The sequence below is a fragment of the Ctenopharyngodon idella genome, chromosome 5, assembly GCF_019924925.1.
Source record: "Ctenopharyngodon idella isolate HZGC_01 chromosome 5, HZGC01, whole genome shotgun sequence".
In the NCBI taxonomy this organism is placed as follows: Eukaryota; Metazoa; Chordata; class Actinopteri; order Cypriniformes; family Xenocyprididae; genus Ctenopharyngodon; species Ctenopharyngodon idella.
Window position 1 is genome coordinate 42,436,442 of NC_067224.1, and position 1,153,433 is coordinate 43,589,874.

The following is a 1,153,433-nucleotide window of genomic DNA, read 5'->3' on the forward strand; positions in this document are numbered from 1 at the left end:
GGACTGGGATGGTCATGGCAGAAGCTTCATTTTGTGCTCAGTAACACATTTTTGTGTTGTTTTGATGTTTGTTTTGGATCATTGTCCTGATGGAAGATCCAATCACGGCCCATTATTGGATTTCTAGCAGAAGCGGTCAGGTTTTGATTTTTATCTTAGTATTTGATAGAATCCATGATGCCATGTATCTGAACAAGATGTCCAGGACCTCCAGCAGAAAAATAGGCCCACAACATTAAAGATCCAGCAGTATATTTAACCGTGGACATGGGGTACTTTTTATCCATGCGTGCACCAAACCCATCTGGTGGGTTTGCTGCCAAAAAGCTCTTTTTTAGTTTCATCTGACCATAGAAGCCGGACCCGTTTGAAGTTCCAGTCGTGTCTGACAACTGAATATGCTGGAGATTGTTTCTGGATGAGAGCAGAGGATTTTTCTTGAAACCCTCCAGAACAACTTGTCTCAAGACTCAACTAATCTCTGCAGTTCTCCAGCTTTCCTCCTCACCGCGCATTAGGGCGATTTAGACACACGTCCTCTTCCAGGCAGATTTGTAACATCTTTAGATTGTTGATTGGAACTTCTTAATTATTGCTCTGATGGTGGAAATGGGGATTTTCAATGCTTCAGCTATTTTCTTACAGCCACTTTCTATTTTGTGAAGCTCAACAATCTTTTGCTGCACATCAGAACTATATTCTTTGGTTTTACTCATTGTGATGAATGATTAAGGGAATTTGGTCTTTGTGTTTCCTCATGTTTATATTCCTGTTGAACAGGAAGTCATGGCTGGACAATTTCATGCTCCTAGTCACCCTGGTGTGCTAAAAAATGTAAATATGAATGGGAATATCAGAGATATTTTACTCATAAGAATTTCTAGGGGTGCCAATAATTGTGTCCAACATGTTTTGGAGAAAAGCATTTATTTCATAATGAGCTTTTTCCCCCATTTTCAATTGTTTTACTTCAATGAAAGGTTTGAATTTTGTGAATTTTTTGAATGAAAGATCAAAAGGATAAACAATGCAGATTTATTTTCACAGCCGCCTTTGCTTATATTTACTAAGGGTGCCAATATTAGTGGAGGGCACTGGATATATATGTATTAGATGAAAAACTATATTGTCTTGGCAACTAACTGAAATTTAAGCTAAAGCACTAGTGTTAACTGAAAATAAAAACTAAAACTCAGATCAAATAAATTAAACCTAAATAGTAATATTTAAAAAGAACAAAAAACATTAAAAATGAGAAAAGCACATTAAAACATTACTAAAAAATTAAAATGAAAACTGAAAATATAACAACAATTTTAATAATATCTAATAAAAAGTTGATGAAAAGCTAAATGAGATGAGGTCGTGTTGCTGAAATGTGACCCACGTTTCCTTTCCAGATCCATCAACTTCCTCAGCTGTTCTTCTGTTTCCTCGGCTAATGCAAAAAATGTTCTTGTTTGGACGGATCGCTGATGTTTTTGTTCTGATCTTTGGTCAGGAATGTTTTAAGAGGGTCTCCTGCTTTTTAAAAGCTTCCTATTATTGTCTTTGGCTTTCGGTGCCTCTTCTGTCTCGCTCAGACCTTCAGGCCTCTTGACTGTTTTGCGCCTTTATTCTCTGTCGCCTGTCAGAAAAGGGTTGCGCAAATGACCAAATATTGACACATGATCAGAAATGATTTCTCTGAATGGAATCAAACCACTGAAGTCATGCTGGAACCGCATGTGGGGTCAAAGGGCATACAATAGCACACTGGATACATGACAGAACCAACATTATGAAAGAGAATTGAATGATATGCAATCTTTGTATGATTTAGAGAAATATTAGATTTATTTAAAAAAGCTTTAAAAACAGCTTGGATATCACAGGGTCTGTGAGGTCACATGTACAAATACATTTGCATATGCCTTAACAGCTTTAAAAAACTGTTTTTGTGCAACAAACTTTATTAACATCATAATTGAACCTCAATTAACATATTAAAATAATAATAAAAAAAATTGGCATGACCCCTTTAATAAAATAATTTAAAAAAAAACTTCCATTTTAATCACTTTTTTTTTTTTTTAAAGTTTTGGAGTGGTAATATAATATCTATTATGTTTTATAACATGTACACAAATTAAAACGAATATGCAGTTGTAGATATGGCATGTTCGCCTAAACCAGTGTGCAGCTGCTGAAGCATGGAGCGTGTGTTTGTGCGCGCGCCCCAGTGCGAGTGCGTGCGTGCGTGTTCATGATGGCGGCGGAGGTGAGCGGCAGCAGCGGCAGCAGCGACTCGTCCAGCACCGCGGAGGAGGAGCGCGTGCGGCGGCTCTTCCAGACGTGTGACGGGGATGGAGACGGGTACATTAACCGGTCAGAAACCACACTAAACTTTACTCTGAGGAGTTTCCGTGCAGAGTAACTCTAATAAAGATTCGTGAGGCTGAGCAGCGGGACGGGCGCGGTGACGTCACGAGCGTTTTAGTATGTATGAATGATATTGTACGATTTAATTCGTGACAAGAAGGCAAAACAGACACATAAACGTGTGTAAAGTTTGTTTGGACGGACCTAAAGTTGTGAGAAGCGCGTTCGCTGTATCGTCGGAAGTGACAGGAAATGTTTCATCCTCATCCGCTAAAGTTTGGGGTTTGTTTATGTTTCTGAAGTTGTAACTTTGTTGGATTTTCTGGTATACATTCCTGTCGTTTGATGAATTAAAGCTAGTCTGAAGCCGTTATATTACGTTCAGCTTTTTATTCTGTTCTAAAATCGCAATAGCATGCTTCAGTGTGATTTAAAATAGATTGATATTATTGAATGTCATACAGTATTTGTACAGTTATTGACTCACTCGATCTTAAAAATGTCATTGCGTTAAAATATTAAAGCAAGTGTCATTTGTTGTTAAGAAAGATGCACAAACACACCCAGAAAGAAGTTTGATAAAACATAAAATAGTGTTGAAAATAAGTGCTGTGACATTTCATTGTGAAACATCAGCAAAAAATGATCATAGTTAAAGTTTGTGTCATTTATTGTAGACACACAAACATACTTTACGAGCTAAACATTTGACGAAAAGTAGTTTGTTAATTTTCAAATGATAAAGAATAGATCTAGTTGACTACAACATATCATGCGTTCAAGTCATAAAAATAACACAGAATCATTTTTATTTCACTTGAAACACTTCTTTATGCGTGCTTCTTTAAGCAAACTTACATTTATTGTCTGTAAGCTCTTTAAAGGGAACCTATAATAACAAGATGTAATATCAGTCTCTGGTCTCTCCAGAATGTGTCTGTGAAGTTTCAGCTCAAAATACCCCACAGATCATTTATTATAGCTTGTCAAATTTGCCTCTATTTGGGTGTGAGCAAAAACACGCCGTTTTTGTGTGTGTCCCTTTAAATGCAAATGAGCTGCTGCTCCCCGCCCCCTTTCCAGAAGAGGGTGGAGCTTTAACAGCTCACGCTTCGGTCGCTCAACAACAACAAAGCTGGAGAATCTCACGCAGCCAAAATGTGGATTGTCAGTAACGGTGTTCCACTTGAAGGCCGCTTTGTGTTTGGGAAATATAGTTAGTAATAATTCACCCTTCGCTGGGAGTTTGATTGACAGACAATCTGACCAGTCATAACACAGAATCGACCATTTTGTCCAACAAACCAGACAAGAGACTTAGATTAACGTTGGTGGACTTGAACTTGAAAATGGTGTGTATTGACGTCTTTCCGTGGTTGAAATGACACTCCTTCTGATGTTCATTCATGTTTATTTGGTGCTGTAATTAGTAGTAAAGAGGTAGAAAGATGTCTAAATACAATTTGGGGTGATTATAAATGTAAAAACTGGTATAAAATAAGCTGATCTTGAAACTCAAGCGTCTCTTTCTCTCGGTCAGGAATGATTTGTTGATGGTCTGCCGGCAGCTGAACATGGAGGACTCGGTCGCAGAGATCATGGGTCAGCTCGGCGCCGACGAGCGAGGAAAGATTTCCTTCGAAGACTTCACACGCTGCCGCATGCAGCTGGTCGGTGAGATCCGGAAGGAGGAAGGACAGCTGTCGCTCCTCTCCAGCGACTCGGAGAAGAGGAAACTCCGGGAACGTGTCGCCTCCTGGCCGACCAGCAGTGAGAATAGTTTAGGTATGAGTTTTTCCTGTCCAGATCTCGAAATTAAAGGGACAGTTCACCCAAAAATGAAAATCCTGTCATCAATTACTCACCCTCAAGTTGTTCTGTCGTTCCCGCAGGTGCTCGTGAGAGTTGGGAGTTTGATTCTGGAGCTCGAGATTTACAGAGTCCAGATCTGCAGTCCCCGACACAAGCACATCCTCCGCAGCAGAACTCTCCGTTACTCCAGAAGCTTCTGGAACAGCCTTCAGCGGGGATACACAAGCTCCTGTCCCAGCCTCCCTCCAGCTGCAGCGGCGCTTTGGGCGGAAGTTACCTGGAACTGGCCAATACCGTGAGTCTGACCACTGTTTAACAGCTGACATTGATTGATTGGTTGGAATTGGCAAGTGCTATTTTATTTCATATGAAGTGCTTTATGGGAACGCCCAACAAAGCTTTCCTCCATTACCAGGTTTGTGTAGTAAAACAGTAGCTATGTTTCCATTCATCTATTTTAATGCTCATTTTGGGATCTCCGCTGGATGGAAATGGCAAGATGCGCATAAATTCTAAAAATGTGCATCAATTGAGGTGGATAATATTTTATCAAATAAGAAGACGTGCACATAAAACACATTTACTGAATAAATCCCTCGATGTGCAACCAATCCCTCGTCACAGGCTGTGATTGGATAACTTGACTAACCAGCGGACCAATCGCATCGCAGCATCTCAGATCAGTCAAAGTCTGTCATCAGAATGATTTGGTTTAATTCCAAATCACGCCGTTTTTGTGTGTGTCCCTTTAAATGCAAATGAGCTGCTGCTCCTCGCCCCCTTTCCAGAAGAGGGCGGAGCTTTAACAGCTCATGCTTCGGTCGCTCAACAACAACAAAGCTGGAGAATCTCACGCAGCCAAAATGAGGATTGTCAGTAACGGTGTTCCACTTGAAGGCCGACAGTCTTACATTTATTGTCTGTAAATCATCGAATGATTTGGTTTAATTCCCTCCAGAAGCGTCTCATATGATTGTGTTCCCAAACACCAGCATCCGAACGCAAGATCACATGACAACGTTTATTGTGTTTCGTCTGACGCTCATATGATGTCAAACTCATTTATGATGGAGGAGAAAAGAGCCTGATTGAAGAAACTTACATTTTTATTACTGATATTTTTGCACCAGTTTCCCAGGAAGTGGTGATTTTGTTCTCTCGAACATGTGATGGAATCGCTGCTTTATTCTCAAATGTTTTATGCGATATTCCAATTTTGCACACAAGTTAAATTCACAACTTTGAATGGAAACATAGCTAGTGATATTAAAGGATTAGTTCAGTTCAGAATAAAAATTTCCTGATAATTTACTCTCCTCCATGTCATCCAAGATGTTCATGTCTTTCTTTCTTCAGAGGAAAAGAAATGAAGGTTTTTGAGGAAAACATTCCAGGATTTTTCTCCATATAGTGGACTTCACTGGGGTTCAACGGATTACGCATTACGTAATCACGTTGGAAAGGTCACGCGTGACGTAGGCGGAAGTGTGTACAAAGTGAACGTCAAAGACTAAGTTAAACGGCCTTTACAAAAACAGGTAAAACAACGATTTCGTATGATTTTGAAGTTGGAGGAGAAAATGAGATGGAGTTTTTCGCCCTACCGCGGTACTTCCTCCTACGTCACGCGTGACCTTTCCAACATGATTACGTAATGCGTGGAGCATCACAGAGCAGTGCAAGACGAGCATTTGTGGTTAAAAAGTATATAAATGTTTATTTTTTTTAGAAAATGTCCGATGGTTTCTCTAGATAAGACTCTTATTCCTCGTCTGGGATCATGTAGAGCTCTTTGAAGCTGCACTGAAACTGACATTTGGACCTTCAACCCGTTGAACCCCAGTGAAGTCCACTATATGGAGAAAAATCCTGGAATGTTTTCCTCAAAAACCTTCATTTCTTTTCCTCTGAAGAAAGAAAGACATAAACATCTTGGATGACATGGGGGTGAGTAAATTATCAGGACATTTTAATTCTGAACTGAACTAATCCTTTAAAAGACCAAATTCAGTATACTCAGATATACAGGTGAACCCAGAATATAAATGCAACACACATTTTCTTGTTAAGCGTTTATCCACAGACAACCATTTCATCCTCAAATACTTATTACCACAATACAAAAAAAACAATTATCTGAATGCATTTTAGTGGTCATTAAAACCGACTAATTTATTTCACAGTTTCGTTTGATTGATTTTTGGGGTGAAATGTGACCTGGACATGTGTTTTGTGAGATTTGCTCATCAAGAGCGAATGAAAGCTTGACCTGTGAATCATTGAGCCTTTATAATGCAGTGTGTTTGTCAGTCTGTAGATGGCGCTATTACTGTTATTACTGTGATAAATGTGAGTGTATCTTATCTAGGTGGTTTTGCTCCTTTGTCACACATCTTTTTCCATGAATTCAGTTTAATTTCCTGATGTGATAACTTCTGGTTTTAAGGCTTTGGGACGATGAAAGCAGTCTTTCCTGTCACGACATGTTATCAGTTTGCTCATAAAGATTAGTGAGATGTATCATGTTGTTTTGGGTAAGAGTCCTTTCTCGTGAATGAAGATGAATGAATGATATCAGCAGGCGTTTGTAGTGCCATCTGCTCATCAGTCGCCTCTTGTTCAGCGTCTGGTTTGAGTGAAAGTGAACGAATCGACTGCGGTTTGTGTGTGTGAATATGATGTCTGCGCTCTCCATCAAGATCAACCTTCTTTTCTTCGACCCAAATGCAAAAGCATGACATTATATTCTGCTTAAAGAAAAAAAGCCTGTTTGTAGGACCGTTATGATTATTTGCATGACATTTAACCCCTGTATCCTTGTTACTGTACACACGTTTTTCTTCTGAGATTGTACGTATTTCTCGCTCTCAGTGATGGTTTTCAGGAGATTTTTATTACATCAACATATATAATTTATATTATACAATATATTTTTTGAGATTTTTATGAATAACTTTTATTATGATAATAATAATATTATGAATAACAAAAAAATATATATAAATATAATTTACTTTTTGTTATTATTTTATATATAAATAATTGTCAGGAAAAAACAATAAATTAAAAAAACTAAAATTATATATATATATATATATAATATTATTTTTCTAATTAAATTAATATTTTATTGTTTTTTTTATATATATATATATATATATATATATATATATATATATATATATATATATATATATATATATAATTTTTCTAATTACATTTTAATATTTTATTTTATTGTTGCATTTATTATATAATAATAAAATATAATATTATTTTTGTAATATTAAATTTTAATATTTATTGTTGTTTTATATATATATGTATTGCTATATTATTTAATATATAATTATATTATTTTATTAAATTAAATTTTAATATTGTTTTATGTTTATATATATATATATATATATATATATTATATATATTTATATAATTTTATATAATATAATATTTTTCTAATTAAATTAATATTTTATTGTGTTTTTTATATATATATATATATATATATATATATATATATATAATATATGCTATATGCATGTAACTATATACTTGTCATTATATGGTAAAATATGAGGACATGTAAGATTCACCCCTTTATCTGTAATGCACCAATGTTCATTATAATGATTACACAAGATGCAATTTGCTGCCATGGATTCTCTGGAGGTTTGTGTGTGTGTGTGTGTGTGTGTGTGTGTGTGTGTGTGTGTGTGTGTGTGTGTTCGGGGTGGTTTGTTCAGTGATTGTTGTATTATCAGCATCTCTGTTCTGCTCTACACTGACATATGGCATCTATTAGTGTAAGTGACGTCAGAGAGCGCGTGTGAGCGTTTATAGTGATGGAGGAATGTGCTCGTGTCATGTGATGTTTTAACAGCTCCGCTCCGCTGATGTATGGCCGTTATACAGCGGATCAGGTTACCGCAGTAAAGCTGTACGGAATCATTAGAGAGGACATTACGAGCGCGAGTTGGACCTCTGTTTGTCTTTTTATGTGCTTCTGCAGGTTTATTCTGCTTTAGGAGGAACATTTTAGGCTGTTTTTATATGCGGATGTTGTATTTCAGAGGCGGTGCTTTGATTTCGTGCTGCTCAGAGTTGGTTTTATTTTTGTATTGTCAAGCTGAACACTTGCATTAACTCTCTGTTAAAGCACAGTTATAATGTGTGTTGTGAGTTTTGTGATGTTTTGTTGAGGTTGCGTTCAGCTGTTTCTGCTGTAGTTTACAGTTTTCTTCATTAGGCTGCATCTGTAGGTTTTATTGAGCTGTTAAAGACGCTTTGCGGGAATGTGTGTGTGTGTGTGTGTGTTTTATGTCCATCTGCTTTTCAGTCTAATTAATCTCTTTAGGAACCAAGTGCAAGATTGATTGATATTTTTTTATTTTTTTTATTTTTTTAATTATTTCTTTTTTTTATTATTTTATTTATTTGTTTTTTAAATGCTTTACAATAAGGTTCCATTAGTTAGTTCACATGAACTATAATTGAACAATACTTCTAGCATTTATTAATCTCAGTTAATGTTAATTCCAACATTTACTAATACATTATTAAAATCAAATGTTGTATATGTTAATATTGTTCAATAGACCTGAGCTGACATGAACAATGAACAATGAACAGCTGTATTTTTATTAAATAAGATTAAAAAAGTTTAATAAATACTGTAACAGCTGAATTGCTCATTATTAGTTAATTTTAGTTCATGCATTGTAATTGATAAAGTATGTTTCTATATGGATTATTTGAAAACGATTATATCAAGTATATATTTGCTGGAAATAAGGTTTCTATAACATCTAAATTTTAGACTAAATTCTTCATACCACAGCAAAATTTTAGGCTAACTAATGCAAGTAAAAAAGTATAAAAAATTATTGAAAATAAGTAAACAGTAATACAATAAAAGCAAATTGCAAACAATAGGACAAATAAAATAGAAAATACAGCTGCGAGCAGCAATTATTGGGGTTCAAGCGCTTTAAGGTCTTTAAGCACATGCATAAAAAGTTATTATGTTTTAATTAGCAAACCTGTAACCATCTCAATCATAGATGTAAAAGACCATTTACAGCCAATACAGGCAATTTACCATAGTAAATTTATAGTTTTTAAAGCTTTTTAACAGTTATTAAGGTTGAGCCAAAACCTAGGACTAGTTCGCCAAAGTTGTTTTTTGAAATAATCTCCAATATTTAACGAATGATTCGATGGACAGCGGCGGTCCTAGAGCGAAAGTTGCTCAGAATGAGGAGTTCTACCATGTGGTACGAATGTCGTGGGTGTGCGTGAAAAATCACGACCCTTTACACGTAAAAAACGCGAAGACGGATTTCTTTCTTTCGAATTATCACAGATCTCTAGGGCCGTGAGTCAAACCGGCCCAGCGAGTTTCATTCCGACCGGCCTCCGTTAACCTTGTCTGATAGCAAATTTCATTGGCCGATGGCGGACATGTTTTTTGAGATACGTCAGTGTCCTCATAGACCGTCATGGCACCTTGGACAAAGACACTGCATGCCAATTTTCAAGTCGATCGGACTAACGGTGAAGTAGTTATAGCTATTTTCATGTTTTTTTTTTCCTGTTGTAGCGCCACCAATTGGCTAGTCACCGCATCCTTTGACCACAGAATGAGCTCTTACATAGGTGCTGTAAATTTTTGTAAATTTTGTAAATTTTTTTGGTTTGGTTCCGATCGGGTCAAAAACCCAGGACTAGTTTGCAAAAATAGGTTTTTCAAAAAATCCAAAATACCTGAAAATTTCGTGAATCCGAAGCATATTGTCTTGAGTTAAGGATTCCGACGATATAAGACACTGGAGTCCACGCCTAACGGTTCAGGAGTTATGAACCATTTCATACTTTTGACCACTGTAGCGTCCCCGTCAGGCCGATCGGGGCGAGCCTTGGTGACTTTGTAGACAGTGTGTTTAAAATAGTAATTTTATCTCTATTATCATATTTTCATAATCGTTGGAAGCCGAAATGAAAACTCATTCGATTAATCACACAGCCCTAGTAAGACGCTATAAAACTTTTCTTGCTTGCTTTCCTCTTTCTGAGAAACTCTAACTCTGTTACGAAAGATTTCAGCACCTGCCCTATATTGGATCAGTATTGAAAGGTCTGCTGGTATTTAAACCTGTCTCTGTCTCTTTGGTTTTCTCTGTCACTTCATCCTCCACTTAGAGCCCAAATTTCATTATGAGCATTATCTGCTGTGCGCTGCATTCTGCTAATGTCCCCATCTCACTAATGCATGTAGGCGATCTGTCAAAGTCACGTTTAGTGGAGCGCACTGCAAATCATCTTCAGGTTTTGTCAATTCACGTCGCTCTGGTTTCCAGTACATTGTGTTGAGTGTTTCTGTCTTTGTGTTGTATGCCATTGTTTCCAACTAGAACATCTTCTAGGTTTAAAAAGAGTTTCTGTGGTGAAAAGTTTTTAATGTTGTTTATATGTCTATGTGGTGTCGACACCATTGCTGAGTATTTTCTCCTTAAAACTACAGTGAACCTTAGAAAAAATAGATTGAGTTCAAATTTAAATTTTTTTCAAACAAGAAAATTTTTCATTTTATTAGTGTCCGCAAAAATTCTGTCAACTATGGTACTAACCAAACACCCCTGAAAACTAAACAATGGTTCATCCCAAAACCATGTGAACAGCATCATGTGAAGTAATTTTCTTCTGCGACGGATATTTTGAACACATTGTGGTAAATATCCTCTTATTTTTTTCTATATTTTATCTCCAATTACCTATTGTTATTAATTGCCAGTCAACTATGTTGGGTACATTGTTATAATTAGAAATATTTTATGATTTTATTTCAAATAATGATTAAAATGTGAGGTTAATCTGATCAAGAATATAACATTTGGTTGGCCAGACAAGGCCTGTCATTGAAATTGAGGCAAAATTGACTATCAACTATGTTACTTATCATCTATGTTACCGTCATAGTCAAGTATGTTACTGGCATCAACTATGTTACTATCAGAGTCAACTATGTTACTGTCATAATCAGCTATGTTACTTGTCAGCTATTTTACCATCATAGTCAGCTGTGTGACAGTCATAGTCAAGTATGTTACTGTCATAATCAGCTATGTTACCATCATAGTCAAGTATGTTACTGTCATAGTCAAGTATGTTACTGGCATCAACTATGTTACTATCATAGTCAAGTATGTTACTGTCATAATCAGCTATGTTACTTGTCAGCTATTTTACCGTCATAGTCAGCTGTGTGACAGTCATAGTCAAGTATGTTACTGTCATAATCAGCTATGTTACCATCATAGTCAAGTATGTTACCATCATAGTCAAGTATGTTACTGTCATAGTCAAGTAGGTTACTGTCATAATCAACTGTTACTTGTCAGCTATGTTACCATCATAGTCAAGTATGTTACTGTCATAGTCAAGTAGGTTACTGTCATAATCAACTGTTACTTGTCAGCTATGTTACCATCATAGTCAAGTATGTTACTGTCAGAGTCAGCTGTTACTTGTCAGCTATGTTACTGTCATAGTCAAGTATGTTACCATCATAGTCAAGTAGGTTACTGTCATAGTCAAGTAGGTTACTGTCATAATCAGCTATGTTACTTGTCAGCTATGTTACTGTCATAGTCAAGTATTTTACTGTCATAGACAAGTATGTTACCATCATAGTCAAGTAGGTTACTGTCATAGTCAAGTAGGTTACTGTCATAATCAGCTATGTTACTTGTCAGCTATGTTACTGTCATAGTCAAGTATTTTACTGTCATAGACAAGTATGTTACCATCATAGTCAAGTAGGTTACCATCATAGTCAAGTAGGTTACCATCATAGTCAAGTATGTTACTGTCATAATCAACTGTTACTTGTCAGCTATGTTACTGTCATAGTCAAGTATGTTACTGTCAGAGTCAGCTGTTACTTGTCAGCTATGTTACTGTCATAGTCAAGTAGGTTACTGTCATAATCAACTGTTACTTGTCAGCTATGTTACTGTCATAGTCAAGTATGTTACTGTCAGAGTCAGCTGTTACTTGTCAGCTATGTTACTGTCATAGTCAAGTAGGTTACTGTCATAATCAACTGTTACTTGTCAGCTATGTTACCATCATAGTCAAGTATGTTACTGTCAGAGTCAGCTGTTACTTGTCAGCTATGTTACCGTCATAGTCAAGTAGGTTACCATCATAGTCAAGTAGGTTACTGTCATAGTCAAGTAGGTTACTGTCATAATCAGCTATGTTACTTGTCAGCTATGTTACTGTCATAGTCAAGTATTTTACTGTCATAGACAAGTATGTTACTGTCATAATCAGCTTTGTTACTTGTCAGCTATGTTACCATCATAGTCAAGTATGTTACTGTCATAGTCAGCTGTTACTTGTCAGCTATGTTATCATCATAGTCAACTGTGTGACAGTCATAGTCAAGTATGTTACTGTCATAGTCAAGTATGTTACCGGCGTCAAGTATGTTACCGGCGTCAACTATGTTACCATCATTGTCAACTCTGTTACTGTCTATTGTCATCGTTATTATCATTTGACTGATTATTTGCAAATTTAAATATACAGACTGCTGCTTTTATTATTATTTCAGGGTATAGTTTGTCCACATGGACTGGAGTTTTGCATGACATTCTTAAAACCATTAAAATGATCTTTAAAGTAGATTTATGATGATAATTTTCTTGTCCTTGTCCTTAGTAACATAATTGAAAAACTCACCAGGGAAAATGTTTTAGTGATGTATTTAATGATTAAGCTTTGCTTAACTAGTTACACTGACAAAATATATAAACTGAAATTATTAGTTGATTTATTGAGAAAGCATGTAGTTTTTGCTCTTTTTTGCTGATGTGAAATGTACCCTAAACAATAGAATGACTCACCTAGCTAATGTTAACACCTTATTGAAAAGTCTTACCATTCTTCTGTTACATAACAATAATGTTTCATATATTAACATTAACTACATTAGTTAACATGAACAATACTTCTGCAGCCTTTATTAATCTTAGATAATATTATTATAGTAAATTACTTGTGTTATTACAGTTGTATCTGTTATGATGCTCATTTTTTGCTAATGCATTAATTAATATTATCAAACGGGACTATTGTAAAGTGTTTTTCTTACATTTTCAAGCATAATTTCCTGAATAAAGTAACTGTGTTGTAAAATGATTTAACGAGATTTGACCAATGATTTGATATTCCTAATGATTTCAACATGACATTTATAATGTTATCTGCAGTAATGTTCATCATAACTCAAAGTTTGTCCGTCTAGTTATAGTTATTCAGCCAAACCTGGGAATGCTGACAGATCCGGCATGTTGTAAGACCTTCCCAATGTGCTTAGCACAACAAGATCCAGCAATCCCATCAGCGCCGCCTCATCTGTCACCACTGATTCACGACTGATACACACCATTTAGCTTCATCTCATTATTGGCTTCGTTAAGAGCTCAGAGCATATGCACGTATATCTCAGCTGATGAGAATCTCAATCAGTGCTCCGAATGCAATGAGGCAACAAGTGATAAGTTATCTAAAAGTTATGCGTGCAGAAGTTTTGGTTGGAGCGGCAGATTTTTCGCTCAATTGGTTTCTTTTTCCGCCAAGTTGCATTGGGTAACATCTCACAAATAAAACAACTGACTTCAAGCACAACTATGCAATATGCTTACAAAATCTTGAACAAATTTTTAATGTTTTTAAGGGTGAAGATATCAGTTTTCCTTGTCCGGACATCACTTTTGGCCACTGCTGAATATACACTACAATTCAAAGTCTGGAAATACTAATAATTTTTGTGTTTTTGAAAGAAATTGTCATGTTTATTCACCTCAGATGCATTAAATAGATCAAAAAGAAAAGTATTATTTCTATTTCAAATAAATGTATATTATTCAAATTCTCTGTCCATCTCATTGACATCTTTGGTATTCTAGCAGTCAGTATATATTATTGCTATTATTTTAGTTTTTTTGTTTGTTTCTGAAATGACACGTTTTTGCTTTGCTTTAGGCGAGGTCAAAAACAAACAAACAATCAGAACGATCACTCTATTTGTGTAGGACTGCTCACTTTGAGTTGTTAATTTGTCTCTTTTCGTTCTGTAACCTCATTATACCGAGGACCTGTTTGCCGAGGGTTCACGGTCTCGCTCAGCGTCGCTCTCGTGTCCTTCAGCCGCAGTTGTGCTGTATCGAGCAGTTTTTGTGTTTTGCTGCTCGTTTAAAAGGCCAGACGTGTGTTTTATCCTTTAGAGGACAGATGAAAAGACGTATGCTCACCATGGGAATGGTTTGAAATGATAAATGTGTGTACAGTTTCCTCTCCTGCCCACACACACACACACGCACACACGCACACACACACACACACACACACACACACACAGACACACACACACACACACACACTTACTGTGTTTAATTATCTTTCCAGAATGGCACAATAACAGCTCCTTCACTGCAAAAATTACTTAAAGAGGTCATGACATGGATTTTTATTTTAATTATTTTAATTTTCATTGAGGTTCACTTAGGTTTTTTGCACGTTAAGCGATTGAATGCCTGTGGGCGGGGCCTATGGTACCAGTGGGCGGGGCCTATGGAGCGCTGATGTAAAATCTCGTTGATGTTTTGCTCTGGAGGCGGTCATATGCAAATTTATTTTCCAGAATGCACACTTCAGAAGTAGTGTGTCATCCAGGTACTTTTTGCCCACTCTTTTATGAGCACTGTGAATTCTTCTCACATACTGTTTTTCACCTACTATATAGTAGGGTAGCATGTGATTTCGGCTGCAGCCTGTGTGTGTTGTCACTGTTGAATTCTGGGTAAAGACCCTGGAGTGAGTTCCAGGCCACTGAAGAGGGTGTGAAGCCATATTGTGAGAGTAATTGTGCACAGCAGTGATATTCCCCGAGTGTGTCTTGATGAGATCAGCAGTACGGAGGGGTTTGTGGGAGGTTTAAAGGCTGAGAGGTTTTTATGGCGGTGTGTCGGTGACCTCGAGAACTGAAAAAGAGGAAATGTTCAGGTCGGCGGTCACTCGTTTGAGGTGGAGGGAGATGACTGCACTGCTGTTATAAAGTGACTTTCCTGCTGCTCTTTTAAACAGTGACCTGCTTCTGTGGCGTCCATCTTTAATGACCTAATGTCATGTGTTCATTCCAGTCCACTTATATCAGAGACATTAATTAGATGGGAATCTAAAGCGCTTTTCCACCATCGGGCCAAACCGTTCTCGTTGCTTAACCAACCGTACTGAGAAATTTGGGCTGAGAACGGTTTGTAATCTAATCAAACTCAGGTGGAAATATAACTTGTTTCTTAACATTCTCAGATCCGTTCAGCTCGACGGTGGAAAAGCGGCTTTAGATTCCCATCTAATGAATGTTTTCGATATAATTGGACTGGAATGGGCACATGATATTTGGTCATTAAAGATGAACGTCACAGAAGCCGAAACATTAATTAAAATGTTTTGTTTATTATATATATTTTTAATATATAAAATGTGTATAATGTATATTTTTATGTATATGTATTAAATAATTAAATATTCAAAATGTTTGTATGTCTTGCCGTAAAAAACTTGCCCATAGGGATAAAATAAATTTCAAGTTAATTACTAAAACTATTACAAAAATCTTTTATAAAAATCTATTTTTGAATATTTTAAATAATATTTTTAGGGACAAAATAAAGTTTGTTACTTTAAAATTATTTTTAAATTATTAAAAAACATCTATTATTTATTTATTTTATATACTCATTTTTTGATACTAATTATTATTAATTTATTAAATTATTTATTTATTATTTAATTTAAAAAAAAAATGTAAATAATTTTTGTTATTTTTTTTTATTGTCTGTAAATTATTTTGTTTGTATATGTTGCTGTAAAAGCCATTTGCCCCATAGGAACAAAATAAAGTTTGTTACTTTAAAATTATTTTTATATAATTCAAAAATTATCTATTGTTAATAATAATTAATTTATTGTATCAATTGTGTAAATAATTTATTGTATGGAGCAGGATTCTTAAGAAAATAGCAAGCTTACACGAACAAACCATTAATAAAATAGTGCAGACAGAATATGAGAATGTCTAAAATGAACAGTGCAGAATAAATGATTTCTGAATAAATTAAGGCAGTCTCTAAACAAACAAGTAATTAAGAAGATGGAGACTGAATGCGTCAGTAATAGTGCTTTTTAATGCTTATATGAGATGAGACGAATCTAAATTGTCCCTCCGATTGTGTCGGTCTGTGGATGGTGTCTCGCTGACAGGGTTCAGAGGATTCTTGAATTATTCATCCGAGTATTTTGGTATTTGGAGGTTCAGAGTGTATGAATATTTCTAGTCTGTTTCTCTCTCACAGCAGCACATTTCTGATCGCTTCAACTCTTGGAGAAATATCGTCCAGAAACCAAAAATATCAAACCTTGAGTGCGTTTGTGTCTGAATGTGAATGTCGTCATAATGAAACCTCAGTGTATTTTGGGCAAATGATGACTGAACTTTGTTTTTGGGTGAAATGATCCTCCTGACAGCTTCACTAGAGGGAGCTGTTGAACTCATTATGTAACTCATCACTATTCGCCTCTTTTTAAGCATATAAACTCAAGCCCATAAACTCAAGCCCATCTCTGTCTTTACATGTAAACATACGAGGAGACCTCCGGTTCAGACTCTGGATGTGTAATCGGCTCTAATCGTGCCGTGAGAGTGATGCAGTGTGTTTTTCATTGGTTCTGACAGAGTGTTTGATGAAGACTCGTCTAACACAATGACACACACCTATAATTAAGTATGTTACACAGAGTCTGTGCCAAGAGAGCGATATAATCTACTTAAGAGCCTCAGCCAGAGAAACAGCAGGGAAAGTTCTGGATCACGGCCAGCGTGTGTCTCAGAGACGAGAGCAAACACAAATGAAACATCAGATGCTGGGTGTTAAAGAGACAGTGCTCCTAAAAAACAAACAGGTTTTTCAGACAGATGTGTATAGTCCCGCTGTAAACTCACAGCATTAAGGGCAGTGATGGGAATAATGGCGTTATAAATAAACGCCGTTACTTTTTTCAGTAACGAGTAATCAAACGAATTACTTTTTCCCCGTTACAACGCTGTTACCGTTACTGACAAAAAAATGCTGCGTTACTATAATTGAGCTGAGTACCAGAATACCCTTTGTGACATGCTGGATCAAAAATATGTGAAAGTTTTTCTAGCCGACTAGTAGTTATTCATTTACGCTATTAGTTGACTTTTCAAGCTTTCTATAGATATATTTCTCATGTCTGTGAGGCAAGCAGCCGCTGAGTTCTGGTTCATTTAGACGCACTCCAGTTCACGTGCAAATGATCGCGCCGGCGCCTCCATGTCATGATTATGTTGTCTGTTATATTTGCTTCTTATTTATTAAATCCAGGCAATTGGTTGATGAAACATTGATTAAAATTAAGATACAATTTTTACAAAACGAAATTCACTTTAAAGAAAGGCTTTCTACAAAACAAAACTTAATGAAGTGGTCAAAATCATGTCTGACCCACTCCATGTCTCCCGATACATTGCGCATCTTATGATGTATTTATGATCAAGCATAATTTATTTTTAGACTTATATTTAATATTGGGGGCATCCAAGTTATTTGACATATTATTTTTTTTTAAAAAGTAACACAATAGTTACTTTCCCTGGTAATTAGTTACTTTTATAATGATGTAACTCAGTTACTATTTGTGAGAAGTAACTAGTAACTATAACTAATTACTTTTTTAAAGTAACGTGCCCAACACTGATTAAAGGTGCAGTATGCGATTTCTCAAAATCGTTGTTGAACACGGTTGATATTTGAAATCAACCCAAACAAACACATCCCTCCCTTCATTTCTCTGCCTCCAAAAGGCACGAACACGCAATGCAAGAGTGTCTCTTTTATCACAGCAGAAGCAAAGCTAAATAATGCTTTGCGAAGATGATGAGCAAATTACTTTTTTTTTTTATGTCTCTCGGCCATCTCTCTTTCTACAGTCTTCCTTCAGATCTCCCTCTTGCTCACTCTCTCCTCCCTTATCATGAGTGGACATGCCCCCTACCGCTGATTGGCTCACACTCTTTCCTCCCTTAACATGAGTGGACACACCCCCTACTGCTGATTTGCTCACTCTCTCTCCTCCCCTATCATGAGGACACACCCCCTACTGCTGATTGTCTCTCCTCCCCTATAACGAGTGGACACGCTCCCTACTGCTGATTGGCTCACTCTCTCCGCCCCCATCATGAGTGGACACGCCCCCTACTGCTGATTGGCTCACTTTCCTCCCCCATCACGAGGACACACCCCCTACTGCTGATTGGCTCTCACTCTCCTCCCCCTTCATGAGGACACACCCCCTACTGCTGATTGGCTCACTCTCCCCTATCATGTGTGGACACGCCCCCTACTGCTGATTAGCTACAAGTATGTTGTGCTGTTCGGTCTGATCCACTTTCAACAGCGTTTTTAAAAAATCACTTACTGCACCTTTAATTTGGTCAGTTGACCAGTCAGGATTAGAAAAACGACATGAAATACATCTTAAAATAGAAATCATTTTATATAGTATATATAAATATATATATAATATACCTTTTTTTTAGCATTTTGTCCAATGTAAATCTTATGCCATCAAAATTAAAAACTATATGAAATACACTTTGAAATAGAAATTATTTTATCAGCCATATATGTCTCTCATTCCTTTTTTAGCATCTTGTTTGATGAGCGCCACATTTTAAGAATGAGAAGTTAAATATAATGTGTATGTATAATTAATATTATAACTTTATTTATTTAGTGTTCCATGTTTTTTATACACATTTTTATTATTTAAATTTTTTTCTAGTTACACTCAGTTCTAGTCTTTTCTACGAAGTTTGATTCCTCCACAGAATAAAAACTAAAAAAGCTAATTGAGACTTTTTTTTATCTCAATTCTGACTTTTTTTCCCCTCAGAATTGAGAATTTTTTAATAAATAAAGTCCAAATTGAGGAATATAAACTCACAGTTCAGAGATTGTGAGAGAAAAAGTTGCAGTTGTCTTTTTGTTATGTGGAGAATCATGCTTACATGCTTGTGTGAGTATAACTGTTAAAATGATTTTTGTTATTTAGAAAATCCTTTGGCTGTTATCCCAAACAACTGGAAAAATAATAGAAATGAGTTGGTCAGAAAGCTTCTGAGAGCAGAGCTGCATTAGAGTGAGGGAGTGAAGCGGAGTGACTGATCATATTCCAGCCGAGGGGAATCTGACGGGCTGAAACGGCCCTGAAGGAGTCACACACACACACACACACATGTGTGTAAAACACTCCTCCTGCGGCCCCATGCAGCTGTGAGGCCCTGAGGAGGTCTCTCTCTCTCTCTCTCTCTCTCTCTCTCTCTCTCCCGCCCTCCCTCGCTCTCTGTGTGTGTGAATCAGAGCGGTGCAGAGCTGCTGCCGGGAGTCTCCGGCTGGCTGGCGGAATGTGCGGAGTGGCGCACCGGTGCTCTGTGTGGATTTAACCGTCTCACGTTTGGATTACCATTGGGATTGCTTTGGGAATATTGCCGGATCGTGCTTGTGAAATCGAGGATGAGCTGTCAGCAGCGCGTGTGGATTACAGAAGCAGGAGGAACCTGAGAGGGGACGCGTTTCTCGTCGACCTCGGGCGTCTGCCGACCGTCTCCAGCTCACGCTGGAATACCGTGATTAGCTCCAGGAGTTTAGGGACCATGAACTCCGGAGTGGCTGTGAACGCTGGCAGGGAACCGGTGGCCGAGGGAAGTGAGGTAAGACGCTGGTCTGACTGCGGCGCATGGCTCTAAAACGATGTGTGTGTCGTCTGACCGACACACACACACACACTCCGCTCACACTGGGAAAGACTTTTGACGTTGTTAAACTTGTTTGAGATCTTCAGAGGAGCGTTGCAGTGTTTCATCTTCGTGCACCAGATCTTCTCACATGTTAACTTCAGGGTCCGATCGTATTGGAACGCCCTCCTACACCAGATATATGACTGCTGAAATCATGTCACACGCGCTTGTTTCAAACTTTCCTATTCACAGAATCTAGTGTGCAGAGATGCAATTAAATCTGCATTGAAATAATTAGGAAATGTTGTCAAGAAAATGAAAATAAAGTGAAAAGTGCAAAATATATTAATACACATTTAAATTTTTCTAAGGTCTTTTCTGAGTGAAATTACAATGTCAATTATAAATTACTTTTTTATTTTGAAAATAGTTATGCCATCAAAATGAAAAACTACATGAAAAACACCTTGAAATAGAAATGATTTTGTCAGCTATATATGCCTCTCGCTGTTTTTTCAGCATCTTACGCCATGAGCACCACATTTTTATTTTATTTATTGGGCTCCATGTTTTTTAATACACATTTTTATATTCAGTCTATTTTACTAGAACGCTCAGTTCTAAAGTCTTTCATTGGATGGACTCCTTATAAATCATTATAAATTACTATTATTGAACCAAATCATTCTGATGACAGACTTTGACGTTTCAGAACCACCAAACCAACATTTGAGATGCTGCGATGTGATTGGTCCGCTGGTTTGTCCAGTTATGCACATCTCGGCATTTCCATCCATCATTTTTTTTATGCAATATCCCAAAATGTGCATAAAGATAGGTGGATGGAAACATAGCTACTGACATCTTGAGTGGACGCAAAAGAAAAATACATTTTCCATCTTGTCGTGTGTGTTATGAGCTGCTGTTGTTGCCGTCGTTTGAGTTTCAGGGATGTAAGTGAGTCCTGTTTTCCTCGTGCCACATGTCGCCAGAGCGCTTGATCCAACACCAAACGACACTTATTAGGGAACACCTTTGATTTGGACCTGCTAGCGTAACATTTTAATTGTCCAAACACGTGTTTTTCTGAAATGTGCTGCTCCGAACAGCTGCTGCTTGTCAAGGAACGCTGTTTTATGGCCGAGGGAATAAAGGCTTACATTTAAGGATGTTTACAGATGTTTCCGCTCACATTGATCAGGGATTGTTCTTGAAGTGAGGAGTCTTAGAGCACTTCAGCAGCGTCTCTGGGGGTTTTACCTGCTAAATGATGGCTTACTGCATGTGCGTTGTTGACTGGGACAGAAATAATTGTGAACTGTCCATCAGTTTGTACAAAATTAAATGGAAGTCTCAAGGTCAAATCCTGGAGAATCATACTGTTTGTATATTCTTAAGAGACCGAGTGAAATGGCAGATGTCATTGAATTTATTTTAGCCAATTGAATCATTTTATTTATTTATTTTTAAAAATGAGTTTGATTTATTTTTCATTATTTTTTTTCATTTTTATTATTTAGTTATATTTTTTTAATAAATTTTTTTTTTTTAGTTTCCCGTCAAACTCCCCAGACTAAGCAAGTAATTTAACCATTCATTTACTAATTTAGTCATTATTTATTTTTTAAAAATAGTTTTATTTATTTTTCATTAATTTATTCCATTTCTACTATTTAGTTACATTTAATTTTATTATTTATTTAATTTTATTCTTTTATTTTTAGTTTCCCGTGAAACTCCCCAGCCTAAGCAAGTAATTTAACCATTCATTTACCAATTTATTTATTTATTTATTTATTTATTTATAAATTAGTTTTATTTATTTTTTTATTAATTTATTCTGTTTTTATTATTTGGTTATATTTAATTTTTTTTACTTTTTTAGTTTTACTCCCCAGACTAAGCAAGTAATTAAACCATTCATTTACTAATTTAGTCATTTATTTATTTTTAAAAATTAGTTTTATTTATTTTTCATTAATTTATCCCATTTTTATTATTTAGTTATATTTAATTTTATTATTTATTTAATTTTATTCTTTTATTTTTAGTTTCCTGTGAAACTCCCCAGACTAAGCAGGTAGTTTAACCATTCATTTACCATTTTAGTAATTTTAGTTGGCCAAACGCTGTGATAGTTGCATGTTTTGCAGTTTATTGCTGTAGCGAAGTATTTCTCATTTTTATTTCATGTAGTTGACTAATGTTAATAATTGGAACTTTATAGTAAAGTGTCCTTAAGATTAAAGTGAGTGTTGTGCTTGGCAGGTTTTAGGATGACAGGAATCTCTCTGTTCTCACGCTGGACGGCCGGAGACGTGAGACAGACTGTCTTTATATCTGTCCTCCCTGCAGGCAGACGGCCAGAGTAAGAGCGTTGTTTGATAAGCACAGGGCCGCTGTCTATTTTTATCTCTGCTGTGCCTCTTCACTCTGATTTAGTGCCGTGTTCAGGTCTGGAGCTGTAGTGTACGTCGCTAAAAAGGCACTTTAGATGAGAGGATATCTGAACACTCGTCGTGCGGCTGTAGGGTCAGCAGTGAGACAGACGGAGGACTGACTCCAGAGGCCCGTAACAGAACCCGCAGAAGTGCTGACTGACCCTGACTGACCCTGACTGACCCTTCATCTCTACTATCTCAACTCGTACTGAGATGAAACACCTTGACTTACAGAAACAGACACTGGAGCACATGGTGAACGAGACTTTTTGATGCATATGTCAAAATATTTTTGCAATTATTAATGCATTAATAATGTATTATTATTATTATTTTAAATGCTATATTATTATTATTATTATTGCAAAATTCTTATTATTTTTGTTATTGTTATTAATAAAATATAATTCTAAAAAGCTATAATCATTATTATTATACATTTTTTTTTAAATAATTTTTTTATTATTAATATTGAAAATTACAAAATGTTACAATAAATTCCTATGATAATGATATTGTTTTTATTATTAGTAGTATTAGTATTATTGTACATATTGTTTTAAGTAAAAGCTGATTTATTATTATTTTTATTATTATTATTATTATTATTATAAATGTCATATTATGCTTATATTATTATTAAAACATAATTACAAAAAGCTGTAATAATTTATTAATATTATAAATATTATTTTAAATAAATGCATTATTATTATTATTATTATTATTATTATTAAAAATAGCAAAATAAAGCTATAATAATTTGTTATTATTAATAATATTATTGTACATATTGTTTTAAGTAAATACTGTATTATTATTATTATTATTAATAATAATAATAAAATATAATTACAAACGCTTTATTTTTATTAAATTGCTTTAAAGAAATGCATTATTATTAAAATTACAAAATAAAGCTATAATAATAATTTATTTTGTTATTAGTAGTAGTATTAAACATTAAGTAAATGCTGTATATTATTATTATTATTATTATTATTATTATCATGATTAAAACTGCTATATTATTAATGCTTTATTATTTTAAGAATCACATTAAAAGAATTACAAAAAGCTGTAATAATTTATTGTTGTAAATATTGTTTTAAAGAAATGCTTTATTATTGTTAGTAGAATTATTGTACAAATTGTTTTAAGTAAATTATGTAATATTATTATTATCAGCTTTAATATCTGTTATATCTGTTGTCATTATTATTTTTAAATATAATTACAAAAACTATAATAATAGTAAAACATTATTTTTTATTATTATTAAAAAATAATTATAAAAAGATAGTTATTATTATTTTAAATGCTTTTTTAAATAAATATTAAATTAAATAAAATTATATATATAAATTATATATATATATATATATATAATTTTTTTTTTAATTATTTTAAATGATATTTTTAAAATAATAATAATATTATTATTATTATTATTAGTATTAGTATTATTACTGTTATGAATAGTTTTAAATAAATGCTGTATTTTTATTATTAATGTGTTATTAAAGGTAATAAGAGAGATTAGCTTGGACTGACGTGTAAAAGCTCATTGTTTCTGTCCGTCTCTCGGGATCTGAGAGTCTGTCAGAAGCGGATCTTTCCTCCATCCACATGCCGTGTCACTCCGTCTCTTTCTCAGCACAGCATCTCTGAGCTGTAGTTCAGGCTCCTAATGTCCCCAGATTTACCGGCGCCTCCTCAGCCTGACGGACGGCGGGGGGTAAAGCTCGCGCTCCATCACGGCTGATGCGGTCGTTCAGTAGAGACGCGGCTCGTAAAGCCCTCGGCGCTCTGATCGATGTGATGGGAGATTGTGAAAGCAGAAGGAGAGAGCTTGTGTTGTGACGGCCGCTGTGATTTATGACACCTCTGTAGGGAAGACAAACTCACTCGAGAGGAAAACGCCGTCCCCGCCGCGATTTACAGGCCCTCCGCTCAAGAAGCCTTGAACAATGAGCCAGTGTAGATATGACACCGGCTTTTATTTTATACAAATTTACAGCATGCTTTATTAAACCCGCGGGGATGGTAAATCCACAGTGTTTTATTGGGTTTGTTTGTCTGGAGAAGGAAGGCGCACAGCAGCTCATTAGTTAATAACATTAATGAATTGATGACGTTTACCTGTGTGGAATTTATGCTTTTGATCCTCGGCTGTTTAGATAGCATAGTCAAAGTCTGGTGTCACTTTTCCACGCTTTTGTCTTTTTGATATATATATATGAAGATTATATTGACTAATTGATGTCAGTTAGACATTTTCGTGTCATTTATACATGAAGTTTGGTTCATAATGCTCAGATCATGCTGGTGTAACACAGCAGCCGAAGAGCTTCGCAAAGAAATCCTGCTGGAAATTCATTTAAATATTGATCAGATGTCAGATGGGTTCAGGAGTCAGCTGAGAGACGATTCTGAAGATGTTTGACGCGTGAGTGTGCTGATGTTTAAATGATGAACTCGTGGTAGTAATATTGATGTATGATTTCACATGCTGCTGTTTCCGTCAGGATGGACGTGAAGCTCTAGCGGGTGACGACAAGAGCTTTTTTCATGCATTGTTCATGTTGTGAAGGCATGACTGTGCAGTTGCTAAGAAGTTCTGGGTGGTTGCTAGGTGGTTTGCTTTCTGGCACACAGCTGGACTAGTTTACAATAGATTTTATGGAAGTTTTGACATTTTTATCAGAGGTTAGACACATATGGGCCATTCTACACGTCTTGAAACAATTATTTTTCCACAAATTTTGTATGTATGAAAATTGTATAATATCCAAGGTATACATTAGTTAATTCTCATATTGTATTTTCAGAAAATTTTGGAATATTTTTCCTCTCCCCAAATTTGTCACTACCGAAACACAATAATAAATAATTTAATAAGAAGGGTCACATTGACCTATTAAGATTTTCTACCTTTTAAATATATTTTTTGCTATTTTTTTAAAAAAAGTTTTCACAGGTAAATCAATAACAATTACAATTTAAACAATATTTCAAGTGTAATTTATGAGATTTGTTGTATTTTGAATCCAATCTTTCTTTGTAAAATTCATAAAGTTTATCAAACTGATTTCAAAGTGAAGAATTCATTAGTTTGAATAAACATTGAACCAAACACTATAATAACATCTTCGTTGATCATTCAATATACTTTATTTTTGACAAAACATCCCATGTTTCGGTCGTGACTGCACAGTTTCGGTAGTGACAGTAATGTGTCGGTAGTGACCACATCACATGACAGGATTTTAACTCTCATATTAAAAAATATTAAAATACTAATGATTTGCATAACTGTACTAAAATTGTGTTTATATCCCCCAAATAAATGTGTTCCTTTGGTCACTACCAAAACAATGATGACATGTTTCAGTCGTGACTGTTTCGGTAGCGACAATTTTAGATAGTTTTGAGCCGTTTAAAGATGTTAATCAGCACATGGTTAGCTAGCACAGTTCTGAACAGTTAAACACACATATAAACTACATTTTATGGAATAACACCCAAAAAAGTTTGCTTAATTGCAGAAAAAGGGTGTTCGGTAGTGACGTTCCTTAAAGTTACACACAGATTTTCAGACTTTTGAACACATTTAACTCAAATGTCTCTATCTACTCTGATGATACTTAGGTTTTCCCCAGAAGACAAAATAAGTGCAATTTACCCTGATCTTCAAATTCAAAAAGTTTTCATCTTAATACATGGTATGTCCTTCTGGAGCATCAGTGAATGTTTTCACCTACTTTGTTGAATGTAGTTTTATCACCATCTAAGAGTCCAATAAACCAGATCTGGCAGAACCATTTTTGAGTCTGTTCAGTTTGCTTATGGTTGCGTTTCATTTTGTAATGTGTTGGAATAATTGGTGCTGTTGTGGATTTTAAGAGTCGTAATTGATTTCAGAGAAACGGTCTGCTTCTAGTCAGCACTGATCTGTTTGTCCTGATTGTGTATTAGTTTTGTTTAAAAACAGCATTTCCTTTTCATCTGGATGCTCTTTCCTGACTCTTTCTTTGTCTGTTTCTCTCTCTCTCAACCTCAAACCTCTTCTATTTATAACATTAAAGTCTGATGGTCTAAAAGCCCTGACGTGTGTGTGTGTGTGTGTGTGTGTGTGTGTGTGTGTGTGTGTGTGTGTGTGTGTGTGTGTGTGTGTGTGCGTGACTCTGAGGCCTCTGAGCGAGTGTGTACAGAGATAATTCACCTTTCACAGACCATTAAGCTGGAAAACGAACGTGTGAGCACCTCAAGTACCCTTCACCCCCTTCAGTCAAAATAAACAGAGTATTTACACTGCAGCCTCAGCTCATAAAAGCACCTCTGAAGACAAAACGCCCTTTATTTCTGTTCTGATGTCGTGTTTTCAGATGGACGTTTGTGTCTCGGGTTTCATAGGGGAATATTTTTTGGGTTTTTTTAACCTACTTGGAGAAAGAGGTCTAAAAAAAATCTCTATTTTCTGTCAATAATCATAATTAGATGATATTTTGCTTGCTACGTTGATATTTCTAACCAAAGATGTGATACTTTAAATACGAAACTAAAACCACCAGTAGGTGGCAGCTTAATGAGTGAGTCATTCATTCAACCGATTCATTTAAACAGCTCATTCATTCTGAAGCAAGTGACTCCAATTCGCATACGATCCGTCCTAAATAGTATTTGAAATTAGAATTAGTGTGTCCCAAATCATAGTATGTTGAAATGAGTATTCCGAAGGTACCCGGATGGTCTACTGTTCCTGGTTAGAATTCGAAGTGCAGATCTGTTCACGCTCTAATAAAACAGCTAATGTTGCCTACAACCCATTGTGAGTTACAACTACAAACGCGAATAAAAAGTGTTAAAAACAACAAACATGGCGGATGTGTGTGACCGACGGTTAAGTACACTAAAAAATGCTGGGTTAAAACAACCCAAGTTGGGTTGAAAATGGACAAACCCAGCGATTGGGTTGTTTTAACCCTGCAACTACCCAGCATGTTGGGCAAACATTTAACCCAATCGCTGGATTAAAACAACCCATTCGCTGGGTTTGTCCATTTTCAACCCAACAATTACTGAATTAATTAATCTTTTGAAGGAATCGGGTAAGTGATTGATTCAGTGACTCATTTACAAAGAATGAATCAGTATCGGCTCACTCATTAAGCTGCCATCTACTGGCAGTTTTAGTTTCATATTTAAAGTATTTCTTTGTTTATTTAAGCAATAGGGTAAGTGTACCCATTAAGCCCATGTACCCTTTAAGCCCACTTTCAACTCTGAAATCAAATTAAAAAAAGTGAAAATTATATTTTATGCTGGCCATTATTTTAACAAATCCAGTGATTTGTTACTTAACTGACATTTTTTTTTGCATACTAATCACAATGTTGTCAATGTCAGTGTTGAGTTAGCCCCACTCATGGGCATGCTGTCTAAGGGTACCCCGTACAAAGACACCCAAAAACTTTGGTCTTTCGGTACCCTTCAGAAATCAACACATTTCTGCACTTTTCAGCCATTTCTTTGGAGAGTACACTGATATTACGTCAAATAAGAGATAAATGTATTGTTTTTCGTCTATGAATAAATAGTATTTTATCATTTTATATCGTTTTTCTTTAAATGGAAAGATGAGTTTTATTAGCTTGCGCACAAAGCTAATCTCAAGGTCAAACCATTAGCCTTACTGAAAGATGGACTGCCAAAGAATTAAGCATGTGAACTACAAACAATGAATGATTTGTCATTCATTTTACACTAATTTACAAATAAATACATCTTAAATTGTTTTGTAGAACAGATTATTTTCATGAATTAACTTTTTTTTTCTTTCTTTTTTTTTTCTTTAAATGGTACAGCGCCACAAAATGCATGCAAACTGTAGCCAACACAAGCTAAACTTAAATGAATAAATCTTAACATTTCTCAATGTGGGCACAATAAAAATTACTATGATGCTTAGTCCACATTATATTTGAGCTCCATGCATGTCTTTGTAAACATATCTTACATTTTTAAAGGAAAACAATGTATTTTTTCACCATTACTCACTGTGGAACCATTTAAGCCCACCTTATGTGTTTCAATGAGAAATCCCTCTAATTACAAACTTTGATCAATTTTCTGAGTGAAAATGTTTAATGATAACATTTCTTTGTGTACTTTTACCTACCTTAACTTACTTACAACTTTAATTTACAACTATATTTATATAGGCCTACAAATTACACACATTAATTCAATTGAGATGGAGCCAAGTTCTAGAAAATCGCAACTTTTCATTTTCCGTCGGTCTTAGTACACGATGTAACTACAGAAGAGTCAAGTTTTAAATAGGAAAAATATCAACTCTTTGGTCATTTTTGAGCGAGATGCTAACGGTCTAATCAGATTCAATGAACTATGCTAAGCTATGCTAAAAGTGGTACCGCCAGACCCGGAGATCGGCTGAATGGATTCGAAAATGGTAAAACTCAACTGTTTAACTCTAGGGGAGCTGGAAAATGAGCCTATTTTCAAAAAAAGTGGAGTGTTCCTTTAAGGCTCCAGACCACCAGCTTGAACCCCCAGCCAGTAACACCTACCCATCCCACCCAGGGCTCTAATCAAACATTAGTAAAAGGATTTTTTTGAATACTTCCATCTCACTGAATAAACTTATTGAAGTTTTACTTTTTTAAAATCAATACATTTTTATACTTTGTGAATCAATCATGACATGCAGGCTTAAATGGTGCCAAAGTACCAATTAAGCCCATGTCAGACTTCTAACATTATTCATAAAATATCTTAAATTTATATTCTAAAATGTACATCAACTAATTAATACATTTTCAAATGAGAGATAAATCTTGCGTTTTAACAAATTATTTTTCTTATAAACCATGTCAATATCCATAAAAAACACCTACATTTAGATTTTGGTGGGCTTAATGGGTACACTTCCCCTATCACACGAGCAACCTTTCTGCTTTTCCCAAATATCAGCATGACTGCAAACGTGATATTGATTTTATAAGAAGCTGATATTGTGAGTTACATTTTTGACACAATATTGTCTGTTTTTGCTCTGTTTCACCAATGAAATTAATTCCAAATAGCCACATCAGAACTATTGGTGTTTTGTTACTGAATTAATCAACGTTTTGCAGGAATCAGGTGAGTAATTGATTCAGCGACTTGTTTACAAAGAATGAATCTGCTGTTTGAACGAATCGGTGTAGACTCACTCTTTAAGCTACCACCTACTGGCGGTTTTAGTTTCATATAAAGTATAATTTCTTTGTTTAGTTAAGCAATATCACATGAGCATGATTGCAAATATGATAATGATTTTATAAGAAGTTGAGAAGTTAATATTGTGAGTTACATTTTTGACACAATATTGTCTGTTTTTGATCTATTTCGTCAATGAAAATAGTTCCAAAAAAGCCACATCAACACAGCAAAATCCCCAGAGTTAAATCAACTCTGCTCAGAGTACATATGGTCCCTCTCTATATAGTGTTAAAGTAACACTGAAGCAGAGTTAAAGTTAATGAGATAATTAAGTGATGATTGAGCATTAGTGATGAACACCTGCTGTTAACAAGCAGAATCACTGAAGAGAAACACAAGAACTACAACTGACTTCCAGCCACAGCCTAAAATGAACTCAACTGAAGACAAAAGACATTAAATCTCTCAAGATCTGATTAAACAACTCCACAAACAGCATGTTATCTCATTAACTTTAACTCTGCTTCAGTGTTATTTTAACTCTGTGTAGAGAGGGACCGTATGTTCTCTGAGCAGAGTTGATTTAACTCTGGGGATTTTGCTGTGCAGAACCATTGGTGTTTTGTTACTGAATTAATCAATGTTTTGAAGGAATTGGGTTAGTGATTGATTCAGTGACTCATTTATAAAGAATGAATCCACTGTTTGAATGAATCAGTATAGACTCACTCATTAAGCTGCCACCTACTGATGGTTTTAGTTTCATATTTAAAGTATCATTTCTTTGTTTTGAAACATCAAAGTATCCCAGAAAATATCAAGATATTATTTGTTTTCAATCTCATACACCCCTATTATAAAATTATTTTTATTATATGTCCGTTGTGCACACTTCGATGTAAATTGTAATTGTGTACATCATGTTTACTGTGTATTTTCTGTATGAAACTGCACTGTTTTAACTATCTTCAGTTCGCCTCTGTCAAAGTAATTTGGTTTGACCAGTTTTTAGGAAGGGACAGTGTATCCTGTGATCACTGACGGTATCTTTGGTGTTATTTCAGTGTGAAGTTAGTAGTCAGGCATGTGTAAGATCATTGCTCAGTCATGTGATTTTCCAGCACCTGATTTTTATGTAACTCTTATATCTGGCAGTATGTGGATATTATGGAGCAGTTTGTGCCTCATAATGTTTTGAGAGTAATGCTGTTATACAGTGTGTTACTTTAGTTTTATGTGCGTTTGATGTGTTGAGTGTCCAGCTGTTAATGAGGTTTGAGCTGCTTCGCCATGTTTATTTATGAACACCGACTTTGTGTTTCTCATTAATGGGAAAAGCTTTGCCATTCCTGTCTGATTAAAAACATGCTTTAGAAGCAAATCAGAGGTAGATCTACTTAACAGGCCTTTGTAGTTACTGATAAATTTGGGTTGAAATGACTCAGAGCTTTGCTCTCGCTCTCGTATTATTTATACAAAGCAAGGCTAATTGGATTCAGAGCTGGCGGTGGTTTGATTTGAATTGGAGATGCAGATGTACTCGCCTAATGAACAGAGAAGACTGGGTTAGAACTGGTTTTGAATGTGTTGTTATTGTTGTCTCTGAGGCGTTTTCCTCGTCGGTGTTTGACCTTGAGCTGATCTGTTCTCCAGTCGGGTGGAGATCCTCTTCCTGATGGGAATCTTCAGAGAGTTTACGTCCTGAAGACATTCCACCAGTGGGAAATGCATGAACGCTCATTCGGCATGATAAGATTTGCTCGAGTCATTCCTATTGCGACGCTGATGATAAAATGTGCGACTCATTTGAACTCTATTGAGAATTTACCACTTTAAAACACTATGGAGAAAATCAAGCATGATCTAAAACAGCCACATGATGAAAAGAGGAGAAAAACGTCATCTTGCACCAACATAAATGAGTTCCAGTTCAAAATGTAGAGGATTTTTCCGTATTATATTTTCCAAACACTATGCAAATTTCATACATATTTATAGTGCATCTATAAATATATTTCTGCATCTAGGCCTATAGTTTTAAAAATATAAAATATGCCCCCAACTTTCCACCAACTTTGCATGCGTATATGATACCACAAAATAGCATTTTACAAAAACATCTCATGAAGGAGCATGCACTTTTGCACCAAGATTGTTTTCTTTCAAAAAAACGTTGTCTCTGATGTCCAGCGTGTTGACCTCGGGTCACGGCTTTTGACCTCTGCCTCAGCATGAGTATTTGAGATCTGAGAGATGTTAGTAGCTGCAGGAACACCAGCCTGGAAACTTCACCCTGCGATACATCAATGTTAACAACACACAGGCCAATAAAGTGAATTACCTGCAATTTTGTCTCTAAACAATTCACATTTTTGCAATGCCTTGCCGGGTAAGATTGCGTGTCTGAACGAAAGTGAATCACATGCTTTATAACCCATCTCTGTCATGATGCTGTTGAGGTCTGTTTCTACTGAAGAAACAATGATTTATCGCAGGGTGAAAATCCATGTGTTCTTTCAATTTCAGTTTGTCAGGAAAAATTGCCTTGGAAATGCTTTCTGAGTGTTATGGTCCTGTGTTATTACCCAGATCCCAGGTCAGACGGAACAACCCAGTGTTTGGGTAGTTTTTGTGTTACCCAGATCCCAGGTCAGACGTAACAACCCAGTGTTTGGGTAGTTTTTGCGTTACTCAGATCCTGAGTCAGACGTAACAACCCAGTGTTTGGGTAGTTTTTGTGTTACCCAGATCCTGGGTCAGACGTAACAACCCAGTGTTTGGGTAGTTTTTGTGTTACCCAGATCCCAGGTCAGACGTAACAACCCAGTGTTTGGGTAGTTTTTGCGTTACTCAGATCCTGAGTCAGACGTAACAACCCAGTGTTTGGGTAGTTTTTGTGTTACCCAGATCCTGGGTCAGACGTAACAACCCAGTGTTTGGGTAGTTTTTGTGTTACCCAGATCCTGGGTCAGACGTAACAACCCAGTGTTTGGGTAGTTTTTGTGTTACCCAGATCCCAGGTCAGACGTAACAACCCAGTGTTTGGGTAGTTTTTGCGTTACTCAGATCCTGAGTCAGACGTAACAACCCAGTGTTTGGGTAGTTTTTGTGTTACCCAGATCCTGGGTCAGACGTAACAACCCAGTGTTTGGGTAGTTTTTGTGTTACCCAGATCCTGGGTCAGACGTAACAACCCAGTGTTTGGGTAGTTTTTGCGTTACCCAGATCCCAGGTCAGACGTAACAACCCAGTGTTTGGGTAGTTTTTGCGTTACCCAGATCCTGGGTCAGACATAACAACCCAGTGTTTGGGTAGGTTTTGTGTTACTCAGATCCTGGGTCAGACGTAACAACCCAGTGTTTGGGTAGTTTTTGTGTTACTCAGATCCTGAGTCAGACGTAACAACCCAGTGTTTGGGTAGTTTTTGCGTTACCCAGATCCTGGGTCAGACATAACAACCCAGTGTTTGGGTAGGTTTTGTGTTACTCAGATCCTGAGTCAGACGTAACAACCCAGTGTTTGGGTAGTTTTTGTGTTACCCAGATCCTGGGTCAGACGTAACAACCCAGTGTTTGGGTAGTTTTTGCGTTACCTAGATCCCAGGTCAGACGTAACAACCCAGTGTTTGGGTAGTTTTTGCGTTACCTAGATCCCAGGTCAGACGTAACAACCCAGTGTTTGGGTAGTTTTTGTGTTACTCAGATCCTGAGTCAGACGTAACAACCCAGTGTTTGGGTAGTTTTTGCGTTACCTAGATCCCAGGTCAGACGTAACAACCCAGTGTTTGGGTAGTTTTTGTGTTACTCAGATCCTGAGTCAGACGTAACAACCCAGTGTTTGGGTAGTTTTTGCGTTACCTAGATCCCAGGTCAGACGTAACAACCCAGTGTTTGGGTAGTTTTTGTGTTACTCAGATCCTGAGTCAGACGTAACAACCCAGTGTTTGGGTAGTTTTTGCATTACCCAGAAAAGGAAAAGGGGAAAATCTACCACAATAATAAATGTCTTTACTGTCACTCTTGATCAGTTTAATGCGTCCTTGATAATTTTTCACCCCAAACTGTTACAATTTAAGCATTGTCCATTAAATAAACCCATATCAGTCGACCACTAGTACACACATTTAAAAGACAGCAGTAAATAACAAAGGTCTCACACAAACACACACTCACGCAGAGACGATCCCTCCCTATCCTGACAGGAAGGAAAGGCCAGCGTAAACAGCTAAAGGAAGCGTCTGTAGTCCACTATAAAAAACTCACAGGACTACGAACAGGCACTTTATATCTGCCGTTAACATTCATATATGAGCGAACCAAGACTCACAGCAGATGGTGATCGGACCTCACGAGAGAGACGTCATATCAGAGTCACAATCAAAGCGGAGCGGTTCAGGAAAGGTATGCAGTGTGTGTGTGTGGGTGTGTGTGGGTGTGTGTGTGTGTGTGTGTGTGTGTGTGTGTGTGTGTGTGGGTGGGTGGCAGAAATGATTCCCAGCATTCCTGTCGGAAGGCACAGGCATCTCTGACATGTTGTCAGGCAGCAGGGTAAATTAGCTGTGTGTGTATTCCTGATAAAACACACCGGCTCCTTCTCGTCATGATCCGCAGCAGCTGCAGAGCTCCACTGTACTGACAGACATTTCAAAGTGCCTGTTTTTATTATATAACTGCTTGTTAGTCATTCCCAAATTTAATGTCTTATGTAATATCTCATATTGGCAGGTTGAGACTCATATACAGGGGGGTGTGTGTGTGTGTGTGTTTATTGGCATTTAAATCAGTCGTCACTATTTGGGGTTCTTGGGCACTTTTCGACACTTGACAAATACAATTACAAGAATACAAGAAGCCACTGTATATGTAAATTAAATATATATATTAGCGGACATAAGAAATAGGAGATGTTTTGAGCATTGGTTGTTCAGGTTCTGTGTGGGTCTGATCTTAACTCCTATGTGAAGTGTGTCTCACGTGGTTTAATGGTTATTAGTGTTTGTAAAGAGCTGAGTGAGATATTGAGCTTCAGACCTGCCTTCACAGGCATTAATGATCCGCTTCAGACTTAATGAAATGAAACGGAACTTAATGAATTAGAAACTGGAAAACCAGAGTCAGCACTGAGCATTGGTGTTCCTATAGCAGTGGTTGTGGTTCTAGACTGGTTTTTACTTTGCAATATACAGTACAGTACATACCAATAACTCATATTTAGTCTGACGTGTTTTCTTTGACGTTTTGTGCACTCTAAAAGATAATTCAGTGGCTGCTGCTGCTTCAACAGCTTGTGCTTCGGTCTCTCAACAACAACAAAGCTGGAGAATCTCACGCAGCCAAAATGAGGATTGTCAGTAACGGTGTTCAGCCTTATGGGGCGTTCACACCGGACGCGACTTGCGCGAATAAATCGCGCTATTCACGCGTAGTTGGACGCTTGAACATTTTACTCGCTTCATTCGCACGTTAAATTCACTTAACAACAGACGCGAATTCGCGTCATGAGATGGGCTTCTGCCAGGCGGCTCGTCTCGTTTCTGCACACTTCCTCTGAATAAACACATCAACTCGTCAGCGAGAAAGTAGTTGTAAAATACGGCGAATAAGCTCAATTTGCTGGCTTTAGCTAGCTTGTAGTCTCAATATGTGTGTATATATATAGCTCGAATTGAGTAAAGAGCGTTTTTTACAACTTACCAGATTGTCCGACCTCCTGACTCACTTTCTTCCAAACAAGATCCTTTTTATTCCTGTTTCTATAAAAGTATGAAGATGTATCGTACAGCGTCGATGATTGTCCTCCATTGTTGTTTCGGATTTCTGCCTCCTCTCGCTATGTCGTAATCATGTCACTACTAGAGCAAGCTCCTGATTGGTTAACGCAGCGCAAATTTTCACCAAAGTTCAGATTTTTCAACTCGCACGATTCACGCAAATCATGCGTTATGAGCGCCAAACGCCCGAAACGCTCTATTCGGACCGCGTCATTCGCGCTGCCTCATTCGTGCTAATCGCGCCGCAGGATGTCTATTCGTGTCTTTGCATTGACTTAACATGTAAATCACTCGCGCTTAATGCTTAATTCGTGTCCTGTGTGAACGCACCATTGCACTGTTCAAACCGGAGTCGACACTGATGGAGAGACTCAGGAAGAAGTTACCACTTTTAGAATGAAACTGGACGTTTCTGAATGGTTAGTGGATAAATTTATGTAGTTGCTGTGGAGTTGATTCAACTCATCCACTAGCATGTGCCGTCATGTTAATCTTTTGTGTTGAATTGACCCTCGTTTGTGAAGCAGTCCGGTGTAAAATGACGGCATGTCAACAACACTCTACTACAACAACTCTTCCTCTTCTCTAAAGCAGCCCAACATGGCCCCGCCCCCTTTGTTGTGTGTTCATGGGGGCGGGGTTTATGTAAATTTTAGGGTTAGTGATGTCACCAACCTGGGAAGAAGCTTGTTGTATTTTAGTACTTCAACATAAACTTGATGAAAATGAGAAATAAAATAAGTTCGTTTTTACAACAATTTTTTTTTATTCAGTTATCGTTTAATAACGGATTTTTTTTTTTATGTTTTTAGTTTTAGTTAACAATAACAACCCTGAAATTCAATTAATTTACTAACAGCTCTTTTAAGCATAATAATAAGTGTAAAACTGTGTTGTTTTGATACGGTGGGTGATGTGGTGCAGTGGTTAAAGCCTAGCAGAATGTGGCAGGTTCGATCCTCTGAGGGTTCAGTAATAAAGATACTGTTGTGCTCGATTGTGTGTGTCACGTGACTCCAGTGATATCCATCTCAGTCCATTAAAGACGTGGAGATCAGGCATCACATTGAAGAGGAGCGGCTGTGCACTCAATGCTTTTAACCTAATTGTGACCCCTATAGAAACGACACTGACGTACGGTCAGAATTGACCGTGAGGGGCTCACTCGTGTACCGCACCAGCGTTTCGTCATTAGTAGATTACAAACGCCGCGCTGAGTGAATATTTAAATGACAGATGTTATAAAACTGAGGAAGAACAGCGGGGGTTTTATAACACGCACATGTTTGTTCTGGCCATTTATGAATTGCAAAATTCAATCAAGGTGCATATGCTGTTTGATTTTCTATTTAAAAAATATTGCCGTCTCCAGCGTCTCTTAAAAAGAGCTCATGGGTGTTTGGACATGCTGGAGAAGTTGAAGGAAAGTTCTGTGAAGTTTCTTGGGAAACGCGTCAGCTTCAGAACACATGTGGCCCGTGATGTATTCAATTAGCCGCTATTGAATGGCCCCCTTGTGATGCGTTTGCTCTCTGGCAGACCGCCGGCCGTAACACGATTAGATAAATGAAGCGTGATTTCCTATCTGGAGCACCGGACCGGTTCTGTGGATTGAGAGGTGAGAAAAATGATTGACCTGAGAGGACAATCACAGAAGATTCATTTTAGTCTTTTTTTTCCCGAGGCCTTTGACTCTTTGATATGATGAACCTCCTCAGACTTCAATGGAAACGTTTGTTGGATGGCCTGGAGCTGATGTTGGTTTTCCTGACAGCATTAATAGGGTTTCTGAAGATTACCTGCTTTATGTGAAACACATTTCATGTGTCAGTTTGAATTTTTTCTTTATATGAATCATTTTTTGCAATATTCTATTATTCTACTTGTAAATGCAGCTGTATTGAATTAGATTTAAAATTATTTAAGTTCATTTATTTTCATAAATGTAGTATTTGACTAGTATTTGAAAATGTAATAATATTCTAATTGTATATGCAGCTGTATTGAATTAGAATATATATGCATGTATGTGTATATACACGTTTTTTCCATTAAAACGTGACAGAATTCTGTTTCTACAGAGAGTCCAGTGAGTCCATGAATGTTTTATAAGGTCAGTCTATCTGTTGTTCTTGAACACGCTGCATGTGAGTTTCCTTTTATTAGACAAACCTGTTTTTATATCAGCCCACTAAAGCTCCAGCTGTGTTTAATTTGGTTTCACAGTTTTCCTACAGCGTCACGGTCCGCACAGAAGGAATTTTCCAGGTGTTTCTTTAATCACGATTGGACAGTGATTCAGGATTAAAGACGGAGGAACTAGGAAACACTTACATGAACCAGATCCTCATAGAGCAGCAGTGACAGTGAAGACGTTTATAATGTTACAAGAGATTCTGTTTCAGATAAATGCTGTTCTTTTGAACTTTCTATACATCAAACAATCCTGAAAAATAAAATGTATCACAGTTGATTATGTACTTATCCATTTGGTTGCAAGTGCAGTGCGCTTGTAGAGAGACTCCGCCCACACGCTCTTCTGATTGGGTTGATTTGGTTGCGAGTGCAGTGCGCTTGTAGAGAGACTCCGCCCACACGCTCTTCTGATTGGATTGATTTGGTTGCGAGTGCAGTGCGCTTGTAGAGAGACTCCGCCCACACGCTCTTCTGATTGGGTTGATTTGGTTGCGAGTGCAGCGCGCTTGTAGAGAGACTCTGCCCACACGCTCTTCTGATTGGATTGATTTGATTTGGTTGCGAGTGCAGCGCGCTTGTAGAGAGACTCCGCCCACACGCTCTTCTGATTGGATCGATTTGGTTGCGAGTGCAGTGCGCTTTCAGAGAGACTCCGCCCACACGCTCTTCTGATTGGATTGATTTGGTTGCGAGTGCAGCGCGCTTGTAGAGAGACTCCGCCCACACGCTCTTCTGATTGGATTGATTTGGTTGCGAGTGCAGCGCGCTTGTAGAGAGACTCTGCCCACACGCTCTTCTGATTGGATTGATTTGATTTGGTTGCGAGTGCAGTGCGCTTGTAGAGAGACTCCGCCCACACGCTCTTCTGATTGGATTGATTTGGTTGCGAGTGCAGCGCGCTTGTAGAGAGACTCCGCCCACACGCTCTTCTGATTGGGTTGATTTGGTTGCGAGTGCAGCGCGCTTGTAGAGAGACTCTGCCCACACGCTCTTCTGATTGGATCGATTTGGTTGCGAGTGCAGTGCGCTTGTAAAGAGACTCCGCCCACATGCTCTTCTGATTGGATTGATTTGGTTGCAAGTGCAGCGCGCTTGCAGAGAGACTCCGCCCACACGCTCTTCTGATTGGGTTGATTTGGTTGCGAGTGCAGCGCGCTTGTAGAGAGACTCCGCCCACACGCTCTTCTGATTGGGTTGATTTGGTTGCGAGTGCAGCGCGCTTGTAGAGAGACTCCGCCCACACGCTCTTCTGATTGGATCGATTTGGTTGCGAGTGCAGTGCGCTTGTAAAGAGACTCCGCCCACATGCTCTTCTGATTGGATTGATTTGGTTGCAAGTGCAGCGCGCTTGCAGAGAGACTCCGCCCACACGCTCTTCTGATTGGGTTGATTTGGTTGCGAGTGCAGCGCGTTTGTAGAGAGACTCCGCCCACACGCTCTTCTGATTGGATCGATTTGGTTGCGAGTGCAGTGCGCTTGTAAAGAGACTCCGCCCACACGCTCTTCTGATTGGATTGATTTGATTTGGTTGCGAGTGCAGTGCGCTTGTAGAGAGACTCCGCCCACACGCTCTTCTGATTGGATTGATTTGGTTGCGAGTGCAGTGCGCTTGTAAAGAGACTCCGCCCACATGCTCTTCTGATTGGATTGATTTGGTTGCAAGTGCAGCGCGCTTGCAGAGAGACTCCGCCCACACGCTCTTCTGATTGGGTTGATTTGGTTGCGAGTGCAGCGCGCTTGTAGAGAGACTCCGCCCACACGCTCTTCTGATTGGATCGATTTGGTTGCGAGTGCAGTGCGCTTGTAAAGAGACTCCGCCCACACGCTCTTCTGATTGGATTGATTTGATTTGGTTGCGAGTGCAGTGCGCTTGTAGAGAGACTCCGCCCACACGCTCTTCTGATTGGATTGATTTGGTTGCGAGTGCAGCGCGCTTGTAGAGAGACTCCGCCCACACGCTCTTCTGATTGGGTTGATTTGGTTGCGAGTGCAGCGCGCTTGTAGAGAGACTCCGCCCACACGCTCTTCTGATTGGATCGATTTGGTTGCGAGTGCAGTGCGCTTGTAAAGAGACTCCGCCCACACGCTCTTCTGATTGGATTGATTTGATTTGGTTGCGAGTGCAGCGCGCTTGTAGAGAGACTCCGCCCACACGCTCTTCTGATTGGATCGATTTGGTTGCGAGTGCAGCGCGCTTGTAGAGAGACTCCGCCCACACGCTCTTCTGATTGAATCGATTTGATTGCGAGTGCAGTGCGCTTGTAAAGAGACTCCGCCCACATGCTCTTCTGATTGGATTGATTTGGTTGCAAGTGCAGCGCGCTTGCAGAGAGACTCCGCCCACACGCTCTTCTGATTGGGTTGATTTGGTTGCGAGTGCAGTGCGCTTGTAAAGAGACTCCGCCCACACGCTCTTCTGATTGGATTGATTTGGTTGCAAGTGCAGCGCGCTTGCAGAGAGACTCCGCCCACACGCTCTTCTGATTGGATCGATTTGGTTGCGAGTGCAGTGCGCTTGTAAAGAGACTCCGCCCACACGCTCTTCTGATTGGGTTGATTTGGTTGCGAGTGCAGCGCGCTTGCAGAGAGACTCCGCCCACATGCTCTTCTGATTGGATTGATTTGGTTGCGAGTGCAGCGCGCTTGTAGAGAGACTCCGCCCACACGCTCTTCTGATTGGATCGATTTGGTTGCGAGTGCAGTGCGCTTGTAAAGAGACTCCGCCCACACGCTCTTCTGATTGGGTTGATTTGGTTGCGAGTGCAGCGCGCTTGCAGAGAGACTCCGCCCACACGCTCTTCTGATTGGGTTGATTTGGTTGCGAGTGCAGTGCGCTTTCAGAGAGACTCCGCCCACACGCTCTTCTGATTGGGTTGATTTGGTTGCGAGTGCAGTGTGCTTTCAGAGAGACTCCGCCCACAAGCTATTCTGATTGGTTGTGATTTTCATCATCAGTTTCTTTCTGATGATTTTTTGCTGTAAAAGCAACATTAGAAAACACATTTAATACTCATATATGAAATTAATAATTAGCATACTAGTTGAACAGTCTTGCTAAGTTATTTTTGGCAGTGAGTTTGTTGTTATTAGGATGATCATAATTTTATAATATGTTGGAAAATATATAGTCCTAAATAAACAGTTTTACCCTGAACTGAACACTTTCACTATGTAACACACACACACACACACACACTGAATGCAGTGTTCTCATGCCAGACGCCGATGGTGTGTGAAAGTGTGTTTTGTGTGTGTGTGTGTGTGTGTGTGTGTGTGTGTGTGTGTGTTTGGCAGGTTCTCATGAACTCTCAGGATCTGCTCTTGCTTCTTTCCGAGCTTCACTTTTGTTCAGCTGAAGGAAAGAAAGAACCGTGTGATTTTTGTTTCTTTCTCTCCTCTGAGATGTGAAACAGATTTGAGTAGACATCACAGATCCACTGCTGAATTCAAATGGAGCTTGATTTCATGATGTTTAGTTTTCCACTGCAAAAACCTCTTACACATAAAGAAATGAATGATACTTTTGTCTCAGTTCTGTTTAAATAATGATGATGACAAGTCATATCAGCATTTCATTCTACATTCACTATTGTTTAAAAGTTTGGAGTTAGTAAGATTTTTTGTTTTTGAAAGAAATTAATGTTTTTATTCAGCAAAGATGCATTAAGTTAATCAGAAGTGACAGTAAAGAAATGTTACAAAGGATTTCTATTTAAATAAATGCTGTTCTTTTGTTCCACAACACTAATAAGGGTCATCCACAGTCCAGGTTAAAGCAGAGAAACAAACTAAACGTGAGCTTTAACTCCACCTGTGGTGTGATTCTGCGTGAATGTCATGTGTTTTGTAATGTTTGTGTGTGTGCAGCTTCATCTGGCTGCGCTGGCGTCTCTGAAGGGTGACGTGGTGGAGCTGAACCAGCGGCTGCTGCAGACTGAGAGAGAGAGAGAAGCGCTGGAAAAGAGACTGGCCAAAGCACAGGTCAGTACACATACTCACTCACACACACCATTTCTGTATTGCATCCACTGTCCACTCCACGCATCCTTCTCAATGAATACGAATAACCATCCATAAAACACAACTGACCCAACTTACTTTCCTAATGCTGTTCCTGCTGAACCTGCGTAGGTTTGTAACTAATTTGCATAATGCCAGCCCATTGGCTGCCGGTGAACAGCGTCTCTTTGCCCCGCCCTCAATCACTGTAGTTGTATCTGAGACTGGAAGAGTTTGGTTCGTGTTGTTCATGTCGAGAAGACGCTGTTTTCTGCAAATCCACTTTGATGAGATTGATACGGTAAAACCGACGCCATCGTTACTGTTCGTATCACTGTGAATCAAGAGCTGAGATTCAGATATGATAATGAGCGTTTGGTTTCTGACCAATCAGAGCAGAGCAGCTCTCAAAAAATGGCGGGGTTTAGAGAATCTTTGATCGAAGTGTTTCAGACACTGAGAAAAGAGCTGATGCTGCAGTGGATATTATAAGAAAATTAGTGTTTTTTGACATTTGATGCGTGGAAAACTATTGTAGGAGACTCTAAAACAACATTGGCAACCTTTAAAATATCATAATAGGGCACTTTAATGAAAATCAAATTACTTGCTCTAAAATGACTCTTTTGGGTTTTTTTTTTTTGGTTTTTTTGGTGACATCATTTTAGCCACAAACTGGGGTTTGTGAGTTCATGAAAAACTAACAATTAATACAATCATAAAAATAAACTTTGTCATTTAAATAGCTAGTCATTATTAAACACTTGCTAAAAATCTGAAGTATTTTATCAAGTGACCATTAATCGACAAAATGTGAATGTGTTGTGAAATTTTTTTCAATGTTAACTTAAAATCCAGGGCATATATAAATAATATTTTAGGTCAAAGGCTTTGGGCTGACAAAAACGTTTGGGAATCATTGATTTAAGCCATGTCGATTATTGGATAATGTTAATTAATAAACCAAATTACTGGTTAGACTTTTTTTTTTAGTGAATATTTTGTTCAGTGTAATTTTCGTATCATTGAGTATTTTAGTATTTATTAATAGTTTAAATTAGTTTTTATTTTTATATTTTCTCATTTTTAATTTTTATAATAATTTATTGTTGTCTCATTTTTATTCGTTTTTTCAAATGTCTATAGTTTTAATTATTTCTTTTTTTTTAGTTTTAGGTTTTTTTTGTACATAAAGTTAAACTAAATGAAAATGAGAAATGTTTCTTTGACAACTATCTGAAATAATGTTTTTTAAAATATTTTCAATCTGTTAACCTTATTTTATTTATTTATGGTTTTAGTTAACTATATTATCCCTGATTCTGCCATGTAATATCCTTTTTTCACCATGAAATCAGTTCCTAAACGTCTTGCACTTCATTTTTTTCTTTTGTTATCTAAAGTTGGCATGAGATGAAAGTTGCGACTGACTCTAATATTGTAACATATATTTAAAAAAAATACAGTATGCTTGAATGAATCAAGCATACTTTGACTTATATTTTGTATTGAAAGAATACTTGAACTAGATTCCTGTCATCCGTGTGGTCGCTGTGATCACGGTCAGAGCGTGTAAATGTCATCTGTTTACATCACATCAGCGTCTCACAGTTTCCCTTCGTTACTGTCACGTCTGTGTGGTTTTGTTTACTAATTAATCACTCGTCTCTGGTTAGCGCCCTAGTGTTGAGACCCCAATTAACACTTTTCCAACAGCTGATATTAATCATTAATTGTGTCTAGCAGCTCTTTATCTGCAGTGATGTATTTTTACTTGAAGGCACGTCTAATGAAAACACAGATCTGATACATTAGAAATGAAGTTTAATTTTTAAATGTCTTATAGTGTGTTTGAATACTGTGAAGAAGCACTGTGTTATAAAGAACTCAGTTGTGCATGAGGCTACACTTTTGTATGTAATTTATGCAAGCCAAATATTAAAACGCTGTCTGCGTCGAAGACTTCAAGCACACATTGATTAATTGTCCTGCTTTATTGCACTCTATACAAATGTCTTTCTAATTTTATGATGACCCCAGTTTAATCAGTCCCCCCACAGTTTTATAACAATCCTAAAAGATCACTAACATTGTATTTTGCGTCATTGCTTTGGCGAAGCATTCTGTCAATCGAAAAGAAAACAATATAGCTTGTTGATACTAACTTGTAGTACTTTTTCAGAAAGGGAGGCTTGACTGTTTCTTAACTACTTTAACTTATGAGTTGTTTGTAGCTTGTCAAACTGCAGTTTCAGAGTAGATTACCCGTTTTATTATATTGATGCATCGTTCAATTTTTATGTTTTACAAGACCCTCAATTCCACCACATTACACTTAGATATCAACAGCTTGACTAGTACATATTCAATAATACATCTGTTATGTTTCTAATTGGTTGAACAGGCGTTTATTGTGACACATAGATGTAATTTGCAATCTTGACAGCTAATTTGTCTGGTGTACATGCATGTAAAGCACATCTGGACACTTGTGATGCGGCTCTTTCAGCTGATCTCCTCTCATGCCCGGCAGTGAGACAGCCTCCATCTGTCGCGGTTCATGTTGCCGTGAGCGTCGTCACATGAATGTTGAAGCAGACACATTTCATCAGACCTGCTCGAGTGGCGATAATGAAAAGAGTCCGTGTTAAAGATGATATAAGCATGAAATGTCACTGCTGTCTGACAGATATCAGTGAAATAGGAAATTACAGCCATCTCTGTGGCAGCCTGAGGCTTAGAAAAGAAAAAAATTGGCAGGAAAGCAGCCCACACTTTTTGTGCCAATCAGAAATGGTCTCTGCCTGTCAATCATCTTGTGAGGGCGGGGTTTTGGAAAGAGGGCGTGTAGAGTTCATAAAGGATCGTGAGAGGTTAAAAGATTGTGACTGCGCTCCACTTTCTTCTGTTTGAGAGGAACGACCCTGAAAGATGCCATGAAGGGGCGAGACGGCCTCAGGCACATGCCTCAGTCTTGACCTTTGACCTCGACCCTGAGAGCATGAAGGTGTCCTGCCCTTTGACCTGCAGCCTGTTTCAGTGAGTGCTGTTAAGAGGGTCCATTCTCTTTGTGTTCAATGCGCTCTTGTGTGTGTTTTTCCCATAAAGCAACACTTTTCATCAAGTAGTTCCGAATCCTCTCTTGAAACAAAGCTTTTATTGTTGCCAGCGAGAATTACTGTTGAAACGCAGCCATAAACGTCAGCCAACGTCCAAAAATCAGAGCAGCGAATCAACGGTGTGCCGATTATTCATGACACATCCGCTTCATGAAAAAACCAAACCGAAAAGTGAAAACACATGCAGTCGAGCTGATAGTCACATTGTGATCTTCAGTTACGTTTGGCGTCTCGGTTCTCGGCCTTTTGTCTAGTTCTGTTCCAAAAACTAGTGACTGTCTGCATAGGAATATGTATATATACACAAAAGTTTGGGGTCGGTAAGATTTTTAATGTGTCTCTTCTGCTCATCATATTTGATCAAAAATACAGTAAAAATTGTGAAGTATTATTACAGTGTAAATCAGCTGTTTTCTATGTGAATATATAGTAAAGTGTAATTTATTCCTCTGAATTTTCAGCATCATTACTCCAGTCTTCAGTGTCACAACTAATAAATATAAAAATACATTTATTAATTTATTTATTTATATGTATGTAATGTGTGAGTGGTGTGTGTGTGTGTGTGTGTTCCTGTTGCGTCTGTGGTTCATGAATAGACTCATTGTGTGGTAATTGTTGCTGTGGTTAGAGGTGGAGTGTGTGTTTAACGGGTTATTGTCTGTCCTCGTTTGGACTGAGTGATTGACCTTGTTTTGTTTTCACACACAGTCTTTAACTCCAGCCAGGAAAACATGCCATTCCTCTAAGATCATTCCAGGAAGGGCGCGTAACACTCGCTCGGCAAGAAGATGGGATCTGATTCCCCCGACGTTAAATCCAAGTGTTTGTACTTTCGGCTTTGGATCCTCAAACAACCGGTTAAACTCAGATTCATTTATTCTGGATCAATCCGTTTGATGGACTCACTTTAAACATGTTTAGTCTCGACGAGACGTTTACTTCCATGTCAGTTCAATAGTATTGAGTTGAGCGCTGCTTTTACTGATGGTTTCTCAGACAAACGACAGACCGGAAGTCATTCATTTCCAATGGATTTGCTGGAATTGTCGGATACGATTTGAGCTTCGGATGCATTGAAATATTTGAACTTTTGTGGCCAGACTGGATGTGATGTATTTCATTCAAAACTATGAGATTAGTGAAGAACAACATGAGAATTACCAATATCTTTCTACTAATATTTTATTCTTGAAACACTATTTCTGTAAAATGGGCATTATGAATGATTACCATATTTTTTGGAAAATAAGTAATGTAAAATACCAGTAAATAAAATGTAACATTTACAATAATTTTAAACACAATTTATTTATGTTTATTTATGTTCACTTGTTTTAAGCTGTATTAAGTAGGGATGAACCAATATGAACATTTTGGCCAATACCAATAACTGATAATTCTTTATATTTGAAAGTCGATATATTGGCTGATAAATCTGAATGCAAATTTTTATATGAAGTGTTTCAGCTGAAGGATATAATCCATTATTTATCAGCTTTAATATATCGGCCAAATTTTCTTATCAGCCCGATAACAATGACATTAAAAATGAACATATATCGGTCGATATCGATATGGTGGCCCATATATAATGCATCTCTAATATTAAGATTTATTTTTTTTACAATATTATTCTGGATTACTGTAATTATGAGTCTGAAACTAGTAAAAACAATCTTTCCCCATCTCATATTACAAGTTTCTTGTAGATTTATAGATTGATTTTGACATTGTTTAGTCTGTAATTGGTGGATCGTGGGAATGTTCTCTGTTTTTCCCCATGCTGCAGGTCCATGAGTGTGTGTGTGTGTGTGTAGAGGTTTGTTTATGCTCATGTGGGTCAAATATCCTTAATAATGTATTGAAATATCATGACAAGTGACTCGTGAGGACGTTTGATGTCTTATCGCTATTTAAAAAGGCTTATAAATGGTCCAGATGATGTTTGACTGTGTGCACTGGGTTGGTTTGGGATAGAAAATATCATTAACCTGATAGAAAAACAATGGAAGTCTATGAGATGAGCTCACTAAAATAATGTAATGTCTGTGTGTGTGTATTTCCGCAGGTGTTCTGCATGTCTCATAGAGAGTTGAATCTCTCACTGTGTGTGTGCGTGTATGTTTATCTGTGTGTGTGTGTGTGTGTGTGCACAGCATGCGTCGTGTTTGTTTGTCACACCTTGCAGTTTTCCTCAGAGTAACTTTGTGTTATTAATCTCTGTCACGCTGTGTGTGTGTGTGTGTGTGTGTGTGTGTGTGTGTGTGTGTGTGTAGTGTGAGCAGTCTCATCTGCTGCGGGAACATGAGGAGGTTCAGGAGAGAACGACGCTGCGCTACGAGGAGCGAATCACAGAGCTGCACAGCATCATCGCTGAACTCAACAAGAAGATAGACCTGCTGCAGGGCTCCACCATCAGGTCTCAATCACACACACATTACAGCAGGATGTGTTCACTTCAGAACAGCTGCCTGTGTAAACTAGTTAGAGGTGGACGCTATGAGCAAAATCTATGATTTTCAAACAAACAAATGCTCAGGCATGTGTCCTTTTTCAGAATTTCAGAGCAAAACTCGTAATAGAACAAAACCGACCAACATTTAATCTCGCAATTGAACAAAACCGACCAACATTTGAACAAAACCGACCAACATTTAATCTTGTAATTGAACAAAACCGACCGACATTTGAACAAAACCAACCAACGTTTAATCTCGTAATAGAACAAAACCGACCGACATTTGAACAAAACCGACCAACATTTAATCTCATAATAGAACAAAACCGACCGACATTTAAATCTCGTAATAGAACAAAACCGACCGACATTTAATCTCGTAATTGAACAAAACCGACCGACATTTAATCTCGTAATAGAACAAAACCGACCGACATTTAAATCTCGTAATAGAACAAAACCGACCAACATTTAATCTCGTAATTGAACAAAACCGACCGACATTTGAACAAAACCGACCAACGTTTAATCTCGTAATAGAACAAAACCGACCAACATTTAATCTCGCAATTGAACAAAACCGACCAACATTTAATCTCGTAATAGAACAAAACCGACCGACATTTAAATCTCGTAATAGAACAAAACCGACCAACATTAAATTCCGTAATTGAACAAAACCGACCAACATTTAATCTCATAATTGAACAAAACCGACCGACATTTGAACAAAACCGACCAACATTTAATCTCGTAATTGAACAAAACCGACCAACATTTAATCTCGTAATAGAACAAAACCGACCGACATTTAATCTCGTAATTGAACAAAACCAACTGACATTTGAACAAAACCGACCAACATTTAATCTCGTAATTGAACAAAACCGACCGATATTTGAACAAAACCGACCAACGTTTAATCTCGTAATAGAACAAAACCGACCGACATTTAATCTCGTAATTGAACAAAACCGACCAACATTTAATCTCGTAATTGAACAAAACCGACCAACATTTAATCTCGTAATTGAACAAAACCGACCGACATTTAATCTCGTAATTGAACAAAACCGACCAACATTTAATCTCGTAATTGAACAAAACCGACCAACATTTAATCTCGTAATTGAACAAAACCGACCGATATTTGAACAAAACCGACCAACGTTTAATCTCGTAATAGAACAAAACCGACCGACATTTAATCTCGTAATTGAACAAAACCGACCAACATTTAATCTCGTAATTGAACAAAACCGACCAACATTTAATCTCGTAATAGAACAAAACCAACTGACATTTGAACAAAACCGACCAACATTTAATCTCGCAATTGAACAAAACCGACCGACATTTAAATCTCGTAATTGAACAAAACTGACTAATATTTCAGTCTCTTAATTGTCTTGATCGCTCAGTCGTGTTCGAGTCACTGCAGCACTGATATATATGCTAGACAACACAATAAATACCATATATCTAGATGTAAATTTGTATCATCATTATATATCATAATATCACCCAGTCCTAAAACTTGTTCTGTAGTAAACCTTCGAAGCATTATAGACACAAACAGTATGGTTTTCTGTAACTTTGTGTATTGTGAAAATCGCTAAACAGCTGAATTCGACTTGAGCAGAGTTTCTGATTGTAATAAATACTGATTATTAAAACAGAGCATATTCAGTTCTGCTTGTGGAAACTTGATCAACACACACACGTTCATAAAAATACACCGTGCATTGCACAGAAACGCTCAGAACAGTTGTATTTGGACCACACATTCACATTTACACATTTAGCAGATGCTTTAATCCAAAGAGATTCAGAGTAGACGAACATGAGCGTGCACGCATACAGTGTGTGTGTGTGTGTGTGCAGCTGTCTGAGGTCAGTCTGGGGCGCAGCGCCTGCGGTGGTCCTGTCTGCTGAAGACCCCTGGGAGAGTTTTACCCTTCAGATCCGCAGCGCTGCAGCACCTGACCGGGCCGCACTTCATCTGCATCTCTCTGCCTCACTGTCTGCGCAGGAACCTCCACATTTTCAATTCAAGTCAAATTTAGCACTTTTCACAATGCACAGCTTTACAGAAACTCATAATGTTAATGTTTATAATTAGTTCTATTACAGTAATGTAAAATAATAAATATAAAATAATGTCATAATAATGTCATAAAATAGTCATAATAATTCAAATGTAAGATAAAACATGTAAATGTAAAATAATAATATAATAAAAATAATACAATGCAAAGGTAAAGTAATAAATGTAAAATAATAATGTCATAATAATAAATGTAAATGTAAAACAGTGATGTCATAAAATAGTGTCATAATTCAATGTAAGATAAAACATGTAAATGTAAAATAATAATGTAATTACAGTCATAATAGTGTAAATGTAAAATAAATATAAATATAAAATAATAATAAATGTAAAACAATGATGTCATAAGTCATAATTCAAATGTAAGAAAATACATGTAAATGTAAAATAATAATGTAATAAAAATAATATAATGCAATTGTAAAATAATGTAAATGTAAAATTAGTGTTATGAAAATGTCATCATAATGCAAATGTAAAATACTAAATGTAATATGATATGATGTAATTAGTGTCATAAAGCAAATCTAAAATAATGTCATGGAAATGGGAGGAAAAGGTAGTTGTTAAATTTTCTTTATGCAAAATATTATTAATTTTGGCCTGTAATATGGCCTGGACGTGATGGCTGAACGTGCTGTCTATGTAGGCAGCTCACTGCGGTTTGGGACGGAGCTTCTGTCCATGTCTCTTCACTGAACACGGGGAACTCTCCGTTTAAAGCCCTCTTACTGTGATTTATAGGTGGTTTTTTCTACTCGACGACAGATATGAGCGGTTTCAATGGTCCTTTAAATCTGAATCCTCCGTCTAGATAAATGTTGCTCAAGTGCGTCTCGTCATTTGGCTTTGAAACCCAACAGGAGATAAGTGTCTCAATGATCACTTATTCTCGTTCTTGATTCTTCAAACAGCTCATTAATATTGAGTTCTGATCAGAGATGTGCTGAAGCGGTGACCGTGTGTCCTGTTTGCGTTCAGCTGCATGTAAATGAGATCAACTCTAGTGTTTAATTAGAGACGCCTCATATGTATGCAGCAAGTGAGGACGTTTGCATCCTCGTTAGGGAAATTAGAATATGCTGAATGACTCCAGGCCTCTGTTGACTTTCATATTCATCCCTGAATCATAACTCAGTAATTTGATGCACTTAAGCTTGAGTTGTTTGCAATATTGAAGGGGAAATTAGTGATTTTGTACCTTTTTATTATCTCAATAACAATATCAACAGAACATCTGCACCGATTCTTCATAACATCTCTGTGTCTCTCAGGGAGGAGGATGAGTTTTCCGAGCTTCGCTCCGATCTCAGTCACAGCCAGCAGGAAGTCAACGACGACGACCGGAGCGTCGATCAGGACCCCGACCAGGCGTCCATCTCACTGCCTGAAAACCAGTCCACACTGGTCACTGCGGACATGGGTGAGGAACGAAACTGTGAAACAATCCCCAAAAATCTGATGGATTGTTACATTTCCAAATCCAATCTCAGATTGGAAGAAAACCTTCCTGAAATCTTTAACATGATTTATGAGGAGCCTGTCAAGAACATGTCTATATTACATCCCAACATCAAACAAATTAACATTTATTTTAACAGAAAAGTAAAGTGCGTCGGGACAAACTTTTATGTTGGCTTGACAAAGCCTTGTCTGAAAGTTTTGAAAGCTTCCTAGCATGTTTTATCACGTTGTTACATGTCTTAACATGTGTCTGTCATTAATTAGCTTTTTGTTAGCATGTTTTAGTACATTGCTAACATGAATTAGCATGTTACAAGCATATTTAGCATTTTACTAGAATGTCTTGCCAAATTGCTAATATGTTGCTAGCATGTTTTAACACATTGTTAGTATGTTTTAACATTCTGCTAGTATGTTTAACACACTGATAGCATGATTTAACATGTTACTAATATGTTTCAACATAGCTAGTATCACTTAGCATGTTGCTGACATATTTTAGCACTTTGATAACGTTTAACACATTGCTAGTATGTTTTAACATTTTGCTAGCATATCTTAGTACATTTTAACATGTTTTAGCACTTTGCTACTGTTTTAACATGTTGCTAGTATGTTTTAACATGTTGGTAGCATATCTGTACATTGCTAACATGTTTTAGCACTTTGCTACTATTTTAACATGTTGCTAGCATGTTTTAGCACATTGCTAGTATGTTTTAGCATTCTGCTAGTATGGTTAACACACTGATAGTATGATTTAACATGTTACTAATATGTTTAACAGCTAGTATCATTTAGCATGTTACTGACATATTTTAGCACTTTGATAACGTTTAACACATTGCTAATATGTTTTAACATATTGGTAGCATATCTTAGTACATTGCTAACATGTTTTAGCACTTTACTACTGTTTTAACATGTTGCTAGCATGTTTTAGCACATTGCTAGTATGTTTTAGCATTCTGCTAGTATGGTTTAACATGCTGCTAACATGTTAGTAGCCTATGACTTAGCATGTTGTTGACATGTTTTAGCACTTTGATAGCATGTTTTAACACATTGTTAGTATGTTTTAACATGTTGGTAGCATATCTTAGTACATTGCTAACATGTTTTAACACTTCTACTGTTTTAACATGTTGCTAATATGTTTTAACATGTTGGTAGCATATCTTAGTACATTGCTAACATGTTTTAGCACTTTGATAACATGTTTTAACACATTGCTACTATGTTTTAACATGTTGTTAGCATGTTTTAACATATTGCTAGTATGTTTTAGCATTCTGCTAGTATGTTTAACACAATAGTTGCATCCCAAATTCACTTATACACTTTTAGCACACTGCTAACATGACTTAGCATGTTGCTAGTATGATTTAACACATATCTAGTATGACTTGACATATAACATGTTTTAGCACTTTGATAACATGTTTTATCCCATTGGTACCTTAAATTAGCATGTTGTTAGCAAATTTTAGCACGTTGCTAGCATGAATTAGAACATTGCTAACATCTTTAAAACATTGTTAACATGAATTAACATGCTGCAAGCATTTTTAACATGTTGTTAGCATGAATTACCTAACTGTTAACATGTTGCTACCATGTTTTAACATGTTGCTAATATGTTTTAACATGTTGAAAGCATGATTTGGCATGTTCTTAGCATGTCTTAACACATTGCCTGCATTTGAACATGTTGTTAGCATGTCTAACTCACGTTTTAACACATGATTTAGCATTATTTTTCAAGCCAACATAATTATTGAGAATTAAGCCTTTTTTTTCTTCTTTTTTTTAAATATTGGCCTATTCATGACAAATTGGTGTTAAAACAGGCTTTATTGTCGTTGTGCAATTTATAATTTTTAATAATTTGACTTTAAATTGAGGTGAAATGTTGTTTGATTCACCCTAATGACACTTGTATCTTCACACATTGCCTTTGAAAGATTTGCCATTGGTTCTGGAGGTCACGTCTCTGTGTTTATCACTGCGGACTCATGGGAAATATTGGCCTAGTTCAGCAGTTCTGTGTTTCCACATGCAGTAGACATGAATGAGATCTCAACTGTTTCTCCTAGACAGCAGTGGAACTCAATAGAGAGCAAACAAAGGTTTTTGCTGAAAGAGAAAAGACCGTGTCTCACATTAACCTGTACGTCTTCACATTGATTTGTTTTCCCATAGTGCTTCAGTCTCGGTTTATAACGGGAGTGATGGCGTTCGCCGCAGCTGAAAGACAGACGGACGTGATTGTCGTCTTCAGTCTGGTTTCTTTTGTTTTTCCACTTGATCAAGCCGATACGCTCGACACAAAAGCTTTTAGAGCCCTCAGCAGTCAGGATGCTGTCATTGTCCCTTCAGCGTCTCTGAATCACGCCGTCTAATGGCGTTTTCATTACCAGTGTATTGTCAGAACATTCCCAGCATGCATCACTCCCGACTGTGAAAGTAAATGACAACAGATTCAAATTCTGGCTTTATTGGCATGATTAAAGAGCTTTACACTACTAGAGTATTAGTAATCGCTGTGGACAGATATATTGGAACACCTGCTTTCTAAATACATAGACATTAATATGGAGTTGGTCCCACTTTTATGAGTTTTATTTTAACTAAGCAGTTCTCATGAGTTCAGACTGTGTGTTATTTACTTCACTCAAAGCTAAACTTCAGAATTATGCCATTAAAGTGATGAATGTCTTGGCTCGATGTGAGCGGTTCTGTGTTCATCCAGTGTTTTTCCCACGAGCGCTTCTGTGTTTCATTGCTGATGTATGACGGCACATTCCCTGCCATGCAGTCGGGAATATTAATACAGCTCTGGATCAATGATCTGCTCATGTCAGCGGTCGTATTGATTCATATGAGTCTTGATTTACTCCGGTTTTTCCATTTCATTTGCTTGTTGTTGTTGTTGTTGGATGAGCAGGTTTGGAAAATGTTGTTGCTGGTTGTAGTCTGACTTCATGGAGTTCTCAGGTATGGTTCATTTAATTTAAAATGAGTCAGTAGTTGTCCAGTAAGTGTATATAAAGCTATACAATAAAAATGTGGATCAGCTCAGATACTTTGAGGAGAAATGTTTGAGTTCACATTAAGACTTTTATTTACGGACGTTGTTGAGATCTCTCTGAAACTCTAGAAGAGACACATGAGATTACTGGGCTCTTTTTCTCAGGACAAACACACGAGAATCAGCAAAAGTCTCAATTTGTTTTCCATTTCGTCTCATTGCTATCAAGTGAAAAAGTTGAGACATTGTAGTGATTGTGTGTGTGATTTAAAGGGGTGGTTCACTGGTTTTTCTCTAGGCTTGATTGTGTTTATGGGGCGCAGTTTAACATGTCTTAATGCTTAATAAAGCCATATTTTTCATATATTTACCTTTATTCTACACTACTGTTTCCCTTTTCCTAAAAACGCTCTGTTGAGTTACTGGTTCTATGAAGCCCCTCCCTCAGAAATACGCAATGGACTGAGATTGGTTAGCTGGCCCTGTGTATTGTGATTTGCTGTCCGGAATACGTTGTCACAATTCACGTTGTCCGGAAACGCCACGCCCCTTACCATTACGTCGCATGTACTTCGATTAAAGTCTTTGCTTCGGTGGATAATGGCGTCAATATTGCCGTATTAATTTGAGCCCAAATCAGACCCAGATAGTAGTAATGATGAAGAGGGTCAAGCAGAACCTCTGCAAGCACGGCTTTTAATGGACATTTATGAATGTTAAGTATTTTTGATTAAAGCTTTACTGTAGCTGAATACATGACTGAGTAGTAGCATTTTTGTAAAGGTATTGTTTAATTTATAACATGAAGGAGCATGTGGGTAAACACAACATAAAAGCCGTAATGAAACAGTGCTGTACACTGATAACAGAAACACCAACAGAAGTTCGCTGGTGTGATTACATAGAAGTTTGTTGGTGTTTGTAGGCGTTTGTTGGAGAAATATGAAATAGAATTTAGCTAACTGGCTAGCGAAGCCAAACCGCATTGGTCTTTGTTTACGTCTATAACTTTATAAAAAATAAAACATACTTACAGGGCCCATAAACAGCAGCTTCAGCTTTTAAAGTGGGAACTGCTTCATCTTTCAGTAACAGCCTTTGTGCAAATCCAGCTCTGAACTCGTGTAGATTCTGGAAGCTGTCTTCTGTAAAATGTGCAGCAAAGACAGCTAAATTAGCATTATAATTGTCAGGAACAGAATTAAACATAAATTTTAAACATTGTTCCCGAAGTCCAGCATCCCTAGGAAGAAGACTTGTATGCACGCGACAGTCTCTAACTCAATCCCTGTAGCGCCACCAACTGTCCAAACTTGCACTTATATATATGTTAATAACTTTTGAACCGTAAGGGCTAGAAACAAAAATTCATTTTCCGTCATGAAAATTTGCCCGCCATTTTGAATTTTCCAAAAAAAACTACTTTTTCGAACTCCTCATAGGCCGTTGCTCTCATTTTCACATAAATTGAACCAGATCATCTTCAGATCATGCTGACAAAAAGTTGTGGATTCAAGTTGATTTGTCAAATCATTTTTTGAAAAACGTGCGAACGAATTTTACGTAGCGCTTGCGAAAATAGATGTAAGGCTCTATCTCCTTAACGCTTTATCGTATTCAGTCCAAACTTGGTACATGTCATCACTAGCATGACCTGAGGTTATATACTGCGTTTCGGCGCAGCGCCACTTACTGGTCCGGAGATACAAAAATTGCTATTTTTGCTTAAAACTTATGAACAGTTTGTCCAAAAATCATAAAAGTGGTCGTTAGATTCGGGGCATCATGCTGAGTCGAATCATATCCAATTTTTCCATATCAGCCATTTTGGGGCGTCGGCCATTTTGAATTTTGTATTAAAATGCTGTATTTTATGAACGCATTAACGTATAATTACGGAACTCTGTAAGGGTCATCGGCACAATGGCCTGAAGGAGTCTGAGAAGTTTCGAACCAAATGATTTACATGATTTGCTTACAACTTTGGATGTGGTTGACTTATTTTCACAGGATTCCTGAATCCTTGCTGAGTCCGACGATACCAAACATGCTAGGTTTCGCCTTATGGGTTGTGCAACATTGTGATTTAGCATTTAAACAACATTCGCAAATATCTTCGAAACCGTTAGTCCGATCGAGATGAAACCACCGTAGAAAAATAGGTCGTTGATTATAAGCTATCGGCCAAATGTCAAAATTTTGATATTAAGTGGCAAAAAATGCAATCAAAGTCAGTTGTTTATGTGTTCATACATATAAATGTCTATAATAAGATTAATAAATGCTTTAGAAGTATTTTTTTTATTGTTAGCTCATGTTAACTAATGTAGTTAACTGACTAATGGAAACTTACTGTAAAGTGTTATATTAAATGCTTTCGTATAGTAGTGTTTAATTTTGCTTTACATTACGTGTACATTTACGTGTATTTTGCAGATGCGTTTATCCAAAGTGACTTACATTGCATTCAAGGTTTACATTTCATCAGCTCTTGCTTTCCCTGGGAATCGAACCCATGACCTTGCCGTTGCAAGCACCATGATCTACTGTTTGATCTACAGGAAGGCTTTATTCACATCCCTGTTATTGTTCAGCATTTGTTGTGCTTTATAAATAAATGACTCAACTGAACTAGGATGCGAGTGCAGTCTCATGTGTTGGATTTGTTATAAAAGCAGAGAAAGGCCCAATAATGGTCTCCGAGGACACTAAATGTACGGCGTCTGTTTCCACAGATAACTGCAGTGACCTGAACTCGGAGCTGCAGCGGGTTTTGACGGGACTGGAGAGCGTCCTGTGCGGCCGTAAGAAGAGCACCTGCAGCCTGTCTGTGGCGGAGGTGGACAGACACATCGAGCAGCTGACCACCGCCAGTGAACACTGTGATCTGGCCATTAAGGTAAGACACGTTTTAGAAAAACCAAGTGTGCCACACATGTCCTGAAAAGTGATCGTGATCGCCCCCTGGTGGTCATAAACCCCGCCCTCTCCATGTAATTGAATGGGACGCGAGCCAAACTAAAAATCCAGAAATGGTTTCTGTCATTTTAGTAGTTCAAAAAGAGTTCAAGAGTTTGTTTTTCCAATACTTGCTTTACAATATTTGATGTTGATAGTCAAAAGTCTGAGACTGTGGAGCTGAATGACTCTCAATGCTCGTATGATCAATAATTAAACACAGGGTGTAGAGTGTGAGTCATGTCAGTAAAGTCTCGTTCTCTGATGTTTTGCTGCTGACTCAGTGTTAGAAGAGCATTCTGGGCTGTTTTACCTCCAAAGTGGTCGTCTCAGGCCTCCAGCGCTCCTGATGCCACATTACTGTGACACGCTTCATCTGAGGCGCTTCATTTCATGGCACTGCTGCGTAATCCTGTTTACTGGAGCGCTCAGAATACGGTCTCCCGCTGACTGTACGAGCACACTGTGCAGCGCTGCGTTTTCTCTCAGGAGAAACATGAGACTTTTCAGGAGAAGTTTCAATTTGCTTTGCATTTTGATCTCAATGCTGTCTGAGAGAGATGTGTTATAATGATCTTATAAGTTTTCTGTATTTATTGATACACGTCTTCTTTCAGAGACCTAGAGGAAAGAAAACATTCAAAACCATATTTAATTTCACTTCATCTATTTGCATCTGTAGATTTCAATCTCAATCCACATCTGTAAAGTCTGAAATCTCCACAGTTTTACACACACCAAACTTTACAGTTTTATTCATATCTATATTCTGAAGACTTTTAATGAACATTTTATTCCTGGTGAAAATGTTTTTTTGCCATAATACTCGATGACTGTCATGTTTGCAGACGGTGGAGGAGATCGAGGGAGCTCTGGGCCGCGATTTCTACCCCAGTCTGTGTGAGGAGCGTGTGCGCTGGGAGAAGGAGCTGGCCGGCCTGCGGGAGGAGAACGAGAGCCTGACGGCGATGCTGTGCAGTAAAGAGGAAGATCTCAACCGCACCAAAGCCACCATGAACGCCATCCGAGAGGAGCGGGACCGTCTGCGCAGACGCGTGAGTGACACACCAGCTCAAAAGTAAAACATCTGGACACATACAGTACTGAGAATTTAGGGGTATATATATAAATATATATATATATATATATATTAGTGGAAGTATCTTGTATGTTCAGTGTTGCAGGTCTTTCTCATCCCAGAAAGTCGGACGGTCTAATTCCGTCTCTTCCTGCGAGAGGAGAAACTCATTTCAGTCTTGTGGGAGACGCTGCTGGTCTTCCTGGGCCGCAGATGCTCCTGTTTTTGTTCTGGACGGATGTTAATGACACTCAGGTGTTCACTTTCACACACCGGCTGATGGAAATGTGCTCAAAATTATATGTTTATTTATTATTTATTTATTTGTAGAATGATCCATTGGGAAACTCTGGATTTGATTTAATCCCAGACATTCCCGGTCAGTTTCCCAGTTAAAGATTCATGGTTGAAATTAATTTTTTGAATGTTTATTGTACAGATTTTTACTCGTTTCGCAGTTGATGAAGAACATTTTTGCCCCCAGAATCTCATTACTGTAAAATATGTGTATGTTGTGATAGTGTTTTGCTGTTCTTTTTATGCTAATTTAAAAAAAAAAAAAAAAAAAAATATATATATATATATATATATATATATATATATATATATATATAATTTACTGTAGTTTACTATAAATTATAATATAATTTACTATAATTACTTTTTATATTGATTGTTTTTTTCTTTTCATGCACATTTTTAAATCTTTTTTTACCATCATTTACTGTAAATTATAATATAATTTATTATAAATTACTGCACATGTTAGTATTTTGTAATTTTTAATGCACATTTTGAAATAAATTTTACCATAATTCGCTATAAATTATGTTATAATTTACTATAAAGTACTGCATATTGTGTTAGTATTTTGCTCTATTTTAGGCAATTTTTTTAAAATTTTATTTTACCATAATTTACTATATATATTTTATTATAATTTACTATAAATTAATATACATTAATAATTTTTGCTATAAATTATACTTTAATTTACTTTAAATTACTGTACATTGTGTTAGCATTTTTTAACATTTTATGCCAATTTTTAAAAAAAATAATTTTTACTATAAATTATATTATAATTTATTTTAACTTACTGTACATTGTGTTAATATTTTGTTCTTTTTCTGCACATTTTAAAAATATTTTTTACCATCATTTGCTATAGATAATATCATTTACTATTAATTACTGCACATTGTTAGAATTTTTTATGCACATTTTTAGAATGTCTTTTACCATAATTTGCTATAAATTATAATATAATTTACTATACAGTAAATCACTGTACACTGCTAGTATTTTGTTCTTTTTATGCACATTTTAAACAAATATTTTTTACTATAAATTAAACTTTAATTTAGTTTAAATTACTGTACATTGTGTTAGTATATTGATGTTTTTATGCTAATTAAAAATAATTTTTACTATAAATTATAATATAATTTATTATATCCCACTGTACATTGTGTTAGTATTTTTTCTTTCAATACACATTTTTTACCATGATTTACTATAAATTATAATATAAATTACTGTATATTATGTTATTTTTTGTCTTTATGCTAATTTTAAAATATTTTTTACTATAAATTACTGTATTACAGTAATGAGAATCTAATCATAGTCATCATTGAGAATGAGATTTACTGAACGCATACAGTAATGCTGAATGTATGAATTAATTTGTAGTGTTGATGAAGAAAACGCTGCTCGTTTCGTGTTGTTGGATCCGTTCAGTTCACAGTAACTCTATTACAGTTCAGTGTTTGATTTTAAGGACATCTTGGTAACGATTCTTGTACTCTGTTGGGTTTTCATGAAGCTAAACCAGCTGAGAAGCGCAGAAGTGGTTGAACTAAAAACATCCTCTCGTGCCGCGAGCCCATCAGCTCTTAACAAAGAGAGAAAATATCAATATTTAACTCAGCGGGTCAATGCTGTCAGTCCTCGCGGTCTGTAATGGACAGCAGTGAGTGTGTAACGCGTTCGTCTCTGACTTAGATGGATGACGGCAGCATTAAAGCAGCACACAATTCTGCTGGCTTTCGACACACACACATTCAAACACACACACACACAGCGGCTGTAATCAAACAAACCAGCACCACAAACCCAGACCAGTAATTACGGTCTCGTCGGCATGTCTTGACTCAAACGGCTGTGGCGTGTTCGTTTAAATATAGCTGTGCTTCAGGTCTGGATCGTGATGAATCTATCTGAGCTTAAATAAGAATCCGGCCTTTCGGATCGCTCTCGGAAAAAGCACACAGCAAAAATCTGTTTGGATCGATTAGTCTGCTGCTTTTAGACGCAGTCCGTAATCGAATCTGCCAGTCTGAAGCCGGTTAGCACACTAACATGATTAGCCCCGAGATGCACAGAGTGAAAAAGGCCAAAGGCTTTTATAGAAACAGCCGGGTCACATTCAGACGGCACACGGCCTTCGGTTACCCTTAATGAAATCTGTCCCGTGCTCGTGTGATTGGTCCGATGCATCGCTCGCTGTTTCTGATGCGATCGGGTTTATTGCAGAGATGCTGAGACCGTCGAGACTCTTCAGTGTGTTACTGCATCTGTTATTTAGAGAGAGGGTGTTTCTGAACATGGTGAAATAAGTCTGCACGCATTTTCCATGAGGTCTGATTCAGTTAAACGTGTGTTTATGTAATGATAATAAGAGCTCCAGAGCCGTTCACAGTGATGAAGCTCAGACGCAGAGTGTTGTTTTGGTGTGTTAGTTTGAGATTCAGTCCTTTATTTGTCCTTTGGCAGCCTTTATACTGCAGGAGGAGCTTTATTTGCCTTGAAAATTCACAATCACTGCCAACATTAAACTCTCTCACACACACACACACACACTCACTCACACGCACTGATGCCTGCTCTGGTACTGGTGTCCTGAAGGCTGCCCGCAGTCATTTACACTGTTTTCTAGAAACAGAAATGTCCTTGAAAATCAACTCCAGGTCACAGATATTTCCCTGTAATTCAGAAGAGGATCATTCCTGATCCAGACTCACTCTCTATGCACTCGTTGACCCAGCGCAGCAGTGTGTGTGTGTGTCTGTGGTGTTTCTTCATGTACTGGATGAGAGATCTGTGATCATCGTGGCTTCTGCTGCCTCTAATATAGATTGGAATGAAGCCGCATGAATACAGACGCTGAACAAACCTCAACGTCTAGATTTAGCTCAAGAGCTGCTCTCTGAACACAGATTGAAGATCTTAAGGAGGAAACAGAGTTCGACATGTTTAACGTCTCCTTCCGTCCCTGTAGGTCCGAGAGCTGCAGACGCGTCTCCAGAGCATTCAGCCCGGCGGTCCGTCCAGCCCCGGGCGTCTGACCCCAGCTGGACGTCCCATCAACCCCAGCACAGGAGAACTCAGCACCAGCAGCAGCAGCAATGACATCCCTGTGGCCAAAGTAATGTATACGTTTTTGTTACATTTTACTTTATTTTATTTTTGTTTGTTCTTTAGTTTTGGTGTCTTGATTAAGATTAAATTTTATGATGCTTTGAGTGAGGAACAGACCCATATTTAAGTCATTTAATTTTGAAGTTTAATAGCTTCAGTCCTTCATTTTCATTATTTGAAGTAAAAGTCAGAATATTCTTTAAAAAAATCTCCTTTTGTGTTTTACAAAAGAAAAAATCATACAGGTTTAGAATGACAGGTAAATGATGGCAGAATGTTCATTTTCATGACTTCAGTATGTTTGAATGTGTTTGTTTGTTGCAGGTGGCGGAGCGAGTGAAGCTTTCTAAGACACGATCAGAATCACTACCAGCAGAGAGATCCATCCTGGGCTCTGAGATCAGCAGCATCGGGGTGAGAGACAGACAGACACAAAGACAGATAGACAGACGGACGGACAGACAGACAGACGACAGACATAGAGATTCAGACAGACAGACAGACAGACGAACATACAGACAGACGAACATACAGACAGACGAACATACAGACAGACAGACAGACGACAGACATACGGAGATTCAGACAGACAGACAGATGAACATACAGACAGACAGACGACAGACGAACATACAGACAGACAGACAACAGACATACAGAGATTCAAACAGACAGACGACAAACAAACGACAGACAGACAGACAGATAGACAGACAGACGACAGACAGACGAACATACAGACAGATAGACAGACAAACGACAGACAGACAGGTGACAGATAGACAGACAGACAAACGACAGACATACATACATACATAAATTCAGACAGACGAACAACCAGACAGACAGACAGACAGACAGACGAACAGACAGACAGACAGACGAACAGACAGACAGACAGACGAACAGACAGACAGACGACAGACAGGCAGACGACAGACAGACGAACAGACAGACGAACAGACGGACAGACAGACGGACAGACGGACAGACAGACAGACAGACAGACAGACGGACAGACGACAGACAGGCAGACGACAGACAGACGAACAGACAGACGAACAGACAGACAGACAGACAGACGGACAGACGAACATTCAGACAGACGACAGACAGATGGACAGACAGACAGACGAACAACCAGACAGACGACAGACAGACGGACAGACAGACAGACAGACGACAGACAGACGAACGAACAGACAGACAGACAGACAGACAGACAGACGAACATTCAGACAGACGACAGACAGATGGACAGACAGACAGACGAACAACCAGACAGACAAACAACCAGACAGACAGACGAACATACAGACAGACAGACAGACAGACAGACGAACATACAGACATACAGACAGATGACAGACAGACGACAGACAGGCAGATGACAGACAGACTCATGCTGATGAGGTCACAGCTGACATCTTTATAATGTGCAACTTCAATATTTGTCTATTTTAATTATAAGTTATATCATAATAGCAACACAGTTCAATTCAAATTTAATGATTTCAGTCAATTAACCTATAGGTTTTAATAAATAGTGAAGATGTCTGAAATATGTCATATTCATGCAATTATTGAATAATAACCCCATGAGTTACAATAAATATAAAAAAAAAAAAAAATTATTGAATTTAGAAATTGAGGCGTTTAATGTTCTTTTTCCTTAAAAACAGTATTTTTACTCCACAAATCTAAAAACATTAATGTGTCCACAAATTCCTCGTTAACAGAAGCCTTTGATATTCAACATAATACAAAGTTCGGAGACACAAAAATTAGATCATTTAATCTCAAAACTGTTTAGACTGACTAAATCTCACAGTTGGCCCTTTGCCCGGGAGTTTGATTGACAGGCGATCTAACCAATCATAACACCGAATCTGCCATTTTGTCCGACAAAGCAGTCAGAGGAGTTAGTAGATTAACGCTGGTGGACTTGTACTTGAAAAATGATATGTACTGACGTCTTTCTGTGGTTCATTCATGTTTATTTGATGATATAAATTAACTAGTAATAAGAAGAGATGATCGTTCATGAGCCACTTGATCTGAGGCGCTACAGCGATCTGTCACGACACATTAAAGAGCCACAAAACTGTATTCTTTAAAAATGACAAAATTTGAGACTTTGTTTCATATCAAACGTAACCTGCTCTGTGTCCTCTTTGCTCCGCGATGTATTTTTCACTGCGTGAGAACGGCATGGCTTGTCGGACATAGCAACAGTAACTATAGGAGGCGGGTCTTTGCGAGCGGCCAATTGTTGATATTCAGATGAAAATTAGGAAGTGTGTCACATCAAATGTGTTGAGATGAGATTTTGTGCCATGTATGATCAAGAGAAAAAATGAAGGTAAATCATCCCTCTAATAGTATGTGAAGTGTGCTGTTGAAGCAGTCAGATCGAGCTCTCTCCGCTGTCTGTCTGCTCACGTGGTTTCAGTGTCACAGTCTGACTCATGGGAGAGACAGACGGGTCACCTTCTCCTCTGTCTCTCTCTCTGGCTCTAGAGTTAATAATCAGAGCCAAAGCGTTTAATATTCCATTATTCAGTTCTTGCACACGTGCCAGAAGCAGCTCGATCATCCAACAGCCGAACACTTCAGACTTTATTCATCTGTTGTGATGATGATGATGATGTTAGATGTTATGATATCACTGTGATGCTGCATCAGAAAAACATAATGCCACACCATCTTCAGTGCAAACGCAGCAATTGATGGTCAAGAAAGAAAAGGCCAATCGCAATTCAGCATGCAAATGAGGCAGGAAAGAAGAGCAGTCGCTGTTATTCCGTATGCAAATGTCGTGATGATGTCATTACATTGGTTACATTTTGAATGTTACAGTGTACGTCAGTGGGAGATTTTCAAACTTTATGTAGTGAAAGGAGTTTCAGCACCGTGCTGGAGAGTTTAATGGGCCGTAACACCAGTGTTGATCTGTGATGTTGGGTGTTATTTCTCCGTCTCTCTGCAGGTCTCCAGTAATGTGGCAGAACATTTGGCTCATTCCCTTCAGGATTGCTCCAACATCCAGGAGATCTTCCAGACGCTCTACTCGCACGGATCCGCCATCTCCGAGAGCAAGATCCGAGAGTTTGAAGTGGAGACGGAGAGACTCAACAGGTACTTAGAGAAACACAAACCACCTGTAAAAGCTCAGAGAAGAGCTGCTGTTAGATGAGATCTGCTGCTGCACGTGTACTATTGAATCAATCAATGCGTGTCAGTCACTGGAAGTGAAGTCCATCTTAAGTGTGATTCCACGTCCTGAGTGTGCACTGCAGTGTCATCATAGGGAACAAGTGCACAGGGAAATTTACCCATCAGTCACTGCAAGCCACCTTAGTGTTGCATTAAAGTTTAGCTAATTTAATAATTTATCATTTAAAATAATATATTGTGTTTTTATTGTGTGTGTGTGTGTGTGTGTGTGTGTGTATATATATAAAACATTGTTGTATGTCATACTAGTGTTGTTATTAGTAACCAAAACTATTAAAAAATAATTTTTGTTCATTGTAGATGACGTAACTTTATTTAATTTTACTTAATTTTTGTTTTTGTCTAAAATTACTAAAACTTATACTGAAATAAAATAAATAAGCTAAATAGAAATATTAAAAATAAAAAAGTACATATAATTACTGAAATTTAAATGTAAAAAACCTAAATTGAATAAAGTAAGTTGAAGTTGAAGTACTAAAATTACTAAAACTCAAACTGAAAAATAAATAAGCTAAATAGAAATATTAAAAAACTAATAAAATATAAAGAGTACATAACAAAATTACTAAAACTTACACATGAAAAACCTAAACTTATTTAAGTTGAAGTACTAAAATGACTAAAACACCAACTGAAATAAAAATAAGTTAGATATTAATATAAAAATAAAACAAAAAAATTATAAAAATGACAAAGCCATATAGCAAAATACTAAAACTTAAACATAAATTGAAGTAAATATAAACCACCTTAGTATTACATGAAAGTTTAGCTATTTTAATAATTTATCATTTAAAATAAAATACATTCTGTTTAAATATTTTTTTTATTATATATATAGTATTTAATTTTGTTTTTTGTCTAAATTTACTAAAACAAAAAAAGAGAAATAGAAATATTAAAAAATAAAAACTGATATAAATAACAAAAGTATATAACAAAATTACTAAAATTTAAATGTAAAAAAAAACTAAATTAAATAAGTTGAAGTACTAAAATTGCTAAAACTCAAACTTAAAAATAAATAAGCTAAATAGACAAAAACTAATGAAATTTAAAAAGTGCAAAACAAAATTACTAAAACTTACACATAAAAAACATTTTTCATTTAAGGTGAAGTATATATATAAGCTAAATATAAAAATAAAACATAAAAATGACAAAAGCACATAGCAAAATTACTAAAAATTAAATAGAAATTAAAAAATATATATATTCAAAATATTAATAGATACTATAGTAGTATGTAGATAACACTAAAATAATCCCAAATCTGTGCAGCTTGAGTGTTGTCTGTGTTTGCTGAGGTTGAATGAGTTTTGTCAGCTGAAGTGAACATCTTCAGATTGTGTAGGGAGCAGGGAGCACTGCCTGTGAATCGGAGCGCAGCTGCATTTATCTGAATGTGTTTCTCGTTGTTTGTGTCTCAGTCGCATCGAGCACCTGAAGTCTCAGAATGATTTGTTGACCATCACACTGGAGGAGTGTAAGAGTAACGCGGAGCGGATGAGTATGCTGGTGGGCAAATATGAGTCCAACGCCACCGCGCTCAGACTGGCCCTGCAGTACAGGTACACACACACACACACACACACACACACACACACACACACGCAGGGCTCATTTGTATTCATGCTGAAGCGATTCAATCCCTAAAATGATGTTAAAGGAAGAGATGCAGATTATTCTGCTTTATTTTTCCCACTTTTCACCATCCACTCAATTCCTGATGAATTAGACTTAAATATTAGATATCTTGAGCAGCAAATCATCATATCAGAATGATTTCTGAAGGATCATGTGACACTGAAGACTGGAGTAATGATGCTGAAAATTCACAGGAATAAATTACACTTTACTATATATTCACATAGAAAACAGCTGATTTACATTGTAATAATATTTCACTGTTTTTACTGTATTTTTGCTAAAAAAAAACAATGATACCAAATTTTTATTTTATACTGTGAATATTGTCTGTAAACATTATTGTGTTCGCAGCGGTGGTTAATCCAGAAGCTCTTGTATTGGGTGTGTTGATCACATGGTTTTGCAGCAGGAGGTCGAGGGTTTGATTGAATTTCGTCCCCTGTGACGGTGATGTCATCTGAGCGCTGAGATTGACTGTCATTACACGAGGAGGACGAGGCCAGTCAAACCCTCATAAAGACGGAGACGGCGCCGAGAGCATAAAACACCACGATTAATCACACTGACGGCTTTCAGAACACACACACACACACACTTGAGCAGATCAACACCATAAACACGATTATGTGATGCATGTCACTGCTTCTCTTACGACAGTATTTACAAAAGAAGACAAATAACTGCAGGGAAAGTCAACATGAAACAACTCAACAACTAGAAAATAAAGTTATTTTCATTTAAATCTCAGGAACGTCATACAGTCAAACTCACATGACCTCTGTAGGTTAGTTCTTGTTTATTTGTACCTGTGGTTGGTTTAGAATCTGAGGCCGATGAAACAAACGCATTCCAGCGGTCGCTTCACGTCTGGGCCTGTTTGTTGCTTTTGTCTCCTGTTAAATATTTTCCACAGCGTTTCAGGACCTGATGAAGGATCCGCGCTGGCCTCCACATTCCTCCGGATGTGTGTTTTCATGACAGTGTGTGTGTGTGTGTGTGTGTTACAGTGAGCAGTGTATCGAGGCGTATGAGCTGCTGCTGGCGCTGGCCGAGAGTGAACAGGGTCTGGTCTTGGGTCAGTTCAGAGCGGCTGGAGTCAGTGCTGTGGGTAAGAGATCACACACACACCGGCGGATTTTTGTAACCGGTTTCACATTTTTTTGCAATAATTAGTTTATCCACAAGGTGGCAACCGTGCCCTGTGTACGCGTACAAGTCAAATGAAGTATACTTTCCAAGGCTGTGCGTTCAACTGTGCGCGTAAAAAAACGAAGTTTACCTTCAGCTTCAACCTACCCTTAACCTAATTATAACCTGATAACTAAAACCCTCAAACAGGCCTTCAGAATTCTTCAAACTCTACAAATTCTACAGACACATTTGAATTCTACAAACAATGCTGTATTTTAAAGAAACATGGAGAAAAAATGGTTAGAGATTATGAGGAAACTTAGGTTTTATGAGCTCAACAGCTCTGGCCGAACTGTGATCTAGGCGAAGCGCTATTGGCTATTTTGAAAAAAGAGGAGGAGCTTCTAGATATATCCTGCCCTGTTTTCCTGTTTTATTCGAAATTACGTCAACACAGTGAATAAAGCTGCGCGTTCCAAGGCACTTCAGTGGGCCTTTAAAAATTATTTAATTAACTGAATTTATAAGACCTATGAAATGTTTTTTGTTTGTTTTTTCAGAAATTCTTTTTTATTTTTTACCCAAATATTTTTACCCAAATATACAGGTGCTGGTCATATAATTAGAATATCATCAAAAAGTTGATTTATTTCACTAATTCCATTCAAAAAGTGAAACTTGTATATTATATTCATTCATTAAACACAGACTGATATATTTCAAATGTTTATTTCTTTTAATTTTGATGATTATAACTGACAACTAAGGAAAATCCCAAATTCAGTATCTCAGAAAATTAGAATATTGTGAAAAGGTTCAATATTGAAGACACCTGGTGCCACACTCTAATCAGCTAATTAACTCAAAACACCTGCAAAGGCCTTTAAATGGTCTCTCAGTCTAGTTCTGTAGGCTACACAATCATGGGGAAGACTGCTGACTTGACAGTTGTCCAAAAGACGACCATTGACACCTTGCACAAGGAGGGCAAGACACAAAAGGTCACTGCAAAAGAGGCTGGCTGTTCAAGCTGTCCAAGCACATTAATAGAGAGGCGAAGGGAAGGAAAAGATGTGGTAGAAAAAAGTGTATAAGCAATAGGGATAACCGCACTCTGGAGAGGATTGTGAAACAAAACCCATTCAAAAATGTGGGGGAGATTCACAAAGAGCGGACTGCAGCTGGAGTCAGTGCTTCAAGAACCACTACGCACAGACGTATGCAAGACATGGGTTTCAGCTGTCGCATTCCTTGTGTCAAGCCACTCTTGAACAACAGACAGCGTCAGAAGCGTCTCGCCTTGGCTAAAGACAAAAAGGACTGGACTGCTGCTGAGTGGTCCAAAGTTATGTTCTCTGATGAAAGTAAATTTTGCAAATCAGGGTCCCAGAGTCTGGAGGAAGAGAGGAGAGGCACACAATCCACGTTGCTTGAGGTCCAGTGTAAAGTTTCCACAGTCAGTGATGGTTTGGGGTGCCATGTCATCTGCTGGTGTTGGTCCACTGTGTTTTCTAAGGTCCAAGGTCAACGCAGCCGTATACCAGGAAGTTTTAGAGCACTTTATGCTTCCTGCTGCTGACCAACTTTATGGAGATGCAGATTTCATTTTCCAACAGGACTTGGCACCTGCACACAGTGCCAAAGCTACCAGTACCTGGTTTAAGGACCATGGTATCCCTGTTCTTAATTGGCCAGCAAACTCGCCTGACCTTAACCCCATAGAAAATCTATGGGGTATTGTGAAGAGGAAGATGCGATATGCCAGACTCAACAATGCAGAAGAGCTGAAGGCCACTATCAGAGCAACCTGGGCTCTTATAACACCTGAGCAGTGCCACAGACTGATCGACTTCATGCCACGCCGCATTGCTGCAGTACTTCAGGCAAAAGGAGCCCCAACTAAGTATTGAGTGCTGTACATGCTCATACTTTTCATGTTCATACTTTTCAGTTGGCCAAGATTTCTAAAAATCCTTTCTTTGTATTGGTCTTAAGTAATATTCTAATTTTCTGAGATACTGAATTTGGGATTTTCCTTAGTTGTCAGTTATAATCATCAAAATTAAAAGAAAGAAACATTTGAAATATATCAGTCTGTGTGTAATGAATGAATATAATATACAAGTTTCACTTTTTGAATGGAATTAGTGAAATAAATCAACTTTTTGATGATATTCTAATTATATGACCAGCACCTGTATATATATTTTTTCTCTGGATTCTGTTTTAATGTTTTAACTACATTTTAATAATCAAAAAGTATGTCTAATCAGTTGAATTCATAAGACTTTAACAACTTAATGATGTGTTAACATTTTTAAATTAATACGGCCATGCTTTATTTTTCCAGAAATTCTCTGTTGTCTGTTTTAAAGGTGCAATATGTAAGATTTTTGCAGTAAAATATCCAAAAACCACTAGGCCAGTGTTTTATATTTTGTTCACTTGAGTACTTACAATATCCCAAATGTTTGCAACTATTTGTAAATCGTGAGAAAATTGCAATTTTAACCAAGGCTCCGGGACGTGTGAGGAGTCGCCTGTCAATTGCGTCATACTCGCGTTACCCTCAGTTTCCGGTTTTATTTTGTAGAAACCATGGAAACACCAAAGATGCTTTAATATTTACACGTTTTAATAGACAAGGCAACAACTGTTTTGATATATTTATAGACAGAAAACTAATTATTGTTATATAGCTCAACACATTTAGTCTTACTGTTTAAATGTAATTTTCTTGATTTTTGCGAGTACCATGCTTTACCATGCCTCAGAGAAAAACACTATTTTGTCAAGTAGCTAACATAGCATAATCAGATGCAGCTTTATTTTTAGTAACAGTAATACAGCATTTTCTCCATCATACAATACGTTTTAAAATTAATCGCATGTCATTTATCAACACAAGCCATCCAGCATTTAATATGATATTGTAAAATCGATCTATCTTACTGCAGTGTGTAACAGTGTCTCACAGCAGCCGCCGAGCGAACGCACAGAGTAACGTTATAACATCATTTTCAACACACTCAAATGTATCTAACATGATAAACAGAGCTGTGTTACCTCATACTCATGACCGGAAAAGCGGAAGCGGCGCCGGCGACTGTGGCATAATAAAAGTCCCGCTGCTCGTGAGGCGTGTGTTGCGCAATCGCTCCAGCTCCTCGTTCAGCTCCCACAACACTCGGTCCTGCTCTGCTTCAGACTACAGTAACGTTAATAATCGCATCCATGAACATGATTTCTGCCCGAGTCCTATCCCGATTCTTTTGCACCGTCCGTTGAGGTGAAGACCACATGTCCCAAGATTCCGCGCTCAAACCTGGCGTCATCAAGCTACGCCTTTGTTTTGAATAGGCCTCTAGCGGCCTCTAGCGGACAGAAATCCTACATACTGCACCTTTAATTTTTCTAGGTTTATGATTTAAAACAAATTTATTATCACAAACGGTGGTAATCAAAAACATACAAAATTTAATTGGATTTATTAAAGATTAATCAAATGAAAATGTAACAATTCCTTATATTTTTTAGCAAATAACATTTTAATTATAATATTATATTATATTATATTATATTATATTATATTATATTATATAAATTGCAACAGCCAACAATACATTGTATGGGTCAAAATGATCGATTTTTCTTTTATGCCCAAAATCATTAGGTTATTAAGTAAAGATCATGTTTCATGAAGATATTTTGTAAATTTCCTGCCGTAAATATATTAAAAATGTATTTTTGTGAGTGGATATGCATTGCTAAGGACTTCATTTGGACAACTTTAAAGGCGATTTTCTCAATATTTTGATTTTTTTTGCACCCTCAGATTCCAGATTTTCAAATAGTTGTATCTCGGACAAATATTGTCCAATCCTAACAAACCATACATCAATGGAAAGATTATTTATTCAGCTTTCAGATGATGTATAAATCTCAATTTTAAAAAAATGACCCTTATGACTGGTTTTGTGGTGCAGGGTCACATATTATATATTATTATATTAATATTATCATTATTTTTACTTCGAGAGGTACATTCTACTGTACATTAGTAATATATTTCTGTCACAGAGACACGCAGAACATGCAGACTTCATATTTAAATAGTCTTTTTGCAGTTTAATACTCAGACACTAATCCATGTGGCTACCTTTGATTTATTCATCCACAATTCCTTGACATTCCATGTTATACTGTAAATTCCCATTATGACTGCATCCCATGATTCACTCTTCATTTTCCACATTGCTGAAATCATCGGGCACTATATAACCAAACACAGAAACCTTTCTAAACTAGAATTCAAAAACTTTATTCGTCCTGCTTCATATCTGATGAATTTGCTACTCTAGCGCTCTTAATTTCCTGTTTATTTCTGCGGTGCTGCTTTGAATCAATCTGCATTGAATAAAACACTATAGAATTAAATCTGACTCGACTTCATCCTCATGAGGTTTGAGCGTCATTTAAAACGCTCGTTCTCCACTGCTTCATTAACTGATTGTGAGTTATTAGTGTAATTAGTTTCTCTCCGCACACTGAACATCTGAACACATCCACACCGCCGCTGATGATGATGATGGAGAAATTAAAAATAAATTATTCACTTATACAATGTGAATTTAGCATAATCTGTTCCTGCAGGTTCATCTCAGTATTTAATTTATAAATATTATCTTTGTCTGTTTGATTATTTTTCCTTTTGTTTTCAGCTCTGATTAACATATTTTACCATATTTACATCCACTCTGTAGAATTGCACAGAATTTCCTACTCCGTTTGTGTGTGGATCTGATTATGCGCTCCAGTAGTGCTAACGCCGCCATGGTTTTACTGTAGAATAGTGATTTATTTATAGTGAAATCATCAATATGCTGATCATTCTGTCCAGTGTTTTCACGATGATGTGTGTGTCTGACGGCAGGAGAGCAGGCGGGAGAAGAGAGCATCACTCAGATCCTGAAGAAAGCTCACGACAGCAGGAAGACGGCGGAGAACGCGGCCAAAGACCTCCTGACCCGGCTGGACGGCAGCTGCGGCGCTGCGTTCGCGGTGACCGGCTGCAGCGTCCAACCCTGGGAGAGTCTGTCGTCCAACAGCCACACCAGGTGAGAGCGGCTTCACCTCCAAAGATAGAGACGTGCGTTAAAATGCTTTTGATTGGAAGCTGAAAGACCTGAAGGAAAACCGTCATGGACTGAAGGGGCTGTGAGTGTGTAATTCTGCAGGTTAGTTTTCATCTCTCTGACGGTCTGTACGTGGTTCTGGTCCAGTGGTTGCCCATGACAACACACTCTCATCTGAGCTTGTGTGTGTGTGTGCGCGTGTGTGTGTGTGTGTGTGTGTGTGTGCAGTTTCCCATGAGCCCTAATTTAGATTCACTGCGTCAGAGGAGGATTTCAGCCATAAAGTGAGATGCAGATCACGGTTTCTTACAGGGATAGATTAATTACTATTATTGTTATAAAATAGTTATAAAAATGTATTGTAAAAATGAATATTGTAAATATTATTTAAATGATTTAAACTATTTATTAAAAAAATTAATAATCATAATTACTCTTATTAAAACCAATTGTATAAATGTACTAAAACAATCATTATTAATAATTTCTCTTATTGTTAAAATAATTTTAAACATTTTTGGTAACATTAATTAAGTTTCTCTTATTGTTATTAATGTAATTATTTAACATTTATAATAATAATAATAATAATAATAACATCATTAACAACCATCATTAGCATTTATAATAATAATAATTACTATTATTAAAATAATTTTAAACATTTATTATAAAAATTAACAATCTTAATTCCTCTTATTGTTAATAAAATAATTTTAAACATTGTAACTAAGTAGTAATTACTTGTATTATTAAAATAATTATATTTATTATAAAAATAATTAATGATAATACATACTCTTATTAAAATAATCATTAAAATGTACTATACTATAATGTACTATAAAAATAGTTTTAAAAATAATAGATTTTTACTTATAAAATTAAAATAGTTTATGACTGACTTTTTCATTCTGTGAAAGATGAAGTTAAATATAAAAAAAATGCCAATTTTTCAGTATTTTTTATTTTTTGTTATTAATATACATTAGTGGTGTGTTGGTCATTGTGAAAGTGCAGTTGAATTGATTTAATGCAGAAGAAGCTGTTAAAGTCAAGTCACCTTTATTTATATAGCGCTTTTTACAATGCAGATTGTGTCAAAGCAGCTTTACATTGATAACTGGTATATAATTTTGGCTGCACAGCAGCTCTAGAAGAAAATGCTGTCAATGTATGCAGATGCAAAGCACTGTTATATATAATGTCAAATGTAAAGCTGACGATCTGATATCCTCTGGATTAATAAAGGACGTGTTGATGTTGAGATGACGATTCTGACATGATCAGTGTGTGTGTGTGTGTGTGTGTGTGTGTGTGTGTGTGTGTGTGTGTGTGTGTGTGATGATCAGCCAACAATCTGTATCGGCCAATAAAGGCTATTATCACTATCAGCCATCGGCCGATTGTTTAAAAACTGCTGATGGTCAGGGCCGATTATATCCTGTCAATCAAAAGGGTGTGGAAAAACGTGTCAGACTGCAACTCATACTGTGTGTGAAGAAAATCACTCTTGTGTTGAATTTTAACGCATTAACAGTTTAAAAATAGTGACATTAAAGCAGGCTCTTTTTGACCCTATGAATCACCCGTAGTTCAAGCCAGGTCTGCGTTTTTATTTTTATTTTTTGCTACATCAAATATTATTTGTAGCGCCTCCCATCCAATAATCGCAAAAAGATTTGTGCTTTATTACTTCTGATAATAACAAAAGTTTCAGTTTTCAAATTCTGTCCATTTCATCATGAAATTCAAACAATAAATGGTGTTTTGACGCTCTTAAACGTGACGTGTCAGATCGCTGTAACGCCTCAGCTCAGGCGGCAGCTCGGAGCGCGAGTCTTTTCTTCCTCTTCAACACAAGTTATCTCTCGAAAAACATGCATGAACATCAAAGGTATGTTGAAAGATATAGTACAACTTACCAGAATGTATCACGTCTCATGAAATCACTTTATTTGTGCTTCAACCGCGGAAAGACGTCAATAAAACAGCTTGTGAGCAATATGTCACATCATTTACCTCAAGAATGTTTTCCAATGTTCACAGTTCCTTAGCTATCGACATATAAAAACACTAGAGAGGAGCTCATGAAGACAACAAATGCTTATGAAAACTACCTTATGTGATACTTTTATACAAACATTTCAGTTTTTATTTGAGTGTAATTATTATATGTGAAAATAAACAGCAGCTGAATACAATACCTCTGCTGTTGTAACCTCTAATATTGTAGTGTACCAAATGAGAGGTTCCCTGTATAGTTTGCAACATTATTTGGGAGAGATTTTGGTTTTTTTCCTTAAGAAAAACCAAACTATCGGCATCAGCCGATATCATTCTGAATAATCGGCTATCTGTATCGGCAGAGAAATTTAATATCGGTGCATCTCTAGTTTTATTGCATTTATGTAATAGTAAAGCTTTTATTTATTTTTTTTCTCTTAAGTTTTAAATTGGATTTTTAGGTGCATTTTAGATTTTTTTTAGATATATATATACACAGTCAAACCAAAATGTATTCAGACACCTTGAACATTTCATTCATTAATACAGTTTATTCACTATAGTTTAAAAAATGGTAATAAAATATGACAAGATCTCAGAGTTAAACTGTGTCAGAAAATATTAATCTTAATTATGTCAGATAACACTTAAGCAAAACATGGTCAGGTCAAAGTGTCAAATAATTTTTGGTTCCAAATTTTTATTAATTTTACTGTATGAAGAGTTGAATTATTTCAGTTTACTTCATTTTGCTATCCTCACTTACATAAATGAACTATAGTGTCCTGAACCCACTAGTACAAATATATCAAAAATGTCTGAATAATTTATGGTTTGACTGTGTATATATATGTGTGTGTGTATATATATATATATATATATATATATATATATATATATATATATATATATATATATATAAAGTAAAAAATAAATAATAAAAATTACATGTAAAATATTTATTTATTTGAGCTAATAATAAAGCTCTTATACATCAGTCGATCCTCATGTCAGCAGTATCAGTGAATCTGAACTGTTCTGATCCGTTTGTTTTTCCGGAACATTGAGGCTTCATCTGTTGTCCTGCAGGGAACGGATGGGATTTCAGACTCACTGCAGCTTCTCCAATATCCAGACATTGATTTTTCCCCTCAATCCTCCATTCAGAGTTCTTCATCCAGAGCTCTGAGCTGCTGACAGATGAAGAGAAATGGACTGATCTTCTGTGTTTCTCCTGAAAACAGTCCTGCTAAACCAGCTGGAGTTGCTTTATGATAACACTGTTCTTCTCTTATTCAGGTGTTCAGCGTCCGGCTTTCATTGTTTTATTGCAGTAATCTTGTCTTGTTCACTGAAGTGTTTAAATGATTATGAATATCTGATGTGTTCTGGCTGAGATCCACGAGGAGCAAACGAGACGTGCAGATCAGGGTTTATAATGACTGACAGAGCTGAGTGTGTGTGTGTGTGTCAGGAGTGTTTCCATGCAGATGGAGGTAATTGGGATTGTCATTGTAATTAGGGACCTCACTAATTGAGGGTCGGAGAATTGGGAGAATCATTTGGAGCCGTTTTCACGCTTCATTGTGACCGTGTGAAGACTGGCTGGAGGCTGGAGGATCATTATAAAACATAAAAAATAATTAAAAATATTAATCCATATTATTGTTATTAAAATGATGATAGATATTTATTATAATAATTAATAATTATTTTTCTCATTAAAAATGAGAGTGTGTGTGTGTTTGCAGCACCACCAGCTCGACGGCCAGCAGCTGTGACACTGATTTCTCCAAAGACGACGAGCAGCGGTTGAAGGACTACGTCCAGCAGCTGAAGAACGACCGGGCGGCCGTCAAACTGACCATGCTGGAGCTGGAGAGCGTCCACATCGACCCGCTCAGCTACGACGTCAAACCTCGCGGCGACTCGCAGAGACTCGACCTGGAGAACGCTGTGCTCATGCAGGAGCTCATGGCCATGAAGGTAAACACACCACCGCACTATAACTGATGTTTACAGGTGAATCCCATGAGTCTTTACGGAAGCTACAGCAGATCAAGCAGTTTCACCATGTTTGACTCTCAGTTTCCTGGTTTGTTCTGCTGTTGTTCTCCATCAGAACACTGTTTCTTCTGGTTTTATCTGTCAGTGACCTTCAGCTTTGGCAGCAGCGTGCGTCTGAAATGAGAGTCGTGAGATCAGTTCAGACATGATGAGAGATGATGTCGATATGAACGGCTCTGTCAGCTGACATTTCTACAGGCAGACACACACACACCAGATCAGTGTGAAATACTGAATGAATAAATGAGCTCCAGAGGTTCACTGTTTGATACAAATATAGTAGCAACTTTGACTTCTAAAATTCAAATACTTTTGCAGTGTCTCTGTCTGGGATTCCCAAACTTTTCAGCTGAATTTTAATAAATTATCATCAACACATTCCCATGTTCACTGTTCTGTCATGTCAGTTAATGGTCACATGACATGCATGTAAACAAATAAAATATTTCATTTTTTAAATTATTTACTTTCACGTTTAATTTATTTATATTTTATAATTAGTAAGCATTTTATTTTTTTATATTGACTGATTTTAATGTTATTAAAAATATTCATATTTTTAATGTTTTCATGATGTTTCATATATTTCAGTGTTTTATGTTTAAATTAGTTTTGTTTTAATTTATTTCAAATAAAATATTTCATCCTTTTTCAATATCATTGATATTTTGATCATATTTCTTATTTTTGTAAATGTTTTATTTTGAAACTTTTTAAAATGTTTTTTATCATTTAAAATAATTTACTTTTGTTGTAAAAAATAAATAATAATGTTCATATTTTTACTGTTTTATTTTTATTTGTTTTTATTTATTTATTAATTAAAATTATTTTCTTTTTAATTGAATTATATTTCATTTTTAGGAAGCATTTCATTTTTTTATTTTTATGTTATTAAAAGTATTCATTTTTCATAAGTGTTTTATTTTTAAATTCTTTTATTTTTATTTCAAATAAAATGCCATATTTTAGTGTTTTAGTTGTATTATTTTAAAATAATTTTTAAATTTTATTTAAAAAATATTATTTGTATTTTTCATATTTGTATAATTCATATTTTAGTAAATGTTAAAATTATTTATTTTACTTTTGTTAAAAATATAATTATATTTTTTCATATTCATGCTTTTATTAAGTGTTTTATTTGGATTATTTTAAAATGATTTTGCTTTTGTTTAAAAATAATATTCATATTTTTCATGTTTTTATAATATTTCATATTTGTTACTATTTTTTAATTATTTAGTTTTCCATTTTTATTAAATAATTATTAGTGTTTCATCAACTCACAAAGCCCCGTTTGGAATCGCTGCTGTAGAGTTTTTCTCATGTTAATATAGATAATCATGTGAACTTCTCCGGCATCAGACACGGTCCGACAGCTTCAGTGTTGATGAGTGTGTGTTTGTGAGCCGTGTCGGAGTGGTGAGATGTTTTCTGCTGTGATTTGACGTGTCAGGATGGGTTCTGCATATGAAGGTCTGTGAGATGATGAGATGATTACTTTCAGAAGCTCTGAACGCAGATTTTCTCTCCGTATGTTCAGGAGGAGATGGCGGAGCTGAAGGCTCAGCTGTACCTGCTGGAGAAGGAGAAGAAAGCGCTGGAGCTGAAGCTGAGCACGCGTGAGGCTCAGGAACAGGCGTACCTGGTGCACATCGAGCACCTGAAGTCTGAGGTGGAGGAGCATCAGGAACAGAGACGCCGCTCGCTCAACTCCACCGGCAGCAGCGCTGGAGGAAAAGACAAGAGCGGGAAGGTAAACGACAGTAAATGACGCACAGCACAACATACGGTCAGATTTGGAATTAAACCCAATCATTCTGATGACAGACTTTGGTTCAGGTGTTTAAGAACCACCAAACCAACATTTGATATGCTGTGATGCGATTGGTCAGCTGGTTAGTCCAGTTATCCAATCACAGCCTCTGCCGAGGTAAAATCTTTTGTTGCACATCAAGAGATTTCCATTGCCTCAATTGAGCGCATAAACACTTATGCAGATTTTTTATAATTTATGCACATCTTGCCATTCCCATCCAGCATCCCAAAATGTGCATAAAAATAGATGGAAGGAAACATAGCTACTGACACACCTGTATTAGTTCTACTAATTGTTAAATATACAAATAACATGATTTGCATAAAATGTCATTACTATGAAATATATATTGAAGGAAACAAAGATTTTGTGATGTTTGGCTGCAGGTTTGAGGTCACAGAGTCACAGTATAACACTGCTTACATTTAGTTGCTCTAAATTGATTGATTGATTGATTGATTGATTGAGTCTGTGTGGTTTTATAATCCATGCATGCTTCGTCGTTGATGGCATTAATCAGCAGTGAGACAGTCTGTCCTCCAAACACACTGTACCTGTCTGTATGTCTGTGTGTGTGTGTGTGTGTGTGTGTGTCTGTATGTTTGTCTGTATGTCTGTGTGTGTGTGTGTGTGTCTGTATGTTTGTCTGTCTATGTATGTCTGTCTGTCTGTATGTTTGTCTGTGTGTTTGTCTGTCTCTGTCTCTCTCTCTCTGTGTATGTATGTCTGTATGTCTGTCTGTCTGTGTGTTTGTCTGTGTCTGTCTGTCTGTCTCTCTCTGTGTCTGTCTGTATGTTTGTCTGTCTGTCTGTATGTTTGTCTGTCTATCTCTCTCTGTGTCTGTCTGTCTGTCTGTATGTTTGTTTGTCTCTGTGTGTGTCTGTCTGTCTGTCTCTCTCTGTATGTTTGTCTGTCTGTCTCTCTGTCTATCTCTCTCTGTATGTTTGTCTATGTCTGTCTGTCTGTCTGTATGTCTCTCTCTCTGTGTCTGTATGTTTGTATGTTTGTCTGTTTGTCTGCATGTTCGTCTGTCTCTCTGTGTCTGTCTGTCTGTCTGTTTGTCTGTATGTTTGTCTGTCTCTCTGTCTGTCTGTTTGTCTCTCTCTCTGTGTCTGTATGTCTGTCTGTTTGTTTGTTTGTCTCTGTGTGTGTGTCTGTCTGTATGTTTGTCTGTATGTTTGTCTGTCTGTCTATCTCTCTCTGTATGTTTGTCTATGTCTGTGTCTGTCTGTCTGTCTGTCTGTCTGTCTGTATGTCTCTCTCTCTCTCTGTGTCTGTATGTTTGTCTGTATGTTTGTCTGTCTGTCTGTCTCTCTCTCTGTGTGTCTGTATGTTTGTCTGTCTCTGTCTGTCTGTCTGTGTCTGTCTGTATGTTTGTCTATGTTTGTCTGTCTGTCTCTCTGTGTCTGTCTGTTTGTCTGTCTGTATGTTTGTCTGTATGTTTGTCTGTCTCTCTGTCTGTTTGTCTGTCTGTCTGTCTGTATGTTTGCCTGTATGTTTGTCTGTCTCTGTCTGTCTGTCTGTCTGTCTGTATGTTTGTCTGTCTGTCTGTATGTTTGTCTGTCTGTCTCTCTGTGTCTGTCTGTCTGTCTGTGTTCCTCTCCAGCAGCAGCTGGTGTGAATTTTTAACTAGTATCTTTGCTCTCCTTCACCTCCGCCTCTCTTCCGATCGATTCCTCTGCTCTTTTCTTCTCTCGCTCCGTCTGTGGGTGTGCGAGCGGGTTCAGCTGCTGTGTCTCACACGCGATGTTCACTTACAGTCGCTGCAGATCCCAGAATGCCTCATCAAACCCGTGACCTTGGTTTTGCTTGCGCAGTGCTCTCCTGTATACTCTTTTATTCATAGGCACCAGATATGATTCAGTTGTTGTTTTTTGGTAATTATTGTGATAGTTGCATTTACATTTATGCATTATAATTGTTAAATGTAAATGTAAACCTTGAATGCAGTGTATAACGCAACTTTCAAAAGAGCAACATAAGCAGTTTTGTCAGTTCACTAACTGTTAAATACGCAAATAACATGTTTTGCATAAAACTTGATTGCCATGAAACTGTCCATCATAAATATTTGGCTGAACAGTGAATTGTGATTGGCTGTCTCATGGTTGTGATGTCATCAACATGCTGAGTTCTGATTGAACTGTTTTTGATGTTTAGTTTAAATAATTAATCTCTTTGGATGTGGAGAGGAAGTTTTAAGCCCTGAAAGAAACATCAGAGTCTCTGATTTCAAACGTGCATTTTGGGGAAATGAGAAAAACAGACATGTGAACCTGTAATATGTGATTGACTGTGTGTGTGTGTGTGTGTGTGTGTGTGTGTGTGTGTGTGTGTCTGCAGGACTCTGGAGATTCTCCAGCAATCAGTCTGTCTGATCTGAGGAGTCTGAGCGACAGCGACCTCGCGGCGGAGCTCACCGGCGCCCTCAGGAGGTCATAATTACATTTACTCATTTAACCCTGTACAGCCTGACATGAGTATCATATTTGATGCATCAGTCTTTTATGGCTCATATAGTCTGATATAGTGAGAATATGAAGGGAGAAAACAGCTCTGTTTTATTCAGAGGAACAAACTAAACAAAAATATCAGCATTATTTAATAGTTTTAATAGTAACTTTAATAGTTAACAAGAACAGCACTGGCGCTCACAAGTGATGGTGACGAAATTAAGAACTGCAGCTCTGCATGTTCACCTCACTTTGTTTTGTGAACTAGACACATGAAATGTGTGTTTAAGTCATCATGTGACGTGTGTGTGTGTGTGTGTGTGTGTGTGTGTGTGTGTGTGTGTGTGTGTGTTACAGAGAGAAGAAGCTGAAGGGTCGTGTTCAGGAGTTGGTCGCTGCGTTAGAAAGACTCACGAAGAGCAGTGAAGTCCGTCATCAGCAGTCTGCGGAGTTCGTTAACGACCTAAAACGAGCCAACAGGTATAACACACACACACACACACACACACACACACACACACACACACACACACACACACACAAGCTCAAAGCAGCTCAAATGTTTGACTTGATTTGAAGAAATATCATTAGTTATTATGACATAATTCAGTGGATTGGCTCCAGAAGCTGTAGATGTTCTCTCATCATATCCTCCATGTTCTGCCGAGCGACGCCCCCTGCTGGTCACTGCAGCGTGTGTGTTTGAATACAGGCCAATGACAGTCAGCAGACTCTAATGTCAGTCTCTTCATGCTGAATAGATCTGTGTGTGTTTACCAGAGCTCTTTTAGTCTGGTTTTTATACTATTATAGTATGTATTCATATTTTGAATTAGCTTTGATTTTTATGTTTTCAGTTTAATTTTAGTTTGTTTAAGCAATTTTGTTATGTGCGTTTGTCATTTTTATTCATTCATTCATTCATTTATATTTACTATTTATTTTTATTTTAGTTTGTCATTTTAGTACTTTCTCATTTTTTAAGTTTTTGTCTAATATTTATATTTTATTCTATATGCTTTTGTCATTTTTATTCATTTTTATAGTTCTATTTAGCTTTAATTTTTTGTAATTTAAGTTTTAGTTTCGGTGATTTTAGTATTTCAAATTAATTTCTGAGTTTCATGTAATTTTCATGTAGTTTTTTAAGTTTTAGATTGTCTAATATTTGTTTTTTTGTTATGTGCTTTTGTCATTTTTATTAGTTTCTAATTTTTATTAGTCATTTTAGTTAGTTGACAAAGCAATGTTTGGACTTTTGTCATTTTTTTTAAGTTCTAATTAGCTTTTATGTGTTATATAAGTGTTTTAGTTATAGTAATTTTATTTATATTTTAATAATTATAATTTTAGTACTTCAGCTTATTTCAGTTTGTTGCCAATTTCTCATTTTCGTTTACATTTTTTTTTTTCATTTAATTTTTTTTTTTTTGTTCTTTTTGTCATTTTCATTAATTTTATTTATATTTTTAACTTTTTTTTTCATTTTTTGTAATTTTAATACATCAACTTATTTCAGTTAGTTGCCAAAGCAGTTTCTCATTTTCATTTTTTTTTTTTTTTGTTTGTTTTTCATCTACTAAAAACGTAAAAATATAAAATTTATATTTTATTTTATTTCAGCTTTATTTCAATAAACTGAAAACAATGTATAATAGTTTTAATTCTTCAGTGTCAGTGTTTCTGAAACGCCTCCATCTTGAGTTTTCTTCACAATATTCCTCATTTAAATAATTAATACGCAGAATAAAGGGGCGGGGCCTGGTTGAGTTAGTCAGTAGTGTTGAAAATGGCAGTTATGGTAAGGGGCGGGACATTTCCCAAACACCAATCACAACACACTGCTCCAGTCGACCAATCAGAGCACATGGTGCTTTTCAGAAGGCGGGGCTTCATAGGGACAGGAACTAAATCTCTTAATAAACAGTCCCTGCAGATAAACAAACACTATCAGTGCAGTTTCAGTCGTAGTTTCTCAGCTCAAGCAGGATATTAATGATGCCGTGTGTTTGTCTCGTGCAGTAATCTGGTGGCGGCGTATGAGAAAGCCAAGAAGAAACACCAGAACAAACTGAAGAAGCTGGAGTCTCAGATGATGGCGATGGTGGAGCGACACGAGACGCAGGTGCGGATGCTGAAACAGCGCATCGCTCTTCTGGAGGAGGAGACGTCTCGACCGCACACCAACGAGACCTCGCTCTGATACACACACACACACACACACACATGCGCGCTTCTGGACATTACGGAGCGTGTTTTGAGGACGTTTGTTACTATATTACAGTATTTCACTGCAGATTCTTCCATGAAAACTTCTGGACGTCACTGATGGAGCAAAACACAAGCAGCAACACAACAGGAACACAGAGAAGACGTTTAACAGGATGTTCACGCTGCTCTTTTACATGCAAAAAAAAAACAGACTGTCAGGATACAAAAAGTTATTAAATGTTCCGTCAGTCGTATGACACACAAAAGTCTCCGCATGAAACGACGGATCTGGTTTTGTCAAGTGGGAATAGTTGTCATGTTTTATACTATTCCGTTTTTCCAGTTTGTAATTATGAGGTGGACAGAGACTAGTTTTTATGCTTTTGTTAGTGATTATGAACACAGCAGAAATCCTCTATCCATAAGACACAGACAGCCGCAGCACAGACTCAACAATACTAACAATATAAAATCTCTGGAGAGACATGAGTGAACGCAGAGAAATTATTATTTTGAGCAATACGTTTCCTTTATCTGCTCTTCATGTTACTGTCCTCAGTTGAACCAGGACGAATTCAGCCACAGATGAGAAAACTCATCATTTACACAAAGTATAAATGTCTAAATTCAGGCTACAGATTCACAAACTTCAGATTTATCGAATGTATAAACCTCTGAAATATAAACTTCATTTATTAAAACTGCTTAGACAACATCGATTCTTCAACGTATCATCACTCAGTTTAGGATCTGTATATTATTTTATCAGTAACTCTTAAAAAGGTCTCATTTAGTTAATGCATTAATTAACATGAACAAAAAAATACTGTATTTATTAATCTTAGTTAATGTTAATTTTTTTTTCATGTTCACACTGCATTAACAGATCCAGCAGATTTTATCCCTCTGGTGCTCTTCAGTCATTTTTGACAGAAAAATTTTACGTTTTGGTTTTTTAGATTTTTTTTTTTTATCTTCATCTGAATTTTTACGAAACTTCGTAAATATTTTGGCACTTGTGAACACACAAAAATCATGGACATGATTCGAAAAGGTTAAATGGTCCTGAGAAGAACAGTCACACGTCATGTTTGCAGTCAAAAATGGAAATGAATGTGATGCGAATTTCATCTAGTGGAAGTGTTCAGTACTGCGCCCAAACCAAATATTACTAAAAGCTCATTTTTTGAGATATCAAGCTCAAATTTGGAACACAACTTGTTTAGATTTATGGCTTTGATTTTCTCACAGTTGTAGAGTAAAACATGCTTAGGAATAGATATATTTCATATAAAAATAGTATCTTTGTGCATTTTTCTTAACAATAAACTTGAACTACTAACTTTAATTTCACTTTTTTCTCAGCAATAATCTGCCGTGTGTTCTTCAAAAAGAGACCAAACTTTCACTGGAAATGTATTATCAGGTCTATGCTCAAAAACTGAATAAATGGATGCATAAATATAATTTAGTACCATAAAATCCCAAAATACAAAACATTATAAAACTAAAATATAGAACATTCGTTTAATTGAAATAAAGTCATCCATGTGAGCAGCACCAGAGGGTTCAAATCTGTTAGAGGTATTGTTCAGTGTTAGTTCATGTTTACTAATGTAGTTAACTAATGCAACCGTAATGTAAAGTTTTATCATAATATAGTTTATTTTTGTAAAATTTCAGCATCACGTTTGTTTTTGCTGATCCCGAGCAGCTCTTTTTTGATTTTCTATATTTAGGATCTGTTTTGCGTTGATCATTCCTGTTGTTCCAAACCAGTTTAGTGAAAAATACTGTGAAAAAATATTTCATTTGTTCACATGAAATTTGATCCCCCCTTTTCATTTTCCTGATCAGCCAGATGAATGAAAATCCTAAGATTTTTTTGTTTTTGGATAAATTCATAAAGTGCATAAGAATTGTTTACCAAGTGCAATGCTTAAAAAATGTAATTATGAACACTTTTATTTTGATTATTTTTCAGGCTGGAAATATGACGACAATCTTCATTTTTGTGTGAAATGTTCCTTCTGATGTAGTTTTCCAGAGGAGCGTAACATCACAATATCACATTTCAGTTTATGCAAAAAAAAAAACAGGCTGTTTAGTCTCAGCGGTTTGATTTTCATCAACACTACAGAAGCACTTTTCCACAGTCTGGTGGAGCGGATCACCACATTGCCTTCTGACTGACTTTTTTCCCACTGATATTTATTTTTCCCTCTCCTGCTAAATATCAACAAGACCTCAAACTCCACGGTTTTACATGATACTGCAACTGTTTACACGCTTGTGCTCCAGAGGTGTTCGTCCCAAACGTCACAGGCTCGGTGAAGAACCTCCTTCCTTCGATGTTATTATGCATAAACAGTTTTCATTCATATTGATCACATTTGGTGAAATATTCAATGCAATAGAAATGTATTCTCTCGTTAGGGCCGTTTGAGTGCCGATCGGCCCACAGAAAGATGTGAACAAGCATTTAATAAAATAATTCATATTCATGCTGGACGATCAAATGTAAAGATTTACATTTTCATGGTTTTTCAGATTTACTTTGCGCATCAGTAAATAAAGGAATAAATAGATGGATGTAGTTTCTTTCCTCAGAAAACCTGGAATGATTATAAGAGATGATGTAAAGACGTCAAGACTGTCCTTCCTTTTATGAAAAGTATATACATATCCATTTGAACCGATGGGCTGGAGAAACTATAAAGGGTTTGTGAATTGTACTTTATTTGCACAGATCTGTTTATGAATCAAATCTTTGCAATCATTTTGTTTTATTTTAATACAGAATGTATTTGTTTATATAATAAAGAAATAATGCAACACTTCATGTTAATGGTCCCTTCATTCCCTGCATTTGTTTAATTTGGATTTAAACTTTTTTATAATTTTTAAGCACTATTATTCCAGCTGTATTTCTGCTGTTAAACATTTAATTATGAAAAATGAATGTTGTAGGCTGAAGTTCATTGATTAGATGCTGAAAAACAGGAAGTTTTCATGAAACATTCAAAGTATCAACTTTTTTCCTTAGAAAAACACACTGATAAATCATACATCAAGAAAAAGTTACATTCTTATGCGTGCATAATGGTCCAAATTTAAAAAAAAAAAATATATATATATATATAATATGACAGGTTTTGATGTCTGTTTACTGTCCTACTCCCGAGGCTGACTTAAATAATAAAGCAATAATATAATTCAAAACTTTATAGTACTAAATCTTAATGATATATTTGTCTATTTGCACTTTAAGTATCAAGCGCCTCACGTTCAGATTTTAAATGTTAACGAATATCTGTCAAATTTACTTTCAGCAGTAATATGCATTACATGTAGTTCATGTTCTGTTCTCATGATTAATGAAACAACCATTAAATTCGTTAAACATCTTACCTTTGCGAATTTAATAAATTCATCTGGCCTTAATTTTGTACAGCATTTATTAACCCTCGGGCACTGTTCAGTTTCTGGTTACAGCCCATACAGTCTAACCAGATTCAATACAGTTCAACAAAAATCACACTATCATGTACAAATAATTAACTTTTAATATCAATACTTTTCACACATTACAAAGAATAAATATCTGAATTTATGATTTATAAAAATGTTTAACTATTTTTAAGATTGCCCCTCCCCCCTCCCATATGACATTTACCATTATAACATTTATAACATTAATAACTTAGTCTAAACCTAAAGTAATCTTGACAAAATATATCATTTGAAAGCTTTCAGACTCTAGTTTTCATATTTGGTGACTGATTCTCAAAAGAAATGACAGATTCTTCATTTGTGATGTGGTGCCTAACTATAACACACAGGCCGATTCTTTCCGTATGTTTTTATATAATGATTTTAAGTCAAATATTACTGCACAAACTTCATATATATTTTGAAAAGTATGGAAAAATATGGTTCAGATCACTCAAAACATGGAAATCAAAGAGTCACCGGTGGACTCTGAACGTCATCTAGTGGAAATGTTTGGTACTGCGCACAAAAAAATCTTACTGAAAGTTGTTTTTTTGAGATATCAACCTAAAATGTGTCACAGAACTTGTTCAGATACTTTGATTTTCTTGAAGTTTTAGAGCTGAACATGTTTTGTAAAATATATACTTTATATAAAATATAAAAAATATTTTATATATTTTAAATTCATAAACTTCTATAACTTTTTTTTTTTTTTAAACTTTACTTTTACAACTTCTACAATAATCTCTGAAGTGTTCCCTTCAAAAAGATACCAAACTTAAAAATCTTGAATACTTCAGAGCACAGACTTAACAATTTAAGTTGGAAAAGTCATTTAAGTCTATGCTCCAAAAGTGGGACAGACTTTGAAAATACAATAAAAAGTTGTTAACTCTAGTCCTGCCGGTGTCTTCCTGAGTTTGAGGAGATCTGACATACAACACAGAAGTGTTTTTAGGTCTGTACAGCTGCTTTTGTACAGCTGCCTATATGGGTCAAACTGACGAACAGTACGAATGTATAAATTTCTGTATGCACATTTCACAACACATCAGTGTGTTGAAACTTCGCATGCATGTTCATGACCCTAAATGAGAAAAAGTCACAAAATTTCAAGAAAAACAATGTAGGTTAACTGATGTTTCCGACAACTCAAAATATCAAAACGGGTCAAACTGACCTGCAGCAGTACATGAGGGTTAATCTTAGCTAATTTCTACATTTACTAATACATTATTCAAATGAAAAGTTGTATTGATAACATTAATGCACTGTGAACGAAGATTAATATATTTCTACAGCATGAAGTGTTATTGCAATCTTTAAAGGTACATTATGTAACTTTCTTTTCTTCAAAATTAAAATCAATCCTTTTTCCAAAGAGTGTTTTTGTTTTACTCTGATTCACTATGACTAACAGGTGAGTGATTCACTAAAAGCAATTTAATATTTTACACAATAATAGCAATGTGGTATAGTATACAATAATGCTATAATGAATTTAATTGATTGCCATGCCAAGTACACACAAACATCATTCATTTGAAAAATAATAATTGGGAACTATGTTGCTGTGGAGTTGATTCAGCTCATCCACTAGCATGTGCCGTCATGTTAATCTTTTGTGTTGAATTGACCCTCGTTTGTGAAGCAGTCCGGCGTAAAATGACGGCATGGCAACAACACTCTACTACAACAACTCTTCCTCTTCTCTAAAGCAGCCCAACATGGCCCCGCCCCCTTTGTTGTGTGTTCTCGGGGGCGGGGTTTATGTAAATTTTAGGGTTAGTGATGTCACCAACCTGGGAAGAAGCTCGTTGTAGTCCCTACCAGCCGTTTAAAAAGTGATTTCTGTAAAAGTAAATATCTCCTTTGCATTGAACTTTGAGTGTTGTAACTTTGCAGATGTTGTTTATGATCAAACAGCAACATTACACACTAACTAAAGTTAAAAAAGTGTAATCATAATCATAATTTGTGTTTTATAGATCCAGGAACATTGATTAAAATAAACACAGAAGACAAACAGTGCAATGGTGTTTCCTTCTCCCTTCAATTTATTATTTCGCAAGTATAACAATTATTTATCGTGTGGAAAACTGAATTATTGCCAAGACTGAACAAAACATTTCCTGTATATTTACAGTGAGCTTGGGTTAAATCGAGAGTTGGTATGAAATACTGTAGAAATTTGCAAGAAAAAAAAAAAAGGTTTTTCCTGACATGATTTACCTGATGAGGAGCTACATTATTCTGAAGACATGCTGAAGGTGGCATGCCCTGAGAGAGCGCCGAGGCCTCGTGTCCGTTCCTCTAACTCTAGATGCATGCAACAGAGGAGTCCGTCTGAGAGATCAACAAATCAACATGCCCATAATGTGACGTCACATCAATCCGTTCGCATGAGACGTTATGGAATATAAGAAAACAAGGCATCGTGTCAAAAGGAACGAGCACTAAACATTTTGCTCCAAACTGAAATCATGTGCTCTTTTTTTAAATCATGAGAATATAAAATGTCAAAATCATAAAACATTTAAAAATTGGACTGAATGTCAAACCTCATGGCACATTCACAAGACAAAATTACAAAATGCAGAGAAGCTTTAGGTGCATAAAAACAGCGATGTGAGTGAAAACATCTCATTTGTTCACAGTGGTTTGAACGAGCAATCGGGGAGCACGAATCATCTCAAACCTCGTGGAGTGTCGATTTACAATCCCAGACGTCCAGTTCCTCCCTGCATTTATACACGAGTGGGCGGAGCTTGTGTGAAACTGAGATACATCACCCTGAAGTGGGGATAAAAAGCCATGTTTGTCTCCAAGAACAAACACTCAAATCAAATAAAAACGCTGCCCTCTGATATCAGAGAGGCCGCTGGGGACGGTAGAGGAGAAAAATACAAGAAAGAATAAAACTAAAGACGCAGTGGACGGTTCGGTGAGCGCAGCACTCCTGATCCGTGACACATGAAGACTGAATGACACGAGTCCAGACGGGTCACACGGACCCTCATTTCTTGGCCTGTTTGGTGACCATGTTCCTGGGTGGAGTCACAGGACGGCTGGAGTTTGGCTTCTTCTTCTCTGCTGGCTTCAAAATCTGCAGGACAATAAATGAACATCAGATTAGAGTGAGAAAAACAAAAGTGAATCTAAATCCTGTAACCGCTCAGCATTTCTTTTATGTTTATCTGCATTTTTAATAATCAGTAGTTTATTGTTAACACTTTACAATAAGGTCTCATTTGTTATCGTTAAGTAAAACAAAAAACAAAAACACAATTCCGATATATTACACGCCGAAGTTTGTACGAAAGAATGAGCATGTGAGATGTAATAGTGTGCTTTGCTTCACAAGCACCACTAATAAAAAAAAGCAAAGTGCTGTTCATTTGTTTAAAAATAGTTTGTGATGTCTTAAATTAACTTTTAAAACCAGTTGATTTATTACACATTTATAAAATATGATGCAAATGTGGCAGATTTAATGCCCGTTCACACCAAGAACATTTTCACAAAATTTTTTACTTAGATACAAAATAATACACATTTTATACACTACCAGTCAAAAGTTTGGAAACATTACTATTTTTAATGTTTTTGAACGAAGTCTCTTATGCTCATTAAGGCTGCATTTATTTCATAATACAGAAAAAAAACAATAATATTGTGAAATATTATTACAATTTAAAATGATGGTTTTCTATTTTAACATACTTTAAAATATAATTTATTTCTGTGATCAAAGCTGAATTATCAGCATCATTACTCCAGTCTTCAGTGTCACATGATCCTTCAGAAATCATTCTAATATGATGATTTATTATCAATGTTGGAAACAGTTGTGCTTCTTAATATTATTTTATAACCTGTGATACTTTTTCAGGATTCTTTGATGAATAAAAGTTCAAAAATATCAGCATTTATTTAAAATAGAAATCTTTTGTAACAATATACACTACCGTTCAAAAGTTTGGGGTCAGTAATTTTTTTTCTTTCTTTTTTTGAAAGAAATTAATACTTTTATTCAGCACAGATGTGTTAAATTGATAAAAAGTGATAGTAAAGATTTATATAGTTAGAAAAGATTTATATTTTGACTAAATGCTGCTCTTTTTAACCTTTTATTCATCAATGAATCCTGAAAAAAGTATCACAGGTTCCAAAAAATATTAAGCAGCACAACTGTTTCCAACATTGATAATAACTGAGTATCAAATCATCATATCAGAATGATTTCTGAAGGATCATGTGACACTGAAGACTGGAGTAATGATGCTGAAAATTCAGCTTTGATCACAGAAATAAATTATATTTTAAAGTATATTAAAATAGAAAACCATCATTTTAAATTGTAATAATATTTCACAATATTATTGTTTTTTCTGTATTTATTATGAAATAAATGCAGCCTTAATGAGCATAAGAGACTTCGTTCAAAAACATTAAAAATAGTAATGTTTCCAAACTTTTGACTGGTAGTGTATACAACAAAATATTCCATGTAGTTTCACAAATATTATGATTTCATAAAAACTGAATGCATAATGTTATTAACAAAAAAGTACACAAGTACTCTGGATGGAGTATAATGTGGCTAAAAAAAAAATCAAAAGATGCTTTAAATGAGTAGAAACACGATAAAACCGTGACTGAAGGTGCGTCACACGTACCTGGAACGAACACATGAGCGTCTCGTCTACACTCATCATGGCTCCGGCGTTGTCAAACTCTCCGCAGTAGTTTGGTGCAGAGAACAGAGTGACCAGCTGCCGCTTGGCGAAGAACTCATAACCGTCCTCCACCACCTACAAGACAAGAGACAAGGAGAGGACGTTCAAGTTCATGCTCTTTATAGGGCCTTTCGCACCAGAGGAACGCTTTCAGAGTTAATAGAACTGTTAGCGAAAGTACCTGCTTTTTGTCTTTTTAATAAATAAATTGTAATGCTGGTCAAAATGGTGAAACTACTGAAACTACTGACTGACCCAGACCAGCAGAAAGAAAATCCAACTGTTATGTTCACAAGAAGGCAATGCAATGGAAAACACTGGGGAAAAAATAATTACTAATATATAATATATTTATATTTATATATATATATATATAGATATAGATATATAGATAGTACAACAGTTGTGGTAAATGAACACGGCAGCACGTATATTTATTTAATTAAAATGCAGTCATCAAGGTTTGACCATCGCATTAAAACTGCAATATTGATTTTATTTCAATATATCACGCAGCCCAGGAGAAGCGTTTAGTCCGTGGAGACAGCGGAGACGATGTAATGGAAGAAACTGGAAAAAAAAGCTGCGTCACTACTTAAATTGTTCGGCCCAATTTGGCCCATCACAGATACAACAATCAAACATCATCATTTCTACTGATGAGACAAACACGCCATCTAGTGGACGAACCTGTAACTGAATCTTAACGTGTTTCAGCATGATGAAGCGAAATAATCTGTCAGATGTCGTCATGAGCATGTCTTATCATGAAGACACTTTCAAAACCATGAAAACAGATGCATCAGGTACAAAGTCTGAGATGAAGACGTCACTGAAACTGGGCTTCTCAGTAAAGAGAAAGTAAATCTGATCCTTTGATTTGAGTCCAAGTTTCAAATAATGAATGAGATTAAGTACTCGATTCACTGAATTATATAAATACAGTCATGACCACATGATTATTTACAATGAAATGCATTTTTTTTTTTTGCCTAATTTTGAGCAAATAACTACTTTATGATATTAAATTACTAAAACAACTCAACTCTGAAAAACATTCAATTGCAGTCAATTTACGCACATGATTACAGCTTCTCTAAATGCTTATTTCAGATGCGCTGGAAGCCTGTGTGTGCTGCTGAACGCTGGTGAGTCACCAGATTACAGGATGAGTGGATATAGATTAGTGTTTAGGGAACACACACATCTGAAAATACAGACCAATGTCAAAGGTTTCAGCTCATATCTGCAGACTCATCTGCTCCAGGTTCAGTATGTACCGCTATGACTCATCCCGCTCATTTAACCAGGAACAGTTTCACATTTCCAATAACTTGACGTTCATGTAATGTGAAACTGAGCGACTCGCCCAGCGGAACCAGATGATCTGCATTACGCCTGATCCACGTTACAGCAAGAGACCGGCTGACATGTCCAGAGACTAGGAATGATATACTAATTTACTAGTAGTTCAACAACCAGATAGCCAATTATTGTTTATCAGGGGATAAACTCAAGACACTTCTCTACGGGGTTTTAGAGTGCTGACGCTTCAGCTGGTAAACCGCTCTGGAAGCTCTAAAGCACCGCTGCTACTGACATCAGCTTTAGAAACAAATCCAACACCTGCAACAATAAATCATATAATTCCTCGAGACCAACTACTCAGATGTCTGAAGACTAGGGCCGCACGACATTGACAGATTTAGAAAAATTAATAATTCTAGGATGACTGGGGTAATTTTGATGGGGATTACATTTGAATAGAAAATTAAAATTAATTTAAAAAAAAAAAAATGTTTTGATTGTAAACAATCCTTGTAGGGGCTGAACGATTTTGGAAATTTTTTTTTAGATTTATTTAGAATTTTTATTTAAAACTTTTGAATTTAGATGTTCACACTTGAGAACTCTATAAAACAAAACTAACTCAAACCTATTTAGTAATCAAAGTGAACAGAGTTCACAGAACAGAGTAACCCTTTAACTAATGTTAAAGTGTTAGTTCACCCAAAAATAAATTCTCACCCTCATGTCGTTCCACACCCGTAAGACCTTCGTTCATCTTCAGAACACAAATTAAGATATTTGATGAAATCCGAGAGGTATATGACTCGTCCATAGACAGCAATATAATCAACACTTTCAAGGTCCAGAAAGGTACTAAACACATTGTTAAAACAGTCATGTGACTGCAGTGGTTCAACCTTAATGTTATGAAGAGACGAGAATACTTTTTGTGCGCAAAAACAAAACAAAAATAACCACTTTATTCAACAATCTCTTCTCTTCTGTGTCATTCTCATACGTTGTTTATGTCCAGCGCTTCCTGGTTCTACGTCAGAACGACGACTCATTATTGGCCGGCTCCTGCGTCAGCATCACACGCATGCGTCGTGCTGATCGTGTGATCAGCTTTGGCCAATACTGAGCCGGCATTTGGACGTAAACACGGAAGAATTCACTGTGTTACTGCGTCACCTGCGTAAGGATAATGACAGGGAAGAGAAGAGATTGTTGAATAAAGTTGTTATTTTTGTTTTGTTTTTGCGCACAAAAAGTATTCTCGTCTCTTCATAACATTAAGGTTGAACCACTGCAGTCACATGACTGTTTTAACGATGTCTTTAGTACCTTTCTGGACCTTGAAAGTGTTGATTATATTGCTGTCTATGGACGAGTCATAAACCTCTTGGATTTCATCAAAAATATTTTAATTTGTGTTCTGAAGATGAACGAAGGTCTTATGGGTGTGGAACGACGCGAGTAATTAATGACAAATTTCATTTTTGGGTGAACTAACCCTTTAACTAATAAAACTTTTGGTAGAAGTATTGTTCATTGTTAGTTCATGTTAACTAATGCTGTTACTTAATATTAACAAATGAAACCTTATTGTGTTACCAGAATTTTTTTTTCCAGTTGGTTCACATTCCCACTTTTCTTTTGACTAATTTAATACGACTATAAAATGTTTTAATTGTAATTATTATTAAATAAAAATAAAATAATAAATGTATTGCAATATTGTACTGTAAAATATATATATATTTTTTAATATTTTATGTATTTTAACCCTCTGGGGTCTGAGGATTTTTGGAGCCGTAGAGAAGCTGACATGCCCTGACATTTGTGCTTTTTTCAGTTGTTCATAAACATATTAATGACAAAAGTGTCATTACACTGTATTCAGCACAAACTAGGCTACCATAATATGTAAGGAACATGTATGTACATGTTTGTATTTTTGAAGGAATAAAGTTTATGTGTGGTTATTGAAAAAACAAAAACTTAAGTCACTGAAATAAGGCCACAAAATAAATACAAAATGTGTGTTCATGAGACTTCTGGGTATTGGAGGTTTTTGCTTCAAAATGATTTTTCAAAATTCAAAATTATCCTGCCAACTCGTTCATATAAAACAATATATTGATTTAAATTTTGTAAGACACTTTTTGTCAAGAAACAGTATGCGTGGAGGCGTGAATCTTCATGAATAATGCTGTGATTCACACCTGAGAAGACAAAGACCCGCATAATGACCTGCATAATGAGCCCTTTCAGTCAGGTAGGCTATGTGAAAAAACCCTCTGTGATCATGCTGATAACAGGATCATATCAGCTATTGTATTAACGTTAATATAATGTCCACTCTTGACCAAAAAAAACCCCATGATTTTTGTGATCTCATGCATGCACATATTATTGCACATCATGTGAAGAAAATTTTGTATAGGCCTATTATAGTTTAAATTACAGCACCAGTCAAAAGATTGGACGCATTACTATTATAATGTTTTTAAAAGAAGTCTCATGCTCATTATGCTGTATATCAAACATACAGAAAAAAAACAGCAATACTGAGAAATATTACAATTTAAAATAATGGTTTTCTATTTTAATATACTTTAAAATATAATGCATTTCTGTGATGCAAAGCGTCTGAACATTCATGTTACCTTTATGGCATTTCATATAGGCTATTATATTTGTTATATTATATGGCCTAGGGGTTAACAGTCGCGGGTAAATGAACAGTGCTGTGCTTCACTCTGAAAGCGGCAGCGCGTATATTTATTTAATTAAAATGCAGCCGTCAAGGTTTGACTATCGCATTAAAACTGCAATATTGATTTAATTTCAATATATCATGCAGCACAGGAGAAGCGATTCTCGTTTTCGCTTAATAGTGTTTGCTTAATGCCCTGTGTGTTTCAGTTGTTTAGATTAATATTTGCTGCTAGGGAGAATTAATTAACTTACTGTTTTTAAGTATTTCCTATTTTTATTCTAATTTGTATTTTGATTGCATTTATTTGTAATTAGAGTAACAGCTGTTGGCAAGAAGCAGCTAGTTGTTATTCATATTGCTCGTTACATCTATTGTGTTTAAAGGGTTTCTGCTTCAAGCATATATGGCTGAATTAAACCAATTTTTACACTTTCCACTGTGTAGCATTTACTACAGTAAAGGGAGTGGATCAGGTAATCCGAGCTGGAGTGAGTGGAGGCGGAGACTAATTTGCATATTCATGTATCCACGTATACTAAATAAAGCAAGGGTGTCGAGTTACATTCAAGCTATTTCAAGGCTTGAAGAAATTATTTTCACAGGAAAAAATACACCATTTTGATTACCAAATATGAGTTAAGGGATAAAATTATTGACTGCAGGAGGAAAAATCTCCTATGCTTTCACTATTCCTTCATCTATGCGCTCACTAGTTCTTAAACCCTCTCGCACTATTCTGAACGATGTCTGAAACTTTGTACTACTAGCACTTCTCGTGCTTACTGCCTCTTTAAGATGAATCTCTTGTTGTTTTCCTTATTTGTAAGGATCAAAGTGTCTGCTAAATGAATAACCCCTACTGAAGTCTCACCTGGTGGGCCCTGCAGATCAGATCCAGGTCATGTTTGTGCAGGAACTTGGCCACCACTTCAGCTCCAAAGGTGAAGGACACCCCTCGGTCATTCTCGCCCCATCCCAGCACGTCCTTGTCCGGGTCGGACCACAGCAGGTCGCACAAGAGGCCCTGATCCGGAACATCTGTGGGTCTCATGATCCTTCTGATCTGCTCCATGGACTGCAGGTCTGGAGACAAACCTGAGGAACAGCAGAAACATTAGTAGCTTGAGGTTTCATGTTAACTTTGCATCCTAGAAAGACTTAAGAGAACCACGGCTTTGTAATGCTGCATCTGTTCAGGCATTACATGCAATACGCCTGGGATTCACACTGACTCAGCAGTCAGAAATGTGGGAGATGATGTCTGCACAAGTCATGAACTGATGATGTAAGATGATTTACACACCCTAAACATTTAGTTTCAGTAAACAGAAAAGCAGATGTTCAGGCTTCTCATTTTACAAACATCATGTATTCCTGCGGTTTTGTCACACGGAGAAAGATCATCAGTGTTGAGGAATAACTAAAAGTAAAGAGGCAACTTATCTTGTCTTAGTGAAAAATGCCTAACAAGGATGTCCTTGTAAAATGCGTGAACTTTAACGGGCACCATAAAAACTCATTCACGTCATTCCACATTGCAGAAGAGCCAGCGCTTGTTGTTTAGCAGGTGAAAGTCTCTCTGGGATATCTAGAGGTTTATCTACAGACCACACCCACCTCCGTGACAACAGAAGATCTTCTCGTCGACAATGGCGGCAATGGGCAGACAGTTGAAACAGTCCGTGAACGTTTTCCAGAGCTTGATGTTGTAGCGTCTCCTGCCTAAACACACAACCGCAAACATAAGCTTAATATGACCTTTAGGGTTTATTTAAAAATGAATGGTACTGTGTTGAGCGGTTAAAATGTAAATGAATCAAAAGAGCTCTACAGGGACCGAGTCTGCTAAAAATACACAGCGGTTCCCTTCAGACACACACAGTACTGCAACAGCACTCAATAATTAATTCTGTACCGCATAAGAGTCGTTTAAAGTGCACATTTTGCTCTTATTGCAGTTGAAAACATTACTAAACACAGTCAAATCAGGTTATGCATTTGCGTCTGTTCATGTGGCGAATTATGTTAACGTGAACATCCATGATGCCTTAGTGTTTGAGCAGGATTAGTGATTACAACATACAGCCAAACAATCTGGACACTTTAAATCAGGAACGCAATTGTAATTCCTTAACCAGGTTCTGCTAAAGCAAAAAACAATTATATTATTTAAATTTTGTGTGTGTGTGTGTGTGTTTATACAACATAAAGGGCCCTGTAGAATCCCAAATTCCATTGTCGGTTTTTTTTCCCAAATTACGCTTTTATTTTATTTTTCATTTTAATTTTCTAGAATAAATTTTAGTAATTTAAAAGCATATCTAATTAATTGAAATTGTGAAGCTTAATTTAACAACAATTTATTAAAAGTTAAATTACATTTAAGGCCCTATAAAATCCTTTTTATTTTTTTCCCAAATTTCATTTTATTTTCTCCAAATTCCATATTTTCAGTCTTAATTTTCCTTTATTCCATTTTAATGGTTCAATTAAAAATATTAATAATCAAAAAGCATGTCTAATTAATTATAAATTATGAATTATGAAACTTTTAATAAACTTAATAAACTGTTGTTGAATTAAGTTTCATAAGTTTTTTTTTTTTTGGATTAAAAAAAATTGAATTAAACCATTAAAAATGGAATCCAGAAAAATTAAGACTTGAAAACATGGAATTTGGGAAAAATAAAATGAAATTTGGGGGAAAATAAAAATTATTTTATAGAGCCTTAAAATTTAATTTTTGTTAACCCCCAAATTTCATTTTATTTTTCCCAAATTCCATGTTTTCAGTTTTAATTTTTCAGGATTCCATTTTAATGGTTTAATTCAATTTTAATAAATCAAAAAGCATATTTAATCAATTTTAAACTCCTGCACACTCACACTCGTCGTAGAAGCCATAGATGCGGTTGATGGAGGCACACTCGTGGTTTCCCCTCAACAGGAAGAAGTTCTCAGGGTATTTGATCTTGTAGGCCAGCAGGAGGCAGATGGTCTCCAGAGACTGCTTCCCTCGGTCCACGTAGTCCCCCAGGAACAGGTAGTTGCTCTCAGGTGGGTATCCTCCATACTCGAAGAGCCTGAGCAGGTCGTAGTACTGCCCGTGGATATCACCTGTGGAGAGGAGAGCGTCTCATTTACTGCAATGACATGATGTAACTGCATTCAAAGTGAGCACATGACTGCTCAACTACATGAAAGGTTTATGTTACTCACCGCAGATCTTCAGCGGCGCTTCCAACTCCAGGAGGATGGGCTGGCTGAGGAAGATCTCACGGGATTTCAGACACAATCCACGGATCTCGTTCTCCTGCAGCTGAACGTTTTTGCCAGGCTTTGACCCTCTCACTGCAAACGCACAAACAAACGCAATTAACTACAGTAATAAGTCGGTTCTTCGGACCTCTCGACGGGGAAATGCGTAAAGAGAAAACAATAAACGATCACACATGACAGTTATGCAAGTGTGATTATGTTTATTACACCTAGTGATGAAAACAGTTTCCTGAGTACATGTTAGTATTATTTTAGTGTCATTTATATACTATTATAGTTTTTATTTTTATATTTTCTGTTTTAATTGGAGTTAAAGTTGTCATTTTGTTGTGTTTTTGTGACTTCTATCAGTTGTTTTGTGTTTTTTATGGGTTTAGGTAACAGTAACCGTGGTACACGGTTCGGACTACAGCTGTAAGATAAAACAAAGATGTGAACAATTCCTCAATGCGTGTTTAATAAACAGCCCACACTTAATCAGCAGGCGTCATCATTTATGTAATTGCCTGGTTAGTTGAGCAATGTTTCCTGCAAGTGTCCGTCCAGTGTTGCAAATCCAAACCCTGCAGTAATTTCCGACAAACACTACTTGAGCTTGCAGGGAAAACTGTGGCGTTATGCAGATAAACGTGGGGCTCCCGAATGGCCTTTCTGTGATTCACTGCATCCCATCAGCCGAGGGAAAGGAAGTAGGTTAGGTTAGCGTCACTGAAGTCTTCCTGTCTGCAGACGTGCCCTACTTGCAGAAGATCAAAGTGACCTACAGGATTCATCCCTAATGTGTAAAGCAGCCTTTACTGAAAGCAAACGGATCATCCCGCAATACCATTCAACGCCTTCCTGCTCACAGATTTCACATCGATCGCATTTTTATTGCGCTGGAACTCCAGGGAATAGTCAAAGCCTGGCCTGTGCTCCACGATGGCCTGTTACTGCCCAGCGGTTCTATTTTTACCCCGTGTTTTGAGCAACTGGCACACAGTTCTGCAGCTCTGGACTGAAGCTTGTTTTGCTGGTTACTGAAAGTTAGGGCCGGCTGGGAGGACGGAACGTACCGTGCGGACTGGGCAAAAATCTCTGGACTGTCCATTTATAGACATATGAAATGGTTATTTAATATATAAATAATTTTTCCATTGAATTACCAGCAAAAATAGCATAAATATGTTGATAAATGGAGTTTGTGAATTTTAAAAATTACATAATTACCAGGATGTAAGAATTGTGGTGACTTACATTTACATACAGTAGGGCTAAAAGTTAAAATAAATAACCTTAAAAAAAAAAAAAAAAAAAAAAGATTAAATGAACTAGTGTATAATATATATATATATATATATATATATATATATATATATATATATATATAATTACATTAAAATATTATTATATAATACATTATAAAATATAATAAATTAAAAAACTTCAAGATAAAATGAACATATATATATATATATATTTTTAATTATATTAAAATATTATATAATATTTTACTATATTTTGTAATGTATCAAAATATTAATAAAAAAATATTACTAATAAAAAAAACAAAAAACATCAAAATAGGATTTTGTGTGTATATATAAATAATTATGTTAAAATATTACTATATAATACATTATAACTCAAATATAAAATGTTAAAATAATATAATTAAATTTAAAAATAACTTAAATTAACTATATACATTAATAATTATATTTTAATATTATTATATGATACATTATAAAATATAAAATATCTTAAAGATTAAAATATAAAAAATATATTTAAATATTATATAATAATTATAAAAAATAAAATATAAATATAATATAAAGTAAATATTAATCAAAAAACAAAATAAGTTTTTGTATCTCTATCTATCTATATCTCTATATATCTATATCTATATCTCTATCTCTATCAATATAAATTATATATCTCTATAAATATATAAATTATATATCTCTATCAATATAAATTATATATATATATATATATATATATATATATATATATTTTTTTTTTTTTTTTTTTTTTTTTTAGTGTTTCTTGTGTTTTTGGATTCAATATTTAAATATATTATTTTAATACATATAAATACACATACACACACACTTACACACACATACATACATACATACACACACACACAGGTATAAAAGTGGAATAAATGAGTCATTACACCATACGAGTTTCCACTGGCTGTCTGCATAATCTCATTACATGAGAACGAACCCTAACAGAGTGAAGCGAGAGAGGAAGGACTGCCTGACACACTCCACACAACAGAGCTGTAAGACTTATAACAGCAGCCACAACAATGAGCAATGGGCTCTTTTAACGAGTGCTGAGAGACGCTATTCAACGAGATGATGTCAAGTCGCTTCATCACCATTAGCTGAACCTTCCTTAAAGGAATCATTCACCAATAATGAAAACGCCACGCAAAAGTTGCACAGCCACTGACGTCACACGCGACTGGTTCTTTTGCGTCTTATAAGCAAGAAGTCATGATGTCAAAATCTGCACCATAAGCGGCATATTCGTTTATATTAACCTTTTAATTCTACAAAAATTCTCTACAGCATACAGGTTTGGATTGAGTTATGAGTGAACTGTCCCTTTAAACACTGATTGACGTCACTATGTTTGGGATTCAGTTATCTAAAATAAAATGGCGGGGGTTTTTTTAGTATTGTCGTCAGTGTTTTGTTTTCAAGCATAATGCTGTTACCTTAATTGAGATCCTGCTCGTTTTTGTGACAAACACTGCTCTGAATTGTTAAATTATATAATCTGCTAGTTATGCAATAAAAAAACAAATTGCCCCCTTAAAAAGCTTCAAAGCAGCTCCCCTAACACTGCCGCACAGATCCAGCACATCACGAGGTTTAAGGCTGTGACTGTGCTAGTATGCATACTGTGAGTCACTGTTCCAACAAGGCTTGACTTTCCTCCCGCACAGCCAACTGTTTCTCACAGCAGTTCTCCACTACAAAGAAAACACAACTCCACACGGCGGGAGATCCGCCTGCTTGATCTGAAAAACACTTCAGAAAGATTAAAACACACTAAACGTGGAGCAAAGCCATCGAGTTTTGAGTTGAGCATTACAACGAATGAAGCCCGAATATGACGCAAGCAAAAGTAAAATGATTTCGACACACATGGCAGCATATTTCATGAACGTGTCTGGGCTGTGCGGCTGCCATGTCACTCCCTGGAATGAGACACACATTCCAAACTACACCTTCCCAAAGCGTGCACGTGCGTGAACTCACATGTGAACACAAACACAGAGTTAAACAACATCTGAGGGTGGCTTTTCTGAAATACTGAGGAAAAGCATCTTTATGGTAGGGCTGTGCTATTATTTGATTTCGGCTTCCAACAATCATAAAAAGATAATCGAGGTAAAATGATTATTGTGCCGCTGACGCATTCCATCCAGCGCACCTTCCATCCCTTCACGGCGCTTTCATCCCTCCCTTAAAGTCCAAACTTGACAGCCAAATCAGCCAAGTAAGTGAGTGTTGTAAAAAGCAGTCTACTGTCGCTAAACTGCAGGACGTGTTTGATATTAAACTGTGTTATTAAAAGCGCATTAAGCCGCAAAAGAGACACTGTTCCCCAGGTGGCTTTCTGTGCGCACTCCCAGTCGGAGCCAAACATGGATAAACAAATGGGATTTGGATACCCACCTAAACGCATACACAAATGTCAAAATGTCTTTTTGGAGAGTATTCAGGTAAACAGTGGGTTGTGTCTTAAGTAAACGCAGTTGAGAAAGAAAACGGGTGTGTATCAGTGTATTGGATCCATGCATTAGCTCTAGACTAATAAACCTGCTGCCGTCTGTCATTAATGATAATCAAACAACAAAAAACAAATGAAAATCACTCACTGATTTTGACTGAATAGCTTAAGCTCTCACATTTTTTGCTGAAGTATCAATAATTGTGTAATTTCACTGATATTTAAAAAAAGACTTTGATCGTATTGCCCACCAATAATCGTGATTTCAATACTGACCAAAAATAATCATGATTTTGATTTTTGCCATAAATCGAGCATCCCTACTTTATGGTTCCTTTTGTTATTGATACAGAGATTTTCTGTTTTACTCAATATACAGAACTACACCTGTTTTACTCATGGAGTTTTACTTCTACTTCTAACCTAAGTCGTTAGCAAATTATTACAGTTTGGTAATAATGCGTATGAATGCATTTGGTTTATCTATCATTACAATAATGTGCCTGTGATCAATTTTTTAATTAGTAAAAGCCAATAAACACTCCATATCTACTAGTGACTGATCATCTCAAAAGTTAAAGAGACTCATTACAAAATAGCGTTTAGGATATACAGAAGAAGAGAGACAGATAATTGTGTTTTCTGTTCTTCCTGAATCTCTTGAATATCTAATAATATTCATCCCTTCGCTTTAAGGCCAATTCACACCGCACCGACAGACGGAAACAGACACTTTGTCGGATCAGTGTTACTCCTGTCGGAGTCTGTTGGCGTCTGTCGGAGCTTGTTTTCACAGATTGAACATGCTGAATTGGCGTTAGAAGTGACGTGCTGTAATCTGGAGACTGCTGGCATTGGTCTGCGTCTGTCGGTGCAGCGTGAATTGGTTTTTAAAGAATATTTCGAATCCCCAGTTTTCTGACTTTGTGTATTCTAAACACTTCAATTCACGAATTTGAGAAGGACTCGGGCTCCAGGACTGGTATTCCCCACCCATGAACCACGAGGCCAGTCCTGGCACACATCGGGCGGTTATGTAACGGGAGATACTGCCAAGGGAACAGCCGTATTAAGAGTAAGCGAGCAGATATAGGTGCAGTCCTCACACCCCGCCAGGTTTCTAGGCTGTATAGCAATAAACATGCAGGCGGTGTGTTTGGCTCCGTATAAACTCTGACGAGGTGGAAAAACAGGGAGAGGTTTCTAAGGAACACTGTCAGCTTTATAGAGTATCATGAGAGCAGCTCACATGAAAAAAATATGTGCTCGAAGACCTTGCACCAGCTGGACGTAGCGCACGTCTGAGACTAAATCTTACAGTGTAAAGTGAAAAAAATCAGGCCTTGTTCAAAAAAGTTTGATTTCATGTCTGCGAGTTACACTGCAGACGTGAACTTAGGGCCCTATGATTTCTGCAATGCGGAAAACACGGATGGAATCGCGGAATCCAGTCATAAAAAATGTCAGGGAATTTATAAAATTTTGGTTTAATAAATCAAAAGTAGGTCAGTACACTTAATCACGATATTCACTAGAGTCTGTGAATATTAAACTATCGGCATATCATAAACACGCAAACTCAAAAGGTCTTCATGACAACCTTTCAAAATAAAAGTCTGGTTTACCTTGAAGATAATAATAATAATAATAATAATAATAATAATATGATAATAATTAATAATAATAATAATAATAATAATACTACAATTATTATTAAAAATATTTTAAGGAATAATCACACATTTTTTCTTCCATGTTTTAATTTTAAAACCTCTGTTGTGCAGTTGCGCCAAAAAAAAAGGGTTTGTTTAACTTTCATTTGAGAAAAACGTGAAAAATTGAGATAAATTAGTTTTATGCCTTTTATTACCATAACAATTAAAAAACACAATACAGAATATCTGAAAAAACTAAATAAATAAATAAATAAATAGGGCCTATTATTGTAAAAAATAGTTGTTTTTATGAATTAATTTAATTAGACAAACAAAAAATGGAATTTAAATATTTCATTTGTTAAATTTTTAATACATTGTTGTTAAATTTCGTGATTTCAATTAATTAGACATGATTTTTGACTACTAAAATTTAATTTAACCATTAAAATGGAGTCCAGAAATATTAAAACAGGAAGAAAAAAAAAAGAAAAAAAAAGAAGAAAAAAAAAGAAAAAAGAAAAAAAAGAATCCAGAAAAATATGGAAAAAACGGAATTTGGGGGGGGGTGGAAAAACAGATTTCATAGGGTCCCATAAACTAACATTTATGGTTAATTCGCACAAGATAAGCAATATAATATAACATTAATATGGGTGTGTTACTGCTCACTGTCGGCACAGGTAACTGACCCAATTACACACAGAAATTGTGTCGGAAATATTAAATATGAACATATATCTGGGATTATTATCAGAAATCGTATACCATGCATCATCTTGCTCAGTATGTTTTGAAGGGACAGTGTGTTTATGTCCATTCACAGCAAGCAATATTTAGCCAGCGAGTCATTTAAATTAAGTTACTGTACTAAATAAAAACAATATTATCTAACACATAACCAAGGTGAATAACTGTACACTGCAAGATGAATTAAGTTGTATGCGCACTTTGATTGACATCTGTCTTATATGTAGCTCGCTCACACTTTTAATAAGCAGGGATGTTTCTCAAATTATAAATAACCTTTTACATGCTCAGGACGTTTGCGTTTGTAAGAATGTACAGGGAGACTTCGGATAAACGCTGACTCGTTAGGTAACGTTTACTCGCTGAAATCAGATGGCGCATTAGTTATGATGTCATGAGCAAATTCAGTTCTTCATTATTAGCAGATTTAAGTTTGTAACTGTGGTGAATGGCATCCCAACTATCACTGCGGTAGAATGAGTCAGCGTGGACACGCATTGTCTATGTTGGGCGTAGTTGCGTCTGGTCATAGTAGTTCAGTCCGATCAGCTGTTCTTATCGAACGGATTAGAAAAGGTTTAAACCACCCCTTGAAATTCATTCTGACTGACTTTTTATTCCGATTACAACAGGATTTTCTGAATCCACTGCAACTTCTGCACTATCCTGACAGAAACTATCCTAAGAAACGTAATACAATCCTTTTTAGTTATCAAACCATACATTATAATGCCTTTATCGATATGAATGATCCAAGGTGTGCATGTTCTATTCTTTAATGCAGGTGAATTATGAAAGTCACAATACAAAACCTTTCACACACCCATTTCATATGAAAACAATCCTGAGAGGATTGATGGACTCCAAAGCAAAAGCACATGTATGTGAATACAGTCACGTTGAATAACTGCTGAAAAAAAAAAATAAATAAAAAAAACCCACAAAACACACCTTGAAAAACTCACTAAACTCATCTGTACAAGTCTTGCACATATAAATACTGCACAGAAAGGAAAGCAGCAGTTAGTAGTGTTATGTAAATACATCTTTTCAGTAGTCAAGAATTGTACTGTATACAATAAAACAATAAAACTATTGTATAATCACAAGGTGTACTCACTGCTTCATTGTATTTACTGCTTTATTATAATGCAGTGCACACAATAAAGCAGTAACATTATGAAACATACAGCTGTATAATAAAATTAGACTTACAAAACACAACAGAACTGAATGAGAGTTTATCGTGTCATGTTTTGGAATGAGAGGTTGTTTTCTCACCAAATTTATGATCCAGATGTTTGTGATTAATGCATAAAGATGTTTTAAAATCAGCTTAAAGAGATTACACTATCAAAGAACAAAAACAGCGGAGCTAAACTAGAAAAAAATATATGAACTTAGGCCTGGAAATCATAGTTTCCAGATTTTAATGACTGATAAACATGGTCAAATCTGTTTAATCAGTATTATATCGCATATTTTTGTATTTAACGATGCCTTAAGCACAGCACGTACAGTTCGGCTGTGTCTCAAAGCACAGTGACTCCCTATGTAGACTTCATTTTGAGGCATAATTCTGAAAATGCCGAATCTAAACGCGCCACAATATCTAACCCGCTATATGAGCCGTTCATGTCAGTGAGGCGCTAACGCTAACCCTGTTAGCTCAGCTCGACAGCTCTAAATACGAGCCAGATAGCTGATAAATCACACACATACATATTCATATACTACGATAATAACGATTATGTAATTATTTATCTTATCGTGACAATATTTTAGCCGTTGCTTGACGTGAAACTTACCCTCGAGCAGGCGCTGAATGATGCTGTCTATGTTGAGTTTGTCGATGTCAGCCATGACTAGCCGAATAAAATCACAAACACCGCCACTCAAAACACACCAGAAACGTCAAATAAAAGTATTCCGATTACAAATAAACAGACTTATTAAACAAAAGGTTAAAAAAATTGCGGCTGTGAGCGGGCCGTCAGACGCGCGTGCTGCGGCGATGGCACACCGGCTCTGCGGAAGGACATATTACACCCGTTCAGCAACAGCGCAGCTGCTAAAGCCCGGCGCGCGGATGAATACAACACAGCTGCACGAATGAGGAAAAATAGTGCGGAGGAAATGGGATGGAGCACAGCCGACTTTCACAATAATGTGTGACGTCGAATTTAATTGGTATGAAATACTTTTTAGCTGTATAATATTGATATAAATAATACGTTTTAACATTATTTTCATGACAACTAACCGCATTCTCCTCGTCAATGCAAAAAAGAGTGAGGCTTTATTATGTCATTTGTAAAGTATGGCTGAGGGAACATGTTGATAGATGCTCAGCATCATATTTCATCATCTCTTCTTTTAGGAAATGGCGTTTCACCAGCATCCTGGTCTCGTTGGATTGCATAAAGAGCACTGACACAGCGACAGTGTTTTATTTTATCTCCATAGCAGCAAAACAACATTGTGTCTAAGAGGTAGATAACATGATTTTCCCTCTACACTTTTTTATTAGAAGTTCTTTTATTATAATTCTCTGAACAAATAGAAAGAGATTCAAATATATGTTACAAATTATAAAAGTGAGTTTCAGATTGTAAGTGTTTCTCCTCTGATGAAAGGATGTTTGTCACATATTCAGACCTGTGCTGTCCTCTAGTGTTTGTCGCCTGTCATGGGCAGTGAGTTTCCTTTCAGTTCAACTTCTTTTATTCATGACTGTGAATTTGAATTACAGAAAGAATTCACTGAGTTGCAATTCAAAGAAATTCAACACAGTCACACAACAAAACACACAATACCAGTCAAAAGTTTGGAAACATTACTATTTTTAATGTTTTTGAACGAAGTCTCTTATGCTCATTAAGGCTGCATTTATTTCATAATAAATACAGAAAAAACAATAATATTGTGAAATATTATTACAATTTAAAATTATGGTTTTCTATTTTAATATAATTTATTCCTGTGATCAAAGCTGAATTTTCAGCATCATTACTCCAGTCTTCAGTGTCACATGATCCTTCAGAAATCATTCTAATATGATGATTTATTATCAATGTTGGAAACAGTTGTGCTGATTAATATTGTTTTCAGGATTCATTGATGAATAAAATGTTAAAAAGAACAGCATTTATTCAAAATATAAATCTTTTCTAACAATATAAATCTTTACTATCACTTTTTATCAATTTAACACATCCGTGCTGAATAAAAGTGTTAATTTCTTTAAAAAAAAAAAAGAAAGAAAAAAAATTACTGACCCCAAACTTTTGAACGGTGGTGTATATTGTTACAAAAGATTTCTATTTTAAATAAATGCTGATTTTTTAAACTTTTTATTCATCAATGAATCCTGAAAAAGTATCACAGGTTATAAAATAATATTAAGCAGCACAACTGTTTCCAACATTGATAATAAATCATCATATCAGAATGATTTCTGAAGGATCATGTGACACTGAAGACTGGAGTAATGATGCTGAAAATTCAGCTTTGATCACAGAAATAAATTATATTAAAATAGAAAACCACAATTTTAAATTGTAATAATATTTCACAATATTATTGTTTTTTCTGTATTTATTATGAAATAAATGCAGCCTTAATGAGCATAAGAGACTTCGTTCAAAAACATTAAAAACAGTAATGTTTCCAAACTTTTGACTGTAGCAAAAAAGAACCATGACAAAATAACACCCTGATATGTAGAATATATTATATATACGGCACCATGAAAGTTTTGTTTTCAGAACATTATATAAATAAACTGAGTGGGAACAAATACATATTGTTATCATAATATAGTGAGTAAATTTGAGCATTCTGGGTAATGAAGTACTCTTCTATCATGGTTAATTTTTAGTGCAATATATCAATCAGATGCACATTTCTACATGTGTCATTTCAAACATGACTTAATAATAATATAAGATGTTTCTGTATAACCCACATGTTGTGTGGATGAGAACATGATTATGGGTAATTCACATTGAAAATAAAAAGTATTATTTAAAACTAAACAGCAGTTATAAGGATTTATTTAATCCTTACAGCAAATATAAATGTAATTTGCTAAGTATAAAAACAGTCAATGATAGAAAAGCTTATGACACCAATATGATGGATGGGATGGAGGATGATTTCTTAAAAATACTGTCAATTTCAAGGTACACTATGTAACTTTTGGCCCTCTGGTGGTTAAAAAAACTGCATGCATTTTGTGGAAGAACATTGTTTTGGTTGTGCTTCAGCTCTGTGTGACTGTGTGGATGAATATGAGCTTCACAACAGATCATGCTGTATAGTGAACTCTGTTAGAGAGCTACATATGACATTTTATCTGTTCAATAAAAACACCATCATCAAATCAAATCATTCAAATCCCTCAGTTCTTCTCGCCATCTCTAAAGAGCTGAGCTAATGTTGATTCTTGTTTTATTACAAGCTGTCACGTTCTCTTTTCGCCAGCAGACTCTCCTCTGTTTGGCGTTTGTTTCAAGGGTTAGTTCACACAAAAATTAAATTTCTGTCATTAAGTACTCACCCTCATGAGTACTACACCCATGCTTTCCAGAAGAGGGCGGAGCTTTAACAGCTCACGCTTCGGTCGCTCAACAACAACAAAGCTGGAGAATCTCACGCAGCCAAAATGAGGATTGTCAGTAATGGTGTTCAGCCTTACATTGTTCAAACCGGAGTCGACACTGATGGAGAGACTCAGGAAGAAGTTACAACTTTTAGACGTTTCTGAACAGTTAGTGGATAAATTTATGTAGTTGCTGTGGAGTTGATTCAACTCATCCACTAGCATGTGCCGTCATGTTAATCTTTTGTGTTGAATTGACCCTCGTTTGTGAAGCAGTCCGGTGTAAAATGACGGCATGTCAACAACACTCTACTACAACAACTCTTCCTCTTCTCTAAAGCAGCCCAACATGGCCCCGCCCCCTTTGTTATGTGTTCTCGGGGGCGGGGTTTATGTAAATTTTAGGGTTAGTGATGTCACCAACCCAAGAAGCTCGTTGTAGCCGTTTGTTGTAGTCGAATTCTTTAAAAGAAAATATCTCTCTTTGCATTGAACTTTGAGTGTCGTAACTTTGCAGATGTTGTTTATGATCAAACAGCAACATTACACACTAACTAAAGTTAAAAAAGTCAAATCATAATCAACCACCCCTTTAAAACAGCTAATTCCCTGGAGGTTGGAGATCTAGCGGCTCCATGTCGACCTTTCTCGCTCGTTGTGACGACTGACCTCTGCCACTCCCACAACAGACGCTTGTCAAAGCAGCCGGAGCAACTTTTCTCTTTTCAATTTTCCATGAAAACCATCCCGTCAGGTCTTAAATATAAACACTTATAACAGGCTTTCCATAGTGAATCAGGGTAAGACATAAACACGTTTTGGAAGAAGGATTGCTGATGAATTGACTCGTTTAAATTTAAATTTTCAACAAAATGGCAGTAAAAAGGTTTTATATATGTATATTTCATAATGTTTCAGGGGTAAAACTACAATAATGTCACAAACTGCAATTTCAACTTCAGCTCCTCCTCTTTCATACAGATGTTCTGGAGCAGAAGGATTGTGACTCTTTAAAATAGACTGAGGAACAGGAGCTCCTGACCCATAATCCTCTGCTCTTCGGCTCCGGTCTGTTTCCAACAATACCAACCCATCCAGCCCCTGGATTAACACCGACACACTGTGTGAGATACTATGACTCTACTAGAGAGAAGAAGGAGAACACTTGACACATGAACTCAGGAATCATTCATGTGCTGCAGTCTCTGTTTAATACAACAGCAAACATCACTAATACAACATTGTGATCTTATATCACATAATGCACTGCTTCTCTGCTTCTGGTTCCATTAAGAACCCTTAACATCCATGGAATCTTTCCATTCCACTTAAGGTTCTTTAAAGTGGAAAAATGTTGAGAAAGAACATCTTTTTTTTTTTTTTTTGCATAGAGTTAATCAAGGTCCTGTGGGACATCCGACACCCGAGTGTCTGTCCTGGAAGGGACGTCCCGAGCCGTCAGTGCTGTTAATGACAGCGGGATCAGACAGAGCTGCTCATTGTCTCGGCCGCCGCATTAAGACTGTATTAGATTACAGGCCGCACACAGAAATAACACTGCAGGCTTTGACTTTATCCCAGCAGAAGAAAAAAGTACTGCCACCTGTTCTGAGAGTCACTCAGTGAGGGGCAGAAATCACCCGCATGATGATCAGTGTCTCTACCTGATCCATGGATGATATTCTCTGATGTCACATCCTGTTCTGAAGAAAACTCTGTTACTTTCAAACATGAATCTGCTCTACAACACGCCCCCTCCTGCTAATTGGCTCACTCTCCTCCCCCATCATGAGTGGACACGCCCCCTGCTGATTGGCTACAAGTGTCCAATCCACTTTCAACAGCGTTTCTCAGAAATTGCTTACTGCACCTTTAAATCTTTTATTCAATATATTATGCCTTATGGAGGAAACATGAACATGTACTGACACACACATTATATATATATATATATATATATATATATATATAGTAGGTATATATTTGATTACTCATATACTTCTGCTTGCTGTGCTAGTTTCGTGTCTCTTGTATCACAACACTCTTTCTTTTCACACAATAAAATTATTTACACTCAAATCAATATTTCATGTCAATTTATTTATTTACCCATACCAATATTTTTGTAGGTAAATGCTGACAGGTAACATGCCAAAGGTGCAAACAGAATATTATACATTAAAAGAAATATGTAACTTTCAGTAACTTTGAGCTCAGTCTCAAGCCTGTCAATTATAAACCAGTGGGCGGGTACGAGCACACAGGGAACGCCGGGATTGGCTGAGGACTGAATGAACTATTCCTGGTCCTTCTCCTCTCCGTGAGTGATGATATGGACCAGATTCCGGTAGTCCAGGTTTCCCGCAGCATCTGGAGGGAATGCGGTGAACATCTGCTCCATCTGAAAATGACACGACAGTCAGCGGTGCTGTCACCGTATCCATGGCAACTGTCAATCATCAGACATCAAACGCCTCACCTCCTCTGCAGAGAATCTGTCCGCCTGTGTGGTCAACATCTCAGTGACACTGAAGAGAAACGGTTCAATGAAATCAATCGTATTTCAGGTCAAAATAAACTCAAAATTGGCTGTTTATTGTCTTAATAAATATGCATTTAATGCACAGATAAATAGGATAAAAAAAACAACTTACTATTCCTTCTTCAGGATTCCCTTCCCTTCAGGATCAAACACTTTGAAGGCATTGAGGATGGTTTCCTCTGGATCGGCACCTGTAATGAAACAAATCCCCATCAAACTCTCTGATTGACAGATTACGAGTTAACTTTTCAACATGTCACATGTTCACGGCCATGCTGGAGAAACCTGCCTTTGAGTTTCTCTCCAAACATAGTGAGGAACACGGTGAAGTTGATCGGCCCCGACGCCTCCTTCAGCATCTCGTCAATCTCTTCCTGTTTCACATTAAGCCGTCCTGTCAAAATACAGAAGAGGAGCATGATGGGAAATGGGATTTAACACATCTGTTAATGCATTAACTGCTTAAAAAATTATATATAATTTTGTATTTTCAAAAATGTAAAAAAATAAAATAAATTATATATATTTTATTAAAATTATATATATATATATATAACTTGTAACGTATATACATTATTAAATTATTATATTTTAAATTATTTTTATATATGTATATATAATTTAAAATATAATAATTAGATAATATACATAATATATATAATTATATATATATATAATTCTGTATTTTTAAAGGTTTTTAAATCAAATGTAAATAATAATATATATACCTAGAGCTGCAAAAGTGTCTCTCAGGTCATTCTTGTCAATGAATCCGTCTCTGTTCTGGTCCATGATGGTAAATGCCTGAAAAAAGAGAGAAGAACAACAAATTAATCCCAGAGGAAAAGGTTATTATCATTAACTAAAACTAAAACCATGAAAAGTATTTTCATTACTTGAAATAAAACAAACATACGGAGCCTAGCACATGACATGCACATGAAATATATATATTGTGGCCACGATTTGAGAATCCTTTCCCTTGTTTTAGGAAATCGTGGCCACGTTGAACTAATTCATTCCCTCAAAGTTACTAAACCTTTAACTAAAATTACAATGAAAATAAAATAAAAATAAAATTTAATTTGAAAACTATAATAGTATATCAGTGATACTAAAATGACACCGTTTCAAACTTTTCTGTATGTTTAACTGTAGGATCAGCTTCATCTGAGATGTAACTACAGTTGAATGTGGAAAGCAGCTCAGATCATTTGGTCTTGTGTGAATCTGATGAGAATTTGAGACTATCTGAGACATTGTCGAGCTCCTGTCACACAATGCCACACATGAGCCAGTTATCCTAACAGAATTCAGTGAATCTGGTATGTTAAGGAGTGTCACTATAAATACATATTTCAGCCCTCAATAGGGATCAGACAGGAATATCAGATTCCACAGGGAGCTTTACAGAAAGACACACTCCCGACGCACACCACAGCAGCTGCGCTCTTTAAAGGAGCGGTTCATCCCATAATGAAAATATCCTCCGGTGCTCCTCGGGAAATACTGAAATGAAATGATTGTTCTATATTTTACTGCGATAATGTTTTGTATGTAATATTTTGTATTTTTAGGGGATTCTATGGTACTAAATAATATTTATGCAGTAGTTATAATCCATTTATTCACTTTTTGAGCAAAGACCTGAAAATGAAATTTCCAACTTAAACTCTCAAAAATCTTGAATTATTTGGACCACAGACTGAAGTTTGGTCTCTTTTTAAAGAACACACTTGGCAGATTATTGCGGAAGTGAAAAAAGAAAAAAATGATATAAAAAAATGATATTAAGTTATAGAGGTTTAAGTTTATTGTTATGAAAAATGCACAAAAACACCATTTTTTTTAAAATATATATTTTTCAAAGCATGTTTTACTCTACAACTGCTAGAAAATCAAAGCCATAAATCTAAACAAGCTGTGTTCAAATTTAAGGTTGATATCTCAAAAAATGAGCTTTCAGTAAGATTTAGTTTGGGCGCAGTACCGAACACTTCCACTAGATGAAATTCGTCTCCCATTCATTTCCAATGCGCACATTTTTGACAGCGAGGAGCATTTAACCTTTTCGAATCATGTCCATGATTTTTTTGTGCGTTCACATAGCAAGTGCCAAAACATTTACCAAGTTTCTTACCTTTCAGATGAAGCAAAAAATATCTAATGTAAATGTAAATGTAAAATGACCAAAGAGCACCAGATTGTTATTTAAATTGATTCAAAACCAAATAAACTTAGCTAACTAAACTGAAACTGCAAAAACTGAAGCTTGGCATCACTGATCAAACCTGCTGAATATGCATGAATGATATTTGAGAGCTGCACTGGACAGGAAGTGAAAAACAACTTAAATTTGGGGCTGATTCTCACACAGAGCATCACATGACTCCAAAAGACCTCCAAAAAAAAGGCAAGTTTTGTGTTTTTTGGAGTCTGAAAGTCATACAGGTTTGGAAAAACATGGGGGTGAGTAAATGATGACAAAATATTAATTTTAGATGAGCTACACTCTTAAAAATAAAGTTCTTTATTGACATTGATGGTTCCATGAAGAAACTTTAACATCCATGGAACCACTAAAGCTTCTTTATAGCAGAAAAAGGGTCTTTTTTGGTTCTTTTTGTTCACTGAAGGTTCTAACCAATGATTATTCTGTGGCATCGCTGAGAAAATGAAGCTTTATTTTGTAAGAGTGTATTTCTTTAAAGAATGACAGAGATGTTAAGCTGATATAGAGACAGACGTAAAGGAAAGCGATCAGACCTCTTTGAACTCCTGGATCTGAGCCTGTTCAAACATGGAGAAGACGTTGGAGTTCGCTCCTTCTGCCGACCTCTTCTTTGCTTTCTTGGGTGCCTGCAGAAATCAAACATTCAGAACAATTTTCCCAAAGAACTCAATTTTAAAAAGTTCGATTCATTTCCATTAATCAGTTCAAACCGTCAATGAATCAATTACAAACTCAGATTCAATGATTCAATTTTCAAGCATCGCTCAAAAGTGGGGCATTTGTCAACAAGGGAAAAAAAGGAGTACGTTAATATGAAGGAATTTTATTTATTTATTGATTTTATTGATTTTTCACAGGTGTTTTATAACTGTATTTTGAATTACGTTTTAAGTAAATGTCCTTAAACTGAACTGATAATTTTGTTTTGTTCTTCATACAGCGCATTTTCATATATTAAAATGTATATTTGTTATTATGTATTGTTATATTGGAGCATGATTAATTATGATTCTTCCTTGTGATAATTTAAGAGAAAACGGTTGGAAAACCTGGATTATTTTAACCATATTTTGACTGTTTCGGTTCTTACATCATTTTTTCACAACAAACACAACATAAGCGCAGCAAATAAGATGCTAAAAATGACATGAACACTAATTTGACACTAGAACAGAAAATGTACATTATTCATTGATTCATTGCTGGTAACTTTTGTTTATCATCTGAAAATCATCAAATATCAGCCTATTAATCACTCTGACCGATATATTGGTCTATCTCTAATTAAAATCCAGCAGAATCCCAATGTCCATCCAGCCCCAGTGATTCCCAAAGCATCTCTAAATCCCCAGTAAATCTGGTTACTCACCATGACCGCTGCGGGACGGACGGACGGAGGCGCACAGAACAATGAGGGGATCCCGAATGCAGCTGGACAATGGGGCGCGGATGGATGGCCTTTTGTAGATTAGCCGTGCTGATGTCTACTGGCCGATATAAATAACACATGCCCTGTTTAGGAAGTGACAGGTAGATGATGATCCGTCATACACATACACACACAAGCCTGATGTAGGAACAACAGTGGTTTAGAATGACAGGACCTCGTTCTCTGGAGGACAGATGGAAGAAGCATTCAGCTGTTTGGTGGTGATGCCTGTCCAGATCTCTCCTCACCTCTCTTCCTGTGGAGTTTATTTCAGGGATTTGGTTTGAGAGCCCAGTAAAGTTGAATGGACTTTCAGAGAGTCGCACCTGATAATGTTTTTACAGCGCATCGGGGTTGAGCATCATTCAGAACTGAGCTGAAGATGAAATCAAAACTGACAGTTGCAGTGTTTATCATAAATGATTTATTTTAAATTCATGTTCCTGGTAATCTTGAATCAGAATCTCTTCTCTTCTGTGATGACGAGGGCGGGGCAACCTGTCACTCACATGAGATCCACCAATAGCAAACCACAACCATCCAATCAATTCCCCACAGACAAAATCAAGCCCCGCCCTACATTTGTTCTTGTTTGAGAAGCGTTTCACTCGGATATATGTCACAATAGAGAAGAAAAGATCGCAACTTCTGTTTTATTCTGACTTAAAACTCCAATTAATTTCATTAATTTGCACTGAACTCCAATTGAGGGGGCAAAATACAGGACGCAGAAATTTACTCCAAATTTCAATCAAGGAAGTAGAACTGTGTTTTAATAACACATTTAATTTTTCAGTATGAATTAGGGCTGTCACGATTCCTCAATTAAATTTGAGTACTTGATTTTAAAAAATCCTCAATTGCAATTTGCCGTGTCAAGTAACCAGCAAAATACCGGAAGTAGCGCATTCGTCATGCTGTTTATGCAGTTTTTCTTCGACTACCTTGTGAATCGATGCCCCCAGAGCATGACTGCCACCTTGTGGATAAACTAATTACTGCAACAACAAAAAAAATGTACTCTTCCGATGACGCAATTCGCGTCACACGAACTGTACGCTGACCCTCGTAGTGAAGTATACTTTGGGCTTAAATGTCCCACTTCAGACCTCAGTGAGGTCCAGTCATCACACGTCACGTTCACATGTTTACCACATGATTTAGCCATGACACAATGAAAGAATATCATGTTTTTGTGTCAATTATGGCAAAAACATCATAAAATCGCTTTGAAAACAGCTGACGACAAGCAAAAACGAAGGTATCATTACATAAACTTTATGTCTAATGTTAAAGTTAGTTTTTACATTTGTGATTCTGGACCACAAAACCAGTCATAAGTCACACGGGTATATTTGCAATAGCCAACAATACATTGTATGGGTCAAAATGATCGATTTTTCTTTTATGCTATTAAGTAAAGATCATGTTCCATGAAGATATTTTGTAAATTTCCTGCCGTAAATATATCAAAAATGTATTTTTGTGAGTGGATATGCATTGCAAAGGACTTCATTTGGACAACTTTAAAGGTGATTTTCTCAATATTTTGATTTTTTTGCACCCTCAGATTCCAGATTTTCAAATAGTTGTATCTCGGACAAATATTGTCCTATCCTAACAAACAAAACATCAATGGAAATATTATTTATTCAGCTTTCAGATGATGTATAAATCTCAATTTCATGACAGGTTTTGTGGTCCAGGGTCACATTTATGCTCATTGGAAGTGGACTTGCTGACATCTTGGAAGTTACATCAAATGATGCGTTGATAGATGTACCCCTAGTTCACACACCAAACGTCCGACTTTGAGTGGCGTTCCAGATGTTATTTTTTAAAAGGAGGTGGGAAAAATCCAAATTCCGATCTGTCTGGACCTAGTTCACCCAAAAAAATAAATTTCTGTAATTAATTACTCACCCTCATGTCGTTCCACACCCATAAGACCTTCATTCATCTTCTGACCACAAATTAAGATATTTTGATGAATATCCTACATAGAAAGCAACATAATCAACACTTTCAAGGTCCAAAAAAGTAGTAAAGTCATGGTTAAAACAGTCATGTGACTGCAGTGGTTCAACCTTAATTTTATGAAGCGACAAGAATACTTTTTGTGCGCAAAAACAAAATAAAAATAACGACTTTATTCAACAATTTTTCCTCTTCCCTGTCAGTCTGTTATACAGTTTATGTTGAAGAGCTTCTACATCCGAACGCCGACTCATTATTGGCCGGCTCCTGCGTCACCATCACACGCATGCGTCGTGCTGATCACGTGATCAGCTTTGGTCAATACTGAGCCGGCATTCGGACGTAAACACGGAAGCTTTCACTGTGCATCACCTGTGTAAGGATAATGACAGGGAAGAGAAGATATTGTTGAATAAAGTCATTATTTTTATTTTGTTTTTGCGCACAAAAAGTATTCTCGTCTCTTCATAACATTAAGGTTGAACCACTGCAGTCACATGACTGCATTGACCTTGAAAGTGTTGATTATATTGCTGTCAATGGACGAGTCATATACCTCTCGGATTTCATCAAAAATATCTTAATTTGTGTTCTGAAGATGAGCGAAGGTCTTACAGGGTGTGGAACGACATGAGGGAGAGCAATTAATGACAGAAATTTCATTTTTAGGAGAACTAACTCTTTAAGGTAAGGCGATCGTTATGCCACAATATTTACTTATTTAATAAATTAACTTTTGTGGACCATGGAGATTCAAATTCACACTCATGAATTGAAAGATGTTTCTTAAATTGTGAATTTCAGCTGATCCTCTGTGTTATTATGAGACCCACATTATCCCATCACTTCTGCTGTACACAAAAGGAACAGAAGTAAATCATGTCAGGGTGAAAGTCAGTGTCCCAGACAGATTCCCGTCTACATACCACATATATTGACCTGTCTGTAGCACAATGCACGGCTGGGACAGTCACGCATGACATGCATGTTCACATGCCAAACTCATTACCAATGGGATGAAGGATTCCAGCAGCGACGATGACCTGTCTGCAGTCACAGAGCGCGTATATTCATCTGAGGCATCTGGAGACAACAAATGTGTGACGTCAAGTCACCTTTATTTATATAGCGCTTTTTACAATGCAGATCGTGTCAAAGCAGCTTTACAGTGATAGTGTCATTGTCCAGCTTAAGTAAGTATTGATTCATTCATTCCGTTGTAAAAATCATTAGTTATTAATTTACTTCATTTATCTATACAGCAGCTCTGGAGAAAACAGTGATGTCATCGTCCAGCTCTTCTTATCTCTTATACAGCAGATGAAATCAAGGTTATATATAACAAATCAGAGCGTTTCTTCTGTTAAACAGCCTCAGGACTAGCAGAAGTGTCTCAAAATCTAATTCTAGTCAATTTAATTATATTTCATGTAAATTTAATTTTATGCTCTTGTGGTTTAGTTTGTGATATGTGCAATATAAAGCCACAGAACAAATGATAAAATGTAATCGATACACATAGGCCGGTTTCTAGGTCTTTATTTATATTCCTCCGGCTGTGCTGTGGAAAATCAATATTGTGTTCTGTGAGCTTCAAATCAAATCAACACGATCAATAAAACCAATAGCGACAATCAATATGTCATCTGTGACTCTCAAGTATAATCCTCATTAAAATAGCCTGCAAAAGTGGGGGATTTTAGCAGTTCAGGTTTCCTAGTCGTTTGAATTTTGCTCGGGATCATAAAAATGATGACGACATACACTTGAGAAGTGAATTCGGCTCTTGAAATAGGAATTATGACAATGATATGAAAGGGTTAGTTCACCAAAAAGTGGAAATTCTGTCATCAGTTACTCACCCTCATGTCGTCCCAAACCCGCAAGACTTTTGTTCATCTTCGGAACACGAATGAAAATCTTTTTAATGAAATCTGAGAGCTTTCTGTCCCACAACTACCACTCTGATGCTTCAAAAAGCTCATAAAGAGATCGTAAAACGAATCCATATGAATTGAGCGTTTAATCAAAATTTCCTGAGGAGACAAGATAGCTTTCATCAACGCGCACATCAGATATTATGGTAAACAGAAACTCAAGCAAGTTTGTTTGACATGCGAAAACCAATGTTACGCAGCACGTTTGAGCTTCCGCAAGAACTAATGAGGTTTGTTAGAAGTTCTCGCGCGTCAACCACCAACGGTTGATCTTCTATGTTCACTGATCAATGTTTATATGTAAATAAATGCCTACATTCAATCAGTTTATCATATAAAACGATCATGCCTCGTTAGAATATTTGGACTAAACCACTCGATTCATATGGATTAGTTTTACCAAAGTCTCCTCACTCGGCGGCCATCTTGGAAACGCCTCTCGGTCCTGCAAGAGCAGCTTCGGGGAAACATCAAATTCTCCAAAACTGTTTGCGAAGCTTTCGATTAAATTTCATATTTGAAATCACAAATGAAATCTGACAACAACTGTCTCATAAATTTTGTTTCTAAATGCTCGAATCCCGACAAAAAAACGGCATTTTTCAGACTGGATCAAGCTAACGCGTACACGTCTGACAGGAACCGGAGCTTCTAACGGCCGCCGCAGTGACGCGTGACTTCACCAATCAGCGATTGGCTCTTTTTATTTGGAAGGCGGGACTTTTTCCGCCATTTTGCGCGTTGCACTTTCTCCCATTTATAAAAATACGAGTCCGTCTTTCTATAAATAAAATGTTTGTTTTTACCACGATCTCTTTATGAATATTTTGAAGCGTCAAAGTGGTAGTTGTGTGGACTGTCTCGAATGAATCTTACGGGTTTGTAACGACATGAGGGTGAGTAATTAATTACTTAATTTTCATTTTTGTGTGAGCTAACGTTAACCATGGAAGATTATGTTTTGGAATGGAATACTGCACACTTTGCAATAATAATAATAATAATAATAAATTAATGAAACATGCTGTAGAAATATGCTAGAAGGCTGCTATATAATGATTTTAACAAAATCCTCACACATTGAAAGTCATTTAAGTGTCTTTATATGGCAGAAATAGCAAGAGAAGTATGCTAGCATGTTGTTATGAATTCAGAGTGAATCAAACTAATAAAATCATGTGTCACTATTTGAAACAACATTTTGCTAATATTTGTTGACATATAATACATTTACATGAAATTCTATGTTTAAGTTAATGGAAAACCTACATGGAATATTTGTATTTTTATACATGCATTTATCACACTGAGAAAAATGAAACTAGGTGATCAGAAACATCATCTAGAATATACACATTTGCTGATGCATGAAGCTAAGTGCATCTCTGCTCCAGATTGATTGATAGATTGATTGATTGATCCGGTCTCCACCCCCGCCAGCTGCTGCCTATAGATCTATTGATGAATTGATTGAGTTCTTTGTTTGCAGGTATTGATTGGTTGGATGGATGTGGCCATTGGTCATTGGTGTTGGCTGTATTTGTCCCTCCCCCCGTCTCCTCTCTGATCTGAGGTTAGTTTGGTGAAGCAGCGTCTCTGTTCACAGACATCATGGAAATACATTAAGATCAAGATATGGTATGAGCTGTTTCAGTTTTTATTCAGGTTAAATGTTTGTGTCTGTCACAATACAGTATTTGTATATGTTAGAGGCTGTAAATGGTCACAGTTTTCCAGCTTTTTACCCTGTATTTTAACCAGCTTTTGTGCAGTTTCTGTGACATTGTTTAAAGTACAAATATTTATATGCAAGTCAAAGGTCAGTTCAATGGAGTCATAATCTTTTTCTTTGTATATATATTTGCAATATCCATGACTATACATATATTTGACTGAAACAACAAACAAGTATTTTAGTTTCTGTTTCTCAACAGCCTCAAGTAATGTCTTACTAAAGCTGTGCGATGTGAATCAGGTGCTTTTGTGGCTTTTGTTTAGTGTCTCATGAGTTTTGAGCTCCTCCATCCATCTGCTGTCTTTATTTACAGGACTTCTGTGTGTTTACTGCAGCATCACCACGGTAAGACTTTGATCATTGTTATATCAGAGGCGTATTTACATATTTTAAAGACTAAATACAAATGTAAATATACACAATATTACTAAATGTAAATGTAAATATACTAAATGTATTACTAAATATAAATGTAAATATACACAATATTACTAAATATAAATGTAAATAAATATACTAAATATATTACTAAATATAAATGCAAATATACTAAATATTACTAAATATAAATGTAAATATACACAATATGACTAAATATATTACTACATATAAATCAAATATACCAAATATATTACTAAATAAAAATGTAAATAAATCTACTAAATAAATATAAATGTAAATATACTAAATATAAATCAAATATACCAAATATATTACTAAATATAAGTGTAAGTAAATACTAAATAAATATAAATGTAAATATACTAAATATAAATTAAATATACCAACTATATTACTAAATATAAATGTAAAATATATCAAATATATTACTTAATATAAATGTAAATATCCTAAATATATTACTAAATATAATTATACTAAATATAAATTAAATATACCAAATATATTACTAAATAAAAATGTAAATAAATCTACTAAATAAATATAAATGTAAATATACTAAATATAAATTAAATATACCAACTATATTACTAAATATAAATGTAAAATATATCAAATATATTACTAAATATAAATGTAAATATACACAATATGACTAAATATATTACTACATATAAATCAAATATACCAAATATATTACTAAATAAAAATGTAAATAAATCTACTAAATAAATATAAATGTAAATATACTAAATATAAATCAAATATACCAAATATATTACTAAATACAAGTGTAAGTAAATACTAAATAAATATAAATGTAAATATACTAAATATAAATTAAATATACCAACTATATTACTAAATATAAATGTAAAATATATCAAATATATTACTTAATATAAATGTAAATATCCTAAATATATTACTAAATATAATTATACTAAATATAAATTAAATATACCAAATATATTACTAAATATAAGTGTAAGTAAATACTAAATAAATATAAATGTAAATATACTAAATATAAATTAAATATACCAACTATATTACTAAATATAAATGTAAAATATATCAAATATATTACTTAATATAAATGTAAATATCCTAAATATATTACTAAATATAATTATACTAAATATAAATTAAATATACCAAATATATTACTAAATATAAGTGTAAGTAAATACTAAATAAATGTAAATGTAAATATACTAAATATAAATTAAATATACCAACTATATTACTAAATATAAATGTAAAATATCAAATATATTACTTAATATAAATGTAAATATCCTAAATATATTACTAAATATAATTATACTAAATATAAATTAAATATACCAAATATATTACTAAATATAAATGTAGATATACATTATATATACATTAAATATAAATATACTTTATACAAGTGTATATATAGTAATATACAAGTATATTACTAAACAAATTAAAAGTATCAAATATATTATTAAATATAAATATATTAAATATATATTAGTAACTGACTGAAGCTGATAGCGAGACGTCATTTTCAGCTCTGACGGGCAGGAGATGATGATGTTCGCCAGCAGAGATCGTGACATTCAGCGTCTGGAAGAGGAAGTGCGAAGACTTCAGCGGCTGCTGCAGGAAGTGCAGGAGAGAACGGCCAATCACATCGCACTGCTGCAGCAGCAGCTAGCCAATAAATCACAGGACATAGAGGTAGAAACATTTCTTTATGGTGAGTGATTTATTGAAGGAACAGTTCACTCATGTACTGCTGTTGTTTATGCACACGTCTGCATGCTAGAGACTCCAGGCCAAGTTACAATCACAGCAGGACTATGAGAAGATCAAAACAGAGCTCAGGTACTACACAAATATATTCATCAATATATAATCATCAATAATATGGTATTAAAAGTGTCTTTATTGTCATTTTCAGGACTCTACGAGCGCTGACACAGACGGCAGATGATCCTCATGTTGTGTCGGTAAGAGAAACACGTTTTCACTTACGTTTTAGCTTATGTGTGGCAAATGGCATAGATATAAAATGTGTCAGGTTACATGCTGCTTTATCATTTATCAAAGCGTTCATATAATGTATCAATGAATTTGATCATGAGGAATTCAAAACAGCCTAAGTTTAGAATCACATACTACTGTTTTTGTCATATACTGTATTTATATGTCAGAAATAGTAAGTATGTGATTCTGAACGTGAGCCGTCTGGGGCAGCGCCATCTACTGGTAAAAAAAAAAAGGTCATAAAATCACATTAGTTATTTAAATGATGTATTTCTGTTCTCTTTTAGGTGTCCTCCCCTCCATCAGATGTCAGTAGCGTCTCTGTTGATAATGGTGACTGTTTCATCCTCTTTTATTACATTCTGTAATATTAATATTTCAAAAAAAAAAAGTTAATATTTCAATTAAACAAAACATTCACATTTTCATGGTTCTCTGATGTCGATTAATGGTCACATGACATGCAGGGCAACAAATAAAAAAAAATAATAAAAAGTCTAATTTTAATTTATTTAAAAATATTTAATCTTTTTAGTGTTTTATTTTGATTTATTTTATTTCGAATTAAATATTTCAGGTTTTTGTACGTTTTATTTTGATTATTGTTTTTTAAATATTTATTAATATATTTATTATTTATAAATATTTTATATTTTTCTAATTTTAATTTATTTCAAATAAAATAATTTCAGCCTTTTTGTAAGTATTGTATTTTAATTGTTTTTTAAATAATTTTTCTAATTGTAATTTATTTCAAATGAAATATTTCAGCTTTTTAGTATTTTATTTGATTGTTTTTATTTTTTAATTTATTTTAATTTATTGCAAATTAAACATTTCAGTTTTTTTGTAAGTTTTATTTTGATTTGTTTTTATTTTTAATGTTTGTTTTCTAATTTTAATTTATTTAAAATATAGTATTTCAGCTTTTTAATGTTTTATTTTGATTTTATTTTTTAATTTATTTCAAATTAAATATTTCAGCTTTTTTGTAAGTTATGTTGATTATTATTTAATGAAATTTTTTTCTAATTTTAATTTATTTAAAATAAAATATTTCAGCTTTTTAGTAAGTGTTTTATTTTGATTTGTTTTTATTTTAAAATATTTGCTTATTTAAATTAATTATATAATATAATATATATATATATATATATATATATATATATATAATATAAATAAATAATTACTAGCTTTTCATCAACTCGCAAACCCCTGTTTGGGAAACTGGTGTAATGTGGCCTATTTAAGAAACCAATGTACTACATAGTAAAATCTAATTCTCATAGAAAGAGAAAACAGAATAAAGTAAAACTTCATTTGCTTTACAAAAATGCAGTAAAGGTGTTTAGCAAAGCTGTGACAGTATATTCTGTTATGTCTGATCTGTTAATACCTTGTGAATCTTTGCTTATTGTCAGATCATGTGATCCAGAGGGAGCTTCATTACTTCCTTGGAAAAGAGGAGCCGTTGAGTGAATCCTGCCCTGATATCTCTGGACTTCCTGTGGAAAACAGGAGATCACCATCATCATCATCATCATCATCATCATCAGTAAGCCTCCATATGTTTATTAAAGAAGAGAATGACTCTGACGGGGATATCAACTGTGCCGTGGAGTCGGACGGGTTCATGGACGAGGATGAACGTGAGTTTGACACGGCTAGAATAGCTCAGCAGGTCAAAGAGGCGCTTCAGCAGCAGAACATCGGTCAGCGTGTGTTCGGTCACTATGTGCTGGGACTTTCTCAAGGAACCGTGAGTGACATACTGGCCCGACCCAAACCCTGGAGTAAACTGACCAGCAGAGGACGAGAACCCTTCCTGAGGATGAAGCACTTCCTGTCCGACGAGCACAGCATCCACACACTCCGCATCATCCAGGAGAGACTGAGAGGTGAGATGACTGACAGATGGATGGAGGAGTTCTCTGTTATAATTCTGTTTGTGAAGCTGTTTCATATCTAAACATGACAACGGCTCTCTCTGGATCAGAGCACAGATCTGAATGATCGGACTTGTGAAAGGGTTAATAGAGCCGAATCGCTGTAATTTAGGAAGATCACACAGGTGTTTGAATCAAGATTGCGATCTTTTAACGATTAGTCATGCAGCTCTTGTATCATTTATAAAGTGTTTTCAGCAGTGTGCATCATGAACTCCGTGCTGAAGCTTCACTACATGAGGCTGATCTCTGTGTCTCTGTCTCGTTACTGAAGGCATCGTCCCGTGGGTTCGTCCTCCAGAGATGAGCTCAGATGAGGTGATCAGGAACATTCTGGATCAGAGCCGACTGGAGCGTGAGTTCAGACTCCGCTATATGATACTTTAAAACTATTATTATTCTTTGTATTAATTTATATGGCTTATCGTACATCAACTTAAATATTGTATTTATATATATTTTTATATTTAAATAATATATTTAAAGATGTTTAATGGATTTATGGTTTATTTTTGTTGAAATAAAAAAGTTTTTTAATATTTTATTTTGAGTTTTTTTTTTAGTTAACTATAATAACCCTGATTTACAAATGTTACCTGGGCAAGTATGAAATAAATAACTTTAAGTTTAAGTATAAAAATGGAAATAAAAATGAATTGAAGCTATGTAAAAATATTTTTAAAAATGTGAAAAATAAAATATTTTATTTCAGCTAGCTGCCAAGGCAACACTTCCGATTTTCGTCTAGTTTAACGTTAAGTACTAAAATAACTAAAAATTAATAAACTGTCTTTTTTTATTATTTAAAGTTTAGTTACCTAAATGTAAAAATAATAAAATTAATACAAATTAAAAGTAAAATTAAATAAAAATTAAAAAATAATACCTAAATTGGAAATGTTGCCTTGGCTACTAACTAAAATAAATAGCCTATGTTTAAGTTGAAGTACTAAAATTACTTAAAGCTAAAATGGAAATAAAAACAAATAAAACTGTAGAAATATAACAAAATCAGTGAATTCTAAATTTGAGGTTTTGTTAATGCCAACAAAATCGTAAGATTAGCTGAGATTCATTATGTTCAGATATTCATACAACAAAATATTCTGTGGGCCATGAAAATTTTGTGAGAATCATTAAAAAAAAAAAAAAAAACGCTGGCAGGGAAAGAGTTAAAGTGTAACTTCACAGATTTTCAACCCACTTTGTGTTGTTGTACTTCCACTAAACTCACTCCCGATAAATGTTTACTCTTTAAATTCTTGCATCCAGGAACAATACAAGTCAACACCATTATGACTAAAAGTTTGCTAAGAAGTATTTCCTACTAAAGCAAGGCGGTATTTGACTGTTTAAGTGTATCCATAGCAGACTGGTGGGAGTGGCCTTGGACGGCAACATGCCCAGTGCATTATGGGTGTTGTTTAGTTTTCCTACCTATTTGGCAAAAGGGAAGACGACAGCCTTTTTCTGTTTTCTCTAGTCAGGTAGCACCGATTTCATTTTTAACCCTTTCTGAATCTTTATGGTGTTTCAGTGATGGATGTGGACAGCAGGTCTCTGCGCGGAGGAGACGTATCAGAGGACATTATCAGAAACATCCTGCATCAGGCCGAACATGAGATGCAGCTCCAGTCGCATGTGACGAACGAGACAGCGCGCAACACTGTGAAGCCGGAAGAGGTGGATTATGGGACACTTAATCCCAGTGTTCAGTCGCCATCTGATTTTGTCCAAAGCATCATCCGAAAGGTCAAATGTGAAATGGATGTAGACACTCACCCCTCAGCTTCTCCAGCTTCTCTGTCCTCCATCAACCGCTCGTTCCGGACGCTTCCTGTGGATTCGGGACCGAGGACGCAGGCGGATTTCCAGCTGGTGTGTGTTGAAAGCTGTGAGGGTGAGGGTCTGACCGGCCTGGATCTTCAGTCACTGGAGCTGGACACCAGCAGCATCACACAGAGAGTGAAAGAAGCTCTCGCACTCAACAACATCGGTGAGACGGAGGGTTTGTGTGCTCCACATATAAAGCAGATGATAGAGAGATATGTTTTGATAACGTTCTCATTAGGTTGTGAAAACGTTATTTCTAAACATTCTCTGAAAATGTCCAGTTTTTAAAAACGTTTCTGGGTTGTGTGAACGTTAAGGTAACATTCCATTTTTCAAACATTATGGAATTGTTACTTTTGAATGTTCTCTGAACGTTCTGAAACATTTAAACAATGTTGATCAATGTCCAACTAAAACGTTTCATGAAATTTTTATAAATTTTTCATAAATTTTTCTTGGTTATACAAACATTCCATTTGATCATTCTTCAAGCATTATGGGAACATTACTTTCTCTGAATATTCTGAAACAAGTAGCAACATTTAAAAAAAACAATGTTTTCTGTATGCTGGGAAACCTGATCATACCTACAGACCAGAAGCAGTGATGTTATTGTTTACTAAAACTATATTTAAAATCATGTTCGGTAATTGAAATAAAGCTCATATAAAATAAATTATTTACTATTTCGTTCCTTTGATTCACTATTTTGTTCCTCAATTTGCTAAATCATGCACACTATTTATTATTTTCTCTTGATTTGCTAAATCGTGCACACTATTTACTATTTTGTTCCTCAATTTGCTAAATCGTGCACACTATTTACTATTTCGTTCTCTTGATTTACTAAATCGTGCGCACTTTACTATTTCGTTCTCTTGATTTGCTAAATCGTGCGCACTATTTACTATTTTGTTCCCTCGATTTGCTAAATCGTACGCACTAAATATTTGTGTAAGTTTATAATATGCTTTCCCTTAATAGATAAAATTATATTTCTGAAGAAAATTTATTAGAAAAAATCATCATAAATGGACATAAAATGTAGCAAAAATTCTACATTTACAACTGATTTATTTACCTATATTTTCTAGTGCCTCACCTGATGATGATGTTGTTGGTTTGGCAGGTCAGCGTGTGTTTGGCGAAGAGGTTCTGGGTTTAACTCAAAGCTCGGTGTCTGAACTGCTGTCTCACCCCAAACCCTGGACTAAACTCAGTCTGAAAGGAAAGGAGAACTTCATTCGGATGCATCGGTGGCTCCAAGACCCTCACAATGTCCAGAGACTGACCAAGATTGACCAGAGAGGTAAATAAATGTTTGGTGGAAGGAATATTATTCAATGTGTGCATGTGAACGTTCTTTATCTGAATGGATCTCATTCATTAGTGTTCAATGTCTGCAGCTCGCCTCAAGCGTGATTCACAGAGGACGTTAGATGGACACGGGTTTTGTCTTGGCGATCATACAGGAGCGTTCGAGGCGGTCAAGAGGCCGCGTGTGGTGCTCAGCGTTCAGGAGAAGGACGCGCTGCGAGCGGCGTATCAGCTGGAACCGTACCCGTCTCAGTACACCATAGAGAGACTGGCGTCACAGCTAGGTCTTCAAAGTAGTACCGTCAGTAACTGGTTCTACAACTACAGGTTGGTAACAGCTTGATCTCTGGAAAAAAAACAGTTCAGTCTTGATCAGAGGTACCCAAATCAAGGATCAAGGAAAAAATATACATGACACAAGGGGCTATATGTAGATTTCAGAAAGCCTTGTTATTAGCGACACCGGTGGCCGGTAAGTGAACTGCAGCCAGAAATTTATTGCGACTCCTTCACATAAAAATCAGTAGACAAGCTTTCATAAACAACCTAGGAAGTCGGGGAAGGTCTTGTTTTTTAAGTTTCATTACAATCTGTTCACACATTGGCAATAAAAAGCGATTAATACATGAGAATTCTTACATATAGCCCTTTTAAACCTGCATAAGAACTAAATGTAATGCTTCTTCTCTGTTAACAGGTCCAGAATCAGACGAGATGGTTTAACTGAACCAGTTCAAACCAGAACAGTTCAAAGTCCAGCCAGAACAAGTCCGGTTTCAAGCAGTTTAGTCCCGATCAAACAGGAACCCAGTGATCCTGAGATGGAGGACGACACACAACGACACACTCGTGTTTCTGTCGCCGTACAGGCCGTCACGAGCGTCAAGACAGAGAAAGTTGAAGATCCGGCGTCTTTCTGAGCTGTGAGAAGAACGAGGTCATATGATGAAGAAAAATCTCAGGAACAAAACTAGATCTTCACCAACTTACATTGTCCTTTGATTTCTAAATATGACTCATCAATTTCAGTATATTTATCTTTATTTCATTCATAAATTTAATTAGGAGAAAAAGTGAACCCTGATTGGCCAAATGTCTATAATTTTTTTTTTTTTTTTTAGTATGGCTGAATAATAATTGTTTGTTTGATAACTACTCATGTCAGTTCACTTATATTCAGTTTGGAGACTAAATGGTAAAGGATGGAATGTTAAAGTTTGCTAATAAATAAGTCACTTTTGGTGACTGATAAAGTTGAAGTCTAAATCTTATTTTTTACTTTTTGTTTTGTTCCAATTGTGATGTTGATAAAAGCCCTTTTAAATATGTAAATACAAATGTTTTAAATAATAAACAATGTATTTTTATTAAAAGAATCTCCAATAATGATTGCACTCAAGACCATAAATGGTGGGTTTTACAAATACATTTACACTTACATGAAAATAGCATAATTATAATATTATATATTATTGTATTATACTTATTCATATATACATATAGTTAATAAATAATAGTATTTTTAATAACTGCAGTTAATATGAATAAATATTAATAATTATTTATATAAATCTACATTTATTTTAATTTAAACGCATCCTAACTCTGCTAACAGAACAATCATTAAAATACTATTTGTATATTTAAATGTACTTAAATTATTGAAATAAATTTAATAAATTAATACATATGTATTATTTATTAGTAGTTGCTATTAATATTAACCATTCTTTATTAATAAATACTTATAATTTACATGTAGTTTATTTATTTAAATGTCTCCCTAGTTTTTTTTATTTAATATTATTAACTGGAAAAAGTGTCAAAATACAATATATAACAATATGTACACTAGAGCGGGCTTAATATAAATCTACATAAAAAATATTGTTTTATTAAAGTTTAAACTGCTTTTTGCTTCACAGAACATCGTATAGAGTCCATATAATGTTCAGTTTCTTTCTTGTAAGAAAACTTACATCTGTGAATGTGGAATTTTGCCATTAAAAGTATAATTTTTTTTATATAATCCTGGCTGCGCTTATCCCAAAACAAACGTTCATCACATGACGCGCTCAAACGTGATTGCGTCACGACGTCGTGGCGTCACATGACCGTGGCAGCGCAGCTGAGAGGGGACCGTCATGGCGGTGTAGAGCGGATTACACTCAATGTTTACATTCTGTTTACCGTCTCTTTTGTGGGTTTACTCCGGTTTTACCGCAACAACGCGCATCTTCTGCGACTAACTGGAAAAGCAGGTGAGTGTGCGGCGAATGAAGCGGCTTTATTGGCGGGTTTCGGTGCCGGGGTGACGGTTCCGCCCTCCACAAGAACAACAACAAACATAAACGATAACAACACACACTCTCTCATCAAGATCTAACGACAGACATTCATATTTAACGCTGAATAACATGCACACAGGAGCTGTTTCAGTCAATGCACTGATGTCATGTTCTTGCAGCAGGTCGAGCTGTCAGTTTAGGCCAGTTTAATGATTGTCAGCCCTATCTAGTGCACCTACCTAGACAGTATACTTGGTAAACTGCATTTCTGGGCATCGTCGACACATTCAGAGTCTTAGTTGACAGTTCACTGCATGCACAAAACTGCTGTCTAGGTAGGGTTTGATCTGTTCTACAATCAACAGCTGCCATGATTCTTCACATGCAGACAATACAGATAATAAATAAGTCTGTTTTTATCTGACCTAGCTTTGCAAATTGATTATTTGATTTGTCATGTGAGATTAGATCCTCTTGCAATAGTGTCAGTCTCACTGAAGCACAATAACATATCTGTCATTATACATGGATTGTTAAAAACAAACAGATATTCTCAGTTAATCTGCATAACAAGCCTTTTTGTTTGCATAACCTTTCTTTGATTAGTTTACTCTCCCATCAAATATCGGTGTGTGTTTAACCGTAACTCTGGTCAGGTTTGACCTGCCCTTTAAAAGCTCGTGATGCAAAACCTGTTTCATTTTTAATCCACCCTCCTGTTTTTTACTGGTTGACTATGAATTCTGATCAGGTTATATAAGGTCACACATGGCCTACTTTACTCCTGTAAGTCTGACACTCATTAATAAACCGTTATATTTATTGCTTTATTACATTTGAGAATAATGAATGTTGTTTTGAAGCTTCTCTGTTACTTGACTCTGTGGCTGCGTTCAGATTGGTAACTATTCTGCTTCCTTTCCCTTTGTTTTTTCATAAATAGTATGCAATGCCATGATAAATGAAACTGAAGTATGCTACATTGTCACGATCCAAATATGTTGCACCACATATGATCGTGCAAATAAATAGTTCATTTGCATTTTCCAAATTTGTGTAAATGCATGTTATGATCTCTTGCAGACTGTCTTTCTTTCGTTGAGCGTCTGCTCCACACGCAGAGACCGATCCAGAACCAGAACCAGAACCAGGTCTGTAGACCGTCACTGTAACGTCACGTGTCAAAAATGCAGTGCATGGAATGTGTGCGTGTTAGTGCATGTGTGGTATAGATGAACCATGGGTTGAGTTTACTTGCTTTTTCTAATTCAAATGTCAATCTTGTGCTGACATTGATGATACATATGATCAGATTTTCTGGTTGTTTGGAATGGAAAACTTTTGTGCATTATTATTTCAGATAGATTGTATTAATGAAAATCCTTTTCTGAAGATAAGATAAGACATATATTGCAGTTATTAAAGCCTCCTCAGGTGTCGTGAAGTCTCGGTGAGAGCTTACATGACTCTATTCATGACCTGAGGCCAGTTAAATCATTCATAAATCCAAGAGCTGCACGATTCTGGAGAAATTTAGAATCCTGATTTTTTTGTTTGTTTTGTTTAAAATAGAGATCACGATTCTCTTATGATTCTAAACAAAATAACGTAATTTACTAGAGGTTCAGACAAAATGTTAATTGCTGCAGTCTTATTTAAAAAAAAAATGTTCAATAGATTTTAATTTATATATTTTTTGTAATAGACGGGTTTAGTGAATAATTCAATGACTCACTCATAAAGACTTCGGTCACTTGAAGGGTTAGTTCGCCCAAAAATGAAATTTCTGTCATTAATTCCTCACCCTCATGTCGTTCCACACCCATAAGACCTTCGTTCATCTTCAGAACACAAATTAAGATATTTTTGATGAAATCCGAGAGGTAAATGACTCGTTTATAGACGGCAATATAATCAACACTTTCAAGGTCCAGAAAGGTACTAAAGACATCGTTAAAACAGTCATGTGACTGCAGTGGTTCAACCTTAATGTTATGAAGAGACGAAAATACTTTTTGTGCGCAAAAACAAAACAAAAATAACCACTTTATTCAACAATATTTGTTGATTTAAATAAAACTGTATACAGTACAATTACACTGTTTTACAGTAATGAGAATTTGATTCATTGTCATATTGTCGTCTTATTGTTTGTCTCTTGGTTTTGGGCTGAGATTTACCCAAGTGTGTGTATAGGGTAAATCCATACGATCTATAGGTTCAGTCTCATCTAATGCCATCACTGTATTGATCTGCTTTAAAAACGATCAGCATGATTCAGCAACAGCCGAACGGCTCATCGATTATGAAATGTTTTATTGATTATGTCATTGTTTGTGAAGTGCAGTGAGGGATATCATCGCCAGTTCAGTTCGAGTTAGTGGTCCTTTTATAATTGCCTGCACCAAATTATAGTACTGAAATCATAAATTCATAAGTGCCGGTGTAAATGTTCCTCATCCGTCTCTCAGGTCGGTCAGTGTGTTTGCCGTCTGTGGTCTGCTGATCCTCTCTGCCCAGCCGTCCTGGGGCCATGGTGAGACATTTACATGACATTACACTGCTCTCAGATCTGCTGATGACTCTGTTCAAATATGATATGATGTGTTGTGAAGGTTGAAGAGGGGCAGCAGAGTTTGGAGGCCCATGGGAGCCCCGTACCGGAGGACGAACAGGTATCTGTCCTACTTCTCTTGTTGATGTTGCTTTTACTTCTGAGAGTCACATAATGTTTTTATTGTTCATTTGAGCTCTTTGAGAAGTTCCTATGTAGTGTAGAGCTCTATAATTTCAGTGATGCAGAAAACAAGGATAAAATTGGAATTTAGTGTGTAACATGGAATTTGGCAAATTTTGGATGAATTAATCAAAAGCAGGGCATTACAATTAATCATATGAACTCTGTGAATATTAACGTGCTGCTATTGAAATATGTCAAATTAATCAATTTGACAGCACTTATATATATTACATAGGGCCTTAGTAATGGTATATGTAATGGCAGGTCGTGTTCCCGCTGCTGCACGGCGAGTGTGTGGAACATGTCGGGAGGGCAGAGGAGTCTGTCATTGCCTTAACCAGCTACCGCCTTCACATCAAACTCCAAGAGAACGCCGTCAATGTAAGTGTTTCTCTCAAACACAATATCGGAATCAGAACGGTATTACACCCGTGTCCTAATCAGAAGATTGCAGAAACAAGCAGTGTGTCTCTCCACAGCAGATGCGGCAATATCAATCACAGATCACAGCCAATCAGAAGAGTGTGTGGGCGGAGTCTATCTCTGCACTGATTTTATTTAATCAAATTCAAGGTGCAGTAAGCGATTTCTGAGAAAGACTGTTGATATTTGAAATCAACCCAAACAGACACGCCCCTCCCTTCATTGCTCCGCCCCCAAATGCACAAACATGCAATGCAAGAGTGGATGTCCATAAGTTGACACGCCCCCTACTGCTGATTGATTCACTCTCTCTCCTCCCCATCATGAGTGGTCATGCCCCTACTGCTGATTGGCTCACCCACTCTCCTCCCAATAATAAGTGGACACACCCCCTACTGCTGATTGATTCACTCTCTCTCCTCCCCATCATGAGTGGTCATGCCCCCTTTTGCTGAATGGCTCTCTCTCCTCCCCTATCATGAGTGGACACGTCCCCTACTACTGATTGGCTCACTCTCTCCTCCCCATCATGAGTGGACACACCCCTTTTTGCTGAATGGCTCAGACACTCTCCTCCCAATAATAAGTGGACACACCCCCTACTGCTGATTGGATCACTCTCTCCTCCCTCATCATGAGTGGACACACCCCCTACTACTGATTGGCTCACTCTCTCCTCCCCCATCATGAGTGGACACACCCCTACTGCTGATTGGCTCAGACACTCTCCTCCCAATAATAAGTGGACACACCCCCTACTGCTGATTGGATCACTCTCTCCTCCCCCATCATGAGTGGACACACCCCCTACTGCTGATTGGCTACAAGTGTGTTGTGCTGCTCTGTCCGATCCAATTTCAGCAGCGTTTCTCAGAAATCACCTACTGCACCTTTATTCAATACACACACTCCGTGACCGATACAGTCTTTGTCATGAAGTACACTTGTTTGTTCACAGTTTTGTTTGTTGGCATTTGGATCCTACTCCCCGTCTTCTCTGAAACATCACGCGTTACACTAAAGACACAACTGTGATGTTTTTATTGTGTTTCTGTAAACGCATCAGGTCCCCCTGCAGCTGATTGAAAGCGTGGAGTGTCGGGATCTGACACAACTGCACCTCACCTGCAAAGACTGCAAGGTCATCAGGTACGTCTGTATAACAGCGCCGCTTTGACTAACAAATATGTCCTCACTGTGTCTCATCACATGTGCACAACATCCTCAGTGCTCGCATTGTGAGGTAGAGAGTAACTTCGTTTTCTTTGGAATAATGTGCACTGATGAATCAACAGCAGCAGAGGGGGAGGGGCTTCAGACTTTGATGATGAATGACAAATTAACCTTACAGAGTTCGTACACTACACAGTTGAGTGCATAAGTGCGTTATTTGGGACACAACTTAACTGTAACCTGCAGGGTTTGTCTGATCTGTTGTGTTCAGGTGTAACTTCCTGTCGTCGGAGCGGTGTCAGGATTGGCTGAGGAGGATAAGCGCAGTGGTGCGGCCGCCGGCCCGGCTGGAGGAGCTCTTCGCCTTCGCGTTCCTCTCGTGTAGCACGAGTGTGTCCGCTGAGGACAGAGAGCTGCATGATGGGATCTGCCGCGCAGGTACACACATTTCAGGGCAGAAAATGAACATTTTGTCGTCGTTTACTCACCCTCATGTCGTTCCAAACCCTCATGACTTCAGGAGTCACACAGCAGGAGATGTTTCGGAAAATGTTCATGCTGCTGTTTCTCCTGCAGTGAATGAGGACGGATGCTGTTGAGCTCTAATAATGACAAAACACACCATAGAACTTTAGTGACAATAATAATGAAGCTTTTTGTGTAAAATGTATTAATTTTTGTTTAAATTGATTTATTAATCATGTATTTAAAATGGTTCCCCTCTGCTGCAGCTCTTAAATCTCATTTGCACTTTTGCGCATTTAAACTTGTCATGCTGGGCAGGGTTATTGTAGTCAGTGAAAACTATTTTGATAATTTAAATAAAGCTGAAATAAAATATTGTAAAATATAATTAGTACTAGTGTATATACTAGTTTAAAGTATTTATACTATATAATTAGTATATAAATAATACTAAAATAACTATTTTGTTCATTTAAATAAATCTAAAAAATTAAAAATTAAATATTAGAATTCTCTAGCGAAAAGTAGAAATGTTGTTTTGGCGACTAATTAAAATAAGTTTAAGCTAAAGCACTAAAATTATGAACTGGAAATAAATAAACTCAAACCGAAAATGGAAAAAAAAAACCTAAATAGACATAAAAAAGCAAAACCTAATAACAATGAAAAAAAGCACAATATATATATAAATTAATTACTAAAATGTTAACTAAAATTCAAATAAAAAATGAAATATAAAAACAAAAGCTCATTCAAAATATGAATAAACTATAATTAGTGCTAGTGTATATACTAGTTTAAAGTATTTATACTATATAATTAGTATATAAATAATACTAAAATAACTATTTTGTTCATTTAAATGAATCTAAAAAATAAATTAAATATTAGAATTCTCTAGCGAAAAGTAGAAATGTTGTCTTGGTGACTAATTTAAATAAGTTTGAGCTAAAGCACTAAAATTACGAACTGGAAATAATTAAACTAAAACTAAAACTGAATGTGAAATAAAAAAATAAAAAAAAAATGTAAAAAAATAAAAACGAATAAAAATGACAAAAGCAAAATATATAAATTAATTACAAAAAATCTAAAATAAAAACAAAAATAAAAGCGCTAATTCAAAATATTAATAAACTATAATTAGCACTAATATATATTAGTATAAAGTATTTATACTATATAACTAGTATATTAACAATACTAAAATAACACTGGTGCCAAGTTTAATGTGTTTTAACATTAAAATTAGTGTAATCCGTATTATCAGATAAATCCTGTCATGCATTGAAACTAAGGATGAAATGCACTGTAATTCCGTTTAACAACACAATCTTTTGCGATATAAATGTTTATGAAGCAACTTATAATAACGGTGCAAAAAAGACATCTGTCTGGCTTCCAAAACGCTTCCTATTTCTGTAAATCATGAAATATTTGATGTTTTTATCTGAGAAGCAGCAGCACAGACACACCTGATGTTGTTGTGTTTGCAGGAGGACATCAGTGGAGGTTCAAGCGAGAGCTGGAGAGGATGGGCTTCGACACCCACAGTGCCTGGAGAATCTCCAACATCAACAGCAACTACAGGTGACGCACCTGAAACACACCAGCCGCTCGCACAAGCAGCCACAGGCGCTTCATCATCACCAGACGTGTGTGTGTGTGTGTGTGTTTCTGATCTCTCAGGGTGTGTACCAGTTACCCAGAGCAGATCATCGTGCCTGCTGTGGTCACGGACCAGGAGCTGGAGAACGTGGCCGCGTTTAGATCCTGGAAGAGGATCCCGGCTGTCGTTTACAGGTGAGCTTACTTTTAGTTAAAGGACTGTTTTGTTGATTAGACGTGTGTCACTCACCTTTATCTTAACCGTTGACCCAGACACCAGAGTTCGGGCGCTGTGATTGGTCGATGCGGGCAGCCAGAGGTCAGCTGGTGGGGTTGGCGAAATGCTGACGACGAGCATTTGGTGCAAGCCATCGCTAAAGCCTGCGTCACGGATCCGGCCTCGAACGCAGCGCAGGCGAATGGCTCACACGTTCATCGTCACGCCAAAGCTGACTCCGGTAAGACTCCGGTTGGATTGTTTTTCCTTCTCCATCACCACTGCTGCTCATTCCCTTCTTTTTTTCACATCAGATCCTCACATGGCCAATGGGAACGTAGAGGTGGAGCCGAGTGCCACGCCCCCTCAGAAGCTGTTAATAATGGACGCCCGGTCGTACGCGGCTGCAGTAGCCAATCGGGCGAAAGGAGGCGGCTGCGAGTGTCCAGGTAATGCAGAGCAGATGCTAGCTGCAGAAAACATGTTATCGCTGATCTCTCTCTCAAACACCCTCTGTGTTTCCTGTAGAGTATTATCCCAACTGTGAGGTGATGTTCATGGGCATGGCCAACATCCACTCCATCCGGAAGAGCTTCCAGTGTTTGCGGACTCTCTGCGCTCAAATCCCTGATCCGGTCAAGTGAGTGTTCGTGAAGAGTGGACCTGCAAACCACAGCAGCACTCTGGAGAAACTGACTGAACACAGTTCTGATCACAGACACAGTTTAGCTTTTATTTAGTAACGCAAAATCTGGTCAAACTAGAAAACAATATATATTATGCTATATATAGTGTAGCTTCATAACGTCAGATAAATGTTGTGTGTGTATATATAACATTTATCTGACATTATGAAGCTATACTTATTTATGAAATTATATATGTACAGTATATATATTATTTCTATAACAAATTATACTTTCATATAAATATAAAAACTACATTTTATATATGTATAAATATTAAATTCTTATTATTTATGAAATGATATATTTATTAGTGTGTGTGTACATATATATATATATATATATATGTACACACACACTAATAAATATACTAATAAATAATAATACTAATAGTATATTACAAGTATTATTATATATTTTTTCATATATACCGTATATATATATATATATATATATATATATTTCTATAACAAATTATACTGTTTAATATAAATATATAAACTGTATATATTTTATATATGTATAAATATATATTGTTTATTATTATTATATTAAATTCTTATTTATGAAATTATATATTTATTAGTGTATGTATACACTAATAAATATACTAATAATACTAATAGTACATATATTATATATATTATTAGTATGTATTTTTTTCATACACGCATGCAATATATATATTATTTCTATAACGAATTATACTGTTTCATATAAATATATAAACTATGTATTTTATATATGTTTAAACATTGTTTATTATATTAAATTCTTATGAAATCAAATATTTTAGACTAATAAATATACTAATAAATAATAATATTAATAGTAAATATAAATGATTAGTACTATGTTATTAATGCATATAAATATATACATTAATAATATATAATAATTTAAATATATAAATAAATAGAATAAATCTATATTATTAGTACTATTATATATTAATGTGTGTGTAAAATTATATATATATATATATATATAAATAATGTTAAGAAATTATTAGTAAAGGTTGCATAACATTTTTCAGTAATGAAAAACTCATTTTTACACATGAATGCACATACATCTTATCTTTTCATGAACATGCAAAAGACAACTGTTAAAGAAAGCATAATCTATTTCTATGAATTGTGCTCTTAAAGAGTTTGATCTTCACTTTAACCCCTTTACGTTAGTGGTGGGGTACGACACAGCAAAAAGGAGCATCATTCAATATCACCAGTGCTAAAAACAACACTAATATCGGCTCATAACCAATATGATATCCATATCATGCATCTCTCTCCTAATGTTTTCTCTGGTTAGTTGGCTGTCAGCGCTGGAGGGCACTAAATGGCTGCAGCATCTGTCTCTGCTGCTGAAAGCGTCTCTTCTGGTGGTGAACGCAGTGGATCGGGACCGCAGGCCTGTGCTGGTGCACTGCTCCGACGGCTGGGACCGGACACCTCAGATAGTGGCGCTGTCCAAACTGCTGCTGGACCCCTTCTACAGGACCATCCAGGTCTTTCTGCACTTTTTTAGAAGAATAACATGCATCGTTTACAACATGGCACAATTTTAATGCACATTCAGACATAACCTGACCGCAAACCGCCGTTTAATATGTCCTCTCTCTGCTTTTATGGACACATCTTTAGGATCTAAATATAAAGGTGTAGCCTAGTAGATTCAAAATGTTTAGTGCACTAAGATGTATTTAATCATTCACTTTATGCACCAATATAACAATACATAGTAATAAAGGCAATATTTATGTACAGTGTTGGGACTTTTTTGATGTTCACATAAAAGAATCACTGAGTTTTGAATTGATTGCTATTAACTGCATTGCTATTCTGAAAGTTAACTAAGAATAAGAGTTTTTGTTTGGTCTCCGCAGGGTTTTCAGGTGCTGGTCGAGACCGAGTGGTTGGATTACGGTCATAAGTTCGCCGACCGCTGCGGCCACGGCGAGAACGCGGACGATCTGAACGAGCGCTGTCCGGTGTTCCTGCAGTGGCTGGACTGCGTTCATCAGCTCCAGAGACAGTTCCCATGCTCCTTTGAGTTCAGCGAGGCCTTTCTGGTACTCATTGTCATTGCTTTGATCAATGCTTGTTCCAGGGTTTCTGCAGGTTTTATGAAGGTAAATTTAAGACTTCTTTAAGAGCTTTTTAAGACCAAGTAACGGAAAATCTAAGGAATAAATCGAAGGAAAAACAATATGTCAGTATGTTCTCTAAATGTGAATGTCTAGGGAGAAACACACTGAGTTGTATCAGAGTTTGGAAAATACAACTTCCAATAGATCTTTATTACATTTTAATTCAATCACACTGCAGAAAAGCGATGTTCTTCCTCAGTATTTTTGTTTTGTTTTCCAGTGAAATTGTCTAAAGAGTCTTAAATCAAGATGGAAATACAAAATGACACAAAATCTTGTTTTCTGTGAAAATGATCAAAATGAAGTGAGTTTATGATCAAAACAATAACAAATATCTGCCAATGGGCTCAGAAAAATCAACTTAATTCAAAGGAAAGTTTTCAGAACTCGTTGACAGATATTTGTTCTTGATTTAAGCATAAACTAACTTCATTTTGTTCAAATTTTCAAGAATTCTTTTTAATTTTGCATCTCCAGAAAATGAATCTTGATTTAAAGATGTTTAGATATTTGTATTGGGAAAACAGGACAAAAATACTGAGGAAGAACATCATTTTTTGCAATGCATGTAACATGTAATACCATGACTTTATGAATTTAAGACTTTCTGCTCTGAATTAAGATCTTTTTAAGACCTGCAGAAACCCTGTTGTTCAGATTAGTTCTCAGGCCCGGTGGAAATAAACATGCATGCTTTCATATATCACGACAGCGGCTGTCTTTGTTCCTTTAGGTGAAGTTAGCGCAGCACACGTACTCGTGTCTGTTCGGGACGTTCCTGTGCAACAGCGTGAAGGAGCGAGAGGAGCAGCGCGTTCAGGAGAAGACGTGCTCCGTTTGGTCTCTGCTGCGCCCGACGAACACGTCCTTCCACAACATCCTCTACTCGCCGCGCTCAGAGACTGTACGCTTGCTCTGGAATCATGTCTGCTGTCCTGTGTTACATTTAAAGTAGTATGCGCACATCTAAACATCACTTAAGCAGGAGGAAAGCAAAGGAACCGACACACTGCTATTTCTGCTCCCAAAGAAGTTTAATAATCGACCACAGATGAAGACCGCTTGTGATCAAAACATTGCAATTTATTAAACTTCTTTGCTGTCCTGTGCTCTCACATATTGCAGCCAGGGTTATTATAGTTAACTACAAACTTTAGCTACTTGAAATAAAATAAACTTTAACTGAAGTATAATAAAATATAAGGGTCTGCAGGGTTTTTAAAATGATATTTAAGGCTTTTTAAGTACGGAGCCCTGCACATGACATGCAGACAAATAATATACATCGTGGTCACAAATTAAGAATTCATTCCTGGTATTGATTTAACTACAACAAGGAAACAAATTATTGCAACGTGTCTGTGATTTAGTAAAACATGGGAACAAATTTAAGCCCTTTTTTAAGATTTGGACTTTTATGGTAACAACGATGATTTAAACAAGTTTACAGTTCAAATAATACAGATTTTGACAAAAACAAGAAGTTTTATAAAATGATAAACCTCAAATTTCAGGCTTTTAACCATTTTTTAATAAAAGGGATGGTCTTAAATTTAATACAACTGAATTTAAGACATTTTTAAGACGTTTAATGATCCACAGGTACCCTGAATTTATTTATTTTTTTTAAAAAAACAACCTTATTTTATTTCAGCTTTCAACATTTCTCATTTTCATTTGGTTTAAATTGATGTACTAAGATGACTAAAAGTGAAATAAAAACTAATAAATGTTATATAGGCATAAAAAAAGCTAATAACAAAAACATTAAAATTACTAACACTTTAAAATAAAACAAAATTCAAAAATATTAATAAAAACTAATATAGCAGTGATACTAAAATAACTATTTTCAGCATTGATAATAATCATAAATGTTTCTTGATCATCAAATCATCATATCAGAATGATTTCTGAAGGATCATGTGACACTGAAGACTGGAGTAATGATGCTGAAAATTCAGCTTTGATCACAGGAGTAAATGACAGTTTCACATAGAAAACAGTTATTTTAAATTGTAAAAATATTCCAAATTTTTTCTGTATTTTTGATCAAATAAATCAGGTTTTGCACCCAGTGTGTCATGTGAGGAATCTGATGCTATGGAGTGCCGTCTACCTGCCTAATTCCGCCCCCTCCACGCCTTCTGATGAGTCATGTGTGCCACACTCCGCCCCCTCAGCCTCACCCGAGGACACACCTGTGAGCAGGTAAATGACACGTGACGTATGCGTTCTTTTCACCACTTAAATGTTCCTGTAGCTCAAACAGCAGAGCGTAAAACTGTGTTTTCTTTGCTGGCGATTTTGCAGGTTACCAAAGACTCGGTCATATGACGACCTGCCCTCATCGTGTGAGGGTTTAACCCCAAACCGCCGCAGCAGCGACCCCAACAGGAAGGAGAAGTGGCAGGACCACCTGCTCGGCCTGGAGATGAGCGTGACGGCAGAGCCGGACAGAAACCACACGCAGACGTCCGAACGCAGCGCTCTCGGCTTCAACACGAACGATTCTGAAGCATTAAACGGGACGGAGCTTTCAGTGACTGACAGCCAAACGGAACACATCTCACAGGAAGTGAGAGAAGAGGATAACAGGAAGCTGGAAGTTCTAAAAAACACGCCTGCCTTCGATGTTCCAGATGACTTTGACAGTGAGGACCAAACGTCTGGATCGCCTGAAGATCACGCTGAAAAACACCCACATAATGAAAACACTGAGTTACCATCAGACGGATTACATCTAAATAATCACGCCCCCTTTACTATTACCCACGATCCTTCAGAATCTAGCAGCCAGTCTTCCACGGAGAGTTCTTCCAGTCCAAACCACACTCTTAACGGCGTCTGCTCACCTTCCCAGCATCCCGTTCATCCTCTTTCTCTGCCTTCGGCCAATCAGGACAGCCAACAGACGTCTCCAACGTCGCCCCACAAGCCTGTCGGGCGAGGGTCCGCAGCGGCGTTAGGGCACCTGGATACGGACGGGTTGAGTCTGCACAGCGACGCCGTACAGGTGCGTCTGCGGCAGATGGAGGCGGGGCATCAGCTGCAGGTGGAGACGCTGAAGAAACAGGTGCAGGAGCTCTGGAGCCGTCTGCACATCAACGGGAAGCTGGTGAGGAGAACGCACACGTTACGCAATTCCTGTTCAATATCGAAACACTTTAGTGCTAGTAAATCACATGAGTGGACTGGAATTAACTGCTATACAAATCAAATAATTTAATTAAGTTCTGTTTACACCAAGGATGATAACTATAGCTTTAGCGCCACCAACTGTCCAAAGTTGCACTCACATTATGTTAATAACTTTGGCTAGAAACAAAATTTTGATTCCTTGGCTCAAGACGATTCGACTGCACCCTTTGTCATCATTTTCCATCATGAAAATGTTTCCGCTATTTTTAATTTTCCGAAAAACATACTTTTTTGAACTCCTCCTTGGCCGTTGCTCTGATTTTCACGAAAATTGAACCAGATCATCATTAGACCAAGCTGACAAAAATTTATAGAATTCAAGTCGATTCATCTGTTTTTGAATAACGCACAAACGAATTTACGTAGCGCTCGCAAAAATAGACATAAGGCTGTATCTCTCTTATCGTATTCAGACTAAACTTGGTCCATGTCATCACAAGCATGACCTGAGACTACAAGCTGCATTTCGGCACAGCGCCACCTACTGGTCCGGAGATCCGAAAAATAGGTATTTTTGCTTATAACTTCTGAACGGTTTGCACAAAAGTCGATTTTATGAACATATTAGCGTATTGTTACGAAACTTGGTATGGGTCATCGGCATGATGCCCTGAAGGAGCCTAAGAAGTTTTGAGCCAGCGCCACCTAGTGGTAAAATAAAATATTCACATGCTTACATCTTTGGATTTGGTTGATTTTCACGGGAGTCATCTCCTTAGACTCCTGAATCCTTGCCGAGTCCAACGATACCAAACATGCTAGGTTTCGCCTTATGGTTTGTGCAACGTTGTGATTTAGCGTTAAAACAACTTTTGCGAATACCTTCAAAACTGTTAGTCCGATCGAGACGAAATTGGAAACATAGGTTGTTGGTTAAACACTAATGGCCAAATGTCAAAAAAAAAAAGTTATTAAAATCAGGTGTGGGTCATTTTTTAACCCCTAAATAAAATGAGATATTTACAACAAATTTGACACGCTTATGTATGCGGGCACACAAAAAAGCAGTGGGACTGCACCACTTGGTGGCGCTATAATTAAACAAAACATGAAATCGGCTCTAACTACAGTAGTGTTTGTCTGATTGACTTCAAAATTAACATGCATGTCTTTGTCTCAGTCGCTATCATAGTCCATTATGACGTTGGTGTAACATGAAAAACATGGCTGTCATTTTAATTACAAAAAATGGTTTTGCATATTGCTATATTTTACGAACGCACTGGCATATCGTTACGAAACTCAGTATTTGTCATCGCACTATGCCCTGAAGGTACTCAACAAGTTTCATATTTTATAGTTATATATTATAGTTATTGTAGTTTTGTTAGTGTCCTTGGTGTAAACAGCCTTTAATCTCATTAATGCTGTTCACTGTGGCAGCTCTAACACTTCCTCTTTCTCTGGGCCGCAGACGTCTCTGCCGGACGGGGAGAACAACCTCGAGTCTGGCTGTTTGCAGCGCTGCGGTGCCACTGAACTCCTGTCCGAATCCAGCTGGGAACAGATCGAGCAACAGGAAGCAGAGGTGAGCGGATCAGGAAGAGAGGACGTGACGGGAATTCACAAGTTACCTCTGTGTGGTTTTTCCAGCAACGTTTCCCATTATTAACAGCCAGTTCACTTCAGTTCTGCTCACATTACACTGATTGAGTGCAGTGTGAATGTGACCTCAAGGCCCTCGTACACTTCAAACTAAATCGAAAAACGAACTGGTGTGACGTCATTTTGAACAAAATCAGACCAAAACAAACTTCGTGTGAAGTTCGGAAAAGTTCGCTCCGTTGCCTTCGAACTCCCATTGGTCTGTGGTGATGGGACCACAGCACATATTTACATATTCATCTGATCGTAGTAGTGTTGACTTGTTCCGTTTGTGTCCAGGTGACACAGTGGTACTCGGATCACCCGGCGTCCCGTTGCTATGGATGCGAGAGGACGTTCTGGCTGGCGACAAGGAAGCATCACTGCAGGTGAGTCGGTGATACACTCAGAAATTAAAGGAATATTCCATGTTTATTAATGTGCAGCATTAAAATACTCACTAGTACAGCCACAAGACAAACTGTGTGTGTGTGTGTTAACATGATTCTAGTGTGAAAATCACTTATCAACCTTTCCTGTTTAAAGGGGTCATGAACTGTAATCCTGTGTTTGTGTCGATCTCACATTTACTGCAGCAATGACATGTGAATCAGTGGGCGCTCTAAAACTCTACAACTGATGAACTAATCTTCACATTTCTGCTTTTAAATCCTTCCTGCCTCATTCTCTGCTTCACTGTAACCTCCATTTTTGTTTTGTGTTTGTTGTTGTTTTTTTTAAAGAAACCAAGGGATGAGTTAAAATATTTTTTGTGGTAATCAACATTATGCCATGAATGTTATGGACTGAGCTTAACCTGCACTGAAGTGTTTCACACCACACTTAACCCTGGTTAACGTCTTTTTAATCACGGGTTAAGCAACATTTCACACTTAAAAGAGGGCTAACATCACTTACAGCGTCTCATTGTTCGTGTGAATTGAGGGCCTTAGCAAACTTTAAAGAGTTTAATTTATAATTGAACTGAATTTAAATTTAATATACTATTTATTAAAAAGTTTAAGAAAAAGAAAACAACGTAACCTATTTTTTCCCCCAGTTCTTGAACTTCTGTAATCACAAAATTAATTGTGGTTGATTCATTTAATATATATAAATTAATTTTAATATATTTAATATGAGGTTCTGTTATGTTCCATATGTAGCGCAGCTCACTGAATCAGAGGGTACGTTCACACGACAATGATGTAGTAAAAACGGAAACGTTTTTCCTTTGTGTTTTTACTGTACAGACAACACTGTCAAAATGATCCCCGTTCACACGGATCCGCAAAAACGACTAAAAACGCTGTATTCTGCTGCTAGGCCAGTAGATGGCGACGTCACTTTATAAAGTGAACATGAAATACCTATGATGTCACAAATTTGCATTTTTGTAGAGACGATATTGATTTCAAAAACTTGCACTTTGAAATCCATTTTCAAAAGTTTTATTTCCATTGTCGAACGCATAAAAAGTTTGTCTGTTTTTAAACGGGCCTGAGTGTGACTGTCGTCTGACCCTCTCTCTCTCTCTCTCTCGTTCTGCTGCAGCGGCAGAGAGCCGGTTGATGAGGCCTGGTGAGACTCTCCTGCTCTTCCTCCTTCACTTCCTCTGTCTGTCCATCCTTCTTTCCCCTCTCACCTAAACCAGTGTCACACTGCGTATCATTTCACATTGACATCATCCTCCACTGTAACCACCTGTAGCAGCGAATGCTTGTTCTCACACTAGAGCTTTTGCTGCAAATCCAGTTCAGTTTGTTCAGCTGTGCTTCAGATTTTCACACCAGTGAACCAAACTCAAGTCCATTTCGTGTGAATTATGTCAAACTAAAGTACATTAGAAGCTTGAATTCCTCACTCTCTCACCCCTGCAGGAACTGTGGGAACGTGTTCTGCGCCAGCTGCTGCGACCAGAAGGTGGCGGTACCGAGTCAACAGCTCCGTGAGCCAAACCACGTGTGCCAGGTGTGTTACGGGCACCTCCGGCCCTCAGCCGTTCCCCCGGCGCTCCCTCCTGCTGACCTCGAGCTGGAGAAGCCCATCACTGCCAGCTCCAACTGAGAGCGACGCAGAGCCCAAATAAACTGACCTGAGAAGAGCCCAGAACCGGCTCAACGTCAGCGTTAAAGGGATGTAGATCGCCTGAAATGATCGTTCGGTCATCATTTACTCACCCTCATGTCGTTCTGTCATTTCACTCGGCGGCCATCGTAGAAACACCTCTTTTTTTATTTAGAAGGCGGGACTTATTCTGCCATATTGCGAGTTGCACTTTTTCCCCATTCATATTAATGTGAGTCCACCGTCTTTGTGAATCTCAAGTATATATGACTTTCTTCTATGGATCACAAAAGGAAATGTTTAACATCCGGGGCTGGATTCACGAAAATATTCCTAAGAAATTTCTCTAAGAAGTTTGTGCAATTCCTGAAAAGTTCTTATGAAATTCTCAGATATTTTCTTAAGAACATCTTAATTTTTTTTTCTCAAGAAGAAAATGACAGACTTTTTATCTGATGTGTTTATCGGATAGCACGGCGGTTCTTGCCGAAGACTCGACGATAAACACCTCAAAGGTCGTATTTTTTATAATAAGCAAGCACACTATTTTTGTCTCGGCTGGTTTGATGAGAGTTCAGGGACTGGATTCATGAAAATCTTCTTAACTCTTTCCTCACCATTGACAATTTTCCAGCTTTCCATGTTTTCACTGTTATATGGTAGGGGGCGCTATTGCACCTTCTGAAAGAGTACAGATCAAAAGCAACACTTTGAACCAAATCTGAGCATTTTTTTCCCCAAAGACTACAACATGTGCGTCAGCAATGCTTCTATCGCTTGTTTCTGCTTCTGTGTTTTGATCCAGAGATTCTGGACTCTTTCAGAAGATGTGTAATAGTGCCCCCTACTGTATAACAGTGAAAACATGGATCGCCAGAAAATTCCATCAATGGCGGGGAAAGAGTTAAGAAGTTAAGACATTTCTTAAGACACATTGAGATGCTGTGATGTGATTGGTCCGCTGGTTAGTCCAGTTATCCAATCACAGCCTCGCCTGAATTTATTGTTGGGCATCGAGGGATTTATTCAGTAAACGTTTTTCATTGATCGCTCTCAGCAGCAGGACGGCGTCGGGATGTTCTTTAACAGTATATCGCTGCAAAGCAATTTCCAACTTTTTATTTCTAAACGAAGAACGAAAAAGACCTTCGCAGTGAGTATATCGGGTCATTGAAACGTACGGGACGTGTGCACGAGTAATACGTTTCTGGCTGCAGTTCACTTAACGGCCACCGGTGTCGCTAATAACAACGTTTAATCAAAATAAAACTGAAATCACGATACAGCTTAGTGCGATTTAAATATTACTAAATTTAAAATTTATTCAAAGTCACGTCACACATAATCAATCTTCAGAAAATTCATGCACATCTCTCTCTCTCTCTCTCTCTCTATATATATATATATATATATAATTAATAGTAATTTGCATCATATGTAGCAAGTGTTATATGGTAATACTTGATATTACAAGACAAATTGGAGGTTATGCTAACTTTAAGAAGTTATGCATGATGATTTTTAAGAACATTATTTTCAGAAAATCACAAATTTTGACCTTAGAACATTCTTAAATGTTTTTTGGGAATACAAAATATTCTTAGCTTTACTCTTAATGTTTCGTGAATCCACTCCCCGATTATGTTTTGATTATTTTTTTGGTCATGCTTAAAAAGAAATCATATACATAGTTCATACATATAGTGCACTATTGAACGTATGCAAATGAGATTTGAGATCTGAAAGTTGAATCTGGCTCATCTCAGGCAGAAGTTCTTCAGACATGTTGCGCTGAAGAAAGAAACGAACAGGTTTGAGGGTGAGAAAATGATGACAGAACTTTAATTTCTGTGAACTATTCCTGTAGTACTTTAATCATCTTCTCTGGACCCCGGATTGATTCGGTCTGACTTTGCAGATCAGAAACGAGGAGCGCCGGAGGAGTTTTGCACACTTGAATCTGTGTACATGAGATTTGTATGTATATTATGTCACGTGTACAGCCAATGCAATGAACGCTTGACGGACTAAATGAAGCTTGATGAACTTGAGCAATACGCACAGGATCTTAATCGGAGAAGATCCGTGTGACGACATCTCAAACGTGTCTGCTGTCGCTTTGCTGTCTGGTCGAGGGGCGGGTTGTATTTGCCCTGATGAAATCTCCCACAATGCAATGCTGCTGTCTTTCCTCTCTGTGTTGGACAGAGTTTGTACGAGCTGCTGCTGCTAACGCTGTCGCTTATGGAGCCTGCGGCATCTGTGTGAATGAATTAAAGCACAACACACTGCCAACCTGAGCCGCGTCTGACTGTGTTTCATTGATGCTCGCGATGAAAAAACAGGATTGTTCCTGTGCTCATATTGTTAAATGTGAACTTGTTGATTTAGGGTCATTTTTAATTGTTAATAAACCTCTAGTTGTGGTTTAAAATGTCCAGCTTACTTGAATTATATAGAGAATTTACTACTTTAACCCTAAAGCCTGACATATGAAATAAAAACTTCTCATTTTTTTTTAAATGTAAGTTTATTGAACATTTAGACAAAAGCCTGATGATCATATTTGATACGATATAAGTTGTGGGGATGAAATGAGTAATTCAAGCCCTTCAGCATTGTAGCATATTTAAAAGCCATTATTTTTTAACATTTAATAGGCTTAAAAATAGTATAACAACTTTTAATTTAAGTGTTTTTCCCCCACTGTTTATTTTGGCCATTAATTTTCACAGCAAGTAAGAAAAAGATAAAACATTTGGTATCAATATTTTATTGGTTACGATCCTCTCGTAACATTATTAATGTAACTGACGTTTCAATTATTGTATGAAAGTATAACTATGAGTTTAAAAAGACAATTTTTACTGTCTAGAAAACTGCTGACATGATTTGATCTGCTAAATTTTGGTTGAAGTTATGAAATTAAAGTTAAAATGTTACTTTAGAAATGATAGTTTAACCCTCCTACTGCATTCTGGGCTGGAATGACTCGAAGAAGTACATAAACATTTTTTTAAAAAGCCATAGTTTTTAGTTCGAAAGTGTGTTAACCCTTGTGTGACATCTTTGTCTTTTGTTTGTTTTGATCATTTTGCCAACTGCATAAAATTTGGCACAAGTGTGTATTTTTATTGGAATTGTACTATTTCACCCTCATTTCCTTTAATAAATCTATTTTACACTAGTAACACAAAATAGATCCTCTCAGGATCTTAAGGACTAAAATGTCCCCATTGAAACCCATTAAAACTGCCATTTTTAATCCCAGGGCCATTCAACTATAAAATGATGCAATCTTTGTTAATAGGCTTTCATTCTGTTGGCAAGGCTACAAAATTAAAAGTTTTACTATTTTTTATCAGATGGTGTCATTTTCTCAGGTTTGGCCTATAAAGAAAATTCTCGCTTTATTCCTGTTTTCTGCTTCTGAATATTATAGAGTCAGTTGGATAAATTATGCAGCTATAATTGTGTTGGTGTGGATGTCAGAGTGTGGTTTATATGTGTGTATAAAAAAATGTGTGTGTGTGATATTTGAGAGAGAAGCTCTACTGTACTGTAAATCACAAATTGAACAAGTGTGTGTACAGGCAGAGCTTTGCTGGCACCTAATGGAGAAAATGTGGCACTGCGTCCAAACAAACTCTTACTGAAAGCTCATTTTTTGAGATATCAACCTCAAATTTGGAACACAACTTATTTAGATTTATGGCTTTGATTTTCTAGCAGTTTTAAAGTTCAACATGTTTCATAAAATCTACATTTTATATAAAATATTGTTCATCAATTATTTTCATAAACAAACTTATTTCACTTTTTAAACTTTTACTTCAACAATAATCTTCCAAACTTAAGTCTGTGCTCCCAAGATTCAAATGTTTATGACAGTTTTTTGACATATTTGTGTCCTCTTTGGACCCATGTGTAACTTTTTTTAATTGACGCACAAGGATTAAGACTGTCAAAATACACTTTATTTATTTATTTTTAACGTAAGAGATATAATCATTTAAACTACAGTAAATTGTTACACCCTTTGCATTCAAGTCCATTTTGACCTGAAAGTGAATTGTGGCTTTACACATGAAATTATGCTGTTTTTTTGTTTTGTTTTTTACATGTATTAGTCAGATTTGTCTCAAATGACTTCTGTAAAATACATTTAGCCTCTTTCCTACACACACACACACACACACACACACACACACACACACACACACACACTTTTACCTTCCCACTTGTTTATAAACAAGCTCACACATGAACACAGTAAGTCTGAAATTGAAATAAAATGACAAATGTCTTAATGTGTTTGTAGAGCAAAAGTTCACAGACCAAATAGTCTAAACTAAAAAGGAGAGGGTTTGGAAAATAAAAAGTCGAAATTTCACTCTGCTGCCAAAAACTGATGAACAAAAAGTTGATTCAAGCTGTTTATCATCATTTTTTCATATGAAAGTAAAAGCTTATATATATATTTTGTTTGAAAACATTTCAGAGTAATACTGATGTTTTGTCACAAAAAGTAAATGTAGATTTCATAAATTTAGACAGTTTTGAGCAGTCATGAGTTTAAATCCATTGAAGTCAACTGGTAATTCTCATATTATATGTTCATATAAATTTCATCTGATGATATATTCAAATAAAATCTCTCATAAATATTGATAAAAATATATCTTTTCTTGCATCACAGTTTTTTTTGCTGTAGATCTTAAAAAAAAATCTGAAATTTCAAAGAATTTCTCAATTTTTCTAAATAATAAAAAGGGTAATAGCATGGTAAAAACATGGTAACATTCAAAACTTTAGTGCATTTACTCGATGAGAAGTTACTGATTAGATACAATATGGTTTTAGTTGAGAAATATTAAGTTATGACTGTTTTATGATCTCATGTATAGTTTTTAATGCATTCGGAGGGTTATTCAGTCAACACGACTCTTTACTTTCTTAAATGTTCCTGGTCGGATTCAATCCATTTCAAAGTTCATCTTCTTTCATCAAAGTTCCTCAGGAACGTCTCTTATTTTTCACTCACCTGTCAGACCGAGACTCTTTTCACCATCCAGTTAATTCCTGAAGGTGAAAATCGAGTCCCATCCTACATTTAGTCTCACCGAAAATCCAGTTTCACCTGAAAATATGATTATGAAAGTCAAATGAGTAAAAGCAGACTGAAGAACGACGCAGAGGCTCGGATAAAGATAGAACTTTTGTTTATTAGTGGCTATAGATAATGCTATTGGACCATAATCATAAAAAAAAAAAAAAAAAAAGAAAAAAAAAGATAAAACAAGAAAGGCTACATCTCTGGTCAGCAGTGGGTTAACATCAGCATCGATTAGCGCAGAATGAAGTGCATCAAGTTATACAGGGAACAGAAATGAGAAGCGGGAACAGAACAAACCCGTCACAACGTCTCCATGCGACAGAACGAGACGTCACCGCACGAATGGAGTTGAACGCGCTCAATACATCATCACGGCTGCGCGGAAATAGCGTCGATCGCTGCTTTACAGGGCACTTCGTCTGTGGAAAGATACGAGAGCGATTCCTTTAGGATTCATACATTCTGATCCTGAGTTCATCATGGCATTCTCGGTCTGTGCTATTGAGAAAAGCAGACGATATACTACGACAAGAGTTCTGGGTAAAGCTCCCAACACGACACCGAACACCGGAGCTGGAGAAGCCGGTACGTGACACGACGAAAACACGCCAGCTTGATTCAAGCAAAATGTTCAGATTGAGACATCCAGTCGGGCGCGTTACAAACCAGTTCCTCGCGCTTCGTTTTTAACAAAAATAGACCCGCCTCGCGATTCGCTTTGATATCGTCTTATAAAAAACATCCTGTGGGCGTATTTACAAGGGTCACATGTGACATTCTGAAGGTTTACAAAGATTCCCTTCCGTCGAGACGGACGCTACGCTGTCGCCGGGGATTGTGGGAAGTGTGGGAAGAGAGAGGGAGAGAGTCAAGGAAAGGAAGAGGAAACGATGGAAACTTATTTCTGCCACGGAATAAAAAAATAAAACTTTTTTCCTCACAATTGCGAGTTTATTTCTTGCAAGTTTCTATAAATTCTAAAATCTCGCAATTCTGTTTTTTTCTTTTCACCATGGAATGAAAAAAATAAAGGTAATTGCAAATTTTTCCTGCAATTCAGAATTGTGAAATATAAACTCAAAATTCTGAGAACAGTTTTACATTTAAAACATTTTGTTTCAAAATTCTGTGAAAAAAGCCAGACTTGTGAAATGTAAACTTTTTGAAAATATAGATTGTTTTTCCTCGCAATTCAGCGCGATATAACCTCTGAACTGTGAGTTAAAAATTTAAAAATACCTTTTTAATTTCCTTTTTCCATGTCGGAAGCAAAAGAAATCTGAATTGTGAAATGTAAACTCAGAATTCAGAGATGTAAACTCACAATAATGAGTTTATAACTTCAAATAGAAGGTAAATGTTATTTTAATTTCACAATTCAGACTATTTCCTCACAATTGCAAGTTTATATCTTTTCTCTGAGTTCTAAGATCTCGCAATTCTGTTTTTTTTCTTTTAACTATGGAATAAAAAAATAAAAAAGGTAATTGCGGCTTTATCTCACACTCATTTTTTCCCGAAATTCAGAATTGTGAGATATAAACTCGTAATTCTGAGGACAGTCTGAATTTTAAAAATAACATTTTTTAAAATTCTGTGAAAAAAGAAGAAGCCAGAATTGCAAGATGTTTTATCTGACAATTTTGAATTTATTTTTTCCTTGCAATTGTGAGAAAAAAAGTCAGAATTGTGAAAAAAAATGCCTATTTAATTCTCTTTTTCCATGTTGGAAGAAAAAGAAGTATAAATTGTGAAGTGTAAACTCAGAATTACGAGATGTAAACTCAAACAATAACGAGTTTATAACTTGCAAATGAAAGATATAAACTTGCAATTGTGAGAAAAGGTCAGAATTGTAAGATTAAAAAGTCTTATTTTTGTATTCTGTGGCAGAAACAAGCTTCCATCAGAAACAGAAGGAAGTAAAAAGAGAAAGGACAGGAAAATCAAGACAAACAACAGGCAAAACTCCCGTCCTCCCGTCTGTGTGTTAGTGTTGTTTAGAAATGTTAGCACTAGTAAACGCTGGCCAGATCTGTGTGGTCATGTGGTGCGGGACGTTGTGCTGTGAATTTCCCACATCCATACGGGATCTGATGACACGTGCTTCCTGTGTGTGGTTCTTCTGAAGACGTCACTTACACCGACGACTGATCCCACACCTGCTGGACACACAAACACAGATTTGAACAGACTTTTTTTAGCAAGAAAGTCTTTTTTTGTAAAAACGTCCACCTTCAGCTCTGTGTGAAGATCGCGAACCCTCGCGCATCACGCGGTGTGAAATACTCACTGAGCGAACGCCTCTGTATGGCCACATGATACGCAAACTACATTTCTCGGCTGGATAAAGCAAACCAGCGTCTCGCTAGTAAAGTTGTGTGTGTGTTCAGTAGAGGTGAAACGGTTCTCGGTAAAAAAAACAAACCATACCTTTCTGCACACTCGGTTCGGCACGCACTTGCACCGCAGTTCATCTCATATCTGACGACTATCTATAATATGGTTTGTAGAAAATAAATAAAACAGACAGACAGAGTTAGGCTAATGTATGTTTCTGTCGATGGATACGCATTCTGGCTTCCCCTAAACTTTGTTCAGTGCGAGTGCCGTATGCTCTATATGAGCAGTCATTTACGCCGTCATCACCCGGGTGTTGATAGCGCGCGAGCGCAGGTGAGACCTGAACAGCACATGTTGCTATCTGTATTTAAACTAAACTCATTTAAGCCTTGCCAATTTAAACATTCGAGTGCAAGTCGCGAAAGAGAACTTGCGCGCGCGCTGTGAGAAGATTTATCCGACGCGCGAAAGCGTGTGTACAGCACGCAAATATTGAGGTCTTTTTCAAGTCGTGTGCTTGAACGGACAAATTCACACAAAATTATATCAACATGCCCGTCTTGGTGAGTATCCTAGCAAGCATAGTAGGTTATGTCTTAAGTGAACTTATACACTCGAGAAAGAACGCATGTGTTCAGTATCAGTGTATTGTGTCTTAAAGAGACAGCAGCTCTTGCATTCCTGCTGTCTGAATGTGTTTTTAGTGTTAATCAAACAACAAAAGACAAGGAAATCACTCATTGCTCATGACGGAATAGTAACTTAATAATTAATAATGATTGATCTTTATTTAATTTATACAGTGAAGATTACATGCAATGTTGTTTTACATTTTATCAGCTACTTTATTCAATTTCTGCACCTGAAAACTGGATGAAAAACCTGAAAAGCTTTATTTGTATTTTTGCTTTACTGTATTTATTTGTGCTGTTTGATTATTTGTTCTTATTTTCATTTGACAGTAGTATTTTTCACCTGAACATAGCACATACCGAACCGTACTGAAACCGTGAGCCTAAAACCGTGATACAAACCGAACCGTGAGTAATCTGAACCGTTGCACCCCTAGTGTTCAGTCGTCCTGACCTTGTTAACAGTGTTGATGGGCGTTCGTGCCGATCCCGTGTGCAGTCTCTGACGGGGCTCCTCAAACGCCCGGCCGGGCGACCTCTCCCTGCGCAGGTCCATGACGCGGCCCGGCGAACGGTCCAGCCGAGGGTCCATCATCCTCCCGGGCGACCTCTCCAGCCGGCCCGGCGACTTCTCTCTGTCGAGGGGGCGCGCGGGCGACTTGTCCCGCCGGAACTCTGTGCGAGCCTCGCGGTAGCGGTGGGGCGTCCCGGGCTGGTGGAGTCCCTCCTGTACGGCGGGCATGGCGGCCAGACGCTTGGAGATGTGCTCGTTGTAGGACGGAGGACCGCGCTTGTTTGGGCTGCGGGGAGAGAAACAGTCCAAGTCAGTCCTTCACAGAACTCTACTACGATAACCATATAACTTAATATATCACGGCTATAGAAACAGTACCTGGAGGAAACTATACATGGATACATTGATAAACGGTTTAAAAACACAGAAAACAGTTTACAGTCACCTGACAGACATTCACCAGTGAGAAGAGTTATTAATGTGACACATCCAGAGCTGATAATGAAGCACCCAGTGAACACCATTCATCACGTGCGCTACTAAACCGGTTCACATCACAGGACTACTTACCAAGAAACACGTCTCCTCATCCGCCATATCCATAATATTTCAACATATTTTAAATAACATGATAAATCATGAAGAAGAGCTTCTCAAAACACCTGATATCATGATATAATCAGAGCTGAGGAAGAAAACGTGCCGCATTCATCACAATAAATCTATGAAAAACAATCATATTTAAACATTATGTTTCAGAAAACTTGTAATACACAACCACTGTCTTAATGTACTGTGATCAATCAACTGGGGAAAGTATGGTGATATTTTTATCCTATGCCTTAAAATGATATTACAGTGTTCAGAGCGTCACATTAAAACTAGTCACATGCTCAGTGGTTCAGAATATTCTCTTTAAAAACACTTTATTCATCACTCAGTTCACAGGTAAAAACGTTCATGCTCAGTCACTCCTTTGCACATATAAAGAAAGCGCTTTTCTTCCTGTAAAGAAAAGAGAAACAGTCAGAACCTCTGAACCAATTACAGCCAGACTTCAGGTCACATGGTGTCGTTCACACAGAAGGCGTGTCAGTCAGATGAAGCCGACACATTTAAATCATTATTCACTGATCAGATGTCAAACTGTTTCTCGTGTCTTGTTACTGATCATAAGAGCTGCAGGATTAATGAAAATGAGACCAAAATTTATCAATTTAATTAAATGAAACGATGAACTGCGTGTCTCATTTACACACGTGCAGCTCAGTGTCTCAGAGCGACTCCATCTCTGCATCTGCTAAATTTGAGTTGATTTAACACGCATTTGAAAGCCCAAACAACTTCCAGATTTGTAAAGATAATCATATGTAAATCTGCTGTCAACAAAAGAGAAGCTTTAAGATCTCCCTGCAGTTTCCCGCCAAAATAAAAGCTCTATGGTTTAACATTTGAAAGAATAAATTAAGAAATAAATTAGTATTGTAATTTTACGGTTGTTATTTTCATTTTATTAAATATTTAAGTTTTATTTACAGTACAATGCATTATTACAATATAATATATTTCTTATTTTAATATCATAATTAAAATAATAATAATAATAATAAAGTCATATTTAGTCAAGTTACAATAAGGTCTCATTTGTTAACATTTGCATTAGCTAATATAAACAAACAATGAGCAATATATTTTTTACAGTATTTATTAATCTCATGTGAACTAATGTTAACAAATAAAACCTTACTGTAAATAAAGCACTGCTGGGCAGGAACCTCATCTCTCCATATTTAGTCTTTTTTCCCCCATAAATCATTAATATTGGTCACTCTTCATGTCCGACTGTGAGTTTTGCAAGTATTTAACTAATGAAAGGTATTAAAAGAGCTTGTGACTAAACCTTGTAACTCCATTGGCTTCTCAAACTGTCAGTCAAACCTCTTAACTCCACCCCTCTATTGTGAATGAAGTGCTGCACACAGTTTGGAGCGTCTCTGCTTGTTTGCAATGCAATGGTAAATAAAGAACTGTTTGTTTGAATAATATATATAAATATAAATATATATATATATATATATATATATATATATATATATATATATATATATAAATATATATATATAAATAAATATATATATATATATATATATATATATATATATAAATAAAGGCTAATGACTTATGTATTTTAGGAGTGTCCTAGTCTAGCATTTGGCATCGAGTCATAGCCAATACTGTCTTAAATAGCCTGTGTGAAGCACTTCATCTTTTATAACAAACATTGTAACCCTATTTGAGCTTGATTTTTGTAAAATGTTAACAATATAATGAAACATGCAAGTGTCTGACCATATATGAGGTCGATAGCGGGCAGTAATACTGTATATATACACACATATACACACAAAATATTTATCAGAAATTCATCCAGTGAAATCACATGACAGGAAGCGCCACATGTACTCAAAGCACTGACCTGCGGGTGGAGCCGTTTCTCTGTGGTTCTGCGCTCGATCCCTCTTGGCTCAGATTGCCTTTGCAGCAAATGACACGCAGCTTGTTCTGGTAGGACGAGGCCAGATACACGGCGCCGGACGAGATGGCGGGACCCAGGTAACGTGGGTTGGGAATGTCCAGGTGTGCGTAAGCATGTGGCCTGAACACACACAGCACTCGATTCAGTGTCTCCAACAAACATCAAGAACAAAACCAAAAAATATACTGGGCGGCAGTTTTACCCGAGCGCAGAGTGACTCTGAACCTCGATGACGTCCAGAGAGTTGAAGTACGTGACAAACAGGTACGGCTCTCTGTACGCTGTGGAGAAACACACAGGATATGGTTTCATCCATCAGGAGCTGATGTGATAAAGTGTTTGATATCTCAATAGAGTCGGAGCTCAATGTGAGACTGCTAAAACGGATATTTAACAGAAGTGGAGCATTATTAGAACATTTTTATTCCTTCAGAAATAAAAGAGCACCAATGAATCATTCGCAATAAGACCAGAAACATGAATTAAGACAGTAAATAGAATTAATTTAATTTCATATGAGTGAAAATCTCAGCATCGAACAAGATTGAGAAACAGCACAACTGATGCTGAAAATTCAGCTTTGATCGCAGGAATAAATTACACTTTACAATATATTCACATAGACAACAGCTGTTTGAAATTGTAACAATATTTCACATTTTTAGTGTATTTTTGATTAAATAAATGCAGTCTTGGTGAGCAGAAAAGACTTTTTTTCAAAAAAAAACAAAAAAAAAAAAACGTACCGACTCCAAACTTTTGAATGGTAGTGTATATTATATATACACACACATGTAAATATATTACATGTAAATTACATAAATGGACTCATCCCATTATATAAGTATTATAATATATATTATACATAACTTATATATTATGAATATATTTAAATACAGGATTTAATCAATATAATCAAATATTTTAATATATAAAACATTTATATTAATTCAAATAAATTACATATTATATAAATACATTATGTTAAAAATAATATTATATATATATATGTATGAAGAGTTTGGTTCCAAAACGCTATAACTCCATTTTGATTAATTTGAGTAAAAATGTGTTTTCTTTACCAAGAAAGCAGCAAGATGAAAACCACTATTTTCTGTTTCAAACTTTCACATAGTATCTTTTGGTTATGAAAACATTAAAAATTCAAATCTACATTTTGATTTTAAAAGGTTTATTATAAAAATGAATTATTTTTCCCCCAAAATGCAATTAATCCATCAATATAAAAGTTATTTTTCATATTGAAAATGCACAACAAAGTAAGTTGATTCACATGACAGCCTCTGAACTTTGTCAATACTAATCTTATATACAGGCATTTGACAAAAAATTCAATCAGTCGTCGCTCCCAAAACGAATTCAACGAGTCATCTTGTTAATGTAAATTATGTTTCTGTTTGTCATTACCGATTAAAGAGTATCTGGCGCCACTGCACGGTTAAAATAAACACATTTACAGAGTACACTGGTATTAAAAACGGCTTTTAAAAACTGTTCATGATTCAGTTTTGGGGACCGTGACAGAAGTTTGATGCTGTCGTGGAACAAGCAACAGCCGGCATTTTTCCTCCTCCCGACTCGAGTGCCTCATCTTCTCAATCTCCTCACGTAAATGATTACATTTCGATGACTTGCGTTTCTTCCCCGCCGCAGAAACCACCACAGGTTCATCAATGCCGTCAAAATTATTCATTTTTCTGCTTTTGTTGATCACAAAGTACAAAGCAGGAAAGGAAAACTAGGATGCCGGGTGTATTCAGAGCGCCTCCATTACTGTTTACAGTGTGTGGAATGGTGCGCTGTGATTGGTTGAGCGGATATATCGCGTTCTGCAGAGAAGGGAGACTGGTGTTTGTCGTGTTTTGGAAAGAAAGGGAGAAAACATGACAGAATAACACGGCGGATATCGCATTTTGAGTAAAATTAAAAATTGACTTTTTAATACTGACCAGATACAATACTGATTTTGGCGGAAACTCAATTTTTTTTAAAATGGCTTTTATCGCATTTGGAACCAAACTCTTCATATACATACATATATATATATATATTCATTTCTTTCAGTTGAATTATAGTGTGACTTGTTTGTTGGTGCAAACAGTTTCCCTGTGATTTTTTCTGCTTTTCTGTGTCGCTCTTGGTGTGAACTGGTCTAAACTAAACTACTGACTAATAACTGCTGAATAAAACTGATTCATTTTGATAAAGTTTTACCGAAGGACAGAGGCAGGCGGCTCCATTTGATGTCATCGCTGCGACTCCTGCGGCCGTAGGCGTCCACAAACACTCCAAACTCTACAAGCAACGACACACACTGGTCAAACACAGATTCACAAACACGTCCACCATCTCACACAGTGATCACGTTCACACACGCACCGTGGAAGCAGAGCAGATACTCGACTTTCTGCGGCGCGCTGGACACCTGGATGATGGAGATGGGGAAACTGTGGGAGGAGGCGGCGAACACAGCCGAGGCCAACGTCACGTCGTTCTTATCCAGAAACTCTGAACAAACACACACATCGGGTCAGTTCAACAGCAGCACTGGCGCAGTGGAGTGAAACAGACAGTTGTGTGTCCATCATCTCACCTTCCAGAACGTACTGCTTCATCTCAATCTCATAGAACTTATTGGTGCCGATGATGATGCTGTAACCTGTGAAGTGAATGCAGCTGCAGGGTTCGGACGTCTCGATCTCCTGCGGAGAAGAGCAGCAGATACACACATCAATGGAGGAAGCTAAAGTGCACTTTTATTGCTATTTTAAAGGCTCCTAATGTTGTTTTGGAGTCTCCTAAAACAGGTTTACAAGCATCAAAGGTCAAAAAAACACTTTAATTTTCTCATAATATCCGCTGCAGCATCAGCTCTTTTCTCACAGTGTCTGAAACGCTTCGATCAAGAATTTGGTCTCTCTAAACCCCGCCTTTCTGAGAGCCTGCTCTGCTGTGATTGGTCAGAAAACAAACACTCATTATCATATCTGAATCTCAGCTCTTGATTCACAGTGATACGAACAGTAACGATGGCGTCGGTTTTACCGTATCAATCTCATCAAAGTGGATTTGCTTTGGTCTTCTCCACATAAACAACAAGAACCAAACTCTTTCAGTCTCAGATACAACTACAGTGTTCACCGGCAGCCAATGGGATGGCATTATGCAAATTAGTTACAAACCTACACAGGTTCAAAAGGACGTCAGACTGAATTACTGATGACTCGTTTCAGTTCAGAATCAATTCTTTCTTTCTAAACTCCATTTATCTGATCTGTGAAACTTTGCAGAGCTTTTACATTCACAAACAGCATCATTACACACTACATGAAAGGTCATAACTGGGGCACTTGAAACATGCGTGTCTGTCCTTCATGAAGAGGTTCTTTATACGTCACCTTTCTGATGCAGAACTTGTTGAGCGCGTCGTTGAAGCGCAGGATGGTGATTTTATTGGGCATCGCGGCACAGATACACATGCCAGAGTCAATCTGAAACACACACGCTTCATTCTTCAGTATACTGATAAACCAACAGATGTACACATGTGTACTCATTATCATTAACTAAAACCATTTAAAACATTTCTGTAAATTGAAATAAATCTGAAATAAAATAAAATATTAGATTAAAAACATAAACTAAAATTAGAAATGTTGCCTTGGCAATAAACTGAAATAAGTTTATAATAAATTAAACTAAAATTAATAAATATATAGTAATAAATATAAATATATTTAATAAATATTAAATATTACTATATAACAACTTATAAAAAAATAACAAAAGCACATAAAATGACTAAAAATTAAACTAAACTAAAATTTAAAGTATAAAAAGTAATAAATACATAATAAATATAAAGTAATTCAAAACATAATAGTACATAAATAATACTAAAATAACACTAAACAATCAATTTCACAGGCGTGTTTTAATTAGCTGAAATAAAATAAAATATAAATATTAGATGAAAAACGTAAAACAATATGAAACTTAGAAATATTGCCTTGGCAATAAACTGATATAAGTTTAAGCTGAACTAAATTAAAACAAATAAAACAAATTAAAACTAAATATCATTATTAATTTAATAATGACAGATTAAACTAAAATTGAAAATATAAAAACAAAAGCTAATTCAAAACAAAAAACAATTGTATATAAATAATACTAAAATAACATAATTTTGGTCACAGGTGTTTTTGTTCATTGAAAAAAAGCTGAAATAAAATATAAATATTAAATGAAAAACGTACAAAATTAGAAATGTTTTGCCAACTAATAGAAGATGAAATTAAAGTACTAAAATTGCTAATGAAATAAAATTGTAACTTAGATTAAAGCGTAAAAGTGAAATCTCATTGATCCTACTGTATCTAGATGAAGGATCTGTGGATGTAGGAAATAATCTTCCAGGTTCAATACAACTTAAAGTCAATGTGAAACTGTTCACAACCCATTTTACTTCAAAAATGAGAGTAACTTAAAATATTCAAAACATTTACATTCATACATATGGAAGATTCTTTTAACAGGACAGTGTAACAGCATTATAGACAACTACAACTAAATATAACTGGGGCATCAAACACATGACATGCTGTGGGCAGTCGATGGGTCACAGGGGTCGTGTGAATGCTTCACCTTTCCAGAAGCAAAGAGATGGCAGCCCTTCACCGCCTCAAAGATGTAGGGACTGAGATCAGGCTGCGCCGGCAGATGAGACTGAGCCAGAGACTGTTTCACCCGCTTAATGTCCACCAGACACAGAGCGCGCTCCTCACCTGCACACACACACTTCATGTTCAGGAATATGACCCATCATATTGGATGAGAACAAACCTTGAAATGAACTGGGCAGAATAACAACACTATTGTCTTCTGTAGAGCTGCTTACAGCTGAAGTGAGTTTGCTTCATAACTAATGAACTTTGCAACAATAATTATTTTCTTGTTCATTACAGTCAAGCTGCTTTGAAACAGTGTGTGTGCTGAAATTATCATTGGACAGAATAAAAATGGCTCTTTGTTATTATTTTTTTTTACCATTGAAGGGTTAGTTCACCCAAAAATTCTGTCATTAATTACTCACCCTCATATTGTTTCACACCCGTAAGACCTTCGTTCATCTTCAGAACACAAATTAAGATATTTTTGATGAAATCTGAGAGGTTTATGACTCGTCCATAGACAGCAATATAATCAACACTTTCAAGGTCCAGAAAGGTACTAAAGACATCGTTAAAACAGTCATGTGACTGCAGTGGTTCAACCTTAATGTTATGAAGAGATGAGAATACTTTTTGTGCTCAAAAAAACAAAATATCGACTTTATTCAGCAATATCTAGTGATGGGCGATTTCAAAACACTGCTTCATGAAGCTTTACGAATCTTGTTTCGAATCAGTGGTTCAGAGCGTGTATCAAACTGCCAAAGTCACGCCCCCCCCCCAGTGGTGAACCATTGAAATTTCGAAACACTTATGACGTAATGAAGCCTCGTTTACTGAAATCACATGACTTTGGCAGTTTGATACGCGTTCTGAACCACTGATTCGAAACAAAAGATTTGTAAAGCTTCATGAAGCAGTGTTTTGAAATCACCCATCACTAGATATTTTTGAATAAAGTCGTTATTTTGTTTTTTTGGCGCACAAAAAGTATTCTCGTCGCTTCATAACATTAAGGTTGAACCACTGCAGTCACATGACTGTTTTAAATATGTCTTTAGTAGCTTTCTGGGCATTTGAAAGTGTTAATTATCTTGCTGTCAATGGAGACCTTAGGATTTCATCAAAAATATCCTAATTTGTGTTCTGAAGATGAACGAAGGTCTTACGGGTGTGGAACGACATGAGGGTGAGTAATTAATGACAGAATTTAAATTTTTGGGTGAACTAACCCTTTAACCTGTAATAATTCAGCCATTACAGCACATAAATGTGAATGAGCACTGACCGGTGATCATGAGCAGTTTGTCGAGCTCTTTCAGTATCTGTATCTGGAACACCGAGTCGAGTCCCGGGATGTGTGTGAGCGAGTTCTTGATGACGTTCAGGGCATACAGACCCTCCTCTGAGCCCACCAGCACGATCTGAAACACACACACACACGGTCACAGATCAGATCCGTCAGGACGCATGAGCTCGTTGTTCTGCTGGCACCGTTTTTCTCACAGCTTTTACATGAGTACTGCAGTTCAAAACACAAATATCACTGCCACACCTCCTGACCAATGAATTTCTCTGTCATTGATTTCATCAACCACATACACATTATTCAACATTGTTAAAATGTGCTACAACATTAATTAATCAACATGTATAGGTGGTGGGTTTTTTTTTCTTATGCATTTACTTTTTATTTTTATTATTTTATTTAAAAATATTGATTAATGTATAGGTAGTGGGTTTATTAACAATTATTCAACATTGCTATATATATTTATACACACATATATACATTCACACACAGTGCTGAGTAGACTACTTACAAATTGTAGTCCATTACTGCATGCAAATTACATGATGAAAATTGCAGTTAGTAACGTAATTATTACATTACAGATTATAGGTAACGTAATCTGAGCACTTTTAGATCTAACGTGTTTACCACAATCATTTGAATAGGATAATCTTGTACCATATTAAGGTAAAAATTATGTATGTAACAACATGAAGTATATTAAACATTACGTCAGGTTTTGAAAAGGTAATAAGTAAAATAGTAGTAATAATAATAAATGAAAGTAATAATTAGTTAAAAAATTAAAATAAATACTTTTGTATTTATTTATTTATTTATGAAAATAAATCATTTTGTTTCATTTTTTGTAAATAAAACAAAAAATGTAATATTTGTTTATGCTGTGTGACCTCTCGATTTTCTGAGTAAATATATCGCATTATAAAATTATATACATACATAAATATATATATGAATAAGGAAGTATCAGTGAATTATGAATAATTTACTGCCATTTTGCCTCTATATATATATATATTCTCCGTTTAATTTTTTTTTTTTTTTTTTATTCACAATGTTGAATTATGTGTAGGTGGTGGGTTTATTTAAATTATTGATTATTTTTTCTTTTATACATTTTTTTTAGGCTTGGGCATCACAATGCTATGATGACACGGGTATACTGTACAACTCTAGAATCTCTTAATAACATGATCATTATTAGTCAAACGCTCCGTCGAATGTCTAGTGCTGCTGTACCTGGTCCGTCAGGGGTAAAGTACAGTTTATATCCAGCCGATCGTCTCCCTCCAGCTTCAGCAGAGAGTTTCCCAGCAGCTTCTGTACAGAGAAAGAAAGAGAGACAGAGATGGAAGATGAAAACACCACAGTCACACTGTTCACTGAGTAAAGGAATGCTGGAGCCAAGCGCACGTGTTCGAGACAGACTGAGAGCGTTCAGGATCAGCCAGTGTTTCCTACTGAAGTGTGTTTCAGACGTGAACAAAAGTAAATACTGTGAATTTATTTCATAAATATTGATGTATATCATCTCAAATGATGCGTCACGTCTCACTGCTTCTACAGTGCTGCACTTTAAAACATAAATGTCATTCCCACACGTCCTGACCAATGATTTCCCTGTTATCTTTTATAGAAATATCATTCTTTACTTCACACACCATCAACACATTATTCAACATGGTTTAAAATTTATTACAACAACATTAAATATTCAACATGTAGAGGTGCTGAATTTATTTTTATTACTTTTTTTAATGTTGAATTATGTATAGGTGGTGGGTTTATTATTATTATTTATTTATTTATTTTTTACAATTATTCAACATTGCTAAAATAAACAATCTACCTATACATCACTCAACATCATTCAAAATATAGTAATAAATATAAAAATAAACAAAATAATAATAATTTAAATAGTTTTTTTTCTTCATGTTACCATCTCTATAGAATAAATCCTGGATACAGATGTGAACAAAAGTACATAAATTCCTAATTTATTTCATAAATATTAATACATCATGTCTCAAATGTCGTGCACTGAATGAATGAGCACTTCAACTTGCAGTGTGAATGAATCCATTAAGAGATTCATTTAAAATGAACTGACTCATAAGAATCATTTGTTAGTGAATCAGACTGCACCGCTCGTGCTGCATGTGTGTTGATGTGAGAACGTCACAATGTCAAGACTGTTGTTGTTTCTCAAGAGCACCGTCTGCAAGCTCACAACTGCAGGAAACACTGGAGTCTGCGGATGATGTACAGCGACATTCATTCAGTTTCCTGAAGCGCAGAGATGAGAACGTGACCTGACGGTCTGATGATGCAAGCAACACGGCCACCAGACAGAGGGGCATGCTGGGAAACACACACGTGTGTGTGTGTGTGAGCTTCCCTCAAACATGTGATTACCTGAACCAGCGGCGAGAGAGTCTTCTGACGTTTAACACCGGCCTACAGCGTTCAGAACACAATCACACTCACAGCGTTAGACAATAGAAATAAATAAATAAAAATTAATGTCTGTCAATGTTAGATTTGATCGATCTTTTCTTGGTTTTCAGTTCATGTGTTTTTGTATTCACTGTCATTATTCTGCTCATAAATATTGCGGATGAGCAAAAAACTGACAGAACGTGACTGAAACAGATGAATATGATAGTGAACGCTGACAAAATAATCCTTAAGACAGACTTGTGACAGTATCCAGTGTTGTTCCTGTTGACTAAAATGATTAAAAATCATTTTTTGTTAATTGAAATATAGCTTAAAAATAAAAAGCCATGAGAAACTAAAGTCTACAGGGTTTAAAGAAGGCAGAGCCCTTCGATGTCTCTGAAAACTGTGTCTGTCAAACAATTTCATGAGGTCAGACTGAAGCGAATACAGGAGTAATCATCATTCTGAAGGAAATATCCACTCACCGCGTCCGCTTCGGTTTTCTCCCGGGATCCTCTGCTGCCGGCGACCACTGACTCCAGAACAGCCACCCAGCGCTGCTTATCTGGGAAACTGGGAGCCATGAAGTACAGAGACTGGCCCGGCCAACACGTGGTGTGAGGATGAGACTCCAGCTTCAGCACGTACGGGATATCTGACACACACACTCACTAGTCAGATAATATTTGAGGACATTTGGCCCTCACAAGTAGAAAACTTTTACTTAAAATCTTTAAAAAGAATTAAAAATGTTGCCTTGGTTTAAGTTGGCCACTAAATGAAATAAATGTAAAACGTTTGCAGGGCTCGGCAATAAGGACTGCCTGATGGCCCGGGGCCAGTGTGAACGACGCTCGGGACAGTAGACGGAACGGTCACTTGCCCGATCGGTGCCAGTGCTGTAGGGCGTGCGTTATATATCGTCTATGATATCGTAATTGTTGATTTAACGATCTGACATTATAGAGTATGTCCCTCGCCTTACAAAAACCAAACAAAAACATTGAGTGCACGCATGCACTACGTGACGTAGTCTAGTAGATTAGACTAGTGCGCATGCATATTTAGAGTGCATGATTTCACTGCGTGATTTAGTCTATTAAAATTTATTTAGAATGCCCCCAGAATTCAAAATAAGGGGCAAAAATGCCCCTGTATGTCTTTTATATTTATATAATTTAATATAGTTAACCAATATTACATGAAGAGTGCCATTTTATCCAAATATAAGCATGATCACAAAAGCGATAATGATTTTATACAGCGTACAGTTTAATAAACAAGCAGTTTACATTAAGTGACTTACATTTTAGACACCAAATTGCTTGTTTCGCTCTATTTCACCGATGAAAATAGTTCCAAACAAAGTCCACTTTTGCATCTCTGAGCAACACTTCTTGAATGAATCAGCCATTTGAATGAATCGGTTGAATCTCAATGACTCGCTGCCACCTACTGGCGGGTTTAATTTCACATTTAAAGTATCTTTTCATTTTATAAATAATTTCAAATAACAGTATTTAACGTTTTATATTTCCAACAATTCAAAACATTATTTATGCATCTGTAACTGCTCTTGACTGACTAATTTTAATAAAGTTTAATCTATAGTTATACATTAGATTACAATTTCTGTACCTGAAACAGGTTTATGCCTACAAAAAACATGAAAAGCACTGTTTATTTCATTTATGTTTATTCTGTTGTGTTTATTTGTGCTATTACTTGCAATTTTTTTATTTGTTCCTATTTTATTACTTACTCTTTACTTTGAGTTAAACTAGTAGCTTTTGGTGTCACCTTATAAAAAACAACGAAAACAATAACTTGGCTTATTTTATAGGCCTATTTTCTTTTCTTTTCTTTATTATTTTTTTTTATTGTGGGGCCAGCAGAAAAAATCCTTAGCGTTAAGCCCTGGTTTGTCAAATATGTCAGTATAAAGTCTGAGATCTCAGTGGTTTAGGGAGACAAATAAGTGGCAAAAAAAAAATATTATTATTAAGAAAAGATAAAATACAATTATTATATGAAATATTATATAGAAAAACTTTGCCTTGACAAATAATTGAAATAAGTAAAATAAATAATATATATAATTTAAAAAAAAAAAAATTACATAAAATTACAACAGAAACTCATTTCAAAATGAAAAATAAAAAGCTAATCTAAAATTAATTCTAAATTAAAATTAAATAAAAAAATACTATAATTGTATATAAATAACACTAAAAAAACCCATTAACAACATAATTTTGTTTCTTTTTCGTAAACTGAAAAAAAAAAAGAAAAGAAAAAAAAAAGCTAATATATATATATAAACTTTATAACCTAAACTTATTTTATTTCAGCTGGTTGACAAGAAGTAATAAAGTAAAACTAAAACTAAAACTGAAATAAAAAAATAAAAACTATATAGACATATTCAAAAAAATGACAATAACACACATCAAAGTCTAACGCTCAGGATGTTTCTAACCACATGCATGTGTAGTTATTTTCTCAGAGAGGCTCTGACCTGATTTAGCCGTGTTAATGAGTTCAGAGGCTCCGACGGCTCCATGTACCGTCACCTCACCGTCCGGCAAACACAACTCAAACTCCTCCTGCGGCTTCACTGAGTCTGAAACACACACACACACACGTGTTCAGAACACACACCTAACCAGCCCGGGCCAGTGATCTGACGGAGAGAGCGTCTACCTTCTGATGGCTCGGACTCGTAGATCGATACTTTAGTCCCGTCGAGAACCACATACTTCCTCTCCCAGCCCTGCTGCCCCCTCTTACCATTCCTACAAAAACACACACAGACACTCAATGACTCTTCACACCATCTGCTGGATGTAATACACGCATTAGAAAAAGCTGGGCATTTTATCGTGCGACCATAAGAGTATTTAATGTAATCCACCAAAAACACAAAACAAAAACAGGAAAAGCACTTTCTGAACCGCAGACGCACGGTGCTCGCAATGCCATGATCCTGGGTTCGATTCCCAGCGAGATTAAGTTTTAGTTATTTTAGTACTTCAACTTAAACTAAATAAAAATGAGAAAAGTTTTTTAATATTTTATTTTATTTCAGTTAATGTTATAATGTTTTCTATGGTTTTAGTTTTAGTTAACATCATAACTGAACATAACAGAAATTTTGAAGCTGTTATGTTTATTTTTGAAAATGTTTCTAATAAGTATCTAGTTAAGACAGTTTGGGGTGTGAGTGTGTGCAGTTCACGTTATAGAACAAAACATCAAAGTATCATCAAGTTATGTTTTCCATAGACCTTATTTTACTCATAAACTGAAAACACCCATTATAAAACCCCATAGGAAAATCTCAAGGGAATTAGTCTTCCAGGTTCCAATGAGTCAAATTGACCCGTAACATGATACAAACACACACGATCATCAGGTCCATCATCATAACCCCACCTGGGCTGCTTCATCCAGCCCTCCAGACGCACGTGACCCGACGCCTCTTTGACCTGCAGGGCGGGTGAGCTGGCTTTATCTCGACACAGAGCCTCTGTGAAGTGTGAGGCGAACTCCGCAGGAAGACCGCAGGTCGCGGGCAGACACGGAGAACACTTGGGGTGGCAGAGAGTACGACACTCTGACGGAGAGACGAGATCAGAAGGTAAACAGAGAGATGAGTGATGGGAGCAGATGAGAAAGACAAATATACAAACTGACTCCTACTACTTAAAATCCAAGAATCATTAAAGGTACAAACACGTTCTAAGGGCCGTTCACTCTGAACACGATTTCAAATATTAACGCAAGGAAGTGGAATGAAAAAATACCAAGTCATCAGACATCTTTAACATGAGCACATTTTTAGGTGTTTTAGGTCAGCAACGTTCTGTGTGTGCGAGTGTGTTTGTTTTCTGTAAGTGTGTTTTCTCTCTGTGTTTTTTCTATGAGTGTGCAAGTGTGTGTGTTTGTGTCTGTTTTCTGAGAGTGTGTTTTCTGTGTGTGCATGTGTGTGTTTTCTGTGTGCGAGTGTGTTTTTTCTGTGTGCAGATGTGTGTGTTTTCTGTGAGTGTGTTTTTTCTTTGTGCAGGAGTGGTGTGCGTTTTCTGTGTGTGCAGGTGTGTGTTTTATGTGTTTTCTGTGTGTGCAAGTGTGTTTTCTGTGTAGGTCTGTGTGTTATCTGTGTGTGCAGGTGTGTGTGCTTTCTGTGTGCAGGTGTGTGTGTGTTTTCTGTGAGTGTGTTATTTCTGTGAATGTGTTTTTTCTGTGTGTGCAAGTGTGTTTTCTGTGTGTGCAGGTGTGTGTGTTTTCTGTGTGCAAGTGTGTTTTTTCTGTGTGTGCAAGTGTTTTTTTCTGTGTGTGCAGGTGTGTGTTTTCTGTGTGTGCAAGTGTTTTTCTGTGTGTGCAGGTGTGGTTTTCTGTGTAGGTCTGTGTGTGCAGGTGTGTGTGCTTTCTGTGTGCAGGTGTGTGTGTGTGTTTTCTGTAAGTGTGTTTTCTGTGTGTGCAAGTGTTGTTCTGTGTGTGCAGGTGTGTGTTTTCTGTGTGTGCAAGTGTGTGTTTTCTGTGTGTGCAAGTGTGTTTTCTGTGTGTGCAGGTGTGTGTGTTTTCTGTGTGCAAGTGTTTTTTTCTGTGTGCAGGTGTGTGTGTTTTCTGTGAGTGTGTTTTTTCTGTGTGCGAGTGTGTTTTCTATGTGTGCAAGTGTGTTTTTCTGTGCAGGTGTGTGTGTTATCTGTGTGTGCAGGTGTGTGTGTTTTCTGTGAGTGTGTATTTTCTGTGTGCGAGTGTGTTTTTCTGTGTATGTGTGTCTGTTTTCTGTGTGTGCAGGTGTGTTTTTTCTGTGTGTGTGTTTGTGTCTGTCTTTTGTGTGTGTGTGTGTGTTTGTGTCTGTCTTCTGCTTGTGTGTGTGTGTCTGTCTTCTACTTGTGTGTGTGTGTCTGTCTTCTGCTTGTGTGTGTGTGTGTGTGTGTGTGTCTGTCTTCTGCTTGTGTGTGTGTGTCTGTCTTCTGCTTGTGTGTGTGTGTGTGTGTCTGTCTTCTGCTTGTGTGTGTGTGTGTGTGTGTGTGTGTGTCTGTCTTCTGCTTGTGTGTGTGTGTGTGTGTCTGTCTTCTGCTTGTGTGTGTGTGTGTTCATACCCAGGCACGTTGCAGCTTGTCGGCCGAAGTGAACAGTATCCAGACAGACAGCACATTTTGCCGCCCTCATGTTCAGCCCCACTGTGAAGCGATGAGGGATGTTGTGGTGCATTCGTTCCTTCACACGCCGGCCGTACTCTATACACACACACACACACACACACACACACACACACACACACACACACACACACAGAGAGTGAGACAGTTAGTATGTGTTAGTAATGTCCTCTTGAGTGTGAATGATGTCAGAAATCAACAGCAACGGCCTCATCGACCAGAACAAAACCATATGCAAGACCGTCTTTATCTGAGCAAAACAAGCCAAGAGAGACATCATCGAGAGTGAAGACGGTCACATGCAGGTCCGTGCGCTTCAGCCTCAAGAATAAAAGAAAGATGGAAAAGCAGAAATCTTGAGAGCAAAAAATACTGAGAGATTAAGTGTGTGTGAACTGCACAAATCAAACATGAGAAAGTGTTTGAAAATAAAACTCACACAACTAATGACTAATTTAAAAAAAAATACATATGTAGTTCAAACAGCAATTAAAACTATTTTAACATCTGCCTGTGCAAAACTCATGATGCTACAGTGCCAAGGTGTTGCTATGCAGTTGCTAGGGTGTTGCTATGCAGTTGCTAGGCTGTTCTGCGTTTTTTCATCATCAGATCTGACTCCCATCAACCCTAAACTACATGCATCCGAGCCGATCTCAGAGCGACAGCAAATGATGATGAGTGACAGAAACGGAGATGAAGACAGAAAGACACTTACTTTCGAACGTCACCCTCCTCTTCTCTGAAAGAGCAGAAGAGAAACAGCTCTCAGATTCGACGGAGCAGGACGCAGAAAGAAAGCAAGAGTGCAGGACAGAACAGAAACATGAAGAGAGACAGAACCAGCGAGAGAGAGAACTCGAAATAAAAACTACTGAAATATTCCTCATCTAGAGACGACTGTGATCCTGCGCTCACATACATACACACTTTAGTTGGGACCTGTTGAAACAGGAGTGATGAAGCTGTTTTTTTAAATGATTTGCACTGATGAATCATTCACGTTAAGACCAGACCGACAGAGAATACAATATCTGCAGCTGAAGACTTTATTCTACCAGTATTTTCAGAAACGACCAATCACATAACTGTATTTGGACTTATTTCAGGGTCACGTGACTGTACTGACCCTCCGGCGTGGAGCTCTCTTTGCGACGGGCCGAGGTGGACGGGTTCAGGAGGCTGCTGGGATTGGGCTGCCGCTCCGGAGACTTCACGATGGCTGACATGAGGATCTGCTGACGGGCCGACGCCGGCGTGGACGGAGCCACGTGCTCCTGCGCTTTAAAATGAGCCGCTGAGAGACACAGAGAGAAGATCGTCAGCAACATCAAACTACATGAACAACATCTGAAGGAAACAGCAGGAAATATGTAAGACAGATACTACACAGTGTGATAGCCAACATGAATCTCCACTATATTGTTTGTGATTGCGGCTGCTGGATAAACGCACACAACCTCTGTGTCGCAGTACAAATTCATTTGTGTTGCTGTTTAACAGAAAAACATTGTTGGAGTGAAAGAAAAGACATACTGAATGTCTCACCCTCTTCCCGTAAGGAGCGCAGCTCGATCCTCATCTTCTGCAGCGCCTCCTCCAGCTCCGAGCAGCGCGATCTCTCTTTCTCCAGCGCCGACTTCATGTCGCTGTACTGGAGAGGCATGGCGGGCTGAGACGACACGGCGGTGGCACCGTTAGCAGTGACGCCCACCTCCTCACGACGACGACCGAATATACCCTAAAACACACAGAGCACATGACACGCAACAGCTGACAATCATGTTCACATTATAACCGATAACCAGTATTATTAATCTTTATACAAGGGGGCTGCTGAATGCTTGATTCTGATTGGCTGACCAATGTTCTAAGATATGCAATTGTTTTGCAGTAAATGAACAGCTAAAGTAGGTTTTGACCGCATTACAGTTCCATATCACTTCGCCAAATGATTTCAATTATTTCAAAGGTCCATACAGCCTACAAAGAACACATGATTTCTGAAGGATCATGTGACACTGAAGACTGGAGTAATGATGCTGAAAATTCAGCTTCGATCACAAAAATAAATTACACTTTACTATATATTCACATAGAAAACAGCTGATTTAAATTGGAATAATATTTCAAATTATTTCTGTTTTTACTGAATTTTTGATCAAATAAATGCAGCCTTGGTGAGCAGAAGAGACTTTCAAAAACATTATTTTTTTTTTAAAAATAAATAAAAATTAATTATTCCGTAAAACAGAGAAATGGTTCATTCCAGACTAAATCAAACAAAGATTCACACACACACAGAGAGTCTTAAACACACATCAGACTGTAATGAGATTTTATGAATGAGATGAACTCTGAGACACCCTGAGGAGACGCGCCGCTGTCATGAGCTCATTAACATCCTCCTCTCGTCGCTCACACTTCCTGTCTCTGTCTTTCTCATTTTCAAACTCCTTCTGTCTCTCATACCTTCTTCTTCTTGCTTGGTTGGTCCATCTTGGCCTGCAGGAAGTCGATGAGTTTGGTCTGCTGTGAGATGGTTCCCTCCATTTTCACTTTCTCGTGAGAGTAGACGGCCTGAGGAGAGATGAAGAACATGAAGACAAAGACCAGTTCTTATGTGACATTAATTAACCCTAATGACTGGACAGTGTCACAAAATAAAGATGTACATTATTTTCCCATCAGGATTGCTGGAAAAGGATTAATTTATAGAGAATATGTGCAGAAAGAGAAATTATTAGTAAGTGAGACATTTTAGAGCTCAGAATATACACAGAAATTTCTGTGACTTTACTTGGATTACTTTCTATTGACAAACTGTAAATTTCAACTAAATTCCTTGATATTTTTAGGTTTTCCGTGACTGACTGTGAGTCCACTGATAATATTACAGCTCATCCTTCATGATCGAATCAAATATAATTATAATAATATAATTATGTCAATCTGTTCCACATTATTCATGCCACATATTCAGTTTCACGCAGAAATATGTCACATTGTTAAAGTTGAAGTGCAAACATACTAAACAGTGTTTTTTTTTTTTTTTTTTTTTATAAAAAAAAATGCAGAATGTTTCCTGTGATGGGTAGGGTTAGTGTTAGGGTTAGTGTAGGGGGAGAGAGTGTACAGTTTGTACAGTATAAAAACCATTACATCTATGGAGAGTCCCCGTAAACCACATATACAAGTGTGTGTGTGTGTGTGTGTTGACACCTGGATGTTCTCTAGCTGGTACTCGAGGTCGGTTCTTTCCGTCTTGAGCAGGTCGGTCTGGTCCAGCGCATCCTGCAGCCCCTGCGTCAGTCTGAAGATATGAGTCTTCTGCAGGTCCATCTGCTGCTGCAGTTTCCCTTGCTGACACACACAAACATACAAACACACACATCCATCAGTCCAGAAAAGACCTGGTAGTAATGTGTGATTTAATGACTACATGAATCACTCACAACTTAATAGCGATGTCTTGTGCTAATATGTGTTTGATTTCAGCCATTTTCTCAGTTTTTGAGATGTATTTTACAGACATTGTGATCAAGGGTGTTTTTTTGCAGTGATTTAGATCAGCAGATGGTCCTTCACTGTGGTCTGGAACACAGAGTTTATACTGCAAATCTCAAATATCTGTCTGTTCACCTGATACAGATGTTAACAGCAAGTGTAAACTGAGACATAACAGACTTAAAGTATAACCAGGTGTAAAATGCAATAATAATTAAGTAAACAAATATTTTTTAAAATTATTTTGCATATATACTGCACATAAAATATAAATAAATTATATGTTTTTTCTTGCTTTATCTTAATTGTTTTATTATATTATAATATACAATATATTATATTATAGTGTCTGTAATTATAATTTGAAAACATATAGATTATTTTTTGCATATATACTGCATATATTTTAATATATTTTTAATATAATTTTTAATGATTTTACTTAATTTTGCATATATATTATATTATATTATAGGGTCTGTAAAATAATTTGAGAACATAAGTATTATTTTTGCATATATACTGCATATATTATATGTTTTCAATATTAATATATAACTTTAAAATATTTTTGTATATTATTATTAAATATATACTATATATATATATATATATCTCTATATACACACACACACACACACACACTGAATATACTAAATAAATGTGTGTTTGAAATATATTATATATAATATACAATAATATTATATTATAGTGTATGCAATTATAAATTGAGGATTATTGAGGATTAAATTACTGCATATTTATTGCATATATATTATATGTTTTTAATATGATTTTTAATTTTTAATGATTATATTGATTATATATATATTATAATACAATATTTTATATTATATTATAGGGTCTGTACAATTATAATTTGAGAACATGTATTATTTTTGCATATATTTTAAAAACATATATGCATGTAATATAACTTAATTATTTTGCATATATTTATCATATTATGAAATACAATATTTTATATTGTAAATAAACATTTTTGTATATTATTTTGCATATGCTGCATATATACGTATGTGTGTGTGTGTGTGTGTGTGTGTTTGAAATATTATATATAATGTACAATATTATATAATAGTGTCTGTAATTATAAATTGAGGACACGTATATTATTTCTTGCATATATACTACACATATATATGTTTTAAATCTTATTTTATTTTATTATATTATAATATACAATATATTATATTGTTATAATTTGAGAACAATTCAAGTCTACGGCCGGTCTCCATATACAGCAGATACACAAGTGTGTGTTGTTCACCTCTTCCATGAGTCTTTGTTTGAGTTCTCTCTCCGTCTCAAGTTTCTGCTGGAGGCTCCTTGCATTCATCTCTAACATGGCATGTTTCTTCTCCAGGTCATTGAGCTGAAAACAACACCACAACACAATAAACAACTCATAACAACAGCACAACCTATCAACGCGTCAAACAGAAGTGCTGATCTGAGGGAACAGAAGGGTTTTGTTATTCACTGTGTTCAGCTAATGCGCAGTGACGTGTTCATGTGCACCTCAGTGTTTAATTAATCTCCATCAGCTGTGGCGGCTAATCGTGGCTTGTTAAACTCCATATTGGCATGAATATTAATAATCGCAGACGGAGGGCCGGAGCAAACCGTGATAAAACATTGTGGGTGTGTTTGTGTAACTCACAGTATCAGACAGACTTTCTGCTTTCAGTCTCTGCTCTTTCAGGGCCTGCTGCAAAGCCACGATCTCGGCCTTGTGTTCCCGTACGGCCAGTTCAACCGCCTGCCGAGACTCTGTACTGCGCTGGTCCGCTCGCAACCTGGAGGAACACAGACACGTCAAACCACGCTGCCTACTGAGAAAACTTTAGTCTGTGTCGAGTTTAAGCCTGTCTACAGCATGATGACACTTCAAGGGGGTTTGTGATAAGGGATCGGTAAGGGTCCTCCCGGTAAAAATCACGTTCCATGGGGTAAAATCTGCATTTTTTTGGCAGGGTGCCCCTGGTAAAATTAGCATTCCAGGGGTTAAATATCACGTTACTGGGGTCGCTTCAACCCGCGGACATGAAAAGCAACCCACAGCAACACTGTTGAAGTAGCCCAATTCGGTGGGAAAACCGCGGACTTGGCAACACTGTTTGTGATACAAGTTGTATTGAAAATATCCTGTACGTGTGTAACCATGTGCTTGCGTCACCTGTTCTGCTTCTCGTTGTCCAGCAGTCTCTGCATGTCTCGGGTCCTGCGCTCCGCCTGGTTCTTCTCGTCCTCCAGGGTGGATCTCCAGTTTTCCCACTGTCTTTCCTTCTCCAGGAGCTCATCGTTCAGACTCTCCAGCTCCACAACCTGCTCCTCCAGCATGCTGCACGTGGTCTTCAGGGTCTCGATGTTCTGCAAAAACACACACACACTGCGTCCTATAATACAGCTCATTCTGTAGATGGAGGAGCTTCAGGGGTTTTACAATCTTTACAAATTGTACAAACATGTCTAAATATATACATCCAAATGCAATACCAACTAAAAGTAATAATACCTGAAAAAAAGAGTTCTCAGCAAACAGTGTTTTCAGCAACAAGTTTTCTCAATCCCGTTTAAAAAAAAAAAAAAAAAAAGGGCCTATGCTGCCATCTAGTGGTTATACCATGTATGACATTTGATTTTTTTATTCAACCAGATATTTTAAAAGAAAATAACTTTGAAATCAATTACTTGATTATCCAGACATCATTTTTTAGAAAAATCATGAGTATCAAATATGATCATCAGTCTTTGAGGAAGGTTTATTTGTTCATCTCTCAATCATCATTGTATTGCATTATATGTTTTAAAACTAAAGAGCTTTATTTTCCTTATTTTATGCAACATAATTTTTTTACTTTTAGATTTTAGATACACAAGAGTACAAGTGTGTGCGATGGAAACGGAGATGAACTAAAACGGACCACAAAGAGGTGTGACTCCACTTTCATGGAATCGTGAATGCAAAGATAACCAGATTCACTTCACTTTTTGCTCCACATATCGAGGATTGAGTGTGCAGATGATGCACCTGTTTCTGGTTGTTGAGGTGCATCTCTCTGTCGGCCACCTCTCTGCGCAGACGGTCCACGTCCTGACTGAGCTGCTGTTGTTCCTCGTTCTCCACCGTCAGCTCGTCCAGCTGTTTGGACAGGTAGAAGTTCTGCCGGTTCAGCTCTGCGTTCTCCTGGGTCAGCTGGGTCAACTGCTCCTCCAGGTCTGTGATCACCTGCGACAGAGAGACTCATTCACATCATCATCCTCACTGACAACCTAATCAATATGTATGATTATGCTGGTTATCCATCACACACATAATTCCATTCATTAGAGTCAATCTACCATAATCACTCTCTATTCGGACACTGCTGGAATATTATATATACATTTTTGGGTATATATAATATTTTGGCCAAGAGAAGAAGATACCGACTGTTTCGATCTCTTCTTTCTTCGGCTGTTTTAATCAATAATTTCTCTCTACCCAATCCCTGAGGATCCTCAAGCCAAACGGAGAGCTTGAAATCACGCAAGCGAGCACAACGTGCCTCTGCTGCACTTCTTTCCATCTCAACTACAACCGCAGAGAACCATAGCCCACAGAGCACAGGGGATTGTGGGAAATCTTAGCACAGAAAACACACACTTACCGAACAGCTGTCCCTCAGCGCGTCAAACTTGCGTTGAATCTCATCTCTGTGGGCCTGAAGGAGAAGGACACACACATGATCAGTGAGAGCACTGTGGTGTACGTCTGTGTGTGTGTCGTACAGAGACGCAGTATTCTCATATTCTACATGTTTAACACTGAAGTCACATTAATAAATCACAGTCCAGGTTTCCAAAAAAAATCCTTTCATGACCATTTTACACCCTTTTTGACCTTTAAAATGTAACAGTTTTTGGTTCTTCATTGCTATGAGCCAGTGAAATATATCTATTGTAGTATAAATATAAATGTATAGTTATTTTAAAAATATTTATTTTCATTTTGAAGGTGCTTTATTTTTTACAGAAATATATATTAAAAAAAAAAAAGTATATGTATTATACAGTATATGTTTTATTTTAAAAATATTTTTTATTTTAAAGGTGCTGGAAAGTGCTTTTAAATAAAATATATATATATATATATATATATATATATATATATAAATTAGTTTTTATTTTTATATTTTCTGTTTTCATTTTAGCTAATTGTGTTTTAGTAAATTTTAGTTTAATTAATTCTGTTGTTAAGAACAGTTTTTATCAATTAAGGACTATTTCCAAACTTAAATCGTTTTAGTCATTCCAAGACTTGGAGAAGGTTATTCATGCTTTTATTACTTCACGCTTAGATTACTGTAACTCATTGTATCTGGGTCTTCCTCAGTCATCGCTTGCACGCCTCCAGATGGATGTTGACTGGGACAAAGAAATATGATCATGTCACCCCAATTTTAGCTTCGCTTCATTGGCTTCCGATCCATTTTAGAATCCAGTTTAAAATTCTGTTGTTTGTTTTTAAAGCTATTAATGATCAAGCCCCATTTTATCTTAAAGATCTTCTTACACCTCTGTCATCCTCCAGACTTTTAAGATCTTCAGTCAGGGCTCTATTATATATTCCACGCTCCCGTCTAAAAACTAAGGGAGATAGAGCTTTTTCTGTTGCCGCCCCCCGTCTATGGAATCAATTGCCTTTGGACATCCGCCTTGCACCTTCGATTACCATTTTTAAATCAAAATTGAAAACATATCTCTACTCCCTGGCTTTTTAATATTTACTTATTACTATTCTTCTGTTTATTGACTGTTTTGTTTGGTTTTACTCTGTTTTATTTTATTTTATGTTTCCTTACTCTGTTCAGCACTTTGGATAGCTCTGCTATGTTTAAATGTGCTTTATAAATAAAATTTACTTACTTACTTTATATAAACCTTAATATTATTTTCTTTGTGTTTAAAAATTCTTATGCTTGATCATTGTGCCCCAAATAAACTTTAAAGATTATCTTTCACTGTATTATGTTTGATTGTATACTGTGTTTGCATACCATTTGCCAATTCGCCAGAAAAAAACCCGCGCTTACCATCTCAGAAGCACTAGCTATGGCCGTATCAATTTCAAGTCTTATGTTTGTCATGATGACATCTAAAGTCCCCGCCAAAGGAAGTAGTCCCTTTTAGCAACTTGTTAAAAAACCGCCGTTTTTAAGACACAATAAAGGTTTAAAAGTGGGTTATAACTGGTGTGTTTTATGTCATAGATCAAAACGTGAAAATTTGTAGAGGCTTTGTTAACCACAGACCTTATTTCAGGCGATTTAGCAAAAACCCATTCAAAAAACCCATTGACTTCAGGGCGATGGAACTGGAAGTCCTAAAATGCTCGCTTCCGGGTTTTGCATACAAAAACACGTCATCCCTGAGGTACTCTATTGTCATGCAGAGTTTAGATCCAACCCTAATTAAACACACCTGAAGCTAATCAAGGTCTTCAGGATTACTAAAGTTACAGGCAGGTGAGTGTTTTTTTCAGGGTTGGAGATAAACCCTCCAGGATCAACGTTCCCCACCCCTGCTTTAAACTCTCAGGGGTACTTCAATTAAATATTTAAGCGTCAGTGAATCCCTGTGATCTGCACGTGTCTCACTCTCAGTGCAGTGATCTCCTCCTCGGCCTCGGCCGTCGTCTCCTCCAGTTCAGTCTTGGCCTGCTGTAACTGGCTCTCCAGCGCGTGTCGCGCGGCCTGCAGGCTGCTGATCTGAGATTCTCTCTCCTGTAGTGACAGCGTAAGCTCCGTCACCTGACGCTTGATCTCCAGCTTCTGCTCCTCATGCTCTAGACCCATCTGAAACACACACACCATGCGGTCAAAACATAACCGTCAGTTTCAACACACTACTAACTCAACCAGGCCCCGCCCCTTTATTCTGCGTATGAATTATTTAAATGAGGAATACTGTGAAGAAAACTCAAGACTACAATGGAGGCGTTTCAGGGAGTTCAGAAACACTGACACTGATATAGAGAAGAACTTTTTCATGCTCTAAACAGCAACATTACACGCTAAAGAAAGATGAGCATGTAATAAAGCATTATGGGCCCTCTTTAAGTGTCTTTTAAACTATCCTCACTTTTCTGGTATAAATTTTGGTCAGTGATATCCTCTCACCTCTCTCAGTCTGGTCTCCAGCTCCAAAATGCGGCTCTTCCTGCTCTGTTCCTGTTGGCTCATCTTCTCCAGATGTTCCTCTAGTTTGGCGTTCTGAGCTTCTAGTTTTCCCGCCTGAGACTCCAGGTAAAACTTCTGCTGCCGCAGCTCTGAGATCATCTCCTCCTGAGCTTTCCTGAGGAAAACACCAGCACACACTGTGACTTACAGACAGATCTCTGCACACAGACATGATGTTTGAGTGTTTGATGTGTTGATTTCCAGTAAAAGGGGGGGAAATAGATTTCTCCTTCAATAAACTCATTTCAGAAACATCCTGAGAATCATTGCTGCTTCTCCTGGGTGGCGTTTCTCAAAACTACTCAATTGTTTTTGTTTGGCTAAATTGCAAAACCTCAAATATTGCTATTCCTTCGTCACCCATTAAATCTAAAGCACTTGATTTAAGCCATGTTCAGACTTCTACAACTGGTTTAACCAGAGACTTCTAGAAAAAGTAGACACAAGTGTTGTTCACTCTGCTGCGCATAATAGCAACAATTTAATGAAAAAAAGAGACAATATATTGACTAGCGTTCTGTTTTCTATCATGCGCCGTGCACGTTTGTGATGATGTAAGATGAACGCAAATACCAGGGTTTGATAGAATTAAGTAAGTCGCACTCGGACCACAGCAAACGTGCACAGTGTGAAAGTTTTAGTTAATGATAATAACCCTGCACAGCACACAGCAGTCTGGAAACCCAAGCTGGTCTGAACTGGGCCAGTTTCATCATGTTTGGGGCTCTTACATGTTTTTCTGTGTGTAAATGCTGCTGTTGGCCGCCAGTTTATTGGCCTCGGAGAGCTCAGCGATCCGCTGCTCCAGACTCTTCATCTTATTGTCCATGGCGTTGATGGTCTGTAGAGAGAAACGCACAAAATCCAGCATCAGGACACATATGTTAGTTGAAGCGACAGCAGGAGAGTTTGAGAAACCAGTTTAGAAACATCATTTGTTGCCGCTAGTGTTGTAAATCACACACTTGACTTAATAACAGGACATCAAAGCCCATAAAATGAGTTAATTAAAACTCAGAAATTAAATTTGTAAAAAAAAAAAAATTTGGCTGCCAGTGATAAACTCTTAATAAAGCAGACTTTTATTTGTTAGATAGTGTTACTGAAGTATGTAAATGTTGAAAATGCATCACAACCCTGTGGTTTCACACAGTGAGCATGTGACTCTGAGATCAGCTGTAAGACACACGACGGTAATCTAGTTAGTTAACTGGATCAAGGGCTAAAAGGCTTGAAAATGAAGAGAATCTCACCCCAAAATCAAATGATAAAAATTATAAATTATATTTTTTACTATCATAAATGAGGCTCTTATATAATATAATTTTTATATATATATATATATATATATATGTGTGTGTGTGTGTGTGTGTGTGTAATTTACAATTTATTATATAATATATAATTTTTAATGTTTGCAATCAACATGCAAACTCATTAGTGAACACATCCATTTATTACCCATAAAGCTTTTTAGGCCTGTCATGATCGTTGATTAATCGTCTGGTCGTGGTTCTAATCGCAATTATTTGAGATAACTGCAAAAATTGTTCACTTTAAATTCAAATCAAATTTTCCATCCAAATAAGAGAAATTTAAGCGCTTGGAATGCCATCTAATGCATTTATTATAATTTTTATTATTATTTTTTATATGATTTCAATTAAAAATAAATCATGTGTCATCTTACACTGTAAGTAACATGAACAAAACAGAATTAAATTGTTAATCCCAATTATTCATATGACAACTAATCGTCAGCACACATTTCATGATCGTGATAGGCTTCAGTCTTAAACTGGACTCTAGTAGCTCAAAATCCTTAAAGTCAGATGATCAGATTCTGCCGGATGAACTAGTCGGTGTGTCTCTACAGCAAACACAACTAAACTCTGAGAAACACGAGCTTCAGATGAACGTGAGATGAAGACGAGACACTCACTGCTTTCTGCTCACTGATGAGTTTGCATTTCTCACGCGCCTCTTCCTCGTGTTGAGCTCGTTTCTGCTCCAGACTCTCTTTATCAGCCAGATCCGCCTTCATCTGAGCCTCCAGAACCTGCACAGATTTCAGGAAACACTTGAGGATCAACAGATCAGCATGTACATTCAGATATGAATATGATTTGGAGTTCTGATAGTGTGTGTGTGTGAAGGTTATGCATTAGATTGTTTTTGGAATGATAAAAAGAGAAGAAATGGATTTGAAACTGATTTGGCAATGACATCTATTGTGAAAATCTTTACTGAATGATGTTTCTGATGTTCAAACTCTGGTACAGATCAGTCTCATTCACTCATGAACATCAAACAGACATTTTATACTTGGAAAAACTCATCTGTCCTCTAAATTTGTGATGGTAATGACAGCTGTAATGGACACAGTGATTCTTTGTTATAAATTATGACACATTGTACACAAACACGATTTGACAAAAAGTGGACATCACTTTGATTTAAAGACTATTTAACAGAATAAAGTTAAACTCTTAAAAAAGGAAAAGGTCATTAAAGAACAAACATTTTGATTAAAGATATTATAATCTATAAACTACCTTTTAAAAGTTTGATAAAAACACAATGTTAGCTGCAACACCGGTTAAGTCATTTTTATGTTGTTTTGATTTTTTATAGTAATAAAAATCTTGTAGTTCAGTTAGAAAACAGACATTACAAATAAAAAATGCATCTAATCAATGCAGCGTGAGCCGAATGAGATAAACAGCAAGAGTCAGATTTCATTTATCACGAGAGTGAGGAGCTGACTGACAAGACGATGGCAGAAGATTTGGTTTCAAAGCAAAATGTAAAAGCGCCTACCCACCATTCAAGCATTTGCCACCCCGAATTGGCGCTAATTTGAAAGCATGGCCATTCATAATGGTGCGTGTCTATTGGCAAGGAGCGTTTTCAGTTCATTTAAATTAATTGAAAATGCTCGCTCTTCTCCACACCGTTATGAATGCCTGTGCAGCTGTGCGCATTTGACTTTCACTTTTGAATTAGAGATTTAAAATTACCGGTGTTGTCACACATCGATTGACCGGTGGGAAAACTTCCTCACCGTCACAACCCTAGTTTGGTAAGATTATTTAATGTTTTTGAAAGAAGTGTAATTTATTCCTGTGGTCAAAACTGAATTTTCAGCATCTTCAGTGTCACATGATCCTTCAGAAATCATTCTAATATACTGATTTGCTGCTCAAGAAACATTTATGATTATTATCAATGTTGAAAACTTCATATTTTTGTGGAAGTTGTCGTACATTTTATTTTTCAGGATTCTTTGATGAATAGAAAGTTAAAAAGAACCGCATTTATTTGAAACAGAATCTTTTGTAACATTAGAAATGTCACTTTTTGGGTAATTTAATGCATCCTTGCTGAATATAAGTATTATTTTCTTTTTTGTTTTTAATCTTTAAACAGTAATGTATTTGAAAAGCTCCCTTAAACAAAATAATCCCTCAAAAATTTCTGTTAAGCATGAAAGTGTGTAATAATGTTTAACTTTAAAAATTAGCTACTTAAGTTTACTATAAATAATCTTTAAAAAAAATATCTTATTCACCCAAAAAAGTCACAATCGATAGTCACTGACAGCAAAAAAAAAAAAAAAAGAGAAATGTAGTCGTGTTCCTCTTTCATTACAGACTGACACTCGCATTATTCTGAATGTCAGAATCATCTCCAGTCATCAGCTTTATTTCTATAGCGCTTCATACAATACAGACCGTTTCAAAGCAGCTTCACGGTAATAAACAGGAAAATAACAGAATCAAACTTCATCACATATGAGACCAATTCAAATTCTGCTGTAAAGCAGCTCTATAGAAGACAATAGACTTATTATTCAGATCAATTCAGTTCAGTAACTGTGTAAAGTTCATGAAATAAGAAATGAGTCATAAGCAGCTCTACAGAAGATAATCGTGTCGTTATTCAGCTCAGTTTGATGTGCTTCAGTGTGCTCAACTCTACCTTGATTTTGTCCTCGTAAAGCCGCTCTTTCTGCACCAGGTGTGCTTCCATCCTCTGCGCCGTCGCCTGCGTCTCCCGCAAGTTCTCCTCCAGCTCCTAAACACACATTCACACACACAGTCCACCGTCAGGTGACAAACACAGTCAACGATTTCCCAGCAGTAAAATCCCATCAGCAGGTGAAGTGAAGAAGTGAACTTGCTTTGAGAAGCCCTGAGCTGGTGGACGGGACGGCCTGAAGGTGTGTGTGTTCCTCATTGAGAGGTGAAGAGGTGTGTGTGTGTGGCAGCAGATGGGACATCCTGTGAGTGTGAGTGTGTGTTCTGTTGTCAGTTGCTAATCTGGTGAAAACAAGAATGACGGTGCAAAGACAAACGTGAAGAGAGACCTGTGTGTGTGTGTGTGTGTGAGGTCAGCTGGTTAAGGAGGCGTGTTAGTGGTTTAATCTTTGCTAGTCTGATCCGTCTCTCTCACCAGTATCTTCTCAGCCATCTGTTGGATCTGTTGGGATTTAGTCTGGATGTCGTCCTTCAGTTTATTCTCTCGACGCTCCACCATCTCCAGACGCTTCACTTGGTTTTCCAAAGTCTTTCTGCCCTCCTGACAGTAAGAAAGTAAAGATTTAACACTTATTATAGGTTCAGGAATCAAGCCTGTCAAGTTCTTATTACACACCAAAAACAAAAGAATGAATTCATATTTTTCATAAAGAAACTTAAACCTGTTTTTGGCACCATTAAGATTTTTTGCATTGAATTTTCATGACAATTGAGCACATTTAACCCACAAAATATCATAACTGTGAAATACATCATGATCGTATTTTCTGCAGTATATACACTACTGCTCAAAAGTATTTTTTATTTTAAGAAATTAATATTTTTATTCAAGAAGGATGCATTAAATTGATCAAAAGTGACAGTAAAGATATTTATAATGTAAAAAAAAATACGTTGTTTCAGATAAATGCTTTTTTAAAACTTTCTATTCATCAAATAATTTTGAAAAAAAAAAAAAAAAAAGTTTCTTGAGTATCAAATCAGCATATCAGAATGATTTCTGAAGGATCATGTGACACTAAAGACTGGAGTAATGATGCTGAAAATTCAGCTTTGATCACAGGAATAAATTACACTTTACTATATATTCACATAGAAAACAGCTGATTTACATTGTAATAATATTTCACTGTTTTACTGTATTTTTGATCAAATAAACGCAGCTTTGGTGAGCAGAAGAGCTATAATGTCTTATTTCAAAAACATTAAAAGTCTCACAGACTTAAACTTTTGAATTGTAGCACATGCTTATTTAAATAAAAAGTGTACAGTATTTTATAATATAATTCAATAAAATACTAAATGAAAGTAATAATTAATAATTCTAATAATTATCATTGCTGAGAATATAACAATTATTTAAAAAACGGAAAAGAAAAAATAGAAAAAAATGAAAAATGTGGCAAATTGTCATGCAAGTCAATATAAAAATCTTGGTAACAGTTTACAATAATCACAATGCACAAACAAAACAAAAATATAAATACATAAATATGTAATAAATAAATAAAATGAAATGACATGGACTGACACCTGTCGAGGCTTTCCCTGTATATGGCCCAAGATGGAAAATAAAATAAAAAATTAAATTAAACAAGAATAAAATAAAATAAAATAATAAAACATGAAATTAAAAAATAAAAATAAAATTAAATAAAATAAAAATTAAATATAATAAATAAAATTAAACAAGAAATAAAATAAATATAAAAATCTTAGTAACACTTTACAATAAGGTCCCATTAGTTAACGTTGGTTAATGCATTAACTAATAATGAGCAATACATTTGTTATAGTATTTATTAATCTATGTTAACGTTAGTAAAAACAGTTTATTGTCAGTTCATGTAAGCTCAGGTCCATTAAATAAAATTAATAGTATTAGTAATGTATTAGGAAGTGTTGAAATTAACATTAACTAAGATTAATAAATGCTTTAGAAGTATTGTTTATTGTTAATATAATTAAAATTCATGTTAATGTATGTAGTTATATGTAGTAATAACTTCTTTTGTCCTTTTTAATAATGGTGTGAACACTGATCCATTCCACTCCTTCACTAGTGATAAACTAATAAATCAATTAATTATCTAACATTTGTCCATTTTGAGATACAGTATCAGCTGATAACTGTGTTAATCCTTTCAAAGAAGCTTTAACTCTCTCTTGTATCAGTCCCACAATCCACCAGCAGCTTTGTCAAGGCATAATATTAATTTTCTGTTTATATAGTATGTCTGAGTAAACATCAGCCATTATAAACTCGAGCGTGACCCGTCTCACCTCGGTCTCTCGCAGGCGTCTGCGCAGTGTGTCACTGGGGTCAGATTTACAGCGCAGACGCTCCAGTTCTCGCTCCAGACGCTCTTTGGCCTGACGGATGTTCTGCAGCAGCTCCGTGGCTTCAGTGCTCGCCTTCACCGCCTGCGGGGTCAAAGGTCAAACTCATTAAAGGTGCAAAATATGAATTGCATTATACATATAACACATCGTTTTGGGCCAAGAGGTCAAACTGTGAACTTCACATCCTCTAAAGGTCAGATGTCTATTCAAACATACATGGCAAAAGAACACATTTCAATGCCGATGCTTGTGTTTTTGCCCGTGTTTGTGTGCAAAAAGATTAGCAAGGTGTTGTTGGTCTTTGTAAAATCACTGTATCATACAGGCTATTAATTACTATTAATATACAGTATAATGAAACAGACAGGCATTCATATTACACATCAAAAATAAAGAAAGAAATACCAACCTTTGAGAGTTTATCCTGCAGCTCCTGGATCTTCAGCTGCTGTTCGCCGTTCGTCTGAAACACAGAAGCTTCATGAAGTCACTCTTATTTCACACACTGTGACGATCAGAGCAGAGGAGGGTGTAATCAGAGGAAATTAAACGTCAGCGCAGGTGAAGTCAATGACAGAGACATACGACTGATTCAAAGAGACGTTTAGCACCAGGACACACTGACGTTTAGAACATGATCACACTGTCGTCTAAATCTACTGATGTGTGAATTATCGCTGACTCTATCATGTACTGACCAACAGTTCATTGTTTATTCATTATTGGCATCAGGCAGATATTGAATACAAGTAATATTAGTGCTTATGTGTTCCAGTGCAAACAGGAAAACTCTTTTCATTGGACAGGAACAAAACAGTACAAAACAGTGGCCCAAGACAGAAAGTAAAATAAAAAAAAACATTAAATTAAACAAGAAATAAATTAAAATAAAATAAAATGGACTGAACACCTGTCAAAGCTTTCCCTGTATGACCTGAGATGGAAAATAATAATAATAATAATTAAATTAAACAAGAAATTGTTTTTTTTTTTTTTTTTTTATGTAATAAATAAATAAAAATAAAATAAAATGCACTGAACACCTGATGTGACCCGAGATGGAAAATAACATAAATTGTAAAAAATAAAATACATAATATATATATATATAAATATTATATATATATAAATAATTAAACAAGAAATAAAAATTAAAAAAGAAAATGTAAAAAAATAAATAAAATAAAATGGACTGAACACCTGTCAAGGCTTTCCCTGCATATGACCTGAGATGGAAAATAAAATAAAATGTAAATAAATAAATAAAACAAGAAATACATATACATATATATATATATACACATACATACACACACACACACACACACACACACATATATATATATATATATATATATATATATATATATATATATTTGTTTTTTTTTTAATGTAATAAATGTAATAAATAAATAAAAATAAAATAAAAGGGACTGAACACCTGTTGAGGCTTTCTCGGTATATGACCCGATGAAATGAAATGAAATAATAAAATAAAATTAGTAAAAATTAGTAAAAAGTAAAAATTAAATAAAAAATAAAATACAATGAGATGGACTGAACACCTGTCAAGGCTTTCCCTGTATATGGCATGAGAAATAAAATACAAAAATATAATAAATAAAACAAACAACAAAACAAAAAACATTAAATTAAACAAGAAATATAAAATTAAATGAGATTTCCCAGTATATGGCCAAAGATGGAAAATAAAATACAACGAAATAAGATATAAAATTAAGTAAGAAAATAAAACGTGAAATAAAATTAAATAAAATAAAGATAACAAACCCTAAAACAAACAAAGTTATTTGGACAAGTGCCATGTTATTTGTAAACTACCCTGCATCTATATACAGCTCTGGTGATAAATATCTATCTATATGCCAAGTATCAGTAAAACACAGTGCTTGAGTGTCTGGTTTTAACAGATGAGCTTATCATCACATTTTATAAAAATTCATGAAGAAGAGTGTCCTCTCAAAATGAAACTACTTGACCGGAGACAGATTTCACAGTATGAAGAGCGAAGTGAGCATCATTGAGGATGATTGACACCCACATCAACACACAAACACTCTCTCTCACTCTCTGTTTTTCTGACGTGACTGAGCAGCTAAAACAGAATTCAATCTCACTACAGACATTTCCATGACTTTAAGATTTGATTGTTTTCTGTGGTTTTGCAGGCCTAGAAATCACAAATTTAAACTTCCCTGATATTTCCAGGATTTGCATCACCCTGGGAAATGTGCTGGTTTATTAATAATAATAATTTAGCACCAGTATGATCGCACTGTGACGGCTCCGTCGACTGGTATCATGTGATCAGTTTGAACACTCAGTCAAAGCTAAAAGAGCCCACAGGGACGTCCTGTCCATCCCAGAGAAGAGGACGCTTAGTGTCGTTTGAGTCAAATCTGATGATGATCTGATGACGGATGAATTATTGAGACTGTGCTCTCCACCGGCCTGCTCAATTATTCATTCAGAGGGACACAAACAGATTTCAAATGAATTTCAGTCATCATGTGTTTGACTGAGTGAAGATGGTGATTTGTACCTTCTCGAGTTTAGAGAGCAGCTCCTCCACCTCCGCTTTCCCCTGCTCCTTCGCCTGAACAAGAGACAAACACTCAAAATCACATGACAAGATCATAAAAAAATCATTTATGTAAATATTTAAATGTTCAGAATTGTGAAAAAACCTTCTGTACTTTTTGTATCCTCCTTATAAAGTCTCTTTATATCCCCTTATTAAGCTAAAACACATTTGAAAAATTTGCATTACGGCCCTAAAGTTTTTAATCGCGCTCCTAAATTTTTCAACTTACGAGCACGTCTCAAATATAAGAGAGTTTTCATTCGCGTCACATGTTTTGAGCACATCATTCCCAGATTTACATTAGTGTTATTTCAGGCCATATTACTGCACTACTATTCTGACATGAGAACAACAGTCCGAATAAACAACGAGTGGATGTTACTAAAGTACTTGGTCACACACACACACACACCTTCTGGATCCTCTGCTGGTATTCGGCCGCTTTCCTCTTCAGCTCTTCGCTGGTCTGTCGTGACTCTCGCAGCTCGGTCTCGTACAGGTCGCTGCGGCGGCGGGCGGCAGACAGATCCTCCTCCAGCTGTCTGATGGTCACCTGCATCTCCTCCAGCTGAGCGTGATACTCCTGAACACAGCCAGAGAAACATCAGGTCAAATATGAAGTCATATTCATAAAATGCATGTTCACAGTAACTCAGAGGACATGCACTTCTATGGAAATTTAATTCGAGTGACACAAAACATTCAAAATTACTATTAGGATCAACACTAGACGTCCACGTGTGTTTCTGCTCCTCTAGCGCTCTGAGAAAAGCTCATGTGTTCCTGTGAAACGACCTGCTGACAGCAGCCGGACGGGTTAATGAGGGTTTGAACGAGTAAGATGCATTAAGGAATCAAACGGGCGGCTTCAGAGAGTGACTGAAATATAATGTGAATGATTACTGGCTGAGATTCTCTCTGAAGACGGCAGGTCTTACGAGGTTAATTGTGCTGCGTTTAGAGGTCCGAGAGAAAAATCGCACATAAAATCAGACTGAACGCAGTCATGCTCTTCACGTCATTTCAGTCTGAACAAAGAGTTTCTTAGTTTCTCTCACTCTTAAAAGAGACATTTAAGAGACAAAATGACGATTTAGTTGCCAAATTACAGGATTTCATGATCTAGGTGTTTGTTCAGAGGGACTGTGACTGAAGGTCTGTCATTTAAAACTGCCGTAAGTGATTCTTAAATGGGAAATATGACTATTAATTGAGAGACGTCAGTGAATTATGTGTCCTGAAATATCACACTGTTACAGCACTAGACTGAGTAACGCATTGAACACTGATTTAAGATTTATGCATATAAAATTTCCATCCATTTGTTTTTTCAACAAAAACAAACTAATAAAATAAATGTGATGCATATTTGTCAGTCATGCATAAATAAAAGTTCATTTTGTGAGTGTGTGTAAGTGTGTGAGATCACAATTCTCCCACGATTGTGAATAGACCACTAAACAAAACAGTATATTTAAAAAAAAATTTTTAATTAATTAGAATTATTTAAAAACAATCAGGTTGAGTGAATGATTCAGTGACTCACTCAAAGACTTCACTGGATGAATCAGTGTTTTTGAACGAATCTTTTGAATGAATAATTCAATGACAAACACACTTTTTTTAACAGTCACTTGTCTCCACCTACTGGTTTAACTTTGTAATTGATCCAATCTTAATTTGAAGCATCAATTTACTTTCAAAAGGTGATTTACTCTATTTTGATCTCTACTGTAGACATTAGTGTTTATATCTGAACTATAAACATTTATTCCAGTACTTTTGTGATAATTTGAATGATCTGTAAGACCGAAATAATGATTCTGTGAAGCTGTTTCATACGTGACAGCTGCTCTCTCTGGCTCAGAACGCAGATTCGTCCTTATCGAAGGTTTAATAGACTGAGCCGAATCACTGTCATTTAGAAATAAGATTCTGTGGGTGTTTGAATTGAGATTGTGATCATTTAATGATTAATCATGCAGCTCTAGTGTGTGTGTGTGTGTGAGAGTGAGTGTCAGAGATCAGTGTGAAGGACTGATTGTTAGAGGAAGATCTGGAGACTGAATCAGACTGATATTGATCGGAGGAGACTGACAGTCTGAAGTGATCTGGATGAGATCTGCTGAGATGTCCAGCAGTACGACACCTAATTACTTCATCGTAACGAGAACAGTGTCTAGCATGCTAATAAACACTAACAGAAGCTTTTTAGTAATCTGCAGTAATTATCAAGTAAGCACTATTGACATATTCTTCTACAGGTATCTTCAAAAACAACATATTTTGTTTGCTGCTATAATTCAGACACATGTTATATGTTATATAATAAATTATGCTGGACACAGTATACACCGTGGACAGACAGATAGATAGATAGAAACAGGCTGGAGAATTTCCAGACAAAAAGAAATGAAACTCCTGCCAGTTTGTGACAAAGCCTTTTTCAGATCCCAGCACACTCAGGGTTTAAAAACCAGCTCAAGACATGTTTTCCAGCACAGGATTATCCACTAATTCTTGTTTCTAGTTCAGTGAGTGAAATATTATTCCCCATAATGCCTTGAGCTCATGTTCATGCACACACACACAGAACCACCAAAACTCAGGCAGCATGTTTGCATTACTGAGCTGTTTTCCCATCAGAAAATAAACAGACTAATAAGAAAACCCAATTTGACGTAATAATATACTTCAAATATAGGATAAACATAACATCACTAGTCTATGATCAGATAAAAAGTGGTTGTGACTGTACCAATAAGATCACTGTCACGTGTGTGTTCAAAGGACATTATACTGAACAAACGACTATGTTTGCAGAGGAAAAAACACCAATAAACCAGGAAACCAAGGAGGAAACACTGAGGGAAAAAAGCAACACGGAAGAACTTAATGATGTGTGATGATTAGCGATTAGCTGGCGTTTAGACCAGTCTCCTCAGCGTGTCCTCAATTACAGGATGCTGTTCTGCAAATTAATGGCTAATAAAGTCGAGCTAATGGAGATACTGCAGGATACAGTCAGACAAACGACTGATACAAAGTTCATATCATATGCTGATTTGGTGCTCAAAACATTTCTGATTATTATCAATGTTGAAAACACTTGTGCTGCTTCATGTGTGGAAACCGTCATACACTACCATTCAAAAGCTTAGGACATGTAAGATGAAAAAAAATAATACTTTTCTTCAACAAGGATGCTTTAAAATGATCAAAAGTGACAGTAAAGACATAATTTTTCAAAAGATTCTATTTCAAATAAATGTTGTTCTTTTGAACTTTCTATTTTCTCATGGTTTGCACAAAAATATGAACTGTTTTCAACATTGATAATAATTATAAATGTTTCTTGAGCAGCAAATCATCATCTTAGAATGATTTCTGAAGGATCATTTGACACTGAAGACTGGAGTAATGATGCTGAAAATTCAGCTTTGATCACAGGACATTTTATTATATATTCACATAGAAAACAGCTATTTTACATTGGAATGATATTTTCAGATTTTTACTGTATTTTTGATCAAATAAATGCAGCCTATATATATATATATATATATATATATACACACAGTATTTGTGGTGAAGTGAGTTTGTTCACCTGCTCCTTGATCTCCTGGAGTTTGTTGCTCTGCTCTCTGATGTCATGGAGGAGCTGGAGAGCTTTATCATCTTCCTGTGACACTTCAACACGAGCCTGTTCCAGACTGCGCTTCAGACTCTACACACACACACACACACACACGTCTGTTATGTTGAGATGCAGCAGTTGTGGGAACACAAGGTCAGAACGAAAAGAGAACAGCGTGCCAAGAGTGGTTTTATCAGCAAGAGTATTTGCATTACAGACGGAACATCAAGAGCGCAGATATGAAATCAAGTCAGTTTTGCTGTTCTAGATATAAAACAATAGATACGTCCATCAGAGAGTATGTACTGATAAAGTCCTGCTCTGTCTGCCTGGTCCAAACACTATGTTAAGGCTGTCTTAGGACTTTTCTGAACAACTAACAGATGATCAGTCTTACTTTTTGTTCTCAAATTAGACCAATTAGACCAAAGTTGTGAATAAAACTTGAGCAAAAAATGTACATATCGCATGAAACATTTGCAAATAAAGCACCGTTTCCATCCTGTGTGTTCAAGAAAACAAAATTGTCACTTCCTGGGAAACGGGCACAAAGCATGTGACTATTTTAAATCATAATAACTATGATAAATATAATATAATAACTATAATATAATAAATTAAAATGCTGCACTGTTATCTTGCATTCAGATGCCTGCTTGAAAAACTCTCTATAAGTGAAGTTTATTATGATTATTTAATTATTATTCCTCACGCTGCATTCGGTGATGTAGGTGGCGAGGTCCTGCTCCAGGATGCTCCTCTGGGTCTCGGAGGCTTTGAGCTCCACATCCTTCTGCTGGAGGACTGACTCCAGGTCAGTCATCTTACGCTGAAACCGCGAGATCTCCTGCTCCATCTGAGCGGCCACAAACACAAGCACCAGGTCTAAATGCATTTTACAGCAGCGCTCGGACAACGCCAACACAACCATGACCTCACACTCCTGTGCATGATACACACTTAAACTCTACGAGTAACATCTTCTTGTGGCGATACTTTGAAACTGTATTTCCTTCTCCGTTGAATGTGTATGACTGTACACATGATTTGTGTTTGTTTGCACGGTTTTCTGCGGTGCTGTTGGAGTTTAGCTTGTATTTAGCTGGAAATATTCCAGTTTATCAGCTTAATGTTCATTCAGACTAGGGGTGTGTGATACTGACAAATCTCAATACTTTTTGGTATTTTGTCGATAAAGATAATTAGACAATATTTTACTGAGGGTGTTTTTGTACCTTGGCTAGTTTAGGCCAGTCGTGGACAGCTGACTCCATATTCTTAAACTAATAATGACTTTATGAGCTTTAAATTGAACTTTATTTAACTTTAAGGACTGATATTTGCCACCCTAAATTGATTTCCAAGGGCCTTTTTACCTTTCTAACCTTTATTTTATACATGCATCATTTAAAATTCTTAAGTTTAATCAATAAATTCAACTGTAATAAGACACTATAGTTACAAATCAAATGAAATCAATATCAACAAGTATATTTTTGCACTGCAGAAGTGGCATAAAAGCTGCATCTAATGCAGAATTTAGATGCATTTACGCTGCAAAATAAATAATGTTATGAGATTAATCTTTTAAAAATATTATTTTGAATATCAAAATATTTGAAATATGTTTATAAAAAGGAAAAGATACATTAAATATGAAACTAAAACCAAGTTTTAGCTAGTCGCTCACTCTCTCTTGATGAGCGAGTCATTGAATCAATCACTCAACCGATTCGTTCAAACGGCTGATTCATTCAGTAATGAAACACCACTGTGTGTCGCTCAAAGACACGATGAATCTGTTGCAGATATATGAAACTATTTTAATTGGCGAAATAAAGCAAAAACAGACAATATTAATCTCTGGTTTATTAAACAGATATAAAAATCACATTTGCAATCGTGTTGATATTCTGGAAAAACAGTGCACTTGCTTGTGTGACATTGTTTAAAGATATCATATACAAATAGTCAACTTTTTTGCCCCATATATTGAATTTCAGGGTCATTCTAACTGAATTCAACTAATCTACATCAAGCAGTGAAACATGCACTATCAACACATGCTTTCATTTTGTGCTTTGAAAAGTGAGGGACATATTTGATAATTTCAGCTTCCACATAATTACAGCAACAATTACAATATCATCTTAGACGATACATATTGCACACCCCTAAAGATGTCTTTACCCAGGTGTCTCTGTGCTCTTACCTTGTGACATTTGTCTTGAGTGTCTTGCAGTTCTTTGCTTTTGAGGTGAAGTTTTTTTTCCATGGAGTTGGTCTTGGCAGGAGAGTTGAGCCCGGCGCCAACCGATCTGATGACACAACGAACCCTTATGAGAACCACAGCAGAACATTTACACTCATCCAGTTCTAAAATGTTTCTAAAATGAGCCCATAAAATAACTTGAGAGAGCGTTTTTGTTTTTCCTGGGAATGTAGGGAATATCACACACACGTGATGTAAAGCGTCTGCCCGGCCTTTCACATTCATTACACACTCCATTAGTTTCATGTGAATGTGAATTCATTATTCATTCACAACCAAAGAACATAATCTTTATGTGCTGTTCATTAATTAAAACGACATGAATTAGACGTCAGGGAAAATCATCTCAGTATCAGGTTCTATTCACTAACATGAACCAGAAGTGTCTCAAAACCACAAACATCTCTAAACAGCTTCACAGGATCCATCAGAAAATAAAAACAGTTATATTTGTCATAGATTAGACTGACTGGGATTTGTATGGAAGCTTGTTTCCACCACGGAATATAAAATAAAAAGGTAACTGCGACTTTTTACCTCACACTTCCGAGTTTATAACTCTCAAAATTTAGTTTTTTCTTGCAATTCCAAGCTTATATCTCACAATTCTGACTTTTTTTCCTCAGAAATGTGAGATATAAACTCACAATTGCAAGTTATAAAGTCCAAATTACAAGATAAAAAGTAGCAATAACATTTTCTATTTTTTATTCCATTACAGAAACCAGCTTCCATAGTTGTTGATGAGCTAGTGGATGAGTTCAATCAACTCCACAGCAACTACATAAACTTAAAGTTGTAACTTCTTCCTGAGTCTCTCCATCAGTGTCGACTCCGGTTTGAACAATGTAAGGCTGAACACCGTTACTGACAATCCTCATTTTGACTGCGTGAGATTCTCCAGCTTTGTTGTCGTTGAGCGACCAAAGCGCGAGCTGTTAAAGCTCCGCCCTCTTCTGGAAAGAGGGCTGAGAGCAGCAGCTCATTTGCATTTAAAGGGACACACACAAAAACGGTGTGTTTTTGCTCACACCCAAATAGGGGCAAATTTGACAAGCTATATTAAATGATCTGTGGGGTATTTTGAGCTGAAACTTCACAGACACATTCTGGGGACACCAGAGACTTATATTACATCTTGTGAAAGGGGCATTAAAGGTCCCCTTTAAAGTTTTATAAGTTATTGTTCAAAATGAATGGAGTTTTTACTTCCGGAACCGGACTTTTGCACTCTATTGGAATTGTTTCACTGCAGCTTCACATTAATAAACAGGAAGACAACAGAATTATGATGCAAACTTTTTCAAAAATTTACATTCTCTCATTTCATAACATAAGGCTTCTGCCTTGCTCAGATATCTTAACTCAGATCTCAGTCTCTGCCATTAGACATCGGCTCATTACAGCTGAAAGTGCTGAGGAGGGAAAGAGCCACAGAGAGAGAGAGAGAGAGAGAGAGAGAGAGAGAGAGAGAGAGAGAGAGAGAGAGAGAGAGAGAGAGAGAGAGAGAGAGAGAGAGAGAGAGAGAGAGAGAGAGAGAGAGAGAGAGAGAGACACACACACACACACAGCTAAAGTGCTGATTATACTAAAACTCCAAACCAGGCCGGAGGGTAATAAAAACACAACAACTGCCCTTCATTTACATGTACGTGTGTGTTTGTTTACACATTATGAAATCAAATTACTGCAGTTTTCAAACTATGACACAGCCATAATTACTCATTTTAACGTTAAAGTATTTTAAAAGTCCTTATATAGAACAAAAAATACAGTCTCACACAGAAGTGAGTACACCCCTCACATTTTTGTAAATATTTTATTATGTCTTTTCATGTGACAACACTGAAGAAATTAAACTTTGCTACAATGTAAAGTAGTGAGTGTACAGCTTGTATAACAGTGTAAATTTGCTGTCACCTCAAAATAACTCAACACACAGCCATTAATGTCTAAACCGCTGGCCACAAAAGTGAGTACACCCCTAAGTGAAAATGTCCAAATTGGGCCCAATTAGCCATTTTCTCTCCCCGGTGTCATGTGACTCGTTAGTGTTACAAGGTCTCAGGTGTGAATGGGGAGCAGATGTGTTAAATTTGGTGTTATCGCTCTCACTCTCTCATATTGGTCACTGGAAGTTCAACATGGCACCTCATGGCAAAGAACTCTCTGAGGATCTGAAAAAAAGAATTGTTGCTCTACATTAAGATGGCGTAGGCTATAAGAAGACTGCCAAGACCCTGAAACTGAGCTGCAGCACGGTGGCCAAGACCATACAGCGGTTTAACAGGACAGGTTCCACTCAGAACAGGCCTCGCCATGGTCAACCAAAGAAGTTGAGTGCACGTGCTCAGCATCATATCCAGAGGTTGTGTTTGGGAAATAGACGTATTTGCTGCCAGTGCTGCCAGCATTGCTGCAGAGGTTGAAGGGGTGGAGGGTCAGCCTGTCAGTGATCAGACCATACGCCAAACACTGCATCAAATTGGTCTGCATGGCTGTCGTCCCAGAAGGAAGCCTCTTCTAAAGATGATGCAGAAGAAAGCCCGCAAACAGTTTGCTGAAGACAAGCAGACTAAGGACATGGATTACTGGACCCATGTCCTGTGGTCTGATGAGACCAAGATAAACTTATTTGGTTCAGATGGTGTCAAGCGTGTGTGGCGGCAACCAGGTGAGGAGTACAAAGACAAGTGTGTCTTGCCTACAGTCAAGCATGGTGGTGGGAGTGTCATGGTCTGGGGCTGCATGAGTGCTGCCGGCACTGGGGAGCTACAGTTCATTGAGGGAACCATGAATGCCAACATGTATTGTGACATACTGAAGCAGAGCATGATCCCCTCCCTTCAGAGACTGGGCCGTAGGGCAGTATTCCAACATGATAATGACCCCAAACACACCTCCAGAATGACCAATGCCTTGCTAAAGAATGTCTCCAGACCTAAACCCCATTGAGCGTCTGTGGGGCATCCTCAAACGGAAGGTGGAGGAGCGCAAGGTCTCTAACATCCACCAGCTCCGTGATGTTGTCATGGAGGAGTGGAAGAGGACTCCATGACCAAGACGGTTAAGCAGTGCTGGAAAATAATGGTGGCCACACAAAATATTGACACTTTGGGCCCAATTTGGACATTTTCACTTAGGGGTGTACTCACTTTTGTGGCCAGCGGTTTAGACATTAATGGCTGTGTGTGGAGTTATTTTGAGGTGACAGCAAATTTACACTGTTATACAAGCTGTACTCTCACTACTTTACATTGTAGCAAAGTGTAATTTCTTCAGTGTTGTCACATGAAAAGATAAAATATTTACAAAAATGTGAGGGGTGTACTCACTTCTGTGAGATACTGTACATGCAAACCTTAAGACTGAAATTAAGATTGTGAACAAAAAAAAAATACTTCATCAGTGCTGCACCGCAAACTATATTGACTATTTCCACACAGGTTTGCCAAACACTCCTCCCACCTCTTTGACTTCGTGTCCCTCTGCCATTGGTCCATCAAACAGATAGACTCCTCCCACACTCACTTCACTGCTCGAGTCAGAAGCTGATGCTAACAGAGCAATATTTGGAAAGCATCACAGACACTCTTCAGGAAGCCAAAGTTCTGATGGATTTTGGTTGAAAACTTCTCACAGAGGATATGAAAACAGAAAGAAACACCTAAATATAGAGAACCGAACGCCTACGACAGTATAAAAAGACATGTGAACCTCAATTCAAACCAAAGACAGGAAACAACTTGAGTTCCCACATGCATCTTATGTCAGTGATTCAGAACTGACTAAATGGAGTCTGACGGATAAATGTGTTCCAAAAATAAAGAGTGAAATCACAGCAGCCACACAATCACAACAGACATCACTAATGGAGGCAGAGAAAGAATAAAACTGACAAAAATACTGCAGCGGAGGGAAAGAACGAACCAATCACAGCGGCTCATGAACATCAGCTTTGACTGGAGGGCTGACAGCTCGCCCACCGAGGGCAGAACTTACGGGCACAGAAGGCAACACAACAATCACCACCTAAAAGTCAACAAGCTTAAACACTGACAAAGTCTGTCTGGTGCTTCCTACTGAAGGAGAAGCAGAGGAGAAGATCATTAAGCCATGCTTTTCTAACTCTATTGAGGGCTAATATGGTGAGTCCCTCACAATGCTTCAATCTCCATTTCATGAGCTTCTTCTGGATAAGTTTCAATCGAAGAACTTCGGCTGTTACTGCATCTGTCACTACCAGAAAATAAAGAAAGATTGGCATTTACAGATGCTGTCAGCTCCATCTACCTCTGATGAACACATAAACCACAGAAGAGTATTGAACAGTACAGTACAGATTAGCCCATCATAGTATAGTATAGTATAGCACAGCATAGTTATAACGGTTCGTTCTGATTCTCGAAACTGATTGGCTGAAAGGTCTTTCCAGCCATGCGATATTCTACCAGTATCGACACGGGAACCGTTTCACCATTTAAATCACTCCGCTTTCAACATTCTCACAGCAAGTGTCTTGGCGGACGAGCAAACCCACCATATGTTTTTTAGGCGAGAAGGTAGTTGTTTAGACCTCAGATATGCGATTTATATGTAAACATACAGCGCCTATTTGAAAATTTGTTTAGACATTTTTTTTTAGAGATGTGAGCTTCAGGCCGTCAGTGACAGTTCAGCGCTCATGTACCTGCAGAGAACAGCTTAAACTCAGCCATTGCTTACGAGACGCAACTGCAAATGCATTGACTAGCGCTGTCATGGGAAATCCTCTTAAATGTTAAAAGACAAAGATATCGCTTTCCTCAGCAGACACTCATTTTGTGATTCTGAATATAAAATTGACCTGAAGAACATCATCTAGATGCAGGTAATACACTCGCTCAGGCGATCTCGCTCTCATAATACTCTACATATTACAATGAGTTTCAATGAAGCGACTCAACGTTCCTTCGTTACTATTTCTAAAGTGACATTTTAGAATTAGTAACGGAGGCTTGGGCTCAACTGTTAAACTGTCAACTTGAGATTTGAATCCATGGCGGAAGGAAGTAGTTCCTCACAAATAAGGGTTTTTAAAGATGATACGTTGTTGTTCTTATTTATTTACACACTCGTGCCGTCGAACTGTTGTATAAGCGCAATATCACACTCGTAGCCATGCGATATGGCTCTATATCAGCACGGCTGTGATTACTACTCGTGTGATATTGCTTATATAGTAATCTACCCGGCGGGACACAAGTTGGCATACACTTGATGCATGGCTCATTAAACGTTCAAAAATGAATTCAGCCCGGTTTTCGCACACAGAAAATCGCCTCTCAGACGTCAGCGCACGAGTTCTGAATTAAGCTCTCTTTACGCACTTGAACAGACAAATACACACAAAATTATGGTGAGTATTCACATAAACACAGTCAGTTACAGTTAGGAAAATATCGGATTGGATGTTTATCCGTGCATTGGGCCTTAAAGTGCTGCTGTCCATTATTAATGTTAAACAAACTACAAAAGAAAAAGAGAAAATCACTCAATGTTCTTCAAGTCAAGTCAAGTTGAGCTTTATTGTCATTCTGCTACATGTGGTGACATACAGTGGAAGGAAATGTTCTTCAGCTTCTTGACTGAATAATCTTAATAGCTTTAATAAGGATTAATCTATATTTAACTTATACAAAAGAAATACGTCTGCTTGAAAGTTGTTATAAAGAATGCATTTATCATTAATTAAAAAGATGTTCTTGTTTCTTTATGAGAAGTGGCTTTATTTGAATTTAAGATAAATAAGTTTTACAACAAAATTTGTTCAATCAGGATCCAAGAATTTCAGTTATAATCACAACTTCTATTTCAACTATAAAGCAGCTCTACAGAAGACAATATAATAAAAAAGTAATTGAATTGAATACACTAAACAACCCATAATACTAAAGAGAGATCCAATAAACAAAGTCATTTGTTACCATGGAAACAGAAAGGCTGATATAATCGAATCAGTCTGCCTACACCCACAAAAGACTTATCTGAAAGGATTTCAACTTTATACTGTTGTTTTTCATATGTAGTCAATATTTTTTAATTGTACACTTCTGATTTGACTCCATCATTACTGCTGGGATGAGTAGTTAATTCACTCATAAAACACGTTAAGCACGCAGTCTTTATTTCCGAATGTTCAAAAATTGTTACCATCAAAAGGTCAATGTTGTGATTCACCTCAGAGACGACTGGGTCGATTCAAGACTCTTTATTGAAGAAGAAATGAATGGGGAAAATACTTCAGGAACAAGACTGCTGGAAAAAAATGATTAGTTTGGAGTAACAAATACTTTTTTTTTTTTTTTTTTTAAGCAATGCAAAAAATTCTCTCCCAAATTCGGTTTTATTTTTTTCCAAAAATTTTGTTTTCTGTTTTATTTTTCCTGAATTCTATTTTAATGGCTTAATGAAATTTTAATAATCAAAAACAATGTCTAATAAATTGAATTCATAAAAAAAAGTAATAATTTATGGACATTTTATCAATAACAGAAGATGAAATTTATTTTTTTTTCAGTAATTCTGTTTTATGATTTAATACAAATGAATTAAAAATAATTAAAGTTTGCATAAAAGTTTAACAATTTAACTGATCTTTTAAAATGTAATCAACTGAAATGTAAACATTTAGTTTTTTGACAAAAAGTGCAGTTATTTTTTTAATAAACTGTATTATTAATATTACTTTGAAAAGTATACTCCGTATGTAGACTTCATATTCAAACAGCAGTCTTTTTGTGTTTTAATATTCACAGACACTAGTCTATATTGCGATTTGATTAACTGTGCATTTATTGATTTATTGATCCAAATGTCGGCAAATTCCATGACATTCCGCATTATGCTGTAAATTCCATTTTTATGACTGGATTCTGCGATTCCGTCCACATTTTCTGCATCATAGGGCCCCAATTACGATGCGTCTCTGGTCCTCCATGGACATGAAGGCGTATGTCCTCCTATCAAAACACAACTGAACGCTTCAGAGGAGCTGTGAAATGGAAAAGCCTGATGCTTCGAGACCCCCTCGAGAGCGTCTAAATGCACACACTAAATACACCGTCCATGGCATCACACCAGCGAGGCCTAACGAGATTAGAGGTTCTGCCTGTTTGCTGTAAAGCAGTCCATTACCCAGCGCTTACAGACTTCCCTTTGGAGAAACCCGACGCATCCCAGGGGTCTGATCAGAACGGCCCACAACCGACTTGATTATTGGGCGGGCGTGTGTGTGTTTGGGCTCAAAGTGTAATTATAGGCTATGCATTTCAAATAGTGCCCTTTGAGATTGAGGCATTCTGGGAGGAAAAAAATCCTGTGCTGTTGACCTTTGAGAATTACATTTCACATAAGCTGGCGTCAATAAATGTTTCAGGTATAATTCAGTTATTACAGCATTAACATCGAACTACTGATAATTTAAGCCCGTCATCAGCATCCAAACACGTCAGACTGTCTTGCTCTTTTAGCCTGAAGTGGGCGGCAGTCGCATTGACATCTGCGACGGATATAAACACACTTATGCATTCTGTGAATACAGTAGCTATTGATCTGCTGGAACGCTGATGCATTCCAACATTGCCTATTCTTAGCGCGGCTGACGGACAAAGACGAGGCTGACTCACATCTTGTGTTCGGTAAATGTTCTCCCAGCGTTCCTGCGGCGACTGTGTCAACCTGCGGTGCTCACACATGCTGCGCGCTATCGATCGGCCCTCGAGAAAGGTCAAGCAAATGAGTGTGGCAGGGTCCTCTACCGTAGCATCTAAGTGGCCGTCTGCAGGATGAAACAATCCCTGAGTCCACGATTACGGTTCTTATAGTTTTCTTGAAGAACAAGGACTTTGCTTTGATATAGACAGAATTAACTCCAAATGGAGGCTGATCCTCAGACAAACTCTGAAAACTATAGCAAGAGAAATGGATGAAGACAGGTTTACATTTATAATCATAGCAGACACTTTCCTTCCAAAGTGACTTTGGATTTCTCAATATCGTTTGGTCCTTTCACAATATTTGATGTGCATGTTGATATTTCTGCATTTGCTTTGAAAAATAAGTGTTTTTCAGTTTAAAAAAAAAAAAAAAAAAAAAAATGTAATCATCATTTACATGCACTAAATGTATAAAAAAAAAAAAAAAAAAAAAGACAAAACCGACAATTTGAACTGAGTCACATAAATGAATCAAACATACAACTCTACAAATAACTGTAACGATAACTATATTAGCGTCCACACCAGCAGATATCATTCTGTTTATTCTAAGTATGGTTGCACAGTTTGGAGAAAAAAAATCTAAATACCAGGTTTGTTTTGCTTGTTTGTAAGGCTGCAGCACTAATCCTAAAGCTCAAGCTCTTTAAAGCAGGATGGATTCTGATTAGATGGTTTTATCGTTCATCAGCAGGAAAAAAAAAATCATTCTGAATAGTAATTCCAACAATATAGTTTCTCTGTGCCATTATCGTTATCATTCTTGGTGTGAACATGCCTTAAAGGGGACCTATAATGCCCCTTTTACAAGTCTCTGGTGTCTCCAGAATGTGTGTGTGAAGTTTCAGCTCAAAATACCCCACAGATCATTTATTATAGCTTGTCAAATTTGCCCCTATTTGGGTGTGAGCCAAAACACGCCTTTTTTTGTGTGTGTCCCTTTAAATGCAAATGAGCTGCTGCTCCCGGCCCCCTTTCCAGAAGAGGGCGGAGCTTTAACAGCTCACGCTTCGGTTGCGCAACAACAACAAAGCTGGAGAATCTCACGCAGCCAAAATGAGGATTGTCAGTAACGGTGTTCAGCCTTACATTGTTCAAACCGGAGTCGACACTGATGGAGAGACTCAGGAAGAAGTTACAACTTTTAGGACGTTTCTGAATGGTTAGTGGATAAATTTATGTAGTTGCTGTGGAGTTGATTCAACTCATCCACTAGCATGTGTCGTCATGTTAATCTTTTGTGCAAATCCAGTGTTGAACTGACCCTCATTTGTGAATGTTAGAACTGGTACACCGTTGTCGTTTGCAAAAAACAAAATGGCGGCACTGTGGGTGGAAACGTGCAGATTAAGGGATGGTAATATTATAATAACATCCCCTTCCTAGGTCACAAGGGGAGCAAAATCTGAGCGGCTCGTTTTTTCACATGTTTGCAGAGAAAGGTTTATCAAAACAAAGTTACTGGGTTGTCCTTTTTCACGTTTTTTTTGGGTTGGTAGATTATATCACTTAAACATGGAAAAAGTCAGATTTTCATATGTCACCTTTAAATGCTCGAGCTCTTTAAAGCAGGATGGATTCTGATTAGATGGTTTTATTGTTCATCAGCTGGAAAAAAAATCGTTCTTAAAGTGATTCCAACAATATTGTTTCTCTGTGCTGTTATCGTTATAGTTATCATCCTTGGTGTGAACGGGCCTTAACTCTGTTTTTGCTGCTTATGTTTAAATGAGAGACTAATATTAAATAGAGCTGTCAAGTGATTAGGTTGCTAACACTAGTTTGCTTTTAAATCAGCATGCAAAAAACAGCTATTCAAAGTGATTAGGGCAGCCGGAGTCCAGTAATGTAAAATAATGCGATCAAACATCTTACATGTCAGCAGCCATCCACATATTAACAGTAGAAAACCATCCTTTTACCAGATCAGATACGGTCAGAATCATAAACCACTATTTTAAAATACTTCTCAGATAATCAGAGGGTTTGTTGAGGTGAAGCTACGATAACTCCAACTGGAAACAAAACACAATACTGTCACTCACGGTGTGAAATCTCAGCTATGAAATCCTGATGACAGATAAGTGCTCTAATGCGTCACCCATTGAAGAAGCAGATTGGCCAAAAATTAAAATTCTGTCATCATTAACTCACCATAACAGTGTTTTTGGAGCCTGACAGTCCCTGGTCACTGTATGGAACACAGAAATAAAGTCACACGGTTCGAGGGCGAGAGAATGACGTCAAATTCTCATTATTGCACAAACTATTCACTGACAAACCAGTTTTCCTTTGAATTATCTAACCAGGCGATGCACCTCTACAGTCCGTTACCCAGACTAACCATGAGTCACAGAGAGAAGAGGAAGCCACCTACTCTCCGCCGGTCATTACAGTGTGAACCTACAGGAAACACTCCAATTAGAGCACTGACTCAACTGAAAACAAACGTCTCTCCAGAGATGCTTCAGCAGGACATATCATATCATTAATGCGCTTTTACAACACAATGGGGTAAATGTTAAATGCCACTAAAGAGTGTGCAGCGATTGCCTCTGTCTAAATCATTACGATAACAGCAGAGTGTGTTACTTTGTTTTGGCAGTCAATTAGTTCTCACAAAGACAAATGTTGGCTGATTTACTGTCAAGTAGGGATGTCCCTCAAGGATCGGTATTGGGGCCGATTAAGCTTCTTTTTTTAACTGAGCTGTATCGGCTAAGCCAGATCCTTTAGCTGTTAAGCAGGTGTCGTGCAGTAGGTGGCAGTATGCACTTTCAAGTGGGTTTGCCGACCACTACTAAAAGGAAAAGAAGCTCAAATGAGTGCGTTGCACGAGAACCAATGTGGTCTGTTCTAGCGTGTCACATGCACGTTTGAGCTTCCGTGTTTAACGCACACTTTTAATGCACATTTATTTACTGTTTATTTTTCTCTGCCGTCAGACTGTCTGAGACGTCGTTGCCATAATGAGTTGCTATGGGTTGTGTCTTGCTTCAGACTTGACTGACAGACTGCCACCAAGCACTAGGAAAACACAAATATCGGATCAGGACCCGATATCTACAGATACTCAATATTCAGCGACTCGAATCAGGCGCACAAAAAACTTGATCGAGACATTGCTACTGTCAATGTTGACATTCATAAAGATATAGAGTCTGCAGGGTAAAGATTACATTTGTATTTCAGTTACGAATCACTGGAATTAATATATTTAGATTACATTAAAGGGGACCTATTACTCCCCTTTTACAAGATGTAATAAGTAGGGATGCACCGATACCATTTTTTAAGGACCGAGTACGAGTATGAGTACCGATACTTTTTTTTCTAGTACTCGCCGATACCGATGCCTGTCCATTTATTAATTTCTCTCTCTCTCTCTCTTTTTTTTTTTGGTGATGTGGCAGTTTTCCAAGCACAACACAGTGAGACTAATGAATGTAGGACAGCTTCTTTATTATTACTCTAAAAAAAAGTAATAATTTTTATGTGCTTGTCACAAACTTAAAGAACAAAAATTTCAGTGTCCAATAACCTTCAAAGGGCATAATTACCAATATATATATAATTGTTGTTATATAAAAAGAAATTTACAAACAATACAACAAATACTATAAAGATACAAATTAAATAAACGTGTTTTTCAGATACAGTAGCTTTATTTACCATGTATACATTTATTTAACATATTTTGTTGTTTTATTAACATTAATGACAAATATAGGCTACGGTCCCTTTAAGACCGAATCCATGGATACTGACACAACATCCTGTTTTCACCCAAATGTTTACGTCCACTTAAGCCATAACCGACTGTATTTCCGTGAGATACTCCACACGATGGACATTTTGACAACTATGTGTGCATTTGACCATTCATTTTTGTGTGTGCCCCTTTAAATGCAAATGAGCTGCTGCTCCCGCCCCCTTTCCAGAAGAGGGCGGAGCTTTAACAGCTCACGCTTCGATCGCTCAACAACAACAAAGCTGGAGAATCTCACGCAGCCAAAATGAGGATTGTCAGTAACGGTGTTCAGCCTTACATTGTTCAAACCGGAGTCGACACTGATGGAGAGACTCAGGAAGAAGTTACAACTTTTAGAATGAAACTGGACGTTTCTGAACGGAAAACGTTAGTGGATAAATTTATGTAGTTGCTGTGGAGTTGATTCAGCTCATCCACTAGCATGTGTCGTCATGTTAATCTTTTGTTCAAATCCAGCATTGAATTGACCCTCGTTTGTGAAGCAGTCCGGCGTAAAATGACGGCATGTCAACAACACTCTACTACAACAACTCTTCCTCTTCTCTAAAGCAGCCCAACATGGCCCCGCCCCCTTTGTTGTGCATTCTCTGGGGCGGGGTTTATGTACATTTTAGGGTTTGTGATGTCACTAACCGGGAAGAAGCTTGTTGTAGTCCCTACCAGCCGCTTGTTGTAGTCCTTAAAAAGCGATTTCTGTAAAAGAAAATATCTCCCTTTGCATTGAACTTTGAGCGTTGTAACTTTGCAGATGTTGTTTATGATCAAACAGCAACATTACACACTAACTAAAGTTAAAAAAGTCAAATCATAATCAAGGACCACTTTAACTGGTTTGATTCTGTTTATTTATTTATTTTTCCTTGTCTTCAAATCTTTTGTTTCTTCTTGCTGTGTTTTGCCTTTGTTCTAAAGCACTTTGAGAAATCAGCTTTTAAAATAAAGCTATTATTATTATTGTTATTTATGCACTTGGTAGACATTTATCCAAACCACTTGCATTGCATTCAAGCTACACATTTTATCAGTTCCCTGGGAATTGAAACCCTGTCATTGTCAGCGCCCTGACCACTATGTTCAATATTTGAACTACGCTACTTACTAGTGTGTAAAAGTCTCCAATAAACATCCTGAGAGATTTGAAGCTTTACTCGACACAAACACACACAAAGATCAATATCTAGCTGCTAAAATTTAAAAAATGATATTCACTACAGAAAACAAAAGGAATTCAACCAATGGCCTGAGTTTGCTTACCAATGGAAAACATGGGGAGAATTCAGGAAACCTGTTTGAACACAGTCATTATTTGTGCAAAACTGTTAGGTGACACAGAAATGACACACTTAACCTTTAAAATACCCTGATATTTCCAGATTTCCCATGACACCTCCAGTGCACATTTCACCTGACATTTTTACCCAATTACTGTGACAGATCTTGTCCTACTGAATCTGTTAATAAGGAAAGGGAATCACGGACCTGTAGTGAGCAAACACACAAAGGCAGCATGTGAAGGGGACTCCACATCATGTCACGACAGCGCTGAGATCTAAAGCGCCACTGCAACCCGATCAGACACGACTGGACTGTAAATGTAGATCCTGAGATAGCCGAGATACGCTGCCTGTACGGGTGTCCACATGCACTGCCTGAAGAATGCATACTTTTCTATTGCTCTGTCTGATAAACGCACTTGTGAAAAGAATGCATGTCTATGTCTGTGTGTTTGTAATACAGATGTGTGTTGCACACAAACAACACACCTTCTGCGGCCACAATGCATGCGTTTCTGAAGCGTGCATCAGTGCAGCGCAGTGAGGGCGGTTTACAGTCCTCACTGGATGATCAGTATCACTCATTACAGATGTTTTGTGTGCCTCAAGACGGATCCAGCGCTCTCATATCACAGCACATCTCCGGTGCGCCAATCAGCAGCTGCGCTTCTGCATTAACATTCCCACGCTCCTCTACTGAGGCTGTTTGTGGTGCGTTCGGTGGATTTCATGCTGCTGGAAAGCGCTATATGAAGACGGCAGCAACATGACATACGGCTGGACAAATACGCATTTCAGGATTAGACAGAGAATAAGCGTATGAATGGATGGAGAGAGATGGGGAGGGGGCGTGGGAAGGAACTCACCCTGGTTACCATAGAAATGCATTCTGGGTTCATTCTCTCTCTGACTAACGTTATAAAGCTTCACCTCACTCTTTTTCCCTGAGCTTTCCCTTCAGCTTCTGAGGAAAAAAACACGTTATTTACGGCTCATCTGGGACCAGATTCCCGACCAAGACCTTCACCTGATCCACATCATGATCTTACAGTGGCGCATAACAATAAACTCACGCCTGAATGCATTCATATATGCAGGGAATCACTGGGCAGGACGTCACACACTCACACACACACACACACACACACACACACACACACACACACACACACACACACACACACACTCATTACTGCAATGCATCCAGATGCTCTCTTGAGTATTTCTAATTACTGCAATACAGTTATTTTGTATTGCATGTATTATTAAAACCAGCCAATTAAAAACAACAACCTCTAGCAATAATGTTTAAATACTTTACAATTTTTTTCCACATTACAGTAATGAGATTTTTTTTTTTTGGCATTATGGTAATGATATGGGAAATAGGAAAATTAAATTTAAAATTAAATTAAATTTAAAAAAAAAAAAAAAAACAATAATGAGAATTGGGGAAATTAAATAAAAAATATTACAGTAATGAGATGTTTTTGCATTATGGTAATGAAATGGGAAAATTAAACAATTAAAATGAAATAAATTAAATGAAAAAAAAAACATTACAATAATGAGAACTGGGGGGGAATTAAATAAAAAAATGAAATAAAAAATATTACAGTAATGAGAATTTTTTGCATTATGGTATTGAAATGGGAAAATTACATTTTAAATTAAAGTGAAATAAATTAAATGAAACATTACAATAATGGGAATTGGGGGAAATTAAATTTAAAAAAAAAAGAAAAGAAAAATATTACAGTAATGAGATTTTTTTTATTTTTGCATTATGGTAATGAAATGAGAACATTTTAAATTAAAATGAAATTAAATAAAAAAAACATTATTGGAAAAATGAAATAAAATTGGAAAAATGAAATAAAAAATATTACAGTAATGAGATGTTTTTGCATTATGGTAATGAAATGGGAAAATTACATTAAAATGAAATAAATTAAATGAAAAAAAAAACCCATTTCAATAATGAGAATTGGAGGGAAAATGAAATAAAAAATTAAATAAAACAAATATTACAGTAATAAGATTTTTTGCATTATGGTAATGACAATTTGGGGGAAATGAAATTTAAAAAAAGAAAATCAAATTTAACAAAAAAATTACAGTAATGAGATTTTTTTTCCATTATGGTCATGAGAATTTGAGGAAAATAATAGTAATAATAAAAGAAGAAACAGTCCTCATGCTTTTCGTCTGATTCATAGATGAAACAACCCGATCAATAAACACCAACCAGAAGATAAGATGCAGACGCAGACCAAAACAACAGACTGAAGGTTTGACCACATCGCAGCAAACACAGATCCGAACACGTTACACAGTGTTTACATGCTGAAGGGGATTTCACGATCATATCACACACGCCGGACGAGGGTTTCCCGATCCCCTGCATGCACATGGCAACACATCCGTGAGATATTCTGTGATCCGTTATAAAAACATCTGTGCGCACGCACACACACGCGGCTCCCTCTCATTCATCTTAAAGGCACATGAAGTGAGCGCGCACAAGAGAACCGCAGCTTTTATGAGCAATACCTCGCATTCAGCCACAATGTTGCCTGGTGACAGTCGCCGTGGTGATGTGGCCGTCTCCGCACCAATGGACCACCTGTGACTAGACTAGTAAAATCAGCGTGTGTGTGTGTGTGTGTGTGTGTGTGTGTGTACTCACTCAGACTTGGCCAGTGCGGTCAGAGCCCGACTGAAGCACCACCCTACAAAGGGCAGGTCTCGTCCGTGGAAGCCTGAGCGAGGATGATCCCGCTGGGCAGCGGTGGAGGGGCGCAGGGGCCTCTCGGGCTCCTCGAAATTGGAGGTGTCATCCTCGGAACGCAGAGACGGAACAAACGGAGGGAGCGCTGGAGGAGACGAGAGGAGAAAACGTGTGAGAGGGTCGGTGAGAAAAACAGACTGGAGGAAAGAGAGAGAGAGAGGGTCTCAGTGATGAGACTGTAGCGCAATAACTCGCTCGCCCGCTCTCTCTCTCTCTCTCTCTCTCTCTCTCTCACTGCAGCAGTCTCGGCTAATCAGTGTGAGTCACAGCCAAAACCCGATGCGAGATCCGCGCACACACACACAAACACACACACACGCATGCAGCGCTGCATCTACACAAACAGCTGTATTGACACACACACGCTGTATCTGCCGCTGGGGGGTTTTGTTTATACATTTACACAATTGATTTATTCATTTAAAAACAAGAACAACATCAAGAATCTAACAAAAACATTACACAATGCCACGAGCACCAACAATTCATCAGCTCATCTGAATATGTTAATCATCTCAATAATCTCAATAGAGTTTATTCACCTCAGAAAATTGACATTATGATCAGAATAAAAAGCTTTCAGCTGCAGGTCAATTCAACATCCAGTCCAATCGATCACGATCACATCAGACATATGAAATAACGATTGTCTTTATTAGTAATGTTTTCTAGGGTGAAGCAGCCACACAATATGAATTTTATCCATGATCAATAAGAATATCTAGTAGGGGTGGGAAAAAATTCGATTCTTAGATGCTTCTGATTCGATTCTGAATCGATTCACAAGTCAAAAATCGATTTTCTAATGTTGACGGAAGGTAAAAGGCGATACTCTGAAGCGTGAAAGTGCAGCGCCCGGTCAGTCTGTGGTGTGCACATAACTGTGTGTGTTCACTGGCGCGGAGCGAGTGGAACAGAGCGAGCGTTTTCAGATCATTCCTATGGAAGTTGAGCTTCATGCTTGTGAGTGAGTGCGAAGCTCAACTTCCATAAGAATGAACTAAAAACGTTCGCTCTGCGCCGGTGGATACGCACCATAAGAGACCCATGATGGCTGAGTGAGAAATCCGACCGGCACTGTCTGCATTAAAAGCTAGCGTATGGACGCACGTTGGCTTCTGTGAAGTTGAAGGGAAAAAGCACCTGGGCTGCGTTTCATCGTAAGCCTGATCGTAAAGACCATTGTTCTACGATCAACTTAGGCTTGCGATGCTTTTTGGAAAAGCTACCCTGGACGAGCCACTATATGCAAGTTCTGTTATTGCTATATTATTGTTATATTGCTTATTGCACATAACAGGAGGATTTTGTTAGAAGTCTATTACTTTATAGTGATTCTGAATATGCTGAAGTCTGTACTTATGCAAATAACATTACTGTAAGTATGCTGTTACAGGCACACATTTCTTTTCATGTTGGTTCTTTGCTGGGACATATGCTGGCAAATGTAACCGTCCAGTTGAGTTGCCAAATCACTTCCATTTGTTTTATTAATAAAAGACATTGCAAGTAATTCATTATGGATAAGCAAATACTTTGCTTTAAAAGTACCAAGTAGTTGCACAGTGGCAAAAAACAATCTGTACAGAAAAAAAAGTTGCATCGATAATGGTTTTATAATCGCACCGCAGCCCTCTGAAGCGTAATCGAGTCGAATCGTGAGGTGCCCAGAGATTCCCACGCCTAATATCTACAGCAGAACAACTGATGTGATCGCAATGTATGGGCAGTTCATAATGGCTATTGTTTTGTTGTCAAAATCAAAATCAAATATTTACATTTATTTAAGGTAAAGTATGTTTTAGATGCTGTAACTTAGTTTTTTTTTTTTTTTTTTACCATATATATATATATATATATATATATATACAAAAAAAATGTATAAGATAAATTATGTCTTCGATGATTTAACTTGCGTTTTTTTTTTTTTTACCATTTTTAATAATTTTGTATCAGGGAAATATGTTTTAGATGCTGTAACTTACGTTTTTTGTTATTTGTAATAATTTTTGTATAAGATAAAGTACGTTTTAGATGCTGTAACTTACATTTTTTTTCCATTTTTAATAATTTTGTGACGTAAAATATGTTTTAGATGCTGTAACTTATGTTTTTTACATTTTTAATCATTTCTATACAAGATAAACTGTTTTAGATGCTGTAACTTACTTTTTTTTTTTTTTTACCATTTTTAATCTTTTTGTATAAGGTAAAATATGTTTTAGATGCTGTAACTTATGTTTCTAACATTTTTATACAAAAACTATTTTAGATGCTGTAACTTACGTTTTTTTATTATTTGTAATAATTTTTGTATAAGATAAAGTACGTTTTAGATGCTGTAACTTACATCTTTTACCATTTTAAATAATTTTGTATCAGGGAAATATTTTTTTTATTATTTCTAATAATTTTTGTATAAGAAAGTATGTTTAGATGCTGTAACTTACATTTTTTTTTCCATTTTTAATAATTTTGTGACGTAAAATATGTTTTAGATGCTGTAACTTATGTTTTTAACATTTTTAATCATTTCTATACAAGATAAACTGTTTTAGATGCTGTAACTTACTTTTTTTTTTTACCATTTTTAATAATTTTTGTATAAGATAATGCAGTAAGATAAGATGCTATAACTTACTTTTTTTTAACCATTTTTAATCTTTTTGTATAAGGTAAAATATGTTTTAGATGCTGTAACTTATGTTTTTAACATTTTTAATCATTTTTATACAAGATAAACTATTTTAGATGCTGTAACTTACGTTTGTTTTATTATTTGTAATAATTTTTGTATAAGTTAAGTACGTTTTAGATGCTGTAACTTACATCTTTTACCATTTTAAATAATTTTGTATCAGGGAAATATATTTTTTATTATTTCTAATCATTTTTGTATAAGAAAGTAAGTTTAGATGCTGTAACTTACATTTTTTTTTCCATTTTTAATAATTTTGTGATGTAAAATATGTTTTAGATGCTGTAACTTATGTTTTTAACATTTTTATACAAGATAAACTGTTTTAGATGCTGTAACTTACTTTTTTTTTTACCATTTTTAATCTTTTTGTATAAGGTAAAATATGTTTTAGATGCTGTAACTTACATCATTTTTGTGTAAAAAAAAACTGTTTTAGATGCTGTAACATTTATTAAAACTATTTTACCGTTTGTTAAAAGTTTCGCTTATCAAGACAGCAAGCCAATTTTTCACTCCTCTTTTTCATCTCACGACTATGACAGCTGATAGGTGGATCAGTTTCTGGATTGACAAGCATATTTAGAAGCGGGATTGAATCCGAAAATGCGATGATGGGCAGTGATAACCATGGCAACAGACAGGACAAAAAAATCTGATACTGCACATCAGAACAGATCTGTGCAATAAGTCTAAATACAAACTAACAGACGAGCCACTTGTTCTGTGTAATGCGTTTCTTTGTTCTTCAAACAACTTGCTTTGTGGTGTGAGTTTGTTCTTTATTAAAATCAACACATTAATGATTTCTCTCTCACCCAACCCTGACCCACCCACAATTATTTGTAACGTTATTTTTTTATTACTTGGCCCGCCCGATCTGCCGATTATCTGCAGTGTCCGCGGATTATCACTACTGTCTGTGTTATTTTTTTAACTAGTGCTGATTTTGCAGTAAACAATCAAATCATGTATTTAAAAAAAAAAAAAATATATATATATATATATATATATATATATTCAAAATTTGTAAAAAAATACTGGGATATAATTTTTTAGCTATATCATCATCCTTCTCTAGTGGGAAAGAGCCTTGAATCCTCATTACACAAGCCCTTTACATCAAACTGATTTCTGTCAAGTTGTTCATACGACAAGAGTTCAAGGGTTGAATCCTGCAGGAACAAAATCCTGTAGGAAACTCAGCAGGATGAGCAAGAAATTGGTGCGTTTCTTTGTGTGTGTGTGAGGTGTTATCTCATTACGGTTTGGCCGTGTGACTGATCTGAGAGCTTCTCTCTGTGAGAACACCTGCACACTCTATAATCTGACTAATTCCACAGAAAACCACCCGCTGCCCAAGAGTGAGTGAGTGAGTGAGTGAGTGAGTGAGTGAGTGAGTGAGTGTGTGTGTGTGTGTGTGTGTGTGTGTGTGTGTGTGTGTGTGTGTAAGGAAGTTAATGCAGTATTAAATATACAGTTGATTTTCCCATAAACATGGTTTGTCAGAGTGTATGGCAGTGAATGCTATCATATGAACAACTGATATTCCAGTGCTATATACACCACCAGTCAAAAGTTTGGAATAATTACATTTTTTTAATGTTTTTAAAAGTCTCTTCTGCTCACCAAAGCTGCATTTATTTGATCAAAAATACAGTTAAAATGTGAAATATTATTACAATTTAAAATAATAATTTTCTATGTGAATTTATTGTAAAATATAATTTATTCCTGTGATCAAAGCTGAATTTTCAGCATCATTAGTGTCACATGATCCTTCAGAAATCATTCTAATATGATGATTTGCTGCTCAGGAAACATTTATGACGATTATCAATGTTGAAAACAGTTCAAATTTTTGTGGAAACTGTGATACACCATCATTACAAAGTTTGGAAAAAGATAGATTTAAAAAAAAAAAAAAATAATACTTTTATTCAGCAAGGACACATTAAATTGATCAAGTGACAGTAAAGGCATTTCTAATGTTACAAAAGATTCTATTTCAAATAAATGCTGTTCTGTTTAACTTTCTATTCATCAAAGAATCCTGAAAAATAAAATGCACCACAGTTTCCACACAAATTTGAAGCTGTTTTCAACACTGATAAGAAATGTATATGCAAAAATATTCAATACTGCAATATGTTTACAGTGATATAAGAGTACTAATACTGTGATTTAAGATAATGCGTGTGCTGCACACCCGGAGCTAACAGTCCTAAAGCCTTAAAGCAGATTCAGAAGAAACTCTGAGCTTTACGCCACAGGATTAATGAATTAATTCAGATGTTTCACTTAAACCTGCAGAGCAATCTGTGCACCGAGACGCTATAACAAATCCAGCAATTACACAAGAGAAGTAATCACTTTAAAGCCTACAGAAATAGCAGCAAGTCAGTCTAATGATTAATAACCCGTAATTAACAGGCACATGGAAAAATTACATTGCAGGCACAGTGACGAGACCTCTGACAGCACTGTGCTTCAGAACGGAAGAACGCTTTACTCACCGTGTCTCAGGTTAGTCCAGTCAATGGAGGAAAAGAACGGATGCGACCGCAGGCCTTCGTATCCCAGACGCTCCCGTGATCCACATAACAAACTCTGGAGCAGGTCGACAAACTGAGCACTGGCTTTAGGTTCCTCTGGGAACTTCAGAAAACGCTGTGAGCAAAGCACACAAAAGAAAACATCACATTTTTATATGCTTTAAAAGACAATTAACATTCAGTAACATTATCTTGGGAGTTGCTAGAGATAAATAAAATTCACCTGAAAGTTCATGATGTTGTTGATGGTTTTTGTGGACGTGCCGTCAGCGAAGGGCGATTTCATGTAGATCATTTCATAAGCGATGACGCCCAGGGACCACCAGTCGCTCTCGGGGCCGTAGCTGCAAGTCGTCCCTCCGTTGAGTGCGGACAGGATCTCAGGGGCCAGGAAGTCTCCCACCGGGAGTTTGGAGCACGTCACCTGCTCAAATAACGACACACCGTTCAATTAATCTCTGACAACATATTTAAACCTGTTTATTCAGTATCAACTGTAGTGTGCACATGAAAGGGATTGTCTCTGAATAACGTGACATCAGAGTGACGTCTTCACACTCGTTACCGTTCTGTTAGCCGTCAGTCTGGCTGCCGATCCGAAGTCGGCCAGTTTAATGTGACCCGTGCGGTCGATCAGAACATTCTCTGGTTTAATATCTCTGACAAAAGAAAGAGAGAACGAGAATAAATGAATGAGGAAAAATTATTATGATTATTTATTATTATTGTTAAATAGAGCTTTTAATATATATAAATATAATATAATAATATATGTGTGTATAAATAAGATGAACAAATTAATAAACTAGCATAAATATGTATGTGTATATGGATATAAACAAATTAATAAATAAATTATATATAAACTTATTATGATTTATTATTATTTCTTCTTTTTGTTTAATACTACTATTTTTATATAGAGCCTTTAAAAATATATGTCAGTTAGACGACATTTTTTTTAAAGAATTATATATAAATTATTTATTAACCAGCATAAATATGTACAATGTGTGTATGTATATAAATAAATAACATATAAATGTGTGTATAAATAAGAGACAAAATTATGCATATATTATTTGTAAACTAGCATAAATATGCACAATGTGTATATTGATATAAACAAATCAATAAATAAATTATATATAAATAAAAACTTTATGATTTATTATCTCTTCCTTGTTTAGTACTATTACTATTTTTAAATACAGCTTTAAAATCATTCACTTTTTAAATATGATTATTACTACTATTATTATAAAGAGCTTTTAAAAAAAATATAGAATATAGTATATAAATAAGATTTTGTATAATTAAAGATTAACAAATTATTAATAAACTAGCTTAAATATGTACAATGAGTATATGTATATAAATAAATGAATAAATATATATATTTAAAAATAATACATAAATTATGAATAATCTAGCATAAATATATACAATGTGTAGGCTTATAAACAAACAAATAATATATAAATATATGTGTAAAATAAATAAATATTATATAAAATTATACATAAACTAGCATAAATATGTATAAATATTTTTTTTCCACAATGATACATAAATGATATAGAGATTTCAGTCTTTCTTTTCCAAAATAAACAAATAAATACATAAAAATTATACATAAATTATATTCAGATATACACATTTATATTTTGGTCTTTTCCAGGAAAAGGAAAGCTAAAAAACACAAAATGGTGACATCATCTTTAACTGTCCAATCAAACGCTCTCTAGAATGAGAATGTCCCTCCCCCTCATACCACCTGTCAGTGAGTGTTCATGTCTGTGACGTGAACTAAAGTCTACTGGCTCTTTAACAAAAGCCATGTCTGTGTGTTTGTACCTGTGAACGTATCCCATCTGATGGACCGTGTGAATGGCCTGAACGAGCTCCGCCAGGTAAAACTGAGCCATCGACTCGTCTAACTGATCTTCATATCTGTTCATCAAAGCCATGAGGTCACCGCCGGGCAGATACTCCATCACCTGGTCAAAACACACAAATACTGATGAAGACGCATTCGATGCATCGGATTAATTTTGAGTCGCAAGAGTAAAAACAGAAAACTTACAGTTTCATCTGTTTATTTCATTTAAAGCAGCTCGCAAAAGGCCTTAAAGGCATGAAAAATGTGTGAATATCATTGCATTAGATAACAAAATATCAAACAAGGGCTGCATGATTATCTAAATAAAACCGAAATCGCGATAAGTGTCATTATCAAATCACAAACGCTGCGATTTAATTATGTAAATATATAAAGCATGGCACTGTCCTTAATTCAGTGTTTTCAAAACCCTTATTATGATTTATTATGATTTTTTAAAGAACTTTTAAAAAAAATACATTTTAAATATTACTATTATTATTTTTCATTATGATTAAGATATTTAAAATATTCACATTTTAAATATTACTACTATTATATTGAGTTTTTTTAATAAAAAAAAAAAATCACATTTTAAATATTATTACTACTATTATTATTAATTACATAGTTTTAAAAAATGCATTTTAAATATGACTATTATTATTATTTAGATATTTAAAATTCACTTTTTAAATATTACTATTATTACTATTATTATACTGACTTTTTAAAAAAAAAAATTTAAACATTATTATTATTATATATCATAATAATAAGTCAAATTCAAAAAATTCAAAAAGTCGTAATTTTAAATATTATTATTAATAATATTACTACTATTATACTGTTTTTTTAATCACATTTTAAATATTATTAAGTATATAGAGCTTTAAAAAAAAAAGTTGTCCTTTTAAACATTATTATTATTAAAATTATTATTATATAGAGCTTTAAAATATCATTAGTTATTACTACTACTAATTATTATAATTATTTTATAGTTTTAAAAAAAATGTAAATTGGATTTTTTCCCCCAAATTTGTGCAGCCCTAAAACAAATGCCACAGGATCTTTTCTCCATCATTTTTGCTCAATTACATTTAATCAACTAGGGTTTTGGAACTGTACAATCTTTAGTCAAATGTTTTGTTTGTGAAGTGTATAATCTTTCTTTATAAATCACACTTCTTTTGACATTTTATCTTATGCAACAGCAATCAAAGTATCAGAAGTGAAGAAATCTCTATATTTTCATATGACTACATAACTCATCTAAAATAAGTACGAAACTCTGCGCATCAGCTGTACGACAGATCTCACAACGTGATATTACATAATAATCACCTGTAAGTGAATCTATTATTGCACATCAACCAAAAACAAACCATCTCTGTCCGGTCGACACAGACGGTTGATCGAATCACATGGGTTTAATTAGCAGCCACTCGTCTCAATCACACATTCATGTTCTAAATAAAAGCTTGTGATTACACCATTATCACTCTAATTAGACAATTAGCTAGTTAGCCTAAACTGCATCTTGAGAGAGCGGTGTACGCGTAAACTCAAGAAAAACCAAAAAATAGCTGAGAAAAACAGATCTGCCTGAACAGAAAGAGACGTGTGAATGGCAGTCGCTGCTGCAGGTAATGAATGGCTGCATGGCTATTTATAGACGCAGTCGCTGCGATGATCATCAGCCTGAAACCACACCACAGGCAGAAATTAATTACTCTATAAAGAACCTAAACATCCACATACCAAACCAGCATTTAAACAGAGAGAAGTTACATCACAGATTCCAGCACAAGAACGAATATATGCAAATGTAAACGGTTAATAATTTATTGAAATTATTTAGTGATTTACAGCAGCGCTGCGTCTCTAATTGAGCATCGGCGAGAGTTTCGTTTGACTAATACATCAAAAACTCACTTTTATAAGAGAATGCAAAATAGCCGGAGTGATTTTACTGGAATAGAAGATGAAAGTGATCATAATCATTAAAATTATATCCCAAAAGTTCAGAGAGATTATACAAGACTCAGCCACGTGAAGCATGTGAGAGGTGTTTACATGTGTCACAGAGCAATTCTGTCAATTTTAACATTTATTACATAAATTCCACCACATCTCAAATTATGTTTGATAACGTTCTCTGGTGGAAAAGACATTCGAAGAATCTTTGTAATAAAATGGCTGATTCCTTTGTCTCGCTAAGACTAATTACACATCTAGAATTTATGCATCCAATACACACACCTGATAATTATATAAACATACAGTGTAATTTGGCAAAATTACAGCTTGATTGGAAGTGATGCATAATGATAATTGTCTCGTGTTTCATCTCAAGCTCTTCACCGACACTCCTGGGTAAACAAGTACATGAACTCTGAATAAAACTTTATTAGGGGCAAAACTGTTGGTAATAATGGAAAAGACACATATGACAGAGACAGATAGACGGATGGACGGACAGAGAATATCTTTACACAAACGGACTGAAAGACAGATAGATATCACCCTTTCTCTGACACGTATAACAATCTAACATACCGCTGATCAGGGATATTAAAGGGATATTACGTCATGTGACACGCATAGATAACGACGACACGTTTCGCCCTTTGTTGGAGCAAAAGTGGGTAACTTCTGTCCACCTCGTCAATAAGCAAGGACTAAAATAATGCAATTTAATTTGAATTAATATCGATTCTGGAATATTTGGGGGGGGGTTTTTAATTGATTTTAAAATCGTAAAAAAAAAAAAAAAAAAAAAAAAAAAAAATTTGCGATAGTTAGATGAACCGATTTTTTTCTCCCAGCCCTAATTTTTTTTAATATTTCATATTTCATTTCTGTCTGTCAGACAGACAGAACAACAGAGATGGACAGACAGAACGACACACAAATAGATGGAACAACAGAGACAGATATAATAAAAAAGATAAATAGATGGAACGAAAAACACAGACAGAACAACAGACAAATAGATGGAACGACAGGCAGAGATAGATAGATAGATAGATAGATAGATAGATAGATAGATAGATAGATAGATAGATAGATAGATAGATAGATAGATAGATAGATAGATAGATAGATAGATAGATAGATAGATAGATAGATAGATAGATAGATAGATAGATAGATAGATAGATAGATAGATAGATAGATAGATAGATAGATAGATAGATAGATAGATAGATAGATAGATAGATAGAAATCATAATTGTCAATTATTCCCTTGAAATTGTAATTGCGATTATTAATTACGATTATCACAATTTACATTGATGTATTGAATAGCTTTATACCATTGTTTAAAGCAACTGCATGCCACATTTTTGTAAAAAAATAAAAAAACAATCTAAATACACAATTTTTTTTTTTATTGTTTTAATAAACCTCATAAACCTAGACCCTATCTATCGGTCTCTGTCATTCCATCTAATTGTGTGTTGTTCTGTCTGTTGGTCTCTCTGTCCATCTGTTTGTCGTTCCATCTATTTGTCTGTTATATCTGTCTGTCTGTTGGTCTCTCTGTCTGTCTGTTTGTCGTTCCATCTATTTGTCTTTTGTTATATCTATCTATCTGCCTGTCATTCCATCCTTTGTCTGTTATATCTGTCTGTCTGTCCGTATCTATCTATCTATCTAATTTGCCTGCCGTTCCATCCTTTGTCTGTTGTTGTCTGTCTGTTTGCCGTTCCATCTATTTGTCTGTTATATCTGTCTGACAGATAGATAGGGTCTAGGTTTATTTATATATATATATATATATAAAAAATAAATAAATAAATAAATAAAAAAAAAGTGTTTTTAGATTGTTTTTTTTATTTTTATACAAAAATATGGCATGCAGTTGCTTTAAACAATGGTATAAAGCTATTCAATACATCAATGTAAATTGTGATAATCGTAATTAATAATCGCAATTACAATTTCAAGGGAATAATCGACAATTATGATTTGTCATAATCATGCAGCCCTAATATAAATGTACATAAATTATATTTGTAATTGCACTACACACTTTAAACAGTTTTTTATATATACACTTTTAATCTATATTGACATTTTTATATTCATTGTTTTTTGTCTATAATTTGTTGCCTTTTTTTTATGTTATTGTTTTACGTATATGTTTGAGAACGTGGGATACCAACAAATTTTGTTGTTTTGCACAGCAGTACAATGATAGACAGACAGATGGACAGAAAGAACAACAGACAAATAGATGGAAAGACAGACAGATATCACCCTTTCTTTAACATGTATAGCATAGTCTAACATACTGCTGATCACACTGAATTCATATCAAATGGCTTGTTCAACACAAGCTCTCTTTCATCAAACCTCACTGCAAACACACACTCATCATCATAAGTCCCTCGATTACATTCTTCATCAGACAGAAACTAGAAACTACCCTCCAGACCGTTACTGAAGCCCAAACGGGCTCCTCACGCCTCTGTCCGAGTGAGGCGCTCTGGGGCAAACACACACCACATATAAACACACACGTGCGCATACACACGCCCACACAAACACACACAAGAGAGCATGAATGGAAAGCAAAGCCGGCGGGACACGAGCGGCAAGCGCGGAATTCTAGCCCACGTATCCTAGCAACAAGCTAGCGAGGGTCTTTTCAGCACATCGCTCGGGTAAAGACAGATTACTCGTTTTTTTCCCCCCTCTTCTGCCGGAGGCGTTTGGAACGAAGGAGGTGGCAGAAATAGAAAATCGTCTCTTTAGTCACTTTGTGCTTTCTACATTTGCCCTCATGAGAAGCTGGAAAACCTCCAGCAATCCCCAAAGATACTGCGTGGGGCGGCAACTAATCACTTTCTGTGCACCAATGCAATATTGTATACTACACAAACACAAAAACACACATTTATAACACACCCTTCCTGTAACACTGATGCCAAACAGGCAATGTTGGAATAAGCGTGATTGTTAGGGATTCCCTGACCATAAGGCCCTGGAATTTGGTGCAGATGCTGATATTAAAACAAAAAGTTAGATGAAATTCTGATGCTTGTAATGTAAATAATTGAGATCTTTATAGCAGTATAACAGACTACTTACATAAAATGCATATATATAAAAAAATATATATAAAAAAAAAAAAAAATCAATACCTGCCAATAATATGTCTTAAGTTGATATTAAATGCTTAGTTTTATGATCAAAGCTTTGTAGTATGGAAGCTTGTTTCCGCCATGAAATAAAAAAGGTAACTGACTTTTTATTTCAAAATTCTTACTTTTCTCTCAGAATTGCGAGATATAGTCCGAATTGCGAGTTATAAAGTCCGAATTGCGAGTTATAAAGTCAGAATTGCGAGTTATAAAGTCAGAATTGCGAGTTATAAAGTCAGAATTGCTTGTTATAAAGTCAGAATTGCGAGTTATAAAGTCAGAATTGCGAGTTATAAAGTCCGAATTGCTTGTTATAAAGTCCGAATTGCGAGATATAAAGTCAGAATTGCGAGTTATAAAGTCAGAATTGCTTGTTATAAAGTCAGAATTGCGAGTTATAAAGTCAGAATTGCGAGTTATAAAGTCAGAATTGCTTGTTATAAAGTCAGAATTGCGAGTTATAAAGTCAGAATTGCGAGTTATAAAGTCCGAATTGCTTGTTATAAAGTCCGAATTGCGAGATATAAAGTCAGAATTGCGAGTTATAAAGTCAGAATTGCTTGTTATAAAGTCAGAATTGCGAGTTATAAAGTCAGAATTGCGAGTTATAAAGTCAGAAATGCGAGTTATAAAGTCAGAATTGCGAGATATAAAGTCAGAATTGTTTGTTATAAAGTCAGAATTGTGATTTATAAAGTCAGAAATGCGAGTTATAAAGTCAGAATCGCGAGTTATAAAGTCAGAATTGCGAGATATAAAGTCAAGTCACCTGATGATGACAGGATGATTATTTTTTGGAAAACTTTCCCTCAAAGTTAAGTAAACTCTTATTATGCAATGTGTAATATCACTAAGAGTTTCATTTATAATATGATTCGCAGACTACTCTAATGTTTTTGTCAGGTGTTTATTAATCTTAACCAACACATTGAGATGTTTGATAACTGAAGGACGAAAACAAGAATATTTTCTCTAAACAACAAAAGCTGGATTCTTACACTCCTGAAGGGTCACCAAGAAAATGCTGATCTCCTCTTCATTATGGATATATTTTGGTCAGATAAGCACAGTTTGTCACATCAAAGGCTCTTTGGCTAATTGTGAATGCAAGTGTCTTTACGCAGTAAAGGATTGTGGGATTGGATGCTGAGGGTTCTGCTGGTCTTATGCAGAATCACAAGACATGTAAATGAATGGTCCATCTGAAAAGAGTAATGATTCACTGAGATGAGAACACAATGTTCTCTTCAGAGGAGATGTGAGTCCGTCTTTCCACACAAGAGATTTAAATTAATGATTTTGAGAGCATTAGTGTCTTTACATCTTTCATGTCTTTCTCTATCAATGTCTAAATGACCGTTCACACCGATAGCATTTTGCAGACTGATTTTCAAAGAGTTGGTGATTTGGCAATGTTGAGCAACAACCAAAGGATGCAACGCAATATAGCGCTAAAAGCTCTCTGTGTAAATCTGTGGCCTGTTTTAAGTTGCAGTCATGAGGAACATGTATTTATTTCAGCACCCAGTCTTCTACTGTATTTTCTGCTGTAAACCATAAATGCAAATGCACTGTAATTTGACCTGGTAGAGATGCACAAAAATTTTGCCATTTGAAAATATTCAGCCAAAAAAGAAAAGGTCTTAGCTAAAGCAGTTTTGGAGGGAAATCTTTGACCGAAAGAGTGACTTTAAATCAGCTCTTCTCGTGTCACTGGATGAGCTACAACAGGTAAACATGTCAGCTGTGTGGACGCACTTCACAGCGGCCAAAAATGATGCTACAATAGTAATATGTCAAATTTGTTCGACTGAAATATCAAGCCGAATATGCCCCTCCTTTCCGAGAGCCAGCTCTGCTCTGATTGGTCAGATGGCCCAGTCTGTTGTGATTACAGCACTGTCGGAAACCAAACAGCAATTACCATATATGGATTTCAGCTGCTTCAGCTTCCTGAAGCACTTGATACACACAGTGATATTAATATCAAGTTGAAATTTTAAAGGGGACATATCATGAAAATCTGACTTTTTCAGTGTTTAAGTGCTATAATCGGGTCCCCAGTGCATTTACCAACCCAGAAAACATGAAAAAGGACAACCCAGTAACTTTGTTTTGGTAAGTCTTTCTCTGCAAACATGTGAAATATTGTAATATTATATAATATTACCACCCCTTAATCAGCACGTTTCCACCCACGCCGCCGCCATTTTGTTTTCAGTTCTAACGCCATGGCAAAACACACACCAAAGGGGGTGTGGCCATGTTGGCTGCTTTAAAGAAGAGGAAGAGTTGTTGTAGTAGAGTGTTGCCGTCATTTTACGCCAGACTGCTTCACAAACGAGGGTCAATTCAACGCTGGATTTGCACAAAAGATTAACATGACGACACATGCTAGTGGATGAGCTGAATCAACTCCACAGCAACTACATAAATTTATCCACTAACCATTCAGAAACGTCTAAAAGTTGTAACTTCTTCCTGAGTCTCTCCATCAGTGTCGACTCCAGTTTGAACAATGTAAGGCTGAACACCGTTACTGACAATCCTCATTTTGGCTGCGTGAGATTCTCCAGCTTTGTTGTTGTTGAGCGACCGAAGCGCGAGCTGTTAAAGCTCCGCCCTCTTCTGGAAAGGGGGCCGGGAGCAGCGGCTCATTTGCATTTAAAGGGACACACACAAAAACGGCGTGTTTTTGCTCACACCCAAATAGGGGCAAATTTGACAAGCTATAATAAATGATCTGTGGGGTATTTTGAGCTGAAACTTCACAGACACATTCTGGGGACACCAGAGACTCATATTACATCTTGTGAAAGGGGCGTTACAGGTCCCCTTTAAACATTCTACTCTTATTAAATCTACCATTGTCTATAGTGTCATACTGAACTGACCGACACTTTCAATGATTATAAAAGGAGTGCTCTTTATTTTCTATGTAATTCAGTCGCAATTTGAAGAAAAGGGGCAATGCGGTGGTGGCACCAGTGTGACCTCTAACAGAATTTAGTTGCACTGGCAGGAAAATATGACGCACGTCTCTCTCTACAGAAAAAATTCTCTATAACTCTGAATCTAAACTGTAAAGTAAACATCATGTCCTCATCTTCAGGTCAATCTGAAGCTTCTACAGATGAAAAACACAGACACGGTTTATACAGGACGGGAACACTGAACACTCACTGTATCATCACCTGCTATGATCACAAACATCCATTAGAAAGACAGACAAAGTGCGTATTCATGCCCCACCGCTGATGAAAAGGAGTTTTAGTGAAATAATGGAGCCACATCATGCTTTTCTATCCTCTTAAAGGTGAAGCATGTCATTTTTGAATGTTAAAACACTTATTTCATCCTAGGTTGATGTGCAGAGCCTACCACATGACCAGTTAAGAGTTTAGACATATCTATTCGTTTACAATTACGATGAGACATGGGCCATTCAAACTTTCTGTTTCAAAAAAAACATTCATCAACACAAGAAAGAAAACTGCACATGTTAAACAGTATTTAAACAGCCTGACATGTTAACTTCTCACACTGCCTTTTAAAGGACAAACATACACTATTAAGGGTGGTTCACATAAAGCGCGATAACTGTAATGATAACTATAACCATAAAGTTTTAATAATCAAACTCAAATAATCAAAGTCCACACCACAAAGACACAGAAACGATATTGTTGGAATCACTTTCAGAGTGATTTTTTTCCCAGGTGATGATGATAAAAACTCCTTCTGAAAAGCACAACGTGCTCTGATTGGTCAGCTGGACCAGTGTGTTGTGATTGGTCAAGCACTTTGAGCGTGTTTGGGAAATGCCACGCCCCTTACCATAAACACATTGTGCTTATAGTAAACAGAACAGTATTGTGTGTTGGTGTGGAGTGGACGCTCAAATAGTTATTTTCATAGTTATCATTCTTGGTGTGAATGGGCCTTTAGTTGAGTCAGATCACATGACACCAGACTGACATGTGAAATCATTACTCCAGCAGCCTAAAGTGACTCCAGGTTAAAGTGAACACTCACCAGATAGACGTGGTCCTGGTCCTGGAAAGCGTGTTGAAGCTGAGGGATCCAGGGACTGGAGTTCAAGGCCAGGATGGTTCTCTCCTCCTCAAAGAACGCCACCTTCACAAGACAGAAGAATTTAGTTTCATGAGATCCTGAGATACATGCAACAGATACTAGTTAACTCAGTGTGTCATTTAGTTGATGCTTTTATGCATGTATTACGGTGCCAACCAACGCAGTCCATTCACCGAATCTTGTTTCACACAAACACAAGCACTAAAAGAAAAGTGAAACTTTCTTGCGGAAATCTTTCGCCCTGATGCGAAATTCCCAATTGCATGGATTCCTATTGAAATGACCGGATTTTGCTGGTGAAAATTTGCAGAACAACAGTAAATGTGACCTTACATTAATTCCTGATCAGGGTGAACCGATCAGTCGTCCACAAACCAAAGTTGTGTTTCAGTTCTGATATCCAGTTCTGTTTAAGATACTGTTTGTGTAAGAAAAAGTTTTTGTTTAGTGCTTAGAAGCAAGAAAACTAGATCCCAACTTTACTTGTCCTAAACAGGTGAAATGTGACGAGTTTCCAAAAAGGTGAATTTTAATTTCATGCCGACTTGAATGTTTAATACGGAGCTGTGATGAGCAGGATTTTGCACCAATGATATTTCACTATTGGTTATCCAGAATAACACCACTAGGGCCCTATGAAATCCATTTTTTTTTCCCCGTTTTAATTTTTTTGGACTCCATTTTAATGGTTAAATAAAATGTTAGTAATCAAAAAGCATATCTAATTAATTGAAATCATGAAACTTATACAATTTAACATCAATTTATTAAAAGTTCAACAAAAATTACATTTTTTTTTTTTGACCAAATTCTGTTTTCTCTGTGCTAAGTTGTCTAGATTCCATTTTAATTGTTTAATTAAATTTTAATAATCAAGAAACATGTCTAATTAACTGAATTCATAAAAACAACAAAAACATTTTTTTTAATCAATTTTTTTTCAGAACTTTTGTGTTGTGTATTTTAATTTTTCTGGCAATCAAATGAAGGCATAAAACATTAATTTAATTTATCTTTTAATCATATGAAATTAAACCTTTTTTTTTTTTTCCAAAGTGCTGCACAACAGAGCTTTACTGTTAAAAAAACATGGAAGAAAAATTGATTATTCCTTAAAAAAAAAAAAAAAAAAGCTTTAATTTAATTTGTTATTGTTATTATTATTAGTGTGAGTATTATTATTCCATTGTGACACAGCTAAATTCTACTGTACAACAGTAATATATTTTTCTGTCAATTTCTTTAAGTTAAACAGAACTTTTATTTTGACGGGTTGTCGTGAGGACCTTTGAGTTTCTGTGTGTTTGATATGATGGCGATAGTTTTTCTCAAATGAAACGGTAAAATGCTCATGAAGCGACTCTGGAGATGAAGTTCACTGGTTTATGTCCTCATATAGTAAGACGGCAGAGGCTGAAAAACGTGTGCTTCAGTGTGTGTGTGGGAAATGAAACCATTCATTCACACAGAGACAGGCAGAACATGCAGGATTCATATTTCAGGGTTTCTGCAGGTTTCATCAAATCTAATTTAATGCTTTTTAATGCCTTTTTAATGCCAATTTTTACATTTTTAATGCTATATATATATATATATATATATATATATATATATATATATATATATATATATACATACACACACACATATATATACATATATATATATATTCGTTAAAAGTCGATAGATAATGTCATATGGCAATTAGAATATTCATCATGTCATTAAGTCGCATTTGCATTCTGCCAATTGTCAGCCCTTTAGATCTGTTTGCTTCTCTGCTGCTACTCTTTGTGCTCACATAATGTATTTTAATGCAGCCAAAATCCCAATAATACTATTTCATCTATATTTCATCTATTTCTTTTTCTTTTTGTTGTCAGACAATATGAAATAGTGACTGAAATGCGGCCCATTAAAGGGTTAGTTCACCCAAAAATGAAAATAATGACATTTATTACTCACCCTCATGTCGTTCCACACCCGTAAGACCTTCGTTCATCTTCGGAACACAAATTAAGATATTTTTGATGAAATCCGATGGCTCAGTGAGGCCTGCATAGCCAGCAATGACATTTCCTCTCTCAAGATCCATTAATGTACTAAAAACATATTTAAATCAGTTCATGTGAGTACAGTGGTTCAATATTAATATTATAAAGCCACGAGAATATTTTTGGTGCGCCAAAAAAAACAAAATAACGACTTTTTAACAATATCTAATGATGGCCCATTTCAAAACACTGCTTCAGGAAGCTTCGGAGCGTTATGAATCAGCGTGTCGAATCATGATTCGGCTCGTGTGTCAAACTGTCAAACTGCTGAAATCACGTGACTTTGGTACTCTGAACCGCTGATTCAACACACTGATTTTTTTTTTTTTTTTTTTGGCGCACCAAAAATATTCCTGTCGCTTTATAATACTAATATTGAACCACTGTACTCACATGAACTGATTTAAATATGTTTTTAGTACCTTTATGGATCTTGAGAGAGGAAATGTCATTGCTGGCTATGCAGGCCTCACTGAGCCATCGGATTTCATCAAAAATATCTTAATTTGTGCTCTGAAGATTAACAAAGGTCTTACGGGTATGGAACGGCATGAGGGAGAGTAATTAATGACATTATTTTCATTTTTGGGTGAACTAACCCTTTAAGACTACATGCAGGGATCGACATTAAGCCTTGTCATGTGCTTGTCCTATGAAGAAGTAAATCGGTCATTCACTTGTCCAAGTAAAAAAGTTGCTTTTCCGGAAAAAAATAGGATTTTTGTGTGGTGTAAATATAAATTTATTCTGAAGCAATATTCTTTCATTCAGAATATTCTTTATTCTGAATATTCTTTCAGAATATTGCAGCTTTGACATATTTAAATCTTCATATGTGATATTTACCCCAATTTTTTTTTTTTTTTTTTTACCTTTATAAGGGAAGTTAAATGAAGGATTCATCTTTCATTTTAAATTCTTAAATTTGATAAATAAATTTAATTAGAATAATAACACACTATAGGGCTGTTACCAACCAAATTGAATCATTTACAACAATAAAAAAAAGTTACAACTGCATCAAATAATATTATGAGATTGTTTTAAATATTTTTTTAAAAATACAAATAAGAAATGTTGGGGTGAAAATGATAGTAAACCGCCAGTAGGTGGCGGCAAGTGACCGTCTTAATAATAAGTGAGTCACTCATTCAAATGATTCATTCAAACGGCTGATTCATTCAAGAATGGCCCTGTCCCAAATGGCATGCTAAACCCTCACGCTCTTCCTCTGAGTCCGCACTTTCACGACGTAATGCCGCTTTGACTGCCGGGTAAAATCCTCTGCGTAGCTCACAGTCTTGCGTGCTCAGCAGAAGTGCGCATCGAGGGCGCATAGCAGCCGCGAAGGGAGCGCTCATGAGCACCCTTCTTTAAGCTTAAATGACAAATGGGACACCCTACGGTCTTGTGGACTTAACGGACACGCGCACGCAGCGGCCATTGTAAGTCCACAAGACCGAAAGTGCACATGAAGTGTGCCATTTGGGACAGGGCCAATGAGGCAGCTGTTTATGAATGGGTCACTGAATCATTGACTCAACCGATTCGTTCAAAACGCTGAATCACTCAAAAACACGGTAAAGAAAACACGGTTGAGTGTTGCTGTGAGATGCTGTGATGTTTATTTGGAACTATTTTCGCTGCTGAAACAGAACAAAAACAGTCACTATTACTTCTAATGGTATTCAGGAAGACAGCACTCTTGGTCATGTGATGTTGCTTAACTGTATTATGTGTTATAAATATAAAAACTCCACATTTTAAATTTTTAGATAGAGGTGTGCCTGTGGCAGGAAAGCAAGATCTCGCGCTTATGCAGCAATACTGGAGAGTCTACTTGGGCCGCTGTCCAAAACAGCGTTACGGCAATTTTGCACCGGCCGGAGGCAATTACCAAACTGGCTCCGTGTGTGTATCACACCAATGTTCATATTTTGCGACAGCAAATCAAAGTTATTAATTATGAAGGCTATATTCAATATATTGCTTCACGTGACTCACCTGGTCCTGAGAACGCAGGCTGGTTTTCTCCATGATCTTCATGGCGTACATATCTCCCGTCGCTCTCTCCTTCACGACCTGCACCTCAGAGAAGTGTCCCCTTCCCACGATCCCCCTCACTTCAAAATCCCTCTTACCAGGGAGCAGTTCCTGAACTTCAGCCACCACTTCAGAATCTGAGACACACAAACCACCACCATCACAACACCACCAAAACAAGAACTAAATGACTATTTGACTGATTTAATATTGACAACACGACAGGCACTTGCATTTATTGACAAAGTTGGCCACATGTTTGATCTTCATGAGCTCCGGGGTGGCGCACTCTTGATAGAGCAGCAGCAAGGCATCAATCAGTCCTTCTCTGGTCACTCCGTTCACTCCTGCAGAGCCCGACACACTGCACTTCCCCTGAAAACACACAAACATCCAGAAGGTTTGAACACTAAGGTTTTTTTTAATGTTGTATAAGGCTGAAAAGCCAGTAAACTGGAGAGGAAAGCGCTCACCTGCAGCAGCTGATTGAGTCGAGCGCAGCGGCTTGTGATGGAGTCGCCTGCCGCCAGATCTTTAACACTGCTGTGACCTCCATACTTAAACTTCAACATCACTGCAGGACAAACATGATCAAGACATTCAGTACAACCTGGGTGACGGACAGCTGACGGTGTCTGATGTCACACACAATGGCTCTGTTCCAATCCTAGTGAGCTGCCTACCTAGACAGCAGTTATGATGCCCGGAAATGCTGTCCAAGTAGGGAGTTCACTAGGATTTGAGACACATACAAACTATATTAGTGCAGCAGTGATAACAACACCTCTGTGCTGCATCTGAAACACTTAAAAGTTTAATTATGAGTGTAAAAAAACAGGCTTCAATGAAACTAAAAGCTTAATTATAAGCATATCAACACATATCTGTGTGACATCAAACATTTTAAACGACACTTCAAGTCTTGTATACATGAAGTTTTATGTACTTTTATTAACTAAGACGCAAAATGTAATATTTGTATTTTTAAGAATTAATGTCACACGACAGGAATATTTATACTGAATATTAATCAGATAACCTACACTATTAATTGCAAACTATGAATCCATTTGTGACCGTGTTTATCAACAACTTAATATCTAATCATTTTCAGGAAAATAAACATAACTAGATGAAACAGACTGTAAAAACACTGCAAACTACTCGTCATTATACACATTTTTAATATTTTACGAAAGTAAAATGACATCGCTTCTGAAATCATTCATAATGAGATTAATTGATATGACTCGACATATTTCAGTTTGACATTTCATGTTACCGTCGAGTTCATAACGTTCGTGTTTAACACACACATTGAGAACCAGTTTGAAAGAAATCTAGAAATATGCTCACCAAATGTTCATGTGAGAATATTTGAAGTAATAAAAGAAATAAATCTCGTTTAGATGAACATCGCTCACTGACTGACTGATTCACTGACTGACTGAAAACCGAAACCGTTTCCTGATAAATTTCAAATTTTGCGCGTTCAGCGCGACAGCTCATTGGTCGACGCACCCGAAATGCGTCACGGCGTTCGCATAAGCTCCGCCCACAATCATCATTCTCTGCGACAAATCGTTTTGTTGTTGTTTTTGGGTAATATAATCTAAAAAATACATACATTATGAAGTACATACAAAATAAACGTGAATTATAATATAATTGTAAACATGTAAAGCTTCAAAATCTCACTGTTCAACTGGGAATAGATCATTTACTAAATAAAAATAATAAAAAGTGCATTGATGATTAATATAAACCTGCTTATCGTGTATTTAAAACACATTCAGTTTATTAGTTTCCTACTCATTTAATTTATGTATGACTGACATATATGCAGCACATTTTAAAACTAATCCAATTTGAGTATCTTGAGATTTTCACAATAGTAGTTAAAAACGTTTTGTATAAAATTTTTAAAAATTGAATTTGCATTTTTGTGTAAAAAAAAAAAACTATAATTAGTCTATATACTCTATAAATAACTATATTCCACTTTTTCATTCTCATAAATGAAAGGTCAAGTCAAGCACATTGCATTATGGGATGCATTTAGGACTTTAATGCATAAAAAGACTGATTCAGCATTCCTCCGGAGAAAAATCTCAGTACGAGAAGCAGAACTCATGAAGTTTTCATGTTCACACCGGCAGGTTACATTACAACTCGCTGACCTTTGACACAGAACATCTGACAAGCTGCAGAGAACAACAACATTTCTCTTATTGAGCCTCATTGGCTTGTGAAGATCTGGTTTCCCTGGCGATGCCTGTGAGCACCATGGCAACAGCCTCCCCGAGCTGTGATGGAGAGAGACATGGGAAATTATAGAGACATAAGAGAGAAAATAGAAACGATTCGAGACGAGACAATATCACCAGCACTCACGGGTCAATATAACAATCACGACACAACGGACGCGAGGATCGAGAAACCCTCAAATCATCTTGCCTGAACTGACATAAATACACTCATTAATCTCATTATCAGCATTGTGGAGATCAAATATGATCATTTAAATCACAATTCTTTCCTTATTTGCTCATTCAGATCCTGCATGCTGTTATTTTGGAGCACAAAGAGAGAAAACAAGTGACCACAAAAACACTAAAATAGTTTCACACGACTATTGCATATAAAACTCACATGCTTTTGGATCACACACACTTTTAATGAACTAATAAACTCACTTTTCAGTCATGCATGTATTTAAATAATCAGATTTATTCAAATTGCTTAGAAATCAGCATAAATCTGTTTAAAAAAAGTATGATCAGTTATAATACGGCTATATCTGTGGAACAAGCAATATTTAATTAATTAAAATGTATGAGATTGAAATGAAATGTATTAATATATAAATCTGGTTAAAACAGGTTCAGTTTATTAGTGCTGTTATAGAAATATGACCTGTTTTATGTATGTATGACTGACAAATATGCATCACATGACGTTTATTAGTTTATGTTAAAACTGTGATCCAAATGGATGGAAATTTTATATGCAATTCACATACACTACCGGTCAAAAGTTTGGAAACATTACTATTTTTAATGTTTTTGAACGAAGTCTCTTATGCTCATTAAGGCTGCATTTATTTCATAATAAATACAGAAAAAACAATAATATTATTACAATGTAAAATTATGGTTTTCTATTCTAATATACTTTAAATTATAATTTATTCCTGTGATCAAAGCTGAATTTTCAGCATCATTACTCCAGTCTTCAGTGTCACATGATCCTTCAGAAATCATTCTAATATGATGATTTATTATCAATGTTGGAAACAGTTGTGCTGCTTAATATTATTTTATAACCTGTGATACTTTTTCAGGATTCTTTGATGAATAAAAAGTTAAAAAATATCAGCATTTATTTAAAATAGAAATCTTTTGTAACAATATACACTACCGTTCAAAAGTTTGGGGTCAGTCATTTTTTTTCTTTCTTTTTTTTTTGAAAGAAATTAATACTTTTATTCAGCACAGATGTGTTAAACTGATAAAAAGTGATAGTAAAGATTTATATTGTTAGAAAAGATTTATATTTTAAATAAATGCTGTTCTTTTTAACCTTTTATTCATCAATGAATCCTGAAAAAAGTATCACAGGTTATACAATATTAAGCAGCACAACTGTTTCCAACATTGATAATAAATCATCATATTAGAATGATTTCTGAAGGATCATGTGACACTGAAGACTGGAGTAATGATGCTGAAAATTCAGCTTTGATCACAGGAATAAATTATATTTTAAAGTATATTAAAATAGAAAACCATAATTTTAAATATTTTACAATATTATTGTTTTTTCTGTATTTATTATGAAATAAATGCAGCCTTAATGAGCATAAGAGACTTCGTTCAAAAACATTAAAAATAGTAATGTTTCCAAACTTTTGACTGGTAGTGTACATGAATCTTAAATTTAGGCCTATATATTTTTTAAGCGCTCCAGAAGCTTTGAAATCTCATATTTGATCATGTGTGTCATGTTTGGTTATGAAACACAAGATCTACTGATGCTGTAATGACTAATTATTCATAAACCAAAAATGATTGGTCATCACATCAGAAGATCTTGTGTTTTTCATAACCAAACATGACACACATTCAAATATTCAGAATGAGATGTGAGTTTGGCAGTATATAGGGAGGTTTTCCAGTGAATAACGACTTAAATTTAAGTCTGTCCTTTTTATAAAGCATCATATGAATTTTAATATAAAGCATGAGTCACTGTTATGATGCTGCAGAAAGAAAACGGCAGGAAAACATCCTCATCATACCGCAGTCTAATGCACCATACGACGACACAATACTCACCACACACACTGTATATCTTATACTGAAGCAGGTATTTTTCAGTTTTACCTCTTAAGCTCGTGAAAGGTCAGACTCCTGCAGGAGCAGATGGAGACACGACCTCACGGGTCACGGCACCAGCAGGAACACAAATCAGGACATCTGGAGCTGAAACTACAACACATGCTCAGTGAGATACACAGATCGGATCTTTTGACCATACCTGATTTTTTTGCCCCGCCTGTTCACATTCACTTTCCCTGATATCTGTGTTTACATCAATCCCGCTCAAAATTACTCTGTAGTAATTGCTTTACTATGCAATATGGTTGACCCTTGGGTTTGAATGGCCGTGGTATTAAAGGGTTAGTTCATCCAAAAAATGAAAATAATGTCATTTATTACTCACCCTCATGTTGTTCCACACCCATAAGACCTTCGTTCTTCTTCAGAACACAAATGAAGATATTTTTGATGAAATCCGATGGCTCCATGAGGCTTGCATAGCCAGCAATGACATTTCCTCTCTCAAGATCCATTAATGTACTAAAAACATATTTAAATCAGTTCATGTGAGTACAGTGGTTCAATATTAATATTATAAAGCCACGAGAATATTTTTGGTGCGCCAAAAAAACAAAATAACGACTTATATAGTGATGGCCGATATCAAAACACTGCTTCATGAAGCTTCGGAGCGTTATGAATCAGCGTGTCGAATCAGCAGTTCGGAGCGCCAAAGTCACGTGATTTCAGCAGTTTGGCGGTTTGACACGTGATCCGAATCATGATTCGACACGCTGATTCATAACGCTCCGAAGCTTCATGAAGCAGTGTTTTGAAATCGGCCATCACTATATAAGTCGTTATTTTGTTTTTTTTGGCGCACCAAAAATATTCTCGTGGCTTTATAATATTAATATTGAACCACTGTACTCACATGAACTGATTTAAATATGTTTTTAGTACATTAATGGATTAGCGAAGATGAACGAAGGTCTTATGGGTGTGGAACGGCATGAGGGTGAGTAATTTTTGGGTGAACTAACCCTTTAAAATTATTTATATAACTCACATCAGGTGGTACCATGATTACTTCTCAGCAAAACTGGCACGACTGATGCAGCGCAAAACTTGACTGAGCAAATACATGCCAGAAAAATAACAGTATTTTCTTTTGCTATTTTATCTAGAGTTCGTTTAGATCTAGAATTTTGTAGTGAAATAAAGTAGTGCTGTAAGATGAATGAATTCAGATGAATTAATGAGAGAGTGAGTGTGAATTACCTGTATGTTGTCATGATGCCGGTGTATTCTGGGTGTCACTTGTAGAAATTTCTATTTGGCCTTTACAGACAGCGGTCCTAAAAACATTTGTTCACTTAAGTGACTGAATAATGTCTAGATGTCACTGCATTAGATAACATGAGCAAGAGTCGATAAAGAAAAACACTTATATCACATACTGTACATACTGTATATGGTCTAAAAGTTTAGTCTTGGTGAGCAGAAGTTTCTCTTCTGCTCACCAAGACTGCATTTATTTAATCAAAAATACAGTAAAAATCTGAAAATATTATTCCAATGTAAATCAGCTGTTTTCTATGTGAATATATAGTAAAGTGTAATTTATTCCTCTGAATTTTCAGCATCATTACTCCAGTCTTCAGTGTCACATGATCCTTCAGAAATCATTCTAATATGATGATTTGATGCTCAAGAAACTTTATGATTATTATCAATGTTGAAAACAGTTCAGATTTTTGTAGAAACCATCATACGCTAAAGTTTAGACTAAGTAAGATTCAAATAAATTCATCAAGGACGCATTAAATCGATCAAAAGTGACAGTAAAGACATTTATAATGTTACAAAAGATCAAATAAACTGCTGTATTCATCAAAGAATTCTAAAAAATAAAACGTATCAGTTTCCTGTTTTCAACATTGATAATAATCATAAATGTTTCTTGAGCAGCAAATCATCATATCAGAATGATTTCTGAAGGATCATGTGACACTGAAGACTGGAGTAATGATGCTGAAAATTCAGAGGAATAAATTACACTTTACTATATATTCACATAGAAACATTAGTTATGTATATGACAGACACAAATGCCAAACATCTGGTAAAATGAAGCACCTGTAACACATTGTTCAGATTCTAGCCTGACTGATGTGTCGGTGATTATATCAATGCCAAAACAAAATGTAGATCTGAATAAAACAAAAGCACCAAACTGCAGGAGTTTGTCACAGGGGTCCAAATAATGCAGTATTAGAGCGACACCTTGTGGTGAAACTACTGCAGAAACACTTCAGTAAAGACAAGCATTTTGTTCTTTTAAAATGTTTATTATCGTTAGGCTCGTGTCGGGACAATGGATATGAGTGATATTTAATCTTTTCCAGTGTACACCAGATCATTACACATACAAACAGAAGCACACAGACGCACGTGTCAGTGTCCACATGCAGACATGCGTGTTCTCTCACGTGTAGGTGCATCATATAGAGCAGACTTTCAATGATATTATAAACATAAATTAGCACAACGGTGGTTTTGTAAGGGTTTGTCGCAGATTCCCTGTGAACATCACAAAGCAAGAACCATTCGCTCCCACAATCTGTGCAAAACAGAACGGCTGTCACTGTAATTATGCGTTAAAGTGTCACCTCAAACACACCGTTTCGGTCCTCAGGTTGTGGTATTTTCAGTCACAAGTGCCGCTGGTGTCTTCATCTTCCTGCTGAAATGTAATCCGAGGAGTCAAATACAGTCACATGATCACTTTTCTTTTCATCTCTCAACCTGGAGAACAAGCTCTAACCAGCTCTGGAAAGCATGAATTCAACCAAGTTTGATTTAATCACCCTCATATCGCTCCAAACCCTTTTCTTCTGTGAAACACAAAAGGAGACGTTCAGCAGAATGTTCATGCAGCTCTTCTCCGTTGAGCGAAAGCATCATAAAAGTCCACAGAAGGAAGTAAATGGTTTGCAACGACGTGCAGGTGAGTAAATAAACTATGGAAGCTTGTTTCTGCCATGAAATAAAAAAATTAAAGGCTTTTTATCTCACAATTCTGCCTTTTTTTTCTTTAGAATTGTGATATAAAGTCAGAATTACGAGTTTAAAAAATCAGAATTGCGAGATATAAACTTGCAATTATGAGTTATAAAGTCAGAATTACATAATATAATGTCAGAATTGCAAGAAAAATGTCAATTCTGATGTTTTTTTCCCTCGCAATTCTGACTTTTTTTCTCAGAACTGAGATATAAACTCGCAACTGCATGTTATAGTCAGAATTGCAAGTTATAAAGTCAGGATTGTGTGATAAAAACGGAGAAAAAAAGTCAGAATTGCGAGGAAAAAAAGGTCAGAATTTTGACGTTTTCTCAGTTTATGTCACACAATCCTGATTTTATAACTATAAATATAATATATAAAATATAATATAAATGTGTGTTATAAAGTTAGAATTGCGCAATTCTGACTTTATATCATGCAGTTCTGACTTTATAACTCATAACTGTGAGTTTAAATCTCGCAATTTTGAGAAAAAAGTCAGAATTGTGAGAAAGTCGCAATTACCTTTTTTTTTATTTTTAAAAAAATATATAATTATTTATTTTTTATTTAGTGGCGGAAACGAGGCTCTATAGAAAACAACATGCATTTCTGAGAGAATTATTCCTATAACTCAGCACTTTCATTTGTGTCGTTGCACATGAGATTCAGCATTTCCTCCCAGCTGTAAATATAATAACGTTCAGTCAATGGCACCAGATTCTGTGGAAGCTTGTTTCCGCCACAAGATTAAAAAAAAAAAAAAAAAAAAAACGGTATGAGGGAATTTTTCATCTCACAATTCTGACTTTTTTCTTGCAACCGTAATTCTGACTTTTTATAGATAATTCTGATATAAACTTGCAATTCTGACTTTTTTTCTCAGAATTGTGAGATATAAACTGGCAATACCAAGGTTATAAAGTCAGAATTTTGGGATTTAAACTCGCAATTCTGAGGGGGGAAAAAAGGCAGAATTGTGAGAAAGTCGCAATTACTTTCATTTATTTTTTTATTCTGTGGTGGAAACAAGCTTACATGAGACTCACTAAATGCTACCGTGTGTTTGATTGTATAATTTGTTAGTAAAAAAATACAATTTTACAAAAATGAAAGACAAAAGAGAAAGCAAAAGGCAAAACGAGTGTCTCTTGATAGTTGGCAGATCAGCACATGTTTGGTCCACCGTTGGTCTGTGACAACCGTCAATAACAAGAGCATGAAAACACGGGATGCAGTCCATGATGTTCTCCGACTTCTGCGTGTACGCTGTCCTGATTGGCCACATTAACACTCAAGTTTGGCCTTATTGGTTTGATTCCACAGATGTGCGAAACGTGGACGATGACAAAGATGCATGAAGAACAGAAAGCATTTCATTCTCCATTTTAAAATTCTTGTGGCAAATCTGCTGGGGGGGGGGGAGGGGGACAAAAACGAGTGCGATGCCACTTGAATCCAATCCTGCTAAAACATCCAAGTTCGTATGCCAAAGTCCTCCCGAAGTTCAAACGGGCTCATCATTAGTAAACCTCTAGATATATCTCTCATTGCTAGTCTCTGACGGGTTGTATGTTAAGTTGGCTCTTGTCAGTTCAGTGGCGTTTTGTCGATTGGCTCTCTAAGAGTGTGTGAGTGTGTGTGTTTGTGTGTGTGTGTGTGTGCGCATGAGTCCGGTCCATTAGCAGCATTTCTTCTTGCGTTTGCTGCTCTTACTCAGTTTGATGACTTCGCTCTGCTGCTGCTGCTGTTGTTTGGCCACCGACTCTTTCCGGGCCTTCAGGACGAGCTCTGTGATGCAGTTGAACATCTGACATGAAGACAGACAGAACAACACATCAGTGAGACAGACACAAAACACAATGCATTTCTCAACATTAGATGTTTTCTAAAAATTATATGATCACATTAAAGGTTTTGTTTATTTGTTTCTGTAACTTGACAATATTCACATGGATGTAGATATATTTAATATAATTCTATTTGAAAACTTACATCCTCCACGCTGATGTTCTCCTTGGCGCTGGTCTCAAACAGTCGGATGCCCATCTGCTCAGCAAACTTCTGCGCGTCATTGGTCTCCACCACTTTAGAGGCGGGGTCGTCATTCTTATTACCCACTGATTTCAGACCAGATGGAAATGATGACCGTTAAAATCAAATATAACAAATATAACAACAGTTCCATCTTAAAGGTGCAGTAAACGATTTCTGAGAAACGCTGCTGAAGGTGGATCTGACCGAGCAGCACAACACACTTGGGGGGGGGCATTAGTGGGCATGATGGGGGAGGAGAGTGAGCCAATCAGCAGTAGGGGGCGTGTCCATTCGTGATGGCGGAGGAGAGAGTGTGAGCCAATCAGCAGTAGGGGCGTGTCCACTTGTGATGGGGGAGGAGAGAGTGAGTTAATCAGCAGTAGGGGGCGTGTCCACTCATGATGGGGGAGGAGTGTGAGCCAATCAGCAGTAGGGAACGTGTCCACTCGTGATGGGGGGGGGGGCGTGTCCACTTGTGATGGGGGAGGAGAGAGTGAGCTAATCAGCAGTAGGGGTGTGTCCACTCATGATGGTGGAGGAGAGTGAACCAATCAGCAGTAGGGATGTATCCACTCATGACGGGGGAGGAGAGAGTGAGCTAATCAGCAGCAGGGGGTGTGTCCACTCATGATGGGGGAGGAGAGTGAGACAGTCAGCAGTAGGGGGTGTGTCCATTCGTGACGGGGGAGGAGAGTGAGCCAATCAGCAGTAGGGGGCGTGTCCATTCGTGATCGGGGAGGAGAGTGAGCAAGAGGGAGATTTGAAGAAAGACTGTAGAAAGAGAGATGGCTGAGAGACATTACAAAAAAGAAAAGCTCAGAGGACTATCAGAAGGATTATGATCAGGCAAGAGCTTTAGGACCCGCGTTAATATTAGAAAAGCTTTCCAGTGCCGGAGACACTGAAGCAGGAAGGCCTGAAAACAGATGCTGAGGTTGCATTTGTTTGTATATACTCTTGTGTACTGTATGTTAATTTTTTTGTTCTTCCTTGTTGCTCGTTTGTCATTTTCTTCATGAAGCATTATTTCACTTCAACTATGATAAAGAGACATCCACTCTTGCGTTGTTTGTGCATTTTGGGGCGGAGCAATGAAGGGAGGGGCGTGTCTGTCTGGCTTTATTTCAAATATCAACAGTGTTTCTCATAAATCTCTTACTGCACCTTTAATTAAGAGCAAAGTAACTACACATTGATCATCAAGAGTTCATAACATGTTAAAAGGCTGAATCTGATCAAATACCATCAAGAAATGTCAAATTCTTATTTCATCTCCAAATATGAAAAAATAAAGAAAGAGATTAAAGATAAAGAAAATTATGTCTTTTTTTTTTTTAGGACCATTATTTTTAATACAAGATTTTTTTGTATTGAATATTTAAGTCAATTAAACACATTTTCTCCTAAAAATCTCATTACTGTTATGATGGGAAAAAATAACTATAAATATATAAGAAATAATAAAAAAAAAACAGCAGCATTACAGTAATGAGAATTTGGAGGGAAAATACCATCATTTTCTTCATAGGCAGTTGAAATTAATTTTACCGTTTGTGAATACATAAAACTATTCCACATCATCAACTATACAAAACATGAACAACAAACAGAAATAACTTATCAAATTAATAGCATTATAATTACATATGCATAACTTTAAAACATTTTCGAGCACATATTAATCAAGAAATACATGGAACATTAATACTCTTATAAATGAATAAACATCTTCTTAAACATCTAAAATACTTCATCTTATAAATCTTAAAGGTGAAAAGTATTTCTATCCATTTATCAACTATTAAAAACTCTTTTGCACATAACAGGACCAGGAAATTTCTGTGAATTTCATCCAAAAAAGCAACAATCTATTTACCTAATATCCGACAAACGTCGTCACAGTTTTGATTGATTTCATGAAGCCAACGCTTGACGTTTACAAACGACTCTGCGCTGGTGACGTCATAAACCACTATAACGCCGTGTGTGCCTCTGTAGTACCTGAAAGAGATCACATGACACAAACAAACACAGTATGAAGTCTCGCTGATAAAAACACAAAATCTACATTTATAAGTGTAAGTTTAAAGTCACCATGAAATCAAAATGGACACTTCTAATTTTTTATGCAATATTGCAGTGTTTATTATAAATGATTTAATCAGTACACATCATTGTTTTAAATTCATGTTCCTCATAATCTTGAATCAGAATATCTTCTCCTCCCTCTTGCAAAATCTCTTCTCTGATGACAAAGGCAGGGCAACCTGTCACTCACATGAGATCCACCAATAGCAAACCACAACCATCCAATCAATTCTCCACATACAAAATCAAGCCCCGCCCTACATTTGTTCTTGTTTGAGAAGCGTTTTACTTGCATATACGTCACAATAGGGAAGAAAAGACTAGCTCAACTTCTGTTTCATGTGACTTTAAAACAAGGATAAGAAAACATGCATTATTCAACACACCCACCGTCCCTTTACAGCTTTCCCAAACTGGGGTTCCTAATATCTTATTTGTTTACCTGCCTGTCACGTGACCATTAACTGACATCAGAGAACTGCAAACATGCAAATTTGTTGTTAAATTATTAACAACTTCGGATCTCAGTGGGAGCAAGTCAAGAAAATATTTCGACTGACAAAAAAGTTTTTGAATGCCTGCTTTAACAGATTAAACAACCAGATTCACACAGCAGAAGCAGGCCTGGAACGCACAGCATTCACAAACTCTACATATTCAGTGTTGATTAAGTTTCAGATAATCTGATCATGCTCTCAGCTACCAGTAAGTCTAGTGCACAGTTGGCCATGTTTAAATCCTAAAAACAGCACTGAAAATGTGAACCGTCTGCCTGTTTGGAACGAGAGACAAGGAATCGATTTTGAATGATTCCTAATGACTCTTTCACTTCCTGTGGCTGACATCACTGACAGGAAGTGGTATCTTCTCACGAGACACACATCATCACTTCCCATGTCAAAACATTTATTTCATGATTTGACACTCACAGAACAGACAGAGAGAGATAGAATCGTACATGTTCTGCGTCATGTTTCGACGGTGTCAGCTGTGTGAGCTCTTTCCCATAAGCCCTAACAGAGGCGTCCACAGTTGTTTCTGAGCTGAAATTCACTTATTCTAATAGGAGACCGTATCACTGCGCTCTACACACCAGCCAACACCATCAACGGCGGTCTTTGTGAAGCTCAGAACACACGGGACAATATAGAAAATACACATAACTGGTCAGAGAGCAGTGAACAACACAGCAAAGAAATGAAAACACAGCTTGTGTTAGGACTGGGCGATAAAAGATATCATATCGACATTGTGATAAAATTTACGTTGATAACGATGATAAGTTCTGGACATTTTGGATTAATCTAACAGCAGAAATAAACGTGCTAATAAGTGATTTCTGTGTGTCTCTATGTGAATGAACGGCGCGGTTTCATCTGACACACAAACTCACACACATCATGTGACGCTCAAGGTGTTTTCAGCATGTGCTGTCTCAATATATGAGGACATGAACACATGAACTTCATCTCCAGAGTCTCTTCACAAGCTTTTCACCTTTTCATCTGAGAAAAAAATACCCCTTTAAATCCACACTTAAACTGAAAGATCTTCACAACAAAATAAGTTTGGTTTAACTTTAAGAAATTATGACAGAAACATATCACTACTGTATACTAAAATGTACTTCTCAGAGTAATAATAATAATAATAATAATAATAATAATATTTCTAAGGAATATCATACTCATCCATGTTTTAAATTTATACCGTTTTGTTGTGCAGCATCTGATTTGACAAAAAACTAAAATGCAATGTTTTGTTGTAAGTTAATTGTTATATTTTCATTATTACATTTTAAACTCTTAATTAAATTGTTAAAGTTTATATAAATTTGTATGAAATCATACAATCATACAACACAGAATCCCCAAAAAATTAATTGGAAAACAGAATTTAGGGGAAAATAAAATGGATTTCATGGGGCCCGAAATGAACAAACAAGTTCACATGTTTACATTCATTCTCAAGGTCTAACAAATATGTGGAAAGCATTTCCTTCCCCATTACTGGTAAATGAATATCTTGATATAGATATCGTATGATAAGGACAAAAATATCATGATAATATTTGTGGCCATATCGCCCAGTCCTAGTTTGTGTAGACTAGGCATGTGACGGTATCAAATTTTCATGTTGCGATTAATTGCTGAAGCTTTTATCACGGTATACAGTATTATCACGATATTGGAATAAGTTGCAAAAAAAGTGTTGTCATAGTATAACAGGTTTAAGAAGTCTTTTTGTAATAACAAAAAGAGCTCTGAATGTTTAAATACAATAATACAATACACAAAAAATATATAAAGTAAAATTTTCAAACAGATTAAAGTGCAAAAGAATTAGGCTATAAAGAACAGGTAACACTTTACAATAAGCTCTCATTATTTAATGCATTAACTAAGATTGAGCAATAGCTACATTTGTTACAGAAAGTATTATTTTTTTTGTCAGTGTTAGTTAAGAAATACAACTGATCATTGTTAATTTTATCTCAGGTCCATTAAATAAGTTCTTTTGATTTTAGTAATGTTATTAAACATTAACTAAGAAATTAACATTAACTAAGAATAATAAATGCTTTATAAGTATTTTTCATTGTCAGTTTGGTAATAATGAATTAACATGTTAACTAATGAAACCGTATGTCTCAAAGTTTTACTGAACAATAACAAATAATCAGAACATTTCTAACCATTAGGGCATGTTGTAGTCCAGATTAAAATATAAAAATGTTTAAGTTATAGCCTATTAAGTCTTTAAGTATTAAGTATTTGGTGCTGTGATGAACAACATTGAGATTACAAAAAAAAAGGCTGTTTGAAGCATTTTAAAAAAAACTTCACTAGCGCAGTTGCTTTGTTTACAGGGTTTCCGGGGTAACTGCTGCATTTCTGCTGTTCCATCAGCGCCCTCTGCTGTCAGAGAGTGAACGTGCACTTTCATTCAGCGCGTCTCCTTCACTCGTTCCGCCATGTGCTTCTCATGCATGTTGGGCTTTTTTTTACATCTGAGCGCGTGTCCCTTTGACGGCGGTGTTGTGCATTTTATACGGTTGATAGGGAAAGTATTCTTAATGCATTATAAAAATGTTAATAATTGGTAATAAATTATTATTTACGGTATTTTGATGTGCCCACGATAACAATATCGTGCATATTTATTATCATGATATATCGCATTACCGAATATCAGCACACGTCTAGTGTAGACTATCTAGGGTAGGGTATTGATACGGATTTCACGATTCAATTTGATTATGATTCACAAGCTCATTTGTTTCGATTTATCTTGATTCATTTGGAAATATTTCAGGTCGGTTTTTACTTAAAGGAAAAAAATCTCAACTAATGCTGTAAAGTATACAATAAACCTGTCACTTGGTACATCATTATAATATTAAAGGTTTAAATTAACAGCGCACAAAACTATTAAACTGAATTGCTATTTGTTATCAGATATGATAATACTCAATTTACTGTGACAAAACTGACATATTTTGAAAGCTAAGACTCTTTTTTTAAAATAAAAAAATCTAGTAATTGGATAGTAGGTGCGCTACAAATATTCTTTAGTGACATTTTATTCACACATCAACTGAAAAAAAGCATAGACTAAAAGATTTGGTGACTTATCAATCAACATTGAGATTGTACAAATCGATATTTTTACATCTCCTTTTGTCTTCCTCAAAAGAAATGGTGTGAAACAACATGAGGGTTTTAATTTATAAGCTAATCCTTAAACTGTGGCACTTCTAAGAGCGAGAAGATATAATGCTACCGTTTACTTCATTTTCTAATTCAGTTTGTTTCTCTAAATAGATGAACATGTCTTTGAAAGCATGAAGTCTGTCATACTCCATATTGAAACTGAATGTATTAAGTATCAAAAGGAAGGCTGCGGTTTCCACTGACTGAAAGAGGAAACAAGACATTTTAAAACCTGCTGCGTCTCCATGCTGCGTCGCTCATCGCATTTCAATGAACATTCAGATTTTACTCTAAAAATATTACTTTTAGCACTGCAACACAGCTCATTTTAAGACTTATTTCCTCGATGGTATTCTAAGAACCAGTTAGTACAACAGTGCAGCTAAAATACCAGGAAACAAACAGCTGGATCTCTATTCATCAGAACAACCAGTTCAAAACTGCCACGAAACAAACGACAAAATGCGGGCCGAACAACGAGCCGGCCTGGAGCATCTGTATACGAGTAAACAAAGACACAAACTGAACTGAGGGTTGATGATGACCGACCAGAGTAGAAAAGTCAAACAGGTTGAGGTAGTGATGAACACGCTGCTTTTTCCTGATAAAAATTGTGATTGCGATTTAAAACGCAATAAAAACATGATTCCAGGTTTGCTGTGCTTGTTTATAGGGGCCATTTTTTTGTGATTATATATCAATATGGCCATAAAATAATAAAAATAAAATTATAATAAAATAATATAAAAATTACTAGTAATTCTTAGAGATGCACCTATACTACATTTTTCCACCGATAGCCGATTATTCAGAGTGATATCTGCTGATACCGATAGTTTGGGGGTTCTGCCTTTTATACTTTCTTTTAAATTAATGATGATTTCATTATAAGTAATCTTTATATTTTTAATTATTATATATACGCAAACTTTATTCTTTCCATTTCATCAAGTAACTGGTATCAGTTATAAACAAACACATTACTCAAATAATATTAACACACATTAAATTCTGGAGTAAATTAATATTTCTTAACTTTCTGAATGTTATTAATTAATATAATTACTATTAATATTGAACATCAAACTGATTTCTTAGCATTTTCTTTACACAAAGCTCTAATTCAGTGCATTTTCCTGCCCTCTTTTGATTGACAGGATACATCGGCCCTGACTATCGGCTGTTTTTAAACTATCGACGATAGCCGATAGTGTGACATTTTGCTTTTATCTGCCGATACCGATTATTGGCCGATATATCGGTGCATCTCTAATTGCTATTGTAATATTTCAGTGTAAAATAATAATATTCCACTTAAAAATAATACTAATATTATTTTCTTTTCTTCATTTTCAAACGTTAAAGCATTGATCAGAGCTTTTCATTATGAGTTTGTTGCATGTTTTGCTCTCAAACGCATGTTAAAGTGACTCAAACTCAGTTCAGATGCAGATGAAGTTCATGTGGAGTAAAATGTACTGTGAATTGAGACACTGAAAACACCGGCGGACCGTGAGACAATCACGTGTAAATGAACACAGTGCTGCGCTTCACTCTCAAACACATGTTTATTTAATTCATTTGATAATCGCACTAAACCATATTTATTTGCTGCTTACATTGTTTTAAGGAGCACCCAAACCGAACTGGAACAACATAAGTGTATGATTTAGAACGATCTACACGTCTTGCTCAATATGCAATGCTCAGGAGACACTCGACTGATGTTGTGGACATTTCATCAAGACACATGTGATGCTGTTCTCAAAACCGTCAGAAAGAAAGCATCTCAGAAGGCAACAAATGCGGCACTCACGTGGAGGTGATGGTCCGAAATCTCTCCTGTCCTGCTGTATCCCAAATCTGCAACTTGACTTTTTCCCCGTTTATTTCCACCGTGCGAATCTTGAAGTCCACACCGATCGTGGTGATGTAGCTACCTGCAATAACACATATAATCAGCATAAAAATCACAAAATGCTCCCGGAAAACTGCAATGCTGCTGATATTATTATCATAAATAATAAACGTAACCCTCCAGAGGATCTGCATGCATCTCAATGAGGCTCTCTTTTCAAATTTGTAACCTTTAATACTCACTGTAACCTTTATTACAGTAACCAGCAATCAATTATGGTGCAACTACTGGCAAGATTGTAGACGGCAGTATCCCAAAACAACACATACATATGTCTATGTGAGCGTGTTTGTAATCAGTTTTAGTGATAGTACAGTGTCTTCTATATCTATAAGCCCTTTATACTTCGTTCTTTCACAGTTAATGTTTATTAAAAGCACATGTGACGTGTTGATCCTACCCGAAAATGTGTTATCAGCAAATCTCAGCAGTAAACTGCTTTTGCCAACACCTGTGGAAAGACAGAAAAACCATTACAATAATGCTTTTATAAAGTCATTATCCATATATGTATGTACAGACAGACAGAAAATGTCAGTACATGCCCACATCTCAACATTAATATTTCTCCTCATTAATTAAATGCTTAATATTTAATCCAACATTTGATATATTTAGTCTTTTTATACACCCATTCTATCACAGACAGTTCAAGTAATATGGCATTCAGTGTAACATATTCATATTTCACTTTATTAGATAATAAAAATTAATTTCAGAACACACCCAGACTGAATGACTCTAAACTCTATTAACAGGCCTATTATATCACTTAAAGCAGGAACTACATCACTATCAACCGCGTCTAATGTCATTTACAAGCTGTCAAACTACTCAACTCATGCATTACGTTCAAAAATCCCAGCTTAAGTCGTTCTAGTACATGTAAATGTCGTTGTAAGAGACCCGAGGCCTGTTTCCCGTCCCTCATCCTCGGTGTTTCCTTACCGCTGTCACCGATGATGAGCAGCTTGAAGAGGTAATCATAGTCCCGCGCCATGGTCCCCGCTCCGCTCGATTCCCCCGCACACAGAGGCTGTCCAGGAACCAGAACCCTCCTGCTCCTCCTCTCCCGGCGGAGAGGCAGCCGTATATGAGCTTTAACGTCTCCCCGGGTTTATTTTGAGCGGTTTGTGCGGCACCGGAGACTCACACACACCCATCGACACTCACAGCGGATCTGATGCCGCTCAAACAAACCCCGCCCACCAGAGCTCACGATGGCGCAGGCGCACAAAACACAGCGGTAGTGCAGGGATCCTCCAGCAGGGGGAGTTAAAGAGGCGTCCTAATAAAAATTACATTTATTTATTTACTGGGATAATATTGAGGTAATATTTATTATGAAATGCAGATTGTGTTTATGGACAATTGTTAATAAAATAATTCCTTCACTATTCACCATTAAAGATGGTTGATGAGCTGATATGTGTTGCACAACAGATACTGACACACAACCGCAAAGATTTGCATCATGTACCCGAGAAGGTGGACAATATTCAAATGCACATAGGTTTGAAAGAACAAAACAACCACAGTATATAATGCTATTATATAAACTCTCAGATGTGGAATAATCTCCATATTCACAGACTCAGAATTATGCAAGTATGTGTGCAAATGCTGATCATACTGGGCATAGAAAAATGTAGACATTTCCATGACTTTTCCAGGCGTTTTGGTATTTCCTGGAAAGCTCCATGCTTTAGTTGATAGTTTTGCCTAAACCTACAGATAGTGAGACTCGATCTTAACTTAACGATGGCCTGATGGGTCACAGACATAATTGTTACAGAAGTCATTTTGTGTCCACCCAGATTGATCTGATTATCACCAGAGAAACTGGGTATTTTCATGCATTTACCCATGAGAGAAAAACACTGAGTCTATCATGTCCTTCATCTTCTGTAGCTCATCCTGTGAAGTATGATGCTGGATCTTTAACGCTGAGCGGCTCATTTTATTCAAACACGACGCCACAGACCCCCAAATATGATCATACTGCTGCTATATAATGAATAAAGACCTGATTAATACTGTGAAAATTTAATATTATAAATATGCAAAATATTTAGTTATTATATTAAAATCATTGCACTTTTTCTACTCACTGTAGTACTGTATTTTATTCATTTATTTATTTTAATCATGTGTATTCATTTATTATTTATTTATTTTAATATGTTTTTAAATACATTTATTTATTTACTTAGTTTAATCTTATTTTTATTTTTCAGATTTTTACACTGCTTTTCTATTTATTTTAAATCAAATTTTATTTATTTAGTTTCATTTAAATAAATAAATTTGATAAAACAAATGTTATTTATTTATTTTTATTAAATGTTTTTATTTATGTGGCTGTTTAATTTTATTTGAATCAAATATTATTTATTTAAATTATTTATTTCAAATCAAATGTATTAATTTATTATTTATTTTTATTTAAATCAATTTTAGTTTAATGTATTAATTTATTCTTAATTTAAATTTTATTTATTTTATATTTTATTTATTTTTTCACTGCATTTCTATTTATTTAAATAATATTGTATTTTATCAAATGTACTTATTTATTTCAATAAAATTTTATTTTAATCTTTTTTTATTTAAATCAAATTTTATTTATTTAGTTTTTATGAAATGTATTTATTTAAATTAAATTTTATTTATTTAAATTATTTATTTATTTAAATTAAATGTTTTTTTAATGTTTTTGTATTAATTTATTCCTAATGTAAATACAATTTAATTTTTTAAATATTTTTTTATTTTTACACAGTATTTCTATTTATTTAAATCAAATTGTATTTATTTAGTTTTATCAAATGTATTTATTTCTTTTTTTTTTAAATATTTTAATCTTTTTTATTTCTTTAGTTTAACTGTTTATATTTCTCTATTTACTTATTTTTATTTAAATTAAATTTTATTTATTTTAATAAATGTATTTTAGTCTAATGTATTAATTTATTCTTAATTTAAATACAATTTTATTTATTTTATATTTTATTTATTTTTCACTGAATTTCTATTTATTTAAATAATATTGTATTTTATCAAATGTACTTATTTCATTTATTTCAATAAAATTTTATTTTAATCTTTTTTATTTCAATCAAATTTTATTTATTTAGTTTTTATCAAATGTATTTATTTAAATCAAATTTTATTTATTTTAATAATTTATTTATTTTAATTAAATGTTTTTTATGTTTTTGTATTAATTTATTCCTAATTTAAATACAATTTTAATTATTTTAATATTTTTTTATTTTTACACTGCATTTCTATTTATTTAAATCAAATTGTATTTATTTAGTTTTATCAAATGTATTTATTTCATTTAAAAAAAAGTTTTAATTTTTTTTATTTATTTAGTTTAAATATTTATATTTCTCTATTTACTTATTTTTATTTATTTAAATATATTTAAATTTTATTTATTTTAATTTTCTATATATTTATTTAAATAAAATGTTTTTTATATTTACGTGGTTATTTTTTATTTAAATCATATTTTATTTATTTATTTATTTTAATCAAATGTATCAAATTTTATTTATGTATTTTAATCAATTTATTTTAGTCTATGGTATTAATTCATTATTTATTTATTTAAATACAATTTTTTTTTTTTTTTTTTTTTTGCTTTAATCAAATGTAGTTATTCAGTTAGTTTAATCTTATTTTTATTTATTTATTTTTACATTTTTACAGGTTTTCTCTAGATCCCGTCACTCCCCAGACCCCAGTGTTCAGATACACAGTCTCATAAACTCCATCAAGTAGCAGCTGACTGACCCTGTCAGGAAGCTCATGGGCTGAGGCTGGATCTTCCAGCATGACACTGATCTGAAGCACATCTCAAATAAACAACAGAAGAGCACAGAATGAGAGTTCAGTCCTGGACACAGCAGTCCTCGACCCAAAGCCCAAAGAAACTTGTGAGATGACCTGAAGAAGAGAGTCCTTTGAATCTGAAGGATCTGGAGAGATTCTGAATGGTCTCAGATGTTCATAAACATTACAGGAGAAGATCCGGAGCTGTTATCATGGAAAAGGGACGTTACACAAAGTATTAAATGAACGGGTTCCAATAACTGTGGAACACACAGCCTATATTTCAGAAAAGAAAATTGTTATATGATTGTTTTCTTTCAACTATTTGACTTTAATTAGAAGTTAGATTTCATCTAAAGACACCTTTAATTGTTTCATCATGTGCAAAGTAAACAATATGAAACATCTTTGTATATTCAAACAAAATATGCATTTATTTCCTTTTCAATCATATACTAAAAAACAGTTTTTTCATTGATCAGACAAATCAATAATTAACACACTTAATTAACAAAACTTAAACAACAGAATCTCTTTAATTCTTTTGGAATAACTAAATGATTAATTCTGATACATTAATAAGATAAATCCATTCATACAATGGTTCCGTTTCATATTCAGTCGTAATATAAAATACAAAAGAAATATATGAAATTTAAGGCATCAATATTCTTACAATATTTCTCATGATGTTTCACTTCTATGGTTGTGTAATATAAAATACCAGCACTGATCTGCCTCCTCCCTCCTGCAAACAAAAAGACAAATAAATGTGAGAAATGAATCAATATACTTAGTATTTAATCAATCCTGAAACAAGTTTGGGTGAGTAAATAAAGACAAAACTTTCATGTTTATGTGAACGACTCTTACTTTTTTCTAATTTGCAGTTTGGCAACTAAATCCACTAAAAGATAGACATGTTGCAACACATCTCATGCAAAACTAAGTTTAGCATCAAGCCACAGACGGCGAAGAAAGCCACACTCATGCTGGTCAAGAGCAGAAGCGCCACAGACTGTTTCCTCAATCTTCATTTTGGCCGACTGTCATGATGACTAATATCAAGTTATATTTTCCTTCAGCCACATTTGAGCCACAATAAACCATGTACATTATATAAGAACACAATGCATATTACATAACGGACGATAGAAAATGCATAAAGTGTAATGCACAAGTCCACTATCTCAGGACTTCCTCTACACTCCTCTAAACCCAACTTCCTGTTGATGTAAAAGTAGGCTTCCCAAAGCAGACTTCCCAAACAGTACGCCGGATGCAGGCCCAGCGCTTCGGGCTAAAAATAATATCCCACACAGCTGCGTATGACTCTTACTAAACAGTAAGAGAAGCTGCATTTCTTTTTATGTCATAATAATCTGTTTTTAATCCACACGAAATAACCTGTTTAACACTTGATGGGTGTTCTGGTAAGTCTTTGTTGTCAGTTAGGAACCTGGGTGTGCTCTTTGATACCAATCTCTCATTTGAAAGTCACATTTCTTGCAACTGTAAAACCGCATTCTTCCATCTTAAAAATCTAAACTATGACATATGCTTTCAATGACAAATGTGGAACAGTTAGTTCATGCATTCATGACCTCAAGGTTAGATTACTGGGTGGTTGCCCTACATGCCTAATAAACAAACTCCAGCTGGTCCCAGTTCTGTCAACACTGCATTAAGCTATTAAACATCGTATAGATTTTAAAATCTTGCTAATTACTTACAAAGCACTAAATGGTTTAGCTCCCCAGTACCTGAGCGAGCTCTTAAAGCATCATAGTCCTTCACGTCGATTGCGATCTCAGAATTCAGGCCAGCTGATAATACCTAGAATATCAAAATCAACTGCAGGTGGTAGATCCTTCTCCTTTTTAGCAACTAAACTCTGGAACAATCTTCCTAGCATTGTTCGGGAAGCAGACACACTCTGTCAGTTTAAATCTAGACTAAAAACACAACTCTTTAACCTGGCATACACATTACACATGATCAATTTATGTTTTCAAATCCGTTAAAGGGTTGTTAGGCTGCATAAATTAGGTCAGCCGGAACTGGGAACACTTCCCACATTACTCTTTACATCAGAAGAAGAATGGCGTCTACGCTAATATTAGTCTCTCTGTTTATCCTGAGGTTACCGTAGTCATGATCGCGATGATTCTGATCTTCAACCAGATGGAACTGGATTAAATATTTTGTAAAATGTGCTAGGCCTATATAAATAAAGGTGACGACTTCATTTGATAAAAAAAAAAAAATTATGACATAAAAAGTCATAATTATGATCAAGTCGAAATTATGAGGTAAAAAAAGTCGCAATTATGATAAAGTCGAAATTATGACATAAAACCACGTTATTATGATAAAGTCGAAATTATGAAATAAAAAGTCGTAATTATGACAAAGTCGAAATTATGACAAAAATTTGTAATTATGATAAAGTCGAAATTATGAGATATAGTCGTAATTCGGATAAAGTTGAAATTATGACAAAAAGTCGTAATTATTACATAAAAAGTTGTAATTATGATAAAGTTAAAATTATGAGATAAAAAGTCATAATTATAACAGAAAGTTGTAATTATGATAAAGTCGAAATTATGGCATAAAAAGTCGAAATTATGACATACTAAGTCAATGACATAAGTCATAATGAGATAAAAATTGAAATTATGAAAGTCATAATTATGAGATTAAAAAGTCGAAATTTAGATAAAAGTTGAAATTGACAAACTAAGTCAATGATATGTCATAATAGTGAGACAAAAAGACATAATTATGACATAGTAATAATTATGAGATAAATCTTTAGCTACATTATGAAAGTGAATAGCAGGCACAGCAATGCCGATATAATAATAGACATCCACAGTATGGGTACAATATGCGTCACATGACTACATGTGTCATCGTTTGTGAATATCTCTGTTTTCAGGCTTCACACTACAACATGAAAGTGACTTCTTTTTTAAATGTATCTACTTTGGAGAGCGTCTTCAAAAGCATGTATTCAGATGACTTCACTCCCAGAAGAAGAGGTTCTATATGGAAGCTCGACGGTTCTTTCAGGTGCTTCATATAGAACCTTTTCGGGGTTCCATCACTTTATGGATTTAGTTTTAATTCATTTTTAACTTTAATTGCATTTACTGAATTAAACAGCTCGTAAACAGTTTACCAGTAGAAAATATTTAAATACCCGTTAAACAATAAAGTATTACGTTTAAGACATTTCTCTTTATACACAACCTTTTTGGCAAAAAAGGCCTTTAAGACTGAGTCAAGAACCCTAGAGTTCTTTACAGAACCAACTGAACCTGAAAAGAGTGTTCTGGCTTCTTTAATTATTGCTCATCTTGTCTCTCTCTGTTGGATCTGTCAGATGTAAAGCTGCGAGGTGTTTGTCGTTACCTTCAGTCTACAGCAGTGTGCATGAGCGCGGCTCTCTGAACGGGTTACTGCCTGCCGGTACTCCGACCAGGAGCGCATCTTTACTGGCGTTCTGGAGGCAGTACTGCTGAAGATCCGCCGCCGCCTGAGAAACCTGCGTTACAAACAGACTGTTTACGTTTGAAATCAGGTGACATCCCAACTCATAACTCATGTCATGCAGTCTCCACTGTGACTTTCTATGATGTTCAAAGCGTTTGTAAGGATGCTGATTTTTAGAAGGCATCTGTCTGACTCTGAGATGGTGAACGGGAACATGGTTTGTGCAACATTAGCAACACATTATTAGCTGTTTGATAACACAGTCAAGCAAAACACCAATCATATTAATTACAGTTATGTGTCAGATGCTGTAGAGAGCGATACATAAAACGCATGGACTTGTAGACGAGCCTGTAAAGTAAAGCTGAGCGAGTGGATCAGGTAATCCGAGCTGGAGTGAGCGAGTGGGGGCGGAGACTAATTTGCATACTTATGGATCTGCATGTACTAAATAAAGCAAGGGTGTCGAGTTACAGTCAAGCTATTATAAGGCATGAAGAAATTATTTTCACTGGAAAAATGTTTTAAATATGTAATTTTGATTATCAAAGATAAGTTTTAAGGGATAAAATTATTGACTGCAGGGGGACTTTATGACAAAGTGATAATTATGACTTTTTATGTCAATGATATGATAAAAAGTCGAAGTTATAACATAGTAAGTCATAATGACAGTTATAGTTATGAGATAAAAAGTCAAAATTATGACACTAATTCATAATTATGACATACTAAGTCATGATGACATAATAAATTATATTTAATGACAAGTTGATTATGAGATAAAAAGTCGAAATTGAGATAAAAAGTCACAATTGACATAGTAATTCATAATTATGACATACTAAGTCATAATTTTGACTTTTTATCTCATTATTATATCAAAAAGTCGAAATGATGACATACTAATTCATAATTACACAAGGTATAGAATTATTGAAATTGAGATAAAAAGTCAAAGTTATAACAAAGTAAGTCATGACAGTTATAATTATGAGATAAAAACTCAAAATTGACATTGACATTTGACAATTTTGACTTTTTATCTCATAATTATGACAAAAAGCAGAAATTATGACGTAAGTCATAATGACATAAGGCATAATTACGAGATAAAAATTTGAAATTGAGTTATAACATAGTAAGTCATAATGACATATTATAATTATGAGATAAAAAGTAAAAATTATGACACTAATTCATAATGATATACTAAGTCATAATGACGAGATATAAGTATGAGATAAAAAGTCGAAATTATGACAGTCATAATTATGAGATTAAAAAGTTGAAACTGAGATAAAAAAGTCAAAATTATGACATACTAATTCATAATTATGATATACTAAATCATAATGACATAAGTCATAATTATGTTGTAGTCAAAATTATGATATTAAAAAGTCGATATTGAGATAACAATCATAATTATGACATACTAAATCATAATTATGACATACTAAATCACAATTTTGACTTTTTTATTTCATAATAATGACAAATTCGAAATTATGACATACTAATTCGAAGTTATAACATAGTAAGTCATAATGACAGTTATAATAATGAGATAAAAAGTCAAAATTATGGCACTAATTCATAATTATGACATACTAAGTCATAATGACATGAGTTATTATTATGAGATAAAAAGTCGAAATTATGACAGTCATAATTATGAGATTAAAAAGTCGCAAAATTGGGATAAAAAGTTTAAATTATGACTGAATGTCATAATTACGACTTTTTATGTCATAATTATGACTTTTTAGTATGTCATAATTACGATTTACCAAAGGACAACCTGTCCATGTCGGCATCAGTGACTCGATTCTTCCACATGACAGATGAATTTGAGTTTGTTTGGACACAGCCTTTGACATCAACAACTAAAGAGATAGGAAAATGTTTTCTCCTCCCTTTAAAGCTTGTCAAGCATATTTATTTCATCATCCTAAATCTGCAGATTGTGGTTAGTTGTGTTTTATTATGTAGCCTACATTTGACCATATTATTTGCTATTTGTGCCTGTGATTCATCAGAACAGACTCGTTTATTAAGGATGATAAACCTGTCAAAACAACTGCTGAAAAACACTGTCGACATCTCATGTTTGAGACTCAATAAAGTCATTCTACAGATTTCTGCTCGTGTCGTCATATTAAAAATTTCCTCTATTGCAGAAAATGTGTTTTTACTTCTGTAATTCAGTCATCATGACCACTATATATAACTGTTCTATTTTAACAGTGTTGGAAAATTCAATTATTATATTAGTTTATGTTTTGTTTTTTACAGTTGTTGTTATTTTGAGGGATACAAAAATAAACTGGTGACCATATTAGTATCTGCCAGAGTTATCATATCTGCACAATTCTGCCTGTTTTGAATGTTTAGGACAAACTTTCTAACAAGAATCCACTAATACTAGACAAACAAACAGCGTTAAGAGCAGCAGTGCAATAATGTGATTATTCATTTATAAACTAACACACATACTGGATACAACATGTGAATTTTTGTGAGTGAAACTTCAGAGGTGTTCAGCTAGACTTACTTTGATCCTCTCCACGCTGGCTTCGAGTTTGAGCTGCTCAACAGTCCGCTTCATGTTCGAGAGGTTTGAGTTTGAAGTCATGATTATGATTCCTGTCAGGACAGATGAAGGGAAGTGTGTCCGATGAGCGTGAGATGGCTCATGTGTGAAGGACTGTTGATCTCCAGAGAGGGTCGCGTGGGCGTGGCGGTGGGCGTGGCTACGGGCGTGCCTGAGGGCGGGGCCTTGAGCGTGGCGTTTGTGCTGTTATCTTGGGCTGGATGTGCCTCTTGTGTCCCAAAATAATAACTTTAGTTAATTTTAGAAAATGTACTGGCCATATATATTTCTTATCAGCCCTACCATGTATTTTGTATGCCAAAAAAAAAAATCATGCTTTGCCAAAGACCATTTTAAATCATAATTAGGACATAATAAGTCATTAAAAGTCATAATAATGACATAGGAAATTATGACTTTATTTTATATAATATTATTTTATTTAATATATAATACTATACTTTAATATACTTTAATATATAGTTTTTTCAGGATGAAGACCTTTATTATGAAATTATTTCCGGTTCGGTTGTCATCACAGTAGCGGTGTTCACACTTCATGCTCTCTCGCGCTCCCTCTTCCTTATTCTGCCCACCAATGTCGCGATCGTGTCCATCATCACTCATAACATTTATTGATAAAGGTAAACCGTTTGCTATCGTTGTGGTTTCGCGCAATATATGCGGCGTGACGTCATAACGCTCACGCGCAGTGTGGTTTTACGTCGCGCTTTGACGTAACGAGATGGCAACGGCGCTAGCGTCCATGGAAACAGGCTTCGTGAAACTGGTTCTGATTCAGTTTAAATGTGAATTGAATGTTCTTTTAGGTTGTGGTGTGATTCATACATGATTTTCATCCACACAGAGTGATGGAGCTGCTTCCTATTCTGGATCCAGAGGAGAAGGCTCGGGACAGACAGTGGTATCAGCTGTTGTTTCTCCGTGTTTCTGTTCGTCTCTCGGTGTTCAGTGGTGTTTAACAGCTGTCTGTCTGTCTGTTGTGCACAGGTATGTTGTTGTGGCCACAGGTGCTGCTCCTGGTGTCTCTGTGGGTCACACCTGCACATTTCTGCCCTCCTCTGATGGAGGAAAGGGAAGGATTGTGGTCGTCGGTGGAGCCAATCCTAACGGGAGCTTCTCTGACTCCTACATGATAAATCTGGGTAATAATGGAGTCACAATCACCATGAATCGAGTTCAAACCGAGTCAATAAAGGCTTCTTTACAGAGAATCTGAGAGATGTTGTATAAACCAAGGAAGTGATGTCAGTGGAAAATAAAAACATAAAATAAATGTATAAATAAATGAAAAATGTAGATTAAATTACTTTAAATAAATAAATAAATTAAATTGAAGTAAAGAACTAAATACACATAAATAAGTAGGATAAAATAAATAGCATAAATTAGATTAAATGTAGATTAAATTATTTATAATAGTATAAATTATAATTAAAATAAAGAAATAAAAATGCAGATTAAAATAAATATATAAAACAATTAGACTAAATAATAACAAAATAAATTAAAATAAATAAATACAAAAATATTAAAATAAATACATTTTATTAATAGATTAAAATAAAGGACTAAATACATAAATTAATTAATAAAATAAATAGAAGGATAGAATAAATTAGATTAAAAATGTAAATTAAATTAGATATAAATAAATAAGTATATATTGATTAAAATAAATAAAAATTAGATTAGAATAAATAAGAAAATAAATTGGATTTAAGTAAATAAATAAATAAAAAGTAGGATAAAATAAACAGTATAAATTAGATGTAAAATAAAAATGCAGATTAAATTAGATTAAAATAAATATATAAAACAATTAGATAAAATAAATAAAATAAATTAAACAAATAAAAATATAGATTAAATTATTTTAATATAAATACAAAAATATTAAAATAAATGTTATTTTAATATTTTTGAAAAAATAATAGATTAAAATAAAGAATTAAATAAATAAAAAGTAGGATAAAATAAATAGTATAAATTAGATTAAAATAAAGAAATACAAATGCAGATTAAAATAAATAGATAAAACAATCAGATAAAATAAATAAATAAATAAATTAAATAAATAAATAAAAACGTAGATTAAAATTATTTTAAAATAAATAAATACAAAACTATGAAAATAAATTTTATTTTCATATTTTTGAAAAAAAAGAGATTAAAATAAATTTTAAAAAAAGGATAAAATAAATAGAATAAATTAGATTAAATTAGATATAAATAAGTATATATATATTAAGATGTAACATAATAGAAACAAAATATTTTCCAAATAATATTTTAGACACATTTATAATATAAATTTTTCAGATAAACTATATAAATGGCTTTTAAACTTTAGGATGGTGGTCCATCACATGAGGATGTCTGTGGCATCTGAAAGATTTGTAAATTAAAATTAACCAAGACTAACAAATGCAGAAAAAAAAAAATTTCATTGTTAGTTCACAAAACATTAATTGCATACAGAACCTAATTGTAAAGTACTGCCACATTTCAAAATTTTTGGTTACATTTATAAAGTGTATATTAGTACTGGTCAGAATGTCATAAAATCTGCAATCATTAAACATATTCCCTGTATTTTATTTTGCAGATTCTCATAAATGGGAGATTCCAGAATGGGCCGGTCTGCAGGCGCGCTATGAACACTGCAGCTTTGTTCCCGAGAGCGACCCGCAAAGTCTGTGGGTGTTTGCTGGAGCCGAGAAGAGCGGAAACCGCAACTGTGTTCAAGTGTTGCGCATGTCAGGTTCATAAATGACAAATATTAACCTGCATGCTTGTACATTCATACAGCACCAGTCTCCAAGTCACCAAGGCTGCAAAATACAGTAAAAACCTTAAATATTATTACAATTTCAAACAGCTGTTTTCAACACTGATATTAATCATAAGTGTTTCTTGAGCAGCAAATCATCATATTAGAATGATTTCTGAAGGATCATGTGACACTGAAGACTGGAGTAATGATGCTGAAAATTCAGAGGAATAAATTACACTTCACTATATATTCACACAGAAAACATTGTAATAATATTTCACTATTTTTACTGTATTTTTGACACAATAAATGCAGCTTTGGTGAGCAGAAGAGACTCTTTCAAAAGCATTAAATAATCATAATTATTCCAAACGTTTGACCGCCAGTGTAAATGCCGTTCATTATGCTGTGCAGATGGTTTGTGGAAGACAGTGCAGGTGAAAGGAAGTCCTCCTACAGTCAGGACGTACCACACAAACTCCGCCTGTGTTGGAAACAGACTCTACGTGTTTTCGGGAGGCGACGCCGGAGCAGCTCCTGTCACTGATCCACAAGTCCACGTCTTTGATTCAGGTCTGACAAATACTTATATTTGGAAACAAATACAAGCATTAATTAAGGGGCAGAGCACAGAGAGCAATGAGCAATTAAAGACAAATTAAGATGATTTTAAGGCAAAATGGCTGAAAAATCATGAATACAATTACTAGTAATATGATTTAATGGTTTATCATTTTCCACCAATAGGTGGCGCTGTGACCAAATTGATGTGGTGTGGTCAGAGTGAGGTGACAATGACACATGCAAAGTTTGGTGTCAGTATGCCAAAGCATTGCAGAGATACAGCCTCAGAGTTGTTTTGACATCATGCCATTAATTTGTTGATGCAAATTTGTTGTATGAAAACGGTTCATCTATCGACACAAAAGCCATAACTTTTTGCCGGCATGGTCTAAAGATGATCTGACTCGAATTTGGTGAAAATCAGACAAACGGTCGAGGAGGAGTTAGAAAAAGTAGATTTTAAAGAAAAATTGGTATCTATGTTTTCGGCATGACCAGTGTCAACTACATATATCAATAAATCAAAAGCTGTTAGCATTTTTGGAAATTTCATCAGAATTTTTGACCACATGGTGCTGAAGATATATATAGAATTTTATGACAAAATTCAAAATGGATAATACCCAAAATGGCCAATGGGAGAATTCGGTATTGTTCAATTTGGCATGCTGCACCGAATCTAAAGAGACCAGTTTTGTGATTTTTGGCCAAACTGTTCAGAATTTATAAGCAAAAATGTAAATTTTTCATATCTCCTGACCACTAGGTGGCAGTGTGCCGAAACTGTGCAGGTACAGTTCAACCTGAATTCCGTAACTTTTTATCGGCATGGTCTGAAGATCATCTGGTACAATTTTCAGGAAAATTGGAGCAACGACCTAGGAGGAGTTTGAAAAAGTAGGTTTTCCGTAAAATTCAAAATGGCCGATATGAGAGAATTGGGTATCGTTGGACTCGACAAGCTACACGGAATCTAAAGAGACCAGTTTTTGGACAAACTGTTCAGAAGCTATAAGCAAAAATGTCAATTTTTCACATCTCCTGACCACTAGGTGGCAGTGTGCCTCAGGTCATGGTTGTCATAACCCACACCAAGTTTGGTCAGAATACGCTAAAGCGTTGCGGAGATATAGCCTCGCATCCATTTTGGCAGGAACTTCATCAAATTCGTTTGCGTGTTATTCGATAACATTTTGACAAATCAGCTTGAAATTTTTTGGCATGGTCTGAAGATCATCTGGTTCAATTTTCAGGAAAAATGGACCAACTGCCTAGGAGGAGTTCGAAAAAGTATTTTTTTTTTTCCAGAAAATTTAAAATGGCAGAAAAATAGGGTGCGATCGAATCGAATCAGTTGGTGGCGCTAGAGCGATTGAGTTAGAGACTCCAAAATTGCTGTGGTTAATGTTCGGACTGTCCTCTATCCATGTGCCAAATTTCAGAACTTTCCCAGAAGCGGTTCTGTGGGCTGCCATAGACTCACGAGCTGAAGAACAATAAACGTACATGAAAACGTCCTTGATTGAAGTGTGATCACTACACCCGCCTGCCTTTATTTACAGTCACTGCGACCTGGACACAGCCGGAGAGCACAGGGAAACCTCCTGCGCCGCGGCACGGACACGTGATCGCAGCCGTCGGAACGGACATCTACATACACGGAGGAATGTCAGGAGAGACGTTTCACAATGACATGTTCTTACTGAACACGGGTGGGTCAGGAGAGACTAACACAAACCAACATAATCATCCATCAAATAAACTGCTGATGCTTACTGAACCATGATCCTGCTGCTGTTTTCCCACCAAACTGATGTCACTTCCTGGAGGATGTTGTTTCCTTAAAAGGACAGGAGAACATATAAAACGATCCAATTGAAAATCAAGTCACATTTATTTGATAAGTTGTATGAAAGAACAGAGTATATTTTCTTCATATTTTCTCCTCGTACATATTGTTGTATTTTATTATTTTTTCTCTCATGGTTATTCAGAAACTATGAAATGGGAGAAAGTGAAAGCGAAAGGCGAAATCCCACCAGGAGTAGCAGCGCATTCATCCGTGAGCTTTGGGAAAAACATCTTCATCTTTGGAGGAATGACGTCAGAAGGAGCCTCAAATTCCATGTACAAGTTTCAGTGCGGTACGAACTTATGATAATAACGCAAATATTTATCAGCCTTTTGAATATTCAGTACAGGTCTTGATTTATGCTGTCATTGCAATTAAATTGAATCAATTTTAATCATATATACAATTTTAATCATATATATATATATATATATATATATATATATATATATATAGTGGCAAATATAATATTTTAGTGGCAACTGGCCGAAATAAAATAATATATATATATATATATATATATATATATAAACTTATTTAACTATAATAACCCTGTTGCAAAGTGAATAATTGTGGCTAAAATATCAAATAAAAATAATAATAATTATATTTTTATTTACTTCAGTTTACATTTTTTTTTATTTCGAATGTAGCTAAAAATAAGTTTAATTTCAGTGTAATGATTTTTTTGTTTTAGATTTAGTTAATGATAATAACCCTGTTGAAAAAATGAATAATTTCTTGTGCTCTCACAGAGAAACAGCGCTGGACGCGGCTGAAGTTTGAAGGAGATCTTCCTCCGGGCCGACTGGATCACTCCATGTGTTTAGTGCCGTGGCGCGTGAAGACGGCGGGCCGAGAAACATGTGACGCAGATGTGCAGCATCTGTGCTTCATCTTCGGAGGAATGGACACTCAGGGCGTCATATTCAACGACTGCCTCGTTACGCTGCTCACATGACCGCTAGCTTTAATATTCAATAAACGTGTTCAATCTCAAAACAGTTAAATTGATTTCCTCAAGTTCCTTTGAACCTAAAGAGATCTGTTTGTTTCGACAAGATTAAAAACTATAAAACTAGACTTCATGTGTTTGGGAAACAGGTCAATGAAAGGGAATTACTTTTGATTTTAATCTGGTTCGATTGCGAATTATATAAACATAACCTTTGCATTCATGTAGACTTAATACATATTTGAAAAACTACTACAATTAATTGAATTGCATTTTTTAAGTACTTTTGAACAACTTAATACAGAGTTTCCCAAACTGTTGTTTGAGAGTTGATGAAAAGCTAATTAAATCGTAGGTGTAAAACTCTCAAGGTAAGCGACCAGCATTAACTTCTGGAGCAATCTGAGCTACAGTAGCTCGTCTGTAGGATCGGACCACACGGGCCAGCCTTCGCTGAGTCTTGGCCGCCCATGACCCTGTCGCCGGTTCACCACTGTTCCTTCCTTGGACCACTTTTGATAGATACTGACCACTGCAGACCGGGAACACCCCACAAGAGCTGCAGTTTTGGAGATGCTCTGACCCAGTCGTCTAGCCATCACAATTTGGCCCTCGTCAAATCCTTACGCTTGCCCATTTTTCCTGCTTCTAACACATCAACTTTGAGGACAAAATGTTCACTTGCTGCCTAATATATCCACCCACTAACAGGTGCTGTGATGAAGAGATGATCAGTGTTATTCACGTCACCTGTCAGTGCTCATAATGTTATGCCTGATCGGTGTAGATACACACATACATGTTAGATGTAATCAGTCAATTTGACAGTACTAAAATACTAAAAATTAAAATATTGTATTCCTTTACCTGTATGTCATGCAACCATTAACAAACATCAGAGAACCATGAATGTGAAAATATGTTAAATGAAAAGAACACACACTACATTTCAGAGGAACAATTTTTTTTTGCTCAGTTCAGTTTAGACGTGACATTTAAATTCAAGAGACACACAGATGTTTTTTTTGTATCAAACATTTATTGTTTAATTGTGGTAGAAATGTCTTCTACAGTTGCCAGATTTTAATAAATAACTTTTTGCATGTCACATGGAATTTACCCAGACCCCCTGAACTCCCTCCCTCCCAGAACTGCCTGAGAATAGCAGCATCGAGCCTCAAACCAGGCTGACTAAATCTCCACCGGAGTGAAGAGAAAATAAGAAAACAAATGCAACCATCTAATGCACCCCACAAGTCTGTCCCGAAGAGATTCGTGGCTTTACGGTCGACCGGTTCATACAAAAATGTTCAATATGTACACCAGTGCCACTTCTAGAGAGGCGAGGGCATCGACGCAACTGAACAGAGTCACTGGACGATCTACAACTCGTCCTTTTCGCCCTGCTCATCGCCCTCTTCTGGTGGTGGGCCGCCCGCACTGCCGTACAGCTTGCTCACGATGGGCTGCACGACCTCCTCCAGCTCCTTCTTCTTGGCCTGGAAGTCTTCGAGTTCTGCTTCCTGATGAGACTCCAACCACTCGATCTTCTCCTCGACCGCTTTCTCGATGGCCTCTTTATCTTCGGATGACAGCTTGCCGCCGAGCTTCTCCTTGTCGCCGATCTGGTTCTTCAGAGAGTAGGCGTAGCTCTCCAGCTCATTGCGGGCGTCGATACGCTCCTTCAGCTTCTTGTCCTCGTCGGCGAAGCGCTCAGCTTCGTTCACCATGCGCTCGATGTCTTCAGGTGTCAGGCGGTTCTGGTCGTTGGTGATGGTGATCTTGTTCTTGTTTCCCGTGCCTTTGTCCTCGGCCGTGACGCGGAGGATGCCGTTCACGTCGATCTCAAAGGTGACCTCGATCTGAGGGACGCCACGGGGTGCGGGAGGGATGCCGGTCAGGTCAAAGGTTCCCAGAAGGTGGTTATCCTTGGTCAGGGGACGCTCACCTGGAAACAGGCAGAGAGAGAGAGAGAGAGAGTGAGTGAGAACTAGTGCTTGACATCAATAATAAAAAAAACAAGGGAATCACCAAAACGCAAGAATAAGTCTCATTTTATTACATTTAGTGTAAGTGCTGATCGATAGCGGATAATGTATAATGTTCTGATGGTAACAAGGTGGCGCTGTTGAGGCTCACGCACACAAACAAACTCAGTTAACATAGTGCGGTAAAATGAAGTTTATATTTATAATATTTGATACAGTTAAGCAACATCATACAAGTCATGACCAATGATTCAGCATTTTGAACAATCAGTTGAGTCAATGATTCAATGACTCATTCATAAACAAATGCCTCATTCTTTAATGAATCAGCCGTTTGAATGAATGACTCACTCATTAAGACAGTCACTTGCTGCCACCTACTGGCAGTTTAGTTTCATGTTTAAAAGTATGATTCTTTCCAACATTTCTTATATATATATATATATATAAGAATCTCTTAACATTTTTTATTAGAGTTGTAATTTTTCAGTGTAAATGACTTAATTTGATTGGTAACAGCCCTGTAGTGTCTTATTCTAATTAAACTGATCAAATTTAAGAATTTAAAATGAAAGATGAAGCATATAAATCCTATTTTTTCCAGACAAGCAACTTTTTTTTTACTCTGTCAAATGAATGATCCGAAGGGCAAGCACATGACGAGGCTTAATGTCGAGCCCTGGATTCTATTCTGAAGATTAAAGACGGCTTATGAAACGGCCTAAAACGTAGCAAAATATTACATGTAATGTGTATGCATGTTTGTAATTTACCACAATGCCAGTTACCATGGCTATTTTCAAGTGTAACTGTCATGTTGACGCTGAAATTGTTGGCTTACCTTCATAAACTTTGATGGTCACGGTCGGCTGGTTGTCAGAAGCGGTGGAGAAGATCTGGGATTTCTTGGTGGGCACGACGGTGTTCCTGGGAATAAGCTTGGTCATCACTCCTCCAACGGTCTCAATGCCCAGGGTCAAAGGGCACACATCCAGAAGCACCAGGTCACCTGATCAATAGGATTCAGTAATTAATCATCTCACAAAAAAAGGCAAAATCATAATCAAGATTATTTTGGTCAATACTGAGATCATGATTATTTAACACAATTAATCATTAACTTTAGAAACATCATGAATTTACTGAACTTTATAAAAAAAAAAAAAAAAAAATTACAAAACCTGTCTTTTGAACAGCGATTTCCTTTTCCTCCAAACTTAAAAAAAAAAAAAAAGGTTTCAAAGTGCAAGTTTTACTCACCGGTGTTATCTTCTCCGGACAGAACTCCGGCTTGAACGGCGGCTCCGTACGCCACGGCCTCGTCAGGGTTGATTCCTCTGGAAGGCTCTTTGCCGTTGAAGAACTCTTTCACCAGCTGCTGGATCTTGGGGATTCGAGTGGAGCCGCCGACCAAGACGATCTCATCGATGTCAGACTTCTTCAGGTCAGAATCTTCCAGAACCTTCTGCACTGGTTTCATGGTGGAGCGGAACAAATCCTGTGAGGGGAAACGCAAAAAAAAAAAAAAAAAATACAGGTTATTTTAATTCATGTATTTATTAATATTTGGAATTAGTTTTGATATTTTCAGGTTTCATTTTAGTTAAAGTTTTAGTTAAAGTTCTGTAAGTTGTCATTTTTATTATATTCTCTCACCATGTTGAGCTCCTCAAACTTGGCGCGGGTCAGAGTTTCAGAGAAGTCTTCACCCTCGAAGAAGGACTCGATCTCGATGCGGGCCTGGTGCTGGGCGGACAGAGCTCTCTTGGCCTTCTCCACCTCACGGCGCAGCTTCTGCACGGCACGGTTATCCTTGCGCACGTCCTTCCCGGTTTTCTTCTTGTACAGCTTGATGAAGTGCTCCATGACGCGCTGGTCGAAATCTTCCCCACCAAGGTGAGTGTCTCCATTGGTGGCCACCACCTCGAACACGCCGTTGTCAATGGTCAGCAGGGACACGTCGAAGGTGCCGCCGCCCAGATCGAATACCAGGATGTTCTTCTCACCATCCTTCTTGTCCAGACCGTAAGCAATGGCAGCGGCAGTTCTGTGAAGAGCAACGAGACGTCCATCAGGGTTACAATCATTAATGAGAACTTAAAAAAAAAAAAAAACTATTACTTTGTTGTTTTAAAACTATAATAGCATATCAACGATACTAACACTGATGTCGATTTAAACGTGATGCACTAAAGAAAACTAGATGTTTTACAACAAAGCAAGCGTAACAAGGTTCTTACGGCTCATTGATGATCCTCATGACGTTCAGACCAGCGATGGTTCCAGCGTCTTTGGTGGCCTGGCGCTGGGCGTCATTGAAATAAGCGGGAACAGTGACCACAGCATGTGTGACCTTTAAAAAGAGCAGAACTGAATTAGATGGAGTTTCACTGCAACGCAACTGACATCAGCTGTTGGCCTCAATGTTTTCTGTGTGCTGAAACCAAAACTGTACCTTCTGTCCCAGGTAAGCCTCTGCAGTTTCCTTCATCTTAGTCAGAACCATGGCGGAGATTTCCTCAGGGGCAAAAGTCTTCATTTGGCCTGATCCAATATCCAGCTGGATGTGAGGCTTGTTCTTCTTCTCAATAACCTGGAAGAGACAAAGCAAGGCTTAGCATTCCCCATTGAAGACAAACGGGTGCAGAGCACTGGCACAATACAGGTTCACAGACGGTCGTACCTTAAAGGGAAAGTATTTAATGTCCTGCTGCACGGTGGAGTCGCCCCACGTGCGACCGATCAACCGCTTGGCATCAAAGACGGTGTTCTCAGGGTTGGAGGTCAGCTGGTTCTTCGCAGCGTCTCCAATGAGACGCTCTCCTTCAGTGGTGAAGGCCACATATGATGGAGTGATGCGGTTTCCCTGGTCATTGGCGATGATCTCAACACGGCCGTTCTTGAACACTCCAACACTGATGAAAAATAGAAAACAGTATAAGTACACAGTAATAATTTATATTTATATATAATAAAAACTTGTATATATTTTTTATTAAATATATCATTTATTAATTATATATTTTGTTCTAGTTAAATAAAAATACATATATAAAATAAATGTATAATGAAAAAAAAAATTATATATATATATATATCCCTGCATATGAACTCAAACTCATTCTCACCAGGAGTAGGTCGTCCCAAGGTCTATTCCAACCACTGTCCCAACACTTTCCTTCTTCTCGTCGTCTTCGGCAAACACGCTGCCGGCCACCAGCAAAAATAGGCAAAGGAAACGCATTTTGGCGTAGATCTTGTCAAATCTTCACTGATTTCTGTAAAATTTAATGTCAAAGGTCAGGGCAGGTACATAATACAGTAATCGTCACTCACTGGTTGGAAAGTTTACTATAATCAAGCAAAACACCTTCATGCAAAAATTCAAGACTGAAGAAACACTAATTATCCTCTAGATAGTTTAACCAAAAACAGCATGAATTGTGTTACTGAATTCAGCTGCAAATGGACATTATGTTCTTCAAATAGAAATAATGTGAGAACAAACAATGGACACTATTTTCCAATAAATAAATCTGAAGCGGATATGATGGTCAGCCACTAAATCATATTCTTGTTCTAGTTTGAGTAACTGGTCTCCAGTTCAACCTCGTGGTGCTAAATCACTGATCATCAAATCCTCATTTTTACAATTTACTCAAAATATGAATATCATTGTAATATACATTTTAAAACACGTTCACTTTTAATCGAAACCTATTTAAGATAAAAGACATTTAGTTCCTCTTATTTTACCGGTTACCATCTAATGAATGAACATTATAAGCAGCAAGCTACAGCAGCAAGGCTCACCCAAAAATGAAAACTGTCATCATTTTATGTCGATAACCAAAATATTTTGGGACACCATTGATTTCCATAGTATTTTTTTTCTCTCTCGTACGTTAGCCTACTATAGACGTTAACGGAGCCCCGTAAGTGTTCAGACACCCATGTTTTTCAAAATATCTTCTTTTGTGTTCAGCAGAAGAAAGAAATTCTCACAGGTTTGGAACGACACGAGGTTGAGTAAAAGATGACAGAATTTTAATTTTTGGGTGAACTTTCCCTTTAAACCGCCATTTCTCAAGACGATCCAGTCAAAATGGGTTAGTTATCTGTAAAGCGGTTTTGTCGGATAAAACAAACAATTAGACATAAATTCTTACCTGATAACGCAGAATTAAGCACCAATCTCAAGGGCGTGGGCTGAACGCAGTGAATGTGCTGTCTGTCTCTCTCGTGTCTTTCTCTCTTCTGTGTTTCTCGTGTTTTCTTTCTGTCTCAACTGTAACTCATGGCGCTGCGCTCGCCTGTATATAAGCCGTCACCGCTTCCCCGTCGTGGAGCCTCGCCATTGGTCAGAGAGCAGCTCGTTGGAAGGCGCTCATTGGCTGAGCGTTGCACGCTGGCTGATGCTGATTTGCAGACGTACTGCTGACGGAAACGTCATCAGACAAGGCGAACTGTAACGATTTCATTGGCTTGCGTGAGTGTCATTTTGTGAAGATTCTGGATGAGGAATCTGCTGCATTTGAAACAGGCCAAGAAATAAAAATATTTTGAGAGGCCTTAAATAAAAACTCACGACAAAACACTCGGGTTTACATATTTTACGTGCATATGCACATCTGCTGTTCTCAAAATAAGCATTTGGGCTTGAATATATGAAGGTCTCATCAATGAATTGAGGAAAACTGTGTATAAAAGCAACTGTCTGTACATTATCTTGCTTACTGCATTTCTGCTTAATGAATAAATAAATAAATATATGGACAATGAATTTTGATTGTTGTGAGAACAGAGTGTCGTAATAAGAGAAACTCCCACAATGATCAATTATACAGTTTTGCCTCATACAAAAATGTTTGAGCATTTATCAATCACTATAATATTCAGCTTATTTAACTTATTAAGTGCGAATAAACTATTGAGGAGAATCTGATGGGTGCATGTGTGAAACTATGGCATTCACAATTATATTTTTGTGGTTTGGTGACTCATTACAACAAGCATACAAACAACAGATGATTTTCTGTCATGTAATGATGCAATGATAAGGAACAACCTGGCAATGTTTTCAGTATGTTTCAATTCTTAGTCAAAATTACACTAGTATTAACGCATTAATACTTTTTTGACTAGTTAACTTATTGATCAATATACATTTCTGAATTGATTTAGAATTTCCGGTGTTGTATTTGTATCTACATTTCATATACCAACAATGAAAATGAATTACAGGTGAAGTAATCATACTGTCATCACATCATTGGATAGTACTGTGTGGAAATAATTCTGATTTTCAACCAATGGTGTCTGGTAAAATATTATTTTAATCTGGATTTTTTTTACAATAAAATATTTTTGTGGAAAGTCCCAGCCATAGAAACGTGGGGAAAAGTGTCTCGTTCAAGCTCACAATAATGATGTGGTCTTAGTAACAACATTTCTTAAAGTGCCACAATTACCTTTCATGTAGTGTGTAACTTGTCTTTAAGTGAATGAAAACATCCTGCAAAGTTTTAAATCAGAAAATGCACGATATACAGGTGCTGGTCATATAATTAGAATATCATCAAAAAGTTTATTTATTTTACTAATTTTATTCAAAAAGTGAAACTTGTATATTATATTCATTCATTACACACAGACTGATATATTTCAAATGTTTATTTCTTTTAATTTTGATGATTATAACTGACAACTAAGGGAAAATCCCAAATTCAGTATCTCAGAAAATTAGAATATTGTGAAAAGGTTCAATATTGAAGACACCTGGTGCCACACTCTAATCAGCTAATTAACTCAAAACACCCGCAAAGGCCTTTAAATGGTCTCTCAGTCTAGTTCTGTAGGCTACACAATCATGGGGAAGACTGCTGACTTGACAGTTGTCCAAAAGACGACCATTGACACCTTGCACAAGGAGGGCAAGACACAAAAGGTCACTGCAAAAGAGGCTGGCTGTTCACAGAGCTCTGTGTCCAAGCACATTAATAGAGAGGCGAAGGGAAGGAAAAGATGTGGTAGAAAAAAGTGTACAAGCAATAGGGATAACCGCACCCTGGAGAGGATTGTGAAACAAAACCCATTCAAAAATGTGGGGGAGATTCACAAAGAGTGGACTGCAGCTGGAGTCAGCGCTTCAAGAACCACTACGCACAGACGTATGCAAAACATAGGTTTCAGCTGTCGCATTCCTTGTGTCAAGCCACTCTTGAACAACAGACAGCGTCAGAAGCGTCTCGCCTGGGCTAAAGACAAAAAGGACTGGACTGCTGCTGAGTGGTCCAAAGTTATGTTCTCTGATGAAAGTAAATTTTGCATTTCCTTTGGAAATCAGGGTCCCAGAGTCTGGAGGAAGAGAGGAGAGGCACACAATCCACGTTGCTTGAGGTCCAGTGTAAAGTTTCCACAGTCAGTGATGGTTTGGGGTGCCATGTCATCTGCTGGTGTTGGTCCACTGTGTTTTCTGAGGTCCAAGGTCAACGCAGCCGTATACCAGGAAGTTTTAGAGCACTTCATGCTTCCTGCTGCTGACCAACTTTATGGAGATGCAGATTTCATTTTCCAACAGGACTTGGCACCTGCACACAGTGCCAAAGCTACCAGTACCTGGTTTAAGGACCATGGTATCCCTGTTCTTAATTGGCCAGCAAACTCGCCTGACCTTAACCCCATAGAAAACCTATGGGGTATTGTGAAGAGGAAGATGCGATATGCCAGACCCAACAATGCAGAAGAGCTGAAGGCCACTATCAGAGCAACCTGGGCTCTTATAACACCTGAGCAGTGCCACAGACTGATCGACTCCATGCCACGCCGCATTGCTGCAGTAATTCAGGCAAAAGGAGCCCCAACTAAGTATTGAGTGCTGTACATGCTCATACTTTTCATGTTCATACTTTTCAGTTGGCCAAGATTTCTAAAAATCCTTTCTTTGTATTGGTCTTAAGTAATATTCTAATTTTCTGAGATACTGAATTTGGGATTTTCGTTAGTTGTCAGTTATAATCATCAAAATTAAAAGAAATAAACATTTGAAATATATCAGTCTGTGTGTAATGAATGAATATAATATACAAGTTTCACTTTTTGAATGGAATTAGTGAAATAAATAAACTTTTTGATGATATTCTAATTATATGACCAGCACCTGTATATAGTTATTGTCTCTCAAAAGTAAGAGTTGACTCTGAGTCAATTAAACGAGTCGTTTGTAAAACGAATCCCAAGCCGTTTCGTTGTGACGTCACAACGAAACATTAACATATTGCCCACTTATCGCGCGCGCAGACGCCAGGGAAAATGCGTTTTTTCAACAATACCACAGCAGTACAATCTTTTGTTGTGTTCCCGTCATTTTACTGACGACTGCTTCTCAAACCTCAGGGAGTTTAACGCAGGATTCACAAAACGCTTGGTCTTAAAATATGCATCAATGACCAGTTTATTTGGACCAGCTTGCTCCTCTGAATCTCAACCTGTAAGTATGATTAATAATAATAATGTTTATATTTTCTAGCGATTGTTCAAAATTCGTAGTTTTGTATGTTATGTTGTGTAACGTACAGGGTGTCTAGTCTGTCTCCTGCTAACCGGCTAACTCACGTTTCTGTAGTTCTGATATATCAGATGTGGGTTCAATATTGTCTAAAAATGTGTCGATTAAAGCAGCTTGTCTGTCTTATTACTTGGAGTAATGATCAAGGATGGAGCACGACTTTCGTTTACAAAGTGTAATGCATTATCAGCTATTCACATTTGTGGCTAATGTGGGAGTTTACAACATAGCTGTGGGCTCAGGTCGCTTACATAACTGTAAAATAAACTTTTTTTCCTCTGCGTTTTAATTATTACAGTAGAGTGGAGCTCTATCTGCATTGTAATGTCAAACAATGATATAGCCATTTTGTACTTTAATAGTTATGACGAAAAAGTCTGTACACATCTGGCCTAAATGTTTATCTTATGTTAGAGGTTTTCAGCTTCGCTTGGCATTCTGATACAGTTCCCACTGGTGCACCTACATAAAGTATAACAGTGACGCTGCTATCACGTCTTATAAATAACACAAACTAAGATGACACTTACCATAGACAAATGTCGTACTCCAGTCAGGATTGCGGATCAGTTTCTGGTTGATTGGCTACTTCATCGTCAGGCTCGAATTGATACGGTAAAAATTGATGCTATCTTTTCTGTCCATACATTGTATACAATGAGAAAATGAAAGTGTTTTTTGACCTTGCATGCATGTAAAGCTGTTGTAGGAGACTCCCAAAACAATATTAGGAACCTTTAAAAAGGCATTATAGGGGCACTTTAAGACTTTCATTACAAATTAAAGTTAGGGTGCTTAATCTGGCTTAGATCTTAAGAGTCTTTAGCTTGAACATAAACAGGGTTCAGTCAATTAATTTTCAGTTGAGTCTGAATTGTGTCATTAAATCTAACCAATGATAAAAAAAGCAGAACAAAGCAATCATATACAAAGCAGAACTAGATAAAGCAGAGCACAGCTTGTCATTTATTGACTTGCAGATGCCCAACAATACAGTAATTTACAAAATCAATTAATCAGAACACCACAAAAAACACTTCGGTGCTGTGGTTTAGTATGAAGCAGAAACGTCAGGCATAGGTGGAGTAAGACCTGGTTGTTACATGCAGAGAATTCAATCAGTCTGTTTTTTTGGAGTCCATACAGCTGAATATCTTGCAGTGCAGATAGGCGAGTTTCTCGGCATGGGAGCGTCGCAGCAAGGGAAACCATTCCCAGTGCGGCAACTTTAAGACTCTGTATCCGGCCAGAGCGAGTTGCCTCCGGAGTTGCTGGCTTTTGGACGAACCTGTTGGACGTTGGAATCTTCTGGGATTTAGTTAGTTCAGCTATTAGGTCATCAGTTATGGATACTCCAGAGAGTGTTTGTTCCAAGTTCTGAGAGGCGAGATTTTGGCGACATGATCCGGAGGACACAGGAACAGGTTGGTCGTTTTGGTCTAAATGCATTTCTAGGTCAATAGAGTGCAAATGCGGAAGTATCATGTGTTTACATACAAACATCTTTCCACCTAGAAGTTTCCACAACACATCTTCAGCCTCAATCACCACAGCCTTCTGACAGATATCCGATTGAGCAAAATTCCAGAGTTGTTTGGTCACTTCTTCCCTTATTGCCGTCGACTCAGGCAACTCCAGGCCAACAGTTCCATCTAAGGTGAACAACTCTTTCTTTATCTTGAGCTCCTGGCAATTACAAGCCCCTCTGATGAAGTCTGCGCTTAAAGCCAGACTGAGCAAGTCTTGGGGGAATAGACCAGCAAAAGCAAGACCGAGCAGACCTGTCAGCAGATGTTCAGGGAATCGCTGAAACTCATATTGAAGTTCTCGTAAGATCGCAGTGAGACAGGGATAAAGTTTGGGACACTGGTTGGGAAGAACACATAACATTCCAAAGACCCAAAGCATCTTTGCAGCATCTTTACTCCTGCACCGACTGACCACATTGGGTAGTTGTTCGGCCATGATGATGTGCATAAGGCCTTGAACCTCCATCCTGGGGGCTCATCGAGGCACCTCCAATCCCATGGCCTCCAAACACGGAAGATGGTCTAGATAGCTAAGCTGCATATACTTCATCACATTGGCGATCCCGAAATCACTCATATCCTTGACTACAGTAAGCATCTTGTCCACAAGCAGGCATGTCGCTCTATCGGACAGGGCGATTCTCAATTTGAAGAAGCCTAAGCAAACGGCGCCCAGTTCTTCAGGCTTCAACTAGTTCAAATGACGCACGAGTAACGACTCAACGGGTTGAATGAGGGTATCTGGATATCTCCTTCTATCTCCATTTCACTTGCTCTACGGCAGAGCTTCATTTTGTACAATCTAAGTGTGCTATGGGATTGAGGCAAGCCCAAGTTCACAAAGGACCTCAGCGCATCTAATAACTGCGCCGGCGTGACCGGTAGAGGAACGTGCCGTTGGTGTCTGGTAGTAGGCCGAGGGCTTGTACACCACTGTGCTTTCAGTTTCTTCTACTTTCGCACACCAATTTTTCAAGTTTGATGACAAATGTTGGGCTCTAAAGATGGATGGCATAAAGATGGCATAAAGATGACGCTTTGTCACATGATGTGACAGCACCGTTGCAGATATCAACAGCAGACACTGGAAAAGATCATAAAAGACATTTCTGTTTTCAACCTGTCACTCACATGAGATCCACCAAGAGCTAACCACAACCATCCAATCAATTGTTTTATTTGTGATAATAACACAATGAAACATGCCAAATTGAGTGGACATAATTTTTGTCCAGACTGTCATACAAAGCAATTATGAACATATGCAAAAACAAGAAAGAACCAATGAAATATTAGTAACGTTTAAGGTTACTCATGCAACCCTGGTTTCGAGATAACGGGAACGAGCATATGGGCAAAACTCCTGTTTTCTCTGAATCCTGACGCCTGATTGGTTTACGTCTGTGCAAGTGCACAGACAAATGGCATTTTAGCATGCCAACATGGGCGGGGTTGGCTGCCTATAAAGTCCAGTAGCATGGCAGGCAACGCAATGCTCGTTCCCGTTATCTCAGGGAACCAGGGTTATGTGAGTAACCGTAAACATTCCCTTTCAATACTGTGCTTGGAGAACAGGGATGTCCAGATTATAAAATCTGTTGAAGGTGGACGGCGAGTACCAGCCGGCCGCCACAGAGATGTCCGCAATAGAGACTCTGCTGGACCATGCCCAAGAGGATGCCATACCTCTGGTAGAGTGGGCCCGCATTCCTAAGGGGCACAACAAGTCCACAGACTTGTAAGCCAGTGCTATCACATCCACAATCCATCTGGAAAGTCTCTGCTTCGAAACTGGAAGCCATTTAGTGCGGCCTCTAAAGCAGACAAACAGCTGCTCTAATTGCCGATATTGACCAGAGAGCTCAATATACACTCTAAGGACCTTGACGGGACAGAGTGGGTGAGGTACCTGCTCGTTCTCTGTGAGCGGAAGAGCTGGCAGCGCTATCACCTGCGTTCTAAACGGGGTGGAAAGCACTTTTGGAACAAAGCCTTTCCTTGGACTAAGGACCACTTTACTCTCATAAGGACTGAACTCAATGCAGGAAGGATCCAGAGCCTGCAAATCTCCAACTTGTTTGACTGACTCTAAAGTCAGCAAGAGGGCAGTCTTAAGCAAAAGGGACCAGAGGTCAGTTGACTCGATTGGCTTAAAGGGAGGGCCCGGAAGTGCCCTAAGGACTGTGGAAAGTTCCCAATCCAGGACCGAGCATGGGTGTAGAGGATTCAGCCTCCTAGCCCCCCCGAGGAACTTAACGACTAAGTCGTGCTTCCCGATCGATTGATTTGACGCAATGGCTGCCACATAAGTGTGGAGGGGGCATGCCCGCTGTCCAGCATCTCCTGCAGGAACGTCAGAACTATCGCATTCAGTGGGGTCTATTTTCCGAGCTAGGCACCAGCTTGAGAAATGGATCATTTCTGGGAGTAAAGGCACCTTGTGGAAGGGGCCCTTGCCTCTGAGATTCTCATGACATCACAGGAAAAGGCCTGACTGCTCCCGTAGAGGGGCCAAACATGCAGGTCCCACAACTCTAGTTGGGGGTGCCAGATTGTCCCTCCTGCTTGGGAGAGGAGGTCTCTCCTCAGCGGTATGGGCCATGGAGCTGCTGACAGTAGCTGGACTAATTTTGGGAACCATAGCTGGTACTGCCAGTGTGGTGCCACCAGAAGACTTGTAGTACAGTGTCAACATGTCTGCTCCCTCATTCAAGGAGCCCTCACTGAGTGGAGGCTCGTCTGTGTTCATAGGAGAAGACGGCTCGCCAATCTGTTTAGAGGGCAAGACCTGAGACCTCCTTGGTGGTTTATAAAGGCAACCACCGTCCTAAGAGAGCCAAGCAGTTGCCGAGTTGCCAGCGCTGCACTCGTTCTCGCAGTGTGAGCGTCTGGTCTCAGTGAGTGCACTCGCTGGTAAGTGGAGGGGTGCCCTGCATGAGCCACATTAGTGGCGTGACATTTGCAACAACGTCGCAGGAAATTTGGATGCTCATAAATTTGGTCTTTTAGTATTCTCTGGATGGTCGCAGGGGAAAACGCTGGATCAGGTTGCTTGCTGAAGCGTCTTCGTTCCGATGTGAGGGCCTGTTCATAAAAGTTTTTCTGTACAGTGGAGCTGCAGAGGTCAGTTTTGGCAGGTAAACATTAATACTGCCCCACTGGAAACCTCTTGCCTTTGTGTCTAAAATAGGTCTTCTCAGCAAACACTCTTCGAGGGGTAATTGGCAGCAGAAATGAGAATAATTTATGTACAGAAATAAGCAGTAAATAAGAATTGAACAGTTTTTGAAAATTGTTTAGGAACAATTTTTCATATAAACATGTATGTTATAAAACATGTTGAACTCAAAAACTGTTAAAAAAAATCAAAGCCATAAATCTAAAACCAAGCATTAGTGTCAGCTCTGGCAGGTCACGTCAGTCAAGCTCGCATCAGCTGACTCCCAGGTGACTCACGTCTACTTATAGGAATACAACGCCTATCACAGCATCCATATATAAGCTCCTCAGTATTATCAGCAGCTATCGCATTTCTCAGGAGCTAATTACCCTCCTCCATCCCCAGCTCCTCCTCTCGTCAGTCAGGATTCTTGAAATATGTGTACATGTTAAATTATTGACATTAATGATATCTGCATATGTTGGTTCTGTTCTGTTTACCCTAAAGGGGGGTTATCGCTGCTCACCCTGCTCTTATCCATGCTAGGCTGCATGGATGCGCAGGGAGTTCTTGCCCAGAACAGAACCATACCGCCAATACAAACTTCATGCTATTATCAATCATATCAACGATAGTGGTCCTGACAGAACAAATCGTGTTCTAAATTTAAGATTGATATATCAAAAAAAAATAAAAAAGCTTAAGTAAGATTTCATTTGGGCGCAGTACATGAGATGACAGCAAAGCTCCACTGGTAAACGGCGGTGGGATTAGTTATTTGCAGTACAGTATAATTTATTTCTCTCAAATATTACATGCACATACGCACACAATTTTTATTACAATTATTTTAATTAGTTCTATGATTCAACAGAAGCAGAAAACAGGAAAAAGCTATTATTTGCTTTATATGCCAAACCTGAGAAAATGATGCAATCTGGTAAAGAATAGTAAAACAGTCTTTGTTAAGCTCCTCCTTGACAACAGAATGAAATTAACAAACACTGCATCATGCTATAGTTAAATGACCCTTGATTAAAAAAAAAAATTGTAGTTTTATAAGTTTCATTGAGGACAATTTTGTCCTTAAGGCCCTAAATGTAACTTTTTTGTGTAACTAGTGTCATACAGATTTAGAAAACTAGGAAATGAGGTTGAAATTTTAAAATTCCAATAAAAATACACACTACACACAAGGGTTAACTCACACATTCCCTTACATTTTCAGATTTGTCTGCATCTCATGTAACTTTGTTGATAAACTCAAACGTTTTTAAACATATTTTACAAAATATAGGCTATATGAAAAAATGCAAATTAGATGCATACCTAGTATGAACTGCAATGCTAAACATACCGAGAGTCACAATTTCTTAATGCTTTCTTGAACATTTGATGTTGTTGTGGTGTAACAGATTTGGTTTCAAAAAGCTTTGAAGAGTAAACAGTGCAGTATATTTATTTATTTATTTATTTATTTTATTCGTCATTTTTTAAAATTTAATTTCAAAAATACAAAACAATTCAGTATGTTCTCGGGACATTTAACAAACAATGTTTATCCACATAAGGATGCAAGAACTACATAAAATAAATAAAATGAAATGAAAATGAAAGGGCAACACAAACATCTTCTCCCGGTGATTAAATTACGTGTTGCTTTGAATGAGATAGAGGAGAGAGGAATAATCCGCAAATCGGTCAGTGAATTTGCGTCACCTTTGGTTCTGTGCTGGAAAAAAGATGGCAATCTTCGCACGGATTTCCGCTGGTTTAATGCACGGACAGTGAAGGATGCGCACCCCCTGCCCCATCAGAAGACTGTCTAGCGGCCCTAGGTGGCAATTCGTTCTTTAGCACCAGGGATTTGGCCTCAGGATTTTATAATATCCCATCACATGAGGACGACAGAAAGTATACAGCGTTCACAACACCAGTGGGGTTGCACGAATACAATAGGCTTCCACATGGCCTCTATAACTCACCCGCGAGCTTCATGCGGATGACGACTATCTTTGGTGAACAGAATTTTTTGTCACTGTTGTGCTACTTGGATGATTTAATGGTCTTCGCACCTAACGAAGTTGCATTGCAGAGGCTAGAAATGGTTTTCGGTATGTTGAAAAAGCACAATTTGAAATTATCACAGAAGAAATGCCACTTCTTAAGACGCTCTGCGAAATTCCTCGGTCACTTAATTACAGAGGGAGGTGTGTCTACGGACCCCGGAAAAGTTGAAGCAATTACTAAAATTACTTCTGCGGATCTGATGTGCCCAGATGGTGTCACCCCATCGGTTAAGAAAATCCAGTCTTTTCTTGGCCTCGTTATGTGGTACCAACGCTTCATTGAGAATTGTTCGTCCCTCGCACGACCGCTTTTTGCTCTGACTAGCGGAGTTAGGAAAGCTAGAGGTGTTGGGCGCAAAGGGGTTCCTGCGTCCAGAAAACTCACTCCTGTAGACTGTGTTAAGAAGTCACAAACGACACCATATCATCCTATGGGCAATGGAATTACAGAAAGATTTAATCGAACATTGGGAAACATGATCAGAGCCCTTGAACCACGACCAAAGCAAGATTGGCCTCGGATGCTCCCTTCTATCTAATGTTCGGTCGCACCCCGAGACTGCCAATTGATGTTGTTTTCAAAAGCGCACTGTGGAATGATTTGACCGACTGTCTTCCCCAGTATGTAGAGTCCCTAAGTAAGGATTTGAGGGTTGCGGAGTCTAACACTTCAAAAGAACAGCCTCATCAAGCCCACATGTACAATCGCAAAATATAGGTGTGAAAATTGAAGTGGGCAACAGGGTCCTATTAGCCAATAAAAGTGAACGTGGCAAGCACAAACTTTCAGACAAGTGGGAAAATGTGGTATATACTGTGGTTGATTGTGATCCTAAAACCCACATTTACAAGGTTAAACACCCTGTATCTGGTCAGTTAAAGGTGGTACACAGAAACCTTATTTTGTGTGTAAATTTTCTCCCTTTGACTGACTGTGGGAAAAAAATGATGACGAGAGTGTATTTTCTGTAAATGATGATGTTTCTGATAACTGTTCTGTATCTTGTAACACTGGTTTATCTACAGGCGAGCGCAGCACCATGAGTTACAGTAGAGACAAAAAGTAAACACAAGAAACACAGAAGAGAGAAAGACACGCAAGAGAGATAGACAGCACATTCACTGCGTTCAGCCCACGCCCTTGAGAACAGTGTTTAATACTGTGTTATCAGGTAAGAGTTATGTTTGTATTATCCTATAAAATTGCTTTAAAGATAACATTAACCCATTTTGACTGGATAGTCTTGAGAAATGGCAGCTTTGCTGCTTATAATGTTCATTCATTAAACAGTAACCATAAACAAGAGGAATTAACCCTCTGGGGCCTGAGGTGTTTTCTGGGCCCTGGAGGTGTTTTGACATTTCCTGACATTTGTGCTTATTTCTGTTACTTATAACATTTTCATGGCTAAAGTCTGATTACACTGTATTCAGCACAAACTCTGCTACAATAATATATGAGCAGCATGTATGTAAAAGTTTGTATTTTTGAGAAAATGACATTTATGTGTGGTTTGGGGGGAAAAAAAAAATAAGTCACTGAAATAAGGCCCATTAAACCCTATACTGAATATTTGTTCACAAGACTTTTGAAAAATGTATGTTGTAGCCTAGAATTTTTGCCATGCCTAGTTTTGGGTTTTGTGTGTGTTCATGCTCACTGTCATGGTTTCTGTTGTCATGTAATTCCGTTACTCCTCATGTGATCTTGCCATGTGCTCCCCTTGTGAATGTGTCATGTTGTCATTGGTTTTTGTGATCGGGTCATTGTCTTGATTGTTCACAGGTGTTCCTTGTTTTGTCATTAGTCTCTCTATATAAATAGCCCTCATGTTTCATTGTTCTCTTGTCTAGTTTTGATCATTGTACTGCTGTTGGTGAGTCTTATGTTCAAGTTAATGTTTACATTTATTTCCAAGCCATGCCATGCCATGTTCAAGTTTAGATCTTTAAGTTTATGTGTAGTTTATGTTCTGTTCACGTCAATAAAAATGCATTTGGGTTCAAATCAACTTGCCTCCAGTGGATATGTTACAAAGACATGGTTTATGTCAGAAGGTTGTATTCGAGGAGGGCATGAATGATCATGACAGAGACCCTCCCCTAATGGCCCTATCAGGTGGGACCAGTGGTGTGCACGGAGGGACCCTTTGATCGTGAAAGTGAAAGTGCCCTTTGCGGTCGCATCGCGGTGCCATTTCTCCCCCCGGGAACGCGATTTCTACCGCGGGAGAACAATTCCCAATTGGGAACTCATCCACAAGTCCCGCGCAGAAAAATTCAGAGGTGAACGCCTATCTCACTCGAGAAGAGAACAACAAAGTGATGGCCCACGACTGGCTCGCAGGTCACGCTGGTATAAATAAAACGTATGACAGAATTCTCCGTTACTTCTACTAGCCTCGCATTAAGAAGGATGTTGCCAGTTTTATTAAAACCTGCCATACATGCCAGCTCACCGGCAAACCAAACCAATCGTTAAAACCAGCCCCTGTGCGTCCTATTCCAGCAGTATGCCAACCATTCGAGCATCTCATAATTGACTGCGTTGGCCCGCTTCCTCGCTCGAGAGCTAAAAAGTGGGTATTTACTGACCAGGTCACTCGCTATCCGGCTGCTTACCTATTGCGCTCCATTAACACGAAATCTGTCATGAAAGCCCTCACTCAGTTTGTTTCTATTTTTGGGTTACCTAAAATCATCCAATCCAACCAAGGAAGTAACTTTACTTCGAACATATTTGCCGAAGTTCTTCGTCAGCTGGGAATTAAACACAATCTGGTAACCGCGTATCACGCGCAGAGCCAAGGGGCTCTTGAGTGTTTTCATTCTACACTAAAATCTTTACTCAGGGCCTACTGCGTCGAATTGGAACGAGACTGGAAAGAGGGTCCTGCCGTGGCTGATGTTGGCAGCCAGGGAGGTCACTCAACAGAGTACTGGTTACAGCCCGAACGAACTTGTTTTTGCGCGCAAAGTTTGAGGGTTACTGGCAGTTTTACACGATCAATGGATGGATTCAGATCCGCCCGAGAAATTGTCAGATTATGTACCGTGTTTCTGGCCATCGGCTTTCATTGGCCTGGAATTTAGCTAAAAAGCGACTGGGGAAAACTCAGGAGAAAATGAAGAGGTTGTTTGACCGTTACACTGAACATCGAAAGTTTAGTGTGGGTGATCAAGTCGTTGCACTTCATGTAAATCTCCTTAAGCCCTACTACCGCTGAAACAGACAGGTCTCAGTGCCAGTTACCCCTGTGGTGCTCCCCTCAGTCCTGTGCTACGCAGCTCGTAACGGTCAGGTCTGCGGATGAATTAAAGTCGCCTGACGATTGCGTGTTACAGGGACGACTAAAAAAATCAGAAACATTAGAAAAATTGCCATCTGATCTTAAACATTTGGACACAGCTCGACGGCAAGAGCTAATCAGTTTGCTATCCGAGTTTCCAGAACTGTTCTCCGATGTGCCGACCCAAACAAAGGCGTTGGAGCATGACATAGATGTGGGCAACGGCGCGCCTATCCGCCAACGCTTTGTTCCGCTGAATAAACGTGAGTTTTTAGAAAAAGAGGTCCAGTATCTGCTGGATAATAAATAGGCCGAACCCTCCTCTTCTAGCTGATCCTCCCCGTGTCTGCTGGTCAAGAAATCTGATGGTACTTTCCATTTTTGCACAGACTATAGAAAACTAAATTCGGTCACAAAACCCGACTCCTTTCCTCTACCAAGAATGGAGGATTGTGCTGACCAGGTTGGTGCCGTGAAGTTCGTAACTAAACTGGATTTATTAAAGGGCTACAGGCAGATTCCGTTGACCGAGCGCGCGCGAGGTGTCACCAGATGGGTTATTCTCTTACCGGGTTATGAGCTTCGGCCTTCGAAACGCGCCTGCGAAAATCAGCTGGATTGGGTACACCGGTGCACAGGTGGACCCTGTCTAGAAAAACATCCTGGCATACTTTCATGGTGTCGCTTTCTCCTTGTGCTGATCCCTGGGCAGGACCGAGGCGTAAACTGGCGCTGCCGCATGCTTTGAGAGGCTTCGTGGCCGAACTTTTTGTGGCTGAAAAACTATAATAAATTTGTTTGTGAAAACGCCTTTATCTTAAAAAGATTTCGATAAAAGTAAGTTTTAAATTGTTAAGGGCTTTTGAATGTATATTACAATAGTATTAATATTTTGAGTAAATTGTAAAAATTAGGATTTGATGATCAGTGAATCGACACCACAAGGTTGAAATGGAGACTAACTCTGACTAGAACAAGAATATGATTTAGTGACTGACCATCATATCTGCTTCAGATGTTTTTTGTTTGTTTTTTTTAATTCAATGCATCAATTCATGCCATTTTTGGTTAAACTATAATCTATAGTTTTCTAGATTAACTATAATCTAGAAGATGTCTTGAGTTTTTGCATTGTATTGCTTGATTATAGTAAACTTTCCTACCAGTGTGTGATGTTTACTGCATTATGTACCTGCCCTAACCTTTGACATTTATTTTTAATGTATTCTTTACAGAAATCTGTGAAGGTCTACACCAAAATGCAATTCCTTTGCCTGTTTTGGCTTGTGGCCGTCAGCGTGATGGTGTGCTTCTTCTTTGTTATAATATCATTTACTAGGTAAGGAATATTTAGTAGTGAGGAAATTTCACAAATGGACTTATTGCACAGGTGGCAACCTATCACGGTACCATGCTTGAATTCACTGAGCTTCTGCGACTCACTCTTTCACAAATGTTTGTAGAAGCAGTCTGCATGGCTAGGTGCTTGATTTTATACACCTGTGGCCATGGAACTGATTGGATCACAATGATTTGGAGGGGTGTCCCAATACTTTTGGCAATATAGTGTATATACCTACATGCATACATGCTCAGCTTTAGGTCATTTCTCTCTTATAATTTATAATAAACATTATTACTGTGTACTTGTATTGTTTTTCTTTTTTCATCAGTGTTAAAGAGTTCAAGAGCGAGTTTGCTGAAGAGGATGAGAAGGAGGAAAGGAAGGAAAGTGTTGGGACAGTGGTTGGAATAGACCTCGGGACGACGTACGCCTGGTGAGAATGAGTTAGATTTCATAAGCAGGGTCATTAAAATTGATAATTCATTATATATATTTTTAACTAGAACAAAATATATAATTATGAAATAATATATTTAATAAATATATATACAAAATTGTATACATATATTTTTTTATTATATATATATATATAATATTTTTATTTATTTATTTTTTATATATATTTTTAATTTAAAAACCAACAAAATGTATGTGCATATGTATATATATGTATATATATATATATATATTATATACACACACACACTACCAGTCAAAAGTTTGGAAAATTACTATTTTTAATGTTTTTGAACGAAGTCTCTTATGCTCATTAAGGCTGCATTTATTTCATAATAAATACAGAAAAAACAATAATATTGTGAAATATTATTACAATTTAAAATTATGGGTTTCTATTTTAATATACTTTAAAATATAATTTATTCCTGTGATCAAAGCTGAATTTTCAGCATCATTACTCCAGTCTTCAGTGTCACATGATCCTTCAGAAATCATTCTAATATGATGATTTATTTGATCACAGGAATAAATTATATTTTAAAGCATATTAAAATAGAAAACCATAATTTTAAATTGTAATAATATTTCACAATATTATTGTTTTTTCTGTATTTATTATGAAATAAATGCAGCCTTAATGAGCATAAGAGACTTCGTTCAAAAACATTAAAAATAGTAAAAAAAATTGACCAGGGAAATGACCAGGGAAACCGCATCACTCCATCATATGTGGCCTTCACCACTGAAGGAGAGCGTCTCATTGGAGACGCTGCGAAGAACCAGCTGACCTCCAACCCTGAGAACACCGTCTTTGATGCCAAGCGGTTGATTGGCCGCACGTGGGGCGACTCCACCGTGCAGCAGGACATTAAATACTTTCCCTTTAAGGTACGCCCGTCTGTGAACCTGTATTGTGCCAGTGCTCTGCACCCGTTTGTCTTCAATGGGGAATGCTAAGCCTTGCTTTGTCTCTTCCAGGTTATTGAGAAGAAGAACAAGCCTCACATCCAGCTGGATATTGGATCAGGCCAAATGAAGACTTTTGCCCCTGAGGAAATCTCCGCCATGGTTCTGACTAAGATGAAGGAAACTGCAGAGGCTTACCTGGGAGAGAAGGTAAAGTCTTGATTTCAGCACACAGAAAACATTGAGGCCAACAGCTGATGTCAGTTGCGTTGCAGTGAAACTCCATCTAATTCAGTTCTGCTCTTTTTAAAGGTCACACATGCTGTGGTCACTGTTCCCGCTTATTTCAATGACGCCCAGCGCCAGGCCACCAAAGACGCTGGAACCATCGCTGGTCTGAACGTCATGAGGATCATCAATGAGCCGTAAGAACCTCGTTACGCTTGCTTTGTTGTAAAACATCTCGTTTTCTTTAGTGCAGAAATTTTGCATTGACAGCTAGCTGAAATAAAATGAATTTTTTAAAAATATATTTGAATTTTATTGTAAGTTTAGTCATTTTTGTTTTGTCACTTTTTTATTTTATTTTTAAAAATATGTATGTAATTTTTAATTAATTTTTAGTTTTAGTTACCTAGCGAAATAAAATATGTTTAAGGTTTTTTAATGTATATTTTAATTGGTTAAAGGTTTAATAATTTGGTTAATATGTATTTAGTTATTATTTATTAGTTTGAGTTATTTTAGTACTTCAAGTTAAACTAATATTAAATATTAAAATACAAATATAGTTAAAATTTATTCAATTTCAAGTAACAAATGTTTTTTTTTAGTTCTCATTAGTGATTGTAACCCTGATGGACGTCTCGTTGCTCTTCACAGAACTGCCGCTGCCATTGCTTACGGTCTGGACAAGAAGGATGGTGAGAAGAACATCCTGGTGCTCGATCTGGGCGGCGGCACCTTCGACGTGTCCCTGCTGAACATCGACAATGGCGTGCTTGAGGTGTTTGCCACCAATGGAGACACTCACCTTGGTGGGGAAGATTTCGACCAGCGCGTCATGGAGCACTTCATCAAGCTGTACCAGAAGAAAACCGGGAAGGACGTGCGCAAGGACAACCGTGCCGTGCAGAAGCTGCGCCGTGAGGTGGAGAAGGCCAAGAGAGCTCTGTCCGCCCAGCACCAGGCCCGCATCGAGATCGAGTCCTTCTTCGAGGGCGAAGACTTCTCTGAAACTCTGACCCGCGCCAAGTTTGAGGAGCTCAACATGGTGAGAACAGACACATCTGTAGCATTAATAGAAACTGTAAAAAAAATAAATAAATACATATTCATTAATAGAAATAAAACTGAAATAAGTCTAATCTTTCTCATTTAATATTATTTATTTTCTTTCAGTTTTATTGTTAATTTCCTTTTAGTTTTTTAATATTTCCATTTAGTTTTATTCATTTTTATTTAGGTACTAAATTACTGTTACGGAGGGACTGAGACGAGGCATGCGGATCCATCTGCAAAGTCTTTTATTTATAAACAAATTCACAAGTATGATATGGGCAAGACAAAGAGCATTCCAGGGACAGGAAAAGGTCAACAAATGGAGAACGTAATCCAATGGGCAAGGCTAGAGGGTAATCCAGATATCCAGGCTAGAATCCAGGCATGGGGCAATCAGTATCCAAACAGGGCGAGACGAGAGGGATAATCCAAGGCAAGCAAGAGTTCAGAGCAGGCAGAGAACAGATCTCACAGAAATCAGTGAGCTTGTAAGTCAGTGTTTTATAGTGCTTGTGATTGACTACAGGTGTGGAAGTGATTAGAGCAATGAAACATGGGAAATGTAGTCTGGAGTAACATGTAACTGTATGTGCCATGAAAAAGTCTTTATGGTGAACGGGTGACCTCTGGTGGTGAGTGGACAGAAACAGCAGGCGCAGGATACATGACAATTACTAAAATTAAAATAAAATGAATTAAAAAGTAAATACAAATATCAGAACTAAAAGAAATTAAAAATAAAATTGAAATATAAAGACTACTAAAAATATAAAGATTACTAAAAACTAACATAAAAATGAATAAAAATAGAAAATAAAAATATTAAAAAACTAAAAGGAAAAAAAAAAAAATAAATATATATATATATATATATACAGTGGGTACGGAAAGTATTCAGACCCCCTTAAATTTTTCACTCTTTGTTATATTGCAGCTATTTGCTAAAATCATTTAAGTTCATTTTTTTTCCTCATTAATGTACACACAGCACCCCATATTGACAGAAACACACAGAATTGTTGACATTTTTGCAGATTTATTAAAAAAGAAAAACTGAAATATCACATGGTCCTAAGTATTCAGACCCTTTGCTGTGACACTCATATATTTAACTCAGGTGCTGTCCATTTCTTCTGATCATCCTTGAGATGGTTCTACACCTTCATTTGAGTCCAGCTGTGTTTGATTATACTGATTGGACTTGATTAGGAAAGCCACACACCTGTCTATATAAGACCTTACAGCTCACAGTGCATGTCAGAGCAAATGAGAATCATGAGGTCAAAGGAACTGCCTGAAGAGCTCAGAGACAGAATTGTGGCAAGGCACAGATCTGGCCAAGGTTACAAAAAAATTTCTGCTGCACTTAATGTTCCTAAGAGCACAGTGGCCTCCATAATCCTTAAATGGAAGACGTTTGGGATGACCAGAACCCTTCCTAAAGCTGGCCGTCCGGCCAAACTGAGCTATCGGGGGAGAAGAGCCTTGGTGAGAGAGGTAAAGAAGAACCCAAAGATCACTGTGGCTGAGCTCCAGAGATGCAGTCGGGAGATGGGAGAAAGTTGTAGAAAGTCAACCATCACTGCAGTCCTCCACCAGTCGGGGCTTTATGGCAGAGTGGCCCGACGGAAGCCTCTCCTCAGTGCAAGACACATGAAAGCCCGCATGGAGTTTGCTAAGATGGTGAGAAATAAGATTCTCTGGTCTGATGAGACCAAGATAGAACTTTTTGGCCTTAATTCTAAGCGGTATGTGTGGAGAAAACCAGGCACTGCTCATCACCTGTCCAATACAGTCCCAACAGTGAAGCATGGTGGTGGCAGCATCATGCTGTCGGGGTGTTTTTCAGCTGCAGGGACAGGACGACTGGTTGCAATCGAGGGAAAGATGAATGCGGCCAAGTACAGGGATATCCTGGACGAAAACCTTCTCCAGAGTGCTCAGGACCTCAGACTGGGCCGAAGGTTTACCTTCCAACAAGACAATGACCCTAAGCACACAGCTAAAATAACAAAGGAGTGGCTTCACAACAACTCCGTGACTGTTCTTGAATGGCCCAGCCAGAGCCCTGACTTAAACCCAATTGAGCATCTCTGGAGAGACCTAAAAATGGCTGTCCACCAACGTTTACCATCCAGCCTGACAGAACTGGAGAGGATCTGCAAGGAGGAATGGCAGAGGATCCCCAAATCCAGGTGTGAAAAACTTGTTGCATCTTTCCCAAAAAGACTCATGGCTGTATTAGATCAAAAGGGTGCTTCTACTAAATACTGAGCAAAGGGTCTGAATACTTAGGACCATGTGATATTTCAGTTTTTCTTTTTTAATAAATCTGCAAAAATGTCAACAGTTCTGTGTTTTTCTGTCTATATGGGGTGCTGTGTGTACATTAATGAGGAAAAAAAATGAACTTAAATGATTTTAGCAAATAGCTGCAATATAACAAAGAGTGAAAAATTTAAGGGGGTCTGAATACTTTCCGTACCCACTGTATATATATATATATATATATATATATATATATATATATATATATATATATATATATATATATATACACACACACACAGGTGCTGGTCATATAATTAGAATATCATCAAAAAGTTGATTTCAAATGTTTATTTCTTTTAATTTTGATGATTATAACTGACAACTAAGGAAAATCCCAAATTCAGTATCTCAGAAAATTAGAATATTACTTAAGACCAATACAAAGAAAGGATTTTTAGAAATCTTGGCCAACTGAAAAGTATGAACATGAAAAGTATGAGCATGTACAGCACTCAATACTTAGTTGGGGCTCCTTTTGCCTGAATTACTGCAGCAATGCGGCGTGGCATGGAGTCGATCAGTCTGTGGCACTGCTCAGGTGTTATAAGAGCCCAGGTTGCTCTGATAGTGGCCTTCAGCTCTTCTGCATTGTTGGGTCTGGCATATCGCATCTTCCTCTTCACAATACCCCATAGATTTTCTATGGGGTTAAGGTCAGGCGAGTTTGCTGGCCAATTAAGAACAGGGATACCATGGTCCTTAAACCAGGTACTGGTAGCTTTGGCACTGTGTGCAGGTGCCAAGTCCTGTTGGAAAATGAAATCTGCATCTCCATAAAGTTGGTCAGCTGCAGGAAGCATGAAGTGCTCTAAAACTTCCTGGTATACGGCTGCGTTGACCTTGGACCTCAGAAAACACAGTGGACCAACACCAGCAGATGACATGGCACCCCAAACCATCACTGACTGTGGAAACTTTACACTGGACCTCAAGCAACGTGGATTGTGTGCCTCTCCTCTCTTCCTCCAGACTCTGGGACCCTGATTTCCAAAGGAAATGCAAAATTTAGAGAACATAACTTTGGACCACTCAGCAGCAGTCCAGTCCTTTTTGTCTTTAGCCCAGGCGAGACGCTTCTGACGCTGTCTGTTGTTCAAGAGTGGCTTGACACAAGGAATGCGACAGCTGAAACCCATGTCTTGCATACGTCTGTGCGTAGTGGTTCTTGAAGCACTGACTCCAGCTGCAGTCCACTCTTTGTGAATCTCCCCCACATTTTTGAATGGGTTTTGTTTCACAATCCTCTCCAGGGTGCGGTTATCACTATTGCTTGTACACTTTTTTCTACCACATCTTTTCCTTCCCTTCGCCTCTCTAATAATGTGCTTGGACACAGAGCTCTGTGAACAGCCAGCCTCTTTTGCAATGACCTTTTGTGTCTTGCCCTCCTTGTGCAAGGTGTCAATGGTCGTCTTTTGGACAACTGTCAAGTCAGCAGTCTTCCCCATGATTGTGTAGCCTACAGAACTAGACTGAGAGACCATTTAAAGGCCTTTGCAGGTGTTTTGAGTTAATTAGCTGATTAGAGTGTGGCACCAGGTGTCTTCAATATTGAACCTTTTCACAATATTCTAATTTTCTGAGATACTGAATTTGGGATTTTCCTTAGTTGTCAGTTATAATCATCAAAATTAAAAGAAATAAACATTTGAAATATATCAGTCTGTGCGTAATGAATGAATATAATATACAAGTTTCACTTTTTGAATGGAATTAGTGAAATAAATCAACTTTTTGATGATATTCTAATTATATGACCAGCACCTGTGTATATATATATATATATATATATATATATATATATATATATATATATATATAAAAATGCTATTTCATGCATTCTGACTTATTTACACTATTAAAGAATTGCATTCTCATGCTAAACATGGCCAAAGTTTCAAATCACGAGGGCTGCGTTCCAGTTCGTTTTTTTATGACCTTCCCTTGCTAACTTCCCTCAGTCTCGTTGACTCGGATGTACATTATTGCTTACGTTGCATGAGTGCCCACTACTGGCGGAACCCTTGCAATGGGCTGAACTGGAACGTTCTAATCCCTTGATCACTTGGAATCTGCTATGGAGTTGATTTAATAATTATTTACATTTGGAACATATGGAACTGCCTGAAGTGTACATATGAAGTAGGGATCGAGGGAGAGAGGGTCTGTCCATATAAACTTAAACTTCCCTCGTCCACTTGACGAAGTGGAACGCACTTCAAAATGGCAGCAGGGATTCCCCCGAGGGGAAGTGCTTAGGGAAGTTCGCAAGTGCATGTTTAAAACTGGAGTGGAACGCAGCCGAGTTGGACATATGACGGAGTATTTCTGTGCCTGTATGACATCAAAAGAGAGCGGAATTCCTTTAGGCACTTCTCCCTGATAAGCGTGCACACACACATCACCCAGAGCAAGAGCAAGAGCACGCTCACCAATGCGCTTCGTTCGGGATACTGAAGCCGAGAGATTTTTCAACAATGGCTGTGTCCCAATTCAGGGGCTGCACCCTTTGAAGGCTGCATACATCATCGAGGCAAAACTTGGCACTCGGTTGCTAGGGTTTCTAGGCAGGTGTTAGGTTATTCTGAGTGGTTGCTAGGGAGTTGCTATGGTGTTCTGGATGGTTGCTAGGGCGCTGCTAGTTGGTTGCTAGGGTGTTCTGGGTGGTTGCTAAGACATTGCTAGGCTGTTTTTGAGGTATACTGGGTGGTTGCTAGGGCATTACTAGGCAGTTGCTAAGGTGTTCTGGGTGGTTGCTATGGGGTTGCTAGGCAGGGTTAGTTTTATAAGATTTTATAAGTTCTTATAGGAGTTTTTAAATAGTGTTTTTAGACTGAATTAGCACTTAGCTAATGACTTTTAACATGTAGCTATTCACTGCTAGCATGTGTAGAATGTTGGTTTGCTAGCATGAGTCAAAAGAGCCAAACCCTATGTCTCTACGATGTTCTGATGCAGAGATATAGATCTTGTTAAACGGTTGCTAGGGTACTCTGTTTGGTCGCTAGGGAGTGGTTTGACTGCTGTCAACAATGATACTCCAAAGGCTGCTTGCCAGTATGAACGATATAAACCAAACCCCATGTCTCTATGACATTCAGATGTGAAGATATCTTCTTTGGGTTTTGGTTGCTAAGGTACTCAACATTGGTTGCTAGGGCATGGCTCGATAGCTTCGCAATGATCCTGAGAGACTGATTAGTTGCCTGAGTAAAATGAGCCCGCCCACATGTCTCTATGACACTGTGCTGCAAAGATATCCTTCTGGGTCTTTTATAATGGCAGTCAATGGGATCAGTTGCTAGGGTGCTCTAAATGGTTCCTAGGGCGTGGCTAGACAGTTTCCATGGTGATGTGTAAAGATTACTTGCCAGTCTGAGTTAAAAGAGGTCACCCACTTGTCTCTACAATATTCTCATTCACAGATATGCATCTCACCTTTATCAATGGAAGTCAATGGGGTGGTTGCTAGGGTGCTGTGACTGGTTACTAGGGTGCGGCTATGAAGTTGAAATGTCATCATTTATTGGCTGCTCACTAAGCTGAGTGAAATGAGACCACCCGCAAGTCTCTACAACATTCTGATTCTATGGGATTTTTTTTCTCACTTTTTCGCCCAGCAGGCGAACATCGTACACCCGATCGCTTATAAAAGTCACAGCACCTCTCCTCAATGAGCCGCATGATTGGACACCTCATTCATGGGTCTATGACAAACGCTGCAGGAGGAGTAGCACGCCGAAATTTTGCGTGGAATAATAATAAGTATGCAAGAGAACAATAGTGATGCTTTGCCTTTGGCAGTCACCACTAATAATAAGTTTAAATTGTAGAACAAAATATTGGCTTTCTCAAGCCAGTTTTCATCGTCTAACTGTATGAACTGAACCGTGATGTCCGCACAGTACGGTTCGGGATGAATACATGTACCGTTACACCCCTAATAAATACAATATTTTATTAACATAACATAATAACATAACTCGTGTTTTTTTGTGTTTCCCCTCGCAGGATTTGTTCCACTCCACCATGAAACTAGTGCAGAAGGTTCTGGAAGATGCTGACCTGAAGAAGTCTGACATCGATGAGATCGTCTTGGTCGGCGGCTCCACTCGAATCCCCAAGATCCAGCAGCTGGTGAAAGAGTTCTTCAACGGCAAAGAGCTTTCAGGAGGAATCAACCCCATAGAGGCCGTGGCGTATGGAGCCGCCATTCAGGCCGGAGTTCTGTCCGGAGAAGAGGACACCGGTGAGTTTGTCTCCACTTCCAGAAGCTCTGAATGAAGGACAATTAATCAATTACCACTTAAGCTTCCAACGATTATGACAACAAAATATTTGAGTTAAAATGATTAATGTGCTGTATTCCATTTCACAATGATGCTCTTGTTTTAGTTTTTGTGTTATAAATCCATCGCACCACTTCTTACTATACAGCAGTGACTTTCATCCTCCCGTAGGGTGTAGAGAAGTGCACTACAACATTAGTGCAACATACGTTGATCTCAATTATTTTGATTTAGGTACGTTTACATGACAACGATGTACTAAAAACAGAAAACTCTGTGTTTTCTGCATACAGACAACATTGTCAAAACAATCCCTGTTCACACGGATCTGTGTAAACGACTAAAAACGCTTTATTCTGCTGCCTGGCCAGTAGATGGCGATGTCACTTTGTAAAGAAACACTACGCACCTATATAGACTGAACACGCAACACGCATGTGCATGACATCACCATTTTCACAAATTTGCATTTTTGTAGTTTACACAGAGATGATAATGGTATTGTTTTCAAAAACTTGCACTTTGAATCCCGTTTTCAAATGTTTGCGTTTTCAAGCCCCCAAAACGCTGTTGTGGTGTAAATGAACGGCCAAAACGCATAAAAAGATTTACTTTTTTTTAAACTGAAAACGGTGTCGCGTAAATGCCCCCTTATTTTATTTTTGCTTATTTTTACATTATTTACTTTAAATAATGAAAGGGGTCCTTGATTATGATTTGACTTTTTTAACTTTAGTTAGAGTGTAATGTTGCTGTTTGATCATCTGCAACTTTGCAAACAACATCTGCAAAGTTACGACACTCAAAGTTCAAAGCAAAGGGAGATATTTTCTTTTAAACAATTCTCTGTTTAAGGACTACAACGAGCTTCTTCCCGGGTTAGTGACATCACTAACCCTAAAATTTACATAAACCCCGCCCCCGAGAACACGCAACAAACAGTACATAACACAAATGCAATAGCATGTCATAAAAACAAGATGACAACATAAGTTATAACCGCAATTAAACTAAACTACACCTATTCTATCTTCATGCAGCATATATTCTCTGACTCTGTAGGATCTTACAACAGTTCCCACACAAGATAATCATGACAGAATATGCTAATCAATGACTTTAAGATATCCCACATCAGCTACATAAATTCATCAACTAACCATTCAGGAACATCCTGTTGCATTCTACATGTTGTCACTTCTTCTTAAGTCTCTCCATCATTGTCCGACTCCAGTTTGAACATAAAAGGCTGAACAGTTACTGACATTTTCGGTGAGTCTGTGTGAGGTAATCGGCGCTGCTAAGTCTATGTGCTAAGGTGCTAACACGAGCTCTTGAAACTTGGCCCTCTTCTTGGGAGCAGTAGCTCATTTGCATTTAAAGGGACACACACAAAAACTGAGTGTTTTTGCTCACCCTTAAAATAGCGATCGAAACTGCTCTTCATTAGCCCGAAAAAAATTTATTAATTAATTAAATCATTGTTACTTACCAGTCAGCGGACAAGCGTACAGGACAAGGTCAAGATTCCAAAAAGAAATTAACAGGTGTCCATGGCCACCTTGTTATTGTTCTCTTCAGGTCAATTAAGATCACCACAAACCTCATTGTTAATTTTCCCTCATTGAGCTGAAGGGATGGAGATGGTTGCCTTCCCACTGCTTTGTAGCGCTTCAGAATACGTCTTCAGTGACAACGAAGTGACAAAATCCTCTGCTTTTTGAGGAGAGTCGAACATCATCTGCTCACCTTTGTGCCATAGTTTAATTGCCGCTGATTAGATGAGGAAGGGCTGGAGACTGAGTGCTGTCATCTTCTTCAAGACTGGATTAAGGCTCTTTCTCTTGGTAGTAGTGGCTGGACTAAAGTCGGGAAAAAATAGTAGCGTGACATTGTCCTGCGTGTATTTCACCGGATACGCCTGCCGAGCACCCTTCAGGATCGCTGACCTGTCATGCCATCTTTGTACACGGAAGATGAGAGTACGAGGCCGATCAGAGTTTTTCCTTCGATGGGCCCGGTATATCTTGATATTACGACCTTTTAGTGAAGGGATCCACTTGGAAAGATTAGCTCTGAGGAAGCCAGCTGCATCAGAGCCTTCCGCCCCCTCCAGCAAACCACCCAGTCGTACGTTATTTCTCCTGCTCCTGTCTTCAATGTTCGCCATTTTTTCGGTGAGTTCTTCCAGCTGATTTCTTAAGTTTGTGACTGTCCTCCTATCCTCACGTGCAGCAGCCTGAACGGAATCGACCCGGTCACGTGTCTGTTTTGATCTGTGGGGTAAAAAAATCATGATGTTTCCAAAGTTAACGATTAATTGTGTTAAATAATCATGATCTCAATATTGACCAAAATAATCTTGACCATGATTTTGCTTTAGTCAACCCCTTTTTTTGTGAGATGATTAATCACTGATTAATGACCTGTTGATCAGGTGACCTGGTGCTTCTGGACGTGTGCCCTTTGACCCTGGGCATTGAGACCGTTGGAGGAGTGATGACCAAGCTTATTCCCAGGAACACCGTCGTGCCCACCAAGAAATCCCAGATCTTCTCCACCGCTTCTGACAACCAGCCGACCGTGACCATCAAAGTTTATGAAGGTAAGCCAATGATTTCAGCGTCAAAACCGACTGTATCTTATTGAATTACACTTGAAAATAGCAGTGGTAGCTGACATTGTGGAAAATCACGAACATATATACGTTTTGCTAAACTTTAGGCCGTTTCGTAAGCCGTCTTTAATCTTCAATAGAATTAAGTCTGGTTTTCACTCTCTTTCTGCCCGTTTTCAGGTGAGCGTCCCCTGACCAAGAATAACCTCCTTCTGGGAACCTTTGACCTGACTGGCATCCCTCTTGCACCCAGCGGCGTCCCTCGGATCGAGGTCACTTTTCAGATCGACGAGAACAGCATCCTCCGAGTCACAGCTGAGGACAAAGGCACGGGAAACAAGAACAAGATCATCATCACCAACGACCAGAACCGCCTGACACCCCAAGATATCAAGCGCATGGTGAACGACGCAGAAAAGTCGAAATCTGACAAGAATCTGAAGGAGTGCATCGACGCCCACAATGAGCTGGAGAACTACGCCTACTCTCTGAAGAACCAGATCGGCGACAAGGAGAAGCTCGGCGGCAAGCTGTCGTCTGAAGATAAAGAGGCCATCGAGAAGGCAGTCGAGGAGAAGATTGAGTGGTTGGAGTCTCATCAGGAAGCAGAACTCGAAGACTTCCAGGCCAAGAAGAAGGAGCTGGAGGAGGTCGCGCAGCCCATCGTGAGCAAGCTGTACGGCAGTGCGGGCGGCCCACCACCAGAAGAGGGCGACGAGCAGGGCGAAAAGGACGAGTTGTAGATCGCCCAGTTACTCTGTTCAGTTGCGTCGATGCCCTCGCCTCTCTAGAAGTGGCACTGGTGTACATATTGAACATTTTTGTATGAACTGGGTGACCGTGAAGCCACGAATCTCTTCGGGAAAAACTTGTGAGGTGCTTTAAAGAGTTGCATTTGTTTTCTTATTTTCTCTTCTGGAGATTTAGTCAGCCTGGTTTGAGGCTTGATGCTGCTATTCTCAGGCAGTTCTGGGAGGGAGGGAGTTCAGGGGTTCTGAGTAAATTTTTATTTGACATCCAAAAAGTAATTTATTAAATTAAACAATTAAACAAACATTTGATACAAAATTACCATGTGAGTACGTGTGTGAGTCAAGTTTACAGTGCAGATTGTTTCAAAGTAGCTTTACAGTGATAACAGGAACATCATTTTGGATGTACAGCAGCACTAGATGAAAATAGTGTCATTGTCCAGCTTAAGTAAGTTCAGTATTTATTCATATTAATTTAGTTAATTTATCTATACAGCAGTGCTGGAGAAAACAGTGACGTCATCATCCAGCTCAATTCAGTTACACACATACAATGGTGTCAATGCAGGCAGATCAGTAATAATGTTTAATATTAAGTGTCCCCGACTAAGCAAGACAGGGGCGACAGTGGCAAGGAACCCAAACTCAATCAGGTGACAGAATGGAGAAAAAACCCTGTGGGGGGCCAGTTCAGTGAAGATTGGATTTATCACGATCATGACTACGGTAACCTCGGGATAAACAGTGAGAGTAATATTAGTGTAGATGCCATTCTTCTTATGATGTAACGAGTACATCGGGTGTTATAGGAAGTGTTCTCGGTTCCGACTGACCTAATTTATGCAGCCTAACAATCATTTAACTGATTTGAAAATAAAAAATGTGTGATGTGTATGCCAGGTTAAAGAGATGTGTTTTTACTCTAGATTTAAACTGACAGAGTGTGTCTGCTTCCCGAACAATGCTAGGAAAACTGTTCCAAAGTGTAGGTGCTAAATAGGAAAAGGATCTACCGCCTGTGGTTGATTTTGATATTCTAGGTAGGTTTTATCAAGTGGCCAGAATTCTGCGATCGCAATAGACATGAAGGACTATAATGCATTAAAGGGTTAGTTTACCCAAAAATGAAGTGCTCTTGCTCTCTCGCTCTGGTTGACGTGTGCGCGCGCTCTTCTGGGAGAAGTGCCCGTACAAGGAATTCTGACCTTTCTGATGTCACACAGGCACATACTCGAAAAAAAAGATCCTGAAATTTAAGAGGATTTGGAGTGTTTTGAAACCATGTTTAGCATGAGAATCCAACTCTTTAACAGTGTAAATAAGTCAGAATGCATGAAATAGCATTATACCCCCCCTTTAAGATATTTGATGAAATCCAAGGGTTTCTGAAACACACATAGACCACAACATCATTGCACTTTTTGAGGTCCAGAAAAGTATTAAAGACATTGTTAAAATCGTCCATGTGACAACCTTAATGCTATGACGTATAGAGTGGAAATCCTACTAAGAGAAACAATGTGAAGTTGACCATTTAGTCAATGGTTTGATTTACTGACAATAAACGAATTTGAGACTAAAATATCTGACTGTTGGCCTACATGAATCATTACATATCAGAAATCACTGGTCACTGGTGATTGTGGTTAGACATGTACACATAATCCGTACATATCAAATGATCTGTAACAAAGCAATAGTGACACAGTAAAAACTTTTTTACTCACAAAAGTGTGGTGCGTTGTTCCTGTTGGATCCAATATACAGTAGTCAACATTTGAAGTGGATCAAAAAAAGTTCATCAAAGTTGTCCTAACAACTACATTGTCCTAACAAGAAGGTTTTAGGACAACTTTGAAAGGTTTTGATCCACTTCAAATGTTGACTACTATAGAAGGCACAGCATCGTTTTTTTTTTTATTTCAGGCTCTCTGCAAATCCAATGCAGCTACTGTTTTTTTTCCACAACCTGGCAACATTTTGAACTCTTCAAAAGCATATCGTTTACTTCCTTGATCCAGCGTTAGCGTCACGTCTGTTATTTACCTACTACTTGTCACGCTCGAATCAGTGGGCGGGGCTACTGAACTTTAGGGTTCATGATGTCTACCAGCCACCCTACCAGCCGTTTTTTGTAGTCCTTTAAAAGCGATTTCTGTAAAAGAAAATCTCTCTCTTCTCTCTGGTAGTGCAGAGCGGAGCAAGCCAAGATGACGTGCATAGGCCTTGAACCTCTATCAGTTATAAATTCCTTTTTAAAAGTGTTTAACTCAGGCCCTGTGCTCTAGCACCCTGAAGACAGATTCCACTAGATTTCAGCAAACACTGGGAAAAAAAATTGTGTCTCTGTCATGTTGTATGCAAGAGTTATTCAAATGCACCTGAAGGGAAGAATATTTCATTTTTTATGTAATTTCCACCTACCCAAATCTAAAGTCTCCCCATACCCATATACAGTGGTATAAATGCACAATCCCGGTGTCATTTTGAAGAAAACCGTTTGAAATGACAAAAAACACAGCTGAAAGTGATAAATATTATAGTATATGTTGTCTGTGCTATAATAGAAAACAGAAACAAAAAAGAGTTGCTTTTTTATTTTGATCAGTTTTATTCTTTCAGGAGACACAAGACTCTATAAATTATAATATATGTGGTCTATTACAATCTAGAACAGGATCTACATCCTCCAGATTTATATGATTCCTTATATGTGCATCGTTTTTGTCACCTGTGTTGAGCATCACCTCAGCATCACCGGCTGCCTCCTGGAGATGTGATGCCAGCTGTGCCAGCTCCTGCTGCTGCTCACTAAACTTCAACAGCAACTGAAACAAAGAAATCACTGTTTATACACACAGTTTTTGAACTGTAATAATATCCATTTCACAATATCAAAATGTAGATTTACAGGAATAACAATTTAATTCAAGCCTGCATACTTGCAGACTGCTGTGCAAGCAGCCTTGCCATATCCTATGGTTGTTTGAAAACAATTCAGTATGTTCTCGGGACATTTAACAAACAATGTTTATCCACCTAAGGATGCAAGAACTAGCCTACATAAAAGAAACAAAATGAAATGAAAATGAAAGGGCAACACAAACATCTCCTTGTGATACCGGTATTACCGGTGTTGTCACACGTCAATTAACTGGTTGGAATTTCCTCACCGTCACAACCCTAATAAGGATACACTCACTTGTGAAAATGAAACTTCTTTAAACTGTTGGATTGATGTTATGACATTCTGGCATCTTGTTTCTGGCATTTTTTTTAATCACTCTTAAGATTTGCATGGCAAATAAACAAACAAAGAACTAATACCAAACTTTTAAACAGTAGTCTATATATTATTATATTGAATCAAGCACAAGCACACTTATCAAAACATTTAAAATTTTTATTATTTTGTCAGTATGCATATTTGTAAATAAAATGATGTAAACATCAAACTGGTTGCTTATTCTATTCTGTAAAAATATGTTAAGTATTTTTCTCATTTACAGTAGCTATACCAAATGTAATTTTTCACTTTTGTCCATACAGTTTTGATTAATCCAATTTTTACTTGTTACGTATTATAGCAACACATTCACACTTGGGTGTGGTCGCGGGTTATTTGGCTTATATTTACAAAGTGAACAAGAATTTTAGAACAATCACACTAGGATAGATTAAAAAACTTGTTAGCCCACAGATACATCACACAGGTTTATTTCAGCTACTGCAACAAATGATAACAATTAATAAAAGATAGTTTCAAAGCATTGCAAGGTACAAAGGAAACCAAAAGTGATGTAACACCGGTTTATGTACAGGCGAGCTCAGCGCCATGAGTTATAGTTGCAACAGAAAGTTCTCTCACACCCTTGAGATTAGTGCTTAATTCTGTGTTATCAGGTAAGAATTATGTCTATTTGTATTATCTTACAAAACCGCTTCAAAGATTACAATAACCCAATTTGACTGGATAGTCTTGAGAAATGGTTACTTTGCTGCTTATAATGTTCATTCATTAGATTAGACAGTAAACCGGTAAAACAAGAGGAATTAACCCTCTGGGGCCTCTGGTGTTTTCTGGGCCCTGGAGGTGTTTTGACATTCTCTGACATTTGCGCTTATTTCTGTAACATTTTATAACATATCATTGCTAAAGTGTGATTACACTGTATTCAGCACAAACTCTGCTACAATAATATATGAGTAACATGCATGTAAAATTTTGTAGTTTTGAGAAAATTACATTTATGTGTGGTTTGTGAAAAAAAAATAAGTCACTGAAATAAGGCCATAAAACCTATACTGAATATTTGTTCACAAGACTTTTAAAAAATGTATATTGTAGACAAGAATGTTTGCTTCAAAACAATGTGAAAATCATCCTATCCACTCATTCACATTAAACAATATATTGATTTTAAATTTGTAGTAGGTAGTGTTTATTGTCTCCCTTAGGAGAAATTTGTTTTGGATAAGAGAACTGCTGCAAACATCAACAAACAAAACATATAACATACAACATTAACAACCAACCTACTCCTATAATCCTGCATCATAAAAACAATACCATTAAATTTTTTAAAAGTAGTAGCTTTCTAAAGACATATCTCTCATGTCTGTGTTGCAAGTATTTGCTGAGTTTCAGTTCATTTTTGAAACACATTTCAGAAAAACGTTGACAGACACTAAGACACTGTTTTTATTTTTTTATTTTACAAAAGCACAAAGTTTTGTCGTTATTGTGAGTGTATACAAATAAAGGTAGACACTTAATAGTTTCGAATGATGTATGTGTAGCCCTCTTTCTTATATGTATGACCAAAATTGACAGTATTTTGAGTCTCTTTCGGACTGATAAGAAAAAAAGTGAGGTGCTATCGCTGGTGCGACCGCCGAACCCAGGGAGTTAAATGTCTTTATCTTAAAAAAGATTTCGATAAAAGTACATGTTTAAAATGTTAAGGGGTTATGAATGTATATTACAATAGTGTTAATATTTGGAGTAAATTGTAAAAATTAGGATTTGATGATCAGTGCATCGGCACCACAAGGTTGAAATGGAGACTAATTACTTTGACTAGAACAAGAATATGATTTAGTGACTGACCATCATATCTGCTTCAGATGTTTTTTTTTTTTTTTTTTTAATTCAATGCATCGATTCATGCAATTTTTGGTTAAACTATCCAGAAGATGTCTTGAGTTTTTGCATTGTATTGCTTGATTATAGTAAACTTTCCTACCAGTGTGTGATGTTTACTGCATTATGTACCTGCCCTAACCTTTGACATTTATTTTTAATGTATTCTTTACAGAAATCTGTGAAGGTCTACGCCAAAATGAAATTCCTTTGCCTGTTTTGGCTTGTGGCCGTCAGCGTGATGGCGTGCTTCTTTGTTATAATATCATTTACTAGGTAAGGAATATTTAGTAGTGAGGAAATTTCACAAATGGACTTATTGCACAGGTGGCAACCTATCACGGTACCACGCTTGAATTCACTGAGCTTCTGCGACTCACTCTTTCACAAATGTTTGTAGAAGCAGTCTGCATGGCTAGGTGCTTGATTTTAATACACCTGTGGCCATGGAACTGATTGGAACATCTAAATCTAAATTCAGTGATTTGTAGGGGTGTCCCAATACTTTTGGCAATAGTGTATACACCTACATGCATACATGCTCAGCTTTAAGTCATTTCCCTCTTATACTTTAAAATAAACATTATTACTGTGTACTTGTACCGTTTTCTTTTTTTCATCAGTGTTAAAGAGTTCAAGAGCGAGTTTGCTGAAGAGGATGAGAAGGAGGAAAGGAAGGAAAGTGCTGGGACAGTGGTTGGAATAGACCTCGGGACGACGTACGCCTGGTGAGAATGAGTTAGATTTCATAATAAAATAATAGATTTGATTAAAAAAAAAAAGTATTTATATATATATATTATTGACAAGCACATACAATTTTCATTTACATTTTTTTTGTTAATTCATATATATTTTTTTTATTTAACAACAACAAAATAGAAATACACATTTTATAAATAATATTTTATATATTTGTTTTTTTATATATAAAATTATTACGTTTATTTTTTTATATTTAAAAAATCTATATAATGTTCACAATAAAAATGTTGAATTTATATATATATATATATATATATATACACACACATACATACATACTGTATATACTTACGTGCATACATGCTCAGCTTTAGATCATTTCTCTCATATACTTTATAATAAACATTATTACTGTGTACTTGTACTGTTTTATTTATTTTTTTTCCAGTGTTGGAGTGTTCAAGAACGGCCGTGTTGAGATCATCGCCAATGACCAGGGAAACCGCATCACTCCATCATATGTGGCCTTCACCACTGAAGGAGAGCGTCTCATTGGAGATGCTGCGAAAAACCAGCTGACCTCTAACCCTGAGAACACCGTCTTTAATACCAAGCGGTTGATCGGCCGCATGTGGGGCGACTCCACCGTGCAGCAGGACATTAAATACTTTCCTTTTAAGGTACGCCCATCTGAGAACATGTATTGTGCCAGTGCTCTGCACCCGTTTGTCTTCAATTGGGAATGTTAAACACATGCTTTGTCCATTCCAGGTTACTGAGAAGAAGAACAAGCCTCACATCCAGCTGGATATTGGATCAGGCCAAATTAAGACTTTTGCCCCTGAGGAAATCTCCGCCATGGTTCTGACTAAGATGAAGGAAACTGCAGAGGCTTACCTGGGACAGAAGGTAAAGTCTTGATTTCAGCACACAGGAAACATTGAGGCCAACAGCTGATGTCAGTTGCGTTGCAGTGAAACTCCATCTAATTCAGTTCTGCTCTTTTTAAAGGTCACACATGCTGTGGTCACTGTGCCCGCTTATTTCAATGACGCCCAGCGCCAGGCCACCAAAGACGCTGGAACCATCGCTGGTCTGAACGTCATGAGGATCATAAATGAGCCGTAAGAACCTCGTTACGCTTGCTTTGTTGTAAAACATCTCGTTTTCTTTAGTGCATCACGTTTAAATCAACACCAGTGTTATTTTAGTATCATTGATATACAAATCCGATTCCAAAAAGTTGGGACACTGTACAAATTGTGAATAAAAAAGGAATGCGATGATGTGGAAGTTTCAAATTTCAATATTTTATTCAGAATACAACATAGATGACATATCAAATGTTTAAACTGAGAAAATGTATCATTTTAAGGGAAAAATAAGTTGATTTTAAATTTCATGGCATCAACACATCTCAAAAAAGTTGGGACAAGGCCATGTTTACCACTGTGTGGCATCCCCTCTTCTTTTTATAACAGTCTGCAAACGTCTGGGGACTGAGGAGACAAGTTGCTCAAGTTTAGGAATAGGAATGTTGTCCCATTCTTGTCTAATACAGGCTTCTAGTTGCTCAACTGTTTTCTATGGGTGAAAGATCTGGACTGCAGGCTAGCCATTTCAGTACCCGGATCCTTCTTCTACGCAGCCATGATGTTGTAATTGATGCAGTATGTGGACTGGCATTGTCATGTTGGAAAATGCAAGGTCTTCCCTGAAAGAGACGACGTCTGGATGGGAGCATATGTTGTTCTAGAACTTGGATATACCTTTCAGCATTGATGGTGCCTTTCCAGATGTGTAAGCTGCCCATGCCACACGCACTCATGCAACCCCATACCATCAGAGATGCAGGCTTCTGAACTGAGCGCTGATAACAACTTGGGTTGTCTTTGTCCTCTTTAGTCCGGATGACATGGCATCCCAGTTTTCCAAAAAGAACTTCAAATTTTGATTCGTCTGACCACAGAACAGTTTTCCACTTTGCCACAGTCCATTTTAAATGAGCCTTGGCCCAGAGAAAATGCCTGCGCTTCTGGATCATGTTTAGATATGGCTTCTTTTTTGACCTATAGAGTTTTAGCCGGCAACGGCAAATGGCACGGTGGATTGTGTTCACCGACAATGTTTTCTGGAAGTATTCCTGAGCCCATGTTGTGATTTCCATTACAGTAGCATTCCTGTATGTGATGCAGTGCCGTCTAAGGGCCCGAAGATCACGGGCATCCAGTATGGTTTTCCGGCCTTGACCCTTACGCACAGAGATTGTTCCAGATTCTCTGAATCTTTGGATGATATTATGCACTGTAGATGATGATAACTTCAAACTCTTTGCAATTTTGCTCTGAGAAACTCCTTTCTGATATTGCTCCACTATTTTTCACCGCAGCACTGGGGGAATTGGTGATCCTCTGCCCATCTTGACTTCTGAGAGACACTGCCACTCTGAGAGGCTCTTTTTATACCCAATCATGTTGCCAATTGACCTAATAAGTTGAAAATTGATCCTTCAGCTGTTCCTTATATGTACATTTAACTTTTCCGGCCTCTTATTGCTACCTGTCCCAACTTTTTTGGAATGTGTAGCACTCATGAAATCCAAAATGAGCCAATATTTGGCATGACATTTCAAAATGTCTCACTTTCAACATTTGATATGTTATCTATATTCTATTGTGAATAAAAAAATAAGTTTTTTGAGATTTGTAAATTATTGCATTCCTTTTTTATTCACAATTTGTACAGTGTCCCAACTTTTTTGGAATCGGGTTTGTATGACTATTATAGTTTTTTTTTAAATTAAATTGATTTAGGTGTTATTTTTATGTTTTCCATTTAATTTTAGTTAATGTTTTAGTTTTTCTTTTTTTTTTTTCTTCTTTTTTGGTCTATAGTTTTAATTACGTTTTTTATTTGAGTTATTTTAGTACCTCGGGTTAAAAAATAAAAATAGAAAAACTAGCTGAAATAAAAGAAACAAATTTAAATGTATTTTAACTTGAGTTAAAAGTTCAGTCATTTTTGTTTGACCACCTTCCTAATATTGTGTTGGGCCCTATTTTGCTGCCAAAACAGCCCTGACCCATCGAGGCATGGGCTCCACTAGACCCCTGAAGGTGTGCTGTGGTATCTGGACCAAGATGTTAGCAGCAGATCCTTTAAGTCCTGTAAGATGCGAGGTGGAGCCTCCATGGATCCGACTTGTTTGTTCAGCACATTCCACAGATGCTCGATTGGATTGATATCTGGGGAATTTGAAGACCAAGTCAACACCTCAAACTCGTTGTTGTGCTCCTCAAAACATTCCTGAACCATTTTTGCTTTGTGGCAGGGCGCATTATCCTGCTGAAAGAGGCCACAGCCACCAGGGAATACTGTTTCCATTAAAGGGTGTACATGGTCTGCAACAATACTTAGGTAGGTGGTACGTGTCAAAGTAACATCCACATGGATGGCAGGATCCAAAGTTTCCCAGCAGAACATTGCCCAAAGCATCACACTGCCTCCACCGGCTTGCCTTCTTCCCATAGTGCATCCTGGTGCCATGTGTTCCCCAGGTAAGTGACACACACGCACCCGGCCATCCACATGATGTGATACATCAGACCAGGCCACCTTCTTCCATTGCTCCGTGGTCCATTTTAATCCTCACGTTCCCACTGTTGGCGCTTTTGGTCTTGGACAGGGGTCAGCATGGGCACCCTGACTGGTCTGTGTCTATGCAGCTCCATACACAACAAACTGTGATGCACTGTGTATTCTGACACCTTTCTATAAGAACCAGCATTAACTTCTTGAGCAATTTGAGCTACAGTAGCTTGTCTGTTGGATTGGACCACATGGGCCAGCCTTCGCTCCCCACGTGCATCAATGAGTCTTGGCCGCCCATGACCCTGTCACCGGTTCACCACTGTTCCTTCCTTGGACCACTTTTGATAGATACTGACCACTGCAGCCCGGGAACACCCCACAAGAGCTGCAGTTTTGGAGATGCTCTGACCCAGTCGTCTAGCCATCACAATTTGGCCCTTGTCAAACTCGCTCAAATCCTTACGCTTGCCCATTTTTCCTGCTTCTAACACATCAACTTTGAGGACAAAATGTTCACTTGCTGCCTAATATATCCACCCACTAACAGGTGCCGTGATGAGGAGATAATCAGTGTTATTCACTTCACCTGTCAGTGCTCATAAATGTTATGCCTGATTGGTATATACACTATATTGGGACACCCCCCCAAATCATTGAATTCAGGTGTTCCAATCACTTCCATGGTCACAGGTGTATAAAATCAAGCACCTAGGCATGCAGACTGCTTCTACAAACATTTGTGAAAGAACGGGTCACTCTCAGGAGCTCAGTAAATTGACCCTTCGCCATAAGTTTGATTGACAGGCGATCTAACCAATCATAATGCCGAATCCGCCATTTTGTCTGAAAAAGCAGTCAGGGGAGTTAGCAGATTAATGTAGGTGGACTTGAACTTGAAAAATGGTATGTACTGACATCTTTCCGTGATTAAAAATTAAAAGATTTGAAATTTGAGACTTTGTTTCATATCAAAAGTAACCTGCTCTGTCTTGTCTGTCGACGCATTGTCAGTGTCCTTTTTGCTCCACAATGTATTTTTCACTGCGTGAGAACAAGATGTGTGGTGGGAGATCGCCATGGCATGTCGGACATAGCAACAGTAACTAAAGGGGGCGAGTCTTTGTGAACAGTCAATTCAAGCATGGTACTGTGATAGGTTGCCACTGTTACATGTCTGATCTGTGTTTCCCTCCTTCATTGTGTTTTTGGTTCAGTCCTGTGACCTAGTTTTCTCCAGTATGTCTAATTAGTTATCCCATTCACCTGTGCCATTGAAATTATTTCATTATCTCCTTGTTAAGTTCCCTTTGTTTGCCATGTATATATACCCTGTGTTCTCCATTAGTATTTGTCCGTCTTCGTCTATGTATAACGTGTGTGAAATATGTATTCTGGTATTCTCTCCTGAGTTTTATTACTAAAATCCTGTTTCCTGCTCTATCTCTTCATTGTGCTTTTGGATACACACAGTTCCGAGACAGAAAGACGGACCCTCATAACGAGTAACTACGGACTTACTGGTTGTCCAGCTTCTCTGTTTGGAACAGGAGAAGCTTTCTCTCGAGGCCCACACCTGTGTATTCATTGGCCTGGTGTGCCGTACCACCTTCCCGGACTGTTCGCTGTGCACTTTCTACTTCGCCAGCTTGAACATGGAAACCAAAGGCACACCTGCCCGGTGTGGGACCTCTGGGAAATTTCATCGAGTATGTGGAGTGGGTGCTGGTGCACGATTCACCGTTTACCATTGGCCCCACGGAGCCCCACTTCAACACCGCCAGAGACCAGCCATCCACCACCTACGAACGAACCGACGGAGATGTTGCCTGTGCCCACTGCAGACCGTGGAGACCGGCCTGCCGCGATTGACGAGCCTGAACCGAGGAAGAGACTGAAGGAAGTCTTCGCCCTGTAGACCGTACCACAGCAAATGTCTGACCAGGTGCGCAACCCGGCAACACCATGGATCGCCAAGGGAGTGTTAGTGGAGATTGATGTCTTGAAGGATAGCCCCGAATACACTCCCACTGGTGTGAGTGAGTTAAGCCTGGCCTCTGGAGGATATATGGAGGAACTTAGAGACCTTTTTGAGGAGGATTTGATAGACTGGTTTGGATTGGTGATTTCCTATGCCCCTGAAGCTCCTGTATTCCCTGTATCTTCAGTGTTTCCTGAGTCTCCAGTGCCCCCTGAAGCTCCTGTGATCCCTGTATCTCCAGCGCTCCCTGTGTCTACTGAATTCCCACCCAACCTCCCTCTACCACCTCCTCATTCAACCAGTTCCTCAGCCGACCTCCGCTGCTGTCCTTCAGCCCTCTACATCTTCAACGTACTGTAAGAATCTGCAAAGTGTCTTCAGGCCATCAGCTCCTCCTAGCCCAGAGGATCCCCTGTCTCTGCCTCCAGCCTCTGGGCCCATCGCTCCACCTCGGCAGGTTGACACTTCGGCTCCACTTTGGCTCCTTCCTCCCTCGGCTCCACCGGAAACCATCGGCCATACGACTTCTCCGGGCTCCCTTGTCCCTCCGGCTTCGCCTTGGTCTGACATCGTCCTGCCAGAACCTTTGGCTCCGTCTGGCTCCACCCTCCCTATGTCCTCTGGTTCTCCGGCTCCACCTCGGACGCTCGTCGCCACGGCTCCACCTCGCTCATAGGTCTGTCAGCTCCAACAGGATCTCCATCTTCGGTGGCTGCATCATCGTCGGTCATCCCCAGGGTGGCTTATACCATCAAGTCATTGTCACCATGGCTCCTCCCGCCTTCAACGCCGCTCTGGGGCCTCGTCCTGGCTGGTCTCTGGACCACTACCTGGCATCTCCTGTTCCTGGCTCCTCAATAGTTTCTTCCACCATCTATCCACCCCATGGACTGTATTTTCTTTTTCCCTGGACCCTTTTGGATTTTCTTTTGTTCCATGCCCTTCTCGAGAACCCCTGCCCTCCCTCCCCAGTTGGTCTTGGTCTTACGGCCCGAGGACGTTTTTTAAATCCTGTTTCCTGCTTTATCTCTTCGTCGTGCTTTTGGATACATACCGTTCCATGACAGTCATCTGTGCAAAAAGTCCATTCGTGAAATTCTCACTACTATATATTCCACGGTCAACTATTTGTGGTATTATAACAAAGTGGAAGCAATTGGGAACAACAGCAACTCAAGTAAGGATAAAAGTGGTAGGCCACGAAAAAATTTACAGAGCTGGGTCAGTGCATGCTGAGGCGCACAGTGCGCAGAAGTCTCCAACTTTCTGCAGAGTCAATAGCTACAGACCTCCAAACTTCATGTGGTCTTCAGATTAGCTCAAGAACAGTGTGTAGAGAGCTTCATGGAATGTGTTTCCATGGCCGAGCAGCTGCATCCAAGCCTTACATCACAAGTGCAATGCAAAGCGTCGGATGCAGTGGTGTAAAGCACGCTGCCCCTGGATTCTAGAGCAGTGGAGACGTGTTCTCTGGAGTGACGAATCACACTTCTCTGTCTGGCAATCCGATGGATGGGTCTGGGTTTGGCGGTTGCCAGGAGAACGTTACTTGCCTGACTGCATTGTGCCAAGTATAAAGTTTTGTGGAAGGGAGATTATGGTGTGGGGTTGTTTTTCAGGGGTTGGGTTTGGCCCCTTAGTTCCAGTGAAAGGAACTCTTAATGCTTCAGCATACCAAGAAATTTAGGACAATTTCCTGCTCCCAACTTTGTGGGAACAGTTTGGGGATGGCCCCTTCCTGTTCCAACATGACTGCGCACCAGTGCACAGAGCAAGGTCCATAAAGACATGGATGAGCGAGTTTGGTGTGGAGGAACTTGACTGGCCTGCACCTCAACCTGATAGAACACCTTTGGGATGAATTAGAGCGGAGACTGCGAGCCAGGCCTTCTCGTCCAACATCACTGCCTGACCTCACAAATGCGCTTCTAGAAGAATGGTCAAAATTCCCAGAAAAACACTCCTAAACCTTGTGGAAACCCTTTCCAGAAGAGTTAAAGCTCTTATAGCTGCAAAGGGTGGAACAACTCCATATTAAACCTTACGGTTCAAGAATGGGATGTCATTAAAGTTAATGTGAAGGGCAGACGTCCCAAATATAATTTTTTTCAAGTTAGCTAAACAAATTTGAAATGTTGTGTTGTCTTTTTTTAAATATTAAAATATAAATATAGATAAAATTTATTCAATTTTAAGTAACCAATGGTTTTTTTTATTTCTCATTAGTGATTGTAACCCTGATGGATGTCTTGTGCTCTTCACAGAACTGCCGCCGCCATTGCTTACGGTCTGGACAAGAAGGACAGCAAGAACATCCTGGTGATCGATCTGGGCGGCGGCACCTTCGACGTGTCCCTGCTCACCATCGACAATGGCATGTTCAAGGTAGTGGCCACCAATGGAGATACTCACCTGGGCGGGGAAGATTTCGACCAGCGCGTCATGGAGCACTTCATTAAGCTGTACAAAAAGAAAACCGGGAAGGACGTGCGCAAGGACAGCCGTGCTGTGCAGAAGCTGCGCCGCGAAGTGGAGAGGGCCAAGAGTGTGCTGTCCACCGAGCACCTGGCACACATCGAGATTGAGTCTTTCTTCGAGGGTAAAGACTTCTCTGAAACTCTGACCCGCGCCAAGTTTGAGGAGCTCAACATGGTGAGAGCAGACACATTTGTAGCATTAACAGAAACTAAAACTGTTTTAAAAAAAAAAACATATTAATAGAAATAAAACTGGAATAAGTCTAAGCTTTCTCATCTAATATTATTTATTTTATTTTTTTAAATTTCCTTTTAGTTTTTTAATATATCCATTTAGTTTTATTCATTTTTATTTATTTAGGTACTAAATTACTAAAACTAAAATAAAAATTAAAAAGTAAATACAAATATTAGAACTAAAAGAAATTATGTGTGTGTGTGTGTGTGTGTGTGTGTGTGTGTGTGTGTGTGTGTGTGTGTGTGTGTATATATATATATATATATATATATATATATATATATATATATATATATATATATATATATATATATATATATATATATATACATACATATATATACATACTGCCAGGCAAAAAAAAAAAGTCGCTGTTTGGATTTTAATAGGCAAATACTTAAGAGTCTATAGATGGATCATTATTACAGTGATTATTATTTTTCTAGCATGTTATATGTTTGGCAACGGTTCTTTTAACCCTAAAAGATGGAGTGTGTAGCTTTTCATTTCTTAAACAACCATGTATTAAGATGTATCATGGCCATATTCCAGGATGACAATGTCAAGATTCATCAGGCTCAAATTATGAAAGAATTGTTGGGAGGGAGCATGAAGAATCATTTTCACACATGAATTGACACTCTGAGTCCAGACCTTAAATTCATTGAAAGTCTTTGGGATGTGCTGGGGTAGACTTCACAGAGTGCTCAACTCTTGCATTGTCAATACAAGATCTTGACCAAAAAATGATGCACCTCTCTATGGAATAAATGTTGTGATGTTACTTCCATCAAGAGGTTCTTCATGCTCTCTGAACCATTCTTTCACAATTTTAACCCTGGTGAATCTTGACATTGTCATCCTGGAATATGGTCATGATGTGTCTTGGTTGTTTAAGAAATGAAAAGCTACACACTCCATCTTTAAGGGTTTAAAGAACCGTTGCTAAACATATAATATGCTAGAAACATCATAATCACTGTAATAATGATCCATTTAAAGATTCTTAAGTATTTGCCTATTAAAATTCCAAACAGCTACTTTTTTTTTTGGCTGGGCAGTGTATATACAGTTGCAAGAAAAAGTAAGTGAACCACTTGCAGAATCTGTGAAAATGTGAATAATTTTAATAAAATGAGAGATCCTACAAAATGCATGTTATTTTTTATTTAGTGCTGTCCTGAGTAAGATATTTTACATAAAAGATGTTTACATTTAGTCCACAAGACAAAAAAAAAAAAAATAGCTGAATTTATTAAAATGGCCCCATTCAAAAGTATGTGAACCATTGATTCTTAATACTGTGTGTGGTTACCTCCAGTCGTAGATCATCCAGGTAACCACACACAGTATTAAGAACTAATGGTTCACATACTCATGGGGTTATTTTAATAAATTCAGCTATTTTTTTGTCTTGTGGACTATATGTAAACATCTTTTATGTAAAATATCTTACTCAGGACAGTACTACATAAAAAATAACATGCATTTTGTATGATCCCTCTTATTTTATTAAAATTATTCACATTTTCTGCAAGTGGTTCACATACTTTTTCTTGCAACTGTATATACAGGTGCTGGTCATATAATTAGAATATCATCAAAAAGTTGATTTATTTCACTAATTCCATTCAAAAAGTGAAACTTGTATATTATATTCATTCATTACACACAGACTGATATATTTCAAATGTTTATTTCTTTTAATTTTGATGATTATAACTGACAACTAAGGAAAATCCCAAATTCAGTATCTCAGAAAATTAGAATATTGTGAAAAGGTTCAATATTGAAGACACCTGGTGCCACACTCTAATCAGCTAATTAACTCAAAACACCTGCAAAGGCCTTTAAATGGTCTCTCAGTCTAGTTCTGTAGGCTACACAATCATGGGGAAGACTGCTGACTTGACAGTTGTCCAAAAGACGACCATTGACACCTTGCACAAGGAGGGCAAGACACAAAAGGTCATTGCAAAAGAGGCTGGCTGTTCACACAGCTATGTGTCCAAGCACATTAATAGAGAGGCGAAGGGAAGGAAAAGATGTGGTAGAAAAAAAGTGTACAAGCAATAGGGATAACCGCACCCTGGAGAGGATTGTGAAACAAAACCCATTCAAAAATGTGGGGGAGATTCACAAAGAGCGGACTGCAGCTGGAGTCAGTGCTTCAAGAACCACTACGCACAGACGTATGCAAGACATGGGTTTCAGCTGTCGCATTCCTTGTGTCAAGCCACTCTTGAACAACAGATGGCGTCAGAAGCGTCTCACCTGGGCTAAAGACAAAAAGGACTGGACTGCTGCTGAGTGGTCCAAAGTTATGTTCTCTGATGAAAGTAAATTTTGCATTTCCTTTGGAAATCAGGGTCCCAGAGTCTGAAGGAAACGAGGAGAGGCACACAATCCACGTTGCTTGAGGTCCAGTGTAAAGTTTCCACAGTCAGTGATGGTTTGGGGTGCCATGTCATCTGCTGGTGTTGGTCCACTGTGTTTTCTGAGGTCCAAGGTCAACGCAGCCGTATACCAGGAAGTTTTAGAGCACTTCATGCTTCCCGCTGCTGACCAACTTTATGGAGATGCAGATTTCATTTTCCAACAGGACTTGGCACCTGCACACAGTGCCAAAGCTACCAGTACCTGCTTTAAGGACCATGGTATCCCTGTTCTTAATTGGCCAGCAAACTCGCCTGACCTTAACCTCATAGAAAATCTATGGGGTATTGTGAAGAGGAAGATGCGATATGCCAGACCCAACAATGCAGAAGAGCTGAAGGCCACTATCAGAGCAACCTGGGCTCTTATAACACCTGAGCAGTGCCACAGACTGATCGACTCCATGCCACGCCGCATTGCTGCAGTAATTCAGGCAAAAGGAGCCCCAACTAAGTATTGAGTGCTGTACATGCTCATACTTTTCATGTTCATACTTTTCAGTTGGCCAAGATTTCTAAAAATCCTTTTTTTGTATTGGTCTTAAGTAATATTCTAATTTTCTGAGATACTGAATTTGGGATTTTCCTTAGTTGTCAGTTAAAATCATCAAAATTAAAAGAAATAAACATTTGAAATATATCAGTCTGTGTTTAATGAATGAATATAACATACAAGTTTCACTTTTTGGATGGAATTAGTGAAATAAATCAACTTTTTGATCATATTCTAATTATATGACCAGCACCTGTATGTATGTATGTATGTATGTATGTATGTATATATATATATATATATATATATATATATATATATATATATATATATATATATATATATATATATATATATATATATATATGCCTTCTTGACACTGTTTTTATTATAGAAGAAATATAATATTATTATATTTAAACTATAATAAAAACTAGAAGGTAAAGTTCGTTAAACTTTGATGCTGGCTTGAGAAAGCCTTAATGGGCAGCCTGAGTCGAAAGAGCCAAAGCACATGTCTGTTCGGTGTTCTGGAGCTGGCCCCACCTCAAATAAATAAATAAGTAAATCATTTCTTGTATTTAGAGCTGTAAAAAACAATTATTTTGATGATCGATTAATCTACTGAGTATTTTTTGGCTCCACTTTATATTATATGTCTTTAACCTATTGATGCTACTTACCTGTGTTGTTTCTCCGAACTCCGATTACCCTGTGTTATTCTCTTCCTGGATTCTTGTCATTCCCATCTCATTTGACTTCTACAAGAAACATTGTTTACATTCATCTACAGTGATCATAAAGGTGTGTGTGGTGCTCCGAGGTTTATTGAACTGTTTCCATTATTCATCCGCTCTGGTTGTTGTTTATTTCTTTATCTACTGTCTTTATTCTCCTCATTTGTCAATAAATGGTTTTCAACTTATATACTCACCTCTTGCATTTGAGTCTGTGTTTCCTGACAGAAGACCAGACCAAAACGGACCCAACAACCATGAGTTCACCGGGTGAAGATCCCATCAAAGAGCTTGTCGATTCTTTAAGCCGAGCTCTCACACATTCGATGTGTGCGCACTACCTAGTGGATTTTGTTTTCAAGCGTTCAAGTCATTCGCATATGCGCTGTTCTTCTTATGCTCTTTTTCATGTTGTGACTGACTGTATTCATCTAACTGCATGAACCGAACTGCGACGTCCATATCGTATGGTTCGGGATGAATAAACGTGCAGTTACACCCCTAAAAAATACATAATATTTTATTAACAATTCTAAAATAACCCATGTTTTTTGTGTATACCCTTGCAGGATTTGTTCCGCTCCACCATGAAACAAGTGCAGAAGGCTCTGGAAGATGCTGACCTGAAGAAGTCTGACATCGATGAGATCGTCTTGGTTGGCGGCTCCACTCGAATCCCCAAGATCCAGCAGCTGGTGAAAGAGTTCTTCAACGGCAAAGAGCTTTCTGGAGGAATCAACCCCAAAGAGGCCGTGGCGTATGGAGCCGCCATTCAGGCCGGAGTTCTGTCAAGACAAGAGGACACCGGTGAGTCCGTCTCCACGTCAAGAAGCTCTGAATGAAGGACAATTAATCAATTACCACTTAAGCTTCCAGCGATTATGACAACAAAATAATAAATGGGTTAAAACGATTATTGTGCTGTATTCAATTTCGCAATGATGCTCTCGTTTAGTTGTGTTATAAATCCATTGCACCACTTCTCACTTTACAGTAGTGACTTTCACCCTCCCTAAATGTTTAATAGCCTTCAGTAGGTTGTATAGAAGTGCACTACAACATTAGTGCAACATACTTTGATCTCAATTATTTTGATTTAGGGTACGTTTACATGACAACTTATTTTTACATTATTTACTTTAAATAATGAAAAAAAGAATAAAACATACATACATACATATACATTATATATTATATATATATATATATATATATATATAAGTTTTATTCTTTTTTATGGTAAATTGTATTGAAAGTTTAAGGAACTGCACTAATAAAAAAAATAAAAAAATGAAAGTTCAAAAATTCATTGTTTCCAAAGTTAACGATTAATTGTGTTAAATCATGATCTCAATACTGACCAAAATCATCTTGATTATGATTTTGCCTTAGTCAACCTTTTTTTGTGAGATGATTTCATGACTGAATCCTGTTGATCAGAGGACCTGGTGCTTCTGGACGTGTGCTCTTTTACCCTTGGCATTGAGACCGTTGGAGGAGAGATGACCAAGCTTATTTCCAGGAACACCGGCGTGCCCATAAAGAAATCCAAGCCCTTCACTACCGCTTCTGACAACCAGCTAGCCGTGACCATCCAAGTTTATGAAGGTAAGCCAAAGATTTGTAGCGTCAAAACCGACTGTCTCTTTTTTAATTACACTTGAAAATGGCCATGGTAGCTGACATTGTGGAAAAACACAAACATGCATATGTTTTGCTACACCTTAGGGTGTTTCATAAGCCATCTTTAATCTTCAGAATAGAATCGGTTCTAGTTCTCACGCTCTCTCTCCCTGTTTCCAGGTGAGCATCCCCTGACCAAGGATAACTATCTTCTGGGAACCTTTGACCTGACCGGCATCCGTCCTGCACCCAGCGGCGTCCCTCAGATCGAGGTCACCTTTCAGATCGACGCGAATGGCATCCTCCACGTCACGGCCGAGGACAAAGGCACGGGAAACAAGAACAAGATCACCATCACCAATGCCCATAACCGCCTGACACCCAAAGACATAGAGCGCATGGTGAATGACGCAGAAAAGTTTGCCGAAGATGACAAGAAGCTGAAGGAGCGCATCGACGCCCGCAATGAGCTGGAGAACTACGCCTACTCTCTGAAGAACCAGATCGGCGACAAGAAGAAGCTCGGCGGCAAGCTGTCATCCGAAGATAAAGAGGCCATCGAGAAGGCGGTCGAGAAGATCGAGTGGTTGGAGTCTCATCAGGAAGCAGAACTCGAAGACTTCCAGGCCAAGAAGAAGGAGCTGGAGGAGGTCGTGCAGCCCATCGTGAGCAAGCTGTACGGCAGTGCGGGCGGCCCACCACCAGAAGAGGGCGACGAGCAGGGCGAAAAGGACGAGTTGTAGATCGTCCAGTGACTCTGTTCAGTTGCGTCGATGCCCTCGCCTCTCTAGAAGTGGCACTGGTGTACATATTGAACATTTTAGTATGAACTGGGTGACCATGAAGCCACGGATCTCTTCGGGAAAAACTTGTGGGGTGCTTTAAAGAGTTGCATTTGTTTTCTTATTTACACTCTGGTGGAGATTTAGTCAGCCTGGTTTGAGGCTTGATGCTGCTACTCTCAGGCAGTTCTGGGAGGGAGGGAGGGGGTTCTAGGTAAATTTCTATGTGACATATGAAAAGTTATTAAACAATTAAAAGTTTGATACAAAATTACCATGTGAGTGTATGTGTGTGTGAGTCAAGTCACCTTTATTTATATAGAACTTTACAATGCAGATTGTTTCAAAGCAGCTTTACAGTGATAATAGGAACATAATTTTGGCTGTACAACAGCTCTAGATGAAAATAGTGTCATTGTCCAGCTTAAAGGGGACAATGTGTGTATCACACACAGTTTCTGCCAATCTCATGTTAATCTTGAGTACATATAGAGTAACAATGCATCCTTCATACCTCCGAAAAGTCTTTAGTTTTGTCATATTTATAAAAGATAGATTCACTAAACCGAGTCTTTCCGGATCCTGGAGGCATGACTGCCGTCAGTGCCGTGGGCAGAGCTAAAGAGCGTGTGCAGCTTCTGCGATGTCTGCTAGCTGCGACATCATTATAAATACAAAGGGAACAAAAGCGTTCGTGTTGTTTACATTATATGCTCTTGCGCACCAATTGCCAACAAAACACAGACATCTGATGCAGCTTTACTCACTTGTTTAAAAAGTATTCATCACCGAAATCCCGGGAACAAACAAACATACGTGCACAACTCCGTTGCTGCCCCGGAAAAACAACCTTCATCCACTGTTCCCTCAACGCTGGGTTCTTTGGGAAGCTGAAAAAGGTAATTTTTCCCTCACAACCAAAAACACACTCCTTTGGTGACAGGAGCTGTGTCTCATTTCGGAGGCTGCGTCCTTCGGAGATCGCATTTAAATACTTCATCAAGGATGTCATATTTAAAAAAAGTAACCATAATAAAATTGACTGATATTCATTGTGAGGTGTGAAATACTGTAATTTCTTTCTTACGTTGCAATCTAACGGTTATTTTTTCTTAAATGAGACCGATGATGTATGCAGCCTTCAAAGGGTCTTGTTCTGGGTGATGTGTGTGTTCACGCTTATCAGGGAGAAGTGCCTATACAAGGAATTCCGACCTTTGTTATGTGATAAAGGGCCATACTAGAGAAAACTCTCCAAAACCTGTACCGAAACCAGAAGTAGTCATTTGTAACAGAAATACTCTGTCATATGTCCAACTCGTGTTTTGAAACTTTGGCCATGTTTAGCATGAGAATCCAACTCTTCAACAGTGTAAATAAGTCAAAATGCATGAAATAGCATTACACCCCCCCTTTAAGTAAGTTCAGTATTTATTCATATTAAATTTAGTTCATTTATCTATACAGAAGCTCTGGAGAAAACAGTGATGTCATCGTTCAGCTCAGTTCAGTTCACATGCAATGGTGTAAATGCAGGCAGATCAATAATATTGTTGAATATTAAGTGTCCCTTACTAAGCAAGCTAGAGGCAACAGTGGCAAAAAAAAAACGAACAAAAAAAACAAACCTTGGCAGAAACCAGACTCAGTCAGGGGGCCAGTTTTCCTCTGGCCAACAAACGAACAATGCATAATTATGGTTCAAGCAGCGTTACAGGTCAGAAGTCAGATTGGGATCGGAACAGTCAAAATATTTAATCCAGTTCCATCTGGTTGAAGATCGGATTTATCACGATCATGACTACGGTAAACCTCAGGATAAACAGAGATACTATTATTAGCGTAGATACCATTCTTCTCATGATGTAACAAGTACATCAGGCATTATAGGAAGTGTTCTTGGCTCCGGCTGACCTAATTTATGCAGCCTAACAATCCTTTAATGGATGTGAAAACAAACTGATTATGTGTTATGTGTATGCCAGGTTAAAGAGATGTGTTTGTAGTCTAGATTTAAACTGACAGAGTGTGTCTGCTTCCCGAACAATGCTAGGATGACTGTTCCAAAGTTTAGGTGCTAAATAGGAAAATGATCTACCACCTGTGGTTGATTTTGATGTTCTAAGTTTTATCAACTGTCCAGAATTCTGAGATCACAATAGACGTGAAGGACTATAATGCGTTAAAGGGTTAGTTTACCCAAAAATTAGATTTCTCTCATTAAGTACTCATCCAAATGTCGTCCCAAACCTGTAAGACCTTCATTTATCTTCAGAACACAAATTAAAATATTTTTGATGAAATCCAAGGGTTTCTTAACCATTAGTACAAAGTACTATACATAGTATACCTTCTCTTTTCAACAGGTCAGGTCAGCCCCAAAATCTTTTCCAATTGTCTATGAACCCTATATTATTCTACGGACACTACTTGGACAGTCAGCCATTGAGTGATGATATTCTGCTAAGTGCCTCATCACTCCGGCAAACAGAGAGTGGTCCAGAACAAATTGCAGTGTCTGACATCGTACTTGCAAGTTCACACACCTCTTTAATGTTAACTTTTAAATTTGCCTTGATGTCAGGTGCTCTGCCTCCCGGCAAACGTGACTATGGTGGCTGGTGTCTCTATTTTAACGTTCCGTGTAATATCATCACCAATAACTAGGGCACATTTAACAGAATTCTCAGTGGGTGCATCACTTCTCTGCCAGCCTGAATATTTCCCTGCATTTATGACATGTAAATCCCTCATCGACAATCGCGCTCGGGCTCGGTTCAAGGCAACCATGCCTAGTGTGAGTACACCCTAACAGTGAACATCTAAACATGAAGATGACATGACTCACCGTGTTTATTGACTGATTCTGGCTTACCACAGTTGTTTGATGGACTCGTAGAAAAAGGAGCATGAAAGAGAAAAAAGATGGTAAACACGGATGACAAGTTAACAGGCACGCGTTATGCAAGCGATAGCAATTTAAATTAAAAGCTAGCAATGTCAAATTAATGTGATAGGCAATACTAGACAATATCAGATATATGGTGATGAGTAAGTTATATTTAGCAATATAAACAAGGAATTATAGTAATTAGAGATTTAAAACATGGTTATACAGAGTAACAGATGCAAACCACTCAGCAGCGAGGCAGACAGGAGCAATCGATCAGACCAGAGTGTGTTTGTGAGAGTGTGAGTGAGTATGCATGAGTGAGTATGTGAGGAATTTAATCTAACCAAATGTCAAAAACAAAGAATACAGAAGAGATAGACATAGCAGAACAAAGCAATCATATACAAAGCAGAACTAAATAAACACTGTCTTTTATTGACTTTCAGATGTGCAACAATACAGTCATTTACAAAATAATTTCATCAGAACACCACAAAAACACTTCAGTGCTGTGGTTTAGTATGAAGCATAAACGTCAGGTATAGGTAGAGTAAGACCTGGTTGTTCATAAATGCAGAGAATTCAATCAGTCTGTTTTTTGGAGTCCGTGCTGCTAAATATCTTGCAGTGCAGATAGGCGAATTTCTCGGCATGTGAGCGACGCAGCAAGGGAAACCATTCCCAGTGCGGCAACTCTACAACTCTGTATCCGGCCAGCGCAAGTTGCCTCCGCTTCAGTGCATGGAAACCAAGCAGCTGCTTAGTCCTGTAGCAATACTGATTCCTATTAGTCACTTGAACAGCAAGTCTCTGAATAGATGGTTTGGAATCATCCAAGCGAGATGAGCGCTTCCCAGATTTGGTCAACGCCATCAGAAGATTGTCTGTCAAATCGACACCAACACTGAAAATGCTTTCTCTCACAAGAACCGGTTCAACTTTGTGAACAGCTGGCTTTTGGACAAACTTGTTGGACGACTTCTGGGAATTAGTTAGTTGGGCTACTAGGTCATCAGTTATGGATACTCCAGAGAGTGTTTGTTCCCAGTTTTGAGAGGGGAGATTTTGGCGACAAGCTCCGGGGGACACAGGAACAGGTTGGTCGTTTTGGTCTAAGTGCACTTCTAGGTCAATAGAGCGCAAATGCGGAAGTATCATGTGTTTGCGTACAAACATCTCTCCACCTAGAAGTTTCTGCAACACAGCTTCAGCCTCAAGCACCTCAGGCTTCTGGCAGATATCTGATTGAGCAAAATCCCATAGTTGCTTAGTCATTTCTTCCCTCATTGCGTGACTAAGTCTTGGGACCGTCGACTCGGGTAACTCCAGGCCAACAGTTCCATCTAAGGTGAATAAGTCTTTCTTCAATTCAAGCTCCTGGGAATTACAAGCCTTGTTGACGAACTCTGCACTTAAAGCCAGACTGAGCAAGTCTTGGGGAAACAGACCAGCAAAAGCAAGACCGAGCAGACCTGTCAGCAGATGCTCAGGGAATCGCTGAAACTCAAGTTGACGTTCTCGTAAGATCTCAATGAGACAGGGATAAAGTTTGGGACATTGGTTGGGAAGAACTCCTAACGTTCCAAAGGCCCAAAGCATCTTTGCAGCATCTTTACTCCTGCACCGACTGACCACATTGGGAAGTTGTTCGGCCACAGCCAGGAGTATGCGCTCATCCCGGTAGTGCAGAGCGGAGCAAGCCAAGACAACGTGCATGAGGCCTTGAACCTCCATCCGCGGAGCCCGTCGAGGCACCTCCGATCCCATGGCCTCCAACCACGGAAGATGGTCTAGATAGCTAAATCGCATAAGCTTCATCACATTGGCGATCCCGAAATCACTCATATCCTTGACTACAGCAAGCGTCCTGTCCACAAGCCGGCGTGTCGCTCTTTCGGACAGGGTGATCTGTGATTTGAAGAGGCCTAAGCAAATGGCGCCCAGTTCTTCAGGCTTCAACTGCTCCAAATGACGCATAAGTAATGACTCAACGGGTTGAACGAGGGTATCCGGACATCTCCTTCCTTCTCCAATGATGTACAAGAGCTGAACCAGCTCTGGAAGACCCAGCTGGTTGAAGTTTCGAATCACGTTGTCAAAGAGTCTCTCGCGGTACCGAGGAACAGATCGACCGAGGCATCGCCACAAGTCGGCGGTGAGCAGCAACTGGTGAAGCTCCATTTCACTTGCTCTCTGGCAGAACTCAGTTTCGAACAATCCCAGTATGCTATGGGATTGAGGCAATCCCAAGTTCACAAAGGACCTCAGCGCGTCTAATAACTGCGGCAACGTGAAGTTTGGCAGGATCTCGGCGCTGTACTGCAGTAGCGCGTTGAACCGCGTGTCTCTCCTCACAACCGCGATCTGTTCATGGGGAATCTGGCTGAGTTTGCACAAGAAACTAGTTGCGTCTGGAGGTCCCATGTTGCCTTTTAGGACCGTGACTTTTTCAAGGACTAGCAAGGCTTCATTGAGGTTTAAAGTGGACGAGCGGTGGGAGATGTCATGTGCCATGTTGCGGTATTCAGGCCGACATCTCTGAAAGGCTCGTGGGTCACCGTTGACACGTGGCCCTTTGGTGGCTATTTTGGCTGATTCAGCTCTGTTTAACAGCATATTCTTGGTGCTGGAGAGCCGTCGTGAGGAGGAGCTAATATGGTACGGGTTGCACTGGTGGAAAGTTGTGTTTAAGGGTAGACTATAGGACAATCCTTCAATTTCTAAGTGGCCAGCCGTAGAGGAACATGCCGTCGGTGTCTGGTAGTAAGCCGAGGGCTTGTACACCAGTGTGCTTTCCGTTTCTTCTTCTTCTTCTCTCTTTTGCTCTCCATTTTCCAATTTTGATGACAAACGTTGGGCTCTAAAGATGAAGACGCGCTGTACATGGGCATAAAGATGACGCTTTGCCACATGATGAAACAGCACCGTTGCAGACATCAACAGCAGACACTGGAAAAGATCATAAAAAGAGTTTTATGTTTAAATTTAAAGATCAAGTGTTTGAGAAGAATGTGTCAGTTATATAAACATTTGAAATTCCAGGTAAGTATGATTGTGTTAAATCATTAAAGTTGGCATGAAATGGAAATTGCGATCATTTCTTATTTTCTACCTGATGTGATCTAATGTTCTGATTAAAGTCGCCATGAAAACAAAATTGACGATTCTTGTTTTTTATATGGATTATTGCAATGTTTATTAAGAATGATTTATCTGTGCACATCATTTTAAATTCATGTTCCTCGTAATCTTGAATCAAAATAACTTCCCCTTCCTCTTTGCAGCGACATCTCTTCACTTCTCTGAGGACGTGGGCGGGGCAACCTGTCACTCACATGAGATCCACCAATAGCAAACCACAACCATCCAATCAATTCCCCACGGACAAAATCAAGCCCCGCCAAACATTTGTTCTTGTTCCAGAAGCGGATGTGTCACAAAAGGGAAGAAAAGTCAACTAGAGCAACTTCCGTTTCATGTCAAATTTAAAGTAATAATAAAGAAATGTGTCCAAAAGTGAAAAGTTAACATCTTTACCCTTTATTCTAATACTATTAAAATTTTGTCAAAGATTTAGTAAGCATATTGCGTAGTTGTGCTGTTACTGTATTTGTTAATCTTTGTTAATGTTATAGGGCCCTATGATTTCCGCGATGCAGAAAACGCGGACGGAATCACGGAATCCAGTCATAAAAACAGAATTTAGTATATAACGCGGAATGTCACGTGCGACGCTTGCAGTGTTTTCATCCTCTGTCGCCTCACCATATGAGGAAATGAACGCACGAAATTCATATCCAGAGCCGCTCTCAAAGTCACTTTATCATCATTTAACCGCTTCATTTGAGAAAACTATCGTCATAAACACAGAGAAACTCAAAGCTCTCAGCAACCCGTCAAAATAAAAGTTCGATTTAACTTGACAGAAACATATATTAGTGTTGTACAGTAGAATAGATAAATTAATTTAATGATAAATTATTAAAACTATATTTTTAAGGAATAATCTCAGTTTTTCTTCCATGTTTCAATTTTAACAGTAAAGCTCTGTTGTGCAGCACATTTGACCAAAAAAAAATGTTTAATTTCATGATTAAAAGATAAATTAAATGGTATGCGTTCATTTGATTACCGGAAAAATTAAAATACGCAACCGAATTTCTGAAAAAACAAAACATTTCATAAAAATAAATTTTTAATTAATAAATTTTGTTGTTTTTAAGAATTCAATTAATTAGACATGCTTTTTGATTATTAAAATGTAATTAAACCATTATGGAACCAAATGGAATCCAGAAAAGTTAAAACAGAAAACAGAATTTTGTAAAAATAAAACAGAATATGAGGGGAAAGAATAAAATGTATATTATAGGACCTTAAAAAAAATAATTTTTTGTTAATTTTTTAATAAATTGTTGGTATATTGGATACGTTTCATTATTTCAATTAATTAGACATGCTTTTTGATTACTAATATTTAATAAACCATTAAAATGGAGTCCAAAAAAAAAAAAAAAAAAAAAAAAAAAACGGAATCCAGAAAACTTAAAATGGAAAAAACGGAATTTGGGAAAAAATAAAACGGATTTCATAGGGCTCTAATGTTAGTTAATAAAAATACAGCTGTTCATATTGTTCATGTTAGTTTACAGTGCATTAAATAATGTTAACAAATACAACTTTTGATTTTAATAATGTATTAGTAAATGTTGAAATTAACAAAGATTAATGAATGCTGTAGAAATGCAGTTCATTATTAGTTAATGTAGTTAGCTAATGTTAACTAATGAACCTTATTTGTAAAGTGTTAGCAAATTTGTTTAGATTAGCAGTCTGATAAACTCATTTTACAAGTATAATAAACAAAAATGACTGTTTGAGAATTGTGCATTTTTTCACCTTACTATTATTTTTTATTGGTTGTTTAATATTTCTTCCTTATTATGAAAACACTACACTGGAAGTTCCTGTTTTAAGTCTTGATTTGTCTTTTTTTTTTTAAATATCGCAATAAATATCGTATTGTGGACTTTACATCGAGGTATTATCGTCCGTAAGATTTTGATATCGTTACATGTTTTTTCCTGTCAGCTTTTTGTTGTATATGCATTTTTTTTTTTGCATATTAACATAAAACCAGTAGCTGTAGTAGTTTGCCTTTTTTTGCCAAATAATTTTGTCAGATAAATACCTTAACCAAGTTTAGTGTGGTTTGTTCTGCCTTCACATTTAAAATATTTAAAAAGTAATATAAAATATTTTTTTTCATATTTTGATGGTTTAATCAAACTTGTAGGGTCAGTAAATCACTTTTGGCTGCTACTGTAGATCTAATATTTTGATTAAAGATTATGAAGGCGCATTAATTAAAAAAAATTGTAATGAGCACGGATACATCATTTATAATAAACACTGCAATATCCCATGAAAAATAAGAATCAGTCGTTGTTCATTTTGTGGCGATTTTACATTTGGGTCTGTGAATGCTTTTACAAGACCTAAAATATAATGCTATTTTTTGTCAGCATTTACTATCAATAGCGTTCACGATCATTTAAAGGAAAAGATCAAAATTTCCATTTTGGAACAAAACTTCGTCCATTAATATTAGTTTTAATGTAGTGTAAAAACTGAACGACACCGAAGAGATCATAAACAGACCAAAAAACCGTGACAACAAATTTATTTCGTTTCGTCGAAACAAGAATGAATCCCCAGTTGTACTGAAATTCACATGGAATTTCGCAAAAATAAAGGCTTTTTGTGATTGCAGTTTTTAAGAAAGAAAATCAAAAGTGAGATAACTAAAGGCTTATGTCCGTGTGGCGAAACGTCTTTACTCAATCATAAAATACTGCGTGTCCTTGACAGCAGCGAAACTCATTCAGTCACATTCATCAGTTAAATAACACACTGAACACAACACAGACTGAGCGCAAATGACTGTGAAAATGATAAACGTACCTTCAGCGCGTGTAGTCTTCAAGCAGAGTATTTATCTCATAAGGATACAGCGCAGAAACACTCACTTGTGTGCTGAATCCACATTCTCAGCATGCGTAAGGCAGATATCATGCGCGGTAAGGAGGCTCGTAGGAGACAAAAATGAAACGCGAAATCGCATAATAAAAGTATGTCCGAATTCACAGTAAATAATAAATTATATATATATATATATATATATATATGTATATATATGTGTGTGTGTGTGTGTGTGTGTATATATATATATATATATATATATATATATATATACATTTATTAATTTAAAATAATTTTACAGTTTTAACAGTAATTGTACAACAACCAATTTTGGCAGAAACCATTGTAAATATTTAGTCAGAAAAGAAGAAGTCATGAAGAGACACTGTTATCTTTTTCTTATTCACATCTTTATTATTTAAATTAATATTTGCTAAGATATGCTTTTCCGAGCAAATTCTGGAGAAAAAAAAAAAAAAAGAAAAAAGAAAGAAATGAAATGTTTACAAAAAAACCTCGCACTCATACATCTCAAGAACTGATAGAGAGAGGGAAAAGACATCGGACTCTTGAATGTATGACTTTACTGTAATATAGTCGATCAAAGGTTTTAAGATTCATATATGTATATTATATTCCTATATTAATAGTTTGAAAAATAAAAGCTGACATGTCAGTCTCATTACTTCACAAAAGTATTCACACGCATTAGCTCGGTATATTTGGATAGAATAGTTCTGTACACATAAGGAACAGTGATATTTACATGCAGTCGACTGTCTTTGTCTCTACCAAGAACACAGCAGGACACAACAGAAGCACATAGCAGCAAATGTGGCCAAAGACAGCAGAGGTGTGGCGTCCATCTAAAGCTTTGTCCGGTACGTTTCTCTTAACACCTAGTGTCATAAAGCTGCGTGGATCTGGGATGATTATCTCAAACATGGCGTCACTCGAGTGATGATAGAAAAAAAGAGGCACGAGCATTGGGAAAAGCACTGGGAGAGACACTTCCACTTCGATCTTTCTATTGCATTTCTATAGCGATACGTTGAGGGAAATATATAACTTTAAGAAATTGTTTGTGCTTGTTTCTGCTCCGATTCGCTTCACACCAGATGCGTTTCATAGAGGCAATCTGGCGTGTTACTGCTGCGATATGATGTCAAAATATATTAAATAAATATCTGTGAACCAGCATGGCGTTGGTTCAGTGGGATAATTTCTATAGCTTACAAGTGACATTTACAGGTTTTTTTTTTTTTTTTTTTTTTTACAATCGTTAGGACACATTTCTCAATAATGCTTAGGTCACTTTTTCAAAACTCTTCACACACATGAGTCTATGTGGGCTAAACTGGATCATTTATCATTGCTTTGGCACAAAATACATTCAATAACAGCTTCTTTCAAATTCTTTTCCACTGCCAAAACCCTACCTACAGGCCAATACTCTTTTCAAACCTGTTAAATGTAAGTTCAAAATCTAACGTAATGCAAAACTGAATAAGACAGCAATTTGCTATATTTCTAAAGTAATACCTTATTAAATAAATTCCAAATCTAAAAAACATCTAGCTGAACATCTACAGGCAGGGCATAAGATTAACACTTGCCAAGTGCCAAATGCGAGTAAAATCCAGTGTTCAACCCGGGGGTGCCAGGTTTTCATAACAAAACCCACCCAATTGCTACTCAAAACTAGCCCAAAACTAGCCTAATCACGTTTTGTGGGATCCCCTGGTAAAATCTGCATTCCAAGGGGGTCGCTTCAACCCGCAGACATTAAAAACAACCCGCGGCAACAGTGTTAAAGTAGCCCAATTCCGCTGGAAAACCACAGACTTGGCAACACTGAGTTGGCCAGTAACATTTTTATGAATTCTAAGGGCTCGTTCACACAGAACACATCTTTGCGTCTAAAAACGCGAGGCGCAGCGCTCAGGAATGGTTAAAAAAAAAGCGCTGCACAGAACGCGAGGGTCTCGAGACGCCCTTTTGAGACGTGATGCAATAACGGTAATAACGAACAAATAAAACAGTTGCCACGCCAACTTGCTACTGTAAACAGACGCTTGCAACGCTTGCCCCGCCTCCGAGTTCTTCTGATTGGTCCACTGTTTTGGAACTGACATTGATGAGCGGCGCTGTGTGTAAAAGTTGAAATTCTTTTAACTTGACACAACATCTTTAAAACGCGGCGCTCATGTGCGAGGCGCTGCAAAAGACGCAAGCGTAACGGTCATACACGTCTGTCTAGCGCGTGTTTACATAGAAAAACAATGAAAAAGTAGCGCATTGCAATATAAAAACGTGTTCTGTGTGAACGGCCCCTAACAATGCAACGCGAACGACGCTCGGGACGGTTGACGGGCCAACACTACCTCATCACGAAAGTCTTGCCATTTTAAATATTAAAGCGCAAGAAGACGCGAAAGGGAACTCAATTTGTTACTCGCGCAAACATCTGAAGCGCGCGCACAGAAAGCTGCGTCTCAGACAGCGTGCAAATACTGAATTAAGTTCTTTTTCACATTGTCTTGCGCACGAACGGACAAATTCACACATAAACAATGTCTGAAAAGTCTCGGCGAGTGTCCTAGTAAACAGTCAGTTATGGCTTAAGTGAATGTTAACAGTAGAGAAAGACGTGTATCAGTATATTGGATCCGTGCATTAGTCTTAAAGTGACAGCAGCCTAATATATCTTCTGCTGTCTGCATTTTTAATGTTAATCAAACAAAGGACGAAGAAAAAAATCAGTCACTGCTCATGACTGAATGACTTTTGTAACTTTAATAAGGATTAATCTGTGTTTAATTTATACAGTGAAGACTATCCAGTGTTATTTTACATTTGATTACTTTATTCAATGTCTCTGAAAACTACTGTTACTTGTCTTTAATAATGTTTTAAATTTATATTCGTTAGACTAGTAGTTTTAGCTGTGGTATTAAAATTGTAATAGAGAATTGTGAATTTTCACTGGTATCTAAAATATTGGTGTCGTAACTGCCTGTTTTTGCAAAAGCAGTTTCACGGCTGGTAAAAAATATTTATGGCTGGTAAATTTTCTTTAGTCACCGGCCATTGGCAGGTATGGCAAAAAGTTTTATGCCCTGCGTGCAGGTGTTCATGCCTGTTCACACCAAGGACGATAACTATATAGTTCTAAAAGTCCTTTTAAATATTAAAGAATAGCAGTGTACGCACCACAACTATAATAATAATGACGCAGTTGGAATCACTTTGAGAACGATTTCTTCCAGCTGATGAACGATAAAAACATTGACAGCCAATCAGAATCCATCCATTTAAAGCGGCAGACGACAAAACTGAGAATAAACAGAATGATATCGTCCGCTGGTATGATGCTAATATATCGTTATAGTTATCGTTCTTGGTGTGAACAGGCATTAAGTCTTTCAGGTTCATTAATATTTATACAAAAAAGGAAACTTAGGAATAATTTATTACTGTAATGTAAACATGGACCATGTCACATAAACTGCAGTGAATTCTAAACAGAAAAGTGTCAAAAAGAAAATGTACAAAAGAAGGTTATTATTTTATGAGTGACAAAGTGTGTTGGGTGAAGCCTTAGCTAGTGTTATTTTGAGACGTGTATGAAGTGTTTTGGTAGTTTAAGTGCATTGTGGATGTGAAATTAACTGATGTGCCGAGCTGAAAGCTGGTTAGGAGAACTGTGTGAAGAGTTTTGAAAACATAACCAAACTAAGTATTGATAAATGTGTCCTAGTGATTGTAAAAAGACTTTGTGACAAAAGGTGTTCTGTAAAATGCTACCACTACAAAAGCAAAACAACTTTCTCCCTCGTTAGAGCCTGTCGTCCATTAGTTATCTGGCCATGTTGGGAAAAGCATACAACCATACGACTTGTGCAATTTGTATACAAGAGAGCGCACTGCACTTTTGACTTGACTATCTATTTCTAGTGTGATAACAGCAGTAACTTCTCTTTCTTGATTTGGTGCCATTTTGGCACAACATTGTATTAAAGGTACACTATGTAAGTGGTTAAAAAACAAAACTGCATGCATGCACTTTTTGCAGAAGAACATTGTTTTGGTTGTGCTTCGTTTTATTACGAGCTTTTTGCCAGCATACTCTCCTCTGTTCGGCGGTGTGGTGGGAAATCGAGTCCCCTGAGGAATATCGGGTCTCCTGTAGGACCTTGAGTGATCCCATTGGTTCAACGGACATTTAATGGGTAGCATTTTTAGCGCCTGATTATGATTCCTGCAAAATCACGTTATGATTCAGATCGTTACAAAAGGCGTTATAATGACCATTAATGTCTTTTAAATTACATGGTTCATATACTAGTAACTGAAGCTATAGGTTGTGAAATCAAGCATTTCTCATTCTTACTGTTTTTTTTAGTTAGCTTATGTACTAGCATAGCACACATCTACCCGATTAGCCTGCTAGCTTAGCTTATATTATATTAGGTATGTTTTTTGCCTCCAATATCTGTTTCTAGTTTGTTTTAATATGCAATACATAGACATTCATTTTATATTTCAAGCATGTTTCTTGTGCACTTAATGTAATTAACATCATACAATAGTGAAAAAGGTTATAATTAGTCAAGACATCGCGATAACTTTTGATCAGGCATTACTGCCTGGGTCCTAAAGGAGACCCGATTCCTAGGGGGGACTCGATTTCTCATGACACCGGAACAACTTTTCTCTATTTACGGATATGTCGAGACACGAGTGACTGATGCATGTACGCAATTTTCCCCAAAAACCATCCCGGCAGGTCTAAAATAAAAGCACTTATAACAGGCTAAAATAGTGTTCATTTTGAACAAAAAAAAATTACATAGTGTACCTTTAACTAACGTTAACTAAAGTGTTACCAATTAAATGCATTTTTGATCACATTTCCAGTTCGTTCATCACACTGTAAATGCAAAGTCAAGTCAAGCACTTTGCATTGTGGGAAATAACATTGTGCGCAGTGTGCTCTGTTGCACAGAATACATTCTGCAGAAATAGTATGCGTAGTATGCTATACTCTGTCCAAGCTACGCTCCTCAACTACCACACAACCGACACTTCAGTCTTGACAACCCATTCAAATATTCCACATGATTTCTGTGCACTGTGCACTTACTTCAAAACATTTAAATGATCACTTCAATCTACTGCATATTACATTTTTAAAGTCAAATATTCTAAATGATACTTTCAGCAAGTATACATTGACACATATTATATATGCTCTTTTTGGAAGAATGTAAAGTCAAATATAATCTGTTTCGATTGACCCCCAGTTTTTGGCTCAGCCGCTGTCCGTCTGTCTAGCAGCTTCATAAACCAAACCTCATTCAGTAGCTGTTGCTCACAACACCCGAGTCCTCAGTTCAAAGCAGGACGGTCTGAGACCGAAGCGTCAAGTGCACTAACATATTGACTTGTTTTTTTAATCTCAATCTCTCGTTCTATTTTACTCTACATTGCTCAAAACATAGAAAAGGGCAAAAACAACATTCAGGTGATACAGTACGTTCTGAGTTGAAATGAATACACGTCCTCCGCCGCTGCTTTGGGCAATAGAGCAGGAGGGTTGAGCTCTCCTCTGTCCCGCACTCCAAACATACTGCACACAAGTACAGCAACACGAATGCAAACAAGCTCGTCGCTTTCTGAAATGTGCCAAAATGCAATTTATAACACAACGCTCAATGCATTCTGAGCACGTTAGTTATTTATATCTAGCTACACTACCATTCAAAAGTTTGGGGTCAGTACAATTTTTTTAAAGACATTTTATTCTTTTATAAGACTTTTTTGACATGTTATTCATTTATAAGGCTTTTATTCAGCAAGGACGCATTAAATTGGTCAAAAGTGACCGTAGAGACATTTATAATCTTTTTCTAATAAATGCTGTTCTTTGCAACAAAGTATCATGGTTTCTACAAAAATAAAAACTGTTTTCAACACTGCTAATAATAATTAGAAATGTTTCTTGAGCAGCAAATCAGCATTTTAGAATGATTTCTGAAGAATCATGTGACACTGAAGATGCTGAAAAATCAGCTTTGATTTCAAGAATAAATTACTTTTTAACATTTTACAAAAGAGAACAGTTATTTTAAATTAATCTCCTCCCCCATCATGGGTGGACACGCCCCCTACTGCTGATTGGCTCACTCTCTCCTCCCCCATCATGAATGGACAAGCCCCTTACTGCTGATTGGCTCACTCTCTTCTCCCCCATCATCAGTGGACACACCCCCTGCTGCTGATTGGCTCACTCTCTCCTCCATCATGAGTGGACACACCCCTTACTGCTGACTGGCTCACTCTCTCCTCCCCCATCATGAGTGGACACGCCCCCTATTGCTGATTAGCTCACTCCCTTCCCCCATCATGAGTGGACACACCCCCTACAGCTGATTGGCTCTCTCTCTCCTCCCCTATCATAAGTGGACACGCCCCCTACTGCTGATTAGCTCTCTCCTTCCCAATCCTGAGTGGACACTCCCCCTACTGCTGATTGGCTCACTCTTTCCTCCATCATGAGTGGACACGCCCCCTACTGCTGATTAGCTCACTCTCTCCTCCTCCATCATGAGTGGACACACCCCCTATTGCTGATTGGCTCACTCTCTCCCTCATCATGAGTGAATAAATTACATTTTGACATATTTTAAAAAAGAGAACAGCTATTTTAAATTGTAATAATATTCCACAATTTTTTACTGTATTTTTGATCAAATAAATGCAGCCTTGGTGAGTATAAGAGACAATGCAAAATCTTACCAACCCCAAATTTTTTGAACCCCAAATTTTCTGGCTCATTAGTTATGCACATCTTTGTACTTGTGTAGAGTATGTTTCTGGCCTTCCAGTCCAATAAACAAACGGCATAAACACTCTCAAGACTGGCACTAGGATTTGGTCCTAAAACGTGACGGTGTGTTGCATCTAAGCACCATGCGAGATCTCGTCTCGTAACTCTTGTTTTGATTGTTTGAATGCCGCAGAGCACAGAAGATGCTGATAACAAGGATATTCTTCGATATAAGATGATGATTTATTAATAGCCTGAACCCTCACGCCAGTAAAAAGAGAGTCTGAATTGTTTACGCCTGTTCCCCCTTAAACCCCTGAGTGCTAAGTTTCCTCTCGGCTACTGACTTGCGGCCAGCTCATCTGCACTAACCAGCCCTCGACCAGCTGATAAGGCTCATAACTACCTGCCCTCAACCCAAACACCCGCCCTAGACAAGCAGGGCATCCTTGGACAGTCCTCGGAAGCGGTTTAGTTTTTGGATTGTACTGAATGCTATTGTAATCGGGGCTTTACGGGTTTTAGTCAGATCTCTGTCGACTCGATCCTCTCCAGCCGGGTCGGAACCGGCCACGGCGGGGCGAGTTGGTGCAGCTCCGGCAGCTTCTTTTCCTCTGCCGGCGGGGTCGGAGAGGTGAGCGATATGGACACGGAAACGGGCGCCTCCGGCAAGGCCAGCGCCGGCGTGGACATCTGGGCTCCCAGCTTGTCCACGCGCTCCTCCAGTGCCTGGTTCTTCTGCAGCATCTCCACGTAGCTGAGCTGCAGCTGCGCCTGGTACTTCAGCACTCGCTCTTTCTCGTCCTGCCAGGTTTGGCGCTCCTGGGCGAATGTGAGCGCTTGTCGCTCGCGCTGCTGCCGCTCCAGACGCAGCTCACCCTGCAGACGTTCCAACTGCCGCCGCAGGTCGCCCGACTCCTGCCACTGGACCTTGGAGTCGTCGCTCTGCAGCGTGAGCAGGCGGTCGGGCGCCGGGAGGGCTGGGAGGGACGTGGGCGTCTCCGGAGGGGACAGAAGATGCTCTCGGCTCCGAGACGCCACCAGCTGGCCCATATCAGACAGGCTGGGCTCGCTGGAACGACTGGAGCTGCTGCTGAGTTCACTGAGGGCCTTTTTCAGACGTGTGACCTCTGTCTCAAATGCGCTCAGCTTGTCCCGCAGCACTGTGACCTGTAGAAAAGGTCAAATATATAGACAACATATCAAGTAGGGCTGCACGATTTGGGGAAAATATCTATTTGTGATGTTTCTGATAAAAATAGCAATTCTGAAAATCATTGTTGAGCACTTGATATTTGAAATCAACCCAAAAGCACCCCTCCCTTCATTGCTCCGCCCTCAAAAGTACGAACACGCAATGCAAAAGTGTAATGAACAACAAGGAAGAACAAAAAATTAACATGCAGTACACGAGAGTATAGACAAACAACTTCAACCTCGGCATCTGTCTCTCCGGCACTGGAAAGCTTTTCTAATATTAACGCGGGTCCTAAAGCTCTTGCCTGATCATAACCCTTCTGATTTTCCTCTGAGCTTTTCTTTTTTGTAATGTCTCTCAGCCATCTCTCTTTCTACAGTCTTTCTTCAAATCTCCCTCTTGCTCACTCTCTCTTCTTCCTTATCATGAATGGACACGCCCCCCTACTGCTGATTGTCTCTCTCTCTCTCCTCCCCCATCATGAATAAACATGCCCCCTACTGCTGATTGGCTCACTCTCTCCCCCATGAGTGGACACGCCCCCTACTGATGATTGGCTCACTCCTCCCCCATCACGAATGGACACGCCTCCTACTGCTGATTGTCTCTCTCTCTCCTCCCCCATCATGAGTGGACACACCCCCTACTGCTGATTGGCTCACTCCCCCCCCATGAGTGGACACGCCCCCTACTGATGATTGGCTCACTCTCTCTCCTCCTCTATCATGAGAGGACACGCCCTCATACGCCCCCTACTGCTGATTGGCTCACTCTCTCTCCTCCCCCATTATGAGTGGACACGCCCCCTACTGCTGATTGGCACACTCTCATTTTTTTTTATACATTTTTTATTTTATTATTATTACTAAATAAAAAATGTACACAAAATAAGAAATGTTACTACAGCAATTTCACTGCAAAATCAAAAATCAAATATATAAGTAAAATAATAATATTATAGTATTCATAATAATAATTTGATTAACTGTAAAATTGCAATACTAATATTTAGCAATAATAAAAATTATTATATAATTTGTCTTAATTTTTCATTTTACAGTAAAATATTACACTAGTAATATTTCTTATTTTGTTTAATTTTTATTTAGTAATAATAATTATAGTAATAGACATATAATCACACAATTTTTGTCAGAATTTATAAATCAGAATCGCAATTTTTATTAAAAAAAAAAAAATTAAATTTTTTCCCCAAATCATGCAGCCCTACTAAAAAGTGTAAAAATTGAGAAAACAGATTTATTATTTACTCATTTTCCCATCCTGACATTATTTAATTGTCTTCACGTCATGCTATAAAGAAGATCTGAATGATGTCACTTCCTGTGTCTCAATTTTATGGAACATTCCATTTAAAAAAATAAAAAAATTAATCAGCAACATTCAAGATGTGGTGCATAGCTACATTTAATGATTTTGATCATAAAAAAAGTAATAATTTTTGTCGTACAATGAAATCAATTCAGCATTTAAATGTGTTAAAATTATGACATTGTATCATGTTCATTGTTAGATACAGTCGAGAAGGTCAAGACCCTTGAGTGACTCATTTTAAAGAATCATTCAATACTGAATCAGACTGAACTAGTCACACTGTTCACAATGTTGTGTCTGTTGATTGCCTTTGCTGTCCAGTCTTTCTCTCACATCACATTCAGTTCAGACTGCAGATTTGCATAAAACCATATCCTTCTCTATTCTCAAACCACATCTCAGCCAATGACAGAGAAACACGGAGCTGCAGCATCTGTACCTCTGCCAGCATGGTCTGCAGTTCGGCCTCGCAGCGCTCCAGCTCCAGGGTCTTGGTGCAGAAGGACTCTTTGAGGCTGATCTCGGCCTCCTCTCTCTCTCTCAGCTGACCGTTGAGATCTTTCAGCTGGCCTCGCAGTGCCACCATCTCTCCGGCGCGCTGCGTCACCTCGCCCTGACTCTCCCGCAGCTGCTGCTTCAGCAGAGAGATCTCGCCCGCCTTCTGACACACCTGCAGACAGACAAGTATATACTTCTGTGCTGTCTGAGCCGGGGCCGTTTCTGGGGGTTAGTGGTACGGCACCGCCTCAGCTAAAGACACCCTAGAAAAGGCCCTGATCTGTGCTCTCCCATTATTTACATCAAATGACTCAAAATAATTGTTTTTGCAAGCAAGCTAATGAAATGATACTCTTAATAAGAAACTAAAACTGCCAGTAGGTGGCGGTAAACATCTAAATGAGTAAGTCATTGTGTCATTCATTCATTCATTCATTCATTCGATTTGCTCAAACAATGAATGAATGAAGTAAATGGCTCTTTATGAATGAGTCATTGAATCATTGGTTAGAATATTTTACATGACAATGACCTGTGACTTCAGAAGAGACTGACTGACCTCCCACTTGGTCTCCTCCAGTCTGGGCAGGATATCGGCCTGCTCCTTCCTGAAGTCCAAGCACTTCTTCTCCAGCTCTTCTCTCTGAGCGAGCAGCAGCGTCATCTCGTCCTGCAGCCGGCGTTTGTCCTGCTGCAGGCGGCTGATCTGGGCCTGCAGGGCCTGCTGGGAGCGCTGGGCCCGTCGGGTCACCTGCTGCAGCCGCCCGGCGTAGTTCTGCCTCAGATCCTCCATCTCGCGCTCCCACACGCGCTGCTTCTCCTCGAACACCTGCACGATGGCGGCCTCGCTCTGGTCCAGGTTACGTCGCATGTGAATCACCTGTGAGGAGGGCGGGACGGCCGAAACACACCAAAACACAGTCTTCACGCGTGATTTCAGGCATTGCTGCATTCTCAAATCTCATGTGTCAGATTGCAATTCATAATAATAACCATAAAAATAGCTGTTTTATTAATAATCAAACAATATTTCCCTGCTAAACAAAAGGATCTTTCCAGGTGAAAATGTTCCATTCATGATTAGTGAAACTTACTTTGACTTACTTTCACTCTTTTGTTTTGGAGCAGGTCTAAAATACGAATGCAATTCAAAAGTCATATGCAATGAAGAGATAAAAAATATTCAGTGGTCTATGCAAAAGTAAATCCTTTTTTTAATGAATAATATTAAATAAAAAAAATACAATGGGGTACACAAAATAAAATAAAATAAATAATCCAATGGTATATACAAATTCAATAAATAAATAAATACATAAATAATTAAAAATATCCAATTGAGTATACAAATTAAATGAATTAAATAATTAAATAAAATATCCAATGGTGTATGTAAATATTAAAGAAAATAAATAAATTAAATAAAATATCCAATAGTGTATGCCAAATTAAAGAAAATACGTAAATAAATAAATAAATAAATAATAAATAAAATATCCAATGTGTATGTAAAATTAAATTAATTAATTAATTCAATTAAATATCCACCAGTGTATACAAAATTAAAGAAAATAAATAAATATCCAATGGTGTATGCAAATTAAATAAATAAAATATCTAATGGTGTATGCACAATTAAAGAAAATAAATAAATAAATAAAAAATATCCAATGGTGTATAATAAATTAAATAAATTAATAAATAAATAAATGGTGTATGCAAAAATTAAAGAAAATAAATAAATAAATAAATAAAATATCCAATGGAGTATGCACAATTAAAAATAAATGAATCAATAAATAAAATTCTAAAGGTGCATGTAAAATTAAAGAAAAGCACACTTTCATTCAAAGCAACTTTAAATAAAGTAAATTGAACTTGCCATTAAGCCTCAATGTAAAACAGTTGTAACAGTCAACACTGTTGACTAGTAATCATATCATGCTAATATATTGACAAAGTTCTGTCACCTTACTTACTTCTTGTTCTCTCTCCCACAGACGGTCCTCTAGGTCCTGAATAACATCGTCGGAGGACGGGGACGGTCGCAGGGGCGCGGGAGCGTCACTCAGGTGACTGAGGCGCTGGTACGAGGACGAACTCTTGCCTGAGGAGGAACGGCCGCTGTCGGAGGCGCTGAGGCCATTCTGGTAGCCCGGCTTGTCCAGCTTGTCCAGGGCGACGGTGCCCAGCCGGTTGATGTGGCTGGTGGAGGCACTGAGGGGTCCGAGTGCAGGAGGCGGCCCGTAGCTAGAGCCCGTGTAGGTGGGCAGGCTGGTCAGAGAGTTCCTCCCCGAGTCTGACAGACTGCCCTGCCCGGTCCGGCCCGCACCCGTGTGTGTCCCTCTAGTGCCGGGACTGTCCTGGTCCCACTGCGGCCCGGACGTGTTCGGACCCCCCTTGTCACCTCCGTTGCCACCGCCGCCACCACCGCCTGGACCCGCGGCCGTTCCTGAGCTGGTCTGAAGCGGACACACCAGGTTCTGCATGGAGTGAAAGCTCTTGGGCACCACGGGTTTGAAGGCTGACGGACGCACCAGAGAGTCATTGGTCTAGAGAGACAAACCACAGAAACGCAGGATGAAATACACAATTAACATTTTAGTATTATTTATCTTATGTTTATACTGCCAAAAATGATTCTTCTTCAGTATTTCTGTCTCATTTTCCAGCACAAATATCTAAACATTCTTAAAGGGGACCTGTAACGCCCCCTTTCACAAGATGTAATATAAGTCTCTGGTGTCTCCAGAATGTGTCTGTGAAGTTTCAGCTCAAAATACCCCACAGATCATTTATAGCTTGTCAAATTTGACCCTATTTGGTTGTGAGCAAAAACACGCCGTTTTTATGTGTGTCCCTTTAAATGCAAATGAGCTTCTGCTCCCGCCCCCCTTTCCAGAAGAGGGCGGAGCTTTAACAGCTTGCGCTTCAGTTACTCAACAACAACAAAGCTGGAGAATCTCACGCAGCCAAAATGAGGATTGTCAGTAACGGTGTTCAGCCTTACATTGTTCAAACCGGAGTCGACACTGATGGAGAGACTCAGGAAGAAGTTACAACTTTTAGAATGAAACTGGACGTTTCTGAACGGTTAGTGGATAAATTTATGTAGTTGCTGTGGAGTTGATTCAACTCATCGACTAGCATGTGTTGTCATGTTAATCTTTTGTGTTGAATTGACCCTTGTTTGTGAAGCAGTTTGGTGTAAAATGACGGCAACAACTCTTCCTCTTCTCTAAAGCAGCCCAACATGGCCCCGCCCCCTTTGTTGTGTGTTCTCGGTGGCGGGGTTTATGTAAATTTTAGGGTTAGTGATGTCACCAACCCAGGAAGAAGCTCGTTGTAGTCTCTACCAGCCGTTTGTTGTAGTCCTTAAAAAGTGATTTCTGTAAAAGAAAATATCTCTCTTTGCATTGAACTTTGAGCGTCGTAACTTTGCAGATGTTGTTTATGCTCAAACAGCAACATTACACACTAACTAAAGTCATAATCAAGGACCCCTTTAAAGGATACAACATTATAGAAACTTTACAGTAAGAAGCGCGTGTGTACCTGTGCATGCTCGAGTTTTCCAGAGACGGGCAGGATGTTGGGCGGGTTGTGATTATCGGGTTTGGCTTTGCTCTTGTCCTTGTGCTGCGGTGGAGCTTGATGGCTGCCGTTCTTGTCGTTGTTCAGCACGATATTGTTCCCGCACAAATCCAGACTCTCTCCGCGCCGGTGTCCCTCCCTCCGCGCCCCATTGGCGAACACCGCGTTGGTCACCAGCCTCTCGCCGTTGACTGTCTGCTGGCGGTTGGCGTTGTGCGGCGCGGCGTGATTGCGAGCGTAATCCCTCTCGTCGGCCGAGACACCCTTGGTCTTGGTGCTCGGGCCGGGGATGCGGTCGGCGCTGAAGCTGCGGTCGTCCAGGCGGCGGCGGGCTGTGGCGGGAGGCGGTGCGGCTGCCAGGGGGCCATTAGGGGTGGTGCGGGTGCCCACGCTGCGCATCGTGATGGGCCGCTGACTGGAGGCCCCGCTCCCTACGCTGCCCATGCCAGGAGCCTCGAGCGCTTCACTCCGCCGCCCACAGCGCCAGCACACAGGGGCATGAAGGGGAAGTGAGCCGGGTCACACACACACACACTGCAACACAACAGACCAGCAGACGTTACCTACCATTTACATGCACGGACCCCCCAATGAGGGCCGGTAAGATTTTTGAAAGAAGTCTCTTCTGCTCACCAAAGCGGCATTCGAAATTATTTTGTTTGCATTATTATGTCTAACTATTATGTTACATCATTATGTTTTTTATTTGTTGTTCACTGTATTACTGTGCTGTACTGTAGATGTCATATTTTAAATGTATTATTATTTGATTTTCTTAAAATCAATAAGCGCAAAATCTTGCACTTAAAAATGAAATGTTTTAGTATGAATTAACACATTGCTAACATGTTGTTAACATGATTTAACACATTGCTAGCATTTTTCTAGCATGAATTAGCATATTGTTAGCATGTTTTAGCATGATGTTAGCATGATTTACCATGATAGATACGATTTTTTATTCATGTTAACATGATTTAACACACTGTTAGCATGATTTAACACATTGCTAGTATGTTTCTAGCATGATTTAACACACTGCTAACATGTTTTAACATGTTGCTAACATGATTTAACACATTGATAACATGCTTTAGCATGTTTCTAACATGAATTAGCACATTGCTAGCATTATTTAACATGTTTGCTAACATGTTTCCAACATGAATGAATGCACTGTTAACATTTTTTAACATGTTGCTAGCATTTTTCTAACATGAATTACCATATTGCTAACATGTTTCTAGTATGAATTAGCACATTGCGAACATGTTTAAACATGTTGTTAACATGATTTAACACATTGGTAACATGCTTTAGCATGCTTCTAACATGAATTAACACATTGCTATCATGTATTAGCATGTTGCTATCATGTTCTAACATGTTGCTAACATGATTTAACACATTGGTAATATGCTTTAACATTTTTCTAACATGAATTAGCACATTGTTAGCATGTATTAACACGCTGTTAGCATTATTTAACATGTTTGCTATCATGTTTCTAGCATGAATTAACACATTGCTAGCATGTATTAGCACGTTGCTAGCATTATTTAACATGTTTGCTAACATGTTTCTAGCATTAATTAGCATATTGTTAGCATGTTTTAACATGTTGCTAACATGATTTAGCATGATAGACAGACAGACAGACAGACAGACAGACAGATAGATAGATAGATAGATAGATAGATAGATAGATAGATAGATAGATAAGATGTTTTAACATGTTAACATGTTTTAACACACTGCTAGCCTGTTTTGGCATGTTGCTAACATGATTCTAACATGAATTAGCACATTGCTAACATGTTTTAACATGTTGTTGACATGATTTAGCACATTGCTAGCATGTTTCTAGCATTAATTAACATATTGTTAGCATGTTTTAACATGTTGCTAACATGATTTACCATGATAGACAGGCAGACAGACAGACAGACAGATAGATAGATAGATAGATAGGATGTTTTAACATGTTAACATGTTTTAACACACTGCTAGCCTGTTTTGGCATGTTGCTAACATGATTCTAACATGAATTAGCACATTGCTAACATGTTTTGTTTTGTTTTAGCTGAAAGCTCTAGGAGGAGATGCATTTAGAAATTTTAGTCTCAAAAGAAGAAAAAGTAGTAGTAGTAGTTCTCAAACCAACAGAATAAATGGATATTGTGCTGACAGTTCAAGACAAAGGAAGTATAGGTGTAAATAAACGACATACGTGCGTCCCTTGAGAATTAAAAGCAGAACTGCTTCCTCCTCATGTTTAATGTTTATCAGACCTCTCAAAAACACAATTGCAAGTTTTCATGCCAAACAATGAAAGAAAAAGCCTGTAAAGAAGAGTCCAGGTTCTCCAGGTGAGTCTCATGAAGCGCATGTAAACATCAACACGGATCTGTTTTAGTGAAACTGCACCCTGATTAAGATGATATCTGGAGTTAAACATTAATCAACCACACAGAAAATCTGACCTGATTCTAATGTGTGATTGTGGTTCAAACCAAGAAGCGTTTACATTCACCCAAAACTGTACATTCACCAACTGTTTGTGCTACAAACATATCTTTAGTGTTCAGCAGAAGAAAGAAGTTCATACAGGTTTGGAACAAATTGAGGGTGAGTAAATGATAACAGAATATTCATTTTTGGGTGAACTATCCCTTTAATGTGACACATCTGTTTTTTAAATGACAGATAATAAAATCACAGTAAATGTAAAGTAAAAATCACAGTAAAATTTTCAATTCTGGTCTTGGGCACTTTCATTTGTGAAAATCAATTGCATACGTATCCATTTTTGGTTTTTTTCTGCAATTTGTGTGATATTTATGTCAATCAAACTGAACGTGCATCATGCTTGATTTGCTCTTCGTCTTGGAGCGTGAATCATAAAATCATTTATGAATGAAGAGTCTAGAGCTATAAAATGAATTTGAAACAACTCAGATCATTTGATGAGAAATGTCTGATATCCTTGAGGTTTGATACCATCATTTTACTTCTTTGCAAAGGTAAAATTATGGAAGCTTTTATCCGCCACTAAATAAAAAAGGTAATTGCGACTTTTGTCACTCAAAATTCTGACTTTATATCACTCAATTCTGACTTTATAACTCGCAATTCTGACTTTAAACCATGCAATTCTGACTTTATATCTTGCAATTCTGACTTTATATCACGCAATTCTGACTTTATAACTCGCAATTCTGACTTTAAACCATGCAATTCTGACTTTATATCTTGCAATTCTGACTTTATATATCACACAAGTCTGACTTTATATCACGCAATTCTGACTTTATATCACGCAATTCTGACTATATCGCAATTCTGACTTTATAATTTGCAATACTGACTTTATAACTCGCAATTCTGACTTTATATCTCGCAATTCTGACTTTATAACACGCAGTGCTGACTTTAAATCTCCCAATTCTGACTTTATATCATGCTATTTTGACTATATAACACGCAATTCTGACTTTATCTCTCGCAATTCTGAGAAAAAAAAAATTGTGAGATAAAAAGTAGCAATTACCTTTTTTTGTATTTCATGGCGGAAAGAAGCTTCCATATAAAATAGTGTCGCAGGCAATGAACAGTGTAAGAACACAGCAATATTCAACATTAAAAATAACTGCTCAGTTACTCTCATGCACATGATAATGGCATCAATAATGGCATCATATATGGATATATCACAAGTGATTTCCATATTTATATACCATAGTAGGCTATTCACACAACCCTACAAAGACACTTGGAAGAATACCATAGTCCAACATTATTGTTTTTGTGAAGGCACACGATGTGCACATGCTGTACTGTTTCATAAACTATCATAGCCATCGCATGGAGTCTTCCGTCAGCTGTAGCAGTGCAGTAGCATCACTGGTCCAGCAGAGCTTCCATTACTGGATCAGATCAGCACTGGCACGTGCCTCTACTACCCGCTCCGCCACAGTCACTCACTCACTGGCATTACATCATCGCTCACATGCTTCATACACATCTGAGTGCACTTAAATACTGTCATAATCACCCTGATACACTGTTCAATAATCACCGCATAAGCGCATCGCTGCTTACTAAACACATACGATGGCACAAATGCGTAAATGCGATGCGTAAATGTAAACATGCATCAGACACCGCAAAGAAAACACACAAGATTGACAGTAAAAACAGGAGATGGAGGCCTGTACACAAACAGCCCTCGTGCTCAAAAAATACGCATCTTCACCTTTCGAAGCGGCTCGTGCAACCGGACATGATCTATTGACAAGCATCAGTGAACGGGCCTAGTGATGCTACTAACCAGTTACCAACAGATGCACGGATGCATTCAGTAGTCTGCGCTTATCATAACATCATAAAACGCTGTATGCCTCCATTTAACGATGGATGCAGTGGCGCTACAGCAGCATCAGCAGCACAATGGAGATCCAGCGTTCACCTGACTAAACAGCATCGCTTTCCCTCTCTCACATTACATAATGCTCATGCAAAAATGATGCATCACTGCATCCGCATCCCTCCATAACAACAGCAGCATCCAGCGCGTGTCACTCCAGCGTCTCTCCATCACTCACACATACTCACTGTCTCACCGCGGATCCGGCCGTCCGTCTGTCTGTCTGTCCGTTCGGATGCTGCTCTGCCGTTGCGAACGCGATGCGCTGCCGCTGACGCCCGCGACGGTGATGAAGTGCGCGCGCGCGAGAAAGGAAGCGAGCGAGCGGCGCGCATCAGCTGAGAGACACACCCACCTGCGCCCCGCCCCTTTTGGACGCGGGAAGACACGCCCCCTTCTGCATATCATCAACTGATTTGTAACATCATAACAACATCAAACTGGAGGGGCCGCAAGGGAGCGAGAGGGGTCCGTGGAAAAGTCCAGAGGAAAACTGTAAATAAATAAATAATATTAAATTAAATAAGTAAAAAATTAGATTAAGTTACTTAAATTAGCAAATTAAATAAAATAAATAAATGAATGCATTAAAGTAAAAAAGTTATTAATTAGATTAAAATTAAATAAACTACATTTAACTGCATTATAATAGTGAGTAGAAAAAATATAATGTAACTTAATAGAAACTAATTCTAGATTTATAATTGTGTGTGTGTGTGTGTGTGTTTATGTGGGTTAGAATTTATCTTGCGAACCTTATTTCTTAAAGACCCTCGGTAGTTAATAATTGTGTCCCGTAAAACTCATTTAAGGGGGAAAAAAAAAAAAAAAAAAGTTCTTCATGCCTCAAAATAGCTTGAATGTAAATCTTAACCCTTGCCTCATTTAGTATACGCGGATTTATGAATATGCTAATTAGCTCCGCCTCCAATTCACTAGGTCAGCTTACTGAGGTAAACGCTGCAGAAGGTCGGACACATAACGGTAATTAATATGATTAGCCTTTTGCTTGACTACGTTATCAAACAGCTAATAATGTGTTGCTAATGTTACACAAACCATGTTTCTGTTCGTGAGTCAGACAGCGGTCTTCTAAAAATCAGTATCCTTAGAAACGCTTTGAACACCTCAGCACGTCAGTGGAGAAAGACATATAATTCATCATATCATCTTAATATACATCATACACCCGCCACATTGCTAAATTTACACGATTTTTCATATCAACAGGAAAATATAGGATAACCTGGTTTCTCTCAAAACTTTCCTGCTTCAGATCGGTCATACTTAATGATATGCTAAAGCCCGCCGGCACGTTGATGTGATTGGTTACAGGGTAGTTTGTGACTTCAGAAACACCAGCGATTTTAAACCGCGTTTTTCTTTAGATCACTGCAGTTTTAAAGAGAAAACACTCAGCAATGGTGTTGACACATGGTTTGTCTTAAAGCATATTAAAAACACCAAAAAGACATAAACAACATTTCACCACATGAGGACTTTTTCATGAATCATTTCTACAGCGTTGAATCAGGGTTGAGGTTAAGCGCCTGAACCAGCTAGTCAAGGATTACTAGAAAACTGCAGGCGCACCTGATCTAAATCAAAGACTATATAGACAGAAGGTTCACTCCTATAGACCTTATGTAGCCCCGCCCCTTTTCAGCGCTGCGCTCGTTGTCTTTTGACTTCCGGTTTGTATTTCCACAGCGATCTTACGTATAATGAATGAACTGCTCGTTTTAAAATCTTCTGGGTCTACTGACATTTGTTAAGACATCTGCTTTAAACATTACAATGCTCACAATAACTTTAATTAACTCTACAACAAGTAAATCCACTTCACCAGCTAATTATTCTTCAACAGCGAAGCCATAGAAAAAAACAGAGCTACCGCAAAAACGGAAGTTCAAAGACAATATTATAAAGATGGCGGCACGCTTGTTTCTCTGGCGCATAAGGTCTATAGAGGGTATGCACGTGACGTCACCGTCGACCGTTGTGACTGCGGTTACGCCCACTGAGTGGCAAAAGACTGAGTGGCAGCATTGATTTTCAGCGTGAATGCCGCGAAAAACACGCAAAACACATCCAAAACGGGAATGAGCTTTGCGACTGACTGTACAAATAGATTTGACACAAAATCTAAGGTATATTTTTACAGACTGCTGAAAGCTACAGAAAAAAAGAAGCAAATAGGTCGCTGCAATTCACAGAAACAGCTGGACTCCAGGCAAAGAAACATGTTTTGCAGTTATCATTTTGTGTCAAAATGTTGGATTTTGGGGTAAAATCACACCCTATATATTGTTATATATTGTGTTGACAACTCATCAATTAAATATTTACCATCTTATATTCTGCATAATTGGGTGTTTTTAAATAAACCTACAAAAACTACACAAGGGCTGGACGATATTACGAAATATATAACGTTGATATAAGTGATTTAGACCTATCTATATTGTATTTATATAAAGCGTTCACAGTCAGATTTGCTTTATGTATTTCCCTGGCGTCGAAATCAGGCACATATAAATGTCAGGAAACACGATTCCTGGCTGCATGTCAATATCCATGGATTAGGTTTCTTTCACATGTCATAAGGAACACTGTCGAGCCCAATCTTTAGTGTAATCGTTTGTTTTACTCGCGTTTTCGCAGTTTCCCCTATTAAATCCAGTCATGCAGCAGGTTCTTTTGCCACTCAGTCCAGCTGAGGGAGCGTTCCGGCAGGGAAAGTGACGTCTATGCATACCCTCTATTAGTTATGAATGGGAGAAACTGCAACGCGCAATATGGCGGAATACGTCCCGCCTTCTATATAAAAGAGCCAATCGCTGATTGATAAAGTCATTGCGTCACTGCAGCAGTCGTTAGAAGAAACCTGACTGCACATGCGCATTGGCTGGTCTAGCCTGAAAAATAAGCTTTTTTAAGGCTATTTGAGCATAAGAAACAACATTTCTGGGACAGTTTGTGTCAGATTTTGTTGTTGATTTTAAATATATCATTTAATTGTGAGTTCGTCAAGCATTTTTTTTTTTTAATTTTTCAGGAATTCCCTCATTTAAATAGTTAAGACTTGTTCTTGGACGCCCGGAGGCGTTGCAAAATGGCCGCCGAGTGAACAGACTTCGTCTAAATAGTCATGACAAAACAGTTGAAATAATAATAATATTGTGTTAAGTGGCATTAAAATGTTTACAATATGTTAACATTAGTTAATGCACTGTGAACTAACATGAACAAAGAACAATTGTATCTTAAATAACATTAAAAAACATTTATAAATGCTGTGAAAATATATTGCTCACGTTAGCTAATGTTAACAACTGCAGCGCATTAGTAAGATAAAGGAAATAAAGTGAGATGGTTGTATTGTTCAAAGCATTATCTTCATTTAAATGTTCAAAGATTTGCATTTATTCAATTTTTCAGGCATAAATGACATAAGCAGAATGAATATTCCACTAATGGACATGATATATGCATGCAATGCTTTAAAAACAAACCCATAAAACATCTAAGATGAAGATTGCTCATACATCAGCTCATAATACATACAGTCCTGTCAGTGCAAATATTGGTCCACAGGCTAATAATTTTCCTTCAATTCCACATCACTTCTATTTGTGAACACTTATACTGTTCAGCTCAGCTCCGGTTTAGTGTTAATCATGTTTTAACATGCACAACTCACACAGAAATACTAGACAACACAAAACTAATCATGTCACATTATAATAAACCCCTCTGTGTTCTCTCTCCCCATTCACAAATTCATCGGTGACATCAACAACTTCTCAAGGTTACTATGGCGATGGTCTCCATCCAACTGGAGCACAAGCTGGTGTCATGTGACGGCGGGTGGCGATGCAGCGCTGACGGAGAGCGAGTCTAATTAGAGCGAGAACTGAGAAATTAAGGCACAGACTTCCCATGATTCCACTGTTATCACTCATTCAGGTTTGTTTAGAGAGATGCAGATCATTGAGACGTTTGAAGCTCAACTTTGGACAAGAAATCAAGAAGATATGACCATTTTTTTTTGTATTGGAGATTATTAAATGCAATGGCTTCACTAGACGTGAACAAAAATGTTATATTTCCTCTTTAGACACGGTGTGTGTTTATACTTTTTAAAATCACAGTGTTTGTATTATACTCATAAGGACAAAATGAAAGTGAGATTCATTTAAAATGCACATTAATTAAATTTACTCACTCTCATGCTCTCGATCTCTATATGATCTGTGCATTATATTGTGAACTTATATAATCTTTTGTATCACATTTAAGTCATTTGCTTATAACGATGAGAATGAAGAAAGGTTTGTACAACATGAGGGCGAGTAAATGAATTTTCATTTTGTGTTGAACGATTCCTTCAAAGGAAAGACATCATAATTCCAGTAAAATCTAATAAAATATCAAATGACAAATGGAGAAAAATGGTACAATATTATTCTGTTTAAAAAAGGGAAATACAAATACAGTATGAGAAAAACCCCATCAAGATCAATGTTAGCTAGAAAACACAAATGTTGATGTTTCATAGAGGAGCTGGTGATTTAAAGGGACAGTTCACCCAAAAATAAAAAAAACCTATCATTTACTCATCTTCACGTTGTTCTGAACCTGTATGAGTTTCTTTCTTCTGTTGAACACAGAAGAAGATATTTTAAAGAATGTCGGTAACCAAACAGTTGTTGGTCCCCATTGACTTCCATAGTACTTTGTTTTGTTTTTCATACTATGGAAGTCAATGGGGACCAACAACTTTTTGGCTACCAACATTCTTCAAAATATCTTCTTTTATGTTCAACAGAACAAAGAAGTTCATACAGGTTCAGAACAACTTGAGAGTGCCCATACGCAAATGTAATATATGTACATATACTAATTTTACAATGGGTATTTCATATACAATATAAACCTATAGAAAATCATACTGCATGTTTTCATATATCTGTTCTGTGAATAAACTTGTATATACAAATGAGACATATATTGTTCACATATATGGTCTTATCATACAGTATCATATAAATTTAAATATAAATAATTTTAATATATGTATATATAATAATTCTACTATGGGACTTTCTGTATCAGTGCGTAAATGATGGGATGATTTTCATTTTTTGGTGTAAGTATCCCTTTAACAGCTCTAAAATATCTCTTTAGAAATGTCACATTACAAAATAAAAGTTCTTCCAGGAAGCTGAAGGCACACTGAGGATTGGTGTTTGATTAATTACTAGTTTATCTAAAAAAAATCATGCCACTGATCGTCAAAAGATGAAAAACAGCCCTGAATATCTTAGTTTTCACACTTGACTCGTTTTTACAAGATCCAAACAGAAACAGAAAGTGGACTCTGATCTGAATGCTGATCGGGTCTCAGTCAACTTTCTGTTCACACTGTTGTTGTTTAGAACCTGGTTAACTAGTTTTATATTAATTCTATTTATTTATGAATAAGTTGACTATTAAATATGATTATAAAGGATAAAGGCCACTGAGATGGTCCGAGTTCATTTGGAGCGTTCACATTTAATTGTGAACCGCTCTCAAACCCCTGAAACAAGTCAAGTGTGACTTTAGTGGTTTCTGTATTTGGTCCGAAAGTAGAAAACACCTGCACAGAAAACGAGTTGCAGTTGAGTTTTACTGCATGAAGGATCTCATGCTGCCTTCAAGTCATGTCGGAATCATCATACTTACAGAAAAACTACATTTCCCATAATTCTGGCAGCATTAATGACACACAGCCTTTGCTCTTCATTATACTGCATTCATGTTACAAAATGCCTCCCGTGTTTGTAAGTGCAAAAGAGAGAGAAATATGTAGTTCAGTCATGAAACTCTAGAGGGCGCAGGCTGATCGGTACTTTACATGCAGACACATCATTACCGCATGGTACAATCTGACTGGCCTCTGCAGATCCTGCAACCAATGAGATTGCTTGCTCAACAGTCTGGTTCAGTATTTGCTGTAATCTACTTCTTCTGAACCGCTCCACCTCCCCAGCTCCACCTGCCTAGATCTGCCACAGGACTGATGTATGTCAATTTATGCAGCAGTGACCAAAATCACATATTATGAACATGATTTCTGAACTCGCAAGTAGGATCTTTCCGGCAGGACTTGAAGGCAGCAGCATATTAGTGGTAATAATAGTAGTTGTGCTCTTCTCTTTGGTTCCTGCGGCGACATCGAATATTGAATACTAAAATGAATTTGAATTGAAGTAGCAAACAGGATACAGAATTGTAAATTTAATTTAATATTGTTCAGGTGGAATAAACAAGCCTCTCTTCCTGTACTGTATATACACTGTATTCTCTTGTTATTTATTTTTAAACTGTGCAAAAATAAAAATCAAATCATAAAAGTAAAATTAAAATGGAATGAAATTCAAATAAATTCATTAAGACATTTCATTTTTCACTATGAATTACCCATAAACATGTTTACATCACACAAAATTTAGGTTATTTTTAAGAAACATTAGATGATGCGACTAATATCTGAAATGCTCAAGAAATATGTATTTAATTCATATAAAACTTAAAAAGTCACATAAAAATGTCTGAATGGCATTCACTGCTAATGTGAATCTTGTTAAGTTTAACCAAATTAAATTTGATTTTATGAATTATTATGGTAGACGACTTCATTTACCAGAATATGAAATTTAAAAAAAAATTTTGGTGCTGTATGACAAAGGTTTGCTAATTGCTTTAACAATATTAGAGAGCAATGCCAATTTAAATCAGAAAAATGTGCTCTACGTAGAAGCAAACAAATATAATTTAGTCCAAATTAATTATGTTTTATCGAAAAATGTTTCAGAGTTATTATAGTAAACTGAAACTAAAACCGTAAAAAAAAAAAAAAAAAATTGTTGCTTAAAATAAAATAAACAATTTATTTTACCAAATTAAAATAAAATAAAAAAAACGTATTTTATTTCAGCAACAGTTCTCGTTTTCATTTAGTTAAACTTGATGTACTGAAATAACTAAAACTGAAATAAAAATCAGACATTTAAAAAAAAAAATCGTAAAAAAAAAAAATGACAACAAAAATAATTAAGATGAAAACAGAAAAAATATAAAAATAAAAACAAATTCAAAATATGAATAAAAACTATAATACTATCTCAATTATTTACTTTTGTGACCGTTTTGGAATTCTTTGAACTGTGACTCAGTAAACAAATAATTCCAATTCTACATCCTGTGTGACCAATTCAATTCAAATTCACACTCATGAACTGAATTTCCTAAATTCTGAATTTTGTCCGGTCTCCATGTGCTCCACTTGTTTCCTGTCATAAGAAATAAAGTGCATAAATCAAGTGAACCTCTGTCGTCTTTACTCCTCCCTCTCAGCTCCACCAATCAAAGGCTCCGTATCACTGTCCTCTCCATCCACACTCAGATAGTCACATGACCTAATGGGTTCTGGCCGACCCTTGAAGGCGAAACCGCATGCCGTGAAAGAGAAGATCAGGCCCAATATCTCGATCAAAAAGCTTTCTCCTGGGAACAGGCAAAGTACCGGGCTGCTTTCAGCGCGGTGTTTCCCTCGCTGCAGGTTGTGTTCGATCACACACATACAGGCCGCACACACTGCCAGCACCGCCACACAGCTGACCGCTGCGGAGAAATGTGAGAAAAGCTGACAAAAAGGTTTGGGAATCCCTGATTTAAAGGATTAGTTCACTTCATAATGAAAATTTCATGATAATTCACTCACCTCCATGTCATCCAAGATGTTCATGTCTTTCTTTCTTCAGCTGAAAAGAAATGAAGGTTTTTGAGGAAAACATTCCAGGATTTTTCTCCATATAGTGGACTTCACTGGGGTTCAACAGGTTGAAGGTCCAAATGTCAGTTTTAATGCAGCTTCAACACGATCCCAGACGAGGAATAAGAGTCTTATCTAGAGAAACCATCGGCCATTTTCTAAAAAAATAAACATTATATACTTTTTAACCACAAATGCTCGTCTTGCACTGCTCTGTGATGCTCCACGCATTATGTAATAATGTTGGAAAGGTCATGCGTGACGTAGGTGGAAGTACCGATCCAGTGTTTACAAAGACTAAGTCAAACACCCTTTACAAAAAAAGGTAAAACAACGATGTCGAACGATTTTGAAATTGGAGGAGAAAATGAGATGGAGTTTTTCGCCCTGCCGCAGTACTTCCGACCTACGCGTGACCTTTCCAACGTGATTACGTAATGCGTGGCGCATCACAGAGCAGTGCAAGATGAGCATTTGTGGTTAAAACGTTTTTAGAAAATGACCGATGGTTTCTCTAGATAAGACTCTTATTCCTCGTCTGGGATCATGTAGAGCTCTTTGAAGCTGCACTGAAACTGACATTTGGACCTTCAACCCGTTGAACCCCACTATATGGAGAAAAATCCTGGAATGTTTTCCTCAAAAACCTTCATTTCTTTCCGACTGAAGAAAGAAAGACATGAACATCTTGGATGACATGGGGGTGAGTAAATTATCAGGAAATTTTCATTCTGAAGTGAACTAGTCCTTTAAGGCAATAGATATCACTAATTAACTAACTAACAATTATCACTATAGTTCCCCAGAAGGCATGTTGTAGAAGCAAAATAGATTAAAATTAACCAGTGTTTGTAAAAACAACGGTTTGCTCGGGAGTTCGGGGTTTAATTTAACGCACCTGTCAAGACGTGCAGTGATGTCACCAGCTTCGAGTGAGTGGCAGCTGCTCCCAGGAAATCCAGCAGGAAAGAGAGGCTGGACAACAGGACGGCGCTGTAGCAGAGAGCGACCAGCGAGTACAGCAGCCACATTCCCCATCCGTGCAAACCGCCCAACGGACCTGCACACCGTCCAAAACCAAACAAAACAGCTGCTTCATACAGTTAATCATCATAATGATTTTTTTCATAATCAGCGGGAGTCAGTGTTTCTGAACTCCCTGAAACGCCTCCATTTTAGTCTTGAGTGTTCTTCACAATATTCCTCATTTAAATAATTCATACGCAGAATAAAGGGGCGGGGCCTGGTTGAGTTAGTTGGTAACTGGCGGTTATGGTAAAGGGCGGGACATTTCCCAAACACCAATCACAACACACTGCTCCAGCCAACCAATCAGAGCACACTGTGCTTTTCAGAAGGAGGAGCTTCATAGAGACAGGAACTAAACAGAGCGTTACTGACAGACTGGGAAGAGAGGAGCTGCAACAATGGAGAATATGAGGAAAACAAGCATGAAAACCTGTTCTAGTACAGCCAGAAAACAACATCAAGACTTTGAGAAAGGGCATAATATGGCCTCTTTAAAATAATGCAAACCTGTGTCTGTGCGGTTCTGATAGGCGTGCATGGTGAAGGCCACACCGTAGATGAGTTTGTTGTTCGGATCAGAACAGTTTTGGACCTGGATCCAGTTGGGGTCGGCAATAGACGTGCACAGCGACACCAGAGTGAAGCACTGGCACACGGCCGCAGGGGTAAACGCCAGGGTCATGCTGATCTGAGGAACACATGCAATTAAAATATGGATTTAAAAGCAACACATCCTGTGTAGAAACAATTCAAAGGGAGAAATGCACATCTCACCTTTATACACGGACTTCAAATGTTTTTGCACACTTTGAGCTTTTATGGTTCCTCATAAACAGAGTAACTTTGGAGAAAGAACAATGAAACATCAGCGATATTTACTGTGACACAAACACACTCATGCAGGAGAGACCGGGGCTAGTTGTCACACTATTTACTCCGGTGAATATTTTTTATAGTTATTTTTTCTGTACACACAAACCTTAAAGAGTCTGTGTGTGTGTGTATATATATATATATTATACCCACTGTTTTGGCCAACAGAGAATGTAATTAATAAATTGTTTACAATCACAACATGTGACAAGCTGCCCTGAGGTACAGGTCACGTGACAACTAGCCCCGGTCTCCACTGTTACTCAAATATCTCCTTCAAAATGATATTAAGCATCACAAACCATTCGGGAATAACAAAACTAAAACAAAGACGATCTTTAAATAATAATACTGACAGAGTTCCGCGTGATGTCACTGAATTAAACGATGTTTCTCACGTTGACAGTAGAAGAGTCGCTCGTGACATTATAAGCGCTATATTTTGAAACACATTAAAACATTCGCGTCGATGTTCTGCACCTCTCATCCTGGAGCAGAATAAAGATGAACAAACTGTCTACATTTTAAACGCTGCTCGCGTTATTTAAATATCCAGCACATAAAGGTTCATCGCGGCGGTTTAAAACACGGAACGAGCGAACATCAATGTCCATGAAGAACACTGCGCATGCGCGGCTCAGTTCTGCTCACACAGCGCCCTCTAGAGGCTCGACGCACACACGCCACACATTACATGAACTTGCAGTACAACATGACTGACATCTGTGACTCAGATTTCTTTTGAATTTTTTTTTTTTTTTTTTTTCTGTTTATCCTAATGTACCCGCTGGCTGTATTTTTAATTATTTAAAACCAATAAAAAAAAGAGTAAATAGAAAAGCTGCGCTTCAGGGAAATTAGTGTCACAAGCCAAACAACCAGCAAACAATTATAATTCCTGCCAGGAATAAAGCAGTCCTCTCATATACATGCTTTCTACTTCTCATACGATTACGCTGGATACAATCAAAAGAATAGAGCAAAATCCAGCTAGTTTATAGAAAAATAAACAATAAAACCTTTTACATACCTGTTTAAATTGTCATTATAATAAAACCAAATGTAGTTTTTGTGCTTTTTGCCTTTTTATTTGTCAGGACAGTCAACAAAACAGGGTTCACAGTTCCTGACCAATCCATGACAGGTTTTACAAATCATTTAATAGACGTTATGCTGACAAAAATCATTGTATGCAATGAAATATTGTAGACTTGAGCCTTACTAGAAAAATATACTATGAAAAACAAAACCCCAGTGATCAGATTTAAAATTCCCTCATGTTTTCAGTTTTTCACGATTGTGAGAACCCTGTTTGAAATGTGTGTTTAATGAAATAAAATCATCTTCTCAGCCACTGAAAATGATTCTTCTGTAGTACACGTCACCTGCCTCCAGCCATTTCATTTAAAGGCACTGTAAATGATGCCTGTGTGGTGAAATCAGGGAAATATCACTGCAGTTCTGAGTCCGGTACGATGGGTCTATATGGAAGCTTCTTTCTGCCACGGAATAAAAAAGTGACTTTTTATCTCGCAATTCAGAATTTTTTTCCTTGCAATTCCGAGTTTATTACCAAACATTCTGACTTTATTTCTCACAATTCTGAGTTTATAATTCATAATTCAGACTTGCAGACATAATTGCGAGATGTAAACTAGGAATTGTGAGAAAAAAGTCAGAATTGAACAAGATATAACCTCAGAATTTAGAGGTAAAGTCAAGAAATTCGGAATTTGGAGAAATTCTGAAAGAAGTCAGAATTGTGAGATATAATCGTGGAATTTGGAGAAAAAAGTCAGAAATGTGAGATATAAATTTGGAATTCTGGGAAATAAAGTCAGAAATGTGAGATATAAATTTGGAATTCTGGGGGAAAATTCAGAATTGTGAGATGTAATCGTGGAATTCTGAGAAAAAAAGTCAAAAATGCAAGCAATAAACTTGGAATTCAGAGAAAAAGATCCGAATTACAAGATATAATCTTGGAATTTCAGGGAAAAAGTCAGAAATGTGAAATATAAACTTGGAATTTTGAGGAAAAAGTCTGAACGGCTAAATAATCCCGGAATTATGAGAAAAAAAGTCAAAAGTGCAAGGCATAAACTCGAATTCTGAGAAATAAAGTCAGAATTCTTGCAGTTTCCTTTTTTTATTTTTTTATTTCATGGCGGAAGCTTCCATAAATTACATGATGCATCCCACTTTATTTACAAGTCCTCGTAATGAGAAGAAAAACACTTTAGGTTGATGATGAAGACTGAAGTTTATGTGCTGCTCTGGATCTCGGGCGTGAGGTTTATGAGGGTGTTACTGGCTTGAGCGAGTTCAGAGATGGACACTCTTCCTCTCTGCTTGATGAACTGAGCCACAGCATTCAGCTCCTCCGGCGTGATGAAGATAAACTTCCCTCGGTCATCGATCACTCCTAGAGAAACACACGACAATATTCTGAGAAGAGTTCATCTTGAATCAGAATATCTTCCCCTCCTTCTCTTCTCTGATGATGAGGGCGGGGCAACCTGTCACTCAAATGAGATCCACCAATAGCAAACCACAACCAATCAATCAATTCCCCACAGACAAAATCAAGCCCCGTCCTACATTTGTTCTTGTTCCAAAAGCATTTCACTCAGATATACGACACAATAGAGAAGAAAAGACTAGCGTTTGAGGTTGAGGAATTGCTGTAATGGTGTAAAGTGTGTGTTTTGCATCAGAATGTAGTCACACACCTGTAAGGGAACCATCTGCGATCAGGTCCTGCAGTCTGGCAATAGCATCCTGACATGAAGAAACACATTTTAAAAATCATCTAAAAGAGCTCAAATGTGTTCAGAAGTCAAAACTGTAGAGGTCTGCGATGAACACTGACCTGTGTGCGCATGCCAAAATGGGACGCCAAGTCCTCCAGCAAAACCACTTTGGATTTCTGAGTAGGAGACAGAAGTGCCATAAATGAAAATACAATAAACGACACATTAAAAACAAGTCACAAGGAAAAACTTAGGATTATTGGCTACATGAAGAAGATGTTCATCACATTTCTGTGCCTATTTTACTATTTTACAACATCTATGAACTGATTAATTTAATCAGAATGTCTGAACTATCTGTTTATAATATTAGTTTGACTGTTTTTTTGCTTTAAGTGCATCATGTTCCAAAAAAAAAACAAAACAATTATAATAAAATATCTTTCATATTACCTTGATGTACTGGATGAACTCTTGCAGCAGGTTGCGGGACTGAAAAACACAAAATAACTTTAAAATCCAATGGATTTTCCTTCACATTCAGACAACTGTTTTGTATTACAAGATTTCTGAAATATTATGTTTAAATATGCAAATGAGACATTAAATATGAAAATAAATATGCAAATTAGAACATTAGTCAGATTCATAAATATTGTCTGATTTTGTTGACATTTTAGAGTTAAAGTTTTTGGATCACTGCATACATCAGAAATACTGTCAACAGACATGAAAAAATACATTTTCACCATGTTTTTAGGAGTAAAATGTTGTATAAATCAGGTGAATGATATATGAACAAACCTTCAGAATATAGATATGAATAAAACTAAAGTTTGGTGTGTGTAAAGCTGCTGAAGTGGAGATTTCTGACTTTACAGATGTGGATTGAGATTGAAATCGACAGACGCAAATAAAGTGCAATAAAATAAACACTTAAATGTGTATTTTTGATGTTTTCTTTCCACTAGTCTGAAAGAAGACGTGTTATGGAAGCAAATTTGACTGAGCAGTGCATGAAGAAACAATGGAAAAAAACATGACGAGAAATCAAATTTTCCTCGACATATTAGAGGTCTTAGTACCATTAAAACATCCTGCAAGTCCCATAGCTTAAAATGTCCTCCTCATTATAAACTAAGCATTTATTTAATTAAGCTCCAAAAACAGCTCATTTGGATATTGCAGGATTTGATGTCACACGGGCAAACGCATTTGCATATTCCCGCCTCCAGTGCAAGACAGTGACCAATAGTTATACATCTCAACTATTAAAACGAATAAATTCAGACAGAATGAGGCTTGAAAATAATCGTTTTTCCACATATATATATTTGATTTTTTGTACAATTTTTTTTTTTTATTAATATTATAAGTAAACTCTGCAGGTGCTGCTCCCGTCACAAAATAACTTTAATGTAATTTCCTGCAGGAAAGCAGATGTTTTGAGACGCACCTCTTGTTCGTCGAGCTCGTCTGCCTCTCCCTGATCCTCGATCACGAACGACTCCTTCAGCCGCTGGTACTCCTCCTCCTCTCTCCTCTCCTGCTCCTCCTTGGCACGCCGTAACTCCTCCTCCTGAGGAAGAGACGAGTGCACGGGTTTAGAAACGTTTACTGTTATTTAAGCAGGAAAGTTGACCATGATTCTGTGTTTCTCAGGAGTTTAACACGGAAGCAACTGTGACCGATTTGGATTTTTTTGATTTCCCAATGCCATTATCTTAGAGATTAGGGCGGCGATGGCCGAAATAAAGCCATTATAAGGTTAATTTAAAGATAGTAAATGACATATGCATAATTTCTGCAATGGAATTTATATTTATTGTACATAATGTTTACTAAAATAATTAGTAATCAATGCATTACTAACACTAACTAGCAATGAGAATTAGATTTGTTACAATATTTATTAATCTTTGCTAATGTTAGTTAAAAAAAAAAATACATCAGTTCATTGTTAGTTCATGTCAGCTCAGGTCATTAAAATAATAATATTAACAGATACAACTTTTGATTTTAATTATGTTTTAGTAAATGTTAAATCTGATATTAACTAAAATTAATAAATGCTTAAAAATGTTTTTCATTGTCAGTTCATTTTAACTAATGTAGTTGAATAAAGTTAACAAATGGAACCTTATTGTGAAATTTTACTGAATAATTTGAACTTGATAAAAATAAGTCTGTAAATTATTTATTTATTACTATCAAATTATTATTGTAAATAATTTATTTACTTATTTTAATTCTTTTGTTTTAATATTTTTTATTTATTTGTAAATTTCTACACAATTTTTCTCTAAACTTTTCCACATTTGAAAACATGGAAATGCTTTATTTAATCTTTTTATTATTTATTTATTTTAATATTTTTTAATATTTTAATTTTTTTTGTACATTTTTACGCCATTTTTTCATACGCCAAACTTTTCCACGTTTGGAAACATGGAAATGCTTTATTTACTTATTTATTTTATTATTTGTTTATTTTATTTTTATTTTTTTATTTAGAATAACTTCCCCTCCATTTCTTCTCTTCTCTGATGATGAGGGCGGGGCAACCTGTCACTCACATGAGATCCACCAATAGCAAACCACAACCATCCAATCAATTCCCCATGGACAAAATCAAGCCCCGCCCTACATTTGTTCTTGTTTGAGAAGCAGATATATGTCACAACAGAGAATGGCTAGCGCAACTTCTGTTTCATACCGAATGCCGACAGTATATGAACACAGTATTATATAGTTTAATTTCAATTATTAGACAAAGAGATTAAACTAATGAAGACAGAGAATTGGCGCATCTGTTCAGACGCTCGATTCTCATCGCTGTCAAAATAAAAGTCCTGCTTCCGACACTCATTAGCCAAACAGAAAATGTTATTAGTAAAAATGACCTGTTTTTGCTCTTGCAGTCTCTCTTTCTCCTCCTCTTTCTGTCTCTCTTGATCTCTGAGCTCCTGCATCTTCTTCCTCTCCTCTCGCTCTTCCAGCTCGGCCTAAAACACACACACACACACACACACACACACACACACACACACACACACATTAATATCCAGAGGTCTGGTGCGGGTGAAATGTGACATGTATCAGCGGCGTTCGTAACCTCTCTCTGAGCTTTCCGTGCTTGTTTCTCTTCCAGCTTCTTCTGTTTCTTTGCTCCGACTTTCCCGGCGGCTTGAGGTCGTTCTTCAGATGGCTGCCTGTCTTCCTGATCCTCATCAGCTTCCACAGGACTGTCCTCTGAAGAGAACAAGACAGAGTTTAGTGACAAATCTGTTCTGTGATATAACTGAAGGAAAAACTCTACAGCTGAACTAACAGTATCACCATACTTCCACCTGTTGATTAATCCTCGTACATTCAGGTAATTGTTTTGTATTATAGGATTATGAAAGGTTATGTTCAAATATGCAGATGAGTGCAATTAAATATGCACTAGTTTGCATAAATTTCACTGGACATTGGATAAAGCCAGGAATAAAATTCTTGTTTGATTCTTGTTGACATATTAGAGTTAAAGGTTTTTACTGAGGAGATTTTGGATTTCATCACTTCATAAATCAAGAAAAGTCGAGTCACCATAAAATAAATTTTCACAATAATAATAAATGTTCTATTTATATAGTGCCTTTCAAAAATAACATGTATAAAATGGTAAAATGGAATAAAAAAAATCATGCAAGTTATATATATATATGAACAAACCTTCAGAATAAAGATAGGAATAAAACTTACTTATTCATTTTAATCATTTTTATTATATATATATATATATATATATATATATAGTTACAATTAATATCTATTAAGTTACATTAAGTTTTTTCAACTACAGTGCTGTACTGTTAGATGTATTATTCTTTCTTCATTATTTATTTATTTCAATCAAATTATTTATGTATTTATTTTAATATCATATATTTACTTATTTATTTTAATATTTTTAATATTTATTTTAATATTTTTATTATTTATTTCAATATAATTTATTTACTTATTTTTATATTTGACTAATTCATTTTAATCCTTTTTATGATTTATATATCTATAGTTAGTTATAATTAATATCTATTAAGTTCTATTAAATATCTATTTTTTCTCCTCAATATAGTGCTGTTCTGTTAGAAGTATTATTCTTTATTTTTATATTTAGTATTATTCTTTATTAATTACGTTTTAATCAAATTATTATTGTACGTAAGTATGTTTATTTTAAAAAATATATTTTACTTATTTTAATCTTTTGAATATTTATTTTAATATTTTTATTATTTATTTATTTTAATCCTATTAATTATTTATATATTTATAGCTAGTTATAATATCTATTAAGTTACGTTAAGTTTTTTTCTCCTCACTACAGTGCTGTACTGTTAGATGTATTATTCTTTCTTTATTATTTATTATTTATTTATTCATTTTAATCAAATTATTTATGTAATTATTTCAATATAATTGTATGTATGTATGTATGTATTTTAATATAATTTATTTACTTATTTTAATATATTTTCTAATATTTATTCTAATATAATTTATTTACTTATTTTAATCTTTTTATTACTTATTTATTTTAATCTTTTTGCAAATGAAATAAACTTAAATGAATTAAATGCTTAAATGTGTATTTTGGATGTTTTCTTTCCACTAGTCTGAAGGAAGGAGTGTCATTGAAGCAAAAGTGTACAAAAAAAACAATGTTGTCTCGCCCTCAATAAATTAACCAGAAATGAACTTTGCAACACATGTGACACCTTCCTTTGCAGGTTTGTTGTTTCAAACACGCTCACTCCCATCATGCTCAGACTCTCGGCTGTGTTTTAACTGTGGTGAATGAGTACCGTTGTCTGATGCCCGCTGTGCCCGCTGGGCGCTCACTCGGCTGTGGAGGTTTCTACGGCGACGGGGCATTCCTGCCGGACGCTCCTCTGCCGCCTGCGGACGTGCTGCGACTCGAGCCGCCACATTCTGACGGTCTTCACGGTCAGCTACTAGAATAAAAGCACAAGAGCTGTGATCTATGATTGGCTCTGACCCACAGTTTATTCAGTTCATGTGATTCAGACCAGGAGGAGATTACAGGAGATTTTTATTATCATTCTCCTGAGGACCCCCATCCTAACATTTAAAACACAGCTACATATTTATGTGTATAAAGACACAAAATTGGTATACTACATACTATACTAAATTTAAAATATTACTTGGAAAATACATTTAGTTATAATAAGTTTCTAGTAAGTTACATTAAGTATTTTTCTCCTCATGTATTATTCTTTCTTTATTATTTTTTAATCTAATTATCTATGCAATTATTTCAAGATAATTATGTATGCATGTATTTATTTTACTATAATTTATTTACTTATTTTAATATTTTTATTATTTATTTTAGTATATTTTTTAATATTTGTATTTTACTATAATTTACTTATTTTAATCTTTTTTATTTTATATAATCTATTTATTTTGCTATTTTTATTTTAATATAAAACTTATTTACTTATTTATTTTATTCTTATTATTTTGTTAATATAACCTATTTACTTATTTATTTAAATTTTTTTATTATTTATTTTAATATAATCTATTTACTTACTAATTTTAATCTTTTTTAAATGTATTTCAACAATTTATCTACTTGTTTATTTTAATATTTTTTATTATTTATTTATTTGTACATTTCTAGGGGGTTCATGGAAATTGAGGGAAAAAAATGTTTTAACTAAAGTTAAAACTAAAAGTAAAACGGCTCTAAAATTATATTTATTCTGAAAGCACTTAATGTTAAAAAAAGTAACATTTCTTTAAAAGTGTAAAAAGATTAATTACATTTTTTAAAATAATATCTTAATAATTTGCTTTGGCTTCAAGACAGGAACAATATAAAACTAAATCATTTTATTTTGCAGTTTTATTGTCATGTTTTTCTCACACAATATCAATAAGTCTGTAAACATAAAAAAATGTGTTTCTTTACATCTTAGAATGGGTTTCCTCACACATTTTGGGGTCTCTGGCATCAAAAAGATTGATTTAGGTAAGAAGTAATTTTATCTTAAGTATTTTAACTATGTATATGAACTGGTCATATTCTTCACAGACCAGCTGTGGAACATCATTGACTTAAAAAAATACTATGGAAGTCAATGGGGTCCAAAACTGTTTGGTTACAGACATTCTTCAAAATATCTTCTTTTGTGTTCAGCAGAAGAAAGAAACTCATACAGGTTTGGAACAACTTGAGGGTGAATAAATGAACGACAGAATTTACATTTTAGGGTGAACTATCTCTTTAAATCCAATGACTTGCATGAAGATCAAAATGAGTTTAATGAGTGTTTCGAGCAGGTTTGATCCACACTAATTACGTTTAGTTATTAATCAAGCATCAGTGTCATCTGACAGCTGCTCTCTGTCGCATTACTGACTGATTTTATTTCCATATTTTCACTCACCTTCCTCAGTCCGTCCGCGAACTTTCACAGCAAACACTATCAGCACGAGCAGAATAGTCGCAGCCACAATATACAGAACCACATCCATTTCAATCTTTAATAAATAAATAAAATTAACACTGCTAACTACTTCAAAACAGCTCTGCACAGCTTCAGGAAGTTGACGTTGCTGTCTTAATCGCGCGTCACTTCCGTGAACAGCGCGACCCCTACAGGTGTGGCGGAATTTAAGAATAATGTAATAAACATAAATCGCACAAATGATGTACTTGTATTTATCGTACAATATACTAATTATATAATATTAATATATAATTAAATGAACCCATTAATCCATTCTCCAATTATCTTAATTCATTTAACATATATATACACTACAAATTATTTATATAAAAATTCCTTTATAGGAATTTTTATTAACGTAATATATAAATAATAAAATACTTTTTTTTTTTGTATTGTTTTTTAAATACATTGAATGTACATTTAAAAATGTACTATTTTATGGTTTTATTGAACACCATGTTAAAACATGGCTTAAAATGTGTCAATTTATTTTTCAATTTAAAAATGATTTATTAAACTACACTAAAAATAATAATAATATTAAAGCTGCAAGCAGCATTTCCCGGGGTTCAAGCATTTAGGGCCTTTAAGCACATAAAAAGGTATTATATTTTATTTAGCAAACACTTTATGTAAACACTTAGATCATAGATGGAAAAGACCATTTACAGCCAATACAAGCAATATGGTTTTTAAAGGTTTTTTGACAGTTATAGCGCCACCTATTGCACGATCTCCACCACTTTTTTTGGGTGTCCTCAGAGTGTGTCCATACATATGCGTGTTAATTTTGCTGAAAAGATCTCATTTCGTTTTGAAGTTATAGACACTTATATATATGAGAGAGAGCATAAAAAATGACCCATGAGCGACTTTGATTGGATTTTTTTGCCACTTCCTATCAAAATTTTGACATTTGGGCTTTCATATTTAGTTAATCAACTTAGGTTCTGTGTTTCCTACGCTGGTTTCGTCTCAATCGGACTAACGGTTTCAAAGATATTCGCAAAGGTTTTTTAAGCGCTAAATCACAACGTTGCACAAACCATAAACCAAAACCTGGCAAGTCTGGTATCGTTGGATTCGTCAAGGTTTCAGGAGTCTAAGGACGTGACTCCCATGAAAATAAGTCGACCACACACAAAGTTATACACATTTTCAGCCACAACCATTTAAATTTATGTTTTTTAAAGTTTTTTAACAGTTATAGCGCCACCTATGGTCCGATCACCATAAAAGTTGGCATGCTTCTTTAGAGTCATATGCTGCATGTTCTCACTTAATTTCATGAAGTTCTGAGTTTTCGTTTACTATTTATAGGCTTTTGAGTATATCTTGCCACGCCCATTTTCTAAATGACCCTGTTATAGCGACCCAATGGGTAAAGTTCAACTTTTTTTTTTTGATAATTATTGATCTAGAGAGTCCAGAGTACTGTCCTGCACTGGTTTTGTTCAGATCAGGCAAAAAACCTAGGACTAGTTCACAAAAGTAGGTTTTTTACATATTCACGAATAATTAATGAACGATTTGATTGACAGCATTGGTTCTTGAGGTAAAGTTGTTCAGAATGAGGAGATCTATCAAATGATATGCATATTTTGTGGATGTGTGAAACACCACATGATTACAGAGGCGTAAAAACTCGTTAGCGCCAACTAGTGGCCAATTTCTTTCAAAATTCTTACAGACCTCTAGGACCATGAGTCGAACATGTCCACCGAGTTTTGTTCCGATCGGCCTCCGTTAACCTTGTCTAATAGGTGCTCAATCTTCATTGGCCGATGGCGGCCATGTTTTTTGAGATACGCCAATGTCCTCATAGACCATCATGCCCCCTCGGACCAAGACACTGCATGCCCAATTTCAAGTCGATCAGACTAACGGTTGCATAGTTACAACTGTTTTTATGTTTTTTCATGTTATAGCTCCACCTAGTGTTCAATCGACGCAGTTTTTCTTATCGTGACCCTACACGTGTGTACCGAGTTTGGTGCAAATATCTCATTTCGTTCTCGAGTTTTAGTAAAAGCCATTTTAGTAAAAGTGGCTCCGCCCACATCGTACGTTTTGGCGCCTCTTAGCGACCGTGAATCGAAATTTCAACTTTTTTTTGATAATTTTTGATATTCAGACTCCAGAGAACATTTCTGCACTGGTTTGGTTTTGATCGGGCAAAAAGCCTAGCACTAGTTCGCAAAAGTAGGTTTTGGACAAAATTCAAAATGGCAGAAAATTTTCTCCGACAGAAATAAAATCAGAGATATACATTTTGTCCATCTCGAGCCAAGGACTGGACACTTGAGTCTACAACAAACAGTCTATGAGTTATGAGCGATTTTGAACTTTTGATTGCTGTAGCGCCACCTATTGGCCGATTGGGGTCATACTCTGTCAGCCCCTCCCCAAATTGAGACCTATCATCTGGCCAAGTTTCAAGTCTCCAGCACTTACGGTTTGGTCTGCACGATTTGTTTTATGGCGGAAGAAAAATAATAAAAATCCTTACAATTATGATAGTGTTTCAGCACTACGTGCTAACAAGAAATATATGACAGTGACGTAAAAAACAAACCTACAAAATCCGGACCGACAAAAAAAAAGGTATTTACATTATTTTTAATGCTCTTTAAATTCTTCTAAAAATGTATTGGAATTAATATTTCAGAAAATTCTGATATTACAATAGAAACGTGTGTTGTTTAGGCATCGACGTCTATTGTAACATCCTAAACTGTAATTTAATAGCTCAAAATTAAAACTACATATCTAAAAATGAAGATTATTCTATCAGTAAAACAAAATAACATCAGAACAAAAAAAAAAAAATCTAATTTGACTTTTTATTTATCAACACAAAAGCTGACAAACCTGTACTTGTTGAATGTGATTGGTTAATTAGTAAATTAACAATATTAAATGGTCAACAATAACAAATTAATTCAACAATATTCACTACAGTAAAACAACAGCATGATATCATTTCCTCCATTCATGTGGAGAACTCCTTCAGCGCCCATGATTTAGTGGCGATTTCCTGTCGTAGTCTTGAATATTCCTCTGCAAGAGCCTCGAAATCCTTGCCGTAGATCTCAAAGGACGCCAGTTTGGACTCCACCGCCTGTTTGTCCATCTCTGAGGTCTTCAGCTCGGCGTTGAGCTTCTCCCTGAAAACAATAACAGATGTATGTTACCAGAATGAATCCTATCTAATGTAAATGTTTATACCGTCAATAAAACAGCTACAGGTTCAGACTACCGACACAACCCTACTCACGTTATTTTCTTATGAGCCGCTATCTTGTCTCTTGTGTAGGTGTCCAGTTGAACTTCAAGCATCTCGGCTCTGCAGGAACAAACTCATTGTTTTGAACATGTAAACTACATTTAAGAGCACAAGCCAAAGTCACAATGATCGCACCTTATCTTCTGCAAACCAATCTCACATTTGGCCTCAAAGTACTCGATCTTCTTCCTGTCTAGATTTTTCTGAGCCTTCAGCCTGAGATCCAGGACGAGACACTGAAGGATGTTCATACACTTCAGCAGCTCCTGTCAAAGCAAACTCTTTTAATGTAACCATGATAATCTTGTATAAACAATTTAATAAGGTCAGATATCATTTCACGATCATCTGAAGAAAGTGTCTCTGGACTCACAGACAGGTACTGCGTGAGTTTGTCTCTGCAGTAACGTGGCGTTCTCTCTGTTTCTCTCAGTTAGGCTCTTTGCTTTCTTTTGTTCACGGTCTAGCAGCTCAGGAAGTTTGGAAAGCTTCACACTCCTGAGACCTTCGCTTTCATTCTCTAAAAAAAAGAAGCAATATATTTTCCTCTTAAAGGAGACCTATTATGCCCTCTTCACAAGGTGTAATATAAGTCTCTGGTGTCCCCAGAATGTGTCTGAAGTTTCAGCTCAAAATACCCCACAGATCATTTATTATAGCTTGTCAAATTTGCCCCTATTTGGGTGTGAGCAAAAACATGCCGTTTTTGTGTGTGTCCCTTTAAATGCAAATGAGCTGCTGCTCCCGACCTCTTTCCAGAAGAGGGCAGGGCTTAAACAGCTCGCGCTTCGGTCGCTCAACAACAACAAAGCTGGAGAATCTCACGCAGCCAAAATGACGAAAGTTTTCAGCCTTACATTGTTCAAACCGGAGTCGACACTGATGGAGAGACTCAGGAAGAAGTTACAACTTTTAGACGTTTCTGAATGGTTAGTGGATAAATTTATGTAGTTGCTGTGGAGTTGATTCAACTCATCCACTAGCATGTGCCGTCATGTTAATCTTTTGTGCAAATCCAGCGTTGAATTGACCCTCGTTTGAGAAGCAGTCCGGCGTACAAATGATTTGCGCCAGTGTATAACACTTTCTTCAGCACATTTCCTTCATGAATGAAATTCAACCACAGTGTCTTCGGTGACTCAGATGCAGAGAGTCTATGGAGACTCTTATGACTGTTGGTACATCCAATAACAGAACATTTGTACTAACAAAACATCTCATCATTGAAAAAAAAACAATTAAATACAGTTCATCATTCAACTATAAAGATGAGTTTACCCCACTCAGGCTGATAGTATGTCAGGATATTGGCGGCCTTCCTCTTCAGGTGTTGCAGGAGTTCTGATGGTAACCTCTGCTTCATTTGCATAATGTCCTGAAGGTAGAAATATGAAAGAAAAGCTTTAAAAGGTAACTAGATAGTAATAAAGTACACATCTCTGTGTCGCTTTTACAACATTTCAATTCCCTCAGTTTTCACCATCTCCTAATGCCTGAGCTAATGTTGATTCATGTTTTATTACGATCTCTGTCTCGTTCTCTTTTCTCCAGCAGACTCTCCTCTGTTCGTCGTTTGTTTAAAATGGGTGATTCTTCGGAGACTGGAGATTTAGCGGCTCCATGTCAACCTTTCTCACTCGTTGCGACTCCCACACCAGACACTTGTCAAAGCAGCCGGAGAAACTTTTCTCTATTTACGGATATGACGAGACACACACAGACAAGTGACATACGCAATTTCCCCCGAAAACAATCTAAAATATAAACACTTATAATAGGCTTACCATAGTGAATCAGGGTAAGACACATTTTGGAAGAAGGATTGATGACTCACGATTTAAATTTTGACAATATTGAACAAAAAAAAGTTACATAGTGCACCTTTAAATATCCTTTACTGCATCAGCGATGCATTAAGGTAAAGTTCTGGGTTCAATACAAGCTGTACTGACAAGCACTTGTGCCAAAATGTTAATTACCACAAAAAATAGATTGGACATGTTCCTTTTTTTCCCCACAAAAAAAACAAAAAAAAACAAAAAAAACGGCAAAACCCGAGATTACAATAGCAACCCTACAGCATTTACTAGTTTTTCATCATTACAGCAGATGTTATATTGCATATAACTTTACACAGATGAGATCAGTGACTAGTCTCATGTTTATGTTTAATGTTTAAATCTCGTGGCTATACCGATGGTTTCTCTAGATAAGACTCTTATTCCTCGTCTGGGATCATGTAGAGCTCTTTGAAGCTGCACTGAAACTGACATTTGGACCTTCAACCCGTTGAACCCCAGTGAAGTCCACTATATGGAGAAAAATCCTGGAATGTTTTCCTTAAAAACCTTCATTTCTTTTCCACTGAAGAAAGAAAGACATGAACATCTTGGATGACATGGGGGTGAGTAAATTATCTGGAAATTTTGATTCTGAAGTGAACTAATCCTTTCATAGTGAACATGTGTTACCATGATAACAAATGAAACCTTATTGTAAAGTGTCACATGTTCCTGATGATTTGCTGAATCAGAGCTGGCTGTTTCTATCAATGCACAGACACCGATGAGGAACGATGCCGTACCTGTTCAGGAGGCATCTGTCTCTTGACTCTGTCTGCTGTCAGTCCCAGAACGCCGCTGTGATGTTCACTGGTGTCAGTGCTCATCTCCATCTGTCTCACACACTGACCCACCGTCAAACACTGCTCCAGTGTGCAGAAGAACTGCACGAGAAAACAGCCCAAACATTATTAAACTCAGTTAGAAGATGCTTTTAATGTTTTCCTTTAGTGTACAATGTGTCTGTTTGTGCATATGTAGAAGACATAAAAAACATTAAGTACATTTAATGCTAGACTGCATGATTTGTTTACTGTTTTAGAGAATAAGATGTCCTAACAGATGATGTCATAAGATACAAGTATTACCTTTAGTCTTCTGCTACTCATGTTTGTGTTGAAATAAGAGTTTATACTGATTCAGAAACACAAAAGCAGTTGAGCTCAGTACCTTGTCCTCCGCTGTCCGAGCGCTGGAGATATTACTGAAGCGATTCTCTTGGACGATCTCTCGCAGAACCCGGTGAACGCTCTCCACACGCAGCCAAGACAGTCTCTGAGAGTGCAGCTCACGCTCGGCCTGAGGACAGACACAGCTTCATCACACACATCCTTCCTCCAGGTGGAACACACACACTTTTGTGAGGAAAAATCTATCTGCAGAATAGCATCTTTTATATTTTAGTTTAGTTTACTTTTATATAATTATTTTATTTACATTTTCTGCACTGATTTTGGGGAAAAATCTGCAAAGTAGCATCTTTTATATTTTATTAATACTTAATATTTTTTAAATTTTATATAACTATTTTATCTGCAGTCAATTCTTCTATCTAGATGGAATCCACACTTTTTCTGCACTGATTGAGGGGGAAAATCTGCAGAATTGAATCTTTTATATTTGATTTTTTATTTATTTTACTTTTATATAACAATTTTATCAACAGTTCCTTTTTCCAGATGGAATCTAAATACTTTAATAAAGCGATTCGACACTCATTTTCTGCTCTGATTGGGAGGAAAAATCTGCAGAATAACATTGATTTTTTATTTATATTACTTTTATATAACTATTTTATCCGTCTAACTACTTTAATAGTTTAAATACTTTAAATACTAAGTCTAAATACTTTAATAGAGTGAATCAACACACTTTTTCTTTACTGATTGTGGGGAAAAACTGCAGAATAGATTTAAAATATAGGCAAAATGTGTTGGTACTCTGTTGGTATCTAAAAACATTATCAAATATACAATACTCAGAGGGGTGGTATTATATTAATTGAGTGACTAAATAGATTATTTGTAGCTGAACTGTGATTAAATCTAAAAGAATGAAGACTAGTCTCTAAAACATGCACTTTCTCTTATAAATATAATTTTTTAATGCAAAACCAGTTAGTAGACATGCTACATTTATAGCAGATTCTTTTATCCAAAGTAAGTTATACATAAGTTCCATTCCCATTCCATGGGAATCGAACCCATGACCATGGCGTTGCTGGCGTCACGTTCTACTGTTTGAGCTACAGGGACGCGTCGTTCTCTGTCATTTACTTCGCCAATAAAGCTTATTGAAGCACATCACGAACATCTCATGGCCAGTTATAAAGCGTGTCGGCAGTTTCTGGGGTCTGACCTTCTCCAGGTCCCTCCTCAGGTGCTGTGTGAGTCCGGTTCGGTCCACATGCTGGGACAGAGTCGCCAGAAGCTTACAGAACTGAGGGTTCTGGATCAGATCCTCCTCTGTCATCTGACACAAAGGGAATGCTGATAACACTAAAGGTGCAGAGAGAGAGACTCATTGATATCAATGTAAGAATCTTTATGCAAAAGCATGCGGAAATTCCTTTAAAAAAAAATGTCGAGACAAAGATTTAAAAAAGTTCAAACCTTGTTGATGTAAATTGTCTCCTTTGCCCAGAGATGAGACAAACACACAATCTGCTCTCTCAGACATCACTGACATCTGTAATAACAATAACACGGCATTAAAGGTTATAAATGTTATTGATATTTGAGGTAAGATATTTACAACTTCATAAGTCTTAAAATTGTCGTCCTTACCTGGATGTTTCTCGTTCAAAATAACAAAAAAGCTCTCAACTTCTGTCACACTGTTAGTTAGTTTGTTGACATTTTCTCTTCGTTTTTACCGCCAGGACATCCGAGTGATCCACTGCGCATGCGTGACTGTTAGCGTGCTGATTGGTTCACTGCCTATAATGACGTCGTTTGAACTCTTAGGTTAAGCCAATGAGCGTGAGCTCTTATTCTCTTATTTAATATTACGAAAGTAAATTATATATTAGGCTAATAATATTACGAAAGCATAAGTAACTTAAATATTAAGTATCAAGAGCAGAACCACTGAAATAATATATAGTCCAGTAGTGTACGTTTTCAACTTTTACTAAACCTCTTCAAAAACTAAAACAAAAAAACATATATATATATATAAATTACATCTTTAAATGCCACACAACTTTAAAGAATTTTGACTTTTCATGTCATAATTATGATTTACAAAAGCATATTTTTCCTTGTGGCAGAAATGAGCTTTCATAGGCAATCAGCTTCTTTCAACTGTTTTATTTACAATAGACAAAAAATACAAACTTATGTACATCTGATTCATCTGAAGTTTATACTCATTTCCTCATCAAAAGCACTGCTGCAGACCCGAAGGGACAAAAAAAATGATATTTTTGTTATCTTGTCTTTGTTTTTTTTAAAGCTATAAATTATTGCTGAACAGAATTGATATCCACAAATTCGCAATCGTCTCTAAATTGCAGTAAAATCTATTTCATCTTAAAGAGCAGGTAGAAACATCACCAACATGAATATTAAAATGTATTCTGTACAAAAATTATTTTATTCCTCAGAGTTTCTGTCTTGTTTTCCAGCACAAATATAGATACATTTACTGGAGAAGAAAAATGACTAAAGATATTTTCTGGGGGGAAAAAAAAATCATCAAAATTAAGTGAGTTTGTGCTCAATAAATGGAGTCAGAAATTGTTTCAAGCACAAAATCACTTAATTTTGATGCATTTTTTTAGTAAACAAGACTTAATATCTTGCTTTTTCAGTAAATGTATCTTGATTTAAGGATTTTTAGATATTTGTGCTGGAAAACAAGACAGAAACACTGATAAAGAACATCATTTATTTTGCAGTGTAGTGAAACGTTTGGACGCACTTGACAGAATTTGCGTTCTTAAAACCCTTTTGATCTAAAACAGTTCATAAGAAATGCATTTCTTTGCGAAACTGAAATGTAAGAGTGTTTCATTTGAGGATCACGGCATCATTCCCAGACTTGAGTTCTCATCACTGCACTGACTCTAACATGTGATAATCAGTGTGTATAAAGAACGAGTGTCCAAGTGTTTGACTGCCGTGTCATTTTCTACGAGACTTTAAGGCATTCAGTTTAGTCACTTTATATGTATTTTGTGCCATATTTCCTTTGTTTCTTCTCTTTGATATCTGTCCAGCATCCCTGTAACCAGTGAACATTCATTCACTAATACAAATATCAACATCATCCTCCATCTTGTGGTTTCACACAGTTACAGCAGTTTTTACAATCGCTAGGACAGATTTAGCAATACTCGGGTCACTTTTTCAGCCAACTTTTAGCTGGTTTCTACTTCAAATTCTTCTTACATGAAAACCCCCTTTTGGAACATTTATTTATAAGATTGTACTGTAGAAATGCAACAAAATTAGGTTTTCACAAGATTGGTCTGTAGGTAGCTCAAGTTTTGGCGGTTGGAAACAATTATGGGGGTCAGAATAATAAAAGTTCCCTTCTGAATGAAGTTTACTTTTCTGACCCCATTGATCTTCTTGTCACCTAATTTTGACCTATTTCTCAGAAAACAAGACTTAATATCTGAAGTCATTTTGCTTCTCCAGTATCTTGATTTAAGGATGTTTATGCAATTTTGTTTATAATTTATACACATAAGAAAAGGTACATGGTTCTGTCAGGATTATTTTTAATTAATTTTGTTTCAATTCATTTTTAATTTTGATTAAATTTTATGAATTAAAATAAACCTACTTTATCACTAGAAAAAAATAATGAAACAACCCTTAAACATGAAAGCATTACGCAGTCCTTTTATAGTACATTTTTGGGTCTTTAAAGAGGCTATTATGTAGAATTCAGAAACCCTTGTTTTTAGCGACACCGGTGGCTGTGAAGTGAACTGCAGACAGGAACTTATTGCTCGTGCACGCGTAGAAGAGACTGAACGGGATTTAAGGCCCTGATTGTTGTTGTTGTTCTTGGCTTAGAAGTAAAAAGTTGGAAATAGCTTTGCAGCGATATATTGTTAACGAACATCGCGACGCCGTCCTGCTGCTGAGAGCGACGGTTAGATCAATATTTCAATATGTGCTGCGCGCGCTTTCCTCTCGATAACAAAATAAACACAACAAAAATGTCAGCGGTGAGAAAACAGCAGTTCGGAAAGTGATGTGGATATGTTTGCATTAGCTCTGCGATTTACCGTCGACAGATGAGGTAATTAAAATAACACGATCGTTAGATTATAACGTATATTTGAGACTATATAGATCTGATTATGTGAGACGATAGTGTGAATGAATCCCTTTTCTTTGCATGACAGAAGAGAATGGACCTGATCATTAGCTTTTCTTATGAAATTGATCGGAAGAGAGGCTCTCGGGAGCGCGTGTAACCGTCACATGCTTTTGATTTTCCCGGCAAAAACGTCCCGAGTCCTTCATATAAAAATCAGTCTACAAGCTTTCATAGACAACCTATGAAGTCGGGGAAGGTCTCGTTTTTAAAGTTTCATTACAAGCCGTTCACACATTGGCAAAAAGGGTGATTAAAGGGTTAGTTCACCCAATTTCTGTCATTAATTACTCACCCTCATGCCATTCCAAACCCGTAAGACCTTCGTTCATCTTCGGAACAAAAAAATTAAGATATTTTGATGAAATCTGAGAGGGTTTTTTAAAATCCTCCATTGAAAGCAACGAAATTACCACATTCCATGTCCAAAAAAGTAGTAAAAACATTATAATAGTCAATGTGACTACAGCGGTTCAACTTTAATGTTATGAAGCGATGAGAATAGTTTTTGTACGCAAAAACAAAACAAAAATAACGACTTTATTCAACAATTTTTCCTCTTCCATGTCAGTCTGTTACGCCAGTGGTGCCTGCAGCCGTACGGCTGTACGCACTGTGCGTTCCATGAGAGGGCACTAAATAATGCCATTTTTATTTTTTACATAATTTCTAAATTGATTATTAAAATATATCTGCGTACACTTATGACATATTAAAAAAGAAAGAGAGGATGAGAATAAATAAAGGTGTGCGTTTGTGTGTTGTAAAGTCAAATGTGTGTGCGTGCATGGGTGGGCGTGGAGGATATGGGTGAAAAGAAATCTGATTGGCTAGTTTAGTTTCGTCGCTTTTTTCACACATGAAAAATGACATTACAGATAGTTAATGTTTAACAGGCTCAAAATGAGTAAACGCTCTCTAAAACAGCTAAATTCGATTGAAACATTTGCAAAAATGCCTAAAACTATTGAGTAGGGATGGAGAAATTAAGCTTCTTAAATCTTTAAAGCTTTTCCCTAAATGTTTCGGAAAAAGTTTCAAAGCCTCAAGAGTGTCGAAAACAGTGCCATCTTGTGGCAGGTAAAATTTACAGCCGCCATAAACCTGAGTGCGAAGCTCCGTTGTTTTATCCATTAAGCACAAACAAAAGCCTGACGATGCTAAATGTGTTTAGTTTTCTGATAATATAATTCACAAATTAAAGCGTGGCAACAAATTAAATGTAACAAAAATAACAATAATTATAATAATACTAATTGTTCTGTTATTTTATTGTTTTTATAGGCTAGTTCTGTGCGCACAGAGATAAAATCCTGCAGGCGCCTGTGTTACGCAGTTGGCGCAGTGTTGCGTTTCCGTGTTTATGTCCGAACCCTAGCTCAGTATTGGCCGGCTCCTGCGTCAGCATGCGTTGAGTTGATCACGTGAACAGGCGTCGGCCAATAATGAGCCGCCGTTCGGACGTAGAACCTGGAAGTGCTGCAACAAAAATAGTGTAGTGAATTTGTTGAATAAAGTCGTTATTTTTGTTTTGTTTTTGCGCACAAAAAGTATTCTCATCGCTTCATAACATTAAGGTTGAACCACTGCAGTCACATGGACTGTTATAACAATGTTTTTACTACTTTTCTGGACATTGAATTTGGTAATTTTGTTGCTTTTAATGGAGGATTAAAAAAAAAAAACCCTTGAATTTCATCAAAAATATCTTAATTTGTGTTCTGAAGATGAACGAAGGTCTTACGGGTGTGGAACGACATGAGGGAGAGTGATTAATGACAGAAATTAAATTTTTGGGTGAACTAACCCTTTAATACACAACATTTTTTACATATAGCCCTTTAAAATTGAACCCTAGAGTTCTATAAAGAACCTTTTTTCTAGACTTTTGGCAGTGAGAAAACAATGAATGTATTTCATGCAAGCACTGATAAATCCTCATAGACTCATATATAGTGCTCACTGAGTGAAATGTTTTGAATGAGTGACTCAAGTATTGAGCTATCTGTCTTAGAGATTGTATTGCCGAACTTGAGCTGTGGAGGTTAAAGTGCATGAACAGTAATTGGACTCTCTGTTGCAGTTTGTCTCAGAGCACCATGGTTGGGATGTGACGCAGCAGTGCAGGATGGGAAACGGCTGGCATCTGCGCTGGCGGAGACGACGGCTGTCCGGCCTCAGAGTTCGAGCCGTTGGGTCGGTGTCTGGCGCTCTTCTGATGCGCGCGCAGGCCGGCCAGCTGCGAGTACGCGCTCTGGCACACGTGACACTTGTAGGGCCGTTCGCCCGTGTGGAGACGCACGTGGTTGCGGAGCGTGGAGGACTGGCTGAAGCGACGGTTGCAGAAGCGGCAGACGAAGGGTTTGTCCAGGGTGTGGATGCGCATGTGTGAGCGCAGGTTGCTGCGGGAGTTGAAGCCACGGTGACAGATGACGCAGCGCATTCGACTCGCGGTTGATGAAGAGGAGGAGGAGGGCAAGGAGGAAGATGCAGCATCACATACGTGTGCGTCGTCTGTGGAGGAGAATGAAGACCACACAATGTTAACTTAAATGTGTCCCGGTTTGTTGGTAAAATGAAAAAACACCACACTGAAAAGTCAGTTTCACAATTAATTACAAAGAAATACATTTTTATACAAAAACAAGTTAAAAGGTTTGAACGCAGTCAACACAAGACTGATGTTTAACGATCTGTGTTAGATATTTTTATGTTAGATAATAGTTTATCTAGGTCTCTCTGCTTTATATGGCACATAAATACGAAGGTGCTAAAAATAATATCTGGACAAATATTTTAGCCAAACATTATGACTGTCGAGATTATGAGTGGATATCAAATTTGGACAGCAGCAGTCCCATGATGCACCACTAGAGGGCAGACATGTACACGTGTTTCACAGATAACATCTGCTCCGCATTCTTTCCTCAAGCTCTTAAACTCTGACTAATTAAGCAATAAAGCTTAAGAAAACACAATGAGTTTTATCTCTGTAATTGCTGTGATTTTTATCAGCTTAACATGCAGGTACACACACACACATAACACACTCACACACACACATTCACTCTCTCAGACACACACACACACACACACACACACACACACACTCTCACACACACACACACACACTCACACACACACACACACACACACTCTCACACACACACACACACTCTCTCAGACACACACTCATTCACACTCACACACTCTCAAACACTCATTCACACACACTCTGTCAGACACTCACACACTCATTCACATCACACAAACACTCGTTTTCTCTCACACACACACACACACACACACACACACACACATTCTTTCACACTCTCACACACTCATATTCTCACACACTCACACACACATTTTCTCTCACACACTCATTTTCTCTCTCACACACTCACACACATTCTCTCACACACACTCATATTCTCTCTCACACACTCACTCACACACATTTTCTCTCACACACACATTCACTCTCTCTCACACACATTCTCTCACACACACATATTCTCACACACTCATTTTCTCTCTCACACACACTCATTTTCTCTCACACATTCTCTCACACACACATATTCTCTCACACACACTCATATTCTCTCACACACACTCACACTCACACTCACACACACACACACATATTCTCTCACACACACATTCTCTCACACACACATATTCTCTCACACACACTCATATTCTCTCACACACACTCACACACACACACACATATTCTCTCACACACACTCACACACACACACACATTTTCTCTCACACACTCTCTCTCACACACACTCTCTCTCTCACACACACTCTCTCTCTCACACACACTCTCTCTCTCTTACACACACATACCGTTTCTCTTTTTCTGGTGTTCCTCCTCTGCTCCCGGGACTCCAGGAATACCAAGGAAGGTATTGTGGGAATTTCCATACCAAACGAGCAGTTCCTGATCTGGTGGAATCGTCTGAAAATACAAACAGAAATGATTGAAATCCTGTCCTTCCAGTGACGTTCGTTCACAGTTATCTGGTTCTTCATTAATGTTCTCAAAACATTAACACAAAAAAAAAAAAAAGTTATTTATACATCATTCATGGTACTTTTTTCATTGTGTCTTTCTTTTAGATTTTTCAAATACTAAAATGTAATTTTAACGTATTTTCAGATTTTCCAGTGTTTCATCACCAGTTCAGAAGGAGTTTTACCTCCAGAGTCCTGTAGAAGATGCTGCTGCCGATCTGAACCACCTCCAGGTTTTGCTCCTGTTCGTTTCGGGCACATTTAATGTACGTCATCCAGCTGCGCTGATCCTCCTGACTGGCATCGATGAAGCAGCGGACGGTGCCGTCCTCGTTGAACACCTGAAACACACACGGTTCCTTTTAAACGTGCACTTTTTTTAGAAATAAAGATTATTGGCATTGATGGACCCATGAAGTGCCTTAAACATCAGTGGAACCACTAAAGGTTCACTCTGAAGTGCTGGGTTAAAAACAACCCAAGCTGGGTTACAATGGACAAACCCAGCGGTTCGGGTTAAATGTTTGCTCAACTATTAAACTATTATTTAAAAATTACTGAATTGTTGCTTAAAATGAACCCAAAATATGTTGGAAATTAACATTTATTCATATGTTTAAAGAATAATAATTAAACAATAAATGTTCACCTTTTGATTATTATTGTTGCCTCTAGTAATTATGTGTCTGATTTTTCATTTCCAACATATTTTGTGTTCATTTTAAGCCAGACATATAGTCATTTTTAAACAACAGTTGAGTTAAATAAAACTGACCAGCAGGTTGGTCAAACATTTAACCCAACCGCTGGGTTTGTCCATTTTCAACCCAACTTGGGTTATTTTTAGCCCAGCATCTTTTACAGTGTTCTTTATAGTAGAAAAAGGTTCTTCAGATTATTAAAATGTTCTTCACAATAAGAAAAAAATGGTTCTTTTAAGAATCGATCACTGAAAGGTTTGTCTTCTATCGCTGCAAAAAAAACTTTTTGGAATCTTTATTTTTAAGAGTGCATGGAACAGAAAAAAGCTTCTTTATTAAAATGTTCTTTACACTCTTAAAAATAAAGGTTCCAGAAGGTTTCTTCACAGCGATGCCAAAGAAGAAGCATTTTTGGTTCCACAAAATAAAGAGTTTTTTTCTTGGTGTGAAGAACATTTTTAAAGAACCTTTTGTGAAATGGAAAGTTTCCATGGATGTTGAAGATTCTTCATGGAAACACTGATGTCAAATATTTAAGAGTGTAAGAAAGAAATGTTTCTGTTCAGAACGGATCACTGAAAGGTTCTTTGGGGAATCAAAAATGGTTCTTCTATGGCATCACTGCGGGGAAAAAAACAACCTTTTTGGACTTTTAAAGTGCATGGAAGGGTGGAAAACGGTCTTTTAGTTTATTAAAATGTTCTAAGAATAAAATTTTTCTTTTCAGAACTGATCGCTGGAAGGATCTGTTTTTGGACCCAAAATGCTGCAAGTGAAAACCCCCTTTTGGAAGCTTTATTTTTACGAGTGTGTTCAAATGAATCCCATGATGCTAAAAAAATCATGCAGAATAAAATGAGGTTTCCTTGGTTTGACACACACACACACACACACACACACACCTCCCACATGAGGTTATTGTTCTTCCTCAGGTCCACGTGCTCAGGGGACACGAGCCTCCCGGTGAACGGGCCCATCTCAGTGCCGGCTTTGATCCAGGTCTTGGAGAAAATCCCCAGACCTTCTCCCGGGACTGAACTCTGGGCGATGATGACCTCGCTGGGCAGAACCAGACTAGACAGCTTCTGAACCTCTGCAGGACATCAACACCATGAATATGAATGGGCTTTTTTGTTTCAAGTATTCTCATGTGAGATATTCTAATATAATATTGCTTGTTATGGTATACAGCAGTCTATAATTTGTATGTAATATAATCAGCAGCCTATATGGCACTTTACTGCTCTTTGCAAAATTATAAATGACATTTTTAAATTGATTAAAACTTTACATTAATACGCTTTTCTTTGCATTCTGGCTGTTGTGATCTATTCTACATTGGGTTAAAAACAACCCAAGTTGGGTTAAAATGGACAAACTCAATCTCAATGCTCAACCTGCTGAGTATTTTTATTTAACTCAAATATTGTTTAAAAATTACTGTATTGCTCACTTAAAATGAACCCAAAATATGTTGGAAATTGACATTTATGAATGTTTAATGAATAATAATTAAACAATAAACATTTATTAAATAGCTTATTGATAAATGTTCACCTTTTGATTATTATTGTTGCCTCTAGTAATTATGTGTCTGATTTTTAGGGGTTCATTTTAAGCCAGACATATAGTCATTTTTAAACAATAGCTGGGTTAAATAAAACTGACCAGCACGTTGGGTCAAACATTTAACCCAATCGCTGAGTTTGCCCATTTTCAACCCAAATTGGGTTGTTTTTAACCCAGCATTTTTTAGAGTGAAGCATGTTAATATTGCTTTTTATTATACACAGTTTATATAATATAATATAATCGCCACTTTACTTTACTTTGGCGATTGTTATTTAATATCGCTTTTTATGCTGGTGTAATGTTTAACAATTTCAAAAAACGAACTGAGCTTTAATAAAAACCGATTTTATTGTTCAGGCCTATTCTTTTAGCTGTCAAACAAACGTGTGATGCTTATAGTTTATCTAGTGCTAAACAAAACTAGCTCATCTTTGTAATGACACTTCGAAACGAATGAATGAAACGAATCCCCTTTATTATTATTTTGGTCACGAAATATGACCTCTATTTAACCGGATTAAATGCGTTAAATGTTGGGGAGGGAAACTGTAAAAGCGCATTGAAAGTCGCCTCAAAGCGCCAAAGAAAGACACTCGCATTTAATGTCAAAATCAAAGAATCGCCTATTTGTTGCGCACAAAACGCCAACAGAAGCGGCTGAGGAGAAGGTGAAGAACCGCATTCGTTCTGCTCGCACTGACACTCATTATTCTCCACTGACTCATTCCACATTCATTATCCTTTCACCACGTTTGTAGCAATAAATGTGAGTGAATGAAGCGATGGCTTGTTTAAAAACACGCAGGAATTTCGCAAACAAAAAGATGGAAAGGCGATTAGCTGCTTGACATGCCGTGAATGAGGACAGAAAGAGCCGTTCACGGTGTGTTAATGGAGAGAAGCGGAGATGCCAGGAGAGGAAAAGAGCCTGTCCAGAGATCCATGAATGCGGGATAAAGCTCCGAGAATGGGAATCTTTTCTTTGGCTTTCTCAGGTCAAGCACAAAGTTAACCAAATGAATTTAAAGCCGCTTCATTCAGTCGTCGGCGGTTACACGCCGAACGCGCGGGTCCAAAAGCACCTTTTCACCGCGTTAAACGGCTTCAATGGAGCAAAAGAAAAGAGACAAAATGCTGGAGAACAGCATCCCTGAGAAGAAATTCCCAGAGAGTTTATTCCCACTGACAGCTCTCGGAGATCATGACACTAGAGTTTCATTAGCGTTTAAACGCATCGTCAAGTTCGGGCGATTTTCGTCCGTTTTCTTAAGACGGAGTCGCGATCGGAATTAAACAATTATTTTTCAGAATTACATGACGCAAAATAAGACTATCAACAACAACAACGAAAAAAATAATTCCCCAAAAATACACGATAACGAAATTAAACACACGACGACGAAAAAAAAAGCATCGAGACTTTTTTTTTTTGTTGATAATTTACGAAGCGATTTTCTCTGCGAAGGAGTTTATTTTTCATTCATTCTTGATTATATCACATATTACGACAACGATTTAATATTTAAAATCGACACATCTCGCTTTAGTTCAAACAATTAGCCTAAATAAAATCTCAAAAACACATCTTAAATTTGAGATTTTTTTTTCACCGCAAACAATCCAAACAAAAAGTTCGCTTGTGCAGATCGTCCCAACAACGCGTGCAACGTTCTGGAAAGGTTATTTCATGGTGATAAAAATAAAACATAAAAATAATAAGAGAACGTTCTATAAATGTTATATTTAAGTAAAAAAAAAACTCCCTGCAACGTTCTGGCAAGGTTAGTGAGAACGTTCCTAGAACGTTATTATTTGTTTTTTAATAATAAAGTTGTTTGTTGGGACTTCATCAGAGAACATCAGCATCAATCATTTTACCTCTGTCAGGGTGAAGCTTTAAAAAAACATAAAGAGCGACATTAACCTCTCTTTTGCGTATATTTAACAAATAACAGTTGAAATCAATGGATCGCAGAAAGTGAAAGTACCTCCAGTGAAGGACTGCGCCAGAACTTCGGCGGTGAAGGCGGTTCTCGGGCTCTGCTGCTGCTCCTCGTACGGATTCTCTCCCAGCACGTTCCTCCATCTGCCGTACAGAAAACTGTGCAGAATATCGGAGGTGATGATCTCACACAGCTGAGACCTGAACCGGGACTTCAGCGCGAGCGCCTCCGCGGGCAGAACCGAACCCATGTGTGCGGCGGAGCGGGATGATGATGCGGGGATGGGAAGAAACTGCTGCGGTCCCTCTGGATCGGGGCCACTTATAGGAGCCCGTGGCTCCGAGGCTCTAATTAGTTATTAATGACCCTCCAACCCACCTACACACACACACACACACACACACACACACACACACACACACACAAAACCTCTTTATGCAGGAGCCCCGCCACCCCTTAAAGACACACACCCAATGAGAAACTCCGAGTCTTTGTAAAGAGAGAGAGAGTGAGACAGATATGGAGAAAGAGAGAGAGACAGACTGAGAGATAATCTCACATAAGTGGCTCAACACCTGTATAGAGGCTATTAACACATCACAGGCTACAATTATTCTCACACATTTAACCAGCTGTTATTAACCTCAATACACACACAGTCTCTCATGACATGCAATTATTTTGATTTCACTCACTTTCTCTTGTTGCAGTTTTTTTTTTTGTCTAAATATGTAATTATTTACGACACAAGTAATTTAAGTTTAAAGTGGGTGACGAGTAAAATGAGTAAAACAAATTAACATACATTGTGTACATGTATTTTGTGTCAAGTGTCATATATATAATACCACCAAAAATGTCAAAGAATAATATATTACGGATGATTTAAGAATATATAATATATGATAATGATATGAAAAAATATATAATTTTTTATGAAATATATATATTTCAAAGAATAATCTAATAATGTGCATTTAACCATGCTCATTATAGGAGTCATGTCTTGATTAATTTAATTATTTTGTTTTAAACCAGGCAATAATTACAATGTAAATGTAAAACAGCTTTAAGGTTCAAGTCTGTACAGAAACTGACTTCAGTGAATAGAAAATGACAACTAACCCCTCTATTCATTCAAACACAGTTTATTCTCAGTATTATTGTCTCACTTAGTGAATTTGTGACAAACATTAGTGAGTATTTTTCTCTCTGACGCTCTATTCTTTCTGAATCTCAGCAGATTAACATCGATCGCTGCTCATATGAAGCCCAGCGTTCAGTTCAGGCTTTGTGAGCTTTTTCTTCTCCGGATGGATGGAGTGTTTGAAATGAGCATTTTCCCACTTTCCTCCAGCAGGGAGAATATCTTTATTCCATTCTCATCCCGCAGGTTCCCTTTTTATTTGATGCAAATCAATCTGTCATGGCGTTTTGAGGAGGATCTGACACCCATTACACTGGATATCACTGTCATCATGTGATGTTCGAGGAGGAACATTCATTCGTTTATTCGGGTTTGAGAGCAGAAATGAAGGTGAAGGTTTTTTATTTTATACACTCTTAGATGAAAAGGTTCTTTCAGGCACTTCATATATGGAAGCTTTTAGGGGTTTCCCTCCATTTTATGGATTTAGTTTTGTTTAATTAATTTTTCATTTTAATGAATTAAACAGCTCGTAAACAAACTCACCACTAGAAAAATATGTAAACAACCCATTAAACATGAAAGTATTATGCAATAATTTAAGACATTTCTCCTTATATAGAACCTTTAAAATTGAGTCAAGAACCCAGAGTTCTATATAGAACCCTAATCAGAGTCATTAATTAATGGCCAATTAATGCAGACAAGGAAACTGAATTTAATTGTAATATATTTATAAAGCCAAACATTATATATACATACTCACAATATCAACACCCTGATCCGTGTCTTTCTGTGCAGCAGAAACAAGGAAACGTCTAAAGAAAACACACAAAAGACTTATTATAAAACAAAATAATGAAAAACAAAGAGGTGAATTCGTGAAGAGAAATTCAAGTCTGGATCTGAATGTGAGATAAACATCAAAACCATGAATATGTCATCGGCATATACGTATTTATATTCACTAACTTTAACAAGCCTTTATGCATTCAGATATGAATGCACATTCAATATATTTAACTGATCTGCTAAGAATTGCATAAGCGTATATAAAGTGTAGCGATGTGAAATGTTAATGATCAATAATGTTCATGCAACACATTAATAATTAAAGCCGTAATGTTCACAGACTCCTGAACATGATTGTCTTCAATAATAATCCACCATCAGCAGTTCAAATATCTCTTAAATTACACTCAAAATGAATTCATTACCCTTACTTAATTTAAGAATGTATTTACACAATTTATTTCTTTCAAATTAAATTAGTTTAGTTGGATCAACACATTTAATTGGATTAAGTCAATTTATTATGTTACATATTACTTTTATTGCATTTGCCAAACAAATTTTTAGTTTTAACACAAATATATTATGCAAACTTCAGTTTTAAATATATTAGGTGGATTCAACACAATGAAATTAAGTTGTGATAAAATTGAGTTATTTTAGCTCGTTTTAATTAAACTGAACAAAAGGCAGAAATCATTGTGTTGAGTGTATGTTTGTTCTTCATGCATTAATCCAGGGAATTATCATTAACTAAAACTATTAAAAACACTTCTGTTAATTTAAATAAAACTGAAGAAAATATATATTAGTTGAAAAACTAGAAGAAAATGATGTTCCCTTGGCAATAAACTGAAATGAGTTTAAGTTGAAGCACTAAAATTATTAAGTGGAAAAAAACTAAAAAAAAACTAAAACTAAAATAAATTAAAGGTACACTATGTAAGTTGTTAAAAAAACAAAACTGCATGCATTTGTTTGTGCAGATGAATATGGAGTAATAAAAACACCTCATCTCTGTGTCGCTTTTACATCATTTCAAATCCCTCAGTTCTCTCCATCTCAGAAAAACCGAGCCGATGTTGATTCTTGTTTTATTACGAGCTCTGTCACATTCGCTTTTCTCCTCTGTTCACCGTTTGTTTGTGATGTCTTTCTCTCTCAAGAAACCACGCTAATGCATTTTTTTTCTGATTCAAATTCGATGCTGGCGAACGATCTCAGCTTCAGCATCATCACTACGACAAACCCCAACGGCATTTATTAGGCTTTTGTTCACACAGGACGCGTTCCAGGACTGATCCCAGTGTTGTGCCGAATTTTGACTCCATGTCAAATTATTACCCCCCACGTTGATTTCGCTACCTGATTGCCTAATCCTAACCCCACCCCTAATCCTAAACCTACCAATACTAGAGGGATAATAATTTGGCAGGGGTCAGGATTCAGCACAACACCGGCAATGTTACTAGTTCCCCATCCTGGAATCATGTTGCCTTCACATGCTCTCGGAATTATAGTTAATACGAGTTTCCTAGGTAAAAAATTGCATATGAACGCCCTCTCATGTCGAAACTTGAATGCGATGAGCTCGTAATCACGACTTCAGAAGTGGGAATTATCAAATTTCCTACAGCATGTGAAGGCAGCATTAATCCCGGAAACAATCCCGGGACGTGTTTGCGTTCACACAGAAGGCACTCTGGCAATGTATGGCAATTTTCTGGGATCACTCTCTCTCTCTCTCTCTCTCACACACACACACACACACACTCCCTGCAGTCCAGTGTTTTATCAGCCTGAGGGCAGAAGAGAAGGAAACTCATCTGTGCTTAAAAATCCATTACGCACAATGAATCCTCCCACAAACCACCTCTCACTAAACACACACACACACCACTGCGCTTTCAATTAAAGGAAAAACCACACCGGATGCATTACACTAGACGGCAGGACAGAGTTTAAGATCATCCTTAAGCATTATGGTAAATCTAGAGATCTTCTGTCCAAATAAACTCTGATGTCTACAAACAAACACAATCGGACATCTGGGATCAACAAACCTATTTAAAGGACCTTAAAAGACATGTACAACAACAGACCAGGGTTATTATAATTTACTAAAACTAAAATCATAAAATGTGTTATTTGATTTTTTTTTTTTTTTTTTTAATAAAACATTAAAAAAAAATATTTCAGCTAATTACCAACATTTCTCATTTTAATTTATATAGATATGATTAATGTACTAAATTAACTAAAACTGAAACAATTAAATAATAAAAAAAAAAAAAAATCAAACTATTAATAAAAACTATAATAGTATCTTGATGATAGTAAAATAACACTGAACAGACAGATGTTGTTTGTTTGGACGGGTAGCTTCAGTTCAGTCGGACTTAAACATTAGTTGTCATTAGCTAAGCTTAATAAATACTGCAGAATTTGTTCATTGTTAGTTCAAGCTGATTTACCAATACATTTTCAAAATCAAAAGCTGTATCTGTCAACATGAATAAACAACTGCATTTTTATTAAAGAACATTGACAAAGATCAATAAAAGCTGTAAGAAACGTTAGCTAATGCATTAGCCTAACCTTTTTTTGATCAAAATTAACAATTTAAATAAAGAATCAATACATCATCAATTCTTCTTCCAAAAGGTGTTTTTGCTTTACCCCGATTCACTATGGTAAGCCTGTTATAAGTTTTTATATTTTAGACCGGTCGGGATGGTTTTCGCGGGAAATTTCGTACTTACGTCGCTCACCCGTGTGTGGCTCGTCATATCCGTAAATAGAAAAGTTGCTCCGGCTGCTTTGCAGCTTGTCTTGTGTGGGAATGACACGTTAGTTGTCAAAACGAGCAAGAAATGCTGACAGGGAGTCGCTAAATCTCCAACCTCCGTGGAATCACCCGTTTTAAACAAACGCCGAAAACGCTGGCGAAAAGAGAGGGCGTGGCTTGGCTTTTCGTTGATAGCGTGAAATGTTGTAAAAGGGACGTTATTACTACTCATGGCGTACTGAATTGCCATCTAGTAGATGTTTTATGAGCAGAAGGATAACTATATTCATCCGCACAGTCACGCAAAGCTAAAAGACTATCAAAACAAAGCATGCAGTTCTGCCTTTCAACCGCTAGAGGGCCAAAGGTTATATAGTGTACATTTAACTAATGTTAACAAATGAGACCTCATTGTAAAGTGTTACTGAACGAGCAAATATGAAATAATTTGACAGAAGTTTGATGTGAACACATTTGACTTGCCTGCCATTTGTTTTAGGCGTCACAGAAAATATAGATGAACAAAACAAAGACAAAAACCTGGAAGATGAAGCGAAAGAAAAGGATGATGCCAAGCGAAGAAAAGCACAAAAGAAGACGTCGTCTTTCAATCATTTTAATACATGGTTACCTGTACACATGAGGAAGAAAAGAAACACTAAAATTAAACATTTTTGAAATTATAATATCCCTTTTCATTAAGCAATGAAGTTAATACTAGATCAATTTGTAACTAGTCAATCATACATATATTAGATCACACAGAGTAGAAAGGAAAAACAGAATTAAAAAGTTACTGGATCGGGACTGTACAGGAGTCCACAGTGTGTACTGGGATGGATGAGGGGCTTCAGAGAGACCGCCGGTACCAAATAAGACAAGAACTTTGATCTTCCAATACTTCGAATATAAAAAACTACAATTAATTAATACACAGGTAGGCTCTGAGAGGCTTAGCAGTCTTGAACGCTTTAAACGCTTTAAAGTTTACAGAACACACATAAAACGTCTCATCTGTCAGCAAGATGCAACATCAAATTTCAAATTACACATTCACAATCTTTGACAAATTTCAGTATGAAAACAGAACAGAAAAACAGGGACAGTTTTCCTGCAAAACACAGGACAAAAAAAGTCTTTGATTTAATTATATATATTTTTAAATAAAGTATTTAGTCAAGTATCTGAGCATACATACATAGTTTTACAAGAGAGCAAAGGCAAAAAACAACCACCCTTTCCCCGTCAAATCACTGTAATAAAAAATTATCCGTTACATTTGCATACGTCTAAAAAAAACCTCTAAGATCTACAAGTTAAACGTCTGTCAAAATATTAGAGAAATCCATCTTTGTTTCAAAAAAAAGAAAAAAAAAAAAAAACTGAAATAAGATATTGCACCTTTTTCAACCAGAGTACAATAAAATGACAATGAAAACAGAATACAAAGTACATGAGGAATTACATCATCAGGAACCGACTGCCATTCGCCGTTTTTCGTGTAACAAAAGCATATATTTCTGTAACAAAAACATCACAGTTTTTTATTTAATCGCACTGAATTAAAATGCTTTATGTATAAGAAAAAAGAAAGAAAACATTTTGTACACATTCTTAAAACATTGCATGACAAAACTAAACGATAACGTATTCAAGACTGCTAAGCCCACGATCATTTTATTGCAACAGAACTAGAAAAATAAGAGATTATATTGCGCGATCGATGAAATGCCGCAACTCCGGGGTTCGTTTTGGCGATATACATCTGAATATATATATATCGTTGAATTAAAAAGGAAGAATAGAAAACAAACCAACTCTGAAACGGTCCAAAAAGGATCCCGGAAATTGCCCATTCGAATAAATGGTGTGTACACAAGGATTTAGTAACAATTTTGATGTCCTGATTTAGAAATAGTTCTCTTTTTAAATCATATAAGTCATTCTACAGCTAGTGTTTCTCACTAAGAAAAAAAGTAAAAGTCTTCAAGGCGTTGCAAATCTAGAAACCTCTGTTACAAAAGGTCTGTTTCCTCCTCGCAGTGATTCAAAAATCTTCAACTAAAGGGTCCGTGGTCGTCCGCTTTAATGATCCTGCGGGACGAGAGGAAAAACAGCGTCAGTGTGATGTTATGAACACGCCGGCGGACAAAAGATGGGAATCATTCAGATTTTGTAATGTTTTTGAAAGAAGTCGCTTCTGTTCACTAAGACTGCATGCATTTGATCAAAAATACAGTAAAAATAGTGAAATATTACTACAATTTAAAACAATATTTTATATATATATATATATATATATATATATATATATATATATATATATATATATATATATATATATATATATATATATAGAGAGAGAGAGAGAGAGAGAGAGAGAGAGAATAAAATACAGTAAAAACTGTAAAATATTACAATTTAAAACAACTGTTTTCTATGTGAATATATTATAAATAAAATATAGTAAAAATTGTAAAAATTACAATTTAAAACAGCTGTTTTAATGTGAATATATTGTAAATAAAACAGTAAAAATGTGAAATATTACAATTTAAAATAGTTAAAATAGCTGGTTTCTGTGTAAATATATTGTAAATGAAATACAGTAAACATTTTGTGAAATATTACAATTTAAAATAGCTGTTTTCTATGTGATTAATAAAATACAGTAAGAATTGTGAAATATTACAATTTAAAATAGTTAAAATAGCTGGTTTCTGTATAAATATATTGTAAATGAAATACAGTAAAAATTGTGAAATATTACAAATTAAAATAGCTGTTTTCTATGTGAATATATAGTAAATAAAATACAGAAAATTTGTGAAATTACAATTTAAAAACAGCAAATCATCATTAGAATGTGACACTGAAGACTGGAGTAATGATGCTGAAAATTTGATCACAGGAATAAATTACACTTTACTATATATATATATATATATATATATATATATATATATATATATATATATATATATATATATATATATATATATATATATATATATTCACATAGAAAACAGCTGTTTTACACTGGAATAATATTTCACTGTTTTACTTCATGAAATAAATGCAGCCTTCGTGAGCAAAAGAAATTTCTTTTAATGTTCAAATAATTCCAAACCTTTGACTGGCAGCGCACAAGCTGATAAATAATATAAGATGAATCTCTATAGTGTGTTTACCGGGAGGCCGGGAGCCTGTGTCTGTCCCTGGCTGTAATACGCCCCCTGCTGTCTGTAATACTCCACCCAGGCGGCGCTGTAGTCTGGAGGAGAACTCTGCTGAGAACCAGGACCGGCTCCCTGAGCTGAACACACACAGACAGAAGGATGAGAACACGGACATCCAGCTACATTCGATTAACAACCGCAGGACAGACGGTCTTACTCTGTTTCTTGTAATACTCCTCCCATGCTTTGCTGTAGTCGGAGCCGCTGCTCTGGCCTTGGTTCTGTTGACCTGCACAGAGAACATCAGTTAGTACTAGGGCTGCAGGATTCATCCAAATAAAACTGAAATCTCAATACAGCTATTATCAAATGGCAAAGGCTGCGATTTACTTTAAAAAAAAAAAAAATACATGCACTGTGTGTATGAGAATGAAGCGCAGCGCTGTGTTCATTTACACGTGAGCAGCTCATGATCCGCCGGCGTCTCAGAGCGTCTCGATTCATCTGCATCTGCAACTTCATCCGCATCTGCTGTGAGTTTGAGTCGCTTTAACATGCGTTTGAGAACGAAACATACGCCAAACATCTTCACAAACTCATAATGAAAAGCGCTGATCAACAAAAGGGCTCCTGAGGTTTCACGCCAAAATAAAAGTTTGGTTTAATATTTGAAAATGACGAAATTAAGCCATAAATATTAGTATTGTATAATTTTACAGTTGTAATGTAAAATAAAATTATTTTTTTAAATACTATTTTTTTTATTTTACAGAAAAATATTACTATTGTAATATTTCTCTGTAAAAAAAAAAAAAAAAAAAAGAAAAAAAGAAAAAGAGTTTAAGATAAAAATAATTTTCATATTTTGTTTCATTTTGCAATTTTTATATTTTTATTATTAATAACTATAATAAAGCCATATTGATATAGACATTTTTTTCCTCGCCAAATTGCGCAGCATGACGTACCATGTTAATATGAATGGATTTCCGTATTGATTTTTTACACATTGCATTCGTTTTTTTGTGCGCAACAACACAAGTTCATCTGCTGGCTTTTATCAGGAGTAATGAAAAACAACAACAGTATTCCAGTCCATTCAAAAGTGGCGGTAAATTATATGGCAGACCTGGAAAACTGTTAGTCAGGAAAATAAAAACCTCTCAAACGAGTCTCCCTGTGATGTTGTTCACACAGTAGTTTCAGAGGTACTTGCCTAGCTTCTTATAATACTGCTCCCACGCTTTGGAATAGTCCATCTGGCCGGTCTGGGATCCATTGTGACCTGAAATGAGCAGAATGAAATGAATCTGACGGTCCTCAGAAGAAACGTTCATGATGTAACGGATGAGGGACGTGAAACTCACTGGGGTCCTGCTGGCTCTGGGGCTGCCATGTCTGATATGTGGTTCCCCAACCTCCAGTCATGAACGTCTGCGGACCACTAGTGCACAAAACAACACCTCACAGATTACAAACACACTCCTGACACAATCCACCTGCTCTAAAACACACTGCTGCACACTGCTCAGTTTTGAGACACTCACAACAAGGAAACAAGATCCTGCAGGGAAACTCTATTCTGTTTTGATCTTAGACTAAAAATAACCTGAAACTGAAGTTCTTGATCAGAATAAACTCACTGACAGAGAGGAAATAAATAGAGGAAGGAACTGAAGGAAAAGAGAGAAAGGAAACGAAAGAAAGGGAAGAAAGTAAGGAAGGAAGTAAAGTAAGGGAAAGCAGGCACTCACTTCTGATGAGGGGTCGCTGGTCCTTGGGTGAAAGGACTGAGTCCAAAGCTGCTGTTTCCTCCCATTCCAGATGCCTGTATGAGGAAGAGCAGAATAACCCATCAGAGACTGAACAGACACTCGACCGATCATCAACGACTGAGGAGAGTCTACATCCTCTGACCTTGGACACATACTTGAAGAGTTTACTTTCACAAACACCACATTTGGGGTCAGAAAGGTTTTCTTTTAAAGAAATTATTACTGTTATTCAAACAGAAAGCGATGAGAAAGCGATCACTCACCCCAATCTTCTCGTCTATCAGCTGTCTGGCCATTTCCATCTGCTGAGGAGATCCGCGGATGGAGAAGATCCGGACGTTGGGGTCGGTGTTTGGAGGAGGATTTCTCTGCAGCTCCACATGAGCGCCGGACTGCTGGTTGATGTTCTTTATGGTCTCTCCACCTGAACAGAACACAAACACATGAGCACGATCCTCAAACAAATGCATCATATGCAATCCGTCCTGTTTGAAGCTTGAGTACGTGGGAAGATTTTAAGACACCTCATGATTTAACCAGTTTGAACCAGTGGTTGACGGATATATCGGCTGATCTTTAGCATTTTGAGATTTTCGGCATCAGCAAGCAAGTTTTCTGTTTTGCCAATGTGACTTTTATTTTGACATCACATGGGACTTTTATTTTGACAGCACTGAGAACGGCAGCACCTGAGCATTCTCCTTTTGCTTTAGCTTCCTTTCTCTGCAAATACACATTTATATCATTTAAACAAGTCGTTGAATATCTAAGAAACATTTAATTTCCTTGCAAACTTGGGCGAATTAAGATTTTATGAAATGCGCATTTGTTGACTACATTAAAAACGTGTACTCTGTACATAACAGGGTTATTATTAACTAAAACTATTAAAAACATTTCTAATTATGGAGCTCTGCACGACATGCAGGGGGAAAAAAAAAGCTAAATTGTGCGCATGATTTACAAACTCGTTGCCTCAATTTACTAAGTTGGGCGCACAATTTACTACTTCGTTCCCTCGATATATAAATCATGCGCATGATTTAGCAAATCGAGGAAACGAAATGGTAAATTGTGTGAACGTTTTGGCAAATCGAGGAAACGAAATAGTAAATGGTGCGAACGTTTTAGCAAATCGAGGAAACAAAATAGTACATTTGGGCGCACGTTTTAGCTAATCGAGGAAAATTGAGGAAAACGAAATAGTAAACCGTGCAAACGTTTTAGCAAATCGAGGGAACGAAATAATAAATGGTGCGAACGTTTTAGCAAATCGAGAGTCTGAAATAGTAAATCGTAGGAACGTTTTAGCAAATCGAGGAAACAAAATGGTAAATTGTGTGAACGTTTTGGCAAATCGAGGAAACGAAATAGTAAATGGTGCGAACGTTTTAGCAAATTGAGAGTCTGAAATAGTAAATCGTAGGAATGTTTTAGCAAATCGAGGAAAACGAAATAGTAAATCGTGTGAATGTTTTAGCAAATCGAGGGAACAAAATAGTACATTTGGGCGCACGTTTTAGCTAATCGAGGAAAACGAAATAGTAAATCGTGCGAACGTTTGAGCAAATCGAGGGAATGAAATAGCACATTTGGGCGCAAGTTTTAGCTAATCAAGGAAAATTGAGGAAAACGAAATAGTAAACCGTGCAAATGTTTTAGCAAATCGAGGGAACGAAATAGTAAATCGTGCGCACGTTTTAGCATATCGAGGGAATGAAATAGTAAATCGTGCACACGTTTTAGCAAATCAAGAGAACGGAATAGTCAATCATGCGAACGTTTTAGCAAATCAAGGGAACGAAATAGTAAATCGTGCGAACGTTTTAGCAAATCAAGGGAACGAAATAGTGAATCATGCGAACGTTTTAGCAAATCGAGGGAATGAAATAGTAAATCATGCGAACGTTTTAACAAATCGAGGGAACGAAATAGTGAATCATGCGAACGTTTAAGCAAATCGAGGGAAAAATAAAAAAATAAATTAAACTAAAATTAACATGAAAAATAATAAAAGCTCATTCGAAATATTAATAAAACTAATAAAACTAAAAAACTAAAATAACACTGGTCTGTGTGAATTGGATGCAGATATTTCAAATTTTTTTCATGCAAATTTATTTACAAATTATTTATTACTAATTTTGTAAATATTGTAAAATAAATATAATATTAATTTCAGCTATCGTTAAGCATGTTTTACTAAGTCATACATATTGGCATCGGCCATATCAGTTGAGCAACGTAATGCATCTTTAAATCATCTGCTCAAGGGAGAAACGAGGGGTCTCAGGATTGTGTCCGAACACAGGAAAGCCTGGTAAAGGGAAACACAGTGATGTCTGAACATTTGTTCACTTGTGGGAGACGCATCTAGGCGGCGTGACCCCGGCTGACCCGGGCTGAAACTGCTCATCAAAACCGCTCCTCCTCTCTTTGCCTCTGCGCCAGGGCTGATTGACTGAGACGGGCCATTAAGCTATTGTCAAACAAATTTAACTTCTGCATTAATGAAGCCATTATGAGCTCCGCAGTCAGACAGAGGGACGGATAAAGACCCGAGCGTTGAGTTCATGGACTGAGGAGCTCTAATTCAAGCGTACAGAGGACTGGTTAAAGGCTGCTGGTTAAAACTACTGGTGGTCTTCGACACGCACTGAAAAGTGAGTCTAACAAAGCTGATCAACAATGAGATCTGTGTCTCTCACTGAGGTCAGAGTTAACAGCCCTGTTGGGTATGAGAACCGCAAATCAGCTAATTAATGCATTAACTGGCAGCAAATGATTTTCTCTTATTTTCATTATTTTGAGGTTTGTTGATAAAATGCATCTAAAGGAATGATAAATTACATATACACATTAAAATTACCTGCATATATAACCAAACCCAAATTCATTGCATTAATAACACATTAGTGATTCTGACAATCTCTTTAACGTAAATAAAATGAATTGCTATTCATAATTGAATGGCTAAAACAAAATGCCCAGAAATTAAGAAAAAAAAAAAAAATTAATGAACGATTAAAAAAAAAAAAAAAAACTGAAATACTACTACATGCAATAAATATTACCCACAATCCAACAGTCCCTGTGCAACAGTGTTATTTTAGTATTATTACGATACTATTACAGTTTGTTAATATTTTCAATTAGACTTCGCTTTTATATTTTCTGTTTTAATTTTCAAGTTTTAGTATTTTTTGTGCATTTTTTTGTCATTTTTTAGTTTCTTTTTTTAAATATTTCTATATAATTTATTAGGTTTTAGTTGATTTAGTTTTAGTTATTTTAATTCTTCAACTTGAAAAACAAAAAATGATAATTGCTGCTTATTCAAAATCGCTGATATAAAACATTTTTTATATTTTTTTTTGGTTAATGAAAATGTTGAGTTTTAGTTAATGATAATTACAAAAGAAAAAGTGTGAATGTCAAAACGTTAACCGTTTCATTCACCAATGAACAGAACGTCACTCATCGGATGAACGGCAGTTTTAAGACCACCCAGTAGATGTTTTACCCCATTGTAATCAAATAAAGAGCTTAAAGGGTCCCTACAGAGTGAGCACTTATAAGGGCCATTGTATACAAAGTGACGATTCTGAAAAACGTGCATCTGACAGGATGAGTTTTGTTTGAGCGAAGTAAACTAGATTTCCACCAACTCAAAAATGTATTCCATGATGTCTGTTAATTATTCAGTACTTTCATTACAACGCAATTACAAAACAACTTTACAACACAATGTTGTTTCCTATAAATTAACACCCTGCTGTAGCTTCTGTACTTTTAAGGCCCTTTTTCCCACCCAGAACGATAATTATAACCAGTAGATGATAACATTCTATTTATTCTCGATTTTGTTTTCTGTCGCTTTAAATGCTCGAGAGCTTTTTACAGTTGAGTGGATTCTAATTGGCCGTCAATATTTTTATCGTTCATCAGCTGAAAATCGTTCTGAAAGTGATTCTAACGATTTTGTTCCTCTGTGCCGCTATCATTGTAGTTGTGGTGCGGACTTCTGTATCATAATAGAATTAGTATTAGCTATTTGATCTTAGTATTATTTACTCTTGAAACTTGGCATTGTGGTACCCCGAACATTGCTGCGTTTGATACGATCAACTGTTTTCAACATTTAAAGCTCTTAACAGAACAAAACCGGCCAATATTTAAATTTATTAATAAAACAAAACCGACCAACATTTAAATCTCTTACAAGAACAAAACAGACCGAAATTTAAATTTATTAATAAAACAAAACTGACTGATATAAAACCGATATTTAAAACTCTTGCTAGAACAAAACTGACCAATATTTAAATCTCTTACCAGAACAGACCAATATTTAACCAATATTTAAATCTCTTGCTAGAACAAAATCAGCTGATATTTGAATTTATTAATAGAACAAAACAGAATCGATATTTAAATCTCTTACCAGAACAAAACAGACCAATATTTAACTGATATTTAAATATATTAATAGACCAAAACCAACCAATATTTAAATTTATTAATAAAACAAAACCAACTGATATTTAAATTTATTAATAGAACAAAACCAACCAACATTTAAATCTCTTACAACAAAACAGACCGAAATTTAAATTTATTAATAAAACAAAACCGACATTTAACACTCTTGCTAGAACAAAACTGACCGATATTTAAATCTCTTACCAGAACAGACCAATATTTAACCGATATTTAAATATATAAATAGAACAAAACCAACCGATATTTAAATCTCTTACCAGAACAAAACAGACCAATATTTAACCGATTTTAAATATATAAATAGAACAAAACCGATATTTAATATCTTTCTAGAACAAAATCGGCTGATATTGGAATTTATTAATAGAATAAAATGACTGATATTTAAATATATTAATAGAACAAAACATACCAATATTTAACCGATATTTAAATCTCTTACCAGAACAAAACCGGCTGATATCTGAATTTATTAATAGAACAATACTGAATGACATTTAAATCTCTTAATAGAAAAAAAAAAAAAAAAAAAAAAAGACCAGCATTTAAATGTATTAATAGAAAAAAAAACGACCGATATTTAAATGTATTAATGTATTGTATTAAATGTATAATGTAAATGTATTAAACCAACTGATATTTAAATATCTTAAAAGAACAAAACCGGCTGATATTTAAGTATCTTATGCAAGATCTAATGAGCTGTAAGTGACGAAAATTGTCATTTTTACCCTTCCAGTCAAATATTGTGCTGCAAACATCAATAACAGCTTTAACTTGTTAATGTTCTCAAATGACCACGGTATAAGCTGGATAATCCATGGCTATGGCTAGCTGTGCATTAAACAATTTGAATGCACTGGTACTTTGCCTCTACATTGTGCATTAAAATCGTTTAATGCACAGCTAGCCATGATACAAAACATAAAATTACAAAATTACATATCATATTGCCGTATATCAGCACGTCTAGTTCTAACCTTTGCCGATCACAAGGCCGCACTTATCAGCTGGTATTGTGTAGGTGACTTCCTGCAAGCCTCCAGGAGTTCCCATGTTCCAATCACCACGTCCTCTGCCACGACCTCTGGGTCCGACCGGACCTCCAAATCCATCACGCTCCTGAACACCAAACAGAGGAGAAACAAGATAAAATACAAGCCACACAAAACATCCAGAATTGGTCATGTGGACATGAACTAAAAGCTAAAAATAACCCTATACTGACTAACTTAACCAGAGTCTAAACCTGTTAACTGAATTGAGCTGTTTGCATTGATTCTGTCATTTTCCTGTTTATCACTGCTCTGAAAGTATAAAGCGCTGTAGAAATAAAGCTGACTGATCCAGATGTACCTGTGCCGTATGGACCAGATCATTGATGAGGTGAACGGCATGTTGACATCGGTCGGGCTGACCCATCACCTGAGCGATCCGGTCAGGACTGATCCCATCATCTGAAACAGTCACACACATACGGGTTTATGAACAGAGATCCAGGGATTAGGGGAAAAAAAAAAAAAAATTGATACATGAATTTTTAAGGCCTCTAAATGATCAACATGATCAAAACCTGTTGCACACAATCTACTACATGCCTTCTGTTGTCTGATTGATAGACAAGTTTAGACAAATTTATGGATAATTCATACTGAAAAATGTATTAAACTACAGTACACTAACAACCATTTTATGAACTATTTCAACTGAATTCTCCTTCCTTAAATTCACATTTGAATCACAATTCTGCATTCCGTTTGCTACCTTCATTTAAATTCAGTAAGTGAATGAATTAATCAGGCATTCTCAGTTGAATTGCTCAGCTGCATATGAATATTCATGGGATTGTAAACAGTGTAAACGCATGTGAGAGAACAGTATATTAATCCCTGTAAACTTCTTAACGCTTCAATGATCCCTGCTGGGCCTCCACGGGTCTTAAGAGATTTGTGTGATCAAGTGTGTCCCAACATGCCCTAACCTGAGTTCACCAACATCCCATCCCGAAACAGATACAGGTACAGATAAACCACACACAGGAGGACATACGGAAGCAGCTATACATCAGCAAAGCTGTTACACCTCAGGTGTGCATTGTTTTCTAATAATTCAACTGACCTTTTTTACCAGAGGAACCCCAACAAAAGTGCAGATTTTATCCCCTGGAACCTGAAATGCGACTTGGCTAGTTCTGGTTTAATTTTGAGTAGTAACTGGGTGGGTTTTGTTGTGAAAACCTGGCAACCCTGGCTGTAAGGACCTTTGAGATGACTGAAATCATTTGGCGAAGTGATGTGAAACTGTAATGCGGTGAAAACCTGCCTGGAACTACTTTAGCCGTGCGTTTCACTGAAAATAATTGCACACCTTAGAATGTTTGTCGACCAATCAGATTCAAGCATTCAACAGCCCTGTAGTATAAATATAAATATTAGTTGAATAACCTAAACTAAACAAAAATTAGAAATGAAAAACTGAAGTAAGTTTAAACTGAAGCACTAAAATTATGAACAGGGGGAAAAAACCAAAAAAACAAAAACTATACACTAAATCTAAAACAGCAATATTAAAAAAAAAAAACTAAAAAAAACTAACAAAATGACAAAAGCACATAAAATTACTAAAAATTAAACTAAAAAATTAACATGAAAATATAAAAATAAAAGCTAATTCAAAATATTAATAAAACTAAAATAACACTGCCATACGTGTGTATCAAAGACAATTCACATAGTACAAACTAAAATGAAAGTAATGGTAAGTATTAGGGATGCACGATATCGGTATCGGCCGATATATGTTCATTTTTAATGTTATCGTTATTATTAAAACTAATAAATATATTAAAGCAAGCTTATAAATAATGGCTTATTTCTAGAGATGCACCGATATATCGGTCAATAATCGGTATCAATCAAAAGAAGGCAGAAAATTGCACTGCATTTAGGCAATTAAAATATGAAATATGATTGGAATATGACTGGAATCAGGCAATATTAAGTCTTGATGTTGTTTTGTGCTCTACTAGAACAGGTTGATTATTTTCCTCATTCTCCATTGTTCAGCTCCTCTCTTCCCAGTCTGTCAGTAACGCTCTGTTTAGTTCCTGTCTCTATGAAGCCCCTCCTTCTGAAAAGCACAATGTGCTCTGATTGGCCGGCTGGAGCAGTGTGTTGTGATTGGTCAAGCGCTTCCAGTGTGTTTGGGAAATGTCCCGCCCCTTACCATAACCACCAGTTTCAACACTACTAACTAACTCAGCCCCTTTATTCTGCGTATGAATTATTTAAACGAGGAATATTGTGACATGTTCGTTCACAGAAGAAAACTCAAGACTCCAATGGAGGCGTTTCAGGGAGTTCAGAATCACTGACACTGATACAAAGAACTACTTTTTCATGCTCAAACAGCAACAGAAACACTGACCTGGCTTAAACTGGATCCTGACGCCCGCATCGTTCTGAATCTTCTTGATCATCTCTCCATTTCTGCCAATGACGATACCAACTGCAAATCTGGGCACTGCAACCTGCTTGTGCAAACAAATTATGAATTATTTATGGCTTAAAAATGCTCAAAATGACTTCAATCTCGGGAGCTGAACATGCTTACATCGATGCTGCTGCCCAGTCTGGAGCCGAAGTCACTGCGGCCGCTCCTGAAATCTCCCTGATCCTTTTCCCTGATGATCTCAACGACCAGCTCTCGCGCTTGCTGTAGCAAACACACACACAGGGTCAGATGTCATTCAACCTGACTGTGGATCTGAGACTGTAAAGACCCCGATATACTCATGCTGAAGCTCCTTTTTGTTTTTCGTTTAGGGGTTAAAAGAAGTTTGAAATACATTTGCAGTGAAAAATCCTGATGGTTAGATGAATATGTGCGGCACGCTTTCCTCTCAACAACAAAAAACAGAACAAAAATGCCAGTAAAAATGTATATTGAAACGAGCACAAGTGTCCGAAAAAATTAAAAAGAGCAGAAAATATCAGCGCACAAAATTTTTGATAAATTCGCATTTGTTTTTCAATTCGTTTTTCAATTTAATTACTTTTTGATTAGTGACTGCAATAATTTTGAGTGGAAAATTAACCCCATACGTCTGATCTTGATGGCCTGAACAGAAGAAATGAACCAGAAAAGATTTCCAGATCAAAGAAGGCGGAGCCTCATCACCACTGACCAATGGTAGTTCGGAGGCGTCAGAAGCTTTGTTTTGGCCTGATTTTGTTTGAAATAAAGTCACACCAGTTCATTCTTCGATTTTGCTTGAAGTATACCAGGGCCGTGATGTTATTAAAGACACAGACCTGAACTTTATAAGGGTCTCCAGTGATTCTCAAGGGTTTGTCTGATCCAGTGGGCATCGGGTCGTCCTGAATCATGATCATCTTCACTCCTGTCCTCTCCTGTGGGCGCACAAAATAAAATTTGAAATATACAATATATAAATATACATATTGGGGAAAATAAAAAGAATTAAACAATTAAAACAGATTTCATTTCATTTTGGATTACTAACATTTAATTTTACCATTAAACCAGAGTAGAGAAAAAAAATTAAATGAAGGGGGAAAAACATTTTGGAAAAAATGTAACGGAATTTAAAAGATTTTTTTTTTTTTTTTTTTTTTTTCATATGGTCATTTTCATATTCACTTGTAAGAACAACAGAGGAAGGAAACAATTTCAAAAATTGAATAAATAAATAAACACAGTATATGTATTTATTTAAAAAAATATATAAAAATCTATTTTAATAAATTTAAATATTTAGCTTTTCACGACCCAAAATAATGTATTTTGACGTAAAATAACTATAACAAATACGATAAATAAATAAAATGCACACAGAACATTAATTTAATGCATATTTATTTTTTAATATAAAATTAAGCAATTTTTCTCCTCTACTTCCCCAAAATGGTGTTATTTTGAGAGAGCAACACATCTCTGTATGTCAACCAAAAATAATGGTAAATATTTCAGTGGTAATTGATGCATCACCCCTTTCAGCCATTTTGATTTTACGTTGTCATAAATAAATGAATATAAAAACAAGAGGACAGTGACATCACAACCTGAAATGTTAAAAAAGCTTTTAAAAACCTGCCATTGTAGTGGACATCACGGATCAGAGGGTCAAAAATTCGAGGGTCACCTGACACTAAAGTACAAAAACAGAAACACTAATAACCACCAACCTGAAGCTGTTTGATGGTGTCGCCTCCCTTCCCAATGACCAGGCCAACTTTACTGGCAGGGATCAGGATCTCCTGGACAGCGCTGTTCCCGTCCATCTGAGTGTGGAAGCCCGGCCCGTTCCGACACCGGTCCACTATCTGCCCCAACAACCTTTTCGCTTGCCTGATGGACGGAAATGAAGAGGGAGAGATCATAAACGACGGAAAACAAAATCTGAAAGTGCTGCTTTTGTATTAAAGGGTTAAACTTAGGGCTGGGGTGAAAATATTGATTTCTTGATTTTAAAAACTGCAATTTAAGTGTTTGCATACAAATCAGCTGTTAATTTTAACCTGCAATTTTTTCCTGTAATGTACTTTCAAATTAATCGACATAGAGTTGAATCAAACTTGTGAATCGGAATCAAGCGGTGTAATGTGTGTGGATGCCCAGCCCTAGTTAAACAGCAGTGCCAGTTAAAGAGTGAATTCTTACTCGATACTTTCTGGGGTCCCGGTCAGGGTGCAAGGCCTATCCATCATACCTCCACTGTCTGTGGGGGACACGACAAATAATTGCAAGAAACTGTAAACAAATTATAAACAAAGCACAACACAAACTGAGGGCGAACTGGCCTGAGCTGCGGCACCAGAGTCACAAACGGTTTCGCTCTGATCGTCAGTTTCTTGTGGCCGTCAGATGTTTATTTTCCATTACAACTTTTGACATGTCTAAAGTGATGTCAAGCCTTGAAAACCTTCATTGTGCTACTAAATACTGCAGGACCTGAATCTGCATGAACGCTTTAAAGCTTCAGAGACTGTATCGTCTCTGGATCATCGTTATTCTACTAAACTAAAACTAAAAAAACATTTCTGTTAATTGTAATAAAGCTGAAATAAAGTAAAATGTAAATATTAGTTGAAAAAAATTTAACTAAATGAAAATTAGAAATGTTGCCTCAGCAATAAACTGAAATAAGATTAAGTTGAAGCACTAAAATAATTAATCGGAAATGAATAAAAAGTAAAACTCAAATAAAAATAAATTAAACCCAAGTAGCCAATTTTCAAAAAAAACAAAAAAAAAAAACAAAAAAAACAAACAAATATATATATATATATATATATATATACACACACACACACAGCGAATAAAATGACAAAAGCACAAAATGAAATTACTAAAAGTGAAACCTGAAAACATGAAAACCAAAAATATAAAAATAAAATAAATAATAGTTGAAAAAATTAAACTAAATGAAAATTAGAAATGTTGCCTTGGCAATAAACTGAAATAAGTTTAATTTGAAGCACTAAAATTATTAAATGGAAATAAATAAACTCTAACTGAAATAAAAATAAAACTAAATAGCATGATTTAAAACATAAAAGTAACAAACGTGTGTAACAAAATGACTAAAAAATTAACTTGAATTAACATGGAAATGAAAAAAAAATAAGGCTAATTCAAAATATTAATAAAACTATGAAAAAACTAAACTAAATTAACACTTCTCTGGATTTTTTGAATTTTGCAACAATAAATAAATATTTAGTAATGTGTAAATAACAACAATTTCTCAAATGTGTTATAATGAATAAATATTTAAATATAAAAGTATTTTTATGAACTAACATTGACAAATATTATGAAATGTTGTGAAAAAAAAATATTGCTCATAGTTAGTTCATGTTAGTTAATACATTAAATACTGCTAATTAACAAATGAGACCTTACTGTAAAGTGTTACCCCAATATTTATATAATTAATTTTATAATATCAATACGACATGTTCGTGTTTTAACATTTAAAAGCAGTCAAAAAAACTATTGAAAATCTCTTCTGTCGGTCATCAGACCCTTATTATCACACATGATCTTTATTAAGTTCTCTAGATCTTCTTTAAAATCTGTCGTCATGTAAACTCGTCTAACTCTATTTCTCTGGAGGATGATAAAACGTGAATCATATCAAACAAGACAAACTTGAGGCTCATGGAAGACACAAACTGAATATGAAGAACAGGAATCGGATTAAAACCCACCAGCAGCAATCTGGATCTTACAGTTGGATTCCAGCTGAATTCTTGTGATCTGTTCGCCACCCCGTCCGATTACTGACACACAATGAAAATAAAGAGCTCAACTTCTGTTACCAACATTAACATACTATTTCTGACAGAAGATGACTGACGTTTTTCAAAAGTCAAAAATACCTAGAGAACATCTACAGATACACACAGCAAATGACAAACAAAAATGCTGAAATTATTTTAAAATCTGTCACAAATATAAAATTTTTAGATCATTTATCCACAAACAATTAAATGAAAGGGCAAATTTCATTACAGAGGTTGATGATAAAGCCCAAATATTAAACATTATCTATATGAAAACATCTATACGTTTCATTCAGATCTTCAGTACTTACTGAATCCAACCATCTTATCAGGCACTTTATAGTCTTCTGTTATTATAGCCCTAAACAAACAAACAAACAACATTGTAAATATCAACCAGAACTATAGCACAATATAAGAGTTTTAATCAATAAAGGCGCTCACCTTGTACCATGTACCATTGCACCGAGCTGGTTAGCCACTTGGATGAAGCAAAGAGGAAAAAGTGCATTAGTATTTATTACTGATAAATACACAAATCACACAGAATATCACCTCAGTCAAAAGTGACTCCAAACACTAGAACATGTAAATGTTACGCCAAGAACATTTTAGAAAGTAATGCATCAACAACATACATTTTTAAGAAACTACACTAGCCTAATTCCTTCTATTAGCTATGTTTCCATCCAAAGAAAAATGGGAATATGGCATAAAACATTTGCAAATAAAGCAGCGTTTCCATCTCATGTGTTCCACAGAACAAAATCATCACTTCCATGGAAATTGGTGCAAAATATCAGTAATAAAAAAGGAAGACGCTGCAATCGGGCTCTTTTTTCCTCCATCATAAATGAGTAGCGTCTCAGAGCGTCAGACGAATCACAGTAAACGCTGTCATGTTCTCTTGCGTTCGGATGCTGGTGTTTGGGAACACAATCGTGTGAGACGCTTCTGGAAGGAATTCACAAGATGTAATATTCCCCAGAATGTGTCTGTGAAGTTTCAGCTCAAAATACCCCAAAGATCATTTATTGTAACTTGTCAAACTTGCCCCTATTTGGGTGTGAGCAAAAACACGCCGTTTTCGTTTGTGTCCCTTTAAATGCAAATGAGCTGCTGCTCCCGGCCCCCTTTCCAGAAGAGGGCGGAGCTTCAACGGCTCACGCTTCGGTTGCTCAACAACAAAGCTGGAGAATCTCACGCAGCCAAACATGCAGATTAAGGGGCGGTAATGTTATAATAACATCCCCTTCCAGCGCTTTCTGAGCAGCTCGTTTTTTTTTTTTTTTTAACACATGCTTGCAGAGAAAGGCTTGCCAAAAGTTACTTGGTTGTCCTTTTTCACGTTTTTTTGGGTTGGTAGATGCACCAGGGACCCGATTATAGCACTTAAACATGAATAAAGTCAGATTTTCACGATATGTCCCCTTTAAACCAAATAATTCTGATGACAGACTTTGACTCAGGCGTTTCAGAACCACCAAACCAACATTTGAGATGCTGCGATATGGCAAGCCGTTTTAACTTTTATTCATTCGCAGGATATGAATTCTTGATATTAACAATTAAATTTTCACTAGTTGAAATGCTATTTCTTGATATCAACACTGACATCACTCCTATGGTGACATTTAACTAGTGAAAATACAATTACAGATATTAAGAATTATAGTTTACACTAGTTAAAATTCAATTATTGATATCAAGAATTTGTATTTCTGTGAGTAATGATGAGATTGTTGATATCAAAAATTGCCATTGTTACTAGTGGAAATGTAATTTCTGATATCAAGAATTAGCATTTTAACTATTGAAAACTGAATTGTTGATATCAAGAATTCATATCCTGCGAATGAATAAGTCAAAACGGCTTGCCATACTGTACACGTATTTCAACATGTTACATTTGGCATTTCTGATATCTGAAAATGTATTTCTGATATCAATATAATTTCAGATATCTAAAATGGCTCACTAGTAACAATCACATTCATGATATCAGAAACTAACATTGTCACTAGTAGCAATTCAATTGTTGATATCAAGAACAGATATTTGTAACAAGGTGTTCCACAGAATTAATGATATCAAAAATTTATGATTTTTACTAGTAAGAATTGTATTTCTGATATGTGAAATTGGAATTTCAACTAGTAAGAAATCAATTATCAACAACTGAATGGCAGCCTATGGTGACATTTAACTAGTGAAAATACAATTACAGATAAAGATTTTGAGTTTTTACTAGTTGAAATTTAATTCTTGACATCAAAAATTGCCATTGTTACTAGTAGAAATCTAATTCCTGATCAAGAATTAACATTTTAACTAGTGAAAATTTTATTGATATTAAGAATTCATATCCTGCAAATGAATTAAAGTTAAAATGGCTTGCCATAGCTGTGGTCCGCAATTGGTCCGCAGTAAATGTGTTTCCATAGGAGTTTATCTGCATGTCTTCTTATGGCATAAAAACTTTAACCACCATGTAGTTTTTTTTATGCACATTTTTAGAATTTATGCACATCTTGGCATCACCATTCAGCACTTCGTGATATTTCAAAATTTGAATAGGTTTTATTTCTAGTTGAAATTTAATTCTTTACATCAAAAATTGCCATTGTTACTAGAGGAAATTTAATTCCTTATATTTAGAATTAAAATTTTAACTAGTGAAAACTGAATTGTTAATATCAAGAATTCATATGCAAATGAATAAAAGTTAAAACGGCTTGCCATAGCTGTAATGTGATTGGTCCACAGTGAATGTGTTTCCAACGGAGTTTATCCGCATGTCTTCGTATCGGATAAAAACTTTAACCACTTTAAAGTTTATTTATGCTCTTTTTTTTTTAGATTTTTTTGCACATCTTAGCATTTCCATCCAGCGTTTTTATATGCGATATTCCAAAATTTGCATCAATTTTTGCGGATTTTTGGGACCGATTTGACAACGTTGTTGTCTACACATGAAACGTTTCAAAAAAGCAAATGAAAAACTTTTCAGTTTTAGTGCATTGTTGTTGTGTAAACATACCCCAAATTTTGAAAAAAAAAAAAAAAAAATTAATCTTACCAGAATTTAAAAGAAAAAAAAAATTAAAATGATTATTATTTGCAGATTCCTTGTTATATCCGAGATTGTTGTCATGTTTTCATGCATTGCGCTTGTAAATGTTTGTTCAATACATAGATTAAGGGTTATAATGTATTTTAACTGTGGTTTCAATTATTTATGATCATAAAAGGCATAATTACTGCATTAAATACACATTTATAATGCATAACATATAGAGGCTTTAAGTAAAGCGTTACCTAAGTAAGAGTAAAGTAACAGCCAAGAGCAATTTAAACCAGAAAAAAAAAAATCATTGCATCAACAACAAATAAAGAGATTCAAAATAAAAATAATTTTTCCAGTTTTGAACGATCATGCGTTCAATCGCAGCAGCACTGACTCAGTGACTGTGGTGTTTTTAAAGAAGACCAGTTCAAGCTTCCAGCGCTCACAACCCAAATCTGCAGCGGCCCACAGAAACAGGTTTCACTTCCTGAAAGATCTCACACTCTTGCTGCTTTGTTGCGGGTTTATTTAGAAGTTTGCTACCTCTTTCGCAAGCGGTTCAAGAACAGAAGCACCGATCAATGCCTCGTGCGGAAAAACGCAGTCAAAGGTCAAAGCTTCATAAAGTCCTGCATTGATTTCAGCTTCACTGTATCCTCAGTTATTTTACATTTGTCCTACCTGGTGTATTACAGTCAGATGACATTAACACTGATACATGACCTGGACAACATTGAGTCAAACTGCTTGTACATTCAGATTTCAGATTTTTTTTTTCACAAAAACCCCTATTGATTCCAAGTAATGCTGACAAATAAATACAGAACGTCATTATATGATCATTCAAACACGCCTCCTTCAATCAGAATTTAGAGCCTTAATTATCCATTTTATAAAAGGATTAATTAAATATGGGAAGGACTTACCTCCTTCATCCAGGGAGCGTTTCTGCCCTCCATAGCCATAGAGCGAGGCATCGACGACTGGAGACGAGTTGTTCAGGTGGGGCATCTGCTCTCCACCCATTTTAGCAATCTGTAAAACATCAGAGAGCAAACAAACACATGACTCGACGGGAGCAGGACTATATCAGACTCTTTTGGAGTTATTGCATCAGTATTTTACATTATTCATTTACAAATCACTGCATTACCAACAGGAGTAATCGCAATGAAATATAAATTCAAAAATAAAATGCAAAACAACACACACACACGCAGTATATATACATATTTATGCAATATATACACACACACACACACATATATACAGTCAAACCAAAAATTATTCAGACATTTTTGATATATTTTTACTAGTGCTTGCAGGACACTATAGTTTCTGTAAGTGAGGATAGCAAAATAAAGTAAACGGTGACATTATAGCCAAAAATTCTTCACTACCAGTAAAACTGATAAAAATCTGGAACCAAAAATTATTCAGACACTTTGACCTGACCATGTTTTGCTTAAGTGTTTTTTTTTCTGACACAGTTTAACTCTGAGATCTTGTCATATTTTATTACCTTTTTTTAAACTATAGTGAATAAACTGTATTAATGAATGAAATGTTCAAGGTGCCTGAATAAATTTTGGTTTGACTGTGTATATACACACATATACATACACACTTATTATATATAATATATATATATATATATATATATATATATATAGCATTACAATTTTTGTTGAAATATTATTGATGCAAACAAACATGACGATTTAAACAGTAGCATGTCTTTTTATTTTACATGTGTGTAATGTATGTGTATATATATCACGTGTGTGTGTGTATGTGTATATATATTTTATCATCATGTTTGTTTGGATATTGCATTACAATTTTTTGTTTAAAATATATATGATTGATTCAAACATGATGATTTAAATGCATATTTTATCATTCTTGCTTCAAATTATTTTACAGTATTTAAAAATGATTTTTTATTTTATTTATTTTGCATTGCATGCAATTTTATCATTCTTGCTTCATAACAAATAAACTGTTGACCAACAGGAATATACCAATAAATTATAAATGCAATGCAATTTTTTTTTGCATTGCATGTAGTTGTCAGGTTATGAATTAAAATTTACAGATGTTTGCGTGCTGCTTACATAAACTAACACACCGCTTGAACTAGAGGTCATATACATTCGTCCAACAAATTGCATTGCATGTCATAAACGCTTTACGACAGGTTATGACGCTTCGCTTTCATTTGTACAGCATTTCATTCACTGGAGTCTAGAAAAATAAGCATTTTTAACACGTTATTAACAGTTTTTGGTTGAAACGCAATTTTTTCTAGATACTTTCAAACAGATTGCTGAAAATTAGATAAATCTACACAAAGTCACATGTCTCCATTTCAGTGTCTTTCTGCGCTGAAGAGTTTCAGACAAGTTACACTAAACTGAAACATCCAAAAAATTAATATTAAAAAAAAAAAAAGAGAAATTTAATTTGGGAGTTAATACTCCACTGCATTTGAATGGTGCATGCAAGAAAAGCAATGATAAACTCAAAGCAAGAGGCCATTTTGAGGAGAAAGACTTGAGTGGGGTAGAAAGAGAGAGACACAGGCCGGTCTCCACCTCTTCCCTCCAGCTAAACCCTCTTTCTGGGGAATGCCGGGAAGGAATGCCAGCTATGTGAGTGCCTGGATAAATGAGCGACCCAAGGGAAAGGCTCCAGCGAAAGGCAGGAGTAGGTAAACAGCAGTTGGAGGAATTCAGCCGAACAACTGGACACTTGTTGCCCACTCCACGGGGTCTTTCTGCCATTTACGGGGAAGCCGCTCGGACGATTGTTTACACTCAAGGAGTGAACTCAATGTAGGTCAATGGAGCCCATTAATTACCCATGATGCAACAAGCATGCTGGCGTTCATTCACGCAAACACGTAACAACAGGGCAGATACTTCCATGTCAGAGTCAGAGAAACAATGCATGTGATTATGGGTGGAGAAACGAGACCGTTGACTTTTACATGCTCAGGGATTACGGCTAATCAACACGACCTGGTTTGATAGTTTCAATTTGTGACTAAATTAAATTTGATGGAAACATGACAGCTGTCACGGCATGAGTGGACCTGATTATGCAACATTTTCACAAGCACGTCATCACAAATCAAACACGAACACACACTCGTATCTATCGCAGTATCATGCAAACTACAGATAAAGTGGATTGCGACGCGCTGATAAACCAGGTCTTGAACGTAAACCAGCAGAGACGGCGTGTTTTCCACACAGGCTGTAAAATGGGCCTGTGATTCTGGACATGAGCCCAGGTCTATTTTTCCCCAGCAGAGTTGATAAAAGCTAAACGCACAGGGCGTCCGGTCTGCTCTGAACACGAGGGGCGGAAACACACCCGAGGAAAACTTACGACAGGCCACAGGTGTCCACTGTGTGTACAAGGCCATGTGCGCCACGGACGGACGGAGACGCATTACGAAATGGAGGCCATGGAGCAAACACTACTCCTACATGATCGACTATTTGATGGTTGAAGAAGCAAACGTGACAGCAGAACAAAACATCACAGAGCTGCAGAACAACGAGTAAAAGAAAAATGTAAAACATTATATTATTACTAGACAGAAATAAGGCACAAGAAGTTGAAACAGAGTTATTAGAGTTAACTAAAACCATACAAACATTTAATTGAGCTAGTTGCCAACATTTTACATTTTCATTTAACTTGATGTACTAAAACTGAAATTGAAATGAATAAAAACTAGACATATTAAAAATAAATAAATAGCTAAAAGTTAAAAAAAAAAAAAACTGCTTAAAACACAATGTGTGTGTCCCTTTAAATGCAAATGAGCTGCTGCTCCCGGCCCCCTTTCCAGAAGAGGGTGGAGCTTTAACAGCTCGCGCTTCGGTTGCTCAACAACAACAAAATGACGAACGGTGTTCAGCCTTACATTGTTCAAACCGGAGTCGACACTGATGGAGAGACTCAGGAAGAAGTTACAACTTTTAGACGTTTCTGAATGGTTAGTGGATAAATTTATGTAGTTGCTACGGAGTAGCAGCTTCGGCGTCGGGATGTTCGCTAACAGTATACAGAGTTCTGTTTTCCTGAATATCAGCACGATTGCAAATGTGATAGCCTATTGATTTTATGCAACAGTTCAATAAACAAGAAGTTAATATTAGGTGACTTTCTTTTGAAACATTTTTGCTCTATTTCACCAATGAAAATAGTTTCAAACAAATCCACAATAGAGCCATTGCACATCTCCGATCAACACAGTGATGTTTCGCAATGAATCCGCGTTTCTGAACGACTCAGTCTAATGAATGACTCAACTCGTTCATAAAGACTGCGGGCCCTATCATACACACGCTGCAATGCGACATCAGGTGCGACGCAAGTGTTTTTTGCTAGTTTCAGCCCGACGCAGTTATCATTTTCACATCCAGCGCCACGTTGTTTAAATAGCAAATGCACTCACGCCCATCTGTTCGCCCATGGGCGTGCTGGTCTGAAAACGAGGTGTGGTCAGATGCATTGTTGGCGTGTTGCTATTTTGAGGCAACTGAAAACAACTGCGCCATTGACCAACAAAAACCTGCTCTAAAGTCAATGGCGCAATATTTTTTTTGTTATTTAAAGAGCGCGTTAGTAATATGCGTCTGTATGCGGTTGCACAACGCCGTACACTCTGCTTGTTACACACACAGGGACAACACAGCAGCACACAAACATGCCAAATATTAAAAATAAAAGGATTACAATGTAAAAGATTATTATTGTGTACATAAAGATAAAAATGCCTACATGTCATAATGGATAGTCATTGCATGTATCATCAGAATTATCTATTTGCAGTAATGACGAATGAAACTGGCTAATTATTTGACCAATCGTGGCAATACACACATGTATTTAAACTGACTCGTCAGGTTGAGGGTGTCTATATTTTGCCATGTAAATATCGAATCCACCATGGCGCGAGCACAGCTGGCTTTTAAAGGGAATGGGAGATGAGACTCTGATTGGTTTATTGCACGTTACGCCCAAAACACACCCATGACTCATTAAGAGACTAGGTACAACCCTTTTGGGCCATGTGCCTGGCGCGCCGACCATTTTTTCCGTGGTTAAACTAGCAAAAATTGATTCGGACATGCCCTAAGTGTACCTGTGCCATACGCTTCAGACCTTAGATTGTTAAAATAGGGCCCAGTGACTTGCATTGTCCCTGAATAAATAAGCTGTTTTGAACAAATCGTTTGACAATGATTGAATGACTCACTCACTCATTAAGACAATGATTTGGCGCCACCTACTGCCAGTTCATGGCCTTCAACTGTTTCGTTGAAATGGGCCTCGAATTGCAAAGGCCGCCTCTGATTGGAGCCTTGATACGTTACATGTGCACGAGTGCGAGAACGAGCAATAAGTCGCTGGCTGCAGTTCACTTAACGGCCACCGGTGTCGCTAATAACAAGGGTTTCTGAATTCTACATATAGCCCCTTTTAAGAAATTATTAATAAAAACAACAATCAGAATAAACAGTTCTTCTGACAAGTAACAGTTCACTAGTCTAACGGTGTCAGATTACGACTGCCAAACAATGTGGTGACGACGCATTTAACGAAAGCAGTTTAAACGCAGCTCGCCATCAGAACTTGCAAAGATATTAAAGTTAAATGACTGCTGCTTACATAAATTAATACACACATTCATCCTCCAAATTGAGCCACATTAACTAGTATTATGTAATCAAAAACTTCAGGAGTTTCTATTATAAATATTAAAAAAAAAAAAAAAAATTAAAAAAGGATTTTGCATCTGTAAGTTTGACAAAACACCACAAAACAATCTGGAACGACTTATTGTGACGGCCAGTTTTTTCATAAATTGAGCAAACTTCCACAAACTGTTCATGAACCATTACTGTTGAGAGCAAAGGAGACACAGGCTGCTCTGTTCTGCCCAACCTGACAGGCCTTAACGGAGTATTGATCCGTCAGGCGCCTCCTTACAAGCACCGGCACTCAGGAGACTTTCCAATGAAGTCATGCAGCATGCGGCCATTCAGAGACTACAACTCTACTGAACTGCATTAACAGATATCAAAATATGTTTAGAAAAAAATTGTACCTGCATGTTACAAATAAGCAACGGAATATTAATGCAAGTTTACTGCTCACGTCTGGTTTTACATGTTATGCAAACGTGGCGCGGGCACATGTATGCATGAGTGACTCCTCTCAGTGTCTCATATTCACAGCTCAAGCGTCTCTCTGAAATACTGACGCGCGTCACGACAGCTGCTGCTTCACTGTACAGCTCTCCTCCAATCAATTACTTTAACAATGAACTAAAAGAACTACTACTACTTTTGTGTAATGTTTGCAAGTTACTTCCACTAGCAAAGTGCTCATATGAGCAGATATACTACATGCAGTACTATATGTAATGGTAAAATGAAGATTATGATTAATAAATGTGCTCATATGAGCAGATATACTACATGCAGTACTATATGTAATGGTAAAATGAAGATTATGATTAATAAATGTGCTCATATGAGCAGATATACTACATGAAAAACAATATTTAATGTTAAAACGAAGATTATGATCCATAAACGCGCTCATATGAGCAGATATACTACATGTAAAACTATATGTAATGGTAAAATGAAGATTATGATTAATAAACATGCACACATGAGCAAATATACTACATGAAAAACAATATTTAATGTTAAAACAAAGATTATGATCCATAAACGTGCTCATATGAGCAGATATACTACATGTAAAACTATATGTAATGGTAAAATGAAGATTATGATCCATAAACGTGCTCATATGAGCAGATATACTACATGTAAAACTATACGTAATGGTAAAATGAAGATTATGATCCATAAACGTGCTCATATGAGCAGATATACTACATGCAATACTATATGTAATGGTAAAATGAAGATTATGATTAATAAATGTGCTCATATGAGCAGATATACTACATGCAATACTATATGTAATGGTAAAATGAAGATTATGATTAATAAATGTGCTCATATGAGCAGATATACTACATGCAATACTATATGTAATGGTAAAATGAAGATTGTGATTAATAAACATGCACATATGAGCAAATATACTACATGAAAAACAATATTTAATGTTAAAATGAAGATCATGATCTATAAACGTGCTCATATGAGCAGATATACTACATGTAAAACTATATGTAATGGTAAAATGAAGATTATGATCCATAAACGTGCTCATATGAGCAGATATACTACATGTAAAACTATACGTAATGGTAAAATGAAGATTATGATCCATAAACGTGCTCATATGAGCAGATATACTACATGTAAAACTATACGTAATGGTAAAATGAAGATTATGATCCATAAACATGCTCATATGAGCAGATATACTACATGAAAAACAATACTTAATGTTAAAATGAAGATTATGATCTATAAACGTGCTTATGAGCAGATATACTACATGTAAAACTATATGTAATGGTAAAATGAAGATTGTGATTAATAAACATGCACATATGAGCAAATATACTACATGCAATACTATATGTAATGGTAAAATGAAGATTATGATTAATAAATGTGCTCATATGAGCAGATATACTACATGCAATACTATATGTAATGGTAAAATGAAGATTATGATTAATAAATGTGCTCATATGAGCAGATATACTACATGCAATACTATATGTAATGGTAAAATGAAGATTATGATCCATAAACATGCTCATATGAGCAGATATACTACATGCAATACTATATGTAATGGTAAAATGAAGATTATGATTAATAAATGTGCTCATATGAGCAGATATACTACATGCAATACTATATGTAATGGTAAAATGAAGATTATGATTAATAAATGTGCTCATATGAGCAGATATACTACATGCAATACTATATGTAATGGTAAAATGAAGATTATGATTAATAAATGTGCTCATATGACCAGATATACTACATGCAATACTATATGTAATGGTAAAATGAAGATTATGATTAATAAATGTGCTCATATGAGCAGATATACTACATGTAAAACTATACGTAATGGTAAAATGAAGATTATGATCCATAAACGTGCTCATATGAGCAGATATACTACATGAAAAACAATATTTAATGTTAAAATGAAGATTATGATCCATAAACGTGCTCATATGAGCAGATATACTACATGAAAAACAATATTTAATGTTAAATGAAGATTATGATCCATAAACGTGCTCATATGAGCAGATATACTACATGAAAAACAATATTTAATGTTAAAATGAAGATTATGATTAATAAATGTGCTCATATGAGCAGATACACTACATGTAAAACTATATGAAATGGTAAAATGAGCACTTTCAATAATTATAATCTTCATTTTACCATTTCATATAGTGTTACAAGTAGTATTTCTGAGGATATGAGGACTATAATTATTAAAGGTGCCCATATGAGCAGATATACTACAAGGAATGCAAAAGGTAAAACGAAGATCATGTGCCCATCCGAGCACATATACTACATGCAATGCTATAATATGTAAAAGTAAAATGAAGTTTCTGAGTACTGAAGTGCTCTGGTGTGAGCAGAAGCACAAGGCCACGCTGCTCTGAACACAAACCCTTACAGTGTGAAACACACACAGTGACAGTTGAAGTTTTTCTTCAGTCCTAAAACTGCTGCGAGCACATGATCATCGGTGTGGATTCACTACACGAGTGTGTGCGCGCGCTTAGCATAAGTGTCAACGTGCACAACTAACTTCACAATGCGCACTTTCCGTTCGTTTGCGCGAGTATTTGCGCAACGCGTGGAGTTTGTTGCGCATCTGTGCGCGTGAGCTGAAGTAAGTTTTAAAACGTGTGCATGACAACAACAGGTTGCAGCAGTTTGTTTCTGGTGTTTCTGTAGTTTCTGCTCGAGCAGACAGCGGTAAAGTTGTTGTCAGCGTTGGCCGCGCTGTGTTGTGCGATTCGCGCGCGTGTAAATAGTGTTTTATAGTTGTTGAGTTGTGGCCTTAATCTGTGTGAGAGAGTGTGTGTGTGCTGGAGTTTTAAAGCTCCTCCAGCAGTAGCAGCTAACAGGCTACACACACACTCTCGCCAAACGCGCACTCATTAAACACTCACAAACACACACAGGCGTGCGCTCATCTACACACACATGCTCGCGCGTGTACCTGTCGCGCGCGGTGGAACGGGTCCGTGAATCCGTCCGCCTTCATCCCGGCCTGAGCCACCGAGGCCTGTCCCTGCACCAGCTCCGCCATCATCATCATCACACACACTCACACACACGGACACACACAAGCGCATAAACACACACACAGCGTACACTACCGACCCCGGAACAGGAAACAAGTCGAAGGAACAACGCGAGACGTGAGAGAGACACGAGACTCTGCGAGATTTCACACACGTGGTTCTTACAGCGGTTCACTGCACTTTACTGTACAACATATATTTAATAGAGTTTTTAAAATTTTATTTTATTTTTTAAATAACCTGATCTTGACAATTTACTCAATAGCAAGTATTTTATTTAATGTATATCTCATTTCATTTCAATTAATTTATCAATCTACTGTTTTTATTTATTGTTTTTAAATCTTTTATGTATTATGTAACATTTTGTGACTGCTGTTATTAATAGTAAAGCCCTTTGAATTACTGTAGCCTATGAAATGTGTTTAACACACACATTCACACACATATTTAACTTGAACTTTAAATTATATATATATATATATATATTATATATCATAAATTATATATATTTAACTTGTAATTTTATATATATATGTATAGTGCTGTCAAATCGATTAATTACATCTAACATAAAAGTTTGTAAATATATATGTGTGTGTACATATACACACATATATTCAACTTAAACTTTAAATTATATATATTATATATATCAAATATATATATATTTAACTTGAACTTTAAATTATATATATATATGTATATATAGTGCTGTCAAATTGAATAATTACATCAAACATAAAAGTTTGTAAATATATTATATGCATGTGTATACACACACACACACATATATATATATATATACATATATATATCTATATACACATATATAGATAGATGATAGATTTATTTGTCCAGACATCACATATATTCAGTCAATTTAATTTTTAGGAAATATTCTCATATTAATACTAATATATACAGGTGCATCTCAATAAATTAGAATGTCGTGGAAAAGTTAATTTATTTCAGTAATTCAACTCAAATTGTGGAACTCGTGTATTAAACAAATTCAGTGCACACAGACTGAAGTACTTTAAGTCTTTGGTTCTTTTAATTGTGATGATTTTGGCTCACATTTAACAAAAACCCACCAATTCACTATCTCAATAAATTAGAATACTTCATAAGATCAGTAAAAAAAAGGATATTTTAAACAGAAATGTCAGGCTTCTGGAAAGTATGTTCATTTCTATGCACTCAACACTTGGTTGGGCCTCCTTTTGCATGAATTACTGCATCAATGCGGCGTTGCATGGAGGCGATCAGCCTGTGGCACTGCTCAGGTGTAATGAAGCCCAGGTTGCTCTGATAGCGGCCTTCAGCTCATCTGCATTGTTGGGTCTGGTGTCTCTCATCTTCCTCTTGACTATAGATTCTCTATGGGGTTCAGGTCAGGCGAGTTTGCTGGCCAATCAAGCACAGTAACACCATGGTCATTGAACCAGCTTTTGGTACCTTTGGCAGTGTGGACAGGTGCCAAATCCTGCTGGAAAATGAAATCATCTCCATAAAGCTTGACAGCAGAAGGAAGCATGAAGTGCTCTAAAATTTCCTGGTAGATGGCTGCGTTGACTGTGGACTTCAGAAAACACAGTGGACCAACACCAGCAGATGACATGGAAGCCCAAATCATCACTGACTGTGGAAACTTTACACTGGACTTCAAGCAACATTGTTTCTGTGCCTCTCCAGTCTTCCTCCAGACTCTGGGACCTTGATTTCCAAATGAAATGCAAAATTTACTTTCATCTAAAAAGAGAACTTTGGACCACTGAGCAACAGTCCAGTTCTTCTTCTCCTTAGCCCAGGTAAGACGCTTCTGACGTTGTCTTTGGTTCAGAAGTGGCTTGGTACGTGGAATGTGACAGTTGTAGCTCATTTCCTGAAGACGTCTGTGTGTGGTGGCTCTTGATGCACTGACTCCAGCTTCAGTCCACTCCTTTTGAAGCTCTCTTAAGTTCTTAAATCGCCTTTTCCTACCACACTTTTTCCTTCCAGTCAACTTTCCATGAATATGGTTTGGCACAGCTCTGCGAACAGCCAGCTCTTTCAGCAGTGACCCTCTGTGGCTTACCCTCATTGTAGAGGGTCTTGATGATCGTCTTCTGGACAACTGTCAAGTCAGCAGACTTCCTCATGACTGCTGTTGGGATTACTGACCTAAACCCAGTATTTATACTCTGAGAATGATAATTTAATAGAACTTAAAAATTAAATATTCTAATAATTTGAGATACTGATTTTTTGATTGCAAGCTGTAATCATCAAAATGAAAACAAAAAAGTCTGGAAATATTTTACTTTATGTCTAATAAATCTAGAATATATTTAAGTTTTACTTTTTGAATTAAATTACAGAAAAAAAAAACTTTTTTATGATATTCTAATTTATTGAGATGCACCTGTATAACTAAATATGAATTACTGTGATCTGCCTTTACTTGAACTAATACAAGGTATAAAAAAAAAGACAAAAGCATATTCCACCGCATCATGAACATCTTCATTCACGCTTCTGGGTGAATTAATATTAATTGATCAAATAATAGATGAACCAATGAAAAACTATGAGGAAATTTGTCATATATTCTTCATTCGTTACAGCGCACATTTGCTTTGATTCAACACTGTCATGTTGGTGTGAAATAAACGAATCCTGTCAGTGTTTCAGAGTGGATGTCAGTCAGTGGGTTATGATGAACTCCTTCAGCACATGTGGAAACATCTCAGCACATCTGGCAGGAACTGTGGGCGAGTCACAAGTTCAATACGTTAAAATTGCCATCAATTTTAGACCTGCTTATGCAAATTGGTTTTGTCGGCTGAATGAATGACAGGCGTAATGTTTGTGCCATGAGTGTGAAATCTCAGAGCAGAAAAGAATCATAAGATCATCACGAGTGAATCATTCTTATAGTTTTTACACTGACAAACACTAAATGTGTTCAAATATGTTATTTCTATAGCACTTTATACAATACAGATTGTTTCAAAGCAGCTTCAGTGATCAACAATTCTGCTGTAAAGAAGCTCTAAAAAGAAAGTGTTGAGGCATCTGAAGTCTTCATAAGAGGCTGGATCCAAACTGGAGTGGACTTTAGTGGACTTAGATATCCTAGGTACAACCAGAGATCCAGAGTTTTGTGATCTAAAAGAGCGTGAAGGATTGTAGGGCAATAGAAGATCGGTTAAATACCTATGAAATATGATTTTCGAAGGACAAGTTGCTAATATAACACCCAGGTCTTTAACTGTAGAGGATGAAGTAACAGTACATCCTTCTTGTACTTTAAGAGATTCTGTGTACAGGTTTTTAATCCAATAAGTAATACTTCAGTCTCATCTGAATTTAACAGAAGAAAATTACTGGTCATCCAATGTGTTATATCTCTAACACACTCTGTCAATTTGGATAATTTAGAGATTTCATCTGGTCGTGATGAAATATATACTGGAGTATCATCTGCATAACTGTGGAAACTAATTCCATGTTTTCTTATAATATTACCAAGTGGCAGCATATATATTGAAAACAACAGAGGGCCTAACACAGATCCTTGTGGCACTCCATAATTTACTGATGCTATCTTAGATTTTTTCAAAATGGTGACGTCTGATAGGTACGATCTAAACCACCTTAATGCCTGTCCCTGAATACCAGTGTAATTCTGTAGTCGATCTAAGAGTATTTTATGATCTATAGTGTCGAACGCAGCACTCATATCAAGTAACACTAGTACTGAGATACAGCCTTGGTCGGAGGCTAAGAGTAAGTTCATTAGGGGCCAAGCACCAAAGCTGTCTCTAACGCAATTCTTCTAGTGCCACCAACTGTCCAAAGTTGCACTCATGATTGCACCCTATGACGTCATGAAAACTTTTCCGCTATTTTGAATTTTCCGAAAAAAACTACTTTTTCGAACTCGAGGCTGTATCTCCGCAATGCTTTATCATATTCAGTCCAAACTTGGTACATGTCATCACAAGCATGACCTGGGGTAACATGCAGCGTTTCGCACAACACCACCTACTGGTCCGGAGATACAAAAAATTGCTCTTTTTGCTTTTAACTTCTGAACGGTTTGTCCAAAAATCATAAATGTGATCTTGTTAGATTCGGGGCAACATTCCGAGTCAAATGATATCCCATGAATTTTCCCATATTGGCCATTTTGAATTTTGTGTTAAAACACTGTATTTTATGAACCCATTAGCTTATCATCACAAAACTCCTTATGGGTCTTCGGCACCATGCTCTGACAGTACTCAAAAGTTTTGGGGCAGCGCCACCTTGTGGTCGAAAGTTATAATGACATTTACAAAAATGCTAATAACTTTTGACTATATTAACCTATTGTGATCTCAATAGATTCTTTGGGTCATGACGAGAACATAGATACCAAATTTGCCATAGTCGGCCAAACTTCCTGACCACCATTTTGTTTTTCTGTAAAAACCTACTTTTTCGAACTGCTCCGAGACGGTTGCTCCGATTTTCACCAAAATCGCATCATATCCTCTTCAGACCATGCCGACAAGAAGTTATGGATTTTAAGTCGATTTGTCAAACCGTTTTCGTATACTGCAGTAATGAATTTGAGGCATGATGCAAAACTGACTCTTGAAGCTGTATCTCTGCAATTCTTTGGCATATTGACACCAAACTTTGCATGAGTCATTGTCACCTCACTCTGACCATACCACATCAATTTGGTCACAGCGCCACCTATTGGTCAACAGTGATAAACATTTCAGTCATATTTCTAATAGACTGTATTTGTTTTTTCAGACAATTTGCCTAAAATTATAATAAAATGTTGTTGCTTGTTGTTGCAACTGGTCTGACTTGTGCTTGGCCCCGATAATTGCAGCTTGCAGCCTATATTTAATCTTGTTTTTTACTATTTTTTGTCACCTGTTTTATATGGAAGCTTGTTTCCGTCACTAAATAAAAAATAAAAAAGATTATTGTGACTTTTTATTGAGTTAACATCTCGCAATTCTGACTTCTTTTCTCAGAATTGTGAGATATAAACTCACAATTGCGAGTTATAATGTCAGAATTGTGAGATAAAAGTCACAATTCTGAGAAAAGAAGTCAAGCCATTCTGACTTTCTTTTGCAAGTTTATATTGAACAATTCTGAAAAAAAAGTGCTAACATAAAAGTTTGTTACATATACATATATATTATTTTATGCACACAAACTTTTATGTTAGATGCGATTAATCGATTTGACAGCACTTTATATATATATATATATATATATATATACATACTGTATATATATACACTGTATATATATATAATATAGGCTATAACAGCCATTTTTGCAATTCACCCGCAAGTCATTTCCAGCTGCATATGAACAATAAAAGATGCAGACTGTAAAATAATTTTCTTAGACATGTTGACTGCTTCAAGAATAAACAGGCCCGTTGAGATATTGCTTTACATCCACCTGTTGACCCGAGGCGTTTCATCACTGTTGTTACGTTCCTGACCCGACAAATGAAACTGAGATTTGCCACAGGACGTGATCTCATGCTCAGATGCTGTACAGACACTGATGAATTAAAGAGCGAATGGCAGCTTTGACATTATCTGCAGGTGTGAGCGCTTGTGCTCAAGGGCTAAAAGTGCATCAGTAATTGTGGGTCTTCTGCAAGCAGTTATGACACAAAGGGCTGCTCAAATATCCATGTCTGCATTTCTGCATACATAATCATTGTCATAATCCACAGCCGTGAGATCTGGAGAGAGCGCACATGTCCACTTTACAAACCCTGTGTTTGATTCTGGCCAGCTGTCCAATCACTGAAGCAGAATTATCAGAATTATCATGGCATGTCCTTGATTTCCTGAACAGAACGAAATGCCTCAAACAGCAAAGTTCACCAATGGCACATGCAAACAACGTGAAATGTGAAATTCTCATGTGAAATGTGTTGATAACTCTGAAAAAACAAATCCATCTGATATTCGACCACAACAACTGCAGGAAATCTACCGTAGTTTCCACCAAACAATAAAACTGGAAATTTGTTTCACCACTGCTGTCCTGCAAAGAAGGAACTAAACTAAATGATAAACTTTTTATTATTTATTAATGATTTTATAGCCTTGCCAGTTACTATAGTAATGATGTATTTTGGTGAAAACTGTGGTTACTGTCATTTTTTGTAAGCATAAATTATACAAAAGTGTGGAATATTTAGGATTTTTAAAAGTCTCTTCTGTTCACCAAGGCTGCATTTATTTGATCAAAAATACAGTAAAAATGTGAAATATTACAATTTAAAATAACTGTTGTCTATTTGAATGTATTTAGGGGTTCAAGCATGTAGCGCTGAAACACTATCAGATTTGTTAAAACTTCCAAGGATCAGAATTCTCCCCTAAAAGTGATCAGACAGATCAAACTGTAAGTCGTAGAGACTTGAAACTTTGAGGGCTGGTAGTACTCACACCGTCTACGTCGTCCCCAAGGCTCGCCCCGATCAGCCTGACGGGGGCGCTACAGCGGTCAAAAGTATGAAATGGCTCATAACTCCTAAACTGTTAGGCCTAGGCTCAAGTGTCTTATATCGTTGGAATCTCTGGCTCAAGACGGACAAGAAATTTTCGGGTATTTTGAATTTTTTGTAAAAACTACTTTTGCGAACTAGTCCTAGGTTTTTTGACCCGGTCGGAAACCAAACCAGTGCAGCGAGATTCTCTGGAGTCTGATTGTCAATAATTATTAAAAAAAAAAAAAAAAAAAAAAAAAAAGTTGAAATTTTGATTGACAGTCTCTAAGGGCCGCCAAAACTTTCAAAGTGGGCGGAGCCACTTCTACTAAAATGGCTATAACTCGTGAACAGGATAAGATATTTTCACCAAACTCGGCACACCTTTGTAAGAGCTCATTCTTTGGTTGCATGAAAAAGGATGTGGCGACTGGCCACTTGGTGGTGCTATAACAGGAAAAAAACAGGAAAATGGCCATAACTACTTCACGGATCCGATCGACTTGAAAATTGGCATGCAGGTGCCATGATTGTGTATGAGGACATTGACGTATCTCAAAAAACATGGCCGCCATCGGCCAATGAAGTTTGAGCAGCTATCAGACAAGGTTAACGGAGGCCGATCGGAACGAAACTCGCTGGGCCTGTTTGACTCACGGCCCTAGAGATCTGTGAGAAATTTAAAAGAAATCAGCCACCGGGGGCGCCTTTGTGGTTTTCACGTGCGTAAAGGATCGTGTATTGCGTGATTTTTTTGCACAAGCCCACGACAATTGTACCACGTGGTAGAACTTCTCATTCTGAGCAACTTTCGCTCTAGGGCCGCCGCTGTCCATCGAATCATTCGTTAAATATTGGGGATTATTTCAAAAAACAACTTTGGTGAACTAGTCCTAGGTTTTTGGCTCAACCTCGATAACTGTTAAAAAGCTTTAAAAACCATGTTTCTTATGGTAAATTGCCTGTATTTACTGTTAATGGTCTTTTCCATCTATGATCGAGATGGTTACATGCTTGCTAAATAAAACATAATACCTTTTTACGCATGTGTTTAAAGGCCTTAAAGGGATAGTTCACCCAAAAATGAAAATTCTATCATCATTTACTCACCCTCAGGTTGTTCCAAACCTGTATGAATTTCTTTGTTCTGCTGAACACAAAGGAAGATATTTTGAAGAAAGTGTGTAACCAGGTCGCTTTGGGCCACCATTGACTTCCATAGTAGGAAAAAAAATTCTATGGAATTCAATGGTGCCCCAGAATTGTTCAGTTTCCCACATTCTTCAAAATATCTTCCTTTATGTTCAAAAGAACAAAGACATTTATACAGGTTTGGAACAACCTGAGGGTGAGTAAATGATGACAGAAGTTTCATTTTTGGGTGAACTATCACTTTAAAGCGCTTGAACCCCGATAAATGCTGCTCGCAGCTATATTTTAAAATTCCTCTGATGCAAAGCTGAATTTATAACATCATTACTCCAAAATCAAACAACAAATCAGTGATTCGGATTGCGTGTCAAAATGCTAAACTGCTGAAATCACATGACTTTGGCGCTCCAAATCACTGATTCGAAACAAAAGATTCGTAAAGCTTCGAAGCTTCATGAAGCAGTGTTTTGAAATTGGCCATCACTAGATATTGTTGAAAAGTTGTTATTTTGGCGCACAAAAAGTATTCTCGTCACTTTATAATATTAAGATTGAACCACTGAACTCACATGAACTGTTTTAAATATGTTTTGAGTGCATTTCTGGATTTTGAGAAGTTCAATGTCATTGCTGTCTATGCAGGCATCACTGAGCCATCGGATTTCATCAAAAATATCTTAATTTGTGTTCTGAAGATGAACGAAGGTCTAACGGGTGTGGAACGACATGAGGGAGAGTAATTAATTACATTATTTTCATTTTTGGGTGAATTAACCCTTTAAAGGCCTTAAAGAGTTTGAACCCCGATATTTGCTGCTCGCAGCTATATTTTAAAATGTAATTTATTCCTTTTTTGATCACAGAAATAAATTACATTTTAAAATATATTCACATAGCAAACTGTTATTACAGATTGTAATATTTTATAATTTTACTGTTTTTTTTTTTTTGAATTTTGAAATACAGCCTTGGTGAGGGTAAGAGACTTCTTTTAAAACATAAAAAAGTTAGTTTTTATAGCAATTGTTTCTAGTCTGCTAAGATTCAGCAGATGCTAACTTGTAAATGAAGGTTTCCATTTACATAATAGTTTTAATATACATTTGCATCTCATGCTATCCAAATAAAACAACAAATAATATTACCCAGAATGCATTATTTTAACATTATATTCTGTATATTACAATGCATTTTGTATATTACAATGCATTCTGGGTAATATTATTTGTCAATTTCGAGAAAGTAGCCTCTTTTCTTAAAATGACAAATATTACCCCAAATACACTGTTTTTATGATATATTACTGTTTTAATGGAGCACGGTATATTTTTTAACAGTTATTTTTTAGAAGTGGGAAAAAATGTTGTCTTAAACATTATGTCTTATGTGTTTGTTCACCAAAAAATGAAAATTCTGTCATCATTAACTCATTCTCAAGTTGTTCCAAACCTGTATGAATTTCTTTCTTCTGCTGAACACAAAAGAAGATATTTTGAAGAATTTTGACTTCCATAGTATTTTTTTCCATAAAGAAATTCATACAGGTTTGGAACAACTTGAGGGGAAGTAAATTATTTTTGGGTGAACTGTCCCTTTAAGAACTGACCAGCTTATTAGGTCCTTAGGATCTGCTGTGAAAAAAAAAAAAAACTTTATTTTTAAGAGTGAATATTTTTTTAATAGATCAAACGGGTATGGAAGAATGTGGAGATCTACTTTCAATAAACGCTGATCTTTGAAAATGCAAATTCTCCACCAACCAAGACAAAGTTTTGCAGACACACGGATGAGCCGTAACACATGCTTTTAACAGCAACTAAACACTGTGGTCGTCGTCACACTCCGCTCTGTTTTCCGCTTCTTTTCTCGGCCACTTTACTTGATTCCTCCCGGCACAGACACTTTCAGCGACTCAATTACACAGAGGCCCTGCAGCGAAAATTACGGATGTTTTTCCACAGTTTCTATCTTTCCGCTGGGACGCTTTGACCCCGTCCTGCTGTTGGCCGTCCCTCAGCCCTCCCTCGTTTCTTCTCTTTCTTTCTGTCCAGCACTTATTCTCCACCTGTCCTGTTTCCCTCTCTCTCTCCTGCAGGCTGGAGGTGTGTGCGCTTCATTGTATTGGCATCGGTGGCTGTGAGGTAATAACAGGTAAATGCAGTTGTTTGTGCACTTCTCCCAGCATGCTCTAAGAGCGAGAGACTTCTGTTGTCAATTTCCATTCAGCGTCGTCCAGTGATTATAGCCGATGTGGGTGGAACTGGACGTGCGATGAAAGCTTTCTGTGCAAACGATTCTCAAACATATGCACACATCAGAGGAAAAACCTGACGCTTTCTGTCCTGAAAGCTTCACGGAAACATCCGGAACGACATTTAGAATTCAGATGTGCACTCTGTACAGAACTCTAGGGTCCTTGACTCAATTTTAAAGACACTTCATGCCAAAAAAGGAGAAATGTCTTAAATTATTGTTTAATGGGTTATTATGGGTAACAAATGTATTGCCAATTGTTATAAAATATCAGTAAATGCATTCAACTTTATTGTAAAGTGTTACCGAAATCAGATTTGATCGCTGATATTGAGTAGCAGTAAATTGTAATTAAGATATTTTAATTTGAAATAAAACGTTTTTTGAAAACATAGTGCATAAGCTGAATATTTTAATGATGTCTTTGTATATGTTGATGACATGACGGTCTGTTAGCGTGAGGTTATTGACGACTGACAGCGGGACGCCCGGCGGTTCTCAGTCTTCAGCACCTATTACACAAAACACATCGAACCGAACAACAGGCCAGAAAATCACTGAGAGAAAATACATATATTGATTGAGATGATCAAGCTGAACCCTGAGAGGGACAATAGTTTTACTGTTCTCCTGAATCTTTATCCTGTTAATACTGTTCAATAAACAGATTAAGCAAAAAAGCCATGATTTCTGATCCAAGAGTACTTCATTTGGGTTTTTGACACTTTTATTGATACAGAGAGTGAAGAGGGTTTCTTGTTTGTTTGTTTATTTTGCATTTTTATTATTTTCACATTTATGTACGTATTTATTTATTTATTTTGCATTTATTGTTTTCATTTTTATGTATGTATGTATTTATTTAGCATTTATTTATTTTTTATATTTATGTATTTATTTATTTATTTTGCATTTTTATTTATTATTTTCACATTTATTTATGTATTTTGCATTTATTTATTTTTCATATTTATGTATGTATGTATTTATTAATTTTGCATTTTTATTTATTATTTTCACATTTATGTATTTATTTATTTATTTATTTTGCATTTATTTATTTTTCACATTTATTTATTTATTTAGCATTTATTTATTTTTTCATATTTATGTATGTATGTATTTATTTTGCTTTTTTATTTATTATTTTCACATTTATTTATTTATGTATGTATTTATTTTGCCTTTATTTATTTTTTATATGTATTTATTTAGCATTTATTTTTTCATATTTATGTATGTATTTTTATTTATTATTTTCACATTTATGTATTTATTTATTTTGCATTTATTTATTTCATTTATGTATTTATTTTGCATTTTTATTTATTATTTTCAAATTTATGTATTTTGCATTTATTTTTTAATTTATTTATGTATGTATTTGTTTATTTTGCATTTTTATTTATTATTTTCACTTTTATTTATTTATTTATTTATTTTGCATTTATTTATTTTTTTAATTTATGTATTTATTTATTTATTTTGCATTTATTTATTTTTTTCATATTTATGTATGTATTTATTTATTTTGCATTTTTATTTATTATTTTTCATATGTATGTATGTATGTATTTTTCATTTTTATTTATTTATTTATTTTTGGGATGGGGGTTGGGACAATATTAATTAATATTCTTATATTCTCCTGCATCTTTATCCTGTTAATATTGTAAAAGTTTAATGAACAGATTTAGACTCACATCATGTGATCTCCTCATTGCGATCTCCTCATTGTTGACATAAAATAGCTCTAAAAAATAAAAATAAAAAGAGATAATATTATATATAAACATTTTTATATGGCAACTCTTTTTGTGTACATTTATTAATTTCCCTTGAATTAAATAATATTTCGTTAATTAACTGATGTATTTATACACACAGAGCTCCTAAAAACTAAACTGCATGAATCATTATCATGGGTATTACAGTATTGTTCATAAATTACAGTCTCACGGATGTCATCATGTGCTCGTCATCTTCTCCTGGCCATTAAACATTCCTGTGTTCATTCTGGTCTGAAAAAAAGAAATGCAAATGATAGTTGTGTTATTTATTCATGGATGCAATTATATCAAGGTAAACACTTCCAAATAAATTAATAAATTAATAAAATAATTGATGCCACTATCTATATAAAATCCCAGTGAGTAAATGCATTAGTACACAATTACACTGTGGTACAGATGTTGATCACATGCTACATATAATTAACCCTGTAAAGCCTGACGTTTGAAATAATAGTCAGAAAAAATCTAATGTTTTAAATGGAACAGTTTGTGGAAGTACACGAAGGCCTGAAGTGTCTGAAAGCCGAACGTCACTGCGATAAAGAGCTATCGATCGAGCGCGCGGCTCCACAGGGCTCGTGTGAAAGCCCATTGACGGCTAAAGCTCAAGTAACATGAGATCGGGGGTCTCGATCAGTCATTAACCCCCTCAGATGGGCAACATTAAGCAGCAGGCAAAATATTTCTATTTTTCCATCAATATTTTATCACATGCAAAGCCGGAAACAAAGATAGAGCAGCTTTGAAAGTAATGGCCCCCCATCTGCTTTTATAGATCTGAGAGGGGCTGTTTTTGCCCTTTGACAGGAACAGACGCCTACATGAAAACAGGAGTCGAATATCAGACGAGCATCACTCACAAAACACAAGAGTGAAAGCAAGTTCAACACGATTTCAATGGGATTAAGCTGCAACATGCACTCAAGAGATGATTTTTGACTCTTGTTCAGTTTAAATCATTAAAATTAGCTAAATTTTGGGGATTAAGTGTTATTTTAACGTGTTTTTCAGTAAAGTTAGTGTTTGATGTTCAGTTATGTGGGACATTTGGAAGAGTTTCTGTAATGTTTCTGAATTTTTGTGGCAGGGTTATTATAGTTAACCAACACTAAAACTAAAATTAAAACCGCAAAAACATTTTTGTTGAAATAAAATGACTAAATTAAAATTTAAACTTAAACTTATTTTATTTCATCTAGATGTCAAGGCAATATTCTCATTTTCATTTATTTTTAACTTGTACAAAAGTAACTAAAACTAAAATTGAAATAATAAAAAAAAGAGTTTCTGTAATGTTTTTGAATTTTTGCAAAATCAAATCATTAACTGAAATAAAATAAAATATACAAAACCTTAAACTTATTTTATTTCAATTAGTTGCCAAGACAACATTCTAATTTTCATTTATTTTACCTAAAACTGAAATAATGAATAAAAACTATGCAGATATATAAAAAAAAAATACTAAAACTAACTAAACCTAAAATGAAAATGGAAAATATTAAAATAAAAACTTTCAATATATTAATAAAAATATTGTCACCAGTCTCTAAATTACTTAAACCTCAATAAATTAATTTAAAAATATATTAAAATTAGGGCTATCAAAAGATTAATCGCGTCCAAAATAAAAGTTTGTGTTTACATAATATGTGTGTACGTACTGTGTATAATTATTATGTATATATAAATACACACACATTCATGTATATATTTAATAAAAATCTGTTATATTTATACATAAAATATTTATATATATAATATATATATATATATATACATCTAAATATTTCTTAAACATATACATGAATGTGTGTGTGTGTGTATTTATATATACATAATACACAGTACACACACATATATTATGTAAACACAAACTTTTATTTTGGATGCGATTAATCTTTTGACAGCCCTAATTAAAATATTTAGTTTGACAATGTAATAAAGTTAAACATAGGCTACTACATTAAATTATTTAGACCTAATTCAGCTAAATTGTATTGACTCATCTAAACAGATTTAATCATCTAATCATCTAAACTATAGATTAAATTGTGTGGAAAAACGTTCTTCAATAAAATTAAGTATAGGTAATGAATTCATTTTCTAACAGAAATATACATAACCCTATCCGGACAGTTTGTTTGTTTGCTTGTTTATTAAGTTTTTTACGTCATGTTAGCATCATGGCTATTTACATGGCAAACACAAGCTCAATATCATAATCCATAAAATTTACATTATTATATAAAACATTTCAACTTGACATAAGATAGAAAATCTAAAATACATACAGTAGAGCCTACATGTTGATTTTTCTCAAGGAAACAAACGAAGCTGTAAACGTACAGGGAAACCTGTCAGCTGCTATTATTACTAAAGGTTAACAACTCTTTCTTATACAGTTAATAGTGTGGTTTTATAATAACATTATAATATTTTTTTAAGATATAAGAGTAAAAATATAATAAATATGTCATACAGTGCATATATTTAGCAAAATGCTCCTCTCTAGAGTTTATTTTTCTAGCTAACTAACATGCTATATGGTCACTGATTATTGTTTACAAGCTTTCTTTTCGTCTTTCCGTGGTTGAACACTCACTGAACGAACACATGAGACATGATTCATTTCAGTAAGCTGTACTGTATCTTTCAACATGCCTTCTGATGTTCATTCATGTTTATTTGGCGCTAACTAGGAATAAAGAGGAAGAAGTGATCGGTTCACGTGGCGCTTAAACTGAGGCGCCACAGCGATCCGTCACGACACATTAAAGAGCGCCAAAACGGTATTTATTGTTTGAATATTGTAATAAAACTGACAGAATTTGAAAGCTGAGACTTGTTTTATATAAAAAATAACCTGTTCTGTCTTGTCTGTCGACGCATTGTCAGTGTCCTCTTTGCTCCGCGATGTTTTTTATAGACTGCGCGAGAAAATGGATGCGAGGCGTTTCCAAGATGGCCGCCGAGTGAAACGTCTTAAAGGGACTTTGACAATAATATTCAAGACAGATGAAAACTTCACTGCATCCAGCTGGAAAGAAAGAAAATCTTCTTATGCTCTCACTGTTTCTTATATCTAGCACTCCTTGTGTTTGTTGCCTGCTTAAGATTAATCGCTTGTTGTGTTCCTCATTTCTAAGTGATAATTTGTCTTTTTTCCAGTCTAAATTGTTTCCATACAACGTTGCTAAGGATTTTTATCTCTATAGTAGGCTATTTATGAATAGTTTGATTTTATATTTTTAATAATTTTGTTGTTTTTGCCCTTTTTATTAGTTTTTTTTTAACATGTCTATTTAGTCGACAATTTTAGACTTCCATTTGAACGAAATTAATACTTTTTTTTTAAACTTACTATTCATCAAAGAATCCTGAAAAATAAAACGTATCTCAGTTTCCACAAAAATATGAATCAGCACAACTGTTTTCAACATTGATATTAATCATAAATGTTTCTTGAGCATCAAATCATCATATCAGAATGATTTCTGAAGGATCATGTGACACTGAAGACTGGAGTAATGATGCTGAAAATTCAGAGGAATAAATTACACTTTACTATACATTCACATAAAAAACAGCTGTTTTAAATTGTAAAAATATTTCACAATTTTATCGTATTTTTGATCAAATAAATGCAGCGTTGGTGAGCAGAAGAGACTTCTTTCAAAAACATTAAAAAATCTTACCTACCCCAAACTTTTTCCAATGGTATTTAGATAATAATAATACTGAATAACAGTCATGCAGACTCAAAATGTCATATAGAAACCAGGCTTTATGTCTTAAACAGCCTTTTAAACCAGTCTAACGATCGTGCCGGAGAGTAATAAATCCATAACCAGAACAGATATAGTTGTGAGATTATGACCTCATATCCATCCAGAGCCATTAGCCTGCAGATCAAACCTCCAGAGCGTCTTAACCGTCACAAAAGCCCATAATACGACAACAGATTCCTGTTATAATCCTGCAGGCTTAACAAATCTCATCTTATATCGACAGATTTCCTCTCGTGTTTTTGTGCATAAACAATGTCAGCTGGGAAAACTATGACTTCAAATGGCAGGTTTGCGTTCTCGTGGATCTAGATGTCATTTTACCATTTAACATTTGACATAATTGTCCGCAGCCCCTAAATGGCAACAAGCAGTCTGAAGACGAGGGCCTCCGCGGGCTCCGGAGCGGCAGGGGCCCGTGAGAAAGCCTGAAGTCTTGGGTTACGATAATTGATGTTAATAAAGGCCCTGCAGTCATTGTTCCAGCGCTTTCAAAGATCGGCCGAGAGACGCAGGTGAGCAGGAGGGAGGGAGACTTCTCAGGTTCACGCCGATCATTCGTGATTGACAACATGTCATCAGATCTCAACATTTCTGAAGATTAAAAAGCTGATTTCAGACTCAAATACACACTCTAAAAAATGCTGGGTTAGTGTAAAAATAGTGTCTTAGTTTGCATATTCATTTATTATGATTGTACAGTGACTAACTATAGTGGATTTGTGCAGGCAAATGACTTCAGCACCGCAGAAATGAGCCGGTAAAATAAAACAGAGCCGCTCTTTGTGTGACAGTGAGTGACGTGAGACGGACAGCAGAAAAACCCCTTTAGGATTCGTTTTCACTCACATCTCTTAATTCTCATGTCTTCCCATTGTGTCCCAGAATGCCTCAGGGCTGCGGGGTAATGAGACATAATTGAGGGAAGGTCACGGATCATTAATTCAGCTGGACGGGTCGCGATGCTTTCATACCTCGGCTGACAGGTAGCGGCATCTGAGCAACATGAGACACAGGAAGCTGCCAGAACAACATCCTGTCGGTGACAAACCCATGATGTCACTCCAACAATGAGAGCTCAGAGGCAGGCTGCGTCCCAAATGAAATCACATATTTTGAATAAATAATTACTTTAAGTATGAATGTGCGTAGTATGAACGTACTTGTCATGATCATGTGACCTACCAGAGTCAGTTGCGTCACTTCACTGCCATTCACAAATCCTCTCCCGTGGCCTCATGGGATAGTAAAGTGTCAATATATGCACACTTCAGAATCTCGCCAGAAGTAGTAGGTCATTTAGGGACTTTTTGCCTACTCTTTTATGAGTACTGTGAATTCAGACACTTTTTGTCTCATATTGTTTTTCGCCTACTATATAGTAGGGAAGTATGCGATTTCAGACGCAGCCTCTGATTCAATCATCACACTGCAAATGAGAGAGCAAGTCGAGCGCACTGCATTCTGGGATAGAGCATTCAGAGTCAAAAATTATAGTCTTCATTTTTAGAGAATACCGTCATTGAAGACGCCCTGTGAAGCTAAACGCAGACGTTTATGTAGGACTGATGAAACCTGCAACATGAATTTGATGTAAACATTAAGTCTAATAATACTCACATATGTTACAGCATGAAATCATATTTAAACCTATAACATTTTACATAGATAAGTTAAACATAGCCTATCACATTTTTATCTCACAATTCTGACTTTTTTCTTGCATTTGTGTGTTTATATCTCCCAGTTCGGACTTTTTAACTCACAACTGTGAGTTTATATCAAAATTCGGAGGTAAAAAAAAAAAGTCAGAATTGCAGGATATAAATTCGCATTTCTGAGGAAAAAACACAGTATAACGAGTATCATAATAAGAATAATAAAAGTTAATTTTGAGTTTATATCTTACAATTCTGACTTTTTTTCTCGCCAATCCAAGTTTATATCTCACAATTCTTAAAAGGAAAAACAGAATTGTGAGATATAAACTTGGATTTGCGAGAAAAAAAAGTCAGAATTGTAAAATATAAACTCAAAATTAACTTTTATTATTCGTTAATGCTTTAAATAATAAAACTATATAAAAGAATAATAAAATAAATAAATAAAATAAAAGAATAATAAAATAAATAAATAAAATAAAAGAATAATAAAATAAAAGAATAATAATAAAAAAAACAAAATAGGTCTATATAGAATCTTTTCTTCTAAAACCGGGTTCACACTGTACAATTTTGTCCATCTGAGACAAATTTTGTGAATCCTAAAAGATTCCTTGAATCCTAGGCCAAAATCTCAAGTCTTTGGTCGCTAGTTTGACATGTTCACCGACAGCAGATTAATGACCATCACGATTAAATTTTTACCTGTTTTTTTTTAAAGGCACAATATGTAATTTTCACCACTAGAGGTCGCTTATTCAAATCAAAGGCACCTTGATTTCGCAGAATCATGGGAGATGTTTTCACATCTACAGCTGGTGGAAAATAATCCGACAATCCATATTCATGGATGAGCTAATGTATTAAAGATTCATTAACGTTACTGTAGTATGAAGCAGGGTGTTGGAGCGGAACGAGGCCGCTGGAACGATTGCTAACGAGAGACGAGCACGACACACGGCTTGAGAGCAGCGGGACTTTTATTATGCCGCAGTCACCGCTTCCACTTCTTCCAGTCAAGTGTATGTGGAGTAACACAGTGCTGTTTATCATATTAGATACATTTGTGTGTTGAAAGTTGTTATAACGTTACTCTGAGCGTTCGCTCGGCGGCTGCTGTGAGACACTTGTTGCACACTGCAGTAAACTAGATCGATATTAGGTATGGTAAAATATGGTACTCGCAGTAAATCAAGAAAACGAGATTTAAACAATAAGACTAAACATGTTGAGCTATATAACATGATTAGTTTTCTGTTGATGAATGTATCTAAACAGTTGCTCACCTGTCTAATAAAACACATAATATATTAAAGCGTCTTTGGTGTTGTAATGTATAGTTTTGTTCATGTTCATGTTCATGATTTCATGTCTTTTATTTTGTAGTTTGATTCATGTTGCTTGTTAAGTTGGCTTGGAAAAGCCAACTTACTGAAATGCTATTTGAACTTATTTTTCTGAGATTAAAATTTCTGACTCTAGCTCCTCCTACAGGTTTAAAGCTAGAACTACCAGATTCGGCTCAAACCTTCAGACTGTTCTGACTTAGTGTGCTTTATCTTTTCTAACTGAGCACACTTATGGTTTTCCTAAAAATGACTATTAAAACTCGGAAAAATCCCATTGACTTTCATTGACGGAATGTTCACATGAGCGAAGACTGTTCAAACTCCAACTGCTAAAATTCAAATTTAAACACACTGAAGCCCATTAGACTCAATGAAGCTGCCATTCTATGTACTATTTCTAATCCATTGAAACTCTTTCAAACTCATAAACTCATTTAATCAATCAATCAATCTATCTATCCATCTCATGGGAACCACCCAGAACACCCTAGAAACTGCATAGCAACCACACAGAACACCATGGCAACAGCATAGCAACCACACAGAACACCCTAGCAACCGCATAGCAACTACCCAGAACACCATAGCAAATCCCCAGAATACCTTAGCAACCACATAGCAACACCCTAGCAACCACCCAGAATACCTTAGCAATGGCATGGCAACACCCTAGCGACCATCGTGAGTACCTTAACAACCACATGGCAACACCCTAGCGGCCACCCAGAATACCCTAGAAACCGCATAGCAACACCCTAGCAACCATCATGGGTACCCTAGCAACCACATAGCAACACCCTCAGCAACCACCCATAATACCTTAGCAACTGCATAGCAACACCCTAGCAACCACCCAGAATACCCTAGCAACCGCAAAGCAACACCCTAACAACTACCCTAAGTACCCTAGCAACCACCCAGAATACCTTAGCAACACCCTAGCAACCATCCTGAGTACCTTAGCAACCGCATAGCAAAACCATAGCAACCACCCCAAGTACCTTAGCAACCACATAGCAACACCCTAGCAACCACTCAGAACACCTTAGCAACTGCATAGCAACACCTTAGCAACTACCCGAGTACCTTAGCAACCACATAGCAACGTCTTAGCAACCACATAAGACCCTTGCAACCGCTCGGAGTACCCTAGGAACCACATATCAACACCCTAGCAACCACCTAGAGTATCTAAACTACTAAATTAAAACTTAAACTTTCAAACTGAAAACCTTCAAACTTTAAGCTTTTAAAACTACTTCAAACTTTCTGGCTGGGCTTTTTCAAGCAAACTTCAAAGTTTGTCTCGACACACTTTTTTTTAATCTAGTTTGTGGTCATGCTTCCCTTTGCTCCTCATGTGCTCACTTAAGTCTATGTGTCATGTTCTGATTGGTTGTTTATGGTCATGTGGTTTTCAGTTCCCTTGTCCCTTGTGTCACTTGCCCATTGGTTGTCTTAGTCATGTGTTCACTAAGTTCATGTATTTAAGCCTCTTGCTCTCCATATTACTTGTTTGTGTATTGATTATGTAACGCTGCTGCTGGTGAGTGTTATTGTCAAGTCTAATGGTTGCTTTGTCTGTTTGCTCACTTTTGGATTACAATAAACTGCACATGGGTTCATCAACTCGCCTTCAGTTGGACTAATCGTTACAGGTGTTTCCATGGTTTCTACTAAATAAAATCGAGGAAATCAAGGGTATGATGTCATTGATAGGCGACGCACGGACACACTCCGTGTCCTGGTTAAAACTGCTTATTTCTCTGGATTTGACCATTCTTGGAAACATTTGGGATAATGCAAGTACACAAGTCAACAAAACAATATATATCAGCGATTGCTGGTATAAGCTACTGGGAATCTCTGAACACGTCCAGTGTATGTAATCAGGAAAATCCTGTATCCGAAATTCTCAGTGCATCTCAAGTGTGTGGACGGGTACGGGATTCCCCACGCTCGACTGGGAAATTGTCGCACACGGTCGTACACCTCAAGTTTCACTGAAATTTCCAATGTCCGATTTAACCCGGAAATTAGACTTTTCATGCAGTGACTGTTCTAGTGGTTTTTGGATATTTTAATCCAAAATCTTACATATTGTGCCATGATCAAAATGAACACTAGAGATTGTTTCTGTTCGCTAACCACCATTTCTATCCCACATGTAAATGCAGCTCGCGTCACCGAACGCGTCACGGATTGATGATGTAAAACGAATCTGTTTTCTGATCCTACAGTGTGACATGGCTTACAGCGGGGATCATGAACATCTTCAAGTCTGAGAAGCAAAAGTCGTAAAGGACTATTATAATCGTACAGTGTGACCCCGGCTTAAGAGTGTATATTCATACCTAGAGAAAAGCGTTCATCCTACAGTACACACTGCAGTAAGTGTGTAGCATGTCATTCTGAACACAGCCTTCAGCCTGAGCGACTAATTCAACTGTGGCTTCATCTCGGCAGAAGAAATGTCCAAATTGTAGCAGGCCCGAGTGATCTCGAGGCAATTTGTCTTCACGTATGCACGTGGTTGTAAATAAAGGGGCCGGTGTGGTAATTGGAGGAGCGGATGGAGACGCCTGCGGTGTAATTGAGCAGCCGAGGCAGGGGGTTCAGGTCCGACTGAAAGAGCCAACGCCAGCGGGGGATCCAGGTTCTCTCCCCTCGATCACAACATCCAACAGAAATGGAAAGGGATCAGAAAGCCTTAGTTTGCACCTTAAGAGGGAGAAGTGCAGGAGTATTTGTTGACGGAGAGTAAATGGCTTTGCCGAAGAGAGAAACATTTTTTTAGATCAAGGATGTCACATCATGATGGTTATTTGTTCTTTCTCTGTCTGCAGCGTGTGGAGCTTTACGGATCTGCAGTGAGAAACCAGACACGTCTGAAGAACCTGGTGCTTTATTATCTTTATCAGCATTTTTACAAAGGCTTCAAATGCAGCGTATTCAATCAGAAATAAGAATTACAGTAATATCAAGCATCCCAGCAAACAAAAATATGCTCTAAGAACGTTTTGCCAACGTTCCCATTAAATTATGAAAATGTTATTTGTTAATGTCCGGAAACTTTTTAACAGAATGTTAACAGAACATTGATTCCGTTCTCTGAACACTCCGAAACAAGTATTCAGAATTCAAGAATTCAGAAAAACGTTCCATGAAACCAGATAACTTTGAACATAGCGTGAATTAGCACCGCCCACTTTTTTCAAAAGTGCTGAAATTTGCGCTTTGATTTGAAGCAAAAAAGTTTTTGAAAATCGGACAGAAGTACAAGACTGTTTAATTCACGGCTTTAAGCCCCGGTATACTCACGGTGAAGTTCTTTTTTGTTCTGTGTTTAGGGGTAAAACGAAGTTACGTGAGCAGCGATATACTGTTATCGAACATCTGACTCCGCCCACACTGCTGAGAGCGACGGTTAGATGAATATGTAAATATGTGCCGCGCGCTTTCCTCTCAGTAACGAAATAAACAACAACAAAAAAAAAGAAAACGTTTTTTAAAATCTGATCATAACAACAAGGGTAATTTAGCACAAGCTCTGAAAATTAGCACTCCAGTAACGTCACGTCACATTTATGGCATTTTATTCAATAGATTGCTGAAAAGTAAGCAGCTTTACAGTATCAAGAAAACTGTGTCAGTGCCTCATTCCATCAGAAACACAACTTCATTTTCTTCTACTATAAAGCGGCTATCCAGTGTGTTCATGTTTTCTGACCTCGACGGACTCAGACGAAATGAGTCAGAGAAGCAGGGTTGCCAGGTTTTCACAACAAAAGCCGCCCAATTGCTACTCAAACTAGCCCAATTGTTTCATTGGGAGCTCTCCCGGTAAAAATCGCATTCTAGGTGGTAAAATCTGCGTTTTTGGCTGAAAATTCTCATTCCAGGGGCTAAATATCATGTTATTTGGGGATGCGGCAACATAGTCACGGACCATTTGGTATGGTGCTTTCAAGTCATGTCGAAAAGATCGTATTTACGAGCTGAACGCACATGAACGCCACCACAATGTTGTAAATACGAGTGGGAAGTTCGGGATTTTCTTTAAGCCCTGATCTGTATGAGTTGGGGGCGTGTCAGTGAGAAACATGACCGAATATCACAGTATTATAAGTATTTAGCAGTGACACTGTCCGGCTTTTATATTTACGATGAAGTAAGCTAATTACCTGCACAAAATATGGTAGCATTGTAATATAACATTATAATACGTAACGATAAAGTTTACAGTGGCTTCATAAAATTAGCTAAAAACATAAAAAAGCAAAACACACCTGATGCACATTCTTTGTTCTTCATTTTCTATAAGGGCTGTATTTTTGTGTAATTCATTAAGAGAAGGTACACCGCCATCTTACTCTGACGAAAGTGACTTGAACCAAAGTCTCTTTAAGACAAGTCATTTCACTCGGTGGCCATCTTTGAAACGCCTCTCGGGCATCATGCAGCTCCTATCACTTTGAATGGGGAAACATCAAATTCTCCAAAGCTGTTTGCCAAGCTTTCGATTAAATTTCATATTTGAAATCACCAATGAAATCTGACAACAACTGTCTCATAAATTTTTTTCCAAACACTCGAATCATGACAAAAAAAAAAAAAAAAACTGTATTTTTCAGGCTGGATCAAGCTAATGCGCATGCGCAGACCTAAATGCGCGTCTCTTGTGCCTCATTTCGGAGGCGCGCGTCTGACTGTTTCTATAGAAACCGGAGCTTCTAACGGCCGCTGCAGTGACGCGATGACTTTACCAGTCGGCGATTGGCTCTTATTTTGAAGGCGGGACTTATTCCACCATATTGCGCATTACACTTTCTCCCATTCAAAACAATACGAGTGACGCGTCTTGTGTTGTTCTATAGTCTTTGCTTGAACGCACCTGTCGTCATGAACACAATGACTTCCCACCTCATAAATACGAACTTCCCAGGAGGACTTGAACGCACCAGTAGTGTGAAGGTGTTTTGCAACTGAAGCGAACTTTTCCTGAGAGTTCGCTTTGTCAAGCCATTTCAAACTCCAGAAATGAAATTCATTTTGGGCGTGATTTTGTTCGAAATGACGTCACGACAATTCGTTCTTCGATTTTGTTTGAAGTATATCAGGGCCTTTAGTGAGAGAAAGAACTACAATCCCATGAAGCATTGCGAACAGCATAATCGAATTAAAAACAATTTAAGAAATATAAAACTACTCATTTACAAAATGTTGATTATATTTATAAAAAAACGTTTATTGCAAAATAAGCATATATATATACAAAGATTTAAGTATTTTGAGAGCGCGGAGAGATCGATCTTTTGACGCATGTTGCTTTTTTCAACTCGCTGATGTTCTGTACAGCATCATGGGTAATGTAGTTTATTTATAACACGATTATTAAAAAAAAAAAAAGCTGAAATAATGCGGGCTGACGGCTTCAGCAGAAGCAAATACTACCTCGTAGATCACAGTAGGTCTGTTTTTAATGGTTCATAAGTTATCGTAAAAAATCAATTTCCCTATGGAGAAAACGCATGGAGTTTCCAGAACCCGAGTGTGTTATTGTAACGTTTGTTCATAACCTTGTCAGAACGTTAGCTAAAGTTCTGAGAACATTCCTTGTTTGCTGAGATTATACATGTTGAGCAGTAATCATAATCATTCACGTCTGTCCATACATCATGTGATTGAATCAAAGTTTCTTCGGAGCGGCTCCCTGCAGACGGTTGTGTTCCCTCAGCCTAAAACACAGAGGAACATCTGTAAGACATCCTGATGAGATACAGAAGGTCATATTCATTCAGACCAGAAGCGTTTCACTGACCTGACCGCATTGATCTTGATGAATCCAGAGGCGTCGCAGGGGTCGTAGTCGCCCTGCACATCCATACTGTTAAACACAAAGCAGAGATGGAGGCGGATCAATACGGCATACAGCAATAATTGCTGAAAATTAAAAACCAATTTCCATAATAGTCACATCATCCCGTCACATGATCCTTCAGAAATCATTCTAATATGCTGATTTGCTCGTCAAGAAACATTTCTGATTATGATCCACGTTTACAATAGTTTTTTATGAAGTACAGAAACAGTTGCATCATATGGCAGCTGTTAAAACACACAAAGACGAGCACAAGACTGAATCATAAATCGTTCATTGACCGTGTTAATGAGTGCGACTCCCTCCAGGTCTCGAGCGTTCGACCGACTGACATCTGAATCGCAGCTGCTTGTATCGGTGTAATCGCCGCAGGACAACATTGTGACATTTCTTGCAGATCGATGCATCATGTGGGAGGAAACCGCTGTGTTAATAACACCGTTTGGTCGTGAGATGGTCTGGTGAGCTGCTCACATTATCACAGACGCGCTCATGACGCAAAGTCCGTTTCAAAAGGTAAGCAGCGTAATTATAAGACACCTTGTTCTGGCCAAACGTGTCCAAATGCAGAGAGCAATCCCAGCATGCATCTGTGCAACTATCCACCTAAGATGATTATAAACGTAATTTAACTCAATGCCAAAGAGCGTCGATAAAAATAGTTTCATCTAGTTACATCTGGACTATTTTACTGAATATTTGTGTATTTTTACATTTATTAGAATATTATATTTTGCTGACAGAAAGAGTAATGCTGCATGATTTGTGGGAAAATTCTAATTGCATTTACTGATAAAAATAATATTCCAGGGTTGCTGTGCTTGTTTGTAGGGCACAATTTGACCAACATTTGACTATAATATTTATACTAATATTTATTATTAAATAAAAATCACTAAAAACAAAGTAAAAAACACTAAATAAAAACAAAATATGAAATATCACTATTGTATGGAAGCTTAATTCCGCTACTGAATAAAAAAAAGGTCATTGCGAGTTTTTATCTCACAATTCTGACATTTTTCTCAGAATTTCAAGATATAAACTTATAAACTTAAAAATAGTCAGAATCATAATTATCTTTTGTATTTTCTTATTCCGTAGCAGAAGCAAACTTCCATACTATTGTAATATTTCACTGTAAAATAAAAAAAAGCAGCATTTATCGGGGTTCAAGCGCTTAAAGCGCTATAAGCACATGTGTAAAAGGTATTATGTTTTAATTAGCAAGCCTGTAATCATCTCGATCATAGATGGAAAAGACCATTTACAGCAAATAAAGGCAATTTACCATCAGAAACATATGGTTTTTAAAGCTTTTCAACAGTAGAGGTCGAGCCAAAAACCTAGGACTAGTTCGCCAAAGTTGGTTTTTGAAATAATCTCCAATATTTAACGAATGATTCGATGAACAGCGGCGGTCCTAGAGACAAAGTTGCTCAGAATGTGGAGTTCTACCATGTGGCATGAATGTCGTAGGCATGTGCAAAAAATTGGGCAATACACAATCCTTTACGCATTTGAAAAATGCGAAGGCAGATTTCTTTCGAATTTCTTACAGGCCTCTAGGGCGGTGAGTCAAACAGGCCCAGCGAGTTTCATTCCGATCGGCCTCCGTTAACCTTGTCTGATAGCTGCTCAAATTTCATTGGCCGATGGCGGACATGTTTTTTGAGATACGTCAATGTCTTCATACACAATCATGGCACCTTGGACAAAGACACTGCATGCCATTTTTCAAGTCGATCGGACTAACGGTGAAGTAGTTATAGCCATTTTCATGTTTTTTTCCTGTTATAGCACCACCAAGTGGCCAGTCGCGGCATCCTTTTTCACGCAACCACAGAATGAGCTCTTACACAGGTGTGCCAAATTTGGTGAAAATATCTCATTCCGTTCACGAGTTATAGCCATTTTAGTAAAAGTGGCTCCGCCCACTTCAAACATTTTGGCGCCCTTAGAGACCGTGAATCAAAATTTCAACTTTTTTTGATAATTATTGACAATCAGACTCCAGAGAATCTCGCTGCACTGCACAAAAACCTAGGACTAGTTCGCAAAAGTAGTTTTTTCAAAAAATCCAAAATGCCCAAATAAAGGGGCGGGGCCTGGTTGAGTTAGTTAGTAGTGTGTTGAAACTGGCGGTTATGGTAAGGGGCGGGACATTTCCCAAACACCAATCACAACACACTGCTCCAGCCGACCAATCAGAGCACATTGTGCTTTTCAGAAGGCGGGGCTTCATAGAGACAGGAACTAAACAGAGCGTTACTGACAGACTGGGAAGAGAGGAGCTGAACAATGGAGAATATGAGGAAAATAATCAACATTCAATCTAGTAGAGCCTGAAAACAACATCAAGACTTTGTAAAAGGGCCTCTTTACGTCGCAGACTTTGATGATCACACTAAGCCATATCGCCATTTCATTTGTATTTCGATGAATCATGGAGCCCTAGTTTAGAGTAAGACAAAAGAAGATCCCAAACTAAAAGCTCACAATCATAATGACGTTCTGTCCCCTTGAGCTAAAGCGGCCGGACGAGGAGAGGGTTCGACCTTTCAACCGTACGCTTCCACGCTTAAACGGCATGAAACGTGCAACTTCCCCCAAACGGCTGAGAGGCCATTAGCGGCGCGCGGCATCTGGACCGGAGCTTTGGTCAGCGCTGAGATGAGCTGATCTGCCCTCAGGACACACAGAGGTCAAACCTGAATGATCTCACTGTTCAGAGAAGCTCATGTGACTCATGACATCATTACACAGCAATACAAACCCCTCATATTTATCAGCACACTCACTGCTCACATTAAACTTTTGTTTTGTTGTGACGCTATTTTACTACAGCAAAATATTCTCTTAAAGTCTCATAGTGCATTTCAACAATTTATCAACACATTCACATGTTCACGTTTCTCTTACGATCACATGACATGCAATGTGATTTAGTTTTAGTTTATTTTGACTGTATCTGAACTTTAAAGTGAGTCAAACCTCTTTTTACTTTTAATAGTCTCTCAGTCCACATTACATTCACACTGGTGTTTTAAGAACCCTATCAAACTGAATAAAAAAATATTAATAATAATAATTATAAATAATTAATTATGTAATTTTTTAAAATAATATATAATATTTTAAAAAATAATTATTTACGCTGTTGTAATTTACACTATTGTAAATTACAATTGCACTTTAAAATAAAAACATAGTTATCGAATATATTAGTTTAAGACACAAAACTAATATTTATGTCTTAAATTCTTGACTTTTAAACAATAAAAATTATTATTATTATTAACTATACAAATGAAGACAGAAATGTAGCACTGTTGTAAGTTATAATTGCACTTTAAAATAAAATTTTAATTATCAAATTTATTAATTTGTTACAAAACTAATATTTATGTCTTAAATTCTTGACTTTTAAATAATAAAAATTATAATTATTGAAAACAGAAATGTATCACTGTTGTAAATTACAACTGCACTTTAAAATAAAAATATAATTATAATTATCAAATATATTCATTTAAGTTACAAAACTAATATTTATGTCTTAAATTCTTCATTTTTCACATTTCAGATCCTCAAGCTTTTATTTTGGCGGAATACTGGTAAAATGCTGTAAACTTCTGTCCACAAAATGTTGGAAATTATGCAAATGTGTAAATTATTATTATATTTAAATAAATTATGCTATTTCAGAGTGAATACATTTAATGATATATTTTTAATATAATAATATATTTAATAAAATTACAGCCTTCAATTAGATAATCACAATCAATAAGCTATATGGCGATTATCGTACAGCCTCATTTATGTATTTTAATATAAAATATAATGAATTATTAGCTTTTCATCATCTCACGAACCCCTGCACTGTTTCAGCAGACTGAATGCAGATGTTCAAACACCCTGAGGTTTAGAGCAGAATCAACGGGAGGATGTCGTGTTTTACCTGACCAGCTCCTCGTTGTACAGTGATTTGGGCGACTCGCGGCCGAGGATGTACACCTGTCCTTTAAAGACCGACAGCTGCACACGACCTTCCACGTTCTCCTGGGATTTATCAACACAGTGACGGACGAACTCGCACTCCGGACTGTACCAGAACCCTGAGCGGAGAGAGAAGGACAGATATTAGTTCTTGTTTTAAGCACAAACTCACTTTTCTTTTCAGAAAACGAGACTAAATATCTTCAGTCGTTTTGCTTCTGCAGTAAATGTGTAAGATATTAGATATTAGATATTTGTGCTGGAAAACGAGACAAAAATACATCATTTTTTGCAGTGTTGTCAAAAGCGAAAGTCCCGTTCGGGCTGTAATATATTCAGCGCACAGGTGTGTGAAGCAGCCCGTCTCTCTGTGGGACGTGGACTGAACCGGCTCTCTGCGGCTTCATTTTCTCAGTGTAAAATTCTAATGAGTTTAATCTGCGGCGAGAGTCCTGCTGCTCACACCTCTGAGGGACGTGGCCCTCGCCGGCCCTCGCGCTCCCATGCCGCTTTAATTGCAGTGCCTCTGTAATCAGCCTCTAATGGGCCAAATCCTATTATGAGAGAGGAGGAGCAGAGAGAGGCCTGCTGCTCACAACAGACAGATTAAGACACCTGAGACAACACAACACACACAGACACAGAGAGAGAGTATATCTGAGAGTCAATAAGTGTATTTAACTGCAATATGTGTGTGTGTGTGTGTTTAAATATAAACTTAAATGTTTAATAAATATATAATTAAACAAAAACTATTTAATTATATAAAATTATATAATTACGTTTAATTATTAGATTTATTATATATACACACACACACAGATAATTATATATTATTATAAATAATTATATATTATATATAACTTAACTAAGTATAAAAAAATTTAAAATTAAGTATAAAATTAAAATGAAGAATAAAAACTACAAAAACTATTACAAAAAACATTAAAACTTTGTAAAATATTTAGTTATTTGAAAAAAAAAATAGATAATTAAATATATTTTATTACATTTTTATCACATTCATCATTGCAAATGTGTGTATATATAAACAGACAGAGACAGGCAGATATATATATATATATATATATATATATATATATATATATAGATAGATAGATAGATAGACCGATAGATAGATAGATAGATAGATAGATAGATAGATAGACAGACAGATGACAGACAGACGGATAGATAAACAAACAGACGGATAGATAGAAAGACAGACGGATAGACGGACGGATAAACAGAAAGATGGACAGATAGATAGACAGACAGACAGATGGACAGATAGATAGATAGATAAACAGACAGATAGATAGACAGTCGGATAGACAGATAGAAAGACGGACAGATAGATGGACATATAGACAGACGATAGACAGACGGATAGACAGATAAACAGACAGACGGATAGATAGATAGACAGATAGACAGACGATAGACAGACAGACAGATGGATAGATAAACAGACAGACGATAGACAGACAGATTGACAGACAGTCAGATAGACAGATAGAAAGACGGACAGATAGACATAGACAGACGGATAGACAGACAGACAGATGGATAGATAGATAGATAGATAGACATAGACAGACAGACAGACAGACGATAGACAGACGGATAGATAGACAGATGGAGAGACAGTGCCTATAAAATTCAAATATTTTTATTTAAACCTCCAGACGCTGGTTTGTTGCACCAACATTCAAAGTCTCTTTTCTAGTTAAAAATAACACACGTTACATTTCTGAGAAGTTCATGTAACTTAAATTCAATTTAATTCTACTTCCTTAAAATTCAAATTTGAATTGCAATTCTGCATCCTCTTTGATGGAACTGAACTGTAGATCAGCTGATCTGAGCTCAAGCCGCATCCGTACCGTTATAGATGAGCTCCGAGAACTTGATCCCGAGACCCTGCTTGATCTTCCGCACCTCCCGGTCCATCGTGAAGGTCTCGATGTCCAGATGAGCGTGAAGCAGGATGGTTCCTCCAGGGGTTTCGTAGATACCTGACGGGCACAACAAAATGAAAACATGAATTGATTGTTTCTTCTCTTATGTACACTTTTAATTGACAGATAGTGAGAGGACAAGAAACTATATGCAGGCTGGACTTTCTGCATTTTCTGTGGTTATTTTTGGGGAAAATCCCAATAAATCCAAATCCCCACTGCCTCTGCGACAGGTGTTGATGGGCACATTGACAGCAGGATGAATGATAATAGAACAGGGAAACGCAACAATCGTCCTCTGTCAGGATCCAGCGGTCAGGTTCGCTCTACCCTACAATTTCCCCCCTCAGAGCCGCACGTGTGTCTGACACACAGAAATGAAGCTTTCACTCAGCTGTCTGAAGGGTCACAGACCATCAGAGTACAGGAGCGGAGATGATGAACGTCCGGCTATTCTTCAGAGCTGTCAGAGTCTTTACACAAACACACACGCTGGTGATAGATTGTGTCGAATCGACAGACCAGGAAAAACACGCACCAATATATATTCAGATCAAAGAAATCAACCAATATGGCTTTTTCAAAGGGCTTTCAACCTATATATGATTCCTTAAATATTACCCCATCATAAATCAATCAATATGTTTACTTAAATCAAACACACTTTCTCTATATATGACACACACACACACATTATATATATATATATATATATACACACACACACACACACACACACACACACACACACATATATATACATATAAAGGTATAAAAATATATAAAATTAACAGAACTTAAAAAAAACATAAATATATATATATACACACATTTTTACTTCAGTGCGTTTGATTTAATAAACATAGAATTTAATTTATATATATATATATATAATTATAATTATAAAAAATAAATATATACACACACACACACACACATTTCTTTACTTCAGTGCGTTTGATTTAATAAACATATTGAATTAAATTTTATATATTTATTTTATAATTATATATACATATATATAATTATAGTTATAAAAAATAAATATATAAAATGAATACAACTTTCTATAAATAAATGTATATATATATATATATATATATAAAATCAGTCAATGTGTCAGATTTACTATGATCAAACACACTGGATTAAAAAAATTATAACGATAATTATATATACATATATAAACAAAAAAAATCATATTATATATAAATCACATTATATGTATTTTATATAAAGTATATGATTTGCATATTTTTATATATAATATCTCTATCTATAAATAAAATATATAAATATACAAAATCACACATGTATATATAAAGTGTTTTTTTTTTCCAATGGTCAACTATTAATATATATATATAATTTTTTTTTAGTTCAGTGGGTTTGATTTAATAAACATTGAATTTAATTTTTATATATTTATTTTTTATAATTATATATATATATAAAATCAATGGGTTTGATTGAAAGTGGCTTAAGTAAAACAAACTGAAGTTAAAGTTTGCCCAGTGTAACAGAAATAACAAACAAGTCACCAAAACAGCTCAAAAACTATTTGAGACCAAAGATTTCTTCTATTAAATCTTCGATTCCTTTACTAAACAAAAGCTTTTTTGACTTCTCAGAGTCTTACGTGTAAAACAATCTCCGTCTCCTCGGGGCAGAAGAAGCGGCTCTCAGTCCAAACCCCTAAACGCCACAGTAACTCCTGCCCAAAACAAGACTTAGCAAATTACCCATCTCTTAAATCCTGAAAAGAGGCAATCTGATACATTAAGACTCAGTGGGATTTAGTGCAGGAGATTGAGGGACTAAAGCATCAAGAAAATCTGATAAAAGTCTCTTCTAACACCGTCAGGCATTAAGATCCCAAGAGATGAAGCTAGAGGAGGACAGATTATGCCGACACTGATTTACATTCATCTTTTACACAGTTCAGATGTGTTTGTGTTTGTGTGTTGAGAGGTTAAATGTCTCGTGGGCCCTTCAGGCATCCTTCCACACAGGTAACACGGACCGGCTTATCATTCCTCACTCCTGCCCGGGCAGAAAGAGCTCAGGTCGAGGAGCGTGGCGTTAATGCCGCTTTAACACTTCAAAAGACACACAAACACACACTCCACCAACACGGTCACCTGATGTGAAGGGCTTAATAACTGGAGCCTGAGGCCGAGACACGCATCAGAGTCACTACAAAAACTGAATAATAAAGCTGAAATAAAATATTAGATGAATAACTTCATTATTAGAGATGCTGTCTGATCAACGAACTGAAAACAGTTTAACTGGAAATGAATAAAAACTAACGCTGAAATAAAAACGTATTAATCCTTAAAACAAAAGCTAATAAAAATGACAAAAACACAAAAAAGCAAATTCAGAATATTAATAAAAACTATAATAATATATAAACAATAGTAACATAACACTGGCCCATCAGTAACAGCTTAAATCTAAACTATTCAAAAAATAGTATAAAAAACTATTTTTACTACATGGTTTTACATGCATTTTTTAAAACATGAAATACAATTTATAAATTGTATAAATATCCTCTCTCTCTCTCTCTCTATATATATATATATAAAATGTGAACTCTTTTAAAAATGTCTTTATTGAAATATCAGCATTAATTTATAATAAAAACTAATATATACTACCAGTCAAAAGTTTGGAAACATTACTATTTTTAATGTTTTTGAACGAAGTCTCTTATGCTCATTAAGGCTGCATTTATTTCATAATAAATACAGAAAAAACAAAAATATTGTGAAATATTATTACAATTTAAAATGATGGTTTTCTATTTTAATATACTTTAAAATATAATTTATTTCTGTGTTCAAAGCTGAATTTTCAGCATCATTACTCCAGTCTTCAGTGTCACATGATCCTTCAGAAATCATTCTAATATGATGATTTATTATCAATGTTGGAAACAGTTGTGCTGCTTAATATTTTTTGGAACCTGTGATACTTTTTTCAGGATTCATTGATGAATAAAAGGTTAAAAAGAACAGCATTTATTCAAAATATAAATCTTTTCTAACAATATAAATCTTTACTATCACTTTTTATCAATTTAACACATCCGTGCTGAATAAAAGTGTTAATTTCTTTCAAAAAAAAAGAAAGAAAAAAAATGACTGACCCCAAACTTTTGAACGGTAGTGTATATTGTTACAAAAGATTTCTATTTTAAATAAATGCTGGTATTTTTTAACTTTTATTCATCAAAGAATCCTGAAAAAGTATCACAGGTTATAAAATAATATTAAGCAGCACAACTGTTTCCAACATTGATAATAAATCATCATATTAGAATGATTTCTGAAGGATCATGTGACACTGAAGACTGGAGTAATGATGCTGAAAATTCAGCTTTGATCACAGGAATAAATTACACTTTAAAGTATATTAAAATAGAAAACCATCATTTTAAATTGTAATAATATTTCACAATATTATTGTTTTTTCTGTATTTATTATGAAATAAATGCAGCCTTAATGAGCATAAGAGACTTAGTTCAAAAACATTAAAAATAGTAATGTTTCCAAACTTTTGACTGGTAGTGTAGCTTGAGATGCCATTTCTAATACTTCATTATATTCACTAATATAATATAGAATTTACCATAACTTCTTACTTAAAATGAATTAATTTCCATTAATTTCCTAATATCCATGACTGTTCATAGGATTAAAAATACACTAAAATTCAGATTTTTTTATTGTTCTTGAATATTAAAACTGTTTTTAGTCTCTTCTGCTCACCAAGGCTGCTTTTAGAAAATACAGTAAAAATCATGAAATATTATTCCAATGTAAATCAGCTGTTTTCTATGTGAATATATAGTAAAGTGTAATTTATTCCTGTGATCAAAGCTGAATTTTCAGCATCATTACTCCAGTCTTTAGTGTCACATGATCCTTCAGAAATCATTCTAATATGATGATTTGCTGCTCAAGAAACATTTATGATTATTATCAATGTTGAAAACAGTTCAGATTTTTGTAGAAACTGTGATACGTTTCAGGATTCTTTAATAAATAGAAAGTTAAAAAAAATGCATTTATTTGAAATAAAAACCTTTTGTAAGTTACTTTACTGTCACTTTTGATCAGTTTTAATGCATCCTTGATGAATATAAGTATTTTAAATCTAGTATATGTACACAGTAACAGCTTAAATCTAAACTATTTAAAAAATAGTATAAAAAACTATTTTTACTACATGGTTTTACATGCATTTTTTAAAACATGAAATACAATTTATAAGGCTGCATTTATTTCATAATAAATACAGAAAAAACAATAATATTGTGAAATATTATTACAATTTAAAATGATGGTTTTCTATTTTAATATACTTTAAAATATAATTTATTCCTGTGATCAAAACTGAATTTTCAGCATTATTACTCCAGTCTTCAGTGTCACATGATCCTTCAGAAATCATTCTAATATGATGATTTATTATCAATGTTGGAAACAGTTGTGCTGCTTAATATTTTTTGGAACCTGTGATACTTTTTTCAGGATTCATTGATGAATAAAAGGTTAAAAAGAACAGCATTTATTCAAAATATACATCTTTTCTAACAATATAAATCTTTACTATCACTTTTTATCAATTTAACACATCCGTGCTGAATAAAAGTATTAATTTCTTTAAAAAAAAAAAAGAAAGAAAAAAAATGACTGACTCCAAACTTTTGAACGGTGGTGTATATTGTTACAAAAGATTTCTATTTTAAATAAATGCTGTTCTTTTAAACCTTTTATTCATCAATGAATCCTGAAAAAAGTATCACAGGTTCCAAAAAAATATTAAGCAACACAACATTGATAATAACTGAGTATCAAATCATCATATTAGAATGATTTCTGAAGGATCATGTGACACTGAAGACTGGAGTAATGATGCTGAAAATTCAGCTTTGATCACAGAAATAAATTATATTTTAAAGTATATTAAAATAGAAAACCATCATTTTAAATTGTAATAATATTTCACAATATTATTGTTTTTTCTGTATTTATTATGAAATAAATGCAGCCTTAATGAGCATAAGAGACTTCGTTCAAAAACATTAAAAATAGTAATGTTTCCAAACTTTTGACTGGTAGTGTAGCTTGAGATGCCATTTCTAATACTTCATTATATTCACTAATATAATATAGAATTTACCATAACTTCTTACTTAAAATGAATTAATTTCCATTAATTTCCTAATATCCATGACTGTTCATAGGATTAAAAATACACTAAAATTCAGATTTTTTTATTGTTCTTGAATATTAAAACTGTTTTAGTCTCTTCTGCTCACCGAGGCTGCTTTTAGAAAATACAGTAAAAATCATGAAATATTATTACAATGTAAATCAGCTGTTTTCTATGTGAATATATAGTAAAGTGTAATTTATTCCTCTGAATTTTCAGCATCATTACTCCAGTCTTCAGTGTCACATGATCCTTCAGAAATCATTCTAATATGATGATTTGCTGCTCAAGAAACATTTATGATTATTATCAATGTTAAAAACAGTTCATATTTTTGTGGAAACTGTGATACATTTCAGGATTCTTTAATAAATAGAAAGTTAAAAAAAAATGCATTTATTTGAAATAAAAACCTTTTGTAAGTTACTTTACTGTCACTTTTGATCAGTTTTAATGCATCCTTGATGAATAAAAGTATTTTTAATCTAGTATATGAACACAGAACAAAAAATAAAGATTGTGAAATGCACGAGAAATCAGATGATCATGAACATTATGGATCAGTTCAGGAGGGTTCTGCTTTCATTTGCTGCTCCGTCGACAGCTGACAGTGACTATCTGAACCTCTGAAAGAGCGTGACACGCAGTTCACTTCATTCTCCTGGACCGTGTCACATAAACACAGCCTGTCAGGGACTTTATTGAAAATCCTAAACGCCGACTTCCACATTCAGCTCCGATCTTCTGTGAACCGGCGGGGAAAACAAGACATTCCGTATTTTCCAATTCCTACCTGCCACTCTGCTGTGAAGCCGGAGTCAATTTGCCAATCAGAGCGTTGTGAGGAGGGACGGCACTGTCACAAACAGGTTTCGGACCCCAGCGCAATCGAAATACAACGACTGTGAAGTTTCACGACAACACATGTTTTGTCTTGTTTTCCAGTACAAACATTAGTAAGAGCCACAAGTTATTTCTTTCTTTACAGAGATGTGAATTTAATAATTGCTTAAAACAAGAACAAATATCTGTCAGTGGGGTCAGAAAAATAAACTTAATTCAAAGGAAAAACAAGATTATTTTTCTGACTCCGTTGGCAGATATTCGTTCTTATTTTAAGCACAAACTCACTTCATTTGGATCAAATGGATTTCAGTAAACAAGATTTAATATCTTCAATGTTTACCTTGAATGCAATGCAAGTTTCTATAGATAAAAGAATCTGACACATGCATAAATGTAAAATGTAAATGTAATGAATTGACATTCGTACCTCTTGACTTCATTCCTATGAAGCGGTTCTCCACGATATCGATTCTCCCCACACCATGCTTTCCACTTTGAAACGAGAGAGTAGGTTATTGATTAATAAATTAATAACAATGCATATATTCTCAAGTGATAAAGTGTACAAAATGACATTTGTATGTTCACATGGCTGTTTATGAATGGATCAAATCTAGAGTTTCTGAATGCCCCCTTAAAGGGTTAGTTCACCCAAAAATGAAAATTCAGTCATTAATTACTCACCCTCATGTCATTCCACACTTGTAAGACCTTCATTCATCTTCAGAACAGAAATTAAGATATTTTTGATAAAATCTGATGGATTTGGATGTGGATTTAATAATCCATTTAATGGATTTAATGAGGCGTCCATTGACAACATAATTAACACTTTCAAATGCCCAGAAAGCTACTAAAGACATATTTAAAACAATCATGTGACTACAGTGGTTCAACCTTAATGTTATGAAACGACGAGAATACTTTCTGTGCACCAAAAAAAACAAAATAACGACAATATCTAGTGATGGGTGATTTCAAAACACTGTTTCATGAAGCTTTACGAATCTTTTGTTTCGAATCAGTGGTTCGAAGCGTGTATCAAACTGCCAAAGTCACGCCCCCCAGTGGTGAACCAGTGAAATTTCGAAACACTTATGACGTAACGAAGCCTTGTTTACTGAAATCTCGTGACTTTGGCAGTTTTATACACGCTCCGAACCACTGATTCGAAACACAAAGATTCGTAAAGCTTCATGAAGCAGTGTTTTGAAATCGCCCATCACTAGATATTGCTGAATAAAGTCGTTATTTTGTTTTTTTGCCGCACAAAAAGTATTCTCGTCGCTTCATAACATTAAGGTTGAACCACTGTAGTCACATGACTGTTTTAAATACGTCTTTAGTAGCTTTCTGGGCACAGAAAGTGTTAATTATCTTGCTGGCAATGCAGACCTCACTGAGCCATCGGATTTCATCAAAAATATCTTAATTTGTGTTCTGAAGATGAACGAAGGTCTTACAAGTGTGGAATGACATGAGGGTGAGTAATTAATGACTGAATTTTCATTTTTGGGTGAACTAACCCTTTAAGGAGCCACAGTGAAAACACAAGCATTGAGCAGCTGAAGACATCATAAATTGACAGTAAATACTGTGTTTGAACTGTAAAGTTCATTCATCATGGCAGGTTCTGCTCACCCGATCTCATTCAGGTAGGAGAAGATCTCCAGTGGAGTTTCTTTGGATTTTCCTTCCTTAACATGCGTCACTTTGACTGGAACACCTGAAAGTATGAATATACATTAGTATAACAATCTCACGAGGTTTTTTGATTCATTTCTGTCACCTCTGGCTTGATTAGTTGGGGTTTAAAAGACACTTAATATTCATTCATGCTGCATTATAGATCTGACTGCACTGATAGTATTGGATTAGAACAATATTTGCTTTATAGCTGAATCATATCGGTTTCATAATTGATAGACAAAATGATAGAGCGATAACATGACAGACAGACAAACAATATTCTTCCTTTTCAACTCTATATCTGTTGTTTTATCATTATGAATGTACATCTTACTTTAAAATAAATGACATATATTTGGTTTTAAAAACCAATGACCTTCATGTTTAAGTGTCAATGAAGTGTCTAGATATTTTTTTTTGCATCGCTGTAGATCTAAAGTGGAAGAACTCAGTGTGATGGCCGGTCCTGCGCTCTCAAACACACTGAACTCCCATAAATAAATCATGTTGAATAGTCGACTTATTCATAGCGTGAAATGAGCTGCTCAGAGGCCAGAGGTGGAGGATACGAATGGATCGGCCTTATGGGGGGGGGAGGAGGAGGAACACAAGGAAAAGAGGGCGGAGAAGAAAGAAAGAAAAGATCCATACACGGGTCTCATTAGCATTTAGCACGCTCACAGTTGCCAATCATGAACGAAAGCCTGCGGTTCTTGCTCGTCCTTTCACAGCTGTAAATGTAAAGCCCTGTGAGAATAATGACACCTAAAAGAACAAGCTGGATAGTTCAGCCAAAAATTAAAATGATTTAATCATTATTTTTTTACCCTCAAACTCTTATGATGCTTTTTTTTATAGCGATCATGTCTGTCAAGCTCCAAAAAGGACAAAACAAACAAACATATTTCAGACTACATATTTCAAGTCTTCTGAAGCAGGGTTATTATCGTTAACTAAAAGTTAAAAAACATTTCTGTTAATTTAAATCTGAATAAAATGTAAATATAGCTGCAAGCAGCAATTATGGGGTCAAGCTGAATAAGGGCAGAAAAGGAAATATTTGTGGACATCTGTGATCATGAGGTTAGGATAAAGCCGTTTAAATTACATCAGTTAAAGCACTTATAACATGGTTTATAACTTCTGAGCAGTAGGTGGCGCTGTGACGAAACTCTGCATGCACCCTCAAGTCATGCCTGTGATCACATGTACCAAGTTTCATGTTAATACACAAAACTTTTGCAAAGATACAGCTGCATTTCCATTTTGTCGTGCTCGCAGTCAAATTTGTTGACGCAGTATAAAACAACGGTTGAGTCTATCAAAAATCTTTTATTAACTTTCTGTCACGAGTGTCTGTAGATGCTACATACCAAATTTTGTACAAATCGGACAAATTTTGTAGGAGGAGTTCGAAAAAGTAGGTTTTGAATAAAATTCAATATGGCAGACAGTAACTATGGTAGAATATGGTAAACTTGGTATTGTAGCACTCGGCATAAGCCAACAAATCTAATGATGTAAGTTAAATGACAATATGTTGAATTTTTCATATGTTATAAGCATTTTCATAAATTTCATTATATCTCTTGACCACTAGGGTGCGCTGACCTACAACTTTACAGGTCCTCTCAGAACATGCCCTTGATGAATCATACTGAATTTAAAAAATAGCCATTAATAGCCATTTTTCCTATCTCGGCACCAGTAGGTGGCGCTGTGATCGTTGCGAAGATACAGCATCAAATCCATTTTTGCGTGCTCTGCGTCAAATTCATTGATGCGCTATACAAGAACGGATTGGCTGATCAAATTTTTTTTTTTTAAATATTTTATTTTTAATTAAAAAAAAAATCTTTTAATAACTTTTTTCCCTGGAGTCTGAGTAGATGCTACATATCAAATTTCGTGCAAATTGGACACATTTTGTAGAAGGAGTTCAAAAAAGTAGGTTTTGAATAAAATTCAATATGGCAGACAGTAAGTATGATAGAATATGGCACATATGGTATCATAGGACTTGGCAAAAGCCACCAAATCTAATGACATACATTAAATGACAATATGTTAAATTTTTCATATGTTATAAGCATTTTCATAAATTTCATTATATCTCTTGACCACTAGGAGGCGCTGACCTAAAACTTTACAGGTCCTCTCAGAACATGGCCTTGATGAATCATACTGAATTTCATAACGATACGTTCATGTGTTCGTAAAACACAGCATTTTATGACAAAATTCAAAATGGCCGACACCTGAAATGGCCGACCAAAGAAAATTAGATATCGTTCAACTCGGCATGCCTCAAGAAATCTAAGGAGATCCTCATGATTTTAGGACAAGGCATTCAAAAGTTATAAGCAAAAATAGCCATTTTTCGTATCTCGGCACCAGTAGGTGGCGCTGTGACAATATTGTGCATGTACCCCCAAGTCATGCCTGTAATGACATATACCAAGTTTGGTGTCAATTCACCAAATCATTGCAAAGATACAGCATCAAATCCATTTTTGCATGCTCTGCGTCAAATTAATTGATGCGCTATACGAGAACGGATTGGCCGATCAAAAATCTTTTAATAACTTTTTGTCTGGAGTGTGAGTAGATGCTACATACCAAATTTCATGCAAATTGGACAAACACTCTAGGAGGAGTTTGAAAAAGTAGGTTTTTTGGAAAATTCAAAAATTTTCACGACGGAAATGACATCATGAAATTTTTTTTGTTTCTAGGACTTGCGCGTCAAAAGTTATGAGCATAAACATGAGTGAATCTTTGAACTGTTGGTGGCGCTACAGGGTTTGAGGTAGAGACTCCCAATTTGCTATGGTAACATATCAGACTGTCCTCTATCTGTGTGCCAAATTTCATAACTGTTTACCATACGGTTCTACGGTCTGCCATAGACTCAAGAGCGGAAGAAGAAGAAGAAAACTAACGATTTCAATAGGTGCTTGACCCCAAAACATTAGTTGAAAAATGAGAAAATAAAATAAGTTTGAGGTTGAAGCACTAAAATTATTAACTGGAAATACATAAAAACTAAAACTAAACTGAAATAAAAATAAATTAAACCTAAATAGCAATATTTAAATAATAAAATGACAAAAGCACATGATGAAACTAGTAATATAAAAATAAAAGCTAATTAAAAATATTAATAAAACTATAAAAATATGGTGCTATGATGTTTGATTGCAAGATATGACGCATGTCGGACGTTAACACCATCAAACGTGTCCAATCTTTGATTCAAGATCCTCTTTTGTGACATTTTTTGAAGCTTGAGTGTCACTATGCATGGAAAAGAGTTGAATGAAGATTTTCAAAACTTAAGAGAATAACAGAATATGAGTTTAGAGTAAATAATGACACTGGCCGAGACAAATATCGGTAGACAAGGCGTTTCGTCCCAAACCCAGAGACCCCGGGCCACAGGGCAGCGGCTAACAAAGCTCCAGAGCCCTTCAAATAGTTAATAATTAGATTAAAAGTTCAAATAAATTAAACACAGCGTGAACACAGAGTCTCTCGTCCACTTCTCTCTCCAGTCTATCCACATTATTCTATTCGTTCCCTCTGCCTTAGAAAAGCAACAATGGCACAGAAGACACAGTTGTAGGAAAAATTACTGCTTTACATTTTTCCACTCTTTCCTCTTTTTTTTTGCGCCGTTCCCCTTTTGAGGAGCAGGAGAAGACGTGGCAAAGAAACGGGGGTTAAAATGACAAGAGGGAAAAGGTTTGGTAGTTAAAATTCTTTTTTATCAACGAGAGAGAGAGAGAGCTGAGAAAGTGAAGAGAAGAAAAGGCGCAACAGAATAGAAAGATAAACCAGGTCTTTACAGGAGCGGGGCGGCGACGGGGGGCTGCTATTGTGAGAATCACTAAAACAGCTTTTCTCATGGACATTAAATGGACGTGCTCAAATATCTATGAATACTGATGGCCGATCAAAACGGATCATAGAGCACAATGACATCGCTGTCTGATAAAATCACATTACTAGTTCACTGGGGTCCCACACAACTATTGAGATTCTAATTCCCCAAAAAATATGGGAACGAAGTCTTGACGCACTTTGTTTAACTGCTTGAAAACAGTTTCTTTGAGTAACAAGAAGAGAAAACACTTCACTGCTTTTTCATCATATACTATATATGCTGCACAGTAAACTCAGCAAAAATCAACTGCTTGATTGCTTGTATCATTGCAAAATGCCCAGCTTTAAACTACTAAATGCACTGTAAACCCTAACGCTCAAAATACTTAATTGGTTTGAGTAGGACAAACTCAAATTAAACAAATTAGTTACTTTTATGAGTATTTAGCACTTTCTTTTTCTTTCAAGTTCACAGAACTGATATATTTTAAGTAAACTGAACTGTTTCATTGTTTTGAGTTTTATGAACTTATTACTTTTAATTTAGACGAACTTAAGTTTAACTGAAACTGGGCTGGGATTTCTGTTTCCCAGCATGCTTTGCACATGGCACTCAAAAGGGAGCTTAAATGCCAAAATTAAGTGTTATATAATGTTTTTTTTTTGTGTGGAAGATTAATATTAAGTGGGAGATTTAGTAGTGATTAATGTTTTGTTATGCTATTTTAGGTTTTTGGAGAGTTACCATCATGTTTACACTAATAAAAATGTATACATTAGGTTACATTATAGTTTTGGATAAATGCATGAATTAGTGTACTTAAACATTTCAAGTTAAGAATAATTAAAATGTATGAGTACAAAATAGAAATCTGCCAGTTCGGCTTAAACTTTCTTAAACTGATTGCCTCAAATTTTTTCAGTTTTGCCAACTTATTCGTGTTTACAGTGTGGATAAAAGCATCCGCTAAATGAATAAATGTAAATATGACTATAAGGCATGAAGATATTAAGATATTATAAACATTAACATCATGACTTTCTGCTTTGATACATTGTGTATTGTGAAAAGCGCTACGCAAATAAATTTATGCAAATTTGCAATTTATTTAGGCTACTTTAGATTAATTAATTGATCACTCAGTAAGACCTAGCTAGTAAAATTGTCATTAAATAATTTTTTAGTGCAATTAAAATGTTAACCAGCACATTATCCAGTCAATAAAAAACATGAGATTTGTGCCTTTATTGCGTTAGCATGTTAACTGTCAATACTGTTGCAAAATGCAAACTATATCATCACACAGCTCTGTAGTTTATCCAACTTCATCCGTAAGGTGATATATACGCTATATAGCAAATATATAAACTGTCTGATTTGTTTATTTTGTTGCAAAATGAGAGATTCTCCAGCTTTGTTGTTGTTGAGCGACCGAAGCGCGATCTGTTGAAGCTCTGCCCTCTTCTGGAAAGGGGGCGGGAGCAGCAGCTCATTTGCATTTAAAGGGACACACACACAAAAAAAGGTGTGTTTCTGCTCACACCCAAATAGGGGCAAATTTGACAAGCTATAAAATGCATTTCATTTTTTAAGGTACTTTCACTTCCTCAAATAGAGAAAGAGACCAACCTTAAGTGTGTTTTCCAAAGCATTCTTGAATTATATTTAAGTTCAGATCAATGCTCTAAAATGGAGGGTGGCAGTTAACAGGTTAAAACAGAGTTTGTTCTTGGAAAGTGTCGTATTCAACAAGTGTGACTGATGATGAACACACACTAACCTTTAATGAAGTCGATCTCCAGCACATCAGGCTCATTGGGTGAATCTTCTGGGTTCTTGGTCATTTGGTAGAGATCTGAAGGTGCGTGATTCTGACGAACAGAAACGACAGGTTTAATCTCACAGACAGTGTTTCCCAAACGGGTGTTGATTGATTTTAAATCAAATGTCAAAATACAATAAATAAAAAATAAAAATGTCAAATTATAATAATTTCGAAATAAAATTAAACACTTACTAAAAATATGAAAAATATTTGTGAATGTGTTGGGACTTAAATATTTTATTTCAAAGGGGTTCAGATGATGAAAAAGTTTGGGAATCCCTGAATTATGAGAACAAATAAAAATAAATAAAGCTTCTTTATTGGCATCAGTGGTTCCATGAAGAACTTTTAACATCATGAAGTCGTTCCATCGCACAAAAGCTTCTTTCGATTATTAAATTGTTCTTCACACCAAGAAAATGGTTCTTTTAAGAACTGATCACTGAAAAGTTCTTTATTTATTTTCATGTGAGCGAAAGACTAAAATAAAAGGTCACATGGTTTGAAAACCCATCAAGTCTTCACGACAGACTGATGTACTTCCACTTGGTGAAGCCAGAGGTTTAACTCCACCTGCTGTGTGTGAGAGTGTGTGTCTGTCAGTGTGTGTGTGTCTGTGTGAGTTTCTGAGAGTGTGTCAGTGTGAGTGTGTCTGTGTCTGAGTGTGTGTGTGTCCATCAGATGGTGTTTCCTCTGCCAATTACCCCAGATCACAGTGAGATGACAGTCGATGTCTCCTCAGCTGAGGTAAATTGCAGGGGAACTATGCAAAATAACCACCGGGTGCATTTAAATGGAAACCTTTACCAGACAAACATCATCATATGATAACTAATCTCAGTCCAAATGCACGTCGTCTTTACCGTCGCTTTAACTAAACGGCGTCTCTGACTGCGCTGCGCTACTTTCTTTATTTTCTGCTTCAGTAGTACCTGTCCTGAGATAAAACTACAAGACGTTCTGAGAAACGGCCTTAAAAGCCATTTGAAGAACCGTCTGGAAGGATGAAATTAGTGGGTAGAATTTGATCACAAGAGACCATATGAATCTGATGTTTTCAATGTTTCAAGCTTTTTATCAGACGTATAAATCCATGCATTTGAAGAGTGATTCTATTTAAATGCAGGAGTTTGAGTAGAACACAAGATTTTAGTGATTCAGTTTGAATCCAAATTGTCCCATAAATGAAATAAACGTCATTTTTTTTTGTGCAATAACTTCGGTGATTGGTTGAGCTTGTTGAAAAATTGAGAAAATGAAATGAGATTATGTGTTTGTCTTCCCATCATGCAACAGAAAGAGTCAGAATGATGTTTGTGTGACGTATCGGCTGATTTTATTAACAAATTTATGATGAAATCAACCGATAATGTCAAAAATGAATGGGACATTTTGGTGCATTTTCAACAGAATCGCGATTAATACAATTATTGACAAAAGACTTTCAGCTCAGGTGAAGCTCAACACATTTCAGCGCTTGATATAATGTGATGGGATCAATGAATTTCAATTCTGACCCCCTGCCGGCGGATCTGGTCCTGCCCTATAACCCTGCAAGACAGGCGAAGGTAGAAATAATCCACAGAGAGAACGACAGGCGGACAGAGAGACAGAATTGGTGGCAAATGGTCCGTGAAGAGAACCATCATGTCGCCGGTGCGCGGCTCGATATGCTGCTTTATTCAGTTCGCCGTATATATTGTTGTCCTCCGAGGCGGCTGAGCGCCCATCCTGAAAGACAGCCCGCCGCATGAACTTAGAGCAAGTAAATTTCTCTCTTTCCACATGTTAGCTGCCTCATTTGCTTTCAATCAAAGCCCAGAGTTGAAAGAGAAGGGGGAAAAAAAGTGTCACGACGGTGGAAAGAATGAGTGAAGAGATGAAAGTGAAGCAGTGAGATCTGGCCACTGGATTGGAAGTGACGCGTAAATCGCCGTGTCCCGGACCTGAAGCGCTAACTGAGCTGTTGGTAAACGGGAAGGAGAAAATCTCCATCTGATAAGAGGAGGTGATTTGCATTTCCACTCAGCAGGACTGAAGGTCTTAATATCGTGGACGTCTTTAACCCTTTAAAGCCTGAGTTTATAAGGCCTCGAAATGACCAACATGATCAAAATGCACACAATCTACTACAGTCCTTCTGATCATTTAGACTTTTATAATTATAATTACCCACGTTCAGCTCGTAGTTCAAGTGAAGATGAACATTTACTGGACTGAAACAGCTTTGGTTTACTTGATTATCCATACATAATTTTTCTAGAGTATCGAATATGATCATCAGGCTTTGAGGAAGGTTTATTTGTTTAATCTCTCAATCATCATTGTATTGCATTATATGTTTTAAAACTACAGAGCTTTGATCATAAAACTATGCATTTAAACTTACTAAGACATATTATTGGCAGATATTGATATTTATATGCATTTTATTTAAGTATCTGCTATAAATATTTTATTGATTTACATTACAAGCATCAGAATTTCATCACTTTTTGTCATATAAATATCAGCATTTGCACCAAATTGCGTGTTTTTGCTCAGTTCGAGTCTCTGAATAATATTGAGCTGTTTTACCTCTATATTCTCATTATTTCATAATATATATGGGTCAATGACGGGACGGGTCATTTTTTGGTCCAAAGGCCTTAATAATAATAAAAAAACAAAGATATGACATCTAAAGTATGTAAGGTAGTACAACTAGATGTCTTTTATTGAATCCAAAAGGTTTTAATTATATTTTGCTACATATAAAGGTATTTTAAAGATTTTAAAGTGTCAAAAGATCATTACCGTCCAAAGGCCAATACAGCCATTTCATTTATGATCTTAAAATGTAATAAATGTATATATTTTTTATTCTGGCATGGTTTTATATCATCATATCTCAACATAGTGCAAAATGGTGTTAAAATTATGTGTAGAAGTCGTTGATTTGTTATGAGAAAGAATGTTCGGAAAAATGAATTTCGTTGATGTCATTCGGAGTAACCAATATAAAGGGACCATTTTGGATCAAGTCATGCGGTCAATATCATGTGACAGGATGTGACATCATTCAGACACCTGCAAAGGACCACATGGTCATGAAGCAAAGTAACTAACTCTCTCTTAACTATTTGAAAAATTCATGTTTTCACTTGCTCATACGCATGTCCCGAAACATCAGGTCATTCGGTGCAACCGCTATAAAACATGGAAAATGTTGTAATATTTTAAAAACATGTACTAAATGTAATATGTTTGATTGTCCTTTTGCTAGCTAGCTAGATATCAGCCTGTTAGCATTGATTGAAAATATCGTCATTCGGTATAACCAAAAGTGTCATTTGGTAAAACCGAAATTTTGGTTAAACCGAATGACTTTTTTGGTGACAAATTTTGTTCATCTTGTAAAAAATGACAAATGCAGTGTTAGTTGATTATAAAAACCACATAATCTCACTGTTAACAATTAATAAAACTTTAAAATTAATTATATCTCCATTATGTTTTTTTTTACACTTTTAAAAAACTTATTCATCAATGACCCAAATTTATATATGGATCAAATATGATCCACTCAACAAAAAAAACATATACGCAAAAAACACATTGAAAAAATAAATATATTTTTCTGACTATTTTTTATATTTTTACAGGCATTACAGGGTTAAAATAATTCAAACCTGAACTATTGAATAATAAACACTTAAAATGCAAAGACTAGTGCAAGTGCTTAAAAATATGAAATAAAGACAAAACACACTGGCTATCACACACATGTCCATCTCATCTCCCAGCTCTTAAACAAAAGAAGAAAAACAAAGAAGAAAATGCTAAAAACGAAGGAAACAAGATGAGATGAGCACATTTGGAAATGAAGACATTCAAAAACATCCAAAAGTGAAGTGTGTCGATCATAACTATGAGTGATTGTAGTTTAAAGCTCCACATCAGTTCTTGAAATCAACAAGTGATAGGAGAAACGAAGCTTTTCAAAACTTTGAATCAATTGAACCAATTGCAAAACGATTCACTGATTCAAAGCGCTGGAAACGACACACGCTGCTGACCCCTGCCGGTCAAAACGGTTTAAATGCAATGAAAACATCTTTTACAAACCAATTACAAATGTTTTTTTGAACGTGTAATCTATTAAATGCAATTAACAAATCATCTAATACCATTACATATGAAGTGTCTTTATAATATGTGTTATTTTGTTAAATTGTAGGGCTTGTTTTGTTTGTTTTATGAAGATTTTTAACAAGCTTAAGCTTCCTTTTTATTACACAAATATGTCTTTAAATGTCTACAAATGTAAAAAATTGATCTGAGATCAGGTAAAAACCGAATAGACAGTGGCTCATGGGTTCACAGAGATCATCAGCGAAACGTTTCAAAACAGTTACGACGTAGCGAAGCCTCGTTTACTGAAATCACATGACTTTGGCAGTTTGATACGCGCTCCGAATCACTGGTTCGAAACAAATGATTCACAAAGGTTTCGAAGCTTCACGAAGCTTCCATCGCTAGTGAAAGTCACAGCTCTGCTGAAGCTCATTGCTCTACAGTCTACAGGAACGAACGGACACGTCCATGTGACGTCGAGGTTTGCGGTGACGTGGATCCCCTCCCACGTCGAAGCCCGGAGCAAACAATGAGAGGCCACAATCATCCAGGCTCCCATGAAATCAGAAATGACCTCGGGCCGCTGCGATGACGGGTCACTGTCTGTGTGTCCACCATGAAAACAAGAAACAAAAGAAACCAGCGGCCCAGGATGACCGGTTGTGTTTTAAGGGCCGAAGGTCATGACCCGAGTGAAAAAAAGGTCACCTGTATGATCGGTGCTGAACCTACTAAATGATTCCTCAAATCACATGTGCCGTTATTAGTGTTATTTTAGTATCATTGAGATACTATTATAGTTTTTATTAATATTTTGAATGTTTTTATGTTTTCGTTTAAATTTTTATCATTAGTTTTAAACATGTTTGTATAATTTTTAGTTTTTATTTCAGTTGTTTTTAATACATCAAGTTAAACTAAATGAAAAAGAGCTGAAGTTACTGTTAGAGATGCACCGATACTAAATTTCTCCGCCGATACCGATTATTCAGAATGATATCTGCCGATAGTTTGATTTTCTTAAGTAAAAAAATAATTCTGCAAACTATACAGCCGGAAATCCTCTTATTTGGTACATCGCCATATTATTAAATGTTAAAATTAACAACAGAGCCCAAACTATTATATTCATCTGCTATTTATTTCAGATATAATCATTTCACTAGCAGATCTAGGCAGGTGGAGCTGGGGAGGTGGAGGGGTTCAGAGGAACTAGATTACAGCAAACACTGAACCACACTGTTGAGCAAGCAATCTCATTGGCTGCAGGATCAGCAGAGGCCAATCAGCTTGCGTCATGCGGTAATGATGTGTCTGCATGTAAAGGACCGACCATCCCGCGCCCTCTAGAGTTTCACAACTGAACTACATGTTTATTTAAGGTCAGATCGAAGATTAACGAATGGATTTTGAGTCGCTCGCTGATCTCTTACCTTAGGATTCTCCAGAACTCCAGACTCATAGCTGTTGAAAGACAGGTTTTTTATTAAGTTTTAGTGCAAGAACAGCAGTAAGGAAACTGTACGTACAGTACTGGAGTGTGATGAGCTTCACCTGATGTGCATGAGATTGGCATCCATACTCCACGGTGCCTTCGGCGTCACCGGCACAGGAATACCGTGTTTCTGTGCGAACAAAAAATAAATACACACATGAGGAGCCCGTTCACTGGAAAGAAATTGTGTAGGATTTACAATTTTCGCTTAGAAATTTCACAAATAATTACAAAGAAATGACAAGCGTCACATTTAAACTTTTTTACAGTGTAGTACTTGTGATGCTTTGTTATTGTTTAATGCATAAAGACTTACAGACACTTCTGATGGAGATACTCTACATAATCAGAGACTCCAGATTCAGTCCCAGACATTGAGCTCCCTCTAGTGGACTGAATCAGGTGAGCGTCTGAAAATAACCTGTGGAACTGAGGCTCTATTTGGAGGGTTTAATTCAGTGGATCGTTGTTTATTTACAAGGGGTGCAGTCTATATTTTGTTGGTTGTATAGGGTTAATGAAAGACGATTAATCCTTCAGGGTTGTTTTAGTTAAATAAACCATAAAAAATGTTATTTGCAACAACAAAAAATAATTATTTAAATTATATATTTTTATAAATAATATAAAAAAATTATTTCAGATATCTGCCAAAGCAACATTGCTCATTTTCATTTAGTTTAACATGAAGTAGTAAAATAACTAAAACAGAAAAAAATTAATAAAAACTATAAACATAAAAAAACAAATATATACAAACCAATAAAAAAAATGAAATAAAATCACAACAAATTTACTAAAACTAAAACAGAACTTTAAAAATTAAAAAAGAAAATGCAAAAATAAAAACTAATTTAAAGTATTAAGAAAAACTATAATATTATCTTATTTTATACTAAAATAAATATTGTAATAAATAACAATAATAACAATAAATATTGTCTAACACCTAGACGATATTTCTGGTATTCTACAGTAATGTCAAAGCTGCTGATTTTTTATTTACAGAAATTAGAAGTGGCAATATATTAAAATAATTCAATAAAAATAATTAAGTTTCAATAAGTGAAAGTTAATCAGGGTTCTCACTCTTTATGAATTTGCATGACTTTTCTAGTTATTTGTGATCGTTTCATATTATTATTATTATTATTATTAACTTGCAAACACCAATTTCTCAGCAATTTCCACCTGATAAAATATTTTAAAGCTTAATATAACTAGAACAATATATTAATTTCCAGGTCTGGAAACCACACTGTTAATATTCCCTCGTCAGGTGAATCCTGGTTCTTCAATAAAAAGGCAGTTGTTGAAGAAACTGATTAAAATAAGAAATATAAAACCAATTTATATCCTGATTTTTACATATTTTAGCTTATTTTAATGAGTCTTGCATCAGAGGAGTGAGCAACTGATCGTGTAAAGTGATGTATTGATAAACCGCACCTCTGCGTACTCCATCAGGTCCTTCCTGCCACGGAAGCGGTTGTAAAACTCAGGAATCCTCCAGGGAGCGATGATCTGATGTTCAGGAATGAAGGGAGGTCAGAAACTGAGGGACAGCTGATGATTTCTGATGCAGATGGATCATGTGAACTGACCTGCACTTGTGGGTAGAGAGCGTAACACGTCAGCTCGAAGCGGATCTGGTCATTTCCCTGAAATAAAAACAATTCATTTACACATACTCTCACATTTCATACAGGAAATGACATAATGATTAAAATAACTGATGAACTTCACACAGTTGTTGAGCTGAACTGAATCAACACTGAACTGATCTGATTAATGACACTGTTGAAGAGCCGCTTTACAGCTGGAATTAAATTCAACTGATTTATATTCATTACAGAATTTCCATTTAATTTCCATGACTTTTTAAGATCTTAATAATTTTTATGATTTTTTAAGATTTTATTAATTTCCTTGACTTTTTAAGATCTTATTAATTTTTATGACTTTTTAAGATCTTAATAATTTTTATGACTTTTAGAGATTTTATTAATTTCCATGACTTTCAGATTTTATTAATTTTTATGACTGTTTAATATATTATAAATTTCCATGACTTTTAGAGATTTTATTCATTTTCATGACTTTTTAAGGTGTTATTAATTTCAAGATCTTATTAATTTCCATGACTTTTTAAGATTTTATTAATTTCCATGACTTTTTTTTTTTTTTTTTTTTTTTAGATTTTATTAATTACCATGACTTTTTCAAATGTCATAAATTATGACTTTAAGATTTTACAAATTTCCATGATTTTTTAAGATTTTATTAAGACTTATCCAGGTCTAGAAATCACACTTTTAAAGTATGGTCATACAGAAAATTACACGGTCTTCATAAAATAACGATTAACACATGGATTTGAACATTATTCTCAGTTGGTGTTTGGATAATTAATGGACACATTTACTTCTGTAAAGTCAGGTGTTTATAGTACAGAGAAGGGTTTGATGAAAGCTAATAATTAGAGAACAGTAAACATGTGAACAGGTTGTTAAATTGTTGAACATTTTAAGATCTCAGAGGAACAAGCTAATATTTTATAAGGGCTTCGGTTTGTGAATAGTGAGATGTTCCTAAATCAACTCGCTCTCAAATCAGAACAAGATTCACAGAACAAGCGTCTGCTGCCATCTAGTGCTGAACAGCTGAGACAGCCTGCTTAAAACATCAAAACTTCACTCATTCACAGAGAAATTAGCTGTAGATCTCAAAAAAGCTCTACTTTATCTATTCTAGCACAAGGATGTTCCCCAACTTATAACTGGAAAGAATTGGATTGAAGCTGCATCTGCACAAACAGAGGTCAATATACACTAGCGGTCAAAAGTTTGGAATAATTATGATTTTTTTATGTTTAAAAGGAGTCTCTTCTGCTCACCAAGGCTGCATTTGTTTGATCAAAAATACAGTAAAAACAGTGAAATATTATTCCAATGTAAATCAGCTGTTTTCTATGTGATATATAGTAAAGTGTAATTTATTCCTGCGATCAAAGATGAATTTTCAGCTAGAATCTGAACACCAGATCATCATAATTTTCTCATTTCTCATTATGTGTCCTTCTGTTATTCCTCTAGGGTGTTTTCACTCTGTAAATGAACCAAACCCAGTTAAAGAGCTCAAACCAACTAGGTGCGCAAACACCCTGAACATCTTATTAGTGTGTCATAATACATAATGTCGGCACCTTTCCTGTGGCTCCATGAGAAACAAACTGAGCTCCTTCCTGCTGAGCGATCTGGACCTGACGGCGAGCGATGCACGGCCGGGCGATGGACGTGCCCAGCAGGTATCGGTCCTCATATACGGCGTTGGCCTGAACTGACGGCCAGATGAACTCCTCCACAAACTCAGAGCGCAGGTCTTCGATGAACACCTGAACCACAAACACGCATCACTTCCTTCAGAACGGAACTGACATGCAGACGGTTAAATTACTCAAAAATTATTAACACGATTGTCATTTTAGAAATTTCTGTAACACAACAATTATGTTAGGCCTACTAAAACTAACAAATTGAAAACAGAAAATACAAAAATTAAAACTAGCGATGACTTCAGTCATTTTGCTTCTCCAGTCAATGTTTGTTGATTTAAGAATGTTTAGATATTTGTTCTGGAAAACAAGACAGAAATAGAACATCATTTTTTTTTTTTTTTTTTTTTTGCAGTGCAAATGACCACATGAAAAAACAACTGTCTGTTTCACACTTTCCTTTGAGCAAAATATCACAGTTGAGATTGTTAAACTCCATCATGATCATGATTAAAATACGCTTTATCGTGCAGGTCTATCATAACCACCGTACATTATGAAAGTCAACATTCATTCACGTTCTAGTTCACTTCAGCTGTGATTAGAGTTTATCGTCATTACCTTCTTGGCTCCAAGTTTCTCAGCTTTCTTCCGGGCAGCATCAAAGTCCTCATTCTGTCCAATATTGGCCTTCAAAGTAATAAAAAGATGATTTATGTAAGAAAACTATGGAAGCTTGTTTTGCGTGAATTGCGTGATATAAAGTCAGAATTGCGTGATATAAAGTCGGAATTGCGTGATATAAAGTCGGAATTGCGAGATATAAAGTCAGAACTGTGAGATATAAAGTCAGAACTGTCAGATATAAAGTCAGAATTGCGAGATATAAAGTCGGAATTGCGAGTTATAAAGTCGGAATTGCGAGTTATAAAGTCAGAATTGCGAGATATAAAGTCAGAACTGTGAGATATAAAGTCAGAATTGTCAGATATAAAGTCAGAATTGCGAGATATAAAGTCGGAATTGCGAGTTATAAAGTCAGAATTGCGAGATATAAAGTCGGAATTGCGAGTTATAAAGTCAGAATTGCGAGATATAAAGTCGGAATTGCGAGATATAAAGTCAGAATTGCGAGATATAAAGTCAGAATTGCGAGTTATAAAGTCAGAATTGCGAGATATAAAGTCAGAATTGCGAGTTATAAAGTCAGAATTGCGAGTTATAAAGTCGGAATTGCAAGTTATAAAGTCGGAATTGCCTGATATAAAGTCAGAATTGCGAGATATAAAGTCAGAATTGCGAGTTATAAAGTCAGAATTGCAAGTTATAAAGTCGGAATTGCCTGATATAAAGTCAGAATTGCGAGTTATAAAGTCAGAATTGCCTGATATAAAGTCGGAATTGCAAGTTATAAAGTCAGAATTATGAGATATAAAGTCAGAATTGCGAGTTATAAAGTCAGAATTGCGAGTTATAAAGTCAGAATTGCGAGATATAAAGTCGGAATTGCAAGTTATAAAGTCGGAATTGCCTGATATAAAGTCAGAATTGCGAGATATAAAGTCAGAACTGTGAGTTATAAAGTCAGAATTGCGAGTTATAAAGTCGGAATTGCCTGATATAAAGTCAGAATTGCGAGATATAAAGTCAGAATTGCGAGTTATAAAGTCAGAATTGCGAGTTATAAAGTCAGAATTGCGAGATATAAAGTCGGAATTGCAAGTTATAAAGTCGGAATTGCCTGATATAAAGTCAGAATTGCGAGTTATAAAGTCGGAATTGCAAGTTATAAAGTCGGAATTGCGTGATATAAAGTCAGAATTGCGAGATATAAAGTCGGAATTGCAAGTTATAAAGTCGGAATTGCCTGATATAAAGTCAGAATTGCGAGTTATAAAGTCGGAATTGCAAGTTATAAAGTCGGAATTGCCTGATATAAAGTCAGAATTGCGAGATATAAAGTCAGAATTGCGAGTTATAAAGTCAGAATTGCAAGTTATAAAGTCAGAATTGCAAGTTATAAAGTCGGAATTGCCTGATATAAAGTCAGAATTGCGAGTTATAAAGTCAGAATTGCCTGATATAAAGTCGGAATTGCAAGTTATAAAGTCAGAATTGTGAGATATAAAGTCAGAATTGCGAGTTATAAAGTCAGAATTGCGAGATATAAAGTCGGAATTGCAAGTTATAAAGTCGGAATTGCCTGATATAAAGTCAGAATTGCGAGATATAAAGTCAGAACTGTGAGTTATAAAGTCAGAATTGCGAGTTATAAAGTCGGAATTGCCTGATATAAAGTCAGAATTGCGAGTTATAAAGTCAGAATTGCGAGATATAAAGTCAGAATTGCGAGTTATAAAGTCAGAATTGCGAGTTATAAAGTCAGAATTGCGAGATATAAAGTCAGAATTGCGAGTTATAAAGTCGGAATTGCCTGATATAAAGTCAGAATTGCGAGTTATAAAGTCGGAATTGCAAGTTATAAAGTCGGAATTGCCTGATATAAAGTCAGAATTGCGAGATATAAAGTCAGAATTGCGAGTTATAAAGTCGGAATTGCAAGTTATAAAGTCGGAATTGCCTGATATAAAGTCAGAATTGCGAGTTATAAAGTCAGAATTGCCTGATATAAAGTCGGAATTGCAAGTTATAAAGTCAGAATTGTGAGATATAAAGTCAGAATTGTGAGTTTATTTCTTGCAATTCTGAATTTATAAGACAATTCCGACTTTATATCATGCAATTCCGACTTTATAACTCGCAATTCTGACTTTATAAGACAATTCTGACTTTATATCATGCAATTCTGACTTTATAACTCGCAACTGTGAGTTTATATCTCGCAATTGTGAAATAAAAAGTCGCAATTACCTTTTTTATTTTTTTATTCAGTGGCGGAAACAAGCTTCCATAGAAAACAAATCATCAACAACAAGAAAAATAACCTAGTCTGGTGTAACTGAACCTCATCTGGTCCAAACCACAACCACTTGGCATTTCTGTAGCTCAAACTACAGGTTTGTTTGCATTCCCTCAAACAAACCTATGAATGCATGAACCGATCCAATGTTTACTTTGAATGTAATGCAAGTCGCTTTAGATTAAAGTATCAGAGAAATGTATAAATGTAATGCAGATGCACTCAGACAGGAAAAGAATCAAGAATATATTCATTACTGTTCTAGTTGTTGCACAATTTCAAACTATTTACAGCATCTTCTCTTGTTCCCTCACTACCTCAAATCACATACACTCAAAAAACTCTATTGTTTCACCATGTAGGCCTATCATCATCCTGACTCAGACTTCTCTGAATAATTATGGTCCTCTGCATTGCGGCATTTCATCTGTATTGTATAAAGAGCTATAGAAATAAATGCAAAACATTTCACCAGCTTTATGAGGCCAATCGCAGCCCACAATGCAAGTATGAGATGAACTTCAATCTTCAACTCCACTGGTTAAGATGATTAAACAACAACTAACAAACTTCATGCAAGTCCTACAGTCATGTAGTGAAGTTCATCAGATGTGTTACGCTTTACATGAAACATTCATCGGCCGGAGTGCACTTCAGACACACACAGCAGGATGTAGTTTATCATGAGGGATCAATAAAACCAATCAATGAATCGGTCATTCGGTGTGTTTGACTGGGTTAAAACTTTACAATAAGGTCCCATTAGTTAAAGTCAATGCATTCAACAATATTATTAATTAAAACTATAATTGAAATAAAGCTGAAATAAAATAAAATATAAATATTAGTTGAAAAACTTAAGCTAAATGAAAATTAGAAATGTTCCCTTGCCAAAAATAAAATAAAATATACTGAAATGAGTCTAAGTTGAAACACTTAAATAATTAACTGGAAATAAATAAAAATGAAAAATAACTAAAACTAAAACTGAGAAGAAAAAAAATTGAACATAAATAGCAATATTTAAATGAAACAAAAACACTAATAAAATGAGAAAAAGTACTAAAAATTAAACTAAAATTAACATGAAAAATAAATATATAATTTAAAAGCCAATTCAAAATTAATTAAATTAATAAAACTAAAATTACACTGGCATTGAGCAATACATGTTACAATATATATTAATCTTTTCATAAACTGTTCATTGTTAGTTCATGTTCAGATCCATTAAATAATATTAACAGATACAACAATAATGTATTAGTAAATGTCAAATCAATATTAACTGACTAATAAATGCTTTAGAAGTGTTTGTCATTGTTCATTAAGTAATTTACCTAACTAAACCCAGAAAAAAGATTTTTACTTGAAATAAACATGATACACATATTAACCAAAATATAATAAAATATAAAAAAGTAAGCATTTTATTTCAGCTAGTTGCCAAAGCAACATTTCTCATTTTCATTTAGTTTAACTAAAATAACTAAAACTGAAATAAAAATAAAAACTACAAAAAAATGACAAAACAAAATGACTTAAAAGTAAAATCAAAATGGAAAATACACACACACACATACACATACATACACAAAAAAAATTATTTGGCCATTATTGGACGTAAATATTATTTTTGGACATAGTTTATTTTGGGAACTTCATAGGCGTTGTACGTTCATATGGTTAAACTTCTGCCACTCATTCGATTTGATCAAACAATCCAACATTGGTCCTACATTTGTAGGAGGAGTAGCGAAAAAACTGTTTTTCATTTGCTTCAATATGGCCGACACTCACATCGTTGGAAAATGACAAATGAGATATCGTCGGCATGAACCAAGGAACGCAATGACATAAGAAATATGACATTTGAACTATGTTTTCAAAAGATATTAGCATTTTTGCAAAAAAAAAAAAACGTATATCTCTGGAACACTAGGTGGCGCTGTATTCAAACTTCTCAGGTACCTTCAGGACATGCTGTCAATGATCCCTACCAAATTTTGTGAAGATATGTCAAATTGTGTAAAAGATATTGCAATTTATGACAAAATTCAAAATGGCGGCCGGATGGTTCGTCCGATCCTGACAAAATGGTTCTGAGGCGACATACCAATTTTGGTTTTGATTGTTCAAAGTTTGGCCGAGATACAGCCTCTGAACCAATTTTATGTCGACCTTGTTAAGTTCATGACATCATAACTTTTTTATTTTTTTCACCAGTAGGTCACGAAATTCTGTTCAGTCATTTCTGTGCGTCCAAAGAATATCTGAGCCAATTTTCATAAGAATTGGACAAAATTTGAAGGAGGAGTAGTGAAAAACCTGAATATATCATACTAAGAATAAACATACTATTTTATTCTAGCTTAATGCATTCCTTTTTACAACATTTTGAACAAAAAGATGAGAAAATCATGTTTTTGTCAAAGATTAACATGCATAAGCAATGGCCAGGAAAGAGTTAAGAAAAACTATAATAGTATATCAATGATCATAAAATAACACAACTCTCTAGTACGCAGTGATGTTGTGCAGCTCTGAATGTGTTCCTTACAAAATGTGCTAATATGCAACATGAAACAAACTCTCAGTGCGTTCCTGAGCTCATGACTCATTACTGCGGACAGGCTCATTGTTCCTCACAGCCGTATATGACGACGCCACTATTGTTATGTGTCAGTAAAGCATCATGCAGACACACAGCCGGGGATCAGGCCATGAAAACAGCAGCGTTTGCACACATGCTTTCCCTTTACATCAGCCAGAGGTTCACCTTAAACCCCAAACGCCCAGCAGAGAATGATTCACGCCTGATTAGAGGAGGAAAAACACTTCGTGAGCAAGTCTTCACAAGCCTGGGCTGAACTGTGTGGTTCATGAGGATAAAATAATTTCATGAAACATCTTCCTGAATTTCAACTCTCTCAGACCTCACCTGTTAACAGTCATCACAGTTTCCCTGAAGGAAATGATCTGTGATTTATGCAAATAGGTCATGTGTTGATCAATAGTGAAATGGTGGAGTTACCAGGTAGGCAATGACATCGTAACCCTGTTCCTTGAGCCAGACCAGGATACAGGACGTGTCCAGACCGCCGCTGTACGCCAGGACCACCGAACCCTTCGACATCTCCGACCCGCAGGTGACCTTCACCAAAACACACAGAGGAACATCAACATCTGGAGGTCAAACTCTAACATGAGCCTGAACAGAATCTGAAGAGGATTGTGTCAGTAAATGAGTGTCATTAATCATGTGACTGCTCCAGTGCTGCAAAACACAAACCATAGTGAAATATAATACAAAAACATTCTATTTCAGCTTTTTCATTCAAAATGTTATGCTGATAATGTAATAAAATTTAATTAAATTAAAAAAATAATGCAAAATATAAAGTAAAATAGACATTAATTATTAAAAAAAATGCCCCTGAGTTGCTGAAACATTAAAATTATGGCTGTCAAACGATTAATCGTGATTAATAGCATACAAAATAAAAGTTTGAGTTTGCCTAATATATGTGGGTGTACTGTGTGTAATTATTATTTATATATAAATACAAACACATTCATGTATATGTTTGAGAAATATCTACATGTATTTATTTATATTTTTATATAATTTATATTATATATAAATAAAAATATTTTGTACATAAATAACATATTTCTCTTAAATATATACATTAATTTGTGTGTATTTATATATACATAATTACACACAGTACTCACGCATACATTATACAAACTCAAACTTTTATTTTGTATGTGATTAATCGCGATTAATCGTTTGACAGCCCTAACTAAAATATAATACCAAAACATTCAAATTCATGTTTTCATTCAAAATATTATGCTGATAATGTAATAAAACGACATTACATAAAAAAATAATGCAAAATGGAACGTAAAATAGACATTATTAATAAAAAAATGCCCTTGAGTTGCTGAAACATACTAAAATAAAATACTAAAACATACTATTTCAGCTTTGCATTGAAAATACTATGCTGATAATGTAATAAAATTGCATTAAATAAAAAAATAATGTAAAATAGAATGTAAAATAAACATTAATTATGAGAAAAATGCCCTTGAGTTGCTGAAACATACTAAAATATAATACTAAAACATACTATTTCAGCTTTGCATTGAAAAAACTATGCTGATAATTTAATAAAATTGCATCAAATTAAAAAAGAATGCAAAATGGAACGTAAAATAGACATTATTAATAAAAAAATGCCCTTGAGTTGCTGAAACATACTAAAATATAATACTAAAACATACTATTTCAGCTTTGCATTGAAAATACTATGCTGATAATGTAATAAAATTGCATTAAATAAAAAAATTATGTAAAATAGAATGTAAAATAAACATTAATTATGAGAAAAATGCCCTTGAGTTGCTGAAACATACTAAAATATAATACTAAAACATACTATTTCAGCTTTGCATTGAAAAAACTATGCTGATAATTTAATAAAATTGCATTAAATTAAAAAAGAATGCAAAATAGGATGTAAAATTGACATTAATTATAAAAAATGCCCACTGATTCGCTGAAATATACATTTAATATTAAAATATTTTATTTCAGCTTTGCATTAAATAAAAAAAATCATTAAATTAAAAAAAGAATGCAAAATGGAACATATAAAAGACATTCATTATGAAAAAAATGCCCTTGAGTTGCTGAAACATACTAAAATATAATACTAAAACATACTATTTCGGCTTTGCATTGTAATAAAATTGCATTAAATTAAAAAATAATGCAAAATGGAACGTAAAATAGACATTATTAATAAAAAAATGCCCTTGAGTTGCTGAAACATACTAAAATATAATACTAAAACATACTATTTCAGCTTTGCATTGAAAATACTATGCTGATAATGTAATAAAATTGCATTAAATAAAAAAATAATGTAAAATAGAATGTAAAATAAACATTAATTATGAGAAAAATGCCCTTGAGTTGCTGAAACATACTAAAATATAATACTAAAACATACTATTTCAGCTTTGCATTGAAAAAACTATGCTGATAATTTAATAAAATTGCATTAAATTAAAAAAGAATGCAAAATAGGATGTAAAATTGACATTAATTACAAAAAATGCCCACTGATTCGCTGAAATATACATTTAATATTAAAATATTTTATTTCAGCTTTGCATTAAATAAAAAAAATCATTAAATTTAAAAAAGAATGCAAAATGGAACATATAAAAGACATTCATTATGAAAAAAATGCCCTTGAGTTGCTGAAACATACTAAAATATAATACTAAAACATACTATTTCAGCTTTGCATTGTAATAAAATTGCATTAAATTAAAAAATAATGCAAAATGGAACGTAAAATAGACATTATTAATAAAAAAATGCCCTTGAGTTGCTGAAACATACTAAAATATAATACTAAAACATACTATTTCAGCTTTGCATTGAAAATACTATGCTGATAATGTAATAAAATTGCATTAAATAAAAAAATAATGTAAAATAGAATGTAAAATAAACATTAATTATGAGAAAAATGCCCTTGAGTTGCTGAAACATACTAAAATATAATACTAAAACATACTATTTCAGCTTTGCATTGAAAAAACTATGCTGATAATTTAATAAAATTGCATCAAATTAAAAAAGAATGCAAAATAGGATGTAAAATTGACATTAATTATAAAAAATGCCCACTGATTCGCTGAAATATACATTTAATATTAAAATATTTTATTTCAGCTTTGCATTAAATAAAAAAAATTCATTAAATTAAAAAAAGAATGCAAAATGGAACATATAAAAGACATTAATTATGAAAAAAATGCCCTTGAGTTGCTGAAACATACTAAAATATAATACTAAAACATACTATTTCAGCTTTGCATTGTAATAAAATTGCATTAAATTAAAAAATAATGCAAAATGGAACGTAAAATAGACATTATTAATAAAAAAATGCCCTTGAGTTGCTGAAACATACTAAAATATAATACTAAAACATACTATTTCAGCTTTGCATTGAAAATACTATGCTGATAATGTAATAAAATTGCATTAAATAAAAAAATAATGTAAAATAGAATGTAAAATAAACATTAATTATGAGAAAAATGCCCTTGAGTTGCTGAAACATACTAAAATATAATACTAAAACATACTATTTCAGCTTTGCATTGTAATAAAATTGCATTAAATTAAAAAATAATGCAAAATAGAATGTAAAATAGACATTAATTATAAAAAAATGCCCACTGAGCTGCTGAAACATACATTTAATATTAAAATATCCCATTTCAGCTCCGCATCCAAAATATTATGCTGATATAATGTCAAAAACTTGCATCAAATAAAAAAAGAATGCAAAATAGGAGAGACTAAGGCTTTTGAAGCCCACTGTATGTGTAATAATATGTTATGAAAATGAAACAATCTTTTGAAATTATCACTCAAGTCATGCCAGCTTATGTAAATCAGTCATCGCCTGAGATTATGTAAGAGTTTACTTCATCTCTGAAATGCCACTAAAGCACAATGAATCTGAATTTAACAGAGAAGCAGATGATTAAAAGCATCAGTCTATAAATGATTGAGCCAGTTTAACTCTATAGATCAAACTGCACTTTGAATTCTACATTTATATAAATAAAATGCTATTTTTTTATTACACATGCAGAAATAACAGCATTAAACGAGAATCAGCAACAATATCAATGAAATTTTAAATCACTGTTCACATTAACAACCTTCCACATTAACCTGCTGAGATGTAAACAAACAATAAATAAATCACGTCAAATTAATATTCACATGAATAGTGAACATAAACACATGAAGCAGTAACTCACCTAAAAACACGAGGAAATAAAAATGAATTAAGGAACAGAAGCTTTCAGCTCCGAATCCAGATCCAGTTTGGTCACTTGCAGCGTGCGCGCGGTCTGATGTCACGCAGCTACAGCGCACATGCTCTCAGCCCCGCCCCTCGAACACATGAGCCAATCAGATCACGATCAACGTCAGGGGTGCGTCAACCGAGCCGCGTTTAGCCAATCAGATCCAGCCATACAACAGATTTCAAGTGGAATATCAAGTACAAAAAATGCCTGTTAATGTTAGACGTTAAAATAATGAAAATTATGTATTGAGAATATATGCTTTAATGAAACATTCTCATTCTGTAATGCAAATTACAAACGTCACTCATTATTGATAATACTAGAATATACAATGGAAATTCAAAGTCATAAAAAGGACGAAAACGAAATTAATTTTTGATCTAATTTATTGATTTAATTAAAATGGAAAAGGTCCAATAGAGCAAACATGGTGATATTAATTGTGCTTGCATGATATCTGACACTAAATTAAACGCTTCATATCAACTATTCAAACATCATAACCTGACCGGTGAACAGAATTACTCTAATCTATATTCGATAGCATTTAATAAGCAGGACAAAAACTGAACTACATCATGTAAAGTTTCTGCAATGTTTATGTTCACATTCGTTTTAATAGTTGTTTTCCTCAGTGAGCAACAGAACAACCTGTAATTTGTTAAAGCAGCGGTTCTCAACCTTTTTTTTTTCAAATGCCCCATGATTTACAGAAAGGGTTTTTAGAAATATTTCTAGTCTCAGTTTCTACCCGATGATGTATAGTAAGACTGTGATAGTCACAGTCAGACAAAAGTTTAATAGGTTGTTTGCACATGACGTCATTGCTGCGCGCGAAATGCAGCTGGAGGGCAAGGAGTGATTTTTTTCTATATAGGAATTCAATCACAAACTCAAAATTCCTATGTTTTGCGTCGTTTATGGTTGCTCAAATCTATCAAACCGAGAAACCACAATGAGCTTTTATCGTTTGTGTAACTTATATCGTTTTTTAACTTTAAAAGTTGTCACCTTTTATAGCGTTTTGCGTCTGCCGATACTGAAATCAATATGGATACCTGCTTACCTTTTTTGTTTTTGACTTGGTTAAATAATCACATTCTTCACGGTATCGTTTGCAGGGAAGAGAAGCTATTTTATCCCATTGCATGATCATTTGGAGGTTTCACTTCAGTTTTGTAGAATTCCGTTTACAATGTTGATCCGGTTACCGTGGAAACAGTGTCACGTGCTGCTGCTTCAGCCATCATATGGTAGAAAATGTCCAAATAAAAAAAAAATGTGTTCAACAAGCTGACAGAAGTCGATCCATTTATTTGTTGGAAGGGTGTAAATGTAACTGTAGTTTAATGTTGTCTTTGTAAATATTCACTTTCCCATATGACCACGGAGGAGAATCGGGCATTCATGGGCATTTTTTACAGTCCATGACAGACACCGACACACTGTAATTTTTTTTTTTTTTTTTTGTATTTATTTCAACAAATGACAACCAAAATCAAACCCATAGAAGCTTGTGAACAGTTATTTTATTGAGTGACAGGGAGTGGGTTCAGTCAGTTACACTATTAGATTTGCTATACGGCGTCTCCCCGTCACCTCCTCAACCTGCTTCCCTTAGTGTGTTTTTACACACAGAAAAGGCGAAAATTGTATTATTTTCCGTATCTGCCGTGACGGCAGCTTCACATTCTACCTCCTCGATTACAGTCAGTCTTTCAATTCAGTAGTAAAAATCGCTCCTCTTCATAACATAAGGTTCAAGTCCAAAATATGTTGTGATTTTCTGTTTATACCTTTCTAAACCAGCACAGTATGAACGCTTCCCCATCTCTTCCATTCTAATTTTCACCGCTTGCCCTCCACATTAATTTCGCGCGTCACCAGAACCACGTGATTGCAAACAACCTATTGGAATTAAACTACTTTGCCACACTGAAAAGACCGAACGCGCAAGAAACCTTCAACCGTCCTTGGAAACCGCCAATAGAATGTATGCATAGACATTTTAACATGTTGCTAACATATTTTAACATGTAACACATTGCTAGCATGTTTTAACTTTTTAACAGTTTTAACCTGTTTCTAACATGCTTTAGCATGTTGTTAGAACATTGTTACCATTATTAACATGTTACCATAATTATCATGTTGCTAGCATGATTTAACACGTTGCTAACGTTTTAACATTTTGCTAACATGTTTTAACTTTTTGTTAACACTTTTACCCCATTTCTAACATGCTTTAGCATGTTGTTAGCATGATTAACAATTTAGAATGTTGTTACCATTATTAACATGTTGGTAGCATGTTGTAAACATGATTAGCATGTTACTAGCATGATTTAACAAATTGCTAACATGATTTAACAGTTTTAAAATGTTGCTAGCATGGTTAGCATGTTGCTAACATGCTTAAAACATTGTATGTTGTTGACATGAACTTGATTTAATACGTTGCTAGCTTGAATTGATACATTGCTAGCATGTTTTAACACATTAGCACGTTGCTTTCAAAGTCTAGAAATCACACTTTTAAAATGATGTATAGTAAGACTGTGATAGTCACAGTCAGACAAAAGTTTAATAGGTTGTTTGCACATGACGTCATTGCTGCGCGCGAAATGCAGCTGGAGGGCAAGGAGTGATTTTTCTATATAGGAATCCAATCACAAACTCAAAATTCCTATGTTTTGCGTCGTTTATGGTTGCTCAAATCTATCAAACCGAGAAACCACAATGAGCTTTTATCCTTTACGTAACTTATATCGTTTTTGAACTTTAATAGTTGTCACCTTTTATAGCGTTTTGCGTCTGCCGATACTGAAATCAATATGGATACCTGCTTACCTTTTTCGACTTGGTTAAGTAATCACATTCTTCACGGTATCGTTTGCAGGGAAGAGAAGCTATTTTATCCCATTGCATGATCATTTGGTGTTTTCACTTCAGTTTTGTAGAATTCTGTTTACAATGTTGATCCGGTTACCGTGGAAACAGTGTCACGTGCTGCTGCTTCAACCATCATATGGTAGAAAATGTCCAAATAAAAAAAAAATGTGTTCAACAAGCTGACAGAAGTCGATCCATTTATTTGTTTGAAGGGTGTAAATGTAACTGTAGTTTTAGTGTTGTCTTTGTAAATATTCACTTTCCCATATGACCACGGAGGAGAATCGGGCATTCATGGGCATTTTTTACAGTCTATGACAGACACCGACACACTGTATTTTTTTTTTATTTTTTTTATTTTATTTATTTTAACAAATGACAACCAAAATCAAACCCGAAATGCAGCTGGAGGGCAAGGAGTGATTTTTTTCTATATAGGAATCCAATCACAAACTCAAAATTCCTATGTTTTGCGTCGTTTATGGTTGCTCAAATCTATCAAACCGAGAAACCACAATGAGCTTTTATCGTTTGTGTAACTTATATCGTTTTTTAACTTTAAAAGTTGTCACCTTTTATAGCGTTTTGCGTCTGCCGATACTGAAATCAATATGGATACCTGCTTACCTTTTTTGTTTTTGACTTGGTTAAGTAATCACATTCTTCACGGTATCGTTTGCAGGGAAGAGAAGCTATTTTATCCCATTGCATGATCATTTTTTCAACAGTTTTAACCTGTTTCTAACATGTTAGAACATTGTTACCATTATTAACATGTTAACATGATTATCATGTTGCTAGCATGATTTAACACGTTGCTAACGTTTTAACATTTTGCTAACATGTTTTAACTTTTCAACAGTTTTAACCTGTTTCTAACATGTTAGAACATTGTTACCATTATTAACATGTTAACATGATTATCATGTTGCTAGCGTGATTTAACACGTTGCTAACGTTTTAACATTTTGCTAACATGTTTTAACTTTTTGTTAACACTTTTACCCCATTTCTAACATGCTTTAGCATGTTGTTAGCATGATTAACAATTTAGAATGTTGTTACCATTATTAACATGTTGGTAGCATGTTGTAAACATGATTAGCATGTTACTAGCATGATTTAACAAATTGCTAACATGATTTAACAGTTTTAAAATGTTGCTAGCATGGTTAGCATGTTGCTAACATGCTTAAAACATTGTATGTTGTTGACATGAACTTGATTTAATACGTTGCTAGCTTGAATTGATACATTGCTAGCATGTTTTAACACATTAGCACGTTGCTTTCAAAGTCTAGAAATCACACTTTTAAAATGAAGGGGATTTTTATGTTGTTTTTGGCTCATTTTAATGATTGTTTGTCCTTGGTTGAAAAGAACCACCATGTTAAAGAACTGAGACAATGAATCACATCAGAACACATTTTCATTATTTGTTGGTTTTGCTTTATTTTTCCGCCATGATCTGAAAATCAAAAATACAATATAAACTTCTGAAAAATCAATATAATGACTTACTTTTTTTTTTAATATATATATATAATCAACAGAAAACACTTGGGCAAGACAATAAATCAAGTTGAAGAATAGGAGCTCTCGTCCTACTCAGCCTGCGTAGATCGTAAAATAATAGAATTAAACGTCCCCGTCGCTGCTGCGACTCGAGACGAACGACTAACTCGACTGAGACGCGTACAGTACGGAGTTCACATCTGATGCACGACACAAACGTCTTATGCATTCGGCCCTTAAGAACATCACCGATCAACGTTATCCAATGGCAGTTTCCGATGAAATTCAACCACAAACATTATAAAGACTCCAGAAAGATGAAGATGATGATGATTTGATGAGCTGCTCCGTTTTGACGGACAACCAGTCAGTCACATTCACAACCTGTTCAGTCCATTTCACATACTTATATCTCTCAACAGCGCTTTTAAATACAAAAACAAATTAGAAACACTAATGCAAGAAAACGTGATTGAAGTGAACAAAAATAAACTGAGTGCTTGCTGCAATCAGTGGCATATGGCAAATAAAACTCCAGTATTTAACAACGCACTTAAAATAAAGAGGAAGTGGAGAAAACAATGACGTAATGAAGAGGACGAACAGGGTAACGGTGTGTTACAAGTGTGAGTTCTTGCGTCCCGGGCGGTGAACTGAAAGACACTCGTCTTCTTACCACTCCTTCTTCTTCTCATCCATAGACACGCCTCCCGGGCCGAGAGCGACCACCAGCAGCAGGCCTCCGATGACCGACGTGGTCTGAAAGAAGTCGTATTTCAGGAAGTCGTGCATGGGTTTGTAAGCAGGCACTGTCCAGAAAGCGTTGAAGTAGACGTTGATGGCCAGAAGCCACACCACCAGCGTGAGCGCCGCCAGTTTGGTCTTGAATCCGACGGCCACCAGGATGATGAGAGCCGTTCCCACCATGTTCTGAAGAATCTGGGAGACAAAAACAGGATTGAATTACATCTTTACAGAAAACCATAATATCTTTATGCCTTAGAGTCGCATTTAGCAGATTAGAGCTGGACGATGATATAATTACATTTTGCGGCGATATAAACGATCAAGCAGTTGAAATTTGCTATATAGACACTTTTAAAAATAAAGGTTTTTCATTGGCATTGATGGTTCCATGAAGAACCTTTAACATCCATTGAATCTTTCCATTCCACAAAAGTGGAAAAATGTTCTGATTGCTGACAGGTTCTTTGGGGAAACAAAATTTTTTTTTTCTACACTCTTAAAAATAAAAGTTTCAAAAGAGGGGTTCTGCAGCGATTCTATACAAGAACCATTTTATTTCCTGCATCTAGCTGATATTCTTCAGGTCAATCTTATATTCATAATAACAAAAATCAGTTTGAATGTCCGCTGAGGATATCTTTGTCTTTGTCCTTTTAACATTTAAGAGGATTTCCCATGCCAGCGCTAGTCAATGCATTTGTCAGTTGCGACTCGTAAGATGTTGTTTAAAGTAAAAACAACGTCCTTGTTTCCTTGTTTCAGTCCATTTCAATATAAAAGTCTTTGCGACTGACTGACTCACTCATATACGTCTTTGCTGCCATCTAATGGCATATTAATGTAACTTTCACTGAAGTCGAAATCACTAACGGACTCTTTCTACGAAAAATACGGCACGTTATTTACATTAAATATTATTTATTGAACAATAATATTTAAACAAACAACAATAGCCATTATAACAGTATAAGGGGCCGTTCACACAGAACGCATTTTTCTATTCCAATGCGCTACTTTTCCATTGTTTTTCTATGTAAACATGTGCTAGACGGACATGTATGACCGTTACGCACGCGTCTCGCATCTTTTGCAGTGCCTCGCACATGAGCGCCGTGTTTTTAAGACTTTTACATGCAGCGCCGCTTATCAATGTCAGTTCCGAAACAGTGGACCAATCAGAAGAACTCAGAGGCGGGGCAAGCGTTGCCAGCTTCTGTTTACAGTAGCAAGTTCTGCTGTTTGGCTATTTCTGTTATTTCCGTTATTACATCACTTCTCAAAAGTGTGTCTCGAGACCCTCGCGTTTTGCGCTGCGCTTTTTTAAAAACCATTCTTGAGTGCTTATGTGTGAATGAGCCCTAAGACATAAAATAGGAAATAAACACAAGCAAACAGTTCAGTCAAACATACAAAAGCAACGCTCTAGTATTTAAGCTAGGATTTAATTTCAATGCAAATATAAAGTTATGAAACTCAATATAGCCATTAAGCCAGATCTATTAGCTCTGGAACAATTAATAGATTAATAAGACCAAATATTGCCCGTTTGATATACCCAAAACGAATTATATCTCATGTTTAAACACCATCTACATAAGAACCAGCGGCAAATTCCCAAAGGACTGGCCGAGGTGAAGCTGTTCTCAGCGGGTATACGAGCGCTGAGCGGTCGCTGACGGCCAGGAGCTCACATCTCTGAAAGCGTCTAAACAAATATTTTCAAATAGGTGTTATATGTTTACATATAAATCGCATATCTGAGGTCTAAACAACTATATTCTTGCCTTAAAAACTGTAAAACTACATTCCATTACAAAATAACAGTAGCATCTATAAAAATATGGTGGGTTTGCTCGTCCGCCATGACACTCGCTGTGAGAATGCTGACAGCGGAGTGAACGGTGAAACGGTTCCCGTGGCGATACTGGTAGAATATGTTGTATAAACTTATATATCCAACTTTAAATAGCCATAATATAGTTACAGGCAGTCGAGATTTTAAAAATACTAGTATATATCGCTTTATGTGAGTGGACTGTATGTATGGAGAACTTTACATAGAGCTGTGTGATGATACAGTTAGATTTTGGAACAAGAAATAAACAATATATTAACCATATCGTGCTTTAATATGTGTGACTGGGAACATGCAAATTATGTCTCCTCAGCAGTGGCTCATTTCTGCATGTCAGGCTGGAATCATTTGAATCAAACTAGTGTGCAAATGAACACACTTGTGCACTCGAGTTTGTTTCATGCTTTACTGTATCTGCATGACATTTGATTCCTGGGTTCACCATCTCAGAGCGCATGTCAGAAAGCAGCTCAGACGTGTCGTCGGTCTTCACACAGTCATTTGAAGCTTCTGTGTCGAATTTCATTCATTCCAATCCACAGAAAGAAGTTAAAACTCAAAGCTTCAACGTTATTTTCCTGTTTATCACTGCTTTGAAACAATATGTACCGTTTCATCTACACATACTGTGTTAATTGTCTAAACAAATGTTCAAAAGTTTATGTAGACTGATTATTTATACTTGCCAGACTATTGTGCTATCATTGATTGTTTTCTTTTTTTTAACACTTAAAGTCACCATAAAATCAAAACGAACAGCTCTTATTTTTTTATGCAATATTCCAATGTTTATAATAAATAATTTATCGGTGCACATCAGTATTTTTGTTTGAATTCATGTTTCTCATAATCTTGTATCAGAATATTTTCCCCTGCCTTTCTCAGTGGCATCTCTTCTCTGATGATGGGGGCGGGGCAACCTGTCACTCACATGAGATCCACCAATAACAAACGACAACCATTCAATCAATTCCCCACGAAGAAAATCAAGCCCCGTCCTACATTTGTTCTTGTTTGCAAAGCGTTTCATTGGGATACATGGCACAATAGAGAAGAAAAGACTAGCGCAACTTCCGTTTCACACAGACTTTAAACAACTTACAGAGAAGAAGTTGGCGTCGAAGTGCAGCAGCGTCATGAACATCAGCACCAGCAGAACGCGTCCCCCCAGCTGCATGTACTGTTTGGGAGAGCTTTCGCCCATCGACGGCACGCCGGCAAACATGCTCTTCCCTTCAGAGCGAGACTCGGCCAGCAGCAGCAACAAACCTCCACCAAGAGCCAGATTTCTAGCAGGAACACAGAAAAGGGTCATTCACATCCTTCAAAGAGCCCATATTCTGCCTTGATGTTGTTTTTCTGCTCTACTAGAACAGGTTTTCGTGCTTGAATGTTATTTTTGACATTGTTGCAGCTCCTCTCTTCCCAGTCTGTCAGTAACGCTCTGTTTAGTTCCTGTCACTATGAAGCCCCTCCTTCTGAAAAGCACAATGTGCTCTGATTGGTTGGCTGGAGCAGTGTGTTGTGATTGGTGTTTGGGAAATGTCCCGCCCCTTACCATAACCGCCAGTTTCAACACACTACTAACTAACTCAACCAGGCCCCGCCCCCTTATTATGCTCATGAATTATTTAAATGAGGAACATTCAAGCAGGAAAACCTGCTCTAGTAGAGCCCAAAAACAACATTAAGACTTTGCAAAAGGGTCCTTTTTAATGTTCTGTGATTAATAAACTAGGGAAGTATGGTGATATCTGCTAGTGTCTTGCTGTAAGGAGTGAATTTGTTGTTATAATGAGATGTTTACTGCATCTGAACTCACCTCATGAGAAATTTGACATCCCACAGAATACTGTAGGCAACAGTCTGAAACACAGAGAACGCTGATTAATGTTCAGATATGAAGGTACAGACTGTAACTCCAGCGCAGACGCACATGCTCTTCACTCACCTGTAGTGCGATAATGCCAAATAACCCAAAGCAAGCGTACTGAACGAAGTTTCTGCTGAGGATCAGCACACATCCTCCTGCGGGCGAGACTTACATCAGTCACCGAATAATTTTTAACATCTGAAATGTGCTGCGACTTGTTCCAAAGTGACTTATTTAATGCAAAAGAAAGCACACACAATATAACAGTTCTAGCATCGCAGATTATTCATCATCCAAACATAATAAAGTTACACGGCTCATTGTAAATGGTTGTACAGCACAACAAACATTTTTGCGAAAGTGAAGGTTGCTGTTTTACATGGATATTGCGACAGGAGTGAAGTAAAAGTCCATTATTGCATAAAAAAATAATAGTTTAGCAACCAGCTGGACTACACATGCAATGTCTTGTTTCTCTTCCTAATTCCTCACTTGTGTCTTTCTGCAGGTAAATGACAGTAAATATTGGTTCATGCATGAAGTCATTTGCTGGAGAAATAGAAATGACTGGTCTGTGGATTCGTACAGAAATGTTTTATATCGTGGGTTTAGTTTTGCTTAGGCTTGTGTTTATAATTTCTACTATAATTTTATACTTCTAGTTTTCATTCTTGTTCCATATGCTGTTAAATTTGAAGGGTTCTTTAATGGAGTAAGTAGAACTAAAATACATGTTTATACGGTTGGTAACACTTTACTATATGGTTGCATTAGTTAACATGAACTAACAATGAAAAATACTTCTAAAACATTCATTAATCTTAATGTTAATTTCAACATTTACTAAAACATTATTAAAATCAAAAGTTGTATCTGTTAATATTATTATTTTAATGGACCTGAGTGAACATGAACTAACAGTGAACAATTGTATATATATTTTTTTAAACTAACATTAACAAAGATGAATAAATACTGAATCAGATGCACTGCTCATTGTTATTGTGTTACTGATGTTAACTAATGGGACCTCACTGTAAAGTGTTACCGTGCTGTTTGGAAACATTTTGTTTGTTTTTTGTTTACTGGTATTTTACATTTTTCTGAATGTAGCAATTAAAATGCATACTTTTTTTTTCTTTCAACAATGCAACGGTTTGTTTTTTGTTTTCAGAAAATTATGTATGAATATTTTTTCTGAGATTGGACAGTTGCAACATTCTGTGGTCAGATCTTTTTGTATAATAAACTCTATAAATGTCCTTTTGTTGGGATGAGCAGAAAAATGAGTGACAAACACTGAATTAGCATTGAATTCTCAAATGGACAATTGTGTGAGTGGGAGTGTGTGTGCATGTGCGTGTGTGCAAGTGTGTGTGAGTGTGTGTGTGTGTGTGTGAGTGTGAGAAAGTGTATATGAGTGTGAGAATGAGAGTTTGTGTTAGAGTGTGTGTGTGCGTGAGTGTGTGTGCAATTGTGTGTGTGCGTGAGTGTGTGTGCAAGTGTGTGTGTGCGTGAGTGTGTGTGTGAGAAAGTGTATGAGTGTGAGAATGAGAGTTTGTGCGAGTGTGTGTGCATGAGTGTGTGTGAGAAAGAGTATATGAGTGTGAGAATGAGAGTTTGTGTGAGAGTGTGTGTGTGTGTGAGTGAGAGAGAGAGAGAGAGAGTGTGTGTGTGTGTGTGTGTGTAAGAGAGAGAGAGAGAGAGAGAGAGAGAGAGAGTGTGTGTGTGTGTGAGAGAAAGTGTATGAGTGAGAATGAGTTTGTGTGAGAGTGGAGTGATGAGTTTGTGTGAGAGTGTGTGCATGAGTGTGTGAGAAAGAGTGTATGAGTGTGAGAATGAGAGTTTGTGTGAGTGTGTGTGTGTGTGTATGTGTGAGAAAGTGTATGAGTGAGAATGAGTTTGTGTGAGAGTGTGTGTATGTGAGTGTGTGTGTGTGTGTGTGAGTGTGTGTGTGCAAGTGTGTGTGTGCCTGAGCGTGTGAGAAAGTGTATGAGTGAGAATGAGTTTGTGTGAGAGTGTGTGCGAGTGTGTGTGTGTGAGTGTGTATGAGTGTGAGAATGAGAGTTTGTGTGAGAGTGTGTGTGAGTGTGTGTGTGTGTGTGAGAAAGTGTATGAGTGAGAATGAGTTTGTGTGAGAGTGTGTGTATGTGAGTGTGTGTGTGTGTGTGTGTGTGAGTGTGTGTGTGCAAGTGTGTGTGTGCCTGAGCGTGTGAGAAAGTGTATGAGTGAGAATGAGTTTGTGTGCGAGTGTGTGTGTGAGTGTGTATGAGTGTGAGAATGAGAGTTTGTGTGAGAGTGTGTGTGTGCATGTGTGTGTGTGTGCATGAGTGTGAGTTCGTGTGTGTGTTTTTGTGACACATCAGGACACAAATGTGTATAATGACATGGGTATGACAGGTATTAGAAGGAGAGGGTGACTTATGAGGACATTACTCCATGTCCCCATTTTTCAAAAGGCTCATAAATCACAGAATGAGTTTTTGTGAGAAAGTAAAAATGTGCACAGTTTCCTGTGATGGGTAGGGTTAGGGGTAGTGTAGGGGGAGAGAAAATACGGTTTGTACAGTATAAGAACCATTACACCTATGGAACGTCCCCACAATTCACAAAAACAAACCTGTGTGTGTGTGTGTGTGTGTGAGAGTGTGTGTCTCACCGATCTGTCCTAAGAGATTGAGCAGCACGAAGCATGTGGCGAGGAAGTATCCGCAGCTCCAGGTTCCCTCGATGTAGTCCCTCTGCTCGTTCCACTGGAACCACATGCGGATGCCGTCCTCCAGGAACGTGCTGATGAGACACAGGCGAGCGACGTGAGGCAGATACTGCTTCGTGACCCGCAGGAACTGCAACGGCAAACGAGAGAGAGAGAGAGAGAGTCACACATCTGACAGTCAGACACACATCTGATGCTCAAGAGACAAACACGATGAGGGAAGTTTTCTGAAATGTTATGTTTGAATATGCAAACGAGGCATTATCTAGTTATGAATGCACTCATTTGCATACATTTCTAGAACAGAGATCTGAATATTGGATAAAGTCAGGTTCAACATTCTTACTTGTTCATTTTGATGACATATTAGAGTTAAAGATTTTTACAAATACAACAGACAGAAAATAAATACATTTAAAACGTTGTATAAAACAGGCGAATGATATTTGAACAAACTCATTTCAACACACTGGAAGAACCGAGTCATGTTGTGAAACACGAGAGCGACTCGTGGATCTAGTGCGGCTAAAATAGCAGCAGATATAAACAGAACACAACAACATTTGCCAGCAGCCAATCACTGACCAGACATAGAAAACTAACTAACCTGACAGCCAATCAGAGCTTGTTTTACAGTAGTGACCCCATGACAGGTTATTTAATTGTTATGGTTACATTCATCGCTTATTTTCAGAACAGCACAAAACCATATTAGCGCTCATACTATTTCTGCAGTACCAAAGCACACTGCATACTTACTGAATCCCATGATGCAATGCACCCAGCATTCCATTTCCAACCTAACAAACAGACTGTACGCCTGTGTCCGAAATCGCACACTCTCAAGTAGATACTTATTTTGAACGTGTACTTACATTGTGAGAGCTAAAAAAGTACGTTATATGGTATGAATATACTTGTCACTGTCATGTGACCTACCAGTGTCAGTTGTGTTATTCACAAATCCTCTACCGTGGCCTCATGGGATAGTAAAGTGTCCATCATATGCACACTTCAGAATCTCTCCAGAAGTAATAGGACTTTTGTGAATTCAGACATCTCACACTGTTTTTCACCTACTATATAGTAGGGAAGTATGCAATTTCAAATGCAGCCAAACTTATAGTAACAAATATTTTATGTTTAAAGGGCACCTATAATGCCCCTGTCACAAGATGTAATATAAGTCTCTGGTGTCTCCAGAATGTGTCTGTGAAGTTTCAGCTCAAAATACCCCACAGATCATTTATTATAGCTTGTCAAATTTGCCCCTATTTGGGTGTGAGCAAAAACACGCTGTTTTTGTGTGTGTCCCTTTAAATGCAAATGAGCTCCGTTTTCCAGAAGAGGGCGGAGCTTTAACAGCTCACGCTTCGGTTGCTCAACAACAACAAAGCTGGAGAATCTCACGCAGCCAAAATGACGAAAGTTTTCAGCCTTACATTGTTCAAACCGGAGTCGACACTGATGGAGAGACTCAGGAAGAAGTTACAACTTTTAGAACGAAACTGGACGTTTCTGAATGGTTAGTGGACAAATTTATGTAGTTGCTGTGGAGTTGATTCAACTCATCCACTAGCATGTGCCGTCATGTTAATCTTTTGTGTTGAATTGACCCTCGTTTGTGAAGCAGTCCGGTGTAAAATGACGGCATGACAACAACACTCTACTACAACAACTCTTCCTCTTCTCTAAAGCAGCCCAACATGGCCCCGCCCCCTTTGTTGTGTGTTCTCGGGGGCGGGGTTTATGTAAATTTTAGGGTTAGTGATGTCACCAACCCGATTAGAAGCTTGTTGTAGTCCCTACCAGCTGTTTGTTGTAGTCCTTAAACAGTGATTTCTGAAAATATCTCTCTTTGCATTGAACTTTGAGCGTCGTAACTTTGCAGATGTTGTTTATGCTCAAACAGCAACATTACACACTAACTAAAGTTAAAAAAGTGTAATCATAATCAACCACCCCTTTAAGGTTTTGTTGCATTACAGCACTTCGCTCCAGCCAGCACTCACAGTAACCCGAAACTCCTGCGATTCACTCCACTTTTCCACATTTAGACTCCAGATTTAAGTTACATCCTGAAACAAACCATCAAACATCAGAAGCACACTGTGAAGCACACTTCAATATCAAGTGAACTACAGAGGATGACTGACAGTCTGATGATTTCAGAAGAAAACTATGAGAATGCATGTGTTATCTAACCCTCAGAGGTTGAGCAATCACTCCTCGAGCTGTTTCAGTGCAGTACTGAGATTAAAGACAAGAAATCAATGGAGTAAAAGTACAGTAAAGTTCAACAGCTGTGACTGCTCGACTCACTGCTTGCTTACATTAAATGTGTATTTTGTTTTGCATGTTCTAACATCATTTAGTAATCGATATCTGCCTCTTTGGTCCATGCATTCACATGCATTTTATTTCAAACGTCAATAATGAAATTTCCAAATAAAATCCTGATAGAGAAACAAAACAAAACATGGATCAAAGTCGTGTTGCACCGGGTCAGTAATGCACAAAAACACACGCCGACGGCTTTAACAAACATACTTCGCATGCATAAGATCATAAATGTCATGCACACACACTAATAAATCAACATTAGAGATGATAATGATGACTGATTGATTGACGCACCTGATCCGCCACGTCCTCCGCCGCGCTCATCAGATCCTCCTGCCCCATCGCTCACGGATCGCTGCAATATAACCGATATGAAAATAAAAATATAAGCACACGTGTATTAAACTCTCAAAAGTGCTGCTGCCTGTCTAGGCCTCCGCCGCCGTCCCACAATGCAGCGCGCTTGCTACGACAGATCCCCTATCATTGAGCGCGCGCACAGTGGCCTCCCGCAAGCCACGTATACTCAAACGCGCGCGCGCACGGCAAAACAGTTAGATAAAAGACTTTTTCAACAATGTGTTATAGTTTTTAGTATATTTCAGTAAAATAAGCACATTATAGATACATTATATTCATTATTATTATTATTATAAATATAATAATAAAAAGATAAAAATAATAATTATTAACATTGATAATATTAGCCTAGTAGTAGCCTATTAAATAAATTATGTTGATTACAATAATAAAAATATAAGTAATAATAACAAGTATAATACTTATTATTAAATAATAATTATTGTTAATATTATTATCAGTATTAAATAAACTATATTTAATAAGTTTAATAATGAAAATTATGAATATTTTATTAATATTAGTATAGTACATCAGTTACATGTATTATAAAAATTATAAATAATAATGATAAAAATAATAATTAGTAACATTGTTAATAGTACTTTTAAATAAATTACATGTATTATTATACTATAAATAAGTAATAACAATAATTGTTAATATGATCAGTATTAAATAAATGATATTTAATAATTATGCAATTATGCATATTTATTAATATTATTAGTATGAAATAAATTTTAATTTAGTGTAATATAAAATGATAGATAATAATTATTAACATTGTTAATATTAGGATTAAATAAATTATATGTATTATAATAAAATAAAACTTATAAATAATAATAAAGATAAAATTAATTAGTAACATTGTTAACAGCAGTATTAAATACATTTATTATAATAAAATAATTATTATTCTAATTAGTATTGTTAAATTATTGTTAATATTATCAGTATTAAATAAATTATATTTAATAATATAACAATAATTAATAATATAAATAATAAATAATAGTTCTATTAATATTATTATTAGTATGAAATACATTTTATTTAGTATAATATAAAAATAATATATATTATATATAATAATAAAAATTATGATTATTAATATTATTTTAATTATTACTGTGGGGAAACAGAATCATAAGACAAAATCATGCAGTTTGCCCCTCTGTGTCATATTCCCATCTGGCGGAGCTGTAAACACACACACACACTTTAAATATTTATCTATGCCCCTCATATAAATCAAAGACAATAAAAGGACATAATTATAACAGCTACATCTGTTTCATGAGCTGTAATATTACACGTGATCAACAACATCAAACATACAGGAGACAGACGGCGTCTGCAGCCACTGACGATCATTACAGCCCTGATGAAGAATCCTCAGATTCTCAATAACATCCTCTGTGTGTGTGTGTGTGTGTGTGTGTGTGTGTGTGTGTGTGTGTGTGTGTGTGTGTGTGTGTGTGTGTGTGTGTGTGTGTGTGTGTAAATCAACCCATTCAGATTACAAAAATCATCATTTAACCAGTCAAGATCATGCAAAATCTATAACTTTATCAATTACTTTCATATAATAATGTCAACAATTTATGATAAGTTGTATCTCCATAGTCACACTACTGGAGTATATTGACAATTTAATCATCAAAACCTTCATTTTTGGACAATAATAATAATTTTACAAATTTGTACTTGAATAGTAAAATAGTTTTTCTGGCATTTAGCAGATGATCTAATGAACAACCTGATAGAAAAAGAGTACAAATATATACATCAACCACAAACTACACACTACAGAGAGCTGTACTACTGTACATCACAGACGCTCTCCACGTCCTTCCGCTGGAGAAAAATGAAGCCAAAATATCCCAGAAACTGTCGTTGCTCGTTGCCCATAACATCATTTAGAGGCGGAGTCTGTGCAGTGATAATTAATAAAAAGTGAATAACTATAAAAGCATCTCAAAGATATTAATATAACTCTGCTGTCATGTAAACCTGCTGTCAAACCAAACTACAGTCATTATATGTATGAAAATCCCTTCATTCAGATCCATTTCCAGAAACAATGACAGAAAAAAAACACCATTTCAATGAGTTACAAACTTTATTATTTCCCATTTACTTTGCCAACGTGTTTAAAACCCTTCTTCTTTCTGTTCTTCTTAAATTTCTTTGTGAAGCCAGAAGAATTAACCTGAAAAACAACAGGAAAGACACACATTAAACCCTGACGTCACACTGTTTCTCATGCAGTTAAAGGGTTAATTCACCCAAAAATGAACATTGTCATCATTTACTCACCATCATGTCGTTCCATCGTTCTTTTGAATGATTGAATTATTGATGAATTATTGACAGATTTTTCATTTTTGGGTGAACTAATCTTTAATTTGCATACAGTGAATTCACAAGTTGACACACATGTAGCAGTTTTCACTATATTAAATGTAGATATACATGTCAAACCTTCATAACAGCGCTAAAATGTACATGCGTGTCAATCAAATCAGTGACACTGACCTTTTTGCGTTTCTGCGCCTGGTTTTCTACTTCCATTTCAGATACTTCATCATCATCATCATCATCGTCAGTCTCAAAATCATCTTCCTCCCCGTCTTTCATGTTCTGCTCTTCCTCTGTCTTCTGTTTGAACATCGACGCTGTGAGAAACACGACACACACTTAACATTAACAACTGAAATAAAGCTGAAATAAAATAAAATGTAAATATTAGTTGAAAAATTAAAAAAAAAAAAAAAACAGAAAAGTTGAAGCACTAAAATTATTAAATGGAAATCTGGAAATAAATAAAAACTTTAAACTGAAAAAAAAAAATAATAAAATAAACCTTAATAACTAATATACTAATATATATATATATATATATATATATATATAAAAAATGAAAAATTAAATAAAAAAATATACAATGACAAAAGCACATAACGAAATTACTAAAAATTAAACTAAAATTAACATGAAAACTAAAAATATAAAATAAAAGCTTATTTGAGATATTAATAAAACCATGAAACCTGTAAAATATAAATAAACTATATTAATATTATTTTTAAAATATTTTATTAGTTTAGATTTTTAAATACAAAAAAATAATAATTAACAAAAGCACATAAAATTACTAAAAAAAATACAACTAAAATGAAAACTGAAAACATACAAATAAAAGCCAATTCAAGATATTAATAAAACTATAAAACTAAAATAAAATTTTAATATTTCATTAGTTTAATATTTAAAACAAAAGCACATAAAATTACTAACATTAAAAATTTAACTAATATTAAAATGAAATTAATAAAAACTAAAATATTAGCTTTTTTTAAATATTTCATTAGTTTAAAAAAAAAAAGTTAAAAAAAAACCTAATAATTAACAAAAGCACATTAAATTACTAAAAATTAAACTAAAATGAAAATGAAAACAAACTCAAAAAATAAAAATAAAAGCCTATTCAAAATACCAAAACTTTAATAAAAACTAAAATACTAGTTTTAGTCTCCAAATATTTAAATTGTTTTTTAAAAATACTTTTATTTAAAAAGCCTAATAATTAACAAAAGCACATTCAATTTCTAAAAATTAAACTACAATTAAAATAAAAACAAAAAACTGAAAATATAAAAATAAAAGCCTATTCAAAATATTAAAAAAAAAAAAAAAAATGTAATAAAAACTACAATATTAGTTTAAATATTTATATTAAAACTCCAGTTTATGGGTAATAAATAAAGCTAAAATAACACCGGTCTGTTGACTCGCGTGAGAAGAGCGCGGCACTGACGTGGATAAAGGTCGGACATGCTGTCGTCGGAGTCGCTGTCCTCGGCGCCGCTCGAGCTCGGAGCCCAGATGCCGCTGTCGTCCTTCCTCTTGGGCCGTCGCTCACTTCCTTTGGCCTCGTCGTGCTCTTTGACTCTCTTTTTCCGTCTGAGTTGGGCCGGGACAAACTCCACACCCTGACGAACACACTCCTCATCTGACACAACGACAAAGTGTTGCATGTTAAAGCCATGAACACCTTTAATCAGGAAAACAACAAGGTGCAGGATGTACTTACACTGCTCTAGAGCCTTTCTGTAGCGTTTGCCGCTGACGTGGCGTAGAACGTGCTGCGGCACACGGTTGATGTGACGTAACGTGAGTTTACAGAAGAGATGATTACTGAGGAAAACAGAACGACAATATGCATGAGCGTCGCTTTCACAACATTTCGAATCCCTCAGTTCTCTCCATCTCTGAAAAGCCGAGCTCATGTTGATTCATGTTTTATTACGAGCTCTGTCATTACACACCAGACACATGCGAGAAATCGAGTCCCTCCAGGAATATCATGTCTCCTTTAGGACTGCGAGTGATCCTATTAGTTCAACGGTAGTATTTTTAGCGCTTGATTATAATTCCCGCAAAATCACGTTTAAATCGTTTAAAATGCGTTATAATGACCATTAATGTCTGTTAAATGACAAGGTTCATATACTAGTAACTGAAGCTTAGATTGTGAAATCAAGCATTTCTCATTCTTACAGTTTTTTAGTTAGCTTATGTAGTAGCATAGCATACATCTACCCGATTAGCCTGCTAGCTTTTCTTATATTATATTAGGTATGTTTTTTGCACCCAATATCTGTTTTAATATGCAATACATAGGCATTCGTTTTATATTTCAAGCATGTTGTGTGTGCACTTAATGTAATAAACATCATACATTAGCGAAATAGGTTACGATAGGTCACGATAACAACTTTTGATCAGGCATTACCGCCTGGGTCCTAAATGAGACCCGATTCCTAGGGGGTCTCGATTTCTCACGACACCGGAGCAACATTTCTCTATTTTCGGATAAGACAAGCATGAGTGACGTATGTATGCAATTTCCAGCGAAAAAAATCCTGAAAGGTCAAAAATATAAACAATTATAACAGGCTTGCCATAGTGAATCAAAACAACGTTTTTGAATAAGTATTAATGATGTACTGACTCTATTTAAATTGTCAATTTTGAACAAAAAATGTTACGTAGTGTACCTTTAACCGTATTGTGATTTTGCAGTTGCTAACACTGCATCAGAAGTCGAATACTTCTCTACTATGTAGTATGCGAAAAACAGTATGCGAACAGAGTAGTATGTCCGAATTCATAGCATTCGAAAAACAGTAGGCGAAAAGTACCCGGATGACTTAGGCTACTACTTCCGTCGAGATTCTGAAGTGCACATGAACACTTTACAATCCCATGAGGCCACGGGAGAGGATTTATGAATGGAGTTGAAGCCAAGGAACGTAAATGACGCTGGTAGGTCACGTGACGGTAACAACATGGCGGATGTAGTATCTCCGGGTTTTATTCATACTATATATAACGTACTTTTTCAACGGTTGTGAAGTAAATTTAAATTCAAATGTAGTACCTACTCAGACAGTACGCGATTTCGGACGCAGCGAAACACACTAAAGTGTACTTACGGCTGTTTAGTGCTGTTGACTATATGGGGCTCATACTGCCTGTAGTCAAACTCCGCCTCAGCGCTCAGTTTCTTGTATTTCTTTCCTGAAGTGAAATGCTGCAGTTCATCGAGGCTGCAGGGAAACTCATGGTCGTTCAGTGTACACTTGATCTGAGAAAATACAAACATAACACCTCATTGAATAAACACACAGAGACATTCAAAGTGTCTAAACGTCAAGGAAAAACATTCATTCACGACTTTATCTCCTGATACTGATCATTTTAACAGCTTAAATGTGCCATAATTCTGTGTTACTGACCTTCTTAGAGTCTGTGAGTTGAAAACAAGGATGCTTCTGTAGAAATGCTCTCAAATCGTCTGGTAAATCCTCCATGATGACAGCATAAATAAAACATAAACAAACTAAATCTATATGAGGGAGAACATGCTACTGAAACAAAACCGCTGTAAAAACACTAAACATTAAACTAAGTGGATAAACGCTTGTTTTGCTGCACGTTGCGCAGCGCGACGTTTCAAAAACTACAACATGACGTCATATAAACACGACGCTGACGCGAGACCGAAGACTGTCTATCGCAATGCCAGAAATAAAACTTTTTAAAGCTGCGAAAACATGAGAGATCTTAAAGTCATCAGAAAATTGCTATATTGCATCTCACCTCATCAATATTTTGAATAATGAAATATTTCGAGCTGAAACAGCAGATGATTTATAATTCTGATGAGGCGCGTTGTTAGACCGCTCGTGACAGTCAGCTGATACTGAGCTGTAATCGCCTCTCACGTTCGGTCTTATATTTTGTATACTTTTACATTGTAAATATATAAATAGTACATTTATATAGACAGTATTATATGAATTTTGCGAGTTGAATTGTAATTACTATTTTAATTTGTATCGTTATAACGACTCCTCTGTTTTAAATATGTCTGGACCAAACGGAGATCCCAATATTTCTGTTGATGATGGAATAATCGAGGATGAAGATGAATTCAGTGAAGAGGGTATTATTATAATCATCTCATTCTGTAATATGAATTGAACTGAATTGGTCGGATGTTTTACTTTTGATGATTTTGTTAGTTACAATAAAACTATTTAAAAAAAAATTAATTACAGTTTTATTTTATATATATATATAAAATAAAACTGTAATTAATTTTTTTTTAAATAGTTTTATTTAAAAACTATTTTATATATACACATTATATATATATAATGTGTGTGTGTGTGTGTGTGTGTGTGTATACATATTTATTTAGGCTTATATGTAAGTATATGTGTGTTGATTGGTCTCTGATCAGAATATGCAGCGATCGACTCCATGCTGGACCAGATCAACTCGTGTCTGGATGACATCGAGGACAGAAATGATGCTCTGAATGGAAAACTGCACGAGCTGCTGGAGTCCAACAGACAAGCCCGAAAAGATTTCAGACAACAGCTGAATGATGAAGAAGCTTCTCCTCCTCCAGCAGAAGATCCAGCGTCCAGAGACACACAGACCGAAGACTAGACAACATTCATGCACTGACGTCCATCCTCAGACTCTTTCCTGTTTTATTAATGCATTCAGCTGTAAATCAGTGATGTAAAATACCTGCGTCATCTTCTCAGTGGACCAGTAGGGTAGAATATATATGTGTAAATCTCTTTGTGTTGGTTGTGTCTAAACTTTACTGTATTAAATGAAAGCATTAAGGCACACGAGGCAGTGATTATGTATTAAAGGGGATCAATAATGCCCCTTTCACAAGATATAAGTCTCTGGTGTCTCCAGAAAGTGTCTGTGAAGTTTCAGCTCAAAATACCCCACAGATCATTTATTATAGTTTGTCAAATTTGCCTCTATTTGGGTGTGAGAAAAAACACGCCGTTCTTGTGTGTGTCCCTTTAAATGCAAATGAGCTCCGTTTTCCAGAAGAGGGCGGAGCTTTAACAGCTCGCGCTTCGGTCGCTCAACAACAACAAAGCTGGAGAATCTCACGCAAGGTACACCGTTGTCGCTTGCGAAAACAAAATGTCGGTGCCTTAGGGTGCGTCTCAATCAGCATATCGCGTACACGAATTCGGGCACTGGTGAGGACAGTAAAGGACAATGGCTCACTACACACTGGGACACCGATGACTCTATTTCCGGCGACGTGTAACATCACTACTGGTATTTATGAATAAAAGCAGAGCTGATATCTTTCTGACATTACTTGTAATGTTATTTAAAGTACATTATGATAAATGCTTTGCTTGTTACATATATGTGCAATATTTCAGCCGTAAATAAACTAAAAGTTAGCTAGATTATGTTCATTACCTGTCTAGCGATGTATGTTTACGCTGAAATAATAAAATAATGGTTTGTATTTTTAAAAAACACACACACACAAAAAAAACATCTATCACGCTATGTGTAGTGAGTTGGCTCACGTGATTTAAGTTTCGCGCTTTAGAACTTGTTAAGGGAGCATAGTGAGCAGCATCGATGCTCCCTAGTTTTCACGGTGCATTTTGGGACTTTTTATGGAGCGAACGCATGGTTTTAGTGCCCTGAAAGGATTCTGCGATTGAGACAGCCCTTAAAATGACTACTGAACTAGGGAGCTGATTGAGACACACCCTAAAGCAGCCCAACATGGCCTCACCCCATTTGTTGTGCGTTCTCGGGGGCGGGGTTTATGTAAATTTCAGGGTTTGTGATGTCACTAACCCGGGAAGAAGCTCGTTGTAGTCCTTAAACAGCGATTTCTGTAAAAGAAAATATCTCTTTGCATTGAACTTTGAGCGTTGTAACTTTGCAGATGTTGTTTATGATCAAACAGCAACATTACACACTAGCTAAAGTTAAAAAAAGTCAAATCATAATCAAGGACCCCTTTAAAATGTGGTAAAATCACTGTAATGCACAGCCTCGAGTGGCTTATTGCTTTCATATGATATGCAATGTGAATGAGAAATTTATTTATTTTTAATAAATCGTTATCAAGGATGTAAACAAATTTATATAGAAGTACTTGACTTTTTTTCCCCCCTCACAATTCTGAGAACAAAAAGTTATAAACTCAGAATTGCAAAGTCAAAATTGTGAGACGATTACCTTTTTATTTATTATTCTGTGGTGAAAACAAGCCTACAGTAGTTCATAAATAATCCAGTCGCCCTTGTAATCAACAAATATTTTAATAGAAATTAAAATGAGCCAAATGCACAAAACAAACATTGGAAAAACATGAACTTCCAGCTGCAATAAAACATTTTTGTTGTGTTCAGTTTGTCAGAATATGAAACATAGTTTGTGTTTAGCTTGCCTTTAAACAAAGCGTCCCGCTGACCTTCCTCTTTCAGAGCTCAAATCACGTTACAAATCAATCACTATTATTATTCCATGATGGGAAAACTCTCAGTACATTTGTGCTTTTTCATCAGCAACATGCAGTTTATAAGCTGCTGCAGATGAAACAACCAGACTGACCATATTCTCTCCTTCCCGACAGCTGAATTATTACTGAAGATGAAGCTGTATTAAACCAGTTTAAATGGTTTGCTGGTCTTAGCTGGTTTAACCTGGTCTTGCCAACCTGATTAGGGTTTTTTGTCATGATTTTTTAAACATAAAATAAAACATCTGAGCAGTTCCCTTCTGTAAGACACACAAAATCAAAAGTACACCTCAAATCATTGTCAGTAATCATACAATCAATAACATCTCAGCCTGATCTGAATTCAGTATGAAACATGGTGCATGGATTTCTGAATGGATCTGGTCACATTTCGTCCCAAAACCAATGGAAATAAATCAATTATATTTTGCATTTGAAGCCTGAGGGTAAAAATACTGCATTACAGTAATGAAAATAAAATGACAAATGAATGTTGTTCTGTATAGAGAATATTGGCTGAAAAATAAAATGACCATGCAAAAAGACTTCATTTTGTTTATGCAAAATGTAGATTTTTCTTTGATTCTGGGTAGAAATGCAACATGATCATGAATGTGAACAGATGCATTTGCTACACAGTGTTTGTCGTCATGATTAGAGACGGAGATGCTTCTGCATCAGCACAGTTCATGCTGACGTTTCCAGTGTACGACGAGATGATGCATATCGAAATCAAAAAGCGAATGCCAATCCTCATAAAACCGCTCCATTTAGTGACAAAGTAACAGGTGACGGTTTCTATCAGGGAGACACAAACAGCAGATGAAGCTAACAGAGTTAATACTACAGACGAAAACGAGTCCAGGTCATATTTCACTCCTAAATAAAAAGAAGAAATAAAGTTTTACAGAAAAACAAAGAATATTTAGGTCCCATGAAGACTTTTTGCACTGTGACTTTCATGCCAATTATGCACATTTTAATCCCAAATTCTTATCGTGATACAAAAAAATATACCGTTTCTATTAATTCTCATTACTGTAATATTACAGTTGCAATATTATATTATTATTTTTCATTTTTTCACATTGAAGCGATTTTTCATAAGGGAGAAAATGTGCCTAATTGTCATGAAAATAATGTCACAATAGAAACATCCTTTTTTTTTTTAAATGCAAAATATTATTTCTTTCATTCTTTGTGAGATTGACCAGAATATAATCAGCTGTCTCAACATCAGTGTTTCACTGACGGTACAAATCAAAGCGAAGACTAAAACAGGTGAAGTCGGTGCAAAAATAACATTTTGGACGCACCACAATCTTGGGAACAGAATATTTAGATCTGCAGATCCTCTAGAAAAACCCACATCTGAGAATATATCATAAACTCAGTTTCTTGAAGATTTCTGCACTGTAATTTAAAGTAAAGTCCAGGTCATGTGTGCGCTTAATAACCCTAAAACAAGTCAAGTAATCAAGCTAAACACAACTGGTGGAATAACGTTACTCACGGTTTTACCCGTGGACCATCGACCAGAAATGTTTAGCATTCGGTATGAGATGCTATCTGAAAGTGTGAGCCAATCACAGCGCAGCACACAGGGACATACGAGTCTCTGGGACTCTGGGATAGCAGCTGAAAACATGATCATCGCTGGTTTTGCGATGCTTTTTAAACACTGCTCCGTCTGAGCGTTTGCACTTAAGGCAGAACTCCATTTGAAGATGTTTATAAGAAAATAACATCAGCGTCTGTGTCTGTCATAAATTCACCCGATCAACTGTCATCCAGCTCTAGAACTAGTGTGTTACCTCCATAAATAAGGTTTGTCTCCCTTCTTTTTACAGCCTCGTGTGACACTGATTTCAGAACTACAATCATGTTTGCACTTTTTATGAAACGCGTTTCAGTGCTGCTACATTCTACGTCAACACAGACCTGCCGCTCCATCAGCGAGGGTGAATCTCAGGACGAACATGTTCAGATCATGATCCACACCAAAAACAAACTGTACTGCCCGTAAAGAACGTGAAGAACTATTAAGATGTTTTGCTTTGTGACGCTGCTTTCATGATTCAGCACAGTTTCCCTCTGAAGTTACATTTCCTGCAGTTAATTCAATCTGTCTGGATGACATTATTACTTTTTTAATATTAAAATTAAATCAGCATACATTCAATTCAGTACAACAACTTTTGCAATAATGACATTTTTGCATTATGGTAATGAGATTAACATTTCACATTAAAGTAATTAAGAATTGGTGAGGGGGTGTGTGCAATTATCATGAAAACTAGATGATAATTCAATCTTAATGGTCCTAAAAAGGGGTGTGTGTGTGTGTGTGTGTGGGGTAGTCAACATTTGAAGTGGATCAAAAAAGTTGTCCTAAGAAGAAGGTTTTAGGACAACTTTGATGAACTTTTCTGATCCACTTCAAATGTTGACTACTGTATTTGTTTTGGTCTGAGATATGACCCGGACATGTTCATGGGTTGGTGAGATTCACCCTTCATCCGAAGCACGAATCATTCAGTAATGGCGTCTTGAGGTTCTTGTGCTCAATGAAAACAGCTACTGTACAAACAGGGTTAGAGGCTTGTAATTGTGGCACAAACCCTTCTGAACTGCAGGAAAGACACATACTGTCTACGGCGGGGTGGTTTCACTACGGTCCTCTGGGCCTGATAAAGTTCCCTGTCTCTCAGGATAGACATCAGCCCTCAGCGTCGTCTTCCTCCTCTTCCTCGTCTCTTAGCAGGAGTCCTGCCTCGGCCCCGGGCGCCCTTCCCCTCGGGGACGCCGACGGGACCCTCGTCCTCTTCCTCCGGCTCTCCTGCGACGGCCTCTTCCTGTGGGAGCGTCACACTCCCGAGGTCGTCGTCCTGTCCGCTGCTGCTGGTGTTCTGGACGATGGAGCTGCTGCTCAGTCTGCTGATGCTGATGGTGGGAAGTGAGGTACTGCTGCTGGACGGTGAGGTTTGGAGGGCTGGTTTGGGGGTGAGAGACGCGGATGAGGTAAACGGAGATCCTCCCTCGGAGGTTTCATCTGGACTGATGTGGTCTGCTGGATCTCCTGAGGTTGAACCAGAGTCTTCATGCTTCCTTAAGGCTTTATAACGCTGAACAATGACAAATAAACATGATAAAAAACAGCTGCAAATGGAACATGACTGACAAAAATTCTGATGTATTTCTAAATTATATAACAGAATGAAGTATTATTATCAACATGAAACACTATTCACAAATCATACCTTCAGATTGTCGAAGTGTTTGAGCGTCTTGCAGTGCGTGTGTCGAGCCGAGGACTCAAAGTGATAGAACTGATTGCAGAGTCGACAGAGAAACCCAGCGACAGGCACCACAAAACTAGAGCCTGGGAGACAAAATGATATTTATAATGCCACATATTAAAATTAAAGATGTCGTCAACATTAGAGTTCTGAATAAAAAGACAACACTGAAAGGAGGCGGCAATTTAACCCTTTCAATCATTGCCATTACGTACTCCAGTCTTCAGTGTCACAAGTGTATGTATATATAAATAAATATATATATTGGATCATGACTAAAATGCAGTTGCCTGTAATTTCAAATGGCTACAGATATTTTTTTGTTTAATGCCAGTTTGGCAAGTAAACAACTAACAAATAAAGTGGATGTGAGCGTCGTGTCAAAAGCAATTTAAAGCCATTATAATCAGTGTAGGCAAATATCAGCCGTTAAGTGACTGAACATCAGTAGGCGGGGCCTATTGTGTGATAATGTATAACTATTGGTCGATGTCTTACTCTGGAGGCGGGCATATGCAAATGTATTTGCTCATGTGACATCACAGATCCCGCTATATCCAAATGATCCAGTTTTGGAGCTTGATTAAAGAAATGCTTTGTTTATAATGAGGAGGATATTTAAGCTATGAAACTTGCAGGATGTTTTCATGGTACAAAGTTGTGTTGTCACGGTACCAAAATTCCAGTAGTCGGTACCAATACCAGTAAAATTTTATGGTTCTCGGTACCAAATTCGGTACCACAGGAAAATCTGTTGGAACTATTTCACTATTTTATTTAACTAGCCTATTTTAAAAACATATTAAATATGATGGTAATCATACATATGAATATTTGGAGCATGTGTGTGTATGTTTGTGTGTGTATATATATCTCAATGACAAATTTTGAAATATAAAAAAATAACAAATGCTCAAACATCCATTTTGAAACAGACGTGTGTGTTTATTTTAGCTGTTCCGACAGTGAAACGACACACTACAGCCTGTAAAACTATGAAATAAATATCAGTAAATAATGGTAACCTAAATAATAAGAAAGTGAAGTATTATTCTAAAAAACATTCGTTTTTTATTTCTACACAAAGATGCGTCATATAGCCGCTCTGCGTTTTGAGAGAAATGAGGGACACGAGCAGGAAAGAGACCATTTCTCTTTAATAATATCTTCATGTTATCTTCTGATGTTACAAGCAACTGACACTTGTTGTACAAGGTCTGAAGTGCTAGTTTTATCTTCAGCCATTCAGGCTATGTTTGATTTTGCACTGCCAGAGAAAGCGAAAGTAAAAATCACTGGCGTGTGTGAAGCGCGCTATACAAATCAACTTGACGCGCCTTATAAAGTCTAATAACAAGCACAAACTGTGTTAAATAGAAATTGATGTGCAAGCAAAAAGATTTCTGTCCTACAGTGTTTTTCTACTTTACCACAGTAAAGAATGTGAATATAATAGGCCTAAAAGCGAACGAAAGGAAGAAACGTTTATAATCCCCTGCGTGAGTGAAGATTTGGGAAAAGAAACCATGTTCAGTGGAATAACTAATGGAATATTGTTAAAGGGTTAGTTCACCCAAAAATGAAAATAATGTCATTAATTACTCACCCTCATGTCATTCCACACCCGTAAGACCTTCGTTAATCTTCGGAACACAAATTGAGATATTTTTGATGAAATCCGATGGCTCAGTGAGGCCTGCATAGCCAGCAATGACATTTCCTCTCTCAAGATCCATTAATGTACTAAAAACATATTTAAATCAGTTCATGTGAGTACAGTGGTTCAATATTAATATTATAAAGCGTCGAGAATATTTTTGGTGTGCCAAAAAAAAACAAAATAACGACTTACATAGTGATGGCCGATTTCAAAACACTGCTTCAGGAAGCTTCGGAGCGTTATGAATCAGCGTGTCGAATCATGATTCGGATCGCGTGTCAAACCGCCAAACTGCTGAAATCACGTGACTTTGGCGCTCTGAACAGCTGATTCATTACGCTCCGAAGCTTCATGAAGCAGTGTTTTGAAATCGGCCATCACTATATAAGTCGTTATTTTGTTTTTTTTGGCGCACCAAAAATATTCTCGTGGCTTTATAATATTAATACTGAACCACTGTACTCACATGAACTGATTTAAATATGTTTTTAGTACATTAATGGATCTTGAGAGAGGAAATGTCATTGCTGGCTATGCAGGCCTCACTGAGCCATCGGATTTCAACAAAAATATCTTGTGTTCCGAAGATGAACGAAGGTCTTACGGGTGTGGAACGACATGAGGGTGAGTAATTAATGACAGAATTTTAATTTTTGGGTGAACTAACCCTTTAAATTCTCTGATAATCGGGTGACCAGATCATGATTCACAAAACAGAATACAAAGCCGACAAAGCTTAAAAGTATGGACTCTCTCATTTGGCGTGAACCAAAATGTTTCCATGGCTGCGATGTCACATTTAATTACTAACCTATTATTTCTTTTGTAAACAAAGCTTTGTGCTTCACTCGTGTCATATTCACGTAAATACTGGCACAGCCCCATCAGTGGGTACTACAGAAATTCTGGTATCGTCACATTTTCAAAATTTCAGTACCGACTTGGTACCGAAGTACCGGTACTTTTGACAACACTAGTACAAAGACCTCTAATATGTCGAAAGATCAAGGGAAATTTGATTTCTCATGTCATGACCCCTTTAACGAAACTGTATATTGTATAACACTTTGTATAATCGGTGGCTAATCATTACCCACCATACACTGTGTCTGAGTCAAACTCCTCGTCTTCAGTCAGATCTTCTAGTGTGACCTCCATCTGCGCAGCCAGACCCTCCTAAAAGACACACGTCACATTTAATTAGTCAGCTGGACACAGAAAAAAAAACTCCACAGGAACTGCTGAAGTCACGCAGTCCGTGATGGACAGATCATTAGCGGTTGGTCCTTGTAATTAAGTCGGGCAGGAAATAGAAACATTTACCCATCATCCATCGACCTCAAACATGGCTTATGAGTAGTAGCCTAGTTAGCCACATCACATGACCGCTCGCTCTAATATTAACCTAGATAAATGTGCACCATTATTTTCCTCATATTCTCCATTGTTCAGCTCCTCTCTTCCCAGTCTGTCAGTAACGCTCTGTTTAGTTCCTGTCTCTATGAAGCCCCTCCTTCTGAAAAGCACAATGTGCTCTGATTGGTCGGCTGGAGCAGTGTGTTGTGATTGGTGTTTGGGAAATGTCCCACCCCTTACCATAACCGCCAGTTTCAACACACTACTAACTAACTCAACCAGGCTCCGCCCCTTTATTCTGCAAATGAATAATTAAATGAGGAATATTGTGACGTGTTCTCACTCGAGAAGGTCTTACCTTCCCGTTTTCCTCTTCCTCCCTCTCGTCATCACTGCAATCACCGTCCTCTTCACCCAGTAACATGGCGGCGTTCAGCTGATCCGCGCCGCCTTTACCCGACTCCTTCCACAGCTGCAGCCGCACAAACAAACAACAGATTAAAGAAATGTTCCAGGTTCAACAGAGTTAGTCTTTGTAAAATGCTCTCTATACTGAAAAATATTTGGTGAAGGAATTACTTTTCACTCAATTTCACTCAGAAATTGCTAGTAAATCAACATCATATTCATGACAACACAAGAGTAGTAAAACTGAAAATTCTTTTGTGACCAATTCGACATCTCGTATATACAGTCTGGTCATTTCTGTTATTAACATTCCTCCCCAACACTTTTGAAGAGTGAAAGTTCAATTTTGCTTCACCATACTGATACAAATTATCCTCATTAGCAGCACATCTGATCATCACCTGCTCGACCCGTTGCTTGTGCTCCGTCGACTGCATGTGCTCCACAAACTCTCTGGCCGTCCTGAAGTGCAGCTTACAGACGGTACAGCTGGTGCTGGACGAGTGACTGCAGCGCTGCACACACACACACACACACACACACACACACACACACACACACACACACACACACACACACAGGGACGGGAGGATTTATTTACATCAGGTTGCAGCTAAATGAGGAGTTTTTAAGCATGCCAACAGAAATGGTCACTAGTCGAGTGACTGCATGCAGGGATGTTATTGTTGACAAAAACAAATCCCTGGTTTCACAGACAAGGCTTAAGTCTAGTCTCAGACTAAAATGGATGTTTGAGCTGTTTTAACTGAAAGCACATCTTAAAATATATCAGTGCCATTGTTTTGTCTCAAGATTCACACTAGTAATGTTTTTTCTAAGGCATGTTTATAAAAGATACTTAAATGTATGTAATCCTAATCCCGGCTTAATCTAAGACCTGTCTGTGAAACCAGGCCTAAAACTATTAAAAACATTTCTGTTAACTGAAATGAAGCTCAAATAAAATAAAATATAAACTAAACAAAAATTAGAAATGTTGCCTTGGCAATAAACTGAAGCGCTAAAATTATTAAATGGAAATAAATAAAAAACTAAACTGAAATAAAAATAAATTAATAAATAAATAGTAATTTAAAAAAACGAATGAAATGACTAAAAATTTACATGAAAACTAAAAAATATAAAAATAATATAAAATACAAATAGTTGAAAAGTGTTGCCTTGGCAAAAAAATGAAATAAGTTTAAGTTTAGGTTGAAGCACTAAAATTATTAACTGGAAATAAATAAGAACTAAAACTAAACTGAAATTAAAATAAATTAAACATAAATAGCAATATTTAAAAATTATTTAAACAAAAAAAAAGTAATAAAATGGCAAAAGCACATGACCATTTGACTAAAAATGAAAACTAAAAATTAAAATGAAAGCTAAAAATATAAAAATAAAATAAAATTTAAATATTAGTTGAAAAACTTAGCCAAAATTAGAAATATTGACTTGGCAATAAAATGAAATAAATTTAAGATGAAGCACCAAAATACTGGAATCACTGGAAATAAATAAAAACTAAAATAAAAATAAATTAAACCTAAATAGTAATTAAAAAAAAAAAAAAATAATAATAATAAAATTACAAAAGCACATAATGAAATGACAAAAAATTTACATGAAAACTAAAAAATATAAAAATAATATAAAATGCAAATAGTAGTTGAAAAGTGTTGCCTTGGCAAAAAAAAAAATGAAATAAGTTTATTAACTGGAAATAAATAAGAACTAAAACTAAACTCAAATAAAAATAAATTAAACAAATAGCAATATTTAAAAATTATTTAAAAAAATAAAAAATACAATTACAAAAGCACATAATGAAATTACTAAAAATTCAAATGAAAACTAAACATATAAAAATAAAATACAAACATTAGTAAGCTAAGCGAAAATTTGAAGTTCTGCCTTGGCAAAAAAATGAAAGGTTTAAGCACTAAAATTATTAACTGGAAATAAATAAAAAGCAAAACTAAAAATAAATTAAAATAAATATAAAATGACAAAAGCACATAATGAAATTTCTAAAAATTAAACTAAAAACGTAAAAATTCAATTTAAAATATTTAAAAAAATCTATAATCAGCTAAACCAGCTGAGTGCATGAGGTCTGCTGGTTCACCTTGTGCTCTCTGGTTCTGCGATGGTCCATGACGTTGCTGGTGAAGTGAGTCTGGCAGGTGGAGCACCATCTCTGCAGGCCCGGTCTCTTCTCACTGGAGGGTCACAGAGAGGTCAGGTCAGAAGGTCGGGCAACATGAAGCATAAAAACAGAGATAACAGGTTTAGAGGTGTGAAAATTAATCGACGCATCACGGACTACATTTACATGTGCTCCAATAATCAGAGTAAGGACATAATCGCAGTAAGATGTTCACATGGCACGAGCAAACCTCTTCACTCCCGTTCACATGCAATTTTTATTACTCTTTTCACCGCCATTATTCTCAATGCACAGCACAGAGATTGTTTCTGTGACGCGCCTAAATGTCTTCATTTCGATGTTTTCAACCATCGACATACTTCATTATATTCATGTCACGCAACATTGTTGTCAACATGAACTTAGTTTCTTCTGCAACCCAATGATGTGATGCCTTCTTTACTGATGTTTATGAAAATGTCATCCGTGTTCGTCACAAGCACATACGCACTTCGCTCAGAGTGGAATAGATGCCATTAAAGTGTTTAAATGCCACATATTTTACTATGATTATGGTTACTACAAAATTACTATAAAATTCAAGCACATTTCAAACCTTGAAGACGTAACGGTTAAAATAAAGCATTTTCCAAACTTTCAGTCCTCTGTACAAACCCTGTCGGCAAAAGGAAAAGCAAAAAAACGAATCTTTCGCTTCAAACGATGTAGTTTTGGAGGGCTGAAATAGCTTTGTTTGAAGGTGTCTTTTGACTTCATCAGTGTCTATTTCATCACACAATGTGGATGAGCTACAACAGGCAAACATGTCAGCACATGTGGAGTAGCAAAAGGTTTCTGTTGAAATATCTCAAGGTTTAATTTAGTTGTTAAATCAGTGGTTCTGTTTGATTTAAAGATCAGCCTTATCTGCCCGTACATGACAGATTGAATTTCAACTTGCCGTCTATTTGTGTTCATTCATTCCAGCTCAAGTCAGGCATGATGTTACAGCTTCATCAGTTCTCTGAGGTGGTTTATTTGTTCTCTAAGGTACAGATACCACTGTCAGCACGTGCGCATCAGAAACTCTCACCCGTCTTTGCGAGCTCCTTGCAGGGACTCCTGGACTCGCGGCAGCAGCGTGACGAGACACGCGTTACTCATGTGCTGGATCTCCATCATCTTCTGCTGGTGCGTCAGTCCGTTCATATGGCTCTGGAAATTCTGCACACACAAGATTTCAACTTTCCATCACTCTGCATAATAATCATTTTCTAACTTGTTTTGTTTTTGTCTTGTTTTCTAACACAAATATCTAAACATTCTTAAATCAAGATACATTTACTTGAGAAGCAAAATGACTTATGCCCTTTTTCAGTCTTGTTATTTGATTTTGAGCTCTACTAGAACAGGTTTTCATGCTTGAATGTAATTTTTGACATTGTTCAGCTCCTCTCTTCCCAGTCTGTCAGTAACGCTCTGTTTAGTTCCTGTCTCTATGAAGCCCCTCCTTCTGAAAAGCACAATGTGCTCTGATTGGCCGGCTGGAGCAGTGTGTTGCGATTGGTGTTTGGGAAATGTCCCGCCTCTTACCATAACCGCCAGCTTCAACACACTACTAACTAACTCAACCAGGCCCCGCCCCTTTATTCTGCGTATGAATTATTTAAATGAGGAATATTGTGACGTATTCGTCCCCAGAAGAAAACTCAAGACTACAATGGATCCCTTTAAGACTTTAAATCTCATTTAAAAATTGAAATACATCAAAATTAAGTGAGTTTATAATTAAAACAAGAAAAATTATCTGTCAGAGGCGTCAGAAAAATAATCAATTCAAAAGGAAAACAAAATAATTTTTATCATTTTATCCCAAATAGCAGATGTTTTTTGATAACTTTAAAAGAATTTTCAGAAAACAAGACTTAATATCCCAGTTCATTTTGCTTTTCAAGTAAAGCTATCTTGATTTAAGAATGTTTGAAAAACAAGACTGAGGAAAAAAGTCATTTTCTTAAGCATAGTGAGGGTTATCAAAAGCAACATGAATAAATAAAGGGTGCGTTTGCATGCAAAGTCTTACACTAATTATTTTCCCAAAGTGTGAGGTCATGTCAACACTTTAAGGTTTTTTTAGCAGCAAAAGGTCATAAATTGTAAAAGCAATAACCATCTGACACACATGGATATCTTCCATCATCCAGATTTTGGGTATGTTAACACCTTCAGTGGTGATCTGCATGTCTATTTACTCATCAACATCAAATCTGGAGAAAATAATTTCAAATCTTGGTTTTCTTATGTTGTTCTTATTGGAAGAATGAGCTGATTTTTTGATATTGTCATGAATGATTCTTCATTCTTCATTATACATACTTGCTGGTTAAAGCAAGTGATGTTGCAAATATAGCAGAAGAACTTGCTGGAGGTCTCTGGTCCTCCGTCTTTGACCTCCTCGTGACTGCTGGTCTCCTTGATCTCAGGGACTGAATCGGAGATTGTGGCGTGGTCTGGACTGTCACTGATCTGCTGCTCCGTGTCTTTATCTGGAGCTTCTGTATGCTCGACCTGCTGAAGAAAAACAAACAAAAAGACATTTTTATATCATCTGTAGAAGATATGAGTGCTTCTTTTCTAGATATGACTACACACATCTGTTTCGTTACTAACTGAATCTGCTTTTTTGAACAAATCGATTGAGTGAATAATTCAATGACTCATTCATAAAGACAGTGATGTTTCTGAATGAATCGGCCATTTTTAACAAATCGCTAAGGATAATTTACATTTTCACCCTTTATTCAAATAATATTAATGATTTTATAAGCATAATGCGTAGCTGTGCTTGGACTCAAGTGTTTTATTTGTGATGATTACTCAATGAAACATGCCAAATTGTGGGAACATAATTTTCATCCAGACTGTCATACAAAGAAATTATGAACACGTGCAATATAAATATTAATAACTGATTATGTTGTAGTCAGTATATGCTTTTTCTTGTCAGTTTTTTGTTTTTCTATGCATGTTTCTTAAATGTAGCTGTAGTTTTTTTTGTTTTGCATTTGTTACTGCACAGTAAATGCATTCAAGCCACCTCTGAGCTGCATTAAACAATCTGTGTAAATGCGTCAAAATGCCACTTCAGATGCAGCTTTTGTGCCACTTCTGCAGTTCAAAGATGGATTTTGTTTTCATTTGATTGGTAACAACCCTAAATTGTCTTAATAATTCTAACTTAATTTGATTACATGTAAGAATTTGACCAAAAAAATTGCCCTTATAAGGGTAAAATAAAATAATAACAATAATTCAAATGAGTAACTTTAACTATTAGGAGCTGTAGTAAAGATGTTTAACACCAAATATTTTCATCCACATAGAGACACAGCTTTATTAATATAATTATCTCTATGGAAAGCACACTGGACCACACAGAGATGATGGGATGAACCTTGGCCACTTGACTCTGTTCATCGGCTTCAGCAGCGACCGGCCCGTCCACGCTGCCTCCCTCCTGCAGTGTGCAATCTGAAACAACATCCACAGCATGAGGACTTCACACACACTGATAACACACAATCAGAAGTTTATCCATCTAGAAAAGTATTTCCACCTCAAAAGCACAACATGGCTTCCAGAGACAGGAGAAAATGCTGATGATAAACATAATACCCAGAATGCCCCTCAACACAGTTATGATGATCAGTTACAGGTGAAATCCTCCCTACCTCCAGGATCTGGGCTCTTGTATTCAGTGTTTTGAGCTGATTCTGTCTCCACAGGCTCTTCTGACCTGGACCACAACAGAAACCACATGATAAAAATCACTTGGTTGTTTAAATGCATATAAGCACAGCCAGAACAACGATTCAAATCAACCTGTGTGATCTTATATTCTTGATGAAAGATTAAGACTGATGAATCGTTCTCGATAAGACAAGAAATGTATTTGTAAAGTAAAACTGACTCGTCAGTTTTGTGTTTTTTGGCCGCTGGTTCATCGGGCTGCTCTGAAGACTCCTGACATCCCGGATCGGCCACAGCGGCGGCTTCATCTGCTGTTCAAATCAAAGCACAAATCACAGACTGATTCTAACATGGTAACATTACAAGTGTTCATATTTTTAAGGAAATCATCATGTTTTATTTTTCAGGATTCTTTGATGAATAGAAAGTTTAACCTCCTCTTTGGTCAAAAATGTCTTTAAAATTTAACAAACATTTAAGAGAGCTGGTAACAATATATTTGACCTCCAAATACCTCTGCTACTGCTGCTGCTGGCTTCTGATTGGCTGTCGCCGCTCCCCGCTGATTTCTGCTCAATTTCCCTCTTCCTTTCTGGCTGACGTGCCTGAAACTCCTGTGTATGTTCAGACAGTGACAGATTTACCAAATACAGCATGATTTAACAAATATGTAATTTATTTGTTAAAAAAATATTTATTATTTATGTATGTCAGTTTAGTCACACAATCCAAACAGCTGATGGCAAAAAAATATATTTGAATAACTAGTTATGTGATGAAGTTTTTTATTTTGGGTTAGGAGTTTGTTCAAATCATCACTAATAGGTTAGTTTAATGCTTGCGGTTGCCAGATTAAAGAGTTTAAATCCCGCAATTTGAATCTTCTTTCATGTTCAACAGAAGAATGAAACTCAAACAGGTTTGGAACAACTTCATCATGATCAGTTTAATCATTATCGTGCAGCACTAACACACTTACATTGCTAAAGTAGCGCGCGTGTGGAGTGAAATGTCGTGGGAATCCCATGTGTGGAGTTTTGATGGCCACTCCCATTGGAACAGGCCCCAGGAGAGACGCTCTGGATCCGGGAGTGAAGAACTGAGGAAACTGCTGCCCACCCATAGCAAAGCCACGCATACCGCCTGTTTCAGACAGGAGAGAAATCAACATGTCACACAAACACAACACCAGGACACATACAGGACAAACAAACATCACGGGACGAAATGAGTGGAACTCAGGAAACATATGACAAAATTTAGGGGTGAATTCAGGTTGACTGGGACACTTTATGCCATTGAGATGACTGGGAAAAGTGTCCCAATCAACCTGAATTCACATGTATGTCTTTTATTGTATTAATGAGAATCACTACAGAGGATAATAGAGTGCATTAGTACCCGCTCCATTTTTTTTTTTTTAAGCGGCACTGGATCCAGAAGTAATTTTTTCATTCATTTTTCCCATAGGGATTTTAAAAAAGTCTTCGTTAAAGAGTTATAATTCATGAACCAAACCAACCAGCTACGAGGAGAATCACAACACTACAAACTTTGATTTGAAGCAAAAAAAAGTTTTTGAAAAGACAAAAGTACAAAAAAAAAAACTACAATCCCATGACGCATTGCGAATAGTATAATCGCATTAAAAAAGATTGAGAAATATAATACTACTCATTTACAAATGTCAATTATATATAAACAATATATTTTAAGATTATTACAAACAATTTGGCATGTTTAGCTTTTTTCGACTCTCTGATTGGTGGAATTTCTGTACAGCATCATGGGTAATGTAGTTTTTCCACCAGGAATTCTGCAGTTAAACGTTATAATGTGGGCTGACGTCTTCAACAGAAGCAAATACTATTGATTAACAACCTTGTAGCTCACAATAGGTCTGTCTTTACAGGTTTATAAGTTCAATCATTCAAAATCAGTTTCCCTACAGAGAAAAAATGAATGGCATTAAAAGTAAATTTAAATATTAAATTTAAAAGTAAAACGTCTGAATGCCTTATAGAAATAAGAATTTTATGGGAAATGTTTTTCAACTGTCATGAAAATAATGTCTTAATAATAATCCTAAAAAGAAGCTTTATTTTTTTGATTTTAGGGTAAAACGTCACCATTATAATTAATAATAAGTTATCAAGGGAATATTATTCGAAAAGAAAAAGATCATAAATCGTGTATAGCGTCAGTGAGCTTCCATATGTGCAGCTATGAACTTGAAATCTCCAGTAATTTACACACATTTCTCACAGCTTCAGTTCCATTCAATTTTTTTCCCTGTCTGTGCAGAAGTCCACGTCCGTGAATGTGTGCAGTTTAGGAGGAACGCCGGTCTCTATGGGTTTTAAGTGACTACATGTACCTTAATATAGTGCTTGCTATATTAGGATGACATGACAAAACATGTGCCTCAGTTTACCCTGCATCTGTTGCATGAGCAGAGCCCCTTGCAGCATGGGATTGGGTGCGATGATGGTCTGAGTGGCTGAGCAGAGGTTGACCATACGGGCAGATGGAGGTGCTGGAGCGGGAACCGCCATAGGCCTGTTTAATGACAACACAAACACATGACATAAACTCACGCATTTTTCTTAGGTCACACTAAAATAATGCAATAAACATTCATTTAACAACATAAGACATACCATAAAACCCTAATGTACAAAAATAAGAAGACAATTATTAAAATGAAAAACTATCAAATCTTAAGCTTCTCAAAGGGAATTCTGGGAATGTCAGTTTACAGCTTTTCACTGTAAATTTATAAGGTGATTTGTTTTGTTTCAAAAACAGTACATTTAACAGTATTTAGGGTAAAATTAGTTAGATCTATTACAGGTTTTCCTGTGTATAGTAAGGGAACTTACCGTTAACCAATTAACAGGTTAATTTTTACAGTTAAAATTACAATACTTTTTTTGCAGTGAATGGTTTAAAAATTCATGAATGTTTAAATTGGCAAGACTTAAAGGGTTAGCTCACCCTAAAATGAAAATTAAGTCATCATTTACTCTTTCTTTTTCGGGACAAAAAAAAGGAGAAATTTTTAAAAAGTGTCCCGCTTGCGCTTGCAAAAGCTTTTTAAAAAAAGATGCAAAAGTAACACGGAATGATCCCATGTGACACGTGTCATATATTCCAAGTGTTCTGAGGGTTTATGATAGGGTTTGGTGAAAAACAAACCGAAATGTAATGTATTATTTAACAAAAATCCTCCTGTTGGTCTTCTGTGCATGACTGCGCCGTTCATGAGAAAAACACACAAGCTGTGAGAAATTAGGATTAATAAAAACGCGACATGAAATACAATCCATGTACCTTCTTCTCTGAGTTGAATATACACTATATTGCCAAAAGTATTGGGACACCCCTCCAAATCATTGAATTCAGGTGTTCCAATCACTTCCATGGCCACAGGTGTATAAAATCAAGCACCTAGGCATGCAGACTGCTTCTATAAACATTTGTGAAAGAATGGGTCGCTCTCAGGAGCTCAGTGAATTCAAGCGTCGGTACCGTGATAGGTTGCAATAAGTCCATTTGTGAAATTTCCTCACTACTAAATATTCCACGGTCAACTGTTAGTGGGATCATAACAAAGTGGAAGCAATTGGGAACAACAGCAACGTAAAATCACAGAGCGGGGTCAGCGCATGCTGAGGCGCACAGTGCGCAGAAGTCGCCAACTTTCTGCAGAGTCAATAGCTACAGACCTCCAAACTTCATGTGGCCTTCAGATTAGCTCAAGAACAGTGTGTAGAGAGCTTCATGGAATGGGTTTCCATGGCCGAGCAGCTGCATCCAAGCCTTACATCACCAAGTGCATCACCGTCACTCGACTCTAGAGCAGTGGAGACGTGTTCTCTGGAGTGACCAATCACGCTTCTCTGTCTGGCTATCCAATGGATGAGTCTGGGTTTGGCGGTTGCCAGGAGAACGGTACTTGCCTGACTGCATTGTGCCAAGTGTAAAGTTTGGTGGAGGGGGGATTATGGTGTGGGGGTGTTTTTCAGGGGTTGGGCTTGGACCCTTAGTTCCAGTGAAAGGAACACTTAATGCTTCAGCATAACAAGACATTTTGGACAATTTCATGCTCCCAACTTTGTGGGAACAGTTTGGGGATGGCCCCTTCCTGTTCCAACATGACTGCGCACCAGTGCACAAAGCAAGGTCCATAAAGACATGGATGAGCGAGTTTGGTGTGGAGGAACTTGACTGGTCTGCACAGAGTCCTGACCTCAACCCGACAGAACACCTTTGGGATGAATTAGAGCGGAGACTGTGAGCCAGGCCTTCTCGCCAACATCAGTGCCTGACCTCACAAATGCGCTTCTAGAAGAATGGTCAAAAATTCCCATAAACACACTCCTAAACCTTGTGGAAAGCCTTCCCAGAAGAGTTGAGGCTGCAAAGGGTGGGCCAACTCCATATTAAACCCTACGGATTAAGAATGGGATGTCATTAAAGTTCATGTGCATGTAAAGGCAGGCATCCCAAAACTTTTGGCAGTATAGTGTATCTGTTGTGTTCATCATAACAAGAAGTTATCGCCTTCACATCTGTCAGCTGACATTCTGACTGTCATCTGATAGAGTTCCTGTCCGGAGATGTTCAACTCAGTGTGTACACAGATACTTTTCTGGGATTTCTAGGAGTTGTATTTCATGTCACGTTTTTATTAATCTTGATTCCTCACAACTTTTCTGTGTGAGTCGGAGTGAACTGCGGTGCTAATAAAGTTTCATGAACGCAGTCAAGCACAGAAGACCAAGGTCAAGGATTTTGTTAAATAATGCATTAAATTTCAGTTTATTTTTCACCAAACCCTATCAGAAACCCCCAGAACACTTGGAATATACGACACTTGTCACATGGAATTTTCTGTGATACTTTTGCATCTTTTTTTAAAAGGGTCATGAATTAAGAAATCAACAACAATCCTTGAGCTTTCAATATACAAGAGGTCATCGTACTATAAGAATATCCTGTAAGTTTCAGAACTGAAAACTTCCTTGTTAGTCAAATAAAAGCTTTTATTGACACCAGACCCAGATTACGCCTGATCCTGGAATGTGCCTATCTCATAGGTAGGTGAAACTCCGCCTCTGCAGAAGAAATCAACGCCTACTTCATCATTGCAACGTTAGCCCCGCCCACTGGTGTGTTAGTGAGATGACGAGGAGAGAAGAGCGATACAAGACTAAAATAACATTACCTTTCAAAGGATCCTAATGCTAGGAATATGGTTATTTATTTTCAACAATGTGAATGTCTCAGTTGAGCTTTATTTATTTGCATTCGGTACATTTCACTGTGGATTCTTTGGTAAATCAATTGCATTTCGGAATTCAGACTTTTACGATATGGACTCGACAGTAATGCAACAACATGTAAGTAACTGTGTTAATTCTAATGCTTGATCTGATATTAATGATTCATGTACAGTCAGATGTTCGTCGCCTATGTGTCAGTAAATCAAACCAGTGACTAAACGCTCAACTTCACCTTGTTTCTCTTAGTAGGATGAAAATAATGTTATTTAAACTGTGATTAAATTATATATAGAAAGCGATCAAAGAACGCTCCCTTTACAATCGCTGGAGCTGTCAATCAAACAGTGCTAGTTTATCAGTGACTGAGTTCTGGACTCAAGCCAAAACTCCTGTTTTATTCAACAAATCTCTTAGTTACAATGAGTTTGCACTGTTAGTTATTATGAAAGCATTTGTTAGTGTGCAGAAATTGAGTTTTAATGACGAGATCACTGCTTTCATGCGCTCAACAACATGTGTGATCGACCACAATATTCATCACTGCAACCTTTCATGCCACGATATAAATATAACGCCACAGATTTGAATGTAATGCTATAATAAACACTTTTCACGATTAGTTAACCTTAAGAGCTGTAATAGTAGAAACGAGAGTTAAACTTAGCTACTTCATATGCAAAGATGTTAGCCAATCACAGCAGTGGGCGTTTCCACTGAAGTCTCACAGCAGACACGCCCCTTAAAACAGAGCGTTCAAATCAGAGGGATAAAATCAGGGTAGGAAAATGCCTGTTATTTCTAAATTATAACAATTTTTGATGTACAAAGACTAACATTATATGTGCAGCCCAGGAAACATTATAAAACAACACAGTTCATGACCTCTTCTAAAGCTTGATGCTGGTCACTATTTAAAAAGAAAGAAGCTTTACTGCATTAGAACAACAGCAGGGTGAGGAAATGATGACTTCATTTTCATTTTAGGGTGAACTATCCCTTTAAAAGGAGGTGCAAATGGTATCTCTGTTGTTTGTGAAATTATGTCTCACAGAAAGCTTTCAAATGACTGGTTTGATCTGATAATCTGTGGATTAATTTACTCATTCAACCTACATGCTATAGTGCATTAACGTTTGTGGGAATTTCTCGCATTATAAGCGCAGAACCTGCGGGAATGAGTATAACTATGCGCAATCCCGTCAGGACCTGTAATAACATGAAATCGAATGATTCTCTCCCTACTGCATTCATGAAAAGTGTCAAGAAAGCAATCATGCTGAAACTCTCACCGTGCGGCCTGATGGTGGTGTGTGATGTGATGGGCGGGTTGAGGCTGCGGCGGTGGAGGCGGCGGAGGAGGAGGCGGTGGCGTCTGCTGCTGAAACAGCTGCTGTAGCTGACGAAGATGCTGCTGAAACTGCTGCTGCTGCTGGTGCTGATGAGGGTTGAACATCCTCCTGACGTCTGGCCGTCGATACGGTTCGCTCAGAGATTCACCACACCGCTTCAGCCTGGGTTCAGGGAAAAACAGAGATGAGTTACTCCATACAACCCTCTTCAGCAGTTACAGTAAACAGACCCTCGTTCCTACTTTCCCTAGATAAAAATGATTATTTTGGCAATTGCAATTATGATTAGAGCTGCAATATTAGGTGATATGATCTGAACATCTCATATTGCACATTGAGTCTGTGGAGAAGTCCAGAGAAAAAAATTAAAAATAAAATTATAAGATTAAATTAAAAAGTACAAAAAAAGATTAAAATAAATAAGTTATTAGTTATTGATCTATTAAATTAGATTAAAATAATTAAATAAAAATCTGATTCAAAATGGCCAGTTATTAATCAATTAAACAGATTAAATTAGATTAAAATAAATAAATGAATACAATAGTGAATAAAATGAAAAAATATTAGTTATTAATATAATAGATCAAATAAAAATTAGTTAATTAAATTTAAATAAATAAATAGTACATTTAACAGTACATCACGATAGTGAGTAGAAAAAATATAATGTAACTTAATAGAGGCTAATTTTAGATTTTTCATTAATCATTTTTCATTGTATAATTTGGGTGTTTATAAAGATAGATGCCGTTTAAATGTTAGGATGGGGGTCCCTCACACGACGATGGTCATATTTAGGGATCTTTGGCTTCTAAAAGACTGAAAAGCCCTGAACTAGACGAATGAGCTTCACAAACAATCAACACAAAACAACAACAGCTCGACTGACTGGCAGTGTCTCAAACCCTCGTTCCCTACATAGACAGCAGCATTTAGGGCAACCCTAGCGCACGCAGCAGCATTTTTGGGAATCAAATCATTGCAATTATGCCTCAAGATGCTATCTAGATAGGTAACTCACCAGGATTTAGGACACAGCCATAATCTTTATCTTTGTGCTACCTGCTAAAGCGCTAGCTGTCAAAAACACGACAACATCAGCGCCCACCCACAAACCTCTCACACAACATTGATATTTTGAACCTTGGTGTCCGTTTATCTGCAGAATAAAAGCTACTCACCAACTTTGCTGCCGGGATTATGAATTTAATAGAGGAGAAAATAGCGACAGCCTGTTGAAACTTCCACTGTCACATTAGCGCCGTGCTAACACACTCTCACCGGTATCAGAGCGGCAGTGACGGCAGCGCGTCATACAGCGACCCCTGCAGGACTGGAGGAGAAACGTGCAGCGCATGACACTGAATCACCCGCACTGTCACAGTCCCCTAAAATGATTTATAAAAAAATAAATTAAAAACATAATAAAAATAATCCATCAGGATTTTATTTATATTTAAAACAATAATTATAATGTTAAATTATAGATTATAATAACTTTGAACTTTTTATTGTGTCTCTTTACACTCTAAAAAATAACTTTAAAAAAACGAAACAAATTTACACAGTAAAATACCGTTTTCCACTGAAACAGTGATATACCATAAAAACAATGCATTCTGGGTAATATTTGTCATTTTAAGAAAAGAGGCCTATAGGTTACTTTCTCGAAAATGACAAATAATATTACCCAGAATGCATTGTAATATACAGAAGTAATATATTGTAAAAACAATGCATTCTGGGTAATATTTGTCATTTTAAGAAAAGAGGCCTATAGGCTACTTTCTCGAAAACGACAAATAATATTACCCAGAATGCATTGTAATATATTGTAAAAACAATGCATTTTGGGTAATATTCGTCGTTTTCGCGCTACTTTCTCGAAAACAACAAATATTACCCAGAATGCATTGTAATATACAGAAGTAATATATTGTAAAAACAATGCATTCTGGTTATATTTGTCATTTTAAGAAAAGAGGCCTATAGGCTACTTTCTCGAAAACGACAAATAATATTACCCAGAATGCATTGTAATATATTGTAAAAACAATGCATTCTGGGTAATATTTGTCGTTTTCGCGGGTTTTTTTCCCGAAAACAACAAATAATATTTCCCAGAATGTTTTTACGGTATATTACTATTTCAACGGAAAACGGTATTTTACTGTGTAAATTTGTTTTGTTTTTTAGTTATTTTTTAGAGTGTACTTAATTTTTCTTATTTTTCAAGAATGTTGAAATGTTACATTTGCATTTTTAGAAGTGTTATAATGAGTGACATTCTGCGTTGCACATTTCACAAATCTTAAATGCATTTTGTATTATTTATTGTATATTTTGCACATTTTGATTATTTTATTTGACCTGTTTACTGTAAATTGGTTGATTTTATGTGTTCCTTTTTTATTTATTGGGTGCATGTGTTTTATATAATTATTAAAAATACTTGCTTTTTTGTTTTTACGTTATTCATTCGTTTATTTTTGTGTTCGGCCATTTTGTACTAGGGTATTAACATTTAAGGCTAATCCTTTTGTTCCTTATATTTGTTTTGTTTTTGTAGAACAATTCAACCTGCCACAGGATTGGAATTACATGAAATTACTGTAACTTTGACAAGCGCGCCGACTAGTGAGAGAACGCGACGCTGCAGCGCGTGCCCGTGCGCGCGCGCTCTGAGAAAAGCAGCTCATCATCTCAGAAGGACTGCGGACAGAGACAGACGCACATAGAAACAGACAGAGAGAGAAAGAGAGACAGGTAGAAGCTTCAGAATAAATCAATGCCGAAATAAGACGTCCTGAAAGCGGGATCGCTGTTTATCCGGGGAGAGCTCGAGCAGGTGCCGGTCAGTCGCCATGGGGAACCGGGGGATGGAGGATCTGATTCCTCTGGTCAACCGAATGCAGGATGCGTTCTCCGCCATCGGACAGAACGCGAACCTGGACCTGCCGCAGATCGCGGTGGTGGGCGGACAGAGCGCCGGTAAAAGCTCCGTGCTCGAGAACTTCGTGGGGAAGTAAGTCATTCATTTAGAATACATCAGATTAAATACTCAATAATATACAATAATAAAGCATATGATAGCATTAATCTCATATTCCAGCTCAGTCATGCCTCAATGATATGTAAAGGTCATTTTGATGATGATAACCTTTAAATGTTATTGAGGCGTGATGGAGGATCATTTGCTGCAATGGTGAAAATCACCAGCCATGTTCACAACAACACATCTAAATCTAGTTACATAATCCCCCTCAATAGTGCATTCTTCAATATGCATTAGTGCTTCATCATCATCATTAGTGAAATCTGTGTCCTTTATTAATAATAATAATAATGCACAAGGTCAGTAAGATGAAGAACTCATAACAGAAACACTGTGAAAGACGGATGCTGAGGCAGTTTCACCTTTGTGTTGGCTCTAGATTCAACCAGATAATAATGAGCTGAGATTATGCAAAAGCATTAAACACAACAATTATCTGCTGGTTTATTATGGAGACTTTCTCTAATGTCACGTGACGTTGTTTCAATATAAACAGAACGCATCTGATTTCATGCACAGGATCATGCACCTAAAAAAATATAGGTGAAAAACTGCCACAGATGCACATTAAAGGACTTGAGCCACATCTAGACTCTAACAACACCCTAGCAACACAAAACATCTTAGCAACCATCTAGCAACGCCCTAGCAAACACTCTAGCATCATGGTGGTGTTTTAGTTTGTGTAAAATGTCTCTTCGTGGAGCACAAATTGAGGTACAGGGCACTGATTTCAAGCTTTTCAGTTTGACACATTATGAATATTGAGAAGGACGATGCCACATTATATTTTTTAGGTAGTCTGAAACAGGTAATATGATGCTGTTTGTAAGGATGTATGATATATTGCTGACTGACTGATTTTAATCAACATTAGCATTACTCAGAATTGGCAGCGCTCACATAATATCAACACTGAAAGAAATAAATCTGTAGAAGAACAGAACAGGTGCTGCCAGGACGTAATCCGTTACGTTTAGGCACATTTCCTTTAATCCTAAAACACGATGCAACGCGTGATTCAAAATACGAGGAAATGAACAGAGTCATATTTTTAAAGACTTTTCTTAGAGTGCATTTACACGACAACGATGTACTAAAAACTGAAAGTTTTTCTTTTGCGTTTTTCGTGTACAGACAACTTAATCTCACAGCAATTCATAAGTATTTTACAAGGTGGCTAATTTGTACGAATTCGTACTACTTCACTCGTACAAAATACTTACGAATTACTGTGAAATCAGGTTGGTACAGACGACAAAGATTTCAAAATGATCACCGTTCACACGGATCCACTAAAACGACTAAAATAGCTGTATTCTGCTGCCAGGCCAGTAGATGGCGATGTCAGTTTGTAAAGAAACACCACGCGCCTGTAGACACGTAGTATGCATGCGCATGATGTCACCGTTTTCACAAATTCATGTTTTTGTAGTTTACACGGAGATGATAACGGTATCGCTTTCAAAAACTTGCGCTTTGAAAGCCGTTTTTAAAAGTTTGCATTTTCAGGCCCACAAAACGCCATTGTCGTGTCAATGAATAGCCAAAACGCATAAAAAGTAAGAGTTGAAAAAGTTGTGTAAACAGCCCTTTAGACTGAAGGCTTATTTTTTTTTCATTTCAAATAGCAAAATGCAGTGCTGCACTGTTTATCATTTTAGGGGGCCGTTTACGCAACACCATTTTCAACTAAAAACTTTTTTTGCATTTTGGCCGTCGACAATGGCGTTTTGGGGCCCTGAAAACACAAACTTCTGAAAATGGGTTTCAGAGTGCAAGTTTTTGAAAACGATACCATTATCATCTCTGTGTAAATTACAAAAATACAAATTTATGAAAACTGTGATGTCATGCACTTGCGTGTTTCTTTACAAAGTGACATCGCCATCTACTGGCCTGGCAGCAGAATACAGCGATTTTAGTAATTTTCGCAGATACGTGTGAACAGGGATCGTTTTGACAATGTTGTCATCTGTACGCGAAAAATGCAAAGGAAGAACATTCGTAGCTTTTATTTTTATATTTTTAGTTGTATTTTAATTTTAGTTTAATTTTTAGTAATTTTATGTGCTTTTGTCATTTTATTGACTTTTTGTTTTTTTAAAAATATTGCTTTTTATGTTTAATTTATTTTTATTTCAACTTTACTTTATTTCCAGTTAAAAAGAAAAGTTTTCCTTTTGTGTTTTTCATGTACAGACAACACAATCTCACAGCAATCCATAAGTATTTTATGAGGTCGCTAATTAGTACGAATTCGTACAAACTCACTCTTACATTTTCGTATGATTTGTTTAGACCCCAGTGATGGGTAAGTTTAGGGGCGGGGTTAGGGGATGGTCCTTCCTGGTGAATTTTTGAAAATTCATACGAATTCATACAACTCAAATCGTACAAATTAGTGTGAATTATCCACCTTGTAAAATTCTTACGAATTACTGTGAGATCGGGTTGGTACAGACGACAAAGTTGTCAAAACGATCTCCGTTCACACAGATCTGCTAAAATGATTAAAATCGCTGTATTCTGCTGCCAGGCCAGTAGATGGCGATGTCACTTTGTAAAGAAACACTACGCACCTATAGACTGAACACATAATTCACATGTGCATGATTTTTGTAGTTTACATGGAGACGATAACGGTATCGCTTTCAAAAACTTAAGCTTTGAAACCGTTTTAAAAGTTTGCGTTTTCAGGCCCCCAAACGCTGTTGTCGTGTAAACAATTGACCAAAACGCATAAAAAGTAAGAGTTAAAAATGATGTCGTGTAAACAGCCCCTTAGAGTGAAGGCTTATTTTTTCCATTTCAAATAGCATAAAATGTATCATTTTAGGGGCGGTTTATGCGTCGCTGATTTCAACTAAAAACTTTTTATGCGTTTTGGCCGTACATTTACTCGCCAACGGTGTTTTAGGGGTCTGAAAACTTTTGAAAACGGGTTTCAAAGCGCAAGTTTTTGAATACGATACCGTTATCTTCTCTGTGTAAACTACAAAAAAAATAAAAAAAAATTAAATTATGCACATGCATGTTTCTTTACAAAGTGACACCGCCATCTACTGACCTGGGAGCAGAATACAGCGATTTTAGACGTTTAAGCGGATCTGTGTGAATGAGGATCATTTTGACAGCGTTGTCGCCTGTACGTGAAAAACGCAAAGGAAAAACTTTTCCATTTTAAGTACATTGTTGTCGTGTAAACGAACCCTTGTATTGAATGACGTTCTGTTGTCTTATTTTAGTTAAAGCATGAACAATTCTACATTAGAGCTTCATTGTGAATGTTGTTTTTATTTAAATAACAGACAGAAGTCAAGATTTATAAATACTGGTTATCAGGCATAAAATAATCTGTCTACAATCGAAATGCTCAGCTTTTATTTTAATTTTATTTTTAATTAGCTTTTATTTTTTATATTTTTAGTAATTTTGTTATGTGCTTTTGTCATTTTATTCACTTTTTGTTTTGTTTTTTTTGCTTTTTATGTTTAATTTATTTTCATTTCAGCTTTAGTTTAGTTCCAGTTAATAATTTTAGTGCTTCAACTTAAACTTTAGTTTATTTTCAAGGCAACATTTATAATTTTCGTTTAAGTTTTTATACTAATATTTATTTTTTATTTCTGCTGTATTTCAATTAACAGAAATAGTTTTAGTTAATGATAATAACCCTGGTCCAGCATGTGACCTTGTAGGAAGAGGATGATGGTGAAAAGAATCTCATCCCATCTTATTCATCCAGCGGCAGGCTCTTGTTTTCCTCTGAATGCGTGACTTGGACGGTATAAATCTCGAGGGGTAATATTCGGTTGTTCTTTTGGCAGTGTATGTGAATATCAAGTCTTACGCTGCATGATTCAGCAACTCTTGCTGCTGACGGAGGTCATGTGTGCAGCACTGAGGCTCTCTGAGAGCGGCATATGCCACATAACACCGCAAAATTAACCAGATTTGTGCATTTTAATTTAATTTAGCCAGTGGAAAATGATCCCATTTAGTTCTGTTCTACTTACTGATTTCATTGACTTTGATGAACTTTCTGTGGCAGCTTCACCATGTTCACCACAGTTACATGAAAACAGAATAACGTTTATTAACACCAATGTATGAACATTCATAAATGAAGATATGAAGTGAAGACGAAGAACCGAGATGTCAGACAAAAAGATTGAGTCACAAAAAATTCTAGATAACAAGCTTGATAGAATAAAAAGACAAATCACATTATGCCAGTGCAATAATTTGCCTTTTTTTTATTTTTAAAGAGGACATGACATGAATTATGCAATAATTAATATTTAAAATGTAATAGCAGTGGGCGTTGATACTGTTTCCTATGCAGTGATGTCATCCAATCATAACAGTGGGCGTTTACTGACAAACCTTAAAGGAGCCACGCCTTAAAAACGGATCATTTCAGAAGGAAGGTTGAAAACAATAGTTTGTTTTTTGTGCAAAACACTTTATTAACACGATAAGTGAACCTCAAGGAGCATAATAAGATAAAAAAAATCCATGTCATGACCCCTTTAATGGCACAAAGACGTCTTATATGTGAGGCAATATTAATTCATTGATTCTTATGAAGGACCAGGACTCTGGATACAGACGCCCTGCAGATAGTTAGAGGAAGCACAATCTGCTATTTAAATCTGGCAAAATTAACACCATCATTACCACTAAACTATTTCAACAAAAGCCTCTTCCTATATTTAGACCTCGAGTCAAACAAACTCTGCAATTATCCCGCGAGAGTTCATTGTTCAAAATCTGGAATGCCTCGCAAATCCTGGAAAACTACTAATTACATCTAAATAAAGACGCTGTGTGTTTTTCAGCACAGGAACAATCAGTGACTAAACCTCGAATTAAACCATTTATCTTTAGATTTTTACCAGATATCTACAAAAATATCAAGCCATTGTTTCGGCTACAGAAACTGTGAATCATAAACTGAACAAAATTACAATACAAAAAAATGTCTAAAATTATCATTTTTCTTTTACTGAAAACAGTTCAAGCTTTATAATAACATCTACAGGCTGTAGATGAAGTGAATTGTGTATTTGTTGAACACATTCACACACAATCATTCAATGCTCTTCGGTGTTTGTAATCTGTTGGCCTTGATTAAGCTGCTTGCTGTTGATCCTTTTTACTTTTAATAGAAACAGTCGGTCTACAATCACATACTGCCATCATCATCATCATCATCTTCATCATCATTAACGTCCCACAAGGCACTGCTGCCAAAAGTATTTTTGTGTGTGTTTACAAAGGCCTCGTTTATGATACACTTTTCTGTGTAAACAGTTCTCACATCCAACGGTTACAATAAATTCAAGATAAAAAAAAGCTATAACTTCAAGATATAAAATGCTAACGAGATCTTTTGGCGCATGTTGCCTTTTTCCTGACTCTCTGATTGGTGTAATTTTCTGTACAGCATCATGGGTAATGTAGTTTTTCACCAAGAATTCCACTGTTAAACACGATTATTTTAAACATTACCTAAAATAATGTGGGCTGAAGTCTTCAACAGAAGCAAATACTATTGATTATTAACAACCTCGAAGAGAAATGAAGGTTTTTGAGGAAAACATTCCAGGATTTTTCTCCATATAGTGGACTTCACTGGGGTTCAATGGGTTGAAGGTCCAAATGTCAGTTTCAGTGCAGCTTCAAAGAGCTCTACATGATCCCAGACGAGGAATAAGAGTCTAATCTAGAGAAACCATCAGCCATTTTCTAAAATAAATAAACATTATATACTTTCTAACCACAAATGCTCGTCTTGCACTGCTCTGCGATGCGCCATGCATTACGTAATCATGTTGGAAAGGTCGGAAGTACCGCGGTAGGGCGAAAAACTCCATATCATTTTCCCCTTCAACTTCAAAATCATCCGACATCGTTGTTTTACCTTTTTCTGTAAAGGCCGTTTGACTTAGTTTTTGCATGTTCGCTTTGTAAACACTGGATCGGTACTTCCGTCTACGTCACGCGTGACCTTTCCAACGTGATTACGTAATGTGTGGAGCATCACAGAGCAGTGCAAGACGAGCATTTGTGGTTAAAAAGTATATAATAATTTTATTTTAGAAAATGACCGATGGTTTCTCTAGATAAGACTCTTATTCCTCGTCTGGGATCATGTAGAGCTCTTTGAAGCTGCACTGAAACTGACATTTGGACCTTCAACCCGTTGAACCCCAGTGAAGTCCACTATATGGAGAAAAATCCTGGAATGTTTTCCTCAAAAACCTTCATTTCTTTTCCACTGAAGAAAGAAAGACATGAACATCTTGGATGACATGGGGGTGAGTAAATTATCAGGAAATTTCAATTCTGAAGTGAACTAATCCTTTAACGGTTTGTAAGTTATCATTAAAAATCAATTTCCTTATGGAGAGTTTTTACTTCCGGAATCAAACTGCGCTCTGCTCGAATGTTATGGGTGGTTGCCAGGGTGTCTGTGTGGTTTCTAGGGTGTTTAGATCAGAGTATGACTCTGTTTAAACCCTTCTGAGCAGCAGTGTTAGTGATGGCGTGAGCTGAGACTCAGTGATATGAAGACATAAACTGTGAGGGTCGCTCTCTCACTGATTAAGGGACACCGTGTTCTTCATCATAATTTGTGAGCAGCAGCGTGAAATGAGTACGTTTGTTTGGCTTCTGAATCTGCGCAAATGTTTTCTGCCAAGCCGTAATGAAGTCTTATGAAATCTGACAGATGACTAGATGATTTACACAGGCGTCTGTCCGGATCGATGTGGCTGTGATTTACTCTTACACTTGTGTTCCTGAGAGATCGTCTTGTGTGTCTAATGCTGGGATTTGTAAAGTTGGATTAGGGCTGCTTAAATATGGCAAAAATCATAATCACTGGCAGTTGATTATCAATATTGAAGATTATTTAACAGGATTTTGACTTTGGAAACATTATGCATGAATTGAACATTGAAAAAAAAACTTTTTAACAGTGGATTTATACATAAACTGAAAAAAAAATTAGAATATGAATAATAAATAAAATGTAAATATATATACACATATGTTTATTCACTCAATATTAGCAATTTAATGGCAATAATAAACAAAATTTGAAATAAACTGAGCTGGATAATGACACTATTGTCGTTTCATAATTAATGAATTAACAGTTATTTTTTCTGTTTATTAATGACTTGACATAATATAATAAATATAATATTTAAAATAAAATAAAATAATATTTTTTATTATTATTAAATCTAACTTTGTAAAGCGACCTTGGGTTTTGGAAAGCTGCTAAAAAAATAAAACATTATTATTATACTGCAAAATGGAATGCAGCACAATAATCATTTAATCTTGATTATCTGTTTTCCATAATTCCATAAAATCTTAACTGAAAATAAAGTTCAGTTAATCAGTATGGCTGACTATCCACAGACTGTGAAGTTTGCAGCAGTGGGAGGGGCTTGTCCTGGTCACCTGATGTATGTACAGCAAACATGAACCAGCTCAATGTTCCCGTATCATCACACCCACTGGAGCTGAGAATGTGTGACGTCCCTCACAGAATCAAACGTGTGCTGTTGCTGCTTTCAGCACCAAGGACAGCTCCGGAAGACCTGTCAGCATTCCCACAATTCCCTGCCTGAGCCGAGCTGACAAGAACATCAATACTGATCAAACACTGAGAGTGCTGTATTTTATTTTAGAAAGGTTAATGATTAACTAGTACTTAAATTCGGAAGAAAATGCGAGTCACTGCAGTAATGCTATAAAGAGGGTTATGTGCAGCTGACAAAGCATTGCTAACCGGTTGTATAAATATATATATTTATAAAACAGTTAGTTCCTGTCCTTGATTCTGATTAGTCAATAGCTGTGTTTTATTCACGATAAAACACAGCTATGACCGCTTCACCCAACGGTTCTGTGTATCACTACACAATACCCTTATCAACCACTCTTAGCAATGTAAACTGTATGTTCTTAGCTGATATTGTTCATTGAAACTTACTGTAGAAGAGTATTGTGAGAAGAAGATGAGTGAGTGAGTTTATTACCTGCATTCAGATTTAGCATTTTTCTTCAGGTCAGTCCTATGTTCATAATAAAAAATCTGTTTAAATGTCCTATGCATTATCTTGTCCTTTTAACATTTAAGGGGTTTTCCCGTGACTGACAGCACTAGTCAAAGCATTTGTCAGTTGTGTCTTGTTCCGTGTTCACAACAATTCAGTCTTTTCAATGTAGAAGTCTTCGCTACTGACTGACACACTCATAAAGACAGTCTTTGCCGCCATCTAATGGAGTAATAATGTAACTTCTGTTGCTGTTCACGGTCAGGGACTATTTTTTCAGGCGGAAGGAAAGCTTTTGGTGAAAGTTTAGTTCATGAAAGTTGCATTGATACATTTTGGCTTTAATATTTGTATTGTGTGGTAACCGTTTTATAAAAGCAATAAGGTACTCGAGGCTAGTGCTGTATCGTGAATAAGTCACGGCTGGAGGGGTTACTCCGTTTCACGTCATGCCTAACAACGCCCTTCAGCCGTGACTTATTCACGATACAGCACAGCCTCTTGTACCTTATTGCTTACATATATATACAAATATTAAAGCCAAAATGTATCAGTGCAACTTTCATGAATTAAACTTTCACCAAAAGCTTTCCTTCCGCCCGAAAAAATAATCCCTGACCATGAACAGCAACAGAAGTTACATTATTACACCATTAGATAGTAGCAAAGACTGTCTTTATGAGTGTGTCAGTCAGTAGCGAAGACTTCTACATTGAAAAGACTGAATTGTTGTGAACACGGAACAAGACGCAACTGACAAATGCTTTGACTAGCGCTGTCAGTCACGGGAAAACCCCTTAACTGTTAAAAGGACAAGATAATGCATCTGACATTTAAACAGATTTTGTATTACGAACATATATATATATATATATATATATATATATATAAATAAAACATACATATTAAGTGAAATAAAATCAATTATATTTTTTAATTTTTTCAATTTTTTATTTAGTTTAACTTGAACTAAAATACCTAAAACTCAAATAAAAATGAAAACTACATAGATATACTTAAAAAAGCAAACAAACAAACAAAAAATGACTAAAATTGAACTGAAAATTGGGAATTATAAAAATAAAAACGATTCAAAATATTAATAAAACTATTGTAATGATGGGCCGACAGCGTGAGGATCCATTTGCAGTTTCTTTATTGTAACAACCAAGCACAAAGCAGACAAGGGCAAGACCGTATCAGAAACAGGGACAGGCTTAGGTCGAGACAGGCGGCAGAGATACAGGGTCTTACAACAGGCAGAGTTCAGGGCAGGCGGCAAGCAAACGTAATCCAGGAAAGAGGCAGGGTTCAAGGCAGGCGGCAGAGGTTCACAGGAGATAAACAGTCCAAACAATAACAGGGTAACAGTCCACAAGAAAACGCTCAGTAGTGATCACCAGGGCAAATCAAGACTTTGCAGTGTATGGATGCGTGTGTGCGTCTTAAATAGTGTGAGTGTGATGCGGTGCAGGTGTGCGCAATCAGTCCCAGGAATGAGGGCCTATGGGTAACGTAGTCCAGAAGAAAGTAACTCAAAACTCAGGTGATGGCTCCCTCCGGCGGCCGGGAGGGGAAGCCGCGGGAGCCGTATTCGTGACAACTATAATAGTATTTCAATGATACTAAAATAACACTGTTCACGCCTGCTTAACATATTTTTACTGAAGAATTGGTGTTAAAATCGATGTGTTTTAACAAAAACTAGCATTAAATTCTACTAAAACTTTAAAATGAAAATGGGAAATATAAAAATAAAACCTAGTGTATGTGAAAACTATAAATCTACACTAAAATAACCCTGATCTCTGGTCTGTAGATGTGGCTCGGGTTCCTCTTTCAATGTGCATCTGTGGGATTTTCTCATGTTTAACGTAGGAAACGTTCTGAACAAACTTCCTCAGGCTCGTCAACAACTGAAAATAGATGAGAAGAAAATGTCAGTTAATCGCTGAATTCACAACAAAAGCATCTCACGATCGATGCTGTTTCTGTGGTTGAGTTCCATCAGGAGAAGCAGGACTGAAATGAAGAATGATGTTTTTCATTTATTCTGACTCACCTCATGTTCGCAGACGGTTTAATCGCTGTACGAGGACAGAAACGGCTCTTTACAGCCATTAAACATAATGTGGTGTTCTGCTGAGAGCTCCTCCTCACCTAACACTGCAGGTGTTTTCTGCTGTTTCATTCATTTATATGGTTCAGATGTGTGTGGTGTGTCATAATCTGACTGTGCTGATGGTGAATGCATTGATAAAACCTCGTCTGTATGATTCTCAGATGTGTCTTTGGTGCTGGTAGTGTTGTGGTTGTGAATGTGAGCCGGGCTCAGCAGGATTACCTCTAATCTGATGGTCCCGGGTTCATTCGCTGCTTTAATCTGACCCTTCATTCTCCTGAGAGTGTGACCTGTTCACAAAACCAGCCGTCTGTGATGACTAATGCACCATCATACCTGCAGAGACATTATAAAAGGGCTATTTTAAGGCCGCGTTATTCAGAGGGTTTAAACTCTCTTAAACACACTTCTCACTTTATTTAATATGTAAATGTCTAACCATATCATACAGTGGATGTACATCATAACTCTGTACACAGGTGATATTTAGGGCCCAAGCCCTGAAAGGGCGAAGCATGAAGTCAAGACATTAAGGATGCTAAATTGCGAGCGGATTTTTGATATCTCGAACGGTTTGGCCGTGGTGTTGAAACGAATTTATGGTGAGAAAAGGGAAAAAGGAAGTGTGTTATAACTGCATACATAGACTGATTTTGATGAAACTTCAGCTGTGTTCGTTATAGGAGGGCGATCAAATGGATGTGACTATTGTGAGTCAAATTCATAGCGCCACCAACTGGCAAAGCCTTAGAAATGGGTGTGGACAAGGGGCTCTATAGCGCCACATTTTGACAAAAGTGGGGGGGTTAGTTTTACCTACAGTCATCAAACTCGGTACATATATTGCTTCCATCAAGCTGGACAACTTTCTAATTTACACTCATTAGCTCCGACCAACAGGAAGTCAGCTATTTTGGTTTAAATGTGGATCTTTTGAATAATCAGGTGCTGAGTTTTTTAGGGGCTTCATGCAATCGCCACCAAACTTGTCAACACGAAACAAAGACACTGAAGATGCTAAATTGTAAACGATTATAGGATATATTGAACAGCATTGCTTAGGGTTGTGCGATATGTATCGTCTGTGATAATATCGTGATTGCTGTTTTAACGATATGCGATCTGAAATTATCGAGTATGTCACTCACTTTACAAAAACACATAGAGAGTTGCACGCATACACTACGTGCTGCAGTCTAGTAGGTTAGACTAGTGTGCGCGCTGGCGCATTTAGAGTGCACGCTTTCACTGCGTGATATAGTCCATTAAAAATCATTTATAATGCAAGGGGGTAAAAGTACATTTGTATGTCTTTTTATATTTGTATCATTTAATATAGTTAATCAATATCACATTTTCTCCAAATATCACAATGATTACAAATGTGATATTGATTTTACACAACAGTTCAATAAACAAGAAGTTAATATTTAGTGACTTACATTTTGGACACAATATTGCCTGTTTTCGCTCTATTTCGCTAACAAAAATAGTTCTAAACAAAGCCACAGGACTGATTTGCGTCTCTTGTCAACAAACGGCGGTGAATGAACGCATCTTTTAAATTAATGATTCAATGACTCACTCATTAAAACGGTCAAATGCTTTGTTCCTGAATGAATCAACCATTTGAATGAATCGGTTGACACTCAATGACTCACTCATTAACACTGACTTGCTGCCACCTACTGGTGGTTTTAATTTAACATTTAAAGTATCTTTTTATTCTTTAAATAATTTCAAAAAAAATGTTTAAAACATCAAAACATTATTTATGCATTTGTAACTGCAGTTAAAATGCATTTGTCAGCTCTGAGCTGCATTAAACAGTGTGTGTAAATGCATTTAAATGACACTTCAGATGCAGATCCTGTGTTTCCTCTGCATTGCAAAGATTAATTTTGTTGATTCTGATTTAATTTGATTGGTAACAGACCTATTGTGTCTTATTGTTCTAATTGAATTTATTGATTAAAGGTAAGAATATGACACAAAAGATGAGGCATACATTTAGGTTAGGTTAAAAAATGGCTTTATAAAGGTAAAATGCCCTTAAAAATGTAAAAATCTATTTAAAAAGATAATTTTTCAAGTCACTGCTGTGAACTAACCACCACACAAAAAATATGAAGAATATCAAAGCTTTAAGAGTCAGCTGCCCACAGCAGCCCAAAACCTGCCAAGGTACCAACACAATAAACACACTCAGCAAAATATCGTCTAATTATCATTATCGAGAAAATCCCAGAAAATATCGAGATATCATTTTTTGTCAAAATCGCACACCCCTAGTATTGCTATGGCGAGAGATTAAAGTAATGACAAAAAAAGAAAAACAGGAAGTGTCTCATATCGTGTAAAATAATAGTTTGATTTAAATTAAATTAAGATTGTATGTTGCCCGCCATGCACAGGTTTCCTTAAGCCGCCGGGGTGGTGGTGGCGCCAGGGCTTGTGCCTGTCATCGCTGCTTGCAGCTATATTATTTACCTTGATTTTCTGTTTTCTTCACACATCACGTGTCTCATCTCAAGCTCTTCACTGACACTGTTCTCTCCTGAAATCTGTACGTAATAAACATGATAAAATCACAAGACATAAAACGCATTTGAAGAAGCACAAATAAATGATGAAAGTATGTACGACCACATCTGACATTGAGAGGACAGGGATGTCTTGGCATGGCACAGCTCTTGCTGTGTGTTTTTCAACCCCACACACACACACACACACACACACACACACACACACACACACACACACACCAGAATGTGAGCAGGTGGTGTTGTGTAGGGTGTGAGTTAACCAAGTCTAACAGTAGAAAACAGGACAATTACTACAGTCATCTGAAAGACTACCATCCATCCATCTACTAGGGATGCACCGATATGAACATTTTAGCTGATACCGATAACCAATAATTACCAATAACCGATATGTTGGCCGATTAATCTAAATCCAAATTTTTATATAATTTTTGAGAGCCTGATTACAAAAACTAAAGTCTCAACATTAAAAGCAATGTCCCAATCACACAATATACATATAATTTTATGTATCCTATCTGACAGACTTGCGCTGCACATGTTGCACTGTACTGTATTTTCCTTTTTGACGTGATTATAATCATATTTCAAGCAATTCAAAACCATCATGGTGGACAGTGTGCATCTGAAGTGTCTCAGCTGAAGGAAATAATCCATTATTTATCTGCTTTAATACATCGGCCAAATGATAACATTAAAAATTAACATATATCGGCTGATACCGGTATGGTGGCCGATATATTGTGCATCCCTACTATCTGTCTGTCCTGTTTCTCTCGCTCCCCTTCAGTTTTTAATGCACATTTGCATGTAATAATTGCAAGATAATGCCCTGTCACTCTCTCTGTTTTACTGGTGGTTGTGTTCATCCCAGTGTTTGCTGTCGTGTGTGTGATGTGCTGACGCTGCATGCGGCGGGGGAGGAGGCGGAGCTCTAGGATTAGATTGGGGGAGGGGTCCAATCGGCCTGTCCATCATCACAGCTGCCTGCAGACACTGGGGGATGGGACGAGAGACACACACACACACACACAGAGAGAGAGAGTCACATCTCTTTTTGTCCTCCTCCCTCTCCTTCACAGGGAAACACTCACTGCTGCCGCTGCTGTTGTTGATTTTTAGCTGTTATTATGGGATGTTTCTAAGCCACACGGCTGCAGGGATGCCAGCGTTTTAGTGAATCTCACAGTGAAATGCACAGGTCATATTTTACCCTGAAATCAAAATAAAATAAGAAATAAGGAGAGAAATATATATGCCAAAAAAATAAATAGTTTTGCATGGGCAAACATCACTCACATTTGTTTGAGACACTGATCTGAGCGCCGCTTGTGTGTGTGTGTGTGTGTGTATCAATACACTGTCCGTTCTTCAGATCAATACTGATTATTGGCTGGTGTGAGTGGATCAATGGGAGGGTGGCAGCCGTCCATATGGCCGCTCCATATGGCATGTTTTTATGGCTGTCACGAGAACCTGCAGTTACTGCCATCTGGACGGATCAGCACGTCACAGTGAGAGTGAAGGTGCAGGAGGACGCCAGAGTCTCCTCAGGCATGTTTACTGATCACAGAACGCTTCCCAAAACGAGGGTGGTGTTTGCTTGTGCAGAACTCACAGCCGTGTTCACTGGGTGTTTTCTCAGAGCTTTTCAGCCCAAGGAGCCGTTGCTTCTAGATAAAGAGCAGAGAGAACATTAATACAGTGTGTCAACGGAGCATTTTATGCCTGACATACTGTATACGATCATGATATTATAATGTAATTTAAGTATGGTAAAAAATACATTTAAAAAACAAAAATAATCCAGCTATTACAATATAATGAACATGCAATGTGGCTGATATTAACATTTAAAATGTAATTTAATTGCAATTAAATTCATGTTTTATTTTAACAATTTTTGCAATGCACACTAAACAAAATTTATTTATTATTATATTATTTACTGCAATATTATTATAATATGATTATTATGTTTACTTACCTTTATGGCATATGACATTATTTACACACAATATTTGTGCCGGTAACAAAATTCTTCATGTTCTCAGACCAAAGGATTAAAAATGCATCAAATTTTTATTAAACCCAATTTTGGTAGAATTTTATTTTTTATGTAATTTAATTATGCTAACAAAATAATGTATTATATTATAATGTAATGTTAATGAACATGTGATGTGGCTGATATTAAAATTGAAAATGTAATTTAATTGCAATTAAATTCATGTTTTATTTTAACATTTCTTTTGCAATTCTCACTAAACAATATTTATTTATTATTATATTATTTGATGTAATCCTTTACCGCACATCACATTATTTACACACAATATTTGTGCCTCAGACCAAAGGATTAAAAATGCATCAAATTTTAATTAAACCTAATTTTGGTGCAATTTGATTTTTATCAATTATATTAATAAAACACATTTTAAAAATAAAAATAATCAAGCTATTGCAATGAACATGCAATGTCATGTGGCTGATATTAAAATTGTAATTTAATTGCAATTAAATTAATGTTTTATTTTAACATTTCTTTTCAATGCACACTAAACTACATTTATTTATTATTATATTTTTTTTGGTGTAAGTGAGTTCAACATCCAATCACATTATTTACACGTAATATTTGTGCCGGTAACAAAATTCGTTCTGCAAATTCTTCATGTTCTCAGACCAAAGGATTAAAAATGCATCACATTTTAATTAAGCCCAATTTTTATAGAATTTGATTTCTATCAATTATATTAATAAAATACATTAAAAAAAAATCTAGCTATTGTAATTTTAATAAACATGCAATGTGACTGATATTAAAATTTAAAATGTAATTTAATTGCAATTAAATTCATGTTTTATTTTAGCATTTCTTTTGTCATCACATGATTTGATTTCAGTAAGTTCAGCATCTTTACTGTAGTTGAATGTTACATTCTTAGAAGAAAAGGTTCCATCAGGAGCTTCATATATAGAACCTTATAGAGGTTCCATCATGGGGTCATTTAATGGAATCAATTTTAATTAATTAATTTAGTTTCAATTCTTTTCTTTTTTTATTTTTGATTACAGTTTATGAATTAAACAGATCATAAACATACTTTATCACTGGAATAAAATGTCATAACATGATATTATGCAATTATTTAAGACATTTCTCCTTATATAGAACTTTTAAAATTCGAGTGTAGATCAGGTGCATGTCCTGACGTCACCCTGCAGCATCTCTTTACCCCCAGAGTGCTTCAGTGTTTCCTGTAATCATAATCACCTCTCTGTCTGTTGCACAGGGACTTCCTCCCGCGCGGCTCTGGCATCGTCACCCGCCGTCCTCTCGTTCTGCAGCTCATCAACTGCCCCACAGGTGAGCCCGGTCTCCTAGCAACAGCAGGTTAACAACACGGTAAACCAGTAACCTTCAGCGGGCCGGCGCTGGTCTGGGATCAGGTGCTTCTCGCCTCTCGATCTGAGTTTGACTGCAGAAACAGAACAGTGAAAGCTTTCATAAACACTGCCATCTAGTGTAGCAGGCTGTACTTACATTTACAGTAATATGTATGTAAAAGCAAAATGTATGTACACAATAATTACATGATTCATTTAAATGTTAGTACACAGTACTTAAAGACACCAAATATTAAGTGGGTCCAAAAAATATTCGATACTTTAATCGATAAAAAAAAAAAAAAAAAAGGCCTCTGATTGGACATCATGATCAAAACTCTCCTGTAAAACATCCACCTTTTTATAATGTAAACGTAAGAACAACATTTATATCGTTAGTAATATTTCAAGATGAAGACTTACTGGACCGAAGCAGCTTTACGTGATTATCCATACATCAGAAAATCACGAGTATCAAATATGATCATCAGGCTTTATTTGTTCATCTCTCAATCATCAATGTATTGCATTATATGTTTTAAAACTACAGAGCTGTGATCATTAAACTAAGCATTTAAATATCATCTTACTAAGACATTATTGGCAGATATTGATATTTATAAGCATGTTTTTTTGTCAGTATCTGCTATACTGTTATGAAGATCTCATTGATTTACATTACAAGCATCAGAATTTCATCACTTTTTGATCATATAAATATGAGCATCTGTACCAAAATGCATAATTTTGCTCAGTTTGAGCCTCTGAATAAAACTGAGCTGTTTTTCCTCCATATTCTCACTATATCAGACTATATGAGCCATAAAAGCCTGATGTATCAAATATGATACAAAAAAAACTGTTATATATATATTTGAACCTTAAAACAAGTATATTTTTTTGCAATTTTAAAAAAAGTTTTCACAGGTAAATCAATAACAATTACAATTTTAACAATATTTCAAGTGTAATTTATGAGATTTGTTGTATTTTGAATCCAATCTTTCTTTGTAAAAGGCATAAAGTTTATCACACTGATTTCAAAGTGAAGGATTCATTAGTTTGAATAAACATTGAACCAAACACTAGAATAACATCTTAGTTGATCATTCAATATACTTTATTTTTGACAAAACATCCATGTTTCGTTAATGACTGCACATTTTCGGTAGTGACAGTAATGTGTCGGTAGTGACCACATCACATTACACAATTTAGCTCACATGCTAAAACATATTAAAATACTAATAATTTGCATAACTGTACTAAAATTTTGTTTATTTCCCCCAAATAAATGATTATGTGTTCATTTTTTCAGTACCAGAACAATGATGACGTTTCAGTAGTGACTGTTTCGGTAGTGACAATTTTAGAATTAATTTCTGAACAGTTGTACACATAAAAACATTTTTTTTTCTTCGAATAACACCAAAAAAAACAATGATGTCACAACCGAAAATTCACCACGTTTCCACGTGACTGTTTTGGTAGTGACAATTTTGGATACTTTTGAGCCTAGCTCAAAGATGCTAATCAGCACATGGTTAGCTAGCACAGTTCTGAACAGTTGTACACACACAAAAACTAAAATTTATCAAATAACACCCAAAAAACACTGATGTCACAACCGAAACTTTAACAAATGTTTTGGTTGTGACAATTTTAGACACTTTTGAGCCTAGTTCAAAGATGCTAATCAGCACATGGTTAGCTAGCACAGTTCTGAACAGTTGTACACACACAAAAACTAAAATTTATCAAATAACACCCAAAAAACACTGATGTCACAACCGAAACTTTAACAAATGTTTTGGTTGTGACAATTTTAGACACTTTTGAGCCTAGTTCAAAGATGCTAATCAGCACATGGTTAGCTAGCACAGTTCTGAACAGTTGTACACACACAAAAACTAAAATTTATCAAATAACACCCAAAAAACACTGATGTCACAACCGAAACTTTAACAAATGTTTCGGTAGTGACAATTTTAGACACTTTTGAGCCTAGTTCAAAGATGCTAATCAGCACATGGTTAGCTAGCACAGTTCTGAACAGTTGTACACACACAAAAACTAAAATTTATCAAATAACACCCAAAAAACACTGATGTCACAACCGAAACTTTAACAAATGTTTCGGTTGTGACTGTTTCGGTAGTGACAATTTTAGACACTTTTGAGCCTAGTTCAAAGATGCTAATCAGCACATGGTTAGCTAGCACAGTTCTGAACAGTTGTACACACACAAAAACTAAAATTTATCAAATAACACCCAAAAAACACTGATGTCACAACCGAAACTTTAACAAATGTTTCGGTTGTGACTGTTTCGGTAGTGACAATTTTAGACACTTTTGAGCCTAGTTCAAAGATGCTAATCAGCACATGGTTAGCTAGCACAGTTCTGAACAGTTGTACACACATAAAAACTAAAATTTATCAAATAACACCCAAAAAACACTGATGTCACAACCGAAACTTTAACAAATGTTTTGGTTGTGACTGTTTCGGTAGTGACAATTTTAGACACTTTTGAGCCCAGTTCAAAGATGCTAATCAGCACATGGTTAGCTAGTACAGGTCTGAACAGTTGTACACACACAAAAACTACATTTTATGGAATAACACCCAAAAAAGTTTGTTTAATTGCAGAAAAAAGGTGTTTGGTAATGACGATTCTTAAAGTTACGCACAGATTTTCAGACTTTTGAACACATTTAACTCAAAATGATGGACTTATCTATTATGAAAGAGAGGCGATGAGAGGGAGGGACACAGGAATATTTACTGATCAGAAATGTAGAAGTGTGTTAAAATCAGTCTGAGCCAATGGACTCAAACACACACTGTTTCGGTAGTGACATGAAAATGCGGGACACATTTTTTTTACATAAAAAAATAAATATTTTATAATATAAAATATATTTCATATTCATCTTAAGGTTCAAAAATTTAACATTTCAAAAACATTTCACAAGTCAGGGTTAATAATGTTCAGCTATTAGTGTAATGTTGTAATAATGTGTCTGTTTCCTCTCAGAATACGCTGAGTTCCTTCACTGTAAGGGGAAGAAGTTCACGGATTTCGATGAGGTGCGTCAGGAGATCGAGGCGGAGACGGATCGTGTCACGGGCCAGAATAAAGGCATTTCGCCCGTGCCGATCAACCTGCGCGTCTATTCGCCAAACGGTCAGATTACAGCTCTGCTTTTAGCATGTGATTAATATTCATTACAGAAGCTCCGCCCCCTTGATTACTGCTGCTTGCTCGCACAAACATTACAGAATCGGAGACTTGTTTCTAGTACACTCTTGTGTTTTCTCCTGCAGTGTTGAACCTGACTCTGGTTGATCTGCCGGGAATGACTAAAGTGCCGGTGGGAGATCAGCCTGCAGACATCGAGCAGCAGATCAGGGACATGCTGATGCAGTTTGTGACTAAAGACAACTGCCTACTGCTGGCCGTGTCGCCCGCCAACTCCGATCTCGCCAACTCTGACGCCCTGAAGATCGCCAAAGAAGTCGACCCGCAGGGTGCGTGCGAGACGTTAGCTTGTGATTCATATCGATTCTGCCATTGTTGCTCTGATCATGTCCACAACAAAAGCTCAAGGGCTCGTTAGTTAATGCTAACAATTCATTCCTTACAGTATTTATTAACCCACAGTTAATAAAAATACATTTGTTCGTTCATGTCCATTAAATTATATTAGATCTTTTGTTTTTAATAATGCATTACTAAATGTTTAAATTAGCATTAACTAAGATTAACCCTCAGGTGTTGTTCGGTCATTTTAAAATGTTTTGAATCTTTACCACAGTTTTTTGATGTTATATGTAACTAAATGTCTTTCTTTGTGTTCAGGTTTGACTGTAGTAAAATTAATGGAAAAACTGACACTTCAAATCAACTAAAAATTTCTAAACCTTGACAAAAAGTAGTCTTTGAGAATGTGTAAATATATATCAAAATCCACTACATAATAAAAGTTAGTAATTATGTCTAAAAACCACTCATCCCAGCCTCTTTTTATATAGAGCTATATAGGAATCCACACCATAGCATTACATGTGTTTTTATTTTTTTTATTCCACCAGATGGCACTAATCTGCCTTCAAACACTGGATTTTAAAGGCCTTGTTTTATTTTAACATGAAATACAGCTTTACTTGAAAAATGGTTAAAAAAAATTTATTTTGTATTATTTTCAATGGGAAAAAATTGATCATAATTATTGCATAAATATTAATTAGTAACATAAAATTCTCTCAAAATACAAAAGGAAAAAAGAAAAAATATTATCGAACAAAAATATATTACATTGATTTTACTGAAAATAAAAAAAGTTACATTTCAGGTGTTCGGTCACTTTTGTCTCCCAAATGAACAATCCCAGAGGGTTAATAAATGCTTTAGTATTTTCATTGTTAGTTCATGTTAACTAGTGTAGTTAACTAATGTTTGCTTATTGTCAAGTGTTACCAAAAACTCAACTATCTTCATGAACTTTTTCTTGAGGAAGCTGGCTTTTAAAGTAACTATTCTCTTAAAAATGAAGTATTTTTGCTTCTGAATGAAGCCCAAGAGCCCGTCATATTCATCAGCAGTTATTACCAGAAATAACTGGGTGCAGCTTTTACTTCTGTTCACGATGTGTGTGTGTGTGTGTGTGTGAGCAGGTCAGAGGACTATTGGTGTGATCACTAAACTTGATCTAATGGATGAAGGCACCGACGCTCGGGACATCCTGGAAAACAAGCTGCTGCCGCTGCGGCGAGGTGAGCCGATCGTCTGACACAACCAGAACACTTTTCTATGAAAACATGAAATGCTTTCATCTCATTTCCTCAACTGACACGTACTATATCACGTCGAAAACTGTGGGGTGGGAGAAAAAAAATCGATTCTCTGATGCTTTATGATTCTCTCTTCAACGATTCAATTACAGTCACACACAAACAAAACCATCAAACAAATATATAAACCGTGTGTATAATCCCTCACTGCGCTTGTCTGGAAAACTTTCAGATACTGAAAATCATTATTTCTTATTAATTAATTAATTAATTAGAGAAAATGTAGATGAAGTGTCGTTTTAGAATCAGATCATAATTCTCAGATTTTGAGGTTTCTCTTATTTTCCCTATTCATCCGAAATAAAATTATTTTATTTACAAATATCACAAATTCATGGCTATGAAATGTATTTATTAATAATATCATTAAATCTATTTAAATAACTTCTCACTGGATGTCCTAAAATGAAACTATTATTAACCTAACTATTAACTATTAAACGTTTGGTATTCCCAAAAGTTTTTGTCAACTCTTTTGTCCTAAAATATTTATTTACCCATGAGATTTTATCTTAATATTTCAATAATTTAATAATGTTGGCTGATCACATGACATGCAGGTAAACAAAATATTTCATATTTTGTAAGTGTGTTTGTTTTAAAATAATTAATTTCAAATTTACATTTGTATGATTTAATTCATTATTAGGCTTTTATTTTCTTTGTAAGGCCTGTACTAGTGTACAAAAATGACTCCAATCAATCTGATTCACTAAATCACGTTTTCAGCAACATTCTTCGTTCTTTGACTTGGGGAAACAAGTAACTACTGTAAAAAGTATACTTACTATGGTAAACTACTGCACTGCTTTAACAGATGAACTGAAAGCAGGTAATCGTGGAGGAGTTCCAGTCTGACGTGAACGCAGCGATCAGATAACAGCTCGTGGTTTCCCTCTAGTGGAATAACGTCGCTGCTGCAGTCTGTGAGAGGAAAGAGAGAGAATCAGAGTCTTCATTTCATTGACACATCTGGAAAAAACGTCGCTTTCTTTCTTTGCTCGGCAACAAAGGATATTTATGGGAAGCTCTTGAGTGCAGTGTGCTGACGCACCAGATTTCCACACGTCGGGTTTTCCCATCAAACGCTTCTTCACCATCCCTGCGTCGTCGTCTGGTCATGTAATGAAAAACCACAAACATGCTGTAGAAGGATCCAAAAACATGAGGAACGTCACTAGAATGAGAAATTTGAGAGTTTAACCTCTTAATCCAGACATATTTCTTTCTTTTTCACTCTCTTTTTCTATTCGTACCTCAATCCCGAAACAAAAAACTCATATCTGCAGGGATCAGCATTTACAGTTGTATATTTTTTAATACCATTTTCAAGACCTTTCCATCGGCTTCAATGCGAACAAACGAAATCAAATCACACAGATATACAAATGAACAACGGACACTTTTCACATTTATGTACATTATGTGTTTAAAGAAAAAAGTCTATTTTGTAATATTAATACTGGACTGAAAATATATAATAATAATAATAATTATAAATTTTTATTTGGGGATACAAATAATAATATAACATTTCGGTTGCATTTTTTTTAACCCCTGTGCATCCTTAAGGACAGTTATATCTTTTTCAATTTTGTTTTTTTATAATTTTGCCTGTGTAAATGCCAACTGTGTAAATTTTGGCAGATGTGTGTATTTTTATTGTAATTTTAATATTTCACCCTCATTTCCTTACTCTGTACTTCTTGTAACACAAAATAGTTCCACTTGGACAAAAACAAAAAAAAGTGGATTTAAGACATTTAAATGCTAATTTAGGCCTTATTTTAAGGAATATTAAGGAATATTTTAATAATTATTTTTATAATAGACTTTTTGTAAATAGAAAAACCTCAAACGAGATCTCTTTAATACCCTCCTCATCCATTTCTTTGAATATTAGATTCATTAACAAGCTCTCAGAGTAACAACAGGCTGTTTAGTGCAAATAGAGTATGACACTTGCAACGCCAAGGACATGGGTTCGATTCCCAGGGAAAGCAAGAACTGATAAAATGTAATGCAGTGTAACTTGCTTTGGAGAAAAGTGTCTGCCAATTGCATGAATGTAAATGCATAAATGTCTCAGTTTGCAGAAATAATAGTCTCCGATCCGAGTATGAACTCAAACATTTCTCATCAAATTCTACCAAAATCAAATGATCCGAACCGCTATCCACATTCATTGTACACCTCTGTACTCTTGTACTATTCTGATGATGTGTTTATTTGACTCCAGGTTACATCGGTGTGGTGAACCGCAGTCAGAAAGACATTGACGGAAAGAAGGATATTAATGCCGCTATGGCTGCGGAGAGGAAATTTTTCCTGTCTCATCCCAGTTACAGACACCTGGCTGACCGCATGGGAACGCCATTCCTGCAGAAAACCCTCAACCAGGTGAGATGGACGTAGAGCAGCCAGAAGAGCAAACTGAAGTGTGTAAACATCAATATAAACTCCATAGCTAAAGCTATGGAGGGGCGGGGCTGGTCATGAATAATAATTAGGTTATTTATAAATAATGATCTTTTAACCCCTTAACTGTCACCCCACTTTCTAAGCACAGACGTAAGCTCAAGTATCTTATATCCTTGGCTCGAGACGGACAAATGCAAAATCATTCTGACAAAATTTTCGGGTGTTTTGGATTTTTTGAAAAAACTACTTTTGCGAACTAGTCCTAGGTTTTTGGCCCGATTGGAACCAAACCAGTGCAGCGAGATTCTCTGGAGTCTGATTGTCAATATTATCAAAACAAAAAGTTGAAATTTCGATTCACGGTCTCTAAGGGCCGCCAAAACGTTCAAAGTGGGCGGAGCCACTTTTACTAAAATGGCTATAACTCGTGAACAGAATGAGATATTTTCCCCAAATTTGGCGCACCTGTGTAAGAGCTCATTCTGTGTTTGTGTGAAAAAGGACATGGTGACTGGCCACTTGGTGGCGCTATAACATGAAAAAAAACCATGAAAACGGCTATAACTACTTCACCGTTAGTACAATCGACTTGAAAATTGGCATGCAGTGTCTTTGTCCGAGGTGCAATGATTGTCTATGAGGATATCGACATATCTCAAAAAACATGGCCGCCATCGGCCAATGAAATTTGAGCAGCTATCAGACAAAGTTAACGGAGGCCGATCGGAACGAAACTCGCTGGACCTGTTTGACTCACGGCCCTAGAGGCCTGTGAGAAATTCAAAAGAAATCAGCCACCGGGGGGTTTTTCTTTGCGTTTTTCACTTGTGTAAAAGCACATGCCTACGACATTCATGCCACATGGTAGAACTCCACATTCTGAGCAACTTTGTCTCTAGGACCGCCGCTGTTCATCGAATCATTCGTTAAATGTTGGAGATTATTTCAAAAATCAACTTTGGCGAACTAGTCCTAGGTTTTTGGCTCAACCTCGATAAATGTTAAAAAGCTTTATAAACCATATGTTTCCTATGGTAAATTGCCTGTATTTGCTGTAAATGGTCTTTTCCATCTATGAATGAGATGGTTACAAGCTTGCTAATTAAAACATAATAAACCAACATTTGAGATGCTGTGATGCAATTGGTCTGCTGGTTAGTCCAGTCATCCAATCACAGTCACATGAGTTTTTTGTTGCGCATCGAGGGATTTTCCATCCAGATTTTTTTTATGCAGTATCCCAAAATTCACATAAAAATAGGTGGATCTAGACATAGTTAGTGTCTTCAACCCTCATCTCTGTCTTTCTCGGCTCTTCTGCAGCAACTGACCAATCACATCCGTGACACGCTGCCTGGGCTGCGCGCTAAACTGCAGAGCCAGTTGCTGTCCATCGAGAAAGAAGTGGACGAATACAAGAACTTCCGTCCAGATGACCCGTCCCGGAAGACCAAGGCCCTGCTGCAGTCAGTAGCTCACGTTCTCCTTCAGATTCAAGATTCTTCTGCTTGTATTTATTCTCTAAGTATCTTAGCATCTGCTAAACGAATAATGAAACTCAGATCCTCAAGCTCACAGTGACAGAACTGCAGATGCTGAATCCTCAGTGTATGTTGTTGTGTTCAGGATGGTGCAGCAGTTCTCAGTGGATTTTGAGAAGCGTATCGAGGGATCTGGAGATCAGATAGACACGTATGAGCTGTCTGGAGGAGCCAGAATAAATCGCATCTTCCACGAGCGTTTCCCCTTCGAGCTGGTGAAGGTGTGTGAGCAACCGTCAAACACACACTCGCACATGCACTTCTCATCCATGGTGTTTCTACACTCACAGGATGGGAGGCATTTACGCGACAAATGCTTTTTAATGTTTTTTAAAAAGAGTCTCTTCTGCTCACCAAGGCTGTATTTATTTGATCATAAATACAGTAAAAATTTGAAATATTTTTACAGTGTAAATCAGCTGTTTTCTATGTGAATATATAGTAAAGTGTAATTTATTCCTCTGAATTTTCAGCATCATTACTCCAGTCTTCAGTGTCACATGATCCTTCAGAAATCATTCTAATATGATGATTTGCTGCTCAAGAAACATTTATGATTGTTAAGAATGAATACAAAACTCTTAAAGAGTTTTAAGACTCATCTTTGACTTTAAACATGTAAGACTCTCTCTGAGCGAGTCTCTCTATCACTCATGAGTCACGGCGCAGGATTGCGTCTCCCTCCGGGCCTGAGCGCAGCCTTTATGAGTAAAACATTCCGCCTTTCTTTGGCCTACACACACACACACACACACACACACACACACACACACACACACACACACACACACATGTAGAACACTCATCCACAATAAAACACTGTCTGCAGCAGCCAACAGGAAGTAGCTGTTTGAGGTTTCTTTTTCTGAAGTTTATGAAAATCACTAGATTCATTTATCAGTCATGAGTTTCGATGCTTCATGGAGTAAAAACATAATATATATAAGGTCACACTTACTTTAGTTTGGGGTCTAACTACAACTTTTGCTCCAATAAACTCATAATTACTGCTTATTAATAGTTAGTAAGGTAGTTGTTAAGTTTAGGTATGGGGTAGGATTAATGGATGTAGTATATGATCATTCAGAATAATATCTGCTGTATAAGCACAACTGTTTTCAACATTGATAATAATCATAAATGTTTCTTGAGCAGCAAATCATCATATTAGAATGATTTCTGAAGGATCATGTGACACTGAAGTCCTGAAAATTCACCGGAATGAATTATATTTTAACATACATTTCAAATAGATTATTATAATAAAAAATATCATTAATATAATATTTGCTAACTTTTTATTTAACTTTATATTCTCAGATGGAGTTTGACGAGAAGGAGCTGCGCAAGGAGATCAGCTACGCCATCAAGAACATTCACGGCATCAGGCACGTCTGTCCTTCAGTCCTGTCCAGATCTCCGTCCCGTTTTATGTGTCCTGCTCGTTTGTCTGGGGTCAAACCTCGTGTCATACGTCACGCATCTAATCACAAACGTCTTTGACTTCAGCCGTGTCTCTGTGCAAGGGCATCTCATCCCATCAGGGAATCAGGATGAGGGTTTTGTGATTAGATCCGTGACTGTCCGTCTGTATGTGTCCCTCCTCGCCTCTCGAATGAACCTCCGTCTGTAGAGTCTTTCTTGTCTTTAGGACAAGAAAACATGTGACCTTTGGGTTTCAGTAACTAACATGATAATTATTTCCATATGTTTCATTTATGATCCTCCTTTTGTCCAGCAGTCTTTATTATGAGTTTGTGTCTCACGGGTCGCGTCAGACGAGAGGGTCGACACTGAAAATACTTCTTAATATCGCTGAAGTCTGCTGATATATGAATATATGCAGAGTTCTGCTTTTAAAGTATTTGGTTACAGTCATTATCAATAGATTAAAATAATTAATCTGGGTTAATTTCATTATTTTTTTATCAGTGTTGGGTGTAACTCATTACTAAGTAATTAATTACTGTAATTTAATTACTTTTCACTTGAAAAAGTAAAATAATGGATTACTGTTAATTTTTATTAAAATAATATTTTATTTAGGGAACGAAATAGTAAATTGTGCGCACGATTTAGCAAATCGAGGGAACAAAATGGTAAATCGTGCGCGCGATTTAGCAAATCGAGGGAACGAAATAGTAAATCGTCCACGCGATTCCGCAAATCGAGGGAACGAAATAGTAAATCGTCCACGCGATTCCGCAAATCGAGGGAACGAAATAGTAAATCGTGCGCACGATTTAGCAAATCAAGGGAAAAAAATAGTAAATCGTCCACGCGATTCCGCAAATCGAGGGAACGAAATAGTAAATCTTGCGCACGATTTAGCAAATCAAGGGAACAAAATAGTAAATCGTCCACGCGATTCCGCAAATCGAGGGAACGAAATAGTAAATCGTCCACGCGATTCCGCAAATCGAGGGAACGAAATAGTAAATCGTGCGCACGATTTAGCAAATCAAGGGAAAAAAATAGTAAATCGTCCACGCGATTCCGCAAATCGAGGGAACGAAATAGTAAATCTTGCGCACGATTTAGCAAATCAAGGGAACAAAATAGTAAATCGTCCACGCGATTCCGCAAATCGAGGGAACGAAATAGTAAATTGTCTACGCAATTTAGCAAATCGTGTGCATGATTTACTTTTTTTTCTTGGATGTCATGTGCGGGGCTCCATAGTAATCTAATCACACTGTTGAAGATGTAATTTTTGGCTAGTAATTGATTACTTTTTCAGAGTAACTTACCCAACACTGTTTTTATATAGTTGATATGATTAATCAAAATGTTGATGCAAACAAAATAATACATAACAATAACTGGTAACACTTTACAATAAGGTCCCATTAGTTAATGCATGAACTACAGCAATACTTTTGTTACATTATTTATGAATCTTTGTTAATGTCAGTTAAGATCCATTAAATAATATTTTTTTAATTTTAATAATATATCAATAAATGTAGAAATTAACACTAAGTTCATTGTTAGTTCATGTAGTTAACTAATGTTAACAAATGGAAACTTTTTGTAAAGTTTTATTGTCTGCTTACCGATGATGTTCTTGTCTCAGTTTTAGTTGTTTTCCCTTGTAGGTGATATTTTAGACATGTTGATAGTTAAAGGGGCTATAAGTAGAATTCAGAAACTCTTGTTATTAGCGACACCGGTGGCCGTTAAGTGAACTGCAGCCAGGAACTTATTGCTTGTGCTCGCACTTGTAACGTACGAGAGACTGAACATGATTCAAAGTCCCGATATACTCATTAAAATGCAATTAATTCATGAAAATTCATACATATAGCCCTTTTAAATTAATAAATTGGACTTCATTTGATAAAATACACATTAAGATTTTTTCTTTCTTTCTTTCCGTTGTTTTCTTTTTAGTTTTAGTTGTGTTTTCCTGATATTTCAGGCTTCAATGATAATTAAATAATTAAATTTAACTTCATTTGATACATTTACCAATCATAAACCAACAATTGAGTTTCAGCAGGACATTTGGAGCCATTATTTCAGTTCTTCATTCATTTCTTATGGGCTGGGAGGGAGTTTGTTGGATTAACGCTCTACTTTCCACCCAATTTTTCCTTTTCTTTCTCTCCTCCTCTGTCATTCTTTTCCCGGGCCTGTCCGTTCTCTCTCTGGTCGGACAGAACTGGGCTCTTCACACCGGACATGGCTTTTGAGACCATTGTGAAAAGGCAGATCTTGAAGACTAAAGAGCCGTGCCAGAAATGTGTGGACATGGTCATTTCTGAGCTAGTCAATACCGTTAGGCAATGTACCAAGAAGGTAAAGGCCTGGTGGAGGGTTACAGTGTCTCCCATCAACCCAAACTATTGCTGTTACCCACCTGTGACCCCCCACCACCCCACCGCAGGGGGATTGTGGGTGATTACCGTTGTGTATGTTCGTGTGCCTGCAGCTTTGGACAGAGGGATTCTGGGTGGAATGGCTGCATTGGCTTTGTGTACAGAGGGCTGCGGACGCTGAGGTTCACCGCTAGGTGATCGTAGTTCATCGTTTGATTTCCAATTTCGTAAAAAGTATAGGGACATGACATTAACCAATCAACAGCATTTTTACTAGGGCTGCATGATATTCAAGTAAAATGTGATAGCTTGTTAAATGTGATATTTGATTTATTAAAACATATTTAAACAAATTAAAACATTTAAAAACTGAAAATTATATAACCACCTAGAGCTGCACGATTCTGGATCTTTTTTCGATGTTGTCTAAAATAGAGATCACAATTCTCCCACAATTCTGAATAGACAACTACATAACATAACATGTCATTTACTAGAGGTTCTGCTGCAGTCTATTCATTTTTTCAATTAATTTTAAATATTTAAAACAATCGGGTTTGAGTGAATGATTCAATGACTTCACTTGTTTCATTACTAGATGAATCAGTGTTTTTGAACGAATCTCTTGAATGAATGATTTAATAACAAATACATTTTTAACAGTCACTTGTCACCACCTACTGGTTGTCAAAGGTTTAATAGAATCGTTGTTATTTAGGAATAAGATCGCGTGGGTGTTTGAATCGAGATCGCTATATTTTACCGATTAATCGTGCAGCTCTGTAACCAACATACTACAGATGCTTCAAACAGGATTTTTACCGCCAAAATCTAGTCAAATCTCTGCTATCTGCATCACTATAAACGTATCTTTTTGAAGCATTAAAATCATTGAGTTATCACAATCCCTTGTGATATGCATTGGTGATATTTCGATAATTTCAATATATTGTGCAGCCCTATTTTTTGCAGTTAAAATTATAATTTTTTACAGCATAACTCCAAAACCCAAGCTAACGCTGTTCTTCATGAGTTCATCTAGCAGACCTCAGCATCTAAACGCTCTGTTTATTCTGAGACAGAAGCTTGGAGGAAGGCAGAGATGCGGCTAACGGCAGTCAGAGATATTGATGACTAAATCTAGTGCAGAAGAACATGGCTCTTATTATCAATTCTCAAACACTTCGGGAAGCTCTTCGACTGCCTTTGGTTTGCACAGCTGCTTTCCGGAGGCTTCTGTCTCGGCTGGTGGACGGGTGACGGGCCGACGTCTCTTCGGCTCTGACCCGCTGTCGAATGGCTTGAGGAGAAACCAAATGTCTCACTTGCCTTCTCTTTCCTCTGTGCTGTCTATCTATCTGCCCCTTCAACCCTGTCTATCTGTCATCCCTCCACCTGTCTCTCTCTTCTTCTCTTCCTCCATGACTTCCTCTGCAGGACGGGCCTGTTTACCCCCGACCTGGCCTTTGAGGCCATAGTGAAAAAGCAGATCCAAAAGCTAAACGGGCCGTGCCTGAAATGTATAGATATGGTTGTGAGCGAACTCACCTCCACCATTCGCAAATGTAGTGAGAAGGTAAAGAGGAACGAAGCTCCGTTCGTCCACGTCTATCTTAAATGTACGGATAGACCGATGGCTGGACTTAATAGCAAAAGCTGTAGGTGGTAATAATATAATGTTTTCAGGGTCTGAAACAATCTCAAACATAGTTTAAAGGAAAAATGAGCTTTTTGTCATCATTTACTCGCCCTCATGTTGTTCCAAACCTCTTTAGGTGTGTAAATGATGACAGAATTGTCATTTTTATGCAAAAAAAAAGGCCGTTATGATTTGAGCTTCAGCGCTGCTTCATTATCATCATGCTGTTGGATTGTCAGGGTGATGTTGACACAAATGTGCAAATGTCTGTGACATCGTTCCTGTGAAGTTCAGACGTTTACTTGATTTTGTGTAATTGAGGATCAGCTGAAGATGAGCTGCTGAAATAGTGTCAGCGTCAGATTTGTAATAGAAGAAAAGAGGAGTCATAAATATATGTATGTCTCTTAAGCTATAAATACTGTATACTTTTACATTTTATTTTTTATTAAGTTGTGTGTACCAGTGTTATTTTATTTAGTATTATTTATATACTATTTCAGTATTTATTAATGTATATTGAATTATCTTTTATTTTATATATTTATTTTTGCCATTGCAACATTTCTGATTTTCTGAAGTGTTTTAAGTTTAAGTTTTTCATCTAATATTTACATTATATTTCAGCTAATGAAAACGTAATAGTTTTAGTTAACAAATAACATCAGGTGTCCATCAGTGTCTGTATGTGCAGATTTTGTAGCAGGAATATGGTGAATCTCAAAACATGTCTAGGTTATATTTCACCTGAAATCAGAAGAATAATAAATTATATGCAGTAGTAGCCAAAAGTGATGTCCAGCCAAGGAAAACTGACATTTTCATCCTTTATTTTAAATATTACTAAAGATTTTGTAAGCATATTGTGTAGTTGTGTTTGGAGTCGATTGTTTAATAGCGCAATGAAACATGCCAAATTGTGCTGACATCATTTTTGGCTAGGCTGTTATACAAAGAAATTATAAAAACACGCAAAAACAAGGGAGAACCAATAAAATATTAATAACTGATTATGTTGTAGTCAGTGTGAGCTTTTCCTGTCAATTTTTTTGTTCTTCTATGCATTTTTTGCATAGTAAAATCAAACCTGTAGCTGTAGTTTGCCTTTTTTTTAACAAATAATTTTGTCAGATAAATACCTATAAATATTATAAACAAGTTTAGTGTTTTGTGCTTCCCTCATATTTAAAAAAAATATAAAATATTTTCCTCATATTTTGATGGTTTAATCAAACTTGTAGGGTCATAAAAACAAATATCCCCTTTGGACATCACTTTTGGCCACTTCTGTATTTTCTTTCCCTAAAAAAAGCATATTTTTTGCATTGTGACATTATTTTAATGGCAAATTTTGATTTGAGATAATGCCTATAAATGAGCCATTTGTTGTCAATTTTTATAGATTTCCTATAAATAAAAATAAAACCTTAAAAAATAAAAGCACTAAAACTTAATCTAAAATTAAAGTGATGAAAACTGAATATATAAAAATAAAAACTAATACTGCTATAATAGTATAAAAAAATACAAAAATAACACTAGTACACATAAATCAACATATGGACAGCATATGCTGTTCTCAAATTTTGCTCATGTAAATGTAGAATAGTTCCCTTTCAGTCGGTCACGCTCGATGTCACGTCGGAACATACCGGCGAATTGGGATCTCACCTGAGAGCCCTATCACATTCGAGTGTAAACTAAACGAGCCAGTGCACATTGTGAGCCGTGTGAGATTTGCATCGAGCGTTCCGCAGCGCAGGTATAAAGGCGGAAGTGGGAGCAACACACATTCAGCTTTTCGCTTTGGCGCTGAGCGGTTTAATTTTTCCTGCTCTGCAAGTCATCTGAGAGTGTCAATTCTACAAGTCTGTTTTCAGGAAGAAGCCTCTTCTACTGGTTGGTGTGATGGCGCTGCAGCGGTGGTCGCGATCTCTCAGCATTTCCTGCTGTTCATGCAGCATTGAGAAAGCATTGTTGTGCCTTCAATGAGTTATTGCTGTTTATACAGCAGAAAAAGAGTATTGTTGCGCCTTCAGTGAGAGTGAGTGCACACTGCAGGCTGCACTATTTCCTGCCAGTTGTGCCGCAGCCATTTCCCCTGTGCGCTTTAGCACCATAAGAGAGCTTATTTCCCTAAAAGAGCAAAACACAGGTGTGACGTAATTCCACCCATGCGTTTCTGGATGTGGTCGTTTCCTGGCGCCGGATGACAGTCACGATCGTTGCCTCATGTGTCTGGGCGTTAAGCATGCAGAGGTTGCGTTCATGGATGAGTCATGTACTCACTGCGGGAAGATGACCATCACGATGTTGCGGTCAAGACTCCAATACCTCAAACGAGGTGGAATCCCCTTCTGGTAATCGAAAGAGGGCTACTTTGGTGAATAGCCAGGGTAACCTGAGGGTTACAGTTAGGGATAACCCGCCGAGTAAGTCTCCGTGGGCCCCCCACTCCTCTAGCACATTGCAAATTGTGGAGCTTCTGGTTGAGCGCGCTGGTCCTTCCTATGGGGGACCAGTCGTTTCATTCAGGGCTCCTCCGGATGGTCAGATGTTGATCGCTGAATCGGAGGCTGAGCTTGAGTCCTCCGGGGATGAAGACTCAGCCTGCATTGCCCCCTTCGGGGAGAGTAGCATTGCCCGAGCCTGACCCAGAGCTGACGACTATGCTTTCCCAGGCCACAGAGAGTCGGGCTCGAGTGGAGGCCTCCACCGTGTTCCGAGCCCTCAAGGCTGGATGATTAGTTTCTTTCTTTCCAGAAGTGCATGAAGAGGTTACCAGATCATGGACGACACCTTTTTCTGCCAGAAACCGGTCCGATGCCTCTTCCCCCCCTCACTAGCCTCGATGGTGGAGCGGCCAAGGGATACGTGCAGATCCCCTCTGTGGAGCGTTCGGTTGCGATGCAATTGTGTCCAAAGACCGCTACCTCCTGGAGGGGTAATCCGCGTCTCCCATCCAAGGCCTGCAAGTTCTCGTCCGTTCTCATGGGGCAAGGCTTACAGAGCTGCTGGACAGGCTGGGTGTGGTAGACACCATCACTTCTGTGGGTGTGCGACCTCTGTGAGAGCGCCCTCCGTGAGAGCGTCCTCTACGAGGCACACTTACGCTTTAAAGTGGAACCTATTCATTGAGTGGTGTTCTTCTCCCCGGGAAGACTCCCGGAGATGCTCAATCAGAGCTGTGCTCTTCTTCCTGCAGGATGGCCTGGAGCGAAGGCTGTCTCCCTCCACCCTGAAAGTGTATGTTGCCGCAATTGCTGCACATCACAATGCAGTAGATGTTAAATCTGTCGAACAGCATGACTTGATCATCAGGTTCCTGAGGGGTGCAAGAAGGCTGAATCCTCCTCACTCTCACCCTGTTCCCTCTTGGGATCTATCCCTGGTACTTACAGCATTGCAGAGAGCTCTCTTTGAACCTCTGCAGTCAGCTGAAAATCCTGTCAGTAAAGATGGTGCTCCTGACTGCACTGGCTTCCATCAAGAGGGTAGGGGACCTGCACACATTTTCGGTCGACGAATCGTGCCTGGAATTCGGGCCGGCTAACTCTCACATGATCCTAAGACCCCGGCCCGGATATGTGCGCAAGGTTCCCACCACTCCTTTTAGGGACCAGGTGATGCAAGCATTTCCCCTGGAAGAGGCAGACCCAGCCTTAGCTTTGCTCTGTCCTGTGTGCACTTTGCACCTGTACGTGGACCGAACGCAGAGATTCAGGACCTCAGACCAACTCTTTGTCTGTTATGGAGGCCAGCAGAAGGGAAAAGCTATCTCTAAGCAGAGGATGGCCCACTGGATAGTGGATTCCATCATCTTGGCGTATCAAACCCAAGGCGTGCCGTGTCCACCTCGGGTTGAGAGCTCACTCTACCAGAAGTGTTGCTTCCTCCTGGGCGCTAGCGCACGGCGCCTCGCTGACAGATATATGTAGAGCTGCGGGCTGGGCGACACCCAACACGTTTGCTAGATTCTATAGCCTTGTGTAGAGCCGGTATCCTCCCATGTGCCCGCTTCAAGTAGCCAGCCAGTAACACTGGAGACCCGCTCAGCGTCTTGCTTGCTGTGCCATTCCCCTCCTAAGGACCGGATACATGCACAATCTTGCTCCAGTAGAGTTCCCCAGCTGTTCCTCCACCATCTGCAATCAGACTTGGCAGAGCGTCTGACAACAGGCCTAACACTTGTAAGTACACCCAGTGGTTGACCCCTGTACTAGGCTAGGTGCCATATCTTGTGATCCCTACGGCAATCCCATATGTGTATTCTTCCATGGTATGGCTTCCCTGACGACGAGCCTGTGTCTTTCCCTTGACTCTGCCATCTCTGACCAGGTGTTGACTCCCTCCTGAACAGGCCGGAGCTACCCCAGAGACTTCCATATGTAGTATTGCCTAAGTCCAAGCCATATGTGTAACTACCACATGATACCTCCCTACAGGCAGGATATGGATTCCGCAGAATCCTTTTCCAAAACTGGAAAGGGCACGCTTTCCCAGTGTTGTCCAATAGTTTCGCTGAATGGGTCATGCGGAACAGCAGTGATCAACATTCCCGCCGTAAGCCCTCTCCCATGTCCCGCCCCAGGAAGTGTGGGGTGATTAGGTGGCTCACGCAGGGCGCAGCGATAGTGGCGCTTTGTTAGGGACGTGACGTCGAACGTGACCGACTGAAAGGGAACGTCTGGGTTACGTATATAACCCTTGTTCCCTGAAGGAGGGAATGGAGACGTCACGTCACGTCGCCACAGTTGCTGTACCACCACCACCGGCTCGGCTCCTCAGCGAAAACCTGAATATGCGTTGCTCCCACTTCCACCTTTATACCCGCGCTGCGGGGCGGAGCGCGCGATGCAAATCTTGTATGCCAATGTACATTGGCTCGTTTAGTATACACTCAAAGGTGATAGGGCTCTCAGGCGAGATCCCAATTTCCTCACTTCTCAGTTCCCTTCTTTAGGGAGTGAAGGTTACATTCGTTACCGAGATGATTTCCTTTGTGCACAAAGTAAGTTTCATAGATCAGTCCAGCAACTATCGGTCTATCCTTACCACTCAGATTTCATCCTGGTTTATTTTGTCTGTGTCAATTTAATTTACTAAGTATTTGTGTCCTTTTTCACAGAACAGTAGCCGTAGACATTTTATCCAAATTTGCTTTTGTTTTATTAATGCATGCTCCCTCGTTGGTTTTACAGCGTGTTCGGTGTGTTTTTCTGTCAGATGTGTGTGTTTTACTTCTAGCGTGAGAATAACGCCATTGTGGCTCGTCTCTTCTGTTTGACATTCATACCATAAACTGATGGAATAACTGATGCCTCAGGCAGGAAGATCTTCTTACACCAGCAGACTAACAGTCATACCAGAACATTTCTGTTTCTCTCTCTTTCATATCTCTTATATCATTTCATCATCCATCACCCTGTTCTCTGCTCTCAGAAATATTTCTGCCTTCTGTGGATTTGGACTGTATGGAGTTTTGTGTCAGAAAAAACAAACGTTGAAGGAACAGCTCACACAAAATGAAAAATCTGTCATTATTTACTCACCTTCACCTTCCAAATTCATATGTTGTTGTTTTTTAATTTAAAGTGCAATAGGAGATTTTTTTGAAGAATCTTCAAGCTCCAGAATGGACACAAAATCCCCAAAAAAGCATCATATAAATATGATAACATCAGTCACTATGACTTGTGCACTAGTTTTCTGAAAGCTTTGTGTTTTAAGACATCATTCGCTCAAGATCTCGGCAACAATTCTCAAATCCTGCATATTCAAATGTATCAATCGCATGCAAATAAGGTACAGGGGAAAATACAATAATTAATCCGTCCTTTTTGGAGCTTGACAGTCATATAACTTGTTGTATGAAAAAGAGTTGCATGAAGATTTTTCAGAAATTCCCCTTTCATGTTTGACTCAAAAAATGAGCAGCATATGTGTTTGGAAGGACACAAATGGCAATGTCATAACAATTCCAGACGAGGTGGACTGTCAGTAATGATTTCATTCGATTTTATGATAGAATATATAAGAGCTTAATATATGCAGCCTGTAGGTGTGTGAGTTCTTCTGAAGGTTGAAGGGACGTCAGTGTGAATCCACACAAGGACTCGCGTCTTCTCGTCTCAACTCTTCTCCTCTCGTTCTCGCTGTTTTCTCAGTAACCTTCATCTCAGAGCACGTTTGTTATGCCTGTTCGCCCGTAGCTCCTCTAGAAACACTCATTTCTACAAAACCTTGATCATGTGATGTTTCACTGCCAGACGCCCATCACTGCATCCCTGTGCAACCCAAAATACTCTGCTGGTGTATTTTTTGCAATTGTATATTTGTATGTGTGTGTGTGTGTGTGTGTGTGTGTGTTGATTCTACGTTGGCTTCAAGTTTCAATGCATCAGCAAGTCATACAGATCCTGATAATTCGGTTATGTTGGAAAACTTGCAGTATTCAAAGTCAAATCACAGTTGAATCTATTTACTTTCTTAATACTCATTTGTGGTCTTATCGTGAATGATTCATCAGCACAATTCATGTGCAAAACTCCTGGTATTTGGCTAAATTACTAGGCATTGCAAAGCCGAGAGGCTCACAACTAACTATTCTAATGCATTGAACTTTAGAGTCATGCTGTATGTCTGTGCATATGATCATGATTGACATGCATACATATATAATGCAAGAATAGTTTGTTCTTTATGTTGATACTGTAAAAATCATGTGTGTGTGATTTCACAGACTTTGTAACAGGTTCTCACTCAGAAATGGCTTCATTTTAGAATCATGCTCATTTTCTGCTATTAGCTATTATGTCTAGTTAGTCACCTGTTGCAAACCCTGTGTGTTTGTGGTTGGGGTCGTATGGTGTATCCGCATTACAAACGCGTGTGGTTGTGTCACAGCTGGCCCAGTATCCCATGCTGAGAGAGGAGATGGAGCGGATCGTCACTCAGCACATCCGTGACCGCGAGAGCCGCACTAAAGATCAGGTGAGTCCCGTCCCAATCTAAACGTGTTTAAACAGCTGTTGAGAGGAACAGGTTTGATTGTTTCCTCTTTGCGCTCATCAGGTGCTGCTGTTGATTGACATCGAGCTGGCGTATATGAACACCAACCATGAAGACTTCATCGGATTTGCCAAGTGAGTCGCGTTTCCTTGACCTTTAACATCAAATGACCCAAAATTTTTTAACCCTTATCATACTAAAGTATATTAAACTTGTTTATTACAACCCGAATTCCGGAAATGTTGGGACATTTTTTAAATTTGAATAAAAAATGAAAACTAAAAGACTTTCAAATCACATGAGCCAATATTTTATTCACAATAGAACATAGATAATATAACAAATGTATAAACTGAGAAATTTTACACTTTTATCCACTAAATGAGCTCATTTCAAATTTGATGCCTGCTACAGGTCTCAAAATAGTTGGGACGGGGGCAACAAATGGCTGAAAAAGCAATACATTTTGAAAAGATTCAGCTTGGAGAACATCTAGCAGCTAATTAAGTTAATTGATATCAGGTCTGTAACATGATTAGCTGTAAAAGGGATGTCTTAGAGAGACAGAGTCTCTCAGAAGTAAAGATGGGCAGATCTGTGAAAGAGTGCGTAAAAAGATTGTGGAATACTTTAAAAACAATGTTCCTCAATGTCAAATTGCAAAGGCTTTGCAAATCTCATCATCTACAGTGCATAACATCATCAAAAGATTCAGAAAAACCGGAGAAATCTCTGTGCGTAAGGGACAAGACCGAAGACCTTTATTGGATGCCCGTGGTCTTCGGTCCTCAGACGACACTGCATCACTCATCGGCATGATTGTGTCAATGACATTACTAAATGGGCCCAGGAATACTTCCAGAAACCACTGTCGTTAAACACAATCCGCCGCGCCATCTGCAGATGCCAACTAAAGCTCTATAATGCAAAAAGGAAGCCATATGTGAACATGGTCCAGAAGGGCCGTCGTGTCCTGTAGGCCAAGGCTCATTTAAAATGGACTGTTTCAAAGTGGAAAAGTGTTCTATGGTCAGACGAGTCCAAATTTGACATTCTCATTGGAAATCACGGACGCCGTGTCCTCCGGGCTAAAGAGGAGCGAGACCTTCCAGCGTGTTATCAGCGATCAGTTCAAAAGCCAGTATCTCTGATGGTATGGGGGTGCATAAGTGTATACAGTATGGGCAGCTTGCATGTTTTGGAAGGCACTATGATCTAATTTACAACAGCATGGCTTTGTCGTAGGAGAGTCCGGGTGCTGAATTGGCCTGCCTGCAGTCCAGATCTTTCACCTATAGAGAAAAATACATTAAAGACGCCCATATCAGGCAAGAATGGGACCAAATTCCAACACCAAAACTCCAGAAACTCATAACCTCGATGCCCAGATGTCTTCACACTGTTTTGAAAAGAAGAGAAGATGCTCCACCATGGTAAACATGCCCCCATCCCAACAATTTTGAGACCTGTAGCAGGCATCAAATTTGAAATGAGCTCATTTTGTGCATAAAATTGTAAAATTTCTCAGTTTAAACATTTGTTATGTTATCTATGTTCTATTGTGAATAAAATATTGGCTCATGTGATTTGAAAGTCTTTTAGTTTTCATTTTATTCAAATTTTAAAAAACGTCGCAACATTTCCGGAACTCGGGTTGTAAAATTAAACTTGTTTATTAAATATATATATATATATATATATATATATATATATATATATATATATTTTACAGATTTTTTCTTATTTTATGATGATTTAAGTCAAACTCTGTCCTGTTTAGTGCTCAACAGAGAAGCAGTCAGATGAGCAAGAAGAAAGCGGCTGGTAATCAGGTGAAGGGGTTAAATTAGAGTTTATATTCATCACGCAGAAGTCAATATTAAATTCTCTGTGCATATTGAGTCATGTCATGTGTTAAATGTTAAACATGTTCATTTGATGTGTGTCCAGTGTGTACTTTTCTCTGTTTTTCATCTATGTTTCTTATTCTTTATCTTCACGCCCTTATCAACTGATCCAGGGCCAGGTTTGTTCTCATGCTTCTCTCAGTTCAAATACAAGCTTTCATAGAGAGAACTGGTCTTAGATCAGACGTTACAGTAATGTTCCTGGTTCAATCAAGTTCAGCTCCATCATCAGCATTTGAACATAACTTTAACTCATTCCTCAGTTTATTAAAAACACAGATGTTCACCAGCAACATTTTACGTGTTCATTTGATACTAGCGTGATAAAATCACTCACTAACCATAATTCAACTCCTATCAAGAGCTACTTCGACACGATAAGCCATGAATGCTGTTGATGGAGGCTGTACTGAACCCAGAACAGTGTGTTAAAGTTGTAGAGCTGCTGTATCAAGGTCTTTCACACTCTTACACTGATGTAGGTGCAGTTCTGCTTCACTCAAATCAGTTGTTAAGGGCAGCGAGTGACAGCATGTGTGTGACGGTCCTGTTCTGTTCATTTATCTCAGTTCTTCAGTTGTTCTCCACTACAGAGAGACTTACATAATCATAATCATAGTATTGACCTGTAAATGTGTTCTGGATGTTTTGGACACACAATCCCCAGCAGATTCTTGATAAATGTGTGTGTGGGAGATCAGCGCAGCTGCACCACATGAGCATAAAAACACATTCAATAACCATCTGCAATCCGGTGGATGGATGTCTGCACTGGTGTAGTGCGTCATGGGTATTTAAATTAAATGCAAATGAGGTTTAGGATACAGTAGATGCCGTCTTATTCAGAAAAGACAACATTATTCAGTGAGTGGATTCTGACTAAATTAAACACCCCTGATTGGCCACTGTATTCATGAGATCAACCAACATGTCTGTGATTGGCTATTAGAGGTCGACCGATTGATCGGTTTTGCTGATTAATCTCTGGATTGTGGGAACAATCGGTTATTGGTCCGCTGTCATTATACAGTACGAGAGCGGCCTCTAGAGGCGAAATAATCACCAGTGTATTTCAGCCTTAAATTAAATTTTTTTTATTATTTCGAATGCAACGTTTTGCCACGATTTTATTATTTTTAAATCGAGAAATTGCGGTTTTGAATAAATGTTGACAATACGGCAATGATAACAGTTAAGAGAAGAAAATGATCTGACCACATGATGGCGCGCCAGATTAACTACTCTCGTGTGACGCGCTCTGTGAATGTAGAACACATCACTAGTTTTAATTGGCTGTTCACACAGAATGTGTTATTGCGTTTAAACAAGGGCAGTGGAATGGGAAAAAAACAAAGTTATTAGACGCGAGTTGAAATTTTTTTTAAGTTGAGTGCCGCATTTTTAGAATGCCGTTTTTAATGGGTGAGACGCTGCAAAAGATGTGAAACACGAGTGCAACAGCCAAACATGTCCGCCAAACAAAAACAATAGAGAAGCAGAGTAATTGACCTTAAGAACTTCCACAATAATATAAGCCAGCTGGAAAACTTCTGGTGAAATGTCACTTGTTAGTGTGTCATATCTTCAATGTCCTGAGGTATCTTTAACAGCATCAGTAGTGTAATACTTAGTTTATAATCAGAATATAGTCACTTAAATAGTCAGGCCTAGCGTTAATTTAGTTATTTTTTTAAACGTCCTCTTACGTTTGAATATGTGTCTCAGTGTTAAATTTGAACATCAGTTTTCACACTTTCGTGTGAAAAAAAGCATCAACACACTGTAAATGAAAGATTTATTGTGCACTTTAGTTAGAATCATTGACTAAAATGTGAGTTTGTGCTGAAATCATTGACTGACAGCTTCTGTGATTATAAAGAAAGAGCAGTTCTCGCTTTCTGTGTAATTCATTCACAAGAAAAGTTATTGTTTTTCATGAGATTTTGTGAGTACTTCATAATTCACCTTAACAAAATGTATTTTTGACTAGTGATTTTATAATGTTTAATATTTATTCAAAAGTGAAACTGAGTGAAAAACTATTACAGGAAATGGCTGATACGAGCCAATAAATGATCCTCTGCCGCCATCTGATGGTTATAGTGTTAATGCCATTTTTATTTAAATAAAAGTGTTTTCTATCAAAAGTTGGATTTTCTACATCTTGAAACGTTCGGTTTTTACAAATGGGGACAATCTCAGAAGGATGAACAAATAATGTTTGTAATGTTTGTTTTTTTTAATTTTATATTATTTCTCAGTGTATAGAATATGTTTAAGATAAGTTTGTACAACATTTGCCTTCATATTTCATGCATATTTTCTGCAAAGATATTTAAAAAAATAAGTCATTTGTTTTATATTTACACCATGTTGATCACTTCAGGTGTGCTGCACTTGGAACCAGTGTAATGTAGTTATGTTTTTAAATTGACTAATTAAACATTTAAAAAAAATGTATAATCGTGAATCAGTCAATTGTTCTGATTATTTTTTTTTGCCATATTGCCCAGCTCTCACATTTTTCTTTCATTGAATTGCACACCAAAACAATGCAGATAAACACTGTAATTCATTCATAATGAACCCAGCAACCTCCAACCTCTTATTTTAAATCCATTATCATCATCACATTCACGTGTTTCTTGTAATCAGAACGGTCACAGCTGCCTTGATCTCCACTGATGTCTCTGAGCGTCGCTGGTGTTTGTGTCTCAGATCATTGTGTAGTTTTCTGTGTTTGATTCTGTCTGTTGTTTCTCTTTTACAGCATCAGTTGTGTTCTGTTTTCATAATGATATATCCTATGTTTTTCTTGTTCTTTTTTTACTCTGGTGCATCAGGATGAAATTATGGTAAGTACAGTTTGTGTATTTTTCAGCACTGTCAGCGTCTATCACAGTAATTAGATGAAACATGCTTTTGCATCATGTAATGCAGTGATGCTGTCTAGTCTACATCTGTGTGTCTGTATTCAGCGGTTGCATAAGACACTTCCACAATCAGACTCATTTCCCTGTATTTCCCTGGAGCCGCAGCCGTCACTAAAGACGTCAGTCAAGCGTAATGATGAGAGCCGGTGACTGTATAGTGTGCACTACAAAGGGTTTCCTTCTTATCTTCATGCCACAAGCGTGTTCTTTATTTTAGTCAAAACCAGTATTTCATGCAGCTTTTCTATTCTCACATAGCTGTCAAGAAGAGGTCTGGTTTTTTTGTAAAAAGAAAAAATATTTTTAGGACTATTAATTTAAAAAAAAAAAAATTGTATTATGTTTTTGACAATTAAACAAGTAAATAAATAGGATTTGAATGTAAAGATAATGTTTAGACATTATTAAATATAAAATAATATATACGTTATTAAAGATTACATATTATTAAATATTTGTAAGTGTACATCATGCTAGTGATTGTTGAATTGAAATGATTTTATATTAATAATAACAGCACAATCAATGATTTCATTACTGTAATAATGTGTTGTTGTTTTTTTTGGATTACAGTAATGAGAATTTAGAGTGAAAATGTCCTTAATCATAAAACTATCGTCACAAATAAAAGTGACTAATAACGTTTGTTGAAAGTAAAAACAAAACTTATGAAACCAACATGAATACAAAGATAATGTTTCTCAGAACTTGGCAGATTTTTCACAAACTAATGCGTGAATGAGTGTTTTATGCAACTGAAAATCATTGATAATTATTGTAAGGGAGGAGAAGATAAAATACAGAAAATAATTCATATTATATAATATATCAATAATATTTTAAGCTTGTTAAGGGGTCATTTCATTGAGAAGAGTTTGTTTGCTAAATGGTTTTTAGAGGTTATTTATTTATCCGTCCACTTGAGGCAGAAGCGAGTCGCAGTAGTGCAACAATCCAGTGAAGTACATTTACATTTGTGCCAGTCCAGGCTAAAAATACTCAAACACAAACACACCTCAGCGAGCGCTGTCTGAAGAGATCTTGATGAGCAAGTTAAAATTATTTTAAGGGATAGTTCACCCAAAAAAAAAAAAAATTTACTCATTTACTCACCCTCTATTTGTTCCAAACCTGTATGAATGATGTCTGACTTCTTTGGTGATTTTTATTTAATTTTTTTTATTTAATAAAGTTGAAGTCTCTATTAAAATTATTCACAATTGCTACCCAGTTAATTAAAAACTAGATGAATTTAATAATAGTATTTCCCCCATGTGCTCCTTTTGTAATAAGTTTGAAGAGACAATGAATCATTTGTTTTGGGACTGTGTGTGATTTATCAAACTTTGTTAAAATGTGTCTATCTTCAAACTTCTGTATAAGCCAGAAAATTGTGTTTTTTGGTTACTGAAATTTATGGAAGCTTGTTTCCGCCATAAAATAAACAATTCATTTCACAATTCTGACTTTTTTTTTCTCAGAATTGAATGAATAAAGCCAGAATTGTGAGTTATAAAGTCAGAATTGCGAGTTATAATGTCAGAATTGTGAGATATAAAGTCAGAATTGCGAGTTATAAAGTCAGAATTGTGAGATATAAAGTCAGAATTGCGAGTTATAAAGTCAGAATTGTGAGATATAAAGTCAGAATTGCGAGTTATAATGTCAGAATTGTGAGATATAAAGTCAGAATTGCGAGTTATAAAGTCAGAATTGTGAGATATAAAGTCAGAATTGCGAGTTATAAAGTCAGAATTGTGAGATATAAAGTCAGAATTGCGAGTTATAAAGTCAGAATTGTGAGATATAAAGTCAGAATTGCGAGTTATAAAGTCAGAATTGTGAGATATAAAGTCAGAATTGCGAGTTATAAAGTCAGAATTGTGAGATATAAAGTCAGAATTGCGAGTTATAAAGTCAGAATTGTGAGATATAAAGTCAGAATTGCGAGTTATAATGTCAGAATTGTGAGATATAAAGTCAGAATTGTCAGATATATAGTCAGAATTGCGAGATATAAAGTCAGAATTGCGAGTTATAATGTCAGAATTGTGAGATATAAAGTCAGAATTGCGAGTTATAAAGTCAGAATTGTGAGATATAAAGTCAGAATTGCGAGTTATAAAGTCAGAATTGTGAGATATAAAGTCAGAATTGCGAGTTATAAAGTCAGAATTGTGAGATATAAAGTCAGAATTGCGAGTTATAATGTCAGAATTGTGAGATATAAAGTCAGAATTGCGAGTTATAAAGTCAGAATTGCGAGTTATAATGTCAGAATTGTGAGATATAAAGTCAGAATTGTCAGATATATAGTCAGAATTGCGAGATATAAAGTCAGAATTGTGAGATATAAAGTCAGAATTGCGAGTTATAAAGTCAGAATTGTGAGATATAAAGTCAGAATTGCGAGTTATAAAGTCAGAATTGTGAGATATAAAGTCAGAATTGCGAGTTATAAAGTCAGAATTGTGAGATATAAAGTCAGAATTGCGAGTTATAAAGTCAGAATTGTGAGATATAAAGTCAGAATTGCGAGTTATAAAGTCAGAATTGTGAGATATAAAGTCAGAATTGCGAGTTATAAAGTCAGAATTGTGAGATATAAAGTCAGAATTGCGAGTTATAAAGTCAGAATTGTGAGATATAAAGTCAGAATTGCGAGTTATAAAGTCAGAATTGTGAGATATAAAGTCAGAATTGCGAGTTATAATGTCAGAATTGTGAGATATAAAGTCAGAATTGTGTGATATAAAGTCAGAATTACCTTTTTTATTTTTTTATTTAGTGGCGAAAACAAGCTTCCATAGAAATTAGACCCTTCTCATTTTAATTTGTACTTAATTTGTTACTTTTTCTTGCCAAATGTTATATTCACAAGTGTAAGTTTTCAAAGAAAGCTCCTCCTTTTTTATTTTTAAGAAAGATTATGATATATATTTAAACTCTTTGAAGAACTCTAAAAACCAAACATTCGATGGGCCCCATTGACTTCCATAGCATTTTTTTCCACACCATGGAAGTCAGTGGGATCCATCAGCTGTTTGGTTTCCAACATTCTTCAATAGAAGATTTCACACAGGTTTGGAACAACTTGAGGATGAGCAAATGATGACTGAATTTTCATTTTTGGGTGAACTATCCCTTTAAACTATTAGCATATTTATATATAGCTCCCTGAATAACACCACATCTAGTTTAATGATAGCGACACTTAAAGGAAACTCTAGACTTGAGTTTTGTTACTGCCACAGTATGTACTTTCTGGAATAATATGAGTATTTGCATCTATATTTATGTATTTCTTGTGTTTTCAGTAGGCAGTGTACACTAATATACGCGTCCTCTGACGTCTGTGTGTATTTCAGGTGATCAGGAAGGGCTGGCTGACCATCAATAACATCGGCATCATGAAGGGCGGCGCTAAGGAGTACTGGTTTGTCCTGACGGCCGAATCACTGTCCTGGTACAAGGATGACGAGGTGAGATGTTTTGGATGCTCATTTTGGAGAAATAAAAACGTCTGTTACAGTGACTCTGCACAGGATATGAGTAAGATCCAGAAAATGACACACTTCAGATTAACCCTTTCATTGTCTCATTCTCAACATCAAATGTCAACATGGTCTCATGACCGCATCACAACTGATCGTTTACTTCAAAGTTAAAGCAACATCGTCTTGATTTACGTTGGAGAGCTGCCTCGAAACGTCCCGCGTGCTTCGCTCAAACACCGGCGCCATCGCGGCTGCTGCTCACCAATCATTATTCCCTTCAGCTTTAACGCCACACTTTTATGTGGAATTATTTATATCAGTTTTTTCCGCAATAGAAAAGAAATGATGTCAATTGGGTTATTTTTAAGCCGTCCCGTTTTGCCCGTTTCTGCTGACTTGACTCTCTTTTTCCCCTGGCGTGTTTTTGGCTGGAATATTTTCCAGCACTGGAAGGTTTTCCTGCTAAATGAAGCTTGCAGGACCTGCCGGCTCTCCGAGAGCTTTTCTCTGATGATGCCGCTGCAGCTTTCCACACATGCTCAGTCTTTCAGAGAGGAAAAGCAAAAAAAACGTACAGGATGATGCTGTTTCTTACATTTTAAGCTCAATCGTCAATCACGTTTCGATCGTCATGGATATTTATGAAGGACTATTAAAAATAGAGTTAAAACAGTAAAAATGTAAAATATTATTCCAATGTAAAACAGCTGTTTTCTATGTGAATATATAGTAAAGTGTAATTTATTCCTCTGAATTTTCAGCATCATTACTCCAGTCTTCAGTGTCACATGATCCTTCAGAAATCATTCTAATATGATTATTTGCTGCTCAAGAAACATTTATGATTATTATCAGTGTTGAAAACCATCATACATTTTATTTTTCAGGATTCTTTGATGAATAGAAAGTTCAAAAGAACAGCGTTTATTTGAAAAAAAAAAAATCTTTTGTAACATTATAAATATTTTTACTGCATTCTAGATGAATAATACTAGTCATTTCATTTTTAAGTCTTACCCCAGACTTTTGAATGGTAGTTTATCAGGTTTTCCACAGAAATGTGAAGCAGCTTAATAGTTTTTAACATCGATAACAATCATAAATGTTTCTTGAGCAGCAAATCATCATATCAGAAGGATCATGTGACACTGAAGACTGGAGTAATGATGCTGAAAATTCAGAGGAATAAATCACACTTTACTATATATTCACATAGAAAACAGCTGATTTACACTGGAATAATATTTCACTGTTTTACTGTATTTTATTTACAATATATTCACATAGAAAACAGCTATTTTAAATGGTTATATTTCAAAATTTTTACTGTATTTTTGATCAAATAAATGAAGCCTTGGTGAGCAGAAGAGACTTCTTTAAAGAAAACAATTCTTAACTTTTTAATGGTAAGTGTAAGCTTATGTATATTTATAGTATTTATAGTGCATTCTGTTGACTTTAAAATGCTTTCTAGGTAGGTGTCTCACTAGGGATCGAGTAAAGCTGGCACACACATGTGCATACCAGAGCCTGACCTGTCACACACACTCACACACACTCGCCAAGAGAGGGCTGCTCCTCATAAAACCATTGACTTTCAAAGAAATAGTGTGTGTGTGTGTGTGTGGTTAGCTGGTTTGGGTCAGTCTAACTAGGAGCATGTGGGGCAGAGACAGCAAGGGGGTCCACTTTCATCTGTCTGCGAACACAAAGTCTCCTTCACACTCTCTCTCTCTCTCTCTCTCTCTCTCTCTCTCTCTCTCATGTATTTATTTTATCGTGGGCTGGCGATGTCGGTTTCCCAGCACTCAGAGCCCCAAAACTAACACAGTCCGACTCAGAAGTAAAACACTCACTAACGAGCTCAGAAAGCAGCAGAAAACGCTTCCACGAGTGTGTCTGAACACGACGAGTCCTCAAACACACACACACGCATGTTTTCTTCTCCTCTCGTGGCTGAGGTCGAGACCCTCATCACTCTCTGTCTAAATGATCAACAAGCGTCTCAGTGACATCACTTCCTGCAGATGAATTTCTATGCAGACGTGCTCAGCCTGATTTTTCACTCTTTGTCTTGTATACCTCTGGTGTTTTGGGGGGAACAGGCAGCGCTGGTGATACTGGATCTGCTTCCTATTATCACACACACACACACCAGTGACTCACGAAAGACATGAATGAAGAAAAACCTGGAAGCAAATACCCTGCCGATGGCCTCAGTGGCCTGTCAATCAAAAGTCCACACACAGACACGCTCTAAATGAAGACAGATAATAGATATTTAAAGCTGATTAGCCAAACTTACTAATAAGTTTTTGGAGGTTTTGTCAGATTTTACTGTTTTCCGAATACAGTTTGGTTCACAAACTACAGCTAAGCAAAGTTAAATCATGATGGAGGCAATTTTTTTATTTTTTGCTCTGTGTGCGCATGCGTCAGACAGTCGTTTTTAGCAGTTGCATTGCGTATTGTGTTGTTTTTCCAGCATTTGCAACCATGAGCGGCATGTTTTTAAGATGTGTGAAGTGCTGAAATAAAAACACACACTTTTCCTACACTCAACAAGAAGGCTCCATACAGAAGCTTACCCTGGTAAAAATAAAGTCTACTTGAATGCAAAAAAAAAAAACTTAAATACAAGTACATTTGTAGTACATTCATATTTTTTTGTGCTAAATAAAATTGTAAAAGTTATAAACTATAAATACACTAATTAAAAGTATATTTCTACTTCAGTGCACTTGAAAAATATACTAAATACCACTTATAATTAAATTGATTTTAGTGCATTGAAATAAAGTATACTACTGCAAAAATATACAGAGGAGTTTTATTAAAGTGTGCTTTGAATGCTTTAAAAATTAGTTCAATCTTTTTATAGTAATCCTAAGTTTAAATTAAATGGTTTTCATTAAAAATAATTACTAATGTACTAGTTATAAGTACATTTTCTCAACTGTGGTACTTAAGTACACTTAATATAAATGCACTAATTAGCACTAACACTTAAATTGATTTTAAAGGGTTAGTTCACCCAAAAATGAAATTTCTGTCATTAATTACTCACCCTCATGTCGTTCCACACCCGTAAGACCTTCGTTCATCTTCAGAACACAAATTAAGATATTTTTGATGAAATCTGATGGCTCAGTGAGGCCTGCATTGAGATCAAGTTAATTTAGACTTTCAAACGCCCAGAAAGCTACTAAAGACATATTTAAAACAGTCATGTGACTACAGTGGTTCAACCTTAATGATATGAAGCGATGAGAAAACTTTTTGTGCGCCAAAAAAAAACAAAATAACTTTATTCAACAATATCTAGCACTCATCACTGAACTAAACACTGCTTCATGAAGCTTCGAAGCTTTACGAATCTTTTGTTTTGAATCAGTGGTTCGGAGCGTGTATCAAACGTGATTTCAGTAAACGAGGCTTCGTTGCATCAAAAGTGTTTCGAAATTCAATGGTTTACGTGACTTTGGCAGTTTGATACACACTCCGAACTACTGATTCGAAACAAATGATTTGTAAAGCTTCGAAGCTTCATGAAGCAGTGTTTAGTTCAGTGACATGAACTGTTTTACATATATTTTTAACGCCCTTTCTGGGCATTTGACAGTCTAAGTTAACTTGCTCTCAATGCAGGCCTCACGAGCCATCAGATTTGATCAAAAATATCTTAATTTGTGTTCTGAAGATGAACGAAGGTCTTACGGGTGTGAAACAACATGAGGGTGAGTAATTAATGACAGAATTTTCATTAACCCTTTAAGTGTAGTCAGATAAAGTAAACCAAATATACAGAAGTGTTTTACTCAAGTGTGCTAAATGTGAAATGTATTAATTACAAGTAAAACACCATTAACATATACTTAACTACATCATATAAAGGGAATGTTAACAGTTACAATACATTTGAAATGAATTATTTAATGTATAAAAATGTGTGGGCAATACATTTTGTATATATTTATTATATATTATAAATAATATGTCTATTTTCTCTGTCTGATGAGTATATTTAAAGTGTATAAAATATGGGTTCAAGTGTACAAGTGGTAACTAAATACATTTTTTAATAAAGAGATAGTATGTTAAAAGCATATTTTAGTTCATATTCATGGTGTCTCAAAATAGCACCGTTGAGTACACTTAGATGTTCTAGAGATTATCTTAAGAAGTACTAAAGAATATTTTTTAGTATATTAAGTACAAAATTAGTGTGTGGAAATAGAGCACTTTAAGTACATTATAGAAGTGTACTGAAATAAAGTGTATTTTAGTGCACTTTTTTCACCTGGGTATAGGGCTCTGTCAGGCGCTATATAGAGAGTATATATAAAACCTTTTAGAGGTTCCCATCATGAGATCATTTTAAGGATTTAGTTTTAATTAATTTTAATGAAATTTTATGAATTAAACAGTTCGTAAACATACTTTATCACTTGAAAAAAATTAAATGACCCATTAAACATGAAAGTATTATGCAATCGTTAAAGGCTTTTCTCCTTATATAGAACCTTTTTGGCATAAAGCGTTTTTAAAATTAAATCAAGAACCCTAGAGTTCTATATAGAACCACACTGAACCTTTTTGTTCTGAGAGTGTACGTGTGTGTGTGTGTGTGTGTGTGTGTGTGTGTGTGTGTGTGTGTGTGTGTGTGTGTGTGTGTAAGCAGGAGTAAAGGCATCGGATCAGGAAACACTGTGATCCAGGAAAAGTCTTAAGTGGAAACACGTTTGTCTGGTTTTCATTTGTCTAGATGTTTGTAAGCGTGTGAAAGACAAGCCTGAAGATCTTCATATGAGACCCATTGAGAAGCCGTTTCATCTTCGGTTCTCGACTCGCTCTTATTTAACCAGATACAGATGAAAAGATGCAAGAGAAAAAGAATCGCTTTAATATCACAGTTGTTTCTCCTAAACCTCTGCTGATGTTTCTCCTGAGAAATAGAGTTTCAGGAGAGATCTCGACAACATCTCAAATGTTTGCCTGTAGTCAAAAGTCAGGGATACTTCTAATCAAATTCATTTATAGCTCACTTGAGTCTGGAAGTGTAGGAGAAACATCTGATGTGATTAGTTTAGATAAAAGACACTCTTCACACTTTGCATTTGTATCATTTTATACTTTATTCATCGATTATATCATTGACATCAATGCATGCTGAACAGATGAAGTCAGTTCACATCAGCAGCGTGTTCCGCACGGCGATGAGTTCTCCAGTCGTCACGGTCAGTCTTGAGCATCCCCGTCCAGCCTAACCAATGTGCAGACTACTGTACAAACGCTACTTCCTGAACAGGTAGTCTGAACACTGGGCAGGCGGGACGGGCGTCTAAAAACTAACGCGCTGTCTCATTTCCGCTCGCACGAGCACGCAAAACGTCTAGCGCTCGCTAGGTGACGTCCGTAGATCAGTCCATGATGGAGTCTGAAACAGGCAAAATATGGAGGTGAGACACACAGATGATGATGATGCGTTCTGATTGGAAGCTTCCCGTTTCCCGTGGAGAGATGATGATGCGTTCCCTGCGGTTTCATGTTTCACTCAGAAATTCCCTAAAACTCTGCTGCACGCTGAAGAAGAGAAATGGATTTAGTACGGATTTTAAAATGTTTTCTTCTGCCTTATATATATATATATATATATATATACACACACACACACACATATATACACTGATCTAATCAACTTAAATTTACTTTGATACATAAGATTGATGTCTAATCTATCGTTTTCTGGTTATTTAGTGATTCATTTTGAATTTTGAAACAAAAATATATGGCTATATATATTAAGTTGATTATCTATCCATCTATCTATCTAGCAAATAATTCTGTAATTTGACTTTGATAATCACACACCTCGCTCCCTCTGGAATAATCTTCATCACAGCTGACGATCTTAACATTTATCTGCTAATTTCTGCTGTACAATTAACATCAGATCAGCTGATAATATTAAACTGAAAACTCGACATGCCCCATTAAAAGATACTGCACCTCATCCTCCTCTTCATCCTGTGCAAAGGTGTTTGTCCTCCTGTTTGTCGAGTGTCATTTTTCCCAATTGATTTTCCCAGTATTTCTCAGTTTGAATCTACAGGACCTCAGTGAGACTTCGAATGGCTCTTTTGACAGGACAGCTTCTTCATCTTCATCATTTTTGGTTCCCGAGTTCCCGAACAAATCATAAACCTGTAAATCTGCATCCACTAACATCCATCCGGCGTTTTCCGTGAGCGTTCCGGATGGCGATGCAGTGACTCGCAGGCTTGACGTGGCAGAGGACTGTTAACTAACTTTACTAGTGAGAGAGAGTGAAGGAGCAAGAGAGAGGAGAAAGAGGCGGGACTTTCTTCCTCTTCCCGCCTCCGTCTGGCTTTCTGTTATTTTTTTCCTGCTTTTTGGGGTGGCAGCAGGAAGTTGATGGTCAAAGGTCAACAGGAAGTGAAGCGCATTAATTTGCCGCATGTGTTGTGTCATTTTGGGGAGGGGGTTGGGGTGGATCGCTTGCTGCACTTTTTTGTGTGTGTGGGAGCGAGTGAGTTGCACGGCTTTGTAGCGCTGCAGGAATGTCGGAGTTTCTTGGCAAGACGGCAGGCTTGTAATAACTCCAGATGTGCGGGCCTGTGGCGCGCTGGCGTGTTTTTTCTTCTGAAGCCGATTTCCTTTCCCTGTCCAGCGTGAATAAAGAGGCCTTTATGCTGGACGACCCCCCCCAGCACCACCCGCACCGCCCTCGTTTCTCCCCCCCACGTAAACGTTGGGCAACTGGGTCGAAATCAGGACCAGATTTGATGTGGGAGGTAACAGAGAGGCTACGCACATAAAGCCTCTCCATCATGAGTCTGAAAAACCCTAAAACCATTTCCACTGTTAAAGTGATGCTTCTGAAGTGTGAGAGAATGGAAATGTTGTAAACCTTACGACAAGGTTTTTTAGTGGTGTCTTACTAGTGTGCTCTTAGTTGGGTTTACTTCAACATGATAAACTACACTTCTAATACTGAGTATTAACGTTCAATATGTGCTCCAGACATGGATTACAATGCTGGCATAATGGCGGAGAGTTTTGTTCAAGCAAACGCCACACGTTTTCTTCAGCATATGTAAAAATTTCAGATTCTTAATCTCCACCCATTCTTGTGGTCTGCAGTGATGTGGTGTCAGTGTAGTGAGTCACGGGCGGTGTTGGGGGGGCTCTGGGTGGCGACTTTGTTTGCTTTAGCTACGGTTTCTCCTCTCAGACCCGAGCGAGGACTCAGAAACGCCTCCGCGGGGAGCTGGCTCAGCAGTCCTGATGGGAGCGCAGCCCAGCAAGGTTTTTGTCTTGTTTTAAGGACGTTTGCATATTTTAACTGAAAAAAAAAAAAAATGTTTTGAAAAATTAAATGAACAAATTTAACACATTTAGATGTGAAATTTAACATATGCATATGATTAATTAAATTAATAATAAATAAAATAAACAGCAATAATTAAATTTGTAGTTTTTTAAAAAACATTTTAACTAGAGAATTCACAAAAATGAACAAATTTAACAAAATTTAGATGTCAAATTTAAGAGTGAATAAGCATATGATTAATTTAATTTATTATAAACAGCAATAATTTAATTTTTAATTTTTTATATACTTTTTTTTAAAGAATTCACAAAAAATGTTTTGAAAAATTAAATAAACAAATTTAACACATTTAGATGTCAAACTTAACAGTACATATGATTAATTAAATTATAATAAAATAAATACAGCAATAATTAAGTTTTTTAAAATTACAAATGTAACAAATGTAGATGTCAAATTTAGCATTGAATAAGCATATGATTAATTACATTTATAATAAATTAAACAGCAATAATTTAATTTTTAATTCTTTATATACTTTTTTTAACAACAATTCACAAAAAATGTTTTGAAAAATTAAACAAATTTAACACATTTAGATGTCAAATTTAGCAGTACATATGATTAATTAAAATACAGCAATAATTAAGTTTTTTAAAAACATTTTAACTGGAAAATTACAAATGTAACAAATTTAGATGTCAAATTTAACATTGAATAAGCATATGATTAATTACATTTATAATAAATTAAATAAACAGCAATAATTTAATTGTTAATTTTTTGTAACATTTTAACAAGAAAATTCAAAAACAAAATGCTTTGAAATGTTCCATTTAACTTAAATTAAATTAACAAATATAGCAAATTTAGATGTAAAATTTAACAGATTAGTGCATATAATTAAATTAATAAATTAAATATACTTTATTTTATTAATTTTTTTTTGCAGTTTTTGCTCATGTAAATTGATTTTTCCAGTTAAATTTGTAAAATTTAACAAAGGATCTTTACTTGGAATTTTTTTTTTTTTTTTTTTTTTTTTTTTGCTTTTGTAAATTGATTAATTTATTATTAATTTATGTAATCACATGCACTATTAGGTTAAGTTTGACATCAAACAGAGGACCCTTTTTCTATCTGAAATTTTGTTTTATTTGAAATCTGGTTTATGTGAATTTTGCAGTCAGTGTGGTGTTGAATTAAATCCACTGCATACTAAACCATTTCCAGTGAAACTCTAATACCCCCAAGAGAGGAACCAAGGTCCAGCCCCTATACTGTCACAAATCCTTTGGGAAACACTATTATTATTTTATAAATATTAAGCATGAGAGAATGGAAATGTGGGGCTCTCAAAGACGCTTCACGACCGTGTTTGCTGCTGTGAAGTACCAGAAAAAGCATCTGTTTGTGACACCTCCCTTCACTGCTAACAAACCATCGTCCTCTCATTAAACCTCTCCGGGCTGTCGGGAACATTTATGTTCTTTATGAGGGTGCCAATGATAGAGTTCAGTATGTTCAGTTCATTCTGGCTCGACACACTCAAGTTTTATTTCTGTCTGCGAACCCAAACACACTCTAAAGTCTGACGTTCAGATTAGAGATTTTTTACAGTCTCGACAATTCTTGTCACAAATTATATATTTACATTTCTTTACATTTTATTTAAAATAAATCAGAACACAGTGTCTTAAAAACCCAGCATGAGATGTTGGCAAATCCCCAAAATTCCCAGGGAATCAAATGTTTGCCTTGAATGCAATGCAAGTCGCTTTGTTTAAAAGCATCTGCCAAATGTAATTCAGTGAGGCAGCTGTTTGATGCAAGCGCACATTCTATGCAAGTATGCGAATGCAATGCAATGTTTGCTTCCTTCCTGCCCCAACAGATAAAACCAAGCCCACAAAATGCAGAAGTGCATGTAGGATGTCAGCGTTTGACCTTGGCAATGGGGGGCCGACCATCGTCCTCTCCACCTACGTGTGAGGCTGTTTGCCTGCAGACTTTAAAGCAGGATGCTGAGGGGTTAATGCAGTTAACATGCCTGCGCCGCCGCTGTTGTAGACATTAGCGTGTGTTCAGAGAGTTTGAGACGCTCAATTCAAACCAGAACTGAGTCGCTGACGTTCCTGCGGTGCTGATGATTCTTTTTTTTCTTTTCTTTCGTACTTCTTTCTCTTTGTTGAACCATAGACAGTCTTTTCTTTCCAATCATACTGTATGAACTCAGCAAAAGGCTTTTGGCTTTACATTGCAGGGGGGAAAATCACTTAAAGTAGACTTTTTTGTAACTCGTCAGTATTTCAGCTGTTTTCATTGGAGCTTTTCCAAATGCTACATTACTGTATTTACTTTGCATTTGAATGCGCAGATAGTCTTACAGTTTAGAACATTTTATTAGATCAGTTTGTTTGGATGGCTTGTGTAAATTAACCCTATTCATGTGCTTCTTTTGGGGCAAAAGATTTAAATAATAAATATCAGTCTTTTTTGTTCACTAAATGATATCTGAGAGTTTGGAGAGTGAGAGTGGAGTAGTGACTAGTTTAGCATCAACTTTCAAAGCAGCGACACTCGTTTAGGTGACTCATATCGTGCCTCTGTATGTTGCTTTACTTAAAATTAAATGATATACAGAACAATAAAATTTTTTTAGATAAAATAAAAAAGGTACACAAACCTGTATTTTACCGAGGACATGCACCAATTTGACAGAGCTGCACTGCTCTCTCCTGAAGAGGTTGCAAAAAGCCTGCGATAAATAACTCAACCCCTGGGTAACACAAAAACTACCCAAACACTGGGTTGTTACATCTGACCCAGGATCTGAGTAACACAAAAACTACCCAAACTCTGGGTTGTTACGTCTGACCCAGGATCTGGTAACACAAAAACTACCCGAACACTGGGTTGTTACGTCTGACCCAGGATCTGGTAACACAAAAACTACCCGAACACTGGGTTGTTACGTCTGACCCAGGATCTGGTAACACAAAAACTACCCGAACACTGGGTTGTTACGTCTGACCCAGGATCTGGTAACACAAAAACTACCCAAACTCTGGGTTGTTACGTCTGACCCAGGATCTGAGTGACACAAAAACTACCCAAACACTGGGTTGTTACATCTGACCCAGGATCTGAGTGACACAAAAACTACCCAAACACTGGGTTGTTATGTCTGACCCAGGATCTGGTAACACAAAAACTACCCAAACTCTGGGTTGTTACGTCTGACCCAGGATCTGGTAACACAAAAACTACCCGAACACTGGGTTGTTACGTCTGACCCAGGATCTGGGTACACAAAAACTACCCAAACAACAAAATAACCCCTCAAAATGACCCAAAAGGCTCAACCCAGGACTTGGGTAGAAAAAGTAACCCAAGACTTTTTTTAGAGTGCAATGTAGAGTGTGTCAAGAGCTGTATGGGGGAACGTTCTGAGCAGATTGACGCTGTCTTTTTTTTTCCTTTTGTGAATTAAAGACAGAAAGAGGGAAAAAAAAAAAAAAAAAAAAAAACATGCATTTTGAAAATTGCCGTTGGCCTGGGCTCAAGGCGCAGTCGTTCTGGTAATGAGGGGTTAGAGCGGTATTATTGCTCCCAGATGCCTCCCCGCGTCTCTCCGGCCTTTGATGCAAACCCAAGACACCAGCGCTATTCAGTTACACACACACACACACTTTTAAAGCAGCACATTTCTGTTTCAGACCACTTCATTTTTGGTTCAGTTCTACATTTATAATCGCCCCTGATACCATTATCGCTCTATATGACGCAGAGTGTCCGTTCTGACAGTGCATGCATGCGTGGACGTGTAAACATGCACATGTCACAAAAGTGTGTTTGTGAGCCTTTTTTGTTTGTATTAGCGCAGTCAGCCGTGAGAAGTGTGTTTATGAATTGAGTCTGAACTTCCTCTGCTCTTATAATTGCGCTGGTATTAGTCACACCAAAAACAAAACAATGGAAAATATTCCCAGTTCAGTCCGTGTGGTTGGTCATAGGAAAGAAACATATCTTTTTTATAATACAATACAATGAAAGAGCAACATCTGAGTGTTGCTAGAAAGTGATTATCCAGAGTTCTTGGGTCGGATTCTAGAAAAATGCCTTAAGAATGATTAAGATAAACTAGAATGTTCAAGTGCAATTCCTAAGATGTTCTTAAAAGTACATAATTTCTGTTCTGAAACCGAGTGAATAATGTTTCCAGAGATTCAAGGTTTTAAAAACCCAGACTTTAAGAGGCCATATGGAGAATCATTCAGTGTGTGTGTGTGTGTGTGTGTGTGTGTTTTGGGAGCTGGGGAGGTCAGAGGTCACGACTGATATACACTGACGTCTGACTTCTCACCCTCTGATGACTTCCATGCGTGTGTGTGCGTGTGTGTGTGTGTGAGGTTGTTTAATCACAGCGCTGTGGTCTGTTGCTCTGTATATATGACTCTCTGTGGGTTTCTTTCTTTAAAGCACACACACATTAACCCCTGAAATACACACGAGAAGTGTTGTGATAAGAATAGTGCTGCGCTGGTGACGCACAGATTTGCTGCTAATTTTTTAATCTCTGTTGTTTGAGTTTGTTCAGACTCTCAGGGCAGATTTACTCTTAAAAATATGGTTTATTCAATTATTTATTTATTGATTGTTTACAAGTTTCTTGGGTTGAGCTGTATGGGTGAATTTTACAGAAAAAAAAAAAGTGTATTTTTATAAGGAAAATCAAGCCTATTTTTTGTTTGAATTTGTTTTACTGTATTATTTTATTTTCTTTACTTTTATTTTGTTTGCTTTTTGCACTTTAAGCACTAATGCTTGACATGATACAAGAAAATTAGGAAAAAAAATAATTGTACAAAAAAACATTTAATATCACCTAACATTTTATAGGTTATATTATTTTGTTTTTATATGTAGTTTCTTAAATATTTGAAATATAAATTAAAAATCAAAATAAAATCCCTGTATTAGAGTCATTTTCAAAATAAAGTCCCCCTGAAATCAAAATTTAAGTTTTTTAGTTTTTAGTATGAATATGTTAGCCTTAATGTTATGAATAAGCTGGTGTGTTCCAAAACAATGACAAAATTCGCATTTAGGAGATAAAAGCATTGAAAGCGGAATTCAAATGGATCACGGATTTTCATGACATCACATCGCACTTCAGCTTCTCATCAAATCTTCTGTCCAATCAAATGCTCTAGAATCTGAAGTCCCGCCTCCTCCTACACTATCAACAGACACTGAAGCTGCGGCTGAAATCGGTCATTTGTTCACACATTTACTAGTTTCTACATGGTGAATGGCACATAATGCACTATATAATTAAATTCACCGCAGCAAATACTACCATAATAGATAGGGAAATCTGCTTAATTCTCATGAAAATAATGCAAAATCCTAATCACAAAATGCACACAAAAACAATCTATGGTTTAAAATATTGAATTTTCTTGGTGAAAATGAGTGTTTGGCATAAGCTTCACATGATTAAATAGGTTCTTGATGTTTCATGATGTTTTTCAGATCAGTGTTTTGGTTTCTGGATTCTGAATGATTCTAAACTTTATTTTGAAAGAAACATTTCACACAAAAATTATCATTCTGTCATCGTTTACTAGGCCGAGAAAATGAAGAACTGGGTGAAATGTTACTTTTTAAAATAAAGTTCGGAACCAAGTTTCAAACCTTTGTGGCTTTCTTCTGTGGAACACAACAGATGATATTTATGTTTTCTGTACAAAGCTGTCATATGTAAATCATCTGAGCTACTGTTATGATTCTCTTTTAGATCTCGACAGCCCCTGCTCACTGCTTTCATTGTACAAATAAGATCAGTTTGAATGTTCTGCTTTTTGTTTAAAGGTTTAAAGGGGTCCTTGATTATGATTTGACTTTTTTAACTTTAGTTAGTGTGTAATGTTGCTGTTTGATCATAAACAACATCTGCAAAGTTACGACGCTCAAAGTTCAATGCAAAGGGAGATATTTTCTTTTACAGAATTCTCTGTTTAAGGACTACAACAAACGGCTGGTAGGGACTACAACGAGCTTCTTGGGGTTGGTGACATCACTAACTCTAAAATGTACATAAACCCCGCCCCCGAGAACACACAACAAAGGGGGCGGGGCCATGTTGGGCTGCTTTAGAGAAGAGGAAGAGTTGTTGTAGTAAAGTGTTGTCGTCATTTTACGCCGGACTGCTTCACAAACGAGGGTCAATTCAACACTGGATTTGCACAAAAGATTAACATGACGGCACATGCTAGTGGATGAGTTGAATCAACTCCACAGCAACTACATAAATGTATCCACTAACCATTCAGAAACGTCCTAAAAGTTGTAACTTCTTCCTGAGTCTCTCCATCAGTGTCGACTCCGGTTTGAACAATGTAAGGCTGAACACCGTTACTGACAATCCTCATTTTGGCTGCATGAGATTCTCCAGCTTTGTTGTTGTTGAGCAAATGAAGCACGAGCCGTTAAAGCTCCACCCTCTTCTGGAAAGGAGCTTGCACCGTGTTTTCACACCCAAATAGGGGTAAATTTGACAAGCTATAAATGATCTGTGGGGTATTTTGAGCTGAAACTTCACAGACACATTCTGGGGACACCAGAGACTCATATTACATCTTGTGAAAAGGGCATAATGTTCCCCTTTAAACGACAAGAGAGAGAGTAAACAATGACAGAATGATCACTGTCTGAACTGTTCCTTTAAGAGTGCAGCCGTGATCTTTCTATCGTTTCCTCTTTTCCCTGGAATCGCCAGATGATTCGTCTTCCTCCTCTCCTCAAGCCTCTCTTTCCAAAATCTGGCTGAGGAAAAGGAAAAGTGTGAGTCACTGAGTGACTGCTCCCCAGTCAGAAACTGTGCGTGTGTGTGTGGAGGAGACGGTTGCTATGGCTTCATAGATGACGTCATCCTTTCTGCACCGTGGCAACTGTATGTTTTATATCTGATGACGAGCACCTGGTCCAGCTGGCATGAGTACTTTACACACTCGGAAAACCCCTGACGCATAGTAAAGAAAAATCCCAAATGTGATTTGCAGTTTCTTCAAGAGTTCCAGAAAAGATCTCAACAGTGTCTCAAACTGTGATCAGGCCTGAAATCTCTGCGGTGTGAAGCATCACGTGCCCTGTTCTGTTTTTGGTGTGTTTTTACGGGCACTCTGGCAGGGTGCGGCACTCGCTCTGGTGGGTAGGGGAATACCGGCCGTGTCCACTGGGCTCCAGGCCCCTGACGGCCCGCCAGACGGCTGTGGTGCACCAGTCAGCCTGCAGACTCCACCATTGCCCAACCACCCGCCCGCCCTGACCGTTTATTTTAGGACTGTCGGCTCTAATCAGTTCCAGCCGCGTGTGGCGGAGACTAAAAATCACTCTCCTCCGTATATAAATATATATATACACAGTTCTCACACACGCTCACTGGGCTCTGTTTTTTCCTCTGCACTCTTTCTTTGTTACTGTAGAAACTCTTCACTGTTTTTATCACTCGTTAATGATCTGAATAAACCTCTAACGCTATCCAAATGACGCACTATACACTTATACACTATGTACTCAACTGTGTAGTGTATACATTTTATAAGGTTTTTTTGTCATTCAACGTCTGAAGCCTCTCCCCCTTCGTTACGCAACTAAAGCTGTGACAGTCGAGTGCATGAAGTGTCCAACATTCCACACTTTGTTTTTTCAGTTAATTTAGTGCATCATCTGGGTATCTGAAGTGCACTTTTTCCATTTGGAATTTTCAGCATGAACACAACACTCGCACTATTCATACTACCACTACTATTGGTAAAAATTATTTTATTAATTATTAGGCTTAAATGAAAATATTCTCACAGTGAGACTTGGTAAAATCATACATGGCTACTCACTACTACTGTCAAATGATTATATTATGATATGTTATAAAGGCCTATAAAACAAAAACGCCTAAACACAGGTACAAACTACACCTTAACAAAGACATGAATTATATATTCCCCTACCCACCTAATAAATATTGCAATATAATTGGCTATAACATAATTTCAATATAAATATTCCACATTTCCACAAACCATGGTAATTTACTACAGTTCATTCATGGTAAATGTTTGTAAGGGTGGTGATTTTGGGATTTAAAAGTCTTCTATCTTCATCCATGGCACGTTTCTCCTGTTTTCCTCATCAGGGAACGTTGAGGCTGTTTCATCCGATTTACAACTAGTTTAATCATCGAGTGATTTGTAGTTTGTAACCGAGACGTGTGTTTCGATTTGAAACGCTAATCTCACTTGATGTCGCAACTAGGGCTGGGTATTGACAATTTTCACGATTCGATTCACATGCTTGCGATTTGATTCGATTCGATTCGATATATATTATTTTGGATGTAGTATATCAGTACTGTACATGGCAAATTTTCTAGAGGAAAAAAAAAAATCTCTCAACTAATGCAGTAAACTACACATGGGAGTCAGTTGGTACTACTTTACTATAATATTGAAGGTTAAAATTAACTTATTTTTATACGAACACAAATTACACTCAATTATGTTTTTATTATAATAAATAAAGTTTAGAATTACATAATCATATTTCTAAACCAATTCTTTTTTCTTTTCTTTTTTTAAATATAAACATTTAAATTGTGTCTGTCAAAACTGATTTATTCAAACATCCTTAAATATTGAAGAACATTATAATGAATATGTAACAGTGCATAGCTATATTTATCAGGATGCTGCTTTCTAGAGTTCACTTTTCTAGCTGACTAATGAGTTTATGGTCACTGAATATGTTTTTCTGAGGTAAATGTGACGTTACGTGACATTGTGTACAAGCTGTTTTATTGACGTCTTTCCGAGGTTGAAACACTGATTGAGCTATTACACGAGACACGATACGGATTTCGGTAAGTTGTACTGTATCTTTTCTTTTAACATACCTTCAGATGTTCACATGCGCTCCGTGCTGCGGCTTCTCTTTAATTGAGGTGCTAAAGCGATCTGTCACGTCACATTAAACAGCGCCAAAACGGTACTTATTTTTTGAATCTCATAATAAGATGGACGTCATTTGAAATCTGAGACTTTGCTTCATATCAAAAGTAACAAAGTACTAAGATTATTGTGATTTATTGGATGGGAGGCGCGCTACAATTCTATTCATTCATCAACTGAAAACAGACTTGACTAATCGATTCTTGGGATTTAAGAATCGATATCGATTTGTAAAAATGAGAATCGATTAAAATCGAGAAATCGATATTTTTTTACCCAGTCCTAGTCGCAACACTGTTTAATAATGGTGACCGGGAATAAACGTGCAGCTCCTTTAAGCTTCCGTTCGGTTATCCACTGGGCCGTGCTACGTCATTAAAAGTAAACTATTGAAACACATGAAAACAGTGTTATTTGTTCTGTATTTATTGTTACTGACCGAGAAACAACTACAGATGGTTCAGTGACAGAGCGGTCCGAACGAATCCAAATCGTTTCAGATCGTTATGCAAGCGCGTTTGGCCAATTCACGGAAAAGAAAGTCGACAGAAATCCAGGACATGCATAATAACTGCTGAAATATTCTCACGGAAAACGTTTCTCAGGTCAGTCGGAGGAGCGTGCATGGTACGAACAGTGCGCATATAGCCGTACAGCTGCAGGCGCCACTGTGGCCACGTATCAAACCAAATTTAGCCACACCGCCAGAAAAAGAGGAGGAGGGAGATTGAGGTGCCGCGGCCTGGATGAAGATGACTGGCGGGCCAGATTTGGCCCGTGGGCCGACAGTTGACGAGCCCTGGGCTATGCGCTCAATTGAGGTGGATAGTAATATTTTTTTTTTTATCCAATAAGAATACGTGTGAATAAACTATGATGGAAACACATTTAAATCCCTCAATGCACTACAGAAATTCATGTGATTTTGCATCAAATCATGTGACTGGATATAGGACTGTGCAATTAATCAAAATTGCAATAAAATCGCGATGCGCCATTTCTAAACCACAGAAAGCTAGATTTTTCCACCAGCCCCCTCAGTGTGCAATCTGAATGCGCTAAATCTAGAACAGAGTGAGTTTACCATTACAACCTGGAAGACAGCACAGAAACAGAGAAAGACTTGGCCAAAAACAAAAACAAAAAAACACTCGTGGTTTGGGAATATTTTGGATACAGGAGAGATGTATCATAGAGCCAGGTAATTTGCAAGACCTGTCAAACTATTGTTGTGGCAAAACAGAGTAGGGGTCATTTACACAGAACATATTTTTGCGGTTAAAAACAAGAGATGCAAGTCTAGTGATGAGTTTTTAAAAAGCTGAATGTCTTTTCATAAAGGTTGACTTCCAAAAAAAAAAAAAAATATGATACAGACAAGTAGGCGTCATGTAAGGAAATACTGCAATTCGCAATACCGATAAAAAAAATCATGATATATATATTTTTGTTGTCCATATCGCACAGCCTTAATTGGATAACTGGAGTAACCAGCGGACCAGTCCCATCACAGCATCACAAATGTTGGTTTGGTCGTTCTAAAAATGCCTGAGTCCTATCATCAGATGTCATCAAAACAATGATTTGGTATAATGACCTCCAAGAACACATTACAAACTACTCAGAACACTTTAGAAATAGCAAAGGACTTGTTTGTCTTCTGTCATCTTTCCTTCAAGGTCTTAATCAGCTTCTAGTTGAATCACTTCAAGTCCCTGAAACACAATAAGCTTCACCAGCACTCAACATCCGACAAGCTCAATGAAACTGGATCATTCTCTCAGTCTTTCTCATTTCATTAAACTCAGTAAACTCTGTTCCGCCCCCTGCAGGAGAAAGAGAAGAAGTACATGCTGCAGGTGGACAATCTGAAGCTCAGAGATGTAGAGAAGGGCTTCATGTCCAGCAAACACATCTTTGCCCTGTTCAACACCGAGCAAAGGTCAGAGGTCATCCAGAACAACATAAAAAAGCCAACATGAAAAGTCTTACACAGCCTGATAAACCTGCTAAACTTCTGTAATGTGACGTACTTCAGAGTGAAATTCAACAGGAATCAAAAGAAGGATTACGGGAAAATATAACTTTGAAGATATCAGTCAAAAAGAAATGTGATTTTAGAAATGGAGCATGTTTCACTCTAAAAAATGCTGGGTTAAAAATAACCCAAGTTGGGTTGAAAATGGACAAACTCAGCGGTTGGGTTAAATGTTTGCTCAACGTGCTGGATAGTTTTATTTAATCAACTATTGTTTAAAAATTACTGTATTGTTGCTTAAAATTAAATCAAAATATGTTGGAAAATTAACATTTATTAATGTTTAATAAAGGAACATTTATTAATAAGTTTAGTGAACAATAATTAAACAAACATTTATTACATGACTTAATAAATGTTCACCTTTTGATTATTATTGCTGCCTCTAGTAATTATGTGTCTGATTTTTAATTTCCAACATATTTTGGGTTCATTTTAAGCAAGAATAATACGCTGGGTTAGTCCATTTTCAACCCAACTTGGGTTGTTTTTATTCCGGCATTTTTTTAGTGTATAATTAAAAAAATATATATTTTACTTTGGAATAACATGCATTGTTGAATCAATCACAGTAAGATCAGGATTAGCAGTTTCAATAGGCTCTATTTTAACCATGTAAAGCCTGACGTATGAAATAATAGTTAGAAAAATCACCTTTTTTTTTTAATGGAAGTTTATTGACCCTTTAGACAAATATTAAAAAGTTTGCTTTTTTTTTTTTTTTTTTTGAGCATTATTAGGCTTTGAATAGCTCATATAGTCTGATATAGTGAGAATATGGAGGAAAAAACAGCTCAGTTTTATTCAGAGGCTCAAACTGACCAAAAATATGCAATTTGGTGCAGATGCTCATATTTATATGATCAAAAAGTGATGAAATTCTGATGCCTGTAATGTAAATCAGTGAGATCTTCATAACAGTATAGCAGATACTGACAAAAAAACATGCTTATAAATATCAATATCTGCCAAAAATGTCTTAGTAAGATGATATTTAAATGCTTAGTTTTATGATCAAAGCTCTGTCGTTTTAAAACATATAATGCAATACAATGATGATTGAGAGATGAACAAATAAACCTTCCTCAAAAGATGATGATCATATTTGATACTCATGATTTTTCTAAACAAATTATGTACGGATAATCAAAACTAAGTTGCTTCAGTCCAGTAAGTGTTCATCTTGAAATATTACTAACAATATCAAAGTTATTCTTACGTTTGCTATAAAAATCAGTAGTAGATTCTGTGAAACTTGTTCTTCAGCAAAGTTTTGATCATTTAGAGGTTGACTTTAAAGACTTCACAATTAACATCTACTTGCCGTCACAGGAACGTGTATAAGGACTACCGCCAGCTGGAGTTGGCCTGTGAGAGTCAGGAGGACGTGGACGGGTGGAAGGCGTCGTTCCTGCGTGCCGGCGTTTACCCTGAGCGTGTGGTGGTGCGTATTCATCTTTACTTCATCTATACAGGATGAATGCAGATGTGTTCATGAATGAGTAGAAATGATGCTTTTCTCTTTCTCTCACACCTGTTGCATCACACTAGGAGAAGGAAAAGGTACAAGCTTTCAGTAGACTTTGTATTTTTTCTGTATCTCTTGCATTTGCATTTCAGTTTTTCCCAGAGCTCTGTGTGATTGTGTCTGTAGAGCGACGCCGGTGAAGAGAACGGTTCGGACGGTTTCATGCACTCCATGGACCCTCAGCTGGAGCGGCAGGTGGAGACCATCCGAAACCTGGTGGACTCCTACATGGGCATCGTCAACAAGACTGTACGAGACCTGATGCCCAAGACCATCATGCATCTGATGATTAACAATGTAAGCAGCATGTTGAGCAGAAGAGCTCATGATGTTGGTCTGCTGTAGCCTAGTGGTTAAAGAAGCCCATCGCTGAACGCTTGTTAGTTCAAAAACCACGAGTTGATAGTCCTTTACCCTATAAAGCCTAATGTATTATATTGAATGCATGAATTTCTAATGATATACCTGATCAAAACTGAAGCACACTATCTTCTACATGCTCTCTCTCTCTCTGTGTGTGTCAGACGAAGGATTTCATCAACGCGGAGCTGTTGGCTCAGCTGTACTCGTGTGGAGATCAGAACACTCTGATGGAGGAGTCGGCCGAACAGGCGCAGCGCCGTGACGAGATGCTGCGCATGTACCATGCTCTCAAAGAAGCGCTCCACATCATCGGTGACATCAGCACCACCACCGTCACCACGGCTCTGCCTCCGCCCGTGGACGACTCCTGGCTGCAGGTGCAGCGCTCCGGATCCGGAGGAAGGTGCGTTTAGCACGGATGAAACACGGATAAACTGATGGGCTAATCCAGGGGAAATGATGTCTTTAGTGGGGAATGAAGTCTTGATGTAGAATGTCGTTAGCTATGATTCCTATTTTTAAGTGCATTTTGGGATATGTTGCATAAAAAGAATGCCAAGATGCTCATAAAATATAAAAATACGCAAAAAAAAAAAAAAACCAAAACGTATGCGCTCGTATGAGGCGGATAATTTTTTTAACCGATAAGACAACATGCATAAACTACGATGGAAACACATTTACTGAATAAATCCCTCGATTCGCAACAATAAGCTCAGGTGACTCTGCCTCAGCAGAGGCTGTGATTGGACTAATCACATCGCAGCATCTCAAAAACGGCTGAGTCAAAGTCTGTCATCAGAATGATTCGGTTTAATTCCCTCCAGAAGCGTCTCACACGTTTGCGTTCCCAAACACCAGCATCCGAACGCAAGATCACATGACAGCGTTTACTGTGTTTGTCTCATTTATGATGGAGGAAAAGATTTTGTTCTCTTGAACACATGGGATGGAAACGGTCCTTTATTCACAGATGTGCCATATTCCAATTTTGCGATTAAATTCACAACTTTGGATGGAAACGTAACTATTGAGACTTTTAATTGTTTCTTTGCTTCTTTACACTTGTATTTCTAATCATACTTTTATGTTAATAAATAGTAATTTCATTTTTAGCCCAAAAATGAGCAAATACTTCAGAACTAAAAAAAAAAAAAAAAAATCAACACATTGTTTATTTAGAAATTTAGTAAGTAGCAAAATGTCATATAAATATATTTGAACAGGCTGTACATTTTGGGTTTGGAGAATATAATATCCTATACTGGAATAAATATACTATTAATACTTTAATTATTATTATAGCTTATAATAATAATAATATTTTATATATAATGTATATTACAAGTAGATCCATAGTGTATTTGCATGATTTTACTCATCCTATTTGGGTTAATGCTGGGCTCATTAATATTAATTATATTCTCAGAGAGGACAGTTCAGGAAGGCCCACTGGCAATGTCAGCAGGAACTCATTAATATTCATGAGCCAAGCCTTCAGTTCAAAACAAAATGACATTCAATAATATGCCACTGATGCTCAGTTACAGACTGGAACAGTTGCGCCACCTACTGGAGGATGTGAAATTAACATTTTGGCCACTAGAGATATGTACAATTAAATATGTTTGTTTCTCTAGATTCACCAAAATTACAAAAGCTGATTTCTTATTATTTTCTCTCTTTGTTGCTGTTCTTAAAGTCAAGATGAAACTGCATTCACAACACATATCATCTAATTTTTAGAATGCGATGTATATTTAGTGGGAAATAAGGTAGGATTGACTTTGATTTTAAAGTCTTGATAACTACATTTTTTTTTTTTTTTTTTTTTTTTTTTTTTTTTTTACAAAAAGACAATATACAATGAATTGCGAAAAATAAGACCAGAGACATATATTAAGAACATAAACCAGGTTAGGGGTGTCGCTTGGTCCCTAAATATCAAATATTACTATAATATCCATGACAATATTTCAAAAATCATGTTGTGTTATATTAGGTGTTAAAAATCATGAATGAATTCTCAAATTAATCTCTTTTGTTCTAACCAGTCAAACAGGTTTGCAAAAAGGTCTCAAACTGATTCATTCGGACAGTTCACTAACGCACTGAATCATTTTCAGTGTTTTATCACATTGAAATAGTAACAGGATCATTTATAAGACAGAAAACAGAAAGAGTGCCGGATGAGATGGGAATTTACCTGCAATGTATTTCAGGAAACAAAACATGGAAAAGTCTTTTATCCTTTATCAGCAATGAAGTGGATCTTTATTACGCATACAACTTGTGAACGACTCTACTACAGACAATATATATATATATATATTCAAAACAGTATAAAAGAAAAAACTTTTTTTTTTCTTTTCTCTACTTTTTTTTTTTTTTAAATAGGGAACTTTGACCTCAAAAGCTACTAAAAATATCTCCATATTTCTCTGTAAGGTCTCCGGCCACCAGCCCAACCCCTCAGAGACGGGCCCCTCCTCCAGGGCCTCCGGCACGCCCAGGTTCTCGTGGGTCGGCCCCGGTGCCCCCTGCTGCCGGTGGGCCACCCATTCCCTCTCGCCCGGGAGCCTCTCCGGACCCCTTCGGCGGGCCCCCGCCTCAGGTCCCGTCCCGGCCTAACCGTGCACCGCCCGGCGTGCCCAGGTGAGACTGATACAGGATGAACGTTATAAGAAATTGCTGATGAAATAATGTATTTGTGCTGGAAAACAATAATAATGCGCTCAGATTTGAGGCGTAAATGTTAAAGCTGCAGTGTGTAATTTCTGCAGCACTAGCACCACCAATGTTTTACATGACCAGTCTATATGTTTGTCCAACCAATAGAAGACGACCAATTCCTAACGTCTACTCCATCTGATGTCGCTAGTGGAGCAGAAATGACAACATAAAACAAATGTACATGAAACATTATGCTCAGAAAAGACTAACCTTCTGCAGTCTAATAAGAACATCCGTTTGCTCTTAGCCGCGGAATGTGAGACTCGAACCGGTGGAATAAGTGCGGTGGTGTGGGTGAGTTAACCGGTCACCATACCAACGTTTAAACGATAAGCAGCCGCAGTCTTACCATCACTGAAATTCAACTCATTGCTATTATTATGGTTATCAAAGTGCCATCAAATCATATTTAGATGTCCACAGTTTGGCGTCCTGCTTCTAACTCTTATTATCGTTCAAACGTTACAGATTTAAACCATTTAATATGTTCTCAGTAGGGCTGGGTGATATCTCAAATGTTCACAATGATATTGCCGGTGATATAACATTTTTAATGTGCTTTCTTATTGGTCAAAGATTGTGTCCAGGCAGATGTTTTCAGCGTTAATTAGAGCTGATAAGTTTCATTAATTTCCGTGAATCAGTTCAAATTGTCAGATTCAGTGAACAATTAGTTTGCGTCATTGATCAAAAGTGCTCACAGAAGTCTTCCTGTGGCATTTTTCATATATTAAAATGTTTTATCAAATACACTACCATTCAAAAGTTTGAGGTTGGTAAGATTTTTTAACCCTCTGGTGCTCCTCGCATGGTGGTCAAAAATGACAGATTTTTATTTATTTATTTATTTCAGTGAAATCAATGTACAATATTTTAGTTCGATAATGTTTTTTATTTAATATTTTGTATTTTTAGGGGATTTTATGGTACTAAATTATATTTATGCAGTAGTTATAATCCATTTATTTACCTTTTAAGCATAGACCTGAACTTAAACAGTAGTAAATCTTGAATGTTTTGGATCAAAGACTTCAGTTTGGTCTGTTTTTAAAGACACTTGTCAGATTATTGCTGAACTGAAAAAAGGTTTAAAGAAGTGAACTTAAAAAAAGTTATAGAATTATGTTTATTATTATGAAAAATGCACAAAAATACTATTTTCAATTTTTATATGAAATATATATTTTCCAAAACACATTTTACTTTAAAAATGGGAAGAAAAAAAAAAAAAAAAAAAAAAAAAAAAAAAAAAAAAATCAAAGCCATAAATCTAAACAAGTTGTGTTGCAAATTTGAGCTTGATATTTCAAAAAATGAGCTTTCAGTAAGATTTTGTTTGGGCGCAGTACCAAATGCTTCCACCATTTATTTCCAATGCTGTCATTTTTGAGTGTGACTATTTTTTTAGGACCATTTAACCTTTTCGAATCTTGCCCATGATTTTTTTTTTTGTGTTCACATAGCAAAAAAAAAACAAACAAACAAAAAAAAAAACCATCAAATTTTACACCAGAGGGTTAAATATTTTGAAAGAAGTGTCTTCTGCTCACCAAAGCTGCATTTATTTGATCAGATATAAAGTAAAAACAATAATATTGTGAAATATTATTATAATTTAAAATAGTTTTTATTTTCTGTTTTCTATGTGTAATTTATTCCTGTGATGTCAAAGCTTGTCAATCATAATAAGCTGATTTGCTGCTCAAGAAATGTTTCTAATTATTATCAATGTTGAAAACAGTTGAGCTGCTTCATATTTTTCTGGAAACTGTGATACATTTTTAATTTCCAGGATTCTTTGGTGAATAGAAAGTTCAAAAGAACAGCATTTATTTGAAACAGAAATCTTTTCAAAAAATTATAAATGTCTTTACTGTCACTTTTGAGTAATTTAATGCATCCTTGATGAATAAAAGTATTCATTTATTTAGAAAAAAAAAAAAAAAAAACTTACCGTCCCCAAACTTTTGCGCAGAAGTTTATATGCAAGTACATATGGATGACAAAAAATTAAAGTTTTAACTATTTCCCTGTATTTTACATTTAAGCATTTTGAATCTTGCCTAAAATGGTTGTTTAAAAAGATGGTTCCCCAAAATTTCATCAATAGGCTCATAAATATCAGGCTTTTTAATGCTTCAACTACTATATCACCCAGCTCTAACGGTCAGCATCTCATCTCTGAATGTGTCACTGAATGGACGTCTCGATCACATCAGCACGCGCCGCGCTGAACACCTCACACACCGCAGACAGACGCTTTACTAACCGTCCAAAGGAAGGTCATGAGGGATGTTTCTGTTCTCTGTTGTTTGTTTTTCTTTCTGTCCATTGCTGAAGTCTGTCTTCTGTTGCGTGTGATTTGAATCGTTTCTAACACTGACGGCAAATGCTTGCTTCCCGACAGCAACACCCACACTCTTCCCAGCAGTCACTCACACACACACCTTTCATTCTGACCATAGTTAAATCCTAAATGTAATGCTGAAGTCCCTAATAAATGATCTGCACGCTGATCTGCAAAACCTCTGACCGAGAACTTCTCCAAAAATCCATAAATATCCATCATAATGATTATGACTTTGCATTTAAATTCATAATTGGCTAAGTAATGATTTATCGAGCTCAGCACAGAGGTTTTGGACGTCAGTCTTTGGTTAGCTTGGATTGGAGAAGTGTTCATGTTTCTGTGTCTCCTCCATGTTAACTGTGTGTGTGTCTTGCACATCCTTCTCTTCCTCCTCCCCTTCGCTCTGGCTCAATCCCTACTGCTGATATTGATTATTTTTCACAGAATTACAATCAGTGACCAATGAGGACTAACGCTTCTGGTACGTCTGTGGTTCTCTCGCCATTCCCCCTCCCTTCTGCATGGCCGACTGTCTCTGAGACCCTTCAACACGCACATACAACACGACAAACACGCAGTCCAGGAACGACTTATTAATCTAAAATAATAAACAGCTACTAAAGAAGCGTTCAGACGGTCAGTGTTTCTGATTGACAATCATTAGGATTCTTGAAAATCTTCTTAAGAAAATAGTTAAGTAAGAATGTTCATAAGTAAAATATTTTCTTAAGAGCATCTGTTTTTCCTAAAGTGCCCCTATTATGCTTTTTTTCAAATATTATCTTTCATGCAGTGTGTAATATAGCTGTTTATGAATGTAAAAGGTCTATACAAATAAAGTTGTCTCCTAAAAGAAAGAATTGATTCTGAACTGCTGAAACGAGTCGTTGATAATTCCAGTCTCACTTCCTGTTACATACTTGCATAACAATGTAACAAATTTGCATAAAGCCAGCCTATGGTCTCCATTGGCTGCCCGTGTACAACGTCTGCTTTGCCCCGCCCTCAAACACTGTATCTGAGGCTGGAAGAGTTTGCTTCGTGTTGTTCATGTCGAGAAAATGCTGTTTTCTGCGCTATGAATCCAGATTCAGATATGGTAATGGGCGTTTCATTTCCGACATGCGCTGTAAGTGGTCGATCAATCACAACAGACTGGGCCATCTGACCAATCAGAGCAGGCTCTTGATAAGAGGGGTTTAGAGAGACTGAATCTTTAACTCTTTCCCCGCCATTGACGAGTTATGTTGTCTTTTATTAGAAAACGCTTCCCCGCCATTGACGAGATTTTCCTTGTTTTCACTGTAATACGCTAGGGGGCGCTATCACAGATTTTCTGAATGAGTACAGTATCTCAAGATTAGGCTTGCTGCGATAGTCGGTGTTCAGCCACAACACTGGTTACATCACTTGCCCACCGCGGCACTGCCCCCACCATCATTTTGAATTTTTATAGTAATAAAAATAATTAAGTTGAGTTAGAGAACAGACACTACAATTAAAAACCGAACACGTCTGATCAATTCAGCGTGAGCCGAACAAGAGTCACAGCACAGATCAGCAGCAGGAGTCAGATTTCATTTATCACATGACGAGAGTGAGGCGAGCTGACTGACAAGACGATGGCGGAAGATTTGGTTTCAAAGCGAAATGTAAAAGCACCTATTTAAGCGAGTTTGTCATTGTACTGTTTTGTTTTCGTATGCGAGTTGAAATGAAGAGTGAACTTTGACCTGACGCATGACGTATTGACAAACGCAGAAGCACAGAGGATAGAGCAAAACAAAACACCGTCATGAATTAGAAGTCTAAAATGAGAATTTATAAAGAGAAATGTGCTCTATTTGTTTGAACCGCGAGAGGCGTCGACTCTCACCTAAGCTTACGCTACTCATACGTCATACGCCGCAACTCGACTCTCTCGTGAACGCGCGGACGGACGTTACCGTTAGACAGTGATTCTAGTCTATAAAGTTATAAATATGGATATTTTCTTTCAAAAACGCATCGCTTCACGTCAGAAGGCCTTTATTAACCCCCTTGAGCTGTAAGGATTACTGTTATGATGGATGGATGTATTTTTTCGGGCTTCAAAATCCTCCATTCACTCCCATTATAAAGCTTGGAAGAGCCAGAATATTTTTTAATATAACTCTGACTGTGTTTGACTGAAAGAAGATTATTATGGAGTAAATTATGGAATTAATTTTCATTTTTGGGTGAACTAAACCTTTAAAATAGAATAATGGGGCACTTTAAGAATAAAATGACAGGTGTCGGTGTTATCTGAAAAAGCGTGCACATTATTTCCGTCGCTACTAGCTTGATGCAGCAGTTATTCCATTCATTTGAGCTCCGTCTCCTTGCGCTTTCTCTAGAGTGAATGCGTCCTGTACGCGCACATAATAATGATAACAAAAATTTTTTAATTCAAGGTCTTTGTTACTGAATTTTGAAACGTCACGTTTGTTTATATTTGTGCATTTAGCATCCAAAGCAGAACAAAAGCAATTCATAGACTGATATGAATCACAATATAATCTTGCGTAATCATGACCGATCACTGTGTTCACGACTGAACATTGGTGTCACTTTAGAGAACTTGCGCACATCCCTATTAGTAATATTATGTGTTATTTGTAGCATGCGTTATGTTCAGGTTAAGGACATTCTTAAGAAGTTTTTTTGGGAATACAAAATATTATTTAATCTTAAGTTGGAAAATAAGAAGAAAATGTTTCGTGAATCCGGCTCCTGTACATTCAGCAGACAGGAGCAGATGCAATAATGCCTGTATGGACAGATAACCAAAGTCAAACCGCTTCTCTAACTCGTGTGAGTAATGCATCGTGACAGATAGTAAATATCAAGACTTTACTTTGCGTATAAATAGGTACTACTGCTTTTTGCAGATCACACGCACATGCACATGTCTTCCTCTCGTCATTCAGACTCTGGGACAGACGGACAGAATCTCTGAGACGCTGCACATTCCCTCAGGATACGAGATGTCAGACGAGACTCTTTAAACAGGAATGGTGTGGTTAAATACAACTGAAGCTCGGTGATGTGTTGTCGGTTTCCACAGGCATTTCTGCTCTGAAACCCTCCGGTGAGGGACGAGTCAGAATTACAGTATTTTGACAGCATATCATGTTGTATTTAACCCGGAATATTGTTTAAGTGTTTATAGCAGATCTAACTTACTGAATGTGAAAACATTCAATCAAATCCATGTCCAGCTTAGACATATTTGCATCTCGTATGCTGATTGGTGATTTTGCCTCAGAACAGATTCTGTAATGTGCGAACATCACGTCAGTTCTCTGAATGTGTGCATCAGGTTGATTTTAGTTTCAGTTTTATTTTATTTAATCAAGATCTGAAAAGCCTTTCCTTCTGCAGCCCCTGTGCACTTGTTTTATTTCGATTTTACCATCGTTATTTATGATCCCTCTTACTAAAAATCACTACAAGCATCCACTCAAACGCTACACGTGTGATCTTTAGGGTGAAACTGAACAGTGGGGTCAAAGGTTAAGTGTCAGATGTCCATGTTGTTTGTCTCTTCATGGCATCTCATTCTGTCATGGCGTGATCGGTGAATGCTGTGACATGTTTTAAAACTCGATCCTGTAATGTCTGAATATTACATTTTTTTATTTACAATAAAAATAACAAAAAATAATATAAAATTAAATTGATCATTTTAATCTATCAGTTATGGATTAGTAATCAGCAAATGGAATTTGCATTAAATATATAACTATTATTATTATTAAATCAATTTATTTAACTTGTTTAATGTAAAAAAATGCTATTAAGCTTTTTAAAAATAAATACATAAAAATAATAACGTATTAATGAAAAATATTATTATATTATTAAATAATTTGATTCATAAATCATAACATAGCAAAACCATGAGATTAAATATCCTGAATGATGATGCGCTAAGTAATTTATTGTATTATACTATTATGAACTATAATATTTCTCATGTGAACAACATTTTTTAATTTTGACAGTTACCGACTGAATGTTTTCTGTGTGTGTGTGTGTGTGTGTGTGTGTGTGTGTTCTGTTACTCATCCATCTTCTCTCTGTGTTCCCATGGCAGCCGACGACCCCCGGCATCACCTACTCGACCCAACTGACCCACAGACTCCTCCCTCTTAGACTATTAGCCCCTCCCACACCCGTGACAGACAGCGAGGACAGACACGCCCACCCAGCCAGAACTCCTCCCCTTCCTGCTCCTCATCACACACACACTAATACACACAGTTCAGCCTCACTTGGACACTTGTAGTGCACAACAACTCTACAACCCTCTGTCACAAGTTTAAGTGTTCATTTGTGTACGTCACGGATCTCAAACTCATATATATGTTTGTTAGTCCAGGGGTTTTCAATCTTTTAGATGCAAATATGATCATCCTGATGATCCTAAAAGTTAAAAGGCAGCTATATATTTTCATGTATAAAGACCAAATTTATACTGTGTATAATTTATATATATTATTTAATTAGATGTATTATTTATTTATTTATTTATTTGTTAAATTAATGTATTTATTTTATTATATTTATTTAGTTTATTTCTTATTATTTATTAAATTACTAAAACTCCTGTGTAGTGCTGGGTAATTTACTCTTTAAAAAAAAAAAAAAAATTACTAGCTACTAATTACATCTTCACTAGTGTACTTAGGTTAACTGTACTAATTACTTACTCTAAAAAGTATTGCATTACTAATTACTTTCTTGATCAGTTAACCATTTGAACAATACAAGGAACGACACGAAACTACTCTTTTAATTCTTTCAATCATATAAAATTGCATAGATTATCTTGAACTGACCAACGTATTTAAAGGGAGAAGGTTACATTAAAAACATACATTTTAACATTAGAAGTAAAATTTTGATGTTAAATCCACTATTGTTTATATAGAATTGTTATAGAGTCTATACAGTATTTAATGCAATCACATCAGAAGTAACTGTAATCCATTACATTTTCAAGCGAAAAGTAATTACTCTGTTTGGGGCCGTTCACACAGAACATGTTTTTCCATTCTAATACGCTACTTCTCCATTGTTTTTCCATGTTGCTAGACGGATGTGTATGACCGTTACGCTCGCATCTTTTGCAGCGTCTTGCACATGAGCGCCGCATTTTTAAGACGCTGTGTCAAGTTAAAAGAATTTCAACTTTTACACGCAGCGCCGCTCATCAATGTCAGTTCCAAAACAGCAGACCAATCAGAAGAACTCAGAGGCGGGGCAAGCGTCGCAAGCTTTTATTTTATTTGACAGCAACATGCCGGAGGAGGCCACAGCCAGTGCGATTGTTTTCTGTTTTTCCATGTCAAAAATATCTATTCTACTGTTTGCCTATTTCTATTATTTCCGTTATTGCATCACGTCTCAAAAGCGCGTCTCGAGAACCATTCCTGAGTGCTTTCGCGTTTTTAGACGCAAAGATGCGTTCTGTGTGAACAAGCCCTTAGGCTACTGTTTAACCATCTTTTTAGAGAACTGCAGATAATGTACAACATTGTAGGCCAAAGCAAAATTCAGAAAACTATTGACATATTTCAGGCTTAAGTTTGAAAACCCCTGTTTAAGAAATGTAGATCTAGAACACAATGTTTTTATGAACTCAAACTCTTTGACAGATGGTTGATGAGTTTTAGATCACTGTTCATGATATTAATTCACCATATATGGCTCCTTATCTTAAAGAATAAGCTTGACGGGAAATGTTCGATGAATGGGTTTGATAAATGCATTTCTCTCTGATTTCTGTCACTTTATTTTCTGCCATCTTTAAGCTTCTTTTGGTTTACTGCCCGGCTAGCAGACGCTTGATTTCCTACTGTATATGGGATGCATTATCTCTCCAAAGTGTGTTCTGGAGTCACATGATAACTGCATCTTCTGGAATGTGCTCGTGTGCATCTGTATTTCTGTACATTACTTTTGGCTTTTTTTTTTGTTTTGTATGTGTGTCGGGCTGCAGTGGTCCCTGAGCTCACGGGCCAGAAGACGACACCAAACTCCCCGAAGGGTAATAAACTTTCCCATAGTTCCACAGTCATTCCACATGAGTCTTTCCATGTCTGCATCATGAAAAAATTGTTTGAAAATTGTTTAAATGTTGAACCTTAAAACAAACATAAGTCACTTTATAATAACTTGCATTAATATGAAGTCATCCTTTCCATAGTAGTTCACATACTTTTCAGTATAAAACATGAAAATATATACAGTGGCCATAAACATATTTGGACAATTAAAGCACAGTTAAATGTCCAAACGTCATTACATTAGCGTAACGTGGTATTTCAGTAAATATGCAGTATAAAGTTTATTTAAACAAAATAATAGAAGTAAATCCAGGCAGATAACCAAATAATCCAGGAAAAGAATGCGCAAGATACATCCATGAGGAACAACACCAGACAAAGAACAGAAGAAACACGGGGGATTAAATACACAAGGTAACAAGAGCAGGAACAAGGAACAGGTGTGAGTGATTAATCATTAGTTGCTATAGAGACACACTAGAGTAACCAAAGCAAACAGGAACTAAACCAGGAAGTGAAAACACAGGGACAATAAGAACAAAACTATACTTAAAAAAAAAAAACACAAGACAGTAATCATGACAATTAGATGTTTATGAGGGAACGAAACTCAAAACGATGTAAATGCAATGAGAACACATACATAATATATTAAATATATTCTACAAATCATTAAATATGACGTTGATGTATAATTTATGTATCTGTATTCATTTGTAGTGCTTGGTTAATCATGCCAATTAGAGATAATTAACTATTAACTGACCATTTTTCCAGTATACACACGTGCTTGTCAACTAAAACTAAATCAGAATTATAAAACTGACGCAAGATCAGTTAAACCGTATTAGTTATTTAAAACAGCCCTGTGATTTACGCAAGATATTTCCCGATATTAAACGCTGTTAAGCTACTATAATCATTGAACACTTTGTTAATAGTGATGTTATTTACTGCACGGCGGCAGAGAATAAAACAAAAGTCTTACCTGTTGTTGTCGATACAACTGTGGGACGCTGAAGCGCCAACATTTTTCCTCATTATTTGACTTTTAAACCAGTCTTAAGTTGAAAACACAAAATGTTTATTATCGTCTCCTGGAGTGGGTTCCACTATTAAAACTAAAAATTTCAGTCAGAAGTCTTCCTTTTACCATAAAAGTAATACAAAAGTCCTCTGAGGGGATTTTAACAATAACCGTTTGACACGCAAGATGGATGGCGCCAATTTCCTATTTGTATTACGCGGAGTGATACGAGACGAGGGAAAGTAGTACCGGTATATCGGTTTAACGGACCAGCGCTAGTATATTATAGCAAATGTAATATATTTATTAATATTTAGTGTTTTTGAAAGTTACAGTTAACATTGTAATGGAATAATTAAAAAAAAAAAAAACACACACCTGTTGAGCGATTATTATTCTGGCATATTTGACAGCTGAATTGCGTGATTGACGAATCAGAATGAAATATTTCGTAGAGCCGTGTATGTAATAGAAAGGTCTGGTTTCACAGACAGGGCTTAGATTAAGCCAGGATTATGATTTAGCTTAATTAGGACATGTAAGTAGCTTTTATAAATGTGCCTTAAAAAACATTACTGCTGTGCATCAAGATAAAAATGGCGCTGACATATTTTAAGATATGTCAGTGCAAGTTGCCTTCGGTTAAAATGGCTTAAACATGCATTTTAGTCTTTAAATATTAAACTTAATCATAAATAAATGTATTAATTTGATGTATTTATTATTTAATAACGAAAAAAGATGAATTCTGCACACTGCAAATCACATTTTAATGCAACATTTCAGTCATGCGAACATAAATACATATTTTTGAAAACATCCTGCTGCGTTTGATTGATTTTGTTTATCCAGTTAATGACATTTAGACATTTTTAAGTGTGACTTTAGAGAACAAATACTTTATATGACATTTTTACTTGAATATAAATTAATATGTAAACCGTTATGTAATATTCAAATGTTTGTTATAAATGAACAGTTACACTCCTGATAGTACGGAGGGAACGTGGGGTTTGTCTTCTCTGCGTGTGGACTCTGTGGACACTTTCTAGGCTTCATTTGTCTCAAGTCTAATTATCTTTTTCCTTTTCTGCTTTCATGGCTCAGTCGGTCAAGAGCAGCCCCGAAGGTCCCCTTCTCTCCACGTGACCCTTAGCACCTTCTTCTTTCCTGCTTTCTTCTTCTTCTCAGTTTTTCCCCACATTGAGTAAATCAACCCCAAACCCACCAGCACAGCCACGAACATGAGCAAAAGACAAGACGAAGATGTTTCCTGCATCCTCGGCTCATCGTCTGGTTGAGCGTTTGAGAGATGAGTTCAGTCTTCTTGGAGAAACTCCTCACATTGTGACCCATGTTAAGAAGGCGGCCTTTCCTGGAACAAATCATTCAAATGACTTCTCATGTAGTATTCAAAAGCCATTTATTCCCACACTGCAAAAAAAAATCAATGTCCCAATCAGTATTTTTGTCTCATTTTCGAGTAAAAAGATGTTTATGGACTGGAAAACCAGACAAAAGCACTAATTAATGGAGTTTTTCACAGTGCAAACGTTGTTGTGACGATGTTAAGCTTTCAGGTACGAGGACGTGTGTTCACCCTTCATCATCGTGCACAGAAATCATTCATTCGCTTAGTGAAATCTGAACCTTTAGTGGGGCTGGATTCAATTCGAGAGTGCAATATAATCGGCAGGCAGCCGTATCTACATGCATGTCATTAAAAACATAGTAGAGCAGTTTTAGGGTGAACAGCCGTTCGCTGAGACGCTTGTGTTTACAAAACCTGTTTAATTCATTTCATAAAGAAGTAGAGACTGTAATGCTACGAATTCAGGTTGGCTGTGTCTCTATAAATGTCGGGAAGGTTTTCCACACACAGACTGTTTGGAATTGAATACTTGCTTACTGTACATACTTGCTGTGCAGTATATACTGCTTACTATTTTTAACAAATAGCATGTGAAAGTGCACTATTCAATGCTAAACAGTAGTTTATCAACTGACTGCATGTTTAATTCAGCAAGTTGTGTCCAGAAAGTTATTTTTGCATTTTTCATGGCTGATCAAACAAGTCATGAAGGATGTTAAAAATCTGCATATGGAACATTTGCATACTGCGCATACATACTACATACTGCAGAAATAGTATGATGTTGTGAACATAGCCACATATGATTAAAGGTGCTGTGAGCAATTTTTTATTTCAGTCACATGACGTCCTTCTCAAAGACATATCGACCAACCCACAAGTTGAATGACAGAGATTCTCATTGGCTAAAAAATCGACTGTCCCAATATATGAACTGTGCATTGAAATTATGCACATTTATTCTCGTGTCTGATTTTCTTGGTTCATTATGAAAAAAAAAAAATGAAAAGTCAAATGCTGGTCTATGCATAGAAATCATCACAGTTTGTTTAGATGTTGTTTGTTTGGTTGAAAATGAGAAAATATGAGCGCAACCCTCCACACCAGTGGACTGTAATTCGTAATTTTGTGGTTTGTTGTAATAATAATAATAATAATAATATTAATAAAGTCCTGTTGCTAATAGTTCACGCTGTGTTGCGTGATCAGACCGTCTGCGGTTTCAACAGTGCCGTATCAGTTGTATCTTTCTGTCTTCATCATTCACACCAAACCTTCCCCGAATCCACTCCGAGTCTTAGTAAAACCCACTAACGAGAAAAGAATTACTGTTATTTAAGAGTTCAAATGTTTGTCATGGGCATACTGTATCTTAAGTGCGTTGCGTATCTTTGTGGTGCATTTATGCAAATTGTGCTTCCACTGTTTAGAGACTAGTGTAGTCCACATGTATGATTATTGAATATTAAATTATTATGGATAAGTGATTTCTTTAAATTAAGCTTATGATCATGTGCAAAGTGAGAAGTGGAGTGTCTAGAGGAATAAACCGGGCCTCTTTCTGCGTTTGGACAGAAAGGTGAATCAATATTGAGTGTGTAACGTGTGAATGAATGGATGAATGAATGTGTGTAACGTGTCCTCTGCTTGTCAAGCGGGGCTTTGTCGTCATTAAAGTTCAGTGTACCAAAACCTTGCTTTTGTGCTGTTTTTGTCACCTTCAGATGGTCTAAACTCTTAAAGATAAAGAGAATTTTAGCATATAGTTGAATATGAAATGACATGCTTTGGTAAATTATAATTATGAAATGAAGTGTCAATTGACATAAAAAGTATAATTATGACATGAAAAGTCAAAATGATTAGACAAAAAGGCATAATGAGTCGATAATGAGATCTGAAAATGTCACAGTCATAATTAAGAGATAAAAAGTCAAAATGATGGCATACTAAGTGATAATTATGACAAAAAAATCTTATGATAATTTTGACTTATGTGCAACAGCTGGGTTCCGAAAGTAAAAACTCCATTCATTTTCTCCATAGGGAAATTGAAAACTACATTACCCATGATGCTGTACAGAAAATTTCACCAATCAGAGAGTTGAAATAAGCTAAACATGCCAAAAGATCTTATTGACTCCCATGAAGCACTGCGAATGATGCAATCAAGTCGATCACTCTACGCTATACACACACACACACACACATATATATAAACAAATATACATGTATATACATACATATATACATATATATACACACACACATATATATATATATATATATATATATATATATATATAATATATATACACACACAGTGCACAGCATAAATGAGTACACCCCCTCTGAACAAATACAAAAGATGTATTTTCTTTATGATCACTAATACAATTCATGGAAAGATGGCAAAACTAAAATGTATTAAACATATACATAACAAAAACTGAGAAATACATGTCATTAATAGCCATAAAATAAGTAAATTAGCCAATTTTGTTTAAATTAAGGATTGCAGAAATGAGTACACCCTAGATTTAATTCAACAAATGTATAATATTCTAGCACTTAGTATGCCCTCCATAATTTTGAATATACTGCTCTGACCCTTCTTGGCACGGAGTGTACAAGTTCATGACAAATTGTCACATCTGTCCTGTTTAACTCCTGGATGATGAGCTCCTTAAATGCCCTGATCTTTAATGGGGAGTGTTGCTCAACTCGTCTCTACAGAATCCCCCACAGGCGCTCAAGAGTGTTAAGATTGAGTGCAATACATGTCCACAGAAGGTTTTTCACCTTGGGAGAATGCATATCCTCATTGTCATGTTGAAAAAAATGCCCAACAATGCAGGGAATGAGGAAAGGGCAACATCTTCTGTTTCAAGTTTGTGTATTAAATTACACAGTGGTGTGGGAATTCATGACAGCATTGATAAAGCACAACTCCCTCACACCTTCAGCACTCATACATCCCTATATAAGAGCTTTACTACCACTGAACTTTACTGTGGGAACCAGGCACTTCTCACCGTACTCCTCCTCTAGCAACACCAAGTGCTTCCACTGTTGTCAGCATTAAGTCTGAGAATGATTCAGTGGGTTAATTGTCAAGAAATGACTTCTCTTTAAATGTTTTGATTCAACATACTTACCTGTTGATCAAACATTGCCTTAAACTTACACCAGAAATTTTTTATTTCGTTTTATTTAGTAACTTTTAGGAGGGTGTACTAACATTTTATCACCTTGATAAGAAAATCTTATTTTCCTGAATAATTTGACATGCTTCTTTGGTAATTGATTAAGCAGACTTGCTGGAACATAATATCTCTAAAGAACCCTAACATGTCTTCTAAGTAACTGAGTAATTGCTGACTTTCAGAAGTTTGTTAATTAATAACTCAAATCAGAGGGGGTGTGCTAATTTATTACTCATATATTATATATATATATATAAAATTAACATTTGTAAATAAGTAGTTTTATATTCCTCCATTGTTTTTAATTCGGCTATGCTGTTTGCAATGCTTTGTGGGATTGTAGTTCTTTTTTTTTGTCTGATTTTCAAATACTTTTTTGCGTCAAATCCAAGTTTGTAGTGTTGTGATTCTCCTCGTAGCTGGTTGGTTTAGTTCATAGCTTTAAAGAAGACTTTTTAAAAATGGGAGAAATGAATGGAAAACTACGGAAGCTGACAAAAGGGGGTGAGCGTTAATGCACTCTATTGAAACAGGAAGTTGAGATGGGACACAGAGGCTGCTTTTTTAAAGAAAATTACCAATAACCTTTAGTTTATAGCAAATATTCAATGTAGTTCCTCAGTGAGGTCACTGAAATAATGATTAAAATCATTTTACCAGTACATTGTCATCATATACACAAACACTTGAAATGACAGCATTGCCTGTAACATGTCAACCTCAAAAAGAGCATGAAATCATAATTAATTGCCACATCATTAACTTCAGACATTAAACAGGTTTCGTTTTGCTCAATCAGGTTTATTTAGGAGGAAAATCACTGCAGAAGTATTTCTGCTGAAACAACTCATTATTCCTTCATTGTGTTCCATCAGTCTAAATTAAAACAGATTAGTGTGTAATTAATTATCCCAAATAAATAGAATTCTCCTTTAGTTCAGCTGTAGTACGAAACCACACAAACGGCGCGTCCTTTCTTCCCACAAGATTCGTCTTTTTCTTCAGCAGGCAAACGCAAGCATCGCTTCCATCCTTCTCCCCCCCCCATGAATATACAGTATGATACACAGTTACACTATTTACACATCTGTTACTTCAACAAGCCTCTGCAAAATAATCGACGTGATTCGAAAATATCCGGTTAAAGCCCACGCCCCAAAATAATCACTGTAAAATATATTCATACATGAGAGCGCAGATATAAATGCATAAGCTTGACGTTCACAGATGTGACTAATAAAAGTGCTTCAGAGTACAGCAGGGTCAAATACCCCGGTACTGCAGACCAAACACAGTATTCAGATGTAAACTCCATCAACACGCTTTCCAGTTATGAATATAGATATGCCAACACTTTCTATGAAGCCTGTGTGTAAATATAACGCATTAGAAAGCAATGCATTCTGCTTTATAACTGGTTGAGTGTTTTTGCAAATACCTGTAAGCAGATTATAATACTTCTAAAGAGCTTCATGCATTAAAATGCAATGCATTACCACTCTTTAAAGGTGTAGCCATGAAAGGAAATCTGTATTACAATTATGTACAAAAACATACAACTAATTACAAGGTGCATAAGAACAGCTTCACAGAAAGTGTTATCAAATTATGCTCTTTAAATTATCTGATGTTCCAGCTTTGCTCACACAAACTCTGTTTTCTATCATCTCTGTACAGCTCTCACAAACTCACACTCATATCATTCACTGGACATCAACGAACGACACTCTGAACTCTCAGCTGACCACGTCATAGAGTTAGCCGCGAACAATCTTCAACATCTGACAAGCTTCGACTCGCACACGCTGTAAAAGAATTTAAAAAATGTTGTTTCAAATTTAAAAAAAAAGCAAGTGTTTGTACTACCTTAAAATAAATTTAAGTTGAGTCAACTTGAAATGTGAAGTTGTACTTAGTTGTACAACTTGGATATTTGAGTTGAGTAAACTTAAAGTTTTAAAGCAGCACGAACACTTACTTTTTAAATTGAAACAACAAATAAAATGTTTACAGTGCAGTCTGGGAAAACAACACAAGGTGCTCGTGAGTCAGTAGGGAAGAAATTATAATTACATCTTTCAACAAATCCCAATAATAACTTGCCGTCAGAAGGCTCATATTAGACGCCGCTGACTTGTGTATACCTTACACTGTTCAGATCATGAATTTGCAGTTCTGATTCGGTTTCTATTACGTTACCTTCTCAATACTCTGCCCTACATGCTTTGCAAGCGAACAAACACTTCATAACCTTATTCTTTTAGAAAACACTTCATCTTCTTAGACCTGTCCAGACCTGCTCTATCATATCATATGTGTGAGATTATTATGTAACGAGTTCACTGAATCAGTGAATCATATTGATATGAATCATCAGTGATCTGTCAGGAAACCTATTGCACCTATATGTGATAAAGTGGACTGATCGATCAGGGAAAGGACACAAGAGCAGCGAGAACTGATATTCTTATGGAATAACTGGTTTACACACAAACCAAATGGAGCCGAAGAGCTTCAGAATGAATCAAATTTCTCTGTAGAAACCAGAGAAACAAAGGAGGGGAAACCCACATGTCCATGTCGCCAAGCACCCAAGCAGGAAACATCAGGTGAAAAGATTCAGATTCGGCCCATCGGACGCACAAAGATGTTTTCAGACCACCAGAATCTTGACCTCGTCGTGTTCGTCTGGCCGGTAGAAGAACGGGATGCAGGGGTTTTCTCCCAGGAAGGGAGCAGGTCTGGCCTGAGGATTCTGGATCTCCTGCAGGAGCTGCATGATCTGACGGGCCGTGCCGTCTTCTCTGGGCCTCAGGGATGGGCTGGCTGCGAGCTCCGCTGCGGATCCGGGCCTCTCTAAACTCTGGGACCGGATCTCAGGGTCTGTGCTGGCCTGGGCCGATGAAGACATGTCCACCGCTGTGCTCATGTCCAGAACAGCTGTACAGACAGGGAATATTTTAGGAAAAAGGCAGGTTTAACATGACAAAACTCATAAAATGAATATTTTATCTTATCGGATTATGTAAAAACTGTCAAATGTCATCCTTGTTTCATTTATGATTCACGAACATTTTTCAATTTTTTTTGTGACTCACTCGAAGGATTTGTAAAGCATTTAAAGGGATAGCTCAATTGAGTTCAAGTTTTGTTCTCATTCAATAACGAATCGGATCATCTGAACGAACTGAATCACACATGTGTAAATGTGCCGTCATACCTGGACTGTCCTCACTGTTGATGTCCATGTGTCCGTCAGCAGGGTGAGGCTGGTCTCCTCCGGACGGCAGGAGGTCGGGGTTACTGACGGCGCTCATGTATCTGCTGTACCACTCGTTACGCTCCCCCACCAATCGCATGACCAGGTCCTGCAGCTCGGCTAGCTTCACCTAAACAGCACACAAACACACACGTGTCAACATCACGCCACAGACGTCACACCACCACAGAGCTGCTCCTCGTACCTTCATCTCCTCCTTGTCTTTGGCCAGCATGTTGATGTATTGCTCCTTCTCGAAGTGTCTTTGTTTCATGATGGCTCTCTGGTTCTGATACAGCGCGATGTATTCACCTACATATACAACAGGACAAAAAAGTTCACAAAAAACGCATTAGTAAAGAGGAAATTCCTCCAATGCTAATAAACTCAAATGGTTAAACATCAGCAGGTTAGTGGTTTGGCTGGTTTATCACTAATAAGAATATACCGTATTATCAAATATCGGCACATGCATTTTTCAAGCAGGTAAGAAATATTCTGCACTTTATGCATTTCGACACAATGTCAGATAGTGTGTGTGCAGTAGCGTCTCACCAATGGTGTCCGTTTCTCCTGACAGCTGAATGCAGCGGTGCTCCAGCTCCTCCAATCGCTCCTTCAGATCCGCCTTCTCCTGCATGAGCCTGGTGAAACGCTCCTGGAGTTTGTCCATGGCAACCCGCAGAGCCTCGTGAACCTCCACTGGAACCCCGTCAGAGCCCCCTACACACACAAAAAAAAAAAAAAAAAAAAAAAAAAAAATCAGCAGTGCAGCAAAGACAGTGCAAAAGTAGTAGTAATCGTTAAATAGTATAATTTTAGAAAAATATGAAGCAGCACAACTATTTTCAACATTGATAATAATCATAAATGTTTCTTAAGCAGCAAATCATCATATTAGAATGATTTCTAAAGGATCATGTGACAGACTGGAGTAATGATGCTGAAAATTCAGTTTTGATCACAGGAATGAATTACATTTTACTATATATTCACACAGAAAACAGCTGATTTACATTGGAATATTTCACTGTATTTACTGTATTTTTTTCTTTGAATGTTTTAGTTAAATATTACTAACATTTAAATTATATTCCAATTTAAAAGGCTTATTTTTAGTTAGAGGAAAAAAGACTTCAGCTCCTTTGTCTCCTGAGGCCACAAGAGGGCGCAATGAGATAAAATACTGTATTTTATACCTTAAATTCAAATGGACTGTTTTTGCATTCCAGTGTGGATTTTTATTTTAAATTCGACGAATATTTGAAACTCGAATTTGAATTTGACAGCCCTAAAACCAGACGTGTGACTGAGACTGCACAATAAGCACTGCACAAAAGTGTGTGGAAGTCTGGGGGATTTCAGTGCAGTGAATGTTTGCTCTGAAGCTCATAATGAAGCTGCACCTGTCTCTGAGCTGTGATGATGATGATGAAGATTATGCTCGTGGCTCATGGCCGCCATCTGTTGCCGGGCGGCGTGATGAAGCCTCCTCTCCTCTTCGAACCGGCGGCTCATCTCATCTCTCTCATCCTCCAGTCGTGACAGAGCAGAATGAATAAACTCCTCCTGCAACCATCAGACGAAAAGAAAGAATTCAATGAGGAGAAAATGTTGGGTGGAGCTTGAGTTTATGCTTCTGGATGTGATTGGATCATGAAAAGTAAGCTATATTTTTGATTAATATTGCTATTAATAGTATGTATTATTATTATTCATTAATATAATATAATATAACATAAAATAAACCAGGAACTGAGAAAATAAAATGAACTGATTGAATAAAGTCCATTTTGACTGTAAATCTCCATATCCAGTGCCACACAAGTCTATTCAGTTGTTGAATAATTTAATAAACTCACCATTTCTTCTTTGCTCTCAAAGTCTTGTGGAATGACAATCTGTGATTTCTGGAAGCTCTCTGGGACTGAGTGACTTTCCAACCCATCACCTTCAAACATCAGCAGGGTAATCGTCAGTAAAGTCACTGTGGTAAAACAGATGTTTCTCGGACACATGTCAGTGTTACATGGGACTCACCCTCGTCTCTGTGTGACGTGTTCAGGACGGAGCTGTTCAGGAGCTCCTGCACCTCCGTCTTCAGCTCCTCATTGTCTCTGGCCAGCTGGTTTAGTTTCTCCTGCAGGGGGCAGTAAAGCAGGATGGATTATTATCAAGCATTTAAAGTGACAGGAAACAAAACTGCAGTGAATGCTTGTGCTTGTGTGGATGGTAATATACTTATAGTTCTTGGTGTGAACAGGGTCACGGTGTTTACCTGCGCCTCCTGCAGCTGTATTTGACTCTGCTCCAGCTGCACTTTGCCCTGCACCTCGTCGTGCTGCAGTCTGTCCATCAGCTGTGCCTGATGCAGGAACTGCTTGTGCAGATGTTCTCGCTCAGCCACCAGCTGCTGGTATCCGGCCGTGTACTGCTGCAGGTGGCTCAGATACTGATCCCTCTGCTCCTGCACGGACGCCACCTCGTTCGACTTCTCCAGCAGCTGATACGATAAAAGAATAATCAGGTTACGGTGAGGAAAATGACAAAATTACCATATGAGAATGACAAGGTAGAGAAGAAATTGTTGAATAAAGGCATGTTTTGTTTTTGTGCACAAAAGTATTCATGTCACTTCATAACATTAAAGGGTTAGTTCACGCAAAAATGACATTTCTGTCATTAATTACTCTCCCTCATGTCGTTCCACACCCATAATACCTTCGTTCATCTTCGTAACACAAATCAAGATATTTTTGATGAAATCCGAGTTTTTTTTATCCCGAAATTACCACATTCAAGGTCCAGAAAGGTACTAAAGACATACATGACTACAGTGTTCAATGACTACAGTGGTTCAACCTTAAGGCAGCGGTTCCTAAACTGTTTTGTCAGCTGAACCCTTTAGAAGTAAAATAATTAGTTAATATTTCAATAATTTAACACATTCACATGTTCACGGTTTTCTGATGTCGATTAATGGTCACATTACATGCAATTAAACAAAATATTTAGTATCTTTTTAGTACTTTTGAGTTTTATTTTAACTTTGTAGCTGGACTTTAGAGTGATTAAGACCTCTTTATAGTGTCTCAGTCCACATTACTTTCACACTAATGTTTTAGGAACCCTATCAAATTGAATAACAACAATAACATCAACATTACTCCTACTAATAATTATTATTGTTTTAACCCTAATTATAAAATAAAATACAAATATATTACTGTTGCAAATAATAATTGTACTTTAACAAAAAATGAATACAAGATAATTATAATATTTTTATTTTACACTACAAGTTACAAAGCTAGAATTTAGAATTTTAAATTAAATTTAAAGTCTTAAATTCCACACTTTCAAGCTTTTAACAATTCAAATCCTCAAGCTTTTATTTTGGCAGAATGAAATGCTGCAAAATTCTGTCCGCAAAAATGTTGGAAATTATGCAAATGTGTAAATAGAGTAACACTAGCGCACACTGTGTCACTGAGACTCTGTAAACATAAGCTGCTCACGTGTAATTTTGATTTGATAGCTATTGAGGGTCAAAATAATATTGTATTGTTATATATTGTATTGACATCCCATCAATTAAATATTTACCATCTTATATTCTGCATAATTGGGTGTTTTTAAATAAACATTGACAAAAACTATACAAGTTTCAGGGCTGGACGATATGATGATATATATTAGATTGATATAAGTGATCACCTGGATTTAGACTTACCTATATAGAATTTATATAAAGCATTCACAGGCAAATTTGTTTCGAAATCAGGCACATATAACTGTCAGGAAACCACGATTCCTGGCTGCATGTCAATATCCATGGATCACTGGATCTTTGGTAAGTTGTAAGGAACACTATTGAGTCCAACCTTTAGTTTAAACTGATAATCGTTCGTTTTATTTTCGCACTTTCCCCTATTAAATCCAGTCATACAGCAGGCTCTTTTGCCACTCAGTCCGGCTGAGGGGGCGTGTTCCAGCGGGAAAGTGACATCATTTAATAATTAGCTTGTGACCCCTGTGTCATTTGCATCTAGACGGACACAAACCTGTTCTTTGGCATTGTGCAGATCTTCCTGTAGCTGACCCATCTTTCGAGCGATCTCCTTCTTGATGTGCTGCTCGGACTGCAGAGCGCTCGTCAGCTCCATGTTCTCATTGGTCTGAAGGAGGAGAAAGATCAGGGGTCATCGCTCAGAAGTAACGTTCATTCATATACGTCATCTTTCACTAGAGCTCACCAGCTTGACAAAGCCGTTCTGAAACTCAGCCAGCTGGTCTTTGAGGTCTCGGTTCTGAGCCAGGGCTCTGCTGATGGTGGCCTTATCGCTCTGGACGTCCTCCAGAATACGGAGTCGATCCTGAGCCTCTTCAGCGGCCCGTTCGGCCTGTCTCTCCAGTTCTTCCAGCCTCGCTTCCTGTTCCTGCACCAGTCGGCTCAGCTGCTCGTTGTCCCGCACCTACAGACCACAAGAGAGCGCTCAAACACTCATGTAAGGAGTGTCTGCTAGGAATATATGATGTAACGATATATATATGCCATGATTTTGCTGGTGATATAAAATAGTTTCCCTTATATCATCAACAACTGCAATGCAACATATTTCAAACGCATGTCTACAAGATAAGGTTAGAAATAAATGCAAAATAACGGCCGCAAGATGGATTAAAATTATTTAAAATAAGACAAAACAAGCATAAAAGAAAAAACAACTAAATAAATATAGATAATTCTTATTTTAATTCACCCTCTCAACAAATGCTTTTTGTTTTTGTGTTTGAAGAACCAGGATTATATGTATAATATAATAGCTCAAGTCATGTAAATTGATAAAATCTTTTTTTATATATACAGAATATGTATTTTCATAGTTATTCATTATATTATATCCTTGTTTAGATTATATTTTAAATTATACCCCGAATTATCATTAACCCATATGCAATTGGAAAAGACATGTAAATAAATTGGTTAAAAAGAGCTTAACCCTGAAGAACATTCAGCGCTGAAATTTTCTGGAATGTAACTTTTTAATTATTATTATTATTTTAGTCACTTTTTTAATTTACAGAAACTAGGATTAGATTAGTGCCCATTGGTTAAAATACGTTTAGAAAACAAATATCAATAGCTATGTTTTTATCCAAAGTTGTGAATTAAACTTATTGCAAAACTGGAATATGGCATAAAACATTTGCGAATATAGCAGTGTTTCCATCCCATGTGTTCAAGAGAACAAAATCTTAACTTCCTTGGAAAATGGTGCAAAATATCGGTAATAAAAAAAAAAAGGAAGTTGCTGCACTGTGGCGTTTTTCCTCCATCATAAATGAGTTGAGTCTCAGAGACGCAATAAACGCTGTCATGTTTTCTTGTGTTTGGATGCTGGAACACAAACGTGCGAGACGCTTCTGGAGGGAATTAAACCAAAACATTCTGATGACAGACTTTGATGCTGCGATGCGATTGGTCCACTGGTTAGTCCAGTTATCCAATCACAGCCTCTGCTGAGGCAAAGTCACATGTGTTTTTTTGAGCGGATAAGTTTTAATGTACATTTTTAGAATTTACGTGCATCTTGCCGTTTCCATCCAGCATTTTTTTTTTTAATTAAAAATGTGCATAAAAATAGGTGAATGGAAACAGCTATTGTGAAGAATGAGGAGGCCCTGGAGTCAATAGGGTTTTGTGTAATGCATTTAAGAAAAGTATTAATCTAAATATACTGCAATAAGAATTGCATGATCTAGTATTTTCACATTTAAATTTAGAAAAATGAGTTAAGACAAATACAGTATTTGCAAGTAAATGCATGACACAAAGCATGCATCACATGGTCAACGCAGGTCACCTGTGCTTGGTACTGTAGACTGAGAGCATCTCTCTCCTGCTGAAGGCTGCTGACGGTTTCCTGAAGGGCCAGTTCACTTTCTGAAGGGCCTGAGACCTGTGACACGGCCTGCAGCTCCTGCTCTTTACTCATCAGAGCTGTGGACACAAGACAAATCTGTCATGTTTCTGTCTGAAGAGTGTAAGGCTGGAAGAATCTGTCTTCAATTTGTATTTATGTAGTGCATGTTTTGGGCCTTTTTGCTTTGTTTTTTGGCAACTGGGGGAAAAAGTAGATCTCATGTCTTGTACCTGCAGCGTTCTCCAGTTCTGTGATCTTCTCCTGCAGCTCGTGGATCTGAGCAGCTGTGCTGTCCCTCTCCTCTGACATCAGACGCACCTACACACACAATACATCAACACACGATTTAATGAAATTTATATATGCACTGTGTTTCAGAGTTTACTCCATCTCTGAATGTTGCTTATAATGTGCATTTGGGAACGAAACCTGTGGCAACTATTTCACCAGATTTGTAATGAGAAGCATTTATAGTTGTACTGTACAATAAAACAGTTATTGTCATTTATACACACACAAAGTGTTTTTACCTGAGACAGGAGCTGTTCAGTTTTGTCTTTCCACACTCGTCCCTCCTCCTGAATCTGTGCAGCGTACTGATCTCTCTCCACCTGCAGCTGAGCGACGGACTCCATCAGCTGTAAGATACATAAATCGCACACAGGAAATTCAGAATGACAGAGGAAAAATACAGACACAAACAATTCCCAAATTACAAGCCCTTCAGCAGCACACACCTGAGACGTGTGAGCCTCTAACTGGTGCTTTTCTTCCAGGAGCAGCTGAACCTGCTGGTGTTCTGATGGAGGACCCGAATGACTGGAGAACTGCAGGATTTAATTTAACAAGCAGGAATTACTCCGTGATCTGTTGTTATATCATGTGCACAGTAAGGGCCAGATTTACTAACAGCTTGTGCCGATGCAAACACTCTTTTGGCATTAAAAAAACTACAACTACTGTCAATATTAAGTAAAGACATGCAGTGAAAAATTAGTGATGAAAAGCCGTGGACAGGGTTATTTTTGTGGCTGACATTGTTGCATATGCTTGTGTAGGATTTTCCCTTTCAGACGCAACATTAATGGGAGGAGAGTATTTAAATGAACCATGCAACGTGATTTACTAAGGTTTGCGCTAGTCAATTTACTGGTATTTGTCATTTTAGCAATTCCAATTCTTATCGATTCCCAGCTTCGATTCCAATGAAAAATCAAGTCAAACTTTTAGATAACATATTTATTCTGTCTTTTTGCAAAACATTTTGTTTTCAGCTGAATACTATGAACAAAAATCTGCAGCCGATAGACCGTTAGCCGTTTACACAACACCATTTTCAATCAAAAATAGAAAACTTATACGTTTTGGCTGTTCATTTACATGACAACAGCGTTTTGGGGGCCTGAAAATGCAAACTTTTGAAAACTGCAAAGACCACGTTTTTGAAAACTATACCATCATCATCTCCGTGTAAACTACAAAAACATGAATGTGTGAAAACTGTGACATCATGCACTTGAGTATTACGCGTTCAGTCTATAGGCTCGTAGCGTTTCTTTACAAACTGACACCGCCATCTACTGGCCTGGCAGCAGAATACAGGGATTTTAGTCGTTTACGCGGATCCATGTGAACGGATGATCTGTGCGGGAAACTTTTCAAAAACAAAAAGGACTTTTCCATTTTTAGTACATTGTTGTTGTGTAACCGTACCCTTACATGAGGAACTTTTGCCTTTGGTTTTAACAAAAAGTCAACAGCAAAAACAACTAATATGAATTTAAAATATTATTAAAAGACAAACAGTCAGCAATAAAATAAGAACAAATAAACTAATTAACAATAGCTCAAATAAATACAACTAACAAAGATGCAAATAAAATAAACAGTGTTTTGTTTCAGGTAGGTCTAGTATTCAGGTACAGAAATTGAAATCAAATTTAATCAAATGTAAAATAGCACGGCATAGTTTTCACTTTATAAAAATGAACTTTTGTTCTTTTATCAAAATTAATGATGCAGACGTCAGCTGGTATATTAGGCTGCTGTCACTTTAAGAGCGAATGCACTGATCCAATATACTGTTACATGTGTTTTCTTTCTCAACTGCTTACGTTCACATAAGACATAACTATCGTGAAACAGAACTTGTGCGCTGTGTTCTTTGCGCACACAGATAGCCGCCTCTCAAAGATTGCGCGAATATTGAATTGAGTTCTCTTTTGTGTTTTCTTGCACTTGAATGGTTTAAAATCACATTAAAATGCGCACACAGGAATCGATAAGTGGAATTGAAATTTATATTTTACGACAAGTATCTGCAGAACTTTCCACTGCCATCTGCGCTTTTATAGGACTGCAGTCTCATTTGCCCTGTTTAGTAAATCTGGCCCTAAGTGTGTACAGTGTTTTCTCACCTGCTGCAGCATGTCGTCGGCCATCTCCAGCCGCTTACGAAGCTCATCAACCTCCTGTTTCAATGCATTGTTCTCATTTACTCTCAGCTTGAGCTGCTCAGAAAGTTCTGAGCTCTGCTGCCTGGACTCCTCGCTCAAATTACTGACAGACACACAGAATATATTCATATAACATCTCATATTCAGAACCAGGTTTACATGATATATGTCACACTATTCTTCTCCTGCCGTTTCAATTTGCACTGTGACAATAATCTACCATTTCTACCACCTTCACAAGCAGAACATCTTCTGTGTATATTTATTTCTACTGACTGGTCTGGATCTTAAATGCACTTTAATGCTGGATCTAACCTAATCTAATAACAAATTCATTCATTCACATAACATCTGCAGCTAAATGAGGAGTAAAAAACAACTGAACAGACTTACTTAAACCTGAGGACCTCCAATCGTAGACTGTCTCTCTCCTTTTCTAGCTCTTTATTATGCTGCAGAAACAAGAATTTTTGAAACATAACCGTGTCAAACGTAGCTGATAATGAAGACAAATAGAGATTCTGCTACCTTCTCGAACTGCTTCTGTTGTGTCGAGACTGTAGATAACGTTCTCTCTAACTCAGACACTCGGTGTTTACTGGCCTGGAGCCGCGAGCTCAGATCTTCTGCCTCAGCTGCACACAAACACACACACACGAGGAGACGTTAGTGTAATAAAAAGGTAGATCTTGCAAGAACATGTGCAGGTCATACATCAAAAGGAATAAATTACATTTTTTGTGAAAAAGAAAATGAAAAACACTATGAAGAAAGCATATAACTATACCCCACTCAAAAGTTTAAGCTTGCTGCTGAAACACTGGTTAAAAATAAACTGTGAGTGTGCAGTTATATTTTTTTCTGGACATGTTTATAACATGTTTTGTGACAATGAATCTAAGAGTGTGTTATTTTACACACTGTCTCAAACACTCTCACACACCTGTCTTCTGTCGTGCCGCCTGCTGTGTGTAAGACAGGGCCGTCTGTAGCTCTGATTTCTCAGACACCAGGATGCCGATAGTCTGAATGTGAACCTGAAAGTGGACATGCATCATTAAACACACACAAAACTTTTTGTTTGTATAACAGCACTGACATCAACAGGGTTTTTCCTGCATCGAATATATTTTGGTGGCCGCCAAAATTAATCTGCCCAGCAAAGATTAATTCGATCATTTAAAGTGATGATATCTGCCGTGCTGCAGTATCAGTAGCTGCTAATAGCCAACGGATTTAAAGGGATAGTTCACCCAAAAATGAAAAATTTGTCATCACTTATGGTTGACGGTAGCCATTGACTTCCATAGTATTTTTTTCTCCTACTATGGAAGTCAATGGCTACCATCGACTGGTTACCAACATTCTTTAAAATATCTTCTTTTGTGTTCAACAAAAGAAAGAAACTCATACAGGTTTGGAACAAAATGAGGGTGAGTAAATGATGCAATTTTCATTTTTGGGTGAATTATCTCTTTAAAACGCTTAGCTTGTGATGTTTTCATGTAAATATATGTGTTCTGGTGTGATGTGATCACTCAAATCGAGATCTAGATTATATTTGTGCCACACTACCAGCAAAAGAACCAAATATATAAGACCTGTTTGAAGAAAATATTTAAATATTCTGTTGCTGATTGTTCCAACATGCTCATCCTGGAGTAGCTTTATTCATTAGTGAATCAGACATGACTACAGTACAGTATAACATCTGTTCACCTGTAGCTGTTCACGCATCGCTCCCTGCTCCTTACTGAACTTCTGCTCAAACTCTTTCCGCTCCTGAGGAGAAGAGATAACGCTCAGTAGGAGTAGTTGCACATTAACAAACGATTACTGAGCAATATAATAACACTGCTGGCCGCATACCTTCTGTAGTTGATCAGACAGCTCCTGAGACTGCTTCGTCTGAAAACACAGAACAAACATGGTCAACATTAAACCGACCTCTCACATGTGAGCATCAAAACAGATGTTTACTAGGTCACGCACTCATGTCTGAATAAATGCTAATCATGTGTGTTTAATAATATGTGTGAAGTTCACAAAGAATGCATTCTTGAATATTTTAATTGCATATTAAGTGTGAATATTGAGACTATGTTGCAAACTTTAATGTCTCATTGTACTCCACTGTGTTGCATGCAAGAATGCGTCCTGTATGAATGTCTCCTCAGGTATCACGGGATGTTCCGGACACACAGTCATGTATCATGCACACACTCTTACCAGTGTCTCGAGTTTAGACGAGAGCTGGGTGTTTGTTAGCGCGCTGGAGTCCAGAGCAGCTGCCAGCTCTTGGTTGCGAGTCTGACGTGGCGGCATGCACAGAGAGAGAGAGAGAGAGAGAGAGAGAGAGAGAGAGAGAGAGAGAGAGAGAAAGAATGAAAGACTCAGACATGACAGGACAAACAGGCGGTGATACGGTGTAACACAAAGAATCTGTTATACGTGTAACTGAACGCTTTCAACACTGAGTAATGTGGATAAACAGGCATTGGTTCGTATTCTAGCAGGGCGACATTTAACATTTTACTCAAAAAAGTGAGTACTTAAAGTAGAAATAAATTGGTTCTCTATTAAAATTAATACTTTTAATCATTAAGGATGCATTAAAATGATCAAAAGTGACTAATAATTTTACAAAAGATTTCTGTTTCAAATAAACGCTGCTCTTTTGAACTTGTATGTACTTGAAATGTATCACAGTTTCCACAAAAATATGAGCTGTTTTCAACATTGATAATAATCATAAATGTTTCTTGAGCAGCAAATCATCATATTAGAATGATTTCTGAAGGATCATGTGACACTGAAGACTGGAGTAATGATGCTGAAAATTCAGCTTTGATCACAGGAATAAATTACACTTTATTATATATTCACATTGAAAACTGTTATTTTTAGACTGTAATAATATTTCACAATTTTACTGTATTTTTGATCAAATAAATGTAGCCTTAGTGAGCAGAAGAGACTTCCTTCAAACTTTTGAACGGTAGTGTATGTGCGGACGAGGCGAGTAAGACTGTAACTTATAAACTGAGCCTCTTTTCGGTCGAGCAGCAGGTTACAGATGTGTTTGTGAAGCTGAAACAGGATGTTTGCTCAGTGTAGCAGGAGATCATGTGAGCGCCCGGATTAAATACCAGCACTACCACGGGACACACTGCAATAACGCACATACCGAGAGATACACAACTAATTACACCAATTAAGACTCAAGTAGTGCATAGCAGAGAGAATGGTTTCAGATCTTTTTTCAATTTTTATTTTTAGCAAGAAAAGTGCAAATTGTTCTTGATTTGGTCGGTACACCATGAAGGAATCAATCTGGGATATAATTGTGAAAATGATATCAAGCGACAGATGCTCTTAGTCTGTAAACCCCTACAGACTTCAAGCTATTTTCATCGTAAGAGCTTCAATAAGATTATCCTGCTTGAGCGAGATTAGTGACCGTTTGGAGTGTTCATTATAAACCTCTAGAGTAAACAGTACAGTAATACAGTTCTGCACACCTAGTTTTTAAAAAAAAGAGATGATGTTAAAGTTAATAAGCCGAGGTAATTTAACAGTAAAACATATTGAATACCTCCAGTTCCTTCTCGTTGACTGTCGGTGGATCGCTGTCTCCATTGATGTATGTTGATGACTGCATTTCACCCAAGAGGGAAATAAAAAACAATTAACATTTACACAAAACAACAAATAAATCGTCGTCTTTGGGAATTCAAAGCTTTGTCCTGAATCATTTCATCAATTCATCCTGAAATTGTTGATTTAGAAGTGTTAGATAGGAATTGAACAGCTATAAATGCATAATATGTTTATTCTTTTATTTTTTTTAACTCTCTCAAGGCATGTAAATTAATGAAATATTGTTGGTTCTTTTGAGAGAAACCATTGGTTTAGTTCTTCAAAAGTCAAGACCAAATGAAATATAAATATTATACATAAAAATATAAATCAAAATACAAAAATATAAATCATTTACTTCCTAACAAAAATGTAATGGGATTCATTGGTGCATGTTAATCTAAAAAAAATAAAAATAAAAGCCTGCTTTCAAAATCTTTCACTAAAATATAAATACTTCTGAAATGACGTTTCTGCTGATGAAACCAAGCAGGGTGGGGAAAAATAACATTATCTAATAACATCATAGCATCATAATCCACCCAAACACAGACATTACAGCAAGCAGACAGACTCACGTCAGACAGAAGTCCATTGAGCTGCTGAGAAAGTTGTCTCAGGCTCTCTGTGGACGACAGCGGCCTGCAAACACAAACATGAGCTCAACTTCACACAATAAACCATTTAGTGTTACAATGAACTGGCATTATAAACACATAAAATCTGAGGTTTTGTTCTTGGTTAAGCAAGCATAAAAAAAACATTTTTGTTGCTTGAAATAAAAAAATGTTAAAATAAATCATAAAAAACTTCAGCTATTTGCCAAAGCAACATTTATCATTTATTTTAACTTGATGTAATAAATAACTAAAACTGAAATAAATAAAAAATATATAGACATGCTTTTTAAAAACATAAAACGTATAAAAATGTCAAAAACGCAACAAAAAATAATAAAACTAACTAAAATGAAAATAGAAAAATAAAAAATTATAATAGTATCTCAATGAGATACTTCAACACATTTTCCAAAAGATACAACTTTTCCACCTTAAATTCAGGGTTATTATAGTTAACATTTTTGTTACTTGAAATAAAATTAATGTTAACTGAAATAAATAAAATATAAAAAAACACTTACGATTTTTTTTTTTATTTCAGCTAGTTGTCCAGAAAACATTTCTCATTTTAATTCAACGATGTACTAACATAAAAAGTGATATAAAATTAATAAAAAACTATATATACATTTTTATAAATTACTAAAAATAAAAACTATTTCAAAGAGTTATTAAAAACTGTAACAGTACGTCAGTGACAGTAAAAAAACACTGCGTGAATCAAAGCTTGTTCTCTGTGTTTTCGTCTCATCCATAGAGAATGAATGTGTAAATATCTCCAGAATCAAAAACCAGTCCGTCAGTGTTTCGCTCTAAAACTCATTAAACGTCATGATTGGCTGTGATTGTGTCATGCTGAGTTTTCGATGAGAGACAACTGGATGTAAATAAAGAGCAAATTCACCTTTTATCTTCCAGAGGATGTTCATCGCCATTTGCATCTGCTGAGTAATTCTGCTGGAAAAACACCAATCAAAAACACAAACTTGAGAATATATGCGCCAACACAAGAAACACCTGACAGAGCAATACACTAAATAATGACATGCATGGAACAGGTTAAAAACATGAGCAGAAAACATCTAAACAGTTAAAAGACACGAACAGACAACGGCTGGGTTTCAAAGCCTAGTGATCAGTGACCTAGACAGCATCAAACACCCAGTGACGCTTTTGAAACGCAGCTTAGGTGAAGGACATCAACACACACAGACCTGCAGGACAGCGTTATCAGCGACACACTCGGTGTTAATAGCAGAAGCGGGGTTAGAGACGGGCGAGTCTCGCTCAGGATCAGCACTGGCCTCCTCCAGCTCCTGCGAGACCCGGGTCACCACGTCCACTCGATCCTGACGCAATACAGCGACAAACACGCATTAAACTCAGCTTTCACACGCACACACACACATATTATTATGATAGGGTCATATTCCAGGCATACCCAATTCAATATATATTCAAAAACATTCAATCCCTGCAGGCACTAATGCTGCTGATTATGACTGAAACATGAATCAAAGATGCATTAAAGTCAACATAAAACAGCATGTGATGATTGCGGAGTAAAATATATAAAACATTTATTCCTTTAGAACAGCGTGCACTGATGAATCCTTCACAATAAGAACACGAATCAAGAAAGAGTCTGTTTTCATGTTGACTATAAAAACAGCAGCAGATGATGCAAACGTAAACTTCTTCCTGCGATGATCTCACAGCATGCGCGGGAACACAGATGAGCGAACTCAAAGAGCGAAAGGAAGGACAAAAGCCAACAGGAGGAGAGGAGGGACAGCGAGCAGCTCACCTGACTGATGTTGACGAATGGAGGCTGAGACACTCCATTAGTCAGACTAAGATCAGACACCATAACTTTGAGAATATTCTCAATCTACAGGGGAAGGAGAGGCAGACGATAAAGAAGAAGGGTTGAGAGAGGAGGAAGTAGTAAGAAAGTGATAAAGGAAGCGCTAAGGAGGCAGGAAAGTCTAGATGAAGGGTTAGCAGTGCATGAACCTGATCAACCAGCCATTATACGCAAAAAAACAAAAAAAAAACCAGACCTTTCGCTTATAGCTTTTTCTGAATATTTTTTGTAATATTTTGGGTTTTCATTTGAATAATTGTTAGGTGCATGTCAGTTGTTTTTTTAAACTAACAATTAATATTTAGGTTTAATTTGTTTTTAAAGGTTCTTATTTGTACATGTGATGATATACAGTGAATTTTTTTCCTTAATGCAACAACAAACAGAACCAACAATTAATTAAGGACATACAAAAATAGAATATATTATATTTATTATTTTCTATTAAGAAATATGGTGTGAAAATATAAGATTTTAGGGAGAAAAATAATAGCAAAGATTTGTATGGAAAATATACAAAACAAAACAATGTATGCAGTACCTGTACAGTGTGCGAATTTAATTATATTAAATATATTCATTTAATAATTTAATACTTAGTCATTAAAGATAATTAAAATTATTATATTAATATATTCAATTAACTAATTAAATGAAATAAAATTTAATTGAATTAAAATAATTAAAATCAGTACAACAAATTGTATATATATATATATATATATATATATACACACACACACTCTTTTTTAATTAATTTATTTATAATATTATATTTTTATTTATTTATTTATATTTCACTGTACTGCTTTTAACTAAGTTTTAGTTCAGTTTTAGTTATTTATTTCCAGGTAGTCAGTAATTTTAGTGCTTCAACTTAAACTATTAATAATATTTTTTTTTTCCAGCTGTATTATTAACAAAATGTTAATTATACAATAACAAAAATGTTTTCAAGTTTTAGTTTTATTTATTTCCAGCTAGTAATTTTAGTGCTTTAACTTAGTTGCCAAGATGAAAATTCTAATTTTGGTTTATTTACTTTTTATCAAACATTATATATATATATATATATATATATATTTGTAATAGCTTTTTTTTTTAACAGAACCCTGGATCAGACTATCTGTATTTAATCTTTGAATAATGACTGTTTACTATTGTCTTTTTAGAGCTGCTTTACAGCAGAAATGAATTCTGTTTGCATCATTGAATCATTATTTTCCTGTTTATCAATCTGTATTGTATAAAGCACTATAGAAATAAAGGTGAAGTGACCTGTAATTACTGTTCTGTGTCAGTGCAAACAGAGCCAATTAGAATAAACGAGAAACCCAGACCTGTATAAAACAGTAGGACTAGATGCTAAAACAGTCCCTCAAAATGGTGAAGAGGAAATATAATTCATTACATGCAAAAACGACAAAAACCAATTAGATCCTCAAACAGTTCCTGAAACGAGGATTGATTCCTGCCGTGGGAAAGTACCACTAACTGATCAGTCAAAAAACAAACAAATCCCAACAAAGACACAGTCAACATTCAATCGCATCCGGCCGGCAAAGCACTGATTTCACACAGTGTGGATGGATTACGCACCTGACTCACATTGTCTGGAGAGCGTCTGTCAGCAGGTGCGTCCGTCTGATCGCCGCCTTTCACTTTCCTCTTCTTCTTTGGTCCAGCACTTCCTGTGGATGGGATCGTCTTCTGTTGAAACTCCTTCAGCTGCAGAACGTTAAACACAAAGACTTTGATTTAATGTTTGATATCAAATATCCATCATATAAAAGCTACAGTATATATAATACCCCTATAATGCCCCTTTTCACAAGATGTAATATAAGTCTCTGGTGTCTCCAGAATGTGTGTGTGAAGTTTCAGCTCAAAATACCCCACAGATCATTTATTATAGCTCGTCAAATTTGCCTCTATTTGGGTGTGAGCAAAAACATGCCGTTTTTGTGTGTGTCCCTTTAAATGCAAATGAGCTGCTGCTCCCGGCCCCCTTTCCAGAAGAGGGCGGAGCTTTAACAGCTCGCGCTTCGGTCGCTCAACAACAACAAAGCTGGAGAATCTCACGCAGCCAAAATGAGGATTGTCAGTAACGGTGTTCAGCCTTACATTGTTCAAACCGGAGTCGACACTGATGGAGAGACTCAGGAAGAAGTTACAACTTTTAGGACGTTTCTGAATGGTTAGTGGATAAATTTATGTAGTTGCTGTGGAGTTGATTCAACTTATCAACTAGCATGTGCCGTCATGTTAATCTTTTGTGCAAATCCAGTGTTGAATTGACTCTCGTTTGTGAAGCAGTCCGGCGTAAAATGACGGCATGACAACAACACTCTACTACAACAACTCTTCCTCTTCTCTAAAGCAGCCCAACATGGCCCTTTATTGTGTTCTCGGGGGCGGGGTTTATGTAAATTTTGTGGTTTGTGATGGCTGAAGAACTTTGTTGTAGTCCCTGCCAGCCTTAAAAAGTGATTTCTGTAAAAGTAAATATCTCCCTTTGCATCGAACTTTGAGTGTCGTAACTTTGCAGATGTTGTTTATGATGAAACAGCAACATTACACACTAACTAAAGTTAAAAAAGTCAAATCATACACAAACTATTAAAAACATTTGTTAACTGAAATAAAGCTGAAATAAAGTAAAATATAAATATTATTTGTTTGATATTGTTTTATATAACGCAATGACAATCAGACATTACACTACAAAAAATGACTAACCAAGATAATTGGAGACTGAAAATACGATTCTAGTCTTTCTACTTTAATTCAACATGTTACATGCCATTTCTTTGCAATTAATAGTGAAATTTACTAGCAATTTTGGAGTGAAAATTGTTTCTGTACCAAAATTTTGTTCAGTGGAATTATGACTCATACTCTTTGGCTGCTGTTTAACTAAACCAGCATCAATTCACCAGTGCCACTGACAACTCGAGTCAATAATCTGTCCTAATTCTGCCACAGTTTAAACACACTGGCTTGAATCCATTGTGAACTACAACTAAATCAAGATAACGAAATCAAGTTCCACTGCACCAGTGACACTACAGATACGGTCAGATATGACAAAGAACAAACTGCACTTTCTGTTCGTGAAGAAGCTCCCATCCAGTCCTGCGATATGGAGATTGAACACACAGTCGCTCTAGTAGGTCAGATTTGTGATTCAGCTGTCATGGGACGAATGGGTCTAATTCAGCTCTCATATGACAGAGACACAACTTTAAATTCCAAAGTTGATTTTTTCAAGACGTGTTGTTGGTGTTCCAGGCCACAGACAGCAGCTGTTCCTCTGGCGTGCTTAGTTAGGGTATATATATAACACTTAATATTCAGTAGTACTATCAACTGGACTGCACTGACACTATTAGATAAGAACAACATTTAAACTGACTTGAGCTGAATAATAATGACACTTCTGTCTTTTTAAAGCTGCTTTACAGCAGAATTTGTCTCATATTTGATGAAGTTTGCATTATTGAACCTCTCTTATTTTCTGTTAAGATGCTTTGAAACAATCTGTATTGTATAAAGCACTATAGAAATAAAGCTGACTAGACCTAGTGTACCTAGGCAGCACTTTTGGGCATCAAGCGCACTAACATGCATCAATTCACAAAAACACTAATAATCATAGACTCGATCTGTCATTTAATCAATTAAACCTCAAACATCAACCACAATAAGGGGGTCTAAAACCAATTAAACCTAATTAGTTAAGCACTTTTACTGTTAACAAAAACAACCAGCTGTTTCACTTAGAGCTGTCATTTAATCTAGTAAACTAACACTAATCAGCTGTTTAAATGAGCCTAAAGTCATGAAGAACATTCAATTCACATTGTTGTTGTTGTTTTTAATTCTTTAAATGACGCCAAAACACAGAGGCTAACAACATTAGCATGCCAAGTTACACTGACATCCACCCACAGACACTTTTATCACATTTCTGACTGGTTAAAATCGTTATAAACGCGAGTAGAGAAACAAACTCTAATGAGCTAATATTCAGGCTTTATCTCAGCTCAATCCCCGGGCTTTCCTGACAGCCGCGCCCGTCCGAGAGTGCTGGCAGCCGGATGCGGGCCCGCGGAGAGGCCGGTAGACGTGGAATGTCAACATGACAGATGGAACGCACACGCTCGGACGCGATTCAGTTACAATCGACAGATGACTTTTGTTTCAAAAAGAGCGAAAGATCATGTCAAAGTACATAAATGTACCTTTTTCTTGGCTGCAGCGAGCTTGATTTGCCTGTTCTGGTCCGCCATCCTCTCGCGCAGCTGAGCGAACGGCACCACGTCATCAGATGATCCGTGCGCGTGTGTGCGCGTGTTAGAGAGAGAGAGAGAGAGAGAGAGAGAGAGAGAGAGAGAGAGAGAGAGAGAGAGACGCCTATGGAAACCCATTTCCGTCACACAGGAAAAATGTCATGATTAAGAAATCATAATCTGAGGTCGAAATTATGGCATACTGAGTCATAATTATGAGATAAAAGTCGAAATTATGACTAAAAAAAAGGTGATATTTATGTACGGTGACCGGGAGGGGACATTTTTCATTGTAGTTTAGATTTCATTTCTAACAGCACTGTTGTCGATTTGTACATACATTTAAATCATTAACGCACAAGACCTTGACTGTTTTTTTGTTAATTGCATTTAATAGATTACACTTTAGCTAAAACATTGCACTTGTATATTTGGGCTGAGTTTTCGTTGCATTTCACCGTTTTGACCAGCAGGCGTCAGCAGCGCCTGTCGTTTCGAGCGCTTCGAAACTGAGTCATTTTGTGAAGCAAATGGTTCAATTGATTCAATGTTTAAAAAAGATTCGTTTCCCTCAACTCTAGTGGCTGCATCCGAAATCGCATACTCTTTTGAGTATGTGCTTATTTTGAATAAGTAATTACTTCACGACTATGAAGTTCCATTTAAGTTCCATTTATGGAAGTTCCATTTATGGTATTATTTACATTTACATTAATTTACATTAATTTACATGTATGGCCACCCTGCTGAAAAATCCAGCTAAAACTACTAAAACAAACTTTGTACATAATCTAATAATCAAAACAAAGTTAACTAATGGATGGAACTATACATGAAAAAATACTATAGTGTTTTTGAACCATACTATAGTAAATTGTAGTATACTGTATATATTATAGTATTTACAACACTTTGTTAATGAATGCTACAGCATACTGTAGTATTAACTATAGTGAACTGTAATTTAGTTTTTACTACAGTAAACTGTAGTGTATATTGTACAAACCCGATTCCAAAAAAGTTGGGACACTAGATAAATTGTGAATAAAAAAGGAATGCAATGATGTGGAAGTTTCAAATTTCAATATTTTATTCAGAATACAACATAGATGACATATCAAATGTTTAAACTGAGAAAATGTATCATTTTAAGGGAAAAATAAGTTGATTTTAAATTTCATGGCATCAACACATCTCAAAAAAGTTGGGACAAGGCCATGTTTACCACTGTGTGGCGTCCCCTCTTCTTTTTATAACAGTCTGCAAACGTCTGGGGACTGAGGAGACAAGTTGCTCAAGTTTAGGAATAGGAATGTTGTCCCATTCTTGTCTAATACAGGCTTCTAGTTGCTCAACTGTCTTAGGTCTTCTTTGTCGCATCTTCCTCTTTATGATGCGCCAAATGTTTTCTATGGGTGAAAGATCTGGACTGCAGGCTGGCCATTTCAGTACCCGGATCCTTCTTCTACGCAGCCATGATGTTGTAATTGATGCAGTATGTGGTCTGGCATTGTCATGTTGGAAAATGCAAGGTCTTCCCTGAAAGAGATGACGTCTGGATGGGAGCATATGTTGTTCTAGAACTTGGATATACCTTTCAGCATTGATGGTGCCTTTCCAGATGTGTAAGCTGCCCATGCCACACGCACTCATGCAACCCCATACCATCAGAGATGCAGGCTTCTGAACTGAGCGCTGATAACAACTTGGGTTTCCTTGTCCTCTTTAGTCCGGATGACATGGCGTCCCAGTTTTCCAAAAAGAACTTCAAATTTTGATTCGTCTGACCACAGAACAGTGAGCAGAAGATCACGGGCATCCAGTATGGTTTTCCGGCCTTGACCCTTACGCACAGAGATTGTTCCAGATGCTCTGAATCTTTGGATGATATTATGCACTGTAGATGATGATAATTTCAAACTCTGCAATTTTTCTCTGAGAAACTCCTTTCTGATATTGCTCCACTATTTTTCGCCGCAGCATTGGGGGAATTGGTGATCCTCTGCCCATCTTGACTTCTGAGAGACACTGCCACTCTGAGAGGCTCTTTTTATACCCAATCATGTTGCCAATTGACCTAATAAGTTGCAAATTGGTCCTCCAGCTGTTTCTTATATGTACATTTAACTTTTCCGGCCTCTTATTGCTACCTGTCTGAACTTTTTTGGAATGTGTAGCTCTCATGAAATCCAAAATGAGCCAATATTTGGCATGACATTTCAAAATGTCTCACTTTCAACATTTGATATGTTATCTATATTCTATTGTGAATAAAATATAAGTTTATGAGATTTGTAAATTATTGCATTCCTTTTTTATTCACAATTTGTACAGTGTCCCAACTTTTTTGGAATTGGGTTTGTAGTATAATATACCCTATAGTTGTAGAAAACTTATTGGGTATTGGGTAAAGTAATTTGTTTATATTACTATAGTTGTTATATTACCACAGCAACTATAGAATTACCACAACAAATGAATTCAAGTACTTTACTACAGTATGGTTCAAAAACACTGTAGTATTTATTATAAATTACTATAGTGTTTTTTATGGAACCAAGCCGAGGTCTGGAACTGCACCACGGTCCGCCATTTGAATACCGCTGCTATATAGTATAATTATGTGTAGTATGAATACTACATTCGCCATGTTGTCATTATCATGTGACCTACCAGCGTCAGTTGCGTCACTTCACTGCCATTCAAATCCTCTGCCGTGGCCTCATGAGATAAAGTGTCCATCGTATGCACTTCAGCCGAAAGTAGTAGGTCATTCGGGTACTACTGCCTACACTTTTATGAGGACTGTGTATTCGGACATACTTTTTTTGTCACATACTGTTTTTCACCTACTATATAGTAGGGAAGTACGCAACTTCGGATGCAGCCTATGATTCAGTTTGGGGGCGGGGCTACCAGTTTGTTCAGCCAGTGGCAGATAGGGGGAGTGTTTGAAACCTGCTAGACTTCAAGTGAAAGTTCTTAAATGTGATAATTACTTTGGATCATGCTTCTCTATAACAAATATCATCAGCTGTCATTATGAGAGAAGATTCCTGGGAAAGAGAGTGATTCTGACACACACTGAGAGAGATGGTGGGCCGCATCAAATAGAAAAAAGGTAACAATTATAAAGGGTTATTATGAGGTTGTACACTGTAGCTCTGGATTGTCCAATCAGCATCCAGGACCACAACTATCAGTTTTATAATAATGAGCGTTTGTGCTGTTTGATATCAAATGACCAGGACAAAACCTTATTTTTAGAGAACGGTTTATTAATTCATTGGAACAGAAGCAAAGTAATACAATATTTTAATCAGCAGTCATAGTTGTAATTCAGTCTGTGTTATGGTTGATTTGATTATTAATGATCAGCAATTTATTGCTTAATGAACAGACTGAAACATGCAGAAAAATGTTTAACGTACTAAACAGAAAAGTAACATAATGATTGGCCTATTGCTCTGTTCAGACGATAAATCCCGCCTTTCATTTTCATGTGGTTCAAAATGTGTCAGCATTAAGTGTAGCTGTAAACATGAATTTATATTTGAAAAAACAAAAGAGTGAGGACTTTGCCGCCTCATTTCAGGACGCTGCACACCACTGATGTTTATTATTCATTATTAGTGTATTTTGGCCCTATGGCGAGGCGAATCTGCTCCAGCAGTCTGTCTTTGTTGTTTGTGATGTTTTTTCCAGCGACCTCCATGAGATCAGTGATCATCTCAGCGCTGTAAGGACCTTGAAAAGTGTGATATTTTTCCCGGTAGGCCTCAATATCATCTGAAGAAACATTAACACACTTAAATCAGAACACAGTTAATAATTAAGTTTTATTCAGGACATTGTAAGACTTTAACTTGCCTCCACAGTTGATCACATTAAAGAGAGGGATGTGGATCACGGTTGGAGCGTTTCGGCATTTGAACACATAGAAGTCCTTCGGTTTCTTTACATCTTCACTGGGAATGTTGACCTCAGGGAAAGGGATGTTTCGTTTCTTGCACGTCTCAGCAGCTTCCTTCACTGTCTGCAGTGGAAAAGCATCACAATATTGTTTGATTAAAAGGGTTAGACTGTTTAAATTTAAGTAGTTATTCAGTGAAATCATCAGGATGAGAACCCCCTTCTGAGATAAATGAGAATGCTAACAGATAGCACTCTCTAGGTATCATAATATGGTTAAATTAAACTCATGCACTTATTTTAAAATGGTTATTTAATAGTTTTCAGATGAACAGCTGCTCTGACTTACGCCTCTGGCTAGTGCGGTGGACGTAAATCTGAAGAGCACAAACTGGACACAGTAAGTGGAGTCTCTCCTGCTCTGGCGAAGTGAAAGGTGGAGGACAGAAGTCTTCAAGGATGACCAGATATACGGTCGAAAATGAAACTTTTGGAAGATAGTCAGGGTGCGGGTGCAAAATAGCCTGGGGCAAAGTCTAAGCAGGATGGTGGAACCGACAGAGTCTGCAAATCCTCTTTAATGATGAGATAGCCATAAGAAAAACCATCTTAAGAGTCAAAAGCTTGATTGGCGATGACTCTAGTGGTTCAAAGGGGCTGTCGACTAGCCCCTCAAGGACCATAGGCTAAATCCCATGAGGGAACTTTCAACGATCTCAGGTCCATCATTGTCGTAAACCTGCAACAACACCATGGTGTGCAGGGCAGCACCAGCCTGACCGCTGCCTAAAAAGCCTTCCCTAGACGATGATGTTCTGCATGGTCTGGAGGGAAGTACAGGCTTTTTTAATGATGATGCACTACCAGGGGAGAGATAGCCCACGAGTGTCTCTTCCACCTGGGGCATCATCATGTACCTCTGTGCCTTCACACCGACGATAGTCGAATAAATCAAAGTTGAGGACACAAAGACACAAGAGGAGTACGGGTTATTCCATGAATTTTGCAGTTTGTCATGGAGATCTGGAAAAAAGGGGAGGGACCGTCTCTCTGGGGTTTCTCCTTAGCCACCCGACAGAAATCTGTTGTCTAATTTAGATCGTCTGGGGGTCTCTTGTTCCTGTGGCCAATCTAACTGAAGACTGTTGACCTCGTCGTCATGTGATGAACGCTCGGAGACAGCGCACTCAAAGACCATTTCCCCAAGAGAGCTTGCGTCTTCAGCCTGGTCTGAAGAAGCGTCTGGGTGCACTTCAGAAGTGGGCTTGAGGAACACATGATCTGGTGAAAGAGCAAGAGAACGGGGAGGACCCGTCTACTAGATCGACACACGAGCCCCAGGAATGTAATGTCGAGGATGCTCAGGCACGCTCTTGATCTCTTGACATATGCGAGCCTGGAGCGGAGCACTTTAATGGGAAATGTTTCGCAGTGCTCACACTCTGCATCCCTGAGAGCCAATAAAGCGTGTCTTTCCCCCAGACATTCAATACAGAATTCATACAGATTCAGAAATGGGCCATGGGCAAGGCGGCACGCATTTCTTTGACTCTCTCGACATGATTCTCTTTTTTTTCTATTCCTTTCTTTTCGTTAGAGAGAAAGAGGAAGAAAGTGAGAAAAAAGCTTTTTTTCTGGCTGCAAAAACTAACTCGTATCTAAGTAATAGTTTGGGGAAAAATGTTTGTGTTGTACACAGACACAATGCGCTCTTTGCGCAGCATTGTGTGTAACTTTTGAAAGGGAACTGAGGGTTTAAATACACAGACAGAGTAATAAATGAAACTACGAACAGGTGAGGAACTAATGAATAACCATGAAAAAAAACTATCTCAGAGAACTCAGGCAAAACTGAACTAAAACAGAACGAGACCATTACAGATATACGGCATTTGTAATTATCTGTTAATCCTGTACATTTTAGGTTAGTGTGAACTCCTGAGGTCATGAATGTCATGAGGGAAAAAAGCAGCAAGATTATTTTAAAAAGTCTCCTATTGTGTTCTACAGAAGACACAAGTCACGGGTTTGAAATGTCAGAGGGAGTAAATGATGATTTCTAGGGGATTTATTTCTTTAAATGAATGAATTCTCTGAGTGTATAGTACCTTGAAAGGATCAGTCTCACTGAAATCCAGGGAAATGATGAGGTCAGTGTTTCTCTCTTTTCTCAGCACTGAGGAGTAGGGTGAGTTCAGCAACAGTCCAGCATCTTCATAGTCTCTCTTCTCACTTTTCAGAAGAATGGAGGGCACTGCTTCATCTGAAGGATCACAGCATTATTATATTATTCACAATGAATTTCCAGTTAACACCTGTCCATTTGAGTTTCTGTTCTCACCATTCATGTTGTGGAGGAAGTTATAATTCCTGCCCCAGATCCACTGATCCATGCATATAAAAATTCTTGTCCAAATATCTGTAAAACAAATACACAGTGGTTCTTAAACTCAGAAAATGGTTCTGATATTGTTTTATATTTTGTATGTTTTCAGTTGATGGAATTATTTAAAATTAATCTGGCTTGAAAATCAAAAATTAAGTGCATTATACAAATCAACACATTGTAAAGACAGTTCAACCTACCAAAAGGCCAGAAACTGAAGTAATGATTCACATAATTACACACATCCTCAGTGTATTGTTTCATATACTGTTTTGCAGCTTCTTTATCAGTGAGATTCAGTTTTTCCACTTGAAAAATTAGCTCATGTTCGCCTCCGGTGAGCTCTGTAAAAAGAAGGGGAATGTGCAGGTTGAGTTCTTGTCATCTGATGCAGGTAAAATTAGTTTGTGTGTCTTCTTAATTAGAGTTTTTGTTGGCCAAAACAGATGTTCTTGCATGTTATTGTATTGTTTCAATTAGTTTGTAGTTTGTTTTACTGTTTAAATGTTGCTGAAAAGCCATTTTCTAGCACACTTTAGGAAAATCTTACCGTTCAGCTTTGTTCTGATGGATTCATCGAGATCAGATGGATCTTTGTCATTCAAAACAGAGAGATTCATGTCCACCAGATCCATGAGCACCTGATAACATTCGTCTACAGGAGGGGAGTTTGGATCTTCTGAAGAAAACAAACATGTGCAAACATTGCTTTCCATCCCCAAATTTATGACATCAGGTGTTTTCAGGTGACAATCATCATCATTATAGCTCACTTTTATTTTTCATCATTAAAGAGTTTAACTTATTATTTATCAGCAGGTAGAATTAATAGATCATTAGACACAAAAGGTAGATCAACTTGTCAATAAATAAAAGCAGTAAGAAAAGTTTTACCTTTCTTTATTTCCTCAAACATCCCCGTTTCTCTTTTAAGCAGGAAATGATGAATGAACTCTGGGGGGGAAAAAAATCTAATGGCATTCAAGTTTACATTATGACTGTCAGCTTTAGGCAGAAATGAATCTTCAGAACAAATGAAGTTGCACCTTTTATTTGTTCCCAGAGGAATTTAAGGATCTCGTCTTCATCAGCGAAAGCGCTGCCACACAGAGCTGCAGAAAACACATTTAAGTTTAAAAGTGTTTATAATAAACAAAAATAAATGTATAATACAAACAGTCTGATGCATGAAGTTGTTATCTAATCTCTTATTTTTAAGCAAAAATGATCTTTCCTTTAAATCACTGTGTAATGAGAAGGTTTGGGTAACACTTTATTTTAGGGTCTTTTAACTAGTTGCTTATTAGCATGCATATAACTAAAATATTGGCTATTTATTAGTACTTATTAAGCACATATTAATGCCTTATTCTGCATGAGCTTATTCTACATTCATAATCCTACCCAATACCTAAACTTAACAACTACCTTACTAACTATTAATAAGCAGTAAATTAGGAGTTTATTGAGGGAAAAGTCATAGTTTATATGTGTTCCCTATACTAAAGTGTTACCGAAAACAGCACTTCAATGTATTGATGAAATTGCTTTTTAAATTATTTTTCAACATTTCTAATTGTAATATTTATATTTCAGTTTTGACAGACCTGATCTCCAGATCAATACACATCCCAGAGACTATTGATCTATTTTACAATATTCTCTAATTCAGGTCAATGTACAGTTTATAATGGAGAATCTGTAGAATGTAAGTTGAAATGATAAATATTAATAAACTCTCCTGTAACAGAGTTTGTTACCTTGCAGGTACAGCATGTCAATTTCAGGCTGGTTCTTGATCTTACGGCCATTTTCAAACTTGCTGCCAAAGCTGGAGGTTTCCACAAACGCTCCAGTGAGAGAATAACCTGCTTCATGTGGAGTGAACTCAAACCAGGGGTCTGCAGACAGAAACACGTTCATATAACAGCTGAAACAAACACATTAACTCTGTCTTTCTCTCACACACAAACACAAACCTCCATCTTTGCGCTGTTTGCATCCCTTGTCGATCGCTGTGTAGATGGGAAACGGGTCTTTACTCTGCTGCTTCCACTGATCTGTGAGTGTGTGTTTGTCTATCTGAAGAGAAAAAATATATATATTTACAGCTGTAATTCATCATGTCAGTTTATGGGAGACCTGGGACAATTTCTTCAGTCACAAACAAGCTCAAGTGAAAAACCTGCTAGAAACTGTTTTCTTTATGGAAACTTTGCATTTAATGAGATAATAAAACAGTGTATTTCAAATCAATATTTTGTGTCCAAATGTTTATTATTTAAATTAAAATGTAAAATTATATTATTTATTTAATTAAATATAAAAAAAAACTGCTGTGTTCCTCCATTTACATGCCTTTGACCAGCAGATGTCAGAGTGCCATTATGGCTAATAATTACAATTTTCTATTATTATGAGAAATGTTCTCATTATGACATACTACTAAGTCATTATTATGAGATTGTAATGGTGGCGGCCCATCCAAAATAATCTTTCATTTTTTTTTTAACTAAAGTAAATTCAGGCATCAGATAGGATTCAACCTATCACCAACCTATCAACATAATATACCACCTGTTACATGGAGTTAGTGAAAATACAACACTTTAAATCATGACAAATAAAACTGGATGCAGTTCAGTTGAATATATTTTCACAATCAAGCAATCAGAAAAAAAAAAAAACAGCATTTTTACCAACAAAATCACACGTTCAACTCAACCAGAGAGAGAGAGAGAGGAAGGGAAAAAAACAGTATGAGAAAAATATCAAGTCAGTCCGGGAATGCTTGGTAGTAACAGCAGTTTCAAGTGTCCATTTCGCTCCACGTTATCGCACCAAAAAGAACCAAAACACACAAAAAAACAAAAAAGGAGTGAAGCAAACAATTAATTAAACTCTCAAAAGTTCCTAAGTTCGTCAAAAAAAACAATATGCCAATAGGCGACACATGAAAGTACAGATGTGAATGCATGACTTTGTAGGCTAGTGTGTGTGTGTGTGCCTGTTGTTGTGGTGAGTGTATGTGCGTGTGTGTGTTGTTTTTGGGGATGTCTTCAGGAGGGTTTGAGAGGTTCAGAGGACTTGCAGGGAGAAGAAATACCTGAGCACTCTTCAGCAGGGAAAACGGCACAGCCTTGCTCTGTAGCCAGTAACCAGTGTTAGGAGTAAAGCGCTGCTTTGATCACCACTCGTTTTGGTCACGGCAGATACTGTGAGCCGCGTCACGGAAGAGCTGGAGCTGGTTCAGCAGGTGAGTCGATTCTCTTTCCTCCCTCGAACACTTCACACCCTCTCTCCGAGTTTTACTTCCCTTTTATCATTTACACCTAATTGTTTCCTACCAGATATGGGCATGGACGGCCGGAAGGTTCACGGAACTTCCGTACCGCCACAAGATTATGAGAGTTTCTCATTATTATGACTTATAAAATCATATTTTTAATCAAGTGTGGCATACACATCAATAGCCTACTAAAAATATAGAACTTTTTAAGTCTGAACGTGAGCGCCTCATTAAGATCATACATCATTAAGGGTTGTGATATGTGGCACAGACCTCTTTCACATAATCCGTGACGACCATCACTGCCCAGACGTCAGTCAAGCTGAATATGTCTTTCTCATAGTAATATTTCTTCAGTTTGTCAAATGCATCTGTCCAGCTGACTTTAGGACCGCTGAGTCTCTGGATGATCTTGTCTTTCACAGTCTCTAGTTTGGTGGACCAGTCTGATTCCTGATATAAGGAGGCCATACACCTTCAGAGGAACAACATACTCTCATTTATGACATTCACCACATCTGTGTGAGTGAGTGTGTTTGCGTTTGTTGTATACCAGGTGGATCCAGAGACTCCGCTCAGATAAAGGACACAGTCCAGAAGACCTGTTTTCTGGAGCTGAACCAGGGATCCCAGCAAACCCACCATGGCTCTTTCTCCTCCTCCAGATCCCAGTAATGCAACGTTTGGCACCTCATTCTGAAACACAGACAGTTTGACATTTGATGTTTATCAGTTATGACATTGTTTGTAAGAAAAAGGAATAGCCAGGCAGATATATGAAGTAGCCTATAAGTAAAGTTTTACCTCACTGCAGTGAATCTGAAGCTTCTGCAGGCTTTCTAGAACAGCTTTTCTCCGTTTGGCTACAAACTCCTCCTCCTTCTCGTTCAGAGAGTGTTTGATTCTCACCTCACTGCAGAGACAGACCAGTGCTGAATTTAACATCACATACTGCTATATCACATATTTTGATTTTAGATTTAAATAACTCTGAAGTGTATTTTGAACAGGTACTCACAGAATTATTCAGTTTGTAATAGACGTTAATTGTGTAAATAATGCAGTTCAGTACTTATAGGTGATATAATGAAGTGCACAGCTTCAATCATAGAAATCTGAGCAGAATTACCTTTTCTGGGGTTTGGATGCACTCATCTATAAAACAATGAAGTCAACATTAATGTTAACATCTATGGTAACACTTTAGAATAACTCACACTATGAAGCATTAGTTAAGCATTAGTAAATAGTCAATTCATCATTTATAAAGCATTTATAGACATTAGTAAGCAGTTTATAAATACAGCTATAAATGCTTTGTTCTTGATTTATAAGCATATCTATAATGTGTTTAATAATTGTATTTTCATACTTTACTAATGATCAATTTATCATTTCTAAATTAAGTATTACATTATTTACAAACCAGTTATTTAGGAGTGTTCAGTGGTTCATAAGATCATTTATAAAATGTAAGTAAATGATTAATAAACAATTTAAATGTACATTTATACATCTTATTATTTAGACATATAGTAATAGTTACTCCGTGTTTTAATAAATGCTTTATTAATACATATTCCTACTGTAATTCATGATTAATTCAGGTAGTTATAAAACATTTAGTAGTTGTCAGTGAACTATTTTTGTGAGCTCATCTAAAGTGAGGACTATTCATGCCTCGTAAAGCTTTTATAAAGGAGATTTAAAGGATACAGAACATAGAAATATTTATTTAAAGCAAAAAATTAAACTTTATGAGTATGGGTAACTTGATAAAAAATTAAAAATAAACCTCTGCAATTTCACAGAAAGTAAAAATCCCTGTACTCCTCCAGAAAACATAACTGTGCAGCAAAATGAAACTAAGCTTTTGCAATCTGATATAAAAATACATTTCTGTAAAGTGTAAACATTGCTGAATAAAAATTTACCAGTGCCAACACCGGATTACACGAGTACCAAAATACAACAAATATATATATATATATATATATTTTTTTTTTTTATAAAACATTACTAATGTAATATAATATTTCACAGTGTCAAAACTACCTCAGTACTAAGTTTAAAACATTAGAGAACAGCAGTGCAGAAGATCACTGAGCCTTTAAATCTCCTTTATAAAGCTTTACGAGGCATGAATAGTCCTCACTTTAGATGAGCTCACAACAATAGTTCACTGACAACTACTAAATGTTTTATAACTACCCGAATTAATCATGAATTACAGTAGGAATATGTATTAATAAAGCATTTATTAACACACTGAGTAACTATTACTATAGGTCTAAATAATAAGATGCATAAATGTTCATTTAAATAGTTTATTAATCATTTACTTACACTTTATAAATGATCTTATGAACCACTGAACACTCCTAAATAACTGGTTTGTAAATAATGTAATACTTAATTTAGAAATAATAAATTGATCATTAATAAAATATGAAAATTACTAAACACATTATAGGTATGCTTATAAATCAAGAACAAAGCATTTACAGCTGTATTTATAAACTGCTTATTAATGCTTTATAAATGATGAATTGACTGTTTACTAATGCTTAACTAATGCTTCATAGTGTGCAGTTATTATAAAGTGTTACCATTAGGTATACCACACATGTCAATTGTTAAGCCACTGTTTTTGTTTTTTAATGCAAGTTGCTAACAGTGGAAGTTATAGTACTTACTAGTTTGCATCAGGCCATTGATTTTGGTGAAGTTTTATTTATGAATTAAAGCTCTTTACTAAAAAAAAATAAAATAATCTGGATTCATTCATATACTGTTGTCATACTATTATAATGACATTAAGTCTATTAATTGCCCTGTTGTAAAAGCTTTAAAACATATACTCACTGTTCTGGTATAGTCTTCACCAGTAGCAACTCAGCATCTGTCGACTCTCAGATCAGACAGAAGAGCCTCTTTTATAGGACTCTGAAAGTCTAGATATTAGTGTGGGAGGTGGAGGTGATGAACCTGAACTCCAGAGAGCGGAAAAAGTTTCCCATGTAATTTCCTGGTTCCTGGTAATTTCTTTCTTTCTTTCTTTCTGTAATAGATAGATAAAAAGCAGTTAAAATAAAATTAAAACTTAAATACACAAGCGTTGTGGAGACATTACCTCCTCTGCATCTAAATAAACTAGAGAGAGTGAAAAGTGTTTAAGGGGGGAGGAGGAGGAGGAGGAGGAGGAGGAGGAGGAATGTAGTTAACATTGCATCAAAACAATGCATAGTTTGTGCAATAGTCATCCGAGCTGTTTTGCCTGATTGATTACAGCTGGGGTGCCCAATCCTGTTCCTGGAGATCTAACTTCCTCCTTCCTCTTCCTCCAGCCCTGCTCAACACACCTGTCTGTAATTTTTAAGTGCTCCTGAAGATGTTAAGTAGCTGATTCAGGTGTGTTTTATTAGGGTTGGAGCTAAACCAAAGTGAATCTCACAGCCAAATGAGAAACGCAACAGAACATTTCTCAAATTAAGTCATCAGTAAATGTAATGACACCTACAGTAAATGTTGTATTGTCTTATATATGTTTTATACTATCACATCTGAGGTAACGTAGTTAGCCTACTTTATTGAGTATTTCCATTTTATGCAACTTTACACATTTACTAATAGTAAATTAATAACTTATTAATTAATAAAGTTAAGATCATCATGTTTGTAGTGAGATCCAGGGGATTAAAACGTACAATATATATTTCAGACCTAGTGGAGTAATATTAATAATAGTACTATTACTTATTATTACTCTAATAGGTCTGAAATATATTGTGCGTTTTAATCCCCTGGATCTCGGTACAAACATGATGATCTTATAGAACATGATGCATTGCTGTGTCTGTTATCCCATAATTCCCACTTTTGGGCACAGTGGCTGTGTTTTTTTTTGTTGTTGTTTACATAGTCTTGCTTTAACAGACATTAACATTGTCCTTCGCTGCTGCAGATAGCCCACAATTCGCTGTTAATGGTCATTTATTTGAAAAAATAAAAAAAATGGCAGCATCGGCAGATGTACGTGTACAAACGAAAATGTGGTGTTTAAATGTAAGTAGTTTCAAGCTTGTTTTTGTTTTAAACTTTGTTCTTCTTAATATCCTCCTTTGTGTCTGGAACAGATATCTGTTGTACATACACCGCAGCTCCTCAAGCATTAACCAAAATAAAACAAGTAAATACAAAGACTTAAAATAAAAATAAACTGTAAAAAGGATTTGATGATCAGTAGTGATAGTATTTTATTCTGTGTTGTCATCATTCAGGTTGGATTTTAGCTTTAATGAACGTTTTTTTTTTTTTTAACAAAGCAGCTGATATTGCCATAGACACTAGTGGACTGCCAACTCGCTTTCACCCCAAAATGGCGGAAGCGTAGGGCTGCTGCTGGGCGCCGGTGTTGCAATGGAACGTTCTATTGAGTGTCGCTTCTTGTCAGTGTAAGTTCTTTGGCTAAACTTTGCAGATAGGTAGATCTCCAGGAACAGGGCCGGGCACCCCTGGATTACAGGCATTCAGATAAATTGGTAAGGACACAGCAGAGCAACCAATGAACAAATAACCTTTGCTAGTCTAGGCTAATACAGTTTTTTACTCTTTGATGTCATGTATTTAGCATTTTTATTTAATTTGTGAGGCTTTACATTTTATTTGAATAGTTTGATTAGTAGCCTACTGTAACGATTATGTTCAGTTTTGGTTTAGTTTTCTCTGTGTTTTGTTCTGGTTTGCCTGTGTTCCCTTTGCTAGTTTGTCTCCTTGGTTTTTGGAGTGCTGATGTTTTTCTAGTTACGTTAATTATCCCTGTATGTATTTAAACCCTTAGTTTCCTTTGTTCAGTGTTCGGTGTCGTTTCGGTTTATGTGGTTGTGTGCTCCCTGTTATTGAAAACTCTGTCATCATTTACTCACCCGTTCAAAATCAGTATGACTCTTTTTTACCTCTATGGAACACAGAAGATATTTTGAAGAACATTGAGAACCATTAGAACTAGGGATGCACCGATACCATTTTTTTAAGGACCGAGTACGAGTACCGATACTTTTTTTCTAGTACTCGCCGATACCGATACCTATACATTTATTAATTTCTCTCTCTCTCTCTCTTTTTTTTTTGGTGATGTGGCAGTTTTCCAAGCACAACACAGTGAGACTAATGAGTGTAGGACAGCTTCTTTATTATTACTCTAATGAAAAAAGTAATATTTTTTTATGTGCTTGTCACAAACTTAAAGAACAAAAATTTCAGTGTCTAATAACCTTCAAAGGGCATAATTACCAATATATATAATTGTTGTTATATAAAAAGAAATTTACAAACAAATTACAAACAATACAACAAATGCTACAGTGCCACTTGAAAGTTTGTGAACCCCTTGCAGAATCTGTGAAAATGTGAAACATTTTAACAAAATAAGAGAGATCATACAAAATGCATGTTATTCTTTATTTAGTACTGTCCAGAGTAAGATATTTTACATAAAAGATGTTTACATATAATCCACAAGACAAAAAAAAAATATCTGAATTTATTAAAATGACCCAGTTCAAAAGTTTGTGAACCATTGATTCTTAATACTGTGTGTGGTTACCTGGATGATCTACGACTGTTTGTTTGTTTTGTGATGTTTGTTCATGAGTCTCTTGTTTGCTCTGAGCAGTTAAACTGAGCTCTGTTCTTCAGAAAAAATCCTCCAGGTCCTGCAGATTCTTCAGACTTCAAGCATTTTTTGCATATTTGAACCCTTTCCAGAAGTGACTGAATGATTTTGAGATCCATCTTTTCACACTGAGGACAACTGAGAGACTCAAACACAACTATTAAAAAAGGTTCAAACATTCACTGATGCTCCAGAAGGAAACACGATGCATTAAGAGTCAGGGGTGTGAAAACTTTTTGAATTTGAATATCAAGGTAAATTGTACTTATTTGTCTCTGGGAAACATGTAGGTATCTTCTGTTGCTTCCAATGGGCAGTACTAAATGAAGAAAACTGATATTTAAACAAAATAAGAAAAATTTGGACATCTTCATCCTGTTCAAAAGTTTTCACCCCCCGACTCTTAATGCGTCGTGTTTCCTTCTGGAGCATCAGTGAATGTTTGAACCTTTTTTAATAGTTGTGTTTGAGTCCCTCAGTTGTCCTCAGTGTGAAAAGACGGATCTCAAAATCATTCAGTCACTGCTGTAAAGAGTTCAAATATGCAAAAGATGCTGGAAATCTGAAGAATCTGCAGGGCCTGGAGGATTTTTCTGAAGGACAGAGCTCAGTTTAACTGCTCAGAACAAACAAGAGACTCATGAACAACCATCACAAAACAAAAAAACAGTCGTGGATCATCCAGGTAACCACACACAGTATTAAGAATCAATGGTTCACAAACTTTTGAACGGGGTCATTTTTATAAATTCAGCTATTTTTTTTGTCTTGTGAATTATATGTAAACATCTTTTATGTAAAATATCTTAATCAGGACAGTACTAAATAAAAAATAACATGCATTTTGTATGATCTCTTAATTTGTTAAACTTTTTCACATTTTCACAGATTCTGCAAGGGGTTCACAAACTTTCAAGTGCCACTGTATAGAGATAAAAATTAAATAAACTTGTTTTTCAGATACAGTAGGTTTATTTACCATGTATACATTCATTTAACATATTTTGTTGTTTTATTAACATTAATGACAAATATAGGCTACAGTCCCTTTAAGACCGAATCCATGGATACTGACACATGTCTTGTTTTCACCCAAATGTTTACATCCACTTAAGCGATAACCGACTGTATATACGTGAGATACTCCACACGATGGACATTTTGACAACTATGTGTACATTTGACCATTCAAGTGCAAGGAGAACTGATTGAAAGCATTCAAAATTCCATGCTCCATAGTTGTAAGGAAGATGACTGGATTCATTAAGCAGGTCTTTATTAAAAGATCTGAGTATAATTCCAAACAATAATCACAACTCGTAGTCAAGTCACAGGCTTTGGTCAAAACACAGGCAAAATGTCTCAGGTTACGCACATAACTATGGTTCCCTGAGAGAGGAACGAGACGCCGCATCAGCTGATGCAATGAAGATGCATCTCGCAGGACCAGGGGTCCGTTCTTCGTACCTCACTTAATACATCTGAGATGATTTGACAGATGCTAGATCTTCTAATCCTGATAACTGATCTCTGGCTAATTTGGTTCTTCAAACGAATTTGTGGATTGGATTAAAAAATCAGGATTAAGTTGTCTGAGATTACTGCGGGTTCTCGTGTTCCTTGAAAAGGGCAGATGTATCGATACTCGAAACCACGATCAGCAATGCAGCGATTGGCTGGCGGCAAGGCAGCAACATAATGACATCATATAATTAGAAAAGACACCTGACGAAAACTTGACCCCCCCCCCCAATTATTTAGATTCACGAGCATTTGTACAGTCATACAATTTTATTTCAATGTTGTAATTCACAATTCATTTAATTTTATCTTTGAAGCAAATTTGTTACGAGACAGCATTAAAGTTTTAATTAAAAATTAATTAAAGTCAAGATCAAGTTATCTGCATCTCCCGTGCTGCATCAAGCCACTCCCATAATAGCGTCACCATTCAAATTAATGCACGGCTCAGAATAACTATACAAGCATGTGTGTGAGACTCCAATACAATTGTAAAGTAATTATTCCATCACAAATAAATCTTTCTATGAGTAAACCTGGCTGTGCCTATAGTATTATAGACTACACAACATTATAATAGTATTTTCAAATTAATTTGTGAAATTATCATTTTAAATTATTGTCCCTGGATACGTAGAGTACTGTTGAAATAAAGTAGCAGTGGCTGGGACAGATTTTAAGTATCAATTCCACTGCTGTGTGCTGTGTGGAGCCCTAAAATAATCTAAAACTTTAGGCACTGAAGCTTAAAAAGTCAGCAGCGAGTGGAACACCCTGCACAATGTATTCAATGCGAAGGAGTGTAACCTCACTTAAAACCCAGATACCTGGAAAAGGTGACAGAGAGGAGAATATAATTATTATAGCGATACTCGGCAAGAAATGCACTTCCCAAAGGCGGCCGACTGTGCCTGCGCCTTTCTAAACCTGTTCACTACCATCTCAACGGCAGTGCCAAACAGTCCAGAGGACGAGACAGGGGCATCCAAGAGTATAGCTTTGTCGTACTCCTTGATGCCTGTCCGCTTTCACCAGAGCAGTCATAGATAGTCCAAGTGAGCGTTAAATCTGTGACCCCCTGATCCAGGTCCTTAAGCAGATCTGCCTGGTAAGCTTGTAATACTGACATAGTATGCAAAGAAAAAAAGTTTTCCATGTAATTTACTGGTACAGATTTCTTTCTTTCTTTCTGTAATAGATAGATAAAAAGCAGTTAAAATAAAATTAAAACTTACATACACAAGCAAAAATACCTTTTTGGATGGTTTTGCGTTGTGGAGACATTACCTCCTCTGCATCTAAATGCTTAGCTGATTCAGGTGTGTTTTATTAGGGTTGGAGCTAAACCATCAATACAATGGCAGACAAATCCAAAACAGTAATCCAAAAAAATGTGAGTCAAAAGAGCAAAAACAATGGTCTTAATGGTAATCAACACCAGAGGCATGGAAAAACACTGGTAAGGCAGTGAACTGGCAATACTTCACAATGTGGCAGTGATAACAAATGGCTTAAATACAGGGTGACAGGAAATTACAAAACAGGAACTGATGTCCTTAGTTGCTACCCATGATCTCTCCTCCAGGCCGTATCCCTCCGAATCTACAAGGTATTGCATCTGACCCCTCCTACTGCGAGAATCTAGGATCTCCCGAACTAGGTAGACAGGAGCTCCATCGATCCCAAGTGGTGGAGCAGGTTCTTTGTCAGTGGTTTCGCGGCTCAATGAGCAGTGGGCTGATTTCAGGGACACATGAAAGGAATGAGAGATGCAGTAATTACCAGGCAACTCTAAATGATACGTGACAGAATTAACTTGACATATAATCTTAAAAGGGCCAACGTACCATGGATTTAATTTCTTGCAAGGGAGTTTCAGGTGTAGGTCGTGAGTGGAAAGTCACACCAATGTTTGCAAAAGGCTCTCCAAACCCGTGATGTGAATTGTGGCCTTCGATCAGTAACAATATCATCGGGTAGTCCATAAATTCTAAATACTTGATTAAACAGAACTTGGGCAGTTTCCATGGCAGTGGGTATACCTTCCAATTCAATGAGATGACAAGACTTAGAATAGCGGTCAATGGAGACCATGATGGTGGTGAGTCCTTAAGAGTCAGGAGGATCAGTAATAAAGTCAATGGACAGGTGTGACCAGGGTCGATAAGGAATAGGTAGTGGTTCTAAAAGTCCTGCAAAGTTTGTGACTAAGCACAGATCTGACAAGCAGTTACATAATTACTGATATCTGCATTTAATGTGGGCCACCAAAGTGAATTTCTGACCAAAGCAGTGGTGCGATTAATTCCAGGATGTCTAAAAGCAAGGGATGTGTGGATCCACTGAATGATTCTGTTGGGAAGACTGGATGGAACGTAAATTTTTCTAGCTGGGCACTCTAGAGGGGATGGCTCTACATGTTGGACATGTTGAATTTCTTTTATAATATCCCACTGGATGGGTGCGATGATGATAAAGGGTGGCAAGATAGTTTAGATAGAGTCGTGGATACGTGACAATGCATCTGCTTTACTATTTTTGCTCCGTGGACGGTTTGTGACTGAAATTGAAATGAGTGAAAAAGAGTGCCCATCTTGCCTGGTGAGGATTCAAATGCTTGTAGTCCTTGTTATGTTCTAGGTTTCTGTGGTCTGGATGCTTAAGAATTGGAGCTGTGGTGAAACTGGACTTGAGCCTGTTGAATGCTGGTGTAGTGGCCTCCATCTATAATAACTTCTTGGGTTTTCCTTTAAGAAGTGAGATGATAGATGCAGCTATGGTACTGAAGTCACGATGAATCTACAGTAGAAGTTAGCAAAGCCTAGAAATCATTGTAACTCCTTGATAGTGCTGGGTATGGTCCAGTCTGTGACAGCTTTTACCTTGGTATCATCCTTCTTAACTCCTGAATGGCTAATATTGTATCCCAGGAATTTGGTTGACGTTACATGAAACTCACACTTCTCGGCCTTGACAAAAAAATCATTCAGAGCATGCGTGACAAGACAGTTCTTACATAAGAGATATGTTCTTCCATGGATCATGAATAGATCAGGATATCGTCTATGTAGATTCGAGAGATCTTTGAAATATTCATTATCAAAGGACTGGAAAACTGAAGGTGCATTGGCCAGCCCATATGGCATAACCAATTAGGTCTAGGGGTATGATTCTTGCTTCAGGTGCGAGAGGTCCCGGGTTCAAATCCCGGACGAGCCCCCACTTGTTACCATCCCTTACCCGTCTAGGGGTCGGTAGGGGAGTAACAAAGAAAAAGTGTAAATAAATACGTAAGGACGAAAAGAAAAAGGCGAGAACACACTTCAATCCTCTGTCCCAGAGAGAAGATGACACCAGATAATGTATACAATCAAAGAAAGGATTTTATTTACAAAAGAAGGAACATAACATAGGATAATGGGGAGCTCAGGGGAGAGCAAGGCCTAAAATAATAAAATAATAAACAAAACAGTCCTCTAACTAATTTAGGCAGGGGTTCTAACTAACCTAATAAGGCTCAAACAAAACAAATAAACAACATAAACTTACCTCAACTCCCTTGCTTTTTCTACTTTCTGTTTGAAGTTAGACCACTGAACACACTACTATTAACACAGGTCACTGCTAGATTCAGTTAGCCACTGCTAACACACACAACTACTGTCTCTGAATGGCAAACACAAGCAGAGAGTCCAACACAGAGTTCAATCTGGAGCAGGGGAGAAGTGTGTCTCCCTCAGCAAGCACTGAACTGCCCCAATATACTCCTGGTCTCAGGCACGCTCTCATAAACGACCTACAGGTGGTAGTGATTTGACCTGAGGAGGAGTAGAGAGAGAGACAGACACACAGAGAATGCAAAAAACACAGGCACAGGGCATTCAACTGTGCCCACACCTTGGAAAACCACAGTGAAACAAATAATAATAAATCATAATCAAAATAATACGTCTTAGGACGTAACACTCATAGTAGTGCCCCCTGGTGGTGAGAAAAGCTGTCTTCCATTCATCACCCTTACGGATTCTGATGAGATTGTAGGCAGATCTGAGGTCCAATTTAGTGAAATACCAGGCTCCAGAAAAGAAGGAATAAGAGGCAAGGAATGGTGATTCTTAACAGTGATTGCGATGAGTGCTCGATAGTCAATATAAGGTCTTAATCCGCCGTATTTCTTGTCAACAAAGAAGAACCCAGATGCTGCAGGAGAGGTGGATGGTGTAATAAATCCATAAGATAAGGCTTCTTCAATGTATTCTTCCATGGCTTTTGTTTCAGGAATGGACAGTGGTTAAACACAGCTCTTACATGGAGAGGTGTTAGGAAGGAGGTCGATGACAGTCTCAGGGGCGATAAGGTAACAACTTGGTGGCCTTGTCTTTACTAAATACCTTGGCTAAGTCAGCATACTCATTAGGGATGTTATTTGGTTATTCTTGGCTAGATGGGTAGTGCAGACTATAAGTTTGGTGGGCAGTTCCAGACAGTGAGTGTGACAATGAGGTGACCAACAGGCCGATTCCTTTTCCCTCCATGAAAACTGTGGTCGTGAGTAGATAACCAAGGATATCATAGGATAACTGGGTTTTGTGGTGATGATATGACATAGAGAGTGATTTCTTCAGTGTGAAGCAGGCCAACTCTTTTATGGGGAGTGTTTGATGAGTAATATGACCTTTACCGATGGGACCATCATCAACGGCAGTAACAGCAATGGTTCACATTCGGTGTAAGGAATATTCAACTGCTTCACTAAATCTTGATTAATCAAATTTGAAGCGGCTCCAGAATCTATTAGCGCTGAGTAATGGTGGTCTTGATTAGCAATTGACAAAATGATGGGAAGTGACAAGCATAAACTGATCTGTAAAGTATTAAATGTAACTCACTCCAAAATTTGGAGAGGAGTTGGCAGCAGGTTTAACAGGACAGTTGGAAGAGCGATGACCTGATTCACCACAGTAGAAGCAGAGCTGATTGAGTAATCTTCTCCATTCATGGTTCAATTGATTCAAAGTTTCGAAAAGCTTCATTTCTCCCATCTCTATGGCTGCATCCGAAATAGCATACTCTCTTGAGTTGGTACTTATTTTGAATAAGTAATTACATCACGACTATGAGGTTCCATTTGTGCCAAAAATGTGCTTTGTACTATACGTTACATTTATCCTTGTCTACAGTCATTGCCTACTTGTTCAGATAAATTCATACTTGTTGATGTATGTTCCCTGTTTGTGTCATATTGTTCTGTCATCCTTACTGTTGTCTTCTTCTGTCGTCTTCTTGTTCGTCTCATATGAAGAGAACAATGAAATACCCTTATGTATCTCTGAAGAGGATTATCTTCACGAAAGTTTCGATTGCACATTATCTCAGTATAATTCCTAATAAAGTGTTTTTAAGCACAGTGCTGCTTTGTTCTCAGATTAGATCTCTGATTAGATAACCTGGGAAACTGCTATATTTCTGCTGTGCCATATATATATATATATATGCATATACAATAATTCAGAGTATGCTAATTTGTATGCTCATTTTGGCTACCAGTTTGTTCAATCAGTGGCAGAAAGGGGGAGTGTTTGAAACCTGCTAGACTTCAAATGAAAGTTCTCAGATCTGATAATTACTTTGGCTCAGATGCTTGTCTATCATAACATCTATCATTGTCTATAACAGCTGTCATTATGAGAGAAGATTCTTGGCAAAGAGAGTGATTGTGACACATTCTCAGAGAGAGAGAGAGATAGAGAGAGAGACGGTGGGCCGCATTAAATACTGTATGTCCAAAATACTAGAAAAAAGGTAACAATTATAAAGGGTTATTATGAGGTTGTACACTGTAGCTCCGGATTGTCCAATCAGCATCCAGGACCACGGCTATCAGATTTATAATAATGAGCGTTTGTGCTGTTTGATATCAAATGACCAGGACAAAACCTTATTTTTAGAGAATGGTTTATTAATTCATTGGAACAGAAGCAAAGTAATACAATATTTTAATCAGCAATCAAAGTTGTAATTCAGTCTGTGTTATGGTTGATTTGATTATTAATGATCAGCAATTTATTGCTTAATGAACAGACTGAAACATGCAGAAAAATGTTTAATATTTAAAATGTAGCTGTAAACATGAATTTACATTTGAAAAAACAAAACAAAACAGTAAGGACTTTGCCGCCTCATTTCAGAACGCTGCACACCACTGATGTTTATTATTCATTATTAGTGTATTTTGGCCCTATGGCGAGGCGAATCTGCTCCAGCAGTCTGTCTTTGTTGTTTGTGATGTTTTTTCCAGCGACCTCCATGAGATCAGTGATCATCTCAGCGCTGTAAGGACCTTGAAAAGTGTGATATTTTTCCCGGTAGGCCTCAATATCATCTGAAGAAACATTAACACACTTAAATCAGAACACAGTTAATAATTAAGTTTTATTCAGGACACTGTAAGACTTTAACTTGCCTCCACAAGTTGCCTTTGGCCTTTGAACACATAGAAGTCCTTCGGTTTCTTTACATCTTCACTGGGAATGTTGACCTCAGGGAAAGGGATGTTTAGTTCCTTGCACATCTCAGCAGCTTCCTTCACTGTCTGCAGTGGAAAAACAGCACATTATTGTTTGATTAAAAGGGTTAGACTGTTTAAATTTAAGTAGTTATTCAGTGAAATCATCAGGATGAGAACCCCCTTCTGAGATAAATGAGAATGCTAACAGATAGCACTCTCTAGGTATCATAATATGGTTAAATGATTATAAAATGTTTTTTTTTTTTATCTGTTTAAATTATATTTTCAGGTGTCTTAGTTGTTGTGAATTGCACAAACAGGAAAATACTATACGAAGTCTTTAATAATAATGCTCAGAGCATGCAGGAGAACACATGAAAATATAAACAAGTTAAAACTAAGACAACAAGAAAATGAACAGAGAAAACAGAGGGTTTAAATACACAGACAGAGTAAACAAAGGAAGTATGAACAGATGAGAAACTAATGAATAACCACGGAAACTAACAATCTCAGAGAACTCAAGCAAAACAGATCTAAAACAGAACGAGCATTTGTAATTTGTAATTATCTGTTTATGTGTTTAAAATCCTGTACATTTTAGGTTAGTGTGAACTCTGGTGGTCATTATGAATGTCATAAGTGTTAATGTTCATAGACTGCAATACTGGGCCAGCCCACTAGAGGCTGCTAGAGTCAATGTTCTGGTTGAGAAGGAACGAAAAAAAGAAAAAGAAAAGGAGAATAAAATAGTGTTGGTAATGTTGTGAAACTAGCCATCCTCTCTCCTATTAATTTCTTTCATTACGAGTACCAAACATTACAAAATCTGGTGACGATGTCTGCATCTGTACCCATGCCTGCATTTTTTCTTCCGACGGTTTTCTATTCCTTTTTGTACATAGCAGAAAACTTTCCAAAACTACTTGCTTGTCATCAAAGCATGAGGTGATGCCAGAGTTCATGCAGTTTTGTTACATTGTCTCGATACGGAGGGCCAGAGACTTTTCAACTTCTGCTCAGGTTCAAGCCATCTCGAGGACAAAGTCCAGTTTCAAATGAGGTAAACAAAAGAGTGAGAAAATGCCATTACAAAATGGAAAGCCACAGATTTCAAATAAAAGACGCTGTTTTCCCTGTGGATCAAATACTCACTTGGCTAATGCACACACTTGTCCTGCTGCGTCTGCCACATGTCATCACTGTGAAAAGAAAGGACATTTTGCAAAGGTATGTAAATTGGCAGGTGTCAAAGAAGTGAAAGAAGTTAATGTTGCCTGAACTGACTGTGCTGCCTGTAAATCAGTCTCCTGACAAAATTTGCTGCCAAGTAGAATTGGAAGCACCACATGGAAATAAAATACCGGTTGAATTGATTGATGATACAGGATCAAGTGTGTCCATCCTGCCTGAGACATTGTCCATGAAACATTTTGCAAATTGTGAACTGAAGGAACCTCAAGTGAGGTTAGTCACTTACTTACGTAAACACTTACCAACCTTAGGCTGTTTCACTGCTTCTGTGTCACATGATGGTGTTGCAACCACTGCCAATTTCTATTTGGTCAAAACGGGATCACCACTTTTGGGCATGGATTGGATTAAACCCTTAAAGGGGTGGTTCAGTGTTTTTTTTCTAAGCTTGATTGTGTTTATGGGGCACAGTTTAACATGTCTCAATGCTTTGTTTTAAAAAAAACGCTGTATTTTTCATATATTTTACATTTACATTTACGGCTGGTTTGATTTCCTGCTTCTATGATACCACTCCCTCAGAAATACGCAATGTGCTCAGATTCGTTAGCTGGCCCAGTGTTTTGTGATTCGCTGAAGCGTCCGGAAACGCCACGCCCCTTACCATTAGTTGTTACATGTGCTTCAGTGGAAATGTAAGTAATGGCGTCTATATTGCCGTATCACATTGAGCCCGAATCAGACCCAGATAGCAGTAATGATGAAGAGGGTCAAGCAGAACCTTTGCAAGCACAGTTTTTAAAGGACGCTTCTGAATGGTAAGTATTTCCGTTTATATTTGTGTCAAAGTGTTTAGATATGCTGTCACTTGTAAATGTTACTGCTGTTTGTTAGCTTTCTATATACGGTTTTATCCTGATTAAAGCTTTACTGTAGCTGAATACATGACTGAATAGTAGCATTTTTGTAAAGGTATTGGTCCTCAGATGACTTCTACTGCATTTGCTGATTTCCTGGCTGAAAGAGGAATAAAACACATTCATTGCAGTGTTTACTGGCCGCAAGCGAACGGTGCTGTGGAAAGATGGAATAGTGTTTTAAAGGACTGTGTGCAAGTAGCTGAAATGCAACAGCCACAGGGGTATCACCATTTGAACTGTTCAGAGGGAGGAAGATGCACACAAAGTTAAACACTCTGTCAGCTACAAAAGCTCAGGGAAAGGAAGTGTCAATGGGCACATGTGACCGTGTGCAGCAAGTTGATGAAACACTATACGGATCTGAAACGTGGAGATAAACCACCGCCCTTCAAATCGTGTACATGTAAGAAAACCAATGCATGTACCAAAGGCTGGAAGGAAGTTCACTGTTCCTTTGTCAAAGAAACTGGGACCAAGCACTTATGTCTTGAGCGATGGAAAGAAATGGAATGCAGCTCACTGGTTCCAGAAAACACTCAAACTGCGTTAGAGAATGCTCAGGTTAACCCTGGAACTGAGAATGTTGTGCTTGATCCAGTTAGGAGTACACGAGCTAGACAGCCTCCTGTGTGGTTAAAAGACTATGTAGCTGAGTAAGGGAAAAGAAAAGAAGAGAGAATAAGGGAATTGAAAACATTTGTTGAAAGTGTTCATGTTTTTATTCATTTGATATGTTATAAAATACCAGAAGTACATTTATGGTTTAAAGGCAGAATTCATAAATGAATTGAATTAGACTGAATAATCCCCTTATTAAGAGATTATTTTCTAAAGAAAGAGGGGAATGTTATGTCCTGTGTTAATGTTCATAGACTGCAATACTGGGCCAGCCCACTAGAGGCTGCAAGAGTCAATGTTCTGGTTGAGAAGGAACGGAAAAAAAAGAAAAGGAGAATAAAATAGTGTTGGTAATGTTGTGAAACTAGTCATCCTCTCTCCTTTTAATTTCTGTCATTACGAGTCCCAAACATTACAATAAGGAAAAAAGCAGCAAGATTTTATTTTAAAAAAGTCTCCTGTTGTGTTCTACAGAAGAAACAAGTCACAGGTTTGGAACGACATGAGAGGGAGTAAATGATGATTTCTAAATGAACTTCTATGAGTGAATTCTCTGTGCATATAATACCGTGAAAGGATCATCATCGTCACTGAAATCCAGTGAAATGATGAGGTCGATGTCTCTCTCTTTTCTCAGCACTGAGGAGTAGGGTGAGTTCAGCAACAGTCCAGCGTCTTCATAGTCTCTCTTCTCACTTTCCAGAAGAGTGGAGGGCACTGCTTCATCTGAGGGATTACAGCATTATAACACAGTATTATTCACAATGAATTTCCATTTAACACCTGTCCATCTGAGTTTCTGTTCTCACCATTCATGTTGTGGAGGAAGTTATAATTCCTGCCCCAGATCCACTGATCCATGCATATGAAAATTCTTGTCCAAATATCTGTAAAACAAATACACAATTCAGTAAATGGTTTCAAGTATGCATTCTTTGGAGAAAAGTTTTTGATGTTTCATTATAGTTTCTTCAGCTTTAAAGTACATCATTGGATGTCTAATTGTTTTTCTGTGGCATCAGTCTTTGTTGGTGCTAATGGGGAAGCTTTATGGAATCAACACGTTTCGGTTTATGCATTAATCTGGCTTGAAAATCAAATATGAAGTACATTATACAAATTAACATTGTAAAGACAGTTCAATTTACCAAAAGGCCAGAAACTGAAGCAATGACTCAAATCATTACACACATCCTCAGTGAATTGTTTCATATACTGTTTTGCAGCTTCTTTATCAGTGAGATTCAGTTTTTTCTTTGGAAAAACCAGGTGATGTTCGCCTCCAGTGAGCGCTGTAAAAGAGGGGAATGTGCAGATTGAGTTCTTGTCATCTGTATAATTCTAGTTTGTGTATCTTTTGTTAATTAGTGGTTGTTGTTTTTTTTTGGATGTTTTTGCATGTTAATGTATCCATATTTATGGTTTCATCAATTAGCTTGTTTAAATATTGCTGAAAAGCCATTAATGATACATTTTCTAGCACACCTTAGGAAAATCTTACCGTTCAACTTTGTTCTGATGGATTCATGGAGATCAGACGGATCTTTGTCATTCAAAACAGAGAGATTCATGTCCACCAGATCCATGAGCAACTGATAACATTCATCTTCTGAATATATGCAAAATGTCTTTCCATCCCCAAATTTATGACATTCAGATATCAGGTGTTTTCAGGTGATAATCATCATTATAGCTCACTTTTATTTTTCATCATTAAAGTCACTCTGAAGTTATTTCATTTAAAAAGTTTAATTTTTTAGCAGGTATTCATGAACAGATCATTAGACACAAAAGGTAGATCAACTTGTCAATAAATAAAAGCAGTAAGAAAAGCTTTACCTTTACTCGTTTCCCCAAACATCCCTGTTTCTCTTTTATGCAGGAAATGAAGAAAGAAATCTGGCGGACGGGGTTTAAATTGAGTTAAAGTTCACATGATAATGAAATGACTGTCAGCTTTAGACAGAAATGAATTTTGAGAACAAATGAAGTTGCACCTTTTATTCGTTCCCAGAGGAATTTCCTATCCTCGACTCCATCAGCTAAAACGCTGCCACACAGAGCTGCAGAAAACACATTTAAGTCTAAAAGTGTATACAATAAACAAAAATGTATAATTTTTTTTTTTTTTTTTTTTTTAAATATAATGTATAAAACAAACAGTCTGATGCATAAAGTTATCATTTAAGCTCTTATTGTGAAGCAAAAATGAACTTTCCTTTAAACCACTGTATAATGAGAAGGTTTATAATGGAAAACAGCACCTCAATGTATTGGTGAAATTGCTTTTTAAATTATTTTTCAACATTTCTAATTGTAATATTTATATTTCAGTTTTGACAGACCTGATCTCCAGATCAATACACATCCCAGAGACTATTGATCTATTTTACTGTATTCTCTAATTCAGGTCAATGTACAGTTTGTAATGGAGAATCTGTAGAATGTAAGCTGATATGATAAATATTAATAAACTCTCCTTTTAAACAGAGTTTGTTACCTTGCAGGTACAGCATGTCATTTTCAGGCTGGTTCTTGATCTTACAGCCATTTTCAAACTTGCTGCCAAAGCTGGAGGTGTCCACAAACGCTCCAGTCAGAGAATAACCTGCTTCATGTGGAGTGAACTCAAACCAGGGGTCTGCAGACAGAAACACGTTCATATAACAGCTGAAACAAACACATTAACTCTCTTTCTCACACACAAACACAAACCTCCATCTTTGCTCTGTTTGCAGTGTTTGTCGATCACTGTGTAGATGGGAAACGGGTCTTTACTCTGCTGGTCCCAATGGTCTGTGAGTGTGTGTTCATCTATCTGAAGAGAAAAAAAAAAATTAGTTTTGCAGCTGTAATTTATCACGTCAGTTTATGGGAGACCTGGGACAATTTCTTCAGTCACAAACAAGCTCAAGTAAAAACCTCCTGCTAGAAACTTTTTTTCTTTGTGGAAACTTTGTGTTTAATGAGCTAATATAATATTTCAAATCAATATTTTATCCAGTTGTTTACTTTAATTATATTAACCTGTTGTGTTCTCGCATTTACACAGCTTTGACCAGCTGATGTCACTTTTGAAAGAGAACTCGCACTGCGTCCTGAGATCCTATTGGGGGAACGCCTCAGTGTGATGGTATCTGAAGAATTTGTTAAGGGATTAGCTCACTTTAAAATGAAAATTACCCCAAGCTTTACTCACCCTCAAGCCATTCTAGGTGTATGTGACTTTCTTCTTTCTGATGAACACAACCAGAGATATATTAATAAATATCCTGACGCATCTGAGCTTTATAATGGCTGAAGAAAGTCCATCCATCCACCAGACCGCCTTCCGTATTGAACTTACGAAAAAAACGGAACTGGTATCGCGTCACTTAAGCTTTTTCCGTAAGTTGAATAGGGAAGGCGGAGGACGTAGCGTAAGCTTTTTGAACTGCGAGAGTTTTTCACTTCCTTCGTAAATTGAATACGTAAGGCCTGGCGGAAGCTATATATTTTACTTAATAACTTGTTAAATATGGATTTTTTTTACACAAACGCATCGCTTCGCTTCAGAAGGCATTTATTAACCTCAGCTCAGACTCATTGACCCCACTCACTGCCATTATAAAGCTCGGATGTGTCAAGATATTTATTAATATATCTCTGATTGTGTTCATCAGAAAGAAGAAAGTCATATACACCTAGGATGGCTTGAGGGTGAGTAAATATTGGGGTAATTTTTATTTGAAAGTGAACTAATCCTTTAAATCACAGCAATCCTATTGGCCTATGACATCATACTAGTGCGACGAGGAGGAATATAATGGGCTCCTAGAGAACATGTCATCAACTCTTTTCGTCTTCAGGTACTGTTTGTTTGAAGCACGATTGTTCAAAATCAGGTAAGAATGGCTTGGGTAAGCAAATGTTTCAAGCAGTGTGTGGATTTGTGTTCAAAGCTTTTTTGACACTTGATCACACACAACTTGTTATTTGTTTGGGCATGCTCAGTTCTTGAGAGAGCTGTTTGCATGCACTTTCCCCTTTAGGAAACCCCAATCTTGTTTGTCAGTTTTCCTGAGGGAAGAGGGACAGCCATCTGTACCCAGCAGTTCGGTCCCTCTCACTGAGAGGAGCTGAGATTGCGGGGGCCTGAAGCTTGTTGAAGAGTTAGACAGAGGTGTTATCTCTCTCTCTCTGCTGGCGTCAAGCCAGGAAGAGCAGGAGACGGCTGCTGAGGGTGAAGAAGGCATCTGAGCCCTCTCAGCCGCCCTGCCCCACATATGATGAGCCTTCCTTTACCCTTGATCTCCACGCTGAGATCAAGAGGGCATGGGAGAATCCATATTTGACCCACATCCATGGACATCAGCATGCAAATTATGCAGATGCAGAGGGGGTGCATGAGCATGGATACGTGTCAATGCCTCCTATAGACGAGATGTTTGCGAACTATCTCGCGGCTGGAGAGGCATCTCCTTGTCTGCAGTAGCTCAGAGTTGTCTGCTCCTAAAGGAGAGCCTCTCCAGCCCAAGACTGGCAGCTTGTGATCCTGGTACGCCATTTCTAACTGTGAGAGTCGTCAGAGTCGCCTTCTACATTAGGCTAATAATGCGAGTTGCAGGCCCTGTGGCCTCCTCAATCTGCCTAGGTTGAGCTGGACTCCTCTTGGTACTAGAGTAAAATGCGATATGCTGAGCTACAGTTCCCTAGTGGTGTAGACAAATAGCAGACAAATAGCCAGGTGTTGCAGGCTTTTTCCTAGAAAGCCTCCTCTGTGGATGTCCTCTGGGCGTTGTTAGGCTTCCTCTCGAAAGTGGCAAGCACTATGCTGAAGCCTCCACTCTCTAGAGCTTTGGTTAGTAGCATTATCTAGCTTGTGGCCTTTTAGAGCAGGCTCTCCTGTGAAAGCTCCTTGATTGTAACCATCAAGTCACGGGGTTGAGTATCCTAGGACTCTTCAGTGGAATTTCATCCCGGTGAAGCCTCCACTCCTCCAGAGCTTAGCTCAGGCAGCAACCTGTCTTGGAGCGAGAGTTATTATTTGTTCAGGGTCCTCCCAGAGCTCTGAAGCCCCTTGTGTTCAATACCAATGATGCTCAGGTCGAGCTGACTAAGTACTCCCTCCTATTCAGGACGGTGTTGAGTACGCTCCCTTAGAGCTCAAGCATTAGCCCTGAGCCCATGCTCGTGATATTCTGGAGTAGTAGGCCCTGTATAAAGGCCTCCTCGACAGTCTAGTTGCATAAGATCTGTACTCCCCTTGTCCCCTAGAGTGGCGCAGACTGATATCATCTGATATCCCTGGTACTAGCCCTAGAGTTCTAGTTTCGCTACCAAGTAGTTGGCCCTGCTCAGGCCACCTTGAAGGCAATCCTCTGGGTTGAGCTAGTTTTTTAGCACTTCCAGCTAATTCAGTATCCTGGCTCCCTAGAGTTGCATCATGTCACAGGCTTCACAGTAGCCTTCCTAGTACTAGCTCTAGAGCTTGGTTGATACTCTACTCAGTCCAGCCTAGGTATTACCCCCCTCGTTTAGAGGGTCATTCTGCAGAGTACTTCACTCCCTGAGTCTGGTCAGAGGATCGAAGGACTTTCATGAGACCTCCCTGGTAGATCAGATTTTTAGTGCTGTAGTAAGTACTCCATCATTTGAGGGGATTGTCCTATAGAGAACCTTGCTCCCTGAGTTTGATCTGAAAGGTCATGAGATTCTTGTAACCCCCTTGGTAGATCAGCTCTTGATAGAGCTGGAGGTACTCCTCTCATTAGGGACCCTATGTAGAGTACCCAGCCTCCATAGTGCTTTGAAAAAGAAGTGCTCTGTAGGTCCAGGTTCGAGCAGAAGCTGTAAGGGTTTGGAAAGCACTATGACTGACTCATTGCCGTGATTTAACAAATGCTTCAGATACCAGTCACGCTGAGGCGTTCCCTCAATAGCATCTCAGGACGCAGTGTCTCATTCCCTGTTCTCAGGGAACCAGGCTTACAGTCGTAACCCGAGACGTTTGTGCTGCTAATAATTACGAGAAAGTCAATCATTATTATGAGAACATTTCCCATTATTATGAGAAATGTTCTTATTATTATGACATAAGTCATTATTACAAGTTTCTCAATTAATCAGATACTAAGTCATAATCATGAGAAAGTTTCTTATTTATGACTTACAAAATCATATTTTTAACCAAGTGTGTCATACATATCAATTGCCTACTTAAAATATAGCACCTCATTAAGATTGTATACATCATTGAGGGTTGTGGTATGTGGCACAGACCTCTTTCACATAATCCGTGACGAGCATCACTGCCCAGACGTCAGTCAAACTGAAGCAATGTTTCTCATAGTAATATTTCTTCAGTTTGGAAACTGCTTCTGTCCAGTTGACTCCAGGACCGCTGAGTCTCTTGATGATCTTGTCTTTCACAGTCTCTAGTTTGGTGGACCAGTCTGGTTCCTTATATAAGGAGGCCATACACCTTCAGAGGAACAACATACTCTCATTTATGACATTCACCACATCTGTGTGAGTGAGTGTGTTTGCGTTTGTTGTATACCAGGTGGATCCAGAGACTCCGCTCAGATAAAGGATGGAGTCCAGAAGAGCTGAACCAGGGATCCCAGCAAACCCACCATGGCTCATTGTCCTCCTCCAGAAACCAGTAATGCAACGTTTGGCACCTCATTCTGAAACACACACAGTTTGACTTTGCAAACATTTGATGTTTATCAGTTACAGCATAATTTGTAAGAAAAAGGAATAGCCAGGAAGATACATGAAGTAGCCTATAAATAAGGTTTTACCTCACTGCAGTGAATCTGAAGCTTCTGCAGGCTTTGTAGAACAGCTTTTCTCCATTTGGCTACAAACTCCTCCTCCTTCTCATTCAGAGAGTGTTCGATTCTCACCTCACTGCAGAGACAGACCAGTGCTGAATTTAACATCACATACTGCTATTTTGATTTCAGATTTAAATACAGTTAAGTTAAAGTTAAAGTACAGAATAAGTCTTATTCGGATAATTATCCAGTTTGTTATAGACTTTAATTGTGTAAAATGCAGTTCAGTACTTATAGGTGATATAATGAAGTGCACAGCTTCCATTTTAGAAATCTGAGCAGAATTACCTTTCCTGGGGTTTGGATGCACTCATCTATAAAACAATGAAGTCAACATTAATGTTCTTGTGGCTGTTTCCATAATCACATAAAACTTTAGGTCACTGAACACATACAAATTATTGGCATCGGATTATAAAATACAATTATTAGATTATTAAATTAAAAATTCATGGCACAGATAATCACTAAACATTTGATTGAAACATAAATTGTAAAATGTAAATACTGATAATAAATTTATTATAAATAATAATTTTATTTAACATCTATATTTAAACTGTTTTAATTGTAATATTTTTTTTGGACTTTGGCGCCCTCTTGTTAAATTCCTGTGAAGAGAATTTACAGGAATTTTTTTTTTTCCCTCAAAAAAGAGAGAAAAACTTATGGCCACAATGAATAGGATGTCGATCCCTCAACTTCACAAAACTAAGTGAACTGAACTCGTCTCTTCAGGCACCGTTACCTACAGTACATCTAAATTAATTGAAAGGCTACTTTTCGAGAGGTAACTTTGAGAAACTTCAACTAGTGTTGTGTTTTTATTTAAACATGAATGCCTTTGATGACTGTTGTGCCCCGTCACCCACTGGGTGGTTTCTACCGCGACCACGAAACACATCTTGGTCACAAGCCACTTCCTCTATTCATATTACTCAGCTCCTGTAAAAGGTTTACTTTTATAGATTCAGGAGTCTTCAGGTAGGTGTACAATATTTTCTTCTTAGATTATATTATCTCAGGGTCTGATCACTACCTTACCCCCTAGGCTTTCGGTTCAGATATCAACTATGCCTACCTGGGTGGGGTGTGTTAACCATCCGTTCAGTGCACCACAGCTGGCTCTTCGCCCTCAGAGGACAGCTATGCTTTTGACTTTATAAAGTCCATCGGAATAACTTTATAAAAATCTATCTTTTTCAGACAGTTAACTTCCGATACCCCAAATGGATTCTCAATCTACAACAATAAACAGACTGAGACAACACTATCAGAGTTTGAGGGCAGTCCTCATTCTCATTTTATTATTTCTTGCAAAGGCAAAAGCTAAATACACCACTCTATGCCAGCTAAGCTAGAAGTTTCATAAGCAGAATAAACAATTACATTTTAAAGCTTACCCTCTTCTGTACTCAGTATGTTCTCTCTAAGGAAATCAGGTGTCTTCTTTGATCTTCTGAGGGTTGTGGTCTCGAACTGGTTTCCGCTGGCTTGTATGCTCTTTCTCTCTTCATCAGATCTTCTAGAGAGCTCTAAGGGCCCCTGTTTTTATATTGACTTTTGATGCACATTATCTCTTCATTTACGGACATGTTGCTTCTATTTGCGTTCACATATTACCTGCGTGGGTCAGTTACTGTTACTTGCATCTATCACCTTTTTTAGTTGCGTCAATGCATTTCCTGTTTGCGTCAATGGCTCAAGCAATACACATTTTTTTATTGTATATTTTATCAGATTTCTACCTTGCTAGACATTTATTTCCTAACTTGTCTTCATTTTTTTTGGCAGTTGCACACAATAACGCTTCTGTTCCCCAACCCATGTTCACCCACACACATAATGCAACATACATCATCTTTACAGGATGTGGTATACACTACACTTGAGCGTACAGCATGTGTGTGTTTTATGTCACCTTATGTAAACTTCATGCCCCCTAGAGACTTTCCAAGATCAACAATTTTCTACTTTTTGTTATATCGTTTCTTATCATTTAAATCTTTATCTAACTGTTTGGAAGAGAACACTCCATATTTGTTGTTGATCAGTGGCAGCAATTTCATGTTTTCATTTCAATAAAAGTTTCATACTACAACGATTTTACTACAATGATTCCACTACCACTTCCATATTTGCAAAATATGTGGTACAGGGCACTAACTACCAAGGGGACACCATCCCACCCTCTATGGGGCACCATCAACACCACACACCCACCCCCAGAAAGAGATTTCTGCATAGGGGATCCATTTGACCAGTGTCTGCCCTGAGCAATTCTGTTACTTTCTTCTTCTTTTTTTAAACTGTACATTATATAAAGTAATGCCTCATTCACTTTTAGATAGCATGTGACACATTCAACACTCAACCAAAAATGTAGAATGGCTTACAAAAGGAAACTGAATTTTAAAAACTATGGATTTCATATTTCTGGCATTACATGACAAGTAATGCCGTGTTCATAATGCCATCAACTGTTAGTATTTTGACAGTCATTGCACTTTGATTGTCTATATGTTCATGTTGGATAGAAAACTAGTGCTAGTGTTTTGACAGAACGACTCGATTTTTGAATCAGGTTTGCTGTGTTTTGATAGAGTTAGTATATGTAGAGAAAGGTTTTTAGCATTTTGAAATGTAGAGAGAGGCCAGAAAATTAACTATTTGTCTAATTGTGTGATGTAGGTGTGTTGCTGTGTTAAGAGTTTAGACAAAATACTTTATAAGTGTTGGTAATCGCTTGTTAGCAATTGTAATAAACAATAAATCAATGTCCCACGAAACGTATTAAAATACTACACCAACTCTACAAAAGTTTATTAGCTTGATTCAGAGCATTAGTTTTTTACAATCGCTAGGACACATTTCTCAATACTTAGGTCACTTTTTCAAAACTCTTCACACAGTTCTCCTAACCAACTTTCATCTTGGCACAGAGGTTAACTTCACATTCAAAATGCACTAAATCTACCAAAACACTTCATACATGTCTCAAATCAACTCATTCTTCCAGAACTCTAGCAAAGGTTTTCACTGAGCAAACACACTTTGTCACTCATAAAACATCGACCTAAAAACACTAACATCAGTTAGCATTATACAATGTTTTCTTTTTTAAAATTTCTTTACAAAACAAGAATGACACTCTCTACTGCTTATAATTCACTGCAGTTTATGTTACATGGTCCATGTTTACATTACATAACAAAATTATTCCTAAGTTTCCCCTTTTGAATTGATGGTAATGAAACTGAAAGACTAATGCTTGTGTAGGTGTTCAGTTTCATCTAGTTGTTTTGATAGTATTTGATTTTTTTTAGATTCAGAATATATTTCATAACTGTATTACTGTAGAAATGTAGCAAATTTCTGTCTTATTCAGTTTTGTATTATGTTATTGTTTTGAACTTTAGTTTAACAGTTTTGAAAACAGTATGTAAGCATGTGCAAATTGGCCTGTACGTACAAAGAGTTTTGGCAGTTGTTGTGTCTGAGTGAGAAAAGAATTAATGTAATTTGAAAGATGTAGTCATTGAATGCGTTTTGTGCCAAAGCAATGATAAATAATCCACAGTTTAACCCACAGAGATTTCTGTTGTGCTCACTGTGTGAAGAGTTTTGAAAAAGTAAACTGTAAATGCCACAATCATTTCCCGATTACCTACACCCAACGATCATGTGTGAAAACACTTACACATAATTTGTTCACTTAGAAATAAAAACTCATTGTTTTGAGAAAGAAATAATTAATTTTTACCATCTTGCATTTCTGTTTATAGTGTAAATATACCTAATTTGATCACTTAGAAATCAAAACTCAATGTTCTGAGAAACAAATTTTTTCAGCCTTTCATTTCTGCTTTTTTTGTAAATATATACTGAATATGCTTTATACAATACATATTGTTTCAAGGTGACTTCACAATAGTAACAAATTCAAATTCAAAAGCCAATAAAGTCAGTACAGTGTTGATTCAATTCAGTTTAATAACTGTAAAATTCATCAATTCTGCAACAACTGTGCATATGTACTGTAAAAACTGTGTATTTGTGCACATATATGTACATGTGACAAACTCCTGCACACTGCACACTGAACAAGCAAAAGTCACAAGATAGTAGTGTTTTACATTTGTCACATGCATATATAGTTTGATGTGTTCATAGCTCATCATTTGATGGTTTGTGTGTACACTGTAAAAAGTAATACACTCTATCTACTCAATAAAATTGTAGCAACAGATTACAAGCAATAATATTAATTAAATTCAACATATAAAAATTGAGTTAGAATTAATCAAATTAATTCCTTAAAAGTCAACCATTTAAAATGTGTAAAATTAGCAAACACTATGACAAAAACCCACAAACTGAAATAAAAAGCAAAGAGTCAAACTGGCCAACTAAATGAAACACTGATCACCATAATAGTGACCAAACATTTTCAATAAAATCAACATCGACATCTAAACCTTGTGTTTCTCTTTGCTTCAGTGATTCTGCTTGTTATCATCAGGTGTCTTCAATGTTGGCAATAAAAAATAAAGAGTTCTTAATTGATCTTTGACGTCTGTCTGTTATTCAGATATTTTTGTTTAAATTTTACTCGTTTTAAATGGTTGACATCTAAGGAATTCATTTGATTAATTCTAACTCAATTCTATTTGTTGAATTTAATTAATAATATTGCTTGTAATCTGTTGCCAAAATTTTATGGAGTAGATATAGCGTATTTCGTCTTACAGAGTTACTATACAAAAACACCATTTTTAGAAGAGTTAAAATAATTTTGAATGAAGTGTTTGCTTTTGCAAGAGATGTGTGATGTTTTGCATGTTGTGTGCATGTTTTGTGGTTTTGTGTGTAGAGCTTCGAGAAATGGAGCCATAGTTTCAGAAATTGAGTGTAAGCAATTTTAACAAACTATAACATCCCTTTGTTATAGTTTTTTTTTTCTTTCTGTGTAATAGAAACTTACACAAAAGTGGCCAAATAAATCACCCATTACACTATATGTTCATTCAGCAAACACATGCTCTCAATATAATTAACTCAAGTCATCACAATAAACTCAAGGAGCACACCTTTCTCCAGGTGCAAACACTAAGACCCAAAATTGTTGACACACGAATCAGAATTGCAGGGTCAATAAATAGCACCAATGTCTGTGCGCTTTGAAACAATGGATCCTAACAATGCTGAGGTTGCAAGACAACAGCGAAGATGAGGAAGACAAAGACAAGTAATCTCGGATGAAATCCGCGCCACCTTAGTTCATCATGTGCTCATACATGGGAGGACTATGAGAGAAGCTGAACAGCTAGTGCAACCGAACCTAAGCCGTTACATGCTGGCATCAATTGTCCGTACTTTCAGGATGGTAAGTCAGTACAAGTCAGTAATGGTCATTTCATTTTTGCAGAACTGAGAGGTGGCCATCTATTGGAGGCAGGAGAAGACTTCTCACAGCTGAGCAGGACACTGCCCTGGTGAATATGGTAATTGCCAATAATGCCATCTGTTTGAGGGGAATTCAAACCCGAATAGTTGAAGACCAGGCAGTAGTACAATAAAACATTTTTTTTTTTTTACTTCTGTAGAGGATATTTGAGCTGGATGCCATGGCTGACCCACATGAGTACACCTTCATTGACGAAGCAGAGCAAAATGGGTGCAACATCCTTGGTCACCGTGTTGTCACACAAGTTCCTGGCCACATGTGCAGCCATCAGCAATTGTGGCGTCCTCCACTGCCATGCCAAACTAGGTCCATACATGGCACAACTACTTTAATATCTAGATCAGCTGCTCAATAACATTCTTCAACAGGGAAGGGGAGCCAGGGCAGCCAGAGCCCGGCCCAATAAGTTGTCATGGTTCACTGTTCTTTTTTTTGCCAGCATATTCCCCATTTCTGAATCTGATTGAGCATGGCGGTGGAGAGTCTATGACCGCAACCCCTACACACACACACAAAAACTTCCTGGAAGCAATGCTGGATGCCTGTGGTGATGTGTCTGTGGAGTCTATCAGGGTTATATAAGGCACACAAGGGCATTTTCCCGCACTGCCTGGCAAGAGCAAACAAAATGTGTGATGTTTTTGTAGCAGTGTTTTGAATTACAGTCTTTTACATCTGCTAACAAGCGTTGAAATCTCTTTCTGGGGGTGGGTGTGTGATGTTGATGGTGCCGCATAGAGGGTGGGATGGTGTCCCCTTGGTAGCTAGTGCCCTACGCAGACCGCATATTCTGCATATATGGAACAGTAGTAGTGGAATCATTGTAGTAAAGTTGTTGTAGTATGAAGCTTTTACTGAAATGAAAACATGAAATTGCTGCCACTGATCAACAACAAATCCAACATACATGGTCTTTGGTTATTATGGAAGCTGTTTTTCTGCCGCAGAATAAAAAAAGCATAAAAGGTAATTGTGACTTTTTATCTTACAATTAAATTTTTTTATGTTTTATTTTTGCAATTATGAGTTTACATTTCACAATTCTGACTTTTTTTTTCTCAGAATTGTGATATATAAACTATAGGAATTGAGAGAAAAAAGTCAGAATTGTGAAGTAAAAAGACACAATTAACTTTTTTATTTTCTATTCATTGCAGAGATAAGCTTTCATAGGTTCCACACGTGTAAGGGGGAAAACCATAGAGATGCACAATCCAGCACACGTTCTTCCTCCTCTCCCATACCTCTTCTTCTCCCTTGTCCTGATCCAAGTTCTCCTCTCCTCCTTCATCTACTCCTCTCCCTCACCTAGACATTTTTTTTTTCTCTCTGCTGTTGTTCTTAATCCACACTGAACAAATCCGATTCAAAGAGTCCTATTTTACTGTGTGTCCATGTAATGGAAAGAAATTCAACACCTGACTGTGCCTCCAACTGAGATTGGAATCTGCTATTTCTCAATATTTGCAGCAGATAAATACGGGAATATCAACGGCTGGATGTTACAGATGTTGAAACAAAATGTGTTACACTCTGTGTTATTTTAGGATCATTGAGACACTCTAAAAAATGCTGGGAGTAAAAACAACCCAAGTTGGGTCACCCAACCGTGAGCACAAATCTCTCAGCTCCACTTAATGCTGGGTTCTTTGGGAAACAAGGTTATCTTTCCCTCACAACCAAAAACACACTTCTTTGGTGACATTGTTGATCTTGTGGTCTAAAAACAGTGACAAATCTTTCTTGAGCAAGTCCTGTGCAGCGCTGCCGATGACTTCCGTAACCCGAACGAAGCACGTTGATGGGCGTGCTCTTGCTCTCTCGCTCTGGGGTGCGTTTCCCGAAAGCTTCATTAGCCAACTATGGTTGTTAAGTCCCATTGAACTCTATTGGTAACGACGGAACTTGTGACCATAGTTCGCTTTGGGAAACGCACCCGATGTGTGTGAGCGCTCTTCCAGGAGAAGTGCCCTTAAAAGGAATTCCGCCCTTTATTATGTAATACAGGGCCATACTCGAAAAAAACTTTACGAAACTTTACGAAACTCTCAAGGAGTGTATTTGGCACAGAAATACTCTGACATGTCCAACTCATTTTTTGAAACTTTGACCATGTTTAGCATGAGAATCCAACTCTTTAACAGTGTAAATAAGTCAGAATGCATGAAATAGCATATACTTTGAATGTTGCGATCCTATCTGGCTTATGATAGCTACCTGAATCGTAACAAAGCACTGTTAGCCAGAGGAGAACTGGCCCCCCGACTAAGCCTGGTTTCTCCCAAGGTTTTTTTCTCCATTTTAACACCTGTCTGCCACCTGATGTCACCTGATGGAGTTTGGGTTCCTTGCTGCTGTCGCCTTTGGCTTGCTTAGTTGGGGACACTTGACATTTGACATTTGATATTCAACAGTGCTTTGCATCTGCATACATTGACAGCATTTTCTTTAAGAGCTGCTGTGCAGGCAAAATTATATACCAGTTATCACTGTAAAGCTGCTTTGACACAATCTGCATTGTAAAAAGCGCTATATAAATAAAAGTGACTTGACTTGACTTGACCCCCCCTTTAATAAGACACAGCTGAATGTAATGACACATAAAGAGTCCAGGCAATGGATTATGGGAAATGCAGTTTTTGATGAGATAGTACAGAGGGTGGATGTGGATGGTGGATGTACCAGTTTTTATCATTTGTATTAGTTACAGTATGTATTTTATTAATTTCTATATCAGTTTTAGTTTGTTATTTTAGTACATCAAGTTAAACTAAATGAAAATGATAAATGTTAAATTTTTTATATTTTATTTGATTTTTTTTTTTTCAGTTAATGTTTATTTTATTTATTTCAAGATTTTTTTTTAGTGAACTATAACAGCCCTATTAAGATGTTTTGAATCCTGTTATCAGATTTCCCAGAATGTAATGCTTTAGTTCACAATCCCAAAAACACCTGCATTAAAAGTGAAATCTAACCATAACTGAGGAAGGTAGTGGCATCACAGTCATACAGCAGAGCCAAACAAAATCACAACAAAATCAAAATACATCTAAAATATAAAAAAAAGAATGCACAAGCAAGTAAAATCATTATAGAAACGAATATTATATGAATTATTGTTATTATTATTAATATGCATTATTATTTGAGGCTATGTGAATGAGTTTACAGGTGTTTCTTCAACTATATGGGCAGGTTTGAATATGTGGACGTTTAGAAAATCAACTATTTTTCTCAATCGATTTGACACATTTCTCCAAACTCAGGTCACTGCTGTCAAAACAATTAACAAATCATTTCAGAAGTGAGGACAGAAATGTCAAATGTAATAGCAGTTTTTTTCTGACCTTTGTCTAATTAACAGGTTTTATTTTTTATTATCTCTTGCTTTTAATTGGCTAAGAAATCAAATACACTGCTGATCCATAACCAATCATTTGTATGGGTCCTGGAGTAACCCCAGATGGGATGGAGTTTTGTAAAATCAATAAAAAGAGCTGCAAATGTTTGTTTTTTCCCCCCTGACATATTACAATTTTGTTTGGCTGTGCAGTTGCGAACACATTTGAGAATTTAATGTTTTGAGAAAGTTATGCATATGATTTGTAATTTCTATGAAATGAATGAAAACTTACAATCTGTTTAGGACAATTACAAAGTGTTAATTGTTTCAAGAGCAGTGATTTGAGTGTGGAGAAGTGTCAAATCAATTGAGAAGAATTGTAAAACACAACTTTCACACTCTAGTTTATTCAGATGCAGAGGTTATAATTCCACATCACAGCAAAACCAGCCAAAAAAGTCTTTTTCGCTTGGGAATTTAATTTTGAATATAATTGTATCTGTTTCTGATTTAATTTGTACGGGTCTGTGATTTGAAAACTATCTGCTCACCCCTGAACACCCTCCATATAGTTTAAACACATATTAGCTTTTCTCTATGGATTTAGACCACCCAGATGTAAAGAAATTACATGGAAAACATTTTCTGTTCTCTGGAACTTTATCACCTCCATATCCACCTCTCATGATGTTATCTAGACTTTCAGAGTCCTATAAAAGAGGCTCTTCAGTCGAATCTGAGAGTCGACAGCTGCTGTGTTGCTACTGGTGAAGTCTCGGGATTTTACAAGACTATACAAGAAGAGTGAGTACATGTTTTAAAGTTACCAACTTGCGTTTAAAAAAACAAAACTGTGGCTTAATAATTGACATTTGAGGTATGACGTATTTTTATCAGAAGAACTGTAAAGTTGATCAAAAGATTTTCAATAGATTTTCCATTTTTAGTTTTGGAATTTAATAAATAAATAGATTTTAACTTTAATGTTGACTTCATTGTTTTATAGATGAGTGCATCCAAACCCCAGAAAAGGTAATTCTGCTCAGATTTAGATTTAGCTGTGCACTCTATTATATACTGTACTGCATCATAATTCAAATTGGTTTACAAACTGGGTTATAGCAGTATGTGATTTTAAATTCAGCACTGGTCTGTCTGTCTGTCTCTGCAGTGAGGTGAGAATCAAACACTCTCTGAACGAGAACGAGGAGGAGTTTGTAGCCAGAAGGAGAAACGCTGTTCTACAAAGTTTGAATAAACTTAAGATACACTTCAGTCAGGTAAAACATCTTACACTTAATATATCTGTCTGGCTATTTCCAAAAGATGTTGTATATGGTGAACATCAAATGTTTGCTAAATCAATCTGTGTTTCAGGATGAAGTGCCAAACATTGCCTTACTGGGATCTGGAGGAGGACAAAGAGCCATGGTGGGTTTGCTGGGATCCCTGGTTCAGCTCCAGAAAACAGGTCTTCTGGACTGTGTCCTTTATCTGAGCGGAGTCTCTGGATCCACCTGGTAAAAACCCTCAGAGACAACACACACACACACACACACACACACAAATTTGTAATGAGAGCATATGTTCTTTCTCTGAAGGTGTATGGCCTCCTTATATCAGGAATCAGACTGGTCCACCAAACTAGAGACTGTGAAAGAGAAGATCATCCAGAGACTCAGCGGTCCTGGAGTCAGCTGGACAGATGCATATGCCAAACTGAAGAAATATTACTATGAAAAAGACGAAGAAATATTCAGCTTGACTGACGTCTTTGCAGCGATAGTCATCACGACATATGTGAACGAGGTCTGTGCCACATACCACAACCCTCAATGATCTTAATGAGGTGCTCTCGTTCAGACTTAAAAAGTGCTATATTTTTAGTATTGATATGAGAGTTGATTATGGCACAGCAAGGAACCTGAAGCACATGGGAAACAACACTGTAACATTCTTCTGATTACAAACTGCTAATCTACATGCAGTGCTGTTCAAAAGTCTAAGACCATAGTGAAAATCTGAGATTTATAAACATTTCTTATAGAAGGTGTTTTCCACTTTTCACTTGAGCTTGTTTGTAACTGAAGAAATTGTCCCATGTCTCTCCTACACCAACATGATTAATAACAGCAGCAGAAATATTTTTTTCTCTTCAGATAGATGAGCACAAACTCACAGATCAGTGGAAGCAGCACAGTAAAGACCCGTTTCCCATCTACACAGTGATCGACAAGGAATGCAAACAGAGCAAAGATGGAGGTTTGTGTTTGTGTGTGAGAGAAAGAAAGACAGAGTTAATGTGTTTGTTTCAGCTGTTATATGAACGTGTTTCTGTCCACAGACCCCTGGTTTGAGATCACTCCACATGAAGCAGGTTATTCTCTCACTGGAGCGTTTGTGAAAACCTCCAGCTTTGGCAGCAAGTTTGAAAATGGCTGTAAGACCAAGAACCAGCCTGAAATTGACATGCTGTACCTGCAAGGTAACAAACTGTGTTTTAAAGGAGAGTTTATTAATATTTATAATATTTTACTTACATTCTACAGATTCTCCATAATAAACTGTACATTGAACTGAATTAGAGAATACAGTAAAATAGATCAATAGTCTCTGGGATGTGTATTGATCTGGAGATCAGGTCTGTCAAAACTGAAATATAAATATTACAATTAGTAATGCTGAAAAATAATAATAATAATAAAAAAACTGCTTTTCAACATAAATCTTCTCATTACACAGTGATTTAAAGGAAAGATCATTTTTGCTTCACAATAACAGCTGAAATGACAACTTTATGCATGTTTGTATTGCACATTTTATTTTTAAAAAGATACATTTTTGTTTATTGTATACACTTTTAAACTTAAATGTGTTTTCTGCAGCTCTGTGTTGCAGCGTTTTAGCTGATGGAGACGAGAACAAGAAATTCCTCTGGGAAAAAATAAAAGGTGCAACTTCATTTGTTCTCAAGATTCAGTTCTGCCTAAAGCTGACAGTCATTTCATTATCATGTGAACTTTAACTCCATTTGATCCTTTCCCCCCAGATTCCTTAAATTTTTTAAGACCTGCATGTAAAACACAAATGAAGAGGTGTAAGAAAATGAGGAAAGGTAAAGCATTTCTTATTACTTTTATTTATTGACAAGTTGACCTATCTTTTGTGTCTAGTGATCTGTTCATGCTACTTGTTGATAAATAAAAAGTTAAACTATTTAATGATGAAAAATAAAATGAGCTATAATGATGATTATCACCACCTGATATCTGAATGTCATAAATTTGGGGATGGAAAGCACTTGCATTCAAGACATGTTGCACTGTGTTCATGATTGTTCAATGTGTGTTTTCTTCAGAAGATCCAAAACCTCTTCCTGAGGACGAATGTTATCAGTTGCTCATGGATCTCGTGGACATGAATCTCTCGGTTTTGAATGGCAAAGATCCATCTGCTCTCGATGAATCCATCAGAACAAATCTGAACAGTAAGATTTTCCTAGAGTGTGCTAGAAAATGTTACATTTACAGCTACATTTAAACAGTAAAACAAACTACAAGCTACACAAACTAGATACAAGATACACAAGATGACAAGAACTCAATCATATACATGTTCCCCTCTTTTTACAGCGCTCACTGGAGGCAAACGTCAGATGGTTTTTCAAGCAAGAAAACTGAATCTCACTGATAAAAAAGCAGCAAAACAGTATATGAAACAATACACTGAGGATGTGTGTAATGATTTGAATCATTGCTTCAGTGCCCAGCAACATGGAAGTAGGTTGAACTGTCTTTACAATGTGATGATTTGTATAATGTACACTGGCGTCAAAAGTATTCACATTCATTACTCAGGTAGAAGTATAGATACTAGGGTTTAAAAAGACTTCTGTAGAAGTTGAAGTATCAACTCAAGCTTTTTACTCAAGTAAAAGTGTAAAAGTACTGGTTTCAAAACTACTTAAGTAATGTAGTAAAGTAAAAGTAATGTAAGGAAAAAATGCCATTAAGGACAAAACTTAGGCCGCACCTATTGTGCACTACCCAACCTCCACAAAAAAAACATTTTTCTAAAGGCCATAATGATTATAATGTTATATTAAAATGTTAATGTTGAAAAATTTGGGATGCACTAGGCTACCTGTTTCTACCAACCTCCTCGCTGGTGCTTGGTTGGGACATTTCGCTCGAGTTCTCTTCTTGAGTCTCTGCCACGGACATCTTCGTACTTGGCTACATACGTCTGCTATGTCCAGTGTTGGGGGTAACGAGTTACAAAGTTCGTATAGCCTACTTATCACAACATTGTCAATCGCAAACACTAATTTATTCAAACATCTCTCTACCGAACTACCTACTGTAGCTTAATTTGCGGAGGACGAAGAGAAAGCACCCGTTTGATAAATGTGCCAGTAGTGGAGAAATAATAACTTTTAAGAAATAATCTTTTTTGAGTAACGACCCCAGCACTGGCTATGTCCTCCTTGCTGGAGGATTTGTGTCATGTGCAGGTGACGGATCGCGTACAAACCAATAGGGTGTCGGAATGGTATATGTTTATACTTCTCATCCAACCACAATCAAATTCACTCTATCCAGATGGCGTGATTTATCTGGATAGGTTTTTGTTTTGTTTTTTGAATGATGACAAGCGGAATGAAAACAAGCCGAAATGAAATAGGAGTAACGAGGCTATTTTTAAAATGTAAGGAGTAGAAAGTACAGATAACTGCGTGAAAATGTAAGGAGTAGAAGTAAAAAGTTGGCTGAAAAATAATTACTCCAGTAAAGTATAGATACCCAAAATTTCTACTTAAGTAAGGTAACAAAGTATTTGTACTTCGTTACTTGACACCTCTGATAATGTACTTCATTTTTGATTTTCAAGCCAGATTTTCAAATGAGCATGCTTTACTCCAAGATTCCATAAAGCTTCCAACAAAACAACTGTTTTAACAGACTGATGCCACAGAAGAATGTTTAGACATTCAATGATGTACTTTAAAGCTGAATAAACTATAATGAAACATCAAAAACTTTTTCTCCAAAGAACCATATAGCCAACTAAAAACATATACAAAATATAAAACAATATCAGAACCAATATACTGAATTTAAGAACCACTGTGTATCTGTTTTACAGATATTTTGATGAGGATTGTCATATGCATGGCTCAGTGGAAATGGGGCAGGAATTATAGCTTCCTCCACAACATGAAAGGTGAGGACAGAAACTCAAATGGACTGGTACTGACTGAAAGTGAAAGTGACTTGTAGTGTAGCCAAGTATGGTGTACCATACTCGGAATTTGTGCTCTGCATTTCACCCATCCAAGTGAACACACAAGTGAACCCATCCAAATGAACACACACATACTGTGAACGCACACCCGGAGCTCAGTTGTAGGTAATGAGAGGGGAAGAGAGCGCTTTTCTTTCACTCCCCCACCTACATTTCCTACCGGCACTGACTGAGACACAAATCCACGACCTTCAGGTTACAAGTCTGACTCTCTAACCATTAGGCCACAACTGCCCCAAAATATAGAGCGCTTCACAGATTTGCGTGTCATCCGTTTGCAGGGGCCATGCAAATCTTCTCTGTATCGATCCAATTTTAGTAAATGTGCTGCCTTAGCAAGCACTGAATGCTGTGAACTGGAAATTCATTGTGAATAATATAATAATGCTGTGATCCCTCAGATGAAGCAGTTCCCTCCACTCTACTGAAAAGTGAGACCAGAGACTATGAAGACGCTGGACTGTTGCTCAACTCACCCTACTTCTCAGTGCTGAGAAAAGAGAGAGACATCGACCTCATCATTTCACTGGACTTCAGTGAGGCTGATCCTTTCAAGGTATTATGCACACAGAGAATTCACTTAGAGAAGTTAATTAAAATACAAAAATTCCATATAAATCATCATTTACTCCTTCTCATTTCATTCCTAACACATGACTTGTTTCTTCTGTAGACCATGAGATTTAAAAAAAATGATCTTGCTGCTTTTTTCCTCATGACATTCATAGTCATCACCAGAGTTCGCACTAACCTAAAATGTGCAGGATTTTAAACACATTAACAGATAATAACAGATAAGGGGGGAGGGGGGATTTCATTCTGACAATTTCAGTGAATAACTACTTAAATTTAAACAGTCTAACCCTTTCAATTAAACAATATTGTGATGCTTTTTCACTGCAGACAGTGAAGGAAGCTGCTGAGACATGTAGGAAACTAAACATCCCTTTCCCTGAGGTCAACATTCCCAGTAAAGATGTAAAGAAACCGAAGGACTTCTATGTGTTCACAGGCCAAAACACTCCAACCGTGATCCACATCCCTCTTTTTAATGTCGTCAACTGTGGAGGTAAGTTAAAGTCTTACAATGTCCTGAATAAAATGTCTTAGGTTACGCATGTAACCATGGTTCCCTGAGAAGGGGAATGAGACACTGTGTCCTCTAGAGGACACTTTGGGGAACGCCTCAAGCTTGACTAGTGTCTGAAGCACGTGTTTATATGCAACAATGTCATTGGCCGACGACAGTCCATGACATCACTACTGGTGCGGAATTATGAAAGGGCACCTGTATTAGACATCATCAGCTTCTTTGTATGAAGGAGACATAGACAGGCAGGCCCGATGCATGGCAGAGAGACGCAATGGGTGCTTCTCAATACTCAAATTGAATACTCAAATCGTTTCCTCGCTCCTCCGTCCTCCAGCCTGTGACCCGGACACTGATCGAACTCAGCCATCTTGAATGACATCTCAATTCTCTAACTGCACCGTGAGGAGGCAAGGAATGATAAGCGAGGAAGCTTCCTGAGGAGTCATGAGTTAGGATACACAGGTTTATCCTTGTCTCACATCCTAAGGGGGTGGAGCTAAGATGCGAGGAAATGAAGCGAGGGAAGGAAAAAAGGATGCACAAATAAGAAATGAGAGGCACCCAGTGAGAAGGGATGCAAAGCTCAGGCAAAAAACACTTTTCAAATGCTCACCCAAGACTGTGATCCCCAACTTAGAGTAAGCTAGAACCAAGTGTTAGCAATGCTATAGTCTCCAAAGTCTGCTGGAACCAAGAAAAGGCATCCCTGTAACGGGGATGGTACACTCCATGATAGCCCCTGCAGTCTGGGGATCATCTTGAGTTCTCTTGTGGGAGCAGAATCCCTGCTTACAGAGGTCCAGCTTAACCAAGCTATTGATCTCTGGATCACACAAGGAAACTGCCTGCTTGAGGGCCCTGAGTGAGGGAGGCAGTTTCTACTTCACTGCTAACACAAGTGAGCCACCTGCTTAAGAACCCACTATAAGGGGAGGCTGCTACGACCTTGTGAATATGTTAAAGTTGGCATTCTAGGGAATCTGCCTATTAAAAGGACCCGGAACAGGGAAGGCAGTTTCCTCTAGATAAATGAAGGAGCCTCCTGCTTAGGGGACCCCAATTCTGGAGGAGGCAGCTACGACTTCATTACCACAAGGGAGCCACCTGCTTATATAACCCTAAATCAAGGAGAGGCAGCTGCAACCTTGAATGCAACCACTCACTAGAATGAGAGGAGGCCAAACCATGGTCAACCTTATAGACAGCTAATCACAGCGACCCACAGAGAGCTGACACGCTTGATGTCACTGTCTAGATCAGGGAAGTCAGACTCAGTTCCTGGAGGGCCACTGTCCTGCAGAGTTTAGATCAAGCCCCAATTAAACACACCTGAACCAGCTAATCAAGGTCTTCAGGATTACTAGAAAATTCCAGGCAGGTATTTTTGAGCTGGCTGGAGCTAAACTCTGCAGGACACCGGCCCTCCAGGCCTGGAGTTTGACACATGTGGTCTAGATGGAGCTCAGGTGAGCGGAAGCCTAAACCAAACAATTCTCTATAGTGAGAGGAGGCCAAACCGCACTCAACCTTAAAGACATGTTACCAAGGCGGCCCACAAAGAGCCAACATGCTTGATGTCACTGTGTAAATGGAGCTCAGGTGAGCGGAAGCCCCAGCCGAACTACTCTGTTGAGTGAGAGTAGGCCAACCTATGCTTAACCTTAAAGACAGCTTATCACAGTGGCCCACAGAGAGCTGACACGCTTGTCTCTGTCTAGTGTCTCTGTCTAGGTGGAGCTCAGGAGAGCGGAAGCCTCAGCAAATAGCTCTAATTTAAAGGCTCATAAAGAAGCCGCCTGCTTAAATCCCAGCTTCTGGGGTAGGCGGCTGAGAATAGAGACGTGCGAATGGAGCTTTTCATTGAGAAATCCTCACAATGCGTGCATTCGGTTCCCTCGAAAACTAAGTGCATGTTCTCCTCACTCATGCACAGAGAGTACAGATGCACATTCTTCCTGAAAAGCTTAGCAGAGTGTTTCTTCATGATATTCATGTTCCCACATATGCAAACAAACAGATCCTTAAAACAAAATAAATTTATGACGTCTAATGCAGGTGCCCTTTCATACTCATTGCACCAGTAGTGATGTCATGGACTGTCATCGGCCAATGACATTGTCGCATTTAAACACGTGCTTCAGACACCAGTCATGCTGGAGGCATTCCCTAAAGTGTCCTCTAGAGGATGCAGTGTGAGTTCTCTTTCGAAAGGAAACTGAATTATTAACTTTATTCTGATTTAAGTCTGTCACTGTTTTATCAGATAAAATTGAGGTCTGGCGGGAAACATATAGCACCTGTAAATGGCCTCACAGCGACATACAGATGATCACTAATCTTATGGAGGTCGCTGGAAAAAACATCTCAAACAACAAAGACAATCTGCTGGAGCAGATTCATCTGGCCATAAAAATACACAAATAATGACTAATAAACATCAGTGGTGTTCCGCGTTCTGAAATAAGGCAGCAAAGTCCTCACTGTTTTTTTTTTTTTTTTTTTTTAAAGTGTAGCTGGTAAATTCCAGTTACACTTAATGGTGACACATTTTTGAAGCATGTGGAATGTGCATGAAAACAGAAAAATCAACAGAGCAATATGCCAATCATTAAGTTACTTTTCTGTTTAATATGTTAAACATGTTTCTGCATGTTTACCTGTTCATTAAGCAATAAATACTGATTAAATACTGATTAATATTTTTTTTTTGATAATTTGATATCAAACAGCACAAATGCTCATTATTATAATTCTGATAGTTGTGGTCCTGATTGCTGATTGGACAATACAGAGCTCCAGTGTACAACCTCATAATAACCCTTTTTTACCTTGTATTTTACCTAGTATTTTGGACATACAGTATTTGGTGCTGCCCTCTCTCTCTCTCTCGCTCTCTCTCTCTCTCTCTGTGTGTGTATCAGAATCACTTTCTTTCCCAAGAATCCTCTCTCATAATGACAGTGGTTATAGACAATGATAGATGTTATAGGCAAGTATTTGATCCAAACAGAGATGTAAAGTCCAGGGGTCAGAAAGTAAAAGTCCTGCCATATGTTTATTCCAACAGAACTCAGCCAGCTGATTTCACTAATTAGTTCTACCTCTTGGCTGAGAAACCATAGATGTACATAATAAAGGCTAGATGTCTTACAGCGGAGTCTCTAACGTCATCACCGGCGGCCATCTTGTCACAGGCAAGCTTTCTGGCGGACTCTGTGGTAGCTGATGTAAGGTGAGTGATCGGCATGAACACAAATACTCTTATCTTGCTGAAATCTTGACGGATTTACAAATGGTTTGGTTTCAAATGTTATTAACGTGGCTATAATTCTGGATGCTTGAACATGTTGAAATTGCAGCTTTTCTTTTCAAAAAATGACTTAATCGTGCAGCATAGTTGTGTATCGCGGCTACTTGCGCAAGGCTGAGACCACAAGATTGTTGTTGACCCAAAGCTTTTTACAAGTTTGTTTACACAATCGCAGAATGTTTCTTTTGGACACCTTTTTTTTTTTTTTTTTTGGAACAGTGATCTCTGATCTCTTTTTTTTTAGGCACAGTGCAATGTCGAGGGGAAAAGCCTAGTAAATGGCCCAACCCTGAAGAAGTTAAAATAAACATGTAATAATTCAAATTATTTTATTATATTAGTAATATTCATATTATAAAAGTGTGTATATATATATATATATATATATATATATATATATATTATATATATATATATCATGTTGCCATTCTGTACACTGAGTTTTAGTAGCCTATATATTGATTTAACATAAATACCTTGTGCGTGTGTATATTCATTGCACCTATCTGTTCTGTTCAATGTAATTTTCATATGGAAGTCCATGGGTATAATTATTCATAAGTATGCAGTGTCATAAGTACATCTCTGATGTTTATAACAAACCAAACAGTTTGAAAATCGGTAGAAAATTGAGCAAGTTATGGTTATTTAAAAAGTACATGCTCCATTAAAACACAATGTTACGAGTGAGCGAGCTGACTGTTACAAGATGGCCGCCATGTGCGGACGTCGACCTCCATTGGCCAGCAGCGCGGACGAGACATCTAGCCTTTATTATGTATATCTATGTGAGAAACTGTGCCAATTAGCAAATCCAGGTGATTGGAACAAAATACTGAGGAGGACTTTTACTTTCTGAACCTGGACTTTACACCTCTGGATCCAAAGCAATTATCAGATCTGAGAACTTTCATTTGACCTCAAGCAGGTTTCAAACACTCCCCCCATTAAATAACGGGTAGCCCCGCCCCAAACTCACCTCGTTGGCTGAATCAATGATTTCATGTCCCAGTCAGACATTCAAACAAAAATACTGGAATTCAGCTTGATGCTACTGTAACGGTGCTTGTCGGAAGGCAGAAGATAAGGTTCCAAACATTTAATATAAGACAGGCAGGCATGCATGCAAACACATGAGTATAATGTGACCGGACAAGGAGTGCATGACAGGGAGCAACTTAAAAAGTGACACAGAAGATTAACACAAATGAAGAACAGCTGATGATTAGTGTCCATGGTGACAGGTTGCAGCGGGAACATATAGAACAAAGGAAGACATGTGATCAACAATAACAAACTGAAAGTCTATACAAACTGAAACTAAACGGAGCTAGATGTGATAGCTACCAGTTGTGCAGGAATTACAAATAATAATAATAATAAAATACTAGAAATAAAAATACAGTGGGACAGTAAAAATCCATTAAAAGATGTTAATAATAATACATTTAATTGATTTAGAAAATAAATAGGTAAATAAATCTAGAATAAATCAAAATGACTGGAAAACATATTTTTGAAACTTTTTGAAACTATAAATCTGGAATCTGAATCAGAGAGGGAATCATAACTTGAATTTGATGTCTCAGAAGTACAACATGTCAACATGTGCTGCAGATAAATGATGCTGTGATGATAGCATATTTCATTTAATGCATATAAAAGACAAAACGTGAAGATGAAAAGATAATGGACAATGCATTTGATGACCACAAGAGGGTGACAAAGTCCAAGTCTCTGCTTGGAATGGCAGTATTTAAATTAAAAAATTTGTGTTATTGTAACATAACACGATAGCCTCCACCACCCTGTGGGAAAGGCGTTGATGGGAGTTTTCCTTGTAAGAGTCAGTCCATGAGTCAAACAGCTGGTTGCTCTTACAAAGTGTGCAGGTTGTCTGTACATACGCCCGCAGAGTACGAACCGGACATAAACAGTGTAACAGCTCATCCTCTGGAGATGAAAATGGTGGTGGATGAAAAGCTAGCAGGTCCACTGACTGAACTGCACCAGCGTGATCACATGATGTTATCAATGGGCACAAAAGAGGCTTTAGAGAGCTTGTTCAGGACCATGAACCATGACCCAAGGCGAGACCAGTGGCTGGGTGTAGCCTTCGTGCTCCTCTCATAAATCGACAAACAAGAGGGTGTTGGCCAATAGTACTCGAGTCAAGACCAATATGACATGCCGAGATAGCGGACAGATAAACCTTAACAATAGAAAAGGCTCTGCCCTTATCCAGAAGGTCCTGTAGGAAACATGTCTGCATGTCTGAAACCGAACACAAGAATGGGACGATGTTCTTATCTGCACACCCTCAACCACCCTCTATTTTGGATTATATAAAGAACGTGTTGAGGCAGCCCTCAAGTTCTGGAATGTCTCAGTCACTTTCAGAGGTAACCCATCTGCATTCAGATCCAGCCTTTGAAAATGTGTTGGAAACTTAGAGCAGAAAACTTGTCTCAGTTCCATTTACTTCCACTTTATCTCAGTGACTCAACAAACATAAGGAATATTGCATTTGGGACTTTACCTTGCGGCTCCATCTATAAACTGTTAAGCAATACTTCTCCAAATCTGCTGAGGACAGCTTCCAAAGATCTTCCACGGGGAAGAGAGAGAGAGAATGATGAAACGGCAGGTAGCTGTGTTTTATATACAGGGAGGCGGGACTCCCTGATCACTGCAGCAATTGTTCCCAAAAGGTCTCCATAGTGAGATACAGAACGAATGTTAGAAAGAGAACTTTATTTTTAGCGAACAGCTTACTCATTCTTTGGAACAGAAACAAAGTAATACATCTTTTAATCAGCAATCAAAGTTGTAATTTAGTCTGTGTTATGGTTGATTTTATTATTAATGATCAGCAATTTATTCCTCATAATGAACAGACTGAAACATGCAGAAATATTTTTAACAAAAGTAACATAATGATCGGCCTATAGACTTTATTGAGAGCAGTGCCATGACAGGTATGAAAGCGAGGCTTTGAGGGATAGACTTATGTTTTCAATGGCATCAGCTGTAAAAAGCTGTATAAAGCTCCTAGATCACTTATAATTTTCTGCAGGTCATGTTGTCTGGAGTTTTTTGACTAATGAAATTTCATGGAAAGATATGTTGCTGTTTTTCATCTTCAGAACAATCAAAAACACATTAAATAACAGTACAACCCACTGCAGAAATGTATGTCTATACCTCACAGTCTCGATTTCATTCCTGTTAAAAATCAAAGATGGCGCTGCTGTAAATAAGATCTGATTGGCCTATTGCTTTGGTCACATGATAAATCCCGCCTTTCATTTTCATGTGCATTTCACGTTTGTCAAAAATGTGTCAGCATTAAGTCTGAATGAAACATGAATTTATATTTGAAAAAACAATAAAACAAACAGTGAGGACTTTGCCGCCTCATTTCAGAACGCTGCACACCACTGATGTTTATTATTCATTATTAGTGTATTTTTGGCCCTATGGCGAGGCGAATCTGCTCCAGCAGATTGTCTTTGTTGTTTGTGATGTTTTTTCCAGCGAACTTCATAAGATCAGTGATCATCTCAGCGCTGTAAGGCCGTTGAAAAGTGTGATATTTTTTGTGGTACGCCTCAATATCATCTGAAAAAACATTAACACACTTAAATCAGAACACAGTTGATATTTCAGTTTTATTCAAGACATTGTAAGACTTTAACTTGCCTCCACAGTTGACCACATTAAAGAGAGGGATGTGGATCACGGTTGGAGCGTTTTGGCCTTTGAACACATAGAAGTCCTTCGGTTTCTTTACATCTTCACTGGGAATGTTGACCTCAGGGAAAGGGATGTTTAGTTCCTTGCACATCTCAGCAGCTTCCTTCACTGTCTGCAGTGGAAAAACATCACAATATTGTTTGATTAAAAGGGTTAGACTGTTTAAATTTAAGTAGTTATTCAGTGAAATCATCAGGATGAGAACCCCCTTCTGAGATAAATGAGAATGCTAACAGATAGCACTCTCTAGGTATCATAATATGGTTAAATTATTTTAAAATGGTTTCCTTTTATCTGTTTAAATTATATTTTCAGGTGTCTTAGTTGTTGTGAATTGCACAAACAGGAAAATACTATACGAAGTCTTTAATAATAATGCTCAGAGCATGCAGGAGAACACATGAAAATATAAACAAGTTAAAACTAAGACAACAAGAAAATGAACAGAGAAAACTGAGGGTTTAAATACACAGACAGAGTAAACAATGAAACTACGAACAGATGAGAAACTAATGAATAACCATGAAAACAAACAATCTCAGAGAACTAAAACAGAACGAGACCGTTACAGATATACGGCATTTGTGATTATTTGTTAATGTGTTTAAAATCCTGTACATTTTATGTTAGTTTGAACTCATAAGGAAAATCTCATAACTCATAAATCTCCTGTTGTGTTCTACAGAAGAAACAAGTCACAGGTTTGGAACGACATGAGAGGGAGTAAATGATGATTTCTAGGGGATTTATTCATTTAAATTAACTTCTCTAAGTAAATTCTCTGTGCATATAATACCGTGAAAGGATCAGCATCGTCACTGAAATCCAGGGAAATGATGAGGTCGATGTTTCTCTCTTTTCTCAGCACTGAGAAGTAGGGTGAGTTCAGCAACAGTCCACCATCTTCATAGTCTCTCATCTCACTTTCCAGTAGAGTGGAGGGCACTGCTTCATCTGAGGGATTACAGCTTTATAACACAGTATTATTCACAATGAATTTCCAGTTAACACCTGTCCATTTGAGTTTCTGTTCTCACCTTTCATGTTGTGGAGGAAGTCATAATTCCTGCCCCAGATCCACAGATCCATGCATATGAAAATTCTTGTCCAAATATCTGTAAAACAAATACACAGTGGTTCTAATTCAGTAAATGGTTCTGATATTGTTTTATATTCTGTATATGTTTTTAGTTAATATGATTCTTTGGAGAAGTTTTTGATGTTGCCTTATAGTTTCTTCAGCTTTAACATTGTAAACAAATTAACATTGTAAATACAGTTCAATTTACCAAAAGGCCAGAAACTGAAGCAGTGACTCAAATCATTACACACATCCTCAGTGAATTGTTTCATATACTGTTTTGCAGCTTCTTTATCAGTGAGATTCAGTTTTTTCTTTGGAAAAACCAGGTGATGTTCGCCTCCAGTGAGCTCTGTAAAAAGAGGGGAATGTGCAGGTTGAGTTCTTGTCATCTGTATAATTCTAGTTTGTGTATCTTGTGTTAATTAGTGTTTTTTTTTGGCCAAAACGAATGTTTTTGCATTTCAATGTATCCATATTCATGTTTTCATCAATCAGCTTGTTTAAATATTGCAGAAAAGCCATTAATGATACATTTTCTAGCACACCTTAGGAAAATCTTACCGTTCAGCTTTGTTCTGATGGATTCATCGAGATCAGACGGATCTTTGTCATTCAAAACAGAGAGATTCATGTCCACCAGATCCATGAGCAACTGATAACATTCGTCTTCTGAAGAAAACACACGTTGAACAAACATATGCAAAATGTCTTTCCATCCCCAAATTTATGACATTCAGATATCAGGTGTTTTCAGGTGATAATCACCATTATAGCTCACTTTTATTTTTCATCATTAAAGTCACTCTGAAGTTATTTCATTTGAAAAGTTTAACTTTTTAGCAGGTATTCTTGAACAGATCATTAGACACAAAAGGTAGATCAACTTGTCAATAAATAAAAGCAGTAAGAAAAGCTTTACCTTTACTTATTTCCCCAAACATCCCTGTTTCTCTTTTAAGCAGGAAATGATGAAAAAACTCTGGAGTGGAGGGGCGGGGCGAGGGAGGGAAGGGTGGGTCAAATGGAGTTAAAGTTCACATGATAGTGAAATGACTGTCAGCTTTATACAGCAATCAATTTTAAGAACAAATGAAGTTGCACCTTTTATTCGTTCCCAGAGGAATTTAAGGATCTCGACTCTATCAGCTAAAACGCTGCCACACAGAGCTGCAGAGTGTATACAAAGTGTATACAATAAACAAAATTGTATCATTCTTTAAAATAAAATGTATAATACAAACAGTCTGATGCATAAAGTTATAATTGAAGCTCTTATTGTGAAGCAAAAATTATCTTTCCTTTAAATCACTGTGTAATGAGAAGGTTTATGTTGGAAAACAGCACTTATTGGTGAAATTGCTTTTTAAATTATTTTTCAATATTTCTAATTGTAATATTTATATTTCAGTTTTGACAGACTTGATCTCCAGATCAATATACATCTCAGAGACTACTGATCTATTTTACAGTATTCTCTAATTCAGTTCAATGTACAGTTTATTATGGAGAATCTGTAGAATGTAAGCTGATATTATAAATATTAATAAACTCTTCTTTAAAACAGAGTTTGTTACCTTGCAGGTACAGCATGTCCATTTCAGGCTGGTTCTTGATCTTACGACCATTTTCAAACTTGCTGCCAAAGCTGGAGGTTTCCACAAACGCTCCAGTGAGAGAATAACCTGCTTCATGTGGAGTGATCTCAAACCAGGGGTCTGCAGACAGAAACACGTTCATATAACAGCTGAAACAAACACATTAACTCTGTCTTTCTCACACACAAACACAAACCTCCATCTTTGCGCTGTTTGCAGTGCTTGTCGATCACTGTGTAGATGGGAAACGGGTCTTTACTCTGCTGGTCCCAATGGTCTGTGAGTGTGTGTTCATCTATCTGAAAATAATTTTTTTTTTTTTTTTTTTGCAGCTGTAATTTATCACGTCAGTTTATGGGAGACCTGGGACAATTTATTCAGTCACAAACAAGCTCAAGTGAAAAACCTCCTGCTAGAAACTTTTTTCTTTGTGGAAACTTTGTGTTTAATGAGCTAATATAATATTTCAAATCAATATTTTGTGTCCAGTTGTTTACTTTAATTATATTAACCTGCTGTGTTCTCGCATTTGCACAACTTTGACCAGTTGATGTCACTTTTGAAAGAGAACTCGCACTGCGTCCTGAGATCCTATTGGGGGAACGCCTCAGTGTGATGGTATCTGAAGAATTTGTTAAAGGATTAATTCACTTTCAAATGAAAATTACCCCAAGCTTTACTCACCCCCAAGCCATTCTAGGTGTATGTTACTTTCTTCTTTCTGATGAAAACAATCTGAGATATATTAATAAATATCCTGATGCATCCGAGCTTTATAATGGCAGTGAACAGCATTCACGAGTATGAGCTGAAGAATGTGCATCCATCCACCAGACCGCCTTCCATACTGAACTTACGAAAAAAACGGAACTGGTATCCCGTCACTTAAGCTTTTTCCGTAAGTTGAATAGGGACGTAGGACGTAGCGTAAGCTTTTTGAACTGCAAGAGTTTTACACTTTCTTTGTAAGTTGAATACGTAAGGTCTGGCGGAAGCTATATATTTTACTTCACAACTTGTTAAATATGATTTTTTTTTACACAAACGCATCACTTCACTTCAGAAGGCCTTTATTAACCCCCCCCAGAGCTGTGTGGAGTAGGTTTATGATGGATGGATGTGGATGGAGACACTTTCTTCAGCTCATACTCGCTCACTGCCATTATAAAGCTCGGATGCGTCAGGATATATATTAATATATCTCCGATTGTTTTCATCAGAAAGAAGAAAGTCATATACACCTAGGATGGCTTGAGTGTGAATAAATCTTTGGGTACTTTTTATTTGAAAGTGAACTAATCCTTTAAATCACGGCAATCCTATTGGCCGGTGAAAGCCTATGACATCATACTAGTGCGACGAGGAGGTATATAAGGGGCACCTAGTGAACATTGCTGCCTCTGAAATCAAATACTTCTCTAATATATAGTACATGAAAAACAGTATGCCAACAGAGTAGTGTCCAAATTTATAGTATTTGAAAAACACTAGGCGAAAAGTACCCGGATGACTTACTACTTCCGGCGAGATTCTGTAGTGCGCATACGATGGTCGCTTTACTATCCCATGAGGCCACGGGAGAGGATTTTTGAATGGAGTTGAAGGGACGTAACTGACGCCAGTAGGTCATGTGACAGTAACAACATGGCGGATGTAGTATGTCTGAATTCATTCAAACTACACCCATTCGTACTATATAGAACATACTTTTTCAACGGTCGTGAAGTAAATTTAAATTCAAATGTAGTATCTACTCAACAGTACGTGATTTTGGACGCAGCTCATGTCATCCACTCTTTTTGTCTTCAGGGACTGTTTGTTTGAAGCACAATTGTTCAAAATCAGGTAAGTATGGCTCGGGTAAGCAAATGTTTCATGTGGTGTGTGGATTTGTGTTCAAAGTTTTTTGACAATTGATCACACACACAACTTGTGCGTTATTTGTTTGGGCGTGCTCAGTCATTGAGAGAGCAGTTTGAGAGCCCCTTTAGGAAACCCCAATCTTGTTTGTCTATCTTCCTGAGGGAAGAGGGACAGCCATCTGTACCCAGCAGTTCGGTCCCTCTCACTGAGAGGAGCTGAGATTGCGGGGGCCTGAAGCTTGTTGAAGAGTTAGACAGAGGTGTTATCTCTCTCTCGCTCTTCAGCGGCTGAAAGAAGAGATACAGAGAGACAGTGCTCTGCTGGCGTCAAGCCAGGAAGAGTAGGAGACGGCTGCTGAGGGTGAAGAAGGCATCTAAACTTTCTCAGTTGCCCTGCGCCGAATATGATGAGTCTTTCTTTCCTCCTTTATCTCCACACTGAGATCGAGAGGGCATGGAAGAATCTGTATTTGACCCGCATCTGTGGACATCAGCATGCAAATTATGCAGATGCCGAGGGGGTGCGTGAACATGGATAAGTGTTGATGCCCCCTATAGACGAGATGTTTGTGAACTATCTTACGGCTGGAGAGGCACCTCCTTGTCTGCAGTAGCTCAGAGTAGGCTGCTCCTAAAAGAGAGCCCAAGACTGGCAGCTGGTGATCCTGGTATGCCTTCTTCTTACTGATTTGCCCGGCTGGGGCCCGCCTTCTGCATTAGGCTGATAATGCGAGTTGCAGGCCTTGTGGCCTCATCAATCTGCCTAGGTTGAGCTGGACTCCTCTTGTTACTAGAGTAAGCTGTATACTGAGCTACAGTTCCCTAGTGGTATAGACAAATTGCAGACAAATAGCCAGGTGTCACAGGCTATTTCCTAGAAAGCCTCCTCTGTGGATGTCCTCTGGGCATTGTTAGGCTTCCTCTCGTTTAGAGAGTGGCAAGCACTATGCTGAAGCCTCCACTCTCTAGAGCTTTGGTTAGTAGCATTATCTAGCTTGTGGCCTTTTAGAGCAGGGTCTCCTGTGAAAGTTCCTTGATTGTAACCATCAAGTCACGGTGTTGAGTGTCCTAGGACTCTTCGGTGGAATTTCATCCCGTTGAGGCCTCCACTCCTCCAGAGCATAGCTCAGGCAGCAACCTGTCTTGGAGCAAGAGTCATTATTTGTTCAGGCTTCCACCCTTGAGCTTTGTCTTGGGTCAAGCTGATATTAACTCCCCTTGTTCAGGGTCCTCGCAGAGCTCTGAAGCCCCTTGTATTCAACACCAATGATGCTCAAGTCGAGCCGACTAAGTGCTCTCTCCTATTCAGGACGGTGTTGAGTACGCTCCCTTAGAGCTCAAGCATTAGCCCTGAGCCCATGCTCATGATATTCTGGAGTAGTAGGCCCTGTATAAAGGCCTCCTCAACAGTCTAGTTGCATGAGATCTGTACTCCCCTTGTCCCCTAGAGTGGCGCAGACTGATATCATGTCGCAGGCTCCACAGGAGCCTCCCTGGTACTAGCCCTAGAGTTCTAGATTCACTATCAAGTAGTTGGCCCTCCTCGGGCCACCTTGAAGGCAACCTTCTGGGTCGAGGTAGAATTTTAGCACTTCCAGCTAATTCAGTTTCCTGGCTCTCTAGAGTTGCATCATGTCACAGGCTCTACAGGAGCCTCTTCGGTACTAGTTCTAGAGCTTGGTCAATACTCTACTCAGTTGAGCCTAGGTAGTACTTCCCTCGTTTAGTGGGTCGTTCTGTAGAGTACTTCGCTCTCTGAGTCTGGTCAGAGGGTCGAAGGACTTTCATGAGACCTCTCTGGTAGATAAGATTTTTAGTGGTACTCCCTTATTTGAGGGAATTGTCCTTTAGAGAACCTCGCTCCCTGAGTTTGATCTGAAAGGTCAAGAGATTCTTGTGAATCCCCTTGGTAGATCAGCTCTTGATAGAGCTGGAGGTACTCCTCTCATTAGGGACTCTATGTAGAGTACCCAGCCTCTATAATGCTTTAAAAAAAAAAAAAGAAGCGCTCTCTAGGTCCAGGGTCAAGCAGAGTAACTCCCCTTGTTTGGAAAGTGCTACACTGAGTCCTGCTCCTCAGAATGCCTGTCTCTTTGTCTGATGTGAGCTGGTTACTGCCCTTTTCTGCAGTCCCTCTCATCTGGTTACCTCTCATTAGGCAAGTATGGTAAGAGGCTCTGTTTAGAAAACAGCCAGTTTTTTTTTCTCCACTTTTGTCACCTGATGGAGTTTGGGTTCCTTGCCGCTGTTGCTTCTGGCTTGCTTAGTTGGGGACACTTGATATTCAGCTATGTTCAACAATGTTCTGCCTGCATTGCCACCATTGTATGCGAAATGAACTGAGCTCAATGTTGGTATCACTGTTTTCTCCAGAACTGATGCATAGATAAATGAACTAAATTAACTAATGGTTGTTACAATGGAATGAATCAATACTGAATTTACTTAAGCTAGACAATGAGACCATTTTCTTCTGGAGCTGCTGTGCAGCCAAAATTATTTTCCAGTTACCACTGTAAAGCTGCTTTAACACAATCTGCATTGTAAAAAGCGCTATATAAATAAAAGTCAAGTCAAGTCAAGTCACCTTTATTTATATAGCGCTTTTTACAATGTAGATTGTGTCAAAGCAGCTTTACATTGATAACTGGTACATTATTTGGCTGCACAGCAGCTCTTAAAAGAATAGTGTCAATGCAGGCAGATCAAAGCACTGTTGAATATCAAATGTCAAGTCAAATGTCAAGTGTCCCCAACTAAGCAAGCCAAAGGCGACAGCGGCAAGGAACCCAAACTCCATCAGGTGACATCAGGTGGCAGACAAGTGGCAAATAGGTGTTTAAATGGAGAAAAAAACCTTGGGAGAAACCAGGCTTAGTCGGGGGGCCAGTTCTCCTCTGGCCAACAGTGCTTTGTTAGGATTCAGGTAGCTATCATAAGCCCAATAGGATCGCAACATTCAAAGTATTTATTCCAGTTCCATCCAATTGAGGATCGTATTGAGGATCACGCCGGTATGGATGGTTGTTGAGGAACTGTGTCGTGGCTGTCGTGTCGATGAGGCCCTCACAGTGGATGATCTAGTTGACTCAATCTCTGCTGATACTTCAGGGCTGCGTTGTGGTCGTGTCAAGGTGCAGGTCCTTGGTCTCACCTGGATACGGCCCGGATCCGGTTGACTACGGTGAACCTCGGGATAACCAGAAAGACTAATATTAGCGTAGATGCCATTCTTCTTCTGATGTAACGAGTACATCAGGCATTATAGGAAGTGTTCCCGGTTCCGGCTGACCTAATTTATGCAGCCTAATAATCCTTTAACAGATTTGAAAATATAAATTGGTAATGTGTTATGTGTATGCCAGGTTAAAGAAATGCATTTTTAGTCTAGATTTAAACTGACAGAGTGTGTCTGCTTCCCGACCAATGCTAGGAAGATTGTTCCAGAGTTTAGGTGCCAAATAGGAGAAGGATCTACCGCCTGCGGTTGATTTTGATATTCTAGTGACTTGACTTGGCTAGACTAGGTCACAAGTCATACCGGGTCAGCCTCCCTGGTGGCTCTGGGGGTTGAGACGATGCCCCCCTAAAAGCAGAGGTGTAAAGAATACCTGAAAACCATACTTAAGTAAAAGTACAGATACCTTGCAGTGAATATTACTCCATTACAAGTTACAAGTCACCAATTCCAATACGACTTGAGTAAAAGTCTTAGAGTATCTGATTTTAACAGTACTTAAGTATTTTACTCATATAATGTAGGCTCAAAGATGCACTAGTCCTCAACAGCTAAAAGACATGACAGTAAAAATAAGAAAGTGTTGATTTGTGAGGACAGCAGTCACATGTTTATTTTCTAAAATCAAAATAACACCTCAAAATTGCAATAAATCAAGGTCGACACAACAGCCTCTTAAATGGCTACAAAGCTCAAGTGCACAGAAAGGCCATAAGTAAACCAATATCCTTCAACAATGTCTTGTCAATATAGCCGATAAATAACATAATGTTAAGTAAAATTAAATAGGCAAAGTCTTTCGGCCTTATCACTGGCTGCAGTCATGACCTCATCTCATAAATCAAACACCTGCGATTCAGAAACTACCTGCTAAAGCACTCACATTCATGTAAAGTAAATTTTTTGACAAGTTTGGATGAGTAAAGGTAAAGTGCACAACCTTCAATGCCCTTTGATGGCAATATCGCTTCCTTATAGCACCCCAAATGTATTGGAGTAAAAAGTACATTTACTTATTCAAAAATGTAATCAAGTAGAGAGTAAAAGTTTCTAATATATTTGATACTCGGTAAAACTACAAAGTAGCCGAAAAGATACTTAAGTAAAGTCGCTAATTACATTTACTGAAATACTTTACACCACTGCTTAAAAGTGACATATTCCCTTAAAGGAACCCCTTCCCAGTGAAGATGCTGGTTCCAAGCCTTTGAGCAGCCTTTGATAAGTCCTTCTGTTACTATATGAAGGTACTTCCTCATTGAGGCATGATAACTCAGGCAGTGGCCATAGGGAGTACTGTCACTGACAGCCTAGTGTGTGACCAGAAGGGGAGTGTTTCTGGCATTTCTGTTGAAACTGCCATTATTTGTGCTTAGTCACAGCCATTTCTTGGCATGCAGTCCCCTCACCATGGTGGCATGGGTATTTCTTTCCCCAATAGTGTCTCAGGACGCAGTGCGACTTCCCTTTCGAAAGGGAACTCTGGTTTTCTGAGAACAGAGAACGAGACACTGTGTCTCCTTGCCATGCCTCCGGGCTGCCTGAACAGTCCATAAAGTCCCTAAAGTGGATGACATGTTCTTTAGATGCCCCTTATATACTTCCAGGTCGCACTGGTATTATGTCATAGGCTGTCGCCGGCCAATAGGATTGCTGTGATTTAACAAATGCTTCAGATACCAGTCTCGCTGAGGCATTCCTCCAATAGCGTCTCAGGACGCAGTGTCTCATTTCCTGTTCTCAGGGAACCAGGCTTACAGTTGTAACCCGAGACATTTGCGCTGCTAATAGTGATGAGAAAGTTAATTATTATTATGAGAACATTTCCCATTACCATTTTCTCATTACTATGACATAAGTCATTATTACAATTTTCTCAATTAATCAGATACTATTAGTCATAATTATGAGAATGTTTCTCATTTATGACTAACAAAATCATATTTTTAATCAAGTGTGTCATACATATCAATATCCTACTAAAAATATAGCACTTCATTAAGATTGTATACATCATTGAGGGTTGTGATATGTGGCACAGACCTCTTTCACATAATCCGTGACGAACATCGCGGCCCAGACGTCAGTCAAGCTGAATATGTCTTTCTCATAGTAATATTTCTTCAGTTTGGCATATGCATCTGTCCAGCTGACTCCAGGACCGCTGAGTCTCTGGATGATCTTGTCTTTCACAGTCTCTAGTTTGGTGGACCAGTCTGATTCCTGATATAAGGAGGCCATACACCTTCAGAGGAACAACAAATGCTCTCATTTTTGACATTCACCCCATCTGTGTGTGTGTGTAGGTGTGTGTGTGTGTGTGTGTGTGTGTGTGTGTGTGTGTGTATGTGAGTGATGTTGTTCGTACCAGGTGGATCCAGAGATTCCGCTCAGATAAAGGACACAGTCCAGAAGACCTGTTTTCTGGAGCTGAACCAGGGATCCAAGTAAACCCACCATGGCTCTTTGTCCTCCTCCAGAACCCAGTAATGCAACGTTTGGCACTTCAGTCTAAAACACACACAGTTTGACTTTGCAAACATTTGATGTTTATCAGTTATGAAATAATTTGTAAGAATAAGGAATAGCCAGGAAGATACATGAAATAGGCTACAAAATAAGGTTTTACCTCACTGCAGTGAATCTGAAGCTTCTGCAGTCTTGCTAGAACAGATTTTCTCCGTTTGGCTACAAACTCCTCCTCGTTCTCATTCAGAGAGTGTTTGATTCTCACCTCACTGCAGAGACAGACCAGTGCTGAATTTAACATCACATACTGATATTTTGTTAAGTCTTAATAAATACAGAATAAGTCTTATCCTGAGAATTATCCAGTTTGTAATTGACTTTAATTGCATAAATAATGAAGTGCACAGCTTCCATTTTAGAAATCTGAGCAGAATTACCTTTCCTGGGGTTTGGATGCACTCATCTATAAAACAATGAAGTCAACATTAATGTTCTTGTGGCTGTTTCCATCATCACACAAAAATTTAGGTCACTGAACACATACAAATTATTGGCATTAGATTATTAAATACAATTATTAGATTATTAAGTTAAAAATTCATGGCACAGATAATCACTAAACATTCGATTGGAAACATAAATTGTAAAATGTAAATACTGATAATAAATTTATTATAAATAATAATTTTATCTATATTATCTATATATATATATATATATATATATATATATCTATATCTATAATAAATCTATATTTAAACTTTTTAATTTTAATATATATATATATATATATATATATATATATATATACATATATATATATATATACGTTAGCCACGGTCACACACTTAACCTAATATTAACATATGGCTTGTCTGTAGCTGATATTGATATTTGTGATAGCTCACTCTCTGATCATAGACCAGTGTTTTTTTCAACTGCTCTTCCAGCTGTATCTAAAACTTTCCCACCTCAAGCACGTTGGCCTCGTGCAGTCTTTGCTGAATTGTACTTACATGCTGGCAATCTCTCTACCACCAGTACTTTCGCATCCTGTTTAGATGTTGATGAGCAGACACAAATCTTTAACAACAAATGCTCTAACATCTTAGATTCTCTAACACCTCGAAAGCTTGTTTTTTTCCAGAAACAAGTGTCAGTCTTGGATGAATGGTGATATCCGATTATTACGTCAGCACTGCCGATGACATGAACGAAAATGGAAGAAAGATAAGCTCCAATATCTTTTGCAATGCTGCACGTCTCCCTACAGAATTTTCAAAAGGCTGTCAGGGTTGCTAAGAATAAATTTTTATCTGAAATCATTGCAAATAATTCAAATTGTTCTAGAACACTCTTTTCGATTTTAAATCCTCCTATTTGGACCTCTTCTGCGATCTCTCCTTCTGAGTGTGAGAATTTCCTTAAATTCTTTTCTGATAAAATCAACACCCGGCCACAAGTTTTCACCACAACTCAACCTGTATTTGATCCTACTTTTTCCTGTTCACTGTGGAGTGAATTTGAATCAGTTTCTCTTCAGACTTTACTTGTACAGAAATTACTTTAAAGTTAAAACCTACTTTTTCTCCCTATGATCCTCTTCCCTCCCGTTTTATAAAACGAATCTTTGGCATCACTGGCCCAGATATTCTGCATATCATTAATAATTGTCTAATGACTGGGACTGTCCCGGCCTGTTTTAAATCAGCCACGGTGACTCCTGTCCTTAAAAATTCCTCTCTGGATCCTTCAGTATATGCAAATTACAGACCTATCTCTAACCTGCCGTTTCTTTCTAAAATTCTCAAAAAAATGTCTATTCAATTACAGAATTATCTGCACACTAACTCTATTTCTGACATTTTTCAATCTGGCTTCAAAACTCTTCACAGCACAGAGTCTGCTCTTTTAAAAGTATTTAATGATATTTTAATAACCACAGACACTGGCGACACGATGGCTTTAGTGCTCCTAGACTTGAGCTCAGCCTTTGACTCTGTGGACCACAGGATCCTTCTATCTCGACTGGAACGTATGGAAGGTATGGTACTCCAATGGTTCCAATCTTTCCTGTCAGATAGAAGTTTTTCTGTTAGCTTAGGTGTTCATTCATCCTCGGTGGCTCCCATCACGTGTGGTATACCCCAGGGATCAATTTTGGCACCACTACTGTTCACACTATATATGCTTCCCTTGGGCTCTATTATGAGTAAATTTGGAGTGTCTTATTACTGTTATGCGAACGACATGCAACTCTATATACCCATAAAACATAAAGATAAGCATATAAGAGGTTGGAAGCCTGTCTCCACGAACTCAAATTGTGGCTCACGAGCAACTTTATGCTTCTAAACGATGATCATCATCATTTGGGCCAAAAAGGGCACTCGGAACGGCAGTCTTATTGATCTTGACACCCTTACGCCTTATCTCACCTCGGATGTTAAAGACCTAGGATTTTACCTAGACAATAGTCTTAAATTATATAAACAAATTAATGCTGTAGTTAGTGCTAGTTTTTACCATCTTCGCCGGTTAGCTAAAGTATTTAAGCAGGCAAAGCTTTGAAACCGTCATTCACACTTTTATCTCTACATGCTTAGATTATTGTAATTCATTGTACATTGGATTACTTCTTTCCTCAATTTCTCGCCTTCAAATGGTCCAGAACGCAGCTGCCCGTCTTCTCACGGGAACCCGCAAACGTGACCATATTACACCTATTTTATGCTCTTTGCACTGGTTGCCAGTTAGTTACCGAATCGAGTTCAAAGCTCTTTTATTCATTTATAAAGCTCTTAATAATTTAGCCCCAAAATATCATAGCGATCTTCTTGTTTCTAATAACCCATCCAGATAGATTAGCATGGAACATGTTAGCTCAAATACACACACACACACACACACACACACACACACACACACACACACACACACACACACACCCTAGAGGAGATTCAAGAATATCATTGTAATATCTTCATTAAAAACATAGCTACATTTTGTGTTTGTTTCCCAAGCATGAGATATAAATTACTTACTGGCAGCAGTAATATATAAAATTATGCTACTTATCTTATATAACTTACAAATTCATAATTTCACTTATTTTATTTGATGTTAAACAGCACCCCAATTTCCCTGCCCTGGCCTTCAGATCTTCCTCCAAATGTTTAGCCTCTACTTTTGAAGCAACTTTGGAAAAGATACAGGAGATGATTCTTATTGAGTGATAATAATTTGACATTTGAGCATTATCATAGCAGCTCTTATATTAGAATAGATTATTTCAGTATGTTTTTGTAGACGTACACAGCTGCGTTGATGCAGACAATCTACAACATCTACAAATGAAAAAACGTCCTCAGATTCGCTAGCCAAATCTTCTGCACATTTGTACAAGTTATATAGTGTAATTATTGGTTAAATTTGAGACACTGACCTTCCAGTAACAAAATTTGTCCCAAGAACCACGAATCCAGTGCAAAACTTGAATTTAGTGTAGATTGATGTAACATGTAAACATTTATACCGTCACCTCACAGCCAGAAGTTCCGTTTTGAATTGTGTAAGATATTATGAAATATGCTGTCAAAATTCCCAACAGAATGTGATGGTGCACAAAAACTTCCCCTTTAAAGAGAATTATGAGAGCAAATCTCTGAGAGAAACTCCAAACGAAAGAAGAAGTGAACGATTGCAGCACAGCATCACAGTCGTACAATAGAATAAAACAAAATCAAAGCAAAATCACTAGAGTAGGCTATACATTAAATGTGGATATGTGAATTAGTATATACCCATGTATCTTTAACTATGGGCACATTTAACCCTGTGAACTTAATAAACTCTCTTAAAACATTTCTTACTCACTAATTTTATTTGTTCAACAGTATGTTAACATTTAGGAGAATTCTGTCATTATCATTTTTTGGCCAAAGTCAAAGAAAAACAAAATTTTGTAAGCAGCGCACAGCAAAAAGAACACATTTTTTTTTTTTTTTTTTTTTTGCATTTTATTTAATCTGTTTCTGATTTGATTTGTATGGCTTTGTGTTTTGCACATTCTCAATAGTTCAAGCATATATTAGGTCTTCTGTAAGAATTGTATGTCCTATAAATACACACATTTTGCATCCTTTTTTTAACCACTTTTTGCAAAATGACTAGAAAAGATGCACAAAAATTTTGTTCACAAGTGATATTTTTCTGTTTTCTTCACATCTCACATCTCAAGCTCTTCACTGCACTGATGTCTCCTTGGTAAACAAGTACACCAACTTTTACATTTACTTTTACATTACATGCATTTATCCAAAGTATCTTATATTGCGGGAGATCTAATAAGTTGCATTCACGCACGGATCTCTTTTGATATATAACAAGTAATGCGGTTTGTCCTGTCCATTTAATCCCTTAAGACAAAACTGGCTGTGTTTACATTAATTTTGCATCAAAAAAACTATTTTGAGACACAAGTACATTAAACAACTTATACGGAGTTGCACACAGCAGGATACTCGAGCACTCTTCACAAACAAAGTGTCAGCATTTGATATCGAAAGCAGCCTTCTGTAAGTGAGTTTCATATTTTAAATGTATAAAGTCCACTGCATTCCAAACGACATAAATGATTCCTTCGTAATGCATTTGTTAAGAAAATATGGTAACACTTTAGAATAATGGTCCGTCATTAATAAGTAACTATGCAGTAAGTAATGCAGGACTAATGAGTAGTACTACATTAACACTTCAGCTACTTCTATTAACTAATGTAGAAACAAGCTTAACTAATCAGTAAGTAATATCGAATTTAGGAGATAGTTCCTTATTAGCTAATCAATAATTACTGAATGAGATTAGCATCATTAATAACTATTAACTAACTGACGAATTGTAAAGAACATTATCGTGTGTCTGAGACGTAATCAGTCATCATTTTTACTCTGAATATAGTCACAAAATGCATCACTAATTACTCAAGAGTTACCTAGTCACTATGCAGGAATTACTAGTTATCTGGACCATTATTTTAAAGTGAAAAACATCTTTTTCACTTTAAAATAATGGTCCAGATCACTAGTAGTTCTTGAAGATTTTATTTTTTTACTCAGAACATGGTCATAAAATGCATCGCTACACTGTAAAAAAAATTCCATAGTTTTTACAAAATAATTTTGGCAGCTGTGGTTGCCAGAATAATTTTGTAAAAAATACGGAAAAACTAAACACATTTACAGAGCAAACTGTAAATTTTACAGTATAAAACTGTAATTTACCAACAAGAAAATTTGAATGTAAACCAATAAACTGAACAATGCACACTACTACTAAAATCTGTTTTGTACCTTTAACATATGCTGACAACCACCATAATAATGCAGGTGTTAAAAGAGAAAGCCACATGAAGAATCAGAGTTCATCACAAATAGCTTTTCCACCAGCTGAAGTATATACTAATATAAAGGTGCACAGAGTCATTCACGCAAACGCAAAACACCATCATAGTAACCCACAACACTTACATAATGCGATAAACATTCATTAAACAACAGAAGATGTAACATAAAACCCTAATGTACATAACAGATAACAAAAACTATTAAGAAACATGATTTTTTAAACAAAATACTTTAAAATGTGGAGTGTCACACAGGGAATTGTGGAAATATCAGTTTACAGTTTTTGACTAAATTATACATTGATTTGTTCTTTTTTTACTTCTAAAAATTGTAAAATTTACAGCATTTTAGTATGAAAATTACATAAAATGTCTGGTTAGAGCTTTTACAGTTTTTCCCTGTATATAATACGGGAACTTATTGTTAACCAATTAATAATTTTTTATTTTATTTTTTTTTTAGAATATTTTACCGTTAAAATCACATTCATTTTTTACAGTGTAAATAATCAAGTACCTAATCATTCTTCAAGAACTACTAGTGATCTGGACCATTATTTTAAAGTGAAAAAGATGTTTTTCACTTTAAAATAATGGTTCAGATCACTAGTAGTTCCTGCATAGTGACTAGGTAACACTTGAGTAATTAATGATGCATTTCATGACCACGTTGAGAGTAAAAAAAAAAAGACAATTGCTCACATCTCAGACACTTTATGTTGTGATTAGTAATTAATTAGTAATTCTTTATAATTTGTCATAGTTACCTATTAGTTATTAATGATGCCAATCTCATTCTGTAATTATTGATTAGCTAATAAGGAACTATCTTAGTCTTAAATTTGATATTACTTACTGATTAGTTAAGCTTGTTTCTATATTAGTTAATAGTAGTAGCTGAAGGGTTAATGTAGTACTACTCATTTGTCCCGCATTACTTCCTGCATTGTTACTTATTAATGACGGACCATTATTCTAAAGTGTTACCGAAAATACCAATGGACAAGACCATGCACAGCAACATCAAACAAAGCGCATCCTGTTCAGTGAAGCCTGCGAATGTCATTGTAATTCGCTTCAACCTTTTTGAACTTTATGAAAGATTATTTTACGGAAGGTTCGAGTGGTGTATGTGTGTGAAGAATTGGAAGCAAGCAGTTTGAAGCATTGTGCATCTGAAAAAGACTAAGCTCAGAATCGATTCTGAGAATTCGTTGGAGAGAGAATCACGATGCATTGATGTATCGATTTTTTTTTCTTTTTTCTCCCACCTCTAGCTTTAAAGGACAGTTTTCGCCATGGACTTAATGAACCCATTTGATCACAAATGCGGGGGAAAATCAATTTTTTCCTGGCCCAGTACATAGACCCCACCCTTCTCTTAAGTGGATCCTCATTTACTGTAGGAATTGCGGATGATGAGTGCCGCAATCCTACAGTACCCGCAACGCCAGAGTGTTTCCACACCACGACTGCCACACCAAGGCCTGTTCACGTCATGCCTGTTCATGTTATGCCTGCCCACGTCATGCCTGCCATGCCAGAGCTTGATCACATCATGCCTGCCACCCCAGGGTCTGTTCATGTCATGCCTGCCAAGCCTGAGTTTCTTCACGTCATGCCTGCTAAGCCTGAGCCTGTTCACGTCATGCCAGCTAGGTCAGTGCCTGTTCACATCATGCCTGCCCAGCCAGAGAATGTTCACGTCATGCCTGGCCAGCCAGAGACTGTTCACGTCATGCCAGCTAGGTCAGTGCCTGTTTATGTCATGCCAGCCCAACCAGAGACTGTTCACGTCATGCCTGCCACGCCTGAGTTTCTCCACAAGATGACTGCCACGCCTGAGCCATTAGCCAAAATGGCCACCATGCCTGAGCCTCTCCACGTCATGGCCATGCCAGAGCCTCTCCACATCATGGCCGCCATGCCAGAGTCTCCAGCCATTATGGTTGCCTCACCAGAGCCCCCTCACATCATGTCTGCCCAAGTTTCCTATATAGGTACCTATATTGGCTTTAGGTACCAAGCTCCAGCAGCTGCAGAGCTTGGTCGACCACTGCACCATGGCCCAGGTCCTCCAGTACACCAGAATCCTCTGCTCCATGGCCTAGGTCCCCCAGTTCACCAGGACCCTTTGCTCCATGGCCCAGGTCCGCCAGTGTACCAGGACCCTCTGCTCCATGGCCCAGGTCTGCCAGTTCTCCAGGACTTTCTGTTCCATGACCCTGGTCCACCTATGCTCCAAGGTCCATATCTGCTAATGTTTCAAGGACCAGGTCCGCTCATGCTTCATGACCTAGGTCTGCCCATGCTCCAAGGTCCAGGTCCGCCAGTGCTCCAAGGTCCAGGTCCACCTATGCTCCACGGCCCAGGTCCGCCTATGCTCCACGGCCCAGGTCCGCCTATGCTCCATGACCCAGGCCCGCTATTGTCATGCCATTGTCCAGGTCCTGTCTCCCTGCAAGGGCCTGGCCCACCATCCCTCCGCCAAGACTGCCTCCGCTCCACCACCCTCCGGGACTATGTCTTGTTTTGGTTTATGTTGGGCATCAGGAGCCGTGCTTCTGTAATGTCTTGTTTGGTGTTATGTTCATGTTTCATGCTATGTTTCATCACTTTGTTTGTTATGTTTTCTAAGTGCTTCTTGTTGTCATGTGATTCCCTTGCTCCTCATGTGATCTTGCCATGTGCTTGCCATTGTTTGTTTTAGTCATGTGGTTTCTTTGTTCTGTTTTCTGATTAGGTCATTGTCTTGATTGTTCATAGGTGTTCTTTTTTTGTCATTAGTCCTTGTATATAAATAGCCCTCATGTTTCATTGTTTTTTGTCAAGTATTGTCTTTGTAACCTATTGTTGGTGAGTTTGTTATGTTCATGTTTTGTTCATTTAGTTAAGTCAAGTCTAGTCAAGTCATTGTTTTGTTTAATTTTGATTATTTAAATAAACTGCACATGGGTTCTCAACTACAACTCGTCTCAGTGGACTGTTGTTACAATCTGTGATGTGGTGCCAAACTATAACACATGCTCTGATTCTTTTTGTATGTTTTTTATATGTGTTTTAGGGATTGATTTCAAATCAAATATTAACATTACTGCCCAAACTACTTCTGAATATGAAGTCCACTTCATAAATATTTTGAAAAGTATGGAAATATATGGTTTAGATCACTCAAACCATATATGAAAATCGAAGAGTCCTTATATGGTCACTGGTGGAGTCTGAATGTCATCTAGTGAAAAAGTTTGGTACTGTGCGCAAAAAATCTTTCTGAAAGTTATTTTTGAGGTATCAACGTAAAATATTTATATATTTTATATATTTTAATTTTTCATAAACTTCTATAACTTTTCTTAAACTTAACTTTTACAACTGTCTTTACTTGTACAATAATCTCTGAAGTGTTCCCTTTAAAAAGATACCAAACTTAAGTCTGTGCTCTGAAGTATTCAAGATTTTTTTTAACAATTTAAGTTGGAACAACTTTGAAAATAAAACATTGTTAAACTCAGGAATACACTGGCACTTAAGGACTAGAGTTGAAGAGCCCTGACTAACAACACAGAAGTGTTTTGTATTTTTGGTCTGTACAGGTGCTTTTGATAGCTTCCTATATGAGTCAAACTGACCCACGAACAGTAAGAACGTATAAAATTTCTGTATGCACATTTCACAACACATCAGTGTGTTGAAACTTTGCATGTTCATGACCCTAAATGAGAAAAAGTCACAACATTCCTAGAAAAAACAAAACAAAACAAAACAAACAAAAAAAAAAAAACATAGGTTAACTGGTATTTCCAACAACTCAAAAATCAAAATAGGTCAAATTGACCTGCAACAGTACATGAGGGTTAAAGGGATAGTTCACCCCGAAATGAAAATTCTGTCAACATTTATTCACCCTCAAGTTGATCCAAACCTGTTTGAGTTTCTTTCTTCTGTTGAACACAAAAGAAGATATTTTAAAGAATGTTGGTAATCAGACAGATGACGGTAGCCATTGGCTTCCATTGTATTTTCTCCCTACTATGGAAATCAATGGCTACCGTCAACTGTCTGATTACCAACATTACCAAAAAAGTGAATCATATTGTGTTTAGTATATTACCTAACATTCTTGAATGTGACTGTATGTTTGACAACTGAACTGATTAGCTCTTAAGTAACATCATGCTTTCGTTTTCAGATTTCAGAGCACCCAAAGGAAAAGAGGCAGTGGTCTGATGCAAGACAGATTTTTAAAACCTGAACTTTTGGACCACCTGTAGTTATAAAGACATAAGACTTCCGAAGCTAATTTTATTTTTAAAGGTTGTAATGCTTTTGTCCACCTTTTTTTCTTTTTCTTTTCTTTTTTTTTAAAGAATGATCTCTTATATATGTATATATATATATATATATATATATATATATATATATTTTTTTTTTTTGTCATTGATTGTGTTAAACTGTTAAATAAAATAAATCGACTAAACTGCTGGAAAGGTGTCATTTATAATTTAAAAGGTTTTCCCCAAACTTTGAAATCATCAGGAATTTGTTGACGCACCATTGAAGTGTAGTTGAAATATTAATGTTGTTTCAACATTAACTTGGTACATCAGATGGCAACACTGTTTTATTTTGTCATTAACTTTCAGTTGTATTTTCAGTGTGTCAACAAAAGTGATTTAGAATCAACATCACATTGTAACATTGATCAAACAATATTACCAAAGATTATTTTTGTTATTTTCAGTGCTGATTCAACAGCAGTGATGTAGAATCAATATCATAGTGTAATGATTCAACAATATTACCATAGATTATTTTTGTTAATTTCAATATTGATTCAACAGCAGTGATGTAAAATCAATAATAGTGTAATGTTGATTCAATATCATTACCACTGATTTTTTGTTTCACCATTGTTTCAACATTAAATGCAGGTGCAAACGTGATATTGAACCAACACCACATCATAATGTTGATTCAATGATATTATCAATGATTTTTTGTTGAAATCTCAACATTGTTTCAACAGTAACTGAGGGTGCAAAAGTGATGTTGAAAAAAAATCACTTCATAATGTTGAATCAATAATATTACCATTGACTTGTGGTTGAAATCTCAACATTGCTTCAACATTAACTGAGGGTGCAAGAATGATACTGAAACAACATCACTTTGTTAAATTAATTTAATACAATTAGCGTTGACGCATCAACATTGACTCAACATTGTTTCAATGATTACATGCTATCTGGGATATGGTTTAGAATTTATGTAAATCCACTTTGGAGATGTACATGTGCTTACTAGAGCTCCCCTGTTAGCTATACATAATAAAACGTTTTTTTTTTTTTACAGCAAAATCACAACTATACTATTCTGTCTAGCGTCTTTACACATTCAACAATTCTACAGTTTACTCTACAGAAGTTCAACAAATGCAATTTTAACACAAGGAACCGTGTTTTTGGTTACACTTTTTTATATTCTTTCAGATACTCATTTCACGACTTACAAATTCACGCTGAAGAACATGTTTCACAACCAGTGTCGTGCCAAATCTGTTCCCCTTAGGTTAGTGGTTATTTTTAGGCAGTCGATATTAAAAAGAGAGCTGTGAAGCAACACTTCTCCATCATGCACTGGCACAGAGTAGATCATAGGAAGTTAAAAAACACAGGAAAAGCTGATGATATTTAAAGAAAGAGTTGTGAGCATATTATGAAGAGGAAGACTGACAGAAACAGAAAATGTCTGATAAGTGTGATCTGTGTCTGCTGGGACTGATCATTCTCTGCTCACTTCTCACAGGTAAAGAAATCTGTACTTTCTCTAAAGACATTTAGTGGAGTTAGTCTGGGAAAGAGTTCATTTGAACATGCTCAGTTTATTCTTGCACACATTCAAGTTTTGTATTGATACAGTACAAAATGTATTATTCCTGATACTGGACATAGTGTCACACTCAAACATCTGATGATGCAACATTATCTTCATATTAAGAGTGTGTGAGTGATCTGAACAGCTCTCTGATGAAGAAAAACAGTTCATTCTGGAGAGTGTGTTTTTTGCATTAAGTGAGGAAAAGACTGTATGATCAGACTGTATGATGCTTGTGTTTCAGGTACCAGTGGAGTGGATGACACTGATGTGTTCATCAGATCTGGTGAAAAAGCCACTCTGCCCTGTAATAATGCTCTTTCTGACTGCACATCAACTACATGGATCTATGACAGTTTCAGACATCCAGGGACAGATGAACTGATTACTGGAGGGGAAAAGAGGAAAGACACAGAGAGACATGAGAGACTGAGTCTGGGGTCTGACTGCTCTCTGAACATCAAGAACGTCACAAAAGAAGATCCTGGATTTTACAGCTGCCAACAATATGTGAATGACAAACGACAAGGAAATGATGCACGTGTTTCATTGCATGTTCTTCATGGTTAGTGTTTCTGTGAATTATATTATGTTCAATTTTAAAAGGACACCATTCTCTCTTTAAACTCACATTTGCAGAAAAGACTAAAGTCTGTAATGTGATTTGTATCTTGTGTTCAGTTTCATCATCATCATCATCATCCTCACAGACTGAGATCAGTCCAGGTCGCTCTGTGACTCTCTCTTGTCAGTTGTATCCATATGATGGAGAATCTTGTGATCATTGGGCCCGTTCTGAGGGAATTCATCTGTTGTGGGTGAATCAGTCTGGTGTTGATCTGAAGACAGACTCCAGATATCAGATATCAGCTTCAGGACTCTGTATCATCAATCTGACTACAACACTCCTGAATGAAGATGACAACAGAGAGTGGAGATGTCGGCTTACTCTCAGAAATCAAGTCAAGACCTCAGTCAGATACACTGTCAAGTATTCAGGTTAGAGTCTCTGTTAGCTGATTAAAATATCATTGTATTATTCTACAGTATGAATCATCTGAACTAACATTCATCCTTTACAGCTCAAGATGTTACAACGACAGCACTGATTCCAGACCACACCACAAAGTCAACTATAAAGACACCAGAAACTAAAGGTACATCATCACTGTCTTTCATCAAATCAAGTATACACTGTCAAGTATTCAGGTGAGAAACTAACTTTCCTAACTCAGTTTCAGAAGACTCTGTGTTTATATCGCATGGCTCAATGGACAGATATGATCTTTTGACCATATCCCATTTTTTGTCTTGTCTGTTTTCACTGTTTTCATATGATTTTCAATACCGGCAGGAATGACTGAGGTGCCCTTGAGCAAGGCACCTTACGCCCAATCGCTCCCCGGGCGCTCCGTGTTCGCTACTCTTAATGTGAACACACTAACTTAGATGGGTTAAATGCAGAGGACAAATTCGGAGTATGAGTTACCATACTTGGCCTTCACATGTCACTTTCACTTACAGGAGGTTCTTATTGTAATGACGGGTCGGCAGAATGAGGATCCATTTGCAGCTTTATTAAGATAAACACCAAAGCAGACAGGGGCAAAGGCAGAGACATAAACAGGGGCAGGCAATGGTCGAGGCAGGCGGCAGACAAACACAGTCCAAACAACAGGCAAGGATCAGGGCAGGCGGCAAACAAACACAGTCCAATAAACAGTCCAACGGCAACAGAAATACAATCCACAAGAAAACGCTCAGTAGTGATCACCGGGGCAAATCAAGACTTCGCAAAGGGTGTGTGTGTGTGTGTGTCTTAAATAGTGTGAGTGTAATGAGGTGCAGGTGTGTGCGCAATCAGTCCCAGGAATGAGGGCCCATGGGAAACGTAGTCCGAATGTAAACCAGTCAATATTCAGGTGACGGCTCCCTCCGGTGGTGCGGAGGAGGAGGCGCGAGAGCCACATTCGTGACACTTATCATCTCCAGTAACTGATCTGAAGACTGTCTGAGGGTGACACTGATATGGGCTGTGTTTACAGTGCCAATTACTGAGAAAGAGCTTATCAAACCTTACTGAATTTGTAGACCTCAATCATTCACTTTCCCACACAAACATGAAGTCAGTATAAAAGCTAATGTAAATATACTCTTTCACCGTATATATTGTACTTTTGAGCTTAAATGATTAAAATCAACAGTGGAAGTTCACACAGGGTCACGTATTCATCATTTCTGTGATGTGAAGCTCAAGTATTATGTGATGATGATGATTATGATGATGATGTTACATTATGTTTGAACTGAACTAACAGACGTGATCCACAGATCCAGCTGTCACCACATCAGAAACTGAAGTCAGTAGGACCGCTGGATCATTATTCAGAGGTACGACACGTCTTTGCTTGCAGTTCATTTATGACGACAGCTTTATAACACTGAAACTATCAGTCGGTCTGGAAATGCTTGTCAATAATCATTCATTGTTTAATACCCTTGACTTCAGTCATGTGCAGTTTCAGAGATTCAATCTCTTCTTCCTCTCTCTCTTCTGTCCACACGTGTTTCCTGCAGTGATTGTGATGATTGTTGAGATCGCAGTGTTTGCTGCTCCTACTGTGATTCTTCTTCAGATTATCTGTGCAAGAAGAGCTGGTGAGTTTGAGCTTCACACAATCTGATGATTCACACTCATCTGATCTGGAACAATCAGCGATCATGGTAAAAACACTTATGAGAGATCAATGAATGGATTTATTTTGCAGGGAGGAAGGACTCGCAGCACCTAGAGGAAATAGAGATGCCTACAATATTACAATAAAATACTGCTGAGTTTTGAGTGAATCTGCAATAATATTTAAAATAGCAAAAACTTATAGAGGATTGCTCATTTTTTAATTTTCTTCTTCTCTGAAAACAGAAAAAAACTCTAAGCACCCTGAGGAAACAGTGATGCCATCAAGTTTAGATTTAATTGTTTTTCATTTATATGAATATATGGATACAAATGGATATTTGCCTACAGTGTTCAATGTCATTTTCTATTTGTTTAATATATAAACTGCTTTAATTATAATAATTACAGGGTAACATTTTAGTATAGGGAACACATATAAACTATTAACTACGACTTTTCCCTAAATAAACTCCTAATTTACTGCTTATTAATAGTTAGAAAGGTAGTTGTTAAGTTTAGGTATTGGGTAGAATTAAGCATGTAGAATAAGGTCATGTAGAATAAGACATTAATATGTGCTTAATAAGTACTAATAAGTAGCCAATATTCTATTAATATGCATGCTAATAAGCAACTAGTTAAAAGTCCCTAAAATAAAGTGTTACCAATTTACAGTAATGGACAGACTCAGACTGTTTGTATAATCCTCTCTGTTGGAGCTGATTTGGTGATTCTCCTATCTTGTCTGTTCATTGCTGTTTTTAGCATTTTATTTTAAAATTTTGAATGATTGCTACTCATTTTCTTAATAAAACCTCTGCAATTGTGTCTAATGTCTCCTTTCCTGAGATTTGTTACATATACATATATGTCCATCAACAAACTGATGTGTATATTTCTAATGTATTGCAGTGCTAACAGTATCAATAACAGCACATACAATAGCCGAGCTCTAACGTCAATGACTGATGTAACAATAAAGTTTGTAAAACAAATCTTGCCCATCCTTTATCATTACTCAAAGTATTAAGAACGACAGACAATCTGCATTAATGGACTCAATTTTAGTTAATAGTGGCCCACAGCTGATTAGCAGAAGTATTTCAGAAAGACAGTAATAAAGCGAGTTAGCCGGAGACATACACAATATACACGTTTATTTTAATGTATTTCCAACAGGTTTTGTAATATGGGTCATTGAGCAAATAAAGCTTCAAAAAAGGTATTCTTAAAAAAATCTTTTCAAAACTGATGTAATGAGTCATGAACAATGTGTTTAAACAAGTTTCAGTTGTTACTCAACATTTCAAAGTGTTTCAATTAATTTTTTATTTATTAATTTTTTTTTTTACACTTTTTTTGTCAGGTGGTACAACCAAATATTTGTAAATATATCTATCCATATTTGAAATGAGCTGTTTTTATCAGTAATTGAGAGAGATCTACAACCCTTTTCACTCTGACACAATGATCATAGATCCTCCTCTTCCACCCTGTTGTCCACTTTCACCATGTCCATTTCTTCTTACAGTTTCTCCTCTTCTTTCCTCTACACCAATCTCCTCCACTATACTCAGCTCTTCTCCAATCCTCCTTTTTTACTTCCTCCTCTCTCCTCATATATGATCTCCTTCTATATGTTCCTCTTCCTTTCCTTCTCATTACACCCTTCCTCTACCCACACCACCACCTTTACACTTACACCTCTTTATTTTCCCCTTCTCTTGCTCTATGTATTCTTTCCCTTTATATTACAGAATGCAATTGTGATAAATGCGTAAACATTTAGGAAAGCTGCATTTTCTGTGTTTTTTTACAGACGCTAGGACACATTTCTCAATACTTAGGTCACTTTTGCAAAACTCTTCACACAGTGAGCACAACAGAAGTCTATGTGGGCTAAACTGAGGATCAATTATCATTGCTTTGGCACAAAACGCATTCAATGACTACATCTCTCAAATTTCATGAATTCTTTTCTCACTCAGACACAACAATAATTTTGTTCTGTAATGTAAACATGGACCATGTAACATAAACTGCAGTGAATTATAAGCAGTAGAGAGTGTCATTCTTGTTTTGTAAAGAAATTTAAAAAAAGAAAACATTGTATAATGCTAACTGATGTTAGTGTTTTTAAGTCGATGTTTTATGAGTGACAAAGTGTGTTTGCTCAGTGAAAACCTTTGCTAGTGTTCTGGAAGAATGAGTTGATTTGAGACATGTATGAAGTGTTTTGGTAGATTTAGTGCATTTTGAATGTGAAGTTAACCTCTGTGCCAAGATGAAAGTTGGTTAGGAGAACTGTGTGAAGAGTTTTGAAAAAGTGACCTAATTATTGAGAAATGTGTCCTAGTGATTGTAAAAATCTGTAATCAAGCAGATATCAGTTTGGGGCTAATTGAAAACACAACATTTGATAATATGACAAATTCCAGAGTTTTGTTTGTTGTGTTTGGACAAATGGTACATAGATGTCTGTGATTTGTGTAGAGCCAGTAAAAATAGCTGTGATTGTTTTTTCCTGATATATTAAAGTTTTGGTTGGATGTATGAACTATTATGAAAACATCTGAGAATTTTTGTATGTAGTGTTTTGGGAAAATGGTTCAAATGATTTGCAGTTTGTGTGAAATAAATGTAAACTTGCAATCTGTTCAGGACAATTACAAAGTGTTCAGATCGCTGAGTTAACTGTTTTGGGAACAGTGATCTGAGTTTGGAGAAATGTGTCAAATCGATTGAGAAAAACTGTAACTGAAAAGATAGAGTTGAATGTCCTGCAGCACTTAAAGCAAGAAAAGGAAGTGACATCAGAATGATTCAGAATCAACAGTCTAAACTGGGTTCAGAGATGATCACTGCTCGATGTGGTTAAACTGAGTTCAGAGGAACATGTTTCCAAACCTCAACAGTGAGCTCACAGCTCTGAAAACACTACAACTGCTATAATTAATTCACTATTTTAGTTACGGAAGTGTAGAACCAGCCATCTCAGTAGATGATTCTAGTCACGTTTTATCTACCTCACCTTAATTTTAGACAATAAGTTACATAAATTGGGGATTCACTTTTACTATTGGTTGTGTTTAAAATTACTGAAAGAGTCTTAATAACAGAGTGAAAAACTGTATATATTGAAACACTAGATGGTAAAAATTAACACATCGATGAACCCAAAAACAACACAAATCAACACAAAACTCAATGCTTAGAACAAACCAATAACCAATAAATCAAATTCAAACCCCAAAAAACTATTTCCACATAAATTATAGTTTGTTTGATTGAATTAAATACCCAAGGTAATGAAACAATAACCACCAAAACACTACAGCACAAATAGACAAAACAGAAATGAATAAAGTATGAAAGGAATATCAAAGAGTTTTAGAATGCAACAGCAGTAATGGATATATAGTTCATAATGCAAAAGGTCTCGTCTGAATGCTGTAGATGTGCAAACAGAAACTGACTCAGCAGTCGATGAAACTATATAGTCACTATAGACACTAAATCCCACTGGAGTAATCCAAACCAGGTAATATTGCAGTAGGTATTTGCACAAACAGTCCTTTTTCTCTTTTAGAGCCCCATAACAGAGTGTTCTGTGAGCTTCTAAACAATATAAAATAAACATTTGTCAAGAATACATCAAATAAATGTGCACTGGGATTTCAGTTAAACATTTGAAATATAATTCACTTAACTCCCCAAACAAAAGGTGATGTTCGGCCTTCTTTCACCCCACTAAACACACTCCATTAACATGCCCTCCTTTCTTCTCTTTTAAAGCAAACCTTCTTTTCCTTCTTCTTCTTCTTCTTCTTTTGTATTTAATGGTGGTTGGCAAACCAGCTTCAGGTGCATTTCTGCCACCTACTGGGATGGAGTGTGAGGCCTCGATGAACAAAAGTGTTATATACAGAAAAATAAATAAATAAATAAATAAAATAATAATGGTAACACTTCAGTATAGGGAACACGTATAAACTATTAACTACGACTTTTCCCTCAATAAACTCCTAATTTACTGCTTATTAATAGTTAGTAAGGTAGTTGTTAAGTTTAGGTATTGGGTAGGATTATGAATATAGAATAAGCTCATGCAGAATAAGGCATTAATATGTGCTTAATAAGTACTAATAAATAGCTAATATTCTATTAATATGCATGCTAATAAGCAACTAGTTAAAAGACCCTAAAATAAAGTGTTACCATAATAATAATAATAAAAATAAACAACTAAATTCTTCTAATCAAATCTGTATCTCTCAAATATTCTAGCAGAAAATCATAAACCCTTAACTGTTTCTGTGCATTCTGAAATATATTCTTAACTGAAATGTCATCGATTTCCATATCTCTTAGTTTTTCAACAAGCTGCTTTCTTTGTCTATTATATGCCTCACAATCTAAGAGCACATGTTCAACTGTTTCTGTTATTCCACAGTATTTGCAGCAATCTGTCTCACTTTTTCCTATTGTATGCAATGAATAATTAAGGTTAGAGTGTCCTATACGGAGCCTGGTTATAACAGTATCTTCTCTTCCGTTTCCATATACCTTTCTTTCAATCCCCACTTTATGTTGAATGCTGAATAAGTGTCTTCCTTTTGACTCTTTATTCCACACATTTTGCCACATACTTACAACTGCTGTTTTAATAATACCTTTTACTTCTGTTTTACTTAAAGGAATTTCTATATCAATCTCTTCTTTTCTCAATGCTGACTTTGCCAGCTTATCCACCACCTCATTCTCTTCTACACCTACATGCACAGGTATCCATAAAAACTAGAAACTATCAAATAGAATAACTCCGCCATTTCCACCTGCATCGCTGAAACTGGCGTTCTAAATGCCCCACTTGCTATTCTTAGTGCTTGAGATTGAATACTACTTACCTTCTTTAATATTGATACTGATGCCGAACTATATACTATGCTGCCATGATCAATCATAGGTCTAATCATTGCACTATATACTCTTTTCAATGCCTGTCGGGTTTCACCCCAATCTACCCCTGCTAAACATCTTAAAATAATAATTCCCTTTTTACATCTATTACTTTCTTTATATGTGATGCAAAAATTAGTTTTGAGTCCATCCATACTCCTAGGAACCTAATTTCTGTTACCTGCTCTAACATAAATCTTTAGTTTAATATTTGGTGATTTCTTCTTTTTTGAGAAACATATCACTTTAGTTTTTCCTACCGACAATCTAAAACTCCACATATTTACCCATTTTTCCACTGCTTTCTGCATACTTCTTTCCTCATATACTACATTTTTTCCCCTTTTCCACAAGGCACCATCATCCGCATATAAAGATTTACCAAATCCTTGTCCAATCATTGAAAATATGTAATTTATCATTATATTAAATAAAACTGGGCTGCACACACTTCCTTGTGGGGTCCCATTATCTGTTGAGTAAGTCCTAGAAATGCTTGTTCCGACCCTTACTTGTATGGTCCTATTAATCAAAAAATCCATAATCCAATTGTACATTTTTCCTTTTATTCCGATCTGTCTAATTTAACTAAAAGTCCCTCTTTCCAAAGCATATCGTAAGCCTTTTCCACATCAAAGAACACACCTACTAACACCTCCTTATTCGCTATTGCCTTTCTAATTTCAGATTCTAGACATATTATTGAATCCATCGTCTTTTCTATTACATAATTTAATCAGCTAATTATCATTCTCTCCATTACTTTGCATAAGTTTGATGTTAAAGAAATTGGCCTATAATTTGATGCTTTTGAATGGTCCTTTCCTGTCTTTCCAATTGGAATTAAGGGCATCTCAGGAACCGCACTCCATTGGTTCGAGTCTTACCTCTCAGTAGGTCCTTCAGGGTATCTTGGAGAGGTGAGGTGTCCAAGTCGCATCATCTTGCTACTGGGGTACCTCAGGGCTCTGTGCTTGGACCACTTCTCTTCTCCATCTACATGTCATCACTAGGATCTGTCATTCAGGAACATGGTTTTTCCTATCACTGTTATGCTGATGACACACAAATCTACCTCTCATTCAAACCAGATGATCCGACAGTTGCTGGTCGCATCGCAGCCTGCCTGACAGCCATTTCTGCCTGGATGAAGGACCACCACCTTCAACTCAACCTTGCAAAAACGGAACTGCTTGTGGTCGGTGCCAACCCAACACTTCATCATAACCTTTACATTCAACTTGGGTCATCAACCATAACTCCTTCCAGGACGACCAGGAACCTCAGAGAGGTGATGGATGATTGTTTAAGCTTCACAGATCACATCGCTACAACGGCCCGGTCCTGCAGATTTGCTCTGTACAACATTAGGAAGATTAAATTCTTGTCCAAGCTCTTGTTCTATCCAGACTGGACTATTGTAATGCTCTCTTGGCAGGCTTTCCAGCATGCACTGTCAAGCCTCTACAACTGATCCAGAATGCTGCAGCAAGACTGGTCTTTAACGAACCGAAGAGAGCGCATGTCACACCTCTCTTCATCAGTTTGCATTGGCTGCCAATTGCTGCTCGCATCCAATTCAAGGTTCTAATGTTTGCCTACAGAACAACCACTGGCTCTGCACCACTATACCTAAACTCACTACTTCAGACTTATGCGCCCTCCAGAAGCTTGCGTTCTGCAAGTGAACGGCGTCTTGTGGTGCCATCCCAAAGGGGCACAAAATCACTCTCACGGACCTTCTCCTGGTCTGTTCCTGGTTGGTGGAATGACCTACCACGCTCTATCCGAGCAGCTGAGTCTTTAGCCATTTTCAAAAAACTGCTAAAGACATATCTTTTTCGTCAACACTTGACCCAGTAATATAGCACTTTTTTTATTTATATTTTACTTTTCTTTTTTCGATTTTCTATTCTTTCTCCATCTATTTGTGTATATATTTAAAAAAAAAAAAAAAAAAAAAAAAACCCACCTTGCTACGAGCACTTTACTGATGAAACTGTGACTTGACACGGCACTTACACACTGTTATACTCATGTTGATTTGATTGCTTCTACTATTCTCATTTGTAAGTCGCTTTGGAGAAAAGCGTCTGCTAAATGACTAAATGTAAATGAATTATCACTCCATGTTTCCAAGAGGAAGGGAGTTTTCCCAACTCCCATATCTTATTAAAAAACCCTAAAATAATGTTTAGAGATACATCTGAAAGATGTTTTATCATTTCATAACATATTTCGTCTTTTCCTGGCGATGTATGTTTCACCCCCTGTAACACCTGCTCCAGTTCATACATTGTAAAGTCTGTATCCAATGTACATCCAGAAGGAATTTTTCGAACCAATACATTAGGGTTCTCTTTCAAAATGTGTTCCCTTTGTACTCTCATCTATCTTTTCCTCTTTTTATCACCCTCTTATGGCCAGGATGAAAAATGTCACCCCTCTAACAGGGTAACTGATACAAAAACTGCCTGAGCTCTTATTATTGAACACGTCACCATAAGTTGCTCTTGAGGGACAGTTCCTATTACAGCAAGAGTGTACTGTAAATCAACAAAAATAGAATTTGAGTGGATATTAATAAGAGAGCTGTGAAGCAACACTTCTCCATCATACACTGGCACAGCGTCACTATATATCAACTGTAGCCGGATTTAAACACTCATTCGGTCAGATCAGAGGAAGTTCACAAACACAGGAGGAGCTGATGATATTTAGAGAAAGAGCTGTAACTATATACTGAAAAGAAAGACTGCAGAAACAGAAAATGTCTGATAAGTGTGATCTGTGTCTGCTGGGACTGATCATTCTCTGCTCACTTCTCACAGGTAAAGAAATATGTTTATGATCTATAATATATCATAAAAGATCTGCATGATGTGAACATATATTTAAAAAAAAATACTGTTTGGTTAATACAGTTTTGTTCCTGAATGCACTGAAATTTGTCATAATGTTTCAAAAATCCGAGGCAAAGTTACTCACAGATAGCTTTTTTCAGCATGATAAGTAAAAATTATATTAACTATAGACATTTCATTGACTTTTTAAAATTCTATTAATTTTATTGACTTTTCCAGCTTTATAAATCACACTTTTTATATTCTCTCACATATCCAGGTGTTCCAAGCTTAAATAAATAACAGTTGTTTAGAGAACGAATTAAAATAAGAAATACAATGTCAGTTTACATCTTGATTTTTAAGTCATCTTTGATTTTTAAGTCATATTTGTTTTATTTGTGATATACGTATATTTACCTGCCACTGCTTTCTCAGATCGGTGTGGACTGGATCTTCTTGCGGAAACTCATTTTTAGTGCTTTTTAAGCGACTACAGCACATTGAAAACACAAACTGGAAACTAACAAGCCACATTATCGGACACATAAATACATCATGAAGCTCAATGCAGGCGATGTACTTGCATTTGACATTGGCAGTGTTAATATAGGAGCTTTGATCTGATATATTTTCTCAGGGCTGGAGAGAGTAAAGCAGCATGTTATAATCGATGTGTATAAACACTCCATGAAGACACTTAATATCTTTTCTAAATGCTCATGTAGTGTGTGCAAATGCTTTTTGACCAAGCTGGAGATGATGTTAATAATTACTAACCCTACTTTAAAAACTGTTTTGGAATTCATGAGTCTATGAGTTGTGTTCAGACCAAATGTGGGTGACAGTGTGGTTTACAGTAGCACTTCTCACAGTGAAGAATATGTTTCTCGACCAGTGTTGTGTCAAATCTGTTCCTCTTAGGTTAGTGGTTATGGTGGTTAGACAGTGAAACATTCAACACAACACTGGTAACAGTCAGCACTCGCTCTCTAGAGGGAAGATTGAACCTGTTGAGGAGTTTACAGAATGATTGTAGGTTAAAACTGTTAACTGAGCTCTTATTATTGAACACGTCACCATAAGTTGCTCTTGAGGGACAGTTCCTATTACAGTAAGAGTGTACTGTAAATCAACAAAATAGAATTTGAGTGGATATTAATAAGAGAGCTGTGAAGCAACACTTCTCCATCATGCACTGGCACAGCGTCACTATATATCAACTGTAGCCGGATTTAAACACTCATTCGGTCAGATCAGAGGAAGTTCACAAACACAGGAGGAGCTGATGATGTTTAGAGAAAGAGCTGTAACTATATACTGAAAAGAAAGACTGACAGAAACAGAAAATGTCTGATAAGTGTGATCTGTGTCTGCTGGGACTGATCATTCTCTGCTCACTTCTCACAGGTAAAGAAATCTGTACTTTCTCTAAAGACATTTAGTGGAGTTAGTCTGGGAAAGAGTTCATTTGAACATGCTCAGTTTATTCTTGACCACATTCAAGTTGTGATCTCAGAGTTGTGTATTGATACAGTACATACTGTATAATTCCTGATACTGGACATAGTGTCACACTCAAACATCTGATGATGCAACATTATCATCATATTAAGAGTGTGTGAGTGATCTGAACAGCTCTCTGATGAAGAAAAACAGTTCATTCTGGAGAGTGTGTTTGCATTAAGTGAGGAAAAGACTGTATGACTTTTTATGCTGATATGTTTTATATTTTCATTTATTAATATATAACATAATAATTACTCAAATGTACTTGTGTTTCAGGTACCAGTGGAGTGAATGATGCTCATGTGTTCATCAGTTCTGGTGAAGATGTCCGTCTGTCCTGTAATAATGCTCTTTCTGACTGCAACTCAACTACATGGATCTATAGCAGTTTCAGACATTCAGGGACAGATGAACTGATTACTTTAGGGAAAAAGAGGAAAGACACAGAGAGACTGAGTCTGGGGTCTGACTGCTCTCTGAACATCAAGAAAGTCACAAAAGAAGATCCTGGATATTACAGCTGCCGACAATATGTGAATGACAAACAAGAAGGAACTGATGCACGTGTTTCATTGCATGTTCTTCATGGTTAGTGTTTCTGTGAATTACATGATTATGTTCAATTTTAAAAGGACTCCATTCTCCCTTTAAACTCATGTTTGCAGAAAAGACTAAAGTCTGTAATGTGATTTGTGTCTTGTGTTCAGTTTCATCATCATCATCATCCTCACAGACTGAGATCAGTCCAGGTCGCTCTGTGACTCTCTCTTGTCAGTTGTATTCACATGATGGAGAACCTTGTGATCATTGGGCCCGTTCTGAGGGAATTCATCTGTTGTGGGTGAATCAGTCTGGTGTTGATCTGAAGACAGACTCCAGATATCAGATATCAGCTTCAGGACTCTGTATCATCAATCTGACTACAACACTCCTGAATGAAGATGACAACAGAGAGTGGAGATGTCGGCTTACTCTCAGAAATCAAGTCAAGACCTCAGTCAGATACACTGTCAAGTATTCAGGTTAGAGTCTCTGTTAGCTGATTAAAATATGATTGTATTATTCTACAGTATGAATCATCTGAACTAACATTCATCCTTTACAGCTCAAGATGTTACAACAACAGCACTGATTCCAGTCCACACCACAAAGTCAACTATAAAGACACCAGAAACTAAAGGTACATCATCACTGTCTTTCTCACATCAGTGCTTTACTGTGCATAATGCTAGAGTTATCTTATGTGTTGACTAATTAAAATATAATTGTCATTTTGTACAGTATGTTGCATCTGAACTAACATTCATCCTGTAAAGGGCACGATTCAAGACACACAGATCCAGGATTGGCTGTAACCCCCTGCACTTTTTGGGTACTATAAAGTACGGGCTGTAAAACCCTGACTTCATATTGGCCGGAGGGACAGGCTCTATTGCGTCCTTCATCAGGAGGACTGCAATCTCTGTACGCCTGGAGAACCGAAACGTATAGCTGAGTCTGATTGTCCGAATGCGCCAGCAGGACGGACTGGGAAGCGCTAACCAGGCTCCCAGACTCTGTACAAGTGGCACCAAAGGGACAACAAACGCACCCGCAGGGGGGCAGTGAGGAGCGCTAGGGCCCAAACCAGAAAGCACAGTGTCCCGGAGTAGAGGCGGTGAGTGTGGTGCACTTACCTGGCTCTGTGGGTCCCCTGAGGGACTGGGCAGGGAGGTGTGAGGGTCCTTGAAACGCGAATTCCCTATCCGTGGTGAATGAGGGTGTGGTCGAGAGTGAGGAAGCAGAGCGTTGCTCACTGTCAGCACAGACCCAGTATGGCCCAGAGGTTTCTGAAACTGCACTTTATTGAGAATGTAGGTTAGGGGTGACCCTGAATAGTCGATGATTTGATGCTTCGATCGGAGAAGCCTGATTCGACTACCAATCTCACAGTCGAATCTTCGCAGAGGTGTTATGAGACGAGATATGGAGGTGCTCAATATGTGATTTCACACAGATGTACCGGTTCTCTCCCAATAAGTTAATATACAGCCTATTATGATAGTGCTTTAAATAAAAATGAGAAAAGAAAGAAGCTTTTAATAAATATTTTTAATGTGCGTGAATAAATCAAACCACCCCTGTGACAGAGTTAAGTTTTACTTTCCATGATCCGTGACCGACAGAGGAGCATCTTGGCGGCAGGGATTACATCTTTAACAATGTCTGGGATAAGAAAATCTAAAGTGTAGAATTGGATGCACTTTGAAATGGTAAAAGATGATCCAAAGTTTCTGATCCAGTTTAGCGTTTATTGTCTCTGCAGTTAAAAAGACAATTCTGGCGGTAACACTTTACAATAAGGTTCATTAGTTAAACATTAGTTAATGTATTAACTAACATGAACTAACCATGAGCAATACATTTGTTACTGTATTTACTAATCTTCGTTAACGTTGGTTAATAAAAATACAGTTGTTCATTGTTTGTTCATGTTAGTTCACAGTGCATTAACTAATGTTAACAAGACTTTAATAATGTATTAGTAAATGTTGAAATTACCATTCTGGCTATAGGCTACTTTTGTTATTGATCACTCTGGGTTATCTAATTTAATTATTTGTGGCTTGTGTTTTGAATATATTTTCCCCTGCACTTTTTTGCACTTGTGACTTGATTATGACTATTAATTTTTTTTTTTATTAGAACAGTATATTCTGTTCTAATTCAATTCTGTAAATTAATTTTTGATTGTTTTTTGGTGCATCGATGTTGCGCTGTAGAGTTAAAGCTTGCTCGCACAGGCAATTTAGCCGATTTAATTTGATTTGCCGACATGTGAAATGCATACCTATCTGCAGTGTGGCCTTTCTGCAGTTATTTATATATTTTTTTAGGTTTATTCATCCAAAATGTTTTTATTTATTTTCTTCTATATATTTGCGTGGTGTTCTGTACATCGTGGCTGTGAATGTTTATCCACGATGCCTTTCATTTCTTTTTTAAAAATATAAAAAGTCATCAGCTGCTTTTCCACCATCGGGCCGAAAGGTTCTTAGAATGGTAAGGAACGGTTCCAGTTGCGTTTCCACTTGAGCCTGGTTCGGCAGGTAGAATCCGTGAAGTGACGCCGCCGTCACAACTTTCTATAAAATCCTCATCACAAGTACCTCACAAGCATCAATTTACTTCATGATAAATATAGATAATTATGCTATTAATTGTGTCATTTATCATTTTAGGTGTAGTTGTTGTTTTTATATTTGATTAATCACAGTAATGCTGAATGTGTCTCTCTATAGTCTCTCTCTCAGTGATTGGGATTGTTGTCGCTTCATTCGCCATTCTCCTTCTTGCTCTTATTCTCTGGATGATTCTTAAAAAAAGAGCAGGTGAGTTTTCAGAGTTTCTCATATTTTGTAACAACAGACAAAAACTCAGAAACACCTGAATAAATAAATGTGTAATTTAGACAGATTTCCTCTAAGTGAAGAGAAATCAGTGAGTTAATAAAAATAATGTTTCTATTTTACATCTGTCATCAGACTGTCATCTGCATTAGAAACGTTTGTCTGTTTGATCATAAATATTCCTGTGACATCATGTTTCAGATAACAGAAGACGGGACTGATGAATGTGTGGTGAGTATTGCAGGTTGATCCATGAGTTATTAGTGTTTATAAGCTCTTCTCCACAGAGGACTGACCCTGAAATATGACACTCTTATTAGTCAGATTAGATCTTATTAATTAGATTAGACAAGTTAGTGTATTTGTACTGTTTCTGGTCTAAAGTCACAGATAAGTACAAATATGATGAACCAACGACACAATCAACATTTCCATTCATCCTACTGCCAGTGAACAATATGATTCATCTTCAATAATCCGTGTATATTTGACAGTTACTGTGGTACATTTTACTGTGGTACGTTTCACACTTACTTTACCTGAAACATTTGCAGCCCCTGTGTAAAATAGTAGTGACTTTAATAGCTTGGTTTGTCATATTTCCATTGATGTTTAGGAGCAGACAGATGATCATGTGACTTATACCGAGGTCACTGCGTACCGTAAAAACCAAGGCAAAACGAACAAGGTGAGCAAACACTTCCTTGATGTTGTCCAGCTTCTCTCAGCACGACCTACAGTATATCGCTTTTATTCTTATATGCAGTTCTTCAACAGTTCTGTCTTGAATTGAGCTCAAACATCATGCTGTAATAATTGTGGGTTGAAACAATAACTGTGATGTTCATTCAGGTTCACTGTGATGATAAAGTGACGTATTCCTCCATCAGAGGAGCAAAAGTTGGAGCTCCGGAAAACTGCAGTGAACTTTATGCCTCTGTGAACTAGAACCATCACAAATCAGCTGAATAATTATATAAAACACATGAGCAGAGGAATATGAATCTAATATAATTGACTCCTAATGGTTTCATTCAGTGCCATTATAAATACTTTCAATGTCTTTTACATGTTAACAAACAAACCCATGTGATGCTCTGATTTATTTTGCTCAGTTCAGCATGTTATTGTATAGTCTCTGTCTGCTTGTTGATCAGTTAATGCTAGTGTCTTTATTATTAATTCAGGGTCTGCAGACTTTCACAAAGTCTAGAAAATGAGGACAGTTTGGTAACGCTTTAGATTACAGCCCGGAAAGTACTGCGTAATTACAACGAATTTACAGCATAACTTTCAATAATTATAGTGTACCTATAAAGTAAGTACGTGTAAGTATAGGGGAACAATATGTAAAGTCTTGGGAATAAAGGGGGAACAACCAGGAAAATAACAAATTGTTTATACTGTAAGTACTTTAGAACTAAAGGTTACTTATACTATTATGATAGACAACAATCTTACGTTTGGAAGCAATTTAGCGAGAAAGTGCACTGATTAAGTTAGAAAGTAGAAAGAACTATTGCAATCTTTTTTAATACATGGGGAAATATACTTTTGTCTCATGTAGTTACAGGGTAAGTGTGACATTGCGGGCCGTAAATTAAAGTGGTGCTTGTTACACTCTTGTTTCATGTAGTTACAGGGTAAGTAATAAAAAAAAAATGCAAACAATCTGTTATCACTCAGAAACCTTTATTTGAAAAACAACTTATTTCAAAACAGATTTAAAGTTACAACACTTCTTATTCGTTTCTCTTGCTTGGCTTCCTCCTCCTCTTGTTCCTCTTCTTCTTTTTCTTTCTTTCCACTGATGAATCTTAAGAGGGAATCCCATGTCATTTGCTATTCTGTATTAAAAGAAAATACAGTACACCCGGAAATGTGCTCACCGTTTACTCATCTTTTACCCTCATGCTGAGATGTATACGACTTTCCTTCTTAAGATGAACACAAACAAAGGTTTTTAGAAAAATAAATCATATCTGGGAACACTTTATAATGCAAGCTCATGTGTTCCTAAGTCGAAGCATCAAACAGCACATACAGCGATAACTACAGTAATCCATACGACCCCAATGGATGAATCAATGTCTTCTGAAGTGAAACAATACGTATTTGTAAGAAAAATACCAAATATTTTAAAATTTTAAACTTTTGACCAACTGTCACCTGCTCGTGCATGAGAGGGTTGAGAGTTCATGCTTGACTTAACTTGAAGCGTGACGTAAGTGTGCCGAGAAACTCACGCGAAAAGTCACGCGGATGTCGGATGTCAGTTTTTTTTTTTTTAATTAATGCTCACAACAAAATACACAGAATAACAGATAATGATAATGAGAAACAAACAAGACAGAATAACAGAGACGGCAGTTCTCGCGCGAGTTTCACATGAATCTCCTGCGAGAACATCATGAAAGCTTCACGTTGCTCATTACAATATGCTTCGTTGAACGCAAAGTCGACTCTCATGCAGGCGCTGGTGACAGTTGTTCGGAAGCGAAAAGATGAATAGCCTAAACCATGAGAAAATTTCTGGGTGTACTGTATTTTCTTTTAATACAGAATAGCAATGGGATTCCTTCTTAAGATTCATCAGTTGAGAAACAAGAGGAGGAGGAAGCCAAGAGAAACAACAACAACCAAAAAAAGGACAAAACGTGTTACTTTCTGTCAGGACTTTAGAATTTGAAATGAAAAGTTGAAGTACATGAAACAAGAGTGTAACAAGCACCACTTTAATTCACAGCTCGCAATGTCATACTTACCCTGTAACTACATGAAACAAAAGCATATTTCCCCATGTATTAAAAAAGATTGCAATAGTTCTTTCTACTTGCCTTGAAACAACTTAATCAGTGCACTTTCTCGCTAAATTGCTCCCAAACGTAAGATTGTTGTCTATCATAATAGTATAAGTACCCCTTAGTTCTAAAATACTTACAGTCTAAATAATTTGTTATTTTCCTGGTTGTTACTCCTTTATTCCCAAGACTTTACATATTGTTCCCCTATACTTACACGTACTTACTTTATAGGTACACTATAATTATTGAAAGTTACGCTGTAAATTCATTGTAATTATGCAGTACTTTCCGGGCTGTAATCTAAAGCGTTACCGACAGTTTTACTCTCTTAGATCATTCTCATTAAATCATGTATTTTCTCGAGCAGCTTATTAACTGTCAGCTTGCACTAATTATGAGGACAGCCAAAGCATGATGATGTAAGCGTTTATCACAATATGTCAGGAATGATAATTTGGTGTTTGAACCGTTTGAGCAGCTTCTTTCAGCAATGCTTGTAATATTATATTTTATTTGTTAATAATAAAATAGTCTATGTCAAACCTCTGTCTTTATGGTGAAATATATTTTCCATCGTTACACATATTTTCTTGTGCAGACTCTGTAGACGTGACACAGAAACCTCTGATTGTATGGCCGTATATCAATAAAAGAAATCATGTCTGAGAACTATTAATATCATTCACTTCCGGTACACTGTCAAAAAAAAAGGTACGGTGCTTGACACTGGGGCAGTACCTTAAGGTACAAAAGTGAAAAGGTACTAGTATGTACTTTTAAAGTACTAATATGTAATTTAAGGTACTAAAATGTACCATTTCAGGGTAAGTAAGGTACAAAGATGTACCTTTTCACTTTTTCAGTACCTTAGGGTACTGACCCAGTGACAGCGCCTTTTTTCCTGAGAGTGTAGGATGGAACTGATTCTAAATGAAATCAACCTATTAATTCCCTTTGTAGGGCTGAAAATAAACAAAGATATCTGAAAATGAGAAAAGATATTTGGTATTCCCAAAGGCAAAGAGGTGCTGATAGTGATCAAGGCCTGTTGGCCAAGATGTGTGTACATCAGGGGGTCTATCTTCTGTTTTAATCTTCTGATTGGTCAGTTTGAATGTCTCACATTTGGGTTTCAGTCACATGGTCAAGGAAGGGATAAAAGAAGATCTGGTCTCTTTTTCTTGGGCTGTTCTTTCTGGCTCTTCTTTTCCTCTGGGACCCTTTCTTGGAGCACACTCTAAAATGCTGGGTTAAAAACATCCCAAGCTGGGCTGAAAATGGACAAACGTGGGTTGTTTTAACCCAGTAGTTTTATTTAACCCAACTATTGTTTAAAAATTATATGGCTTGCTTAAAATGAACCCAAATTAGGTTGGAAATTAAAAATCAGACACTTCATTACTAGAGGCAACAATAATAATCAAAAGGTGAACATTTATTAATAAGCAATTTAATAAAAGTTTGCTACTTATGGCAATATAATATCGTCACACTATAGCAACTCTCTCCCACATATTTTTCTATTATAACTGCGCTTATTTACATTGTTGGTATAAGTAGCAGTAGCAGTGGGTGGTAATAGACAAGAAGTGTACATTTTTATACCATCTTGCTGATAACGCTTCTTTAGTCATTCGGCAGTCCTGCAGCCTGAACCCCTGTAGGCAAACCACCCTTACACATTATTTCAATATTCTGTGAACCTCAGCTGATTCATAAACATTTGTATACCTGATAAGTTTGCATACATAACATTTTGCACAGTTTGGATGCACAGACAGTTCCCTTTCATGGGAACTGTCGACGCTACGTCATATGACGTTATGGGAACCTTCTGCGTGATTGCGTCGTGAAGCACTCTTGTATCTAACCAATGATGAGACGAGACGTCAGAGGCGGGTGACGTCACGGACCAGGAAACTATAAAGCATACCCAGAACAAAGAACGCTAGCTTCTGTTGTCTTCAGCAAGCGCTCTGTGTTATCGTGTGTCTTATTTGGTGTTGTTTGTCTTATTACATAAACAAGTCACAATCTCTTCGTCTGAGGACAAGAGTATCTCACACCAATCCATATATTTATATATAAAAAAGACACGTATTATGGCGAAAAAATTCACTCTCAGAACACTGTGTTCCTGTGTTCCCCGCGGATCGGGTCCCGCTTCTGCTGAGGCAGAGCGGAGGCTCCATTCGTGGGGTTCACAATTGGATCTGACAGAGGGATTAGAGACGGGCGCCGCCCTTTCTCTGCCCTTACCTGCCAGGTTCAGTGCCGTCTCCCAGGTGGAAGCACGCTCTGCGGTTTCTTCCCCTGGATTGAGGCACCGGTATTTCACATGTCCAGCTCTGAGGAGGTGGATATTGTGATATCGATCTGAGGACTCGCCACCTCACACACATATCATGTTTCAAAAATCACACGTTTATAACAAATCAATAGTGAACAGCAGTTTGAATCGCGTTTCCCCCTGTGCTACACTATAAAGCGAGTGGAGATACACGCGGTTTATGTGTTGTTTGCTGGGAGTGGAGCATGCACGTCAGCTCACAACTGACAGTGAGCAGTGTTCATTCATAAAAATGTCCCGAAGAGAAGCATGCACTAGCGGGAGTTTTTTAGCTCCACTCCTGTTGGCTTTATTCTCTAGGGAATAAAAGTCTAACGCAAGGCTCGGATCTCGCGCTTGCCGAGGCAGCGCGTGGATTGAGTTTTCGTTAAAGAATAGTTCTGGAGAAAGTACGCCAGGAAGGGGTCAGTCTAATATTGATAGCCCCCTACTGGCCAACCAAAATATGGTTCTCAGACCTAGTGTCACTTCTAAATGGCTCCCTGATGGAGCTTCCTCTCAGGCAGGACCTCCTGTCTTAAGCGGGCGGCATGATAATTCATCCACGCCCAGAACTACGGAGACTGTGGGCCTGGCCTCTGAGGGGGCCAGGCTCATAGATGCTGGTCTCCCAACTGAGGTTGTGGAGACCATACTCCACTCCAGAGCTCCCTCCACGAGGAAGTTGTATGCGTATAAATGAAAACTGTTCTCTACTTGGTGTAGACAAAGCAATGTGGACCCTGTCCACTCTTCTATTAACCTTGTGCTTCAATTTCTCCAAGACAAGTTCTCGGATGTTTTTATCCCCTTCAACCTTGAAGGTTTATGTTGCGACCATTTCGGCCATGCTCCTCTGGGGGATTCCTCGGTAGGTCGAGACCCCCCTTTTTTATACGCTTCCTCCGTGGTACTCTGAGGCTGAGGCCTTCAGTACGTACAAGGACTCCGGTGGTATTAGAAGGGTTAACTGAGGCTCCCTTCGAACCACTAGAGGAAGTTTCAGAGAAACTCCTCACCCTTGTATTCCTATAAATGGAATTTATTTTCTACTTGGTGTAGCCGAAATAATACGGACCCTGTCCACTCTTCTATAAGCTTCGTGCTAAGATTCCTCCAAAAAAAATTCTCGGAGGGCCTATCTCCTTCAACCTTAAAGGTCTATGTTGCGGCTATCTCGGCCTATCATGCTCCTCTTGAGGGGGATTCCTCGGTAGGACGAGACCCCCTCGTCACACGCTTCCTCCGTGGTACACTGAGGTTGAGGCCGTCAGTGCGCACAAGGGTCCGGCCTGGGACTTGGCCGTGGTATTGCAAGGGTTAGCCGAGGCTCCCTTCGAACCATTAGAGGAGGTTCCAGAAAAGTTCCTCACTCTAAAAACTATCTTCTTACTTGCTATCACTTCCCTGAAAAGGATAGGAGACTTACAAGCACTTTCAGTTGCTCCATCTGGAATTTGCCCCAGGAATGGTGAAGGCATTCCTTCATGCTAGACCTGGCTATGTGCCGAAGGTCCCCACCAATGTCCCAGGTCCTATTGTGCTCCAGGCCTTCTATCCTCCTCCCTTCGAGACTTCGGATCAGGAGAAACTCAATCTGCTCTGCCCAGTGTGGGCTTTAGATGCATATGTCCACAGAGCTGCCCTGTGGCGTAAAAAAGATCAATTGTTTGTGTGTTACGGGTCTCCTAAGAAAGGAGGCCCAGCATCTAAGCAGAGAATGAGCAAGTGGGTGGTCGAGGCTATCTCACTTGCTTATGAGGCGGCCGGACAGCCATCTCCATTAGCTGTCCGTGTCCACTCTACTAGGGGTACGGCGGCCTCAAAGGCCTTAATGTCAGGAGTATCCATTAATGACACATGTGATTCAGCTGGATGGTCATCCCAGCACACATTTATTAGGTTTTATAACCTGGATATAGGCTCCACTCCGGGGTCGTCAGTTCTGTCTACAAGATAACAGACAGATACTTGGTTCTACGGCATAGTTGGGACAGTGTTCCCATAACATCATATGACGTAGCGTCGACAGTTCCCATGAAAGGGAACGTCTCGGGTTACTTGTGTAACCCTGGTTCCCTGAATAGGGAACGAGACGCTACGTCGCGTTGCCGTATCCCTGACATACCTGTGAGCGTCTTGCTTCAGCCATAATCCAGAAGCTAGCGTTCTTTGTTCTGGGTATGCTTTATAGTTTCCTGGTCCGTGACGTCACCTGCCTCTGACGTCTCGTCTCATCATTGGTTAGATACAAGAGTGCTTCACGACGCAATCACGCAGAAGGTTCCCATAACGTCATATGACGTAGCGTCTCGTTCCCTATTCAGGGAACCAGGGTTACACAAGTAACCCGAGACGTTTTCAATGTCTGTGCCAGCGGTTCTTTGGGCTTCCAAATTGAAAAGGCACAAACATTGACACATAAAACATCTACTGACAGCATCAAAATGGTACAAAATGTTACATATGAAGACAAAACTACCATTGAAATAAGCTAAAACAATAAAAAGTCAAGATATTTCTTATTTTAGGCTTAATTCAACCCCTCGCTCTACAACTTTTGTTTCTATTGAAGAACCAGGGTTCCCTTTGTCTTGGAAATCCTTGATATATGAGGTAGCCTGACTTTAAAAGTGGGATTTTTTAGACCTGAATACACCAAGCTCTAAAATATTTTATTATGTAGAAATTGTGAGTAATTGTGTTTATTTTACAATGTGTGTAAATGAGTAGCCTATGTATATTTAAAGTTATGCATTGTCAATGTAAAAATTCTTTTAAATATGCCAGTAAAAGTATGGCTTTCTCAATGTCTAAAACCAGTGTGGTCAAACTAACACACTTTTTTCCTCTAATGGTTGTCTTTTGTCTTCTTAGTGTTCTGGCTTTGAGTTCTAGTGTTTTCAGAACATTTGGTCTAGTTTTAATTGAGTAAGGTACACTTAGTGTGACATTAGCTACATGTTTTCTGTTGTATTTTCAGAGCGGTGAGCTCACTGTTGAGGTTTGGAAACATGTTACTGCTGAGCGTGAGACCCCGGTTAGTTTGACCACACAGGTTATTATTAGAAACACACTTAAAGAAAAAGAGGAACTGGAATCTTAACCCACGCTGAACTGATCATCTCTGAACCCAGTTTGGACTGATGGGTGTGAATTGTCTCACATTCAGAGGGCGTTTACACGACACCTTTTTCAACTGAAAAAAAAAATAGGAGTTTGTCTGTTTGTTTGTTTGTTTGACAATGCAAACTTTTGAAAACATGTTTCAAAGTGCAAGTTTTTGAAAAAGATACCGTTATTGTCTCAGTGTAAACTACAAAAACACAAAATTCGTGAAAAAGATGACATCATGTGCATGCTTATTACATGTTTTTAGTTGTTTTCGTGGATCTGTGTGGACGGGGAACGTTTTGACAATGTTGTTGTTGTCTGTACTCGAAACCTTTCAAGAATGCAAAGGAAAAACTTTTTTGCATTTTTAGTACATTGTTGTCGTGTGCAGTAAATGTACCCTCAGATGCCAGTTCCTCTTCTTTCTTAAAGTGGATTTCTTTAATAACCAGATTGGTCAAACTAACTGTGTGTGTGTGTGTGTGTGTGTGTGTGTGTGTGTGTGTGTGTGTTTGTGTGTGCTATTTGTGCAACAGCAGCATGTCTAACAGATCTGTTCCACCAAGACCAAATACATTAACATTGTCATATCCAACACCATATCAAATCTGGTGAAAATTGGACCAACTGTCTAGGAGGAGTTTGAAAAAGTAAAATATAGCATTTAACAACAAAACTCGTTCTCCAGGTGGACAGTAAAATTAGCACATTTTGCAAATTATGATATATTTTCAATTGTAATTTACTTTTCTGAATTAAATCCTAAAGAAACTTTAACAGAAGGGTTCTTAAACTTTATTAGCATTGCATCTTAACAGTTTGACTGGCGATTAAACAGTTTAGCGACCAACAGTAATAGACTATCTATGATGCAAACTACTCAAACTTTTTATAAAATTTCACCATTTTGAATTGAAAATATGCGATCATGACTCGTGTAATTCATAACTGAATGTGATGAAACAAGAAACGTTTGCATTTTCGGCATATAAGAGTGTCACGATCACCAGCTGAAGTGCCCTAGATAGTCACTCCACCCCAGACCATTGCCACTCATTCATGGACCTCATCCCCCATAATCCTTTGCCTGGACTCATCATCACTGATCATATCCACCTGTGCACAATTACATTGTTAACCTGGCCTATATAATCCTGTGTCTTTCAATCAGTCCTTGTCAGTCATTGTCTTTGTAAGGATGTAGTGTGTGTTTTGCCCTGTGTTTCTGGATTTCTTGTTCATGTTTGGATTATCTCTTGTTTTACTCTTCCCTGCATTGACATGTTACAGAACAACTGACCAAACATGCATTCAGCAACAGAAAACTCGGTCTCATAAGGATCCAGCGGCTTTTCCAAGGAACATTGGCCAGGTATGAATGCAGCGATTTTGCTGCTAGCGCTCAAGCAAGGCACACGATCACTCGAGGGTTACATTGTGGAATATTTGGCTTTGGCTAATGGCTCAGACTTACTGGACTGTATGTTAATAGACTTTTTCTGTGATGGCTTTAATCAGCCTTTAAAATCAAGAGTGATTCATGAGGGTCCTCGTTCGTCACCGAGTAGTTTTTTGGATTGTTTTGTGGACTGTTGGTTCAGCGTTCACTGTGAGTGTCATGGAGGAACGTGATCCTGCACTCGCTAGTATGATGGCAGCCATGCTAGAGCACGCTCACAAAATGGCAGCCACAACAAAACTGTCACAGCCGATCACAGCCGATCGTCGCGAGTCATGTCACGTCTCAGCTGAGATGGCTCCAGTCCCAGAGCCCGCTCCAGTCCATGAATCTGCTCCTGAGCTTGCTTCAGTCTATGAGTCCATTCCTGAGTCCACCTCTGTCCATGAGTCCAGTCCAGAATCCAGCCTCGTGGTCGTCCCTGAGTTTCCTGTCTGTCCCAACATAACCACAGAGATTGTTCCTGAACTGTCTGCCCGCTGCAACATGACCAGAGCTCCCTGCTTGCACTGTCATGGCCCTAGGGACCAATGCTAACCTCTCTGTGCTTCATGTTTGTTTCAGTTTCTCCTGTTCAGCCGTGTGGGTTTTAAGTGTTCTGCTGATCTGCTGTTGTGGTCATCTTCTCTGCCATGGGGGTCTTCAGGCCCGTCTGAGCTGTAGTGGTGGTCATCTGCTCTGCCGTGGAGGCCTTCAAGCCAGTCAACGCTGCTGTGGTGGTCGTCTGCTCCGCCGTGGAGGACTTCAAGCCCGTCAGTGCTACTGTGGTGGTCATCTGCTCCGCCGTGGGGATCTTCAAGTCTAGTGTCCAGGGGGTCTTCAAGGGCGGTCTTCAAGGCCGCATGTCCAGCCTGCTCCGCCCTGGCTGTCTGCTTCGCCTTGGGTTTTTGCTCTACCTCAGTCTTATGATTACTTCATAAATACAATTAGGCCTAGAACTTCTTTTACCATTCTTATTTATTCCCTTAAATCCATTTTAATCCTTTATTTAATTCCTTTATTATTACTGCTAATTTTCTTTTACTCTGAGTGGCAAAGTACCAGCAACATGTGAGAAAAGCTGGTACACAAGAAAAAGTGAAGGTAAGCTAAACATCAAAATATAGAAGTGCCAGTACCGCACAGCCTGTGTAATACTGATGATAAAATGTGCAAACTTAATTCTATTTGCTAATTTAAAAATGTACTACTTTTAAATGCAACGTAGAAAGTCATACATCAAAAACATGTTTATTAGTCTTTAAAGCAGTCGGGTCTCTTCAGAAAATTTGGACTAAATCGTTAAATTCATATGGATTAGTTTTATGAACTTTTTGAAGTGTCAAAGTGGTAGTTGCATGACAGAAATCTCTCTGATTTTATAAAAATATTATTTGTGTTTCAAAGATGAAAAGTCGGTAACACTTTAGAATAACTCACGCTATGAAGCATTAGTTAAGCATTAGTAAATAGTTAAATCATCATTTATAAAGCATTAATAGACATTAGTAAGCAGTTTATAAATACACCTATAAATGCTTTGTTCTTGATTTATAAGCATATCTATAATGTGTTTAATAAATGTATTTTCATACTTTATTAATGATCAATTTATAATTTCTAAATTATTACATTATTTACAAACCAGTTCTTTAGTTGTCGTCAGTGGTTCATAAGATCATTTATAAAGTGTAAGTAAATTATTAATAAACAATTTAAATGTACATTTATGCATCTTATTATTTAGACATATAGTAATAGTTACTCAGTGTGTTAATAAATGCTTTATTAATACATATTCCTACTGTAATTCATGATTAATTCGGGTAGTTATAAAACATTTAGTAGTTGTCAGTGAACTATTTTTGTGAGCTCATCTAAAGTGAGGACTATTCATGCCTCGTAAAGCTTTTATAAAAGAGATTTAAGAGATACAGAACATAGAAATACTTATTTCAAGGAAAAAAAATGAATCTTTCCGATAGGTAACTTGATTAAAAGTAAACCTCTACAATTTCAAAGAAAATAAAAATCCCTGTACTCCTCCAGAAAACATAAAATGAAAATGAAACTAATCTACTAATCTGATATAAAAATAAATTTCTGTAAAGTGTAAACATTGCTGAATAAAAATTTACCAGTGCCAACACTGGATTACAGAAGTGCCAAAATACAATAATAATGTAATAAAATATTTCATAGTGTCAAAACTACCTCAGTACTAACTTTAAAACATTAGAGAACAGCAGTGCAGAAGATCACTGAGCCTTAAATCTCCTTTATAAAGCTTTACGAGGCATGAATAGTCCTCACTTTAGATGAGCTCACAACAATAGTTAACTGACAACTACTAAATGTTTTATAACTGCCTGAATTAATCATGAACTATAGCAGGAATATGTATTAATAAAGCATTTATTAACACACTGAGTAACTATTACTATAGGTCTAAATAATAAGATGTATAAATGTACTTTTAAATAGTTTATTAATCATTTACTTACATTTCCTAAATGATCTTATGAACCACTGACAACTCCTAAATAACTGGTTTGTAAATAATGTAATACTTAATTTAGAAATGATAAATTGATCATTAGTAAAGTATGAAAATACAATTATTAAACACATTATAGATATGCTTATAAATCAAGAACAAAGCATTTATAGGTGTTTTTATAAACTGCTTATTAATGTCTATTAATGCTTAATAAATGATGAATTGACTGTTTACTAATGCTTAACTAATTCTTTATAGTGTGCAGTTATTATAAAGTGTTACCGAAAAGTCTTACAGGTTTGGAATGACATGAGTGAAAATCACAGAATTTCATTTTTGGGTGAACTAACCCTTTAAAAAATTTAAAATACCTATCCACCTTATTTTTCAACGTGGAAGTAAGGGGTTTTCTGTGAATGTGCAAAAAATCCATAAATTTACAAATGGCCACGATGCTCTTACCTGAAAAATAAGGTAGATATACTCAAACAAGAAACTGTTAAATGTGCAATAGGTGATTCTCTACAGAAATATTTTGTTATACTGGTTAAAAGTCTCCTCATATCCTGATAGCAATCACTATGTTCAGGCCCTGGATTAAGAACACGTAGGGCCCTAGGGCTATAGCAAACCCAACAGCCCCCTTCATAGTGGCCTATCTTGGTGCCTCAACGTTTTCTACCACAAAAATAATTCATATTTTAAAAAATCAAATCTCCAACACAGAGATTTGTCCTTGAATGTTGCCCCTCCCTACTGGAGCATGCCGTCAGTGTGTTATCCTCCCTTCGACGGAATTGATGATTGAATTCACCTGTTGTGGAAGAGATTTAAGAAACAATCAGCTAGAGAAACGGTGAGTCCAGGAGAGTACATGTTGACTTTGCGCTCATGGGGAAAAAGTAGGAACGCTATGTGTCGCTCGAGACCATTAGGGTTTTTCTGGTGACGAAGACAGACAGCCAGGTTTATTTGTGAACATAGATAGTCTTTTTTGCCTTGATTTGTGTGTGATCACAGTGTCTATTTAGGTAGATTATGCAGTGTAGGGTGGGAAGTAACCACTAGAGTGCAGTGCAGTGCTGGACGTTTCACTTTTGATTGCCGTTGTCCTAGTGAGGGAGTATAAGACTGATGTTTATTTGTAAATGTTATTAAAAATAGATTTTTATTTTCCTGAATTAAATTATCAATAAAGTGACATTTTCTATTCGTTTGTTAAGTCTGACGTCACGTGGCACTGCTTCCGGGTCCAAACGCTCTATCTCATACCACAAGAAAACAATAAAACGGTGCTAATATACACACCCGATGTGGTGTAATACTACCAAAAAATTATAATCATTACCTTTATCTCCATACCAAAATCTCAGATGGCCAGACAGTGACTCACCTTTTATAAATCATTAAAATATTAATGTTTGTGACGCTGTGAGCACGGAGCCTGCTCTGTACACTGTAAGTATTTTAAATTTTTAAAGTTTAAACTTTTTAAAATGTTAAATGTTTAATATGAATAAATAGCACTCAAACGTCATAAAAGTCAAGGCTTGGACCCAAGAAACGGCGTTCCTTACTTCACGACTTAACAAGCGGATACAGTCTTGGTGGTGTGACGTACCCTCTGTTCTCCATATGTCTGAGCAAATGGCTGTTAAAACAGCAAGGTTTGTTACATTATTTAATGTTTTATTTGTTTAGGGACAGATACAGTAAACAGAGAAAGAACTGGGACAACAGTCATCCAATACATAGTGCACAAGAAAAACCGTACAAGTTTGCTTCTTAGTAGCTTTTTAAAAAATACTAAAACTTTTTAAATAATCAGGTAATGAGTTGCAAACTTTTACACCTTTCACTGAGAGGGCAGTCTGAGCAAAAGATGTTTTACAAAATTAAATTTTACAATTGCCACTAGAAGCCGCTCTGGTGGATCTGCTGCAATCTCTCAAAAAAATGACAAAGGCTGAGGGGCAAGACCATTTAAACACAAGCTTTGCACAGTGAAAATAGATCAAGTGAGCAAAGCTTAAAATCTTGTATTTACTTAAGATCTGACGATATCTTATTTGCTTTCTATCCAAAATATTTTCAAGGCCCTGTTGTAAAGACATTCGATCTGATTAATTACAGACTGATTTTTCTGAGGCCAAATAGCTAATCCACGACACATACAACAATCTCATCGAGTCTAAAAATAGAAAGGCATGACGGTACGTTAAACAATGTCTTATTATAATAAAACTAGTAAGATATACCTTTTTAATTTAACTGAGAATCATGCCTATTTTTCCTCTAATACTTGTTCAATAACCTCACCATTAATTCTAATGTTTAAAGATTCTGTTACAGGCAATTTTTTGATTGAAAAGCATATGGACTTTAGTATTTAAAGGGGACATCAGATGCCAATTTTCCACAAGTTAGTATGATTCTTTAGGGTCTTCATGAAAAGTCAAAATAACATACTTTGATTAAAATTTCTTAATGGTTGTGTAAAAAAAACTCCTTTTTTACCTTGTCAAAAACAGCTCTGTTCACAGCGAGTGATTCGGTGCATGTCCCTTTAAATGAAAATGAGCTATTGTTCACCCCACCCCTATCTTCTGTGGGCGGGCTGTAAACACTATTTGGCAGGTATTGATTGCATGGAACTCACCATTCTTATTTATGCAGTTATAAATGCTCAAAAAAATTACTTGTTAGTCATTAACCAACACCTTTATAACCTTTATTGTAGTGTTACCATGTTATCTTTACATAAAATATACACAGTTTGTAATAAGACAATCACCTTAATGCATTGTTCATTATAAACGTGCAGTTATGAATTACAGTGAGAAGGTTCTAAATAGAAATGACGACATATGTTTGTTCGACTGTATTATTTTGATAATGAACAAGCTGCTTTGTTGTGTGTGCATGAGGCACCGGCAGTCTTTGCAAGGTACTTGCCTCATTGTAATGGTAACGGTTCGTGTCCAGAACAGATTACGTCAGAGTTTGTTGTCGTTTGTTGGAAAATTATACCACACTGCTCAGACATTCCCTGACCCAACAAACGCTGATTAAACATGTTCAGTCGGGTGAAAACAAACTCCAACCAATGGCAACAGACGCCGACAGGGGTATCACACGCGTATCACACTAGCTTCAGAGGCTGCGTCCTGATCCAACAAACTCCAACAGACGTGTTTGTTGGTGTTTATCTGTGCGGTGTGAACTGGCCTTTAACTTTAGCCGCATTCGTCGTAGTCAAAAACCACTTCTCACTAGGGCCCAGATGGGTTATCTGTGGAGCTGAGGACTCAGCAGAAGACCTTGTGAGGGGAGTCCAATGCTCACCCAAGACTGTGACCTAGTGATGGGCAAATGAAGCCTCATGAAGCACAGAGGCTTTCCCCTCATTGTTTCGGGAAAAGATTCGAGAGTGTCGAAAACAGCGCCTGTTTGGTGTTTAGTAAAAAATAAAGCAGCCAAAACCCTGTGAAAGAAACTTTGTCGGACGAAGCAGCCATCGCACAGTTTCATGTTACGTGCTCAAATAAAAGCCTAATAGTGCGCACGTGTGTGTTGAATTTATCTCCGTGATAAATTAATTTACCCATTAAACTGTGGCATTTAATGCCAGTATGAATATCAATATGAGGTAACAGAAAAATAAATGTACACATATATGAATTGCATATGTCAAATATTTTACTTTCCTGAAATAATTTGTGTTCTTCGTATTACTTGTATGACTGGGTATTTAAAAAATGTAATTGAATAAGTCTGAATGAAAACCTATTCATGAAGTAAGATCTGGGGGTGTGAATTGTCCGACACGCAAAGTGAATTGTGCACGTGATTGAACAGAAAGTGAGGCTTTGTTTGTCATTGGTTACGTGATTTCTACGTTACCAATACAAGCCTCGAATACAGGCTTCATCTGGCATGCCCATTTATGCTCGGCACAAGCTCCGAAGCCTCGGTTCAAATGTCACATCACTACTGTGATCCCCAACTTAGACTAAGCTAGAACCAGGGTTGACAGACCCTAATAAAGTAACCCTATAAGGGAAGGGTGAACAATGGCCACTAGAGGAAACTAGAAAATGGCTAAAAGTGTTAGCCATGCTATAATCTCGAAAGTCTGCTGGAACAGAGTGTGGAGTGCCCAAGAGAAGGTATCCCTGTAACGGGGAGGGTACACTCCACGATAGCCCCTGCAATCTGGGGATCATCTTGAGTTCTTTTGTGGGAGCAGAATCCCTGCTTACAGAACCCTGAAGGGGAGGCCCAAGCTTAACCAAGCTATCGATCTCTGGATCACACAAGGAAACTGCCTGGTTAGGGGCTCCGAGTGAGGGATGCAGTTTCTACTTCACTGCTAACACAAGTGAGCCGCCTGCTTAAGAACCCACTATAAGGGGAGGCTGCTACGACCTTGCAAATATGCTAGAGTTTGCATTTCAGGGAATCTGCTTGTTAAAAGGACCTGAAACAGGGAAGGCAGTTTCCTCTAGATAAATGAAGGAGCGTCCTGCTTAAGGGACCCCAATTCTGGAGGAGGCAGCTACGACTTCATTACCACAAGGGAGCCACTTGCTTATATAACCCCAAATTAGGGGGAGGCAGCTGCAACCTTGAAACTTCAGCACATCTAAAAAGGAGCCACCTATTAAAGTCCCTTAAAAGGATGCGTCTGCCCCAAGCTTATCATAAGGGAGCTACCTGTTTCTTAAAGGACCCCACACGGAGGTGAAAGGAAGCTCACTTGACCTTGGAGATCGCTGCTAAATGGAGCTCAGAAGATCGGAGGCCTCCGCAGAACGACTCTCTATAGCAAGAAGAGGCCAAACTGTGCTCAACCTTAAAGATAGCTTATCACAGCGGCCCACAGAGAGCCGCCACACATATCACTGTCTCCTCTCTAGAATGAGAGGAGGCCAAACCATGCTCAACCTTAAAGACTAAGAATCACAGCGGCCCACAGAGAGCCGACACGCTTGATGTCACTGTCTAGATGGAGCTCAGGTGGTAACACTTTATAATAACTGCACACTATGAAGCATTAGTTAAGCATTAGTAAACAGTCAATTCATCATTTATAAAGCGTTAATAGACATTTTAAGCATATCTATAATGTGTTTAATAATTGTATTTTTGTATTTAATAATTATTTTGTATTGAGCTCACAACAATAGTTAACTGATAACTACTAAATGTTTTATAACTACCTGAATTAATCATGAACTACAGCAGGAATATGTTTTAATAAAGCATTTATTAACACACTGAGTAACTATTATTATATGTCTAAATAATAAGATGTATAAATGCATGTTTAAATTATTAATCATTTACTTACACATTATAAATGATCTTATGAACCACTGACACCTGCTAAATAACTGGTTTGTAAATAATGTAATACTTAATTTAGAAATGATAAATTGATCATTAATAAAGTATGAAAATACATTTATTAAACACATTATAGATATGCTTATAAATCAAGAACAAAGCATTTATAGGTGTATTTATAAACTGCTTATTAATGTCTATTAATGTTTTATAAATGATGAACTAACTATTTACTAATGCTTAACTAATGCTTCATAGCGTGAGTTATTCTAAAGTGTTACCACGTCGGGTGAGCGGAAGCCTCAACCAAATGATTCTCTAGAGTGAAAGGTTTCCCATCTTGAGATACTGAACAAATGTTAGAAAGAGAATTTTATTTTTAGATAACAGTTTTTTAATTAATTGGAACAGAAACAAGGTAAAACATTCTTTTTAATCAGCAATCATAGTTGTAATTCAGTCTGTGTTATTGTTGATTTGATTATTAATGATTAACAATTTATTGCTTATAATGAACACACTGAAACATGCAGAAACATGTTAAACATATTAAAAAGAAAAGTAACATAATGACTGGCCTACAGACCTTATTCAGAGCAGTGCCATGACAGCTCATGTTGTCTGGAGTTTTTTGACTAATGAAAGTTCTTGGAAAGATATTTTGCAGTTTTTCATCTGCAGAACAATCCAAAAACACATTAAATAACAGTACAACCCACTGCAGAAATGTATGTCTATCCCTCACAGTCTCGATTTCATTCCCGTTAAAAATCAAAGATGGCGCTGCTGTAAATAAGATCTGATTGGCCTATTGCTCTGTTCACATGATAAATCCCGAAAATTCATTTTCATTTGGATTCCACATTTGTCAAGAATTTTTAACATTAAGTCTAACTAAAACATGAATTTATATTTGAAAAAACAGTAAAACAAACAGTGAGGACTTTGCCGCCTCATTTCAGAACGCTGCACACCACTGATGTTTATTATTCATTATTAGTGTATTTTTGGCCTTATGGCGAGGCGAATCTGCTCCAGCAGTCTGTCTTTGTTGTTTGTGATGTTTTTTCCAGCAACCTCCATGAGATCAGTGATCATCTCAGCGCTGTAAGGACGTTGAAAAGTGTTATATTTTTCCCGGTAGGCCTCAATATCATCTGAAGAAACATTAACACACTTAAATCAGAACACAGTTCATAATTCAGTTTTATTCAGGACACTGTAAGACTTTAACTTGCCTCCACAGTTGACCACATTAAAGAGAGGGATGTGGATCACGGTTGGAGCGTTTTGGCCTTTGAACACATAGAAGTCCTTCGGTTTCTTTACATCTTCACTGGGAATGTTGACCTCAGGGAAAGGGATGTTTAGTTCCTTGCACATATCAGCAGCCTTCCTCACTGTCTGCAGCGGAAAAACATCAAAATATTGTTTAATTAAAAGGGTTAGACTGTTATTCAGGGAAATCTTCAGGATGAGATAAATGAGAAATGCTAATGTATAACACTCTTTTAGTATCATAATATGGTTACATGAAAACTCATGCACTTATTTTAAAATGGTTTTCTTTTATCTGTTTAAAAGATTTTCATGTGTCTTAGTTGTTGTGAATCGCACAAACAGGAAAATACTAGAATAAGTCTTTAAAGATAATGCTCAGGGAACACAGGAGAGCACAGGAAAATATAAACAAGTTAAAACTAAGACAACAAGAAAATGAACAGAGAAAACTGAGGGTTTAAATACACAGACAGAGTAAACAAAGGAACTATTTACAGGTGAGGAACTAATGAATAACCATGAAAACAAACAATCTCAGAGAACTAAAACAGAACGAGACCGTTACAGATATACGGCATTTGTGATTATCTGTTAATGTGTTTAAAATCCTGTACATTTTATGTTAGTTTGAACTCACAAGGAAAAAAGCAGCAAGACTTTTTTTTGTTTGTTTTTTGTTTTAAATCTCCTGTTGTGTTCTACAGAAGAAACAAGTCACAGGTTTGGAATGACATGAGAGGGAGTAAATGATTTCTAGGGGATTTATTCATTTAAATTAACTTCTCTAAGTGAATTCTCTTTGCATATAATACCGTGAAAGGATCAGCATCGTCACTGAAGTCCACTGAAATGATGAGGTCGATGTTTCTCTCTTTTCTCAGCACTGAGGAGTAGGGTGAGTTGAGCAACAGTCCAGCGTCTTCATAGTCTCTCTTCTCACTTTTCAGAAGAGTGGAGGGCACTGCTTCATCTGAGGGATTACAGCATTATAATACAGTATTATTCACAATGAATTTCCAGTTAACACCTGTCCATCTGAGTTTCTGTTCTCACCATTCATGTTGTGGAGGAAGTTATAATTTCTGGCCCAGATCCACGGATCCATGCTTATTAAAATTCTTGTCCAAATATCTGATAAACAAATACACAGTGGTTCTAATTCAGTAAATGGTTTTGATATTGTTTTATATTCTGTCTATGTTTTTAGACAGTTCAACTTACCAAAAGGCCAGAAACAGAAGCAATGACTCAAATCATTACACACATCCTCAGTGTATTGTTTCATATACTGTTTTGCAGCTTCTTTATCAGTGAGATTCAGTTTTTTGTCTTGAAAAACCAGGTGATGTTTGCCTCCGGTGAGCTCTGTAAAAAGAGGGGAATGTGCAGGTTGAGTTCTTGTTATCTGACGAGGTATAATTCTAGTTTGTGTATCTTATGTTTAGTTTTTTTTTGTTTTGTTTTTTTGGCCAAAACAAATGTTTTTGCATTTTAATGTATCCATATTCATGTTTTCATCAATTAGCTTGTTTAAATATTGCTGAAAAGCCATTAATGATACATTTTCTAGCACACCTTAGGAAAATCTTACCATTCAGCTTTGTTCTGATGGATTCATGGAGATCAGACGGATCTTTGTCATTCAAAACAGAGAGATTCATGTCCACCAGGTCCATGAGCAACTGATAACATTCGTCTTCTGAAGAAAACACACGTTGAACAAAAATATGCAAAATGCATAAAGCTCACTTTTATTTTTCATCATTAAAGTCACACTGAAGTGATTTCATGGGGACTTCAAAAAGTTTAACTTTTTAGCAGGTATTCATGAACAGATCATTAGACACAAAAGGTAGATCAACTTGTCAATAAATAAAAGCAGTAAGAAATGCTTTACCTTTCCTTATTTCTCCAAACATCCCTGTTTCTTTTTTATGCAGGAAAGGATCAAAGAACTCTGGAGTGGAGGGGCGGGCCGAGGGAGGGAAGGGTGGGTCAAATGGAGTTAAAGTTCACATGATAGTGAAATGACTGTCAGCTTTATACAGCAATCAATATTAAGAACAAATGAAGTTGCACCTTTTATTCGTTCCCAGAGGAATTTAAGGATCTCGACTCCATCAGCTAAAACGCTGCCACACAGAGCTGCAGAAAACACATTTAAGTTTAAAAGTGTATACTTAAAAGTGAAGAGAGCGCTGTACATTCACTCCACCCACTGGCAGGAATTGTTGATGGGGGGAGTGAATTCCACCCTCAATACCATGACTGAGGTGAGACACTTGAGCAATGCACCGAACCCCCAACTGCTCCTCGGGCGCCACAGCAAAAATGGCTGCCAACTGCTCCAGGTGTGTGTTCACGGTGTGTGTGTGTGTGTGTGTGTGTGTTCACTGCTCACTGCCGTGTGTGTGCACTTGGATGGGATAAATGCAGAACACAAATTCTGAGTATGGGACACCATACTTGGCTACATGTCACTTCACTTTCACATTTTCACTTTTTTTTTTTTTAAAGTATACAATAAACAAAAATGTATTATTTTTAAAAATAAAAAAAATGTATAATACAAACATTCTGATGCATAAAGTTATCATTTAAGCTTTCATTGTGAAGCAAAAATGATTTTTCCTTTAAATCACTGTGTAATGAGAAGGTTTATAATGGAAAACAGCACCTCAATGTATTGGTGAAATTGCTTTTTAAATTATTTTTCAGCATTTCTAATTGTTATATTTATATTTATAGTTTTGACAGACCAGATCTCCAGATCTCCAGATCAATACACATCCCAGAGACTATTGATCTATTTTACTGTATTCTCTAATTCAGTTCAATGTACAGTTTACAATGGAGAATCTGTAGAATGTAAGTTGATATTATGGTGACACTTTAGTATAGGGAACAAATATTCACTATTAACTACAACTTTTCCCTCAATAAACTCCTAATTTACTGCTTATTAATAGTTAGTAACATAGTTGTTAGGTTTAGTATTGGATAGGATTAAGAATGTAGAATAAGCTAATGCAGAATAAGGCATTAATATGTGCTTAATAAGTACTAATAAATAGCCAATATTCTAGTAATATGCATGCTAATAAGCAACTAGTTAAAAGACCCTAAAATAAAGTGTTACCGATATGATAAATATTAATAAACTCTCTTTTAAAACAGAGTTTGTTACCTTGCAGGTACAACATGTCAATTTCAGGCTGGTTCTTGATCTTACAGCCATTTTCAAACTTGCTGCCAAAGCTGGAGGTTTTCACAAACGCTCCAGTGAGAGAATAACCTGCTTCATGTGGAGTGAACTCAAACCAGGGGTCTGCAGACAGAAACACGTTCATATAACAGCTGAAACAAACACATTAACTCTGTCTGTTTTTCTCACACACACAAACACAAACCTCCATCTTTGTGCTGTTTGCATTCCTTGTCGATCGCTGTGTAGATGGGAAACGGGTCTTTACTCTGCTGGTTCCAATGGTCTGTGAGTGTGTGTTCGTCTATCTGAAGTGAAAAATAATATTTTTTTTGTCAGTTTATGGGAGAACTGGGACAATTTCTTCAGTCACAAACAAGCTCAAGTAAAAACCTCCCGCTAGAAACGGTTTTCTTTATGGAAACTTTGTGTTTACTGAGCTAATATAATATCTCAAATCAATATTTTGTGTCCAGTTGTTTACTTTAATTATATTAACCTGCTGTGTTCTGGCTCTGTTTTTTTTCTCTCCATTTTTGTCACCTGATGGAGTTTGGGTTCCTTGCCGCTGTCGCCTCTTGCTTGCTTAGTTGGGGACACTTGATATTCATATTGAATTTTACAATGGAATGAGTCAATAGCCTACTATACTTAAGCTGGACAATGACACCATTTTCTTCTAGAGCTGCTTGTGTTTAGCCAAAATTATTTTCCAGTTATCACTGTAAAGCTGCTTTAACACAATCTGCATTGTAAAAAGTGCTATATAAATAAAGGCGACTTGACTTGTCTAGACTAGGTCACAAGTCAGACTGGGTCAGCCTCCCTGGTGGCTCTGGAGGTTGACACGATGCCCCCCTAAAAGTAACATATTCCCTTAAAGGAACCCCTTCCCAGTGAAGATGCTGGTTCCAAGCCTTTGTCAAGTCCTTCTGTTACTATACGAAGGTACTTCCTCATTGAGGCATGATAACTCAGGCAGTGGCCATAGGGAGTACTGTCACTGACAGCCTAGTGTGTGACCAGAAGGGGGAGTGTTTCTGGCATTTCTGTTGAAACTGCCCTTATTTGTTCTTAGTCACAGCCATTTCTTGGCATGCACTCCCCCCAGCATGGTGACGCAGGTATTTCGTTCCCCAATAGCGTCTCAGGATGCAGTGCGACTTCCCTTTCGAAAGGGAACGTCTCGGGTTACGACTGTAACCCTGGTTCCCTAAGAACAGGGAACGAGACACTGCGTCTCCTTGCTATGCCTCCAGGCTGCCTGCACAGTCCCTTTAGACGATAAGTGGATGACATGTTCTCTAGGTGCCCCTTATAAACTTACTAGTCACACTAGTATTATGTCATAAACGTCACCAGCAAATAGGATTGCCGTGATTTAACAAATGCTTCAGATACCAGTCATGCAATAGCGTCTCAGGACGCAGTGTCTCGTTCCCTGTTCTCAGGGAACCAGGCTTACAGTTGTAACCCGAGACATTTGCGCTGCTAATAATTATGAGAAAATTAATCGTTATTATGAGAACATTTCCCATTATCGCAAGAAATTTTCTCATTACCATGACATAAGGCATTATTACAATTTTCTCAATTAATCAGATACTATTAGTCATAATTATGAGAAAGTTTCTCATTTATGACTTACAAAATTATATTTTTAATCAAGTGTGTCATACATATCAATTGCCTACTAAAAATATAGCACCTCATTAAGATTGTATACATCATTAAGGGTTGTGGTATGTGGTACAGACCTCTTTCACATAATCCGTGATGAACATCACTGCCCAGACGTCAGTCAAGCTGAATATGTCTTTCTCATAGTAATATTTCTTCAGTTTGTCAAATGCTTCTGTCCAGTTGACTCCAGGACCGCTGAGTCTCTGGATGATCTTGTCTTTCACAGTCTCTAGTTTGGTGGACCAGTCTGATTCCTGATATAAGGAGGCCATACACCTTCAGAGGAACAACAAATGCTGTCAATTTATGACATTCACCACATCTGTGTGAGTGAGTGTGTTTGCGTTTGTGTGTGTGTGTGTGAATGTTTGTTGTATACCAGGTGGATCCAGAGATTCCGCTCAGATAAAGGACACAGTCCAGAAGACCTGTTTTCTGGAGCTGAACCAGGGATCCCAGCAAACCCACCATGGCTCTTTGTCCTCCTCCAGAACCCAGTAATGCAACGTTTGGCACTTCAGTCTAAAACACACACAGTTTGACTTCGCAAACATTTGATGTTTATCAGTTATGAAATAATTTGTAAGAGAAAAGGAATAGCCAGGAAGATACATGAAGTAGCCTATAAGTAAAGTTTTACCTCACTGCAGTGAATCTGAAGCTTCTGCAGGCTTTCTAGAACAGCTTTTCTCCGTTTGGCTACAAACTCCTCCTCCTTCTCGTTCAGAGAGTGTTCGATTCTCACCTCACTGCAGAGACAGACCAGTGCTGAATTTAACATCACATACTGCTATTTTGATTTTAGATGTAAAAACCGTTAAGGGTAACACTTTAGAATAACTCACGCAATGAAGCATTAGTAAATAGTTAATTAATCATTTATAAAGCATTAATAGACATTATTAAGCAGTTTATAAATAAATGCTTTGTTCTTGATTTATAAGAATATCTATAATGTGTTCAATAATTGTATTTTCATACTTTATTAATGATCAATTTATCATTTCTAAATTATGTATTACATTATTTACAAACCAGTTATTTAGCAGGTGTCAGTGGTGCATAAAATAATTTATAAAGTGTAAGTAAATGATTAATAAACTATTTAAATGTACATTTATACATATTATTTAGACATATAATAATAGTTACTCAGTGTGTTAATAAATGCTTTATTAACATGCATTCCTACTGTAATTCATGATTAATTCAGGTAGTTATAAAACATTTAGTAGTTGTCAGTTAACTATTTTTGTGAGCTCATCTAAAGTGAGGACTATTCATGCCTCGTAAAGCTTTTATAAAGGAGATTTGAAGGATACAGAACATAGAAATGTTTATTTCAAGGGGAAAAAAATGAAACTTTATGACAGGTAACTTGATATAAAATTAAAAGTAAACCGCTGCAATTTCACAGAAAGTAAAAATCCCTGTACTCCTCCAGAAAACATAACTGTGCAGCAAAATGAAACTAAGCTTTTGCAATCTGATATAAAAATACATTTCTGTAAAGTGTAAACATTTCTGAATAAAAATTTACCAGTGCCAACACTGGATTACAGGAGTGCCAAAATACAACAACATATTGTTTATAAAACTAAAATAAAATATTTCACAGTGTCAAAACTACCTCAGTACTAACTTTAAAACATTAGAGAACAGCAGTGCAGAAGATCACTGAGCCTTTAAATCTCCTTTATAAAAGCTTTACGAGGCATGAATAGTCCTCACTTTAGATGAGCTCACAACAATAGTTCACTGACAACTACTAAATGTTTTATACCTGAATTAATCATGAATTACAGTAGGAATATGTATTAATAAAGCATTTATTAACACACTGAGTAACTATTATTATATGTCTAAATAAGAAAATGTATAAATGTATGTTTAAATAGTTTATTAATCATTTACTTACATTTTCTAAATGATCTTATGAAGCACTGAACACTCCTAAATAACTGGTTTGTAAATAATGTAATACTTAATTTAGAAATGATAAATTGATCATTAATAAAGTATGAAAATTATTGAACACATTATAGATATGCTTATAAATCAAGAACAAAGCATTTACAGCTGTATTAACGAACTGCTTATTAATGTATATTAATGCTTTATAAATGATGATTTGACTGTTTAATAATGCTTAACTAATGCTTCATAGTGTGCAGTTATTATAAAGTGTTACCCAGTTAAGTCTTATTAACTATCTAGTTTGTAATAGATGTTAATTGTGTAAAATGCAGTTCAGTACTTATAGGTGATATAATGAAGTGCACAGCTTCCATTTTAGAAATCTGAGCAGAATTACCTTTCCTGGGGTTTGGATGCACTCATCTATAAAACAATGGAGTCAACATTAATGTTCTTGTGGCTGTTTCCATCATCACATAAAACTTTAGGTCACTGAACACATACAAATTATTGGCATTGGATTATAAAATACAATTATTAGATTATTAAATAAAAAATTCATGGCACAGATAATCACTAAACATTTGATTGAAACATAAATTGTAAAATGTAAATACTGATAATAAATTTATTATAAATAATAATTTTATTTACCACCTATATGTAAACTGTTTTAATATATATATATATATATATATATATACACACACATTTTTTCCCCCAGTAATATATATAAACTTTTGCTACTTATATATATATATTTGATGTTAAACAGCACCCCAATTTCCCTGTTCCGGCCTTTAGATCTTCCTCCAAACTTTTAGCCTCCACTTTTTAAGCAACTTTGGAAAAGATACAGGAGATTTTAAGCTACAAACAAATATCTATGAAACGCTGTTCTTATTGAGTGATAATAATTTGACATATTAGCATTATCATAGCCGCTCTTATATTAGAATAGATTATTTCAGTATATTTTTTGTGGCAGTTTTTGTACACGTACACAGCTGTGTTCATTCAGGCAAGGAACATCTACAAATAAAACTGCCACAAAAACTCAGATTCGTTAGCCAAGTCTTCACATTTATGTAACTTATATAGTGTAATTATTGGTTAAATTTGAGACACTGACCTTCCAGTAACAAAATTTGTCCCGAGAACCACGAATCCAGTGCAAAACTTTGAATTTAGTGTAGATTGATGTAACATGTAAACATTTATACTGTCGCCTCACAGCCAGAAGTTCCGTTTTGAATTGTGTAAGATATTAAGAAATATGCTGTCAAATTTCCCAACAGAATGTAATAATGATCCTTCTCAAAAACACCCACTTTAAAGAGAATTCAGTGTCCATGAGAGCAAATCTCAGCAAATTTCAGAGAAACAGAAGTGAATAAATGCAGCACAGCATCACAGTTGTACAATAGAATAAAACAAAATCAAAGCAAAATCACTAGAGTAGGCTATACATTAAATGTGGATATGTGAATTAGTATAACGGTGTATCTTTAACTATGGGCACATTTAACCCTGTGAACTTAATAAACTCTCTTAAAACATTTCTTACACTTTCACTAATTTTATTTGTTCATTTTTCTGAAAGTCGCATCTTGAATCATGAATTGCTTTTTACAGCATTCTGTGGTAGAAATGATATTTGAAAGATTTATGAAATGCTTGTTGTGGCCAAACTCAAAGAAAAACTCAAATTTGTAACCAGCGCACAGCAAAAAGAGCCAAAAAGATACTTTTTTTGCATTTTATTTCATGTGTTTCTGATTTGATTTGTATGGGTTTGTGTTTTGCACATTCTCAATAGTTCAAGCACATATTACCTCTTCTGTCCTATAAATACACTTTCACACATTTTGCATTCTTTTTTGAACCAATTTTTGCAAAATGACTGAAAATGATAAACAAAAATTTTGTTTTCTGTTTTCTTCACATCTTATATTTCATCTCCAGCTCTTCACTGCGTTGACGTCTCCTTGGTAAACAAATACACCAACATTTACATTTACATTACATGCATTTATCCAAAGTATCTTATATTGCATTCAAGGTATGCATTTGATCAGTTCAGGCATTCCCTGGAAATCAAATTCATTACCTTGGCCCCGTTTGTCACAGACACGCCAGGCTCCACCATCACCCAATCACAGTGCACTCCCTCACCAGAGTTCTGAGCACACGCACCTTTCACCCATCAACACCCCAATCAGCCACGACATAAAGGACTCACACACACTTCAGTCAGCATCCGGTCTCGTTTGCACATAGAACGTCTTCTATGCTTACCTCAAGGACTCCAGTATACTTACTGTCTCTTCTCAAGTGTCCTCCTAGTTTCCTTCCGTGTTCCAGTCTTCATGTGAGTTCCCCAGTGTCGTCTCATCTCTGCTACGATCTCCATTCCTCTGCCATCCACGATCTCCACGCCTACAACACAAAGGACAGTATTACCTCTCAGTTATCTTCCATTCAACCTGCTATATTGCCATTTACTCACCTGCATCACTACTTGTTCTTCTGGTTGTTCAATAAACATCACTTACCTGTTTCCCATTGTCTCCGTCCCTTCTGTACTGTAACACCTTTTAGTTTAAATCAAAATAACACTGGGAAATCATTGTGGCTGTAGATAATAATGTAAAGAAAATTTTAAAGAAATTCAAAACCATAGCATATGTTTAATTTCACATGCAAGCCTTTCCCTGTGCAACAACTTCTACTCTGAACATGCATGAAGCCTTTCACTTTTTTCTAAGTGAAAAATGCCTTCTATGAACAATCAGTCTGAACTTTACAGTTTCCTGTAAGATGTATATGATTATATAAGTTAACATTCATCACCTCAACCCCTCATCTAGACAGGCAGTTTACTTTCAGAGCCCTATAAAAGAGCATCTTCTGCTGATCTAAAAGATGAAGACTACAGAACTAAAACTAAGAGTGTAATAGTAAGAACAAAGAAGACAGAATAATATGGCTTAGAAAAGAACAGACTATGAAGGACAGACAAGCAGCTCATTCAAGCCATCCAATTTCTTACTCACTTTCCTTTTCTTTTACTTTAACTCTCTTTTCCGTTGAGAGTCTCGTGTTCTAAGTTAAGTTTTGCCGCAAAGTTTAACCAACGACTTTTGCCGCCTCAACTTTAAACTCCAGCCACGACAAGAGACTTCATATGTTTGCCAGCACGCCCGAACGTGATTGGTTTTTACCTGACATCAATCCGGACCTGAAAAGATCCTGCAACAAATCATCGACTCGGGAATCCCTTTACTCCAAGCCAAGGACGCCGACAAGGGAATCCGCATTCAAAAACAAAATGACAAGCAAGTACCTCCAGATTATAAAGCTGAACTGGTGCATTAAATTAATGATTCATGGTTCGTTCAGGTCAGATTTTATGAAGTGCATATTTTGCTAGAAATCATACTCATCAAAAATAATTAACTTTTAATATCAATACTTTCCACACATTACAAAGAATAAATATCTGAATTTATGAGACTGCCCCTCCCCCCTCCTGTGGGACCTGTGCGATTACACATTTATAACTATAATATCTTAGTCTAAATCTAAAGTAATCTTGACAAACTATATTGCACTTGAAAGCTTTCAGACTCTAGTTTTCATATTTGGTGACTGATTTTCAAAAGAAATGACAGAGCAATAGATAAATAGCGACAGATTTTTAATTTGTGTATTGTCTTATTTGGTGTTATGTTCATGTTTCATTGCTTTGTTTGTTATGTTTGCCAAGTGCTTCCTGTTGTCATGTGATTCCCTTGCTCCTCATGTGATCTTGCCAAGTGCTCCCCTTGTGAATGTGTCATGTTGTCATTGTTTGTTTTAGTCATGTGTTTGTTCTGTTTTCTGATTGGGTCATTGTCTTGATTGTTCAGAGGTGTTCCTTGTTTGTCATTAGTCCTTGTATATAAATAGCCCTCATGTTTCATTGTTCTTTGTCAAGTATTGTCTTTGTAACATATTGTTGGTGAGTTTATGTTCATGTTTTGTTTATTTAGTCAAGTCAAGTCATTGTTTTGTTTACTTTGGATTATGTTATTTAAATAAACTGCATGGGTTGTCAACTACAACTCACCTCAGTGGACTGTTGTTACAGAATACTTGACCGATCACCATGAACTCAGCAGTCACTCTACTTCACCTCCGTCAAGGTAATCAACCCATTGAGGATTATGTTCAGGATTTTTGTGAAGTGTGCTATCATGTGGATTTTAATGATGTGGCTTTGAATAGGGGTGGGAATCTTTAATCGCCTCATGATCCAATCCAATTCTGATTCTGGGAGTCACGATCCGATTCCAAAACGATTCTTGATCTACTTTTTTCATATTTGGTGACTGATTTTCAAAAGAAATGACAGAGCAATAGATAAATAGCGACAGATTTTAAATTTGTGTAATGTCTTGTTTGGTGTTATGTTCATGTTTCATGCTATGTTTCATTGCTTTGTTTGTTATGTTTGCCAAATGCTTCCTTTTGTCATGTGATTCCCTTGCTCCTCATGTGATCTTGCCAAGTGCTCCCCTTGTGAATGTGTCATGTTGTCATTGTTTGTTTTAGTCATGTGTTTTATTTGTTCTGTTTTCTGATTGGGTCATTGTCTTGATTGTTCACAGGTGTTCCTTGTTTGTCATTAGTCCTTGTATATAAATAGCCCTCATGTTTCATTGTTCTTTGTCAAGTATTGTCTTTGTAACATACTGTTGGTGAGTTTATGTTCATGTTTTGTTCATTTAGTCAAGTCAAGTCATTGTTTTGTTTACTTTGGATTATATTATTTAAATTTACATTTACTCATTTGGCATGCGCTTTTATCCAAAGCGACTTACAAGTGAGGAATACAACAAGCGAGTTGTCATGACGAGGCAAATAGACACAAAAAGTGCTCACAATACAAGTCTTAGGTAATGCTCAGAGTATCATAAGCTACAATAGAGAGGGATTAGAGGAAGTGAAAGGATAGGTATAAGACATTTTTTTTTTTTTTTAAGATGAGGTTAAGTGCTCACGAAAGAGATGAGTTTTCAGCTGTCTTTTGAATATTGCCAGGGATTCTGCATTCCGGATAAAGGCAGGAAGATCGTTCCACCAGCAAGGAACAATGAACGAGAATGTCCTGGAGAGTGATTTCGTGCCTCTCTGTGATGGTACCATCCTTTAATGAGCGTAGGCTTCAGGTAGGAGTGTAGACTTGTAAGAGTGAGTGGAAGTAGGAGGGTGCAGAGCCTGTGGTAGATCTGTAAGCAAGCGTCAACGCCTTGAATTTGATGAGAGCAGCAATTGGTAGCCAGTGAAGAGAGATGAAGAGAGGCGTGACGTGGGCTCTTTTGGGCTCGTTGAAGACGAGACGTGCTGCAGCGTTCTGAATCATTTGTAGAGGCCTGATTGTGCATGATGGCAGTCCAGCCAGAAGAGCATTGCAGTAATCAAGCCTAGAAATGACCAGGGCCTGGACCAGAAGTTGTGTTGCATGTTCTGTTAGAAAGGGCCTGATTTTCCTGATGTTGTATAGTGCAAATCTGCATGACTGAGTGGTATTTGCAATGTGGTCTTTGAAGGTCAGTTGGTCATCAAGGATTACTCCAAGATTTCTGGCCGAATTTGATGGGGTAATAGAAGATGTGCCTAGCTGGATGCTGAAATCATGATTTAGAGTCGGATTGGCAGGGAAGACGAGAAGCTCAGTCTTTGCCAGGTTGAGCTGTAGATGATGTTCCTTCATCCATGCCGAGATGTCCGCCAGACAGCTTGAGATTCGTGTAGCTACTGTGGGATCATCTGGTTGGAATGAAAGGAAGAGTTGTGTGTCATCAGCATAGCAATGGTAGGAGAAACCATGTGCCTGAATGATGGGACCAAGTGATGTAGTGTAAATGGAGAAGAGGAGGGGTCCAAGCACTAAATCCTGAGGATCCCCTGTGGTCAGTTGATGAGCTTTGGATACCTCCCCTCTCCAGGCAACCCTGAAAGACCTTCCTGTGAGATAGGATTCAAACCAGAGAAGTGGAGTACCTGTGATGCCAAGTGATGAGAGGGTGGACAGAAGGATCTGATGATTCACTGTGTCAAAGGCAGCAGATAGATCGAGCAGAATGAGAACTGATGATTTGGAATTAGCCTTTGCAATCCGCAAGGATTCAGTAACCGACAGTAGTGCAGTCTTAGTCGAGTGGCCACTCTTGAAACCAGATTGATTGACATCAAATTGGTTGCTCTGTGAGAGGAAAGATGACACCTGGATGAAAACAACTCGTTCAATTGTTTTTGCTATGAATGGTAGGAGAGAAACAGGTCTGTATCTGTCTACAAGAGACGTGCTTAATGTGGGTTTTTTAAGCAGTGGGGTTACCCGAGCCTGCTTGAATGTGTTAGGGAAAGTGCCAGTGTGGAGAGATGTGTTGATAATGTGTGTAAGTGCTGGTAAAAGTGTAGGAGCGATGGCTTGTAGAAGGTGTGAGGGGATGGGATCTAGAGGGCAGGTGGTGGGATGGCTGGAGAGGAGAAGTTTGGATACTTCTGTCTCAGTGAGAGGAGAGAATGAAGAGAGGAGGTGTGCGGCTGTGTGTGTGATTGGTCTGAGTTCCTGTGTGTGTGGAGCGGAGAACTGACTGCTGATGGTAGATGTTTTGTCAGTGAAAAAATTAGCAAAATTATCAGCAGTTAGTGATGAGGTGGGTGGTGGTGGAGGGGGACAGAGGAGAGAGTTGAATGTTTTGAAAAGTGTGCGTGTGTTTGAAGCGCTGTTGATTTTGTTGTGGAAATAGGTAGATTTAGCAGCATGAATTCCAGCAGAAAAGGATGAGAGCAGAGATTGATAGCAACCTAGGTCATATTGGTCTTTTGATTTGTGCCATTTCCTCTCCGCAGCCCTGAGTTTGGTCCGATGTTCACGAAGAACATCGGATAACCAGGGATTAGAGGGAGTAGCAAGTGCAGGCCTGGATGACAGAGGACAGATACTATCAAGATATGAAGTTAAGGTGGAACATAAAGTGTCTGTTGCTTTATTCACATTCAAAGATGAGAACTGTGTGGGTGAGGGAAGGGAGGATGACACGACAGAGGAAAGATGAGAAGAAGAAAGAGAGCGCAGGTTTCATCTGAAGGTAACTGGTAGAGGAGTTGGTGGTGAACAAATAGGGAGTTGTAGATTAAAAGTAATGAAGAAATGACCGTAAATGTGCAGAGGTTTTACCAAGATGTTGTCAGTGACGCAATTACGTGTGTAAATGAGGTCAAGTTGGTTGCCAGATTTGTGAGTACTTGTGGTGATGAGCCGATTAAGATCGAATGAGGCTACAAGAGAGAGGAAGTCTGAAGCATAAGGCTTCTCTAGATGAATGTTGAAATCGCCAAAAACTACAAGTGGGCTACCATCCTCTGGGAACGAGGACAGCAGCATGTCCAGTTCCTCTACAAAGGTACCCAGTTGGCCTGGGGGGCGATAAATTAGTACGATATGAATTTTGGCAGGATTTGAGATTGTATATAATTGTATATTGTATATATAATAGCATGAAACTCAAATGAATTGTTGTTGCAAAGAGAGGAATGAGTCGAGTATTTCCAATTGTCAGAAATGGGAAGACCTGTGCCCCCACCCCTCCCAGACTGGCGAGGGGTATGAGAGAAAGTGAAGTTGTTAGAGAGAGCAGCAGGGGTTGCTGAGTCCTCTGGACGAATCCAGGTCTCAGTCAATCCCAAGATATTAAGAGAAGAATTAGTAGCAAAGGCTGGAATGAAGTCAGCTTTGTTAACTGCTCACTGACAATTCCATAGACCCACAGAGACAGAGAGAGGAGTATTAGTGTTAGAAGAGGAGTAAATAGGGTGCAGGTTAGAAGCATTGCGCTGCCTTTTACGTGGGTTAGTGGAGCGTTGCCGAGAGACAACAGGAATGTATTGAAAGCACATGCTGATGATGAAGGAAAAGTATGAAAGGAGGAAGAAAGTTAAGTGCCTACCGGTGTCGTTGCTCGGTGGAGTCGCGTAGGTAGAGTCGCAGGTCTTTACCCGAGTCGGTCTTCATACGAAGAGGCTGAACGCTCCTGCTGACGCTTCCGCGACAGCGCGCACACACACAATAAATATACAGCTTATTAACACGTGATTTAAAGAGCTACGCCCACCTTGCAAATTAGCACTGCAAAAGCCTAAAGCCCGTGAATGGCTGTGAATCGAAACAAAACTCTGCTCAATTACGAGCAATAACACCAATAAAGTCTGCAAACACGCCTGTTATTCTAAACCAGTGCAATTAAAATACAATTATAGTCAAGGTAGAAAATAGGACAAACACAGATACAAATTTAAATCCTTCCTAGCAGCAAATAATAAACGAAGCAAATGACCCACAACAGATATTAAGCAAAACACTTACGCGCTCCTGCCGTCACCACTGCCAACTCGCTACTAAATAAACTGCATGGGTTGTCAACTACAACTCACCTCAGTGGACTGTTGTTACAGAATACTTGACCGATCACCATGAACTCAACAGTCACTCTACTTCACCTCCGTCAAGGTAATCAACCCATTGACGATTATGTTCAGGATTTTTGTGAAGTGTGCTATCATGTGGATTTTAATAATGTGGCTTTGAATAGGGGTGGGAATCTTTAATCCAATCCAATTCTGATTCTGGGAGTCACGATCCGATTCCAAAACGATTCTTGATCTACTTTTTTTTCTAGTAGGCCTACTTTTTAAAATAATTACAAATTGAAAAAAAATAATTAAAACAATTGTATGTTAAGAATTTTAAACTAATATAACTTTAAAACATACAAGCAAGTAGCAAATAATAAAGAAGAGCAACGGAACATATTACAAGTAATAAACAAAGAGTGTATTGTATCGATGTATCATATATATATTTTTTTTTTTCCCACCCTTAGCTTTGAAAGACATTTTTCACTATGGACTTAATGAACCCGTTCGATCACAAATGCCAGGGGGGAAAATCCATTTTTCCCTGGCCCAGTACATAGACCACGGATGATGAGTGCCGCAATCCTACAGTACCCGCAACGCCAGAGTGTTTCCACACCATGACTGCCACACCAAGGCCTGTTCACGTCATGCCTGTTCATGTCATGCCTACCCACATCATGCCTGCCACCCCAGGGCCTGTTCATGTCATGCCTGCCAAGCCTGAGTTTCTTCACGTCATGCCTGCTAAACCTGAGCCTGTTCACGTCATGTCTGCCTTGCAAGAGACTGTTCACATCATGCCTGCCCTGCCAGAGACTGTTCACATCATGCCAGCTAGGTCAGTGCCTGTTCATGTCATGCCTGCCCAGCCAGTGAATGTTTATGTCATGTCAGCTAGGTCAGTGCCTGTTTATGTCATGCCAGCCCAACCAGAGAATGTTCACGTCATGCCTGCCCAGCCAGAGACCGTTGAAGTCATGCCTACCAAGTCTGAGTACTGGGTATTATAAGGTAACTACATGGGTTAAGGTTAGGTTTAGGGGTAGGTTCAGGTTTAGTACCTAGTTATTACTCAGTTATTGCAATTACGATAATAAGTACATAGTATGTACATGGGGAACAGGACTGTAAAATAAAGTGCTACCGCACATTTCACAACACATCAGTGTGTTTAAACTTTGCATGCATGTTCATGACCCTAAATGAGAAAAAAAAAACATAGGTTTACTGGTATTTCTCAAAAATCAAAATAGGTCAAATTGACCCGCAACAGTACATGAGGGTTAAAGGGATAGTTCACCCCGAAATGAAAATTCTGTCATCTTTTATTCACCCTCAAGTTGTTCCAAACCTGTATGAGTTTCTTTTTTTCTGTTGAACACAAAAGAAGATATTTTAAAGAATGTTGGTAATCAGACAGATGACGCTAACCATTGGCTTCCACAGTATTTTTTCCCTACTATGGAAATCAATGGCTACCGTCAACTGTCTGATTACCAACATTACCAACAAAAGTGAATACTATTGTGTTTAGTATATTACCTAACATTCTTGAATGTGACTGCATGTTTGACAACTAAATTGATTAGCTCTTTTTCAGATTTCAGAGCACCCAAAGGAAAAGAGGCAGTGGTCTTTTTTAAAGAATGCTCTCTTTTTTTTGTCATTGATTGTGTTAAACTGTTAAATAAAATAATTTGACTAAACCGCTGGAAAGGTGTCAATTATACAATTTAAAAATGTTTAACTTTGAAAAGGTCAGGAATTTGTTGACGCTGTCACGGTTGGTAATCCGCTGTCTCATTCTGGTCTTGTGTGTTTTTGTGTGTGTGTGTGTGTGTTCGTCACGCTGATTGTTTCATGTGGGCGTCACCGCTGATTACCAGTGATCAGCGGCAGCTGAATGTCATCTACCAGCCTATTTATTGCCCTGTCTTTCGTCCCATGTTTGTCAGATCGTTGCTGGATATCGCCCGTGCTGCTTCCTGTTATCCTGTGTGTTCCTCTGTCTGAGTCATCGTGTCGTGCTGTTCCGGTTCCAGTCCCGTTTGGATTACTCACCTGGTGTTTTCCCTTCACTCTGGATACTCTACACACGGTCTTCACTCTTCTGTTCAGGACTGCCCATCGAAGTCCCTGTGTCACCACTCTCCCGCTGGCTGCAACGTGTTGGACTCTGTGGTTTTCTCAATAAAGAGATTTTACTTGCAACTTGCATCCGCGTATTATTCCCGTGACAGACGCACCACTGAAGTGTAGTTAAAATATTAATGTTGAAGTTAGAACTTCATGTTAATATTGAACCAACACCATTTCATAATGTTGATTCAATGACTTTTTTTTTGTTGAAATCTCAATATTGTTTCAACAGTAACTGAGGGTGCAAAAGTGATGCTGAATCAATCATATTACCAATTGATTTGTGGTTGAAATCTCAATATTGCTTCAACATTAATTGAGGGTGCAAGAGCGATCCTGAAGCAACATTACTTTGTAACATTAATTCAATACAATTAGCGTTGACGCATCAACACTGACTCAACATTGTTTCAATGATTACATGCCATCTGGGATATGGTTTAGAATTTATACATAATAAAGCGTGTTTTTACAGCAAAATCACAACTATACTGTCTAGAGTCTTTACACAATCAACAATTCAACAGTTTACTCTACAACAAATGCAATTTTAACACAAGGAACCGTGTTTTTGGTTACTCACATTTGAAAATACCTGCATCGATCTTCTCTGCTTACGTCCCGTGGCCTCCTGGGAAGGCAGGAATAGAAAAGTATCCAACGATGAGTGCTTCAGAATCTGGGTGGGAGCAGTAGCTCATCAGGGGATTTCTTGCCTACTCTTTTATGAATACTGAGGTTTCGAACATAATATTTTCACATACTGTTTTCTCCTACTGTATAGTAGGTAAGTAGCAGTGGCGTGCAGTGGTGTTCTGAAATGAGGAGGCACATTTTTTATTTATTTATGAATCAATGTAAATTCATGTGCATTACTCTTAACGTTGACACATCTTCTTTGTTAAATGAATATTACTTTACATTACATCAAAAAAGAAACCAAGAAACCAAATACAATTCTATTTTGTAATTTTACATTAACAATGTATTGTAATAAATGTTCTATTTATCAAAACCAAGTCAATCTCATCAAGTTAGTGTTTTAAGCATTTCTACATTCATTCCAAAATAATAACTAAAGGCAATAATAATTTAAACAATACATTTTATTTGTGTATTGATGTTTTTCTTTTTAATAGTCAACTTAGGCTATTTTGGATCATCAGTCATGCTCCGTAAACACCGTCTGTCACAGACAGGAATTGTATTTTTAATTTCACCAAGCTGATTGCACTAAAAACCCCCACAGTCAACATCATGCTTTCATTCCATTTCAAGTTTGATTTTGACGTGACATAAAGCGGTGATATCTAACTGGGTGATCTGTTTAATTACTTTTCAATTAGTCTTCCCATTGACGCAATTATTTGTTCATTCAAGCTGATGCGCGGAACGTGCACGTCAGGTGGGATTTATCGCACAAACCAATCATATCCAATCATAAATTACATCCAATCATAGCGCGATGGAGACATTGCCTCCTCTCACGTGACTTTCCCCCATTCATTCTCAATTACCCCCCACAAAACCCACCACACGCTGGGGGTCTGATGGTTTTCTATGTTTTTCTACGAGAGGAATAGGAGGCATGACTCCTACTGTAACTTTACCTGCGGGTGTCGCTGTTGGGCAGTGTTCCTTAAGAAATACGAGTGACTTGCGCTCTTTTTAATGTCATGTTTGTAATATTTGTGTTGCTTTATATGTAATATGGATTATTTTCTTATCCTATTTTTTTGAGGAGGCACTGCCTCCCTTGCCTCCTCGGAGGAAATGCCCCTGGTAAGTAGGCATATTCAAACACAACATTAGTATACGCACGTCCGAATCTCGCGAGAATAGGTCCAAAGCCCCAGTAATTCTCACCTACTCTTTTATGAATACTAAGGATTCGGACATACTATTCGTTCGCCTACTGCTTATTGCCTTTCTATAGTAGAAGAGTATTACGGTTTCAGCCCACACGACTTTGGCATTTGTCAAAAAACAGTAGGCAATTTGGCCTGACATTGTGGATTCGGGTGGCAATAAAATCACTGACTAACCCCTGTAAATGTTGAAAATACTTTCATGCATACCCATGAGAAACAATTACCGTCCGAATAGGGCTTATGTCTTGTAGTCCTCCTATAGATCATTTGGCCTCCCTCATTACTCCCTGATTGTTTCCAGGTGTATCTTGTTTGTCTTTTACCTCGTGTATAAGCCCTTGTGTTTCCTGTGTTCATTGTCTTGTGTTGTCCACTGTGGGATGTATCGTCAATGTTCTCAGTTCTTTTTCTCCTGGTTTGTTTTATTTTGGTTGTTGTTATTAAATAAAATTCACCTGCACATGAATCTTGCCTTCTCTAGTCTCTGAGAGCACCAGATGTTACAATTCCATAATCACCATCATATCATAATCATTTGCAGAGATACAACAAACAAATGACCTTTATATGTTTTCCTGTTATTTTATGCTTAGGCAGCGATTCACTTTCTTCTTTTATTTTTTCAGTTGCTGTATAGTTTCAGTGTCAGTGCATCTTTAAAAATAGCAATCATGTGTCTTGTGGTTCCTCACCAGGTGAGATTCAGAACAAATATAACAGGTAACAGTGTGAAGGTCAGACAGAAAACAGAAGCATTGATACAGTATATCAACTAATTCATCAAGAGAATATGATGCTGATAACACTTCTCCATCATGAACTGTGATATAATGGCTAAACACTCATTCGGTCAGATCAGAGGAAGTTAACAAACACAGGAGGAGCTGATGATATTTAGAGAAAGAGCTGTAACTATATACTGTAAAAGAAAGACTGACAGAAACAGAAAATGGCTGATAAGTGTGATCTGTGTCTGCTGGGACTGATCATTCTCTGCTCACTTCTCACAGGTAAAGAAATATGATGTATTATAGATCATAAACCTAAAAGATCTGCATGATGTGAACATATATTCAAAAAACAGATCAATTCTTTATATTATCCTGACAGTGTTTAGTTTAAACACAGGCTACTCAGTTTTATCTTGCTGAAATTCATGTCATACTGTTTGGTTAATACTGTTTTATTCCTGAATGCACTGAAATTCATCATAATGTGTCGTACTGTCATTCAAATATCTGAGGCAAAGTTACTCACAGATAGCTTTTTTTTTAACATGATGAGTAAAAATTATATTAACTATAGAAATTTCCATTACTTTTTAAGATTGTATTAATTTTAATGACTTTTTCGGCTCTAGAAACCACAGTTTTTGTATTCTTTCATATACTCATTTCATGACTCACAAATTCACACTGAAGAATATGTTTCTCAACCAGTGTTGTGTCAAATCTGTTCCTCTTAGGTTAGTGGTTATGGTGGTTAGACAGTGAAACATTCAACACAACACTGGTAACAGTCAGCACTCGCTCTCTAGAGGGAAGATTGAACCTGTTGAGGAGTTTACAGAATGATTGTAGGTTAAAACTGTTAACTGAGCTCTTATTATTGAACACGTCACCATAAGTTGCTGTAGTACAGTTTATTCATTCACTGGAACAGAAAAACATTTTTTTTAATCAGAAGTAATTCATTTTTTTTAAAATCAGCAATCATAAGTGTAATTCAGTCTGTTATTGTTGAATTAATTATTAATGATTAGCAATTTATGCTTATAATAAACAGACTTAAACATGCAGAAACATGTTTAACATATTACACAGAAAAATAACATAATGACCGGCCTATACGCCTTATTCAGAGCAGTGCCATGACAGGTATGAAAGCGAGGCTTTGAGGGATAGACTTATGTTTTCAATGGCATCAGCTGTAAAAAGCTGTATAAAGCTCCTAGATCACTTATAATTTTCTGCAGCTCATGTTGTCTGGAGTTTTTTGACTGATGAAATTTCTTGGAAAGATATTTTGCAGTTTTTCATCTGCAGAACAATCCAAAAACACATTAAATAACAGTACAACCCACTCAAAAGAGGTATGTCTTTCCCTCACAGTCTCGATTTCATTCCCGTTAAAAATCAAAGATGGCGCTGCTGTAAATAAGATCTGATTGGCCTATTGCTTTGGTCACACGATAAATCCCGCCTTTCATTTTCATGTGCATTCCACGTTTGTCAAAAATGTGTCAGCATTAAGTCTGAATGAAACATTAATTTTATTTAAAAAACAATAAAACAAACAGTGAGGACTTTGCCGCCTCATTTCATAACGCTGCACACCACTGATATTTATTATTCATTATTAGTGTATTTTTGGCCCTATGGCGAGGCGAATCTGCTCCAGCAGTCTGTCTTTGTTGTTTGTGATGTTTTTTCCAGCGACCTCCACGAGATCAGTGATCATCTTAGCGCTGTAAGGACCTTGAAAGGTCTTATAATTTTTCCTCCAGACCTCAATTTTATCTGAAGAAACAGTGACACTTAAATCAGAACACAGTTGATATTTCAGTTTCATTCAGGACATTGTAAGACTTTAACTTGCCTCCACAGTTGACCACATTAAAGAGAGGGATGTGGATCACAGTTGGAGTGTTTCGGCATTTGAACACATAGAAGTCCTTCGGTTTCTTTACATCTTCACTGGGAATGTTGACCTCAGGGAAAGGGATGTTTAGTTCCTTGCACATCTTAGCAGCTTCCTTCACTGTCTGCAGTGGAAAAACATCACAATATTGTTTGATTAAAAGGGTTAGACTGTTTAAATTTAAGTAGTTATTCAGTGAAATCATCAGGATGAGATAAATGAGAATGTTAACGTAAAGCACTCTTTAGGTATCATAATATGGTTAATGAAAATTCATGCACTCGTTTTTAAATGGTTTTCTATCTTTAAATTATATTTTTAGGTGTCTTGGTTGTAGTGAATCGCATGATCAGGAAAATACTATAATAAGTCTTTAATAATAATGCTCAGGGCATGCAGGAGAATACAGGAAAATATAAACATCATCCAAGTTAAAACAACAAGACAACAAGAAAATGAACAGAGAAAACCTGTACATTTTAGATTAAGTTTTCGTGGTCACTATGAATGTCATGAGGAAAAAAATAAAAAATAAATCTCCTTTTGTGTTCTACAGAAGAAACATGTCACGGGTTTGGAATAACATGAGAGGGAGTAAATGATGATTTCTATGGGAATTTATTTTAAATTTAAATAAATGTATTCCTTTAAATGAACTTTTATGAGTGTATTCTTCATGCGTATAATACCATGAAAGGATCACCCTCACTGAAATCCAGTGAAATGATGAGGTCGATGTTTCTCTCTTTTCTCAGCACTGAGAAGTAGGGTGAGTTGAGCAACAGTCCAGCGTCTTCAAAGTCTCTTGTCTCACTTTCCAGAAGAGTGGAGGGCACTGCTTTATCTGAGAATCACAGCATTATTGTATTATTTACAATGAATTTCCAGTTAACACCTGTCCATTTGAGTTTCTGTTCTCACCATTCATGTTGTGGAGGAAGTCATAATTCCTGCCCCAGATCCACTGAGCCATGCATATAAAAATTCTTCTCCAAATATCTGTAAAACAAATGCACAGTGGTTCTAATTCAGTAAATGGTTTTGATATTGTTTTATATTCTGTATGTTTTTAGTTTTTCTTTGGAGAAAAAGTTATTAATGTTTCATTATAGTTTCTTCAGCTTTAAAGTACATCATTGGATGTCTTCTGTGGCATCCGTCTGATAAAACCTTTTTTTCTTTTGGAAGCTTTATGGAATCTTAAAGCACATTTTGGTTTATGCATTAATCTGGCTGGAAAATCAAAAATTAAGTACATTATACAAATCAACACATTGTAAAGACAGTTCAACCTACCAGAAGGCCAGAAACTGAAGCAATGACTCAAATCATTACACACATCCTCAGTGTATTGTTTCATATACTGTTTTGCTGCTTCTTTTTCAGTGAGATCCAGTGTTTTCGCTTGAAAAATCAGCTGACGTTTGCCTCCAGTGATCTCTGTAAAAAGAAGGGAACATGTATATGATTGAGTTCTTGTCATCTGACGAGGTATAATTCTAGTTTGTGTATCTTGCAGGGCTTTGAACCAGTTCAAGGAAAGAAAACCGGAATCAAAAGACATTTTAACAGGAACAAACAAAAATGAAAACAAAATCAAGTTTAATAGTTCTAAACAGAATCTTATTTGAATTGATCATTAACCGTTTAATAACATTATTTTATTGTTCTGTTTAAGATTTTAAATTTGGCAGTCAACCAATCAATTTAATTAAATTCAAATAGTACAGACTATGCAAATGTGACATTGAACCAACGTGAAAAGTTTGCGTACTGTAGAACTGCATATATTCAGGAAATTAAAAAAATATATTAAACACCGTGTTGTCAAAATGTGTATTATGGCTTGGTCTTACACTTACACTTATATTATTAGCATTTTACCAACATTAAGCTCAAATGGAGTTACGAGGTGTGTCACCAGCGAATGTCGGAGATTTGTGTTTTGTCAGTCATTAATGGTTGCATCTGAGGCAGTAAGTGCATCACGTTACGTTTTCATCAACTTACAGGTTACAAAGCTATATGTGGGCGCTCAGTGTGTTTACTGTCCTTTAATATATTTGGCCAAAAGCTTGTGTTATAAAATACTAAGTGTTACACACAGGCTGTAAATTCCAGACTAAGACACTCTTCTCGGCTCCTCAAATACATAATTAGCCTTTGCACACACATCATGTTTTGAATAAAGAAAACGCTGTACTTATTCAAAGAACCAGTTTTTTTTTTTTTTTTTTTTTTCAAGCAGAAACGGTCTCTAAAATGCGTGCAGGACTTTATTCACGATTGGGGCAGGTGGAGCTTCTCTATGAGGTTTGCCGACAGTTTGAGTATCCACTCAAGTTACGAGGTTTAGTCACAAGCTCTTAGTATAAAGTTCAATTCAAGCTCTGGTAGGCAAGCAAAATAAATAAAATAACGTTATTAACCAGTATTTTTTTTTTTCTAATCAAACCGTTTTCGGAATGATAATGTTAAAGAAGGAACACATGAACAAACGTTAAAATACTTATTAAGCTCAGAATGAACCGATTTTTAAAAAAAAATAAATAAAAATTATTTCATTTTTAAGCCCTGGTATATTGTTAAACATGTTTTTGCATGTTATTTTAGTTTTTTTTTTTTTTTTCATGTTATACTGTTTAATTTTTTCTGAAAAGACATTAAACATTTTCTAACACACTTTAGGAACATCTTACTGTTCAGCTTTGTTCTGATGGATTTATCGAGATCAGACGGATATTTGTCATTCAAAACAGAGAGATTCATGTCCACCAGATCCATGAGCACCTGGTAACATTGGTCTACAGGAGGAGACTTTGGATCTTCTGAAGAAAACACACATTGAACAAACATGAACAAAGTGCAAAATGTCTTGAATGCAAGTGCTTTCCATCCCCAAATTTACTGACATTCAGATATCAGGGTCCATATTCACAAAACATTTTATCTTACCACTAAGAGTTCTCCTAAATGGCAGTGAAAGTTCTTAGTTAAGAGTTTTCTCTTAAAATCTATTCAAAGCTGCTGAGACCAACTTTTACTAAGGAATAGAGAGAAGACTTAAGCTAAGAGGATGGAGGTGACTCTGTCAGCGATTTAATCATAGAAATATTGTAGAATGAGGTATCATGTTTCCATATTCAAGTAAATGTTTTAAAATACAAATGTTGCCATTTTCAAATAAAGGTTTTAAAATAAAAATAGGTTTTAAAATGTAGGCTAAGTGTCACTAATTAAACTAGTATACGTTCAGCTAATTGTCAGCATCTTACATGTCTGCGCCTCGAGAGAATGCAGAATTCAGGCGAAAAATTATGTTTTATAAACAAAGTTTGGGAGAAGCGTGTTCAAACAGTCTATCTAATCAGCTCGAGAGGAGGTATTCATACACAGACGAGAGCCGACTCGCCTATTGTTATCGAGACACTCGCCTATAGTCACTCTCGGCTGGGGAGATAATGGAACTCTGGGTTTGGGCTAAATTCCAAGCACAGAGTCCTCGATCCCCCTGGACAGCACACCAAATATGCTTATTATATATTTTATACACTACTTGATCATTTGTAAGTGTGAACTCGTGAAAACAACTGCCACAGGTAATCAGACATTATTTATTTATTAAAGATTTATTTTTGGTGTTTTGTCGTAGATTCAAATCTATAAATCAAAATATGTATTGCATTTATGAAGAAAATGTTCAGCACCCAAGGCTCTATCGCTACTCGCCTCAGTGGTGCTCAGTGTCTTTGGGTGGATTGCTGAAGCGGATTGGCAGCAACAGCCATTAGGATTGTTTGTGATTTGGTCTAGTGACTTAGGAGTCCTCTTGACTACTCCTAACGTTTCACAGATTTAGGAGCTAGTTTTAGCACTAAAATGCTTTGTGAAATACTCTTAGAGCAAAAATTTAGAAGTCCTAAAATTAGGACTGACACGCACATTATTTTTAAGAGTTTCTTCTAAATCGGCCAGTTAGGAGCTACTTTTAGCCTTGAGATGTTTTGTAAATACGGCCCCAGGTGTTTTCAGGTGATAATTATCATTATAGCTCACTTTTATTTTTCATCATTAAAGAGTTTATTTAGACTTTTTATTTATCATCAGGTAGCATAAACAGATCATTAGAAAGATAGATCAACTTGTCACCAAATAAAAGTAATAAATGCTTTACCTTTCCTCATTTCCTTAAACATCACTGTTTCTCTTTTATGCAGGAAAGGATGAAGGAACTCTGGGGGGGGAAGATGAAATGGAATTAAAGATAACATAATAATGAAATGACTGTCAGCTTTAGGCAGAACTGAAACTTGAGAACAAATGAAGTTGCACCTTTTATTTTTTCCCAGAAGACTTTCTTATCCTTGTCTCCATCAGCTATAGCGCTGCCACACAGAGCTGAGAAAACACATTTATGTTTTTAAAACACATTTTTAAATAAAATGTGTAATACAAACAGTCTGATGCATAAAGTTGTCATTTAAGCTCTTACCGTGTGAATGAAACAAAAATGAACGTTCCTTTAAATCACTGTGTAATGAGTGTCATGATCACCCGCTGGAGTGCCCTTAATAGCCACCAGAGGGCACTCCACCCCAGACTACTGCCTTCCTGTGGATATATGACCCAAAAGAAGGCAGTCCAAACAAAGCAGAAACACACAGGCAGACAGGGAAATCCTGTGTTAACCGTTCCTGCTCTGTCCCTGACCGTGGTCGGAGATGACAGGGGAGACTTTTCACTGCTCCAGGGCCAAAGTAGCTTTCTAAGTAGCTTTTCTCTTTCTGGCAATTACTTAACTTAATGCCTCTCCAGCATGTTATTATTTTTGTAATGTGCACATAAGTTAGAGTGTCACCAACCACTTGTATAATCCAAGTCAATAGTTCACATTTACAACACCTAGGTGACCGGAGCATATGAGAACAATTCAAAACAAAATATCCCAGTCTACAGGAAGCAGTTTCCTATCCCAATACAAAATCATTATGAAACAACTTTTTTTTTTTTTTTTTTTTTTTTGGTCATATAAAATAACTCTTTAACCGCTCTCTGGATGGAAGAGTTAGGAAGTTTCAGGGAGTTTTTTGTTGTCCATCAGAGTGGATCTAAACGGATCTATCCATCAGAGCGGATCTAAATGGATCTTCCTCACGCAGAGGGATAACTATTTATATTTGTCAGGTAGCTGTGCGTTTAAACAGTACCCTTACAGACAAATCTTCCTGGACTAACTCTATCCAGAGCTCCATCCAGGGATAACTCTAAAAATATTTGTCAGGTAGCTGTGCAGACAAATCTTCCTGGACTAACTCTGTCAGAGCTCCATCCAGGGATAACAAATGCTTACTTCCTAATTCTCCCAGCTCTTTCAACCAGACAGCAAGATTTAAAATGCATTAAAAGTCAGAAATAAAAAGATGATACATAAAAGATATAAAATGTATTAAAGATGAAATAAAAACAAGAAAAAGAATTAAAAGAATAAAAAGATAATACGTATAAAATAAAGTGCACACAGTTCAGACATAGCACAGTGCTCAATCAGTAAATGCATAGATAAAAAGATATGTTTTGAGTCTGGATTTGAATGTGGCTAATGTTGGAGCACATCTGATCTCTTCTGGAAGCTGGTTCCAGCTGCGGCTGGTGTAACAGCTAAAAGCAGACTCTCCTTGCTTTGAGTGAACCCTTGGTTACTATAAAGCATTGCCTGACAACCTTTATCTCTCGCATAACATAGTGCTTTAGATTACCTATCTCTGGAACGGTCCATAAACCTAATCAACTCAGTGAGCTACCCATTCACCAAACCTGTCTGGAGGTCTCAGTCTGCATCTCGGCCTATGATGCCGTTGGGGAAGTGGTTCTGTTGCACCACCCCCACTGTCCTGAGCTTACTTGGTGGAAGAAGAATTCATGTCAAGGGGGTTGAGGGGAAGCAAGGTTTCGTTGACAGTAGCGCTCCCTGCTGGATCTAGAGTGTTGCTGGATGGTCTTTCCCCTCCTGCGTTGGAAAATAGGCCAGACAGCTCCAGGTCTGCAGAATCTATGTCAATGACCAGGGGTGGCAGCTCCGCTGGTGCCCAGGTCCTAGCCAGCTCCATGGCCCAAGTGTTGTCCAGTGGTTCGCGACTACGATAGGGTTTCAATTGATCATGATGAACCACCTTTGCTTTGGTCTTTGGCCCCTTTTGTATGCAATACACAAGGTCATCCAGCTGTCCCAGGATGAAGAATGCCCCCTCGTATGATGGACAGAATTTCCTGATGTTGTTCCTGGCCCTCTGTGTGCCCTTAATGAGGTACCACACAGGATCTCCGACTTCAAACCGTGTGTGGCAGCAACTCTTGTCATACTGATTCTTTGCACATTCCACTTACTTGCCGAGCACATCTCTGGCGACCTGATGTGACAGCTCAAGCCGTTGTCGGAGGTGTAGGACATACTCAGGGGCAGTAGAAGCTGCATCAGAGTCAGGGGGTAAACCGCCTACCAGGTCCACTGGTTCGCTCACCTCCTGTCCGAACATCATATAATTAGGGGTGAGGTGAGTAGCACGGTGTCTGGTTGCTCTGTAGGTCATGACTGCATCATAAGATCCCCATCCCAGTGGCAGTGTTCAGCTGTTGTGGCCAAGATCTGTTTTAGAATGGAATTGAATCGTTCCACCTGGCCATCAGACTGTGGCCAAAATGGCGTGGTGCGTGTCTTTTCAATGCCAAACAGCGAACACATTTTCAGAAACACTTCAGACTCAAAATTTCGCCCTTGGTCGCTGTGCAATACCTGCGGAGCCCCATAATGACACACCCACTCTAAAGCTCCACACTTCAGCCACGGTTTCAGCTTTATCATTAGCCAGAGGAAAGGCTTCCACCCATTTTGTAGTCCTGTATCACCAGTACATAAGAAAAAAACTGGACATCATCCAGGCAATAGAACCGCCTGACCAAAACGCCATCTCTGATGTAGAGCCGTCTCCACTGGCTCCAATATGTTTTTGTGGCTGGACTATAAGGGGCAATAGCAGCCCATGTTGGCCGCTCTCCACTAGCCTCCATCCACGCCCTGATAGGCGCGATGTCTGGGACAGTCTTTTGAGCCTCTTGTAGTTCCTCTGGGGACCAGCTGCAGAAAAATACCTCCTCATTATTCTTAGTCACACAGATTTTTTCATGGGTTACCCCCTCTGGACATGCCGTTGTTGGGGCTAGTCCACTGGACTCTGCAGCTCCTTGCTGACAACAGAGTCCAAACTACACTGCACAGCTTGGTGTCAGAGGTTCTTGGGTTGAGGAGTGAGGCCTGGAAGCATACAAGGGCAGGACTGACGGCACGCCTGTCTAGAGAGGCTGTCTGCGTTAATGTAAAACCAACCAGGGCAGTGGATGATCTCAAAATCATACTCCCCAAGCCTCTCCAACCACCTGGCAAGCTGACCTTCAGGTTCCCTCATCTTGGTGAGCCAACGAAGACTGCTGTGATCAGTACATAGAGTAAAATGACGTCCCAGGAGGTACTGTCGGAAATGTGAGACAAACTCCACTATGGCTAGCAGCTCCCACTGTGTGGTACAATAATTCTGTTCGGTTTTGGACAACTTGCGGCTTCCGTATGCCAATACACACTCTCTCCCTTGCTGTACTTGAGATAGGACAGCGCCGATGCCAACATCGCTGGCATCAGTGTCCAGCATCATTTCTCCCTCATCCAATGGGTAACTCAGGATTGGTGTGGTAGTTAGTAGTTGTTTAAGATTATCGAAAGCCTTTTGACATTCTTTAGTCCACTGGAACCAGGCATTTTTCCTGGTTAGGGCATGGAGTGGCTCAGCTATTGTGGTGAAATCTTTCACAAATCGTTGATAATAGTATGCCAAGCCAATGAATTGACGAACCTCCTGGACGTGGGTGTAGGCCACTCCTGTACCTTTTGTATCTTAGCGGGGTCTGTGCTTACTCCCTGTTCAGAGACAACGTGACCCAGGTAAGCTACCTGGCAGCGAAAGAGGAAGCATTTTGCTGGCTTCAGTTTTAAGTTAGCATGCCGCAACCTATCAAAAACTTGACCCAGATGATGCAGCATCTCCTGCACATCATGGCCCAGCACAATTATGTCATCCAAGTACATGAGGCATGTCTCCCACTGCAGGCCAGCTAAAACCCGGTCCATCAGCTTTTGGAAGGTTGCAGGAGCGTTACACAATCCAAAAGGCATGATGTTCCATTCAAACAGTCCATTCCTGGTACAGAAGGCTGCGGCTCGGCGGGCTTGCGGCGTCAGTTCAACCTGCCAATAACCTGAGGCGAGATCTAGCATGAACCATTTAGCAGTGGAGAGGGTGTCAAGTGTGTCCTGGATCCGGGGCAATGGGTAAGCATTCTTGATGGTACAGTCATTTAAGGCACGATAATCCACACAGAGCCAGTAAGTGCCATCCTTTTTACGTACCATCACTATGGGCAAGGTCCAGCTGCTATGGCTGCGACGGACCAAGCCAACCTCCAGGCTCTGCTTTACTTCTTTGTCAGCATCCTGCTGCTTTTCTCGTGTCATCCGACGTGGAGGTTGCTTAAGATGGGTGTTGCCTCTGACTACGTATTCCAATCCAGCCTCAACCACTACCGTCCTGGCCACTCTCACCACATGTGTCTTTGATGTGCCCATAACTTTGAAAGTAGGGTACTTCCTCTCCAAAGAGTGTGATACAGTTATTTCCGAAATGAAGACAGGCTCGGGCTTGAGCGAGAAACGGATGACCCAGGAGTGCCTCTTCACTCGCAACGTCAGCCACCAAGAAGTGTACACTCACTTGCCGGTTGTTTATCTGTACCAGAACATGAACTTCACCGATTACTGGAATATCACCAGGCCCAACACCTAGTAATGTCTTGATGGCTGAAGCGGGGTCCTGGCGTTTGGGTGGATGGCATCGTAGAGTTGTTAGGGCAACACACTCTTTCATGATCCGCTGTCTAATGCGGCACAGATATCTAGTCCATGGATGGTCAGATGAATACTCATTTCTTGACTGTGAGTTTTAAAATGAATCGCAGTGGGCAACAGCTGAAGATTGACCCCTGGTTGCTTTTCCTGTGTGTTATGACAACGAATTTCTTCCCACTTAATGTCCTTATGGCCACTCCGTGAGGCTACCATGCGCTGGCGTTCGGGTACAGTTGATTTAAAGCCCTCTGCTGGGGTGGCCCCTACAACTTGCTTCCCCTCTTTCAGCTCCTTCCTTCACCACAGCCGTACGGGGCTTTCCGCTCGGACAGGCCATGTACACCTGTATGCGTGAGGCTGGTGACGTGACACTGCTAGCTTGGTGGTTTCATAATGGAGAGCAATGTCATAGGCTTGGGCCAATGTGAGTGGTCGCTTCTCTAATAACTTCTGTACAATCTCTGTATCCCCAATAGCATGAGTGAAAACTTCTACACCTATGCCATCTTTCTCTCTTTCAGTCCTATCACTATAGGCCACTGACACCTTTTCATATATGTCATCCCTTAATATATGGAGAAATTCCCCTGGTTTGCAGACGGTGACGGTGAGTTGAGACGGTGTCTCAACTCAATGGCCACTGCAGCAGCATGCTCTGAAGAGGGACCATAGGCAATCTCAACTTCTCCTACCAGACGGCTTTAACTGAATGACCTTGGTCTCTTCAGTCCAACGGACTGAATATGAATGCCTGTGTAAACGTCTGTGTATGAATACCTCCTCTCGAGCTGATTAGATAGACCGTTTGAACGTGCTCCTCCCAAACTTTGTTTATAAAACATCATTTGTCACCTGAATTCTGCATTCTCTCGAGGCACAGACATGTAAGGGGCTGACAATTAGCTGAACATATACTGGTTTAATTAGTGACACTTAGCCTACATTTTAAAATCTTTACTCCTTACTCTTAGCTTAAGACTTCTCTCTATTCCTTAGTAAAAGTTGGTCTCAGCAGCTTTGTGAATAGGTTTTAAGAGAAAACTCTTAACTAAGAACTTTTACTGCCATTTAGGAGAACTCTTAGTGGTAAGATAAAATGTTTTGTGAATACGGCCTCTGATCTCCAGATCAATACACATCCCAGAGACTATTGATCTGTTTTAGACTATTCTCTAATTCAGGTCAATACAATAGAGAATCTGTAGAATGTAAGTCAACATGATAAATATTAATAAACTGTCCTTTAAAACAGAGTTTGTTACCTTGCAGGTACAGCATGTCAATTTCAGGCTGGTTCTTGATCTTACGGCCATTTTCAAACTTGCTTCCAAAGCTGGAGGTTTTCACAAACGCTCCAGTGAGAGAATAACCTGCTTCATGTGGAGTGAACTCGAACCAGGGGTCTGCAGACAGAAACATGTCCATATAACAGCTGAAACAAACACATTAACTCTGTCTTTCTCTCACACACAAACACAAACCTCCATCTTTGCTCTGTTTGCAGTGCTTGTCAACCACTGTGTAGATGGGAAACGGGTCTTTACTCTGCTGCTTCCACTGATCTGTGAGTTTGTGCTCATCTATCTGAAGAGAAAAAAGAATATATTTACAGCTGTTATTAATCATGTTGGTGTAGGAGAGACATGGGACAATTTCTTCAGTCACAAACAAGCTCAAGTGAAAACCTCCTGCTAGGAACTGTTTTTGTTTGTGGAAACTTTGCGTTTAATAAGCTAAATATTTCAAATCAATATTTTGTGTCCATTTGTTTACTTTAATTATACTAATCATTTAATTGTATATACATAGATCATGTGTTCTCGTATTTACATGCATTTACTCACTCTGACCAGCGGATGATGCTTGCATGCCATTTTGGTTTGCGCTGCTATTAATTACAAGAAAGTTCCTCGTTATTATGAGAATGTTTCCCATAATTACGAGAAAGTTCCTTATTATTATGAGAAAATAAGTCTTACACAAGAAAGTTTCTCATTATTATGACATACTATGTCATTATTATAAGGAAGTTTTTCAATATAATGAGATACTAAGTCATAATTATAAGAAAGTTTCTCATTATTATGACTTACAAAATCATATTTTTAATCAAATGTGGTGTACATATCAATAGCCTATTAAAAATATAGCACTTTTAAGTAGGGGTGTAAATTGGATGGTTCATCACGATTCGATTCAATATCTATTCTCTTAGCCAGCGATACAACATTTTCAGATACCTCAAAAAGATCTGCGATACGATTCAATTCAGGGGTATATTGATCAATATTTTGATATTATGATATTATGTGCTTATTTTACACAACCAGTTACATTTTTATTAACTCACAACTGCAACCAAAATATATAACAAACATTTATTTCAAAATTTCACATCCTGAACCATGATCGGGACATCCACAAATAAAAAATTCACACAGTAATCTAATGACAGCTTATGACATGACAACATTCAAGAAAGTATTTTAGGCTTCTGTTCTAAAATGTGTAATGTCAAAAAACTGATAAACAAGAAATATATTTTTCTTTTTTAATGAAGCAACAACATATTATAGGTAGGACAGAGCAAGATAGGCTATTAATATTCTTTCATTGTGCAGAAGTATTATAAAGGCTCCAAAACAGAGCGACACAAAGCACTAATGCACATCCCGTGTGCAGAATGATGCACTTGAAGCAACACAGAGTCACAGCGCTCATTTGCAGCAGTTTATTGAGCATTTTCTTTTAACATTTTTAAATTTCAGTTACTGTGTGTGTGAAGAACGATTCATAGAGCTCTATTTTCCAGTGTTGTGATCTAACAGACTCTTGTTGAGATGTGTGCGCGCTGCTTTTTGCAAGGCTTTAAACATGAGCAAATTATAAACTTTCATGAAGATTCAGAACTGGCTCCATCTACTGTCCCGAGCATCAAGTTCTGAAAGGTAGCTTAAAGGGTTAGTTCACCCCAAAATGAAATTTCTGTCATTAATTACTCCCCCTCATGTCGTTCTACACCCATAAGACCTTCATTCATCTTCAGAACACAAATTAAGATATTTTTGATGAAATCCGATGGCTCAGTGAGGCCTGCATTGCCAGCAAGATAGTTAACACTTTCGGTGCCCAGAAAGCTACTAAAGACATATTTAAAACAGTTCATGTGAGTACAGTGGTTCAACCTTAATGTTATGAAGCGACGAGAATACTTTTTGTGCGCCAAAAATAATACCTCCAACAATAATGATTTTACTCAACAATATCTAGTGATGGGCGATTTCAAAACACTGCTTCATGAAGCTTTGAAGCTTAACAAATCTTTTGTTTTGAATCAGTGCGCGTATCAAAATGCCAAAGTCACGCCCCCCTGTGGTGAACTATTGAAATTTCAAAACCCTTATGATGTAACAAAGCCTTGTTTACTAAAATCACGTGACTTTGGCGCTCTGAATCTCTGATTCGAAACAAAAGATTCATAATTTTTTTACACACACACACATACATTACGTAAACACAGACTTTTATTTTGCAAACAATTAATCGCAATTAATCGTTGTGCAGCCCTAACATTAAGGTTGAACCACTGTACTCACATGAACTGTTTTAAATATGTTTTTAGTACCTTTCTTGGCATTGAAAGTGTTAATTATGTTGTCAATGCAGGCCTCACTGAGCCATCGGATTTTATCAAAAATATCTTAATTTGTGTTCTGAAGATGAACGAAGGTCTTACGGGTGTGGAACGACATGAGGGTGAGTAATAAATGACAGAATTTTCATTTCATATTTCACAGTATTGCGATTACAGCTCTAAAATGTGTTATTTTAAAATTTCTGGCTAAAAATCAACTTTCTTTCCCCATTGAACACATTTATTTCTAAGCAAAATAGAATATATAGAATAACATAGAACACACAGCACTTGCAGAGCAGCATTTTCTGTGAATCGAAGCTGAAAGCAGGTTTTATCGAGCCAGATCAGCCTCAAAAATAATACATTTACAAAACAAAACAAAATATGCATAGCACAATTCACATTTACAAAATTTGATTTGTAAATTCAAAACACAATTCATAAATACACAAGTAAAAGCATAAATATTTATCCAAATGCTCACAAATGCATCTTACCTAAATAAATTTAAAGTGTTTAAACAAATACATATGTATCAAGTTCTTGAAATAATTTCCATCACACATAATGAATGATGTTACATGTTACGCAGTAACTTGATATTTCCCTTGTGCGGTGTTGAAAACCCTATCACACTCGTGGTGTTCCCATCCAAAATGCCCGGCCTGCAAAAAAAAATTGCTTATAAATCTCTCATTATGCTACCTTATCACCAAATTTTGGATTCAATCTTTTTGTCAGCTTGTTTTTTCAATTAGGACAGGTTTTATATATACTATGATATATACAGTGGTGGTCAGAATTATTGGCACCCTTGATAAATATGATCAAAGATGACTGTAAAAATAAATCTGCATTGTTTATCCTTTTGATCTTTAATTCATAAAATTAGCAAAAATATAACCTTTCATTGAAGCGAAAGAATTGAAAGTGGGGGGAAAATCACATTATGAAATAAATGTTTTTCTCCAAAACACGTTGGCCACAATTATTGGCACCCTTTTATTCAATACTTTTTGCAACCTCCTTTTCTCAAGATAACAGCTCTGAGTCTTCACCTATAATGCCTGATGAGTTTGGAGAACACCTGACAAGAGATCAGAGACCATTCCTTCATGCAGAATCTCTCCAGATCCTTCAGATTTCCAGCTCCATGTTGGTGCTTCTTCTCTTCAGTTCACTCCACTCATTTTCTATAGGGTTCAGGTCAGGGGACTGGGACGGCCATGGCAGAAGCTTCATTTTGTGCTCAGTAACACATTTTTGTGTTGGTTTTGATGTTTGTTCTGGATCATTGTCCTGATGGAAGATCCAACCACGGCCCATTATTGGATTTCTAGCAGAAGCGGTCAGGTTTTGATTTTTTATCTGTTGGTATTTGATAGAATCCATGATGCCATGTATCTGAATAAGATATCCAGGACCTCCAGCAGAAAAATAGGCCCACAACATTAAAGATCCAGCAGTATATTTAACCGTGGACATGGGGTACTTTTTATCCCTGTGTGCACCAAACCCATCTGGAGGGTTTGCTGCCAAAAAGCTCTTTTTTAGTTTCATCTGACCATAGAAGCCAGTCCCGTTTGAAGTTCCAGTCGTGTCTGACAACTGAATATGAGATTGTTTCTGGATGAGAGCAGAGGATTTTCCTTGAAACCCTCCCAAACAACCTGTGGTGATGTAGGTGCTGTTTGATAATTTTTTTTAGGCTTTCTGAGACTCAAGACTGAACTAATCTCTGCAATTCTCCAGCTGTGATCCTTGGAGAGTCTTTGTCCACTCAAACTCCTCCTTATTGTGCATTAGAATGATTTAGACACACGTCCTCTTCCAGGCAGATTTGTAACATCTTTAGATTGTTGATTGGAACTTCTTAATTATTGCCCTGATGGTGGAAATGGGGATTTTCAATTCTTTAGCTATTTTCTTACAGCCACTTTCTATTTTGTGAAGCTCAACAATCTTTTGCTGCACATCAGAACTATATTCTTTGGTTTTACTCATTGTGGTAAATGATTAAGGGAATTTGGCCTTTGTTGTTTCCTCATGTTTATACTCCTGTTGAACAGGAAGTCACGGCTGGACAATTTCATGTTCATGATCACCCTGGTGTGCTAAAAAATGTAAATATGAATGGGAATATACTTAAGAGATATTTTACTCATAAAAAATTCTAGGGGTGCCAATAATTGTGGCCAACGTGTTTTGGAGAAAAAACATTTATTTCATAATGTGATTTTCCCCCCACTTTCAATTCTTTCGCTTCAATGAAAGGTTATATTTTTGCTAATTTATGAATTAAAGATCAAAAGGATAAACAATGCAGATTTATTTTTACAGTCATCTTTGATCATATTTACCAAGGGTGCCAATAATTCTGACCACAACTGTATATATATATATATATATATATATATATATATATATATATATATATATATATATTAATCGTAGGCCTTATTTATCTGAGCTTATGTACCTCAGTCTTTCAGTGAAAAAAGCGTTATTTGTGGATAATTTTGTCAATTTTACATAAAATATGAAAAAAAAATTGCACTGTTTATCACACTAGTGTGCTTTAATTTTTACCCAGGAAATTTGTTTTGAAATGGTTTTGTTTTGTTTTTATTTATTACAAAATGGCACAAAGTCACACTTGTGGTGTTCCCGGTCAATAACGACCGGCCGGCAGAAAAATAATTATAAATCACTTGTTACGCTATTTTATTAGCAAATATTGGTTTCAATCTTTTTGTCAACTTGTTTTCTTTAAATTAGGACAGGTTTTATATTCATTTTTGAAACTGATTGATTGTAGGCCTCACTGATCTGAGCCTCACTGATTTGAGGATAAAGTTCATCTCTGTGTAAAAGAAAGCCTGTAATACTCAAAATAGTTTGTTTGTGTTCATGAATGTGTGTGTATGTGCACAGATGCACGAGTATGCATGTATCCACACGTGCAGAGGTCTGAGGCCTTTATTTTTGCTCGTTAACATGTATATAGTATGTGAACACGAACATGATGAACACGCACCTGGACATTAATTGTTTCTCTCATTTTCGGCTCCCCTTCATTTTCAACGGGCGGTCATTTCTGACCAATATAAGCTCAGATCAATGAGGCCTGCGATCAATCAGTTTCAAAAATAAATAAAAAAACCCTGTCCTAATTGAAAGAAAACAAGTTGACAAAAAGATTGAATCCAATATTTGGTGATAAAATAGCGTAACAAGTGATTTACAAGCTATTTTTATAGGCTGGTCATTATTGACCGGGAACACCACAAGTGTGACTTTATGCCATTTTGTAATAAATAAAAACCAAAATTAAACCATTTCAAAACAAATTTCCTGTTTAAAAATCAAAGCACACTAGTGTGATAAACAGTGCAAATTTTTTTAAATTATTTTTGGTAAAATTGACAAAATTATCCGCAAATTTTTTCACTGAAAAACTGAGGTACATAAGTTCAGATAAATAAGGCTTATGATTGATCAGTTCCAAAAAGAAATATAAAACCTGTTCTAATTGAAAAAAACAAAAACAAAAAAAAAACAAGCTGACAAAAAGATTGAATCCAATATTTATTGATAATGTAGCATAACGTGAGATTTATAAGCAATTGTTTGTAGGCCAGTTATTTTTGACCTTGAACACCATGAGTGTTACAATGTGGGAAAAAACCCACAAAAAATTACAAAAAGTATCAAACATTTTTTGGGAAGTTGTTAGGTAAGTAAAGTCAGTAAATTTTCATTTTCGGGTACGGGAAAATCCACTCCAGGTCAAAATGACCCGAACACAACCTGAGGAATATACATATTTGTGTAAACTTTTTAAATTTATTTAGGTAAGATACATTTGCGGGAAATATTTATGCTTTTACTTGTGTATTTATGAATTTTGTTTTGTAAATGTATTATTTTTGAGGCTGATCTGGCTCCATAGGTTTTACTCCATGCAGCGTCAGACTATATATTTCTATAATTACATCACAATTACATCGTTGTGATTTGATGATCGCACCTAAGACACATCACACATTCTCACATCCATGCATTGTCAAAATTCATAAAAAAAAGTTACCGGGCACTGTTAGTTAACTGTTAGTTACTGGTGAATAACCGTTTTAGCGCTGATATTTACTCGCATTTGGCGGTTTGAACCCTGGCGATCATGCTAATAGTGTCCTGCAAATGACGCTGCGAGCACGTGCAGTGCTGTCGGAAGCAATAAAGGTATTAGAAAACGTAACATTTTGCAATTTAGTAATTGTCAAGGCCATTTTGCGATTTCAATCACCAGACAGGGTTAGGGTTAGGGTTCCAGCCACCTCACTTCATCTTCTTTTTTCGACTGGGGGAAAAAGTTCCAGGGGTTCACATCCTTCTGCCATCCTACACACAGGTGACTGACTGACTGCTCGCAACAACCGGAGGGGGAGGGAATGGTCGGGTTACTCACTACACTGCACACAGCCTGGAGGATTCCTGCACTTTCCACGACATAAAAAAACAGCTCATACCGCAGGAACGGTATCACAGGAAAATTTGGTGGTTTTGAAACCGTGACATTTTCAAACCGTGGTATACCTTGAAACTGGTAACCGGCCCATGCCTACCCACAGGTATCGATCTTTTATGCGTTGCATCGATACATATCGTTAGACATTAGATCAGTGTATCGATCTATATGGATGTATTCTTACACCCCTATTTTTAAGACTGAATGTGAGCACCTCATTAAGTTCATACATCATTGAGGATTGTATTATAAATTGTTACAGACCTCTTTCACATAATCTGTGACGAACATCGCTGCCCAGACGTCAGTCAAACTCAAGTAGTCTTTCTCATAGTAATATTTCTTCAGTTTGTCAAATGCATCTCTCCAGCTGACTTTAGGACCGCTGAGTCTCTGGATGATCTTGTCTTTCACAGTCTCTAGTTTGGTGGACCAGTCTGATTCCTGATATAAGGAGGCCATACACCTTCAGAGAAAGAACATATGCTCTCATTTATGACATTCACCCCATCTGTGTGTGTGTGTATGTGTGTGTGTGAGTGAGTGTTGTTTCTCAGGGTTTGTACCAGGTGGATCCAGAGACTCCGCTCAGATAAAGGATGGAGTCCAGAAGACCTGTTTTCTGGAGCTGAACCAGGGATCCCAGCAAACCCACCATGGCTCTTTGTCCTCCTCCAGATCCCAGTAAGGCAATGTTTGGCACCTCATTCTGAAACACAGATTGATTTAGCAAACATTTGATGTTCATCAGATACAACACCATTTGTAAGAGAAAAGGAATAGCCAGGCAGATATATGAAGTAGCCTATAAATAAGGTTTTACCTCACTGCAGTGAATCTGAAGCTTCTGCAGGCTTTGTAGAACAGCTTTTCCTCTTTTGACAACAAACTCCTCCTCCTTCTCATTCAGAGAGGGTTCAATTCTCACCTCAACACTGCAGAGACAGACCAGTGCTGAATTTAACATCACATACTGCTATTTTGATTTCAGATTTAATTAGGTCTTAAGTTCATTTAGAACAGTTGTTTGCAGAATTATCCAGTTTGTAATAGATGTTAATTGTGTAAATAATGCAGTTCAGTACTTATAGGCGATAAAATGGATTGCACAGATTCCATCATAGAAATCTGAGCAGAGTTACCTTTCCTGGGGTTTGGATGCACTCATCTATAAAACAATAGAGTTGACATTAAAGTTAAAGTCTACAATTCAAAAACTAATAGGGAACATCTTCTGATCAACTTTATAGTTCTTTTGATAAAAAATAATTATACCTCGAATGTCAATTATTAAGCCACTGCTTTTGTTTTTTAATGTAAGATGCTAGCAGTGGAAGTTATAGTGTTTACTAGTTTGCATCAGGCCATTGATTTTGGCGTTTTAATTTTAATTATGAATGAAAAAAAAATCATTCATATACTGTTGTCACTTATAATGACATTAAGTCTATTAATTGCCTTGTTGTAAAAGCTTTAAAACATATACTCACTGTTCTTGAAAAATCTTGAGACTTCACCAGTAGCAACACAGCATCTGTCGACTCTCAGATCAGACAGAAGAGCCTCTTTTATAGGACTCTGAAAGTCTAGACATCATCGTGGGAGGTGGAGGTAATAAACCTGAACTCCAGAGAACAGTAAAAGTTTTCCATTTAATTTCCTGGTACAGACAGATCTTTATCTATCTATTTATCTGTAATAGATCAATTAGCGTGTCCTTGAGACAACAGGCAAACGAATGGAACTGAAAATATTAGTGAATACTTAAAATACTTAGTATTTGATATCGCCAATAAACGTTCATGGATTTTAAGCACATGGGAACGCGTCATGGATTCCTTCCTGCTGCCTAGCATCTCAGCGGCTATAGGCTGCTGCTATACCTGAAATAAACCTCTACAAATGTATATGGTAAAAAATATATATATTCTAATAATATAAATAAATATATTTTCTACCAATATTTTTGGTGTATTTTTAAAAATATATTTTCAAAATATAAATATATTTTTCAAAAGCATTTAAAAAATATAGTTTTGAACCAAGAAAATACATTCACATGTCACATTTGAAGAAAAGAAATCACAGCTATTTTTTAACTGAATTTTTCTAGTAAATTTTTCTGTTACCGTATATGGCTGCCATGACTGCACTTCTTCTCTCTGCTCCACTGCCAGCTTTGCTCTTTCCTCCTACAAAAGACAATACATAAACATTTGAACAGGGAACAGAGGGCATGCACATTGTCTTCTGACTAGTTTCGGATTTCCTGATATTTTTGTTCACAGTGGAACTAAAACAATTTTAGGTATGTTGGATTTTAAAGATATTTAATGGGGATATTTTCTGTACAGTAAAGAAACTGATAATGCAGGAGAGGTAGAATTAGCCTTTTATACACTTCTGCACTGCATTTTCACTTTTACAAATTATGGGATTGTGCAGTCTCACAAAGGCAGATTATTGTGTCCTAATTAAAAATAAGAATAAAAATAAAAATAAAAATAAATCTATCTCAGATTTTACATCAGTTTTTGAAAGAAGACTCTTATGCTCATGAAGGCTGCATTTATTTGATCAAAAATACAGAAAAAAAACAGTAATATTGTGAAATATTATTACAATTTAAATATATATTTTTTCTATTTTAATATACTTTAAAATCTAATTTATTTCTGATCAAAGCTGAATTTTCAGCATCATTACTCCAGTCTTCAGTGTCACATGATCCTTCAGAAACCATTCTAATATACTGATTTGAAAATTCAGCTTTGCATCACAGAAATAAATGATATTTCATAAAGTATATTAAAATAGAAAAACATTATTTTCAATTGTAATAATACTTTTGACCGGTACCATATACAGTATGTCGCACGTGCTACAAAAAAATTGGTTTGTGCGATGAATAAATTTACCACAGTAGCACACGTGCGATACAGGTTTGAATGTATGTAAGACAGAGATGTTTTTTTGTGTGTCGTGAGTTTGTTGTGTGCGAGATTAATCTAGTGTGGCACGATTAACCAAATCGCAAAATTCACTGAGATCAGAGCGGATCGATCAGTTTGCAGTAAATGCTGCTTCATCTTGGAAGCGTTGTGAATCTGAGTCACTTATAATGTGCATTTGACAATCAACTCATGCCAGACATCTTTCCAAACTTGTAATGAGAAGAAGTGTTTACAAACTTGTTGCCCAACAAAAGAGACATGTTTTTACTCCAAACTCACTTCATAATGTCAGCCGAGTGTTTGAAATAACGTTGTTTTGTGATCTGACGTGGCTTCATATAATAGAATGAGGCAGAAATTATATTGTTTTACAGTAGGCTATTCTGTACAGTGATAAAGGCTATGTCGATCAGCATTGCATTATAACTGTAACTTATTCTTATGAGAATACACAAGACAAGATGTCTAGAAGAACACAGATAAACCGTATATTGTCGCAATCATATGTTTCTGTCTTCATGTTTCATTAGTCAAAATGTCTCTATCTCTGTTTTATTCTGCTATAGCGATAGCTGTATGCCTTTGTCCATATAAGGGATTTCCTGGAACGTCATAAGGTTTATGACTTCTTTGAGTCTCACTTATGGACTTTCTGCGTGAGTGCGCCCTCTGGCTACGAGTATAAATGAAACAGATATTACAGTACATGTTTGTACTCGATAATGCTCACATATAATAATAATAATACTTCTCTCTAAAGAAATTTGAAGTAAACATATGCAAACCCATAAGTTTTTCTCCAGTGGATGCATAAGACAAAAGTTAAGAAATTACACTCACAGATTTTTTTCATAATAATTCAATACTTGATAATAAAACTTTAGATCTTTCTAATGATTTATAGGAAAATTAAGCAATATTTTCAAGTGCTCAACCAAAACGGATGGATGTCATGTGGATTGTGATTAGTGATATTGGTATATATAAGCAAAATTGACCTAATATTAAGCAAGAGGTGTTATGTTGCTGAAGTCTTGCATTTTTGGTAAATAAAAAAACGTTTGTGTGAAAACATTTCTTGTTAAGGTTTGTATTTTGAGTGCCCTGTATGGAAGATTAATCCTCTGTCAGTCACATGCCTGTTTAAGTGATGAACTGCACTACTTGTGGTTGTTTTCAGAAATGGTAACAGACGTTTTATACTTGTGAAACTACAAAACTTTCACCAGTGCTATGTGCATGCATATGCATACTTAGTATGTGTAATTCTTTTTAGTATTTATAGCACCATTGGTCACTGTATGTTAAACTATGACAGTGTAGAAGTTTGTATCAGTGCACGATGTAGTTTTCATGTTCTGTTCCAGTGAAGTCCTGACAAAAAAAAGCTTTATCTAATTGTGCTTGCAGGGGTTATTTATTATAATGAGACTGCTGTGACCATGCCAAAAGAATAATCTCCAGGAGAGTTCAACAGCGGCCCAGATGAGAAGAGTCCTTCTGGAGTTTATGACTCACCTCTAACCCTTACCAAAGTTTTATTACGTATAGAGAACAAAGAGTGTCAAAGATAATGGCTTTAAATGACCTCATTTGTGTAAAGAACAGAATACCATGGTTGGATGTTGCTAAAGTTATCTGTACTGTTAACCTATCAGAACCTGTAGAAAAGATGTCAAATGATTCTCCACCTGATAGTCTTTAGAGTTTGAGAGAAAGAAAACAAACAGAACAAAGAAAGCAGAGCACAAACAACAACAACAACAACAACAACAACAACAAAACATTTCCACTTATATACATGTCCTAGGACATAACAGTGTTGAAAAATGTAGTAGTCTAGAATTAGGTCATATCTAAGGAAAATGCATCTGGTAGTTAACATGTCAACTTGCTCTTTTTTTATTGGATTGTTCAGTCACTCTGCTGTGTCTAAAGATTTCATATTTCAACTGTGGTTATAGTGAATGATAGTGGTACCGGATGCTTCCTATTATTCTCAACAATCTAATGATTATTGTGCCGCAGATTACGATGATAATAACTGGAGATCTACAATATCTTGGCCCAAGTAACATAATTGTAGTAATCATGCAGTTCATGGTTACTTTTAATTCTCTTAAATAGTTTAAACAGGTAGTGCTTATTTTACATCCCTACATAAGATTCCCAGTCTATGTGAATTTTTTTAATTCAGTGGTAGAAGTCTTTCTATTTTCAAATCATATAAATCAGTAATGAAATCAATTTCCTCTGAACTCTCACACAAGACTCACTGACTATTTATTAACTCAGCTTTTTGATTTTTGTAAATCATTAAATGCAGTATGAGTTAAAGATTTGTAAGAGTTTATGAATACTGTTATTTATGTGCTACTTTAAACACAAAGGCTATTGTTGTTAAACACAATGAAGTGTTAATGCAGCCCAGAGCACTTCTGTTAAAGGTTAAAGGTCAGATATTAACATGCAGCAAAGGGAACCCCTGGTGTTAAGACTTGTATGGCTTAATATAATGTAAATGATGTCTCTTACTAAAATATGTAGTAGAAAACCCATGAAAGATTTATGTTATTTAAAAAATCCATGACATATTTGGACATTGGGGGCGCCATTTTGTTTAGGTGCACAGTGAATTCTACGTCGATGACGTCAAATGGTTGCACTCAATGAGCTACTGACACTGCCCACTTACTATTTTTACTGCAATACAACTCAGAATATAATATACGATGCCACATTGTGCAGCTTTTGGTTGTAATTTTCAGTCAAAGGGCAACAAGAGAAGCGATGCAAATCTTTACTGCTTTACTAGCGATTAGAAGAGGAGAAAAGAATGGGAAGATGTCTGTGGATGAATAAAACTTCCTAAAGACTCACATCTTTGTTCTTTCCACTTTAGCCCTGATGACTTTGAGGCTTTTAGACCACAGCTACTGAAAGAGCTTTTGTGGCTCTTTCCACCATGACACAAAAATATAGGGGACCTATAATGCTCCTTTCACAAGATGTAATATAAGTCTCTGATGTCTGTGAAGTTTCAGCTCTTTCCCACAGATCATTTATTATAGCTTGCCAAATTTGCCCCTGTTTGTGTGCGTCCCTTTAAATGCAAATGAGCTGCTGCTCCCGGCCCCCTTTCCAGAAGAGGGCGGAGCTTTAACAGCTCAAACTTCGGTTGCTCAACAACAACAAAGCTGGAGAATCTCAAGCAGCCAAAATGACGAAAGTTTTCAGTGTTACATTGTTCAAACCGGAGTCGGACACTGATGGAGAGACTCAGGAAGAAGTTACAACTTTTAGAATGAAACTGGACGTTTCTGAACGGTTAGTGGATAAATTTATGTAGTTGCTGTGGAGTTGATTCAACTCATCCACTAGCATGTGCCGTCATGTTAATCTTTTGTGCAAATCCAGCGTTGAATTGACTCTCGTTTGTGAAGCAGTCCGGTGTAAAATGACGGCATGACACTCTACTACAACAACTCAAAATATCTTCCTTTGCATTGAACTTTGAGTGTTGTAACTTTGCAGATGTTGTTTATGATTAAACAGCAACATTACAAACTAACTAAAGTTAAAAAAGTCAAATCAAAATAACCACCCCTTCAAGTCACTGAACACATACTAATCATTGGCATTAGATTATTACAGTTTTTCTCAATCAATTTGACACATTTCTCCAAATGAATGTAATTATATATATATATATATATATATATATATCTAGCTTTGAATTTGAGGGTGTACATGTTCTACAGTTTACTGGACACAGAATAGTAGAATTTCTCTAATATAAAGTACTGTTACTTTGTACTCTAATTATACTGTATAGTACAAAACACTGTTGATGGTTCTAGGATGTATTTTCTAAAGCACAATCACCTGTGCTCCTGTTTATATTATCCCAAGATTCTGATCGTGTCATAATTTTTGCTACTGAATGTTTACTGATGGATAAATGTGTGCTGTTTGAGTTTACATACTGACACTTGAGTTAACTATACTACTGTATGTGAGAACATGGTTAAACCACTGTAAAATAAGGGAATTTTTTGTGTAGAGTTTTGCAGAAATCATTAAGTAAATTGGAATATATGTGAAAACAACGTGTTTATGGTTTTGAGAAATGTGTCTTTATTTTGAGAATTGAATAAATGGTTTGGGAAATCATACCAAATGAATCAGTTATGGTGTGTTAGCAATCGAGAAAAAAAAAAGCACAGTTTGTCTCAGTTTATCTCAATGGCGCCCAAGCTGAGGTGTTTGGACTTTGGCGGCCTCTTGTTAAATTTCTGTAAAGAGAAGTTGTTTCCCTCAAAAAAAGAAAAACTTATGGCCACGATGAATATGATGTCGTTCGCTCAACATCGAGGCCACGACTTCACAAAACTAAGTGAACTGAACCCATCTCTTCCCAGACACCGTAACCTACAATCAATCGAAATGTATTGAAAGACTACTTTTTGAGACTTTTTAACTTTCAGAAACTTCAACCAGTGTTGTGTCATGTGAATACAGGGCCATTCAAACTGAAAGTGTTTTTGTGTCCGTCCGCACTATTTTTGTTTTTATTAAACATGATTGTCTTTGACGACGACTATGCTAGACCAGCTCAAACTGTGATTTAGAACTTGTTAGCTGGTTTGATCACACACACACACACACACACACACACACACACACACACACACACACACACACACACACACACACACACACACACACACACATAATCATTGTGTATATACACTCCCTGAAGACAGTTAATATCTTCTTTAGACGCTCATGTAGTGTGTGCAAATGCTTTTTGTTTGACCGAGCTGGAGATTATGTTAATAATTACTTTGAAATACTTTAAAAACTGTTTTAGAATTCATGAGTCATGGATAGTGGATACTCTTTTCAGTAAAAAACTAATAGGCCTAATGTAAAGTTATTTCTAGATTTTATTGGCATGCAGGAAACTGCTAAAATAAATAATAGAATCTATAAGTAATGCTCTTGTGTGCAAATGTATAGCTTATAAGTTGTGTTCAGACCAAATGTGGGTGACAGTGTGGTTTACAGTAGCACTTCTCACAGTGAAGAACATGTTTCTCGACCAGTGTTGTGTCAAATCTGTTCCTCTTAGGTTAGTGGTTATGGTGGTTAGACAGTGAAACATTCAACACAACACTGGTGACAGTCAGCACTCGCTCTCTAGAGGGAAGATTGAACCTGTTGAGGAGTTTACAGAATGATTGTAGGTTAAAACTGTTAACTGAGCTCTTATTATTGAACACGTCACCATAAGTTGCTCTTAAGGGACAGTTCCTATTATAGTAAGAGTGTACTGTAAATCAACAAAATAGAATTTGAGTAGATATTAATAAATAAGTGAAGCAACACTTCTCCATCATGCACTGGCACAGCGTCACTATATATCAACTGTAGCCGGATTTAAACACTCATTCGGTCAGATCAGAGGAAGTTCACAAACACAGGAGGAGCTGATGATATTTAGAGAAAGAGCTGTAACTATATACTGAAAAGAAAGACTGACAGAAACAGAAAATGTCTGATAAGTGTGATCTGTGTCTGCTGGGACTGATCATTCTCTGCTCACTTCTCACAGGTAAAGAAATCTGTACTTTCTCTAAAGACATTTAGTGGAGTTAGTCTGGGAAAGAGTTCATTTGAACATGCTCAGTTTATTCTTGACCACATTCAAGTTGTGATCTCAGAGTTGTGTATTGATACAGTACATACTGTATAATTCCTGATACTGGACATAGTGTCACAATCAAACATCTGATGATGCAACATTATCTTCATATTAAGAGTGTGTGAGTGATCTGAACAGCTCTCTAATGAAGAAAAACAGTTCATTCTGGAGAGTGTGTTTGCATTAAGTGAGGAAAAGACTGTATGACTTTTTATGCTGATATGTTTTATATTTTCATTTATTAATATATAACATAATAATTACTCAAATGTACTTGTGTTTCAGGTACCAGTGGAGTGAATGATGCTCATGTGTTCATCAGTTCTGGTGAAGATGTCCGTCTGTCCTGTAATAATGCTCTTTCTGACTGCAACTCAACTACATGGATCTATGACAGTTTCAGACATCCAGGGACAGATGAACTGATTACTGGAGGGGAAAAGAGGAAAGACACAGAGAGACATGAGAGACTGAGTCTGGGGTCTGACTGCTCTCTGAACATCAAGAACGTCACAAAAGAAGATCCTGGATTTTACAGCTGCCGACAATATGTGAATGACAAACAACAAGGAACTGATGCACGTGTTTCATTGCATGTTCTTCATGGTTAGTGTTTCTGTGAATTACATGATTATGTTCAATTTTAAAAGGACTCCATTCTCCCTTTAAACTCACGTTTGCAGAAAAGACTAAAGTCTGTAATGTGATTTGTGTCTTGTGTTCAGTTTCATCATCATCATCATCCTCACAGACTGAGATCAGTCCAGGTCGCTCTGTGACTCTCTCCTGTCAGTTGTATCCATATGCTGGAGAATCTTGTGATCATTGGGTCCGTTATGAGGGAATTCATCTGTTGTGGGTGAATCAGTCTGGTGTTGATCTGAAGACAGACTCCAGATATCAGATATCAGCTTCAGATCACTGTATCATCACTCTGACTACAACACTCCTGAATGAAGATGACAACAGAGAGTGGAGATGTCGGCTTACTCACAGAAATCAAGTCAAGACCTCAGTCAGATACACTGTCAAGTATTCAGGTGAGAAACTAACTTTCCTAACTCAGTTTCAGAAGTCTCTCTGTTTGTATTGGATGGCTCAGATATGATCTTTTGACCATATCCCATTTTGTGTCTTGTCTGTTTTCATTCACTGCAGACTCATATCCTGTATCTATGTTTATATTTTGGCATTGTGAAATTGTGATTAAAGCCATAAAATGCATAAAAATGCTTATAATTCCTAAAATGGACCTCCTACATGGGTCATACATGAAATATTTCACAAATCTATTTGAGTCTAGTATGTATGGTTGCCGAGAGGGCTCAACACATGCAAATAGAAAAAACAGCAGCAAATAAAGAAAATATCTTCATCAGTTTGACAACACATGCGCTGCAAAAGTCCACAACACATGCAAATAGAGAAACGCACCGCAAATAGCACATACCAGGCCTGGCAATCTCAAGCCAAAAAAATACATTATTTATTATTAATAATTTATTAATAATATTTTATTAACGCAAAATAATACCCCCCAAATCGTTTGTCCTGGCGCAGACCACAACGAAAAGGGAACACCAAGTGCCGTACCTGTCTGGGACCGCTGGCTGGGATTGTTCAATGGGTAACACTTTATAATAACTCACACTATGAAGCATTAGTTAAGCATTAGTAAACAGTCAATTCATCATTTATAAAGCATTAATAGACATTAATAAGCAGTTTATAAATACACCTATAAATGCTTTGTTCTTGATTTATAAGCATATCTATAATGTGTTTAATCATTGTATTTACATACTTTATTAATGATAATTTATCATTTCTAAATTAAGTATTACATTATTTACAAACCAGTTATTTAGGAGTGTTCAGTGGTTCATAAGATCATTTATAAAGTGTAAGTAAATGATTAATAAACTATTTAAATGTACATTTATACATCTTATTATTTAGACATATAATAATAGTTACTCAGTGTGTTAATAAATGCTTTATTAATACATATTCCTACTGTAATTCATGATTAATTCAGGTAGTTATAAAACATTTAGTAGTTGTCAGTGAACTATTTCTGTGAGCTCATCTAAAGTGAGGACAGTAAAGCTTTATAAAGGAGATTTAAAGGCTCAGTGATCTTCTGCACTGCTGTTATCTAATGTTTTAAAGTTAGTACTGAGGTAGTTTTAAAACTGTGAAATATTTTATTATATTATTATTGTTTTATAAAAACATTATTTGTTGTATTTTGGCACTCCTGTAATCCAGTGTTGGCACTGGTAAATTTTATTCAGCAATGTTTACACTTTACAGAAATTTGCAGATTGCAAAAGCTTAGTTTCATTTTGCTGCATAGTTATGTTTTCTGGAGGAGTACAGGGATTTTTATTTTCTGTGAAATTGCAGAGGTTTATTTTTAATTTTATATCAAGTTACCCATCGTAAAGTTTCATTTTTTTCCTTTAAATAAATATTTCTATGTTCTGTATCCTTCAAATCTCCTTTATAAAAGCTTTACGAGGCATGAATAGTCCTCACTTTAGATGAGCTCACAAAAATAGTTCACTGACAACTACTAAATGTTTTATAACTACCTGAATTACTCATGAATTACAGTAGGAATATGTATTAATAAAGCATTTATTAACACACTGAGTAACTATTACTATGTCTAAATAATAAGATGTATAAATGCACATTTAAATAGTTTATTAATCATTTACTTACACTTTATAAATGATCTTATGAACCACTGAACACTCCTAAATAACTGGTTTGTAAATAATGTAATACATAATTTAGAAATGATAAATTGATCATTAATAAAGTATGAAAATACATTTATTAAACACATTATAGATATGCTTATAAATCAAGAACAAAGCATTTATAGGCTGTATCTATAAACTGCTTATTAATGTCTATTAATGCTTTATAAATGATGATTTAACTATTTACTAATGCTTAACTAATGCTTCATAGCGTGAATTATTTTAAAGTGTTACCGTTCAATGTTTACTCTTCAGTGGTGTGCACCAGAAAGGTGAGTTTTTTATTTTTATTTTTTTTTTTACTTTATTTAGTAATAGTTTTTAAATGACAGTTGTTTTTCAGAACAAAGGTCTAAGAAGGAAACAATAGTATGGTATACCAAATGTATAATGTATAAGTGTACTCTAGTTACAGATACATATCCCTGATACACAAGATAAAGAGGTTCCAAACAGATCACAGTAATAACATCAGAAGGGTGTGGGGAGGAAAAAATAAAAATAAATAAATAAATACAACAATAACAAGATAATAATGGTTAGGTAAATAAATTTAAGAGTTACAAAAGTATAATGCAGTATGAAAACCAGTACAAAATTATCACATTCCTAAGTGATCTAATACCGGCTTCCATATTTTCCAAAATATATCTAGCTTATATCTCTAATATCTAGCTTATAGTTGTTAATAAATCATAACTTCTCAATATGAATAATACTCACTAGCTCACTCAGCAACACATCGAATGTTGGAACAATGTCCAATTTTGCAAGAACCATAAATAAAGAAATACACTGTCTTTCATATTTACTAAAAGAAGGTACAGAAATTACCCCGAAAACAGCAATCATAGGGTCTGGAACAATCTTTTTTTATACACTTTGGAAAGCAGCGCAAAAATATCAGACCAGTACTTATGAAGGTTACAACATGTCCAAAACGAATGTAACAGCGTACCCTCCGCAACCTTGCATTTATTGCATACCGGTGATACTTCAGGGAAAATCTTATGCAGTTTAGTTTTGCACATGTATACTCTATGCAGAGATTTGAACTGGATTAAGTTGTGTCTAGTGTTAATTGAACAGTCATGTATGTTCTGTAGGCATTCCTCCCATTGCGCATCTTCAATAGTGAAACCTATGTCCTTCTCCCATGCTTTCCTAATTGTAGTTGTGTCACTATCCACCAGATCAGTTAATACATTATAGAAATATGACACTGCTTTAGAGCTTCCAACTTCCAACTTAGGTTTAAATAAGTGTTGTTTTTTAATTCTTGCTGTTTTATAATTCCATAAAAACTGAATTGTTATCTTGTCTAGTTTAAAAGAGGATTGTGGTATACATGAAGGGATAGACTGAAATAAGTGGAGGAATCTTGGTAGGCTCACCATCTTTACTGCATTGATTTTACCTACCATTGAAATTGGCAGTGTTCTCCAATAGTCTATATTATTTTTCAATTGGTCGATCCTCTTTTGCCAATTGACTCTAAGTAGGTCTCTTGGATTTTTAGTTATTATGACACCAAGATAAGCAAAGGAGTTTTCTGCCATCTTGAACAGAGTGGATTTTATATACTGCTTACAAGCATTGGGCGTAATAGTCATCAGGTCACTTTTTTGTCTGGAGACGTACGCAGCCTTGGCGGGTTCTGAGCCCCACGGGTACATGGGGCCCCCAAAAAAATTTTTCAGGAGATTTAGTGTGGGCAGGAAGGGCTCATGGAATGGAGTGGGCTCGTGGGCTGGAGTGGGCTCGTGGGCTGCTGGAGCGGAATCGTGGGCTGCTGGAGCGGATTCGTGGGAAGCTGGAGCGGCCTCGTGGAAGGCTGGAGCGGGCTCGTGGCATCTGGAGCGGGCTCGTGGGCAGCTGGAGCGGGCTCGTGGGCAGCTGGAGAGGGATCTGGAGAAGGGGTCCAGGACATCCCCTCATATTCAATTGAAAGCCCCAAGCGCACTGGAGTGGGCGCCGCTAGGAGCTGCGGTTCAGGCGTGGAGGCAGGCTTTACGGGAAGCTTAGGCTGCTCGGCGGCAGACTTACCTGGAGGCTCTGGTGAGGCAGCGGCCACTCTCTTAGGTCGTCTGGGCCTCGCGGTGGACTTCTTCTTGGGTGGCTTGGGATTTGGGTCAGGCAGAACCTGACGAGCTGAATGACGGCATGTCAACAACACTCTACTACAACAACTCTTCCTCTTCTCTAAAGCAGCCCAACATGGCCTCACCCCCTTTGGTGTGTGTTCTCGGGGGCGGGGTTTATGTAAATTTTAGAGTTAGTGATGTCACCAACCTGGAAAGAAGCTCGTTGTAGTCTCTACCAGCTGTTTGTTGTAGTCCTTAAAAAGCGATTTCTGTAAAAGAAAATATCTCCCTTTGCATTGAACTTTGAGCGTCGTAACTTTGCAGATGTTGTTTATGATCAAACAGCAACATTACACACTAACTAAAGTTAAAAAAGTCAAATCAAAATCAACCACCCCTTTAAGTCACTGAACACATACTAATTATTGGCATTAGATTATTGCAGTTTTTCTCAATCAATTTGACACATTTCTCCAAATGAATGTAATAATAATAATAATAATAATAATAAAAGATTATAATGAAAAGATATAACACCAACATGTCAGAAAAAAATAAAAAATTGAAAAAACAGAATCACTGAGTTGGAAAACAATCACCCCCTTGTGTCAGTATTTTGTTGAACCACCTTTTGCTTTAATTACAGTCTTTAGTCTGTTGGGATATGTCTCTACTAACTTTGCACATCTAGACTTTGCAATATTTGCTCAAGTTCGATTAAATTTGATGGTGACCGTTTGTGGACTGCAGTCTTCAAGTCATTCCACAGATTTTCAATGTGGTTTAAGTCTGGGCTCTGACTAGGCCATGCAAGGACATTCACCTTTTTGTTTTTCAACCACTGTGTGGTCAGTTTTGCTGTGTGCTTTGGGTCATTGTCGTGTTGGAAGGAAAACCTTCTTCCCATTGACAACTTTCTGGCAGAGGGCAGCAGATTTTCCTCAAGAATTTGACGGTATTTTGCCCCATCCATTTTTCCTTCTATCCTGACAAGTGCTCCAGTCCCTGCTGCAGAGAAACACCCCCATAACAGGACATTACCAGCTCCGTGCTTTACTGTAGGAATGGTGTTATTTGGATGGTGAGCTGTAATGGATTTACGCCAGACATACTGTTTTGGAGTTGAGGCCAAATAATTCAATTTTGGTCTCATCTGACCATAGGTGTTATGTGTTTTTTCCACATGGCCTCAGAATCTTCAAGGTGCGTCTTGGCAAAGCTCAGACATGACTGCATGTGGCCTTTCTTGAGGAGTGGCTTTTTTCTTGCAACCCTCCCATACAAGCCACATTTGTGGAGAATTTGTGATATTGTTGTCACATGCACACAATGACCACTCTTTGTCATAAATTCCTGCAACTGCTTCAGAGTTGCTGTAGGCCTCTTGGTAGCCTCTCTGACCAGTTTCCTCCTGGCTCTTTCATCCTGTTTGGAGCGACGTCCTGATCCAGGGAGGGTCTGTGTTGTAACAAATACCTTCCACTTCTTTATGATAGACTTTACTGTGCTTCTAGGCATTGATAAAACCTTTAAAAAAATTTTGTATCCATCTCCTGACTTGTGCCTGTCCACAACTTTATCCCAAAGATCTTTTGACAGTGCCTTGCCACCCATAGTTGATTGTTTGCTTCAGCTGTACTACCAAGGACTGAAATGCTCCATGCAGGAAAGCTCTTTTCATGCTGAGCTAATCAAAATGACCACAGCTGATCATAGTTGAAAGTCAAATGGCTTTGTGTGCCACTGAGAAGGTGATTAGCTACACCTGATTGAGTTTACAAGTCATTTTTAGGAGGGGGGTGATCCTTTTTCCAACTTAGTGATTCTGTTTTTTAATATTTTTAATTTTTTCTGACATGTTGGTGTAATATCTTTTACTTGGATGTTATAAGTTGCACTGAGTAAATACAGCTGGATATTTTCTAAAGCACAATCACCTGTGCTCCTGTTTATATTATCCCAAGATTCTGATCGTGTCATAATTTTTGCTACTGAATGTTTACTGATGGATAAATGTGTGCTGTTTGAGTTTACATACTGACACTTGAGTTAACTATACTACTGTATGTGAGAACATGGTTAAACCACTGTAAAATAAGGGAATTTTTGTGTAGAGTTTTGCAGAAATTTTGTCTTTATTTTGAGAATTGAATAAATGGTTTGGGAAATTGTGCCAAATGAATCAGTTATGGTGTGTTAGCAATCGAGAAAAAAGCACAGTTTGTCTCAGTTTATCTCAGTGGTGCCCAAGCTGAGGTTTTTGGACTTTGGCGGCCTCTTGTTAAATTCCTGTAAAGAGAAGTTGTTTCCCTCAAAAAAAGAAAAACTTATGGCCACAATGTGCAGGATGTCGATCCCTCAACATCGAGGCCACAACTTCACAAAACTAAGTGAACTGAACCCATATCTTCCCAGACACCATTACCTACAATCAATCGAGATGAATCGAAGGGCTACTTTTTGTTAAATTCCTGTAAAGAGAAGTTGTTTCCCTCACACACACACATAATCATATCATGTATAAACACTCCCTGAAGACAGTTAATATCTTCTTTAGATGCTCATGTAGTGTGTGCAAATGCTTTTTGTTTGAACAAGCTGGAGATTATGTTAATAATTTCTTTGAAATACTTTAAAAACTGTTTTAGAATTCATGAGTCTTGGATAGTGGATACTCTTTTCAGTAAAAAACTAATAATGTAATGAATTTATTTCTAGATTTTATTTGCATGCAGGAAACTGCTACAAGAAATAAGTGAATAAGTAATGCTCTTGTGTGCAAATGTATAGCCTATAAGTTGTGTTCAGACCAAATGTGGGTGACAGTGTGGTTTACAGTAGCACTTCTCACGCTGAAAAACATGTTTCTCAACCAGTGTTGTGTCAAATCTGTTCCTCTTAGGTTAGTGGTTATGGTGGTTAGACAGTGAAACATTCAACACAACACTGGTGAGACAACAGCTTAGTGTCAGCTTAGTGTCACTGAGCTTGCGCAAATATAACCTGTGTGTATATGGCCTGACGCAGACTCGCAGAGTTGTGTTCTGCGGCTGTCTCTATTCCAGTCGGCTGCGGTGACCATCATTTAATTGTGGTTAAAAGAATAACAAAGGTACCAAAATCAGGTCAGAAATTTATTTGTAAAAGGACTTTTAAAAACTTTAAAGAAAATTATTTTATAGCAGAAGTAAGGAGTATGGATTGGACCGAGGTAACACAAGCGCAGGATCCAAATAGGGCTGTGGCCGTCTTTAACAACTTGATAGTACAGGTGATGGATAAATACGCTCCTATCAGAAAACGAACTGTGAGAAATGTCTCGGCTCCATGGCTGGATCAAGAGCTCAAGGAATATATGAAGCAAAGGAATCAAGATAGAAGCAATCAAATCTGATGATGTTGTACAGTGGAATACATATCGTAAATTAAGAAATTATGTCACAAAATTAAATAAATCTAAAAAATGTTTATATTATTATCAAAGAAAGATTGAAGATGCTAAGAGGAATAATGCAAAAGTATGGAGTACATTAAATGAACTAATGGGAAGGAAGCCTAAATTGTTTACAGCATGTTTGGAGGCTGATGGGATTTGTCTCACTAAACCATATGATATTGCTAATTACTTGGGCCAATTTTTTAAAAACAAAATAAAAAAATTGAGACAGGCCATGGAGTTTGGACAAGATAGGAATATTTCATATAGATTAATAAGAAATATTATAATGAAGTCTAAAATATGTAATTTCAGATTTAAGACAGTAACAGTAGACAACGTTATAAAATTACTACGGGCAAGTAAAGATAAACTCTCGGGTTTTGATAACCTTGAGGTCAAGTTGTTAAAGTTGGTGGCAGATTTAATTGTTTTGCCTGTTACACATTTCAATAAACTTAAATTGATTATATGAGTATTTCCATCACAGTGGAAGACAGCAAAAATTATACCTTTAATAAAAAATAACAAAGAACCATTTTCAGGTCAAAATAGCCGACCAATTCGTTTGTTACCTGCAATAAGTAAAATTATGGAAAAAGTAGTATATGATCAAATACAGGAGTATTTTGCAGTAAATGGGTTAAATACAATTTATCAGCATGCATATAAAATGGGTCACTCCACGACTACAGCATTGACTCAGATTACTGATCATTGGTTGCAGGAAATTGATAACAAAAATTTGGTTGGTACAGTTTTGTTGGATTTAAGTGCGGCGTTTGATGTTTTAGATCATAGTATATTACTTAAAAAAATTATGTTGTTATGGATTTGAACCAGCAGCTATTAAATGGATAGAGAGTTATCTCAGTAACCGAGAGTATACTGTGTATTTTAATGGCAGTTATTCTGAGGTTGAAGAGATGAGTTGTGGAGTGCCCCAAGATAGTTGCTTAGGGCCCCTTTTATTTTCTATCTTTACTAATGATTTTCCCCTGGTGATGGAACATGCCACCATGGCAATATATGCAGATGACATTACACTATATGCATCTGCAAGAACAGTAGATCAACTTAATAACATCTTAAATAAAGAACTGACCTTAGTTACACAATGGATTAGTGCTAATAGATTAGTCATCAATATAAAAAAGACAAAATGTATGGCAGTTGGGTCAAAATATTTTCTAAAAATGACACCCACATTACATTTGTCATCTGGAGATACTTTGATTGAACAAGTAGAAGAAATTAAATTATTAGGTGTAATTGTTGATAGTAAGCTGTCTTGGAACAGTCAAATAACCCTAAATTTTACAAAAAATGGGTAGAAGTATGGCCATTATTAGACACTGTAGGAAGTTCATTCCTTGTTGGGACAACAAAACAACTGGTTCAGTCATTAGTGCTTTCTCATTTGGATTATGCCTCAGTTGTTTTGTCAAATACAAGTGAAAACAATTTACACAGACTTCAGGTTGCTCAAAATAAAGCAGCCCGAATTGTTTTGGGCTGTCCATATAGAACCAGTGTGACTGCTATGCATGATAGTTTGGCTTGGTTAACTGTAAAATTTAGACTTAAGTATTTCTTAGTAACATTTATGAGAAACATTATTGTATCAAAAACTCCAGAAATAATTTATAGTGGGTTGTCCTTTTTTTCAGATACACATAATTATTGCACTAGACAAACAGGTGAGATGCGATGTGTGCTGCCTTTATGCAGAACTCACCAAATACAGCGGTCAGTGTTTTATCGTGCTATGGTGGCATGGAACTCATTACCAGGATTTTTGTTGCTGGAAAATAATAAAAAATGCTTTCAAAAGAAGTTAAAACGTTTCTTGTTCACACAGTGATTACTGATAATTGTGTATTTTGATTTTTAGGAAGATTGATGTTGAACCTAATGATTTAGTTTTGTTTGTAATTATAGAATATGTATTGTAGTGTATAATGATACCAGAAAATGAGCTGTTTTTGAGTTTTTCTTGTATGTCTTGTATACTGTTGTGGTGTGTGCAGTTGTCTGAATGGTGTAAAAAATATAAGTAAAACATGTCATGAATATTGAGGAGACCCCAGGAAGAATAGCTACTGTTGTTTCAGTGGCTAATGGGGATCTTAATAAACAAAACAAAACAAAACAAAACAAAACAAAACAAAACAAAACAAAACACAACACTGGTAACAGTCAGCACTCGCTCTCTAGAGGGAAGATTGAACCTGTTGAGGAGTTTACAGAATGATTGTAGGTTAAAACTGTTAACTGAGCTCTTATTATTGAACACGCCACCATAAGTTGCTCTTGAGGGACAGTTCCTATTACAGCAAGAGTGTACTGTAAATCAACAAAATAGAATTTGAGTAGATATTAATAAATAAGTGAAGCAACACTTCTCCATCATGCACTGGCACAGCGTCACTATATATCAACTGTAGCCGGATTTAAACACTCATTCGGTCAGATCAGAGGAAGTTCACAAACACAGGAGGAGCTGATGATGTTTAGAGAAAGAGCTGTAACTATATACTGAAAAGAAAGACTGACAGAAACTGAAAATGTCTGATAAGTGTGATCTGTGTCTGCTGGGACTGATCATTCTCTGCTCACTTCTCACAGGTAAAGAAATCTGTACTTTCTCTAAAGACATTTAGTGGAGTTAGTCTGGGAAAGAGTTCATCTGAACATGCTCACTTTATTCTTGCCCACATTCAGGTTGTGTATTGATACAGTACATACTGTATTATTCCTGATACTGGACATAGTGTCACACTCAAACATCTGATGATGCAACATTATCTTCATATTAAGAGTGTGTGAGTGATCTGAACAGCTCTCTGATGAAGAAAAACAGTTCATTCTGGAGAGTGTGTGTGTGCATTAAGTGAGGAAAAGACTGTATGACTTGAATCTTCTGCTTTTTATGCTAATATGTTTTATATTTACATTTATTAATATATAACATAATGATCACTCAAATGTGCTTGTGTTTCAGGTACCAGTGGAGTGGATGAGACTCATGTGTTCATCAGTTCTGGTGAACATGTCCGTCTGCCCTGTAATAATGCTCTTTCTGACTGCAACTCAACTACATGGATCTATAACAGTTTCAGACATCCAGAAGCAGATGAACTGATTACTTTAGGGAAAAAGAAGGAAGACACAGAGAGACACGAGAGACTGAGTCTGGGGTCTGACTGCTCTCTGAACATCAAGAACGTCACAAAAGAAGATCCTGGATTTTACATCTGCCGACAATATGTGAATGGACAAAAACAAGGAACTGATACACGTGTTTATCTGCATGTTCTTCATGGTAAGTTTATGATTATGTGGTTAATTTAAAAAGGTATGAAAAGATATGACTGCACACTCAACTTGCAAATAGTTTATTTACCAACGTTTCGGCAAAAAGCCTTTGTCAAGGTGTAATTTTACTCCGAGTAGAAAGAGCATAAATAGACAATCAATAGGTGTATACAATTAATCCCAATTAAATATACAATCAATCAATTAAGTATTCTAAAAAACTGTCCAATATACATGACAAGAATAAATACACGTCATTATTAATAGAAAACATCACCAACAATAAAAAGTAGATCAATTCTTTAAACTCTTTAAAAGACTAAAGTCTGTCATGTGATTTGTATCTTGTGTTCAGTTTCATCATCATCATCCTCACAGACTGAGATCAGTCCAGGTCGCTCTGTGACTCTCTCCTGTCAGTTGTATTCATATGATGGAGAACCTTGTGATCATTGGGCCCGTTCTGAGGGAATTCAGCTGTTGTGGGTGAATCAGTCTGGTGTTGATCTGAAGACAGACTCCAGATATCAGATATCAGCTTCAGATCACTGTATCATCACTCTGACTACAACACTCCTGAATGAAGATGACAACAGAGAGTGGAGATGTCAGCTTACTCACAGAAATCAAGTCAAGACCTCAGTCAGATACACTGTCAAGTATTCAGGTGAGAAACTAACTTTCCTAACTCAGTTTCAGAAGTCTCTCTGTTTATATTGTATGGCTTAATGGACAGATATGATCTTTTGACCATATCCCATTTTTTGTCTTGTCTGTTTTCATTCACCGCAGACACGACTCATATCCTGTATCTATGTTTATATTTTGGCATTGTGAAATTGTGATTAAAGCCATAAAATGCATAAAAATGCTTATAATTCCTAAAATTGACCTCCTACATGGGTCATACATGAAATATTTCACAAATCTATTTGAGTCTAGTATGAGCCATGTAGGAGGTCAGTTAATAATGTCATTAATTCAGGACAAACTGAAGGTTTATGGGCAGCAGCTTGGTGTGTTTCACTGTCATATAAAGGAGGCATAAATTATATGTGACCCTGGACCACAAAACCAGCCATAAGGGAAAATCTGGAATCTGAGGAGGCAAAAAAATCAGCAAATGTCCTTAGCAATGCATATTACTTACAAAAATGAATCTTTGATATATTTACAGTAAGAAAATATCTTCATGGAACATGATCTTTACTTCACGAGTTCACATTTACATATAATTAAGTACAGTAAGAGTTATGCATATTTGGCGTGCTGTCCGGGGGAGGGCTCCGAGCTTGAAAATTTTGGCCCGAACCCAGAGTACTCCCCCGTTGAGATAGAAGTAGATAAAACTGAAGTGAGGAGAAGGGGTGGAGGAGGGATGCTGATGCAGACGAACAGAGGTAAGTCTGCTGTATTTATACCTCTTGTCATGGTTGCATTGATTAATTGAATGCTCTCCACCTGAGCTAGTTAGGTTAATTATCTGCACCTGTTCCTCCCGAACCTTGTTAATAAAACATCATTTAATATCCTAATGATTTTTGGCATAAAAGAAAAATCAATAATCTTTACTCATACAATGTATTGTTGGCTATTGCTACAAATATACCTATGCAACTTATGACTAGTTTTGTGGTCTTTTCAATTACTGCCATTGTAAACAGTGATGATGGAGCACAAACTGTCATGATCAAGTATGAAAATATGATGTTTATGTCCTACAGATGGATCTGAACATTCATCTTCTGCAGCTCCAGTCCATTCAACAACACTGATTCCAGTCAGCAGCTCAAAAATCAAGGACAAATCAAGCCAAACTACAGCAGCAGCTCCTACACAAGGTTCATGATCACATGATCACTGTCACACATCAACAGTCTCTCTCTTCAGTGGTTTGCACTGGCTCTCACAGACTGGTTTTATCATCACAAATATCATCTACAAAAAAGTAGCTCTTTAAATAGGTTTGTCAGTGAGTCTATGACATTTTGATATACCTGAGTCATGACCATAATGTTTTCTTGTACAGTCTATATAAGACAACTAGTGTAACTCATGACATGATACAGTGGCCTAATGGTTAGAGAGTCAGACTGGTAACCCGAAGGTTGTGGGTTTGATTCTCAATACCGAGAGGAAATGACTGAGGTGTCCTTAAACAAGACACCTAACTCTCAATCGCTCCCAGGCTCCACAGCAAAATGGCTGCACACTGCTCCGGGTGTGTGTGTGTGTGTGTGTGTGTGTGTTCACTACTCCTAATGTGTGTGCACTAACTTGGATGGGTTAAATTCAGAGTATGAGTTACCATACTTGGCCTTCACATGTCACTTTCACTTACAGGAGGTTCTTATCATCTCCAGTAACTGATCTGAAGACTGTCTGAGGGTGACACTGATATGGGCTGTGTTTACAGTGCCAATTACTGAGAAAGAGCTTATCAAACCTTACTGAATTTGTAGACCTCAATCATTCACTTTCCCACACAAACATTAAGTCAACATAAAAGCTAATGTAAATATACTCTTTTTTCGTATATATTGTGTTTTTGAGCTTAAATGATTAAAATCATAGTGATTTATTAAACATAGTCATCCCATGTTAGTGTGAGCAGCTTTCAGCAGCATAACTGAGTCACACTGATATAGAGCTGCTCTGGACTACAGCAGATTGTAAAAGAAATGTCTTGGATAGACTTGTGGAACAGTGGAAGTTCACACAGGATCACATATTTATCATTTCTGTGATGTGAAGCTCAAGTATTATGTGATGATGATGATGATGTTTATGTTACATTATGTTTGAACTGAACTAACAGACGTGATCCACAGATCCAGCTGTCACCACATCAGAAACTGAAGTCAGTAGGACCGCTGGATCATCATTCAGAGGTACGACACGTCTTTGCTTGCAGTTCATTTATGACGACAGCTTTATAACACTGAAACTATCAGTCGGTCTGGAAATGCTTGTCAATAATCATTCATTGTTTAATACCCTTGACTTCAGTCATGTACAGTTTCAGAGATTCAATCTCTTCTTCCTCTCTCTCTTCTGTCCACACGTGTTTCCTGCAGTGATTGTGATGATTGTTGAGATCGCAGTGTTTGCTGCTCCTACTGTGATTCTTCTTCAGATCATCTGTGCAAGAAGAGCTGGTGAGTTTGAGCTTCACACAGTCTGATGATTCACACTCATCTGATCTGGAACAATCTGCGATCATGGTAAAAACACTTATGAGAGATCAATGAATGGATTTATATTGCAGGGAGGAAGGACTCGCAGCACCTAGAGGAAATAGAGATGCCTACAATATTACAATAAAATACTGCTGAGTTTTGAGTGAATCTGCAATAATATTTAAAATAGCAAAAACTTATAGAGGATTGTTCATTTTTTAATTTTCATCTTCTCTGAAAACAGAAAAAACCTCTAAGCACCCTGAAGAAACAGTGATGCCATCAAGTTTTTTTTTTTCATTTATATGGATTTTATGGATATTTGCCTACAGTGTTCAATGTCATTTTCTAGTTTTTTCATATATAAACTGTTTTAATTGTAATAATAATTACAGTAATGGACAGACTCAGACTGTTTGTATAATCCTCTCTGTTGGAGCTGATTTGGTGATTCTCCTATCTTGTCTGTTCATTGCTGTTTTTAGCATTTTATTTTAAAATTTTAAATGATTGCTACTCATTTTCTTAATAAAACCTCTGCAATTGTGTCTAATGTCTCCTTTCCTGAGATATTTGTTACATATATGTCCATCAACTACCCGACGTGGTAACACTTTATAATAACTGCACACTATGAAGCATTAGTTAAGCATTAGTAAATAGTTAGTTCATCATTTATAAAGCATTAATGGACATTAATAAGCAGTTTATAAATACACCTATAAATGCTTTGTTCTTGATTTATAAGCATATCTATAATGCGTTTAATAAATGTATTTTCATACTTTATTAATGATCAATTTATAATTTCTAAATTAAGTATTACATTATTTACAAACCAGTTATTTAGGAGTGTTCAGTGGTTCATAAGATCATTTATAAAGTGTAAGTAAATGATTAATAAACTATTTAAATGTACATTTATGCATTTTATTATTTAGACATATAGTAATAGTTACTCAGTGTGTTAATAAATGCTTTATTAATACATATTCCTACTGTAATTCATGATTAATTCAGGTAGTTATAAAACATTTAGTAGTTGTCAGTGAACTATTTTTGTGAGCTCATCTAAATTGAGGACTATTCATGCTTCGTAAAGCTTTTATAAAGGAGATTTAAAGGATACAGAACATAGAAATATTTATTTAAAGGAAAAAAAATGAAACTTTACGATGGGTAACTTGATATAAAATTAAAAGTAAACCTCTGCAATTTCACAGAAAGTAAAAATCCCTGTACTCCTCCAGAAAACATAACTGTGCAGCAAAATGAAACTAAACTTTTGCAATCTGATATAAAAATACATTTCTGTAAAGTGTAAACATTGCTGAATAAAAATTTACCAGTGCCAACACTGGATTACAGGAGTGCCAAAATACAATGTTTTTATAAAACAATAATAATGTAAAAAAAAATATTTCACAGTGTCAAAACTACCTCAGTACTAACTTTAAAACATTAGAGAACAGCAGTGCAGAAGATCACTGAGCCTTTAATTCTCCTTTATAAAGCTTTACGAGGCATGAATAGTGCTCACTTTAGATGAGCTCACAACAATAGTTCACTGACAACTACTAAATGTTTTATAACTACCTGAATTAATCATGAATTACAGTAGGAATATGTATTAATAAAGCATTTAACACACTGAGTAACTATTACTATATGTCTAAATAATAAGATGTATAAATGTACATTTAAATAGTTTATTAATCATTTACTTACATTTTATAAATGATCTTATGAACCACTGAACACTCCCAAATAACTGGTTTGTAAATAATGTAATACTTAATTTAGAAATAATAAATTGATCATTAGTAAAGTATGAAAATACATTTATTAAACACATTATAGATATGCTTATAAATCAAGAACAAAGCATTTATGGGTGTATTTATAAACTGCTTAATAATGTCTATAAATGCTTTATAAATGATGAATTGATTGTTTACTAATGCTTAACTAATGCTTCATAGTGTGCAGTTATTATAAAGTGTTACCAAAGCAGGTACTGTCCCATCTTTAACCTCTGATTCTTCACAGCCTCATCCTTTGGTGGTGAAAATAAACCGTTTTTCCTTTCACAGCGCAGAGCACAGCGTCTTGTCAACATGTTTTCCACACGAATGAGCTACAACGTTTGAGGGGGCTCAAGTTTTCGCGGGATCCACACAGAACGTAGGCAGACATGTAAATGTATTTACTTGTGACGTGTGAAATGGGATTTGAATTACAAACAACCTGTTTAAGCGGTTCAGAGTCGACTCTTTCTTTTGACAGACAATAACTTTATTTATGATGCACTTTCAGCTTTACAACTTTGCAGATTGTTTACATTCACATACAGATACATTACACACCGCATGAAAGGTCATTTTCAAAAATCCATAATAGGGGCACTTTAAAGAAATTTAAATCAAATTGAATTCAAATTAATGTTAGTAACCGTCATTTTTTTGATAAAATTAAAACTGGGTTTAAATTCAGTTTATTAAACAGGCTGAACATTATTACAGTTTTTCTCAATTGATTCGACACATTTCTCGTAAGTAATGTAACTGCTCTCAGAACAGTTAACACAGAGATCTAAGTAAATACTAACATCAAAACTGCAAGTGTATTCTCTAATGATTTTAAACACTTTCAGCTGTAGATGTACAAATACACTAATGAAAATACACGTTTATTGTAATGTATTTCCAACAGGTTTTGTAATATGGGTCATTGAGCAAATAAAGCTTCAAAAAAGGTATTTTTAAAAAAATCTTTTCAAAACTGATGTAATGAGTCACGCACAGTGTGTTTAAACAAGTTTCAGTTGTTAACATTTCAAAGTTTCAAAGCTTTAACTTTTTTGTCAGGTGGTACAACCAAATATTTGTAAATTATATATATATATATATATATATATATCCATACTTGAGAGAGATCTACAACCCTTTTCACTCTGACACAATGATCATAGATCCTCCTCTTTCACCCTGTTGTCCACTTTCACCATGTCCATTTCTTCTTACAGTTTCTCCTCTTCTTTCTTCTACACCAATCTCCTCCACTATCTGCACTAATCTGCTCAGGACAATTACAAAGTGTTCAGATCACTGAGTTAACTGTTTTGAGAACAGTGATCTGTGTTTGGAGAAATGTGTCAAATCGATTGAGAAAAACTGTAACTGAAAAGATAGAGTTGAATGTCCTGCAGCACTTAAAGAAAGAAAAGGAAGTGACATCAGAATGATTCAGAATCAACAGTCTAAACTGAGTTCAGAGGAACATGTTTCCAAACCTCAACAGTGAGCTCACAGCTCTGAAAACACTACAACTGCTATAATTAATTCACTATTTTAGTTACGGAAGTGTAGAACAGCTATCAGCCATCTCAGTATCGTAAGAAAGTCTTGACTCTGGAATAGATTCAGATCATCATCACACAGACACGACAGCACAAATAGACAAAACAGAAATGAATAAAGTATGAAAGGAATATCAAAGAGTTTTAGAATGCAACAGCAGTAATGGATATATAGTTCATAATGCAAAAGGTCTCGTCTGAATGCTGTAGATGTGCAAACAGAAACTGTCTCAGCAGTCGATGAAACTATATAGTCACTATAGACACTAAATCCCACTGGCGTAATCCAAACCAGGTAATATTGCAGTAGGTATTTGCACAAACAGTCCTTTTTCTCTTTTAGAGCCCCATAACAGAGTCTTCTGTGAGCTTCTAAACAATATAAAATAAACATTTGTCAAGAATACATCAAATAAATGTGCATTGGGATTTCAGTTAAACATTTGAAATATAATTCACTTAACTCCCCAAACAAAAGGTGATGTCCGGCCTTCTTTCACCCCACTAAACACACTCCATTAACATGCCCTCCTTTCTTCTCTTTTAAAGCAAACCTTCTTTTCCTCTTTCTATCGCCCTCTTATGGCCAGGATGATAAATGTCACCCATGTAACAGAAAACACATCACCATAAGTTGCTCTTGAGGGACAGTTCCTATTACAGTAAGAGTGTACTGTAAATCAACAAAATAGAATTTGAGTGGATATTAATAAGAGAGCTGTGAAGCAACACTTCTCCATCATACACTGGCACAGCGTCACTATATATCAACTGTAGCCGGATTTAAACACTCATTCGGTCAGATCAGAGGAAGTTCACAAACACAGGAGGAGCTGATGATATTTAGAGAAAGAGTTATGAGCATATTATGAAGAGGAAGACTGCAGAAATAGAAAATGTCTGATAAGTGTGATCTGTGTCTGCTGGGACTGATCATTCTCTGCTCACTTCTCACAGGTAAAGAAATATGTTTATGATCTATAATATATCATAAAAGATCTGTATGATGTGAACATAAAAAATACTGTTTGGTTAATACAGTTTTATTCCTGAATGCACTGAAATTTGTCATAATGTGTCAAAAATCTGAGGCAAAGTTACTCACAGTTACATTTTTTGAGCATGATAAAGTGAAAATTATATTAACTATAGAAATTTCCATTACTTTTTTTTTTTTAAATTTGATTAATTTTATTGACTTTTCTGGCTTTATAAATCACACTTTTTATATTCCCTCATATATCCAGGTGTTCCAAGCTTAAATAAATAACAGTTGTTTAGAGAACAAATTAAAATAAGAAATACGATGTCAGTTTACATCTGTATTTTTTGTCATCTTGAGTCTCCTGGTTGAGAACCACTGCACTAGAGGATTGTTTATCCCACAATGGAGTCAGCGATCACAGCACACTGCTCATATATTTGTTTTATTTGTGATTTATATTTACCTGCCACTGCTTTCTCAGATCGGTGTGGACTTGATCTTCTTGCGGAAATTCATTTTTAGTGCTTTTTAAGTGACTACAGCACATTAAAACATAAACTAGAAACTAACAAGCCACATTATCGGACACATAAATACATCACAAAGCTTAATGCAAGAGATGTACTTGCATTTGACATTGGCAGTGTTAATATAGGAGCTTTGATCTGATATATTTTCTCAGGGCTGGAGAGAGTAAAGCAGCATGTTATAATCGATGTGTATAAACACTCCATGAAGACACTTAATATCTTTTCTAAATGCTCATGTAGTGAAATGTTTTTTGTTTGACCGAGCTGGAGATGATGTTAATAATTACTTTGAAATACTTTAAAAACTGTTTTGGAATTCATGAGTCTATAAGTTGTGTTCAGACCAAATGTGGGTGACAGTAGCACTTCTCACAGTGAAGAATATGTTTCTCAACCAGTGTTGTGTCAAATCTGTTCCTCTTAGGTTAGTGGTTATGGTGGTTAGACAGTGAAACATTCAACACAACACTGGTGACAGTCAGCACTCGCTCTCTAGAGGGAAGATTGAACCTGTTGAGGAGTTTACAGAATGATTGTAGGTTAAAACTGTTAACCGAGCTCTTATTATTGAACACGTCACCATAAGTGACAGTTCCTATTACAGTAAGAGTGTACTGTAAATAGGGTTGCAAAGGGGCGAAAAGTTTCCGGTAAATTTCCGGAAACTTTCCACGGGAACTTAACCTGGGGAATTTTGGAAATATTCCAATTTGGAACCTTAACAGGAATTTACGGGAATTTACGGGAATTCATGAGAATTTATGGGAATTAATTGGACATTTTGGGAAATTTATATAAAAAAAAAATATTAGAAACAGTTGTGTTGCTTAATATTTTTTTGGAAACTGTGATACTTTTTTCAGGATTCACTGATGAATAAAAAGTTAAAAAGAACAGCATTTATTCAAAATAGAAATCTTTTCTAACAATATCACTTTAATATCACTTTTTATCAATTTAACACATCCGTGCTGAATAAAAGTATTAATTTCTTTCAAAAAAAAAAAAAAAAAAGGAAAAAATTACTGACCCCAAAATTTTGACCGGTAGTGTATATTGTTACAAAAGATTTCTATTTTAAATAAATGCTGTTCTTTAAATATTTATTCATCAAAGAATCCTGAAAAAAATATCCCAGGTTATAAAAATATTAAGCAGCACAACTGTTTCCAACATTGATAATAACTGAGCAGCAAATCATCATATTAGAATGATTTCTGAAGGATCATGTGACACTGAAGACTGGAGTAATGATGCTGAAAATTCAGCTTTGATCACAGGAATAAATTATATTTTAATATATATTAAAATAGAAAACCATTATTTTAAATTGTGGTTATATTTCACAATATTACTGTTTTTTTCTGTATTTTGATCAGATGTGTATGTTATGGACTGGGGGAACGCACAGTGCATGCAGGGGGTGTGGCCTCAACAGCCCTGCAGTTAGTAGTGTGCTGTGTGAATGTCAGGGTATAAAAATTCAACTGAAATTGCATTAAATCTGGTTGTTTTAACCAAAATTATGCTGCAAGATGTTTTTTTCAACTACATTTAAGTACCATGTTATAGGCTAACCTGCAATTTTGCAAATTCCCTGTTTATTCCCATTAATTCCCGTTAATTCCCATATATTCCTGTTAATTCCCATGGAAAGTTTCCAGCTTTGAAAATTCCCAGAATTTTGCAACCCTAACAGTAAATCATCATCATTGATACAGTACATACTGTATTATTCCTGATACTGGACATAGTGTCACACTCAAACATCTGATGATGCAGCATTATCTCCATATTAAGAGTGTGTTACGTCTATGACGTATTGTATGCTGTGTATATGTTCCTGTGTCTCCTCTCTAACAGGATTGGTCCAAGACTTAATGAGAGACTATAAATTCCTCCGGATCTCGCTGGAGGGCGCTCTCACTTTTGTTCTCGCTCTTTACTTGATTGTTATTCTCTTTGCTATTTGCCATGATCTTTTCTGTGTGTGTGTCTCTCTTTGATCATGATTGCTCATGTGTTAGTTCTGGTGTTAATCTTTAGTGAAAATGCTGTTAAATCAAGTTACATTCTAACAGAGTGCTGTTAGCCATTGCGAGAGCTTTATGTCCTGAACTTCAATGTTCCACATACATTTGTAAACCACGTGTGAAGCTGTAGGGGGTGAGTGCCTTATTTATTTTTGTAGGCCACTTGGCCACCACCTTTTTCTCCTGCTTTTTGAGTAGACAGGAGTGAGGTTACATCGTTGTATTTTGGTTTCTTTATTTTGATGCACAGGGAAGTTAGTTTCTTTAATGGGAAGTTAGAGTGTTGTTTCTTTATTATTTTGGCATTTGTTCACCCCTGATCATTTGCTTCAGTTCTTTTGTTTATTTCTTATGATATTGCTAGTACTCTCCAACTGCTGTCGAACAAAAGATTGATCAAGAGATCAACTACGAAAATAAAAATGAGTACTTTAACAGCCATTCAGTGTTGTGTCGTTTATGTTGCGGTCCTGACCTAGACCGTGGCCGTAACATAAACTGGGGGCTCGTCCGGCCGGTTGGCCGTGGCGGATAGTCTAAATTAAGGGCTTGATTCCTTCATTTTCATTAATCTAAATTGGCCGTTTGTGAATGATCTGAACAGCTCTCTGATGAAGAAAAACAGTTCATTCTGGAGAGTGTGTTTGCATTAGGTGAGGAAAAGACTGTATGACTTGAATCTTCTGCTTTTTATACTGATATGTTTTATATTTTCATTTATTAATATATAACATAATGATCACTCAAATGTTCTTGTGTTTCAGGTACCAGTGGAGTGGATGATGATCATGTGTTCATCAGTTCTGGTGAAGATGTCCGTCTGCCCTGTAATAATGCTCTTTCTGACTGCAACTTAACTACATGGACCTATACCAGTTTCAGACATTCAGCAGCAGTTGAACTGATTACTTTAGGGAAAAAGAGGAAAGACACAGAGAGACACGAGAGACTGAGTCTGGGGTCTGACTGCTCTCTGAACATCAAGAACGTCATAAAAGAAGATCCTGGATTTTACATCTGCCGACAATATGTGAATGATAAACAACAAGGGACTGATGCACGTGTTTCATTGCATGTTCTTCATGGTAATTTTATGATTTTGTGGTTAATTTAAAAAGGTCCCAATTCTCTCTTTAAACTCTAAAAAGACTAAAGTCTGTAATGTGATTTGTGTCTTGTGTTCAGTTTCATCATCATCATCATCCTCACAGACTGAGATCAGTCCAGGTCGCTCTGTGACTCTCTCCTGTCAGTTGTATTCATATGATGGAGAACCTTGTGATGATTTAGTCCATTCTGAGGGAATTCAGCTGTTGTGGGTGAATCAGGCTGGTGTTGATCTGAAGACAGACTCCAGATATCAGATATCAGCTTCAGATCACTGTATCATCACTCTGACTACAACACTCCTGAATGAAGATGACAACAGAGAGTGGAGATGTCGGCTTACTCTCAGAAATCAAGTCAAGACCTCAGTCAGATACACTGTCAAGTATTCAGGTTAGAGTCTCTGTTAGCTGATTAAAATATGATTGTATTATTCTACAGTATGAATCATCTGAACGAACATTCATCCTTTACAGCTCAAGATGATTCAACTACAGCACTGATTTTAATTTCACTCGTTTAATCTGACTCCAATTTTAAATGATTATTACTCTTAGGTTGTGTTTCCAATTAGAAATTAATCATTTGTTATGTATTAATTTAGTTATTTGATTATTCTGGGTATCTCATATTTTCAATTATTCGTTCATTACGGACCCATATCACTTAGAAAAGTCACTTTGGCCGGTGAGTGCCTTTCACGATCACAAACTCACCAGTTCTGATCTTAGTCAGAGGGTTCAGAGTTTACTAATGCATTTGAGTCGAACCGCCACATGCTTGTTAATACAAAAACACAGTTTTCTTAGTCACGATACTGCAACTTGCTAAGCCAGTTGATAGATAAAAATCAAAAAGTCCCATGATGTGCAACATGCTCCTTTCATGGGCCTTTAGTTTTAATCTATCCTGACGCAGATTTGCGGAAATAGGGACTCCAATAATCTACTGCTCATAATGATTTCAGAATAATCCAGAGTGAATCAAATATAACATTTTATTTGTCAAGTAAAAATGTATCATGCCAATTTCATAGTTGGACAATTAGAAGCCAATTCAGAAATCATAAATGCATAACATCAGTTGAAATGCACATGCACACAGTGGTGGATTAGTGTTTGAAGACACTTGTCCATCACTGTGTGGGGGCCTCTGGTTACAGAAAATCCCCCCTGACTGCTTTGCACTTTACCTTTATATACCAAGACCAGAACAAAAGGGTTGTACATTTTTATTACACCAACACCTGTTTTGGGGGGAGAGGAGTGGGTTTTCACAAGAGACACCGCCCAAAAAGAGGACAGAATTCTCCATTTAAAATGATACCAAACATGAAAGGCAAAAAACAATAGGTATACAAGTTACATTATACATAGAATATGAACTTTCAGTGACTTGAGTCAGGGGGAAGGAGAGTTTGTGTGTTTGTGTGTGTGTGTGTAATTGCTTTATGCAGGGTGCTTGATCTCAGTTTTTGTCTTAGCAGGAAAATCAAGTCTTACAATGTTTATATGTTACATTATGTTTGAACTGAACTAACAGACGTGATCCACAGATCCAGCTGTCACCACATCAGAAACTGAAGTCAGTAGGACCGCTGGATCATTATTCAGAGGTACGACACGTCTTTGCTTGCAGTTCATTTATGACGACAGCTTTATAACACTGAAACTATCAGTCGGTCTGTAAATGCTTGTCAATAATCATTCATTGTTTACAGTTTTTCTTGATTGTTTGCACACATTTTCTGAAAGCATGCCTCATACTCTCAGAACTCTACACACAATTCAAAAAACACACACACAATGGGCAAAACCCCTCAATTCTCCTGCAAAATGAAACTTTACATTCAAAACAATGTTCTTTATTCTCAAAATGGTATTTTGTTTTCAAATGACACACACAAACCATCATATGAATAGACATTTATAAGAACCAGTTGAACACTGATGTGCTCTATGTAAAACACTATGATGAATGGAAAACACTTCTCCATTCATCATAATGACTTTGGTCTTTATTTGGTTCAGTGTTACACTTACTACAGACAGTACATACGTAAGTGTGTTGTAAAATATTTGTTATATATATATATATATATAATAGTTTTTATAGTCAGAACACACAAATACACGGTAACAAATATATTTGTTTTTGTTGGAAAAATAAATGTAGAGTGTACATCCCAACCAACGCAAAGTTGCACATACAGTGGTCTACATACAAAACAACAGAAGAATTTACTGTATACAGTTACAGTAAAAGAAAACTATGCTGCATCCTCTCTTCGGTTTCGGTCTGGCCACAGCACCTCATCCACATCACAAGCAATGTTTTCCCTGGCCAAGCAGCGGGGGAAATATCACCTAGCATGGCGAGTCCAGCCATGAAAAGCATCAACTGCTATATCTCCACATGCGTCTTCCATAGCTTGGAGAAGGGGTATACGCGTTTGTGGATTTCGGTCATACACTTTCCATCTGCAGGCAGAAGAAAATTCCTCAATAGGATTGAGGAATGGAGAATATGGAGTGAGATAAACAACTAAAAAGCGTGGGTGGGCAGTGAACCAGTTACGAACCAGAGCAGCCCGGTGGAAACTTACGTTGTCCCAAATGACAACGTACCTGAGCTGCTCTGGGCCGTCTATCTGAGCTGGGGGAATGAGTGTGTTGTGTAGAGTGTCCAGGAATGTGATCAGATGGGCAGTGTTGTAGGGGCCAAGGGTAGCATGGTGATGGATGACGCCGTGGTGGGTAATCGCTGCACACATTGTGATGTTCCCTCCGCGCTGGCCAGGGACTTCAACAATGGCACACTGGCCGATGATATTCCTTCCCCTCTTTCGTCTTTTTGTGAGGTTGAATCCAACCTCATCAATGAAGATGAACTGGTGCTCCACTGCAGCCACCTCTAGCTCAAGGACTCTCTGAAACACACATGACAATATCAGAAATAGACATGGAGTGGTCACTATTGTGAAGCACAATCATTATGATTACAATACTGAAATATGTATAATTTACACAGTGTGGAGAGTATGCATCAATTGTGGGATTGTATAGGACTCACTTGCACATAGTTATATCGCAATTCTTTGACTCTTTCTGAATTGCGTTCAAATGGCACCCTCTAGACCTGCTTCATCCTCAGATTATTTCTGCGCAAGACACGGTCCAGTGTTGATAAGCTTACCCTATCAATATTTGGAAATATCTCATTGTTTTCTATTATTTTTCTTTGTATTTGCCGTAATGTTATGGTGTTATTTTCTAAGACCATGTTCATGACTGCAGTTTCCTGTTCAGGAGACAGAACACGTTCCCGACCACCTTGTGTAGGTAATCTTTCAGTTCTGCCAAACAAATAGTAAAATACTGTAAATACTGTCTAGGAATAAAAAGTAGGAATACATTTTTCCAAATACTTGAAACATACTTTATTTTTACAGTCCTACAGAACAGTCCACAGGCAATTCTGTACTACTGTACTCATTAAGCACTGTATTGATTTGCAGTAATGCAATTTTCTAGTGTGAGTAGATTTCTTACCTATTCTCATTTCAGAAAGTCCGGATGATGGATGCTACAGTGTACCTGCTCAAATTTGGCTGTACCCTTTGCCCAGCCTCCCTCATTGTTAGACCATGGTTGACCACATGGTCAACCAAAGTGGCTCGGATCTCATTAGAGATTACAGTCCTTGGCCTTCCTCGTCCTCGTCCTCCCCGTCCTCCTCCTCTTACTCTCATTCCTCTGGCTCTGCCTCTGTTTCCATTGTTGGCATCCATTGCTCCAAAACAGAAGAGCTCACCTGTTGCCCTTTTATGCTAAAGCTCTGTGTGTAAACAATTGAGAAAAACTGTAATACCCTTGACTTCAGTCATGTACAGTTTCAGAGATTCAATCTCTTCTTCCTCTCTCTCTTCTGTCCAAACGTGTTTCCTGCAGTGATTGTGATGATTGTTGAGATCGCAGTGTTTGCTGCTCCTACTGTGATTCTTCTTCAGATCATCTGTGCAAGAAGAGCTGGTGAGTTTGAGCTTCACACAGTCTGATGATTCACACTCATCTGATCTGGAACAATCTGCGATCATGGTAAAAACACTTATGAGAGATCAATGAATGGATTTATTTTGCAGGGAGGAAGGACTCGCAGCACCTAGAGGAAATAGAGATGCCTACAATATTACAATAATGCTGAGTTTTGAGTGAATCTGCAATAATATTTAAAATAGCAAAAACTTATAGAGGATTGTTCATTTTTTTTTACATTTTCTTCTTATCAGAAAAAAGAAAAAACCCTGAAGAAATAGTGATGCCATCAAGTTTAGATTATTTTATTTTATTTTATTTTTTTTCATTTATATGGATTTTATGGATATTTGCCTACAGTGTTCAATGTCATTTTCTAGTTTTTTCATATATAAACTGCTTTAATTATAATAATTACAGTAATGGACAGACTCAGACTGTTTGTATAATCCTCTCTGTTGGAGCTGATTTGGTGATTCTCCTATCTTGTCTGTTCATTGCTGTTTTTAGCATTTTATTTTAAAATTTTGAATGATTGCTACTCATTTTCTTAATAAAACCTCTGCAATTGTGTCTAATGTCTCCTTTCCTGAGATATTTGTTACAGTATGTCCATCAACAAACTGATGTGTATATTTCTAATGTATTGCAGTGCACATGTGGGAACTGTACTATTAACAGTATCAATAACAGCACATACATTAGCCGAGCTCCAACGTCAATGACTGATGTAACAAAGTTTGTAAAACAAATCTTGCCCATCCTTTATCATTACTCAGAGTATTAAGAACGACAGACAATCTGCATTAATGGACTCAATTTTAGTTAATAGTGGCCCACAGCTGATTAGCAGAAGTATTTCAGAAAGACAGTAATAACGTGAACTATGTATTTTGAATGCTCGGTATAAAATATCAATAACTACATTTCCTGAAGAAAATGTGAATGGTGCTTGCAGTGGCAAAATTCGGCACTCGGTTGCTAGGGTGTTTCTAGGCAATTGCTAAGGTTCTTGGGGTGGTTGCTAGAGTGTTGCTAGGCAGTTGCTAAGGTACTTGGGGTGGTTGCTAAGATGTTGCTAGGGTGTTCTGGGTGGTTGCTAGGGTGTTGCTAGGCAGTTTCTAAGGTACTTGGGGTTGTCACTAAGGCTGCGTTTACACTGGCACAAAAAATCCAATCTTTTGCTCACATCTGACACAGATCGGAATTAATTGCACACGTGTAAAAGTCCACAAGAGATCTGATTTTTTCGCATCCGATCTGAGCCACTTCCAAATGTGGTTTTAAATCCGATACATATCCGATCTCTGGACATACGATCTACGTCTAAACACGCATATCCGATTCCCATTGGAATTCCAAGCCATCACAAGGCGAGGGCGGCACGTTTGCTCACTAAAAGGTAGCTTTTATGTTGTATTATGAAGCAGACGTGCTTGTATGCACTCGCACTAAAAAATTTTATTATTGAGGTGGGATATATGTAATATGATATATGTAAAATACGTTATCTATTTTCTAGAAAGAAACTGCGCGCACACATACATTCAGCAGCTGAATTTCAACCTTTGCCCGGTTAAATTAAAAGAGACCGTGTTGTTTTTCTTATAAGCCAAAAGCTTCACTGTAGCTACTCTCTCTCCCTAGCTCGCTCAAATTCATTCAAAAAAATGGAATTCTAAAACTGATAACTGTAGATAAAATATCAAACGCAAATTACCTTTATTTTCCGGTATATATTCGTTCAGTCAGAATTCGCGCTGCAATACATCCATGACACTGACAGCTGTTATCCATTCTGACAGGTAATCGTGGCCACTCGACATGAAATATATAAATAATTTTAATAGCACGGCCATTCAAAACCCGAGGGTCTGCTATGTGCATGTGAAAGATTTGAAGATATCCCTCTGTGGGTTTGGGTTGCTAGGGTGCTCTAAATGGTTGCTAGGGCATGGCTAGACAGTTAGCAGGCTTAAACTAATAGACTGCATGTCTGCCCAAATCAAAAGAGCCAAACTCACATGTCTCTATGATGCTCTGATTCATTTATATCCATCTCATCTATTTTTTAATGGAAGTCTATGGGGTGGTTGCTAGGGTGCTGTAACTGGTTGCTAGGGTGTGGCTATGAAGTTTTTTTTTGTCATTACTTATTGGCTGCTTGATAAGATGAGTCAAATGACTCTGTGCGAACTTTGTAGGTCCGATCGCTTAGAAAAGTCAGAGCACACCTCTCCTCAACGAGCCGGTCGATTTGACACCTCATTCATGGGTCGATGACAAACGCTGCGGGAGGAGCAGCGCGCCAAACTTTTGTCCAGAAGAAGAATAATAAGCATGCAAGAGAACAATAATAAGCACCAATAATTAATCACACTTACAGGTTGTGATTCTGAGGAGCAAGTTTGTCCAAATAAAGCAGGTACTGTCCCATCTTTAACCTCTGATTCTTCACAGCCTCATCCTTTAGCAGTGAAAATAAACAGAATTTTCCTTTCACAGCGCAGAGCACGTGAAAGGACGTTATTTTTTTCCTGATATATTAAAGTTCAGGACAATTACAAAGTGTTCAGATCACTGAGTTAACTGTTTTGGGAACAGTGATCTGAGTTTGGAGAAATGTGTCAAATCGATTGAGAAAAACTGTAACTGAAAAGATAGAGTTGAATGTCCTGCAGCACTTAAAGCAAGAAAAGGAAGTGACATCAGAATGATTCAGAATCAACAGTCTAAACTGGGTTCAGAGATGATCACTGCTCGATGTGGTTAAACTGAGTTCAGAGGAACATGTTTCCAAACCTCAACAGTGAGCTCACAGCTCTGAAAACACTACAACTGCTATAATTAATTCACTATTTTAGTTACGGAAGTGTAGAACAGCTATCAGCCATCTCAGTATCGTAAGAAAGTCTTGACTCTGGAATAGATTCAGATCATCATCACACAGACACGACAGCACAAATAGACAAAACAGAAATGAATAAAGTATGAAAGGAATATCAAAGAGTTTTAGAATGCAACAGCAGTAATGGATATATAGTTCATAATGCAAAAGGTCTCGTCTGAATGCTGTAGATGTGCAAACAGAAACTGTCTCAGCAGTCGATGAAACTATATAGTCACTATAGACACTAAATCCCACTGGAGTAATCCAAACCAGGTAATATTGCAGTAGGTATTTGCACAAACAGTCCTTTTTCTCTTTTAGAGCCCCATAACAGAGTCTTCTGTGAGCTTCTAAACAATATAAAATAAACATTTGTCAAGAATACATCAAATGTGCATTGGGATTTCAGTTAAACATTTGAAATAAAATTCACTTAACTCCCCAAACAAAAGGTGATGTCCGGCCTTCTTTCACCCCACCAAACACAGGCTGGATCCCAAATGGCACCCTAAACCCTCTGAGTCCACACTTTCGTGACGTAATGCCACTTTGACTGCCGGGTAAAGTCCTCTGCGTAGCTCACGAACTTGCGGGCTCAGCTGAAGTGTGCACCGAGGGCTCACGAGCACCCTTCTGAAACCTAAAATGATGAATGGGACACCCTATGGTCTCGTGGACTTAACGGACCGAAAGTGCTATGAAGTGTGCCATTTGGGATTCAGCCACACTCCATTAACAAGCCCTTCTTTCTTCTCTTTTAAAGGAAACCTTCTTTTCCTCTTTTTATCGCCCTCTTATGGCCAGGATGATAAATTTCACCCCTCTAATGGTAACTGATACAAAAAGCTCTTATTATTGAACACGTCACCATAAGTTGCTCTTGAGGGACAGTTCCTATTATAGTAAGAGTGTACTGTAAATCAACAAAAATAGAATTTGAGTAGATATTAATAAATAAGTGAAGCAACACTTCTCCATCATACACTGGCACAGCGTCACTATATATCAACTGTAGCCGGATTTAAACACTCATTCGGTCAGATCAGAGGAAGTTCACAAACACAGGAGGAGCTGATGATATTTAGAGAAAGAGCTGTAACTATATACTGAAAAGAAAGACTGCAGAAACAGAAAATGTCTGATAAGTGTGATCTGTGTCTGCTGGGACTGATCATTCTCTGCTCACTTCTCACAGGTAAAGAAATATGTTTATGATCTATAATATATCATAAAAGATCTGTATGATGTGAACATAAAAAATACTGTTTGGTTAATACAGTTTTATTCCTGAATGCACTGAAATTTGTCATAATGTGTCAAAAATCTGAGGCAAAGTTACTCACAGATAGCTTTTTTCAGCATGATAAAGTGAAAATTATATTAACTATAGAAATTTCCATTACTTTTTTTTTTTTAAATTTGATTAATTTTATTGACTTTTCTGGCTTTATAAATCACACTTTTTATATTCTCTCATATATCCAGGTGTTCCAAGCTTAAATAAATAACAGTTGTTTAGAGAACAAATTAAAATAAGAAATACGATGTCAGTTTACATCTGTATTTTTTGTCATCTTGAGTCTCCTGGTTGAGAACCACTGCACTAGAGGATTGTTTATCCCACAATGGAGTCAGCGATCACAGCACACTGCTCATATATTTGTTTTATTTGTGATTTATATTTACCTGCCACTGCTTTCTCAGATCGGTGTGGACTGGATCTTCTTGCGGAAATTCATTTTTAGTGCTTTTTAAGTGACTACAGCACATTAAAACATAAACTAGAAACTAACAAGCCACATTATCGGACACATAAATACATCACAAAGCTCAATGCAAGAGATGTACTTGCATTTGACATTGGCAGTGTTAATATAGGAGCTTTGATCTGATATATTTTCTCAGGGCTGGAGAGAGTAAAGCAGCATGTTATAATCGATGTGTATAAACACTCCATGAAGACACTTAATATCTTTTCTAAATGCTCATGTAGTGAAATGTTTTTTGTTTGACCGAGCTGGAGATGATGTTAATAATTACTTTGAAATACTTTAAAAACTGTTTTGGAATTCATGAGTCTATAAGTTGTGTTCAGACCAAATGTGGTTTACAGTAGCACTTCTCACACTGAAGAACATGTTTCTCAACCAGTGTTGTGTCAAATCTGTTCCTCTTAGGTTAGTGGTTATGGTGGTTAGACAGTGAAACATTCAACACAACACTGGTGACAGTCAGCACTCGCTCTCTAGAGGGAAGATTGAACCTGTTGAGGAGTTTACAGAATGACTGTAGGTTAAAACTGTTAACTGAGCTCTTATTATTGAACACGTCACCATAAGTTGCTCTTGAGGGACAGTTCCTATTACAGTAAGAGTGTACTGTAAATCAACAAAATAGAATTTGAGTAGATATTAATAAATAAGTGAAGCAACACTTCTCCATCATGCACTGGCACAGCGTCACTATATATCAACTGTAGCCGGATTTAAACACTCATTCGGTCAGATCAGAGGAAGTTCACAAACACAGGAGGAGCTGATGATATTTAGAGAAAGAGCTGTAACTATATACTGAAAAGAAAGACTGACAGAAACAGAAAATGTCTGATAAGTGTGATCTGTGTCTGCTGGGACTGATCATTCTCTGCTCACTTCTCACAGGTAAAGAAATCTGTACTTTCTCTAAAGACATTTAGTGGAGTTAGTCTGGGAAAGAGTTCATCTGAACATGCTCACTTTATTCTTGCACACATTCAAGTTGTGTATTGATACAGTACATACTGTATTATTCCTGATACTGGACATAGTGTCACACTCAAACATCTGATGATGCAACATTATCTTCATATTAAGAGTGTGTGAGTGATCTGAACAGCTCTCTGATGAAGAAAAACAGTTCATTCTGGAGAGTGTGTTTGCATTAAGTGAGGAAAAGACTGTATGACTTGAATCTTCTGCTTTTTATGCTGATATGTTTTATATTTACATGTATTAATATATAACATAATGATCACTCAAATGTACTTGTGTTTCAGGTACCAGTGGAGTGGATGATGCTCATGTGTTCATCAGTTCTGGTGAAGATGTCCGTCTGCCCTGTAATAATGCTCTTTCTGACTGCAACTCAACTACATGGACCTATGCCAGGTTCAGACATTCAGAAGCAGTCGAACTGATTACTTTAGGGAAAAAGAAGAAAGACACAGAGAGACATGAGAGACTGAGTCTGGGGACTGACTGCTCTCTGAACATCAAGAACGTCACAAAAGAAGATACTGGATTTTACAGCTGCCGACAATATGTAAATGGACAAAAACAAGGAAATGATACATGTGTTTATCTGCATGTTCTTCATGGTAATTTCATGATTATGTGGTTAAGTTAAAAAGGTCCCAATCCTCTCTTTAAACTCTTTAAAAGACTAAAGTCTGTCATGTGATTTGTATCTTGTGTTCAGTTTCATCATCATCATCCTCACAGACTGAGATCAGTCCAGGTCGCTCTGTGACTCTCTCCTGTCAGTTGTATCCATATGATGGAGAATCTTGTGATCATTGGGCCCGTTCTGAGGGAATTCATCTGTTGTGGGTGAATCAGGCTGATGTTGATCTGAAGACAGACTCCAGATATCAGATATCAGCTCCAGATCACTGTATCATCAATCTGACTACAACACTCCTGAATGAAGATGACAACAGAGAGTGGAGATGTCAGCTTACTCTCAGAAATCAAGTCAAGACCTCAGTCAGATACACTGTCAAGTATTCAGGTTAGAGTCTCTGTTAGCTGATTAAAATATCATTGTATTATTCTACAGTATGAATCATCTGAACTAACATTCATCCTTTACAGCTCAAAATGTTACAACGACAGCACTGATTCCAGTCCACACCACAAAGTCAACTATAAAGACACCAGAAACTAAAGGTACATCATCACTGTCTTTCTCACATCAGTGCTTTACTGTGCATAATGCTAGAGTTATCTTATGTGTTGACTAATTACAGTTTTTTTTCAACCGCTTACACACAAAATCCTTACTTGTCACACAATTTCTGAAACCTGACACCCAAACACCAGAACCACACAAATAAAATCACAAAGCCATACACTAATTCTTGGCCTTTAACTCAATTTTCAATTTCATAAAACACTTTTTGCAAAACGCAACACACAACTCTCTATGTAACACACAAAAATCTAACAGGAAGAATCTTGATTTCCTTTTTTAAACACAAACATTGATTCTGTCCAACTACACATGGTTGATGTATTTCTTTTCTTTCTTTTCTTTTGTGTAATACTGTATTCACAACCACAAATGCTTACAGTAAAAAAAATAGTTTGGTTTCAATATTGCTTTTGTGTTTATTGTGAATTTTTCAACATCTCTCTGCCAATTACTTTCTTGTACAGAAATGTATATAGGAGCTCATGAAAGAAGAGCTTTAGGTTTTGAATAACTGTGTGTATATGATATATCCAAAAATAGAATATTATGGCAAAGGTGTTTGCAACGTACAACAAATGTTTGCTTTTGAGATGTGTTTGTGATATTTTTAATGCAGTGCTTCATTTTGCAAGAGATTTTGCATTTTGTGTGTTCAATTCTTGGATTTGTGTGTAAAGTTTTGAAAAAAAAAGAGGCAAAGTTTTGAAAATGTGTGTACGCAGTTGAAAAAAACTGTAAAATATGATTTATCCTTTATAGCTCAAGATGATTCAACAACGGCAGTGATTTCAGTCCACACCAAAACCTCTCAGGACCCCTCAACTATAAAGACACCAGAAACTAAAGGTACATCATCACTGTCTTTCTCACATCAGTGCTTTACTGTGCATAATGCTAGAGTTATCTTATGTGTTGACTAATTAAAATATAATTGTCATTTTGTACAGTATGTTGCATCTGAACTAACATTCATCCTGTAAAGGGCCCGATTCGAGACATGCAGATTCCAAAATTGGCCATAAAGGCCCTTTCACACCGGACGTGACGCGAATTTGCGACGTTTGTGCTCTGAAAGATTCCAAAACATTCGCGGCGACAGCTGAATGAAAAAATAAATATATTTCAACACAATAATCTTCATCCTGTTGAAAAAGTTGGTCAGTTTAACTGCTCAGGACAAACAACATGGACACTTCATCATCCAGTGAAGACGAGCTTTTAATTTTTTTTCAAAGACCGAAAAGAAGGTTTTGAAGAAACAGAGAGTCTTAAAGAACAGAGAGTCTGAGGGGGAGTACGCTAATCTTGTAATTAGCTAGAGCTAAAACTTTTTCATGGCTGGTTCTGTACTTACTTTAGAATGTCCGTGGGACAATTTGAGGAGCTCCTCCAGACAGTGGCACCGCATCTGACGAGACACTGTCGTACTGACAACAACACATTCACTTTTCATAGTCACGGACACAATTAGGTTTAAAAAAAAAAGTTTAAAGTTTAACTTCAAAAGGTTATCCTTGTCTATAGCCTACAGCGACTTGCATGTACTCCCACAGGAGCTGTAATCTCGTGAGAAATGCGATACCTGTCAAAGGTTAATGTTGATTGAATAGCTAGTGACATCTACTGGACATTTCGTTTACAGAAAAGAAACCCACTCACATATACTGTGAGTAGCCCAGGCTATAAATAGGCTTCTGTCTAAGATAAGAAAACCTTTATTTGTCCCACAGTGGGGAAATTGTATGCCTATGGACTACAGATAGAAGTTTAACTACTAGACCTATAGTTTAAATAAACATTCAGATGATCAGTCATTGTTGCTGTGACGTCACCTTTGTTTCCTTGTATTTGATTGGTTAAAACCTTTTCTGTCGCCTCGAAAGTGAAAAAAAATTGACATTAAAGCGAAAAAAATAAACGTCATTTTTTCGCAGCAGCACATTTGTGTTCGGTGTGGAAGCACTCATTACACAAACAGCTGATCATCGCACGAATAATTGGCGCGTCAAAATCGCGTCCAGTGTGAAAGGACCTTAACTCCCCGCTCTTTTTGGGTACTATGAAGTATGGGCTGTAAAACCCTGACTTCATCTTGGCCGGAGGGACAGCCTCTATTGCGTCTTTCATCAGGAGGACTGCAATCTCTGTACGCTTTGTACCCGCAGGGGGCAGTGAGGAGTGCTAGGGCCCAAACCGGGAAGCACAGTGTAGAGGCGGTGAGTGTGGTGCACTTACCTGGCTCCGTGGGTCCCCTGAGGGACTGGGCATGGAGGCGTGAGTGTACTTAAAATTGCGAACTCCCTATCCGTGGTGAATGAGGGTGTGGCCAAGAGTGAGGAAGCGAAGTGTCACTCACTGTCAGCACAGACGCAGTATGGCCCAGAGGTTTTGGAAACTGCACTTTATTGAGAATGTAGGTATCGCTGGAGCTGGGACCAGCCTGTGGCAGATAGGTGGCAGTGTCAGGGGGCCGGCAGTTCAGGGGGCCATGATGATGAAGGTAGTTCCAAAGAGCCTCTGTGGCCTTGAGCTTGGCTTAGCCACTTTGGTCGGGGATGTATAGGGGACGAAAAAAATTTCTTGGGAGGAGTTGTGGGGTTGAGAACAGGATCAGACACTGGAGCTGGCTCATAGTCTGGAGCTGGGGCTGGAATGGGCTCATGGGCTGGAGCCGACACTGGAGTGGACTCTGTGTGTGGCCCAGACACACATAGATGTGAGAGCCATTATGGTGAGTTCCATGCTCTCTGGGCTGAGCTCTGGGGTTGAAGCGGACACTGGGGAACATACTGGAGCGGACTCAGGGGCTGGAGCCATCACTGGACTCTGGTCAGGGGCTGGAGTCTTCACTGCTCTGATGGTGAAGCTGTAGCCTCTCTCTGTCAGGATCTTCATGAGGTAGTCAGTCAGGTCACGGCCAGCCAAGTCCAGATGGAGGATGGCATGAGGCAGAGCGTAACCCTCTCAGATGGGCACAGTGTGGGTAACACCATTACCAGAGTCCATTGTTGAGTCCTTGTTTCTTTTTGGTCCTGTATTCTGTCAAGGCTGAGCGGCTGTAGAGAAGCACACGACGAAGAAGAATTCAATTCCAGTTATCTTTAATCCTAAAAGCATGACAGGAACATTCAGGGAAACAAAATAGCAATACTCTAATATTGACATTAAACAATACAAGACAAAGACTACCAACTGGGGAAGCAAAATAATCTTATTTCGAACGGTTTGAAATAAGATTATTTTGCTTGTTTTAACTTGTTTTGGACTTATTTTTTTCTGAAAACAAGACAATAATTTTTTATTGTCTAGAAAATGCTTCTTGATTTAAGAATTTTTAGATATTTGGACTGGAAACAAGACCAAAAAAAATCTAAGTAAGAAAAGCATTTTTTTGCAGTGTGACTCCAGAACTACTACATTCTGATTTGTGAAATCTTTCACAGATTGGCTCTACTCTTTCTGATGTCTTCATGCATATTGACATTGTGACATGGTAGTGATAAAAGCCATAAAATGCTTTGAAAATAAAATAAAATAATTCCTAAAACTGACCTTGTACGCTGCCCTGTCCATATAATGTTCCTTTACTGTATCTTCTAACTATTGCTTGTCATCATTGTCTACTCTACTTGTGTTATTTCTTCCTTGTTAAATGTACATTGTAAAGCGTCCTTGAGCCCTGGAAAGGCGCTATATAAATAAAACTTGTTATTGTTATTATTATTATTATTACCTCTTTTATTGTATATTTGTGAACTACAGAACTGAGTTTTTAGCTTAAATGATCAAAACCATAGTGAACATTTATTAAACATAAAAGTCATCCCATGTTAGTGTGAGCAGCTTTCAGCACAATAAATGAGGGTTGCATAAATGCGGACCTGCTCTGGACTACAGCAGCAAATCCTGACATTGTGTTCATGCATTAAAATATCATTTTTGCATTTGCATTTTGTTTTTAGTAGTTGTACCGTCAACTAGAGCAACAACACTGATTCCAGAAACTACACCAAACTCTCCGAAACCAGGTGTGTATGTTCATCATCCTCATTTCAGTGGTTGTTTTCACACTCTGGAGTTTTCTAGAATCAGTATCTGAATGTAATAAATCATCTCTGAAGTTGTTCAAGCAGCTGATCAATAAATTTTGACTCAAGCCATGTTTAATTTGTAATCCACATCACTCACTGCCCAGTACGATTAGGTGAGGTGTCGGGGTGGGGTTTAGGATAGGGACCAATCAGGTTGCAGCTTCATTTGGGGGTGGGGGGGATTGTAGTGAAAATGACCTCAGAGGACATATTAATATTACCCTGATATTGTTGCAGTGCTGTTGCTCAGGCAATTCTTTTGCACATTGTGTTTTTTTAGTACACTATTTTTTTTTGTGGAAACTTTAAGATAATAAACACTTTATAGCTGCTGAACTGTGAAGTGACAACAGTATCTCAGAGGACCATCACAGCTGTAATAAACATACTGAACTTTCTATAAAATCCTCATCAATAGTTAGATAAAATCAAGTACCTCACAAGCATCAATTTACTTCATGATAAATATGGATAATTATGCTATTAATTGTGTCATTTATCATTTTAGGTGTAGCTGTTGTTTTTATATATTTGATTAATCACAGTAATGCTGAATGTGTCTCTCTATAGTCTTTCTCTCAGTGATTGGGATTGTTGTCGCTTCATTCGCCATTCTCCTTCTTGGTCTTATTCTCTGGATGATTCTTAAAAAAAGAGCAGGTGAGTTTTCAGAGTTTCTCATATTTTGTAACAACAGACAAAAAGTCAGAAACAACTGTATAAATAAGTATGTAATTTAGACAGATTTCCTCTAAGTGAAGAGAAATAAGTGAGTTAATAAAAATAATGTTTCTATTTTACATCTGTCATCAGACTGTCATCTGCATTAGAAACGTTTGTCTGTTTGATCATAAATATTCCTGTGACATGTTTCAGATAACAGAAGATGGACTGATGAATGTGTGGTGAGTATTGCAGGTTGATCCATGAGTTATTAGTGTTTATAAGCTCTTCTCCACAGAGGACTGACCCTAAATTATATGACACTCTTATTAGTCAGATTAGATCTTATTAATTAGATTAGACAAGTTAGTGTATTTGTACTGTTTCTGGTCTAAAGTCACAGATAAGTACAAATATGATGAACCAACGACACAATCAACATTTCCATTCATCCTACTGCCAGTGAACAATATGATTCATCTTCAATAATCTGTGTATATTTGACAGTTATTGTGGTACATTTTACTGTGGTACGTTTCACACATACTTTACCTGAAACATTTGCAGCCCCTGTGTAAAATAGTAGTGACTTTAATAGCTTGGTTTGTCATATTTCCATTGATGTTTAGGAGCAGACAGATGATCATGTGACTTATACCGAGGTCACTGCGTGCCGTAAAAACCAAGGCAAAACGAACAAGGTGAGAAACACTTCCTTGATGTTGTCCAGCTTCTCTCAGCATGACCTACAGTATATCGCTTTTATTCTTATATGCAGTTCTTCAACAGTTCTGTCTTGAATTGAGCTCAAACATCATGCTGTAATAATTGTGGGTTGAAACAATAACTGTGATGTTCATTCAGGTTCACTGTGATGATAAAGTGACGTATTCCTCCATCAGAGGAGCAAAAGTTGGAGCTCCGGAAAACTGCAGTGAACTTTATGCCTCTGTGAACTATAGCCATCACAAATCACCTGAATAATTATATAAAACACATGAGCAGAGGAATATGAATCTAATATAATTGACTCCTAATGGTTTCATTCAGTGCCATTATAAATACTTTCAATGTCTTTTACATGTTAACAAACAAACCCATGTGATGCTCTGATTTATTTTGCTCAGTTCAGCATGTTATTGTATAGTCTCTGTCTGCTTATTGATCAGTTAATGCTAGTGTCTTTATTATTAATTCAGGGTCTGCAGACTTTCACAAAGTCTAGAAAATGAGGACAGTTTTACTCTCTTAGATCATTCTCATTAAATCATGTATTTTCTCGAGCAGCTTATTAACTGTCAGCTTGCACTAATTATGAGGACAGCCGAAGCATGATGATGTAAGCGTTTATCACAATATGTCAGGAATGATAATTTGGTGTTTGAACCGTTTGAGCAGCTTCTTTCAGCAATGCTTGTAATATTGTATTTTATTTGTTAATAATAAAATAGTCTATGTCAAACCTGTGTCTTTATGGTGAAATATATTTTCCATCATTACACATATTTTTTTGTGCAGACTCTGTAGACGTGACACAGAAACCTCTGATTGTACGGCCGTATATCAATAAAAGAAATCATGTCTGAGAACTATTAATATCATTCACTTCCGGTACACTGTCAAAAAAAAAAAGGTACAGTGCTTGACACTGGGGCAGTACCTTAAGGTTCAAAAGTGAAAAGGTACTAGTATGTACTTTTAAAGTACTAATATGTAATTTAAGGTACTAAAATGTACCATTTAAGGGTAAGTAAGGTACAAAGATGTACCTTTTCACTTTTTTTCACCTTTTTCCTGAGAGTGTAGGATGGAACTGATTCTAAATGAAATCAACCTATTAATTCCCTTTGTAGGGCTGAAAATAAACAAAGATATCTGAAAATGAGAAAAGATATTTGGTATTCCCAAAGGCAAAGAGGTGCTGATAGTGATCAAGGCCTGTTGGCCAAGATGTGTGTACATCGGGGGTCTATCTTCTGTTTTAATCTTCTGATTGGTCAGTTTGAATGTCTCACATTTGGGTTTCAGTCACATGGTCAAGGAAGGGATAAAAGAAGATCTGGTCTCTTTTTCTTGGGCTGTTCTTTGCTCTTTGCTCTGGCTCTTCTTTTCCTCTGGGTCCCTTTCTTGGAGCACACTCTAAAATGCTGGGTTAAAAACATCCCAAGTTGGGTTGAAAAAGGACAAACGTGGGTTCTTTTAACCCAGTAGTTTTATTTAACCCAACTATTGTTTAAAAATTATATGGCTTGCTTAAAATGAACCCAAATTAGGTTGGAAATTACAAATCAGACACTTCATTACTAGAGGCAACAATAATAATCAAAAGGTGAACATTTATTAATAAGCAATTTAGTAAAAGTTTATTGTTTAATTATTAATAATTAAACTTATTAATAAATGTTCACATATTAATAAATGTTAATTTCAAACATAATTTGGGTACATTTTAAGTGAGCAATGTAGTAATTTTTAAACAATAGTTGAATTAAAGGGTTAGTTCACCCAAAAATGAAAATAATGTCATTAATTACTCTCCCTCATGTTGTTTCACACCCGTAAGACCTTTGTTTATCTTCAGAGCACAAATTAAGATATTTTTGTTGAAATCCGATGGCTCAGCGAGGCCTGCATAGCCAGTAATGACATTTCCTCTCTCAAGATCCATTAATGTACTAAAAACATATTTAAATCAGTTCATGTGAGTACAGTGGTTTAATATTAATATTATAAAGCGACGAGAATATTTTTGGTGCGCCAAAAAAAACAAAATAATGACTTATATATTATATTGAACCACTGTACTCACATGAACTGATTTAAATATGTTTTTAGTACATTAATGGATCTTGAGAGAGGAAATGTCATTGCTGGCTATGTAGGCCTCACTGAGCCATCGGATTTCATCAAAAATATCTTAATTTGTGCTCTGAAGATGAAGGTCTTACGGGTGTGGAACGACATGAGGGTGAGTAATAAATGACATTATTTTCATTTTTGGGTGAACTAACCCTTTAAATAAAACTACCCAGCAGGTTGGGTCAAACATTTAACCCATTTGCTGGGTCAAAACAACCCAATTGCTGGGTTTATCCATTTTCAACCCAGCTTGGGTTGTTTTTAACCCAGCATTTTTTAGAGTGCACTCTTTCTTTGCCTCCTCTTTTCTTTTTCTCTTTCTCTTAACACTTTCTCTCTTTGATTCGGTATTAACATTAATGTGCTACTTATGGCAATATAATATCGTCACACTATAGCAACTCTCTCCCACATATTTTTCTATTATAACTGCACTTATTTACATCGTTGGTATAAGTAGCAGTAGCAGTGGGTGGTAATAGACAAGAAATTTACATTTTTATACCATCTTGCTGATAACGTCAAGATATTTCTTATTTTAGGCTTAATTCAACCCCTCACTCTACAACTTTTGTTTCTATTGAAGAACCAGGGTTCCCCTTGTCTTGGAAAACCTTGATGTATGAGGTAGCCTGACTTTAAAAGTGGGATTTTTTAGACCTGAATACACCAAGCTCTAAAATATTTTATTGGGTAGAACTTGTGAGTAATTGTGTTTATTTCACAATGTGTGTAAATGAGTAGTCTATGTATATTTAAAGTTATGCATTGTCAATGTAAAAATTCTTTTAAATATGCCAGTAAAAGTATGGCTTTCTCAATGTCTAAAACCAGTGTGGTCAAACTAACACACACTTTTTTCCTCTAATGGTTGTCTTTTGTCCTCTTTGTGTTCTGGCTTTGAGTTCTAGTGTTTTCAGAACATTTGGTCTAGTTTTAATTGAGTAAGGTACACTTAGTGTGACATTAGCTACATGTTTTCTGTTGTATTTTCAGAGCGGTGAGCTCACTGTTGAGGTTTGGAAACATGTTACTGCTGAGCGTGAGACCCCGGTTAGTTTGACCGCACAGGTTGTTATTAGAAACACACTTAAAGAAAGAAGAGGAACTGGAATCTTAACCCACGCTGAACTGATCATCTCTGAACCCAGTTTGGACTGATGGGTGTGAATTGTCTCACATTCAGGGGCGTTTACACGACACTGTTTTTAGCTGAAAAAAAAAAAAAAAAATAGCCGTTTGTCTGTTTGTCTGACAATGCTTGTTTCAAAGTGCACGTTTTTGAAAATGATACCATTATTGTCTCAGTCTAAACTACAAAAACAAAATTTGTGAAAATGGTGACATCATGTGCATGTGTATTACATGTTCAGACATCAGCAACTACTGGCCTCGCAGCAGAATACAGCGTTTGTAGTTGTTTTCGTGGATCCGTGTGGACAGGGATTGTTTTGACAGTGTTGTTTTCTGTACTCTAAACTTTTCAAGAATGCAAAGGAAAAACGTACCCTCAGATACCAGTTCCTTTTAGGGCTGGACGATTATGACCTAAAATCAATGACCTAAATCTTGATTAATTGAACATTTTACTTCAATTACGATTAATGAACAATTATTTTTATTTTTTTTTTTTTTTTTTTTGCCCTCAGTTCACTTACAAGGTTTGTACTAAGATTTCTTACAGATTTCTGCTCGTTGTAAATAGGGAAGTGCACAATGACTAATTTCATAACCGTTTAAACGTAAATTTTGCAACCGACTAATCGACTAGTCTAACCCCGCCCCCCCGGATACAGTCTGTATATGCGATATACAGTTTGAAAGAACGCTTAATCTATGAACAGTCAAATCCCATACTGAATGCCACTAAAAATATATATAGCCTATGCGATGTGCTTGCCTTGCATTATGATCATTGTATATTAAACTTTAGCGTTCACTTAACCCCTTAAGCCCGAAGTGTCCCGCCGGTGGGACACCACCCCCCGCGAAAAAATTAATAATCAAATTACTAAGCAACCACTGACAGGAATAATAAAGGTATCATTTTTTAAAGCTTAGAAACTCAACTTTTTAATGCATCCAACCATTTTGTTCAACTCTTAACGAGTGCTGAGTCATCACTCTAATACAGAGTGTACCGCCCACGGGCGCCACCTAGCTGAAAACCCCGCAAGTCCCATAAGTAAATAATAAACCGATGCAGCATTTATGTCACATTTTGTAACTTCATGAAACGTGCTCCAATTGTGGAAAATTTGGACATCATTATTTACAGTAGGTTCTCACGATTAAAATAAGTCCAACATCAGCATAATCCAATGTGTCGGTCACGAGTTACTCCACGTGAAATAACGATTTCAAAAATGCCCATCAGAGAGCGACTGTATCTTTTGATTTCTTTATGCGATCGCCACAAAATTTGCTCCAGATACAGCTCACATATAGAACATCACCAAAAAAGAATTCCAAAAAGAAATCATAAAAAGTTATTGCATGTCAAATATGAAATATATGCAAAATTTCACTTGAGCAAACTTTTATTTTTTGGCTTTATCAGCAGTTTCTCAGCATGAGAATGTCTAAATTTAATTTTTTAAATTTGAAAATTTAAAAGGTTTCCTTTCAAACGATACCAACCTTTTGACTCTCCTTGCTATAGTTTTGGAGTTACGAGTCTTTACTTTTTTGTGTGTCACTCAGAAAAAAAACTCTGAAAATACCCTCAGGGCTTAATGTCACGGTCACCATCTATCTCACCTTCCCCGAACTCCATTTCCCATCATCCCTCCTGTTGCTCACCTGCTCACACTCAGCAATCACCTGCACCTGATCTCCATCACCTCATCAGCACAGCAGCATTCACACTTCACACTCTTCACCCTAGCATTTTGTCTGGTCTTGTTTTTATATGGACTAACTTACCTGTCAACACTTACCTTGTTCAGTGTATGCTATTGTCTCCAGCGTCTCCCTGATCCTCCATGTCTCCAGTGTCTTCATTCTCCGGACTCTTTCCACACTCATCCATCTCCACCTCAGTGTGAGCTCGGCTGCTCACATCTACTATCTCCTCCAACCACCTGCAAAGTCAAAGAACTGTCAGTATTCTCTCTCATTATTGCATTCCTGCTTTGACTGTCATACTCACCTACCTGTTTGCCATACCTGCCATGGTCAATAAACTCTCATATTCATTTCTACATCATTGTGAGTCTGTGTTCCGTAACAGAAGACCAGACCAACTAAAAAAGAAGATGAGCAGCAATGACAGTGAAGTGTGGGAATTCGCTGGACAGATTGCATTCTCTTCCAGACCAGCATCTTGGAAGACGAGACCATAAAGCCGTTGTACAAGATTGGGGCCAACTATGTCGACCCCCGGGAACTCCCTGATCTTGCTGGACTAGGCTGGAGAGAGGCCATCTCCATATGTTGGGAGAGCTTCATTCCCTCATATGCTTTCCAGCCAGCCCAAGAGCATCGTCCCAAGATGGCTGTTATTCCAGAGTCCCGTCCCAAGATGGCCGCCACTCCAGAGCCTCGTCACAAAATGGCTGCCATCTCTGAGCCTCGTCCCAAGATGGCCATCACTCCTGAGCCTCTCTAATGATGAGGAGTTTGATTGACAAGCGATCTAACCAGTCATAACGCAGAATCCGCCGTTTTGTCCAACAAAGCAGTCAGGAGTTAGAAGATTAACCTCGGTGGACTTGAATTTGAAAAATGGTGTGTACTGACGTCTTTCCGCAATTTAAACAACATTCCTTATGTTTATTTGATGCTATAAATTAACTAGTAGGAAGAGATGATTGGTTCACAAGCCGCTTGAGCTGAGGTACTACAGCAATCTGTCACGACACATTAAAGAGCCACAAAATGTTTTTTATTGTTCGAATTTCTTAAAAAATTACAGTTTGAAAGCTGGGACTTTGTTTAATATCATAAGTAACCTGCTCTGTCTTGTCTGTCAATGTGTTGTAAGTGTCCTCTTTGCTCCGCGATGTATTTTACACTGTGTGTGGCGTGACGGCGCCATGGCTTGTCGGACAAAGCAACAGTAACTAAGGGGGGCGGGTCTTTGCGAAGGGTCAATTAAATAAATTATGCAGTTATAATTGTGTGGGTGTGTTGGTGTGAATGTCAGAGTGTTGTTTGTATGTGTGTACAGGTGCTGGTCATATAATTAGAATATCATCAAAAAGTTGATTTATTTCACTAATTCCATTCAAAAAGTGAAACTTGTATATTATATTCATTCATTACACACAGGCTGATATATTTCAAATGTTTATTTCTTTTAATTTTGATGATTATAACTGACAACTAAGGAAAATCCCAAATTCAGTATCTCAGAAAATTAGAATATTACTTAAGACCAATACAAAGAAAGGATTTTTAGAAATCTTGGCCAACTGAAAAGTATGAACATGAAAAGTATGAGCATGTACAGCACTCAATACTTAGTTGGGGCTCCTTTTGCCTGAATTACTGCAGCAATGCGGCGTGGCATGGAGTCGATCAGTCTGTGGCACTGCTCAGGTGTTATTAGAGCCCAGGTTGCTCTGATAGTGGCCTTCAGCTCTTCTGCATTGTTGGGTCTGGCATATCGCATCTTCCTCTTCACAATACCCCATAGATTTTCTATGGGGTTAAGGTCAGGTGAGTTTGCTGGCCAATTAAGAACAGGGATACCATGGTCCTTAAACCAGGTACTGGTAGCTTTGGCACTGTATGCAGGTGCCAAGTCCTGTTGGAAAATGAAATCTGCATCTCCATAAAGTTGGTCAGCAGCAGGAAGCATGAGGTGCTCTAAAACTTCCTGGTATATGGCTGCATTGACCTTGGACCTCAGAAAACACAGTGGACCAACACCAGCAGATGACATGGCACCCCAAACCATCACTGACTGTGGAAACTTTACACTGGACCTCAAGCAAGGTGGATTGTGTGCCTCTCCTCTCTTCCTCCAGACTCTGGGACCCTGATTTCCAAAGAAAATGCAAAATTTACTTTCATCAGAGAACATAACTTTGGACCACTCAGCAGCAGTCCAGTCCTTTTTGTCTTTAGCCCAGGCGAGACGCTTCTGACGCTGTCTGTTGTTCAAGAGTGGCTTGACACAAGAAATGCGACAGCTGAAACCCATGTCTTGCATACGTCTGTGCGTAGTGGTTCTTGAAGCACTGACTCCAGCTGCAGTCCACTCTTTGTGAATCTCCCCCACATTTTTGAATGGGTTTTGTTTCACAATCCTCTCCAGGGTGCGGTTATCCCTATTGCTTGTACACTTTTTTCTACCACATCTTTTCCTTCCCTTCGCCTCTCTATTAATGTGCTTGGACACAGAGCACTGTGAACAGCCAGTCTCTTTTGCAATGACCTTTTGTGTCTTGCCCTCCTTGTGCAAGGTGTCAATGGTCGTCTTTTGGACAACTGTCAAGTCAGCAGTCTTCCCCATGATTGTGTAGCCTACAGAACTAGACTGAGAGACCATTTAAAGGCCTTTGCAGGTGTTTTGAGTTAATTAGCTGATTAGAGTGTGGCACCAGGTGTCTTCAATATTGAACCTTTTCACAATATTATAATTTTCTGATATACTGAATTTGGGATTTTCCTTAGTTGTCAGTTATAATCATCAAAATTAAAAGAAATAAACATTTGAAATATATCAGTCTGTGTGTAATGAATGAATATAATATACAAGTTTCACTTTTTGAATGGAATTAGTGAAATAAATCAACTTTTTGATGATATTCTAATTATATGACCAGCACCTGTAATACAAAACATTGTGTGTGCTTGTAATATTTGAGAGAGAAAAACTACTGCAAATCACAAATCCTTTGTGCGTACCAGTGGAGCTTTGTTGGCATCTAATGGGGAAAATTTGGTACTGCGCCCAAACAAAATCTTACTGAAAGCTCTTTTTTTTTTGAGATATCAACCTCAAATTTGGAACACAACTTGTTTAGATTTCTAGCAGTTTTAGAGTTCAACATGTTTTATAAAATATATATTTTATATAAAATAGTGTTCATAAGTCATTTTCATAAACTTTTTTTTATTTTCCCTTTTAAACTTTTTAAAAACAGACATTTTTGTCCACTATGGACCTATGTGTAACTTCTTTTTAAGTGACGCAAAGGGAAGGGTTAAGCACATCTGCAATTGTACTGTATTACAATAATGACTAATCACCTAATAATGGAATTGAGAAAAACAACAACAAATGCCCAGATGCAGTATGATAATGATCATTTTAAGGAAAAATTTGCTTAAACGGCTTTATATGTCATTTATGTTGTAATTTTGGGGTGTGGTCGGGAGAGCTTTGACACATTTCAAAACACAGACATATCGTCCCCTTGGATTATAAGGTTTTATCTGACATTTTTGTCAAAATTGAGTTATTCACATATTCATATTCTGTGACAACTTATGTACATTATGTGATGTTTCTTTTTTTAAGTTGTGTACATTTTGGTACTTTTTTTTTTTTTTTTTTTAAAACAAAAAGGTTCTATCTACAAAGTCGCACTCTAACTTGGTTCTATAAGGTTCTATCTGCGTGAGCCAATCAGCACCTTGAAAGCTCACGAGGACCAATCAGGATTAGCGTTCTTTGTCATGTCGCCGCGATAGGTGAAGAGAAGATTAAATAATTTCACACAACACAATGTTTATTAGAAACCTCATGATCGAATATTTTATGGTTCCTGCAATAATGTGTTAAATTACCCATCATATTCCTACCTAAATTTAACATCTGCACTGTTCAAAAGATTTAGCACTGCCATTTATGCTTAACTTGAACAAGAAAAAAAATTACTTTAGAATATGAAATAAATGTCATAAAAACCATTAAATTTAACTTTCTTATGCATGTCAACACATCGTTACAACACTAATTTTGTGTTTTAAAACAAATTAGAAGTAAACTGTTTGTGTTTCTTGAAAATTATTGCTTCAAATAATTTTTTGGCAGATTTTTTTTAGAATTAGAAGGTTCTATCTGCATTTGACCCTTTCCAAAAATCCCCATTTACAAATCTGAGAGGATTTTGATATTGTATATTTAGAATATATTTAGGGTCCCTGTCATTTTCATGTTTGAAAGAAACTTGTTCCCCATATAGATTTTGTTACATGGGATGCAAAAACTTTGAAGCTCAATATCTCAAAACTGCTCAGAACACAGACAGAACCTTATCATTCCAAGCGGACAATATGTTTTAAAACACTATCCGACACTATCATTTTGACTTCACTGAACCCAAAGTGCGTTGTGTACTTTGTCACTGCTGCGCTGCAATAAACTTCTTCATTGAGATCTTCAACGTCCTCATTTTTTCTTACATCACATGTCTCAGGTTTCATCTCCAGATTTTCAAACTTGGACAACAAGTACATTACAGTTTTAACTTAATATTTATGCATGAAAACAATATCGATCACTTTCAAACTATAAATATTTATGTTTACTTCACTATTTGGTCAGATTACAACCATTTTAAAAGTGCAATGATATTTTTGTAGCTATAGTTTACAATTGAAAATCTGGAACAATGGTAAAACAATTCAATCTATACCTAAATGTACAATGTAGCAGAAATAAATGATGTGGGCATAAAGATAAAAAGTTTCTCCAAATTAAAATCAAAATTACCCCCTGGGCCTGTGTCATAAAAGTGGCTGTTGATGATAATGTAAAGAATGTTAAAGAAACCATGGATGAAATATGATAACTCAACCCCAACATTGATCTGATCACTTGACTGCCAGTAAATCTCAGTTACAAAGAAAGTACATGGAAGAACATCTTCCTCATCTCTGTCTGTGGTTTTGAGGTAATGTCCCCCATCTCCACCCCTAATGTTGATGTCTTGGGAGTTGTTTCAGAGCCCTTCTGAGGTGGAGAGTAATGAAGTACATTAGGTACTGTACTTAAGTACACTTAAGACTGGACTGATTATCTAACTCAGCCAGTTAAGATCTACATTTAGCCTTAGATGTTATATGAATATGGTCCCTGGAGCATAAGTTTGCTCAGCTGGCAATTTTCAGTGCACATTTAAGAGTTCAAGTTGCAACTTAACAATAATGGAAAGATGAGGCTTATCAGTATGTCACAATATCACCCTGTTTGGACTTTGTTTTCTGTTTTGCACCATTTCCTGCCAGTCTCTCCTCATAGTTATGCACTTTGATTCACAAGCTTGCAATTCGATTTAATATCAGTTATTTTGGATAAAAATCTCTCAACTAACGCTGTGGAATCAGTTGGTACTCCATTAATATTGAAGGTTAAAATGAACTGATTTGTATACAGACTTAAATTACACTTAAGGAAATTTTTATAATAATAAAGTTATAATAGGCCTACTAACTTTAAAATTATTTCTACTCCAATTCATTTTTTGAAATATTAACATTTAAATGTGGCTGTCACCTTGACGAATTTATTCAAACATGCATTATATAGTGTCACGTCTAGTTTTCATGTTTTCACTAGCTATAGGTGTGTTCGACATGCAACCGATCGGCGAGAGTAGCTGAAAACAGTACTGTTTACAGTGTCTGTTTTTACAAGAATAAAGTTCAACATACGCATATAGGCTATTATTTAATTACCAATGTAGTGGGGTTTTTATCAGCTCCTTCCCGCCTGTACACGGCTACTCTCGCTGATCGGCTTCATGTTTACCATGCTATGCCAAGTCTTTGTTTTGTTTCTTTGTTGAATCATGTTTTGACCTTGTAAATAAACTGCACTTGGGATCTCCACGACTTGCCCACAGTGGATCCTTGTTACATATAGGCTATTGAAGGTAAATGTGACGTTACGTGACATTTACAAGCTGTTTTATTAACATCGTTCCGCAGTTGAAACACTGAGTGATAACAAGAGACATGATATGGATTTCTTGTACTTTATCTTTTAACATACCTTCAGATGTTTATTCATGTTTGTTTCGCACTGTGACTGGTGTTAAAGTGGAGGAGAGGATTAGTTCACGTGCTCTTCACAATCTGTCACGCCACATTAAAGAGCCTCAAAATGGTATTTGTTTTTTATTTCATAGTAAAATGGGCAGAATTTGAAATATGAGACTTTGTTTCATGTCAAAAGCAATAAAGCACAAAGCTCATTGTGATTTATTGGATGGTTACGTATCCTCACGCTTTTGTAAGTGGGTATACGGAAATCGTTGATCTTTCGTAGTGGGTATACGGTGTATACCTGCGTATCACAGACTACACCACTGTACTTTTCACTCCACTACATTTCTATCAAGGTCCTCGAACAGAAAGATCGCTTTGAAAATCAGTGGATAACTTTTTTTTGTCTTCTCAAAAACATGATTGTTTTTTTGCAGGTGACAGACAACCTATCAATAATCACTCTTATAGGGTCATGTGTCGTGAAGTTCAGTGATTCCCCAGCATTTTTTGAACACCGATAATAAGTTGATGGCTAAATGGAAGACGACGGTTAAATAGATTTGATTAGCATCTGTGCCCGGTTGCATAAAGCACCTTAAGTGTAATTTTCCCTTAGGATCGCCCTTATGTTTCCCTTAAACTTAAAAGTTGTTGCAGAAAATAACAGTTAAGTGTTATTTAAGGGTTTCTTTAGGTGAAACGTCATAAAACCTAAGAATTTCCCTTAAGTATATTTCCCTTTCGAGGGAACTCGCACTGCGTCCCGAAGGGGGCGCTATGGGAACGCCCTCAGCGTGAATGCGTCTGATGCACGTGTGTCAACTAGTCCAATGGCGAGAGTGAACGTCACTGGTGGGTGACGTCACGACCAGGAAAGGATAAATACACATCCGGAAAGACCGGCTTCAGCTTTTGTGCCTCAGCAAAGCGATCTGTGTGAAACTGTCTCTGTCTATTTATTGTTGTTTGTCCTCAAGCATTTTATATTTCTAGACAGGAGTTTATTGGCGAGCAAATAGCAACTTGAGTCGTGTGTGCTTCCCTGCCCTCGCTACTATACGAGTGGGGATACACGCGATTCATGTGTTGTTTGTTTGAGAGCAGAGCATACATGTCAGCTCTTGTATTGGGATCTGACGGTGTTCATTCATAAATTTCCCGATGTGATGCACTATCGAGATTTTTTAGCTCTGCTCCACTTGGCTTTTTTCTTGAGGGAATAAAGTCTTGAGCAATAAAGAATCTATGGCTTGGATCTTGCGTTTGCCGAGGCGACGCGTTGTTTTCGGGTCTGCAAACTGCAATAAAGAATCTAGTGGCTCTGATCTCGCGTCTGTCGAGGCGACGCGTAGATTACGGGTCTGCAAAAATGCAATAAAGAATCTAGTGGCACGGATCGCGCGTCTGCCGAGGCGATGCGTAGATTTCGTGTCTGCAAACTGCAGTAAAGATTCTAGTGGCTCTCATCTCGCGTCTGCCGAGGCGACGCGTAGATTTCGAGTCTGTAAACTGCATTAAAGATTCTAGTGGCACGGATCTCGCGTCTGCCGAGGCGATGCGTAGATTTCGTGTCTGCAAACTGCAATAAAGATTCTAGTGGCTCTCATCTCGCGTCTGCCGAGGCGACGCGTAGATTTCGAGTCTGCAAAATGCAATAAGAATCTAGTGGCACGGATCTCGCGTCTGCCGAGGCGACGCGTAGATTTCGAGTCTGCAAACTGCATTAAAGATTCTAGTGGCTCTCATCTCGCGTCTGCCGAGGCGACGCGTAGATTTCGAGCCTGCAAAATGCAATAAAGAATCTAGTGGCTCTGATCTCGTGTTTGCCGAGGCAACGCGTAGATTAGGGTGTGCAGACGGCAGTTATAAATATTCAACCAATCATTCAGACCGTGTACACTTGTCTGGTGATTCATTGATGCATTTAATTTGAGGAGTTAAATGGGATATTGCCTGGTTTTTAAAAGCTATATGTCTGCACTAATAACTCTTTATTTTGATGTGTGTATGGCCTATATGCATACTATATTTAGCATTTCTTTCAGACAGTTTTAACTTGTCTGATAGATCATTTGCTGCATTTAATTTTTCAGGAATTAAATGGACAGTTGGCTGTAATTTAATTTTGAGAAATTAAAATAATACATATTTATCTGACTTTAAGTAGTTAGATTCATGTATTAGTTCAGCCTTTCATGTAGATCCTGACGCCAGTGGTGTTAGACTTCTTAGGGCAGCCCCCTGCGGGGTGGAGCGGTGTACACCTCAGTATACGGTGCCCGTGCCACTTCGTTGCCCTCAGGGGACCGATCTGCTAACCCCATCACTCTCGGTGCTTTGGGGCGCAGCGGTTTCCAGCAAGCTTTGATTCAGCGCTCACACGACGTTGCATCAGGCTCGCACCCTCTGAATGGAATCTAAGGGCAGCCCCATACGGGATAGAGCGGTGTACACCTCAATATACGGTGCCCGCTCAACTTCATTGTCTGTATGGGGCCGTTCTACCAACCCTGGCACCCTTGGTGTTTCAGGGCGCAGCAGTTTCCAGCAAGCTATGACTCAGCGTTCACACGACGCTGCGTCAGGTTCGCACCCTCTGAGGAGGGTCGAAAAGCAGTCAAATGGGTTGTTTCCTGCCAGTGTATTTCAGGTCACCAAAGTGGCTGCTCTAGGTATACCAGAGACCAGCTTTGAGAGGCTGGTTCCCTTTTGTGGATTTTCTGGCAGAGTTGAGGCTTCTGCCAAATTTATCTCACTGGGCAGGCTCTGGTGATGGAACAGAAAGTAAACTCTTTTGCGAAAGGAGCTACAAAATGGGTTCCTCCTCCCAGCAGAGAGTTAGGGTTTTTAGGGCCGCTACTATTTTGTTCCAAAGAAGGATGGAGGGTTGCGTCCTATATTAGATCTTAATCATTTGAATCGTTCAGTCAGGAGACTTGGGTTCAAAATGTTGACGCTAAACCAGATCCGAGGACTGGTTTGTCATGATAGTTCTAAAGGATGCATACTTCCATGTCTCTATCCTTCCACAGCATAGGAAGTTCCTCAGGTTTGCTTTCAGAGGCAAAGTATACCAATATTAGGTTCTTCCATTCGGTCTAGCTCTATCACCCCACACGTTCATGAAATACGTAGATGCAGCTTTGGCCTTGCTCAGGCTGCAGGGCATACGCATTCTGAGCTGATTAGATGACTGGCTAATATTAGCGCAGTCAGAACAGATGGTCAGTTCGACATCGAGATGTCGTTCTTGCTCATATAAAAATTGGGGTTGTGGCTGAACGCCAAGAAGTGTGTGCTTTCTCTATTACAGAGAACCACCTTCCTGGGCATGGTATGGATTCAGTGACGCTGCGGGCCGTTCTGTCGCCCACTCGTATTTCTGCAATCTTTTCAGTCACACAGGAGATATATCTAGGCCAGTCACTCACTGTAAAACAGTTTTCTAAAACTGTTGGGTCTGGTGGCAGCTGCGTCCAATGGTGATACCTTTTGGCCTGCTGTTCATGAGACCCTTACAGTAGTGGCTCAGGACCAAGGGTTGTCCCTGAGGGGGAACCCACTTCGTATGATCAAGATCACACGGCGGTGTCTCCGCGCCTTGGTTATATGGAAGAAAAGTTGGTTCCTGTCCCAGGGCCCTGTGTTAGGAGCTTAATATCATTGAGTCACTCTCATGATAGATGTTTCTCTCACAGGCTGGGGAGTGGTAATGGAAGGCCGCTCAGCTCAAGGGCTGTGGAGGAGTCATCTTTCGTGGCACATAATTGCCTGGAGATGATGGCAGTGTTCAATGCATTGAAGTTCTTCCTCCCAGACCTGAGAGGTCATCGAGCTGTCTGAACAGACAATGCATCGATGGTTTCTTGTATAAATCAACAGGGGGTCTGCGCTCGCGCCCACTATCTGGCACACCAGATCCTCCTGTGGTCCCTGGGAAAGATGCTCTCTGTGAGAACAATCTTATTCCAGGGACCTAGAATATAGGAGCAGACGTCCTGTCGAGACAGGGGCTGAGGCCAGGGGAATGGAGACTTCACCCCAAAGTGGTGAAGCTTATATGGGAGATTTATAGCCACGTGGAAGTGGATCTTTCGCGTCTCAGGATACGGCGCACTGTCCACTGTGGTTATCCCTTACACATCCAGTTCCTCTTGGACTGGATGCCATGGTACAGACATGGCCGGGGCCATGTCTGTATATTTTTCCCCCAATTGTTCTGCTCCCAGGAGTTCTGGACAAAATTCGCCGGGAAGGAATAAGTCTGTTAGTAGCACCTTACTGGCCAAGTCTGATATGGTTCTTGGAACTTGTGTTTCTCCTCGACGGCTCTCCCTCGGAGATTCTGATCAGGAGAGACCTTCTATCTCAGGTGAAGGGTTTGACTTTTCACCCTGCCCAGAAGTATTGAACCTGTGGGTTTGGCCCCTGAGGGGGCCCAACTCATAGTATTTGGTCTCTCAACCGAGGTTGTGGAAACCATACTTTACTCCAGAACTCCAGCCACAAGGAAACTATCCTCGTATTTCTGCATTCCATGTCCCTGTGGATGGTATATTTGTGGGGTATAACCCTTTGAGGTATCGTTTCCTTCGTGGCACTCTGAGGCTGAGGCCTGCAGCATGCTCTAGGGTTCCTGCTTGGGTTCTCCCCTAAAAAGAGTAGGAGACCTTTAGGCCCTATCTGTATCCCCTACGTGCCTTGAGTGTGCACCAGGGATGGTCAAGTGTTCCTTTACCCTACCGGGTTATATACCTAAGGTTCTGACCAATATTCCACGGCCTGTAGTGCTGCAAGCTTTCTGTTCTCAGACCCAGACCAGGAAAAGTTGAATCTTGTGTGTCCAGTGTGAGCACTGGACACCTAATGTCCACAGAGCTGCCCTGTGGAGGACTTCAGATCAACTGTTTGTTTTGGACCGCGCTATAAGGGGTCTCCCTGCGTCCATGGTTAGCAAGTGGATAGTTGAGACTATGTCACTTGCGTATGAGGTCTCTGGTCAGCAGTATCCACTGTCTGTCAGAGCTCACTCTTCTAGGAGTATGGTGGCTTCCATGGCCTTGTTGTTGGGGGTTTTCCTCAAGGAAGTCTGTGATGTGGTGGGCTGATCCTCGCCACTCACGTTGTGAGATGATATATCTCGACCTGGACGCAGCTCCAGGCTCATCAGTGCTCTCGTCTTAGTGTGCCACAGTTTCACACGGACAGGCATTTTGGAATTATGGCGTTTTGGGATATCGTTCCCATAGCGCCCCCTTCGGGACGCAGTGCGAGTTCCCTCGAAAGGGAACGTCTCAGGTTATGACTATAACCATGGTTCCCTGAGAGAGGGAACGAGACACTGCGTCGCGTTGCCATACTCCCTACATTCCTGTGATCGATTTGCTTCGGCAATTTAAGCTGAAGCCGGTCTTTCCGGATGTGTATTTATCCTTTCCTGGTCGTGACGTCACCCACCAGTGACGTTCACTCTCGCCATTGGACTAGTTGACACACGTGCATCAGACGCATTCACGCTGAGGGCGTTCCCATAGCGCCCCCTTCGGGACGCAGTGTCTCGTTCCCTCTCTCAGGGAACCATGGTTATAGTCATAACCTGAGACGATTTTTCACTTAAGTAATCCCTTACAAAACCGTAAGTGTTGCATAAAGCCCCTTAACCGTCATTTCCCTAAGTATAACATAAGGTTCGGAAAACTTCACCTTAAGTGTTACCAAAGAATATACACTAACAAGAAGCGACACTCAATAGAACGTTCCATTGAAACACCGGCACCCAGCAGCGGCCCTGCGTTTCCGCCATTTTGGGGTGAAAGCGAGTCGGCAGTCCACTAGTGTCTATGGCAATATCAGCTGCTTTGGTAAAAATAAAAGTACATTAAAGCTGAAATCCAACCTGAATGATGACAACACAGAATAAAATACTATCACTACTGATCATCAAATCCTTTTTACAGTTTATTTTACACACTTTGTGTTTAAGTCTTCCACTTTTTTTCACAAAACCTTTGCTCTCTAGAAACCCAGTCAGTTTGGGTTAAAATTCTTTGAAGTTCAAGTATTAGCATTATAAACACTGAATTAATACCAACATATGAAATTAAATTAAGGACATGCATCAGAAAAATTGGGAATGTTGGACAATAAATATATGAATATAACAGCTTGATTTTGCAGTGTTGTCTAATGTCTGTTAAAGCAAAAGTGTCCAAAAGTGGGAATTTATGCGATAACAGACACATCAATGCATCATGTATTATAAGATCATTATGTTATAGCGTGATCCATTAAAACATACAATATAGCCTATTTCAATTCAGACCTAGATATTATTACTATTACTCCACTAGGTCTAAAATATATTGTTCGCTACAAACATTATGATCTTAAATGTATTAATTATTAATTTACCATTAATAAATGTGTAAAGTTGCATAAAATGGAAATACTCAATAAAGTAGGCTAACTACGTTACCTCAGATGGTTGAATGGTTGGATTCCACAACTGGTAAAATAAAACATATATAAGACAATACAACATTTACTGTAGGAGCCATACAATTTACTGGTGACTTAATTTAAAAAACTGTTCTATTGCACTTCTGATTTGGCAGTGAAATTTTGGGTGCATAAAGGCCGGAACACACCAAGCCGACGCCGACGAACTAGTGGCGACGAAAGCAGACTGCGGGGTTGGCTCACATCGGCAGTGTCTGTGTCCAAAGTTGCCCTGACACACCAAACCAACGCTCGACACCCGACGGCGAAGTAGCACGTCATTCTGCGCCTGCGCAAGATGAAATGCATTTCCGTACCAGCAGGTGGCAGTAGCTGAACGGCCAATCAGAATGATCAGATGGCCCGACGGACCGACGAGCTCCGACGAAAAAAAGCCGACGAGGACCAACTTCAGCCGACGGTGCGGAACACACTGAGAAAACTTAGTCGGCCGACAAACAAAAACTGCCGACCGTCGGCTTGGTGTGTTCCGGCCTTAAGATGTGAAGGATTCTATGGTCCAGTTAGTATTTTCAGCCCACAATGGCGGCCGCGCTACCGGAGCGCCATCTAGTGGCTGTTACACAAAAAGTATCAAAGTGTCGCCTCTTGGGTTCAATACTTTTTGGTGTTATGGAGTGAGCAGGTTCAATCCAAGTCTTCTAACGAGACACGATCGACCACTTTATATGATAAACAAATTGTACTTTATCCGTTTATTCACATAAACATTGATGAAATCACATATGTAACACAAATGTTATAGAGTAGAATTTTGTAACGGCAAAACCTGGGATGCTGTCGTGAAACACTTAACTGTTTCCCTTACCTAAGAGAACAGTTTAAGAGATTATATGCAACACCCTTAAGTCATTCCCTTAGTTAAGGGGAAATCACGCCTTAAGTGTCATACTTAAGGGAAAAACTTAAGGTGCTTTATGCAACAGGGCACTGTACTTTCACTCAACTAATAAAGTTGTGTACTTTGTCCACCTCTGCCTTCTGAGAGTCGACAGCTACTGTGTTGCTATCGGTGAAGTCTCAGGATTTATACAAGAACAGTGAGTAACATTTTAAAGCTTTTTACAACTTTCTTAAAAGAAGCTTTTATGAAAAAGTGAAACTTTCATGAGTTTGAATCAAATTATTTATACATTTTAACTATTGTCAATTGTTTTATAGATGGGTGCATCCAGTTCAAGGTAATTCTGCTCAGATTCATGGAAGCAGTGAAATAAGTACTGTACTGCAATGCTTACACAATATTAAGTTTATAACAAGACTGGAAAAAAAAAAAAAAAAAAATCACATAATAACTGATCAAAATGAACTGCAAGCTAAATTGTATTTAAATCTAAAACCAACAAATGAAATAATAGAATGTGATGTTAAATTCAGTCTGTCTGTCTGTGTAGCCCATGCAAAATTGAGGTGAGAATCGAACACTCTCTGAATCAGAAGGAGGAGGAATTCGTAGCCAGAAGGAGAAAAACTGTTCAGCAAAGCCTGAAGAAGCTTTACATATACGCTCCTTTGGTAAAAAATCTTATTTTATAAATATCTGTCAGCACCTTCTCGAAATACAAATACAAATATTTTTGTAGCCAATGAACATCAAATGTTTGCAAAACAATCTGTGCGCATTTCAGAATGAGCTGTCAAACATTGCATTACTGGGTTCTGGAGGATAAAAAATAGAGGGTTTTCTGGGATCCCTACTGTAAAAATGAATGGAGCATCAAATATCCTGTCGGGTACTCAAGAAACTTCAAAATGTATCTTAAGTGCATCAAAGCTCCTATAATAGGGTTACTGGTTGAACCATTGACAGTCTTTGCAGTTCTTGCAGGAACTTATGGGAACCTTTAAAGGACTGAACGGCTGGGTTTGCCAGTTTGCCTAAAAGAACACAGAACATTTTGATGTTTTATGCACCATTTACACAGTGCTGTTTCATAAAAGACGCTAAGAAAAACGGGGATTAAACTCCAACACCTGACTTGAATCAACCTAACAAATGAGTTGAGGCTAAAGCAATTTCATAAAAGGTAATTGAAGTTCATGCAGTCCCGCTAATTTGATCCAGGTTTACCTAAGATAACTGCACGTGCACGCTTTTCTCAAGCAGCCCTAGAGGTCGATCATTTTATGCGTTTGAGACATTGTTTTCCTCAGTGCATAACTCACTTTTCACAAGTTTATTCTCCATCTGTAAATGTTAGAAAGTCATACAAATATCTTGCTGCTAAACTTCACAGTGAACGAGCACTGCTGCACACATGCGCACTAAACAGACGGGATGCAATAGAAGTGCAATAATTCTGACTAAAATATACATTTTGCTAAAATATTTGATGGTGGACAATTTAAATGTGCCTTATGTACAATTTAAACCTACAAGTAAGTGTATTTTTATGATAGTAACTGTAAATGGACTATTGTAATGGGGTAAATCAATATACTGTAGGCCATTTACTGAGTTTAGATTTATCTTACCAATTAAAATTTAGTCTGTGCATATTTATTTTAATTTTTAATTTTGTGATTTTAATTTCTGCTCTTCTAATAACCATAAAAGGTACTACAGCTGCCAAACAAAACCAGAGAGAAATGTATTCATATATTTTAAAACAAACTAATTAAATCTTGGGCACAAAACATTTAGCTAGTAAGAAAAAAAAACCTGTAGGTTACACACACACACACACACTTTGACCTGTGTTATCTGACATAATTAAGATTAATTTCTGACACAGTTTAATTGTGAGATCTTGTCATATTTTATTACCATTTTTTTAAACTATTCAACTATAGTGAATAAACTGTATTAATGAATGAAATGTTTAAGGTGTCTGAATAAATGGTAACACTTTACAATAAGGTTCATTAGTTAACATCAGTTAACTACATTAGCTAACACATACTAACAATGAACTGCACTTCTGCAGCATTTATTAATGCTTGTTAATGTTAATATCAGCATTTACTAATACATTATTAAAGTCTTGTTAACATTAGTTAATGCACTGTGAAATAACATGAACAAACAATGAACAACTGTATTTTCATTTACTAACGTTAACGAAGATTAGTAAATACAGTAACAAATGTATTGCTCATGGTTAGTTAATGTTAGTTAATACTAAAACTAATGTTTAACTAATGAACCTTATTGTTAAGTGTTATATATATATATATATATACATATATACATATATGAGTATAGATTCCCAGAGGTCTATATTTTAGTAAATATGGGCCTTGGAAAAGGCTAGCTGACTTTATTGTGCTTTGGCTACAGTGGGTAGTTCACAACCATGCATGTCACTTCTGCAGGCTGCATATTACTCTGTTACTCTTTTCACAGCTTTTGCTGGCTCTGAAACACTCGCTTGGTATTTCTCCTGCTCTTTGTCTAGCAAAAAAATCACTTAATGAAAGCTTAAAAATGAAGTCCTGATTATTTCAGGGACCTTGTCACAAGTCCATTGTTTTTGAATTTGTTACTTTTGCTATATTTCACACTTAAAACAATGGTTTGGTCATTCTCTTGTACCACTGTCCTCTTTTGTGCTAAGAAATAAGTTTCCTGACAGTTCTCCTGACAGTATCCGTAACTATCAGTCCTATATACAGGTGCTGGTCATATAATTAGAATATCATCAAAAAGTTGATTTATTTCACTAATTCCATTCAAAAAGTGAAACTTGTATATTATATTCATTCATTACACACAGACTGATATATTTCAAATGTTTATTTCTTTAACTGACAACTAAGGAAAATCCCAAATTCAGTTTCTCAGAAAATTAGAATATTACTTAAGACCAATACAAAGAAAGGATTTTTAGAAATCTTGGCCAACTGAAAAGTATGAACATGAAAAGTATGAGCATGTACAGCACTCAATATTTAGTTGGGGCTCCTTTTGCCTGAATTACTGCAGCAATGCGGCGTGGCATGGAGTCGATCAGTCTGTGGCACTGCTCAGGTGTTATAAGAGCCCAGGTTGCTCTGATAGTGGCCTTCAGCTCTTCTGCATTGTTGGGTCTGGCATATCGCATCTTCCTCTTCACAATACCCCATAGATTTTCTATGGGGTTAAGGTCAGGCGAGTTTGCTGGCCAATTAAGAACAGGGATACCATGGTCTTTAAACCAGGTACTGGTAGCTTTGGCACTGTGTGCAGGTGCCAAGTCCTGTTGGAAAATGAAATTTGCATCTCCATAAAATTGGTCAGCAGCAGGAAGCATGAAGTGCTCTAAAACTTCCTGGTATATGGCTGCGTTGACCTTGGACCTCAGAAAACACAATGGACCAACAACAGCAGATGACATGGCACCCCAAACCATCACTGACTGTGGAAACTTTACACTGGACCTCAAGCAACGTGGACTGTGTGCCTTTCCTCTCTTCCTCCAGACTCTGGGACCCTGATTTCCAAAGGAAATGCAAAATTTACTTTCATCAGAGAACATAACTTTGGACCACTCAGCAGCAGTCCAGTCCTTTTTGTCTATAGCCCAGGCTGTTGTTCAAGAGTGGCTTGACACAAGGAATGCGACAGCTGAAACCCATGTCTTGCATATGTCTGTGCGTAGTGGTTCTTGAAGCACTGACTCCAGCTGCAGTCCACTCTTTGTGAATCTCCCCCACATTTTTGAATGGGTTTTGTTTCACAGTCCTCTCCAGGTTGCAGTTATGCCTATTGCTTGTACACTTTTTTCTACCACATCTTTTCCTTCCCTTCGTCTCTCTATTAATGTGCATGGACACAGAGCACTGTGAACAGCCAGCCTTTTTTGCAATGACCTTTTGTGTCTTGCCCTCCTTGTGCAAGGTGTCAATGGTCGTCTTTTGGACAACTGTCAAGTCAGCAGTCTTCCCCATGATTGTGTAGCCTACAGAACTAGACTGAGAGACCATTTAAAGGCCTTTGCAGGTGTTTTGAGTTAATTAGCTGATTAGAGTGTGGCACCAGGTGTCTTCAATATTGAACCTTTTCACAATATTCTAATTTTCTGAGATACTGAATTTGGGATTTTCCTTAGTTGTCAGTTATAATCATCAAAATTAAAAGAAATAAACATTTGAAATATATCAGTCTGTGTGTAATGAATGAATATAATATACAAGTTTCACTTTTTTAATGGAATTAGTGAAATAAATCAACTTTTTGATGATATTCTAATTATATGACCAGCACCTGTATATATATATAGTTGTTTTCTCGTGATCACGAATTAATTTTCTCGTCATCTCGACATAAAAGTTATTTTTACAGTGATTGATTCTGAAACACTGCACCCGGATTCTACTGATGCTATAGTAACGAACACAACTTTAATGCGCATCAGATCGAAGGATAAATCATGCGCTCTTATTTGTGGATATTTCAGCAAAATGTTTACTTCGCTTAATAATAAAGTTTACAGTAAATATCTACATATAGGCTAATCAATCACTGTTCAATAAATTTTTTTTGTGTAATTAACGTTTAATGATCAACAGAGCATTCAACATCTCAAGCGCAGACGGAGTGCCTTCAGAAATATGTCAGATTATTCTATAATTCTAAAAACTTTTTAAAACTGCTTAGATTAAACCCACATTATGTTCCTCATTCGCTTGAAATAAAATTATATTACATAATGTGTTTTATTTTTATTCGTCATATAGGATATCATGTGCGTTAAACTGTCTTCCTCCTCCTAGCTCTTCCATTAAAAAGAGGTGCAATACTCCAGATTTCCAAAAAACAAAACTTTAATCCAGTTGATATAGGCTAAAACAATCTTGGGATGCTGTTTGAGAAGAGTGTTTATGTGTATGTGTGTGGTTTCCTACAAAGAAATGTAGAAAATACAATAGGTTACACACTATCACTGAATTAAATGACACAGGCTATAAATCATATTTCTTATCAATATACATTGAGTGAGTGAGGTAAACGAACACTGAAACTGCGATGATTAAAATGGCGTCTTAAAGATAAACAATAAGGTGCAAACAGAATACTATACAGTGACATCAAAGTTAGTTTTAATAAGCAACAAGTTTAGTATCACATAGTACTAGTTCTCTTCATTATTATTTGCTCATCAAAGCTTATGACTTCTGTATTTGCAGGGTATTCGTAATCGTTGCTTATTGTACTCAATAACTTATTGTACTCAATAACTTATTGTACTCAATAGCTCTGTTCCAAGATGTAGACAGGAATCATAGTCTTGATTATGTTGTCTCCCAAGATGCCTCATATTGGCAAAATTATAAGGCAGCATGACATGTTCTAAGCGAAAATCCCATGGTGCATTGCAACGAGTACAAAAATACATCCAAGATGGTAGACGATGTCAGACAAATGTTTACACCCACATACATTATACATGTATGTCTGCGTTAAATTATTAAAAAGTTACTATTTATACAAACCCGATTCCAAAAAAGTTGGGACACTGTACAAATTGTGAATAAAAAAGGAATGCAATGATGTGAAAGTTTCAAATTTCAATATTTTATTCAGAATACAACATAGATGACATATCATGTTTAAACTGAGAAAATGTATCATTTTAAAGGAAAAATAAGTTGATTTTAAATTTCATGGCATCAACACATCTCAAAAAAAGTTGGGACAAGGCCATGTTTACCACTGTGTGGCATCCCCTCTTCTTTTTATAACAGTCTGCAAACGTCTGGGGACTGAGGAGACAAGTTGCTCAAGTTTAGGAATAGTGAACTATTGCGGTCATGAAACTGTGTCATGCATCTAGCAGCCAGAACGTAACGATAACAGATACACTTTCAAGCAAAATAGCATTTAACAGTTAAGTTAATTACTTAACGCACACAATACTGCACAAAATAAAGCGATCACGAAGACTCTCTCTGTCCGAAACTTGTACAATCTGGGCCAATATGAACTAATACAGTAAAGTGGATATTTACCACACACCATCAGTTATATTTGGTAATATACTGCCACCTGTTGGCACATTTGTGTAATTTAGAGCAGAGATTAAGTCGTGATCATGAGAAAACAACTTTTGTTTTCTCGAGATCACGAGAAAAAAAGTCGTGATCACGAGAAAACAAGATAGAAAAAAATAATAATCCATGGCCGTTTAGGGCTTCTGTAGATAGTGGTTAATAAAGTCAAATAATTGTATGTGAGAGAGGCAGCGGTAAAATCATTGCGTTCCTATTGGTCAGTGTTAGAGGAGCTCAGCTTAGCCTGACAGTTAGCCTGCCCTGGACCAGTTTAGTTTCCCAGCATAAGTTGCCAGAGTAACTGAGTTTGAACTAATTTAAGTTTGAAATTTTAAGTTATGAAACAGAATTCACTGACAATAAGTCTGACTAACTAAAATAGGCCTGGCTTGTAGTCTAATCTTGTTTTATGAAACAGCCCTCTGGTGGTACTCCAGGACTGGTTTGAGAACCACTGACATAAACAATTTTATTTTGTATTTGGTTCAGTTTTTCAGTTTATTTATTATAATTGAAGTTAATGGTAACCATAGTACCAACATGAAATAACAAAAATAATTCAAATAAAAAACTTGAAATTTGGTTCCTGGAGGCACCCAAAGCAGTTCCTCGGGAAACCTGGGTGGTTTCTCAGAGAACCACCCATCATGAAAGGGAGCCTAGAGGTTCTACAGAGGGTTCTGCTGGTGTGGCAAAGTGAATAAACCTGAAAGGTTCCTCCAGGATCCTTTCAGTTTTACAGTGCTTCAGCTCCCTAAAGTAGGTCTTCTGGACTGTGTCCTTTATCTGAGCATCCTAGATATCTGTCTGGATATACAGAATCGCCTAAATTATTACATTATTAGCTAACTGCATTCTCCAAATTGTAATGTTGACATGCATTCTCTGTAAAGCTGCTTTGAAACGATATGTATCGTGAAAAGCGCTATACAAATAAATGTGAATTGAATTGAATTGAATTGTTTCTTCTTGAAATAACTGAAAAATGGTTCCATAGCTGATGAACATCAGATACAATCTGTGTGCATTTCAGAATAAAGTGCCAAACATTGCATTACTGGGTTCTGGAGGAGGAGAAAGAGCCATGGTGGGATTGCTGGGATCCTTGGTTGAGCTCCAGAAAACAGGTCTTCTGGACTGCATTCTTTATCTAAGCGGAGTCTCTGGATCCACCTGGTACAAACCCTGAGACACACACACACACACACACACACACACACACACACACACACACACACACACACACGTAACTGTCATAGGCTAGTGAGAGCTGTGTTTGTAAACCTTACTCCCCTGGGGCCTTATTTTGTAAAATTTTGTGTAGAAACAGTCCTACATTTCATCTAAGATCATTTCTCAAATGTGCGTACATGTGATTCCGAAAAAATGAACGTACGCACAAAAAAAAAAAAAAAAACGCGCTCACCGCCAGGTGCGTTCTCTATGAGTTGTCCTAAACATAAATATATATCCTTCTAATAACGTACTGGTACTGACGGACGTGCATAATCTGAAGAAACATTGACATTTCTCTGTTCTTGCTCAACTTCATCTGCCTGTAAATGCCTCGCTCTTTATAGCTCTGTTGCCGCCATGTTTCCAACACCTGGCCCCACCTTGACATTGACAGGGCGGGGCGGGGACTTGATCAGCTCGGAATGCATTTTCAAATCCACATTGAATTTTGCTACATTTATTGTGGGACATTTAATGAAAATGCAATCGCAAGTGTCTTAACTGTGAGTGTAAATGCAATTAAGAAAAATAACATTTAATTAATAATTTTGCTACAATTTTTTCTTGAACATGTTAAATGTATGTAATCATTTCTGGGTAACACTTTACAATACGGGGCACTGATATGCATTAATTCATGCTTAACTAATGCACAGATAATCATGTGTTAATGTATGACTCATGAAGAACTAAACCATTAATTAATTAATCTATTAATCATATAGACTCTTTATTAGTTGCTGATGCAGTAATCATTAATTAATGGTTTAGTTCTTCATGAGTCATACATTAACACATGATTATCTGTGCATTAGTTAAGCATGAATTAATGCATATTAGTGCACCCGTATTGTAAAGTGTTACCCATTTCTGTAATATATTTTCGTTTTCATTTTGCAATTTGTAAAGCGTTAAAATATATGTTTAAATTATATGTTAAAACTAGAGTAGGAAATAGCAAATGTATATTATATTATTGAATATGAATTATCATTTTGCTTCAAAGGTTGCACATATGGTATGAAAAATGTAAATTTAATTACAGAAATGCATTGCCATTTTGCATACATTTTAAATTGAATATTGCTACAAATAAGCTTCCATACTTTTCCACATCAAAGACCGTTTGTTTTTTTTTTTCTTTATAAATATGAACGTTGATGTGGGTTTTAGCGTATGCACACTCTAAGATCAAATCTGTGCGTACGGATGTTTTATAAATGAGGCCCCTGATTTCAAGAGGCGCTCTAGTGACTGATGCTAGAGGCTGCGGTCTTTAGCCTCCCATGCCAGAGATCACAGTTCAAATCCTGCTCGGAGCATTTCGAGTAGAACTGGTTACACACACACACACTCTCTCTTTCTCTCTCTCTCTCTCTCTCTCTCTCTCTCTCTCTCTCTCTCACACACACACACACACACACACACACACACACACACACACACACACACACACACAGGTTTGTTTTTGTGAATTGTGGGGACATTCCATAGGCGTAATGGTTCTTATACTGTGCAAACCATATTTTCTATCCCCCTACACTACCCCTACCCCTAAACCTACCCTTCACAGGAAACACTTTTACTTAAAATTTTTTACTTAAAAAAACTCATTCTGTATGATTTATAAGCCTTTTGAAAAAAGGGGACATGAGGTAATGTCCTCATCACACTCTCCTTGTAATACCTATGTCATACCCATGTCATTATACAAATTTGTGTCCTGATAAGTCACAAACACACACACACACACACACACACACACACACACACACACACACAGATAAATGAGAGCATATGTTGTTCCTCTGAAGGTGTATGGCCTCCTTATATCAGGAATCAGACTGGTCCACCAAACTAGGGACTGTGAAAGACAAGATCATCCAGAGACTCAACGGTCCTGCAGTCAGCATGACAGATGCAATTATCAAATGGATAAACTATTGCTATGGGACAGACTACCAAAATTTGACTTACTTCTGGGCAGCGATGGTCATCACGACATATGTAAAAGAGGTCTGTAACAATTTATTACACAGCCCTTCATGACTTACATGATTTATGATCTTAACTTAGGGTGGTCATATTGAGTAAATGTGCTAATGTTAACTATTTTTAATAAATTGTTGATAATGGGCCTTGCCCTTGCAGCTCAAAGGAAACAATACTGTAACACTGCTGTAACATTGATCTAATACCAAACTTTTGAAAATCAACCTCTGCTATAAGGGTCCAAAGTCTGAGACCAAAATCTGAGATTTATAATCATTTTACTGTACCATGCAGTGGAAAAGTGGAAAAACATAAAATCTCTCACTGTAAAATGAAAAGATACTTGAGGCTCCATTTTGGGTTTTTCAGATTGCCATACTGGCTCTCTATAAAGAGAACTTTGCAGAGAACATGTTAGGGTTTACCTGTAGTTTTTATCACTTGAAGTTGCTGATAATTGAAGAAACTGAATTTCTTACAGTTGTCTTACAATAACATGATCCTGCAAAAAAATGTTTTCTTCAGATAGACGAGCGCACAGTCACAGATCAGTGGAAGGAGCACAGTAAAGACCCGTTTCCCATCTACACAGTGATCGACAAACACTGCAAACAGAGCAGAAGAGGAGGTCTGTGTTTGTCTGAAAGAGATTTAAATTGCTTATGCCAGTGCTTGTGTCGGCTGTTATATGAACGTGTTTCTGTCCGCAGACCCCTGGTTTGAGATCACTCCATATGAAGCAGGTTATTCTCTTATTGGAGCATTTGTGGAAACCTCCAGCTTTGGCAGCAAGTTTGAAAATGGCTGTAAGACCAAGAACCAGCCTGAAAATGACATGCTGTACCTGCAAGGTAACAAACTCTGTTACAGGAGAGTTTATTAATATTTGATTCTTATTCTTAAAGGGGTGGTTAATTATGATTTCAATTTTTTTTAACTTTAGTTAGTGTGTAATGTTGCTGTTTGAGCATAAACAACATCTGCAAAGTTACGACGCTCAAAGTTCAATGCAAAGGGAGATATTTTGTGGTAGGGACTACAACGAGCTTCTTCCTGGGTTAGTGACATCCCTAACCCTCAAATTTACATAAACCCCGCCCCCGAGAACACACAACAAAGTTGGCGAGGCCATGTTGGGCTGCTTTAGAGAAGAGGAAGAGTACAGATTCAATATAAGATTTATAATACATGGTCATAAGAGTCCTACTAATATTGAAAGTAGAGTCTCCGAAGACAGTGTAACCGTTGCTGGCCTTTTTTGCATATAGCTTCAACATGAGTATCAAAACGCAACTTATTATCAATGATAAGCCCAAGGTACTTGTAACTGCTGGCCCATTCAACAATTTGACCTTTTACTCTAGTTGGTTGAGGAGACGAAGGACTGGATCTAAAATCAATTATCATATCTTTGGTCTTTTTTATATTTACTTGCAAAAAGGCACTGTCACACCATGTCATAAAATCATTCACCACTGGACCATGTCAACAAACTAACAATAACAGTATCATCAGCTAATTTTAAAATGAACCTGTCTTTGTGTCTACTCACACAACCATTCGTATATAGAATATAGAGTAAGGGTGAAAGGACACATCCTTGAGGAGAACCTGTGGACGAAATAAGGGTGTCTGATAAGGTGCTGTTTACTCTCACTCTCTGCATTCTATCACTTAAAAAATCTAATAACCACCCCACTATCTTAAATTCTAATTTAAACTCTGAAATTAATTTCTTTATTAAAACATGGGGCTGAATAGTATTAAAAGCTGACGAAAAATCTACAAAAAGCAGTCTAACTTGGGTTTTACTTCCCTCCAGATGTTTCATAATCATATTTAACAGGGTAGATGAGGCATCCTCAACTCCCCTTCTGGCCTGGTAAGCAAACTGCAACGGATCTAAAAAACTTTGAGTTTTCAGTAAAAGTTCATCCCTGAAATTTTTCAAAACATTTCATCACCAATGATGTCAGAGCAACAGGTCTAAAATCATTTAAAATCTTAGGATAACTTGTCTTCCCTACAGGCACAACTATAGCTTCTTTCCACAACTTAGGAATTTTTTGAAGATAGAGCGACTTTTGGAATATATTATAAAAAACAGGACCTAAATGATCTGCACACGTCTTTAATAAACGTCCCCCAATCTTATCTGGTCCAGAGGATTTTCCCACCTTGCACTTTTTAAAAGTGTTAATAACATCCTGCTGATTAAAAAATCTACACTCCGTATTACACATAGACTCATTCCTAAGCACAATCATTTCACTAGTAAAATCCTCCACATTAAATCTAGTATAAAAAGTATTCAATTCTTGTGCCAACTGTATATCGGATTGATAACCAACCAATTTTATGGGGACATTACTTTTACTCTTGGATCCAGTTATAGTATGCATACTCTCCCAGGCAGAGCCAAGTCTGTTTCTTCTAAGATCCTCCTCTACTTTCACACTTTATTTGTTTTTGCAAATCATACTTCCTTTCCAAGTCACCTGCATGAAATGCCTTATTTCTTTCAATTATAAGGTACTTTATAGATTTAGTTATCCATGGCTTTGTATTAGCAAAAGTTCATGCAGTTTTTTGAGGGATAAGCATATCCTCACAAAAAGTTATGTAACTACTTACAACATCTGTTAATTCATCAATACCAGAACACGAGTTTTCAAAAACCTCCCAGTTTGTACAATCAAAACATCCTTGCAATGCTAAAGATGAGTCTACAGATCATTTCCTGATAGATTTGTTTTCAGCCTTATACTTTTTTAAAACTGTTTTATACACAGGAATTAATAACACTTACTAAAGGACTTATACGCACCTCTGATGGAACCATAACACAAGTCCAAAGTCTTGTTAAATCATGTTGCACAGGTAACATACTGTTGAAAATTTCGCAGAGTATGTTTCAAAGAGCAAATACCCCATGATAAAATTAGGGGCATCAAGGGAAACATTTTGCAATTTAGAAACAATATGTTCAACAGTCTCCTTCACTTTAGCCTCATTTGCTTTAGGATGAATATACACCACCGTAACAAAGATTTGAGGGAATTCTCGAGGTAAGTAAAATGGCCGTAATGACACAGAAAGCAGTTCAATGTCTTGGGTGCACAATGTTTCTCTTACGATAACTGAATTGGACCACCTTTCATTAATGTATAGACAAACACTTCACTGACTTTTACCTGTAATCACTGAATCTCGATTGGTTCGCAGAGGACTCTAGTTAAAACGGAGTCGCTGTCTTGAGCTTTCAGCCAAGTCTCTGTAAAGGCCAAAATGCAAGCCTCTCTGTATGCGTGGTGAACATGTACAGTGGCTTGCAGTTCATCGATTTTATTCCTTAGAGACTGGACGTTTGCCATCACGATAGTCGGCAAGGGAATCCTTCTGAGACGCTGCTTCCTCAGTCTTTGATGCACACCACCCATCTGGGTATTGAACATAATACGGCCGATGCCACTGAAGCAGAAATTCGCGGCTGTACTGAAGCTTCACGGTAGATCTCACAGGTGTTATGTGAAGGCATGCGATAAGCAGTAAAATCCACATTGTAATTATAACCAGTAACTCCATCTTCACCTTCCTCTGGGATATAGCTCATCAATTTGCGTTTTAACTACAACTTTTCCAAACTACCAAACACACAATAAACACTGAAACATAACATAGAGACGCGTTCAAACTCTGCTGCCAGTCGCCGCATGCGCAGCGCCAAACCACTTCTTTGTGTTTCTGTGAAAACCTTTAGAAAGTAGTAGAGTGTTGTTGACATGCCGTCATTTTACGCCGGACTGCTTCACAAACGAGGGTCAATTCAACACTGGATTTGCACAAAAGATTAACATGACGGCACATAGTGGATGAGTTGAATCAACTCCACAGCAACTACATAAATTTATCCACTAACCATTCAGAAACGTCCAGTTTCATTTTAAAAGTTGCAACTTCTTCCTGAGTCTCTCCATCAGTGTCGACTCCAGTTTGAACAATGTAAGGCTGAACACCGTTACTGAAAATCCTCATTTTGGCTGCGTGAGATTCTCCAGCTTTGTTGTTGTTGAGCGACCGAAGCGCGAGCTGATAAAGCTTCTGGAAAGAGGCTGGGAGCAGCAGCTCATTTGCCTTTAAAGGGACACACAAAAACGGCGTGTTTTTGCTCACACCCATATTACATCTTGTAAAAAAAGCAATTATTCCTGCTGAACATTTTAAGGGCTCAAATTACATAATTACAGCATCAGACTGCTTCTCATTGAGACAAACACAAATGAAATGAATGTCCAGTTCAAAAAATATGATTCCTTTTCAGTACAGACCCATCCCTTTCTTGAGCTGTATCATAAAAATAGTGGGGTCAAAATAAGTTTTGGCAAAATGTGATGAGACATCCCACCCGTCTCCACTTTACTCACATTATATTATAATTTATTTTTAAAAAAATTATAGGCTGTTTCTTTCCAATTATTTTAAACACTTGTGTTTTCTGCAGCTCTGTGTGGCAGCGCTTTAGCTGATGAAGAGGAGAATAAGAAATTCATCTGGGAAAAAATGAAAGGTGCAACTGATATCATTAGCTTAAAAGACAGATCAACTTATCAGTAAATAAAAGCAATAAGACATGCTAATAAAGTAACATTGTTTCAGTTTCGGACAACAAAAAAATAAAAAAATAAAACAAAAACACAAACTAGAACTCTATTTTGTCTGATAAGAAGCACTTAATAATGTTCCCTTCTTTAACAGAACTCTCTGGAGCCAAAGATGTGCTGGACGGACTGGATCACGCAGCTGCAAATCTGAGTTCATTAACAGGTTTTGACCCTAGTTAAATCTTCAAGTAATTCGATAGGTTGAACTGACTCTAATATGATGCAAACTATACACTACTTCGCTTTTGATTTTGTAAACCACTTTAACCAACAAATCATGTTCATCTTGTAAGCAGCTGAGATGTACTTTACTCTAAGCTTCCATAAAACTTCTGATTGTGATCAAAACATTAATGAGTTTTACAGCCTGAAGCCAAAGATTAATCTTTCCACCAGAGGCGGCCTTTGCAATTCGAAGGCCAGCTCTCACTTTCACTCTGGCAATGACTTTGTAGGCAGCATTTTGATATCTTGAATACCTTGATATCTTGAATTTTCTATTAATTTTGGTGGCATTTTTGCCCCAAGCCTCAAATGATTTCCAACCCTGGTGTGTGTGTGGCGTAATGGCGAGGGTCTTTTTCAAACGCAATCTCTAAGACAAGGCCCCTTCTGTTGTGATACCCATTTCAAGTGATTTTTTTTAATTCCTTAGTAACTAAATTGTGTGTTTAAAGTTAAAAACTGAAGAACTTTTTAAACATTTCATCTCCAAAGAACCATATTTAAAGTTGTGAAAAAATATACAGCCAAAAATGGTATTTAATTAGAACCTTAAAATAATCAAGAGATTATTCTTAGAATAATCTAAGAACCTTTATTCTGAGGAGTGTATTTGTTACTTACTTTAATTTATTTATTTATAAAGGGACCATGTACAATTTTTAACATAAATGTTTCCATTTCATGCATAGTACCGGATTTAGCTAAAAGCTAATTGTTAACTAATAGCTAATGTTAACTAATGCATTAACTAATGTTAACTAATTGAGCAGTTAACATGAATACATGCATTAATATATGCGTGAGTTAACGTTAACAAACATTAACTAATGCTGAACAGAGGTGTTGTTCATGATTAGTTAATGTTAACTAATGTATTAACTAATGTTAACTACTTGCACTGTTAACGTTAATAGATGCATTAATACATTCTTGAGTTAACGTTAACAAACATTAACTAATGCTGAACAGAGGTGTTGTTCATGGTTAGGTAATGTTAACTAGTGCATTAACTAATGTTAACTAATACAACCTTATTGTAAAGTGTTACCAAAACTTTTACTCCCAACATCAATCGGAAACATATTTTTTTCCCTCCTTACAAATTTTCCACCTCATTCACTAACAGAGTTAATAAAAAAAACTATTAAAGGTAGTAGCAATGGCATAATCATATTCAATTTGCTTTCCCTGAACTTCAAGCTTAAAATCTTCTATAAAAGTAGGCTCCTTCCGTAAAAGAGTATTTACGTTTTTCCAAATTAGCTTGCTATTGCCTTTTGCCTCGCTCATTAGATGAAGATAATAACTAGATTTAGCTACTCTCATCCCTCGGATAACTTTATTTCACAAACCTTTATAACAGAGCCTATCTATTTCTCTTCCACACTTAATAGCTTTCTTTAAAGCTGAATCCCTATTTTCCAAAAAGTCTCATTGAACCACAGTAAATTATTAAATGCTTGATTTTTTTCTGAACTCTATCAGCAAATGTATCTCTTACAGAATTAATTCTATTAAAAAATGTATTACAACCATAATCTATATCCTTAGAAGATAATATATCGTTCCACTTTAAACCAGCTATTTCCTCATTAAATGCTATTAATTTTCCTTTAGGTATACAATGAAAAACATTAGTTGAACTTACTGTATTATTTTTAAATCTATTTTTTGTTAGTTTCCGTGCAACCAAGTTTAAATTATGATCAGATAACCCAGTGATCAAATTATAACTCTTCATTATCCGTTGTTGTCACTACATGTGTTGGGCAGAACAAGGGGAATCACTAGGCCGATTTTAGGAGGGCTTTAGCCCCCCTAAATTTCTAGGGGGGCTAAAGCAATTTCTGCCTGGATGAAGGACCATCACCTTCAACTCAACCTTGCAAAAACTGAACTGCTTGTGGTCAGCGCCAACCCAACACTTCATCACAACCTCTCCCTTCAACTTGGTTCGTCAACCATAACTCCTTCCAGGACAGCCAGAACCTTGGAGTGATGATGGATGATTGTTTAAAGGAACACTCCACTTTTTTTGAAAATAGGCTCATTTTCCAACTCCAAGTTAAACAATTGAGTTTTACCGTTTTCAAATCCATTCAGCCGATCTCCGGGTCTGGCGGTACCACTTTTAGCATAGCTTAGCATAGTTCATTGAATCTGATTACACCGTTAGCATCTCACTAAAAAATGACCAAAGAGTTTCAATATTTTTCCTATTTAAAACTTGACTCTTCTGTAGTTACATCGTGTACTAAGACCGACAGAAAATTAAAAGTTGCGATTTTCTAGGTCGATATGGCTAGGAACTATACTCTCATTCTGGCGTAATAATCAAGGAACTTTACTGTCGTACCATGGGTGCAGCAGGTGCAAGGATATTACGCAGCGTCTCTCACAAATGTCTCCATGGTTGCAAGGCACGCTCCCTGTGCAAGCAGGGGGTCACAGGCGCTGCGTAATATCATTGCAAGTGGAGTCGAAAACGGTAAAACTCAACTGTTTAACTCTAGGGGAGTTGGAAAATTAGCCTATTTTCAAAAAAAGTGGAGTGTTCCTTTAAGCTTCACAGATCATTTGCCTTGTACAACATTAGGAAGATCAGATCCTTTCTATCGGAGCATTCCATACAAATTCTTGTCCAAGCTCTTGGTCTATCCAGACTGGACTATTGTAATGCTCTCTTGGCTGGCCTTCCAGCATGCACTGTCAAGCCTCTACAACTGATCCAGAATGCAGCAGCAAGAGTGGTCTTTAACCAGCCAAAGAGAGCAAACGTCACACCTCTCTTCGTCAATTTGCATTGGCTGCCAATAGCCGCTCTCATCAAATTCAAGGCTCTAATGTTTGCCTACAGAACAACCACTGGCTCTGCACCACTATACCTAAACTCACTACTTCAGATTTACGCGCCCTCCAGAAGTCTGCGTTCTGCAAGTGAACGGCACCTTGTGGTGCACAAAATCACTCTCACGGACCTTCTCCTGAAATTTTATAGGTTAACGCCAGTCAGAATAACTGGCTAGTTGTCGCGAAGTATGCAAATCGCATACAAATACTGACAGGCTCAGCCTGATGTCCAAGCCCTGCAGACTGACTGCCCACCTCACTGACAAGGCCTACACCTCAGTCCGCGAAGCGGCATCCGCGCTGCACATGATGGCGGTGCTGCAGGTCTTCCAAGCTAAGCTCTTGCAATCTACGGACAGCGGCAACGTCACCACAAACGCGATGAAAGACCTGCGTGTGGTGACGGTCGCTGATGGCGACTAAGTGCTTCGAAGGCCAGCTCTCACTTTCACTCTGGCAATGACTTTGTAGGCAGCATTTTGATATCTTGAATACCTTGATATCTTGAATTTTCTATTAATTTTGGTGGCATTTATGCCCCAAGCCTCAAATGATTTCCAACCCTGGTGTGTGTGTGGCGTAATGGCGAGGGTCTTTTTCCAACGCAATCTCTAAGACAAGGCCCCTTCTGTTGTGATACCCATTTCAAGTGATTTTTTTTAATTCCTTAGTAACTAAATTGTGTGTTTAAAGTTAAAAACTGAAGAACTTTTTAAACATTTCATCTCCAAAGAACCATATTTAAAGTTGTGAAAAAATATACAGCCAAAAATGGTATTTAATTAGAACCTTAAAATAATCAAGAGATTATTCTTAGAATGATGTACAAGCCCTGCAGACTGACTGCCCACCTCACTGACAAGGCCTACACCTCAGTCCGCGAAGCGGCATCCGCGCTGCACATGATGGCGGTGCTGCAGGTCTTCCAAGCTAAGCTCTTGCAATCTACGGACAGCGGCAACGTCACCACAAACGCGATGAAAGACCTGCGTGTGGTGACGGTCGCTGATGGCGACTAAGTGCTTGGCCCAAGCCATTGGCCGACCCATGGGCTTCATGGGGGTCCTTCATTGGCACCTATGGCTAACCCTAGCTGACCTGAAGGACACTGACCACAAGATGTTCCTCAACGTACCAGTTACTCCCTCCAGCCTCTTTGGTGATGACGTGGAGTCAGTTGTTGAGTGTTTCTCTGAGGCTCAAATGCACCCAAAGGCTATGAGCCATCTAATGCCCCGGCACACGTTCCAGCCGCCATCAAGATCACGCTCCTAGTCCGCGTCCCACTCTGCACAGAGAGTGACTAAGCAACCCACCGCGTCTCTGAGACGCCCCGACCTGAGCTGAAAGGGATCCAGGAAGAGGCATCATGGGCTGAAGAGGAGGCCACGCCATGATAATGGGCCGTCCCCGGCTGCCAAGCTTTCTTCATGATGGTCCTGCAAAGAGGAGGAGGGAGCTCCCTGGAGGCCTGGCCCCCAAACGCCGTATTCTGCATCATGACCCCTTTGTTCCAGCAGGCGACAAATGCAATGTTTATGTTTCTGGTTGTTCAATAAAAACACAAACACCTTCACAGAAAGAGCTTCTTCCTCCTCTTCCTATCAATTCTGTGTTACTCGCTCCACCTCAGAGCAGTGCATAGCCACAGTCTGTGCCTGTTATGGCCTTCCCAGTGTTTCCGGGATGCCAGCAGCCCCCTGCTGCCCGCAGCAACATCCGCAGGTGAGCGAATGGTCAGTTTATCATCCACGAGCCATTTCCCTGCCAGCGAATTTAGCCTTGCTGGGGAACGGCACCAGGCAGCAAACATTGCCGCTAGCGTTAGCGTTAGCAGTGAGATTCAGCTGCTATGTCAGTTTCTAGACATGTGGAGAGCCATTCCAGGCATTCCGTGTTGGCTGCTAGACATAATTCAACACGGGTATTCTCTTCAGTTCAGGCACAGACTGTCCCGCTTCAATATCGTGGTCCAGTCTCTAACACTACCCCAAAATGCCTCTATTTTGAGACAGGAAGTTTACAGCCTACTTGCAAAAGGAGCAATAGAGCGAGTCCCTCTAAGCAAGCTATTTTGTGGTTCCCAAGAGATCACAAGTGCGCATTCAGAATGATGACTCTGATGCAGATCCTGGCACAAATCAGTCCCGGGGACTGGTTGGCATCTGTGGATTTGAAGGACTCATACTTCCATATTCAGATAACGATGCACCACAGGCACTTCCATAGATTCATTTTCGAAGGCAGTTACCAGTATTCAGTGCACCCGTTCAGGCTGGCCTGGCCTTGACCCCTCGCATATTCTTGAAGTGCGTAGATGCGGCGCTTTCCCCTCTCAGAGCGAGCGGTATGCGCATTCAAAATAATCTGGATGACTGGCTGATTTTACCTCATTCATGGGATGTGCTTATCAGTCACACAAATTCACTGTTTCACTACCTGGAGTCCCTAAGGCTGTGTGCTAATATGCAGAAGAGCATGTTCACCCCGAGACACTCGGTGGCGATGTGAGCCTGCCTCTCTCAAGAGCACATAGAGACCATTTCATCAACTCTGTGCCGCTTCAGACCAGGCTGTTACCCTGAGGAAATTTCAGAGGCTATTAGGACTTATGATGTCGGCTTCATCAGTCTGCTATCTGGGCCTTCTGCATATGTGACCGCTGCAGTTATGGCTGAAAACTCAAGTCCCTTGGAGGGTGTGGACCTCGGTCATATATGCATTCTGGTCACACACAACTGAGGCCGTGGAGCGACCCAGATATGTTCAGTCGAGGGGTGCCCTTGGGGCTGGTGAACATTGTGTTGTCCGAGAACCAGACTTTACGTGTTCCCTCCGGTGAAGATTTTGCCTCTAGTGTTATGCAAAATCAGGGAGAGGAGTGCATCGCTGATCCTCGTTACCCCGAACTGGCCAAATCAGTCTCGGTTTCCAGACCTGAGAGAAATGCTTGGGGCTCCCCCTTGGCGAATTCCCTTCAGGCGGGACCTGCTGTCTCAAGCTGTGTAGCTTTCATGTGTGGCTGCTTTAGGGGCCTTAGAGGAGCTAGGCGCCCTTCCTTTCTAAGTGCTGGACACACTCACAGAGTCTCGTGCGCCTTCCACAGGGCATCTTTATGCTCTAAAATGGGGAGTGTTTGTGAAATGGTGTAATACAAATATCAACCCAGTGAGCTGTCCCGTGTCGGATGTTTTACATTTCCTGCAGCACAGGTTGGATAGTGGGTTTATGTGACCGCCATTGCCTCATTTCTTTCCCCGGTTGACCGGCAATCGATCAATAGGCATGCTCTGGTGGTCATATTTCTCAGGGGAGCGAGGTTACATCCTCCGCAGCCACCTTCGGTTCCGGCACTGGTTCTGAAGGCTCTCTCTACCCCCGTTCGAGCCCTTGGCATCTATTGCCATAAAGGAGCTCTCTCTCAAAACTGCTCAGCTTCTTGCCCTTGCTTCCACTAAGCACATTGGAGATTTACATGCGTTCTCGGTAGACGGTGATTGTATGTGACTGCAATGTCACTCTCTGGCTGATAAGGGGTAGTGTGCTCCTGTCTCTCTCTACACCCTTTAAAGCATGGGTTTCCCTACCTTCTTTATCTGCCGAACCATCAACCTCACATGATACTGATGCTCGGATCGCTGTTTACCTCATCAGGGCTTTTCGGATGTTTGTGAACCGCTCGCCCACCTTTCATCAGTCGGACCAGCTCCTTGTGTGCTAAGGTGGCTGTACTAAGGGGCATGCAGTCTCTAAGCAGAGGCTCTCTCACTGGATTGTGGATGCTATCGCTTTGGCTTATGCGGGCCAGAGACAGGAATGTCCCCTTAACATCAGAGCTCACTCGACAAGGGCTGTCGCCTCTTCGTGGGCCTTGTCTAGAGGTATATCTATTCAGGATATATGATTTGCTGCTGGCTGGTCTTCACAGATCCCTTTCGCCAGGTTTTACAAGTTGGATGTGCTGTCTGTGGTGTTTCAAGTGCTTTCGGTGAGTGAATAATCTCACTTATGTTAAAAGCCTGTTTGCTTATTGCTTCTGGGCACAGTTTGTTACCGGTCTTAGCTGTTGACGCTATGAATACATACATGCATTCTTATGTGCTTTGTTATGTCTGCCTTGTGTGCAGTGCAGCCTGCTCTCTTTTGATCGAATATGCAAATTTTAGTGTGCCTGAGATGGAATTTCATTGGTCTAGCTCCACTTATCAACTGTGAGCACTCCTAGCACCACCGCTATTGGTTGAACTGTATGTTGTTCGATTCAATGGTTGGTGTAACTTAGTCCCATTTCTATGGCCTGATCTTCACCGCTATCATGGCGGAATTGAATACTGTTCCCGCAGCATTAGCTATGCAATGGGGTAATTTTGTTGCAACAGCTCACACACAGCACAATGTTTGATTTCAAACACTATGGGTGTACTCACACTAGGCACTCTGAACCATGCCCGAGCTCATTTGAAAGCCTGTTTCGTTTCACTAGTGTGATCGCTCCATACCGTGTCCAGGTGTGGTTCGTTTAGCTGTCCCTGGCCCGCTTGGAAGAGGTGGGCTAGAGCTTGGTTCAGTTGGGCTCGAGCGCGGTTCGCATGCAGAGTGCTAACCCGCGCTGGGGACAATTGGGCTCGGTTCAAGGCAACCGTGCCTAGTGTGCGTTCAGACAGGACCACTTTGGCAAGTTATTTTGAGTTTATTGAAACACACGTTATTTTTGGGGGTATGGTTCCTTATGGGGGTTCTTGCTCCGAAATTAATTGAACATACAAGAGCTTTAACATTAACCTCCCCATGGAACCATCAGCTTGGAAATACATAGACAATTAAGACACTTTAGTAATGTCTTTAGAAGTGAACAGTGGTAATCGTGTAGATGTGGCAGTGGGACGTCTATACTGTAGCTTGGTTATGAGGATGAGTGTCTCTCAGCAGAGAGGTCCATGCCAGCCGGGACTTAAAAGCCTTAGTACTCTGAAACAAAAGAAGACGACAACCAGAAAGTGCACAGTAATATGCTCATGCTTATAATGGGGAGGGAGGGAGGGTTGCTAGCAGTTTGAGCATACTTACTGAGCAGTAATGCCACGTATATATGTCCCCAGTCTAATAGGAGAATGGTAGTGATTGGAGCGATTTGACAGCTGACCGTGTCAGCTGGTCGCAGCACTATGCCTACGTGGCCTGACTGAAATAATGCTGCGCTCGATTTTACGCTAAATTGAATTTAAAAAAGACAATTAAACCTTAATAAAACAAGAACAAATAAATAATTGCTTTGTTTTTTTAGGTAGATCTGACAGTAGTATTCAGGCAAGAAACTGAATAAAGAAAGCAATCAAATTTAAAATAATACTGAACAATCTGCATTGTAAAAATTAAGTTAATCAGTGAAGAGCAGTAAATGATTTTCTCTTTGTCTAATCGTTGTTTGATTAACATGATTAACAACATAGAGAGCAGCACGTTTATTAGTCTGCTGTTTCCCTTTAAGATCTGATGCACGCACAAATCCAGAATACTGTTACACATTCTTCCTGAATTGTTTACGACTGTGTTTGCATTAATACTCACTAATATGGCATTGCAATATTATTTTTGAGTGTATTTGACCATTAATACTCAGTGAAAAAGAGCTCATTTTGACACTTGTGAACTGTAGGCCTATGTCAGAGGAGGCTTCGGATGCAAGTGCGAAATCTGTAGGGATGAATGTGAGTGCGAAATCTGCAGGAATCAGTAGAATTATGCGTCGAAATTCAGACCAACAACCGGAGTGAATGAGAGGAGGCGGGTGCGTGTCAACTCGCTGTCGGAGAGGAGAGCTGGTATCTGTGTATCAATACTGCAGAAAGGAGTATTGGAATCGTTTCAGATATTTCAGTATCAATACATATCAAAATATCAATATTTTTGATAACACTACAAACAATATATCAAATTATAATTATTTTTTAAAACCATTTCCTCAATGAGGGCTGAGCCCCCCTAATATTGAAATTCTAGAATGGTTGCCAAAGCAGAATGAGACCTCCTGGATCTGGGGCAAGACTTATAACTTCCTCTACAACATGAAAGGTGAGAACAGACCCGTTTGTTAACTGACAATTCAGTGCGAATAACAAACATACTCATTTCACACTGTGATCTCTCACTCCAATACTGTCAGATGAAAGAGTGCCCGCCGCTCTTCTGAAAAGTGAGACGAGAGAATATGAGGACGCTGGACTGTTGCTCAACTCACCCTACTTCTCAGTGCTGAGAAAAGAGAGAGACATTGACCTCATAATTTCCCTGGATTTCAGTGACGGTGATCCTTTCATGGTATTATACAGTATAATTCTCTCTATATAATAATGCACAAATACTCACATAAAAGTTCACTTAAAGGAATGGATCAACTAGAAACGGAAATTCAATCATCCTTTATTTGCCCTCATGTTGTTCCAAACCTGTATAACTTTCTTCATTGAAAAAAAGAGATTTTTGACATTGACAGGTAATTACAAAAACTGCATGATTTTACAATAAAAACAAGAAAGAAAACTGTTTTCATTTTAGCCATTTTTATGTGGCATATATCTTTATGAGTTCTAGGCCTAACCCTTAGAGAGTATGGAAGATTCTCCATTATGGAATTTAAAAAAGTGTTTTAAATGTGGCCACATTCACACAGCAGTAGAATACAATTATCAGTCCATATTTGAGTCCTTAAAGGGTTAGTTCACCCGAAAATGAAAATTCTGTCATTAATTACTCACCCTCGTGTCATTCCACACCCGTAAGACCTTCGTTGATCTTCGGAACACAAATCAAGATATTTTTGTTTAAATCCGATGGCTCAGTGAGGCCTACATAGGGAGCAATGACATTTCCTCTCTCAAGATCCATAAAGGTACTAAAAACATATTTAAATCAGTTCATGTGAGTACAGTTCAATATTAATATTATAAAGTGACGAGAATATTTTTGGTGCGCCAAAAAAAACAAAATAACGACTTATATAGTGATTGCCGATTTCAAAACACTGCTTCAGGAAGATTCGGAGCGTAATGAATCAGCGTGTCGAATCATGATTCGGATCGCGTGTGAAACCGCCAAACTGCTGAAATCACGTGACTTTGGCGCTCCGAACTGCGGATTCGACAAACCTTCAGATGACACACTGACGCTGCAATCCCAGCGCCCCTCCCACTCCTCTTTACCATCGCAGGCTGTGGAGCTTCCAGCAGTGGTTGCTGGTCTATCTCATGGAGGATGCAGCATCTTATTAAGGGCTCCTGAAGAGGACTGGATGTCGACTGCTGCATCGGAGGATGGGCCAGAGTCCTCTGTGGATGAACATTCGGCTACGCTGCCCCCTTCGGGGAAAGTAGCATTGTTCGAGTCCGACCTGGAGCTGAATGCCATGCTTTCCCGGGCCGCCGCAAGTTTCGGGCTTGAGTGGAACCCTCAACCGTGTCCCAAACCTTCACAGTTGATTGATTGGTATCTCAGGATGGAGCGGGGTGTGCTGAACAGAAGCGTCCTGCTCCAGACCCATTCTTCCCAGAAGTGCACGAGGAGGTCACAAAGTCGTTTTCTGCCAGAAACCGCTCCTCTGCCACCTCCACTCTCGCTACCCTCGATGACGGGGCGGTCAAAGGGTATGTGGATATCCCACAGGTGGAGCATGCAGCTGCGGTGCAGTTGTGCCTGCAAAATGCTGCCACCTGGCGGGGTTGTCCGCATCTCCCATTCAAGGCCTGTAAGTTCTCAACTGCACCGTTGGACAGGCCGCCTCCGCCCTACATGCCATGGCCTGCAAGTATACAGGCCAAGGTGCTAAAAGAGCTGCACAAGGGTAGATCTGACCCAGGGTTGATGCAGGAGCTGCGTACAGTGACAGACCTCACCCTTGTGCAACGTGTGCTGTTCAGGTCTCACCTGCTCTGTTTTTTTTAATGCATTGTATTTTTAGGGATTGTATTTTTATGGGCTGAATTTCGACATGGTTGAATATTTAAGCTATTCAAAACATTTCAAACACATTTTCATTATGAAAAAAATAAATAATCCATATTCACCTTTCAAATTTCACTTCCAAACTATTCAGCCTGTTTAAAAATACAACCTATAATATTTGACTGGAAAGTCCGACAGGCAAAAACAATGACAGCAATGGACTAAAGTTTGACACTAAGCATTTCCCAGTGAAATACTGGCATAAAGTTGGCTTGACATTGGACTTCAATATTCACAAATTTAGGAACCATGTCTAAAGTTACATACAACATTGGTATACACATTTCTAACTTCAATAGCATTTGAGGAGAATGAGTTACAGTCATAAAACCAACTTTAAAGTATTCATGTAGGTGACGGGTATGATGTACAATTTTTTTTATTTTTATTTTTTTTATTTAATACATACTATGGAAATCAATGGGTTCCATCAACTGTTTGGTTACCGATACTCTTCAAAATATCTTCTTTTGTGTTCAGCTGAAGAAATTCATGCAGGTTTGGAACAAGTTTAGGTTGAGACCGAATGTTCAGTTTTGGATGAACTATCCCTTTAAGGACTAAAATACAACCGTATAGAGCTTATTCAGAGCGCTACCATGACAAGTATGAAAGCAAGGCTGTGAGGGATAGACTCCCTGATTACTTGTAATTTTTACTCATAACAAGTAAAACTCATTAGCAAGATATGTTTGCTGTGTTTTGTCTGCAGAACAATCCAAAACCACATTAAATAACAATACAACCCACTGAAGAGATGTATGTCTATCCCTCACAGCCTCGCTTTCATTCCTGTTAAAAAATCAAAGATGGTGCTGCCCGTCAGTTTTCTTTTGTGTTCAGTTTTCAACGGCTATGTTCACACTGTCCATTTTTTGGATTGACAACCACATTGAAATGTCCCATTCATACAACTCTTCTAACCCTTTTAATGAAGTTATACTGCAATACTTTTCTACCGCAGACAGTGAAGAAAGCTGCTGAGATGTGCAAGGAACTAAACATCCCTTTCCCTGAGGTCAAAATTCACAAGCAAGATGTAAAGAAACCGAAGGACTTCTATGTGTTCAAAGGCCGAAACGCTCCAACCGTGATCCACATCCCTCTCTTTAATGTGATCAACTGTGGAGGCAAGTTAAAGTCTTACAATGTCCTGAATAAAATTGAACTATCAACTGTGCTCTGATTTAAGTGTGTTAATGTTTCTTCAGATGATATTGAGACCTGGAGGAACAAATATGCCACATTTCAAGGTCCTTACAGCGATAAGATGATCGCTGATCTCATGAAGGTCGCTCGAAAAAACATCACAAACATCACATTGAAACTGCTGGAAGAGATTTGTGAGGTCACTGAGACTAAATGTTTCTCAAATGTGAGAATGCACAATTTTCTCTAAATGACACGAAAACAACTTTCTCTGTCACGCAACACTTTGTCGGTCTGCCTGGCTGCAAAAGTGCATTGTAGGTGATGTCAGCAGTAGTTTCTACTCCGCTCTATAGCCTGGCATAAGTCATGATATGTTATTAATTTATACCTCTAAGTGTTGATCAGTTAGGTTGCATATTAACTAATTACAAATGCTCAGAATGTGTAGTTTTACTGCTTATTAAGAAAATACATGAGATGAAAAACTTCAATAATGTGTTGTATTCAGTAAATCAGATCATAAAAATGTTTATAATGCTTGTCATTTAGCAACTTTTAGCAACAAATCGGCCAGCCTGTATTTGGAGTATCGTATTAATCTGCTTCTGTACCATTATATTAATAAACTGCAAAAACAAGGTTTTGTCCTGGTCATTTGATATTATACAGCAAACAGCAGAAATGCTCATTATTATAAACTGATGGTTGTGATCCTAGATGCTGATTGGACAGTACAGAGTTCGTAATAAAACAGCTATAATCTATCACTTATTGTTAATGCTTATGTAAGGAATAACTGACGACAGGCCATTGAATTATTAGAAAATAATGCACACCCGAGGTGGTAATGCCGTTACACATCGCGTGTGCATTATTTTCTAATAATTCAATGGCCTGTTGTCAATTATTCTGCTTATACTACGGTTACCACACCTCAAGACACTGTTCAGATGATGTATTTCAAAACATTTGTCAGGTTTTTGTCCTTAAAACACTCTTTTGTGTGGAACTAATTCTGGGTCTGTGCATCTGTCAACAGTGTTCGGCAACATTGTCTCTACTAATAGCAAAACTAAGTTTATCTACCTCAAGAACCTCACAGTTATTACTTTGATGGTGAGAAATGTCATGTAGCTTTTAAGTTGCTAAACTATTTTACTGATTAATTCGTCAGAGCAGCGCTGACAAAACGTTTCTGTGAGAGTGTGTGTCCGTACTATACAGTACGTGTATACGTTTGAAAGAGAGAGAGCGGGAGAGAGTATGCGCTTTCAGGACACAATAAAACATATTTTGTGGCAAAAACCATGACAATAATTTGTTGTTTTCATCCTATTATTTACTATATTTATTTGCTTGGTCAGTGTCATTATGGGTTTTGTTTCTTTTGCTGTTTGTAGGCTGTAAGGACCTTTTGAAATAACTAAAATCATTTGGCGAAATGATATGGAACTGTAATGGACATGTATTTTGGATATACAATATTTGAAATAGGTGGTCTTCTAAGTTTCACAAGCATCAGAATTTTAATTCTTTAAATAGAGTAATATCCCATTAGAAAAGTGATAGATACACATTAAAACATGGTTCAAATATGTTGTTGTGAAAAAAGCAAATGCATGAGACTTGTTTAATAAATAGATTTAATAATAAATAAACATGGCGATTGTGTATTTTCAACATTCAGTTTATTAGTACTACTACATAAATCTCATTCTCGTTTCTATTTTGTATGACAAATGTGCATCAAATTATGTTTATTAGTCTTTTATACTATTTAACCAAATGGATGAAAATTTAATATGAAATTAAAATGCATCTGTGTTTTCACATATAGTTTGTTTTAAAAGAACCAAACCCAGTTCACTTAAAGTGAACCAGAAAGGGAACCAGCCGAAAGTGACCTCAGTCCTTTTTGTGTTAACATTATCATGGACTCAAAAGAGAACCTGGTTCTATTTTTGGTCCTCTTCAGCAATGAAGTGATTTCAATGCACCATTTTCTCTAGTACATTAGATACTGTTGCACCCATCAGATTAAAAAAGGTTAGAGAGAAAAACACAGCACCTTGGTACAACAGTACTACTCACACTATCAAGAGAGAAACTCGTAATCTAGAGCACAAATGGAGACAAACTGGTTTAGAGGTCTTTAGGAATGTGTGGAAAGACAGCTCTTCCCGTTAAAAAAAAATGCTCTAAAAGCAGCCAGGGCTGAGCATCTCCGCAAACTAATAGAAAATAACCAAAACAATCCAAGGTTCTTGTTTAGTACAGTGGCTAGATTAACAAATAAACAGACATCACCAGAACAAAATATTCCATTACAGTTTAGTATTAATGATTTTATAAATTTCTTCACTGAGAAAATTGAAAGCATCAGAAATACAATTGTAAATGTACAACCTCAGACAGAGTTTTATGATTCAGTCTCAATTATTGTCCCTCAAGAGCAGTGCTTTACAACTATAGGACAAGAAGAGCTAAATAAACTTATCATTGCGTCTAAACCAACAACATGTTTATTAGATCCAATACCCATTAAACTACTGAAGGGAGACAGTGAGGAAGACGAGGGGTTGGAAGGGAGCCCCGCCCACACTCCCACCACTGAGAGTGAGTTCCAGGCAAGCACCATGGACTATTTTGAATTTGGAGAGGAGTCACTATCCCTGGTAAACCCTGAGACTGTCTACCCTATTCTTGATGAACAGGTCCCACCCAGCCTCCCTCTCCCACCTCCTCTCCAAATCCCTGGTAATGACTTTGTTTACTGCTCTTCCTCTGCTATTCAACCTGTTCTCCAGCCCTCAACCTTGCCTGCTACCCAGCCATCGCTGTCTCACATCACTCCCTCAGCTCTACACCAGCCTCCTCTCAGTGGCATGGCTACACCTGGGGCCTGCTGTGAGCCAGCCTCAGGCGATGAGGATCCTGCGGCTCCGCCTCCGGCCTGAGGTCACGTCGTTACACCTTGACTCATCGTCCTGACTCCTCCGCCTCTGCTCCTTCCACCCTCGTCTACAGCAGTGGCCATCGAGCGTTCGGCTCCACTGGACTCCCTCGGTCCTGCGACTCCGCCTGGGTCAGACATCGCCATCACATCGCCACGGACCTACGGGTCGTTCGAGTTTCTCCGACCCTCCACCCCTACGGCTTCGATGGGCTCCGCCTTCCCTCAGACTCCGCCTCGGCCCTCAGTCGTTCCAGCTCCACCTCAGCCCTCCGGTACCCTGCTGCTGCCTCGGGGGGTCGTCGCTACGACTTCGTCGCGGACTCAGAGGTCATCGGCATCACTCCGCTCCTTCGGCTCTCTGTCTTCGCTCATGGATCCCTCTACATCGGCTGCGCTGCTTCCACGCCTCCCCAAGGTTGTTTGGAGCATTTCACCACCTCGGCTCCTCCCTCCAGCAACGCCGCCGTGGGTCGCTGTCCTGGCTGTGGCCTGGAGCAACACCTGGACTCCTCTGCTCAAGGCTACCACCTGGACTTCACCACCACCTGCACCTCCCTGGACTTCACCACCATCTGCACCTCCCTGGACTTCACCATATTTCAACCCTCTCCCGGAATCTCGCCCTCCTTAGTCTCCTTCCTACCATCTCACGGTGCGAGGACGCGCCTTTCCGGGAGGGGGCGATATGTTACATGTATACTCTGTTTTGGACTCATTCTGGACTTGTTGTTGTTCCATTTCCCGCCACTAGTCACTCACTATGGTTACTGATCACATCATCATCACATTCAGCTGTGTCCAATCACCCCCTTATGTTTCCATGTATATAAGCCCTGTGTTTCTAATCATGTATGGTCTGGTATCATTCGTGTATACTTTGGTGTATGTTCCTGATCTCTCCTGTTGGATTTCCTAGTAAAAGACCTGTTTTGACTATATCTCCTCGTTGTGTGCTTTATACACCAGATAATGTAACAGTCTATTTAAACGGGGAAAAATATAAGATTACATCAGTTACACTATCTTTGCTTAATGTTATGAACAGCAGCTATGCTAATTATTCTCCATTTGCTTTTCTGTTTTACCTCGGGACGCCAGTTTCAGTTTGGATCCAGCCTCTTAAGAAGACCTCAGATGACTAAAGCTTTGGAAGAGACGGCGCCAACTCCTGCGATGACTTCAGAAGATGCAACATCTGGATCAACACGCACATTCGCAAATTTCTATATATCCTAATTATTGTTAATATGTAATTCATTTTTCCAGGAGCTCTTTGCTTCTACCTTCAATTAAATTGCAAACAGTGATTGTATATTAATCGCCTAAATTATTACATTATTAGCTAACTGCATTCTCCAAATTGTAATGTTGACATGCATTCTCTGTAAAGCTGCTTTGAAACGATATGTATCGTGAAAAGCGCTATACAAATAAATGTGAATTGAATTGAATTGAATCAGTAAATTATAGAATGCCGCAAGGATCTGTGTTAGGCCCTCTGTTATTTTCAATATATATGCTGCCTTTCAATATATATGCTGCCTAATATTATAAAAAAACATGGAATTAGCTTCCACTGCTATGCCGATGATATATATTTCATCACGACCAGATGAAATCTCTAAATTATCCAAATTGACAGAGTGTGTTAAAGAAGTAAAACACTGGATGACCAGTAATTTTCTTCCATTAAATTCAGATAAGACTGAAGTATTACTTATTGGACCAAAAACCTGTACACAGAATCTCTCAGACTACAATCTGCATTTAGATGGATGTACTGTTACTTCATCCTCTACAGTTAAAGATATGAACATATTTCATATGTTACAAAAACAGCCTTCTTCCTCCTCAGAAACATTGCTAAGCTACGGAATATGTTATCTGTTTCTGATACAGAAAAGTTAGTTCATGCATTCATGAAGTCTAGACTAGATTACTGTAATGCATTACTAGCTGGTTGTCCTTCATCCTCAATAAACAAGCTACTATTAGTCCAAATTGCAGCTGCTAGAGTTCTTACCAGATCAAGAAAACACCATATGATCATATAACACCAATTTTATCATCTCTACACTGGTTACCTATTAAGTTCCATATCGATTATAAAGTATTGCTATTGACCTATAAGGCTCTAAATGGTTTAGCTCCTGTGTACTTAACCAATCTTCTATCGCCGTACAATCCATCACGCTCTTTAAGATCACAAAACTCTGGACTTCTGGTTGTACCTAGGATATCTAAGTCCACTAAAGGAGGGAGAGCGTTTTCACATTTGGCTCCTAAACTCTGCAGTAGCCTTCCTGATAATGTTCAGGGCTCAGACTCGCTCACCCAGTTTAAATCTAGATTAAAGATGCATCTCTTTAGCCAAGCGTTCACATAATGCATCTTTTATCCTTGTACTCCAGTTATAACAGATCAATTGCACATGACTATCTTTGGTTAATGTTATGAACAGCAGCTACGCTAATTATTCTCCATTTGCTTTTCTGTTTTATCTCGGGATGCCTGTCCCAAAGTCACTAGAGTACATCAGGTTCGGCTTGGATCCAGCCTCTTATGAAGACTTCAGATGACCAGTGAAGAGACGGCGCCAACTCCTGCAAGGATTTCAGATGACGCAAACTCTGGATCAACATGCACCATTCCAATTTTGCTATATATCCTAATCATTGTTAACATGTATTCATTACTTCCATGAGCTCATTGTTTCTAACTTAAATTAATGCATTGCTTAAATGAATACATTGTTAGCTAACTGTGTGATTTGTATGTACATTGCTGAAATTACAAAAATTGGACACAGCCATCTCAGATAACAGATTACTCTAAAGTGTAATGTTGACATGCATTCTCTGTAAAGCTGTTTTGAAACGATATGTATTGTGAAAAGCACTATACAAATATATGTGAATGTAAAATGTGAAGTGATCTCAGACACTTTCTTGTTCACACCACAACTTCATAAGAACTCAGACCCTGGGTTTCTGTGTTTTCAGTAACAATGCTACATCTCTCCAATTGTGAAAGGCAAAAAATACAGAAAAAATAAGTAGTGGATAACTAATCAGGGGTGCGTTTCCCGTACAACGGCGTAACTCGCTGTGTAACTACCATAGTATGATGCATCATTGAAGAAATCAACTAGCTAGTCATGACTGTTACCCAAAACCACATTGCCGTAAATTTGTTGTTCAATCATGTTGGTTAATGATGTCATGCAGGTGGTGGAGTAATAACTTCTTTTAATGAATCCGTTTGATATTGAATTAATGCTAGATTTTTGGCTATAAATTACGGACATGGCATCTGAAGACTAATTCTCATTTTCTCTATTATTTTGCTTTATTTCCAGATTCAATCAATTCTTACATACTAGAGGCCCTATCATACACTTAGTGCAATGTTGCACCAGGTGTTTTTTGCTAGTTTTAGCCCAACGCAGTTATCATTTCCACGTCCAGCCATGTCCATGTTGTTTAAATAGCAAATGCATTTGTGCCCATTTGTGCGCCCAGGGGTGTGCTGGTCTGAAAACGAGATGTGTTCAGGTGCATTGTTGGCGTGTTGCTATTTTGAGGAACTAAAATAGACTGCGCCGTTGACCAACTGAAATCTGGTCTAAAGTCAAAAGTGAAATATATATATTTTTTGTTATTTAAAGAGCGCGTTAGTAATATGCACCTATAGGCAAGTGCACAACACGTGTACACTCTGCTTCTTACACACACAGGGATGCGCAGCAGCACACAAACAGTATAAACAGTTTTTCCACTTGCAAATTCCACCATTGTGATCAGTGATATCATCACTTTACGGTAGAATTTCTATATCAGTAGGATTGGTTCCATGCTATATAATTAAATCTAGTGTATGATTAAAATGATGAGTGGGTCTAGTGATGTTTTGCTTGACCCCAAATGAGTTTAGTAAATCTGTAAACGCAGCCCCTTATGGATCATTTGTATTGTCTACATGAATGTTACAATCTCCATCAGCGCTTGTCTGTGAGGAAATCTGCAAACTCTTTTAGGAAATCAACATAGGGCCCTGGAAGTCGATACACGGTAGCCAAAGCAAGAGACAGTAGGGACTTTTTTCTTATATCTGAGAGTGTAACATTTAGCATATTTCTATATACACCGATCAGGCATAACATTATGGGGCATAACATTGAGGGAATAACACTGATTATCTTTTCATCACAGCACCTGTTAGTGGGTTGGATTGTCCTCAAAGTTGATAGCTAGATGACTGGGTCAGAGCATCTCCAAAACTGCAGCTCTCGTGGGGTGTTCCTGGTCTGCAGTGGTCAGTATCTATCAAAAGTGCTCCAAGGAAGGAACAGTGGTGAACTGGCGACAGGGTGAAGGCTGGCCCGTGTGGTCCGGTCCAACAGACGAGCTACTGTAGCTCAAATTGCTCAAGAAGGTAATGCCGGTTCTGATAGAAAGGTGTCAGAATACAGTTTGTTGCGTATGGGGCTGCATAGCCGCAGACCAGTCAGGGTGCCCATGCTGACCCCTGTTCACCGCAGAAAGCACCAACAGTGGGCATGTGAGCATCAGAACTGGACCACGGAGCAATGGAAGAATGGTCTGATGAATCACGTTTTCTTTTACATCACGTGGATGGCCAGGTGCGTGTGCGTCGCTTACCTGGGGAACACATGGCACCAAGATGCACTATGGGAAGAAGGCAAGCCAGTGGAGGCAGTGTGATGCTTTGGGAAATGTTCTACTGGGAAACCTTAGGTCCTGCCAACCACCTGCCTAAGCATTGTTGCAGACCATGTACACCCTTTCATGGGTGATTAGTGTATAGTTGCAACACCGCCGCCACGACCAATCAGACGGGGCTCGTGCTTATAACAGTAGCCAGGTGGAGTAGGCTTATTAAGACCGAAATAATAATTTCCTTCCCCAGCTCCACCTGTATAGATCTGTTACGGGTAATTCATGTATACTATTCTGTACAGCAGCAGCATGTCTTACTTGCTCACAGCAGTGTGTTGTGTATGTATTGGCAGTAGCAAATAGCATATACTTGCTCTGCAGCAGCATAGCATATCTATTCCGCCAAGACAAAACTTACCAACATTGTCATACCAATTACCATGCCAAACACTTAGAGAATTGTCATGGCAGAAATATTTTGCTGGTTACATATACATTCCCTCAAAAAAAGAAAAACTTGTGGCCAGAATGAATAGGATGTCGATCCCTCAACATCGAGGCCACGACTTCACAAAAATAAGTGAGCTGAACCCGTCCTGTGCATCTACGCTAATATTAGTCTTTCTGGTTATCCCGAGGTTCACCATAGTCAACCGGATCCAGGCCGTATCCAGGTGAGACCAAGGACCTGCGCCTTGACACGACCACAACGCAGCCCTGAAGTATCAGCAGAGATTGAGTCAACTAGATCATCCACTCTGAGGGCCTCATCGACACGACAGCCACGACACAGTTCCTCAACAGCCGTGATGAATACAATCCTTAATTGGATGGAACTGAAATAAATACTTTGAATGTTGCGATCCTGTCGGACTTATGATAGCTACCTGAATCGTAACAAAGCACTGTTGGCCAGAGGAGAACTGGCCCCCCGACTAAGCCTGGTTTCTCCCAAGGTTTTTTTCTCCATTTAAACACCTATTTGCCACTTGTCTGCCACCTGATGTCACCTGATGGAGTTTGGGTTCCTTGCCGCTGTCGCCTTTGGCTTGCTTAGTTGGGGACACTTGACATTTGACTTGACATTTCATATTCAACAGTGCTTTGATCTGCCTGCATTGACACTATTCTTTTAAGAGCTGCTGTGCAGCCAAATAATGTACCAGTTATCAATGTAAAGCTGCTTTGACACAATCTACATTGTAAAAAGCGCTATATAAATAAAGGTGACTTGACTTGACTTTCCCAGGCACCGTAACCTACAATTGATCGAAATGTACTTCAACCAGTGTTGTGTCATGTGAATACGGGACTATTTAAACTGAAAGTGTTTTGTGTCCGCCCACGCTCTTTTTTTGTTTTAATTAGACATGAATGTCTGGAAAAACCAGCAAGACCAGCCCAAACTGTTTTGGAACATGTTAGCTGGTTTGACCACTCAAACACACACACGTTGTTCTCCCCATGTTGCCATGAGTTTCCTCCGGGTGCTCCGGTCTCCCCGACAATCCAAAGTCATGCAGGACAGGTGAATTGGTGGCATTAAATTGGCCATCATTCCAGGATGTTTCCCTGCCTTCGACCTCAGACGCTGACAGGCTCCAGCATCCCTGTGACCCTGCATAGGACAAGAGGTTTGAAGACTGGATGGATGTAAAAAAAATGTTTTAAATGTTGTACATTTATTTTGCTAATATGAATCCCTGAAATTATGACATATATTTCAAAACTTAAACTTGTTTGTGATTTTCAGCTTTGTTCAAGGTGATTAAATCAATAACTGGGGGTAAAATTTTATGAATTGTGTAAGATGTAGAATTATACTCTCAGAAAATAAAAGGTACAAAAGCAGTCACTGGGGCGGTACCTTTGTACCTAAAGAGTGCATATTGGTACCTTAAAGGTACATATTAGTACCTAAAGTGTACATATTGGTACCGAAAAAAAGGAACAAAAGTTTACTGTTTGAAAAGCTACCGCCCAGTGACAGCTTTTGTACCTTTTTTTTCTGAGAGTATTTCCAAACAGAATGTGATGATGAACATTTTCAAATATGTCCCCTTTAAGGAGAATTCAGTGTCCTATGTCAGCAAATCTCAGCTCACTTTAGCAGAGAGAAATTGCCCCAAATGACTGAATGATTGAAATGAATGATTGCAGTACAGCATCACAGTCATACAATAGAAGTAAAAATCACCATAGTAGGCTATACATTAATAGTGGATATGCCAGTTAGTATACTGGTGTTTCTTTAACTATGGGCACATTTGGCCTGTGGACTTGAAGAAAATAAACATTTCTTACACTTTCACTAATTTTATTTGTTTTAACAGTATGCTACCATTCTGTCGTCTTTGTCATTTTTCTGAAAGTTGCAAACATTTCACCACATCTTAAATCATGAATTGTTTTTGACAGCATCATGTGGTGGAAATGATATTTGTGGAAACATTTGCAAAATAAAATGGCTGTGGTGGCCAAACTCAAATTTGTTACCAGCACACAGCAAAAAGAGCCAAAAAAAGATACTTTTGTTTGCATTTTATTTGTATGGATTTATGTCTTGCACATTCTTAATAGTTCAAACATATATTATCTCTTCTCTAAGAATTGTATGTCCAAAAAATACACTTTCATACATTTCACATAATTTTTTTAACGACTTTTTGCAGACTGACTGGAAATGATACAGATTTTTTTTTTTTTTTTTTTTTTTGTGATTTTTGAGGTAAGTGATTTTTACCTTGGTTTTTCTGTTTTCTTCACATCTCATGATTCATCTCAAGCTCTTCACTGCTCTGATGCCTCCTTGGTAAACAAGTACACCAACTTTTACATTTACATTATAAGCATTTATCCAAAGCATCTTATATTGCATTCAAGGTATACATTTGATCAGTTCAGGCATTCCCTGGAAATCTCATTACCTTGAAAAGTTGAAATCTTTTCGTTTAAATCAAAATAACACTGGGAAATCAATGTGGCTCTAAATAATAATGTAAAGAATGGTTAAAAAAAAAAAAAAATTGATTAAAAAACCACAACACTTTAACATGCAAGTTAAACACTTTAACATGTTTAATTTAACATGCAAGTCTTTCCATGTGCAACAATTTACTACGTCATTTACTGTCAACGTGCATGAAGCCTTTCCCCTTTTCTAAGAGAAAAATGCCTTCTAATAACAATCAATCAGAACAATATTTTTCCTTTATGTTGTATATGATTATATAACTCAACGTTCATCACCTCCACCCTTCATGATCAAGTCTAGACTTGTAGTTTACTTTCAGAGCCCTATAAAAGAACATCTTCTGCTGGCCCGAGAGACAACGGCTGTCTTGTTATTAGTGAAGACTCAGGGTTTACAGGAATAGTGAGTATATCTTTAAAGCTTTATGTAAATAATCTCTTTTCAGCAAAAGCAGGGCAATTAAATGTCATTATAATTAGATTAGCATGTGACAACAGTAGAATTAATCATGCATTTTTCAGTAATTAAACTTGGTAAATAACAATGACCTGCACTACCAAAAGTGCATAAATACACAATCAGTATCATGGTGAAAAATGATTTAGGGGATTCGTATTTCAATGTGATAAAGTTTTCAATTTTCCATGCAACAAAATCTGTACAATGTTATTTAAATATACTATAAATAATTGTATGTTTGAAACTTACTGCTACAAATTTGATGCAACAATTAGGACTTAAAGCAATCATTTATCTGATTCTATCAAAGTAGAAACCACGCAAGAATTAGTTTATATATCGAATGATTTTTAAAACATTTTTTGTTTTTTTTTGTTTATAGTTTTCAAATAATAGAAATGTACATTAATGTCAACTCTATTGTTTTATAGATGAGTGCATTTAAACCCAAGGAAAGGTAATTCTGCTCAGATTCCTAGAATGATGGAAACTGTGTACTTCATTTCCTGATGCTGCACAAAGTCTATAACATTCTGACAATATCTTTTTAAAACAAACTACAGACTAAACTGTATTCAAATGTAGAATATTTGATATCTAAATATATCAAATAAGTCATGTTAAGTTCAGCACTGGTCTGTCTGTCTGTCTCTGCAGTGGTGAGGTGAAAATCGAACACTCTCTGAATAAAAATGAGGAAGAGTTTGTAGTCAAACGGAGAAACACTGTTCTACAAAGCCTGCAGAAGATGCAGATACAGTGTGGCCAGGTAAAACATCTTATGTTACGCTTCATATATCGGACTGGCTATGGCTGATGAACATCAGATGCTAAACATCAACTTCACTCTCTAGAACAGTGTCCAATCCTGCTCCTGGAGGACCACTGTCCTGCAAATTTTAGCTCCAATCCTAACTAAACACAGCTGAACCAGCTGAACAAGGTCTTAGTAGGCATACTTCCAGGCAGGTTGTTGAGGCAAGTTGGAGCTGAACTCTGCAGGACAGTGGCCCTCCAGGACCGAGATTTAGACATCCCTGCTCTAGATTGTGAAAATGAGTGCAAATACTTTGCATTTCAGAATGAGGTGCCAAACATTGCATTACTGGGTTCTGGAGGAGGAGAAAGAGCCATGGTGGGTTTGCTGGGATCCCTGGTTCAGCTCCAGAAAACAGGTCTTCTGGACTGCATTCTTTATCTGAGCGGAATCTCTGGATCCACCTGGTACAAACCCTGAGAAACAACACTCACACACACACACACACACACACACACACACACACACAGATGGGGTGAATGTCAAAAATGAGAGTATGTTGTTCCTCTGAAGGTGTATGGCCTCCTTATATCAGGAATCAGACTGGTCCACCAAACTAGAGACTGTGAAAGACAAGATCATCCAGAGACTCAACGGTCCTGGAGTCAACTGGATAGACGCAGTTTCCAAACTGAAGAAATATTACTATGGGAAAGACTTCTTCAGCTTGACTGACGTCTGGGCAGTGATGTTCGTCTCAACATATATGAAAGAGGTATTCATAATACAACACTCTATGACTTACATGATTTATCATCTTTATGTTGGTAGAGGTGGTCCTATTCAGTCTTAAAAGGTGCAATGTGTATTTATATCAGGCCTCCAAGTGTGGGAGATTTTTGTTTGTTTGTTTGTTTGTTTTGTTTTACATTATGAACTACAACTAATCTATCTGCCATCATCTGTTATATAGGACACATACATGCAGCTGTTATGCTGATAATATCAAATGCAAAGAAAAAGTTTTAAAATTTCAAGCATTTTCCCTAGTGGTTTCAGAAGTTTGGACAACACCAAGAGTGCATAGAGTAACATAACTAAAAATATTCGCCAACAGTGAGAAAGACTTGATCATAGATCACAATTTTGAATTATGAGAAATCAGTGCAACTGCCCTATGCAATTTGCAGCTTTTATTTACATATTTCTTTAATTATTATTATTAACAGTTTTAACAGGCACAAATTTTTTTAGCTGTCAGGAATTAAACTGTATGTTTAATGCAAAAGTCCCTACATTGTAATGTCCGTATTTGGAGTTAAATCCTTTTTGTTAAAATAAAATTAAAATATTGATGAGCTGATATAATTTTAATTGAACTCATGTTATAACTTATAATCGCACCTGACCTCACAGCCAGTGTGGTGATCTGAAGTACCTCTTCATTTGTACAGTTAAAGGGATAGTTCACCGAAAATAATGAAAATAAATCGCACTCAGTTACTAATGTAACCTCGGTGATATCGAGAACGAGTATTGTGTCACTAAACATTATGGGAAGAACTCCTTATTCGCCGAATGCTAAAGCCTTATTGAATCACGCAATGAAACTGCACAAGCCATTGCAGTGGAGGAATCTGCACAAACCTACTGGCTGAGCAGTGTAATCTGCACAAACCTATGGCGCTGCAGCAGATCTGCGTGAACCAATCGGTGCGCAGCCCGCCAGAATGGGCGTAGCGGGCTCGTATTGCCATAGGATTCAGATTAACTCAACTGAAGCGACGAACGCCTAGTCGTGTAGCATAATAGCATGGCCAGCTACACAATACTCGTTCCCGTTATCTCAGGGAACCGAGGTTACATTAGTAACCGAGTACATTCCCTTTTGATATGGTTCACTTGTATTGCATCGCTAGATGCTATGGGAACACAGTCCAATTGCACCATTCTAAGATAGCAGAACGACAAACGTTTTAAGGCCCCAGCCTAAGACACCTGGAGATAAGGACCTCAAGGCAGTAGGTCTACGCCACTGAACCACGCCCAGGAAGAGGCCATGCCACTGGTGGAGTGTGCTCTTACACCGATGGGGCACTGCAGACCCATCGAAGTGTAAGCCAATGCAATGGCCTCCACTATGCAGTGGGATAATCTCTGCTTCATGACTGGAAGCCCTTTGGTGCAGCCTCTGAAGCACACAAAGAGCTGCTCTGACTGTCTGAAGTTAGGGAAGAGCTCTCGATATAAACTCTTAAGGCCCAGACAGGGCAGAGTAAGTGTAATTCTTACTCGTCTTTCGAAATGGGAAGAGCAGCCAGGGTAATGACCTTTGCTCTGAACTGAGTAGAGAGCACCTTAAGCATGTAGCCATGCCTTGATTTGAGGACAGCTTTGCAGTTGCTAGGCCCAAACTCAAGACAAGTTGCACTCACAGAAAGTGCCTGCACTCACTTGCTTGACTGATGCTAGTGCTAGCAGGTGGGTGCTCTTAAGTGAAAGTGGCCATAGCTTGGCTGACTACAGTGGCTCAAAGGCGGGTCCATTGAGGGCCCTAAGGACCGTCGACAGGTCCAATGTTGGGATGGTAAGGGGACAAGGCGGGTTCAGCCTTCTGGCCCCTTTCAGAAAATGAACAACCAAGTGATAAGTGAGAGACTGGCCGGGCCCCAAGAGCATGGTATGCTGCTATGGCCGCCACATAGACTTTGAGCATGGAAGGGGTGCGCCTTGTGTCCTTCAGCTCTTGTAGAAATGAGAACATCACAGGAAGTAGGGTCTTCATTCCGGACTGCATGCCAGTCAGAGAAAACAGACCACTTAAGGGCGTCTAGTGGACGGGGCTCTAGCCTCAGAAATAGTGTTTAGGACTCTCGCTGGGAGGTCCGTGAGTTCCCGTAGAGGGGCCATACATGGAGGGTCCACAACTAGGTTGGGGGTGCCAGATTGTTCCCTTTGCCTGGGAAAGGAGGTCCTTCCTCAGGGGAATTGGCCATGGAGCTTCTGCTAGCATCTGCATCAGCTCGGGGAACCATGGCTGGTTCCGCCAGAGAGGGGCCACCAGAAGGACTGTGCATCTGTCCTCTCTGATCTGTTTGATGACCTGAGGGAGCAGCACAACTGGGGGAAAGGCATAAAGGGGGAGGCTGGGTCATTTGTGAGCCAGCGTGTCCCTGTCCTTTGAAGAAGAATATTGGGCAGTGAGAGTTGTCTTCTGAGGTGAAGAGCTCTGCCTTCCCGAAGATACTCCAGATCCTTTGAACCGTCTGGGGATGGAGCTTCCATTCCCCTGACAACTGAGGCAGGGTATTGATGCCCATAGTACTGGGAAGAGGAAAAGTGCTCTCTTTTTGAGTATGTTTGTTTTTTATATTGTTCACTATAACAGCGGTCAATTGCACAGGTGTGGGATTTTGAATGGGTCCAGTGTTTGCAATGAACATATTGTCTCCAACACCCGGAACTAAACAGGGTGTTAGGAGGCAAACTCGAGACTTTTTGGAGCGTGGTCCGGCCGCACTTGGTGGAGCACGAGCGCTGTCGAGGCTCAGGTGCTGGTTTGGGCTGAGCGGTTGCAGGAGCTGGTTTCGCAGGCTGCTGAGTCAGTGTGCTTTTCTGGCGACTTGAAGCAGAAGCACTTTGGCAGGAAGTGACACATTGCCTGTGAAGACTTCTGTGCTGCAGTGAAGCGCTCAGTGAAACCGTCTACTGCGGGGCTGAAAAGACCAGTGGTGGAGACTGGGGAGTCGAGGAAGGCAGCCTTCCTTCGGCCAAGGGCAGGATTTTTTGTTAAATGATACATTAAATTTTGGTTTGTTTTTCACCAAACCCTATTATAAACCCCCAGAACACTTAGAGCGGGACACTAAAAATTCTCCTTTTGTGGTCCAAAAAAGAAAGAAGGGCATACAGCATTAGAACAACACCGGAGAGTAAATTATTACTTAATTTTCATTTTAGGGTGAACTAAGAGAACCTTACGCAGAACATGTGAATGTCATCACTCAAACTTTTTTGTGATTGTCTCTACAACAACATGATGCTGTAAAAAAAATTTCTCTTCAGATAGATGAACACACACTCACAGATCAGCAGGACCAGCACAGTAAAGACCCGTTTCCCATCTACACAGTGATCGACAAGCACTGCAAACAGCGCAAGGAAGCCGGTCTGTGTTAACCTGAAAGAGACATTAAGTTAATGTGTTTGTTTCAGCTGTTATATGGACGTGTTTCTGTCCACAGACCCCTGGTTCGAGATCACTCCACATGAAGCAGGTTATTCTCTGACTGGAGCGTTTGTGGACACCTCCAGCTTTGGCAGCAAGTTTGACAATGGCTCTAAGAAGAAGCCGCAGGATGAAATTGACATGCTGTACCTGCAAGGTAACAATATTATTTGTAATGTCAACTTACTAGTACACATTACATTGTATTGACCTAAATTATAGTCTAAAATACAGTACAGACTAAAACACAGTACAGTTGTGAGCTGTTTCATGAAGTTGTGGAGACAAAATTAGTTTTAACGTGTCATTGTGTGTTTTCTGCAGCTCTGTGTAGCAGCGTTTTAGCTGATGAAGAGGAGATCTGGAAATGGATAAAAGGTACAAGTGTACTTGTTCTGAGGATTTAATTCTGCTCCAAGTTATTTCATTATATCATGTGAACTCATGGTTCCATTTGATTTTGTTTTCAGCTCTTTTACTACCTGAAATAAAAAAGAAATGTGAGAAAATGAGGCAAGGTAAAGAATTGTATTGCATTTATTTATCGATAAGTTCCATGTATTAAAATTTGTTGATCAATCTTTCATGGCCAAGCAAATGTTCAAGCTACACACTGACAAATTAAGTGTCACATTTTAAAAAAATCTACAAAAAAGCTCACATCTTTAAAAATATAAATCTTTCTACAGTACCGGGTTTATTCAGTATCCGCTGACTGGTGCTGCTTTTAAATGCTCCCGTGTGTACTATCTGTGTAAGCGTTACAACGTGTTTTTTGAAGCTTTGATAGGACAACGGATATGGACAAAAAAACAAAAAAGCTAATTCTAACTTCAAAATAGATCTGTGCATTAAATAAATCAGTCTTGGCTCAGTACGTTCATTTAGTAGCTTTAATAAGCATCTACACTCTTTGTTGTTCTATTTGTAATGTGTTTCTTTGTTTTTTCTTAATACTGACTTTTTTAAAGCAATGTTTACCTAATTGAAAAATATTTGAAAGCTACATGCTTATGTTTTTTTTTATGTATTATTTACTTAGCATTAATAATTAAAGGGTTAGTTCACCCAAAAATGAAAATTCTGTCTTTAATTACTCACCCTCATGTCGTTCCACACCTGTAAGACCTTCGTTCATCTACAAAACACAAATTAAGATATTTTTGATGAAATCCGAGAGGTTTATGACTCGTCCATTGACAGCAATATAATCAACACTTTCAAGGTCCAGAAAATACTAAAGACGTCGTTAAAACAGTCGACATGACTGCAGTGGTTCAACCTTAATGTTATGAAGAGACGAGAATACTTTTTGTGCACAAAAACAAAACAAAAATAATGACTTTATTCAACAATCTCTTCTCTTCCCTGTCATTATCCTTACGCAGGTGATGCAGTAACACAGTGAAGGCTTCCGTGTTTACGTCCGAATGCCGGCTCAGTATTGGCCAAAGCTGATCATGTGATCAGCACGACACATGCGTGTGATGCTTACGCAGGAGCCGGCCAATAATGAGTCGTCGTTCTGATGTAGAACCTGGAAGCGCCGGACATAAACAACGAATGAGAATGACACAGAAGAGAAGATAATGTTGAATAAAGTGGTTATTTTTGTTTTGTTTTTGCACACAAAAAGTATTCTCGTCGCTTCATAACATTAAGGTTGAACCACTGCAGTCACATGACTGTTTTAACGATGTCTTTATTGCCTTTCTGGACCTTGAAAGTGTTGATTATATTGCTGTCAATGGACGAGTCATAAACCTCTCGGATTTCATCAAAATATCTAATTTGTGTTCTGTAGATGAACGAAGGTCTTACAGGTGTGGAACGACATGAGGGTGAGTAATTAATGACAGAATTTTCATTTTTGGGTGAACTAACCCTTTAAAGATGCACTTCAACAAAAAAGTTACATAGTGTACCTATAATCTAATAAATTTTTCATTATTTTTTTTTATTCAAATTTAAACAAAAGTTAAATAGTCAAAGCAACTGCAATTTTGTGTATTTTTGCGACTTTGGAGCCCCCTACAGTTAAGTGAGTGGAATTCACTGTCATAAATACAGTATATAGAGCTTGCGGCTCTGTCTGGGCTGACTTATGATCAACAACATTAACATCTTGACAACACTGCAAAGACCAAAGGTGGCTCAAATGTCCTATTATGTACTTTAAATATATATCTCAAATATCTCCAAAAAAAAAGTTTTCCCCTAATAACAGGTTTACAATTCAAAGTACAAATGCAATCAATGTAAAAAAATAAATAAATAAACAAATAAAAAATACACATTTGTAAGTAACATCTTGACAATAAGTAAGGCAGTCATAATAATGCCAGCATGGTTCCTCCAGCAACAGGGATCTTTCAGGTCCACTTAAATGTTTACAGATCTTACAATAACCCTTTTGAGGAATTCGAGGTCCTCCAATGACCCTCAAAGCACCCTGAGGTCTTGGTGTAATAATGAATAAGGTGATTCCAGAACCACAGAGCTGGATTCTCAGTGCTAACGGGAACTCAATTGGATCATTTGAGGCACCTTTAGTTTTCACAGTGTGAACATGATAAATCTGATGATGAAAAAAGTGCTGGCATTCAAGACATTTTTGCAGTGTGTTCATGTTTAATGTCTGCTTCCTTCAAAAGATCCAAACTCCCCACCTATAGACGAATATCACCAGGTGCTCTTTAACCTTGTGAACATGAATCTCGCGATGTTGAAAGGCGCTGATCCTTCTGCTTTTGATAAAGACATCAGAACAAAGCTGACAGGTAAACATTTCCACCATTACTGTCAGAGAAAAAGTGAGGGTACACCATCTGAATTGATGCAATGAAAACAAGGAACATGAAGGAAAGACGTACTACCTCTCCGGAGTGTTTGTTTAGTGAAGAACATATTTTCAGTGTTTTGCTTGTAGACACGCAAACTACATTAAGATGAACTCACTAATGTACATGTGCCCCTCTTTTTCACAGACCTCGCTGGAGGCAAAAGTCAGCTAATTTTTCAAGTGGAAAAACTGAATGCTGAAAAAATTGCTGATAAAAAGGCAGCAAAGCTATACATGGAGCAATACACCATAGATGTATGCAACTTTTTGAGTGGTCGGTTCAATTTCTGGCCATTTGGTAGGTTGAACTGTCTCTAATATTTGATACTGGAGCCTATAAAACAGTGTAACGGACAGTCCATCACAGTGTCTCTAATATGATACACACAATGTACTTCACTTTTGATCTTATAGCCAGATTGATGTGTAAACCACCTGACTTTTAATATTTTTAGTAGCTGCGACTGAGATGTTCTTTACGCTACATAATGATTCAAAGAATTTTTTATTCTATAGTTCTTTAGAAAACAAGATATGTACTAGTTCTTTAAAGCTAAAAACACTGATAAACAAAAATATTGATCTGAAGATCCTGTAATGAAACATTTTTAATCTAACATGCAGTCACGTCTATACAGCCAAAATGTTCTTGATAATAACAAATAAACCATTTACTGACATAAGAACTGAAGAACATTAGAAAATTAATTTTGAAGAGTGTATTTGTTGTACAGATGTTTGCATGAGCATTTGCAGATGTTTGGTTCAGTGGATCTGGGGCAGGAATTATAACTTCCTTCACAACATGACAGGTGAGAACAGACCTGCTGTTCACTGGCACTTTAATATGATTAATAAAAAGACTCATTTCACACTGTGATCTCTCACACCAATACTGTCAGATGCAACAGTGCCCGCCGCTCTTCTGGAAAGTGAGACGAGAGACTATGAAGACGCTGGGCTGTTGCTCAACTCACCCTACTTCTCAGTGCTGAGAAAAGAGAGAGACATCGACCTCATCATTTCACTGGACTTCAGTGCGGGTGATGATCCTTTCACGGTATTATACGCATATATATAATCTCTCAAAATAATGCACACATACTCTCATTAAAGCTCATTTAAAGGAATAGATCCCTCCTAAAAAAGTAAATTCTGGCATCATTTACTCACCCTTATATCATTCCAAAACGTTCTTCTGTGAAACACGAAAGGGGATTTTTTTTGAAGAATCTTTTTTCCTCATCACATTCATAGTGACCACCAGAAGCTAAAATGTACAAAATTTTAAAAACATTGACAGATAATTACAAATGCTGTGTATCATTTTTAACAGATAAAAACATCTTTATTATGTATATGTAAGGGATAGAAAACTAGCTGTGCCTTAAACGATTTTAATGCACAACGTGAAGGCAAAGAACCTCATGTGGAGCGCATTTAAATCTAATGCCAGCTAGCCATGGATTATCCCGCTTATAACATGGTCATTTTGCAGCATTGACAAGTTAAAGCTGTCATTAATGTTTGCAGCACTAAATTTGACTGGAAGTGTTAAAATGATGTTTATTTTCATCAGCTACCACTCGTTAGATCTTGCATTCTGTCTGCTTTAAATCAGATACAGAGATAAAACAGAACAACATTTATTTGAATGAATTATAGAGAGAGAGAGAGAGAGAGAGAGAGAGAGAGAGATGTGTGAATTACCTGTGTCTGTGCAGCGTCTCTCTCTACTAGCAATGAAGCTGTGAGTTTAATTACTTCAAAAACAGTGACATTACAACCTCCTTTCTGAGTAAAATAATGTTGCGATTTAGTTCTAAAGTTAATTATTAATAAAAGTCACGGGACATAATTTGCTCCTGTTTGCACAGCACAAACTCCAACATCTGTGTGCGAGTGACGTGTGCGTGTGCTTCAATGAAAGCAGCAAATTTATATAGATTATAGAACAGTGATTAAACTTGGAACTGCCTGTGCATTAAATAAGCAATATCAGAGTAGCCGTGCGATATCGCTCTATTAGGGCTGCTCGATTATGGCAAAAATCATAATCACTATTATTTTGGTCAGTATTAAAATCATGATTATTTAACACGATTATTGGTGGGTGATATGTTCAAAGTTTTATTCCATGATATGAGTAATTTTAAATGTCAGTGAAATTTCACAATTATCAATAATTAATGTTAGTAAACAGTCAACAATTAAATAAGAACAAAGAAACTAATCACAAACAAAGCAGACACAAAATACAACAGAACAAAAATACAAATGAAATAAACAGTGCTTTAGGTTTTTCACATAGATGGTATTTAGATAAGTAATACCCAACAGAATGTAAAATAACTTTTTAAAACTAAAAAAAGCTATTAATTCAAGAGCAGTGAGTGATTTTATCTATGTCTTTTCCTGTTAGATTAACAATGAGTTCAGCAATCATTAATGTTGGCTGCTCTCCCTTTAAGAGCTGTGAAGGAAAGGAAGGTGTTCGACAGCACAAGTGTGTAGATAAATAAGAAACAACAACGAATTGTCTTTAAAAACCCTCTTTTGTGAGGAACTACTTCCTTCCGCCACGGATTCAAATCTCAAGTTGACAGTTTAACAGTTGAACCCAAGATCCGTTACTCATTCTAAAACGTCACTTTAGAACTAGTAACGAAGGAACGCTTCATTGAAACTCAATGTAATATGTAGAGTATTATAAGAGAGAGAGAGAGATCGCCTGAGCGAGTGTATTATCTAGCTGATATTCTTTACGTCAATCTTAGATTCATAATCACAAAATCAGTTTGAATGTCCGATGAGGAAAGCGATATCTTTGTCTTTGTCCTTTTAACATTTAAGAGGATTTCCCATGCCAGCGCTAGTCAATGCATTTGTCAGTTGCGACTCGTAAGATGTTGTTTAAAGTAAAAACAACGTCCTTGTTTCCTTGTTTCAGTCCATTTCAATATAAAAGTCTTTGCAACTGACTCACTCACTCATAAAGACAGTCTTTGCCTGCCATCTAATGGCATATTAATGTAACTTTCACTGAAGTCGAAATCACTAATGGACTCTTTCTCAATACCAAAAAATACGACATGTTATTTATATAAAATATTATTTATTGAACAATAATATTTAAATTTCCAAAAACAGCCATTATAACAGTATAAGAAGTAAAATAGGAAATAAACACAAGCAAACAGTTCAGTCAAACGTTCAAAAGCAACACTCTAGTTAGTACAGGAATTAATTTCAATGTAAATATAAAGTTATGAAACTTAATATAGCCATTAAGCCAAATCTGGAACTGTTGCCTGTTTGTTATACCCAAAACGAATTATACCTCATGTTTAAACACTATCTACATAAGAGCCGGTTCCTGTGGCGATACTGGTAGAATATCGCATGGCTGGAAAAACCTCTCAGCCAATCAGATTTGAGAACCAGAACAAAACTCTTTTATATAATGGTCTGAATACTTGATTCTGATTGGCTGGAAGGTGTGCAATAAAATGGTTTAGTTCACAGGTAGTTCCAAGTCAGTTTAATCACAGAAAAAGATTAATTCCAAAACACTGTTTTGGTCACAAACGTAACATCCCTACTAGAGTGAGCTATCCATTAGCATTCCCAGTGGCAGTTTCTTGGCTGGGACATGAACCCCTGGAAGTGCATAACCTTAGGGAGAAGATCCGAGTGAATAACAACTTCAATGTCCGCTGAAATACCTGTCAAACACTTTTAATAGAGTGATGCTGCTCAATGCTTTTCTACCACAGACAGTGAAGGAAGCTGCTGAGACGTGTAAGAAACTAAACATCCCTTTCCCTGAGGCCAACATAGCCAATGAACTCTCAGACAAACCGAAGGACTTCTATGTGTTCAAAGGCCAAAACACTCCAACCGTGATCCACATCCCTCTCTTTAATATGGTCAACTGTGGAGGCAAGTTAAAGTCTTACAATGTCCTGAATAAAACTGAAATATCAACCTGTGTTCTGATTTAAGTGTGTTAATGTTTCTTCAGACAAAATTGAGGCCTGGAGGAACAAATATACGACTTTTCAAGGTCCTTACAGCGCTGAGATGATCACTGATCTCATGAAGGTCGCTGGAAAAAACATTATAAACAACAGAGTGAAACTGATGGAGCAGATCCGTGCGGTCACTAAGGCTAAACAGCTCCAGGCAATGGCACGACAAAATCCAACACTGTGACTCAACTGAATATGCAACCAATGGCAATCTGAATAAAGATTAAATTGAGTAAATTTACAATAAATAATATCTTTAAATATCAATAAATAGCTGATCATTAATAATCAAATCAACAACTCAGATTGAATTAGAACCATGATTGCTGATTAAAATACTGTATTACTTTGCTTCTATTCCAATTAATTAAACTGTTCTCTAAAAATACAGTTTTGTCCTGGTCATTAATATCACACAGCAAACAACAAAAATGCTTATTATTGATGATTGGTTTGGTCCTGGATGCTGATTGGTCAATCCAGAGCTCCAGTCACTCTAAAACCCACAAGCTTCTGTTTATAACCGTTTAGCATTTTTACTTCTTATATTTTGAACATACAATAATTCAATTCATGTTTATGTATATCACACTTTTCACAACATATCGTTTGAAAGCAGCTTTACAGAAAATCCATGTTTCTTTGTTACAATCAACAGTGATTTGTTATAGTCATTGGTGACTGTGAAAGTAATGTCAAAACGGCAGAAATGTACAGCTCTAAAATAATACTAGTCATGTGGTTAATTAACGTCATGTATTCATGTATGTGCATTTGTTACAATTTCATCAGATATAACGGGGGTTAATAACAAGGTTATGAAATGTGTTATGAGAATGCTTGACTGAAGACATGTATCTTTAATCTAGATACGCTCTCCCTCCTTTAGTGGATTTAGATATCTTAGGTATCTAATCCAGAGTTTTGTGACCTTAGAGAGCTTGATGGATTGTAGCGTGATAGAAGCTTAAATACAAAGGAGCTAGACCATTTAGTAAGCAGTGAGTAGCAATACTTTACAATCGATATAGAACTTAATAGGTAACCAATGTAGAGATGATAAAATTGGGGTGATATGATCATATTTTCTTGACCTGGTAAGAATTCTAGCAGCTGCATTTTGGATTAACTGTAACTTTTTCATCGAGGATGCAGGACAAACACCTAGTAATGCATTACAGTAATCCAGTCTGAAGCAGTGCTTTTCAAATTGTTTTTAAAGCGACCTTTTTTTTTGCTTTTTAAACTGATGTGACCCAAATACACAGCCACATATTTCAATCAAATCAAGCCGTAAGAATACTAATATACACGATTTTAATGCATGACATGGAGGCAAAGAACCACCCGATGCAAAGTAATTTATATGATAATATACATATATATAATATTATTATTAAATATATAATATACACTACGGTTCAAAAGTTTGGGATCGGTGAGATTTTTTATGTTTTTTTAAAAAAGTTTCATCTGCTCACCAAGGCTGCATTTCTTTAATAATAATAATAAGTTTTATTTATATAGCGCCTTTCCAGGGCTCAAGGACGCTTTACAATTATCAAGGAAGAGATAATACAAGTAGACAATGATGAAAACAATAATGGACAGGGAAGCATACAGAAGAATAGAGTCAAATACAGAAATACAAAACAGGACTTAAGAGACATAACATAACATTCAGAGAAATATTAGTAATAATGCAGAGCAATCAATTCATCAAATCAGTGGTATAACATTCAGAAAACAGGTGAGTTTTGAGTAATGATTTAAATTCAGAGATATTATTAACACAACAGAGTGAGCGGGGGAGAGAATTCCAGAGTTTGGGTGCGATAGTACTGAATGATCTGCCCCCCATTGAAGAGAGGCGATGCCGAGGGACAACGAGAAGGCCAGAGTCAGAGGAACGTAGTGAGCGAGTCGGTGTGTAGGGGACGAGCATATTACAAAGATAAGAGGGAGCCAAGCCATGCAAAGATTTAAAAGTGAGCAGGAGAATTTTGAATTTAATACGGTAGGCAACTGGAAGCCAGTGGAGATCATATAAAATTGGGGTGATATGAGCAGAACGCTTGGTATGGGTGAGTATTCTAGCAGCAAAGTTTTGAATGTATTGTAATTTGGAAATGGAGCTGGCAGGTAGACCAATGAAAAGGGCATTACAGTAATCAAGGCGTGATGAGACAAATGCATGGATGACAGTTTCAGCGTCTTTGTTACTGATGAAGGGACGGAGTTGGGCAATGCAACGTAGATGAAAGAATGCAGATTTGGTAATAGAGGTAATATGAGACTGAAAGGAAAGGGTGGAGTCAATGATTACACCTAAATTTTTAACAGTATTGGATGTTTTGATGTGAGAACCAGCAATTTCACAGGTGAAATTGGTAGAAATATTGCTGGTAAGTGAGGGAGTTCCAATGAAAATAATCTCAGTTTTGTCCATGTTGAGTTTCAGAAAATTTGAATTAAGCCAATCTTTTATGTCTCTCACACAAGCGGAGATTTTGTCAGTTTGGGGAGGTAGAGTAGGTGTGCAGAGTGAGTATAATCGAATGTCATCAGCGTAAAAGTGATAGTTAAGACCATGATGTTGTAAAATCTGACCTAGTGGTATGATGTAAATTATGAATAATAAAGGCCCGAGAACGGATCCCTGGGGAACACCTCGCTTCAGGGGGACAGTAGGTGATTGAAAATCCTTAACTGAGATGTAAAATTGTCTGTCAGAGAGATAGGAAGAGAACCAAGAAAGAGCAGTACCAGAAATACCCAAATCAGAGAGACGAGAAACAAGTAATTCATGGGAGACGGTATCGAAGGCAGAGCTGAGGTCAAGTAGCAGAAGTATAGACAGAGAACCAGAGTCACCAGAAAGCAGTAGATCATTCACTACCTTTACAAGTGCAGTTTCAGTACTATGGAGGGGGTGAAAACCAGATTGAAAGGGATCAAAGAGATTATTTTCTAGAAAAGACTGGAGTTGGGAGGCAACAGTGCTTTCCAGTAATTTAGCTATGAAGGGTAAATTTGAAATAGGACGATAATTAGATAGAACTGAGGGGTCGAGGTTGGGTTTCTTGAGAACAGGGGTAACTGCAGCAGTTTTGAGAGGTAGAGGAAATGAAACAGAGGTAAGAGATGTATTGATGAAGTGAGAGATAGGTGCAGAGATGGAAGAATGGCAAAGTTTCAGGAGAGAAGTAGGAGCAGGATCAAGTTGACAGGAAGAAGAGTTGGATTTCAAGATTAACTTAGAGACAGAAGATGGGGTCATCAAAGAAAAACAAGACAGAGTTTGACTGGATAGATTTGGTGGATAGTTGAGCTTTGTATTAGTAGAGAAGCATTGGTGGACGGCATCAGTCTTTTCAAGCAAATAATCCAGAAAAGAACAGCAAAGCTCATTAGAAGCTATGGCGTCTTGGGGTGGGGGTTTAGTAAGCTTATTTATTGTATTGAATAATACTTTTGGCCTGTTACTTGATTTATTAATTGTGGCAGAGACAAAACTAGAGTGAGCCGAGATGAGAGCAGATTTGTATGTTTTGAGATGATCAAGAAAAGCTAAATAATGTACAGTAAGACCGGTTTTTCTGTAGAGACGCTCAAGCCGTCTACCAGTAGCCTTAAGAATACGGAGCTCAGGGGTATACCAAGGAGAAGAGTGGGAAGAAGGGACACTTCTGGTCTTAATAGGAGCATGCTGCTGTAAGATTTCAGAAATTATGGAGTGATATTTAGATAATATCATGGAGGGAGAAGATATATCAAAGACATCAGAGAGGTTCGAAGAAACAATAGAGGTACAGAATGATGCAGTATCAATAGCTTTCAGATTGCGGTATGAAATAACAAAGCTTTTGTAACATTATACACTACCGTTCAAAAGTTTGGGGTCAGTAAGAATTTTTATTTTTAAGGATGCATTAAATCAATCAAAAGTGACAGTAAAGACATGTATAATGTTACAAAAGATTATATTTCAAATAAATGCTGTTCTTTTGAACTTTCTATTCATCAAAGAATCCTGAAAAAAATATATTGTACACAAATAATTTGTACAATTCTGCACAATAAATGTTTCTTGATCATCAAATCATCATATTAGAATGATTTCTGAAGGATCATGTGACACTGAAGACTGGAGTAATGATGCTGAAAATCCAGCTTTGATCACAGGAATAAATTACACTTTAAAATATTTTCAAATAGAAAACTTTATTTAAAAATTTAAATTAAAAAATTAAAAAATGTATTTTAAATTGTACTAATATTTCAAAATATTACTGTTTTTACTATATTTTTAATTAAATAAATGCAGCCTTGGTGAGCAGACGAAACTTCATTTAAAAACATTAAAAATCTTACCAATCCCAAACTTTTGAACGGTAGTATATATATATATATATATATACACACATATATATACACACACATTGTATATATTACATTTATATTATTAATATGTTATGTATTTTTCGCAGATATTTTATTCCATAAATGTTTCAAATTATTGCTGCAGAGGATCAAACAAAATACATCATATGCAATGTGGTAAAATGTTCACGATTTTCAGAAAAAGAAGGATTTTTCTGTGATAGGTGTGGACAAACTAAAGAAAAAAAGTGATAGTATGAGAATTGTGCTTTAAAAGAGATTTACAAACCCGATTCCAAAAAAGTTGGGACACTGTACAAATTGTGAATAAAAAAGGAATGCAATGATGTGGAAGTTTCAAATTTCAATATTTTATTCAGAATACAACATAGATGACATATCAAATGTTTAAACTGAGAAAATGTATCATTTTAAGGGAAAAATAAGTTGATTTTAAATTTCATGGCATCAACACATCTCAAAAATGTTGGGACAAGGCCATGTTTACCACTGTGTGGCATCCCCTCTTCTTTTTATAACAGTCTGCAAACGTCTGGGGACTGAGGAGACAAGTTGCTCAAGTTTAGGAATAGGAATGTTGTCCCATTCTTGTCTAATACAGGCTTCTAGTTGCTCAACTGTCTTAGGTCTTCTTTGTTGCATCTTCCTCTTTATGATGTGCCAAATGTTTTCTATGGGTGAAAGATCTGGACTGCAGGCTGGCCATTTCAGTACCCGGATCCTTCTTCTACGCAGCCATGATGTTGTAACTGATGCAGTATGTGGTCTGGCATTGTCATGTTGGAAAATGCAAGGTCTTCCCTGAAAGAGATGACGTCTGGATGGGAGCATATGTTGTTCTAGAACTTGGATATACCTTTCAGCATTGATGGTGCCTTTCCAGATGTGTAAGCTGCCCATGCCACACGCACTCATGCAACCCCATACCATCAGAGATGCAGGCTTCTGAACTGAGCGCTGATAACAACTTGGGTTGCCCTTGTCCTCTTTAGTCCAGATGACATGGCATCCCAGTTTTCCAAAAAGAACTTCAAATTTTGATTCGTCTGACCACAGAACAGTGAGCAGAAGATCACGGGCGTCCAGTATGGTTTTCCGGCCTTGACCCTTACGCACAGAGATTGTTCCAGATTCTCTGAATCTTTGGATGATATTATGCACTGTAGATGATGATAATTTCAAACTCTGCAATTTTTCTCTGAGAAACTCCTTTCTGATATTGCTCCACTATTTTTCGCCGCAGCATTGGGGGAATTGGTGATCCTCTGCCCATCTTGACTTCTGAGAGACACTGCCACTCTGAGAGGCTCTTTTTATACCCAATCATGTTGCCAATTGACCTAATAAGTTGCAAATTGGTCCTCCAGCTGTTCCTTATATGTACATTTAACTTTTCCGGCCTCTTATTGCTACCTGTCCCAACTTTTTTGGAATGTGTAGCTCTCATGAAATCCAAAATGAGCCAATATTTGGCATGACATTTGAAAATGTCTCACTTTCAACATTTGATGTTATCTATATTCTATTGTGAATAAAATATAAGTTTATGAGATTTGTAAATTATTGCATTCCTTTTTTATTCACAATTTGTACAGTGTCCCAACTGTTTTGGAATCAGGTTTACTATTTTCTAAAAATTAAAAAACTTTAAACATGCCCATATATCTGAAGAAACACCCATAAACTTATTCACATATCCACATAATAATGTTATATAATGTTACAATTCTATATAACAACTTGTTATTCATATTGATATTTTACATGTATATTGTGCTGAGAATTTCTTCTGGTGTGTGTTGGGTATTTTTTAGATTGTGAAATAAAAGCTTTGCATAATCACATTCTGTTGGGAAATATGATAACATGATTGAAAACATCTTACACAATTTGCAGCTTTGTTCCCCAAAAACTCTCACATATTTAACAGTTTTTAACATCTATTGATTTAATCACCTTGAGAAAAAAAAAAAAAAATCTAAACAAAAGACCTGTTTGTATTTCACATCTTCATTTCAGGGACTCTTAATAGCTGCTTAATTCTATTTTGTAACATCAAACGACCTCAGATTTGTTCCTTTGCACATCGTGGATCAATATTTTTGCAGTGCATAGTGGCAAACAGGTGTTATGAAAGTGCAGTGGCTGTTTGTTGCTATTTTGAGCCTTTAACGCTGTGAGAAAACAGAAAACAGATGGTGTTATAGTGTAACACACGTTTCAACATCTGTACCAGCCTGTCTTTATCTGATACAAATTAAAATCCATAAACGGTTAAAATGACTAAAGTACTCAAAAGTGCTCAGAAGAGCAGCAAAGGTTTAAACCCTTTAACTAACATTAGATTTGTCCTCTGGCTAGACCTAGAAAAATGTCTGTATATCTTAATGATTTGAGTTAAATATTTGTAATAATTTATGATTATCGTTATTCATGTGCTACTTTAATCACAACAGCTATTCTTGTCTCAGTGAAGAAGCCCAGATTATTTCTGCAGGTCTAAAATGATGAACAGCCAATTAAAAATGTTCTTCCCAGTGTGGCTGTTTCCACAATCACCCAGAAGAAAACTTATACAAGAATTCACTGTAAAGGAAAGAAAAAAGGTCTACAATGAATGTTTGAATATTATTGCCATTAAATTAAAAAATAAATTACCTCACTCTTAGAAAAAAAGGTTCAGTGAGGTTCTTGACTTTGTTTTAAAGAACCACTTATGCCATAAATGTTCTATACAAGGAGAAATGTCTTTAATGATTGCATAATACTGTCATGTTTAATGGATTATTGCAATTTTTCTAGTGATAAAGTTTATGAGCTGCATAAAATGTAACTAAAATGAAAAAATACATTAAAACAAAATAATGAATTAGAACTAACTAAATAAAATGACCCCATGACGGAACCCCCAAAGGTTCTAAAAATTAATAATATATTAATGATAATATGTACCATTATTACAGCGTTTCAACTCGACACACACCTCTCGGTTACAAACCACAAATCACTCAATTAAATTAGTTGTAAATTGGATAAAACTGCCTCAACATTCCCAACAAGACTGATGAGGAAAACAGGAGAAACACTGTGACATGAACAAAGTTAGAAGACTTTTAAATCCCCAAATCACCACCCTTACAAACATTTACCATGACTGTGCTGTAGTACTTTACCATGGTTAGGGCAGAATTGTTGAATATGTATATTGAATACTATGTTATAGTCATTTATATTGCATTACATTTATTAATTAGGTGGGTAGGGGAATATATAATTCATTTCTTTGTGAAGGTGTGTAGTTTTACATGTGTTTAAGCGTTGTTTATATATAACATATCACAATATAATATCATTTGACAGTGGTAGTGAGTCGCAGTGCATGGTTTTACCTGTGGTTACCAAGTCTCACTGTCAGAATATTTTCATTTAAGCCTATAATAATTTGACGGATAAGTTGACGGATAATTATACAATATATAGTCTATAATATAATATATATATAGTCTATAATATCTAGAGAGAACTATCCATTAGCATTCTCATCTCAGTTGGGGTTTCTTGGCTGGTGCATGAAGGTCACAACCTGACAAATTCAGTCAGTAACTTATATTTGAACTTGAAATGTCAGTCTGACCCATTTAATCAAGTGATGCTGTGATGCTTTTCCACTGCAGACAGTGAGGAAAGCTGCTGAGACGTGCAGGAAACAAAACATTCCTTCCCCTGAGGTCAACATTCCCAATGGACACTCAGAGAAACCGAAGGACTTCAATGTGTTCAAAGGCCAAAACACTCCAACCGTGATCCACATCCCTCTCTTTAATGTGGTCAACTGTGGAGGCAAGTTAAAGTCTTACAATGTCCTGAATAAAAAGTGATCACTGATCTTATGGAGGTCGCTGGAAAAAACATCACAAACAACAGAGTGAAACTGGTGGAGCAGATCCGTGCAGCCGTTGGGCCAAAAAGATTCAGACGCTAACATGAAGAAATTTAACAATGACTACTGAGAATCTAATGAGAAATTTCATTTATTTTCTTTCTTTTTTTGTCTTAATCACCACTTAAGAAAAATCAACATTTTTACTTTTTTATACAAAATGTGATTTGTGTGGCATTAGAAGAGCATCAGATATTAGTAATGTTTCCATTATATTTCTGTTTAATATGTTCAAAATGTTTCTGCTGTTTCTTCGTGCTTGACCTGCATTCAATAACACAGACTGGATGATTGCTTATTAAAATATTGTATTACTTTGCCTCTGTTCCAATGAATTAATAAACTGTTCCTCTAAAAAATAGATTTTACCCTTAAATGCTGATTGTAATAGAACTGACGGTTCTGGTCCTGGATGCTGATTGGTCAATCCAGATTTCCAGTCTAAAACACACCAGCTACTGTGTATAACCTTTTATAATTTTTACCTTTCTTATATAATATTATGGAAATTAATATTTGAAATGGTCTTATTAATTTAACAAATGTCAAAAAATTTAATAATATCCGAATATACATTTCTGACAGACTAAACAGACTTAAATAATATAGAGTACATTAGAAAATACAGGAATATGCAGAGGATCAAGCACTGGAACGATCAATAAACATCATGAGTTTCAATAGCAAATTATGGAAGCTGCTCAGGTGTAATAGGATACAAGTTAAACAAGAGGGCGCCAGAGCTCAATCTTTACTGCTTGGACACTATAGAAGTGAGAAACTGTAGAATGGTAGTATTTAATTATTATTTTTTTTAAATATTTGTTTTTATCTCTAACACACTATATAATCAAAAAAAAGTAAAAATCTAATAAAATTAAAACATTTTAAAATATTACATAAAAGGATCAAATGGAAAGGATAGGTCCAATTAAAGCAGAATTTAAAAAAAAGGAAATATATTTGTATTAAAATATGTTACCAATTTAATGTTTAGTGATTTAACATTTGCGCCACTGATACTTAATTTATTTATTAATCTAATGCCGATGATGTACAAACATGGCATTTATTATAGACCTTTCGGTTTACAATTCAGTTTAGTATGTGTTCAAGTGACATGATAAACTTTCTTCTGTGACATCGCAGTTAATCACTGAACTTTGAAATATTCTGTGCTTTATTAACACTTTGTTGAGTTTAACAAGAATAGACTTTGTGTTGCTGCAGTAGCACTTGAATAACAATCCTTATGATCTGTTAAAAATCTTTAACTCAGTCAAACTGTAGCTATGTTTCTATCACCCTGTTTTTATGCGCATTTTGAAGTTTTTACCATCGCTTGAAGTGTTTTTTGACTTGTGCGAAAAAGAGTTAAGGCAAATAATGGGAGATGGAAACGTATTTGCTGAATAAATTCTCATGTAGTGAACATTAAACCCACCATGTGACAAATCAGCTGTTTCAGCTGATGGTGCTTTATTTATTGTAGGTTACCAATACCACCATTATCCCCTCAAACAACTTGATGGAAACAAAAAACAAACCTAATTTGCTTTTTGGTTTTTTTGCAAACTTTGGAAAGATTCGCTTCACATTTAGATGGAAACCCAGCCTCTTTCAACAACGTTTAAAAAAGATTAAGGAAAACCCAGCCTCTTTCAACAACTTAAAAGCTATGTGGCAGCAGCGTCTCTATTAATAGCAAAACTGTAAGTTTATCTGCTTCAAGAACAGCGCCGTTATTACCTCGCTAATGAGAAATGCCACATAGCTTTTAAGTTGCTGAACTATTTTATTGATCCACCACAGTTGAGTAAAAAAATACGATTCTTAAAGTCATAATGAGAAACTTCCTCATAATAATGACTTAGTATGTCATAACATCATAGTGTCTAGATGTGCTGTGTTTGACAGAAACTTGGCTAAAACCGGACGATTACATTACTTTAAATGAGTCTAGTCCTCAAGGTTATGATTATCGACACAATGCTCGTCAGAAAGGCAAAGGGGGAGGTGTTGCTGTAATCTATAGTAATATTTACAGTATTAGTCAAAAGTCTTTCAAATATAATTCCTTCGAAACTATGGTACTTTATGTAACATTATGTAAGTTGACATTTGTGCTGGCTACTGTATACAGGCCACCAGGACACAATACAGACTTTATCAAAGAATTTGCTGACTTTCTATCAGAGTTAGTACTAGCTGCAGATAAAGTCCTTGTTGTTGGTGATTTTAATATCCATGTAGATAATAAAAAAGACGCATTAGGATTGGCATTTGCAGATATTCTAAACTCTATTGGTGTTAGACAACACGTGTCAGGACCCACTCATTGTCGTAATCATACTTTAGATCTAATATTGTCACATGGAATTGATATCGATGCTGTTGAAATTCTGCAGCAGAGTGACGACATCTCAGATCATTATCTAGTCTCGTGTATACTACATTTAGTCAAGGTGGCTAAACTGCCTCCATGCCATAAATATGGTAGAACCATCACTTCTACCATTAAAGATTGCTTTATAAATAATCTTCCTGATCATTTTCATCGCCTTAGCATACCAGACAGCTTAGAAGACCTCGATGTTGCAACAGAAACTATTGCCTCTGTCTTTTCCAGCACATTAGACTCAGTTGCTCCCTTGCGTTTAAAAAAGATTAAGGAAATTAATCCAATGCCATGGTACAATGAGCACACTCGGGCCCTAAAGTTAGCAGCCAGAAAAATGGAGCGCAGCTGGAAGAAATCAAAACTAGAAGTATTTCGTATTTCGTGGAGAGAGAGAATGATTGAGTACAGAAAGGCCTTAAAATCTGCTAGAGCTGCCTATTTTTCAAAACTCTTAGAAGAAAATAAACACAACCCTAGGTATTTATTTGATACAGTGGCTAAATTAACAAGAAATAAAGCTTCAACTTCTGATGTTTCCAAAGAGCACAGCAGTAATGACTTTATGAACTTCTTTACTTGCAAGATTGATAATATTAGAGAAAAAATAATAACCATGCAACCGTCTACTACAGTATCGTGTCAGATAGTGCATTGTAGTGTCCCTGAGGAAAAATTCAATTCATTTACTGCTTTAGGAGAGGAAGAATTGTCTAAACTTGTTAAATCATCAAAATCAACAACATATATGTTAGACCCTATACCCACTAAGCTATTGAAAGAAATGCTTCCAGAGGTCATAGATCCTCTTCTTAATATCGTCAATTCATCTTTATCACTAGGATACGTACCAAAAACTTTTAAGCTGGCTATTATTAAACCTCTTATTAAAAAAACACAACTTGATCCTAGAGAATTAGTCAATTACAGGCCGATCTCAAATCTCACTTTTCTGTCAAAAATACTAGAAAAGGCAGTATCATCACAACTATGTTCCTTTTTAGAAAGAAATGGTATCTGTGAGGATTTCCAGTCAGGATTTAGACCGTACCATAGTACTGAGACTGCTCTCATTAGAGTTACTAATGATTTGCTCTTATCATCAGATCGTGGTTGTATCTCTCTATTAGTGTTACTGGATCTTAGTGCAGCATTTGACACTATTGATCACAATATTCTTTTAAATAGACTCGAAAATTATGTTGGCATTAGTGGAATTGCATTGTCATGGTTCAAATCATACTTATCTGACCGTTATCAGTTTGTAGTAGTAAACGAAGACATGTCATATCGATCACAAGTTCAATATGGAGTACCACAAGGCTCAGTACTAGGACCGTTACTGTTCACTCTGTACATGCTACCCTTGGGAGATATCATTAGGAAGCATGGCGTTAGTTTTCACTGTTACGCTGATGATACTCAGCTCTATATTTCTTCGCGCCCTGACGAAACTTACCAATTCACAAAATTAACGGAGTGCATAGCTGATATAAAAAATTGGATGACCAGTAATTTCCTACTACTAAATTCAGAAAAAACAGAGATTCTAATTTTTGGACCAAAAACTTCTTCACGTAATAACCTAGAATATTGTCTAACACTTGATGGCTGCTCTGTTAAGTCTTCGTCATCAGTTAGGAACCTGGGTGTGCTCTTTGATACCAATCTTTCATTTGAAGGCCATGTTACTAGCATCTGTAAAACCGCATTCTTCCATCTTAAAAATATATCTAAACTACGACATATGCTCTCAATGAAAAATGCAGAACAGTTAGTTCATGCGTTCATGACCTCAAGGCTAGATTACTGTAACGCTCTACTGGGTGGTTGTTCTGCTCGCCTACAAAATATATTACAGCTCATACAAAATGCAGCAGCTAGAGTTCTTACTAGAACCAGGAAGTATGACCATATTAGCCCAGTTCTGTCAACACTGCATTGGCTTCCTGTTAAACATCGTATAGATTTTAAAATCTTGCTAATTACTTACAAAGCACTAAATGGTTTAGCTCCCCAGTACCTGAGCGAGCTCCTAATTCATTATAGTCCTTCACGTCTATTGCGATCTCAGAATTCAGGCCAGCTGATAATACCTAGAATATCAAAATCAACTGCAGGTGGTAGATCCTTCTCCTATTTGGCACCTAAACTCTGGAACAATCTTCCTAGCATTGTTCGGGAAGCAGACACACTCTGTCAGTTTAAATCTAGACTAAAAACGCATCTCTTTAACCTGGCATACACATAACACATTACCAATTTATATTTCCAAATCCGTTAAAGGATTATTAGGCTGCATAAATTAGGTCAGCCGGAACCGGGAACACTTCCTATAACACCTGATGTACTCGTTACATCAGAAGAAGAATGGCATCTACGCTAATATTAGTCTTTCTGTTTATCCCGAGGTTCACCGTAGTCAACCGGATCCGGGCCGTATCCAGGTGAGACCAAGGACCTGCACCTTGACACGACCACAACGCAGCCCTGAAGTATCAGCAGAGATTGAGTCAACTAGATCATCCCCTGTGAAGGCCTCATCGACACGACAGCCACGACACAGTTCCTCAACAACCGTCCATACCGGCGTGATGAATACGATCCTCAATTGGATGGAACTGGAATAAATACTTTGAATGTTGCGATCCCATTGGACTTATGATAGCAACCTGAATTGTAACAAAGCACTGTTGGCCAGAGGAGAACTAGCACCCCGACTAAGCCTGGTTTCTCCCAAGGTTTTTTTCTCCATTTTAACACCAATTTGCCACTTGTCTGCCACCTGATGTCACCTGATGGAGTTTGGGTTCCTTGCCGCTGTCGCCTCTGGCTTGCTTAGTTGGGGACACTTGACTTGACATTTTGATATTCAACAGTGCTTTTGATCTGCCTGCATTGACACTATTCTTTAAGAGCTGCTGTGCAGCCAAACAATGTACCAGTTATCAATGTAAAGCTGCTTTGACACAATCTACATTGTAAAAAGCGCTGTATAAATAAAGGTGACTTGACTTTGTTAAAAAAACATACATTAAAGCTGAAATCCAACCTGAATGATGACTGGTAAGAATTCTAGCAGCTGCATTTTGGATTAACTGTAACTTTTTCATCGAGGATGCAGGACAAACACCTAGTAATGCATTACAGTAATCCAGTCTGAAGCAGTGCTTTTCAAATTGTTTTTAAAGCGACCTTTTTTTTTGCTTTAACTGATGTGACCCAAATACACAGCCACATATTTCAATCAAATCAAGCCGTAAGAATACTAATATACACGATTTTAATGCATGACATGGAGGCAAAGAACCACCCGATGCAAAGCGATTTATATGATAATATACATATATATAATATTATTATTATTATTAAATATATAATATACACTACGGTTCAAAAGTTTGGGATCGGTGAGATTTGAGTTTTTTAAAAGAAGTTTCATCTGCTCACCAAGGCTGCATTTCTTTAATTAAAAATACAGTGAAAACAGTAATAAATGTGAAATATTATTACAATTTAAAATAACTGTTTTCTATTTGAAGTGTAATTTATTCCTGTGATCAAAGCTGAATTTTCAGCATCATTACTCCAGTCTTCAGTGTCACATGATCCTTCAGAAATCATTCTAATATGATGATTTGATGCTCAAGAAACATTTATGATTATTATCAATGTTGAAAACAGTTGTGTACTTTTTTTTTCAGGATTCCTTGATGAATAGAAAGTTCAAAAGAACAGCGTTTATCTGAAATACAAAGCTTTTGTAACATTATACACTACTGTTCAAAAGTTTGGGGTCAGTAAGAATTTTTATTTTTATTTTTTTGAAAAGAAATTAAAGAAATTAATACTCTTATTCAGCAAGGATGCATTAAATCAATCAAAAGTGACAGTAAAGACATTTATAATGTTACAAAGATTATATTTCAAATAAATGCTGTTCTTTTGAACTTTCTATTCATCAAAGAATCCTGAAAAAAAAAATATTGTACACAAATAATTTGTACAATTCTGCACAATAAATGTTTCTCGAGCAGCAAATCATCATATTAGAATGATTTCTGAAGGATCATGTGACACTGAAGACTGGAGTAATGATGCTGAAAATTCAGCTTTGATCACAGGAATAAATTACACTTCAAATAGAAAACAGTTATTTTAAATTGTAATAATATTTCAAAATATTACTGTTTTTACTATATTTTTAATTAAATAAATGCAGCCTTGGTGAGCAGAAGAGACTTCTTTTAAAAACATTAAAAATCTTACCGATCCCAAACTTTTGAACGGTAGTGTATATATATATATATATATATATATATATATATATATATATATACACACACACACATTGTATATATTACATTTATATTATTAATTAATATTTTATGTATTTTTCGGAGATATTTTATCCCATAAATGTTTCAAATTATTGCTGCAGAGGATCAAACAAAATACATCATATGCAATGTGGTAAAATGTTCACGATTTTCAGAAAAAGAAGGATTTTTCTGTGATAGGTGTGGACAAACTAAAGAAAAAAAGTGATAGTATGAGAATTGTGCTTTAAAAGAGATTTACAAACCCGATTCCAAAAAAGTTGGGACACTGTACAAATCGTGAATAAAAAAGGAATGCAATGATGTGGAAGTTTCAAAATTCAATATTTTATTCAGAATACAACATAGATGACATATCAAATGTTTAAACTGAGAAAATCATTTTAAGGGAAAAATAAGTTGATTTTAAATTTCATGGCATCAAAAAAGTTGGGACAAGGCCATGTTTACCACTGTGTGGCATCCCCTCTTCTTTTTATAACAGTCTGCAAACGTCTGGGGACTGAGGAGACAAGTTGCTCAAGTTTAGGAATAGGAATGTTGTCCCATTCTTGCCTAATACAGGCTTCTAGTTGCTCAACTGTCTTAGGTCTTCTTTGTCGCATCTTCCTCTTTATGATGCGCCAAATGTTTTCTATGGGTGAAAGATCTGGACTGCAGGCTGGCCATTTCAGTACCCGGATCCTTCTTCTACGCAGCCATGATGTTGTAATTGATGCAGTATGTGGTCTGGCATTGTCATGTTGGAAAATGCAAGGTTTTCCCTGAAAGAGACGAAGTCTGGATGGGAGCGTATGTTGTTCTAGAACTTGGATATACCTTTCAGCATTGATGGTGCCTTTCCAGATGTGTAAGCTGCCCATGCCACACGCACTCATGCAACCCCATACCATCAGAGATGCAGGCTTCTGAACTGAGCGCTGATAACAACTTGGGTTGTCCTTGTCCTCTTTAGTCCGGATGACATGGCGTCCCAGTTTTCCAAAAAGAACTTCAAATTTTGATTCGTCTGACCACAGAACAGTTTTCCACTTTGCCACAGTCCATTTTAAATGAGGCTTGGCCCAGAGAAAATGCCTGTGCTTCTGGATCATGTTTAGATATGGCTTCTTTTTTGACCTATAGAGTTTTAGCCGGCAACGGCGAATGGCACGGTGGATTGTGTTCACCGACAATGTTTTCTGGAAGTATTCCTGAGCCCATGTTGTGATTTCCATTACAGTAGCATTCCTGTATGTGATGCAGTGCCGTCTACGGGCCCGAAGATCACGGGCATCCAGTATGGTTTTCCGGCCTTGACCCTTACGCACAGAGATTGTTCCAGATTCTCTGAATCTTTGGATGATATTATGCACTGTAGATGATGATAATTTCAAACTCTTTGCAATTTTTCTCTAAGAAACTCCTTTCTGATATTGCTCCACTATTTTTCGCCGCAGCATTGGGGGAATTGGTGATCCTCTGCCCATCTTGACTTCTGAGAGACACTGCCACTCTGAAAGGCTCTTTTTATACCCAATCATGTTGCCAATTGACCTAATAAGTTGCAAAACTGGTCCTCCAGCTGTTCCTTATATGTACATTTAACTTTTCCGGCCTCTTATTGCTACCTGTCCCAACTTTTTTGGAATGTGTAGCTCTCATGAAATCCAAAATGAGCCAATATTTGGCATGACATTTCAAAATGTCTCACTTTCAACATTTGATGTTATCTATATTCTATTGTGAATAAAATATAAGTTTATGAGATTTGTAAATTATTGCATTCCTTTTTTATTCACAATTTGTACAGTGTCCCAACTTTTTTGGAATCGGGTTTGTACTATTTTCTAAAAATTAAAAAAACTTTAAACATGCCCATATATCTGAAGAAACACCCATAAACTTATTCACATATCCACATAATAATGTTATATAATATTACAATTCTATATAACAACTTGTTATTCATATTGATATTTTACATGTATATTGTGCTGAGAATTTCTTCTGGTGTGTGTTGGGTATTTTTTAGATTGTGAAATAAAAGCTTTGCATAATCACATTCTGTTGGGAAATATGATAACATGATTGAAAACATCTTACACAATTTGCAGCTTTGTTCCCCAAAAACTCTCACATATTTAACAGTTTTTAACAGCTATTGATTTAATCACCTTGAGAAAAAAAAAAAAAAAAAAAAAAAAAAAAAAAAGACCTGTTTGTATTTCACATCTTCATTTCAGGGACTCTTAATAGCTGCTTAATTCTATTTTGTAACATCAAACGACCTCAGATTTGTTCCTTTGCACATCATGGATCAATTTGTTGCTATTTTGAGCCTTTAACGCTGTGAGCATGGATTCTGCAGAAAACAGATGGTGTTATAGTGTAACACACATTTCAACATCTGTACCAGCCTGTCTTTATCAGATACAAATTAAAATCCATAAACGGTTAAAATGACTAAAGTACTAAAAGTGCTCAGAATAGCAGCAAAGGTTTAAACCCTTTAACTAACATTAGATTTGTCCTCTGGCTAGACCTAGAAAAATGTCTGTATATCTTAATGATTTGAGTTAAATATTTGTAATAATTTATGATTATCGTTATTCATGTGCTACTTTAATCACAACAGCTATTCTTGTCTCAGTGAAGAAGCCCAGATTATTTCTGCAGGTCTAAAATGATGAACAGCCAATTAAAAATGTTCTTCCCAGTGTGGCTGTTTCCACAATCACACAGAAGAAAACTTACACAAGAATTCACTATAAAGGAAAGAAAAAAGGTCTACAATGAATGTTTGAATATTATTGCCATTAAATTAAAAAATAAATTACCTCACTCTTAGAAAAAAAGGTTCAGTGAGGTTCTTGACTCCGTTTTAAAGAACCACTTATGCCAAAAATGTTCTATACAAGGAGAAATGTCTTTAATGATTGCATAATACTGTCATGTTTAATGGATTATTGCAATTTAGTGATAAAGTTTATGAGCTGCATAAAATGTAACTAAAATGAAAAAATACATTAAAACAAAATAATGAATTAGAACTAACTAAATAAAATGACCCCATGACGGAACCCCCAAAGGTTCTAAATATTAATAATATATTAATGATAATATGTACCATGTATTAAAAAGCGCCACGACATCCAGTGAGAAGCGTTTCAACTCGACACACACCTCTCGGTTACAAACCACAAATCACTCAATTAAATCAGTTGTAAATCGGATAAAACTGCCTCAACATTCCCAACAAGACTGATGAGGAAAACAGGAGAAACACTGTGACATGAACAAAGTTAGAAGACTTTTAAATCCCCAAATCACCACCCTTACAAACATTTACCATGACTGTGCTGTAGTACTTTACCATGGTTAGGGCAGAATTGTTGAATATGTATATTGAATACTATGTTATAGTCATTTATATTGCATTACATTTATTAATTAGGTGGGTAGGGGAATATATAATTCATTTCTTTGTGAAGGTGTGTAGTTTTACATGTGTTTAAGCATTGTTTATATATAACATATCACAATATAATATCATTTGACAGTGGTAGTGAGTCGCAGTGCATGGTTTTACCTGTGGTTACCAAGTCTCACTGTCAGAATATTTTCATTTAAGCCTATAATAATTTGATGGATAAGTTGACGGATAATTATACAATATATAGTCTATAATATAATATATATATAGTCTATAATATCTAGAGAGAACTATCCATTAGCATTCTCATCTCAGTTGGGGTTTCTTGGCTGGTGCATGAAGGTCACAACCTGACAAATTCAGTCAGTAACTTATATTTGAACTTGAAATGTCAGTCTGACCCATTTAATCAAGTGATGCTGTGATGCTTTTCCACTGCAGACAGTGAGGAAAGCTGCTGAGACGTGCAGGAAACAAAACATTCCTTCCCCTGAGGTCAACATTCCCAATGGACACTCAGAGAAACCGAAGGACTTCTATGTGTTCAAAGGCCAAAACACTCCAACCGTGATCCACATCCCTCTCTTTAATGTGGTCAACTGTGGAGGCAAGTTAAAGTCTTACAATGTCCTGAATAAAAAGTGATCACTGATCTTATGGAGGTCGCTGGAAAAAACATCACAAACAACAGAGTGAAACTGGTGGAGCAGATCCGTGCAGCCGTTGGGCAAAAAAAAAAAAGATTCAGACGCTAACATGAAGAAATTTAACAATGACTACTGAGAATCTAATGAGAAATTTCATTTATTTTCTTTCTTTTTTTGTCTTAATCACCACTTAAGAAAAATCAACATTTTTACTTTTTTATACAAAATGTGATTTGTGTGGCATTAGAAGAGCATCAGATATTAGTAATGTTTCCATTATATTTCAGTTTAACATGTTCAAAATGTTTCTGCTGTTTCTTCATCCTTGACCTGTATTCAATAACACAGACTGGATGATTGCTTATTAAAATATTGTATTACTTTGCCTCTGTTCCAATGAATTAATAAACTGTTCCTCTAAAAAATAGATTTTACCCTTAAATGCTGATTGTAATAGAACTGACGGTTCTGGTCCTGGATGCTGATTGGTCAATCCAGATTTCCAGTCTAAAACACACCAGCTACTGTGTATAACCTTTTATAATTTTTACCTTTCTTATATAATATTATGGAAATATTAATATTTTAAATGGTCTTATTAATTTAACAAATGTCAAAAAATTTAATAATATCCGAATATACATTTCTGACAGACTAAACAGACTTAAATAATATAGAGTACATTAGAAAATACAGGAATATGCAGAGGATCAAGCACTGGAACGATCAATAAACATCATGAGTTTCAATAGCAAATTATGGAAGCTGCTCAGGTGTAATAGGATACAAGTTAAACAAGAGGGCGCCAGAGCTCAATCTTTACTGCTTGGACACTATAGAAGTGAGAAACTGTAGAATGGTAGTATTTAGTTTTTTTCAACCGCTTACACACAAAATCTTTACAAACCTGATTCCAAAAATGTTGGGACACTGTACAAATTGTGAATAAAAAAGGAATGCAATAATTTACAAATCTCATAAACTTATATTTTATTCACAATAGAATATAGATAAGATATCAAATGTTGAAATTGAGACATTTAGAAATGTCAGGCCAAATATTGGCTCATTTTGGATTTCATGAGAGCTACACATTCCAAAAAAGTTGGGACAGGTAGCAATAAGAGGCCGGAAAAGTTAAATGTACATATAAGGAACAGCTGGAGGACCAATTTGCAACTTATTAGGTCAATTGGCAACATGATTGGGTATAAAAAGAGCCTCTCAGAGTGGCAGTGTCTCTCAGAAGTCAAGATGGGCAGAGGATCACCAATTCACCCAATGCTGCGGCGAAAAATAGTGGAGCAATATCAGAAAGGAGTTTCTCAGAGAAAAATTACAAAGAGTTTGAAGTTATCATCATCTACAGTGCATAATATCATCCAAAGATTCAGAGAATCTGGAACAATCTCTGTGCGTAAGGGTCAAGGCCGGAAAACCATACTGGATGCCCGTGATCTTCGGCCCCTTAGACGGCACTGCATCACATACAGGAATGCTACTGTAATGGAAATCACAACATGGGCTCAGGAATACTTCCAGAAAACATTGTCGGTGAACACAATCCACCGTGCCATTCGCCGTTGCCGGCTAAAACTCTATAGGTCAAAAAAGAAGCCATATCTAAAAATGATCCAGAAGCACAGGCATTTTCTCTGGGCCAAGCCTCATTTAAAATGGACTGTGGCAAAGTGGAAAACTGTTCTGTGGTCAGACGAATCAAAATTTGAAGTTCTTTTTGGAAAACTGGGACGCCATGTCATCCGGACTAAAGAGGACAAGGACAACCCAAGTTGTTATCAGCGCTCAGTTCAGAAGCCTGCATCTCTGATGGTATGGGGTTGCATGAGTGCGTGTGGCATGGGCAGCTTACACATCTGGAAAGGCACCATCAATGCTGAAAGGTATATCCAAGTTCTAGAACAACATATGCTCCCATCCAGACGTCATCTCTTTCAGGGAAGACCTTGCATTTTCCAACATGACAATGCCAGACCACATACTGCATCAATTACAACATCATGGCTGCGTAGAAGAAGGATCCGGGTACTGAAATGGCCAGCCTGCAGTCCAGATCTTTCACCCATAGAAAACATTTGGCGCATCATAAAGAGGAAGATGCGACAAAGAAGACCTAAGACAGTTGAGCAACTAGAAGCCTGTATTAGACAAGAATGGGACAACATTCCTATTCCTAAACTTGAGCAACTTGTCTCCTCAGTCCCCAGACGTTTGCAGACTCTTATAAAAAGAAGAGGGGATGCCACACAGTGGTAAACATGGCCTTGTCCCAACTTTTTTGAGATGTGTTGATGCCATGAAATTTAAAATCAACTTATTTTTCCCTTAAAATGATACATTTTCTCAGTTTAAACATTTGATATGTCATCTATGTTGTATTCTGAATAAAATATTGAAATTTGAAACTTCCACATCATTGTATTCCTTTTTTTATTCACAATTTGTACAGTGTCCCAACTTTTTTGGAATCGGGTTTGTACTTGTCACACAATTTCTGAAACCTGACACTCAAACAGCAGAACCACACACCAAATCTGCAAAATCATACACTAATTCTTGGCCTTCGACTCAGTTTTTAATTTCATAAAACACTTTTTGCAAAACAACACACAATTCTCTATGTAACACTCAAAATTCTAACAGGAAGTATCTTGATTTCCTTTTTCAAACACAACCAATCAAAATGCCACACTAATTCATCAGTGCCTCACACTAACTCCTCACATGTGCAAACACTCATTGCTTTACTTAACACCAACCAATCATGGCTTTAGAATAGGCCTATAAATAGGCCAAAGGTCAAGTTATAGATTTTGAACAACTTTTCTGTTGTCTACTTGCTTCCATATTCATCATTTCTAAACCCTATTGAGAAATTTTTATCCACATGGTTGCTGGAAATTGTATGATCGTCATCCCTATGTCAACATAATACTTCTCCAGGCAATGGAAGAGGCATGTGGAGACACTGACACTGCCTCCATCCAAGGTTGGATACGCAAGAGAGAACATAGCATGTGACGTGGATGAAGTATTGTGGCCGGACCAAGCCAGGAGGAGAGATGAAGCCTAGATACACCCAACCATCTCACCCACCAACAAACACACACACAACACACACATGTTGGGTTTCCATGTTCTATGGGGACACTCCATAGGCGTAATGGTTTTTATACTGTATATTCTGTATATAAATGTCCCCACAAAGTCAAAATGCACTGGTATTACTATACTTGTGAGGACATTTGGTCCCCTACTAGGACACAAATACACACCATTCCTTTGGAATATTCACCTTTTTAAAAAATTATGCTAGTGTAGTTTTTCCAACTACACATGGTTGATATATTATATTTTATTCTGTACTGTGCAATACTGTATTCACAACCACAAATGCTTACAGTAAAAAAAAAAAAATAATAATAGTTTGGTTTCAATCTTGCTTTCATGCTTACCATGAATTTTTCAACATCTCTCTGCCAATTACTTTCAATCTTGTACAGAAACGTACATAGCAGCTTATGAAAGAAGAACTTTAGGTTTTGAATAACTGTGTGTATATGATATATCCAAAAATAGAATATTATGGTAAATGTGTTTGAAAAGTAAGACAAATGTTTGCTTTTGAGATGTGTTTGTGATATTTTGAATGCAGTGCTTCATTTTGCAAGAGATGTGAGGCATTTTGCATTTTGTGTGTGCAATTCTTGGATTTGTGTGTAAAGTTTTGAAAAAAAGAGGCAAAGTTTTGAAAATGTGTGTAAGCAGTTGAAAAAAAACTGTAATTATTTTTTCTTTTAAATATTTAAATTTATGTTTTTATCTCTAACAGACTATATAATCAAAAAATGTAAAAAAAATATAATAAAATTAAAACATTTTAAAATATTACATAAAAGGATCAAATGGAAAGGATAGGTCCAATTAAAGCAGAATTTAAAAAAGGAAATATATTTGTATTAAAATATATGTTACCAATTTAATGTTTAGTGATTTAACATTTGCGCCACTGATACTTAATTTATTTATTAATCTAATGCCGATGATGTACAAACATGGCATTTATTATAGACCTTTCGGTTTACAATTCAGTTTAGTATGTGTTCAAGTGACATGATAAACTTTCTTCTGTGACATCGCAGTTAATCACTGAACTTTGAAATATTCTGTGCTTTATTAACACTTTGTTGAGTTTAACAAGAATAGACTTTGTGTTTACAGTAGCACTTGAATAACAATCCTTATGATCTGTTAAAAATCTTTAACTCAAAGTCAAACTGTAGCTATGTTTCTATCACCCTGTTTTTATGCGCATTTTGAAGTTTTTACCATCAAAGTGTTTTTTGACTTGTGCGAAAAAGAGTTAAGGCAAATAATGGGAGATGGAAACGTATTTGCTGAATAAATTCTCATGTAGTGAACATTAAACCCACCACGTGACAAATCGGCTGTTTCAGACCACATGTTGCTTTATTTATTGTTGGTTACCAATACCACCATTATCCGCTCAAACAACTTGATGGAAACAAAAAACAAACCTAATTTGCTTTTTGTTTTTTTGCAAACTTTGGAAAGATTCGCTTCACATTTAGATGGAAACCCAGCCTCTTTCAACAGTGTTTGGCAGCAGCGTCTCTATTAATAGCGAAACTGTAAGTTTATCTGCTTCAAGAACAGCGCCGTTATTACCTCGCTAGTGAGAAATGTCATATAGCTTTTAAGTTGCTAAACTATTTTATTGATTGAATCATCAGAGCAGCACTGACAACACGTTTCTGTGTGAGTGTGTCTGTACTGTATGTGTAGGGGTTTGAGTGAGAGAGAAAGCAGGAGAAAGAGAGTATGTGCTTACTGTAGTCAAAAGTCAAGTCAAGTAAAGTCACCTTTTCATAGCGCTTTTTACAATGCAAATTGTTTCAAGCCCGTTTCCACCACAGTTGAGTAAAAAAATACGATTCTTGAAGTCATAATGAGAAACTTCCTCATAATAATGACTTAGTATGTCATAACATCATAGTGTCTAGATGTGCTGTATTTGACAGAAACTTGGCTAAAACCGGACGATTACATTACTTTAAATGAGTCTAGTCCTCAAGGTTATGATTATCGACACAATGCTCGTCAGAAAGGCAAAGGGGGAGGTGTTGCTGTAATCTATAGTAATATTTACAGTATTAGTCAAAAGTCTTTCAAATATAATTTCTTCGAAACTATGGTACTTTACGTAACATTATGTAAGTTGACATTTGTGCTGGCTACTGTATACAGGCCACCAGGACACCATACAGACTTTATCAAAGAATTTGCTGACTTTCTATCAGAGTTAGTACTAGCTGCAGATAAAGTCCTTGTTGCTGGTGATTTTAATATCCATGTAGATAATAAAAAAGACGCATTAGGATTGGCATTTGCAGATATTCTAAACTCTATTGGTGTTAGACAACACGTGTCAGGACCCACTCATTGTCGTAATCATACTTTAGATCTAATATTGTCACATGGAATTGATATCGATGCTGTTGAAATTCTGCAGCAGAGTGACGACATCTCAGATCATTATCTAGTCTCGTGTATACTACATTTAGTCAAGGCGGCTAAACTGCCTCCATGCCATAAATATGGTAGAACCATCACTTCTACCACTAAAGATTGCTTTATAAATAATCTTCCTGATCATTTTCATCGCCTTAGCATACCAGACAGCTTAGAAGACATCGATGTTGCAACAGAAACTATTGCCTCTGTCTTTTCCAGCACATTAGACTCAGTTGCTCCTTTGCGTTTAAAAAAGATTAAGGAAATTAATCCAATGCCATGGTACAATGAGCACACTCGGGCCCTAAAGTTAGCAGCCAGAAAAATGGAGCGCAGCTGGAAGAAATCAAAACTAGAAGTATTTCGTATTTCGTGGAGAGAGAGAATGATTGAGTACAGAAAGGCCTTAAAATCTGCTAGATCTGCCTATTTTTCAAAACTCTTAGAAGAAAATAAACACAACCCTAGGTATTTATTTGATACAGTGGCTAAATTAACAAGAAATAAAGCTTCAACTTCTGATGTTTCCAAAAAGCACAGCAGTAATGACTTTATGAACTTCTTTACTTGCAAGATTGATAATATTACAGAAAAAATAATAACCATGCAACCGTCTACTACAGTATCGTGTCAGATAGTGCATTGTAGTGTCCCTGAGGAAAAATTCAATTCATTTACTGCTTTAGGAGAGGAAGAATTGTCTAAACTTGTTAAATCATCAAAATCAACAACATGTATGTTAGACCCTATACCGACTAAGCTATTGAAAGAAATGCTTCCAGAGGTCATAGATCCTCTTCTTAGTATCGTCAATTCATCTTTATCACTAGGATACGTACCAAAAACTTTTAAGCTGGCTATTATTAAACCTCTTATTAAAAAACCACAACTTGATCCTAGAGAATTAGTCAATTGCAGGCAAATCTCAAATCTCACTTTTCTGTCAAAAATACTAGAAAAGGCAGTATCATCACAACTATGTTCCTTTTTAGAAAGAAATGGTATCTGTGAGGATTTCCAGTCAGGATTTAGACCGTACCATAGTACTGAGACTGCTCTCATTAGAGTTACTAATGATTTGCTCTTATCATCAGATCGTGGTTGTATCTCTCTATTAGTGTTACTGGATCTTAGTGCAGCATTTGACACTATTGATCACAACATTCTTTTAAATAGACTCGAAAATTATGTTGGCATTAGTGGAATTGCATTGTCATGGTTCAAATCATACTTATCTGACCGTTATCAGTTTGTAGTAGTAAACGAAGACATGTCATATCGATCACAAGTTCAATATGGAGTACCACAAGGCTCAGTACTAGGACCGTTACTGTTCACTCTGTACATGCTACCCTTGGGAGATATCATTAGGAAGCATGGCGTTAGTTTTCACTGTTACGCTGATGATACTCAGCTCTATATTTCTTCGCGCCCTGACAAAACTTGCCAATTCACAAAATTAACGGAATGCATAGCTGATATAAAAAATTGGATGACCAGTAATTTCCTACTACTAAATTCAGAAAAAACAGAGATTCTAATTTTTGGACCAAAAACTTCTTCACGTAATAACCTAGAATATTGTCTAACACTTGATGGCTGCTCTGTTAAGTCTTCGTCATCAGTTAGGAACCTGGGTGTGCTCTTTGATACCAATCTTTCATTTGAAGGCCATGTTACTAGCATCTGTAAAACCGCATTCTTCCATCTTAAAAATATATCTAAACTACGACATATGCTCTCAATGAAAAATGCAGAACAGTTAGTTCATGCGTTCATGACCTCAAGGCTAGATTACTGTAACGCTCTACTGGGTGGTTGTTCTGCTCGCCTGATAAATAAACTACAGCTCGTACAAAATGCAGCAGCTAGAGTTCTTACTAGAACCAGGAAGTATGACCATATTAGCCCAGTTCTGTTAACACTGCATTGGCTTCCTGTTAAACATCGTATAGATTTTAAAATCTTGCTAATTACTTACAAAGCACTAAATGGTTTAGCTCCCCAGTACCTGAGCGAGCTCCTAATTCATTATAGTCCTTCACGTCTATTGCGATCTCAGAATTCAGGCCAGCTGATAATACCTAGAATATCAAAATCAACTGCAGGTGGTAGATCCTTCTCCTATTTGGCACCTAAACTCTGGAACAATCTTCCTAGCATTGTTCGGGAAGCAGATGTAACGAGTTAAAAGTAAATACAAGTTGAATGTAACACATTGCTTTTTCACTAAAATCCTTCTATTGTATTTTGTATTTATTTATTTCTGTTTTTCTTTGAATAATATATGTTGATTCTACTGTTCACTATTTAGACTTTTATTTTGACATTTTCTTCTGGCGCTCTGCTGACGCCATTTTCAAGTGATTGCGCGCCTCTCGCCAGTTCACATTGGTTATGCTGGGGAGAGGTAAGCGTTTTTCGGAGCTCTTCATTTTATGAGTGAAATAAGTTTACAAAGTGTATAAATCGACTAAATATCTTATTGTAAATGGTACTGAGACTATTTGCAGTGTTCTGTTGTATGTTTTATATGCGAGTGGATTAGGAATGTGAAGTTATATCGTGTGGGCCGTATGACATGTTATTCGCTGGGTTTTGAGTCATCAATTAGCTAACAAATGTTATATTACACAGGATTGTCTCGTGAAACGCCCACCAGAGTGAGATATGAACTTTATACATGTTAATCCACAGGTATTTCACTTTTATTGTCTTTCATGTTCTTTTATATTCTTGTACTGTGTTAATTCTATAATGTTTCAGTGTTAATGTTATTTTCTCAACTGTTACACAAAATGAGTTCACATTGGTTATGCTGGGGAGAGGATTGTCTCGTGAAACGCCCACCAGAGTGAGATATGAACTTTATACATGTTAATCCACAGTGAAGTTAATGCTGGCCGTGGCTGTCATTAAAATCCCTTCTGGTGAACTGCATTAGAAGTGTCCTGAGTCTTCTTAAACACAACGCAGATGATAGTAACGGCGGTCAGCAACGGACCGGTTACATTGGTGCCGTGACCCGGATTTGAAGATTTGCTTCCAGATCTACGTCAGTTGGGTCGCCGAGGGACGCTGCATTGAGGTTCACTATTTTGTTAGTAAAGAACTGTGAGAATATAAACGGACATTTGATATTTCTAATTGATTTTTGCATTTTTTTTATTGAAGTGACTATTTTTCTCACATTTTCTGATATTTTTCCAGAGCATTTATTCTGTTTAAACTTATATTCAATTGTAATATTTTAAGTGTGGAATTGAACATGGCATTCAGTTTAAAAGTAGACGAATTTGATGAGACAATGACAGGATTAGGTCTTGGGAGGGGAAAGTTTTTTGGTGAAACTCCAGTCACTCCCATTGTGAGGGAAAGTAAAGTGAAGAGAACATCTCCTGTATTATGCTCCACACGTGTAAATGATCATGATCCCAATCCAGTAGCTGACACTGTGCCCTTAGCTGTTCCAGACATAACAGATCCAAATTGGCAAGGTTTAATAGCACACATTGCTCAACAAGTGGGGCAGACCATGTTAGCATCTCAAAAAGAGGCTAGTTATGGTAAAGAAGAGAATAGAGGTGCACAAACACCAAGGCTAGGCACCAGCAAGACATTCTCAGAAATACCTTCACTTAACTTGACTGGAGTTAGGTTGGTCATGCAGAGTGAAGCAAAAGAGCCCCCAGTGTACCGTGGTGATGCATCAGACAAGCTTAGTGTGCGTGAATGGGAGGAGCTGATGGACACGTATCTGAGAAAAAGAGGAATACCATTAGCAGAGCAGCATCAAGAGATCTTAAGCAGACTGATGGGTAAAGCTAAAGATGTCGTCAGGGTCACTCTCCGTTGTAATTCAGCTTTAAACCCAGTTGAGAACCCAAAAGTTATCATGGACATCCTGAAACAGCATTTTGGCGATGTTAATTACTCATGTATGCCCTTGGCTGACTTCTATGGCACTGTTCCATTAGCAGGGGAAGATCCCGTTGAATACTGGGTGCGGCTGAATAAAGCAGTGGATCTCGCGGAGGAGGCTTTAAAGAGGCTTGGACGACGAATGGAGGATCCATGTCAAGAAGCGGCCATGATGTTCGTGAAGTACTGCCCTGACTCCACCCTTGCTGCAGTATTTCGCTTCAAAGCTCCAGAAAAATGGACCGCACAGGAGATCCAAGAGCAGCTTGATCGTTACCAGACAGAGTTAAAAGAGCATATGTCAACCAAGCTAAAACGTCATACTGCTACAAGACATGTCACCGCTCATGTTCAGACATCTCACGAAGATGGTGAAGTGGATGTTGGCTCTCCAATAGAGCCAGGTGAGTGTAGCAGAGTCAGCCCTGCACACCCCGCACAGAGTGATGACAATTGCATGAGAACTTTAATTAGCCTTCTTGATCGCGCATTATCCCAAAATGTCCAAATGCAGTCTCGTCAGCCTCAAAGCAAGTTCTGTAGAGTATGCAGATCCCATGATCACTCTACTGTAGCACATTGTCGTCGAGAACATCTGTGTTTTGCATGCCTTCAGCCTGGGCATAGTAAGAGGGAATGTACAACTGACAGGTCCAGGCCTGGCCCAGCACCATTCCATGGACCACCAAATTTAAACTAGATGGCTCACGTTTGGAAGGGGGATGCGTGAGCATAAGTGAAGAACCCCTAGAGAATAATGATCTTCACCAGCTTTATGAGAACGCATGTGCACAGGCTCCCACTGGGACCAAAGTGATAGCGCAAAATGTCCAGACAGTTGAGGCATTTGACGATTTGTTCTATGCACCAGTCAGTGTAAATAATGTGTTTTCAATGAAGGGAATGCTTGATACAGGTTCCATGGCCTGCACTTTTAGTGACAAAGCAGAAAAGAGGATGTTAAGTGAGAATGTGTTGCCTTCACCCACACCACTTCAAGAGGAAGTCATCTTAGTAGGATGTGGTGGCAAGGTTACAAGACCAAAATGTATGTATGAGGTCAAGTTGAAAGTTTATGGAGAGAGCTGTCTAGTACCCGTTCTTGTTGTACCCGGTCAGCGGGATGATCTGATCATTGGCACAAATGTGATCAAATTCCTTGCTCATCGCATGAAAGGTAGCAGTGATTACTGGAGACTTGTTTCTAATCACAGTGTGGAACCAATGGCAGGATGTGAGCAGTTCCTGGATGTTATGGCCAACACGTGTCGGTGGAAGGGTTCAGAGCTGCCAGACAAGGTGGGAACCATCAAGCTACAGCAGAGTGTTACCCTCTTAGCAAAGCAGGAACATCTTGTCTGGGGAAAGTTGCCAAAAAATGTCCCCATGTCCCCAGGGAGCACAGTTGTAGTGGAACCGACAACTTCGAGGTCTGCGTCACGAGACATCATGGTCGGGCGGGTTGTCACGCCATTATGGGGTGATCGCTGGGTCCCTCTAAAAATCACCAACTTCTCTGACAAGCCAGTCACTCTAAAGAGAAACCGCAAATTAGCAGATGTGTTCCCGTGTGTTGCAGTGGAAGATTTTGAACTTTTTCAAGGGCTGAGTCGAGCTGAAGTGGTTGCGGAGGAGAGTCAGCGTTCGCCTAATTCATCAGCTGATTTCAGACATAGATTGGAAACTGTTGGTCTTGCTGATCTTGACATCCAGTCTTGCTCTGTCAGCCATGAGTCAAAAGAGAAGTTAGTGCAGTTACTGGAGAGATACGACGATGTGTTTTCCAAGCATGCATTGGACTGTGGCGAAGTAAAAGGGTTTGTTCACCGCATTCGGCTAATGGATGAGCGTCCGTTCAGACTCCCTTATCGTAGAGTGCCGCCAGCACACTACCAAAAGTTGCGGCAAGTTTTGTCCCAGATGGAAGAACAAGGGATAATCAGGAAGTCTGTAAGCGAATATGCTTCCCCTTTAGTCCTAGTGTGGAAGAAGGATGGCAGTCTGAGGATATGCACAGACTTCAGATGGTTGAATGCAAGAACGATAAAGGATGCACACCCACTTCCACATCAGTCTGACTGCTTAGCTGCTCTGGGCGGAAACACACTCTTCAGCACCATGGACCTGACGTCAGGATTCTATAACATACCCATGGCCGAAGAGGACAAGAAATATACCGCGTTCACGACTCCTGTCGGGCTGCACGAGTATAATAGGATGCCGCAAGGGCTATGCAACAGCCCAGCCTCCTTTATGCGGATGATGGTAAGCATCTTTGGAGACTTAAACTTCAGCAGCTTATTATGTTACCTTGACGACCTGTTGGTGTTCGCTCCAAATGAGCAGGAAGCCTTAGAAAGATTAGAGGTCGTGTTCATTCGTCTGAGGCAGTATAATCTTAAGCTGAGCCCTAAGAAATGCCACCTACTGAGAACCTCTGTAAAGTTCCTGGGTCACATTATAGACAGAGATGGTGTTTCTGTAGATCCTGCTAAAGTTGAAGTTATCTCGAAGCTGTCCAAGTTTGATTTGATGGAAGATGACAGATGTACTCCATCAGTGCAGAGAATTAAATCAGTCCTTGGTATGATATTATATTACCAACATTTCATTCCTGGATGTTCTGCTTTGGCGAAGCCACTTTTTGCTCTCACAGCTGGGCAGAGAAGGAAGAGAGGAGGCAAAGGAGAAACTAAAGCAGGAACTTACAGAAAGCTCAAGCCCACAGATTGGACTGAAGAATGTGATCACGCATTGTGCAACCTCAAGGAGAGCCTGCTTAAAAGTGTGGTTTTAGCACACCCTGACTTCACTCGACCTCTGATTCTTGCAATCGACGCTTCCCTGGATGGGTTGGGAGCTGTATTATCCCAAGTGCCTGCAGGCGAAGAGCGAGCTCGTCCAATCGCATTCGCTAGCAAGACCCTGAGTAAATCACAGAGGAACTATCCAGTTCATAAGCTCGAGTTTCTGGCACTCAAATGGAGCGTGTGCGAGAAATTTAGCCATTGGTTAAAAGGTCAAACATTCACAGTCTGGACAGACAACAGTCCGCTCACATATGTTATGTCTAAGGCGAAACTTGGCGCTTGTGAGCAACGTTGGGTGTCCAAACTGGCAGCTTACACTTTTGAGCTAAAGCATATAGCAGGGACAAAGAACACAGTGGCGGATGCTCTGAGTAGAGACCCTTTTGTCAAAACCGTGGGCAGCAGGCTAATGAAGGAGCCATATCGTGATTTACTTGTGGAGGCTAAAGAGGTTGATCGAGATGGGGTTTGTGATGCTTTTCGTCAAGGAGCTCAGAACTTACAGATTTGCCTTCAGTCCTGTCTTTCCTTTCCTTCTGACAGCTCCACTGTCAAAGCCTGTTTAAGTTTACATGATCAGTGGGAAGAAACATCTCAAGCTAGAGCGGTGCAATTAATTCAGTCTTATCAAGATCTAGTACCAGCTGGAGCTGACACCCTTCCTACGATCGCTGCAGATGAAATTCGTGAACTGCAGGAGGCCGATTCAGTCATTTCAAGATTGACATTCTTTTTGAACTTAAAACGTCAACCATCGAGGCGGCAAAAGGCCAACATGAGTCCTAGTGCCATAACTCTCTTCAGACAATGGGACAAACTAAAGATTAAGGACGGAATACTCTACCGAGTCACACAAGATCCACATAGTAAACAAAAGCGGTATCAATTGGTCTTACCCTCTAGCCTCAAGAACCAAGCCTTGAAGGGTGTGCACGATTTAGCGGGTCATCAAGGCCAAGCGAGAACCATCCATCTAGCCCGCCAACGCTTCTTCTGGCCGAGAATGGGGAAGGATGTTTGCGAATACATCAAGTGCTGTCAAAGATGCATCCTGGCCAAGGCTCCCGAACCATCTGCACGAGCCCCGCTTGAAAGTATTAAGACCTCTATGCCTATGGAGTTGGTATGTCTGGATTTCTGGACTGCGGAGGATGGGAAGAAACGCTCAGTTGACGTGCTCGTTATGACAGACCATTTCACGAAGTTGGCTCATGCCTTCCCTTGTGCGAATCAGTCCGCGAAACAAGTCGCAAGGAAGCTGTGGGACCGTGTATTCTGTGTATACGGATTCCCGAGTCGCATCCACACTGACCAGGGAGCCAACTTCGAAAGCGCCCTTCTAGCGGAGTTGTTAAAGCTATCAGGGGTCGCTAAGTCTCACACCACCGCTTACCACCCCATGGGAAACGGAGGCGTAGAGAGGTTTAATCGTACTTTGGGGAGTATGCTCCGAACCCTGCCTCTGAAAGAAAAGCACAAATGGCCAGAGCAAATACAAACACTGACCTTCGCCTACAACGCTACGGTCCATGAGACGACAGGGTATGCGCCATTTCAGCTTATGTTTGGTCGTGTACCGAGATTGCCGGTGGACGTTATGTTCAGACAGGTGCTACATGACCCCGTAATTGTAGATCATGGTACTTACCTGAAGTCCTTGATGTCATACCTCCGTGAAGCAGCTGAGATCGCACAGCGATACTCTGAAAAAGAGCAGAGAAAACAGGCAAAAGGTTACAACAAGAAAGCCAGAGGTACGTGTCTGAATATTGGGGACCGTGTGCTGGTGGCGAATAAAGGAGAAAGAGGAAAGAGGAAACTAGCAGATAAGTGGGACCCTGTAGTGTACACTGTAGTGGACCGAAACCTGCAGACGCACACTTACAAGCTGAAAGATGAAAAAGGGAGTGTGAGGATAGTGCACAGGAACCTGCTGTTGGATATTAGTTTCCTACCTGTTGAGTCGCCTGATGATGAGGGAAGCATTCTACCTTCCACAGAGTGTGAGACACATAGCATCAGGAGTGAGTTTTGCGTGGAAGACTTCGATCCGATGGATATGGAGGAAAGAACCATGAGATGGGTGAATGAAGACACTGAAAGCCTTGTAGCTCAAGAGTCTGGAAGCCCTGCAGTTCAAGACTCTGCTGTTGAGGAAGCTTTGGGAACAGACTATCTCAGTTCAGATGGAAAAGAGTACAGTGATCAGTTGCAGACTCAAGAGATCAGTAGCAGAGATCTTCCTCAGAGTGAACTTGAAGCCAGTCCAACATCTCTTGATGTTAACTTTGACTGTGACACAGATACACATACACAAGTTCTGACTGACACTCATACTGACACCCAAGTTCCAGTTCCTGACATTCAGGGTGTTAGAACACGAGCAGGTAGAGTTGTTAAGAAAGTGAACAGATTGAGTCGATGGTTCAGAAACCCTTTTACATCCAAGGTGTAGGAAGTAATCTGAAAAAGAGAACTGGGTCATTTCTTTCTCTGTTCTAAAGAGTATTCTTATGTATTTTTATGTATGATGTGAAGAGACATTTTGATTCCAAATGTGAAATATATATATGGGTCAGGTCATATTATGGTGTACAAGGCATCGTAATGTTCCAAGATGATCTTAGGCTTGATCACCCTGAGGTTTTTCTTGACCTAATAGTGGGTAACTTACAAGTTGAACTAAATGAAAGTTTCATTGTAGACCTGTACCAGTTATTTGGTTTGGATCCAGTACGGATTTTAGTGAAATCCGGAAGGGGTGTATGTAACGAGTTAAAAGTAAATACAAGTTGAATGTAACACATTGCTTTTTCACTAAAATCCTTCTATTGTATTTTGTATTTATTTATTTCTGTTTTTCTTTGAATAATATATGTTGATTCTACTGTTCACTATTTAGACTTTTATTTTGACATTTTCTTCTGGCGCTCTGCTGACGCCATTTTCAAGTGATTGCGCGCCTCTCGCCAGTTCACATTGGTTATGCTGGGGAGAGGTAAGCGTTTTTCGGAGCTCTTCATTTTATGAGTGAAATAAGTTTACAAAGTGTATAAATCGACTAAATATCTTATTGTAAATGGTACTGAGACTATTTGCAGTGTTCTGTTGTATGTTTTATATGCGAGTGGATTAGGAATGTGAAGTTATATCGTGTGGGCCGTATGACATGTTATTCGCTGGGTTTTGAGTCATCAATTAGCTAACAAATGTTATATTACACAGGATTGTCTCGTGAAACGCCCACCAGAGTGAGATATGAACTTTATACATGTTAATCCACAGGTATTTCACTTTTATTGTCTTTCATGTTCTTTTATATTCTTGTACTGTGTTAATTCTATAATGTTTCAGTGTTAATGTTATTTTCTCAACTGTTACACAAAATGAGTTCACATTGGTTATGCTGGGGAGAGGATTGTCTCGTGAAACGCCCACCAGAGTGAGATATGAACTTTATACATGTTAATCCACAGTTAATGCTGGCCGTGGCTGTCATTAAAATCCCTTCTGGTGAACTGCATTAGAAGTGTCCTGAGTCTTCTTAAACACAACGCAGATGATAGTAACGGCGGTCAGCAACGGACCGGTTACACAGACACATTCTGTCAGTTTAAATCTAGACTAAAAACGCATCTCTTTAACCTGGCATACACATAACACATTACCAATTTATATTTTCAAATCCGTTAAAGGATTATTAGGCTGCATAAATTAGGTCAGCCGGAACCGGGAACACTTCCTATAACACCTGATGTACTCGTTACATCAGAAGAAGAATGGCATCTACGCTAATATTAGTCTTTCTGTTTATCCCGAGGTTCACCGTAGTCAACCGGATCCGGGCCGTATCCAGGTGAGACCAAGGACCTCCACCTTGACACGACCACAACGCAGCCCTGACGTATCAGCAGAGATTGAGTCAACTAAATCATCCACTGTGAGGGCCTCATCGACACGACAGCCACGACACAGTTCCTCAACAACCGTCCATACCGGCGTGATGAATACGATCCTCAATTGGATGGAACTGAAATAAATACTTTTAATGTTGCGATCCTATTGGACTTATGATAGCAACCTGAATTGTAACAAAGCACTGTTGGCCAGAGGAGAACTGGCACCCCGACTAAGCCTGGTTTCTCCCAAGGTTTTTTTCTCCATTTTAACACCAATTTGCCACTTGTCTGCCACCTGATGTCACCTGATGGAGTTTGGGTTCCTTGCCGCTGTCGCCTCTGGCTTGCTTAGTTGGGGACACTTGACTTGACATTTGATATTCAACAGTGCTTTGATCTGCCTGCATTGACACTATTCTTTAAGAGCTGCTGTGCAGCCAAACAATGTACCAGTTATCAATGTAAAGCTGCTTTGACACAATCTACATTGTAAAAAGCGCTATATAAATAAAGGTGACTTGACTTGACTATCCCGAGGTTCACCGTAGTCAACCGGATCCGGGCCGTATCCAGGTGAGACCAAGGACCTGCACCTTGACACGACCACAACGCAGCCCTGACGTATCAGCAGAGATTGAGTCAACTAGATCATCCACTGTGAGGGCCTCATCGACACGACAGCCACGACACAGTTCCTCAACAACCATCCATACCGGCGTGATCCTCAATACGATCCTCAATTGGATGGAACTGGAATAAATACTTTGAATGTTGCGATCTTGTCGGACTTATGATAGCTACCTGAATCGTAACAAAGCACTGTTGGCCAGAGGAGAACTGGCCCCCCGACTAAGCCTGGTTTCTCCCAAGGTTTTTTTTCTCCATTTTAACACCAATTTGCCACTTGTCTGCCACCTGATGTCATCTGATGGAGTTTGGGTTCCTTGCCGCTGTCGCCTCTGGCTTGCTTAGTTGGGGACACTTGACATTTGACTTGACATTTGATATTCAACAGTGCTTTGATCTGCCTGCATTGACACTATTCTTTAAGAGCTGCTGCGCAGCCAAATAATGTACCAGTTATCAATGTAAAGCTGCTTTGACACAATCTACATTGTAAAAAGCGCTATATAAATAAAGGTGACTTGACTTGAAATAGATCATATGACATCAGTTCTACTTAGCATGTCATAGATCATGCAGCACTAAGACAGAGAGCACTAAGAACGCAGCACTAATGCTGGGTACACACTAAAAGATTTTTGAAAACATAAGATTTTCAAAGTGTGAGAGACCATCCTAGATTCTAGATTTAACCGTTTTGCTCCAATAGTGTGTGGTGTGCCATGATGTGACAAACACAGCACACCACACACAAACAGATTTTCAACCAGAGTCCCGACTGTGAACACAAGAAATCTCGCAAAATCTCTCGAGACTTCAGAATAAACATGACGGACAATATGCAAGAAGAAATTGCATTGACAGTGTTTGGAATGATTTTGGTATGTTTTACAAGACACTTTGTATAAATACTCGTGCTGTTGCCACAAATCGTCAAGCTGATCCTCCGTCTCTGCTGTCCAAATCCATTTAACTTTATGTTGTGCCATGACTGCGTTTGTTATGCTTCTGTCTTCTGTCAGCTCGCTTTCTGATTGGATATTGTTTCGTTTCATGTCAAAATCTCCATAGCGTGCGTGCGTTTGTCCTCTGGGTTCCCCCCACACTACAGGATTTCTGATCGTAAATATTCAACGTAAATATTCACGATCGGGGCGCCTCCGACATTCTTCCGAGCAGATTCAGCCACTCTTAACACACCGCACACCACAGGAATATCTGATTAGATTATCTGTAGAACCATCAAGGTAATCGGGACATACGTAGGACTGCCCGATTATCTTGTAGTGTGTACCCAGCATAAGATCAATTAACACTAATATTGAGATACAGCCTTGGTCAGAAGCTAAAAGTCATTTGTAATTTTAACGAGCGCAGTTTCTGTGCTGTGATTAGGTCTGAATCCTGACTGAAATTTTTTATAGCTATCATTTTTTTGCAGGAAGGAGCACGATTGAGCCAACACAACTTTTTCTAGTATTTTAGGCATAAATGGAAGATTTGAAATGGGTCTGTAATTTGCTAATTCATTTGGATCTAATTGTGGTTTCTTAACAAGAGGCTTAATAACGGTCTTAGGACATGACCTAGAGATAAAGACGAGTTAATAATATTGAGAAGAGGCTCTTCTGCCACAGGTGACAACTCTTTCAGTAGTTTAGTGGGTTTTTGGATCTAATAAACATGTTGTTGGTTTAGACGCAATGATAAGATGATTTAGCTCTTCTTGTCCTATAGTTGTAAAGCACTGCAACTGTTCCTGAGGGGCGATAATTGAGGCTGGATCATAAAACGCTGTCAAAGGTTGTACATTTACAATTGTAATTTGATCACTTAGAAATCAAAACTCAGTGTTCTGAGAAACAAATACATTTTTCACCCTTTCTTTTCTGTTTATTTTGTAAATATATAGTGATATGCATAGAAGTCAAGTCACCTCTTCTTCTATAGCACTTTATACAATACAGATTGTTTCAAAGCAGCTTCACAATAGTAACATGTTCAAATTCTCCTGTAAAGCAGCTCTAATAAGCCAACAGTGTCATCATTCAGCTCAAGTCAGTTCAGTGTTGATTCAGTTCAGTTCAGTAACTGTAAAATTCATCAATTCTCCAACAATTGTGCATACATAATGTATAAACTGTGTATTTGTGCACATACATGTACGTGTGACAAACTCCTGCACACTCCACTGCACAATGAACAAGCAAAAGACACAAGATAGTAGTGTTTTACATTTGTCACATCCGTGTGTACACTGTAAAAAACGGTTCGTTGGCTGAACAACCATTACTTATAAAAGTAAATAAATTAAACACAAATAACATAGTATTTATAACTTTTCAACCTCTACTTAGCATATATAGTGTCTGTAACATAAAATTATAAGTTACAAGGTGAACTTAAGTGTATGCATAAATACAATGAAAAAACATAAGTCACGTCAACTACTATTACAATTGCGTCAAAAATAAGTAAATATAACATAAAATTTTAAGTATATGACGAGCCATGTGATGAGCCACGTGATATGCAAATATCCTTTCCAGCAAAAAATTGGAGCCATTTTGTACTTGTGAAGACGGTGAAAAGAGGTGTCGCCCAGCCCGCAGCTCTACAGATATCTGTCAGCGAGGCGCAGTGTGCCAGCGCCCAGGAAGAGGCCACTCCTCTGGTGGAGTGGGCTCTCAACCTGAGCGGGCAAGGCACGCCCTGGGACTCATACGCCAGGGCGATGGCGTCCACTATCCAGTGGGCCATCCTCTGCTTGGAGACAGCCTTTCCCTTCTGCTGGCCTCCGTAACAGACAAAGAGCTGATCTGAGGTCCTGAAGCGTCGCGTTCTGTCCACGTACAGGCGCAGAGCGCGGACGGGACAGAGCAAAGCTAGGGCTGGGTCTGCCTCCTCCGAAGGCAGCGCTTGCAGGTTCACTACCTGATCTTGAAAGGGAGTGGTAGGAACCTTGGGCACAAATCCAGGCCGGGGTCTCAGGATAACGTGAGAGTCACCGGGCCCGAATTCCAAGCACGATTCGTCAACCGAAAATGCGTGCAGGTCCCCTACCCTCTTGAGCGAGGCCAATACAACCAGGAGGACGGTCTTTAGGTACTTTTAACTCGACTGATTGCAAAGGCTCGAAGGGACGACCCCGGAGAGATGTAAGAACCAGGGTCAGATCCCAAGAGGGTACAGAGGGGGGCCGGGAAGGATTCAGTCTCCTCGCCCCCCTCAAGAACCTGACGATCAGATCGTGCTTCCCTAGCGATTTACCATCAACTGCATAGTGATGTGCGGCGATAGCGGCAACATACACCTTGAGGGTGGAGAGAGACAGCCTTCGCTCCAGGCCCTCTTGCAGAAAGGAAAGCACGGTTCTGACCGAACATGATCGGGGGTCCTCTCGCTCTGGTTGAGAGGAACACCATTCGACGAACAGGTTCCACTTCAGCGCATAGAGATTCCTCGTAGAAGGAGCTCTAGCGGAAGTGATAGTGTCTGCGACCGCTTGCGGGAGATCACTCAGAACCTCCGCGTCCCATCCAGGGACCACACATGGAGTTTCCACAGGTCGGGACGCGGGTGCCAGAGGGTTCCCCGTCTCTGAGTCAGGAGGTCCTTCCTCAGAGGAATGGGCCAGGGAGGTGCTGTCGCGAGGAGCGTGAGGTCCGAAAACCAGGTCCAAGTGGGCCAGTATGGAGCCACTAACAAGACCTGCTCCTCGTCCTCCCTGACTTTGCACAGGAGCTGTGCGAGAAGGCTCACTGGGGGAAACGCATATTTGCGTAGGCCCCGGGGCCAGCTGATTGCCAGGGCATCCGTGCCGAGCGTGCCGCCGGTCAGGGAATAGAACAACTGGCAGTGGGCAGTCTCCGGGGAGGCGAACAGATCTATCTGTGCCTCGCCGAAGCGCTGCCAGATTAGCTGGACCACCTGGGGATGGAGTCTCCATTCGCCCGGAAGCGGAGGCTGCCGTGAGAGCTCGTCGGCTGCACGGTTGAGCACGCCTGGGACGTGAATGGCACGAAGCGACCTCAGATGCTTCTGACTCCATAGCAAGAGATGGCGGGCGAGTTGCGACATACGGCAGGAGCGTAGACCACCCTGATGGTTGATGTACGCAACGGCCGCAGTGCTGTCCGAGCGGACCAGTACGTGCTTGTCTGTCAACAGCTCCTGGAAGCGGCCCAGTGCAAGACGTACAGCTAGCAACTCGAGGCAATTGATATGCCAATGCAGTTGGGGCCCCGTCCACAGACCCGACAGTGCACGCCCGTTGTACGTGGCCCCCCACCCCGTGGCAGAGGCATCCGTGTGGACCACAGCATGCCTGGACACTTGTTCGAGGGGAACTCCAGCCCGCAGGAACGAAGGGTCCGACCACTTGGTGAGGGTGCGACGGCAGTTCGGTGTCACGGGGACACGGAACGTACCGCGCTGCCACGCCCATCTCGGGACCCGGCCGCGAAGCGAGTGTTGAAGCGGCCTCATATGAAGCAATCCGAGCGGCGTGACTGCAGCTGCGGATGCCATATGCCCCAGGAGCCTCTGAAAGAGTTTCAGTGGGGCCGCTGTCCTGCGCTTGAGCGTACTCAGGCAGGTCAACACTGACTGGACGCGCTCCTCAGTGAGGCGTGCAGTCCGGGCGACCGAATCCAGTTCCATACTGAGATAAGAGATCCTCTGCCCGGGGGAGAGTTTGCTCTTGTCCCAGTTGACCCGAAGACCCAACCGACTGAGGTGAGCTAACACCATGTCCCTGTGTTCGCACAACTGCTCCCGCGAGCTGGCCAGGATGAGCCAGTCGTCGAGGTAGTTGAGGATGCGAACGCCCTGTTCCTTGAGCGGAACAATGGCCGCCTCCGCAACCTTCGTGAAGACGCGGGGCGACAGGGCCAGCCCGAAGGGTAGGACTTTGTACTGATATGCCCGACCCTCGAACGCAAACCGTAGGAAGGGTCTGTGACGAGGCAGAATCGAGACATGAAAGTACGCGTCCTTCAGTTCGATCGCTGCAAACCAATCCTGGGGACGGACGCATTCGAAAATGCGCTTCTGCGTAAGCATCTTGAACGGCAGCCTAAGAAGGGACCGGCTCAGGACACGCAGATCCAGGATTGGCCGTAGCCCACCGCCCTTCTTTGGTACAATGAAGTAGGGACTGTAGAACCCTGACTTCATATCGGCTGGAGGGACCGGCTCGATTGCATCCTTCGCCAGGAGGACAGCAATCTCCGCCCGGAGAACAGGTGCATTGTCCAGGGACACCTGAGTGTAGTGGACAGCCCTGAAGACCGGGGGACGCCGGGCGAACTGAATCACATAGCCGAGTCTGATAGTGCGAATGAGCCAGCGGGACGGGCTGGGGAGCGCTATCCAGGCTTCCAGACACCGAGCCAGCGGGACCAAAGGCACCACAGACGCACCGGGGGTGGGGCAGCAAAGCAGAGTGCTGGAACCCGACTCGGACGGCGCAGCGGCCGAAGTGGGGTCAGACTCTGCGAGGTGACAGTGTGAATGGGAGACGGCTGGGGGGCGGCCTCGACCATCACACTGGGACCTGCTGGCGAAGTGAGAGTGGGCTGCGAGTGGCAAGGCGGAGCCTCGCGCGCTGACAGCCGCAGTCTCTTGTGACCTGGAGGATTGGGAAACTGCTCTTTTTGTGATGAAGTGGGTACCGGACTCCGGAGAGCCAGCGGCGGGACAGACAATTTCACAAATTCCCCCCGGCCCTCCTCCGGGGGTGGGAGAGATGATGGAGTCCTCTCCCGAAGAGCAGGAACCTTCCCCTCCAGGTCGCCCGACTCAGGGTCGCGTCTTCCTCGACCTCTTGCCACCTGGCTTGGCCTGAGCGGGCTGGGCACCGCGTCCGCGACCGGCACCCTGCTGTTTGGCTGGTGTTGGCTGCTGTTTTGCCAACTTAGCAGGGGCGGAGGACGACGCAGGTGGGCGCACTCGGCGACGAGCGGGCTGAGGCTGTGCGGCCGGCGGCGGGGTGGAGGCAGCAGCGGACCGCCGGGGCAGGACGTGTTTAATAGCCTCAGCCTGCTTCTGGGCGGCAGAGAACTGCTGGGCGAAGCTCTCTACCGCGTCGCCGAAAAGGCCGACCTGTGATATGGGGGAGTCCAGGAACCGATATTTGTCAGTATCCCTCATATCAGCAAGAGTCAGCCAGAGGTGGCGTTGCTGGACCACAAGCGTGGCCATCGCCTGACCAACAGAACGTGCCGTCACCTTAGTCGCCCGGAGGGCGAGGTCCGTGGCGGCACGCAGCTCCCCAAGCAGCTGCTGGTCAAGACCTCCCTGGGGCATTTCCATCAACGCTTTTGCCTGATGAACTTGCAAAAGGGCCATGGCATGCAAGGCGGAGGCAGCCTGTCCGCAGGCTCTGTAAGCTTTCTCTGTCAAGCCTGACGAGAATTTACAGGCCCGGGATGGGAGACGCGGCTCACCGCGCCAGCCGGAGGCCGTTGGACACAGTTGCATCGCAACAGACCTCTCGACTGGGGGAATCCGCGTATATCCCCTAGCCTCCCCGCCATCCAGGTTGGTGAAGGCGGACAAGGGACCAGGTCTCGCACGAACGCTATAGGGCGTCCGCCAGGACCTGGTCACCTCATCATGCACCTCCGGGAAGAATGGCATCGGGGCGGGGCGCTGGGGACCAGCGCGGGCCGCCCCGAGGTACCAATCATCAAGCCGAGAAGGTTCGGGACACGGTGGAGGGTTCCAGACGAGCCCGACCTTCTCGGCAGCCCGGGAAAGCATAGCCGTCAACTCAGGATCGGGCTCGGACAACGCTACGGTCCCGGAGGGAGGTAACGCAGCCGAGTCCTCATCTCCCGAGGACTCTTGCTCACCTTCCGATGCCGCGATCGACATGCAGTCATCCGCCGGTGCTCCGAAAGAAACGGCTGGTCGCTCCGTAGAGGGACAAGCACGCTCAGTCGGCAACACCACCGGTTGCAGTGAGGTAGAGGGGACAGGGGCCCGCGGAGCGGCGCTCGGCGGGTAAACCCTGACCGTGATCCTCAGATCACCCTGCCTATACGCCGGCGCACCGTCATCCCGGCCGAAGCCAGAGAAAACGGTGGCACGGGGCATAGGGGAGGGGACCCCCGCTCCCTGAGAACCAAGGAACGAGAGTCTCGATCTCAACACTGCAATAGTCATGTTCCCACAGTGAGAACATGAACTATCCACAAAAGCTGCTTCAGCGTGCTGAACGCCCAGGCACGTGATGCAGCGATTGTGGCCGTCAGCGGGGACCAAAGAACGACCGCATCCAGTAACGCACAGACGAAATGACATCTTGAAAAAGACGCAGGGTTCGTCTGTGAAGCTCTTTTAGGAGGGGAAAAATTCAGCTCTCTTGTGCTGAAGCACACAGGGAGTGTCACGATGTGTTCGGGTACACCACTCCCCGAACACAACGGAGGAACCGGCCCAAATCGCAACAGACACAATGCTGGGAATTGGAAAATGTGTGCTGTCAAAACAGCAGTTGAGAGCTTTAAGATCAGGCTCCTCGGGAAGCTCGTGACCTCGCTGAAGTGCCGTCACACCAACACAAGAAGTAATTTTTTCTCCTTTGCTTGAAAAATTCACTCAGTCTGAAAGCTGGAACACACTAGATGGCTCCGAAGCGAAAGACAGAGTGCGATTGCATCTGCTCCCCTATTTATACCACCTGACGGGGGCGGTGCGCATTATGCAAATATCGCACGCCAACTCCATTGGCCTGTTGTAGTTCACTCGAAGCTGATAGGGCTCTCTAGCGATATCCCAATTCGTCGGTCACTACTGACGTACGTCGAACGTGACCGACTGAAAGGGAACTTTGGACGAAACAAGTCTTCATTAACTTCATTCATTAAAAATCGTTTAAATTAATACATTTTATTTAGTAGACTTATTTATAACATTTAGCGCATTTATAAATAGACTAAATTGTAATTCTTTTTAGATCGATCTTTTAAATTATATATTATTTTGCTTTGTTATTTAATGTTTTGTTTTCAAATCGTGGGAGGAAAGTGATCTCTATTAGCCTATTGGTACATGTCTCAAAAAAAAAAAAAAAATACAGATTATACAGAGTCGTCAATTAAACTTAAAAGAATATATCCATCATCTAATTTTTACTATTAACATTTTAAAATTTACAGTCTTACAGACTATGATTTAAAATGTACAATCTTAAGTGTTCATGTATCCTATATTAACAAGGATTTGGGACATAATGCATTATGCGTTTCTGCAAACCACGCCGTTCCACGATCCATGCCACTATATATCCGTCCTTTAATAGCAGTAGTTTTCAGTCGTAGTCCTGGGTATCCACCACTCCACACATTTCACGTGTCTCCCTTATCTAACATTTTGTGTTGTTTGTTATATTTCATTTTAATAACATGAGGCAATATTGAAAGTGGGAAAAGGTGCCAGATTTGACTTTCAAAAGTAATGTATAAGAAAAACTAAAAATGCTAGCATTATCAGTTATTTTATGCTGTTTAATACTGTTGTTTTTCCTTTCCATCCTTCTATCCACGCAGCTGTGCAACAAGTTATGGTGCAAGAACTTGGATCCAGTTAGAATGGAATAATTGGAGGTAACAATTCACTAATATATATATTTGTTAATTTCACACTTGACTAATAATTGTTTTTGACAAACTGGCTTTGCCAAAAAAAGGTGATGCATCATATATTTCTCAGTCATTTTAGATATAAAATCTTTTACTGAAAAGGTCTGTGCTAGTGAGACACTGCAATGTCTTGCACATTCATACTAAATGTAAAACTCATATTTTTCTCTTTCTAGTTCAGAATGAGATGGGCATGCAAGTTTTGTAGTACAGTCATTTCTACAAAAGCAGACTTACTTAAACATTACAGAGTACAACATGACTGTCTTGGACGGCACAGATCATTGCCATGTATTTTCCCGGATTGTCCCTGTTCATTTAAAACATTGAACTCAATTTGTTCACACTTGAAAAGGCACCATGCCCCTTGTCATGTACAGACACCTGCAGATAACTTTTCCTTCTTGTGTCAACATTGTGCCTCTATTACATTTTCAACAGAGGCCGAATTCTTTACACATCTTAGACATCACTTAAAGAAACAGGAGACTGTTGATTGTATTTTTAACCAGTGTGATTTCAGGACAAATGTGTATGGCACGTTTGCTGCCCACAAAAGCCGGAAGCATATGCCTCATTGTGTCACTGACTTTAAACCACAAGTACTGTGTTCAAGTTTAGATTCTGCCTGTGGCCATCCTAGCAGCATAACTCATGAGGAAGAAAGTGTAGAAGAAGAAAGCAATTTGCCACTGAGGACAGAAAGTGAACCTTTGCCAGATTTTTTGGAAAAAAAAAATAGGTTCTGTGCTGCTTAAGTTGGAAAGCCTGTTTCATGTATCAGGCAAGTGCATTGACCAGTTGGTGAAAGACTTACTCTTCATTTCAACAGAAGGGTCAGCTGATGCATTTAGATGTGTAATTGAACAAACACTGAAGAAACATGACTGTGTTCTTGAAACATCAGTAAATACAAATTTGGTAAAGGAACTTTGTGAGTCAAGTCCATTATGTAAGTCACTTGGATTGGATGGTCCTTTTAGTTCCTCGTATAAGAGGAAAGAGTATTACAAAGAGAACTTCCAAATTGTGGAACCTGTTGCATATGTTATTGATGCAAAGGAAAAACAGAGTTTTCAGTATGTTCCCATTCTCAAAGTGCTGTCTTGTTTAATGAATGACATGAATATTTCTCAAAAGGCACTTGAAAGATCTCAAATCTCTGAACAGGATGTCCCAACATACAGATCTTTTCAGGATGGGCTATATTTTCAGCAAAACCCTTTTCTATCTGAAGGAGAAGTTAAAATTTCCCTGATTTTTTACATTGACGAATTTGAGATTTGTAATCCACTCGGAACGTCTCGGAAAAAACATAAAATCACTGCAGTATATTGGGTGCTAGGAAATCTACCATCACTACTCCGTTCTGAGTTGTCGTCCATTTATTTGGCAGTTCTGTGCAAAGCGGAAGATGTAAAACAGCATGGATATTCAGTTGTGCTAGAACCCCTTTTGAAAGATCTAGGAGTATTGGAGAGAGAAGGAATTTTTATTTCAGGCCTTGGAAAGAATGTCAGAGGTACAGTGATGTGTGTTGTTGCTGACAATTTAGCAGCCCATTCACTTGGAGGGTTTGTTGAAAATTTTTCTGGACCATATCCCTGCAGGTTTTGCCTTGGCCAGCGTTCAGATTTTCAGCTGAAAGAAGTACGTTCAGGTGCATTTCAGAGAAGGACAAATGAGCAACACACTCTACATATTCAAACAGCATTAGAGGATACAAGTGTTGCCCATTCATTTGGTGTCAAAAGGCAATGCATCATGACTGACAAACTGGATTATTTCCATGTTTTATCAGGATATCCACCAGATCTCCTACACGACGTTTTTGAAGGAGTCGTTCCAGTAGAACTGGCTTTATGTTTGGATATTTTCATCAAAAAGAAATACTTGACAGTGAGTGAGATAAATGCTGCAATCCAGCATTTCCCATTTAAATGGACAGACAAAACCAACTGTCCAAAGTCATTGCCTCTGTCTTTTGGAACTCGAAAGAGTACCGGCGGAAATGCCCACGAAAACTGGGCCTTGATCAGGTTTCTTCCATTTCTCATAGGTCCAAAAATTCCAGTAGATGAACCTGCTTGGTTAATTCTTATGGACCTTAAAGAAATTGTGGAATTGATAGTTTCACCAGTGCATACTCAAGAGTCCATTGGCTACCTTGACATCAAAATATCTGAGCACAGACACAGATTTTTGAGTTTATTTCCACAGCAGAAGTTGCTCCCTAAACATAATTTCTTGGAGCACTATCCAGAGCTGATACAGGCTTTCGGTCCTCTGGTGGCTATGTGGACCATGAGATTCGAGGCCAAGCACAGTTTTTTCAAACGTGTTGTGCAACACACTCATTCTTTCAGAAACATCTTGCTTTCGCTTGCAGTGAAACACCAGTTGTTGATGGCTTTTCACTTTTATCATTCAGAAAACTTTAAACCATCACTTTCTGTTTCACATGTGCCCAATGTCAATTTGGATTTGCTACGTGATGATGTACAAGAAGCAGTTTGTAAAAAATTTCCGAACAAAACATCAATAGTGTTGGCAAACACAGTATCTTGTTACGGAACAAAATACTGTAAAGGTATGATTCTGGATCATGGTTCCACTGCTGGACTTCCTGACTTTGTTCAGATACACCAGCTGATGGTTGTAAACAACTCTGTAGGGTTTATAGTGAAAACACGTAGAGCCTGGTATGATGAGCATTTGAGGTCTTTTGAACTGGATGCACCTGGCCATGTTAAAGTACTTCTCCAGGAAGACTTGAGTGATGTTGTACCTCTAGCTGCATACACTGGCAGGGGAAAGTGTATGGTGACTTTGAAGCGCTTCATTTCTATACAGTTCTAGGTAATAATAATGGATAATTTTTAACAGGATATGGCTGTTTTTTATGACTGTATTTTACAGTAAAGAGACAAGTTTACCCAAAATGAAAATTGTAATTTACTCATATGAATAACAAATTAAATTAGTGCGAAATTATTTAAGCTTTGAACAACATAAGAGAGTAAACTATGACAATTTTCTTTTATGGGTGAACTGTCCCTATAATTGATTCAATTTTTGTCTAATAGTGTTTCTTTTTCAAACAGGACATGTGTGAACCAGCAATATTACGGGTGATTCTTGATCAGAACTCCATTCACAAACTTCACCTGCCCTCTGGAATTCCAGATACCTGTGTGAAGTTGGAGTCAGTAGTTAGAGAGACATTTCAGATACAAGGGAACTTTACTCTACATTACAAAGACACTGATTTTGATGAGTTCTTTTCGCTGACTTCAACATCGGAGCTTAAAGATAAAGACACTATCAAAGTAGTGCAAATTGAGCCAGTGATAATAAATTTGACAACAATTGACAGTTTAGAGTGGGCTGGCCCTTCTATCTCAGATGTCCCAATTTCCTCAGATGACTGTTCAGTTGCCTCTTCAACTCTCTCATCATTTGGCTCATCAGATGACACAGTATTGCTGTCCTCGTCCAGACAGTCATGGACAAAGATCACAGTCGTGGCCATCACCATTTGAAATTCCGGAGTTTGCCTATAACACTGAGCTGGTTCTGAAGTCTGCTAATGATGAACTCTGAACAATCCAAGTGTAAAGTCAGATATTCTGGAAAAATTAGCAGAAAAAATCTTCCAGTTTTGTGCATATCCAGCCAGCCAGCACATTTCATCAGTTGCAGAGGCATTGATCCAAAAGCATCCTTGCCTAAAGGAGCCTGGATCATACTCCGGGTTCTATGGATGGCAGACAAGATTAAAGTACAAGATGGGGAACTATCGGTCAAAATTGAGAAGCCTAGGTTGCCCAGAAGTAGCTGTGAATTCGGTTAAAAATAAAAGACCTGCTGGTGTAAAAAAACCAAAGAAAGCCGAAATAAACTACCTACCTCCACACCCTTCTGGAGTCACAGTACAGAGTCTAGAAGAAGAACGAGTAGAGCTTCTTGATGAGGTCAAGAGGTCGAGAAATATTAATCAAAAAATGGCCATTTCTCCTATCGCCGTCAGGAGATAGTGGAGAATAGTCCTTCTATCGCGAGCATTCAGGAAAGATGGCCTGCTTTGTTCGACACCTCTCAGGTATCTACATTTATGTTTCTTTGTTTTAATTTTGCTCTAAATTTGCCTGAGTTTTGAGTAATGTATTGTTGTCTTTTTAGATCAAAGAAGAATTCAGGAGGTTAACAGCTGTTGAGCTGGAAACAACATTCATGGCTAACCTGGACAAACACACAGATGCACTCCTGTCTTTGTTTCGCACCAAGGGAGGAAAAGCTGGACAGCAAATTAGTGAAATTTTGAATATGCTAAACCAGGTATGTGGCTAATTTGTTGTAGGATTGTTAAAAGTGCCAGTACTTCAGTACCAAGTTGGCATTGAAATGTTAAAGGGTTAGTTCACTCAAAAATGAAATTTCTGTCATTAATTTCTCACCCTCATGTCGTTCCACAATCGTAAGACCTTCATTCATCTTCAGAACACAAATAAAGATCTTTTTGTTGGCACAATGCTGTCAGATTTCCTTCCATTCACTGCATTTGTAACTGGAACTTTGATGCTTCAAAAACTTCATAAAGAGATCAGAAAACTAATCCATATGAATTGAGCAGTTTAATCCAAATTCTCTGAAGAGAAAAAATCGCTTGTTATGACGAACAGATTTAATTTAATACTCGCATGTAAACACTGATCAGCAAACATAAGCAGAAGCTCAACCGAACCTGAATGCACAAGAACAAACCTCTTTCGGAAACTCAAACGTGCTAAGTAACCAATGAGGTTCATTCTCGTGTGTTATGCAGCACGTTTGAGCTTCCGGGAAAAGGTTTGTTCTTGTACATCATTCGGTTTCAGTTGAGCTTTTGTTTATGTTTGCTGATCAGTGTTTATATGTGAAGAAAGGCCTAAATTAAATCTGTTCATCATAAAAAGTGATAAAGTCTCTTCAGAAAATTTGGACTAAACTACTCAACTTATATGGGTTAGTTTTATGATCTCTTAATAAACTTTTTGAAGCATCAAAGTTACAATTGTGTAGGCTGACTATGGAGGGACAGAAATCTCACAGATTTCATCAAAAAGATCTTCATTTTTATTCCGTAGATGAACGAAAATATTACAGGTGTGGAACAACATGAGGGTGAACTAACCCCTTTATGATGCTCCACAAAAATGTGAAAATTCTGTTATTGTTTACTCATTCTTGTGCCATCCCTGATGTATATAATCTTTGTTCAGATGAGCCCAAACTTTTTTAGAAATTTTTTAGAAATGTAATCCATCTCTGAGTCTGAATGCAAGTGGCTGGATTCCACCAAGTTGACGCTTTAAAAACCAATGCAAGCTGTAATCCATACAGCTCTAGTATATGAATCTGTGTCTCCAGAGCGAAAAGATAGTATTTTTTTTCACAAACACACCTATTATTTCAAACTATAATCATTGCTTTCGGCCATCTGTCATCCATGCATTCATAGATTCATGCTCAATGTAAACATCAGCACATTGTGAAGTGTGATTTGTGTTGTTAAACTCAAGAAGTGACAGTCCTAAGTGCTTCCACATCACTTCTCACGTGAGCTTCAGAACACACGTGTCACGCTTCACAACTGATGTAGCACTTCAATGCAGTCATGAACCAATGTATGACAGACGACCCAAAACAGTGGTTTATAGTTTAACAAGATTAAAATATTACAAATTGTCTTAAATAGGGGTAACTGGGGTCATATGGCTTATCATCATGTTTGTGTTGCATGAGTTTGAGAGTCCCATTCACTTGCATTAAATGGGGTCAAAGAGATTATTTTTTATAAAAATCTCTGTTTATCCTAAGATATAGTCATATTCATAAGGGACAGTGTGAGGGTGAGTAAATAATGAGAACATTTTGGGTGGAGTATGTCTTTAATTTCTCTATAGCATATGAAATAAATGTTAAATCTGGTTCTGATCAGGTGACTGACTTGGCCATTCTCCAGTTAGCTTGTCACTTTAGCAGTTTCAAATCGTTGTGGTGTATAGCAGAAGAAACTGAGCGGATTTTTCTGTTCTCTTTCAAAATTCATTTTGCTTCCAACTTCAATTGCCATCAGTAGGTATACCGTCAACAAAGATGAGTTGGTAAAATAATGCCTTCATTCCCAAACTCTATACGGTCTCTGTATAATTGTGCTTTTGTGTGTATGCACCATGAAAAGCTACATTTTGTTTTATGTACTTTTCAGACCAGTCCTGTGGAAAAACGTAGAGAAGTTGTACTCCGATGCTTAATTGTCTACCTCTCGGAAAATCCTGAGAATCTCATCAAGCATTATCAGGTGAGCATCTGAAATCGATCGACAACCAAGTGGCATGCAAAAGTTTGGGAACCCCTTTTAGAATCTTTGAATATGTGAATAATTTTACAAAATAATAGAGCTTTTATTTAGTACTGTCCTGAGTAAGATATTTTACATAAAAGATGTTTACATATAGTCCACAAGACAAAAAAATAGCTGAATTTATTAAAATAACCCTGTTCAAAAGTTTGGGAAACATTGATTCTTAATACTGTGTGGTTACCTGGATGATCTACAACTGTTTTTTTGTTTTGTGATGGTTGTTCATTATGAAAAGTTAAACTGAGCTCTGTTCTTCAGAAAAATCCTCCAGGTCCTGCAGATTCTTCAGTTTTCAAGCATTTTTTGCATATTTGAACCCTTTACAGCAGTGACTGAATGATTTTGAGATCTTTTCACACTGAGGACAACTGAGAGACTCAAACACAACTATTAAAAAAGGTTCAAACATTCACTGATGCTCCAGAAGGAAACACGATGCATTAAGAGCCTGGGGGGTGAAAACTTTTGAATTTGAACATCAAGGTAAATTGTACTTATTTTGTCTTCCGGGAAACATGCAAGTATCTTCTGTTGCTTCTGAAGGGCAGTACTAAATGAAAACAAACAAACATATTTCAACAAAATAAGAAAAATTTGGACATCTTCATCCTGTTCAAAAGTTTTCACCCCCCGACTCTTAATGCATCATGTTTCCTTCTGGAGCATCAGTGAATGTTTGAACCATTTTTAAAAGTTGTGTTTGAGTCCCTCAGTTGTCCTCAGTGTGAAAAGATGGATCTCAAAATCATTCAGTCACTGCTGGAAAGGGTTCAAATACGCAGAAGATGCTGGAAAACTGAAGAATCTGCAGGAGCTGGAGGATTTTTCTGAAGGACAGAGCTCAGTTTAACTGCTCAGAATAAACAAGAGACTCATGAACAACCATCACAAAACAAAAAAACAGTCGTAGATCATCCAGGTAACCACACACAGTATTAAGAATCAATGGTTCACATACTTTTCAACGGGGTTATTTTAATAAATTCAGCTATTTGTTTGTCTTGTGAATTATATGTAAACATCTTTTATGTAAAATATCTTAATCAGAACAGTACTAAAAGAATATTCATTTTGTATGATCTCTCTTATTTTGTTAAAATTATTTACATTTTCACAGATTCTGCAAGTGGTTCCCAAACTTTTGCATGTCACTGTATATAAAGTATACTTTATATAGGTAATCATATCTAATTACCAAATAAGATATAAATTAAATGATAGACCGTGAGACCTATTTCATTTTAAAAGATAAAAATCAAAACATTCTGTCTCATTTTGTGTGCAATGTATTTTTCGCACTGAACAATACCAAGTGATGTTGCAAGTAAATGCACAATTATTATTTTTAAAGGATACTCATGGGAACGAGGAGGAACTGAAACTGAAACATTGAACATCATCACGAAAGGGGGCTCAACAGAAGATCCTTTACAGACTGGGATAGTGCTGGAAGGCATGGAGGTGATGACGGGGTTGGCAGGTGTTGCAAAGGCTTGTGTTTTTCTTCTTGGCCTAATTTATGCAATTAATCTGAGTTACCCCAAAGAGCTCAGATACTCGTTTGAGTTTTTTCAGAAGATCCTACTGGAACTTGACAGTGGCAAACTTTCTCCAAAGGTTTACTCTCTGAAGAACAGGCTTTTTTGTTGAAATGATGGTGTTCTGACCATTACGACTCAAAATATGTTTGAGTCACAAGACATCTGGTTCTAGTACAGTGTTAGTCTGCAAACGTTTGATCGCAGTCTTGTTTTATTCTCAGGAAGTTTGTTGCATGTTCCCAAAGTAGATGTTGGAATAATTTGAATATTTTAAGAAACTTTGCAAAGAGTGTGAACTTTGATTGCAATCTCTGTCTTATAAACAACAAAAGAGAGAGAGAGAAAAAAGTTTTGCAGTAGTTTTATTCTTAGCAAGTTTGTTTCATGTTCTAAAAGTAAATGTGCAAGAAGTGTTGCAAAGGGTGCAACATCAAGGAAGTGACCTGTTGGAAGTGAACTTCCATTTGTCAATTTGACACATTTTGTTGTACATTCATGATGTGTGGTTTTAGGCTTCACCATAGCTTTGCAGCCTGTGTCAAAAAATAAAGTAAAGTGAAATGCTTTATTTTGTGTGATTTGCATGTTTAATTTATTTTAAGACATTAAATGTACTGCAGCAGTGCCGTAAGCAGACCAATAGCTGCAGATCTAAAATAAGTTAAAATGTTAAGTTGGTTCAACTCAATTAATTATCTTTTTCTAATATAAATTAGCTTAAATGTTTAAGTTAACACAAGTTGCAATTACTTAGTAGATTCTATCGTGTTACATATATTTTTAAGTAAAGAATGTTGAGTGAACCCAAAAATTTAAGTACATATAACAATGGTTTTCTTGTTAATTTTAAGTAAAATTATTCCAAGTTGGGTTTACTTAAAAAGTGTATCTAATCACCAAATAAGATATAAATTAAATGATAGACCGTGAGACCTATTTCATTTTAAAAGATAAAAATCAAAACATTCTGTCTCATTTTGTGTGCAATGTATTTTTTGCACTGAACAATACCAAGTGATGTTGCAAGTAAATGCACAATTATTATTTTTAAAGGATACTCATGGGAATGAGGAGGAACTGAAACTGAAACATTGAACATCATCACGAAAGGGGGCTCAACAGAAGATCCTTTACAGACTGGGATAGTGCTGGAAGGCATGGAGGTGATGACGGGGTTGGTAGGTGTTGCAAAGGCTTGTGTTTCCCTTTCGAGGGAACTTGCACTGCATCCCGAAGGGGGCGCTATGGAAACACCCTCAGCGTGAATGCGTCTGATGCGCGTGTCAACTAGTCCAATGGCGAGAGTGAACGTCACTGGTGGGTGACGTCACGACCAGGAAAGGATAAATACACATCCGGAAAGACCAGCTTTTGTGCCTCAGCAAAGCGCTCTGTGTGAAACTGTCTCTGTCTATTTATTGTTGTTTGTCCTCGAGCATTATATATTTCTAGACAGGAGTTTATTGGCGAGCAAATAGCAACTTGAGTCGTGTGTGCTTCCCTGCCCTCGCTACTATACGAGTGGGGATACATGCGATTCATGTGTTGTTTGTTTGAGAGCAGAGCATACATGTTGGGTTCTGACAGTGTTCATTCATAAATTTCCCGATGTGATGCACTATCGAGATTTTTTAGCTCTGCTCCACTTGGCTTTTTTCTTGAGGGAATAAAGTCTTAAGCAATAAAGAATCTATAGATCATTTGTTGCATTTAATTTTTCAGGAATTAAATGGACAGTTGGCTGTAATTTAATTTTGAGAAATTAAAATAATACATATTTATCTGACTTTAAGTAGTTAGATTCATGTATTAGTTCAGCCTTTCATGTAGATCCTGACGCCAGTGGTGTTAGGCTTCTTAGGGCAGCCCCCTGCGGGGTGGAGCGGTGTACACCTCAGTATACGGTGCCCGTGTCACTTCGTTGCCCTCAGGGGACCGATCTGCTAACCCCATCACTCTCGGTGCTTTGGGGCGCAGCGGTTTCCAGCAAGCTTTGATTCAGCGCTCACACGACGTTGCATCAGGCTCGCACCCTCTGAATGAAATCTAAGGGCAGCCCCATACGGGATAGAGCGGTGTACACCTCAGTATACGGTGCCCGCTCAACTTCTTTGTCCATATGGGGCCGTTCTACCAACCCTGGCACCCTTGGTGGTTCAGGGCGCAGCAGTTTCCAGCAAGCTATGACTCAGCGTTCACACGACGCTGCGTCAGGTTCGCACCCTCTGAGGAGGGTCGAAAAGCAGTCAAATGGGTTGTTTCCTGCCAGTGTATTTCAGGTCACCAAAGTGGCTGCTCTAGGTATACCAGAGACCAGCTTTGAGAAGCTGGTTCCCTTTTGTGGATTTTCTGGCAGAGTTGAGGCTTCTGCCAAATTTATCTCACTGGGCAGGCTCTGGCAATGGAACAGAAAGTAAACTGCTTTGCGAAAGGAGCTACAAAATGGGTTCCTCCTCCCAGCAGAGAGTTAGAGTTTTTAGGGCCACTACTATTTTGTTCCAAAGAAGGATGGAGGGTTGCGTCCTATATTAGATCTTAATCATTTGAATCATTCAGTCAGGAGACTTGGGTTCAAAATGTTGACGTTAAACCAGATCCGAGGACTGGTTTGTCATGATAGTTCTAAAGGATGCATACTTCCATGTCTCTATCCTTCCACAGCATAGGAAGTTCCTCAGGTTTGCTTTCAGGGGCAAAGTATACCAATATTAGGTTCTTCCATTCGGTCAAGCTCTATCACCCCACACGTTCATGAAATGCGTAGATGCAGCTCTGGCCTTGCTCAGGCTGCAGGGCATACGCATTCTGAACTGATTAGATGACTGGCTAATATTAGCGCAGTCGGAACAGATGGTCAGTTCGACATCGAGATGTTGTTCTTGCTCATATAAAAATTGGGGTTGTGGCTGAACGCCAAGAAGAGTGTGCTTTCTCCATTACAGAGAACCACCTTCCTGGGCATGGTATGGATTCAGTGACGCTGCGGGCCGTTCTGTTGCCCACTCGTATTTCTGCAATCTTTTCAGTCACACAGGAGATATATCTAGGCCAGTCACTCACTGTAAAACAGTTTTCTAAAACTGTTGGGTCTGGTGGCAGCTGCGTCCAATGGTGATACCTTTTGGCCTGCTGTTCATGAAACCCTTACAGTAGTGGCTCAGGACCAAGGGTTTTCCCTGAGGGGGAACCCACTTCGTATGATCAAGATCACACGGCGGTGTCTCCGCGCCTTGGTTATATGGAAGAAAAGTTGGTTCCTGTCCCAGGGCCCTGTGTTAGGATCATTGAGTCACTCTCATGATAGATGTTTCTCTCACAGGCTGGGGAGTGGTAATGGAAGGCCGCTCAGCTCAAGGGCTGTGGAGGAGTCATCTTTCGTGGCACATAATTGCCTGGAGATGATGGCAGTGTTCAATGCGTTGAAGTTTTTCCTCCCAGACCTGAGAGGTCATCGAGCTGTCTGGACAGACAATGCATTGATGGTTTCTTGTATAAATCAACAGGGGGGTCTGCGCTCGCGCCCACTATCTGGCACACCAGATCCTCCTGTGGTCCCTGGGAAAGATGCTCTCTGTGAGAACAATCTTATTCCAGGGACCTAGAATATAGGAGCAGACGTCCTGTCGAGACAGGGGCTGAGGCCAGGGGAATGGAGACTTCACCCCGAAGTGGTGAAGCTTATATGGGAGATTTATAGCCACGTGGAAGTGGATCTTTCGCGTCTCAGGATACGGCGCACTGTCCACTGTGGTTATCCCTTACACATCCAGTTCCTCTTGGACTGGATGCCATGGTACAGACATGGCCGGGGCCATGTCTGTATGTTTTTCCCCCAATTGTTCTGCTCCCAGGAGTTCTGGACAAAATTCGGGAAGGGATAAGTCTACTGTTAGTAGCATCTTACTGGCCAAGTCTGATATGGTTCTTGGAACTTGTGTTTCTCCTCGACGGCTCTCCCTCTGAGATTCTGATCAGGAGAGACCTTCTATCTCAGGTGAAGGGTTTGATTTTTCACCCCGCCCAGAAGTATTGAACCTGTGGGTTTGGCCCCTGAGGGGGCCCAACTCATAGTATCTGGTCTCTCAACCGAGGTTGTGGAAACCATACTTTACTCCAGAACTCCAGCCACAAGGAAACTATCCTCGTATTTCTGCATTCCATGTCCCTGTGGATGGTATAATTGTGGGGTATAACCCTTTGAGGTATCGTTTCCTTCGTGGCACTCTGAGGCTGAGGCCTGCAGCATGCACTAGGGTTCCTGCTTGGGAGTTGGCCTTTGTGTTGGAAGGCTTATCTGCAGCTCCATTTGAGCCACTTGATTCTGTCTCAGAAAAATTTCTGATGTTAAACTGTTTTCCTCCTCGCCATTTCTCCCCTAAAAAGAGTAGGAGACCTTTAGGCCCTATCTGTATCCCCTACGTGCCTTGAGTGTGCACCAGGGATGGTCAAAGTGTTCCTTTACCCTACCGGGTTATATACCTAAGGTTCTGACCAATATTCCATGGCCTATAGTGCTGCAAGCTTTCTGTCCTCTGTTCTCAGATCCAGACCAGGAAAAGTTGAATCTTGTGTGTCCAGTGTGAGCACTGGACACCTAATGTCCACAGAGCTACACTGTGGAGGACTTCAGATCAACTGTTTGTTTTGGACCGTGCAATAAGGGGTCTCCCTGCGTCCATAGTTAGCAAGTGGATAGTTGAGACTATGTCACTTGCGTATGAGGTCTCTGGTCAGCAGTCTCCACTGTCTGTCAAAGCTCACTCTTCTAGGAGTATGGTGGCTTCCACGGCCTTGTTGTTGGGGGTTTTCCTCAAGGAAATCTGTGATGTGGTGGGCTGATTCTCGCCACTCACGTTGTGAGATGATATATCTCGACCTGGACGCAGCTCCAGGCTCATCAGTGCTCTCGTCTTAGTGTGCCACAGTTTCACACGGACAGGCATTTTGGAATTATGGCGTTTTGGGATATCGTTCCCATAGCGCCCCCTTCGGGACGCAGTGCGAGTTCCCTCGAAAGGGAACGTCTCAGGTTATGACTATAACCATGATTCCCTGAGAGAGGGAACGAGACACTGCGTCGCGTTGCCATACTCCCTGCATCCCTGTGATCGATTTGCTTCGGCAATTTAAGCTGAAGCCGGTCTTTCCGGATGTGTATTTATCCTTTCCTGGTCGTGACGTCACCCACCAGTGACGTTCACTCTCGCCATTGGACTAGTTGACACACGCGCATCAGACGCATTCGTGCTGAGGGCGTTCCCATAGAGCCCCCTTCGGGACGCAGTGTCTCGTTCCCTCTCTCAGGGAACCATGGTTATAGTCATAACCTGAGACGTTTTCTTCTTGGCCTAATTTATGCAATTAATCTGAGTTACCCCAAAGAGCTCAGATACTCGTTTAAGTTTTTTCAGAAGATCCTACTGGAACTTGACAGTGGCAAACTTTCTCCAAAGGTTTACTCTCTGAAGAACAGGCTTTTTTGTTGAAATGATGGTGTTCTGACCATTACGACTCAAAATATGTTTGAGTCACAAGACATCTGGTTCTAGTACAGTGTCAGTCTGCAAACGTTTGATCGCAATGGAAGTTTGTTTCATGTTCTAAAAGTAAATGTGCAAGAAGTGTTGCAAAGGGTGCAACATCAAGGACATCCATTTGTCAATTTGACACATTTTGTTGTACATTCATGATGTGTGGTTTTAGGCTTCACCATAGCTTTGCAGCCTGTGTCAAAAAATAAAGTAAAGTGAAATGCTTTATTTTGTGTGATTTGCATGTTTAATTTATTTTAAGACATTAAATGTACTGAAGCAGTGCCGTAAGCAGACCAATAGCTGCAGATCTAAAATAAGTTAAAATGTTAAGTTGGTTCAACTCAATTAATTATCTTTTTTTAATATAAATGAGCTTAAATGTTTACGTTAACACAACTTGCAATTACTTAGTAGATTCTATCGTGTTACATATATTTTTAAGTAAAGAATGTTGAGTGAACCCAAAAATTTAAGTACATATAACAATGGTTTTCTTGTTAATTTTAAGTAAAATTATTCCAAGTTGGGTTTACTTAAAAAGTGTGATGCAAAAATGGTGCATATATATTTTAAGTAAATCCAACACATCATTTTTACCAGTGTAGTTTGACGTTCATGGCTAATCATTTGATGCATGGACGTACATTTCTTACAAAAGCTGGGCCCTATTTTAACTATCTAAGCACATGGTCCGAAGCTCATGGTGCAGGTGCACTTAGGGCATGTCCAAATCCACTTTTGCTAGGAAAAAATGGCCGGCGTGTCAGGCGCATGGTCTAAAAGAGTTGTCCCTAGTCTCTTAATGAGTCATGGGTGCGTTTTGGGCATAAAGTGCAATAAACCAATCAGAATCTCATCTCCCATTGCCTTTAAAAGCCAGGTGGCTTTTCCACTTTGTGTTGCACCATTAAACTTAGTTGAAGCGTAACTCCACGTATACACTAAATATTTACAGAAGCTTCCTATCAGGAGTAACAGTTGTTGACATAGTAAACAGTGCAGCTCTTCCAGGTTCTATATCGGAACGCTGGCTCAGTATTGGCTGATGCTGTACACGTTGTTTTGGATATTGAGATTGATATTGCTATTTACCCATTTCAATGTTGTTATTTGCTTGTTGTTTTTTTGCTTTTTATGTTAAGGCCATATACAGTGCCACTTGAAAGTTTGTGAACCCCTTGCAGAATCTGAAAAATTTTAACAAAATAAAAGAGATAATACAAAATGCATGTTATTTTTTTATTTAGTACTGTCCTGAGTAAGATATTTTACATAAAAGATGTTTACATATAATTCACAAGACAAAAAAATAGCTGAATTTATTAAAATAACCCCATTCAAAAGTTTGTGAACCATTGATTCCTAATTCTGTGTGGTTACCTGGATGATCTACGACTGTTTGTTTGTTTTGTGACGGTTGTTCACTTGACGGTCGGGAGTCCCTTGTTTGTTCTGAGCAGTTAAATTGCCCAGCGTTCTTCAGAAAAATCCTCCAGGTCCTGCAGATTCTTCAGTTTTCCAGCATTTTTTGCATATTTGAACCCTTTCCAGCAGTGACTGTATGATTTTGAGATCCATCTTTTCACACTGAGGACAACTGAGGGACTCAAACACAACTTTTAAAAAAGGTTCAAACATTCACTGATGCTTCAGAAGGAAACACGATGCATTAAGAGTCAGGGGGTGAAAACTTTTGAACAGGATGAAGATGTCCCAATTTTTCTTATTTTGTTTAAATATCAATTTTACCTACATGTTTCCCGGAGATAAATTATGTACAATTTACCTTGATTTTCAAATTCAAAAAGTTTTCACCCCCCAGCTCTTAATGCATCGTGTTTCCTTCTGGAGCATCAATGAATGTTTGAACCTTTTTTAATAGTTGTGTTTGAGTCCCTCAGTTGTCCTCAATGTGAAAAGATGGATCTCAAAATCATACAGTCACTGCTGGAAAGGGTTCAAATATGCAAAAAATGTTTGAAATCTGCAAATCAACCTTGAAATCAACCACAAAACAAAAAACAGTCGTAGATCATCCAGGTAACCACACACAGTATTAAGAATCAATGGTTCACAAACTTTTGAATGGGGTCATTTTAATAAATTCAGCTATTTTTTTGTCTATTTTTTTTGTGAATTATATGTAAACATCTTTTATGTAAAATATCTTACTCAGGACAGCACTAAATAAAAAATAACATGCATTTTGTATTATCTCCTTTATTTTGTTAAAAAAAATTACATTTTCACAGATTCTGCAAGAGGTTCACAAACTTTCAAGTGGCACTGTATGCTTGAATGCTTGAATGATTATGAAATTAAGTAATTGCAATACTTCCTTAGTTTGTTATAAGATGACTAAGCAGCAGTTGTGAAAGTTAGGTTTTTGAGTTTGATGTTTGTAATCAACCACAAAGTAAGTATGAAGGACAGTCAGGATGAAGAAAGCATGTTGCAACGTCAGATGGAGGTGATCTAGACGAAGATTTCAGTGAAGAAGAGGAAGAGTGCTAGAAGAAGAGGAAGAGTGCTAGAAGAAGACAACAGCGTAAACCAAGAGGAAGGACATTTGGCTTAGTAAGCAAGAGATACAGAGACTGATAGACCTACAACAGGAAGATTAGATTATACAAGGCATTGATCAATCGATGAAGATGAAGTTGCAATTTCCCAAAAAGTAGTATAAAAGTCTGACGAGTAAAAGGCCTCCTCAGATGCTGCATGCATTAAGCGTAGAAGGACACCTGATACCCATCAAGCGGCGCTTAACAGCATCTCCAATATTGCTGGATAAAAGCTAGGTTATAGAGCTTTTTAGCTTAAGCTGATTTAAGTTTTATTTTTTTATTTTGCATCAACTGCTTTGTATTGTAACCAATAAAAGCATTTTTTTATTGTTACGATTGGTAGTCTTCTACGTCATCCCTGAAGGACTTCAGCCTGCCGGCGGGTGAGTACTTTATGGTTTAGGCTAGATTTGACTAAACTTACCTACCTGAATAATCCTAGGGTTAAAAGGTGCACTATAAAAAGTCACACCGACTAACAACGGTTTTAAAAATCTAAAAGAACCTTTTGTGGAATGGAATTTGGTCCTCCAAAATCACTGTCTTAATGTATTAAGCAGCATATTCTTTATAATGGTTTTATATGGAAAACTCGCAACATAAAATTTAGCATGTGTGTTCATATTTTAGGCACATCTGCTTGCCTGTATATATGGATCATTATACTGAATTACATCTATGAATTACTTTCTAGAATATCCCTAAATGATAATATTAATGTTTGTTAAAGAAACAAACATAAATGAAATATCACACAACATTATTAATTTACAAGCATCCCTATCCCTGGTAATGTGTCTGAAGTCTTTTGCCTTTTCTCAGTAAAAAGAGCCTTATATAAACATGTTCAATAAGATCAACCTGGTGCCTGCAACGGAAAAAAAAAAAAAAGAAAAAAAAAAAGTGAGCTGCATGAGAAGAGGTTGCATGATTAATTACAAGGAAATATCAACATTTTCCTGGTCCCTGTGAATGATTGTGTAATTTATCATTCACAACTTCACCCTCATGATTATTTCTGGACTTGCAGTGCAGTTTCATAGCCATATAAAGAGCATCTCTCCGCATATAAAGGAAACAGCTGCTGTGGTGTTGTTGGTGAAGACTCAGGATTTACAGGAATAGTAAGTATAGCTTTTAAGCTTAAAGTAAATAATGTCGTTTCAGCAATATCAAGGCATTTAAAAGGTATATATATATATATAATCTCAAATAACAGAAACTGACTTGCATGTGGACTCTATTGTTTTATAGATGAGCGCATCCAAACCCCAGAAAAGGTATGTAATCCTGCTCAGATTCATGGAAGCATTAAAATAAGTTTTGTACTACATTACTTACACAATTAAAGTCTAACTATGATAATAACTGTTCAACATAAACTGCAGACTTAATTGCATTGAAATCTAGAATATTCAATATCTAAATATCAAATAAGTTAAATTCAGGACTGTTCTGTCTGTCGCTGCAGCGGTAAGGTGCGAATCGAACCCTCTCTGAATAAGAATGAAGCGGAGTTTGTAGCCGGAAGGAAAAAATCTGTTCTAGAAAGCCTGAAGAAGCTTCAGATACAGTGCAGTCAGGTAAAGCTTCTTATTTTATACTTCACATATCTGAGATGACCTGTGAATGGTGCTGTGGCCGATGAACATCACATGTCACAACAATTTCACTTTCTTGAACTATGCCATTCTTAGCAAGAAACCATTGAAACAATACTAAGTCAACAATGATGCATCAGCGTTAAAAGATTAGTTCACTTTCAAATGAAAATTACCCCAAGCTTTACTCACCCTCAAGCCATCCTAGGTGTATATGACTTTCTTCTTTCTGATGAACACAATCGCAGATATTTTAATAAATATCCTGACGCATCCGAGCTTTATAATGGCAGTGAGTGATACCAACGAGTATGAGCTGAAGAACATGCCTCCATCCATCATAAACGCGTACTTCACACGGCTCCGGGGGGTTAATAAAGGCCTTCTGAAGCGAAGCGATGCGTTTGTGTAAAAAAATATCCATATTTAACAAGAGTTGGAAAATTAGCCTATTTTCAAAAATAGTGGCGTGTTCCTTTAAGGAAAACATTACATTTTGCAAACATTATTGAAACATTACTTTCGAACAATCTCTGAACATTCTGAAACAAGTAATAACATTTAAAAAATGTTAGACAAACGTCCAACTAAACATTTTAGGGAAAAAAGAATAAATAACGTTTTTATGCTAACGTTTTGAGAACATAAAGACCAGATAACATTGAATGAACATTCTATTAATGTTACAGGTACTTGAAGACTGTTTGTTCATAACTTTAAGAGAACCTTGCCAGAACGTTCGCTAAAGTTCTGAGAATGTTCCCTGTTAGCTGGGCTCTTACTTTAAAAATAAGGTGGATATAATGCTTTGAGTTGTGTGTGTTTCAGAATGAGGTGCCAAACATTGCCTTACTGGGTTCTGGAGGAGGACAAAGAGCCATGGTGGGTTTGCTGGGATCCCTGGTTCAGCTCCAGAAAATAGGTCTTCTGGACTCCATCCTTTATCTGAGTGGAGTCTCTGGATCCACCTGGTACAAACCCTGAGAAACATACACACACACACACACACACACACTTGGTTGAATGTCAAAAATGAGAACATTTGTTGTTCCTCTGAAGGTGCATGGCCTCCTTATATCAGGAACCAGACTGGTCCACCAAACTAGAGACTGTGAAAGACAAGATCATCAAGAGACTCAGCGGTCCTGAAGTCAGCTGGAAAGAAGCATTTGCCAAACTGAAGAAATATTACTATGGGAAAGACTTCTTCAGCTTGACTGACGTCTGGGCAGTGATGTTCATCACGTCATATGTGAAAGAGGTCTGTAAATAGCCTATTCAAGACCCAGGACAGAGAGACAACACCAAAGCAAGCAATAATGCATATTTCTTGTGGATTTATGGGATGACATAGACATTTGAATCCATTAATATGCAAAACAGTTGCATTCCCTGAGAGGGACCACAAAGTCATTGTACTTTTAAAAAATTAATTAAAAACAAATGACAGACATTTTCTGTTAAGCATATCAACTGATTCTAAATATCTCTGAGCTTATAGGAATAGGTTTAGACTACTACAAATGAGAAGCCAAATTGTTGCATATGTTGTAACACAAAATGAATACATAGGTGAGACAATGAACGTGATATGAATAATGAATCCATTGAAATAAGATGTATGCGATTAATTAACAATAAGTAATAATAAAATCAAGTCAAATTTGCGCTTTTCACAATACACATATCGCTTTAAAGCAACGCGTCTGTCATCACCGGAGCTAAGATCGATTTTTTGTTTAAACAACGTTTTTGAATAGATTTCTTACACCATGATCGAAATCTTCTTGACGAGAAAATGATAAAATGCTTATGGTACTCTACAAAGGTCAAAATAAATATAAAAAAAAACGTTGTGGAAAATAATAGTGTACCACAATCACAGATATCTTATCCGGAGGAGATTCGATTCGAATTGCTCAATCCAACTCATGGAAAAGTAGCATTTTTATAGAGAACAAGTTATTGATATCTTGCAGTTTATTTAGTGATCAGATTTTGATTCAGTGATTTAAAAGTGGTCTACTGAATCGGGCTACACGGGTTGCGCTGTGTTTTGAATCACTAATAAGATCCGGTTCATAAGAGTCATTTGTTCATGAATTGGTCTATGCACATGTTGCTCCCTCTGTGTGTTTTTGACTCAATGAAAAGAACCAGTTCATAAGAGTCATTTGTTCATAAAATCTGGCTTATATTGACTATATCTGAAAATACAAACAGTGTAAAACATATTCACCTGTTTTAACCAACATCATAAGAGATAAAACTGACCTGAAAAGTAAAATCTCCAAAATGACTTTTGTACTTCAACAGTCATATTTCTTTATCTCAAGTATGAAATGATGAAATTTCTTTTTCTCTTTATAAAGTCTCTCACTGCGTAAATGTAAAGATACTTGAGGCTTTGAGGCAAGATAACTGTTGTTGTACAAGTTTTAAATCTTGAACTTATTGGTGATTGAGGAAATGGAATGTATTTGTCGTCCGGTCTCTACAATAACATGAAGCTGCAAAATCTGTGTTCTCTATAGATCGACGAACACACACTCACAGAGCAGTGGAGCCAGCAGAGCAAAGACGGTAAAGTCCCGTTTCCCATCTACACCGTGATCGACAAGAACTGCAAACAGCTTGATAACGGAGGTCTGTGTTTGTCTGAAAGAAAGACAGAGAGTTCATTTGCTTGTGTCGGCTGTTATATAGACGTGTTTCTGTCTGCAGACCCCTGGTTTGAGATCACTCCACATGAAGCAGGTTATTCTCTCACTGGAGCGTTTGTGGACGCCTCCAACTTTGGCAGTCAGTTTCACCAAGGCTCCAAGAAAAATCAGCAGTATGAATTTGACATGCTGTACCTGCAAGGTAACAAACTCTGTTAAAGGGGAGTTTAATATTTGTAATATCAATTTATATTACATTGCACACTGTACAAAATGTACCTAAATTTCAGGTCTGTATTATTAGCTTATTGTGTGATAATATGTGCTGTTTATGTTGTGTTAAGGTGTTATTTTGTACCTGTGTCCAGTGTTTTACTGTCTCTGTTTTTCTGCAGCTCTATGCGGAAGCGCTTTAGCTGATGAAGTGGAGATTAAGAAACTCCTCTGGCAAAAGATAAAAGGTTCTGTGGACTGAATTTGGCTTAAATTATTATTAATTAGTTATTTCATTACCATCCATTTGATTTTTTGTTTTGTTTTGTTTTGTTTTTCAGATTTCTTTCAACAAAAGGAAACAATATTTCAGGAAATGAGGAAGGGTAAAGCGTTTCTTTAGTTATAAATTTCATTTAACTATTTAACAGCCCTGATTTGATGTTTTTGAAATAAGTCTCTTCTGCTCACCGAGGCTGCATTTGTTAGATCAAAAATACAGTAAATACAGTAATATTTAAAATACTTTTACAATGTAAAATAACAGTTTTCTATGTGAATATTAAGTAAAATGTAATTTAGTGATCAAAGCTGAATTTTCAGCATCATTACTCCAGTCTTCAGTGTCACATGATCCTTCAGAAATCATTCTAATATGATGATTTGCTGCTCAAGAAACATTTATGATTATTATCAATGTTGAAAACAGTTTCTCGTATATATATTTTTATGGAAATCATGATACTTTTTTCCAGGATTTTTGATGAATAGAAAAAAGTTGAAAAATACAGCATATATTTGAAATGGAAATCTTTATCAATGTCTATTCTGTCACATTTGACCAATTTAAAGCATCTTTGTTGAATAAAAGTATCCATTTTTATCTTACCCCAAACTTTTGAATAGTAGTGCATCACAGTTTTCACAAAAATATGATAATAATAATAAGAAGAAATGTTTCTTAAGCAGCAAATCAGCATATTAGAATGATTTCTGAAGGATCATGTGACCCTAAATTTTATAGAACAGCCTGAGAGGAGTAAAGAAGCAATCAAACCACCAGAAGCACGACTGGACCGTATGTCAGACCGCAGACAACAAGATCCAAAGTCTCCAGACGAGTGTTACCAGGTGCTCATGAACCTCGTGGACATGAATCTCTCTGTTTTGGCTGGCAAAGATCCTTCTGCTTTTGATGAATCCATCAGGACAACACTGAACGGTAACAAGCCACTTATTGGTCTGTATGTCCTTCACAGCCTTGTGTTCACGTCTTAATTAAAGGCCCATTCACACCAAGGACTATAACTATGAGGATAAAGATATAGTTCTAAAATCGCTCTAAATATAAAAGAATAGCAGAGTCCACACCACAACTGTAACGGCGCAGAGAAACAATATCGTTGGAATCACTTTCAGAACAATTTCTTCCAGCTGATGAACAATAAAAACATTGACAGCCAATCAGAATCCATCCTGCTTTAAAGAGCTCGAGCATTTAAAGCAGACGACGACAAAACTGCAGCTTGCGCTTAAAGGGTTAGTTCACCTAAAAAATATTAGTATTTTACAAGATTACAAGATTAATATTTTGTAAATAAAGTGCTACATTTTGTTTTTTGCACAAACAAAGCTCTCACGTCACTTCATAAAACTGAGGTTAAACCACTGGAGTCACATGGATTACTTTAAAGGGATAGTTCAGCCAGAAATTACAATTCTGTCATAATTGACTCACCCTCAATTAGTTTCTTTCTTTTGTACATAAAAGAAGATATTTGAAAGATTATGTGTAACTAAACAGTTGATGGACATTGACTTCCATAGTAGTAAAAAAAAATACCATGGAAGTCAATGGGGTCCATTAACTGTTTGGTTACAGACATTCTTCAAAATACCTTCTTTTGTGTTCAGCAGAAGAAACAAATTCATACAGGTTTAGAACAACTTGAGGGTGACAGAATTTTCATTTTTTGGGTGAACTAGCCCTTTAATAAACAACGATATTGTGCGTTGGTGTGGACGATGTGAACGTTAAAATAGTTATCGTTATAGTTATCGTCCTTGGTGTGAACAGGCCTTTAGATTTGAGAAGGAAACTTTAAAAAAATAAATTAATTAAATACTCTATAAAATACAAACGGCCATATTTCATATCATATATGCGTTTAAAATGTGTCATTTGAAAGTCGCTTTAGATAAAAGCATCTGTTAATGATTAAATGTACTTTTAAAAAATGTATGACAGTCTATTTTTGCTTTCTGGCTAAATTTAAAAACAATTATGAAAATCAAACCATGAAACAAAAAAGATACTCAAACTAGAATAAGAAGAACTCACTAATGTACATGTCCCGCCTTTTTACAGACCTCCCTGGAGGCCATGAGGACAGACTGAGAATTGCTCATAAAAAACCAGATAAACTGAATGTGAAGAGTTACACCACAGATGTATGCAACAGATTGAGTGATCGGATTGGTTTCTGGCTATTTGGTAGGTTGAACTGTTTCTAATATCCATCCATCCATTCTCCACACCACTTTTCTAAAGTTGTGTGGATGCTGATTTACACCTTAAGTGTACCTTACTGTTACCCAAAATTTCCATCCATTGTTTTAACATCTAATAAACATGCAATAATGTGATGCATATTTGTTCACACATAAATAAACAGGTCAGATTTCTGCAGACAACTACTTGCATCTATTTGGTTTTATTTCAATCATAATATATAAATAATATTTTCAAATAGCTTAGAATCAGCATAAATCTGTTCATTGTTGAAAAACTGTGAACATGGTTAAAACATGGCTAGCTGTGGAACAAGCAATATTCAATTTTAAAATGTATGAGATTTATCAATATATACATATATATCTGGTTATTGTGAATAAAAAAATAAAAAAAACACTTCAGCACTATTGTAGAAATCTGAACTGATTCATTTATGTACGACTGACAAATATGCATCACATTAAGTTTATTAGTTTGTGTTAAAACTGTGTAATTCAAATGAGTGGAAATGTTATATGCAATTCAAATACATTTAGGCCTATATATATATATATATATATATATATATATCATCTATAGTGTAGCTTCAAGAACTATTTACTGAGCCTAAGAACTGAAGAACTTAATAAGAGTGTATTTGTTTTACAGATTCTTGGAAGAGCATTATTAAATGCATAAATCAGTGGATCTGGGGCAGGAATTATAACTTTCTCCACAACATGACAGGCAAGAACAGACCTGTTAACTGGAAATGTACCATCCATGTGAATAATATAATAATGCTGTGATCCCTTAGGCAAAGCAGTGCCCTCCACTCTTCTGGAAACTGAGACGAGAGACTTTGAAGACGCCGGGCTGTTGCTCAACTCACCCTACTTCTCAGTGCTGAGAAAAGAGAGAAACATCGACCTCATCATTTCACTGGATTTCAGTGAGGGTGATCCTTTCATGGTATTACACGCATATTTAATTCTCTACAGTTTCATAAGAAAATATTAGTGATTAAAAAAACAAGAGAAATTCTGCTGCTTTTCCACTGCAGACGGTGAAGGAAGCTGCCAAGACGTGCAAGAAACTAAACATCCCTTTCCCTGAGGTCAACATTCCCAGTGGACACTCAGAGAAACCAAAGGACTTCTATGTGTTTAAAGGCAAAAACACTCCAACCGTGATCCACATCCCTCTCTTTAATATGGTCAACTGTGGAGGCAAGTTAAAATCTTACAATGTCCTGAATAAAGCTAAAATATCATCTGTGTTCTGATTTAAGTGTGTTAATGTTTCTTCAGATAAAATTGAGGACTGGAGGAAAAATTATAAGACCTTTCAAGGTCCTTACAGCGCTAAGATGATCACTGATCTCGTGGAGGTCGCTGGAAAAAACATCACAAACAACAGAGGAAAACTGCTGGAGCAGATCCGTGCGGCCGTTGGGCAAAAAGGATCTAGACGCTAACATGTAAAATCTGAATATAGACTAAACTGATTTGCATATCAGCAGTGTTGGGGGTAACTGATTATGTAACTTGAGTTACGTAATCAGATTACTTTTTTTCAAGTAACTAGTAAAGTAACACATTACTTTTAAATTTACAATTTAATATCTGAGTTACTTTTTCAAATAAGCAGCACAAGTTACTTTGTTTTTCCATTTATTGACTGACGCCTCTCCTGTCGACATGTTGAGAGGAATCGTAAGCGCAGAGGCGTTGTGTGTAACGTAACACATTACTTTCCTTAAAAAGTAACTAAGTAATGCAATAGTTGCTTTTTATGGGCATAATGCATTAATTTCCAAAGTAACTTTTCCCAACACTGCATATCAGTCATTTTACAAGCGTTTAATTTCTTTTTCTGTCAGCTTTTTTTTTTCTGCAAAATGCTTTTTTTCTGCTAATTCTGTTTAATATGTTTCGGCATATTTCAATGTTTCTTTTTGCATGCTGATTATAATAAAACAGAGTTATGATCCTGAATGCTGACTGGTCAATTCAGAATTTCATCATTTTTTCTTTCCCCCTACTAGGGGACATACAGTATTTAAAATGGGTTCTTATTAACTCCACAAGGGTTAGGATTTGGTTTCCCTAAATGCAGTGTAATAATTAAATTTCCCAGAAATTTCTTCCATGCCCTTAACAGTTAAATACACTAAAAAAAAGTTAAGTATTTGAATCGCCCCGGGTTACTTCACTGTAACCGTTCCCTGAAAAGGCGGGAACGAGAAGCTGCGCTTAATTCAGCGCTATGGGAACGTCTTTAAGTCGTGACCAGCTGTGAATACGTGTAAAACAACGTCAATGAAATTGACCTATATTTATAGCCTGCGTGACGTCATTGGAACACGTCATATGCAAGGCTATAATTAGATGTGCCACAGGTGCATCTGCAGACATTTTGTCTGAAGAGCAGTCCCGGGACATCCCAGTGCAGTAATGAAGCGCAGCTTCTCGTTCCTGCCTTTTCAGGAAACAGGGTTACAGTGAAGTAACCCGGGGCGTTCCCTTTCAAAGGCTACACTTGAGCTGCGCTTAATTCAGCGCTATGGGAACGAGAATACCCACGCCGCCGCACTGTGTGTCCGGACCCCCAGGCTGTGAAGTGTGTCACAAGTGCAGAGAGTCTCAGACACTAGCTTGTGATGTTGAGTCAAGGACGCAAGAGCCCGGAGTAACATGAACATCCAAACTATAAAACTTTATGAATGTGTGCGGAGAGGACCAACCTGCCACATCACAAACATTTTGTAAGGGGGCGCCCCCCGCCAAAGCTCTAGAAGAGGCAACCCCCCTGGTGGAATGAGCCCTGATGCCTGTTGGCAAAGTGTGACCACGCACCTCATAGGCAAGGGCAATAGCATCTCTTACCCAATGTGACATGGTCTGTTTTGTGACAAACGAATAGTTGCTCTGACTTACGCCACTGGCTAGTGCGGTGGATGTAGGTCTGAAGAGCACGGACTGGTCACAGTCTGTGAAGCCTCTCTTGCTCCGGCGTAGTGAACGCTAGAGGGCAGAAGGCTTCGAGAGTGACCAGATGCGAGTTCAAGAAAGGAACCTTAGGCAGATAGTCAGGATGAGGATGCATAATAGCTTTCACCATCCCTGGGGCAAAGTCTAAGCAGGATAGCACAATGGACAGAGCCTGCAAATCCCCAATTCTTTTCAGAGAAGTTATAGCCATAAGAAAAAACATTTTCAGAGTTAACAGCTTGTCAGAAACTGACTCTAACAGTTCAAAGGGGTCTCAACCAGGTCCTCTAGGAATAAGTCCCATGAAGGAATCCTGGTTCTAGAAGGAGGCTTAAGCCACCTAACTCTCCGAACAAAGCCAGAGAGCAGGACATTTTTGCACAAGGGCACCCCGTCAATCAGAGCGTGGCAAGCTGAAAGAGCGGCCACATAAACCCTGAGAGTGGCGGGGCATGTGTCTGTTGATAACCTTTCCTGCAGAAAATCCAGAACTGCAGCAACTTGGCAGTTTACTGGATCTGCATTGTGTGCAGTACATCATCTTTCAAAGACACCCCATTTGTTGGCATAACTTGATCTAGTGGAGGGAGAAAGAAGTACAGTGGACATTGCGCTGCCTGTTGGGGCGAAGAGGTCCATTTCTGTTCATAAAATCTTTACCAGATTTGACTACCTTGGGTGGAGTTTCTACTCCCCCGTCGGTATGCTCTGTCTGGACAGATATCTGGGGATATAAATTGCCCTGAGGGACAGGAACTTGTCCTGAGCCCAGAGCAGAATGTGCTGCACTAGCCTGTCTAGACATCGCAAACGCAGTCCACCCTGGCGATTCGTATTAGAGGCTACCGTCGAAATGTCCACCCGCACTAGGACATGGTAACCCCTTAGCTGGTGGAGGAAGTACTTCAGGGCCAGAAATACAGCCATCAATTCGAGGCAATTGATGTGCCAATCGAGATGATGACCTCACCATATCCCTTTGGACTGGACGGCCACCTAAGGCCGCTCCCCAACCCGGGAAGCGTCTGTTGTTGGAATCTTGCAACATCAACACATATAGAGTGGGACCCAAGGTGAAGAACTGGGGTCTAAGCCACATAGAAAGGGAACGAAGCCACAGCGCGTAACCCTTACCATAAACATGGATTTTTGAAGGTACACAAAGCATTAGTGTGTGACTTACCAAAAACATAGAAAGGGTACAAAGCACTCAGCGCGTGCCCTTGCCCTTATTTGCCGTGGGGAATTGCTTGGACAAAATCTCCCGGCTCTGAGCCACAACTGAAACAGTCTCATATGCAAGAGGCCTATAGGAATCACCGAGGACGCTGATGCCATGTGACCTAACATTTCTTGATACTGCAGAACAGTGCAATTTTGGCCTAGCCTGACATTGTTCAGGGTGGTTAGAATGGTCTCGACTTGAGCGGGAGACGATTGTGCCCGCATCATGGTCGAATCCCATATGACCCCTAAATGTCGTTCTCTGGGTAGGACAGAGAACACTTTTCTTCTCGTTTAGTCTCAACCCTAGAGAAACTAAATGAGCTAGTAGGACATCCGTGTTGTAACGTCATCTCTTGTGACTGTGCTAGTATTAGCCAGTCGTCTATGTAATTCAAAATGCGAATGCTCTGGAGTCAGAATGGAGCCAGTGCTGCATCCATGCATTTTGTGTATGTGCGGGGTGACAGGGCTAGGCCGAATGGAAGAACCCGATATTGGTAAGCTTCGCCCCTGAAAGCGAACCTCAGGAACCTCCTGTGTTGTGGCAATATTTCTACGTGAAAATATGCGTCCTTGAGATTGACCGTGACGAACCAATCGTGATGTTAGATTGCGACACGATCATCTTTCCGGTTAACATCTTGAACTTGAGAACTTTGACTAAATGGTTTAAGTCTCGAAGATCTAAGATTGGACGCAGCCCCTCGTCCTTTTTGGGAACTAAGAAGTATCTGCTGTAGTAACCTGACTCTCTCTCTAGAGGGGGAAACATGCTCTATGGCCCCTTCTTCAGAAGAGATTGCAGCTCTTGTAACAGTAAAGTCACTTGCTCCGGCTTCACGGTAGTGGAGACCATGCCGCTGAAACGCGGAGGACGATGAATAAATTGGATTCTGTATCCTTTTTCTACTGTCTTTAGAACCCACACAGAAATCCCTGGCAGTAGCTCCACGCTGCCAAGTTCTCTGAAATGGGCACTAATTTTGATACTTCCCTTTGAGGGGATGTTAGATGTTCCGCATCCTGATGTGTTACAGGAATCAAGGGAACACCTAACATTTCACTGAAAACCGCTGCCCCCCGAAGCACCAGAGGTTGGCGGAGAAGGAGGTTTTATGTGGAGATATTGAGAAGGGGCGGGTGTTAGATATTATGAGGCTGCTGAGCGTGACGAGCCAGTCCCCAGTTTTTACGAGGGGACGCGCAACTCGCCACAGTCTGCTTTTGAGCCTTTCTTAGCAGGTCAGACTGGACCACCTGCAACACTGCCATAGTGTGCCAGGCGCGGCGCCAGGATGGCATAACTTGGGGGGTATTTTAATCCCATGGGGGGCGCCATTACATGTACCCGGCGACTGATTTGGCCCGCTGCCCTGCTCCTTTTCATTTATTTATTTACTTGGGATATTTATTATTACTCGATATTATTGCCTGCGTGACAAGCTCTAAGCGCGTGCGAGTATGCGCTTAGCTATTAATGTCGCTGTCTGTTCACGAAGTGCTGAACTGTCAATCACTATATCATCGTGGCCTATAACTTTGTCAGGAAAAGACCCAAAAGCGGGGATATATAGCAGCAAATCAAACTTTACTAATGAAACAGAAGATCAGTGGCCTGTTGCATGAAGCTAATTGAACAAACTCTGAGTTTCAGAGTAGGTTTGCAGTTGACAAATCCAGATAAATCCAACCTGGTTTAGATCAAGTTTAACTGTTGCACAACGCTCGGTATAAACTTTCTCTGTTAACTCAGGTTTAATCCAGAGTTTGCAAAGCACGTGCACCTGAAAGTCTGACATGTGCGGCAAACAGCCAATCACACGGAACAAGGAGAACGTCAGTTTGATTCACTTCTCGCGAGAGAGCAGTGCAATTCGTGTCGCTTCCGAAGATTAAGAGATCGTTATGAAAAATATGAAATAAAACGCATTTACAAAGCAGGAATAAACACTGCTGCTGCAGTGAAAGTTTGAAAAAGCAGCTGAAAGAAAATATCTGACTATATCAATGCATGTGAATCAAACAAATAGTTAATATAGTTTCACAAAGAGCTCAAAAGAATACGCTTAACCTGTTTAAAAGCTTTATATATTATGCATGCATTATATTTATTTTAATTTAAAAGCAAAGTTCAATATTGTCAATTAATATAATAGGCCTAATTATATGAATATGTCATGAATTATTCATAATTTTAATTTATTTAATATAAATATAATGAATAATTAACAGCAAATGTTGAGCAATTTTGTCTCTAAAATGTTTTCACTATAAACTGATTTAATTTGGAGCGGGAGATACAGGGGGAGTGGCTTTATTACATCAGATACGTGTCACTTTACTCACAGCTGATTGGTCGAGTTTGGGTTTGTGATCTCTAACCCAGATTAAAACCTGCTCCGGAGCAGGTTAGCCGTGTAGCGTAAATTACCATAGCAATGAACCCCGCTAAAAACCAATCCACCTTCATGAGCCCGAAAAACCAGAGTTTGCTCAAACTAATCTTGAACTTACCTGGGTAGCAACTGAAACCGGCTTTGTGCAACAGGCCTCAGAGGGCCGGGCTGGGCCAACAACTCCAGCAGGGCAAAGAGAAGAGGATATGTCGAAGTCCAGGCAGAGTTCGCTACCGCCCGGGGAGTCAGTCAGAACAGCGAACAGTCCAAAGGTGAGAGCAGGTGCGGAGTGAGAGAGACAGACGAGCAACAGTGAGATCAATGAGCAAACCAGGACCATAGACAGTGCAGAGAGAGTCAAACCAGGAAGCAGTCCATATAGCAAAAATGCCGAAAGAAGATCCGTGAGCATATAAGCCAGGTACCAAGCCAAGAGTCCATTCACTGGCCGAAGAGCGCTGGCAGGAGAGGATTCCGTAGTTGAGAGTTTAAAATCAGAAATAGGCCTACACACAAAAGGAACAATATCACTTTAAAAAACATTTGTTTAATTATTCTTAAAATGATGTAAATTATGTTTGCAACAGTGTTTTTCCTAGATTAATGGGGTGACATGTCTGAGTGTGAAACTGCGCATCATTATAATAAGCCTAATTATATATTTCTTTCCACGCATGACAGAAAGCCTGCCATAATGGAAAAAAAACAGAATGAAACCACATATAGGCCTAACTGACACTGCAGACAGGGTCAGAAACATTTAACTTACTATTAAAAGAGTTGTAGCCTCCTAGATGTTGTGCTGAACCTCCTGAGAAGCATCTCATTCCATTCTCCTTCCTTCTGGAACTTAGTTGTCAGGTCCTTCTCAAATGATAATTGAACAAGGTGAGCTTTTCGCTCGTGCAGCATACTGCGTCTGTGTTCACACATTGCAGTCGACGCCCCAAATGTCAATGCAAGTTTTATTGCTAGCAGTACTGTTGGCATTGTCGACAAAACCTCGCAGTATCTTTTCAGAGTGTGTGGGATCCACTTCTTGTCTATAGTTTTGATCAAAAGTTCATTCAGGAAAAAATTGCGAGCTACAGTGAACTCTGATTCCACCGATTCAGTTGTGGTTAACTGCAACAGCGGCTTGATCTTGTTCACGTCCAGAAAAAAGGGGCTGTCAGCGTCCATGGCACATAGAGCCTCTACCAGCTAGGTATTTCTTTCGCTAAATCGTGATGAGATTTCCCCCAGCACGACATCCAAAGTATAAAAGAATATTCGTTTGCACTCACTTTTGTCTCCATCACGTTGACCCACTGTGCTTTCAACCACATAATCCTGCATGGTTTTGTTCATGAGTCTTTGTCGTTTGCATGTTGGTGTGGCAAGAGTGCTTGATACCTGGTGGTATTCACATTCATGGCACAGGTTTTCAAACTCCGCATCGCATCGTAGATGTTCAATACACTCAAAGGTGCTGCGGACTAGTTGGACACTGGTGTAAAGATCAGCAGCCTCAGATTGCAACAGTTTATTTGAAGGATCGAGGAGGCCCAGGATTTTATGGCTCATATAAGCTATGAAGCTGAAGCTTGGCTCGGTTGTGGCTTTAAGTAAGCCTGTAGCCTCAAGTCTCACATCCGTGCTGAATGAGTGAGTGGATTCGATCTCGCGCAGCGTTTCAGTTATGCTGTCACCAGATTTCACAATGACTGACACTGTAGCGAGGTGCCCAGTCCATCACTAAGCAAGCAGTCTTTTCAGTTTTTCACCAGTGTATTGTGCTGCTACAGTGGGTTTCCGAAAAAATGTGTAAAGGGAATTGCACACATTGAAAAAGTTCTCTATCACTCTCTCAGACGACATTGCATTAACCACCACTAAATGCAGCTGGTGATTAAAGCAATGCACATATGGCACTTCACGATTTAATTTGTCTTGCAGTATTTTTTGCATTCCGCCGTGTTATCCAGACATAACATTGGCACTGTCGTAACACTGACTTAAAACCTTGTCAAGGCTAAGGCCAACATTAGTTATTTCGGAGATAACTAGTTCAGTTAAGGTCAAGGCGTCACATTGTTTGCTTGTAGTCATTTTCAGCATCTCTCTCGCACACAACAACTGTCATCAACATATCTCAGTATAATAGAAATGTTTTCACACCCAGTTGAGTCTTTCGTTCCATCTACTGTAAGGGTGTACCACGAATCTCCTTCACAATGTGCTCTGTGACAATCTCACTCATTAGAGATATGACTTGGTTCTGGATGTCATGGGACGTATACGTGGCATTACGTGGAATTGTGCTGAATGCTTTTGCGAACTCTTTGTCCTTTTTCAGTGTGTACTCTAATAAGGCTAAGAAGAGACCACCACTTTTCTCTCCCATGGAGTCCACGGCATCTAAACTCCCTCGCAAAGGAAGGTCGTTCACAGCAATGAACTACACTATGTCCACTATCGCTGACACATATACACGATTTCTTCCTAGTTGCTCAGTATTGACAAGAGTGGAAATTTCTTTACCCACTGTGCGGCGAGTTATTTTGGTCTTCCACAAAATCATGCATTTTAAATGCTCCTTAGAAGTTTCATGCTTCCCAAATCCTTTAGTGCTGTCATTTGTGTGTTTCCAGTTTGAATAGCCGGTATGAGTGAAAGCTCGGTCGGAATTTGCATTTGATCCCATGCTGAATTTTCTACATGCATAGCAGAAGGCTGCATCTGATTTACAGGAGTACTCAAGCCAGTCTCTGTTCTTATACCAGGCACTACAGAAAGCCCGCTTTCTCCCGTTAAAATCACAGGTTGGATATTTCTCAAGACGAACCTGACTTGGCTCCTCATCCCCAAGGTCATCAGGGGCTATCGGCTAGGGTAAAACAGGTGCGAGTGACGCTGACATCATGCCGCTGCTGCTTCGGACAGGCACGGGCTCTTCACCTACTTTAGCGGTTGGTTTGACGGCCTGTGCAGGGAGAGGCTGCTGGGCAAGTTGGTCGGTCGGGTCACTACCATGCTTAATTTTCTCAGCAGTACGGCCACGGCCAGCAAGCCATTTCCGAATATCCATTGCCAGTGTTTAATGGTCATTAAAAGTACGCACTCAGTCTCACTAATATATACCAGAAAAATAAAAACAGCCGCTAATAGCGCGAACAAATTATTATTTTTTTTTAAATACTTGCGAGAACAAAAGAGTGAGAAACAAGAATTCATTTATTTTTGTTTTTATTTACTTTTGTCCAGTCCAAAGTAAATAGCGCGAAACAATATTTCTTTAATTTATATATATATTTATTAATTATTCATATTTATTTGTTCATTTATTTTTTAAGTTGGCTGGTCACAAGGTTTTCATAGTTTTCAGTCACGTGACTTATGCGAGACCTACAGTGTTATTTTAATTTTTGATGTAGTTTTAGCCTATTAATATTTTTAATTGGCTTTTATTTTTATATTTTTAGTTTCCGTGATAATTGTAGTTTACTTTCTTTTCTTTTTATTTTTTTTTTTTATTCTTGTTTTAGCAATTTCGTTATGTGCTTTTGTCATTTTATTAGTTTTTTTTTTTTTTTTAATTTTGTGTTTTTCAACAAATACTATAGGCCTATTTTATTTTATTTACTTAAATGTTAAAACTTAAATGTTTTAAGTTTTAGTTAATAATAACCCTGTTCCCACGAATTTTCACGAATTAGGTAGGCTAATGCCGGTCCGGGACTCCATTAGGCCAGGAGTCTCACACTTAGAAAGGCCCCCCCATAAATCCACAGCAAAAAACAAAAAACACAACAACAACAACAAAATATTATTGCAAACACAATTTACAATACTTTTCAGAATAATGAAACAAATGGGAAAGTCAATACATTTTGTGCATTTCTAACTGTTAATAGAACATCATTTTATGAAACAGTTATATCGATGTGTAAAACTGAATTTAGTTCTCCAAAACTGGGGGGGCAACGCCCCCCTTTGCCCCACCATGGCGCCGGGCCTGAGCCTTCCGTCTCCAGGTCACAATTACCAAACTGGTTCCGTGTGTGTATCACACCAATGTACATATTTTACAACAGAAAATTAAAGTTATTAATTATGAAGGCTATATTCAATATAAACTGTAGTATTATTTTTCTTCAAAACTATCTAAAAAAAGTTTAATGCCAGTAGGAATAAAATGTAATGCTTTTTAAGGCCTTAATTTTCACAAAATCCATTTAAAGACTTTTAATGCTACGCGGATACCCTGTGTGTGTGTGTATATATATATATTTCACAAGGGTCAAGAAATGTAATAATATCCGAATAGAAATTTATGACAAACTAAACAGGCTTAAATAATATAGAGTACATTAAAAAAATACAGGAATACGTAGAGGATCAAGCACCGGATATATCAATAAACATCATGAGTTTCAATCACAAATTATGGAAGCTGCTCAGGTGTAATAGGATACAAGTTAAACAAGAGGGCACCAGAGCTCAATCTTTACTGCTTGGACACTATAGAAGTGAGAAACTGTAGAATGGTAGTATTTAATTATTTTTTTTACTATATAATCAAAAAATTTTAAAAATATAATAAAATTAAAACATTTTAAAAATAAATATTACATAAAAGGATCAAATGGAAAGGATAGGTCCAATTAAAGCAGAATATTAAAATGTAAATATATTTGTATTAAAATGTATGTTACCAATTCATTTTTAGTGTTTTGTGCCAACATTTGTGCCATGAATACTGATACTTATTAATTTATTTATTAATCTAATGCCGAAACATGGCATTTATTATAGACCTTTCAGTTTACAATTCAGTTTAGTATGTGTTCAAGTGACATGATAAGCTTTCTCCTGTGACAGGAGAATTCACTGAACTGAATGTAGCTTGTTTATTGAAGATGCAGGACAACCAGCTAGTAATGCATTACAGTAATCTAGTCTAGACGTCATTAATGCATGAACTAACTTTTCTGTATCAGAAACAGATAACATGTTCCGTAGCTTAGCAATGTTTCTGAGGTGGAAGAAGGCTGTTTTTGTAACATATGAGATATGATTTTCAAAGGACAAGTTGCTAATATAACACCTAGGTCACCTAAGTAACAGTACATCCTTCTAAATGCAAATTGTACAGGTTTTTGGTCCAATAAGTAATACCTCAGTCTTGTCTGAATTTAATAGAAGAAAATTACTAGTCATCCAATATTTTATATCTTTAACATACTCTGTCAACTTGCATAATTTAGAGATTTCATCTGGTCGCGATGAAATATATAACTGAGTATCATCTGCATAACAGTGGAAACTAATTCCATGTTTTCTTATAATATTACCAAGTGGCAGCATATATATTGAAAACAACAGAGGCCCAACACAAAGCCTTGTGGCACTCCATAATTTACTAACGTTATCTTAGATTTTTTCAAAATGGTGATGGTCTGATAGGTACAATCTAAACCACCTTAATGCCTGTCCCTGAATACCAGTGTAAGTTTGTAGTCGTAAGAGTATTTTAGTTTCTTAATGAGAGGCTTAATAACTGCCAGCTTACAGTTGACATAGAGATAGAGACGAGTTAATAATATTGAGAAGAGGCTCTTCTGTAACAGGTAACAACTCTTTCAGTAGTTTATTTAGTACTGGATCTAATAAACATGTTGTTGGTTTAGATGCAATGATAAGTTTATTTAGCTCTTCCTGTCCTATAGTTGTAAAGCACTGCAACTGTTCCTGAGGGGCGATAATTGAGGCTGAATCATAAAACGCTGTCAAAGGTTGTACATTTACAATTGTAATTTGATCACTTAGAAAACAAAACTCAGTGTTCTGAGAAACAAATACATTTTTCACCCTTTCTTTTCTGTTTATTTTGTAAATATATAGTGAATATGCATACAAGTCACCTCTTCTTCTATAGCACTTTATACAATACAGATTGTTTCAAAGCAGCTTCACAATAGTAACATGTTCAAATTCTCCTGTAAAGCAGCTCTAACAAGCCAACAGTGTCATCATTCAGCTCAAGTCAGTTCAGTGTTGATTCAGTTCAGTTCAATAACTGTAAAATTCATCAATTCTGCAACAATTGTGCATACATAATGTATATACTGTGTTTCCCTTTCGTGGGAGCTATCGACGCTACGTTGAATGACTTGATGGGAACCCTCTGCGTGATTGCGTCGTGAAGCACTTCTGTATCTAACCAATGATGAGACGAGACGTCAGAGGCGGGTGACGTCACGGACCAGGAAACTATAAAGCACACCCAGAACAAAGAACGCTAGCTTCTGTTGTCTTCAGCAAGTGCTCTCTGTATCTTGTGTGTCTTATTTAGTGCTGTCTGTCCCGTTTTCTCACACAGTGATCTCTTCGTCTGAGGACAAGAGTTTCAAAAAAACACTCACAAGACACGATATATATATATATATATATATATATATATATATATATATATATATATATATATATATATATATAAAATGGCGGAGAAAACCAGCAAGCAGCAGTTCATTAAGTGTGTGCTTCCCTGCACGCGATTCATCTCGGGTGTGGACACACACAAGATGTGTGTTGTTTGCCTGGGAGTTGAGCATGCACAGGCAGCTCTCGAGGGGGCTGTCTGTGTACACTGCGAGCGGCTCACTCTCAGAGTGTTAAGATCACGCCGGGCGCTCTTTGAGGAGGGTGCCGCGGCGAGTGTTCCCCGCGGATCAGGTCCTGCTGCTGCTGAGGCACAGCGGAAGTTGCATTCGTGGGGATCACAAATGGATTTGGCAGAGGGGGGAGAGACGGGCCCAGCCTTATCGCTCCCCTTACCTGCCAGACCCAGTGTCTCTCCTTTGGTGGTGGAAGCACGCGCTGCGGTTTCTTCCCCCCGGAGGGAGACACCGACGCTCAACATATCTTCCTCCGAGGAGGTTGACGTGGTGAGCGTCGAGACTGGAGATGAGGACCCGCCATCCTCGTCTCCAGCTTATGAGGAGCTGCTGGAGGTGGTGACCAGGGCAGTCGATAAGCAAAAAATAGACTGGCCCGCAGAGAGAAGCGAGACGAAATCAAAAAGCAAGCTTGATGAGCGCTTTCTCCCCGCACGGTCACTACCCCAGCATCGGGGTCTGCCATTCTTTCCTGACCTCCACACCGAGGTGTCGAGGTCGTGGAATAGACCAGTTCAGTATCGTGTGTTCAGCCCTCAAACATCAACATATAGTAACATCGTGGGGCTGAAACACCACGGCTATGGGGCGATGCCTCGGGTCAAAGAGACGCTTGCGAGCTATCTCTCGCCCGAGTCTGCATCGTCCCTCAAGACCCCGACATTGCCCACTAAGCTTTTAAAAACAACATCGGGCTTGGTGGGCAAGGCTTATTCGGCAGCAGGTCAGGCTGCAGCTTGCCTCCACACTATGTCTATTTTGCAAGCTTACCAGGCTGACCTGCTGGGGGAGATAGATGAAAGCAGGGAAGCGACATTTGAGTCTATACAGGAGCTTAGAAGGGCGACAGATCTAGCTCTCCGGGCCACCAAGGAGACGGCCAAATCAATCGGCTGCTCTATGGCAGCCTTGGTGGCCACGGAGAGACACCTGTGGCTCAATTTGTCGGACATGAAAGAGAGCGATAAGAACATCCTCATGGATGCGCCGCTGTCTCCTGCGGGCCTATTCGGCGACGCAGTGTCATCTGTCGTCGATAGGTTCCAGGAGACGCGTAAACAATCAGCGGCCTTCCAGAGATTCCTTCCCCGCCGCGTTCATCCCCCTGGGGCTGCTGAGCGGGAGCAGCCTCAGCCGATAGCCGGCTCCTCAGCTCATAGAGCGCAGCAGAAGGCCAGCGTGGCCACCCGTGCTCCCCCGCAGAGAGCTTGGGGACCGGGGCGGTCAGCACAGGCGAAGCCTTCCGGGGGTAGGGCGGATCTGAGGACCGTCAAAGAAAAAGTCCTGACGCCAGCTGTCTGGGACTCACGAGGGCAGCCCCCCCCCGGAGGGGTTCGGGTATTAAAAAATCTGGTACCCGTTCCCCTTCGGCGCCCTCAGGGGGCCGTTCTGCCAACCCTGCCACCCAGTGTGCGTGAGGGCGCAGCGGTCTCCACCGATCCTCCGAGGAGGGTCGGTCATCACTTGATTCGTTTGTCTGCCGGTGCGCCGCGTCAGACCAACGAGCCAAGTGCTCAGAAAACATCAGAGTCCAGTCTCGAGAGACTGGTTCCCTTAGTAGAATTTATGGAAGAATGGAAACGTCTCCCGAACATTTCGAAATGGGTGCTGCTCATCGTAAAACAGGGTTACAAAATACAGTTCGGCTCTCGGCCGCCCAGGTTCAACGGGGTTCTTCCCACAGTCTCTGATTATGGAAGTCTCTGATTATGGAACAAGAAGTTATGACACTCTTGCAAAAAGGAGCTATAGAAAGGGTTCCTCCTCCCAGCAAGCTGTCAGGTTTTTACAGCCGCTACTTCATTGTTCCAAAGAAGGATGGAGGGTTACATCCGATCATAGATTTACGTGTGCTAAATCGATCTGTACGAAAGTTAAAGTTCAAAATGCTTACACTCAAACAGATTATCCCACAGATCAGGTCCGAGGACTGGTTTGTGGCGATAGACCTGAAAGACGCATACTTTCACGTATCCATCCATCCTCATCACAGGAAGTTCCTCAGGTTTGCTTTGGGGGGCGAAGCTTACCAATACAAGTTTCTTCCCTTCGGCCTATCTTTATCACCCCGCACGTTCACGAAGTGCGTGGATGCAGCTCTGGCTCCGTTGAGACTCCAGGGCATCCGCGTACTGAACTATATCGACGACTGGTTGATACTAGCTCAAACAGAACAATTGGCAGTTCAACATCGAGATGTTGTTCTGTCGCACGTGAAGAAGCTTGGGCTGAGGCTCAATGCCAAGAAAAGTGTGCTGGTTCCGAGTCAAATTACCAACTACTTAGGGGTAGTTTGGGACTCCACCACGATGCAGGCATATCTATCCCCTGCTCGTGTGAGTTCCATTCTCGGGGCCGTGAAAGGGGTGAAGTTTGGCCAGTCACTCACTGTAAAACAGTTTCAGAGACCGTTGGGTCTTATGGCAGCTGCGTCCAACGTGGTAACTTTTGGCCTTCTGCACATGAGACCCTTACAGTGGTGGCTCAGGACCAAGGGGTTTTCTCCAAGGGGAAATCCTTTTCGCATGATCAAAGTCATGCGGCGATGCCTTCATGCTCTGGTCATGTGGAAAAAGCCTTGGTTCCTGTCCCAGGGACCTGTGCTGGGGACTTCTCGTCGTCGTGTAATGCTTATGACGGATGCTTCCCTCGCGGGCTGGGGGGCAATCATGAGTGGTCGCTCGGCTCAGGGTTTATGGGAGGACCATCAGCTTTCCTGGCACATAAATCGGCTGGAGATGATGGCGGTATTTCTTGCATTGAAACACTTCCTCCCAGACCTGAGGGACCATCACGTGTTGGTCCGCACGGACAACATGACGGTGGTCTCATATATCAACCATCAGGGGGGTCTGCGGTCTCGCAGACTTTGCAACTTGGCCCGTCGGATCCTCCTGTGGGCCCAGGGAAAGTTCCTTTCATTGAAAGCAGCTTATATTCCAGGGCATCAAAATGTGGGAGCGGACGCCCTGTCAAGGCAGGGGCCGAGGCCCGGGGAGTGGAGACTCCACACCGAGGAAAAAATTCGGTCAAGCGGAAGTCGACCTATTTGCTTCGGGAGAGTCAACCCAGTGTCCACTGTGGTACTCCCTAACATACCCAGCACCTCTGGGGCTGGACGCTATGCTACAGATGTAACAAGCAGAGTGTACGCATGTTGTGCACCTGCCTGTAGGCGTATATTACTAACGCGGCCTTTAAATAACAAAAAAAAAAAAAATTGCTGCACCATTGACTTTAGACCAGGTTTTTGTTGGTCAAATGTGTGCAGGCAGATTTTCTCACAAATGCAGTTGAGCAACTTCCTCTTCCAAAACAGCAGATGGTGCTATGCAAGGGGATCAATTTAGCGCTAGAGAGCAAACGTAAATCCTGGCAGCGGCAGGCCGCAGCGCCACTTCCTGCCAGCGCCAATACACTGTTCTCAGTGGCGTGCGGCAGTGTTTTTAAAATAACAAGGCAAACACATGTGTATTATTATTATTTTTAGAAATTTTTTTATGTATCACTTTTTTAAAAAAAAAATTCATGTCCCTGTTACACTTAATGTTGTCACATATTCCTGGTAAAATAAACATTACATAAAAAAGGCTAAATACAATATTTTGTATTTTTACACTGTTATATTCTGATTCCATTTATTAAAACCAATAAATCTCATCAAGTTAGTGTTTTTACGTATTTTTACATTTATTCCAAAATAATAACAAAAGGCAGTAACAATACAAACAATATATTTTATTTGTTAACTGATGTTCAGCTGTTCTTTTTAACTTTACCAGCAGGTGTCGCTGTTGGACAGAGTTACTATATAAAAACTAGTGACTTTTACAATTTTTAACGTCACATTTTGTAATACACAAAAATAACAACAATGCAAGTATCGATCATTTTTCTCATCCAGTGTTTTCTCTAAAGAGACTGCCTCCCTTGCCTTGACTGATGGCAGGCAACGACTGATGGCAGAAGCCATGCAACACACAAACATCAGAAATTCATTAATCTTAAAGGGGGGGTGTAATGCTATTTCATGCATTCTGACTTATTTACACTGGTAAAGAGTTGCATTCTCAAATTACAGTATTTTACTTTTTCTTAAATATGACATCCTTGATGACGTATGCAGCCTTCAAATGCGACCTGCGGAGGGCGCAGCCTCCGAAATGAGACGCAGCTCGTGTCACCAAAGGAGTGTGTTTTTGGTTGTGAGGGAAAGATTACCTTTTTCAGCTTCCCAAAGAACCCAGCGTTGAGGGAACAGAGGATGAAGTTTGTTGTTCCGAGGCAGCAGCGGAGTTGTGCACGTATGTTTGTTTGTTCCCGGGATTTTGGTGATGCCAAATATGCATTGTTACTCTATATGTACTCAAGATTAACATGAGATTGGCAGAAACTGTGTGAGATCTGAAATCCCCCCCCCCCCCCCATTACATTCATGTAATGCACGTAAATAAATAAAGTGGTGAATGGAAATTTGGCAAGTATAGGAGGAGTTTGGAAGTTTAGAAAATTTTTGTAATAGCTACAAAAATGAAAATGGGCAAATGTGAGATCACATTAAAGAAATAAATAAATAATGTTTGTGTGTTTGCGTGCGTGTGCGTATATGCCTATCGGCTGCTGAGAACTCCTTTTGTGTGTGTATGTTCTTTTATGGGAAAATGCTTATGCAATTTAGCTTATTGGGTTAATATTCTGGTCACATCTGCTTGCTGGTATGTAATATGCATCACCAAATCTTTTGTTTAAAAAAAAAAAAAATACTCCACCAGATGCCACCGGAAGTGGCGCTGCGACCTGCCGCTGCCAGGATTTGCACTTGCTCTCAAGCGCTAAATTGATCCCCTTGCATAGCGCCATCTGCTGTTTTGGAAGAGGAAGTTGTTCAACAACATTTGTGAGAAAATCGAGCCGAGAGATCTCATAAAAAGGCAAGTGTCTCACAATCGTAACACCCCGGTATGCATTTATATGCTGTAGGTTTGGTATTTGTTCACAGGTTATATGCAATTTGTAGGATGGTTTGTATTTTTTTGTGAAATATTTATTTATATTTGTAAAACAATACATTTGTTACTGCATTCTCGCTCAAACAGGCCTTTGTATTTGCACATTGCTTTCTGTCTGTTTGCGAGTCGAGTTTTCCCTTTGCAAAGCAGATTAAGTTTGTTTGCAAAATGCTGGATTTGTTTGTTTAATTATGGCACAAAATTCACTCCATAGACAACCCTTAGATAGGGTGGGTCTTGACCCCCCACGACTTCCACATATGATTTGATGGTTTGTATGTAGAGGTACTATACAAAAACACCTATTTTAGTCGAGTTAAAGTAGTTTTGTATGAAGTGTTTGCTTTTGCAAGAGATGCATGACGTTTTGTGGTTTTGGGTGTAGAGGTTTTGAGAAATTAAACCATAGTTTCAGAAATTGTGTAAGCAATTTTAAATTTTAACACCCCTTTGTGGCTAAGCAGATATATTTTCCCTAGTGCAGATATTACCCAATTCAATTTCACCTTCAGCTCCTCAGAGTGACAACAGAACAACTGCTGAAATCATACAATATCTAACTAAAAGAAATAGCACATAATAAACGGTAACACAACAGGTTAATTTTTCCAAAATTGTTAAGACATATTTCTTGAAACTTTTACTCATTTTCTAACAACGTTAAACACAAAACCAAATCTTCAAACTATATTCACAAAACCCCTGACTCTACTGGCAAAATCAAACAATCGGCTCAAAACCATTTCACCTAGACTCAAAATCAAACAAAGCTTTCAGATCATACACACAGCCAGTCAATATAGAAACACTACAGATCATTTATTAGACACAACATCAAAAAATGGAGAACACCGAATCCAGAACATCTAGTTAACATCTAGTTAATTATATTGGATACAGTAATAACAATTAGTATTGAATGTCTGTATTTTCAGCACTTGTGTAACCCAGGTAATCAGGTTACCAGTTAAAAGGTTAACAATTACTTAAAAATTAAGTTGAAGAATGCTAAGAAAAAGAAAAAAAGAGGAAAGTTCCAGAAGGAAAACTGTTTCGTCCAATCACAGTCCTCGTTTTAATGACTGATTTTCCTAAGAGCCAATGTTAGCAGCACATTCAGAAGTCCCGCCGGCGCTGCTGCCGCCTTCAGTATGAGCAGAGGGAGAGAGAGAGCGAGTCAGGCAAAGCAGCTGCACGGAACGATCTCCAGAAACTCTCCACATTGAACGATAGATTTAGAGAAAAGTGACCTAAATATAATGAAAGGATTGGATTTCTGAGTGGATGCGATAACTTTGAGAAGCTGTCACCAGAGTGAGAAGAGGGCGAGGCAGAAAATTAGAAATAAAGGCCGATGCAGACCCACGGAGCATCAAAGCACCGCAAATTAACTTCCTTGTTTGAGTAGGATATCAAATTCTTGCTTTGGTGAGTTATATTTCAAATATTAACTTGACATTATGCAAGAAACTATTTGTGTGATATTAGTGTTTATATAGGCCGCTTACGCATAGTGCGCAAACCAGTGCTAATTTACACGTGGGCTAAAGCTAGTCACATGTGAAAATGTTAACGAGTCAATGAAGTGTGACAAACTGTGATGTTTAAGTGTCAATGTGTTCAATAAGTGTTGAGATGTTAAGTTAATATGTTATTTTAAGCGTATACATGATATTTGTTGATGAAAGTGTTTGAATGGAAGATTAATTATTGTTCTGCCTTGTGATTTTACAAGGGTGGGGGTTTTTTTGAGAGATTGTGATCATCTATGAAAGTTTCTCCTGTTCCATCCTGGACATATGAGATGCATTTAAGTGTATATAAATGGTTTAGTTGAGTCTTGAGTCTCAGAAAGCCTAAAAAAAATTATCAAACAGCACCTACATCCCCACAAGTTGTTCGGAAGGGTTTCAAGAAAAATCCTCTGCTTTCATCCAGAAACAATCTCCAGCATATTCAGTTGTCAGTGTAACCCCTCTACCCAGGTCCTACTTGCCCCACTCTGCGCGGGCCTCGAACCTGCGTCTCCGGCGTGGGATTCGGACGCCCTAACAAGGAGGCTAAAGGCTGCAACCTCTAGCATCAGTCACTAGAGCATCTCTTGAGATCAGAGGAGTGAGGTTTACTACTAGGATCTGCACTCTCCATTCCTCAACCCTATAGAAGAGTTTTTCTCGGCATGGCGGTGGAAGGGATATGATCTCCGTCTCCAGGCTGAGGTACCCCTCATCCAAGCCATGGAGGAGGCCTGTGACCAGATGGAGGTAGCAGCAATGCAAGGATGGATTCGTCATTCAAGATGTTGCTTTCCAAGGTGTCTTGCTAATGACAACATTGCCTGCGATGTTGATGAAATTCTCTGGCCAGATCCAGCTAGGCGAAGAGACAATGTCTAGTTTTTTTTTTTTTTTTTTTTTTTTTACAGTAAACTTACAGTACAATACGTAAAGTGACATTTTGTTACAGTATTATGAATCTCCATGTCAACATTTTGGGCGTGTTGAGAAATAAATGAGTTTCTTCAGTCTGCAACATTGGTCTTGTGTAGTGTTTGGTGAATTTACATTATATTTGTACTTTGTTGATGGTAGCCTACTCTAATCATAGGGAAGTAGAAGTGCTAAAAGTGTTTTAGGTTTAATCACAGCAGAGTGTAACTCGTGCAAACAGAGTATAGTAATGTGAAACGTGTGTGTTTCATATGGTAACAAAGTGTGGTTTTTAAACAGAAGTGTATAGTTTTTACAAGAGTGTTTAATTATGCAAAGGATCTGTAGTGTTTTGCTAACTGGGTGTGTGGTTGTGCTAATTGTGTGTAGTGTTTTGAAAATCGTGCTTAAGCAATCCAAAAAAACTGTAATAATATCTTCATGTTATCTTCTGATGTTACAAGCAACTGACACTTGTTGTACAAGGTCTGAAGAGCTAGTTTTATCTTCAGACATTCAGGCTATGTTTGATTTTGCACTGCCATAGAAAGCAAATTAAAAATCACCGGCGTGTGTGAAACGCGCTATACAAATCAATTTGACGCGCCTTATAAAGTCTAATAACAAGCACAAACTGTGTTAAATAGAAATTGACGTGCAAGCAAAAAGATTTCTGTCCTACGGTGTTTTTCTACTTTACCACAGTAAAGAATGCGAATATAATAGGCCTAATTAAAAGCGAACGAAAGGAAGAAACGTTTATAATCCCCTGCATGAGTGGAGATTTGGGAAAAGAAACAGAGTTTCCATGTTCAGTGGAATAACTAATGGAATATTGTTAAATTCTACCAGATCGCGATTCTTAAAACGGAATACAAACCTGACAAAGCTTAAAAGTATGGACTCATGTACCTCTCTCATTCGGCATAAACCAAAATATTTCCATGGCTGCGAAGTCACATTTAATTGCTAACCTATTAGCCTATTTCTTCTGTAAACAAAGCTTTGTGCTTCACTCGTGTCATATTCACGTAAAATACTGGCACAGCCCTATCAGTGGGTACCGAATATACCCGGATACTCGGTACTCCCGGTATTACAGAAATGCTGGTATCGTCACATTTCAGTATCGACTTGGTACCGAAGTACGGGTACTTTTGACAACACTAACCTGAACCCTAAAGAAAATGAGTGGAGTGAACTGAAGAGAAGAAGCACCAACATGGATCTGGGAATCTGAAGGATTCTGTATGGAGAAATGGTCTCTGATCTCTTGTCAGGTGTTCTCCAAACTCATCAGGCATTATAGGTGAAGACTCAGAGCTGTTATCTTGGGAAAAGGAGGTTGCAAAAAGTATTGAATAAAAGGGTAGCAATAATTGTGGCCAACGTGTTTTGGAGAAAAACATTTATTTCACAATGTGTTCTGTACTGTATATGCTTGAATGCTCGAATGATTATGAAATTAAGTAATTGCAATACCTCCTTTGTTTGTTATAAGATAAGATGACTAAGCAACAGTTGTGAAAGTTAGGTTTTTGAGTTTGTTGTTTGTAATCAACCACAAAGGTTAACGGTTAAAGGATGAAGAGAGCATGTTGCAACCTCAAGCGGAGGTGAGCCAGATGAAGATTTCAGTTAAGAAGAGGAAGAGTGCTAGAAGAAGACAACAGCGTAAGCCAAGAGGAAGGACAGAGGCTGATACGCCTAGAACAGGAAAATTTGATTATACAAGGCATTGATCAATCGATGAAGTTGCAATTTCCCAAAAAGTAGTATAAAAGTCTGACGAATAAAAGGCCTCCTCAGATGCTGCCTGCATTAAGCGTAGAAGGACACCTGATACCCTAACAAGGGGCGCTTAACAGCATCAAAAAAAAAGCTACAGCTTTAGTTTTACATCTTTAGTTTAAGCTACATCTCTAGTTATAGAGATTTTTAACTTAAGCTGATTTAAGTTTTATTTTGTTTTATTTTGCATTAACTGCTTTGTATTGTAACCAATAAAAGTATTTTTATTGTTACGATTGCCTTCCGTGAGACTTTACTTATAACTACAAACTGAGCCTCAATAAAGAACAACCACAAGGTAGTCTTCTACGTCATCCCTGAAGGACTTCAGCCTGCCGGCGGGTGAGTACTTTATGGTTTAGGCTAGATTTGGTGAAATAGTAAAATCCCAATAAAAATACAGACCTGAGCCAAAATTTATGCAGTTGGCATTAACACAGACAAAATGATAAAAAAATACATTAATTAAAAAAAATGAAAAAGACAAAAATGTCCATAAGGACACACAAGGGATAAGCTAAAAATTCTGGTAACACTTTCTATGAATACCATGCTTATAATGAATTATAGCTCCATTTATACTTATTTATAAGCAAGTATTACTATTTTATAAACATTAATAAAGACTTATTAAGACCTATACCACATTATAAAAACAGTTATAGTTACATTTATATTACTTTTATAATTACTTATAAGTCATGCATTTTCCTTTTCAATGCATGTTCATAATTCATTATGCACTGATTTATAAGTATTAATTAGTCCGTCATATGGTTCCATGAATGTATTTATAAAGATGCAGCTTGCATTGCTATAATGTTATATTATAGTTACAATGACTTTTTATTCAGATTTATTTCTGCCAAATTAGTGAATATATTGTTATTAATAGCAGTGTTGTGTTCTTATAAATACTCATTGTGAGTAATAATAGTTACTAATCTCTATAAATGCATCATTGTTGGCTTTAAGTAAAGTGAAAACATAAATCAAATGTTAAGAAATCTCGAATATGTGCTCATTTTAAATTTTAAGTTGCTTACTTGTAAATGTAACTAATAAACAACAATTCCTGTAATAAAAAAAAACTGCATACATTTTGGCTCAGGTGTGTTTTACTACTTCACCCCAATTTCCTTTAGTAAATCAATTTTACACTAGTAACAAAGTAGTTACACTCAGGACCTTAAGGACAAAAATGTCCCCATTGAAACCCATGCAACTTCTAATCCCAGGGCCATTTAACTAGTTAAAATTATTGGGGTGAAGTAGTAAAACACACCTGAGCCAAAATTTATGCAGTTGGCATTAACACAGGCAAAATGACAAAAAAAAATAAATAAATACATTTTAAAAAAATGAAAAAGACAAAAATGTCCATAAGGACGCACAAGGGTTAAGCTAAAAATTCTTTGTGTAAATGGTCAAGGCCTATTAATTTTTCTTGTGTCTACAATATGGACAGCGATCACAGTGTTTGACTTCTATAAGACAATTTTTAATTAATCCATCAATGCTAAAAATCAGATTCAAAGGAGATGAACCTGTGAACTGTAACACATCTCTATTTCTGATAATCCCAGACTGCTATTACAGTGATTTTATCTCTCACATCAGCAATGCATTTTTTAGTAGCTGTGTCAGTTATTTTTTATTTCCGTTTGAAGCTCCTGAAATGGAGGATGAAGATATTTACCTACAATTAGTGAAAATGAATCACATTGAAAGTGTTTTGTGTTTAAAAGAGGACGTCTTTGACAGCTGTGCCCTCCTAAAACCAGCCAGACCAGATCAAACTGCTTAACATGACCTAATGTTCTAAAACAACATTCAGCTAAAACAAATTTCTCATGTCAAAAACACTAGGTCTATCTACTGCTAAGACAATGGCATCGAAGACAATATTTTTGCATTACACTCTTAAAAATAAAGGTTCCAAAAGGCTGTTTTTTGCAGCGATACCACAGAAGAACTCGTAACGTACAATTAAGCGTGTGTGTTCATATTCTAGGCACATCTGCTTGCCTGTATATATGGATCATTATACTGAATTACATCTATGAATTACTTTCTAGAATATCCCTAAATGATAATATTAATGTTTGTTAAAGAAACAAACATAAATGAAATATCACACAACATTATTAATTTAACATGTGCAAGCATCCATATCCCTGGTAATGTGTCTGAAGTCTTTTGCCTTTTCTTAGTAAAAAGAGCCTTATATAAACATGTTCAATAAGATCAACCTGTTGCCTGCCACAAAAACTAAAAAAAAAAACTAAAAAAAAAAAAAAGGTGAGGTGCATGAGGAGAGTTTGCATAATTAATTACAAGGAAATATTCCTGGTCCCTGTGAATGATTGTATAATTTCATTCACAACCCCCACCCTCATGATTATGTCTGAACTTGAAGTGTGGTTTCAGAGCTATATAAAGAGTATCTTCTGTCCGTATGTCAAGGTAACAGCTGCTGTGGTGTTGTTGGTGAAGACTCAGGATTTACAGGAATAGTAAGTATATATTTTTAAGCTTAAAGTAAATAATGTCGTTTCAGCAATAGCAATGCAGTTAAAAGGTTTCATGGCATTATATATTATATTTTCTGTAATTAACTTTAAAACCAATTTAAACATGGTCAACAGCAGTGGCCTGCACACTATGAAAAGTGCATAAATAAACAACCATGGTGAAAAATGATTTGCGGGATTCATATTTCAATGACAAAGTTTTCAATTTTCTACACATCAAAATCTGTGTAATGTTCTTTAAATATACTATAAATAATTGTATGTTTGGAACAAACTTTAAGTCAGTTTAATTTAAGTTAAAAGGACTTATACAGTTAAAAAAAAAAAACTTTTTTACAGTGCTGCTATTTTGATCCTTACATTTTATTTATCTGACTCTATTAGAATAAAAACTATAAGGATGTAAATTTGCATGACATCTGAAACAATCAGCTGTATTATAGACAGTATATACACTACCCTCCAAAAGTTTTGGACAATATCAGCATAAATCCTTATCATTTTTTGGTGCAAATACATTAAAGTAACTTGACTTTTCATTTTTTATTACATAATAATGGCAATATATACATGTCAAAGTCAGACATGCCCCTTTGCCAGCTGTGATGCCTGGTTACTGGTTTAAACTTGGCCCAGGTTTGTAAAAGATTTTTGGGTCAGCACACCTTAATAGCTTCAACAATTGATTGGCAATTAAGTTTAGAATACAATGAACCAATTAGAACCCAGTTTAGGTCAGATAGCTGCTAATGGTGGATATTTTGATGAATTGAAAATTTAAGTTTTTTCTATGTATAAGCTGTTTATGCAATAAAATATATTTTTGTAGTTTGTGTTGTCCCTTATCAGTGCAAAATTATCACAAATTAAAAAGGATTCCTGCCAATATTGTCCAAAACCCCACTTTTCTAGGGCGTTTCTAAACTTTTGGAGGGCAGTGTATATGAAGAGTTTGGTTCCAAAACGCGATAAACACCATTTAAAAAAAAAATCAGTATTGTATCTGGTCGGTAAGTCAATTTTATAATTTTACTTAAAATGCGATATCCGCCGTGTTATTCTGTCATATTTTCTCCCTTCTTTCCAAACCGCGAAAAACGCCAATCTCCCTTCTCTGCAGAACGCGATATATCTGCTCGGCCAATCACAGCGCACCATTCCACGCACTGTAAACAGTAATGGCGGCGCTCTGAAAACACCCGGCTTCCTAGTTTTCCTTATCTACTTTGTACTTTGTGATCAACAAAGGCAGAAAAATGAATAATTTTGACGACATTGATGAACATGTGGTGGTTTCTGCAGTGAGTAAGAAACATAAGCCATCGAAATCTAATCATTTACGTGAGGAGATTAAGAAGATGAGGCACTCAGGAGGAGGAAAAATGCCGGTGGCTGTTGCTTGTTCCACGACAGCATCAAACTTCTGTCACAGTCCCCAAAACTGAACAGTTTTTAAAAGCCGTTTGACCAAGAATGATTAATTCTCGAATCTGGCATTGCTAGTTTTGATTCTAAACATCTGATAGAGAAAAAAAAAAAAAAAAAAAACGTGTCATGGATTTATTGCATTTTGGGGGAAAAATAATCAGTTTTTATAATAAATCTTTGAAAATCAAAATCTGGATTTTAATTTTTAATGTTATTATAACCTAAAGATGCTATGTGAAAGTTTAAAACAGAAAATAGTGGTTTTCATCTTGCCACTTTCTTGGTAAAGAAAACACATTTTTACTCAAATTAATCAAAATGGATTTATAGCATTTTGGAATCAAACTCTTCATATATATATATATATATATATATATATAATCTCAAATAACAGAAACTGACTTGCATGTGGACTCTATTGTTTTATAGATGAGCGCATCCAAACCCCAGAAAAGGTATGTAATCCTGCTCAGATTCATGGAAGCATTAAAATAAGTTTTGTACTACATTACTTACACAATTAAAGTCTAACTATGATAATAACTGTTCAACATAAACTGCAGACTTAATTGCATTGAAATCTAGAATATTCAATATCTAAATATCAAATAAGTTACATTCAGGACTGTTCTGTCTGTCGCTGCAGCGGTAAGGTGCGAATCGAACCCTCTCTGAATAAGGAGGAGGAGGAGTTTGTAGACGGAAGGAGAAAATCTGTTCTAGAAAGCCTGAAGAAGCTTCAGATACAGTGCAGTCAGGTAAAGCTTCTTATTTTATACTTCATATATCTGAGATGACCTGTGAATGGTGCTGTGGCCGATGAACATCACATGTCACAACAATTTCACTCTTTTGAACTATGCCATTCATAGCAGCAACTGTTGAAACAATGCTAAGTCAGCACTGATGCGTCAATGTTAATAGCATTGATTAAACGGTACAAGGTGATGTTAGTTCATCGTCACTTTCACACATGCAGATAACAATGAAACGTATGAAGTTTTTAACTACACTTCAACGTTATCTCAACAAATTCCTGACCATTACATAATTTCTATTTATATTATTTATAGTAAAACACCGTAAAGTATGGTGAAAACCACTTTAATTTTTATGGATTCCGTTTTTTTCAGTTTTATTTTTTTTTAGACTATTTTAATGGTTGAATTGAATTTTAGTAATCAAAAAGCATGTCTAACTAATTGAAATAATGAAACTTATCCAATTTACCAACAATTTATTAAAAGTTTAACAAAAAAATACATTTTTTAGGGCCCTATGATATAGGTTTTATTCTTTCCCCTCAAATTCTGTTTTATTTTTAATAATAATAAAATTAATATTTTAATTTTCTAGATTCCATTTTAATGGTTTAAATACATTTTAATAATCAAAAAGCATGTCTAATTAATTGAATTCTTAAAAACAACAAAATGTATTAATTAAAAAAAGTATTTTTATGAAATGTTTTGTTTTTTCAGAAATTCTGTTCCGTATTTTAACTTTTCTAGCAATCAAATGAACGCATACCATTTAATTTATCGTTTAACCCTTTGGGGTCTGAGGATTTTTTGGGGCCCTGGAGAAGTTTGGACATGCCCTGACATTTCTTTATTTTGCAAAAAGCACAACATTTTGTTTTTACTCTGAGTGTACACAAATAAAAGAAGACATTTCACAGATTAGAATGGTATATAACTCTTAATTGATATGTCCAAAATTGATAGAGTATTTTTAGTCTGTTTCACACTGGTAAGAAAAAACCGAGGTGGTATAGCCGGCGATACCGCCGACTCCAGAGTGTTAATCATGAAATTAAACTTTTTTTGTCAAACAATGTGCTGCACAACAGAGCTTTACTGTTAAAATTAAAACATGGAAGAAAAACTGAGATTATTCCTTAAAAAGATTTCATTTAATTTATCTAAATTCTACTGTTCAACACTAACACAAGTTAAATCGAACTTTTATTTTGACCGGTTGCTGAAATTGCGCATGTGTGTGTGTGAGGTAAATGAAACCGCGCTTCCACATCATTCATTTCAGAGGCACACAGACTTGCAGGATTCATATTTAAATAGTCTATTTGCGGTTTAATATTCACAGACACTAGTCTATATCATGATTTGATTTAAGTGTACTGACCAGGGTCCTCATTTATCAACAGTGTGTAGAAAAGATTCTATATTTTGTCCTACGAATGAAATTTAGAATGTGCCTAAGTACAAGAAAATCCGTATTAATCAAACGTGCGCACGCAGTTTTTATGCACACGAGTAAGCAATCATTGTTGGTAAATCCCACATGTGCGTAAGTAACATGCTCGTTCACGTTCACGGTCATTAGCATTTGGAAACGCCTCCAATGAACCATATATGGTGACAACACTTCCCTTTAAAAATCACGTGATTGTGTTTTTTCCTCAGCGCAACACAGACAGAGCGACACGCATCATAATCTGAAAACCACGCCCACCGGGGGGGAAAACAATCCAACCGTCTCCATTGACTTTGTATTGCGTGAGGCTGCCTTCTAGTCATTTCTGACTTATAACAAAAAACAGAACAATGTCTAAAAGCTGCGCTGTGACAAGGTGTACAGAAAACAAGCTAAAAAACCCAGAACCAAAAACCCAGAAGTTTTTATAAGCTGTCGATCCAAAAAACGAACATTTAAGTAACTAAAAGGACTAAAAAGTGGATGCAGGCGACTGAGACAGAGCGCGACATGTCATATTACTATGAGAACTATGCCCACTGGAGGGTAACGTAATCAGCAACTATATATATATATATATATATATAATATAAATATAATATATAAAACTGACATTTGGATATTTGACTTAACAGTGACAAAATGTTTACTGCACACGTAGGCTTACTGAGGCATACTGAGTGTCAGGATCCCAAAATTTACCCATTCTTCCTGCTGATGCTTCACGTCTTATTGCCTGTATCCACTTTCGTCTCCTTAAAGGCTGGCTTTTACGGTTCGGTAGCTTATAAAAACTTAGTTCTGGGTTTTTTAGTTTGTTTGCTGTACACTTTGTCACACAGCAGCTTTTAGACATTGTTCTGTTTTTGTTATAAGTCAGAAATGACAAGGAGGCAGCCTCACGCAATACAAAGTCAATGGAGACGGTTGGATTGTTTTCCCCCCTGGTGTGGGCGTGGCCTAAATGTGCACTGTCTCTATAGTGGCAAAGAGAGCACTCTCGCCAAGCAGATCAGCACAATATTAGAAAACATTGTTTGCCAAGTCTTCCAATAACGCAAGATAAGCCATTGCAAACATTTTTCATAGCTGTCTTTTACAGGGTTTGACACTAGTTACGCATCGTGTTTAAAACTAGACAAATTATAAATTGAGTGTTTTATAATTAAAGGAAACACAGGACATATGTGGATTGCTTAATGCATACTCAGGGCTCAACGCTAAGGAGTTTTTCTACTGGCCCAGTTGAGCCAGTGGTTAATTTTACTTGCCCTGCCAAAACTGGCCCCACAACAAAAAATGAATAAAGTAAAAGAAAAGAAAATGGGCCTATAAAATAAACCTAACTATTGTTTTCGTTGTTTTTGATACATGTATCCTTAATAAATAAGGTTATAACACCAAAAGCTACTAGATTAACTCACTTAAATTTTAAATATTACTAAACAGTAATAAAATAAGAACAAATAATCAAATTACAAGTAATAACACAAATAAACACAAAAGAACAAACAAATGAAATAAATGGCGCTTTTCAGGTTTATGTAGGCTTAAACAGGAGATTTTCAGGTACAGAAACTGTAATCTAATGTATAATATAACTGTCTATAGATTAAACTTTATTAAAGTTAATCAGTCAAGAGCAGTTATAGATGCATAAATAATGTTTTGAAATGTTGAAAATATAAAACATTAAATACTGTTATTTGAAATTATATATAAAATTAAAAGACAGGCTACTTTAAATATGAAATTTAACCCATCATGAGGTGGCAGCAAGTCCGTGTTAATGAGCGAGTCACTGAGATTCAACCGATTCATTCAAACGGTTGATTCATTCAGGAAGTGTTGCTCAGACGCAAATCAATTCTGTGGACTTTGTTTGAAACTATTTTCATTGGCAAAATAAGTTTGTTAGAGAAAAATGGCGCTCTTCGTGTAATATTGGTTAACTATATTAAATTATATAAATATAAAAGACATACAGGGGCATTTTTGGCCCTTATCTTTAATTCTGGAGGCATTCTAAATGCATTTTAATAAATCACGTACACTCTAAATATGCACGCGCACTAGTCTAAACTACTAAACTACATCACGTAGTGTATGCGTGCACTCAGTGGATGTGTTTTTGTTTGGTTTTTGTAAGGTGAGGGACATACTCGATAATGACAGATCGTTAAATCAACAATTACGATATCAAAGACAATATACAGTATCTCACAGAAGTGAGTACACCCCTCACATTTTTGTAAATATTTTATTATATCTTTTCATGTGACAACACTGAAGAAATGACACTTTGCTACAATGTAAAGTAGTGAGTGTACAGCTTGTATAACAGTGTAAATTTGCTGTCCCCTCAAAATAATTCAACACACAGCCATTAATGTCTAAACTGCTGGCCACAAAAGTGAGTACACCCCAAAGTGAAAATGTCCAAATTGGGCCCAAAGTGTCAATGTTTTGTGTGGACACCATTATTTTCCAGCACTGCTTAACCGTCTTGGTCATGGAGTTCACCAGAGCTTCACAGGTTGCCATTGGAGTCCTCTTCCACTCCTCCATGACGACATCACGGAGCTGGTGGATGTTAGAGACCTTGCGCTACTCCACCTTCCGTTTGAGGATGCCCCACAGATGCTCAATAGGGTTTAGGTCTGGAGACATGCTTGGCCTTTACCCTCAGCTTCTTTAGCAAGGCAGTGGTCGTCTTGGAAGTGTGTTTGGGGTCATTATCATGTTGGAATACTGCCAACATGATACTCAACTTCTTTGGTCGACCATGGCGAGGCCTGTTCTGAGTGGAACCTGTCCTGTTAAACCGCTGTATGGTCTTGGCCACCGTGCTGCAGCTCAGTTTCAGGGTCTTGGCAATCTTCTTATAGCCTACGCCATCTTAATGTAGAGCAACAATTATTTTTTTCAGATCCTCAGAGAGTTCTTTGCCATGAGGTGCCATGTTGAACTTCCAGTGACCAGTATGAGAGAGTGAAAGCGATAACACCAAATTTAACACACCTGCTCCCCATTCACACCTGAGATCTTGTAACACTAACGAGTCACATGACACCGGGGAGAGAAAATGGCTAATTGGGCCCAATTTGGACATTTTCACTTAGGGGTGTACTCACTTTTGTGGCCAGCGGTTTAGACATTAATGGCTGTGTGTTGAGTTATTTTGAGGGGACAGCAAATTTACACCATTTTACAAGCTGTACACTCACTACTTTACATTGCAGCAAAGTGTCATTTCTTCAGTGTTGTCACATGAAAAGATATAATGAAATAGTTACAAAAATGTGAGGGGTGTACTCACTTCTGTGAGATACTGTATAATGCACACCCCTACAACACTGGCCCGATCGGGCAAGTGACTTTTCCGTCTACTGTCCCGATCATCATTTACACTGGCCCCGGGCCATCGGGCAGTCCTTACTGTCGAGCCCTGCATACTGTGACACTCTTAAATGCTTTTTTATGTGTAGTGCCGCTATTCTACCACTAGATTCGCTGCGTAAGCATGCTCAGAGGTGTGCTTATATTTACACACATTTTTACGTATAAGTACAAGTTGGTGAATCCCACACTTTGCAAGAAACTGTTCTTACGCACTCACTACGCACAAATCTGTCTGTACGCACCATTGTTAAATCAGGGCCCTGCTTTTTATTCATTCATCAAAAAATTGACAAATTCCGTGACATTCCATGCTATATACTAAATTTAGTTTTTATGACTGGATTAAATTTCAATATTCAATGTGCAATTTTATGTTTTTCATAAACACTTTTTGTTGTACTGGTTGAAACTCTCTTCACATCCTGATTGCAATCAATAATATAATTGGTCTAAATATTAAAAAATGCACTTAGGGATGTGCCCGAAGCCGAATACCATATTCGGAAAGGAAATGACGTGTACTACGGAGCCCCTGAAGGGAATACACATGAGATGGGAGGAAAAAATATATTTCTTTCTATATATATGCTTTCTCTCACAATTATATAGTTGGGTAATTATAAGGTAAATAATTTGCCAGCATCAGGAAGCTGCTGTTAATATGCGGAGTACTGAAATCGCTTTTGAATGCGCGCGCGCTTTTACTTTCGAGATTCGCAATCACATGTGCTGTGTGTATACTAGGGAGCGTCAGTACTTATTACACATTTCACAAGATTAGATATTTGTCAGTGATGCTCAGAAACTGCAAACCATTCACCATTGTCCTATCAGCCATCTCTTCTTACTCTCTTTACGTGGTGAGTGAAATCTGTTGTGCTACAAAGTAACAGGCTCCTGCTAGCGAACGACTAACCATGTCCCTTTCTGGGATCCGTAGACTGTTTTTTTTTTTCCCGTGCCTTTCCGAATACGGATTTTATATTCGGGCACACCCCTCCCAGCAAACAAAAATATGTTCTAAGAATCTTTTGCTAACATTCCCATTAAGTTATGAAAATGTTATAATTTCTGAATGTTTAAAACGTCCAGTTTTTTTTTACATTACATTTTGCAAACATTATTGAAACATTACTTTTGAACAATCTCTGAACATTCTGAAGCAAGTAGTAGCATTTAAAAATGTTAGACAAACATCTAACTAAACATTTTAGAAAATTAATAACGCTCCATGAATGATGTATAAATAACTTTTTTATGCTAACGTTTTGAGAATATTATTAAAGACCAGATAACATTGAATTAACGTTACTTGAAGAACGTTTGTTTATAATAAATAAAATGCTTTGAATGGTGTGTGTGTGTGTGTTTCAGAATGAGGTGCCAAACATTGCCTTACTGGGTTCTGGAGGAGGACAAAGAGCCATGGTGGGTTTGCTGGGATCCCTGGTTCAGCTCCAGAAAACAGGTCTTCTGGACTGTGTCCTTTATCTGAGCGGAGTGTCTGGATCCACCTGGTACGAACCCTGAGACACACACACACACACACACTTGGTTGAATGTCAAAAATGAGAGCATTTGTTGTTCCTCTGAAGGTGTATGGCCTCCTTATATAAGGAACCAGACTGGTCCACCAAACTAGAGACCGTGAAAGACAAGATCATCAAGAGACTCAACGGTCCTGAAGTCAGCTGGACAAATGCAGTTTCCAAACTGAAGAAATATTACTATGAGAAAGACTTCTTCAGTTTGACTGACGTCTGGGCAGTGATGTTCATCACGTCATGCGTGAAAGAGGTCTGTAAATAGCCTATTCATGACCAGGGACAAATCTGGAAATTATTTATAGGGTGGCAAGAGGACTATGAGGAGTGACACCAAAGCAAGCAATAATGCATATTTCTTGTGGATTTATGGACTGACTTTTGAGTCCATTGATATGCAAAACAGTTGCATTCCTTTAGAGCATAGGCTTAATTTGCGGGTGGGGCGGGTGGGACATGTCCCCACCACTTTTTGCCAGGGTCGATATTGTCCCCACCACTTTTTGAAACATCTCGCGGCACGGATGTATACTAATATAAAAGAAACATCTCCAGTTGATTAGCAATTTGTTCGCTGTGTTAAATAATGGGCGATCAGGCGCTGGGATGTGTTGTTTTTGAAATCATGTTGAGTGCTCGTTGCCGCTGTTATCAGTGGCGCAACAGTGTTCTCTTGGCGCTCGTGCGCAGTGTTCACACGGACGAGCGCTTCAATCTATCGGCCGGAGATTCTATTCGTTCCGGTTAAATCACACAACAAAATGCACATAAACGTGTCCCTGCTCTTGATATACAATCACTGATGAACATCTAATGAGAAAAAAATAAAATAAATTACACGAGGCCGGATTAGAACCCAGAACCTCTGGCACGCTGAACAAAAACTTTACCCCTCGTCCATCAGGACAATTCAATACTAATCGCGGATTTATTGGCAAATGTAAATACTTTCCAGACTAACAAAATATCGTATTATAGTAAATATAATACGATATATTATATTATATTTACCCCCCGACACACACATTCCTGTCCCACCCACTTTTTAAAACAAAGTTACGCCACTGCTTTAGAGGCACCACAAAGTAATCATCTTACTTTAAAAAATAAAAAGAAGTAACAGACATTTTCTATTAAGCATATCAGCTTATTCTAAATATCTCTGAGCTTATAGGAATAGGTCTAGACTACTACATAGAGAATATATAACACAAAATTAATACACAGATGGGTGAGAAAATTAACTTGATACTATGAATAATGAATCCATTGAAATAAGTATTATGTGATTAATTAACAATATTTATAATATAAAGTAAATCGAGTTAAATTGCGCTTTTCACAATAACTTACACATATCGTTTTAAAGCGGCGCATTTGTCGTTATCACCGAAAGTAAGATCGAGTTTTCGTTTAAACATTAAAACGTTTTTGAATAGATTCTTACCTAACGCCATGATCGAAATCTTCTTGACGAGAAAATGCTTACGGTATTCTACAAAGGTCAAAATAGATGTGGAGAAACGCTGTGGAATCAGATATCTTATCCGGATGAGATTCGATTTTCCCGCCGAATTCGTTAAAAAAAAAAAAAAAAAACAGTATGCACCCCGTGATTCTTCAGGGGTTGTGTGGGGGGAAAAAAACAATTTCTCAAACCTACTCAGGGAAAAGTAGCATTTTTACCGAGAACAAGTTATTGATATCTTGCAATGTACTTAGTGATCAAGTTTTGATTCAGTGATTCAAAAGCGGTTCACTGAATCGGGCTACACGGGTTGCGCTGTGTTTTGACTCACTAAAAAGAACCGGTTCATAAGAGTCATTTGTTCATGAATTGGTCTCTGCACATGTTGCTCCCTCTGTGTGTTTTTGACTCACTACAAAGAACGGTTTCATAAGAGTGATTTGTACGTAGACAGGTTGCGATGTGTTTTTGACTAAATGAAAAGAACCGGTTCATGAATTGGGCTACACCAGGGCTAGACAGGTTGAGCTGTGTGTTTTGACTAACTGAAAGAACCAGTTCATAAGAGTCATTTGTTCATAAAATCTGGCTTATATAGACTATATCTATATAACTCTATATAATATCTATATCAGACTATATCTGAAAATACAGTGTAAAGCATATTCACTCGTTTTAACCAACATCAGAGATAAAACTGACGTGAAAAGTAAAATCTCCAAAATGACTTTTGTACTTCAACAGTCATATTTCTTTATCTCAAGCATGAATGAAATGAGGAAATTTACTAAAATTCTCTTTATAAAGTCTCTCACTGCGTAAATGTAAAGATACTTGAGGCTTTGAGGCAAGATAACTGTTGTTGTACAAGTTTTAAATCTTGAACTTATTGGTGATTGAAGAAATGGAATGCATTTGTCGTCCGGTCTCTACAATAACATGAAGCTGCAAAATCTGTGTTCTCTATAGATAGACGAACACACACTCACAGAGCAGTGGAGCCAGCAGAGCAAAGACGGTAAAGTCCCGTTTCCCATCTACACCGTGATCGACAAGAAGTGCAAACAGCACGATAACAGAGGTCTGTGTTTGTCTGAAAGAAAGACAGAGAGTTCATTTGCTTGTGTCGGCTGTTATATAGACGTGTTTCTGTCTGCAGACTCCTGGTTTGAGATCACTCCACATGAAGCAGGTTATTCTCTCACTGGAGCGTTTGTGGACACCTCCAACTTTGGCAGCAAGTTTCACCAAGGCTCCCAGACAAATCAGCAGGATGAATTTGACATGCTGTACCTGCAAGGTAACAAACTCTGTTAAAGGGGAGTTTAATATTATTTGTAATATCAGCTTATATTGTATGTCATTGACCTAAATCTCAGGTCTGTATTATTAACTTATTGCATAAAAATATGTACTATTTATGTTATGTGTTAAGGTGTCCTCTGTTTTATTGTAAACTTCATGTTTGCTGATATTCTCTGTTTTTCTGCAGCTCTATGCGGAAGCGCTTTAGCCGATGAAGTGGAGATTAAGAAATTCCTCTGGCAAAAGATAAAAGGTTCTGTGGACTGAATTTGGCTTAAATTATTATTTATTAGTTATTTCATTACCATCCATTTGATATTTTTTTTGTTTTGTTTTTGTTTTTCAGATTTCTTTCAACAAAAGGAAACAATATTTCAGGAAATGAGGAAGGGTAAAGTGTTTCTTAGTCTTTATTTATAAATTTCATTTAACTATTTATCAGCCCTGATTTGATGTTTTCTCTTCTGCTCACCGAGGCTGCATTTATTTGATCAAAATACAGTAAAAACAGTAATATTTAAAATAGTTTTACAATTTAAAATTTTAAGTAAAATGTAATTTAGTGGTTAAAGCTGAATTTTCAGCATCATTACTCCAGTCTTCAGTGTCACATGATCCTTCAGAAATCATTCTAATATGATGATTTGCTGCTCAAGAAACATTTATGATTATTATCAATGTTGAAAACAGTTTCTCGTATATATATTTTTATGGAAATCATGATACTTTTTTCCAGGATTTTTGATGAATAGAAAAAAGTTGAAAAATACAGCATATATTTGAAATGGAAATCTTTATCAATGTCTATTTTGTCACATTTGACCAATTTAATGCATCTTTGTTGAATAAAAGTATCCATTTTTATCTTACCCCAAACTTTTGAATAGTAGTGCATCACAGTTTTCACAAAAATATGATAATAATAATAAGAAGAAGAAATGTTTCTTAAGCAGCAAATCAGCATATTAGAATGATTTCTGAAGGATCATGTGACCCTAAATTTTATAGAACAGCCTGAGAGGAGTAAAGAAGCAATCAAACCACCAGAAGCACGACTGGACCGTATGTCAGACCGCAGACAACAAGATCCAAAGTCTCCAGACGAGTGTTACCAGGTGCTCATGAACCTCGTGGACATGAATCTCTCTGTTTTGACTGGGGAAGATACTTCTGCTCTTGATGAATCCATCAGGACAACACTGAACGGTAACAAGCCACTTATTGGTCTGTATGTCCTTCACAGCCTTGTGTTCACGTCTTAATTAAAGGCCCATTCACACCAAGGACGAGAACTATAAAGATATAGTTCTAAAATCGCTCTAAATATAAAAGAATAGCAGAGTCCACACCACAACTGTAACGGCGCAGAGAAACAATATCGTTGGAATCACTTTGATTTGACAGCCAATCAGAATCCATCCTGCTTTAAAGAGCTCGAGCATTTAAAGCAGACGACGACAAAACTGTCGCTTTAAAGGGTTAGTTCACCTAAAAAATATTAATATTAATATCAAGATTAATATTTTGTAAATAAAGTGCTACATTTTGTTTTTTGCACAAAGCTCTCACGTCACTTCATAAAATTGAGGTTGGAGTCACATGGATTACTTTAAATTCTGTCATAATTTACTCACCCTCAATTTGTTCCAAACCTGTATTAGTTTCTTTCTTTTGTACATAAAAGAAGATATTTGAAAGATTATGTGTAACTAAACAGTTGATGGACATTGACTTCCATAGTAGGAAAAAAAAATACCATGGAAGTCAATGGGATCCATTAACTGTTTGGTTACAGACATTCTTCAAAATATCTTCTTTTGTGTTCAGCAGAAGAAATAAATTCATACAGGTTTAGAACAACTTGAGGGTGACAGAATTTTCATTTTTGGGTGAACTAGCCCTTTAATAAACAACGATATTGTGCGCTGGACGATGTGAACGCTAAAATAGTTATCATTATAGTTATCGTCCTTGGTGTGAACAGGCCTTTAGATTTGAGAAGGAAACTTTAAAAAAATAAATAAATAAATAAATAAATACTGTATAAAATACAAACGGCCATATTTCATATCATATCTGCGTTTAAAATGTGTCATTTGTAAGTCGCTTTAGATAAAAGCATCTGTTAATGATTAAATGTAATTTTAAAAAATGTATGACAGTCTATTTTTGCTTTTTGGCAAAATTTAAAAACAATTATGAAAATCAAACCATGAAACAAAAAAAAAGATACACAAACTAGAATAAGAAGAACTCACTAATGTACATGTCCCGTCTTTTTACAGACCTCCCTGGAGGCAAAAGCCATGAGGACAGACTGAGAATTGCTCATACAAAAACAGAAAAACTGAATGTGAAGAGTTACACCACAGATGAATACAACAGATTGAGTGATCGGATTGGTTTCTGGATATTAGGTAGGTTGAACTGTTTCTAATATCCATCCATCCATTCTCCACACCACTTTTCTAGAGTTGTGTGGATGCTGATTTACACCTTAAGTGTACCTTACTGTTACCCAAAATTTCCATCCATTGTTTTAACATAAACTAATAAACGTAATGTGATGCATATTTGTCAGTCACACATAAATAAAACAGGTCAGAACCTGTTTCAACCTGGTTATTGTGAATAAAAATAAAAAAAAACACTAGCACTATTATAGAAAACTGATTCATTTATGTACGACTGACAAATATGCATCACATTAAGTTTATTAGTTTGTGTTAAAACTGTGTAATTCAAATGGATGGAAATTTTATATGCAATTTTTTATTTTATAGTGAGATTGATACGTAAACCACTGTACATTTAATATTTTAGATATTTAAGATTCAAATAACTTTTCATCCTCTGGTTCTTTTGAAAACCAGTTAGTTCTATTAAAAAACAAAATACTTGTCTGATCCTGTAATGAAACATGTAGTCAAGAAGTCTATACAGCCAACATTGTTCTCGATAAGAACTCAAAATCAAAACTACACTGTCAAAATTAAAGGGTTAGTTCACCCAGAAATGAAAATTCTGTCATTTATTACTCACCCTCATGCCGTTTCACACCCGTAAGCCCTTCATTAATCTTCAGAACGCAAATTGAGATATTTTTGTTGAAATCCGATGGCTCAGTGAGGCCTACATAGCCAGCAATGACATTTCCTCTCTCAAGATCCATTAATGTACTAGAAACATATTTAAATCAGTTAATGTGAGTACAGTGGTTCAATATTAAAATTAAGTGACGAGAATATTTTTGGTGCGCCAAAAAAAACAAAATAATGACTTATATACTGATGGCCGATTTCAAAACACTGCTTCAGGAAGCTTCAGAGCATAATGAACCAGCGTGTCGAATTATTTTGTTTTTTTTGGCGCACCAAAAATATTCTCGTCACTTTATAATATTAATATCGAACCATTGTACTCACATGAACTGATTTAAATATGTTTTTAGTACCTTTATGGATCTTGAGAGAGGAAAGTCATTACTCCCTATGTAGGCCTCACTGAGCCATCGGATTTCAACAAAAATATCTCAATTTCCGTTCCGAAGATTAACGAAGGTCTTACGGGTGTGGAACGGCATGAGGGGGAGTAATTAATGACATTATTTTCCTTTTTGGGTGAACTAACCCTTTAACAAAATGTAAATAACCAGCGAGTATATTACAAATCCAACTGTCAATTGGATTTGCCTTACCCCAAATCACTACCGTAAACCTATAATAATCAGCCTATTTATATTTAAGCTGTCGGGATGGATTTTGCTTGAAACTGCATACTTCCGTGTTTACGTCTATCTATCTATAAATAAATGAAAGAAGTTCAGGCTACTATATGCAGTGGAAGGTGTCATAATAGCTTGAATCCACAACAACTGAACATTGAAACTAAACAAGTTTACAAGCAAAAAGCGAAAGCGACAGAACCAGTAATAAAAAACGAATCAACAGTTAGCATAGCAGTACATTTGCTGCATGAACTAAGTTCAGAAAACAATCTTTACGCTGGTAACAATCGCTAAACCAGTTTTGAGTATTTGCCTATAAATATCCTTACTTATACTATGTTCCAGACAGATCATATTTTGGATTTTTCCCACCTCCTTCTAGGAAATAATGTCTGAAACGCCACTCAAAGTCAGCCATTTTGCGTATGAACTCGGGGTACATCGATCAACCTGACCTCATTTGACGTAAATTCCAAGATGGCGGCGTGTCCTGACTCCAATGAATATGAATGTAAAAACAAACTTTAACATTAGACATTAAGTTTGTGTAATGATACCTTCGTTTTTGCTTTTCGTCAGCTGTTTTAAAAGTGATTTCATGTCATTTTTATTCTATTTTACCATAATTGACACAAAAACACGATATGCTCTCATTGTGTCATGGCGACATCATGTGGTCAACATGTGAACGTGACGTATGAGTGACTGGAACTCACTGAGGTCTTAAATAGGACATTTTATTTTGCCTATTTTTGCTTTTTGGCAAAATTTTAAAACAATTATGAAAAACAAAAAAGAAAAAAAAAGATACACATACTAGAATAAGAAGAACTCACTAATGTACATGTCCTGTCTTTTTACAAACCTCTCTGGAGGCAAAAGTCATGTGGAAAGACAGAATTGCTGATAAAAAAAAAAAGCAGAAAAACTGAATATGAAGAGTTATAGTTTCCACGGTTATCTGATATGAATAGCAATCATTGCCAAAACCTTGTAATATTATTTTAAAACAATCGATTTCAACAAGTCAAAACAACCGTTATAAGATACAAGTTACTTATAAGACATGTTTTCCATCTTTCTTGAATTATTATTGGGGGAGTTTTGATGTCGTTAGTGACATTCGCACTGATCAGATTCATCCGCGCAGGAGCCGAAGCACAACTCGCATCACGTAACGATTAAAACAATGTTCCGCCGTAAGTAACTTTTAGTGTTATGCTTCAACCGCTAGAGGGCCAAAAGAACTATTTACTCAATCTTAAAACTGAAGAACTTTATTAATAAGAGTGCATTTGTTTTACAGATGCTTGGATGAGCATTATTAATTGCATGAATCAGTGGATCTGGGGCAGGAATCATAACTTCCTCCACAACATGACAGGTAAGAACAGACCTGCTGACTGGAAATTCATTGTGAATAATATAATAATGCTGTGATCCCTCAGATGAAGCAGTGCCCTCCACTCTTCTGGAAACTGAGACGAGAGACTTTGAAGACACCGGGCTGTTGCTCAACTCACCCTACTTCTCAGTGCTGAGAAAAGAGAGAAACATCGACCTCATCATTTCCCTGGATTTCAGTGAGGGTGATCCTTTCATGGTATTACACGCATATTTAATTCTCTACAGTTTCACTCATAAGTAAATGTTAGTGATTAAAAAAACAAGAGAAATTCTGCTGCTTTTCCACTGCAGACGGTGAAGGAAGCTGCCAAGACGTGCAAGGAACTAAACATCCCTTTCCCTGAGGTCAACATTCCCAGTGGACACTCAGAGAAACCAAAGGACTTCTATGTGTTTAAAGGCAAAAACACTCCAACCGTGATCCACATCCCTCTCTTTAATGTGGTCAACTGTGGAGGCAAGTTAAAATCTTACAATGTCCTGAATAAAACTGAAATATCAACTGTGTTCTGATTTAAGTGTGTTAATGTTTCTTCAGACAAAATTGAGGACTGGAGGAAAAATTATAAGACCTTTCAAGGTCCTTACAGCGCTAAGATGATCACTGATCTCGTGGAGGTCGCTGGAAAAAACATCACAAACAACAGAGGAAAACTGCTGGAGCAGATCCGTGCGGCCGTTGGGCAAAAAGGATCTAGACGCTAACATGTAAAATCTGAATATAGACTAAACTGATTTGCATATCAGCAGTGTTGGGGGTAACCTATTATAAGTAACTTAAGTTACGTAATCAGATTACATTTTTCAAGTAACTAGTAAAGTAATGCATTACTTTTAAATTTACAATTTAATATCTGAGTTACTTTTTTACAAATAAGCAGCACAAGTTACTTTGTTTTTCCTTTTATTGATTGATGCCTCTCCTGTCGCCATGTTGAGAGGAATCGTAAGTGCAGAAGTTTTTCCTTAAAAAGTAACTAAGTAATGCAATAGTTGCTTTTTATGGGCGTAATGCATTAATTTCCAAAGTAACTTTCCCCAACACTGCATATCAGTCATTTTACAAGCGTTTAATTTCTTTTTCTGTTAGCTTTTTTTTTTTTCTGCAAAATGCTTTTTTTCTGCTAATTCTGTTTAATATGTTTCTGCATGTTTCAATGTTTCTTTCTGCATGCTGATTATAATAAAACAGAGTTATGATCCTGAATGCTGACTGGTCAATTCAGAGTTTCATCATTTTTTCTTTCCCCTTACTAGGGGACATTTAAAATGGGTTCTTATTAATTTGGTTGATTTGGTTTCCCTAAACTCAGTGTAATAATTAAATTTCCCAAAAATTTCTTCCATGCCCTTAACAGTTAAATACACTAAAAAAAAGTTAAGTATTTGAATCTATTTGATTTTAGTTTAGTAATCATGTTTTCAAAAATGCATCTACTGTATTTGATTCCTTAGAATCGGTATAAACCAGCCCATTTGTGAAAACAATCAAATTGAATCAGTTAAAGACCCCCTGTGGTGAAAATCAAGTTTTTAATATTGTTTATAAGTCTATGTGGTGTTTTTAATATGCTTTAAGATAAACCATGTGCAAATTCATCAGTCAGCACCATTGCTGAGTATTTTCTCCTTAAATCTGAAGTGAAAAAAACAGATTTGAAATCGCTGGTGTATGTGATGTCACCAACTACCTTGTAACCAATCACGTCGATGTGCCGGTGGGCTTTAGCATATCATTAACAGCGAATTAGCGGGGGAGTCTCGAGAGTCTGTTGATATGAAAAATTGTGTAGAATTAGCAATATGGCGGGTGTAACATTAGCAACACATTATTAGCTGTTTGGTAACATAGTCAAGCAAAACACTAATCATATTAATTACCGTTATGTCTCCGATGTTGTAAAGAGCGATTCCATTGTGCAGCGTTTACCTCAGTAAGTTGACCGAGTGGATCTCTGAGCTGCGTGAGTGAGTGGAGGCGGGGCTAATTTGCATATTCATTGCTTTGCGTATACTACTAACTGAGGCAAGGGTGTAGCGTTATTTTAAGGCATGAAGAAATGTTTTTTTCACAGGAAAAAAAACTTTAAATATGTCATTTTGGTGATTTTACTGACTTCAGGAGGACTTGAATGAACATGGTTATAATGTTGGCATATAACTGCAAACGTCAATTAGGTCAAATGCATGAGACTGTTTGATAAATAAAAAATCCCTAACCCTGGAAATTGTGCATTTAAATACTGTACAGTACTGTTGCACGAATCTTATTTGTGTTTCATTTATCCATGACTGACAAATATGTAACAAACGTTTATTACTAGTAGTTTATCAAAACTGTAATCAAACATATGGAAGTTTTATATTAAATTAAAATACATAAAATACAGGTTTAAATATATGTTTGAAGTAATACTTTAGAAACTACAAGCAGTAAAGGATCAAACATAGAAATGTTATTCTGCCCTACAGCAACAAATATTAAGCAAAAAATCCGGTATAAATGGTGTAATATTTCGTTAGCATCCAGGGATTGCATTGTTTAACTTCTATCTGAACAAAGTAAAACAGATCCTGAAATGTTTCTACTATAAAGAATTAAGTTTATTTTAGTTATTTGCAATGACATGTTTTTGTGGTGAAAATGACCTATTGATAAAGCTACCTGTGCATTTGAAGACTAAAAGTTTACTTAAAGGAATTAATCAACAGCAAGATTTACACTTTCTGCACACAAAACATGTGCGCACACCAATCCAAACACACAAGAGTCACAACTGTTGTTTCCAGATGTTTTATTGGTGTTAAACTGACACTGATGTTCATTCAGCAGTTTAATCAAACAGGCCGAAGCCCATGTCCTCATAAGACTCCTCCTCTTTGGCAGATTTCTCGACTATAAGCAAGGACTAAAATGAAGCAATTTAATATGAATTAATATAGATTCTGGAATAAAAAAATTGATTTCAAAATCTAAAAAAAAAAAGTTGTGATAGTTAAGTGAATTGAAGGAGGTAGTCTGAGTTCGGTTGCACTTGAACATTGCTGCTCTCCTCAATGGGGACATCGTCGATCCAGAGGATGAGGAAGATCATGATGATGGACCCCTGAACCCCACAACCTTGAAGCAAGAGTGGGAGAAGACGTACGGGACAATCTGGCTGCCGCTGTGTCTGCTCCAAACATTCATGTGCCTGCTCTCCATCAGCATGACTACCTGTAAAACATTTAAACACATTAATTAATTCATTCAGTTTCTTTTTATTTCAGCTTCATTACTTTTGTAGTGTGGTGGGCTAAACCACTGAGCTGGTAAGCAGAAGGTTGCTGGTTCGATCTCTGCAGAGCAAGACACTTTACTCCAGGTTGATCCACGGGGATCGTCCCTGTAATAACAGCACTAGACGCTTTGGATAACAGCATCTGCCAAATGCATAAATGCAAATAAACATAAATGTGTTTTTTGTAAACCCATTTTTGCAAGTGTCTTGGGCACAAACGCTCAATAACGCAAGCTGATGGTTAAATGATTACTGTACGCACTGGTTTTGTGTGCATTTTGTATTTTTTTTTTTTTTTTTTACAGTTTTCTTCTTTTAAATAAAATGACTTTTGAGTCTGAACGAGAGAAAGATCTCGTTTGTGGATGAAATGAATGAGAGTGTACCCGGTAGGTCGGTCATTTAGCATGCGAGTCACTCTAGGATGCAAAGCGCAGTTATAGGTACTGAGCACATACGCTTGTTAATATATTGATATTTAACATAGCCTACATAACTCCACGTTTAACATAATCCCAGATTTATGAATGTGTAAATGTCTGACCAAACAATTAAAATGTTAATAATGCAAGAAAACCTTGTGCTTTGGTCATCTAAACCACTTATTTAAATTTATTTTATTTATTTAATGAGTTGGGTCTAGATTAGGCACACATTTTATTTATTTATTTATTTATTTTCTGTCTCTCTTTTTCGCCACCTGCTGGCGTATTTATGTAATATGAAGAAATGGTCACTGAACGAATCAGTGAATGAATCATTTTGGTGAACGAACTGAAAATGAACGAATCTCTTGGAAGAATCAAAATTTCCACCACTAGGCGCGAGACTATGGCAGGCCGTTTTAGCTTAAATTGTTCCCAGTGTTACTCGTCGTAATTGCATTTTTACTAGTAAAAATTGAATTAGAGAGCTCTCTAATTCAATTGTTACTAGTAAGAATTGCATTAAAGAGCTCTCTAATTTGAATTCTTACTAGTAACAATTGTATTAGAGAGCTCTCTAAATGAATTTTTACTAGTAAGAATTGCATTGTGTTGCTCTCTATTCAGCACTACCTTATTATGATAATTACGCCTCATGCATATTCACAAAATGAGCGATGGCACTCCAGGTTGTTCAGTAAAGCCGTTTTCAATGATGAACAGCAACGTAGAGGCTCTAATGATCTGATATAAGCATTATATAGCCTATAAGAAATAGGCCTAACTATTTTTGGTGTTGATTAAAACCATTATAACATTATAGCATTATTGATTATGCTTTATAGACGGGCTGAAGGCGCGTTTGACTTTATTCTCTTTTAAACCACTAGATGGCACAAAAATTCAGCTCAGCACTAATTTGGCTGATTCTATATTTTGGGTAAAATAATAGTAGGCTAGCCTATATAAGTAATAATATAGCTTTTCAAAATGAACATATTTAAATGACAGTATATTTGTTGAACAAAAATGAATTATTTTATAGGTATCAAAATAAACCAAATATAGTAGGCTACAAACTTTGCTAAATTGATTGTTTTAATATCGGAGAACTGAAAAGCACATTTTTCTTAAGGTGTGCATTTAGCCCCGTTGTGAAGGTATATGCTACGTGCTGTTGTATTTTAAGGTGAATTCACACTCGCTCAGAAAAGATAAATAATTAGGTATGCAGATATTTTAAAATTGTAAAATACTTATTTTGTTCAGCATTGTGAGAGTTTTACTTGAATTTTCTACTCATAAAATAATGCTGAGGCAATTTGGGCTATGGGGTGTGCGATATTTATCATCGATGAATTGTCATTTTAACGATATACGAGCTGACATTCGCTATCGAGTGTCACTGACTTTGCAAAAGACGAACGAAAACACGACTTGAGAGTCCAAAACATTCACTGCATGATGAAGCCAGTAATGCTGCTATATGAGGACAAAAATATCCCTGTATGAGTTTTTAATAGGCCTATAACATAGCGTGATCACGAATTTTATACTTATATAGTTTATAACAAACAAAAAGTTAATATTCAGTGAGTTACATTTTGGACACAATATTGTCTGTTTTTGCTCTGTTTAGCCAATGAAAATAGTTTCAAACGATGCCGGGGCCGAACTGTTGTGCATCTCAGAGCAACAGTGCAATGTTTCATAGGCTACTTGATGTGAATGTGTTTTTAAACGAATAATTTGAGTCAATGATTCAATTACCAATTCATAAAGACAATAATTTGCTTCGTTTCTAAATGAAACAACCATTTTGAACGAACCATTTGAATGAATGATTCAATGAATCACTCATTAAGACAGGATTGGGCTGCCACTTACTGGTAGTTCTATACAGGCCTAAACCAGGCCTCACAAAAACAATCAGCAAGATATCGCCTTATCCTTGTCGAAAAAATCCCCAAAAATGTATATATTATTTGTCAATATCGCATACTCCTAATTTGGGCTTTTCTTTTTATATATATTACTATTGTTTATTTATTTATTTATTAAAGAGATTAGGCCTATATTTTGTCTGGTAAACTTTATCATTACCATATAAAACGTAAAGATGTGAATTAATGTAGTGATTAAATATTATCTTTTAATAGCAAAACATATCCATGTTCATTTCAGTATTGTGGTCATTCTGACACAATAACAATTCGTTCTAATTGGACTTTTATTTTGAAGAGTAGCATCGCAGGCGGGATTTGGGGAGGGAAATGGGTGTAATCGCAAATCTATTTTGCATCTAATAATACAAGTTTTTACTAGTAAGAATATGATTGTAGAGCTCTGTAACAGGAATTGTTACTAGTAAGAATTGCATTAAAGAGCTTTCTTATTGTAATTCTTACTAGTAAGAACTGATTTAGAGAGCTCTGCAATTGAATTAGAGAGCTCTTTAATAATAATTGTTACTAGTAAGAACTGAATTATAGAGCTCTTTAATGCAATTGCAGAGCTCTCTAATTGAATTATAGAGCTCTCTAATCATAATTGTTACTAGTAAGAATTGAATTAGAGAGCTCTCTAATTGAATTCTTACTAGTAAAAATGCAATTACGACGAGTAACACTGGGAACAATTTAAGCTAAAACGGCTTGCCATAGCGAGTCTGTTGATGTCATCCACCGTGACTCCAAGTTTGCACCCCAAATTAACCAGGCAGAGGTTGAAATTCAGCTGCTTAATGTGTGCGTGTGCACGCAATTTCTTTCAAGAAAAAAATAGACATAAAGTTCCCACCTCAATAATAAAGCTGCAAGTTTTTAGTGCGAGTGCATACAGGCACATTTGCTTCGTAAAACAACATAAAAGCTACCTTTCAGTGAGCAAACGTGTCGCCTTCGCCTTGTGCTGGCTTGGAGTTGGAAGTCCAAGGAGAATCGGATATGTGTGTTTAGACGTAGGACTATGGCAAGCTGTTTTGACTTTTATTCATTCTCAGGATATGAATTCTTTATATCAGAAATTACATTTCCACTAGTAAAAACTAGAATTCTTGATATCTGTACTTTTCACTAGTTAAATATCACCATAGGCTGCCATTCAAATTCAATTGTTGACATCAAGAATTGATTTCTTACTAGTTTAAATTCCAGTTTCACATATCAGAAATACTTCTTACTAGTAAAAAAATCAAAAAAATTTATATCAATAACTACATTGTTATTAGTAAAAATGTTCATTTTTGATATCTGAAAATGTATTTCTGATATCAGTATAATTTCAGATATCTAAAATGGCTCTTACTAGTAACAATCACATTCATGATATCAGAAACGAACATTGTCAATACTCACAATCCAATTATTGATATCAAAAATTGACATTGTTACTAGTAGCAGTTCAATTGTTGATATCAAGAACAGATATTTGCACTAGCAACAAAGTAATTATTGATAATAAAAATTATGATTTTAACTAGTAAGAATTGTATTTCTGATATGTGAAATTGGAATTTCAACTAGTAAGAAATCAATTCTTGATATCAACAATTGAATTTGAATGGCAGCCTATGGTGACATTTAACTAGTGAAAATACAAGTACAGATATCAAGAATTATAGTTTTTACTAGTGGAAATGTAATTCCTGATATCAAGAATTGAACTATTGACATCAAGAAGTCATATCCTGAAAATGAATAAAAGTCAAAACAGCTTGCCATATAGATCGCATGTCCAGATATCAGATATGTATCTGATTTAAAACCACATTTGGAAGTGGTTCAGATCAATGTGAAAAAATCGAATCTCATGCAGATTTTTGTGATTACACGTGTGCGTCAAATTCCGATCTGTGTCAGATGTGAGCAAAAAATCAGATTTTTCGTGCCAGTGTAAATGCAGCCCCTGTGAATGATTGTATAATTTATCATTCACAACTTCACCCTCATGATTATTTCTGGACTTGCAGTGCAGTTTCATAGCCATATAAAGAGCATCTCTCCGCATATAAAGGAAACAGCTGCTGTGGTGTTGTTGGTGAAGACTCGGGATTTACAGCAATAGTAAGTATTTACTTTTAAGCTTAAGGTAAATAATGTCGTTTCAGCAATAGCAAGGCATTTAAAAGGTTTCATGGCATCATAAATTACATTTGACAATCATAGTATGAACAAATCCAGCATTTTTCTGTAATTAACTTTAAAACCAATTTAAACACGGTCAACAGCAGTGACCCACACACTATCAAAAGTGCATAAAAAAACAATCATGGTGAAAAACGATTTGTGGGATTCGTATTTCAGTGACAGTTTTCAATTTTCTATACATCAAAACCTGTGTAATGTTCTTTAAATATATATAAAATCTAAAATAACAGAAACTGACTTGCATGTGGACTCTATTGTTTTATAGATGAGCGCATCCAAACCCCAGGAAAGGTATGTAATCCTGCTCAGATTCATGGAAGCATTAAAATAAGTTTTGTACTACATTACTTACACAATTAAAGTCTAACTATGATAATAACTGTTCAACATAAACTGCAGACTTAATTGCATTGAAATCTAGAATATTCAATATCTAAATATCAAATAAGTTACATTCAGGACTGTTCTGTCTGTCGCTGCAGCGGTAAGGTGCGAATCGAACCCTCTCTGAATAAGGAGGAGGAGGAGTTTGTAGCCGGAAGGAAAAAATCTGTTCTAGAAAGCCTGAAGAAGCTTCAGATACAGTGCAGTCAGGTAAAGCTTCTTATTTTATACTTCATATATCTGAGATGACCTGTGAATGGTGCTGTCTTAACCCTCAGGTCCTCTTCATTTAGGGGTCACACTTAACTTCTCCATGGTCAAAAATGACCGATGCCTTAAAATGTAACTTTTTTCCCTCGCCAGGAAAACAAATGAAATATATTTGTTCAATAATATTTTTTGACAATTATTCAGAATTTTGAGGGTATTTTATGATACTATATGCAATATTTATACAATTTTCCCCCATTGAAAATAATACATGTAAACTTAAAAAAATAATATGTAAACTTTAAAAAAAAAAAAAAAAAAAACCTTTTGTAATGCCATGCTGTAACCACTAGATTCCTATATAGTTCTATATTAAGTGGCTTATAAATTATCTAGTGTTTTTAGACAACAAATACTTATTTTTATTGAGATTTGGATTTATACTTAGACACTCTCAAAGACTACTTTTTGTCAAGGTTTAGTTTTTTTTTTAATGTTAATTTGAAGTGTCAGTTTTTGCATCACTTTTACTACAGTCAAACCTGAACACAGAGGAGGGCATTTTGTTATACATAACAGCAAAATTCAATAAAAATGTATCAAAAATGAACAGGTTTGTTTTATCACAGCTTAATAAATCTGGGACTGATCTGATTTCAACCTCTTATTTGAGAGTTTTGGCTCAATTTTACGATTTTGTTACAGCCACACTGGTTCATTTGTGTGTGTATAATGGTGCTTTGTGTGTCTGTGAATGTGTGTTTCACACATTTTATTTCACACATTTGCAAAAACTTGCTCTGTGTTAGTCGTGCTAGTTCATATATATGTGTGTGTGTGGGAGGGGGGGAAGGGTTGGATGTGTCTATTTTGCAGTCTCAACATTTTAGAGTGTCATTGCTTTGATGCTTTGAGTGGTGTGTGTTTCAGAATGAGGTGCCAAACATTGCCTTACTGGGTTCTGGAGGAGGAGAAAGAGCCATGGTGGGTTTGCTGGGATCCCTGGTTCAGCTCCAGAAAACAGGTCTTCTGGACTGTGTCCTTTATCTGAGCGGAGTCTCTGGATCCACCTGGTACAAACCCTCAGAGACAACACACACACACACACACACACACACACACACACAGATGGGTTGAATGTCAAAAATAAGAGCATTTGTTGTTCCTCTGAAGGTGTATGGCCTCCTTATATCAGGAACCAGACTGGTCCACCAAACTAGAGACCGTGAAAGACAAGATCATCCAGAGACTCGGCGGTCCTAAAGTCAGCTGGAGAGAAGCATTTGCCAAACTGAAGAAATATTACTATGAGAAAGACCACTTCAGTCTGACTGACATCTGGGCAGTGATGGTCATCACATCATTTGTGAAAGAGGTCTGTAAATAGCCTATTCATGACCAGGGACAGATCTGGAAATTATGACACCAAAGCAAGCAATAATGCACATTTCTTGTGGATTTATGGCCTGACATAGACATTTGAGTCCATTAATATGCAAAACAGTTGCATTTCCTTAGAGGGACCACAAAGCAATCATCATACTTAAAAAAATAATTAAAAACAAATAACAGACATTTTCTATTAAGCACATCAAAATATCTATTTCTAAAATTTCTAATTCTAAAATATCTCTACTACACAGAGAAGACGAGTTGTTGCCTATGTTAATATACAGTAAAACACAAAATGAGTACACAGATATATGAGAAAATTAACGTGATATTATGAATAATTAATCCATTGAAGTAAGACTTAGCCTATGTGATGAACTAACAATATGTATAGTTCGTCTGCAAAAGATGAATTTCTCAAACACACTCAAGTACCATTTTTACAGAAAACAAGTTATTGATATCTTGCAGTTTACTCAGTGATTCAAAAGCGGTCCACTGAATCGGGTTGCGCTGTGTTTTGACTCACTAAAAAGAACTGGTTCATAAGAGTCATTTGTTCATGAATTGGTCTATGCACATGTTGTGTGTTTTTGACTCACTACAAAGAACGGTTTCATATGGAAGCCAGTTTCTGCCACTAAATAAAAAACTAAAACAGTAATTGCGAGTTTGTATCTAACAATTCTGACATTTTTTCTAACAATTGCGGGTTATAAAGTCAGAATTCTGATATATAAACTAGCACTTCCGTAATATAAAGTCAGAATTGCGAGATATACAGTTGAGCTCAAAAGTTTACATGCCACTTGCAGAATCTGTGAAAATGTGAATAATTTTAACAAGATAAGAGGGATCAAAATGCATGTTATTTTTTATTTAATACTGTCCTAAGTAAGATATTTTACATAACAGATGTTTACATATGGTCCACAAGACAAAAAAAAAAAAAAAAAAAATAGCTGAGTTTATTAAAATGTCCCTGTTCAAAAGTTTACATACCCTTGATTCTTAATACTGTGCGTGGTTACTTGGATGATCCATGACTGTTTTTTTTGTTGTTTTTTTTTGTGATGGTTGTTCTTGAGTCTCTTTTTTGTCTTGAGCAGTTAAACTGAGCTCTGTTCTTCAGAAAAATCCTCCAGGTCCCAAAAATTCTTTGGTTTTCCAGCATCTTTGCATATTTGAACTCTTTCCAGCAGTGACTGAATGATTTTGAGATCCATTTTTTCACACTGAGGACAACTGAGGGACTCAAACACAACTATTAAAAAAGGTTCAAACATTCACTGATGCTCCAGAAGGAAACACGATGCATTAAGAGCCAGGGGGTGAAAACTTTTTGAATTTGAATATCGAGGTAAATTGTACTTAATTTGTCTTCCAGGAAATGTGAAAATATCTTCTTTTGCTTCAGAAGGGCAGTACTAAATGAAAAAAATCTGATAGTTAAACAAAATAAGAAAAATTTGGACCTCTTCATCCTGTTCAAAAGTTTTCACCCCTGACTCTTAATGCGTCGTGTTTCCTTCTGGAGCATCAGTGAATGTTTGAACCATTTTTAATAGTTGTGTTTGAGTCCCTCAGTTGTCCTCAGTGTGAAAAGACGGATCTCAAAATCATACAGTCACTGCTGGAAAGAGTTCAAATATGCAAAAGATGCTGGAAATCTGAAGAATCTGCAGGACCTGGAGGATTTTTCTGAAGAACAGAGCTCAGTTTAACTGCTCAGAATAAACAAGAGACTCATGAACAACCATCACAAAACAAAAAAACAGTCGTAGATCATCCAGGTCACCACACACAGTGTTAAGAATCAAGGGTATGTAAACTTTTAAATGGGGTTATTTTTATAAATTCAGCCATTTTTTTTTTTTGTCTTGTGGACTATATGTAAACATCTTTTATGTAAAATATCTTACTCAGGACAGCACTAAATAAAAAATAACATGCATTTTGTATGATCTCTTTTATTTTGTTGGCCGCACACTGAATCCAAAAAAGACTTAAGTCTAGGAAAATACAAAGTTTATTTTGTCAATTGCATGGTGCAATAAAGTGCAAAGTGCAAAGTGCAAGTGAGTTAAGCCTAAGTTTTTCTGTTTTGCTCAAGTTTATATTTTTTGGTTCTACGCACCTGAAGGAAAAGAGAATTTTTCCAACGGAGAGCGCAACAACTTTCTTTGATTCTCTCTTATTTTGTTAAAATTATTCACATTTTCAAAGATTCTGCAAGGGGTATGTAAACTTTTGAGCTCAACTGTAAACTCACAATTGCGTGATATAAAGTGAGGAATAAAACTAAAATATTATCAATTTTATCCAAACGTACATTATCCAGATGCTTCTCTATGGAAGGCCAAAAGGTTCAAAAACACGTGAAATTTAACACACTCCAAAATACGCTCATTTCACGCGCTAGATACGTGTTGTTTGCACATATTTCACGTGTGGTTGATGTGTTAAATGTTGTTGATGTGTTAAGTTTTTGAACCTTTTGGCCTTCCATATTGGTCACTGCTTCTGCTCACGGCAAGGTACGCGACAATCAACACGACTGATTGCTTAGTTAGCAAAGTAAATGCATAAAACACACCCCATACCCGTTTCCTTGCGTGTAGATCTGTTATCCTCTCACAGAAGTGATTTACTGCGCGGCCGAGCATCAGTTGTGTGCTCAGTTATTAATGGCATTAAAATGCCGCCATACCTTTGACTTTCGTACTTCAAAGTCAGTTTTATTCTGAACATTTCTCACTAAGTCATGGAGTCATATTTCCTGAAAAAATGTTGCACAAGTTTTAAGTTGAACTTATTGGTGATTGAAGAAATGGAATGTATTTGTCGTCCGGTCTCTACAATAACATGAAGCTGCAAAATCTGTGTTCTCTATAGATCGACGAACACACACTCACAGAGCAGTGGAGCCAGCAGAGCAAAGACGGTAAAGTCCCGTTTCCCATCTACACCGTGATCGACAAGAAGTGCAAACACCACAATATCGGAGGTCTGTGTTTGTCTGAAAGAGAGAGAGAGAGATAATGTGTTTGTTTCAGCTGTTATATGAACGTGTTTCTGTCTGCAGACCCCTGGTTTGAGATCACTCCACATGAAGCAGGTTATTCTCTCACTGGAGCGTTTGTGGACGCCTCCAACTTTGGCAGCAAGTTTCACCAAGGCTCCAAGAAAAATCAGCAGAATGAATTTGACATGCTGTACCTGCAAGGTAACAAACTCTGTTAAAGGGGAGTTTAATATTTGTAATATCAATTTATATTCTACACTGCACACTGTACATCATTTACCTAAAATTCAGGTCTGTATTATTAGCTTATTGCGTAAAAAAAAAAAAAAAGTGTTATTTACCTTGTGTTAAGGTGTTATTTTGTACCTGTGTCCAGTGTTTTACTGTCTCTGTTTTTCTGCAGCTCTATGCGGAAGCGCTTTAGCTGATGAAGTGGAGATTAAGAAACTCCTCTGGGAAAATATTAAAGGTTCTGAGAACTGAATTTGGCTTAAATTTATTTAACAGTTATTTCATTACCATCCATTTTATTTTATTTTATTTATTTATTTATTTATTTATTTATTTTTCAGACTTCTTTCAACAAAAGGAAACAATACTTGAGGAAATGGGAAAGGGTAAAGCATTTCTCAGGCTTCATTTATAATTTGCATTTAACTATTTAACAGCCTGATTTTATATTTTTAAAGAAGTCTCTTTTGCTCACGAAGGCAGCATTTATTTGATCAAAATTATAGCAAAAACAGTAATATTACAATTTAAAGTAGCTGTTTTTTATGTGAATATATAGTAAAATATAATTTATTCCTGTGATCAAAGCTGAATTTTCAGCATCATTACTCCAGTCTTCACTGACATTTCTGATTATTATCAATGTTGAAAACAGTTTTATATATATATTGAGAGAGAGAGAGAGAGAGAGAGAGATGTTTCTTCAGCAGCAAATCATCATATTAGAATGATTTCTGAAGGATCATGTGACACTGAAGATTAATGATGCTGAAAATGTACATTTTATATATATGTATATATATAGAACAGAATGAGAACAGACTGAAAGCATTGGCAAGAGACAGTGGACCAGGGTCAGAAGAAGACTTTGCGGGGGGACTCGGGGCGCCAGAAGCACTACTGTATCCTGAACAAGATCCAAACTCTCCAGCTCCAGACGAGTGTTACCAGGTGCTCATGCAACTCATGGACATGAATCTCTCTGTTTTGACTGGCAAAGATCCTTCTGCTTTTGATGAATCCATCAGGACAACACTGAACGGTAACAAGCCACTTATTGGTCTGTATGTCCTTCACAGCCTTGTGTTCACGTCTTAATTAAAGGCCCATTCACACCAAGGATGAGAACTATAAAGATATAGTTCTAAAATCGCTCTAAATATAAAAGAATAGCAGAGTCCACACCACAACTGTAACGGCGCAGAGAAACAATATCGTTGGAATCACTTTCAGAACGATTTTTTCCAGCTGATGAACAATAAAAACATTGACAGCCAATCAGAATCCATCCTGCTTTAAAGAGCTCGAGCATTTAAAGCAGACGACGACAAAACTGCAGCTTGCGCTTAAAGGGTTAGTTCACCTAAAAAATATTAATATTAATATCAAGATTAATATTTTGTAAATAAAGTGCTACATTTTGTTTTTTGCACAAAGCTCTCACGTCACTTCATAAAATTGAGGTTGGAGTCACATGGATTACTTTAAATTCTGTCATAATTTACTCACCCTCAATTTGTTCCAAACCTGTATTAGTTTCTTTCTTTTGTACATAAAAGAAGATATTTGAAAGATTATGTGTAACTAAACAGTTGATGGACATTGACTTCCATAGTAGGAAAAAAAATATAGTCAATGTGGTCCATTAACTGTTTTGTTACACATAATCTTTCAAATATCTTCTTTTGTGTTCAGCAGAATAATGAAATTCATACAGGTCTAAAACAAGGATTTTCATTTTTGGGTGAACTAACCCTTTAATAAACAGAATGATATTGTGCGCTGGTGTGGACGATGTGTGAACGCTAAAATAATTATCGTTATAGTTATCGTCCTTGATGTGAACAGGCCTTTATTGACAGATTTGAGAAGAAAACTATGTTAAATATGAAATACTGTAAAAAAAAATACAGAAGGCCATATTTCATATCTGTTATTAAATGTGTCATTTGAAAGTCGCTTTGGATAAAAGCATCTGTTTAATGATTAAATGTAATTTTAAAAAATGTATTACAGTCTATTTTTGCTTTTTTTTTTTTGCAAAACTAAAAAAAAACAAAAAACACTAGAATAAGAAGAACTCACTAATGTACACGTTCCATCTTTTTACAGACCTCTCTGGAGACCAAAGTCAGCCAATGTTGCTACTGGGAACACTGGGCGCTGCTGATGAAGAAGCAGATAAACTGAATATGAAGAGTTATAGCTTGAATGTATGCAACAGTTTGAGTGGTTGGATCCGTTTCTGGCCATTTGGTACGCTGAACAGTTTCTGATATCCATCCATCCATTCTCTACACCACTTTTCTATATCATGGGGATGCTGATATACACCTTAAGATTTATGTATTCAAAATTATCCATCCATTGTTTTAATACAAACTAATAAACGTAATGTGATGCATATTTGTCAGCCAACTATTTGCATCTATTTGATTTTATTTCAATCATAATAATATAAACCATATTTTCAAAAAGCCTTCAGCATAAATCTGTTCATTGTAGAAAAACTATGAACAGGGTTAAAACATGGCTAGCTGTGGAACAAACAACATTCAATTAGTTAAAATGTATGAGATGTATCAATACATATATACCTGGTTATTGTGAATAAAAAAAAAACACTTCAGCACTATTATAGAAATCTGAACTGATTCATTAATGTATGACTGACAAATATGCATCACATTAAGTGTATTAGTTTATGTTAAAACTGTGTATTTCAAATGGATGGAAATTTTATATGCAATTCAAATACATTTAGGCCTAATTTTTTTTTTTTTGAGTGGCCAGTCCATCAGTGTGTCTAATATGATATTGTAATTCACTTTTGATTTTATAGCCAGATATGTAAGCCACTGTACATTTAATATTTTAGTAGCCGCAACTGAGATGTGCTTTAAGATTGAAATAACTTTTTATTCTCTAGTTCTTTTGAGAACCAGTTTAATTCCATTACAAAAAAATACTCATCTGATCCTGCAATGAAACCAGTAGCCAAGAATAAGTCTACAGAGCCAACATTGTTTTTGATAAGTACTCAGAACTGCACTATGTCAAAATTAACAAAATTTAAAAAACGAGCATGTATATTTCAAATCCAACTGTCAAACCGTGTTTTGCCTTACCCCAAATCACCACCGTAAACTTATAATAATCAGCCTATTTATATTTAAGCTGTCAGGACGGATTTTGCTTGAAGCTGCATACTTCCGTGTTTATGTCTATCTATAAATAAATGAAAGAAGTTCAGGCTACTATATGCAGTGAAAGGTGTCATAATAGTTTGAATCCACAACAACTGAACATTGAAACTAAATGAGTTTTCAAGCAAAACGTGAAAGTGACAGAACTCATAATAAAACACGAATGAACATACAAACCCGATTCCAAAAAAGTTGGGACACTGTACAAATTGTGAATAAAAAAGGAATGCAATAATTTACAAATCTCATAAACTTATATTTTATTCACAATAGAATATAGATAACATATCAAATGTTGAAAGTGAGACATTTTGAAATGTCAGGCCAAATATTGGCTCATTTTGGATTTCATGAGAGCTACACATTCCAAAAAAGTTGGGACAGGTAGCAATAAGAGGCCGGAAAAGTTAAATGTACATATAAGGAACAGCTGGAGGACCAATTTGCAGCTTATTAGGTCAACATGATTGGGTATAAAAAGAGCCTCTCAGAGTGGCAGTGTCTCTCAGAAGTCGAGATGGGCAGAGGATCACCAATTCCCCCAATGCTGCGGCGAAAAATAGTGGAGCAATATCAGAAAGGAGTTTCTTAGAGAAAAATTGCAAAGAGTTTGAAGTTATCATCATCTACAGTGCATAATATCATCCAAAGATTCAGAGAATCTGGAACAATCTCTGTGCGTAAGGGTCAAGGCCGGAAAACCATACTGGATGCCCGTGATCTTCGGCACTGCATCACATACAGGAATGCTACTGTAATGGAAATCACAACATGGGCTCAGGAATACTTCCAGAAAGCATTGTCAGTGAACACAATCCACCGTGCCATTCGCCGTTGCCGGCTAAAACTCTATAGGTCAAAAAAGAAGCCATATCTAAAGATGATCCAGAAGCGTAGGCGTTTTCTCTGGGCCAAGGCTCATTTAAAATGGACTGTGGCAAAGTGGAAAACTGTTCTGTGGTCAGACGAATCCAAATTTGAAGTTCTAGAAGGACTAAAGAGGACAAGGGCAACCCAAGTTGTTATCAGCGCTCAGTTCAGAAGCCTGCATCTCTGATGGTATGGGGTTGCATGAGTGCGTGTGGCATGGGCAGCTTACACATCTGGAAAGGCACCATCAATGCTGAAAGGTATATCCAAGTTCTAGAACAACATATGCTCCCATCCAGACGTCATCTCTTTCAGGGAAGTCCTTGCATTTTCCAACATGACAATGCCAGACCACATACTGCATCAATTACAACATCATGGCTGCGTAGAAGAAGGATCCGGGTACTGAAATGGCCAGCCTGCAGTCCAGATCTTTCACACATAGAAAACATTTGGCGCATCATAAAGAGGAAGATGCGACAAAGAAGACCTAAGACAGTTGAGCAACTAGAAGCCTGTATTAGACAAGAATGGGACAACATTCCTATTCCTAAACTTGAGCAACTTGTCTCCTCAGTCCCCAGACGTTTGCAGACTGTTATAAAAAGAAGAGGGGACGCCACACAGTGGTAAACATGGCCTTGTCCCAACTTTTTTGAGATGTGTTGATGCCATGAAATTTAAAATCAACTTATTTTTCCCTTAAAATGATACATTTTCTCAGTTTAAACATTTGATATGTCATCTATGTTGTATTCTGAATAAAATATTGAATTTTGAAACTTCCACATCATTGCATTCCTTTTTTATTCACAATTTGTACAGTGTCCCAACTTTTTTGGAATCGGTTTTGTAGTTAGCATAGCTATGGAAGCTTGTTTCTGCCACAAAAAAAAAGTGCAACTTTTTATCTTGCAATTCTGACTTTATAACTCGCAATTCTGACTTTATAACTCGCAATTCTGACTTTATAATTTGCAATTCTGACTTTATATCTCGCAATTCTGACTTTATATCTCGCAATTCTGACTTTATAACTCAAAATTCTGACTTTATATCACACAATTCTGACTTTATATCACGCAATTCTGACATTATAACTCGCAATTCTGACTCGCAATTCTGACTTTATAACTCAAAATTCTTACTTCATATCACGCAATTCTGACTTTATATCTCGCAATTCTGACTTTATATTTTGCAATTCTGACTATATATCTCGCAATTCTGACTTTATATCACGCAATTCTGACTTTATAACTCGCAATTCTGACTTCATATCACTCAATTCTGACTTTATATCTCGCAATTCTGACTTTATATTTTGCAATTCTGACATTATAACTCCCAATTCTGACTTTATATCTCACAATTCTGACTATATATCTCGCAATTCTGACTTTATATCATGCAATTCTGACTTTATGACTCGCAATTCTGACTTCATATCACGCAATTCTGACTTATATTTCTCGCAATTCTGACTTTATATCTCGTAATTCTGACTTTACATCACTCAATTCTGACTTTATATTTTGCAATTCTGACTTTATAACTCGCAATTCTGACTTTATACCTCGCAATTCTGACTTTATACCTCGCAATTCTGACTTTATATCTCACAATTCTGACTTTATACCTCGCAATTCTGACTTTATACCTCGCAATTCTGACTTTATATCTCACAATTCTGACTTTATAACTCGCATTTCTGACTTTATAACTCGCATTTCTGACTTTATATCTTGCAATTCTGACTTTATACCTCGCAATTCTGACTTTATAACTCGTAATTCTGACTTTATATCACGCAATTCTGACTTTATATCTCGCAATTCTGACTTTATATCTCGCAATTCTGACTTTATAATTTGCAATTCTGACTTTATAACATGCAATTCTGACTTTATATCACGCAATTCTGACTTTATAACATGCAATTCTGACTTTATATCACGCAATTCTGACTTTATACCTCGCAATTCTGACTTTATAACTCGTAATTCTGACTTTATATCATGCAATTCTGACTTTATATCTCGCAATTCTGACTTTATATCTCACAATTCTGACTTTATAACTTGCAATTCTGACTTTATATCACACAATTCTGACTTTATATCTTGCAATTCTGACTTTATAACTCGCAATTCTGACTTTATAACTCGCAATTCTGACTTTATAACTCGTAATTCTGACTTTATATCACGCAATTCTGACTTTATATCTCGCAATTCTGACTTTATAATTTGCAATTCTGACTTTATAACATGCAATTCTGACTTTATAACATGCAATTCTGACTTTATATCACGCAATTCTGACTTTATAACTTGCAATTCTGACTTTATATCACACAATTCTGACTTTATATCTCACAATTCTGACTTTATAACTTGCAATTCTGACTTTATATCACACAATTCTGACTTTATATCTTGCGATTCTGACTTTATAACTCGCAATTCTGACTTTATAACTCGCAATTCTGACTTTATAACTCGTAATTCTGACTTTATATCACGCAATTCTGACTTTATATCTCACAATTCTGACTTTATAACTTGCAATTCTGACTTTATAATTCATAAATCTGACTTTATAATTCATAAATCTGATTTTATATCTCGCAATTCTGACTTTTTTTGTCGCAATTCTGACTTTTTTCTTGCAATTCTGACTTCATATTTCGCAATTCTGATAAAAAAGTCAGAATTGTTAGATATAAACTTTCAACTGCGAGAAAGAAGTCATAATTAATAATAATAAAAAAAAAATTAATAAAAAGTCGCAATTACCGTTTTTCTTTATATTTCATGGCGAAAACAAGCTTCCATACACAGCAGCACATTTCCTGCAATGAATAAGTTTACAAAATGATGTTTATGCTGGTAACAATGCCAATCTCTAAACCAGTTTTGTGTATTTGCCTATAAAAAGCCTTAATTGGTTATTTTCCAGTTATCTGAAGCCCGGAACACACCAAGCCGACAGTCAGCCATTGGGCAATTTTTGTTCGTCGGTCAACAAAAGCTGGGCATACACTGTGATTTTCATCTGATTTTGAGACTCGCGCAGTGTATGCCCACCTTAAGTTGTCTCAGTGTGTCTGCACCGTTGGCTGAAGTTAGTCCTAGTCAGCTTTTTTCAGGCCGATTCAACATGTTGAATCAGCGTCGGAGCTCGTCGGTCAGTCGGGCCATCCGATTATTCTGATTAGCTATTCAGCTACTGCCACCTGCTGGTATGGAAAGACATTTCTTCTTACGCAGGCACAGAAAGGACGTGCTACATGGCTGTCGGCTGTCGAGCGTCGGTTTGGGCAACTTTGGACCCAGACGCTGCTGACGTGAGCCAACCCCACAGTCTGCTTTCATCGCCACTAGTTTGTCGGCGTCGGCTTGGTGTGTTCTGGGTTTAATATGAATAGCAATCGCTACGTCTGCATTGCCAAAATTATTTTGTAAAGTCATTTTAAAACAATTGATTTCAACAAGTCAAAACAACAGCTGCATATTGGCTCCCTACAAGCTACTTACCTGCTCATGTCACATTTTCAGATACCCATCTTTCTTTCTTTATTATTTGATGGAGTTTTGATTCACACTGATCAGATTCATCCGCGCAGGAGCCGAAGCACAACACATGTAATGATCAAAGCAATGTTCCTCTGCAAGTAACTTGTAGTTTTATGCTTCAACCACTAGATGGCCAAAAGTCACATCTATAGTGTAGCTTTAAGAACTATTTACTGAGCCTAAGAACTGAAGAACTTTATTAAAAAGAGTATATTTGTTTTACAGATGCTTGGACGAGCATTATTAAATGCATGAATCAGTGGACCTGGGGCAGGAATCATAACTTCCTCCACAACGTGACAGGTAAGAACAGACCCGCTAACTGGAAATTCATTGTGAATAATATAATAATGCTGTGATCCCTCAGGCGAAGCAGTACCCTCCACTCTACTGGAAACTGAGACGAGAGACTATGAAGATGCTGGACTGTTGCTGAACTCACCCTACTTCTCAGTGCTGAGAAAAGAGAGAGACATCGACCTCATAATTTCACTGGATTTCAGTGAGGGTGATCCTTTCTTGGTATTATACACATTTTTATTTCTTTACAGTTTCTCTACAGTTTCAGTCATAAGAAAATGTTAGTGATTAAAAAAACAAGAGCAATTGTGATGCTTTTCCACTGCAGACGGTGAAGGAAGCTGCCAAGACGTGCAAGGAACTAAATATCCCTTTCCCTGAGGTCAACATTCCCAGTGGACACTCAGAGATACCGATGGACTTCTATGTGTTCACAGGCCAAAACACTCCAACCGTGATCCACATCCCTCTCTTTAATATGGTCAACTGTGGAGGCAAGTTAAAGTCTTACAATGTCCTGAATAAAACTGAAATATCAAATGTGTTCTGATTTAAGTGTGTAAATGTTTCTTCAGATAAAATTGAGGCCTGGAGGAAAAAATATACAACTTTTCAAGGTCCTTACAGCGCTGAGATGATCACTGATCTCGTGGAGGTTGCTGGAAAAAACATCACAAACAACAAAGACGGTCTGCTGGAGCAGATCCGTGCGGTCGTTGGGCAAAAAGGATCCAGACGCTAACATGAATACATTTAACACTGACTAAAATCTGAATATAGACTAAACTAATCTGCATATCAGCAGTGTTGGGGGTAACGCATTACAAGAAACTTGAGTTACGTAATCTTTTTTCAAAGTAATGCATTACTTTTAAATGTACAATTTAATATCTGAGTTACTTTTTCAAATAAGTAGCACAAGTTACTTTGTTTTTCCATTTATTGACTGACGCCTCTCCTGTCGACATGTTGAGAGGAATCGTAAGTGCAGAGGCGTTGTGTGTAACGTAACACATTACTTTCCTTAAAAAGTAACTAAGTAATGCAATTAGTTACTTTTAATGAGGGTAATGCAATACTGTAACACATTACTTTCAAGTCATCTTCAATTATATAACGCTTTTCACAATATAGATTGTTTCAAAGCAGCTTCACAGTGATAATAGAAAAATTAATGGACAGAGATTGTTTTGGCTTCACGGCAGCTCTAGGAAAAAGTTGTTATCAAGTTAAAGTAGGTTTTTGATTGAATCACTTCTGTTGTAAAAGTTGTAAGGGGCCGCTTAAATGACACCTTTTTAACTGAAAACAGAAGACTTTTAATGCCAAAGTAACACTGCATATCAGTCATTTTACAACAGTATTTAATTTCTTTTCTGTCAGCATCATTTTTTTTTTCTGCAAAATGACATTAGATTATCAGAGCTTTCCATTTTAATTCTGTTTAATATGTTTCTGCATGTTTTAATGTTTCTTCATGCATGCTGATTATAATAAAACAGAGTTATGATCCTGAATGCTGACTGGTCAATTCAGAGTTTCATCATTTTTACTTTCCCCCTAGTATTTTGGACATACAGTATTTAAAATGGGTTCTTATTAATTCCACAAGGGTTAGGATTTGGTATACTTATAAGCAGTGTAATAATTTAATTACCCAGAAATTTCTTCCATGCCCTTAACAGAGTTACACTGAACAAAATTATAAACGCAACACTTTTGTTTTTGCCCCCATTTTTCATGAGCTGAAATCAAAGATCTAAGACTTTCAAAAGGCCTATTTCTCTCAAATATTGTTCACAAATCTGTCTAAATCTGTGTTAGTGAGCACTTCTCCTTTGCAGAGATAATCCATCCACCTCACAGGTGTGGCATATCAAGATGCTGATTAGACAGCATGATTATTGCACAGGTGTGCCTTAGGCTGGCCACAATAAAAGGCCACTCTAAAATGTGCAATTTTATCACAGCACAATGCCACAGATGTCTCAAATTTTGAGGGAGTGTGCAATTGGCATGCTGACTGCAGGAATGTCCACCAGAGCTGTTGCCCGTGAATTGAAAGTTCATTTCTCTACCATAAGCCGTCTCCAAAGGCGTTTCAGAGAATTTGGCAGTACATCCAACCGGCCTCACAACCGCAGACCACGTGTAACCACACCAGCCCAGGACCTCCACATCCAGCATCTTCACCTTCAAGATCGTCTGAGACCAGCCACCCGGACAGCTGCTGCAACAATCGGTTTGCAGAACCAAAGAACTTCTGCACAAACTGTCAGAAACCGTCTCAGGGAAGCTCATATGCATGCTCGTCGTCCTCATCGGGGTCTCGACCTGACTGCAGTTTGTCGTCGTAACCGACTTGAGTGGGCAAATGCTCACATTCGATGGCGTCTGGCACTTTGGAGAGGTGTTCTCTTCACGGATGAATCCCGGTTTTCACTGTACAGGGCAGATGGCAGACAGCGTGTATGGCGTCGTGTGGGTGAGCGGTTTGCTGATGTCAACGTTGTGGATTGAGTGGCCCATGGTGGCGGTGGGGTTATGGTATGGGCAGGCATATGTTATGGACAATGAACACAGGTGCATTTTATTGATGGCATTTTGAATGCACAGAGATACCGTGACGAGATCCTGAGGCCCATTGTTGTGCCATTCATCAACGACCATCACCTCATGTTGCAGCATGATAATGCACGGCCCCATGTTGCAAGGATCTGTACACAATTCCTGGAAGCTGAAAACATCCCAGTTTTTGCATGGCCAGCATACTCACCGGACATGTCACCCATTGAGCATGTTTGGGATGCTCTGGATCGGCGTATACGACAGCGTGTTCCAGTTCCTGCCAATATCCAGCAACTTCGCACAGCCATTGAAGAGGAGTGGACCAACATCCCACAGGCCACAATCAACAACCTGATCAACTCTATGTGAAGGAGATGTGTTGCACTGCATGAGGCAAATGGTGCTCACACCAGATACTGACTGGTTTTCGGACCCCCCCAATATAGTAAAACTGCACATTTTAGAGTGTCCTTTTATTGTGGACCTGTGCAATAATCATGCTGTCTAATCAGCATCTTGATATGCCACACCTGTGAGGTGGATGGATTATCTCGGCAAAGGAGAAGTGCTCACTAACACAGATTTAGACAGATTTGTGAACAATATTTGAGAGAAATAGGCCTTTTGTGTACATAGAAAAAGTCTTAGATCTTTGAGTTCAGCTCATGAAAAACAAAAGTGTTGCGTTTATATTTTTGTTCAGTGTAAATACACTAAAAAAAATGAATGAATGAATGGCATGGTTTATTAACTAGTTGCATCTATTTGATTTTAGTTTAGAAATCATATTTTCAAAAATGCATCTACTGTATTTGATTCCTTAGAATCGGTATAAACCAGCCCATTTGAGAAAACAATCAAATTGAATCAGTTAAAGTCCCCCTGTGGTGAAAATCAAGTTTTTAATGTTGTTTGTATGTCTATGTGGTGTTTTTAATATGCTTTAAGACAAACCATGTGCAAATTCATCAGTCAACAACATTGCTGAGTATTTTCTCTTTAAAACTGCAGTGAAAAAAGACAGATTCAAAAACGCGGTTTGAAATTGCTGGTGTATGTGATGTCACCAACTACCTTGTAACCAATCACGTCGATGTGCCGGCGGGCTTTAGCATATCATTAACAGTGAACTAGCAGGGGAGTCTCAAGAGAAGCCAGGTTATCCCAGTTTATTTTTCTGTTGATATGAAAAAATTTGTGTAACATTAGCAACACATTATTAGCTGTTTGATAACATAGTCGAGCAAAACACTAATCATATTAATTACTGTCATGTGTCCGACTTGGTAAAGAGCGATACCATTGCGCAGTGTTTACCTCAGTAAGTTGACCGAGTGGATCTCTGAGCTGCGTGAGTGAGTGGAGGCGGGGCTAATTTGCATATTAATTGATCCACGTATATTAAATGAGGCAAGGGTGTAGAGTTACATTCAAGCTATTTTTCCCCCACAGGAAAAAAACTTTTAAATACAGGTGCTGGTCATATAATTAGAATATCATCAAAAAGTTTATTTATTTCACTAATTCCATTCAAAATGTGAAACTTGTATATTATATTCATTCATTACACACAGACTGATATATTTCAAATGTTTATTTCTTTTAATTTTGATAATTATAACTGACAACTAAGGAAAATCCCAAATTCAGTATCTCAGAAAATTAGAATATTGTGAAAAGGTTCAATATTGAAGACACCTGGTGCCACACTCTAATCAGCTAATTAACTCAAAACACCTGCAAAGGCCTTTAAATGGTCTCTCAGTCTAGTTCTGTAGGCTACACAATCATGGGGAAGACTGCTGACTTGACAGTTGTCCAAAAGACGACCATTGACACCTTGCACAAGGAGGGCAAGACACAAAAGGTCATTGCAAAAGAGGCTGGCTGTTCACAGAGCTCTGTGTCCAAGCACATTAATAGAGAGGCGAAGGGAAGGAAAAGATGTGGTAGAAAAAAGTGTACAAGCAATAGGGATAACCGCACCCTGGAGAGGATTGTGAAACAAAACCCATTCAAAAATGTGGGGAAGATTCACAAAGAGTGGACTGCAGCTGGAGTCAGTGCTTCAAGAACCACTACGCACAGAGGTATGCAAGACGTGGGTTTCAGCTGTCGCATTACTTGTGTCAAGCCACTCTTGAACAACAGACAGCGTCAGAAGCGTCTCGCCTGGGCTAAAGACAAAAAGGACTGGACTGCTGCTGAGCGGTCCAAAGTTATGTTCTCTGATGAAAGTAAATTTTGCATTTCCTTTGGAAATCAGGGTCCAAGAGTCTGGAGGAAGAGAGGAGAGGCACACAATCCACGTTGCTTGAGGTCCAGTGTAAAGTTTCCACAGTCAGTGATGGTTTGGGGTGCCATGTCATCTGCTGGTGTTGGTCCACTGTGTTTTCTGAGGTCCAAAGTCAACGCAGCCGTATACCAGGAAGTTTTAGAGCACTTCATGCTTCCTGCTGCTGACCAACTTTATGGAGATGCAGATTTCATTTTCCAACAGGACTTGGCACCTGCACACAGTGCCAAAGCTACCAGTACCTGGTTTAAGGACCACGGTATCTCTGTTCTTAATTGGCCAGCAAACTCGCCTGACCTTAACCCCATAGAAAATCTATGGGGTATTGTGAAGAGGAAGATGCGATATGCCAGACCCAACAATGCAGAAGAGCTGAAGGCCACTATCAGAGCAACCTGTGCTCTTCTAACACCTGAGCAGTGCCACAGACTGATCGACTCCATGCCACGCCGCATTGCTGCAGTAATTCAGGTAAAAGGAGCCCCAACTAAGTATTGAGTGCTGTACATGCTCATACTTTTCAGTTGGCCAAGATTTCTAAAAAATCCTTTCTTTGTATTGGTCCTAAGTAATATTCTAATTTTCTGAGATACTGAATTTGGGATTTTCCTTAGTTGTCAGTTATAATCATCAAAATTAAAAGAAATAAACATTTGAAATATATCAGTCTGTGTGTAATGAATGAATATAATATACAAGTTTCACTTTTTGAATAGAAATAGTGAAATCAACTTTTTGATATTCTAATTATATGACCAGCACCTGTATGTAATTTTGGTAAGCAAAGATGAGTTTTATGGGATAAAATTATTGACTTCAGGGGGACTTTAAAAAGTATGAATATGGTCATAATGTTTGTGTATATATATATATATGCATGCAAACATCAATTAGGTCAAATGCATGAGACTGTTTAATAAAATATGAAACCCGGAAATTGTGCATTTAAATACTGTACAGTACTGTTGCACGAATCTCATGTTTCATTTATCCATGACAAATATGTAACAAATTATGTTTATTACCAGTAGTTTGTCAACTAATCAAATTTATATGAAAATAAAATATTTAATACAGGCCTAGATATATATTTGAATAGTTTAAAAACTACAAGCAGTAAAGGATCAAGCATAGAAATGTTATTCTGCCCTACAGCAACAAATATTTAGCAGAACATTGGTTTAATTCATGCGTTACATTTACAGTATATAAAAAAAAATAAAAAAATTAAAAAAAATTGTGTAAATGGTATAATTAGCATCCAGGTATTGTATGGTTTGACTTTTTCCTGAAACAAATAAAACAGATCCTGAAATGTTCTCACTATGAAGAATCAAGTTTAGATATTAAATATATTGATAAAGCTACCTGTGCATTTGAATGCTAAGAGTTTATTTAAAAAGTTAATTGTAAATCTTGCTGTTTAATTTCTACACACAAAACATGTGCACACCAATCCAAACACACAAGAGTCACAACTGTTGTTTCCAGATGTTTTATTGGTGTTAAACTGACACTGATGTTCCTTCAGCAGTTTAATCAAACAGGCCGAAGCCCATGTCCTCATCAGACTCCTCTGACTCCTCCTTGGGTGCCTCCTCTTTGGCAGCGGGAGCTGCGGATTTCTCCACTGCAGCGGAAGCAGCAGCAGGAGCTGCAACAGCGAAAGCAGTGGGATCTGCCAGGAAGGCCTTCACCTGTGGAGGAAAAGACACATTACAAGTCAGACTCGTTTCAGACATGCTTTTAGTGCCAATGAAGGCAGGAAGGAAGGGAGAGGGGAAGAAAAACAAAACAAAAATAAAACAAACAACATCTTAGGACTTTGTCAGCCCAAGCGTCCCTGCCTGCCGGGACAAAAAGACCTGACGCAGACAGACTCGGACGGATGGACCCACATCACTGTGCGCAGGATGGATCGACAGAACGACACAGATCAGCCGTCTTGTAACCTAACCTGCTGGAGGAGCACGTTAATGGGGGAAGAAAGAAAAAAAAAAAAAAAAAAAAAAAACCACACCCCCACAGCAAAAAGAACTGAGTTTTACCTTCTCGGCCAAGGGGAAGGAGTAGTCAGTTTCCACAGCGACAGCCAAGACTCTCTTGTATCCATTGATGACTGAGTGAGGGATGGAGGCGAGGGTGGGGTAGCCGATCTGCAGACACACACTGGCGATGTTCCTCACACCCTGAAAGGAAAACAGACAAGTTACAGACAGATGTCAAGTGCTTCCCAGGCCTGAAGGATAGGCTTGGAGGGAAAATAATGTCTGAGACCAAGCGTCCCTGTGAGCCGTGGGATGCAGACACACAGGGATAGTAGGAAACACGTTTATGTGTGCAGGGGGAACGACAAACAGGCACTGCAACAGCCAGTCCGTAACTTATCCTGCAATTTTACAAATACAGTTATCTTAGGTAGTATCAGGTGGTCTGTAATACTAGTTTAACTCCACTAACCTCAAGGAACCTCTTGTGCAGGGCGTCTTCAGTGATGTCCAGCACCTCTGGGCTGTAGACGCTGCCGTTATCATACACCTGCTGGATGATCAGCCCGTAAGAGAAGGGCGAGATGTTCAGCATGTTGAGCAGCGTGGCCTCGCTGGCGCCCACCTTGTCTCCAGGTTTGATCAGTTGAACGTCGCTCTGCAGGAAGCACAGGTCAGTTAGTTCATTTGCAGTATTAATAAAAGAAAGTCAAAATTGGAAATCAACATGGACTTTCCCACATTGACACTAGAGCAGCAAAACGTTTCTTTAACCCTCTGGTGCTCTTTGAGTGACGGTCAAATGCCTGATTTTTTTTTTTTTTCTTCCTTCAATGAAATGTACTATTTTAGTTCGATAATTTTTTTTTTTATTTTATTTCAATATTTTGTGTTTTCAGGGGATTTTATGGTACTAAATCTTATTGATGCAGTAGTTATATTCCATTTATTCAATTTGAGCATAGACCTGAAAATTAAGTCTCCAACTTAGGCCACATCCACACAAAGCCAGAGCTTTCCCTATCCAATCTTTTTTTTTTTTTTCCTCGTCTCAAGAACTCTGCGTACACACAAAACCACTGAAACCGACTCAAAACGATGTAGTGTACATGCCAGACCAGTATGTGGTGCTATAATTGTGCCACAGAGATACACTAAAAATGGAGAATACAAAAATTAGCAGTTTCAGGCTCCCAAAACACCAGATACGCCTGGACAAAACACCTAAACGATACAAAATTTGTGTATACAGCTAAACGTGACTGTGTGGACAGGCTCTTAAACTGTCATAAATCTTGAATGCTTTCGTGCACACACTTCAGTTCATTCTCTTTTTAAACGAACTTGGCAGATTGCTTAGTTAAAAAAGAAGAACTTCAGTTATAGAAGTTTTTTTTTTTTTATTGCTGTCAAATGATTAAATCGCATCAAAAAAAAAAAAAAAAAGTTTACACAACGCATGTATTGTATAGTTGGATTTATAACAGCATCACTGCAAAACAATGCGGCACGATCTTGTTTACACCAAAAATCATCCTCACCAAGATTTCAATGGTTCCTCTGGAGATCTTGGTGGTGATTCCCAAAGCCTGGAAGAAGGAGGTCTTCTCAGGACCCAGACCTGTGTTCTGCGCCGGAACAGTCACCTCACAGGGGGCAATGGCACCGGCACGGGCAGCAGCGGGCACCTACGATCAGAGATGATCATAGTTACAATAAAGGACACATATTTAAGCCCTAAACGCTCAGTCGCTCAACAGTAATACTCACTTTGTTTGCCAGCAGCAGGTCCCTGACCTCAGTCAGATCCTCCTTTGTGAAGACGAAGCCCACGTTCCCACGGATGTGGGGAAGCAGCCTGCAAAAAACACAGGGAATAAATCAAATTCACCTGCAATTCTTTAAAACGGCAGATAATACAAGCAGCTGATATGGAATGTCTGAGACCAAGCGTCCCTGTGAGCCGTGGGATGCAGACGCACAGGGATAGTAGGAAACACGTTTATGTGTGCAGGGGGAACGACAAACAGGCACTGCAACAGCCAGTCCGTAACTTATCCTGCATTAATCAGTACTGTATTAATCCTGCTGCTCGAAGGACTGAATGTTAAAAATCAACATCAATATTGTAGTGATGTGCGCTTTTGAAACTGCATCATGAAACTTCAAAATCTGATCAGATTTACACATTTGTAGATGTAATGAGACATTACCATAATTAAAAGTATTACTAGTTGTTAATGGTCTCTTATTGGCCTGTTTAGTGGAGCCATCCATGGAACAAACAAAACAAGCCCTGAAAATTTATAAAAGGACACATATTACACAGACACTTGATGTTTAATCTTATCAGATGATTAGTTAATTGCATTTGATAGATTTTACTTTAAATAAAACATTTGCAATGGGTTTGTAAAGGGTTTTATGCATGTTTGGACTGAGTTTGTTGCATTTACACACTTCTGACCAGCAGAGGTCACCAGCGTGTGGCATTTCAAGCACTTTGAAACAGTGAATCACTTGAAGCAATTGGTTCAATTGATTCAAAGCTTTGAAAAGCTTATTTTCTCCCATCACTACAATATTGAAGGTGATTCATCATTTAATAGAGATTGCAGACTATAAAAAGCAATTTCTAGCTAATAAAATGTTTGTGCAAAGTACAACTAGAATTTATACTGATTTCAGAAACTCTGAAAACCTGGAGCCTCATTCATAAAGACGTGCATAAGATGATTCTGAATGTGAAAGCACGACAAAACGTTTCTAAAATGTTCCTATGAATGATTTATAAAATGTCGGTATGCACAAAAGTGTTCCTGAATGCATCTCTTTATATAAATCTTATGGTTCAGACTCAATGGGCAGGGAAATTTGTTCCTCATTTTGGAGGATAAAATCCATTGATTTAGTCAAATCCAGTCCTATGCGCGTTTTATAAATGAGGCCCCACTTTAAACTTTAAACGCCCAAATTTTTCTACCATAGATCATCCTTGTGCCCAGACCGACACGCACCTCTCCAGAGCCGAGTTGTTCTCCAGGTGGCCACGGATGGCCTTACGCATCATGGTGTTTTTGCCCATGAGCACGACGGCCTTGCCCCGCAGGGACAGACGGATGGTCTGCATCTGCTTGGAGCCGACATTGTCTGCGCCCACGATGAAACACTTCGGGAAGTCATCCAGCAGTTGCTGCACACATGGAGAAAGACATGTCAGAAACTACTCGACCTCACGGGAGTCACGATTAAAAAATGTCTGAGACCAAGCGTCCCTGTGAGCTGTGGGATGCAAACACACAGGGATAGTAGGAAACAAGTTTTATTTCAGCAGGGGGAACGACCGAGCAGCACTGACACAGCTGATCCGTAGATGACCTGCTGTACTTCACGTCATAAAGCGCTGAGAACTTACGATGATCTTCAGAAAATAGTTGGACTTCCATGCGGCCCTGTCTTCCCTGGGCATCTTTGCAGTGCTTCCAAGGATCGGTGAACAGCCGGTTTAAAGACAAGGTTGAAAAATCTGTGAAACAGACACAGGAAATCATATGAGAAGAGTCTTGCTTTGTATAAAACTAGTAAAATACTGCTGGTTGAATCTCAAAAGGCAAAATAAACTATATTTGGAAACATTCTAGGAACATTAACATTTAAACACTTTCATGGCAATTAAAGCACTATTATTATTTGATCTATTGGCCTTAATTTACTAAAAAAAATAAAATAAAAATGTCTGAGACCAAGCGTCCCTGCAGGTCGTGGGATACAGACAGACAGGGATAGTAGGAAACAGTTTTATTTCAGCAGGGGGAACGACCAATCAGCACTGACACAGCTGATCTGTAGATGACCTGCTGTAGATGAATGTGATATATACACATATATGACGTATAATCAAAATAAAAAAAACAACGAGAAAAACGAGTATAAAAACGTTTCACGTCTCAGCTCACATGGCGCAAAGGCCTAAGCTAACAGGCTAATGCTAACTCTTTCCTAAAACAACTATTATTATACACATATCGCGAATGAATTATATCTCCTCGTGATTCTTAATACACTTTTGATATATTTACAGCTTGATCGGTCAAATATATCATTTAAAAATTAGAAAAGCAGCACAGGGCCGCACTATACCTCACCTCACGATAGGGACGCGTGAAAGAAAGAGAACGTTGTAGGAAGCGGCACAATATTAGTACCAGTAGAGCATCCAATCAGAATGGCGCGGGAGAGCGTATCTGTGCGCTGATTGGTCAATACACATGTCTCTCACTCTGTAGTAGCGATGGGCGTTTTCCAAAGCCACTAGAAGTTTACAGTAAACTAGAGATTAAAGAAGATAATTCTACATAAAGTCAAATTATTTAAAACATAAAAAAATATTTCTCAGAATTTCCCCTTTCATTTAATTAGCCTGGCATTGCTTTTTATTTATTTTTTATTAATGATTGAACAACAATTACAAAACAGAAATAAAAAAGCAATGCCAGTGGTAAAGGGTAACGATATAAACATATAAAATACAATATAAACCAAACAAGAAAGTAAATAAAACTAAAACTAAATAATAAATCAAATATTTTAGCCTGGCATTGCCAGAGATGCGCCATGAGGCGCAGTGACGTCATCTGTGCGCGCCAGCAGTCTGTGAGCCACATGAGCGAGGGGATGATGTAAACAACTGCAGCGCGAGACTCCTATGCTGTCCGTCTTTCTTTATGAACGAAATCAGCCCTTCTCGGTGAGTGAGACGGATTCACGGTGCTGCGCGTCTCCTGCGGATCATGCCCCACGACCCCGATCCTCCTCCGGCGAAGAGATTTAAGCCGGGCTCTCCCTTCTTCCGCCTGGATAAGAAGCCCGGCATGCTGCTGCCCAGAGCGGGACACGCGCCCGTCAGCGTGGACGCGCAGCGGAAACAGCTGCCCATCTACCAGAGCAGAACACAGGTGATCAACCAACTCCGACAGCTGCACAATGCTGTGTTCATCGGTAAGACGTTATATATGTAACTTCCGTTTTGATATCTGAGCTGACAGAATTTACAACAAAGTATAACACGGCAATACCTTGTTTTTGGAAGTGCACCGTGGTAATGCTATATGTTTTACATGTATTGTGACAATGCACTACTTCTTGGACATGTACCATAGTAACACCATGCATTTGGACACATACCATGGTAATACCATGCATTTTGGACACGTACCATGGTAATACCATGCATTTTGTGCATGTACCATGGTAATACTATGCATTTTGGACATGTGCCATGGTAATAACATGCATTTTGAACGTGTACCATAGTCATTTGTACACATACCGTGGTAATTTGGACACATACCATGGTAATAACATGCATTTTGGACACATACCATAGTAATAACATGCATTTTGGACGCGTACCATGGTAATACCATGCATTTTCTGCATGTACCATGGTAATAACATGCATTTTGAACGTGTACCATGGTAATTTGTACACGTACCGTGGTAATTTGGACACATACCATGGTAATACCATGCATTTTGGATGCGTACCATGGTAATTTGTACACGTACCATGGTAATTTGGACACATATCATGGTAATAATATGCATTTTGGACGCGTACCATAGTAATACCATGCATTTTGGACGCGTACCATGGTAATTTGTACACGTACCATGGTAATACCATGCATTTTGGACACGTACCATAGTAATACCATGCATTTTGGACGCGTACCATGGTAATTTGTACACGTACCATGGTAATACCATGCATTTTGGACATGTACCATAGTAATACCATGCATTTTGGACGCGTACCATGGTAATTTGTACACGTACCATGGTAATACCGTGCATTTTGGACACGTACCATGGTAATTTGTACACGTACCATGGTAATTTGGACACATACCATGGTAATAACATGCATTTTGGACACGTACCATGGTGATTTGTACACGTACCATGGTAATTTGTACACATGCCATGGTAATACCATGCATTTTGAACACATACCACGGTAATACCATGCAATACCATGGTAATACCATGCATTTTGGACACGTACCATGGTAATACTATGCATTTTGGACATGTGCCATGGTAATAACATGCATTTTGAACGTGTACCATGGTCATTTGTACACGTACCGTGGTAATTTGGACACATACCATGGTAATAACATGCATTTTGGACACATACCATAGTAATAACATGCATTTTGGACGCGTACCATGGTAATACCATGCATTTTCTGCATGTACCATGGTAATAACATGCATTTTGAACGTGTACCATGGTAATTTGTACACGTACCGTAGTAATTTGGACACATACCATGGTAATACCATGCATTTTGGACGCGTACCATGGTAATTTGTACACGCACCATGGTAATTTGGACACATATCATGGTAATAACATGCATTTTGGACGCGTACCATAGTAATACCATGCATTTTGGACGCGTACCATGGTAATTTGTACACGTACCATGGTAATACCATGCATTTTGGACACGTACCATAGTAATACCATGCATTTTGGACACGTACCATGGTAATTTGTACACGTACCATGGTAATACCATGCATTTTGGACACGTACCATAGTAATACCGTGCATTTTGGACACATACCATGGTAATTTGGACACATACCATGGTAATAACATGCATTTTGGACATGTACCATGGTGATTTGTACACGTACCATGGTAATTTGTACACATGCCATGGTAATACCATGCATTTTGGACACGTACCATAGTAATACCATGCATTTTGGACATTTACCATGGTAATAATACCATATATATTTGGACCATCATTTTCGAATGTTTTAATCCAGCAAAAGAAGTACACATAATACTTTGCTGTTGCAGGTGAGACGGGCTCAGGTAAAACCACGCAGATACCGCAGTACCTGTACGAGGCGGGCATCGGGCGGCAGGGCATCATCGCCATCACTCAACCGCGCCGGGTGGCTGCCGTATCGCTGGCTGGAAGAGTGGCCGAGGAAAAGAAAGTGCAGCTGGGAAAACTGGTGTGTTTTTCAATTAAAGAGGAAATTAAAGTCCACATTCTCTAATTGCATCGTCCAAATTGAATATGATTGTCATTAAATAATATATTATTGAATAATAATGTCTTTTTAGAGCTGCTTTATATGATGAAGTTTGATTCTGTTATTTTCCTGTTTATCACTGTGAAGCTGCTCTGGAACAGTCTGTACTGTATAAAGCGTTTGATCACAAGATGTCTGCTCTTCATCATGGTTGTTCCTCAGGTGGGCTACACGGTGCGCTTCGAAGACGTCACGTCGCCGGAGACCAAGCTGAAGTTCATGACAGACGGGATGTTGCTGCGAGAGGCTATAGGGGATCCGTTATTACTGCGCTACACGGTGGTGATCCTGGACGAGGCTCACGAGCGCACCGTACACACTGACGTCCTGTTCGGCGTGGTGAAGGCCGCCCAGCGCAAACGCACAGAACAGAACAAAATACCTCTGAAGGTACGAGAGAAACGGACCTCATCTTAAGATCAAAAAAACAACTAATGCTGTAGCCAACACAACACACTCGTAGCCAATCAGCAGTAAGGGGCGTGTCCACTCATGAGGGGGGACGTGCCTGTGTTGCATTGTGTGTTTGTGAATTTGGGGGCGGAGCTATCAAGTTAGGGGTGTGTCCTTTTGGGTGGGGCGTGCTTACTGCACCTTTAAGTGACCTTGTTCACAAGCTGTTTTATTGACGTCTTTCCACGGTTGAAATTGATGTCAGGTTGTGTGTTGATTCTCAACATGACAGCAGCAGAGAGTGTGAGAGCGTCAGTGAACGAATGCTGTTTATCTGCAGGTTTTTGTGATGTCTGCCACCATGGACGTGGATCTGTTCTCTCAGTACTTCAATAAATCACCTGTTCTGTATCTGGAGGGCCGACAGCATCCCATTCAGATCTTCTACACCAAACAGCCTCAGTCCGACTATCTGCAGGCAGCGCTGGTCTCCATATTTCAGATTCACCAGGTCAGTCCTCACACACACACACACACACATGCACACATAGATTCCAATTTCAAAAAGCCAAATGACACCTGATCACATCGAGTCTTTGATTTAGAGGAGGCCAATGAGTGTTTGACTCATAAACACATCATGATGTGTGATGTTTGTCTCTTATCATCATCACTGAATGGCTTGCGTTCACAGCAGGTTTTTTAGCTCTTTCAAATGGTTAGTGAGTAAATACAGTTCTGGATTTTTGGTTTTTAATTGAAGTGCAAAAGAGGATATTTATTTTCTTAAAAAATGGTGCTTGTTTTCTTTAAAAATAATAAAACAATACTTATTTTATTTAAACAATATATATTATTTCTTTAAGAAATGACGCTTAAATTCTTTAAAACATACATATTTATTTATTTTCTTTTGAAAATGTTAAAATATTAAGAATAAAATTAAGAAAATAAAAATGATTAAAAAACATTTTCTTTAAAAATTATACTAATTCTAAAAACATACTTATTTTCTTTAAAAAATTATACTTAATTTGTTTAACAAATGATACTTATTCTTAAGAAAACTGTACTTATTTCTTAAAAATAAAACAATATTTGTCTTTTAAAAAGTAATGCTTATTTTCTTAAAGAACAATACTTAAAACAATATTTCTTTAAAAATGATACTTATTTTAAAAAAAATACTTATTTTCTTTGAAATATTATATATATACTTCTTAAAATATTATAAATATACTTCTTTCTTTTTAAATAATGATAAAACAATTATTTACATTAAAAATTATACTTATTTCTTAAATAATAAACAATATTTCTGTCTTTTAAAAAATGATACTTGTTTTCTTTAAAAAAGATACTTAAATGGATAAAAAAACACATATTTTCTTTACAAAATGATAAAACATTTATTTCCTTTGAAAAAGTATACTTATTTACTTCAAAAATTATACTTATTTTCTTAAAAAACAATACTTATTTTCTTTACCATTATACTTAATTAAAAAAATACTTTTCTTTAAAATATTATACTTCTTATTTTAAAAAATGATAAAACAATTATTTCCATTAAAAATATACTTATTTTCTTTAACAAATTATCTTTTTCTTTTTAAATAATGACAAAACAATTAATTTTCTTAAGGAATTATACTTATTTCTTAAAAAATAAACAATATTTATGTCTTTTGAAAATTATATTTTGTTTCTTTAAAAAAAACTGTATTTGTTTTTCTTAAAAAACAATACTTATTTTCTTTAACAAAGATATTTATTTTCGTAAAACATGCTACTTATTTCCTTTAAAAAAACTACAATCCTTTTCTTAAAGGAAGCTCCTCCATCCCATGATATCCTGGTGTTTATGACGGGGCAGGAGGAGATTGAAGCGCTGGCGCGCACCTGTCGAGACATATCGAAGCACCTGCCTGAGACCTGCGCACCGATGACGGTCGTCCCCCTGTACGCCTCGCTGCCGCCCACCCAACAGCTCAGGGTCTTTCATCCCGCGCCCAAGGTCACGACAGTAACAGACACCACACGACCACACGTGTGACGCTGAACTTTCACTCACACTCCTTTCTGTGCGTTACAGGGATCCAGGAAAGTGATTCTCTCCACAAACATCGCGGAAACATCCATCACCATCTCCGGCATCAAATACGTCATTGACACGGGGATGGTGAAAGCCAAACGCTACAATCCAGGTGAAACTCTCGAAGTCCAAGGCAGTTCTGCTGGTTTGTGTGTTCAGGAGTGATGCTGATGTCTGTTTCTGTGAATCAGAGAGCGGTCTGGAGGTGTTGGCGGTGCAGCGGGTGTCTAAAGCCCAGGCGTGGCAGCGGGCCGGTCGAGCCGGGAGAGAAGACGCGGGTCTGTGTTACCGTCTCTACACTGAAGAGGAGTTTGACAACCTCGCCAACATGACCGTACCCGAGATACAGAGGTACAGCCGACACCTCCTGTCGTCACATTCTTACAGCTGGTATTGTGTTGTGGTGATATAACATACAATTTGTGACAATAATTCTTGCCGTTCACACAGAACATGTTGTTGCTTTTCATCTGTGTAATTCTGTTCACATGCACCAGGTTGAAGCCTTTGGCTACTGTGTTGAATTTCCCTGTTTTTCAGCATCTTGACTGTCAGAATCAATGATGCTTATTTTCTTAAATTATACTTACTTTTCTAAAAAATCCATACTTTTCTTTTTTTTTTTTTTACATGATGCTTATTTTCAAAAAAAAAAATTTTTTTCTTTAATTATACAAATTTTCCTAAAAATACTTATTTATAATTAAAAATACTTATTTTTATAATTATACTTTCTTAAATGATACTTATTTTTCTAAAAAAATAAAATTATTTTTAAAAATGACACTTATTTTTTTAGAAGAAGAATTATACTTATTTTCTTTAAAAAAGATGCTTATTTTCTTAAGTGATACTTTTTTCCCTAAAAATACTACACTTAAATAATACATATAAATATGTATTTATACATTTAAAATGATACTTATTTTCTCAGAAGATACTTACTTTCCTAAAAAAAAAAAAAAAACAACTATATTTATTTTTTTTAAAAATGAAATGATGCTTATTTTCTTAAATCATACTTTTTTTTCTAAACATTATGCTTTTGTTTAATTATACAAATTTTCCTAAAATGTATACTTATTTTTTTTAAATATATGAAACTTGTTTCCCTAAAAATACTACTTATTTTAAAATTATACTTTTTTCTTAAATGATATTTATTTTTCTAAAAAAAAAAAAAAAAATCTGTTCTTATTTATTTTAAAATAAAAATAACTTTTTTCACCTATTTTAGAAGAATTATTACTCATTTTCCTTAAAAATAATTATTTTCTTTAAAAAGACGCTTATTCCATAAAGCTGTACTTTTCTGTATTCTGTCTGTGTTCAGTAATGATTTGTAATGACTCTGTAGGTGTAATCTGGCCAGTGTCATACTGCAGCTGCTCGCTCTGGGAGTTCCTGATGTTCTCAACTTTGACTTCATGTCTAAACCGTCAACTGGTATGAACTCTCAAACACGTCATCATTACATACACTGCAAAAAGGATATATAAAATGAAAATAAGAAAAATAAGAAAAAAAATCTAAAAATAAGGTCAGAAAAATAATCATGTTTTCTATTTAAATTTTTTTTTTTTACTCACAATGACCTTCACCAGGTTGTTGCTTTTATAAAACAGTGACAGAAACACAACAAAGGACACACATGTTCAATAATTAATAATTATGTTCATTAATAATGATGATGATAATAATGATCAGCTTTAATATGCAGTTTTACATGTTAAAGATAATGTTTCCCATGCATCATGTGAGCAGAGTCGATGCGGGCGGCCGTGGAGCAGCTCAGTATCCTCGGGGCCGTCGACAGAAAAGACGACCAGGTGTCTCTAACGCCACTGGGCAAGAAAATGGCCTGTTTCCCTCTAGAGCCTCGCTTCTCTAAAGTAAGAAACTGTTTGTTGTGTTTTTGTCTTTATTATTATTATTATTACTTGAAAGGGTCTATATGTAGAATTCAGAAACTCTTGTTATTAGTGACACCGGTGGGCATTAAGAGAACTGCAGCGAGTGACTACAGCACACGTAACACACAAGAGACTGAATCTTCGCTTAGAAGTAAAAAGAAGTTGGAAATACCTGGCTCCTTTGGCCAAATGTTTAAAAAACTTAAAAATGTACAAACATGTTTACAGACAAAATTTACAGGCAAAAAAAAGCGTTAATTTTATTTCAAGTAACGAAAAAAATTCTTTATGGTTTTAGTTTTAGTCTAAGCGTGTTCTCCGTGTCCGTAGACTCTCCTGATCTCCCCTGAGTTCTGCTGCACTGAGGAGGTTCTGACCATCATCTCGCTCCTGTCCGTCGACTCTGTCCTCTACAACCCTCCCGCTCGCAGAGACGACGTCCTCGCCGTCCGCAAGAAGTTCATCTCCAGTGAGGGCGACCACATGACGCTCCTCAACATCTACAGGGCCTATAGGAAAGTCAGCGGTAACAAGGTACAGAAATGAAAACTGGCGTTTTAAAGTTCCAAAGTCACTTTACGGCAAATAATTTCACTAGGCATCGGTTTCCTTTATACACAATGCAAGTACTGATGAATCCATCGCTTATGTTCCTCATTTGTTTGAAAGAAATGCAATGCATTAAAGGATTAGTTCACTTCAGAATTAAAATTTCCTGATAATTTACTCACCCCCATGTCATCCAAGATGTTTATGTCTTTCTTTCTTCAAAGGAAAAGAAATGAAGGTTTTTGAGGAAAACATTCCAGGATTTTTCTCCATATAGTGGACTTCACTGGGGTTCAACGGGTTGAAGGTCCAAATGTCAGTTTCAGTGCAGCTTCAAAGATCTCTACATGATCCCAGACGAGGAATAAGAGTCTTATCTAGAGAAACCATCGGTCATTTTCTAAAAAAAATAAAAATTATTATATACTTTTTAACCACAAATGCTCGTCTTGCACTGCTCTGCGATGCTCCACGCATTATGTAATCATGTTGGAAAGGTCATCTCTTTTTCTTCTCCAACTTCAGAATCGTCCGACATCTTTGTTTTACCTTTTTTTGTAAAGGCCGTTTGACTTAGTTTTTGCACGTTCGCTTTGTAGACACTTGATCGGTACTTCCGCCTATGTCACGCGTGACCTTTCCAACGTGATTACGTAATGCGTGGAGCATCGCAGAGAAGTGCAAGATGAGCATTTGTGGTTAAAAAATACATAATTTTTTATTTCTTTAAGAAAATGGCTGATGGTTTCTCTAGATAAGACTCTTATTCCTCGTCTGGGATCATGTAGAGCTCTTTGAAGCTGCACTGAAACTGACATTTGGATCTTCAACCCGTTGAACCCCAGTGAAGTCCACTATATGGAGAAAAATCCTGGAATGTTTTCCCCAAAAACCTTCATTTCTTTCCGACTGAAGAAAGAAAGACATGAACATCTTGGATGACATGGGGGTGAGTAAATTATCAGGAAAAATTAATTCTGAAGTGAACTAATCCTTTAAGAAACTAATTTTTTCAAGAATTAAAGTGTATGTAAATGTATGAACGTGATCATTTTTGCAAATTTAGCTATTATTACGTCTTGAGTTTGTAAGATTACATTGATCTTAATGAAATGCATTGCATTTGCTGCTCTATATGTGCTTCAGGAAATATCTTTATGTTGTGTTTATTTTCATGCTTTACAACAGGAATGGTGTCGAGAGAACTTTGTGAACAGCAGGAACATGGGGCTGGTGTTGGAGGTTCGTGCGCAGCTGAGAGATATCTGCATCAAGGTAGAGATATGAAAAATCTAATTTGCCTTGATCTTTTGTCATATAAGAGGTCTCTGTACCATTAAAACATACTGAAAGTCTCATATCGTGGCGTCACATGGGCAAATATATTTACATATGACCGCCTCCAGAGTAAGACATTGAGAAACGTCCAGTTTCATTCTAAAAGTTGTAACTTCTTCCTGAGTCTCTCCATCAGTGTCGACTCCGGTTTGAACAATGTAAGGCTGAACACTGTTACTGACAATCCTCATTTTGGCTGCGTGAGATTCTCCAGCTTTGTTGTTGTTGAGCGACCGAAGCGCAAGCTGTTAAAGCTCCGCCCTCTTCTGGAAAGGGGGCCGGGAGCAGCAGCTCATTTGCATTTAAAGGGACACACACAAAAACTGTGTGTTTTTACTCACACCCAAATAGAGGCAAATTTGACAAGCTATAATAATTGATCTGTGAGACAAACCAAAATAAATATTTAATATTGGAAGTATAATCCTAACACTTCACTTGTCTATTAGACTTAGATTTGAAGTACACAAGGGTAAATCTGACATTTGTTTGTTTGTTTGTACAAACTGATGGATTTGTGTCCATGCAATAAGTCCCTGTGATCTTATGTTTCTTCAGATGAACATGAAGCTGGAATCGTCTCTATCTGACCTGGCGAACGTCCGGCGCTGTCTGGCTCACGGTTTGTTCATGAGCGCTGCAGAACTGCAGCTGGACGGCAGCTACGTGGCTCTGGACACCCATCAGACTGTTTCCATCCATCCCTCCTCCGTCCTGTTCCAGGCCAAACCGGCCTACGTGGTCTTCAACGAGCTCCTGCACACGACGCGCTGCTACATGAGGGATCTGTGCCTGGTAGATGCTGATTGGCTGCATGAAGCCGCGCCGGAGCATTTCCGCCGCAAGCTGCGCGCAACAAAGAGTTAACGCTCGAAATGCTGCAGCTTCACCAAACATTTTCCCAAAAGCATCGTGAGCCCAGAAGACCATTGCCACCAATGTTCTCCACGACCAACTTAGCTCACGATGCCTCTGGGAAACGCAGCCCAGTTTGTTGTTCCTGAAGACTGCATGGTAGTAAGCGTTTTTTCACAATATGCATTTCGTTAATACACGCCAACTCAGTAGATGAACTGTTCAGACAAATTGCTTTTTTTGAACTGCTATGCTGATATGCAACACGTTAGGTAGTTTTGCCAAAGAGTTCGAGTAACAGTGCTTTGTTAACCGAAATTTTTCTAGAAGTGAATGAGTCCTTTATACTTGCTCTAAATCTAAAGATGTCACACCTGTTTCTACAGCTCCTTTTACAAACTGCTGAAGCGCTCTGATTGTATGAAATTCAGGTATGCTTCATCTGTCTTTTGTTTGAGTCCATGCAAGGTCAAAAAATTTGATATTAAATCAGTAAAGGTTTAAGAAAGAAAGAAAGAAAAAGAGACTAAAACACATATTTGGGATTGAAGCTGGAGATCGATTGACGATCAGCATTGTGATGTCCGTGTCATATTTCACCTTAAAATTCAGAAGTGAAAAAATTATATTTTGCAGAAAGCCTATTTTAGCCTGGATTATTATAGTTAACTAAAAACTAAAACCATAAAAAATGTTAATTGAAATTAAATGAATATTAACTAAATTCAAATAAAAAAACCTAAACTTATTTTATTTCAGCTAGTTGTCAAAGCAACAACATTTCTCATTTTCATTTAGTTTACCTTGTTTACATTTAGTGCTAAAACTGAAATAAAAATTAATAAAAAGCTATACAGTTATTTAAAAGAGAGAAACTAATAAAAATTGCAAAAACAAAACAAAAAATTACTAAAACTTTAACTAAAATTAAAGTGAAACCAGAAAACCTAAAAATTAGCGCTTTCAAACTATTCATCGCGATTAATCGCATCCAAAATAAGTTTGTTTACATAATATGTGTGTACTGTGTACATTTATTATGTATATATAAATATACACACACATGCATGTATATATTTAACAAAAATATATTATATTTATATATAAAATATTTATATGTAATAAAAATTACACAGTACACACGCATATATTATGTAAACAAAAACTTTTATTTTGGATGCGATTAATCACAATTAATCATTTGACAGCACTAATAAAAATTCAAACAAATATTCAAAATATGAATAAAAATTATAATAGAAGCTTAGTGACACTGTTAAAAAAGGATCGTTATGAATTGTCATATTGTGACATTATTTTCATGACAGCTAAACAATTTTCCTCCAGATTCTGATTATTGTTAAGCAGTACTTTATCATTTAAATACATAATAAATGGATGTGTGTGTGTGTGATATATATATAATATATATATACACACACAGTGTTCTGCTGCGATTTTGTTTAGCTAGAATTGAATGTAAAAATCAATTAATATTAGAATTCACATAAAACCTGAAATAGTTAAGTTTTGTTCTATAAATGCGGAATGTTGCTGTTCTAAGTTCCAGTGCCAATTTTAGATCCAGTTCTGGATCAAATAGAATTCAGATCTAGAAACATTCGATTTACAGTATATTACCCATATTAATGTAATGCATGCCACTTTGTAATATAAGGGAATTAAAGCATATCACATTACTTCATTGCTTCACTTTGCAAATCATATCAGACTCATGTGTATTCTTAGATGTATATGACAATGTATGTATGCTGTGCATGAAATCAGATGGACAAAATGTGATCACTCAGGTTTTTATGGTACACACATGATGTACCAGTGCACATGTTCAGTCTTAGTATCAAGATTTCTTCTTCAGACTTTCCATAACAGCATGGGCAGAGAAAGCTTTTGAACTTTTGTTTGTGAATGCAACAGATTTCCACAATCTTACTGATAAAACATTTCTTCTGAAATCCTTTTTTATCTCATCTTTATTGAATTCTTCTGAAGATGAATGAACAATTAAATGTTTATGCTTTCGCATGTGTATTTTTAATTAGATAAATTCATGCTCTAATAAAATGGTGGGGTTTGAAACAAGATATTAATTTGTATCCAAAGAATCCCTGCCACTTTGTTTATACATTGTATAAACTAAAAGATTTCCACTAAGAAAAGCAAGAGTATCTCAGTGAATAATGTATGGTCATGATTTTCAAACAGGATCACGGTTATTTAAACACTTGAAAATATAGGTCACTAGTCTCACGGTTTGGATGGGTAGAGATAAATATTGAACTATTTTTAGTTATGGCTGTTCTAGAAGCCACAGAGCTCAAAGTGCAGTCTTCGATATCAGGTTAAACTGATCTTCTCTGTAATATTAGATGTAGCTCAAGTAAAATCGCAGTTGTGAGGAGATTCCCCACATTAAAGGTACACTATGTAACTTTTTTTTTTTTTTTTTTTCAAAAATTAAGTCTATGTACATCATCGATGTTTTCTTCCAAAACGTGTTTTCGTTTTACCCTGATTCACGATGGTAAGCCTATTATAAGAGTTTATATTTTAGACCTGTCGGGATGGTTTTCGCGGGGAATTTCGTACATACGTCACTCGCCCGTGCGTGTCTCGTCATATCCGTAAATAGAGAGAAGTTGCTCCGGCTGCTTTGACGCGTGTCTGAGGTTAATTGTAGAGCCGAAGCACAACAAAAACATATTCTTCCGCAAAATGTATGCAATCTTGTTTTTAACCGCTAGAGGGCCAAAAGTTACCTTATAACTGTGATAATCCTTCCCATATTATCAAATAAGATACATACAGTGACACAAAAGTATTTAGACACATAAGCCACACAAATATGCATTAATTTAATAGCCTATAAAATGAGTTTGAGGATCTGTTATAATGACAGTTGTGTGGCTGCATAAACAAAACCTGAAGCTCATGTTAGACTACATATATTTACTCATTTGACACATTTTATTTTCTTTCAAACTTTGGAAATCCCCAAAACTTCCAGCTAAGTTTAAATGAAAGTGGATATTCAGATGCACAAAAAAAACACCACATAGAGAATTATGCAAATTTATTTAAACTCTACAGTTACAGAAGTTTTCTTGTGTCTTTAAGAACACATAATTTCCATCAGCTGAACACATTTTATCTCTAAAGTCAGTGAACGTTTAAGACGTGACACCCAACACCCAAACACATACACAAGCTATTCATGTCAAGACTGCTGCGACAGACACCAGCGTATCACGTGACAGCAGCAGAATGTGGAACAGATGCGCATGCGCGCGCCTCGAGCTGAATGAGATCAACATTCAGTGGGTCGGGAAAAAAGGCAGAACAGACATTTGGACCACGATCCGGTTTCACTCATCCATCTCCAGTATGTGCGGCCATATTCTGTAACACAAAAAAATCGAATTAAAAACAAAGCATGAGGAATATTCGCAATAAAATAAAAATATGCAAATATACAAACAGGAGATGCGTATATTGGTGCATGTTATGAAAATGTGATCCCTGGCGGTTACATAAAATGGGAGTTGTTGCACAAAGAGGGTGGAGGACTGGCCTGGACATGTCTCTCAGGAAGTGTGCAAAACACATCTGACATTTGTCTGATCATACTTACCTCGATACAGTTTCCTCAGGAGGACGAGCTCTTAGTTCTCCTGCGTTTAATCTCACTGTTTTGCAGTTTCCCTGCTATTTTTCTCTCGTGCCCAGCTGGACAATGGCGATTAGTGTTCAGTCCGATCTCCTTCTTACTTCTGCCTTTTCCTCCAGCATGGCAGGGATATTCCTCCAGGTTATAATAGTCATATTGATCATAATGCGCCTCTTCAAATGACACTAATCTATCGATGTCGGCGGCCATGTTTGTTAGAATATAGACACTTGCTGCACGAGCTCTTCCCTTCGCTTCTCTTCTGTGAGTAAACAAAGCTGATGTCACACAGTTTTCTGAAACGCTAAAGTCACGTGGGTATTAGAGCTCGTGGGTGATTGGCTGAGAGTCCCTGCTCTCGTGTGAGTGGTTGCATTTTAGTGGGACTCGTGTGATTGGTTCGTTTAAAGCTCTTGTGATTGGCTGGACGCTGGGCCGTTTTTAGCCATGCATCCATGCAAAAACAAAGCCCACTTCCGCATTTTCCTTTTTTAATTCACAGAAGTACAATGCACTATTACTGTTTGTTACTTCTCATTACCCAGCTTTGCACATCTATTTTTAATAGGTGTTCTAATCTTATTTGCTGCTTTTTGTGATTGCATTTTACACCTGAAACAAACAAAAAGAATACATATGGATACATAAAGATGGTTCCCCAAACCGTTTGCATGCACATTTACAAACCTTCACTTAAAATAATAATTCATTCGACTGCAGGGTCATAATTAGATTTAACACAAAATGTTTTGCATTCTTTGTTGAATACATATTACTTTTATAGTGGATGACAGGGAACTTTTAGAGAACCAAAGCAGTGCAATATATATATAAAATGCAAGCATGTGCTGTCGCAGAAAGAAGCCACAGTGTGGCAGTGTTGCTTCACTACATGGTGTAACTTCATTAATGCCAACATGTCATTATGTTGGCTTGACAAATCTGAGATACTGATCTACTATTTGAGCTTCTTCTTCTTCTTCTGAGACTAAATTTTAAACCGTATCTCCTCCTAGAGCTTTCAAAGCTAGAACCACCAAACCCGACTCAGACCTTCAGACTGTCCTCACTCTGGTTGCTGTATCTTTTCTAACTATCTTTCTTAAACGGATTATCAAAACTACGAAAAATCCCATAGACTTTTATTGAGGGGGTCAAGACTTTTGCACAAGAAGACTTATACAGGATTTAAAGGTGCAATATGTAAGATTTTTGCAGTAAAATATCCAAAAACCACTAGGCCAGTGTTTATATATTTTGTTCACTTGAGTACTTACAATATCCCAAATGTTTCCAAATATTTGTAAATCATAAGAAAATTGCAATTTTAACCAAGGTGAGGAGTGGCCTGTCAATTGCGTCATACCCGCGTTACCCTCGGTTTCCAGTTTTATTTTGTAAAAACCATGGAAACACCAAAGATGCTTTAATTTATTACACGTTTTAATAGACAAGGGAACAACTGTTTGGTTACGTTTATAGACAGAAAACTAATTATTGTTATATAGCTCAACATGTTTAGTATTATTGTTTAAATCTAATTTTCTTGATTTTTTGCGAGTACCATGCTTTACCATGCCTCAGAGAAAAACACTATTTTGTGAAGTAGCTAACATAGCATAATCAGATACAGCTTTATTTTTAGTAACAGTAATACAGAATTTTCTCCATCATACAATACGTATTAAAATTAATTGCATGCCATTTATCAACACAAGCCATCCAGCATTTAATATGATATTCTAAAATCGATCTGGTGTGTCTCAAACAAGTGTCTCACAGCAGCCGCCGAGCGAATGCACAGAGTAACGTTATAACAACATTTTCAACACACTCAAATGTATCTAATATGATAAACAGAGCTGTGTTACCTCATACTCATGACCAGAAATGCGGAAGCGGCGCCGGCGACTGTGTCATAATAAAAGTTCCGCTGCTCGTGAGGTGTGTTGTGCAATCGCTCCAGCGGCCTCATTCAGCTCCCACAACACTCGGTCCTGCTCTGCTTCATACTACAGTAACGTTAATAATCACATCCATGAACATAATTTCTTCCTGAGTCCACCGGCTGTGAGGTGAAGACCACATGTCCCAAGATTCTGCGCTCAAGCTTGCCGTCATCAAGCTACGCCTTTGTTTTGAATAGGCCTCTAGCGACCTCTAGCAGTCATAAATCCTACATATTGCACCTTTAAGCTGTCTATCACTAGCAAATCGTATGCTGCCTTCATGTGCTATAGGCAGTTTGATAATTTCGACTTCTGAAGTCGTGATTATGAGCTTATCGCATTCAAGTTTCAACATGAGAGGGCATTCATGTGCAAATTTTTTACCTAGGAACTCATATTTACAATAACTCAGAGAGCACGTGAAGGCAGCATTGATGACTATCCTAGGACAACATGCTAGTAACATGCTAATCATATTAGCAACATGCTAATTCATGCTAGCCACGTGCTAATCATGCTTGCAATAAAAACATGCTAGAAATGTGTTAAACCATGCTAATGTGTTAATTCTTAGGTGCATCCCAATTTGCGTACTTATGCACTATTCTATGACGTTTTTAAGCACAAATAGTGCGAGTAGTGTGTTCACACAGAAAATTCCAAAAAGAAAAAGTGCACTTTAAATACCTGGATGATGCACTAAATTAACGGAAAAAACGAAGTGTGGAATGTTGGACATTTCATGCACTCAACTGTCGCAGCTTTAATTATGTAGCAGAGGGAGAGAGGGGATCAGACTCTGATGTTAAATGACAAAATAACCTTATACAATTCACGCACTACATGGATGAGTACATAGTGCATAAGTACATAATGTATAAGTGTATAGTGTATAGTGCGTCATTTGGGACGCAACTCATGTTAGAAACGTGCTAGCAATGTTATAATTAATGCTATTAATATGCCAATTCAAGCTAGCAATGTATTAAATCATGTTAGCAAAACATGTTAAATCATGTCAGCAACATGTTAGCAACATGCTAACTTATGCTAGCAACATACTAATCATGATAATAACATGTTAAAACATGCTAGCAACATGGTAATGTAAGCAACATGCTAGCAATATGTTAATCATGCTAGCGAAATGTTAAAACATGCTAGCAATGTTCTATATCATACTAGCAACATGGTAAATCACATTAGCAGCATGTTAAATCATGTCGGCAACATGTTAAATCATGCTAGCAAAATGCTAAAACAAGCTAACAATGTGTTAAATCATGCTAGCAAAATGCTAAAACAAGCCATCAATGTGTTAGGGTGCGTCTCAATCAGCTCCTTAGCTCCCGAGCTCATGAATCAGTTATATCGTGTACACAAATTCGGGCACTGGTAAGGACAGTAAAGGACGCTAGCTCACTACACACTGGGACACTGATGACTCTATTTCCGGTGACATGAAAACGTCGTCATCAGGCTAGCAACATGCTAGTAATGTGTTAAATTATGTTAGCAACATGTTATAACATGATAGCAATATGTTATATCATGCTAGCAAAATGCTAAAACATGCTAGCAATGTGTTAAATCATGCTAGCAACATGCTAAAACAAGTTAATGTGTTAAATCATGCTAGCAACATGCTAAAACAAGCTAACAATGTGTTAAAACATGTTAGCAATGTGGTAAATCATGCTAGCAACATGTTAATACAGGCTAGTAACATTTTTTTTTTACTTTCAAACTTAAAGCTTTTCAAAGTTATTTTAAACTTTCATCAAAGTTTGTCATCAAACTAACTAAGGTAGCACTTCAAACTCTGTTTAATGTCTGTTATATTATATAAAATGCATTACACAATTCAATTCAGCACAGTATAAAACATACAATGCACTAGAATATAATACACGACACATTTTAAGATTCAGTCATTTCTGTATGCATGCATACACATAATATATACAAAAACTAATACAAATCTCCATGATAAAATCATCCATGATAGCAACAGTCTTGTCATTCATGTTATCTTCTAACTAACAAATCAGAGATAAAATCATTTATTCTTTCATTTATTCAATCATAAACTCCTTCAGTCATATTCAAGTTAAAGTGATGACACCTCATTTATATATATTATATATAATATTATGTAAGTTAATCAAAAGTTCTCTCTCTCTCTCTGTATAATATACCCGCCTGCAGCTTTTTACAACATGCGGGTGTGTAATCAGAGTACAAAGGGCCGCACAAAGATACCCTGAATCTTGTTTTATTATAAAGGCCCCCACTGACACAAGAATGGCGAGACGCTTGATAGACACGCCCCTGTCTAACAAACCACGCCCACATTAAAATCAAGTCACGCCCTTTGGTCTGGTGACACGTCCCGACGCTTTTCCACGTCGCGCGCCCAACGGTTGAGGCAGGGGAGGCTGCGCGCGTTCGTGCAAAGGCCGGGAAAAAATGGCGGCGCCCGTCTTGCGAGTGTCCACCCCTCGCTGGGAGCGGATAGTCCGGCTGCTCGTGTGTCTCTCAGGAATTCTGATATCCCTGTACGCATTCCATGTGGAGAGGGAAAAGACCCGCGACGCCAATTACCGCGCCCTGTGCGACCTGAGCAGCTCCATCAGCTGCTCTAAAGTCTTCACGTCCAGGTGAGAGAGAGAGGGTCTGTGTGTCAAAACCTAGCGAGTTCCCTACCTAGACAACGTTTGTGGCTGTCATAGGCGCGGCTCGAGCGTTTGAAAACAACGTTTCGACTCCTTTCGAATGTTTTGGATCATTTATGCGCGTTCCAGAGTTTAAGTGCGCGTCTGAAGATCTGGAAATAATGTCTAAATAGGGAGTTCGGTAGGTTTTGACACACAGCCGGAGAGTCGCTCCGGGCCGCTGACTGACTGAGAATTTAATAAAATAGCAATATTAGCCTTATATTTATGGTCTTTTCTTGAGACGCTTATTGGTATAGCCTGTACATCTGGATATAAATGAAACGACATACGTTTAAAGCTGTATTTGAATGTGGCTTTTGTCTTAAGAACAGAAACACAGTGCGATAGCAGCTAATGCTAACTGTGGTAATGTGTGAATGAGTTCCATATCAGAGCGCTGAATGTTGTAATGTGTGTAATTATACACAGATTATTTCATTTCGTTTATTGTGTAATTAACTCGATTACGGTCTCGAGGTGAAACCAAAGACCCTCGTTTATTTATGAGCATCTTCAGCTAACTTGACAGCACATCCATTGTATGAGTACAACAGGCTGTTTCATACTTATCATTTTCATAAAATGTTTGTTTCTCTTCATATTTTGCGTATTATCAGCCCCTTTAAGTGCAGCATTCGTCTCCCACGAGAATTTTTAATTCTTTCATTGATGTATGAGGCTGAAGAAGTGGATGTGTTTGATCAGCAAGGGTTCAACTTTGTTTTAGTAACCTTTGAAATCAGTTTGGTTTATTTATGAGACGTCAGTTCCTGATTTTACTGCTGAAGGATACTCCCTCACACATTATCAGACCATTAATGGTGTGGTTTAGCAATTATTTATAGCGCTTTATTGTTATGGTACAAACTGTATACCATATAAAATATATTTATTAGGGCTGGGATGATGCACCTATTTCCCCTGATTCGATACCATCACGATATTTGGGTGCCGATATGATATGCATTCTGATTTTTAAGAATTGCGATTCTACAAGTATTGCGATTTTAGACCATGAGAAGTTGAATGATACACTTATTGGCTACATGGAGTTACGAGGAATTGCACAAATACAATAGAACAAACATACAAATAAAATAAACACTGCTTTTAATGTTTTTCAAGTAAGTCTAACAGTAATTTTCAGGTAGAGAAAATGAATAATCAAATGTAAAACAACACTGCGCATAAACTAAATATCAAAACTAGATTAATCCTTATTAAAGTTACAAAAGTTATTCTGTCAAGAGCAGTCAGTGATTTTTTTTTTTCTTTGTCCTTTGTTGTTTGATTAACAGGTTTATTAGGCTGCTGTCACTTTAAGAGAGGCACGGATCCAATATACTGTTACACAACTGTTTGTTCATTTAAAGTCCCCGTGAACCGGAAGTTGCAAACAACTTTACTCCAGTGTTGTGACATATTTCCAAGTGAAATGGGATATTGAATAGAGGGCAGGGTTTTACTTTAGCGCTTCTACTTTCCATCTCTTGCTCATAGCAGACTAACGGTTGGATGGGAGTGATTTAAGCTTTTTCAACCCAAGCCGTCAAACTGACGTCATCTGAGAAGGAATGCCATTCCAGACCGGAAGTAACTTTTCAGATTTTGATTAAAGATTACCATGACAAACATTTTTTTTCTTTGTATTAACTTGCACGGATTAATTGTTCACCACAAGGCTAGTAATATGCACTAGCAAAGTAAATAGGGTCAATTTTGATTTCATGACGACTTTAAAGGGGTCATGAACTGCGTTGTTTTATAATGTTTCCTGGGGTGCACTTATTATGTTAGTATGCTTCTTACATCAAAAATCATCATAATTTAGAAATAAAAGGCATTTTTCCTACCCTGATTTTATCCCTCTGATTTGAACGCTCTGTTTTAAGGGGCGTGTCTGCTGTGAGACTTCAGTGTAAATGCCCACTGCTGTGATTGGCTAACATCTTTGCATATGAAATAACTAAGTATTACTCTCTCAAACATTTAGCACGTTTTTACTATTACATCTCTCAAGTGTTGAAATAGATTTATAGCATTTAGATCTATGGCATTATATTTAGATCGTGGCATGAAAGGTTGCAGTGATGAATATTGTAGTCGATCACAGACATGTTGTTGAGCGCATGAAAGCAGTGATCTCGTCATTAAAACTCAATTTCTGCACACTAACGAATGCTTTCATAATAACTAACAGTGCAAACTCATTGTAACTAAAAGATTTGTTGAATAAAACAGGAGTTTTGGCGCGAGTCCAGAACTCAGTCACTGATAAACTCACACTGATTGACAGCTCCAGCGATTGTAAAGGGAGCGTTCTTTGATCGCTTTCTATATATAATTTAATCACCGTTTAATTAACAGATTATTTTCATCCTACTAAGAGAAACAACGTGAAGTTGGTCGTTTAGTCGCTGGTTTGATTTACTGACACACCGACAAAGAACATCTGACTGTACATGAATCATTACATATCAGATCACATTTGCAACACAGTTACTTACATGTCGCATTACTGTCGAGTCCATATCGTAAAAGTCTGTTTGCAAAGCCTGCGCCGAAATGCGAATGATTTGCCAAAGAATCCACAGTGAAATGTACTGAATACAAATAAATAAAGCTCAACTGAGACATTCACATTGTTGAAAATAAATAACCATATTCCTAGCATTAGAATCCTTTGAAAGGTAATGTTGTTTTAGTCTTGTATCGCTCTTCTCTCCTCGTCATCTTCCAGTGGTATGTGGGCGGGGCTAATGTTGCAATGATGAAGTAGGCGTTGATTTCTTCTGCGGAGGTAGGGTTTAACCTATCAATGTCATAGACACATTCCAGGACGAGTTGTTCTCTGGGCCTGGTGTCAATAAATTGGACTAACAAGGAAGTTTTCAGTTCTGAAACTTACAGAACCTCTTATATATCAAAAGCTCAAGGAAAAGTTGATTTCTCAATTCATGACCCCTTTAAGGTATAACAGACTTTGTTTACAAGGTTGTCATTTTGTGTGAATGGGTCTTTTCAAGCGCAAGAAGACGTGAAAGAGAGCTCAATTCAGCATTTACACGCTGTCTGAGAAGCGGCTTTCTGGGCGCACGCTTCGGATGTGTGCGCAAAAAAAGTTCACGCTATTGAATTGAGTTCTCCTTTGCGTTTTCTTGCACTTGATTAATTCAATTTTCAAAACTTAAAAACACGTGCAAATGATAAACTTTTGTGATGCAGCACTGGCCCTATTGCGTCACCTGACCTGAGCGACTTTTACGCTGACCGCGGGCCATCGGCAGTCTTTATTTTCGAGCCCTGCCCTCTGCTGAAATAAAAGAGGTAACTTTCCTCCGCCTCGTCTATAAGCAAGGACTAAAATAAAGCAAATTAATATAAATTAATATTGATTCTGGAATAAAAAATCGTTTTTTTTTTTTTTTTTTTTGCGGTAGTTCGGTGAATCAATTTTTTTCCCCCAGTCCTAATATATATGTATGCATGCATGCATGTATGTAAATGATTTGTATATTTTTTTTAGTTTATATATATCTCCAGATTTCCAGATGTTAATTTATTTTGTTTGTTAAAGAAGTTTTGTTTTACCTGTTGATTCAGCAATTGCAAGCCCACTTCTTTGAAGCAACTTGTTGAGCTTAAAGGGAAAAATGTGGTTGTCAGGACAGTCATGTGAAGTTTCCACACACTGACACACTTTCAGGAAAACATCATTTGATGAAATGCAGATGGAAAACAAATCACATGCTTACCAAGATCATATCAGCATAGATCAGCTGTCCCAGGGGATGATTTTTTGATATTTTTATGTTGTTCTTTCACTTATTGAGATGACAGGAGACTGACAGTACTGCTTTGGATGTGCTTCATGTGTCTTGCAGATCTGGTATTAATAGAGTCTCCTTCTTTATCTGTGAATCTGTAGATGTGCCCACTCATCACTGAGATAAATAGGACAGCATTATATATCATGGTCACTTATGTTATCACCATCAAGTAAAGACATACAAAAGCTTGTCTAAGTCTGTGAAATTGTCTGTGGTGATTGCGTTGTTTGCTCAGAGGGACGTCCCGGGCGTTCAGCAGAGAAAACAACCAAACAAAACCCCAGCCGGGTGAAGGTTTTCGGGAACGTTACATAATCAGGCTTAAGGTCTCACTCTTAAAGGGAACCAGCAAGCCTTTATTGTGCAGCAGAACTGACTTCAGATGATTAGATTGCTTTAGTTGATCAAGATCTTTTGCTATATGTTTCGCCACTAATTAATCGGTCACTACATTGGGAAACACACCGTACTGATGATCACTGAGTCATGACTGCGCTGCTGTCTAAAGGTTTGTGAAAGTATTTCTGAGGGTGTTTCTGCAGGAGAAAGATGTTATTTTGTGCTGTAAGAGGGGCATGTATTGGTATCAGAAATTGAATTGACTTGATATATAGTTATAGAGAGCAATAATTGTGTTATGGAAGTAAACATCCTATTTATTTTCTCCACAAGGAAATTGATTTTTAACAGTAATGTACAAACTTTTTCAGACTAGTCTCGTGTAGCCAGACTTTCAGACTGACGGCAGAAGGTCTGGACTCTATAACAGCTTTAATTGGCCACCAAAGAGCCCTTCTGACTGACATATAAAGCAACCAATCACAGTTTTTGTCATGTTTAGGGACGTGGAAATGTAAATTTGATGACCCTACAATAACAGACCAGTGTGTAAAACTCTTGGTTTATGCCGTGAACCTCACATACTTCACATACTTTTGAAAATCTGGCGTTTAGTTGATCCTGATAAGCGTTCATTGTCACAGTTAAAAACGCACGGCTTTCTTCTTTCATGACTGCTTTTTTTTTTTCAAGTGAACCTGTAAAGGGTTAGTTCGCCCCAAAATGAAAATTATCCCATAGTTTACTCACTCTCAAGCCATCCTAGGTGTATATGACTATCTTCTTTCAGACGAACACAATCGGAGATATATTAAAAAATATTTCAGGCTTTATAATCGTAGTAAATGAGGGGTGCGATTTTGAAGCCAAAAAAATGCATCCATCCATCATAAAAATAATCCATACGACTCCAGGGGGTTAATAAAGGCCTACTGAAGTGAAGCGATTGCAAGTGTTTTTGCAAGAAAAATATCCATATTTAAAACTTTATAAACTAAAATAACTAGCCGACGCGACGCAGGATGTAGAAGGATGTTTTTTGTACCATCGGTGAGTGAGCATATACATTAGGGCTGGGTATTGACACAATTTTCACGATTCGATTCGATTTCGATTCGTTGTCGATTATTTGTGGATGTATATCAGTACTGTACATTGCAAATTTTCTAGAGGAAAAAAATCTCTCAACTAATGCAGTTGTAGCAGAACAGCGGGTAGTCCTGTTTATTTTCATTTAACAAATGTCATAATGGAGGCGTGTTAATAATGAGCGCAGCATATAAAAGGGGGAAAATAGCGCACCTAGGAGGCGTTGTTCCTGATATCCTGCACGAAAGGTAAACGAGATGATGTGTGAGACAACGAGTGACGTATGTCATGTGACGTGTGGTTCCGGCCTGCTGTTTTGGACACGCTCCAGTGAGTTTGGAAGAAGAAATGATTGATTTGTACTTGCACGTACAAGTTTCATGCAATCCTACTCCAGTTTATGCGTGTTGGCACAGCTGATTAGACAGTCGATTAGACGCCTCGTCGTTCTCTAAGCACTCATCATTAAACCCGAAATCTGCTCAAACCTGGTTAGTGACTCCCCGCTTGCTCTATACACACACACACACACACACTCACACTCTCTTTCCAACAAACGCGTGCAATCAAATGCGCGCACCTTAATTCATGCATCCATTTTTAACATTGAAAGCGTTTTTTTGTTTTTGTTAAATGCTCCTTACGTTTTGTTTAATGATTTAATTTTCTTTTCTTTACATGTGGGAAAAAATGCAGATTTGGGCACGCGGATGTGGAAAGAAACGCACTGTTATCTGGTGACACATTTTGGAACTTTTATTGTACTGCCGATTCGTATGGTTTGTGAGTGACTGAAAAAAAAAAAACTCTTTGCTTGAACCATTTATCAGGACAGTCACCAATTCTTCGAAACTGAGTTGACATTGCATTCAAGCTGTTTTCTCTCTACTGGACTTATATGATCGTTGTTGCTTCATTCTATGCAAATTTGTTACTCTGTTGATGTGAATTATATATATATATATATAATTTTTTCCCCCCTTTCCCTTACCTTTTTATAATTAAATGAAATGAACTTGAGAATTTGAGTTTTGGTTATTGTAACTGGTGGTTTTAGAGCTATCTGGGGAAATATTTAAAATTTGACAGTTTTTACTGTCTGGCGCCCGAACAAAAGATACTTTTGAGGTTAAAAGTGTACAGCTGGGTGTCGCCACCGTTATACTACACATGGGAGTCAGTTGGTACTACTTTACTATAATATTGAAGGTTAAAATTAACTTATTTATATACAAACACTTAAATTACACTCAATTATGTTTTTTATAATAAATAAAGTTCAGAATTACATAATCATATTTCTCCAATTCGTTTCGTAAACATTTAAATCGTGTCTGTCAAAACTGATTTATTCAAACATGCATTAAATATTGAAGAACGTTATAATGAATATGTAACAGTGCATAGCTATATTTATCAGAATGCTTTTTCTAAAGTTCACTTTTCTAGCTGACTAATGAGTTTATGGTCACTGAATATGTTTTTCTGAGGTAAATGTGACGTTACGTGACATTGTGTACAAGCTGTTTTATTAAAGTCTTTCCGAGGTTGAAACACTGATTGAGCTATTACACGAGACATGATACGGATTTCGGTAAGTTGTACTGTATCTTTTAACATACCTTCAGATGTTCACATGCGCTCCGTGCTGCCGCTTCTCTTTAACTGAGGCGCTAAAGCGATCTGTCACGTCACATTAAACCGCCAAAATGGTATTTATTTTTTGAATCTCATAATAAGATGGACGTCATTTGAAATCTGAGACTTTGCTTCATATCAAAAGTAACAAAGTACTAAGATTATTGCGATTTATTGGATGGGAGGTGCGCTACAATTCTGTTCATTCATTAACTGAAAACAGACTAGACTAATCGATTCTTGGGATTTAAGAATCAATATCGGTTCGTAAAAATGAGAAACGATTAAAATCGAGAAATCTATATTTTTTTTACCCAGCCCTAATATACATCTCGTAAAAGTGAAGAATTTATTACGCATGTCTGGTGTGCACCCTTTGCCTGCTAGTAATCGACACACTGAAGCTTTGATGCAATATTGTTAGAAACAGAATCATGATTGTACTGCTTTATTATTCATGTGTGTCTTTGACTGAGAATGATGGGACATATGGAAGAGATTGGGCATGACCTCAGGTGTTTGGCACGGCTCGATCTTTGACGATTCCGTTGGCAGGAAGTTATGAAGCAGCAGCTGCTCTCCAGTGTTGTTACTCACCTTCTTCCTCTTCAGGGTTAGATTATAGAAAAGGTTTCAGGATTTTCAAACACTTAGAGAGACCAATATAAGAATCAGACTCCAGTTTTACACTTCAACCATAATTGGAATCCGGTTGCTACGTTTTCAACCCGCTTTTGATAGTATATGTAAATGAACAATGTTTACTCATTCTCCATGTTACATGGACCGAGAAATTCTTGTTTATTTGTCAGCAAAAGTTTTTTGATTTCTGTCTTACAAATATTCAAATGATCACAGAGGTTCTGGGATAAAAGTTTATAGTTTGGATATAAACATTGATGTTTACAGAAGCGATAAAAATAGAGCAAATTCTTTTAAAAGTAACTTGGTGCTTCAAATGACGATTGTATCAATTACATTGTTACGCCACTAGGTGGTGACAAGTGACTTAAAAATTTCTCATTGAATCATGCAGCTCTACTTCACTTGAAACAAAGTAGCTAGCTCCCGCTAAACATTTACTCTTTGAATTCTTGCATTCGGGAGCAATACAAGTCGACACCATTATGACTAAAAGTTTGCTAAGAAGTATTTCCTACTAAAGCAAGGCGGTATTTGACTCTGGGAAGCGTATCCATAGCAGACTGGTGGGAGTGGCCTCGGACAGCAACATGCCCAGTGCATTATGGGTGTTGAATTTTTTCTATCTATTTGGCAAAAGGGAAGAAAACTAGCCTAGTGTTTTCTCTAGTCAAGTAGCACCCATATCAAACATTTTCGCCTTTCTACTGTATAGGCAGCCAAGTTTTATTGAAAGCTCATTTTGCAAGTAAGTTGTTGTTTACCTTTTAGCTCTTTATTTTACTGTATAATGCTGAAATGAGTCTTGTTTTGTGATAGTCTGACAACATGAAGGTCCAACATGATTATTTTGCCTTATTGATATTGTTTTAGCCAATTTCTTTGCAGAGAATTATGACAAAAAGTTAAATTGCGAGTCATAAACTGTGAGATAAATTGTGAAATAAAAAGTCGCAATTAGAAAATGCATTGCGATGAGCTTGGTGGAAAACCTTACTCCAAGATGATGGACACGAAATGTTTGTTATACTTGATTAGACATGTGCCGATATTCGGTAATACGATATATCCCGATAATGATATGCATGATATTGTTACCGTGGGCACCTCAAAATACCGTGAATAATTATTCATTATGAATTATTCGAATTTTTATATTAAATTTTAAGAATACTTTACCCATCAACCGTATAAAATGCACAACACCGCTGTATGCTGCGTCAAAGGGACACTCACACTCAGATGTAAACAAGCCCAACGTGCACGAGAAGCACATGACAGAACGAGAGGAGGAGACGTGCTGAATGAAAGTGCACGTTCACTCTCTGACAGCAGAGGGCGCTGATGGAACCAGAAATGCAGCGGTTACCCCGGAAACCCTGTAAACAAAGCAGCTATGGTACTGAACAGTACTTAAAATGCTTCAAATAGCCATTCAGTTTTTTTTGTGTTTGCAATGTTGTTCATCATAGCACCAAATACTTAATACTTAAAGACTTAATAGGCTATTTTTTTTTTCCAAACTTAAACATTTTTATATTTTAATCAGGACTACAACATGCCCTATAATGATTGAAAATGTTCTGATTATTTGTTATTGTTCAGTAAAACTTAGTGACATAAGGCTTCATTAGTTAACATGTTAATTCATTATTACCAAACTGACAATGAAAAATACTTATAAAGCATTTATTAATCTTAGTTCATGTTAATTTCTTAGTTAATGTTTAATAACATTACTAAAATCAAAAGTTGCAACTATTATTTAATGGACCTGAGCAAAAACTAACAAAGATCAGTTGTATTTTTTAACTAAAAAAAAAAAAAAAAACCCTTCTGTAACAAATGTAGCTATTGCTCATTCTTAATCTTAATGCATTAACTAATGTTAAATAATGAGACCTTATTGTAAAGTGTTACCTGTTGTTCATTATAATTCTTTTGCACTTTTTTTTGTGTATTGCGTTATTGTATTTAAACATTCAGAGTTCTTTGTTATAAGAAAGAGTTCTTAAACCTGTTATAGTATGACAACACTTTTTTTAAACTTATTTCAATATCGTGATAATACCGTATACCGGGATAAAAGCTTCAGCAATATATGAAAATTTGATACTGTCACATGCCTATACTTGATATAACTTCAATACTAAAAAGTAGTAAATATAATTTAGTTAAAGTGGACTATTTACCCAATATTTATGTTTACTATGTTTGGACTGCAAATGTCACATCCATATGCTGGAATTGGACTGGAAACCACCACATATCTCCTTTTGTTGGTGTAATTTCAAACAATTTGGGTCAGAAATATCTGTTCGCACCAATAAACAGAAACTGTTCTCTTTGTATGCTGCTGCTTTGATCAATGGTTTTGATTTAGGCCAAATATTCTGTCATAATTTTTCTGTGTTCCCAAGAGCAACCCAGAGCACTAGAATATTAGTATATATTTTTAGTTCTTATCTCTCATGTTGTCTGCTTTCGACTTCTGCTTCTTTACTGTTTCTCTCTGTTGTGTTTTCGTCTTCTCTCTAGATGGGGTCGAGGATTTGGACTGTTAGGAACCATTTTTGGCAACGACAGTGCAGTAAACCAGCCAAACAGTGTCTATGGAATTTTCTTTTATGTCTTTCAGCTGTTACTAGGTAAGAACATCATAAACCGCATTGATCTGCAGTTAATGCCACTGTTTTACATAAACTGGTACTTTATAGGGATGCACCAGTATAGAAATTATGTCATAATAAATATTATTTTATGGCCAGAATCTTGATATATTAAACTAACATGTCCATTGGTCTCTGATGAATGTCTTTGGTCATTGCCTGCATAAAGTTGATACATGCATACAGTATAATCGTGTAGGGCAATATCAACTGCTTGATTGCTTGTAAAGTGTAAACTATATTATTGCCCAGCTCTAATCTAATAAATGCAACTATAAGCCATGAAGATATTAAGATATTATAAACATTAACTTCATGTTTTTCTGTAAAGCTGCTTTGAAACAATGTGTATTGTGAAAACTCTATACAAATAAAATTGACTTGATTTGATTTTGGCTTCCGACAATTATGAAAACAAGATTATGGTTTTTAGTAGTTTTTTAGTAGGTTGTGGAAGTTCACTACAACATAGGTAATCTTATTAGGGGTTCAAGAGTGTAGCGCTGAAATCCATGTGTAATTGTTAAAATTTCCAAAGATCAGCATTCTCCCGTAAAAGTGATTGGGCAGGCCAAACCGTAAGTCGTAGACATTTGAAACTTTGAAGGCTGGTAGTACTCAGACCGTGTACAACGACACCAAGGCTCGCCCCGATCGGCCTGACGGGGGCGCTACAACGGTCAAAAGTACAAAATGGCTCATAACTCCTACATTCAGAAATTTTCAGGTATTTTTTTTTTTTTTGAAAAACCTACTTTTGCGAACTAGTCTGATCAGAACCAAACCAGTGCAGCAAGGTTCTCTGGAGTCTCATAGTCAATAATTATCAAAAAAAGTTGAAATTTCGATTCACGGTCTCTATGGGCCGCCAAAACGTTAGAAGTGGGAGGAACCACTTTTACTAAAATGGCTTGTAAAACTTGTGAACGAAATGAGAGTTTTACCAGACTCTGAAAACGGGTGTATGGGCTCAATCTTTGGTTGCAGTAAAAAAAAAAAATTGCGGTGATTGGCCACTTGGTGGCGTTATAACAAGATAAAAACCTTAAAATGACTATAACTACTTAACTGTTAGTCTGATTGACTTGAAAATTTGCATGCAGTGTCTTTGTCCAAGGTGCCATGATTGTCTATGAGGACATTGGTGTATCTTAAAAACCATGTCTACCATGTCTGCCATCGGCCAATGAATTTTGAGCACCTATTAGACCAGGTTAACAGAGGCCGATCGGAATGATGCTCGGTAGGCATGTTCGACTCGTGGCCCTAGAGGTCTGTGAGAAATTTGAAAGAAAAATCGGCCACTGGTGGGCAATATCACGTTTTACGATTGTGTAAATAATTGTATATTAAGCAAAGTTTCGCACATACACACAATATGCATATCATATGTTAGATCTCATTCTGAACCATTTTGCCTCAAGAACCACTGCTGTCAATCAAATTGTTTAATATTTGAAAAAAAAAAAAACTACTTTTGCGAACTTGTCCTAGATTTTTCGCTCAACCTCAATAAAACCCCTGGACTCTCTAGATCAATAATTATCAAAAAAAGTTTAATTGTACCCTTTGGGTAGCTATAACAGGGTAATTTAGAAAATGGGCGTGGCAAAATAGACTCAAAAGCCTATAAATCGTACACGAAAACTCAAAACTTTCATGGAGATCTAACCATAGTTTGTGTTATAATTGTTTAAAAACCATATACTTCCTATGGTAAATTGCCTGTATATCCTGTAAATGGTCTTCCATCTATGATCTAAGTGGTTACATGCTTGATAAATAAAACATATGTTTTTACGCAAGTACTTAAAGGCCTTAATGCGCTTGAACACTGTTAATCGCTGCTTGCAGCTATATTTTATTTTGATTTCATAAAATTGTTTTTAATATTTATTTAAATGTGTATAATATATTTTTGTAGTTAATTTATATTTATTTAACTTATTTTTCAGGTTAATTATATTAAAATATCAGTGAAATCCACTGTTAAAAAGACAATTAAAAATATAAATGAATAATAATAAAAAATAAAATAAAAATAGGTGATGTTTCCAAAGTCAGTGAGTAATTGTTAAATAATCATGATCTCAATCTTGGCCAAAATTATCTTGAATTATGATTTTTGCCATAATCACGCAGCCATAATTTAAACACAAGAACACGCATGGTGTTTCCAGCCCCTTAAACTACATTTATTAGTGTGGGAATTATGTAGAAACTCTGATAACATTCCTGTCTCTGTCAGGGTTTGTTTGTGAAACACCTGATAGTTCACATCAGTTTATGCAGTGTACAGTGTCTGGTATTAGCCAGAGGTGAATGTTAACTCGTATCGTTTCCTGAAACAGGATTGATAAAAATACTGTAAGGGACGTGCGAGCGTCTCAGGTTATAGTAGGAAGTTTTCTGTCTGTAATCTAAAGCGGTCTCACAGAACTCTGAGTTATCGCCCTCACTTGTCCATGCCTGTCACCGCTGACGGGTGAAATCTCTTAGCATTTCAGTAACAAAAGCACAGGTCAAACATTCACAACCTTAGTTTAACCCCACGACTCTTGTGCGCCAGTCTCCGGTGGTCTCCTCTCTTGACAGATTGTTAGTCAGACATCTCTGACTATGTGTTTGAGTTACTGCTGTATCAGTTTCTCCTATGTTTCTCATTTTGATTTTGAATGGTAACTTATAAACAATTAAACGGACCTACTGTGAGCTCCGAGGTTGTTAATTGATAGTATTTACATCAGCCCACATTATTTCAGCTTATGTTTAAAATAATTGTTTAACAGTGGAATTCCTGGTGAAAAACTACATTACCCATGATGCTGTACAGAAAATTACACCAATAGAGTACCTCAGGGATGACGTGTTTTTGTAGGCCAACCCGGAAGTTAGCGGCGCACGGGTTCCCTCGATCGAAAGCCAATGCATCTTTTCCCATAGACTTTTGGAAAATCGCAAAAAATAAGCTCTGTGTTTAACAAAGGGTTATGACACTTACACGTTTTGTCTATCAAGATAATCTTTAAGTTAACACAACATTTATACATTTTGAAGCCTAAATAAAGTCGTCAGATATAAGAAGCTAACAGAACGCTATAAACGGACTACAGCACACCATGGTCGCGGATCAACGTCACCACCACCAAGCTTCCTCAAACTTTATTTAGAAAACAACTTTATTTAAACACATGCTCGCTGATTATGATCTGCGCTGTGTATGAATACTTATCCACTTTTTTGTGAGAAATGCTGTCCAAATGTCCTGTTTGTCATGATGACGTCTAAAGTCCCCGCCAAAGGAAGTAGTCCCTTTTAGCAATTTGTTAGCAACCGCCGTTTTTAAGACACAATAAAGGTTTAAAAAATCACAAGCGGGTTATAACTGGTGTGTTTTATGTCATAGATCAAAACGTGAAAATATTTAGAGACTTTGTTAACCTTTGTTAATTTCAGGCGATTTAGCAAAAACCCATTCAAAAAACCCATTGACTTTGGAGCGATGGAACCGGAAGTCCTAAAATGCCTAACTCGCTTCCGGGTTTTGCCTACAAAAACACGTCATCTCTGAGGTACTCTATTAGGGTTAAAAAAAAAATGTTAATAGCACCAAAATAGCTTTTTCGCTCCACCCACTCCCATGAAGCACTGCGAATGATGTAATCGAGTCGATCGCTCTACACTCTCAATTGTGTCTTATATATTTTTTGCAATGCTTCATGAGATTGTAGTCCTTTTCCTCACTCAAGCTGTTAAGTACATTGTCTTTTTGTCCAATTTCAAATACTTTTTTGCTTCAAATCAAAGTTTGTAGTGTTGTGATTCTCCTTGTAGCTGGTTGATTTGGTTCATGGCTTAGAACACTTTTTTTTTTTTTTTTTTTTTTTTAATCCCTATGGGAGAAATGAAAGGAAAAAATACTTCGGGAACCAGCGCCACTGAAAAAGGGAGCGAGCGCTAATGCACTCTATTGAAATAAAGCTGAAATAAAATAAAATATAAAACATTTAATGAAAATCATAACTAAATGAAAATTACAAATGTTGTCTTGGCTTTTAGTTAAAGCACTAAAATTACTAACTAAAAAACTAAACTAAAACTGAAATAAAAATAAATTAAACCTAAATAGTAAAAAAAAAGTAAAAACAGAAGTACTAAAAATTAAACTATAATTAAAATGAAAACTGAAAATAAAAAATAAAAGCTAATTCAAAATATTAATAATAACTATAATATTTTATACTAAAATAACACTTCAGAATTACATGTTTTCATGTATAATTTGCTGGTTTTGGGTCATCTTCACCAGACATGATCGGATGAATCGAACGCAGCCTGTCAAATTTCAACCTCAAAACTGGAAAATACATTATATTTTGCATAAAAAATGTAAGTTTTTTTTTTTTTTTTTTTTTTTTTTTTGCACAGTGTCAATTATTTTCATGATAATTAACCACAATCCCTTCAAAAATGCAAATAAAGTATATTATTAACATTTTGAATATTTGTATTTATAAATAATAGTAACACTTGATGTACTACTTATGTTGAATTAAAGTATTTTAATAATATTTTACTATTTTTATTATTAGTTTTTAAGATACTGTATTATAGTTATGAGAGTCTCATCTTTTGGAAAAATAAATCACAATTAAAACCATTCATTTAATTAGTTTTTTTTACAGTACGGACTAGAGGTCTTCATGGGTCCAAAAATTCGTACCCGAACCCGAAGAGACCCGTAAATGTACTACATGAAACCGACCCGGACCCGACTATTATTTCGAAAGTTGGAAGCAAGAAGACACAGACCCGACCGGACCCGATCGGCACATAGGTCAATAAACAAGTTGCAAAAATAAAACGTTTTGTCTTACCTATAATAGCCTTCTCCCTTGTACCTGACTGTGATGCTCAATCCTCCTTGCCAAGAAACTTCCATCCATGTTATTCCTCTCTTGCCGATTAATCCGCTCATTATTCCAGCTTTAAAAGTCCACTTGCTGTCACGATGACAAATGCCACTTGGCAGTTTTGCATTTTGTTGTATCATTTTGTTTTTTTGCACTTTTGAACTATAATGATTGCTTGTTCAGTGACATGGCCGCTGACGTTAGCATTACTTATTTGCGATCATTTCTGTGCTCTCTGAGCCGAGTCTGACCAAAATTTTAGAAATAACAAGACAGTTCATTCATAAAAATAGGAGAAAGAAAGTGGGCTCGCTTGAGACTGCACATGCGCGTTAGCTGGAGCCACCTGAAACATAAGCTTTTAAACGCATTTTTGAGCGTCATAGAAAACATTCATGTGATCAGACTTTGTTGCTGATTTGAAATATGATATCTAAATGTGAGTGTGCATGGCTGCAAGCAGTTTCTGAGATTTGAAGTTTGTTTGCATTACTGTTGCACACAATAGGAATAGGAAAACTCGATGATCATGATCGCTCATGTTTTTTACACCTTATTTCCCGGCTCATACTTTGCAAGTTACAAAACACACGCACAGCGCTGACTGACTCCGAACACGGCCGGGTGATCTCCGAGTCCGATCGGCTCGGGTATTACACACAATGTTAAACAGACCCGGGAACCGAAGTAATAGATTGGGACCCGACCTGGACCCGGCTGACCATTTAAAATATAGACCCGAACCCGTACGGGTCCCGGGTCAGGTCTCGGGTACTCTTTGTAGACCTCTAGTATGGACACATTACAGTAATTGGAGGAAAATGTGCAAAACTGTCTTGAAAAATTATGTTGGCATGTCAAAAAATCTCTTTGCTTTTGGGATGAAATGTGATCCGGACATGTTTTTGTGAGATTGCTGAAATAACTACAACCTGAATTTGCACAAAACTATCATAGACATCACAAAAAAAACAGATATGCATGTTATGTGTGACAATGGGAGCGTGAAATATTTTCATCATCCTTAAACCACCACAAAAATGTAAGCTAAAAAAAAAATCTAGAGAAACTAGTTAGCCTCACTAGTTGGCTACTCGGTTGTTGGATGACTAGCTGACCATCCTGACTGATTCCCACACGCATGTCTGCCTCACAATGTCCCATTGCTTCATTCCTCAGCGGTCATGTGGGCTTTGCTGACTCAAGTTCTTCTGCGTGTTTGGCTCTGCTGATCTGTCCTCAGGTTCATTGTGCTTCTAAAACTGGACACTGAAGTCTTTCTTCACACTATTGCAGCACATTTGCATAATGCCAACGTGCAGTTGGCTCTCTGAGTGATGGACGGTTACAAGTGTGAAACCGTTTTGCTCTTCCTATAAACTGTTTTACATTTTACTGTGCAGATTCTCATCTTATTTTCTTATCAACATGTGAATGAATGGAGAGGCTGTTGGCTCAATTACTCAAACAAATGGCAAAACCTACTGAGAGGCCTTCTTAGGTGGCAATTTAAGACAGCATTGTGGCACTTCTAATTTGCTATGGCAAATACAAAGTCAGTTTTTTCCGTCAAAGTTTTGGTCAATTTTCCTTCCATAACATGTCTTCTTTCGGACTAGTGGAAAGAAAACATCCAAAGATTTATTTAATTACATATTATCTATTTGCATCTGTAGATTTCAATTTCAAAGTCGGTGAATTTGAGTCAGAAATCTCCACTTCAGCAGCTTTACACGCACCAAACTTTACAGTTTTTTCCCTATCTATTAGTGTTGTCACGGTACCAAAATTCCAGTAGTCGGTACCAATACCATTACAATTTTACGGTTCTCGGTACCAAATTGGGTACCACAGGAAAATCTGTTGGAACTATTTTACTATTTTATTTAACTAGCCTATTTTAAAAACATTAAATATGATGGTAATCATACATATAAATATTTGGAGCGTGTGTCTGTATGTTTGTGGGTGTATATATACCTCAATGAAATAAATGTTGAAATATAAAAAATAAACAAACAAATGCTCAATCCGTTTTGTAACAGACGTGCGTGTTTATTTTAGCTGTTCCGTCAGTGAAATGACACACTACTGCCAGTAAAACCTATGAAATAAATATCAGTAAATAATGGTAACCTAAATAATAATAATAATAAAAAAAAATGTTTTATCATAACATCATATAGCCGCTCTGCATTTTGAGAGGGATGTGGGACACGAGCAGGAAAGAGAGCATCTCTTTTATATCTCCTGATGTTACAAGCAACTGACACTTGTTGTAAAAGGTCTGAAAAGCGAGTTTCATCTTCAGACATTCAGTCTGTTTGATTTTGCGCTGCCAGAGAAAGCGAAACTTAAAATCGCCAGCGTGTGTGAAACTATATGCCATTAGTAACTAATGGCATATTGTTAAATTCTCTGATAATCGGGTGACCAGATCGCGATTCACAAAACAGAATACAAACCCGACAAAGCTTAAATGTATGGACTCATGTACCTCTCTCATTCGGCAGTGAACCAAAATGTTTCCATGGCTGCGATGTCACATTTAATTGCTAACCTATTATTTCTTTTGTAAACAAACCTTTGTGCTTCACTCGTGTCATATTCACGTAAATACTGGCACAGCCCTATCAGTGGGTACCGAATATACCCGGATACTCGGTACTACAGAAATGCTGGTATCGTCACATTTTCAAAATTTCAGTACCGACTTGGTACCGAAGTACCGGTACTTTTGACAACACTAGTATCTATATTCTGAAGGTGTTCATATGTCATTTGTCTGGATTATATATTTTATTAACATAATGTTAAAGTCTTTTTCTATCTGTTGACAGTATTTTCTGATTTCTGGAGTGATAAAAAGAGAGATCCAAAATCACCTCTGTAAAAACCTTTAATATGACAACAAACTCAAACAAGAATTTTGAACCTGGCTTTATCCAATGTTCAGATTTCTGTTCTGGAAGTGTATGCAAATTAGTTTTGTATTTAATTTACATAATGCTTTGTTTGTTTATTTTAACAATTCAAATGTGAACAATTTGTCATAATGTGGTTAGATCTATTAGATAAAATTCACTTGTGGTGTCTTGTCTTAATGGTTTAATTAAACTTTAATCAGAAAACAGTTTAATACTTTAACAATAATAGGTCCCCATGAAATCATTCTTATTTATTAAATATAGCTGCAAGAAGCAGTTAACAGGGTTCAAGCTCTTTAAGGACTTTAATCACTTGCGTAAAAAGATATTATGTTTTATTTAGCAAGCATGTAACCATCATGGATCATAGATGGAAAAGACCATTTACAGCAAATACAGGCAATTTACCATAGGAAATATATGGTTTTAAAAGCTTTTTAACAGTAATCGAGGTTGAGCCAAAAACGCGAAGGCGCCCCCCGGTGGTCGATTCTTTTGAATATCTCACAGGCCTCTAGGGCTGCGAGTCAAACGGGCCCAGTGAGTTTCATTCGGATCGGCCTCCGTTAACCTTGTCTGATAGCTGCTCAAACTTTATTGGCCGTGTCTTTCGAGAAATGCAAATGTCCTCAAAGGCAGTCTTGGCACCTTGGACAAAGACACCGCATGCCAATTTTCAAGTCAATGCAATTTAGGATTGCGTAGTTATAGCCGTTTTCAAGTTGTTGTTTTTTTTTTTTCCTGTTATAGCGCCACCAAGTGGCCAGTCGCCATGTCCTTTTTCACACGACCACAGAATGAGCTCTTACATAGGTGTGCCAAGTTTGGTCAAAATGTCTCACTCTGTTCATGAGTTATAGCCATTTTAGTCAGAGTGGCTCCGCCCACTTCAAACGTTTTGGCAGGCCTTAGAGGCCGTGAATCAAAATTTCAACTTTTTTTGATAATTATTGACAATTAGACTACAGAGAATCTTGGTGCACTGGTTTGCTTTCAATCGGGCCAAAAACCTAGGACTAGTTCGCAAAAAGTAGGTTTTTCAAAAAATCCAAAATACCCAAAAATGTTATTAAAAAAATAATTAATTAAAACATGGTCTTGTGTGACATTGTTTGAAAAACAGTATTTTAGAGCATCTCTGGAGATGAAGTAGACACAAAAAGTCTCTTATCGGGGTCCATTTCAATTAGAAAGTGGCCTTTAAAGGATGCTGTCTATGTAGACCGCAATGCAGCTCACTAGGTTTTGCAACAGATCCCTCGTGCCGTGTTTAGCCTTGCACCAACAGACACTTGAAGATGTTTTTAATTCCTGAAATCTTGCTTTATCTTTCACTTGTTATTTATCTCCATGACCCGAATCTCAGACGTAAGTCTGAAGTTCTTCCTATCTCCTGTCCTTGTCTGTAGCGTTAATATATGTGTGTGTGTGTGTAATCTTTTTGTCCTGCTCTGCCCTAATGAAATTTCATGACTATGAATAGCCAGACTGTGTGTGTGTGTTGAATGCCCTCTGTTCTGAAGAAACGCTCCCTTTTCTGAAGGGGTCGAGCGATGATTAGTAGGGGAAAGGTCAAGCCAGAGACATGCCCCGCCCCGTCATCATAAGCCACTCCCACTCTTTGACACTCAACCAATTTAGCTGCATGTCTATAAAGGCACTTACCTTTTAAAGCATCATCCTCACTGCAATGAAACCTCACGAGTGAGTGATTTGAAACGCTCTACATAGGCAGCATCTCTGTGTGTTACTGGAATAGAAACACAGCCTGTGTGACAATATAGGTGTCATTCAGTATTCGTTGTTTCAGCATGTGCAGTGACAAGTGAAGGAGTTGAGTACATTTGGACTGGATTTTCTTGTAACACACTAGCATGATCTGGATTTCAGTTTGATTTATAGAGAAATTGTTAGTGCTTAAAGAACCTCAAATTCTGAAATTTGATTATTTTGCTATGATTCAACTGATTACAGGTCAAGAAATCTATTTTCAATAAGAAATTAACATAATACATTGGGCATTATAATTATAGTAAATATAATTCATCATTAAATTCCATAAATGCTGCATTGAAAGTTTCACTATTAACCAAATTTTACTAGACTGTCCTGCTTTAAATAATATTAGACATTATAAAATAAAATGATGGATTTTATGTAGTTGATTTTGTAATAATGTAGGTGGATTTATTGTATATTGCATTATTTTATTATTATCTTCATATTTTTACACTGCTACACTTTTACCATCATGTCTGAAGGTTATTGATGTGTGTTTAATGCAGTTGAACTCTAGTGTTGGCAGTGCTGTTGCTGTTCCAGTGCATTAACGGCTGTGTGTGTGTGTGTGTGTGTGTGTGCGCGCGCAGGTTTGACGGCCAGTGCGATGGCTGCTCTGATTCTCATGACCACCTCCATCGCGTCAGTGATGGGCTCCCTCTACCTGGGCTACATCCTCTACTTCGTCCTTAAGGACTTCTGCTTCATCTGCGTCACCACATACCTACTGAACTTCATCCTGTTTGTGCTCAACTACAAGCGACTGGTTTACTTGAACGAGGCCTGGAAGCAGCAGCTCCAAGCCAAGCGGGACTAGACACACAACAACAACAACAAGTGTAGAAGGATAACAAATCATCCAACACGTGGGGAAAATGTGACCTCTGAAAATTTGTGACTTGCCACCAGGAGACCTTGCTTCCAAACAAATGTTCATTCTGTTGTGTGTGTGTGTGTGTGTGTGTTAAAACGAAACAAAAAATTAAACAAGGAAAAGAAAACGTGTAACTTTAGGGGCCACAGATCACAGGTTTATTGGAAGGATTGGAAAACAGAAACACAAATCTTTGTCCGTTTTGATTTCTTGTTGGTTTTCATTGTTCCCTGAGATGAAAATGAGGTTTGCGCTTTGAGAGAGAGAGAGCAGTCAGAAAGCACTTAGGAAACTTCTAGTCAGTACAAACGGAAGAAGGTGTCCTTTCCCTGAGGAATAAAATAATGGAGAAAACAATGTGAGAAATTCTGTTTACTTGAATCCACTGGGAAAGTCGGTGCTTATTGGGAGCAGCTGATTCCAGCGGGACTGAATTTAAAGGTTTATAATGGGTAAACACAAATGATCATGAGGCTAATGTACTGCTCGCAGAGATGATTCCACGACAAATAAAGTGTAATTTTTTATGTTTACAGGTTTTTTTTTTTTTTATTGTTTTGGAAGAGGACCACTCATAAAACACGCAAGAATGTGAGCTGTATGTGTGTAGATCAGATTTGTCTGTGACAACTTTTTTTTTATTTGTTTGTTTCGCAGTTCTGTAAATAGCTGCCGCAAAGCAATATTCCAGACTAGTTTGTGTTTTACCGTTAAAAACATTAAAAATTCCCAATCCACGGCATGTCCGTCACTACCAATGAGTGCTTTCAGCAGCGATTGTGCGAGTTATTCTTCATGCAAGCGTTACAGTGTTGTGCTCATTATGTGGGGGTCTTGATCCAGATGAAATGCTGCATTTATGTCATGTTGGAATTACTGTAATTATGAGATGAATGACGACAATCTTTCCAGTGGTCGTCTTTAGACTCGAGAATTATTTATTTCTCTGTCAGTGCTCGTATACCAAATCGATGCATTCATTCACTTCTGTATTCTCTTGCCAAATGTATTGGCTGTAATTAAATGACATCAATCCTTAAAGGGTTAGTTCACCCAAAAATGAAAATTGTCACCATTTACTCTCCCTCATGTCATTCCACACCCATAAGACTTTCGTTCATCTTCAAAATGCAAATGAAGATCTTTTTGATGAAATCTGAGAGCTTTCTGTCTCTTCATTGACACACAACTACCACTTTGAAGCTTCGAAAAGTTCATAAAGAGATTGAGCAGGTTAGTCCAAATGTTCTGTGTTATGATGAACAGACTGAATTTGGGCTTTTATTCACATAAAACACACATCAGTTGTGGTAAACAGAAGCTCAAGCATGATTGCCTGACGTGCAAGAACCGATGTGCTTCATTCTGATCAATGTTTATATGTGAATAAAAGCCTAAATTCAATCTGCTCATCATATAAAGTGATCGTGTCTCTCCAGAACATTTGGACTAAACCTCTGAATTCATATGGATTAGTTTTACAATCTCTTTATGAGCGACAAAGTTGCGTAGACTATCAATGAAGGGACAGAAATTTGTGTTTTGAAGATGAATGAATGTCTTACGGATCTGGAACGACGTCAGGGATAGTAAATGAAATGTTTTTCATTTTTGGGTGAACTAACACTTTAGCTACCCATGTATTGCTGAAGTTTAGGTCTTTTATATAATGTCAAAGACCTGCAATTTCATAAAATGTTGCAAAATTCAGTGACTCATAATTGTGGAAATTCCAACATATTCTGATTGAGAAGACCAGTGTGTTCCTGGAGATGTCAGCTTTGAGTTAACTACTTGTACATGTATTATTGGTTTCATATGTACACTAGTTACACTAGCGTTCCTTATGGAGTTAGAGTAAATAGACACTTCGAGAGATTTCGAGAGTTTTTAGGTTTATTTTCCTTCAACTTGTCTTTTTTAAGTCCATCATACTACATGCTATAGTTTATTATTTTTGTGTCTCATTGAAGATTTTCACGTTGTAGCACGACTGACATCATGTGAGATGCATCTACTGTAGTATAATTTGTTACCCATAAACCCCTCAGCCTGCCATCGCCCTTGACCTTCCTATGAAATTACAAGTACTCACAATTCTCGGTCCGCCTCATCTCTACCTCTCAGTATTTGTCTCCAGCTGTTGGGATAGTTGCGACATACAATATTGTCCACAGATGCAGGTTTTAGTCCCTTTTTTAATTTTATTTAGAGTAAAAAATTTTCTGTCTATGCGTTTTAAATCCACAATCTCTTGTGCTGTCGTGTTGGATGCTGAAAGTCATTATTTTGTTGGTTCACACAATGAAAACTTGATCTGAATTTACCAACTATCCAATCCAGTATTGCACAAGTCAGACTACTCGTCAACGTTTTCTGGTGATGTTGAGCTAATTTCAGTTTTCGAACGGCCATCAGGTGCTTTGTGTTAATGTGATGTTAAGATAAACACCCAGCTGAATTAGTTTAGTGAGTTTGCACTCTAAATGCTGGGTTAAAAATGGACAAACCCATCAGTTGGGTTAAATGTTTGACCCAACCTGCTGGGTAGTTTTATTTAACTCAACTATTGTTTAAAAATTACTGTGTTTCTTGCTTAAAATGAACCCAAAGTATGTTGTAAATTAAAAATTGTAATGTTAAATAAATGAACATTTATTAATAAGTTTAATGAATAATACATTTATTAAATGTTCACCTTTTGATTATTACTGTTGCCTCTAGTAATTATGTGTCTGATTTTTAATTTCGGGTTCATTTTAAGGGAGCCATATAGTCATTTTTAAACATTAGTTGGGCTAAATAAAACTACCCAGCACAGCAGGTTGGGTCAAACATTTAACCCAATAACCGCTGGGTTTGTCCATTTTCAACCCAGCTTGGGTTGTTTTTAACCCAACATTTAGAGTGTGTGAATGAAAATAAGGTTGTGATGGATGTTGATTGTTCAAAACATTGAAAATACTTTTTCTTCTTCTTTGTTTTCTAGAAAACAGACCTCATTTTTAACACCAAAATCTGTATTTTTATCCCTCACAGTCTTGTTAATTCACATGAATTTAAAAATGGTATCTACCCAAACTAAAGTCTATGGCTTGGTGATGTTGAGTTATTCTTTGACCAGTTGGTTTAATTTATTGACCTTTCTTTCATTGGAAACCTTGTATTGAGCAGCACTGATGATGCTTTTGTGAAGCACAACTTGTGGTTGCAGTCTTTGTCTATGTGGCTGAACTTATAAATCTCCGTAAAGCGTTACCAGCCAAACCTGAGCTCAATGGTCAGAGCGAACAAATCGAAACGTAGTTAGTTACACAAGAGTTGTTCAGATTTGTACATTAGTGTCTGTGAGTTCTGTTGGTTTTATATATTCAACGAAGACAAGTTGATGCCAGAAACAGTTTCTCCTATCAAAGTCAACATGAAACCTTTTGCGACCCGAGTAATGTGACGCGTTTTAGAGTGAAAAGGGACATTCAGTGTCAAGAGATTAGGGATTGTGAAAAGGACCTGACTGTGTGTTTTCTCCTTAATATTTTTTATTAACCAATAGCCTGAGCAATCCAGATGACATGATCTTAAAAGTAATTTCATATGCATTTCAAGTTATTGTACACTCTGCAAATAAAGGATCTTTATTTGCATCGATGGTTCCATTTAACATCCATGGAATCTTTCCATTCCACAGTAGGTTCTTTAGATAATTTAAATATTTTTGCACTGAAAGGTTCTTTGGGGAACCAAAAAAAGGTTCTTAAATGGCATTGCTGTGAAAACCCCCTTTTGGAGCCTTTATTTTTAAGATGACACACATTGTGATGATAACGTGCACTGATGAATCATTAAAGAGCAGGAACGTGCATTAAGAAAGCAAATAGTCTGTTTTAAATTTATATATTTGACTTTAAAGACGATGACATCTAAGGCTTAAAAAACTCAATGTTTTAAATGTATCCAATTCAAATGACAAGATCCCCCAAAAAAACGACAATAAAGGGTTGCCTATACAACTTTAAATTTCATTAAAAGTGCCTTCTGTATGTCCACTGGGCCTTGGAGTTTGGAGTAACTGCAGCCTCGATTCTGAAGCGGTTTGGTTAAAGTCTTGCCTCTCTTGTGGGTGAGTTTAGATCGGTGATCTTTGAAATATCTCGGTATTGTCTCATAACCAATATCCTTAACTCAATGTCTCACTGTTATAAAAGCAAAAAACACTGTAAACCCAAATCCAAATGTGTCTCATAGAGCGATTTGGTTGTTCCTTCACTCTTCTTTGTATCATTTCTGATGTTTTCTGCAAACACATCACGTCAGTCCTGAGAATTGTACAATGTGACTTTCAGATAGCATTTTTTCTTTCTGCTTTTTGTTTCCTGATGTAATTGTCGGGGCGACGAGCCCCTGTAGATGTACAGACTGTTAACGTTATAGCATATTTTAGTAGATAAACAGAAATGAGAAGTGGACGGATTGGAGATTCCATGTTTGCCGTCGGTTTTTATTTTGAACGTACCTTTTTGGGGTATTTCTTTTGTGGAAAATAAACTGTTTCGGTTTGCTTCTGTATTTGCCAAATATGAATTTAAGTTAAAAAAAAAAAAATGCTGTATTTTCCTACATGGATTACGTGTTATGGAGAACGCAGAAGAACATTGGACGAATTCCATTTTGTGAGATCTGTGTCTGGGAATCAGCTGGAGGAGACACTGCAGTGAACATTAACGCGTGTCGTTGTTTTGTGGATTTGATCTGCCATTAAAACATTCCCCCAGATGTCTTTGACCCCTTTTGTCCTTTGACCTCTGTCCTTGATTGGCTAAACTGTTGAGAACTGACATAAACTATGTTTGCACTCTTAAAAATAAAGATTCCAAATGTTTTTTTTTTTTTTTTTAGCAGCAATGCCATAGAACCACCATTTTTGCTTCCCTAAAGAAACTTTCAGTGAATATTCTTAAAAGAACTGTTTTTTCTTACTGCAAAGAACATTTTAATAATCTAAATCATGTTTTTCCACTATAAAGAACCTTTAGTGCTTCCATGGATGTTATGGAACCATCAATACCAGTAAATAAACTACCTTTTAAAGGTGAAGTACGATTTATGATGTTAAAATACATTCTGTTGACCCAGTTTATTGTTCATTTACTACTATTACTAATGTCTATCCATTCTGGATTGCAGGAGACGAAAGTTTAACTCTTGCTTTAACAATAATTAAAATGGGAAATGTGATGTTTATCTAAAGCCATTTTTGCTTATTGATATGGCTGAATTGGTTCATCAAAGATCAGCAACAAAGACATTGGTAAATAAAGTGAGATTAAATACATAAAGTACTTTTTTTTTTTTTTTTTTTTGTAATTTAAAGGGTTAGTTCACCCAGAAATGAAAAAAATTTCATTAATTACTTTCCCTCATGTCGTTCCAAACCCATAAGACTTTCATTCATCTTCTGAACACAAATGAAGATCTTTTTGATGAAATCTGAGATTTCTGTCCCTTCATTGACACACAACTACCACGTTGATGCTTAAAAAAGTTCATAAAGAGATCATAAAACTAATCCATATGAATTGAGTGGTTTAGTCAAAATTTTCTGAAGAGACTCAATCACTTTATACAACCTGAATTCTGGAAATGTTGGGACGTTTTTTAAATTTGAATAAAATGAAAACTAAAAGAATTTCAAATCACATGAGCCAATATTTTATTCACAATAGAACATAGATCACATAAATGTTTAAACTGAGAAATTTTACAATTTTATGCACAAAATGAGCTCATTTCAAATTTGATGCCTGCTACAGGTCTCAAAATAGTTGGGACGGGGGCATGTTTACCATGGTGGAGCATCTTCTCTTCTTTTCAAAACAGTGTGAAGACGTCTGGGCATCGAGGTTATGAGTTTCTGGAGTTTTGGTGTTGAAATTTGGTGCCATTCTTGCCTGATATAGGTTTCCAGCTGCTGAAGAGTTTGTGATCGTCTTTGACGTATTTTTCTCTATAGGTGAAAGATCTGGACTGCAGGCAGGCCAATTCAGCACCTGGACTCTTCTACGACGAAGCCATGCTGTTGTAATAGCTGCAGTATGTGGTTTTGCATTGTCCTGCTGAAATACACAAGGCCTTCCCTGAAATAGACGTCATCTGGAGGGGAGAATATGTTGCTCTAAAACCTTTATATACCTTTCAGCATTCATAGTGCCTTCCAAAACATGAAAGCTGCCCATACCATATGCACTTATGCGCCCCCATACCATCAGAGATACTGGCTTTTGAACTGAACGCTGATAATGCGCTGGAAGGTCTCCCTACTCTTTAGCCCGGAGGACACGGCGTCTGTGATTTCTAACAAGAATGTCAAATTTGGACTCGTCTGACCATAGAACACTTTTCCACTTTGAAACAGTCCATTTTAAATGAGCCTTGGCTCACAGGACACGACGGCGCTTCTGGACCATGTTCACATATGGCTTCCTTTTTGCATTATAGAGCTTTAGTTGGCATCTGCAGATGGCGCGGCGGACTGTGTTTACCGACAGTGGTTTCTGGAAGTATTCCAGGCCCCATTTAGTAATGTCATTGACACAATCATGCCGATGAGTGATGCAGTGTCGTCTGAGGGCCCGAAGACCACGGGCATCCAATAAAGGTCTTCGGTCTTGTCCCTTACGCACAGAGATTTCTCCAGCTTCTCTGAATCTTTTGATGATGTTATGCACTGTAGATGATGAGATTTGCAAGGCCTTTGCAATTTGACGTTGAGGAACATTGTTTTTAAAGTATTCCACAATCTTTTTATGCACTCTTTCACAGATCTGCCCATCTTTACTTCTGAGAGACTCTGCCTCTCTAAGACATCCCTTTTATAGCTAATCATGTTACAGACCTGATATCAATTAAATTAGTTGCTAGATGTTCTCCCAGCTTTCTTGCTTTTTCAGCCATTTATTGCCCCCATGCCAACTTTTGAGACCTGTAGCAGGCATCAAATTTGAAATTAACTCATTTAGTGGATAAATGTGTTTCTCCATTTAGACATTTATGTTATCTATGTTCTATTGTGAATAAAATATTGGCTCATGTGATTTGAAAGTCTTTTAGTTTTCATTTCATTCAAATTTAAAAAAAACGGCCCAACATTTACGTAATTCGGGTTGTATGATGAACAGATTGAATTTAGGCTTTTATTCACATATAAACATTCATCAACTCACACATCAGTTGTGATAAACAGAAGCTCAAGCATGATTGCTTGACATGCAAGAACCGATGTGCTTCATTCTGATCAATGTTTATATGTGAATAAAAGCCTAAAATCAATCTGTCCATCATACAAAGTGATATATTAATCTTGATTTCTCACATTTTGTGCTTTTTCTGGGCCTGTCGGAGTAAACTGCAGCGCTAATAGAGTCTCATGAATGCAGTCGAGCACAGAAGACCAACGGCCAAGGTCAAGAATTTTGTTAAATAATACATTAGATTTCAGTTTATTTTTCACCAAACTCTATCATAAACCCCCACACCACTTGGAATATACGACACATGTCACATGGGATCATTCTGTGATACTTTTCCATCTTTTTTAAAAGCTTGATGATATTCACTGCCATTATATGGACGAGCACGAGCGGGAATTTTATTTTAGTTTTTTTTTTTATTCTTTATTTATTTAAGTTTGTGGTCCATAAAGAAAGAAGGCATACAGCATTAGAACAACAGTAAATGATTAATTTTCATTTTAGGGTGAACTATCCCTTTAAGTCTTGTGATTATGCATTTGAACCAGAGTGTATATTTACATTTATCATTGTCTCAGACTTCCTTCGTCTACTAATTAAACATTGTTTCCAGACTTAAAAACTAGCAGGAAGTAAAGCTGTTCCCATGGAAACAATTTACAGCAATGTTGCATCGCAGCATGTTGTGTAATGAAGCTCACGCTGCATTAACACTGGACAATAAACAGCTGGAGACAGTTTCTGGAAACGCTGAAGAAAAATAACAAATGGTTGATTTTTTGATGCCTCCATCAACCTGTCAGATGTAGTTTGAGTCGTGTTCAGTAGATGTGAAACCTCATACAAGTACAATAACAGCTGTTAAACCAACATAAATGATCATTCTTGCTGTTTATTATATGATAATCTTATCCAAGTCTGAACCGAGGAAGATGTTTGTCTGATGAATCATATTTCTTGACACTCTTTGAGCATAAAGTTGTCTACAAATGAATCTGAACTGAATCTAGGAAACAGATGAGTTAACATGAACATCCATAATCTCAGGAAGGTTTTTGTGGAATGTTGTTTATTTTGATGACATCGCTGGAAAGGTTTGGAATGTCCACAAAACAAAGGACTCATTGAATTGCTTATTATAAAGTAATTAACTCTTTCCCCGCCATTGACCGAATTTTCCGGCAATCTGCGTTTTCAGTGTTATACGGTAGGGGGCGCTGTTACGCATCTTCTGAAAGAGTACAGAATCTCTGGATCAAAACACAGGACAAGAAGAAGCAGAAACAGGCGATTGCTTATGCTCATGTAAGCTAACGTGATCATCGAATACTGAACTAGTGATGGGAGAAACGAAGCTTTGTGAAACTTTGAATCACTTCGCAAAATAATTGACTGTTTCGAATCAAGCGAAATGCCACACACTGGTGACCCCTGCTGATCAAAACAGTGTAAATGCAACAAAAACACCTTTAACAAACCAACTGCAAAAGTTTTATTTATCTGTATAATCTGTGTTATTTTATTAAATTGTAGGGTTTGTTTGATGGAGAGCTTGGTTAATCAGGCCAATAACTCAAACTCTTCCTTTTTAATATACAAATGTGTCATTAAAAATGTCAACAAATTTATAAAACTTCCTGAAAACCATATATAGACACTGGTTTGTGCGTTCAGTCTATGGTTAAGAGAGATAGTGGTTAACCCCCTAGTGGTGAACCATTGAAATTTGTAAATGTTTCGAAACCTTGTTTAGCCTCGTTTACTGAAATCACATGACTTTGGTAGTTTGATACGCGCTCTGAATCACTGGTTAGAAACAAATGATTCGCAAAGGTTTCGAAGCTTTGTTTTGGAAAAGGCATATAAATCAAAACTGCCTAATGTTACTGAATGAAATATTGAACCCATAAGGAGGAAACGACTTTTTAAAACGTAAAAAAAAAAAAACGCTGGCGAGGAAAGATTTAAAGTAAAGTACACTCTCCTGTCATACAAATCAACACAACACTGGTCACTCGCACACAGACAACTCGTTTGAAATCATTGCAAACATTCACAATATCAATCCCAGAGGCTGAACGCCTGCACAAGGCACTTCCTGTTCCCGTTTAATAAAAAAAAATTAATAAAAAAATTCAAGTTTAAAGTGTTGCTGCATTTCAGTATTGTGGACATTTGCAATTAAAAGTTGAGAGTCTTTACAAAGATCAAACAGCACATGGATTCATCACACAATCACAGCATTAGAACAGACTTGATCATAAATGAGCAGAAGGATTTGTGTGATTGTCATAGTGTAGGAAGTATAGGGCACTTTTACTTGATAAAAGGTCCATTTCCACCTGCTCTTCCTGTTTTCCAGCGCACACAGGAAGCAGTTAATCCGCTCACTGGCAGGGATACCTGGCCCAGGTGGGCAGCACACCTGTCTCATTGGCGATCCTCCAGTATCGCTCCCGCAGGAGAAACGCTCCGGCTTTGGGCTGCCGCTGCCGAGTGAAGACTCCTTTCTTATTCCCGACCACTCGAACGGTGGCTGGAGACAGAGAGAGATGAAGGGATCAGGGGATCTGCAGGGCTTTGAAGGCTTTTATGACCTTTTTAAATAAAATTAACACCATATGGGCTGGGAAGAGCAATGTCTATGAGAACATCCTAAAGTGTAAAATTACTGTAAAAATAACAAACTGCAGTTTAAATAATACACAATGCTGTTGCAGATGAAATATGAAAGATGAAAGGTTAGATAGGCTACTGATTATTAATCACTCAAATCACTTTATCTTAACCGCTGGTCTCGCACATCTGTCATGTTTGTAGTTTTTTGTAACACTTTTTATTTGTGTTTGTAGTTCTAATCGAATCCTCGTCCAACACGCAATGGGTTGTGGGCAACATTAGCTGTTACGGATTTGCACTTCGGATTCAAATACTATTTAAAACGGATAGTATGTGAATTGGGATCGCTTTTCCGATATAGCAGTCCCCAAATTTAAGACCTCTTAAAATGATAATTAAGATTTTTCTTACATCACTTATGATATTTAAGACTTGTTATGGCATTAAATTTGACCAAACTGAATGTAAGACCTGCAGGGACCCTGTGGATGCTTTCCTTAAATTTCAAAACTACGAGTTGCATCATGAAAATGTTCAAATAAAGTGTGCCGATTCCACGCGGACCTGCTGATAACCAGCGATCCGTCTGACACGTTTTCATTCTCTTATCAAAAGCGTGCATGAGTGAACAGTATGCTACTTAATGTGTTCCAGAAAAACTTGTTCGGATCAAAAGGAAAAGGCTGCGGTTATTTCCTACTTTGAGCCGTCATGAAGTCGGCAAAGTTCCAGATCAGCTCTCCAATGACGAACTCCTTCCTCTTCTGGTCAAACACGCTGTGGTAGTTCTGCAGGACCGTCTTCTGATACTCTTCTGTGAACATCACGGGTGGATCCTGCAGGACAACAAACACATGAGAAAACAGGTTTGAGTTTTCCAACACCTGTCAGTGGTGGCTAAATTGAAAAAAAGAGCCATAAATATTTTTTGCAACTGTGAAACTGTACTTTGCATTACTTGTTACTATATATATATTATATATAATTACATATACAAAGTAAAAAAAAAAAAAATCCAAATAAAAAATATCTGTCATATCTATAAAGTAAATCATACATAAATTATGCAAATCAGATCTTATGTCATAAGAATATTTTATATATATTTAGATATTAATATTTATTTATTTTTTACTTAGTTAAAGTAAACTTAGTTACTTAGTGACAAGATCTCAGAGTTAAACTGTCAGAAAAAATTAATCTTAATTATGTCAGATAACACTTAAGCAAAACATGGTCAAAGTGTCTGAATAATTTTTGGTTCTAAATTTTTATCAATTTTACTGGTAGTCCACTGTATGAAGACTTTTTGGGTATAATTTGTCACAGTTTACTTTATTTTGCTCTCCTCACTTACATAAATGAACTATAGTGTCCTGCACCCACTAGTAAAAATATATCAAAAAAAATAATCAGAAATGTCTGAATAATTTTTGGTTTGACATATATATATATATATATATATATATATATTATATATATATATATATATATATATATATATATATATATATATATATACACACACACACACACACACCTGTATGTAAGTGAAGTCACCTTTATTTATATAGCGCTTTTTACAATGCAGATTGCGTCAAAGCAGCTTTACAGTGATAAACGGTATATCATTTTGGCTGCACAGGTCTTAAAGAAAATGGTGTCACTGTCCATGTGTGTGTATATATATAATATAATATCAGTGGCGTGCAGTGGTGTTCTGAAATGAGGAGGCACATTTTTTAATTTTTTATGAATCAAATGTAAATTCCTGTGCATTACTCTTAACATTGACACATCTTCCTTGTTAAACGAACATTACATTACATCAAAAAAGAAAAAAAGAAACCAAATACAATTCTATTTTGTAATTTTACATTAATGTATTGTAATAAATGTTCTGTTTTTCAAATCCAAGTCAATCTCATCAAGTTAGTGTTTTAAGCATTTCTACATTCATTCCAAAATAACTAAAGGCTGTAATAATTTAAACAATATATTTCATTTGTGTATTGATGTTTGTCTTTTTAATAGTCAACTTAGGCTATTTTGGATCATCAGTCCTGCTCCGTAAACACGTCTGTCACAGACAGGAATTGTATTTTTAATTTCACCAAGCTGATTGCACTAAAAACCCCCACAGTCAACATCATGCTTTCAGTCCATTTCAAGTTTGATTTTGACGTGACATAAAGCAGTGATATCTATCTGTGTGATCTGTTTAATTACTTTTCAATTAGTCTTCCCATTGATGCCATCATTTGTTCATTCAAACTATATATATATATAAATAAATATTATTTTTTTATAACAAAAGGTCTAATATGCATAATTCCTTTAGTGAATAAAAAATATATATATAAAAAAAAATCTATGTATTTAACTAAAAATGTAAATATATATATAAAATATAAATTCTTATTACAAAAGTTCTAATTTGTATAATTTCTTTAGTGAATCAATTCGGTCTATAAATTTATCTATAAACAAATAGCAAAGACTAATTAAAAAGAATATAAATAATAATATCTAGTGAATGAAGTGAATGCAAATAAATGATGTAATCAGCAGGAGCATTTCATTCTTGTGAACCCAGACACGGGCTAGACGAGGTTCAAATGAAACCTTTAATGAAACGTGTGCTCAGACTGTTTTAATTTGTGGACTTACACTGTGTAGGCCGGGCACGGCGTCCGCTCCATACTCGCTCTGGATTATGGGCTTCTGGTATTTCCCATACCAGTTATCAAACTGAGTGTTGAGCTGAAGACCGATGACCTCCGTGTGACCCGGGTCATGGTACCACGAGAAATAGCTGTTTACACAAATAACGTCCACATACGGGGCCTGAGGAGGAGAACCGGTCAACACAAACAGCATTTATCACACGGTAAAGGGGCAAATCATGTGACATACTCCCATTTATCCAGTTCATTTATCAAAACTGAATCAATCTTGTCACATATACAAAGGTTAGCCAGTTAAAACAAACATCTTAAAGGTACAGTAGCAACAACCTGTGTAACTAAGGGTGGAAAATGATCACATATCTATCCTATCTACTGTAGTTCAACTCAACATGATAGAGAGAAATATAAGATAAGAAATGTTTAAACAGCTGAAATAAGAAAGTCAGGAGGTACTAGGTCGTGAAATGATTACTTTGCAACATAAAAAATACTCAAAAATAAATGTATAAAATGTGTAGTTTATGTCTCACCCCTAGATCTCTGCCGTAGTCACTGTTTGTGATGTATGTGACCGGCCGGGTGGAATCCAGAGATTTCGTATGAGAAATGAGTTCCCTACGGAAAAATACAACAGGAAAAAAAACAGGTTACGTTGTTTTTCTGACAGTACAAACAAGAATTTCAAAATAAATATTTAAAAAATGATATATTCCCAGTTTAAAAACAGGATTCAAACACTTCTTTGGCAGTCTTTCATTATTTTATTATTTTAAATAATAATTCATAATGATTATAGTCAAATTTTTGGCTGATTAAATATGAATTTTGATTAATTTCTATGACTTTTCCAGGACGTGTATTTAATAATTTTAAATTATTATTATTTATTTTAATTTAATTTAAAACAATTAGATTAAAAATTTTTAAAAAATTGAATAAATTACATTTTTTAATTATTTTAAAAATCTAATAAAATTATTGGTAACATTTATTAACATTAGTTAACTATATTAGTTAACATGAACTAACAATGGAAAACACTTATAAAGCATTTATTAATCTTAGTTAATGTTAATTTTTAGTTAATAAAATTCCCTAATATATTATTAAAATCAAAATTCGTATCTGTAAATATTATTTAATAGACCTGAGTTAACATGAACTAACAATGAACAGTTGTATTTTTATTAACTAACATTAACCAAACATTAAAGATTAATTAACACTTAAACAAATGTTTTGCTCATTGTTAGTTAATGCATGAACTTTTGGGACCTTATTGTAAAGTGTTACCAAAGTATTTACTTTATTTATTTAATTATTATTTATTTATTTTAATGAATTATTTATATTATTTTTCACTTATTTATTTTATGTAAATTTTATTTAAAAATCACAATTTTTGCATTTCCAGATTTTCCATGACCACAGGAAAGGGAACAAGAAACTATCAAACGTCAGTGATGCAGACAGAAGGAACATTAACATCATGGCATTGAGTTTAATATTGTGCTACTGCAGTTCTAGAAAGCATTAATAATTCAAACGGATGTTATTTGCAAATAAATAACCCATTAGTAGCGCGCATGAAGAGCTAAAGCCGTTGAGACTCAGTGAATCGTACATTAGACCATGAGAAGTTTCCAGCGGCCCGTGGCGTCTCTTTATAATGCTCAGGTATGTAAATGAGTGTCAAAGCAGGTGTTTCCACCTGAAGACATTCTTTACACCTGCTGAACAAGACTCGACACATGATCACACGCAAACACCCTCATTATGATGCATTATTACTGTCAAAACAACAGCTTGACATGAACAGAGAAAACATCATCAAAACACACACCATTACATCTGATTAAAGGTCATGGAAAACAGGAGTTTTGCTTTTTTAAAGGGATCATGACAAGAGAATTAAATTTTGCCTTGATCTTTTGACATAAAAGAGGTCTTTGTACCATTAAAACATCCTGCAAGTTTCGTAGCTTCAAACGTCCTCCTCATTATAAACAAAGCATTTATTTAATCAAGCTCCAAAAATGGCTCATTTGAATATTACGGGAGTTGTGACGTCACACGGGCAAATACATTTGCATATGTCCGCCTCCAGAGCAAGACATCAACCAATAGTTACACATCATCACATCATAGGCCCCGCCCACTGTATTATAAGTGAACCTCAAGGAATATTTTAAAATAATAAAAAAAAAAAATCCATGTCATGACCCCTTTAAATTAAGATTTAAGACTGCATCATAACTTGCATTACGCTACAACAACAGAAGGTCAGGGTTTCATCTGTTTTCTCCTTTCATACTCTTTTAGGTGTGAACATGGAGCCATCTCAACCACTGAAACCATTAAATGAATCATTTAGATTTAGTCTCACTTGAAATAGAGTCCCGCGGGCGGCATTTCAGATGCAGGCTCATTGGCCACAGACCACATGACCACAGAGGCATGGTTTTTATCACGTCTGACCAACTCCTCCATGACGATCAGGTGATGAGCCAGAGAAACATTCCCGAAACTCCTTCTGGGGGGTGAGACACACACACACACACACACATTCTAGATAATAAAATATAATACCTCATACCAAAGCACTTCAAATAGATTAAGATTAAGGATGAATTAGTGCTGTTCGTGTTAACTAAAACGATTAGAAACTGTTAATTGTAAAATTAAAATAACTCTGAAATAAAAAAAAGAATATATGAAAAAAAAATTACAAATGTCTTGCCAATGAACTAAGTTTAAGCACTAAAACTGAAAAAAAAAGAAAAAAAAATTAAAATAAGAAAATTGCATAACTAAAACAAACTAAAATTGAAATGAAAACTGAAAATACATAAAATAAAGGGTCTTTCAAAATATGAATACAATAGTAACTAGTTAACTAAAACTATTCAAAATCATTTTCAGTATTTGAAATAAAGCTGAAATGAAATAAAATATAAATATTTAGATGAAAAACTGAAATAAATTAAAGCTATTTTTTAAAATATATTTTTAAAAACTAATAAAAATAAAGCACAAACTAAAATTCAATTTAATATGTAAATTAGAGCCAATTCAAAATATTAATAAATACTATAATAGTTGATAAATAATACTAAAATAACGCTGGTCTCAAAAAAAAAAAAAAAAAACCCATTAGTTTCATGAACTAGCAATGAAAAAAACATTTATTAATTTTAAACATTTACTAATACATGATTAAAATCAAAAGTTGTATCTGTTAATATTATTTAATGGACCTGAGCTGATGTGAACTAACAGTGAACTGTTGTATTTTATTAACTAAAATTAACAAAGATAATTAAAAACAGCAAATCTACTGCCTATTGTTAGTTAATGCATTAACTAATGGGACCTTATTGTAAAGTGTTACCAAGAGAGTCCTGTCAGACATGGATTCACTTCCTACAAGCTTTATAACCTTATAAAAAAACCTTAATAACCTAATTATTTTAGACAGATGAAAAAAAAACAGGTACAAAAAGGGTTTTTCTGTGTAAAACTACTGTGTATTTGTCGGGACGGCGTCTCACATGTCTCTGATGCCCACTCCAGGACACTCATCTATAACCACGATGCCGTGACGGTCGGCCATCTGCAGGATCTCTTCGGCGTAGGGATAGTGGCTGGTGCGGAAGGAGTTGGCCCCCATCCACTTCATCAGGTTAAAATCCTTCACGATCAGAGGCCAGTCGAAGCCCTTCCCCCGGATCTGAGACACAAATTCGTCATAAACCTTGTGCTTCTGTGAGCTTACAAAAGTGCGCCTCCACTGAAATATGAAATATCTGGGTGACACTTTACAATAAAGGTCAATTAGTTGACATTGGTTAATGCTTTAATATCACATAACACTGGGCCAGTGTTGTTTTAATATCATTAAGATAATATTATAGTTTTTATTTTTAAATATTTCTATATAGTTTTTCATTTTTTTTTTTTTTCAGTTTTAGTTATTTTTAGTACATCAAGTTAAACTAAATCAAAAAATGAAGATGTTTAGGTTTTTATATTTTATTTATTTTATTTCAGTTAACGTTTATTTTATTTTATTTCAAGTGACAAAATTTTTTTTTTAATGGTTTTAGTTTTAGTTAACTATAATAACCCTGCAATCAACAATACATTTGTTACAGTATTTATTACCCATAGCTAAAAATGTCAAAAATACAACGGTTTATTTTATTTCTTGATAGCTAAGGCATTTTAAATATTATTTACAGATATAACTTTAATAATATTTAATAATGCTATATGGATGCCTTTCCCAAAATCTGATTTCCAGGCCTGAAAAAAAAAATAATAATAATAATAATTGTATTAAATAAATTAAATAACAAATAAATAACAATTAAATTTAAAAAAAAAAAAATATATATATATATATTTTTTTTTTTTAATTAATTTTTTTTTTTTTCAATAAAATTACATGGATTAAGTAATATTCTTCTTTAATGAAAAACTGTATCTGACGTGATGTTAGTCAAACAAAATTGTGCCACCAATGAAATATGAAATCTGATATTGTACACTCATAGCAGCTGCATGAGGATCAGTGTGCGTCCATGAACTTCAACTTTGACCAAACATCAGCTATAATAACAGAAGAACAACACTCCGTGAGAGGATGCGGGCGTGTGGGTAGAGTGGTTGAGTTAATAGCTGCTATCAGCTGATTTTACCAGATGCTTGGCTTAAAAACACAACTCTGCTCTTAAAGCGATAGATCACACTAAAATGAACATACTGTCAGCGTTTACTCTGTAATCATGTTGTTCCAAACCCGTATGACTTACTTTCTTCCGCAGAAAGAGTGTTAATACTAATCTTTATGATAAAAGAAAAGCAGACCATGTGCATATTCATTCATTGGCGTTGTAATCAGCACACAAGAACCGATGCATTTCAACAACTCACGCAAGTGTGACGATGTGCAAACATTAATGAGATTTGAGAGCTTTGATGATATGATATGATTTCAGAAGAATCTGAATAGAATCCATGAGTCTTGCATGATCAGCTCTAGTTTAAACGATTACTGACAGTGTCATCAATACATGTTACTGACAGTATATACTCATTTCTCTTTAGCATTGACATTAAGAGGCAGTTATTGTGTTTTTGCTGCCCTCTGCTGACACTCACGTCTGCATCCTCGTGCTTGTTGACCCCGTGGAAGTAGAACGGCTTGTTGTTGATGAGAAACTGTGTGCTGGTGACTTTAACTGTACGAATACCCACAGGAAGAGTGTAAACGTCCGTCTGTCCATCCTCTGCTGTGGCCTGAACCTACAAAACCATATCAGACCACATGTTGTTCATATAGTTTGATTCATAAAGTTTTAAGAATGATACCTAATCCATCTCAAAGCATACAGCAATACTTACCTACATATATTTTAAACTAAAACTTTTAAATGCATGCTAATTGCTCAAATGATTTACTTAGTCAAAGTTTTGAATCAATTCACTGAAACGGTTTGAACTGATTCACAGAAATGAATCGGTAAAACAATAAGGTTCCATTTGTAAATATTAGTTAGCTACATTAGTTAACATGAACTAACAATGAAAAAGACTTCTAAAGCATTTATTAATCTTAGTTATTGTTCATTTCAACATTTACAAATACATTATTAAAATCTAAAGTTGTATCTGTTAAAGGGGATAGTTCACCCAAAAATGAAAGTCCTTTCATTAATTACTCTAGTTGTGTAGACTGTCAATGGAGGGACAGAAATCTCTCAGATTTCATCAAAAATATTTTTTTACTTGTGTTCCAAAGATGAACGAAAGTCGTACAGGTGTGAAACAACATGATTGTGAGTAATTATTTAATAACAGGGTTTTCATTTTTGGGTGAGCCCTATAATATTATTTAACAGACCTGAACTAACATGAACTAACAATAAGCCACTTTAACTAAAGTTAACAAAGATTAATAAATACTGTAACAAATGTATTGCTCTTTGTTAATGATAGTTAATACACTAACTAATAGAAACTCATTGTCTAATGCTATTTTTTCTACTGAAGTTTCAATCAGAAATGCTATTAAAACATCTTGTTCACACTCTAATACTTGCGAAACAAAGAGAAATCGCTAAACTCGTCTAAACGACATAATATGGACAAATAAACAGAGCATTTGGCAGATGCTTTTATCCAAGGTGACTTATATTGAGTTTTATAAGTTTATGCATTCCCTGGTAATCAATGCAAATATATTGTCACTATTAGACATGCACCCAGCCCTAAGAAACATTGCACCATCACATCTGACCTCATGCTAAAGTCACCATGAGATCAAAATCCCGTGCACATCATTTGTTTTTGTTTAAATTCATGTGCCTCGTAATCGTGAATCAGAATAACTTCTCCTCCCTCTTGCAGTTCTCTTCTCTGATGACGTGGGCGGAGCAACCTGTCACTCAAATGAGATCCACCAATAGCAAACCACAACCATCCAATCAATTTCCCACTGACAAAATCAAGCCCCGCCCTACATTTGTTCTTGTTCGTGAAGCTTTTCACTTGTACATATGTCACTATAGGGAAGAAAAGACTAGCGCAACTCTCATCTTTAAGAAGCTCCTCTTAAAGATGCTATCACTGAGTAACTTCACTGACCTCCATGGAGTAAAGGTATCCTGGGTTTTCGTGCATCAGGTACGGCCACCAGAGGTTGACGTCTGTGACTTTGAGCATTCCTCTGGTGCCGTTAGCCGAAGCCACACATCTGCCGTCCTTTGCAGAGAGAGTCACTTTCACAGCAGGTTTAGAGCTGCCCAACACGGACACATTATAACTGACCAGCCCTAAATCACAGGACAAACATTTGAACAGATGAATTAGGACTAAATCTAAGAACATTTTAAACAAATGCATCGGGTTCAAGGCAAGTTAAGATTCAGTTTTCACGTGACGTCACACTCTTATAGGAACGTCCAGCTGGAGGACAAAACAAGGCTTTCCTCCATTAACCACCAGTCATTTTTACAAGGTTTGTACTAAGTACTAATGAAGTAAGACAGTGATATTAAAAGACCAAATTCAGTATACACCTTATTGATGATGTATACTATACACAGGCGAGCAGATGAACTCAGAATATAAACGCAACATCTTTCAGTCTGTTTGTAAAACACACTTACACGGAAAGTACATTAATGTTCAAATACACTAACATATACAATAACATATACACTATAAAAATAATACATTTTGACTTTCATTTTTTGAAAGTGCTTTTAACACATTGCTAGCATGTTTTAACATGTTGTTAACAAAGAATTAACATGTTTTAACACATTACTAACATGAGTTAGCATGTTGCTAGCATTTTTTTCCACGTTGCTAGAATGATTTAATATATTGCTAACATGAATTAACATTTCAGCACATTACTACATGAGTTAGCATGTTGCTAGCCTTTTTTAAACATGTTGTTAACATGTTTTACCAAGTTGCTAGCATGAATTAACGTTTTAACACATTACTAACATGAGTTAACATGTTGCTAACATTTTCTTTTTACATTGCTAGCATGTTTTACCCCATTGCTAGCATGAATTAACATTTCAGCACATTACTAACATGAGTTAGCATGTTGCTAGCCTTTTTTAAACATGTTGTTAACACATTGCTAGCATGATTTAATATATTACTAGCATGAATTGGCATGTTTTTGCACATTCCTAACATGAATTATCATGTTGCTAACATGTTTTAACACAAGGCTAACATGAATTAACAAGCTGATAGCATGTTTTAACACATTGCTACCATTAATAACTACATTGCTAACATGAATTAACATGTTGCTAACATGTTTTACCAATTTGCTAACATGAATTAACATGTTTTAACATTACTAACATGAGTTAACATGTTGCTAGCATTTTTTTTTACGTTGCTAACATGTTTTACCATGTTGCTAGCATGATTAAATATATTGCTAGCATGAATTAACATTTCAACACATTACTAACATGAGTTAGCAGTGCTGCTAGCCTTTTTTAAACATGTTAACTTGTTTTACCAAGTTGCTAGTATGAATTAACATGTTTTAACACATTACTAATATGAGTTAACGTGTTGCTAGCATTTTTAACATTGCTAACATGATTTAATATATTGCTAGCATGAATTGGCATGTTTTTGCACATTCCTAACATGAATTAGCCTGTTGCTAACATGTTTTAACACATTGTTACCATTAATAAGTACATTGCTAACATGAATTAGCATGTTGCTAGCATGTTTTAGCACATTGTTACCATTAATAAGTACATTGCTAGCATGAATTAACATGTTGTTAGCATGTTTAAGCATGTTGCTAGCATGTTTTACCACAATTCTAACATAACACTTTGTTAACATGAATTAGCATGTTGCTAACATGTTGCTGTTTTAAAACATTGCTAGCATGAGTTAACATTTTGCTAGTACGAATTAACAGGTTTTAACACATATTCATGTTGACATGAATTAGCATGTTTAAATAATACATTTTGACTTCATTTTTGAAAGTGGTTCTGAGAAATGATTTAATTCACTTAATATAATCAACAGAGGAGGGGATTTGAGGAATCTACATTCATATATAAAATATTTGCAAATATTATAATGTTATTAAATACAACCCCAAATCAGAAAAAGTTGGGACAGTATGGAAAACACAAATAAAAAAAGAAAGTAGTGATTTCTAAATTTACTTTGACTTGTATTTCATTGCAGACAATGTGAACACAAAATATTTCATGTTTTGTCTGGTCAGCTTAATTTCATTTGTAAATATACATCCTTTCCTGTCATTCAGACCTGCAACACATTCCAAAAAAGGTTGGGACAGGAGCAATTTAGGGCTAGTAATCAGGTAAATTGGTTAAATAATGATGTGATTTGAAACAGGTGATGTCAACAGGTGATTGTAATTATGATTTGCTACAAAAGCAGCATCCAAGAAAGGTCTAGTCCTTTAGGAGCAAAGATGGGCCGAGGATCGCCAGTTTGCCAACAAATATGTGAGAAAATTATTGAAAAAACATTATTTAAAAACAATGTTCCTCAAAGAAAGATAGGAAGACAATTGCTTATTTCACCTTCAACAGTGCATAACATAATTAAAAGATTCAAGGAATGTGGAGGAATTTCAGTGCGTAAAGGACAAGGGCGCAAGCCTAAGCTGAACAACCGTGATCTCTGATCCCTCAGGCGGCACTGCATCAAGAATCATCATTCATCTATAAGCGATATCACCACATGGGCTCAGGACTACTTTGGCAAACCTTTGTCAAGTACCACAATACGTAGTTACATCCACAAATGCCAGTTAACATAGGGCTTCCTTTTGGCACAGTACAGTTTTAACAGTGTCCAGAAGCGTCGTCGACTTCTCTGGGCTCGGAGGCATCTGGGATGGACCATCACACAGTGGAAACGTGTACTGTGGTCAGATGAATCAGTATTTCAGGTATTTTTGGGGAGAAATGGACGCCGTGTGCTCCGGACCAAAGAAGAAAAGGATCATCCAGACTGTTACCAGCAACAAGTCGAAAAGCCAGGGTCTGTCATGGTATGGGGTTGTGTCAGTGCCCTTGGCAAAGGTAACTTGCACTTCTGTGATGGCACCATTAATGCTGAAAAGTACATAGAGATTTTGGAGCACAATATGCTGCCTTCAAGAAGACATCTTTTCCAGGGACGTCCATGCATATTTCAACAAGATAATGCAAAACCACATTCTGCACACATTACAAAGTCCTGGCTGCGGAGGAAGAGGATACAGGTACTGGACTGGCCTGCCTGCAGTCCCGACCTGTCTCCAATAGAGAATGTGTGGCGCATTTTGAAGCGCAAAATGCGACAACGAAGACCCCGTACTGTTGCCCACCTTAAGACTTGTTTGCAGCAAGAATGGGACAAAATTACACCTGAAACACTTCATCACTTGGTGTCTTCAGTCCCTAAACGTCTTTTAAGTGTTGTGAAAAGGAATGGCAACATTACAAAGTGGTAAATGCTTTACTGTTCCAACTTTTTTTTAAATGTGTTGCAAGAACCAAAATAAGAATTTTGTTTTTTTTGAAAAAAACAAAAAAACAAAAATGAGGAACACATTAAATAATGTGCTGTTGTATTGTCTGCAATGAAATACAAGTCAAAGTAAATTTAGAAATCACTACTTTCTTTTTTTATTTGTGTTTTCCATACTGTCCCAACTTTTTCTGATTTGGGGTTGAAAAACAAAACACAGTAGTCTTTGGTTACAGCATTCACTATATGTTCTAAGGTGAAAGTGAAAGTATCCGCAGCCACATCTTTTTCGGTCAGCCAATTCTCCGCTTACCAATGTTATCAGAGAATGACGTCTCCACTGTGATGTCATCAATGTGCACCTTTGGTGTCGTGTACAGCAGGACCGATCGGTGTATTCCAGCATAGTTGAAGAAATCAAAGTTAATGTTCTGAACAAAGTAGCCAGCGGGGTATCTGCATGGAAAAGAAAATGGTAAAGAAATACAATTTTCAGAAGAGAGAAAGACGTGAAATTTGCATTCACTCCTTCAGCCGTTATGTTAGAAAGACTTCAGAAGAGTTTTCTGTAATTTAATGCCAACGTAAAGTGTTAAAAATCTAATTCGAAAGCGAAAGTAAAATGCGCACAGGCATTCATAATGGTGCGTGTTTACTGCCGCAGAGCGTTTTCAGTTCATTCCTATGGAAATTGAGATTTTTCAGTGGCCAAACACTTCTTTAGGGCCACTATATGGACGCTGACTGTATCTAACCTGGTGCGATCGTTCATGTACTGAATGGTTCCTGGTGGAAGCGTCTCTAGAGTTAAAGTGTTGTTCACTGCAATGGTGATTCGACATGCACTTCCGGTGCTCTGACGCAGGATGCCGCCAACGTCCGCCTCAAAGGGTAGATGACCGCCCGCGTGTTCAGTCATCTTGATCCCATTCACCCACTGTAACATGGGAAGAATCACAGATCCATGTGTCAGTCCTGAGACTGTGACTAACCAGATGAGTCAAAGACAACATGACACTTGCACCAGATTACAGGCATGTAAGAACCAGCTGGAAAGTGTATGCATGATAAAATACAGAGAAAAGAATCACTGATAGGCTTCTCATGTACTTACAAGCACAGAATAATAGTGTGCACTTCCAACTCGGAGCATGATCCGTGTTCCCTGGTCCTGGATCCAGCGCGCGGGCACCCACACTTCCTTCTCATACCACACCCAGCCAATGAAATCCCTGATTTTGGAATCTTGTGTGATGTCATTGTAGCTGGACGGCACCGGCATGTCAATCACTGGACCCGTCTGGAATAAAAACACGCTTACTATCAAACAATCAAAGATTTCCTGCTTAATACGCAATATTTCATAGTGGAACTACAATTTGGCTGACTATGTTTACTACTTTGACAATAGCCTCTAGTAAAATAAACATTATTCTGATCAAAACACTTAGTAATCTTCTTAATAAACACAATTTAAGATGTTTCTTCACAGGACACTTTACAAAACACACATTACACATCTGTTGATTGTGCAAGAAGAACAAAACAAGATAACTGATCAGAGGATGAATGCAAAGGAGTGTGTGTATATTTTTGCATGTCATACACTATTGCAGGGGTTTTCAAACTCGGGCCGAAAGGGAGAAAAACAGTGTAAAAAATGTAATAAATAAATAAATAATTAAATGCTACTTTAAACAATACTAGATTAAACTAACTAAATTTAATAATACTTACATAATTTTAATAATATGGTGAATTAAAAAAGATTCAATTAAATAAATAATTTCAGTAACTAAATAATTAGAAAATAATCTTAATCATGTAACATAATAGAAACTAAATATTTTCCAAATAATATTTTACACATATTTTTGGGGGTTCTTTATACTTGAAAAGTATATAGAACTGCCTTTTAAATTTAAGGAGGGATAATTTTAATAAAAAAATTAAAACAGTGAAAAGTTAGGACATTAGATGAATAATAGACATTTTTTTATGTGAAGATTGAGACACTCTTTGAAACATTTCAAACAATAAAACAAATAAGATTAAACTAAATAAAATTAATTAAATCAAATAAAAAATGATTCAGTTATTTAAGTACATAAATAAATAATATGATACATTACCCTAACAGTTCAGTTCTATATTCAGTAATATTTTACATATATTTGTTCTGGGTCTTTATACATCAAAATTTTAGGATGGGGGTCCTTTGCATGAGTATGATGTTATTTTGAAAAATCCTGCATATCTATTCATTTTTATTTCCATATACAGTGGGGTCCAAAGATCTGATATTTTATTTAAAACTGAAAATACACAAAAATGTTAGGATTAAAAAAATAATGAAAACAATGTTATTATGTAATATAATATAAAACATAGAAAAGTTACGATGAAATTAATAGTGCATAATTTCTGTGAAGCTCAATATGCTCTTTAAAACATCACAAATTCGACTTTTCACTCAGCTGATAATAGTTGTATTGAAAACATTTGTATTAAATTGCAAATGCCAAACACAAGCACTTCCACTAGACTTTTGGAGCCCACTGTATTTTCCAGCTGTGCTGCGTCAGATCTCACGTGACCTCCGCCAGTGGACGCTTGTACCACTTCTGCTCAAAGCCGCGGTTCCGCTCCGGAGAAAGATCCGCTCTGAATCTCCACAGGCCGCTCACATCTTTCACTTCTCTGGTGGGAGAGTCTGTGGGAAACAGCATCCCGCCCTGCAGCGACTGACACACACTGCAGACAGCGGCCAGTAACACACATTTCACCACCGTCCCCTCTCCTGTTGAGCCCATCTTCACGCGCTGCTCAACGGTCTGTTTACACCTCGTCTCCACTTCCGCTACGCGCGTGACGTAATTTTACGTCAGGACGCTTCCTCGACGGAACATGTAGTAAAACATTTAATTAAGATTTTTCGAGTGGCCTGTATAATATAAAAATATACAATTATGTAAATAATAATACTATTAAAAATATCTAAAATAACCGAAATACAAAACACAAAAATGCAGGTGTCATGTTGACCACGAGGGGGAGACAACATATTACTTACTAGACTCAAGATTCGCTTTATTGGCAAACGGTTCACACTACCAAAACATTTATATATTTACATACCTGTACGCAGAATAATGATTCTAAATGGCTACAGAAACCCTTATGCACATATAAGGAAACTAACAACTTAATTTTGATCTCACAGGTGAGTTCACACTGCAGAAATTATCCTGATAAGATCACCTTGCACCTGCATCATACTGTATATTGTGGCAAACTCCCGTTAAAAGAGATCAAACTTAAAATAATTTAATTCGGAATATTGTTTACATTACTCCTAACCTATAAAAAAGCTGATTTGTTGTTTTGCGTTTATATTATAGTCGCCTCAACGGCACCCTTCAGCTCTGTAGGAACCATGATTTCACCTCAGGTCGACAGGTGAAGATCTCTGTAAAATGACAGACAGAGTTTGAGGTAAGTTTATCTTAAATTTGTTTGTTGTTTTTTTTTAAATCGGCTGAACTGCAAAATAGTCCGTTCGGGTCAACGCAACATGGCGGCGCCCATGAGTGGGCGACCCGCGTTTATAGGCAGGCCTAATTGTTTTAGATGCAGATATATGGGAACAGTGTGCAAGTAGGCTAACATGCAAATAAAAAATACACCGTACATTCTACTCTAGTATAGTTCTGTTGTGTTTTTCTGAAGAGGCAAAGGAGGCAGTGTAAGATTTGGCTGATAAAATAACTGACAGTACAAATATTACGTAATATGAGATCAAAATGTCTAACGCGCTTGTTCAAATATGACTGAGAGTCACGTAGCGCGCCCTCTATAGTAATATCAGAGGAATAGCAGCCTCTCCCTCAGGCTCGATACACAATCACAGTCTTTGAGTTTTCACTGAGGTCACATATTCTGAAATACTGAGTAAACAGCCGTCGTGTCATAGACAAATACAAAATTAATTTCCCTGAAGTGCTCTGTAAAAACAGCCGATGGTTCTCATGGAATCTCTCTCATTGTTACCAACTTTTTTACCCAGTGATGCTATACGGTGCACAGCATAAATGAGTACACCCCCTCTGAAGATGTATTTTCTTTATGATCACTAATGCAATTCATGGAAAGATGGCAGAACTAAAATGTATTAAACATATACATAATAAAAACTGAGAAATATATGTCATTAATAGCCATAAAATAAGTAAATTAGCCAATTTAGTTTAACCCTTGTGCAACCTTATGGACATTTTTGTTCATTTCAGTGTGCCTTTGTTAATGCCAACTCCATGAATTTTGGCTCAGGTGTTTATTTTTATTGGAATTTTAATATTTTACCCTCATTTCCTTCAAAAAATCAATTTTACCCTCCGTACAAAAAATACTCACACTCAGGACCTTAAGGACAAAAATGTCCACATTGAAACCCATTAAAACTGCAATTTTTTAACCCAGGGCCATTTGACTATAAAATGATACAATATTTGCAAATAGGCATTCATTCTATCGGCAAGGCTTCAAATTTTACTTTTTTACCATTTTTTACTAGATTGTGCCATATTTTCAAATTTGGCATATAAAAGAAATACTCGCTTTATTTGTGTTTTCTGCTTATGCATATTATGGAGTCAATTGGAAAAATAATGCAGCTATAATTGTGTGGGTATGTTGGTAAGGATGTCAGAGTGTAGTTTGCATGTGTTTACTGAAAATTTAATGTGTGTAATTAGTTTGAAAGAAATTATATTGTACTGGCAATCAAAAATCCCACTCCATGTATGAGTCACACCCTTGGCAGGGTCATAGGGCCATGTGAAAACTATGAAAAAGGTCAAAGAAGGTTTGAGGTTTTTCTTTTTCGACCAAACATGCATCTTAACCCTTGATTGCACTTTTTCACTTGTTATTGTTTTTGTATGGAGATAAAAGGTACGCTTGAATTTGAAGCAGAAGTTCAGAAGCCCCTAAACACATTGTTTTAGTTTTCACCACAAGAAAATGCTGATTGTTTAGTCTGGTAGGTTTTATACAAAGTTTGAGTTCACACAGGTGTCCTCACAGCCAAACCTATAAATATGTGGTGCTTGAGGGGTTGATCATTTCATTGTTTGCAAGATGTGAAGAGACGTTACTCAGCAGAGGAAGCTCTGAAGCTAGTGTTGCCCACTGACAGTGAGCACACAGGTGCATTAGAAGCTGAGGATGTAAAGAAACCGATTTGTAAAGCGTTAAAATTCTGAAAATTAATGAATGTTTGGTAATTATGAATAGAAGAGATGCTGATAAAAAAAAACAGTCAGTGAAAGAGGAAAAAAAATATTAATATATAACATTTCTATGACAGTTTTTTGGCATGGACATTTTTGTCCATTATGGACCTAAGTGTTAGTTTTTGTAAAAAATCTGACACTACATAAAAAATATAAATGCCTCAAAATTAATGTTGTTGTTCTTCATTGACACACCCAAGACTCTAATAAGCAAAGAAAAAAAATTCTGCTTAGCATTTAGTTTATGAAAATAAACTACTATTTTTAATTTTTTCATAAAAAACACCTATGGCATTATTTATTGCCATTTATTATTACTGATTATTTCAGGGACCTTGTCACAAGTCCATTGTTTTTGAATTTCTGTTACTTTTGCTATATTTCACACTTAAAACAATGATTTGGTCATTCTCTTGTACCACTGTCCTCTTTTGTGCTAAGAAGTAAGTCTCCTGACAGTTCTCTCCCAAGTGCTTCCATTGTTGTCAGCATTAAGTCTGAGAATGATTCAGTGGGTTAATTGTCAAGAAATGACTTCTCTTTAAATGTTTTGGTTCAACATACTTAACTGTTGATCAAACATTGCCTTAAACTTACACCAGAACATTTTTATTTCATTTTATTTAGTAACTTTTAGGTGGAATTTTATCACCTTGATAAGAAAATCTTATTTTCCTGAATAATTTTGACATGCTTCTTTGGTAATTGATTAAGCAGACTTGCTGGAACTTAATCTCTAAAGAACCCTAACATGTCTTCTAAGTAATTGAGTAATTGCTGACTTTCAGAAGTTTCAGAGGGGGTGTACTCATTTATGCTGTGCACTGTATATACCATAACACATTATATGATACTAGACCTGACAATCACTCATCCCTGTTGTTTTATTGTTACTTAAAATCACACATTTCCAGTAATTTCTTGTGTTTATTTGGTTTAAAAGCAACCTACCATAATAAAAAGATAGACAGACAGACAGACAGATAGATAGATAGATAGAACGATGGATGAATGAATGGATGGATGAATGAATGATAGAACAATGGATGGATAATGGGTAGATAGAAAGATAGACGATGGATGGATGGATGGATGGATGATAGAACGATGGATGGATGGATGAAAGAGAACGATGGATGGATGGATGAATTATAGACAGACAGATAGATGATGGATGGAAGAATGATAGAACGATAGATGGATAGATGGATGAATGGATGGATGAAAGATAGAACGATGGATGGATGGATGAACGATAGACAGATAGATGGACAGATAGATAGATGGATGGATGAACGATAGACTGACAGACGATGGATGGATGGATGGATGGATGAATGATAGAACGATGGATAGATAGATAGATAGATAGACAGACAGACAGACGATAGATGGATGGATAAAAGATAGAACAATGGATGGATGGATGGATGGATGGATGCATGAACGATAGATAGATGGATAGTAGATGGATGGATGAACGATAGACCGATAGACAGACAGAATGATCTATCTATCTATCTATATATCCATCTATCTATCCATTGTTCTATCGTTCATCCATCCATCTATCTATCTATCTATCTATCATCAGTCTAGATAGATCACTTATCAGTTTTCACAATTATAGGCATAAAGTAAAAATTGACTGTTTATTTACTTAATGTGACTTGACAGTCTTTTTATTATCAGTTCAACTGTGCATTCATTCATTCATTCATTCATAACTTTCTATCCATTCCAGTATACAACACTCTCTTTTTGCAACACAATCAACAAACAATGGATAAAATTAGCAGCAGTAAAGTTGGTCAGAACTGTCTGTCTCTGACTGTCTGAGGTTCTCCATATAAACAATGTTACAATCACAATATAACAATATTAAAATCGCATTAGATCACATTTAATCGATAGCCGTAGGGTGAAACAGGGTTAAGAAGTTCAGTCAGAAGAATGTGCAGATCTTCACCCCCACTGCGTTATTAAGACTCCGTGTCCATCTGAGCGCTTAAAACTGTCTGTCCTTTACTGTGTGACCCAGTTTCTGTGTGTGGAAAAGTTACTCTGGCTTTCACTTTTGTAAAGTTTAAAAGTTCTGAACATCAAGTTTTTGCCTAAAACATTCAGTGAGGTCAGGACAGGTTTCACTTGTATTTTTTGTTATATGAGATTATACATTTTATTTTACAAATTTACATTTATTCATTTGACTTACAAATGAGAAAAAGGGATTCCTCCTATTCAGACATGAATGGCTGTACATCACCTTTCACAATTAAAATCAAGCGGCATGAAATTGATTCATTGTCTAGGACCATGCTACTAGTTTTATTAAAGATTAAGCATCAGCTATTGTCTTTGTCACAGATCAATATTGTTTTTCAAGGTTTCAAGCACCCATAAAAACCCAGAAGTGATGTTTGCAATGTCTAAATTTACACCAGGTCTTACATGATAGATTTTTTTTTTATTATTTTTTTCGGTTGACTTTTGAACTGCTGTCAGAGATTATATGATCTGCTATAAAACAGGAAAACAGTTCAGTTGGCCTTCAGTGTTTTGATAATATTATATTATCCCATATAAAATTTTTATTTACTTTGCTAGACCTTGTTTTGACCTGTCGGATGACAGATCTGTTCCATCATAAGAGCTGAGATATCGCAATCAGAAAAAAACGAGAGATGTTAGAAAGAAACATTGCGAGTCTCTTATTTGAAGGTTTAGACTCAAAATAAAATTCAAAATAATTTTATCAGGATTTGGCCTAAAAGGATGTTAAGTTAGACATAAACACATGATCAATGTGGGGGGGTTTTTAGGTTTGCAATGTGTATATAAATAAAAGTTTGTTGTTTCGACCAGTCATCATTGCCTTGTTTTTCTACATTGTTAGACTTTATTTTGTGTAAACATGTGTTTCTTATCACATCTTCCGCCTTGACGTTTATGAGACCAGGAAGGGAGATCCATTTCCTTCAGATTTCTATACATCCTTCTAGGAAGATCCTAAAGCTCTTCTCTTCCGCCTGTGGACCTCCCGCTGCGAGTCTGTAACGCGTCAGTTCTCTGCTTCTTCTGGACACATTTATTGACTTAATCACTTGAAACTCCCTCAGGTTTGACTGATGCAGTATGACAGAGTGTGTGTGTGTGTGTGTGTGTGTGTGTGTGTGTGTTTGTGGATTGACGTAATGAGGGGTGCTTGCGACAGCGTTCTGTCTCTGAGATGACATAAAATCAGATATGAGGGTACAGTGTAATGCTTCTTGATGTCCATCATCAAATCTCAAATGCTCACTTGTGTCTGAATCACAGAAAAAAGTTTTTATTGTTCGCTTTAAACCAGCAAATATGTTTGGCTGCAGACTTCGTTCCGTCTTGTGTGAATACTGACTGATGAGCTACTCAAGAGAAGGAAGTAATTTGAGGGTTTTTTTGGAGCCTGTGTCCCAGTGTCCCGGCATCAGTGCCAACATGCTGACGCATCATTCGCTCCTTTACTCTGATCATCAGCACACTTGAGTCAGACCCAGCCAGCGCTGGCACTGCAAATGATCATCCTACATTTCTCCTGCCCAGTTTTTTTTTACCTGTACAGTTTCAAAATGGCCTTACTGATTCGCATCCTAGTGAAAATGCACCGGGAGAGCGAACGCAGGCTGCCCAGTGAGACTCCAGCTGGCGGCAGATTGTGTGTGTAGGCGCAGTTATGACAGAAGGAAACGATCTCTTAAAGCCAGTAGTGGCACCTGTGCTGTGCCGGAGCAGTGTGCCAATGGCTGGCATCTCTTCATTCTCTATGTCTTTGTCCCTGGGTAATAATGGTGCCACTCTTTAAAGACCCCCATCTATCTATCTCTTTCTGTCTGTCTGTCGTTTTATCTATCGTTCTATCTGTCTGTCTGTCTATCTATTTATCTATAGTTCTATCTAGAACGATAGATAGATAGATAGATAGATAGATAGATAGATAGATAGATGGATAGATGGACGGACGGACGGACAGATAGATAGATAGATAGGAAGCTCAAAAGTGCTGCGTAACATGAGAACGAACCTCACTGGTTCTCGAAGAAGGTCAAACGAGATGTGTATCACGAGAATGAACCTTATTGGTTCTTGAAGAAGGTCAAACGTGCTGCGTAACACAAGAACGAACCTCACACGTTCTTGAAGAAGGTCAAACGTGCTGCGTAACACAAGAACGAACCTCACACGTTCTTGAAGAAGGTCAAACGTGCTGCGTAACACAAGAACGAACCTCACACGTTCTTGAAGAAGGTCAAACGTGCTGCGTAACACAAGAACGAACCTCACACGTTCTTGAAGAAGGTCAAACGTGCTGCGTAACACAAGAACGAACCTCACACGTTCTTGAAGAAGGTCAAACGTGCTGCGTAACACAAGAACGAACCTTACACGTTCTTGAAGAAGGTCAAACGTGCTGCGTAACACAAGAACGAACCTCACACGTTCTTGAAGAAGGTCAAACGTGCTACGTAACACAAGAACGAACCTCACACGTTCTTGAAGAAGGTCAAACGTGCTGCGTAACACAAGAACGAACCTCACACGTTCTTGAAGAAGGTCAAACGTGCTGCGTAACACAAGAACGAACCTCACACGTTCTTGAAGAAGGTCAAACGTGCTGCGTAACACAAGAACGAACCTCACACGTTCTTGAAGAAGGTCAAACGTGCTGCGTAACACCAGAACAAACCTCATTGGTTCTTTAAGAACGTCAAACGTGCTGCGTATCACGAGAACGAATCTCATTGGTTCTTGAAGAAGCTCAAACTTGCTGCGTAACACGAGAACAAACCTCATTGGTTCTTGAAGAAGCTCAAACTTGCTGCGTAACACGAACGAACCTCATTGGGTTCTTGAAGAAGGTCAAATGTGCTGCGTAACACGAGAACGAACCTCATTGGTTCTTGAAGAACGTCAAATGTGCTGCGTAACACAAGAACAAACCTCATTGGTTCTTCAGAACAAACCTCATTGGTTCTTTAAGAACGTCAAACGTGCTGCGTATCACGAGAACGAATCTCATTGGTTCTTGAAGAAGCTCAAACTTGCTGCGTAACACGAGACCGAACCTCATTGGTTCTTGAAGAAGCTCAAACTTGCTGCGTAACACGAACGAACCTCATTGGTTCTTGAAGAAGGTCAAATGTGCTGCGTAACACGAGAACGAACCTCATTGGTTCTTGAAGAACGTCAAATGTGCTGCGTAACACAAGAACAAACCTCATTGGTTCTTGCAGAAGCTCAAACTTGCTGCGTAACACAAGAATGAACCTCACTGGTTCTTGAAGAAGCTCAAATGTGCTGCGTAACACGAGAATGAAACTTATTGGTTCTTGATGATGGCAGAATGTTCATTTTTGGGTGAACTAACCCTTTAAACCCAGCAGTGTCTAAAATTAAGTGGCTGATTAATGAGCCGTGAGCTCATCCAGTGCTGACGCTTTCTGACCCCAAATCTGTTCCCGTTCCTGCTGATAAAACCTGTGCTGTCCAGGATTTTATAACTAAAAAAAAAGAAAAAAAAAAAAAAAAAAAAAAATTATATATAAAGACAGTTTTATTTCAGCTAATTGCCAGGACGACATTTCTCATTTTCATTTAGTTTAACTTGATCTAAAATAACTAAAACTGAACTAAAACCTAGATAATTATTAATAAAAACATCACAACAAAATTACCAAAACTTTAACTAAAATTAAAATATGAACATATAAAAATAAAAACTACTTAAATACAAAATATTAATAAAATTGATAATAGTGCTGTCTGAAACACACCAGAGAAATATATGACTTCCTCCAGTCCATTCACACACTGAGAACAGTGAATCAGATCACACACACACACACACACACACACACACACACCTACACACACACACACACTCTGATGCACCTGAGATGAGCCGCATCCAGAGTTTATTTGTCTCTTGGTGAATTTTGTGGCTCATTTCAGCCCCATCAGAGCAGATGGAGCACATGATGAGAACAGGATGACGGGTGACAAATACGACCCCCATATGGAGCCGCCATATAAAACTGTGTTTGAGCGACAAAAACTTTCCTCCTGACATCATCATCATCATCTGTGTTGATGTTTCAGATGCAGAGGGATGACTGGATGATTGAAATATTCCATTAGTTTTCATCATGTAGGCAGAAAGCTATTCCAGTTCATTCCCAAAACACGAATGTTGGTTCAGTGAAGTGATTCCCAAAGCGATCTGTGATCTGCACAATGTCACAGCGCTTGACGGGGTTAAATCTAGAACCTGAAATATCAATTTTAAACAGATAGTTCTATACTATATTTGCATTTACATGCATGCATTTGGCAGATGCTTTTATCCAAAGCGACTTGCTTCATGTACAGTATGCATTTTGTCGGTTCTTGCATTCAAATTATTGACTTGTTGTGAGTTTATTTCTCCTGAGGGATTTTAGGAGATTTATTTGATGCTTTGATTAACTGAGAGCTCAATTAAGTCTTCTCAGCCATGAAAGAGCAGGCTCTGAGAATTAATGTGTTTCCCTGGGCAATTTTGTTGTTGTGAATTGTAGGATATGTAACAAAACCTTCAAATCATCCAGTGCAGGCATGGATGAACTCTGCCTGCCATTGATGCGCAAACCGCAAGCGCTGCACCTCCTCATGCCGTCAGTGAAGCTTTAAAACAGTGTGAAGTCTCTCATGTGGAGAGGAGCGTCCTCTCCTACCAGCTCTCATTAACTTCCCATCAGTGTGTGTGTGTAAGAAAGTGTGTGTGTGAGGGTGGGTGGCTTATGCAAATGCAGCGGTGTTGATGGAAAGCAGAACTAATTGAGTGAAACAGAAGCAGAAGAGAGATGTTGTGAACGTCTCTGAAGACTTTTTGTGCAGCATTTTTCAGCCGCTTCACTCTCTCTTTTTCTTTTGAACGGATAATTGGCAGCAGAGCAGAGGATTATGGGATACCCTGTGTAAAATAGTGTTTGGTAATGGAGCAGTTTTGCCCAATAAGTTTTGTCCGTTAGGATTGGCATTAATATTTAACATTTAATTACATTTTCATAATTTTATTATGTTAATTTTTTTTTTCATCCAGTAGAACATAAGATTAGTTTAAGATTGACATACATATTTGTCATTTAATAATTATATAATGTTAAATATTTTTTGTCATGGACAATTCAAGGTATATTTTTAAGACTGACATTAATATTTAACATTGTAATTATTATTATTATTATTTTGTCCAGTAGGATCTAATTTTTTTTTTTTAGTTTAAGATTGACTTATATATTTAACATATTATGTTATGTTATGTTTTTTTTTTTAAAAAGGTTTTTAAGATTGACATATGTTTAACATTTAATTGTTTTATGTTAATTCATTTTTGTTTTTTTTGTCCAGTAGGATTTAGGCTAAGGTTTTTTAGTTTAAGATTGATATACATATTTATCATTTAATTATTTTATTATGTTAAATATTTTAGTCCAGTACAATTCAAGGTTTATATTCAAGATTGACATTAATATTTAACATTTTAATTATTATTATTATTATTATTTTTTTTGTCCAGTAGGATCTAAGTTTTTCTTTGTTTGTTTAAGATTGACATATATATTTAACATATTATGTTAATTTTTTTGTCCAGTAGGACATACAGTCAAACCAAAATGTATTCAGACACCTTGAACATTTCATTCATTAATACAGTTTATTCACTATAGTTGAAAGAAATGGTAATAAAATATGACAAGATCTCAGAGTTAAACTGTGTCAGAAAAAAATAATCTTAATTATGTCAGATAACACTTAAGCAAAACATGGTCAGGTAAAAGTATCTGAATAATTTTTGGTTCCAAATTTTTATCAGTTTTACTGGTAGTCCACTGTATGAAGAATTTTTGGGTATAATATGTCAGTTTATTTTGCTATCCTCACTTACATAAATGAACTATAGTGTCCTGCACCCACTAGTAAAAATATATTCAAAATTATATCTAGTGTCTGAATAATTTTTGGTTTGACTGTATACTGACATATATTTAACATTTAATTTTTGTCCAGTAGGATGTAAGTTTTTTTTTTTTTTTTATTATTATTTGTTTTTTTAAGATTGACATACATATTAAGGTTTTTTAGTTTATCATTTAAACATTTTATTATCTAAAATATTTTTTTGTCCAGTACAATTCAAGGTTTATATTCAAGATTATCATTAATATTATGCATTATTTTTTAGAATGCATATTTAGGTACAAATCGTGCCTGAATCTGTCCGTTTTTTCCCCACCACGCTTTTGTTTACAATCAAAGAAAGACAGAATGATTTATAAAGGAGGACAAAAAAACCGAATGATGCTGTTGTGTCATTTAGAGATGAGCGGGGACAGGAGAGACTCTGGCAATCCCTCACATTCTTCTTCCTCTGTGCGGAAATGTGACTGTTGAATAATTCATTCTGCTGCGGCGATGAATAATGAATAAGCCTGTGTGATTAAAGAGAGGTATGCTAATTAAGAGAGAGAGAGAGTGTGTGTGTGTGTGTGTGTGTGTGTGTGTGTGTGTGTTATATAATCATCACCCACCACTTTCAACAATGTTAATGTCATTAACTCAAGAAAGACTTGGAAAGAACATCCCTGTTTCTCCAGAAAAAAAAAAAAAAACAGCTTGCAGAAAACAAGTATCCTATCAAGTTCCCTAAAACCTTGTCACCATCATTTGACACTCTTGCCTGCCATAACAGCCACGTCTGCAGGATCAGAAACTCCCTCTGCGCTGATGGAGGAAAACGACTTTTCTTTGATCGCATATTGTTACAAAAATTAAGAAAGTTCTGAAAGAATGTGATGTTTTTGTGACATTTAATTAACCGTGAGTGGTGTTTTCCCCATTTTCCCCAAACTCACCGACGTGATGCGATATTGTGGGTGATTGGCATGACGTTCATATGCAGTTGCTATGGTGTTCAGGGTCCAAGGTGTTGATATGCAGTTCCTCAAGTCTCTGTGATGATATTCAGGGTTCAGTGTGCATATGTGGGATTTTTTTTCACCTGCTTTCTGAAAATGGTGCAACACTTAGTAAAGTAACGACACTCTCCTCAACAAGACGTCTGGAGCACAAACGCTGCGGGATGATCATGTTCACGCTTAAATGTAATAGTGTGTATGAGCACTAGTGTTAGTGATGACTGACTTCAGGTAAATAGGGTAAAAAATGTAACTATATCACCACGCTTCCCCAGTTGATTCATCACAGTACATTAAGAAAATAGTTTTTTTTTTAAAATGTTGTTTAAATATGCAAATGATGCATTATCTGATTAAATATGCACACTCTTGCATACATTTTTAGAACAGAAATCTGAACATTGGATGAAGTTAGATACAAAATTCTTGTTTGATTTTATTGACATATTAGAGTTTTTACAGAGGGGATTGTGGAAAATAGAAATCAGAAATCATTCTAATATGCTGATTTGATACTCGGTTATTATCAATGTTGGAAACAGTTGTGCTGCTTAATATTTTTTTGGAACCTGTGATACTTTTTTAGTTTTTTCAGGATTCATTGATGAATTTATTAATTTATTCAAAATAGAAATCTTTTCTAACAATATAAATCTTTACTGTCACTTTTTATCAATTTACCCAATCCTTGCTGAATAAAAGTATTAATTTCTTTCAAAAAAAAAAAAAAAAAACTGACTCTAAACTTTTGAACGGTAGTGTATATTGTTACAAAAGATTTCTATTTTAAATAAATGTTGGTCTTTTTTAACTTTTTATTCATCAAAGAATCCTGAAAAAAAAAAAAAAAAAAATTAAAAATGAAAATTCTGTCATTAATTACTCACGCTCGTGTCGTTCCACACCCGTAAGACCTTCATTCATCTTCACAACACAAATTAAGATATTTTTGATAAAATCCGACGGCTCAGTGAGGCCTCCATTGCCAGCAAGATAATTAACACTTTTAATGCCCAGAAATCTACTAAAAACATATTTAAATCAGTTCATGTGACTACAGCAGTTCAACCTTAATGTTATGAAGCGACGAGAATACTTTTTGTGCGCCAAAAAAACTAAATAAAGACTTTATTCAACAATATCTAGTGATGGGTGATTTCAAAACACTGCTTCATGAAGCTTCGAAGCTTTACGAATCTTTTGTTTCAAATCAGTGGTTCAGAGCACGTATCAAACTGCCAAAGTCACGTGAGCCGTTGAAATTTTTAAACACTTATGACGTAACGAAGCCTCGTTTACTGAAATCACGTGACTTTGGCAGTTTGATACATGCTCCGAACCACTGATTCTAAACAAATGATTCGCAAAGCTTCGAAGCTTCATGAAGCAGAGTTTTGAAATCGCTCATCACTAGATATTGTTGAATAAAGTCGCTATTTTGTTTTTTTTTTGTCACACAAAAAGTATTCTCGTCACTTCATAACATTACATTTGAACCACTGTAGTCACATGAACTGTTTTAAATATGTGTTTAGTAGCTTTCTGGGCATTGAAAATGTTAATTATCTTGCTGTCAATGCAGGCTTCACTGAGCCATCGGATTTAATCAAAAATATCTTAATTTGTGTTCTGAAGATGAATGAAGGTCTTACGGGTGTGGAACGACAGGAGGGTGAGTAATAAATGACAGAATTTTCATTTTTGGGTGAACTAAACCTTTAAGCAGCACAACTGTCTGCAACATTGATAATAAATCAGCATATTAGAATGATTTCTGAAGGATCATGTGACACTGAAGACTGGAGTAAATTCAGCTTTGCATCACAGAAATAAATTATATTTTAAAGTATGTTAAAATAGAAAACCATTATTTTAAATTGTAATAATATTACTGTTTTTTTCTGTATTTTTGATCAAATAAATGCAGGCTTGATGAGCAGAAGAGACTTCGTTCAAAAACATTAAAAATAGGAATGTGTCCAAACCGGTACTGTAAATCATTAAAACAGTTTAAAATGTCTATCATTAGAGATTTTGCTATATCGTGTACAGTGCACTGCCCTCCACAATTACCCTTGGTAAATATGAGCAAAGGTGGCTGTGAAAATAAATCTGCATCGTTCATCCTTTTGATCTTTCATTCAAAAAATTCACAAAATTCTAACCTTTCATTTAAGTAAAACAATTGAAAATGGGGGAAAACTCACATTATGAAATGAATGTTTTTCTCCAACGCGTGTTGGCCACAGTTATTGGCACCCCTAGAAAAACTTATGAGTGAAATATCTCTGAAGTATATTCCCATTCATATTTAGGTTTTTTTTTTTTTTTTTTTTTTTAGCACACCAGGGTGACTAGGAGCACGAAATTGTCCAGCCATGACTTCCTGTTCCACATGAGTACAAATATGAGGAAACGCAAAGGCCAAATTCCCCTAATCATTCATCACAATGAGTAAAACCACAGAATATAGTTCTGATGTGCAGCAAAAGATTGTTGAGAAAATGGCTAAAGCATTGAAAATCCCCATGTAGAATTTTGTAAATTTTTTTAATGAAAGATCAAAAGGATAAACAATGCAGATTTATTTTCACAGCCACCTTTGCTCATATTTACCAAGGGTGCCAATATTAGTGGAGGGCACTGTATATCACAGTATGTAAATATATAGCACTATTGACACTTCAGAGTGATGAAATGCATGGATGAGAATATAAAGAGCGGGATGTGCTTGATGTTAAAAAGAGTTATATGTGCAATATATCCTAAATAGGAACTCGAAGCGGCCCTCGTACTGTCACACTGCCTCTCTTAGAAGGCGATTGTGAGTTTGGGACGTGCTCAGTGTTATAAAGTGTTAAGCACAATAAGCAGTGAAAAAGAACTCAATGCGGTGCTAACGCTGACTCACACACGGCTTATAAGCACGATCGCAAATTCCTGAACTAATTCTAACTACATATAAAATAACCTACTGTACCCAGGGCTCGAAATGAACTTTTTTACTTGGTAGCACTGGTGCTCCTAACTTCACAAAGTTAGGAGCACCAGCTAAAATTTAGGACCACCACAACTTCTAGAATAATAAGACACTTATGGGGCTGTTACCAATTAAATTAAATCATTTACACTGAAAAGTTAAAACTGCATTAATTGATGTTATGAGTTTGTTTTAAAAAAAATGAATATACAAATAAGAAATGTTGGAAAGAATGATACTTTCAAACATGAAACTAAACCGCCTTATTGAGTAAGTTATTGAGTCATTCATTCAAACGATTCATTCAAATGGCTGATTCATTTAAGAATGAGGCAGTTCTTTATGAAAGGGTCATTGAATCTTTGACTCAAACGATTCGTTCAAAAAGCTGAATCATTCAGTAATGAAAACAAGGCCGAGTGTTGCTGCGAGATGTGTGATGGTTCTGCTGTGATCTTTGTTTGGAACTATTTTCGCTGCTGAAACAGAACAAAAAAGTCAATATTGTGTCTAAAATGTAAGTTATTTAATTTTAACTACTTGTTTATTCAACTGTTGAATGAAATCAATGTCACATTTTCAATCATGATGGTGGAAGAGAGCACTCTTCTTGGTCATGTGATGTTGCTTAACTGTATCGTATGTTATAAAAACTCCACATTTTGAATTTTTACCGCAGTACGTTAACTGAGTTTGTGTGTGCTATGCTCATTTGTTTCCATTTCTCCTGGAGAGGCTGCGCAACCTTGTTAACGTCAGTACATAATATATATTATTATTTTGATCGCCGCTTACACTAAATGTAATAAAATCATTTAAAGCGTTCAAGTTTATTCTAAGCGTTCAAGTGTTAATGTCGAGCCCTGCTGTAACTGTTCTTTTCATCTTCTCTTCAGCTCTTTACATTCAGCGTTATGTAACACAACAGTAGATATAATGTGATTGAATATGTGGGATGTTGATTGCATTGCATTATGGGAAGTAAACCTTTGCACATTTGAGTTCTCAAGAAGCATGTAGAGAAGATGCTGTGGAATTTTGAATTGTGTTTATGTACCTTCTTAACCATAATTTTGGGGACAAATTAGGGCTTAATACAACACAACCACCGTGTGTGTGTGAGAGAGAGTGTGAGTGTTGTGTGCGAGTGTGTGTCGAGCCCTGCTGTAACTGTTCTTTTCATCTTCTCTCTTCAGCTCTTTACATTTTGCGTGTGTGTTATAGAATGGTGAACCGGTCACTGTATCAGCCCACAGCAGGCACATAGTAGCGAACGTTTTGTAGAGAAATGAAAACAGGTCGCACCTCAACGATTATTTGCACTCGCACACATACTCCCAAATATATTTTGAGGTCGCACGCATTAAATAAAATGGTCGCAATTTCGAGCCTTGGTACCTGAAAAATTTGTTTAATTCATATTTCTTTTATACTGTATGGAGCTCCGCACATGACATGCAGGAAAAAAACAGTAGGCTAAATCGTGCAGACGATATACTATTTCATTCCCACACACAATTTATCAAATCGAGGAAAACGAAAGAGTAAACCGTCCACACGATTTAGCAAATCAAGGGAACGAAAAAGTAAATCGTGCGCATGATTTAGTAAACCAAGGGAATGAAACAGTAAATCATGTGCACTATTTAGTAAACCGAGAGAACGAAATAGTAAATCATGCGCACTATTTAGTAAACCAAGGGAACGAAATAGTAAATCATGCGCACTATTTAGTAAACCAAGGGAACGAAATAGTAAATCGTGCACATGATTTAGCAAATCGAGGGAATGAATAAGTAAATAGTGCACACGAAAGCCAAGCTTCTACTTTTTAATTGTTAATTTAAACAACGATCGATTATGGGAATTTATGTAAATTGTCATCCCTAATAGGAATAAAACTGTAAAATTTGGTGTATGTAAAGCTGCTGAAGTGGAGACTTTTAAAATATGGATTGTAATTGAAAACTACAGGCGCAAATAAAGTGCAATAAAATATTTTGAATGGTTTATTTCCACTATTCTGAAGCAACACGATATGAAAAGCCAAAGAGCCTAAAATCTCAAAATTGACCAGTGCATGAATTATTTTCTTTTTGCCTGTAGTGTCTCGCCTTAAACTCTGTGTTTGCATTTGTGGGAGAGAATTTGTTGTTGTGCATGTGTGGGAATTTATATGAATATGAATGTGCGTGTGTGTGTGTAGGTGGTAAATAATGTATTTGTGTTTGTTCTCCACACTGGGATGAGGATGGGGTTTCCTCACATCCGGAGGTGGAAGATAAAAGAGCATCTGCTGTGTGTTTGTTTGTGTGTGTGTTTGTGTGTGTGTGTGTGTGTGTGTGTGTGTGTGTGTGTGTGTGTGTGTGTGTGTACAAGTGTCAATAAATCTACGTCAGATCTCAGGATGGGTTATTGTTACAATTATTGTTTACAATAATTGTTTACTTATTATTTTCTACTTTATATAACTTCATATAGAAACAATAGAAGTCTTGTTATAAGCATGTGCAGGTTTGTGTTTCAGACGTGTTATGTAACACAACAGTAGATATAATGTGATTGAATATGTGGGATGTTGATTGCATTGCATTATGGGAAGTAAACCTTTGCACATTTGAGTTCTCAAGAAGCATGTAGAGAAGATGCTGTGGAATTTTGAATTGTGTTTATGTACCTTCTTAACCATAATTTTGGGGACAAATTAGGGCTTAATATGACAAAACCACCTTTTTATTTGTAAAAACAGCAAAATAATAATTTTTTTTTTTTTTAAATTGTATCATCATGATAACACTTATGACACTAATGAATGCAATAAACATTGATTTAACAACATAAGATGTAACATAAAACCCTAATGTACATCACTGATAACAAAAAAACTATGAAGAAACATAAAATTAAAAACCATCAAATGTGAAATGTTACAGTACGAATGTCGGTTTACTGCTTTCCACTGTAAATTATAAGATGATTAATTTGTAGGATTTTTTTTTTAACAATGGTACATTTAACAGTACATGTGTACGTGTGTGTGTGCGTGTGTGTGTGAGAGTGTGAGTGTTGTGTGTGAGTGTATATGAGTGAGAGCTCGAGTGTGTGTGTGTGTGTGTGTGTGTGTGTGTGTGTATGTTGTGTGTGTGAGAGTGTGAGTCTGTGTTGTGTGAGAGTGTGTGTGAGAGAGAGAGAGAGAGAGAGAGAGAGAGTGTGTGTGTGTGAGAGAGAGTGTGAGTGTTGTGTGTGAGAGTGTGTATGAGTGAGAGCTCGAGTGTGTGTGTGTGTGTGTGTATGTTGTGTGTGTGTGAGAGTGTGAGTCTGTGTTGTGTGAGAGTGTGTGTGAGAGAGAGAGAGAGAGAGAGAGAGAGAGAGAGAGTGTGTGTGTGTGAGAGAGAGTGTGAGTGTTGTGTGTGAGAGTGTGTATGAGTGAGAGCTTGTGTGTGTGTGTGTGTGTATGAGTGTGTGTGTATGTTGTGTGTGTGTGTGAGAGAGAGTGTGAGTCTGTGTTGTGTGAGAGTGTGTGTGTGTGTGTGTGAGAGAAAGAGTGTGTGAGTGTGTGTGTGTGTATGTGTGTATGTTGTGTGTATGAGAGTGTGAGTTTGTGTGTATATGAGAGAGCGTGTGTGTGTGTGTGTGTGTGTGTGTGTGTGAGAGAGAGAAAGAGATAGAGAGAGTGTGTGTGAGTGTGTGTGGTGTGTGTGTTAGTGAGAGAGAGTGTGTATGAGTGAGAGCATTAGTGTGTGTGTGTGTGTGTGTGTGTGTGTGAGAGAGAGAGAGAGAGAGTGTGTTTTACTCTTTCACCCTTCTCACTTACACACACTTACCTTTTATACAGACCTTTAACATCTATCTCTCTCTCTCTCTCTCTCTCTCTCTCTCTCTCTCTCTCTCTCATCACAGCTCTATCCCATGAGGCACATGTGACCTATGATTAATTATTAAAATATAGAGCATTTGTTTACCTTGTGAACTTATTATAGTGTGATCGCAGCAATTAGCAAATGCCAAAAATCTAATCAATTCACCATTTGACAAAATCAAGTCCCGCCCTTCATTTGAGAGTCATCTGCATTCTCTTCATACACATCACAATAGGAAAGACAATCGCAATTTCTGTTCATGTCGCATTTAAAGTAAAAGTAAACATAAAGGTGCATTTGGAGGGTTAAAGTCAGGTGAGCAGCCGCAGATTGTATATTTAATATTCGTGTATTTTATTTTACTGCACTGGCAGATTTTTCCATGTCTTAAATATAATCAAGCTAAAAACTAGTTGGCATGTTTCAGTGTGGATTTTTGTGATTCAGTACCAATATGATGCAGCTTTGCCAAGAAACTCATATTGAATGATCAGGACAGTGTTGGATCTGACGGCATATTAATTCTCCTCTTTATATGAGGCTTATTCTCTTAAAATAGACAGATCTGTATTTCCGGTGGCTTGAAAAGGTCTTTGATCTCAAAGTAGGCATCATTGATCTTTCCCTTTAATCCAAGAGTTTCTTAAGACCCTTGCTCAGCTGCACAAATAACCCGGTGTTGACATTCCCAGAGCGTTTAATACCAGCTGGATCTCCTCAATCTCTCACACTCTCAGCCAAACGTCAACAATGGATGTTACGTGGAGCAACTTCCTGAACACAGAGTTTGGTGAAAGCTTACTATGTTAGCATGAGATCATGAAATCCAAGAACTCAGGATTTGTGACCTGTGAACAGCATCTCTCTTGGCTCACAGTAGATCAGATGCCGACACAGTCCAACTTCCTACTTCCTCTTCCCGCTGTAGAGCTGGCAGGGGAACCGCGATTGGTGAAAAGTGCGTGATAGGGGTATGGTCGAGGTCAGCAGGTTAGAGATAGATCGGCATTCTGGGAGCTTATCAGAGCCTCATTATATAAGAAACAAATAAAAACATTTAGGGAAATTCAGTTTCCAACAAAATATGACAGCCATTCAGTATCATAGTATTCATTAAAGAACCATCATTGAACCATGGATTGGGTTAAATTCATTGTTTTTGTTTGTTTTATTATTTATCTTTTTCATGTCAGTATATTTACTTTAGGTAATTTATGTTGAAGTGTAGCGACTTGTGTTGTTTCCATTGCCGCTTTGCTCTTCCACCGTGTTTAGAATTATTAGGCAAGTAGATTTTCTGATCATATTTTTTTTCCAGGCACATTTTACCAATTCTAAACCACATCAATCTTAATAACTACTATTAATTTTGTATTTAATCATTTATATGTGTTATATATAGATGTTCATAAAGGTTGGAAATGAAAAACACCTTATATTCAGGTGTGCAGAATTATTAGGCAGGTTTTCTTTTACAGGGAAAATGAGCCAAAAAGAGATTTAACTCCGACTGAAAAGTAAAAAATTATTGCTCATGAGAAGGATGCAATACTAATGCAATACTAGAAATTGCAAAGTTAAGGCATGACCAATGGACAATGGACAATTCTAACCTTTCATTTAAGTACAATAATTGAAAATGGGGGAAAAAGCTCATTATGAAATAAATGTTTTTCTCTAGTTCACGTTGGCCACAATTATTGCAACGTCCTTTTCCCAGGATAACAGCTCTGAGTCTTCACCTATAATGCCTGATGAGTTTGGAGAACACCTGACAAGAGATCAGAGACCATTCCTTCATGCAGAATCTCTCCAGATCCTTCAGATTCCCAGATCCATGTTGGTGCTTCTTCTCTTCAGTTCACTCCTCTCATTTTCTTTAGGGTTCAGGTCAGGGGACTGGGATGGTCATGGCAGAAGCTTCATTTTGTGCTCAGTAGCCAAGTTTGATAGAATTCATGATGCCATGTATCTGAACAAGATGTCCAGGAACTCCAGCAGAAAAATAGGCCCACAACATTAAAGATCCAGCAGTATATTTAACCGTGGACATGGGGTACTTTTTATCCCTGTGTGCACCAAACCTATCTGGTGGGTTTGCTGCCAAAAAGCTCTTTTTTTTTAGTTTCATCTGACCATAGAAGCCTGTCCCATTTGAAGTTCCAGTCTTGTCTGACAACTGAATATGCTGGAGAGAGTAGAGGATTTGAAACCCTCCCAAACAACCTGTGGTGATGTAGGTGCTGTTTGGTAATTTTTTTTTTTAGACTTTCTGAGACTCAAGACTCAACTAATCTCTGCAATTCTCCAGCTGTGATCTTTGGAGAGTCTTTGTCCACTCAAACCTTCCTCCTCACCACGCATTAGGACGATTTAGAAACACGTCCTCTTCCAGGCAGATTTGTAACATCTTTAGATTGTTGATTGGAACTTCTTAATTATTGCCCTGATGGTGGAAATGGGGATTTTCAATGCTTTAGCTATTTTCTTACAGCCACTTTATATTTTGTGAAGCTCAGCAATCTTTTGCTGCACATCAGAACTATATTCTTTGGTTTTACTCATTGTGATGAATGATTAAGGGAATTTGGCCTTTGTGTTACCTCATGTTTATACTCCTGTTGAACAGGAAGTCATGGCTGGACAATTTCATGCTCCTAGTCACCCTGGTGTGCTAAAAAATGTAAATATGAATGGGAATATACTTAAGAGATATTTTACTCATAAGAATTTCTAGGGGTGCCAATAATTGTGGCCAACATGGAGATATTGGAGAAAAACATTTATTTCATAATGAGATTTTCCTCCCACTTTCAATTGTTTTACTCTGATGAAAGATTAGAATTTTGTGAATTTTTTGAATGAAAGATCAAAAGGATAAACAATGCAGATTTATTTTCACAGCCACCTTTGCTCATATTTACTAAGGATGCCAATTGTCACGTTTTGAGTTTGTTTTTTATCTGTTTTCATGCTTTTTCCCTGTCTTCAGTTTCATAGTCAGTTTTCTAGTTTGTTAATTGTTTCAGTTCTCCTTGTGTGTCTGCCTGTTTGTCTCCTTGGTTACTAATTAATTAGTGTCTTCAGTTCAAGGTGTATCTTGTTAATTTAGTCTTGTTAACCCCTTGTTTGCTGTGTATTTAAGCCTTCAGTTTCTGTCTGTCCTTTGTCTAGCTTTGTTTATGTTAGATGGTGTTGTAAGGTACTTTCCCGGTGATTTTCCTTGTTCCTTGTTCACAGTACTCCATTAAATGTTCTTGAAGATATCTCCTTCGTCGTGCGTTTGAATACTGCAACACCACCATGACAGAAAGCTAGACCCAACAAACAAAAACAGAAGACTGGACCTAAAAGGGATGATCCTGGCTGAGGACCGCCTGTGGGACCTGAGGCAGAATGGTCGTCATTTGGAGAGGTATGTGGAGGAGTTTCTTGAGCTCTCCCATCAGGTTAGCTGGCCTGATGCCTCTCTCAGTGTGTGGTTTCAGATGGGACTGGATGAGGAGACAATTCGTTATAGCGAACCTGCTTGTTATTTCTCTGTAGTTGAGTTGATTAATCTCATTCTCTATTTAAATGGTTCAAATTTTGAAGTTGAGGAAGTTAGATAAAGGGAGTGTTATCCTCATCCAGCCCCATCGGAAACACATGTGGCCTCACCAGCTCACCCCACGCCGGTTCCCTTCACATACCCCTCCAATGGATCCATCCATTTCTGCCCTCCTGTGTTTCCCCAGGCACGTAAATGGGTCTTCAACAGCGCTGACCTGGGGACCAAAGTGACAGACCCAGCATTTACATAATTTACGCTGAAGTTCGCCTCACTGCCTCCATCCGCAGTGCCTAAGACCATCCCAGTCCTCAGTCCAGAGAATAAGATGGCCACCATCCCAGAGCCTCTTCCCAAGATGGCCGCCATTCCAGAGCCTCGTCCCAAGATGGCCGCCATTCCAGAGCATTGTCCCAAGATGGCTGCCATTCCAGAGCATTGTCCCAAGATGGCTGCCATTCCAGAGCATTGTCCCAAGATGGCTGCCATTCCAGAGCATTGTCCCAAGATGGCTGCCATTCCAGAGCATTGTCCCAAGATGGCCGCCATTCCAGAGTTTCATCCCAAGATGGCCACCATTCCAGAGCCTCGTCCCATGTTCCCAGAGCTTCGTCCTCCCAACCTGCGGAGGACCTATGGCTAATTGGCTTTTGGTCAGAGCCAGTACCAGCCCCTGACCAGCGTCCAGTGAGGGCTCCAGCCCCTGACCAGCGTCCAGTGAGTTGGTTTTATTTTGTTGTTTTATTTTTTTAAATTTATGTTTCGTTGTGTTTATATGCTATGTTTTTGTTATGTTTTATGTTCTTTAAGTTGTCTTTTATGTTTTAATTTTAAGTTACGTTTAATGTTATGTTGTTATTTAAGTTGTTTTGTTATTTGTCGTAACATACATCTACCTGAAATAACTGAATAGAGCTTTTATTTCAATATTTGTTCTATTGTTTATTTGTCCTTTTACTAACATAAGTTAGGCTAGTATTAGTTTTTTTGCTTTGATGTTGAAACAATGGAAATTGTGAAATTTCACTGCTATCTAAAATTTAAAAAGCCTTTTTTTTTTCCTAGTAAAAACTAATTCATGATGTCCTTATCTTGAAATAAAATCGCCCGCCCCTTAAGTTATGTTATGCTTATCTTTTCTTTGTTGTGTGTGTTATATGTTTATCTTCGACTTTATGTTGTGTTTATGTTATGTTGAGAGGTTTGTTCAGGGATTGGCTAGTATTTGAGATCTTTGTCCTGCCCTTGAGTCTGCTGTGATCAGCTCACAGGAGACTTGACACAGGTAAAAGAAAATACCTGTCCTAGAATAGATACTGTGTGCTTTTGTCTCAGCATAGTCTAGCATCATATCTGCACCACATACAAAAACAAGATTGTTTATGGAGAAAATAATAACCTCTGATCGGATCTAATGTGGACTTTGCTCATATGATGAGGCAGAGATATGATGTTTGTACCATTTTATAATAGGCTAATCGCTACACTTGCTTGTAATGAGTAGTGTAATGAATTACTGCTGCAGGAAGTAATAAGTAAATTAATAATATGGCATTTGAAAGGAGTAAGAAAGGAGCATCTTACTTTAATTCAAAACAGCATTTTATTTCTATTTGCTTTCATTATTTTCATTATTTTGTGTACATGTTCTATCTTCAACGTGTTTTATATACGAAACGGCCTTTTCAGAACCAGACTGAACATCACAGTGTGTAAATTAAATTAAATATTAGCATCGATTGCATATGCAAAATAACAGTGTGCAAAATTAATAACACGAGATGGACAGAGCAGGACAATTGAAAGCTTTGGTTTGTAAGTGTGTCTTGATTCCAGTGGCTTCATGTTGTCGGCGTCTGATAATTCACAAACCAAACACTTTGTGTTCAGCACAAACCATGTTTATCCCGAACCTGTATTTAATGTCATCTGGGTTTTATTCTCTTTTTAATTTGGGAATTTTTATTCATGGTTTTAAAAAGTTCATGTTGGCATCTGTAATTTGACCTGTTTATGTGATTGTGCACAAATACCATAGTAGATGCATGTCCTCAGACCTCAGCAACAAAAGATATGGGTAGTTTTCTCCTACCTCTTAAATTTAAGTCTACTTTTCTGTCCTAACTTTACATGATTACTATATTTTGCAAAATATAAATCATCTATTTCTATCATCTGAAATGTGCTGTACTGTGTTAATGCAATTAAAGGGTTAGTTCACCCAAAAATGAAAATTGTCATTAATTACCCTCATGTTGTTCCAAACCCGTAAGAGTTTCATTCATCTTAGGAACACAAATTAAGATTTTTCTTGAGCAGCAAATCATCATATTAGAATGATTTCTGAAGGATCATGTGACACTGAAGACTGGAGTAATGATGCTGAAAATTCAGCTTTGATCACAGGAATAAATTACACTTTACAGTATACTACAAAATATCATAATATCACTGATTTTACTAATGCAGCTTTGGTGAGCAGAAGAGACTTCTTTCAAAAACATTAAAAAAATCTTACTGACCCCAAGTGTATTTTCTGGAAAATATGGTATGTGTTTAGATGCATATTGGCATTGTATTCAGCATTGCGTTTTCCCTGCCATCTGAAGAGATTTGGGTTGCGTCTCAGCAGCAGAGGACCACTGGTTTAGACCACAGAAGGTTGTCAGAAGCATTATTTAGCTGCAGTAATCTAGATGATGATGATGATGATGATGAGATATATTTTTTTTATTTATTTATTTTTTTTTTTATAGAGGTTCAGATTAAGATAAGGATCTGTCTGAAAAGCTAGGTCAAATCTCAGCTCCATCACTCACTTGCTGATTTCTGATATAATCTTTGACATTTGTCTGTGACTATAGGCCCTATCATACACCCGCTGCAATGTGGTGCCAGGCACGAGGCAAGTGTTTTTTGCTAGTTTCAGCTCGACGCAGTTATCATTTTCACTTCTACAACTTGCCCTCACTAACCATGCTCCTTGAGATGACTCCGATGCTTGTGCTCCTTAAAACCAACAGCAATGGTTTGGGCCTGCAACATGTGCTGCGACCCATGACGGAGTACTTGACCGTGACCCTGCGCAACCTGCTCCTGGGCCACAGAAGGAGAGGTGGTTATGAAAGCAGCTGGACAGCCTTCCAAATGGAGCTGGCATTGGAGGAGCTCTTCTTTGGGTGGACCTTCTTGCATCAATCGAGGCAGTACTCAGTCAGCCTCAGGACAAGCACTTCTGACAGAGACAGGATCTCGAAGATGCATGGATTCCTGAGCCTGGTTCCCATTGGGGGCCCAAACGTCGGACAAGTGGATCAGTGACAACTTAAAGCTTCTGACGGTGGTCGGAGACGCGCTGGTGCTCCTCCTTCTCTGTGACCTGCACGAATGCAACGACCACATCAGCCTGGTGAGCTTCAAAACACCCGTGCTCCCTCACCCCATGGCGAAGCTGGTCGGCTGCTGCACCACCTGTGACCTCGCCAACGATCTCATCGTCAGAAAGGGATTCCGCTACCCTTTCACATTCGAGAGGGCCTTGGAGCTGGTGCCTGCCCACGGCCACGACCCCGTTTTTCCCACCTTTTCCTACAGTTGTTCATCCCACTACTAGCGGATATATACATCGTTTTGTGTGTTTTGACATGTTTACGTTGTGTCAGGAGTGTAGAGACCAAACATGTGGACCAGACCAAACACTTCATTTCACTCAATAGATGTTGTGATGAGGCACTATAGTTTGGAGTTTGACCTCTGACCCTCAACAAGGACATTATGTGAGGGCACATATAAAGAACACACAGCGGAGAATGTAAATAATGTACAGGATATTTCAGCAAAATGCTCTCAAAACAATAGATTTAGAACAATAGATGCCGCTCTGTATAGAATGGAATTGATGGCGTTGTTAAAATAATTGCCACTGGATCAGTCCTGTTCTACAGAAATGTAATGTTTCTATAAAAGGACATAAAAGAAATCATCTCTGGTCAAGATTGGACCTTGATTATTTACACAAAAGCAGAGAGGGATTGACAGAGGACGTCAAGTTTATTTTCATAATTTTAATCATCTTTTGAAATGAAACTGATTTGTGTAATTAATTCTATTGGTAACTCTTACTAAATCTTAGTTTGTTCTGTTGACTTTGCTCCAATGGATGATATTACTGGTGCATAAATCCCTTAAATACAAAACATTTTGGTTGTAATTATGAACTAATTATCAGAAATAGTTTTATGAACTTAAAGAATTTTTTGCAGCTGCTACTGGCCTTTGCTAGTTAAAGTTTTAGAAATGACTAAAAGGATGGAAAATGATATATTATATTTTATAATCCATCTACCCAAACTAAAGTAGTGAAATGACTCACTATTGACCTCATTTTAATGTTGGTTTTTTTTTTTTTTTTTTTTTCCCAGATTATTTATATGGTTGGATGGATGGATGGATGGATGTTTTAAAATATATGAATATTTTTGTCATGACTTCGGTCTGATTTGCCATGTTTTGTTGTCTTGTCTCTGTGTCTGCGTGCCCTGTTGTCTTTAAGCTCATCAATTTTGTTTTGACAGCTCTCCATGTGCTCTGCTGTCAGTGTGGCGTTTTCCCCTCCCACTCGTTATCCTCATCCTTAATTGTGTTCTGTCTCACCTGTTGCCACTTATCCCTCGTCTGCTTTCCCCTATTTTAGATCCCCTTGTGCTCAGTCTTTTGTCAGACCGTTGTTGTATGTTTGAGCTAACGCTTCGCTCGTGACCTTCTCTTCTTGTTTGCCTAGTCTTGCTGTGTTGTGTCTATTAGGCTCCAAGTGCTGTTCTGTTTTGTTTCTTTTGTTTTGAACAGTTCTTTCTCATTCCGCCAGACTTTTTTGTTCTCCTCCCTGCCCTGGCTATCTTTGTGTCCATTGAGACTTGGATGCATCGCTCCAGCCCCTCTCTGCATTCTCAACGCTCTCACCGGGGAACTTGGTGAGACTTCAACGCTGCGTCACGGACAGCGCTCTAGGCAGAGTGACTTCTACGCTGCGTCACAAGCGACGCTAGGACCTTGTTTTGGACGTTCTCTCTCTTGTGTTCCTGTTGTTTTTCCCCCTGTGCTCAGTGAGAGCAAAATAAAACTTTTCTGTTACCTGCAATTGAATCCGTGTTTTTCCCTGGCAATTTTAGAGTAAAAGAATGAAGAAGCACCTGGAATAATATTGAATCATAAATGCATCCACTCAATGACTCACTGTTTACCTAATTTTAATATTTTATTTTAGTATTATTTATATACACTCTAAAAATGCTGGGTTAAAAACAACCCAAGTTAGGATAAATATGGACAGAACCAGCGAATGGGTTAAATGTTTGCCCATTGTGCTGGGTAGTTTTATTTAAGCCAACTATTGTTTAAAAATTACTGTACTGTTCACTTAAAATGAACGCAAAATAGGTTGGAAATTAAAAATCAGACACATAATTACTAGAGGCAACAATAATATTTAAAAGGTCAACATTTATTAATAAGCAATTTAATAAATGTTTATTTAATTACTATTTATTAAACTTAATGTTCATTTATTAAACATATTAAGAAATGTTCATTTCCAACATATTTTGGGTTCATTTTAAGCGAGCAATACAGTAATATTTAAACCATAGTTGGGTTAAATAAAACTACCCAGCAGGTTGGTCAAACATTTATCCCAAGTTTAATTTTTGTATTTTCAGTTTTCATTTTAGTTTACGTTTTAGTAATTTTTTTTTTTTTTTTGTCTTTTGACATTTTTTATTATTATACAATTATACAACACAATATTTACGTTTTTTTTTTTTTTTTTTTTTTCAGTTTTAGTCTTTTTAGTACTTCAAACACTTAGTTTAAAAGTTTTTTTTTTTTTCATCTAATATTTATATCTATTTTATTTCAAGCTTTTTCAGTCATTTAAAATGTATGTATTTTATCTAATATAAGGAACAGTCCACAAGTGCCACTCATTTTCAGCTATCTGGTGTCAAAAAGGTTTTTAGTTTTTAGTTAGACTTTCATAGACTTGCAGGAGAATGACTCAAAAACACCAGCTGCATTGTGTATTATCACATCCTATCCTAGTCAACTTTTCCACATTAATTTCCTCTCTATAATTGGACCAACGAACAGTGATTGTGCCTATGCCTGATTATCAGTGCTATCAGAGTGACATATTTGTTTGGTGGGCTCGATGTCTCGATTTTAATCAGGTCTAAAAACAAAGGGCACACGTCTGGTGAGAGCGATCGGGGAACTGGGTTTCGGTTCACAGCAGGGCCAGAAAAGAAAACAGATTTGCCTTCAACTCCTCCGAGAGCAATCAGACCATCATGAAGTACATGGAGTGACAGAGTCCCTTGTGCGCCGCCTTCATACAGACCTGTGTTTGTTTGCTGGTTCCTCCCACTGCGTAGTACTCAATCTCATGCAGAATGACGCAGCATTCCTCGGGACGCTGTCTATTGTTATAGGCGGGACCAGGCGTCTCCTTCTGTCCCAGGGGGTTGGCGGGATGTTTGTCATAGTGTGTATGTGTTTGTTTGTTGTTGGTCTGTGATGAAAACTACAATGAATGGCACATGGTGCTAGAAACAAACTTTGATGTTGATTAGACAGACTGAAACTTCATCTGTGTGTGTGTGTGTATATATATATATTACACACACACACACACACATCTATAACATCTATATATATTTTAAATAATTATATCAAAATTGAATGCATTAAATTGACAGTCCTAATAATATTGTCTGAAACTTTATGAAATACTTTGCCTATAAATAAAAAAATCATCATTTACCCAAATCTTAACCCAAGACTTTGGCTCAGAATGTGATTTGTCACATAGGCAGTGGTGGAAAGAGTACTAAAAACTGTACTTAAGTAAAAGTATTGCTACTTAAGAAATAATATACTTGAGGACAAGTATAAGTACTGAAAAATAATATGACTCAAGTAAGAGTAAATAAGTAGTTGTTGAAAAAACTACTTAAGTTACTACGTTACAAAGTACTTTAGTATTAATTTTCTTTTTTTACACAAAATGAGCCGATTTTAAAAAGATGGAGCACTAAACAGTCTCATGTAAGTTTTCTGTTTCATTCATACTGGAAGCCAGAGGGCACCCTCGTGCAGAAAGTCCACAAATGAGAGTCATATTAAACTTGTGATATTCCAGGAAATCCCTTATATGGACATCAGGTATTGCTACAGCTGAATAATGCAGACAGAAACATTTTGACTGATGAAATATGAAGACAATAAACACACAACTGCGGGGATATATCTGTGTTTATCTGTGTTCTTCAAGCCATCTCGGGTATTTTTATAAGAGTAATGTATATCTATAATGCAATGCTAATTGACATAGCCTGTATCATAGAATTTTGTAACATAGCCTAATATATTTTCCGGACCACAGAAGTTATTTCAAACACGACTGACGTGTAAATATATGCTATTTAGTGATTTTGGAGCAAAACATGATATTAATCTCATAAACTGTCGTATTTTATGCTATGCTAAGGAAATGTACTAGCTATCCCTGTTGCCAATAGCGATTGTTTTATTACTAATTTTGAAAAGTAAGTCAGTCCACATAAGATCATTCGAGTGTTTTTAAGAAGGGCAAAAGCAAAGAAGGGTAAGTGAGAGATCCGATCAAAGAAATGAGGGATTAAAACAGTATGAATAGAAAAGTCATAGTAAAAAAATGAAGTGGGGTACGGGTCAACATGTTAAAATGCTCTTTTTTTTCGTTCTACCCAAAATGTGCCGAGAGCCCACTGTTGCTATAGTAACGAACTACACTTTAACATGCATCTGACTGACAAAAAAAGTGTAAATGAGTACACCCCCTTTGAAAAGTATCATTTTAAACAATATCTCAAAGAACACAAAAACAATTTCCAAAATGTTGACAAGACTAAGTTTTATATAACATCAGTTTAACTTATAACATGAAAGTAAGGTTAGTAATATAACTTAGAGAACAAAATTATCAGTTTTACTCAAATTAGGGTGATGCAAAAATGAGTACACCCCACTGAAAGTCTCTGGAGCAAAGCTAAATTTTAGACTACAAATGTCTAATTTAATTCAACCACAATTGAGTCTAATTATTCATTACACAGGTGTCCAGCAGACAGTTGACTATAAAAGGGTGTTAAAACCCCTTCCCATTTCATGCTGTCAGCAATGGCACCACATGGAAGAGAAATGTCACAAGACCTGAGAAAGAAAATAATTTCTTTACACCAGAAAGGTAAAGGCTACAAGAAGATCAGCAAAGCTTTACTTATCAGTCAGAATACTGTAGCAAAAGTGGTACAAACATTTAAAAAAGATGGAACTGCAACCATCTCACAGAGACGTCCAGGTCGTCCACGGGAGTTAACACCTCGACAGGAGCGTCTTCTGATGAGAAGGGTTGAAGGAAATCGGCATGCAAGTTCACTGCAGTTATGTAAAGAAGTAGAAAGCCAAACTGGGGTGACTATTTCCCATAACACAATACGGCGTACACTGCAGAGGAATGGCATGTATGGGTGCCGTCCACGAAAGAAGCCCAGGCACAAAAAAGCCCAACTAGAGTTTGCCAGGGCCCATGCTGACAAAGATGAAGACTACTGGGACTCTATACTCTGGAGTGATGATACCAAGATAAGTGTTTTTGGAACTGATGGCTTCAAAACTGTATGGCGTCGCAAAGGTGAGGAATACAAAGAAAAATGCATGGTGCCTACAGTGAAACATGGTGGTGGCAGTGTCCTTATGTGGGGCTGCATGAGTGCTGCTGGTGTCGGGGAGCTGCATTTCATTGATGGCATCATGAATTCACAGATGTACTGCTCTATACTGAAAGAGAAGATGCTACCATCACTCCGTGCCCTTGGTCGTTGTGCACTTTTCCAACATGACAATGATCCTAAACACATTTCTGAAGATGAACAGGGTGAAAGTGATTCGGTGGCTCCTGATCTGAATCCAATCGAACACCTATGGGGAATTCTGAACAGACAAGTTGAGCATCACTCTCCATCCAGCATCCAGTCTCTAAAAGAGGTCATTCTTGAAGAATGGAAAAAGAAGACTTGGTGCTGTCATTAAAAATCATGGAGGCCATACAAACTACTAGATGTAGTAGTTTTTGTTGTGGGGTGTACTAATTTTTGCATCACCCTAATTTGAGTAAAACTGAAAAATGTGTAATCTAAGTTATATTATTAACCTTACTTTCATGTTTTAAGTTAAACAGATGTTATATAAAACTTAGTCTTGTCAACATTTTGGAAATAGTTTTTGTGTTCATCGAGATATTGTTTAAAATGTTACTTTTCAAAGGTGGTGTACTCATTTACGCTGAGCACTGTAAATCATGCAATCATATTTCACTGCTGTTGCTAATGTTGAGGTTATTTCAGCTTCATACAATGTTTGCTAACGCACATTTAGTACAATCAATGGTATGACCCATTTCAGGAGCTGCCAAAATTACAATTTAAAATCAGGATATGAGCATAGCTCACATTCACTAAAATATTGAAATGTTAGCGATACTCATTAAAACGCAAGCGCCAGTGATTGAATGTCAAAGTTTAAAAAGTTCCAGCTCGCCCTGTTTCTCCGTTAGCACCTTTATCAAAGTACTTTGTACTTTTGGTGAAAAATAAATGTAGCGAAGTTGAATACTTTATTTTATTCAACTCAAGTAAAAGCAAAGTAGGGATGGGCATTTTCCCAAAATATTGTATTCGAATATTTGGGCTCGTAAAAAAGGAATATTCGAATATTCGTTTATTTAAATGACGTTAAACGAGAAATACGTTATTTTTTTAATTCATCAAGATTTTGTAACCATTTATGAACAAGCTTACGTTATATCTTAAGGTTTTCTTTTAGTTCAAAGCATTAAACAATATGTGTAAACAAAAAATATAAAGAGCAAAAGCATTCAAGCTCAAGCAGCGCAAACGTGAAAAACGCTAATAAAGGACAGCGCCAGTTATCGTACAGAACGTACATACAGTATACACTCGAGTCAGTATATAGTTATCGTTTTCATATTGTTCATGTTGAGAAAAACAATAATATCCACATGCTCGGGTAAGAAAACGAGCTGCGCTGACAGACGTTGCAGAGACACAAAGATAATGGTGTGCTAAGCTAAGTTTCTAACAGCAGCACTTTGTGTTTTCTGTTCGTAAATATGTCTCCCTTGATGAAACTTAAAGGAAGCATATGTCTCAATTATTTTGCTATCAGATAAGGTATCTTCTTGGCTCACTCGGGGGTACAGCTGCGCTTACCTGTCGTGAGTGCAGCTGTCTTTCCTCATTATACGGTTGTTTTGATTTCATGTGCTTTCTCATTATGGTAGTGATATTATGATAACTCGTATTCATTAATTCATTTGGTCAAATGTAATTCCATTTTGTAAGATTATTTTCATCTAAGTAATTCCAAACTTCGCGAGGCAGACGACAACATTATGTGACGATGAAATAAAATAAAATTGTTAAACACGCTCCACAGCGCCACCAAGTGCATTTAGTTATAACTGCGAGTTTTAGTGCTTAGGATTTATCATGTATTCACTGCATTTACAGCCAGCAAACATAATAGTAAAATTCGAATAGTAATTTTTTTTTCTTTTTTCGAATATTAATTACAATATTAATTAAAGGTACCACAATTTAATTACACTCAAAAATGAAAAATGTACTCAAGTACTGTCACGGTGAGCAAATGGTGACAGATTTTTTTTTTCTTTTGAATGAACTATTTCTTAAAACACAAAAGTCACTAGTTTCAATCTAGTTTGTCCTGTTCATTGTTTTACGGGTTGTTTCTGAACTTCACAAATCACAAAAGAAGAATTCTCAACATCCATTTTCAAAAAACTTTCCTCCTTTCCCATTCTATATGTCTATTTTACAGTGTTTTTTTGTTATTATAAGTTCCCATTATGAAAATAAAAATATTCTTCTGAGCATCTCCATTTGTGTGAAAGAAAGTCACACAAAAGGTGACTAAATGATGAATAAATGTTCATTTTTAGCAAAAGCTCTTTGTTGAGGGTAAAGATGAATGTACAGTTCAGCTTTCGGAGCGATCAGTGGCACGAAGAGCGCGCTGATCAAACGGTCTGGTGACAATGGAGGGAAAAGGCTCCTTAAGACCGAGGCCTGTGTGTATGTGATGTCTGGAGTGAAGCTGCAAGCTTCTGATAAACCCAAAGGGCCTCGTATGTGTGTGCTGGATTGCAGAGTCAAATTCAACATCTGTAACCTCCGAGAGAAGCGTTTTGATATGAAAATGGAGGGAAGTTGCTTCTCTATATAGCGGGTCACCTTTAGTGCAAAATGGATGTTGAGGATTCTTCTGTTGTGATTTGAAGTTCAGAAACAACCTGAGAAACAATGAACAGGGCTAACTTGCAAGTCTCTAGGCTGAGTCTCTGACTTTTGTGTGTTTTTTTAAGGAACTGTTCATTCAAAAAAAGAAAATTCTGTCACAGTTTACTAATCCTTTGTTCAAAATCTGATTCTGAGCCAAAGTCCTGTTGAGATTTGGGTAAAAATGATGAATTTTTCACTTATAAGTATTTTATAAAGTTGCAGACAATACTATTATGGCTGTTAATTTAATGCATTCATTTAATGTAATTAAGTTATTTATATATATTTATATCTCCTCTCCACCAATAAGCTGGTGTGTGGTGGGCGTTCTGGCGCAATTTGGCTGCCGTCGCATCATCCAGGTGGATGCTGCACATTGGTGGTGGTTGAGGAGATTCCTCCTTCCATATGTAAAGCGCTTTGAGTACCCAGAAAAGCACTTTATAAATGTAAGGAATTATTATTATTATTATTATTATTATTATTATATATATGGGTCAATGACGTGATGGGTAATTTTTTTGTCCAAAGGCCTTAATAATAATAAAAAACAAAGATATGACATCCAAAGTATGTAAGGTAGTACAACTAGATCTCTTTTATTGAATCCAAAATGTTTTAATCATATTTTGCTACATATAAAGGTATTTTAAAGATTTTGAAATGTTAAAAGGTCATTCGGTTTAACGGTCCAAAGGCCAATACAGCCATTTCATTTGTGATTAAAATATCTTAAAATGAAATAAATGTATATATTTTTATTCTGCCATGATTTTATAACATCATATATCAACATAGTGCAAAATGGTATTAAAATTATGTGTAGAAGTCGTTGCTTTGTTAAGAGAAAGAATGTCCTGAAAAATGAATTTCATTGATGTCATTCAGTGTAACCAATATAAAGGGACCATTTTGGATCAAATCATGTGGTCAATATCATGTGACATCATTCAGACACATGCAAAGGACCACATGGTCATGAAGCAAAGGAACTAACTCCCTCTTAACTATTTGAAAAATTCATGTTCTCACTTGCTCATACGCATGTCCCGAAACATCAGGTCATTTGGTACAACCGCTATAAAACATGGAAAATATTGTAATATATAAAAAACTTGTACTAAATATAAAATGTTTAATTGTCCTTTTTGCTAGCTAGCTAGATATCAGCCTGTTAGCAGCCTATCTTCATTCTGTATAACCAAAAGTGTCTTTTGGTAAAACCAAAATGTTGGTTAAACCGAATGACTTTTTTTGGTGCCAAATTTGGTCCATCTTGTAAAAAAATGACAAAAAACAGTGTTAATTGATTATAAAAACCACATAATCTCATTGTTAACACTTAATAAAACTTCTATATTAACTATATCTCCATTGTGTGTTTTTATTCATCAGTGACCCATATATTTTGCATATGTATAATCTACTCAAAGTTTATTTTGTGAGCTTGTATAAACACAAAAGCCATCAATGATTGATGGCTGATCAATGAATGATTCTAATTGAAGATGTTACATCTGTAACTCTGCATGTTTACATTGAGCAGCTGCTCAGTTCAGACGATTCTTCCATGTGAAACCTCTGATCTCAAATCAGCGTCCTCGTCTTCGTCACGTCTCCTTGACTGTCCACACAGCAGCGTCAGCGGGATCCCGCAGATGACGTGAATCCATCCAGCTGCTCATTAAGTCTGATCTTGCAGTTTTGTGACTGTCTTTGGGTTTGTTGGAGTCAGCACAGCGTGTCAAGTCTGTTTACTTTAAAAGCCTCTGGCTTATGAAGCACTTCTGCTACTCAAAGTTATAAAAGAGGTGCTTGTAGATGTTGTGAAGTTTTTATACTGATTTTACAGTTTTGCCTTTGGCCTGCCCAACACGTTACAATGCACGTTGTCAAGCACTGACCTGGATGACCTGATTTCATTCCATGTTTAATTCAGCAAGTGGCATCCAGTTATCACAATGTTATTTTAATATAACTGAGATACTATTATTATTATTTTAGATTTTCTGTTCGTTATATCAGTAGTAAGTCCCACAGCAGTCAAATGTATGGAAGCTTGTTTCCCCCACTAAATAAATAAATAAATAAAAAAGGTAATTGCGACTTTTTATCTTACAATTCTGACTTTTTTCTCACAATTTTCTCACGCAATTCTGACTTTATATCTCAATATATCTCAAGTTTATATATATTATATTGAGAAAAAAAGTCAGAATTGTGAGTTTATATCTCACAATTCAGACTTTATAACATGCAATTGTGAGTTATAAAGTCAGAATTATGAGATATAAACTCACAATTCTGAGAAAAAACATCAGTCTTTTTCCCCTCACAATTCTGACTTTATAACTCACAATTCTGACTTTATATCACGCAATTCTGACTTTATATCACAATTCTGACTTTATATCATGTAATTCTGACTTTATATCACGCAATTCTGACTTTCTATCACAATTCTGACTTCATATCACGCAATTCTGACTTTATATCATGTAATTCTGACTTTATATCACGCAATTCTGACTTTCTATCACAATTCTGACTTCGTATCACGCAATTCTGATTATAACTCGCAATTGTGAGTATATACTGTAAGAAGTCAGAATTGTGAGATAAAAAGACGCAATTACCTTTTTTATTTTTTATTACATGGCGGAAACAAGCTTCCATACATATGACTCTGTTTCCTGACAATGAGCCATCTGTTTGTTCTTTGTCACTTAATTTTTGTGTTTAATCTCTGCTCTGGTTTTCAGGAGCCCTTATATATCTTTAATGCATTGTGTCCATATATATGTATTTATATTTGTATATCATGGTGACAAAGTGCTTTGTTGGGCTGATTCTTGCAGTTGCATGCTCAGAGTGCCTTCCTTTTAAAAAGTCCATATCCTAAATAAAACATGCTGTGAAAAAACAGCGGCTGTCTAAGAAATGTGCCATGCTTCCCTCTGAACGTCACACATGCTCCTAAATTGTCTGGACGTAGATTGAAACGCTCTCTTAAAAGTACAGCGAGGTGCAAGACGGTTGATGTATTTTACACTTTACTGGGTTGTTTGTTTACAGCGGCCTCAAAAGGACACTGAAGTCACACTTAAAAACATATAAGCGGCATTGTATTAGTAGGGCCTTATGATTTCTGTGGGAATCGCAGAATCCAGTCATAAAAATGGAATTTACTGTATATTAATATATCTAAATATTTATATATATTAATCTTGGATTAATATATCTAAAGTATGACTGTACTCTTCAGGATATGGACTAGTGTCTGTGGATATTAAAGCATGAAAAATACACACAGAAACTCAAACGTCTTCACGACAATACGTCAAAATAAAAGTTTAGTTTAGCTTGAAGAAATTGTGACACAAATATATTATTACTGTGCAGTAAAATGTACTTCTCAAAGTAACAATAGTAATAATACCATTATTAAAACTTAAAGTAATATCAAACAATTAAAATGAAAATTTAAGAAAAATGAAACAGAATTCATAGAAACGCACAGCCTTATTCAATGTGTTGATGTAATTTTGAACAGCTCCTCACCTTTTTAAAATAGCCAATAGTGTTTTGTTTATATCACAACTCGGCCAGAGCAGTTGAGCTCAGTAAAGCCTCAGTTTCCTCCAAATCTCTAACCGTTTCTCCTACTAATCTCCTCCATATCGCTTTAAAATACAGCATTCTGTGCAGAATTCAAATGGGTACGATGTGTTTTGTGCTTTGCGCCGACTCGCGCATATGATCAGCTCTGTTCTTTTGTGTCTCTGGACCGGAGCAGACTGTGTGCAAGCTGTGGCGGTTCACGTGACACTAATGTGAAACCAGACTTCATTTGCTTCAATGGAAAGCATATTTACACTGTCTATATTTACACGGACTTGGGCTATGATTCTCGCTTTGGGTGCGAGAGGTCCTGGGTTCAAATCCCGGACGAGCCCCCACTTTATGCCCTATATAGTGCACCATGTGCCATTCACCATGTAGAAAATAGTAAATGTGTGAACAAGTGACCAATTTCAGCCGAAGATTCAGCATCTATTTATATTGTAGGGGGCGGGATGCTTCAGATTCTAGAGAGCATTTGATTGGACAGAAAGTCTGATGAGAAGCTGAAGTGCAGGGTGATGTCATCAAAATCATTGATCCATATTGGTGGAAGTGAGAGATGCTTATATCTTCTAAATAAAAATTTTGTCATTGTTTTGGAGCTGTAAGACTTGATTTTCCTGCTAATATAAAAACTGAGATCAAGCACCCTGCAATAAAGCAATAAACCTCATCTGGAGAGAAGATCTCAAAGAAATAGCATAGGACAACGCCTTGCCCAAAACTCTCTTCACACATCTACAGTATGCAACCCTTTCCCCCACACACACACCCTCCTTCCTTTCCCCCTGACTCAAGTCACTGAAAGTTCTCGAAAATGTATAATGTACCTTGTGTATCTATTGTTTTTTCCTTTCATGTTTGGTATTATTTTAAATGTCTCAGTGCGATTGGTAAAATTGTCTCAATTTCACAGCAGTCACTGGTATTATGAGGAAGATTGAAAACTAAGGAGAATTCTGTCCTCCTTTTGGGTGGTGTCTCTTCAAGATATCTGAAAACCCACCCCTCTCCCCCCAAAACAGGTGTTGGTGTAGTAAATATTTACAATCCTTTTGTTCTGGTCTGGGTATTTAAGGGAAAGTGCAAAGCAGCCATTTGGGATCTTCTGTAGCCAGAAACCCCCATGCAGTGATGCGTAAGTGTCTTAAAAACACTAATCCACCACTGTGTGTATATGCATTTCTTACTCTTAGAGTCATCTTTGAGCAATTGATGTTATGTATTCATGATTTCTGAATTGGCTTCTAATCGGTTATTTGTGTAATTGCATGATACATTCTTACCTGAAAAATAAATATTATTCTTGATTTATTCTGCATTATTCTTAATTCATTATTTCTAGTAGATTAAAGCGAAGGTATTGCCGCAAATTTGTGTTCAGGATTGATCATACGGGAGGCTTAATAGGTGGAGCTAGGTGCCAACCTATGAACATCAATTGAGACTATTTCGATTTCTGAGTATCGCTGCCTTAAATAAGTTGCAGTTTTCGCAAATATATAAAAACTATGCTTTTTGTTACGAGTAAGCAGAGCGCGACCGACTTAAAGGTAGATATTACCCTGCATCCTCTGTCTAAGGTCAGAACTGACTAGTTTGTGATCGTGAAGAGCAATCGGCCGAAGTGACTTTTCTAAGTGATACCGGGACCGCAGTGAACGAATAATTGAAGATATTAGGTAATCAGAATTATCAAAAAACTAAATTAATACATAACTAATGATTAATTTCTAATTGGAAACACCATCTAAGAGTAATAATCATTTGAAATTGGAGTCAGATTAAACGAGCAGCTAAAGTAAAATTGAAACTAAATTCTAGAACTTAAGTGAACTTCACAGGGGTGCTGAAAAGACATACATGTGTTAAACCTTCACCCAGGCCGTCGGATTCCGTTTTTGGGCCGATGGGGGGTTTCTTACAAAGTGGTGACCCCGACGTGATCTCCCATATCCAGTTGGCGAGTGTCTTTTCAGCGGAAAATTGGGATTTGCAACAAGCAAGAGGTTTAATGATCTTCTCTATCTTCAGCTGTTGTAGTCCATTCTTATTTGCCTTTTAGAAGTGTTGAGGGAACGATAGACGCATCCCATATAGACATATTTGTAGAATGGGTCGGCATACCCAGATTTAAGACCGGAGACCGAAATCCAGTGGGAGAATTAGACAACCACATTTTATCAGCACTGTAAAAAAAAAAAAAAAAAAAAAAAACGTAAAAAAAAAACGGTAAATGACTGGAAGCTACGGCTGCCAAACAAAAACCGTAAAATTAAAGTAAAATATCTTAATTCAAATAAAGTGCAAAAACAATACTTTTACAGAAATTTTCATTAAAAGTTTTAGTGAAAAATTTTATTTTACAAGTTTTTCCTTGTTTAAATTAAGATATTTTTACGGTTTTTGTTTGGCAGCCGTAGCTGTTTTTTTAGGATTTTTTTACAGTGTAAAACTGTTATTTTACAGATTTTTCCTTGTTTAAATTAAGATATTTTACTTTAATTTTATGGTTTTTGTTTGGCAGCCGTAGCTGCCAGTCATTTACTGTTTTTTTATGATTAAACACAGTTGTACCTATTTTTGTACCCAGAAACATGCCAATTATTACACCAAAATAAAACCAACCAGCTAATATTTTCATTAATTGCAGCAATGTCTTACAAATGTACTTGATTGGGATCATTAGATTACTCAAGATATCATAGGATGAAAATTCTGTCATCATTTACTCATGTCTTTTCCAACCTGTAAGGTAAATGAAAATTCTGTAATTAATTACTCACCCTCATGTCATTACAAACCCATTAGACTTTTGCTCATCTTCGGAACACAAATGAAGATATTTTTGATAAAATCTGAGAGATTTCTGTCCCTCCATAAACAGCTACGCAACTGAAACTTTGATACTTAAAAAGTTCATAAAGAGATTGTAAAACTAATCCATATGAATTGAGTGTTTTAGTTTACATTTTCTGAAGAGACTCGATCACTTTATCTGAGGATTTAAAGGGTTAGTTCACACAAAAATAAGAATTCTGTCATTAATTACTCACCCTCATGTTGTTCCACCCCCATTAGACCTTCATTCATCTTCAGAACACAAATTAATATATTTTTGATGAAATCTGAGAGATTTCTGATCACTCCATAGACAGCAACACAAACAACAGCCACTTTCAGATGCTCAGAAAGGAATTAAAGACATTGTTGAAATTGTCCATGTGACTTCAGTGGTTCAACCTTAATATTATGAAGCGCAGAGAATACTTTTTGTGCACAAAAACAAACAAAAATTACAACTTTTCAACCATCTCTTCTCTTCCATGTCATTTTACTATGCTATTCACATAGTAAACACAACGCAACACTTCTGAATTCTACATCGGACCGTTGGCTCAGTATTGGTGGACTGTTCATGTGAGCTCCACGACACATGCGTGTGATGCTGATTCAGGAGCCGCCAATAGTGAGCCAGCGTGGAAGAGAAGAGATTGTTGAATAAAGTCATTATTTTTATTTGTTTTTGCGCACAAAAGTATTCTCGTCACTTCATAACATTAATGTTGAACCACTGTAGTCGCATGGACTATTTTAACAATGTCTTTACTACATTTCTGGACCTTTAAAGTTGCAATTATGTTGCTGCCTATGGATGGTTAAGAAAGCTCTCGGATTTCATCAAAAATATCTTAATTTGTGTTCTGAAGATGAACGAAGGTCTTATGGGTGTGGAACGTGAGGGTGAGTAATTAATGACAGAATTTTCATTTTTTGGCAAACTAAACCCAAATTTTCTGTCCCCAGAAAATTTGGACTAAACCACTCAATTTATATGGATTAGTTTTACAATCTCTTAAATTAACTTTTTGAAACGTCAAAGTGTCAGTTGCGTTGCTGTCTATGGAGGGACAGACAGCTCTCAAATTTCATCAAAAAAATCTTCATTTATGTTCTGAAGATGAATGAAAATCTTACAGGTTTGGAACAACATTAGCGTGAGTAACTTTTGTGTTCAAAATTTACAAAAATTATATAATTAGAATGTACAACATGAATCCATTTTCCAAACCATTTTTTTGTCTTACCCTGAATCATTATGGTACACTTATATTAAGTGTTTATATTCAGACTATTTTAGACCGGTCAGGTCGGCACCGCTGCGGAGTAGCACAGTAACTGCGTGACTCGTCATAGACATAAACAGAGAGAAGAAGCTCCGGCTACAATGTTCTTCTGCAAGACGCATGCAGTTCTGTTTATTAAATGCTAGGGCGCCAAAAATTACGGATTGCAGCTTTAATGACATTTTCATTTTTTGGGTGAACAATCCCTTTAAACTAAAGAATGTAAATTTGAATTGAATTGTCAGTAACGGTGTTCAGCCTTACATTGTTCAAACCGGAGTCGACACTGATGGAGAGACTCAGGAAGAAGTTACAACTTTTAGAATGAAACTGGACGTTTCTGAATGGTTAGTGGATAAATTTATGTAGTTGCTGTGGAGTTGATTAATCTTTTGTGCAAATCCAGCGTTGAATTGACCCTCGTTTGTGAAGCAGTCCGGCGTAAAATGACGGCATGACAACAACACTCTACTACAACAACTCTTCCTCTTCTCTAAAGCAGTCCAACATGGCCTCACCCCCTTTGTTGTGTGTTCTCGGGGGTGGGGTTTATGTAAATTTTAGGGTTAGTGATGTCCCCAACCTGGGAATAAGCCCGTTGTAGTCCCTACCAGCCTTTTGTTGTAGACCTTAAACGGCGAATTCTTTAAAAGAAAATATCTCCATTTGCATTGGATATTTGAGCACTGTAACTTTGCAGCAACATTACACACTGACTAAAGTTAAAAAAGTGAAGTCATAATCAAGGACCCCTTTAAAGATGAAGACAGTCAAGATTGTGTGTGTTTGTGGTTAGTGGATGATGTTGCTAGTTAGTATTTAGTTCATTCATGAAACTCTAGAGGGCGCAGGCTGATCTGTAGGCAATCACATCATTACGGCATGGCACAAGCTGATTGGCCTCTGCTGATCCTGCAGCCAATGAGATTGCTTGCTCAACATTTAAAGTCTGGTTCATTGTTTGCTGTAAGCTAGTCCTGCAATGCGATATCAAAGTTCCTCTAAACCCCTCCACCTCCCCAGCTCCACCTGCCTAGATCGGCTACGGGATTTATGTATGTCTATTTATGTAGCAATGTATCTATTAGCAGTAGCAAGTCTGTACTTGTTCTGCAGCAGCAGTGTAGAGACCAAATACATTAACATTATTCAATAACTTGCTAAAACTATTCAGAGAGTTGATGTCATGATTGAAATATGATTCTTTACCTGTGTGATCTTGAGGAGAACTGACTTCATACATGCACAGAAAAATCACCAAAGCAATCAAGAAAAGTGATCCTGCAGCATTTGATTGATATATGTGCATGCAATGCAATGACATTCAGACATTTTTATGTGAGAAAATACTTTTCTTGTCTGTATATCTAGTATAGTTGGTGAGACTTCCTTCACTTTGACTGAACTTGCTGTAAGTGCATGTCTTATTTGGAGAGCTCGTCCAAACTTTGAACTTTTCAGATTTGTGCGTGTGTGTGAACATTTTCTGCTTGTGCATTCAAACTTTCTGTATGGGGGAGATATTTTAGCCTGTCATGAATTATTCAAATGTTAGAAATAGTCGCCTAAAACTATGGAAAAGGTGGAGTGGTTTTTTTAAACTCTGAGGGCCGTTTCTCCTCAAACACCTCTTTTCTTCTCTCTCATGCTCATGTCTTTAAAGAGATCATTCATCCCAAAATGTAAATTCTGTTATCATTTACTCACCCTCATATTGTTTTAAGCCTGTATGACGTTCATTCTTCTATGGAACTCAAAAGTAGTCCCTGAACGGAGCCCACGGGAGGGAGACAAACAAGATCATCTTCATCTTCTTTCTGTTCTCTCAGGACATCATGGGGACAGACACTGCGGTCCTCACAGCTGTCAACACACCAGAAAAAATGAATAACGTGGAAAAACAGAGGTGAGGGGCCCTTCCCAGGGGGCCAGGGATCAGGGCTGTATTTTGAAATGAAAACTCTGTCATGTTATTGGCCATAATGCTGATTCACCACTTCTCAGGTTTGTTATAACCAGTGGACTGTTAAAGCTAGTTGAACAAACTTTTTCAGAGTTTCAGAGTAGGTTTAGAGTTTTACGGAGCTCACTATAAACATTCTCTGTCGTCTGAGAGTTTGATGTCTCGGTTCGATTCACTTCTTGTGAGAGCTGGCACAACTCACTTTTCTGCTGAAGATTTAGAGATTGGCTGCATCCGAAATCACATACTTCCCTTCTACATAGTAGGCGAAAAACAGTATGTGACAAAAGAAGTATGTCTGAATTCACAGTACTCATAAAAGTGTAGGCAAAAAGTATCCGGGTGACCTACTACTAACCAATAAATGAAATATGGATAAACCCAACGGTTGGGTTAAATGTTTAACCCAACATGCTGGGTAGTTTTATTTAACCCAACCATTGTTTAAAAATGACTATATGTCTGGCTTAAAATGAACCCAAAATAGGTTGGAAATTAAAAATCAGACACATAATAACTAGAGACAACAATAATAATCAAAAGGTAAACATTTATTAATGAGTAATTTCATAAATGTTCATTTATTAAACATATTAATGTTAATTTCCAACATATTTTGGGTTCATTTTAAGTGAGCAATATAGTAATTTTTAAACAATAGTTGAGTTGAGTAAAACTACCCAGCACGTTGGGTTAAACATTTAACCCAACCGCTGGGTTTGTCCATTTTTAACCCAGCCTTTTTTACTTTCTCTGAAAGGAAGGACCCTAAAGCAGAAAAATGCTTAACTTCACTTTATTGCAACACAAATATAAAACAGCGCAAGTCGCTGGGCTCTGAACCAACTCTGGGCGATAGGCAGAGGGAAAGTCAAACAGGCTGGGGTCGAAATCCAGATCAGTCCATCAGCAAATAATATCCAGTCATGAGCCGAGGTCAGACTTACAGAGAGATCATCAGACAGTATCAGAGAAATCCAAGCTCACGGTCAAGATCAGGCTGATAGTCAGAACGGCAAGACAGTCCAAGCAGGCAAGCAGTGTACTGAAAGAGAATCCAGACTCCAAAACCAGAACCAGATCAGATGGTCAAAACCAGGAGAGCTGTCCAAAGCCGGTGAGTTCTGGGGGAAAACAACGTAAAACAAAAACTAAACAAAACAAATCCAAAACTTAACAAAATAATAAACATATAGATATGTCAGTGGTGTAGTTCATTTATAGCCTACCTTTAGCTTTTTGCTTCTGGCGACTGCATTCTAGTTTCATAAAAGTGGTTCATCTGTGAAAATTATCTTGATGAACAAAACGTGTAAGTATCATAAACTTTTCTTGATCACAGAACTTATTTTTTTGTGATAATTCTAAAGGCTATGGAAAAATCCTTTTGGGATTTTGTCGTGGGAACCAGCGTGATACCTAACTGCTGATTGGCCTACAAAGTTACGTCACAGTTCCACCACTCTATTCGTTTCTCATTGACCTGTTATGGCTTGGAACTCTGTAATTTCACAGCTGGACCACCAATCACAGAGCTGAATGTGTTAGGCGGAAAAATCCTAATATGGAGAAAATGGACATCTATACAACACAAACTGAATGGGCAGATTTGAGAAAATTTAATTAAGAAGATTTATAAAATGAAAACTAAAAATCACATGAGCCAATATTTTATTCACAATAGAACATATAAATAACATAACAAATGTTTAAACTGAGAAATTTTACAATTTTATGCACAAAATGAGCTCATTTCAAATTTGATGCCTGCTACAGGTCTCAAAATAGTTGGGACGGGGGCATGTTTACCATGGTGTAGCATCTTCTCTTTTTTTCAAAACAGTGTGAAGACATCTGGGCATCGAGGTTATGAGTTTCAGGAGTTTTGGTGTTGAAATTTGGTCCCATTCTTGCCTGATATAGGCTTCCAACTGCTGAAGAGTTTGTGATCGTCTTTGACCTATTTTTCTCTATAGGTGAAAGATCTGGACTGCAGGCAGGCCAATTCAGCACCCGGACTCTTCTACGACGAAGCCATGCTGTTGTAATAGCTGCAGAATGTGGTTTTGCATTGTCCTGCTGAAATACACAAGGCCTTCCCTGAAATAGACATCATCTGGAGGGGAGCATATGTTGATCTAAAACCTTTCTATACCTTTCAGCATTCATAGTGCCTTCCAAAACATGCAAGCTGCCCATACCGTATGCACTTATGCACCCCCATACCATCAGAGATGCTGGCTTTTGAACTGAACGCTGATAACACGCTGGAAGGTCTCGCTCCTCTTTAGCCCGGAGGACACGGCGTCCGTGATTTCCAATGAGAATGTCAAATTTGGACTCGTCTGACCATAGAACACTTTTCCACTTTGAAACAGTCCATTTTAAATGAGCCTTGGCCTACAAGACACGACGGCGCTTCTGGACCATGTTCACATATGGCTTCCTTTTCGCATGATAGAGATTTAGTTGGCATCTGCAGATGGCGCGGCGGACTGTGTTTACCGACAGTGGTTTCTGGAAGTATTCCTGGGCCCATTTAGTAATGTCATTGACACAATCATGCCGACGAGGGATGCTATGTCGTCTGAGGACCCGAAGACCACGGGCATCCAATAAAGGTCTTCGGTCTTGTCCCTTACGCACAGAGATTTCTCCAGTTTCTCTGAATCTCTTGATGATGTTATGCACTGTAGATGATGAGATTTGCAAGGCCTTTGCAATTTGACGTTGAGGAACATTGTTTTTAAAGTATTCCACAATCTTTTTATGCACTCTTTCACAGATCTGCCCATCTTTACTTCTGAGAGACTCTGCCTCTCTAAGACATCCCTTTTATAGCTAATCATGTTACAGACCTGATATCAATTAACTTAATTAGTTGCTAGATGTTCTCCCAGCTAAATCTTTTCAAAATTTCTTGCTTTTTCAGCCATTTGTTGCCCCTATGCCAACTTTTTTGAGACCTAGCAGGCATCAAATTTGATCATTTAGTGGATAAAAGTGTAAAATTTCTCAGTTTAAACATTTGTTATGTTATCTATGTTCTATTGTGAATAAAATATTGGCTCATGTGATATGAAAGTCTTTTAGTTATTCAAATTTAAAAAACGTCCCAACATTTCCAGAATTCGGCTTTTAATTAACGTGTCGGTGTTTATTGTCAATTATAAATTCCTCTCTGAGGGCATAGAAGGCCCTGACGGTTCCCCGCTGTCATTATGTGTATGGAATGTCCTCTTAAAACATGGAAACCCAACTTGTGTGTGTGTGTGTGTGTGTGTGTGTGTTGTGGTTTGCACCTTCTGAATTGTGCTGTGTGGACACACTGATTTGAAACCGGAGAGCTAGTCTAAATCAGCACTGACTGAAGCTGATACACATGCTTCAGTCAGTCAGTCAGTCAGGAGGTCAGACGCAAATCCACAACAACAAGCTGAGACGAAAGCCCATCTATTCCATCATGCTTTCAGCTTCTGTTCTTGATTCTGTCTGGAGGTGAAATTAAATCTCTCTGGAGAGTCGAACACTTCTGTAGAGAGTCCATTGCTTAATACAGAATAGACAACATACAAACACATTCATAAATTACAAGAGATTAGAAAGTAAATACTGTATGTGGTCTTGACACACAAGGCTGTAACATTGTTTTTTGTGCATTAGTAATGATCGTAGCAATGGTCCTTTTCATTTAGATGCATGCATTTGATCAAAAATACAGTAAATATGTGAAATATTATTCTGATTTAAATGAACAGTTTTCTAAGTGTGTGAATATATAGTAAACTGTAATATATTCCTGGGATCAAAGCTGAATTTTCAGTGTCACATGATCCTTCAGAAATCATTCTAATATGCTGATTTGCCGCTCAAGAAACATTTGTTATTAATGTTGAGAACAATGTTGAAATGCATTTTTATTTTCAGCATTCTTTAATGAATAGAAAATTCAAAAGAACAGCTTTGATTTAAAATAGAAATCTTTTTACCAATATAAACTGTCACTTTTGATCAATTTAATGCACCTTTTGTTGAATAATAGTATCAGCTTCTTCAAATGAAACAATCATAATGACCACAAACATTTGAACGGCAGTGTATTTGAATAATTGAGAGGCATCAGAAATCCTTTCTGCATTAATCATGAGCATTAATAATCTGAAATATTCACTCCCACAAACATTATTCAAAGTGTGTCAGACTGATCGGCGAACTCGTATTGTGTTGGGAATGAAAAATATCACTAATGAGTGGTTTTCCCTTCTTTTCAACACTTGAGAGGGTCTTTGAACATGTATTTTTTGGTCAGATCAAGAAAGCTGGTCTTGAGCACAAAGGGTCATTTCAGCCCTCAGAATAAAGGGAAACACTTTCATATTTCCTCCTCACTTCCTTCTCTGCTTCCTGTCTTCATGATGGTGTCTGAGAGGTGTGTTATCGTCACAGCATGTGTCGCTCTGCCATCTGCTCCGTATCGAGCGAGACGTCCTCTGGGAATAGAGTTAAACAATGCATGTGGTTTTCACTGCGTTTTTGAAAAGGTCGTGCCCTCTTCTGAATAATCAGCATCATTTGCAACCACAACAATGTTCAATAGTTTTTTAGATCAGCATAAAAATGCGTTTCATCCCAAAAGTTCAGTTAATTATACTTTTTAACTGCGTTATAGTCTTTTATAAACTACCGTCAAAAGTTGTGATAATTACGACTTTTTAATGTTTTTTTGAAAGTCGTCTTTTCTGCTCAAAAAGGCTGTATTTATGTGATCAAAAACACAGTAAAAATGCTAATATTATAAAATATTATTACAATTTGGTTGTTGCTTAGTGGTTTCTAACTCTCATCTCTCTGATCTCCAGTCTGTAGATGTGCATCCCTGGGATTTTTTCAGCTGTTTTATTGTCCAGCAGGTGAAAATGCTTAGTAAAGTTACCTAGTAAACACTGCAGGACGACGCACACACTCAACTTTAATATTTAGTCTTCGAGATTTAACCTCATCACTAACACACAGTATGATCAGAAGTGATGCTTGACTTGGCAAACACCACTAATGATAATTTATTTAGGCTACAGTATATGGATCCTTTATTTTAAGTAACTGATATAAACTTATTCTTAACATTATAGAATACATTTTTCCATCACAGTTTTTCACAGTAATATTGCTTATTAATAATTGTTTTTTTCCTCCTAGAGCGAATATCAAAAGAGGAAAATCACTCAGAAGTTTTCAAGAACTGATTTCTAATCAGTGAGACTTTAAAACGAGATGTTTGACTTTCCCTTCTGAGTTTGGCAAATCCCAAATGGTTGTGGTTTCAGAAGTCATTGTAACGAAAGTTCATGCAGAGGTTCAGTGTGTGTGTGTGTGTGTGTGAATGTGTGTGTGTGTGTGTGTGTGTGTGTTATATTTACATAGTATATTGTGAGATCAGATTTCAGGCTTAATATAAAGTAAGTCACATATATCACATATGAATTATATTAATTTTAGTCACATATACAGTAGAAAATTACTTGAGATCTTGAAAATTACTTGAGAAATAAATGTCTTTTGCTCTTTTTGCAAATACATATATATATATATAAATCACTTGTATTTGAACAAATATGATACTATTATATGCCAAGTTAAGTAATTTTTATTTCTGTAGTGCTCTTCTGCTCACCAAGGCTGCAATTACTTGATGAAAAATACAGTAAATACAGTAAAAATAGTGAAATATTATTATAATGTAAAATAGCTGTTTTCTATGTGAATATATGTTAAACTGTAATTTATTCCTGTGATCAAAGCTGAATTTTCAGCATCATTACACCAGTCTTCAGTGTCACATGATCCTTCAGAAATCTTTCGAATGTGCTGATTTGTTGCTCAAGAAACATTTCTGATAATTATCAATGTTGAAAACAGTTGTGCTGCTTTAATATTGTTGTTGAAACCATGAAATATTTTTTTCAGCATTTATTTGAAATAGAAATCTTTTCTAACATTATAAATGTCTTTACTATCACTTATGATCAAATTAATGCTTCCTTGCTAAATAAAATCATTAATTTCTTTAAAAAAATCATAAAAATTACTGACCCCAAACTTTTAAACTCTAGTGTATATCATGTGATCTTCTCTCATTTATAGTCACTCTATTTCACTCATTCCACTGTTCACGTTCCCCAAAACCACCTCAGATTTGAGCAATCACTCATTTTCGTAGCATAAATAGCGCAGGACTGAAGTTTGAAGCGTAAACTTCTAGTTTCTTTACCGCTTGTCTGTGCAACTCTGAAAGGAATCGTCTCACGGTTCATCTTCTCAAGAGCCTATTTGGGAAGTTGACAGCGGACTCTTTTCTTTTTGAGATGTAAATATTTCTGCTAAAAAGGAAGACGTGTTCATTATTTGGCTCTGTCGTTATGAAAATCTCTCTGGCAGTCCACCCAAAACACTCCCAACGTGTTTACTTTCCCACCACGAATTCATTTGTGATGGAAACCCGCTCCTGACGGAGCTTTGTGTGATTTGTGAAGGGCCAGCTCTCGATTTTGTCCTTGTCTTCATGATGGATTGGTGTCATTGAGTTATTGTCACTGTGGCGTCTCGTGTCGCCCGGTGACTCACAGCGTCTTCCTCCTACTTTTATCCTGCTCAGAAAACACAATCCCGCCGCTGCAGAGCGTTTGGTCTGGGAATGTCAAGAGGCAGGTGCATTAGACAAAAGAACAGGCGTAAAATTAGCATCATTGGCCAAACCTGCTCGATGAAACTTTGATTGGTTGCCAGACACTCTTGTGGAACAGGAAGTTTGATTTGAGCCTAATACTTGAGGGTAAAGTCACGTGAGGTCACTGATGTCACATCCTGAGAAGAAGACATGTGCTACTCATTTTTAAAGTAATATTTTACCCAAAAATGAAAATTCTGTCATTATGTACTCTCCTTCATATAGTGACTATTATACAGTGTTAAAGAGGACCTATAATGCTTTTTTTTTTTTTTTTTTTTTTTTTTTACATTTCTTTAGTGTGTAGGTTGCTGTTTGAACATGAAAAAGCTCTGCAAAGTCCCTATACCTTATTCCCTATATCAGTGTCACTGTTTCTAAACTCCCTGAGTTTTCTTCCGGGAACAAACACGTAACAATATTCCTCATTTAAATAGTTCCCACACAAAATAAAGGGGTGGGGCCTGGTTGAGTTAGTAGTGTGTTGAAACTGGTGGTTATGGTAAGGGGTGGGGCATTTCCCAAACACGCTCAAAGTGGTTGACCAAACACAACACACTGACCCAGCCGACCAATCAGAGCACACTGTGCTTTTCAGAAGGAGGGGCTTCATAGAGACAGGAACTAAACAGAGCGTTACTGACAGACTGGGAATAGACAAGCTACAAAAACATCAAATCTGTGAAAAATAATGTTTTTTGAGCATTCAAGCAAGAAAACCTATTCTAGTAGAGCCCAAAAACAAAATCAAGACCCCCCCATGGACGAGGCTTGGCAGGCTTTTCCAGGGCGACGAGTGACTGAGACTGAGCCCATGGGGGTGGAGACCCAGGCAGAGCTGAAGAGCTGACGGAACCAGGTGACATCAAATGTCCTGGAGGGCAGGGCAGAGCCATAGCAATGAGCAACTAAGGTGGAGCCAGGGAGCCGGAGGACTGAGCGACCGAGGACCAAGCCAGAGCTGGAGGGAAGGAGGAGCCCGATGTAGCCAAAGGGGTGGAGGGAGAACGCCTGGAAGTCCATGGCGCAGGCAGAGCGACGACTGACAAAGGTCGAGCCGGAGGGACAAGGAAGGCCGGTGGAGCCGTAGGGACGCCGATCCTGGGGGAGCCGAAGGGGTGAGGAGCCAAGGCAGAGCCAACTGGTCGAGAGGCTAAAATGGAGTGAAGAGTATGAGTACAGAAGATCTGAGCGGAGCAATGCGGTCAACACTCCTAGGCTGTACTGCCGAACTCAAAGCACTGAGAGAATCCAGGAGCCTAGGCAGAGGGCTGAGAGGAGACAGGCAAGAGAACTGGGCAGTGTAGACAGTAACTTTAGCCATGCTTCCACCGAAATTATGCAGAACAATTTGTCCCAGGCGTTTCCATCACGGTCTAAACTACCATGAAGTTTAGGCAAATTAGTCCGGTGACGTAGGACTGCGCGTGA

The 1,153,433-nt window shown here is 37.1% G+C and overlaps 37 protein-coding genes, 14 long non-coding RNA genes, 3 other non-coding genes and 1 pseudogene across 149 annotated transcripts; 23 read left to right on the plus strand and 32 right to left on the minus strand.

The window, feature by feature from the left end:
* The first annotated feature begins 2,200 nt into the window (after positions 1 to 2,200).
* LOC127512727 (colorectal mutant cancer protein) lies at positions 2,201 to 85,895 on the plus strand. Of its 5 annotated transcripts, none has more exons than XM_051893930.1 (19): positions 2,201 to 2,367; positions 3,902 to 4,146; positions 4,254 to 4,468; positions 41,567 to 41,680; positions 47,097 to 47,239; positions 50,663 to 50,811; positions 56,619 to 56,782; positions 57,690 to 57,896; positions 61,203 to 61,349; positions 61,667 to 61,756; positions 64,332 to 64,480; positions 66,013 to 66,153; positions 67,240 to 67,340; positions 72,297 to 72,480; positions 76,257 to 76,491; positions 78,119 to 78,331; positions 80,738 to 80,829; positions 81,205 to 81,327; positions 82,870 to 85,895. In XM_051893930.1, exons 1-19 carry the CDS (start codon positions 2,246 to 2,248, stop codon positions 83,048 to 83,050), a joined length of 3,015 nt encoding a protein of 1,004 aa, XP_051749890.1. In that variant the 5' UTR covers positions 2,201 to 2,245; the 3' UTR covers positions 83,051 to 85,895. The 5 variants fall into 5 exon arrangements, with proteins under 5 accessions (XP_051749890.1, XP_051749891.1, XP_051749892.1 ...); XM_051893931.1 differs by having other exon boundaries at positions 2,210 to 2,355; XM_051893932.1 differs by lacking the exon at positions 2,201 to 2,367 and adding an exon at positions 2,373 to 2,478.
* A 2,692-nt stretch (positions 85,896 to 88,587) lies between these two features.
* Positions 88,588 to 106,775, minus strand: LOC127512734 (serine/threonine-protein phosphatase PP1-gamma catalytic subunit A). The gene is made up of 7 exons (XM_051893944.1): positions 106,538 to 106,775; positions 98,524 to 98,655; positions 98,191 to 98,421; positions 96,922 to 97,026; positions 96,176 to 96,399; positions 91,233 to 91,367; positions 88,588 to 89,659 (listed from the first exon to the last, which is right to left on the minus strand). The coding sequence occupies exons 1-7, from the start codon at positions 106,590 to 106,592 to the stop codon at positions 89,570 to 89,572; spliced, it is 972 nt and encodes a 323-aa protein (XP_051749904.1). The 5' UTR covers positions 106,593 to 106,775; the 3' UTR covers positions 88,588 to 89,569.
* A 57-nt stretch (positions 106,776 to 106,832) lies between these two features.
* Positions 106,833 to 111,300, plus strand: LOC127512738 (uncharacterized). Its single transcript, XR_007930254.1, has 3 exons — positions 106,833 to 106,919; positions 107,110 to 107,221; positions 110,314 to 111,300. It is a non-coding gene; the product is annotated as an uncharacterized LOC127512738 (long non-coding RNA).
* Positions 111,301 to 111,411: 111 nt separating this feature from the next.
* On the minus strand, positions 111,412 to 115,958 carry LOC127512736 (myosin regulatory light chain 2, ventricular/cardiac muscle isoform). Of its 2 annotated transcripts, XM_051893947.1 has the most exons (8): positions 115,712 to 115,958; positions 115,477 to 115,619; positions 114,641 to 114,733; positions 112,603 to 112,678; positions 112,164 to 112,268; positions 111,987 to 112,065; positions 111,812 to 111,860; positions 111,412 to 111,733 (listed from the first exon to the last, which is right to left on the minus strand). In XM_051893947.1, exons 2-8 carry the CDS (start codon positions 115,477 to 115,479, stop codon positions 111,629 to 111,631), a joined length of 510 nt encoding a protein of 169 aa, XP_051749907.1. In that variant the 5' UTR covers positions 115,480 to 115,619; positions 115,712 to 115,958; the 3' UTR covers positions 111,412 to 111,628. The 2 variants fall into 2 exon arrangements, with proteins under 2 accessions (XP_051749907.1, XP_051749906.1); XM_051893946.1 differs by having other exon boundaries at positions 115,477 to 115,751.
* Positions 115,959 to 120,174: 4,216 nt separating this feature from the next.
* LOC127512729 (homeobox protein cut-like 2) lies at positions 120,175 to 130,084 on the plus strand. Of its 2 annotated transcripts, none has more exons than XM_051893935.1 (13): positions 120,175 to 120,346; positions 120,940 to 121,088; positions 121,499 to 121,530; positions 123,135 to 123,303; positions 123,392 to 123,450; positions 123,527 to 123,575; positions 123,900 to 123,945; positions 125,034 to 125,510; positions 125,833 to 125,913; positions 127,096 to 127,554; positions 128,521 to 128,700; positions 128,798 to 129,035; positions 129,406 to 130,084. In XM_051893935.1, exons 2-13 carry the CDS (start codon positions 121,086 to 121,088, stop codon positions 129,626 to 129,628), a joined length of 2,016 nt encoding a protein of 671 aa, XP_051749895.1. In that variant the 5' UTR covers positions 120,175 to 120,346; positions 120,940 to 121,085; the 3' UTR covers positions 129,629 to 130,084. The 2 variants fall into 2 exon arrangements, with proteins under 2 accessions (XP_051749895.1, XP_051749896.1); XM_051893936.1 differs by having other exon boundaries at positions 120,940 to 121,023.
* Positions 130,085 to 130,812: 728 nt separating this feature from the next.
* On the plus strand, positions 130,813 to 149,612 carry LOC127512726 (myotubularin-related protein 3-like). 6 transcript variants are annotated; one of them, XM_051893924.1, is made up of 22 exons: positions 130,850 to 130,969; positions 131,860 to 131,897; positions 132,080 to 132,147; positions 133,468 to 133,532; positions 133,612 to 133,671; positions 134,001 to 134,117; positions 135,226 to 135,308; positions 135,604 to 135,770; positions 137,294 to 137,387; positions 137,487 to 137,600; positions 137,679 to 137,863; positions 137,937 to 138,071; positions 138,151 to 138,262; positions 139,623 to 139,818; positions 140,197 to 140,442; positions 141,194 to 141,364; positions 142,526 to 142,671; positions 142,774 to 143,578; positions 145,076 to 145,189; positions 145,546 to 145,634; positions 146,800 to 146,826; positions 147,126 to 149,612. In XM_051893924.1, exons 4-22 carry the CDS (start codon positions 133,530 to 133,532, stop codon positions 147,310 to 147,312), a joined length of 3,051 nt encoding a protein of 1,016 aa, XP_051749884.1. In that variant the 5' UTR covers positions 130,850 to 130,969; positions 131,860 to 131,897; positions 132,080 to 132,147; positions 133,468 to 133,529; the 3' UTR covers positions 147,313 to 149,612. The 6 variants fall into 6 exon arrangements, with proteins under 6 accessions (XP_051749883.1, XP_051749886.1, XP_051749888.1 ...); XM_051893923.1 differs by lacking the exon at positions 131,860 to 131,897 and having other exon boundaries at positions 130,813 to 130,969; XM_051893926.1 differs by lacking the exon at positions 131,860 to 131,897 and having other exon boundaries at positions 130,813 to 130,969; positions 132,080 to 132,138; positions 133,465 to 133,532.
* A 2,905-nt stretch (positions 149,613 to 152,517) lies between these two features.
* On the minus strand, positions 152,518 to 234,318 carry LOC127512724 (citron rho-interacting kinase-like). Of its 6 annotated transcripts, none has more exons than XM_051893918.1 (50): positions 234,158 to 234,318; positions 233,275 to 233,375; positions 233,035 to 233,176; positions 232,763 to 232,938; positions 228,645 to 228,746; positions 219,429 to 219,571; positions 218,137 to 218,230; positions 217,795 to 217,995; positions 217,533 to 217,686; positions 212,217 to 212,403; positions 196,665 to 196,770; positions 195,165 to 195,308; positions 194,423 to 194,542; positions 191,228 to 191,398; positions 190,774 to 190,827; positions 188,620 to 188,673; positions 188,151 to 188,291; positions 186,283 to 186,408; positions 185,809 to 185,904; positions 183,770 to 183,886; positions 182,559 to 182,668; positions 181,768 to 181,942; positions 181,246 to 181,443; positions 179,257 to 179,310; positions 178,638 to 178,835; positions 177,783 to 177,976; positions 177,267 to 177,402; positions 176,874 to 176,978; positions 175,298 to 175,438; positions 174,548 to 174,655; positions 173,624 to 173,816; positions 173,205 to 173,372; positions 172,794 to 172,817; positions 172,016 to 172,153; positions 170,343 to 170,523; positions 169,611 to 169,702; positions 169,426 to 169,530; positions 167,393 to 167,562; positions 166,881 to 166,922; positions 165,702 to 165,782; positions 164,436 to 164,571; positions 163,122 to 163,261; positions 161,873 to 161,965; positions 161,068 to 161,176; positions 160,854 to 160,982; positions 160,689 to 160,769; positions 158,656 to 158,734; positions 158,394 to 158,573; positions 155,858 to 156,203; positions 152,518 to 154,590 (listed from the first exon to the last, which is right to left on the minus strand). In XM_051893918.1, exons 2-50 carry the CDS (start codon positions 233,371 to 233,373, stop codon positions 154,567 to 154,569), a joined length of 6,357 nt encoding a protein of 2,118 aa, XP_051749878.1. In that variant the 5' UTR covers positions 233,374 to 233,375; positions 234,158 to 234,318; the 3' UTR covers positions 152,518 to 154,566. The 6 variants fall into 6 exon arrangements, with proteins under 6 accessions (XP_051749878.1, XP_051749877.1, XP_051749879.1 ...); XM_051893917.1 differs by having other exon boundaries at positions 152,518 to 154,593; XM_051893919.1 differs by lacking the exon at positions 172,794 to 172,817 and having other exon boundaries at positions 152,518 to 154,593.
* A 5,135-nt stretch (positions 234,319 to 239,453) lies between these two features.
* On the minus strand, positions 239,454 to 251,152 carry LOC127512735 (ras-related protein Rab-35-like). The gene is made up of 6 exons (XM_051893945.1): positions 250,897 to 251,152; positions 250,349 to 250,399; positions 249,847 to 249,970; positions 244,106 to 244,230; positions 242,188 to 242,312; positions 239,454 to 242,002 (listed from the first exon to the last, which is right to left on the minus strand). The coding sequence occupies exons 1-6, from the start codon at positions 250,946 to 250,948 to the stop codon at positions 241,874 to 241,876; spliced, it is 606 nt and encodes a 201-aa protein (XP_051749905.1). The 5' UTR covers positions 250,949 to 251,152; the 3' UTR covers positions 239,454 to 241,873.
* Positions 251,153 to 254,198: 3,046 nt separating this feature from the next.
* gng10 (guanine nucleotide binding protein (G protein), gamma 10) lies at positions 254,199 to 260,066 on the minus strand. Its single transcript, XM_051893949.1, has 3 exons — positions 259,850 to 260,066; positions 257,212 to 257,344; positions 254,199 to 254,539 (listed from the first exon to the last, which is right to left on the minus strand). Exons 1-2 carry the CDS (start codon positions 259,928 to 259,930, stop codon positions 257,219 to 257,221), a joined length of 207 nt encoding a protein of 68 aa, XP_051749909.1. The 5' UTR covers positions 259,931 to 260,066; the 3' UTR covers positions 254,199 to 254,539; positions 257,212 to 257,218.
* A 340-nt stretch (positions 260,067 to 260,406) lies between these two features.
* On the plus strand, positions 260,407 to 266,105 carry rabepk (Rab9 effector protein with kelch motifs). Of its 2 annotated transcripts, XM_051893941.1 has the most exons (8): positions 260,407 to 260,532; positions 260,757 to 260,813; positions 260,900 to 261,054; positions 262,518 to 262,673; positions 263,100 to 263,258; positions 264,812 to 264,961; positions 265,244 to 265,393; positions 265,857 to 266,105. In XM_051893941.1, the coding sequence occupies exons 2-8, from the start codon at positions 260,761 to 260,763 to the stop codon at positions 266,060 to 266,062; spliced, it is 1,029 nt and encodes a 342-aa protein (XP_051749901.1). In that variant the 5' UTR covers positions 260,407 to 260,532; positions 260,757 to 260,760; the 3' UTR covers positions 266,063 to 266,105. The 2 variants fall into 2 exon arrangements, with proteins under 2 accessions (XP_051749901.1, XP_051749902.1); XM_051893942.1 differs by lacking the exon at positions 264,812 to 264,961 and having other exon boundaries at positions 260,414 to 260,532.
* A 970-nt stretch (positions 266,106 to 267,075) lies between these two features.
* Positions 267,076 to 272,389, minus strand: hspa5 (heat shock protein 5). Its single transcript, XM_051893937.1, has 9 exons — positions 272,214 to 272,389; positions 271,173 to 271,322; positions 270,728 to 270,959; positions 270,500 to 270,637; positions 270,285 to 270,397; positions 269,701 to 270,091; positions 269,305 to 269,542; positions 268,886 to 269,053; positions 267,076 to 268,004 (listed from the first exon to the last, which is right to left on the minus strand). Exons 2-9 carry the CDS (start codon positions 271,286 to 271,288, stop codon positions 267,439 to 267,441), a joined length of 1,962 nt encoding a protein of 653 aa, XP_051749897.1. The 5' UTR covers positions 271,289 to 271,322; positions 272,214 to 272,389; the 3' UTR covers positions 267,076 to 267,438.
* A 4,044-nt stretch (positions 272,390 to 276,433) lies between these two features.
* Positions 276,434 to 279,742, minus strand: LOC127512904 (FAST kinase domain-containing protein 5, mitochondrial-like; annotated as a pseudogene).
* Positions 279,743 to 288,140: 8,398 nt separating this feature from the next.
* On the plus strand, positions 288,141 to 299,645 carry LOC127512731 (endoplasmic reticulum chaperone BiP-like). The gene is made up of 7 exons (XM_051893938.1): positions 288,141 to 288,351; positions 288,442 to 288,579; positions 288,682 to 288,794; positions 289,252 to 289,642; positions 295,993 to 296,230; positions 298,708 to 298,875; positions 299,068 to 299,645. The coding sequence occupies exons 2-7, from the start codon at positions 288,496 to 288,498 to the stop codon at positions 299,628 to 299,630; spliced, it is 1,557 nt and encodes a 518-aa protein (XP_051749898.1). The 5' UTR covers positions 288,141 to 288,351; positions 288,442 to 288,495; the 3' UTR covers positions 299,631 to 299,645.
* A 6,290-nt stretch (positions 299,646 to 305,935) lies between these two features.
* On the plus strand, positions 305,936 to 319,925 carry LOC127512732 (endoplasmic reticulum chaperone BiP-like). Its single transcript, XM_051893940.1, has 7 exons — positions 305,936 to 306,167; positions 306,259 to 306,396; positions 306,499 to 306,611; positions 313,321 to 313,708; positions 318,006 to 318,243; positions 318,877 to 319,044; positions 319,240 to 319,925. The coding sequence occupies exons 1-7, from the start codon at positions 306,117 to 306,119 to the stop codon at positions 319,800 to 319,802; spliced, it is 1,659 nt and encodes a 552-aa protein (XP_051749900.1). The 5' UTR covers positions 305,936 to 306,116; the 3' UTR covers positions 319,803 to 319,925.
* Positions 319,926 to 323,149: 3,224 nt separating this feature from the next.
* On the minus strand, positions 323,150 to 328,825 carry LOC127513375 (FAST kinase domain-containing protein 5, mitochondrial-like). Its single transcript, XM_051895089.1, has 2 exons — positions 328,699 to 328,825; positions 323,150 to 325,683 (listed from the first exon to the last, which is right to left on the minus strand). Exon 2 carries the CDS (start codon positions 325,669 to 325,671, stop codon positions 323,317 to 323,319), a length of 2,355 nt encoding a protein of 784 aa, XP_051751049.1. The 5' UTR covers positions 325,672 to 325,683; positions 328,699 to 328,825; the 3' UTR covers positions 323,150 to 323,316.
* A 279-nt stretch (positions 328,826 to 329,104) lies between these two features.
* Positions 329,105 to 346,940, minus strand: LOC127513341 (leucine zipper putative tumor suppressor 3). Of its 4 annotated transcripts, none has more exons than XM_051895044.1 (6): positions 346,788 to 346,940; positions 342,135 to 342,707; positions 340,559 to 341,131; positions 339,139 to 339,459; positions 338,521 to 338,751; positions 329,105 to 336,718 (listed from the first exon to the last, which is right to left on the minus strand). In XM_051895044.1, exons 2-6 carry the CDS (start codon positions 342,615 to 342,617, stop codon positions 336,074 to 336,076), a joined length of 2,253 nt encoding a protein of 750 aa, XP_051751004.1. In that variant the 5' UTR covers positions 342,618 to 342,707; positions 346,788 to 346,940; the 3' UTR covers positions 329,105 to 336,073. The 4 variants fall into 4 exon arrangements, with proteins under 4 accessions (XP_051751004.1, XP_051751001.1, XP_051751003.1 ...); XM_051895041.1 differs by having other exon boundaries at positions 340,550 to 341,131; XM_051895043.1 differs by lacking the exon at positions 346,788 to 346,940 and adding an exon at positions 346,429 to 346,762 and having other exon boundaries at positions 340,550 to 341,131.
* Positions 346,941 to 357,389: 10,449 nt separating this feature from the next.
* On the minus strand, positions 357,390 to 365,753 carry ddrgk1 (DDRGK domain containing 1). 2 transcript variants are annotated; one of them, XM_051894551.1, is made up of 9 exons: positions 365,547 to 365,753; positions 363,930 to 364,076; positions 362,192 to 362,328; positions 361,980 to 362,081; positions 360,533 to 360,655; positions 359,530 to 359,568; positions 359,196 to 359,252; positions 359,056 to 359,104; positions 357,390 to 358,748 (listed from the first exon to the last, which is right to left on the minus strand). In XM_051894551.1, exons 1-9 carry the CDS (start codon positions 365,632 to 365,634, stop codon positions 358,588 to 358,590), a joined length of 903 nt encoding a protein of 300 aa, XP_051750511.1. In that variant the 5' UTR covers positions 365,635 to 365,753; the 3' UTR covers positions 357,390 to 358,587. The 2 variants fall into 2 exon arrangements, with proteins under 2 accessions (XP_051750511.1, XP_051750510.1); XM_051894550.1 differs by having other exon boundaries at positions 363,930 to 364,079; positions 365,547 to 365,745.
* A 2,688-nt stretch (positions 365,754 to 368,441) lies between these two features.
* On the minus strand, positions 368,442 to 373,683 carry haus4 (HAUS augmin-like complex, subunit 4). Its single transcript, XM_051894719.1, has 9 exons — positions 373,526 to 373,683; positions 373,352 to 373,427; positions 373,098 to 373,237; positions 371,910 to 372,038; positions 371,483 to 371,623; positions 370,177 to 370,273; positions 369,034 to 369,418; positions 368,890 to 368,958; positions 368,442 to 368,779 (listed from the first exon to the last, which is right to left on the minus strand). Exons 2-7 carry the CDS (start codon positions 373,425 to 373,427, stop codon positions 369,243 to 369,245), a joined length of 759 nt encoding a protein of 252 aa, XP_051750679.1. The 5' UTR covers positions 373,526 to 373,683; the 3' UTR covers positions 368,442 to 368,779; positions 368,890 to 368,958; positions 369,034 to 369,242.
* Positions 373,684 to 377,815: 4,132 nt separating this feature from the next.
* LOC127513105 (PR domain zinc finger protein 12-like) lies at positions 377,816 to 384,651 on the minus strand. Its single transcript, XM_051894710.1, has 5 exons — positions 384,367 to 384,651; positions 381,709 to 381,899; positions 380,291 to 380,446; positions 379,938 to 380,049; positions 377,816 to 378,590 (listed from the first exon to the last, which is right to left on the minus strand). The coding sequence occupies exons 1-5, from the start codon at positions 384,569 to 384,571 to the stop codon at positions 378,166 to 378,168; spliced, it is 1,089 nt and encodes a 362-aa protein (XP_051750670.1). The 5' UTR covers positions 384,572 to 384,651; the 3' UTR covers positions 377,816 to 378,165.
* A 4,997-nt stretch (positions 384,652 to 389,648) lies between these two features.
* Positions 389,649 to 418,323, minus strand: fubp3 (far upstream element (FUSE) binding protein 3). 5 transcript variants are annotated; one of them, XM_051894621.1, is made up of 20 exons: positions 418,111 to 418,323; positions 409,809 to 409,917; positions 406,260 to 406,296; positions 406,127 to 406,176; positions 405,741 to 405,812; positions 404,188 to 404,245; positions 403,713 to 403,875; positions 402,819 to 402,917; positions 402,118 to 402,219; positions 401,932 to 402,037; positions 399,862 to 399,962; positions 399,486 to 399,627; positions 394,266 to 394,426; positions 393,982 to 394,055; positions 393,595 to 393,671; positions 393,444 to 393,512; positions 392,684 to 392,755; positions 392,445 to 392,516; positions 392,240 to 392,364; positions 389,649 to 391,142 (listed from the first exon to the last, which is right to left on the minus strand). In XM_051894621.1, the coding sequence occupies exons 1-20, from the start codon at positions 418,207 to 418,209 to the stop codon at positions 391,134 to 391,136; spliced, it is 1,797 nt and encodes a 598-aa protein (XP_051750581.1). In that variant the 5' UTR covers positions 418,210 to 418,323; the 3' UTR covers positions 389,649 to 391,133. The 5 variants fall into 5 exon arrangements, with proteins under 5 accessions (XP_051750581.1, XP_051750579.1, XP_051750580.1 ...); XM_051894619.1 differs by having other exon boundaries at positions 392,684 to 392,758; XM_051894620.1 differs by having other exon boundaries at positions 392,684 to 392,758; positions 401,932 to 402,034; positions 418,111 to 418,320.
* A 1,065-nt stretch (positions 418,324 to 419,388) lies between these two features.
* LOC127513129 (uncharacterized) lies at positions 419,389 to 434,776 on the minus strand. 2 transcript variants are annotated; one of them, XR_007930337.1, is made up of 4 exons: positions 432,774 to 434,776; positions 430,066 to 430,135; positions 429,818 to 429,867; positions 419,389 to 420,945 (listed from the first exon to the last, which is right to left on the minus strand). It is a non-coding gene; the product is annotated as an uncharacterized LOC127513129 (long non-coding RNA). The 2 variants fall into 2 exon arrangements; XR_007930338.1 differs by lacking the exon at positions 419,389 to 420,945 and adding an exon at positions 427,463 to 427,995.
* Positions 434,777 to 439,594: 4,818 nt separating this feature from the next.
* Positions 439,595 to 480,904, minus strand: ass1 (argininosuccinate synthase 1). Its single transcript, XM_051894664.1, has 15 exons — positions 480,698 to 480,904; positions 476,865 to 476,984; positions 471,532 to 471,600; positions 470,842 to 471,030; positions 469,241 to 469,297; positions 469,086 to 469,160; positions 467,696 to 467,766; positions 467,575 to 467,605; positions 461,981 to 462,071; positions 456,267 to 456,351; positions 455,053 to 455,117; positions 448,475 to 448,606; positions 446,551 to 446,707; positions 442,527 to 442,592; positions 439,595 to 442,443 (listed from the first exon to the last, which is right to left on the minus strand). The coding sequence occupies exons 2-15, from the start codon at positions 476,964 to 476,966 to the stop codon at positions 442,395 to 442,397; spliced, it is 1,239 nt and encodes a 412-aa protein (XP_051750624.1). The 5' UTR covers positions 476,967 to 476,984; positions 480,698 to 480,904; the 3' UTR covers positions 439,595 to 442,394.
* A 4,162-nt stretch (positions 480,905 to 485,066) lies between these two features.
* surf4 (surfeit 4) lies at positions 485,067 to 495,220 on the minus strand. The gene is made up of 6 exons (XM_051894715.1): positions 494,984 to 495,220; positions 492,290 to 492,476; positions 489,709 to 489,785; positions 489,580 to 489,623; positions 488,860 to 489,046; positions 485,067 to 486,094 (listed from the first exon to the last, which is right to left on the minus strand). Exons 1-6 carry the CDS (start codon positions 495,029 to 495,031, stop codon positions 485,828 to 485,830), a joined length of 810 nt encoding a protein of 269 aa, XP_051750675.1. The 5' UTR covers positions 495,032 to 495,220; the 3' UTR covers positions 485,067 to 485,827.
* A 1,938-nt stretch (positions 495,221 to 497,158) lies between these two features.
* surf2 (surfeit 2) lies at positions 497,159 to 501,106 on the minus strand. The gene is made up of 6 exons (XM_051894720.1): positions 500,860 to 501,106; positions 500,557 to 500,708; positions 499,152 to 499,255; positions 498,876 to 499,070; positions 497,594 to 497,733; positions 497,159 to 497,267 (listed from the first exon to the last, which is right to left on the minus strand). The coding sequence occupies exons 1-6, from the start codon at positions 500,932 to 500,934 to the stop codon at positions 497,181 to 497,183; spliced, it is 753 nt and encodes a 250-aa protein (XP_051750680.1). The 5' UTR covers positions 500,935 to 501,106; the 3' UTR covers positions 497,159 to 497,180.
* A 194-nt stretch (positions 501,107 to 501,300) lies between these two features.
* Positions 501,301 to 502,270, plus strand: bbln (bublin coiled coil protein). Its single transcript, XM_051894727.1, has 2 exons — positions 501,301 to 501,569; positions 501,870 to 502,270. Exons 1-2 carry the CDS (start codon positions 501,491 to 501,493, stop codon positions 502,079 to 502,081), a joined length of 291 nt encoding a protein of 96 aa, XP_051750687.1. The 5' UTR covers positions 501,301 to 501,490; the 3' UTR covers positions 502,082 to 502,270.
* A 1,450-nt stretch (positions 502,271 to 503,720) lies between these two features.
* On the minus strand, positions 503,721 to 524,575 carry ciz1a (cdkn1a interacting zinc finger protein 1a). 4 transcript variants are annotated; one of them, XM_051894612.1, is made up of 16 exons: positions 524,389 to 524,575; positions 523,145 to 523,366; positions 519,002 to 519,126; positions 517,547 to 517,710; positions 517,082 to 517,181; positions 516,788 to 516,878; positions 516,549 to 516,613; positions 516,272 to 516,348; positions 515,194 to 515,388; positions 513,911 to 514,041; positions 512,797 to 512,890; positions 511,064 to 511,177; positions 510,613 to 510,726; positions 509,996 to 510,074; positions 507,200 to 507,321; positions 503,721 to 507,064 (listed from the first exon to the last, which is right to left on the minus strand). In XM_051894612.1, the coding sequence occupies exons 2-16, from the start codon at positions 523,306 to 523,308 to the stop codon at positions 506,666 to 506,668; spliced, it is 2,034 nt and encodes a 677-aa protein (XP_051750572.1). In that variant the 5' UTR covers positions 523,309 to 523,366; positions 524,389 to 524,575; the 3' UTR covers positions 503,721 to 506,665. The 4 variants fall into 4 exon arrangements, with proteins under 4 accessions (XP_051750572.1, XP_051750573.1, XP_051750570.1 ...); XM_051894613.1 differs by having other exon boundaries at positions 515,194 to 515,385; positions 517,547 to 517,713; XM_051894610.1 differs by having other exon boundaries at positions 517,547 to 517,713.
* Positions 524,576 to 525,868: 1,293 nt separating this feature from the next.
* dnm1a (dynamin 1a) lies at positions 525,869 to 607,591 on the plus strand. Of its 8 annotated transcripts, XR_007930317.1 has the most exons (24): positions 525,869 to 526,232; positions 542,308 to 542,381; positions 545,442 to 545,591; positions 545,732 to 545,935; positions 547,082 to 547,180; positions 549,498 to 549,658; positions 551,003 to 551,145; positions 551,306 to 551,441; positions 552,541 to 552,608; positions 554,883 to 555,021; positions 563,587 to 563,673; positions 563,755 to 563,825; positions 565,472 to 565,523; positions 568,442 to 568,453; positions 571,900 to 572,013; positions 590,226 to 590,335; positions 591,764 to 591,875; positions 591,983 to 592,256; positions 592,484 to 592,725; positions 594,771 to 594,977; positions 595,303 to 595,349; positions 597,850 to 597,886; positions 603,434 to 603,481; positions 605,635 to 607,591. XR_007930317.1 is itself a non-coding variant. In XM_051894615.1 (22 exons), exons 1-22 carry the CDS (start codon positions 526,072 to 526,074, stop codon positions 601,560 to 601,562), a joined length of 2,562 nt encoding a protein of 853 aa, XP_051750575.1. In that variant the 5' UTR covers positions 525,869 to 526,071; the 3' UTR covers positions 601,563 to 603,427. The 8 variants fall into 8 exon arrangements, 1 of the variants encoding a protein (XP_051750575.1); XR_007930319.1 differs by lacking the exon at positions 603,434 to 603,481; XR_007930318.1 differs by lacking the exon at positions 597,850 to 597,886.
* LOC127513132 (uncharacterized) lies at positions 535,334 to 548,392 on the minus strand. Its single transcript, XR_007930340.1, has 7 exons — positions 548,313 to 548,392; positions 548,047 to 548,182; positions 542,289 to 542,493; positions 540,311 to 540,684; positions 538,956 to 540,225; positions 536,688 to 536,801; positions 535,334 to 536,259 (listed from the first exon to the last, which is right to left on the minus strand). It is a non-coding gene; the product is annotated as an uncharacterized LOC127513132 (long non-coding RNA).
* LOC127513123 (uncharacterized) lies at positions 577,145 to 579,509 on the minus strand. The gene is made up of 2 exons (XR_007930331.1): positions 578,038 to 579,509; positions 577,145 to 577,611 (listed from the first exon to the last, which is right to left on the minus strand). It is a non-coding gene; the product is annotated as an uncharacterized LOC127513123 (long non-coding RNA).
* Positions 607,592 to 609,885: 2,294 nt separating the features above from the next.
* On the minus strand, positions 609,886 to 631,256 carry golga2 (golgin A2). Of its 14 annotated transcripts, none has more exons than XM_051894585.1 (28): positions 631,118 to 631,256; positions 628,482 to 628,601; positions 626,814 to 626,897; positions 626,221 to 626,355; positions 625,911 to 625,963; positions 624,965 to 625,028; positions 624,343 to 624,402; positions 622,977 to 623,057; positions 622,617 to 622,655; positions 622,467 to 622,529; positions 621,691 to 621,784; positions 621,276 to 621,382; positions 621,141 to 621,199; positions 620,709 to 620,850; positions 619,029 to 619,118; positions 618,822 to 618,929; positions 618,522 to 618,609; positions 618,232 to 618,368; positions 616,621 to 616,839; positions 616,429 to 616,542; positions 614,643 to 614,867; positions 614,405 to 614,504; positions 614,227 to 614,315; positions 613,771 to 613,933; positions 612,920 to 613,087; positions 612,570 to 612,676; positions 612,326 to 612,494; positions 609,886 to 612,045 (listed from the first exon to the last, which is right to left on the minus strand). In XM_051894585.1, exons 1-28 carry the CDS (start codon positions 631,163 to 631,165, stop codon positions 611,759 to 611,761), a joined length of 3,213 nt encoding a protein of 1,070 aa, XP_051750545.1. In that variant the 5' UTR covers positions 631,166 to 631,256; the 3' UTR covers positions 609,886 to 611,758. The 14 variants fall into 14 exon arrangements, with proteins under 14 accessions (XP_051750545.1, XP_051750544.1, XP_051750543.1 ...); XM_051894584.1 differs by having other exon boundaries at positions 625,911 to 625,960; positions 628,473 to 628,601; XM_051894583.1 differs by having other exon boundaries at positions 628,473 to 628,601.
* A 3,166-nt stretch (positions 631,257 to 634,422) lies between these two features.
* Positions 634,423 to 750,118, minus strand: LOC127513090 (cytosolic phospholipase A2 gamma-like). Of its 7 annotated transcripts, none has more exons than XM_051894635.1 (15): positions 749,946 to 750,083; positions 696,973 to 696,998; positions 641,557 to 641,665; positions 641,306 to 641,448; positions 641,026 to 641,227; positions 639,443 to 639,545; positions 639,224 to 639,364; positions 638,510 to 638,575; positions 638,358 to 638,417; positions 638,014 to 638,142; positions 637,664 to 637,807; positions 637,419 to 637,496; positions 637,186 to 637,340; positions 635,036 to 635,201; positions 634,423 to 634,954 (listed from the first exon to the last, which is right to left on the minus strand). In XM_051894635.1, the coding sequence occupies exons 2-15, from the start codon at positions 696,996 to 696,998 to the stop codon at positions 634,785 to 634,787; spliced, it is 1,692 nt and encodes a 563-aa protein (XP_051750595.1). In that variant the 5' UTR covers positions 749,946 to 750,083; the 3' UTR covers positions 634,423 to 634,784. The 7 variants fall into 7 exon arrangements, with proteins under 7 accessions (XP_051750595.1, XP_051750596.1, XP_051750597.1 ...); XM_051894636.1 differs by lacking the exon at positions 749,946 to 750,083 and adding an exon at positions 699,981 to 700,130; XM_051894637.1 differs by lacking the exons at positions 696,973 to 696,998; positions 749,946 to 750,083 and adding exons at positions 664,300 to 664,325; positions 699,981 to 700,114.
* Positions 654,411 to 655,945, minus strand: LOC127513137 (uncharacterized). Of its 2 annotated transcripts, none has more exons than XR_007930345.1 (3): positions 655,820 to 655,945; positions 655,611 to 655,657; positions 654,411 to 654,539 (listed from the first exon to the last, which is right to left on the minus strand). It is a non-coding gene; the product is annotated as an uncharacterized LOC127513137 (long non-coding RNA). The 2 variants fall into 2 exon arrangements; XR_007930346.1 differs by having other exon boundaries at positions 655,743 to 655,922.
* On the plus strand, positions 673,575 to 683,505 carry LOC127513089 (cytosolic phospholipase A2 gamma-like). 2 transcript variants are annotated; one of them, XM_051894633.1, is made up of 15 exons: positions 673,575 to 673,628; positions 673,831 to 673,856; positions 673,996 to 674,104; positions 674,202 to 674,344; positions 674,426 to 674,633; positions 674,984 to 675,086; positions 675,169 to 675,309; positions 675,710 to 675,775; positions 675,874 to 675,939; positions 676,183 to 676,311; positions 676,457 to 676,603; positions 677,970 to 678,047; positions 678,530 to 678,684; positions 679,032 to 679,197; positions 682,289 to 683,505. In XM_051894633.1, exons 2-15 carry the CDS (start codon positions 673,831 to 673,833, stop codon positions 682,351 to 682,353), a joined length of 1,602 nt encoding a protein of 533 aa, XP_051750593.1. In that variant the 5' UTR covers positions 673,575 to 673,628; the 3' UTR covers positions 682,354 to 683,505. The 2 variants fall into 2 exon arrangements, with proteins under 2 accessions (XP_051750593.1, XP_051750592.1); XM_051894632.1 differs by lacking the exon at positions 682,289 to 683,505 and adding an exon at positions 681,485 to 681,914.
* Positions 678,365 to 678,471, minus strand: LOC127513723 (U6 spliceosomal RNA). Its single transcript, XR_007930478.1, has one exon. It is a non-coding gene; the product is annotated as a U6 spliceosomal RNA (small nuclear RNA).
* On the plus strand, positions 707,578 to 829,623 carry LOC127513098 (uncharacterized). 34 transcript variants are annotated; one of them, XM_051894684.1, is made up of 10 exons: positions 707,578 to 707,744; positions 801,007 to 801,327; positions 812,591 to 812,905; positions 823,288 to 823,362; positions 824,147 to 824,233; positions 827,350 to 827,415; positions 828,049 to 828,138; positions 828,355 to 828,383; positions 828,771 to 828,842; positions 829,006 to 829,623. In XM_051894684.1, exons 1-10 carry the CDS (start codon positions 707,684 to 707,686, stop codon positions 829,123 to 829,125), a joined length of 1,236 nt encoding a protein of 411 aa, XP_051750644.1. In that variant the 5' UTR covers positions 707,578 to 707,683; the 3' UTR covers positions 829,126 to 829,623. The 34 variants fall into 34 exon arrangements, with proteins under 34 accessions (XP_051750644.1, XP_051750634.1, XP_051750657.1 ...); XM_051894674.1 differs by lacking the exons at positions 801,007 to 801,327; positions 812,591 to 812,905 and adding exons at positions 708,058 to 708,378; positions 720,512 to 720,826 and having other exon boundaries at positions 829,006 to 829,622; XM_051894697.1 differs by lacking the exons at positions 801,007 to 801,327; positions 812,591 to 812,905; positions 823,288 to 823,362 and adding exons at positions 720,081 to 720,392; positions 720,512 to 720,826; positions 720,910 to 720,984 and having other exon boundaries at positions 829,006 to 829,622.
* LOC127513131 (uncharacterized) lies at positions 723,408 to 726,567 on the plus strand. The gene is made up of 3 exons (XR_007930339.1): positions 723,408 to 723,424; positions 723,810 to 723,881; positions 724,046 to 726,567. It is a non-coding gene; the product is annotated as an uncharacterized LOC127513131 (long non-coding RNA).
* Positions 752,783 to 759,493, plus strand: LOC127513127 (uncharacterized). The gene is made up of 3 exons (XR_007930335.1): positions 752,783 to 753,000; positions 757,747 to 758,120; positions 759,238 to 759,493. It is a non-coding gene; the product is annotated as an uncharacterized LOC127513127 (long non-coding RNA).
* Positions 763,390 to 782,583, minus strand: LOC127513122 (cytosolic phospholipase A2 gamma-like). Its single transcript, XM_051894730.1, has 15 exons — positions 782,538 to 782,583; positions 782,190 to 782,215; positions 781,871 to 781,982; positions 781,614 to 781,756; positions 781,312 to 781,513; positions 774,364 to 774,466; positions 774,145 to 774,285; positions 768,265 to 768,330; positions 768,107 to 768,166; positions 766,632 to 766,760; positions 765,229 to 765,372; positions 764,854 to 764,931; positions 764,622 to 764,776; positions 763,891 to 764,056; positions 763,390 to 763,811 (listed from the first exon to the last, which is right to left on the minus strand). The coding sequence occupies exons 2-15, from the start codon at positions 782,213 to 782,215 to the stop codon at positions 763,651 to 763,653; spliced, it is 1,686 nt and encodes a 561-aa protein (XP_051750690.1). The 5' UTR covers positions 782,538 to 782,583; the 3' UTR covers positions 763,390 to 763,650.
* Positions 829,624 to 847,626: 18,003 nt separating the features above from the next.
* On the plus strand, positions 847,627 to 873,889 carry LOC127512906 (cytosolic phospholipase A2 gamma-like). Its single transcript, XM_051894269.1, has 11 exons — positions 847,627 to 847,646; positions 847,860 to 847,980; positions 854,471 to 854,613; positions 856,488 to 856,689; positions 857,191 to 857,293; positions 857,376 to 857,516; positions 861,167 to 861,232; positions 870,372 to 870,473; positions 870,565 to 870,719; positions 873,364 to 873,529; positions 873,611 to 873,889. The coding sequence occupies exons 1-11, from the start codon at positions 847,627 to 847,629 to the stop codon at positions 873,796 to 873,798; spliced, it is 1,407 nt and encodes a 468-aa protein (XP_051750229.1). The 3' UTR covers positions 873,799 to 873,889.
* Positions 873,890 to 882,007: 8,118 nt separating this feature from the next.
* Positions 882,008 to 910,431, minus strand: LOC127513139 (uncharacterized). The gene is made up of 2 exons (XR_007930348.1): positions 910,005 to 910,431; positions 882,008 to 882,186 (listed from the first exon to the last, which is right to left on the minus strand). It is a non-coding gene; the product is annotated as an uncharacterized LOC127513139 (long non-coding RNA).
* LOC127513088 (cytosolic phospholipase A2 gamma-like) lies at positions 883,409 to 896,865 on the plus strand. The gene is made up of 14 exons (XM_051894631.1): positions 883,409 to 885,076; positions 885,277 to 885,388; positions 885,701 to 885,843; positions 885,950 to 886,151; positions 889,442 to 889,544; positions 889,621 to 889,761; positions 889,929 to 889,982; positions 890,075 to 890,122; positions 892,259 to 892,384; positions 892,592 to 892,744; positions 893,181 to 893,258; positions 893,349 to 893,506; positions 896,223 to 896,388; positions 896,471 to 896,865. The coding sequence occupies exons 1-14, from the start codon at positions 885,051 to 885,053 to the stop codon at positions 896,659 to 896,661; spliced, it is 1,701 nt and encodes a 566-aa protein (XP_051750591.1). The 5' UTR covers positions 883,409 to 885,050; the 3' UTR covers positions 896,662 to 896,865.
* A 34,844-nt stretch (positions 910,432 to 945,275) lies between the features above and the next one.
* Positions 945,276 to 949,314, plus strand: LOC127513140 (uncharacterized). Its single transcript, XR_007930349.1, has 3 exons — positions 945,276 to 945,417; positions 947,330 to 947,422; positions 948,837 to 949,314. It is a non-coding gene; the product is annotated as an uncharacterized LOC127513140 (long non-coding RNA).
* A 7,735-nt stretch (positions 949,315 to 957,049) lies between these two features.
* On the plus strand, positions 957,050 to 1,015,270 carry LOC127513086 (cytosolic phospholipase A2 gamma-like). Of its 5 annotated transcripts, none has more exons than XM_051894627.1 (16): positions 957,051 to 957,510; positions 958,163 to 958,251; positions 990,994 to 991,019; positions 991,211 to 991,322; positions 997,558 to 997,700; positions 997,779 to 997,980; positions 1,000,165 to 1,000,276; positions 1,000,355 to 1,000,495; positions 1,000,688 to 1,000,753; positions 1,000,847 to 1,000,891; positions 1,001,509 to 1,001,706; positions 1,002,786 to 1,002,917; positions 1,005,534 to 1,005,611; positions 1,005,676 to 1,005,830; positions 1,005,926 to 1,006,091; positions 1,006,173 to 1,006,841. In XM_051894627.1, exons 3-16 carry the CDS (start codon positions 990,994 to 990,996, stop codon positions 1,006,337 to 1,006,339), a joined length of 1,743 nt encoding a protein of 580 aa, XP_051750587.1. In that variant the 5' UTR covers positions 957,051 to 957,510; positions 958,163 to 958,251; the 3' UTR covers positions 1,006,340 to 1,006,841. The 5 variants fall into 5 exon arrangements, 4 of the variants coding, with proteins under 4 accessions (XP_051750587.1, XP_051750585.1, XP_051750588.1 ...); XM_051894625.1 differs by lacking the exon at positions 958,163 to 958,251 and adding an exon at positions 989,069 to 989,118 and having other exon boundaries at positions 957,053 to 957,510; XM_051894628.1 differs by lacking the exons at positions 990,994 to 991,019; positions 991,211 to 991,322; positions 997,558 to 997,700; ... (9 more) ...; positions 1,005,926 to 1,006,091; positions 1,006,173 to 1,006,841 and adding exons at positions 958,382 to 958,407; positions 958,599 to 958,710; positions 959,557 to 959,699; ... (9 more) ...; positions 965,162 to 965,327; positions 965,409 to 966,095 and having other exon boundaries at positions 957,136 to 957,510; positions 958,158 to 958,251.
* LOC127513124 (uncharacterized) lies at positions 983,417 to 984,811 on the plus strand. The gene is made up of 2 exons (XR_007930332.1): positions 983,417 to 983,810; positions 984,368 to 984,811. It is a non-coding gene; the product is annotated as an uncharacterized LOC127513124 (long non-coding RNA).
* Positions 1,015,271 to 1,019,547: 4,277 nt separating the features above from the next.
* LOC127512907 (cytosolic phospholipase A2 gamma-like) lies at positions 1,019,548 to 1,027,426 on the plus strand. The gene is made up of 6 exons (XM_051894270.1): positions 1,019,548 to 1,019,772; positions 1,020,843 to 1,020,986; positions 1,026,610 to 1,026,687; positions 1,026,752 to 1,026,906; positions 1,027,013 to 1,027,178; positions 1,027,260 to 1,027,426. The coding sequence occupies exons 1-6, from the start codon at positions 1,019,688 to 1,019,690 to the stop codon at positions 1,027,424 to 1,027,426; spliced, it is 795 nt and encodes a 264-aa protein (XP_051750230.1). The 5' UTR covers positions 1,019,548 to 1,019,687.
* Positions 1,027,427 to 1,033,027: 5,601 nt separating this feature from the next.
* rplp0 (ribosomal protein, large, P0) lies at positions 1,033,028 to 1,037,748 on the minus strand. Its single transcript, XM_051894711.1, has 8 exons — positions 1,037,682 to 1,037,748; positions 1,036,952 to 1,037,062; positions 1,036,554 to 1,036,729; positions 1,035,307 to 1,035,394; positions 1,035,078 to 1,035,224; positions 1,034,009 to 1,034,194; positions 1,033,597 to 1,033,737; positions 1,033,028 to 1,033,245 (listed from the first exon to the last, which is right to left on the minus strand). The coding sequence occupies exons 2-8, from the start codon at positions 1,037,003 to 1,037,005 to the stop codon at positions 1,033,084 to 1,033,086; spliced, it is 954 nt and encodes a 317-aa protein (XP_051750671.1). The 5' UTR covers positions 1,037,006 to 1,037,062; positions 1,037,682 to 1,037,748; the 3' UTR covers positions 1,033,028 to 1,033,083.
* On the minus strand, positions 1,035,473 to 1,035,601 carry LOC127513730 (small nucleolar RNA SNORA63). The gene has a single exon (XR_007930484.1). It is a non-coding gene; the product is annotated as a small nucleolar RNA SNORA63 (small nucleolar RNA).
* LOC127513732 (small nucleolar RNA SNORA63) lies at positions 1,036,792 to 1,036,920 on the minus strand. The gene has a single exon (XR_007930486.1). It is a non-coding gene; the product is annotated as a small nucleolar RNA SNORA63 (small nucleolar RNA).
* Positions 1,037,749 to 1,037,902: 154 nt separating the features above from the next.
* dhx33 (DEAH (Asp-Glu-Ala-His) box polypeptide 33) lies at positions 1,037,903 to 1,049,780 on the plus strand. The gene is made up of 12 exons (XM_051894609.1): positions 1,037,903 to 1,038,534; positions 1,040,420 to 1,040,580; positions 1,040,824 to 1,041,051; positions 1,041,395 to 1,041,565; positions 1,042,886 to 1,043,071; positions 1,043,150 to 1,043,261; positions 1,043,341 to 1,043,500; positions 1,044,507 to 1,044,595; positions 1,044,914 to 1,045,041; positions 1,045,393 to 1,045,596; positions 1,046,800 to 1,046,886; positions 1,047,508 to 1,049,780. The coding sequence occupies exons 1-12, from the start codon at positions 1,038,327 to 1,038,329 to the stop codon at positions 1,047,814 to 1,047,816; spliced, it is 2,043 nt and encodes a 680-aa protein (XP_051750569.1). The 5' UTR covers positions 1,037,903 to 1,038,326; the 3' UTR covers positions 1,047,817 to 1,049,780.
* A 1,917-nt stretch (positions 1,049,781 to 1,051,697) lies between these two features.
* Positions 1,051,698 to 1,060,490, minus strand: LOC127513134 (uncharacterized). Its single transcript, XR_007930342.1, has 3 exons — positions 1,059,914 to 1,060,490; positions 1,059,750 to 1,059,798; positions 1,051,698 to 1,052,104 (listed from the first exon to the last, which is right to left on the minus strand). It is a non-coding gene; the product is annotated as an uncharacterized LOC127513134 (long non-coding RNA).
* On the plus strand, positions 1,055,825 to 1,081,631 carry vkorc1l1 (vitamin K epoxide reductase complex, subunit 1-like 1). Its single transcript, XM_051894724.1, has 3 exons — positions 1,055,825 to 1,056,101; positions 1,066,235 to 1,066,344; positions 1,076,575 to 1,081,631. The coding sequence occupies exons 1-3, from the start codon at positions 1,055,911 to 1,055,913 to the stop codon at positions 1,076,799 to 1,076,801; spliced, it is 528 nt and encodes a 175-aa protein (XP_051750684.1). The 5' UTR covers positions 1,055,825 to 1,055,910; the 3' UTR covers positions 1,076,802 to 1,081,631.
* Positions 1,081,632 to 1,084,977: 3,346 nt separating this feature from the next.
* Positions 1,084,978 to 1,102,343, minus strand: gusb (glucuronidase, beta). Of its 2 annotated transcripts, none has more exons than XM_051894617.1 (12): positions 1,102,068 to 1,102,343; positions 1,100,585 to 1,100,770; positions 1,100,226 to 1,100,407; positions 1,099,784 to 1,099,926; positions 1,096,063 to 1,096,250; positions 1,094,578 to 1,094,721; positions 1,092,966 to 1,093,144; positions 1,091,801 to 1,091,944; positions 1,089,945 to 1,090,029; positions 1,089,395 to 1,089,571; positions 1,087,425 to 1,087,560; positions 1,084,978 to 1,086,641 (listed from the first exon to the last, which is right to left on the minus strand). In XM_051894617.1, exons 1-12 carry the CDS (start codon positions 1,102,281 to 1,102,283, stop codon positions 1,086,493 to 1,086,495), a joined length of 1,929 nt encoding a protein of 642 aa, XP_051750577.1. In that variant the 5' UTR covers positions 1,102,284 to 1,102,343; the 3' UTR covers positions 1,084,978 to 1,086,492. The 2 variants fall into 2 exon arrangements, with proteins under 2 accessions (XP_051750577.1, XP_051750576.1); XM_051894616.1 differs by having other exon boundaries at positions 1,091,801 to 1,091,947; positions 1,102,068 to 1,102,342.
* A 140-nt stretch (positions 1,102,344 to 1,102,483) lies between these two features.
* Positions 1,102,484 to 1,129,284, plus strand: LOC127513128 (uncharacterized). Its single transcript, XR_007930336.1, has 4 exons — positions 1,102,484 to 1,102,965; positions 1,123,838 to 1,124,012; positions 1,124,335 to 1,124,864; positions 1,129,012 to 1,129,284. It is a non-coding gene; the product is annotated as an uncharacterized LOC127513128 (long non-coding RNA).
* On the minus strand, positions 1,108,762 to 1,114,771 carry LOC127513135 (uncharacterized). The gene is made up of 3 exons (XR_007930343.1): positions 1,109,867 to 1,114,771; positions 1,109,284 to 1,109,589; positions 1,108,762 to 1,109,181 (listed from the first exon to the last, which is right to left on the minus strand). It is a non-coding gene; the product is annotated as an uncharacterized LOC127513135 (long non-coding RNA).
* A 16,822-nt stretch (positions 1,129,285 to 1,146,106) lies between the features above and the next one.
* On the plus strand, positions 1,146,107 to 1,148,362 carry LOC127513125 (uncharacterized). Its single transcript, XR_007930333.1, has 2 exons — positions 1,146,107 to 1,146,395; positions 1,147,255 to 1,148,362. It is a non-coding gene; the product is annotated as an uncharacterized LOC127513125 (long non-coding RNA).
* Positions 1,148,363 to 1,153,433: the final 5,071 nt, after the last annotated feature.

Bases quoted from the DNA above. Each gene is read 5' to 3' on its own strand.
- LOC127512727 (XM_051893930.1), top strand. From the start codon at position 2,246: ATGATGGCGGCGGAGGTGAGCGGCAGCAGCGGCAGCAGCGACTCGTCC. The intron at 4,147-4,253 runs GTATGAGTTTTT...TCGTTCCCGCAG, and splicing joins CAGCAGTGAGAATAGTTTAG to GTGCTCGTGAGAGTTGGGAG. The intron at 50,812-56,618 runs GTGAGGAACGAA...CTGTTTCCACAG, and splicing joins ACTGGTCACTGCGGACATGG to ATAACTGCAGTGACCTGAAC.
- LOC127512734 (XM_051893944.1), bottom strand. From the start codon at position 106,592: ATGGCTGACATCGACAAACTCAACATAGACAGCATCATTCAGCGCCTG. The intron at 97,027-98,190 runs GTGAGTGTGCAG...TTGTGTGTTTAG, and splicing joins CTATGGCTTCTACGACGAGT to GCAGGAGACGCTACAACATC. The intron at 91,368-96,175 runs GTGAGACTTCAG...CTTGTCTTGTAG, and splicing joins TGATCTGCAGGGCCCACCAG to GTGGTGGAGGACGGTTATGA.
- LOC127512736 (XM_051893947.1), bottom strand. The intron at 111,861-111,986 runs GTAAGTTGTTTT...GTTTCTCTTCAG, and splicing joins GGAATCCTGAAGAAGGAATA to TGTCACTGAGATGTTGACCA. The intron at 111,734-111,811 runs GTGAGGCGTTTG...TGTCATTTTCAG, and splicing joins ACAGATTCTCTGCAGAGGAG to ATGGAGCAGATGTTCACCGC.
- LOC127512729 (XM_051893935.1), top strand. The intron at 123,304-123,391 runs GTAGAAACATTT...TCTGCATGCTAG, and splicing joins ATAAATCACAGGACATAGAG to AGACTCCAGGCCAAGTTACA. The intron at 128,701-128,797 runs GTAAATAAATGT...CAATGTCTGCAG, and splicing joins GACCAAGATTGACCAGAGAG to CTCGCCTCAAGCGTGATTCA.
- LOC127512726 (XM_051893923.1), top strand. The intron at 137,601-137,678 runs GTGAGCTTACTT...CCGTTGACCCAG, and splicing joins ATCCCGGCTGTCGTTTACAG to ACACCAGAGTTCGGGCGCTG. The intron at 137,864-137,936 runs GTAAGACTCCGG...TTTTCACATCAG, and splicing joins TCACGCCAAAGCTGACTCCG to ATCCTCACATGGCCAATGGG.
- LOC127512724 (XM_051893917.1), bottom strand. From the start codon at position 233,373: ATGTTGAAGTTTAAGTATGGAGGTCACAGCAGTGTTAAAGATCTGGCG. The intron at 217,687-217,794 runs GTGAATTTTATT...CTTTGCTCACAG, and splicing joins ACAACATCATGAACTTTCAG to CGTTTTCTGAAGTTCCCAGA. The intron at 161,966-163,121 runs GTGAAGCATTCA...TGTGTGTTTCAG, and splicing joins ATCTCTTTGCTTCTGGAAAG to ATTGACTCTGGCATGTGTAT.
- LOC127512735 (XM_051893945.1), bottom strand. From the start codon at position 250,948: ATGGCGCGGGACTATGATTACCTCTTCAAGCTGCTCATCATCGGTGAC. The intron at 244,231-249,846 runs GTGAGTGCCGCA...GATCTCTTTCAG, and splicing joins TTTCGGACCATCACCTCCAC to GTACTACAGAGGCACACACG. The intron at 242,003-242,187 runs GTAAGTTTTCAA...TCTTCATGTCAG, and splicing joins AGAACATCAGCGTGGAGGAT to ATGTTCAACTGCATCACAGA.
- gng10 (XM_051893949.1), bottom strand. From the start codon at position 259,930: ATGACTTCAAACTCAAACCTCTCGAACATGAAGCGGACTGTTGAGCAG. The intron at 257,345-259,849 runs GTAAGTCTAGCT...TTTGTAACGCAG, and splicing joins CCAGCGTGGAGAGGATCAAA to GTTTCTCAGGCGGCGGCGGA.
- rabepk (XM_051893941.1), top strand. From the start codon at position 260,761: ATGGAGCTGCTTCCTATTCTGGATCCAGAGGAGAAGGCTCGGGACAGA. The intron at 260,814-260,899 runs GTATCAGCTGTT...TGTTGTGCACAG, and splicing joins AAGGCTCGGGACAGACAGTG to GTATGTTGTTGTGGCCACAG. The intron at 263,259-264,811 runs GTCTGACAAATA...CTTTATTTACAG, and splicing joins AGTCCACGTCTTTGATTCAG to TCACTGCGACCTGGACACAG.
- hspa5 (XM_051893937.1), bottom strand. From the start codon at position 271,288: ATGCGTTTCCTTTGCCTATTTTTGCTGGTGGCCGGCAGCGTGTTTGCC. The intron at 270,398-270,499 runs GTACAGTTTTGG...CTCTTTTTAAAG, and splicing joins AGGCTTACCTGGGACAGAAG to GTCACACATGCTGTGGTCAC. The intron at 269,054-269,304 runs GTGAGTAAAACT...CCTATTGATCAG, and splicing joins GTCCGGAGAAGATAACACCG to GTGACCTGGTGCTTCTGGAT.
- LOC127512731 (XM_051893938.1), top strand. From the start codon at position 288,496: ATGAAGACTTTTGCCCCTGAGGAAATCTCCGCCATGGTTCTGACTAAG. The intron at 288,580-288,681 runs GTAAAGTCTTGA...CTCTTTTTAAAG, and splicing joins AGGCTTACCTGGGAGAGAAG to GTCACACATGCTGTGGTCAC. The intron at 298,876-299,067 runs GTAAGCCAATGA...GCCCGTTTTCAG, and splicing joins GACCATCAAAGTTTATGAAG to GTGAGCGTCCCCTGACCAAG.
- LOC127512732 (XM_051893940.1), top strand. From the start codon at position 306,117: ATGTGGGGCGACTCCACCGTGCAGCAGGACATTAAATACTTTCCTTTT. The intron at 306,397-306,498 runs GTAAAGTCTTGA...CTCTTTTTAAAG, and splicing joins AGGCTTACCTGGGACAGAAG to GTCACACATGCTGTGGTCAC. The intron at 306,612-313,320 runs GTAAGAACCTCG...TGCTCTTCACAG, and splicing joins ATGAGGATCATAAATGAGCC to AACTGCCGCCGCCATTGCTT.
- LOC127513375 (XM_051895089.1), bottom strand. From the start codon at position 325,671: ATGTCTGCAACGGTGCTGTTTCATCATGTGGCAAAGCGTCATCTTTAT.
- LOC127513341 (XM_051895041.1), bottom strand. From the start codon at position 342,617: ATGGGCAGCGTAGGGAGCGGGGCCTCCAGTCAGCGGCCCATCACGATG. The intron at 339,460-340,549 runs GTGACAGAACTT...CCCTCCTCACAG, and splicing joins GAGAACAAGAAGTAAGTAAG to GTGATTCACATGCGACGTAA. The intron at 338,752-339,138 runs GTCAGTCAGTCT...GTCTGTCTGCAG, and splicing joins TGGAGGAGACCAAGTGGGAG to GTGTGTCAGAAGGCGGGCGA.
- ddrgk1 (XM_051894550.1), bottom strand. From the start codon at position 365,634: ATGGATGTGGTTCTGTATATTGTGGCTGCGACTATTCTGCTCGTGCTG. The intron at 364,080-365,546 runs GTGAGTGAAAAT...CTTTTATTCTAG, and splicing joins TCGCGGACGGACTGAGGAAG to TAGCTGACCGTGAAGACCGT. The intron at 362,082-362,191 runs GTTACGAACGCC...TGTGTGTTTTAG, and splicing joins CACGGAAAGCTCAGAGAGAG to GCCGAGCTGGAAGAGCGAGA.
- haus4 (XM_051894719.1), bottom strand. From the start codon at position 373,427: ATGTCAGTGATGTCTGAGAGAGCAGATTGTGTGTTTGTCTCATCTCTG. The intron at 370,274-371,482 runs GTACGGCATCGT...TTCTACCTTCAG, and splicing joins GACAGATGCCTCCTGAACAG to GACATTATGCAAATGAAGCA. The intron at 369,419-370,176 runs GTAAACTCATCT...TCTTTTTTTTAG, and splicing joins ATACTATCAGCCTGAGTGGG to AGAATGAAAGCGAAGGTCTC.
- LOC127513105 (XM_051894710.1), bottom strand. From the start codon at position 384,571: ATGGGTTCGGTTCTGCCCGCGGAGGCGCTCGCGCTGAAGTCCCGGTTC. The intron at 381,900-384,366 runs GTACTTTCACTT...GATGTCCTGCAG, and splicing joins GGCGCAGTCCTTCACTGGAG to AGGTTCAGAAGCTGTCTAGT. The intron at 378,591-379,937 runs GTATGTGTGTGT...TCTCCTCCACAG, and splicing joins ACACCAGAAAAAGAGAAACG to ACGACGCACACGTATGTGAT.
- fubp3 (XM_051894619.1), bottom strand. From the start codon at position 418,209: ATGATGATGATGGCGGAGCTGGTGCAGGGACAGGCCTCGGTGGCTCAG. The intron at 402,220-402,818 runs GTCTGTGTCTTT...TGTTTGCTACAG, and splicing joins GAGACCCTTATAAAGTTCAG to CAAGCGCGAGAGCTGGTCGT. The intron at 399,628-399,861 runs GTACATCTGGAT...TTTGGTGTTCAG, and splicing joins ATCTGGTCCATACGGCACAG to GAGCGTGATGGATTTGGAGG.
- ass1 (XM_051894664.1), bottom strand. From the start codon at position 476,966: ATGTCGAAGGGTTCGGTGGTCCTGGCGTACAGCGGCGGTCTGGACACG. The intron at 448,607-455,052 runs GTACGAATGTCA...TGTGCCCGTCAG, and splicing joins CATAGGAATGAAGTCAAGAG to GTATCTACGAAACCCCTGGA. The intron at 442,444-442,526 runs GTCAGTGAAACG...TCTGTGTTTTAG, and splicing joins ATCAAGATCAATGCGGTCAG to GCTGAGGGAACACAACCGTC.
- surf4 (XM_051894715.1), bottom strand. From the start codon at position 495,031: ATGGGGCAGGAGGATCTGATGAGCGCGGCGGAGGACGTGGCGGATCAG. The intron at 489,624-489,708 runs GTGAGTGAAGAG...TCTGTGTTTCAG, and splicing joins TTGGCATTATCGCACTACAG to ACTGTTGCCTACAGTATTCT. The intron at 486,095-488,859 runs GTAAGTTGTTTA...TTTGTCTCCCAG, and splicing joins TCGACGCCAACTTCTTCTCT to ATTCTTCAGAACATGGTGGG.
- surf2 (XM_051894720.1), bottom strand. From the start codon at position 500,934: ATGGAGGATTTACCAGACGATTTGAGAGCATTTCTACAGAAGCATCCT. The intron at 499,256-500,556 runs GTAAGTACACTT...TGTTTTCCTCAG, and splicing joins GTCAACAGCACTAAACAGCC to TAATCATCTCTTCTGTAAAC. The intron at 497,268-497,593 runs GTCAGTGTCACT...GTTGTTTTTCAG, and splicing joins AGGCGCAGAAACGCAAAAAG to GTTAATTCTTCTGGCTTCAC.
- bbln (XM_051894727.1), top strand. From the start codon at position 501,491: ATGTCTGGACCAAACGGAGATCCCAATATTTCTGTTGATGATGGAATA. The intron at 501,570-501,869 runs GTATTATTATAA...GTCTCTGATCAG, and splicing joins AGATGAATTCAGTGAAGAGG to AATATGCAGCGATCGACTCC.
- ciz1a (XM_051894610.1), bottom strand. From the start codon at position 523,308: ATGTTCAACCCTCATCAGCACCAGCAGCAGCAGCAGTTTCAGCAGCAT. The intron at 515,389-516,271 runs GTTCATCCCATC...GTTTTTCTTCAG, and splicing joins AACAGAGTCAAGTGGCCAAG to CAGGTCGAGCATACAGAAGC. The intron at 507,065-507,199 runs GTATGATTTGTG...GTCATTGTTCAG, and splicing joins AACACTTCGACAATCTGAAG to CGTTATAAAGCCTTAAGGAA.
- dnm1a (XM_051894615.1), top strand. From the start codon at position 526,072: ATGGGGAACCGGGGGATGGAGGATCTGATTCCTCTGGTCAACCGAATG. The intron at 592,726-594,770 runs GTGCGTTTAGCA...TTTCTCTGTAAG, and splicing joins CGCTCCGGATCCGGAGGAAG to GTCTCCGGCCACCAGCCCAA. The intron at 594,978-601,525 runs GTGAGACTGATA...TTCCCATGGCAG, and splicing joins GCACCGCCCGGCGTGCCCAG to CCGACGACCCCCGGCATCAC.
- golga2 (XM_051894583.1), bottom strand. From the start codon at position 631,165: ATGGCGGACCAGAACAGGCAAATCAAGCTCGCTGCAGCCAAGAAAAAG. The intron at 622,530-622,616 runs GTATGCGGCCAG...TCTTCTCCTCAG, and splicing joins TGTCTGATCAACTACAGAAG to GAGCGGAAAGAGTTTGAGCA. The intron at 614,868-616,428 runs GTTTGTGTCCGT...TTATCGTATCAG, and splicing joins TGCACAATGCCAAAGAACAG to CTGCTGGAGAAGTCGAACGA.
- LOC127513089 (XM_051894632.1), top strand. From the start codon at position 673,831: ATGAGTGCATCCAAACCCCAGAAAAG. The intron at 675,776-675,873 runs GTGCAACTTCAT...CTTTCCCCCCAG, and splicing joins CCTCTGGGAAAAAATAAAAG to ATTCCTTAAATTTTTTAAGA. The intron at 678,685-679,031 runs GTATTATGCACA...TTTTCACTGCAG, and splicing joins GTGAGGCTGATCCTTTCAAG to ACAGTGAAGGAAGCTGCTGA.
- LOC127513090 (XM_051894635.1), bottom strand. From the start codon at position 696,998: ATGAGTGCATCCAAACCCCAGGAAAG. The intron at 641,666-696,972 runs GTAATTCTGCTC...CTGTCTCTGCAG, and splicing joins GCATCCAAACCCCAGGAAAG to TGAGGTGAGAATCAAACACT. The intron at 634,955-635,035 runs GCAAGTTAAAGT...ATGTTTCTTCAG, and splicing joins TAATGTGATCAACTGTGGAG to ATGATATTGAGGCCTACCGG.
- LOC127513098 (XM_051894665.1), top strand. From the start codon at position 707,684: ATGTCTGATAAGTGTGATCTGTGTCTGCTGGGACTGATCATTCTCTGC. The intron at 708,379-708,494 runs GTTAGTGTTTCT...TCTTGTGTTCAG, and splicing joins TTCATTGCATGTTCTTCATG to TTTCATCATCATCATCATCA. The intron at 828,843-829,005 runs GTGAGAAACACT...ATGTTCATTCAG, and splicing joins ACCAAGGCAAAACGAACAAG to GTTCACTGTGATGATAAAGT.
- LOC127513122 (XM_051894730.1), bottom strand. From the start codon at position 782,215: ATGAGTGCATCCAAACCCCAGGAAAG. The intron at 781,757-781,870 runs GTAAAACCTTAT...TCTGTGTTTCAG, and splicing joins TTCAGATTCACTGCAGTGAG to AATGAGGTGCCAAACATTGC. The intron at 764,777-764,853 runs GTGAGAACAGAA...TGTGATTCTCAG, and splicing joins CTTCCTCCACAACATGAATG to ATAAAGCAGTGCCCTCCACT.
- LOC127512906 (XM_051894269.1), top strand. From the start codon at position 847,627: ATGGGTGCATCCAGTTCAAG. The intron at 847,981-854,470 runs GTAAAAAATCTT...TGTGCATTTCAG, and splicing joins TTTACATATACGCTCCTTTG to AATAAAGTGCCAAACATTGC. The intron at 870,720-873,363 runs GTATTATACAGT...TTTCTACCGCAG, and splicing joins GTGACGGTGATCCTTTCATG to ACAGTGAAGAAAGCTGCTGA.
- LOC127513088 (XM_051894631.1), top strand. From the start codon at position 885,051: ATGAGTGCATTTAAACCCAAGGAAAG. The intron at 889,545-889,620 runs GTCTGTGTTAAC...TTCTGTCCACAG, and splicing joins CAAACAGCGCAAGGAAGCCG to ACCCCTGGTTCGAGATCACT. The intron at 889,762-889,928 runs GTAACAATATTA...TGTTTTCTGCAG, and splicing joins TGACATGCTGTACCTGCAAG to CTCTGTGTAGCAGCGTTTTA.
- LOC127513086 (XM_051894627.1), top strand. From the start codon at position 990,994: ATGAGCGCATCCAAACCCCAGAAAAG. The intron at 1,000,277-1,000,354 runs GTCTGTGTTTGT...TTCTGTCTGCAG, and splicing joins CAAACAGCACGATAACAGAG to ACTCCTGGTTTGAGATCACT. The intron at 1,000,892-1,001,508 runs GTAAAGTGTTTC...TAAATTTTATAG, and splicing joins ATTTCAGGAAATGAGGAAGG to AACAGCCTGAGAGGAGTAAA.
- LOC127512907 (XM_051894270.1), top strand. From the start codon at position 1,019,688: ATGCAACTCATGGACATGAATCTCTCTGTTTTGACTGGCAAAGATCCT. The intron at 1,026,688-1,026,751 runs GTAAGAACAGAC...GTGATCCCTCAG, and splicing joins CTTCCTCCACAACGTGACAG to GCGAAGCAGTACCCTCCACT. The intron at 1,026,907-1,027,012 runs GTATTATACACA...TTTCCACTGCAG, and splicing joins GTGAGGGTGATCCTTTCTTG to ACGGTGAAGGAAGCTGCCAA.
- rplp0 (XM_051894711.1), bottom strand. From the start codon at position 1,037,005: ATGCCCAGGGAAGACAGGGCCGCATGGAAGTCCAACTATTTTCTGAAG. The intron at 1,034,195-1,035,077 runs GTGAGGATGATT...TGCTTCCTGCAG, and splicing joins GAGGAACCATTGAAATCTTG to AGCGACGTTCAACTGATCAA. The intron at 1,033,246-1,033,596 runs GTAAAACTCAGT...TTTCCTCCACAG, and splicing joins CCTTCCCCTTGGCCGAGAAG to GTGAAGGCCTTCCTGGCAGA.
- dhx33 (XM_051894609.1), top strand. From the start codon at position 1,038,327: ATGCCCCACGACCCCGATCCTCCTCCGGCGAAGAGATTTAAGCCGGGC. The intron at 1,043,501-1,044,506 runs GTACAGCCGACA...ATGACTCTGTAG, and splicing joins ACCGTACCCGAGATACAGAG to GTGTAATCTGGCCAGTGTCA. The intron at 1,046,887-1,047,507 runs GTAGAGATATGA...ATGTTTCTTCAG, and splicing joins TGAGAGATATCTGCATCAAG to ATGAACATGAAGCTGGAATC.
- vkorc1l1 (XM_051894724.1), top strand. From the start codon at position 1,055,911: ATGGCGGCGCCCGTCTTGCGAGTGTCCACCCCTCGCTGGGAGCGGATA. The intron at 1,056,102-1,066,234 runs GTGAGAGAGAGA...TCTTCTCTCTAG, and splicing joins TCTAAAGTCTTCACGTCCAG to ATGGGGTCGAGGATTTGGAC. The intron at 1,066,345-1,076,574 runs GTAAGAACATCA...GTGCGCGCGCAG, and splicing joins TGTCTTTCAGCTGTTACTAG to GTTTGACGGCCAGTGCGATG.
- gusb (XM_051894616.1), bottom strand. From the start codon at position 1,102,283: ATGGGCTCAACAGGAGAGGGGACGGTGGTGAAATGTGTGTTACTGGCC. The intron at 1,099,927-1,100,225 runs GTTAGATACAGT...TTTTCCATGCAG, and splicing joins TACATGAACGATCGCACCAG to ATACCCCGCTGGCTACTTTG. The intron at 1,096,251-1,099,783 runs GTAAGCGGAGAA...CCTGTGATTTAG, and splicing joins GTCATTCTCTGATAACATTG to GGCTGGTCAGTTATAATGTG.